A 1,153,433-nucleotide genomic window follows, 5' to 3' on the forward strand; every position below is an offset into this window, starting at 1 on the left:
GTTGAGAATTATTAAACTGCTGTTTTGGAGAAGATTTAGGAAAATGGGATCAAGACTTGGAATAAGACACCAAATATATTTCTTTAATTATTTTATTTAAATGAAAACATATCCATGTCAAATAACAGGATGAAAACATGCTATGACTTTTAGTAATCAATTTTGGTTAGCATTATCATTAATAAAATGATAATAGTAATATTTGAGAGGGCAAAAATCATAAACTAACCATTCTGTTTCCTGACTGGTGCCATTGAAACAACATATGATGTGTTCTTTCCTGGCTCTTGTTCACTTGAATGAGGATGGTTTTCTTTATTCCATACTGATTGATTAGTTATCAGGTGTGTTGGTCAAGTGCACAGTTGAAAAATTAAAGAGACTGGGAAAGTTTCCTAAATCTGCTTCATTATAATGTTGTAAGATTACCTGAGCTCCTACCAAAAATATGGATTGTGGTGTCATTCCAGCCCTACTGGATAAGAATTAGAGTGGGGGTGAGGGGTGGAGAACATTGCTGGGGATCCATATTTTTTACAAGTGTGGTAGGTGGTCCTTATAATCAGACAAGTCTCTGAACAACAGACGAAGCCAATCCTTCTAAGAAACGTTTTGGAGATGGACTTTGCTGTAGAAATTAATTCCCCTCATATTCCTACTTCTTCATCCTTCAGAACCGAAGAACAATCCATATATTCTCCATTTAAACACCACTGCTGACGTTTGGGCTATTTTCGCTCTTGTTCTCAAAATTCATCAAATTACAATCTGTGTAGGTTTCTGCTATTTTTTGTCATAGTAGGGCTCTGTGAGTACCTGTTTTACTCAAAACTCCTATAGTTTAGGATTCATGTTGCCGACAGCCTACAATTAGCTTTAAGGAAACAGGGAAGGCTAAAATGTGGTCAATTCTGGCTTAAAGCATTTAATACATTGAGATGTAGTGATTATTTCCCCCCTTTAAAAAGTGGACACAGAACATAAGATAATTGCCCAAACTGTCTTCTTTTTCTTATCTTTCTAAATACTCCCAGTGCCAAATAGTTACTTCTTGGCTTCTGGTTAATTTTGCACAGTTTAAGTTTTTTTTAAAGGTTTGATGATATTTAATTTGACCTTCACTATCAGACGTTTCATTTAGGCCAACTACCAGCCCAATATGAGGTTTCCATGGGGTCGATTAGAAAGCAATGTAGAAATGGTAGTCTCCTCACTCATATGCAAAACACAAACCGAAGTATTTTCTTTGTCAAAGTGATTTTTCTGTTAAAGATCTACCTTTAACTAATATTAAGTAATCTTTGGCCATGCAAAGAACAAGATTTAATTTTTACAAATTCTTACAAAATGCTTTGCAAAATAGCATCAAGAGAACAAGACCTATTTCATAGCTCTACCCTATACCATTCGTTAATGCAGGTGTGCTCGGTACTTACTTGTTCTTTTCCTGCTTATTCGTAAGGAGGATGAACTCACTCTTTTTTGGCTACTTTATTTAGTACTGAGTAAGAGGGAACATAACTAAATAATCATTTAGTCACTCAGTATCTTCTTACCTTGTGACACAAGTTTTTATTGATGAAAGATCATATTTTACATAATTTTCCAGATTATATTTACTGAATACATGAATTCTGAGTCACAGTGGCAGTTCTTGAAGACGTAGAAGTTGAGTCTTGTTTAGTAGCACATACGTACATTAGGCTCTTATAAAAGGTGATTCTAAGCCCGGCTCCCCAGATCCTTGAATGCTCAGTCAGAATCATTTTAGCAGCATGTTCCTGAAAGAGAAGGCAGGGATTTACAAAGGAAACTTTGCTATTTATTGTTTAACACCGACTGCCATGGTAAGGGCACTATTTTCGGGAGGCTGACTTGGTGTCAAATAACAGATCTTTCAATATGCTGTATTTGTGATTTTCAGGTCCACGGATTTCTGTGTGACTGCAGGGCAATACTATTTGGCTTTTGATACTTCTTTTCAAAAGATTGGAAGCCTTGATCAAGCGGATCCTTGAAACATGGCCAGCTGACAGTTGGAGGATAATTCTCCACCACATAGAGGTGAGACCTTTTCAGGTTACTTGATTTTCTTTGATGGAATGGGATGATCTTCTACTTTAGAGTTGATGTGGCCGTATTTCATAACGTAACTGGTGCAAAAGATAGCAAGACAGAAAAGGAGAAAGTCAAACCTTTGATTATAAACGTTTCTTGTGGCAGTGGCTCTGTGAATTTTAAAATTGAGTTTTAGAACCTTTTTTGTCATTCTTTATATTTTCATTCTTGATAAATAAGTCTCCATCTAAAATCCTGGTATTTTATTGTTTGACAAAGCATTTTAATTATATGTTTGTGAGCCCAAATATATCCTAAAACAGAATGGTGGGAGTGGTGGCATAAGTTACTATTGGCTGGAGGCATCCTCGTAAAACAAATGATTTTTCTTATGTGATCTTAGAATATACCAATTTCAGAATATATATTAAAGCTAACTAAATTATGAGTGTGCATAATGTTTGTTTATATTATGTTTATATTATATATTACTTGAGCTTTCCTTCACCAAAAGGAGCTGTGTTTTAAGTTTGAAAATATTAAATGTCCAAAGATACATTATTCAAAAAAACTAAAATTATACTTCTGTTTATTATTTGAAATTAGTTTATTATGAAGGAGTACTTATTTTTTAAAAAACTATGTATTTTTTTCCATTTTTTATTGAAATATAGTCAGTTTAACAACTTTGTATCAATTTCTGGTATACAGCATTTTGTTTCAGTCACACATGCACGTACATATATTTCTTTTCATATTCTTTTTCATTATAGGTTACTATAAAATATTGAATATAGTTCCCTGTTCTACACAGTAGAAACTTGTTTATCTATTTTATATATAGTATCTAGTATCTGCAAATCTTGGACTCCCAGTTTATCCCTTCCCACCCTCTTCCCCTTGGTAACCACAAGTTTGTTTCTATGTCTGTGAGTTTGTTTCTGTTCTGTTAGTTCATTTGTGTCTTTTTTTTAGAATCCACATGAGTGATACCGTGTAGTATTTTTCTTTCTGGCTTACTTCACTTAGAATGACAATCTCCAGGTCCATCCATGTTGCTGCAAATGACATTATTTTATTCTTTTTTATAGCTGAGTAGTATTCTATTGCATAAATATACTACAACTTTTTTCATGTGCCTATTGGCCATTTGTATGTCTTCATTGAAGAATTGCTTGTTCAGGTCTTCTTTCCATTTTTGGGTTGGGTTGTTTGTTTTGTTATTAAGTTGTATGAGCTGTTTATATATTCTGAAAATTAAGCCCTTGTCAGTCTTATGGTTTGCAAATATTTTCTCCCATTCTGTAGGTTGTCTTTTTGTTTTGCTTATGGTTTCCTTTACTGTGCAAAAACTTATACATTTAATTGGGTTTCATTTGTTTACTTTTGCTTTTATTTCTATTGTGTGGGTAGACTGCCCTAGGAGAACATTGCTAAAATTTATGTCTGAAAATGTTTTACCTTTGTTTTCTTTTAGGAAGGTGTACAATATAATGACTTGAAATTTGTGTATATTGCAAAATGATCACCACAATAAGCCTAGTTAACATCTGTTACTATACATAGTTACAGAATTTTTTTCTTGTGATGAGAACTTTTAAGATCTACTCTTGTGGCAACTTTCAAATATGCAATACAGTATTATTAACCTTAGTTGCCATGCTGTACGTAACATCCTCAAGACTCATTTATTTTACTGGAAGCTTGTACCTTTGGATCCCCTTCATCAATTTTGCCCACCTCCACTCCCCACCTCTGGCAACCACTAATCTTTTCTCTGTATTATGAGCTTGTTTTTTTGGAGTTTTTTGGCTTTCAGATTCCACATGTAGGTGATACAATTTGATATTTGTTTTTTTCTGTCTAACTTATTTCACTTAGCATAATACCCGCAATGTCTGTCCATGTTGTTACAAATGACAAGATTTCCTTCTTTTTTATGACTGAATAATATTCCATTGTGTATATATGTCATTGGAACTTCGATAGGGATTGCATTGAATCTGTAGATTGCTTTGAATTTAACAATATTAATTCTTCCAATCCATGAATATAGAATATCTTTCCATATATTTGTGCCTTCAGTTTCTTTCACCAATGTTTTACAGTTTCAGTGTATTTCAGTGAATAATAAAAATACTTTTCCCCTAGGTACTTTATTTTTTTGGATATAATTTTAAATGGAATTATTTTCTTAATTTTTCTGGTAATTTGTCATTAGTGTATAGAAATGCAACAGATTTCTGTATATTGATTTTGTATCCTGCAACTTTACTAAATGTATTTATTCTGACAGTTTTTTGGTGGAGTCTTTAGGGTTCTCCATATATAATATTATGTCATCTGCAAAGAGTAACAGTTTTAGTATTTTTTCTAATTTATATGCCTTTTATTTCTTTATTATGCCTAAATGCTGTGGCTAGGACTTTCAATACTATTTTGAATAAAAGTAGTGAAACTGGGCATTCTTGTCTTGTTTCTGATCTTTGAGGAAAAGCTTTTAGGTTTTCATTATTGAGTATGATGTTAGCCACGAGTTTATCATATATGGCTTTTATTATGTTGAAGTATGTTTCCTCTGTACCCACTTTGTTGAGAATTGTTATCATAAGTGGATGTTGAATTTTGTCAAATACTTTTTTTGTGTTGATTGAGTTGATCATATGATTTTTATCCTTCATTTTGTTAATGTAGTGTATCACATTGATTTGCAAATGTTGAACCATCCTTGCATCCCTGGGATAGATCTCACTTGTTTATGGTGTATGATCCTTTTAATGTGCTGTTGAATTTGGCTTGTTAATATTTTGTTGAGGATTTTTGAAACTATGTTCATCAGGAATACTGGCCTGTAATATTTCTTGTGGTGTCCTTGTCTGGTTTTGGTATCAGGATTATGCTGACTTTGTAAAATGAGTTTGGAAGTATTCCCTTCTCTTCTGTTTTTTGGAAGAGTTTGAGAAGGATTGGCATTAATTCTTCTTTGAATATTTGGTAGAATTCACCAGTGAAGCCATCTCATCCTGAACTTTTGTTTGTTGGGAGGTTTTTGATTACTGATTCAGTCTCCTTGCTAGTAGTGGGTCTTTTCAAATTTTCTGTTTTTCATGATTCAGCCGTAGAAGATTGTTTTTAGGAATTTATTTATTCTAGGTCCAATTTGTTAGCATATGGTTGTTGTAGTATCTATTTTTTGATATTTCTGTGGTATAAGTTGTAACATCTCTTCCATTTCTGATTTCATTTATTTGAGTCCTCTCTTTTTTTCTTGGTGAGTCTAACTAAAGGTATATCAACTTTGTCTATTTTATTTTTTGCAGTTCAGTAATCATTTACTGAGAATTCACTGAGAGCCAAATTATTCCTATTCCTCCTATCTCCTCTAATTCTTTTTCATTACAGAATTAAGGAAAACAGTTAGCCCCTTACAGAATCATAAACAAAGATAAGTTAGGAAGCAATGTGTTAAATTCTGTTTGGTACTTTCCCCCTAGTTCTATTAGAATCATCATTTGCCTTGTACCCTGACCCAGTGGTTGCTTATAGGGTACATTGCAGTGTTCACTCAAATGCTGATTTGTTGTCTTTCCACTTCCTGGAATAGTAGAGACAGTCCTTGTTTATGTCTAGAATGCATTCCTGGAAACTATACCATATAGGGATCTCTGATAACACAGGACACTTTCCCCCTTAAGGACTAGTGTAACTGAGGGTTATAGTCCTTTCACAGCTTCTAAAGACTGCCCACATTCATTGCCTTCCATTTTTGAAGTCAGCAATGGCTGCTCATGTCTTTCTTAAGATGATTTTATAGCCATTTTGGTAATTTATGTTTCTTACTCTATAATATGGTAGGAATTTCTTTTCACATAAAATTATAAAGATCTCTTACATGTTTTAATGAATATTTGATACTCATTTTATTGTTATATCTTACTTTGTTAACTAAGTCTCTCTTGCTGGACATTTCAGTGGTTTGAGAATATTTTTGCTGTGATTGTAATGTTACAATAAATATTGCCATCCCTAAATACTGAACTAATTTACACTACCACCAAAAATATATGAGAAAACTTATTTCCTTATACACTCCTCAAAACTTGGCATTGCCAGTGTTTTTATATCTTTGTTACTCTGATGGATAAAAGATGATATCACATCAATTGGTATTTTTGTTGGTCATCTTTTACATGATTATTAGTCATTAATTTTCTTTGGAATTGCCATTTCATGTCATGCAACCATTTATTCCTGTGGAGTTTTTTGTATGTTTGTGATATGTGCTATTTCTTTGTATATTATGACTATTATCTCTATATCTCTCACATAGGTTTTAAATATCTTTCTTCAGTGATTCATTTGTCTTTTGATTTTGTATATCCTTCCATACAAATACGTAGTCAACTCTCTATTTTTTATGCTTTATGATCTTTTGATGTCAAACCAGAAGCTTTCCACTTCGAGACTTAGATACTACTTGCTCTTAACAGTTTTCCTAATACTTCCACATTTTTTACTTTTAAATCTAATCCATCTGTTCCATCTGAACTACTATCGTGTTTATCCTTTCAGATAAACTGAACATTCTGGTCTTAAGTATTTTTAAGTTTATTTTGGCCCAGATGAATAGTATGTATGAATTAATTTGGAGAGAATGTTTTATCAATTTTGAGTCTTATCCATAACAGAAATATTGTGTGCTTTTCCCTATATTCAATTTTTCCTTTACATTGTTTCACAAAGCTTAAAGATTCTTTGTATAACCTGCATATTTCTAAAATCATATGATATCTTTGCTAAAATTCTGGGAAGACTTGGCCTTGGTCACATCTCTCCCTTTTGAACAAGTCATCATGGGTGAAGGTAGGCCCAAAGAGGAACTTCCAATGAGTCTAGGAACGGGGAGGGTACATAGGTTAGCAGTACACACAATTCAAATCACATGACTAAACAATACTGTGGATGGGGTTGGGGTAGAGTCCTAAAAGAAAGGATGCTAGGTAGACAGTGTCAAGTTTTTAAAGAATCAGAGAATAGCTACTGTATTTTTTAAGACAGTTTCATTCAGACATTGAGTCAATTAGTTGAACTATATGATATTGTAGATAGTCTCATTCATGGGCAGTAGATCTAGATAGGATATAAACATTTTATTCAGTATTTTCTACATATTTCAAACCATAATACAACACAAATGTGAATACTGTGGGACCAAAAAGAAAGAGAATAATTTTGTACCAAATTTTTCTTTATTTCTGTAAAACATGGTTAATCTAAAAATCCCAACTCATCCCTGTCTACGCACTTTAATGCCAGCCATACCCCCTCCTCTCTTGGTAATCATCACTTCTGCCTCCACTGTCTCATCTCATCAAAACTTAGCAAACTGGAAGAAAGACACATAGGATGCCACAGAAAATCAACATCTTTACAAGATTTTATTTTAAACTGAGATTATGTTAGATAATGTATCTGTATCCATTTAATCTCCATTTTATTTAATATTAATTTTTGCTTTTTTTTTTTTTTTTACTTGTGGAAATACTGGTAAAAGAAGATTTTTGAATTTCTTTTTTATCTTGTTCTCATATACAATCTCTCTCTCTTTGTGCATATATGTCATATTTGTTACATGATACTGTTCTGGAAATTTTCTTGAGGTCACATTTTAATGATAGAATTGAAATTCTGTATCATTTGGAGGTTGTAAGTATGTGTCCAGAGACTTAGAATAAGAGCTAAAAATTAGGTCAGCATTTTTATTTCCATCTTTAGTCAGTCATAGCAATGAAGAAAACAAATGATGGAATGACTAAGATTCAAACTTGGTTACTTTTAATGATTAATTGCTACTCCATGGAAATAAAAATGATGAATGTTAATCTATAAGTTGATTTCTACAGATCTGCAGTGATATATTGATACTTCTAATTTTTCTGCTTTCTTGTGCTTAACAATAAAGTAAGAACCTAAGGCAAGTAGGAGTTTACAGAAGAAAACTATTAACTAGCATAGGTTGATTTATAAAGCTCTTGTTTGTATACTTCAGGGATTAGGGACTGGTAAAAATTTAATCTCTAGTACATTTTATGAGATATAAAGGAATATACCACTCAGCTGTGTGTATTTGAAGGTGAACTATTTCAAAACACAAGAAGAAATACAGAGACACTTTACCCTAAAAGGAAAAGGGATGTAAAATATTTAAAACCAATGAAGATAGATACTCCTTAAGAAACCAACAATTATGGAATGTCAAATATTTGGAAGTAATTACCTTAATATTGTATAACAACAGATTGATTTTAACAAAGTTAAAATGGCAAATAATGTTGTAGGTGAATAACCAGGATTTTTTGTTTGTTTTATTTTTGAAGAAAATAACACAATTGCAAGTGCAGGCATTTCTATTTTAATTGAATACAGAAATAGTTTTTTTCCTTTTTTAATTAATAAAATTTATTATCTAGAGTAATTTTAGCTTCACAGCAAAATTGGGTAGAAAGTACCAAGTTCCCATGTAGTCCCTCTCTCTATACATGTACAGCCTCCTCCACTATCAACTTCCCTCACCAGAGTTGTACATTTGTTATAATTGGTGAATGTACATTAACACACATCATTATCACCAAAAGTCCAGAGTTTATATTAGGGTTTATTCTTGGTGTTGTACATTTTCTGGCTTTGACAAATGTTGTAATATCATGCAAAAATAGTTTCACTGCCCTAAAAATCCTCTGTGCTCTGCCTGCTCACCCCTTTCTCCCCACAAACCGTGGCAACTACTAATGTTTTACTGTCTCCATAGTTTTGCTTTTTCAAGATTGTCATGTAGTTGGAATCATGCAGTGTGAGTCTTTTAAGATTGAATTATTTCACTTAGTAATATACATTGGTTTCCTACCTGTCTTTTCATGGCTTGATTGCTTGTTTCTTTTCTTCCAGTAAATAATTTTTCATTTTCGGGTTGTACCACAATTTATTTATCCACTCACCTACTGAAAGACATCTTGATTCATTCCACATTTTGGCAATTATGAATAAAACTGCTTTAAGTATCTATATTTAGGCTTTTGTGGACATAATTTTTCAGTTCATTTGGGTTTATACCAACAAACAATGATTGCTGGATCATATGGTAATAGTATGTTCCATTTTGTACAAAACGGCCAAATGGTCTTCCAAAGTGACTGTATCATTTTGCATTCTCACCAGCAAAGAATGAGAGTTTGTATTGCTCCACATCCTTTAGTGTCAGTGTTTTGGATTTTGACATTTTACCTAGGTATATAGTAATGTCACTGTTGTTTTAATTTGAAATTCCCTAATAACATATGCTGTTGAACATTTCTTCAAATATTTATTTGTCAGCTTCTTTGGTGAGGTGTCTGTTCAGATTATACCCATTTTTTAAAACATTTTTTACTGAGTTATAGTCATTTTACAATGTTGTGTCAAATTCCAGTGTAGAGCACAATTTTCCAGTTATACATGAACATACATCATTGTCACATTGTTTTTTCACTGTGAGCTACCACAAGATCTTGTATATATTTCCCTGTGCTGTACAGTATAATCTTGTTTATCTTCTACATTTTGCAATCCCAGTCTGTCCCTTCCTACCCCCCGCCTCCTTGGCAACCACAAGTTTGTATTCTGACAATGAGTCTGTTTCTGTTTTGTATTTATGTTTTTTTTTTTTTTTTTTAAGATTCACATATGAGTGATCTCATATGGTATTTTTATTTCTCTTTCTGGCTTACTTCACATAGAACGACATTCTCCAGGAATATCCATGTTGATGCAAATGGCATTATGTTGTCGGTTTTTAAGGCAGAATAGTATTCCATCATATAAATATACCACCACTTCTTTATCCAGTCATCTGTTGTTGGGCATTTAGGCTGTCTCCATGTCTTGCCTATTGTAAATAGTGCTGCTATGAACATTGGGGTGCAGGTGTCTTTTTGAAGTAGGGTTCCTTCTGGATATATGCCCAAGAGTGGGATTCCTGGGTCATATGGTAAGTCTATTCCTAGTCTTTTGAGGAATCTCCATACTGTTTTCCACAGTGGCTGCACCAAACTACGTTCCCACCAGCAGTGAAGGAGGGTTCCCTTTTCTCCATAGCCTCTCCAGCATTTGTCATTTGTGGACTTTTGAATGATGGCCATTCTGACTGATGTGAGATGATACCTCATTGTAGTTTTGATTTGCATTTCTCTGATAATTAGTGATATTGAGCATTTTTTCATGTGCCTATTGATCATTTGTATGTCTTCCTTGGAGAATTGCTTGTTTATGTCTTTTGCCCATTTTTGGATTGGGTTGTTTGTTTTTTTTCTTATTAAGTCGTATGAGCTGCTTATATATTCTGGAGATCAAGCCTTTGTCGGTTTCATTTGCAAAAATTTTCTCCCATTCCATAGGTTGTCTTTTTGTTTTACTTATGGTTTCCTTTGCTGTGCAGAAACTTGTAAGTTTCATTAGGTCCCATTGTTTATTCTTGCTTTTATTTCTATTGCTTGGGTAGACTGCCCTAGGAGAACATTTTTGATATGTATGTGAGATAATGTTTTGCCTATATTTTCTTCTAGGAGGTTTATTGTATCTTGTCTTATGTTTAAGTCTTTGATCCATTTTGAGTTTATTTTTGTGTGTGGTGTAAGGGAGTGTTATAGCTTCATTGATTTACATGCTACTGTCCAGTTTTCCCAACACCATTTGCTGAAGAGACTGTCTTTATTCCATTGTATATTCTTGCCTCCTTTGTCGAAGATTAGTTGACCAAAAGTTTGTGGGTTCATTTCTGGGCTCTGTATTTTGTTCCATTGGCCCATATGTCTGTTTTTGTACCAATACCATGCTGATTTGATTACTGTAGCTCTATAGTATTGTCTGAAGTCTGGGAGAGTTACTCCTCTAGCCTTTCTTTTTCTTCAGTAATGTTTTGGCAATTCTGGGTCTTTTGTGGTTCCATATAAATTTTATTATGATTTGTTCTAGTTCTGTGAAATATGTCCTGGGTAATTGGATAGGGATTGCATTAAATCTGTAGATTGCCTTGGGCAGTATGACCATTTTAACAATATTGATTCTTCCAATCCACGAACATGGGATATCTTTCCATTTTTAAAATTTTCTTCTTTAATTTTCTTAATCAGTGTTTTATAGTTTTCCGTGTATAAGTCTTTCACCTCCTTGGTTAGATTTATTCCTAGGTATTTTATAACTTTGAGTTCTATTTTAAAGGGGATTGTTTCTTTACTTTTTTTTTTCTGTTGATTCATTTTAGTGTAAAGAAATGCAACTGATTTTTGAACATTAATCTTGTAACCTGCTACCTTGCTGAATTCTTCGATTATTTCTAGTAGTTTCTATGTGGACCTTTTAGGGTTTTCTATATATAGTATCATGTCATCTGCATATAGTGACACTTTCACCTCTTCTTTTCCAATTTAGATCCCTTTTATTTCTCTCTCTTGCCTGATTGCTGTGGCTAGGACTTTCAAGACTATGTTGAATAGGAGTGGTGAGAGTGGACAGCCTCGTCTTGTCCCAAATTTTAGTGGGAAGCTTTTGAGTTTTTCACCATTGGGTACTATGCTGGCTGTAGGTTTGTCATCTATAGCTTTTATTTTGTTGAGATATGTTCCCTCTATACCCACTTTGGTGAGAGTTTTTATCATAAATGGGTGTTTAATTTTATCAAATGCTTTTTCTGCATCTATTTTTGTCCCTTCTCTTGTTGATGTGATGTATTACATTGATTGATTTGCATATGTTGAACCATCCTGTGTCCCTGGGATGAACCCAACTTGGTCATGATGTATAATCTTTTTTATGTGCTGTTGGATTCTACTTGCTAATATTTTGGTAAGGATTTTTGAATCTATGTTCATCAGTGATACTGGTCTGTAATTATCTTTTTTGGTGGTGGTTTTGCCTGATTTTGGTATCAGGGTGATGGTGGCTTCATAGAATGAGTTTGGGAGTATTCCCTCTTTTTCAGTCTCCTGGAAGAGTTTGAGAAGGACTGGTGTGAGTTCTTTGTATGTTTGGTAGAATTCCCCGGTGAAGCTGTCTGGTCTTGGACTTTTATTTGTAGGGAGGGTTTTTTTTTTTTATTGCTATTTCGATTTCATTTCTAGTGATCGGTTTGTTCAAGTGGTCAGCTTCTTCTTGATTCAGTCTTGGTAGACTGTATATTTCCAGAAACTTGTCCATCTCCTCTAGGTTATCCATTTTGGTTCCATATAGTTTTTCGTAATATTCTCGTATGATATTCTGTATTTCTATGTTACTTGTTGTAAATTCTCCATTTTCCTTCCTTATTCTGCTTATTTGTGCTCTTTCTTTTTTCTTCATTGTGAGTTTGGCCAGAGGTTTGTCGATCTTATTTACTCTTTCAAAAAACCAGCTTTTGGTTTTATTGACTTTTTTCTGTTTTTTTTTTTTTAAATCTCTATTTTATTTATTTCCTCCCTGATCGTTATTTCCTTCCTTCTGCTGACTTTTGGGTGTTTTTGCTCTTATTTTTCTGATTCTCTTAGCTGGTGGGTTAGATTGTTTATTTGAGATTGTTCTTTTTTGAGGAAGGCCTATATCGCTATAAACTTCTCTCTTTTAGCACTGCGTTTGCTGCGTCCCATAAATTTTGTGTGGTTGTGTTTTCATTTTCATTTGTCTCAAGGTATTTTTTAATTTCAACTTTGATTTCCTCATCGACCCATTGGTTTTTTAATAGCATGTTGTTTAATCTCCTTGTTAGCCTTTTTTTCCCCCTCCGTTGTGTCTCTTGTTGATTTCTAGTTTCATGGCATTGTGGTCAGTAAAGATGCTTGAGATAATTTCTATCTTCTTAAAATTGTTGAGGCTTGTTTTATGCCCAAGTACATGGTCAGTCCTAGAAAATGTTCCATGTACACTTGAAAAGAATGTATATCCTATTTTTCTGGGGGTGTAATGCTCTGAAAATATCCATCAAATCTAATTTTTCTATTGTATCATTTAATTTGTCTCTTGCCTATTTATTTTCTGTCCAGAAGATCCGTCTAGTGATGTTAGTGTGGTGTTAAAATCTCCGACAATGGTTGTCTTTCCATCAATTTCCCCCTTTATCTCTGTTAGTAACTGTTTTATGTACTTAGGTGCTCCTATGTTGGGTGCATGTATATTAAGGAGTGTAATATCCTCGTCTTATATTACTCCCTTAAACATTATAAAATGTCCTCCTTTATCTTTCTTCATGGCCTTTGTTTTAAAGTCTATTTTGTCTGAAATAAGTACTGCTACACCTGCTTTTTTGGGTTTTCTGTTTGCATGGAATATCCTTTTCCATCCTTTCACTATCAATCTATATGTGTCCTTCTCCCTAAAGTGGGTCTCTTGTATGCAGCATATTGAAGGTTCTTGCTTTATTATCCAGTCTGCCACTCTATGTCTTTTAACTGGAGCACTTAGTCCATTAACATTCACAGTAATTAATGATAGGTGTGTGTTTATTGCCATTTTGAACTTATTTTTGCAGTTGATTTGATATTTCCTCTTTGTTCCTTTCTTCTTCCTTTTGTGGTTTGGTAATTTTCCTTTGTATTATCTTGGATTTTATTTAGTTTTTGTAACACACTTGTAAGTTTTTGGCTTGTGGTTACCCTTTTTTGTAAGTCTGTTAACCCATTACTATAACTCTTTGTATTAAACAGATAGTAATAAAAGCTCAAACCCATCCTACCGAGAACAAAAAAAATTAAAAAAGAAAAAAAATACTCTATATTTTCTTGCTTCCCTCTCCCACTCTTAATGATTTAGATGTCTTCTTTTACAATTTTGTGTTTAATCTATTTGTAATTCATGATAGTTATCACCTTTCCAGTTATGGGTTTCTCATTTTTGTTGCATCCTGCTTCTTTTCTATTTAGAGTAGACCTGTCAGTATTTCTTTTAGCATGGGTTTAATGTTGCTAAACTCTTTTAGTTTTTCCTTGTCTGTGAAATTCTTTATCTCTCCTTCTATTCTAAGGGATAGCCTTGCTGGATAAAGTATCCTAGGCTGCATCTTTTTTTCTTTCAGGACTTCGAATATATCTTGCTACTCCCTTCTGGCCTGTGGTGTTTGTACAGAGAAATAAGCTGAGAGCCTTTTGGGGGTTCCCTTGTAACTTACTCTTTGTTTTTCTCTTGCTGCCTTTAGGATCATTTCTTTATCCTTGACTCTGGCCGTCTTGATTATGATGTCTTGGTGTGGATCTGTTTGGGTTCTTCCTGTTTGGGACCCTCTGAACTTCCTCCACTTGGATATCTGATTCCTTCTTTAAGTTTGGGAAGTTTTCAGTCATGATTTCTTCCAGTACCTTTTCAATCCCCTTTGTTCTTTCGTCCCCTTCTGAAAACCCTATTATGCATAGATTGGCACGCTTTATATTATCCCATTGGTCCCTTATATTGTTTTCATAGTTTTTTAATTTGTTTTTCTCTCAGCTGCTCTGATTGGCTGCTTTCTGTAGTCCTGTCTTCTAGATCACTTATTCATTCCTCTGCATTATCTAGCCTGCTTTGTACAGCCTTTAGGTCAGCTCTCATTTCAGCCAATGAGTTTACTAATTCTATTTGGCTCTTCTCTATAGCTTCAGTTTCATTTTTGACATATTTTATATCTCTAAACACTATCTCTTTTATTTCCTTCAATACTTTGATCAGTCCTTGTTTGAAATCTTGATCTAGTAGGCCATCAATGTCTATTTCCTTGATGGTGCTTTCAGGGGATTTCTCTTGCTCTTTTAATTGGGAATAGTTCCTCTGTTTCTTCATACTGTTCATATCTTTCTGGCACTGTGGCTTAAGGAGTATCAGTTATCTATTGCGGTCCTTAAGGAGTTTATTTATCTAAAGCCTATGCAGGATTAAAACTTAAAAAAAAAAAAAGAGAATTTTGAAAGACTGGAGGAAAAAAAAGTTTTGAAAACACTGTGTAATCAATAATAGAAGAGAAAGTTGAAGCAGAATAGCAATTGAATTGAGATGTCTTTTAAAAACCTTAAAAAAAGGAGAAAAGATCAGAAAATAATATTTGAGACCTGTGTATAATCAGTAACTGGAGATCTTTAAAAAAGATGAAACAACGGAGAATTTTCAAAGAAGGGAGGAAAAAGGTTTGAAAACAGTGTATAATCAATAATAGAAGAGGAAGTTGAAGCAGGATAGCAATTTAGTTAAGACATCTTTTAAAAACCTTAAAAAAAGGAGAAAAAAAATCAAAAAACAGTATTTGAAACCTGTGTATAATGAATAACTGGAGATCAAAACCAAGAGAAATAAAAATGAAATGAGGTGGATTTTAAAAAATAGTAATAATAAAAAGATTTTAAAAGAAAAATTTTAAAGGGATTAAAACTGTAGACATATACAATTGTTTAAAAAGTAAAGATTAAAAAAGGTAATAGAAAATAGAACAGATAAAAGATTGAAAAAAAAAAAAAGATGTGTTCTCGCGGAGACTGTGCACTCTTAATTATTTTATCAAGGAGTCTTTCTGTCTTCCCCCTGTTTCATGAACTGAGCTTGCTGTTTCCAGAGGCCCTCTGTTGGTAACCTTGTCTGTGCTGCTCCCAGTGCTGGTTGGCAAGTAGATTGCACCCCCTCCCAACACTGGGTCAGGATCTGAGCTCTTACATGGTGGGCAGGCAGGTCACTCCCCCTCCCAGATGCCGCAGTCAGATGCTGCGCTGGTTGGGGGGGGTGTGTAGGTGGGTGGATCGCGCCCCCTCCCAGTAGCGCAGTCAGGTGCTGTGCTCCTGCCAGGAAGGTGGATGGCCATCCGCCCTCTCCCAGCGCCAGTTGCTCTGCTGCTCTTTGCAGCTGCCTGCTTCGCCTTGGGTCGGCGCTCCATAGGCGGGCTCGGGGAAGACCTCAGAACATCCTCGCCTATGCTCTGTGCCCAAACTCAGCTCCTTGTTTGTCTTGGCAGCACAAGTTCTCTGGGGTACCAGGGCAGAAAGATCCTATCCGCCTTGTGTTGTAAACAAATCTCAGTCTGCCTAGGAGGTTGCGGAGCCCTCCTAGGTGCTGATTCAGGTCTTGGCCCTGCCCCTACCCGAGCGCTGTGCACGAGAGGATATGGCGGCTGTGGCTGCGCCCTGCCTTTCTTTTCGTAGAAGTGCCAGTAATGGCGCTGCGGGTCTGAGGAGACAAAGGCTATGGTGCCCCTCCTCCCAAGGCACACCAGCAGTGTTGCTTTTTCTTTTATGTAGTTCATGGGGGACCCCGATTATTCTGCTCTGTATCCCCTCCCAGCCAGGGTGTGCAGCACCCTGCAGTCCCCCAGGGCTGCCTCAGTGCAGCTGTCCCAGTCCTCTACCCTGCTCAGGCAGCCTGTCCTGTCCCCTCGCTGCCGGCTTTCGTCTCAGGCTGGGTGTCACAGGGACCCTTTGTGCCTGTTTAACTTAGTTGTGTCAGTCAAGGGGTGCTCTGGGCAGATCCGAGCTTTGGAGGCTCCCCCTCCGTCCCACTGGCCTCTCTGTTGAAGAGGGGGAGTTTCAGCGAATGAGCACTATTCCTCCTTTGCCACTCCTTCACCGCAGGACTGGTCCCACACTGTTTTGCTTTTTCTTCTTTCTTTTTTCCTTTTCTCCTACCAGATTCATGGCGTCCTTGTCTTTTGAAGAGGGCGATGTTCTGTTGGAGTTCAGCAGGTGCTCTGGTTGGTTGGGTGGGTCCATGGATGTGAGTTCTGGTGTATTTGTGGGAGAGGGTGAGCTATGAGCGTCCTTCTACTCTGCCATCTTGGCCCCGAGTTGAGATTATACCAATTTTTCATCAGATTCTTCATTTTCTTCTTGTTGAATTTTAAGAGTTCTTTGTATATTTTGGATAACAGTTCTTTAAGAGATAAGATACTATGATTGGTGAGGTCCTGAAAACTCTTAAAGGTGTTGCCAAAACAAAAACCCAAATCAGTTACTACTTTTCTTGTTGGCCAATGTGGAAAAACTGGAGAGGAAGTTTAAAAATGGGCAACTGTGAAACAAGTATCACATTCATTTCCCCAGGTAATTTTATCTGTGAAAAATTAGAAGATGTTTGTAATTCCAGTTGAATCACTTGATTGTGCAGGTCTGTGTTTTCTAAAACACAAGAAATAACAAGATATGTGGTTAGGACTTAACCTCATGCCTCATGCTTGTTTGTGTGGCATAAAGTGAAACTGACTGGCCTCCACAGCCCAGGGAGCTATGTGTGTGGTAACTTGAGGAAACCACACTGTGAAACAAAAGGATGTTGAAAAGGTTAGAAAGCAAAATTAATTTACAGTCTTACCAACTTACCATTGTTAAACAACATCACTTAATGCTATCAAAGTGCATATTTTCAATATTTTGAAGTTTCAATAAGGGAACATCTCTTAGAGACCAGTTTAATGATACAGAGAACCATTTTCCTGTGCTTGCCCTTCTTCTTACTCTACATTATCTTCTGGAGTGATCTTAGACACACTCCTGGCTTCAGTGATTGCCTGTGTTCTATTATCTCCAGATTTGTTCTCCCAGTCTAGCTCCTTATTCTATTTATTGGATAGCCTCATTTGCATGCACACCTCCAACACATCCCAAACTACACTTATCTTCTCAGTCTTCTCCTTCCTTCCAAGCTGCGAATCTGCTTCTCTTTCTGTGCTCCTGATCTCAGTAAATGGTGCCACTGTCCACACATGCTGTCAAGTGTGAAACTGATTCCTTTCTTTTTCCTACATCCAGTGGACCACCAAGATCTGTCAGTTCTATGACCTGTGTCTCAAAATTGTCTACTTCTCTCCAATCTCAATACTGTTATAACAGTTCAGGCCCTCATCCAATGTCTGCTGGATTGCTGCGACAATTTTCTAATTATTGAAAATAACACTTATGTGCACTTGTTTTCAGGATGTCCTTGTAATGAAGCAGGCATTATTATACTATTTATTGTATTCAGGCAGACTGTATCCTATGCTGTGGCTATTAATAAGAGTTTGGCATTGGTCTTTAGTGTCAGTGACTAATGTAGGCATAAAAATCCCATCCCTGCATGTGGCTAAACCTGTATCTGTGTAATGTGTACACATTACCCATCTGAACTGTGAGGTCAGCTTATTGATGTTTCCCAAAATATGCCACTTGAGATCTTTGATTTTAACTCAAATTCTAATCCAGTATTAGACCGCTTTGATAGCTGGAGAAACATTTTCAGCTTATACAAGGAATGCCAGACCAAGAGGTAGGAACACACTGTGTATATGTGTGTTTTAAGGAATAATATGTCTACTCAAGTTGAGGGTCATAATAATTCTCAAGAAGTACATCTTACTGGAGGAGATAGAAAAATAACCATATAAATTTTTGAGTAGAATTTGTATCCCCACATCAGAAAATATTACTTTTCTAAATATGATTATTCCTTTCCAGTACTGAAAAAAAAAAAGGAGTTCAATACCATGCACCTGTATCTCAACGTGATCATAACCTAAACACATCTGTGTTGCTCAGTACTTTCTCTAGTGAGCTACATGTGTGGCCTCTCTGCTTGTCCCATTTGAGTTCACATACTTTACTTACACAGACTGTATGATAGACACTCTGGGGAGACAGAAAGATGAGTCAGACGTGGCTCTCACTAGGGAGGAAACAAACTAAAAATTGATTAAAAGTGAGAGTAAGTTAGCAGTATACTCCCTCTAATGCACAGGAATGATATCAGACCACTGGTTTGGTTGATTTCCTTCAATACCAACTTGAGAACATAGTTATTCAGTAAATCTGACCATAAATCATAGGAAAAGCTATTTCTTTTGAGGCATATAGCTTTATATACTGTAAAAATCAGATGTTGATTTGGTCTGTTCAATCAAATATTTAATAAATTCAGTGAGTAAAGCATGAATAATGATCTAAACTGGTTGTTTGGTATGGTTTTGAGTGAAATAATTATTGATTTTATATTGTTTTAGTTCGTTTGGCTTTTAGGTTATGACTATATATTTTTCTCTTTCTAGACATAGTCTAATTTCAAATATAATACTAAAAAACACAAATACTAAATACCCTAAGATGCTTTAAATATCCACCAGTATCTGTCCAGCAGCAGAAATGTGATGCTCATTCAAATAGCAAATCTGGAGCCAGTTGTTGGCTCTGCACTACTCCTAATTGCAAACGAGAGTGAAGAGTTTACATTTGCAAAACATACTGCAAGTTCTAATGTAGATTATGAAAGTTCCTGTGCCCTATGTTTTATTATAAGTCATCCTCTTACAATATTTTAATGAATTCAGGAACTACATCTTATCACAAAAACAAAACGTAAAGGAAAAAATATTTAAAGACCACAAAAGTGATTTCAAGTTAAGACATCTCCATTTTGTTTCTGTGTGTAAGAGGTTGTTTAGTCAATGATGCTACTTTGCACAACTAAGTTTCTAAAATCAAATCTTTTACTGTTTGAAGTTAATGCAGTATAGACGGCGTGTTGACAAGTCAGTCATAACCTTAACTAATTAATTGTAGGATTAAAAATGCTGTGAGCTATACAGAAGTATTCTATTTATGTTGTATACATACAGACACAGAGTAAACACTTCTTTAACCTGTTCTTGAAATTGGTCACATTTAATAAAACAGATCATAAAATAAATAAAACAGATAAGAAACAGTGTATAGTATATATGATTTATATAGTTACATATTTTATTTAAATGCGCACATTTAGGTGTTTAATTAATGCTTTTATTAAAATGAAAAATAATATTTCAGTTATTAAAAAACTTGGTTTTCTGACTCTGAGTAGTTGAACTTAAGATTTTGACAAAAAGCTAAGATTATTTTTCTGAATATCTTAGTGCTATCTCTGGGGGGGTGGAACTATTTTTATTTAAGAAACTCTATGATAAAGCCTCCTGTGAAGCAGCCGGTGTTCGAGGTGCTCTACAGATACTAACTCAGTTTACCATTTTGGCAACCCTGTACAGTAGGAGCTATAGCCTTGCCTGGTTTGCAGATGAGGAAGTTAAGTACCATATTCTAGGCCAGATAGCTGATTGGCAGAATCAAGATTTAAAATTTAACTATTATATATAAAATAGATAAACAGCAGTGATATTCAGTACCTTATAATAGCCTATAATGAAAAAGAAAATAAATATATATATATAACTGAATCACTATGCTATACATCAGAAGCTAACACAACATTGTAAACTGACTATACTTCAATTAAGAAAAAAATTATTCTATAGTTCACATACCAATTTGGAAGGGACTGGCAATCATACTGAGCATTATTTGCTCAAATATTAATTTGCTATCAGGGGCATAGAAAGTGTTACCCAAGCCTTGGTAGCTTGGTTGCAGGACATTCCAGGACCTGGAGTCTGTCACGCTGTGTGTTATCCAAGAGTTAGAGTCACGTCTTACCTGCCCTCCTCCTGGGGCCACGTCTGCAGAGCACCCAGGCAGCAAGCAGTAAAGGGAAGGTGGGCATCAAACAGAAGCCTTTCCCTCTAGGTGACACAGAAATGACCCCTTCGTTATCTGACCAACTCCACAGCCGCAGTAGTGTTGGGTTAGCCATGGTTACAAACTGGGTTTCGTGGTAAGTTTGACTTTTGTAATTCTTTGAAGTCAGCTAGGTCTAGAGATTTGAATCTCTGTATCAGTCCCCCGCCCTGTTAATGATAGAAATTTGTGAGTTTATCTAGCTATGGATCTTCACAAATTGTAGTTTAAGCTTTCTTCTCCAACAAGACACTGGGGTCTGCTCTTTATTACTACAGGATGTTTTTCACTGTCTCCTAGAATTTGAGTAAAAAAAATCTGGTTTCTGTGTGGGTAGTGATGACGAATTTTAAGTTCTTCACGACCTTGGGGAAAACATTAGATCTTTCTGACTTTAAGTGAAGGCTCATTATGCTATAACGGAAAACAGGCATTTAAAGGACAATAACTATATATCATCATATAATTTTTTTTTTCATTTTACCACTGAACCTTGAATAACAGAACTTAAGTAGTTGTTTGGGCTTAAATTATTCCTACATCTTGAATTGCTGCTGTCCAGATACCCTGAAATCTCTATATGTATTATTTCAGAAAATGAAAAGCCCTGAAAATTGCCTTGAAATTTTATTTCCTTATATTATAATTAAAATTGGTAATTACTCTCAAGTATAATAGAAAAGTTGTTCAAAGATAAATACAGCTGGTGAGTTTAGTATTTTTTTTCCCACATGATGGAAAAGAGCTAACATTTATTGTGGGTTCACAGTATGCCAGGCATTTGACCTCTCTTAAACCTCCCACACACTAAGTGTACGAGTTGCATATTTTTTTCCTCATATTTTATTGAAGAAATTGAATCTCAGTGATACTAGGTAAGTTGTCTAAGGCTGCACAGGTCCTCTGTGGAATACAAACCAGAGTTATCCTGACCTCAGAAATCGTGCTCTGTCCATTACAATACCAGACACTTTGGGAATTTAAAAAATATTAGTTATTTTCATCTTTAAATTAATCACTGATATCAACAATGCACATTAAAGAAGGAGTACGTTTCTAGAGGGAGAGAGAGGTGCCATCTACTCCTGTCTTTGGAGGTATGGAAATCATGCTGAATATTAAGTATAACTTACCTTAACAAGTGCCATGGTTTAAACTGACAAGTACTAGTGTACTTAGTTAAATAGCTCTTTTGAAACAATTAAAATGTAGATTCAAGTCTAGGGGTGAAACATGAGACCTTGTATCCTGATTGCTTGTGGACCGAGTGCACAAAGTACAGTTGCAGGTACCTCAGAGTCCTCTTCTGGATGATGGGAAGGGGTTACCCGGGAATCAGCAGGTGAGAGGCCTCAAAGGTGACAGCTCACAGTTTTCTTGACCTTCAGTCCAAGGCAGACACTTAGAGTAACTGTCAGCAGAAAAGCAACTATTGTACAAGAGAATTGCTTAAAATGCGTCAGTTGCTCTCCCCGTATAGTGGAAGTATTGTTTGCGGTTTGGAGAGCCTAGTGACAGTTTGAAGCTGTTGTACCCGTTGGGAGCATATATATCTCTGTAAGGCGGTGTGCTTTCTTATCTTCAAGAGCATATGTTTAAACAGTTGAGGTTGGTGGACAAAGTGGGGTCTGTAAAGAGAGAGCAAGTCTTGATATTTCCTGGCTTCCTACTTTGTGTTCAGTTGGCTATGTGAGTGTTAGCGTGGATAAAGGGCAACGTTGGAGCCTGTTTGTGATGTGAATCAATCAGTTAGGTGATTAGGTTTATTTATTTAATGGAAATACTGGGGATTGAACCCAGGAACTCGTGCGTGCTGAGCACTCACTCTATCCCTGAGCTATACGCTCCCCGCCTCTATCTCTTGACAGCTGTGAACAAGGCTTTTTCAAATTTCTGTTCTGTTATAGAAAGTTTATTACTTCTCTGGACAAATAAAGTACAAATATAATTTCACTCTGAAAAGAGATTATCAAACTAATGTTACAAAAGACTTATTAATCTTGTTATAGTTAACATTTCATAGTACTGAATAGGAGAACTCAAGAAAACTTGCTTTTAGATCCTAATAGTGTCTTGCAAGTCATATATTAAGTACCCAATAAATATTTGTGAAGTAAATATATGAATAGAGTTCTTTCTGAGAGTTCTCCCTACTCAGTTGTATTTCTGTTTTATGTGTGAAGTGGAAGTATTTATTTTTGATGGTCCTAGGCTTAATCTTTCAAAGACCCTTGAGGACTTTAGACAAAATAATCATACTGTTTGTTACACCAGACACACACACACACACACACACACACACACACACACACATGCACTGACCATGAACTTCTTGCATATTTGGGAAGGTGAGAATACTTGTTTGGCCTGTGGCTTAGTAATCAACATCTTTTGCCTTTGACCACAAAAGTAGAAAATACCTTATTTATTATTTACCGTAGATGTTTACTGTTGTCTTAGTTCTGGTGAGCAGACTTTTGGTCTACTTTCTGGATAGGACAAGTTTCCATAAGTGAGCAACATTTAGGAAAGGTTCTCCTCAATGCCCAGTTCATAGGATCCAAGAAGAAACTACCCTGACTTTTCTTTGCCAATATCAACTGTTTTCTGGGCAGAATTGATTAGACCCAGAAGACACACCTAGTTCCTTACGGACGATTCAGTCAAAATGTTCATGCCTATTTTGATGCATAGCTTGGTAGACATGTCTGAGAGTTTTCATATTACTTGTCTTCTTCCCTTTCACTGTTGATTTAATTCTCAATTCTGCCTAAATATTGGACTTAAAAACTCACTCCTTTTAACTGGTGCTTAAATATGGTGAGCAGCTTGATAATGAATTTATTAAGTAAATACTGGGTTTTGAACAATATTACCATCTCACTAAGGAAGACGTACCTAGTTCCTAACTCCTAAGTTAGGTGTTTCTAGTAAAGAGTTGTTTGTTTTTGTTGTTGTTGCAAGGAGATGCTTTGTGATTTCCCATACACGGAGAGTGAGATATGGAGATTTTACCAAGGAGCAAAGATGGACAAGAGAGAGTAGAGGGGCAGAATGGGATAGATAAAGAAGGCAGCTGAATGAGGAAAAGAACATTTATTATTTTGAAAAAATTCTGTAACGGCTTTACTTCAGAGACATGTTTAAGACAATTTTGTTCACAGCTGCAAAGGAGATTCAGAAATGTAACACAGAGGAAAGAAATAGAAAAGATAATGAATTATGGAAAAGAGGGGGAAATGAGGGGGAGAAAAGTGATATAGGGGAGGTGAAGAAAACTGTCTAGAAGAACAAGGTGTTTGTAAAATAGCTGTGACTCTTCTGCCCTTTCTTCAGTCTTGAGACTCTGGTTTCATATTCTCTGCTTCTTTAGACAGGATGTACATTTATAGATTGTTTACTTAGTAACTGAAACCTTTGCTTCTTTTCCTCTTCAAAAAAAATCATGAAATGTGAAGGTAGAGGGAGCAGTTTGTTTCCAGTCACTTAAAAATGCCAACCTCACTTGGGGGCAGTTGTAGAGATTCAAAATATTCTTTAATAATATAAGGCAACAAAACTTTACAACAATTAGGTTATTCCTATCGGCTACTGAAACTTCTTAGAACTTTTTTTCTGCAAAAGATTTTAGTGTTATCAATGACATTTGAATGAGAATCAATTTTAGTGTCAGTAATGACAGTCATTGCTTTATAATTATTTTAGAATTCTTCCAATAATTCAGCAAATACACATAACCCAGTAGATCTAAGGAAGTGGTGTCTATGTCCCCTGAATTGAAGAGACATCTTTCTCCTTGAAAACTGTCTCTTTGGAAAACTGTGTCTTTGCTGAGGGCACAGTGGTAGGCTCTGAGGCCAGGCTGTCAGGGCTAGAGTCCCAGCTCTGCCTCCTACTATCCAGGTGGCCATGGCCAAGTCGTTTCCCCTGTCAGAAGGTACTCCCTGTGAAGGTGTATCTCTTGAGGCTGGGCTATTGAATGATTAATAAGTGCAAGTAACTCAGAAGAATGCCTAACATATAAGAAGTATATAATAAATTTAAGATATTCGGGTTCATTGTCCAAAAGAGAAAATAGCAAAAATCACTTCAAAACATTAAAACAGAAAGCCACAAAAGAAGTAAATAAGTATGACTGTTAGTCAAGAATTCTTTAAAACTGACAAGTTTATCAGTGTCTTATACATAATTAGCAGTTTAATAAATACAGAAAATCTGGGTGGTTAATAAAATGTAAAATTAGATCTATTCATCAAAAGTACTTACTGAGATCTAGTATGAGCTTAACTGTATTAGGTCTGTTTTGGTTAGAGAACAGTATGCTATAACTTATGTCTTCAAGGTTGTTTCAATTAGTTGAAGAGAGAAGATCATATATATGAGAGACCTAAGATAAGGTTTTGCAAGTAATAGGCACTCAGCAAGCACTCAAGTACTGACTAAATGAAGGAATGGAAAAACCTGAAACATTATAAATGATAATAGAAATATAAGGAACCATAACATAGGCATTCAGGTGATCCTAAGAGCCTAATGGGTTGATATGGTTCAGAAAGTGGGACTCAGGCTGGTATTTAAAGACTGTGTAGCTTTAAGCTTGTCACTTTCAATCCTAATTTTACATTGAAACAGGGAACAACTGTATCTACCCCAAGAAAATCTTATTTGAGTGGTCTGAGGTGAAGCCCAGGCATTTATATGGTTTAAAAGTCACTGAGGTGATTCTCATAATTCAGTCAAGGTGGGAGCCTACGGTCAATGGTCAGAAAGATAAAAATATTTTAGGTAGGGCTGAGGGGAGGCGGGGAATTTGTGTGTAGGGCCATGAAAAAATGTGTAATGGCTCAGAAGGGAGCTACACTGAGGCTTGACTAGCTTCATTTTAAGATAATGACATTCTACACTGGGGCAGCCTGGATGGGGATGAAATGACAGATGAAATTTGGCTTCCTTGTATGCATGGGCTTTGACTTTAGACCCAGCTTAAATCCCCTGAGCAGGTTGCATAAACTCTATATGCCTTATATTTCTTGCCTATAAAATGCATGTTGCTTTCTCACAAGGGCCATGGAGACGGAAAGGACACAGTGAAGGGAAGAAGTGAATTAAGTTACTGGGGAAAGGGTAATGTCATGGCCGGGCAGGAAGATGGAAGGGCCTGAGAGGGAACAAAAACAAGTCATGTGCTTCTTGCTGTTAAGACTGAATTTCTAGAGAAAATAATCATTCAGACAAATCTCCAAATAAAATCTGTAGTGGATCAAAAAACCTCTATTTTATGGAACAAAGTAAAGCCCCTCCCCCAGCTACTCACTATAAATTCCCCCTCAAAACTCATCACACCCACTCAGAAATGAAACCAGAGCTGGATACGGCAGTTTGGGCAAAATAAGAAATGACCCTCTTGAAAGTTTACTTAGTGTTTCAGCTGTTCATATTAGAAGCAGAAGTATGTGGGTCCCGTGAGAAAAAGCTAAATGAAAATAGGAACTATTGAAAATGAAAGCCACATACATTTTGTAAGATTGTGACATTCTATGTTCTTTCAGTAGACTTCCTTCATAAAAATAATCAAAATTGTTAGACCTTTTGATGAATAGTATCTGTGTGGAAGCACATATTAGTATTACTATTCCCAAATGAAAGAAATGTGGTTGCTTAGAAACATATCAAGTGACCATCTAGGCACCCTTTTGTCTGGTATAAAAAGAGCAAAGTGTATTCAGTGAGGCAGAGTGGTCTAAAGGGAAGAGTTGACCTGTGATTCAGTTGTCTTTTTATCTGAAGCTATGTTATTAGTTTTCCACGTCAACTTTTAGAATGGCTTCTAGATATCATTGGCCTAAATGCTTCTATTATCTCCAAGCATTGTTATGCATGTTTGCTCATTTTATTGCCAGCAGAGGTCTGAGAGAGAGAGATGGTGTTCTTCTGTACCTTAGGAGAAAGCAGGCTACAAAGAGGTCCCCAGAAAATGTGCCTGGCTAAGCAGTAATAAGGACCAGGCTGGAACCCAACTTTCTTGAGTTTCCATATTATCTTATTTTAGACCATAATGTTCCTTCCAGTGGTTACTGACCTTTTAAGATAACATTCAGGAAAATCATCCCTGTGTCGCTAGTGAGCTTGATAGAACACTAGTGAAACCAGATGCATTCACTTTCTGGAGTTACATATGACTTGGACTCTGACAAATGTTAGGTTTGAAAGGAAGCAATACTTCATATTTTCAGTATGCACAGGCCTTGATTTTAGGTAGACCCAGCTTAAAATCCTGGAAAAGTTGTATAGCTCTGTATGCCTCAGGCTTCTCATCTCCAAACTAGGTAATAATTTGCACTTTATATGTATGAGAATCTTACTAAGAATGCATGTAATGTTCTTAACATACAGTAGGCTTAATACATACTATTTACATAATTTTGAAGTTAAAATAACTATTTCATAATGATGTGAGTAGTTTTAACGATTCGTATGTATTACAAAAATTTTACTTTTAAAGAAAACAGTTCAGGTTGTAACAGAAAATACTCTGAGAAAGAATTTAGTTTAAAATATGGAAAATATTTTTAAAATACATAAATGTGAAAGGTACAATAGAAGTGTCAACAAACATTTTTATAAAGCTAGGTAAGTTGATGTTGAGGTTCAGGCAGAAAAATAAGTGTCCAGGAATAGTGAAGAGGACACTAAAAAGAAAAGCTATATGGACAGTCACATGGAAAAGAATAAAACTGGACTACTATACACAAAAATCAACTCAAATTGGATTAAAAACTTGAGCATAAGACCTGAAGTCATGAAACTCCTAGAAGAAAACAGTTGGTAAGCTCCTTGACGTCAGTTTTGGCAGTGATTTTTGGATTTGACACCAAAAGGCAACAAAAGCAAAAATAAACAAGTGGGATTACATCAAACTAAAAAGCTCCTGCACACCAAAGGAAACCACCAACAAAATGGAAAGGCAACCTTCTGAATGGGAGAAAATATTTGAAAATCATGTGTCTGATAAGGGGTTAATATCCGAAATATATAAAGAACTCATATAACTCAATAGCAAAAATCAATCAGATTTTTAAAAAAATGGACATATCTGCATAGACATTTTCCCAAGGAAGACATACAGATGGCTAACAGGTACATAAAAAAGTGCTCAGCATCACTAGTCATTAGGTGAAATGCTAATCAAAACCGCAATGAGGTATCACCTCATGCTTGTTAAAATGGCTCTTATTGAAAAGAAGAGAAATAACAAGTTTTGGTGACAATATAGAAAGAAAAGAATCCTTGTGCACTCTTGGTGAGAATGCAAATTGGTGCAGCCACCATGGAGAACAGTATGGAGGTTCCGTAAAAAATTAAAAATAAAACTACCATATGATCCAGCAATTCCACTTCTGGGTATGTATCCCAAAGAAACATAATTACCATCTCAAAAAGATATCTACATCCTCATGTTCATTGCAGCATTATTTACAATAGCCAAGAAGACATGGAAATAACTCGTGTCACAAACAGATGAATGGATAAAGTGTGTGTGTGTGTTATATATATATATATATAGACCTATAGACCTTGAGGGCATTATACTAAGTGTAATATGTCAGACAGATAATGACAAATACTGTACGATCTTACTTATATGTGGAATCTGAAAAAACCAAACAAACCATGAAACTTATAGATACAGAGAACCATTTGGTGATTGCCTAAAGTGGATGAAATGGGTGGAGGAGATCAGAAGATACAGACTTCCAGTTATAGGGTAAATAAGTCCTGCCCGTGTAGTGTACAGCATAGTGACTATAGTTAACAGCACTGTACTGCGTATTTAAAAGTTGCTAAGAGAATAGATATTAAAAGTTCTTATCACAAGAAAACAAAATTATAACCGTGTCTGGTGATGGATGTTAATTAAACTTATTGTAGTGATAGTTTCACAATGTATACATATATCAAATCATTGTGTTGATTTAAGTATCATTAGTCTTAGGTTACCTAAAACTAATATAATGTTTTATATCAGTTGTATTTTGATAAAAGAAATAAGCACAAAAACAGACAGACAAAAAGACAAACTTAAATGCAGACTAGCTCTAACAGATGTTGAAGCCTACTATAAGTCACCTTTAATCTATAATTGGACAGGGTGGTACTGGCACATAATAGAGATGGACTAGATGGATATTGTAGAAATAGACCCAGGTACACATAGAACTTCAGTGTTTATGTGCATATCTATATAGTTACATCTATTTCCAAGTCTCCTGACCAACCTAAAAATTTGCCATTTCTCTGACTCCTCTGGCACTGCTTGGAATCGTTATCCTGGCAGCTGTACCTTGATTCCATTCCGTGCTTCTAGATGTCGATTTCACTCTACACCAGGACTGTTCAATGCATCTTTCCTTTTTGATAGTAATGGCTTAAATCTGGACTGTCCAGTAGGGTGGCTGTTGAGCGCTTGAAATATGGCTAGTGCAACTGAGGGACTTATTTTTAAAGTTCTATTTAATTTCAATTAATTTATATTTAAATGGTCACACGTCTACTGAAGGATCAAGCTTTATATTCTCAGCTCTTTGAGGACGGTTTCAATCTGTTTAGTTTGCACTGGTGTCTAACATGGTGCCCGAGGGCCAACTGGTTTTTATTTTACTAATCCATATTAATTCCATTACAAATGTTTGGCAGGAGGGCTGGCTGCACCCTGATGTTCAGCTCCACCACTGTGCACCCTCAGGGAGGAGAACCACCTGTAATAGGTGCTTACTTTTGCTAGACAGAAGCTAGTTTAGATCATACAGGCTTGCAGAAAGTCACTCTGATTTGCAGGATCCCTGGGGTATTGTTTTTGTGTATTGTGAATGAAAAAAACAAGAGCAAGTGTAAATATATTTATTGATCTGCTTTACAGAAACTATAGCTTTCTTAAAGTAATGTTTTCAGCTCTTTTCATAGAGAAATTTGTCCTCGAGGAAACATACGCACTTAATGGTTTACATAAACACCAGCCTCACAAGAGCAGAACATCAGATGGAGGGCTCAACAGCAACAGAGGGAGAACATTTTAATTTTGAAAAGGAGTTTCTGTTCATCTAAAGATGGTTCAAATCAGATCTGCACAGACAGTTTGGGGCAAGGTCACATAAAATGTTAAGCGGAGTGCTGGCGTGGAAAAAGCCAGGGCTTAGGGCCATAGGTCATTGAAGGGACTTTCAGCTTTCCTGTTCCTTTCAGCTGTGTGATGACAACTACTCAGCTTCTCAGCACCAAGTCTTCACCTGACAAAAAAGAGGAGGATTGTGTTGTGTAAGTGTGGTTTGGGGAATACAATGAGCTAAAATAAGAAAATAGTCAACTGAAGTGTATTAACTTCTACTCATTTCTCCTCCCACACTGATGCTGTCTCCAAAAGGTATTTGCATAGAGTTAAGAACATGAGAACTGGAGAAGATTCAAGAAACCAACCAAATACCCTCTTTATAAACGAGGAAATTGAGTATAGGCAAAGACAAACATAAGACCAGCAGCAGACTCTAAAAAAAGGAGATGGCAGATGTTAACAGCATCACTTCTGCTCATGCTCGGTGCCACTCCTTTGAAATCAGTACTCATGGCTGAAAATTCAGAGATGCCAACACCTGAATGCATGTTTTGAGTTCTTCTTTCCCATACTATGATTTTCAATATTTATTTTTTCTTTGCTTTATTAAATGTATTACCAGAGTGGTGAAGTTTCTACATTTGAGCCAATGATTACAGTCACTCTAAATAAAAAATAACTACCTCAACATTATTTTATTTAGTAGGAGGACAAATCCTTTGCTGTCGGTGTTCAGATTCTTCTACACTTTTCTGTCTCCATGTGCTTTGGCCTCTTCCGAATTTTAATGCACACAACTTTTATATATATATACATACACACATACATACATACATATGTGTGTTTATATATGTATGTGTGTGTATGTGTGTGTGTGTATAAATAAAACTCTCTTTGGGTAAACTCTGTGGCTTCGTTGTCTTTTTCTTTTGGTGATCATGAGATACAGCACAGAGATGCCTAATGGTGATAAAGGACCAGTGAAATTACACATTAGAGACAAAACACTTTGGTGATGTCCATTATGAGAATTGGTATTTGACAGCACAGTGTGGAAATGCAATATCAATGCATCAATCAGATATTTGCTTACAGGAAATTCCCTAAAGTAGCACAGTTTGGGGATTTGTTTTATTCAGAGTTGAGCATGCTTTTGATTTACAGCAGCTATAAAACACATCCCTGTTTCCTGATTTGGGTATTTAATTTCACATAGGTAAACACATTAAACATTTGTCTGTGTCAGGTTAATTTTATCATACAGAATTTTTATGGTTAGCTACAATTTTATCTAATGGGAAATCATTTTAGGTGTGGTATTTAGATATAATAGAATCCAAGAGAAAGACAAATTAAAGAATCATGATTTTTCTTTTGTTATAATAGACAATTTAACTTAAGTATTGTGTATATAATATGACAAAATAATATATAACTAATATTTTATCAAATTTTGGAACATAGTAAGAGTACGTTTTCTCATTCTTTACTTACAAAAATGAATACAGAATTAGAGAATATGGATACAATTAAGACTAAAATGTAAAATGTAAAAATACCTGGTCTAATATTTAATTCTTTTGAATGGAATACACTCTGTCATAAATATCCCTTGTACAATTTGTCTATTAAGATTTTCCCCATTTTACTTCAATTTAGTTATGAGGAAGAGAGTAAGGAAGAGTATATTGTTCAGTGGTGTCCCTCTGGAGAGGAACACACAGATTATCCTGGGGAGGCATATGGCACGCGTAGTTTTGTTGTTACCCATTATTAGAGACTGCAGACTTGCAGATATAACCACCAACAAGCTTCATTTGTCAGTGAGTTATCTGGTCTCCCCAGCCTTCCTTTTAGATGTTGTTTGCCCAACAATTTCTCTTTCTTTCTTTTGTTTTTTTGCACTCTACCTTGCTCATTTGTACATACCTGTTCCATATTTATATGTGTTTAAAAAAATCTGTCTACCTATTTATCTATTTATCTTATTCAGGAAGAACTCGTAAGATGATAAGGCTAATATTAATCAAAAATAAAGGAGGATTCCGGAAGAAGGCATTCAGTCAGTGCTGAATTTTTGCCTCTTTATTTTTTCCATTAAAGACAATATATGGAACACTTCCAAGATGAAATCTGAACAATTGGTTCCTAAGAGAAACCATTTTATAGTTGATTTTCTGCCCTTTCCCTTCCCAGTTGTACTGAGAAATAATTGATATACATCACTGTATAAGTAGAAGGCATACAGCATGATGGTTTGATTCATATACATTGTAAATATGATTACCACAATAGGTTCAGCTCACATTAGATACAATAAGAAGAAAAGAAAGGAAAAAAAGAAGAAAAAGTTTCCTTGTGATGAGAACTCTTAGGATTTATTCTTAACTTTCCTATATATCGTACAGCAGTGTTAACTACAGTTGTCATGTTGTACATTACATCCTTAGTATTTTTCTTTATCTTGCAACTGGGAGTTTGTATTTTTCGACCACCTTCCTCCAGTTGCCCCTTCCCCCACCCTCTGTCTCTGGTAACCATAAGTCTGATCTCTGTTTCTATCAGGTTGGGTTTTTTTTTCTTTTCTTTTTTGATTCCGCATATAAGTGAGATCACATTGTATTTGTCTTCATCTGGCTTACTCCGCTTAGCATAATGCCCTCAAAGTTCATCCAGTTGTTGCAGATGACTTTCTTCCTTTATAATACCATGCTTTGGTGCAGTATTTCTGGGTACTTAATCTCTCACTCTTCAACAGGAACCTCTTTCTTTGCTGAAGTAACAGGGGCAAGAGAGTAAGACAGCTTCAGTGACTGCAACTGGGGAAAATTAAAAAAAAAAATGTATCTCTAATCTACCTGGAACATAATCTTTTAAAAATTTTGCCTTCCTAGGTGTAACATTGATGGATTTATTTATTTTGCTTAACTGTGAGGGCATGCTATGGTCTTGCCTGAAAATTTCTGGGACATCCTATTTTTTCTTGGTCTTGCTAATGAGAGGGAAGCCCTGGACAGCACGCTCCTTTGGTGCAACTCCTGCCCTAACCCAGGGGTAACAGGCCTAATGAGAGAAGGACAAAGAGGCATCCTGGGAGCCTCATCATTAGTCCTTTATAACCATAGTCTCTAGGAATTTATGGATCAGTAATCAAAAAGCCCAATCTTGAGACAAGTTATTTTAATAATACGAGTTAGTTACAAAACCATAATGTTGTATAAATTAAATTATAGTACCACAGGTCCACTCCTGTTATTTCCTCTTTGAATGTAGAGTAATCCAAAATGATCTATAGAAATAATTAAACTTTTTAAAGTGATAAATTAGTGAAATTAACTTGTTAATTATTGTGAGACATTGAAATATTAGCACTCCATTCAGATAAAAAAAATATGGGAGAAATTAAGTGATGATATCTTTTCTTGTTTTTCTCCTTTATTTCTCTTGTTAATTCTTTAAGATCTAAGCTCTACATTTTAAAATATCTAAAACTATTTGATTTCATTTCATTCAAAGTCAGTTGAATATACTTTCTTCCATCAAGCACAGAAATATCTTGATATTTAATTTAATAACCTTAAATCAGGTTACATTTCAGATGTCATTTTAAAAAAATACCTTACATTCATAACATCCTGTGAAAGGAAAAATGGACCTTGTCATATACTGTTATTAAGTAGTAAACTGGTAGAGCCTTTGGGAGAAGCAATTTGGCAACATTAATATTGAAAAAGCATATAAAATTTGTTCTACAAATTTTGTTTTTAGATGGTCACCCTTTACACATACAGGTTCATGTGCACTATGCTGCAGGTACAATGATCTGCACTGGGGCATTTTTATAATACTGATGATTAGAAACAACTGCAAATGTCTTTAAGAAAACTTGTAAATAATTTTTGCTACATCCATAGTGCAGAACAACATTGAAGTATGAAAATAATACATAAAACAATAATAATAAAATGGTGAAGACATTAAAGTTGTAATAAGTGTCATTTATTGAACAGTTAACTTGTATGAATTCATTTAGCCTTTAAAATATCCCTATGATATATGTACTATTATTAATCTCCTAATACAGATTGAAAAAAAAAAAAACTGGGATATGGAAATGTTTCCTTTAGTGACCAAGATAGAATATACAGACTTTATACAAATCCAGCCAATCTTATACTGTTATACTGTGTAAACCATTATAAATCCATATAGGATGTGCACCCATTTGTAAGAGAATTATGTATTTAGAAAGAAAGGAAGGAGAGAAGGAAGGGGGGTAATCTACTCCTTAATTCTTTGAAACTATACCTTGACAAGTATTATTTTGTTTGTTAATGCACATATAATTTATCATATTTTAAAAAGTAAATATTTTTCAATAAAGGTAAGGATTTTATACATCATACATTGCAATATATTCATTGCAGTATTCAATATGGTAGCACCTAGGTGCAGGTGGTTCTTGAGCACTAATATATGGCTAATCCAAATTGAAATATTCTGTCGATAGCAAATACCAGGATTTTGAATGGTTAGTTCAAAAAAGAATGTAAAATATCTCATTAACACCTTTATTGAGTACATGTTGAAATAATATTTTGATTATACTGGATTCAATAAAGTATATTGCTAAAGTAATTTTACCTTTTTAAAAAATTTTTATAATGTCGCTATTAGAAAATTTTAAATCACTCAAATTATATCTCTGTTAGATACCGATGACCTAATACATTCAAGTTTACTGTTGTACTCTTTCCCCTCCAGCATTGTGTCTCTAGCATGGTTGTTAGGAACATTAGAATCACCTGAGAGACGTTTAAAATACACCTGGGCCCCACTGAGAGGTTTTGGATTACCAGCACTACTTTTTTTTTTTTTTTTTTTTTTATGTGTTTGCATTCTAACATGAAGCCAACATGGAGAACTACTGCTTTAACCCTCTGAGCCTAATAGGGTTGTACAAGGAACTAAATTTTTCAGAAAGCACTTTTTTTCCAATCTTTTCTAGGTAGGGGGTATTTATTTATTTATCTGTTTCGGACAATGTTGAATAAGAAGGCACAGGACATTTTCAACTAAAGAAATATTTAGAAATTTTGTTGAGTCTTGTTTAGTTAAATTTACTTAATCGTTGGTAGAATAAAGAAGCCTTATCCATATTACTGTTTGTCCTCCCAACTTGGCCAAGTAAAACATTTAAAGCACTTCAAATACAGCAAATCAAAGTTGCAGATCAGTTTGTATTATAACCATGAAAACTCAGTGTGGCCAACAGTACTGGCTCAAAGATTACATCTTTACAAATCACAAAATTGATTTTTCTGGCCCCAGATAATCCTAGTGTCATATAAATAGACTGTGGTAAACATACTACTAGAATTGTTTATACCCTTCTGGATAAGCCCTGGTTTTATAAAGTGCCACTAAAAATGATTCTTGTCATGCATCATTGTGTTCATGGAGCCAATAGTCAGCCTCTCAGTTTTTATGTCATTTTCAGAATTAATTGATTGCCTTTTCTGCTACAATGTTCTGCTGCATATTATGGCTCCCAGTAGTTCACTGGGTGGTAGTGGTAAAATACTGCTGATTGAGAAAAGAAACTGAAGGAAAATTAAACTGTGACTTGTAAAATTATCTACCTATTTTCAGGAAGAAAGAAATGACTCATAAAATCAATTTTTTTCTGATCTCTTTGGTATTAGCTACGTAATTGTTTTCTGTTTGTGAGAAACTAGAAACTGAACCATAGGATTCAACATTTTATTAGCATTTAAGCTCTTAGAAAGTTACCTTCTGTATGGTTTACTTCTTTCTGAGTTACTGAAATTCTCTTATTAGTTGTCTGTGTTGACAAACTAGAATATAAGTTTCTTGAGGCCAGTCACCTGTCTTATCTATCTGCCTTGCTCACTGCATTTCCCCAGTATCCAGTAAAAGAACTGATACATGCATTTTTAAATGAAAGAAAAAATAAAAAATTTATGATGGTATAGATCAAGGTACAGTATAGCCTTATTATGATAAAAATTTCTTAATGATGGAGTAAAGTGACTTAATCACTGAATTTTGCACTCTTAGTATTTCGGAAACCTTGTAATTGTTACAGAGAGAACTTCTAGCAGGAGTACAAACTGCTTAGCACAATGATCCTAATGATTGCTGATAATTACTCAAGCCTCTCTGTCATTAATGTATTTTATGTAAGCTTTTAAAAGTGACTGAAACTTCAAGCAAAGAAAAATTCATATGTTTGTTAACTTTAAAACAAATAATCTAAAGTTAAGCTCTATCAATTGTGGCATATGAAATTTTTCAGAAACCCTCAGTATCCTGGAAATATTATTCTTCTAGATAAACCCTAGGGAATATTGTTGTGCAACTGAATTCTGGGCTTTGTTTCTGTTAAATGGTAACAAATTGTAATAGTCACAAACTCATTTCCTGGGATTATAAATGAACTATGTTTAAATCATGGTTCTCCTGGTTCCTGGCTCTGTGATTATAGGCAAGTTATATCACTTCTCTGTACCTGATTCCTCATCATTAAAACAGGCAAAGTAATGATACTTAGTGTCTCAGGGATGTTGTAAGAATTCATTTAGGTAACAGCTATAAAGCAATTGCAACTTGTATAGCCAATATTCAGTTAAATATGAGCTGTCAATATTATTGGTTGCATGAATGTGAGAAATTATGTAACTATTATGCAAATTAGGACTGTGCAAAACCCTTGACAATACATAGAAAGTCCAGCTTTAGTCATTAACTTCTCTGGCTGAAAGTCGCTTTAGTATAGCCAGGCTGACTTGTTTTTTATTCTGTGAGGTGATTGCTGCTTCATGACCCAAGAGCTGGAGGACTTGGGCTGATGTACAATGACAAATCCTAATACTCTTAGTTAACAACAACAGCAAAAAGCCTAGAAGAATCTAGTGCTTGTATCATCGTAGTAGTCAAGATTCATTAAGAATTTATTATCTTCCAGACAGTACACATGGATAGTCGCATTTAATCTTCACAGTAACTCAATGAAAAAATATACTATCATTGTTCCTTTTATGAGTCAAAAAACTAAAAGGTATAGAAGTTATGTAGCTTGCTCCATATCCTGCAGTTAGTACCAGAGATGAAATTTAATCACAGAAAACCAGATTTTAGCATCTGTAGTTTCAAACATACAGTCTTTCCGAATGTATGATATGCATACCATGGGATTTAAGATAATTTATGTGGTAGATGAATGTTGTTTATTTAAAAATTTTAACTTTTAATCAAATCAGTGATTTCAAAATATTTTTACATGAGATGAGGCAAAAGCAGTTAGCACAGAGAGCAGCCTTCACAGGTCACATGAATGTCGTGGTGGTGTTCAGGCATGCCTAATAAGACCCTTAGTAGTTAAAGTGTTAGCATGTTAGTATGATACAGCTTATTTGGTCACTAAAATGGATTCTTAGATACTGAATTTGTGTAATTACAGTGTTCTTTCATTAGTGCACCTACATATCATTTTAAATTGCAAAGTATCAATTATAAACTGCACTTGGGACGGTACACTTTGTTTTCCTTCTTTCTTGAACCTGTCATGGATCAGCGCTTTATAAATAAGCCTTTTAAAGCATAATGCTGAAGGTGCGGATGGAAATATAGCTGCAGTGGTGATTGTGATGAAATCAGTCATATGCTTTCAGAATAGTGGGAAGATGAACTGCCTGAAACAACCTGTTACTGTTGTAAAAACACCAACAGTAAAGAAAATAAAAAATATCATGCAAATACAGTGAAATTTATTTGAAATTTGGATTTTAGTGGACTGAAAGTGAATGTAAATTCTTCCATTAAATATAGTTTGGGGACATGAAAAATTCTGGCCAGGAAGCATTCTGTCTCAAACATCAGTTTTGAAATGTACTAGGACTACTATGAGAAGTGTTGAATTTTTTTAGAGCAAAGCAGGAAGACATTCAGATAACAGAAACATCAGTACAGGGTGGTGGGAGATGAAAGTGCAGAAGTTACAGAAGTCTTGTTTATAGTGTTGGGTTCCATTGCCAAGGTTAGAGTTGCACTCAAGTTATTGGTGAGACACCCATTACTGTTTGGGTGCCAGACGGTACAAGTGATACTCTCTGGGACAAAGCAAGGAAAAAAATGAAATCTGTTGGAGCAGCTCCGTTAAATACAATAATTTATCAAACAGTGATAGATATGGTCCAAATATGGGGGAGCATTTATTGTCTTGAGTACAAAATGTCCATAATATTCCCTGGAGACTATAAGATGAATTCCCTGATATTAGCGGCTCAGCTGATCTTTTGGCATTTGTGAGATACAATCTGAATAAAGGAGCCCGAGAAGAAATGTTTGGGCAATCTTTATTAACTCTTGCAACTGGAGAAAAAAATTTTTTAAATTATTGGTAACTTCAAGGTAAACAGTAACATGCAAGTGATGTATTAGGTTATGCACAGGTGGTGGCTAAGGCACTGGTATCCAGTAAGAAGGACTTGTTCTATGTGTTCAGGCTGTTGTAGTGGAAACAAGATCTGCTCGCTATGTTGTGCATCTGAGAAGCCCTCCCCACCAGAGGTTTTTTTTTTTAAATTTAAAGGTAAGAACCTAATGAAGCTATAATGATTGTCAATCACATTATGGACAAGTAAATTGAATTCCCTGCTTTTTCTTAACTTTGAGAGACTATCGGCATTGATTGCAAATAGTTATTGTTTTCCAGGGTAAGGGTAACTTGAAGAAAAACTTCGTATCTTTCGTGATAAAAATCTACACAATGAATAAGAACATACACAGAATTTAGATTGGCGTTGCAAATCAGTATATTAATGATATATTTTCTCTACTTTGAATAAACTAAACTTATTATTTCAAGGTAAACACGCTTCCATTACTATTCCATATGAAATAAAAAATGAGTTTGACAGTTGCAGATCTGAAACTGTGGGACACATACCCTGACTGGAGTGAGCTTGATTATTATATTAGTGTGAATAACCTTTTAAGAAATTCATTGAAAGATGATACTGAAATAGTCTGAAAATTATGATTATTCACTTGATAAATATCTCCATAAATACTTGGCCAAGGAGAATGACTAATGTGTGGCCAAGCTCCACATTTTTCATTATCCTTGACATAGTCTGTTAAAATACGTTCTGCAAATGGCTCCTTCCAAAAGTTTGTTGAGCTGAAGTTACTTAGGGAATTTTTTTGCACTGTGATCTATGAAAATGGCTCATATTGTATCTATTTTAGGATATTTGTTTTAGTTGTTTTGGGGTTATTCCATATGGCCATTTTTGGGGTAAATTTCCCAAGAACACTTGAAAACTGGTGAATCCTTTATAGGGTTTAGAACTCATGATATAACTGTTGATTACCCTTTACTAGTGTCATTATTCATGTCCTCTGTATCCTTACTCACTTTTATCTGCTGCTGCTTTAAAGACTGAGAGCTGTAGTAAAATTTCCCTTTACTTTTTGTCTTCTTAAGTGTTACTTCACAAATACTTTGATCTAAAGTTATTTTGCATTTTAAGATGACAATAATTATACTTTCATCTTAGGCTGTAGCCATCGTTAAAACAAGTTAAACTGCTAAATAAATAAGTAAATGTTCCGTATTTTCCTTTCATGCATTATGATTTTCTTTTGTTTTATTGATATGTATCTTATAGATCTTTTGCATGTAGCATATAGATTTTCAGTTTTTTTGACCAAGTCTTTATTTCAGTAATGGATTTATCCTATCTATTTTTGTTGTCTTTTTTTAGATTGTCCCTCCTCCTGATTCCTTCTCTTTCTTTTACTTTCATCCTTTAATTTTATTTGCTTCTCAGTGTATTTTTTCATTTTATTTTCATTTAACTGTATTGTCTGAGATTCCTTCTATTTATTTTTTTCTCTTTAAGGTATAAGGTTTGTATTTAGACAGCCACCATTAAATAGTTTTTGAAAAACTCCTTGAATGTTTCTAAGTTATTGGCGTCACAAATTAATCAGCTGTGTTTATGATTCCATAGCACCCACCTTCTCAGACTCAGGATGCTATTCATTTCACTACCCACTTTAAAAAACGCACTCTGCTTTCAACTATATAACTCTTACCAACTTTTAAGTATGTTCACATCTCACCCATAAAAATAACCTTTTTTTCTGTGACCACACATCTCTCTCCTGCAACTGCGCCATCTCCTCCTTACTATCAAACTTCTTGAAAGAGAATTGTTGATATCAGCTGTCCCCATTTCTCACCTCCCTGGGTTTCTACCAAATCACACTCCCAAATTCCTCCTCCCTCTTGGGGGCTGCTTTCAGTCTCTTTTGCAAAGTCATATTCCTCTTCCAGGTCTTGAGATGCTGTGGTTCCTCAAAGCTTGGTTGTAGGTCCTCCTCTCTGGGACATCCATGCCAAGAGTTTCAAATGATGCTATATGCAGATGGCTTGCAAATACATATCTCAGATCCCCAGATCTCCCGCCTGGGACTCCAGATCCACATCGAAATTCCCTTCCTGATATCTCTAGGACACGTCAAAAATATGTTAAAATCAATGTGTCTACAACTGAATTCTTGATTGTGCTCCCTGAATTAACTTATTCTCTCATCCTCTCAACAAAGAGAGCCCTGAGAAAGTCAAAAGTCAGTGATGGGAAGAGTGGTAGAAAGCGAGACTAGAGAAGTAATCTGGGGCCTGACCATGACTAGGCTCGGAGGTCATGGCATTCATCTGAGTTTTGAATACGGAACTATTAAGATGTGCATTTTTAAGGATTCCTCTGTCAGTGGAGAGGGTAGGCAAGAGGAACAGGAAAACCAGGTAGAAGCCTATTACAGAGGTTTGGATGATAAACAGAAGCTTGCAAGAAGGCGGTGGCAGGGGAAGAGATTAGGTGTGGTCAGATTCTAATACTCTTTCAAGGTAAACAGTATTTGCTGATGGACTAGATTTAGAGTATACAATAAAGAGACGAGTACTGGACAAGTCCTGGGTTTTTCTTGTCATTTTCTGATGAGAGAAATGTAGGGAGAGCAGCAGATGTGAGGAGGAACTGAAATCAAGATTTGAGTTTAAATCCTGATGCTCTTAGATGCTCATTAGGCATCAGATGAAGGTGCTGAGTGAGCAGTGGGATTCACAAAGCAAGTTCAGAGCAGAGATCGGAACTGCAGATACGAACGTGGACGTCATCAACATAGAGATGAGCCTTACAGCCAACTGAGGGATCAGTGTAGATTAAAGATTAGAAGAGGTGCAAGTGCTGAGCAAAGAAAATTGATCAAAACAACAAAACAAAACAAAACATTGAGCTCCTTTTTGTATGTATGTGTGGCAGCCACCTCAGATTAGTACTGGTTTGTGACGAGAGCGTGTACTTTCTGGTAGGGTTGGCTCAGCCTTTCTTTCAGAGCCTATGTCACTCTTGAGTCCTGCTTCTTCTGGTTAGGGGCTTCCTCACAGTTCATAAAGAGCTGCCTAGTATCAACTGGACCCTTCACGGTACTGAGATTCCAAGTCAGGAAAAGTCATGACAACCTCGACTTTGAGTCTGGTGAGGTCTTGCACCTCTCTCCTCCCAGCTCCGATGGCGAGTCTAAGAATGTTGTTGATCCACATCGCAGAGAAAAGTCCCTCAAGGTTGCTGGTCCCCGTCTCTCCCGTGGCCTGGCTTCACCTCAGCTCTCACCCCTCTATCAACTGAAAAGATAGGCACAACCTAAAAGTTGAGAATTGCGCTTTGTTTGATGGGTAAAACTGAAGACTGAAGCCTGGAAGACAGCCTCTCAGATTGCTCAGAGAGACTGCTCTAAAGAGGTTAGGGAGGAGCCAGGATATACAGGTGTTTTTGCAAGGTAGTCAGAACATCAAAAGATTACTGTTAATTAAAGAAAACCAGACATCTCAAGTTAATGATTTCAGCGCTTTTCTATGTATGGGAAGTTGCACAAGTCTGGGTTCATTGAAGTCATTCCTTTGATATGCACCTTACCTGTCTAGGGCCAGTATCCTGCTCTTCTCCATCCTGAATCCCCTCAGTGTGCAAAGTTGGGGGCAGCTGCAGGGGCTGATGGCTTGATGGCTGCAACATCCTTTGTTTACTGATAGGGCAGGCAACATTTTTCATCTGTACCTCCAAATCTAGATATCCCAGTGAGTACCTAGTAGAGTTTGCTAAAAGTGTTTCTTTACTTTCACCCACAATCCATCATTCTCTTAAGAAGAATATTGATGTTTCATTCTATTTGGTTCTGTCTTTGCTGTATTTAACCATGCTTCCTAAAGGAAGGTTTGTGACATATTAATCTTGGAGAGACTTCATAGACAGATGAAGGTCTGTGGTTCATTAATCCTGTTCTCCAGTGTTAGGTACTAAGTTAAGCTCCTTAATAGATAAGTCCAGTTTGTGAGAAAACTGAGGCATATAGACGTTAACTTCCTTTAAGATCACATAGCTAGTAAGTGAGACCTTGTTAGACTTTGCATTCTACAAAACCAAAGAATGTGATTAATGTATAAAAGATATAATAGTCCTCATTCCTGCTTTTCTGAGATTTTTCTATTGATGTGAAAGAATTAGTTTTCCAGAATAAAGATACTAAAGAGAGAGTACCAGGGTATTATTGTCTTTATGAATCAATTTATGTTACTATTCTAGGAAATTTACAATCACATTTCAAGTCAAGATACTTAGGCTTTATAGAGACCTTTGTAAGATTAATGAATGGAATTTGTGAATTTTGAATTCTATGGAAATACAAAAATTTTATCTTAATAGATACCTGCCTGAGGAAACAAGGTTTTCACTTCATAAAGGTGAATTCATGAACATAGCATATAAGGCTTCCATGAACAAACCATCCAGCTTTCTAGCTTCTCTCTTTACAGGTCTCGTCCTGACACCCGCTGTACATAATCACCAGCCATTCTCCAGACATGCCAGGCTGTTTCCTACCTCTGTGCCTTGATTCAGATGTTCCCTACATCTTGTAATGCGCTTTGCTCTGTTGTTCCTTGCAAGCACAACACCTTCCAAGACTTAATTCAAGCATCATCTGCTTGTGAAGTCTTTGCAGTCACTATTGCTCCTGCTTACACCCTGTCAGGCTCCCTCTTGTACCATGTAAATGCCCCCAATATAGCAATCATCACATTTTATTCTTATTATTTCTTTACATGTCTTTCTCTGCCAGTAGATCTTGAGCTGGTGGAGGGTGAGGATACCAGGTCTAATCAATATCAATGTCCCTACACGGTTCAGGGTACATACAAGATGCTTAATAATATTTTATTATATTCTAGGATGATATTAAAAATCTTCAGCAGCCATACTGAACAAGAAATGACCAATCTGAACAGATATTTAACTGATCATAAGGAACACTGTACTTGTATATATCAGCTAAATACCAGCTCATCAAAACTTGCTTTATTTCCGTTTCATATCTTCTTTATTATTTTGATCTTTATGGATCTGGTAAAATAATATAGAACTAAATCATTTTATAGTTAAGTACACCATTTTTTTCCAGTCGCCATTTTCCTAAAACAGCTCTGATCTGCACTCCTACCATGTCAGGTTCCATGGCAAGATCTTACTGGGGCTTTGTATCAACACACCTGCCAAATTATTTAAAAGAGAATTGTGTTTTTGCCTTCTGAGCTGATGGTTTTGACACTCTCTGTGCAGTTCTACAGCATGTGAAGTGCTGACACACCAGCTGGATTGCTGAGAACAGTGAAATTATCAGCCTTTTACTGAGGGATTATTTATATGGCAGCCAGAACTATCTTAACCCTTGATAAGTGTTAAGTAAAAACGCACAATCAGTTTGTGTCCCACATGAAGCAAGGTGAGAAACCAACCTGCAAGACCAAAGTAACCATGGAAGCAGGTAGGAGAAGAGCCAAACTGCTTAAAGAAGGTGCTCATGTTTATTTAGTGACATACTTTTCTTCTGAAGATGCTTAACCAAACAAAGGTTAAGCTGAAACAAAAGTAAAGAAATGTATGTTGATAATTTTCTGTGATCTCCAAAGGAAAGTATAGAAATAGAGATTTTAGCTATCACACTCTGAGACATCGCCTTTGAGAATTTCAGCATGTAGAATCACAAATCATCTCCAATGCTACTTAATCTGTAGAAAGTATTTACAAGCCAATGCCCCCTAGAATAAAAGAGAGCATTTAATGTGGCAGACCATGATGGAGGGGAGGCAATAAAGAGAAAGCACAGCTTGGAGCGCAGTGTAACTGGGTGGCTTACACCTCCCTACTGAAGGCAACAGACTTGCAGTTACGGAACTGCTAATCTGTTCTACTGTTTTTTAATCAGATGTTGGCATTATCTGCCACTAATTGCTTTTTCATTTCCACTTGTAATTATTCCATTGCATGTTTGTAGTGAGAAGCTGAAAATGAGGCAGATCACTGAGAAAGAATTAATTGTTAATGAATAATCATCAGTAGGAAGCCAATTTCATTATCTTCAAAGAGGTAGCCAGAGATTAACCACTAGCTGTGGTTCTCCTACTTTCTGTGCATGACTGTAAAGTAATCACAAATAATCACGCCCTCCAACTTCATCAATTATTTTCTATTATGTGGATTGATACCCATTTTTGTCTTTGTTCTTTAATGATAATGGCAGTATTCATGCTGGGGAGTGCTAATTGGAAGGTGTTACATTCAGTGGGCTCGAGGCCTAATTATTAGAGCATCTTCTTCATTAGCACATGATCCTACAAGGGCTGCATGGTGGGAGTTACTAATTTTTCCAAGTTACAAGAATGTCACATGAGGAAAGTTTGCATGTCCTTATGCCGAGTAACACACAGAAAATCTTCTATCTGGTCTTTCTGTTTAAATAAAATAGGATGTTTTAACCTAATATGAGCCTTTGAACAGGAAGCCTGTTTCTGCTCGAGAAGCTTGGTCTGCCCAGGACTGTCGATGAGCTTTCTCTTCTGCTCTGTTTCTACCATTTCCCAGCACTTGTTCTTCGGAATGGCTCGCACAGCCCCTGGGATTATTACAGCTCTCAGTAGAGCTTTGCCGGCTATCAATGGAAACATTACAGATGAGTTTGAACGTCCGGGTGGGAAGCTCCCAACATTTGTTGCCTTGGTGGCCCAGTGATGTCACTCCCAGGCTTCGGGAGAAAGTAAATCCACAGCCCTATGGCATGTTTGCACAGAGCTGCGTAACTTCTCAAGTCCCCTTCATGTGTGTGGGCTCACAATGTCCTTAACAGAGCAGCAAGCACTGTTGCCGCTAGACCTGCTGCGGCCCTAGAACGGTGGCACCAAACCTCCTGCCCAGCAGAGCACGGGCACACCCACCTGCCTCTCTTCCTGGGTCCTCTGCATTCCCTCATGGGTGTGACTCACAGGCTGCCCCTCTAACCGGGGAGACCTTCTTCAGTGCTTGTCAGCCCCCCTAGGCAACCAAGGCTCTATTTCTAACTAGACCCACAGCTGAGGAAAGATAAGGCGTGGGGCCATCTCAGGTGTATTGGACTATAGGGCAAGTTTTTGAAACATCTCCAAGAGAGAAACTTGCAAAAGAGATAGAAGAGTTAGGTGTGGTTAAAGAGTGTGGGTTTTGCTGTTATTCCTACCCATTTTGTTAGCTGTGTGAGCTGGAATGAATTATTTAACTTCTTGGAACCTCAGTTTCCTTTATTAGATTGTTATAAAGGTGAATGAGATGTTGTATGTAAAGTACTAAACTCAGGGCCTTGGTTAGGTACCTAATCGGCACTTGCTTTGGTTAGAAGCAAATCAAGAACCTTAAACGTCAGAGTACCAGGTGGTTTTCTGGAAATAAAGTGAAAATTTCAGAGAATATTAGGTAAGTAACCCAAATTCTGTAACAGGACAATCCAGAAAAGTCAGTGACTGAGTACAAGAGCGTTTATTTCTTGCTCATGAAAAGTCTGCTGTGAGGTGGTCATGTCTTTCTTCTCTAATCATTTGGGTACCAGGCTCCCTCGACCTGACGACACAGCTTCCCAGATCAACAAGGACTGGAAAGAGAGAGATGACAGAGGCAGAGTGGCTCTCCTGTGCCATCACTGGATGTTATGCTTTGTGTCAGTCTGTGTTCCTGTGTGCCAGAGTACAGTCACGTGGTTCCAATCTAGTGGCTGCAAAATGCAGTCCTTCTGTGTAGCTGGCATGGTAAACAGCATCATGCGTTGTGTCTGGTACGGTGTGCAAAAAGTAAAATAACCAGGAGGGTAATTTTTAAAAGATTATACTGAGAGCACATAGAGAGGGTTGGGAGCAGGCAGAAGATTAGAATCCAGGATGCCCTTTAGAAAAGTATTATAATCACAGGAGGAAAGAGAGAACGGACGCTTGAGAATAGCTTAGAAACTGTGATTAGAAATGTCAGACGAGCCAAGGAATCAAAAAGATAAAATCCCAAGCTTATGTGGTTGTTCTATGGAAGCATTCATATTGGATGGGGAAACTAGATACAGAGAATGAGAATGGGGAAATCATGTCGGGTGGTATTGAGAATAGACTCAGTTATTCAGCTGGTAGCTGCTGTTATGATCAGGGGAGGAATAACCATGGAGAAGAGGAAAATACACCTACAAGTGACATAGGCATTCAGATGCATGGGAGAAAGGTTCAGATGTTTCCTAATTCTGATTTGTAGAGTCATTGATGAGAAGTACCAAGCCTCCAGACAGATGAAGAGGGTCTCTGAATTGTTGCTTGCTGAAAATCCTACTCAAAACTTCTCTGTTGAGTACAGTAATACTCTTACTCTTTTACACAGTGACCTTTACCCAAACACAAAATAACTTGACCTTCCAAGGACAATAACACGAGGTTCTTGGTTTATCTGTTGTTAAATGGGAGGTTGGGAAGGAGAGGGTAAGAAGCAGGGTAAAGAGGACAAGATTCACAGACATACCCACATTTTCACAGTGATTTTAATGTTAACGTGTGAGAAAAAAGATTACCGTGGGATTAGCCTAATAGGTTTGCCGACTTCATTTACAATAATAATGGTGACATTACTTTGTCATTTGGGCAATGGATTATTCCTAGATGCCGAGCTGTAAATGGATGCTATGACGTGAAATGCTTTGATTAAGTCATACTGACTAAAACCCGTTGTTCACATGTCTTATTTGACTCACCACTTATCTGGCGTGCCTTACTTACTGTATATGACATTCCACAGGGCATTGACCATGCACTTCAAGATACTGACCTTTTTTATAATGTAGACATTCAGGCTGGTTTACTGATAGGCTTAGCTGCTGTTTCCAAAAGTTTCTTTTTTAATTTTTTATTTTTATTGATGTATAGTCAGTTTACAATGTTGTGTTAATTTCTGTGATTCAGTTATACATACATACATTTTCCTTTTTGTATTCTTTCTTATTATAGGCTGTTACAAGGTGTTGAATATAGTTCCCTGTGCTATACAGTAGGGCCTTGCTGTTTATCTGTTTTATATGTAGTTGTTTGTATCTGCAAGTTTTGTTTTTATGTATAACTCTCTTCTTAATCATTTGAATAATGCCTTTGATGAGCAGTCTTCTACTCTGCCATCTCCACCCTTACTATTCCACTTCACCATGGCTACCACTGCACCATTGTTGCTAAGTTAGAAGCTGATGATTTTTTTTTTTAATTGAAGTATAGTCAGTTTACAATGCTGTGTCAGTTTCTGAGGTTCAGTATAATAGTTCAGTCATACATATACATGCATATATTTGTTTTTATATTCTTTTTCATTGTAGGTTAAAACAAGATATTGAATATAGGTCCTGTGCTATACAATATGAACTTGTTTATCTATTTTATATATAGTGGTTAGTATCTGCAAATCTTGAACTCCCAATTTATCCTTTCCCGCCTCCTTCCCCTCCGGTAAACATAAGTCTGTTTTCTGTGTCTGTGAGTCTGTGTCTATTTTGTAAATAAGTTCATTTGTCTTTTTTTTTTTTTAGATTCCATATATAAGTGATAAATGGTATTTTTCTTTTTCTTCCTGGATTTCTTTACTTAGAATGACAATATCTCCAGGTACACACATGTTGCTGCAAATGGCATTATTTTACTCTCTTTTATGGCTGAGTGGTATTCCATTGTATAAATATACCACAACTTCTTTATCCAGTCATCTGTTAATGGACAGTTAGGTTGTTTCCATGTCTTGGCTATTGTAAATTGTGCTTCTTTGAACATTAGAGTGCATGTATCTTTTTGAATTAAGGTTCCCTCTGGATGTATGCCCAGGAGTGGGACTGCTGGATCATATAAGTCTATTTTTAGTCTTTTGAGGAATCTCCATCCTGTTTTCCATAATGGATGCAACAAGCTACATTCCCACCAACAGTGAAGGAGGGTTCCCTTTTCTCCACACCCTCTCCAGCATTTGTTATTTGTGAACTTTTGGATGATGGCCATTCTGACTGGTGTGAGATGATACCTCATTGTAGTTTTGATTTGCATTTCTCCGATAATTAGCGATATTGAGCATCTTTTCATGTGCCTGTTGGCCATTTGTATGTCTTCATTGGACAATTGCTTGTTTAGGTCTTTTGCACATTTTTGGATTGGGTCATTTATTTTTTTTTTAAGTTGTATGAGCTGTTTATATAGTCTGGAAATTAAGCCCTTGTCAGTCTCATCTTTTGCAAATACTTTCTCTCATTCTGTAGGTTGTCTTTTTGTTTTGTTTATTTATTATTATTTTTTTTTTTTGCTGTACAAAAGCTTGTAAGTTTAATTAGGTCCCATTTGTTTATTTTTGCTTTTATTCTATTGTGCGGGTAGACTGCCCTAAGAGAACATTGCTAAGATTTATGTCAGAGAATGTGAGAATGATTGGTTATGTTTTCTTCTAAGTCTTATGTTTAAGTCTTTAAACTGTTTTGAGTTTATTTTTATGTCCAGTGTGAGGGAGTGTTCTAACTTTATTGATACATGCAGCTGTCCAGTTTTCGTAACACCACTTGCTGAAGAGACTGTCTTTATTTCATTGTATCTGTTTGCCTCCTTTGTCAAAGAGTAATTGACCAAAAGTCTGTGGGTTTATTTCTGGGCTCTCTATTCTGTTCCATGGATCCATATGTCTATTTTTGTAACAATACCATGCTGTTTTGATTACTGTAGCTCTGTAGTATTGGAAGAATTAAAATTGTTAAAATGGCCATACTACTCAAAGCGGTCTGCAGATTTAATGTGATCCCTGTCAAATTACGCAGGACATTTTTCACAGAACTAGAACAAATAACCCTAAAATTTATATGATGATTTTATTTTTTTATTATTTTTTAAAATTTCTTTTGCATGGAACAAATGCTTAAACTTCTTAAGCCATAGGTAGTACAACAGAGACAGTTACCATCCTTGGTAGTAACACCATTCTGTTTGAGACTAGACAAGAGAGTCATCAGTTCTTGAGAGTAAAGATGAGCACTCCAAGTAAATAGGCATCCTGGTAGTGTGTGGGGAAGGTCCAAGCCCTACAAGACATTTTCCTCAAGACCCAGAGATAGGAATCAAATCCAACAAGCTTCATGTATTGGTATTTAATATGTGTATATTAATACTAATAATGCTACCTTAAACTTTAACACTTACAGAACTTTATTCGTTAATTCAGGCATCTGACATTGTGCCAAGGTTATGAAAATGAAGAAGAAACAGTCCTTGTCCTCCAAAGTTTAAAGTCATATAATATTATCTCCTAATGGTGGCCCTATTTCAGAGTGCTTTATGGGCGAGCAAGAGATCCAAAATAGAGATTTCAGAGGCCGCTGAGTGTTTTCAGGTATAAAGATAGTTTAAAAATTAAATAATGTGGTCTCAAATTAAGAGTATTTCTGAGATCGTAGTTCTGGACTTTAAGGTAAAGTCACTAATTACATTGTTCTTTAAAATAGAGTAGTGATGAAAGTAAGTGGGGCTATCACATATGAAAATAAATCTTGATTCAATTAAGGAGATTCCTAAAATGTCTTTAGGACCTTTCATTCTGTCAATTAACTCAGCCATCATATATGCTTACAAATGAGATCTTTCTAGCACTTAATACATTTTCAGTACCTTATGCAAGAGATGAGAGCTAATTATGCAATGCCAGGCTCACATCCTTTACATTTCCATGGGAAGAGCTAGGTTCTGAGTCATATATAGAGATTTGTAGAGAGCCTCAGGACTGAAGCCATAACAAAGACCGTTCTCAGGTGAAGACTTACCCCTACATTGCTATTCTCCCATTTCGTCACTTCATATCAATTTTAATACCTTATGTCTCATCAGAGAACGGTTATACTCTGACATGTTCCCTCCTGGTGCAAGATGGCAGCTACTAAAATATAAATCACTGCAGAGAATGGCTGGATTTAGAGCCAATTCTTCTAATCGAAAACAACAGCAATGTTAATTTCAGCTTGAGAATAATGGGTTTTGTATGGTGATGTAATGGTACAGACTATAATGGTGTCAACTACCACAATAAAATATGCTTCAAATGGGCTACCTTTTTTACATTTAGACTAGGATGACTTCTGTCACATTTCTTTTTTGGCATGGTATCTGACAATCTATTAAATAAATACTAATCCCTAGCAGTCTTCAAAGCAGGCTCAACCATATCAGGATTTTAAATAACTTCATTAATTGCTTAACTACCTTTCCCCCGAATTCCTAAGGGACCCTTTGATGCTAGTCACTCTAATGAGTTACCAAGTGATTCATGACTTCAACCTGTTATCATGCAAAATACATTTCCAGCTGGAAGTCTTTACAGATGGTTTTGCCAGAAAGTAAGTAACTACTCTAGATTTTTAAAGAGGGCAAATTCCATTTATGAAGTGTGTGAAGGAAAATAATTTGGTTTTCTTTCTTTTCTTGTCCTTTTTTTTTTTTTTTTAACATTAATACTCCAGAATGGTGTAATGTGTCCAGAAATTCAATTTGGGCAATCAATACATAATCAAAGGAGGAATTATGTTTGAATGGTTAAAGATGATCTGGATTATCTGTGGGTAAATTATCCATTGCAATAGCAGTATATATTGCTAGTCCTAACTTTCCTTCTAATATTTCATATCACTTCTCTCTTCCCAAAGTAGTCATTGAAAACACAGAATTTTTTTTATTCATCTAGTCAAGGCACAGTTGAGAAGGTAACTATTTTTTCAAAGAACAAGGAGAAATGATGTTTAGAAATCTACTTTTCTCAAGCTGTGTTTCTGTTTCTGTCCACTTGAATGGTAATCAAAGCAATGTGTTTATTTTTAATACAGTTTGTTTTTTTTAATCATACTAACACATACACACAATTCTTTAAAGTACTGTAAAGCTAAGAAGGGGAAGAAGTGTCATTCCTGGAGAAGCCTTTCTGGTAGCCCTCTGGTCCCTGTGTGTTCCAGACTGGCTACTCCCTGGGAGCAAGACAGAGCCATTTTCATAGCGTTTTCTTTTGCATCTGACCTGTGTGGAGTCACTCATTTCCAGTGTTCTGAAAGCTAAATAGAGAAAGAGGGCTAAAAGAAAATTTCTTTTAACCTCCTTTTACAAGAAGGTATCTTTGAGTCTGAGGCCTCCCAAGAGATTACTAGAGATTAAACCTTCTATTTCTTGGAAAGCTAGTTGAGGGATAGTTGCTTAGCTCAAATAACCCTCTTGTTTGTAGCCCCCCTTTTATTCCCATCTTCAGTACTTGGTGCCTCCAGTCCCCTAGCCTTTCTGGGACTTTATGGCATGAACCACATCACTTTCCTGGGACCTACAGATTTCAACTTTGTATCTTCTTAACATCTGTTGGCATTAGCTGTACTTTGTGTTTTTTGTTTGTTTGTTTTGCTTTTTGTCTTTGTGGATGATGATGATGATTTACCATGACTTTAGGAGGGTGAAGGAAGAGAGTGGTCATGATAAGCAAATTTGTTGCATCTGCTATGTTGACTACATGTTGACATTTGTCAAATTTTGTCTTTTTGTCGTCTGGGAGTCAACAAACAGTAGGTCTAGTTTGAACAGAAAATATTTCCAATCTATGTAATGGAAGTACCTAACGTTCTTTTTAAATGTTTCAGTCATATGGCTCCTCAGAGCCATAGAGATTCCTCAGAACTTCCCTGGGGAGCTAGCACCTAAAGAAAGAAGGATTAAAAAGCTGTGAGGGGGTGGGATTTTGGTCGCCAGTCCTACCTCTCACCCCTAATCTAAGATGTTTCATTTTTACTTGTTTCAGATATTATGTTTTGCATATGATTTTAATTGAACAAAGAGTTTCAAATATATAAAATGACTGAACCCAGTTAAAGTGGAAAAACAATTAAACGTACTCTCCAAATCTCTTGGGAAAGAGTGGCTAAGTTTTATGAGATCTGGTGTTTTATCACCCTTTATGTGCTGAGATGTTTGTCTTAATCGTTTTTTCTTTGCTGTCACTTCTGTATAGGCTTCTATGTCAGCACTTAGCCACAGTCACAGGTAGAGGCTCTTTGTGCCGTAAAGAGCTGCTGAACTGGTGTTGACACAAAGTAACAGTGGAGTCCCTCAGATTACACAGCTGCTCTGACTTGTGGCTTTTATTTTATCCTTTAAAAAAAACTCTTTCTTGTTTTGTGTATTCTTACAACAACCTATCCAGAAATTCATTCTTTCTGCATTAGCTCTCCAACATATTTAGATATCACGACTAAATAATTATTTTATTCCACATGGTACATTGTTAAGCCAATATTCCCTAGACTCACCAGGTAAGAGTTTCTATTTTGTGCTCACTTAAATACCAAAGAGTTCATTTTCCTGGGCACAGAACCATTTTAAAACTTCATGTTTTCACAAACTTGAATTTTTTTTAATCAGAGGATAATTGATGATATGGGAAAATAATTGCTATAGGTTCCTTATTACATACAGACCCAAACCAGAGGTAGGTAAACACCCAGGTTATCTCACAAAGGAGCACATCTCCATGGCCCTTCTTACTCTTGATGGGAGTGTTGCCACTGAGGAGAAGATAGGCAGGCCCATTTCAGAGTCCACCTGCACCTGCTAAATCTGAAGGGCAAGGAATTTACTCCTGAGTCAATTGTTGGCCAGCTCTTCTAAATCATGTGTTTGAAACATATCATCTCTCAAATACAGAAAAATTATTAGTGGACAACACATCCCATTTTATAACAAAGTCCAATATACAGAATGTTTGGAGGCCACTTGATTTTTACAAAAGAAGATCTGTAGGCCTTGGAATATGACCAAATTTTGGATCATTTGAGATTCAAGGCATGAGTTAAGTTTGGCTAAGGGGTCTTTACGCGTGTACATTCTCTAGGGGAGAAGCACACATACCAGTTGACCATGTTCCTAGTTGCTATAATAAAGTCAAGTGATGCTTGATGTCTTCTCTATTCAGAGGCATATAAGTTATAAGAGAAAACTGATATAAGAGACGCTGAAAAGAGATGCTTCCAAACAAGCAGGTGTTCTTTGACATTTTATAACAAATTTTACACAGAGGTTTTTAAGTCTTAGACTACCTTACCCCTCTAAAACAAACACTGGTAAGTAGAAGTTCTAGAATGTATTTTGTTTTTTTTCCAGAACACTGTAATGAATTCCTCCATGAGTCGAGAACTCCGCCCTGCTGCCAGGTAAGACTTGCTCGGATGACACTGATGTTCTGGCTGCTACTGCAGTCCTTTCCTGGGCTGTGAGTTCACCTTGAGTCACTGCTGAATGTGACCCTTAGTTTCAGTGTCTTTCCTTTTGCTTTTCATATCTTTTTTTTAAGATAAAGGATACAGATTTTTTTCCAGATAGTGTGTATATTAATAGACTAAATTCTTTCCTAGAACCCAAATCACAAAGCACAGATAGCACAAATTAAAAAAAAAAGAAAAGGAAAAGAAAAAAAACAAGAATCTTTTAGGTACCAGCAAAGCACGCAGATGTAGTGAATCTAAAATTAATCCGTTGGAACTATCCTACAAGTCACATTTATAGCCAGTGCCAAAACGCAGCTCAGTTCTGATTACAACATTCTTGTGCAGTTCCAGTAACATCCTATTGTGGCTTCACCTGAGCATGTTAACTATTTATAACTGATATATGACGGTTGAGGAAAGTGGTGTATTTTGGTTTTTATGGTTTGTGTTTGGTGGTGCTTTTGCAACTGGGAAAATGTATTGTGGTCTCATCACTCAGAAAAGGCACCCCCTTATTTACACTGTGCACAGCTGTAGCTTGAGTGTTCTAACGTCTGGGTGACAAAGCATTTTGAAGGATAAATCATCTTTTCTCATAAAGTTTTAAAAGGGCCAAGGTTAAATAATTAGAAAGAAAATAAAGGGAACAGGGTCAGTCAGATTAAGTAAAGATTGATTTTTAGAATAAGACCTCATCATCTGTGCTAATAATATATGTTGGTCCTAGAGGATTTAGCAAAGTATAAAGAAAATGGAGTGACTTTTGAAGTTAAATTATTAGATGAGCAAGTTCCAATTCCTTAGTCATTTGGACTAAAGGGTTCAGACTCTTTGGTCATTTAGCAAATGTCAATTAAGTACTCAAATAGTTTATAAAATTTTTTAAGATGCTTGGGTACTTTGAAATAAGTAAGCACAATCTCTGTCCTCGAGATGGAAGGACAGGGTACTAGATAACAGAAAACAATTTGAATATAAACAGATAATTGCAAAGCTCCATAGAAAGGAAACAAAGTCATGGGTTCAGTTAGGTAAGGAGGACAGAGTGCAATTGACAAAAAGGTAAACTTAATTTCACCTAAAACTCAGATATGTGGCTGATTTTTTTCTTGAGCACAAAAAGGAAAAAGGAAAATGAGTCATTAACTATCGTTTTTGTGGTAAGCAGTTTTTACTCCCAATGTTCCTTTTTTTTCTTCCAGTTTTATTATGTAGAATTATTACAGTTTGACTGCACATACACGTTATATTGCATGTAAATACATATCAACAGTATACTGCACTTTTTTTTAGTTTTCATATATGTACTAATTATTGTTTCTAAGAACAGACTAGATCTTTAGCTTTTTAAATTTACATAGTTATCAAAGGAATAAAGCCAACTTGTTCTGTATATCCATTTCTGATAATAAAAATGTGCCAATAGACTTAGGAAGAAAATAATCCATAAAGTAAAAAGTTTAAAGGTTTTTAACTTTATAAGAATTACAGCTCAGGATATAAGAAATAATTATTTCTTTGAAAAAAAGCTGGATATATCATATGACTAGCACTTTTATATTGTGATCAAATATATGTACGTATATGTATATATTCATCACCTTCCCTTCCAACGTGCTCCCTCTCCAGTACTTCCTAGCTCTCATCATTGGCATCGTCCTCCTTTTAGTTGGCTAAGTCAGAAATATGGGCACCAGTCTTGATTATTGCCATTCTTTCAGCCTTGATGCCCACCCAACCAGTCCCCCGATTTCATACTTTTACAAGAGTTTGTTGAATCCTTCAGTCTTCTCCACTCCCGCTGTGCCACCTCTACAGGTCCTTCTGTTAATTTGGCCCCAGCTCTCTCCAGTCCTCCATTTTGAAGCTATCAATATAGTTTTCCTGAAGCACAAACCAGAATGAATCATCCCTTGTTTGGAGCCTACTTCAATGATTTCCCATAATCTTAAAGTTTAAAATCCTTAGGATGCTTTACCAGGCCCAGCCTCACACGGACCCTATTTGCCTCTCCAACCTCACCCCTTGCAATTCTCTGTGCTCCAGCCATCTTCAGTCCTGAACAGTGGTAACACTGGGAGTGCATTGTGGCACTGTTTGTGTCTGGGGTTTCTAGCAGACTCTGCTTTTTGCATTAAATGTTCTTCTCTTTCATCTTCCCTCAACCTGCTATTACCTGCCCTTTGCCCTGTATTCGTTATTTCCTACCAGGGCCTAATTGGACTTAAAGTTTTCATAATAAAATTTTTCTTGACTTGTATTCTTTAGTTTCTGGTCAGTTACTATAGTAGGTGCCCCTTCTTTTGTCATTACACATTTACTCATAAGTCTCACTTGCTGTGTTACAAGTTCATTATTGAGAGCAGACATGGCATCTTATTTGCCATTAGACTATACCCCAGCATGTAGCATGATGTCTCAAATTCCGTGAATTTCTCCTGAGGCATTAATTAATAATAGACATTCTATATGTTCTCCTACAAAGTTTTGTTAAAAAGAAAGCAAAAACTATGCTAATGCCAAGAGATAAAACTAAACTTTCCTAATACTTTGTGGATAGTTTTTTTGGTGTTATTTATACTCCACTTTGTTATACAAACTTTAACCTAATCAAGCTAAAAATGATGAGAGCCAAGATTTAAGTCCATATTATCTGTTGGGCACTGGGTTAAATTCTTTACAAATATTATCTTAGTTAATTTCACTTACTCCATCCAAAAACATACCAGTCATCCATGTTTTTTCCCCCAGTCTTATTGTGGTATAATTGACAAATAAAATTGTAAGCTATTTAAACTGTACATCATGATGATTTCACATTGTGAAAAAGTTCCTCTCATTTAGTTAATTAACACATCTATCACCTCACATACTTAACTTTTTTTCTTTCTGGTGAGAACGTTTAAGTTCTACACATTCCATCCTCAGACCTTATTCATCTTATAATTGAGTTTGTATCTTTTTACCAACTCTCCCTATTTCTCCATCCCCTGGGACCTGGCAACCACTTTTCTACTGTCTGTTTCAAAAGTTTAATTGTTTTGTTTTTGTTTTTTTGGATTCCACATAAAGTGATACCATGTAGTATTTATCTTTCTCTCTCTGACTTATTTCACAAAGTATAATGCCCTCTAGCTTCATCCATGTTGTCCAGATGGAAGGATTTCCTCCTTTTATAGGCTAATACTCCATTGTGTATGTATGTGTGTGTGTGTGTGTGTGTGTGTGTGTGTGTGTGTGTGTGTATATATATGCATGCCACTTTTTCTTTATCCACTTACCCATTGATGGATACTTAGGGTGTTTCCATACCTTGACTATTGTAAATAATTCTCTAATGAACATGGGAATAAAGATATCTCTTTGAAATAATGATTTTGTTCCTTTGGATATATACCCAGAAGTGGGATTGCTGGATCATGTAGTAAATCTATTTTTTAATTTCTTGAGGAACCTCCATACTGTTTCCCCCAGTGGCTGTACAAATTTGCATTTCCACCAACACTTTACAGTAATTCCCTTTTCTCTGCACCCTCCAGAACATTTGTTATCTCTTATTTTTTCTATAATAGCCATCCTAACAGGTGTGAGGTGATATCTCACTATGGTTTTGATTTGCATTTCCCTGATGATTTATGATGCTGGATACCTTTTCATGTACCTGTTGGTTATCTGTATGTCGTCTTTGGGAAAATGTCTGTTCAGGTCCTTTGCACATTTTAAATTGGGTCATTTATTTATTTATTTATTTGTTTTGTTATTGAGTTGTATAAGTTCCTTGTATATTCTAGATATTATCTCCTTATTGGATATGTGGTTTGCAAATATTTTCTCCCACTCCATGCATTGACTTTTCTTTTTGTTTGAGGTTTACTTTGATGATCAGAAGTTTCATTTTGGTATATTCCTACTTGTTTGTTTTTGCTTTTGCTTTTGTGTCATATCCCCCAAATCATTGCCAAGACCAGTGGTGAGGAGCTTACCCCATATGTGAGACTTATGTATGGAAACCTCATTGGCCATCCAAAGCAGGAAAACTGGGGATCTGTCTCTTGGGCAGCAGCCATAAGAGTTAGGACTCAGACATGTGTACAAGCTCCTTCCAGGGTGATGTGACTTGGAACAGGCTGCAAGTAGATGGCAAGGGAGGTGTCAGCCAAGGCTGGCTTCCCCAGGTTTCTGTGAGGATTGCAGCAAGTCCCTACAGCATGCTAAATTCGAAGCCTGACCCTCGGGTAGCAGCTTTCAGAGTAGGTAGATGAACTCCTTTTAGGGAAGTCCTGGAAGATGAGTGATTTTCCCCTGCTCCCTCTGTGCTGGGCTGGGGAAGAATAGTGAGGGCTTGCACAATTGTTAACAACTGCTCCTTTGTTTGCTATAGTTTTGTCGGTCACATGATGAAATCCTCACTGGGTTTCAGAACTAGGTGTCTGGGGAACCCACCAAGTGTGGGGTCTAAGCCCTTAGCTCCTCAGGGAGAAGCTGGCGGTTGGGAGTTTGCTCCGGATTGTACAGTACTGTGCTGTAGTTGGGGGCTCATGGTACGAGGGTGTCTTAATCTTTTCTTTCCTTTTCAGTATGGGTATTTTTCTCATTCGTAGGATGTGTAGGAGTTGCTCAGCTGGCTTCTGGATTTCTCTCAGAGGTAGTTGCTCTGTGTCTTGCTGTACATTGGGTATGTCCGTGGGTAGGACAGGAGTTGGGGAGCTTCATGCATCACCATTTTGGTCAGCCTTTCATCCATTCTTTCTCTCCTTTCCAGTTCCTCTCTTATGACCCTGGTTTAAGCTACCGTTGTTTGTTTGCTTCTTTTTTAAAGGTCAGTTTTATTGAGATATCATTTACATAGGGTAAAATTCTCCTGTTTAGTTCTATAGTCCAATAAATTTTGGCAAATGTAAATAGTCGTATAACCACTGCCACAACTGAGATACAGAACATTTCCATGATACCAGAAAGTTTTCTCATGGCCCTTTGTAGTCAAGTCCCCTCACCCCTCCCAACCAGTGGCAATATGTGATCTGTTCTCTTTAGTTTTGCCTTTTTAAGATTCTCATATAAATGAAATATTAAAGTATGTAGCCTTTTGTGTTGGTGCAGCTGGGGCTAGTTTTTGTAGGTGCTGAATAATATTATGTTTTACAGATATACCACAATTTGTTTATCTCTTTACCAATTAACAGATATCTGGATTCTTTCTAGTTTCCGGCTATTATTAAAAAAATATTCTATAAGCATTCTCAAACAGGTATTTGTATAGACTGATTTTTTTTTCTTTTGAGTAAACATCTAGAAGTGGAATTTCTTGATCACTTGTTAGGTGTATGTTGAGTTCTACCAGAAACTGATAAACTGTTTTCCAAAGTTGCTGTAATATTCTGCATTCCCACTAGCAATGTATGGGTGTTTTAGTTGCTCTGCCTCCTTGCCAAAACTTGGCACTTTCAGGTTTTCGTAAATATTAGCTAATATAGTGGATGTACAGTAGTGTATCATTGTGCTTTTAACTAGTAACTAATGATGTTGGAAAGTTATATGTGCTTATTTCACCATCTTTATTTCTTCTTTTGTAAAGTATCTGTTCAACTCTTGTTATTTAAAAAGTGTATTTCTCTTATTTTCTTTATATATGTGGAATCAATTCCTTTACAAGGTATGTGTTTTGCTGACAGACTTTGGCTTCTGTCTTTTGGAAGAAGTTTTTAATTTTGGTGAAGTCTGATTTATTATTTTCCTAAGAAATCTCTGATTAACCTGAGGTCACAAAGATTTTCTCCTGTGTTTTCACCTAGAAGTTTTATAATTTTAGGTGTTTTGCATATGGTATGAGGTAATGCTATAGATTAATATTTTTGCATAAGTGATTCATTTTTTGCAGGTCATGGCTTTTCCCACTATACCAGGATCTTCTCCGTTTTGTAGGCGCTGATAGGGTCTTAACACCTACACTTGCTTATATTATCTCAAGCCAACAGTTACTTGCTTCTATAGTAGGCGTAGGCCAGAACTGTCATGTTGACTCTCCCCTAGACGTTCTAAGTAACAAATTTTGAATGTCCCAGACTAGTTATCATTATCTAGATTCAATGTGACTGTGTATGTCATGGACATGCCAAATCCTTGTTAAATCACCAGTGGACACTGAAGCAAATGGTGCTAGTGGCATAGTAACAGATTAAATCCAGATGATGTGGCCTAGTCCCTTCTCTTGAATACTCATGGTGAGTGGTATTGGATATGCTTTTACCACCTTCCCTATGGAAGATGGTATCCATAGTCTTGTATTGTAATATTTTACGAAGTTATACTTTCTACTTTGTAGCATCCATCTTTATCAGAACTGTAAAATACTAAGTAGCAAAAAATGAACAGTGACTTTTTTTTTAATATATACTTGCTGTTTTACTTTTTAAGATGCCATTGTAGTTTTCATGATGGTATATATAGAATTTAGTTTGATTTTTAGAGTTTTCAGAAAACTGAAAATGGATTTCCCTTTTGGCTGGATGTCTATTTGGATTCCTGGTTCCTCCTCCCACAAACTTCCTCTCTACTTATTCTGCTTTACTCCACATAGATTCTATAGATTTGATTTAAATTGCACTGACTTGCATAGACATATCTGCCCTAGAGAAGGTTGACTCTTTTAACATTCTACTCACCACTAATGTTTCTTTTTCATTTGGGCTTTTAATTTGGATGAATTCCAAATTACTGTTTATTCTGATAGAAACTCTACTAATTACACAAAGCATCTTAATGAAGAATGGAAACATGATTCAGAGCATCTTCCGGGTGGTATCCTGATATCGAGAAGCTTTCAAATAGCATTAAGGCACTTTTACTCCATAGCTGTTATCCCATGCTATTAAAACTCTTGCTACTTGGTGTTTTTCTAATGTTGAGCAAACTTTAGATTCAAGTGTTTATGGTGAATCCTTGATCCTTCAGATAGGTCTTCAATTTGACCAGCTAGAAAAGTTTAAGCAAACCTATTGTCTTGCTGCTGAGGTTTTAAATAAGTAACTGGAGTCATACTAAAACCAGAGTGTGAAAATAAAGGAATAAACTTGATTTGCTTGATCCTGACACTCCTCAGAGTTTGTTACTGGATCCTGATCTTTTGTGTCCTTGCTTCTATTGCTACAGTAGATCGCATTAACGGCCCTGATTCTTCCTCCCCTCCTCGTGTCTCCACCCTATGCTATGTGGTTTTGAAGTTTGCCTATCGAGGGGTGAAGTGTTTTCTGTGTCTCTTGATTCTGAGTTCAGGCATCTGGCTGGCTTTGGCCAATGGGATATCAGTAAAGGTGATACAAGCAAAGACTTGAAGAAGCATTTCTGAGATTGGGTTTATTCTCTTGTGCTTCAGCTGTTGCCCTGAAATCTCAGGCCCAGACTAGATGTCTGGTCCCAGGATGAGGGCCAGAGACACATGAAGCAGAGTCGAGTTGACTCAGCTGAAACCAGCCTGGATCAGTTTACCCCCAGATTACATTCAGATGCATGAATGGACCCAGGGTAGGTATTTGCAGACAAATAACAGACATTTATGGTTGTATAATACCGAGGTTTGTCATTGTTTGTTACACAGGTGTTTTTAGGAAAAGAAAAAAAACAACTTGATACAAACACCAACCAATTTAAAAACTTTTTGAGTAAAGGGCCTTAATTTTATTCATTTTGCCTAGCACTCAGTAAGGGCTTACTTAATGTACGTTGGATAGCTTCATGAATAAAGATCAACTGAAAATAATTTTTCTCAATTTTGTTGTTATTCTGAGAGATCATACGAACAGCCACAATTGAATACCCCAAAATCTAATAGCAGAGGCCCATTCAGTTACTAATCTGTAATTAATGATCATATTTCCTCCCCCTCCACCCGGAGATCTTAAGGGATAATATCCATGAGCCTGTCCTAATCACCTGATATAGTTGGTATTTAATAACTCTTAACAATAGGAACTTGTGCTGATAAGGACAAGCAGCTGTCAATTAATGATCTGCAGACCATAAATGAGCAGTGCAACGTGGGCAGCAGTATTTTATCTTAAGCCCCAGAGCAACGTGGGCAGCAGCATTTTATCTCAAGACAGTTATAGAACAAATGGAAGAATGAGCTATTTTTAATCTCAAGTCCTCCTGTTTCTTTCCCAAAATAAATATCCTATCTTCTTCCCTATTAAACTCTATTCTTAAAAATGGATCTAAATGACAGCTAACTGAGGAATTGCACGTAGTATTGCCTCTCATGAGGAGATTTGCATATTAACATTCATTCACTTTTTTCACTCATTTAATCATGCTGAGCACCCCTCTGCTGAGCACCATGAGAGGTATTGGGGTGTTATGGTGACCAAGGCAAACATGGTTTCTTCCATGGAGCTCATGGTTTGGAGGAGAGGGTAAGTGGGAAGAGGCAGACACTGAACAGGAGTCGTACGTGTTTGAAAAGGAGAGCACAAGGGCACGCTGGAGTGCATGGCCAGAGCTGCTGACCTAGTCTGCAGAGGCAGGGAATTCCCCTTGGGAGGTGATGTTTACACTTGAAGAAGTTGGAGTTGGCCCAAGAACTATGGGAAAGTCATTCCTAGAAAGGGAACTGTTTGTATAAAAGTCCTGGGAAAGATAGATCAGAGTTTGTTCCAGGAGCCAAAGGGAGTCCAGGACGGCTGGAGTCAAAAGGAAGAGGAGATTGATCCTTGGTGATGATACTTTGAATAGTGTGCAAAGTTTTGTTAGAACAGTGTCTAAGAGTAGTGTTTGGATTATCTGGGATGCTTGCTGAAGAAGCAGATTCTGAAGATTCCCCTTGTCTTTTGCAGTTACAATCTCCAATCAGAGCCTTTGAACTGCATTTTAGTAGGTACATCCAGCAATTCTTATGCCCCCTAAATTTTGAGAATAAAGTCCTCAAGACAGAATATGTCCTGGTGTCCATAGTAGGTGAGGGATATTTTGGGGTTAAAATGCAGCTTATTCCTGGAACTCTTGAAAGTAATACCTCATAGTCCAGGATCTGCTGGAGAAGTTGCTGATTCTTTTTGATGAATAAGAGCTTTGGATTGTGCCAAGCAGGCCCAATAGTACTGAAATATTCTGTCTTAAAAACAGTGTGCTCATTGTGGAAATAACTTTTAAACAAATTTAGCTCTAATGCATAAACCACAATAACTCTTGAGAAGCACCTGGAATGTAACAGTGGCCATGGATGTTATCTTAATAGACTCCCTACTTGACCAACTTTCTAGATGTGCTGACTCCGCCAGGCCCTCTGCCCCGCAGTATCCAGACGCTCTTGGAAACTGGCTCTTCTTAAGGGTGTGCACACCCCTGTGCTGCCACTTAATGAGTTTTATTCTTAGCATGAGTCTAGTTAGGTTTATTCTCAAGCTTGCCTATGCCACTTATCTCTCATGTTATGATTATAAAATTTAGTTAAATATGAAATAAATGAAATAGAAGAAGAGTTTTTATTTCTGTGAACACTAAATTTAAGGCTTTGAAAGTTTTGAAAAAAATTTTTAACATTGCTTTCAAATTAAGTGCAGGAGAGAAAACAGAAAAATAATTGGGAAACATCAGAAAAAAACTGGATAAATTCCACTTTGAATGGCTTCATCTGTGTCTGTAAGTTCTTATTTCACATATACAAAATAAAACAGACAAAATAACTGGCCATGGATTTGTGCAAAAGATCGACTCAGATCTACAGCCAGTGGCCTCATACCAAAGAAGTGATCTTGGCCCGATGTTTGAAATTTGTCAAATGAATAGTTGTATTTTGTAAGTTACATTAATATGTCCAGATATATGTGTATCATTTTATGATTCTCAGATTTCATCTACTTTTTTGACTATACAAGTAAATGTGAGTTCCAGTCTTATCAGATAAGAAGCCTTTTATTCTGTGAAGAACCTAGAGATGAGTGCTCTAGCTGCTTGGAAGGCTGCTTACTGCCCAGGGCTGGGGTGGGTGCCTGCCCACCCCCCACCTCTCAGAATGGAACTGAGATAACATATAGTAGAGAAAGTCCTTTTAGTCTGAAAAGCACTGTACGTACATTATATAGTATTGTAATTTTGGGTGACAATAGAAGGAATGCTGTAAAACAGTATTTAAAAAAAATTTTTGTGGAAGTTGTATTTGTTTATTTATCCTACATTTGCAAAGCCAGAAACACATTTATATCTACCTGGAGAATCCCAGGATTACAGATGCTTTTGAGAAGGGTTTTTTTTGTTTGTTTTTTTGCTTAGGTTCTTACTCTCTAATCATAATAACACATATAGCAAGAGATGGAACTTCCCAAAACTTCTGCTGCCTCTACACTCACCATTCCTAAGACACTCTAATTCAGACAAGAAGCGTTTTCATTCTGACTAAACCAGGGCCTCTCTCCCAAGCTCACTGTAGCCTAAGAAAGAAATATCAGCTAGAGGTGCTAGAAATTCCAGGACACCAGCAAAATCAATCTACCTCTATTTAGCTGTTTAACAATTGCGACTGAAAAACCTCAATGAACATATTAAGAGCAAAAGTAGCCTCTCCTTCCACGGGGCGAGGGAGAGGGAAATCTGGATTTTGTCTTTTAGGATTAAGTTACCTCCGGTCATGTACACTTGCTCACTTCTTCTTTTCTCATTTATTTGAGAAGAATTTATACAATAAAAATTACCCAAAGAATCCTTAGAAATGGAGCATATGCACAAATAATCGAGAGTTGTTCCTGTTACACTTTTTGTGGCTGGTCTGGTAACCATCTCTGTGCAGCTCTGTGATTATCTGTATGACCTACTCCTAGGCGATCTCATTATCAGAGTCTCTATTCTTAACCACTGCTCTTTAAACAGTGTATTTACTGGCAATTCCAGATGACAGACGAACATGTGGTAGGATGACGTGTGTGCACACTTTTTTCTAAATATCCCTCAGTAAATGAATGATGCTTAGAGAATATCCGTGATGCGGTATTTAAGGTTCCTGTGCTCATTTTGTTTAGCATTACAAATCGACTGTCTAACAGAATTAGGTAGAGAAAATATGTATCAGATCCATGATGCTTTGTGAATAATTGACTAGCCACACAGGTGCATAAGATTTCAAATGGGATTTCCTTCTTTTTGTGGGGAATATGTATTATTTAAAGATGGTGGGGGGGAAATTCCAGGGATTCCTTGTCATCTTTACAGTAACAAAATTTTAGGCATATTTATCATCTAGGCAAAGTTTTCTAAATTCCTTGCCATTGTTGTGGTATCATCTATACCACTATTTCCCTGGGGAAATAGAATTTTATAATCTATTGTGATAGTAATTGTTAACAGTTCAAAGAAATTGACTCTATTTTCTTCTTTTCTGGGGACGGATGCTGCACAGCACAGTACTCTAGGCGTCCTCCCTTAAAGCACTCTGCACTTTCCCTTGTAGTATCTGTCACTGTCGTCATGATATAACTCACATGATTCTTTTCATGTCTGTCACCCCCACTAAATTATAAACTGTAAGCAGTCAAGGTTCGTGGCGGAAGTTTAAACTTATATGATGTCCCCAGCACAAGTAGGTGATTAATGCATACTTTTTGAGTTAAAGAGTGGATTCTGTGTTTCCTCCACTCATTCTTCTCTTGGCTTTTCTAGGCTGTTGTGCCTAGTGGGGGTCCTGTAGGGAGGCAGAAGGGACCCAGGTAATAAGCTCCTCTCCCCTCCCCCACACCTCTGCTCTGTCCATACTCAACCCTGCCCACTTGGCTGTGTGTGACAGCTGTCCTGCCACTGTGGACATATACAGATGGGGACATGATGTCTTCACTGAGACCAGTGAAGATTTTAGTGCATAGTCCCCAAATCACTGCCGTCACATGTGGCCAAGGTCACCCTCACACCATTAGCCATGTAGCACCTACTCAGACCCCTCCGTAGAGAAGATACACTGTGAAAAATGACACTATTTCAAGTACTTCCATAGCCTCCTAAAGTTGACCTCAGAAAAATCAGGCACTTAATATACTTTTCTTTAGTGCTGCTGTCAGAGACAGACATAGGATAGTTGAAGTACAGTTCTAGTAGAGTTTATGTTTCAGTGTTGTTCTGATTATATCAGCATAATAACTTGCTGCATACAGTACAGCTATAAAATAAATCATTTGAAATATACCTGTTATATACTAAGTCTGGGAGGGATGCAGAGTGGCCACTGATAAAGGGACTTCAGCAAACAAGGTGAAATAAATAAAAATGAGTGGTGACCACTCTTTGAGGAAATGTATGTTAAAATTATGTTGTGATAATAAGAATAATATTAACCATTAGTGAAACCAATAATCAAATCTAATGATTGAAGGTGGGCTCAAAACTATCTAAAAATGAAAACAAGAAAACTCCTAATAGGATGTAAATGATAAATGTTAAATAATAAAGAAAATTTCATGTTATATCATGATTTGGTGATTCACACATGATAACAAAATAATTTGTAAGAGATGGTAGAGGAACAAGAAAGTCGATGTGGCCGGTTATAATTTTAAAGTCGGTCAGTCAGTCGGTATCTGAATCCTCACCGAGACCACCCTGCTTCAGCTATTGCAGTAACCTTTGAAGGGACCCTCCCACTTTCTGATCTCTCCCACTTGTTCATTAGGCTTCTTTCCTGATTCTGGCTGATAAGTTACTTTTTAAATTTGTGTCTTCATATCTTGTAAGGTCCCAACTGTTCCACGAGGCTTCTCTGATAACCAGCTGTAAGTAAATGTCTCCTTCCTCTAGAACTTTACCAGCATCTCCCTTATTTATGACTAATGTGCAACTTTACAACTTTTCTTGCTAGTCCATAAACTTTCAAGAGTGAAATTTCTCTTTGACTATCCACTCACAGGGTGTATTAAAATACCCAGCACACAACAGGTGCTCAACTGATAAATGTAGTTGGTACATGATTTTCAAGAGAAGATTTTATACATCAGATTCCAGAGAGCATCCATCCTTTCCTTTCTTCCTCAAATCCCCTTTCCCGCTCTTCTGAGCTTGGCTCTGATGCCCAGGGAAGACTTAGGTCCTTATGAAGCTTTGCATGAACCCCAAGTACAAAGTGGTCTCTTCTCTGACACAAACCCGTGTATTCAGCATCTAAATTAATGTTTGAATCTCTGTGTCAGGCATTCTGTTACTTCTTGAGTTCTACCTCATAAAAGTAGGTCACCACTTTTATGTTTATCAACCCCCCTCATTCAAGAGGATAAACTCCTCCAGAATAGGGGGCAACATTTTACACACTGTGATACGTACTGTCATTTGGTATTTATTCTATATCTAGTAGTTAGGATCAGGCCCAGAACAGTGCTTCACATCTGTTGCTTCTGTTTTGTTCCTGAGGTGTCCTAAGTACCTGGTACACTCTTTGGTATATGGTAGGTACTCAATAAATATTTGTTGAAAGTTGATAATAAGTCTGAGCAAAAGGTTGAGTCTTTTGGCAGCAGCTTCTGCCACTTGATTTCTCGGCTGTGACAAGTGGAAAGCTGTGTGCCCTCCCGGCCCGTCTGTGCAGCAGCAGACGGGTCACTTGGACTGTTTCTGGAGTCGTGTTCTCTGTGATCCTCATTGCACTTTGTCTCAGCGTGCTTCCTTTGGGAGCCACGTGCCAGGTCGGAGTGGCCTTTGCTTGGAAATGCCGTCGTTAATGACGTGGATCGATTGTGCTCTTTCCCCCACAGCCTGGTGACTTTTCTTTTCCTGTTCTGATCAGGTATATACAACATGCCTCCTTATTCAGAGTTTTCCTTATTCATTTGATAATTTCCAACATACATTTTAGTCGCCTTGAATTATGATGGGTAATTTTATCTCCGTTCACTTATCATTAATAAGCATATGATAACTCACCAAAACATGACAGTATTGGATAAGCTAGAGGTGTGAGTACATGTAGCCAAATGCAGTGGTGTTTAGTCACATGAAGGCTTAGCTGAGAACATTGGTCTGTGTTTCTCTGTTTGCTGCTGGAGCCATTATCTTGCAAGGTTCTTCCTTCCTTCCTCCCCTAGCTAGCATCTATTGACAGCCCTTTCATTGCAAGGCACAGTACTACTTGCTGAAGATATGATGGGAAACAAGTCAGAACTGTACTTGTCCTAATGGGAATTATATTTTTAGGGGAAATTTAGACATTGAACTACTGATTTTTGCTATTTCAATTACAATTGTTCTAAATACAGGAGAGAAGTATGGAGAACTATGGGAGCTTTAAGGGATCTATCCTGGTTTGGTGGGATGGGGGCAGTGGGGTTTGGCACTTATCTGGCTTTAGGGTTATCTGGGAAAATGGTGTTAAGGTTGAGTTGAGAAGAACTGGCCTGGCAAAGGGGAGGAAAAGAGAGGGAGGGAAGTGGTCACCTCTCCCCTCCCTGCTGTTACTTATTCATCGGTTAATGAGAATGAAAATTTTTTAATCAAATGATTAGGTTAACTTAAAGAGACATTTGACTCATTAAATAAGAAACACCACAGCATGTCGATATAAAATTGTATCTATTTCTTTAAAAATCTGCATTTTCTTCTCTGGATTTAAAACAAAGTACAGCATGTTGAATCTTGGTCATATGACTAAATAGGAAGTCTCTCTTTCTTTTTATTAACTTTTTTTTTATTGAGTTATAGTCATTTTACAATGTGTCAATTTCAGTGTAGGGCACAATTTTTCAGTTATACATGAACATACATATTCATTGTTGCATTCTTTTTCGCTGTGAGCCACCACCGGATCTTGCATATATTTCTCTGTACTATACAGTATAATCTTGTTTATCTGTTCTACATAAAGTCTCTCTTTCTTTACTCACAAGAATTTGGGATTGGGATGGACACCAGATTAAGTCCTTTTTTAATCCTTAAGATTGTTCGAGGTCAAGTTATGTGCTTTATTAGTTTTTCAAATATTTATTAGCTTCTATCCTCAAGAAAATGTACATTATTAGTCATTTTTGTATTGGTGATTTTTAACCAACTTTTAAATGGATGTTTTTTAGAAAAAAATTGTAGTTTCTGGTTTGTAGGTTGATTGAGTTTCAGTAAATAAATCATAGTAATCTAAGTATAATCCTTGAAAGTCAGATTAAAGGGCATTAAATGTAAAAACTGGTTGAGGAAGAAGTCTTTACTACAAGTTAATGAAATGGATGTAATTTAGTTGGAAAGAAACAAAATGATTGCCAGTTGAAGATTACTATTCTATGGTAATCTTTTGGGTGGACATTAAATTTGACTTTCTAAAGGAAGGGTTATTGGATTTTTTTTACTCATATTATGATTTGGCCCCTTTCTAGAGGAGTGAAAATTTTATGTAACTTTAAACTATGAAATATATTTTGGAAAAAATATATATATAATTATTACTGAGGCTATTTCCCAGTGAAAATTTTTTTTTTTTTTTGGTCAAAGGGAATGAGAAACATCTGTAACTGTTACATGTGCACTCTTTTTGCTCATAAAACTAAACAATTCTAATAGATTAAAATGTATCCAAGTGACAACTGATTAGTGACATTTTTCTTGCAATAAGATCACAAAGAATATTTTTATCTTCCTCAATTCAGCAGTCAGATCAAGACTCCCTAATAACAGGTTCCATTAGTCTTGCCACTTTTAGTAGCATTTGTTTTTAATTTCATCCTCTGTAAGGGGGAGGAGGCATGTGACTGTGCAGATGCAGAGGGAAAAATGAGAACGCTTGAGTCTGCCTTCCCTCTGAAGAGAGAACTGTCAGACCTGACTCTGTGACTTCCCTTTTGTGAATAAGAATGGTCCACTCTCGCAGAATGTCATTTAAGTCTCTTCTCTGCTTAAAAATGTTCCAGGAGTTCTCATTGCCTATAACGGGTTATCAAACTTTACTGATCATTAGAATCTCCTGGAGAGCTTGTGGAAGCGTGGATTACTGGGCATGGCATAGAGTTTCTAATTCAGGAGGTCTGGGATGGGGAGCATACATTGAGAATCCTGGTCTATAAAATAAAGACTAAAATTCTTATGCCTTAAAGGTTCATTATAGTCCAAATGTGGCAGAGGTCACTGGCTAAGGGTGTGAGCTCTGGAATCACAATCCTGGGGTTCAGAGTTTGGCCACTTGCTCCCTTACCCACTGTGCGACCATGACCAAGTTATTTCATCTGTAAAATTGGGATAATAATATCTCCCTCTTAGGGTTTTTATGAAAATTATATGAGGTTGTACATTGTAATACGCCAAAAATAATGCATCCTATTATGGTAGGTGCCAGATGAGTATCAGCTATTATTATTGTTGTTGTTGTTGTTGTTGTTGTTATTATCTCTCCAGAATCTTTCTTAGTTCGATGTCATAGTTCCAACCAAATCAGACTTATTCTGGACCATAGTTACATCATCATTTTTCCCTCCTTGGAGTCTTCAAATGTCCAGTTTTCTCAACACAGTTCCTGCCCTTTTCCTGCATCATTCCCATCTTCCCACTCATTCTTGAAATCTCTGCTTTTATGTTACTTTCCCAGGGAAGCCCAGAGCAACCACAATTATATGTACTTTGCCATTGAAACACTGTTGTTTATATACTTATTATTCAGATCTGTCTTCTCTACTAGATTAGACTCTCATGAAGGCAGGGACCATCTGTTCATTGGCGCAATCCTATGCCAGTAGTTACTTAATAAGTATTTGCTGAATACATGAATGAATCTTGACTCATGCTGTTCTTTGGGGCCCTGGCCGGGGCTCACACACACGAAAACCATAAAAAGAGATCTTGCCCATTCACTGAGAAATGTGCCAATGCTGGAGATTTCAATTTTATTTTTTGTTGCTACTGGGGATAGAAGGGAGTCACAATTGATAGCTAGCACCTTTGTAGAAGTTCTGAATATGAGAGGCGTATGTCAGGTCATACTGTGTTGCTATAGGGATTTCAATTTCTTTTATATTTTGATATGTCATTCTATTATCATTTAAATCCTAAAAAATGGAAAGGTTAAGAATGACTCGAGGAAGGATACACCAATATAGTAGTTTTAGGAGTTTGGTATGGCTCTTTTGCATAACCAACATAGCACAGTGGTTACAAGCATAGATAAAGAACTCGAGCACTGTTGTATGTCTTATTGACGACTTCGGTCGAGATTTACCTTTCTGAGACCAGGTTCTCCCTCTCTAAAATGGGCACAATTTCCAAACAGAGTTACTTTGTAAACATTCAACACTAACTCTTAAGAACCAAAGGAGAAAGATTTTGGCTCTTTATTCCTTTATGACATGGCCATTATGTTTTCCTGCTCGTGGAGATTCAGTTGAAAGCTAACAGTATATAAAGAGGTCTACATTGACCTGATTTTGTGAAAGGAGAAAAAAATTTGGCATTTAATGAGGGCAGAAATGGAAATGATGACCAAATAGTAAAAAATAAGCCAGTCATGTAATCTGTAGGAAATCTCCATAAAACTGCCACTCAGAATGATTTGGGGATCTCTAAGTATAAAGCACATAGTCACCTAAGAGTTTGATTAGTGGAGAATTTTGGCTGAGTTTGTCTTTAATGAGCTAGTGTACCATTCTGTATTCCTGTTTCCATATTTCCCTATGATGCAGGGTGCTGGGCTATGGCACCAGGCAGTCACCAGTTATACATCAGCTTTCTGCTCTTATCCTTTCATACTGGATCAGATGGGTCAGATGACGTCTAAGGATTAAGTGGATAGATTCCAGCGATTCTGGAACACTTGGAAGCATTCTCTGACCACTTCTCTCCAAGCTGTGCTAACAGGCTATCCACTATAACACCATCACTGAACTTTCTGTATCAAATGATAATTTCCCCTTCCAGTTGTCTGTCTCCCTCCTAGACTGTCAGCAACTTGAGGACAACAATTGTGTGTTGTTCAGATGGATATCTTGGTGCTTAGCACGGTACCTGACTCAGAGTAGGGGCTCCACTGTTGAGCTGAACTGCAGTTGAACTGAATTGAATGCTCTAAGATTTATAAGGTATAAGCAACTAGAGAACTGTCTGACTTGTCTCTGAGATAGTCACAACTTGGCAATGAACCATAGTGAAATTGTGAGACCAGCAATCGAGTTTGCAAATGTTGACCACTATATATAAAAATAGATTAAAAAAACAAGTTTCTTCTGTATAGCACAGGGGACTATATTTAATATCTTATAATAACCTTTGATGAAAAAGAATATGAAAATGAACATATGTATGTATATGCATGACTGGGACATTGTACTGTACACCAGAAATTGACACATTGTAACTGACTGTTCAATTTAAAAAAAGGGAAGAAAGGTTCAAGTCCAAGTGTGTAGATTTGGGGGCAAGTTATCCATTTCTCTAGGGAGAAATAATTTGGCATCTGCTTCTCCCACTCTTGCTATTTTAGTTGAGAGAACCAAATTGAAGAAGCTAAAAACCTTCAGGACTCAGATTATATGGATCCGCTTTCACTGCCAGATTCACAAGTGCAGTCTACATAGTGTGTACAGAGTCAAATCTGTAGTTCTTGATGTTCCTTGGTGATTTAAGAAGGCAGCAGTACTGACTAAATAGAATTCTAAATAATCACATTTCTAAAACGCCATTTGGGTAGAAGGCACTCTTTTCTACTTAACATTAGTCACCTAATAATCTCAGAAGAGGAGCCTTGATAAATTCTTTAAACTCCAAGAATTAGACCTCTCTTCAGAAGGGAACCTGAAACTGAAAGACAGGGGCCAACTACCAATATAATTTCTTTAACTGCTTTACATTCTCTTCACCAAAACTCAGTACAGTCTGTTGGGTTAGTAAGAAGAATTGAAATCCCATGGATTTCAGTTTTCTCTGTCGGTTATAGTCACTGTGAATTCTCTCCTCTTGATCACAGAGAGGGTTATTAGAGACAGACCTTCTCTGCCCTTCAAGTTAAAGTGACTTTTCTTTAAAATAAATTAATTAAAATTCTGTCACTTCTTGCCACTCCAAGATGATGACCAAATAGTAAAAAATAAGCCAGTCATGTAATCTGTAGGAAATCTCCATAAAACTGCCACTCAGAATGATTTGGGGATCTCACCTCCTCCAAATACATTCTATACACAAACTCAAATGGATTAATATATTGTGTCTAATTAAAAATAACTGAAAAGGGTGTCATATCATGTCACAGTGGACATAGATCAACAATGTGTTTCAACTTGAACTCTAGGGAAGAAAGATCTCAAATTATATGCATGAATAAGCAATGAGTCTGTGAATCATTCAATCACAAGTTAAGGTTTAGAAAGTGAGATTGGTACTCATGCAAATAAGAAAATAAACAAAATGAAACTCTGTGTTACTGTCAGAGCCACAGAATGCCTATTCTTTCTGGCTGTTTATCTACATAAGCTAAACATCTGATTGAAAAACTAAAAATTAATTCAGTTATTTTACCCATATAATAATGAGCAATTTTTAGAAATTTTCCTCCATTAGAGAGACTGAAGTTCCTAGTTACAGGTGTACCTTGAAGATATTCTGGGTTCAGTTTGAGACCACCACAATGAAACAAATATGGCAGTAAAATGAGTCACGTGAATTTTTTGATTTCCTAGTGCATATAAAAGTTATGTTTACACTGTACTATTGTCTATTAAGTGTGCAACAGCATTATAGCCAAAACAACAATGTATGTACCTTAATTAAAAACTATTGCTGAAAAATGCTTACTGTCATCTGAGTCTTCAGCAAGCAGTAATCTTTTTGCTGTTGGAGGGTCTTGTCTTGATGTTGGTGGCTGACTGTCAGGGTGATGGTTGCTAAAGGTTGAGGTGGCTGTGGCCATTTCTCAAGATTAGACAATAATGAAGTTTGCTGCAGCGTTCAACTCTTTCTTTCACGTGAACACTTAGAGGCGGTTGTAGTTATTAATTGGCCTAATTTCATTATTGCTGTGTCTTAGGGAATGGGGAGGCCTGAGGAGAGGGAGAGGGATGGGGAAGGGTCGGTCAGTGGAGCAGTCAGAACAACACAACACTTACAGATTAAGCTGTCTTATTGTGTGGTTTATGGCACTCCCTCAAAATTACAGTAGTAACATGAAAGATGACAGCTCACAGATCACCATAGCAAATATAATAATAATGAAGACATTTGAAGTAGTGTGAGAATTACCAAAAATGTGACACAGAGACATGAAATGATCAGATGCTGCTGGAAAAGTGGCACCAGTAGATTTACTTAATGAAGGGTTGCCTCAAACCTTCAATTTGTGTAAAAAAAAGATAAACCACAGTATCTGTGAAGCACAATAAAGTGCAATAAAACAAGTTATGTCTGTACTTACATATCTGCAATGTTATATAAAAGTCCAAGATAAGAGAATTTTTTGTTATTAGGAATTAGATAATTTCTTTTCTGAAACTATTTCTGAAGAAAATGTTCTATTTATGCCCAGTGATAACACAAAAATAACTCATCATTTGTGTGGGAAAAAATGAAAGTTTTTCCAACTTGTAGCTTGAATGTATATTCAGCTTATAAATTTGGAACAGCATCTATTTAATGCCTAGAAATCTCAAATCTCATCAGAACAGGGATAAGATAGGAATAGATTTTTAGATAAGTGGAACGGAAATCACAGGAAACTAACCTAGACATTGTGGCCTTAGGAATAGTTTTCATATACAAAGTAGCGTTAAACCAGTTTCTCTTTGGTAAGCTCTTAGAAATAAAGGATTGGTAGATTTGTGTTTTATGGTTCTGATCTTGATCTGGACAGCAAAGCTCCTTGGCAAAGGCTCTCGAAAAAACAATAGGGTCCCTTTTCCAAGAACCTAAAGGGGCCTCCAAGAGAATTCAGAAGAAAAACCCCACTTTTCCTCTCTAAGTCCAATATATATGACTTTCTGTATAAATTGACATCAAAACTCAGTTAAAAAGCCAGAGTCTTAATAAAGTTTGGATGCTGATCTAATTCATAGGATAGCAATCCTACCCATGTTTTTGAAATTTGTGTAACGAAATGAATTCTGTCTAAAAAGAGAGCAGCCATGAAGATTAAGCCAGTAGACTAGTAATCCTTACAAAGCTTCACAAAAGGCTGACATTCAGTCAACAAAAATTGTGTCTTTGTTTACTCTTGTTCTTACCGAAATGAACATTTTCCCAAACACTGGAATGTCAGCCACTGCTTTGCAGATGACAGTTCATTAACAAATGTAAACTGTGGATCAGGTTCTTCACTTAGAACACGTCTGCTTTAATTCAGTGGGAGCGCTCTCAAAGTGAAAGGCGATTATAATGGAATGTTTTGCATGTGAACGAGTTAACCTGTGATTTCAGCATGTGGCTATTGGTCCACTATAAATTTTAGTCACAAGATAGTTTGTCTCCATTGAATGTTTTATTGTCTTGTACTTACGAGCATAGTGATATAGAATTTCAGAAAAAGATGTCAAGTTGAAGGATCCCAAGGTATTTAAACAAAGAAATATGTACAGGGTAGCATCATAACTTAGACAATAATAGTTACACTTGATTTGATTGTAAAAAATTTTTTAAGTGTTTGAGTTATATCTGTGCCAGAATTGAGGAGGAAATGGCAAGAAGACAGACTTATATGTCCGCAGGAGCCACTTGAGTTCTTAGTTGTGACCCTGGTATGACGTAGAAGGAATATGGCATCTTCAAAAAGGTCTGTTATGTTTTTCAGTTTGTAGAAAGGGCAGCATAGAGTAGGGGTTTATAAAGGCAGCTGTATACAGAATAAGAAGCAGAAGCAAAATGTTTTATCTTTTTACTAAAGAATTACTGTCTTGTTGACATCAGTTTGCACAGTTGGAGCCACGTCAAGCAGAGGCCTTCCCCTGATGGATTTATGTTCCATGGCCGAGAACAGACAAAATGGAATATAAACCACAGACAACTGGTTTGATTTGGAGGATAAGGAAAAGGAGAGTTGAGCAAAGAGGAGATACTGTTATTAAAACAAACAAGAAAACTTCTAAAGGGAGTGAGTGTTTCAGTTAGAGATGTTCTTACACCAATAGGCCAGGATTAGTATTGTTACATTTTAATGTTTTGAAAAGGTATTTGGTGGCAACCTTAACTCCTGAAAACTCTTTACCAAATCTGTTGTTTCAAAAGTCATTTTGGCCAAATCATTGTTTAGATGTACTGGTGTTTCCCATCTACTTTCCTGGTTGATGGGGGTTCCCTGTGGACTGGGGAGTCCAGGACTAGGGAGGAGCTATGGTTTTTGTACAAGAACAGAGAATGCCCACAAAGTAAAGAAAGTATTGTGGGAGGACAAAAGCCTTTACAGTACCAAAGAAAGAAATCACACTGCTCTATTTGTCAGAATAGGTGGAAACACATCCAGGCTATATGCTTTTAATCATCCTTACTGGCAGCAGTCAAAATTCCAATAAAATAAACCTTAAGACTACTGTTTATAAAACAGATTTAAGTGACCTTGAATGTTTTTTAAACTCTAGTTAATCATGAACAAACTCATACTGGGTTCATATGCGGTGCATTAATCATCAACTGTATGAAATCAGTTACCTAATAAAATTAAATTAAATCTCAATTTACCATAACGTTAACATGCTAACAATTACCAACTTTTTAAAGTCACACTGTAAATATGAAATGAAGAAAACACTAGAATCACTATACCAAACAATGTAATTGAAGTTAAAATGCTATTTTCAGTGGTTCTTTTTAGAGAAAATAACAAATTGTTTACTTTAATGTGGTGACATTTTATTTTGTGATTAATTTTAAAATAACATTGTAAAAACTACAAACTCATTTTAATTTGACAAGCATTTGGTAATTAATTTTCAAACAATGCTATGGGAACCCAGAAAGCACTCTTCCTTTGACATGTATTTTATAATTTATTTTAAAACAATGCTGCACAAATCTGCAAAGGCATAATTCATTTGGGAGTTCATTAATTATGCAAATGAGTTGCAATTAACAAATCTGTTCCAAGGATGGCATTTGCATAATAATGAACTTCATGTTTGTGACATTATTTAATAAGATACCTTTGTGCATTTTTAAACAAAACACTCCTGTGAATACTATATGATGAGATGGGGTTGAAAATGGACATCTAGTCAATGAGATTCAAAACTGTACCCAGGAAAATGTTAAAATAAACAATTATATATATAATTCAAGTAATAAATATGGATAGTCTCTTTAAAGCACAGGGGTTTTGATTAATCTCAGCTTCCCTAAATAGCATAAGACTTTAATTTACATTTATAAAGACCAGTATACAAATTAGGCTAAAGCAAGATGAAACAAGGAAAACCATAAATTTCATTTTAATATTTCAAGTGATGGTAGGTCATATGCTCACTGTACACCCAAATCTTAAAATGCACACTTTTCAATAGGAAGGAAAATGTTACATTGAGTCAAAACCCCACTCCTTTCTAAGGGATTATGGCAGGATGACCATGAAATTCGTTTGACATTCATTTATTCAATCAATAATCATTTATTGAGCATCTGGGACAAACTGTTACATTAGGATAAATCAAAAGAAGAATAAAATGTATGTCCACCTTCAAGTGGCATGAAGCCTGAGGGACATAGACATATAAACACTAAAACTCAATGAAAGTTATCTTTTAAGAGAGAGAAAAATGCAAAGTGTTACAGGAATACAGAGAGTAAGAATAACTCAGTTTGGTAGAATTCAGGAAGATGTCAAAGATAGAAAAGGGTTGAAATGATTTGCATTTGAAATGTTTGAAGGATGAGAAGTTTGTCAGTGGGTTAGAAGGTTAGGGTATTGGAGAAAAAGGAAACTTCATATATAAAGCCATGAAATAGTGAATGATGGAGATGTGTTTGAGAAAATGGTAGGAAGGTTATTGTGACTTGAAGTAGGGGGTTTGGGTTTGGGAATAAATGCTTTTGGAGCATGACTTTTTAGGAGTCTTAGAGATCCGGTGAAATTTTAGAAAGATAATGAGAGCAGTGTCATAGTAGGTGGGTTTGGAAGGGACAGAGCAACAGGTAGTTTTCTCTGCAACTATTCAGTAGCAGAGTATCTTGAGTAATGGGTGATACATATCTTGGGTATAGGGTGAGATCAGGTGGGCTTATCAGCAAAGTATTTGGCATTCCAAATCAATGTGATTCTGTGATGACCATAAGATTTTATGATTCTGTGATGTTTTTCCTGTTTGTTCTTTACTTGTGTTTTTAGCTTCTCTGGTCACATTTTAGTCTGACACTAAGAATGCCTTAGGAATTACTCCATGCCCCAACTGCACCAACTTTCTGCAGCTAAACAGATCTTCCAAACCCAGTCCTGTCTACCCTCCACTTAACTGACATCTGCCCTTCCAAACTATATCCTCATGGCTTAGAAATTGTAGTGAATAAGTAATAATGGATGAAACTACAAAAGACAGTAATCCAACCAGACAAGCAGACTGATAAGAACCCTTAGAACCATCTGGCATTGCCAAATTTTGTTCCAGAATCTCATGGTAAAAAGACGATGAAAAGAAACAAAGGGGAATGTTCATGATACTAAAATTTAACAGCCTTCCTCCAACTCAGAGGCAGGCGTTGTTTTTATTTTGTTTTGCTTTGCTTTAGTTTATTTTCAGCAGAAGGATGCCCACATCCTTCAGCTTCCATTTTTCTTTAATAAAGGTTTTTTCTTCAGTGGTGTACTCCTGCTGACAATCAGCAAGTCTTGTCATCACTCCCACAAAAGGGAAAATGGGGAGGTGACCGTTTATGATTTCTTGGCCATCCAGCGTCCATCCTCACTTTTTACCATTCTTTCCTTTGGAGAATTGTCTTTTCCTCGCTGTGTGCAGTTCTGGAGGGGTGGTAAAGCTAGGTCCTTTCTATTGTATTCTTTTCCTGTCATGAGATCCCATTAGGCCTTGACCTGAATGCAGTCACTAAAACTCTCTCTCCTGGGACCTTGAATATTGGTCAGAGTGTTAAAAACACTGGAGAAATAGTCAAGTTTCATTTCCTTTGTGGTGGCTAGACAAGTGCCCTGCTTATTCTAAACTTGGTTCACTAGTTGCCTTTGAAGTCTCATGAACTCCCGCATCCTTCCATAAAATTCCCGTTCCCTTTTGCTGTCATTGCTGAAGAACTCCAACAGAAGCACTGTGGAATCACAAAATGGTAATATTAGCCTCCCCCTCATAAGTTTTCTCTTAGGTCAGAAATAATCAGAGCTTCTAAAGTGATATAAGAAAACAGTCTAAGGAAAATGATACTTTGAACAAATGAAGTATAAACAAAGGTAAAGGCTGTATAATGTCTAATAATGGCATTGATCCCTAGTAACTGGAAGCAGAGATTGAAAACCTTTTAGAAGTTTACAGAGATTCAGATAATTTAACTGTCTGGTCCCTCCACCTTCACACCATCTCCCCAACCTATCTCTATCCCCATGCCTTAAAGAGAGATGGACAAGTGTGCCTGTATCGTGACATCTCGAAAGTAGGAATGAATGACTTGGCCAGAGAGTAATGACCCTAATGTTGAAAATAGATACGCTCACGTCAGCTCCAAGACCTTGAACATCAAGGCACGATATCTGTGCAGAAGAGCTAGCTAGCTAAAAATGACTTCCAGCTGTCTCTGAAATGCACCACATTTAAAAGTGTAGAAAACAAAAAAATTTTTTTAATTATAGCAGTGTAGTAGTTGCACTGGATATAGCCATTAAAGTAGCAATTATGTTTATATTTGATCCTGATAGGAATTATATGATGGTATACGCACTAGATTACAGAATGAAAATTTCCATCAAGCACATGGATAGTTTGAAATCTCTGGATACTAGGCATTACGATAAAATGCCATACAGAGAATTAGTGAGGGAGAAAAAAGTATTATCAGGGCAAATACTGTCCTCATTCAATTTGTATTATAGTACATGTGGGAGACGGAAGAAACACCTTACAACCCACGTACTTGTCTGATGATGCCATGCAAGCTTCAGTCAAGCTTTGAAGTTCTTCTTTCTCTGTTTATGTTCCTGAGATCCTCACCAAGCATTCCCCCATACTCAGGGTGTTGTGGATGCTGTTCTCGCCACATGCCCACAAACAATGAGGCAGTTACCTTCCTTTTCCCAGGCATGGGTTATCAGCCATAATCTATTCGGAAGGACTTCCTTCTCATGTCCTCCCTTTAGAAATCCAGTTGCCAGAAATGGTTAGTCTCTTGGAGTTAAACCAGGCTGCTGTCAGCAGGCATTTTTAAGTTGATATCTGAGTGCTTCATGGAACATAGCATTTTCTGTGGTTTAACTTCATCGGCATGTGAGGCCAAAGGAGGTTTAGACTTTTACTAGATGCAAGTTGATTAAAAAAAAAAAAAAGTTGACTAACATGCAGTGCCTGTTTACATCAGCAATTCTCATCACTAGGTGGGGCTTCTGAGATTTGCAGTTCTTTTTCTTTTTCTTCTTTATTTTCTGTGTCTGGCCTACAGTATTCTGACTGATAGAAAGGACTGACTCGATGTTCATGCTCTGTTATTCTGTGTGTATTTTGATGATGTTCCATGCCAAGCAGACAGCTGCAGCAATAACGAAAAGCAGAACTGCAGTGGAAAAGAAGCTGTTGTTTTCCGTGGCATTATTAACTCTTTTATTTTAAATAAAATGAAAAGAACGTGCCCTGTCATACTATACAGTTAGAAGGTGGAGTAACTCAGAAGGGATTTTGTGTTTCAGGGCTCTTCGTACAGCCTTCCCAGGTTGCCTCAACGTCTGCTGCGCTATTACTGCCTTACTCAGGCTGGCCCTGACTAGAGCTCTAGAGACAAATGCCTGGTTGTTGGTTGGTCTTCCATGGTAATAGGATACTTTATCTGTTACTAAGCGCTGCCTATGTGGTCTGTACTCCCTTCCCCCCAACTGAGGCTGGTGGTGTTGAGCGTGAGGAGCCATTCCGTGAAGCTGGTGGCCCCCTAGGGCTCTGTGAGGGGGTCTGTTAAGACAGGCTTAGGAAGCAGTTCACACACATTCTAGTGTATGGCGTTCTCACCTCATATCCAAGGGTTATCAATGGCGAAGGAATAAAAGAGGAAAATATACTATTCTCAGAAGAGAAAAGTCCTCAGGAGGTGGCAAGTTCCTTCACTGGGAGGCAGTATTAAGACCATAGACTTTGGTTCAGGATTCATTTCCTAGTTCTAACCTCCTCAGTTTCCTTATTCATGAGAAAGAGATAATAGCACCTACTCTTCAGGGTTGTTTTGAGATGTGTGTGTGTGTGTGTGTGTGTGTGTGTGTGTATCATACCAACACTATACATATAAATTTTTTTTAATTAAAAGCCTAAAGAAGTATGGATGTATGTATATGTATATATATAAAATGGCCTGTAAGAAGAACTTTGAACAGTGACTGGAATTAAGTTTTCATTAAAGAGCAGTATCATTATTATCCTTATGTCCTTCATTTGTAATCCTGTGTATAATGAGAAACTGAAGGTCATACAGCCCTTCCCAGTAAGAGCAGAACTGAAATAATACTTGTCCTCTTATTATCTTGGATTAGATCCCTGTAATAGAACCCATATGAATAATGGTTTGAAAAGATATGTTTGTTTCTCTGTCACAGAAAAGGCTGGAGTTAAGCAGCCCAGGCTGGTGTGACAGGAGCACAGTCAACAGGAATCCACAGCCCTTTCATTCTTTGACTCCCATTCTGTCCTCAAGTTTGCCTCATAATTCCAGATGGCAGCCAGAGCTCCTTTCATCACATCTGTGGTCCAAACATCAGGAATAAGGAACAAAAAGTTAAACCTCCCTGCCAAATAAGTTGGCTTTAAGCAACCCACCCAGAAGTCTGTTGCCTCTCATGGGCCAGAACTGGTAATTTGATGACCTCACTGCTGCAGAGGAGGAAGAGAATGTAGTCTTTAGATTGCTTGTATTTCTTCCCCAAGTGAAAATGTGTTCTTGGAAGGAGAGGATGGATATTGGTTGGCATCTCACAGTCTCTGGTCCCTCTTCATTCTCGGGGGGAAGGGAGAACCACTCAAGAGCTGATCCTAGGCCCAGATGTGGACCAAGGCTTGCTTTACATGCCAGTGCTTTTACTGACTTAATTGAGCCAGAGATGAAAGGGCTATAGAGGAACGACCATAACATAAAGCAGAGAACCAGAAGATTGTACACTGTCCAGATCAATGACCCCCTTGTACTCTTCAGCCATTTCTCGATGATTTTTTTCTCTATATTGCACAGAGCATTTGGCCTTGTTGACCCTTAGCAAGTTATAAATTAGCCCCTTCATCCTACAGAGAAAAAGTGCTATCCACTCAAATGTAGTACATTCTATATATTTTTTATTTGAAATGCAATAATTAAAAACATAATGTGTTCATTCACACAATTATGTCATCAGCTTATTGAAAGTACCCAGAGACTTAAAAATCTTTATTTAACTGATGTAGTGACAAAATAACATCCATAAAAATTCATAAGTACCGAAAATTTAGCTTAATTTTTCTTAGCTAAATTAACATAACCAAACGGTTGCTTCATTTAGATTCAAACATATAATCTGGAAACAGACTTCAATTCTAGCTTTTTCCTAAAGAATGTTTGGGACCAGGAAGAAGTGGTAAATTTTTAAATATAATTATCAGGAAGGACTTTTAACATTTTATTATTTTTTATTTGGCATATATATATATATCTACAAACTATCTTTTGAGAGTGATTTCATTTTATAAGTCCATTACTTCTGGTGGTCTCAAATTAACAATTATTCAAGAATTATGAATTAATAAATGAGATGTCTTGTGAAAGTGATTCATGAGATGAAAAACAATATGCATATTCTTGTCTAATTCTGGTTATAATAATGTTGGAAAACATTGCATTCGTTTCATAGCAGCACAATTGTAACTCAAACTGTGAATCTGAATGAAATGAAAAAAAATAAAATGCCCACTTCCACAAAGAACTTGGAGGAATTATTTAGACTATTTGTGTCTAAATATCCAAAAGATGGAGAAGGGGAAAAAAATCATCACCCTACAGTGGAAATCAGGTTAAAAGGCAAACATGAACAAAAGAGCAATTGACATGGAAGAAAAGCTCGTGAAGAATGAAGAGATCGTGAGTTCAGAAGTCAAAGGCCTTCACTGAAGACTGGGGCTCTTTGCTTCCCGCAGCTCCACCACCTTGCACTCCCTCAACAAAGGGCTGTTCTTTGCCTAGATCACCACTCTTACTTCTGTGACCCTACTTCCTTTCCCTGAAACTTAAACTGACCTCCCTTTCGAAAGAGAAAACACTTAGCTCCCCAGAATCTCTCTCAATCGAGGTCTATAGGTTAGAAATTCTCCAGGAAATTTCTTTTGACTTAGAGTTCACATATGCTGGACAATCCCACTATATGCTAAGAGAACCATTTAAAGTCTGAAAATTCGAAGAAGAGTGATATTGTCAGATACTTAGAGATGGATGGAGTATTTTCTGGGTCCTGGGACACCTAAATCCCTATGTTTTGTAAACTGTATGTAATCAGTACCAATCCAATGGAAACTGAAAAAGTAGAGCTTGATGTTTTGAATAATAGTAACTCAGGGCCTTTCTGATGTTGAGTGGGTCAAAATGAAACTTTTTCTAATGAGGAAAGCCATCTCCTTCATGTGATAAAGGCTATTTTCAAAAGTCAGAGGACCAGCACTGTTTAACAGATCATCTTGGACAGCTGTACAAGTTCAACAGTGAAATAATTAGATATTCCAGAGTGCTGTCATTTGATATGAGGTGCCAAGACAAGGGCTCTGAGGCTGTGAGGCAAGAGTTGGTAACACAATGAGGGGGAAAAAAAGCGTGAATGGAACGAGTAATGCGGAGTGGAATTAAGATTCTGCACTTGCTTCACCGAAGATTTATACTCCAGAAAATCCCAAACCTAAATAAAGTAGGGCCTGGAATGTTGGAAAGCTTTCAGAGATGGGAACATGTGTGAAGCTGCCAAATGGGTCATTGTTTCTAAAAATGATGTGTCCCACGATGACAGCAAACTTGTTCTTCAGGCAGCTGGCATTCATTTCTGTGAGTGCTCCAATACTTCTTTCTTGATTTGTCCAGAATATGTTCTGTTCTGACAAGGCTAGAGAGGAATCCACATGTGTTGCCAAATTGGAGACTTTGACTATTGGGGGGTTTTGCATTTTATGAATATCGTTTTCATTTGGTAAATGTTACTGTAATATCTAGGAAAAGGAGAAGGAATAGGTCAGGCTGAGCATTTCATTGTCGTCAGTTCAGAAACCTGAGAACTCAGAGGCTGAAAATAGCGTTCTGTTAATGAGCTCCTTTTCTTTAAGTTCAAAGGACTGATTTATTGTTTATTTTAGTTATTTTTCATCCTGATTATGCCTTAAGAGGAAGTCTTTCCAATTGTGTTTGCCTTTGATAAACATCTGTTAGATTTGGTTTTGTTCTTGTTTGGTTTGTTGACTTTATTGGTGATAGTTGGAAATGGTTTAGTGTTATTATTATTATTATTTTCCAAATACTTATTATTTTCCAAAGACTGGTCTCTGGAAAATTGACATGTGTCTTCCACTGTGTTCTTGCAGTCCCCTCACACTTACACCTACCCTAGTCAGCTGTTTTTCGGTGTCCTTGTCTTAACTGAAGGCTTTACCATTTACGCAAAGCTGGGAGTCATCCTCTGTTACATTTGTTTTACCCCACATGCAATCAATCACTCAGTCTTGACAGTTCTGCCTCAGAGATGTCTTCAAAATCTGTTGCTTCTCCTTTCTCGTTGTCTCTCTCTGAGGCTACTGAAGTGACTTCCGACCAGGATTCCACTCTCTCTCCTTCCCCTCCCACGCCCCTCCCTAACTACTACTGGTAATCATAGGCAATACCTACAGACTTGTTTCTCTGATTAAAGGCTTCCATTTGTCCCCAGTTGCCTGCAGGATGAACTCCACTGTCACGAGTAAGGCGCCTAGGCTACTTCTTATCCTAGCTCAGTTCATCTTCCCAGCCTCATCCCCTGCCATGTCCTCCCATGCCCTCTGCTTCTAGCCACCGGCCATCTCACTGTTCTCTAAGTCTATGCTTTTGCTCTTCTGTATCCCTACACATGCAGACCTTGAGCCTTGAAAGCCTTTCCTCATTCTCTTTGCCAGGCTGTTTGTTACCACAGCCCAGCCTAAGTGCCTCTTGACCACGACACCTTTCCCTGCAAGCCAGGAAGAGTGTGCTGCTCCTTGAAGCCTGCTGAAACCTGTGTTCTAGCATGTGCCATGTTTTGTTGGAATCCTTTTCTGCTTGGGTGCCTCTAAATATTCTGAGAGTTCAATGATGGCAAAAACTGTGCTTCATTCACCTTCTGATCCCCCTTCCCAAGCATAGGACCTGGACGAAGCAGGAAGCTTGGGAAGAGCTTGGTGACCAACTGATTCTGTAAGGCAGACATTTCAGATTGCTATACGCTGTAAGAACAAGTCATCTGTCAGCATTCTCAGAGAAAACCCTACACACGGGCAGGGATTTTTAGCAGCAAGGAAGTTCTGCATAAAATCCATAAATGGAGCTGCAATAGCAAGGTCTTAAATGGGAATATACCCTGCTGACAGTTGTCCATTCGTCCACCCACTAGTTCATTCAACAAATGTTTTCGAATATCCACTCAGTGCCAGGCACTTTGCTAGATTGCATCAGCTTTAACAGCTGTGGGGAAAGATTGGGTAGCCTTTACAGGCATACTGGGAGACTCAGCTAATTCTCCCAGCAATATTCCCTAGGAAAATGAACAACAGATTATGTATGAGTGTACACTATACATATACATATATACAAAGAAATATTAAAAATATTTTGACCACCAGCAGGGCACAGACACTAACCAATAAGGTTGATACGTTTACTTTCCCCTGAAGCCCTTATTCACAGAAAAAGTGTACTGACATGGTATGGAAAAGGGTAGGAGAAGGCACAAAAATGATCTCCCAGCAAGCCTAGGACCTAAGGTGCAGCTCTGAAGAGAGATTCTAAAGTTTCTCCATCTGTATTTCTTTTCTGTCTCACAGGCTGAAAAATCAGTAATGAATTGGAGATCGAAGCATCTTTGTATTTTTTGCATAGCCACAAACCATTGGTATCCATCTTCTAAATACAGTCAATCTCTGTGCTGAGAAACATGGCATTACTTTATTTTTTTTAAGGTAGCTTTTTGTAAATAACAGGGCAGTGGTCAACCAAGAGATGATAAACCCAATCCTTACTGCAACCCAATCCTTACGGGCAGAGCTGATAATGATCAGTCAGTTGCATGCTATTTCGCAGCTGATACCTCTTCCAACAAAAAAAAAAAAAAAAAAAAAAAGGAAAAAATGATATTAATTGCAAAAGTTTCACAGATGTCTGCAGCAGTTGACCAGAGCTCCTGGGTTATTGCTTGTCAGACTATTAATGGGTTTGGCTAACCATGACAGTCATTACTTTTCCCCCTCCTGTGAGCTACTTCCTGTGTAATTTATGCATAGGTTTTGCCAAGATTTGACAACTTTCAGGATATTAACATAAAATTAGACTGCAGAGCTGAACAATGGGTGGCTTTAAAATTAGCTGTGGTGAAAACCAATCAAACAGAATTGGCTTTTCCTTTGCCTTACTGCTACGTTTATTATTGATGTCTTTCTTTCTGCATGTAAGAGTTCACGTTGGCAATTCTGCAGATTAGAGGGAAAAGGAAGGGCTAAGAGGGGGTGTGATAGCCTGTGACTCTGGAGAAATGGTTCTTTGTAACCCAGGCAAGCTCCCCACATATCGAAAGCCTGATTATCGCTTAAAACGAACTTGTGCAGCACCCATTCCTGAATTCACCAAAACACACCCACATTTTGCAGCTCACGCGAGAGGAGAACTTCGCTGTTTCCATCTCTTGGTTCCACACAGCTTGCTCTGTGAATGCCATTACAGAATGCGATGTGCGTGTTAATAAGCCAGGACATCTGGTAACCAGCTTTTTTCTGATTCATTAACTGACTCTGCTTCTGTGGCCAGAGGGGACGAGAGGAGAAACTGGAAGGTTTTGCTTTTAGCAAATGGGCACTTGATGTATGCCTTGCTTTCTTGGTCTTGCCTCAACTTTCAAATTTTACCCTTAGGTTAGCATTTAAATGCAAGCAGCCTTTGGTAGGCAGGATCTTGTCCCATATAAAAAACAGGCAGTACTTAAATCAGCCTGTGCAGTCTGAGAATGCAGGAAAGAAGAAAGGAATCTTAGAAATCTGATCCCCTAAATCCTATTTTAAAGAGGAGGGGAGTGAAGAATTTACTTGAGATCACACAGGTATAGTTGTGGCATAGCAGACCAGACTCCAGGGCTCTTGACCCTCAGTCCAGCCTTTCTACCTCAACACATTGCTTTCACTAACTTTGGCTTTTTGTTTGCCTTACTGATATTTTTTTGGGTCACCAAGCATTGCTTGATTTTTCTTTTTCGCCCTTTCATGCATATGCCTTTAGAACATTTAAGGAGACTACAAGTGCTGAATCAGTCCTCCTGCCTCCTTTAATAAGTGATTAGGGACCCAGTCAAGCATTTATAAAAGGTACTTAGGGGTAGTTAATTTAAACTTTTGACGAATGGACAACTTCAATCCAGATTGTTAACCACCCTGGGGAATAGAATTAACTAACTGGAATACAGTGGACTCTAAAATGGAAAATAGAGCAAGATTATGAAGACCTCTCAATAATCAAGGTGTTTAAAAATTTAAAACATACTATCATCCTATCAGAAAGATTTTTTTTAACCTCCTTATTGAAGTAAATCAGGTCCAAATGCTCAAGAGAGTGATAGAGTAAAAGAAGTCTGCCTTGACAGTACATGTTGGGAGATGAAATGGACAATGAAGTTTCCATATGTTGTTTTTATGCAGTAATTAGAAACTGTCACACGCCGTTTCATTTTTTCATTTCCTTGGGCTTATTTGCATGCTGGAACTTCCTTTGGAGCAGAATGGAGAGCAGCATCAAGCTGGCACCCAGTTGAAATGAGGAGCAGCGGCTTGTGGGCGTCCTCCCCACCTCAGAGGCAGGAAGCAAGCCAGAGGCAGGTAGCGTCAAGGCGCGGAGGACGGCTGAGCTGTGATCGGTGCAGCTGCCCTGGATGCCTTTCACGTGGCACCTCGTCCTGCCTGGGTGGAAGTGCTGACCGAGCCCTCCAGTTGGTCATTATGGACCACTTTGGCTCCCCTAAACTGATCTCCCTTTTAAAGCACTTTCATTTCATCCCAATTATCTTCCATTCTCTATTTGCCTGAGCAGACTCGAAGGCAGGGTACCCAATTTTTCCTATTGCCAGTCACAATATGGTTCCTGTGGGTCCTTAGGAAATCTAAATAAATAACCTTTTCATGTCCAGATCCTTATATTTCCTGTCTTTTTAGAAGTCCTCAGCACTGTAAAAAAACAACCCCCAAAACAAACAAACAAACAAAAAACAAACCCAAAACCGGAATAGACTAAGCAGTATTTATTTTATGAAGACTGTGGCTAGGAGATGTGTACTCCAGAACTCTTTTGAATGTCGGTGGTGTTCTAAAAATCTACTGCTCTCTGCTACTAAGCTGTTACTAGTGAACCGGGAAATCCCAGGAAGCTGGTGGTAGAAACTTCATTTGTCTAAAATGGGTTATCTATCTGGGCAGCTATTCAACTGAATTCTTAAATGACCAGGAACCATAAGAAGAATTGAAATACATGGGCATGATTTGACTCATGACACAGTAAAAGAATTTCCATAAATCACATTATTGTCAGAAAGAAATTCCCTGAGAAGTTTAAAATGCCATCTTAATTAAATCCTTTAAATAAATCGTTTGTTTAAAAATAAAGATAACCATTGAGAAAAAAATGAAAAAGAAACTCTAATTGATCCTACCTGCAGAGGCAAGCATGATTACTATTTTGATATTTATCTTTGGCTGCTTTGAGTGTGAGCATGGATATATTTTATATAAATTTTTCACACTAAAAAAGATGATTAGTAATGAAGCTAGTGTTTTATAAAACTTTTCTGGCATAAAAGCCATCAAGAACATTTTTCCATGACAAATATTTCTACTACAACATCTTAATGACTGTGTAGTCTTCTACCGTATAGGCATTCTGTATTTTATTTAGGCAATCTCCTTTTTTTTAGACTTCTGGAATGTTGTAAATTTTTTTCCTGTTACAATCAATGTGATGATCATTGTTGAATATTCATCTTAGGTACATCTTTATTTCCTTGGGATATATTTTCAGAAGTAGAAGTGCTTAGCAAAATGCTATGCCCATTTTTAAGGCTTTTGGTACATACTGCTGTTAGCCTTCCAGAAAAGTTGTATTAATTGAGAATCCCACCGGCAGCGCATGAGGCATTTGTTTCCTTGCTCTCCTGCCAGCACTCGGCGTTATGGTTCCTTTTAATCTTTGCTAATCTGAGTGGTGAAAAATGATGTCTCTTTGTTGTTTTAATTAATTCATTCTTGAAACCAGCATTTCTGGAGATAGCGTGGCACCCACTTGCTCTTATACATGATTGACTATATCGGTAGTTATACTTAGAATTCATGATTACTTGTATTTTATAGTACTGTCATGGTTTTACAGCATGTAAAACTAATTTGTTTAGACCGCAAGGCTATTTGATCTCCTGGAAAATACAGATTTATGTAAATAAAATGCGAGGGCTATCTTCTTCCTTGTGTCTGGGAAGATACAAAAGACGATAAAATTTAAAAGCCGGACTTTGCTGGGTGCTGAGGGAGAAAGGAGGGAGATGGCTGCAAGATAACAATGTTATTGGTCAGCCCAGTGGATGGCATCCGTTGGCTACAGCTTGGCTGCTAGAGGTGACTGTGTTGGTATCTGTAACATGTTGATGTGTGAAGTGAAAAAATGAATCCCATTCCTCAGGAGAGTCCTGCATATGTCAAGTATATTGTCTCATTAAGCCAATCCATTTATCAACCCACTGAATGCCAATTAAATTGCACAGGATGGTGCAGGTATATGGTGGGCTGTTGGTGCCAAACTTTATTACAGCTGAGCTTTCCTGGCGCAGTATGTTCCACCCAGCAAAATGGCAGACACATCAAAGCCAAATTAAATGTTCTTGAAATAATGCCTTTAAAGAGGATGAAATGCCACAACCTGGCAGAAGAGAACGTGAAATGTAATGTCAGTTCTTAGTGTACTTTTAGTTCCAATGAAGATGTCAAGGCTCAGATCCAGCCAGTGCCAAATGTCTTCACAGCGTGCAAATTAGATCAGTGTAATTTCATCAGGAGAATGATCAGACTCTGCTGTAGTTATGGCTGAATTCACTGCTTCTGCCGAGGGCTGGGCTGAGGACCATGGGGCCCAGCTGAGCTCACGCTGCTGCCATCCTCAGAAAGAGAGAGAGCCTGATCTAATGCATTGTTCTCTTGATGGCATGTTGAAAGTCATTCCCACCTCTCAGACTCATCGCTAAATGAGCATCTAACATCGATTACATCTAACATAGAATGATTTTGTTTGGAATTTTTTAAAAAAAACCTGTTTAGTGAAAATTAAACCCCGAGTAAGTGAAATACTAAGCCAGATGCCAGGATGGTATTAGAAGAGCCTTATGTTTGTGATTAAACATGAAATTTGTATGAAAACGTATAGATATTGCTATTAAATACTTAAAATATTCAAATTCCAGGTATTTTGGAAATACATATATAAATAACCTAATACATTGATATAATGATAAGCATTCGTAAGAGACACTGGAAGTAGATAAAATGGTAATACAAAATAAGGACGACTGAAAATCTCTCACAGAAAAACAGAAGCCCGATAAGAATGCTGTGACTAATTTTCAATGTTAAGTATAGGAGAAATGAGCAGGGTATCTGTCTTGGGAAGGAAACTCTAAGTGGTTTAAAATTTGGAATAAATTGAAATAAACTGATTTTATCACAAGGTCACTTATCATTATGAAATTGTTTCCCATTTTAAAATCATTTCTTAATGCAGCACTGTTAACTATACTCCAAAGTGTTATTTTAGTTTAAAAGTCTATTTTTCTTTTCCTTTTCACACGTAGTTTTCCACCACAGCAGTAGTATTAAGATTCCTCCTTTAATTTGTTGTCATATCCTCAGGAAAGAAAACGAAATCCCAACCCTTGGGGGACATTCCCAAGAGCAGCTGGCGAATTTGCAGTTTGATGTTTAAAAAAGTTGTGGTTGATTTTCAGCCTTTTCAAGTCATATACATTCTGCTAATACAATAATAATACACGTTGTTTAATTCCTATTTGTGTGTTTTAAGATTTTGTTATATGATCTTTAAAATACAGATTAATGGTGCTAATTAATGAAGAAGAAAATTGAAAATACCCATAATTCACTATCCAGACATAACAATGCCAATGCTTTTATATTTTTTTTTCTAGTCTTGAGTCAGTATACACCTGATTTTTTTTTCAAATTGGGGCTCTGTTGTTTATATAGTTTTATCTTCTGTCTTTAATATATCATGAGCATTTTTCTATGCCGAATTGAAGTCTTAAAAGTGATTTTAATGCTACAGAATACCCTATTGTGTATAACATCCCCTGTTATTAGATATTTGTATCAGTATTTAGTTATTTACCTTCATGATGAACATCCTTATAAATAAACCTTTGTCCATATCTAATTAATTTCTTTGGACAGATTTCTAAGTACTGGAATTACTGAGTTGAAGTCATAAATTTTCAAAGTTCTTATTATTACTGTGCTATTTATACCTCCAAGAAAAACAATATCTTTGCAAAATCAGATCCATAAAACAATTCATCTGTATATCCTGACAGACATATTATGACTTCTACATTTCAAACCTTAAATTTTACAGAAATGGGATGAAGAATAGTTTAGAACACTCAAAAACTATGTGAAATCCGAGAGTAAGACTATGGCTGCCTTCCTTCTGTTGTTACTTACACTGAAAGATGTGTGTGCACTCTCAGGTTACTGGAAAAATGATTTAATTGATTGGTACAATTAACTTAGAACACGTTTAGAGTCAATGAAAAATTATTGTTCCAAGCCTTGAAACTATTTTGGCATTCTCCGAGTGTATTTAATTGGTATAGACAAACCAGTAATTTACAAAAAGCTACTGTTTCTCTGAATTACTTTTCATTCCTGTACATCCCTTCAGAATCATTTAGACTGTACTGTGGAACTTTCTCTCTTGTCCGATTTTAGCAATAGGCACAAGACCCAAGGCTATCTCTGGGGCTTGCCAAGACCCAGATGCCAGGCCTTGGAACATCCTAGTAGCAACATCTGGCCTTTTGGTGAGCTCCACAGGCCGTTGTGCCCTCGGCTTGGAACTGCCCCTGGGGATACTATATGGTCAGACAATCTACTGGTACTTGAGCTGGTGCTCTCTGAGGGAACATTTGCCTTTCTGCAAACTTTGAATATGTAGTAGATAATACTAGCACAACTAGTTATGCAGAAAAATGTTTTCTATGCAAAATAATTTTTTTAAAAGTCTTACATTTTTACTTTAATTGCTAGTGTTGCATTCCAGCCTAGTTTCCAGCTGTCTGAATTTTTTCAGGAGTCAAGAGAGAGACAGTGACTATTTCAGTTCTGGAAATATGTTGAACAACTGTACCAAATTCATGAAAAGTGGACAGATTTGCATTCAGGGGTGGCTTATATTATTTATGATAGTTGAAAAAATTATTAATACCTCTAAGACACTGCCTCAAAAATAACTTTCCTAGTTTATTGTGTTGAAGAATACTTTCTAAATGCATACAGTATTATGACCCACTATGATAATTGGCTTTCTGTCATTGGATGACTAAAGAACTGTTTTAATGTCTTTTCAATCAAGGGATTAAAATCTATGTTCAAATACCAATACCAATGATTTATTTAAAGTATTATCAATTTAGCATAAAGAGTGATCCCAACTGTTTCCCTTTTTGAGTATGCAAGATTAGTCAGAAACAAGAAAAAACACAATTAAATTAACAAAATGCCTCTAACAATTTTTTATTTTTCAAGTGAAAAGACAAAAATGCATTTATGAATATTTTGCCTTGTATGTGGTAAATAAGATCTAATACCACATCAAAACACAAGGGCTTCTTCAGATAAATCCTTATTCTATTATTTTTAGAAGTTGCTAGAATTTAGCTCCTTAATAAACAGTTTATCATGAGTTTATGAAAAATGTTATTTATTTTCATTGATATTGCAGTGTTCAAATTTTCACACTTCCTTGAAAGTATATTTTCCATAAAAGTTCAAAATCAGAAATTTGTTTCCATTCATTTTGAGTGTTTAATATTTTTAAAGCATTTTTAAAGAAAACATTATATAATCTTTGAGTTAAAGTACTAAATGAGTGATTAGCGTTTGCTACCATAAATGCAAGTTGTGTACATATAAATGTCTTTTTTCTGCAATGAAAGCAGAGGAACTTCCTATTAGATATCAAATGAATATTTACCTACCTTTCAAAAGAAGTAGGAAAAATCCTGCTACAAGGACCATTTAAATGTGGCTTCCCTAATATCTAAATTATTTTAAGGTTGAAGATCAGTTTGATAGGATGTGGAAAGACAGTTAAGCTCAGTGTGATGAGAACTGTTGATTGGGTAGCAAAATTGTAGCAGATGGTCAGTTGAAGACATTCAGGTTTTGATATCTCTGCTTTATTATAAAGGGGATAATTTCTTTTTTATCTAAGGACTCTGGAAGCAACCAAATTGGCCCAAATGACATGGATTAATATGACTTGTTTTGTAAAACCATCAGCTAGGACTATAACTAATTACTGCATGAGTCAGACAAGTAAGAGAGAGGTCACTTGGCATCAGGCTCAGATTCAGCAATGATGTAGAAACTACTGAACCACATTTAACTCTGTTCCTTTTTTCTTCAAACCTACCCTTTCTTTCAGTTCTTAAATATGTACTTTCTCATTGGCTTCTTGTCGCTATGTGCAGGATCTAAAATATTCCAGCCGAGGCAACTTCCCTTAGATAGAGGACCCAACACACAGTGAAATCACTGGTCACAACTTTCTCTTGTCACTGGCTGCAGTGAGCAGTGTGACATCAGGGCTAGATTAGCTTTGTTCTACTTGTTCTTTCTGAATTTGATTCTAATGGCCACACTCTTCTCTCTGTTGTCTGAACAAACTGGGAAAAACTTTTATTCTATCCCTATAGGATAAAAAAATCTTTGGGCTGGCAATCAACAGCCCAAATCTGGGCAGAACAGTAACCCATCGCTGCTTTGGCCCTGTCACAGATAATCTCTTCAGCTCATATTTTCTTCCTACTGGAGGGCAGTGATGGCATCAGCATAGCCATCTCCAGCCAGAGCCTGAGACTGAAGCAGTAAGCTACAGTATGGGTGTGGGTAGGAGGTGGGAGCAGGGACGTAGTGACATGGGCAGAGGCTCGCCTAACTGGAAGGGTGGCTACCCTTTGAGAAATGGGGAACTATAAAGTTGCAAGCTTCACATTGGGCAAGAATATTCTGCCAGTGAGGTTGGGATTAAGAAGCAATTATAATTTTTTTTTGTACAGAGAAGTAGGATTCATGCAAATACAGCTGCTTGGAAATTTCCAGTTTTGCCTTTCTTGTATTTTTCTCTTCTTATACCCTTCTTTATCCCTTGCCTCTTTTTGCTCTTCTCTTAAAAAGCTTTTGTCAGGTGATGTCAACAAAAGAGAGAGAGTAAGAAATTCTGAAAGTTCTCTCCCTCATAAAAGCAAGGAGAAAATTGGCAAAAGTGGTCAGAATCAATTTCTTCAAAAGTTTGGGAATTAACCAAAGGATTTCAAGAATTCAGGAAGCATTTATTCAAGAAAGCCGAATCATGGTAAGAACAGTGAGTTTTGGGTCATTTTAACTTGCCCTTTTCTCATCCACGCTCCCCAGCTCAGTGATGGCCTTGAAAACTAACAGCCTATAATCACAGTGAAAACCAGCAGTCTGGCAGCCATTACAAGCAGCAGAATATAGTTGGAGTGCCTTCAAAGTTCTGTTCCCAGAGAACTGGCATTATTTGACCTTACTTAGAGCTCTGATGTGAAAGGTCTTTTCTCTGGGGCTATTTAAAAAAATAATTACAGGAAATTATTAGCATTGTGGCTGCCTGAGTCATGGATAACAGTTGGAGCAAACAATAGGCTAATCAAAAAGCTTAAAAGGAAAAGTTGGGAAATGAGATGTCCACAGGGACTTTGGGAAGATCCAAGATATTCCTGGTAATCTAGAAAGCTGCCCAGGGCTGTGCGTATTCTCAGGAAGGACTCCAAAAGGCCTGAAGTTCTCACCCTTGGCTAACACTGAGGTTCTGCATAAGCTGGAAGTGAAGGCTAGGGCAGAGTTCTCAACTGCCTGGCTCAGTGATGAAGGTATATCCCAACATGCACACAGAGCTTTTTGTCAAAGTTTAGGAGACTCTGTGGTTCTAAGCATTGAGAGGAAATGTCTACCTAATTATCAGCTGACAACTAACCTAACTGAGCAGAGATTTCAGTGGCCAAAAAAGACAAAGAAAGCAGACTTTACAGAGTTAGGTCAGAAAAGTCACCAAATAACAACAAACAGCATTAGCAATGAACTTCGGGGAAGGGGAGATTCTGATTTCCATAGTTGCCACATTATATTATTTAATATGTCATTTTTTCAACAAAAATCTATGAAACATGCAAAGAAATAAGAAATGTGGCTTATAAGATGAAAAGAGCAATCAATAGAAAATTTTCCTTAGGAAGCTCAGATATTGGACTAAAATTAAACAAAGACTTCAAATCATCTATTTTAACTATGTTCCAAGAACAAAAAGAAACCATGTTTAAAGAACAAAAGTATGGGAATGATGTCTCATTCCGAAGGATAGTTTTACTGGATATAGGATTCTTAGCTGGCATTCTTTTTCTTTTTAGCATTTTGAATGTGTCATCCCTCAGCTTTCTGGCTTTCATGATTTCTGGTAGAAATCAGCTGTTAAGTATATCGAGGATTCCTTGTCTGAGATGAGTTGCATCTCCCTTGCTGTCTTAAAGAATCCCAATTTGCTTTTGCCTTTCAAAAAATGTGGTGGGTTGAGATGTTGTCCTTAATTTTATCCTACTTGGAGTTTGCTGAGCTCCTTAGATGTGTAGATTTATGTTTTTCATTAGATGTGTGTAGGTTTGAGTCTATTTTTAAGTATTTTTTCTGCCTCTTTCTCTCCTCTCCTGCTGTGATTTCCTTTAGGTTTATGTTAATATGCTTCATGACATTTTACAGAGCCTGGGATATTCTTCAGACTGGATAATCTCAATTGACCTGTCTTCAAGTTCACTCACTCTTCTGCCTGCTCAATTCTATTATTGAGCGCTTTTAGTGAGTTTTTCCTTTTTGTTATTGTTCTTTCTTATGCTGGAATATATATATTCTTTTTAAAAAAAATAATTTCTATCTCTATATTGGTATTCTCTACTTAGAGAAAACATGTAGAAAATGTGAATATATCTAAAACAAGTAAAGATCCTGAATTAGTCAAAAAAATCTCACAAAGTAAAGCCTAAGACCAGATTACTTCACTGATGAAAGCTACTAAACCATTAAAGAGAATTAATACCAACAAATTGCAAATTCTTCCAAAAAACAAAGAGGAAAGAATACATCAAAACTCATTGTATGAGGCCAATATTGCCATGATACCAAAGCTAAACAAAGATAACACAAAAAACTATAAATGAATACTCTTTATAAGTATAGATCCCCCAAATTATTAACAAAATAATATCAAACTGAATCAAGTAACATATAAAAAGTATGAAATGCCCTGTCAAAGGGGATTTAAGGTTAGTTTAACACATGAAATTCAGTTGGTGTAATATAATAAAAGGCAAAAACATATGACCATCTCAATAGACACAGAAAAAGCATTGACAAAATCCAATATCCTTTTTTGATAAAAATACTCAACAAACTAAACATAAAATTTCTTCAACCTGAAAAGCACATACTAGCAACCAGAGAATACATAGAATGTTTCTGCTTCACAGGACATCAAGAAATTGAAAAGACAATACAGACATTGGGTATGGCAGTTATTAATTAGAAACAACACAAAAGGTACAAAATATGAAAGAAATAATTGATAATATGAACTTCCTTAAAATTGAAAGTTTCTGTTCTGTGAAAGACAATGTTAGTAGAATAAAAAGGCAAACCACAGACTGGGAGAAAATATTTACAAAAGATAAAATATTTGATCAAGGACTATTATCCAAAATATAAAAGGAACTCTTAAGATTCCATAATAAGAAAACATGAAATCCAATTAGAAAATGAGCCAAAGACCTTAACAGATACCTCACCAAAGAAGATAAACCGATGGCAAATAAGCATATGCAAAGATGTTCCACATTATATGTTGTCAGGGAAATGCAAATTAAAACATCAATGAGATACCACTACTACACACCTATTAAAATGTCCAGAATCTGGAACACTGACAGCACCAAATGCCGGTGAGGATGTGGAGCAACAGGAACCCTTGTTCATTGCTACTAAAAATGCAAAATAATACATCCACTTTGGAAAACAGTTTGGTGATTTCTTATAAACCTAAATATACTCTTATATGATCAAGTAGTTGTGCTCATTTAGCCAAAGGAGTTGAAAAATTGTGTCCACACAAAAGCCTGAATACAGATGTTTATATCAGCTTTGTCCATGATTGTCATAACTTAGAAGCAACCGAGATGTCCTTTAGTAAGTGAATGAATAAATAGACTGTGGTACGTCAGACAATAGAATATTATTCAACACTAAAAAGAACTGTGCTGTGAAGCCATGAAAAGCCATGGGGAACCTTACATGCCTATTAGTAAGTGAAAGAAGTCAATCTGAAAAGAACTTAATCATGCAAATTATATGAAAAGGCAAAATTATGAGGACAGGAAAAACATTAGTAGTTGCCAGGTATTAGGGGAAGGGAGGAATGAGTGGGCAGAGCACAGACCATTCTTAGGGCAATGAAATGCTTCTGCTTGATATTACATGGTTGATACATGTCATTATGCATCTGTCCAAACCTACTGAATATACAACATCAAGAGTGAAACCTAAAGTGAACTGTAGACTTTGGCTGATTATGATGTATCAGTGTAGGTTCATCACTTGTAACAAATGTACCACTCTGTGGAGGATGTTGATAGTGGGGGGGAGTCTATGCATGTTTGGGGTCAAGGAGCATAAAAGAAAAATCTTTACCTTCTTCTCAATCTTGCTGTGAACCTAAAACTGCTCTTAAAAAGCAGTCATTCATATATATATATATGAAAATATTTGCAAAGCATCTATCTGATAAGAATCTAGTATTCCAAGTATGAAACTGTCACTACTCAAGTATTTTTTAAAAGCTACACAATGATAAAAGGGGAAAGGATTTTTATAGACATTTCTCCAAAGAAGATATACAAGAAGCATACGGAAATATGTCCAACATCAATAAGCATCAGGGAAATGCAAATCAAAACTAAAATAAGATGACACTTAACACCCACCAGCATGGCAGTAATCAAAAAGCTGGACAATAAAATGTGATGGCAAGGATATGGGGAAATTGGAACCCTCATGCATTGCTGGTGTGAATGTAAAATGATGCAGCCAGTTTGGAAAACAGTTTGGCAGTTATATTAAGTATAAAGTTATCATCTGATACAGCAATTCCATTCCTAGGGATATACCCAAGAGAATTGAGAATACGTATCTACAGAAAAACTTGTACACAAATGTTCGTAGCAACTTTATTTATAACAGCCAGAGAGTAGAAACAACCCAAATGATCATCACTGCTGATTTCATAAGCAAAATGTGATACATCTACACAGTGGAATATTCTTCAGCCATAAAAATGAATGAAGTACTGACTCGTGCTACAACAAGAATGAACCTTGAAAACATTGTGCCAAGAGAAAGAAACCAGACACAAAAGGCCACATGTTACATGAATTCATTTATATGAAATATTCAGAATAGGCAAATCTATAGAGGCAGAAAATCAATTAGTGGTTGCCAAGGGCTAGAGGGGGAAATGGAAGATGACTGCTGTTGGGTTTGAGGTTGCTCTGGGGCTGATGAAAATGTTTTAGGATTAGATAGTGATGATGGGTGTGCAATCTTGTAAATATATGAAAAATATAAGCTGAATGGTACACTTTAAAAATAGTATATTCTGTCATGTAAATTAGATCTTAACAAAACATATTCACTCATGACCTCCATCCACCTACCCCACCCTAATAATTATATATAGTCATAGTGGTGAAGGATGGTTCTATGTGGTCAGATTCATACTGACAAGGGAAGGAAATTTTTGACTTCCTCTTCGCCCATGTTAAGCTTTTAGTTAGCCCATGTGCAGTGATCCTATTCCATCCTCTCTGAGTCCTCCACACATCACCATTTTATACAGCAAAAACCATTATTAACACTGCAGGTAAGCTGGAGAGAAACTCAGTTTAAAAGGGCAATAAAATACGTTGTATGTGAAAAGAAGTGATCAGAATCTTCCCTAAAACTAGGCTGATAATATCACTCCTGCTTTGTGAAGCCCGCAGACTCCCTATTACCTTCAGGAAAGTGTCCGCATTCTTTATTATGACCTGCAAGGCTGCTAGAATGCTAACCCAACTTCCCAGAATCATGTATGCCCTCTCTAAACTGTAGTCACAGTGAATCATTCACTGTTTTCTTATAATAAGAGTTTTCATGAGTCACAAAGCTTAAGCATACTTTTACTTCAGACTGGGAAGTAGGATATCTTTGGTTGACTTGCCTTAGAATGATTTTATAGTTTTCTTAAAAAACACAAATTAATGGCTCAGTAGTTACTATCTATAACTCAATCAATGAATTATAGGTCTGTTTCCTTTGATAAATGTGATCTGTTACACATAAGATACTATCATCCTAAATATTAGCTGTGTTAAGAAAAATTACCTAAAATTTAGGAATAAGACAAAGTAGGACTGTATGTTCTTTCAGTGTTATACTGGAGCATTGTCTGTCTAGGGGAATGGAGCTTTGTTTATTTGACTCTTAATTACTGGTTAAGGCCCAGACTCTGTGTTGCATGTTAATTTATCGATTTTTATTTGGTAGAGATACAAATGAATTCTTCTTGATAAAAAAGTTAACCACAGATGTTACAGTTTAACTGACCACAGAATATTATGTTATTTTGTATCTAACACAGCAATCTTTAAAAAACTCTTTTTTATTGAAGTATAGTCAGTTTACAATGTTGTGTTAATTTCTGGTATATAGCGTAGTTGTTCATATATATATATTCCTTTTCATATTTTTCACTTTAAGCTATTACAGGGTATTGAATATAGCTCCCTGTGCTATACACTAGGACCTTGTTGTCTATTTTATATATAGTAGTTAGTATCTGCAAATCCCAAACTCCCAAGTTTTCCCTCTACCCCATCTTTCCCCGCTGGTGGCCGTAAACTTGTTCTCTATGTCTGAGTGTCTGTTTCTGTCTTGTAAATAAGTTCATTTGTCTCATTTTTTAGATTCCACATATAAGTGGTACCATGTGGTATTTTTATTTCTCTTCCTGGCTTACTTCACTTAGAATGACAGTCTCCAGGTCCATCCATGTTGCAGCAAATGGCACTATTTTATTCTTTTTTATGGCTGAGTAGTATTCCAGTGTGTGTGTGTGTGTGTGTGTGTGTGTGTGTGTACACCACATCTTTATCCAGTCATCTGTCAGTGAACATTTAGGTTGCTGCCATGACTTGGCTATCATAAATATTGCTGCTATATGAACATAGGGGTGCATGAATCTTTTCGAATTAGTTTCCTCCAGATATATGCCCAGAAGTGGGATTGCTGCATCATAATGTAAGTTTATTTTTAGTTTTTTAGGGAATCTCCATACTGTTTTCCATAACAGCTGCACCAACAGTGTAGGAAGGTTCCCTCTCCACACCCTCTCCAGCATTTATCATTTGTGGACTTTTGAATGACAGCCATTCTGACTGGTGTGAGTTGATACCTCATTATAGTTCTGGTTTTCATTTCCCTGATAATTAGTGATATTGAGCATTTTTTCATGTGTCTATTGGCCATTTGTATGTCTTCATTGGAGAATTGCTTGTTTAGGTCTTCTGCCCATTTTGGGGTTGAGTTGTTTGTTATTAGATTGTATGAGCTGTTTGTATATTCTGGAGATTAATCCCTTGTCAGTTGCATCAATTACAAGTACTTTCTCCCATTCTGTTGGCTGTCTTCTTGTTTTGTTTATAGTTCCTTTTACTGTGCAAAAGCTTATAAGTTTAATTAGTTACCATTTGTTTATTTTTGCTTTTATTTTTATTGCCTTGGTACCTACCAATCTTTATTCTGGCTTTCTTTCCTCATTTTCTGTAAATACTCAGGTCCTCAAATACTCTTTGAACTAATGTTATCATCCTGCTGGTTTTCTTATTAGTGATTTGAATTAATATTAGACATGCTCTTATTCTATATTTATGTACGAGGCATGTTATTTCATTTTACATTTCACAGTTTTACATTAAGTGTTAACCTGAGCCGCCCAGTTTTCAGAAATCTTCCCAAGACCTGTCTCATAATTTTTAACTCCAAAATATTTTTTATAAAAAAATCCATATTTAAATTAAAAATATGAGACTTTTACATTTCAAAACAACCTACTTTCTCATAGCCCAATGCATTAAGTATGGTTGATGAGCAGAGAACCTTGCAGGCATATGCCCCTTTCTGCATCTGTTTCTTCAGAGTAATGTAAATTCTATGTCCTATTTTCACTCACAGACAGGTCCTTGAAGGGAGATTATTTATGAAGTGGAGAAATAAAGCACTCTGGTTCAAATGATGTAATAGCAATCTGATTAATAGAATCCACGTGAAATTCTTGACATTCATTTGCTTTCATTGAATGCCTAATCATAACCCCCAGATGTTAAATGTTAGACTTTTTTAAAAAGTGTGGTCATGTAGTATGTGAACATTTGGTCTGTCTGCTTTTGCAGATTTAAGTTATCATCCATTTTGAGATCCCCTTAAATTGTTCTATATCCTCAAGCCACTTTTTACCCAACAAATGTTAACAAAAATGCTTTTGGATAAAATGCATTCACTAATACTGAAAAATGCTGATACTGATAGAATAGCAGCTTGAGTTTTTGGATATTCGTTTATAAGTATTACTCACAAAAAGTTTCAAAAAACAAGTCAATATGTAGCAAAAAAAGGGCAAACATGCTTCGAAAATTGTATATGCAAAATGAAAGATGACAGACATGATGTATGTGGATTGAAAAGAAAGGAAAGAGAGGCTGTCATCAGTTTTATTAAAGCCATGAGGCTTGCAGGTTAACTGAGAGCAAGGTAGACTTACATTCTGGATATTCAAGTCCTTGGCTTTTTTCCTTGGTTTATTACCTTGATGCAGTAACTGCAGACTTGTACCTTATACCAATTTATTTTTTAAATCCCTCTGTCTTATGAATTACCTGAATTTTCAACATTTTATTTTATATCTTACTTCTCTAAACACCAATAATACCATATTTTGTAAATTTTCCTGAGTTTTTTAATTTGCTTTTTTGTGTGTTGTATTTAAGCATAAAAATCTGAATTAAATATATACACTTCAAATGGAAATTTAAAATTCTTTGTGGAAAGTAATGGCTGTTTTTATGCCACAAGATAAATGAGTCAAAGAACAATTCTAAGTGGATTTGCATGGTTTCGATAACTTTTGGGGAATTGGATTATTGGTTTCTGCTTTAATTCAGACAAGAAACAAAGGATTTTGTGTATAAAAGATTTTTCAATATGCTTAATTGCTATGGTCGAAGTTTCTTTTATCTCCCTGATGAATTACTTCTGTATTATGAAGAAATGACTCTCTAAAGGACAGGCATTTATTACACCTGAGCCTTCCTGGTCCCACTTGTACCACATGCTGCTTAATAATTTGCAATGATTTAGGAAGATTGCCATAACCACTCAATTAAACAATCGCTTTGGATGCAACCTATAGCATGAGGCACATCCTTAGTACACATTTAGAACTGTCTTGTTAATTAGACAGAATCCGGCAACCACTGTGTTCTGAGTATCCCAGACAGCAGACAACCTACCCTGGAGGACTAAAGGTAGTCACTCACTCTCTGGTCCAACTAGGCAGATGCGAGGTTGCCATTGAGTAGAAACGGAGCCATGGAGAGAAAGAAGTAGGCTAAGATTTGGGAAACTGGATTTCTCTTGATTTAGTTGATCCTTAGGTAATGATACTCTGAGCATCAGTTTCCTCCTCAATATAGCATGAGAGCTATAGCTGATAATTTCATTGACATTTCCCTAATCAATGGCACACTTCTGTGTAAGTTATGTTAAAGGTAGGAATATCTTGCAAAATATGACCAAGGTATGTATGGAAAGTCTCAGTGGCTTATTTCTGTGCTGCATCCTGCAGCAACATGATGAAAAGTCAAACACTATAAGGCAGAATAACATAATTTCAAACTGTAGCTGTCAAAATTTTTAATTACTGCTGGGCCAATGATAGAGAATTGCCGGACAATGTACTTTTTATGGCAGAACTTTCCTGCGGGGAAAATACACATATGTCCATATGTCTAGGTAATGAAATCTGAAGGATAATGGAAATATGAATGAATTCTGAAGATAAATTTTACTGATTTCACAGTTATGCCTTGGACCAGTCTTATATTATTAAGGTTTGAAATAAGCCCCATCTTGTAAATATTTTAGACTATGGAAAGTAGGTGGAATGTATTTAATGAACAGTATAGATATAGTTCTCTAAGCAAGTAGATTCTCTTGGTGCATAATTAAAACAGGTTTAAAATGAACACTTTAACTTTTAGCTTCTTTTTTTTACTATATTATTTCAATAATAATCTTTTTGCGAAATTCAACGTGTCATATTATCATTTTTTTACCTCCATCGGTCTGTTTAAATAAGGTAAATGGGTGTTAATTTACATGGACTGTAATGTGTCGGGCAATATGACTGTGTAGTCCACTTTGCATAATACCTAGTTTAGTACAGTAGAAATCTGAAGCACTTTGAAGTGCTTCCTAGTACCGTGAAAAGGTCATAAATTTTGGGGTTGGCTTATCTAGTTTCTTTTCAGATAATTTCTGGCTGATAATGGACAAGCCAGTTAGAGTTTCTGAGACTTTTTCCCCATTTGTAAAAATAAGCATGATTTTCCAGGGTCTTTTCAATGTGTAATAAAATAATATTTATTTTCAGGGTACTATCTATGCACATTCATTGAAGTAAATTATTTTTCTCATCTCCCTCGACGTTAAGAGCAAGAAGGGCACTTGCCAGTTTGATCAGAAGTCAGAAGGGAGATGGAGGAGTGGAAGGACGAGGGCAGCGTTTTGCAGTTTTTCAAAATATGACATGTGGAGTTCATCTCTTTAAAAACAAAAGTGCTAACAATGCCTGTCTCTCAGCACCTGTGAGCATTATCAGAGATACTGTCACAAGTGCTTTGAGTTTTTTTCTTTATAATTTCTAAAATAGAAATAGCTTGTTTTTTGATTATAAAGGACGTCTGCCGTTATAATTTTGATGCATATTTTTCTAGACTTTTCTGTGCTGAAAGAAAGATTTCCCCAAAGAATGAGATTGTATATGGGAAATATTCTGAAATCTAATTTTTTACCTAATGTCAGTTGAACTCCTGTGTCAAATACCGATTTACTACATATTTTGAATGGTTGACTAGTATTCCATTATATGACTGTATTACAATTTATTTAAGCAATTCCAAATTTTTTGACATTATCTTGCTTATAACAGTGAAAAATTGGAAGCTGTAATCGACTTCCCTGTACTTAAATAGTCGTTCACTTGTCTGAGTGCTTCCTCAAGATAAATTAGTCAGCAGATATGCCCTGTATTCAACTTTTGACGTGTGGTGCCAAAAGCTAGAGTATTAGTTACCTGTTATTGCATCTTTAAAAAAATCACCCCAAAACTTACTGGCTTGAATAACAATGATCCTTTATTATCTCCTATGGTTTCCATTGGTGAGAAAACCTGTATGCTATGATATCTGGATGTCAGCTGGAAGACTGGAAGTCTAGGGGCTACAGTCACATAGAAGACTTGGTCATTCACTCACATTTCTAGTTGTCTGGTGGTTAATGCTAGGCACTGGCTGAGCACCTACTTTGTTCACATGTTGGTGGCTGGGTTTCAGGAGAAAGCATATAGAGAAAGAGGGAGAGAGAGCTAGGTAAAACCATAGTGCATTTTATGACCTAGTCTTGGAAACCACGCAGTGTCATATCACTTCTGCCACATTTCTCTTGGTTGAAGCAGTTACAAAGGTCACCAGGGTTATACATTGCTACTGCGCTCTTTGGAAAACACTATCTGCCCTCGATGGTATTAGGACTTCTGATGTATATATTTTGAGTGATATCTTTGCCTATCCAATGATATGAAAAATAGTATTTCACTGTCATTTTAGTATGTTTTTATGATTAAATATACCAAACATTATTATATCAGGTATTTATTATTTATATTTTTCTTAATTTTTGTGTCATTAACATAACCTTTCTGCTTCTATGGATGTATTCATTTGTTTAATAACAATTTATAAAACATCTTCATATACTATATTAAGAAAGTAACCCTTTGTCAGTTTTGTTGAACATATTTTTCCTAGTGTGTCATTTTTTTCTGCTTTATTGCATTATTCATTCTATATAAACTTTTAAATATGCTTTCTGTCTTACTTGCCATGCTTAGATATACCTTCCTTACCCTAGAATTACAAGAACATTTTATGTGTATGCTAATATTTGTTTATAAATTCCATCAAATTAAATTCCATGTAGATTAATGATAGGATCTATAACATTTTCCCCAGGTTTTTAGCTATTCATTTTTGTTTGTTGAAATAGTCAAAAAAGCAACATGTTTTTAAAAATAGTGATATCCAGAGAAAATGGAGATGAAATCCCACGCTGATTATGTTCTGTTGAATAACCTATGCCTGCTCTATAGATGGATGTTACATTCATCATGTACTATGTCCCACGTATCCTTGAGTCTCTGGGCTTTATGTCACTGATCTCTATTGTAATTCACTGTCATGTTGCTTTAATCATTACAGTTTAAAAGACACATTTTAATATCTGGAAATCTCTCTCTCTTTCACTGTAATCCATGGAGAGATGTTCAGTGCTCAGTCTCTCACTCTGCTTCCTCCCTGGTAATCTTATTCAGGCTCATGACTTGAAGCACTTTCCATAATGACAGCCCCCCTTTTCATATCTCCAGTCCAGACCTCTTCTGTGAACTCCAAATCCAGTAACTCCCTAGGAAACTGTACAGGCACTTTTGTTTCAACAGGTCAGAACCAAATCCTTGAATTTTTTTTTTTTTCTCCAGATCATCTCTTCCCCTAGTCTTCTCCATCCCTATCAATAGCATTCCACCAGCTACTCGGGTGATATATCATGAAAGGCAGATTTAATATTGTGGTAGCCAATCATCAGTCATTTTATCAGCATAGAAATGATTGAATTCTTCTAACATACCCATTAAAATAAGAAATGTGACGTTTGGGGGACAAGTTAAATCTACATTGAATCTAGAGTGTCAAAATTTGTACCTGACTTATCAGGGGAACATGGGGTACTAGAAAGGTGAATCAAGGACCCTTGGTCCTGCAGAGCATTTTAGGAGTTTATTTTTGTGCTTATAGAAGGGAAGATGGGGTCTTCAGCCTCTTTCTTAAGGCTATTGTGCTTTCTTGCTGTTTTCTGAGGGCTGAATAGTGTTGATGAGTTTGCTCACAAGCAAGGAGTAGTTTTACACTTTTACATTTCTAGAGCATTTTTAAATACTTGTCTTTTCGTGTATGTTTTAAATAATTAAATTTGTAATCTGAAAAAGTGAAGGATCAAAATAGTGCTGAAGAACATACCAAGTGGAGAAGAATTATAGACTTCAATAGGAAGTAAAAGTTAACATTAAAAATCATACATTAAAACAAGAGTAAGTTCCCTTTTCACTATTGTTAGATTAATAGTTTAAAATATAGCAACTCTAAGAATCATATAAAATCAGTAGAACAATATCAGATGATGTTGAGGAAAACAAAAAAAACACACATGAAACAAATGATATAATTGTATACATTATTGTTTGGTGATAGATAATAATTTTGCATCTGGTGACCACCCTTTCATTATTTGGTAAAAATAGAGAGTCACGTACAGCAACAAGTTTCACAAACAGTAATATTCAAAGAAAACAAGAAGCACTTTAGGATAATTCTTTTTCTTTTTATGGAAAAGCAGAATTCTCTGAAATGTAATTTTTCAGTGAGTCATATCATTACATGTTAGGCTTACATAAAAGGAATACAAATAATTGAGCTTTTATCAACCCTTTTAATCTTTTACATTTGTATCCTCTTGTATAATGGTCTCAAGGACTTTTTAATTAACAAATAAGCAGTGCAGTTTCAAAACACCAGTCAAATACACAGACATAATTTAATTACTGAAATTGAAGGGTTCATTCTTTCTTTTAAACCAAATTACAAAGTAGAACAAGTCCTTAAGTCATGAAATTTCATTTATATTCCTTCTCTTTCATTTAATATTTCTTCTTAGAGACAGCTCCTCCTCAGAAAACAAAGATTTAGATTCATAAGGCCTATATTTATAGAATTCAAATTAATGAGGAATTTCTATAACCTAAGATGGCACAGTCATTAAGAATAGCACTCCAAAGATTTTTACCTTGTGTCTGACCACAGAAAGAGACACTAAGCACAATTATAGCCAGGATTCTCCAACCCAAATGTGCTTGTTAAGTTTGTTTTCCCAGGCATACCACATGCCACACAGCTGCGAACTATTTAAAGAAGGTTTACTAGACACTCTTCTGTCTAGGAACTTTTTCTTTCTTTTCAATTTCTGCATCATATCACACTGGGGACTATTTAATGTGACGACATTGTTGTCTGAACCGCGCTGCTATTTCTAAATAGTTCTGATGTCTTTGGGGCATACTTCCCTCAAAAGCCAGATTTCCTTGAAAGAGATTCTGGTTCAACTCATTAATTTAGCATATATGTTGATACAGACAACCACAATTATTGTTTTGTCTGCCAGTGGCCTCAGTGCTGGGGCTGAAGCAGGGGATGTGGCACCCAGATGGAGAGTACATCCTGGTGGGGGAGACTTGAAATCAACAAACATCCACATAATTTTAAAAAAGAACATTCCGGAGAGAACTGGTATGCACATAAAGAATAACTGGGGGACAGCTTTCCTGAAAGGCCTTTTTCCAGTCTGTTTTCTAAGGAATTCAGAAGAGCATAATTCCTATCAAGAGGTAGCAAATCTCTCTCATGCTATCTTTCACTTGGTGAGGCTTTAAAGGGAGAAATAAAGGATGAGGAATCCAAAGCAAAATAGAACCAAAAAAAAAATAATAATAATAGTGGAGGACAGAGCAAAGAAAAGGAATAGGCATGACTGATGGCAGTCGTGGACCATCAGCGAGCAGGGACCTGGAGACAGTGGCTGGAAGAACATGTGCCCACAGCAAGTGTGGGCGTCTTGAGCTGCCATCACTGACACCGAGGCGCTAGACCTGTGGAGCTGGGAGTAATCTTTGGTCATTTGTTCAACCCTTCTGTCTTCCAGACGGAGTGAGGGACTGGCGCCTGAAGGGTGATGAGACTCGCCCATGTCACGGTTGGAAGTAGAGAACCAGAAATAGAAGCCTTCCTGGTAAATTTAGTTTTTACATCTCTAGCAATATTTGCTTTCGTCTGGGTTACTTGTGATGTGGGTACTTTTTAGTGATTCCTGAGCTAGAATCAAGAAGTGAGAGTGTGGGATTTAGGTATTCATAAAATTAGGTATTCAGTACATTTATTGTATGGTAAATCATGTGTCTGTGGGTCAGAATATCCTGCAAATTATTAGTGAGACTGGCTCATGTATATCATCTTCTGATGGGGTTATGGAGAAACACAAGCCCTGTTCCTTTTCCCCAAAACCATGAACTAAAAATGGCTTGAAAATTGTAAAGATAAAGGAACTTCTGTTTTGTTCAAGAGAGGTATTTGAAAAGGCCCAAACTAGAAACTGAAAAAAAAAAGAAAAGAAAAGAAAAGAAAAAAGAGCTAGGATGATTAGTTCTTCAGTTATTTGGAAGGAATTCTAGTGAAGATTAAAAAACACCATGGTCTGGTCTGTAGTTAAATCCCATGACATATAATTTTAGCAGTCATCTGGGAGACAGCCAATGGTGGGATATAATTATGGAAATGCTGACCTAGCAGAACACAGTAGAAATCAAATTAATTTTCAACATGCATACTCAGGACCTAATAAGAAACTTCCATTGATGATCAGAAAAAATTGAGAAATTTAAAAAAAAATAGGAAAAGACACTCATGAACTCATCTACAAAAGAGAAACAGACTCACAGACACAGTAAATAATATTATGGTTCCCGGGGGGAAAGGAGGTGGGAAGGGATAAATTTGGAAGTTTGAGATTTGCAAATATTAACTACTATATATAAAAATAGATTAAAAACAAATTTCTGTGTAGCACAGGGAACTATATTCAGTATCTTATAGTAACCTTTGATGAAAAAGAATATGAAAATTATATGTATATGTATGACTGGGATGTTGTGCTATACATCAGAGATTGTTACATTGTAACTGACTATGCTTCAATAAAAAAAGAGTATGTGAGGAAATACAGAAAATGAACTGAATTCTTCTTCCTGCCTCTTCTCTTTCCACTAGCTCTTTGCTCTCTAATCTGCGGGAATAACAACATCATGGGAATCTTCCCAGCAAGTCCTCTGAGTGAAGGTAAGAAACTGGATTAATGTGGTAAGGAACTTTTTTAAAGCAACCTGCTTCTGCTGACATGAGGAGAAAGTTAATTAATAAGAAAAAATGCCTACATTTTATTTTTGAATTTAGGAAAAAAGCAGTAAATAACAACTATAACAATAACTCTAAATTTACCATGGACCCAGTTAGGAACCCAGGAAAACTATAAAATCTCACGTGAAGGCAGAGCTTAGAGATGGCAGCTGCTTTGAGACCCCTTTAGAAACGGGGGGAAGAAGAGAAACAGCAGGTCATTTAACATGGAATTCAGAACTTCAGATCACATCTTCTCAAACCAGCCTGCTATTGGAAGGCACTAAATTCTTCTTGGATCCACTGTCTGCTTTTGTTAAAGGCCTGTAACCCTCTCATTGTCAGGAGTGAGTGGGATAGTAAGCACTTTGTGAGATAGGAGGTACCATGTGTGGGCTTAGCCAAAAGCATAAGGAAGACGTACACTTTTTGTTAGATCTTAGTTCAGCTCTGTGACACAGAAGTTTCAGACAAGAGGAGAGAAAGCAAAACAGTATCTGAGCAATGGTAAATGGGATTCCTTACCAAGGATACCTTGGTCATGGTATTCTTTATCCATTATTAGTTATCAATTGCTGTGTAACAAAGTGCCCCCGTATTTAGCATCTTGAAACAACAATAAGCGTATATTATCTCACATAGTTTCTGTGGTTCAGAATTTGCAAAGTGGCTTGGATGCAGTGGTTCTGGCTCTGAGGTGGTACCTTATGAGGTGACTGTCAAGATGTCAGTGCACTCACATGGCTGTAGACAAGAAGACTTATTTCCTTGCTGGCTGTTAGCAGGAGGCCTCAGTGGTTCAGCACAGGGGACTCTCCACAGGGCTGCTTTTCATAACATGGCAGTTGACTCCCCTCAGAATAAATAATCAAAGGTCAAAATGAAACCTTGTTGACTTTTGCCTTAGCCTTGGAAGTCACACTCCTTCATTTCCACAGTAGCCTATTGGTTACACATCAGCCCTATTCAGTGTGTGTGGGGGTGGATTATACAAGGGCCTGAATGCCAGGAGTTGAGGCCCATGGAGCCATCTTGGAAACTCCCTATCACAGTCATTTACACACCAAACCTGAAAAGTTTTTGCCTTTTCCACCACATACCACATATACTATTATCTATTTAACATTTTTATGTGAACTTTTTTTAACAAACCCATCATAAGCAACAGTAGCCATGAAATCATGGATTTCATGTGGTCTTTAGATTTATTTTAATGTACTAATCTCCAAATAAAAATACAACTATTAAAACAAAATCTAATTTTTCATGTGTATCCTGATAGCAACTCAGACATCACCAGTGTTATGTGTACCACCCTTTGGAAAACACCGCTAGCCACCAAATTGAGCTGGTCTTGCTTGAAGGAGATTCTTGTAAGCCTGGTGTTAAGTCAGGAGGCATTTGTTTCATGTGACATCTTCACTTACACTAAATTCCCTAGAAGCCTAAGATAATCGTGCTCAGGGGTGGACTACAACACGACAACATAGTCCATTTGCTCCAGTGGTTATAACTGTCACTTGGCAGCTATCTTTTGTAATTACTTAAAACAGAAACAGTTTAAAGAATTGAACCATAAGGGTAAAGCAGATTGTTCTCAGGACATAAAACTAAACTCACCTTATTATGTATTGTTACACTGCTGTCCACTCTCATTACCAGAGGCCATAAAGCAATTTTAACTGTTCCCTGGAATGTCACCAGCAATAAGCGTTTTTGCTTTACTGTCCTGTTGAGCTGAATGTAATAGTTACATTTTAGAACTCTTACAGCTGGGGAATCTAGCAGTGCCTTCTGGTCTTTGTGAAATCGTTAAAATATTTGGTTTGGGTAACCTTGGTATTACCTTAAGTATGGTTGGGGAAATCATGTCATAATCACTGCGTTTTATTAGCTACTAGCCCTTTCTCATCATAAAATGCAATGTTCTGAAACCTAGAGCCTGTTCTGTCCCATTCTGGTGACTTTATCTCTTTTCTTGACGGGATGTCCATGAACCTTGATTATGCTTTCCTGAGGGTGCTGAATTGGACGATTGCCAAAGGTGACGATACTGGCAATGTAACAGTGTGGCTGATAGAAAGAATCTCTAGGCTGAGTACACAGAGCATCTCCTGCAAAGCCTGTGACCATTTGCAGGGTCAGGATTCTGTGATTTTATCATATACTTGTCAGGTTTACATTTTCAGTTCATTTGAGAAGAAAATAATGCCTTTTACTTTAATTCTGTATTTTACTTTAATTCTTTAAACCATTACATTGTTAATTAGATTTTCTTCACCATTCTGTTTCATAAAATGGGGGAATTACACAAAGCTACGAGTGGTATGTACCTCCACCATGCTGATACCATTACTTATCGAGAGTAAAATAAAATATCAACAAAAGTTGGTATAAAAGACCAATAGAGTGAGTGATAGTGAGAAAAAAAAGCATCTGAAATGTGACAGCTCTGACTCATAGTATTCGTTTTGCTCAAAGTCTTTCTGAAATATTTTGTGCGTCCTTAACAATCTTCTATGCAATCTCCTCTCTCTAGTAAGTAAGCTTACATTCTGGAATTCTATAGAAAATAACATTCTCTCCTATTGTTAAATTAATTTGAGTGTTGTGTTTGTTGAAGAAAATATCTATGCACCCATTTAATTAACATTAACAGTAATTCTTCAGTCATCTGTAAGTCTTCTCTATGAAAATTCCTTCAGGAGGTCACTAAGTCAGTGTCTTTAAAGTACAGCTGAGCTTTGGTACTCCTTTGCTTTTTTTTTTTTTTTTTTGTGCCAGTTTGACACTGACTTTATGGAAAGTCTTCTTAACCTGGGTTAGGATGATATTTTGAGTAAACAGTATGTGGTTTTTATTGTCAGAGCATCTGGATTTTCTAGACTACCAAGATAATACATTTCATAGGGATTTGAAAAAAATGTTCTGCAGATTTCTGAGACTATAGAAGTAATACTTGCCAGTGTCTTAAAATTTAATTTGCATGAATCATGTTGCAGATTTTGATATGAGGAATCTGGGGTGCATTATTTAGATCACAAGATCAGAGGGTAGGGATTGGATTAGATGTCAGGTTTTGTGTTGTGCCTAATGGGGTAGGATTGCCCAGAAACAGTTCTCAGTGCTGAGGAGGCAGAGTTCTTGACATTGCATCAAGCCAAGCAAAACAGGAGGATTTTTGGACTCATTTATAATGTGATTTCAACTTTCTTATATTTCATTGCACTTTGCTTGCCTCTCCCTGGTAGGCAGATCTGGCCCCAAGGTGCTCAGGTCCTATGTGAACTGAAATTGGAAACATGGACAAGCCCTGGGTTACCGTCCTCTGGGATGCATGCTCCATGTCAATCTCTTTCCTCCTACTTTTCAAACTCAGATTATCTTGACTCATCTTGCAAAGTAGCCTGTATTTTCTCCAGGGCTTTTTTTTTTTTTTAAGAAATTAGAGCATTTTATAAAGCTGAAGATGCTCTGATAAAGAGAAAATCAGTTTCCTGCTAACCAAATTGCTTCTTGTAATACATTGATATCCAAATCTCTCCTAAATGTGTATTTAAAATTACACCTTATATAATTATTTGTGGGGAGGTAGAGAAAATTTAGATTATACCCACTAGAAGTTCTGAAGGCTTTGATAACTTTTAAAATTCTTTGTGCTTCTGTAAGTATGCATTTAAATCCAGGGATATAATTTTGAAAAGAATGAGATGGCTTCTTGATTTTTCGCCTTATCTTTGCCTCTTGATCTTGCTATCTTAGGAATCCTTGATGGCTTTTTCCTGAATGTCTTTCCAGCCTGACTTTGCTCAAGACACATTCCAAACCATGATAGACCCTTAGTAAACTTTCTCCAGCCGAGGGTTTAGCTATAGCTGTTCCAGAATGCTCTCTCCACCTACCCCGGCCCTGAAGACATTTCTAGTCTCCCTAATCCACCAGGCCACCCCTCGCCAGCCCTCCCAGTCTCCTGCCTCTGCTCTTCTCCCAGTGACAGATCCATCACTTCTGATCCTAGGCTTTTCCCTCCACCTGCTGCTTAGATATCATGCTTGGATCTTCCCTTATCTCTCTTCCTGTCCTCATTGAATGTTCAGCCTCCCTAAACACACAGTAGCTAGTTCCAGCTCCACTACCACCCAGTTCCCCCTCTTCTTTTAAGTTCATCTCCACTCCTAAACCCAGTTCTGGCTACAAGTTCCCAGGAAGGAAATCCACATATCTTGAAATGATCAGCCATTTTGATGGTAAAACCGAGAGCCTCACAGTGAATAATTTCAGCGGTGGCCAGCATTTCTCTGGCTCCTTCTGTCATTCTCTCTTGTCCTTGGTTAAGTTGCGAGTCTTTTTTTGCTAATGTAGTTGTATTAATGACGTGACTTTGCTTACATCTGACCACATGCTAGAACTTAAAGAATCCTGAAAACTCATGTCCCAAAGGAAGCAAGCAGAGAGTTAGGCAAGCCTGATGTGTCTTGTTACTTGTTGACAGAGCGCTTGACAGAATACTTCCATCATCTCTGCTTCTCTGCTCTTGACTTCTCTTTCCCCACTTTTTAGGAATCTGGAATTTTACTTTTATTTATTTATGTATTTAAAAAATTTTTTTTGATGTGTAGTTGATTTACAATGTTAGTTTCAGGTGTACAGAAAAGCGATTCAGTTATATATATTAGTCTTGACCGTTAAAAAGAGTACTCATTCCAACCTTGAAGGTATTATGCTAAGTGAAGTAAACCAGACAGAGAAAGATAAATACTATATGATCTCTCTTCTATATGGAACCTTAAAAAACAAGCTCTTATAGATAGAGAGAACAGATAGATGGTTGCCAGAGGTGGGGGTGGGGGGTAAAGGGTGGTCAAAGTGGGTGAAGGGAGTCAAAAGGCACAAATTTTCAGTTACAAAATAAGTCATGATGGTGTAATGTACAGTGTGGCAACTATAGTTAATAATACTGTATTGCATATTTGAAAGTTGCTGAAAGAGTAAATCTTAAAAAGTTCTCAGCACAAGAAGAAAAAATCCTGTACGTATATCTAGTGACAGTGTTAACTTGACTTCTTGCAATATATACAAATATTGAATCATGTTGCACACTGACACTGACGTATGTCAATTGTACCTTAATTTGAAAAATACATAATACAATTAAATTAAATTAGAAAGATACCAATTCAGAAACCTGACATACCATCTCCTGCTATGCATACCACTGCCTGCCCTCTGCATCTGAAGTCTGTACCCTGCCCTGAGTTACACCCCGCCTGTTGGCATCCTGTGTGAGTGTTTCACTTGGCACCAGCAGCAGCTGCTCCCCATGGCAAAGCCAGCAGCTGTGAAAGCTGAGCAGCCAGGATTTTTCACTTGACTCAGTTTAAACTGAGCACATAAAGATGCGGCAGACACAACTTAGCCATTTCTTTCAAATTTACCATCTTAGCCTTATGCTTGGAGCAGCATGTTTGGTCTGTGCCTTGGTTATTAGGAAGAATACCAGAGCCTCCTGTCACCGATAACACCCTTTTCTACATTAACCCTTCAAATCTCCATGAATTTTTTGAGAACAGATAGCACTTACTTCCCCAGGGTGTGGCTGCTCTCTCAGTGGGTGATACTATAACACATTTCATCTTTTTGAAACAATCAGTCTGTCAGTTTCAACACACCATTTCTTTTTTCCTCCCATATTTACATCTGTAATCAAAGCTGATTCATTTCACTTACCAGCAGCACTCAAAAGAATTAGATCTTTTCTGTCTACCCACCCACTTATCTATTTATTTATTTAATATAGTCACTGTCTTAGCATCTGCATCTTGAATAATTTCATACCCTTTGTCCTCTACTAACCCTGAACCTGTCCATTCGACTCTTCCTTTCAGCCTTGTGGCTCCTCTCCTGCTTGCTTTCATCCAAGACTTTTTTTTGCAGTCCCCTCTCTTCTGTTTGTCCCTGTTAACATAATCCTATTTGAGCCTTTCATTTTATCATCCACTACCACGTGTGAGCCTCGTTTCTGATTGAATTCCATCTCAGAAATGCTGGTTCTATACAGATCATCTAAACAGATCACCTGTATAGATCACCTATATAGATAACAACTGTCAAAGGACCCTGTCCACTAGTCTCACTTTTGCACGTGTACTTGGGGAAGCCACCTCAGTATGATCCCAAGGGCCCCTAATACCTAGGTTTAATCCTGCTTACGCAGTGCACACCCTGTTCTAGATGCTCCCTACATATGCACTCATTTTCCTGGCTTCCAACACTAGGAAATCTGCAGCATTATCATTCCCATTCACAGGATAAGAAATTGAGGCACAGAGGGATAAATGACTCGGTGGTTGCACAGCTTGTCAGAGAGAAACCAGGCTTAACCCAGGCAGTTTAGCTCCAGAGCCTGTGCCCTTAATCACTGTGCCCCAGTGCAGTGTTTCAACATCTAATATTTCTTTCCATCCTTTCTCCAGGTCCCATGAACTTCCTGGGTTCCTCATTTGGCCACATTCTGACAAACTAGGAGAAAATAAAGATGCTCTCTTGAACTCATGAAATCTTAGGACTTCCTCTTTACTCATCACACTTTGTGCACATTGAACTCAATTTCTTTATCTCTATGGCTTTCCTCCCTAGCCTTGCCTCTGACTCACCTGACTGAATACAGATAGACATGTGTATTCTTAGTGACGTTCCCTGCAGGAGGCGCAGCTTCAGAGAGAGCACAGGCTCCTCCGGGATTGCTCACAGCCCCATCTGAGCTCCCCACTCTTGAGAGTCTAAAATGAAATTCTTCACTTTCCTCTTTGAGTCATTTGTTGACCATTACACAATTTTAGGCCATTTTAAAGCACAGAGGACTCTGTGTAATCCCTTACCTTATCGATCAAGGCTGAAATTCAAGCACATAATAAAGTCAGACTCTTAACCAAAACAGCTGTTCCGGTGGCAAAGGAAGAAGCACAGGAAATGGCCTGAATTTAAACACTTTAAATGACTGAATAAAATGTTTAAGTTTCAAGAAGTGAGCATTTGAACCTGATAATCCAGTAGCCATATGTTGTGCCGAAATTTGCTGGAATGAGCTGAAAAGTCTTGGCCTGATGTCAAGCTACGGGACTCCTAGTAAAGAGACAGGACCCCACTTTTCTGCTTTTCCTTTGTCTTTATAATGACTAGCCTGGACTCAGTTGGTGATATTGAGGACTGAGCTTTGATTCCTCTTTTTATTTACTTCTGTTTCGTGACCACTCTTAAGTCATTTTTTCCTGCCTTAGGACTTCCTCACTTGTTCTTTTCTCTGTGTTCAAAATGTGACCTTTCCCCTGAGCCCACCACGGCCCATCCTTTCCTGTCAGTAGAAGCCTTCCTGAACCATCCACTCTGAAGGAGCTGGCCACTGATTCTGGTGCATTGCTTTATTTTAATTTTCTGCACTGCACTAATTATAGTTACAAGACCTTAAACGGGGACTCTTGACCTAAGTTTTAGCGGAGTTCAAAAATGAGAGGTGAAGAACCCCCCAATATTCTGAAGGGAGGCACTAGGCCACCTACACCAGACTTTCCAAGGAGGTGGACAACTTGCTTTTGCAACTCTTGGTTAACCACCAACCTACAGTCTATAAAATTGTTTGGAGGAGTCAAAAGAGATAGTGGAGATTAGAAATTATTTTTTCAGAGAGAATTGCTGGTGTGCTATGAGTTGCTCTCCCAAAATATATATAGTAAAGAGGGAAGGAGGGCGGCATATCCCCCTCTCTTTTGACTGCTGCAGAGACTTGGATAAAACTATGCAGGAATCCTGACCTTTGTCCCCTCAAATAGTAGGACACAGACTCATACCTAGAGATGTCTAAAGGCAAAAGACCAGCTGCTCTAACAGACAAGCAGGAAGAAGAGGCTGAGTCGAGAACAATCTGGACCCCCAGAATTTATTATGACAAAGAATACACAAGTGCTTCCTCTGGACCACGTGGATAATGGGCACAGGAGAAAGTTCTAGCCTAGAGCCCTTTTACATCCTACCAGAGAGGGCTGTGTATAAGGGAAAGCAATCCTAAGAGGAGTTGGACTTGCAGATTCTTAGTAACTGAGGCAGAACATTTAAGTGGCCACATGGAGGAATACCAATCACCTACATCATGAGTAAAGCAACAGAATTCATTCATTCAGTCAGTCAGTCTCGTGGTTCCATCACTATTGGATTTTCAGTTAGTCTGTTCATTTCCTAACTTCTCTACTGCCCGTCTCCTACGACTGAATATTAACTCAAGAGTAGGGACCTTTTCTGTCTTTTCATGCTTGGCTAGAACAGTACTTGCCATATAGCTGATGTATTTGTGAATGAATAATTAATAATGTGGATTGATTGGCTGAAATAGGTGAAGACTGGGAACATGTAACTTCCGGCCCCTTCCCCCAGTGATATGTAGTTTCTAGCACTGTGAATGTCCACCAAGCTAACACAGTTGCAAAGGCCCTGAGCACAGTATAAGGTTGCTGGCTTTCAGAAGCAGAGCAAGCCAGGAAAATCACAGCTTTACCAAGCAGGGAAAGCTTGGCCAAAAGAGGTTACAGAGGAGGGCAGGAGCTATGCCAAGGAGTATGGAAGGCTTTAAATTCAACAGGTGCCTGTTGGGTGGTTTTAAGTAGAAGAATGATGATCTGATAAACCTTTCAAAAGATCTGTTCAAAAAGACTATCCATCAAAATGAGACTTGAGAATGTACTTCAAAATCCCCTGGGGTGATTTCTTTAAAATGCAGTTTCCTCGTCCGTATGCTGTATCTTCTGAACTAAGGCCCAGACACCTGCACTTCTGACAAGCACCTGGGGCTCAGTAACAGCCTCAGACCAGAAGCCCCATGAGCCCCTGGAATCTCTTTTAATTTTCACTATCTACCCAGTGACTGGTATTGAAGTACTAGGGATGTTACTTAATTTCTGAGGACCCTTGTACAGTGTTTTAAATAAGTATGTAAATGAATAACCAAATCTTTAGTATTTAAAATCAATGCGATTAGCTTTTTAAAAAAAATCAGGTATTTAACTAATTAGCGTAATACATAACATTATTGGCAGTCCTTATATATTTCAAATATTCACTAAATAAACTAATTTAAGCTAGTGTTTTTTAAAAATAATTTTCATTAATATATGAATATCATATTCTGGCTCCTATAATGTACTTAGGACTGATCAGAAAAACCTGTCATTACATAAGCTTATTGTTGAGTAGATGATTGTTACAGGCTGTGAAAGGTAGCAATGCAATAGTCATGCTCAGATAGTTTTAGTTGGAGGCAACCCTCCGTGTTTGGTCACATCTACAGCATCTGTGACCTGTAATGTTTGAGAGGAAAAAATATATGAATCAAGGCAAAAACCTCATAGTTGGAATAACAGCATTTTTCTTCTAATTCTTCTAAAATTCAGCTCATATACATGGACATGGAGAGTTTTTACATTTATTTTTTAGTATTTGTTGGTGATTGCAAATATTCCTTTTTTCTTAGAATCAAAAGAGATGCTATAAAGTACAATAATCTATAAAACTTTGAAGCAAATACAAATAAATACATATTAGTATATACTCTGGGTCATATAAAGGACAACTAGGAAGATACACTTTTCAGAAGGTAAAAAAGAGTGGTGTATGATAATCATTACAGTTTATAACTAAAAACTAAAACTTTAAAAAATTCTCGGCATACATTGGTTTATAAAAAAAAGTATGAATATATATCATTTCCACAGGTAATATACAAAACATTAAATGTGACTAGATCAGTTACAAACCCAATCTATACTGGACAAATCCTATATCTTACTTTATCTTCAGGGATTAACACAGAGTGGACCTTCAATAAATGTTTCATGAGTGACTGAATGGTTGTCACAGTTGATTTATATCATTGAAGTTAATGAGACCAAGTTCATGTTCATTCAGTTGAACATATCTGTTTTCTTGACACCAAGATACACTGTATCTTTATTTCCAGCCAGAAACCCACTGTGTCCTTACTCCATCACCCAAGTTACTCATTGGTCACAGAAGAAACTGTGGGGGTCAGAGGATGCTTCCAGTTTAATATGATCCATCACAACTTTTTGACAAATGTAGTAGTGTCACCTTCTTATACCAAGATCAGGATAAGTATATATGGATAGATGGATAGATCTAGAGCTAAACTGAAAGAGAGACACACATATGTATATAGACATACATATATACAGTGCATATATATGAATATGTGTAGCTCTGTAAATTTAAAATATGTGATATAATGATAATATATATCATTATGATGTAATAACTTGTTATAATTTCAAAGGGAAAAAAGTGAAAGCCCATTATCATAGGCCTGATACGCATTATTGGATTTTGTGTGTGTGTTCCAAAGACATCCCACTGAGGAGCTCAATATATTTAAAGCTCATAAAAATAAGAGGTTTTTTGAAAAAAGTTATGTTGAAGCTCTTTATACAACCACTTTATTCCATTTTCTGTCAGAGCTTATGTGCTTCCAAGGGAGTACAGTAATTTGTGCATTTTCTATTTTTAAACCATTCATTGTTCTAGTTAAATATTATGAGTGTATGCCAATTCCTGAAAGAGTCGTGCAGAGATAGTAGGTGCAATTGTGTTGTACTCAAAATAATTTCATGGTTAAAGCAAATATTTAACAACTGTCAAATACTGGATTGCATGTAGAAAAACTAATCCTGTATGGCTCGGGTAAATTAAAACTTCAAACCAAACCTTCCTTCTGTGCTTTATAATTAGAAAACCAAATGAGGAACTTTTCTGGGCAGCCTGGTTTGAGAAACCCACCTGTTTTCTCTTCTTAAAAAGATATTTTTGAAGTTAATATATTTAAGTTAAGGATTTAAGTGACTCAAAACTGGAATTGAATTGTTGAATAAAGAATAACCCTCTCGGATTTAGATATTACCATGTGTATTTGTGATATACAGTGATTTGACAAATGGCATTTGATAAATGGTATATTATTTTTAATTGATTAAAAATAATATACACTGAAAAAGAATCAAGCTCAGGTTATTCAAAGAAGTCAGGAATGGCAGCTATCCATCCCATGAACACCCATCAAGACTCACGTCCAGAGTCCTTTGTTTTTTCTCCACGTCATCCTTCACCCAGGCTTCACCCAGGCCTTTGTCAGTATTCAAGAGAGCTCTACTGAAATATTCAGTTCAAGCCTTCAGCTCTCTGACCACTGATTCCATTCTGTTAGCCCCACCACGTCTGTCTTCAGTCTTTCAGGGGCATTTAGTCTCTTGACTCTTCCATTCTCTTTCACTCTCTTCCTGATCCAAATGAAATTCTATGCTCCATTATTTCAAATACTTGCTTCCTAATTCCTCAGCCCTCTTCTGTTTCCCTTCAGTCTGGGTATGCAGAAAAGCCCAGCCTTGGCCCAATCTAATTTTTCACCTTTTCTGAACAAGTACCCACACTGCTCAGAGTCTCAGGAGAAATTTCAAACAAACTTGCAGATTGGTACAGTCGAGATGCACGATTTTCAGACTCGACTAGGTTCTCAAAGAGTTCTGACGGTCCCATTTTTTCAAAATATTTAGAACTTCTCTTTTCAAACCTGCAGCCCCTCGTGCGCTCTCACTTTCATCAGGTGCCTTGCCTTTAGCTTCACAAGGGAAGGGGAAGCCATCAAAGCACCATAGCTTGTCTCCCATTCAGAGTACAGACTGCCCCGCATGCCAGCCGCGCGTTCCTCCTTCCCTGCTGCGACTGTGCAGCAGGGTGTCTTCTGTGTAAGACTCACTCTTCTGTCAGAGGGACCCTATTTCTTCCAACCTCCTTAGGGGACCATGCTCCCATTATTAGCTTGTTTTTTTCTTTTTTCACTATATCCTCAAAATCGCTTCCTATACTGACTTAATCTCACAGATAATGAAATGATCAAGTCACGTATTTTTTTCAATACATAAAACCTCTCTGGATGTTTCTCTGTGGCCCCAGCCCTTCTCTCTGCACCTCTTAATAACTAACCATTTTGAAAGAATACCTTCCTTGCCGTTTCCTTTTCCTCACCTCCCTTTTACTCTCTGACCCACCTGTAATCTGGTTTCTGCCCCCGCCACAGCACTGAAAGGACTCTCCCCAAAGTCTCAAATGGCCATCATGCTGATCAAGATTCCAGCAGACAAGAGGTGAGGCATTCGAGTTGGGATAATTTGAAGAGAATATAATAAAGAGCCAATTAAAGGCCATTGATGAAGTACAGGGAACCCTCAGGGAAGAGCATCTTACTCCAGAGCTAAGAAGTGTAGGGAGCTCTTTGCAATACTAGCCCAAGACAGGTGAGCAGAGACAACCGCACGACAGGAACTGTGACCTTAAGTCAAGGAAGCAAATCCACAAAGAAGCCGAGGGGAAAATATCCTCTCCTCCCTACTCCCTCCTTCTTATCTTCTGCCAGTGCTCACCATTGCTCTAACTCAAACAGGAGATGGAATGCAGTAGAGTTCATTGAGGCCATCCACCCTGGTCTTACCCCTGGGCATGGAGCAAGGTGAAGAGGGATGGGGACAAACAGTTACCTTCTGTTCACCCAACCTTAGTGCTAAATCTATTCGTGTCTTTGTCTTCCTTAGACTCTCAGTAGCACTTAACAGTGTTGGCTTCTTCTGGAAACTCTCCTTTTTGTGACCTTCCCATACCACTACAATCTGTTTGCCTTCTTCCTCACCTTCCTTTGCAATGTCTCTATCCTGTTTCTTCTTTTAAATGCTGGTGCTCTTCAGGGCAGTGGCTCTCAAACATAGCCTTTCCTCTCACTGACTCAGTAGCCTCTTCTGTTCCGGTTGCCTCTGTCACCGTCTTCCTGGTTCTCAGGGCTATATTTTGGGCACAAATCTTTCTCCTGAGCTTCCCGCCCCCTTCCTCGTCCATCTATAAAGTACTGCTTCACTTAGAAGTCTCGTAGACACCTCAAGATCAACATGTCAGAAATCAAACCAACATCTCTAACCTCAAACCCATTCCATTGATGTTTCCTATTTTAGTAATTGAGACCATCATTCTTGCAATTGCCCAAAAAAGAAACTTGGGATTCAATCTTGACTTACCACATTTACAACCAATTAGAATCCCTGTCATTTTTATCGCAAGCACTCCCCAGTTTCACTGATTTACATTCATCCTCACTGCCACCATAAACTCACATCTGGGTTCCAGAAGCAGCCTCTTTCCTGGCCCCCTGCATCTCTTCTTGGCTTATTCCACATCTTCAGCCAGAGTGTAATTTCTATGAGAAATCTGCTCGTATTTTCCTTCTTTAAGAACTTCCAATAGCTCCGTGTTTTTCTTAGAATAGAGACCAAATGTTTCATCTTGGCTTTCAGGATTTATCCTCGCCTTGCTCAGGCACTGTTATAGTTAATTCCAACAGAGCAGAATTTCTTTCAGTTACTGAAACAGACCATGCTCAATCTCACCTCTGGCCCTTCACACATCCCTTGCCTATTTCTTGGTGCACCACCTGCCCACTCTCTACCTGCATAATTCCTGCTCTGCCTTCAGGCCACGGTGTAAACGTCATTTCCTTTGAGAAGCGTTCTCTGATAATCCAAGCCTGGATATTATGCACTTCTCCTGTCCTATAGTATATTGTACTTCTCAACATGAAGCTTGTTTTACTTGTGTGCGTGTCCCTCTAGGTTCCCAGGGATGTGTGCTCAGGGACTAGGTCTTTTTTTTTTTTTTTCTTCCATGGTTGCATCCCCAGAACCTAGCAAAGTTGCAAGCATTTTTTAAATGACTGAATTAAATTGACTTTAAGGACCTGAAGACATTTTACAAGAGTAAAGTGTGTAATTGATAAGATGAAGAGAGGCTACCTCATAGATGGTGTTCTAGTTCTGCCCCAAATTTTATGTGTATTTTGAGGTCAGTTGTAAGTCACAGAATATTCTTAAACAACAAAGTGATGGGCAGAAGTTGTGTCTTGGAGTAATTTTCCTGCTGTGTGTGAAATAAACCAGAAGATGGGAGAACCTGGAAGGTGAAAAACAATTTGAAGACTGAACCAATTCAAGCAATAGGTGATGCTTTAAAAGACTGCAAAGAAAGATACAGCTGTGGGAGCTTTTTGGAAAATGTAAAGAGCAATGCTTGGACATTAAGGGCTAAGAAGAAGAAGAAGTAAAACATGACTTGATTTTGATCCTGGTAACTAAAGGAAATAGTGCTGACATTTACCAGAGTAGGGAAGTTGGAAAGGGGAATTTATTTGAGGGAGACATACAAAAAGAATTAGAGGCTGTAATGAGGTCATAACATCTAAGTAGAAATGTTCTAAGAAGTGGGTTTATAGGATGGGACTAAAATGGCTTTGTGGTTTCTCAAGGGGGAACACCCTTTTCTGACCCCAGAAAATGTCTGCTGGCACTAAGAGAAGCACTCTTACTCTAGGGGTGTCTGAGGTTTTTTGTTTGGTTGTTTTGGGGGGTTTTGTTGTTGTTTATTCGTGTGAGCTGTTGCCTAAATTCTGAGTCCTAGAAAAGACTATTAATAATGGTGGACAGGGGACAGAGGTATAAACTGCATTATGTGTGTGTGTCCCCTTTCTGATCAGAGGCATCGTTGAAGAGCAGTTGAGAAATTTCCAAATCCTTGCTGTTTTGGTTGTAAATCACCACCTGGCTGAAACACAGATTTCCAATTACTGCAGTAGTTTTCTGCACATTGCCTTTAACAGATGCTTAGGATTTAATAGAGAGGAGGCTTAAAATTCACAGAGACGTGTTATTGAGTGTTCACGTGTTGGGAGTCTGTGGATGGGGGTCTGACACACATGACACAGGGTTTTGCCTGTGACCTTCTTCCACAGGCTTTCTCCACATGAGAAGAATGCAGTAAGCACCTGATGGAGAAATGCCCCACCGCTTGTCAGGATATTTGAGTCGCTTTTGTAAACAAAGTAGAACTTATATTTACAAATCATAGAACAACTTTATTCTTTTCTCCCTCAGCCATTCAAAGCTGCTTTGTGGACCTCACTTTTTCCCTCCTCCTTGAAATGTCCATGACTTTCCAGTTCTCTGCATTTGGCAGGTGTCTAAGGTGACTCTTTTGTCTTACGGGTATCTTCTTGGGCTTTTCTGAGATCCCTCAGCAGCACTAGGGGTGCTTTGTTTACATGCCTCAGCTTCTCCAGCTGCTCCCCTGCCATTTCTCCTTCAGGTCCTGGCTAGGTACCAAGTCACTTCCAGACTCTATCTGATGAGGCCTCCTTGACCTCCCACAGCCTTGTTGGGAAGAACCTGAAAACACCTAGACAGCCCTTGTATGTAGCCCCCATCTTAGCTTCTGTCTGTGGGCCACGTGGTTACTTCCAAGGGCAGTGCTCTCCTCCATCACCATGGGTCACTTCAGGGGGACACCTGTTCTCATGAGGCTTTCAGACATGACCACAGTCCACCGTGCTCCCACAGTTCCAGGGGACATGTGTGAAAGTCTTTTTGTGGCCTCCATGAATCCCATGAAACTACAACCAGCAGGATGACAGACAGAGCTCAGGAGCATGGGACGTGTTCCCTCATCCAGCTGCTTAGAAGAGTGCATGTTTTCAAAGAAACCACTGTTCAGACCCATAGCGCACTTCAGAGGGGAAAATAAACTATTCTCCACGTCCATGGAGCATAATTACAAGAGAAAGAAACAAGTCATTTGATTTCATTTCCAAATATTTGCATACGTGTTTTGTAGGAAAAACTAGAGAACAGATGAGGGAGGATGTTTATTCCAATAAACATGAAATATGTTCCACAAAATTATTCAGGTATTGAAAGAATAGAGAAAGACTACAAATTTCTCTTTTAGTTTTTTTTTTTTTTTTAAGTTTTTGTATGGGCAGGAGGATCCACATGATCTGAGAAAAGACCTGACCTCTAAAAACCTCATTTCAACCTTGACCTATGACCTTAGAGGGATTCATGTGCCCTTCGGAAAGTTCTTAATCTTTATAACAGACATGTGCACGGAGGAGATTGGCCAGTGCAGGGGAAAGAAAATTTCTGTTTGCCAGATTCCTTCTTGGGCTGGTCATTGGAGTTTCTTGGGTCTTTGAATACTTGGGCATCAGTCCAGTGTCAGATTGTTAAAGACAGCATTTCCTGGAGGGTAAATTGACTTTATGTGGACCTATTTAGGAGGCCACCAAATATTTCCCACAAAGTTATTATGTACAGCTAAGCTTACAGCTCATGAATACAGCACTGCTGGTGTTCACGTCATACAAATAACAAGAAAACACTAATCCGAAAGTTATCTTTCAGAGTGCAAGAGCAGCTGAAGGGATTTTTTTCTTTTTTTAGAAACAGAAAAAAAAAAAAAAATCTACAGTTTTGGTCCCTCCATGTATCCGCCCATCTAACCCACACCTATTTGGGAATGTTTCACTGGGTTGGGAGGCCAACACACTGAACCTCCTTGGTGCATTGCAAAGGAGGCCCGAGACAAAGGGCCAAAACATCTGTGGTCCAAATTCACTAGGAAGAAAAGTGTCCCCTGAACAAGTGGAGGTACGTTAACTCCGTAAGCCAGCAGTGCTCAGGTGCTGCTGTGGAGAGACGCTGCTTCATTAGAAGAAGGGATGTGTAGTTTCCATATCAAAGGTCAGGCTGAGCTGAGCTGGTGGCCTTCGCTTGGCAGTTACAGTGTCTGCCTATTTCTCAAGTGCTTCAGACCAGCGCCAAGATAGCGTTCTGCATTTGCTTAACAAGCTGCTCTCTTTCCTCCCTCTCTGCCTCTCCTCAAAAGATGTTGCAGAAATAAACTGCACCTTCAACCAAAGCTGAATAATCACACATTTCATATTAGAGAAGCCTAAGAAATACTCTTCATTTTTTTGCCCTTTTTATTTATTGCCGATTTTCATATATTTCTCTGCTCACAGAAACTGCATGTCTGAGCCCCAGCTGATTTATTTTATGGTGACATTTTAGTGAAGACGTAAAGCCTATAGATTATTTGAATACCTTTTTTCAATAGTCTTATACAGGGAAAAGGGGGAGCAGTGGGTGTCATAAAGCTTTCAAATATACGACAGTGAGCTCTTGATTGAAGTATTAAGAGCATGATCTTAAAACTTATTATAACCTATTCTCCTTAAGACAAGAGTTTTGATATTTTATCTTTTTTTTTCATTTCTCAAGTTGGTACTTTTGAGCAGGTTAATGAGCTTCCAATTTATTCTCAGCAGACTGATTTCTGAAAAGCAGAATACTTTAGAGTTAAAAAGTTACACCATTTTTTTCGAAACAGTATAAACATTTTCATCTGCTCATTGTTCAGTCAAATTTGGGCTGAAATTTTCTTTTCTCTGAAGACTAGACAGTGGTGCAGGTTATTAGTTAAGCTACTGGATATGATCGTTCATAAGGTAAACTAGTGTGTCAGTATTTCTAACTAAGGCAATCAGTCAGGAATTTCTCCTTTCCCTTGATTTATGTTTTTGAGTGTGTTGGCAAATATTTTATACATTATAATATGTACAGTAAGGAAGCAAATGCATCTAACTACCAGTAATTTCATCTGGAATACAAACAGTTCTATAAAAATCAAAAATCTAAGTGTAGTCACAATTTGTACTAAGATACTTGGGTTCTACCAAGTTATACATATTTTTTTTTTGCAATTAGAATAAAAAATTTTCCCTAAAATTATTCCCTCAAAAAGATAATCTGTAGCAGAATCTATCAGAATTTGAGCATAAAGCTGACCAGATTCCTTTTATTGCAATAAATAATCCATTATCTACATTGTTCAGTTGTACATTGGTGCTTCTTGGTAAAGAACCACATGTTTCTTTGAGAACATGCAACATGAGATTGTCCATGATTAAGGAAATTGAAAATTAGAGGCCATATGTTTATTTCATGTTTTATTCAGTTAGTAACCATAGATGAATATATATTGTGGGATCTTTTTCTTTTCTGACATGATCTTAGTAAACTGGAACATTGTTGGGATCTGGAGATTGATTTTTACAGAATCAGAGAAAATTAAATAATTTTGCAAAAGGATAGCCATGGGGCTGTTCCATAAATATGTAGTTTATAATTACATGGCACTGAAGCACTTTCAAAATCATGTCAAGAGACTCCATTCACGATAAAGATGTGGTATATATACACAGTGGAATATTACTCAGCCATAAAAAAGAATGAAATAATTCCATTTGCTGTAACATGGGTGAACCTGGAGATTAGTATACTAAGTGAAGTCAGAGAAAGACAAATATCATATGATATCACTTAAATGTGGAATCTAAAAAAAGATACAAGTGAATTTATTTATAAAACAAATAGACTCAACAAACATAGAAAACAAACTTATAGTTACCAAAGAGGAAAGGGGGTGGGGGATAAATTAGGAGTTTGGGATTAGCAGATACAGACTACTATATATAAAACAGATAAACAACAAGGTCCTACTGTATAGCTCAGGGAACTACATTCAATATCTTGTAATAACCTATAATGGGAAGAATCTGAAAAAATATAAATGTGTGTGTGTGTAACTGAATCACTTTGTTGTACACCTGAAACTAACACAACATTGTAAGTCAACTATACTTCAATAACAAACAAATATATAAGTAAATAAAAAACAGAGACTCTATTCAATGACACTGAGGCAGTAGGCAGGCACCCATGAAGAGCAGACGTCCTGTCTCCAAAATGAGCTGATGCGCTGAACTAAGCCTTTCAAAACTTTGTTTATAGGAGTAAGAAATACAGTTTTGCATCGCAACACAGTACATACTAATACACACCTGCACACATTCCCTCACATTTATATACAGTTGAAACTAAATTTCACAAAACAATACTTACTGGAATTATAGCCAAAGCACTATTTCACTGTTCTATTCTATTCACCCTATTTGTTGGTATGTTGATCATGACCCAACAAGTTATATCATGTCCCACTGAAGAGTAGCACCCAGCCTTTGAAAAGCACTGTGAAGTGTGTTATAAAGAGTGACATGTGAGGTGAGCACATGTGATTGTCCCATTTCCAGGTAAAGGTGCCCAAGGGAACATGAATTTCCTTCGATCAGTGTTAACTACAAATTCTTTCACTTTCAGCCTCACAAAGACTGATTAAGTTGGAAAATCAAGGTGGTACTCAGAAACTTATAACGTCTAATTCACTGAGACACATAGATGGAAACCTAAGTTGAGTCACACAATCTCATCAGTTAAACCTGCTTCCAGATAGCAGGTGGTAATTGACGTTGCTGCAGTTCATGACCATTTGACATTATTAATCAAGCCTGTTTGTTTCTCAGATTAAAACCTGGGACCATCACTTAGTTCTAGTCACCTAGAGAAACAGTGGCAAAGGCTTGACATTAGGAGTCTAGCCTCCCATTTGGCTCTTCCCGTCTTGAGACGGAGGCTGAGCCCGGCTACAGCCTGAGAATGTGAGAGGCAAAGTTTCTTTCCTTTTCATACGTGAGACTAGCATTATAGGATTTAACTGGACAGACCCTGGAATGGTCTGTAGCTTCTGCTTGAACTTCTGCCAAGGAAGAATCCATTAATTTGGATCAAGTCACAACTCTCAGGAAAGATAAGTACCTCTGGGATAAGTAATGGCCTATAAGCTTCTAAATATTGACTGAATTTATTGGAGTTTTTTGAAAGTATCAGACGGATAAAAATAAATGCAACAAGACTCGGGTCTTAGACACCACACAAACCAGAGAGCATGAATGAAAGAGCCCAGAACAGAGCTACTTGTGTGCTCCTTGGTGGTCCTTGGTGAATGACAGGGCACCATGAAGACAGAGCAGAACGTGAGAGGGGAAAGGGCACCAAAGATGGTGTTAAGCCCTGTGCTATTTAGTGTAAATGGCTAAGCTGCTCTGATGCCATCCAGGTGAGTTAAGACAATAGAAACCTTTCAAAAATGACTTTTGTTCTTCCCTATGTATTCATCTTTGGCAAGCAAGCAGACTGCTGGGCTCTGCACAGTCAGGAACCCAGACTTCTTCCATCTTCTTTCTCTCTCATCCCATAAGGAATGCTTTGTAAGGAAGGTTCCTTTAAATAGAATTGGTTCCAGCTTTTTGAGGGAGAAAATGTCGGAAGGGTCACGTGCACCCTGTTTTGAGTCCCGGGACTGGAAGAGGCACGCAGCACTTCCATCACTTGCATCAACTTTCTGCTGTTGAGGATGAAGTCAGTGATCCACATTTAGCTGCAAGGATTGGGGAAGGAGTGGCACTGCCAGAAAATACAGTCTCTGGCCTGGTGGTCAGATCTCTAGCTGAACTGTATTACTTAAGGGGAGAATGAACTTGGATGAACAGCCAGCAGTCCTGGCTAGCTACCTCTTAGCCCCGACTTACCGTACGTTTCTGTGTCTACTGTCCTAAAGCAGACTGGTGTGCCCAGAATGCTATTACTACATATGAAGCATTCTTAATGGTACAAATTTTACTTGATGTTTATCATCAGATCATTGACATAACTACAAAGCCTTTTGAAAAATAATCTCATATTAATTTTAATCCAGTTTTTCTATTAGCTTGGAATGCTTTACATTGCTAATATAAAATTTCTGGGACTACGGCCATAAGTTAAAAGTGAATGTCTTTAATCAGATCCAGATTTCCAAGCTAACTTCTAATATAAATCTTGCTCCTTGAATTTAATGTATACTGTAAGAAGCAGGATATGATAGAATAGGCCATAAGCTTTAAAAATACTTAAACAGTATTGAACAGAAAGCAGACTAAATGTTCAGGTCTGACAGAATCATCTGTCCATACTCAAAATATTCTTGCATATAAGGAAAATTAATTTGTGTTCTTGGTATGTAAAACAATGCATAGTCCAGATAAAATTGTTAAATTTATGAATAATGCAGACCTGAATTTTAATGGCTTAGAAGATATTTTTTAAGGAAGGGTCTTTCAAATAGAATTTGAATGTAAGGGAAGGATTTGTTTTGGCAAGTGTAAAACTGGAATTCAAAACCCAGCATGTAGAAGACAACTTAGGCTTTGTCTAATTCAGAGGTGATCCTTTTGTCCATGTCAGTATGTGATATCCTCTAAGAATCAATGACCAATTCTAAATCCTTATAGGCAGCTCTCCCTTATACTGACAAGAAAAAAATCTCTGGTTCCAGCATCAACACGATTGTCTTGTAGGTGCAAGAGGGGTCAGCAGAAAGCTAGATGGGGTTCAAATGGAATCAAAAACAAAGAACTTCAAAATCCAGCTTTGCAAATGCAATTTTTTTTTAGCCTTGCTAACATTCAGTGAATTTAGCCTCATCCCTGGGTTTAAAGAGATCAAAATGGCAACAAGGACTTCGCTATTTATAGTTTTCATTTTAAAGTCCATTTCTATTACTCTGTAATGTTCTTTACAAACAACCCTTCATCTTCTCTTTTTTCTGGCCATGATGGTTTTCTCTTTTAATTTTATGGATTTTATTCATGTATTCCACAAGTATTTTCAAGCCACTCTTTGATGCACTCTTCTAAGTGCTGAGCATGCAGAGATAGACAGTATCAACTCATCCTCCTTGTGGAGGTAGCAGAAAATAGATAAATATAAAAGTAGATGACAAAAATATATATATCAGAGAAATAAAACAGGTGTCTTGGAGAGCCTGACCAAGGAGGTTCTCCCTGAGGAGGTGACACATGTGCAGGGAATAAGGGAGAATGCCATGTGAAAATCCAAAGAAACAAATTTATCGGAAGAAGATAGAAAGTACCAAGGGCACAAGTTTAAAAAAAAATAGTCTAGCATTTCAGAGGAACAGCAAAAAGGCCAGGACTAGAATGAGCTGAACAAAGTGTGAGGTTGCTGAAGTTCTCGAGGCCTATTAGCCGTGGCCACGGGGCTGCATTTCATTATGCTAAATGAAATGGAAACCCATTGGAAGGGCTCGAGCAGGGAAGTGACTTGATTTATGTTTTTAAATGATTACTCCGGCAACTGTGTGGAGAATTGATGGTAGGGGGACAAGAATGGAAGTAAAAAGGCTTTTATGGAAATGAGAAAAGATGGTGACTTGAACCAGGTTGAAAAGGGTGGAGGTGGTAAACACATTTCCCTGAAAATCTTCTCTGGGCCGTGTTTGTTGTCTTCCCAGAAGCTGTCCTCACTTTCATCCCTTGCTAACAGCACTCTGACATTAATCTGCTGTGCCAGACAGGTGATGAATCGTGACTGGTCCGTTCCATCCTCCCTCGTGAGACATTCCCTTGCCCAACAGAGCTCAGAATGTCCTGGATATCCAAAAAGACATCAGACTTTCTGTGAAGACTTTCTTTTTATTGATGAAGGAAGGAAAGGCATTCTGTCCAGCTCTCCCTCAAACCAAAAATTTAATCAATATGGAAAAAGATTGAAAATGGAAAAGGGAAACATTTCCCAAAGTGCCCTCTATGGGCAAATAAATTTGAGAATCACTGTGATAGATAACAATAGGTTTATTTTCAGACATTTTCAAATATGTATGTGCTTTGTGGGTGTCTAAGACAGAGCTGAAGAACCCAGATTTTGCCAAATTTATGGAACCACAGAATTCTCCTTTGGTTGACAGAATTCATCTTTTTCAGAACATCCTTATGGTAATATCGGACAAAGGAGTGAATTTTTAGAATCAAATCTTCAGAATCATGGAATGTTATTGATGTGCTCAGAGAACCAACAGCAGGCTGCAAACATGTAAAGATTTGAGTGTTCATGTCTTTTGAAACAAAAATAGATCAGCTACTTGGGGGAATCTACCAAAGTAGATGTTGGATATTAAGATTTGGATTCTCAGAAATCTGATTATTCATTCTCAAGAATTAGAAGACTCATTCAAATTACAGTTTCAGTAAATATATAGTTAGAAAATTGTTTCCTGGATTTTTCGCCTTTATTAAGTAGACTCATTATGAACTTAAGTTATTATGGAAGCTCCTTTTAGGGAGCCAGGGAGGGAGAAAGAAGAAGGAAGAAAGGAAGGAAAGAGCTAACATTCTTCTTTACAAATCATTCATTCTGTTAGTATGGAAGAAGCATTTAATTTAAATAAAGAATCTGACTACACTAGAAATTTTAGCATGACAATTTACAGACAGACATGGGATTTCTAACTATAATTCAATGAATTGGTTAGTAAAAGACAGCAGGCTTCAAAATTTTATCTCATCATAAAAAAGGATTAATATGGCTTATCACTAAATGTCAGAATAGATTTTCATTACATAGTCTAATTTAATTTTTCAGCCGCAAGATGTTGACAGGAAAGAGCGATTTACACTTAGCAGCTCATTCAGATTTTCTTTGCTGGCATTTCTGACAGTAAATTTTCTGCTTTACTGGTCTAACTGTGTAGTGAAACCCAACCAACAATCTACTCTTAAAACCCTACCACTTAACGTGTGATTCAGAGCCTAGCAGCTTTGGCATCACCGGGGAACCTGTTGGAAGCCTCACCCCAGACCTGCTAAATCAGAATTTGCATTATAACAAGACTTTCAGGTGATTCAGAGGCACGTTTAAGTTTGAGAAGCTCTGTCTGAGAAGACGTTCTCCAGGTGTTTTACTATCATTAAAGATTATTGGGCCGCCACCTGGGGTGATCAGCAGGTTTTCCTATGAACCTGGCACCGGGGTTACAGCTCAGCCCCTTCTCTATGCACCCACCTCAAATGTGTGAGTGACAGTAGACTGAGAATGTTTGGGGTGCAAGGTACATGCCACACTTTGTGCAGGTCTGACATGTTGTATAGACAATTCACATCGTATTCATCCTGTCTTACTTTATTAGGGCACACGTTTACTAAGCTTTGTGTGTCTGTGTGAGAGACAGAGAGACTGAAAGAGAGACAGACAGACAGACAGAAGTGGGGTGGGTGGGTGCCTGGGCCTCAAATTCACTGATTAGCAAAAATGCAAACAGCCAAGTCTTTAGCCCCTCAATTCACCAGAACAAAACCCCCACTTTATTGGAAGTAAATGGCCTTGTTGAAATCTTTCCACCCTAGATTCTGAACCAAATTTCTGAACCAGGTTTCTCTAAAATCCCCAAGTTTATTCAAAACTCAGCCCACTCTCGGACACATTACCAAACTACCTGGGTGGCTTCAGCTCACTTCAAATTTCAAGAACTTATGATTATTTTTTACTTTATTGAAGTATAGTCAGTTTACAGTATGTCAGTTTCTGGTGTACAGCGTACTGTTTCATACATATACATACATTCGTTTTCATATTGTTTTTCATTATAGGTTACTACGAGGTATTGAATATAGTTGCCTGTGTTGCATGGTTGAAACTTGTTGTTTATCTATTTCACATATAGTAGTTAGTATCTGCAGATCTCGAACTCCCGGTGTATCCCTTATGATCTTCTCAGAACCCTACCTGCTCTATGCAACAACACAGTTGCATGCTGCCTGCTCGGCCCGCACCATGCTGTAAAGGCAGTGCTGCCGGGAAGTTTTGGCATCTGTCAGCAGGGTCGGCGTGTCACCGTACACTGAAGTACAACCCTGTCCTTAGCCGCCTGCATTCTTCCCCTGCTGAGCCCAAGACTCGGCCTTCCCGTGTAGACCCTCTTGCTTCCCCTCCTGTTCCAGTACTCCTCATTCCACCTGTGCTCCCCACATGAGGTTTGCAAGCGCTGAGATTTATTATATACCTGTTATCCCCTTCAAAGAACCAACTCACCCTGAAGTTGAAGAGGCTGAGGTAGCTGGAGTTTGGGGCCGTGAAGTTGTTCGTAGGCAGTGGTCATCTTTGGCTGCCAGAACTGACCACTCCTTTCTTTGTTCCCGCATGGAATATTGCACCTTCAAAAGCATAGTACTTTATTTGTTTCATGTTAATTTCATGTGGATATACTGTAATTTCCTCGAGTGTGTGGGGTCCTGTCTTGTTTATGTGTGTGTTTGTAGCTCCAAGCACAGTGCCTGGAATAGGGTAGGTGTCAGTAAATACTCACTGAGAGAATGAGGCATGGAATGAGTTCAAGGAAAAACAGGGAGCTTCTCTGAAGTTGACTTGCTGATGCCTAAAGTATATCACGACCAAGCCAGGTTTACAGTGAGATGCCTCTGGTAGACTGGACAGCCCTCAGAACATGGACTAAAGGAATGATAGCAGAGTCATCGTTGTGGAAGGGAACCTGAGAGGAGGCAGATCTCCTAAGATACGGGCACTGACAAGTGGTCAGGGCGGTTTCCGAAAGAAGAGGGCAGATTTTATCTGTGAACAGACGTCTGAGTTACAAATACAGAGGGGCATAACAGAACAAGAGGGCTTACTCTCGCAAATGTTTCTCTCTTCACTTCAGTTCCCGTCCAGGAGACCTTTTGATGTTGTTTACAAGTCAAACTATCATCTTACTTCAAACAATATCCCCAGTCTGTGTGTATCTCCTGTCTCTCGTGAAAAACAAGAAATTCCCCTAAATTGGAGTGAAAAGACATTTGAAAAACCTATCTGTGAAAGATTATCTAATGAAGTTATGAAATCTGGAATTTTTAAAAAGATAGTTCTGGCTTAAAAAAAAATAGTCTGATGCTACTGACAGTGTGGTTTAGAATGAGAGTCTGTGATGAGAGCAGTGGAAAAGGTTTGCCCTGCCCCGCCCTCATTCTACTCTATGGTTTTTATTTTATAAACAGCTTAAGGGACTCAAAGTTGCTAAAATGTCCATTGGCGGTATCTGCTGTCAATATGGACATGGATCCCAAAACAAGGATTCATTTCAGTCAAGCCTCTAAAATTTCATTTGACTCAATGAAAATTTTTTCAGTGGAGCTCTGAAAGTGTTCTTGCCCATTCCCTAAACTGTTACTAGTTGGAAATGGAATTGGATTTCATAAAGATTTATGAACACTTCCAAAATCACTTAACAGCTGAAAGCCATAGAGTAACTTTTTCCATGTCTGAATAGAACGCGAGGCCTGTGAAAGTGGCAATTGTAAAAGAGCAGGGGGATGAGATTTGGATCTTTTCCACCCAGACCTTGCTCTGTCTGCTGCATGGCCCGGGGCTCTGCTGCTAGTCTGTGTCTGCTGACCTACAGGAATTATGGAAGCTTCAGTGTGCAGTCTTTGTGCTATTAACTTACAGGAGTTCAATTAGATGTTAGCATAACCCACCTCTAATTATTGGCAGTGATTATTGCAAGGGGTCATTATGTCTCAAGTGCCAGTAACCTGAAAATTATTCTGAATAAGAGTTGAAATAAATTTTATTTTTACATTTGTACCTGAATATAGGTAGGTCAGGTGCTCCAGGAATTATTTTTAATAAAGTCTCAATATTAAGATCTGACTTACATGGATCCAGAAAGTCATTCTGTTTAATTTCATTCCTTCAGCCTCATTTCCAATACCTGACTCTTATTACACATGAAAACCACCAGGCTAGGCAGAATGGCTTCTGGAAACTGCCTTGATTGAGTGGTACAGAGTCTGCTTTCCTAAGGCTTCCTTAATTTTCAAAGAACACAAGGGGAAAGTTGTGAATCTGAAATCAACTAAGCAAGGAATTAAACAAATAGGTGCTGCCAGCATTTCAAGGCAACATTTTTTGGCAGAATCAGGGATGCTTACTCAGAGTAGACTCATTTTCTGATGTCTTCAGATACTAAGCTTCTTTCCTGTAATTACAGATAGCATAGGCACTGGGGTGTGCTGGAGATAAATACTTTAAAAAAAAATAGTACATTTGAGTAGCAGCTCAGCCCTTGAACTCTGTCTCAGTCACTTAATACCGTAACATCCTCCCCAGGCAATCTCTGCATCTTTAAGACATTAAAGCCAGTCTAGACAAGCCCTAGATGCTGGCTCTGTTCATAGCAATTGCCCAGGACCATTTGGACCCACTCCTGTTTTGTCAGTTTCTGCCTGTTTCCTGAACCTTAGCTTTGCTTTCCTTTTCCCCCACTTCTGTTCTTTGGTTGAATGGATTAATTTTGATTTCTCGAACTCAAACTTTAAGAAGGTCTTTCTATTTTTGCTCAATTCTGTTCCCAGAGACCCAAGCCCTGACACCCATTCTGGTGGCTGTCTTTCTAGATAAGCCAGTCCAGTCTCCTTGTAAGGGAATGTGAAAGGGTCAGTAATGTAGTCGTTCACCTTGAGGAGGCAACTTAACACTTTGGAAGCCATTGCCTCATCTCTAAAGTCAAGTAAGTCACTCTACCTAACAGTATTTTTTCCTAAAGATCAATAAAGTTAGAGTATGTAAACCTGTAACATAAAGTGTACTTAAGTAGCTAAGAATAAGCCTTGGTAAGACAGCATTACCGCCTACCTAATCTGTAAGCATTCTAGGTAGCAGAGTATTGACTACAATTTTTAATTGAGATGCTTTAGAAATAATCTCAGACTATTGGAGATAAAATAAACTACAAGCATATAGCTTATACACAGGAAATATAGTCAGTATTTTATAATAATTATAAATGAAGTATAACCTTTAAAAATTGTGAATCACTATATTTATACAGCTATAACATATTGTACATCAACTATAATTCAATAAAAAAATACATTAAAAAAACTGGTATCTCAGTACTTTGCCCTAGTAATAAAACATCAACTAGGGTTGACTAAACTCACAGAGGAATGTGAGCTACATGTAGTTTACAATACTACTAACTTTAAAAAATCAGCTAGTTTAGACTTTGGATATTAATTCTCAATCTCCCCTCCCTCAAGTATCAGTAATAATCTTTACCTAGTTGTGGCCAAGAAAATTGTTGCTAGCATGGTCAATGCTGTTTCTTATCTATTCTCTTGACCTGGTTCCTGTACATCCTTTTCCTCCATGCCCTAGTTTGTACTTGTATCACATTAGTGGGACCTGGGGTGGCACTTCCTTTTATTAAGACAGTTAATCCTAAATGCAGAGGCTTGTTAGTTCTCACTCAAAGCTCAGTCTTTATTAATAGAGGGTCCTGTGTTCTCCAGTCACACTGCAGAATCATTTTAATCAGGTCTGTGCTGCTCCAGGAATGTTCTGTCTCTGCGCTTCTCCCTGGCCCTGAGATCTGTCTAGATGTCTTTTGACATTTTGTCTCTGAATTTTGCAGTCCTGATCTTGTTCATTTATGGATGAGAAGAATAAATTTCAGATTAAATCTCTGATGAAAAATCATGTCCCCATGGGGTTTGTTTTTTGGGTTTTTTTTTTTTTAATTAAAAAAATGTAGTCATGGCTACTATGTTGCATTTTGTATTATTTCCTTTTGCATCATACAGGGCACCCTGGGGTCTCAAGCTTTATTGGTAATTACTTCACATCTACTTTAGTGCATTTTGGAAAATGTACTTTTTAATTTATAAAGATCCATAGAAGTGTGATTTACTTTATGGTCATTTATCAGAAGGCCACATATAGAACAAAGGGAAATGAATCCTGAGGACTGCAGAACTGAAACAATAGTAGAGGAAAAACCTGTTTCTTTTCTCTATGATAATCTCTTCTGACACCAGATGTGTGGGTTTCTTACCAAGTAGTTCTCCTGTTCTCCGTAGACACCAGCTGGGTGTCCTGTGACTTAATTCAATTCTGACACTACCCAGAATAAACAGACCCCACAGGTTAAGGGCTCAGTCCCACAAAAAAAAGATGCTGGTCATAGCTGAGGCCCCCAGTACTTCTGAGCAACTAAAAAAATTGGGGGTTCCCATGACCCCTCCTCAGGTTCAGCAGTTTGTTCAAATGGCCACCATTACTTATGTTTACTGGTTTATTATAAAGGATACAGCTCAGGAGTAGCCAGATGGAAGAGATGCATAGGGCAAGGGATGGGGGCAGGGAGATTGCAGAGCTTCCACACCCTCTCTGGGCTCACCACCCTCCCAGCACCTTGAAGCTTCACCAAGCCAGAAGCTCTCCACTCCCATCATTTAGAATTTGGTGGAGGTTTCATTATTTAGGCATAGTTGATTAAATCACTGGCCATTGGTGTTTGAACTCAGTTTCTAGCTCCCCTCCTCTCTCCTTAGAGGTTGGGGGATGGGACTGAATGTTCCAACCCTCTAATCACATGGTTGGTTCCCTTGGCAACCAGTCCACCCATTCTCAGGGCCTTTCCAAAAGTCAGCTCTGTCCCTCCAGACCTATTTTAGAAACTGGGACAAAAGCCAAATATTATAACAAAAATGCTCTTTTCAACCTTTATCACTTAGGAGATTACAAGGGCTTAGGAGCTCTGGCTGGGAGTTGGAGATGAAGACCAAAAAATCTGTCTTATATCATAGTATCACAACTAGAAAAGAGTGTTATCCCACATCTCTGGAAAGAAAAGTTAAAAGTTTCTGTTCTGCATATACTTAACTAAGGCAGCATATGATACAATAAATGACAGATAGCCAATTATAGATACTGGCATATAAACAAGTGGATGTTGACATTTATTCAAGATTCCTGTTTTTCTCCTTGTATTTGCATCATCTCGCCTCCTTGAATAGAGTTATCAACTGAATTGAATGACCTTCACCTGCCTATCTGTCTATGTGTGGTTTTCTGATTCCTATTGCAGGCTCTGAAAGAACGAGATTCTCTGGTTGTGTATGGTAACTTAAAACAATAGCATTTGGGGAATGAAATAACTTCAGTGACAATCAAATCAAACGCTTCCATTACAAAAAAGCTGTAAAAAAAATACATATATATATAAGGGCAAGTGCATTATTACATTTCATGTCTCCTAAAACCCTGTATGGTTTCTAAAACTGGTTTTTAAAAAGCCTACTGATTTTTATGTGAAGCAATGAAAAGAGTAATAAGTGGCTCTATAATCCACCTAAAAAGGTGTATATAATTATTGTATTGAATTAGTATAACCATCCTTTTGGACAGTAATACAAAAGATGGGTCTGAGGTTGATTTTTTTTCACTTTTATCCACAATTCTAATGAGTTCCTTATGAACAGCATGTGGTTTTAAAACCAAAATAGTTTTTCAAGTTTCTGTAAACAGAGGAAATTTACTTTACTGGGTCAATATACTGTGCAACTGTTATAAACAAAGCTTTTCAGTGTGCACCGAAAATAGAATAGCCAAGCTGTCTGCTGGCCTTCCAATGCATAGATGTGAGACAGAGCTGAAATTATTTTTGTATTTGTAGTATTATTTATTATATTTTACTAATCTAAATTAGAATTATTTCCCTAAAGTTTCTTTGAGATGTTAAACAATTTAGGAAACTTTCATGCATTAAATTATTTCTCTTATTTCACACTACTGTCCTTGCAAGGTGGTGTAGCCTCTTTCCATTGTTTACATTCCTCCTGTTTACAGATGATATTTTGGTTTCTGAAGTTCTCATACCTCTTTTATCTAGTCTACAAAGCCTGATCTCTGTGTTCCCCAGTTTGCTCTGATTTAAAAAAAGAAAGAAAGAAAACAAAAGAAAATAAAGTTAGATAAATGTAAGATTAAATTGAGTTTATTTCCTTTAGTCTCCCAAACAGAACATTTTGCTACTCTGAAAGCATTGCTATTACATTATATAATTTGTGCTATGATCACAACATATTTTGTAAGTTGCTTTTAAATTGTTTTCTGGTTTGCAGTTTGTATGTTTTGTCTGTCTCATTGGATTGCCAGATATTCAAGAATCAGAGCACATCTTTCTTTTGTGTCTGCAAAGTGCTTGGGGACATGTGTACATAAATATTTGTTGTGTGATAAAACTTTACCCGTGATTAACCAGTTTTACACTGTTTATCTACCATGTCCCTTTCCAAAATGCCTAGGAACTTACCTTTTCAAGATGAGCTCATGCGTATGAGAGGCTTCAGATACGACACTGTTTTGTAGTACTTTTATGTGGACTCTAACCTCTGATAATACAAGAGAGTGATGCTGTAAACTATCTGTGTCTTGTGAACCTTTAAGATCTTGGATGGACCAGTTGTAAAATCATTCCAGTGCACAAATGCAATCTTCCAGATCAGATTACTTATGAGATAGAATGTTGTCACATAATAACTATGTGTTCTAAGGGGAGAATGGTTTTATGCCAGGTCCTTTTTACATTGTAACAAGAGAAGCAATTGTTTCTTCTTCTGAATTGAAGCATGAAATAGACTTAGTTTAAGAAGTTGTAAAGCATCAGTAGTTTCAGGAGTTGTAAAAAGACTGGTAAAAAGTGAAATTTCTAAAAATTGTACTTCTACTCCAGAAAAATTGTCTCAATCACCCCACCCAGAAGAAACTTATCTGTTGAATTTCTCATTAGGTCCCATTTTGTATGGTATTTGGTGAGTACTGGCTTAAGGACTTATTTCTTGATCTGTTAATTTCCCAAACTAAAGGGAACATTTCCAGAGGGAAGAAAAATAGGCTCTGTTTGGGATGGGCTAAAAGAAAGTTAGAGGCCAAGCATGGAGGGTATTAAGCCTCAGGCAAGAAATTATAATTTAGTTGGGTTGAGCTGAGGGAGGAGCTAGTAGGAGTCTTTGAGAGGGAAACGAAATATTCACAGCTATAGAAAAAAAAATCATCTGGTTGGGGGAGGATATAGCTCAGTGGTAAAGTGCATGCTTAGCATTCACAAGGTCCTGGGTTCAATCTCCAGTACCTTCTCTAAAAATAAATATATAAATAAATGCAATTACCACCCCCCCCAATCATCTGCTTATGTCAATTTACTGAAAAGTGACAGGGAATAAAAGTATCAAGAGGATAAGGATCCCAAATCTGTTTGCCATGTTATGCATAGCATCTCTCAATTACACATAATAGGTGTTCAATAAATATTTGTTGAATGACTGAAAAAATAAATAGAAGCAAATAGAGACAGAAAGTGCCTCTTATTAACTTAGACAACCTTCCACATGAGTCATTGGCACTGAGCTCAGATTTCTATCCATAGTTTATTTCTGTAGGTAGTTTATTCCTATACAAATTACATTGTTGATGATGATGATAATGATAGACAAAAAGGATGAAGGAGAAAGGGCTACTATTTATTTAGTATTATGTGCTAAATGCTGCATTAAAGTGCTTTATCTACATTCACTCCTTTTCCCCAGCCAACCAGAGGAAACTTAACTAAGAGATTAAAAACCAAATTTGAGTAACACTGACAAACTGTGTAAGGTTTTGATTAGCAGTTGTGGCCAACCCTGTTGATGCCTGGCCCCTTGGGCTAGCTGAGCTCTCAGCCTCTGTAGACGATTTCTGCAGGTTGGCAACATCCCTGCTCCAGTGCCAGTGTCCCTCATCTCCCCTTAAGGACTCCTCTGGCACCTGGGAACATGCTTGCCTGGAAACAGGTGCAATTTGTAAGCCTCTACTGGTAGAGGATGAGTCCTTGGATAAATGTCTCCCGATTTTCCGGGGGTGGGAATTCTGAGGCATGTTTCACACAGTTTCTCAACACTTTTCAGAACTCTTATAATGAGGACAAGCATTACTTCATGTGGTTTTTTTTTTTTTTAAGCAACCTAGTCATTGATATTTATATTCAAGCATCAGGAAATTTGACCTAATATTACATATCAGGACGAAAGAGGATTTTGTTCGTGTTGGGAACTTTTATTACTGTGAAAAAAAACAAGCTCCTGTTGTTTTAGTTTGGATCCCCCAAGAGCAGACCTCGAGACAAGCACTTGGGAACAGTCAGTTTATTGAGGGGAAGGGAGTGCCTCAGAAAGTTGGCTTAGAAGGAGGCAGGAAGAGATCACAGACATTTTCTTTATGCATCACTAATTGTTTTGCATGTTATATGCTTTACTTTAGTTATTTAAAAATATCTATTAAAGAAAAGGATTTAAAAAAAATTTTTTAACTACTTGTGAGACAATCTTATGAATGTTCCACCAACATCTCAGTCACCTCTAGAACCCAGCCAGCATTATCCAAACACATTCTCCTTTCCCTCCCTATTCCCCCTCTTTTTTCTGGTTGCTTTTGGTTCTCTTTTTTATGATACTACAGTTTTCCAGCCGAAAATGCCAGCTATATTTCACTTCTGATTACCTGTACCTGACAATTCATGTCAGTTTTTTCTCGGTGTGTCATATCAGTTCTTTCATTTTTCCTGCCCTATACTCTACCCAAACTTAGGTCCCAAACTGTCCTATCTGCCTCACCATATGTCAGCAACCACTGTCCCTCCTCTCCCCAAGGTATATGACATTCACATTTGACTATATTCCCTGTTTCTCTAAAGTATATCACATCTCTCCTTGTAAATTATAAACTGTTTGAGAGTAGGACTTACGTTTTATAGCACATCTTTGAATCTGCCAAAGGACCTAAACACATTGTTTTGAAGATAATAAAACATAAACTTATAAATATCCAGATTTCTCTCAGTTTATGACATTAATGATGTAAAAAGTCAAATTATGTGAGGGCCATTTAAAAAATATTTATTTGAAATGCTGGAGAGGGTGTGGAGAAAAGGGAATCCTCCTACACCGTTTGGTGGGAATGTAATTTGGTGCAGCCATTATGGAAAACAGTATGGAGATTCCTTAAAAAACTAAAAATAGACTTACCATATGATCCAGCCATCCACTCCTGGGGCATATATCTGGAGGAAACTCTAATTCAAAAAGATACATGCACCCAGTGTTGATAGAAGCACTATTTATAACAGTCAAGATATGGAAGCAACCTAAGTGTCTATCAACAGATGACTGGATAAAGAGATTGTAGTGTGTGTGTGTGTGTGTGTGTGTGTGTGTAAAATGGAATACTACACAGTCATAAAAAAGAATAAAATAATGCCATTTGTAGCAACATGTATGGACCTGGAGAATCTCATTCTAAGTGAAGTAAGCCAGAAAGAGAAAGAAAGAAAAATACCATGTGATACCATGTATATGTGGAACCAAAAAAAAAAAAAAAAAAAAAAAACCACAAATGAACTTATTTACAAAATAGAAACAGACTCACAGACATAGAAAACAAACTCATGGTTACCAGTGGGGGAAGAGAGGGACAAATTGGGAGTTGGGGATTTGCAGATACTAACCACTATATATAAAATAGATAAACAGAGTCCTACTGTATAGCACAGGAAACTATATTCTATAGCTTGTAATAGCCTATAATGAAAAAGAATATGAAAAGGAACATACATATATGTGTAACTGAATCACTGTGCTGTACGCTAGAAACTAACACAACGTTGTAAACTGACTACACTTCAATTAAAAAAAAACTTACTGTGCACCTGCTGTGCGTTACGCAGCATATCAGGTTCTGGATAGAGGGTGCTAAGCAACAGTAACAGCACAACATTTGTGTTCTCTTGTATCTCGAGAAGAAGACAAAATGAAGAGGTAAATATGTATGTGATTATAAATTAAAGAACTCTTAAGAGAATGAACAGGATGGTCTGCAATATGGTGACCTGTTTTAAGTGAACAGGCAGGAAAGTCATCTGTGAGGGGGAGTCCTTTCAGCTGAGACTGAAGAAAGAGAGGAATCGTGGGAAGTCAGAGGTTGTGTGTCCAGGCAGAGGGAACAAGATGGGCAAAGGCCCCGAAGGTGAAAAAACCTTGATGCACTTAAGGACATTAAGGACGGCCAATGTGGTAAAGCAAAGTGATCCTGGGGGAAGTGGCCAATGGTGAGCTGGCAAAATAGTCAGAGGCCAGATCACAGGGTCCTTGTTGGCCATGTTAAGTGTGGTTTGTACCAGAAGAGCATGGGGGACCATTTAAAGGGTTGCAGCAAGGGAGTCGCATGTACAGTTTGAGAATTTTTTAAATTCCCTTTAGCTTCTATGTAGAGAATTGATAGTGTGGGGCAGGGACAAATAGGGAGACCAGTTCTCAGATTACTGAACAGCCCAGGTGAGATTACCATGCTTGGAAGAAGTTAGTAGCAGGGTAGAGGAAGCTCATGAACAGATGAGTTTGATACATCCTGAAGATCAAATTAATAGAACTTAAAGGTGGATTAGATGTGGGGAATAGAATAATGGAAAAGAATCTGGAAAAAGATGTGTATATGTGCATGAGTATATATATATATATGTAAGTGTGCATGTTTGTGTATGTATATATATACACACACACATATATATATGAATTACTTTGCTGTACACCCGAAACTAACACAGCATTGTAAATTAACTATACTTCAATTAAAAAATAAATGCAAAAATAAACAAAATTTTAAATAGAGGGAAAAAGGATCTGGGGACTAGAGCGAGAGAGAGAGGACTCAAGAATTCTTTTCCAAATTTCTAGTCTGAACAGCTGGACAGAAGGAATGCTGTTTTGGGGAAAGAAAGAGACTGAATGTAGGAATAGTTTAGATATGGGCCTGGGAGCAAGAACTCAGTGTTATATGGGTTATGTACACGAGACCCAGGACACATCCAAGTAGAGAGAGAAGGTAGGCAGTAAAACATATGAACCAGGAGCTGAGAAGAGCAGTCCAGGCTGGAGACTCATAGTGGTATTTAGTGGTATTATTTAGCTGGTATTTAAAGATCCAGGAAATGGGTTAGAGCTCTTGAAGTAGCAGAAAGAAAAAAGAAGGAAAGAGGGCTCAGAATGGAGCCCCAGGGCTTTCCGACACTCTTAATGGAGGGAAAGAAGCCAGCAAAGGAAACTCAGAATGGCCAGATGGAGAGGAGGGAAGAGCTCAGACAAGTTAGTATCATGAGAAGAGAGGCTTTCAAGAAGGAGAAATGCTCACTCTTGATAACAGCTGAGAAATTGGGTGAGCCCACATTAGAATCCTCTCAACTGGGGAGGACTTTTTACAAACGAGAGAAATCACCTGTGTTTTGTCTTTTACTCATATTTGCAGGTCCTAGCATACAGTGGGCACTTGAAACAGATTAATCAAATGACATATTAACTGAATGATTGAATATTTCAGTTCAGTTGAGGGAGCGCAATAGGCACAAGTCATTTAAAACCATCCGTCTCTTCTCCCCACCCCCCACCTGATGCTCACACTTGCCTGCAAAAGCATTGATTAGAGAGAGAGCAGTATCTTCAGGCTCTCTCATAGCAAGTGAAACACCCTTTATTCCTCCTGACTTAGGGAAAGTGAACTGTTCTCTAAACCTGGGAGGAAGGAAACCCAGGGCTAACATAGCGCATGAGATCATAAAGGGTGGCTGTTGCTGAAAACGTAGTGAAATCATGACCATAACCATAACCACCATCAGAGAAGTTGGGTCCTGCCCCATCAAGCACTCTGCTGCTCGCTACTCATCTTAATTATGCTGTGAAAGAATTATGTTGAGTGGATTTCATTGTATAATGTTTTGTGAAAGCAGGGAAAGAAAGAGGTAGTTGTTCAGATCAGGGACCTTTAATATGCCTGCTTCCCAGGACTCCACTGGAAATTTTGTGGCTGCAAACTAGGGGGATTGCTTACATCAGAATGATGACAGTGTGAGCCAGTTGTAGGATGTAGACCTACCCAGGAAGAAATACGCCCTGAGTGGAAAACTAGAGCAGGACCATTCACCAGGGCTCTGACAGCTACTTTTCTGGAAGCCGTTTCATTCCATGTTTACAAGATTTATCACTCACCATTATTTGCCTTTTACTTTGTTGAAAATAGTAAGAGAGGATGACTATTCCTCTTGTTTTGTCTCTTGACCAAAGAGTAAAAATAATTTAATTGGGCTTGGCTATGGTATCCTAACATTCCACAAACACCTCAGACTCCAGCTGTCTAAATCTGAGTTCATCGGTGCCCTCCGTCTACACATATGTACACAGGCATAACCTCATTCCTCCTATGGGTTTCTCTGTGAATCTACAACGTATTCCCAGATCCCAGACTTGAAACTCGGACATCACCCTGACTCCTTCATCTCAGCTGCACATTTATATTTACCAGTACTCTCACCAAGGTCCGTTGGGTTCTGTCTCTCAGATAGCTCTTGAATCTGTTTTTCCCTCTATCCCTCCTGCTTCTTCCAGGTTCAGGCCACCATCATCTCACTACTGATTTCTGCAGGTTCCCTGCAAACTTAGGTCTTCTGTCTTCAGTTTTTTCTTAACACTTCTGAAGCCCACAGCTGACCATGACAAGCCTCCGATAGCCTCCTCTTAGCCCCAGCGTAGAGTTAAAAATTCCTAGCCTGGCTTAGGAGGTTCACACTGGGTCCCTGCTTCCCTAGTCAGCCTCAAATCCTACTCTCCTGTGTGTGGGCAGCTAACTGCTCCAGCCAAGGCCATCTCTTCCCCTTCCGGTTTCTGCCTCACCCTGCTGACCCTGGCCCGCATCCCTCCTCTCAAACTGCTTAGCCTAACTCCACCCTCCTTGTCAACTCTATAAGTGTCCCTAAAGCATTCAGAACATTCTCTAGTTTGTAAAAGTTTGTCTGTCTACCACTTAGCTGAAATTTTTCCTGAAGGCTTATCCTGCCTTACTCACCATGGCATCCCTAGCCAGGTGCCTGCTCAGTGAATATGCTGAAGAAATTAACATGTATTTTAATTATGTGTCCGCTTTTACAACTTTAGATGTATCCTTTGGTTATGGTTTTAATGCACACATGTACACACTATTTGATGAATACTTTTTCTTTCTTTTGTTTTTTCATATAGTAATAATTAATAGCTGGACCCGCACCTCCTGCAGATACCCGCCTAATCACCCATGGCTGTCTCTGGGTTGTTCTAGAAAGAAACCTGAGGCACACCTGGATTAATTAGGATGAGACTTCAACCCAGTTCAGGTGTGCTGGGCTGTGGGTTCCCGGAGCATTTTCAGAGGTTCATTATGGTGTCTGTCTCTTGACCTCAACTGGGTCTACAGCCATGATGGCAGGTGTATCCGGTAGCAACTGAGTGGATGCGTGGAGAGCGCGGGCGCCTCGAGACCCGGAAGGAGGAATCCGTTGAAGTGAGGCAAGTCACAGAGCTTCCTCAGCCCGGCTTCGCTCTGGGGGCTCAGCAGCCGCCTGAACCGCCCGCTCCTGCCTGCTGTTCAGACTGAGCCACTGCTCCTCAAGCAAGCAGCCCGGACTAGAGAGGAAGTGTGCGGAGGAAGGAAGTGGGCATAGAAGGGTACAGGGCTCTGAGTCTTAAAGTCAATGTCCTAATATCTTTGTCACCAAAACGTTTCTCAGGCGCCTTCAGGGAGTGCTTTCTGTTTCTGTAATTTGTGACTCCCTGGTTAACTTCTGTAGTGGTTGCTTATGCCCCCAGAATCAGATACAGCGCTTTTAATCAACGAAGGATCAGGACGGTTCCCCCCGAGGTCCCTCCCGGTGTCCGGGTTTGGCCAGCCTTTAGGTCATGCCGGGCAGGCCGGGAGCCTCTGCGCTCATAGTGGGGCGCGCGCGGATTGGGTTGAGGACACGCCGCCACGCTTCTAGGACCCAGGCACGGTTGAAAGGCGAAACCCGGACCCCTTCCTGCTCCACTCTTGTAAAGCCCCGGCAGCCCGGAGACGTCCCAAGCTCCTCCGGGGCTAGGAGACCCCAGCCCGGACGCGCGCCCTGCTCAGCCAAGGTCCCCTAGCGCCCCCTACAGCCACGTGCCCGGGGAGACGGAGCCGGGCCCTGCGCCTCCGCACCACGCCCGGAACCCCACCCAGCGGCCCTCAGCCCAGGACCGCAGGAGCACCGCACCTCGCGGCTGCAAACTGGGCGTGCGTCCGGCGGGCGCGCAGCATCCCCTACTACTTCTGATCGCTCCGCCCGCCGCGGCCCCACTTCCCCTCCCTTCCTCTGTTGCTCCCTCCCTCCTTCCCTCCCGCCTGCCCGCCAGCCGGCGCCGGACAAGCTAAGCCTCTTCTCTTGGGGCGCTCTTCCCTTTGACCGACCGTCGCATCCCGAGCAACTCTGGGACGGACGGTGGCCGTTTGGTCTTGAATGTTCCCCTCCGAGAGCGCATGGCTGAGCAGTCGAGGCGCGGGCCGGGTACCCGAGGAGCTGCCGTCCTGGAGGCGGTGATGCTACTGTTGTGCTTGGGAGTCCGGACTGGGCGCCCCTACAACGTGGACACAGAGAACGCGCTACTCTACAAGGGTCCCCCCAACACTCTATTTGGCTACTCGGTGGTGCTGCACAGCCACGGGGCAAACCGATGGTGAGTGGGGTCTGGCTCGGGCGCCCTCGGCATTTCAGACAGGCGAGCAAAAGGTGCCTCAGGGATTCCCTGCCGGGTTCAAACTTTCCTTCCTCTGGAGGAGGCAGGAGGGGAACGCTGCGACAGCCAGCTCGCTAAGGGTGTGCTCGGGAAACTTAACTTATCTTGAAGGTGGCAGCACTGGGGTGCGTTCTGGCACCGGGCCGTGGAGTTTGGGGTGGCGGGTTGGGTGCGCGGGGTGGTGGGCGGAGGAGGCGGGGTGGGGAGCAGCTGCGCTGGCAGCTGCACGTCTGCGGGGACCCGGAGTTCAGTGGGTAGCACAGCTCACGTCTGCGCGCACGTGCACATTTCTCGCTTCAGGCTTGTAGTCGGGGCGCCCACGGCCAACTGGCTCGCCAACGCTTCGGTGGTCAATCCTGGCGCGATTTACAGATGCAAGATCGGAGGGAATCCAGAGCAGACGTGCGAACAGCTCCAGCTGGGTGAGTTGGGTCTGGGACCAGGAGCTAGTGACTCCACACACGCTTGTGGATCCTACAGTAGCACACGTCCTGGAAAAATTCATGTTGCCTTTTACTTCTAGTTTAAAGCAAATGGTTTTCACTCGTAACTCCACATCATCGTCCCTTAACATAAAAGCGGTCTCCTTTCTGTCAGTATTTTTCTCCCTTTTGCTTACGGTCGACCATGATTGCAGTACTCTGTCAAAACTATATGGAGCAAAGTTTCTTAGAAAACCTTCTCTTCACCTCTCCTCCCACTCACCTCCCCTCCAAGTGTAAAACACATTTTAAAGTCTCTCAGCACATTCAGGACAGGATCCAGCTAAGGCAAGACTGGAGAATTTTATTTCCATCTTTGACCTATCAGCCTTGTTAAGGAACAGGCTAAGGGGCAGATCAGGAATAGCAATTGGAATTGATCCCATACCCTGTCATATAGCCTAAGGGCTTTCTAAGAAAGAAAAGGATATCGTTTTACTTAGAATATGAAATGTGAAAGAAGAGCACAAGGAAAAATTGGCATCTTCATTGTTAATATAATTAAAATGGGGCTTAATGTAGAGATATTAAATTTTCTCTCCAAAAACTCTGATGTTAAGTGGATACCTTTATTTGAAGTCATTTCTTAATGTCTCATCTTAATTTTGTGATACTTGAAAAAATGTGTTCTTGTGTGGGAGGGGAGAAAGTTCATGTTTCAAAGCCAAAAGCAAATTTGCTTTGCACAGACACATGGGGGAAGAAAGGGGAACTAATATTAATTCAGACCCTATCTTGTTCCAGACACTGTTAGGAACTGCTATATATGTTGTTTATTTCCCACAAAGCAGCACTGGGTCATGGTGGGCACTGTTCTGGCTTCATATGTGAGAACTCTGTGACTCAGAGAGTTGCAAGGACTTTTTCTGAAGTTACTCAGCTAGTGAGTGGAAGATGGGGGTCCAAAGTCCAAGCCCTTTCCTTCCATGTATGCATCTTCAAGGCAAATAAAATAGCCTCAATGAAGAGTCCAATATGTTGTCTGCTGAGCTGGTGAGTTATTTGTGAATTTTTCCCATTTATCTTTCCTATCAATAGACTTTTGGGATAAGCTAGTTACTGCATCTTTAACATCCTCTAATTTGTTTTTTGGGGGTTTTTTTTGTAGTAGTCTTTGCTTTTTCTCAAACTGGGAAGGTGCTTCCCTTCACTGAGAATGAATTCAAATTAGTATATACACATAACAGAATTTTATTTTTAACTCAGAGAGCCTCCATAAGAGCCTAGGAGTTGTCTGCAGTGTGTAGAATAAGCCCCAGCCTCTCATTAAACATCTTCCATCCAAAAAGACAGACTTGGAAAGCATAACACATTCACAGACCTATCCATTTGGAATAATTCTGCACAGCATATTTTTCATTGCATGAGAGAGATGTGGGATGAAGAATTAGGGAGTGGAACAGACAACCTTGATCTGCCAGAGGATCTTGACAAGGTCTCAGGAGGGAAATTTTTTATTTTTGTTGTCCTGTCATAGTTTCCTGATTTGTGACATAATAACTACTGGTATTTAGCACTTACTTCCTGTCTAGAAGGGCACTGAGTCTATTTCCAGATGTCTGTATTTAACTGGAAAGATCCTGTCATAATAGTATATAAAACTGAAGATAATAATGCCTGTCAAAATGGAAGGAAGACCTGAATTCTTTGGGCATGTGGAGCATAGGGATTGATTACAGAAATATCCTCAGAGAAATATCCATGTGGTAGATGGGCAGCAAACATGAATTAAATGAAATTATGTTGGATAGATAAATAAATTAATAGCAAAGTGAAAGTGTAATTGCCATCAACCATTGGTGGCTAAAAAAATTAATTAGAAATGACAAGCCAAAGAGCTGTTTTTAACTTTCAAATTCTTGATCAATAAAAAAAGACATTTACCAAGTGAGATGAAAGGCAAAAAGGAAGACAAGATTTCTAGTCAGTCAACTGATTGCAGCACTAATGGCTGTAGTAATGGCTTTGAGCTTTTGCAAAAGAGTTGACTGGAGTTACTTCTTATATAGCATTTTAAGCAGTATACCATCTCTTTCTCATGTAAAGAAATTGTATGTTTCTAGAACAAACTCAGCAGTAACTTGAAGCTTTAAAATAGGGGATTGAGGATAATGTCTAGAAAGGAAACACTGAAAGCAGTAAATCAGTAACTAAAGACAGTGAAGGATTCTCAGATTGGTGGACTATGTAATATTCTTCATGAAGAATTTTCAGGGAAAGATATATATATACACACACATAATCATCTATGTAACATAGCTTCAGTTGTCCTGTCTCAAATGTGGGTGACTATAATGTATGTAGCTCAGTACCTGGCATATAACTGACATTCAAAAATATTAGTTTACTTTTTAATATATATTTTCTACTTAAGTCTATGTCTGCATGTTATCTGTTATAGGCAGGTTGAAGTTATATATGTGGACAATTAATAGATGAAACAGAAAGTTAAAGGTACAAGTGAAAAGGTAACAGTGGAAACACAGTGAAAATGTTTTTTATTGGCCCAACCAAAAAGTCTTATAATAACTAAAGATTGATCTATGATTGCCATGTTTTCTTCCATTCAGGGCTTCACTTGCTAGCAAGGAGATGAAGTTGAAAGATCTTAAAACGGTGCCCATCTCCTACACAATTCAAAGTGCTCTCCACATGGGCTAGTCTTTAGGTCTCAGTTAGAATTTCAGATCAAAGTTTGATTCAGATAGACTCCTTCCCGCAAAAGAGGAGATGAATGCCCCTCCTCCCTCCCTCCAGCCCCTCTATTCCCCCTCCCCCACCATGGATAATGTTCCCCATACTGTGGAATATTCACTGTAGTGATAACTGAAAGTGAACAGCAAATGCCCATTTATCTAGAATGTTCAGCAGAGTATAAAGTGTTGAGAGTAAGGTACCCCTTTTAGTGAAGTGAATTGACTGTGGGAGAGGTGCTTTTCTTCCTGCATGCAAACAGGCTTCTTCCACTCCTCTGCCTGCCTAAGAAGTGTCCCTCCCCTCACTTCCCTGGTGCTTCCCTCTGAACCAAAGGAAGATGGTCCTCCCCGTGAGGAGGGTCTGAATCCAAACTTGTTCATGAAGGCTCCATGTCTGGGGAGGCCATAATGTTTAGTTGCTGTTCCACTCAGGCACTTTGCATCCTTGCTGAGGTTTTTTTTTTGTTTGTTTGTTTTGTTTTTTTTAAAGGAAACTTTGATCACAGATGGTTGCTAAATTAAGGCATCACAAATAATGACTTCATTAATACATTTAATCATGGTCCATCCATGGATTACCAATAGTCAAAGAATTAGAACATAATAAAATACATAATAAATGACTATGAACTTACACTAAAAATATTGTCTTTATTTGGTTATTCAAAAGACTTACCAAATCTTTCATTACTTTGGAGTTGCCACTAATAGCATTACACATGTGTACATGCACGTGCAGACATGCACACTTATACTTATTTGGGTAATAGAAGCTAAAGTTACTCAGTTACACAGCCCAGTATGGTAGCCAGCAGCCACATGTGGTCATTGAGCACTTGAAATGTGGCTAGTTTGTAGTGAGAGGTACTGTAATGCAAATTACATCCTGGATTTCAAAGACTTAGTACTAAAAAAAAATATATATATATATATATATATATAAATATATACAAAATCTCTTTGGAGATACTGATCACATGTTCAAATCAGTATTTTAAAATTAATATTGATTTCATATTGTAATGAGAATATTTTGGGTGTATTAGGTTAAAGAAAATATATTATTAATATATTATTAGATTAATTTTACTTATTTTTACTTTTTAATGTGACTACTATAAAATATTTCATACATAGCTTGTATTCTGTTTCTACTGGACATGACTGCTCTAGAGAAAGATAACTTCCCTGGGTAAAATAACTTCTGTAGCAGGGGCTTTCTTAGCGTCTATGCACGAAATGAATAGGATTTTCACTTTTCTTTCCTAGACCAGTGCTGTGGAGTTACTAGAACTTGAAGCTCCCTGCTTGTACCTCTTTTTCTTACTGGAAGGAATGATGGTTTATCACAAGTTAGTCATCATTATTCCCCTTCAGATTTCTTTCTGGAAATTATATTACCTCAGCCAGCCTCCTGGTTCATAGTACATAACCTATTTGGAAGAGGTTGAGTTAATTAGCATTGTATCATTAAACTATTGATTACCTCACTCTCACTTCTGCCTCGTTTGTAGGAATTATTAGCTTAACATTAAAAGGCAAACCTCTCATTGTTGAAACTCAGATATGTTCTTGATAATTTTCCTTTTCTTTTTCATTTGTGATACTTCAATTTTAGCTTATGAAGCTGATGTGGATACAGACTGGTCATTTTGAAAAATCATCTGTGAGCATAGGTTGTTATGCTAACTATGCACAAAATTAAGACAGATTAATACACTAACATATTAAAAGAATTGAGTCTCCTGATTTCTAGCAATTACCCAAACTCCATCTCTAAAAGAATAGTTTCCACCTAATTTGGGAAATGAGGTTTTCTAAAATGCATTTTCTTTTTTGCCTGAAGTGTACTTACCACTGAGTGATATTTCTAATGACTGTAAAAGATCTCCCTTTGGCAACAGTTCTTGGACCAGGTACGGTAATCCATGGTACATATGGGTCATTTATTCATTCAGTCATTTATCAAGGGATGTGAAAGTTCCAGAACCTGGATGTAGAAAAGAACCATGGCCCTTGCCCCTAGGGGTTTACAGTCTATAGGTCAGGTTATTATAGGAAACTGTGGTGAGAAGATCTAGTTAGACTAAGGTGATGTCTTGCTAAGGAATTGATGTTCTAGTGGAAACCTGAAAAAAATCAGGACTTAGAGAGGAGGTTATGGGAAAGAGGTGCCAGAGCGAGCAGTGTGCACGAAGACCCTGAGGTCTATGAAAGGGTGGCATCTTTGGATGGAAAGAAAAATGCATTCAGTTGAACTGTGGCGTGTCAATGGCTGGCAGGTTAGAGAGGTAGGTGGGGATTATCTTTGTTACATCTTTGTAGGCTCTCCAGCAGCTGCAGAAGCCCTAGCCATCAGCACGCTCTTGTGTGGTTGACCCTCTTCCTGGGGGTGTGCACAATGCTGGGGAGGCTGGTGGCAGATGTTGGGCTGGGGGGAGCAGAGGCACAGTTGGGAGCTGTGAGCTACAGGTGGGTGTGGTGGTGCTGAGCAGTGACAGCAGGCGGGGTCTGATCCAGGTGCATAAGAACCCGCAGGGCCCTGACTGTCTGTGTTCTCCCCCAGGGCTGCACACTGCCCCCTGGGTGTGTGCACTGCGGTGAAAACTGATGACAGCCATCAGGCCAGTGGCACATAGATGCACAGCTGGAGGGGCGAACCCTGAGCCTGGGCACAGTGGTGCTGTCAGCCACCAGGGTCTAGGCTGGTGTCTTGCCCTTGCATAGCCACAGAGGCCTGAGCACTGGGCTCTGGCGGGTACAGGGTGGGACTAAAGTGGCTGACTTCACACTAGGGAAGCCACAGAGACCTGGGATGGCTGCTGGTGTGGTTCCTGGGCTCCTGAGGGGCAGGGGGGAAAGGAGTCCCAGGCATCAATGAACACAAGTACCTATGGGGCGAAAGCTGGCAAAATCTGCACAGGGTCCACAGTGGCTGCACTGACCTTTGGCTTCATCAGTGGTGAAATCTGCTGTTTCTCTGCAGAGCAGGTCTCTGTGACCTGGACTTTGTAATTATTAAATGAGAAAGAGAGAAAAGATTAGAAGGTTTCAAAGATGTTACCCGAGGTTCTGACCTGGGCTCTTGGATGGATGCTGGTGCTATGTCCTGTGAGATATATAAGTAAATGTCTAGTGATCAGATGGGTGTACAGGTCTGGTGGGCACTTAAGAATTGAAGGTAATTGGTGTAGAGCTGGTAATCAAAGCCGTGGAGGTTAATGAGTTTAACCTGGGAACTCTCGAGGCTGAATAGGTCATAGGGCCCAGGAGAAATCCCACCGGACTCCTACAGTTTGAGAAGCAGCTAGAGCAGTTCTGCTTGACTCTGGCTGCAACCTAGATTCTCCTGCAGAGCTTTAAGAGTACCAGTGCTGGTGGCCTCCTCCCAAACTAAGAAAATCCCTGGAAGTGGGTCTATCTAATTGTGATACTGTGATTTATAATAAGAATGTGTATTTGGTCCTCATCCCCATTTCTGGCATAGAGCTCCTAAAACCCTTGGAGTTTTCTAAATTACTAGAGTGATAAATATGTCTTTTGTTATGTTAATGAGATGACTTTAGGACCTGAGGATGAGGCTGGTTTCCAGGTGGAGCCAACCTTATGATTAGAGGGTTGGAACTTTCATTCCCATCCCCCTGACCTCCAGGGAGAGAAGAGGGGCTGGAGGTTGAACCAATTACCAGTGGCCAGTGATTCAATCAGTCATGCCTGTGTGACGAGGCCTCTATAAAAACCCAAAAGGTTAGGGTTGGTGAACACCTGGAGGTTAGGACGAATGGTACTCTTAGAGAGGGCGTGGAAGCTCCCCGCACATTCCCCATGCCTCACACTGTGCGTCTCTTCCATCTGGCTGTTCCTGAGTTATACCCTTTTATAAAAAAAGTGATTTAGTAAGTAAACTTCTCTGAGTTCTGTGACCCACTCTAGCAAATTAATCAAACAAAGGGAGAAAATCGTTGGAAACTTCAATAGCCAGTGGTAATCTGGACTTGAGATTGGTATCTAAAGTGTGTGAGGGTGTGTGTGTTTGGGGCAGTGGAGGTTGTACTGGGAGGTGGGGAGCAGTCTTTTTTTTTTATTTTTCATCTATTACAATCAGCTGAACAGATACTCCCAGGGCATTTTTACCTTTCAGGTTTCTTCTGCAAGTTCTGTTACCCATTTAGGAAGTTTTGTGTTAATTTATTAAAGTTGCCTAAGTTTCCTAACACCATAGGAGATAGTCACACATTACTAGATAATAGTAAGCTGTTTTTTGGTGTAGTTCAGTAATGTACTGAATTTGTTTTTCTCTCTTTATCTTTGGACTCCCTTCACCCATTTCTCTCTCCCCACCCCCAACGTCTAGCGACCATAACCATACATCCTGTTCTCTGTATCTATAAGCTTGTTTTCTTCAATTCCACATATAAGAGACCATACAATATTTGTCTTTCCCTGTCTGACTTATTTCACTTAGCATAGTGTCATTGAGGTTCATTTATGTTGTTGCAAATGGCAAGATTATATTCTTTTTTATAGCTGAATAATATTCCGTTGCCTATGTATACCACAGTTTCTTCATCCACTCATCCATCAATGGACACTTAGGTTGTTTCCATGTGTTGGCTATTGTAAATAATGCTGCATTGAACGTGAGGGGTACATAATATTTTTTTGAGTTAGCATTTTCATTTTCTTCAGATAAATACCCAGAAGTGGGACTGCTGGATCACATGGTAGTTCTAGTTTCAATTTTTTGAGGAACCTCCATATTGTTTCCATAGTGATTGTACCAATCTACATTCCCACCAACAGTGCACATCCTTTTTCCCACATCCTTGCCAGCCTTTGTTATTTCTTTTCTTTTTGATAATAGCCATTCTAATAAATGTGAGGTGATAGCTCATTGTGTTTTTGATTTGCATTTTCCTGATGATTAATGATGTTGAGCATCTTTTTGTATACCTCTTGTCCATCTGTATGTCTTCTTTGGAAACATGTCTGTTCAGGTCTACTACTCAGATCGTTTACTTGTTTTGCTATTTATATCAGTTCTTTATATATTTTGGATATTAGCCCCTTATCAGATATAATTTGGAAATATTTTCTCCAATTCATAGGTTGCCTTTTTAATTTTGTTGATGGTTTCCTTTTCTGTGCAGAAGCTTTTTAGTTTGCTACAGTCTCACTTATTTATTTTTGCTTTTGTTGCTTTTGCTTTTGGTGTCAGATTTGAAAAATCATCACTAAGACCTATGTCAAGGAGCTTGTAGGACTGAACCCTTAACCCATGGGATCTGACAGTATCTCCAGGGAGATAGTGTTAACAATTGAGTTGAATTGTAGGACACCCACCTGGTATCAGAGAATTTCTTGCTGCTGATGTGGAAAAACTTCGCACACATATATACACATTGAAATTGGGTGCAGAACTCTCAGTAGGGCATCAGGGGTTTCCAAAGGCACCCAGGTGATTCCAGTATTCATCCATGGTTAAGAACTATTGGAGAAGACTTCTAAGAAGAGCCTGAAAAATAGATGGAGAAGGAAAAACCGAAGAGGTAGCTAGGAAATCAGGTAATCGGGCATTATGGAAGTGAAAGGATGAGAGATTTTGAGAAGTGAGTGGTTGGCAGTATCAAAATTTGCCAAGATGTCAAGCTAGGTGAGAACTTAGGAGGTTTCTTTGGATTTAGAGAGAATCGGTTCATTACTAACCTTGGTAAGACCAGTTTTAGTGGTGAAGCCACATTGCCAGGGGGTGAAAAGTGAGAATATATTGGTAGCGGATGGCAACTCTTTTAACTGGGTTCTTTATTTATTAAATAAATTTTATCAATTACTTATGCTAGTACTAAGCATAGAATGTTGACTGAGATGGCAAAAGCCCTCAAAGAACTCAGTGACAGGGGAGACAAGTAAACAGGTGATTACTTATGAGAAAAGTTTACTAAGTGTAACAATAGGGACATATACAGTGGGGAGAAGAAATTGTTTGGATGATGAGAGAACGTTTCCTGGAAAGAGTGGGCACTTGAGTAATGGAGCCAGTTCTGACCAGTTTTGATGAACATGTAGTGACCTCTCAATGCATGTGAAGTGGATGGATACATTTCTCAGATTTGGGTGGGCCCCTCTGGGATTTTCTGTATATTTCAGCCTCATTCCAAAGAGGTCTGTGCCAGCACTGGGTTCCAGGCTCTGCCTGGTCACACCAGGCAAGCTAAACAATACACACTCCTGAAATAGGGAGCTTAGAACTGGCCATCTTTAAAAACAAGGGCTTTCAATTTTAGGAATAGCTGGAAACACCAAGTTAGACTATGGAAGCAGACTTACAAGTGACAGGACTGAGCTCTGATGCTCTCAGTTTATCCTCAAGAATTTTTTTTTTTAAATGGCAGGAAAACTTTTTCATGTAATTTATATGAAATATTGTAATTCATAATGAATATGTTAAGAAATAGTAAGAGTATGGACTTAGTTGTGAAATCTCTTTTACAAGAGATATTTTGTGAAGTAGATTAGTTGTGTCCTTTTTCAGTTATCCCCAGTGTAGAAGACTTGTCAATATCTACCCTGAGCAAAATCTTTCTAGGTCTACCTCACCCCAATGCTATTCTGTTTTCTTATGACCATTTTCTAGTATTCATTAGAATATCATCATTTTGTCTGCAAATCATTGTCTCTGCAACATCCTATCTCACCCTTTCAACTTCGAACTGAGAGATGACCTCTGTTATCCGTGACCCCTCATCTCAGACTGATCCTGCATTGACTGGTACAGGACAATGCCTTGGACCCCCTGACAGATTTTTACTTCTCTTACATATTTTAAAAACTATCATCCTAATCTTCTCCTCCATCCTATCCTGTGATTTCCAAAACCAAGCTCAGGACTCCAGTTTTGACCACCGAGCATTAAGTGAGAGCAGGTTTCCCTGGAGTTTTTTTTTTCTGTTTACATTTTTATTGCTCGTTTCAGAGACAGTTCAAATGGTATCTATGTATTAGTGATCCTTTTTCAAGAGGCTCCTTAATTCAAAGTAATTAGTTGAAAACCATGAAAGTAGAGGATTTTCTTTCCTTATTTTCTAATGTTAGAAGTTAATGTTATAGTAAGTTGTTACGGAAATAGAATTAGTCTAGGATTATTAATAATGTTGATACTTGGATTCATTCCCTGATTAATAGGGAAAAGTACTAATAGCAAATCATTGTAACATAGTGTAGGTGGTGGATGACAGTATGGGTTTAAATTCTTCATTCCCCCACTTGTAAGGGAGTATGACTTACGGCAAGGTGCTTAACCTTTGTTTCAGCTTCTCCATCTGTAAAATTGGGATAATGATGATAGTAAGACCTACATCATAGGGATATAATGAAAATTAAATGAGTTAATATATATATATTTGTATGTATTAAGAGTGTGCTTGGTACACAGAAAGCATAAAACAAATATAATCATTTATTGTATAAATATATAAATTTTTGTGAGACAGCATTCTTTCCTTAAATTATGCTCAGCAGACATATCATTTGCTGTATATTTTTCTGCTGTATTTAGTAAAAAACAAAACAAAACTTATGTAGGTTTTCTGCAGGAATTTGAAGAACTTTGGGCCTAAGGTCTAAGGTCCCTGGAAAAAAAAACCCTAATCTTAGTTTCAAGCTGGCAAACAGGCTGGTTTTCTAGAGTTCTGAAGTCTAGTGATGACTCAAAATCAGCCCAGAGTTATAAAATTGCAACCCTCAAGCTTGGCTCTACTCCCTGAAGACGCTCACCTCTGTGTTGAACTCTCTTCCTAAATACAACAAAATAAAATAAATTATAAAATAAAAAATTAAAATAGAGGACTGAAATAGCTGGCTTTTTCAGGCCTGTGATTATAGGAGCTGTTTCTCACATAAATTGAGCATTATTATTTGCCATTATCAGATTTTGATTAGGAAGTCTGAGAACATGACATTTAAAAACATGTTTTTCAGGAAAAAACAAAAACAGAACTTTGAGAATGACTTCTAATTTTGATGTTGAGTGTGCTCTTTTGCCTCTTGTTTGCTGCTAGAGGAGCTGGAGGAAGTGGGCTTAGAAGTTTAGCGCTTTCATGTTCCATATCTCCTCTAAAACCTGGGTGTTTTCCTTTTCATTGCTCGGCGTTATTGTCATTACTGTTAAATTCATGAACACCACTGTTATCTTTTAGAAACATCACCATCACATTTTATTAGATGTATGGGAGAAGTACACAGTTTAATATAATAAACACAGTATAATGGATTTAATGGTAATTTGGGTTTGATAAGAAACGAAAACAAGGGGCTGTTGGCTTAAACAGCTGAATCCAACCTCACAGCACTGTGAGCTCCCTCTGCTGGTGAGATGCATCAGCGCAATGTGGGTACACTGGGGAGCAGACGCATTTACCATTTAATGAACACCTACTATGTGCCAGGCAGTCTTGTTTGCACAGGCATAAGTTTTCTGTAATCATGATACCCCTGCAGTAGCAGGTCTTATAATCTTGTCTTATTTGAGTTGGTTTGTTTGCTTTTAATCCCATATTTTTTTCTATATTCTGAATTTAGTTAAATGAAGGAATTGTATAATTGTTTTCATTCAGTAATTATTGCTTCTACAAATAAAGATATCTTGAATGAGTGACTATAGGACATAGACTAGAACAAGATTCATTTATTTTTCAGGATTATTTCAGAAAAATTTAGAGTGCAAGTGTTTGAAATATATGGGACTCATGTTTCAGTGGAATGGAACTGCACGTTTAAAAAAAAAATAATTGGTGGAAGTAAGGTCTTCTACTATTTTTCCGAATCTTGAAAATTATGTCACATGTTTTGAAAGATCAGATAAATGTGTGTGTGTGTGGGTGTGTGTGTGTGTGGGTGTGTGTGTGTGTGGTGTCGTAGTAGCCAGAATGCCAGACTGAGAGCCCCAGTCAAATATCTGAACCAACGGGGAAGCCACAGCACAGTGACACAGGCAGACAAGCCAAACTTGTCAATGCACCCAGAAGTCCCAGGTTCCCCTACCCACAAAGTGCTCTGCTCAAGCCTGTCAAAAAGTTACAGAAAGACCTTTCAGTTTGGTCTTTCCCCTTGGTCCTTCCTCAATGGAAATGCCAAAATATTGAGATTTAATTGAGTAAAAGGTCACGGGAAGATAGGGACTAAGGAAGTGACCTTTGTCTTGAACACTAGAAGGTTGACTGTGTTTTCTGTGGGCAGATTTGTGATACTTTACACATTTGCAGCTGAAAAAAAATTAGATAGTAAAATTGATTCAGTTATTTCGTACATCTGAAATATTTGTAGAGTAATGTTGTAGAGATTCCAGACTAGTAGGAAGTAACTACTTTTCGATCTTTGATTTCTAAGAGATTTTTATTTTTCATTCTAAGCTTTTCCATTTGCCAGTCCCATGGGTTTGGGCAAATTATTTTACTTCTTTAAGATTCTGTTTTCTCACCTGTAAAATGGAATTGATAACACAGTTCCCTGCTGCTCCTGTGAGAATTAAATGAGTCACTGTGTGGTAGGGCATTTTGTGGAGGAGGGTACATGCCATGACATGTGAGCAGCTTAATCATATCTTTAACTTAATCCCTAAGATAATAATGTTAACATCAACTAATGTTTGCCTGTTTCTCTGCCAGGCTCTGGCCCAAGCACTTCACACGTACCTCCTTTACGCCCCACAGTCCTTGCAGAGCCCCTCTGAGACAGGCACCTCCTGTAGGCCCAGCTAGTTCTCAGTGTTAAATCCTCCTCCTCACGTATCACACTTTGTAAAGATCTGAAACCTGCAAACACTGTCTTCCTCCAGACCATCTGTTACTATCTTAAAACGTAAGGAACTAATGTTCTGGAAGAGAAGTAGGGGAGAATGGTAGTGATGGAAGACTGACCTCCTCCAAGCTTAGATCTGAGAGTTTGGTGAAAATTTGGCCGTAGTACCTGCTAGGGAAGGGTTTTGTGGTGGTCTAGTGGGTTTCAGAATTCCCTCCTTCAGCAGAGATTTTGTTCCTGCTTGCTGCATTTAAGGCCCTGTCCTGTGCTGTGGGAATGCCACAGTCAACAGAATAGTCAGTCTGTCCTCATGGAGGTGACAGTTCAGAGTGAATATCTAGTCTTCCATAGTCTCTGGCAAAACAAAAAAATAGAGGTGGTAAAGAATGTACCTCATTGGCTTTGTACTAGCGTCCTTTGTATCCACTTATTAAAATGACTGCTTATTCACATTTACATACACACACACATGTGTATACTGACACAAAATCAGTAAGTAGAAATAAAAAACTGAATAGTAAGCATACAACTTTATATTTTCTTTCACAAATGAAAACCGAAAGAGAAAAAAAAAGGAAAGAGAAAGATGGGCTTAATTTTTAGAATAAGGGGTATGTTTTTATGTGGCTTTGTATTTTTAATGTCTACTAGGAAAGTGCATTCAACTGTGCTACAAACTAGTCATTCTAGTTGTATGAAACATGGAAAATTACCACAGTAATTTCCACTGACCTCTTCTATGTTAAACCATGTAAATACTTTTTTTCAACTGTGAAGTTGATTTGATTTACTAAGAGTTTAGGTTAGTAATGTATGAGCTGAATTGAAAACCAGATTACAGACCATTTCAGCATGACATTTGGATAAAATATAAAGATAATCTGAGTTTATTTATGATGTTCTTTCAGGGAAGTTCATGAGAATTAGCTTGCTCATGACAGTTGTAATAATCATCATTTTTGACCAAATTAGACATACTGTATTTCCACATGAGGAAAATCAGCTTGATATTTGATACCCTATTTCAATCTTTAGCTGAAACCAAGAAGGGCAAAAAAAGTATTACTATTATTTTCTAAACAGAGTAGTTTCTGTTCAAATATGGTATAACCTAGGAAATGCCATAACCATGGACGTTGTAGAGCAGCTGCTCACAAGCCCAGCTGCATGCTACCAATACCTGGGGAGCTTTTTAAAAAATTCTGATATGAGTCTCAACCCAGACACATCAAATCTGAGCCGCTGGGAATGGAGGTCAGGTGTCAGTATTTGCTCAAAACTCCCCCCAGGTGATCCTAATGTCCAGTCAAGGCTGAGAATCACGTGATAAGGGGTGGGCTCAAGAGCAAGGAAGTTAAGGGGTAGCTCTGGAGAGGCCCCGTGGGTGAGTGATGTGGAGGTCTGACCTTTCAGTCAAGGTTCAGTAAGCACTACAGAAGGAAGGGGGAAAGTTGCAAGCAATTAAGAAAAGACCCACATCAGTAGTGGGGATTTATAGTCTGTTCTGCGAACTGATGCTCTCCTGTAATCGGTGCTGGAAAGTACCTTTTTGGTGCTGTTGGGTACTGCTCGGTGGCAGAAGCAGAGTTAAGAGAAGTGGAAAGAAGAAACCTGTACAAGTGGGAGTCTGTGTGTCTGTTCACTTATTAGATTTATCGATGTGTGTGACCCTAAGTGTGAGACTGAGCAGTGATGGCATTAGGGTGTCACGTGGTGGAGCTAAAACTGAAACAAAGGATGCAATGGGGCATAATCTGTGGACCCAGAGACCAGTTTAATAACATAAGAGTTTCTCTAGTGTTCATTTTAAAATTTACAAATAAGAGAGCTCAGCTAAGAAACAGACAACAGTTCACTATTTTTTGTGTGTGCATAAGAACTTTTGGGCCATTTTCATCAGTTTACGTGGTATTTGGTGGTTCTGAACTATTGTATATTTTTAAACATCAAGGTGGCATCTCTAGAACAGTACATTTGTTTCTGAATATTGGCTGTAATCTTAATGAGTGTCCATTAACTATACCACATTTTAGCAGAGATAACGTGTAACTTGTGACCTCTGTTCTCTCCTGTCTTTAATTTTCTTCCTGCACAATTGCTTGAGGGTTGACTGTAATTTTAGAAAGTATTTCCAGAGAAGATTCTTTATTGAAGTGTCTTTTGGGATAAATAATAATAACTTCCAGTGCAGGTAGACAAATCCACTTATCATCTGTTTTTGACGTTAGTTTAAAAAAAAAAAGCAACTGGCAATTTTAGTAAAAACTCAAACTGAAATTTGCATCACAATGGAAATTTTAAATTTCTGTCTCATTCTTTCACCTTCTTTAAATTATGTTGGCATCATGTATCCGCAATAACAACTTTCTGTGTTAGATCTAAACCACTCCATCCTACAATACAAGTGTCTTTTTCTCTCTCCTTACCTCTCCCTTATTATCCCTTCCTTTTTTTTTTAAATTAACTTTAATACAGAGACCTTACACTTCCACCTGGACCATCTTTGATTAAAATTTGGGCTGCAGCAAGATTCCTTTCCCATTCCACGTAAGCATTGCTTTTCAACCCCAACATGCTTTTTCCAGACCCATCCTTAGTCATCTTCCTCTCAGTCTCAAGCCCTAAGCAGGCACTACCAATAGATGGGAGTTGACATTATTATTCTGCAAAAAAAGCTGGCCAAGAAAAGATTATCCACATGCCATGGTAACAGTGTTGCAGATTGTGAGAGTCACTTGGGGTAGTCAGGGCCTCACTTGGACCTGTTAAATCAACACGCAGAGAAGGGGTGAGGAAACTTTCTTCAGTTCTGCTGTGTTGAAGTGTTTGTCCTGAACAACATTTTAGAGAACAACTAAATGTATAAAATGTATACACAAACATCTTTCCACACTCCTTAAACAAAATCTCTCTTACCTGGGAGACTTACTGCAAATAATTCACTTTCATACTAACCTCATGGATGTAGGTATTCTGAGTTTGCCGAGGGAGCTTTGTGTAGGGGTCACAGTTATAGGAGGTGACCAAGCTCTTAATGATTTTGAGGGATAGTCCCTATAAATGTATGAAAACTTGGTACCAAAATTAAGTAAACATACCCAAGTTCTATGTTCTTATCCAATCAAATTGGTGCAAATATATTTACCTGCCTTTGGAATTATGCTCAGGTAGATTGGAACTGTCACAGGGCAATTGAAGAGGGTGGAAATAGATAGCAAAAGGAATAGTAATATACCGCATCTCATTCTCCCCCAAAATCACTTAATTGAAATCACGCTTAATATAGGATCCCAGCTGCAAAGCAAAGAAGTCACTTTAACACAATAAAAAAAAAAAGTCACTGGGAAGATCATGTTTTCTTGTACAGTTTAGAAGTACTGTATTGCCCGTGTGTAATAGTTTTGGCTTTCTGGCTATGCATGCCTTTGTCAAAGTGCCTATTGAGGTTTTTCGTTTACTGAAATAATCCAGTTTTTCAAGTCTTTTTTTTTTTTCTTTGTTGAAAACATCACAGTCCACTAAGTGGTTTACATTTACACAGGGCGGTTTGTTTTAAACGCTAAGCATTATTAGTATGTCAATTACACAGGCCACTTTCCACCTGCTTAGTCATCACCTTCCAGCTTCAATAAACTGTGACTTAAGTGCTGAGGACCATAGTCCTTTTATTCTTGAAGTCTCAATACAGGAAACATTTGTAAAAAACGTGCTCTGGTAAAGTTGCTTACATAAAGTTGCTAGATAAATGATCCAAACAGAGGTGCACATTGTTTGGCCAGCATTTCACAATGTGGTGGTACTCGCATGGCCGATGCTGGATTGAAGTGATCCTCCCCTCTCCTAGTTCTGTTGGCTAGCTACCTCCTGTATGGGGTCATCCCCTCCTGGTGTTACCAATCAGAGGGCATTTCCACAGACGAGAATCACCTGCGAGAGAACAAGTATCGCGTAATCGCAGGGCAGCTCACAGTTTCCCCCACTTATGCTGATTGGGAAGCAGGGAAAGAGGGCATTCCACAGATGGCTGAGGGAAGAAACGTTGGGGCTAAGCCCTCGTGTTTGTTTTTCTCTGCTCTTGTAGGATAACATTGTTTTCGAGATGACTGATGATCAAATGGTTTTCAAATGCTGTAGGTAGCCCTCTTGGAGACCCCTGTGGAAAGACTTGTTTGGAAGAAAGAGACAATCAGTGGTTGGGGGTCACGCTTTCCAGACAGCCGGGAGAGAATGGATCCATCGTGGTAGGTTGTTGGATTCAGTCCACTGATAACATCATGAAATCACATATTCTGGGGGTGACCTCCACATAATTTGGTCTCCTTTTATGTTTTATTCAGACTTGTGGGCATAGATGGAAAAATATATTTTACATGAAGAATGAAAATAAGCTCCCCACAGGTGTTTGCTATGGCATGCCCTCCAATTTACGGACAGAATTGAGTAGAAGAATAGCTCCGTGCTATCAAGGTAAGGCATACTGAGTGGATCAGGAGAAACAAGTGAATGGCTTTAAAAATGTTTTTTCAATTTTCAGTTTTGGATGGTCTGTCAGGGGTGGGGGATCTTTAAAATTTCTGTGTTCTTTTTAACTGCTTAAAGTATTATTTCCTTTCCTTTGTTAACCCAGTTGTAGTATTAATTTTCAAAAATGTCCTGTGGGTTTTTTGGACTAGGAATTCTACAGTTTTAATTTGAATAACTCTAGCATCTAGTTGATAATTTCCCACTTTAGCATTAAGTATATTTTTAATTCAGTATAAGTGAGCCTGATGCCCAGCAAATGTAGGACACTTAAAATCACAAAATTAGATTGAAAAATCTGATCAGAAGGAAGAAAGCTGTTTAAGTTTCTTCCTTTACCTTTAGTTTCCAACAATAGTCAGACTCAAAGTATAAATATAAGCATATCTTTCTCAGTCTTTTTTTTTTTTTCAAATTCACATGTTTTCCTTGAAACAGTAAGGGGTTGGTATCTTAAGTTTGAAAGGTCTTTCCATAAATATTTTAGATCATAGGTAGCGTTAGTGCATATAGAGCTAGGACATAAACTGAAATGAACAAAGTTAGAGGTGAATGTCAGCAGAGAAATAAAAAAAAATAACACCTGCAACAGAACTAAAATTCTAAGAATGTGCCTTTCGAAAGAATAAAATATATGTGAATGCCAATTTCTAGTTTTCCTAACCAAAATGATTACCCCAATGTCCAATGAAAATTTCTATTACTGGACAAAACTTGGACCAAGTATGCACATTGAGTTATTGATTCAATTAGTAATTAATTGGGGTCTTTCCTCCTTGGAATGTGATATAATAGAAAAGATTATGTCACCTATATTCCTAATTTGCCTTTGAATGCCAAGAAGTTAAAAGGTGAATTTTAACTTCTCGATTGTGGTTGAAACTTAGTCCAGCTACTCTTCTCTTTTTTGTAGTAGTTTATAGTTTACACTTTAAAATATTTCACAGTAGAGGGATCTCTCCCTGGCTGGTGGTAGATGCCCGCATGATCATTTGAGGTCTTGCAGTCTCTCCCTAATGCAGACCTGACCACCCTGAGTCATAATCTCTGGTCCAGATGAGGACTTTCCCCTCATGAACCTGGTTTCCTTTAAAATCAAGTGTGCAGTGATAGGAATTAGCTGTATAGGCTGGAGGGAAGCTGTCAAAGCACAATCTAGTAGAGATGCAAGTTAAAGATACCTCAACTGCATGCCCCTCCCCACCTAGCTGGCCCTGGCCAGGGGCTTTTAATTGACCCACCAGGCGACTTCTGAAGTTCTAATGGTGTGAGATGATGCGCTTGACCACTTAATGCTCAGCAGCTTTTGTCTTGCCACTGGCCAGTTCCTTCACTAAATACTGGTGCCTACCTGGATGTAGATTTCAGTCCTCTACATTTTCTCATGTGTTCTCTGGGTGACTCTATCCAAGGGCTGATAATGTCCATGGATAACAATGTGCACTCATCCTCGAACTCCAAAAATTTTATATATATATATATAAAATATATGTGTGTGTGTGTGTATGTATATAAACCTAACCACATTCTAGAAAAAAAAATCATGATGGCAGAAACCTAAGATACCTAAAATTATGGTAAATTTTTTTAAACAAAGTATGTATGTATGTGTGTGTGTGTGTGTATATATATATATCCAGAGAAGATATAAAAAGGAGTGAAAAATCATGACAGGGAGTGGTAATTATAAATGATGTAGCAATTTATTTAACTTTTCTGGTTACCAAAGCCAAAACAAAGATATGGTCCTGATTGTTCTTTTCTTAGAGGTTTACTTATGTCAGTTCCTCAGGAAAAGCAAGCTTTGTGCCCATAGTAAGTTTCACAGAGCATCTGTGCATGGGGACTTTGTGATAAGACACCCTCCATCTCCATGCCCATCTTGACTCAGTCTGTTCTTTTCAGCTGGGCAAAATCTAGGAAGCCTATTTTAAATGGAAACCTGGACCAGAAGCCACAAATCTTACCTCTGTCTTGATACTCACCTGACAGTTTTTTGAGTGTAAGCTGCTTCCTATGAAAAAGAGGCAGAGTAGATATTTTTATTGCTATTTCATAGACATGGTTTGAGGGTTAATATAGAAGAGATTTGTGATCTTAAATTTTATCAATTACTATTTTTTAAAATGTTACTCCAAAATGTAGACCTTTAAAGGTAAATTTATAAGGATTTATAAGAAACAAAATGATACAGATTTTGTCTTTATTTTTAAATAAAATCTTGAATTATTTTTTCTACTTTTTTTTAGATTATGTAAAAAAATTTGGAGAAAATTATGGATCATGTCAAGCTGGGATATCTAGTTTTTACACAGAGGTAATAGTCCAAAAAATAGCTGCTATGAATGTTTACAGATAGTTTTAATTCTGCTGAAAACTCAGAAGATTGATATTAAGCTTGAAGTAAAAATTATGTAATACCTGAATAATACATCTCTTAAATTTGACTGTATTACAACTTAATTTTCATCACTCAGTATTCCACACATATATTGGGGAAATATTAATATTTAGATGACTGTGACTCCCAGAACCAACTGTCTAAATGAAAGAATGTTCCTTTCATTAAGAATTTAGTAGAAATGAAAAGTAGCTGTAGGTTAATTTAGGCATTGAAAATATTATATTATTTTAAATGACTAGTTGAGGGGCAAAGAAAGCATGTGAGTCCACATTTTTCATTAGAAAGTATGACAATTGGGAGATTTAAGAACTTAATATTACCCTGTTAAATCAGATAATTCCCAAACTCTTATTCTCCAACACAACTGCATGTACAGTTGTCCTCAACTCCCACATCTCCCAGTTTCTTAGAAACCCATTATGAATGTATGAATGTTTTCTAAATCTATGTAGACAGTCTGTATCAAGCCTTGACTTAACAATTTCCATAAATAGTACCTACTGTGTTAAAAAAATAATAATAATGCCTCTTTCTTACTTTATATTTGAAAGGACCTTTTTTTTTTTTAAGTTTGGATTGTTTGGGAAATACAGAAATGTTGAATAGGTCTAATCGCTGAAAGGTTTCATATTTCACCAGAGAAGTAAGCGTTTGCTCATTCCAACTTTCCCTCTTTCTTTTTTCTAAATTCCTACATTTGTCATCAAATATGTCCCAATCCATTTGACTTAGTTTTTTCTAAGTTAACATTATTAAGGAAACTAGTCATTGCCTTTTTGCAAATTGAAGTAAATTAAGTCCATTTTTAACTCTCAGTCAACACATGATCATCTCTGGAATGAGCACTAATGAATTACTCAGATATGATTTACTTTAATGGAAACCACATTGCCTTTTTTTTTCCCAAAGCTTGCTCTAGTGTTCAGTGATTCTACCTTTGATTTTAAAGTCCACTGATAGTGTGAAGTGAGAGTTTCAGAGTTTCTCCTCTGAAATTCTACTTTTAGGTGAAAATCCATTAGCTGGCTTTTCTGGCCTTTTTTTTTTTTTTTTTTTTTTTTTTTTTTGACAGGTTTTTTAAACGCATAAAAGGCTCATATTTCAGAAATCTATAAAAATGTATTTTTGTCACTATTTACTTAAAGTGTATATTTGGAGGAAGTTTTGGGTAGTGAGATTCAACTTTGAAATGATGATTTTCTTTTTTTCTTACAGGATTTAATTGTAATGGGGGCCCCAGGGTCATCTTACTGGACTGGCTCTCTTTTTGTCTACAATATGACTACAAATAAGTACAAGGCTTTTTTAGACAGAGAAGACCAAGTAAAAATCGGAAGTTATTTAGGTACGATGAAAATTGACAAAGTTGAATTATCTTTGCCTGACATATACTAATAATTATAAATAAGGGAAATTGTACCTTCAAAAGAGCAAAATGGCCATTTCAGAAACTGCCTCTTTAAGGATCTAGTCTATGAAACTTTAGTTAACTCAATATTTAACATATGTAACTATTATCGACACATAATTCTTTGATTAGAACTCCTGGTTTAGTTTACTCTTTGTAGTAAGTCACATATAAGCTTGTATCTTTATGCAGTCAACGTATGATTATAAAGGTAGCATCTATTTGAGTGCCTGTCACCTCCTTGGAACTTTTGTAAGCAGTCTACAAGAATTAACTCATTTAATCATGAATGAGTGAGTAAGTAGAGTTTTTTCAAGGACTAACTAAGTCAGTGGGACTGCGGACAACATTCTAGACAATGGGTTACATTATGAAGCATATGGGTCTAAAAACAGCTCATTGACCTTTGCCTCATAAATTCTTAGAATATTTCCCAGAGCTTCACTATTTTTATCTTTCTCCTTCTTTAATAACTCAGCAGTAGGATACTTTATATTTGTTCAGAAACACAAGATATTTTTCTGGCATTAATGCCCTTGTAGTAAAAAGGAATGCTTTTCCTATAGTTTCTTAGAAAATACAGATTTGTTTAAATCATGTGTGCTTCAAATATAAACAGCCTGTACTTAGAAATAATTGTGAAAAAAGCAGTATTTTTCTCCCATTCAAACTGAAGGAATTCATTTGCAAACACAGGGACCTCATTAACAATTCAACATTTACTTATGTATGGTTGAAGGCTACCCTGAAGCATTGCAAGAAATGTAATTTAGTGTTATGCCTTTTATCACAGAATAAAATAAGATTATTTTACTTTTCGTGTCATCATACAGCTTTATCACAATAGGAAGATTTCAGGGCAAGAAAAGTTGAAGTTTAGGACTTTTTCTTTTAATTAAAGTTCAAAATGTTATGTTTTATATATGGTAAAATATTTCTGTTGTAATCCTAGAAGCTAGCATGTCCTGATACTGTAGAGACTAACAAATCAAATGTGAAGGTGCTATCTTTAATTTTTAAGGCTTAAAAATATAAGCCACATGACCAGTTTTATAACACACATATTAATAATTGCTTAAAGCGTGTAAGAAATGACCAATGTTGAGTATTGCTGCTAAAAATTCTTAAAACTGTTTAGCATAGTCATTTTAAATTCCTTCTCATTCAGTTCTGAGTGGATTGATGATGAATTCTGTGAATGGATTTAAGATCATCTGTTTTACCCATTGCAAATGACAATTCTCATACTTTTCTCCATTTTTTTTTTTTTTTTTTTGAAGGCTACTCAGTCACAGCCGGTCATTTTCGCAGTCTGCATACTACTGAAGTAGTTGGAGGAGCCCCTCAGCATGAACAGATTGGTAAAGTAAGAATGACATTGTTTTTACGTTTATTTCTTCCAAAAGGTTCAAGTAGATTGTATGGGACAATAAAATAGTAAAGGAAGAATGGCAAAAATTCTGAGCAGTGAGGCTAGAAATGGTGAGCAGTGTGCTGTGTTTAATGGTAAAATTGGTGAAAATGGTATGGCTTTTAGGTAAAATTGAGCAGAAGAGTTTTAAGGAAAATTATGTAAGTCAAGTGAGGCTCTTCTTTCTTGTGAGTAATTGTTTCTGAGATAGAATTATCTCAAGATGTCAGAGATTACAATCACTGGTAACAAGCTTGTGGCCGAAGGGACTGCTAGACAGCTCTGTTTGCGGTAAGACTAGAGAGAATAAAATGTTATTTCTCGCTCTAGTTTTTATTGCATTGTTGTGTAAACGTTACTAAATTTGTCTGAGCCTTTCTTTGAAAATTAAGGCAAACAAATATTTTCTGTGCTCTCTTTAAGGGACCAGAAAGATTGTTCATGAGAAGGTAGTTTTACAAAGAACATGTTAATGTGAACATGATTCCTTAAATCTTTTGTATCAGTCTGAAAGGGATTTTTAAAAAATATATATTTGAGCAATTACAAGTTATGAGAATTGATGTTTTGATCAAATGCAAAAACTTTACCATGATAGGAGTCCAAACGTTCCCTAATTTCTTCTCCTCATTGCAGGCGTATATATTCAGCATCGATGCAAAAGAGCTAAATATCTTACATGAAATGAAAGGTAAACAGGTAATATGTCTCTCCCTTTGGTATCACGGAGGGCTTTGGTGAGTAACTCTGCTTTTTCTCAATGACTGGATGTGGTTTGCCTTGGAGCAGCTTGGGTCTTATTTTGGAGCTTCTGTCTGTGCCGTGGACCTCAACGCAGATGGCTTCTCAGACCTCCTCGTGGGAGCGCCCATGCAGAGCACCATCCGGGAGGAAGGGAGAGTGTTCGTGTACATCAACTCCGGCTCAGTAAGTCCCCCTGTCTGCAGACTGGAAGCCACGTCTGGAATTGGGATGGAAAGTGATGCTCTTCTTATTCCAGAGTTCTGAGACTTACAGATTTTTAGGCTTATTTTACTGATGAAAGTAAAAATACTGGTGTTATACTGATGTTCTAAAAATGAAATGGAGCCTGATGATGAATGGGTCTCTGTCTCTTTGTGGTATCTCAGAAGTAGAAGGTCATTTGTGTGGAGTTTCTCTATTCATATTTTGTATATGTTCACGGCAGTAGTTGACATTTCTTCCACTTTTATTATGATCAAATCTAATTGGAAAGATTGATTTATATACAACCCTAAAAATGCGGATTTCCTTTGGTTCAGCAGTGACTGTCGTTATATAATTTGATAATTATGAAGCATTACTAGAAGTAGAAGCTAAAGTAAGAAATGTTGTTAATTGCTTGATTTGAAAACAATTGGAAACAAAGCTGTGTTTTAATAAAATGTTAATCTGTACAATTCATATAGATTATATTCTTGATAAGAATGTAAAACTGACATTTATGCCAAGTAGATATAGTAGTTGTTGAAATAGGTGTTTACTTGCTTCTGGTTAAGTTTTAAGTGATGGGGGATATTTTAGAGCGAAACTGACCACTTGACAATTCAATTTAAAGATCTCTGCTGGCCTGATCTTTTCAGTCTATCTTCTTGGCATCAAATCAAAAGAATTGATAGGGCCTCAATGAGGTGTTCTTGGCCTGTTTCTTTGATTTAAGAGCAAGAATAGATTTTTGAGAAAGTTGGTTCCTAAGTCACAGCATTTTCAATTAGGATTTAACAAAGTAAAACCTGTTTCAAGAAAGTATCTTATTTAATCAGTGGTTTCAGAGCATTTAATAGATTCTTATAATAAGCACCAGACTAAACTCTTTACAGTTTAAGAGAGAATACCCAGTTGTACAAAGCTGAGAGATTTTCAAAGTTTCAAATATAGAGCAGGAAAGTTATTTAGGCATTGGGATTTCCTAGACTGTTTAAACCTAAATTTAATACAAAAGGTGTATCACCTACAAAATGGTCATTGTATCTCATTAATAGTGAAATCAGGCATTGCTTTTTCTTATGTAGATTTCACATTTCCTTGTCCATCAGTGGTTGTCCTACATCCTTATTCTGCATAATTTTCTTTGTCTTTCAGATTCTTTTTTTTAAACTGAAGTATAGTCAGTTACAATGTGTCAATTTCTGATGTACAGCATAATGTCTCAGTCATGAATATATATACACATATATTTGTTTTCATACTCTTTTTCATTAAAGGTTATTACAGGATATTGAATATAGCTCCCTGTGCTATACAGAAGAAATTTGTTTTCTTTCTCTTTACAACTAAACTTTTTAAGGACAGTTTTAAAAGTAGCATATATACCTAAAATAAGGCAATATAGGACTGTTTATTCCCACTGAAATCTTAAGCAATCTCAATATGAAAAACAGATCAAGGTGGAGCTCCTTTGCTTTAAGAGCAAGGGAGGAGTTCTGCCCATTAGCCTACCTCCTTGTCCATCCTCACTTTGACTCTGAGATACCACTATTGAATACTGAGGTTAAATTTATCATTGATTTCAGCTTTTAAGACCTCTGGCATAAGTTATTCTTCCTTTGTTTCCTTTCAGCTTCCAGTTTCTTAACTCTAAAAAGACACTAACTGCTACCTAACGTTACAGTATATATTTATTGTTTTGGTTTAATGTTACATTATATATCATTTTGGTTTAATGTTACATTATATATTGGTTTGACTTGCTATTGTCTGTTCTCCTGTTGGAGTGCAGACACCATGTGGAGAAGAGTTGTCTGTCTCATTTACTGCTGTTACCCCAGGGCTTGAAAGAGCCCTGGACAAGGAGGGGCTCAATAATTGTGTTTGAATGAACTCAAGAAAGACTGATACTTGAGTGAATCTGGCTTCCACTCCTGCTACTAGAATAGCTCTCAGGGGTCCCCAGCAAACCCTCGGTTGCTGTTCTGTGACTAGAGAATACTTGAAGAGGAATGATCACTTCTTGACTCTCTCCCCCCGAACTTCAGTGCCATTGCATTGTTTTTGGTCTGCACCTTCTCATCCTTGTGGGGTCCCTTCTGTCTTCTGCTCTTTAAATTAGGCATTTCTCTAGGAGCAAAACAAGTAGAGGAATTTTTTGGTTGGAAAATAAAAGATGAAGGGTGCATCACGTCAGGAAGGGGAAGACCACGTGTGTACTATGGGAATGATGAACAGACTTGTTTGAGGAGAGGAAAGGATCTGTGATGAGTCGGGCATAGAATTGTATGGGATTTCTTTAATACAGGGGAGTGACATGATCAGAGTTGAGAAAGAGGTCTGGCTGCTGTTACTGCAACAGCTCCTATTGAAACATTATTGAATCAAATTGTAATAACTCATCTTCCAACTTCAGAGACAGCAGTTGACCAATCCATGCTCCATTGCTGCTGGAGAAAGATTCCAAAGGCCAGATTCAGTCTTGTGACTCTTCAACTCAGAAGAGGCTCTGTATTGGGTTTTTTTGTTTTGTTTTTTTAACTGAAGTATAGTTGATTTACAATGTCGTGTTGGTTTCTGGTGGACAGCATGGTGATTCAGTGGCACATATATGTACTCTGTTTCATTATAGCTTATTACAAGCTATTGAATGTAGTTCCCTGTGCTATACAGTAGGACCTTGTTGTTTATGTGTTTTATATATAGTAGTTTGTATCTGCTAATCTTGTTTTCTAAATTAAGAGTACATTTCTCCCAATATTTAGAGTCCTACACCATAAGACTCCAGTATGACTTTTTTGTTTCATTCATTATATAAACTGTTCATTATAGCCAGATACTTTGGGATTTGTGTTTTACTGATTATTTTCTCCATATATCAAAACTGTGCCCATCCTTCAATAGCCACCTTGATTACCACCTCCTTTATGAAATCCCTGCTGACTCTCACAGTTAGATACGCTCTCCTTGCTTCTTGATCCTGCACAGCAGTCTGCACCTTGAAGTCATTTACATACTTGTGCTAAGCCTTCCCTGTAACTGGGGGCTTCTTCAGGAAATGGGGTGTCTTACACACACTGCCATGGCCCCTTTCACCTGTTCACTCTGCACCGTGCATTGCCTTTTCTAGGAACTCATTAAGTATTTGCTAAATTGAATTATCAAAATAATTTATTGGATTTTTAAAGCTAGAGATCGTGAGTTTGACAATTTATGTCCTCTGAGCTCTAACTGTACTATTATATGTGTTGACATACTTGATAAATATTTATTGAATTGAACTGAGATGTGTGTACTAAAACTCTGTCTGTAGTTTGTCCAACTTATTTGAAGCATTAGAAAAAAAACCCATATCCAGTTACAACAGTAAATCATGTGTAAAGTTATCATGGAATGTTATAGTGACACCTTTCTCCCTCTTTCTTTCTAGGGAGCAGTAATGAATGAAATGGAAACAGAGCTCATTGGAAGTGACAAATATGCTGCAAGATTTGGGGAATCTATAGTCAGTCTTGGTGACATTGATAATGATGGCTTTGAAGGTAATTAAAAGTATCTAATTTGGTACTTGATTTCCACTTCTAAAATGGCACATGGAAGAGAATATAATTGGAGTTTTATGTTGTTTGCCTTTCTGTAGAAAATGGAGCTAGATGGGTATGGTAAGTGTTTTTTGCTTTGTTATTATATCTGATTTCTTCTCACTTGTCAGTGGTTGATTCTTACCACTGTTAATAAAGAATAATATTCAAAGTGCCTTATTTCATTGATTCTAAGGCACCATTTGATTATAAGTTGTATCATTGTTTTATGTGCCCCTAAAAAAAATGGTGCCTCTTAAACTGTGGCTTGCTATTTTTCTATTTTAAGAAGGACTTAAAGAATGTGGCAGTGTGGGTGGAAATGTGTATTCTAGACTCACTGGTTCGTAGTATTTAACTATCAGTGCATTAAAGACACTGCCCAAACCCAGCAGCGGCGGGGCAGAGCTGGAGCAGGGGTCTGAAAACCCCCTGCCATGCCCGGCTTTTCGTGCTCAGCTGCTGCATTGTCGGGGAACTTGGGGTTCTGAGCAGTGGTAAGGGGGCACCTGGCATATCTAGAGTCAGCGGTTATTTACCAACCCATATGGATGCATTTCAGTAATGGACTAGATGGGACCATCGTAACCATGACTGTTGCCCAGGTATCAGTCCTGCTGCGGAAGTACCTGTCTCTGTCAGCTTCCCTCTTAAAACTAGCTTTTTCCAATCTGATTCTGAGCAGTAACTAGCTCTATTAAAACTGTGCCTAAAATGATGAACGATATCAAAGGAGAGAGTATAATTCCTAGGGTTCAGCAAATGAATATTTGATATTTCCAGGGCTCAGAGTCATCTACTTGATGTGATCATTGGCAATTGATATATGGTAGAATTAGGTAAAAACTGACTTGGATGCTAGAAATAAGAGAGTCCTGTAACTTCGCACTTTCTTCATTTCCTCTTACGCCTCAATGCTTCATTCTACTATATATATGTCTCTGTATATATACATATATATCTCTTTATATAGCAATGCCTTTATTTTCTAGGATAGATTTTGTTGAGAAATTTGCTTATTTTTTTTTCACATGACTTTGATACATATTTTATTTTCCTTGGGTAAGCAAAGTTTATTCTAGGAGGAACAACTCATCGAGAGATAAAACCATTTTAAAATATACATATATGTACCGTTCATTGTTTCTAAGAACTGTTTAGAGCTTTAGCTTTTTAAACTTACATAGTTATGAAAGGAATCAAGCCAACCACAAAATAAAAATCAACAGAATGCAGTAATCCATTCATAAAAGACAGTCAAATGCTTCACTCTACTTTAAATCTATGAAATATGTTACTCTCCAAGGAGAAAGCTAGTTGGTTATAAATATATGCTTCCAGGGAGCCCTATTAAATGTAAGGTAATATAATTTCGTATACAAATAGTACCATTTCAGGGTTTGTTTTATCGTTTTTAAAACAAAAGGAGATTTAAAAAATAGATGTAGAAATTTTTATGGTTATGATTACACATAAAATTTTACGTTAAAATATATATAAAATGTTATGGTGGATGTTACATTTCACAAGTAATTGGCAATTCTGTGATCTTTACTGAGTTCTTATTTTTGTCAGTTGTAGCATGCCAGGTGTAGAGTATGTGCGTGAATGAATGTATATAAAGGAAATAGTGGCACTCTTTTTTTTAGAGTTTTACAAGTAAATGGACTATAGGATTAGAGCATGAAAAAAATAAACATTATTTAAGTGGAGAATATAAAGACCCTAATAAATATCTACCAAAAACCTCCTTGTTTTTTGCACCTTGATATTTCCTATATACAAAATAATGAAAATTTTTCTTTTAAAAACAAAGCCGTCTTTAGTAAAATACTCATTTTGTTTATTTACAATTCCTTCTATATCCTGTTTAAATTGACACATCCAAAGAAGAATATTTGGTGTTTTCAATGTACTAAAATATTTGAATGTACTAAAATACGTGCACACAAGAAATCATTTTTGTGGCATCTAAATGTCAGTGACACACCTGAGTTATTCTTATAATCAGATTGAGTTATGAAAATGTCATGGACAGAGGCAGGCTCCCTTAGAGTCACTCCAGTGCTTGGGAAGATCTGGGACAATTTTCCAGTGAAGTGAAGGACACACAGAAGGTGTTCTGTCCATGAGACTTAGAAAGGAGAAATTTAGAGAAACCTTCAGAGCACAATGGGGTATTTCAGAGTGTGTATGAGGACCTGGCTTTCATATAGCACTTTGTGTCTTGGCGTCCTCAGCACTCATCTCCTGAAGATACTGTCTTTATTTGAAGACTGTTATTCAAATGAATGTTTTCAATATTTCAGTGTACTTTTGTGCTATGCATAATTTCATTTATAATTCACAACATATTTATATCCAGTGGTTACATTAATTCTGATTCACTTCAATGAAACGTTTATCATACCATATGTCTTTTTCTAATTTGTTCCATTTTTCCTTTCAGTTTTATTGAGATATAATTGACGTGTAACATTGACTAAGTTGAAGGTATACAACATAATGATATGTATATATTGCAAAATGATTACCACAATAAGTTTAGTACCATCCATCACCTCACATAGTTGCAAATTTTTTTCTCTTGTGATGAGAGCTTTTAAGATCTACTCTTAGCAACTTGCAAATATGCAATATAGTGTTGTTAACTGTAGTCACCATGCTGTACATTGCATCCCCAGGACTTACTGATCGTGTAACTGGAAGTTTGTGGTTTTTGACCCCTTTCACACAGTTCCCCTACTCTCCACCCTGCCCCCACCACCATCTCTGACAACCAACAGTCTGATCTCTATTTTTATGAGTTAGGTTTTTTAATTCCATATATAAGTGAGATTACACAGTATTTGTCCTTGGCTTTCTGGCTTATCACTTAGCATAATACTCTCAAGGTCCATTCATGTTGTTGCAAGTGACAGGATTTCCTTCTTTGTTACGGCTCAGCAGCATTTCTGCTTTGCCCACAGGTGTGTGTTGTCTACATTTTAGATGTTAGCCAAGACTGTGCTGACTTGGGAGTAGGCTCAGTGTGTTCTAACTCTTCACTGAGGTCTTTAACCCATTGTACCATATCTGCCTGGATGAGACAGCAGGGCACCAGTGTTTTATTTTTCCTTATGTGAGTCCCTGTTCTTTTCCCCCATCTTTCCAATTTTCTGAGATGTGGATGAGGTTAGTTCATATTCATGGCAGAGTGTGTGGGGTTGTATAGAAAAGAGATGAAAACCCCACCTGTTCTTTGTCCCTCCATCTTTAATCTTAGATGCAAATCAGACTTAGTGTCCTATTACCATGCGCGGTTTTGTGGTGTTTTGCATAATAGACCTCAGTTATTTTGGCATTCGTGAATCAATTTTTCATTGTTCTTCAAAAGAAAAAAATTAGAATATATTTCCTATGTCCTAAAACAAGCCATTTGCTAAGATAACCAATTAATTTGGCAAAAGTCCAGCATAACAATTTCATCAAAAGTATGAGAAAGTTACACACTGGGTAATAGAGAGACCTGCTCAACCAGTGTGACCAGATAAACAGATGATAGCATTTCATATTTCATCCATAAAATAGATTTGGTTTGTTTAGGTTTTTTACATTAAGCCTTATCACCTGGCTTTTAGACTATGTGTTTGAATTCTTTTTTTGAGCAGAACCATAATAGAGTTCTATAGTTGTAATAAGCTATATGCTGTATTATTATTTTATGTGCTCTTGAAGTACTTATATATTATCAAATCATTTATTGAACACTTCTTTCACACAAAAGAGAAACAGGTACTCGGAGGGGAGAGCACTGTCCATTACTCTATTGATAATGATTTTATAGAGCGTGGTGATGGAGGGCACAGGCTTTGGAGCTGGACTGCAAGGTTTAAATCCCCACTGTTTATTTGTTTGATAGAGCTTTTGTAAGAGTTACTTGGGTTACCCGTGGGTTATGTAAGAATTACATGAATTACATATGCAAAGTACCTGCATGGTCAGCATGATAGAAGTGCTAGCTGATGTTAAGATTACTATCATTGTACTAATGATTATTGTTATGATTTATACCAGCAGAGTGAAACAAACATTCAAATGAAAAGTAAAAACAGTTGTCAAGTCTATTGGGGTTTATTCTCTGTGTTTTGTCCTAATTGAATTGCATAGGCACAGGAAAACATTTTATTATTAATAATGTGTATTCTCTTTATTTCTATAATGATAGCTAGGACTTTGGTACATTCTGTAATAGATCCACGGGTCATTCTAGGAAGGAAGAGTTTAGATCTATGTATGAAACAGTCAAAGCCTGAATACACTTAAATGTTTTCTGCTTGGAATTAAATTGATCTGAGCCTTCTTAATGTTTTAGCTGAAAAGGCTCATCTGTATTTTTTTAAGATATTTGCTTAATGTAGATCATGAGTGCTAGTAACTGATAAACAGGCATTCTTGCAGTATCAACAACTTCATAGCCTGACTTCTTAAAAAAAATTATTTTTTGTTCGTTTGTTTTGATGGAGGGGAGGTAAGTAGGTTTATTTATTCACTTTAATGGAGGTTCTGGGGAATGAACCCAGGACCTCATGCATGCTAGGCATGTGCTCTGCCGCTGAGTTGTACCCTCCCCATCATAACCCGACTTGTGATCTTTTCATATATTACCATCAAGAGTCAAGGCGCAGAATTCTAGTTACTCAAGAGCAGCCATGGTGGTTGAAGTATAAACCACCCCCTGAGTCATGAAGCTGCCGCTGGTCTTGTCTTCAGTGGCTACAGGACACCTCTTCCCTCACTCCTTCCCTTTCCCTCCCTGTGTCTCCCCTTCATGCTCTTCCTCCCCACTCCCCCCCCCATGTTGCTGGATGTATTCAATCTACACATAAACGGCTCCAGCTATTCCAAACTGTCAGTCTTCTCATGCGCCCTATTGCCTCCTGCTTCCCTGCTGTTGCACAGGCTGTGTCCTCTGTCTGAACTGCCTCTTTCCTTTTCTTCACCTGCCTCTGACCTATCAATACTTCCATCTCAGTTTGGGCATCACCTATGAGAAGCCTTCCAGATTTTCACCACCTTCTCCTCACATGCTGCATTGTTACTTTTCCTTGCTGTCTTCCCCACTAGACCATCAGTTTCTCTTTGTGGTACTGCCCTGTAGTGCTAGCTCCTGGAAAATGTCTGGTATGCAGTAAGTGCTCAGTAGTTTCCCACTGAATGAGTAAATGATTGGGTGTATTTGTTTATGAAAATTTAAAATAGTTTGCACAAGTCCAAAGAGGCTAACCTTGGTATGTCTAAGCAAAATAGGTATAAGATGGGTCTACGATTTAATTTTATATGAAAACAGAAAAGCTTTCCCATTTTTAAAATTGTACAGCATTTGGCATAGAGTTATGTATCAAAGATATTTTTATTCCCATTGAAATAGCAGTAAAAAATGACCACTGTAGTTGTTAAAAAGCTTTTAGATCTGATGATCAGTGATAAGTAATGAATATCATGAAAGCAAACTTTCTGTATTTTAGGTTTCTATTAAAGAAATAAGAAAACATTGCATATAAATAAACATAAGAATATACCCAAATAAACAGACATAATATTTGGTAAAAATAATGAAATGCTCTTGCAAATGTAGAACATTATTTTTCCCCCATGTGCCATGTATTTATAGCACTTAAGTGACCAAGTCATAGTTTCTATATTCTCTTGGTTTTCCTGTGTGAAAACATATCCTTAACGAATACCTTAATCACTTTCATTGGAACAGGGATTAATCTAGAAGTCATTTTGCAAATGAAGTAAAACCTAGAGCTCAAAATAAAGATTCTCATGGTTATAAGATTTATAGATGATAATAGCTTATGAATTGCTGCTCTAAGCCCTTTACATGAGTTATGTCCTTCTCTTACCATGAGGGTGAGCTCTCTTTGACCCTGGGCTGTAGGGGAGGGAACCGAGATGCTGAGAGGTTAGGAAGTGGGCCCAGTGCAGCTCAGCTTGCCACATGGGCAGCGCTGCAGTCAGGCCCTGGCACTCCGGCAGTGGAACCTGTGTCCTTAGCCATTCTCAGCTTGCCTCTCAGACCCTGGCACTCCAGGCTTCTTCCATACACAGACTTGTACAATTCTTGATGTGCATCCTGTTATGACAGTGACAGTATTTTATCATTTTTTCCTGTCCAGCCAGAAGTGTCTTTAGATAAGACGTTTTCTTCTTTTATTGTGGGAGTATTAACAATTTTTGTTGTTTTTTTATGTTTTAAACATTTTTTAATTGAAATAACAGTTGGTTTACGATGTTGTGTTAGTTTCTGGTATACAACATGGTGATTTAGATGCAGGCCACTACCAACCACTGAATGTAGTTCCCTGTGCTATACAGTAGTGCCTTGTTGTTTATCTATTCTGTATGTAGTGGTTTGTGTCAGCTAATCCCAAACTCCCAGTTTATCCCTCCCCACTGCTTTTCCTCCCTGGTAACCATAAGTTTGTTTTCTATGTCTGTGAGTTGATAAGGAGTTTTCTTATGTGATACAAATTAAGGAGCATGAATGTTAGTTTTGAGGGCTGCATTCTTTGTGTTAAGAATGTCTTTTCTGCCATTTACATTCTTGCGTAGATGTTGCTGTAGGAGCCCCCCAGGAAGACGACTTGCGAGGCGCTATTTATATTTACAATGGACGAGCAGAAGGGATCGCACCAGCTTTCTCACAGGTAGGGTCCTGTTCTAATTTCAAAAGAAGCATTGGTAATAAAATCTTTCTTAAAACTTCCAGGATTAATGTGGACTTATTTTTCTTAATTTTCTCTTTCAAATACTTAATACTGTTTCACCATTTCTTTATAATAACAATAGATGGTCTCATTTTTAAGGTCATTAATAACTCTTTGAAACCTTTTTTTTTTTCATAAATAAGAATTCTGGTTCACTTCCATTCGAGTTTGTCTTTAACCTATTGAGGATTTCTCTCTGCATTTCATCAGTTTTATGTTCTGAGGTTTTATGTATCCAGACTATCCCAAATAAGCCCGCTTGGATTTGATTAACTGTCTTGCCTATGGCTGAAGCCCCGTGGTTTACGGAGATTTCCCAGGGAGAGCTTGAGCTCCTGTGATTGCTCTGTGTTCCTTTCAGCACCAGACAGTAAGAGAGGAGCACTTTAATAAAGTTCCCCCATCTAACTCTGACTTGACTTTCATATTTTGAAAAAAATCAGGGCATTTCAGTGTGTAGGAAAAAACCCATATACACATGCAGAGAAGTTTTTCCAAAGATAGTCTTATGGAAACATTAGCTAATACTGTTATTTTTGATGAGGCAAAAATAGGCAAATGGTTCTCTGCATAACATGAAAGATACACACTTACCTAGTAAAGAATACTGATTCTCTTAGAGTGGGTAACACCCGAGACTTGTAAATCGGGATCTGGACATGAAGCTAGGCACGTGGAACAGGAAGCAAGTATCTGCCTTCAGTTGCCCTTGTCAGATGCCAGGAAGCAGCCTGGCTAAAAAAGGTGGTTTTCATCATAAACCTGAGCCATAGGCACTGCTGAGTGGTTGTTTGGTCATTCATGTTACTCAGGGAAGTAAACTCAGTGCCTGAAAAAAGACTGGGGAGAGAGTGTCAGGACTATTCTGGGAGATCTGTACTACGTCATTTTCCCTTTGCTTACAAAGTAAAGAAAGCACATTTTTTCTTGTCACAAAATAGATGTCAGCCTCCCACTTCAAGCTGGAAATGGCTCCTTCTCTTAGACATGTGGGTTTGACTTAACGACAGTGCAGTGGTTGGTCATGTGCCAGGGCTCATTATTTAACTGACTTACTGCTTCTCTGGGATATTAGCTGTTCAAACCCTGCTTCCCACTCAACTTGGCTATTTTTCAGAGAATTGAAGGACTTCAGATCAGCAAATCACTAAGTATGTTTGGACAGTCTATATCTGGACAAATTGATGCAGATAATAATGGATATGTTGGTGAGTATAAGATTTACTGTATTTTATAAATTGAAGTAAGCTCTACTGTGGATGCTGCTTTATTGTGAGGTACCTGAATCTGGTATAGAGAAGTTCCAATTTACTACTGAGCTTTTTTTTTCCCTTCACTCTTAAAGCTCTTTTGAATTCAAGGATGGATCAGTCATAATCAAGTAATTCCTGAGCTTTACACTTTTTGTTACTGAACATTTTATTCCTTGTTCTTGAAAAAAATTAAAAGCATTCATAAAAATAAATCAAACATACAGTGATGAAAAGAAAGATTTTTTTTTTTTTGTACTTTGAAAGGAGATTTCTGGGTGAATGTTTATAGTCCAAAAATTGAATTTTGTTTTAGTAAGGCTATCTTTATAAGTTTATATCATAATGTTTATGTTCTTATTATATTATAAAGGGGTGAATGTCATTGTAAATGAGCAGATTCAGACAAATGTGAAATGAATCTTAAGATGTAAACGTATCTTTTCTAATTAATTTTCTGTAAATAGTGTTTTGATATAGTCAAAAGGTGATACGTAGTTAAGTATTTATGGCTGAAAGTAATTCTCTTTGACTAATGATAATCATTAATCTGTGTTGTTTTTTTATCCTCCAGATATAGCAGTTGGTGCTTTTCGGTCAGATTCTGCTGTGTTGCTAAGGTAAAGTTGATACATTTCACTGCTTAATGACAATTGGGCCTAATTGTAAATGATGGGAGGCTGTTTTTAAAGTCAGCAGTGGTGGTGACCTCATAACACTCTTTTTGGTACTCTGAAATTTAATTATTGAACTTTAGGATACTTGCCTCACCTTACATAGATATATACTTAAATCATCAAAGTCAATATTTTCAGAAATTTAAGTGAAAATTTCTTTTGATTCATACTGGACATATAATTGAATATATATACACATACTGTTAATAAAGCAGTTTCATGAAATTACTTGCTCAGTGGAAACTGACAAAACAGATATAATTGTCTTAGGGAAAAATAATTCTGCTTTAATAGGGATAATTTTATTTCCTTTTTAGGACGAGACCTGTTGTGATTGTTGAAGCTTCTTTAAACCATCCTGAGTCAGTAAATAGAACAAATTTTGACTGTATTGAAAACGGAATGCCTTCTGTGTGCATGGATCTAACACTCTGTTTCTCATATAAGGGCAAAGAGCTTCCTGATTATATCGGTAAGGGTGCCCTTGGAGAATTAATGCCTGACAGAATGTGCATCTCACTCATAAATCTCATGGTCATGTTTCAAGCCCTCGCTCTATGTCACCATGGAGGTTTTTAAGTCAGGAGAGAGCAGCCACCTGAAAACCTTGCTTCTTCATCTTCTAGATTCCCGGCTTATTCTAACCAAGGAGGGGGTCACATCAGGGCTGTCATTTAGACGTTATGGCAAGAAGCAAAGCAAGAGTATCACTTGCTGTATTATTTATGGTGAAGTAACTGAACTTATTAATCTGTAAGATCTCTTTAGAAGAGAAAAAACATCACAGCTCCTCCTCTGTTCTGTTGGGCTCCGTTCAGCCTTGACCTGGCTTAAGTTGGAAGTCCTGAAAGGAGGAAAGTCCTTTTCTTCATGTTCCATGCTGTTTGAGTCACTAAAGAAGCTTATCTAGAGTCTAGACCCTGGCTGTAATTCCCATAAAGAACACACGTATCTTACGGATTTACTGTGACTCTCAGCTCCTAAGAGTCATGCCCATTTCCCTCTACATAAGCAGCTCGGTTATCTGCTCTGGAGAAGGTAGCATTGATACAGGTCTTCAACATTGCAGTTAATCTCCAGTCACATATATGTGACTTTAGAAGCATTAAATTTTTTTCTAGCAGGTTAATGTCCCCAATTATGTTATATTTAAGCTAATATTAGAATAACTGCTAATGAAACTAGCCCCTAGTAGGAGAGAAGCATACCTGAGTTTACCATTTGAACTTTAATAATTCATAAATTTTACAAGCCCCACAAGACCTATCAAGAGTGTTTGTACCCATGACCCTCCAGGCTGTCATCCAGTCATCATGAAGGGTACCAAATACTTACTGATCCAAACTGTGGATATGTGACAGAGGCCTCAGTCTGAATTAGCCTGTAATAAGTACAGAATAAGCCTGGTGTCTCTGCTTTAGATCAGACCCATTTTTAGTGGCGTTCTGCAAAAGTCCTGATGAAAGATGCAGCGATAGGACAGTGGGCAAAACCTGCATCCAGTTATCAATTGGAGAAGTGGCAGCTTGAGAGAGTGACCCTAGTAACACAGTAACACAGATGAATGAATGGATTAGCCTGAAAGATACACGTTAAAGAGATAGGACTATGTCCCTTTATGGAAAATCAGTGCTTGTACCACCAATTCCAGAGTGACCAAATATTTCTTTAAATGCTTGAAAACAAATATACGAGAATCAAGTAATCATAGAATTGTTACAGAAACATGCTTTATAGTTGTCATAAAAGGACTCCTTGGGAGAAATAACAATTCACATGGTAAGCATATTTAATAAAACCAGGGCATTTTACCTCTTACTGCAAGCAGATTTTTATTTACCCTTCTTTGGTTTATTCTTTGTCTGAACTAAGGGTGATGAATTTGTAGATGACTGTTTCCACCTCAACTCTGTCTCTGAGGCACTGAATCTCAGTTATTGTAATTTTGAAGCCAATTGATTTGGGGCTTTATTTTCTAAATAAAAGGAAAGTTGAAAGATTTATTTGCAGTTTGTAGGAGTGATGTAGGTTTTATTCTTATGTTTCCTTGAAATAAGTAGATAAAATCCTTCCAAGGAAGAATAAGTTACTCCTAAGATGTAAATGACAACTTGAGGAATTACATGAATTATTTTAAATATCACCTATGAATTACTGCTCCTATGTAATGAATGACACCTCAGCAGACTTTTAGATGTATCTTGTTTTGCAAAGAATCCTTTTATTTTTCAATTTTTTTGAGAGATGATTGACATACGGCATATTAGTTTCAGGTGTACAACATGATTTGATTATTTGTGTATATTGTGAAATAATCACCAAAGTAAATCTAGTTAACATCTGTCACCATGCATAGTTGTAAAAGGTTTTTCTTGTGGTAAGAACTTTTTCTCATGGTACAAGTTCTTCTGGTAGCTTGAAAATACTCAATACAGTATAATTAACTATAGACACCATGCTGTACATCCGATGACTTATTTATTTTATTACTGGCACTTTGTATGTTTTGGTCTCCTTCGCCCACTCCTACCTCTGGCTCTGACAGTCACCACTCTGATAATCAAAGAACCCTTTTGGATTCAAGAAGTAGCTCTTTCTTTCTTGGTAAGATCTGGCTTGGAATTTTTTGGTTGTTGTAAATTTTCCTTAATTTTTTGCTTATTGAAGATCTTCTTTAGCAGGTGATTATTTACTCTGTCAGATTTGAAGTAAGTTCTTGCCAAACTGCCAGAATATTTATTAAGGGAGTGTCTACCTATATTTGTTTGTTTTTGCCTAAAACAACATTGGAAGATCAAACCAGAAACCAATAAACACAAGAAGAAACCATTAGGGTCTAGGGCTGGAAAGGAGATGACTGTCAGTCAACTCTTTATATAGGTTTGCCTTTTAAGCCATGTGTTTGCTCTACATTAAAAAAAATCAAAAGAAAAATAGCATCCCCTCAAATTAGAAACAAATGGAAATAAATGAAACTAACAGTATATGAAATTAATTCTGTGACCATACAAGATAGAATTATTCAGGTGACATTTGAGTGCGTACTCTGCCTGTAATTCCTCAGTCAGATGTTCTAAGGACAAAAAGGCTCAAGGAAATCTGAAACTTGACTCAGGACTTTCATTAGTAGTAACAATTTTGTATTTTAATTTTGAAATAATTCTGTATAGGAGGATTACATAAATAATTAAGGCTGTTAATTTAAAAAATAGAAACCTAAAGAAAATTTATAATTTTTTTAATTTATAAAAATAATTTTTGAAATTTATGTTTATAACAGATTTAATATAAGTTGAGTGTATTTTATATAATTATAAATATATTTTAATATAATTACATATATAAAATTCAATTTATATTTATAAATTCAACTTAAAGTTTCCCTCTTTCATATTTCAGGTTAGTTTTTAGAGAGCTAATTCCTGAAGAGCATTTAATCTATTTCCAGCATTTTATATGACTTGGACTACTAGCACTGCAAAAATAATAAAATAAATGCCTTTAGATGATTATATTAATTGCAATTCTCTCTACATTTTTGCAGTTCTGTTTTATAACATGAGTCTGGATGTGAACCGAAAGGCAGAGACTCCATCAAGATTTTACTTTTCTTCCAATGGTACTTCTGATGTCATTACAAGCAGCATAAAAATAACAAGCAGAGTGGCAAACTGTAGAACACATCAAGCATTCATGCGGGTAATGTAAATTCATTTCTATTAACAAATATGTGAACTTTGATATTGTCAGTACACTTAAAAACATGTTACATTGATATCTTTCTATAAAACATAGTTAAAAGCAAGTGTTATCGTGTCCTGAACTAGCTGACCTATTCTGGAGACACAATGTGAGACAGTCCTGTGACCTGGATAATTCAAACTCTGCTTTTTGCTCCTTCTTTATTTCACATTTACCGCGTTTTACTGCACCCCTCTTTTTAGAGGTTTGCCTTTTCCTTTCCACAACTGCTATCCCATTCCTGTTTATACGCTGGCCTAGAAATGTACCTATCTAGTAGCTCTGCTGAGCCCCAGATCTGTTCCTGGTAGACTCTGGTGGAGGGCCGGGGGAGGCGAGGCAGGGAAGTTGCTTTGTTTTTCATGTGACTTTAAGAAGCAGAATCCAACATGACTGCTTTTGGATTGTGTCTTTGTCTCCGTGCCAGCATTGTCAGTGATGTCAGTGGGAACTTGCCCAGTTGTAACACAGGGGTTCATCTGTGGGCCAGGACGATGGCTCTCGTGATGGTTTGGGGTATATCCTGCCAAAGCGCAGTCAATTTCACGTTTCTTTTATTAAAACACTCACTCCCAAACTGATCATCACGTTCCTTGCATTGGTCACATTTTATCATCTGAAGCAGTGCCAGGTCTTTCTCATTAGGGAATGGTGTACTTCATCGGAAAATCTATTGTCACAGAAAAGCCAAACTCTTCCCGGGAGCCCTTTCTGGGATTTCAAATAGCAGCCTCAGCTTAGACCTTAATTTTCCCTTAGATACTTATTGCAAGCAAATGCAAACAAGCATCAGGGCTATTAAATGCTAAGAGCAATAATCCCTATGCTGTTTCCTCATTTCCCTTAGCAGTTTTTATTGTTGTGCTAGAGTAAAGCTATTAGATGGTTGAGAGCCAAAGTATAGAATGATATTAGTGTAACCATCTTTGATATGGCAGGGATTAAAGAGCTTTTTTTTTTAAGTCTACATACTTGATTTTACTTAGATTAATCAATTTTAGAGACTAACATTAAAGCCATTTTAAAGGCAATAAAAGGACCAATATTAGACATTCACAAAGAAACACGTTTTGTTGAATTTGTTTAAATGGCAGCAAATTGATCTGATTTATTTAGTCCTGTTTCTTGGCATTGTTCCTATGATTAAGGGTTCATCAAAATTGTACACTTGCATCAGAATGAATTTGTACTAGGAGTGACATTTTAGCAGAGGTTTCTGCATTAGTTGCATGTGTACGTGTTGCGTTACCATGGTAGCGACGACAGCAGGTTACAGCCATGACTTGGGGCCATATAGTCACTGTCGTACAAAAGCACTTAGCTCTGGGATTGGTACATAGTAGGGACTTTGGGAAAAAGTGATTGTTTCTTCCAATATATATTTTTTCCTTCCTAAATTACCTTGCTTTGGTTTGGAACATTTTTAAATCACAAATAGTAAGTCAAAAGGCAACATCTGCCCCTGCAGCAAACCCAAGGTGAGTGTAAGAACCGTGGAAGCAGCTACCCAGCCTTGAGTTCTGTCAGCGAACTCTGTTACTTAGGAGGATATGAAAATGTAATGAGTGCATTTTCCACCCCCACCAGCATGGTACCCGAGGCATTCAGAAACAAAATTGAGCTGGATTGTTCCTTTGTTTTGTAAAATGTGTCCAATGTCAGGAGTGTTAATATGCGTGTGTATTCTGTCTCAGCACCCCTTACACTGAAATAAGGTGACCCTTGTTAGTTAAGTGCTCAGGCCCACAGGCTCCACTTCTCCATCCACTCAAGTAGTGTCATAGATACTGAATATCTTCATTGTGTCAGGTTCCATTTAAGACATTAGTATAGATCAGCGACTGAGGCATAAAAAGATTACCAGCCTCCGAGAGCTTATAGTCTAGTGTGGTGAGAGTAAAAATAATGTAACAAAATGTACATTTTATGTTATCTTAGAAGAAGATATGGGTGATAGAAAAAGGAAAGGAAGGCTGAGTACAGGAAATTATGGAGCACTGGGGAAGGAATGAAGAGCACAATTTTAAGTAGGGTGGTCAGAGTAGGCCTCATTCAGAAGGTGACATCTGAGCAAAGTCTTGAAGGAAGTGAAGAAGTTAACTGTGTGGATATCGGGGGCAGCGGTTCTCAACTTCAGCAAGCAGCAGCATCACCTCTAGGGCGTGTTTAAAGCACAGATGGCTTGGCCCCGCCTGGAGTTCTTCATTCAGTAGGTCTCCAGTGTGGCTAGAGAATTTGCATTTTTGTAAAGTTCCCAGGTGATGCTGATGCCATGGGCTTGGGAGCTGTACTTTGAGAACCCCTGGTGCGGGAGAGGAACATAACAGAAAGAAGAGCTAGGTAAAGAAGCCTCGAGACAAGAATGTGCCTGGTTATTTTAGGGAACAGTGTGGGTGGAGGGCAAGGATGGCTGGAAAAGTGAGCAAGGGGGAATGTAGTAGCAAAAGAGTCAGATCACATAAGACCTGTGACTTTTTCTCCAAGTGAAATGAGGCTCTGCTGTAGACTTTTGAGCAAAGAATTGGCATGATGTGACTGAGTAATAAAAAGGAATACTCTGCCTACAACGTTGAGACTAGATGGTAGATGACCACATGTTGACACGGGGAGAAGATACTGCAGTGAGCCAGGTGAGAGATGATGGCTCCAATGAAGCTGGTGGCAGTGGATATGGTAAGAAATGGTTGAAGACAGATCCTGCACAATTTGCTGACAGATTGGATGTCTAGCATTGGAGAAAGCTTCCAAGATGACTCCAGGGTCGCTAGCCCAAGCAACTAGAAGAATATAGTTTCCATCAATAGTACAAGGGAAGCAACTTTTGGATGGAGAATGTTGGATGTCAGTTGTGCGCCTACTGAGCTGGAGACACCTGTTTTACTTTCAAGTGTAAATAGCAAGCAAGCATTTGTATACACCCATCTGGAGTCGGGGAGAGACATAGGACTGGAAATATAACTTGATGCCTCTTTGGCACATTGATGTTTCAAAAGCCTTATGAGATGGCTGAGCTCACCACAAGAGGAGAAAAGAGCCGAGGTCTGTGCTCTTGGCACCACACCATGAAGAGACTGGAGAGAAGAGAAGAGAAGGCTTACAGAGGAGGTGAGAAGGACTAATCAGCAAGGAAGAGGACTGAGAGCTTCTGGCATTCTGGAAGTGAAGTGAATAAAGCAGGGCAAGGACAAGGGCATGGCAGTGTTTCAGTGCTGCTGCTTGGTCAAACACAGTGAGGGCTGAGAACTGACCAGTGGGTTTAGCAATATGGAAGCTGCTGGTGATTGTGACAACAGCATTTTGGAGTAATAGCAGTGGGAAGAGGAATTGGAGACAGAGTGTAGGTCATTCTTCCACAAATTTTTACTCTGAAGAGGGCCAAAGAAAAGGGGTTGGCTGTCAGTAGTTGATAATAGAAGTGGAGTGATCATTTTTTTTAAGGTAGGAGGAATAGCATGTTTTTGTGCTGATGGCTGTGCTCCAATAGAGTGAAACATTTATGAAACAGATGAGAGGAAAGAATAGTTAGAACAGAGTTTTTGAGGAGGCAAGAGGGGTGGGGTTAATTAGACAAATGGAAGGGTTGATTCTAGATAGGCACATGGGTGGCTCATTTGTTTGTGTGTTTGCAAATACTGGGCAGACGTGGTCAGGAGGACTGGAAGTTCTCTTCGGATCACTTTAATATTCTCAGTGAAGTAAGACACAGCGTGGTTAGCTTCAGTGGGAGTGGGAGACGTGATGTTTGGAGTTTAGGAAGGAGATGTGAAATAGTCTTCTGGGAGAGCGGGAGAGTAAGGAAGTGCAGTCTGGCTGTGAGAAGCATTAGGCTCTAACTTGCTTTGTGAAGTGAGAGGAGTCCGAATGGTTGTGGTGTTTTCCGGTCACACTCAACCTTACAGGTGGGAGTGGTTGAAGTTACCGCCCACCAGGGCTGTGGTTTGCCAAGGGAATGAAGCAAAGGAGGAGCAAGAGAGCTGAGGAGTGTGCAAGGGAAAGGTTATATTGCTCGCCATTAAGACTGAGCGGGGTAAGGAGAGGAGAGAGGACATCAAGATGGAGGGTGAGGGACAGGTGACGGTTGAATTGGAGGTTCCAGAGGGATCAACAAATTGTTGGAATTGAGTATTAAAGAGAATGAGCCAGAAAGATCTCATCAATATTACATCAAGTAAAAGCCGTTGAGGACCCGAAGGTCAAGAAAAAACTGAATTTTGTTTTTATTTTCGCTCGTAATCCCTTAACGACCTCACATAAATGCAAGTCTTTCAACCTACTTATATTTTAAAAACCTATCACATTCTTTGATGGTAGAGAATTTGGCTATTGAAAAAAAAATCCAAGTCTTATCTTAGAAATGGAGCGTCTATTAAGTCTTTCTCTTTTAATCACACATTCTCTAGTTTCATGTATTGGATCTTCTTGGAATAGAGGAGACATTTTTAACAATCTAGTAAGTATCATGTCACTAGGATATACATTTGCTGGTATATTATTTTTTCTGAGACTATATGGTCATTTATCTGGTTGGTAAGCACATCAGTTTTTGCAAGTTTACTTAATTTACTCATGGTTAAAATAGGTCTCACACAAGATTGTTTTATGTGAATGGTCAAAATTTGTTCCTTAGAAAGTAGGAAGGGAGAAATTATTTTTTCCTTATAAAACTCCATTTTTCAGTTGTTTATAATTATGCCAAGCTTCAATTTTTGCTATTAGAGCCGTAAAATTATTAGATGTTACGAAAGAAGAATCTAGAATTTAGAGGTGGGAGTTCATAAAAGGTTTTGATGATATAAGGGAGAGGGTTAATTTTTTCGTGCTTTGTAGTGTTTTATCTGCTGAAATTCCGTTCTATTAGACATCACTTTTCCTTTTATGAAAATGTCTCCGCATCCATGTAAGCATATTAAAATAAATCTTTGTCTTTATTATCTTCAGGTGTATGGTTTGATTAGATCTTAGAGATTTCTTAGGACAAGATTTTAGGACAGGGGATAATATTGAGGCTCTTTTGATTTAGAGAAACCCAATCAATAATTGGCAGCAGTTTTTAGGACTGTTGGAGCAGCCACGGTAGTGAGACTTCCCTTAAGGATTTGAGAGAAGGTATTTCTTGATTGATCTGGATGGAGGCTCTGCATCAAAATACTCACTCATGTTTGAGAAGAGAACAGGGATGCTACATTGGGATAATAAATGAAGTAACAGGATTCCCTTCCTGTCCATAGCATTTCCAGTAAAAGCTAGACATACCTAGCTTAGTTATCAGGCCAGGAATGCCTGTCCCTGTTGGTATCTTGAGATCCAGTGAGTTCAGTGGCCTTAGCATGTTGTATAAAATCATGAAATCAGCCTGCCTGTATTTAGTAGATTGGTTTATTCTTTCTTTCCCTCGATTTCTCTGATTTATGGATTTTGGATTTCTGAAAAAAAGAAATTTTATTTTGTCACTTCTAAAACCCATCTTTTTAGTAATAACTGCAAAAATGATTGTGCATTTGATTAGTAAATACATCTATTTATATTCAGTTTGCTTATATTTTAAGCTGTTTAAGCATGTAGTTTAATGAAGTGCCATTTACTCCAAAGTAGTTATATTTCAACCACAGCACACTATGGGCTGATCCATGAACGCATACATTTCTGCTGAAAATCTAAGTACAAACAAACTGTATAACTGTACTGCTATTATGGTATCCTAGAAATAGATGGATTATTCCAACATATGTTAATTCTTTGTTGGAATGGCAAGGTCCTTGAAGACAGGAGGATATTATCTTTTCAATGTTTGTATTCTTCTTAGAGCTAACACAACTCATTATATAGGGCCCCCAGTCAATCAGTATTTAATAAATTTATAGATGATGTCATCTCAGTGCCACTTAAAGAATTCTGTGAGGGAAAATCAGAGAATATTCTATTGGCATAATGGTTAGGGCACCTGTTTTTGAGGTGTTGTCTTTTCTCAGAAGTTATAGTGCCAGATGTTGGACAGCTCACCTCTGAACCAAGCTTACTAGATAAAAGCGTTACAATTTCACGTGGCCTTGCTGGCTTGGATTCCAGTCTGTGCCTCAGTTTTTCCCTTCTCCCGCCCTAACCCATTCTCCACAGCGACACCAGAGGGGCATTTCCAAAACCCACATCTCATCATATTCCTTGCTTAAAATTCTTCTACGTAAGAACCTTCCCATCCCCTTTCAAGTGTAGATGAGGTGTCCCCCTCTTCTGTACTTGTATATGTGTGTATCAGAATCCTCACCCCCCAACCAGATGTGTGGATTTATGGGTTATAGACTCTGACGGAGGAACTGACTTTCAGCTTTGTATCCCCACATCCTGCCTTCTACAGAGAGACCCATGAATAGATATCTTCACATGTTTCTTTATACCTCAACATCATTTTTCACTCAGTAGTATATTATAAATATTTCTGGCTCCATCGTTGAAATAAATCCCTTCACTACATAGATACAGGAGGAGGGCTGGGCCTGCCGCTCAGTTCTCAAGCTGGCCACAATACAGATTTCTCTGAAAGTCAAACAAGAAGGCAGGCTTTGTTATTTCAGGCTTGTGCTAATTTGCATGCTTGTGGGTGCCCTGTTTCATGTAATCGTCCATTAAAATGTGGCATGGAATCTTCATTATTTTTCATATAGAGAGCCCATGCCCATCCAAATAAAAATCTTAAGCAAATCTACCTTTTCCCTCCTAAATATTAGTCACTTCGAGACAGTTTTGACATCATAGCTTTTGTCCTCAGGTGGAGCTGTTAAAGTTAAATAAGTGCAAATGTCTGTCAAATTCAGTTTTTGCAAGAGTGCACGTACATTTTATACATTGTGAGAAAAGCGTAATTAATAGCTAATTAGGATAATGAAAGTAATATACACCAGATGTAGAGAAGACCTTGTGGAAAATTAGTATGAATTAGATAACATGTGATTTGGTCAAAGCAAGCTTGTTGAGAAGAATTAAAAACAGTGGACATGTGGAGGGACAATCAGTAGCTGTCTAGCTCCTACACCTAGGGAATAATTTAATCAAATTTGCTATTGTAATACTCAGGGCTTCAAGCTGTTCCGTTTTCACAAGTTGATAACTTGGGATTTGGGTCCTGATTTGCAGCATTCCTATATGGTCAAGGTTTCGGGTTGAGATGATCACTTATCAAGTAATCTAATAAAAACATCTCCATGTGTGAGGATGGAAAAGCCACGAGAGATCTTGAATACTCTGACTCATACTCCCCATCTTCCAGGTACCACTTAATTAATACAAGTCTAACACTTGTATTAGTAGAAAATGGAGCTCACTTTCTGTTTAGTCTCCATTGGTTGGCAATAATCTAATTTTCCTTTTTTTTTTACTCCTTCCAGATAGTCACCAGAACTTACAAGAAACTGAAATTCTGTAATTCCTTGGTTGGCTTATATAGCTACATTTTGAAATACTATACACATAGCAATTATAATATTTAACATCTACAAAGACCGTAACACTTACCAGGCATTGTGCTAACCGTTTTACATACATTATGCCATTAATTCCTCATAATAATAAGATGTAGATGTCATCATCATCATCTTTACTATTATTACCATTTTCAGATGAGGTAATTGGTCCATAGACAGAGTAAGTAATTTCCCAAAGGTTACCCAGATAACAGGTGATGGACCTGACATTTGAACTCCAGTACTTTGCCTTCAGACCACTTGCTTTTAACCATTATACATGTACATTAATAATATTGTAAATGATGGGAAGAAAAAATTACATCCTTTTTTAAAATAATTACATAAAGACACAGAATAGGTGTAGTCTTTTATGTGGTATGTCATCTTTATTAACTTACTTTAATTTTTATCAAAAGTTACTATGGATGTAAGTAGCATAGCAGTAATCTGTGTGATCGGCATTTTTTTCTTCTATTCATTAGTGATTATTAATTTATGAGCTTGGGAAATCTGCTTTTAGGCAGAAATGTTTAGGCCATATTCCAATTCTGAAATGTCTAAGATAAATAGAAACCCAATGACAGACACTAAGAAGTCTGTCGATTACAATGTCATGGATCTACTCAGGAATTTGCCAAGCATAAATATAAACCTCATAAATATAAAACTCAATTATGGTTAAAATTAATATGTCTAGTCCCAATGAAAACCCTTGAGTTTCTTTCTTTAGTGGTCAAGAGGCACTTTGCTAAATCTGTTTTTTAAGACGAGAAGAACCGTAGATTGAAACGGGCATGTGAAGTCGAGTCAAACCAAGCTTTACATTTAAATTGTTAGTATGGAAGACAAAGTGCGTGACCGATTCTTCAGATATCTTCTCAGTATAGTAACAATTCTAATACCGAGAAAAAGAAAAACTGCATAGTTCCTGTGTAGGTGGACTGTATCTGCTGACTGAGAAATGCCCTCTCAAATCCTGAGATTATTTCTACTTTTAAGTGCTTTTGTGCTTAAGATACTTGTTTTATAGATTTGCCATCAACATGTCACGCAATTTAAATTGTCAACTGAATTCTGTTATAAATCCTCATGGATTACTTTATAGTAAAATCTTATTTGCCTGCCCTCTTAGATAAGGAGAAAAATGAGTCTGTTTTGTTCAGTATACTTTGAAAGTCTCCTTCCTGTCTAGTCAGGGTTACGAGAAGTGCTTTCTAAGAGATGCTATGTTTTTTATCTTACCTGACTTCCATACTTTTTTACAGAGACTTGGGATTCTGGAAACCTTTATTTAGTGTCATGCTTCTTCAACTGAATGGCAAACTCTCTCAAAGTTACTTTTTTGTCAGTTGTTTTACTGTTTGAACATATGTGTCTTAGAAAATAATTATAATAGGAATATAGTATATTCCCTTTTAATGAGACGCTGTTGAATAATCAAATGAAATGGTGAAATAAATTTTAAATTCATGGGAAAATGTTTTTAAAAGAGAAAAGTTATGCCTGCATGTAGAAATAAAGATGAAAATATATGAATTGACAATCAGTGTAATAAACTCAAAGATTGTTTCTTTTGGAGCAGAGGACAATAAATTTTAGAAATCTCATCACTCAAAGACTTTTTGATTACATATAAATAAGATTAAGATTGATAAATGCTGGGTAAAAATTAGTAAGATATTAAACTTAAAAGAATGTCACACAGAGCAGAATGGAATCCAGATAGGTTATAATTCTGTGTAATTGATAAATAAATCCAAGAACTCTTTGTTTGTAAAGTGTAAAAGCACAATAAACGTAGAAAAACTGTAAGAACAAATAAGAAATTTCAGTAAAAATTCAGTAGGACAAAAGATTAAGCATACAAAACAAATAATTTTCTTATATGCGATTCATAACCTGTTAGAAAATATAACTGTGAAAGGTCCATAATGAAAAGCAAAAAAAAAGATATGTTTCATAATAAACATGAAATGAATCAAATCAAATCAAATCGTTACTGAGAAATATAAAAAGAGAACTTGAATAAGTTGAGAGAGCTGTCGGATTTCTGCAAGTCTACTACAGGGAAATGTTAAATAGGATAAAATGATTAGCACTTTGAAATGACTTACAAAGAGTTATAACGGAAAACACTTATGTTAGAATGTCAAGTTATGAAGAGTATGCATAGAAAATAACAATAGAAAATATGCCCAAATGTAGACTTTTATAACTATTATTGGATGGTTATAGTTTTTCATTTTTAATACATTTTTTGTTTTTTTCTAATAAACATGAATACTTTTGTATTGTGCAAAAATATACAGTTCAATTTTTTAACAATTTGGATTAAAAGGTAAGGGTTTTCTTTGACTTCCATATGTTGTGTTTGGCCTTATGTAGGAAAGGAGTGGATTTATATATATGTATTTTATTTACATGCTTTTTTTTGTTATTAATTCATACGATTTTAAATTTCCTTAGAAAGACGTGCGGGACATCCTCACCCCAATTCAGATTGAAGCTGCTTACCACCTGGGGCATCATGTTCTCAGTAAACAAAGTACAGAGGAATTCCCACCACTTCAGCCAATTCTTCAGCAGAAGAAAGAAAAGGACATGATTGAAAAAACAGTAGGAATATTTTACTTTATTTGAAAAATTATGTGACATATAACTAAAGAATTTAAAAAAAAATATTGCATAGTTCTGGGGAAATGAACTCTCTCTCTGAATCCTTTTAAATTTTTTATGAATTTGTTTTAAAAGAAGATTTATATGTCTTGTTTTCCATTTTTCTTTGTTTTTTATATTCTCTGTGGGATATTGAGCTGAATACTTTTAAATATGCATTTAGTCATAGCAGTGTTTTCCCATATACATAAGATGTTTATTTTCTCTCCTCCATGCCTCGCCAGTGAAGAAAATACATTTCTAGAGAGCTCTCATAATGGAAGTGAGTTGCATTCATGAGTTAGTTATTCACTGTCACCATGTGTGTGCAGCTTATTTTTCTTTCTCATTTTGTCTCTTTCTCATTTTGTCTCCCTCTCACTCACCCTACCCACAGATACACTCATGTCCTGTTAGTCAGATTTTACTCATTTATAAACATGTGTATTTATGTTACACAACAATTTCTCTTTTTAAACTTAGCTGTATGCTATTCAGCCACATCCCAGGATCCAGTTGGATTTTGAGACAGATCCTGCATTCTAACCAGTGAACTGCTTTTTAAAATTTATCCCAAAATGTATCAGTTTCACTGATGGTGTTTTTATTCCTGGGAGTCCAGTTGTTCAGACTTTCACTGTCCAACAACACAAAGACAGCCAACAGGATGTTTGGGGGCATGGTAAAAGCATTCGTTAAACCATTCACTAATGGCACACAGACTGCAAAAGATGAAAGGGACATTTCAAGGTCTACTTCATATCCTGTCCAGACAAAATTGCCCGAGTCACTTTAAGATATTTGAGCTTACAATCACCACTGTCTGGTCTATGGTACTAGATCAAATGAAGATAATAACTTAAGATCAAATACCCTCTGTACCCTTGTATGAAAGTACTAATGGAAGTCGGGTTTTTTTACTCTTCTGTTGAACTTCAGTTTTCAGCGTCAACTACTTTTAAGTGTCTTTACTAATGAACGTCTCAGTATTTTAAGTACACAAGTCAAAACCTCAGCAATTTGAGTTATATGAGAATAATCTACATTTTGACTCATAGAACAACCTACTTTACAAATAAGAATAGTAGAAAAAATTGTGTCCTTAGTCAGCTAGAGAATGACTTGCACGTTCCCTGTGCTCCCCCCGGGTGTAGACAGTCTCTGGTCTGATGTGCCGTTTGACAGCACTCTCCTCACTCCCAGTTTTAGGAGCCTGGCTCCTTTTCTGACTTTCTAGGTTTCTTTTCCACATCTCTCCCTCTTTCACCTGTTCCTCTCAGCTTCCTCTCTTTGAATCTCTCCCCGTTTTTCTCTTTGTCCAGCTTATTACACCTCAGGGCTTCCTAGCTACCTTGTAGTATCTCTGGGTCCTATTAAAATGGTCAGAATTCAGTAAATTCTGGAACCTCTTGATAGACTGTCATGTAATTTTGTCCACCATCTCCTTAAAGTAAAATTTCTAGATTTTTATATTTTATTATTTTCAGCAAATATAAAATCACTGTTCTACCATCTGAAAATTCAGTGTCATGCTTACGCATATTAAGTGGGCTCAAACTGCAGCAAATTGAGAGGAACTCAATGAAGAAACTCTTAGCAGCACAGGGTTTAAACACTACATTGGTTACTACCATAGTTGGATTAAACTTTTGTTACACAACTATTATGAAAGAAAAAAATTTTTTTCACTTAACAAACTTAGGCTTTAAATATACTCATTGGGGAAACTTGGTTTTTTTTTAGCCCTGGAATTGTTTGTCATTTGAATCTACTGATGAATTCTCTTCAAAAGGGATAAAATAATTATCAATTTGACATATTAATTTTATTTTTTCTCATGTATTGTAGCTGTTTTATTCTTTAAAAAACATAGAAATACACCCACTGATTGAACTGAAATAAACAATACTGTCATATTTAATTTCCAGATAAACTTTGCAAGATTTTGTGCCCACGAAAATTGTTCTGCTGATTTACAGGTTTCTGCAAAAATTGGATTTTTGAAGTAAGTGTAGTTTATTCTCTGTTCTTAATCAAGATGGGTAACTGGTGTGTGCATGTGGGTTCTAAAGAGAAAGGGACTAATAACTAGTCCTTTGGGGTTAGCATTTACAGACCTGGCAAAGAACAGCATTCTGCTGACAGAGATTAAGTGATCTATACATCATTCACATAATTACACACCCAAAGACAATCATTTTTTGAAAGAATGAGAGTATGTGAGCACCATAGTTTTTTCAAGCATGTTTTGATCTTTTATTGATAACTCAGAAGATATTTCAGGATTTAACTATGCTTTGGGTTATTGTTATTGTAATTGTAGTTATAGTTTAGACATTTGTTAAGTGCCTGTTTAATAGAGTTTTGGTGGCAAAATGAGCTAACCTTTACCATATAATTCTTAGTATTTTATTGTCCAAAAACTGGTTACATAATTCAGACTGATGGACAAAACAAAGAAATCCCTAAATAAAAATATGACACATTTGAAAAGGAATAAACCATCTTGTTCTTATAAATCCATAGACAGGAAACAGGAAAAAGAAAATACATGTAATGTGCTTAGAACAGCTCACACAATGAAAACCAGATAAATGTTGATGGCTGTTGTTACTTTATGATGAGAAATAAACCATTGTAGTTTTGTATCATGTCTAGATCCCCTGTATAGAAATTGTTCGGCATGTCAGAGGGAAGATGTGCAAATGAGGACTGGAGAGAGAGAACCCACACTTCAGGCTAAGAGCTGGTTGTATGTGGAAGGTGAAGGTGGCAGAGGAGGAGGCACCAGTGGCAGGGCAGGAAAATGGGAGACTGTTCTGGGGAGGTCAGGATATAAAGGAGCAGGTTTGAATTGTAGTGTGTTGAATTTGGTGAGATTTCTGTATGTAGCTCTCCACTGGAAAATCTAGTTCAGGATTCTTTCTATTTGGGGGTCCTCTTGACATCAGTGACTTAGAAGAATGCCTGGGGGTGGAAATGTGAATTTGACAGAGAAAAGAACTAAGGATCAAATCTGGTAGGAAGGGGTTAAATTTTATTTAAAGAGCTTAAAAAGAGTAGGGTGTCACCCTTGGAGACTGAAAATGTATCTTCATAGAACTCAGAGGAGAACCAAGTCCACGGTGAAGTAGCCAATGGAGACTACAAAAAGCGGGACTTCGTATTGTAATTTTATAGAGATCAGACAGCATAGTGACTAAGGAAAGGTCATGGAAGTTGGCGTTTAAAATGTGACTGGTGGGGGGAAATAGAATGTCACTGGCAAATTTTAACAGAAATTTCAGTGCGGTCATAGCTAAATGACACAGTTCTTGATTACGGGAAGGGGGATATACCAGGAACAAGTAGGTTCAAGTGAATTTGTATGTATTTATCAAGTATTATTTATTTAATCGTGGGAAAATATAAACAAGTGTGAGGATCAAAGGCCTGGGAAAGAATAAATTGAAGAGAGAAATCTGCTTAAATGTAGAGGACACTCTTCAGACCTTACTCGGACTCTTGTCTTAAGCATTTGACGGCTGTTCACTTCCTTTTTTGAGCATCCTTTGCTTTAACTTCCATGGCGCCACCTACTCCCATTCTCCCTTTATTTCTGTGGTCCCTCCTTCGCAGTTGTGTTGGGAAGGTCACTGATTTGGGCTCAGAAGATATTACTGAAAATGCTTCTTTCCTGAAGAACGAAAGTACATCTTACTGAATTAAGATACAAAATCATTAGCTTAATTGACTTACTAGTTTTTCTTCATGACGTATTTCTCACAATAAGAAATTGTATGATCTACTTTGCATTTTTAATTTGAAGATAATGTTTCTGATAGTCTGAATCTCAAGTTCTTTATGATTTTAAGTGGCAGCCAGTGGAAGGGCAGGCAGTATTTGTCCAAATGTGGTCCTTGAGTCCCCTTCACAGGAATCACCTGGAATGCTTGATAGAAATGCAGGTTCCTAGGCCTCTGACCATCCAAATCAGAATCTATAAGGACCAGGCCCAAAACATGTGTTATTAATAGGGCTATAAGTGGCAGTTCTCAAACTAAAATCTGGCAACCAATGTTGTGATTTTGATTTGAAGTCAAACAAACTGGTTCAAGTTTATCTACCATTTACTACCTGAATGACCTTTTTAGAGAAGCCTTTCAACCTCTGTAAACTTCCTTCTTCATTGATAAGAAGGTAAAATAGTACCTCTTGTGTAAGTTTGTCTTAAAAATCAGGTGCAGTGGTGCAGGCCAGGTGCACGGCACCAAGTCGGGGATGCATGAAGATTCGATAACAGTTGTTCCCTTTGGTAACGTGGTTGGCGTATTTATAGGCCGTGATAAAAAATGTTTTATCTTGGTCATAAAATGAAATATTGCCAATGAGTTCTAAACATTTTCTGCACATGTCTTGGTTATTTATCCAGAGCTTACTGTTGTTTCCTTGTATCCCGAGACAGTTGGTAGTCTTCGGTTGTGTGAGGTCTGAAGCGGCCTGAATGCCAGGGTAAAGTGTAAGCCCCTCATCTTTTGCATCAGTTAGGAAAGCGACAGGCTGCTTCTGCTAGGTAAATAACTTACCTGAAGAATTTTCAAATGAAAACTCTTCTAATTAATTTTTAGGCTTGCGGTGAAGGATTCTGACAAACTACTTGCCCTTTTAATCAATTATACTCAATATCAGACAAAAATGCACCTTTCCCACCTAGGCGTCCTCTCCCCCTAATCAGTCAGGGTAGGCGCATTGTGACCGTGTGTCCCATGCCTTCTCCCAGCTTGAACTCCATTGGCACTAACAGTATTTCTGTGCCTCAGAGCTGCGGACCTGCTTTAGGGAAGTATATATACTCAGTACAGAATATGAGTTTCTGATGACGGCAAACAGGACTGCCGGCAGCAAGCTAAACCGTGCTGATGCGCTCGGCCTCGTGTCCTCACTAAGTCGAGGCTGCCTCCTGAATCTGTAAATCCTCAGGGCAGTAAACCACGTTCAGATGGGCTTACACTGCAAGACAAAGATTAACGAATAGGACTTTTATCAAAATCATAGAGTAGCAGGCATTAGCCATCACATGGGCACCTTAAAATCAACTCTCTCATACAGATGACCGATCTCAGTGACACTCCTCCCCTCCGTGCTTCCGTCGTGCTTCCAGGGTGTAAGTGATGGAGGCTTTTCCTGAACAAAAGTGCTCTCATATCAGCTAGGAATGCTTTTAACTGCAAGTATCAGAGTACCTGACTGATGGTAACTTAAAAAATAAAGGCATTTAGTTACTTTGCATAGTAAGCAGTCTGGAGGAGATAGTTGCAGGTTTACTGAGAAGCTACCAAAATCTGGACATTGATGGTTCATGGTTATCTTTCCCGTTCTCTTGGCTTTTCCCTCATGACCATCACATGGCTGTTGTGGCACCAAGGATCCCAATAAACAGAAAGGGGCAAGGGCAAAATTCCGTGTCCTCTTGAGGCTGTCTTTCCAGGAAAGGAAGTGCCTGAGCAGGCTTCTTATTCTGATTAACTAGACCGGTGTTGCGTGCTCCCCTCTGGAATCGATCCTGGCTGAAGGAGGGTGGAGTCATCCTGATTATAGCAGGTCAATCATAATTCATTCCCTAAAGCTGAACTAGGGGCTTTGCTTCAGCAGTATCAAGGGAGTACCACCTATATAGCCTGAACAGTGCAGGGTTCTGCGCGCAGCTAAGAAGGGAAATCATTGTTGAGTAGGCGGCGAGCAGTGTGTAACATCTACCAGTGTACTGTTACCCCCAAAAGAGTGAGTCTAAAAAAACTATTTTTAAAGTGCAAATAGTAAGAATATATGCCCCACTGATGTCAACAGACTTTTGGGAAGATGAATTAGATGCTTTATACACTAAACAGTCTAATGACTAGTTTAATCTTCTAATCCATGTTCTTTTGCTGTCCTCCTTGGGGTCTCAATGAGTTTGTCATTATTCAGTAAAATCTCCTTAAATGTCAGGTGGCTGATATATTCCTGTTGATGAGAATTTTCCAATATTTTTTTTCCTGAGGTCAGTAGTAAAGAAAAAGGACAGAATTTTGCTCGGGCCTGTAGGCCACCTGCTGCAGGCTAGCTTTTGGTCAGGTAAATGACTCGTGTATCTTGACATGGGTACGTATCAGTTTCTGTTATATTTTATTCTAGCATCTTGATTAAAAACATGTTCTGTATGAAGCAGTCATTCATCTTGTCGAGGCAAAGTGCATTCATTATCCTAAGGCTTGGGGAGCACTTCTCACGAAAACAAAACAATGTCATACAGTCAGGAAAAACATAGAGCCTGGTGCTGAAATGCATCAATTTTTCTATTTTTCCTCTTTCACTTATTAAGTTATGATTCTGTATGTACACAGTACCTTGATTTGTCTAAATTACGTGGATTCTAGGCTGCTTTGTAAATTTCAAGCCTGCATTATGCATGTTTTAATGAAGAATGAGCTGCGATTCCTGGGGAAAGCTCTGGTTCAGCCTTGTCGCACTTCCAGATGTGCACCTGGTCCTTTATTATGTCTCACATGCAAAGCTTGTGGGTATCTGTCTGATGGCACCTCATTAATGAATCCACATACAGTAAGGTGTGTGTGAGTGTGTGTGTGTGTCTATTCTTCTCTTTGAATATATATATATATATTCAAAGAGAAGAATAGAATTGTAATTATGGTAATATGGCAAAATAGCTTAAAAATGAAAAATAGACCAGGAGCCTCACTGCTGAAACGTGAACATTGTGCTTCTCTTTAATTTGCTGTTGTCTTGGAACCTAGCTGTTTATGCAGTGCTTTCACCTTCTGTTGCTTGTCTAAGTGCCAACTTCTTTCCCAAAGGTGTTCAGTGACTAATGCTTTGGTTACAAGCCAGAATATTTTATAAATGTCTATTTCTAGGCAGCTCTTCTACAAGTCTTAATTAAACTTTAATGTCAAACTGAAGTTTACTCTCGGAACCACTCTGGTTCCTTTAGTTGTAACGTGGTTATAGAAAAGTAGGGGGAGTGTAGGGCCGCTGTATTCCAGCGCGCTTCCCCTCTGCCGTTTAACACAGTGCCACCAAGCAGGTGCGCCCTTATGTAACACAAAGGTTTACAACGCAAGAATGAGTAAATCACAGCCATTCCCTGAAATGTTGGGAGAAATAGCACACCATCACTGAGTCAGTCTTCCACCCTGAAATGACAGCCATGGTTTAGAACAGTTACTGCCTTGTTAATGATCCTGCATCTTCCAGAAATATCCACCTTCTCAAACGCAGGGATCAGAAGCTAGAAATGCTACACAGGGATATGGTCTTCATTCCTTTCTCCTCGATGTCTTGAGTACTCCTCTCATCCTATGCCGTCTGAATAATGAAGCTTCTGTTACTGTCAGAATAATACAGATTTTACACACAGTAATATTATGTTGCGTGCTTATTTTGAAACTAATTAGATTCCTCAGTCAGATTGCTCAGAGGCAGAGCCAGCAAACTTTTTACATGAAGGGACAGATAGTAAATATTTTAGGCTTTCTGGGACAGAAATCTGTCTCAACTGCTCAACTCTGCTGTCACAGTGCAGAAGTGGCCACAGACGAATAAGCATGGCTGTGTTCCAATAAACCTTTATTTACAGGAGCAGGCAGTGGTCCAAATTTGGCCTTCAGGCAGAAGTTTTTGAACCCCTACTCTATGGTACGCTTACTTTTTAAATGACAATCCTGTAGGACTTTTTTTAGTTTTCATTATTTAAATAGAGTTCCTTACAGTACATTTTATTTTTTAAATATAATTTGTTAGTAAGATTTTTAGCTGGTTGCCAGATTTAGAGATTTTTCAGGAATTAATCCTGGGATAACAAATCATAAGTTCTGTTCATAGAAGGATAGACAGACTAACACAACAGAATTACATATATATATATATATATTTACTGAAATACTATAAAAGCTCCAACTGGAATTGCTAAAATTCCCAATGGTAGTTGAAAGGATAAGTAAAATGTGGTATATTGGCAAAACTGAATATATACACCAGTGAGAATGAATAATTTACAACTCCATGCAGCAATATAGATTAATCTTACAAAATTTTGAGTAAAGAATGTCAGATACTCAAAGACTGCATATTCAGTGATTCCATTTGTATGAAATATAAAACTGGGCAAAGCCAGTCTATACCAGTAAATGTAAGATATCAGGTGGGGGCAGTAACTGGAAGGGGGCACAGGGTATTTCTTTGGTGCTGGCAGTAGATTTTACATTTTTCTTGATCTCAGTGATGGTTTAATGCATGTATTCAGTTTATAAAAATTCACTGAGCACTTAGGACGTATGCACTTTTCTGTATGGACATTCTAGTTTGATAAGTAAGTTTCAAGTGGAAAAAAATTAGGATAAGAATGAAAGAACTTTTAGGCATTAAGTGAAATGTCCAGTTTCTTAGATCTATGTTATTAGAGGTATAAAAGTGGGGTGAAGTGTCCAAAATTATCATTTTGTGTGCTCATAGTAATTTTTATAATTATTTTAAATTATAATTTAAGTTATAATTAAAATTATAATTAATAACTTGAGGTTCATAATTGTTACTCTTTTCATTAACAATGTTGCTGTTAATTTATTGGTTAACTCAATAGTTGGATGGCCACCAAAACATCAGGTTGTGGGTGGAGTGCAGGTCACAGGACGGGTAGTAGTGGATGTTTAATTTATCTTAATGAAACATTTGGAACTGGTATACCATCACAGAACAGATAAGCATGGCTGTAATTTCATAGCATCATAATGAGTTCATAAACCTTTAAAAGTCACTTATCCAGTAATTTCCTCAGTTTTTCAGACTTTTTTTAGTGTCATCCAACCCTTTTCAATGTTTGATATACTCACATACCACACATATATTTTGAACACTAATTGTGTTGCTAGCTTCTGAGAAAACAATGATAATCGTGACCACCAGACATCTTCTCTCCAGAACTTATTCTAGTGGTGAAAAAAACCAGACAGTGTGAACATATTGCGTTGCAGGGGTGCCCAGCGTGCAGGGCAGTGGGAGAGAGAGAAGCCACTTTTGTTAGGGGTGCACAATGCTGGGTGAAGGGGGTTAGCAGTGAGAGTCAGCTGGGAGAACTTCTAAGAAGTCTTGACACTGGCACATAAGCTGGGTTAACCAGATGCATGAATAGGAAAGATGTGGAAGGCAGAGGGATAGCTTAAAGTAAGGCACAAAACACAGTGTTTGGACCCCTGGCTTTAGTTAAGCATGGCTAAGGCAAAGGAATGAGTTGGAATGAATGCAGTGGAAAGTGAGGCAGGAACTGTCTCTCGGGCTGCATCTGCCATGCTAATCAGAACTCTATCTTGAAGTTACTAGAGGACATTAAGCAGGCATATGACATTATCAAGTTTGCTTTTGGGAAAGTGACACCTCCCACCCTCTTCCCCCCATGGCTGGCAGCGTGAAAATTGGAGGAGGACTGAGAAATCAATTAAGAGTATAATCCAAGTTAACTCAGGTTCAATCATGAAATTTTCAGATCTTCTTCATTTAAAAAATTGTTGTAAATCTTCATTCATTTCAACCTAAATAACCGGAATAGTAGAAAAGCAAGAAAATGCCTTTGCTAACCCCGGGTGAAAGGAGTTCCCTGCCCTGGTCTCCCAGAGCCTTTCGTTCATAACTCTTTGCATGTATTTCTAATATTTGCAGTTGTTCATCAGTCTGTCCTTTATATGCTCAACAAAGATGGGAATTTTTTAAGCTATTTTTGTATCAGGGAGTAGTAGACATAATGATTTCTTACACAGAAGCTTTCAGTTAAAATCAGCCATTCTTCATCTTTAACCAGTAATGCTTAAAAGCATAAATTTTGAAACTTGTTCTTTAACTCTATCCTTGAACACTATCTTAAATCAATTCACAAATAACTATTAAACGCCTACTATGTGCTTTACATTTACACACACAGTTTCTTAAACACAGTTCTTTGATACAGATGTTGATTAGAATGATACAATATAAACATTGAAGAAACTTTCTAAACTCTAAATTGCCAGGTGAATGTTTACCTTTCTTATTACTATGATTATCCTCATCAGATATTTTGCTTCGGGTCACATTCTTCTCTGGTTGAACCAATTTTTCTAAATGTTACATTCTTTAACATCTAAGTCTGTCTTTGAGAACTCATAGAATCATAATATTCGGTAACTGAAGTTTTCTTTGAGCTCTCTTAACCCTCTAAGTGGCCAAGAGAATTGTTTGTGCAGGCGTTTGCCCTGAGACTCTAGAAATTGTACCTTGAATACATCCCTTAAATCCCAGGGTGCTCAGGATTTCATAGAATGTGCATGAGCCAAATATTCACTGAATAGTAGGTATTATTACAGATGGGTTGACTGTCTTTAAAATGCTAAACGACCTCTCATCCAGAAGAACTGGGGCCAGAGCTGGAACTTGAAGTCACTTACGTGTTTGCATCTGCAGCAGTTCTCTTCCCAGTTCACAGGATGGTGAAGCCTTTCTGCAGTTTGGTTTTTAAAGTGGTCTAGTTATCAGTAGAGGCGACCAACCTGCCTTAAGAAACTAATTCTAGTCCAACATATTTTAGCAGCACCCACTTGCTGGCCACAGCAGTCCTTTTCCATGCCGTGCTCACTTCCACCCCAGCATTCTGTTTTGGTGGAAATTGTCTCTCTATTCTCCTTTCCTCCCCGTTTCCCCCAGATCCCTCTTTGGCTTGGGCAGCAGCTAGTTCAATATCTATGCAAGGATAAAGAAAAAAAAGAGAAAAAGGCTTCTTTTAGAAAAATACTTTGATATAATCAGGCAAATATGTTAAAATGATAGAAGCAAGAAGTTAAACAGAAAAGTCAAACAGAAAGCAGACTAGTTTAATTGTAAGAGTTAGGCAGTTAGGTAAGTGGGGGCACCAGGCAGACAGGTGGAGGAGAGGGAGGATGGTCTGGAAGATGGTGTTATGCCCGCCTCCAGCATAAAGGAACTTTACTTCTTCTAAGTGAGTGCCAGGAAGAAATCAGTTAAAACTCAACAGCCATGACGGCACAGTAGTGGAAAGGACTTAACCAGACACGACCCAATGTTCATTGCGTTATAATTAGCATTGTGGTTTAGGCACACCCCCCCCAAGGGTTTTTTGGTGTACACTACGGGTCAGAACATGTGCAGAAGGGGCCAAACATACTAAGCATTCCAGGGGCAAGAGCCATCAACCAATCAAGAGACCACCTCTAAGCCAGAGTATAGGAGAAAGGGGAGACCGAAACCTCCGCCTTTCCTCCCTTGGGTCAGCCCGCCTACCGCTCTGGAGGGTGTACCTATCTTTTCCTAAATAAATCCTTTGAAATCTTTTGCTACAACAGTGCACTCCATCTCCCGTCTGTAATCTTGTCTTTCAGGTAAAACAAGGACTGGGGTCTTTTCTTTATCTTTAGGTAACATAACTAACTAAAAAAAAAAAAAACCCACAAACTTCTCTTGGCTAAGTGAATTTATCTGAAAAAATGGGAAATTGAGTTCTTTTTAACATGGATTTACATCTACTTTCATGGGGTCATCTCCCATGGTTGTGTTTCCAAATTAATTTTTTGTTTGGGATAAGTAAATGAAGAAATGGGATTTTTAGTTTCTAAACAAAAACTAAATAATATTACTTAATTTCTAGGCCGCATGAAAACAAAACTTATCTCGCTGTTGGAAGCATGAAGACGTTAATGCTGAACGTGTCCTTGTTTAATGCCGGAGATGACGCATATGAGACAACTCTGCATATCCGACTGCCCACCGGTCTCTACTTCATTAAGATTTTAGATCTGGTAAGCATAGAAAACTCTGCAATTTATTTATATGCCTATTTGTTTATCCCAGAAGTGAACACAAAAGAGTCTTCCAAGAAAATAAATTCTTTGGGGATGATTTTCTTTTCACAAACCATCCTTTAAACATGTGACCAGTTTCTTGTTCCTTCCAACTAAACCAGTTGTTCCATTTTTCCTTTAGGAAGAGAAACAAATAAACTGTGAAGTAACAGACAGCTCTGGCATAGTAAAACTTGACTGCAGGGTGGGTTATATATATGTAGATCATCTATCAAAGGTAAGCATTTCACATTTTTGTTACTAACATGAATATAAAATACTTCCTGTTTTTCCTCTGTGCTGCATACAAATAATTTGTTATTACATTATTATTGTTGTTGTTGTTGTTGTTATTATTATTATTATTTACTTAGGGTAAGTAGCTAAGTGATGAAATAAAACCAAAACTACCTGGGCTTGAGATCTTTGGGATTGTGTTTACATTCTTGGCAGTGTTCACTATTTAAAAAAAAAAAAAAAGGGCACATGTTTATGTCAAGCGGGCACATGAATGTGTCAGAATTCTGCTCCCCGGTGTCACCCTTCCCCCTCCCCCGGCCCCGAACCTCACCCCAGGTGGTCCTGTCTGCTGGGCATGTTACCTCTGCTGTACAAAAAGGTGTTTCTGGCAAGAGGCCTCACTCAAGTTGTTAAAGCATCTCCATTTTGTCAGTCCAGATTTGCCTGTCTTTACATTCAGAGGAGGCTTTGTCTCTGAATATCACTTGTGGAAATGCTGGTGCTTTAAAATTGCTACAAACCCACCAGCTTCCCCATAGCTAGCTACCTGAGTGAGGGGTAGCCTACTCGTTTAGAACATCATTTCAAATTTGCACTTCACAGAACATAAACAATAAGAAAAATTAAAATTATAAAAAAAATCTTGTACTTTATATATGTGTCTCTGCATGCTTTAGATTATTTTTAAAATGGGTGCTTCTGTCTGTGTTTTTCAGATAGATTTCAGCTTTCTCCTGGATGCCAGCTCACTCAGCAGAGCAGAAGAGGATCTCAACATCACAGTGCACGCCGCCTGGTATATTGCATTATGAAAAAATAACTGCCAAAGGAAATGAACCCCTGACTTTTTTGGTGGCCCGGGGGGGTGACCTTAGGGAAACCATGGAGCAGTGTTCCACTGTCTGCAGGAGAAAAATTCTCTTATGTGATCTGTTAAAACAAACCAAAACACCCTCTAACCAACATAGAAGCAATTATCTGTGTAAAATAATGAGAGTAAATTTCTGCCAACTCTGACATAAAAATTTCTTGCTATAGCTTCTACTTTTATCCCCGCTCCTTAAAAAGGGTTCTGTACACCAACCTCCAAGTATATAAGGTATATACATGGGGTGTAATTAGTTCTTTGAAGATGATTTTTTGCTGGCTGGATTCTAAGGCAGTGTTTCTTGTTTGCTTCTGTAGCGAAAATGAAGGGGAGGTAGGCAACCTGAGGCGTAACAAAGCGACTCTGACAATCCCTCTCAAGTATGAAGTCCTGCTGACTGTTCACGGGTAAGTAGATATGGAGGCCTCCTGTAAAACTGAGCTGATTCTAAATTCCGTCAATTCTTAAATTATTGGTCAAAACCATATTTAAATATTTTTAGGGAGACTTTATTTTCTGTCTCTTGATAATTACCCCAGTGTTGTAGTCCAGTGCTTAGCTGCTCATTATTTTAACCCACTCGTTAGTCATCACTGAGATCACCTCAAACGAATGCCCCGAAGGTGATTCCTTTCTGGAATAACCTCTAGCGGGTGACCCAGCCTGTCAGTGGTAGCTGTGTAGACCGGGGCCCCAGAGTGACGGGGAGCAGTTTGGTAGTCATGCTCAGTGGCCATGGCAAGCGTGAAGTTCAGAGAGGTGTCAGCTTGGCCAAATCACCATTCTCCAGAACCCGCGCCTACTTAGGCGACAAATGAATTGAGACACTAGAAAGCAGGCTACAAGGTGTCCTTTGTCCACTCTTTATACCCAGGAATTAGAGTTCCTTACCCTCGGCCCCAGAGCCAGCATTCACTGATTCCTGCCAATTTTAGCAACTGTTTGAGGGGACTCTCCTCTGATCCAGGAAGGAGATGTGACAGAAAAAAATTAAAGGAGTATTAAGAGCACCTTTTGTGATTCTACTGGAAATTATTGAGCCCATTCATCTTTGTTGAAAAGCACATTTTCAAAGCAACAGAAGGTAGGAGATGGAGAACCAGTAGACAGATGAGCTTTTCTTGTTGCTCTAAATATAAAGCATCCCCAATCATTTTTAACCACCCATAAAGATGGCATATAGTTATATAAAAATAAGTGTCTGAAACTAGTGGAACTGAGTCTCACAAGTTTGTGAGATAAAACAAGCAGGAGAAAAGGGAGCCATTCCAGAGAGAGTATTGGAGAGCAAAGAAAAGCCAGTTGGGGGGTTTTGTTCACCAGCTTGGCCCTTGCAGTAGAGCTTTCTCTGCTCCAAACTTGGGCGGGGGTGTGGAGCCAACTGCATGTTTCCCGGTTTGGAATACTTACCTCGTCTTGCCTCCTTGATTTGGTTGTGATGAGTGTGTCATCCTATTTTTCCATTGTCTACATCTTGTTATTGTGGGCAAGGAATGCTCTACTACTATTAAGCTGCCTAAACCTACAACATTTGAATATTTCTGATTTCTTTCCTGTAATACCTCATCAAATAAGACAGTTAAATTAAATCTGAATTTGTTTCTGTCAGGTTTGTAAACCCACCTTCGTTTGTGTATGGACCAAAGGAGGAAGACGAGCCTGAAATGTGTGTGGCAGAAAAGATGAACTTCACTTTCCACGTAAGAAAAGTTGATCGTGTTGACTTTTGTAACAAACTGAAAGAATGTTACTGATGCTTTGCTCCAGAGGACATCATGTAGGTGTGATGTCCCCTGGCTTCGCAGGACCACAGCTGGCCAATGGTAGGGAGGGAGCTGTGGCAGGGTACTCACACCCTTGCCTCTCGGGCCCCTGCTCCTCCTTTCCTATCTGTCTTGTCCCTGTAACTGCAGCCCGTTCTCCTTGTGCAGATGGGAGCGAGCAAGCGGGAGCAGCGGTAATGCCTGAAACAGGCACAATTAGGGGAGGAAGTGAATCCGCAAGAGATGCATACAGAAGTCAGGACAGGTGAAGCAAAGGCATCTTGGGGTGCAAACCGGCGAAATCTCTTCTGGGTTTGAGCTTTACACAAGCCCTAACCTCACCAAGTAATGGAAGCTTCCATCTGCCTTTCCAATTAAGGTCCGCTTACAGCCTTTCAGGCCACAGGTGTATGCCCTGTGACATGTGATGCATCATTTATTAAATAATCTGCTTAAAATGAGTGCTATCATCATCCAGAAGCATTCATATACTAATATAAAGCTTAAATATTATTAAATAATTTTTTTTACTTTCAAACTGAGATTTTGGGTGCATCGTGGATGCTGATGTTGAGTAAGTAACTGGAAATAATGTTCACAAAAATACCTTTTGAACCAAAAGCACTACTCACACCTTCTTAGAGCTACAGAACAGTCTATAGAATGTGAGTGAGTCTAGATTAGGTACATTATGATATTTTGTAAAGCAGTGCTTTCCCAAGTATATGTCAGAATCCCTTGAGATGTTTCATCCAAAGTGCAAATTCTTGGGTACTGCCCCAGATCTGGGGAATAAATGATCTTGAAATTCTATCGAGTGTATACTCAAGTGGTGGTTATCCTAGTATAAACTGGTGTTGGAAAAATGTAGCTGTCTGCTTTGAAGACCAAGAAATGCTCCTGTCTCAGTTCATGGGGGGTTTATGTTCTGTAAAACAGAGATTATGTTGGATGCTCAAAGGCCTATTTATTAATTTACAATTAATAGTTGACAAATATTTTCTGGTTAAATTACAATGGAATGACTGGGCCTGGAGATACTTTTCAGTCTGTAGGCTTGGTGAGTTGTCCGTGTATAAAGATGGAGGTTGAATGTTACCAGGCAAACGTGGAAGAAGAAAATTGTAGGTGAGATTGGTTATTTGCTGGCATCGGGAAGGCCTTGTCCAAAGGTCTGGGCAGTCCCCGGTGCTGACACTGCCTTTTGCAACTGCCCTGTGTTTCCAGGGTCTGGCAATTACCATGTGTCCCAAAGCCAGGGACACATTCTCCTCACCTACATCGTATGCATTTGAAAGATGCTTGTAATCTATCAGTCACACTATTTCAGTTAGATTATTTATAGCATATTTCTTCTCCAACTTACTGTATTGGTTCTATAGTTAAGCTCTCAGGAGGCAATTATTTTGGCCCAACTTCCTCTTTCAGGGTTCTGCAATCCCCTAGTTTATCACCAACAATGAAATGTCATCTTCTTATACATTATTATTAAAAACCTGTTTTATTTTTTCTAAAACCCAGTAATCTCCCCTCTTCTGATTTTCTGAGTGCATCAGCATTATAATTATCCTGAATTAAAAAATATTTTTATTCACTTACTGCTGCTGCTGATTCTCTCAGCACAGAGCAATTCTGTGAAACCAATATAGAATTTAGAATTAGAATACCCAGGTCTTGGTCCTATTTCTTATCACTTTTGAACTTTCAGTTTGGGTACCACATTAACACCTCTTAGCATTTTTCTTGAGCTGGCGAATAAATAAAGTCAGCCTACCTCATGGGATAGTTATGAAGACAATTAATCATGGTTTTTGAGATACATAATGTGCTGTAGCAATGGTCAAGTGGCCCTTGAACAACACAGGTTTGAACTGGGAGAGTCCACTTGTATGTGGATTATTTTAATAGTAAATACTACAGTGCTCCACAAATCATGGTTGGTTGAATCTGTAAATACAGAGCAATCGTGTATACAGAGGGCTGACTAAGTTATGCTCAGATTTTCAACTGTACAGAGGGTCAGTGACCCCTAACCCTTCTGTTGTTCAGGGGACCACTGTTTATGGTTGGTATCTTTTTCTTTGAACTATTTCTGCAATAAACCATCAGTGTAGACATTTTGATCTAATCCACCCCCAAAGGAGAGGGCTAGGAATAATGACTGAGTTATATTATTAACAAACTTGTTAAAGTTCTGACTGTAGATATTCTGTTCCCCTCTGCTGTGCAGCCACCAGCTGCAAACCTCCACCCCTATAAATGTTGCTCATTGGTATCTGTACTTTCATAAAAGTATTTTTAACGGTTTAATTTTTTTTTCTTATCAGGTCATCAACACTGGCCAAAGCATGGCTCCAAATGTCAGTGTGGAAATAATGATACCAAATTCTTTTATTCCCCGAACGGATAAGCTGTTCAACATTTTGGATGTCCAGGTAAAAACGTGTCCTTTCCTTTATTCTAAGTAATATTTCTAAAATGAAGATTTCTGTTATTTCAGTCAAGCTTACTCTAAGCTATGAATTCACCATGCATGTGTTATGTACACTTTGAATATTACATTAGAACGTCTGGTGTGACTTATACAAAACAGAACTATGCTGTACCATCTTCGGTATATTTTCTTTGTGAAATGGATCTGTGGAAGTAAGTTAATTGGTAGAATTCTCCATAAAGCTTGAGGTTACTGCTGAAAAATCAGTATTTCAAGCCTTTTATTAATAAAGAATATTGAAATCACTACTTAAGAATCAATATTCTTATGTTAATGATTCTATCAGAATTGTTTTTTTACCTTCCCAGTTTCAAGACAAGCAATCAACAAATAAACCTACTAAGTAGATTTGAGATGTAATCCTTAAAAATGTTGCTTGAATTCCAGATGTCATAACATGTTGTGTCTCTAAAGCCTAAGGAATGTTTAATTTCACACTCATGTTCAAATGTCTATTTGTCATAGGGTCCTAATTTCTGTAAGGTTAAGGCCATTTATTTGATCAATTTAGGACCAAATTTTGCTGGGTTTTTTGTTTGCGTTTTTGCTACGGAGACTTACTCTCTTCCAAATAAGTCTGTCAAAAAATATTTTCACAATTTTTGAAGTACTTGAGCTATGTTAGAAAAGGTAAGTTTTAAAGCCATGCAGCTTTTGTTGCTCTTTCCAATACTGAATAAGATTTTTCTTGCAGACCACTGCTGGAGAGTGCCATTTTAAGAATTATCAAAGAACCTGTGCATTAGAGCAGCGAAAAGGTACACTGGAGACCCTGAAAGACATACTCAGATTTTTGTCAAAGACTGATAAGAGGCTACTGGTAAGTTTCAGTTTTCAGGTTGTAGTTTTTGCTTTCCAACATACAGAACTAAAACACTTAAAACCAAGAACCAAGGGGTAAGAACTGTCAGTTGAGTGTAGGAGAGAAACAAGTTCAGGGTAATATTCTTGTAAGTGAGGAACAGGCATGATTGGAAAGTTGAGATAGACCCAGCATTAAATATCTACTATATAGTTTCACTATTTATCTAACTAATGCCCAATTCATGCCAACCAGACCTTTTATGAGGCCAAGATGTTGTCTAAGGCTGAGAAGCCTTTGTGGCATGAGATTTATTTTCACTCTTTTCATTTTAATGAGTTTATGGAAGAAAAGAAACTCAAGGAAGCAGTCTTACCCTTTAAATGATCCAAGTTTTACAAGAACACAGAACATGGAACCTAGCAAGACTCTGAATAGGTGTCTTTATTTTTTCTATCCCAGCAGATTATAAGAACACCTGATCCAGTTCAGACACTTTGCTTTTGTCATAATTTACTAAACAAGCATTTGTTTAAGGCACGATAATTTTTGCAAATGTCATTAAGGGGAGCACATCTTGAATTCCACGTAAAATGTTTGAGCCATCTTTTTAAAAAAATGTTGAAATTTTAATGTAGTTCTTTTGTATTCTTTTCAAGTACTGCATAAAAGCTGATCCACATTGTTTAAATTTCTCATGCAATTTTGGGAAAATGGAAAGTGGAAAAGAAGCCAGTGTCCACATTCAGTTGGAAGGCCGGCCATCCGTTTTAGAAATGGTAAGTCTAAGATACAGTGACAGCTTTGTGGATGAGATTTCACATAGAAATCTAGGAACTCAACCATCTTATACAGGTTAGTGGGTTTGTAAGAAGGTATTCAACAAATTAAGAAGTTATGAATGAGAGTAAAATCTGGAGCAAAACACTAAAACTGTTTCCATTGCTCACTTCAGAATACATGATCTAAATGACATGGCTTTAGTAATTAAACATAATTATAGTTTATTTTACAATCTTAAGTTTTTGAGAAAGTATGCCCAACTATTTATGAACCTTGATTAAATCAAAAATCCTTAAAATTTTTTCTGAATTACTTTATGCTTAAAAATCTATTTTAATAGATACTTAATAATACATTTTTACTAAAGGCTTTCATAAAATCAAACATCATCAACAATAAAACAAACATAGAATAACAAAAACACACTTTTAAGAACTTTGAAAGGTTGAATTTTAAAAGAATTAAATACACGTTGGACTTCTTCCTAGAAAGGAGTACACATATTTATGAGAAGTACTTTGAGGTAAAATTGGTTTTATCTGGAGTTCTGTTCAATTTCCTGATCTGATCAATATGGATAATCTCTCTTTTAACAGGGTTGTTGCAGATTAGATGATTTTTATAAAGCACTTAGTAATAGCGCATGGCACATACTAAGCCAAAGGCAATGACAGCTATTATGTTTTAAGAGGACTAGTTGAAATTACCACAAGGTGGTCAAGAGGAAGATGCATCAGACAGGGACATAAGAGACAGACGTTTTAGTTTCCAGTTATTTAAACTTAACGTGGTTTGTCTTCATACTCAAGGTCTAGGTTTCTTAACAGGGGGCGCTATTAACACTGTGGGCCAGACAGCTCTCTGTCGTCAGGGGCTGTCCTGTGCACCGTAGGGTACTTACCAGCATAGCTGGCCTCTACCCCGCAGGTGCTAGTAGCACCACCTCCCAAGTCTGGACAGCCAAAAATGTCCCCAGACATTGCTGACTGTCCTCTTGGGGACAGAATCATCCCTGTTGAAAAGCACTGCTCTAGATCAAGTACGTCATTTGTTTTCAGCCCTAAAGTTCTACATACTGTCTCCAATATGTTAAATAACCTTTTTATACAGTAGTTTTTATCTTTTGTGGGTCATAAACCTCTAAGAATTTGACTAAAGAATATATTCTCATCTAACCTCATGAATGCACATATGAAAAAAAAAAATCTCAATTTTGACTACAATTCAAACATCCTTTGAGTCTGTGCAGCCCATCCACAGATGCCCAAGCTCTGTGGATTCTGGGTTACAAGAACCCCTGTGTTAGACAGTGAAGTTCTGAGTTCTTCCTCTGATTTTGTACTTGCGTGCTATAAATGTTTGTACCAGATTTTTTCATTATGCTATTTGGAAAGCCCAAATAAAATAAATTTGAAGAAATGTGTATCAGGTGAAGAAAACCTTTGGGAATATTCCCAATCTGAGAGAAAAATGCATGGTAACTATCAAATATTTAAATGCTAAGTGTTATAAATATGTAAATCAAGTTCTCTGCAAAGTTTAACAAAAGGATTGCAACAATATGATTTCATATAAATGACTACCAAGGCCATGCCTTTGGAACTAAAGGAAGCATTTGCATTGCATCACAAATTATGAACTACAAATTGTGAAATAAATTGGAAAAGATAAATGATGAAAACCTTTAGATAATGTCTTCATGAACTAAAACTATGAATCAGGCTACAGTGACCTTTTTTTATTATTATTAAACAGGATGAGACCAGAGCACTGAAGTTTGAAATAAGAGCGACAGCTTTTTCAGAGCCAAATCCAAGAGTTATTAAACTAAACAAGGATGAGAATGTTGCACATGTAAGATTACCTTTTTAACTGAAACACTAAAATTGTGTGTGTGTGGGGGGGGGGGGAGTCAGGAAAATCATGGAGAGCCTGAAATACTTCCCTGGGAATTGGCATTTTCCACAAGTGGAAGGAGGGAGGGACACAGCTTTTTCAGGAGGTGAATTTGGTAGGACGGGTTGAGGAATAACCATGGGTACAGCCCATTACACTCCCTGTTTCTGCTAAACAATTACCAATGTTTCCTAGTGTTGTGTTAGACCAGCAAGAGAATGGGATGGGTTTTCTTCGTACTATCGGGGATCACGGAGGGGCCTCAACAGAAATAGGAGCAAAGTTTTTAAAGTGCTGGCCCTTTATGTATGTGTGTATGTAGGTTCTGCTGGAAGGACTGCATCATCAAAGACCCAAACGCCATTTCACTATAGCGATTATTGTAAGCAGCTTGATACTTGGACTTATTCTACTTTTATTGATTTCGTATGTTATGTGGAAGGTAAGCCTTTAATAATTACCACTGTTTAACCACTCAGAAGGCCATTCTTGATTTTCTCAGAGCCAATTTGTGACTCCTACATTATTAGACTTAAGCATTTCAGTATTATTAATGTTAATTTTTAAAATTCTTCTGTGGATATATAGTACTGATCTCTTATTTCTCCCAACTTCAGTACCAAAGTCTCTCTAGAAAAATATGCCTACTTAAATACTACTTATTTTCAACCAATGGTCAAACTATAACACTAGTTTTAAAAGATGTTCTGTCTTAAAAATTTGGAAAACAGCATTTTTGTTGAATGTCAGTTTTGAAGTATGTGTATATCACTGGGAAGTCCTGCAGTAACAAAAAAATGTTCTGTAACCCAGTATTTTCTATATTTTTGCTGACTACAATTTGATGTATAATATGTTCCTAAACTATACACTAGTGACTATGCAATGCTATTTTCAGGCTGGCTTCTTTAAAAGACAGTACAAATCCATCCTACAAGAAAACAGAAGAGACAGTTGGAGTTACATTAACAGTAAAAATGATAAAGATGACTGAAGACGTCTTTCAAACTGAGAGAATTAATAAGCCTCAGGTTAGAGTAAAGAAATTAGTAGACATTGTTTACAAGAAACCATGAATTTTGCTCAGACTTCTACATACATTTTTTACTCATGACCTTGTGACATATTATGTCTAAATGCAAATGGAAAACCAAGCAATTATTCTTGGAGAGAAAATAACTGCAAAGGTAAGATTTTAATACATCTAATCGTTCAGCTCTTAAATGGAAAGACACTAACACATACAGTTTATTAAAGATAAGTAATCCCTTGAAGAGATCCTGAAATGAAAGTGGACCTGCATTAAAATCATGTTGAGGAAGTAAACGACTCCACTGGAGAAATCTTGAAATAGGTGTCATTTACCATATATATATGCTTGTTGCTTTGCTAAAGTAAATTCCGCTGAATAGGTAATGCTTCATTTGTAATACATTTTTGAGACTTGTTGGATTAGGGTCTCTAGAAATATTTAGCAGAATTTTTCAAAGAACTGTTCCCAAAGTTTCTGATGAATAGAAGAGGACTGTTATCATTTTAAAGCAGAGTTTAATTTAGCCTTACAGACATTGATTTGTAATTTCCTGTGGGCTTTGCTCAACAACCATATTTATCCAGCTGTTTATGAACATTATGGGCAGTCTTCAGACTGAACTTATACACTGGTTTGAGCTTAATGGGGTGATGTCTGGATAATTATTGTTTATACAGCTATGGCTTTTTTTCTTTCTGTAAATATATACATAAATTTTTAAAAGAATATATGTTTATATAGGTATAAATCCACTAGTCCTTCTATATTATCAGGGGAAGGGTACCAAGGATTAAACTTTAAAAACCCATCTTTAGTCAAATTTATATTCTAAAACAGCTTAAATGTTGCACTTTAGTTGCTATCTGAAATATAAATACACTGATATATGTAAAATATGAAAACTGTACCTCACTAATGATGTTTAAAAATCAAAGCTCTGCAAAGATGATATTGAAGGGCCAATATGTCATACAAATTAGATCCTGTTTAAAATACTGTCAAATTAAGCAAATGTACAAATTCTTATCAGGGTGTAACCCTTTTCTTCTCAAATGTGTGATACATCTTTTTACTAGGTTTATAAGAGCATTCTCTTCTGTATGGCAATAGAAGCAAAATTCACAAATTTAAATTGGAAAATACAGATTTATCTGGTATCTGATAAATGTTTCACTTATCACTAAAACATGGAAATTCTGTCACATTTAAGTTTTTTGTTGATCTTAGATTTTTTTTTATGATGTAGCTGTTTCTTTCTGGATGTAAAATAATTTGTCTTTAAATGTCTTTTCATTTGCAAATAGTCATTTTTGTAATATTTATTCATACATATGAACTAAATGCTGATAACTGCAGGATATAATTTCATCTGATTTGTCCCTGTTTGTCTTTGGAAGATGGTTGTGGTCAAATTTTCAAAACCTGTTATAGGAAGTGATTAAATAGGTAACTTAGAGGGCAGTCTTTACTACTGTGGTCAAGGATTTTGTTAGACGAGTTCTCTGCCAACAGCTGTCTTCCCCAGACCACCTAATCCCGCTAAGTTGTCTAGTCACAAACTGGTGGCTAGAGAAATGCACAGAAACTTGTGAAGACGTTTGAGCAGCAAACCTCCTGAACTAGGTGTCTACCAAGAGAAATTAATTGCAATTTAAGGGATGCTTTTTTTTGTTATGAAAAACAAGTAGTTCTTTCAAGAAAATGTCGGGGATCATTGGTGGAAAATCAAATCGAAATTTAGAATTGCTTTCAAGATTAAATTTGCTTCTTTCCTATGAGAAATGACAGTATTTCAGGTGGTACTGAGTCCACTGAAAACAGTGTGCTATAATGGTCAGATGACATGACCTCCAGAAGCAAGAGGAACACAGCTCCCTATTGGGCCGGGTTCTAACCAGTCAGATGTTTTGCATAGTTTATGTGTATTATGAATTTCAAAACCCTGTTTTCAACATCCAGAGACTATTCACACAACTGGTACCAATAACTTAAAAATAATCTACCTTTTTTTGTTTTGTTTATGGCAAGTAGTCTAATTAATAGAGACATTTTGAAAAAATAGTACTCTCTATTTCTGGTTATGTCATTTCTTAGCTGTGTACTTGTGAAATTTAGTCTCACCTCATCAGGAAATCCAGGACATTCTCATGTGAACTCTGGGCTGTACAGCAGGCTACAGGAAATGTAACACAGAATTATTGGACTCAAATTCAGAAAAACAACCCAAATTATTTCACTTTGGAATTAATATACTTAAAATTTACTTTCCATTCCAGTAATACCTTCCAAAAACCAGAATAAAATTCTTTTTTGTATATTTCATGTCTTGTTTTCTTAAAAGCCATAGAAGCTAATTTTTAAGTAACATCAAAAATAGCAATTATTATCTTATTAAAATATGTTTAGTATGGAGATTCTTCAAAAGAGTAAAAATAGACTTACCGTATGATCCAGCAATCCCACTCCTGGGCATATATCCAGAGGAAACCTTAATTCAAAATGACACCTACACCCCAATGTTCATAGCAGCACTATTTACAATAGCCAAGACATGGAAACAACCTAAATGTCCATCAACAGATGACTGACTGGATAAAGAAGCTGTCTACCCAAGCAATAGAAATAAAAGCAAGAACAAACAAATGGGACCTAATGAAACTTACAAAGGCTTGATCTCCAGAATATATAAGCAGCTCATACGACTTAGGCACATGAAGAAATGCTCAATATCACTAATTATCAGAAAAATGCAAGTCAAAACTACGATGATGTATCACCTCACACCAGCCAGAATGGCCATCATTCAGAAGTCCACAAATGACAAATACTGGAGAAAAGGGAACCCTCTTACACTGCTACTGGGAATGCAGTTTGGTGCAGCCACTGTGGAAAACAGCATGGAGATTCCTCAAAAGACTAGGAATAGACTTACCATATGACCCAGGAATCCCACTCCTGGGCATATATCCAGAAGGAACCCTACTTCAGAAAGACACCTGCACCCCAATGTTCATAGCAGCACTATTTACAATAGCCAAGACATGGAAACAGCCTAAATGTCTATCAACAGGTGACTGGATAAAGAAGAACGGGTATATTTATACAATGGAATACTATTCAGCCATAAAAACTGACAACATAACGCCATTTGCAGCAACAAGGATTTTCCTGGATAATGTCATTCTAAGTGAAGTAAGCCAGAAATAGAAAAGAAAAATACCATATGAGATCGCTCATATGCAGAATCTTTAAAAAAAGACAAAACAAAACAGAAACAGACTCATAGACATAGAATACAAACTTGTGGTTGCCAAGGGGTTGGGGGTAGGAAGGGACAGACTGGGATTTCAAAATGTAGAATAGATAAACAAGATTATACTGCATAGCACAGGGAAATATATACAAGATCTTGTGGTAGCTCACAGTGAAAAAAAATGTGACAAGGAATATATGTATGTTCATGTATAACTGAAAAATTGTGCTCTACACTGGAATTTGACACAACATTGTAAACTTGACTATACTTCAATACAAATATATATACATAAATGTTTAAACATGACTATCCCTTCATATTAAAATTCTAGTTTGCACATTACCTTTATAAACAATTACATGTTACTTTGGAATCATTCATCTCTTCCATGCTTCCTCCATAAAGATTGATAAGTCTTGGGTGTACTCTATAAAGAATATAAATAATATGCATGATTATTTCATCAACCTATATTTTTTTTCACACATACACCTATCAAGCGTGGTGCACAATACCAAATGCAAATCTAATAATAGCCAACAAACATATTCATGGCAGGGCCGCCATCTAGAAAAGTGTGAGGTCTGCTAAATCAGCAGCAGTAATTACTGTAAAGTCCTGTCATTTGTGCCTGTAGAAAGCTCACATCTAGTGGGCTACCCAGAGAGCCCCGTACACTCTGCCTCTACCCACAGAGTCCTAATGCTTAACCAACAATGAGCTTGCTTGTTCCCAAGCCTGTTTATTACCAGTTGCTCTTGTTAATAAATATGTAAAATTATTCTTATGTGAAGTAAGTTGAATGCTTTGGAAAGTGTTGATAAAAGCAACCTGCTGAACACAAAGTGTTATAATATTTGCTAGGGTTAAAAGGAAAATTTAAAAGACAGGGGGATTAAATTGTAACCATCTGCTATGTAGACAGCTTCAGAGGGTTTAAGATTTTAATCCAGTTTTAAATTTCAAAATGGAAACTGTAGACATACATTATCTGCATCGTTTATGAAAAAGTAAGTCACAACGCCAATGCAGAGAGTCACATCCAAAGAAAATGCTTTGGTTCTGTGTAACAGTGGGTGAATAAATACAAAGTTATGTGCAAAGTTATACTTCACTAAAATTGTACATGTGTCTTTTTATGCTTCCCTGAATTACAAATTTTAAAAAATTAGCCAACTCCCTGCCTGATAAATTTACAAGGTGGCTTCCATTATATTCTTAGTTTTGTGTTTACTGATAGGCATATAAGGTGGTAAAATAATTAAGACTTACCTAACATGGACCTCTGATGCAACTTCCATTAAGTCACCATCTATATTCCAAGGAAAACTGTTTCCTAAGGCACGTCCACGTGGTCCGTCCTCTTCCTCTGGATTGTGCCGACTGCTATTACTCTTGGGGTAAACTTTTACTTCTTCAACAGTGTAAGTCTCAACAAATGGAAAATTGAACTAAAAAAATAAATGCAAATAATCCTGGTATTTGCTTTATCCCTAACTGCAGTGCAAACTAAGAAAGTTCACTGTGTTCTCTCTTGCAAGTAAATCTCAACATGCATGCTGACGTTTGTTAAGCTTTGGAACTCTAATTAGTTCCAGTTTCTTTGGAAGAAGGAGCCCATTTTCTGAAGCTTTTCCAGCTCATTTAGATCTAGCAGCTGGCAAACTTGTTTTATGGCAAATAGTGTATTTCTATGAGATTGCATACAATCATTTCCAATTAAAGACTAAAATCTTTAATACTGGTCTGTTGATATAGAACATTTATATAGTCCACTGACTTTATTACTGTCAACCAGTTAAGCTGATGTAAAGCAAACTCTGGAGTAAGTGTCATGTTTGGAATTTAATTAGAAAGAACTAAACTTATAAAGGTGAAAAGAGAAAGTCCATCCAATGTGGTTTTTACAGGTGCTTGGCCTGCCTCGTCCTCACTTGGAAGGTGAACAAGTTACAAGATAACTGGATTTGTTTACTGACCACTCTAAAATGGTGCCAAGTCCTCTTCAGTGTTTCTTATTTGCCTAAGGAGAAACTATAGTGAAAAAATACATGTTCCCTGAAATGATTAAGAAAAGGCAGTCAAATAACTTGTTAGTAGAAGTTCACAAACACTCATCTATTTCAGTTTTCAGATAAATGGCACGAGGTTTATTCCAAATGTGTTATCTACATGTTTTTCCCCTTCTTTCACATATAAACCTCAATGAAGTGCAGAATTTTACTTGACAGTTGACAGAAAACTAGTATTTCCCCCAATCCCCTTATTTTACATAGAAACCAAGGTCCAACAGATTTTACCATTTATAATGCACTGGGGCACATGGAGGATTATACTGAGTTACGCCATCGTATAAGCGGTTCTGAATGAAATACCGAGTTGCGAGGCTCCAAGCAACTCTCTGTGGAAGCAGCAAAGCTCTCTCTAAAGCTGCATAACAGTTGCTGCATTAGACGTCCCATCTCAGGTGTGAGGCTTTGGGGCCGCCCGTCACACTGTGCACTTATAAAAATTTTTACATCATCATTCATTGTAAAAATAATCTATTTTAAATGAATCAATGATCATTGGCTATTATGGGTTAAATTGTGACCCCCATAAAGATTTCTAGAAGTCCTTACTCTTAGTGCATGTGAATGTCACCTTATTTGGAAACAGGGCCTTTGCAGATATAATCAAGTGAAGATGAGATCATTAGGGTGGGCTATAATCCACCAGGACTGGTGTCCTTGGAAGGGAGAAGAATGCTACGGGAAGACAGACACTCGGGGAGAACGTCTTGTAATGGCAGCATCAGAGACTAGAGTGATGCACCTGAAGTCAAGGAATGTCAGGGAGTGATGGCCTTCCCCAGGAAATCTACTGTCTTACCTCACCAGTTTTCACGTGCACACTTCACAAAATGTAGCTCCATCCATCCATCTATGCAAATATATTCCTATGAAGCCACAGACATTGTGAGATGGGACTTCAGGGAAGCCAAGAGCTTGGTATCACATGTGAGGGTGTGTTTGAGGCACGAGGAAGAGCAGTAAACAGTTAAAACTGGGATAGAGGTAAGGACCATGGTGGTGTAAGTGCAGAGTTAAATGAGAGAAATGAGAAAAGGCCAACAGGCTCAGGATGCTGGGTGAACTGCCCCCTTGAGCTGAGTCTTAAAGGACACAGAAGAATTAGGAGGAGAAGGGAGGAAGCTCTGGAGAGAGGAAACCAAGAGTACAGAGACATGATCAACAAACTATAGAACATTCAACATAGGGTGGTATTGATGGCAGGACTGGTATTCTGGCATTTGCTTTGCAGAATATATAAATGCCTATACATGATTTTAAAAAACAGACAATATATGGTATTATGGGCTGAACTGTGTCCTCCCTCCCCAGTTTATATGTTGAAGTCCTAACCCCCGTACCTCAGAATGTAACTGTATTTGGAGATAAGGTCTTTAGAAGAATAAGTTAAATGAGGTTTTTAGCGTGGGCCCAATCCAGTATGACTGCTGTCCTCATAAGAGGAGACTGGGACACAGAGAGACCCCAGGGACGTTCATGGACAGAGAAAAGACCAAGTGAGGACATAGCCATAAGGCGGAGAGGCCTTAGGAGAAACCAAAACTACCGACACTGTCTCAGATTTCTGGCCGTCAGAACTGTGAGAAAATAAATTTCTGCTGCTTAAGCCATCCAGTCTGTGATATTTGTTATGGCAGATATGTGTTTCAGAAAAACCCCTCTAGAAGGAAATGTGGAAAACAAGATCAGAGAACAGCAGGACCAAAAGGAGGCTGTTGTAAGCAAGAAAGGATTAAGGTTGAATTAACTGCTGGACTGGTTGTGAAGAATGAGGGAGTGAGAGGGACCCTGAGTAACTCCAGGATGGGTGGAGAGCAGTGCCACTGCCCAGTGTGGAGAGATACGGAAGGAGCACCATCAGGGGGAAAGGCAGTCAGGGAAACAACGGACATGCTGGACTCAAGATGCCTGTGAGTTTAACCTTCTCAGCACACAGGAAGGCACAGCAGTCCCGCAGATCAGACGAGAATGCAGAACCCCTGGTAGTGTGCAAAGTTCAGATAGTACTTCAAGCAGTGGGAGGCAATGAAATCACCCACAAAAAGGTATCATGAGAAGACAAGAAGACTGCAAACAAATCTCTGGGAAGCAAGAACACTTCAGGGTTTTAAACTCCCTACCAAAAATGACGGTCGAAGTAAACGTAGAAATGTATAAACAGAAAACAAAAGCCTGCTGCAGGATGGAGTTGAAAGGACTTGAAGAATAATTTTAACCTTCTATCTGTTTTGCAGAGATGGGGAAGGCAAGATGAGTCACCTACAAATGATGGTTTTTAAGATGTTCTACGTTTGTTAACATACATGAACATTCAATTCAGTTCAGCCTGGTAAAGATGGTTCAGAGACCTAGGTTGTTGCTCTCCTTAGGTTGAAGTGTTGCATTTCCCTTCCTGGATACCAGAACTGCTACTAATAGACACTAGATTATATGATCTTACATTTATCCCGTCTTTATAGTATTGTATCATTTATATCAATTTACATTTTTGAAAAATGTCACCATGAAGGAGAGACTACATGTATATGTATATGTGTATGTCTATAATTTTTAAACAAATGTATCAAATTAACATTGCTTGAAAGCAGTCACCTTGAGAATCAATCCAATTATTCTTTTTTTTAATTTTTTTGTTTTGTTTTTATTTTATGTTTTTTAGGGGGGAGGTAATTAGCTTTGTTTATTTATTTTAATGGAGGTACTGGGGATTGACCCCAGGACCTCGTGCATGCTAAGTACATGCTCTACCACTAAGCTATACCCTCTCCCCAAAATCCAGTTATTATTAATATATACCATTATGGAAAACATTTTAGAATTTCTTTGCAAAAAAATTATAGAGCAATAGCATGGACTTTAATTTTTGGAAAGAGCTAAGTCAATCAGTTAAGTTTAACGACCTACACATACACACACATACACTCAAACACACAGAGGCAATAGTTTTTGTATCAAAAGGTATGACTGGTTGAGTAAATAATAATGTTATATCATGCGTAACATGGTCTCCTTTTGAAAAAAGTTATTTTCCTATAGATACAGAATTATGTGCACTACTATGTCTTTGTCTTTATTTTCATTGTAAGCATCTGTTACTTTTTAAATCAGAAGATAGCTACTTTCATATTGAAAAAAGAATGTCTACAAAAATTACCTAAGACGTTTGCCACTTAGGCAATTCCAAAAGAGTACTTCTGTAAGTAATCTGTGCAACTGGTTCCTCCCTAAAATAAATATACAGCTTCTCAGGGTAAGTTGCTTAAGGTTCTTACTCCCTTAAGTTCTCATATTTATTTAATTGAAAAAGATTGGGAAACATTTATACCAAGGTAATGACACTCATTATCTCTTGGAATATAGAATTTTGAGTGCTTTTTACATTATTTTGTTTCTATTTTCTGACTTAGAAATAAACAATAAACATGTATTGCTTTTGGATTAAGAAAAATAATAAAGTTGCAAACAAAATTATCAACATCTGAAAAAGCATATATTCTTTAAAAAAAATCAATAAATCACTAAAGAAATAGAGATATCCCATGCTCTTGGATGGAAGAATTAATATTGTTAAAATGGCCATACTACCCAAAGCAACCTACAGATTTAACACAATCCCTATCAAATTACCCAGAACATTTTTCACAGAATTAGAACAAGTAATCCTAAAATTTATATGGAATCACAAAAGAGCCAGAATTGCCAAAGCAATACTGAAGAAAAAGAACAAGCTAGAGGAATAACCCTCCCAGACTTCAGACAATACTACCAAGCTACAGTAATCAAAACCACATGGTATTGGCACAAAAACAGACATATGGATCCATGGAACAGAATCGAGAGCCCAGAAATAAACCTACACACTTACAGTAAATTAATCTTCAACAAAGGAGATAAGAATATACAATGGAGAAAAGACAGTCTCTTCAACAAGTGGTCTTGGGAAAGCTGGACAGCCATGTTTAAGTCAATGAAATTAGAACACTCCCTCATATCATAAAAAAATAAACTCAAAATGGCTTAAAGACAAGACACTACAAACCTCCTGGAAAAGAACACAGGCAAAATATTCTCTGACATAAATTGTATCAACATTCTCCTAGGGCAGTCTACTGAGGCAACAGAAATAAAAGCAAAAATAAATAAATGGGACCTAATTAAACTTATAAGCATTTGCACACCAAAGGAAACCATAAATAAATGGAAAGACAACCTACAGAATGAGAGAAAATATTTGCAAATGATGCGACTGACAAGGGTTTAATATTCAGAACATACAAACAGCTCATACAAGTCAATAACAAAAAAACAAACAACCCAATCCAAAAATGGGCAGAAGACCTAAACAAACACTTCTTCAGTGAAGACACATAAATGGCCAATAGGCACATGAAAAAATGCTCAATATTGCTAATTATCAGGGAAATGCAAAACAAAACTACAATGAAATATCACCTCACACCAGTCAGAATGGGCATCATTAAAACACCCACAAATGATAAATGCTGGAGAAGGTGTGGAGAAAAGGGAACCCTCCTACACTATTGGTGGGAATGTAGTTTGGTGCAGCCATTATGGAAAACAGTATGGAGATTCCTTTAAAAAACTGAAATAGATTTACCTTATGAGCCAGCAATCCCACTCCTGGGCATATATCCAGACCAAACTCTAATTGGAAAAGACACATGTACCCCAATGTTCATAGCAGCACTATTTACAATAGCCAAGACATGGAAACAACCTAAATGTCCATTGACAGATGACTGGATAAAGAAGTTGTTTTTTATACACACACTCTAGAATATTACTCAGCCATAAAAAAAAGAATGAAATAATGCCATTGCAGTAACATGGATGGACCTTGAGATCATCATCTGAAGTGAAGTGAGCCAGAAAGAGAAAGAAGAATGTCATATGGTATCATTTATATGTGGAATCTTAAAAAAAGGGAAACAAATGAACTTATTTACAAAACAGACAGACTCACAGACACAGAGTACAAACTTATGGTTACCAGGGAGAGAAGGGGGTGAGGAGGGATAAATTGGGAGTTCGAGATTTGCAGATACTAACTACTATATATAAAATAAACAACAAGGTCCTACTGTATAGCACAGGGAACTATAGTCAATACCTTGTAATGGCCTATAATGGAAAAGAATATGTGAAGAAATGTGTGTATGCATATATGAACACATATGCAAAACTGAATCACTATGCTGTACACCAGAAATTAACCTAACATTGTAACTCAACTCTATACTTCAGTTAAAAAAATCAATAAATCACTGTATTTCTCCAGATACACATACATTAAGTTACTACTTAGGCTCACAACCTACATTATATTTACTTTTCTCTTTGTCTCCTTAGAGATTTAAATTTCAGGAAAATAGGACTAGATCTCATTTTTATGATATAATTTCCTAAACATTTCATTCAGTTGGTTGCTCAGTAGACACTGATCAAATCCTGTTGTAGGCAGAAGAGAACTGGCACTGCAGGAGGACTGCCTTAGAAAGTATAAACTGATAAAAAAAAAAAAAAAAAAAAAAAAAAAAAAGCCAAAATGGAAGCCTTGCAATGGCTCCCTGTGTAAGCAAGACTCAGCTGCTGGTCACTGGCTGGATTTACACTCCTCCTCCCATCCCTTCTCTCCCAACTACATCCAGGCACAATTTTATATCTTTCAGAAGGTGTGAGATGATAAGGTTTTTCAAGCATACTACATACTTCAAGACTCATATAATTTCAGAAAGTCACATATTTCTGGATCAGTTTCCTAATAACTGGGTCAAAATATCTGCTGAAAGCACATGGCTTATAAAGGCTATAGCTTCTCTTTAAAACAAATCCCTTAAGTGGAAATACAATTTTCTCTATCTCCACAAACACCACAATTCTAGTTTAGAATAAAATAAATGATGTTTATACAAAAGTGGTATATTTTAAAATATATATCATCAGCAAAGCTGTTTCCATCAATGTAAGTAAACAGATCTCAAATGAAAGGGAAATCCAAAGGTCATAACTTTAGAGAATCTGTCGCCATAAAATCAAGGAGGCTAAAAATTTCAGATTTTATTCATCTTTTTTCTGAATAGAACCAAATACATAATTTTATCCTTAATTCCCTTCATATTTCAATATAACCCTACGTTTTCTATTTTCCCTTTGTGCAAACACATATACAAAATGTATGTTACCACCAACCCACAATTCAAAAAAGGCCAGTCTACATTAATACTTGTTTGTGGATATTGTTCAAAAGTTGAAGAAAACACAAATTGGAAAAAAAATTAAAAGATTCAGAAGAGAATAAAGCTTTCTTCTGAGGCAGGACTTGTGTCAACTCAGGGAGCATCTCTCTCCCCATGACTAATAGATTTGCACATAAGTAACACAAATGATTTACTCTACCTGATTTTTGACACTTGCATATCTTTTCAAGTGTTTTATAAATTCTGGTCGAGAAGTGTTCCGGGCAATTATAAGAGCCATACTTCCATTGTTTAATCTGAAAGTAAATATTTGCATTTGATATGAAGAAGTTTATTAAGAGATTGCATCAGAAATTACTCTTATTCTTTCTAACAAACAATGTTTACTAGAAGTTTTAGGCAAGTTAGATAAAATCATCACCACATTAAATTTACCTAAAATTCTTAAATCCTATCTTGCTGTGTTATTTCTTTTAAATGGCACAGCCTTTTGAATTCATTTTATTAAACAATTGACTTCCTTTTCAGCAAGCCCTGGCATCAAGGGCTTTTTAAAAAATGAATCATCAGGCATCCTATTCACATATCAAGACATAATTTGAAACCCACTGTATTTGCTTAGGGATTCTAAATGGGAAATCATGTATGTTTTTTAAGACATATTGTAAAATAGGTAATAAATACAAATGGCATAACAACTAGTTCAACAACACTTTTTAAAATCTAAAGCATGATTTACATATTTATTTATGGGCAGGGCTAAGTGACACAGGAAAACAGACAAATCAAAGTGGTCCTCGGATGGATGAACTGGAGGGAATGCTCCCACACATGTCCAGTTAAATGGCTGAACATTTTAATCTTGCCTGTTTGGTTCAATGTAAGAGACTGTAAATTTGGAGGTGTGATTTAGTGCCAAAAAGCCACTCACAGATGCATCGAGCTTTAGAAGGCAGTTTGCAGAAATATGTGCAAATGACTTCTAGGCTCAATTTCAGTGCAAAGGTAGTTATTCCAAGAATAACAACAATGACATACAAAAGAGCTCTTTAAATCTTAGGGAAGCTCAGGTTCGAGCTGTAAGGGACCTTGGAGACTATCCAGTCATTCACTCAATGTCTGTAGAAGGAAAGCAGCCCCCGAGTTGAAGTGATTTGTTCAGAGAAAAAAATGATCAGACCCTGATCCAGAGCTCTGAATCCCAGGTCCAGTGGTCCTTTTACCCATTATGCCACCTCTTCCTGACTGGAAATAAACAGTATCAAAACATTAGTGTGTTGTGTGTCCTTCATTTTTTAAAAAATTATTTAATTTTCACTTGTAATGAAAAGCATTTTCATATGTCCACTTTTCAATACTTTTTAGTAGTTGAAACACACCCTACGTACTGGCACTATTATAAATATTTTACACATATTAATGCATTTAATTTTAGAAAAATTAGAATATAAACATACTAGCTCCTATCAGCAACTTGCACTGAGGTATTCTGAAGTAAATTATACTTTATCATGAAAAAATAAATGAAGCAGAAAGTTGAAACTCCTGTGCACTTTTCCTGAATTGTTCAGATGATAAATCTCTGAGTATCTTTGGTCAGGGTTCGCTCAACAGAAAGGCCTTTGCAAAAATGGCATGTGTGATTACAGTCCACAGAAGAAATCTCTAACTAATCGTCCTTCTCTGAAAAATTCATCAAGGCTGATTGAACCTGGAGCTTCAGCAGGGGAATTCCAGGCCAGCTGAAAAATGTCTGGAGCAGCTTTGAAGGAGGCAAGAAGCAAGGGCTCCCAGAAGAGCGGGACTACCTCCCATGAAGGTCCTTGAGCCAGTGGGAGGGTCAGCGATGGGGGGGGGGCTAGAGCAGCAGTGTGCCCAGACTTGTGGACTACAGCTCTCAGTGGCTTCCCAGCTCTTCACTTTCCGTGGGGGAGACTACATGGGGGAGGCACACAGCAAGCTAGGATTTCTGAGGGTGTAGGGAGGAAGCAATCATGCTCAATTTCTAAATCACACAAGCTTCAAAATACTCCCTTCGAGCTTCAGCACTAGAGATAATTAACGAGGACCCTGACATCTGGATTTTTAATGTCAAAGTCTGTAGTTTCTCCTCTTGTCTAAACGTGGATATTTTCCTCTTTCTTACCTTCCTATCAATTGCCAGGGAGAATATTTTAAATCAATCCCTTTGCCAGCTGTTAATCCTTCAGGTTAAATGTTTTGCAGGGAAGTTGAAACTAATCATTAAAATGATGTTATAAATTGCCAAAGTATGTCCATAAGTCATTCTTTTATTCCACTTCTGGGGAAAATGTGACTGTATTACACAACATGCATGACCCTTTCTTCTGTGCTCCACAGGAAAGGGAGAAAGATTTTCAGACCAATAATGGACAATTGCTTGAAAAAAATGTGCAAAAGATGGAATATCTACCTCTTGTGGACAAAATGATGTAGAAAAAGCCTCATGAAAACGTGGGTAGTAGATTCATATGTATGACTATGCACAGCAAATATAACTAAAATATTTCTTTTGATTAAAGGTATCACATATACACACATACATGCCATTCATGCTAAGGTTGTTTATGTCTGTACTAAAATTGGAAGGCAGAGAAACTCATTTAAGATACTAGAATTAAAGATAATGGTCTCAATGACTGGTAAATAAACAAATAAATAAAGCAAGCAAAGAGGGAGAAAGTACCACAATTAAGTGATGTCAATAAAACCCAAGGCATATTATTTTAGCCTCAATGACATTAAAAAAAATCAACTGATCACTTTTCCAGCTTAACAGTTCTTCTCAGGCTACTCTGATGACAAATCCTTCAGAATGTCTAATATTATATAGTCAAAATTGATAATATTCTAACTAGCCAAGAGTTAGCCAGGGTATTCTGAAAGATAAACGTGATTCATAGCAAAGTATCAATGATTCAATAAAAACACTTACTAACCTGGTGTTAGGTGCCAAGCCCCTAGGTGCCACTGAACACAGGCATGGAATTGCCATGATGCTGACATTCAAGAACTGACCCTGGATCATTTGCCACTGAGCATCACAGCCTAAAGGCAACGGAAGTGGTCGTCACTCTCCGTCCCCAGAGCAAAGTGTCACAAGAGCCTGGCTCAGTTCTCAAGGAGGTCATTTCAAACTCACCCGATTTGGAAAATCCCTGTGCCCTCCTAAAAGTAAGAAAACAAAACAAAGACACAAAACACATCACACAAAAAACAGCATCCACTAAATATGAGAAAATTAGAGAACCCAACATTAGATTAAACAGTAAACTATGTGAACAATTCTGTTACTTTATCACGTATTGATTCATTGAAAGGTAGCATCATCAGTAACAATGATTTTCAATTTTGTTTATAAAGACTAGAGCACTTCCTTTGTGTGGCTTTAATATTTTTATTACACGCTAGAAATTCTCATGAGGGCAAAAATTATGAGTTTTGTTTATTTGTTTGCGTTTTGGCTCTTTGGATCCAAAAAGTACCTGGCATATAGCAGGCACTCAGTAAATAGACATTGGGTGGATGGATGGAGGGAGGGAGGAAGGGAGGGAGTGAATAGTTACTTCTGAAGACGGACACCAAACTACATGGACTAATAGAATCTGTAGGTCTTTGTGATTCTATATTCTTCACTAACATGACAGAATAACAACAAAAGATCACAAGTCTAATAAATTGTTTATATCAAACTTTTATGCTTTAAAAAAAAACGATATAGACACCTGTATTACTTTGAGCTTTTAACTTACCTTTCTTCTAAATCCTGAGAGCTGTTAAATGGTAAAAATGATATTTCACAGTCCTCCGGCCTAAAATGTAATGAAATTTGTTACTAGCAGTCATTGACTCTGGGATATGAAATTTTTCGTTGGAAAAAAGAAAAAGACTTACTTAAGTTTTGCCAGTGCCTTAATTATAGCAAAATCCTTCCGTTGGTTAGGGGGCATCCATCGATGTTTTTCTGCCAGAGCCAGAGCTCTTCCACCAAACCCAAACATGGCTGAGAACCCAAAGCGAAGAAACTTGCCAGTGGTGCTGAACGTGCAGACATCGACCTGTTGTATGTGCCCTTGAATAGTATATTGAATATGAGTCAGCCAGAAAACACAGTAGGCCAGTTGTCAAAATGGCAAACATAGAAAAGCATGTTTATTTCTTTACAGAAGAAAATGTCAAGCAACTTTATACTATAATAAGTAACCCGCTTTCTCTTCAACTCTCTTTACCGACAACTATTCCGTTTGCAATTTGGAACTTTTTCAGGTACTATGGGAAGAAACACAAAACAGTAAATTTTGCAGCTTCTTGCTATTTTATGCAAAACACAGTTAAAGAAGTGAAGTACATATGTAAAGTACACTTAGATTTAGCAGTAGTTTTTCATTGCATTTATTTGAATGTAAATTCTCTACATCAGCTGAGATAATAAAAGGTCTAGTGGAAGTACACTGCCTGAAAAATTTTTTCTTGTGCATTTTTTCTTTCTTTTAATAACTAGCCCTAGAGTTTTGGTACAAACAACAGTGTCTGATATATTTCAACAGTATAAATGGGTGTTCTTGATCTGGTTGTAAAATTGTGATCTTAATCATTATTTTTTTCTATCAAGATTACGGTAAAATTCCATTTACTACTCTTTATGGCACCTGTATTCTGAAAAGATTAGCAGTCCAGAGACGGAAGCTTTGTCTAATTGACTTTTGGTTTTTAGTCAAATATTCCTCTGCTTTGAGAGACAAAGAATCTGTCTTAGACAAGTTTGACAGAAATAAAAGAGCTGTCCTTATATAAACAGAAACTCCCTTATAAAACATGAACTCCTTTAGAAGAATTCTTACCCATTATAATGTGCAAAGTTGCAGTTACCACATGAGGGATTCCGTGAAGAGAATGTGCCAATACGTTCGTGGATCCTGTCAAATCAATTTTAAAACATGTATGATCAGTGTAACAAATGTTTTAAATTAACCATTTGCTCTTACTTTATAGCGATGTCACCATGTAATGTTCAGATGAAAAATTAAATGGAAGTTTATAAGTTTTTGTTCACATGATGGATGTTCATTGAGTGACCACTGAATTATTATTTAATCTTTAAATATGCTTAAAAATTGGGAAACAATTTATAGTATTTACTTGCTCACAGCTTCTTCCATCATGAATGTCTACTGTCTACCTGAAAAAGTGCTAGCTATATCAAAGTCTGCTCCATCCAACTTTGATGAATAGGCTTCTAACTTTTTTTACCAAATGAGCACCAGCAGCAGAAGGATGGCTCTGGAGAGCAGAAACAAATACATAAATATGAAGAAAAAAAAAAACCCAACCAACAACTAAGGAGAAAGTAAAAAAATCACTATATAGTTCAAAAGATATGCTTTAAATACATTTTAAAGCTCTCAACCAGACGGAGATCTCCTCTATTACCTGAAAAAGGATATCCTAGATGAAGAAAATATTTAATTCCATGGTATTTGCCACAGTATGAGAATCTGTATTGAGACATTATAGATTTCTGATTTCCATAGTCATTGGGAGAATCTAAGATCCACGTGGATCTTCCCCACCAGATTACACAGAGAAAGAGCTCTCTCAAGTCAGGCGCCTTTAACTTGTGTGTCTGAAATCCTGGGGTAAAGGCCTGCTTTCCAAGGGGAAAGTAGCAGTTAGCCCATGCCATTCCCGGGAGGTAAAAAGGATTTAAAATTAAGAAGCTACAATTCTTCTTGATGTAAGTCCAGGGACAGCCGAGGGCTGTGAAAGCAGGGACGTACTGTGCACTGTAGCTATCAAGGCAACGGCTAGTCCCCTGGATTTGCACATTAGGAACGTTCCTGTGTGGTCGTAAGTGATCCCCTTGATTTCTGTCACTTTGAACTGATGTGTGCTTGGGTTGCTCAGCTGGAGAAGCTGAGGCAACTCAGCCATTATCAAGCAAGACTGTCTGTCATTAAAACAATAATAATCATGAGGTACCTGTCTCAGCAGTAATGATTTCCAGACCTCTAATGTTATCGATGCAAAGAAATGTCCACCTTAATCAACTGGTAAACTGGTTTTAAGTGATTTATCAGAAGGTAGTTATGCTCTGACGCGTTACTCAGAGCATGTCGCCCAGTCTAGCAGCAATGACCACACATCGGTGTTTATCACATGGTTGATTCTCAGGCCCCACTCCAGACCTAACAAGTCACAGTGTGCATTTTATAAGATCCTCAGATTATGCATATGCACAGGAACTTGGAGAGCCCCTCCTCCAGAACATGTCGTTCAAGGATCAGCAGCGTCAACATTACCTGGGAATTTGTTAAAAAGGCAAATTTTGGGGTTCCATCTCCAACCTATAGAGAAGGAATGGCTGGGAGCAGGGCACAGGTGCCCACATCTCAGCAAGTTCTCCCAGTGATTCGTATGCACCCTAAAGTCTGAGAACAAGTGGTCCAGAAACCTGTTCCTCAGTGGGTCTTTACGAGGAGTCAATTACCTAGGCCTTTCCAATCATCCTTTGACCCTTTACAGCCTGCCCTCTGGCCATCTCACTGCTAATTAATCTGGAAAGGGTGGGGAAAACAAGAGAAAACAAATCAATCTGTTCTGCTTCCAAGTCAGATTTATGGTAGAGGTTCTGAAGGAGGCCACATAATTAGAGGGAGGTATTTCGGATTATCGATGGATTACAGCACTCCATGAAATACACTGCCTCCATTACTATGGGTAATTAGGAGAAGACCATAAAAGCAAACCTCAAGAAAGGTTATTAAAAAACATAATATCATGTTGTCATGTGCAATAGAGAATGACACATATCATGACTCAAGAAAATAAAGACTGTTTGTTCCCTGTGAGTTTGACGTATGCCAAGTATGCCCAAGCACAAATCCACTTAGAACGCTGGAGACTGCTTTTTGATTTTTATATCTTCTCAGGCTTTGCAACTTTTCTTTCATTCCATTGACCTGGGCAGTGATGACAGGCATGACCAGAAGTCAGAAAATCATTTGAGTTATCTTCTACCCTGCTTAACCTCTACCTTCATCTGAAGAACGTTTTTATACTCTGATTTAAAAAAGGAACGTTCACAAGGAAAGTAGATGCAAAATTATGAAACTAGAGATTGCTCCATATTTTCATTTGACTCATCTAAAAGAGTACAATTTCCTGCAAAAAAAAAAAAAAGATTCATCCAAAAAGATACTTACATGCCAAAAGAACGTGCTGCTCACATAAATAAAAACTGTAATTTTAGCATTCTCACCAAAGCTATAAATGTTCTACCTCGAGGTAAACATTTTAATTAGCCTGAAAAGTTATTTTTCTTAACAGTCCCAGAAACTCTGTTCACCGCCCCCTCCCCAAACCTGCTAAAATGTGCCACATCCAGTGAGTGAGGACAGAAGTAGCAGTTCATGTAAAGCATTACGGATGGAAGAACTGGACAGAAACTAGAGGCAAAAAAAAAAAAAGGAAAAAAATTGTCCTTGGAAGTGCAAGCACTTCTGCAAAACAATTAACTTAATTAACCAGACACCATGAATATTCATAAGGCTGTTAATGTCTTCCACATCCAAACAGATAAATGTGATGTAATGACTTCCTACTCAAGCATATCTAAAATGCTCATGAAAACTGCACCTACACTCTGGTTCTTTGCCTGGAATATCAGAGAAATTAACAGTCCCTTGGCAATATTTTATTCTCCTCAAACTGATTGGAAAGCATGAATTTATTTATGTGAATTCTATAGGAATATATGGTTCCCAGTCATCAGTATGTGGCTTGAGCCTTGTTTTACAACAGCTGGATTGTTTTTTTATTTTTATGTCCTCTCAGCTTTTTTTCTCTATCCTCCCCCCAACCCTCTAACTGGAATGTCTCTGTACAGTTCCTTAGCACCAGTTCCCATAGCAACAAACGCTATTGCTAATGGCCAGCAGTTCAAATACAGGCTTCCCCACATCTGATCCATTTGAGTCTGACCATAATTCAGCGGCTTAGTCTGTTGGCTCAGTGGAGTAATTTACTAAACACTCTCCCTTGGGTGTCTCTCTCCAGGAGGCAAATGGTTTTAAAGGCAGACTGTCATCTGTGCTCAGCTTAGAAACTTCCTGCCTAGCTCTTGTTCCCATTCTCCATCAAAGCCCTGACCAGGCACAGAGTCCTCACATGAAATACATCCTGCATGTGACTTCCTCCCTCTATGAGATGAAATCCATAAGCTGGAACTCCTGTACAACCACCAAAGTTTTGGCAACATGCTGTATCTTCTCAATGAAATGTATTCAAATGGCATTTCTACACAGCCTCTGCATAGAAAAAAGAGTTTCAAAATCAGATATACACTTAAAAAATACAATGATAATAAAACTCAGTGTTATTCCTTTATAAAATCTGAGCTACATATTAAAAAGTCAGCATAGCCAGCAATTATTATAGCTAACTATTCACGTTACATCAAATGCACACCTGTGAGGACACCTATCTTTCCACATCTGATGCACTGCAGTTGATGAGTGACCTCAGGGGTGTAAGTACTAAGGGAAACAAACAGTGACCCAAGCACATCCACTTTGCATGGAGGGAAATGTTGAGAAAGTTCCACCATTACAGACAGCGCTACTAAAATGACACTGAAAGGTCGAAGTGTGGCCCCAAATGCATCTTTTTGACTTGATGCATTTTGTTTTTCTAGCAGATTTTTCTCAGTAAGTTATACAATTATCAGGACATATCCGAATCTCCCTCTACTTTTAAGTTCTTGCTTTTGTGAAAGACTTTTTACTCTAAAAGGGCACTAATAGACCTTTTGTTCTTTGTCAATAGTACTAAACACACTGAAATCCACCCTAAATAGCTGTGGTTATCAAATGGATAGAATGTTGATTTCTTTTTAACCTTGCCCACCATTTTCTATTTTCACAGGAAAGAACACAGTTGACCCTGGAACCACACGGGTTCAAACTGAGTGGGTCCACTTATACATGGGTATTTTCCAGTTGTAAATACCACAGCACTTCATGGTCCCCAGTTGGTGGAATTCACGGATGCAGAGGAAAACGGAGGGCCAACTATAAATTGCAGGCGGATTTAACCCCCATGCTGTTAAAGGGTCAACTGTAATTGTTTCTGTTTTTCTTATAGGGATAATAATGTGTGATGTTTTAAAATGAAAAGAAATAATCACTTTCCTCCACTATTGTTTGTTTAAATAATAATTTGGGAGGAGTGACTTTGTAACATAAGAAACGTGCAAAAGATGCTGTCATCTTTCCTGGATCCCAGTGTTGCTCCAGCTCCTCTCCCTGGCTCCGACCTCCACTCTTACTTCCTTCCCCTAATCAGGAATCTTCCTTGCACAGACTCCCAGCAGGTGGCTCCCTTGCTTGAAACCGCCCGTTTCCCTTTACTATTTATCAAGTGCTATTCAGACCTCTTCCTGCGCCATCCAGGAGCCACCGCAGCTTGGGCCTATTTGACACCAATATCACCAAGCAGATGGCCTGTTTTCAATTCCTCAACATTCCTGCCTTTTGCCCTTATTATTTTTGCAGCCAAGAAAAGAACTCATTCTCATCTTTCAGGGGATCCTACCTATTTCTAAGTCTACTTCATGTGGTATTTACTCCATAATGTCTTCCTTGCATTTATTCATTCCGCTTTACTGGGTGTTCACTGTGACAGGTCCTGTTTTAGCTGCCGGGGAGACAGCAGTCAGAATGGAGCCTTGCTGCATTCTCCAAGTCATCCGTCTGTACTTCAATTAAGGGAGCTGACTTACCACACTCTACCTCATATGAAGTCATAAGCAGCTTGACTGGAGTGGCCCTGTTTGGAAATCTCCTATCTGGGACTGTGTGATCATTAGACCTTTATATAGGAAGGTAGAATAATAGTCTCATTTATTGTTTGCTCAACTATGTGTTAAACCCTGCACATATACTACCTAATTCAACACTATAATAACCTTGTAATGAAGTGAACATATGAAGTGAATGTAATGAAAAGCGAGTGTTATCTCGCTTTTACAGATTAGAAAAATAAGGCTCAAAGAAATTCAATAACTTGTCCAAAGACTCACATGTGCTTAGCAGAGATGCCAAGAATGGGTCTTCCTGACTCAAAGTCTGTGTTTAACTCTGCGTGACACTGTCTAGGGTTGAAAGAAAAACAGGGAAAGACTGGGGAGAGCGTCCATTTAGCAAATCCGTGGCCCCTTCCTTGCCTGCTGGTATCACACCCAGTGGAGGTCGAGCTGGGACAGGAGTCAGGATGCTGTCTGTCTCCACCCCAGCGTTCTTCTGGGCTCTAAGAAGCAAGGCATGGGCTACTTCACTGGCGAACCCATCTCCACCAACACAGACAACACTGGAAAAGAAGAAATTGAGCGAAACAATGCAAAACATTAGCAAAATTGGTAATAATTTGTGAAATTTAGACTTTAAAATATTAATCTTATATATTCTATGCGCGTCATTACACACACCTTCAAACATTTTAGTATGGATGAGAAGATACCAGCACTGCACTGATAAAGTTTACTTCACAAATATAATACCTACATGCTACCCCAGAGACACAGTATTTTTAAGTGGGTTAGGAGGCATTAAAACACTTGAGCACGTTAATTCACATCTGACCTGAATTTTGCTCTGTTAATATCCCAAAGCATATTATTCTCATTTTGTTTATGTTAATAATAGTCCTTGTAATTCATTTAACTAACACAAGCCAAAGTCATAAAATCCTGCTAATTTTCAATATAGCTCTGAAAGAACAGCAATAAAAATCATGTAAAATATGAAGCTTTAATTTAAGGAACTGCTAATTATCACGAGTATATGAATGGTCGTTGCACACCTGAACTGGTTTTCATCTCCTGAACGTTACTGCAATACGGCATTTTAAGAGCAGTGTTACTACCCTTTGACCCTCGTCAGTACTGCTAATATTTTCTTAAGACCTCATGATAAGTATACTATAGGAATGGTCGGAAGCCATGGAAGTAATACAAGATACCAGATGTTTTCTCATCATCATTCATATTTAAACGATGCAAAATAATCTTAAGTATCAAAATCTCATCAATTTACCAAAAGGAAGAGATTTTGTGGTATTGAGAGCAGGTGTCACAACCGAAGACCCCCAAGGCCCAGCAGGAAAGGAAGAATCTGCTCCATCTGAGGGAGGGGGCATCTCAGCCCCCACCCAAGCCCAGTGTCCAGGCGGCAGGCTTAGGGGACCACCGCTTCTGGTTTTTCTAGAGAAGCCACAGATCCTGGTTTGGGGATAAGTCTCCTAGTTTATAAATACTAGCAACTAGCATTCAATATATTTAAAAACTCTATGTGCCAAACAAAGCAGCCTATGGGCCAGAATCAGCAGGGGTTACTGGCTCCCTAAGTTTAGGAAGCTCCAGAAGTTGGTGAATCCAGAGGCTGAGAAGACTTTTCGCATCAGTTCCCTCTCCACCTTGCTCTCAGCCTTCCAGCCCCTGCCCCTCACTGGACTTCAGCCCAATGGCTGCACGTAGCCCGGGTGATCCAGACTCCTCCTCATTAGAAGAAACTCCAGGGTATGGGCTATGACCCAGGTCATTTTTGGCTAGGGGTATTATTTCATGTCCTAACTGATTCCAGGGGCCAACTACATGGCCACTGATGCAGAGCAAAGTGATTCTATCCACTGAGGACCAACTTCACGTCAGGTGATACATGGGCTCTTTTCCATTAAATCCCCAGAATTCTGTGAAGTAGGCCTTAGCCCCATCTTAAAAATGGAGAAGCCAAGGTTTGATTCGAACCCTATCTTTATGATTTCAAAGACCTCTATGAGCAGATCTCCAAACAGTCTATGAACTTATTTATAACTCCCAGACCCATGCCTTCTATCTGCTGAGGTGTGTGTGACCTAAAAGGAGCACATAAAGTCATCAAACATAGCATCTAACTTAGCACAAAGAACTTGCCTCTACCATACAGTATGGTGACATTTGACCCCTGGCATCCTGCACCCAGTTGTAGCACTGTGTACCTGGTAACTCATGCAAGAGTCAGGAGACATGGCCTTTTCATGAACATGTTCTGCTACAAAACCTTTGAAATTTTGTCATGACACATCCTATGTTAAATATTTTGAAACTATAAAAGATCATAACAGTAAAGTAACATGTAGAGAATGGTTCCCATGCACCAGACACTGTTCTCAGCACTCTCCAGGTATTAACATTTAATTTGAACAATAACTATGCAACACTTTTACTCCCAATTTACAGATTAGAAAACTAAGACATAAAAAGATTAAACAACTTTCCCAAGGTCATCCCATAGTAAGTTACAGAATGAGATTTCGAAACAAAAAATTTGGCCTTAGAAATTACACTACTATTTGATATATTATACTCCTTTCCTATATATAAACCTAATGAAAACAGACTTCTGAGAGTTTTCTTATTTAGGAAATCAGTTTACCAGAAGAATCACGGTGGAATTAAATGAGTTAGGAACATATTTATTTATGTTGACAACTACTATATCATTCAGATCATCTCCAGGTACAGTTACTCAACCTAGGGAATATACTTAATAAAACATATCATAAAAGCCTGGATATAACAAGGCAAAAAAAAAAACCAACTTTTTATAATGAGTCAATCTAATCACACTTAAGAGTTACCCTAAAACATAAAACTTTTGCATGTGATACACCCTGTGTTTTGAGAATAAGTAAACTCCTTGTAATGATGCCAAGTAGAACTTTTCTATCTAGAAAAGTACAACTGGGGGACAATTATCTTATTTCTCTTTATAAAAAGTGATAAAAAAACATTTTAAATGGGTGTTTGTGTAACTGCCTATCAACCAATATCATGACCGAAATGTTTAATGTATTACTGGATTTTTGACTTAAATTTTTTCTTTTCTGAAAAGAGATACTTTTTTTTTTTTAACTTTAGTAATACAGATATCACAGTGGTGATAAAACGTCAGTGTAAGCCAAATAATGTCTAGATTCTCATGGGTCTAGCTAACGATGAAATTAAAAGAAATAAACTGTAATTCAAACTAAAATAAAAAACACTGTGAAACAAAAGGGGAAAATATTAATAAATTTATAATTGCATTAGAGCTACAGATTAGCTTAATCATCTTCACACTTATAAATCCCACTGTTACTGCTTCACGTCTATGCACCCAATATTACTCTTTCTTTTGCCTTTACAAAACTTCTTCCTCAGGCCCAGTATAAAGAGGGGACAGTATGGAGATAGATGCTCCTTCAGGCTCCAGCAGCCCGTCTGAGAGTGTCTGCTAGAACACACTGGAGCTTCACACCAGCTGTCGTGAGTGCTGATGCACTGTTCCTGTTGGCGTTGGGAATATGTCCCAATGTGTCTTCACACAAACATATGCAACTCATTAAAAAGACTCCAAAATCTTAGCAAATAACACTTCTTAAACATTATTTATTAAATCATTTTGCATTACTGAATAATACCAATAGAATTTTTCTTGGATCTTAACCCCTCTTGTCTGTGTCTAGAAACCTTTAAGTGATGTTCTTACCACTCCCTATCAGCAGCTCCACTAGAGGCAGGCAGAGACGCTTCAGGCTCAAGCTCTTGAAAGAACATGAGCTCTTCCTTCATCAAAATACTACAGCGAGGAGGGTGTATAGCTTAGTGGAAGAGAACACGCTTAGCATGCACAAGGTCCTGGGTTCAATCCCCAGTACTATCATTAAAAAAAAATGCTGTAGCATCTTGGGGTTACCCTATCCCATCCGTAAGTCTTTTGTATCTATTTCTCAAAGAACGCTCCTATAGCCACTCTTTGAACAGGTTCAGAAATAGGGCAGTCGCGAATGTAGCACCTTCTATTTTCAAACAATTCTGCTTGTTAGAGAATTGCTCTTGGGAAGTGCCTACAGAAACGATATTTCCATTGTTCTACTCATACACCTCTCTATGTCATTCTAAGTAGAGTGACTTAAAATGACCATTTTATTAAGATAGTTATCCCAACCACCACTGGGCTCCTACTGGAAAGACCAGGCTCAAAACAGTAAATGCGCTATTTTAAGGATCTTAGATGACTTTCAATAGAAGTTTTAAATTATTATAAATCCTAAGTAAAACAGCATGCCATGGAGTTTAGAAACTGTTAAATCACAGGAACCCAATTCACATAAAGGTTAGGACAAACTCTTTGGTTAAAAAAAATGTCGGTGATAACTAAAGGATCTATATATCTTGTAGTGCCACAATGCAACATAACAATCCCTGCTGTGTGGCAGGAACAAGAACTGAGCATGTTCAGGTAAAGAGGAAAATATTACTCTACTGCACTTACACAATAGTCTTTCTTCATTCTGCAAAGTTCTTCTTGATCTTTGCATAGTATAATTACCAACAGAACTCACTTACAGATACCACCTTTATTGGAATACTTCATAATGCTCATGTGCAAGACCAGGTCTAACACCTATAATATCTGTTATTCTTTGTATAATTATGTTTTGAAGCAAGGACTTCTTGCAATGCCACGACTCTTGTATACTCATAAACTGTGTTTCAGGACCATGCAGCATATTAAGGTGAGTAGCTGGTAGGCATAATCCCCCCAATTACTTTTCTTAAACTGTATGCTTACAAGATAATCTCTTAAATGTAGCCTATTAATCAAACTGTCCAGCTCTAAGTATAAAACTCTAAAGTGATTTCCTGCCTCATGTTCTTCATGCTCGATATTTATATAACATTCCATCTAGATTTACTCCTCTCAATTACATTTCTTTTTCAAAAATTATGTTTTACTTACCAAACTTTATTCTTCGTCCAATAATTTTTTGTCACCCCCTCCCCCCAAAAATTAAGCATTTCTGAAAAACAACCCTGCTAATGCTCCATTTTGATCACATCACTTTCCTTGCTAAAACATTCTAATAGTTCTTTGGGAAGAGTAAAGCCTTTCACTTCAATTGAAAGACCCAGCTACCCTTCCTGATACTGAGAGTCTGTTGTCCCCCAACACCCCTGCCCATCCACATGGGACATAAACAATTCACATACCTGCCACCTTTTAAAATTCTGAAATATTCACCCTTGCAAAAAACCTTCCCTAAAAGAATATGCTTTTAGTCTTGCACATCAATCTGGCACTTTAGCAAATTGATTCACCTCATTTTTTAAAATGTCAATTAAGGTATATGTCACTTGCCTTGTTTCTAATGTTGCATACCAGTGAACAATTTCTACACACTCTAGCAATGTATTGCAAACAACAGTTTCTAAAGCCTACTGTGAATAAATACTTATTTGGTAGCCACTAAGTTATAGAAGATAAGTAAAATTAGCATCTTTCATTCATTCTGAATATATTTGTTTTTATAACGCATTTACCCTCAGTCAGTCATGTCCAAATTAACCAGTGGGTAGCTACTAACACTATCAATAAATTTGCAGAAGAGAATAATAGTATAGTTATGCCATATGACCAATATAATATCTTCCATCAATGCTTTTCTAGATACTCACATGGTTAAAGCCAAGAATTAAGGACTACAGATGCAAATATACGCACATTAGGTTATAATGTATAAGATAATACATTGTGATTTCCCAGTATTTATATTTAAATTCCTCCTTTTGCTCTCCTATGCCCAATCCTGAGAGGTAGGTAGACAACCATGATGTATTATCACTATCAATAATTGTTATTACACAGATATGAATGAAACAGAGCCTAATTACATACACCACAAATATTTTAAAAGTGGGGAGGGGCTCGCTCAAGTGGTTGAGCGCAAGCTCAGCATGCATGGGGTCCTGGGTTCAATCCCCAGTATCTCCTCTAAAAATAAATAAGCCTAATTACCTCTACCCCCAACCAAAATAAAATAAATAATACAAAAAGAGAAAGAAAGAAAAGAAAGAAAGAAAGAAAAGAAAAAAGAAAGAAAGGAAAGAAAAAGGAAAGAAAAGAAAGTAAAGAAAGGGAAGAAAGAAAGAAAATATTTAAAAATTATAGGTCCCAAATATGTGGCTAAAGACTAATGAAAACATTTAATAACATAAGCTATACGACAAATCTAGATTAATAACAGAACCTACCCATCAAATCCCTGTAGTTCACATTCTTTTAGCAGTGACAGAGCATGTCCTTCATATTCGGTTACTATTAAAAAAAAAAAAAAAAAAAAACAGAAAAGGGTGAAAGTTTTAAACAAATGATCTACACTTTTTAATTTAGTTTGGCTAAATAATATGATAAACATATGGTCAGGTCGTAAAACAACATTTATTCTTGAATATTTTTATTTTAATCATGGGAAAGAGGATTAAGTGTTACTTGCCTGATGTGTTTTACCGCTTTATGTAAAAGAGGGTCATATATTTGTTCCAACTACATAAGTCATTTGGGGATATCCCACATAGAGCAGTTAGAAAATTTATCTTGGTGCCTGTCTGTTTAGTGTCCCCGAAATAAGACACATTTCCTTTAAATCAGAAGCCGAGGAGCAGCAGTATTTTGAAAATAAGGCATATTAGCTGGCATCAAATAGTCAATGTTAAATCGCTTTGGCAACCTTACATGAATAAATTAGCTGAAAGGTTAGTGTAAGATTTACATACTAGAAGAATGTGTATCGGGAACTGCTAGACTAAAAAGAGGAGTTGGACACGAAAATGTGAAGCAAAGCCAACAACAATGATAACAGACCCAATGTCAAGGAGGAGGGTGGCACACTGGTCCACCAGAGCCCAGATTCTCCAAGGAAATGAATCTGTCACTCCCTATCGTCATCTCCCCAGTCATGATGCCCTACGCAGTCTTGCAAATGCCAGTGAAGACAGGATAAACTGGCACGCTGCAGATGGCACCAAGCTTCCCAACCACATTTAGCATTTTCTAGGGAAGCTCTGCCAGAAGAGACAGCCCAGCTGTATCCACCCATCAAAGATTTCTGCTGACTGACATGACACTGCAGATGGATTTTTTGTGTAAGAATGTGCATCATGATATGCAAGATTACATTAATCTTTCATGCCTGTCTGTCCTTGGTGCCAGCATGGTTCAGGCTTTTCCTACAATGTTTTTAGATATTGTTAAAAATTATTAGTCTTGGTGTCTAAAAGAATCATTCTGTATCCAGCAGTACTACATTGTAATTCTCGCACAGCTTATTCAAATATGGTTAGCGTTCACATGAATAAAATTCTCTATATTAAATTCTAATCAGAAGAAAGCTACAAGAAAAGGAAATATAAAAGATTAATATTAATAAACTTAGAAGGTTAAGTTATCATAAATGATTGTGTGTTGATCATTCATCTCTAACTTCAGCAAGTCGTTGCAACCTTAGAAAGCACAATAATAAAATGTCTGACAAACACACATTAAAAATAATTAAGGCTATTAGGGAGAAATATTTATGCTGAGAATCAGTTTATCAAGTCTTTCTTTTATACCAATGCTTACATTGGTAAAGCTTTTCAAATCTCAAACAAAATCAGCTTTAAAAGTATGTTGCAGCTGAATGCTATTTTTATTTAGGAAAAGTTTGAAATAATATTTTTCATTTCATCCTGCTGGTGGACTGTGACTATACGCTGATACAAATTATCTAAGAACAGTCTTTTTTTTTTTATGTGACATTGTAAAAGTTCAATAAAATGAGTGATGTAGAACAAGAGAAAAGATGAAAGAAACCTGACCACAATATATCAGGACAATGAATAGAAGTCCTTGGCTTGGCCTCAGGGAGGTTACACTTGGAAACAGAAAATATACACTAATTTTTAAAAAAATCAATGCTCGATATAAAGTAGTAATAAGTGATCGTAAAGAAAAATAACATAGGGGAAAAGGACAGAGAGTAATCTGAACTACTATTTAGAAGGAGTAGAAGGAATCAAAATATGTGTTTAGACAGGATGTTATTAGGAGAAGAAAGAGCCAGATTCTAGTCATCCCACTTCAAATAAACATCAAGACTGGGCTGCTAGGCAGATGCAGTTTCAGAAGAAAGTTACTAGCCTCTTCTTTCATCTACTTTCCTTTCCCACTTTCCCAATGAGATTGACATCCCATTCAAACAGGAAATTTGGAGTTTTCATTGTTTATAACTCTCGGAACACACATTTCTCACCGCTGGGATCCCCCACCCATCTCAACCTTTAGTTTAAATATTACTTCCTTAGAAAGACAATACTGGAGGAGGGTAATATCTTGAGATTGATACTGAATATTGATAAGGAAACAGGCTGGAGTAAAATCCGATGAATTTTGATTTCGACATAAGGAAACATTTCTTGGTCTCGTGATAAAATTCTGTAACAGGATAAGAGACTGAGATGTCATTTTCTTTCCTGTCCTTTGGGTACTTCAAACTTAGTAAGTTCAAAATAGAATCCATCATTTCCACCTTCCAATATATTGCTTCTCAGTTATATTGTTCTTTTTGTGTTGCATCATCCACTCCCCAGTACCCAAGGCAGGAAAATTTCTTCTTCCCAGAGTATCCCTTTCCTTTACTCTCCACAGCCATGCCATGCCCAAAGCCATTTGTTTTTGTCTTTTAATTATGCTGCAGCATCCCAACAGTCCTCAAGCCAATGCCCTAAATCTAGTCTCCACCATCCTTAATGTGAAGCTACACCAGTCTCTCCTCCAGTCTCCTTCCAAACCGTTATCCCACTCTAGACGGAATAACCTTCCTCAGGCATGTATTTAATTTTATCACCTCCCTACAGAAACACCACTGATAAACTACTCTTCATCCCCAGGATAAAGTTCCAACTCCCTGACTGACATCTTAGTACTAGAAATGGCATTAGTCATAAAAATCCATAGTTACTCAAGAGACAACACAAAAAACTTTTCACCCAGAATTCTCTCTTTCCAGCTGCATATGATTCATGAACATTTACTACCTAGATTTTTGTTAAAATGTAGATTACAATAACAATATAAAAAATAGGTAAAACTGAAAGGGAGTAATGCCTCTGCCAAATAGCATCTTTCTTAATATAGTTTTATCAAGTCACCTAGCTTTCTGCTGAGTGACATCAGAGCAACAAGAGGCATCTTCATGGAAGGGAAAGCTTCAAGCAGAGACATAAAGAGCCAAAGGCGAAGAACTGAAGGAGCAGATTTGGTAAAAGCATCAAAAGTTAAACACATGATCCTAGAAGAATGAAAAAAAAAAAAAAGTGGTAACAAATCCCACTTTGACAACTGCCCAGAGTCCGACAGGAGGTAAAATTATCTGGTGACCAGGCACTCTCATGGGCCTTGAGCTGGCAGAGACCAAGGCTACATTCAGAGAAGTGTCTTTGACTGTGACAATGAACATGATAACGTCTAGCAGCTTTGTTACTACAAAGACTGATGGAGGAGAATTACCTGTCTTGAACAAGAGAGATCAAGGACAGAAATGATGATCTATTTTCAAATACTTCAATGCTCTTATACACAAGATGGAATAGATTTATTTCATTTATTTTGTATCGCTATAAAAGATAACATTAATTCTGAAAATCATAAGGAGGCAAACATCAGCTTACAAGTTCTCTATGCAGTTTATGTCTTGCACAAAGGCATTTGGCCAAAGGGGCAGGTAGGTTTGCAATCCAGCCAATACTCCTATTCAACATGCTACGTGACCTTGAGCTGCAATAGCCCAGGAAAAAGGGCGCCTTTTTGTAAGTCAGCACAAGGAAGTGCCCTTTTTTAATACGGACAAGAGCCCTGTGACCCCCAACTGAAGTCAAGAATGTCTATCAGTATTGTCCAGAATCGACACTCACTGACTCAACCACAGGGTGCCCAAGCCGATGCTGGGTGTTCATCTGGGGGAGTGCCACACGCATGTTCTCCACCGCATGAGGGACACTGAACTAGATGGCCTGGCAAGTTCTTTCCAGTTTAATTTCTCTGCTGCCTTGACTTTTTCACTTTGTTTTATGAATTATTCTGGGGATCCATGGTGTTTCAAAATTCCTCTCACACCTTTGATGGTGTAATTCCTCAAGCCTGCTTTGCTCTGGGAGGAAGAGAAGCAAATGCTATCACAGGCCAGCATTGGCTTACCATTCATGCTCTTCCATTCACATACCAAGTTATTAGGAAAAAATAACTCTTCTTTCTAGGTTCTTCCAGAGTTTTTCTGATACCATTACTAGAAAAGAGATACTACATTGAGAGTAATGACCACTCACCAACATGAAAGAAGTATCTTTTTATTCATGTGCTGAGATTCTTTTTTTCAAACTAGAAGTTTGTATCTTTTGACATCCTTCAGTCATTTCACCGCCCCATCCCCCCACACATTTGGAAATCTGTTCTTTGTATCCACATGTTCTGTGGGGTTTTTTTTTGTTTTTGGCTTGTTTGGGGGGATTTTTAAAAATATTTCACATATAAGTGAGATTATATGGCATTTATCTTTCTCTGACTTATTTTACTTAGTCTAATGTCCTCAAGGTCCATTTATATTCTCCCAAATGGCAGGATTTCCTTCTTTTTATGGCTGAATAGTATTCTGTAGTGTATACATACTACATCTTCTTTATCCATTCATCCACTGATGGTCACTTAGGTTGATTCCATGTCTTGGCTATTGTAAATAATGCTGCAGTGAACATAGGGGTACTGTTATCTTTTTGAGTTAGTGTTTTTGTTTCCTTTGGATAAACACCCAGAAATGGAATTGCTAGATCAAATGGTAATTCTACTTTTAATTTGGAGGGGAAACTAATACTGTTTTCCACAGTGGCTGCACCAATTTACATTCTCATCAACAAGGCAGGAGGGCTCTCTCTTCTCAGTCTTAGCAACACTTGTTATTTCTTGCCTTTCTGAAAGTAGCCATTCCAACAGGTGTGAGGTAATAGCTCACTGTGATCTGATTTGCATTTCTCTGATGGTTAGTAATGTTGAGCACCTTTCCTGTAGCTATTGGCCATGTGCACGTCTAATCTGGGAAAATGTCTACTCAGATTCTCTGTCCATTTTTTAATCAGATTAGAGTTTAATTAATTAATTAATTAACTTGGGGGGAGGAGGTAACTAGATTTATTTAATTGTTTATTTTTAGAGGAGGTACTGGGGATTGAACCCAGGACCTTGTGCATGCTAAGCCTGTGCTCTACCACTGAGCTACACACTCACCTTGCTATAGTATTTTGATGAAAGAAGAGCTCATATTCCTTCAAGAGCTTGAGCCTGAAGCATCTCTGCCTGCCTCTAGTGGAGCTACTGACAGGGAGTAGGGACATCACATAAAGGTGTATGCTAAGCATGTGCTCTACCACCAGAGCCATAACCTTCCCCCAGATTAAGAGTTGCTATTCATTTTTAAAAGAAATGTATAGAAAAATTACTTTATAATGTATACATATAGCTATAATATTTCAAATCATGCCTCATTTATACAGCACTATCTCTTAAATAATTCATCAACATACAAAATTTATTATATAATTCATATTCCATGTGGGCTCAGCAATGCACACAAGGTTTGTTAAAACAATGGCCATATAGGACATGCAGAAAATATGTACTCTTTCTGCTTTACTCTTTCATAAGAGATACTTTTCTTTCAAAGTTTGAATTGAATCTTATTATTACATAATTTATGAAACTGAAATGCACAGCATTACAACCATCTTTCTGTAGCACTTTATAATATACACAGTAGTTTTAAATATATTATCTTATTCAAACTACAAAACTACACCGTGAGACAGGCAGAGATTCTAAAACTTTTCAGGTATCCACATGTTTATTCAGTCCTTCACATAAAATCAAATAAATATTTAGCCAATACACATACTAAAATGGTTTTAAAAGCAAAAGATGCAATTTTATAATTTTGCCTGTAGGAGGAGTGTTAGGCAGCTAATAATTAGCCATTCTGCACAAATATATAAATAAATTCTAAATTTGCTTTTATGTAATATTCTAATTTTACTTTATGTTAAACTAAATATAATATTTAACAACAACTAAAAATTTAGGGGGAGAAAAGCCCTAGAACAGAATATTTTTTCTCTCCAATACAATTGTTTTAAGGAAGAAAGCACATTCCTGTCGTTCCTCTACCTTAGTTCGGGCCTCACTAATGGGTTTCCTTTTCTCCCGTCTCTCCCTCTTCTTTTTTAATCTTTATTCTGATGACATAATCATCTTTGCTAATCTAGATTACAGCACCATGATAAAAAACATACAGCAACTCAGGATCAATGCGTGACGAGTAAACTCCTGAGTGAAGTATCAACATCCATCCTTAATCTGGACACTCAGACTTCCCCTTGTGCACGTTTTTGGGAGCCTTCTCAAATTCGGCTCAAGTATCCTCAGCCTTTGGGGGAAGGGGGTCTCACCCTCAGCCCACAGGAAGGATCTTGATGCTTAAGAGACTGAGTGCTCTAGGTGGGGCATACACGCTCTATTAGGACAGTCAAACTGAAAGGAAGAAATGTAAATGCTTGTTCAGGATCAAAACATGTTGAATCTCTCACATACACACACCTCTCCCTTTCCTACTAGATTTGAATAAAGAAAAATCAAATTCACTGGCAACCATTTTATGATGACAGGAAAGACCACTTTAAGATGAAGTCAACGTTCTGAAAGAACTACCAAAATACTGTGGACTCAGCGGACACAGACACACCCCACTTGTATGCATTGCTAGCTTGCCTCCTTGTCTCTTTTCTTTTCCTACTCATGCACAGGACACCACTATTTGCCCTCTCTGACTCTCCAAAACTGCCCAGTTCAAATCCTTTTCTTCAGTCTCCTGATCAAAATTAATATCATATTTTTATATATAATTCATTTATGTATATCCATAATTCTTTTATGTATACCCCAATTACATCTACTTTAAATATCTACCTTAATCCCCAATAAATTAAGGGTCACTCAAGAGTAGGTAGTAGAGCTCATCTGTCTAGCATCTTGCAGAGTGTTGAACACAAAGCATTTCAACAAGAGATTCTTGAATTGAATGATATACAGTAACTGTATGTGATATGTTATCCACATAACAGTGTTCTGGATATTAAATCAATGAAACAAAATAAGGAAGCATTATTGAGTTGGCCAGTAAGTTTTCTCAACTTTTAATTGTCTCACCCTAATATCAATTTCAAACTTTTCCTTCTACCAATCCTTGAAAATCTTCAGTGGAAAGGAATAATAGTTCTGAATTGTTTCTTTTTCTTATAAATCACCTCCAAGTAAGCCAAAAGCTACCAAGATGAAAGATTACCTCCTTCACCACATTTTTTTTTTTAAATTCAGAAACTCCTCATGAGTTTTTTGTGGTAGTTTCTTTAGAACCTCCATCGTGGTAGATGCCTTTTGGGGTGGGTGACTTTTCCACAAAGCTTTTTTTCTTTTTTTTTTTTTTTTTTTAAGTCTTCCTTCTATCCCATCCATTAAGGCTTGAGATGTAGGTTTACAAACCTTATTTACATTGTGAAACTCATCTCCCTTGGTTACAGCTGAGCAAAGCCAGGTCACTCTGAATCCCTTCCCCAGGAATTTGTAACTGGGACTAGGAGATTCCAAGTGCACGCTGGCATTGCATCCTGAGTACTTACTATGCAATGCATTGCAACTATGCAATGTTCTTCATCAATTAAAATTTACTACAAATTTTCATGGTTAGTGAAGCTACACAGAAACAAAACCAGAAAAACTGAGCGTTTGATTCACAAGAGAACCAACCCTCCTTCTCACCCTACCCCTCGTGGGGAAATTAAGTCTCAAGGAAACAAAAGAATTTGGTCACCAAATTTTAAAAGTTGAAAAGAATTTTACTAATCCTCTTTCTGTTAACTTTAGCATTAGCAAATTTCTATTTTCCTGGGCACAAACCTAAGGACCTTCCTTTATTTTAGACGAATAATTTAAGCTTCCGGCTTCTCAAAACTCATCTAAAATTAGCAGTTAAGTGCTTAGTTTTGACCGAACCAGCAGGGGTCAGAGTCAGAACAAAAACCACGTAATGAAGGAGTCCATGGAAAGACATCAAACATTCAAGTGAGCAAAAATCAATTGCTTGCTGAACTGCAGAGATAACATACAAATAGCAAACATCTCAATGATGGTATTAAAAAGTGTGCAGGCCCCTTAAAAATAGTTCCTAAAGATTTTTTAAGTCTGAGGGAAGGTCCAAAGAGAAAACACTGATATGCTGATAAAAACACAATTTAAATAAGAAAAAAATAGTTATAATCCTGCGGCTGGTTGCAGTGGGTTATAGAATCACATCAACAAGCGTTAGATATTACAAGTAGCTTCCTAAATTTGGCTTAAGAACAAATTCAAGGTTATTTTGCTTCCTTAAGTATGATTCTTTTTAATGACAAAATGATGTTCTGAAAATACTTACTTGTTACATCGGTCTTTATTCCTGAAATCTTTAACAGTGGTTCAACCTTCTCATAATAGACCTGGGTAGCTTCTTTTTTGTGGCTTTGGGGGTTAAGGAGTATTTTCAATGACTTTGGTCTGTTTGAAAAGCCTAAGAGGAAAATATAAAGACAAAATATATAAAGTCTCTGTCAGCCCTTTTTCTTTCCCTCTGAAACCAGACGCTAAGTCCCAGGAGAATGGTGTACACTTATTTAATTAGTATTTGCTATTTTTATTTGAAATTCTTGTAAGAGCTCTCATGAATATGGCATTATTTTAAAACATTTCACATTTCCTAGCAGTGAAATAGAAATATCCCTCTTAGAGTAAGTCACAAGTGAAAACAAAGCATTTAATTTATGAAGGAAGGTGTGACTGGAAGCAACTCGGAATATTAGGCAACGTTTATGTCTATTTACCAAACCACTGATAATATATCAAATATTCCTGTAGCATTTGTTTCTGGAGAAAAAGCAATGGACTGTAACAAACAGAAAAGTCCATTTCCTGTCCTTGGATAAATATGCTCATTATTGGAATGGGGCACTCTAGTGACCCCGGTGCTACCCAGGGCTGCCCTGCTGATGAGCCCAGGGCGGAGGAGAGTGTGCAGGGTGGGGTCAGGGCCAGCACCCAGAGTGATGCATGCCGGGAGCTAAAAAGAGGGTTCAGGTCGGAGTTCAAGCCTGAAAAGGGGCCAAGGGAGAAAGAACTCTTCCCTCGGGAATTGGGAAAGCGACGCCTCTCAGTGGGGATTCGGGGATAGTGCTGCCTCACAGTTGGGGCTGAGATTTGATACTACAATTTTCTGGGCTTGCAAGATGCTTATCACTTAGGGCTTAGCTGGAGCAGGTGCACAGCCAATTTTCCGTTGTTAGGAAGGGGCAGGAGGGACGGAGGAGCCAGAAGGAAGCTGACGACCATTTCTTTCATGGTAAGCTGCTCTCACAGGGCCACGCTTCAAGGTTAAAAAAGCAGTTACTGACATCCATTTTTAATGAAACCGTTACTAAAGCCAAAAGACAAATGTCCATTACACCCAAGTCAGTCTTTATGCCTCGAGACAATATTTGATTTCTTACTGCATTTGATATAATAAAAAATTTTTTTCAACAGCACAGATTGTTTTGAATTCAGGGAAAGGTTTTGCTGAAGAAGAGATGGGAGGACACTGAACTCCTCACCTCTTCTGTAACTGGCCCTGGGCTCCCATTTTGGTAAGAGGCCTCGGCCAGTCTCCCAGTCACCCCGTTTTGAAACCTCAAAGCCATGATCAACTCCTTCCTTTTTTCCAATCCTTACATTCAAATGAGTGCCCAGATTCAAGAGGTAGTAGCCACTGGCTTCCTGACTATTGCCCTCCGGCTTGGGGTTCTCCAGGGCCACCCACAAGCACCCTGCAGCCCTGCTTCGAACGCATCCTCAGACATCCCAGCTCCCATCAGCCCAGCACTGGTCCACAGCCCCGGGGCTCATCACTGCCCGCGGAGCAAACCCGAACCTCTGAAAATGACCTCCAGAGCCCCCCACTCCAACCAACTCCAACCTACCCTTTCTCCTTCCTCTCTCATTCATACTCAATAAATATTTATTGAGCATGTGTGCCAAGCACTGGGAAAAGGGAAAAAGTGATTAACATGTGGGTCAGGCTTTAAAGCAGGAAGGTGTTGCCACAAATAAAAACAGCACAAGACAAAGAACAGGTTTGTTAACACAGAGGCACAAAGTGCCACAGGAACGCACAAGAGGAGGGCGGTTAATTCTCATGAGGGATCCGGAAAGGGCTCATGGAGAAGGGAGTTTGTGAGTGCGGCTTTGGGCTCATGCTGTGTTCACTGCTTAGACTTCCCTCTTCCTCACACTTCATCCTCCCCTTAGCAAACCAGCAGAGCTAAGGCCAGGGAGGAAGTTCTAAGCAGTGAGAGCAGCCCAGCAAACGCTCGAAGCGAACTAAGTGCAGAGGGTCTTCTGCTCCATCTCACCCTCCCCGGCAGGTCCAGGTCAGCTGCATGACTGGCCAGACAGCAGGTCGGCCAGGCCTTCCTGTGGAAATCCCACCACTTCTTCAAAGCTCACTTCAAATGCTGCTCCCTCACTGAAGCCTTTCCTAATCACCAGCAAATTCCCCTCCCTGGCTTCCTGCTCCCATGTTCCTCTACGTATCTCTATTATCCATTTTTCATATCATTGACACAAAAAAAACTCTGATAAAAGACCCAGTGTCTCAGGACTTCCACAGGCCAAAGTGCGACAACACGGAATGGACGAGACAGTAATGCATCACGCATGCCACACTGACTTTTTAAAAAACCCAACTCTGTGAGCCACACTGACACAAAATACACATGTAAATAAAGGGGGAGAGGGAAAAACTGTTTTACAGTAGGATAGCAACTAATAAATTGGGGGAAAAGACAGTTAGAAAATCACTATTTTCAACCATCATCATATGATGGATTCAGGCAAGTGGCAGCCATGGATGCTAAAACCACCGGTGACAGTCAATTTGGGGAATAAAATTTTGACTTATTCTTAAACTCTGTCCCTCCCTATTACTCTATTTGCTGAAGGTAAAAAAAAACAGTATTTACAGTAGGGAAGTCTGGCAGACACCTCCACAGTGAAGCCATCAAGGTTAACACCAGCCTGGGGGATACAAATGGACATCTGTGTACACGATACACAGCCCTGAGGACACACATGACATCCTGTGCCCGGAGTGCATAGCATGGACCTAACGTGATGAAACGCTCAGACAAACCCAAGCGAGGGGCATTCTTAAAAGAACTGCCTTAAACTTTTCAAAAATGTCAAAGCTATGAAAGACAAAGAAAAGCTGAGGAACTGCTCTAGATTAGAGGCCACTAAAGAATGACAGCTAAATGCTGTCTGTGATTCTGGATCAGGTCAGAACAAAACTGCCATGAAGGACAGTATTATTGTCCTTTAACCAGGAAGGACGAAGCTGATAAATCTAGGGCTCACTTTTATTGAAACATGAGGAGGACAAGAAACTCATTCTAAACCCCAGAGTCCACGAGTCAGGCTAACTATCTGAATTAAGTTTACCTCATCTGGTAAATTTTGTGGGATATCCGCCTGCATTTCTCCAGCAGGGACAGACCCAGTAAGAAAGGTGTCCAGGCACCAAATGGCAGTCCCCAAAGGTTATTCAAAAAACCAACTTTTATTTCCCCCTCTTCCTATATGATGACTGTGGAGGAATAGGAGTTTATGGAAATGAGAAACAGTCATTTGGGGGTTGTGAGGATAATCACATTGTAATTGAAGGCTTGTAGATTTTACACGTATCTGCACGAAAGTGCAGCTACATGTGCCATCCAACTTTGTGACACAATTTGCTTAATAAGGCAGGAAAAGGGCTCAAATTATTTTTGAAGACTTTCTAAAATGATTTAAGCAAAATAATTTTATTTTTAAGCCTCAGTTAATAATAGCAGTGAAAGCTAAATGAACCAGAAATTCCTATTCCTTAGACATTCTGGTAAATCAAGGACTTTTTAAACATAAGTCAACAAAGCTAATTTTTCTTTTTTTACCAGAGCACATATTCATTTTCTCATTTCCCTTTTGCTTTTAAATACACTTAATATGATGATTATAAAGCTAGAGTCTAAGCAAATATACATTAGGTAGTAATTTGATACCAATTTAGAGATCAGAATGGGGATTTCTTTTGAATAAAGAAGGGTTTTTTTTTGATGTTCTTAATTAGGTGGAATGAAGAGATATAATTAAAAAGGCTCCAACCTCCTCTCCTTCCATGCTCCCTCCTCAGCCAGTTCCTATTCTATTCAGTCTCTTGAACTTCTATGTTCCTTCTACCACAGTGCCCTTGCACCTGCTCTCCTCTTTGTCTGCCACCTACACTTTCTGCCACTTTACCCAATTAACCTCTTCTCTTTGTTTTGATCTCACCTCAGTCGTCATTCTCTTGGGAAAGCCTACCATGGCCTCTTGGCTTTGTGACTTCAGCTAGGTCATTCCCCCCTTATCATTTGCTCTTACAAGCCCATACACTTGCCAATCTTGATTTGTACCCTGTTGTAATTTTATATCTATTTATAATTTGTTCTTCTGTATTAGACTGGAAACTCTCGGTTCTTCTTCTGTCCTTAGTGCAGGGCATGAAACAGATGATCAAACTTTTGATGAATGAGCACGAGGGCAGGGTTAGCTTTGGGCCATAGAGATAACAATGGCATCCACTCATTTATTCACAAGTAACTGCTGGCAGGTTCTAGAAGCTGAGGCTCTATCCACGAACAAGAACAGCTTCTGTCTTCATGAAGCCTCCATGCCCGTGGTAGGAGAAGAAACAGACAGGAGAATTCAGAGCATGTTAAGTGGTTAAAAAGTTCTAAAGCTAAAAATGAAGGTCAGCAGCGAGAGAGAAGGAAGGCAAAGATAGAAGGGACTTTCTGGCCAGAGAAGGTCAGATCACCGGGAGCCTAGCAAGCATCTACAAGGACTTTGGCTTTTGTTCTGAGCAAGATAAGCAAAATGGAGAATTTTCAGCAGTGAAGCAACATAACCTTAGGTGTTCAAAGGACCACTGCAGCTGCTGTATGGAAAGTAAAGGCAGGAGGGTAAGGGCCGGCAAAGCAAGAACGGCTACAATATTGTAGGTGGGAAATCACTGTGCTTAGACTGGCGGGTTGCAGTGGACGTTGTGAGAAAAGTCAGATTCTAGATCTCCTTATTGAAGTATACTTGACATACACCATTGTATCAGTTTCAGGTATACAATATAATGACTGACATTGGTATCCATTGTGAAATAATCACCCCAAAAAGTCTAGGTACCATCTTTCACCATAGGGTCATAATTTTTTCCTCTTGTGATGAGAACTTTTAAGATCTACTTTCTTAGCAACTTTAAAATGTATTTTGAATATATTTAGATATAGTTTAAAGGAAGCATGGACAGGATTTGTTTACTCTTTGGATATGGTATGTGAAAGAGAACAAAGAGGAGTCATACGTGTGGCTGAATAAGGGAAAGTGAGGACTCAGAGGTAAGGACTAGTGAAAAAGTGGCAAAACCAGTGAACTGTGGGCCTAGTGGGACGGAAGGATTTTAGGAGTTGGGAGAGTTGATCTGGTGATCTGGGAAGACAGAAAGCAGTAGCCACAAGGAGGATAGGATGCTTGAAACTGGAACAGAGAGTTATCATTAACGACATGACCAAGATCTGATGAACTTCCATACTTGTCAGAATCACAGGAAGGGCTTCTTAAAACACAGATTTCTGGGTCCCAGGCCCAGAGTTCTGGACTCAGTAGTGTGGGTGGGATCTCAGAATTCGTATTTATAACTAGTTCCCAGGTGATGCTGATAACGTTGGTCCAGGGACCACACTTTGAGAACCACTATGCTAAAATTATGATTATGGGGAAAGTGAAGTACAGGTCAAGATCTCTGAAGGAGGTAAAAAACAGAAATCTACAAAAAACACATAGAAGTATGACAGCAGTAGTGTTGGAGGGAGTGACAACGAGACAGGAGCTAAAGTCTTCAAGGACTGGGAGAAGGATGCAGCAAGTAGGGCTGGCTGCTGGTGTCTGGTGGATTGAGTTGAACAGTGCTGAGAATTTTTCAGAGAGTACACTGAGAAAATGGTCCCCAAATAGCAGTGAGATACAAGGAAGACATCAAGACTCTGACAACACCTCCAGGACCAGTTGCAGCAAATGCACAGCAGAATAAACGACTACCACTTAAGAGGACTGTGAGGGAAGCTAAAGCTCCTGAAGAGCTGTGTCTTCCTACCAGAGCAAAAGGTGAGAGGAACACTTGGAAAAGTGGTTGAAAATACAGATTTTTGCTAATGATGAATCATTCACTCTATAAGACCAAATAAAATGGTGTCTGGAGTTCAGGAGGAGGGGAGATGGTGTCAGGTACAGAAAGAGCGTTAGAGGGATGGGAATCCAGGTGATGAAGGACCTGAGGCAGTGACACGGTGTGCAAGAGACACGAACTGTGTGCAGAAGGAGGCGGGGTTTGAGGGTAGAGCGGCGGTGAGTGAAATCTATGGCGAGCACATGGAGCTCCATGGATTGTCTTCCCTCCAGCCAATGTCAAAATTAAGAAGCGAAGTTGCCCAGAGCTAGAGTTGCTATGAAGCCCCTTTCCCTCTGAGTCAACTAGCCAATGTTGGTGTCTGAAACTAGGTCTGCCTAAGGCACTAGGTCACACTCTGCACCAAGTGACCTCAGTGCAAGCGTTCTACATCTGAGAACCATATACAGAGTTGTATTCTGTACAGATTAAAATACACCATTGTGCAGAATTCAAAATCTCCTTATTCAGCTCATTCCCTGATATCCAGTTCCATTCCTGGGGGACAAACACTGGTATCACTTTGAGACTCTATTCTATGCATATATAAACATGTATGCATATGTTCTATGGATTTTCACACAGACAGCAGCAACCCTACTCACTATTCTGTACCTTGCTTTTCCTTTTGTAATGTTTTGGAGACGATTCCATATCCCTACATAGAGTACCATCTCAAGAACAGGCATCTTGATTTAAAGCTACCTAGTTTTCTTTGTATAGATGAAACTCAAATGTAATTAATTAGTTCCCTGGGGATGAGTATTTAGGTTGTTTTCAATCTTCTTTTACTACAAATAATGCTGCAATGAATGTCATTTTGCATCTATTTACATAAAACTGCAGTACAAACTTCTAGAAGCAGAATCACTGAATCAAAGGGTATGCACCTTGAGAGTGTATATGACCAAATTACTTGCCATATAAACAATTTAGAGTTGTGATAAAAAAAAAAAGGTAAATGCTACAGTAAAAGTAATTGGTCTTAAATCTTGGCTCCTCCATTTGCCAACTGCGTGACTTTGGGTTATTACTTAACTTCTCTGTTCCTCAATTTCCTCATCTGTGATATGGGGATAAGAGTCCTCACAAAGGTAATTGTGATGATTAAATAAGGAAACATACAGTGCTTGGAAAAGTGCATGGCACATAGTAAGCACTCAATTAGTTACCTATTATTATTGCTACCAATTTACACTCGACCAGGAACTTAGAATGTCTGTTTTCTTATACCCTTGTAAACCCAGGATATTTTCAAACTTTTTGATCTTTGACAATCTGAGGTGAAAATTGCACATTCTACTTTCAATTTACATTTCTCTTATTATGAAAGAGGCTGAGAAACTTTGCAAATGTTAAAAGAGCTACTTTTATTTTTCCAAGAACTGTCAGTTTATATCACTAGCCAATTCTTCCTTTATATTGCCTTTGTCACATTAATGGTACATTAATGGTAGCAGTGCTTCATACAGTAAGAAAACCAACATTTGTTTGAGTTACAAGTACTATGTTATGTGAGTTACAAGTACAGTGTGTCAATTAGTCTTTGATTTTATTTATGCTGTTTTCTCTATGCCAAAAGTTTTCACTTTTATGTACCTATAGTTGAATTTATCCATCATTTCTTTTACAGCTTCTGGGTTTTATGTCATATTTAAAGTTCCCTTTTGTGACTCAAAACCCTATATTTTTCTAATAATCTTATGGTCTCAAGTTCCTATTTTATTTAATCCTATCTGAAATTTATATGGATAGAAGGTATTGGGAGTTTACGTTTTTCCAGATGGCTATCTGTCCTAGCAGCATTCTCTGGATAATCCATCTTTCTCCCACAGGTTTCAAATGCCACCTTTTGATATACTAACTTTCTGGATGTGTTTGGATTTCTTCTCTCTGAGGTCTATTGATTTATTCACATCAGTACCATAGTGTTTTAAATATTACTTTTATTTTATGACTTAATAGCTGGTAGAGTTTGTCTTGCCTTCCTTATTACTTTTAAGAGTTTCCATGTCTATTTTTATACATAATCTTTAAAATCAGTTTGTCTAGTGTGAAAAAATTCTTCTGGTATTTTATTGGGATTACATTATATATAAATTATCTTAAGGGCAATAACACTTCTATGAGATTCAGTCTTTCTTTATAGAAATAGGGTATGCTTTTCCATAGTAAGTCTCCTGTGTCCCTCAGTACCATGTTAAATATTTTTAAGATAAATGCTGGGCAGTTCTAGGTTTTTCATCTTTTTTATCTGCTGTGTCAAAAGTTCCTGATTCTACCTTTTAATGAGCTATTGACTATATATATCAAAACTATTGATTTCTACACCTAGCATTTAATTCTCTTATTGTTCATCAGAGATTTTTCCTTTATCCTCTTGGATTTTCCAGGCTAATAATTATTTCATCTTCAAATAATGGTAATTTCACTTTCCCCTTTCCAACTGTCATACAAATTTTCTTCTCTAGTCTACTTGCACTGGTGGGTTCCACCAGAAGAATGTGACTGACAGTGCTAACAACTCTTGTCAGTTTCAGGAATTAATGGGACGCCCTCACATGTTTCTCCATGTAGGCTTTAAAATGACATATATAATAATCATGTTGATAACACAGCCATCTATTCTTATAATATTAAAGGTTTCTTGACATTCATAAGTAAAATCAATCTATACTTTTCCTTTTTTGGAATTCATAATCAGATGTTGGTATTAATTTCACGCCAACTCTATAAATAACATCTGGGAGTTTTCCTTCTTTTCCTAGGCTCCAGAATTGTTTAAATAGTATGGAAGTTTTCTGTTCCTTAAAGATACAGTATATATCCTTTGGAAAATGTCAGAGTTGGAGCTTATTTCAGAAATAAAAAAAATTTGTTTCTTTGGCGGTAATTAGTCTGCTTACATATTCTGTGTCTTCTGGAGTCAGTTTGGCCATTTTTATTTTCCTAGACAACATATTCCTCCATTTTATCCTGCTCCTAAGAGGCAGCCCAGGTTGCAGGCTGGATTCTGGACATTGTCCTGCTACTGAGTAGTAGCAATAGCACTATTTCCCCCTGATAATCAGAATTAATCACCTTTGCAAGCATAGCAATTTCATTATTATTATTTTTTCATTTGTTGGTTCCTAGTCACATGAACCAATAATGTGGCCGGGTAGCTGTCAACGTCCAATTCCACTGAACCATTGCCACATTCCCATATGAAAGTATTCTTCTCCTATACTAAATACAGCTCTAAATCAACAGAGTTCAAAGGTATAGAGGCCAGAAGCAAGAAATATTATGAATGGGTCACAAGAGATGAAGGTAAGAGATGACATTTCTATCTCCACTCATCGGTCTACAGATCCATGTATTCTGTTTATGAACTACAAACTACTTTAATATCACAAGACTCAGTCTCCCAGGTGGAATTCAATGAAATTCAATAGGAAACAAGGTAGACTAGCAAATCCCATACTTGTCAGCCAATTGTCTCACTTTTTTGTATGTAAATGAGTCCCTTGATCAAAAGCAGTATTGTATAGGACGTAAATTCATTGAACAAGGCATTTAGCAGGGCCACCAATGGTAGTGGTGGCAGAAACATGGCAGACAGGAAGTGCAAATCCGTATCAGAAGTAAGCGTTCATAGCGGCCACCCACCTTCCTGGCAGGAACGCAGCACCTGACCACGGTGCTGGGAGGGGGCACAATCCGCCCACCTGCCTCCCCAGAGCGCAGCACCTAACTGCAGCATTGGGAGGGGGAGTGACCCACCCACCCACCAGGTAAGAGCTCAGCTCCTGACCCAGTGTTAGGAGGGGGCACAATCTGCTAGCTGACAGCCACTGGGAGCAGCACAGACGAGGGCACCAACAGAGGGCCTCTGAAAACAGCAAGCTGAGTTCACGAAACAGGGCGAAGACACAAAGACCTCTCGATAAAATCATTAAGAGCACACCGTCTCCAGGAGAACTAGATAACTGATATTCCTTAAGCCACGGTGCCAGAAAGATATGAGCAATATGAAGAAGCAGAGGAACCACTCCCAATTAAAAGATCAAGAGAAATCCCCTGAAAGCACTATCATGGAAATAGACATTGATGGCCTACTACATCAAGATTTCAAAACAGGACTGATCAAAGTACTGAAGGAACTAAAAGAAATAGTGTTTAGAGATATAAAATATGTCAAAAATGAAACAGAAGCTATAAAGAAGAACCAAATAGAATTAGCAAACTCATTTGCTGAGATGAGAGCTAACCTAAAGGCTGTACAAAGCAGGCTAGATAATGCAGAGGAACGAATAAGTGACCTAAAAGACAGGACAACAGAAAGCACCCAATCAGAACAGCTGAGAGAAAAGCAAATAAAAAACAATGAAAACAATATAAGGGACCTATGGGATAATATAAAGCATGCCAATCTAAGCATAGTAGGGATTCCAGAAGGGGAAGAAAGAACAAAGGGGACTGAAAAGGTACTGGAAGAAATCATGACTGAAAAATTCCAAAACCTAAAGAAAGAATCAGATATCTAAGTACAGGAGGCTCAGAGGGTCCCAAACAGGAAGAACCTAAACAGACCCACACCAAGACATATTATAATCAAGATGGCCAGAGTCAAGGATAAAGAAATGATTCTAAAAGCTGCAAGAGAAAAACAAAGAGTGAGTTTCAAGGGAACCCTCATAAGGCTCTCAGCTGATGTCTCTACACAAACACCACAGGCCAGAAGGGAGTGGCAAGATATATTTAAAGTCCTGAATGAAAAAAAGATGCAGCCTAGGATACTCTATCCAGCAAGGCTATCCTTTAGAATAGAAGGAGAGATAAAGAACTTCACAGACAAGCAAAAACTAAGAGTTTAGCAACACCAAACCCATGCTAAAAGAAATATTGACAGGTCTACTCTAAATAGAAAAGAAGCAGGATGCTACAAAAATGAGAAACTCATAACTGGAAAGGAGATAACTTCCATGAATTACAAAAAGAATAAACACAAAATTGTAAAAGAAGACATCTAAATCATTAAGAGTAGGAGAGGGAAGCAAGGAAAGCCACTGTGGAAAACAGTGTGGAAATTCTTCAAAAGACTAGGAATAGACTTACCATGACCCAGGAATCCCACTCCTGGGCATATATCCAGAAGGAACCCTACTTCAAAATGACACCTGCACCCCAATGTTCATAGCAGCACTATTTACAATAGCCAAGACATGGAAGCAGCCTAGATGTCCACCCACAGATGACTGAATAAAGAAAATGTGGTATATTTACACAATGGAATACTATTCAGCCACAAAAACTGACAACATAATGCCATTTGCAGCAACATGGATGCTCCTGGAGAAAGTCACTCTAAGTGAAGTAAGCCAGAAAGAGAAAGAAAAATACCATACGAGATCGCTTATATGAGGAATCTAAAAAAACAGTGAACAAACAAAAAAAACAAATACAAAACAGAAACAGACTCATAGACATAGAATACAAACTTGTGGTTGCCAAGGGGGCGGGGAGTGGGAAGGGACACACTGGGATTTCAAAATGTAGAATAGATAAACAAGATTATACTTTATAGCACAGGTGAAAATATACAAGATCTTGTGGTAGCCTACAGGGAAAAAAAATGTGACAATGAATATATATATGTTCGTGTATGACTGAAAAATTGTGCTGTACACTAGAATTTGACACAACATTGTAAAATAACTATTATTCAATAGAAAAAGGTAAAAAAAAAAAAAAAAGTAAGCGCTCATAGCAATAAAGCCAAGCCACTGACCTATCACAAAGCAGCGGATCCAATGTAATCAGCCTACCACCAAGTGATTGACTAGTTGCTCTGGGATGTGGGGTTTATCCAGGGCTCAAGGCTGACCTGTTTGCATGTAGAGTACTTGACAATGGTGGTGGTCAAATCAGCCTAGGTAAACCCCTGTATTTTTCTCATTCCTGCCTTAAGGCCACTTTGTTTATATGTTCATTGTACAAGCCCTGGGGTTGCTCTGAAAAGTTGCTAACATCTACAGAATGGGACATCTTGCCTACCTGATTTCCTCTTGCAGAATAAATTCTTTTTGGTGAACATTTACATGAAACACAAATCTCATCTTCTCTTCTTATTCTGGGGAAGCCACCCATATACTTTTCCTTTATACATCCTTGTCACCAATTTTCATCTTTTTCCTCCAGCTATTTGGCCAAGCTCTTACTCACTGCCCATGCTTTGAGATACATCAATCCCTCCAGCTATCAATCCTTAACAACTAGTATCAGCTGTTTGTCCACCAGAAGGATCTCCCTTCCCTGCTGTTTTTTAGAAACACTCAAGTAGGGATGTGATGCTTCAGGAGCTTATTTCTACTGTATCATGCAGAGCTCTCTCTAAATAGGCCCCATTTATTTCCCTTAGTTTACTGGTCATAGAAAACGTCTCATGAGGCCATGTATGTTGGGTGAAGATAAAAAAAAAAAAGTAATGCAGCAACAGTGGTAGGACGTCAGCACATTCAATGTACTAGAACTTTCTCCCCTAGTCCTTTAATAGCATTATCTGTATAAAACAGCTTTCAATTTAAAATAGCTAATGTAATCTGATTTGTATCAACTGATCTCTGATCAATAAAGATGTTTAACAGACATCTCAAATATAAGTACTCAAAACTGAAATTCTGATTTTCCTCACCAAACCTGGTCTATCTACCCACCAACTTCCCCATCTTACTAAATGAAAACTTTATCCTTCCACTTGCTCCAGTCAGAAACTTCACTTTACTTTGAAAACTGGTCATTAAAAATAACTAATTAAGCATTTATCCTGCCTTCCTCATATGTACTATACTTCTGGGTAACCAAACAGTACTACTTGCAGAAGCAACATCATTTTTTTTTTTAAAGAGTATCACTTATTTAGGAAGAATGAGTGAATTGGAAAACCCTCATGATCTCCTTCTATTTAAATAATAAGTTCAGACAAGGATAATCAATGTGCATTAAAACCATTAGATGAAATATTTACCAAGGACTAGACATTCCCCTGGTCCCTTAGTACCACCCAACAAATGATCTACTAGTTTCACATAGAGACATTACAATGGAAGGATCAAGCTTTTACCTCCTTGACTCAGGGATTAATCTTAGCCTTGGAGAAGCCATCTAGGCCTCATTAATAGTGGCGGATCAGACATTATGTACCTCCTGAGATTATAAAAGTGCACAGTACCACTTATGAAGTATTCTTGCCCAGAACTTACAATATGAATTTAATTAAGCCTTTAGATTGAAAATCCAGTTTATGGGAAATACAGGGAATAGAAGAACAAGTTAAATGATACTCTCAAGAAGCAAACAGATAGGAGTATAGCAGTACTGCTCAAAGTGTGCGTCAGACAGCCCAGCATCGCCCAGCAGCTCATGAGAAAAGCCCACACCAGATCCACTGAATCAGAATATCTAAAGCAGAGGCCAATCAGAGCAGTGGCCAATAATCCATGTTTAAAGGGGCTTAGGGTTCCTCATGAATATTAAAATGTCTGAAGGACAAATAATCCAGTCTCTTCCATAATTCAATGTCAGGGAGAATAAAAACAGATGAAGAGAGGAATGTCATAGTGTTATAGTTTGAATTTGTATAATTCAGTGAGTGACCCTTGATTGGACACTGGTTGATACAAATCAGCTGTAAAAGACATTTTGGAAAATGGGGGAAATTTCAGGTATCAGATAATAATAAGCAACTATGGTTCATTCATTGGCAGAATAGTGATATTCAGTTATTTGTAAAATTTCTGTCTTTAGAGATGTATATTGAACTATTTCTGGAGAAAATATCATGTTTGTTTGTTATTTACTTTAAAATACACTGACAGAATAAAATGTTTGAAGCCACTCTGGAAAATGTTAAGAACTCTAGAATCTAGGTAACAGAAATAGAGAAAATATAAAAACATTACAATGGCCACCTATATGTTTGATTTTTTTCATCATAGAGTAAAAATATATCTTGGTGTCATCCTTGACTTTTTCTTTCAATATCCCCCATATCTACTAAGTCATAAATCCAGCCAGCTTTATCTTCAAAAACAAATCCAAAGTCCGACCACTTCATAGCACTCTGCTGCTCCTACCCCGACTGAAGCCACTGTCTCTTGCCTGGATTTGACAATTTCCACTTAATTGGTCTCCTGCGGCAATCCTCTCACCCACCCACATAACCTGCTCTCTACTTGGCAGCCACAGTAGCCATTCTGAAAGTAAGTCATATCATGTCACTCTTCTGCTTAAAACTCCCAAATGCTCACACCATTTTTCTCAGAATAAAAGTTAAAAATCATACAAAACTTGTACAACCCTTCATGCTCTACCTGCAGCCACCTCTGTGACCTCCTTTCCAATTACTTTGCTCCCTGCTGACTCTACTCTGCACATGACTTTCTTGCTCATCCTTTTGCACTTACTGTTTCCTCTGCTTAGAACACCTTACCCTTCCATATACACATGGATCCCCGTTACTTACAGCTCTCTTCTAAAACTTCACAGCCCATGAAGTCTTCCTTGACAACCTGTGTACAACAGCAAGTACTTTCATCCCATTTGACATCATAGAAATATATTTATTTGATTTTTTCAATTCCCTCTTCTTATGAATTAAATATCTGTGTCCCCTCCCAAATTTACATGTTGACATCCTAGTCCCCAATGTGAGGTATTAGGATGTGGGGCCTTTGGGAGGTAATTAGGTGATGGGGGTGGAGTCTTTATGAACTGGATTAGTACTTGTATAAAAGAGATCTCAGAGAGCTCTCTAGCTCTTTTTAATTTTTTTTTTTTTTTTTTTTTTTAGTGGAGGTACTAGGGCTTGAACCCAGAAACTCATGCATGCTAAGCATGTGCTCTACCACTGAGCTATAGCTCTACCCTTCTCTAGCTCTCTCTCTGCCTTGTGAAGACACAAGAGGGTCTGACCATGATGGCACCCTGAGCTCTGACTTCAAGCCTCCTAGTCTGTGGGAAAGAAATTTCTCTTGTTTATAAGCCACCCTATCTATGGTACTTTGTTATATCATCCCAAACAGACTAAGATACCCTATTACCACTAGAATAAGTTACTTGAGGTCAAAGACTCTGTGGTTTTGCTTTTGCTATATTACTAGTCCCTAGAATAGTATCTGGCACACAATTGTATGCATGTATATACATATATTCATTATATATATATATACACAATTAATATTTTTTAAAAATAAGCCAAAAATTAAAGAAAAAATATAAAACTATAATTTCAATTGCATTAAACAAAAGATCAACATTGCAAAAGAGCAAGCATTTAAGCAAAAACCTTTCCTTTTTAAGTTACTGTGATGTAAATTCATAAATGTAACTACTTATATTAATTCCTAAAATAAAACAAAAAGGTGAAGGCAAACACTTCTCAAAGAACCAAAGATTGATCAAAAGTAGGCTTTGCAACAGACATCTAAATCCTTTGAAAGAAACATTTAGCATGAAAAGGCTAACAACCTCTTACTGCTGCGAAGTTAAGCTTTTAAAAATCAAAAATAATTCAATCCCTAGCTCCTATTTACTTCCTATATATACAAATTTAAAACCAGTAAAAGAATTATATTTAAGAGCTGGTAAAATCTTTTCTAAATTAAATTTATAGCAACACTGAAAATAAATACCGACCCTTTTGCTCAGAATTAAAAATAAACCAGTTTGTCTTCTAGAAACAAATCATCAGTTATTGTACAGTCAGAAAGTAGGCCTTGGAAGAAACTGCCTTGAATCTGCATAGCACTAGCTGGTCTTGAAAAGCAAACCCAATTGTCTCATCCTACGCTGGACTCGGAGAGCTGTCCCTCAACCCCACCCATAAGGACATTCATGCTCCATCATCTCACAAGAGAAAGGATGATACAAGGAAGCAGGTAGCCAAGGGGATGGCACCAGTAAGCAAAGATGAAGCCAACACAAAATTCGCCAGGTGAGACTACAAAATGAGTCAGGAAACCTATCTTTCATGAAAACGACTATAACCATAAGAAAGGAATTTGAGGCTTTGAAAACTAGGTTGGGAAGGTAAGAAAGAGGAGGACATTCTCTGTAGTTTATGAAATTTAATTTATTTATTGACAAGTAGTTAAAGAAAAAGGAGACAGTGTAATTTTTGTGAGAAAATAGACATGCATCCTAGATCTCTTGTCCAAAAAATAAAATTTTCATGTAATATAGAAATATTGTTCATTGTAAAAATTTATTTAAATTACTGGCTACAAAGAACTCTGAAAAACATTTTTAGAATAAGATGATGCAAAGCAAAGGGCAGTCACGACCTTGCACTTCTCTCATCCAAACTGTTTAATATGACAGCTGGAAGCTGCATCAAGACACATAAAATCCCCTGAACTCCTTGGAAAAAATGAATCTGAAAGTGATCATTATCATTTATTCATAACTTTATGATAGTAAAAGCATCCCCCCAAAAGATAATCCAAGAATAAAATATAGATCTGATTCAACATTAATATGCAACTGACTTGGTTCTCAGTCCTTTGGTAACCTCCCCCTGCACGCTCTGGAGTATACTCTAGAGTATAGACCTTTTTAGCACGCCAGTTTGCAATGAACCAGCAATGGAAAACAGAATGGCCAACTGTTCTTCTGTTAGTAACAAATGTGCTAATATGTACTAGTTTAAACTTGATCTATCAGTGAGTCAATGAACCATGAAGGGTGGGGGTTAATCAGGGTGTTCTCCAAACAAAGGCTCATGAGAGCGGTGGGGACACCACACCCAGATTCACATCTGTGCTGTTTTGAGTGCAGCATGATGGAAATGGCACGGTGTTCATCAAAGTTAAGAGCCCAGAACCTTGTCATAGTCTTGTGTATACTCACAACCACTTTATACAGAAAAGCAACTAAACTGTTGTAAGTCAAAAACCCAAACATAGGAAATAAAGATCTCAGTTAGCCACAATTCTCAGGAGCTATTAATATTAAACTATGCCCAGTTAATGTGTAACAGTGATGGTAAAAACCTTCCACACATAAGATTTGACAGCTACCCAGCAGTGCTCAGAGTTGGAAATATTCTATATTAGGTGATTTATATTAAAATGCATAAATTTCACTTTATCAGGAAAAGCTTACTGATATGCATCTTTACACATATCAGTGAAAACAACCTCAACATTCCAGTCTACTCAAAGTAACAAACAAGCTCAGTAACTTCTAAAGGCACATGCCTCCCACCAAAGTGACATCCCTAACAGTTGAGATGGACTGAGCAGCAATTAGCAGAAAGAATCACCTGCTTCCAGAAATAATCACCTCAATATTTCAGTATTTAAATAATGAAGGAGTTAAGGCTATGTAGAGTCAGAGTGAGCCAACAGAAAGGAGAGCAAAAGAGAGAAAAAGAAAGAAAATTCAACAAAACATACCATTCATTTATTTTTACCAGTTTTTTTTATAATAATCCCAGTAAAATGAATTTTTATTTGTTTTGGTCACCCTATCACTTTCCCCGGTTAAAAACCCACACTGAAAAGAAATACATGTTACTGGCTCCAGGAAAAATTACTTTCCCTACTCTGCTTAGATGTTGACCACAGAGTTCGTTAAAATCATTAGCCTTTAAATATGACTAACTTTATGAAAATCCAATTTGATGAAATAATTGTACATTTAATCCTTTACAAACTATGACATTATGAAAATGTTAGAAAACACTTTTTATTTTTCCATTGAATTGTGCATACATATAATTTATACAAATTGCTATACAATTTTATATTAGTTTTATGCATACAAAGTGATTTGACATTTGTATGTATTGCAAAATGATCACTGCAGTGTCTACTTACCATACTCAGCATACAGAGTCAATACAATATTACCGAAAGTAGTCTCCATGCTGAACATTTTATCGCCATAACTTATTTATTTTATAATGGAAAGTTTGTACCTCTCAATCACCTATACCCATTTCACCTCACCTCCCATACCCTTCCTCTCTGGATTTTGGTTTGTTTTGTATGATTTTTTTAGATTCCACACATAAGTAAATCTGCAGTATTTCTTACGCCAACTAACTTAGCATAATGCCCTCAAGGTCCATCTATGTTGCTGCAAAGGGCTAGATTGCATTGTTTTTATGACTGAGTAATATTTGATTGTATACATAAGCCACATTTTTAGCCATTTATCCATCAATGGACACTTAGGTTGTTTCCAAGTCTTGGCTATGGTAAATAATGATGCAATGAACATATGGAGACATACATGTTTTCAAGTTACTATTTTTGTTTTCTTTGAATCAATGTAATAGTGGAATTGCTGGATCATATAATAGTTCTATTCTTAATTTTTTGAGGAATCTTCACACTGTTTTCCATAGTGGTTGCATCATTTACATTCCTATCAACAGTGCATGAGGGTTTCCTTTTTTCCACATACTTGCCAACACTTGTTATTTGTCTCTTTGATAATAGCCATTCCTACAGGTATGAGGTGGTATCTTGTTGACTTGATTTGCATTTCTCTGATTATTAATGATGTTGAGCATTTTTCTTTGCTTGTTGGCCATCTATATGTCTTCTTTTTAAAAAAAAAAAGTTTATTCAACCCATTTCTAAATCAGATTGTTTTTTGTTATTAAGTAGTGTGAGTTCCTTATATATTTTGGACATTAACCACTTATTGGATATATGATTTGCTCTTTCTGGGTGAGTTCCATTGCTTCGGCTTTCTGTCCTGTTCTTCTGCTTCACCCAGTCTGCTGTTGAACACCTCTAGTGTAGGTTTCAGTTCAGGTATGGTATTCTTTATCTCTGTCATTTCTGTTTGGTACTTTCTTATGTTTTCTACCTCTTTGTTAAAGTTCTCACTGTGTTTATCTATTCTTCTCCAGAGTTCGGTGAGTATCTTTATAGCCACGACCTTGAACTCTTTATCAGGTAGATTCCTGATATCTGTTTCTTTAAGATCTTTTTCTGAGGTCTTGTCCTGTCCTTTCTTTTGGAACATACTCCTCTGTCTCCTCATTCTGCCCGACTCTCTGTGTTTGTTTCTTTGCCTTAGGCAAAACAGCTACTTCTCCCAGTCTTGAAGGAGTGGCCTTGTGTAGGAGATAATCCACGGGGCCCAGAAGTTCAGTCTCCCATCCACGGGAGCCAGGTGCTCAAGAGGCATCCCCTGTGTGAGCTGTGTGCGCCCAACAGCTCTGGTGGGAAGAGTCCCAAGAGCCTTCCGCTCACCAGTAGATGCTTTAAGGTTGTTCTCCACATGTGGTTTAGGCAATTTTCAAACTGATGCTTTTGCATCAGTCTCTGAGTCTGCCTGCAAGCCCCCGAAGAGCAGGTTCTCCATTCTCTACTGTTCTATGATTCTCCTGGACATCTTCCCCATCGATTTCCAAGGCCAGATGTTTTGGTGGCTCATCTCTCCAGTGCTCTGCCTGATGTAGAGCACAAGCACTCAGTCCTCAGCGACAAGTTTCATAGTTGTGAGATCCCTGACAAATGTGGGTTGCTGCATCTGGGTTGGGGTTTTGGCAAGACTGTCTCTGCCTCTCCTGTTTCGATGCAGCCCTTTTACCCTTTTTTGTGAGGTGATATTAATCTAGTTTTCAGGTCTTTTCAGAGGAAATAATTCCAAATGGAGTTTTAGATTTTTTGTCTAGAGGAAGAGGTGAGTTTAAGATCTTCCTTGCTACCATCTTGAACTGCCTTGTTGTGAGTATTTTTTAATTCAGTGGATTTTATCAGTTAGAAAGCGTTTTAAAAGTATCATCTCTGGATCATATATAATATAGGCATGACTTTTAAGAGACTTTTTAGTTATCTGCAGGGCTTCAAAAAAGAAATCACCGTCTTTAGCACAGCCTGACTTACAATGGCTCAACTTACGATTTTTGTCTTTATGATGTTATGAAAGTGACACACATTCAGTTGAAGCTATTTTGAATTTTTATCTTTTCCCAGACTACAAATATGTGGTAAAACTCTCTCTTTCCCAGTCAGCTACATGATTATAAGGGTGAACAATGAGACTTACAGCCATTCTGTACCTGTACAACCATTCTGTTTTTTTACCTTCAATACAGTATTCAATGAATTACATGAGATAGTCAACACTTCATTTTAAAATAGGCCTTATGTTAGATAATTTTGCCCAACTCTAGGCTAATGTAAGTGTTCTGACCATGTTTAAGGAAGGCTAAGCTAAGCTATGATGTTCAGTAGGTTACAAGTATTAAATGCATTTTCGACCTAATGATATTTTCAACTTATAATGGATTTATCAGGACATAACCATAATCATAAACCCAGGAAGATCTACATTCCAATAACACATGTCCCACTGTAAAATGAAGATTCTTGAAAAATTTCATGTATTATTATATATGTTGTCAAAGAAAAACCTGACCTAAACTGTAGTGGAAGTGGTAAAACAGATTTTATTCAGAACTATTATAATAGTAGGAAAGAGACCTCAGCATTAAACCAGGCTTATTTTGGAACACAGCATGGGAAACTGGGAATTTATAGCCAAGGAGCAAGATAGTGGTCAGTGGGTGCAAAATTACTAAGAGGAAACATCAGAGGTAAAGAGTATTTTGGCCAAATCCACCTAAAAGAATTCTTTGTTGAAGGCTGGACAGGGTGATTAGATATAATCAGGAAGATGAGAAACCTGATCAGATATTGAGGGTGGGTGAATTCTAGATTAACTGATTTAGCAGAGTTCTTACTAAAAATGGATTTTATAAGAAAGTGCACATCTGGGCTTAGGAAAAGATTCAGGAACGTCATACTTATATAAAATTAGTCCTGCATTATAAATGATAATAACAACATGTTTTCAAAAGCTTAACAGTTCAGTCTAAGAAAACTGAGAAAGAATTCTGAGGGAAACTCTCCATCAAAATTGATTCGGCTTTGGGATTACCATTTTGGAACACCATGGCAGCTACCTGAAACTGAATTTTGCCATACAAGTTCTGATCCAAGATGTGCATTCTTTTTAAGTTTACTGATAAATGTAATGTGCTCTCAATAAAAATATCATTTTTTCTAGGTCTAAATAAGTTGATACTAAAGTATATATCTAAAATTAACCTGCAAAAAAGGGTATGAAAAATGAAAAAAAAAAAAGATCAAAAAGAGGAACTAATCCCACCAAATACTGAAACATACTATAAAGCCTCTTTAAATAAAACATTGGCATGTGAATAGATAGACCAATGGAACAGAAAGCCCAGAAATAGATCCAAGTAAATGGTGTTGGGACAACTGAAAAACTATTTGGAAAAAAAGGATAAGGTCCATTGTATACTACACACAAAATAAACCCCAAATGGATTAGAGGTCTAAAATTAAGCTATGCAAGTATTAGAAGAAAACATCGATGATTTCCTCTGTAACCTGTGTGTAAAGAAATACTTTCTACTATGATCCAAATACCAGATGCATAAAGAAAGAGTGGCAAATTTAAGTACATAAAAATTTTAAAATAAAGTGATTTTGTGATTCAAAGTTTTTAAGTCAAGAGAAAAACTGTGTATCAGGGGGAAAATATTTGCAATATATATCAAGAAAAGGGCTAATACCCCTAATATATAAAGAACTTTCAAAAATTGAGGGGAAAAAAAGACCAAAAGTATAGGAGAAAAATAGGCAAATGATATAAAGACAATTCACAAAATATAAAAAATGGCCCTTAGACATATGATAAGGTACTCAACTTTACTCATAATTTTAAAAATGCCAATTAAAACTATACTGACATAAAACAACTCACCTACCACACTGGAAAATTTCTAAAGTATGGAAGTACAGTTTGTTAGTGAAGTTGTGTGGAAACACACTTTCAAACATTGCTGGTAAACATGAAAAATGTACAAATCCTATGGAAGGGAACTTATCAATATCTAACAAATCTACACATGTACCTACCCACCAATCCAGAAGTCTTCTCAAGATGCTGCAATACATAATTTTGTACATAAAGTATTATTTGTGATTATAAATATTAGAAACAATCAAAATGCCTAAATATGCAAAGGTATTGAGTAAAATATAGTACACTCAACAAAATATTAGTAAACAGAATCCAAGAACACATTAAAAAAGATTATACACCATGATCAAGTTGGGTTCATCCCAGGGACACAAGGATGGTTCAACATACACAAATCAATCAATGTGATACACCACATCAACAAGAGAAAAGGACAAAAATCACATGATCATTTCAATAGATGCAGGAAAAGCATTTGATAAAATTCAACACACAATTATGATAAAAACTCTAACCAAAGTGGGTATAGAGGGAACATATCTCAACATAATAACAGCTATTTATGACAAAACTACAGCCAGCATAGTACTCAATGGTGAGAAGTTGAAAGCCTTCCTGCTAAAATATGAACAAGACAGGATGCCCACTCTCACCACTTCTATTCAATACAGTATTGGAAGTCCCACTCACAGCAATCAAGCAAGAGAAAGAAATAAAAGGGATCCAAACTGGAAGAGAAGAGGTAAAATTGTCATTATATGCAGATGACATGATACTATATATAGAAAACCCTAAAAGCTCCACACAAAAACTACTAGAGCTGATAAAAGAATTCAGCAAGGTAGAGGGATACAAGATTAACATACAGAAATCAGTGGCATTTCTTTACACTAACAACAAAATATCAGAAAAGGAAAGTAAATAAAGAATCCCTTTTAAAACTGCATCCAAAAAATTAAAATACTTAGGAATAAATCTGACCAAGGAAGTGAAAGACTTATATGTAGAGAACTACAAGACATTGACTAAGGAAATTAAAGATGACTTAAAGAAATGAAAAGATATCCCATGTTCTTGGATTGGAATAATTAATATTGTTAAAATGGCCATACTACCCAAAGCAATCTACAGATTTAATGCTATCCCTATCAAATTATCCAGGACATTTTTCACAGAACAAATAATCCTAAAATTTATATGGAATCACAAAAGACCCAGAATTGCCAAAGTGTTACTGAAGAAAAAGAATGAAGCTGGAGGAACAACACTCCCAGACTACAGACTATACTACAGAGCTACAGTAATTAAAATAGCATGGTAGTGCTTAAAAAAACAACAACAGACATATGGATCTATGGAATGGAATAGAGAGCCCAGATATGAACCCACAAACTTTTAGTCAACTAATCTTTGACAAAGGAGGCAAAAATATACAATGGAGTAAAGACAGTAAAGAGACTTCAGCAAATGGTGTTGGAAAAACTGGACAGCCACACGTAAATCAATGAAGTTAGAATACTCCTTTACACCATACATAAAAATAAACTCAAAATGGCTTGAAGACTTACACATAAGACACTATAAACCTCTTAGAAGAAAACATAGGCAAAACATTCTCTGACATAAATCTCAGCAATGTTCCTCTAGGGCAATCTACCCAGGCAACAGAAATAAAAGCAAAAATAAACAAATGGGACCTAATTAAACTTACAAGCTTTTGCACAGCAAAGGAAACCACAAGCAAAACAAAAAGACAACCTACAGAAGGGGAGAAAATATTTGCAAAAGATGAGACTGACAAGGGCTTAATTTCCAGAATATATAAACAGCTCATACAACTTAATAACAAAAAAAAAAAAAATCCGATCCAAAAATGGGCACAAGACCTAAACAAGCAATTCTCCAATGAAGACATACAAATGGCCAATAGGCACATGAAAAAATGCTCAACATCACTAATTATCAGAGAAATGTAAATCAAAACTACAATGAGGTATCACCTCACACCAGTCAGAATGGCTATCATTCAAAAGTCTACAAACAATAAACGCTGGAGAGGGTGTAGAGAAAAGGGAACCCTCCTATACTGTTGGTAGGAATGTAGTTTGGTGCAGTCATTATGGAAAATAGTATGGAGATTCCTCTAAAGACAAGAAATAGACTTATCATATGATCTAGCAATCCCACTCCTGGGCATATATCCAGAGGGAACATAATTCAAAAAGATACATGCACCCCAATGTTCATTGCAGCACTATTTACAATAGCCAAGACATGGGAACAACCTAAATGTTCATCAACAGATTGCTGGATAAAGAAGTTGTGGTATATTTATACAATGGAATACTACTCAGCCATAAAAAATAAAATAATGTCATTTGCAGCAACATGGACAGATCTGGAGAGTGTCATTCTAAGTGAAGTAAGCCATAAAAAGAAAGAAAAATACCATATGATATTACTTAGACGTGGAATCTAAAAAAAAAAAAAAAAAAAGACAAATGAACTTATTTGCAAAACAGAAACAGACTCACAGACATAGAAAACAAACTTGTCATTACCAGGGGTAGAGGGTGGGAAGGGATAAATTGGGAGTTCAAGATTTGCAAATACTAACTAATACATATATAATAGATAAACAAGTTCATACTGTATAGTACAGGGAACTATATTCAATATCCTGTAACTTATGGTGAAAAAGAATATGAAAATGAATATATGTATGCTCATATATGACTGAAACATTATGCTATACACCAGAAATTGACACACTGTAAACTTACTATACTTCAGTGAAAATATACATACAAAAAAATATAATACAGACCACACAATAGAGTTTCATACATGTTTAAAGAAAATAAAGATCTCTATGAAGTAATATGGAGTGATTTTCAGTATATGTAGTTAAAGTGAAAAAAGCAAAGTACAGAAAAGTTTATATTGTATATTACTTTTTGTGTAAAAAAGAAAATTTTAAAAGATATATACATCTGGTAATTTTGCAAAAAGAAATATAAGTAATATAAACCAGAAATCAATGGAATTGGTTACCCATAAGGTGAAGGAGGTCTGGGGGATGATCTAGCTCAGTGGTAGAGTGTGTGCCTGGCATGCACAAGGTCCTGGGTTCAGTCCCCAGTACCTCTGTTAAAAAAAAATAAACAAATAAATAAATAAATAAACCTAATTACCCCCCAAAAAAGATGAAGGAGGTGAAAAGGACCCTGAAGGAGCATTTTTTCCTTTTGGAAACATGTTTATATTCTACACATTTAAAATATAATCAATGAAGGTGCAGGGGAAAAAAAAAACCCAAACTGAATACAAACAGAAGCAAACAAAAGCCAACAGTATTTCCAATGAATAACATACCTATTATGAAGGGGGAAAAGCTAATCCATATTACTTTTGAACACAGTACTTGAAATATATATCTTCAATCTAGGGGCCAAAAAAGGAACTGCCAACAAATCTTGAACTCATTTTGGTAGGTTTACTTTTCATAGTGGTATAATTGCAGTTATTCTGAAACTATTTCGTGTATATTATACGACTGTGTAATGGGAAAATGTGCTGCTGTCATTGGGAGTCAGAATTCTTACTATGGAAGTGAGATACGGATATGGAAAGGAGAGAAATAAGGAATTCGCCAATGGGATTGGATTAGAATTAGAGTTATAAATATAAAGTCCTGATTTCTAATCAATATTTCGTACCTCTGTCTGCTCCAAGAGCCTAGCTGTTATGACATCCTAAAGAGCAATGTGCACACCTAGCACCCAGATTTTGGTTTCTCAGTACCATTCCCCACCAAAAGGAACCACAACTGCTCAGAGAAGTGGCTCATTCCAGGGCTGGGGTAAGGAGGGCACAGTAAAGCCTGGAATAGCCTGTTGTGCCAAAAAGTGAAGAAATACTCCAAAATTGATGGAAGCAGGTTGAAAGAAGATAGGAGCCAGCTTTAAGGGGCTCCTCAAAATGTCTTCACCGCTGTATCTCAAAGGAAACTCAATTTGCATAAAAGGAAACTGATTATCTTTCTTCCTAAACCTGCTCCTTTATTTCAGTTTCAGGCACTCACACCCACCAATGCAAGAAATCGGGGTCATATAGGGTCGTATTTTTCTCTCTCTCTCTCACATGCCCACAATTCAGCTGATACCATGACAAAAACTAAATTTTTTTTCTCATCTCCTGGGCCTGACAGATCTAAAATTGCCAGATCAATTTAAAGCATTACTTACAGATATACCAGTCAACAACAAAAATATGTTAACAGTTATATAACATTAACATAAACAGAGCTTACTGTTTTAACTAAAAGCCAAATATTGGATGATATTTTAGAACCAACCATCCCTTAACCATACAGAACACAGATACCATATGTATTAACCATAAATAAATATTTTTTTGGCATCCACCACCTTTTGAGTTTTTATATATTTGATGCTCAATTACATACACAGCCAGGAAAGGCGTTATAAGGATAGCAGATCTGACCAATATACCAAAATAGCAGCTAACAGATGTCACCAGGTTAAAATCAGATTCCCTTTGAAGCAACATTACAGACTTTGGAATATGCCTTCTAACTTTTAGAGTGCCAGGATAATATGGTGGGCTGAGAACATGGGCTGGCAAAACAGCCAAACTGCCCAAGTCTGAATCCCAGTTCCACAACGTTAGGTATGTGACCTTGTGCACATTTACTACCCCATCTCCTTTACCCCATTTGAAAAACGGTAATGGTAATACTACTGTCTAAGGTATGTTGTTAAAATTAACATAAGCTGGTATATGTGAAACACTTGGTACAATCCTCGGTGCACCAAGAAATCACGGTGATGATGGTGATAATGATGAACTCTATTAGTGTATTAGTATATATTCTATTAGGGAACTGACAGTTCCCCTCTCCCCTCTGCAAAGATGATGCTTAAACATGGTGCTGAAGGGTCTGGAACTGTGAATTCTAAACAAGAGCAACAATAACTTGGAGAGCTATGTGACAGTAAGAAGAGCTACCCTTTATTGAGTGCCCACTGTTTGACACACGTTACAGATTTAAGTATAACAATACTATAGCAAGACTGGCATCACTGATTTCATTTAACAGAAAGTCAAAAGCTGAGAAGACATGAAGATAAGGTATACATCTAAGTTAGCAGCAAAACTAGGAACCAAACCCAGATTATCCAAATAAAAATCCCACGGGTCATAACTCATTTATAAATTCAGCAGTGGTCGATTTTCCACTCATTTAAGTAAAAAGAGAATAAAGAGAGAACCAGCCATGCTATCCTAGGGTGACCACCCTTTCCACGCAACTTGTTGGTTGGGACTAGGTCACTTTATTTCTGACAGATTTACTAGTCTCTGTGGTGAGCAGTTTAGGAAGTCTCAAAACAATAATTTGTGGTGTTTGAACTTGAAAATCTTTTGACTATGTATTGCAAAATGGAAATTTTAAATTTTGATAGGGTATTCAGACAAATCAGAAGTTTCTAAAGAAAGACAACTTCCTTTCCTTCTAGAAAGAAAATCACTGATAAAAGTTGGGCATGTATCCTGTCAGACTATTTGAGCCTTCCAGACTTGCTGCTCCAAAGCTGGGAAACAGAAAAGCCCTGTCCCCTAAGATTTGAAAGGGATCCTCTCCTTTGCTAATACCAAGGTTTTGGCACAACCTGGCTTTCCTGGCTAACCGACTACATCAGCTTCTCATCTTCCAGAAGTTCTTCAAGCCATAAGACTCATTGATGTTATCCTTCCCAGGGCTGCCACAGACTTTAAAAAAAAAAAAAACATACACTCGACTATAACATATTTAGTCCAAATACATAACATAGTTACACGCTGCCTTTCAAGAAACTAATACTGTTCTTTAAAATATTTATTAAGTGTGTGTGTGTGTATATATATATATATATATATTTCAAATCTTTCTGTTGGGAGGCAGTGTGGCTTAGTTTAAAAAAACAGAAAAGCATGAGTGTGAACCTTATTCCACCACTGTCCATTAATTGCATGACCCAGGAGTCAATCCATCTCTCTGAGTTCTATTTCCTTAGCTATTTGTGGGAATTAAAAAAAAAATCTTGACCACTTCTAAAGTGTTGCGATAAAGATTCAATGAGCTGGTTTATGTTAAAAGCAGCTAGGACAATGCCTAACACATACTAAATAAGCAATATATTCAGTTCACTTCACCAACCTTGACTGAGCTAGTCACTGTTTAGAGATAAAAACAGCAACAAACATTAACAGAGTACTGACCACATGTAAAACCCTACTCTACATACTTTAAAAAATCTCTGTGCTCAAGAGCACTCACAGTCTAACAAGCTATCATCTATAAAAGCCAACAATCAGAATGGGAGTGACAGTGAGTTCTAACAGAGGTAGGAAAAGTGCTCAAAGAGGAAGTGCCTGATTTTGCTGGGTCATTCAGCTTTGCAGAGGATTTGGTGGTTACGTCAGGCTTTGAAATTGCAAAATGGACCTTACTGTGCAAACAAGGGATGAGGCGCACTCCAAACAGATGGAAGTTCCTAGCTGTGCCACTGACTTGGCACATGGGCAGGCACGGAGGGACCAGAGAACACGGCCCAGCATTAGATGCCGCAGAGCCCAGGAACCCGACTACACAAGCAGCTTCATCTGGGCCCACCTCCTCCCTTTGCATTAAAAAAACAACTACAATGTGTAACTAGTAGAATTGCACTTTTTCAAGATACATAATGTTCCACTTAAGGTTTTTTTACAATGAATAAAAATAAAAATAGATTTTTTTCCTCTCTAATGATGATAAGTAAAGAGAGAGAATGGTTGATTTCAAAAACATTATCTCAGTGCTTCAGCATGTAGTCACTGCAAATATCCACCTACCTGCCTCCAAAAGCAACAAATATATTCATGTAAGATTATAATAAAAGTCCTGGAGTTACATATAATATCTATATAAATACCACACAATTTCATTACCATTAATGGTAGTCTAATGAATACCAGGGGGCTTAATGATAATTTGTCACAATATTATGTCTTTCCTAGTTATGCATACTGTGAGAATGCTGCTTTATTACTTTTTACTTCATTTCTTCCCAGTGAAAAAGTTGTTAAATGACAATCCATTACACTCTCAGCTAATGATTGATGCAACTTTTAATCTCTCCTGTAGGCTTATAGTACTTGTGATTTATTTAGGACACTCTGGTAAACAAAGCCTGGAAATCAGTCACAAACCACTGTGTTTATATGTGTTTTAAAAAGTCCTTTAGGCTAATAAAAATAACTGTTTGCCATCTTTTTCATAGTGCATTCCCAAACCATTCCAAGACATTCAAGAAATCTCAATTAATAATGGTGAAGGTCATGAGGAGGAAATTTTCTAAGAACTGAGAAATGCATCGTAATATTGCCACTCCAGAGTTCTGAGTCATCATGCTTAGAAAAGTCTAGAAAGGGATAATCTTCAAACAAGACAAGGTAGCTCCTTCCTAACAAGAAAAGTGTTTGCAGTCCTTTTTTCAGGATAGAGTCTAAACTGTACGGTAAATACAACATACTTAAGAACTGCAGAGCATACATAACACTGACCTGATAGGCAATACCACATCAGTTAAGCCTTCACATTTCAGATTCAGGTAGATATGGATTTGTTCTCAACTCCTCCATCACATACTAGCTGTATAACCTCAACTAGCAAACTTTTAAACTATTTAAGCCTTTGTTTTCTCATGTATGAACTAAGATAAGTATAATAATAAAAATAATTTACTTAATTCTACTCCTCGCTAAGTCATGCATTATTTCAATTCCTCAAACCTCACAACAAGTCATAAAACAAGTAATATCATTCCCCTCTTTCACATGAGGATATATTTGTAGTTCTTGGTGCTATTATTATGAGGATTTAATGAGATAATTACTAAAATTGCTTACAAGAGTGGTATATAATAAATGCTTAATAAATGTCAGCTATTATCTTAAGATTTAAACTTTTAAAATAATAACCTCTATAAATCAGTAAAGGGAGAAATATTAACTAATTTATTTAACAGCACAAAAACTTAATTCCGCATTTTACTGACGATATTTAGGGAAGGCCTTATTTAGCTTTTCAGTATAATCAACATGATAAAACGTGACAAAGTACACCTAATTTTCTTTCTCCCAAGAAGAAATTTTGTTACACGAAAGACATAGTCAGAAGGACTTTTACATAGCAAAAGAATTAGAAATAGATAGGAAATAACTTGAGAATAAGTATACCAAGTATACCTCCTAATTTCTTTTCTCAGGGTAGTCTATAATGACTGATGCAGGAATATAATATTCTTCTATATCAATTACTTGTTTTTAAACATAATTATAATCAATTATATACAAAATATGTCCCTCCCTTAGGACAAAAATGCTACAGAGGACTGTGAGAAGCCCTTGGGAAGCTGGCCTTGTGTCAATCATCCCAAGTAAAATCAGCATATTTTCTTAACTAGCCTTGCCTTCAGCTGAAGGAGTCATGGCTCTGAGGTAGAGTTGATGCTAGTCCGAAAGAACCTTGAAGGAACAAGACAAACTCTTGGCATGCCTTGGTTAGTCTTCACCAGGCTCTTGTGAACCAGGCCCAAGGTAATGCTCTTGGAAAATAAGTGATAACCTTACACGACTCAGAAAGGGTATTAGCTAACTTTTAAGAATATTTAATGTAACAAGAATCTAGAATATAGCCAGAATTAATCATTGCAGAGATACTTCGGTAAGTGTGGAGTACAGAGTTTTACATGTGTTCCAAATTAAACCTATATTACTCAAATCTTCGACATTTGTGGTTTTTGGCCCTGGCAACACATTCGAATCACCGAAGAGACTTCTCAAGGAAGCTCATGCTCAGGTCCATCCAGACCCATTTAATCAAAACCTCTGAATTTTCACACTCAGGAATAGTAAGTTCTAAAGAGGGTTCCATTTTTTTTAATGAAATTCCCACATATAACAAAAATGCTATCTTTCTTTTTTTGTAGCACCCTATTCTTCTATGTTTTCAATTTCTCTTGTTTAATCATTTTGAATTTACACATTTCATATTCTCTGCTTGTTCTATTATGTGCAGTTCTCAGGGATCTACTCCTAGAGTTTGTCATGCCCACAGACTCTTACTCCTGGTTATTTTTCACACTGTTAATTGCTGGAATGCAAGTGGCTCAAAATGTCAAACTGGCACTCTCTGGGTTCAAGATAAATAGTGTTTTTTCCCTACTTTTTATTAATTTTGCATAGTAATGATGCTTCCATATATTTATATTTTCAGCTACAAATTTCATTAAACTGGAGGTTTGGCTTTAAAAAGTTTAATGTTAATATCCTTTGAAAAGCTAAGCAGCACTATTATAGCCATTAAGAATTTAATAAAAACTTGTTTAATTTCATGGTTTTCCTCTGACTACCCAGCTTAGAAAGCAAAAGAAAGTTCGAGGAAAGAAAACCAAATTTTTGAATTAAATTTATTTTTTGACTCAATTTCAATATGTGATTTGATAAAATATTTTTCTTATTTGCAAATTGACTTATAGTCAATATTTTATGAAGTTTTACAGAAGTAAAATACATTTAAATATTTAATAAATAACTTCTATGGAAAAGAATAAAATTATATGGACACTCAAAATTTTTGGTTGCCATACTGAGTGTATACTGGAAGCTTTCTTCAAACAAAGCTTTACTCAGTACTACTAAATATAAAATGTATGAATTAGGGGCTACACTCCCTCAAGAGTGAGTGACAGGTATGGAGTCCATCCAGTGAGTCAACTCCTGGGGATGGGGTGGTGACAACCGACAAGGCCAGTTTAAAACCACTATAGAAGGCACACATCACATAATCTTTGTTGGACAGAGTACTTCACATGGGATTGGACTTCGATACTTATATGTAAATGAGGTGACATTTAATCAGTTTCTACATTATTTCAATATATAGATAGTAAAAATATATTCAAATGTGACATGCATAATTTTTGTCCCGCTCAACTGCTCATAAAACAAAACCTTAAATCTTTTTTTTCTGTGATTCAAAAGAAAAACTACCCATACTTCAAACATAATGTCCTTGCAGAAAATAATTTGTCCCCAAGGAGACAAGTGTTGCCAATTGAAATAGTGCACAATGAAATGTCTGAAGCTATCATACTTTTGACATATAACAAATGCTCTTGCTAAGATAACCATGTTAATGTTGATTTCTAGTTTATTTTTCCTTATAAGTACATCATTTGGCAGCATATCCAAGCAAAATGTCACATCATTCTGTTCTCCAGCTAAGAAAAATTCTACCTGGTTCATGATAATATAATCGATGATATAGCTTGGATTTTTTTAAACCCCAAAATGTATTTCACCATGATTTTCTTATAAAAGACAACATAAATATTAAACATTGGGTTTATAAGCCCTAGTTTTTACTGTTAAGGAAAGGATCCTATGAAAACCAACATTATCATCACAGGAAAAACAGATATGACATCTTTGGGGAACTAAGAAAAAGTACCCTTCTTTGGAATAAAAGCCAAATATTTAAGTAAATTTTTTATTTATTTTTTTTATTTTTCAGCTGAAAACTGAGTAAGGCTGTTTCACTTCACTAAGCTAAGAACAGGCAACTTTATAAGGACAAAACATTAAATAACTGTGGTTCACTTGTATTTGCCTACTTCATAAAATTAGCATTTAGAAATGAAGTAGAAAAATACAATATCAGAAGTAACTCAACCCAATTGGTCTAAAAATGCCTTTGTCAACTGTCTCTGGGTTACTATTAAATATAACAAATAAATGAGCAAAATCTAAATATAACAACAAAATTCAATGGTCCTATGATAGAAAGGTTCTTTTTTTTTTTTTTTTTTAATCATTCCTTCTATTTTGTAGTTCTGGATTTTGTCTTCTCTGCCTATCTTAATCTATGAGTATTAAGATTTTGTATTTAGCCCTCTGCCTTTTTTTTTTTTTTAACTCTATACTACTTCCTTGTAATCGTTCGTCTTTCCCATCACATCAGCTCTTCTTCACCTCTTCACGTACGCCTCTTAAAATGCCAACCTCCTGAACATCTCCAACAGGATGTTGTAAGATATGCCAAATGTGTCTACAGCAGAACATCTTTCCTTCAAATCAACCAGTGCCCTGATTTCACTCTCTTTATGACATCATTCTCCAGGTTACGTGGGCATAAGGCTTCGGATTTTTTTTTTTAAATCTTCTTCACTTTCACACCCTTCTCCTAAGTCCTCCACTGAAGACCAACCATTTCAACTCACAAAAATCTTTCAGTTTCAAGTGGCCCTAAGTCACTTTAGGGTACTTTGTTTTGTTCTCCAAATGGCATACCTGTCAGAAAGCCTATGAATATGCTTTAAAGTGGAGATTGTAGCATCTAGATAAAAGGTTGGTTCAGGGTCCAGAGAAGCTTGCAATTGACCATTTCTAGGAAACTCAAATATGCAGAAACTAGATCATACTTTAATTGAATAAAAATTAATGTATCCAGCGTACACCCATGCTATATTTAAAGGTCATGCATGTTTATGTTTGTATCACAGGTATAAAAAAAAAAAGCAGGAAAGACTGTTAAATGACTGTCACCACAATGACTACCTATTAGGATTATCAGTGACTACATTTCAGCCTTAATCAATTACATTTTTAAAGATTTAAATCTCTGAATCATGATCAACGATTTTGATCCCTATTAATTTGTTCATTTCTTCATTGTGGCCCTGACCACACTTGTAATATAAGTTTTCTTGTCTGTCTCTCAGGGCAAGAGGGTTCTATACAGGATTACATCGCATTTGATTTTGTATTTCCAGCATTTAACACAGTGCCTGATCCAAAACATGTGTTACATGAATTAACTTATATTGCCCACTAGTCAATCAAGCTATGCTGACTTTACTATTACTAAGAATAAAAAAGATACTATGTTCAACTGTGTTATTAAAAATTGGAATGTAAAAGGACTTATTTTTAAATTAAAAAAAAAAAAACAGTTCTAGGACTCCTTTTTTACATTTATAAACCCTTTTAAATCTGGTCACTCTTTGCCAATGTCTTAAAACTAAGTTTTGAGAGTTGGCATCTTCTTCCTTCCAGTGCTGCCAAATTGTTCTTTTCTCAAAAATTCATCACATCTTACTCATTGCTCCAATTTAAAATGTAAGTGTGCACATTTGAAAATGATACTTAATATCCAAATATTCTAAAATTATAATTATTAGACTAATTTGACTAAAAGACCAACAAGTTGAGGCTTTTAATATCTTCTTCATGTTTGTCTTAATAGAAGAATAAAGGAGAAAAAAGGTGTAAGAGGCTGGCAGGAAAAAAATCCATTTGCTGATTAAAGACAACATTCAAATTTAATCAATGAAAAAAATTTTTTAAAAATCCACTGTTTTGCCACAGAACCAGTTAAAAGCAAGATCTTTGGACTTAAAATAGTGATGTCTAAAATTGAAATGTAAGTTATTTCTATTTTTGTGATATAAACTGCTATCTATCACTCCTGAAATTAATTAAATCAGATCTGTTTCAAACACAAATTCCTTGGTTAGGGACTTTTTAAAAAAACTTTGGAAACCAGCAATCACTATCTGCCAAACCTAATGCAGTACATATAGTACAGAATAGGCACAATGGATGTGAGGCAGAAGGATAATCCACAAATGCATCCAACTCTGTAGAAATCAGAACCAAAGAAGAAGAAGCACTCACCCTCACCCCAGAAAGACTGGGGAAGACACAGGCCGTCTCCACTTACAGAAAGAGCCTTAAGCCAATTATGTTTGACCCTCAGATGACAAGCACTTTAATGAACACCTAGATTACACGAATTTGAAAGTAGAAGAAATATCAAGAAGAATGTTCTAAGACTGCAACCTTAAAAAGGAAGTGTCAGCATAATATAGCATTTGGTAGAGAGCTTTGGTGTCTTACAAAGAGCACGCATTTGTGTCTGATGAAACTGACCCAGAACTGTCTCTGTGGGGCAGGAGGGGACAAGGAGTTGGCTCCTCCTATAGGACCTGTTGAGTCCAAGTCCACTTGGGGGCAGAAATGAAGCAGTCATTCATTCAGACCATCTTGTTTAGGTTCCTTCATTTTCATTAGATGATTTCCACCCTGTTTGTTTGCGCTGGTTGATTTCAAAAGCCAATCTATTTGCTTTTCATCAGCAAAATGGCTCTGTCCTCCAGGGCCATGCTGGAGAATATGACCTCACATATTTTACTACCTCTAACTGTTACCAAAAACAAAGATACAAAAAGTAACATTCCCAGGGGATGATAGCCTAAAAAATATGTAATTTATTCATCTCTGTAATTTGTCTAGATTTAATCTTGGATCAAACCAAACATCATTCATTAAACTAAAAAATATTTGGACAATATTTTTGTGGTATGTGTGTGTGCATGTCTGTGTGTGTTTGGATAAGTCCCTCTACTCCTATAAAATTGCTTTTACTAAATTAAGCTTTGTTGTGATGCCTCCTGCTGACTTGCTGTTGGTTTTATGGGTGAGATATAGTGCACAAGTTGTCCCTCACATCACCCAGCTAGCCCTTCATAAGCCCCGCGGGAGATTTCCTCAGACCTTCAGTGAAGAGCTTTGCCTCTCCTAATAAAATGACTCATTCTTATTTTATAGACCATGCAAGTCCCATGAACATCTGTCCACGTAAGGAAATTCAATTCAATTAGTTTTTCATTTTTTATTTTAACTTCTTTTATCTCTTCTCACATGAATTTAAAAAAATGAGAACACTGGAAAAAGACCCACTGTTAAAGTGGAATGCTTTTAGTTAAATATATATATTCTCTTATGCTTCCGGAAATATGAACCAAACTGTCTGCTATAGTTTCCTGCTTTCTTGAAAGAATAAAGTCTCCTTGAAGGTCCCCAAGGGGATAATGGGGAAGAATGGCACCATTTAGTAACAGGGTCTCCTAGTTTTAATAGGTCACTTAAGCTCATCTTCTGTGCATATAACCATATCAGCTGGCTGCCCTTGACCAACTTGGGTCCTCAATCTTCTTGGTCAATGATTCCTGGCCTGAAAATTTCTAACATCACCACATGCCTGCTCTTTGCCTGGCACCCATCTTTCCTGAGTCATCTTACTCCAAGCTGTGCATCAGCTACACCAGCTGTTTCTACCCTGATCAATATGGCAAACAGGAAGAAATGGCCAAAAAGAAAAAAAAAAAAAAAAAAAAGGCAAGATCTACAAATCTATGAGAAAAAAATTCTGAAAAAGACAACTTAAGTATTATTTTCAAAAAACTGTTATTTTCAAGCTGCCCAGTACATATATGCACTTGCCATCAATGTGAAGCTGGAAGAAAAATAAATTCTAAGATAAGCTAAAAAGAAACATTAACAGAAAAATAAATATGCCTCCAAAAACACTCTCAAGTGAACGAAATTATTTAAGAACTGTTTCATTCCAGATTATCAAAGATTCTTTATGGAAGTGGTCATTCAACAGTTACTTTCTAAGCCATTCTGAGGCCAGCATTATCTTGATAACCAAAGCCAGACAAAGACACTACGTGGAGAAAGAAAACTACATACAAATATCTCTTAATGAACATTGATGTTAAAATCCTCAACAAAACACTAGCAAACCAGATTTAATAAAATGTTAAAAGAACTATATACCATGACCAAGTGGGATTTATCCCTGGAATGGAAGAATAGTTCAACATGTGAAAATTAATCAATGTAATACACCACATTAAAAGAATGAAGAGGGGAGGAAATCATATGATTATTTCAATTGATGTAGGAGAAAAAACACATGACAAAATTCAACACCCTTTTATGATAAAAACAATCTACGAATGGAAGCAAATGATTTCAATATAATCAAGGGTTACCATATTGAAAAATACAATATCATATTCAAATTAATAACCTACATCAAGGAAACCAGACTCATTAAAAATTTCCATAAGGAGTACTTACCTGCCAAAATTTTCTTGAATTGTCTAAACCATACGTCACAGTGGTCTTCACTTAAATTAATGAGATCGAGCGTTGAATCCTTTAATTTATTTTGTTCCTTTTTCAAACATATGAAGAGTGTGATTCCTAATAAAGTGCCACTTCTCTGCTGTTGAACTGAATAACGCCGTTTCAGCTTGACAGAGAATATGTCCTTTAATTCAAGACATTCTTCTTTATGTAGAAAACCATCCTTGGAATCACCTGAAAAGTTAAAATTTCCAATAAAAAACCATTATGTCTATACCTTATATGAATGAATAATAAATAGTAAAAACTCAGAAAATATTTATCATTTGTATTTTTAACTGATTATGCTTTAGATCAAGCCCTGTATGAGATGGGAAAAAAGAAAAATTAGGTCTATTTTCCCAAAAATGAAAAAATAGAAAAATGGAAGAGTCCCTGACACACAAACCCTCAGACATTTAGAATCTGAGAATATTCAGTGTATGAAGAATTCCAAGAACATGAACAGAGCAATATTTCAGTAATAATAAATCAGTATCACGCAAGAGGCTCCCTGGTAATTATAGGGACAGAGTAAAGTGATAGAATAGAATTCACTAACAGAAGTGAGTTTATGGCAAGCTGTTGAAGGCAACAAGTAATGGAAAGAAAATGTATGTTCAAGGTAAAGTAACATGTGTGCAAAAAGGAAATAGAGTATGATTACTCTTAATAGAAAACAATTTGAATTCCTGCCAATCTAAAAAGAAAGATACACCTGAATCCTACCATAGTCAGACTTTTATTTTATAATGGCGTGATATTTTACTGGTTCTATCTAACCACAGGTCAGAAAATATTTGTTGTTATGATAAAGGACCATCTCAACTGACTCTCAAAGTAGAAGTGCTTTATACTTTTAAAAAAGTACTTTCAAAACTTCCACTCTGGCCATCATGGAATAACAAGGACTGGTTTTCACCTGAAACATCTAAATGGGCACATCAGAGAGATGAAACATCAGTCTTCAGACATGGGACATCAGATAGCACAGGACAGTGATCCCTGTCATAGAAGCCGTATGACTGACTACCAGCTGACTGCCTGGAGAGGGTCCCCAGGCCACAGAGCAGGTAGGGGAACCCCGGTGGAGCCTGGTTATCTCCCTGAGTTGAGGAGGATTGAGGGGTCCAGGAAAGCCAAGATAGCTATAGTTCACTGGGCAAATTCTATAGAAAAGGGAGCTGCACAGAGAGAGGACTCCATAGATTTGCCCCTGGATCTTCAGTTGAGTTTGTATCAGTGTATGCGTGAGGCCAGGGAAAGAACTACCCAAAGGGTTAGAGAAAACAATGCTCAGTGATCACACAGGTGTTTCTACCAGCCAAGGTGGAAAAATAATGAAATTCATGGGGCACTGGGGAGAGTACTTAGAACAGTATTGTCTCATTAGTGAGCAGACCAAAGGCTGCTCTGATTCCACCTAACAAAGCTTAAAAGCAAACCTCAAAAGAATTCAACTGTTTCCAAGGAGCTTAACAACATCCTAGAACAGACCTTAAGAATATTTACAAGAATACAGAAGTATTCAGCAACTCTACATGGTAAAATTCCGGGTCTCTCTCATTCAATCAAAAATCACTACACACGTTAAAAAGGCAGAAAAATATGACCCATGAGTGGAGAGAAAGAAATCAACAGAGGCAGAAATGATATGAGTGTTAAAACAGACCCGGAAAGCAGAGGCCCTCTCTCAGCTTCCTTAACTCTTTTTTTAAAATTTTATTTTGTACTGAAGTGTAGTTGATTTACAATGTTAGTTTCAGGTGTACAGCAAAGCAGTTCAGTTATACATGTACATACATATCTATATACATATATTTTCAGATTCTTTTCCATTATAGCTTATTACAGAAACTGAATATAGTTCCTGGTGCTTTACAGTTGGTCCTTGTTGTTTATCTGTTTTATATATAGTAGTGTCTATCTGTTAATCCCAAACTCCTAATTTATCCCTCAGCTTCCTTTACCCTTAAGCAGGTACAATGCTATTCTCAGATTGGTGCAAAAACTTTCAGGTGCTTTAAGAAGTTCCTTTTTAACATTCTCATGGAGGTTTTAGGCCTCTCCCAAACATTTTTCAAAGGACAGCCCCATAGCTCACAAAGCACATGCACCACTGAAGAAGAAAGAGTTTCTTCTCTTCAGTGTTTATAGTTTATAGTGGTGGGATAGGGATGAACCCAAAGGCAATTTGCCATGCCTGTCATTTACTCAGAAAGCTCAGGCTTCAGATCTGTGTAGTGTCTACTTCTGTTGTCACCCACTGACCTAGGAATCAATAACCCCAAAATATCAATTCAAAGGGAAACATCTACATGTTCTAGAAAACAAAACAATCATCACTGTTCCCACAATCATCACTTAAACTAATCAACAGAGTGAAAATACTGTATCATCATAAGCCAAAATGTCCCACATGCCTTCATGAACAGAATGCGTCAACCCACCTTGTCTCTGTAAGTACTAATGGATTAACCTGTGTTGGTAAGATGGACTTTTCTCCAGTCCAATGGCTCTCAAACTCTTTGGTCTCAGAACTCATGTACATTCTTAAAGCTTTAAAGCTTTTTAAAATAACTTTTGCTTATGTAGGTTATATCTATTGATATTTACTATATTAGACATTAAAACTGAGACTTTTTTAAACACTTTTTTAAAGCACACACTTCATCAGCCATCAAGGCTCAGCCTCCGGAAAGTTCCACTGGACCCCAGGGAGAGAATGAAAGTGAAAATAGCAAATAAGTTCTTAGTAATATTACAAAAACAGCTTGGACCTCACTAACTCCCTGAATGGGTCCTAGACCACACTTTGAAAATGCGGCTTAAGCATATTTTAGATTATTTGCTCCCTTTGACCAGAGAATGCAGTTATGATCTTTTATGACTCAACTTTTCAATTAACTAAAATTCTTGTTCCCATTTGAATACTCTAAATTGACAGAGAGACTGAATGGTGAGAGTTCCTTCAAATCTGCCTCCTTTGTTACAACCTGCAGATGTCTTTCCAAATAACCTTTCTTTCTAATCACAGCATAGTGTTTCGAGCTCATCTGGATTCCTCCAGGAGTGCCCTGGTTCATTTTAGGGAAGAGTGTATTAGAAACTAAAAGCTGGACAGTAGGTATTATATACAAGGGAAACCAAGCTCTTTCACAATAAGTCATTGGTAAGATACCTGTACCTGGTGAGCTTATTACACGTTATTTGCACCTTCTGAGTAAGCAGGCATATGGCCAGAGTCTCTAAACAATTGAGAGGGGCCAGGGAGATCTTACATCCTTCCTCCACCTTCAAGAATGAAATGAAACAGGCTCACCCCGTGGTAGGTAACGCCTGTATGGTAAATGGTGCCGCGTAAACTGTAAAGAAGGTGCAGTTCCTTATCGGGGTGCTGCTGGGTGTCTGCTTCATACGGCTGAATGTGTACAGTTAAGTCGTGTCACTTACCTGCCACAAAGGAATGTATATTCTTGATTATATCTGTGAGTACCTTCCCCCAAATCAATTAGTCCAGCAAAAGTTGAACATCTTTTATTTTTCATTGGTATTTCTTAAAAGTTTCCCCTACCCATGTGTTTCCCTATTTCTATTTGACTGCTTGTCTAGTTCTCACTAATTAGTAGGAGTCCTTCAAATATTCTTAAAAGTAGTTATTATATATGTAGGATATATGTCACAAATAACTTCTTCTAGGAAGTTATCTTATAATTTATAATATTCATTGTGACCTCATATCTCATATCATTTAATTATTTATGTAGCCAAACATACAACAAATAAGAGCTCCAAAGCAGGGAGGGGGGGATGACTGAGGGGGAAAAAATTGAAAGGGATGAAATATACTCTTTTCACTCAAAGTCTTGTATTATAGTGTGCATTCTTTACCTTGTGTGCTTTACTTTGGCAGTAAACAATTGAATGGTTATTCCTACTTAGAACCACTTGTAAATTGCAATTTTGAAGACACTAAACAAGTAGGAAAGATCCAACTTAGCGAAAATTGGAAGAATTTCTGAAAACAGGGCAAGAATACCTATTATCACTTTAACTATTCCCAATTATACTGGACATTCTGGCCACTGTTATCCATCATGAAAATGAAATTTAAAAACAGCTGGTGCTGGAAGGGGTAAGAAGGGGAGCTGACACTGTAACTGTCTATAGATAGCATCATAATGTATTTACAGAATCCAAAAGAATCAACTTAAAATCATCAGAACTAATAAGAATACCCAGTAATAAAGCTGGTTACAAATGTATCAATATCTAGGGAAAAGGCATAATGGGGACAAAGATCTCATGCAAATTATTATCGAGGAACAAATTCAGCAGAATGATGCTGGACTTGTTTGGGTGGAAAAGGCCATTCAAAATGAACTGAGAGACAAAGAAGTGAATACATGAAGGTGTATCAAGTTCCAAGATTACATATTTTTATGCCAGTATTCTCATTATTAATAACTACTTATAATGCAGTCCCAATCAAAATCTCAATGGTATTTTCTTTGATGTAAGGGGCAAGGAACCTAATTAAATAATTTGCAAATTTTCTGGGAGTAAAACTACTAATGAAGAAAATGTTTTAAATGTACAGTAATGAGTGGGAGTACATACCCAGTCAGATAAAATAATATTTTGTAAAACTATAATAATTAAAACATCTAGAGATAGCTAAATGAATGGTCCAGAGAAACACTTGTACATATTTTAAAAGTCACTTAAGTGATAATGGCGGTATCCAAGTTCAGTGGGAAATGTTCCGTAAAAGGTGATTTAGAACTGGTTCATCTTTTAGAAAGAAAAAACTAGATCTCTACTTCATAATATACATCAATATTCCTAGATTAGAAAAAACTTTATATAATCATAAATTAGTAAAGCCATAAGCATGGCAGTAAAGCAGACATATAGAGAATGAGATTCTTAACCTAAAAGTTATTTAATGCCTATAAAGTCCTAAAGACCCATAAATAGATGTCACTAGCAAAGGCCAACTGGGCAGAAATATCTGCAACATATGACAGTTAAATAATCAAGAAAAGAAACGCTTTAGTGGAAAAGTACATAAAAGACCCAAGGCAGGCATTTTACAAAAGAAGAAATGCAAATTGACCAATGAACATATGAGAAAGTTCAATCTAATTAGTAATCAAAGAAATGCAAATTAAAACAACAAGATACCATTTTTTGCCTTTTAGGTTGGCACAAGATCAAAAATAACGTTCAATGATGGTGCAGGAAAAGGAAACCATCCCAGCGCTGGCGGGAATGCAAAAATGGTAACTGCTGGCGAACAAGTTGGGAATATGTATCAAAAGATTTCAAAATGTTAATTGCAGCAGTATTTATAACAGCAAAAATATCTGAAGCAATATTCATGTTCTGCAGTAGGAGAATATTTTAATGATAATCTTTTGCAACTCATAAATGAGCAAGTTAGATCTCTGTGTTCTGATCTAGAAAGACATTCATGTTAAGAGGTATGAATAAGTTAAATAAAAACAAGCTAAAAAGTAATCTAAGGGATTTGATCTCACTTTCATCAAAAGGAGAAAAAACCTCAAGTGGAAAATGCACAACAAACTTGTGTTACCTATTAAAAAAGAGATACGAGGGAGAATAAAATTAATTGTTTCTTATAAACCTCCCTTCCTGTAATCAGCATTACATTTTATATTTTTTTAATGTAGAGAAGGGAAAATACTTTAAAATATGCATATTTTTGATCCAGCAATTTACTTCCAGGAATCTACCCTAAGGGAATAAATAATATGCACAATTTAGCTAGAAGAATGCTTACCCAAGCATTATTTGAGTGCAACTTGGAAACCTAAATGTGTAATAACAGAGTATTGGTTCTGGAAAATAAAGCACATTCATATACCAGAATGCCATTCAGCCATTAAAATGTAGAAATCTGACAAGAAAAGTGTCTAAAACAGTGCACCACATTTCCATTACTGTTTTGTACATATTTATTGAATACATAATGTATGTGGAGCATATTTCCACATGCACATATGTATGAAGATGCATATGAAAACTTGGAAGGAGAGACTGTGAGTTTGCGTATATGCATTTCTAATTTTACTATGATGGAAATATTTCTGTAATTAATTGAAAAAGATTGTTTCCTTTGCTCATCCTAAAATGGTTCCTGATCACATTATTCATTTAAACTTTAAAAATTCCACTTCCTAAAAAGTAAAGGTAGCTAATATTTAATGAGCACGTGCTATAAATGCCAGGCATTGCCCTAAGCACTTTATATTTATTATCTCATTTAATCCCCACACTGACCCTACATGGATGCTTCTTCCTAAAAGAGAAGGAATTCAGGCCAGAGAATTTCAGTGAGTTGTCCTTGGTCATACATCTGGTAGGGTCAGATTCAAGATTCAAATCCAAGCACTTTGGCTGGTTTTACTAACATTCACAGAAGTACCTTCTCCAAGTAAACACACTCTCATCTGAATTTCTGGACCTGTTTTTTATTCTAGTCAAACGTAAAGCAGTAGGCAAACCACTGTTGCGTCTCTAACTAGTCCCTAGGAAAACAGCAAAACAACCAATGTGCCGATTAACTGAGATCCTTAAACTCAGGGATTAGGGATGCATCCTCAGTGCTGTCAAAAAACCGCATATAATTTAAGTTGGCCCTCCATTTCTGCTGTTCCCTGTATTCATGGTTCCACATCCAAGGATGCAACCAACTACCCACTATTTAGTATTGAAAAAAATATGTGAACCCACACAGTTCAAATCTGTGTCGTTCACGGGTCAACTGTATTTCATCAGAAACTTCAAGGTGACCTTCAAGGAAATGGAAGGTTACACTGTAGCAACCCAGAGCTGACAGAAGTGAAAATTCTGAAAATTCCTGTAAATGAGTGCTGTTTCCTGCTTTCCCTGCCCAGGCCTCCAATCTCTTTTCCCACATGTGCCCACAGATGCAAATTTGGGGTTTTCCCATGAATGATCTCTTTGCCAGTGTGACAAGAGGAAACTAAGAGAAAGAACTACAGATTTAGAACATGTTTTTTATTGGAAATGAAAATAAAGATAACTGATCTGTGATAGTTTTGGTTTGTTTTACAAATTTCTAACACTATGCAAATGTTCTTGAGTTCTGTTTTCCTTAGCAGCTACATAAATCTCTCAGGTGCCAATTTCCTTTATAGAAATTCTGGTCTTTTATTCATTTCTGCAGTGGTGATCATTGACATTACATGAGTAAATCTGCCCAGTTCTCTCATCACAGGATTCACTTGTTTTCTAATGTATGTGAAGATGTCTCTATGATAGTTTTATAGACCACTGCTTTCTTATTCTGAATGTGGTCTTTAGGAATCAAACTTGTTAGAATTCTGTGAACTTGAATTTAACATGTTTTTATTTAATAGCTTGGAACTGTCTAAATATTGTTTAATACATCAACAGATTTGATGGTGCTTGTCTATGTCTTTGTTTTGTTTTTGAAGTTCTTAAGATACAAGCAGGGACCAGCTGGCTCTGCGGGGCAGCAAGACATTGGTTTCCAATACTCGAAAGAGGTTCCTCAGGTTTCTAGGTGGAAAGCCCTCATGCTAACTCCCAGTGAAGGCTGAAGCTTCTGGAGATCATCTGAGAGGATTATCTGAAAATCTAAGGAGATCGTTGTTTCTTCCTCAACTCCCACACCAAAAAAACACTCTTCAGGACACTCAGAACACAAATATTTAAGAGAAACATGATTAAAGAGGCAAAAAGAAAATAAATCACATTCAGAGAGCAGACTATTATTTGGGGGAGTCTATAAAAATTGACCATTTATCAACACCCCTTTATAAGTAGTACCTTAAGAATGATTCAGACTCTCTTTTCTGTGAATCAGAAGAATACTGCTTTTGCTTTATAAACTATTATAAATTTATAAATGCTAAAATACATTTAGGTTTTTCATCTGTGCTTAATTTTCATCTGCAAGAGAGCCACTTTGATCCCCAAGCTAGCCACCTCTGTTAGAGTTTAACTAGTTTCTGCCATGAATAAACCCATGTTTTCAAAATTATATGCAAAAGCCACATTTCCATGCACAACCTAACAAACAGTATGCAGAAGATGAGTTAAAAAATAAAACATACTTTGGGGGCATGTATTTTAAATATAACTTTCATTTTATTTAATGTTCAAACATACCTTTATTGGTGAAAAATGTGAAGTAAAACTTTATGCATAAATTAACATCTGATCATAGTAGATAAAAAGATGAAAATCATCTATAGATACTTTTTCTCAGGTTATAAGAATTAAAACCTTACAGACGATACATAATTTTTCTTTGTGGCATGTGGTCTATTATTTGGAATCTATTGGTTCATTAGTATCATATTGGTTATAGCTGGTTGTTTCAGAACATTAACTGTCCTCTCACATTACTTACAGAGATGCTGGGGACCATCTGTTCCAGCACGGGATTTAAGTATACATCTATTGGATATCATGCTATTTATTTAATTCAGCACCCACTTCCTATTGTTGTATTTTCTTGGGGGGAAAAGTCAATTTAATTACAGGGAATAAAGATAACCTCTCCTGGCAGGTTACCCCATCACCATGAGAGCAAAGCAGGACCTGCTTAAAGTAGGTTACAGCAGTTAACAAGGGGAGTAAAACCAACAACACTTAAGAATATTTAGCAAAGGTTTAACAAAAATAGAACAGTGAATGGCACTTTTAAAAATATTACTGTAAGCCCAGGGCTTGTCTAAATCAATCTTGGCACATCTGTCTGATGCAGACCGTAAACAGGATTAGAGCTGGATTTATCTGCTTGGCGCTAATTGTGCTCACAGTTCCTGCACATGTCCACCCTTTAAAATACTGTCTGAAAAACAAGCCTGCCTGATAGATGGCTCCTACAACATAGTGTAGACACACACTTACGGTATATTAGATGGTTAAGCAATGTGATGTCTAACAATTTTTTTTTTGGCTCTTCAGAATTACTTATCTAATCCCCTCATTAAAAATACAAAATTCTGTTTGAATACACCACATACTGAGATAAATCTGTGAAGCAAGGGACCAATAAATTTGAATACACTTTAATTGTAAGAAGAAAACACAATTTAATTGTTAATAATCAGGTTAAACCAGGGTTTAAACAAATAGGGCTGCTCTAGTAATTTACTGACAAACCATCCCAATGCATTACTATCCTTAAGAATTATGACCTAAAATTTGTTAGCAGAAAAGTTGAAGTTCCTAAATACATATGCACATCAAGAAGGACAAGAAAGAATTCTCATCTAGTAAAACAATTATAGAGGAAATTTTAAACTTATCATTTACAAAGAGATGTAGAGAGGCAGAGATAAATTGTCACTTCAATACCCAAAAGTCTTATTTTTATCACACCAAATAAAAAATTAATGTTCAATTTCTATCTGCAATTTTTCCCACTTGGTTATTTCTAGCACATGTAAACAGCTTAGATACTTTTCTTAAGAACTTAAGCAACTGAAGGTACTTTTGCATGAAGTCCAAAATGAACTAATCAGTCAAAAAAATTAAATATTACTCTTTGGCTTGATGACTTGAAATAGAGATAATAAATATGTAATCCTTTATTCAAAACAATATTTAAGACCTATGACACAAAGTGATATCAACAATTTTAAATTAATGTTTAATTAATCATAAACACTACATAAAATCAGTATTTTAAATAACAGTGCAATTGAAAATTTAGGCTGACTTCCGATCATAGACTATCTTCTGTTCTAAAGTTTTTTTCTTAATACAGAATTTATTCATGTTTCAAATATCTTAGCAAACTCTTAAGAAATCAGTTTTTTCCCTGAATTTCTACCATTAGTAAAAGTATCTCTCTACTTATTCTGTTGTTTTATCAAACAATGAGGAGAAATTGGCAAATTCACTCATTTAGATATTTAAGCCAAAACACCTTCTTTAGCAGTTCTCAATGTGTTGTCTCAGAAGGTATATAGGAAAAAATGATTTTTATAATAATGCTAAAGATGTTGTCTCTTTTCACCATGCTGACATTTGAACAAATGGAGCAAAGGCAATAGTGGTTAAAACCCCTGGTGTCGGCGTGAATCAAGGCAGTGACACCAAATTTCACTAATAATTGTTCCATTCTTCATCACCTCAAACTCACAGTTTAAAAAAATAGTTTCACTTAACTGTCCTTGACAAAGCAATAACACTTCAATTTTTTAGAAAATCTCTACCCTTTAGTGTATTTTTTTAATATTTTATGGGATGAAATAGGAATGTACACAATGCATTTCCACTACAAATCAAAGTGATGGTTCCCTCCAGGAAAAGCACTGACACCATTTGTGTTGTGACTGGCTGGTTTTTGTGGAAGACCATTTTTGCTTGAAAGATGGACTAACAGACTATGATATTCAGACATGAGCATTTAGCCAGTGTTCCCTGGAATTGAGCAAAGTGAGCCAGTCATTCAAGAAAAACAGCTGAGAATGTTATCAAGGATAAAATTCCAGCTTTCAAAGAAAAATTAGAATTTTGTAAAACTTGTATCTGCTACAGTGAGCTTGACAGCTTCTCAACACTTACAGAATTTTCTGATGAGATTTACAGTGATGTTAATTTGTGTATTTTTTAATATTATATAATAAAATGTATCAACATTTGGAAGTTCTATATAACTCAGGAGACCAAATTTTCCAAACAGTCAAAGCAGGATGTTATAAAATCATGCATAATGAAAGATTCATTCAAAATACAAGACAGACCAACAAATTTTCAATAAGTGGACTACAAAAAGTTAATCAATATGTTTTCATATCCTTCATTGTAACTAACAGTTAAGAAATTAGCACTTACCAAGTTTTACCACAGGATCAAAGAAGGATATCCCACAATTACCTGGAAACATTGTTAAAATGCTTTTCCTTTTCTAAATACACATCTGTGTGAAACTGGAGTTTCCTCATCACTTTAACCGAAATAAGATTCACAACAAACAATGCAAAAGCCATCTTGAGGTTTCAGCTGTCTCTTGTTAAGCCTTCTATTTAAGAAGGCCGTTTCCTTTAAAAAGAGACTTGCAAAACGTAAAATATTTAAGAAAGTGACATTTTTATCACTTTGGAAAATAGTTACTTTTAGTACAAATACTATTTATGTTAAAGTGCAATGGATTTATTACTGTTATTTTTAAAGGGTAAATATTTTAAATGTCCAATACAATAAATATGAATAAGTATAATTTACATAAACAAAAGCTCTTTCTGGTTTTCAATAACTGAAGACTATAAAGGGGTCCCCAAGACCAAAAAGCTCAGGAACCCCTGGTTTATCTGTAGTGTTGTGAAGACAGGCCTAACCTTAAGAAAATGCAGCCTGAAGATGGCATGATTCCTGGATTTTATCTTTCATGACTTGTATCAAATAACCAAGATTTTATCATGAAATTTCAGCCTGTCTATGCAACAAGTCCCTATTACATCTAAAACCTAGTGAAATAAACAGTTCAAAACTTCATATTCTGTATTTCATATTCTGTAGCATGATTTTATCATGCAATTGATCAGGTTTTGTCATTTTCACTTCAGCAAAAGCACTATATAGTCCTTGATTTTACCATCTATTTATATATTTGCCTCCATCTGTCATTTTATATGTCCATCTCTATCTCTATTCCTCAGGGAAAACATTTATAAATGGGGAGTCTCTGAGAATGGCACCAACAGAACATATACCTTTAATTGATTCATCTTAATCTTTCAATCTAGTCTTTTTTGGAATTATCAGTTCAGTTATGTGTATCAGTTCATATACGATCTACAGTTCATATATATCCTGCTAGCTGACCTTTGTGAAGATTCCCCATGAACCTCAGAAGTATGGTTACTGGTCTTCCTTCTTCTGGTTTCTCAGCAATTCACTGCAATAGTATCTTCGTCGTCCTCATCTGTAATCTCTGTATCCCAGCACCTAGCTCGATGCTTCAAACACAGGCGAGGCTTCCAATAAAAGTTTGTAATTGCCTGTATTTACCATCAACCAGATGATATCTAAATCAGTGTATGCATTTCAACCTCTGAACCTTTGTTCCTTCATTTCCCAGCAAATGGAAGGCCTTCTTGACTCTAGTCTTTTCAAACATTAACCATCTGTCAAAGTACATTTAGCCTCTCCAAGAAACATCCTTTATTTTCCAGTCCCTCTGAACTCCTACAGTCCAGTACTATTCAGTTGAAATTTAGTCACATGTCAGAAGTTCCTAACTTAACAGAGATGAAGGCCCAAAGGTCCTTAAAGCCTTTTAAGAACTTAAGTTACATATATATTTTTCTCCACACTAATTAAGTGGTGGATTAAAAAACAGTGATGGAGGAGACATTAGAGAAAGATAAGATAGTTTAGGGTAATAGTTTAGGGTAAATCCCAAAGTTTATTTTTTTAACACATTTGAACACCTAACATCACAGGCACTTCCCTGTGGACATTAAATTGCTAATATTAATGTAACAATATCCATGAACAACTGTTTCTATGAGAACAAGTTTAAGGGGCTCTTCATCTTTCATGGCCTGGAACTTGCTGGACTGGAAACAGGACTAGATGTAAGCCACGGTGCTGGCTTCTATTGCCAATGTCTCAGGCCCTGTATCTCACAGCCCAAGTTTACTCCATGCTGCTCTTTTCTTCTGCAGACCTCAAGGACAATCACAATGACTTTCCTTTCACCTCCGCCATTACTAGAAATCAATGCCCTACCTATGCAGGTCCCATCCCCCATCACCTCGCAGTTGTCTCAGTGAAGTTATCACACAGCCCTCCAGGTAATCTAAAGGGTTCTGCTACTGCAGACACTAAAAGGCTCAGTTTTTTACCACCTCCACTCAATTTTACCTTGAAGACTGTCATTATTTGCTCCTAAGAAGCCAAAAAAAAAAAAAAGTATTCAGAATAGCTACTCTAAGTCTAGGGTATCTGAACTTTGCACATGCAGATCTATATTGTTGGAAAGACGCAGAACTGTGACATGAAAGACTAAAGGAAGTACTAATTTTTACTTGAGGAAGACAGATCTTAGTACCAGAAAGGAAAAAGTTCATCTGAGGAGCTAAGACAGCTAGAACAGAATACCACAATCCTGACCATCCAGAAATAGACTAGAAGAAATTCACCTACTCAGCCTACAGGACACCTGAACATATCATATCATCAGTCCACCTTCCTGATGCCATAAATGGCACACCTGTAGTCAAGGAATCACTATGTTTGTGTGTGTGGAGGGAGCAGTGGGGGAGAGTAAAGAGGAACTGCCAGAAGCAACATATACTGAGCATGCAAAAGTAACCTTAAAACAAATACAAATATGTTCACAATGGCCAAAATATGAAAACAATCTAAGTGTCCAACGATGGATGAATGGATACAGAAAATGTCTCACTCACACACACACAGTGGAATATTATCCAGCCACACAAAAAAAGAATCTTGCAATTTGGGATAACATGGATGGAACCTTGAGGGCATTATGCTAAGTGAAATGTCAGACAAAGAAAAACAATTACCACATGATCGCACTTGTATGTAGAATCTTTAGAAAAAATAAAATAAAAGTTTATAGGCAGAGAATGGATTGGTGGTTGCCAGAGGCAAGGGATAGGGTAGGGAGGGCAAACTGGGTGAGGAAGGTCCAAAGGTAAGAACTTCGAGTTTTAAAATAAGTCCTGGGATATAATGTACAGAACAGGGACTATAGTTAATATCTTATCCCACATATTTGAAAGCTGCTAGGAGAATAGATCTTACAAGTTCTCATTGCAAAAATTAAGACTTTGTAACTTACAGTGATGGATATTAACTAGAGTCACTATGGTGATCGTTTTACAATATACACAAATATTGAATTATGCTGTACATGTAAAACTCATGTTACATGTCACTTACACTTCAATTAAAAATGCACATTTGAGATACTCTAAAAATACCTGTAAACCTCTATTTATTTATTTGATGAGGATTTGCAGGCCTGAACTTAATGGAGACAAAAGAAAAGTAATAATTTTAATATAGCTGACCATGGTTTTATTTAAAAAATCCAACTTAAAAACTTTCAAAGCAAAGTTTGTATTTATTTTTAATATGTTAGGCACGTGGGAGGTATGGACCTTTATTTCAATTCCACCATTAAAAGCATATACTTGACAAACCTATTTGGTTTCTGTTTTGTTTTTGGCATTAAATAACTCTAGCTAAGTAAATCTAGTGAGAATTGATTCACTAAGAAAGAAATATTAAATTGAAGTTACCAATAAAATGTAGTCAAATATCCTAACTTTAAAATTTATTTTCAGCTGGACTTGGGAAAAATGTAAAAAAAAAAAATTACATCTTAATAAACACACACATACAAAAACTACAAATTCTGCTAGTCAGTTGATATCATTTAGGCTCCTATTCCTACAAAATATGATCTTCTACCTACATATTTGGCAAATTTTAAAAGCCATTTTAGAGTAGAAATTGGAAGAAGTTAATTTTTTATTAAAAAGCCTTAAACTGATTTAAAGAGTCTGACATGAAAATAAGCTCCACATTTGTCCTTGATGTTCTACATATACGATACTTATTCAAGCATGTTCTCAATGAGAAGGAGTTTTAAAATAACAGTCTCTTCTCCATGCCTTTCATAATATAAGTTTTACCACATAATTAGTGCTATAAGAGGCCAAAATTAAAGGTAAAGGTAGGAAAGTATGACCTGATGATGTGAAAGGTTGAGAAAATTTAAACATTTTAGATCAAGTATATTGTATATTTAGTTACACCATACAACATGTAATCAAAGCAAAATAGCTTACAGGATTACAGCAAGCCATCTTCTCCCTGTGCTGTAAGACTACTGTCACTATTTTTTTAGAAAGATAAATTTGATATCAATACGATGTGACACAACTGCATCAAACCTTAATTTCACTCACAGTAAGAAGTCACAGGATTAAATAACACTGTGCAGTCTTTCAGAAAAGTTTATTGCTTCCAGATGGATTCAAGTTTCCTTTCAGCCCTGATTACATCTAATATGCACAGGGTGCCAACATTATAAAGGACAGAGTCAAAAATATCATTTATATAGATAGTGAAGGAACTTTGGCTTCTAAATGAGTTGTACTGATCAGGTCTTAACTATTTGAAAGAAATTATAAGAAACACTTAATGAAAACCAAATGCCACACTATGCAAATGTCTTGAATAATGTCTGTTCCACAGAAAAACACAAATCTACAGCGAAGTCTCCATAAGAGGACTCCTAGCTCAAGCTGCATGATCTCTGCCCCCATGTTGGGCTGTGCCATGTGTCACACCGCATGAGGCTTGCCACCAAGATGTCCACCTGTGCCTCTGCGGCACAAGAGGCATCCATGTTTATTTCATTTACTAGAACTGTTGAATATAAGCCACTGTGATCAGACAGAAAGACCTTCAAAAATACTGACTACTTAAAGGCATGTTTGCTAAGTTTAAGGGTGTAAGTCAGTAACCATTTCTATTTAAAAGAGCATCTTCTCATGCAACTGAAGTTATTACTACCATAATAAATAAAACCCTTTCCATAAAACTCCAGAGAACGCTCTCCCCATAATGTGAATTAAAAAGTAAAATCACATCTGCTCTATCTAGCCTATGAGAGAAAAGCAATAAAAATTCATGACTGAAGAAGGATTTCAGTCTGTAGATCAGAAGCCAATTTGTTAAAATACAGTAAAATTCTAGTAACACTTCCATTTTCTTAAATTTAATTTTTCAAATGTTCTGAAATTGTTCTACAAATTACAAATTTGAGTACAAATGTTAAGCAATTTATTATGTATCCTTCAAAACAGATTAGCAATTTAAATAAAATCATGGTCGCAAAGCTCGAAAGAAGAGAAAAATGATTCAGTTCTGAAAGGAGAAAATCTTTCTTGCTGGAGAACCACTGGGAAAAGTGGTACCACAATAATTCCTACTTATGCCCAACTCGACTGTGGATACTCGACCAAAACTTAAGACAAATATCATTACAGCACTTCATTACTCACATTTTCTTTAGAGAGAAATAAGTTCATTTATGTAAGGGATAAAAATGAGTGTCAAAATTTCAGGTGATTTTAATGGAAGTTTTGCACTTTTATTTTCCATTGTATACATGATACTTAAAATGGATATAAGTATTAAAATTTTAAATTTAACTTACATTTAAATAGTGGCAATATCCTTGATCAACTGTGTGCAAATACTCTAAGACACAGGATGATCAAAAAAGGACAAAATTATACTAAAGACTGAATTGAAGTTACAAGCCAAATCAATAACAGATCAATGAAACAGAGTCCAACTGATGAGGCTACCAGGCACTAAAGTAGGTAATGGGTTCTGTGTCAGCAGATGACTCATCCACTAAGTACTTCTGATATTCCAAATACTAATATGAGTTTGAGTCAATTATCACTTATCAAATAGTACTTTGTTTTTGATAATAGTTAACTATTCTTAAACTGGTCACACTGTCTTCTAAACAACACATAACTGAGTGAAAAATGATTTAAGCATCATTCCTTCTTTCAATAATTGTTAACTGGACACCTTCCACACACCAGACTTGCTCTACGAGAGAAAAGCCTTTTAGATAGAGCTCTTCCCTGACTCCCTAATGATCATTGAATGAAGACTGGGGCGGTGGGGGGAGGAATAAGGGAGCAAGCCACGTAGTTACAGATCCAGCATCCCTCATCGGCAATTTCAAAATCCCAAAACCCTGAAAATTGTACATTTTTTTCTCAAATCTTTTGGCAGCAAAACCTGTGCTGACCTCATTTTGCCCCCAAAACTGGACCTGAACTGACAATGAGATTTTAAGTCTTTATTTATGACACTTAGCATGGATATTCCTCATGTCTCATTCAGAAATATTAATGTTGGAACATGCGATGCTACCTGAGGCTAGTTGTGGGTGTTAACGTGCGCATGTAACACATGCCCCATACTGGCTTTCTAAAAGCAGTAAATAACTGAATTTTCATACAGCTGGTTCCAAACGTTTCTGAACAAAGGGAACAGTAAGAGTAAAGGCCCTGTGACAAGAGTATCGTTGGTGTATTCAAGAAACAGCAAGATGGGGTTGGAGTTAGAAAGGAGGAGGGTAAGACATGAGAACAGTAAGGCTGGAGGCAGGTAGACCATGAAGGGGTACATCAGCTACAGAAAGGACTTCAGATTTTAGCCTGAAATCACTGGAAGTTTCTGAGCATAAGAAAGATGTGATCTGACATATAAAGTAACATTCTATCTGATACATAGAGAACAGACTGACAGGGGACATGGTTAGAGACAGAGAGACTAGTAAGAAATTTATATAATACTCTAGGTGAGAAATGATAGTATCTGACAATTCAATGTAATTGAAAGTTTCTTTCAACTCTAAAATGATATAATAGTTGTTTAATAAATATTAGTAATAGACAAAAATTCCATTCTAGGCTAGTGCAAAGAGGTTGAGATTTATATCATCACTAAAACTTCATAGCACTATCAACTGGGTACAATTTCTATGTCCCATTTTACAGACGGGTAGTGGGGGCAAGGAGAGAGAAGCTGAGAGCTTAAATTGCTTGTCCCACAGTCACGTAGGAAGTGGCAAAGCCCAAATTCTAACAGATAGTATGACTCCAGAAACCCATCCTTCAATCACTCTCAGTAATAAGAAGTTACTATTATAATATCTCATTCTACTGGTGGTTAACTCTCCTCTCCTGTTATTTTATTTTTCTTGAAGGATCTCTGAATGTTCAAAATGGGGAAACAGTGAGGAGTAAGAAAAACAGTGAAAGAGAAACTGCAGAAGTAGAAGTGAATAGTGATATAAAGACAAAAATCAAGAAAACCAAAGCAGTGGAGTCACATGAACAGAAAAGAGGTTTGAGGAGGCACATGAGGGAGAGAACAACAGCCCTTGAGATCCAGGCTCAGGTCGGGAACCAGCCGGTGCCACGTGCCTGACTGTGCAGGACCATGGACACGCCTGGTCAGCCAGGTTTCTACAGGGCTGCTCTACAGAGGGGCCTCTCCCATCTCTCAAACATGCTGGCCATTTATCAAACTTACTGAGCATCGACACTCCTAATGAGCCTAACACAGTACACATGCCCCTCAGAAAGGAGCTCCAGCTACTGTCTCATACTTTCAGGTACAATCATGTTAGAAAAGAAAGCAGTCCTTGAGGGCTCAGAGGTGAACTCCTTCCAGGAAATCCGAGAAGGACAAAGGTGGCAGAGATGAGTCGCTCAGTCTCAGTACCACTAAGGTCACCCTCTGATGTTCAGCAAAGCTGGGATCTGGCTCCGCCCTTTGCATCAAGGATGTCCAGCCAGGATCGGGTGCATAAGGACCCTCAGAGCTGGGAGCCATTTTATCTTCCCTAGCTTTCAACATAAAATGGTGATACTAGAATAACTGGATTTTTCATTTCGAGGAACCATTCTTACAGCTGGCATTTCCCCCCGTGTATTCTGAAGATTGCTTGGAGAGCATACTGTTTTATAAATTGTGGAGACAAGAATTGTATCTTTCATTAATAGTCTATCTAGCTCCAAAATTTAAGTGCATACTATATGCTAGGTGTTTTCTGACCTAAATATTGCAGACTTAAGGATGATAAGATATGGTCCTTTCCCTGCAGCTCTCGGTATACGGGGGAATGGAAGCACACTGGGTAGCTCACCATCATGTGAACATCACTAGCTTCTTGTCTCCAAATTATTGCTTCACAGAAGGATACAGGGACCCATCGGAAATTTTAAGAAACAACCACCCAGTCTGTTTCATCATTCTAGTTTCCACCCAGAACACCTTCTCCAGAGATTCAGATTCATTCATGTGTTCCACAGCCCTCTTTTTAAAAATAGTCCTGCATTAAAAGGTGAAATTAGAACTGAATTTCCCTCTACGAAAAGGGCTTTTGTTTATGTTTTCTTTTACATACTTCTATTAGCTGAATTCCTACCATGAATATATTTCTTATGTATAATCAGAAAGAAACTCAACATTTTAAAGCTGTTGTCTTTACCCTGCCTGAAACTAGTTTTTTATTCCAACTGTTTCCTTCTTTCACTAACTTCTATTAAGCATCTAAGAATGATTGACTAGAGAGGAAATATTGGATTCAGAAACTCAGTTACTTTCCAAGTTCCCAGTAGGTATAAAGCTAATACTAAGTAATAAAACTTCTCTTAACATATTTGCCAAATTACCTTACTATGCATATATTCCTTTAACATGCCACCCACCACGCAGGGAAGCAGCCAGTTTTTACTGTAAATAGCATGGTATATACAAACACAGGGAGCAGAGATCAGGCTGAAGTGCCTGCCGAGCTGGGCACTAACTCTCATTTAACTATATATTATCTTCAGGTTATCTTCTCAACAGATATGAAAACTACGCCATAGCAACAGTTTACAGGTGAAGGAGTTGCGAAGAACTTGAGACAAAGTGATAGCATATCTGTAAGCTCATCAACAACACATGCTAATCACCCAAGATACACAAAATGAGACCCATGGTATAATCATTTCAGAATATTCTCAAACTAGAATGTCTTGTCCTGAAGGTTTCATTTGTGTTCAAAATCCTCTTGTGGGGGGGAAAAAGTAAACAACTCTCCATTTAGATGATCTTGGTGATAACTTGCTGCTTAGACCATGACTATTAACAGACTCATTTTAAAAACTTTTGACTGCAAAAACCAACACCATCACCTTCAGAAAGTTTTGAAAGGACCCACAACTTCATAGCTTCCTGTTTAAGAAATAGTTTATACAGTGGTTCTCAAAGGGACTTCCAGATAATTCTAGACCTTCTATGATACGAACCTAATTAACTGCTTTGTTTGATCTATTGCAGGAGGGAAGAGGGTGCTTTAAGATGCCCTTGGGATGAAGAGATCAAAATTACAGAAACCACTGCTTAGTGCGGCTGCTGGTTCAAGTTAAGTGTGGCTCTCTCTGAGATTAACTGGATGCTGTGAGTTACTAGGATGCTTGAAGATCAGGGACCAGTTCATTTGCTTAAAACGCTCTATTTTCAGTGGGTACTATATTAAAAAAAAAAAAAAAAGGTAGTAACCTATAGAGACAAGCTCAAAAGCCTTAGTATTTTCAGATTTGGAATCCTGGAAACATTTTCACAAAAGCTGTTGAAAGAACTTTCCTAAAAAACAAAATTGAGGAATTTCTCTGCTCTTTAAGGGGATAAGCTAAAATTGACACAAGTTCATTTTCCATTTAGTGCATTTTAGAATTACATTATTTTTCCAATACATGCATGCAGTTACTACCTATACAAGATTATTCTAGTCTATCGTGGGTAATTACTGCTGAGATCAGCAATTTAATGCCCTTTGTTTGCCAAAGTTTTGTTTTCCCAAGGACCAATCCTACTCTATAAAGATGTGTTTCCAGGATACATATAATTACACTGGGTATAACATCTGTTGCATTGCATGTTCAGAGGCTTACCAAAGCAAGGTAAGGACACGCTTCTATGTCTACTTTAGGAGACTTGTTGAAGTATTAAAAGCGTAAAGACTCAGTAAAAAAAAAATTTTTAAAGCAGTATTTATCAAAAGTAAAAGTTAATTCTAACTTAAACATTTCAAATAGAATTAACTCATTTTAGCCCTTATTTAGATAAATGTTAACATGGTTATTATGTCATTTTTCAGTATTACCCAATAATCCTGAGATTATGTTTACTATGATTTCATATAGGAATCTTAGCAAAGTTTCTACTTCACTTATTTTTCAGAAGCAGATCATGTAACAAAAAAAGAAAAAACCTATACTCCAGGACAACAGAGAAGATAATAATGGTGACCTCTTTTCTGTATTTCACCCTTTTACAGCACAGTGGATTTAGATAACAGATAGAAAAGCATTGCACTTTCAAATGTAGGTCAGTATTCTGATTGTACCACAAAAGTGATTTGTTCAGACTTAAATAAAGCAGAGCAATATCAACCCAAATCACTTCTCTGCAAGGCCTTTTAAGGTTGCCCAACAACTTGATAGTCCTAAAGAACTTCCAGATATGCGCGGTATTTATTGGTAATATTTTTCAGGAAGACACAAAGATACGTGAACACTGATGTCAGTATTGAAACCTGAAATAAGCCCTTAGTAAATGGGTGAAAAAAAAAAAATCAGACACGGTCATCTCTCATCAAACATTTGTAGTCAGAGACAAAAAAAAAAATGAAGTTATAAGTTTATCACATTTTCAGAAAACTTTAGGACAAGCAAACTCATGAGTATCGGTGTATTCAAATGTATTTCACCATCTTTGAGGTCTGTGCTTGCTGCTGTTATGCAACGAAGGTTGTTGTCTGGGCTGCGTTGAGACTGATTAGATATTCCAAGTTCACACAGATTTAGAGTTGAGAAAACCAACTTAAAACATTTTTTAAAAATCTTTCCAAATCATTTTAATGTTCTAGCTCACTTGACTCTCCTAACAATTCTTATTTCTTAGTGTTATATATATAACCAACCATATATTAACAACTATATTAAAAATCAAAAAGCAGCAAACAAAAATACCTCACCTCACTGTTAACAGCAGTTTGGATGGGGAGGAGGTAAAACCCACTTTCAGGATTGGAAAGGATGTAGCTAAAGGAGTACTATAGTAAATCCACCTGTTCTGGACTAAACTGTGTCTCCCCAACATGCATAGGCTGAAGCTCTAACTCCCTGAGTGTGACTATATTTGGATCTTTAAGGAGTAATTTTGAATTAGGTTATAAGGGTGGTGCCCTAGTCTGATAGGACTGGTGACCTTACAAAAAAAGGAGGAAACACCAGAGAGCTCTCTCTCTACACGTGCACAGAGGAAAGGCCTTGTGAGGGCACAGTGAAAAGGTGGCCCTCTGCAGGCTAAGGCAGAGAGACCTCACCAGGAATCAACTCTATATAAGGCAAATAACGAGGTCCTACTGTAAAGCACAGAACTATATTCAATATCTTGTAATAGCCCATAATGAAAAAGAACATGAAAAGGAATATATAACTGAATCACTATGCTGTATACCAGAAATTGACACAATATTGTAAACTGACTATATTTCAATTAAGAAAGAAAAGAAAACAAACTCTGACAGCACCTTAATCTTGGACTTCTAGCCTCCAGAACTGTGACTCCAGAAACAAATCAATTACTTTTGTCTAAGCTGCCCTGTCTGTGGTAGTTTGTTACGGGAGCCCTAGCGGACTAAGACACCACCCTCCTTTAACTTGTCTTACGGCTTCATTTCTCCTTTAGAATCTCTAAGTTTTCTACCCTAGGTGACCTGCTGTCTTATCACATCAAGCAAAATGTGGCAGAGAAATTAATCATTTTCCTTTTTGCCCTTTTGTTCCAGTATTTCCAAACGTGAACACTGAAAAATACTGAACGCCAAAGTGAGAAAAAAACTTTAAGAATTGCTTATCTTATTATCAACTAGAATACTCGAGTCATACTAGGAGCACACTGAACTATTAGGTGGGAATTCATCAGGATAGTAAGGGAGGCAATCCAGCCCTGAAATAACAACAGACGAAGGTAACTGAGGAACTTAAGATTTGAAAGTACCATTTACAGTATTTTTCATGTTGCCTTCCTGCAGGATCAAACAGAAAATCTCTTAAAAGTCCTTGATATTTTTGCTCCCACTGGTTCTTTAAAAGTCTGCATTGGAACTAGAAACACTGCCTCCTTGAGCTTCCAAATTCAGAAGGACCCAGCATGGCTGCACCTGAAAAGTTAAGGGTCAAGACTGACTCAGAATTAAGTGGAGAAACCGGTCAGTTTGAAAAGGTTCCCCAAAGCCCAGAAGTGACTAGAAAAAATGGCCTCTATACATCACTCCCCCATCACCCCGTCGCCTACTAACGCTGCTCCTAACACACCCTTTTGCCTAAGAGCTCAAGTTCTAATTTAAGGGGCTGAAGGGAGGGTTTTAAGAAGGTCCCATATGGAGGGAGATTTTGCCTCAAGCAAAACATTCCCTCTTCTTACCACTCATCCTAATGTTTGTTCTCTCCTGGACTCACACATGATTTAAGAGTCTCAGAAAAGGGCTCTGGAGTACGGAGACCAAAAAGAGAAGAGAGAGAAAGGAGAACAGAGCTTATTCTGGGAATTTTTCTCAAAGTCACAATAGTGCTAGATATTTACATTTTGCTTTTCTCCTCTATCATTTTAACCCTAACTCCTTTTAAGCTAAGCCATCTACAGGCATTAAAATGACATTTCAGGAAAGCATTTATCCTAAATTTAAAATACACAGCACTAAATATAGTATGTTGAAGAAAATTACGCAAAGAACGAGCTCATTTATGTTTTTGAATTATTGTGAAGCTCAATACATGATTTAAAAAGTAGGTGTCCATAGCTCCTGCTGTTCTTAACCAGTTTCTGTATCTTTGCCTTTCCCAAATCTAAAATAAGCTGCTGATATTACATCATTTTCTATATTATCATCCATAAACTTTGAGAGGCATGATTAAAATTCAGTGGTTAACAGAGCTATTTAATCTGGAAATATGTATTAGCCTAAGACACCATTAGGTTTATTCTCATATATAGGGATCAGGAAAACAAAGGAAAGAAATCCAATTATTTAAAACAGCAATCCCTTAACACTGGGATTTTGTTTTAATTATAAAGAGTGTGTCTTATTAAAAACAAACAAAGCCTTGTCCTTTAAGGGAGAAGTCCCATTTTCTCTAGTGAACATGCATGCAAGATTTCCTAAAGAATGCTTCAACAAATTAATTTTGCTTTTCTTCAATTTCCCATGATATAACTGACTTCTTAAAAAGAGCATCAAGTAAACAATTATGAGCCCACCTGTTCATGATATCATACCAGACACCAAAGTTGATGAAAATATATTTCATTTTATTCCCCCTTCCTCTCCAACATAATAGTACAGACAAAATTTCCTGTACTAAAAACCAACACCAACAAAGAGTATATGCAGTAGTGAGTATTAAAATAACTGCTAAATAGTCTTTATACTTTAAATGACTCCACATGTACCCAGGACCTGAAAACCCTTTTCATGAATGTCCTCTCCTGCCACTTCCGTACTCCAAAGCCTTGGATAGGGTAGGGGGTTCAGAGGGGTAGGAGGCCACAACTGAAAGTAAATGGCCTGCCCTACAAGAGGCAAGTAAATTCACTGGGGACTTCCCTTAGTTGGTCCTACTCCCATCACACACAGAGGAAAACTAAACCACAATTTGAGGAAATTACACACCCCTTTGGGTCCAGCCCCACTAGCCCACTTAAATGGTTCAGTGTTGAGCCCAGACGGTTGAGGGAACTCTCTCTTTCTCGAGGGACATGGAGGCTCCCTGATCTCCTATTTCAGGCCTAAGAGAAAGCTATTTACTCAACACAGCCTCACTTGGGTTTTACCACTAAAACTACAGCTTTCAGTAATCCTGTCACCCTCACAGAATTGAGTTTTGGCATGGAAGGCACACAGACATCATGGAGGCCCAAACTGAACCACAGCAGGTCCAGCACGTAAGGTACCTGCCAAAGGCCTCAGCTCAGTTTCGGCCAAGTGATGGCAAGCAGGGGACAGAAGGTTGTCCTAATGACATAAGTCCCCCAAGGGACAAAGAGAGGCTGAGAGCAGCAATGGGAACTGAGTAAGCATGGAGATATAAATGATGACACGCTTAGAGTCTGAAGGAGTCCAACAGCTAATGCACTGAGAGCAGATGAGTAGAAAAAACAAAAGTAAGCTGTTCTCGTTATTATCTTAACATAGGTATATACTGAGATTAAAGACTATGCCTCATGTATCTTTACTTTATTCGGTTTAGAGTTGATATCAAGTACATAGGTAATATGCAAAATTCTAGAGATAATGTCCTCTGATGTAATAAAAGGAGTTGGAAGATCTATTTATATATTTTCCTCTGGAAAACATGGACAAATATTGCTATTCAAGGAAATAAGTAGCTACCTCTTAAGAAAGAAATTAGAGGAAACAGAGAGGAAGACAGGAAAGAAAACGCCAGACAATGGAAATCTGTGACCATTGCTTCTTCCTCAAACTCATAACAAAGCAAGTAAAACAAGGGATCTCACCCATGATATAATCAATGGCTTATGTTTCCTACAAGTTTTTAACAACTTTTTGAAACTTCATTTCCTTTTCCTTTGTCTGTCCTTACACATCCATGGAAGATTAGCAATTGGCAAAAGATACAAACTGACCAATGATACACCACAACTGCTGCACAACTGCTAAAATTAAGAGTAATTTCAGAACCATTAGAAAGCAGTTTTGGACCTACAATTTTGGATCCCAAAGGATCCATTAAAAGGGCACTTTCCTATTTCAAAGTTATCAATGACACAATAATGAAGAGATTTTAAAAATGAAAAGAGATTTTAAAAATAATGTGCACAGTTCCCTTCTGAACTATGCCATAAAGCTGACTCAAAATGTTACTAATTAATATCAATAGCATAAAAACCAGAAAGTGCGACTTCTCTAGTGAAATATTGTAAATTCATATTAAAAAAGGACTGCCAGGTCAAATTCTAAAAAAAAAAAAAAGAAAAAGTAGATACCACCACAAAACTAGCAGATGTTTCTTGGGGTCATTTGTACAAAAACATAAGCATATGTTAAAGAAATCTGACACTATCATGGAATCAGTTGGCGTCTAAAATAATAGCAGCTCCTTATGGCAATATGGTAATATCCGTATCACATGCACAACACATTATGTTGCAACAGTATGTGCAGACAAAAGTGCATCAGTGGCAGCAGTAATGACCGGTGCTTTCATTAAGGTGAAAAAATAAAATTAGAAGGTTATATCCAGGGAATAATATTGTTTAACAGTAAATTGGACGTGATAGTATGTTGAATTTTCAGTTTGCATTTCACTGATTTTATTGAGACTTTTATAAAGGCAGAATATTAACCAAATAAGAACACTAAAATTTTTATACGGAACTCCAGCATGGGTTTTCTTCAATCTACCCAAGAATAATGAAGATAGCTGTTATTTTCAAAGCTGATGATAATATTTAGTTAGTTTAGGATTATGACCAAGAATTCTCCACTCCAAAATCAGTGGTTGCAACCTGGTGTTGTGTACTCAGTAAAGCAACAGATAACTGCTGAATCATTTGAATGTAAAGCAGCACATAATTTAGTAAGTGTATTATCAGCTTGAACCTCACAGGTCTAAGATCTTCTAGAATATTCCTTTGTTACTAGTCACATCACCCCAAAGTATACAAAGTACACAATGAATGCTAATTAAACTTTACTGAATGAACGTGTTTGAAAAGTCAAAGCAAAAAGGCATTTCATAGCTTTGCGCTGTTGGGACTCATACTGTGCTTGAGGAGTTAGATTTGAAAAAGCACTTAGAATTTCAGTGAACACATTTTCCCATGCAGATGAACTGGATGCAAGGTGAGTCTGGCATGTACCTAACAAAGAATTCAAGTACTGAGAAGATCTGAGTAAAATTAGGCTTCCTCATAAGATGTTTCCATGGCATGAAGCCCAATAACAGCAGGTTTTCTCCCAGTGTAAAAACATTCAAACAACCTGGAGAACGACAGATCTGTCTTTCATTCAGAAGCTAGAATATCAAGATATTTCTTCCCTGAAATATAAAATATTAAAAATGCTAATTAGAAGAAATGGAAATATTTTTAAAGAATTTATTCTACTTTTAAAATAAGAGCATATTATAAATCAAATCTCAAGACAAAAACGTATCCACATTAAAGTATTTATTATCTAAAACAAGTGGGCTATGAATGGGCCTTCAAAAATGCATTATATTCACCAAGATTTTAACTGTGATAAGTTTTCATCTGTATAATGAAAATCACAACATACATACAATCTTGCCTTTACACTTTCAATACAGGAAAACATGCCTAAAGCATAAGGAAACTAGTATACACTAACAGTTGCTCAATTTCATTGATCTTATCCTTCCTGCACAGATGAGCACTAGAAAGTACTTTGAATTATGTGTTCGTAACATTGATGAAGGTTAAAAGTTTAATTTGGAACATGTATTATTTGCATTAGACAAAAAACAGATTTTATAAATATATGAGTTTTTGGAGTTTAAAATGATATAGAAATCATTTTTCTACATATAAAAATTACCATTTAAAACTATTTTCACTGATTTTTTAAAATATTTCATTAATACCTAAACATTATGGTTGTACAAAGATTTTAACTTTACCAGTATTTAATGAACTATGTTTTCTGAAAATAGCTTTCAACTATTTTTTTCCCCAAAGTAGCCCCAACCTAATAAGAAACAGGGCACAGAAGGAGAGCCCGAGGCTCATGGAAAACATAGATCTTAAACTTGAGAGGGTTCAACTTACAATCCTTCAAAGCAATTTCTCCAGCTTATGCATTTTTCAAGCTTTCAATTTCCCTTCTGTTTGGATATTCTGCTAGTCACTGGCATATGTGATGCTTGGTAGAATACATTTCAAGTAAGATAACTCTTAGATCAGCAAAATAAGCAACTTTAGCTATGTCCACCATCCATCCCATTGTCCAAGCTAAAAATCTCAGCAGCAGCATTATTTCCTCCCTTTTCCCTCAAACCCCCATCCTCCAGATTCTAACTCTGACGATACTCCTCTGCACCCAGCCTCACCTCCTCACTCTGCCTGCCACATACACACTGCCCCCTGGATCTTCTGGTGCACCGGCCGCTGAAGGCTCCTCAATGTGGAGCCCATTTATAATCCAACCTGCCCCCGTGGCTGTCTTTCTAAAACCCAAACTCACTCACTTTAAAAAACAAAAACTTGATATCCTCTGACACTCAGCCTTTGCTACCCCTTACTCAACCCTCAGGTTAAGACGGTAATTTCCTGGCATGATATTCAAGGCCCTATGCAAATTACTGATGTATACAAAGCACTGTAATCTTTGTGTAAAGATTACAGTGTAAACATACACTCTCCCCACAGTCTATGATCTTAATGTCCACATAGCTCAAAGCATTCTTTCCTGAGGTTTTTTTCCAAAATACTATTTTCCTATAATGGTTTCTCTATTCCTTTGTACTGCCAACTCCTAATCATGCTTCAAGGCCCACATTCAAGTTTACCCTCACAATCCTCTGCAGCTTTCCCTGACCTCTCCTTTTACCGACTCCAACAAAATTATTTCCTCCTTTAGCTACATTTCCATGGTTCTTTATAGTGCCCTGTAATACCTCAACTGCACATAAAATAGATCACTTGGTTATTTTGCTAGTATGTCTCCCTGCAGATTGTGAATACTTTGAAACAGAAATTGTGTCAAACTGATTGTAAAATCCTTGGAACCTATCAGGTCCCCTAGCACATAACAGGTGCCCCCTAATGTTAGGAGAAATGAGCTAAAAATATGAATAATTTAATGAGAAAAACACATTAAAAGTATGCTGAGATACCATTTTTCATCTATCAGATTGGTTTAAAAAAAAAAGTCTGACAACATACTCTTTTGGAGAAATTGCACAGGAACAGGTGTTCTCATAAAGCGATGACAGAAAAACAAAATAGCACAACCCTTTTGAGGGAATTTGGAAATATTTAGCAGAATTATATGCAGGAAATAGATGGGAAATCTCTGTACCTTTCACTCAATTATGCTATCAATCTAAAACTGCACTAAAAGTCTATTTAAAAATTACATAGGTATTTATTCTTTGAGTCAACAATCCCAATTCTAGGAATCTATCCCAAAAACACACCAGGGAAAAAAAGACATGATAAGGTTTTTCATTATACCACTTTCTGCAATAGCAAAAATAACTAGAAACAATCCAAATCCTTCAACAGAGAGGTGGTTCAATAAACAATAGTACACAATGGATTATTGTGCAGATATAAATGGAAAAGAGGACTCTCGATACATACCTCTATTGAATGATATACTGGGTATACTGTTCATCAATGAAGTTCTCAAAGTGGAAAAAAGTATATGTGGTATATAGTACCATGCATTTAAAAAGGTGGCAGGGGTGGGGTAAGGAGAAGAATGTATGTATATGTTTGCTTATATAAGAATAAACCAAAAAAATTTAGAAGACTTACCTATGAAAGGAAGAAAAGAAAGGGGTAGAAGGGACACAAATAAAGGTTATGCTTCCCAGAATATAGCTCATTTAGTAGTTTTGATTTTGTAGCCATATATGGTTTGGACGATGATACTACACTACAGACAGACAGACTCCTGGAGGCATTGGGGGAATTCTTCCTCATTTGACAGAGGAAACAGCAGGACCTACTGGGTTCACTGTGGACTCTGAAGTCAGACCACTTGGCTTGTAATCCCAACAAGCCCATTACTAGCATGGCCTTGGGGAAGTTAACATCTCTGGATCCCAGGAAGAAAAATCTACCTGGACTACATAGTCTTGTTGGGAAGATTAAACAAAATAAGATACTTAGCACAGGACCCAGCAGCAGAGTAAGCATCAATAAACGTTCTCTATTTTCAAACACTGGACACTGATATGTAACAGCAGTGGTGGTTGTTGCTGATGAAAATCTTGGAATGTACGCAGCAGTTCCCTGATGCCTGCTAGTATGTTGTTTTAGACTTATCTGTAGACTTGTCAAAAGTCCAAAGCACTATGCCAACTGTTTCCTTACATATGCACAGCTGCCTGCCCTGGATCCAGTCTTCCATTACACTAAGGGTCCTCGACTTCTGGTTCACACGCCAAAAGTCAGCATAAAGTTTCATTTCCTTCCAACTCCATCTCCCTCCCTCCTTTCCCATTTACTTCATCACATACTGATTTTGGAAAACCAAGAACATATAAAGAGCCACGGCCACTAAGAGTTTCTTTCCTTTGCTCACCATTTGCACACACGACTAGAACTCACTCACTCAGCATACACTACCCCATTACTGGCACGGTACTCCTAAAACCTGGGCAGGGATACAGTCATATGGAAGAATTAGAGAGGCCTATGTTGAGGACTTTGATGTTTGTGGGTCTGTCAGTACTTGAAATGTAATCTAATAACCTAGTCAAGTAAGAGACTAGGCAGGATCAGTAATAAGGTTCAAAAGGAGTATTCTATCCAGTCATCTGTCAATGGACATTTAGGTTGTTTCCATGTCTTGGCTATTGTAAATAGTGCTGCTATGAACATTGGGGTGCATGTATCTTTTTGAATTAAGGTTCCCTCTGGATATATGCCCAGGAGAAGTATATTTATACAATGGAATACTACCCAGCCAAAAAAATAATAAAATAATGCCATTTACAGCCACATGGATAAATCTGGAGAATGTCATTCTAAGTGAAGTAAACCAGAAAGAGAAAGAAATATACCATATGATATCACTTATATGTGGAATCTAAAAAAAAAAAAGACAAATGAACTTATTTACAAAACAGAAACAGACTCACAGATATAGAAAACAAACTTACGGTTACCAGGCAGGGAAGAGGGTGAGAAGGGATAAACTGGGGACTTGAGATTTGCAGATACTGACTAATATACATATAAAACAGACAAACAAGTTTATATGGTATAGTACAGGAAACCATATTCAATATCTTGTAGTAACCTATGGTGAAGAAGAATATGAGAACATATGTATGTATGTTCCTATGTGACTGAAGCATTGTGCTGTACATGAGAAACTGACACATTGTAAACTGACTGTACTTCAATAAAAATATATTTCAAAAAAATAAACAAAATAAGTATTCTAGTACTGAGATCACAATGAATTATATCTACCATATCTCTGGCCCTTTAAACAAGGATGGTTCACTGTCCCAAATTACAGAGGGCACAAAAATGTCCAGTCTTAAAAAAAAAAAAAAAAAGCATGAACATATTTACAAAACAGAGACAGACTCACAGACATAGAAAACAAACTTTTGGTAACCAGCGGGGGAAGGGCATGGTGAGGGATAAATTGGGAGTTCGAGATTTGTAGATACTACTAAACATAGATAAACATCAAGGTCCTACTGTATAGCACAGGGAACTATATTTAATACCTTGTAATGACCTATAATGAAAAAGAATATGAAAAGGAATATATAAATGTGCGTGTGTATAAAAAAATCACTGTGCTGTACACCAGAAATTAACACAACGTTGTGAATCTACTAGACTTCAATTAAAAAAGAGAAATACAAAAATGCACAGTGTAGGCAATAGCATCCCGTGTACCCAACCTATCTGTTGACCCCCGTCATCTACTGCCGTAGCGCTTTGGTTCTTTTAGCTCCATAATGTTCAGACTTCCACAGTTCATTTCAGGTCCTCCTGCTTTGACCAGTTGCATCTGGACCAGCCTCTCTGGCTTACTGAACCTGACCTTACCAGCCCATCTGATTTTCAGTTTGCATGCCCGTTGGCTTCCATGCAAGTACTGTGCCCCACTTCTAGGAGGATCTTACTGTGCCATTTGCATCCCCAAATACTCACACCATGTAGAGGAGGAGCAAGAGGAAGGGGATACAAAAGTAGATTCGTTTCAAAAAGTACTTGATGGTGCCACATGGTCGTGGTGTTATTTAATAACAACACTAGTATACAGACTTTCATGAGGTCAGAATACACGGGCCAGGACAGTTATCATTTGGAATATACTATTTCTATAGTAAGAGATAGATTGTTTGCCAAATTGCAGTCTCAATAATAATAAATCATAATGATGAGGGACAAGAATGATTTCTACAGATGAGACGTCAATTTACTATCAGCCAATTCACAATAACAAAAGCATTTTTTCTACTCAGAAAACATGTTAAAGGGCTTTGCCCCTTTGGCATCTCTGGACTCAGTTGTTTTATCTTTAAATCAGCAGCTCAGATTATATGTTCTTATCAGTCCTATGTTTAGATTACTCCAAAACTGTACCTTCCCATAGAAATAAAGATGAAAATCAATGCCTGGGAATAAAGGGAATATATATTTTCAGCTCTTTCCATCCATGTTTTAGAGCTATGTTGTTCAATGTGACCACCCCTAGCCACATGTGGCTATCATATTAAATTAGTCACAATGAAATAAAATGAAAAATTCAGTTCCTTGGTCACACTAGCCGCATTTCAGGTGTTCAATAGCCACAAGCGGCTGGTGGCAACCATATTGGATACAGAGCATACAATTTGGATACAGAGCACTCCATCTTCACAGAAGGTTTAACCAGTCATGCTTAGAGATTCAATTATATATTTGTTTTTCTGTGTACCAATTCACTTTAATAAAAAGCTAATATTTATACAATATGAGCTTTGTGCAATATTTATACAATAGGGTAACAGACCTGTCAAAGCATTTACAAACTTCATAAATAGTACATGCAGTTAGTTGGTAAGCTTGATTTTTCACACCCATCTTTTAAAGATTCCTTCAAATGTGACAGCTTAGGAACATACTAATTTTTTTAAAGAAGTATTTTCTTCTTAATATGTAGATTGATGAATCAAAGCATAATGTTCTACTGAGTAATTAGTCCTTCAATAATTCACATGAGTAATAGGTCATTTTGGGGGTTAACCCCTGCTTCCATTATTTCTAACCATACGCTCCACCGACAGATGTCTCACTTTGGATGTACACAACAGAAGTGTGGGATCTGTTTCACGTACATCTGTTCCAAAACAGCTTAGGCAGATTAATACTTAGAATGTCCCCAGCTCTGCTAAGTCCCACGTAATCAACAACTCCTGTTTTAAAATTGATTGGTTTTTTTCTCATTTTCACATTTTTCCACATTACCTTTTTAAGTTTCCAGCAAATAAATGTTTATGTAAACTTAAAGCACAAGAAAACCATTCTCTTAAACATTTTCAAGAACTTATTTGGAAGTCCAGTTTTTTCCAGATTTTTTGGTTACTGCTCTAATTCAGCTGAGCTCAAAGTTGTGGTAAGAATAACCTTTTGGAAAAAACATACCATGAAATTGTGTAACTTCAGGTAGTAAGTCTATAAATAAAAGAACTGTAAACCATAATTAAGACTTGAAATCCTCACTTTATTTTTAATAATTAAAACAATATTCTAATGCTAATCAAACATAAAATCCTTGCCCTGAAATTCAGTTAGTGGGTAGAGGAAGCAGAATGAAAAAAAGGATAAGCTAGTCCTTTTGTCCATTATGAAAATTCTGCTTACAACTAGCCTTGACCAACAATTTTCTATCAGATAACAGTTTCTTCCTTTCCAAAGACAAGACTTATACAGAGGTGACTGCCACTTCTCATACTGTAGAAGCTGGGGAGGGGGAGCAAGGAACTCGGCCTGTATTTCCCACATGGTTCTAATTAGAACTAATTCACTAGGGCTGTGAAGCTTCTGCTGTAAAATACAATTCCTCCACGCACACTGTTAAGGTTGACCCCATTGATTATTCAAACCTTACTTATTAAGATGTCTTAACACCAGAAGCCTACAAAAATCAGTACTTTAAGATGCAACTTCAGAGTTAATGACTATTAGAGATCATATAATGTAAATGTCTCATTTTGCAGGAGAAAAAACTAACTCAGAGGGGTTAAGTCAGTTAGACTGCTATTAGTTGCAGAAACAAGACGTCAGGTCCCGTGCTCTCTACTCCCGAAAGCTTTTCTACACCAGATGGGAGATTACAGACAGCTGGAGTAAAAAGCTATAGAAGGTCCTGCAGTACTTTCCATACTTCAAAGGTGCTGTTCATTAGTCAATGATAAAGTGCCCAATGTGAGATAGCAAAGAGAGACTTGCAGGCATTTGGCATTCTTGTCAGAGATCCCTAAATTTATCGTTCTTAAATGTACTAAAATATGAGGTTAATATAGTCTAATCCTACCCATAAGCTTTTCCCTTATGGGAAAATATCATAACCCAGGCACACAGTACAGTGAGTAGATCCTGCTCTGGGGATGCACAAAAATGCTCATACCTTCTGCTCCTATCTAACATTTCCAAAAGAAGTTCTCTACTTGGTAAGCATACGTTCCTCGAAGTTTGTCCTTGGTTTAGATTTAGAACCATGCTAACAGGCCAGCAGTGATAATTTTGAAAATGTTGAACTCTGAAAATATATAATCCAGTAACAGGATAAGCTCAGGGCTCAATTACAAAGTATGCATATTGGTCTATGGCATCTGCCCATGTCCCCTTTCTGAGCTCTCTTCTCAATTTCTCATACTTTGCCCCTAGTCCTGCCACCATCCTGGGAGCTAACACCACCACCCTAGACCTGCTCTGCCTGGATAGGGTCCAATGACCCAGACTTGCCTGATCTTTCTCATTTGGCCTTAAAAAATTCACCTAACTTCTCTCCCATTTCTTCAGGATTTTGCTCCTTCCTAGGTCACTGACAGCTAACTTGATAATTAACATGAATAAACTTGTTTAATTCCACAAGGAAAATGACCGTAATCTGAGATTCCAATAGAAAGATCATGAGGCACCACTGCAGGCAATAATGAAGATATTTTCTGAACAGGTGATGCCATTTTGTGTATCAATTTACATTACAGAGGTACCATCCCGGTCAATCTATACCCTGGTCACAGATAGCTTTCTTTTTCTATCCTGCAGCTGAGCAAGATGGAACTTTCTGGCCATGATGCTCACAATGGAGAAGTGGGCCAACATTAACTTAAGAATTTTTTTTTTTTTAAAGAGTCCTAATGCTTTAACAGAAGGGGAGTGGTATACTCATACAGGTGATGAGAAGTCACTGTTAAGTAGCAGTGTAGTCATCAGGTTACAATGTAACAGGCAAAACTGTAAAGTTCATGAGACCAGTTAAATTCATTCCTGCAACAAATATTGTTTGTATATCAGGCACTCTTCAAGGTGCTGAGAGCAAAGAAAATGGATGTTCTGACCATCTTCCCTTTTCCCTACGTAGATCCCATCTCTGGGAGCTACACCATCGATTCCCATGGTGCTCAGGCCTCCAGATTTAGTCTGAATTATACCATCCACTTTCCTAGTTCTTCAGTTTGCAGATGGCATATCTCAGCCTCCATACTCCCATAATCTCCAATTCCCATAAGAAATCTCTTCACACACACGTGTGTGTATTGTACATTTTTTTCAAGGTTGTTTCCTCTATAAATTTGCCAAAACCCATAGAATGTAGAACACCAAGAGTGAACTCTAATGTAAATATGGACTCTGGGTCATAATAATTTGTCAACGTAAGGTTCATTAGTTTTAACAAAGGTACCACTTTGGTAGGAAATGTTGAGAATGGGGAAGGCTATGCCTATGTGGGGGCAGAAGGTATGAGGGCAATCTCTGTACCTTCTGCTTTATTTTGCTGTGAACCTAAAAGCACTCTAAAAATAAACATCTCATATGTTTGATCTAGTAATGCCCTGTGATCCAACCCCACCCATTCCTGGAACAGCCAGTCACTGGCCAACTCGCAACAGACACGGTCTCCCCCCACTACATCCTCACACACCATGTCCTCCCAGGTATGGTAACCTTAGTGTACCTTTTCCTCCATCTTCTGGGCCAATTTCATTTGTCTTTCACCACTCACATCTAAGCTAACTCCACATCAGAGAGTATTTCTCTCATTTAAACATATCATCTCTTAATACCTCCTTTTCTTTTCCCACTCTTTTTACTAAGTAAAACATCTCTTGGTTCCTTCTAAAAATAGAAGTGCTTACTGAGGTGCTAGGCTTCTGTACCTCCAATTTTCAGGGCCCAAAGTGGTTTGCATACCAGGTGTTTCTTACAAAGAAAAAGCAGTACACTTAGATGAAGGAGAAGAAAACCAAAGGGTTTCAGGGCAAAATTAAACAAAGATCAACACTTGCAACCTTTAGCATTATAAACTGTCAGAATGTCTTTTAAAATTCTACTGCCAGGAATGCTAATTAAGCCTACTTTTCCCCAGTCACCACTCAGTATACAAAACAGCATTTTCTGTTTTTTGTCAGCATTTGACTTTTTGTGTACCAGGACTGCAACACTGATCTAAACACCTCTCACTGCACGTCTCATTTTAATGCTATAATATTTCAGCTTCACTGTAGGTTAAATTGACCCTGTGGGCTAATTTAAACTCTAATCGTAAACTTCTGTGTCCCCCAAATTCAAATTGACTTAAAAATTACACAGAATTCTATGTTCACATCCCGAGCTTTTAACTCAATTTCTAGAAAATACTCCACCTTGGTTTTCATGAAAGGTAGCCTAAGTTGAGTGAGTGAGCTGGGAGCACACAGCAGAAGCCGAATTCCCACTTACCACCAGTGCTGGGCCCCTGACTCATCAGTTTTGTTAAGATTTTTGTATAAGAAACCTTAAAACAGTGACATTGTTCTATTCTTTAATAAAAATAGCACATTGCCTCTTGTTTTCCAACAGGGGAAGGCATTTTTGTTTAATTTCATAAGTTAGCATGTAGAAGGGACTGTGTACCACATCCCAAGGTTTTCCCGTAAAACATCTCTAGAGTAAGACTGGAAAGAGTTCTATGGTACAGAATTATAACACTTCCTAAATAAAATTTGAAGTCAAAAGACAAATGCACATCAACAGCATGATGATTCTAAAGTCAACATCACACACACATTCAAAGTTTCTAGCCTGAGCCTGAGTTAGACTTGATTTAGACAACGGCAAGGAATGTGAGGGAAGGAAAAGTTCGGAGATTCCAAAGCACTGGAGTTAAACTTTCAGAAGTCAGCAAAATGAGAGTTGGATTCAGAACCCACGTGTAGGTATTTTATGTAAAATGCTTACATTCAGCGTTACCATCAGATGCTTAGGGAGTAAAACTTCAACTTGGAGGGGAGGAGGAGGTAACTTTCCCGGGTTTGGAAAACACAGCCCCTTTGGGGCTCAGTTCTCCCTTCAGAGTCGCAGAGCAGAAGCTGACGTTGGGCCCGGGGTCACATCCCGGGCGGAAAGCGGCAGGTGGCGGGAGGCCCCGGGGGGTGGCTCGAGTTCTCCCCAGTTGGGAGCGAGCGGGCGGCGGCTTCCGGACGCCCTGGGGCAGAGGAGGAGCTCGCCGAGGGCGGAGGGAAGGCGCGGGGAAGAAAGGTATGCGGCCGGGAGAGGGAGGAGACGCCGCGGGAGGCGAAGGCGCAGGACCGGCTCACCGGGACCACTCACCTGTGGGGCTCTCGGGCTGGATGGGCCGCCACCTCAGGTCCCGCTCGCTCAGCACCACGTCGCAGCTGTCCCTCCCAATCTCGAAGATGCCCCGGAGCAGAATCTGGTCGGCCGCCGTCCCTGGTAGCCGCCGGGACGCCCACAGCACAGAGGGCACGGCGTCCGCCGCCGAAGGCGCCTCTTCCTCTGAGCCGCCCTCCAGGGCGCTCACTCGGCCGCCGCGCCTCCCCCGGGGCATGGCGGAGCCGCAGGCTGGGCCCCAGCCAGGGGTCTGGAGAGACCTTTGCAGGAGGAGCGAGAAGCTGCGGCAGCCAAGGCTCTAGCTGCGTCCCGCGCTGCCACAGCAACCGCGCACGGGACAGGGAACCAGGAGGGGGGCGGGGCGGGCGGGCGGGGTCGCCCTCTTCTAGCCCGGCACCCCGGCCCGCCCGCCTCCGGTCTCCGCCACTCACCGCAAAAACACCCGTGTTCAGAAAGAGGAATAGTCTCCCTCTGCCTTAGTCGCTACTGTTCCTTGAGATTCTGCGCGCTGCGTTACCGGCCAATGTTTACGCCAGCTTTTCTCAAACTTTGACTTCCACCCCCACCCCCGGGGCATCTTGTTAAAATGCAGATTCTAATTGGATAGGTCTGGATGAGGCTCCAATCCTATAGTTCTGGGGATCTCCCAGGTGATGCCAATGGTCCTTGGAACACACTTTGAGTTGCAAGGGTCTAAGCATGTTTTTCCACCTTTCCAGAGAGCTCTCCTGGGGAGCGGAGGTCGTGCTTAATAAACGTGTTTGCATGCCCTCAATAGTTGGTTGATCTTATGCAGCTGATAATGAAAAACTCAATTTCCAAAAGCCCTGAGAGGAAGCCAAAGGAAAGTCCCTAGTTTACACAGACAGACTTTCGTTTTAACAAATTTAATATTAAAGGAAGTTGTCTCCAGCTGTAAGTTTTGAGGGCCCCACTTTCCCCCAAGATATCTCCTCTGCAGTCTTGTCTCTGCCTGGATCTGGAACGAGATTACAAGCATCAGGGCTTGTTCTCCTGAAGGCTGCTGCTGTAGTGCAGCATTACGTGGAAACGGAGAGAGCCCTGGAGGAGGACTCATCCTTTGTTTTCTCCTGATAGCTGAGATTCATGAAATTAGCTGTTAATTTGGAACGCACAGAGTCTGGAGACCAGTGGTTCTCAATCATGATTGCCCATTAAAGTTACCTGGGGAGTTTTTAAAAATCCAGATGCCCAGGCTACACTCGAAGAGAATTAAATTGGAATCTCTGGGGATGATACCAGACTTCAGGCATTTTTAAAGCTCCCCTAGGTGATTGCAATGTTCAGCCAGAGCTGAGTATCACTGCTTTAAGCAGTGCATTAACAGGGAGCTGACCACTTGTGATGGTGAGAAAGGAAGAATGTGAGTTCTCGGGAAGAGGAGCAGAGTGGGAAGTAAATCAGCAGGCTTATTTTTTCTTACTTTATTTTTTTTAAAAATCTGCCCTCATTTTATATAAGGTCGGAATAATTGTATTGAGAAAAAGTTAGGAAGAGGAAATTCATTGAGTTGGAAATCTAGTTCCAGTGTGTTAATGGCTTCTGATAGGCGGCCGCCTCATGTGCTGTCCTCGCCCCTGGTCACGTGGCAAAGTCAGACAGAAGAGTTGATGGGAGCAAGAGTGTCTCGAGGTTCTCTGCTCAAACTTGGGTTTCAAACAACCTAGGATGGAGACCTTAGGTCCAGGCAAATCCCTTTCAGACATAAAGCTCCCGTGTGCCAGTTAAGTGAGGACTCTTACTGTTTAATGCTCTGAAAACAAATACCCAATTCCAGGCGAAGCGGGAAGAGCCTGGGTTTAATCTGACTGCAGTGGGCAGTTTCTTGAAGCAGAAGTGAAGCTGCGGCTAAACCCCATGCAGGTGGCTCAGTTCAGCAGTCATTAGTGGGGAAGGCTGGTGCCCTGGGTAGAAAGAGTGGTGGTTCTGAAGTCAGTATCTTGTATTCACAGCTGCCAGGCAATCAACACAATTAGAGCTCACTGGCATTTTAAAAGCTCACTGAGAGCCAGGGCAAATAGGCCAAGGCTGTGGCTACTTCTTAGGACCTTTGCAAGAGGCATGCTGCCATTTTTCAAGCTTCAGTCCATCCAGACAGCCAAAAACACTGGCCTTGCCTTCAAGGATGAAAGTAATGGCTGTGCTCCATTCTCTCCCTTTGACGAGCTGCTCTCTTCCAGTGCTCTAAAGGTTGCAGGCCCCAGAGCTCTAGCCACCGGATCCATCTACACAGGCATCAGTGCCATGGTTGACATACTATTCAGGGCTCGTCAAGTGATGTGTTCAGCCCCAACCACCCCCCTGAACTTCAGACACTGTGTTCAGCTGCCTCCCTGACATTGCTACTCAGCTGTCCAATAACCATCTGAAACATAACATCTAAAACTAAACTCATGATTTGCTATCAGAAATCTGTCCCTTCCAGAATGTTCTAAATCTCAGCAAATGGTATCATCAAAATCCTTGACATCATCCCTGTTTCCTCTCTTTGTCTCATACCTCACATCCAATCCATTAGCAAATCCTGTCAATTCCACCTGCAAAACAGACTCCTTTCAGCCTGTTCTCATGCTAGTCCGCACCTCTCACCTGGACAACTTCAAAAGCCTCCCACTGCATCTCTTTGCTTTCCCCTCCCCCTGTTCTGCTGCCTCCAGCCCAGAGTCTGTTTTCCACCCAGCAGTTACATTGCTCCTTGTAGAAGTAACTAGATCAAATCACTCCTCACTCATAACCTTCTTACAACTTCCCATCATTCTTGGAATAAACTCGAAATGCTTAGCAAGGCCATGAGGCCCTAGGCAACCTGGCCCCTGGCTACCTCTCCAACATCACCTACTAACACCTTTCCCCTTGCTCATTCACACAAGCTTTCTTATCAGTCCTCAAACACAGTGAGACTAGTCCCTTCTCAGAGCATTTGCCTTGTTTCCTCTGGTTGGGATGCTTTCCCAGCCAGGCAACCAGATGGCTCCCTCCTTCCCTTCATTCACTTTTCTGCTTGAAGAGCACCTCCTTTAAGAGGCCGTTTCTGAGCAGTCTTCATCACACACCATCCAGTCACCTTGTGCGTTCATTTCCTATTGCTATTGCTGCTGTAATAGATCACCACAAACAGTGCCTTAAAACAACACAAATATCTTACATTCATGGAGGTCAGACGTCCAAACTCAGTTCCTCTGGACTGAAATCAAGGTGTCCGCAGGCCTGCATCCCTCCTGGAGGGTCTAGGGGGGAAATCATGTCCTTGCCTTTCCTAGCTTCTGGATGTTGCTTATATTTCTTGGCTCGTGGTCCCTTCCTCCATCTTCAAAGCAGCACAGCATCTTCTCTCTGCTTCCATCCTCTCACCTTCTGTGACTTTATCCTTCTTTCTTCTCTCTTATACAGACCCTTGGGACTACGTTGGGCCTGCCTGGATAATCCTTAACTACACCCACAGTCCCCTTTGCTGTGTAAGGTCACATGGTCACAGGTTCTAGGGATTAGGACATAGACATCTTCAGGCCACCATTGATCTCTCTACCATAAGCTGAATTTTCTTCACATTCCTTATTATTACCTCTTATTCTATAGCTCCTTATTTGTTTGTTCTCTATGTTCCCCATGGAATGAGTTAATGCACTTAGTAACAGTGATGGAATAAAAGGAACTCTCAATGAGTGTTATCATTGTTGTTAGAATAAAAGTTCTGTGATGATAGAAAATTTATCTCATTTCCCATTGAATTCTCACTATGTAGCACAGTGCCTAGCACACAGAAAGTGCTCGAGAACTATCTGAAAGAATGAACTCCTGTAACATGATCTGTAACAATAATGCCAGTGCACTCCAATAGTATTTCCCCCTAGATCCTGAGGAACCATTATCCCATGATACATATAAATAATACACTAATACATGGAAATTGCTCTCTGGAAATGTTCAGGGAGCTTCCAGAACAATGCATTCCCTACTTTGGCTAAAGCTTGAGTATTTGTTTTCAGAGCACTGAACAGAAAGAATCCTAACAGGCACATAGTTGCTTTATGTTTGGAAGGCTTTTGTCTAGAAACACAGTCTCCACCTCTATTTTTTTTTTTTTAGAAATTTACGTCTGAGAAGAAGACCTTGAAAAACCATCTGCTGTTGTTAACAAAGTTTTCAGGAGGCCATTAAGTATCTGGGCAAATCCCAGAGATGCAGGCCTGATGGAACAGCGTCCTGAAATCGGGGATCCCTTCTCAGCTCCACACTGGAGGCAGGTGAAATTACAGTCACAGATATATTCAGATCTACTGCATCAAGGGCTGGGGACAAGGAAGTCTGATGCTTGAGCTTTGGCCAGTGGATAATCCTATGTACTCCCTTTGATTTCCTGAAGTCTCTGCTGGCTTCAAAGTTTGAAGTCTGTGTGACAAATGATTAAGTGCCCATGTTAGCAAATTACCGTTAACAGTTCTTTTTCAAACTCCAGTTTACAGAATATTTTTAGTAAAGACTGCTTAGTGCAAGTAGAATAAAATCCAAACACCTATCGTGACCTGTGAGACCCCATGTGATACAACTCTTGCCCATCTGCTCAAACCCTAGCTTCTATCATTTTTCTTCCATTCTTGCTATACTTATGTCTAACCAGACTGGCCTTCTTTCCATTTCTCAATGAAACCAAGTCCATTTCTCATTCAGGCCCTCTGCTGTTATTGTGTACTCTGCCTGGAACAATTTTCACCATGGCATAACTTTGCGTGGTGCCCAGATCAATTTCATGTTGATCTCAGAGGGTCCTACCTGGTCTGTCAATCAGAAGTTGACCCCTCCTCGGTGTTATTTTCTTCATTGCACTTCCTATGATCTAAAAGTACGTAACTGAAGAATTACACATGGAAAAGTACAAAACATTGACTGAGGAACTTAAAGATGACTTAAAGAAATGGAAAGATATCCCATGTTCTTGGATTAGAAGAGTTAATAGTATTAAAATGGCCATACTACTCAAAGCAATCTATAGATTTAATGCTATCCCTATCAAATTACCCAGGACATTTTTCACAGAACTAGAACAAATAATCTTAAAATTTATATGGAATCACATAAGACCCAGAGTTGCCAAAGCAATACTGAAGAAAAAGAATGAAGCTGGAGGAATAACCCTCCCAGACTTCAGACAATACTACAGAGCTATAATAATCAAAATAGCACAATATTAGTACAAAAACAGACATGTGGATCAATGGAACAGAATAGAGATCCCAGAAATATACCCACAAATTTTTGGACAATTAATCTTTGACACAGGAGACAAGAATATACAATGGACTAAAGACAGTCTCTTCAGCAAATGGTGTTAGGAAAACTGGACAGCTGCATGTAAATCAATGAAGTTAGAACACTCTCTCACACCATACACACAAAAACCCCTCAAAATGGCTTAAAGACTTAAACATAAGAAAAGATACTATAAACCTCTTAGAAGAAAACATAGGCAAAACATTATCTGACATAAATCTCAGCAATGTTCCTCTAGGGCAATCAACCCAGCAATAGAAATAAAAGCAAAAATAAACAAATGGGACCTAATTAAACTTAAAAGCTTTTGCACAGCAAAGGAAACCATAAACAAAACAAAAAGACAACCTACAGAATGGGAGAAAATATTTGCAGATGATGTGACTGACAAAGGCTTAATTTCCAGAATATATAAACAGCTCATACAACTTAATAAGAAAAAAATAACCCAATCCAAAAATGGGCAGAAGACCTAAATAAGCAGTTCTCCAATAAAGATATACAAATGGCCAATAGGCACACGAAAAAATGCTTAATATCACTAGTCATCAGAGAAATGCAAACCAAAACTACAATGACGTATCACTTCACACCAGTCAGAGTGGCCATCATTCAAAAGTCCATAAGCAATAAATGCTGGAGAGGATGTAGAGAAAAGGGAACCCTCCTACACTGTTGGTAGGAATGTAGTTTGGTGCAGCCATCATGCAAAACAGTATAGCGATTCCTCAAAAGACTAAAAATAGACTTACCATATGATTCAGCAATTACACTTCTGGGTATATATCCAGAGGGAACTCTAATTCAAAAAGAAACATGCATCCCAACATTCATAGCAGCACTATATACAATAGCCAAAATATGGAAGCAAACTAAATGTCCATCGACAGATGACTAGATAAAGAAGTTGTGGTATATATACAATGGAATACTACTCCACCATAAAAAAGAATAAAATAATGTCATTTGCAGCAACATGGATAGACCTGGAGATTGTCATTCTAAGTGAAGTAAGCCAGAAATAAAAAGAAAAATGCCATATGATATCACTTATATGTGGAATCCAAAAAAAAAAAAAAAAAAAAGACAAACGAACTTATTTACAAAACAGAAACAGACTCACAGACATAGAAAACAAACTTATCGTTACCGGGTGGGTAGGAGGTGGGAAGGGGTTGGGAGTTTGAGATTTGTAGATACTAATATATATAAAATAGATAAACAACAAGTTCATACTGCATAACAGAAGGAACTATATTCAATAACTTGTAGTAACTCACAGTGAAAAAGAATATGAAAACAAATATATGTTCATGTATGACTGAAGCATTATGCTGTACACCAGAAACTGACACAACATTGCAAACTGACTGTACTTCAGTAAATATATATATACAAAAAAAGAAACAATGGAAATAATTATAACCATCATAAAAATTTTTTAAATAAAATTATGTAATTGATTCATTTGCATACTTCTTGTCTGTCTGTCCTATCCCATCAGATGGGTACCTCATTGAAAGGTACCCATCAGATGGGATACTAAAGCCTTTAGGGTAATAGATGCTCAATAAATGTCTTTGTTGAGTGTATGAATGAATAAATTAAATTTTTTAATTGAGTTCCAGTATTAATTTCTGATACTATCGAACATATCATGTCTCATGGGTGAGAAAGAAAGAAAACTTCATGACTTACCAATTTCTTCACATCAACATATATTTTGGGTGAAGCGAGCTTTAGTTGTATCCATCTCTCAGTCATTTCTGATGCTAGATGGGCACATTGTCAATGTTTCAGGGCATCGCTTCTCTCTCATGCTAAATGGGGATTTTGTCAGAATGTTCCTGCTACCCAGGCTCTAAAAGGTAGAGGGCTCCATGTCCCTATAAGAATTGCAGAGAAAACAGAAAAAAATGTAGAATCCCAGCAAGTCAGAATATCACACTTTCTTCACATGCCAGTTTTTTGCACTCACTTTGAAACCTGTTTAAAATGAATCACTCAGCTGTGTTCTAGAGCAAAACTCACACGACTGTGGGATGACAGAGACCATGCGATCTCGATCTCCTCAAAAAACAATGACAAGAAGTAACACAGGAAAGAAGATTAGGCCCTTCTTCCCTTTCCCTCAAGTTTTTAAAGCCCCTTCACAGGTAGGTACTGATATTCACAAAACTTGGTGTAAACAATTTGAAATGTATTTCCACCAAGAAGAGAGCTTGAAACATTCTCACAGTATCTGTTAGCAATGTTGTAGTGCAGTCTCAAATTTAATATAACCAGATACACAAAACAGACTAAATCAGAAATCTGTCCTCATTCTCTAGAGCTCATACTATCAGAGCTGTGAAAATGGCATCATACAGAGGAGGCCATACTGGAAATAGCCCACGGCTGTCAGGCCTCTTGCCTGTGGCCATCAAACAGTTTGGGACTGGGTTCACTGCCTTTGACTTTTACATCACATTTTGTTACCATTTTGGGCACTTCAGTGTCCTATACAACACCCTAGTCCCAAATTTCCATGACAGACCCATCCCAACAACCTATGTTATCTTCTGTTGCAGGCCCCCATTCCTGTGGACCTTGGAGACTTCTTGAATGCTTAAACTCAGAAAGCATGCTTTCTGAACACAGCTTCCTGTTTTTTTCAAACTTGGTTGTGCTTAAGAAGCTTTAGTTTGTTTTAAAGAAAAATTCCTAGTCTGTTCCTACCACTCTGAGGGATGCTCTGAGATTTTGAATCTGTAACTAAACTATTCCTAGAAATGTGTTTTAAACAGGTACAGCAGGTGATTCTGTGTGTTTTAGACAAGATAGACAGCACTTTGGTGACAATCAGTGAGTAGATCTTTCCTCTCTGTCCTGCTCTTTACCCCTGCCCTTTTACCACAAGACTCTCATTTACAAGTTATAGAACAACCAGCTAGAAGTGTTTTCAAAATATGACTTTACTTCTCACATAAACAGAGGTTCAAATTCAGGCTGCTCTGGGTTACCCATTAAGAAAGCAGGGGCTTTTCAACTTTTTACTTCGTTATCTCCAGGTATCTACGAGGACCCCACTGGTGGCTCCCAGATGGCTTCAGGGTCCCTAAGCATCATATTATCTCCCCTAAATTTCCAAGAGCAAGAAGAGAAGTGGCAAGGGCAGTTTCTATTTGCATACTTCTATTTTTACCAAAGAAGAAAATGTTTTCCAACAGCCCACCCAACAGATTTCCTCTCAGGTCCCACTCACTAGAATTGGGCAGTGTGCCTGTGCTCTAGCTTCCAGGAGACTCTGGGGAGGTGTTTTCAGCATGGAGGAATTCACAGGTGACTATTGATCAGGCAACTAAGAGTATCCTGTCTTCTTTTCCTTCCAGGCTACATCATTTATGCATAGCAAACAGCCCCCCTGCTCCAAACTCACTGTCTTAAAGCAATGATTGTTTTTTCTTATGATTCTGTGAGTTGGCTGAACTCAGCTGGGTAGTTCTTCTGCTCCATGGAGTATCAACTGAATACTCCTACATTTAGCTGGGAGCTCAGCTGGGCTGAAACATCCAAGGTGGCTTCAGTTACCTGTCTGGCATCTCAGCTGGAATGGCTGGAATGGCTGGAGCCTAGCTGGGTCCATCTCTTTATATTTGTTTCCTCATCATTCAGTTGTGTCGCACAAGCTTTTTAAAATGAGGCTGAATCCCAAAAGAGCAAAAGAAGAAGTTCCAGGTCTTTTAAGGGCTAGACCTGGAACTGACATAGCATCACTTTTGCCACTTGCTGTCAGTCAAAGCCAGTCACAAAGGGAAAGGGAAGCAAGATACACCATTTGATGGGAGAAGCAGCAGCCACACTGAAAACGGGTATGTATATGGGAACAGAGTTCACCTTAGCAGACAGTCCAACCCAGTCCTCCCTCTTGCCACAATGGTAAACATCCCTCCTACGTGTAAAATACATTCACTCCCTTTCAAGACCTGCAAAATCTCATCTAATTATAAAATCAGATGCAAAGTCCAGGATCTCATGAGGTTCTTTGTTTGTGCTCCTCTTATTCTGGGAAACTATGAACTAAAAATACAAGTTATCTGCCTACATGCATCAACATACATTGATGAGGCAGGCAGAGGATAACCACAATAGATGCTCCCATTCAAAAAGGAGTTGGGGGGAGGTGGTCAGGGAGCAAAGTACATCGCAGTCCCTGGCCCAGAGCAATTCTGAAGTCCGAGCAGGTGTGTGTTACTGGTTCCCACACTCTGAGAATGTTCCTTATCTCACATCCAGTTCTGCTGTTCTCACATCTGAGAGCTGTTCTCGGCAGCTCTTAGCTCCAGCCTCTGGGCTTCTGGCTCTGCTCTCCACACCATTCTTCTTTTAAACAGGAAACAGCCCGTGATGGTAACTGAGTGGTTTTTCAGCCTTTTTTCTATCCATAAATAGTTGGGGGTCCAGAGTCTTCTTTTAATCTTTATCTGTTTCTCTCTTTTAGTCCAAATGTATGTAACTCCTTTGGTTATTTTGACACAAAGTATTTCTTTTACACAAAGAAAACGTTGTGAGCTTTCTTTATGTAGTTCATATATATACATATATTATATATAAATATAAAATATATACTACATACAATATGTGATTATTTGTGTGTGTGTGTGTGTATATATATATAAAATCATATTAGGTCATATTATACAAAAGCCATTCCTACAAATCTCTTTGAGATTGACCCCTCTCTACTTTGGACTCAAAGTCAGGGTATTAGTGTAAAATGCTCCTAATGCTCTTAGAAGTAGTTTTGTCTAGGTAAACTGTTTCTTCCAGCCACACTTTTGATTGGGGCTTGACCTGAGAGCACATTTAACTGGAAGCAGCCTACATTTCATCTTTGCTTTGAGGCTATTTTTTTCTTTTAGAATATATATATATATATATATATTTTTTTTAGCCAGAATATCTGTCCTGGGCCTCCTTTGTTTCCTCTAAATTATGTTTGCTTATTATTCTTTTGTAAAACCCTGAAAGAAGGCAATCAGCACTTGTAATATTCTGCCAAAAATCTCCTTTGCCAGATCCACAAATTTATCTGGTTCTCTTTCTATCTTCCAAGCCATAGCAGAGTTGTCAGGGCCATCTTTGCCCATCTACCAGCTGGATTCACTCTTTGTTCTTCAGAGCTCTATGGTACATCACTTCAGCTTCTCTCTAATTAGCACCTTCACCTCTTTTATCCATGCCATAAAAACCTCGATTATCTTCTGTTTCCACTCTGGCGTGTGGGCTGTTGAGAGATTTCCACTGAAGCATATGGGTTGAGGCTACTACAAACTACTACAGTATCGTGGTCTCCAAACTTGACTTGGCTCTAAGCCTTGCTCTGCTAGTATTGATTAGTCCTGATGGAGCCTATTCTTATTCCTGGAGAGGCTCTTCCAAATCTTCAGTTTTCTCCTTCAATTCCCTCTCACCTAGAGTGTCATCATGCCTCCATCTTTACATGAAAGAACCTGGTAAGAATAAACCCTCACTGCTCTCCAATTCTTACTCTTGAAATTTCCTTCCTCTACCCTGACTCTTGTCTCTGGAAAGAAGTCTCTCTCCTATCCAAAGGAACTGCCCACGTTCTAGACATTCTACCCTCCACTCTGCCCAACAAATTTCTCTATCAAACACACCCACGTCTTACATCTTATTCAATTTCATCTTCACTGTATCGACAGCTTTCTCCATCTTTATGTATAAAAAAAGACCAAGCAACAGCAAAAGCACAGTTCTTTTTGAATTAAGCAATTCTCCTATGGGACAGAAAACCCATCTCAAACTGGCATAAAAAAATTAAACCTAATTTGAGAGGTGGGGATAGCTTATGAAGAGAACTGATCCAGTGGCTCAAATGGTACAATGCAAGAATCAGGTCCTCTCCCTTCCTTCAACCTGCCTTCTGCAGTGTATCATTCTCTGCTCCACGCCTGTCCCTCTATTCCATTCTCTTTCTTCCAAGTAGCCAAATGGCTGCTACATTCCAGACCTCTAATCCACATACCACATTTGTTAGAAGAGGAGCGCATATTTCTGTTGATACTTCCCACATAAACCAAGGATGTTTCTCTTTTCCAAAAGTCACAGTAAACTCTTCTTGCATATCATTTTATCTTAATAAGTTGACACCTTTATCAGTCAGCAGAGGCAGAGTTGTGGTGTGGTTTTAAAAAACTTAGTGTTTTAAAACAATAAAGGTTTATTTCTTACTCATGTCTTCATGACTAAGGGTGAGCAGGAAATTAAAATGAGAGGAAGAGACACAAGTACCAACTGTTCAAAAACAAAAAGAAAAAGAAATAGATTAAAAAAACAAGATAGAGTCTCAGATCTACATAAACTAAAACTTCGGATTAGTTGAATACCTTCAGGAGAAATAATCACTAACTGGTTTTAAGCAATTGAAATAGTCAAATAATGAGATATATATATTGCCCCATATAACTAAGGATGGCGTCTTAACCTCTGGGTTTTAAGCTCAGAAAAAAGAATTAAAGGCTGTATATAACTTAGAAATAATGGAACTTAAATTCACTTGGACCACAGTAATTTTTTTAATTATGTAATTTTACACAATATAAAATGATATGTGAAGTGAGTTGTTTGTGTAACCTGGGAAAATGGTATATTTGTTTTTTCAGAGGTCTACTCATTGGTATACATCCTGCTCCACATATAGAATAAATAGAGCCTTTTTCACATGAAGAATTAGTAATACTTTATATTCTACGCTCTTTATAAATTCTACAATAAGGCTTTTAAACAAAATCACTCTTAGTTTATCGGGTGTGCCTATTCACACTTCGTTAAATCTAGATGTCAGTTTAAGTTAATTCACACGAATAAAGACCAGTAAAACTTTTACATAATTTAGATGCTTATTAAATAGCTATTATTTGTCAGTTTGTTTAAATATCAAACATGGTACCAACAAAGATATGCTGGTAGTTATATGTTATGTCACTAAAGCTTCATGGTAATATTTTTATAAGAATTTAAATGAACTCTTCTACATTTATGTATATTTAACATTTCAATTAATTGCATACTTTAGTCTATGTGTTAGTTTCCTAGGACCACCATAACAAATTATCACAAACTGGATGGCTGAAAACAACAGAAATGTATTGCTCACAGTTCTAGAGACCAGATGTCCAAAATCAGTGTGTCTGCAGAGTTGGTTCCTTCTTGGGGACTCAGAGGGAAAAATCTGTTCCATACCCCTTTCATAGATTCTGGTGGTTGCTGGCAATTCTTACAGTCCCATGGCATATAGACATGTCACTCTAACCTCTGCCTGTATCTTTAGGCTCCCTTTGTGTTGTCTGTGTGTCTGCATGTTCTGTCCTCTGCTTATTAGGACAACAGTCCCCTTTTTATAAGGACTATTCTAATCCAGTATGACCTCATATTAATTTACTTTTTACATCTTAACATGTATTATTTGGACACTATTCCAAGCAATCACATTCTGAGGTGCTGGCTGGACATAAATTTTGGGGAATTGGGGGAGGGTACTATTCAACCCAGTGATATATATATATATATATATATTCCTTGACAATATATTTTAAGTATGATAAATGCATTGTTAAACAAAAATGAAACCTTGAGAAGCAAAAATCTCTTAACATTGTTAATATGCTAGTCAGAGTCAAGGAAACAGAGTTGCTGTATCCAAAATGCTATGTTGGGATTTTAAAATATCTAAATAAGTAGCCTTGCCCCTGTTAACCAAGAAATTCTTTTAGTAAAGCAATATTTTAATAGCTATTCCTACTTAGAGTCTAATTATAATTTACAGCATTTTTACTACTGTTTTTTGTGTATTTAATCATTGGCTGGAATAAAGATTATTCAGTTAGATAGCAACAAGTGATAATATCCCAAGACTCATTTGTAGAACCCTACTATATTTTTCTCTTCATTCTTGGATATAAACATTTCCTGGCCTTATACTTGCAATGGACCACACATTAGAAGTTAATAACGCCCCGCTAGGAGCAGACATGCACTACAATTGTTAGTGATACTAGCAGCAAGGAATTAACTGTTCTCATAATCATGATTATACTCTTTCATTGATGTCATAACTGACATCCAGAGAGAACACTAAAGAAATCTTACTGATTTGCTACATTTATACAATGAACATTCCAAAGTAGAAATTATAGTTTAGGTAATTCAACAACATCTATCCCAACCAATAACACATACTGTGTAAAAATACGAGTATTTTAAAGGATATGAGTTATTATTCAGTTTTCAGTAATTTTATTCTAAATCAGTTTCCAAGAATACTAATCCTCCCAATGCTTCTGTTCCCTAAGCAGATCTCCTCTTAATTCACTTGTAGTGCTAAGGGGAATACCTGATGTCGCTGAAAATAATATCTCTACGTTCTTCTTTAATTGTGCTGTATTGACAAGGAAGATCATATTCCCCATAAACTTACAACATTTCTACTCTAGTTGGTACTTTGGAGGAAGATGCATTTAACAATTCTTGTGACTATAAAGTACTCTGTTTTACACTGTGAATTTCTATTTCTGTGCTATCATCTGTCTATATGTAGTCTATTTTTACTTTTTAATTTATCAAATGCTACTCAAATTCTCAAACTTATTGCTGTAGTACATAGTCATAATGAGTTCTGATCTGCTGTAATCTAAACTTCCCAATGATAATAGGGAAGTTTGGGACGATTTTATACAACACTAACAATGAAAAGAGAACAGTTGCTGAAAGAATGATGAGCAGAAAGGGAAAAAGTAGGATGCATTCAAGTTATCAATAAGTGTTAAAAAAAAAAAAAAGGCATGGTCTTGAAAGAGCCCATAATGTTTTAGTTCTTCTTTTTATTCTAATTCCTAATTATATCTAACCAACTGATATCAATAAAAAGAAAAGATGGCTGATAACTCATGATTACTGCTCCTCAAAAGGAGTGGGGGAGGGGAGTTTGGTGCCAGGGTGTCATAGGAAATTAATTTCAATTATTTTCTTTTTATACAGTTAATGCTTATAACTTTCACTGGGCTGAGGCTCATTTGTGGCCCTCTCCATTCTCAACTGACTTGATTTGTAGCATAGTGGTTAAGAAACAGACTTTGGCATCAGATGAGTGTGGCTTGATTCCTTTAGAATGTTACTATTTATTGAGGATCTAGGTCTTCTAAGTACTGGAGAAACAGCAACAAACAAAAAAGACAAGGTTCCTGTTCTTGTGAAACCCACATTCTACCGAGGGAGGTAGATAATTTAGAAAGGAAACTTAACAAATAATTAAGCAAGATAACATCAGATAGATAAATGCTCTGAAAAGGAGGATGAGGGATATAATAGTGATTTGGGTGGGGAGGAGGGTTGAAGGTGATTACTACTTTAGATGGGAATCAGGACAAGTTTCTTTGAGGAAAGTCACATTTGAATTAGAATCTAAATGAAGAAAAGAAATCAGAAATGAAGTACCCAGGTATCCCAGCTTTCTGCAGTTTCTCTATCTGTAAAATAAGGCACGGGGCTGCTTTGATGATGGCATGTAAGAATGAATGAAAAATACTTAGCACTGACCTAGTAAGTGTATGAAGCCCTCTTTCTGGCTGTCTGTCCTTAAGACATTAAAGCCTAAAGCAGGGTTAGCTTTTAATCTTGTTAACAGCAAAGTCAGTTACCAAGTTACCTCATGTATGTGAGATGAAACGTATTCTGTTATCTCCAGATGTCATTTCCCAAACAGATCCATCCTTCTGGATTTCTCCATACCTGGGGATTGGAAAAGATGGTTATTGTCACTATCAATCCACCTCTAAGTTAGCTGGGAAAATCACACAATAATGTTTAAATGGTCAAATCCACACTTAATGTATCTGAAGATTTCATCCAGGGTTAACATAGTACTCTGCATTTCAAGACATTTTAAAATTAGCAACTTAAACAGAAGTCCCCAGAGGCTGTGGCCTTGTCTTGTTGATGCCACTAGTTTGGTTACACAGCTAATTCCATCAGAGGCATTGAACCAAGTGTTAGTGTGTGTGAAGAGAGTCTATGAGTCAATTGCCAGCAAGGAATTCTTCCTGCCATAGGAAGGCAAATGATCTCAACTTCTTGAGTGCATACAGTGCAGATTTCTAGTTGAATAATTCCTGACAATAGTGTCCTCTGAAACATAATGCCTGGCCAGGAGCCAGTGATTATGCCACCATACAAATCACTGTGCCTCTGATGCCAGGACGCCTCTGTGCATGGTAACAACAAGAGTTCTCGGTCCTGGTGTTCCACAAGATGTTGTATTGGCTCTTTTATTCTTTATCAGGCCCTAGAATTAAAGATTTTATTTAGATGGCTTTCAGGAAATAAGTGGTGGTGGAGGAAGAGGAAAAGAGAAGAGAGGAGATTTTAGGGTAGTTTGAGAAATAGCTTCGCTGTTATGCGATTCCCATCAGGACAAAGTCAGCCTATGTTTTGAAACCTAGTTTCATTAATTGTTTAATAGATATTTTCACTTTAAATCTCTTGTTTAATTATAGAACTAAAACAGCTTGGTTCAAACTGTTAACTAATGATCCATGTATCATTTTAGTAATTGCTAGCTTCTTTCAGAAATGCATTAATTTTGTAAGAATTATAGACTTTAAAATGTGAAAGCATAGAGGTTTTTTAAGATTAATAAATTAGAACATTTATAATTTGTTTCAAATGTTATTTTACTGGAACATATTATAAGCCTAAAATTAGTAGAACATTCCTAAGGTATTATAATACTCTATTTTAATTTACACTTACTTGTCTTTTTTAAGGATTAAAAGTAGATAGATCATGCTGTAGTTGTCATTGATGATGTAAATGAAATTTAAGGTATGCAGTGTTCTCTTCAAAAGGAATTATGCACCACTTAAAATATTTAGCCAAATTTCACATCCAACTATGAGATTGTGTGCTGTTTTTAAATACCTGGAAATAACTTCTAGGTTCTAGAAATAACTCTTCAAGGCATTTTCACATGAAATAAGTAGATCTAAGCATCTTATTTGATAGGGATAGTAATTATTCAAGATGAAGAAACACACAGAACCCTAAATATTACTCATAAAAAGTAATATATAACAACACTAAAAGAAATGTGTTTCCCATTGAAACTATAGTTGCCAATGTTTTTTCTTTTTGGTTGGTTTTCACTGAGTAAAACATTTTATTTTCCTATTAGCTGGGTATAGGCATTCGCCAATTATGAAAACTCTGAGTCTCTTTTAAATATGGCTAGCAATTCAAAAAGAAAAGAAAAAGATAATTGAAAGATTTCTTGTGGTTTGAAAATGCCTTCCAAATATTCATTAAACATTTAAGTGAGTAAATTTGTAGAATATGTTTCTGACATTGGCACTGGTTCTGTGGTATTTCTCTGATCAGATGGAAGTGCTGTGTGTTATGCAGAGTGCATTCAGTTCATTCATGCATAAACAATATCATTTTCATAAATTAAAACCTCCCCTGCAGAAGGAACATCTGTGCCTGCCTTTGAATAAAAGATGGTGGCATGTGAGTTACTCCTTGACTGACTGAAAGAATCTTTATGTTCAGAATGAAGTTATACAGGCAGGATGGGGAACAAAAATCAAACCTTCATTCCTACCTTACAAAAAAAGTCCACAGTTAGACTTCTCTGCTCTCTGTTTTAAAGGCTGGAATTCTGCAACTGTCATCCTCTTATTATTTCTTCTGTTCGTTACAGCAAGTTTTTAGTTTGCATGAAGATGTCTAATTTTAATTATAGGTGAAATTGAGCTGCTGAATAGATCACATCAGATCTGGATGTTCATTTCATGGTCTCCTAGGCTGGAAGGATGGCAGTGTTCAGATATCATATCAGTATATGTCTCTTAAAGTAAGAACAGTGAAAGCAATCTTGAATATAGGAAGCAACAGCTTGATTCCAAAATAGCAACTCTGTTTCACTTGGAATGAGATTATTGCATTTTGGAGAAAGTTGGGACAAAGTTAAAATCATTTCTGTCATGTGATGAAGGCTGATGGAAAACATGCTAAAATGATATATTTTAAATTGCACTCAAACATTTCTTTAATGCTGAAATATTCCTTACTGCTACTGTCACAGCTTGACATAGCTTCATTGGCAATGTTATTAGTATGGCTAATTGTTCCCATCCATTAGATTACTCACATTTTTCTGGAGCAGCTTGCTAAATGAGGTCAGCTTTCTGGAACCCCTAAATCACCAACGAGAAGGAGATTAAAGGAACAAGCTTGAGAAGAGAGGTAGTCATCCAAAGTGGCATCCGAGTCAGAGGAAGAACAATGGAGTTACTAATGACAGTAATCAGAGCACCACGGTAAAGCCAGGACACAAGTGCCAAAATGTTATTCCCTAGGAGTTGTTCCTGTCAGTCAATACAACCAGACAGAGAGAAGTGCCAACTTTTTTAGTGGACTAAACAATGGACAGAATCGTCTAAGTTTTTCCAGTGAGTTCTGTTTATGAGACAACAGAATAGTGCTCCAAAAGGGTGAGGAAACAATTATACCTTCCTAAAACATATCACAGTAAGAATAGAATGCTCATGAGTACTAGTAGTTCGTTACTTTTTTTCCCAGAAAAATTATTGAAATCATCACAAGATGTTTATATAAAAATGATAAAATGTCACTTCTTGGATTCTTTAAATCATTTCTCCCTGGTATATTCTAAAGGTATACCTTGTTCTCTTTGGGATAGTACTAGTTTGCAATAGAGAATATTTTGGTTCAGGAAAATGTGCAGGTAACAAAGTATGAAGAAAATGGTAAAGTTTTAAAATATGTTTTAAAATATGTAAACAAACTAAGATAGGATACTTGTTTGTGTTTTGCTTGTTAATAATTAACTAAACCTCCCTTTAAATAATAGAAGAAAACACATACCATGATCATTTAAAGGAATGAAAACCAAAAAGCTAATAAGTGAAGACATTTAAAACAAACAAACAGACCCACAAACACAACTGTCTCTCCACAACCCCTCCCCCACCCCTGCGTCATATTCCCAGTAATGAAATAGCAGGTAGGTCCTTTCGTTATCTACAAAGAGCTGGGGACTTCTTATGCAAGATAAACAGGCTAGAAATTTTATGCTAAAGTCAAATTGTTTCTTTTATTTTATCCTACAAATACAATCCAGTACTTTTTTTTTTTTAACTCAGCAAATAAAGCAACTATTCTGGTTAGGAATTATTTATACTTAAAAAAATCACTTTAAGAAGAAATGCAACAATTGCTCAGATTTTCAATACTATTTTATTGCAACTGGATGAGTGTTTTCTAAATTGTGCATTACACCATATTATACAGAATTACAAACAAGATTACAGTACAGATCGATTCCAGTGGTACCAGTATCACATCTCAAACAGCACTTATTCTGGACCGCATTTTGCATGCAATAGCTATTGTTCTAATTATGAATTAAATGGCCTGAATTTATTTAAGCTACTGTACTAATTGACTACAATAGGTATAAGTCCCAACATTAACAACCTGATTAGATTTCGGCTGAGATTCATTACATGAATATATGACAAACCACCATTTGTGTGACTATGTATAAAATCATGCATTTATAGTTTCTGGAAACATCAATAGCTTCAGATTCTTTGTAAAATCATGGAATGCAAAGGAGTAAAAGACTAAAACGAAACAGTGCAAATTGTATGTGATAGTCAAGCAGCTTTTGATTTAAAGAAGGGTATGTTGGCATTTGTTTATAATATGTATATACAAGCTTGTGCAAGTAATGTATTGAATTGATATGTTTTGATAGGGAATACATCTCTTGTTTTTATTCATTCTCTTCAGAGTTATGGATCTGGTTATTATTTTAAGGAAGGAAAAGACTTTAAAGTGAAATGAATTGCTCAAATTGTGCAATTTTTTTTCAACAATTAGAGAGGAAAGAAGTGCTAAGGCAACACAATAACTTTCTAAGCACTTTTCTGCTGGTTTAAATTAGTTAAATTATTTTGTATAAATTAGATATAATTCTACTTTTCTGATATGTATAAAAATTGATGAAGCTGCATGGTTTTAAAATAGGAAATCCACATTATAAAAAGTCATTAAAAATTCTGTACAAAATCACAACAAAATAATTCAGCATGGGAAAGGTAACAAGTAGTAAAATGCTGGTTGAAAAATATATATTTATATATATTTTAATTGGCCCATTACTAGTTTAAAAATTGCATAGATCCTAATTATTGCTTGTGATTTTGTTATCCCGATCAGATAATTAACATGATCTGAATACAGCTACACCAAATTTGTGGTGTATTTTTTTAACTTTACTGTACTATTTTAAAATAGAAGAGCTATAGAAAATAATACATAAGGTGAACAGGAATTTCGATCCCCTGTTTCTTCCAAAGGCAGTAACGACAATAAATACATATATCACTTGAAGCTTGGAGTATTTGCACTTTGCAGCAGTAGTACCCAAAGGGCTGCCTTTTGTAAACACGACAGTCACTGTAAGCACAGTGGATTCGTTTCCCAGGAATGGTGAAACTGACGTGCCTCTAATCGTGAAAGATGGCATTGAGCTGGGCACTCATGACTCGCTCATGATGTGAATGGCTATCGAAGGACATAACATTGTCTATGGGGATCTCACAGCGAGGGGCGGCGGCGCCCGAGAAGATTGATCCGTGGCTTTGGGCCCCTGCCAGGGTCGCTGCAGGGTAGTGCATGGTAAAGGCATAATTTTTCTCAAACTCGGCGGACGGTTCGTGTTTGAAAGAGAAGTTGCCATTGATGCTGAGCGGCGGGCTGAGGGGTCCGTCAAAGGAAGGGCTGGTACAATCAGTCAGGGGACTCTCAAAGAAGGGCTCTAGCGCGGCGCTGTAGGCGTGCGGCGGCGGCTTGACGTGGAAGACGTGGGAGCTGTCCATGGTGCCGTAGGGAGGGCTGGGCAGCCCCGGGGACTGGTAGGAGTAGGGGTGAACAGGGAAAGAAGCGCTGGCCGTCGGCAGGTGCGGAGGCATGTCCTGGTTCTGCTCAGGCAGAAAAGTCCGAGGATTGAGCTGCAGGCAGCCGGCAACCAGGTTGGTGGTGGGCTGAGATAAGCCCTTGCAGAGCGTCTGTACGAAGGAGACCAGGTCAGGGCTTTTGCCGGAACGCAAGATCTCCGACAGAGCCCAGATGTAGTTCTTGGCCAAGCGCAGTGTCTCGATTTTGGATAGCTTCTGCGTCTTGGAGTAGCAGGGCACCACCTTGCGCAGGTTGTCCAGCGCAGCGTTCAGCCCGTGCATGCGGTTCCGCTCCCGGGCATTGGCCTTCATGCGTCTCAGCTTAAAACGCTCCAGGCGAGCCTTGGTCATCTTCTTCTTTTTGGGGCCGCGTCTCTTAGGCTTTTGATCATCGTCCTCCTCTTCCTCTTCTTCCTCCTCTTCCAGGTCCTCGTCTTCCTCCTCCTCCTCTCCCCCGTTCCTCAGTGAGTCCTCTTCTGCGTTCATGGCTTCGAGGTCGTCCTCCTTTTTGTCTGTCTCGTGCTCCTCGTCCTGAGAACTGAGACACTCGTCTGTCCAGCTTGGAGGACCCTGGGGCTGAGGCTCCCCCATCAGCCCACTCTCGCTGTACGATTTGGTCATGTTTCGGGTTCCTACTTTCAACAGGGGAGAGGGGGAAACAGAAAGAAAAGGAGAAAAACGCTATATTCAAAAACTACATATGCCTTCACTTCCCACTCACTAACCCTGTAGAAATGTATGTGAAGAGAATTACCAGCTCATTACGAAATGGATGCCCCTGAGGAAAAGTTAAGTGCAGTGTTTTATAATGGCTTGTGGGTGCCCCGCTGGTACGTAGGAGACAGGACAGGGCTGGGAGTGGGAGAGAGAGTGAATATGCGATTATGCCTATAAGGTACACTCCTGTGTGTATGTTTCCTTGTGATTAACTTAAGTGTGTTTATGGTGATTACCCGGCAGGATAATGAGTGTGAAAAAAAAGTGTACATTTCGGCGACTTCGTGTTTAACTGTATGAGTTCGAAGTCACAACTCCGCAGAAATGATGAGTTTGAAAACCCATTTCTGTTCCCATCTCTGTCCTGGCTTCTCGGTACTTTAGCGATTAAAGTTTAGGAGCCATTACGTAATTTACTAAGGCTAGCAGTGGTTTCTAAGAAGATTATACAAACTGGAGACTGAAAAGCAAATGCATGGCGGAGGGAAAGTAGTTTCCACCAAATTATTTCCACTATCAACGAAACATTTGGTAACAAAAGTGAGCAGGGGTCTTCCATCTCACCCTCGTCTTTCTTTTCTCGCCTCCCACCCTGCTGGCCCTCTGCTGAATTTCCACCTTGTATAAAAGCGCTAGCTACAGGGCCAGGGCTGGGGGCATGGCGCAGAGCGCTCTTCCACGCGCCGGGGATCAGGTGCGGAAGGCTCCTCTCTAATAAACAGTCCATTGAAAGGGCTGCCCGCTCTTTATTGTGGCTTTTCAAAGTTCGCCTCAAACCTCCTTTTAAAAGATTGAGTAATTATAATGGTCAGCGATTGGCAATGGCCAAGTTGCCGCTTCTAATAAGGAAAATAAAAAGCCTTTAGTGAGACAACTGAATTTCTGGCTCTTGCAATAGCTGTTGGGGACTTGGCCGACTCTGGAGCAGTAACAGGTAGCAGGAGTCGGTCCCTCTCCCTTTCTCCACATTTCCCTCCCTCTCAACTAAACTAACTCTCAACTCAATTTATTTTCCAAGGTGTTCAAAGTCTCGATGTCCTTTTCATTCACTGAAAAAATCACTTGGCACTCCCAATGTTTATAAAATACATGTACACAAAATAAATCTTGATAACACGGACTTTTTTCCCCCCTTACTGAAAGGAGTGGAAAAGTGAAGTAGTTATTTGCTTTAAGAACTTTGAAATCATCACTAGCAAATAATCACAGAATTACTGTGCACTATATTTTTAAAAATCCGAAGGGGCTCCTACAATCCCCCCCCCCCAAAAAGACAAAAAAAGCAAAACATTTTTTTTTTCAATTAGAAAATCTGCAGTGGGTATTTCCGTGATACAACTCAAATTATGTGCGTTATTTGCCTGCAGTTATGGAGGGGAATGCTTGTCTCAACACACACACACGCGCTCACAAACGCACACATACAGAATATGTAGATACATCTTCAATTGGTCCTTTTATTGCCAGTAAAAATGAAAGGATTTTAATTACCTGTAGTTGTTAGCAGGTCCTGAGCAGTGATGGTCTCATAACCCTGGGGCCTCTGGACGCTGTGCCTTCTGCGTGGGGCGAATTCCTCGTGTCCCGGCCGCGCGGGCGCTCAGGTTATATAGCCGAGTTGGTGATGCTGAGCGCGGGCGGGGCTGGGAGCGGAGCCGCGAGCAGGTTCATGCGCCCCGCGCCTGCGCACGCGTCCCGGTTTTGCGCTCCCTTCCGCCCTCCTCCTCGCCGCCCGCCGTCAGCCCTGATCCTCTCCCACCCTCCTCCGACTCCAGCTCCCCTCTCCCCCACCCCTACTCCCGCCCCATCTTCTTCCTCCCCGGCATGCGCCATATGGTCCTCCCAGTCCAGCCAAGAGCCAGGAACCACGTGACCTGCCCATTTGTATGCCGCGGAGCGCTCCATTCCGGCCCCTTTGTGGCCAGAAGAAAGTGGCCCATCTGTCGCCAGTTAGAGACTCCGCGGACCTGTTTTTACCCGCAGGAGAGATTAACCCTTTCAGGCGGCAGAAGGGAGAAGGGGCGCCGGGGGGAGGGGAGAAGAAGGAAGCGGTTTGAGAGAAGGGAGCGGGAAAGCTAACATTGGGGCTGTAAGTAGGGCGGAGGTGAAAGAGGCAGTAGCCGGGACTCAGGAGGGCAGTGAAGCGTCCTGACTCCTTTAGATTCCTCACCGAGGTACTAGCTTCCTGGACACTCCCTGCCTTCTTTGAGATTTCCATCTCTTGGTTTCTCCTCCTTGGTAGACGCTTTGCTCATTGCCGCCAAAGGGTGGCTTCTCCCAAGCTCCATCAGACCCTTAAGCAAACATATAAAAAATGGCTTCATATGTAAACGCAGCTGTGAGACTAGTCCTCAGACCTCCTTAACTGGATAGCCCACGTTCAGCCCCAACAGTATAGAAAAATTCATCCCTGTCACTATACTTCACCATACACGCAACTCGGTGCGTCCTAATCCTCAGCTACCCTTGTCCCTGGAGACCCTTCAGCATGTCTGTACCCCTCTCGCCAGTGGTCCTTGTCCTCAGAGCACGCTAGTCCAAGGCTTCATTGGCTTCCGGAGTTCTCTTGCATGAAAGCTGGAGGACTTCTCTGACGTTTGGATTCTGCCTTTTAACCAAGGCCACTGGGTTGATGTAAACGGTGCCCTCACCCAGACACCCTGGTTCCCTGCCACAGGCTGCCTTGCCCTCCTTAGTCCCCACTCTAGGGCCTGTAAATAGGAACCTGGTTGAGACAAGCCTTCTTAAAGGGAAGGTGAAAGGGGGCTGTGCTAAAGGGATCTTTTTCACTCCTCTTTCTAGAAAGGCCATTAGTACAACTCTGGGAAGGAACGATGGCCAGAACTCCAGACCTCAAAGATTCTGACTTGATGTGACCTCCACTTTGCAGGTCAAGGAAAAATCACAGAGCTTCTTAATTCTGAAGGACACATATTTGTGTTTAAATGGCGATTCTTTATTCACTCGTTTCCACCAAGGCATGTTCCAGAATGATACGTATTTTTAAAAGTTGACTCTGTTCCTTCCCTGTCCACTCTTTGTCCACCAGATTCGCCTCTAATCCTGTTAACCTCTCATCCCCTCCCAGACCCGTGTCCCATTACAATGAATGTGTTGCTTATATAAAGGCAATTGCTCCAAAAGCCCCTTGAGTTTGCAAACAGTGTCATGGTTGAGCGGCTGAAGCTGGTTGCATCTAGGAAGCAGAAAGTGGATGCGCTGGAGAGAAAGAGGGTCCTAACGCTATCGCTGGTGTCTAGAAGGCGGCAGGTGTGTGACTTGACCCGTTGCCAAAGGGTGGGGTGAATCGTGCTGAGTTTCCAGAGCAGAACTCTATGGAGTTTTGGGTTCTGAGTTCACTCGTTGGCATATAAAGATCACAGAGGAGGATCCAAAAATTCACCTAGGAACCTAGTCTCTGTATTTACCCCTGTACATTCTGTATCTTAAGTGATGGGTTAAAACTCGAGGGGCATCGGAGTAACAGCCTGCAGAGGCCTATCCCAGGACACGAGACAGGATTGGACCAAGTGCTGCCACTCTCCCGGGCAGCTGCTCCGACGGCCTAGCCCATCATGCCTACAGGGATATGGAATTTGTGCTCTGGCTCCCATTTCTCAGAGGAGATGTTGGGGGCGAGATGGAAGAAGGCTCCAGCTGCCTCGAAGGCCCACAGGGGACCTAGGGGATCCCCCCCCAACCCCGGGAAGTGGGAACTTCCCCAGTTTGCGATATCCTGTGGAATACATGAGCCAGATGTTCCTGGGCGGGGAAGGAAAGGAGATGTGGGTGTTTCGCCAGCAGAGACTCTAATCCGCAAATTGCGGGAATTATTAGACTCGTTCCTTCCCTTTCCTGATAAATTCATCCCTAACCCCACTGACCATCGTTGGTCCAGGCCTGAGGACTTGTACAAAGAAAAGGCCACTCCACGTTGTTCCAGAGACCTGGCGAGGTTCGGTCTCACCGTGGCTCTCAGTGAACCTCCCAGCCCTCAGCGCTCGGGTGCCGATCTTTCGGCCGAGATTGCCCGCAGGACGCCCGGGAGGCTGTAGCCCGGTTGCCGTTCCCGAAAGGGAGGAGTCCAGATTAGGCCTGGATTGAGGTGGTATTTTTGTTGTTGAGAGGGGAAGAGCACAAGAAATTGAGGACAGTGGTGGCCGCAACGCTGGGAGAGGAGGGACCGCCGGCGTGGCGGGGCTCAGTACCGAGGACGGTCGCCGCGGCCTCGCCCCGCTTCCTTATTTTTTTCTCCCTCTGTGAACTTTGTTTCGACGGTTGCACACTTCCCCCTCCCGATTCCCTAAATTCTCTCCGTCTCCCTCTGCCCCCGCTCGCAGCCCGTTAGCGGTACACCCTCTCCAGCTCCGGTCCCCTCTGGGCGCTGCAGGCTGCTGAGAGGCACGCGAACAGCACGCGCGGGCAACAAAAGCCGCTTTCATGACTCACTGCCCTCGAGCAATGCCCCAAATCTGTCGCCCCCCGGGTCCCCGCTCCGAGCGCGCCGCGCGGGCCGGGCGGTCCCGGCCGTTACAGCGGCTGCCAGAGCGCGGGCGGGAAGCGGGGCGGGAGGAGGCAAGTGGCCGGGGGTGGGGAGAGGGAAGTGTGGCCTGGGAGGGGAGAATTGGGGGCGGGGGGGGGGGCGAGGAGGCGTGTGGCACCGCGTGTGGGGGAAGGGAACAGGGGGATGGAGGCGTGTGGCCGGGACTTAGAGGGTGGGAAGCGTGTAGCTGGCGGGGGAGGCGGGTGGTGAGACGCATTCACTGGGCTAAGATAAAGAGCTGGGGCCGGGCCGGCGTCCCCGGCGGTGACCTGTTTCTCGGGGAAACAGATGCTCGCTCTTGCAAAGGGAGGTTTGTGTTCAATGAAAGAATTGAGTATGGCCAGGGCGGCCCCACCGACCGACCTCGAGTGGCGCCCGCATCCTCCCCGCCGCTCCCAGGAGAGGGGTGTCCCGGCCTGGGCACAATCGAGGGGCGGAGGTGGTTGAGAGTTTGGAAGGCGAGACCGAGACCGTCGGGCGTTCGCTCCGTATAAGGAGTGAGAGTTGTAGGTCTCTCACAGGCCCTGCAGCTCAGAAGCCCTTGGGGAGGTTGCGGGTTCTGCCCAGATCGCGGGCTCCGCGCGGGGTTTACGCCTTCGCCTCTAGGGAGGCCACTGGGCGCCAGGATCCTGGCCAGAGGCTGGAGCTGCCCGGGCTCGACAGGCAGGCGGCGAGGGAGAGCCAGGAGCAAGAGAGAAGCTATTAAAATGCTTCGCCGTCGCCCCGAGCGCAAAACCCGTCCTGCCCAAATCTCCTGGGCTTGCGGCATAATCTTAATTAAGATAATTGATTCATATTGCACCTGCGAGAACGAAAAAAAAATTGATTCCACCCCCCCACCCCACAAATCGCTTAGAGCTATTGGATGGAGCACTGACGCGCCTGTGATTTGGGGAGTGATTTAGTACCGGGCTTCCCCAACTCGGCCTGCCTGGGCTCTTTTATTTATTATTTACGCCCTCTTAGTCCCTGTGGAGCCTGGGTGGCTCCCCTCATGGCGCCTGCAGACCTCGAGGGACTTTATCTTTGATTTCTGCTCATAAGTGAAGGGCTTTCCTTAAACCATCCAGCCAGCACTCATATCAACACCGTAAAAAAATCAACGCAGCTCCGAGCATTGACACGAGCGGGTCACTGATGCGATTGCCCAAAGCCTCGTACGTCAGATGGGCTATGTGTGAAACTGTGTTAGTGTGCTTATGTGTGCAAATGTGTGTAAATCTGAGTGTGAGTGAACGAGAGAGATTTGTGAGAATGGGAGTGTGCATATTAATGTATGAGCGTCTGTGAGTGTTAGTGTGTATGTGAATGTGTCGTGCCCTGTGTCAGTGAGTATGGATGTGTGCGTAATTTATGTGAGTGTAAGTGTGTGGGGTGTGACTGCATTAGTGTGTGTTCGTGGGGACCCCTGTTATGAGGTGAGGAGAGTAAACAGAGGGCTCACACCTGTTTCACTCCAATTGAGAAACAGCATGCAGTCTAAAGAGGACCGCGCGCGTGGTCACTGACAAGCGCCTGGTGTTTGCCAACCTTTGCCTTAACAGAGAGTAACAAGCCACCAAAAATCCCGGGTAGCTAGTGCAGCTGCATGTGAGGAAAGCAGAGACACACCGACGGCGCCCGAGCTGCTCCTGAACAATGGCTGCTGCAGTGAGTTGGGGGAGGAGGTCGGGCAAGTTCCTAAAGGCTGGAGAAGCCTGCCAAGCCAGATTTCGAGCCCCAGGCAGCTTGTAAGAGAAATGGTTTCCTCAAGGTATCAGCACCGTGGACAATTCCCTTTTCATTGGCCCAGGAATTTGCAGTAGGAAGGTTCAGCAAAAAACGACTCCCTTTCCAGAGGCTTTCCCCTTTTCCTGTTCGCCTTCTTTCGCAAAACCTTTGACTACCAAATCCCGAACTTTTCATTAAAGAGCCCTGTTAATCTTCATTTAATTAGCCACCTTCTTTTCAGAATAAGTTTCCTGGAAAACTAGATATCCAGGTTTAGCCGTGGGGGAAAGCTTACACCGACTGTAGTTTGAGCTAGCAAGTCTGAAACAAAGAAATCATATATTGAATAACTTTCAGAAAGATAGTCATTGTTCTAATATTTACACTTATTTGCCACACAACATCAAAACCAAAATGAACTTAGTTGTTGTCCACAGAAATAATAAAATACCTAAAAATGATTTTGCTTTTGTTTTATGGAGCATACATTTTATTGGTAATATAAATCTTTTTCCATCACCATCACCCTATCAATTCTCCAGTTGTTTCATATTATAAACAATTTCTGTTAAATTAATGGGGAAATAAACCGACCGAAGTTAAATGACACTATTTGCTCAGATTTGGTGGGCCATGCAATTATCTAAATCATACCAGATTTAGAATATTGCATCCTAATACACATGACATCCAAAATATACTGAAAGAAGTCCTGTAGAGATATAACTCTGAAAAGAGCAAGTACCTTTGGTAATTTAATTATCTTAGAAATACATGCCATAGACCTCCCCCAGTTACTGATGTAATTTTCAAACATTATTATTAGCAATCAGAATCCTTATTAAACATTATTCAGACTTTAAAACGGAAAATATAATTATTTTTGATTCAAGAATCTATCCCTAGACGCTCACCTTTTCTAAATAAAATGTTTTCTTTCCTCTTTAACAAAAACATTTTCACATGAATTAAATATTGATAATCTGACCTTTTATGCCTTTAACTAATCAAAGGGGGAAAATTCCAAATGTAGATCTCAGAGTTTGGCCCTGGTGGGTCTTTCCGCTTGAGTAGGCACTGAGATTAAAGGAGTTGAACTTCCTCTTTCACTGCTCTCTCCTTGCACTAATTGCTTATGCAAAAAATGCAGATTTGTATTAATTAGTAACTCTACTGATTAGTTCTGTGGTATTTTCACATAATAAATCATGCTGCAGACATGAATTTTGGCACATCACCCAGTTGAGGCTCAGGCTGCAACACAGATTTCATATTAAAATAAAATCTCAAACTAAATCTACCTTTCAGATGCAGGTACTATGAGCAGCCACCTGCTGGGAGCACCTGCCATGCGAAGTTACTTTCACTCAGTGACAAGCCACTTTGGGGGCCTGAACAGGACAATCTGATTATGAGGTTAGGCTCTAATAATAAATAAACAAATAAATCGTTAAACACATACATATACACCTAAATGACACAAATGTGCTTAAGCTCTAGACATTTTGCAGACAATGATGTTAGAGGGGATCTACTTACAATGGGATTTGATTTTTATAAAAATACCTTCCCAGATTATGGATAAACACCTCAGTCTAATTTCCCCCTGTAAGGCCTTTGCTCCTATGTGAGATAGTCTGAGACTTTCATCTCTCATCCTCATTGACTTATCTTCTCCCTAGGCAAGCAAGTTAGTTCTGGAAGAAAAAGAGGGACCAGAAAAGCATCGGGGGAGGGGTATGAATGCCAAGAGCCATCTCGAAGGGACTTGGACACCCCTGCGATTCTAGCATATGGTAAGAAGCTGTGAGGTCAGGCACCCACAGTTGCCTGATGTGAGACAAATTCTCCACTCCCTGTTGGTAACTATATGAGCTTCTACACAACTTTTCTTTTCCTTGAAAACTGTTTAATTTGATGAAGCAGATTACAGTCAATATTGCCAATGTCATAAATTAGACCCAGGTGTCTTCTGTGCTCCCCACAAACCCTTCACATGCCCTTTTTTTCCTTGCCACTGGTGACACCTTTCCAAGTGCCCTTGGTGCTCTCACCACTTTTATGCTCTTTTCTGGTCCATGCCTACTGTTGAAAAATACCCATAAGTTCACGCTTCTTAAGAAGTTGAAAGAAAGAGAAAGATACTTAATCCGATGCTCCTACCTGGAGTGCTTGAAGGGTCACTGGACACAAAGAAAAAGGAATGAGTACTTAATGGTGACATTCAGAGATGAGTAAGGATAAGTGGGTTGTATTTTGGATGGAGGCTGGAGCACCGTGCTCTGCTGCAGCTGCGCTATGCCAGTTGCAGTTTCTCTGCCTACCTTCCGGACTGGTCCTGAGACAGTAGATATGTGGCTTGGGGTGAGGAGGGTGTAGCCTCTGGGGAGGCTCTCTCTCTAACCATCATTCGCTGAACCTTTAAGATGCTTTGTTGATGAGAGGAAAAGGTCTGTATTTTGTGGTCTTTTTATCTATCTATTGCATCTTAAATGTGAAGAACTTAAAGGAGCTAAAAAAAAAATCAGGAGAGCACATATAATTTAAAGCAACTTCTATCAAGTAAAATATGCTTTTTTCTCTCCTTTGAATTCACTCATGAGTCCCACTTCATATGACTTGACACGGACAAGACTGATCATCTCTGATGGGAAAAAAACCCTATATTTTTCATGTTGGTCCACAATACTGGGGTGTAGAGGCTATGCAGAGACCCAGGGCCCAGCATAAGGCTCTAAAGTTGTTTTAGTTTATTACTGGAGAGCCTGTCTCCTCATTCTCTTCCTTTCAGAAACTGCCTGCTTCACTGAATAATAAACATATCCATCAAATCTATATTGAGGGCCACTGGATGCCAGGCATTGTGCTGCTACGTACCAGATGTGCAGGGTTAAATAGAAACAGTCTCTGCTTTCTCAAAGCTTTTTATCTAGATTTTAATAAGATTCACTCACAAGTGAGTGTGCACCCATCTGATTTGATATTAGTGTAGGAAAGGAAAACAAAGTCCACCAGTCCATAATAGCTGAGGATAAAGGAACCTGGCAAAGACTGAAGTGGGAGGGCTCCCAAGGAAGTAGAGCCCTAAGGTGATGAGAAGGGTGTCACGCAGGGAAGGGGGCTGGCCTGGAGGAGAGTCCTCCTGGCAATGGGAAGAAAAGATGTAAAAGCCCTGAGGCAAAAGGAATGTGAGAAGTTTAAGAACCTGAAAAAGGTCCAGTGTGGCACTGAGAAGAGGGATGATGGGAAAAGATGAGGTAGCAAAAAGGAAGACAGGACTCAGAACCTACTTCCCACTGAAGACCTTTGAGCTGTTGTGAAAAAGACTTGAGTAAGACTTGTATTTTTAGAAGATTGTTTTAACCACAATATAGAAATCTGATCACAGGATGGGCAAGTTGGATAAAGGGGGGGCTGTTGCAGTTTTCCTAATAGGAGAAGATGGTACTTGGACTTAGCTAGTTGCAGAGGAGATGAACAAAGTTAGAGAACATATCTGAAGATATTTAGAAAGATTGAACCCCTAGGCTAGCTTCACACACATTATCCAATGGTTATCAAAAAGACATGATTCTTTACAACCTTGGATGAATGTTACTGGTTTTCTCAGAAGTAACATACTGAATTTAAATCAACAAGGACTTGTTAGCCCATAACAGAACTACAATCTAAAAGCATTGCTTACTTTGCAAAGCAGATGCTAGAACAACAACAGCACACATTCACTGGGCACTTAGGACGTTCCAGCTGCACTGTGATAATTCTCATTTGACCATTGTGGGGAGTTAGGCTTATGCAGGCGGTAATATGCCCAATGCCACCTGGCTACTTAGTGGCTGAACTGGGACTCCAACTCAGGTCTTCTGCCTTTTAGCTACTATGTTGTACCCCGCAAAGGACAGGACCAGAATTTATTTATAAATTATGTTTTGTAAAATCACACTTTAATTTTGTTTTAAAGAAATAGTTTTAAGCTCAGTGTTTAGTAGTTTGATTAATATAAAAATAACATTAATCAATACAGCTATAATATAATATAAATAAGAATAGGAGAATGGTAACCAATAAATTAGCCAGTTAAATCCATCCAAGTTTTGCAGTCAACTAATTTTATTGATGAGATGTGATCTGGTTGGAGGACAAGATAAGTTACTCTACATCATAGAAATACCCTTTCCCATAAAAAGTTTACTATTCAAGAAATGCACTAGAATGTGTTCTTTTTGAAGACTTCAAATTGTTTTGGCTCTGGACATATGTAGTTCAAAATAAGCAATCCTTATTTAGCATGACCCTACATTTAATAACTGAAGATTTTTGTTTTCATTTGGAAAAATTCTTATTTAATTATAACTCAGGTCTTATTCCTTGGCATATTCATTGCCTTATAAAGGAGGGTACTTTCATGTGAAGATGGGGAGAGGGCAAAGGGGAAGGCTGGCATCTCTTATTAATATAATTAAATCAATCCCGATCTTCTTAACTTCTAAACAGGGGAAGATTCCAATAGTCAACAATACACGCATTTCAATTTGGCTAATAAACAAGCAGATGCATCAAATGCATAATTTAAAAGCAGAAAAATAAAATTTACTTTTCCTTCTCTGAAGAAAGTCATTTTCAGCTATATGGAAATCATGTTGTAAAAGCTGTCTATTTCAGAAAGTGCACTGGATGTGGTCTTCAGGGATATATTGTACACTAAATTGCAGTATTTTTAAGCTCTACAAGCACATCTAGGCCCAATAACATCCTCCATGCACTAGCTTCTCCACATACATATGTGTATGTTTCATTTTGTAATATTTTTCCCATTTATCCCCTGATCTGGTGAGTAAAGCCTTGTCTTCCTTCAATTCATGCATAACTTTTCTAACTATTCTTAAGTATTTGAATAAAACGCTGATTTAGAAAAAGTTTTGCCTAATTATAGCACCTAGGCTGTGGGAAATTTTAATTTTTTTTACATTCATAATTTAACTGACAACTGATCTTATTTCTGTTTTCAATGTAATAAAAGTCTTTCATTGACAATAACCAGATATGCTACATGAATATTTTTCTGTTTGAAGATTATAAACCTATGTTTATAAGTATTTTTAAATGAGTTTTAACAATTGGATTTTGATAGTTGTGGCTGCTTTCTGGTTTTTTTTTTTTTTTTTTTAATATGAGTATCTACAAACCACTGTGTATAATCAACGATCAATACTGGTACACAAGAGAGTCCTAGAAACTATTAATTTTAAAGCAATGTGATCTGAGCTATACCAGAGATCATGAAAAAAGAGGATCCCAATAAATTCAGCCCAGATCAGCAGAAGCGTTCAGCTGACCCACAGATACATGAGAAATAGTATGTTTGTTGCTTTACTCCACTAAACTGGGTTGGTTTGCCCCCAACACAATTTATGAAAAAAAGAAAAGCAATTTTCTCCAGGTTGCTTAGGGGTCTGGATGTTGTGATTAATCAAAAAATATCTGTTCAAGTTAGATATCAATATCCTATACTTACAAATGTCTCAAGAATTTTAAAACTGTAACTATACCTCCTAGCAAACATCAAACCAGTATTTATGTGTGAGGGATTATGCTCAATAATATAGAAAAGTTAGAAAAGTTATGTCATTTAATCCTCAAAACAGCTCTGTGAATAGGTATTATTAGTTTCATTATTACTGACATTCTGTAGATGAGGAAACAGAAAGGGAAGTAACTTTTTCAAAGTTACACATCTAGAAAGGGGCAGAGTCTTTTAGTTTTATTCAGATTACTTGATTACCAATGTAATTAAGAACGAAGAATATTTTGGGAGACATGGCTCACCATGCTCTGGGTGCACTTTCCTTTCAGCTTTAGGATCCTGTAAACTCTATACTCCGGGCCAGCCCTGTACAATCATAAGGCATACGTGCTGCAATTCTACCTGTAGCGGATACTATGGATTGCTTTACCAGCACCCAACTCATTCCCTTCTTGCAAGCTTTTCTAGAGTGGAAAGTCTGGAAAGCTACCACAAAGGAATAAATTTAAAATGTTTGCTATACACCGTAGACATGGTACACAGTCTGTTAATCAGATGCATTGGGCTTTTATTTAGAATCAAGTTACATGGGAAGTCAGGAGACAGGAGATTTATTTGGCTGGCACAAATTCTGGTGCAAGATACTGAAGCCAGCAGGTGTCATGGTAGCTTTCTGATCTGTCAACTTCCTGCCTCTAGAAAGGCAGTTGTCTTTTTAATAGCCTACTTCTGTGATACAGTTTTGGATCTCATACCTGGTATCTCAGGCTAGAGTGTGTTTCTTCAGGTATTTCTGGGAATTGTCTACACCCATCATGAAATCCATTTTCATGAAATCCATTTTTACAGACTCCAGACAGAGTTGATCGTACTATCTGTAATTAAGAACCCTTTCCTGTTTGGTAATTGGTACCAGAAGTGTTTGTGGCAACAGAACATGAAGAAAATGGAAGTATGTGATCAGTTGATTTTTTAAAAATATGATTGGGTTAAAGCTATTAAAGGAGGAGATGACAATAATCCATGGCACCCAGAAACACATTAGTTGACTGTACCCTATCACCTGTGGTTACATAGAATGAAGTGCCACGCTAAGCGGCTGCTGTCAAGGACCATCATGGGAGCGCAAGACTGTAGGGATGCAGAGGTGAGCTGTCTGCCGTGAACTACACTGAGTGACTTCAAGAAAGGACATGGCTCACTCAAGACACAGTCAAGCAGCTCAGGAATTTCTGACTCCCCTAAAAGAGAAACTCCAGTCACTGGTAACTACAGGACTGATGCAGCCAGATATCAAACACAGGTTGCTGAGTTACAAGGCAGTGCCGTGGGGCTCAAAATGTGGTCCCTGGATCAGCTGCATCAGTAACGAGGAACTTGTTGGAAAAGGAACTTCTTGGGCCTCATTCTAGAACCATGAAAACAGGACATCCGGTGGTGGGGTCCAGAAATCTATGGCTTAAGAAGCCCTCCGTTCATTCTGATGTACGCTAACTTTGAGAACCACCAAAGGTTCCCACGCTTCCATCACAACCACCTGCAGATCTCCTTCATAAAGAAGCAAAAACAGAATTATAGGGGAAACATTTGGAAGAATTTAGATGGCTCCAAGCACTCTAAATACTCAAACTACACTGAGTTCCTACTTGTCTAACTTACATCCAGCTTATCCTCCCCCTGCCCTACCCAGTGAGGCTGGTCTGGGTTTGCATGAGGGTTTGCCTGAAGTACTCCACTGGCAACAAAACAGAAATTCTCCTTTTGCTTTACTCCTCTCACTTGTCACTGCCTTTGGCTGAGGCTGGTGTCAGACCCCAGGAGGGCTCAGGTGAGACAAGAGCAGTGCCACACTCAGGAGAAGCCTAGTAAATAATTGCAAGGCTTTGCTCATTATTTCCCTGAGTAAGAGGCAAATGCTTAGGAATAAATTCTGAACATACCAGTCCAGGGAGGATAAAATATTACTTTAGACTGGGCTGGATTTATGGATACTGTTGTAATTATTAGCAATCTTGAATTCAAATTGCTGCTGAAGCCCTTGGGGATAGTTCTCGTTTGCTCAGAGGTTAACTAAAATGTACATTTAAAGATGACCTAGATAGCATGAAGCTGAAGTACAAAAATTTCCTGATATGATATAGAAAAATTGATCTAATGTTTTACTCAGAAGAAGTTAGAGTGAATTCATTATGCACAACCTTCTCGGTCACCTCATGACCATGCCTAACTATGACTAACACGTGTGCATTGCTTTAGGACCAACAGCATCTTTTTAAAAAATCTCCTCTCCACACTGGGAAGGAAGGCAGAATGTTACTTTTGAACTGGGACCCCTGATAGTGTCTGTGATCATGGGTTTCTAGGGTGACAGGCCAGGGGACATCATATAAGAATCAGAGGCAAAGTGGTATTTTTATCATAATGTGCAGCAGAGCTAGAATGGCAATGGGGGATTTAAAAGAGAAACCTGTGGTGGTATCTTAACCTTTCATGGGATCCCAAGGAATGAATTAGGTCAAAATAATAATAATAACAACATATGAATGTAAAACCCAACAGAGGCCTACACAAGTCACAGTGATGTCATTATGGCCACTCGCCCAATTCCCAAACTTGAGTCTACCCTCAAACCCACAGTTCTTTGAATATAGAGGAAGCCAGCCAGCCTTGAAGAAAGGCCTTTTGATATCACAAGCACATCCCATAAATCTCTCTCTCAGCCTTCTTCAGAAGTATACTTGACAATTTACCAAGGTAACTGCATACTTGTAAAAGGAAAATATCTGGATCTTTTGGGGATTATTTGCCCCTGACTCTGAAGTAACACAGTCCAGGATGTCACTATTTTATATGTGGCAGAATGGGGATGTATGAAGGTGAGATGACAACTGGATTTGGGGGGCTAATTCTGCTACTGTGGTACCTCTGGGTCTGGGAACCTATACTGTAGCTGTTTCCACGTTTCCTGCATATAGAGATGACTGAATGTGTAGGTTGGCTCCCTAACTCCATTGCACAATAAAGGGCCCAGGAAAACACCTCGAGCTTCCTGTCCTGATCCAAAGTAACACTGCACACTGGGGGCATTGCAGAGACTGGCCCAGCACCACAGGTCTGAAACGTGTAAGGTGATATGGCAGTGGCTACTAGTTGTCCCCCAGTGGCTGTGCTCCCCTTTTTTCTCAAAGAAGTAATGTCTCCAAATTTTAACTAGGAAAAGAGCCACTTGGAAAAAAGTTTACATTTTCCTGCCATACATATTGTACCTACATATGGCAATCTGATTAAGTGTTCGCCAACGGGATGTGAGTGAGCAATTTCTGGATCTTGCCATTATAATGAAGTGGCATGTCCACCCCTTCTCTCTTTCCCTTTATGCCAGCTGGAATGCACACCAGGACACCATGTGAGTGACAGTGTCAGGACAAGACAGAAGGAGTTCGGTCAGTGATGGTGCCACCATGCCAGCTCTACTCTGCTTACATAGGGACTTCCATTTAGTGAGAAATTTTCATCTTGTTTATGCCTGTGTCATTCTGGATCTCCTTCCAGCAAATGAATCATATGCTAACAAATACAGGTAGTGATTCCTGTCATATCCCCATAAAAAAACAGCAGCAGCAGCAACAACAAAAGCTTTCTTTGGTTTGTGCAGATGGCAGCTGGGTCTTGGAGAATGTCAGTGGGTAACTGTGAATTTAAACAAGTAATGCTTTTAAGTGCAGGTGCTATTCCATACGAGCTCTTTACTTGAGTAAGTCAACATAACCCTAATACCTGGTATTCAGTTATTGTTCTGACAAGTGTTTTGATTTTTCTTTACTCCAATAAGCAGAGAGCACCAGAAGAAGCTTGCTTTGACATATTCTATTTCTGGTTTATGCAGTAATTTAGACTTCAAGGACTTTGATCATCTTGTCCTTCTGCAGAACATCATGCTGGTCCACTCCATCAATGGCATTATGTTGATAGAGGTTGAATGTAGGATGTGACAGACTCTAGATGCATTGAAGAGACTGATGCATGCCAGAGGCTGGGAAGTAAATTCAAGGAAAATTTAGGAGTCTGACACCTTAGTAAAGATTCTGGGGATCCAATGGAGTGGGGCACATGGAGATAATTCTTTCAAAGTAAAAGGTGATCTCCTTCACTTTGCACCACCTACTGCAAGACTATTATGCAGATTGTTCATCCCCAAATTATTGAATTGGATTAAATAAATTGAACTGAAGAGAAAGAGAAGGTAAATAAAGTCAGAATTCTTATCCATTTTTAATCAACATTGGTAATGTTTTGGGTGGTTATAAACAGCTTGGACAAATGATTTGAGATATGTGGGAGACAATGCTCTGCATAGTTTAATGAAACTGTATACAGTGTAGGCTAAGAAAGCCATCAGTGACTTGCAGTATGAAGAAAATGTACCATTTGCACAGTTAAAAGGTAACTTTAACAAATGTAGGATATGGAAGTCAAAGATGTAAAGAGGAAACCTGCTTGGTGAAATGAAATGAGAAACTAGACAAGCAGGATAAAATGAGAAGAAATATTCATACACAAGGTTTTTTTTAAAACAAGTGAAAGGACCCTCACACTTTGCCTGTGGGAAGATAAAATGGTATAGCCACTATAGAAATAGTCGGTATTTCTCAAAAGCTTAAGGTTACCATATGGCCCAGCAATTCTACTCCTAGGTATATCCTCAGCAAAACAGAAAACATATGTTCACACACAAACTTTTACACAAATGTTCATCACATTATTCATAATACCCCGAAGGCAGAAACAACTCCCATTTCCATCACCTGATGCATGGATAAATAAGTGTGGTGTGTTTACACAACAGAATATTACTCAGTCATAAAAAGTAATAAGGAGCGATTGATGCTACAACATGGAAAACCTTGAAGACACTGTGCTAAATGAAAGAAGTCAGATGCAAAAGGGTATATGCTCTGTAATTCCATTTATGTAAAATGTCCAGAAGAGGCAAATCCATATAGACAGAGAGTAGATTAGTAGTTTCCAGAGGTTGGAAAGAAGGGAGGATGAGAAGTGACTTCTAATGGGTACAGGGCTTCTTTTTGGGTGATGTGATTATTTAGCAATTAGATAGAGGTGATGGTTGCACAACCTGTGAATATACTAAAAACTACCTAATTGTATACTTCAAAATTGTGAATTTTATGGGATGAAAGTTTTGTCTCGATTTAAAGAAGTGGAAAATACAATTGCAGTATCTCATTTCCTGCCTCATGTGATAACACCTGCTTCTGGTTTTCCTACTATCTGTCACTTTGGCTGCTCTTTATAAGTTACTATGAAGGTTTCTCTTCCGCTGTTCCTTTAATCTTGGTTTTCCTCAGGGTTCTCTCCTAGGCTTTCTTCTGTTTTCTCCTTACATAATCTCTGTTGGGTAGTAAGGCAGTCATTGCTTTAAAGAGTTTTGATATGCACAAAATTCATTTACTGTAGTTTAGTTAAATAACCCAGTCCCCCAATAACATGTTTCAAATTTCAGTTACACAGTATGTTAACTGTGAGTAATTGCATAAAATATAAACTTCACGGCTAGCTCTACAGATCCCTACATAAATAACAGATGTGCATCATAATCAGTGACCAACCACGTCACTTCTTTCAAAGCCTGTTGGTGACTGGCCATTGCACATCAGTCACTCAGTTCATGCACAGACAGCAAAGCTGTAGCTGGGCTGCCTCCTTGTCTCTCAGTGATAAACCCGGGGGATGTTTTATAAAAATAAACAGTGGAAAAAATGAAAGCTCAGCAAAGAAATTAAAAATGATACTGCAGAAGTGAAATTGGATGTGATTAGGAGATCTGAAAATGGAGACAGCAGCATAAAGCTGGGATGAGACCAGGGCTGCATGAGGCCACTGAACGAAAGATACTGAAAAAGTCTGATAAATCAAAAACAAAGTAAAGGGTCTTCAATCCTGTTTGGTTTAAGTTGCCCTTGGAACAAGAAGCTGCTAAAGACAGAAACGGAGCATTTACTTCTACTTTGGATTGAAGACTACAATGGAAAAGAATCCAATCAGTTTAACTAGCATTCAGGTCAACATTAGAGCTAGGTGCCGCACCGAAAAAAACCATCATTACAAGAAGACTGAAGAAGAACCTTTTATCACCAGTAAAGGCTTGTTTCATTGTTTCATAAATTGGCATGGCTTTGCAGAATTCAAATCAAATGCAAAGGGAGTAACAAGAGAAACAGCTAGCTGTGGGAATGAGGGCATGGTCATTGTTCAAGAGGCTCTAGACATGCAGCCACAGCAACTTCAGAAAGGGAGCATATTCACATAAATGAGGAAAGTGGTTGTAACAGAAAGAATGATGTCCTAGGAGAAGTGACCCTGGGGAGGGGGGGAGGGGGGACCTTCAAATTAAAGGAAGTTTAATTGAAAGCGCAAAAGATAAAATGCTGATAGCTGATCCAAACTTAGTAAGAAGTACGACGATTTGCCAAGGCATAGAAAAAAGATGCCCACTCTGCGTCTTAAGTTATGTGACAAGAAGGCAAAGGCTATTCAGACTCCTCTTGATAAGTTTTGTACAAAGAAATAAAACACTTCATTTCTCAATGTTTCTAATGTTTTAAATTTCCATGAACTATATAAATATTACAAAACTATTTTTTTTTCATTTCCCCAAAATAAGAGAACTTTTAAATGTTTTGATAAAAACATTGTGAAGGTCACGGACCTATTGTAATTCCTCCCACTGATTATTAAGTTCCCTGCAGGGTTTCAGGTTGCAGGGTCATTTTTATGGTCCTGCACTACCATGCAAAGTGAGGACTACCTATGTTCATTATGACACAGATACAGAAAACTCAACTCAATCTGGCTTAAAGGAAAAAGGCATATTTTTAGTCTACATACTTGAAATGTCCAGGGCAGGTCTTACTTCAGCCATGTCTGGATTCAAGAAGGATAAAAAGACCTTAGCTGTTCTTCATCTCAAATCGATGTTGCTTTTCTTCTCGCCTCTATGTGATGGCCCCCAGTGACAGTCACTCTCATGGAAGGAAGCTCTAGTGTCATATTTTCCCAGATTCTAGTCCAATGGGATCCAGCAGAATAGGTCTTTTTTATCAGTAGCTCCTGTACAAGTCTTTAGGTCCCCGCTTATTTTACTTGCTTAGAGCTGCCACTCCTATACCCCAGTCACCATGGCCAGGCGTGTATGATCTTCTACTTGACTTAGACCTGGGTCTCGTATTCTATCCTTGGGGCCAGAGAGGGACCCCAACTCAAATCATACAGACTGCTGGTGAAGAAGTGCAAAATACTCAAAAGAAAACCAAGGGAAATGTGCTAGCAGACAAATCACAAATGCCCATGCACTACTCCTTGGATATTATCCATGACTATGGCTTTTATTATCCTCCATTTGAGAGTGGCTCTGAGATCTGTCTCCAGAAATTGTGACCTATATTCCCAACTCCGTGCTAGACAATTCCCCTTGGGTTCACTGCAAGCACCTGAAAGTCAATGTGTCTGAAGGTGAACCCATTTCTCCTCATCCCAGCCCCAGCCAAATCTATGTCTCCTCGTTTTTCCCTATCCCAACACATCATCACTGTCCACCCCAGTTTTTCATGCTAAAAATATGGGACATGGCTTGACTCCCATTTCCAACACCATTTCTCCTGTCAGATGCTCTTTCTTCTTTATCACCTAGCTAGCTCCCACTTTTCCTCAAGGTCACAGAATAGACAGCACTTTCTCCCGGAAAATTTCTTTGATAAACTCCCTTTGCCACTTGAGAGTATTCCTACTATGTGTTCCCAAAACACTCTATCCTCACCCTTCACCCCACTCTCTAATTGTCTGCTTACTCACTGTATTTTTCTCTAGTCCTGTGCTGTCCAATACATGGCTGTTAAACACTGAAACATAACTAGTGTGACTGAAGAAAGGAATTCCTAATTTTATTTAATTTTAATAAATTTAAATTTTTAATGAATCATTTATTTTAAAATTATTACATATATGTGGAACAACTTGGACTTGTGTCTACTTTTTCAATTGTAAGTTTATTAAATCTAAATACAGGTTTAGTAAGATAAAAATTAAGCATCTGAATTGATATGTGCTGTAAGTATAAAATAGTCCCTGTATTTCAAAGACTTATACAAAATTTAAAATGTAATATATCTCATTAATAAATTTAAAAATGGATTACATGTTAAAATGATAATATTTTTATAGACTGGTTTAAATAAATTCTTAAAATTACTTTCACTTGTAATCCAATCACTTTTAATGTGGCTACCAGAAAATTTTAAATTATATATGTGGCTCACCTTATACTTCTGTTGGACAGCACTGACCTCTACTGTAAGTTCTGTGGGAACAAGAATCATGACTGTCTTACGCACTTATTTAAAAAACTTGTAACATTTACCATGTGTCAGGTATTATTCTATGCATTACTTACAATTACAAGCATTAACGTTATAAATCCTTACTGCAACCTTTTCAGTATTATTAACATTTTACATATGAGGAAATTTGCACAGAGAGATTAAGATAACTAGCTGAAGATCACAAAGCTGACCTTGTGGAGTTAGTCTGAGCCAGAATCCACACTCAATAATTTTGTTCTGTTGTCTTTTATTCATTCTTTTACTATAGGCGTCTACAGAAATAATTACTACCCAAATTTTCTGATTAATAGCAGTATGCATGTATTCTTTGTTAATTAATCAATCTATTATTCAATAAGCATTCATTGAATCCTTATGTGCCAGGTATTGTGCTATGTGGTAGGGACCCAGATGTGAATGAAACAAAAGCTTTACTTTAAAGAAACTCTGTTTAGTGGTGATGACAATGGTATGAGACAATGATAATACAGAACTGTATTAAACAGGACAATTATACCCTACAAATATATTATCTGAGAACATGTAAAGGTGAGCCTCCCTCAGCCGAGAGATGAGTGATGCAACGGGAAGAGTGAGAGGGATCTTAAAGGATGAGTGGCAGTTAGCTAAACGTGGGGAGGTGGGAGTGCCTGGTGAAGCAAGTCCTAAGCAGGAGGGATCAGATGAGCGGAGGAAAGAAATAGTCTGGTGTTTGCCGCTGAAGTGGTTTAAGCTAAATGAATAAAAGTTTCAGATTTATTTCCATGAAAGATTACATTGGATAAAGTTGGAGAAGAGATTGGAAGGAAGTAACTATATTATAAAGCAGAGAAACAATGAAGAGTCTGTTGCTCTTGTCCTGAGTTTAGTTTATGCTAAAGTGAGGGCAGTTGTTAAGTAGACATATTTTAGAGCTATTTAAGGGACAGAGTAGACGCAGCTTGATGTTTGATTGGAAGGAGGATGGAGTTTGTTGCAGATGCTGTAAATTACTTAATCAATTTCTATTTTCATTTTCTTCTTGGTTTTTTTGAGGTGCTAACGTGCCCATTTTGGGTCAATGGATCTTGGTGGGGTAATCCAATCATAGTGATCCTGGTTCCCTGCTTTTTTCCTGGTTCCCTGCAGCTGGGGCAGTTCTGTGGCCTGTCTGACAAGCCATAAAGAGAAATCTTCTGGGAGGGTCTTCAGGGAAAGCTTTGTTTCCTTGTAGACTCATGGCCACTGCTGCCTTTTTCTGTTTTCTTTGAAAGAGAAAATGGTGCAGCTCTGTCTTGAACCCACTGGGGAATGCCAAGTGAATTGCAAAAATACTGCTAGGCATTTTAAAGTTATTGAAACAACACCACAGCCACCTACCTTGAACCTACTTGTTATGTGAGAAAAATAAAGCAATAGAATTTAAACTGCTGTTAATAAAGGATGTGTAAACTGAGTTGTCTACTACTTGTAGCTAAACACATGCCACTTTGATATTGGGTTAAATGAGAACTGTCAAGGCTTTTCACTGGTTTCCGACTTAAGCAATTGGGTAAATCATTCAGGAAAGCCTGAGGGTGGAGCAGGGTTAAAAGGAAATTTGTTGGATTAAAGGTTGTTTATGCCAAGTGTGATGAGTGTGGGTATATCCAAGTGACAAGTAGGCCATTCAATATACATGTTCAAAAATCAAGAGAGAGAGAGCTATGGACCAGAGAAACAGACTTATGAATCATTAGAATTATTAGTGTGACAGATAATTTCGTCTAGGGAGATAAAGGTCTAATAAAATAAAAATATATTGCTTCTGAAATCATACATTTCAAGTAGAAATAATCTAATTCTCAGCCTTGCCCCAAGATATGTAGGGACCCAGGGTGCTGAAGCTGGTGTTACCTGGATGCCTGGTTTGATCCTGGAGTATGACATCACTTAAATACTGGATGAAAACATGTAAGAAAAGAATACTGCCAGTTGCAGTATCTTGATTAAGGTTCCCCAAAAGTAGGTCCTGAGACAAAAACCAAGTAGTTATTTGGATGTTATCTCAGGAAATAGGTAAGGGAATAGTGAAGTGATACAAGAAAATGAAGGACGTGAATCAAGGATATGTTATTGGGGAGTTACTGCCGTAGGTAACTGGAGCTTAAAACTGCTGGAGAAATCACAAGCCATTGTAGAATGTACATCTCAGACTTATTCCACTTGAATGCAAAGGAGCTGGGGCATATACACACCAACTTCCTTTATTTCCCCACCCAACTTCATTGAGGTATAATTGACAAAATTATAAGATATTTAAAGTTGTGTCCACTGATTTCTCAGTCACTGGTGAGGACTGCTCCCACGCACATGGGCAGAGCATGCTCTGTTATGAGACGCAGAGATGCCGACCAGCATGCACCATAACGGCAAGGTCCTATGGGCTATGGGTAGGGTATCAACAGCATCTGAGATGAAGCATAATCAAAGCCATGGGATACAAATGGGGGCAGCTAGAAAGCAGTAAGAACTGAAAGAGGAGAGGAGACAGAACCTAAGGGAATTTTCTGAGCTAAACAAGGCGTCTGCCGTCACTCAAGAGCATTCCAGCAGTCTTGGGCATCAGCAAAAAGGGTTATAAAAGTGCTAAGCAGCCTTAAACATAAGTGCAATTTTAGTGGCATTTGAAGAGCAGCACCTGCTTTTACTACCAATTCTTAATTCTGAATAACCTAAAGATGTATTTTCCCCTCTAAAAAAAAAGAAGAAGAAAAAACCCTTTAGAGAAAAACGAAATAAAGCAACAACAACAACAAAATACCCTGCCCACTAAGATACTTTGCTCCATCTGTTTCAATGGAAGGGGAATTTTTAATAAAATTCTCTGGAGACTTTGAAAAGTGAAAAGAAAATATTCATATTTCGTGGTGATAATTTGTCAGTGGGTGGCATCTTAGGTTGAATGCCAATACATTGATAATCTTGACTGTAAATGACCTTCCTATGCTATGAAAATGCTATGAAATCCCTGGAAGGACTAGTACATTGTGATGTGGATTATAAGGAGCCAAGGGAGTGCCACATCTGTAATCAGAAATGAAAATATCAGAGGGAAGGAGGGTATAGCTCAGTGGCAGTGTGCATGCCTAGCAAGCATGAGGTCCTGGGTTCAATCCCCAGTACTTCCAATAAAAAAATAAATAAGAGAGTCTATATGCGGTCATATTTGCTTCTTACTGTGTTTGAACTTTCACCTTGTAGGAATCCAGAAGAGGACTGTGTAAAACGGCAGCTCATGTGCGCTGGTGAATTAGAATTCATCGGGCCCAAGTGACCCTGTTCTTTGTACAACGTGTCTATGGTCAGGGTCAAGCTTTCCTGATGACTTTTCAGAGGCTTTCCATGAATGAAAATGACCCCTGAATTTGACACAAGAACCAAGACTTGGTTAATCCAAGAATATTTTCTTCCAGAGAGACTATATTTGTTAGATCTGGTTATAAACCACAAAGAGATTTAACTGGCTGTTCTGGAACATTTTACATATTTCTTGTAATAGCCCATCTGTCATGGTGATGTTTGAAATGCCATTGTAGGATTACATGCTGCTGGCCCTTGCTCTGGCATAAAACCTGATGCATGTGGGACACAGTGTAAACACCGCAGTGAAAGACTTCTTTTTACGGAAAATCTCAGTTTCCTGTAGCACAATGCCCTGAGTGTCAAGGACACACAACCACTGTTTTTGTTGTTGTTGTTGTTGTTTTTAAGAAAGCAAATACAAAAACTCCTAGTTCATTCTCTCTGAATAACTTTTCCCAAATGGTGATGAGAACATAGCAAAATCATGCACAAGTTAAATAACTGTGATAAACAGCTTCTAGAAAGTTGTGACTCAAGTAAAAGCATTAGAATATGCATTGTTTCCAAGTAGAAACTGTCATAATTGAAAGAATTATTGAGCCAAACCTACTATAAACCTCCCAGTTTCCTGCTTAAAAAAATAAAAATAAAAAAACCAAAAAGCAAAAACACATAAAACAAACAAAACAACAAAACAAAAACACCAGAGCAGCAAGACTGGCATTCAGCAGAGTCGGGAGCATAAGACTAAAGCCTCGCCTCTGCTCCTCCCGTTTGGGCCCCTCCAAAAACATCCTCAAGGGGTGAAAAGTTTGTTCTGAAAATATTTGCCGGAGAGCCTATCAGTTCCTCCCCACCTCCCCCAAATGATGCTGACTCAAGCCTCCTTTGAAAAAATCTAACTTAAAAAGCCTTTGAAATCTAACCTTTGAAAACTCTAATATTCACATTTTTACCTATTCATTCGGTGAGACTGACAAATTTACAGTTCAAAAGGAAAAAGAAGGACCTTAAGAAAGGAGAGGAAAGATGCAAGATAGGCATTTCTATAATTCATTTAAAGCATAAATCCTGGCCCAAAGTACTGTATTTGTGGAGGAGATGGGAGGAAAGAAAAGGACTCAACACCGCAGTGCTTCTGTTTTGCCTCTTCTACCCAGATACAATTTTAATCCCAGGACCTTTCCTAATTTACAGCTCACCCTCCCCTCCATGTCCCATCAGAGCCCATTCTCTCTTCAAATCTCTTCTATATTAAGGTATTAATCTATGTTAAAGCATTTATAACCACACCTCCAAAGTAACATGTTTGCCTTTCAACAGGAGACTTCTGGAAAAAATGCATTTTACCCAAGGAATAATTCAAGTGGTGGAAATTGTGAGTGGCACAGCAGGGCATTGAAAGAGATGCTTCTGGGGAGGCAAGTCTTTTCTGCAGGCAAGGAATTCGCCTCCGAACTTGGGGAATCCACTTCTCTAGCCAAGTCTGTTCCTGTCCCAGAGGGAGATTTGAACTCATTCCTCGAGGCTGCCTGCTGCAAGTTATTATGAGAAATAGCCCACGAAAGGAATGATCAGGGTCTTACAATGTTGTCCTCACCAGCAAGAATACACAGGGAAGCCCAGGGACCACAGCCGATTGCATCTCCTATCAGTAATAAAACCTGCTTAATTTTGTTTAACCCCAAAATTCCCAACATGTTTGACCAGACTACCGCATTCAGTGGAACGTATTTTGAGGAAGTCGATTTCTATTTGTTCATGTTTTTGGACTCCACATGGGAGAAGTGGATCAGAGTGCTTCATGTTAGGTTCCTCTAAGGGTTAAAAATTTTTTTTTTCCTGATCAAGGTATAGGAGAATCACTTCTACCGGATGGAAATGGCTGTAGATTCTCCTATTATTAATTATAGTCTCAGTTTCATCATTTAGGTTTCTTTTGAGCAGAATCTCCTCTGGAATTTTAAGGAACACGTCTTTTCCAGAAGATCTATTCCATTAAGCTTGGTCTTCATCTTCCTGTTAATTTGAAGAATCTCTGAAAATAGATCCCCTTTAACAAATTTTAAAGATCAGTCCTTTGGAGAAGGACTTTTATAGCTTAGTTTACATAAATGTGTTCATTCCTTGGCCACTTTTTCTTATTCTTTCTTCTGAATACCTATGCACTTTCACCTTTATCTTTCCTAAGTATGGAAACTTCTTTTGGAAGTTGTCTTTTCTAGTTCCACATCTCTCTTTCCCCTCCATTTCTGCTGGTCTGGATACCTATTTTAATTAAATTATCATGTGAACTTTCATTTTCTTTTCTGTTGAACTTCACTCCTGGAGTATGCAATTGATAATTGCTGTTCTCTGGTTTCTTTTCTTGAACTTTATCTTGACCATTTACAGCCTAATTTTCATCCAAATCTTCACCATTGTTAGAACGCCTAATTAAACAGCAGCCTCTTCAGCCCCCTTTTCTCATTGTACCCATGTGATTTCCTTTCCGGTTTTTTTTTGTTTGTTTGTTTGTTTGTTTTTTTGGCAAGTCCCTTGCTATTTTGTAATGGAGAAAATAGGCTTTTTCATATTTTTGAGCTTATATTCTCAAATACAGCATTAGATTTTCTCCTTTTGTCTTTAATTAACTAGAATCTTTATTTTCCATCAAAAATTCAAATTTTGGTAAAAGCTATTTTCTTTCACTCTGATTTTGTGTTAAAAATGACCATTCTCAGTTTTCTCTGTAACAGTATTTCACATATTCTTACAGAAACTGTGCTTAACTGCAGTTGCATTAAGATATCCCCTTGAAATTAGAGGGTGGTGAGGATCTGTTTGCGCATCTCATAACTCTGAAAATGAAAGTTGAATCAAACATCCATGATAAATCATTAGCCATGAACCAGCCTTACATATCGTGAGAATGAATGTTGTTTTCCTGGAGTTGCTGGTCATTGCAAGGTGTTGAAATTTCACAAAATGACTCTCTACCCATATTACAGTCATTGAACCTGATTCTATTTGCCATCTTCTGCTCAGGAAATTGGGCTCCATCTAACTGCACAGCTGGTTTGGCTTTAGAAAACTCACTTTTCTACCCAAATGATCAGGCTGGCTGTACAGCCAGACAAATCCATGGGTTTCAATATACAAATCTTCAGCGAGTGCCCCAGTGATGTAAGGGAATCAAAGCTTTTCATTCAGTGTCTCACCAGTTAACAGAAAGATAAGGAACCATCATCCCAGAAGCTGCTCAGGAGGAGATGTTTTTAACAAGACTGGTGGCTCTGGCCTCACACTGATTGTTCTAGTTTTCAGGAAATGTATTATTAGGAAACAACTGAAACATAAAGGACCTCAGTAAATTTCTACTTTTATGTTTTCATGGGAAGATTTATTTTTAGTTCTGTCTTCTCTATCCCCCTGCAAAAAGACATACTAGTTCTGAAAATAGGAAGCTAAAGGAATTGGGAAGAGGGAAGATTTCCTAGAAGAAGATAAAATTCTCCCCACCTATAAACTAGAATGACTTAGTCCCCAAAAGGGTGAGAAGACTTAAGTTTATGAAATCACGAGAGTGGGTCTAGGATGGACAGTTGCACTGACTTTCTGTGAGGCGTAACTTCAGGTGCTGGAGACATAGTAAGGAACCAGAGAGACAAAGTCCCTGTCCTCCTGTAGCTCACGGTCTAGTGGAGGAGATGGAAAATAGGCCATGGAAGTATATGAGACAGGGATAAGAGCTGAGGAGAGCAATAGAGCAGGGAAGGGGATTGGAATGATAGGGGGATGTGTAATAGATCAAGCGGTCAAGGAGGACGCCACTGAGAATGTGGCATTTGAATAAAAATCTGAAGCAGGTGAAGAAGAGAGTCACATAGAAAAGTGGAGGAAGTGTATTCGAGGAAGAGGGAACAGCAAGTGTGAAAGCCTCGAGGCAGGATCTTGTCTGCAAAGTTAAAGGAACAACAAAAAGTCCAAGCTAGAGGAAGCAAGCAGAGGAACAAGCAAGGAGGTCAAAGCAAAGAAATGAGGGAGGACTGCAGGTAAGTGGAAGGTGAGCTGAAGGAGGTGGATGATGAAAGGCCTTATAGCCATTGTAAGAACGTTGCTTAATTTTATATATATACACATATATATATGTATGTATATATATTTATATATATATACAATTCTCTACATATATGACTGAACTTTATACACACACACACACACACACACACACAAACATATATAAAACTAAAATTTTTGGAACCTAAATAGTTTTATTTAGAAACAGATAGGTACCTGTTTGCATTATGGAATGTAAAACTGGGTTTACATTCTATAAAAAATAATCAGTATTCAAATTAAAGAGAGTTAGCATTCACAAGACACACAATGTGGGTGTGTAACTACTTTCCACCAGCCTCAGGCTTGATTTAAACCAGAAAAAAACCCACAAAACTCCAGGGGGCTCACCAGATATTAGAGCACAGTGCTTACTGATGAGCCGCCAGCACCCAGAAGTTGCCCTCTTAGGAGATGAAGGTTTGCTTTCTAAGTGCGTGACTTTATCATAAGGCCTGGGTTCTCTGTACCTAGTGAGCTGAGAGGCTCTCTTGCCACACGATTCATGATGTGCCCTCTCCAAGCCAGGGCTGGTGGCATTATTAATTATCTCTGGTCACTATGCTGTACATCAGAAACTCACACAACCTTGTAAATCAACTATACTTCAATTTAAAAAAGAGAATGTTGCTTAAAGACAGACGCTGTTCCTGCTTTCTTCAGTTTATAATCTAACAGGGAGAAAATACAGGGGTAATTATGATAAAATTAGATAACTATTAAAGGTAGGAATCTGTATGGGTCTCTTCCATGAGGAAAGGGTGTTTATGTGGAGACCTACATGATGAGGACAAGCTAGATGGATGGAGGTGGTGATGGCTCTGGGAGTGGTGAGATGTAATGGTTGCTGGGGGCACAAGCAGGAGCAGCAGGAATACAGAACATTCCAGGAAAACGATCTATTATGACTAAAGCAGAAGAATTTGTGGGACAGTATTGCAGGATGAAGCTGGGGGCAACTAGATTATAAAAAATGTAGGCTGTATAAGAGTTTAGATTTCACCTGCGAGCACTAGGGAGCTATGGAAGACTGTTAACAGGGAGATTGCATGATTGGGTCTGTCTTTTGGAAGATCACTCCAGATGAAGAGCCGAGAGCAGATTGAGAAGAGCAAGCTGGGGTAAAGGGGGAATGGACACCCATTCTTGCAGTGGCACAGGGAGGAGGTGATAGTGCTGGGAGACATCACTGGTAAAAGAAGAGAGAAACATGGACACCCTTGAAAGACATTTATGGACTTTCTAGAATAGGTAGGGCTGGGTGATTGACTGGATGCAGCGTGGCTAGCGGGGAAGTTTAAAGCAGAGAGAAAGAGCAAAGATGCCATTCAAGTTTCTGGCTCCAGCAACTTGATAGATGATGGTGCCAGTGACAGCAAATAGAAGACAAAAGAGAAGGAACAAGGTCAGAGATGGACTGTGGCTTTCATAGCACGCCACTGATCTAACCCAGATAGCATCTGCTGTATTTTCCGTGTAACTCCTTTTCCTAATTGAAAATTTAGAGATCATCTAATCAGATTATTCCTTGGGTGACTTAGATTAATCTTTATACTTCACTACAGGAATATCATTTCAAGGTAGCTTTTCCCACAGGTCTTTCTGTAAATCTGTGCAGCTATTAGCAACTTGGTTTAAGAAAGAATCGTGAAATCATACAGGTCGTAACATAGCTAAGCATGTGGCGCCATCTTCAGGACAGCTTGTTAAAAGGTTATAAACCAACCAGACTGAAAGGTGAGTTTCTGCCAACAGAACGATTTTTTATGGAGAGAGTAAGACTCCATCTTATTTGGTAATAAGAAACTGAAAAAAATGTTTCTACCAACTCCAACTGTGTGACCAAATTCTTGTCTTCTCGAGAATCATAGTTCATCCCAGGATCCAGGAAAGAAAGCAGCCGATATTCCTTTGGAATCATTCCAGTCTGAAAGTGTGTGTGAGCTGGACAATGAGCTTTGCTCTGGAAAAGCCCAGAAAAGGGAAGCAGCATCATTTGAAGTTTTCCACCTTGGTGCCCAGATTCTCTGGGGCTTTTCCAATTTCATGTCATATATGTATCTTTTTAACTGAAGTATAGTCAATTTACAATGTTGTGTTAATTTCTGGTTCATGTCTTATATTTAGGTTCTTTACTAGGTGTCTCATTAAACGTATAACCAAGTGGAATTTAATTCTTAACACATTTGTAGCAGTGACAGTTCGTGTGAATATAAAAATTAGAAAAAAACTGTCAGTCTTTGCACCTAACATTTTAGTTCAGGATATGTAGTATCATAGAATTATATAATCTCCACTTTAAAAATAAGAGGTTGTAAATAAGAATCCAATATTGTATCCATAGTTAAGCACAACAAGGAAGAATAATATAGTTCACAAGATGACTTTTATTTTTAAAATCCTCCCAGCCTTTAATTATTCTATTTGAAGAAACTCCACCGTTTCTTTTTGCAGGGTTTGGATATGAAAATGTGTATATGTGTTTATCAGAATGTATCTGCCACCTTCATGTACAGGATGTAATGATTAACCTACACTGAGCATTTAGCACAGTCTCGTGAATAACTGGGAGATAAATAGCTTGGCTTCTCTGTGGAGGCAAATGGTTTCTCCCATCTTGTGGTACCCTGCCCGCAAATGGGCTTTCTTCCTAGACTGCTCTCATTAAAGATGCATTTTAAGTCCCAGAGTTCCTGTTCATCTTAAAAAGAGACAACACATTGATCTGAATTCCATTTCTAAATCAATGGGGGCCAGTCTACCCCATCTATAACTGGTTTGGGTTTCTTGGGGTTCAAATTAGGCTTATGGGGGATGAGGAGAAGAGTGGGACGCACAGAACGTGTGGCCAATAATAGTATCGAATAGCATTTTGCGTTTACAATGTGCTGAGTGCTTTTACATGGATTATTTCATTTAATCCTCATTACCTGTGCATACTTTTTTTTTATGAGTGGGTACTTTCATTATCTATGTTCTACGAATCAGGATACTAAAGCTTAGAGAATTGAAAATCATTTGCCCAAGGCTCATGCTTACTTTTTAGTAAAGCTATAGAAATAAATTCTAATCTAGGCGTTCTTTCTTGAGAGCCAACTAGCTTGACCAAAACCCCATACTACTACCCCTTAAAGCGAAAACATTTCCCCAAAAGGAAAATAGCTCTAATCAAGAGCCAAGCTAATAGTCTGAGCAAAACACTCAGGGAGCAGAAGGGCGGGAATTGAGGGCAAGGGCAGAGCCTGGAGTGGTCCCCTGAGGTACAGAAGTTCCTCTTGCCTGAGAGGCCAGCAGGCTAGTCAATGGGACAACGCTGAACAGCGTGGCAGCACCAGCTACGAGGACAAGCATGGGGTGTGGAGTCTGAAGCCCTGGTTCCAGGCTGAACGCTGCCACTTACTGTGTGACTTGAGGCAATTCATTTAAATTATTAGATCTTGAATTTACTCAGCTGAAAAACAGCAGTAATGGCTAGCAAATAGGAATGCTGGGATGTGAAAGACACAGTATGTGTGAAACGTTGGATGCTATAATATGACTGAGCGCCTTGTATGTGCTAGACATTGGGAATAGAAAGTTAAAGAAAAACCCTTGCTCTCAAGGCGTTCACCATCTAATGCTATGTAAATATTGGCTATCTTTCATATTGTGAGCCTCCCCTTCTTTCTAACTACCTCTCCATTTTACCTCTCTGTTTGGATATTGTCTTGGTTTGTGTTTCCTCAGAAGCAGACCCTGAGACAATGAGTTAAGTGTAAATGGCTTATCTGGAGGTGCAAGGAAACACAGGAAAGGTGTGGAAAGTGATACAGGAGAGGGAAGAGCATCAAGATTGGGAGTCAGCTACCATCTGGAGTCATTCTGGAAAATGCTGCAAAACTCACAGCTCAGAGGTAATTTTACCCCAACTTTCAACAATTATTGGTTGAAGATTCTTTTTTAGCGGGTGTTAATTTTTTGGCACCTGCCAGGGGTATAGGCAGAGTGTCTCACAGAAGGTTCAAGAAAAGGTCTTGGACAAAGAAATGGAGATTCTGGCAGTTGGAAGATGGCAGAGGCACACTCAAGTCTTAGAGCCAAGGATGTGGGCAGGGCACTGACGGCATCTACAAAAGTTGGTCTGTTGTGTCTGAGGATGCCTGGGTGGGCTCATTCTCTTCCAGCACCCAAGGCAAAGCCAAGAGAGAGGATTCTTTCAACATTTACCTCTGTAGAGGAAGGGGAGGACATGGCTAAAGGTATGCTAACACTTTCTAAAGGCAGCATTGACCTTGAACTATTGTGCTTTTTCAGAAATTTGGCAGAACTGTGTAGGTCAATAGAACTATTGCTCCACTGTTGAACTTTCTGTGATGATGGAAATATTCTCTATCTACACTGTCCAGTCCAGTGGTCAACAGTCACATGTGGGCTATGGAGCACCTGAAATGCGGTGTGTGTGACTAAAGAACTACATTTTTACTTTTATTTAATTAATTTGAATCATCACAATGGGCTAGTGGCTACCATATTAGACAATGTAACTTTGGAGCAGTTCAATTATGTTTTATTATTCATAAGAAATTGTTCAGCAATCAGCCCAATAATTTTCTTCATTAAGGACAGAGATAAATCAAAGATGTTACATGGCTTAGTGCTAAAATCAATATTAAGTTGGACTTGAGGCACAACTGATTATCACCAACTTAACAGAAAATTCTGGGACATGGAAATAAATGTGAAATCTTATTATTTGTTACAAAAATGTATTATAAAAAGTTTAATGGTCAAATTTCTAAAATTTGACAGAACAGTACAGAAAAAATAGTATCTCAGCAGCTCTAGTGCATATGATGACTCTGGGTGCATGACGACTGAGAAGAAAGGTATTCGAGGGTACATGATTTTTCTTTATAATTTTTCTTCATATCTCACTAATTATATCTTATTTATAGTTCTACAAACATTTATGGACTCAAATTTAACACAGCATACTTTAAAAAATTAGCTAATACATCCTCTCTTATAAGTCAGATTAATTATGATCTATTTTCCCCTTTAACTATTTGAAAGTTTTTACTAATTGTTTTCATAAATATTAGTAGCTTCCAGAATCAACATTTTTATTGTTGGTGGCAGCTTTTCTCCTTTAATATGTGTTGCTGCCGTGTGTTCAGTCCATGTGGAACTGGGATCAAGGGTCGATGTTAGCCTGGAGGTCGCATTGGTTCACATGTGATTTTTCCCAGTGCGTTGGTGCTTTGGAGCATTGAGTCACAGCAGCTGAATGCAAAGTACGCTGAGACAGCTGAACACTGGGCTGGGCTGCACTCTGCCAGCTCATCTGCGGGCCTCCTCCTGGCACCATCTGGCCGCATGCTCTCCCGGAGGTGCCTGTGGTGTGGTTCTCCCTGACCTTTGTGCTCTTTTCTCCACTACTCAGCAGCCCCACCCCTTCTACAAGCTACCTTTATTATTATTATTATTATTATTATTATTATTATTATTATTATTATTATCATCATTATTATTTTAATTGAGTTATAGTCATTTTAGAATGTTGTGTCAAATTCCAGCGTAGAGCACAATTTTTCAGTCATACATGATACAAACTACCTTTAGTTGTGTGTGTGTATGTGTGTGCGCATGTGCATGTGTGTGCTTTTGTAATGCAAGGACCTACTTATATACCACTATTATTTATTAGCTATGTAATAGTTTTTTAAAAACTATGCTGTGTTTTTATTAGAAATACTATTCTTTTTGTGAGCTCACCATTCTAAAGTTTTGTGTTTTCAGTGGAGATTGCGTATGTTTTGAATGGCTTGACCCAGATACTAATTTGCCCATAAACTCTATTCTGTTTAGCGTGTGATTTTACAGATCTGAGTAGGCTTTTCTTTTTTCAGGACTACACATGTTGCATTAAGGCAAAGCCACCTGTACATTGATTTTTCAATTGACTGAGACAATAGCTACAACCACCACAAACCCATTAAGAGATCTGGACTCCAAATTGCTTCTAGAATGATTACCTATGTTTGAAAGTGAGTATTCACATATGAACAATAATCCAAACAATCTGCTTTGTTGCCTTGTTGATATTACTGATTTTGCTAAACCAACAATATATGATGGCAACTTTGTGACAATCACTGGTCACACACAAGTCCTGGATGGCCAGAAATGACAGTAAAGGTGGTTATTTGATCTTCCAAAGACAAAAGAAAGCACGGGTTTTGGCTGAAAAGCTAGACCAAAAATAAAGTTCCATGTCTATATTAGAAAGAAGAAATGTTGTCTCTTCGGCAAGTGGTGTTGGGAAAACTGGACAGCAGCATGTAAATCAATGAAGTTAGAACACTCCCTCACATCATACACAAAAATAAACTCAAAATGGTTTAAAGACTTAAATATAAGACAAGACAGGATAAATCTCCTAGAAGAAAACATAGGCAAAAATTCTCTGACATAAATCTTAGCCATATTCTCCTAGGGCAGTCTACCCAGGCAATAGAAATAAGAGCAAAAATTAACAAACAGGACCTAATTAAACTTACAAGCTTTTGCACAGCAAAGGAAACCACAAGCAAAACAAAAAGACAGCCTATGGAATGGGAGAAAATAATTGCAAATGATGTGACTGACAAAGGCTTAATTTCCAGAATATATAAACAGCTCATACAACTTAATAATAAAAAACAAACAACCCAATCCAAAAATGAGCAGAAGACCTAAACAAGCAATTCTCCAATAAAGACATACAAATGGCCAACAGGCACATGAAAAAATGCTCAATGTCCCTAGTTATCAGAGAAGAGCAAATCAAAACTACAATGAAGTATCACCTCATACCAGTCAGAATGGCCATCGTTCAAAAGTCCACAAACAACAAATGCTGGAAAGGCTGTAGAGAAAAGGGAACCCTCCTACACTGTTGGTGGGAATGTAGTTTGCTGCAGCCATTATGGAAAACAGTATGGCGATTCCTCAAAAGACTAAAAATAGACTTACCATATGATCCAGCAATCCCACTTCTGGGCATATATCCAGAGGGAACCTTAATTCAAAAAGATACATGCACCCCAATGTTCATAGTGGCACTATTTACAATAGCTAAGACATGGAAACAACCTAAATGTCCATCAACAGATGACTAGATATACATATACAATGGAATACTACTCAGCTGTAATAAATAGTAAAATAATGCCATTTGCAGCAAAATGGATGGAACTGGAGATTGTCATTCTAAGTGAAGTAAGCTATAAAGAGAAAGAAAAATACCATATAATATCACTTATATGTGGAATCTTAAAAAAAAAAAGACAAACGAACTTATTTGCAGAACAGAAACAGACTCAAAGACATAAAAACAAACACAGTTATCGGGGGGAAGGGGATGGGAAGAGATATATCTGGGCATTTGAGATTTGCAAATGTTAGCCACTATATACAAAAATAGACTTAAAAAAACCAAGTTTATTCTGTCTAGCACAGGGAACTATATTCAATATCTTGCAATAACCTTTAATGAAAAAGAATATGAAAATGAATATATGTATGTATATGTACGACTGGGACACTGTGCTGTGCACCAGAAATTGATACATTGTAACTGATTATACTTCAATAAAAAAGAAAGAAAAAATGTCCATTAACCTATATAAATCATACACATAATTTCTTTGAGATTCTAGTGTGTGTGTGCTCTTTAGGCCCTAAAAAAGTCTGAAGAACATGGCACATTTCTTTCTAGCCTCATCTCTTTTTTGACCCAATATACTGCCCCTTCTTAGCATGTGTGGAGGCAAAGAGTTCATGAATGTCATGTCTGTATTCTGGAGTTAGAGTGCTTCTCTCCCAAGTAAAGAAGTCAACTACCAAGGGATACTTATGGAGAAGTTGTTCCCTATGTGTGTGTTTGTAGAAAGAGAGTATAAAGATCAATTTACATATACCCACCCCAGTTTAGTGCCTTTAAAGGATTTGTTATTCAAAGAAAGCTATAATAAAGTACATCTCTTAAAATATATGTGCGTTAATTTGAGTTATACACTTTTACCTGCCTCCATCAAATCTGGAGCTTCTCACTGCCAGTATAACCCAAGAGTGTTGCCCAGTGACAAACAGAAGAGTCCAAGACATACTCAAAGCTTAATGCAAAATGTTTTCCAGGTTGGCATTCACTGCCCCAAGTGCCGCCTACAGATCAGGTGTTTAGGGCGTGTGCTCCGTGTTATTGGGTTGTTGGGAAGGCAGGTTCAGTGCTAGACTCTCTGGGCTCAAGGCTAGATTATATTACTTCCTTGCTGTGTGATCTTGGTAAATTACCTAGTATCTTTGCTTCAATTTTCTCACTTTTAAAAGCAGGGATAATATAATTCCAATATGGGGTTACTGGGAGGATTCAATGTAATATATGTAAAGTTATCAACATAATGCCTGGCACATAATAAGTGTTTGATGCATATTCGTCTTCATGATGTTGTTTTGAGTGGTTTTTGTTTCCAAATTATAAGTAAAATCATCACTGCAAAATAGTTAGCATTGCAAGGAGGCTTCCAGCTGAAAAAGCATCGAAGGCTTTTACCATTGGAGAAGTGAGGTTATCAGTCTCACTGAAAAGGGCTAACTGGTGACCAGAATGGGTTGCCTGCTTCTCCTCTGAAGCAGAGTGGGCTAACTGGTGACCAGAATGGGTTGCCTGCTTCTCCTCTGAAGCAGAGTGTCTGACCCTACAGACAAGAAGACGTGACATATTACTGAGCAAGAATTCTTGATCAACAGAACATGGGAAATAAGGCAACTAATGGCTGGAGACTAATGTCTAATATGAAATTGGATATTGCCAGGGACTTTAGGTCTATCTCATGACCAAGCACTTTCATGTTCTTTTTTCCATAACTGATCTTCTGTACATATACATTTAGTACACTGTAAAGAAATATGGTGCCTATGACCACATGTTGAGAAGCCGTGAAGGTTATAATCAAGAGTACAGGCTCTCGCTTCATATTTTCTGTCTCTTCCACAAGCCAGCTGTGTGACTTTGTCAGGTTGCCAAACACCATGGGTGTTAGTTTTCTTATCCGTATAATGGAGACAGTAATAATACTTACCAGATAGGTTTGTTATGAAGACTATACAATTTAATTAACATAAAATACTTATATAGGGTCTTTTTTTTTTTTTGGTGGGGTGGGGGGAAGCAATTAGGTTTATTTTTTTTTTTTTAACAGAGTTACTGGGGATTGAACCCAGGACCTTGTGCATGCTAAGCATGAGCTCTACCACTGAGCTATAAAACCCTCCCCGCCACATAGGTCTTGTGTATAAAATAAGTACTCAATAAATGACAGCTATTATTTATTTAAATTTGTTAACTATTTAAGGACAATCCACCATTTTACAGAAAAGTAAGCATCACCTATATCCAGAAATCCTGCTCTGAGTGAAAAAGAATGGAAATGGCAATAAGGATGGAGAGGAAAGGCAAGCTTCTGTTTCCATTTAGTTGGAGGAAGCTCACTGGGGAAGAATCTCTGTAGCTTTGAAAGAGAGAAGGTATATAACTTGGTGGCCTCGGCAGTGGCAAAGTAGAGAGAGAGAGAGAAGAATGCACAGTTGAGAAGGGAGATCATGAATGAAATAAAGGGTGATTAGGTTTACTTTTGTGGAAAAGAAGGCTGGATAGTGGGCAGAGAAAAATAATGAGCTGGATGTTGCTGGCCTATTACAAGAATACCATTAAGACCATTAATTACAATAATAATTGCTGCTATAATACAAAAACACTAAACTGCCAGTGACAACACAAAAGAAGTCTTTCTTGCTCATGTCACAGTCCAGCGAGGTAGTTCCTGGTTGGGCAGCTCTTCTCTAGTGCTGTTTGGGGTTTCAATCCCCTGTTGTCTGTGGATCCACTATCTTTAACATGTGGATCCCAAGGGTCACCCTTCAGGGATCTCAGTTCCAACCAACTGGAAAGGGAAATCATGTGGAATTGGAGGTAGGAGGTTTTTATGGGCCAGGCTTGGAAGTGGTGCTGATTTTGGCCAACATTGCACTAGCCAGAATTCAGTCTCAGGGCCAAACCTACATCTAACTGTGTGCTTAACAGGAAAGGACATGGGTTTTGAAACTCATCACAGACTCTGTCTCAGACACTCTCATGCAAAATGACCCATGTCACCCTTCTTAATACAAATCAATGCAAATTCATAACTTACCTGGGAACAAGAGAAAACTGAATTATACCTGGAGATTTAGGGACAAATGAAATGAATCTATCTCATGACTACAAAATAAAAATCTATAGTATAACTGAATCACTGTGCTGTACACCAGAAACTAACACAACACTGTAAATCAACTATACTTCATTATTTCAGGAAAACAAAAACAAAAAAACTATACTTCAATTAAAAAAAAGTATGGATTAATTTTTATGCAAATCAAAATCTCCTTCTCTAGAAATCCCTTCCGTGATTACTTTATAAGAACAATAGCCAGGCTGAGTTCTTAATCTGTGTGAGGCACTGTGCTAAGAGCTGCGTGTGCGTGTGTGTGTGTGTATTGATATAGATATGGATATGGATATAGATAGATAGACATAAAATCCAATTTATTTACCTTTACCATACTACTGGGTAGTAGGAACTATCATTTCTACATTATAGATTAAGAAACTGAATCCCAAAAATTGTCCTGATTTGCCCAAGATCACAAAGATAGAAAGTGTAGGACAAAGATTAAAACATAGGTTTTACTACTAAATCTGTCAAACTCTACTGCCTCCTGTGACTTCTGTTCACACCTTAATTCAGAATTCCTTGCAGGCACTCATTTTGTGCTCCTATATGGCTCTCTGTAAATTTTGTTGTATATGTTGACTTGTAAGTTGTATCAGTTAATTTTGCTGCATTACAAATAGTTCCCCAATGTAGGGGGATTACAACGAGAATAACTTGCTCTTTCACATGATTCTGTAGGTTGTAGATGGTTTTTTGGTTCCACTTGGTATTTGCTGGAGTCACTCAGGAAGCTGCACTCAACTGGTGGTTGGGGTGGCCAGAAGGTCTAAGAACGCTTTTCTCACATGCCTGGGTCCCTGTGCTGTCAGCTATAGTACGCCAATTCTCCTTCATATGGCCTCACTCTCAATGTTTTCTCTAGGACCAGGACCTGGTCTCTAGGACTAGGACCACTTCACATGGCCTCTTTCTAGAGGGATAGACTGTACTTTCTTACAGTATGGGGGCTGTCTTCCTAAAGGAAGAAAGCAGAGGCTCCCAGTCCTCTTAAGGATGCGCTTAGAACTGGCTTAGCATCACCTTGCCACACTCTGTTGGCAAAAGAAGCCATGAGACTTGTCCAGATTAAAGGAGTGAGGAAAGAGAGTTTACTCCTTGATGGGAAGAGCAACAGAGAATTTGTGGCCATCTGTAATCCACCACTCTGTATTCTTCATGTGGGTGTGTGGCACTGACATCCCAGTGAAACCCCTCAAGGCAAGACCTAGGTCTTCTTGACCTTGCAATTGCTTTTAGCATCTAGAACTATGCTCTGCATACGATGCGTTTCAAAAATGTCAATGTACTGACAGTAGAAAAATCATACCCTATAAAAATTTCAGTAGGAGAAAAAGCATCCCAGAACACTCGTAACAGAACACAAATCCTCAGGGCATCATAGGCTCTCCACCAGTGAAATTTGTTAAGTACCTATTTCCAACCATTTTCTTACCAGAGAAACTTTGGAAATGCACTGACATTTCTTTCCAAGTTTTCTGTTTCTGTGCTCACCTAATTTCAGATGCTCACCCACCTGTCTGAGCTGAAATACGGAGCCTTTCTGCTGATTCGTGTCTAAAAGCCGTGACAAACGGTACATTTGGAATTGAAGGCAAATGGTGATTTAACATTGTTCAACCAATTAACAATTGTATAAAACAATTCTGCTAAAATAAGATCTCTGTTCTTTTTTGGTGGGAGGGGACTGTCTTTTAGAAGAAAATGACATTGCCTCAGGCATTACATAAACAACAACTTGATTCTCTCACCACCTATTTTGAAGCATAGGTGCTATGGGACTCACCCTAGGCACACAGTGGGGCAACGCCACGTACTTGTTCACTACTTTATAAGGGGTTCTGCTAGGTAAGCTGTGTGCACGTGTGCTCACACACACATCTGCATAAGCCAATAAATAAGTTGAAAAATAAAAAGAAGATAAAATTGTACAAGCATAAAAGAATGAGACTGAATGGAAATCAGCTGTTAGGTGATCTTTTCAGTAAAACAGGGATGGCTCTAAGGAAGGTGAAATAGCTCAGATAAATTTACCCTACCTTTCTTCGTATTCAGTATCCTGAAGCAGACAATTGTGTGTTTGCTGTACTGAAAGTAACATCTTTTTCTTCCATTTAGGCCTCTTTCTCTGCCAAGATCCCTGTAAGTAGAAAATGACAAAAATTTATGAGGGTTACATCCAAAAGCAAAAGCCTGGGGCATATTGTTGGAAAGATAAAGACTGTTCATTTGGGAGTTCTCGGTTCCTTTATTACCTGAGAAAAGATGGAGTAGTAATTGACATGTGGTTCTTGACAGATGTTGACAAGGTAAAAACATGTAACTGAGCCCCTTGGAGTTTTTGCGAAGGGTGATTATGATGCTTGTCTCCATGTTCTGTAACCTCAAGAGTACAATCAAATTTCCCCCCTTACCCTAAGTGCCAAGCAGACATCCATGCAGATGTTATAGGGCTCTATCAGCATCTGGCCAAAGAACAGAATTCTCTTATCTCACATCAAAGGCATACACAACAGAGACCACTGAATGTGGAGTGAGTGCTTTGATATATTCTATTGTTAATCTCTCTTGAAATAGATTGATTGCTATGGAAAAAGAATTCACCAAAATTTTTTCCTTTTCAACTATCAGTTCTTGCATGCGGGCATGCACCGTAACATTAAACAATCTGTTGTTTTGCTCCAAAATTGTATCCATATTTTGTTTGATAAGATAATAGGATGATAGGAATACTAACAAATATGCTATTAGAATAGCCTTGCATAAGAATAAGAATTAGATTTAGATAGGAAATATTTTCTCCATATTTGCCAAACACCCAGATGAAAAGTTGAAAGACTGTCAATCGTGCAGATGTTCTACAGATCCAGATGTCATGTAGAGAGGATATCTGGCAACAAATAAAACTTTCCTTTTTCATCCTAGTTTCATTTTGTACAAAATTATAGGATAATGGAAATCACAAGCCTATTTAAGTTTTTAGAAATGAAAGTGGAACAAAATCTAAGAATACTGTTTTTATGTTTCTTTTAAGTATGTCTGCAGTCATAAACTGAGAATTCCTAGGGTCTTAATGAAAGAGAATGGTTCATGATAAGCAAAATATACTGACCTAATTTCAGAACACCCTGCATTCTTTTCTCACTTTATATTCCTCCACACTTTAAGAATCTGGCTAAATAATAATTTGAGATTTGTTTGTTTTCTGCTTATATTTTGCAGTTCCCCCTCTCCAATATTCACTCCAGCTGCAGGCTCTGTGGTTTGTTAGTAGAGAGGGGGTGCATATCAGAGGGAAAAGTAAAATAGCTCTAAAGCTTCTTAAATTTGGTTTCCAAAAGCTTAACCTTCAAAGGAGTCCAGTTAATACACAGAGATAAAGACATGTGCTCTTTTTCCCACACTCAAGTCTGTGGGATAACACACACACTGAAACTGAACAGCGCACTGAGACAATATGCTATCACAATTGGGTCAGTCAGCTTAGGTGGGCTTAGGTGGGCTTTCAAAATAATCATGGGCAAAATATCTTTGCAACACCAAAGGGTTATTTCTCTTTCACACTGTAAGTTTGCGCTGGGTCCTCTTTAGTCGATATCCAAGCCAAAGGAGAAGGCCCTACATGGAACACTGGCTTTCTTAAGGCAAAGTGGGGAAAGAGCAATGTTAAATCACACCATATTTCTTAAAGCCTCTGCTCATCAGTGTCTCATGTCACTTGTACAAACATACCATTGGACAAAGCGAGTCATCTGGCCAAGCCTGATAATCTTTGGGTAGGAAATGTAATCCTGTCACTGGGAGGGGATCCACTGGGAGGATCCAGCAGGGAAAGGCACTGAATATTTTTACCCCATTACAACTTACCACAATTTTTTTGAATTGAGTTATAGTCAGTTTACAATGTTGTGTCAATTTCCAGTGTAGAGCACAATTTTTCAATTATACATGAACATACATATATTCATTGTCGCATTCTTTTTCACTGTGAGCTACCACAAGATCTTGTATATATTTCCCTGTGCTATACGGTATAATCTTGTGTATCTATTCTACAGATGCCTGCCAGTATCTACAAATTTCAAACTCCCAGTCTGTCCCTTCCCACGCCCCTCCCTCCTGGCAACCACAAATTTGTATTCTATGTCTATGAGTCTGTTTCTGTTTTGTATTTATGTTCATTTGTCTTTTTCTTTCTGGAGAGGCTATGGAGAAAAAGGAACCCTCCTACACTGCTGGTGGGAATGCAGTTTGGTGCAGCCACTGTGGAAAACAGTATGGAGATTCCTCAAAAGACTAGGAATAGACTTACCATATGAGCCAGTAATCCCACTGCTGGGCATATATCCAGAAGGAACCCTACTTCAAAAAGACACCTGCACCTCAATGTTCATAGCAGCACTATTTACAATAGCCAAGACATGGAAACAGCCTAGATGTCCATCAACAGATGACTGGATAAAGAAGATGTGGTGTATTTATACAATGGAATACTATTCAGCCATAAAAATGACAACATAACACCATTTATAGCAACATGGATGTTACTGGAGAATGTCATTTTAAGTGAAGTAAGCCAGAAAAAGAAAGAAAAATACCATATGAGATTGCTCATATGTGAAAAGAAAAAAAGAAAGAAAAGAAAGAAAGAGAGGAAGGAAGGAAGGGAGGAAGGGAGAAAGAAAGGAAGAAAGGAAGGAAGGAAGGAAGGAAGGAAGGAAGGAAGGAAGGAAGGAAGGAAGGAAGGAAGAAAGAAAGAAAGAAAGAAAGAAAGAAAGAAAGAAAGAAAGAAAGAAAGAAAGAAAGAAAGAAAAGAAAGAAAGAAAGAAAGAAAGAAAGAAAGAAAGAAAGAAAGAAAGAAAGAAAGAAAGAAAGAAAGAAAGGAAGAAAATTACCATAACTATTTAAATGTGTATTAGATGCTTAGTTGTACAGATCACGGGGTTAGATGTGTGTCAAAATAATTATTCATTTGGGGTGCTTTTCCTCTGAGAGATTATAAAATATGAGAGAAAACACTAATGCAGACAGAAAACAGAAGAAGAGTGAAGCACTTTCGGATGTTTCTAGATAAGTGTGCCATACTGTGCTTTTAATCATATAGAGAATGAGAGTAAGTTCACGTTCAGAATGGAAAACAAAGAATTGAGGGAACTGATCTCCATCTAGTCAAATTGAGAAAAGTTTGTGGTTTAGGATCTGTTTGAATGGGGAGGAAGTAATAAATAATGACAACTAATGGTTATATGTTCTTTGACAATTTATAACTGCTCTTTTACGTAATACTTTCAACAATCACCTAAAGGAAGTATCAACACTTCCCTTTAGCAACAAGGACACTAGGGTCAGGGTAATTGATTGGCCTATGTTTTCAGAATAAGTTTTAGAACCAGGATTTAAGCAATCTGCTCTAATTCTATACATTGTGTACTTTACGTGCTGAAAGGGCAAGTGAAGAAATGCCCCGGGCACCTTGGGAGAAGCTCCAGAATGAGGGGACAGACTGGAAGCAAGCAGCCTGAGCACATGCAGGAGTCTGTTGTCTCCTTGTGGAAAAAAATGAAGGTCGTGAACTCGCCTGGGATATACCACCTCGAGTTCTTTGAAGCCTTCAACTGGTGATATGAGAAGTACAAGAAATAGTGATGACCTACAAGCTGGATGATAGAAGAGCAAGGACATTACTGACGCAGACTGTAGCTACAGAATTTACTTGAGCTTAAAAGTTAGATGTAAAACCATCTTAACTATTTAATCTAATATTCTATCTCCCATACCAAACTCCTTAAGCTAGGAGGATATTAAGTGGAAAATGGGTTCTTGATCCTCTTTGGAGAAAGATCTGTGGTTCCTATCATTGGTGGAAAGGGGCAGAGTACTAGCACTGGTGACAGACATTGGGATGCTGCCCACTTCTGGTCACAGATGACAGTGAGGGATGCTACAATGATTTTGGTTTCTATGCTGGTTTAGGTCTTCTGAGAAGCAGTCACCAAGGTGAGACTAGACATGCAAGAGATTTATTCCCTGAAAAACTATGAAGGTTAAAGAGGAGGGAGCAGGAGAGAGTGGGGAGAGCATCAGACTATGATGCAGGTCTTACAATTGTGAAGAATGGGAGGAAGGAAGGAGAATTGGGTAGAAAGAGTCTCAGACTGAAGTATAGTTCTAGGAAAGTTGTAGCCGTGCTCTAGGACTTGGGGAATTTTCAAACCCAAATAGCCAGTCATGGGAATTCTGTGTCTAGCAGGAATGGGTTGGGAATACTCCCCTCACTGAGCTCAGCCCAGCCATTGGCTGAGAGCACCCTGTGGGAGGTGTAGCCTCAGTGTGAACACTGAAATGGATCCAGAGGAGCAGGAACTGGGACCAGCAGTCAACTACGCTCCCCACAGCAGCAGACCTGAGACCATGCCTCCTACTGCACAGAACTAATTCTCCATTTCAGTTTGGGGAAAGCTCCTCATGGTTCCCATGGGCCTGTTTTCACGAGGAGAAACTTACAGGGAAGTGAGTTGGGTGAACGAGAGTTCCTATCACTGGTTGGCCTCAGGGCTGTTACTGGTACCCTCCATTATGCAGCCTGAATTCCCCTCATTCTCTGCTACCACCTTGGAATGTCTAAGTGCCTTACCTAGTGATGCTACTTGAATCTCTATTCCATAAATGTCTCAGCCTTTGGCAATCATGTTTTTCACATCAGGTTGCTGGACACGTCTGTTAACCATTAACGTGGGGCAAGGAGGTATCAGTTGGTGCCCAGATGGATCACCTGGGCTCCACACATATGCCTCTCAGACCCTATTCTGTAAAAGCAGCCCTACCTCCTCCTGTTGATCAAGGTAAATTCCCCTGCCACTGCCCTGCCATGATCATTCTTCTTCTGGCCTGCTGGTCCATGGTGCTCCAGTAGCAGCCAAAGCTAACAGATCAATGGGACCCTGTCTTTGTTCCCTGGAAAGAGTGTTGTCTCTCTGGGGAGTTCATCGTTGTGAGAAGCATAAAATCCCCCATATGTCACCGGGAGGGATGGAAAGCCAATCCTGCTTCCAATCCTTGGTTCCAAGATCCATGTATTCTTCCTACTGGGAACACAGAACCATGTGGAACTTCTTGATTTAAGGCAGAGGCTACCTCCTGGAGGATGGAACCCTAGCCTTGCAGAGGGCTGCCTCTGAGCTGAAGCTTCAGCTGTGCCTCAGGAAGGCTGGTCCAGCGCTCTCTGAGGCTGGCTGCTTCTGGATGGTGTGGTATAAGAACAGTGGATCCCACAGTTGTGTCCTGTAACTCCTTTGCTTTGAACTGGTTGGGTGCTGTGCTGTCTCAGATCCATGCCTGTGGATGTCCCCAAATAACAGTGTTGGTTGAGACTCTGCAGGCAAAAAACGCAAAGCTATACTTGGAAAAGGTATCCATCTCTGTGATGATGGACAACCAGCCTTTCTAGGATCAAAGGGGCCCAATGCAGCCAACCTGCTATGAAGTAACCAGTTGGCCGCATTGAGGAACAGTATCACTCTAGGGGCTTAGTGCTGAAACTCAGAGGCAGCAGTTGTCACCCTGGACTTTTATATGTGAGTCCATGCCAGTGGGCTCATATACTTCTGACATGATCTAAGAAAGCAGCGCAGCACAGTGAAAAGAACATAGGTTTAAACTGAAACCTAATAGCAATGTCAGCTTTGTCAAATTACACAATTTTCTCTTCTATAAATGGGAATGATAATACCATCTACCTTGCAGGGTCTTGTAAAGCTCTAATATAATAAAAATATATGTCTAATAGAATGTCTAGCACATAGCTGTGCTCAGTGAAATTTCTTAGTATGCTCTGATTCTATGTAGTTAAACCTTGCAAAGCTGCCATTTGATCTTTTCAATCTAGAAAAATGGTAATCACATGTGATTTAAATGGATATTATTAACAAAACTGGATATAATTAAATCCCAATTCCTAAAATGTCTAAGATTCTAAGATTCAGATTCAGGATCTGTTATTTACAAATTTTTTGATTTCTAAAGATTACTTATTGCTTAATCCTGCTCCCCCCCCCCCAAAAAAAAGGCATAGCATGATGGTTTAGAGGTGAAAAGTTTTCTTTTTGGTTCCATGCAGTTCCAAATGATTATTAGGTTGACCTCTGATCTACGGTTCAAACCTTGGGTGCAAAATTGCTAGATTAGATAGAATTCCAAAATCCATGTGGCCTGGAAGCCCACATCACAAACTTGGGGGTGGGGGACACATACAGATAGACAAGTCATTCTATACTCTGTACCCCAGTCATACGCTCTGACAATTAAAGCAGATGACGCAGGAGAAATTAGGCAGCCATGTTCACTGCTGCTGTTCTTGTCAACTTGCTCTCTTGAAACAGCTGAAGTAAGGAGGGGAATGAATTGATATTTCTGTAAATCAGAGAATCTCTATAAATGGCAGCATAGTTTAGCACATGTTAGAGCTTTAGTATTTGTACTTCACCATAGTTTAAAACTGCAATTTTCTATTATGAGTACTTTCTGCTGCTGAAGTCACATGGGTCCTCTTGAAACATATTCACAGGTGTATTTTAAGGAAATCTATTTTTTGCCATAAGTAAGTGTTCAGTACTTTAATTATAACTCATCAAAAAAGACCATCTATTTACCTGTCTGTTGATCAAAATCTCTAAATTACAGAGGGAAGAAAAATGTGAATGCCAGCTGTACTTAAAAGACATAACAATAATTTACTTATGCAAGAAAATTATGGAGTGCACATAATAAGTTATGAATAATGCTCTACTAAGCCAACTGGATGTATCAGTTATATGATTATTCTAGACTCTATATTTCTAACCACTCATATTAAAACAAACAAACCAAAAAAACCCCACTTCAATTCTTAAAAAAAAAAGTTATTAGTAAAAGAAAAAAAATCCCCTTGCCTGTAAAAGCGACTAACGGTAACTAACAGCTTATGACTTAAATGACAGTTTAAACTACATTCTATTGCTTTGGCAGCGATGTCACTGTTGCTTTAATGATTCCTTTACTTAGAATGAAAAAATGAAATGGCTTTGTTTTTACATGACAAATACTGAGGTACAGGTCTGGAAACTAGAGTTTTTGTCCCAGAAGAGCTGAGCAGATTAAGCCTGAAACAATTTTTTTTAATTACCCCATAAATCAAAGCAAAGATTAAGGCAAAGTTCTATGAATTAATATCCGAGTCATAGCCTAGGTCCAGGTGAGGGAAAAAAAAATCAGGAAACTAAAAACAGTGCAGCCAGTTGTCAGTCTAGGAACAAGGCAAATGGTTCAAGTCGGAAGTCACATAAGTAAGTAAAAGAGCCAAGGTCCAAACCACAAAGCAGAAGTTAAGAGAATAACACAGCTGGCTCCTATCCCCAGGCTGGGAATAGAAGCCAAGCAGAGGTGCCTAGTCACAGAATCCAGAGAGCAGTTGCTCAAACAACAGAGCTTTTTTTGTTTCCTGCCCTTTAAAAAAGGCAACAGAAGATAATTAGTGTTTGTGTCTCTCTGGCATGGTCAGATTAGAGGCAAGTATGGGCTGACTGAGAGGGTGCACCTGTCCGACAAGATCAGGAGACATTCTGATTCCCTGGAGGTCACTGTCATGGGACATGAGGCTGTAGACAAGTCAGATCTGACTGACTGAATGCTCTTGAACTAACTCACCTTGGCCAAGTGACTTTTTCCTGCATAATTTCCTTATTTCAGGATAAGAGAAAGAGAACCAGGAATCTGAATTGTTGTACATGGCAAGTATGACTTCTTTTAGACAATCTCTCTTATATTATGTCTAGTTAATGATATTAAGGGCTGGAATTGTATCCTCAGGGAAGGAGAGTACTGAGTCTGTGTATCTCCTAGAGTCAAACCAATGGGAGAGAAACAGCAGGTGAAGGGGAAAAAATGGTTTAATTGGGTAGTTTGAAATTTTGAAAAACTCCATAATCCATGTCCATGTTATACTAACAACACACTTGCTTTTCCTTGACCCCGTGTCATCATGATTTTCCAGTCCTCTCCTTACCAGTGGCAGAGTGTAAATGAGAAATGGAGAGGTACGGCCAGCCCACTGTCCTCCTGGGAGACTAGGAATATACACCTCAGAGCTCCAGTCAGTGGGCTCCCAACAGAGCAACAAGTGGAAAGTCTCCCCTAGTGAGGTTTTAAGCTAATGAGTTTCTCTGACAGGAAGCTTTTCTTCTGATACTGTCTAAATTTTCCTCTTCCTAACCCCTCTTACTGCTCACTCCCAGTGTTATCTCCTTGTGCCCTGGAAAACAATACCACCCCCTCATCAGTGTTCTATTTTCAGACCCCATTTAGTCAGTCTATATAGATGGTTTATATTTAGCTCCTCTTAAGTTTCTCCCATTAGTCATTCAAACGTCATTCCCTTAGTCATTTTTGTTTGGTGGGTTATTTTTCAGTTTATGATACGGGGCCTAACAATGAAAACAGCATTTCCAGGGACAGCTCATAAGGGTGGGGTCAGATACTTTAGTCTATAGACTGAAATGATGTTGCATATTTCTTGGAAACTAATCCAGTTTTTCACTATTTTTCAACCCATATCTCCTTGGCCTCACCCTGCTTTGAGTTTCTTCTATCAGTGATAGTTTTCCTTCTGGGAGAATAGTTTCTAGGATATGTCACTATCCCTAGAACTTAGCACCATGCCTGGCACTTTGCTGGAAATCAAGATATACCTGTGATATGAAGGAATAAATAAATGTTTAAAACGTTGCTGGTAAGAATTATTTCTATTTCTTTTTTCTGGATTTAGACGATTTTTCTGTTTCTCTATTTTTTTTCTGTAATACCTCTTAGTGCTTTACTTCAACTTAACGTATGTTATTAATTAGACTATTAGAGTACAATCTCATTCTGTACAAGAATTTATATGTATATTTTTGCATAAAATTTGCTGAGCCACATGCCTTGAAGCGATTCTTGCCATAGGATTTCTTGCCTGGTAGCTGACTTATAAATAATCTAGTCTGATTCCAACATTTTACAGATGTGAAAGCTGACATCTGGAGAGTATAACAGGCTTTTCGGATTATAGGAAATTCAATTAAAAAGTTTTGGACAATAATTTTCTCTTTTGTTCATACTTAATTCTTTGTGCTGGGAACTGACACTATGTTGTAAGTAATGGTCAACTCTTTCATATCACTCCAGTATACATTTTTTCCCCCTTACATTTGAAAATAGAGCTTCTGTTTAAAAGCCTAATCTCCATCTGTAATTCAAGTTCTGCAAATTGCAGGCTCTCTGGCAACCCACTGCTGATTTGTCGCCGTTTCCCAGTTAAACCTTCTAATTCTAGAAAGTTAGAAGTTGATTTCTTAGAGTTTTGAGCCTCATTATACAGGTCAATCACCAGCATCTATCCGGGGTTTTTACTGTGGTCTCTTTTTCACCCATACCTATTTTCCTTCGTGTATTAGCGCTTTCCCTTCTACATAGAATTTTGAGGTTGGGCACATGGTGGCGCTATAGTTAACAGCTTGATTTTCTTGTGTATTTTTCCATTGCCTACTTAGCTTTGTTTTTAAACTGCAGTTATGTGAAATATGTATCTTTTAAATTCTGCTGCAGGTGAAATGATTTAATGGCTCATGACTTCTAGATTAATTTTAAACATTAAAAACATTGTAAAAACAGACTCTTGCTAATAATGATCATTATCGTAATGGCTTGAGGCATAATCATTTACCAACATTAACCAAGTGATTAAAACACATCATGAGTTTAATTTGAAAAGATTTAAAGTTCCTTTGCAATAAATGGCTAATAATATTAGCTTCATCTTTGTGAGGCCAAAATTTATCATTGTATGACTCTCTACCTCAACTGCTAGACAGAAAGAAACCCACTCTTGTTAACACCGGCCACAGTATGTCTATTGTTTACCAAGCACGTCACACTCCCTATATTAGTACTGAATTGGGCCATATGGTGCACCACGTACAGGCAATCATCACTCTTATGGCCCTGCTATTTGATAACTTATTATTTCACAATGCAAGTGACCTTAACAGATGTTAAGATTAATTACTGTGGGTCAGTAAAACCTGTATGGAAGAAGAAACTAGTTTCACTAAAACTAGGTATGATATTTATAATGATTATATCTTTTTTTGATATAGTATTTTCATAACTTTGTTATATTGTCTTTAAAATTGTCTAATTTAAAATTTAGCAATAGTCATCCAGAAATATTGTCTCAACTAACAGGAAAAAAAAAAAAAGCTGCAGCACTAAATTTTTTTCCACAAAGAAGCTGCCTCTGGACTTTAAGTTTAGTCACCTCCTCATTATTTCTTTTGATGAATCATGAACAAAATCGTGACCTGCTACTCAACAGGATAGTGATCTAACTCCCAAAACTCCTTAAGAAAATTAGAAGTAGGTGGGGAGAAAACCCACAATAAACAACAATCCAATAAACCAAACAAACAAACTTTGGCAACTGTGGAAGGAAAAAACCCGTATCTCATAATGGGTACTGTTTTGTTTCCAGAAGTTTTCCTCAGAGGAAACAACCAAATAAGTATCTCTCACTGATTAATGTTAGAGATTAGCCTTCCACAAGCTCACTGATGAATTTTGATCTTTATGACTTGTTAGTTATTTCCTCCTCAAAACAGGTCAACATTGTTATTCCCAGTTTTCAAAGAACCAGAGACCCAAGACGGAGAATTAACATGCCCAAGATTGTTTAGTGAGTGGGTAGAAGGCACGTCAACCAGACAATAAAATGCTAATGTGAAAAGTAAACATCTACTCTCTAACCAGTTTCTTTCAACTGTTTCAAAACTGCATTTCTTTAGAATGCTAGTCTGTGGGTAGACCAGAAAGTCTGGATAAGTAAGGAGTTGAAAAACTTCCCAAAGACAATCAGATACTTCAAAACTCATACACCAAGGGATGGAGGGTATAGCTCATGCGGTAGAGCACATGCTTAGCATGCACAAGGTCCAGGGTTAATCCCCAGTACCTCTTCTAAAAAAGAAGTAATAATAAGCAAACCTAATTACCCCCTAAAAAAACATCATACATCGAATTTGCTACAGAATTTTAATGAAATAAGAATCAAAATTTTCAGTCAAAGCTTTGGTAGCTGTTGAAACTTTGGTAGCTTCTCTGAGCTTAAAGCATTCATTCACTCATTCACTCATGTATTTAAAATAGCTGTAGAACACTTACACTGTGTGATATGCTGAGCATTAGACATTCTAGAAAGTTAGTCTTGCCAGGGTGACCCCTCTAGTGATTCACAACACTGCAATTCCCACCCCTACCCCCAACTACTTGTGTTACATCCTTAAGTAACACGTCTTTTACTTTGAGTACAGACAAAATACAGAGTTTAACATAGAATATTAGAATGAAAGCAACCATAAGAGAGAACGTAGATGAGGACACTGAGTCCCCAAAAGTAAAGTTGTTTACTCAAGATCTCACAGTTAGACAGTGGCAAAGAGAAGTCGAATATAAATTTTTGGAGTTCATCCAATTATACCCAAAAGGTTTTGCTTCTCAAAAACCTGTTAAACATCTCCTTCATATTTCTAAAATAGGAATTTTAACTCCCTAAACCTAAATACAATTAAGTGTAAGCTGAGATAGAAGTGTTTTTTTTCAATCTGAGGGATAACACAGTAGAATATAATAGTGATTTGTGTTTGTATTTATGTCCATTTCAATACAAAATGTCCAGGGACATTTTATGTGACTTAAAGATGAAAATTGGGCTCGCTGGGTTTTATAGAACTTCAATGATGACTGTAATGCTTTCATGGGTTGAATTTTTTCCCTTTTCAAATACAGAAAAGGGAAACAATACATCCTTCTACAAGAATTAATGGCTGTAAATTCACAGATTTATTCCTAATAACACTTTTTTTAAAGTGCTTTATTTGTTGCTGCTATTGTTTGAAAATTCCTTTCTCTAATTTATTGAACACTGTTTCGCCAATAAAAGGTTACAAGTTCCACATCTGAGGTTTTGTAAAACCATTCTTTCCTTGCTTGTTAAGGTGTTTTTAACAGTTATTTTAATATTTCACAATAATTTAAATATTTTAAAGTAATTAAAATAATATGTGATGATGATTGAAAGGATATGAAGATAAAATGCAGAGTCTGTACAGCAAAGTGGAGGATGGTGACACACGGAGACAGGTATCCAGCTGCCGGGCCATTAAAGCTTGCGTGTAATGGTCTGACCACTTATCTGCTTAATTTCCTGCTGGCCAGACATGATCACATCAATTTCCTTTACAAGCAATGATTACATAATCACAACTTTGATGGGGAGCAAAGTCACTTTAGACTTTGAACACACCAGGACCGTAAGCTATTTGAGCCCCTCTGCGGGGAAGAAATAATAACGCCTACCGTGTTTAGGAAGTTTAATTGTGAAGTGTGGAGCATGCCATATGGTGGAAGACACTGCACAAAAACCTCAGAAATATCTGAAGTTAAATTGTGTTTTTTTGGTTTGGTTTTGTTTTGGTATTTCACTGAGAAAAATTTTGCCAAGGGAAGAGAATTTGAGAATTCTTTTTTAAAGCCCCCAAATTTATAATCAAGTCTATAATTTGGGTTTTTTTTTTTATGTTTAAGGAAATCAACTCTGCATACCAAATAAAAGCCTGATTTTTAAGATACTGAGTTCTTTCAAGGCCAAACAAATCTATGCAGGAGCAAAAGAAGATGGAAAAAGAAGACTTCATAAACTGGTCCCTGCCTACATCTGTGGTCTTATCTCACTTGCCACGGGTGCCCCCTACGCTCCTGCAAATTCTGAACTGCTTTCATTATCCCCAAAGTCACCTTGTCTCTTTCACTTTTTTGCCTTTGTACAGACTGATCTGCCTTGCTTGGAACGCCCTCCTGTCCTCTTCCGCCCTCACCTAACTCAAATTCACCTGCCAGCCCTACCTAGACCTTATCTCCTCTGGAAGTCACTCCTAACAAAGATGCCTGTTCTCTAAGATCTAATTTTAGTCATTGCTCCAGTCTGCACAGTAACTGCCTGTCTATTTGTACATTTCCCCAGCTATAAATTAGCAACTTCATGGCAAAGCTTGTGCATTCTTCATCATAGTACTGTGATCGTCCAATTAATATTCATTGGATAACTGAATTTTAACACCATATACAAAAATAAACTCAAAATGGATTAGAGACTTAAATGTAAGACCAGATACTGCGAAACTCCTAGAGGGAAGCATAGGCAGAACACTCTTAGACATAAATTACAGGAATATATTTTTTGAACCAGCTCCTGGAGTAATGGAAATAAAAGCAAAAATAAACACATGGAATCTAATTAAACTTAAAAGCTTTTGCACAGCTAAAGATATCAACACAACGAAAAGACAACCTACAGAATGGGAGAAAATATTTGCTAATGATGTGACCAACGAGGGGCTACTTTTCAAAATACACAAACAGCTCATATACCTTAATTAAAAAAAACCAAACAAACCCAAGCAATTCAATCAAAAAATGGACAGAATACCTAAACAGACATCTCTCCAAGGAAGATATCCAGATGGCCAACAAGCACATGAAAAGATGCTCAACATCACTAATTGTTAGAGAAATACAAATCAAAACTAACCATGAGATATTACCTCATACCAGTGAGAATGGCCATCATTAAAAAGTCTTCAAACGATAAATGCTGGAGAGGGTGTAGAGAAAAAGGAACCCTCCAACACTGTTGGTGGGAATGTAAATTGGTGCAGCCACTATGGAGGACAGTATGGAGGTTCCTTAATAAACTAAAAATAGACTTACCATATGATCTAGCAATTCCACTCCTGAGCATATATCCAGAGAAAAATATAATTCAGAAAGACACATGCACCCCAATGTTCATAGCAACACTATTTACAATACCCAAAACATGGAAATAATCTAAATGTCCATCGACAGATGACTGGAGAAAGAAGTGGTGGTATACACACACACACACACACACACACACACGCACACACGCACACACACACACAGGAATACTACTCAGCTGTAAAAAATAATAAAATAATGCCATTACATTTGTAGCAACACTGATGGACCTGGAGATCATCATTCTAAGTGAAGTAAGCCAGAAAGAGAAAGAAAAATGCCATATGATATCACTTATATGTGTAATCTGAAAAAAAAAAAGGACACAAACAAACTTATTTACAAAACAGAAACAGACTCACAGACATAAAGAACAAATTTATGGTTATCAGGAGTTAAAGGGGATGGGAAGGGATAAATTGGGAGTTTGAAAATTGCACCTTTTGGGGAGTGATGGAAATGTTGGCTATCTTGATTGTGGTAGTGGTTCCATTGGTGTATACATTGTTTTATTTAAAAAAAAAAAAAACCTAAAATGTATGGATAGATAGAAAGCCAAAAACCAAATATAGATATAAATGTGTGTGTATTAAAAAAAACAGGTTTATTGAGGCATAACTGATGAGGATTAAACCGTACATATTTAAAGTATACATTTTGATGAGTTTTGACATATGTATAAAGCCATGAAACCATTATTACAATCAAGATAATAAACAGATCCATTCCGCCCAAAAGTTTCCTCAACCACCGTTGGAATCCAACCTGCTCTTCTTCCCTCAAAATTTCCCTCCCCAGGCAACCACTAATCTTCTTTCTGTCAATGCAGATTAACTTACATTTTCCTAGAATTTTCTATAAATGAAATCATAGTGTATATACTGTTTTTGTCTGTCTTCCCTCAGTATAATTATTTTGAGTCATACATGTTGCTCTTTGCATCAACGGTTCATCATTTTTTATTGCTGAGTAATATTTCTTGGTGTGAATATACCCCAATATGTTTTTCCATTTACCTGTTGATGGGCATTTGTGTTATTTCCAGCTTTTGCCTATGACAAATAAAGCTGCTATAAAAAAAAAAAAAAAAGTCCTGAAGCCTGGAGCCCCAGTATTCCTGGGAGTTGCTCTCTTTCCAGACTGCACTCACTGGCATTTCTGAAGTTGACACTCCTTAAATCTTTTAGTCTTTTCTGCCAACTTCTGGTCAAATTACCATCAACTGCCCCACCCTGTGTTCAGAATCTAAGGGTTAAAAATAAGAAGAAATTCTTGTATTTAAAGATGTGAGCTTCTGGAAATCTCCCTACTTCTCTGAGACCCTGAAACCCATTCAGGCAGATAGGCAAGGTGGAAGGCCCATTAATTAATGAGGGAAACTTTCAGGGGTTATGTTTACTGTCTTATACCTTAGTACTGATGAAGATGAGAATGTCCTGAGTTTAAATTTTGTGTCTTGCAGAATGACTATGACATAATAGCTTTCTTTTTTTCTGCCAGGTCACATGGTAGACTTTGAAATATCACTCCCTAGCATTTCTGCCTTATATTTAAGCAACACTCCCTCCCCAAAAGATGCAGCCACATTTTTGCTTGTCTTTGCAGGGTGCTAGTGTAGTCTGAATAGTTTTCACTGTTTCTTCCTGATCAGAAGCTGCCATTTGAAGGACTTCTCTGGTCTCCTCAATCCTGCAATGCTTTCTTTCACCAGGCTGTTGCAACTTGGATCTTTCTTGCCTCCCTAGAGTGTATGATTTGGTGGAATCGTATCAGCAATGACATCACCACCCCATTTGCTTTGGTAGTTGACATCTTAGGTTATCAATGGAAGCATTGTGAAAAACCATACAGGGGCAAGACCCATTTAGTCCAGAGAGTTTGCATAGTATGTGGGTTGAGAATTCTCAAAGACCATGTTTCACTGGACATAAAGAGAACCCGAAATAGTATGTTCTTAAGTGCAGCACGGCCATTAAACATGCAACTTTATTTCTCCTTGGGGTTGAGGTTGAGAAGGAATTGATACAAAAACAAAGACAAATGATGGAACACATTCTCTTTAATGATGTGTTACATCAAGTATAATTATCTGAGAACTAATTATTCTCAATCTTGGCAGGCCACTGAGTTTCAAATACATCTACTGAAATGATAGGAATGAAACAACCCTGAAAGTACTGGTGCTGCTTCTGATGCAGTGGGATGTATTTGTTTCTGGCACAGCTCTGCAAGGGTAAGGTGGATATAAAACTTGCTGACAAGGCTATCTTCAGAAACTGATGAGGGATCACAATTCTATAAAACTTCAGAGGTATCTTTTAGTCTCAGCTTTAATAAATCAGTCACTTTGTATCATCACCAAATCTTTGTTCAGTGCTTTTCCCCATGGTGTTGTAAAATAAAAATTTTGGGTAGGTGAGGAACTACCTAAGTATTTACCTATGGAAGTGGACACAAGACCCACTTGCTCTGAAACACCTCCTTCCTCACATGCTGAAGAGAGCCTGGAATTCCCAACCTTTGAAATATTTCTTTGGGTTCAGACATAATCTCCCAAGGGTTCCCACAAGACATTCCCACTAATGCATGCTGGCAGAAAGATGACGTCAGGTCTAGTCCTCTCACATCAAACTTACCAATAATCAGAATATATCAATGTATTGGTTTTGGCTTAGTTTGGCTTGGTTGGTTTTAGTTTTGTGTGTAATGTATTGGATAACTAGCTGTCATCTCGGAAACCAGGGAAGAATACATGTAACAGAATAGGTAAGGATTAGTTCTTCCACTGCTTAGAAACTTGTTCTACTTCTCCTTAGGGTAGCGCTAACACCACAAACACAATTCTAAATCAGGGAGATTGTGGCATCCACAGGTTAGAACCCCAGGAAGCCCTTGCAGGAAGCACATGAGGGCACTGGTGCTAGAAAGGTCATCTAGACGCCAACTGAAATCAACACTACCATTATTTGGGGAGAAGAATCCAAAGAGAAATAGCACAATCCTTAAATTGGGTTGTGGGACCTCAGACAAGACACCGAATTCGGTTTCTTTGTATTGTTGTTGAAATGGCTTCCATGTCCCATCAACTTTCGGGTGAAACCTTACAAGCGCCTTAGTGTGCGGGATGTGAGGAACTGGTGGAATGATGAACCTCATCACTTTTCTAAGGAGGCCTTTTTTTTGGTCCAACTGCCCCAGACATTTGGAAAACAAACACTTTAATTCTGAATTTAGGCTCTGCTCAAACATCTACCAAAATTACAGCTATCTTTAAGGCAACGTCTTTCCCTAGATCTCTACTTTCACTTAAAAGTATTGATCAAATTTGCAAAGCCAGACATGGTGTGCTATACACACTTGATCCTAAATTCAAAGGCTGAGTTCAATGTCTAATCTATAAAATGGGTTGCTGGAACTCTCCAAAGCCTTAACATATCTCTGGGTTGGATTTATACTTTTATATAGGCTTTCAAGGCAGGAAAATGTGTGGAGGCAAAAATGAGGTGTTGCCATCAAGAGTCTGTTATCTTGCTTCACCTCCTTGCTAGATACAGTTCTAATCTGTTGACTATGGCATGGTTCATGTTTCATTTGAAGGAGTTGCTTTTTCCTGATTGGGAGGGACAATTACTTTTTTTTTCCTAGGCACAAGTTATAAATCTTGTTTTTTCTTGTTACATTTTACAATTTTATTGGAATCTTTATACAAGGGAATTTTACAGTAGTATCAATTAAATCCATAAGGAAAAAAGAGAAATCACAGCTAACGCTAGGACTCCTAAAAGATAAGAAGTATCTGTTAAACACAATTTTGCTTCTTTCAAATAAACATAGCTACAGCTGTATCCTAGCTCTTTGGAGAAAGCCACTGAATAAATCCAGTAAAGCTTGAAGTTCCTTACCATGTCCAATTTATCCATGGTTTGTAAAGCTTGAACATTTTCTGATGGTCTGTTTGTTCTATACTTAACTATAGTTAATTCATTCTGGGGGTGGAGGAGCCAGAAACCCAAAAAACACATTTGTGGTTAAAAAAAAAAAGTCATATTTGCTACTTTAAAAGGGCGAAATTCCGATTGATAAACAGGTATTTCTGAAGTCTGATAAACATATGTGTCCAATAAAAATAGCAACCAGTTTTACTAACCGGCTAAATTTCTAATTCTGCTTTTCTGTGTATCCTGGAATGTCACTGACTAGTGTAACTGAGTATGAGGAAGAAAACAGAAGCAAAAGATCAGGAACTCAACTAGTTTACCAAATCCTGACTCTAGTGTTTTCTTTAAGACTGTGCTGATTTAAAAAGTAATGATTGAAAAGTAAAAGGCACTGTGAGATCCTCCTCTGGCCTGAGGTGTTTGCATGCACTGGTGCATAAAAGAAAAATTTCACCACCGACAGCATGTGAAGACGTACCCACTGGTGGGTATGTCAACTATGAAAGTGCTGTCATCTATGACTGCTGGCAGCTCGGGGGTCACGCCTTCGACTTGCTACATTGGTGTACACTGCCAATTTGCTGCTATCCCTGCGTAACAGAATGAAGGTTTTTCTTGAGAGAATATGAACAAGCAACTCATCAGTCATGACTTTCAGAGGTAGAAAGTGAAGCATGCAGCATTCTGGCATGATGAGATGGGTCAGATGACTTCTACAGAGTAATGATGACAGTAACGTCAGCCTTTGTGCTCTATCCTTTCACTATTCTATCTGAAGTTACATTTTCACTCTATAACTTTTTACATTTTACATTGAAATGAAAAATCTAGGACTCCCTGTATTCCCAGAGCTGATAATTGGATTTTGAAAAAAAAAGTTAACTTATCATTTGACCCCAAGAACAGCACAAAGGTTAGTCAAAGAAGGTTATTTTGATATGATTTACCAGTCATAGCATATCCAATCCCTTCTTAAATGATCCTCATTTCCAGTCTGTAAAACCCTACAGGGGAATGTGTTGTAAAAGTTTACAATATTATGCCTCTTTTAGTTTCACTAAGACTATCCCCTTCTTGGGGGAAGGGTATAGCTCAGTGGTAGAGCACATGCTTAGCATGCACGAGGCCCTGGGTTCAATCCCCAGTACCTCCATCAAAAAAGAAAAAAAAAAAAAAAAAAAAAAGACTATCTCCTTCAGGCACCAAAGAAGACTCATTTATTTTCAAATTCCAGAACAACTCGATTTCAATCTGCTGTTATCCTTCATTATTTTGGCTCTTCATCAGCCCAGAGCACCACACCAGTGACAGTTCAATCAGCCCAAGCAGTTCAACATGTGCAAACATGAAACACATATAACTTAGCTTTCTCCAAAAATGTTATAGGTATTGCTTCTTAGAAGGGGGTGCTGGCAACGGAGTGGGAGGAAGATAGAAGGTAAAACATGAGATGGAGAGAGCAAACGGGGACTTGGAAAGCTTGTGGGAGTCTTAAGGGCTGTGAGCAAAATAAGAGAAAACACACAAACATTTTCCGTCATTCTTCTCTCAAGTGCTGAGTAAATTTCAGAGTATCGATTAGTGCCCTCAGATGAATGCAGACCTATTTGTCTCCAAATGTGTCATGCAAATTCCTGGATCAAGAGAACCACAGCCCCCATCATGACAGCTTCTTGCTCTGAGCTTCCATTGGAGTTTTAATAAGGACAGGGAATGGTGGCGAGGGTTTGTGTGGTAGCTGCATTTTTAACTACTTGAACGTCATAAAGTGGAATGGGAACCAGCAGAATCCCCCACCAAATATCCTCCGATGACAGATTTGATATGCTAAGTTTGGAAGAAAATAGCTAATGTTTACTCAGCCCGATGAGCCGGTACTATGATTCTCTCTTCACAGAGATGATCTCATCTAATCCTCAGACCTAAGTATGATGTACACTTTTCCAGACCTCTATTCTACAGATCAGGAAACCAAGGCTTAGAGAGGTTAAGTAACACCTCACAAATTTCTCTCTCTTAAGGTGCAGACTTGATAAAGACAGTAGTTGAATAAGTCCTAGCACTGTGTCAAGAATGAAGGCACCATCAACAAATGTTTGACAATCTTGGAACTAAATTGGCCATCTGTTCATTATTAGAAAGGAGTTTGGGTTCTTCTTAATTATGCAGTGACCATAACATCTCTTGACACATTAACATCTTAATGAAGCCAGTGGATTTCCCGACCCTTCTGAAGCAGTGTATGCACTATTTTTTAGAAGTCACCAGAGAATAAAAAAGCAGAGTGTTATCTCCAACAAGGGCCTCTGTATTGAAGGGCCAGCTGAGATCCATACTTAACAGGCCTAATTAGTTGAATCCCTCCTTTTTATAACATTCTTAATGTCATCATCTAAGGACAGTTGAAAACTCCATTCTTCATTGTAGGACTGTCCCCTTTCTCACTCTGCTTCATGAAGCCTGGCTGAACATAGTGCTCCCATTGAATTCAAGAGAGGCTTAATGCTTAGATTATTCTAAAGGCTGCTGAGTAAGATTAGGAGCCGACCACAATTCAATAAACAGGAAGAGTTAGAATATTAATTGGAAAAGTCTGCCACATTCTCTCACACGCTAACCGGTGCATAGCACTCATACACTGAAAAAAAATCCTGTGGGTGTTTTAAATCCATGACAGTAATTGTGTGTTCAGTCTTTGCAAATGAAAAAGGAGAAAAATTTTAAATGCCCAAATGTTTTGCTTTTAACAAACAACTTACATTAAAGTTCCACTATGAGGGCATTAGGCTAAGTCAAATACGCCAGACAAAGACAGTGCATGGTACCACTAATATGTGGAAATTTTTTTTTCAAATCTAACTCATAAGAAATAATGAGTAGAAAAGTGGTTGCCAGGGGAGCTGGGCGGGTGGTGGGGGAAATTACGAGTTTGGTAAGAGGATACAAACATTTAGCTATAAGACAAATGAAGTCTGAGGAGCTAATGTAAAACATGGTGACTACAGTTGATAACACTGGATTGTATAATTAAAATTTGCTAAAAGGGTACAAACTTAAATGTTCTCCAACCAAAAAAGATAAATATGTGATGGATGTGTCAATTAACCAGGTGTGGGAATCTTTTCACAACGTGTATGCCTATCAAATCACAATATGCACTTTAGAAATCTTACAATTCAGTATGTCAGTTGGACCTCTAATAAAGCTGAAAAAAATGAAGTACCACTATGTTAATGTTGAACTTTTTGGATATGAATTGTATCCTAGAATCTCTATTGCTAGATAAAAAAATTTCAAGATAACATGTAAGAAACAATGCCCTTTCTTTTAGTGAAATCTTAGCCTAAAGTAGATATTAACTTGCATTTCAACCTATTAAAGGAACTCAGCCTAGGCACAGGCAGGAGTGTTCAGGCAAAGCTTCCTGGAGGAGATGAGTGAGAACCCACATGAGTCCTGGAAGGATGAGAACAAGTTATCCAGATAAAGAGAGGTGGGAAATAGCAGGTGGGAAGACGAAGCAAGAGCATTTCAGGAGGAAGGAACAGTGGATAGAGATGAGCCCATACGTACTTGCAGAACTGAAAGGAGTTCAGGATGGCTGAACTTCTATGGGTGTGCGGGTTGTGGATGTGTGGACTTGTGTGTGCACATGGGCTGGCAGGTGGTGGATGGAGTGATCAGGGGAAGCGAGGACAGACAGCGCTGAAGAGCTCACGAGGGACTAGTAGGTGAAGAACTGAATACCATGAAGATCCTGATCCAACGGCAATGGGAAATTGGAAATTCCGAATTTTAAAGAAGGGGCTGGCATAATTAGATGAGTATTTTTAAAGGGCATTCTGGAGACAATGCGGAGAACAATTTGTGGGAAGCAAACCTGGAGGTAAGCAAGTTGGATAGGAGGCTGTGGTCCTGATCTAAGCCAGTGGTTCTCAAATTTGAGTGGTCAACAGAATCACTGGAAGGGCTTGTTAAAATACATTGCAGGGCTCCCGCCTCAGTGTTTCTGAATAGTATGTCCTGAGAATGTGCATTTCTAACAAGTTCCCAAGTGATGCTAGTGCTTCTTATCCAGGGACCACACTTTGAGAACCACTGTTTGAGGCAATGCTGATTGCTAGTTATAAAACTCTGGGATTCTTCCTTATTAAAAAGCAATTTTTCTTGCATGAATATATATTTTGTAAAACATACTCATTCTAACCAAAAGCATTTTTCATAGATGAAAATGGGCCTGATAAACTAAATTCATTATCATTGTCCTGGATTGTCTTCCTTGTCTCCATTTTGTTTCATGTATCTTCTCAAGCTGAATTTTATTTCATATACCAGAGAAAAACCTCATGGTACATCAAGTAATTTGCAATAGGATTTAAAAAGCTGAAATGCCACTGTAGTTGACTGAATCCTTTGTCTGCCTAAAATACAATAGGCCAATTGAAGGCTGTCATATTTGGGCTCAGATTTTAGAAATGAAACCTTGTAGGGGAAAAAAAAATCTTATCTGCTTTACATGGATTTAAAAACCCATTCCTCCTATTTTGAAGCTAGAAAAAAAGGAGGTTATAACTGCAAACTGCATATAAACCCATAATCACAAATCCCTTTTCTTATCAAGTATCTAGTAAAGAACATTATATCAAAGAGAAACAATGCCTCTTCAGAAAGGAGGAAAAAAAAAAAAAAAAAGGAACGCTGTTACTTTAGAACAAGGCCTGCATGTCCCCAAGTCTCAGTAAAATTGAAACAAAAAACGTTTTGTGTTAAATTTTTTCATCTAAATGACAGTGAATTTGAAAAACCATCAGGCAGCTCCAACTTAATGGTGGACTATTCATACTGCAGAATTATTTTAGCAACACACTGAGTCTGTTAGTGTTGAAACATACACTCATCTCATAGAAAGATGTGGGCAAAACAGTCCAATTTTGTCCACAGCTTTTATTTCAGTATGGGGTGTTTTCTTCAGAAAACCTCACCTCATCACCGTTATCCAGAGTATCCCAATTACAGTTTGTTAATGTCTAAGTTCCCTTGAAAATGTAAGGATGGCTCCATATTACTGAAAAAGTATTAATCACTTGAATCTTAATAGAAGGTTAAGTACAGCCAGAATAACCAATAAAAGGGACTAACGAAGCTGATCCTATCAGTTCAGGCATTCTGCCTTTGCTAAGTAACTCTGCTTGTGAACTCAGAATTGGTTTCACTAGAAAGGATTACAGCATCCCAAGCAGTGGGCCATAATTATAATTACAGGTGTGGTGCAGACTGCAGGAGCAGATGAGCTCATAAGAAACAAAGGTTTGCTCTGCTGGAGGATCTGCCTTCACTAGAGAACAAAGGGTAGCAGCATAAATGAGTTACCACGTAAACAAATGGAGCAATCACTAACAGACATCAGAGTGCATGTTCCGTAGCCAATATACACATCTCTCTGTTATGCTGAACCTCTCCACCACCTCCATCCTTTCCCTGGTGGAGGTGAGTTTGACTTCTCTCTCCTCTCCAGACCTCCTGTTGGTGGGCAAGAGCTGACTGAGGAAGCTTTTTTCCCCTTCACCACCTGCTCCCAACCTCAGGCTGTTTTGCAACCACTGCCACAGGACGACACAGCCAGGGACCCTGAATGAGAATATTAAGGCTCCATTTCTACTTCAGCTAGGAGGAGGATAGTAACACAAACTTTTCTTTAGGGAATCGGCACTACTTTTATTTGTCTTTAGAAAGTCTTCTTTAGGTCCACAGTGAATTAGGTTGGTTTTTAGGCTGATTAGAGCAACATGCTTTACTTCTTGACTTCCAGATTTATATGAAAGCAATTTACAGGGCTAGCAGCCAAGTCTCCACTAGTAAAGTGAATCAGAAGAGAACTGCAATTATGCAAATGATCAAGGAAAAGGGTGGGGGAAAAAAAGAAGAGCTACAAGATCTTGTTTGCCTCATTAAGCTGGGGGCAATTGTATCCCTTTTCCCTGCTTTCTGTTTGGTTGTGCTCTCAAAGACTGACCTATTCTGCGTGGGCAGGATGGTGGAGGTCAGTGTTGGAGCCCCACAGAGGTTAGGGTTTCAGTATGGCCTTTCAGAAGATCATGAAGTGGATTAAAAGCTTTTTCAGGCCAGCAAGGATTTTAACTTGGTATTTATAAGGCAACACAGGGCAAGGCTGGTGGGGGAGGGGAACTATTAAGGAAACAAAGACTGTTTTAAAGTAAGATTCTTTCCTTTCCTCAACTATTTTTATTATTGTATGTGAATCGAAGTTTTAAAACAACTTTCTCCCTATCAGACATTTGACTTTGAATACAGAACTTCTAACTTAGAGGGTGACAGTTGATAAAAGGGCATGGGGGAATGTCATTTGTTCAAATAATGAAAAGCTTAAAAATAAATGATGGGCAGCACTTTTTTAGGAATATGTAGGGCCTGGAAATATGCATAGAAATAGACCATCATAGGTCTAGACCTATGATGGTCTATTTCCAAGCCTTTAGTGGCTAAAATTGCATGCCCCCTACTACTTTGCAGACACTGGTTTGGCAGCTAGGGACTTAGAGGGCAGGGAAGAGTTCAGTGTGTACCAAGTGTGGCTGATCAAAAAGGGGATGGCAGCAAGCTCGGCCTTGACATTGTAAAGAAAACAATCGCAGCTTTATCCCCTCAAGCCTGGGAGACAAAGACGAATGAGAGAGCCAAACCCCTTGAAAGCCATTAAAGATTAGAGCCACTGACAGGCAAGCGCTTTTCAATGGTGACCTCGGTTGTTTCCCAGTACTAGCCGCTTCCTGGTCTCTGCGTGCTCAGAGCCTTGTAGAAAAGGCTCGGGGGGCTCGACCTGGAACCCCAGACAAAGCCAGGTCTGACGTGCGAGTCACGTGAGGCTGCGGCCCGGGGAACGCACGACACATGCGTCCCCTCTCCTGGGAATGTCAAGGCAGCGGGTTACGTTTCCCAGCCGCTGCGTGGGAGGACAGGACAGAGACAGGCCTCGGCACTTTGAAACCTTTATCTTCCCTAGTTATTTACTCGACTGCAAGCGACTGTAACAGTAGGCGCCCGGTGGATTTGCCTGCAGGGGCGCCACCCTGGGCGCAGAAAAAAGCCAGCGGTTGTGGAGGTTGGAGGGGCGGGCTGCTGTGCGGGGCTGAGAGGCGGGGCTTCTCCCACAGACACCCCCCCCACCCCCGCCCAAGCCTGGTCTGTGTGTCTCAAGCGAAAAGCCAACTGGGTTCCGTGGAGACGGTATTTTAATGCCGGGGAGGAAGTCAGAGAAGGCGTTCAGACAGGGCAGCAAATGGTTCATCAAAATATTCTCCAAGTCGATGCCTGGGTGGGATTTTTGCCTAGCCCACATTAATCACAGATGAATTAACAGTAATTAACAGGAAGTGTATCTGAAAGGGTTATAATAATACTGCCCTGTCACAAGTATAAAATAAAAGCAAAAAGCACAGGAAGTAAGGGCTGCCCTTAATTTAAACGCTGGCACTAAATAGCCATAGTGAAGGTGATTCCATATGCTGTTTATTTCAAGTGCTTTGTGGGCAGTGGGCAGTAAAAGACCTAGGTAGGTGAGAATCATGTTATTTTTCCAGATATATGCATGCTCACAAGTATGGATTTGGAAGAACAGCCATCTGAAGTTTTTCTTGATTTCTAGATAAGTGTAACCTACCCTTCAGCATCTGGGTTAAGGAGGGAGGCATTAATTTACATGGCCATTAGTGTCCTTCCCACTTCTGAGGTACCTTGAGGCCAGGGATGAATCTATACCTTTCATAAGGACTTATTTCTTGTCATTTTAAATATTTTTCCTTCTGCATCTTTGTACTCCTTTTTCATTGGCCTCAGTGCCCTGGGACTTCACATTCAAGGTTAGACTCAAGTGACTTTGCTGTGGATACTACAGAACACCATACTTCCCAGCAACAGATTCACCCTCTCTAATCTACAGTAACTAGCACTTACTGTGTGTTCATTAAACAGAGCACCGTAAACAGAAAACAAAATTGTATTTATTGCCTTTAGTTATTGCTCATGGTTAATGTGCCACGTATTTATTTCTTCCAGGTCTCACAACTCTGAGGTTCAGTGCTTTATCATTAATCTACTTTAAAGAGGAAATAGAGGAAAGAGGAATTAAAGCCATAGACTTAATGGGGGAGGGAGCGAAGAGTTAAGATTTGAATCTAGCCAGAACAATGTATTTGACAGTTATGACATAAGAAAATGCTTTCCCTTCCAAAGAGTTTCACTGGGTGACAACTGTTAGCTTCCTTCTCAAACTTTTCCTTTCTACCTTCTACCCTGTCCCCATTAAAAAAGCTTGGATTTACTAGGAAATGACATTTTAAACCAGAGTTAGTTTTACTTTCTAATTGTAGCAAACAAGGCCATTAGATCTTGAGTGAATAAGCTTTGCAGTGTCTTTTGGTGTGGCATAAAGAATGCTGTAATTTTACTATTTATACACTCATATTATCCAAGATACTGGATCTGCTACCTAAGGGAGCAATCTGCACGTGACATTAAACTTTCAGAGGCAGCAACTGTACCACACTTGGAGAATGAGTCACAACTTGATGGGAAGGGCAGGAATGAGGTGTTTTTATGTTGCCTTAGATTAGTTAACTAATTCCTCTCTTCTCATATTTTCAAGGAAGCCAGGCCCACCCAGGAGAAGGAGGAAGTAAAACCTTTTAGAAATGAGCCATAAGCTTTATGTCTCTAAAAGATGTATCATGACAACTTTTCAATGGGTTATCTAATTGATTTCTAAGTGTTTAGCAAAGGAAGAAGATATAAATAGCTCTATTTAAGGGATGAGATAATTAAGGATTAAGAGTTAAATAACTTGTCTTAAGGTTTGTGATGAGGAAAAAAACAATGTCATTATCTTTCTATCTCTAGTCTCTAGGCCACAACATAAAAATATCTTGCTATGTTTTTGAAACCACTAGGTTTTCTTACACCTCTAGAGACAGTGAAGTTTTGTACTCAGAATTAAAGTCTCTTAGTTTCAATGGACATTTCCAAGATTGTTGCAGGCATCCTTTTTCTTCAAGGCACCAACAGGCCTTCTTGTATTCAACTGCTCTATACAAATATTAAATAATTAAAGTGTTGAGGGAAGGTCTTGGTTTTTATTCTTGTAGCTCCTTCCATTTTTCAATGTGGAAGAATATAGTAGTATTTCTCAAATAATGAGTAAGTTTTTTAAAAAAACCTTCACTATTGTGAATGTCTGAATTGGTCTTTAATAATAGGCATAGGTGGTTGATGGTAGGAGGCCTTTAGGCATATACCTAACAAGGCCTTCAGGCTTTCACTGTTGCCTCATCTCATAGGATCTGCAAGGTTTATTGGCTTCTCATTGATTAGTCATTGTATGGTTTGGCACCATAGTGAAATTTCACATTTTTAGAAACAATAGTGTGAACAAAGACCAGATTTTTCTTCCTGTTACGTGTCATTTAATTTGCTCTGAGTGTTTAAAAAAAAAACCAAAACCCTACATACTCAATTATATATTCTCTCCTATATGACTTCAGTCTTTTGATCAAGGAAATTATAATCATGACTTAGACTTGAGGGCTCTGGGGTGGAAGGAGAGGTGTCACTATAGTCATGGGGGAATAAGGACAAGTTAGTAGCTTGGAGACGAGAAGGGACCAAAGTGTTCATTGGAGTGGGAGCAGATAACTGATTAGAATGATTTGGCAAGTCTATTACACACTGTAGCTGGGGGTGAGGGGGGTGCATGTGTGTGACATGGCCTATTAATTCTTTAGCATGTAAGCTGTAGGCACTGGTACATTGGTATAAATGCATTTAGCACAATATAGGCCCTTAATAAAAGTTAGGAATCTCTACTTAGATTTTTTTTTTTAATATGAAATTTTAAATCTCCCCAGGAGTCAGTTAAAGATTTAGTCTTTCCTCCACTTCAAAGAAAAGATCATCATAAAATATTCCACTCTTCCCAAAGAAAACCTTCAAAAATAAAGGTCCTTTGTTTTCTAGTTCTCTCTGACATTAGGCAAGAACATTTCTATTTCAATTTTGTAATTTAAAAATGTTTTAATTTAGCGTCTACTATGTACCAAACAATGGAACAGAGGGAAATGTCCCCTGATTTCCAAAACCTACCATCTGAGTACTGGAAACGATAGGTTTCTTTAAAGAAAATATTATAGATCATATTTAAAATTTAAGTATTATAAATTTTATACTTAATTCTTTTGTTATCTTGGACATAATTTATAGCTTTCTAGAAAAGGGGTAAATGAGGTCTGAGGAATCCAGTGTTATTTCTTATTGTGTGTCAATAAACAACTACAGTTCTCATATGTAATTATTTCTTCTTAGTCAAGTTACTATTTATTTATTAGTTTTTCCTGGGCTATAAACAAAGATGAATATGACATGTGAAACTCAGTGTTTTAAAGTTCCTATGGTTTTTAACAAAGGAGCTCCAGTACTAAACCTAAGAAGCTGCAGCATCCTCCCAAGCATTTGCAAACAGCAAACACTAAATTCCTAGGAGTGAGCCTGTGAAACCTTTCAAGTATTTCGCTGAGCTATTCAGGATCTCAGCTATCGCTGTCAGCCGTGAAGCTTGCAGCTCAGGACCCCAGGAGGGACAGAGCTTCCACCTCAACTTAGCGCCATCACCAGAGTCTAGGAAGCAACTCGAATGTTGCTCGGCATATTCATCAGGAGGTTTTTCATACTTGAATTGATAGTTTTGAGTAAAGAGAACTTGCTGACTTATACGTAAATCCTGCTTTCCTAGAAATCCTGGCTAATTTCAGGCTATATTAGGGTGCCTAAACAGTAGCTGAGCAGGCTTTTGCGGGGAAGCATTAGGAAGGAGACTGGCTCGCCTGGTGAAATCCCCCGATGTACCTCGACAGCAGTGTAGGTAGGTGAGGAAAGTGCAGAGAGGTGCATTGTGGATGCTCACGGGTATGCATTTAGCATGGGTCTTCCCTCAATTTCAATTCATCTTCATCACTCTTAATCTTTAGAACTATGTTTCAGAATCAAAGAAGAGATCCAAGTACTGCCACTTCCTTCTATAAACCACCAAGAAAACATTTCAACATAACAAGCCTTATGTTATGTATTCTCTTCAGTTTGCTAATTGTATTGTGATTTGTCAACTGACCAATTTCTGTGTCCACAACTGAACATTATTATTTTTTTTAATTTATGGATATCCTACCTGTCCCCCTAAAAGAATTTAAGGCAATTATAAAAATAAATCCAATAACATCTTTCTCCTTCAAGGCTGTATCCCAAATGCAAGACGTCCTTAGGGTTTATTTTTCAATTATTATACAAAACATGTGAAATAACATTTAAGCAGCAAGAATGAATTTTACTTTCTATGTTGCTGTTGCCCCAGGATCACCATGACAGTAATAACTAAAAGGAGTCTGCCACCTGAAACTGGGCAGAGCTCCTGGGATAGCCAAAGCCAGTACAACACACCCAGGAGTGTTCTCAGAACACCTTTGATTTCACCACCCCTGGGTGTTCACAGAGAAGGGATGACACTGAAAGGTATGCAGCCAGATGGTAATCGTTAGATGTCATCTCCTGCTGGGAAATAAGGTAATTAAGTAATTGCTCTCATGCCACCACTTACAGACACCATGGCCTCTCTCTGGAAAATAATAATCCTTTAGTAGACCAAGCCCATACTTTATAGCATATGACTTTTCAGGGTTCTGCAGTGTTTAGCATTTGAGATTGCAGTCTGGATGCATTTCAGAGGAGCACAGCCAACTTGGCATTACTCAGTGTCTGCCCAGCCAACCTGGACCCCTGCAGAAGGTGATTTTCTTGTCTGATTTTTTTCAGGCCCTTGTTTTCCCCCTCCTATTTCCTTCTTCATTACATGGCTTGCATTCAGGGCTTATTAGAGGTGCCAGCAGAAATGTTGGCTCAAAAATCAGGAAAAGCACAATCAGTCCAAATTGAAGGTTGCTTAGGCATATAGATGAAAGATTGAGTGGGGAAGAAATGAGGTTTTAAATGAATTTTTGGAATGTGTTCAGATTTTATTAATCCACACTATCGTTGATGTTAATTACCAAAGAAAATGGATCCTTACACATCCCTTTTGATCTATGAATGTGCTCAAGTGAAACCCATCTTTTTATAACCAGTAGGCAAATAACCCACTTTCCCCTCAGTTTTCCTACAGCACCATCAGGGAGTTACATTACACTTCTCTGAAGAAGTTTCCCTACTTGCTTTCTTCCCATTGACTGTTCAGCCCTCAGCCTCTGATATTCTCTTCCAGCACTCTGATGCCCCTGCTCTCCCCAGGGTCACCGATGTCTCACTGATGGCTAAACCTGATGGATGCTGTCGGTCCTTATCTCGCTGAGACTCAGCTGCATTTGGTGCTGTGGATCGTTCTTTACTCCTCAAAGCTCTCTTCTCCCCTAAGATCCACAAAACTACATCCTTCTAGATATTCTTGTATCACGCTGACCATCCTCTTTCCGGCAGCTCTTCCTCCACTCACACAATAAATGCTGACAAAGCCCTGGGTTAGGTCCTTTGTAAGCGGCTGTCTCATGCTATATACTTCACCTGAGTAAAATTTCCGCATTTTGATTGAACAAATACCTATGTACTAATGATTCGTATACATATATATTTCCAATCTCAACTCTCGTTGAAGTTATGAATTTCTACATCCAGTTTCCTGTTTGTCATTGTCTCCTACATAGTTCATTGGCCTCTGAAATGAAATTGACTGTGTTGAATTTTTGTCTTTCCTCTTTCATTGGCTCCATTTAGAGGATTCTCTTTCCCATAATGTCTTCACCAATTACTCAAATTAGAAGTCTGGAATTTCACTTTACATCCCTTGCCCTCTCAGGTGTCTGGCCTGGCTGGGTTTGCCTCCAAATACTTCTTGAATGAACTCCTTTTTTTCCATTCCTATCTTGATCTTAGTTCTAGTCTTGGCCATCTCTGGCTTGGGTTAATGCAACAGTTTTCTAATTGTTCTTTCTCCTGCTAATTGTTTCTCCCTCTCAAAACTACTCTCTGCAATACTATCTGAGGTACAGTAAATCTTACCTGAGGTAAAATGCAGATTTGACCCATGTAGCTCCCTTGCTTAAATCTTCTCAACTCTTCATCATGTATACTATCCTATAGGCCCTATAAGTTAACATAAAAGATTCTTAATATGAAAATAATATCCTCCACAAATTGCACCCACTTTTCTTTCTCACCACTCCCTGCCATACTCTAAGCTTCTGCATTGACTCTTTTTTGTTCCCTACACATGCTGTCTCTCACCTCTAAAGACTTTTCTCATATGGTCTCTCATTCTTGGAATGACCTTTCCTCCCTTCATTACCAGTGGCTAACTCCTTTAAGGCTCAGATCTGATGTTACATCTACCAAGAATCCTTCTCCAGTACCTCCCAAGCAAGATTATGCACTCTTCCTTAGGGATCCTATAACACTGTGTCCACAAACGTCACTGCGTTTTACTGCATTACCAGTCATTAATCTTTAATGTCTGTCTCCACCACTACAGACTCTAAGGACAGACTGTTTCATATTAGTGTACTCCATGTGACTTCTGTAGTACCCTGCACATAACAGCGACCTAGCAATTGTAGACTGCATGAAGGTCAATTGTTGATTGGATGTTGAAGTGTGCCTTACCTAAGACTCTTGGGTACCAGTATCTCTTTTTCTTTTTCTTTCTTTTTATTGGAGTATAGTCAGTTTATAATGTTGTGTCAATTTCTGGTGTACAGCATAATGCGTCAGTCATACACATACATACATATACTCCTTTTCATATTTTTTTCATTATAGGTTACTACAAGATATTGAATATAGTTCCCTGTGCTGTACAGCAAAAAAATTGTTGTTTATCTAGTTTATATATAGTAATTAGTACCTGCTCAAATCTCAAACTCTTAATTTATCCCTCTCCACCTTCTTTCCCCTCTAGTAACCATAAGTTTGTTTTCTATGTCTGTGAGTCTGTTTCTGTTTTGTGCCTAAGTTCATTTGTGTCATTTTTTTAGGTTCCACATATAAGTGATATGTGGTATTTTTCTTTCTCTTTCTGGCTTACTTCACTTAGTATGACGATCTCCAGGTCCATCCATGTAGCTGCAGGTGCCATTATTTTATTCTTTAATATGGCTGAGCAGTATTCCATTGTATAAGTACACCACAAATTCTTTATCCACTCATCTGTTGATGGACGCTTAGGTTGTTCTCATGTCTTGATTATTGTAAATAGTGCTGCTATGAACATTGGAGTGCATATATCTTTTTGAATGAGAGCTTCTTCCAGATATATGCCCAAGTGTGGGATTGCTAGATCATATGATTAGTCTATTTTTAGTTTTTTAAGGAATCTCTGTTCTGTTTTCCATAATGGCTGCACCAAACTACATTCCCACCAACAGTGTAGGAGGATTCCTTTTTCTCCACACCCTCTCCAGCATTTGTCATTTGTGGACATTTGAATGATGGCCATTCTGACTGGTGTGAGGTGATGCCTCATTGTAGTTTTGCTTTTCATTTCTCTTAAGTACCAGTATCTCTTGATTTATCATTGTTAGAGCTTACAGGTTTTTTTTATAATTTCTTCCCAAGTGCTATCCATTTAAATTACCTTAACAATGACAGCTCCTTTAATGAAACTTTATAATCACAGATTTGTGTTTTAACTCTCCCTTCTCACAAGGGCTTTAAGTTATACTTTTGTAGAAAGTTGTGTGTTCTTTGCTGGCACCCTGGAAACCCTTGGGGGAAAGGGAACATGAGGAAAGCAAGCTCAAAGCACATCTCTAGCTCACGGACATGCCAAGTTCCTTCTGGGATGATAAGTTGCCAAGCACCAAAGTCCTGTAACTCGTCATCCCCAGTGAATGAGAGGAAGAGGTGGTGTGGAAAGAACATCCTGTTTTGCAGAACCTTGGTGACTAAAATGTTGTCATCTCATGTTATTTTTTTTTTCTCATTAGTGCATCTGTTTAATCTTGTGCTGCCCCCAAAATTAACATGGTCGATTTAGGTCACTAAAGTCCAGTTTATGCAAAGAAGAGAGAGCATAAGAAAAGCAGGACACAGAATTCCTTGTTTCACAGCCTTAAGAGGTAATAGTAGCACACAAGACAGTCCTAGGTTTCACAGGCACCACCTTCTTGTTCCTGGAGGTCTCTGAACAATGTGATGCTAATCGGGAAGACTTTTCATTAGCCCTCCTATCTGAATCATTATATCACCAGAGGCAATTTATGTATATTTCATAAAGATGCTGAGTTTGAAAACATCTACCTGTATAATGAAGCAAGTTCTCATTGAGAACAATATTGTGGTTACACAAGAAGAGAGTTCTACCAGCAACTTGAATGCCTGCTATGTATCAAGAATGTAGTAAATGCTTCATATATGTTCTCTTAGTTAGCCTGCACGATAATGTTCTGAAATGAGATCCATTATCCCATTTTTAATATGTGGAAACCAAGCTCAGAGGGCATAAGTAACTGTCTTGAGGTTATACAATGGGTGAGTACCTGAACTTGGACGAAACATCAGTGTCTTTTTGTCTCAGTTTAAGTACTCTAAAACTCCTTGTTCTTTTTGCTAAAATATAGCCTATTTAATTTGACTCATAGCTGTTTTGGATGTTTTGAGCTCTAATAAGCTACGGATTGAAAGTGGTGGATGTGTCATTTCAAATTCTTGAGTGATGAGTACATTTATTACTATCAGAGTCTCAAATGCCAGAACCTGACAAATGCCAACAGTAATTAAGTGTTAACATTTGTTATTTAAGATATAAGTGACAGTAGTATTTTTACTCACAAGAAAGGATGAGAAGTAGCTCTTGCTTCTGTGGGTCACAGAACCTGTTTGGGTTAGTCAGTCTCTGTGTTGGTGCCGACAGCTTAACAAGTTGACAGTGCTTATCTTTACAGCTCTTCAGTTAAAACTGATTTTGATCTTTGAAATAAAGGATTGGAGGAGTACTAACTCCACATTGCTTGCTTACTCATGACACATGATTTTATCAAACATATGTGGAAAATTACTTAAAAATGACACTATTCTTTAAGACCATTTGAAAATTCTGTACAATTTTAAAGTCTGCAGATTCTCTACCTCTTCAGAAACTCACTCAGAGGAAGCAAGTCTTGAATTAGGTGGGAAATATTGCTAATTAGGAACTCCAACTGGAAGGTTCCAGACCCTTAAATCTTTCTAATAAAAGGAGACACACACTGTCAATATGAAATTCATTTTTTTTCTTTTCTAAAAAAGGCAGAGATGATTTTACCATGTTTGAGAAAATGTTTTGAACTTTAGTCATTTTATTTTAATTCAAACATCTGGCTAATTTTGCCATTTTCTCAAGTTCATCTTGGGTATATAAGATTGTCTTCTAAAATATTAGATTAAAATGTGATTAATTGCACTCTTCTACACATTATAATCTCTAAAAAAATTCAGTTAGAGAAGATGAGAAATGAGCTATGTCTTTTCCCTTTTAAAAATAAAACTGATGTCCTTTATTATGGGAACATACCATAGTGTCATGACTTTCCAGAATTGTGTCAAGATTATATTTCAGATTGATAGAATATTCTATCAGCTTAATACTTAGATCCAATCAAATAGATAAAAATTTTATGGGTTATAATAATGAGTTACATAGTTCAAAAACAACTTTTGAGTTCACTTAAACCTAGCTGTGCTATGTAAAAAGACAAAGGAGGCAGTGAGAACTTAGCTGGGTTTCAAACCCATAAAGCTGGCTCTCAACAGCATGAGTCACTCAGAGATAAAGGCATCCAGTGATTTACTTGAATTATTCACTGCCAGCCTGGAAAAGATTTGGGAAATTAGCCGTGTACTCACTTTTTTGATGGCATGGCAAAAGAAAGGCTAATTCATAAAAAGTAGAAACCTCTTTCATTTGCCATTGGATTTCCTCCTAGCTCAAACACAAATGGCCTTACTAATAACAAAGCAACGGCATGGGAGGCTAGATGGAGGTTGTATGCCTTAAAGAACAGGCTACCATCTTTTGAGTGTAGTAAGGGCAACCTGGGTAATTTAGAGTCTACAAATGGTCTCATTTGACAGATTTAGTTCTTCTTAAAAAAGAAAAAGAATTCATTAATTTCCCAAGCAGCTGTGCTTTGTAATTTTTTAATTCCATTTTTACCCTGTGAATGATTTCTTGGGACTGGTTAGAATGTATGGTTCAGGTATGTGTAGATTCTTTATGGAGCTTTAGGAAGATGAAGTGTACTTATCTGAAAAAGTACATGATCCACCACCTTTTCTCTTGCAAGATATTGACAATCTGGTTATATAATCTGTCATCAGTGAGAAACTGGGCCATGCTAAGTTAACCACAAACTCATCATCATAACACTAGATGGTATTTGAGTTTCCCCAGTACTGGCACTGCCTCTTCTGAATTCAGGTAAGGGGTCAGGGCTCATGAGAACAGCAATTCATGGCTCAGCCAGGCCCCTATAGGGTGTCCTTGCCAGTGGAGAAATGACATAGATTGCTTGCTGGGACCTCTTCAGAGATGGAGTAAAATAAACAGGAAATGGCTTCTTAATACCAAGAAATTGTTCATCCCAGGCTTTAGGAAAGTTCAGAAGGTGATCAGTTGTTTTCTCTAACTTGAATGCATGTATTTGTTGAGCTGCAGCCATGCCTTCTGGCTTCTTTATCTGATTTCTTATTCAGAAAGCACCAACTTTCTGAGAGCCACACTTGCCCATCATGGTGGCTTCATGGCTGAAATCGGAATGTGTTGCAACTGCGTCCTTAAAAGCAGCTCTCCCCTTCAGTCTTCTAGCTGCACACTTTCACAGCCTGGTCAGCAGTTGTTATTTCTCCTCCTCCATGCTCCTGCCCAAGGGACACTGATTTGCAAGGGGGAGGATTCCAGTTCTGGCCTTGGTTTCCTTCCCACATGAAGTGTCTCTCTCTTTAACTGGCAGAGTCTCCTGATACTTGGATTGGAGGAAGCTTATTTTACAACCTTGTTTCTGCTAGTGTGCTCATATCATTCCCAGTTTAATAATAAACCTTTTTTGTCGTTGTTGCTCTTAGCATAATTTGTAAATTACTTCCCAGAGCCGCCCTTACTAAATGTCTGTGACCTTATTGTCAAGAACAGCTTGACAAGCAGAAGCTGCTGCCTGGGGGCTGGAATGTCCCACTTCCTGTTCTTTCTCTCCAAGCTGAAGCCTTCTATCCAAACAAAAACTCAACTCAGTGCACATGTGACCCAGAGTTGGTTTGAAGTGAAACTCTCCAAAGATGAAAAACTTTACACATTAACTCCTGGTTTCACTCCATCTACTTACAGCGCCTAAGACCACAAAGAGGGCCTTTTAAAAAGAACCAAAATAAACAAAAAGATGGCTCAAACTGTGGACTAAGACAAACAAGCAACCAGCAGCCACAGATAGCATCAGATTAACTGCTGCTGAATCCTGACAAAATGTAAGAAACTAAGACAATGGCATTGTATTTAAGTCAATGACCCCACAGCCCTGCTAGGACACTACTCAGTCCTCCTAGTGTATTTCAGTGTAAAGGAAATGGGTACTTGGACTCCAACCCAGGGTGTCTGTGACCAGAAAGAGCAGAAGAATCCCATGTCTTCACTGCAAGAAAACCATGACAACAGTATGGTCCTTCTGTTATAAAAACCTGGGTCCTTCTGTTATAAAAACCTGGGATTCATTTTGATGTTTTCCTCATAGCCAAGCTTCTAATTTTTCTACCAATATTTTACTTAAGATATAATGTGAGCCCTACCTAAAGGGGCACATAGCCAGATATTACATGAAGGCTTTCTTTTCTTTTCTTTTCTTTTCTTTTCTTTTCTTTTCTTTTCTTTTCTTTAGGAGATGAATTAACAATAGGTCATAACATGAATGAAGACAGGAAATCAGCCAATCACTGAGGCACTTCCCTTAAAGTGGCAGATGGAAGGAAGAAGCCTCATTTTTTCAAAGAGAAGATGCCACCCAGCAGAGGGAAGATGCTGGGAAGAGGGTAGGGGTTGGAAAGATGGGTGATTCTGGGTCTTGGAGATGATAGTAAGTGCCTAGTAGATGGCTGTGGGGAGAACTGAGAAGGCTGAGCACCAGAGTTATAAATTTCTTGGCTTTGGATAGACAAGGCATGAAAACTTATGAATGAGTGTGATACCGGTGAGACGCTGCGTTTCTCCTAAGAAGCTCTGTGGCAGGCTTCTGCTCCAGCTCTTGTGGTGGCCGCTGGAACAGCGGACCTCACCTCTGCCCTGTTCTGGGCCAAACTTTAGGATGGTGATTTTGTGGCATGGGCAGCATGTCCCCTTTCTTCAGCCCACGTCTCCCCTGCTGAGAGCCCGAGCACCCTGCATTCATGAGGCATCTCACGGCCAGTGAGCAGTATAGCAGTGCCCAGAATGACAAGTACAACACAACCTTACTTTGCACAGCTTAGTATCTCTCGAGTGACTGAGACTTGAAAGAGCTGTAACTCACAGGCCTGGCCTGCTCAACTTCAGGAATCCACTGGGATGCCCCTACATATCCCCAGGGGTGGGAGGTAGCCATTTCTCACTGAAATATTTACGTCCACCGTGCAGAATGCCATCTTGGCCCTGTGGTTGCTCATAGATCATATCATTTACTCACGATGCTCCAAGGCCAGATTCTTAAGGAACTAGCATCACTCTCATTGTCAGGGCTTTGAGAGAGACCAAGGCAGGCAATATTCCCCTTTCCCTGACTCTACCATTTTCATAACACTAGGGAACACAATCAGGAAGGAATAGGAGCCTTGGATGAGGCATAGAAAGGACGTTTCTTGCAGGTGGAAGGCACGTCGAGGACATTAGTTGTACACTGGGGTGATTAACTAACTGAGGGGGCCTTCAGCATATGGGACTTTAGGTGCTAAGACCAGGAAAGTCTCAGGCCAACCAAGATAAATTGGTTACCCTACTGCATACAAAACTATATAGGGAATCACCACATGTTCCCTTATGTGCCATAAAACTTTAATTTGGATTCTGCTAATTTGGAAACTGTTCCCCCAAAACGGCTGAAAAATGCATGCTTGATAAATTATTATAATAGGCATATAAGTAGAACACAATCGATTTTAGAAAAATTTTTTTAAAAAGTCTTTTGCAAGCACTTTCATATTGATACAGATCTTTCAACTTAACATTGTTCTTAAGTTGTGCTTTAAAGTGAGATTCAAGGCCTTCAATTGGACAGTGCTATTAGAATAACAGTAATAATTATAACTAGGATTTACATAGTACTATGTAACTTGGGAAATTTTTAAAATCCATTTTCTTATTTGATCCCTACACCAATTTTGGGAATGTTACTTTTATTCACTTTTTTTTTTTTTTGATGCAGAAAGTGAGACTTAAAGAAGTTCAAAGACTGGCAAAAGGCCACACAGTTTATGAACAACAGAACAGGATCTCAAATGCAGTACAAAGCCTGTGCTTTTAAATTCTTAGGCAACATGCCAGGCAAAGAGAATAATATGTATAAAGGCCCTGAGGTAGGTTAGAGAGAGGCACCGTCAAGCAACACAGCTTTGTAGCAAGTATGTGGTAAGAGGAAAAACTAGAGTTTCGTAGGGTCCTGAAGGCAGTGTGCGATGAGGGTCTGGGGAAAGGATTTGGCCTCTAAAATAAGGGAATGGGATGATATTGAAACAGATGAGTGAAATGATCAAGCTTGCATTTTAAAAAGTTTCTTCTGTTGCTCTGAGAAAGACTGACCTGGGGAGGTCAGTCAGGAAGCTGATGAGGTTGTTAAGCAGGCAAAGATGGTGGCTTGGACTAGGACTGTGGCAGTGAAGGTGGACAGAAGTCGATGGATTAGAGAGGTCTGTAGAAGGTAAAATCAGTGGACTTGATGGGATGTAGGGGAGGAGGCGGAAAGTGATGTCAAGGACGACCTTGGACAGACGAGGTTCCTGGGAGGACTAGCAGGAGAGCTGTCAGAATGCTGATCTTTCAAAGGCATTGCAATTCTACTGGGTAACTTAGCAAAATATAAATACAGCCCACTGTATCCAGTGCTGAAGCATCCAGTGCCCATGAGTAGAAACTGAAGAACAAAAATGCCCTCTCCACTAGTGTAGGCCTCTCCCTAAACATGTTTTCTAAGCAGTCAGCTGAAAATTATCCCTTAGAACCAGTTAAAATCTTGACACCAACTAGGCCTAATGCTATTTACTGGGAATATGTTGTTTTTTGTTTGTTTAATTATCAGAATTTAAATATTTCATTGTCTACCAAAATAATAAATTATTAAGACTGGAGCAAAGGAAAATCAAACAAACAAAACAGCTCAGGAGAACTAAGCCTGAAGAAAAGTGAAAAGGGATTTGTCCTTATTTTTCCCCCAGAACAGGTTCCTGCTTTGGCCAGTGGAAGTGATTAATAAATGAATATGTTCCTATCTATATTTTTTAAGTTATAAAATTTGTTCCTCTCCACTCCCCCAGTAGTAAGTTTAATGGTGTCCCCAGAAATTCACTTCCACTCAGAACTTCAGAATGTGACCTTATTCGGAAACCAAGTTTTTGCAGGTGTAATGAGTTAAGGATCTGGCGATGCAATCACCCTGGATTTAGAGTGGGCCCTAACTCCAACGACTGGTGTGCTTATAAGAAGACTAAAGATGCATAGACAAAAGAGAAGAGCATGTGATGACAGAGGCAGGGTTAGTTACAGGGCCATGAGTCAAGGAACACCTGGGGCCACCAGAGGCAAAGAGGAGGCAATTCAACCCATAACAATTTGATGCTTTCAAAGGGAGCAGGGCCCTGCTGACACCTTGATTTCAGACATCTCACCTCCAGAACTATGAAGGAATAAATTTCTGTTGCTTTAAGCCACCAAGTTTGTAGTAATTTGTTATGGTGGTCCTAGGAGACTTCTACACCCACTAAATAAATGTTGAACAAATGGTTTGTGATTGTCTGTATTTGGGTCCAGCCTTGTTCCCTGGTTTCTGACAGGAGCAACAAGGAGCAGGTAATGCACTTTTCAAGAGGGAACACTGGCAGAAAGGAGTTTTGGGTGGGAAAATGAGTTCAGACTTAGACATGTTGGGTTTCAGTTGTCAGTGCCATGTCTAAGTGGAGATGCTGAATTGTCCATTGGATGTATGGTTCTGGATTTCAGAATGTTGGTCTGGGTGGAGTATATATGCTGAAAGTTGTCCGTGCACAAGTGGTTCATGACTCACAGGAGTGGTTGAGATTGCCTAGGATGGGAGTGTTGTGAAAGAGAAAAGAGGAACACTTTAAGCAGTTCCCTGAGGAGTTCCATCCTTTAAATATGGATAGAGGAGGAAGAGACATTAAAGGAGATGGGGGAGGAAATTGTGGAGAGGATGGAAAAAAACAAGAGAGGAGGATGGTATAGCTGCCAGGGGAGGAGACTACTTGCCTATGTTGAATGATGTGTTGCCAAATAAGATACAGATTGAACATGGCCGTTGGTATTAGCAACACGAGGTCATTGGTGGCCTCAGCAGGAGTAGCTTGGGCAGAGTAGAATTCAGATTGGAGAAGCCTGGAGAGCATCTGCATATTCAAAATATTTGAATATATTTTCTAAAAGGAAGAAAGTGGATAGGAAATGAGGAAGTCGTGATAGCAAGGTTCACAAAGCTTGGATGTGAAGATGAGTAGGACAAGAGAGTGTTCTCTGTGTGTGTGTTTTAAGGCATGTTTAAATGCTGTTGAAAGGGAACACGGAGGGGGAGAATTATTTGAAGGGGATGAGTTTGAGAATACAGAGTGGAGGGAGGAGATGATCAATAGTGCAAAGTTCCACAGGAGGTGAAAGGAGATGGGATTCATCGGGCACATGGAAGAAGATGGCTTTGGATAGGATGTGTGACCTTGCCTCCATGTGATGGCAGGGGAAGTGAAGGCAGGTGGGAGGAACTGTGGATGAGCAGGTATAGATTTTGTGGTGGGAAGCTCAGGTTGGGAGTTATCATCTAATATATGTCTTTCCCCAGAAAGTTAAAAGGTTCCTGACTTAATTTTTTGCTGATTCAGACTGCACTACTTTACACTGAGATCCGCTTCAATGCTTACAATAAAGCCAAGTAAGTAGTATTTTAGGATCATGATTTCTCTAAAACTTCAGACCAGATAACTCCATGTTTGGCTAAAGTGTCAGGACACTGTACTGTTCTTCTAAAGTCTTGCAATTATTTTTGGTTATTAACATCTCCAAAAAGTGGCACACATATCCATGGAAATAGAATGTTTCACTACTCTCCTGACAGAGACGAATTACAATAATTTCCAAAAGGAAAAAAACTATATGGCATATTTATGAAAAAAAAAATGCTTAGGAGATTTCCTAATTGATTCAACCAAACTTTTAAAAATGTAAGCAGTCATATAATAGCATCACTGTTGGCTTGTGATTATCCTCAAAGTAAATAGAGTAAATACTGGAATATCATACACTTGTCATACATGCAAATGCTCATACAATTTCACACCGTCTATAGCAGGTGGATAGATAGACATAGAGAAGTGATTCCATAGGTGGGTTGGAAGTGAAACCACTTAACAACTATTCTACTGCTCCTGTTACCAAGCACATGATAATCTGAATTTAGCAGCTGGCTCTTAACCTTTGAATTTTCTGGCTCTTGGCAAGTAAGAATTCTAATGTAATGCCTGAGCAACACTGAATAATGAACCAGACACTACTTTGAAAATGTGTGTGGTCCTTTGCATAGCCTTTTTTTTTCCCCAATGAGCTGTTTTTCTTCCAAACTTAATCCTCTTGTCCCTTATAAAATTCTTTATGGCATATTCATCCCTGGGAAAGGCACGAAGGACGGAGTATCCCCTCTTGTTTTCTCTGACATAGCAATTATTGCCTGATAATGACGTGGTAGAAACAGCAGCATGCGTGGAAATCAAGGCAGAACTACGAACGGGTGTTAATTCTGTATTTAATCCCGTACATTGTTTAGTTGCTGTGTGTGTTAGCGTTCTGATCTATGATTAATGAACCATACTAGTCCAGCTTCCTACTGCTGGAGGTGGGGAAACTGGCATTCCAGCAGTGAGGTTAAGTAAATTCTTCCACACTCCATGTGTTGCTTTATGGATCACAGCACGTACCATAATTCATTTCAACAATGTATTCATAGGGCAATTATATGACTATAAATATAATAGTAATAAAGGTTTTCTTTTAAAGCCCAACTACTGTTCATTTAAAGGTATTCTAGATTTCATCAGTCTTATGATAGCAAAGTGACTTTTCATTTACTTTTGAAAAGTGAGACTCTATTTGCATACAGCTATTTTTCAGTTTCTGAATTTTTAGTTGAGGACTTTCAATTGAGATTCTACATTGTTATTTAGAGAATATTGGGTTTCATCACTGAAATAAGGAGGTTAAAAATGGTGATACAAAGACCACTATACATGAAAATTTTCAGGATTGGCAAATTGGCTTCTCATAGACTCATAAAAATGTTTGTGAAAACAAACAAACACAAACCAGAGTAAGAATTTAGAAAACAAGCATTTAGGGTTTTATACAACTCACTGCGAGGCCTTTAGCAAATCATTTAATGCCTGTGAACTTCTCTGCTTCCTGACCATAAAATGAGAGTATTAGACTAGATGTTCCTTCTAAGGTTTTTTTAGCTCTGACATTCCCAAGGCAACCACATGTTATGGGTCAGAGTACAGTAACTACAAGTAATGATTTATTTCTTCTGGGGAAAAAAAATAGACACACTAAGTTACTGTATTACAATATACAGTCAGCATACAGGCATCATGAAATGGACATGGAGTGAATTAGACTGGGGTTTCAGATCGTAGCCTCACCATTACTGGCCTTAAACAGTTCATGTTCTCTGCAAGTTTCCTCGCTTCTAAAATGGGAGTGATTGCTTTTCCATGACGGGGCTATGATAATACATAAGCAAATAGATGTACAGAGCTTAGCATCGCGCTGGGCATAGTAAGTACTCAACAAAAGCTAGTCATTACTTTTGTTGTTTTTGTCACAGAGGATTGCTACAAGAAACAAGGCATCCAGTGCAATTAGGTGCTCAAGAGATAGTACCAAGTCTTGAGTCCTTTTTCAAAGTATCAGAATTTATGCAGTAGACATCTAGGGATATAAAACTAGTCATGCAGTATGAGAAAAGAAACATTAAAAATGGTCAGAAAAGTCCCCAAGTCATGAGAACAAGGCAAGGAGTCTCTCAGCTAAGGTTAATAATCACCCTACACTGGGGAAGTGGGCTAATAATGTTGACTCGAAGTAGAAATCCATGGTGGTTAGCATAAAAAAATACACCAGTTTAGAAAATTAGGTAAGAGGAATCAAAAGGAAATAAAACCACCTCCAACAACCAGGAAGCCAATTCACTCAATAGCAAAGTCAGTGTGGTGGGAAAACCTGCTGAGGAAAATCAGTGAAGTAAGGATTCTTCTGTGCATCCAGGTACCCGCAAGATTCTGGGCAGAGCTCTCATGAATACACCTGCCCTAAGCTCCCCTTACCTCCTCTGGCTGCTTCTCCTCTAGATATCTTCACAAAGAAGATACTGGACTTGTAAACCAGATGCTCATTCTGCTGTGCAGTAGAAATGTGACTGTGGAAGCCTCTTAGCTCCTGAAGTTTGTCTTCTCCTTTCTGGGGAATGCACTGTAATAGAGGAATTATGCAGTGTAACCTGTTTCTAAGCAATCTTTCTCAAAAAACAGACCCCTTTATTTCCAAATTATAATTTTACAGGTAAACCTCCCAATGGCTGATTTGCTGAAATGAGCCCCTCTCAGTGTCACCCCACCTATATCTGAGAGTTACTCAGGGGTCTCATGACCTCTGGCAGAATCCTTCTAGTTTTTTCTATTCTGATCTCTCTCTCTTTTTACATTCCACTGTTGATTTTGCTGCTTCTTATACTTACAATGTAGCCATGTGGGAAAATTGTCCTTTCCTGACATTCCTGCTCTTAGAACGGGGCAAGGGGTCCTGCTTTGACCTTCCTTCAGCCATGTCCCACCCTACAGGGTGGGGAATCCACTGGGCCTACCCACCTTCTTCTAGACCATGTTCTGGGTCCCTGTGGCTCCAGAATCTCTTACCCAGAGGGACTTTAGGCTCCAACCCTGGGCCCTTCATCCTGAAGCTTGAGCATTCAATGTACATACCATATAATCTCAAGGGATAGCTAAGGGTGGCCGTTTGCTGTGGGAGTGTGTATGGAGATTGGAAGTATGGCCTGGGATATCCATACATGGGTGAATAAGACCCCTCCTTATATGGGACAGAGCCAGTGTGGGAAGAAAAGGGGATGGACTGTGGGCAGCAGAAGAAGAGGAAGAGAATTCTACATTTGAACTAGTCTTCTAGGTCATTATGATAATGATAGACTTGGCAAAGTAGCAGGATGAGTCCTATTTTAGACAATTAGGTAGCTTGATTCATAGTGTTTAAATATTCAGGTGTAGGTGTACAAGTCTCCTTTGTACTTCTGCCCAGGCCCGAGGATGTTAAGGTAGGTCTATCTGAGTGAGGTGATCACCACTGATACCTCATTTTCAGATCTAAGATAATTCTCTTAGCACAAGTGACACCAGTCAGTTACTTTAATAAGATTTCACTGAAGACCTGGAAATAAAGTCTAATGCAGGTGAACCAACAGCTATATTCAGTGCTGGTTACTTTTAGGACCCACAAACCTAGCTGGACTTCAAGGTCCACCCCGCCCCCGCCAGCTCCCACAGCTTCTGGTATCCTGGAGACCAGCTCAGGCCCACAAGTGAAAATCTCTAAGTACCTCCAAACTCCAGTCTAAGACCAACTATTTGTTGTTTTTCTTGTTCTTGTTTTAAATGAAGTCAGATGTGCTTCACTGAAGCCAGAATGATAGGCAGTAACACTATCTGTTTCCTTAAGATAAGACCCCATCTACCATCCAGCCCCAACTTATGAGTAATTTGACCACAATGGTCTGGAAGAGATCATCACAATTGTTCCCTCTATTTCTCAAAATCCTGATTGCTCTGTCTTAGCTAGCATGTGTTTGGGTTACTAACAGATCAGTCCAGGCAGCAGAGCACAAGCCTCAGGTTAATTTCCCTTCACAGCTTAACCCGCACTAGGAGGAGGAAGGGGTGTGGGAAGTGTGAGACTTTTAAGTCCCTCTGTCATAGCTGTGCCTCAGCTCCCAGAACCCCATGAGTAACTATCTGGACAAAAAAGACACACACCTTCCAAGGAAAAGGTATTCTTGATTCTAAGGCAGTCTAAATCAAGACTGGGGGTGAAGTCCTGCTAATATTCCCAATTATAGAACTGGATTTAGAGAATTATAGAATTCTCAAGTATAGAATTAGAATTAAATAGAACTCAACATATCAGTTGGAAGTAGCAGTGTTTGGATTAAATTTTTATAATCCAGGGCTTTCTGAAAATATGGGTCTCCATCTAAATCTCCATCTCAGTCTAAGTCTGCAAGATGCAAAAGGCTCACCAAAGTCATTTCTCCTAGAACAAAGTAAAGTATAAACCACTTGCTGCTCCTCCTACTTGGCAGTTTTCAATTTTCAAAATTATTAGAATCAAATCTCAAACAAACATTATTAAATATGTTTACTACTAAACACATTAAAATGAGTAATAATACTTGTCCTACCTACATCATGGACAATTGTGAAGACTGGAAAAGAAAAAGAATAGTTTGCTAGGGTAACACAGTGGCACCTCTAAACACCAAGGAGTAGGAGCAGCTGGGTGGCATTACCATTACCTACTTCACAAGCGATGTATATGTGTGGGTTTCAAAAGCAGACTGCAAACCATAAATGATAATCCAAAGGTTAGGTAATTCTGTTACCTTCCCCTTGATACCGAGGCTAGCTGTTCTGGTGAACATATCTGGATTCAAGTCAATGTCTTATTGCGTATCTTCTAAGTATAAGCCAGTATGATAGACTTTGAAACTCAAACTACATTCCCTTGGCTCAAAGCAGTATTCTCAATTCAATTGCTCAGCTGTGTTTATATTCACCCTAGAAAACCTGTAAGACCTCCCCTGATGCTGAAGACCAAGGATTTCTTTTATTTTTCTCCATTTTCCTCCTTAATCATTTTACATGACCAGGGAGAAAGAATGTTAGGATCTGTCTTCATCTAAAAAATGAATCATTTTGTTTTCTTTTGTTAGCATGAACATGTGTAAGACATAACTATTGTGGTGAAGACCTGATTCCAGAATCAGCAGACCTGCTTTTAAACTTTTTAATGGTTGAGTTATTTAACATGATCAGATCAGACTTTGATCATATGTCAAACTGAATTAAAGACAGTACCCACCTCACAGGAGTGTTGGGAGGATTAAAGGCGATAATGAATAGAAAGCATTTAGCCTAGTAGAATCAAATGCTAATCATTTAAAAATAGTTTACACTATTTCTGAGTTAGGTGCTAAAGAGGATACATAGATTATAAATTGAGACCCCTAATGCCAAGTGCAGAATCCTTCCAAAGACAATAAATTACTACACAACAATAATGTGGCTTCCAGTGAGATATAGGGTGGAACTCTTTGTTATCCAGAATCCCATCTCTGCAGAAATAGATCTGAGAAATGGGAAGTAAGTGAAAAATGAACCAGTGCAGCTAAACTAGATATCACAAAGTATATAAATATCCTGTACAAATAATGGGCACAAACCAAATCATGAGCAATGGGCAATAGACTATTACTGTAACATACTACAGTGGTAATCATGATTTTTCTCATGAAGCTCTATTGTTCTAGTATTGATCTTTCAAGAGAGGGTTATATTTTCCATGTTCATGTGCAATGGGCAAAGCTATTCCAACTTGGTCCTATTCTAGAAGTTATATTCTAGAAGTTCACTCCTGAGGTCAGCATGCAGGACACACACAGAGACAGTCATAGATTTCAGGGCCACACAGGCAGGGCAGCCTTTCCCAGGCAATCACTAACTCCCCGCCAATCACTAACTCTCCGCCCACTTCAGTAGAGAACATTAAAGGAAAGCAAACTCCTTCCTGATAAGACAGCTTTTGAAATCTAACACTGAGCACTTGTAGCCTGGGAGAGAGAATGCCTTGGAAAATAGCAAGAGAGGCCCTTATAGAAGAAAGAAACGTGAGTTAATACACACAGGGAATTTAGAACAGTTTTGCTAATGTGGGAGGTCCTTTTTGAAAGATAGTTTCTATTATTTTTTCCCAGGAAAAGAACAACTTGGACATACAAAAGAGTACTGGTAGAACCTTCACAGTTTGAAAAATGTGTAGAACACCTTAGAAACTTAGACCCCCAAAGCATATAAGGATTTTTTGTTTATTTGTTTAAAAGAATCAATTCCTTAGCAGATATGGGAACTCATAATCCTATTGAAGACTTTTTGCAGCTGGTCTCATTAAGTTAACTATGTAGTACTCTATATACAGAGTTGTTCCTTAGTTTTAAATCTATCATCTTCATAAAGTTCCAATCTAAAACCCTTCCAAGTATGATGACATCTGATAGTATCTGGATCTACCACTGCTGTTCAAGTTCTAGGGCCCACCCAGAGTGGGCTGATGAGATAAGCATGCCATCTCACATAAAGCTGCCTTCAGACGTTTGTTGGGACATGCTTATGGTATCAGTCATACATTTCACTCAAAAATGAGACCTCTTAAGCCTTTATTCAAAGCCCATGCATGTTTCTTTTTTCTAATTCAATAATAAACATGTATTGAGCTTCAAATATCTACAAGGCCATAAATATATGTCTAGCCAGCCAGAGTAAGGTCAACTTCCTTCCCATAAATTAAATGGCAAACATGTTAGGGGGGAGCAATGAACATCTTTCAAGCCCCTGAATTGAGACCTGTGCTTTAAGATCTGTGTGAGAGTGAAAAAACACAGTAGTTTCCCATCAGAGAAAGTTTTACTCTTATGGTCTTAAATATATAATCCCTAGGTTCGTAAATTACTCCCTGTAAAGGAGGAAATGCTGCTTTCCTGTTATCAATCACTTGATTTACTTGAACTTTCAAAAGGGCTCACACACATTCTCTGCTACTAAACTGACTTTGAATGCACATTCTCTGCTAGTACTTTGATTTGCTGTCTCACAGGGCAATCTGTGTGACTTAAACACAATGGCAAGCCATGCAGGTGCTTGCTGTGTGTCACAAACTGTGCCTACTGTGTATATTTTTTCTAATCAGCCATGCATCCTGAAGCAGTTAAGGATGTCTGTGGGAAGAAATATGACTTATCCTAGTACTGCTCTTAGCCTGACCTATGGTGAACTTGAGTGAGTAAAATACTCCCTGGAGAAAAAACTGCTCACTGTATAAGGTAGGTGTATTCATTTCTTTCAAGGCAACAGGATACATTTAACAGCAAGGAAAAGAGAGTTTACTAAATATATCCTGAGTAAGACTCTTTGGTGGTTTGTTGTTTTTCAGGCTCAATTTCTTGGCTTCTAAAATCTGTCCCCTAGAAAGAGGGTAGTCCAAAAGCTGAAACTGATCAAGAACCCAAATTCTGTTCATGAAGTCTTCCCGGTGAAGGGAATGGAGAGAAATGTAATTCAGATTTTAGTAAGCAGTCTAGAATGATTTTTAGATAAACTATAAGGCTATCACTGACTTGCCCTTATAAAATTTAATTACTCTCAGACAAAGCAAGTTCTTCCTAATTAGATTTGCTATGAAAAAATAAAAACACAGTAAATTAACAAAGGAAAGTATTCTCCAGACAATAAAAGCCACTGAAATTAAATGTTGTACTTATGGAATGGTCTGGAACAGGTACTAACAACTAAACAAAGGAACTTCAGTGTGGTAATGGTAGGAGGAAGGTGGCCAAAGAGAAGAATACTGTGTTATCAAGCCTCTGGTCAGTGCCTGAGACTCTAGAGGAGAGTAAAGAATAAAACCAGAGTGTTAGAAGAAATCCTCGGTTATCTGCATTTACCCCATTATGCACAGATGAGGACGCTGAGGCCCCATGTAGTAAAGTCACTTGTCCAAGGACACAGAGCATGATAATGAGGACGCTGAGGCCCCATGTAGTAAAGTCACTTGTCCAAGGACACAGAGCATGATAATGTGATAACTGCGGCATACGCTGGTCCTCTCCTTCATTGTTAGGTAGTTTATGCTATTAGGCACTGTCTTCCTTTTTTTATGTGGAAGGAGGAAATTTCTAATCGTACAAATATTTAAGATTATTATGTAGACTGTCAATAAAATACCTTATCAAATATGCATCATAGCCATTTAAAATGGACTCCTTCTACAAATAATGTCAGAATTAGTAATGCATGGGGAATATTGTCTTAAGTAATCCAAAGCCAAAAATTTTAGGAAGTTTTCCTAGGAGAGAATATCTAAATTTAAATAGAAAGGTTATACAATATTGCCATCCAGCTTCAACCATCAAAGAGATATCTAAGTATTTAAGAATGTGTTGGGGAACCAAAGAAGATACACAGATGGCAGACAAGAAGAAGAAAAGGCACTCAACATCATTAATTATGAGGCAATTAAAAATCGAAGAATAATGAGATTCTACTACACACCTATTAGAATGGCTAAAATCCAAAAAACTAACAATACTTATTGCTGGTGAGGATGTAGAAAAAGGAGCTCCACTGATTGCTGGTAGGAATACAAAATGGTTCAGCCACTTTGGAAGGCAATTTCTTACGAAGTTAAACAGAGTTTTACCATATGATCCAGCAACTATGCTCCAAGGTATTTACCCAACTGATTTGATAATGTATGTCCATCCAAAAATGTACATGTGAATATTTGGAGCAGCTTTATTCATAATCACCAAAAACTGGAACCAACCAAGACATTCTTCAATAGGTGAACATATCAACAGTGTATTTCCAAAGAGTATATGATAGAAAGCGGAGGTGGTGGGGAGGAGGAGAGAAACTTCACAGTGGAAACACCTGACAAACACCACTTCAGCCAGGTGATCAAGGTCAACACCAAGAGTGATTTCAATGTACTGGTAGTGCTCTTGACATGATGTGATGAAAACGACACTTTATCTGGGTGGTCTTCTTGCCCAAAACATGTTAACTCCAGTCTCATCATGAGAAAAACACTAGTCAAGGACATTCTATAAAATATCTGACCAGTATTCCTCAAAACTGTCAAGGTCACCAAAACAAGGAAAGTCTGAGAAATTGTCACAGCCAAGAGGAGCCTAAGGAAATATGGCTAAATGAAATGTGGTATCACGTATGGAATCCTAAAACAGGAAAAGGCCATTAGAAAACTAAAGAAATCTGAATAAAGTATGGACTTTGTTAATTATAATGTGTCCATATTGGTTCATTAATAGTAACAAATGTACCATCCCTTATTATTACTAATGGGGGAACCTGGGTGTAGGGGTATATGGAAACTTTCTGTACTATCTTCACAACTTTTCTTTAAAACTGTCCTAAAAAAAAAGTATATTTTTTAAAAAAGTGTTAAGCCTAAGAATAGTAGTGAATTTCACATGATTTCAGGAGAAATAATGAGATAGGTGTTCCACAATTTTCAGAATCACAGGACTGACCATCGTCATCTTGCCAAAAGTTTTAAAGTAATGTTTTGGAGGTAGAGGGGTATGAATTGCTTTAATAGAAACACCCTTTTTTTAAAATATGGAATGAATTGGGAAACACTGTTTATTTTACTTTAATTTTAGAAGATATTTCTATCATAAAAAAGTAATGCATTTTTAACAGGGTTCCACTTCACACTGGTAACTAACCGGCAGCCAGGGAGCAAATTAAAGCAGCAGAATCTTGATGCTCTCTAAAATGCTAAATACTGACAATAGGATCTCTCTCTCTCTCAGATTTTTCCAACTAAAAATCTTTCTGAAATGCATGTATTTTAAATATATACAATTGTTTACATCATCCAGCTTGTAAATTCTTCATTTCTTTTGCTTCTTTCCCCCTCATTCCCTCTTGCCAATCTCTCATTAGATGGAAAAAATTATCTTTATAGGATAGAAAGAAAAAGATACAGAATATCAGAAGTATTGTCCAAGATGTGCCTTTTAGATTGTCTATAGATCTTATTTCTATATGATGTTTCATCTGCTACTCAATGCAGCATCACTCAGCCATATTCTATATTTCCAGATGTCCAGAATTGAGAAGAATAAAGATTGTTAGCAGAAAGCAGTCTTGGCAAGTAGATGGTGCATGGTCAGGAGTCTTCTGTCCCGTGTTTCATTCTGAGTGAGTCACAGGCTTGCTTGTGGCTTTAGGTTTGCAGGCCTCTCCAAAGATTAGTGTGAACTGTGTGCTCAGAACTGAGGCTGACTTCCAGGGTGAGCTGGTCATCAGGGTGCTGCATCCAATAAGGGACTTTATCACCTTAGAGGGGGATGAATCATCGGTACCATTTCCTCCCACACCTGGGTCCTGCTTAGAGGCCTTGGCCCCAAACACTCCTTTTATAAGTTCTTACAAGAGTGTGAGAATCAGCGGCAAAGCCTTGGGCCATTTGATGAATTTACAATGTGTTTGAGAGCAAGAAAAACAAAGAGGTTTTTACAAAAGCTGGGCCAATCTGTAACTGCAGTTCTGGTCAAATTCCAGCAAACCTAAACTAGATGGCACACATACTAATTATCCTATAGTTTCAATACTCTCAATCAACAAGGAACAGAGTGACTGCTGAGTGCACAAGAAAACAAAATTGTCTTTTATTTTCTATTCTTCTCTCTGTATTTCCTTGTGCGTATGCTGTATGTCAGTCTTTTAAGTATACTATTCTTCAAAAACTTGTGCTAGCCTATTTACATATCACTTTCTCAACATCTTCTAGACCACCAATCACACTCTAATGCCACAGGAAAGTTTGCTGTAGTGTTTGTGTGTGTGTGAAGAGGGAGCAGTTTATTTCATAAGTCAATATAAAGAAAAGGCTCTTATTTTTGTTGAGAGAATTTCAGCACTTTTGGTTAAAGGTGGGGGCAGTTGCCAGGGTAAGGGGCCCATTCCTGTCTAAAATGAGAAACTTAACTTCCCAACAAAGTCAGACAGGCAAAGTTATGATGAAGGGCTGGCTTACTAGGCAGAGAGCCCACGGGGCTCACCTGGAAGGCGGGCTGTGCTTTACCTCTGTAGAGAGCCTGAGCTGAGCAAGGCAGCAAGCAGTTTTCTTGTGGAAGAAGCCAGGTATGTGGGAGGGTCGGGGGTCAGGGCAGTGGAGTGAATGGTAAGTGTGCGTGGTCATTCCCCTGCTTCATGAGTCTTCACTTTTGTATTATTCGAAAAGGGCAGCAAAATTTAGAAGAGTAAAAATAAACTGACACCTATATTAGTTTGCTAAGGCTGCCGTAACAAAGCATCACAAATGAGGCGGCTTAGAACAAGAGCAGCTTATTGTCTCAAAGTTCTGGAGGCCGGAAGCCTGAAATCAAAGTGTCAACAGGGCCAGCTTCCCCCTGCGGGTGCTGGGGAAGGATCTGTTCCAGCCTTCTCTCCTACCTCTGGTAGTTCCTTAGTTTATGGTAGTATAAGTCCAGTCTTCACCTGGTATATTCCCTGTGCCAGCTTCTTTGTCCAACTTTCCTCTTTGTATAAAGGCACCAGTCATATTAGGGTCCCACCCTACTCCAGTACAACGTTGTCTTAACTAATTACACCTGCAACAACCGGTCACATTCTGAAATGCTAGTGATTAGGACTCCAACATATGAATTTGGAAAGGGAACACAATTCAACCCATAACATCATGAAACTATATACAGGGATTTGGCAATTGTTATGAAAAGAGCTATTCTTGATGAGTCTCTGTGCTGGGAGCCTTCTGTCTTTGACTTGTGAAATAATTAAACTGGTCTTCTGGCCTAGAACATGTTGAAATCATAACAATGGCATAGACTTGGACTGCATTCATTATAAATATTTTCAAAAGTAAATTGTCTCTTTAGAAATAACTCATTTGTTTATGAAAATACTCATCTTCTTACTTCAACATGCCTGCCATTTTTATTGTACTTCCAAAATGCTCTCTGTAGAATTCTCCATCCTGCTTTTCTCTCTGACCTAGTGAAATCCTTGAGGAATGGTCAATGGAAGAGACTAGGTATATGATAATTTTATAATAGTAAAGGTATTTAGAATTAAGTTATCTTACTATTTTTGATGCTTTTATCCTTGCTGAATCTCTGCATTTCTTAAAACTTCGATGAAAATAATAATTTTAGTTGTTTGATATGACAGAGAACATTTCAGAATTAATCCTGGATTGAATTAGAAGTTCAAGAGCTGCTATTATATGTAATAAACTCCAAATCTGATCCTATACAAGTTTCAACAGTACCAAGTTACTTTTATTCTGAAAAACGAAGCCATCAACGATTTCCCCTAGTGAACATTCTTATTGTTATTTAACAATAGAATGTAACACACAAAAAGGAAAAGTAAGGGCTGGGCAAAAGCGTTCAACTGTTACTTTTCAAAGAAAACAGGACCTGAGTAGGAAGTGAATAATGCTTTTCAGTTTTTAAACCTCACGGTAAACCCAGGATTCTATACTTTACCTCGCTGACAGAAGGAGTCTGAGAACTGTGATATTCTCCAGATCATGTAACAGATGCAGTGATAATTTGAAGCCTTAGACATTTGGCAAAGTTGAGGTTTTATGACAAGGTATTCTGGCAGAAGAGAGAAGACCCTAATTAGCAAGGTATCTTTGTTAACCTTTAATGTACTGTCCTTTTGGATCCCATGAGGTTATTTTAATAGCTACATCATTTGTTTAGATCATTTCAGGTCTACGACCTGATGTATTTCCAAAAGGACCTTCAAGGCTTTCCTTATTTACCTTCCAAATGAGCTGAGAAGAAACATAGATACATGATGGAAAGTCTTTTGTTGTTTGCAAACCTCCTGTGTGCCCCTTTCTATAAGAAACTAGAGTCGTCTCTTTGTATCCATGGCAGTTTGGTCCCAGGATCACCCACAGACATAAAAATCCACAGATTCTCAAGTCCCTGATATAAAAAGGCTTGGTGTTGTTGGCTGGCTGAATCTGCGGGTTCCACATCTGTGGATTCAACCAAGGGGCCGACTCTACTTAGTATCTGAGGTTATTCTTTCAATAATATATACTAAAGCACTGTCCACGGATGCCACACTTCCCTTTGGAGGTTCTGAATGTGGGGTGGCTGTGTGAAATAAGATGGTATCTGACCTTGTGTCCTGGACTTGCCCTTTCCTGGTTTTTGCACAATTGAGGGGCTGTGAGGTAAAGGGAGGGCCACAATGAAGTACATAAGGCCTGGGGAGGCTGGTTAGGTTGGGTCTGACCCTGGCTGCCCAAAGTTTGCAGGGCTGTCATGTGACCTACTACTCCATGTGAGGTCCCAGGGGAGCCCGGCATCTACCTGCCTCACATACAGATCTCAGGGTGGAGAGAGGAGGGTGTGAATTTGGCCAGGGCATTTGGTCAGGGTGTTCCTCTTCCACTCTGAGGTGAGATCAGTGAAGCTCCAAGTCATCTGTAATCACAGTGGGTGTCAGAGAGAAAGCAAGGATCTGGTAGCTCTTAGGAGTTTCAGTGTTATGAGGGAGCTGCCGAGCTCGGTGCCCTCCCACCTGGCTGTCAGTCTGAGCACTCTTTCTTCCTGTGGCCAGCTTCCCCATAGGCCTTGGCTGTGGGCCACTAAGGAACAGTTTGCCGAATATACTCATTTCCTTTCAGCTATTTGTTCTCTAGGAGCCCAGCATTTCTGAAGTCACTAAAACTTCACAATCTGGAAACTATCACACACTTTTATTTCTGCTTCTCTCTTCATTACAGGGGTAAGAAAGCACTAGACTTGGAGGGTTTTACCTCCTTGGCATTTGCTGCTTAGACCTCATTATGTAGTAAAAGCAAAGAGTACAGAGGAAGGATGTATCAAGAAAGAGAACAGGAACAGTATTATTAGGTATTAGCCACTACTGTGGGTTTCCTTTGTGCCAGACATTGAGTTAAGCTCTGTACAGGTATTACCTTAGTCAGCCTTTATAATAGCCGGAGGAGGCAGGTTTGAGAGGTTAGGTGTCTGCTGGGTCATACAGTTCTTTAGCAGTAGAATGGGATTCAGACCTAGGACTGTCTGGTTACAGAGTCAAGCTCATAAAAACTGTGCTCTGTTGGCTGCCATACTTTGTCTCCCCCGTTCGGTTTGGATGGAGACAGAATTATGGGAGGAAAATGAATGATTACAAATCATCGAGGTGAGTAACAAGTGGTTAGAATGTGTATACCTTCTACTTACTGGCTGTAAGTTGTTACTTGCTAGAGTCCTGGCTTGTGATTGCTCACTACCATGGTTCATGAGTGAGTAACTACTAACATGGATACATCTAGCCTGGAGAATGTAGCTTTTGGTGAATGAAAATATGTGAGAGAAAGACGTTAGGCTGGTTTCCTGGCTCAAGACTTCCTGAGGTAGTCAACCTTCAACACCTGGTCAGCTTCCCTACTGTGCACTTCTAGATCAAAGCCCACAGGGCTTCTATGCAGAATAGGCTGGTTCATTAGCATCTGCTCACTGGCTGTAGGTTTGGGTGCTTATACTGCCCTTCAGCATCCACAACTGATTTTTCTACCCTGAAGTCTGGAGTCCTAAAGACATGAGTTGGTACTGAACTCTGGCAATGAACTCTGACTCGATCTGGCTATAGGCGCAAAAGCAAATCTACAATTTGGGAACTGAATGCTGTGCAAAATAGGATTGACCGGCCACTATATTACAAGTGGGAATGAAACGTGGATGCCCTGAGATTATCTGGACCTCTGTCTTCCCTTAGAGAAAAGTGGTTTGTATATGTAAAGTACACTTTCATTAGACAGTGACATAAATATGCTTTGAAAATACAGAATGAAAAATACAAACCACAGTTCCCTTATCCAAAGACAAACACTGTAACAAGTCTATTAATATCTAGTCTTTTTTTCTAGTTTTATAAGAGAGGTGTGTGTTTGTGTGTCTTATGTAAAATATATTAATATTTGTGCTCCAAACTAGGCCCTTCATAAATATTTGTTGAGTAAATTTAAAAATAACATTTAATTAGACTCTAAGAGCTATTTTTCAGAGGATTTTTTCAGTGAACAATTACAGTGCTATATCCATAATAAGATATAAATTTCATAATAAAATTATTGACTTTGAATCCAAATGCCATCCTCACAGTAATATGGCACCAATAACTCCACATTATTGAAAGAATGTTAATATGATCAGGCCAAGGAAAGTGGAGGGTATAGCTCAGCGGTAGAGCATGTGCTTGGCGTGTGTAAGGTCCTGGGTTCAATCTCCAGTGCCTCCGTTAAGGGGTTAAAAAAGTACAGTCATTTCAATCAGGTGTTATTGTTCCTTATGACTTCTCTGATGTGGTGAATATTTGGCCTGTTGACAGTAAAAAATAGTAATTGCTCATATTCACTGAATGCTTAGCATATGTCAGGAAAAAGTTCTAATTGCTCTCCACTTATTATTTCATTTAACACTCAACACAGCAGTAGGATCACCTGCATGTTACAGAGGAAGACAGTAAAGTATCTTTCCCCTGGTTACACAGTGAATTAGTAATGGAACAGGGATATAAATCTAGGTCCAAACCTTTTGAGTTTTACTATTACACTCAACCAGAACAATCTTCCAGTCTTACTATACCACAATTTCCCTTTTTGAATTTTTCACTTTGATTCATCATAAGTCAACCTGAGCATACTTACAAGAGATCTTTTCAATAAGTATATAATTGACATATACATTTACCAAACTATGTGTTATATTTAATATATTTTGCCAACAATTATCAGAAAATATGACTCAAGCTGGCTTAAATCAGTGGTTCTCAAACTTTAGCCTGCTTCAGAATCACGCGGGGGGCTTCTTAAAGCACACATTGCTGAGCCCTACCCGACGCTTCCAGTTCCACAGGTCCAATGTAGGACTCGAGAATGTGCATTTCTTGTAAGTTCCCAGGTGAGGCTGATGCTCTTGGTCTTGCACCATACCTTGAGAAAATTCATTGACCTCAGAAGTCAAGATTCAGACCTTACATTGGCTTAATCCAATTTCTCCAGCTCTGCTTCTCTGTGTCTTTCTCAGCTGTTACCTCCTCTGTGTATCTGCCTACCCCTCAAACAGTACCAAGATGACTACAGCAGTTTTAAGCCTTGACTCTATGCACAAAAAATATCCAAGAAAAGAGAACCCAGCTCTTTGAGGGATTTGGAAATTTCTTTACCAAAGTCTTCAGGAAATTTCTTTGGGTCTTAACCTAAATTAGATCATTCTTGACCAAATTCTAATAGTTTGAAGATTGGCTTAGGTCTATGTTCCTGAACCAGTCACAGTCAAGAAGCATGGGATGGCATGCACCCAAGATTAATCAAGAACTACCCTGGAACTGCGGGAATTTTAGTCTTTAAATGAAGGAAGAGAACCTGGCTTTGGTGCCTGCATTCCCAGCAGGATGAAGAAAGGCTTAACTTAAAAAATTTATTTTCTCTCTACCCTCTTCTTTCTCTTTTCTAGTCTTTGCAAAGGAGAGTGTCAGACCTTTCTGAAATTGTTTCTATTTTAAATTGAATATCATTTTTTAACATTAACTTTGTATTGAGTCCTTTTTGAAAGACTAACATAATAAATGCAAGATTTTTTTTCTTTCTTTTTCCTTTTTTTTGGTTTCTTTCTTTCTTTCTTTCTTTCTTTCTTTCTTTCTTTTTTCACTTGTTAAATGCAGTCTCTGATTCAAAAAAAGAGGAAGAGAACTTTGCTATTTTATTTTCCTTTCCATTGTTTTGGTTCAAAGTATAAAAAAGATATTTAAAAAATCACCTTTCAGGAGAAATCTTCAGAATCTATCCTTGGAAAATTGTAGACCATAAAATTTTACTTTCCCAACCCAACCTTAAAGCTAATATTTTAAGTCTGCATATTAATAACAATTTAACAATATTTACAATGATAGAACGTTCACATATTTTTAAACAGTGGCCTTAACACATAATACTGAACAAGATTCTTCTCCTAAATAAAAGTTTCATTGTAGTTATAAAGAGGATGACATTAATTTATTGAGTGTCTGAGATATGCCAGAAGCTCTATTTCACATGCATTATCTAATTTTCTCCACTTGGCAATTCTAATAATTAGGTAATATTATTATCTATGCTTTTCAGATAGGAATTAAACAGTGTCTATATTATAATTGTATATAACAATATGTTGTCTAATCTAATTTAAATGAGTGTAATAATGTATTTTTATACTTTAACTATATAATACATACCCCTGTATAATACATACTACTAATTCGTTTGAGAAATTATCTCTATGAGGTGCATGTCAAAAGTAGTAACTAATTGTTAAGGGGACCGTGCTGATTTATGTAGTTATTTTGTATCTGATTTAATTAAATGTAAGGGTATATTTAATTGTTTATTATGTATAAGACATCATGCACAAAAAATACAGTGTATCTACATTTAGATAACTATATATATTATATATCTTTGTGTATCTATCTATATATCTAGAGAGAGAAGTAAAGATAATCTCCATAAACCTCTTAATATAATGCCTAGATCATAGTAAGTACCCTATAATTTTAGCTTTTATTGGTATTTTTATTTAACTTTAATATAACAGATATTTATTGAGGAGCTGTTAGCTGTGAAGCATTGTGCAAGGAAATGAGTACATATTCACATACAAAGACATTAAACACCAGCTCCTTTAACATGGGCTGCTCTTGATATACTCATTACAGAGGTAATTTCTCAAGCAAATTAGTCAAAGTAACTTGTTTCTTGATAACAGCACAGGGAATTAAGGCTGCCAAAAGCAACACTGTGTTTCAAAGGCTTCCAGGTTCTCTGTAACAAAGGCTGAGTGAGCCATGACTCATAATCGGGAAACTTCTATTTGAGGCCCTGATTATCTCTCTTCATCTCTGGGGTGTAGGGTGTGGGAAAGACTGGTAGCAGTGGGCAGCGGGCAGGGAGGAGTTCCGCTCGGTTTCCAGTGCTACAGAGTGAGTGAGAAGCACATAGTGAAAGTTTCCCTGGAGTAGTATTTTCTTATTCAATAGAGCCCCTGAGACGTGTATGCAGAGGTCTGAAAACATATTCAGGACAATGGAGCTGTGTTAGAATTTATGATCTATTCTGTGTCTGTGGTTGAGTCAGTCAAGCCTCATCACCTGGGGGCAAACTAGATTCTGTCTTGAGCTAGCCACTCTGGATTGCTGGCTGCTTCAGTCTGTGTGTTTTATTTATTTACTGTAGGTGGAGGGAGTAAGTTTTCAAGGTTCAATTCTGAAACTGCACATAATGTAATTGAAAGAGAAGGGTTTTCCAATTGCCTAGAAATGGTTTAAATTGTGGCTGTCATGTCCTGGTTGTGTGGCTTTAAGCAATGCCTTCATATTTCTATACCATGATGTCCTGTCTTTTAAAATAATGGTATTATTTATCTACCTAGTGGATTTGTTGTGAACAATAAATTAGATTGCAAATGAAAAAGAGTCATCACAACTGGCACACACCAGACTTTCAAAAATTTTAAAAAATGAAGCATTTTTAAAAAATCTAGCAAGTTGGTGTTATGCTAAATGCTCATTGTTTTTAGGAAAACCATATAACATAATTTATATTCCAGAGACATGTTTGAGAGTGAAAGGATCAGTAATAATTAGCCCACGACAACAGGCCAAACAAGGACTGTCCTGAGCAAATCTGAAGGTAAATTCATTCGAATTATAATCATGTTGCTTTGTTGATGGGGCTCAAGGGAGGAGTCAGAACTCTCAACATCAACTTCGCAATCATTGGAATTTTTTATTGTTTTTGGCCCAAGGTTCCTTTCAGACGCTTTATGATTATTTATCATGGGATCAAGCACATACAACATAATCCGTGGTCAGCAGTAAAGTAGAAAAATGAAAGTGTAGATCCCGGTTTCCTTCTTCCTCTAGTCTAACCACTTTCCCCCCAAAGCTGAAGAAAACCTAGGTCTACTTCTTACCTAGGCAACCACTCCAATGCTTAGAACCAATAATTGCACCCACCCTACACATCACAGAAATGTCCTTGGAGTTAGTGGGTTAAGAGTAGGGAGAAGACTTTTCATAAATTTTGTTTTGGAATCCTGTACCTTAAGCTTGTCATGACTTGGAAAGAATGTCCTCCTTTTTGCTGTTCTTAAAGCCAAAATATACTTTGATGATGTATTTGATGGCATCAAGAAACTAACTAAATTTGGAGGTAGTGAAATGTGGTCATACACCCTGCTTTAAATTCCTAGTAGATATGGAACAAATAATAGTTCTGCTATGCACCTGAGAAAAGGTTTTTTAAAAAACTGAAGAATAGTTGATTTACAATGCTATGTTAGTTTCTGGTGTACAGCAATAGTGATTCAGTCATACACATATGTATACATATGTATGCATATTCTTTTCATATTCTTTCTCATTATAGGTTATTAAAAGATATTGAATATAGCTCCCTGTGCTATACAGTAGGACCTTGTTGTTTATCTATTTTGTATATAGTAGTTTGTATCTGCTAATCTCAAATTCTCAATTTATCCCTACCCCTTCCCCTTTCCTCTTTGGTAACCATAAGTTTGTTTACTATGTCTGTGAGTCTGTTTCTGTTTTGCAAATAAGTTCATTTGTGTCTTTTTTTAGGTTCCATATGTAAGTGGTATCATGTGGTGTTTGTCTTCTCTGTCTGACTTACTTCACTTAGTATGAATAATCTCTAGGTCCATCCATGTTGCTGCAAATGGCATTATTTTATTCTTTTTGTGGCTGAGTAGTATTCCATTGTGTGTGTGTGTGTGTGTGTACCACAATTTCTTTATCAAATCATCTGTCAATGGATATTTAGGTTGTTTCCATGTCTTGGCTATTGTAAATAGTGCTGCTATAAACACTGGGGTGCATGTATCTTTTCAAAGAGTTTTCTCTGGATATATGCCCAGGAGTAGGATTGCTAGATCATAGAGTAAGTCTATTTTCAGTTTTTTAAGGAATCTCCATACTATTTTCCATAGTGGCTGCACCACGTTACATTCCTACCAACAGTGTAGGAGGATTCTCTTTTCTCCACACCCTCTCCAGTATGTACTGCTTGTGGACTTTTTAATGATGCCCACTCTGACCAATGTGAGGTGATAACCTCATTGTGGTTTTGATTTGTATTTCTCTGATAATTAGTGATATTGGGCAGGAAAGATAATTTTTTAAACCGAGGATAAAATGGAGAAATGTGCCAATTTTAAATGCCTTTACATTTTATAAACTTCCATTTTTAAACATGGAAGACGTGTAAATGTATAACACATATGTAAAAAGTTTTGACATTGCCTATTTTTTATTTTGAAGACTAATTCTGAACAGACTTAACTGTCTTAACCAACTGTCTTAGCTGTTAAATCTGGATTTTTCTAAGAAACCAAGGCAGGCACTTTGAATCCTGATCCAAGAAACTGTCTAGGCTCTACCATCTACATAAGGGGAAAGAGGTCTAGAAGGAGTTAACTCCAGATCTTCAATGACAAAAGGCTGAGTGCTGCTTTGCTGACAACTGGCAAGTTTCCTGTTTACAAAAGTGCATCTGGGCAGATTCTTTATTTGTTTATTCATTCATAAGAACTTACTATGTTCCTGCTAGTGCCATGTTCAAGGCCAGATGCTGGGGATTCAAGTAATGTCACTGCCATCCCAAGCTTAAAGTCCACTGAGGTAATAACATTGCTATGAGTAATTATTATAAACTGAAACAAGTATTAAGGCTAGTGGAAGCTCAAGGCACTATGGGAATCTATAGTAATCTAGGGTTCAAGGAAGGCTCTCTAGTATGTGGTTTGTTAAGCTGAGCAGGAATGGCCATTTTATGATGCAGGTGATGTCCAAGGTACAAGAGACAATCTGTGAGGGATGGGAAGAGAGCGCATGGTGTAAGGGTCTGAAAATAGACTCGTTTGGCTAAAATAAAGATACTTAGACAATATTATGGATGCTTTTGTAAGTCATATTTGGAGTTCAGACTTTATCCAGTAGATAGCTGGAAAGCTATTGAGAAGTTTTATGCAAAAGGTTAACATGATCTAATACGCATTTTATAGAGAGAATTCTGGCTATGAGAGACCAGTTAAAGACTGATACAGTGGTCAAGATCAAAATTAATAGCAATTTCTATAAAGATGTTGCCAGTGGATATTGGGAAATTTAGGAAGGAGTATTAACAGGATTTGGTGATTAGTTGAACATAGAGAGTGAAGTAAAAGGTGCCTAGGTTTTTGGCTTAGGAACCTGAGTGGATGATGATGCCCTTAAATGATATGGGAAATATTTAAGGAGAAAAAGTCAATTTGCAGGGTCATGATACTGAGTTCCACTTCAGGCAAGCTGAGTTTGAAATACCCTTGATACATTCAAGTGGAGATGTCAAACAGAAAGCAGTTCACAAAAATCAGGAGCTCAGGAAAGAGCACAGTGAACCATATTTAGAGATTTTGGGCTCATTAGTATATAAATGGTCTTTGAAGCCCTGGGATGAGACACCCTGAAGAAATATGCTAGAAGGACAAAAGAGAAGGGTCAAGGATAGGCTTTTATGGAACATCATCTTGTAAAAGAGAGGGAGGGCTGCTCTTGGATTCTCTGGCAAAAAATGAGCTTTCAACAGGCCTCAGGAAACAGGCAACATGTGACCACAATCTAACTTGTGATGTTAAGATAAAGTGTCTGATATTACATTCTGGGTTAGAGTGTCAGTTGCTATCTAAATATAGTTTTAAAGGCAGATTCCAACTCAAGTAAAACATCTCTTGAGCTTCTCTGGATGTGAAGAGAACTCACAGCCTGACTATCTCACTGATGTTATTACAGTTCCTTTGCTTTTCCTTCCCTTCTTTGGTAATGCACCATCCAGGACATGCTTCCCTGGTAACATGCCAGGCATGAGCAGCTAGAAGACAGCCCTCATTTTATTCTTAGATAATATTCTCATATTATAGAAAAAGGAAGTTTTACAATAAGGGTAGCTGGAAAATAAAGTATCTGCTTACCCCAGCCATAAGCTATAATTAGGAAGGCCAGAAATACCCTAAGTAGTAATTCAACACTCATTTTTATCAGGAATCTCATAAAACTTAATTAAGGAATGCAAGGATCCTGATAAAAATTTGTAAATGTACACTGACAATGAAATCAATGCTCTTGTTTTCTTCTTTGTGTTTCCAGTCGACATCACGTCTACTTATACATGGTGTTTCTTTATTTTAGGAGATAAATCTTCAAATCATGGCATATTAAATCTGAAAGGATTCAAGAGAGTCTCTAACTCAAGCCGTCTCTCCACTGGCCCCTTGTCAACTTTATAGACGAGGAAAATGAGATCCAGGGATGATGGTACTTAGAACTTACATTTGCATGTTGCTATATACTTAAATAACATTGTTTACATTCAAGAGAATATCATTTGATTACACTGGTTAAGATCCGAGGCCCTTGGAATTGACTGTCTGGGTTTCAATCCAGCTCCATACAAGCCTTGGGCAACTTACTTAACCTCTCACTTTCTTAGTTAACTATGGTATCTCCTCATGGGAGTTGATAAGTAATTTTCCATAGTTTTCTCCCGCTTCTGCCTGTCTTTCAAGCAGAGACTACCTTTGCTCTATTGAACTATCTTTTCAAATATGTTAATATAGACAACAGCCTTGAAAGACAGACATAGTGTCTACCACCAGAGCAAAGGACAGGTTTGCTCACTGTCCAGCAAAGTAATGTCATCGTCTACAGCCAGCATAGTACTCAATGGTGAAAAACTCAAAAGCTTCCCACTAAAATCTGGGACAAGACAAGGATGCCCACTATCACCACTCCTATTCAACATAGTCTTGGAAGTCCTAGCCACAGCAATCAGCCAAGAGAGAGAAATAAAAGGGATCCAAATTGGAAAAGAAGAGGTAAAAATGTCACTATATGCAGATGACATGTCACTATATATAGAAAACCCTAAAAGGTCCACACAAAAACTACTAGAACTGATCGAAGAATTCAGCAAGGTAGCAGGTTACAAGATTAACCTTCAAAAATCAGTTGTATTTCTTTACACTAACGATGAATCAACAGAAAAAGAAAGTAAAGAAAAATCCCCTTTAAAATAGCACCCAAAGTAATAAAATACCTAGGAATAAATCTAACCAAGGAGGTGAAAGAATTATGCACAGAAAACTATAAATCATTGATGAAGGAAATTAAAGAAGACTTTAAAAAATGGAAAGATATCCCATGCTCTTGGATTGGAAGAATCAATATTGTTAAAATGGTCACACTGCCCAAAGCAATCTACAGATTTAATGCAATCCCTGTCAAATTACCCAGGACATATTTCACAGAACTAGAACAAATCATAATAAAATTTATATGGAACCATGAAAGACCTAGAATTGCCAAAGCATTACTGAAGAGAAAGAAAGAGGCTGGAGGAATAACTCTCCCAGACTTCAGACAATACTACAGAGCTACAGTAATCAAGACAGCATGGTATTGGTACAAAAACAGACATATAGACCAATGGAACAGAATAGAGAGCCCAGAAGTGAACCCACAAACTTTTGGTCAACTAATCTTCGACAAAGGAGGCAAGAATATACAATGGAATAAAGACAGTCTCTTCAGCAAATGGTGTTGGGAAAACTGGACAGCCAAATGTAAATCAGTGAAGCTAGAACACTCCCTTACACCATACACAAAAATAAACTCAAAATGGATCAAAGACTTAAACATAAGACAAGATACAATAAACCTCCTTGAAGAAAATATAGCCAAAACATTATCTGACACATATCTCAAAAATGTTCTCCTAGAACAGTCTACTCAAGCAATAGAAATAAAAGCAAGAAAAAATAAATGGGACCTAATGAAACTTACAAGCTTCTACACAGCAAAGGAAACCATAAGTAAAACAAAAAGACAACCTACGGAATGGGAGAAAATTTTTGCAAATGAAACCGACAAAGGCTTGATCTCCAGAAAATATAAGCAGCTCATATGACTTAATAAGAAGCAACCAAACAACCCAATCCAAAAACGGGCAGAAGATCTAAACAAGCAATTCTCCAAGGAAGACATACAAATGATCAAGAGGCACATGAAAAAATGCTCAACAGCACTAATTATCAGAGAAATGCAAATCAAAACTACAATGAGGTATCACCTCACACCAGCCAGAAGGGCCATCATTCAAAAGTCCACAAATGACAAATGCTGGAGAGGCTGTGGAGAAAGGGGAATCCTCCTACACTGCTGGTGGGAATGCAGTTTGGTGCAGCCACTGTGGAAAACAGTATGGAGATTCCTCAAAAGACTAGGAATAGATTTACCATATGACCCAGGAATCCTGCTCCTGGGCATATATCCAGAAGGAACCCTACTTCAGGATGACACCTGCACCCCGATGTTCATAGCAGCACTATTTACAATAGCCAAGACATGCAAACAGCCTAAATGTCCATCAACGGATGACTGGATAAAGCAGATGTGGTATATTTACACAATGGAATACTACTCAGCCATAAAAACCGACGCCATTTGCAGCAACATGGATGCTCCTGGAGAATGTCATTCTAAGTGAAGTAAGCCAGAAAGAGAAAGAAAAATACCATATGAGACCGCTCATATGTGGACTCTGAAAACAAACAAACAAACAAAAACAAACGAAGCATAAATACAAAACAGAAACAGACTCATAGACATAGAATACAAACTTGTGGTTGCCAAGGGGGCAGAGGGTGGAAAGGGATAAACGGGATTTCAAAATTGTAGAACAGATAAACAAGATTATACTGTAGAGCACAGGGAAATATACACAAAATCTTATGGTTGCTCACGAGAAAAAAATGTGACAATGAATATATATATGTTCATGTATAACTGAAAAATTGTGCTCTACACTGGAATTTGACACAACATTGTAAAATGATTATAAATCAATAAAAAATGTTAAAAAAAAATAATGTCGTATTGAGCAATGGTGAGGTACTGTCCAGTTAGCACTGTCCAGTATAAAAGATTTGGGTTCCTTAACCTCTGGATTCCTCCTCTGTAACACAACCCACGACATGTGTAGGCATCACTTGGCTCTCAGAGAACTATGAATGCTGATACCCTGACTGTTAATATTGATGTGAGTAATACAGATCTTTGTTTCTGACTCAGGAGTCTCATATCTTCTGCAAACATCCACGCTATTGTGGCAGGCTAATATATTAGCCTCCAACAGGGTAAAATCTCAGACCCTTCATAGTTCTTAACAAGAGATTTCTGTAAGAAATGATTAGAGCAAGTAGACATAAAGAGCCTAAAAGAGTGTCTGGCATATAAAGACTAAAAACTGAGTAAATGTTGGTGGTTAATGTTATTATATAATATGTTATACTTGCCAAATGCATATGGTTTATTTGTGGCAAAACCAGCATTAGAATCCAGATCTGCAAAAACTCACAGTTTAATATTCTCTTCACCTCTCTCTTCTACCAACATTATATTTTCTGCATATTTAACTTACAAATAATGTTAGAAATAATGTAATTTAATAGGAATAATTAAGAATTTTATACCAACTTATTTGGTGAGCATGTTAAAATTATTATGAGAGAGGCAATAAATCTGGTGGTCCCAGACCCATATATAAAGCATTAAAGTATTATTTTAGAAGAGTGGCCAAAATCGTGGTAAGCTCTAATACATAGAAAAAAATAAATTTGTTCAGAAATACATTGTGAGCTAAACGTTACAAAGTTTGAAAATTCCCCAATGACAATAACATTTTAGTGTGTCTACTTTCATCCCTGAAAACCCACTACTGCTTTTTGTTAAAGGCTCAAAGTAACATTTCTAAAATGTATATATCCCAGGGAAAATTTCTGAAAACAATGGCTCCCTAGTACTAATTGTTGGATTTTGAAATATTTTCCTAAGACATTTTCTACAAGTCATGGTTTAAGGATTTGGTTCCTGTATTACGACAAAAATAAAAGCAACTAATATTAAATAAATATTTGCTTTGTAGCTGACCCATACTATTTTGTGTGTTTTCTTTCATTGAATCCTTACAACAATTCAATGTGGTAGAAATTATTTGTAACTTAGTTTACTGATGAGAAAATGATGCATAGAGAAGTTAAGTAGCTTCTTTAAGTTTACATAGCTAGTAAGATCTAACAGAACAAAATGAACTCAAGTATGATGACTAGTGACCGTGCTTCATTAAGTCTTAGTTATACTGCCATAAAACTTTGGTTGGATTTACTGAGCCTATGAATACTGTAAGATGAAACACTAAAATAAAGAAACTTGACTTTTCACTGAACAATAAAACAATTCAATAGTGTTCATTACAGACCAATAATAGCAAATCACGTATCAGTCCTACTCCTTTAATAAGCTGTTCATGGACAGCCTGGTTCTAATTGTATGCTCTTGGATGCAATGTGAAGTTTCTGATTCTAAATATAATTACCTAATTCAATATTAAAAGAAATACAGTTTTATAAATTATCCAGTCTTCTCCCAGAGATCCTTGATCCTTACTGTAAATACAAATATTACATGAGGATAATTAGCTTTTACAAATTTCTCTATTTCCCTCCAGCTCTTTCTGCTTCACTATTCATACACTTGAACATCGTTTTCAACGTGAGAAGGGTAACATCAGTGTGTAATGCAACTAACATTTGAATTACGATGTTTCCAAAAAGTTCAAAGTTTCCCCCAGCATTGTCAATTCATTTTCAGTTACTTCTCATTCTGATTCACTTAGTTCATCAGCTCTTTAAAAACACTAGGGTCTTTTTTTCCCTATGTGTCTTCTATGTTATTTTCGGAATTCTGTTTTCTATCCTTAAGTCTGTCAAAAACAGCAGCTCCATTTTTAAAAAGTAATATTTCACCTGTTCTTTATCTTTTGTACAGTGCACTTTATACATTTGAAAATCTGCGCAACCTTCTTCATTCTGATCAGCACTTGCTGTACCAGCTTCCTCTGAAGCAAAAGGAAGTAACTAGTATAGACAACATGATCTGGACTGGGGGACTAAATCTAGCCTGATGGCCAGCTGGAGTACTTGGCCACCTACTACATGTAATTTTAGCTAATTTTTATGTAATGTTAGGAATTTCAAAACCTCTACATGTCTCCCAATCTTCTGAACACTGACTTGCCATGAACTTTGTTCACTGTCAGTTTGGAGAGGCAGGGTCTTGTCTTTAGTTAGCCATTGGTGAAACCCCATAATCACGGATGACTGTTGCTGGAAGAACTATTTATCAACTTGGGCTCTGAGGACAGAGTATTCTACTATGTAGCATGGGAACAGAGTAAGGAAAGAGCATATTAGAGGTGAAATCTCTAACGTAGCCAAACACAGGAGAACATTATGCTCAAAAGGTCTAGAACTCTTCAGGGGATGGGAGCTTGAAAGGTGTATTTGTCTCCCTATGTGTTCATCATTGGGGCAAGCACTGCGGGGATGATAAAATAAGATGTAGACTCTGCCTTTAAAAAGCTTCCCATCTAAAGGGAGTATTAATTCCACAAAACCTAGGTAGCACACTGTGTATAATTATTATGTTGTATAGACAAGACTATAAAGAGTTCAAAGAAGGGATACATTAAACACTTCAGGATTACTAACAGCATTCTCTAGAGATGACACTGAAGAACTAAAGAGGAGAGGAAGCATGTAGAGTCAGAAGTGGTCAAGGAAGGAAATAGCAATGCATGGACAGCACACTCCACTGGCAGAGGGGTTGCATGGAAGCCATTCCTAAAAGATTGGGCAAAAATATTTTTCAGCACAATGTGGCTTTGAGCTGGGGACATCTTAGAAGGGAGACCTGGAGTCCATAGTGGCCAAGACTTATATGAACTCTGTAATTCAATGTCTATATTTGTAAAAACAAATTCAATGGAATTTGCTTGTTACCCTTCTAATTCATGGTGTGTTTGACTATACTTGATTATAGCAGGTATTAGGGGAATGAGTACAGCTCAGTGGTAGAGCATGTCCTTAGCATGCACGAGGTCCTAATGACCTCCCTCCCCCCAGAAATCCAGGACTATAGCAGGTATTCTCTAAAAGTATAATCTAGAAGTATATATTAAGTGCCAATTTAGCCTGGCATTAAAAGAAACTCATAAATGCTGTTCTTGCCCAGTAGACCATTACAATGTAATATTGTAACCTAAGGAAACAGTGATAATGTGAATGTCATTGGCACATTCTTTGTAAGATAACTAAAAGGAGTGGCTTGTACTGAAATACTTGTGTTTTCAGTGACTTTTTCTTTATTTTTCACCCTTCTCAAAGTTTTAATCTCTCCTCAAACTTCCTGAGTGGATCTTGGCAAAAAAATTAGCAAACTCTATCTAAGAGGTGGTAAAAAGAGCTGCATTTAGGGATGTGGGAAATCTTGAGTTTGGCTTCTTGGAATTCTGATGAGATACTGCTTTAAGGAGGAAAGGCCAACTCTATTCTTGGAAACATTTCACAGATAACTGCCAATGGCATTTATGTTACAACAGAACTAAATAACTCAATTGGTTAGAAGGAGTATTTCAAACAAATAAAAACTAAAGGATTCAGGGAATTTTGATCTTTTTCTCTCTCGGAGAAGTCACTGCCCACATTGTGATACAGAGGAATCTACTCTTAATCAAAAACAAAACAAAACAAAATTTTGCCTCATATCATGAACTGAAAAATTATAAGAACCAGAGCCAGCTCCTCTCACTTTTGACTTGTTAATGTAGAATTTTGGATAACCTCTGGATTCAGTGCAATGAAGAACCATCTGGTGTAGTGAAATCTACAGCAAGAACAGACTTGACTTGGAAATAACTTACAGAGAGTCATCTACAATTTTAACTTTGGAGGTAAATGAGGTATGATGTTATTGCTTGTTCTATTTGTTATCTGGGTTTTTTGTTAGAGAAAACTGATGGTGAATAAGAATGTCTTTATTATGAAAGCTTTGGTATTATTAATCTAACTGACTGGGTCTTGGAATTTTATGACAACAAATACACTTTCACCTGTTCTTGTTTTGAATATGTGTATTCATTTAATGTCTACTTGGGAATTTAGGACTATTGTTCTTTAGCGTACTTTGAAGAAAATATCATTGTATGAATCCATGAAAGGTATTAACATAGCTAATACCTTGGCTTCTTTATGAATACTTATTTTTTATGAATACTTACATTTTATGAATGTACAAGGCTGTCTGATTTATTTTTTCCATTTTATTTTGTGAAGTAGAGATTTCCGTATTGAAAAGTGTAAGACTACAAAGATTAGAGAAACATATCAAGGAAGAAGGATGTTCCAATGATTCAGTTTCTCTGGACATTAAAGAGGTGATGCGCCAGACAGTTCCTGGAACATGGCTACAGCTTTGATATATTGTTTTCAATTGATGACATGGTTGCCCAAAACAGTCAGAAGTGAACACTGGATGTGAAAAGTAAATAAAGTCTGAAAGAGCGGCTTGTGCTGTAGCATTTAACATTCTTTCTCTGTCGGCACTGATCCAGCTTGTTTTAAGGCCTACAGTATGATGAAGTGTCAGAAAGAGGGACTATGGAGCGTCCGAGGGTGGGAAAAGAGAAAAGAAAGATGAGGTCTGAAGTGGGAGTGAGGCTCAGAGTTGGAAGCTAAAGTGTACTTTGTCAGTTAACTACTTGGGAAAGTGGTATAATCTGTGGGACTAAACAAACAAACAAACAAAAATAAATAAAGTAGAACTGGAGTCTAGAGATGTGGATCCAAATTGTATATACCATTGACTTCTCCAATTTCAGCTCTGTGTTCCCAGCTCATGGCCAGGAAAGAGTCCTGAGGGTATCCGATCGTTACTTACTCACCTTGGAAGCTGGATCTCTGAGGATGTAAAGCAGCGACTGTCTCCTGATACTATATATCCCTAAACTGTTTGCTTCCTTTTTTTTTTGGTCTCTGGTAGGGTGAAGGGGCCATTTCTGTGGTAAGGTTAGCTGTTCTAGGATTTCTACAAATGGCTAATTATTGTTATCAACTATCATTAAAACCTAATAAAGAATTCCTTTGGGCAGAGCTCTTGGAAAACCAGATTCTAACATCAGCCTCATAATTAATGGGCTATGTGAAATGTTGTGTAACAGTCTATGTGAGTCTCAACTGCCTCTTTTAGTAAATAAATCCATCTCTATTGATATTCTGATGTTAACATTAAATGAGACCATATATATGCAACACTTTGAGAGGAATAAGGGATGCAATCTATTTCTGAACTGTACAATTTATTTTACGCTAAGCATGGAAAGAGCCTCAGCCAAGCACCTATGTGTAAACTCTAAAGCATATCTCATGAGAAAAGTAAATCTTAAGGCTTGGTGCCTCTGTTTATTAGTGGGCGGTGCAGGGGAGGGAGGAGGAATGCAGGAAATGGGATTGGGACTGACAGTGAAGAAGACCAAGGATTCTTCACATGCGAGTCTATTAAACATCACCTCGAATTGTACTTCTGATTTCTACGTTAAAATAAAGTGAATCTTTAAGGAGACCTTTCTTCCTTATGATAGATATTTCTGTCAGTGTTTTTTTCCTCCCTTATTTACTTACTAACTAGTTGAGGATAAAAGCAGTGTCTCATATCTTTTACGTGTATTAACACACAGCATAGAGCTTTGCACATACCCATCAAAAAACATCCAGTGAGTAGATATTATCTGTTGATTTTCCCGCTATTATATGGAGATGAAGCTCTGTTCACATGTCATTTTATTATCAGCTGTGGCAGCAGATAATAAAAGAGACTGCATAAGTGGTTCAGAGGGACATGGCTTCCATTTCCAAAGAAGTGCTTTGAAAGGCAAAAAAAAAAAAATTAATAACTGCCTAAAATTTCATCATTTATATCTGGTATCAACCAAGTTTCTGTGAATTAAAAAAAATAAATCATTCACAAAGTACATACTCTTCAACAATGGAGCCTAGGTTTCAGCCTCTGCAGGACACAGAACGCCAGGTTTTAAAAATGTTTTTGAAATACAGCCTGCGATGTAATTATAGATGTAAAATTATATCTCCTAGCTTAAAGAGAACTGTTGAAAGAAAAGCAGCTGCTTTGTTTGCCTAGAATGTCAGCATCATTATTTTTATGAGATGCTTCTGAGAAACACTAATTTGTGAAAGAAAAGCATCCCAGAAGGCAAATTTGACAGTTTAAGTTCTCGTGCCTAAAGTGTTCTGAGGATCATAGTTAATTGAAAGCAAATGGAAAGCTGAATACAGTTTTGTTTAACTTCCTCACAGAGCCAGTGGAGTGATTCTGAATTAAATTTTCAAAATCTGAAGGAAGAAAGTGTGCTATGCTTTAGACAGAAAAACACATGGTGATTGAGAGATTATGAAATGCTGATGGGCATCCTAACAGGACTCTGGTAGCTTCGACTGGTTCTAGACTGTCAGAATAAGCCAGATCCCTTCCCACACTGATAAATACATACTTGAACATGGCTTTCCATTTCTGAGGCAGACTTATATAGTATGCTAGTTTATTATTGTCTGGTAAGTGAAGCCAATGAAAAACTGCCCACTTGGCCCTTTTAAAGAAACAAAAACCTACTCTTGCCTCAAAGTCAATCAGTTCTGGTAGCTTTAAAAACTAAACCAATTTGTGGGCAAACCTTAAGAAATGGAATCTGTCACTGACACCATGGAGGAGTTTCAAGAACAAAAATGCATCTGCAATTAAAATCAAGGAAGAACCATGAACTTCAGAACCTAGCTTCCATAACATTAGCAGGATAATTTTTTGTGAGGGCTTTTTGCAGGGAGGGACTATTTGGGATGCCACTCTTCTCTTGCTATTATTGGCCCTTGCTTCTCACCCTGGTGATGCCAGTGAAAAAAGCTGTAGTACTTTCCTTGGAGAAGTTTAACTTGGGACAGAAGCTGAAGCTGAGTGATCTTATGTGGATCAAGATGGAGGTAGGGAGAAAGTTAGTAGTAGTAAAAACACTGTCAGTAGAAAACAACTCAGGAAACCAGCCTGAATCTGAGAAAGACCACTGAGTGGTCTAAAGCCATGGAACTATTTATTGCCAGCGTCAGGAGGTGACAGGTTAGGGGGTGGGCCCCGGGGCGGTGGGAGTGTCTTGGTCTCACTCTTAGAGCTTCCGTGTGAGAAGATGTCATAAATCTGAGTATATTTCCCTGAAGGGAATTATGACTGATATACACCTAGCACCTGGCAAAAAGAAAATGATCAAAGTTACAAGTTCAGTGAATGAGTAAATGAATGAATAGAGATATTTCCCTCCCACCGTGAGTGTTCTCTTTTATGAAGGCAACTCTATAAAGTCAATCCAGGTGTAGAATGTAATTTATACTTATTAACTTCCTACATGTTCTCTAATATGGCCTGGAAATTCATCCAGTATGGATAAATGCAAAAGGAAACCATTTTTGAGTTTTAAATAACTGGTTTAAAATGGGATTTTATAAATATTAGTAGTTATAATAACTCATTTGAAATCTAAGTCTCATACACTCTGCCAGGCCTGGGACATGTATCTTCTCTTTTGTGCTTACAAAGAACCAACAAGGTCAGTATTAGCATGCCCATTTTATATGGGAAACAGATGCTCAGGATATGCAATCACATGCTCAAAACTGCACAGCTAGTAAAAGGCAGAACTAGGAGTCACACTCAGGAGAATATGATTTTAAGGCACACCTTCTTAACCTCTAAATTGTCTTATGAGCACTTTATGCTTTTATGTCAATGAACATTTTATGCTTTTTCAAGATGCAAGCATCTCTCAGAATATAGATCCCCTCCTGAGACTAAAGATGCACAAGTACACTGACAAATAAATTTCCAAGCCATGGAGACATACATGCTGCCATCCCCATCCCTATTATGACTCTCGAGTTTACTCATATAAATATAGACTTAAGAAGCCAGAAAATTTACAAAATACTGTAGAGAATTAGGAAGAAATATGAAAATGGCAATAAAAGGACTTCCAAAGGGCTTACTACAGAAATAAAAATTAAGGGAAAAAAGGTGAGGCACTGGATTTTTGAAAGCAATCATATATTCTGCAACAAGAAGTACTGAGTTCACTAGAACAAAACTTCAAGTACAATATCTAGCATTAGACACCAGCAAAGTTATACTGCAAAAGATTTTGCCTCCCCTTGACTGTCTCCCCTTCCCACCTCACCCTATTGACCTCTTCCCTTATCTCCTTCTTTGTCTGAAATACTAATTTAGTGCATACTATATGCCAGGCACTGATTTTTGTGATATGCCAGGAAAAACAATAACAACAAAATCACCAGGACAAAACGAAAATCACTGTCCTCAAGGAGCCTACATTCTAGTGGGAGGACTTAGGTGATAAGTGATAAAATGCCATGAAAAAAAACCAGGGCAAGTTTGGGACTGTGGGAATAACAGAGGCATGCTGTCATTTTAAATGGAATGGTCAGGATAGGTCTCACTGAGGAAGGCATGTTTAAGCAGAGATTTAAAGGAAGTAAGAGAGTTAACCAAGTGGCTTTTAGGGGAAAGACTGTTCTAGACAAAGGGCCAGCCAGGGAATAGCCCAAGACAGGAGTGTGTCTGATGTGCTTGAAGCAAGCAAGCAAGGAGACATACAGGGTCAAGGTGGCCTCTTAAGGGGTCTGGTGTTTATACTAGAAAAATGGATAGCCAATGTAGGATTGAGAGCGACGTGATCTGATAGGATTGATTGATTGATTGATTGATTGATTGATTTTAAACATTCAATTTTTAATTTTTTTATCATTACTTTTGGGGAGTGTTTGTGTTTTTGTTTTTGTTTTTTTGGTGGTGAAAGAAAATTAGGTTTGTTTGTTTGTTTATTTAATAGAGGTACTGGGGATTGAACACAGGATCTTGTGCATGCTAAGCACGTACTCTTCCACTGAGCTATACCCTCCCCCCAACAGGATTTAAATGAATTACTCTGGCTGCTCTGTAGTGGACAAGGGTAGAAGCAAGGACAAAAGTTAGGAGGCTTTGCAATAATCCAGGTGAGAAAGAGTAATGGATCATAAGTAGAACTGAGAAAAAGTTAAATTCTGATAGTATTTTGTAATATAAGCATTTAATTCTATATATTTCCCTCTAAGCACTGGTTTAGCTATATCCCATAAATTGATGTGTTGTGTTTTATTTTCATTTAATTCAAAATATTTTCTAATTTCCCTTGTGATTTCCTCTTTTGACCCATGGACTATTTAGAAATAATTAGTTTTATTTTCTAATATTTGGGAACTCTCTAGATATCTTTCTGTTCATGATTTCTAATTTAATTCTGTTAAAGTCTGAAACATATTTTATATAATTTCAATCCATTTAAATGTATTAACATACTAAGATTGTATGACCCAGAAGATGGTCTATCTTAGTGAAGAATCCTTTTGAACTTGAAAATGATGTGTATCCTACTGTTGTTGCATGGAGTGTCCTACAATTATTAATTAGGTAAAGTTGTCAATGATGTCAGGTCTTTTATATCCTGAACATCCTTTCTATTTGTCCTATCAATTGCTGAGAGGAGTGTTGAAGTTTCCAACCATATTGTGAATTTGTCTTTTATTTTCTATCAATTTTTATTTTACATATTTTGGAGCTCTGTTGTTAAGATGCATACACAAGTTGGGTTGTTTTCTTAGAGAACTGACCCCTTTAGCATTATGTAATGCCTCTCTTTTTATCTCTAGTAATATTTATTATTATTATTATTCTAAAGTCTACTTTGTCATTTATAAATATACCAACTCAGCTTTCTTTTGATTAGTATTTTCATAGTGTATCTTTTTCCAACTCTTTACTTTTACCTTATCTATGTCCTATATTTAAAACGGGTTTCTTGGAGACAGCATATCTTGCTATCTTATCCAATCTGGTAATCGGTGTCTTTTAACTGGTGTTTATTCTACTTAAACTTAATGTAATTATTCTATGGTTAGATCAAACTCTATCAACTTGCTACCTGTTTTCTAGCATTCTATATGTTCTTTGTTTCTTCCCCACCCCTCTTTTTTTTTTTTTTTGCCTTCTTTTGAATTCACTAGTAATTTTTTATTCTAGTTTATTTCTACTATGGGCTTTTACCTTTCCATAAAATTTTTTGTGGTTGCCATTGGTTTTAAAGTATATATGTTTAATTAATCAAGATCTACTTTGAAACAATATTGTGTCACTTCAAATGTACCATAAGGACCTTACAATAATATATGCCCAGTTGCTCTCTCCCATCTGCTGTTGTTGTCATACATTGTATGTTCATTTTGTGACAAATATATAATACATTACTATTATTTTTGCTTTAGATGGTTATCTTTTAAATAAATTAAAGTAAGAAAAATTAATTTTATATTACCTTCCTTTATTCCATTTCCAGTATTCTTCATTTCTTGATATAGATCCATGTTTGTGGTTGGTCTCATATTCCTTTCTGCCTAAAAACTTCCTGAATTCTGAATATATTTTGAACGTAGACCCAATGAGGTTTCCAGATGTATTGGGTGTAGCCTTTGAGAGAAAGCAAAGATGACCTCAATGCTGATAACTCACAATAACAGCAGTAAGTAATTTTTTAAAAAATGGATTTAGGAAGAGACATTAATGTGAAAATAAATTCAACTAAAAGAATACAACTTGATACACCTAATGTATTTTGTAATCTGATATCTGCCATGGATTTTTCTGCCCCTCTAAGTTCCAGTTTCAAAGACCCTTGGAAGTCCCAAGAAGGGATCACAGACACTACGTATGTGACTTCTATATATGTATATGCCTACTTTCTTCTCTCGTCAACCTGAATGCAAAACTCAATCCCTTCACCAGTTTCAACAAGAAATCTATTCCTCCCACGTATACCAGGTTTCCTCATCTTTTTCCCTCTTTATAAAATTGACTCCTGTGAGTTTTGAATTCTTCTCCCTATTTTGTATAGAATATAAGGATCTCCTACACTCAGCATTATATATACAAAACCCCTTAAAGAGGTTTTCAGAGTAAAGGAGGCTTCAGGATCCACCTTTCTCAGAAATTTAAGTTTATAAATATACCCCATTGTTACAGGTAAAGTTCCCCCAGGATTTGCATGCAAGAGGTTTATCAGAAGTGCTGTTGAAAGCAGTATCTTTGAAGGAGCAAAGGAAGCAAGTTGAGCAGAGGTAGAATTTGAAATGAGATACGTTGAAACAGTAGCCTCAGCCAATGCCACAGAGATCCCTCAAGACTGGGGTGATCCTACTAAAGATAGCTCACATTAAGGAATGTACCCCACAACAATTAGTCATCGGATATGGCTGCCCCTCCCAGGAACTGGAGCAGAGACTTGAGCAAAGCAGTTTCCCTCAGCTGAGGGCAATTCCCAGAGTTGGATGTAACTGTAAGTCAACTGCAATCAGTACTCCCAATATCTAGGACCATAAAGCCTTGACCATGAAGGGGAATCTAGGACGTGTCCAAATGCATCAATTAAAATCCACCCCATGCCATGTAGTTCCACTAGCTTCATGCAGTATGTTCTCTTCACAAGGGAACAACTTTTTCAGGATTATAACTGGCTTCTGTTCCTGGGAAAGCTTTTAGACAAAGTTTAGTGGGAAAAGCTACAGTGTCAACCTCTTTCTCTGCCCGGCTCCTTCTACCCTCCCCCCTACAAATACTATCTAGTCCGCATCTGATATTTATAGTCTCCCTCAACGATTAACCCCATCTACTAGATTCCTCTCGCCTTTGACTACCACTGGGAAGTCAGCTGGTTTCCATCACTTATCTGGTGGGATGACTCAGACCCCTATCCTTGAAGAGGCCTGGGCACATAGTTGCTGTGCCCTTCTCGGGATGTGGTTTCTGTACATGTCCATTTGCCATTAATATTGGTTAGAGGAATACCAAGAGTCCCCTTCCCCAGCAGCTCACTTAGGTGCCAAATGTATTTTTCCTGATCCTATTACACAATATGTAATAGCAGCCCTACCTTCTGATGATCACAGTCAATTAACCCTGCAGGATTGTGGGTCCTTTTTTGACCTACTAGATCCCTGGCACACAGAACTGAAAGTAACCATGTGGCAGTCACGGCTAATGTTTAATGGGGCTCCTGTAGAGTCATCATCCTCCCTTTAGGAATTACACCCATTAAAAACCTACAGGACCTAGAATTGTGGGGATGGGAAGAACAAGTTTCTTAAGTGGGTCACTGGTAGTGATAATAAGCCTGGTCCCTTCTCTTTGCAACCCTTTGTTCCCAGATCCATGTATTTTTCCCTTGGGAAACACAGCATCATATGATTCATGGTTTAGGGTATGCTCTTCATTCTGGAGGATGAAGGTGTGTACCACATTCTTGCAGAGTGTAATTCTAACTTGCCACCTTAGACACATACCTTCAAAAAGTCATTCCATCATTCTATGAGGCTGGCAGAATTGGAGTGGTGAAATGTGACAAGACCAGTGAATCTCATGGTCAGGTGCCTACTGTCACACCTCATTTGCTACAAAGTGCACTGCTTGGTCCAATGCAATTTATGTAGAATCACATATTGGTAGATTAAACATTTTGTTTGCTCTTGGATGATGGTGCAGCCTATAAGCCTAACAGACAGGAAAGGCAATCACATAGAGAACACCACTCAAAATTTCTGGCTCCTGAGATTTCACAGACATAGTGTGATCAACTTTGTCTAGTTGGACCCCTCAAGGAACAGTGCCATATTAGAGGACAGCATTAGTCTTGCTGCTGGTAGGTTAGATGACTGGCGGCAGCTGTACTAGGTCTGCCTTGGTGAGTGGCAGTCCACGTTGCTCGGCTCAGGCACAGCCTCTGTCCCTGCCTCCATAGCTTCTCCCATATAAACCCTTTGTGCAGCATTGGGGTGACTTTCAACAAAGACTGGCTAAGTTATTCTATATGGTTATTTAGTGCCCTGTTGATGGATTCCAATGCTGGGCATTACAATGTGAATCAAAGATATTTCACATTTCATGCTCATGTTTATATGACAATTCACATGCCTCTTCTCCAGACCTCTTTCTCTCATTCTTCTATCTTTTCTCCTTCCAAGCCCCTGAACAGCTAGCTAAACTATCTGTCACTGCTAATGAGTTCATATATAATTTTATCTCAACCTACCTGTCGTTTGACACAAAATAGATGATCACGCACACTACCCAAACCTCTGCCAATTTGGGACTGCCCCTCTCGAGGTCACCCAAGTGAGGCTTTTGTGCGACAGAACAAATTATAAATCAGTTGTCTACTGTTGTGTAACAAACCACCACCCCAAAACCAAGTGATTAAAACCACAGTTTATTATTTCTCAAAGTGAGACGACCAATGTGGCCAAGGATGGAGACAAATGAAGCAGAACTAAAGTGAGAGTCATAAAAAGAGGCTGTCAAGAGCAGTGATTGTGATATCACCATCAACAAGCAAAGGCAGGGCGTGAGATAGACTGAGCTCGACCATAAAGTTTTAAATAAATATAGAGGATAAACTAGAAACAATCTTTATGCTTTCTGCTAAACACACCAGAATTCCTTATCTTTGTCTTCAAGACTCTTCCCACTGTAGACTCTGTTTTCCTGTTAAATATTCTCCTCTGGCGACAACCTCAGAAGACCTTATCAGGAACTGTCATGAGAAAATGGTCTTCCGCTCGCTGCATGTTAGTACTTCAACCTGGAGTTCCCCTCCCACCCCATCACACTCTAATCCTGTGTGAAATACTTAGTTACTTTTAATAATCCAACTCAAGTTCTTTTTCCCAAGTGAGGATGTCCATAAACAAACAAATTGAGCCTCTATGCAGAAACTCTTGTCAAGAAGAGATCTTCCCTCCTCTGAACCCAGTGAAATCCTTAAAAGCAAGGCCCAGGAGGCACTGATCTTTACAACGTGCTGCACGAAGCACGTACAGGTGTTTGAGGTCTGATAAATGAACGACTGAGCACCTTATACTTAGGCCTCAGGGCCTTGTATGCTATTTTGAAGTCATCTGTCATTTCTGTAAGTTAAAATTTCCTCAAAGTTGGAGATCAGATCAGGTCATAATTTTGATTTTTTCCTAGCATCTAGCAGTGTGTTGAAACCAAGTTAGCATTAAAATATTTAAGTTAATTTCTTAAGGAAATCACTGCTAATCAAGGACATGTGAGAAGGGGTGATGATTGGTGATATAATTACAAGAACAGCTGCAGTGAATTCCATGAGGCCCTTTGAAGGGGGAATGACCCTTTAGAGACATCTCAAATCAAGGCAAGGGGGACATATCTTTGCATCCTGCACCATCCAGGCACTGAATGTATGCCCCGTCCCAGGAAGAGGGCATAACTTTGGGTGGGGAGGATTCCTTGGGCCAAGGACAATTCTTGAAGGATGCAGCTGTGAACCATCAGCATCCAAAATTCAAGTCAACTAGGAGAGTGACGCCCTTAGTTCTGGAAGGGGATCTGGGTGGTGCACAACAGCATCAGGTACAGCCTCCTGAGAAGGAAAATGCAGTCTCCTGCTGACCTTCTGTACGAATCTTCTTCCCGAGGTATGAGTGAAAAGACAAGACTGAATTTACTTTTAGCACCCGAGTCTCAAGCAACAACTTTTTTCTCTTTGAGGATCTGAATTGGCACCCGAGCTATTTATTTCTAGGACTACCCTGTCACCTGAAACCTGGGAAGGGGTTTCACCTACACAGTACAAGTCACCCACGCCAATACCGCTGCGGCCCCAGCCTAATCAGGCAGGGTCTCCCTGCATAAGCAGACATCTCTGCGGCATGTGGTTTTCTGGACGCTATACAGCTGTCCCTAGCTTGAAGATTCCAGAATTAGAGGATACGGGTCTGAAAAACAAATTCTCACCAAACTCTTTCATCTTTCCCACTCTCAGAATCAAGGCTTACTCCTGGGTTAACGACTCCTGCATACAAGAAAGGAGCATCAATCTCCGCTCTTTTCAGCCCTTACTTGTAGAATCTCTGCCTTCTACCAGAAGAAGGAGCCAGCATATCTCTTAGGCAATTTTGCTTGCAGGGATTACGTCTCCTTGGTTCCTCTTTGTTTTGTGCTCCTAATTTCTGGATGGCTAATGGAAAGTCTCCCATAGCAAGTGTTGTTTGCTTGAAAATATCCATCTTCTCTATAACCAAAATTTTTAACAGTGGGGGAGGATGGATATACTTTTCTTGCTCACTTGACAACTCTATGCATCGAATATGCACCATATAAATGAATACCTCCTAGGTTAAAGGTGGTTTGTCCCTTCATGGCCCGGCTGTTCTAAGATTAGACTTCATAAGATAATGGACACAGTCTTTCACGAGATTTTCTGGATTTCAGATCAGAGCTGGAGGGTGGAGACCACTCCCCAGGACCTTACTTGCAGGGAAGCTGATTTTACTAAGGGTGTTAAACTAGCATTATCAACTGCAACTCCCCAAGTCCAGCTAAGGCCTCCAGTTCAACTCTGCCATTTCGTTGGGTTCCAGAAGGACATCTGTCACCTTTCTCTCTTCTCTGCTTGAATACAGCTTTGCTAACAAGGAGAATTTAGACCTCCCATTCTAAAACTTCTCCAATAATGCCTTACTGTATGTTGCTCTTGTAATAACATGCTTCGACTGAATCCGATTTTCCAAAGTGTTCAATAGCACCTTGTCATATGGCTCATTGCAAAATACTCTCCAGTACTAACACATTTCCAGAGAACTCTTCTCCTTCCTATTGGTGCATGGTAGGGGAATAGATGTACGAGTCTCAGCAACTTTCAACATTACCAAGTACAGTTTTAGAGGCTGTCAAGTCTTTCGTCACAGAGGTGAAGCTCTGGCAGAACTGAGATCATGTGTACCTCCTAATGCCAAGCCTGTAAATTTTCTTCTAATCTCCTTCACATCTCTGCCTCTGAAACTTGCCATTACTGCAACACAACACGCTCTCTTCAAACTCACAATCCCTCTGTCTGTTCCCGAAAGTTGGATTGCCTGAGAATGTAAGCTAGTGAACAGTTAAAGGTTAGCAGCCTCTGCAAGGGGTTTCAATGCTTGCCTGATAACTGATTCAACAGTAGATGTCCTGTGTCTGAGGGAATCTGTCGCAACAAATGGAGTCTGGTAGGGACCTCTGGTCAGGCAAAATCACAGTGGCCATGTACACACTTCCCCTTTCAAAGAGAACACTATATTTTAGAGTCTATTGAGTTAACTTCTAAAAAAAAAAAATCCTCATTTGAAACTTGAGTTGGTTTGACTTACATAATAAAAAGAAACCTTGCTTTTTGCTTAAAATATTCAATCTTGAACACTGTGTCCCTATAGAAAACCTGAAGCATTGATCTCAGAGTAGATCTCTAGCTTGGGTTCCCTATGAGGCTGCTATGGATCTATTCCTTTAAGATTCTTAGAAGGTTTACTGTTTAATTGAAAATAGAGGTTCTGTGAGACACATCCAAAAAAATCCATAGATGGCTTTTTGCAAGGGTCTCTGAGAAACTCCCTTAAATCTATCTCTGTCTTAAGGGCTTTACAGTTACACATTTTGCCATATTTACCCTAAGAGCATGTTTCCTGACAGCACCCTGGATTTGATCTTTGCCCTGAAGCTCTTTTTTCCTTTTAAGAGTCTTCTTCTGGGGGGATTAGAGATGATAATTTGTTTTATTTTTAAAACTAGCAAACCAAGAGCCATTTCTGTTTGTTTTACATTCTGCTTGAAAATGGAATAATATCTACTTTAACTCATATCTTTTTACCTTCATCTTATGATGTGCAGCTAGAAGACATCAGTTGTCATTTTCAGCACTTAGCCTAGAAATACGCTTACCCAGATCTATTAGTTCACTAGGTGCCTTTCCATTTTCTACAGTGACAGTTTGCATAAACGTCGCACCATTACATATCCAAGGTTTCTACCCCCTAATCACATTTCATTCATTCTCCTTCAAGCCTTCACTGACAGCCACTTTGATACTCACTGGTCCTGGTAATACTCTACTTCCTGGTAGCAAAATTTGCTACTTTTGTTACACAGCAAGTCCAATCAAAACTTACTTGTATAAAACAACATTCATTTTATTTTACTCATGATTTTGTCTGATGGGAATTTCGGGAAGAGTTCAGCTGGGCAGATCCTGCCTAGAGTCTCTCATGCAGTTGTTGTCAAATGTCAGCCAGGGCTACAGTCATCTGAAGGCTCGACTGGGCTGGATGTTCAAGGAGGCTCACTCCCATGGCTGACAGTGGACACTAGCTGTCAACTGGGAGCTCAGCTCAGCTCTCAGTGAAAGCACATACAGGTGGCCCCTACTTCTGGCTTAGCTTCCTCACATCTTGGCAGCTTTGGGTAGCTGAGATTCTAACATAGCAACTCAGGTCCTTACGTGTGCATGTTCACTGAGCTAGGATGAGTTTCAGTAAATGCACTTTCTGCCCATCATACAAAGTTATAAACAGGACAAAAGCCTTAAAAACCTTTGTTGTTGTCCCTTAACATCCCCACCTAACAAGTTGCCATGTTTATAAATGGAAATGTCTTCTGAGAAATGTCAGGCATCTTGTTTGAATCTTTTGAAACAAAACAATTTCTGTGATGCATGTATAGTTATGCCAGGAAGTCCATCTGCCAGCCAGAATTTCATCCTTTAAATACCTTGTTATGGCAGCACAAAAGAACACAATGAGCTTTGTTTAGAGTGTCAGTCTTCCATTTCTGGGCTAAAGGGATTAGGTCTAAATTGCACATCATTACATAAGGCCACATGAAAATATTTGCTTCTTTTGTCCTTAAAAGCACTTAATGATGCTTTATAAAAAGCCAAAAAAAAAAATGTTAATTGGACTAAAGAGATCTATTCAAAGGGTAATAAGCAGTAGATTTGCCTGGCATTCTAATTTATGTTATTTATTTAACACACAAAAGTCGGGGGAATTTTCAAGTATAATCATTTGTTGGCTATGGCAGGGGGCTGAGGAAAGACCATACAGTGTGGGTTATAAGCAGGCATTTTAGAGTCACTTAAGACTCTAAACTGATTTTAGCCTCTTGGTTAATAAATGTGACTAGGAAATTTACTTAACATCTCTTTGGCTCATCCTCCTCATTTGTAACATAGAGATAAAAGTTTTCACCTTCTAGGACTGTTTTGAGGGTGAAATGAAATAAATATATAATCTACTTACCAGCACTTGACACAGAGTAGATGTGTAGTTAACAAGTCAGATAAGGGCAAGCTTACACTTTTGATAGGTTGTGTGTGTGTGAAAGAGGGAGAAGGGGAGGGGAGACATGGAGAGAGACTGAGGGATAGAGGTAGAGGGGAAGGGAGAGAGAATATTTTGGGAAGGCCATATAGATAATATTGTTGGAAACACAATGTGAATGTGATGGTTATTTGTTGATGCTAATTTATTTGATGAATGGATTTTGAATTTTGAAGATGTTGGAATGTAAAAGGAATGGGATGTCGAGAAACATGTGTAGATTTATGTTACTTTGAGAGAGTCACTTGTCTCCTGTACATAGGACAAAGCAGAAAGTTGGAAACATTTCTCACCTCCTGCTCCCCCTTCTGTTTCCATTTCAATGATAATTTTGCACCACCCACTCCCCAGGGACTTCTATGCACCCAGTGTCAGAAGTTGTCCTGTGAACAATACTTAGCTGTCCACTAAGTCAAGTAATTGGAAAGCTACCAGGCCATTACAATGTCACTGAAAATAACTTAGAGGTATTTTCATATTATTAGGGGAGGAAGCCCAGTGTGATGTATAAATAAAAGTGGACTTTCCTAAGGAACAAGAGTTGGGGAAGGAGTGAAAGAAAGATTTTGAAGTGGGTAAGGCCTTTCCTTGCTTTTCAGATGAACTGGTGAGGTCATTTCTGTTTTTAATCTGTATAGTTAGGCCTTTTGGAAGAAATACATTCTGCAATTTAATGCAGTAATCTTGCCATTATTAATTAGAACAATAATTTCCATTGCTTAAGGCTCATTTCTATAATAGTTTTGCTAAAAAAATAATATTCAGGTTTAGTCAGGTAAGTAAAAAAAAATAGGGTATCAATGGCAAATTTCTAGGTTTTTTTCAATGCTTTTTCAGGAAAAAACCAGATTTTTATTTTACCTTATTACAGGTCTGTTCAAAAGTAATTCTGTTAACACCCTTCAAGTAACCTTTTAAAATATTACTTATGAATCTATGTACCTTGATAAAAAGTTTCCTGTTTTTCATTTCCCCAAGGCTAAAGTGACACAATTATTAGCTTTTGATAGGGTTAAACAATAACTATGCATGCTCACCTTTGTGAAAGAATGGAAAATAAATATACCTTGAAGCGTAGTAACAGTTGAAAAGATTCCCATAATTCAGTTTTCTTACTTTCTTTTTTTAGAAGAGCACAGAGAAATTAAAAATGAATCTTTAAAATATTTTTTTCTACGTCTCATGCTAAATAAAGTCCTGTCTCTAAGTGTTAACAATATGATACTTTTCCTGGAGACCCTCTTTAATCCTGTGTAGTAGTTAGAATCTGCCAGGTGACATTCTCGATGCTGGGGATATATCAGTAAACAGAACAGATAAAAATTCCTGCCTTCATAGAGTTTATGGCCTAGTGGGAAGAGACAGAAAATGAACACTCTAGGTGTAGAATGTGGTGATAAATGGTTATGGCAGGAAGGGAATAGGGAGTATCAGCAGGGTTGGGCAAGGGTTGTGGTTTCAAACAGGGTGGTGGGAGAAAGGTTCTTGGGAAGATGACATTTAAGGGACGATGTGAAGGAAGGAGAGGATTCTGTATTTTAAAGAATAGTTAGTAGATCAAGTAGAGTCAGTTAAGGGGAGAACAGTGAGAACTGAGAGGTAAGAGGCGCCCAGTCTGGTAGTCTATAGTAAGGATGTTTGGCTTTTATTACAGTAAATGTCATTACAAGTGTGATATGGGATCCCACTATAGGTGTGTCTACATTTTCTGTTTGCCTTTCAAGATTCATTTCCCACTTTCTCCATCCTGTTCTCTGGCGCAGGGAAGCTAACTTGTATTTCCTATTTTTCCTCATGAGCAAACACACTTCTCCCTTTTGGTAACCTGCTTCCTCTTTCAGTTATCCAAGCGTTCCCTCTGTCAGAGGAGCAGAGACTTAGCTGCCTGTATTTCTCTGGGTCAGTAATTCTCAACAGCAGCCCTAAGCCCACTCACGCCAGTACTAGGAACCTAACTACAATACAGATTCCTTGACCTCACTCAAGACATTCAATTCATATCTCCAAGACTGAGGCCCAAGAATCTGCATGTTTCACATGTCAGTTCTTTCTTACAGTGCAGCTTAAAAACTAGAATCCTAGATTATAGAAACCATATGTACCCTTCTGATGGGCATTCAGGCAGTTTCATAAACTCATTTTTTTTCTTAGCTCCAAAAATGAGAACTCAAAAATATTTGGTTTTACTGATGATAATCCACTAAACTCTTATTTCTATTTTTAGTTAATGCTTATAACATACTTCATTTTGTAAAATATTTTATCATTAAATACCATACACAAAAATTATTTTGCACGGTCTCCATCAACTTGTGTCATATGAGATGGTATCTTGTTTGCAAACATATAAGCTATGGAAGGATTATCTATGACTTCTACATGTTTTTGTATAACAGTATTCATTTTATTTTTATTTAAATTTTAATATTTCCCATAATGAATTGTTTTTCAACATTATATTGAATTAGAAATAAAGGTACCCCAAAGTTACTAATAAATACTGTATATCATGCTATATTTTATGCCCTTTGAATTGGTAGCACTGAACTTTGAAGACTTTCTCAGAGTTATGAAAGGGAAATGACTCTGTGACTTAGATTGTTACAGAATTTGTGATGAGGAATTCACATTTCCGAGTAGTTTATGTAGCACTGTTTTCACATTACATCCAATCTTCTGTGAAGAGAGAGACATTAGATTGATGTTCTCCAGAGTATTTCTGTTACAATCTCCAGAGTTCAGTACTTTTAAACAAATATTGTCCTTTCAGTTTTTTGCACATTTCATGGGTTAATTTCCCCTGTGCTAGAATTTGCTATTTCAAGATACTGAGGCAAGCAAGACTGGTAGAAATAAAGAACAAGGGAGGCACTGTCATGTAACAAGCAGATGATGGTAAATATCTACCCAGGTAGCTGAATCCATTCCCTCCCAAGAAGATTGGTTCATTTGGCCTGTAAGAATAATCTTGAACTTTTTCCTAGCAGAGAGATGGCGTGCTATTTGATTGAGGAAGCTGCACAATGGATTTGGCCAAGACCTAAGGTTAAACCTACCTTTTAAGCTGGAGAGGATCAGATGGAGTCTTTACGGCTCACTCTGGCTGGACTGTGTTTACAGCAAATGCTCAAAAGCATGCATTTCCTCTCAAATATTAGGATTTGCAGCTGTTGGTTAAAAATACATCTAAATGGATGCCAAAAGCTGAAGTAATGGTCCATACATTTTAAGAATATGAGATGAAAGGCTTGTGATTCTTGTAATAATTGCATTGCACATAATAAAATGCCTTATAAGAAAAGACTCTTGGAAAATTTCTGATTCTCTAAGACTTTGGTTAAATTAAGTCAGTCTGTTTAACACAAATGCATTTTTCAGAAAGATAAAGTTTTCACTTTTCAAAATAATTGCGCATTTTTCTTTGTTAGTGAGAGGGTATATAAAAGTTCTAAACATTAGCTGTATTAGATGATAAATGAGGATTTTCTATTAAAAAAAAGAGGAAGAAGAAGAATGTGCCTCTAGAGCCTTTGTTTATGTTACTTTAGATTTTTATGTAAGGATGACATAGGATTTTGGAAATCCTAAATCTGAAAAGGACCTTGAAAGTTATTTAGTTCAGAAGTGCTAACAATAGCAACAAGGGTGATGTTAATAACATAGCTAACCTTTGAGCACTTACCATCTGCTGGGCATTGTTTTAAGAAGTTTTACATATGTAATCTTAGTCTATCCTCAAAATAACTCTATGATGTAAATATTAACTTCATTTGACAGATAAGGCACCTGAGACACAAAAGGTTTAACAAATCTGCCTCAGGTCACAGAGCTAGCAAGTGGAAGAGTCCGCACAAAAGCTGAAGAAACACTTATAAAATTATCCCAGCCAGTTCTATCCATGGAAAGTGTACACAGCTGTCTGGAGTGTGATCTGAGGTGCCCGAAGATCTACCCAAATACAGCTTCAACAGTTTACAATACTGCCTCAAATTCCCACCAACAGAGAAAGCGCTTTGTGTAAAGATAATCCCAACAAAAGGTTATAGTTTAAAAAAATATTACCTAAGAAGAATTGCCCACTAATGATAGCAAGACAAAATTAACACATTTTAGCAAGATTTGGATGATAAAAGGAAAAAAAGAAAACAAAAGAGCTGTCGAAGGTAAACCTCATAACATACACTCTTGGTCAATCTTGGCAAAATGGAGGGGGAGATGAAGACAAAACTCATCCAATTTGGCTTTGTTGGATATGGAATTATCTTAAGCTGTCTTTTCATTTGGGAGATATAATCATACTAGATAGTCACAACTTCACCATTTGCAATGGTAAAGTTTGGTTAACAGCAAAAATCATCTATGTATAACATATTTTCCTCACTACTTGCCTTTTTGAACAGAGATTTTTAAATAAGGGCCTCACATATGGGCCCCTATGGATATATGAAATTTCAAATATGTATATGAGAATGCAAAGCACCCTAAGAAGATTGTCCAAAGAGTTCATCAAATTCTCGTAACTACACTTGGCCCTCCACATCTGTGGGTTCTGCACCCATAGATGCAACCAACCATGGATCTAAATATTTGAAAAAAAAAAATTCTAGAGAGTTTCAAAAAGCAAAACTTGAATTTGCTGCCTGCCTGGCAACATTTACATAGCATTTACATTGTATTTACAACTATTTCCATAGTATTTACATTGTAGTAGGTATTATAAGTAATCTAGAGAAGATTTAAAGTGTACTGGAAGATGTGCATAGGTTATATGCAAATACTATGCCATTTTATATAAGAGACTTGAGCATTCATGGAGTTTGTTATCCTCCGTGGGGTGAGGTGAGGGGGTCTAGAACCAAACCCCTCCATCCAGGATACCAAAGGACAACTGTATGTATGAATCCTCCAAAATAGTTAAATTAGCACAAAATCACCTAGCCCAGCTGCATTTCTTACATATCACCTAAAATTAGCACCTGCTGGAGGTAGTCTTTAATAGTTGAGAGAATATAACATACAACTGTTTTGAATTATGTATCCTAGTGAGCACCCAGGGCTACATTCAAGCTGATGTTTTAGATAGCAAAGTATGGTCAGCAAAATGACCGAGACCAGGACACCACTGGTTTGCTAGAATTACTTTTCACCTTTTCATTCTGTTTTTTCAACAACGAATGCAACTCTTCAGGACTGGGGTTTTAAGTAAATAATATGCAACAAGGAAGTGCAACAGGTATGTCAACAAAAGTTCTTAGGAAAGAGTTAGGTGAGTGGAATGGGCAGTCGATTAATTAAAAATGCTTTGCAAAATGAACAAACTGATCTGACTTTCCCGGTAAGCTATTACCAAGTTCTTTTGAGGTCTTAAAACATTTTCTTTACTCTGTGTTTAACAACAAATGTGGGCCAATTGCTGTGAGTTAATTGAAAAGGATTGTTTCCTAGTTGCCAAGAAACGGCGCTTTCTTACATTATGCAGGCCATTATGTGCACAGATCAAGCTTCCTGATTTTTCTTTCAGGGTTTAAGAATATAGGCTGCTGTGATTTACTGGTCCCTTGAGGAGAGGACTGCAAGTAAAGAAGGATTTCAGGGGTTTTGTTCAACTTCAATTTCCCAGGTAAGATTTGGATCTGAAAGCACTACCTTCTTCCTTTTGCTTAACTTTTTCCTAAATCACTTAAATGCTTTTATGAGTGAATATGAAATAATGATTTTATGTGGGATAGTGTCATGTAAAATCATGCTAAATTGATTTTCTTCCAGCTTAAGTTTCTGAGAGGAAATAAAAAGAGGTAATAATGTAAGTCTGTGAGACTGGTTGTAGAGTTTTTTCCTCTTGATTTCAAAGTAGTAGATACACGTAAACTAAGATGCTGTGAGTGCTTTTACAGTTGAAATACTAAAATCATTGTTGTGGAAGCTTATATCATTACTTCTATTTGGAGAAAATATTTCAAATCTTGTTTCTTAGGTTCTAAGAAATGGGCTTTATATTTGTTAACTTCAAAAGGAAGACTTGTTGGTCTTGTATATAACTTGGCTACTTGTCTCTCTTAAAAACAACAAAATCTCTACGAATTTTCATTCTCTCTTTCCTATTGGCTATTTTCTTCATAATTTTGTCTTAAAGATGAAGATAAACTGAGGGTCCTTGTATTTAGTGTAGCTTATTAATACATGTGACACAAACAAAAAATTTACACTTCTTCCTCAGAAAGGAAAATAGCATTTCTTGATTCAAAGTTAGTTGCTCCCAGACAATGCAGTGCTCACTGTGGGTAACAATGTGGGGCAAGTGCTTGACAAGGACTCCATGTATCAAGTTTGTTGGGTCAGATCACCCTCTCCTTCTTAAAGAGTTCATACTTTCATAGGCTCAGGCTGAACTCTGCAATCCTGTGAACTTACAACATCACACAGTGTACATAGGCTATATGTTGAGGACAAGCGTTGTCAAATTGGCAGAGGAACCGAGTTGAGTGCTGTTATTGATGCTTTCTTTCACGGTCATATTTTACCTCCTCTCTTCCATGGCTCTGGGTTTCCTAGGGATATATTTCCTTTACAAAGAAGATCATCAAAATGGATACAAGTCAAGTCAAATATTTGTTGTCTCATTAAGTATGTTTCCATTTGTTCAGTGTTTGAAGACACCTGAGTATAAAGATGACCAGTTGTAATATGAACCCTAGTTAACGCTGGAAAGAAATCCTTGCAGCACGCCCTTACCTGACAATATGATTTGGGTTTTCTACAAGTGAACCAATACCATAGTAAGGAAACTATTGTGTGGAATAATATCAATGAAGCGATAGCTGAATATGACATGCAATCTATCCATTTATTTTTAACTTGTCAAATAAGAATCTCCTTTCTTGAATTCCTATACATTTAAAAAAATTAACTAAAATTACAAGTCGTAGTCTCATCAGCTATCACAAACTCACTACACTCTTTTTTTATTTATGTAGTAGTAAAATTAAGCAGCTTATTTAAATAAATACATGGTTTGTAGTTATATATACTTGGTGTGACTTATTACCATTTTTGTTGGAACAGTGCATTTGTCTCTAGGCAAGATGTAATTCAGCAATTCCAATCTAGCTTACATTCCCTTTTCACCTTGTCATAAAGTTCTCTTTGCCCTGAAAATATAGTCTTTATATTGATACAATAGTGCTTAAAATATATATGCTGCTAACATTTTTGCTGGTCATTTTTGCATTTACTGGAGCAAGGCGACAGGTGAATAGGTGGAATGGGTGGAGAAGGGCAGAGGTCAGACTGATACAATATCTCACAGGCAGATTTCTTCCCATTTGGTACACCATTTCTTTTTTGTAAGTATAATGGAGTAATTGTGACATTAATAAACAGTTAAAAATGTTTAATAGGGTAACAAAAAATCTTATTTTTATTTTTCAGTGGTATTTTAAAGTAAACAAATATTAACTGATATTAATTTGCTTCTCTGTGGATTAAGAATTTTGCAAAAAGAATGATGTCCACCTAGGTTGAGATGGAAATCAGTCTATAAAATTTTTGCTGAACCTTAATTAAGAAGAGACTGAAATGCATTGATAGTTCGTAGATCAGTGATTGAAATACCATAAATATGATAGACTTTGAACGGCACTTATCGATTATTGAATGTAATGGCTTTGATACTTTGAGGAGTTCTAGAGATTCCAAAAAGCATTTATAACAAGGTGAGCCTATGAAGGTGGGGGGAATGGTTAGCTGGTAGTGTAGGGAAAATAAACTGTATTATCAATCAGCTCGTGCTTTTCGAGTTTGTATGCAAGAACACAGAGAGCCTAAGAGTATTTCACAAATCCTTTGTGGAAATCAAGATACGCTGCATTTGTAGCATTGCTTTGATCAACAATTCAAGAAACCTAGTCAAGTATGAGATTAATTTGACATATCTTATTTATAGTGTACTCAAGAAGGTTTTTGACAATCAATTCTTCTATTATAGGCACTCAGCAGATCTTTGATGGTTCTAGAATTATGTCAGGGATCCTTACTAAGTAGCATATCAATTTTTTACACTACCTATTTTAAAATTGTTTTGAAAATAGAATTATTTATTTTATGGTTCAACTCCTAAAATCATTTCAGTGATTTCTAAAAACATTATCGGGCCTTTGATAATTTTCCCATACTCCTTTGATATTAAATTTACCTAACTTTAGAAATTCAGAATAACATGTATAATAAAGTGCTTTCTTACTCTCTTTACTAAAATACGTCTGTTTGTAACAATAGAAGATTATTTATCTAAAGGGAGAAGATATCTGCAAGATATTTTAGTAATTTTTACTGTCCTGTTGTTTAACTATACACAATCAGTACCAAACTTTATCGTGCTCTGATAAGCCATGAGGGACATTCCTTTCTTTTGTCCTTAACATTTTTGTTAAACTGGGATTTTAAACTTCTCAACTGCAATGATATGATTTTTGAATCACTCTTCTAAGTTCCTTTTTCCATGTTTGCTTATAAGTATTTCTAAAACCTGTGAATGCTGTCTCTCTTCTCTTCCTTCCTTTGAACAGTTGTTCTCAATTTGGCAATGTCTGAAGGTATTTTTTTTTTGTTGCACATCAGACAGGTGAGGTACTCCCCCCATCTAGTGGGTAGAGGTCAGGGATGCTGCTAAAAATCTCACAATATTCAGGCCACTCCCTACAACAAAAATGTATCAGATCCCAAATGTCAATAATGCTGAGACTGAGAAATCCTGCTCTTCAGACCTCACATATCTTATCATGTTAGCCATGATATGCTAACATGCATGCTTGTGGGTAGAATTTTTGTTTTCTGGACATCCCGAAATCTCATGTGCCTCTACTCCTTTGATTTATAATATTGGTCTACTGGATCACACCTAATTTTTAGTTGAACTTTCTGGAATCTGCCTATGTAAAGGAATCATGATCTGACTGGATTGTCCAGTTTTCCCTTGATTATTTATTACCAGTACCAACATGACAACGGTCACTTTATCTTTAAGCTCATGTCATGTCCATATTACTAAATAGCGCTTTGTCTGCTTGACTTGTACAATATTTCCCTCATTGCTTCTACTTGTGAATAAAGAAGGACTTCTTAAGGCAAAACAATATCTGTTTAATTGTTGTGCTCCTGATTTCATGTCCAAAGTCACTCTTCAATAATCCATGCATTTATTCTAGAGATATTTATTGAGCACCTATCATGTTCCAAAACTGTTTTCAATTGGAAATTCCACAGTGAATAAGCAAAAATCCTATTTTTATTGTGATTACATTCTAGTGGAAATCAGAAAATGCAAAATCCCCATTTTTTCAACCATTTTTGATCCTAGTCTAGTATATATTCAAAATAAAATAACAACAGAAACTGATGCATTATAAATAGTGGTTGTAAAAGTTAGTTCATATTTTTTTTCCCATGTGAACCCTCTATTTCTTGGTGACTGCCAAGAATCTTTTCATTAATTTCTGAATTTCACTTTCTGGCAGATTTCACTTTCATGGCAACTTACATGGTGTGCATTCTAGAGAAGGCTGACTTTGAAGTAAATTTTGAATGAAAGGAAATAGAGTATTTGAAGAGTTGAAATAATGTTAGTAAGAAAAGTCAATCTGGCATGTAGGGGGAAAAAAGACATAAAAGTAAAGATGGAAACTTGTGAGTGGAAAGAGGCCAGTTGTGCCTGAGATTTATTTTACTTGCTATGCCAAGAATAAAGGGAAAAGGGAATAAAAGAGAAAATAAAAGAAAAAAAAAAAAAAGAAAAAGAGCAGTAATGTATCTTTCCAGTGTAACTGTAACTCAAAGTAATTCATTTCCTTGGGTGGATATCTCTATCTCTGATGAATTCTTTAGAATTTCTTACCTATGTCATAGTTTATTCCTCAATAGCCATTGATGAGGTTATTGGTTTCTTCTCTAGATAGGGAATGAGAAGCATAAATGAAGCAAGGTATTATAATTTTAATATCCTGATCTAGATATTTGTTTTGATCTTTCTTTGTAGTTTCTTTCCTTCCCAAATGCTTTTTTTTCTGAGTATATGTAGAATTGTTTTCTTAGTATATGCAGGAGTTAAAAGTTCTATCAATATGTCAAATTGTGAAAACAACAATTTGATGCTCTAAAATTCTTAGACTTTGTAAACTTACCAGTTTTAAGTAATCATTTAGCTTATGAAGAGTGCATTCACTAAAAACTATTGTTCTCACCTTCTTCTGTGCTTCTATTTAAAAATAAACTGAGATCATACCCAAGGGGAGGTTATTGGTATAAAAAAATTCCAAAGATACAATATAAATGTGGCTACAAAAAATGTTTAGAAATATGCCAGTAATATTTTCTGGAGTTTATTATAAACGAGAGAAATTCTAATACTATGGCTTACAACTGTTTTCTAGCAATGAATTTGAAAAAAAATTAATTTTTATCTTTAAAGTCTAAGTGCTACTGACAGATTACAGTAAGACTGTCCTCGTTGTGTGAGCAAAGCAAAGAGGAATCCTTTCATCTTTGTTCAAGTCCAGGCTTTGCTATCTAATGGTGTACTGAAAGCGGGTAAGTTACTTAGTCTCTAAGAACCCAGACTGTCTCAACCATAAACTTGGTAAAAACACTCATCTCATAGTGTCATTCTGGAAACAAAATGAGATAATTCAGTTTAGTACTTGTCACTGAGAAATTATGTAGTAATATGACATTCCCCTTTCTTTATAACTCCAAGACTATCCTAATTCATTTTATAGAAAAGATTCTGAAGGAACCTTAACAATCATCTAATGTGTCATACATCTGCGGCTTGAATGATTACATGTCTCTGTGGTTACTGGCCTGTACTTTATTGCTCTAATAAAATGTGTCACCTCCTAAGACAATAGACATTAATAAACATTATGTTAAACTATATGAAACTGTCACTTTTATTGGTCAAACAAATATTGGCAAATTTCATATGAGTCAACCTACTCATATAATATAAAAAGCAAATCTTATTTCCCAAAACATAATTTTATATGATCAAAGTCTGACATACCTTGATAATGCTAGAATGTCAATGTAGTTCTATTAGCTATTTTAAAACATACATTATAAAAAGGCACAACTAGAAAAATAATACAGTCTTTAAGAGCTTTGAGCAGGGATCAACAAACTAGTAAGTGGGCCACATTGAGACTGTCTTGTGTTTTTGTACAAACCATGGGGTAAGAATTATTTTTAAGTTTTTAAATAGTTGAAAAAAATCCAAAGAAATATAATACTTTGTGACACATGAAAATTAAATGAAATTCAAATTTCATTGTCCATAAATAAAGTTTTCTTGGAACAACCAATGCTCACTTATTTACATATTGTCTTAGGCTGCTTTTGTTCTGCAAAGACAGAGTGGAGTAGTTGTAACACAGCTGTTAGGACTTGAAAAGTCTACAGTTTTCATTATCTGGCCCTTTACAGAAAAGGTCTGACTACCCGTCCTAGAGTCACACTGCCTGTATTCGAATGCCAATGCCACCACTTCTTGGCTTTCTGATTTACTAAGTGACTTAACTTTGTGAGCCTTAGTTCCCACATTTTAAAATAGACATCCTAACAGTACTTACCTCATAGAATAATTCTGAGTGCCTGGTACATAAGCACTCTCTAAATGTTACTATAATTATTAACATTCTTCCAGGGTGCTACTGTAAATGATTGGGAAAAAAATCTACAGAAGTTTGATGGGTGACAATTATTGAATCACTATATCATGATATAATGACAATTGTCAGCATTCCATGAGACGTAATATTTACGTCTCACTTATAACACATGGACCATTTCAAGTTAGAAATATTTAAGTTTGTAAATTTGCAAATGCTAAGCTACAAAGTAGGGGCTGTTTTCTCCCTGGGACAATGAACATCTGCTGAAACACTTTGTCCAACAGAGCATTTGCCTCTGCTGGCCTTTTTTCTTTCTTTCTTTCTTTCTTTTTTTTTTTAAGAAATGGAAAAAGGATCATTGTTTAACTTCAACTCTTCTCATCTTCTAAACCAAGAAATAATTTCTCTCAGGACTAGAAGTTTCTAGGATTTGGAAAAGTAAAGGGGCCTCAGCTTTTTATTTATTTTTTCCTATATTCAAGTAAGGGTAAGTAGAATTTTACTTGGAGTGGCATATTCTTTTTTCCTTCTTATTTGAATATTGTTTGACTGAAAGACTCACAGGCTTTTCCAGATGACTTAAGATTTCTGTAGTGAATCAAGCTCCACAGTACTCTCTCAGTCTGAGACAGACGGGGAGGTGGGGTAGCAGTTTTCACACAGCAGAAAAAGGGTCAAGTTTTAAATTAGAAATGCTTTTAAGAAGTAGCTCAGATCTATTACTTTTTGTATGCAAAGGCAGAATGGTCTGAAGGGAAGATGATCCAAAATCTTGAAAATAAAATAAAATGCTCCTAAAGCTAAAATCCAATAGCATCCTAGAGATAAGGCACAGTTAAGTAGAACTGCTGATAAACTTCAAGTGGAAGACTTACCAGTCAGGCTACCTCTCCAGCTTTTCTGCACTGGTTTCCTCAGGGGGAGCTGGAGAGAGGACACTTCAAGCACTTAGCTTTAAAATGCACACTTAAGAAGTCAGTGAATAGTAACTATTAGAGTTCTCTGGGTAAACCAGCTTGAATTAAAGGTGCTTCTTCTGTTACTTACTTTCAAGTAGAGCTTCTGGTCCTTGGGGATTACACCAAGAGCAATGAGTCATATCTGCAATGAGGAAGGGAAAGTGTTGTCAAATTTCATGTTGATTCACAGTATTTCAGTGGGGGTAGGGAGACACAAGGGGAGACCAGAGAATCAAATACTTGAGCACTGAAGAGTTTCTAGTTGCTAGAAAAAACTAAAGAACCTTGCTGTTTTCAGATAGAGGAATCTATCACATATAAATTCTTCCTGATTTTTTATTGTTGTTTTCTAATGATGAATTTTGTTCATAAAATGGTCAAGTATGTAGATAAAAAGAAAATGTTTAGCTACCAAGTCAAAAATATTTTTGCCACCTGCTATGTATTTTGCCAACCAGTTAAAATCTTTAGCATTCTTTGGTATAAAGTCTTAAGATGATTGTGGGGTGGAGGGAAATTTTCCTCTGTTAGAATCTTTTGGATTCTAGTCAAACACTTCTGTAATTTCCTTCATCATTTTTAGCTCCTTTTGGCATCACTTATTTTCAAGTATGCCTCTGGAATGTCAAGAAGATGCCAGATATTATTTTGTGTGTTGTATTTTAATATGATATCAGGCCAAAGTTGTTCCTAGAGACTTCAGAAATAAAGGTAGAGTGCTTCTTTCTTATCTTTTAGCAAAATGGAAACCTTTAATTAAGACCCCATGAAGCTTCTGGTCAGTCTCCTACCTGTGCAAGTAGATTAGAAAGGAATTTTTATCCTCTGGCAGTAACAGATTTACTCTGGGGGCATGAGGGGGAGGAAAAATTGAGTAGAAGGAAAACCAGAAGCTACACTTGTCACTTGTTATCAAATGGTCCAAATATGTGGCCCAAAGCCAGTGACTTCACTGCAGTTGTTCTGTATTAAATATTGGTATTTGAATCCTCCTCAGTTAAACCTTTCAGAATAATGATTCTGGCAATACTTTGGAATAAACTTCCTATGGTTATTTCCCCAGTTGAGTAAGTCTACAGTTAGAAATTCTATCACTGCTGGCCAGTCTAACTCCCTGAAACAAGCATGTGAGGTTTGTTGTACTGGCACCAACAGGGAAAGGATGGAAGAGCCAGGAGAGACCTCTTGAGATCACTTCATCCATACTAACATCATTCAAAATGGACAGCTCTTTATCAAGGATTTCCAAGGTGTTCGTTACATCAGCAACTGCAGTACGACTAGCCCCATAACAGTAAGAGGTTTGCTTGCCTTTCTGATCAAGAATTGTTGCACTATCAAACAAAGGATGAATTATTTCCTAAGAAGCTTATGAGTAATTCAGGTCTCTACAAGCATTCCAGGAACAAGATTCTTTTTGGTTACCAAGATTATAAGTGTGATTTTGGCCCAAAGGCTTAAAACCAAAGCACATATGCTGTGTCTCACTCGTTCTGTGGGCCATTCCCCCTTTCATTCCTCTAGACTTTTTTTTTTTTTAATCCTTGTTATATTGAGAAACAACAAGTACAAGTATTTTCAGCTGGCTCACCAAAATGAGTCTCTTGTAGGGCTAACATACTTGAATCAACAAGCACAGAAAATAATTAACAGGGAAACTCATCCCTTCTCTATATTTTCTACTCCTTACCCCATTATTTTTAGCTTTGTGACCTTGGGCAAGTCATTTAAGTTCTCTGGGTCTCAGTTTTCTCTCCTGTATAAAATAAGAGCATGAGTCTACATGACTGAAACAATCTCTTTTAGCCCCGACAGTCTATAACCCAGTCTATCATAAAGCAAAACTGTGACCTTTATCATGAAGAAAGGACAGTGGGAGGGAAACGCGTTAAGAATTTTTTCTCATTCCTCCCACTCCCACAAATGCTGCAAACAGCTGAAGTTGGTGACTCAAAACTTTATTAAGTATGTTAATTGTTTGGATGAAGTTTCATACAAAGTTTTTGAAGCTGAAGGGGTGAGAGATTCTAAGCTACAATCTATTATTTTCCCCATTTTTGACTACTTTCAAGACTTGAAACCTGTTGTGTTGTAGAATACTGAGGAACATATCATGTGTTAGTTTCTCAGGAAACAACAGCTAACTGAAGTTAATAGTTAACATTAATAGTGACTTCCTTCTAATTAATAAAATATAACTTTTCATTCCCCACCCCATTTTTGTGATAAATTTGCAGACTTCTGCAAATGCCCAGTATTTCTTTCTAATGCTCCTTTGTTGAAATCCTCCAAAAAAGTTCAAAATATTTATACTCCAGGGAGAAAATACTGCTAAAAATCTACTTGTAATGATTCCATTTTGTACACACAGACTCTTTTCTCTTAGAGTCCAACTGTTTATCTCTGGCATTGAGAGTTGGAGAGGAGAATATGTTATTGATAAACTTCCTGTTGTTCTTCTTGATATGGAGGAGAGAACAAAAACTGTAAGAAAAGTATTGGAGAGGTCAGATAATAACAAAATATCCCATTTTGGTTAGATAGTGTAATTAACAGACTGGGAAAAGGAGCTAATATAAAAGGACTAGTTATGTTTCATTTCCTGAATTGTTACTTCCAAAAACAGACACATTTTGTCCACTTCCCATTTTGTGGAGCTATTGCAAAAATTTCCTGCCATCACAAATCTTAGAGATAGTGAGTCTTAAAAGTTATATGTGGAAAGCCTTCAAGATTTCTGCCCAAGTGCCAATGTAGATTTGGTTTCATGTAAAACATCGAGGAGCCTGTCCTTCCTATAAGTTGATTTTAGGACCCAGCCTCGAAGACAAGGTAAATCTTTCAAAGATAAAAAAATACTTCATCTTAACTGTCACCTGTATGTCAGGCTGATTAAGGTTAGGTTAGCTCAATGACACCAGTGAGCATTATTAACCATTGCAAATAATTGTGCATGGAGAGACAGCAGCTGCAAGAGACCCGGTGACCAATTACAAAGCTTATGTTTGTATTTTTCCATCACTGCTGAAAAAGTAAACAAGTTTAATTTAAAATTATTTTTATATCTATAAAATCTGACTTATTTAAAAATTTATCTATAGTATAGAACTAAAATAATGTAAATAGTTTTACACCTTTTATTGATAGAATATACAATTTCAGAAGACATCCGAAAGCAAGCATCTGAGACTTTCAACTTTAAAAAACTCTAATTTTCCAGTTTGTTTTCATGGTATATTTTATTAGGCCTTACTTGAAAATTAAAGAAGTGTACCATAGACTTCACTGATCTCAACAAGAGGAGAAAACAATCTATTTTTCATTAGAGTACCTGGTGGTAACCACAGAGAGACGCAGTAATTTGGGAAGCACAATAATGTCTCTGTGAAAATCATGCATGAAGGACCTAATTTTTAAAAGATTAACTCATAAGAGATGATTTCCAGGTACAGCATTTATTTTCTAAACTGCTCTGCTTCGAGGAGTCCTCTCTATAGAATAATTTAAACAATAAGAAAATAAACTTTAAAACATTATATAAGACATTCAATATATTTTTTCTTCAAAACATATTTCACTGATTGAGTAGAGACTCCAGGTAAGAAGGCACTAGCTTTATACTGAAATTCAGGCATTTTCATGAGTTCGGAGGTCTTCATTTAGAAAAACCTCTACCATGCTGAAGCACTAAGAGTCATAAGATTAAAAACTGTCCAATATTATTGTCTACTCCAGACAGTATTATCTTTTCCAACAGACAGATAACAGCTCTTTCATTACTCTGAACCATTACTTGTGTGTCCAAGATAACCTACATTCACAGATAGAGAAGTATTTTCACTTTTGCCTGGAAATGAAGAATGAGGAAATTCAGATGTGAGATTTCTAAAAAGCTAACTTAAAAGATTCTCATTTAGCTATTTACCCGTGTATCAGCACCCTGGTGGACCTAGTCACCCCCTTTGCTCAGAGTTACATACAAGACAGGGAATGGCCCCGTTTTTGGCCCCTGCCCTGGGTCTCATATGGCATGTGGAACAAAATTAATTTTCTTGTTTTCCTGCTGCCACCCCCACCCCACCTCCTACCCCACTTCCCGGTAGACGTGGTAAAGGTCAGGGGGTTCGTCCTGCCCGCTTTACTCTTTGCTTTCAGTTCCTACTACTGCTGAATTCTCTCTTTCACATCCTTCCTCTTGTAGCTGTCCTCTTCTGTGCATTCTTCAGAAACCCAAATGTAAAACACATGTGTGTTCATTTATTTCCCTGAAATATGTTACATCAGGCATTTGGGTTAAAGACTTGGGTGTATATCTTAGGGTATGAAGACAATGTATCCCAGCACAGCATGGCAAATAATGTGAAATTGAACATCAGACATCTGTTCATTGGCAGTATGCGCCACCCTCCAGCACGTTTGCTCAGGACCTAGCTCCTGATGTCTTGTAGGGCCACCTTCCCTGCTTTTTCTGTTCTGGGAATACTTGATTCACCCATCTCTGAAGCAAAACCTTCTTCTCCCACTCTATCATGCAGGCAATATTTTCTTTGTCCGATTTTTAGCTCATTTTAGACAAGCTTCAAATGCAGAACCAAAAATGGCTCACCAAGATGTTTACTCTAAACAAGACAGTTTTTTCCATGAAGAATTCTGTTACCTGCTTTTCAGTTGTCCCCCCACCCCTGCCCCACAGGTTTTGTAGTACACTCTGCATTCTGAAGGCCATCCAATTAGTATTCAGTTTTTGAAGGGCTCTGGCAAGAGACCTAGGATTCATTCCCCTGTTCTCCCTAGTCCCTCCTGACCATACAAATCCCAAGCCCTGTTGATTCTGCTCGAAACATCTCTTTTCCTTCTACTGCTACCCTAATCCAAACCAGCACTGTCTTTTTACCAGTATTAGTTTAACAACCTCCCAACCTATTGTTGGGAGGAACAACTATCCTCTACCAACTTATGTCCAAGTGCTTGGGGGCCTGCAAATTAATTGATAACAGGTTAACAAGAGAAAAGTTAATTTTCACATGCACTTGAGAGCAAGGTTTAAGAAGTGGCTCTCCAGACAGCTGGGAGTACTGGTTTATATACGAGCTTAATGAAGAAAATGGATGAGTTGAAGGGTTTAAAGGATGGACCGTTCTGATGAGGTTTGTTTACACAATTTTCTAGAATGTCTCAGCGCCCAAGTCCTGACTGGAGACTTCCCAGAGACTAAGGCTGTAGCAGCTGACTCTCATAAAGCCCTGCTTTGGTCAGATAAGGGAAGCTCTGATAAGGTTACAGTCCACAGGCGTTTTCCCTTGGAAGTAATCTGCATACTATTTTGGTGGGTTAATGGTCCCTCCACTATCTCCCAACAACCAGTCTTGTTTCCACATACCTGTTCACATTGCAGCCCAAGTTTTTCTAAAACACCTGATCATGACACTCCCTTTCTTAAAAACACTCCAGTGGCTTTTCACTGCCAAGGATTAGGATTTATAATCCTAGATTTACCATTTGCCTACTAAACCTTAAAGAACAGAAAAATAAAAGTGTGTAATCTAGCCTATGTGGTCAAAGTTGATGTACATGGCAGGAAAGGTCAGACAAGGTGGGTAGTTTATGATATTAAAAAAAAAATTAGTCTCCAGTGCCATCCCACATTTTGTATCTATGTTTCTCAGATTTTACTGCTGAAATCAGTACTTTGGGCAGTGTGCCAGGTACCAATCTCTTTCTCTTCCCTTCAGTTTTAATTAACATTTCACTCCTTTAAGGCCTTACCAAAACACTTGGCTAAGTAAGTTCATAAGCTTATTCTTATTAGTGTTGTAAGTTAATGTGCTCTGCATTTCCACATACAGTGTTTCTATTTTAGTAAGGTCCTTCCTGATTTATTCCACAGAATGACCTATAAAAGGCATTTAAGACACTGAAGCAACAAGCCGAGAAGAAAATTTGAGCAAATGGGTTTCAAACACCTCTTAAACCCCAGGTTCTTGCTCTGCCTAGGATTAGGCCCTCAAGGGAAGAATTCTATTGCCTTTGAGTCATCTGTTCCCCTCAGGGGAGGGCTTCATGCTACTCTGTATTTTTCTAATATGTGGCACCACTCCAGGGTACCACCAGTCGTATTCTGCTATTCAGCTGTGATTCCTACATACATGAATTGTCCGTGTGTGTTTTTTAAATAGCTTTATTTAGCCATGAAATTCACCCTTATTTCAAGTTAAGTAGTTTTTAGTAAAAACTCTCAAGAGTTGTGCAACCATCACCACTATCTAATTTTCACACATTCTCATCATTCCCAAAAGAAACCCTGTACACATCAGCAGTCATTCCCAAGTCCCACCTCACTACCCCAACCCCGCACTAGGTAACAAATAATCTACTTTCTGGCTGTATAGATTTCCCTATTCTGGACTTTTTGTACAAATGGAATCATATAATATGTGACTTTCTGTGACTGGCTTCCTTCACCTAGCATGTTTTTAAGATCTATGTTGTAGCACGTATCAGTACTTCATTCCTTTTTGTTGCCAAACAATATTCCATTATATGGGTGTGCCACCATTGTTTGTACAGTCATCAGTTGATGGACATTTGGGTTGTTTCCACTTTGGGTCTATTATGAATAATGCTGCTATGAACATTAACAAGTTTTTGTGTGGACATACGTTGTCAATTCTCTTGCTTGTATACCTCGTTGTGGAATTGTTGGTCATATGCTAATTCTACGCTTAACATTTTGAGAAACTGCCAAACTGTTTCCAAAGTGGCTACACTAGTTTATATTCCCATCAGCAATGTATCAGGGTTCCAATGTCTCCGTATCTTTGCCAACCCTTGTTATTGCCACCCTGGTGGGTGTGAAGAAGCTCATTATGATTTTGATTTGCCTTCCCCTAATGATATGACTCATGATGTTGATCATCTTTTCATGAGCTTACTGGCCATTTGTATATCACCTTTGGAGAAATGTCTATTCACATCCTTTGCCCTTTTTTAATTGTGTTATTTGTCTTTTTATTACTGAGTTGTAAGTTATTTATATACTCTAGATATGCAGAAAGCAGATATGCAGAAAGGGTTGCTTATTTATGGAAAGCGGTCAGTGGTCTCTTTAATTAAGGCAACATTTAGTCAGAAACTGGAAAGCTGCAGGGAACTATCTATGCAGACATACAAAGGAAGGGTTTTCTATGCAGTGGGAGCAGCAGGTACAGTGACCTGGGATAGAACATGCATGGCTCAGTTCAAATTCCCACCCCCCGCCTCTGTAATTCTCATGCAAATAGTATAATGTCTGTACACATTCCAATTTCACCACAGTTTATTTTCTAAAAACATTTTGTCATAATGGATTACATATTGTACCAAACCTAGAAAGATTCAGTTTGGATGTTCCAAAAATTAGATAAATTTAAAACTAAGACAAAACCAAACACAAACTAAAACCTTTGTTCTACATTACATTTTGCATCCCTGCTGAAGCACTGTTTCTGATGTTGCAACTTCAATCCAATTCAACAAACTTAACTGAATGCCTATGGTGATATTTCCCGAATTGTAATTTGTGGACCATATTTGGGGTTCAGAACTTTCACCAGGGATTTGACAATGGTTTGAGTAATTAAACACAGTTAGTCAGGCCTCAGTAATTTATAACTTCGCTTGTATGCTTGTATTCTGGCAATACAGAATGTGGTGAATGCCACTGGAGTGACTTAATTCCAAGGAGCTGTATGTTGGGGAATGTAGACAGCTTATGAACAACCTACCTTGAGTGCCATCAGCTAAGACACACAGGGTGTGTATCGTGGGGTCAGTTCATAACTCATGCCATATATGGCTGTGGTGATTTAATGACTCACTGGAATTAATGTTGAGAATCAGATGTTGTTACCTAGATGCTATGTTCCCATTGATTATCAATATCCAAAGAGAAAATATACTTGCTATGAACATGTCAATGCATTTTACAGCCATTTTCTTAAAAAGTCATCAATTTTGGCAGTAATACCCTGAAAACAAACGCCCGACTTTCTCTGTTCCTCCTTGCCCACACTTGTGATCTCTGTTTCAGATTACCTTAGGCAGTCAGCAAATCTTATTGCCTGGATATGTGAAAGCAAGGTGGTTTGATACTTTCAATATTTAAACTTGGAATATTCCAGAATACCCTAAACAAAACTGAAATGCAATTACGAAATGCCTTCTTGCCTTTTCACCAAACATATTCAATTCCTACCCACTGCCTAAGGTAAAATAATCCTTCCTGCCCTGGAACTCACATTAAAACTCTTTCCTGTTGCTTATCATTTCTTATGTTGTATTTTCCACACTGTATTATATATACATCCCTTGACTGCCAGCACCTAGGAGCATGTCCTAGGGCTGCAGAGGGTTCTCAGTAAATATTTACTAATGCATTATTATTTTGGCCTGGAAGTATTAGCGAGATAAATATCAGAATTGTCCCATGGGTTCAACTTTGTTTCTATTTTGGGTTTTTAGTTTTGTTTCTTTAATTTGTAAAGCTTTGATTTAAAAGAAAACAGGAGAGGATGAGTGGGAAGAAAAGTTTAAAGTGTGTTACTCCTTTAGGGATGTTTTTTCTTGGGTTTTACCTGCTCTGTGGTTAGAAACAGAATTCAACTTCAAAACAAAACCAGAAGATTCTGTGTTGAGTCCTAATGGCTATTTCCTTTGAATGTGGCTGGAATGATGGTCTTTAAAGGGTGTTACCAGATTAAATCCTTGCCAAGTAAGGAAGGTGGAGCCGTGTGGGAATGAGGCTTTGTTTAATCAGGCTGTATAATGTTTTGCTGAGACATGTTGGGAAAGGCAATCCAAAGTGATGTGGACTCACTGTGAAATCATAGTCTGAAGCACACCTTATAAAATTTAGAGATTTTTTCTTTTTTGCCACCCTCTTGGAAATTCATATTATCACAACTGTTAGAGAAAATTAACTACATATACATATACAGTCATTTCCCTAACATTTGTGGGACTTGAAAAAGAGTGCAATTAAAGGACCACATATAATATATCAAATTATAAATTATGGTAAATATCTCCAAATGAAGTATGTTCTCTCTTCTTACCCTAAAAAAATACAGCTTTAGGCAAAGTTAAAATCTAAAATTCTTGGAGGGGGGACAAACTGGGATTTCAAAATTTTTAGATACTGACAGGCATATGTAGAATAGATAAACAAGATTATACTGTATAGCACAGGGAAATATATACAAGATCTTGTGGTAGCTCACAGCAAAAAAAAAAATGTGACAATGAATATATGTATGTTCATGTATAACTGAAAAATTGTGCTCTACACTGGAATTTGACACAGCATTGTAAAATGACTATAACTCAATTAAAAAAAAATTATTATGCAAAAAAAGAAATCTAAAATTCTTTGATAACTTTGGAGCCTCATGTTCAGAGAATGGAGATCCTGGAAGGGCCTGCTCTAGAGCCCAGAGGCCCACCCCTCACCCCTCTCTTGCCATCCCCGCCCCATCCCACAAGGTGAGAGGTCTCAAGAGTATCCTTATCACAGCCTCTGTACACAGCTGCCTCTTGGACATCCCTCAGGTCTATGGGTGTTTGCTACATAGTTCATGCCTGGGGACAGACCTGGGGAAGAAGCAGAGGTGGCCGTTTGAGTGGGGAAGACTGGAATTCAAGGTCACCAGAGGAGGCCTGGAAGCCTGGCTCAGGCTCTGTGTGAGCACAGTCCTTCAGTTCCTGGATTCTTTGTCTTGTGCAAAGGGCTGTAGTCAGAGGAAGGACAGAGAGGTTTTCTGAAGCAGAAGGCTCAGAACAGAGGCCCCTCTTGCCTGGGTCAAAGAGCCATCCTCTGTGTGTATGTAAATGTGTGTGTGTGTGTGTGTGCGCGCGCGCAGGTGTGCCATGCTCTGATGCCTATGTGTCTTTTAAAAATATAGAAAATTTGACATATACTCATGGATCGATTAGTTTATCTAAGGGAGAGCTTTAACCTCATGGATGATCTAAAAGGATGAGCAATACAACACATTTGTCGCTGGGTGCACTAAACTTAGTTGACTGTGGTTATCTAAATGCTTCAAACAAATAAAGATATATATCAAAATAATGAGATTAATGCCTCTTTCAGAAAGGCCTGGAAAGCTATCAAATTTCCCTCATCTGTGTGTACTGAGGGATCAACTTCATTCATGCTGCTCTGCTCTGCCTTAGGGAAAAAGAGCACGATGATCTCCTGCTGAAAAGAGCCCAGCAGGGGGCTGATATGTGGTGCCTCCTTCAACTAAATTCCTTCCCGCCTCCACCCTGGCCCGTGTCTTCACAACCTCTTACCTCGCGTGCCCTTGCTCTTCTTGGATGCACTTTGGAAGGGATTTTCTTAAAACTTCACAACCCTTTAACCTCATGAGCTGCTGAATATCTTAAGCCACAGTGAAAGTTGAAGCTCAGTCTTTAGTCTTTTGAACAAAAAATACTCAAGGCCCAACTGTGCTTACTTTTGTGATATGGTGATATTGAAAGGAGACAATTAGTAAAATGAAGTGTGTGAATAAGAAAAAAATGACTTTTTATGTGTGAATGTGGCTTTTCTGAGAGGTAATGTTTTGGCCAGTATCTGTATTTCAGAAGTGGAAAGTCTAAGACCTGAGTCTAGGTAATAGGAAAAGCCATCAAAGTATGTAAGACGCAGTCAAGTAATTCTTAGTAAAATGAATCATATGTTTGAGCAAGTATTACAAATACACATAGGTGAACCACTCAGGTTTAATGCTGTATTTAATAGTCTTTGATAATTTGAAGTAGTGAATTTAATGTACTGTGATTTGATTTGTCAGAAATTGAAATGAGACAAGGTATTTTACTGATATTTTAAGTGATCTGCATCCTGGATCATGATCATTATGACTATTTGTAGGTTTTCTTACTACCTAACCATGTTCTCAAATATGTTATTACTCTGTGAAGAAGAAAGTGGGTAACTGTCCCACATAAAAAACACAGAGGGGGTGAACAAGAGTGCAGTTTGCCTGGGGACAAGGACATTTTGTTAGCTCGCCACCCTCTTTCCAGAATCTAGAATCCGGAATAGCCCATAGTCAGGTCCTTAGTAAGTATTTGTGGCTAACAAAAGAATAAGTGAATTAATGGAAGTCATTTATATCAAGTACTGACTATGGCCCAGAGACTAGTGTTCAGTTTAACTAGTGTGTTGTATGTTGTATGGCATTAAATCTTGTGTTATAGGTAAAGAAGATAAGAATCAAGAGGGTTATATAACCTGCCCAAGATAACACAACTTGTGAAGTAACATACTCACCTACCAACTATACTGTCATTTTATTACTTTTATTCCCTCATAGTATTTATATGTATCACAAATTTAAATCTTCCTAGCTATAGTTGGCATATCAAGAGTGTGATAGGTAATATATAGCCAGGAGCTTCCTTTCAAGGCTCCCAGTATAGTTTGAAAGAGGGAAACCAGTAATCTGTAATCTAAAGCAGCAAAATTCTATACACTTAGAAATCCTGGCTCCTCTGCCTCAGTGAAAGCAGAATTCCTGAGCAGACTTTTTTTGGGGGGAGGGGTAATTAGGTTTATTTATTTATTTTTAATGGAGGTACCGGGGACTTCATACATGCTAAGCATGTGCTCTACCACTGAGCTGTACCCTCCCCCTGAGCAGACTTCTGATCTCTTTCTGGTGGCAGTCAATACTCAGGGACCTGTGATGGCCACACATATCTGGAAGAACAAAGTGTCACTTGTTCTCCAGAACCTTTCTTTTCAACTAGCTCTGACTTCCTGGACTCAGGGCCTTGATTACCTAGAACCATGGTCCTTGCCAACTGCGCTTGGCCTCACCTGCCTTCTCTGGATTCCAGCCTAATGTATAACAACCTTGTGCCTCTCCCAGCCTTGTGTCCACCTCCCCTGGCCTTCCTAAGGCTCTGGAAGAATGGCATCTGCAAGAACCTACCTGGCTAGTCAGACTCCTCTGCATGTTCTCTTAGCCTGCATAATCTCATAACTACCTAAACAGTGACGTGCAGAAAACCTTAGGAGTCGTAAAAAATAACTGGAAAATAAAATAGCTCTTACTCTGTCTTCTCTGTTACTATGTTGTAATACTTATGTGGGTCTTCCCTCTGTTCAGATATGCCTGAAAGATGAATCTTCAAGGATATAATGAGTATTGGGTGACTATTTTCTTTTATCTGCAGGTAGTGACATTTGCAAAAGGACTGTCGTGTGTGTATGTGTGGTGTGGGTGTGTGTTGGATCAACTGTGGGTTGTTTTGCTAGGTATTGTTAAATGTTAGTTTGAACTGAACTGAAATGGTCTTGTGAAAAATAAAAATCTAAACTGCACATACTGATGAAAACCAAAGAAACCCACATCAGATACTGTTCCTGCTGTTGGCAACAAGCATCTTTGCATGGGATGACATAGTGACTGCTATGATTTAGAGACCAATTAAATTTTTTTCACACATTATTAGTGTCTTTAGTGTTTTACTTGTCAAGGACAAAGATGGAGAGGGAGAGAAAAAATGGCAACTGGCTTTCCCTAACAAGAATTTGAACTAATGTTATCTATATTGTCTTACTATAAAATGATGTGTATTAGAAAAATATTCATTCTTAAATGTGAATTGTATTAATCATTAAAGCTATTTCAAAGTCCCCATGGGAAAGGTAAAGTGTTTTCTAGTTTCTAACCTGTGAAACTGAACAACAGGCAGATAAAATCTGGGAAATGGTTCAACTGAACTCATTTGTTCTAAACACCTGATATTAAATATTTGATTAATTTTTTCCTTACCAAGACTTAGTCTGGAATAGTGAAAAATGTTAATTTCAGAATGTCTCAGACACAGGTACTTGCATGTTGTAAGGAGATTGGTTTATAGGGAAAACAGTTATTTTTAGACAATGTCAGAGCTAAAACTGTTAGGAACTGGGAGTTTTGTGAATTCATGTGAAGGCGGCATGGCTTATAAAAATAAGCAGGGCACTGGGAACGAGAATTACGCTTGACTTCTGGTTCTAGGTTTGCCAATAACTAGCATGGTGAGCTTGGGCAGATCACTGACCTCCTTTGGCCTTAAATTTTTCTCACTGTGAGGAGCTGGGCTCTGATTTTTAAGGTCAATCACAGCTATGAAATAATGTGATTTTTCCAAGTGTCTTTCAAAATACACATTGATTTTTTTATCTATGTTTGGGCCTATCCTAAAGGTATTACTGGACCTTATCCAATCATAGCTTTGGCAAACAATACGGCCACTGAAAAGCTACTTGCGTCACTTGATTTTATTTTTTCACACTCAAACAATACCTGGCAAATAAAGAAAGGTTCCTGAATTGTGACTGGCACAATGATACATGGTCAGCTGAGCTGAGAATTTAAGCAAACTATATATATTGTTAGGGTGCAGAATGAAGGTGAGGGCTGCTCTGTAATTACCTGCAGTTGTGAACCAAACCAATGTTGTCAATTGTGGGTGTGGGACACATGCCAAAAATCAAACTGTGTAACACAGTTTCTTTATGCATATATCCAGTGTTGTTATTTTAGCACAATTTCCATCCCCTCCTGCTTACTGGCTTTTCCATTGGAATGCACACACACTCAGCAACTTTCTTTAGCCATCTCCCTCCTAGGGCTTCTATCGCATTTACCACCACAATCTACGCTTTATTCTTTGCACCCTCTCACTTCTGTGACATTACCCAACCTTCTAATTTGGCTCTCACTCTTTTCTCCATACCTTAAGTTTAGCTGTAATACAAGATATACTCCTAGACTCTCTGTTCTTCCATATTGGATCTTACTCCCTTAGTTTTTTTTGACTAATTATAACCAAATAGATGTACAACTTCAAAACTGATATCTTTATTTTTTATCATTTTTATATAGTTTAGAACTAACTGTCCACCAGCTATACATTCTTATTCATTCATTCATGCATTCATTCGTTCACTAAACAGAGCACATACTACAAAAGGACTATTTTAAGGCCAATGGAGCATTTCAGGGATCATTTTTAAACTATGTCATTTCTAGGCAGAAGTGTTAAGTGATGTGTCTCAATACTTGTTGGATATTCTAAAAGCATTCTCAGCTTTTTTATAGGACTAAATCAGATGTCCTGTTTTTACAAAGTTGTTTTTCATTTTCTATGATTTAGAAATTACTTAGGAGAAACAGAATTTCAGAATAAGACTTTTGGGCTTTTAGAATATATTAATTTTCAACTCAAAGGATCTTGCTCTTGTATGTAACACAAAAGATGCATATGTACTGCCCTGACATGAGACATGTCTGTAATCGAATTACTCATCCTCTTCCTCTTCTCCTGTCTAGCACCCTAAGCCACTTCCCACACCTGCTGCCCAAATCAGCTCTCCCCATCTCTGTTTATATCATCCTTTCTTTGGTCGCTCAGTCTTACAACAGGGAAACCCCTGGCTTTTCCTGTTCCCCCCCAGACCCCTCTATCCTATGAGGTATCATTTGATTTTTGTGTCATATTATTTTTCAAAAGCAGCCCTCTGCACTCTCTCTGGCCCTCCAAGTGAGAACATTCTGCATCTGCAGTATTGCAACAGTCTACTATCTACTGACTTGAGAGTCTCAATTCCCTCACTCCCTGCTAAATCTCTCCTGAGACCTACTGGCTGGATCTTCGTAAAGCATTTTATACTATGCTTCTGTATCTTCAGTAGGTCTCCAATGACTATAGAGTGAAGGCCAAACCCTGCATATTCAAGACCCACCACGACTATCTGACCTCTTCAAGAAAAGTTAAATCGCTGTGCTTTGATATAGAGGAGGGATTATTTAGAACTGAGAATTTTAATGTAAGTGGAGTTTTGATTCTTAGCATGGTTTGTTTGCTTGTTTAATCTCTTATTTGCAGGTCTGTTGGGAGATAATCTTTCTCTGCAAACAGAAATAAGAACAAACAACTGTGGAAATATATTTTTAGAACAAACACATTGGCAAAAGGAATAAGGGCAGAAAGCAGAGGGATTTGGCTGCCTCTAGGAGTGAGTGTGGAACCTCCTAGGGTGCTTTGGAAGCCTGAGGAGGTAACACCTCACATGAGAGCATTCAGTGTCAGACTAAAAGTAAAGCAAGAATGTAATGTGTTTATGTACTAAGTCCTATGAGAAAGATATATGGTTTAGGGTGAGAAACTGTATTCTAAATACTTGAAATTGCTCCTTAAATTGGATTAAATAGCTTAAAAACACATTTTAAGAAGGTCCTGTCCTTATTACAATCCCTTTTGAATCTATACAATTTAGTTCAAATATACTCTAAATGTAGAGCAAAAGTACTGCCTGTGACACGTTCTGAAAGCTGCAAGTATGTGAAAATGAAGATCTTCAAATACCATATCCTTCTGTTATTAGTGGAACTTTTGAAAACTGAATCCAATTATTTGAACCACACTCAAGAAGTTATGAAAGAAAGTGAAAAGCAGTACAGAACTTCCAGGTGCTCTAGAGTCAGGCTGCCCAGGGTTAAATCCCGGCTATGCCCTGATTAGCTGGATATCTATGGGCAAGTTATTTAATCTTCCTATGTTTCAGTTTTCTTAACTATAGAATATGAATAATAATGCTACCTTCCTTGTAGGGCTGTGCTGAGGAATAAATGAGATGATGCATGTAAGGTGCTTAAAAGGCACCAAGTACTTATCTGAATACTTATTAACAATGCTGCAAAGTAGGCAGTATTGTATCTGTTCTACAGGTTATGAAACCAAGCCATAGAGAGTTTTTTTTTTTTTAAACTTGCCTAAAGTAACATTAATCCTAAGCAAGCTCTACAGTCTCAACAACTCCAAAATCTTAGCTATTTCCCCATGCTGCCTCCTTGCTTTGGTATTGCTGGAGACATGATAATGGATCAGACACTAGCCCTGTCATCAAAGAGAACACAAACAAGAGAGACAAACAAGAAGTGAAGGGACAATTCTGTATAGGTGCCCCAGGAGCACTGATAAAAGAACACTTAACTCAGCTTGGAGGGCTGGAGATGGTTTCCACAGAAGTTTATCTAACCCAGGTCCTGAAGCAGGGGCAAGAATTAGATCATGGGCTTAAATGGGGTGAGAGTGTTCTTAGCAGAAGAGACAGCAGACAAAGGAGTGGAGTGGATGCTCAGCTTGCAAAGGTGCAAGGCTGTGAGAGAGGACACAGAAAGTTCGGTATTTACAGTAGATCAGCTCAGCTGGAATGTGGAATCTGGGATAGGGCTGGGGGCTAGGACATAGGCTGGTTTTAAGGGGAAGAAGTTGAATCACTTCCTTTCTGCTGGCCACGAAAATACAAGTCAAGAAGAGGCAGCACAAATGCCTGTACACAAGGCACAGACCCCAGACAATCAGTGCCCTTAGGTGGACAGGCTAGAACTCACTCTGAGGCATGGGTCAAAATCCTTTTAAATATAACGAATGCCTCAGGCCGGGGAGGCCAGACATGCCTATAGGTAGTGTATATTTTATAGTGAAAATGATCTCATTAACAATGAGAGAAATCTCCATTTCCCTCTTCCGGGTATTCTTTCCTAAGGAAACTTGCCTACATTAGAATTATATGTTAAAATTCCTTTGTTCCTAAAAGAAAAACATCATCCTGACTTCTTATATGAAAAATAGTATTTTTGCTGTTTTAATCTAACCATTCTCATAGCAATAGGTCATCTATAGAACAGGTCACACTCAATGTCCCATAGATGGGTTACAGAGAAGTGCTGGTTTAAGGGGCCTCTCTAATCTTTACTCCTAAAAGTAGATTACCTCAAAATAATAGTGGGTTTTAATAGTGCAAGTTTTATTATTAAAAACATTTATTAAGACGTAAATAAAATCTAAGCTAGTTGGGCACCTTAGGAAATTTCAACATGGTACCTTTCTTACTCTGAAAGACAACTTTGTCCATCTAATGCCTCCCTGCAGAGTTTGTAGAAAAGTTATTCTCATGGTGCCGGCATATTGAGAAATCATCTTAACACTGTTAAAATCAGTGACAGTGGAACTCCTTGTGGTGTAGTCTTTTATTCAATTTAACCAATAAAGCATGACTAAGTGCCAGGTGCTGTGTCAAGCACTAGGGATTTTTATATGCGTAAAAATATAAAATATCCATGATGTAATTACTAATGTAGAAGTATGCATCAAATCCATGTCATACTGGAGAATCTAAAAAGAACATCCCCAAACCTCAAGAAAACAATAATAATTAAGCAATTTGGTAATTTTTTTCTCTAGTAACTGAATGTGGGAGGGTTGAATCACTTTATATAGGTCAGAAAAACATCTGATTAGCACCAACTTGTCTAGTTTTGATCCTAATGCAAATGAGTGAAGACGTTATTGGAATCGTTAATTCCCTTATCTTTTAAAGCACCCTGGTCTCCCTTATAAGTGTTCTAAAAATGCAAATTATGTAGTGTGCACCTGCTTAACTAGAAATGTTTCCTTAGATTATGTAATATATCATAAAATATTTTTAAAGTCAAGTCACTTCTAAGGTACGATAGTATTCCTAAGAACATTCAATTTGGAAATCATAATTTACATGAATTAAGACTCTTGAGACTCTGAAGGCTGAGAAACATATTTCTCTAGAACTCTGCAGCAATTTTTTGTTGCCTTCAAAACAAAAACATTTTAATCTAATAAAATTGTAATTTGAATTCTTTAACCTATTATAGATAATTTATTATGGATAAATCACAATTTTTAACCTGAACAGTCTTCTCATTAAAATAATTCAAAGGAATGTCATTGTCTAGCCCAGGTCAGAGCTTATACTGCCCACTGGACATGGAGAATTTCAGATTTTGTATTTCCTCTACTTTTCCATGTGAAGGTGACATCAGCTTCCATGGTCAACAGTGCTGTTACTGTCACTTATTTAGCTCATTACTTTTTTTCCTATTTCCCTCAATCTCTAATAATCATATGGCAGTGATATTGATTTTATATTAAATTAATGGGATTAGATACAGAATTTATATTTCACTTTAAAAATTAGTACCTTCCTACTTTTTAGGTATAGAAGAGAAATAGTGCTAGTTCCACTTGAAATACAATGTTCAAATAAGCCAAATTAGCTTCAAATAAAATTCCTATTTAGGACAGAATTAACTATAATAGAAGATCATAAATAATAGATATTTCCAAATCTCCCCAACTGTTAGAAACATGAAATAATTTTCACCTATTATAACATTAGGCAAGGCATCCTGATATGTCTGAAGGTAATGTCCACTTAATATATGAATATTTGAACATTTCATACTTATAATCATACAGCCTTTCACTTATAGCTGGAAATGCTTCTAGTTTTTTCTCCCACTGTATTGAGATATAGTTGACATGTAACATTGTATAAGTTTTAGGTGTACAACATGGTGATTTGGTACTTACAGTGTATTGCAAAATAACCACACCCACAGTGTTAGCTAACACTTCTATCACGTCACATGATCACCATTTTTCTGTGGTAAGTACATTTAAGAGCTACCTAACTAGAACATGCAAGTATATAATACAGCAGTATTAACTAAAATCACCATGCTGTACATCAGGTCCCCAGAACTTATTTATCTTTAATCCAACATTTGTACCTTTTGACCAATATTCCTAGTTTTTCATTTCACATGTGCTTGATCCTCACAAATCTCAATATATAATATATATAGTAATAATGTATAACATATATTAACTATAGAGAGTGGGAATTTAATCATCTTCGTTAAGCAGAGAAAATGAAAAGTGTTTATATGATCTATAACAGTGGTCAGCAAACCATGGCCTTGAGCCCAAATCTGACCCCCGACCTGCTTCTGAAAATAAAGTGATACTGAAGACAGCCCTGATCTTTCATTTACGTATTGCCTATGGCTGCTTTATGGTGGATTGGCAGAACTGAGTAGTGACAGAGCCCATAAGGCTCACAAAGCCTTAACACATTTACTATCCAGCCCCTTAACGAAAAAAAAAAAAAATTCTGATCCTGTTCTACAGCAGTTTTTCTTCAAGAATCATATTTAAATAACCAATTTAAAACTGTTTTTCTCACTTTATGGTGCCAAAATTAATAGTCCAATATATCATATGTACATTTTCTATGAGAAATCTGCACACTACAAGAGGTGAAATACAGAATTTCACAGCATTCAATGCTACCACTTTGTAATATAGGAAGCAGCATATCAAAGTATGCATGTTGACAATAAAATAATTAGGGGAATTTTGACTTATTGATAATGATGTGATTAGCCTGAAACTGAGAAGTTAAAAAAAAAGAGTCTCTTTTCCAAGTGAAGCTAATAGAGTTCTAATTTAGTATGATGCAAGTCCGTTTCTATCAGTATTTCAACTTAGCGTGCACGTAGACAGCTCTTAAGAGAAGTGACTATCAAATAATTCTTACAGCCTTAAAATACGCACTAAGGCTGACTTAACCTTACTTTTGGACATCATTTCCTATCAGGGAGTTTTACACTTGAGCGCAAATATTTGGCTCTTTTTTTAGAAACATCTTCTTCAGATAGGATGTGCTATAATTCTATGATATGTAATATAAAACTATACCAATGATAATAGATTCTCACCAGTTGAACAAATGAAGTAAGTACAGATTCTCTGGAAGACATACATACCTTTAAACTATTGCCTGCCTCCTACCTTTTTACTCTTAACATATTTAACTTTGGAGAAATGAGAAAAAACCAGACTCCCATTTATTATTGCTAGAAATTTGAGGGAAATTTAATTCAGAACGTAAAATAAGGAACTGATATAGATAAATGAAACACGAATATGTAGTAAAGCTAGAGATTGTTTTTAAAAATGAAACTTCAACATTTTAACTGTCAGGATGCTTTGTTTTAGTTTTTATTTTGAAGTATTCAGCTAATTAAAAAATAATGGGATCTTTCCCTTAAAGACCCAAAACTCAACATCTTTCTAAAAAGGAGTATGCAACCACCTTTCACGTGTCTTTTCATGGCTCTCTGATACTTCTTGCGGGCCTTATCAGTAGCAGTTACATTCAGGTGCTTATGGGTGGCATCTATTCCAAAAACTGACCCTATAATGTATCTCCTGAGTATTACCTTTATTTACCCCTTTTCAAGTGTTACTTATAGCTTAATTAAACCAAATAAAAACATTGATGATCTACTAAATTCAAGGCATGAATACAGTTTGAAAGAAAATCTTACTTAACATTCTCCATTAGTTAGGGGCAAGATACTCTTCCCTCAAGGACTGGGCAATTGGGACAAAGATGAATAGAGCCAAGATAAAAAAAAATTCTATTCTATTTGTTCATTTTCTACTCTTGTTTATATCTCAGTGGTTTCAGTAGCTTTCTGGCTGGTTCCTTTTAAGAAAACACATAATGTCAAATTGGACATAGAAGTTCAATGGCTAAGTACTTAGTAAATGTTAGTTCCCTTTCTTTCTTATCTTACTTCTTTACCCTTCCCTTCTGTCAGGTTTTCCCAAGTCATAATCACTCTCCTCACCCTTGGTAGATTTTTTTTTTTTTTAAATTACAGTGCTTTTAAAACTGGTTGACGTTAGTTCTGCAGGAAGAGGGAGAAAGTGTGACCAGGAATCTCTCACTGCTTCTTCAGGCCAAAAAGTTTCCCTTAAATTCATTTCAGACCTTACTCACTTTTCAGCATTTTTTAAAGTCATATTTTAAAGCACTTGCTTGTACCACTAAGATGATAATTACCTTATACTGGAGTTCCTTATTATGGTCCTCATTAGTTTGCAAGTTTTTTGGTATCAGAAACAAAATCTTAGTACTCAATTCTTATCTGGGTCAAATGAAGCTCCCTGTAGAAAAAGCACAACACAACTATTTATTGAATGAATAAAAGTACATGGAGTGAATGATTCTTAAATTTAAGTATATTTAAAATTTTATATAACCTGTCAGTAATAAGGGCACTATGGTTAAAAAAAATTACATTTCAGTAAGTTTTATAAATATATTTTATTTGCAGTTTAATTCACTAGAAATCACTTTAACAACAAATATTTCTAAAATTATGTAAGTCTATTCACATGTCTATGCACACATACATACACATAGGTGAACTCGGTTTTTCATTGAGATTTTCATGTTACAAATGTATTTTATAAAATGAGAAGTTTTGGTAAAAAGATTGGTAGTATCAAAAGTTGTTTTGATCAAGCCAAATTGACAGCTAAGGCACTTTCATGTTGATAGCTGAGTCAAGACTATCTGATGGGGAAACCAGGAATTCTAAAAAAAATTATAGACGTTGGCAGTCACATTTAAGTATTCTGCAGTTAAAAGCAGCAACAGTTTATTTAACAGGTTGCTCAGAATCAAGTGGAACTTACTGTTTTGGTATTTTGCCTGACTTTTTTTCCATTTACAAATGAATCAGTGCCCTGTAGAAGCAGTTTTTTAAAAAATATAGCCAAAATGAAATGTCCTAATTTCACCAATATATTTTATTAACTGGAATGTTAGTACTCTTTAATGCCATTTGCCTGACACTGGGTTTGTGTATTTCTTCACACATTCTGTTAAATGAACACCTGCCAAGGCAAATATCTGACTGATATTTATACCAGATTGTTTCTATGTAGGAACACTATGTTACACTGCTTGCTTCCTTGAAGGAATACAGAAGATTAGGAGTTGCGAATGTGAATACAAACTTTGGTTTCTTTTTTTGAACTGCTACCTCAAAGTAGAATTTTCTAAACTGAAATTTACTGATAATAAAAGATTCTCACAAACCAGAATCTAAATAAACAAACAAACCAAAAAAAAACCAAAACTGTTCAAATCTTGAATCAACCCTCGATACTAATTTTTAGTAAACATAAACCAATTTTTTTCATCAGAAAGTATCTAAAAATATTGACCTAATACAACAATAGGAACGCCAAAATAGTCTAGGCGTGAATCTTTTTTTCATTTGTTTTGAGTACTGCTTGCATTATGAGGCTTTGTACTTTATACAGATGGTCTCTGAAGATCAAGTTCATTGCTTTTAAGGTTGAGGAGACTTGCGCAAGTCTGAGCAGAATGAAGAGAGCAGAGCCAAGGCCAGGGTTTCTGCTGTTTCTACCAGTGCCTCCAGAATTCCTCCAACGAGCCACAGGAGCTCCTGGTGGGGCTGTGGAAGGGCCAGGCAGGCAGGGCTCCCGTGTCTTTCCCCTCAGGCACTGCACTCTCTTTAACAACTGCATCTCTCACAGATTTGAAATTCTGGGTAAGATGAGTTTGAAAACAACAACAACAAAACCCAAAACTCCGTTCCTAAAAAATAAATTTGAAAACCACTGTATTAGCTTGTGTACTCTACGGATGAAAGAGGGGAAACATCACAAAGACCCGAATCTGAAATGATGTCCCTGTTAGTAGCCAACATGGAAAACACCAAAAACTACATTCCAAAATAAGAGAAAAGGGGTCCTGAATGTAGTTTTTATACAAGTAAAATCCTGTTAGATTATTTTTTTCTTTTTCTTGTACTTTGGTTATTGACTTAAGTGTTTCTGGAAATTTGAATTGCACAGAAATGAACAATGAGTAAACAAAGCTTGGTAGAGAAACTTCCGATGTGTTTCAGAATTCAAGAACAGGTGGAGCATATAGAAAAGCATAAGAATAACTAGACATGAGAACAGTGGAAAGTTAAACGGACATACTGACAGTAAGAGCACCATATGGACTAAAAGAGGCAGAAGAGCTTTCTGGAAGAGGCACTCAAGAGTCAAAGGCAAAGGAAATGGTGTTCCTGGTGGAGAGAACAGCAGAGATGAAGGAGGGAAAAAGCAGGTTTATTGAAGAGGAAAAAGATCCAAAAGGAGAGGATTGTTTGTATCAGTGGGATATAAGCTTGAATTGGTAAAATGGGGTTATACTGAAGAAGTACGTTGAAGGCAACTGAGGACAATGCATTTGAAGTATGCATAAGGGCCTCTGGTACTCATCAAAAGAAGTGCTTTATGCTAGAAGGCTGGCAATGTGTTCTGAACATTCAAGGGATTTTCTTTTATTGTCTTAAATTACTGATGGTGGAAAAAAATGTAGGTGGTACTTCAAAAGATGCTAGATTGTTTTTACAGATTTAAAATCACATATGAAATAGTAAACACACATGGACATTCTATACTGTTCTCACAATTGTGTTATCCAAAAAAAACAAAAAAAACAAAAACAAACTTAGGAAGCATACACCATGACCTAATCCATTATTTTATGTCATATTTATGTAACATATATAATTTTTAAGTTTTATCACCCTTTTTGAAGAATTTGGAAAATACATGAAGAAATTTTACTTAATGATAAGCACTGTTTGAAAAATGATATTTATTTCAAATTAGTGTCTCTTAGGGTAGAAATATTATTTGGATACAGTAGAAAAATAATGTCTATTACTATATAATTAAAATTGAGGAAAAAAACTTTCCTTAGAAAGATTTGAATTAAATGACCCTAGAGAAGTGTTATTTTCAACTTATATCTTTTATTTATGTTTCTTCATTATGTGAGATGTGGAAACAAAATTTTCCTTATACTCAGGTTAATTCTTTAAAAAAGTGACTACTGTCAAAAGAAGTTATAATTATATAACAAAATGTAATTAATTTTAACACTGGATAATCTCTGTTGTATGGCCTTAATGTTAGGTGCTTTACCAAGTAAGAAAGTATCTGCCCATCTTTCTATCACATCTTCATTTGTCCTATAGTAACTAGTATATTCTGGACTAGAACTGACTTAGAGAACATCCAATCTAGCTAAACTGTGCAGAGGAAGACATTACATGTTATGCATTTCACACAAATTATTTTTATAAAGTATTACACAAAGATGTAAAACTATAAATTCAGAAAGCATAGCTGTATTTCATACTGAAGAACTTCCACAAAGAAGTCTTTTGAAAATACTAATTAGAATTTGTAAGTTGACACTTAGGGATGAACAATATGTGTTACTGACTTGTTCAGTGAGAGGGCTGATAAAACTGCATTAATGAGGATGTTTGTGGTTGTGAGTAACAGAAAATGCAGCAAGAACTGACTAACAGTAAGGAAGATTTGCCCAATATTAAAATGTTTCAAGTTAAGGTGGTCCCGGAGTTGGCTAATTCAGCTGCTCAATTACTTTGTTAATGACTTAGGACCTACCCAACTTTCCATTTTGTCATCCAGAGTATCTAGAGTTGTCAGGTTACATACAGGACATCCAGTTAAATTTGAATTTCAGTTAAACAGTGTATGTCCTATGCAATATTATTTGTTAGCTGAAATTTCAAATTTAACTAAGTCCCTGCATTCCTATTTCCTAAATCTGGGAAACGTATCAGCATCTTGGTCTTTCTCTGTAGGCTAACTCCACTCATGTCATAAGATGCCTTCCATATATCTCAGTATTATGTGCAGATACCAACATCCAGTGGCATAAAAAGGATTCTGTGCTAAGGAAGAAGGTGGAGGAGTGATGTTTGGTAGGTAACCAACAATATAGGTCACCAAGGCAAATCTGAGTTTTTGTTGACTAAAACTTAATTTCCTCTAGTATTAAGTAGTTCTTTACTAGCATGTAATTTAGCCTGCCTTCCTGTTCAGGAGTACCATTTTTTTTCTATTAAAATTTATTTTTTGTTTTTGAGGCTCTTAGTTTTGTTAAAACTGGGAAAGCCCTTATCACTGCATGTGAAATTATTAAAATAATTTTTATTGGGTATTTTGAACTAAGGGAAGAAAATGGCTCATTTGCACATCTCCCCCTTTCTACATTATTCCTAGGGCATATATTAGAGGTTCTCCATGTACATAGCTGCTGGTTCTTTCTTCCTCCTTTATATTAGTTCATATTTCTCAATGCCAAAACTTCAGCTTCCTGTGTTCCCTTCCTCCTTCCACTCTCCCACCTTTTAAAACGTATCCGTATCCTTAGAGCCTTATTTGTACTGCAGTGATAATGGTTTTATATGGGCTACATTAATTGTGCTAATATTTACTTTGCTAACGTGTTGGACCTCTGAGGTAATTTAAGGCTTTAATGATTTCAAAAGTTCAACCCCTTTAAGGACCTCTTCAGGAATGCTACCAGTTTACGCATCTTGGTAGAATGGCCCTTTTGGTTTCCCTATCACACTCACAGAGGCAGGTGGCTACGAGAAAGGCAGGTTGGCCTATATGACTCCACTGCCTGGAGTCTGTTCCTTATGTCAGCCTGGTCTCTCATCTTACACCATCTTTCATTCCCTCATCAAACTCACACTGCAATCCACTGGTTTCTGCAGCTGTTTTCTCCACCCCATTTCCTGTCTCATCTTGAGTGATTCATATGTGACTTCAGTATTTATAGAAATGCCCCACCCAACACCCTGGACTCCTCTGCTGCACAGGCCTTTAACTACTTACTTTGGACTTCAGTGAGCTACTACCGGTGTTACAGCCCGGTGCTACCTAGTCTGCCCAGAATCTCCTCACCTCTCTTAATTATGTTTCACAATCATACTGTCTTAATCTGAGTTTCTGCTCTTTTCAACTATCCCTCTTCCCTTCTTCTAGCAAGCTAACTCTTTGGCTTCACAAAGAATCTAAAACTTCAGGAAAATAGCAAAGATTCAAGTCTCTGAGCCCTTCTACAACTGTGCTTCCATCTCTCCTGCCCTACCTCTTCCATCCAACCTGTGTTCTCTGCTTTATCTCATCAACCAACCCCTTCACTTTCATCACACTCAAGCTCTGAGCTCCTCTCCTGGATGACTTTAAAATGTTATCTTTTGAAATTCCACACCTATGTACCTATGCCTGCTATATAAAGTTATACCACTGCCAGTAGCACTGCATAGCGGTGACGAGCATGGACTCTGGAGCCAGATCACCGAAGCTCGGTTTCTGGCTCCTCCACTAGCTGGGTGCCCTCTGCAAGACAGCCTGACCACTCTGCATCATTCTCTTCACCTGCAAAAAGGGAATAATAACCAAGCATGTCTCATAAAGACATTATAATGAATAAACGAGATAATATTTATAAGGTGCTTAGAGGTATATAGAATTATTAAATAAATAAGTGTTTTACTTCTCTTTTGTAGTTTTGATTCCATTTTTAATAACAGCGATTCCAAACCTTCACACTAATTCTCCAACTAGCTCATGCTCCATCACTTCAGCAGATGATCTGGCCTAGTTCTGAGTATACATAGGACACTAGGTGTGAATTCCTTTAAATTACCTTCCCCCTGAAAATTTAAACATACTGGTGCATTTATATCTCCTCCCAATCTAAAAAAGAGAAATCACTTTCTAAAATTAATATTCTGCCTCTTCTCAATATCTTATCCTTTCAAATACCTAATGTTTTCTGTGTACATTTAACCTTTCTCTGTCTACCAATTTCTGTCTTTACCCAATAATCATGTTTTACTCCCATGCATTCCCCTCAAAAAATAACCATAAATCAGCCCTATGTTTCTTTTTAGCTCTTTTCCTATCTCCAACCTTCTCTTCATCAGTTGTCTACATTTACTGTTTCTATCTTTACCTCTCTCATGACTGTGTTACTGAGAAATGACAATAATTGTAAGGTGGTCTAATATTAAAAATAGTGAGAATGAACTCAGAGGAATCAAAACTTCAGCGCTTGGCTTTTTCCCAGCCTTAGCCAGACATAGATATTCATGATTTTGAATGCCTGTATATTTATATAATGGCTTTCCTGCTCTTTTGTTCTGTCTTAGCCAATTAATTGTTACTGTTTGAATACCCCTGCTATTTCCTGTTTCCCGGTCCTAAAAGGAATTAGTCCTACAGACTACCACTACAATCGAGGCTTCCCTCTGCACCATTCCACCACAATTATTGTCAAGGTCAGCAATAACATCTCTACTGCCAAACCAAGAGGTCAATTCTGTCTTCATCTTAATCAGCTTCTCAGGAAGTTGGTGGAGTTAACCATTTCCTCTTCCTTAAAACCTTTCTTCAGTTGCCTTCTGGATACCACTTTCAGTTCTCCTCCTTCCTTGCTAGTTGATCTTTCTTAGCCTTCTTTGATGGATGCTTTTCATTTATTTGTCTCTATAAAGTGTGGGGTACCCAAGAAACTATCCTTAGACATCTTATCATTCTTCACCAATTCCCCCCTTGGTGGTCCCAACTGATTATTTAACTTAGATACCATCTGTATGCTGATGACTCCTAAACTTCTATTCTAGTTCAGATTTTCCCCTTGAAATATATACTCATATATACAAATGCCTACTCAACCTATCCACTTGGATGTCTAACAGGCTCTTCAGACTTAACACACTGAACAAATTTTGTTTCTCCCAGGACTCCTCCACCTTTAATCTTCTCCACCTCAGTCAGGGAGGGTGCGTGAACTTAATAGTTTATACTGGTTAAAGAATGAAAGCCAGTGAAAGAAACTGAGAAGTAATAAAATACAAAAATGTAAGAACAAGAAAGGAATGAGAGGAATAGTCAATCCTGTCAAAAGCTATAAAGATACCTATAAAATGAGAACTGAAAAGATCCATTAGATTTTGCGTTTTAAAAGCCACTGATGATGACTGCCTCAATAGGTTTGGAACAGGAAGAGAGATGAACAGGATCATACAGAAAAAAATGGCTGTCTGGTATTAATGATCACTCACACACACACACACACACACACACACACACAATTTAAGTCAAACTTTCATCTAGAGTGCGACCTCTCTACTGTATTTTCTGATTGCTTAGGCTACATTTCTTTTATGTCTTATAAGCACCTCATATCAATATGTCCAATAATGAATTAATTTCCCTTCTTCTCTTGTTCTCCTTACTCTCAAATGAATTAATGCCACATGCCTAATCCTTCTAAATCCTCTATCATCTTGAATGACACCAATACATATCCATGTACCTAAAGGAGAAAGCAAACCTTGGGGATCATTTTGTTTTCTCCTTCCCACCCACTTCTGATTTGTCAAATCTGATTGTAGTCCCTATCTCCAACTGTCTAACTTGAGTCTTTATAAACCTCTCTCTTCCTACCCCCTCAAACTAATAAGTCTCCTAACTGGTTCCCGTGCCTGAGGACTTCTCATGCCCTATTCTTTCAACTATATAGTTAGTTATAGTTATCTTTCAATAAAGCACTTTAGTTAAAAACTGAAAGCTGCTTCCAACTTCCCACTGGCAATAATGCACTCCCTTAAAAGAGCACATCAAGATCCTTACAATTTGGCTCTCATCTACCATTACAACCTGTTTGTGACAGTTCCCCACTTGCCTTACATAATCAGACTGAAGTACACTGCATGGGGTCAGACACACACTTCCCACACTTCTACCTCTAGAATACCTAAACTTTTCAAAGGTCAACTAAGTTTTTCTCCTTAAATTGTAAATACAATTTCAAAGGGTTTGGAAAATAAAAGAAAAAATTTAGCCGTAATATTGTCATTTAACACAACATCTTTGTTTATTTCCCTCCTAACAGTCCTCTATGAATGTACATATTTGTATAATAAACATATAATTTTGCATAATATCCTCACATATTTTAGCCACTCCTTGTCATGTTGCAGAATAAAAATATTAAAAATTATAAAATATTATTTTGAGAAAAAGGAAAAAAAATGAGAAAAAAAAAAAACCAAGGGTGGGGAGAGAATCGAGCTCTGAATAAGGTTTAAGTTGCATACCATGATGACCTACTCATCCACCACGGGTGAGCCACACATTTGGCTCTCAGTTTTCTAGTTGTCAATGTAAAAACAGAAACTTTGTCAGTTATCTAACTCCCAGTGCCCAAGAGATTAAAAAAAAAAAAAGTCCTGGTAATTGTAACTCTTCTTGGAACAAATATTGTAGAAAGATATTTCTCCTGAGGTCTTCCTAAAGAGAATACAGGGTGATATACTTAACAACTTCTGGGAAGACTCCTTATTAGAGACGGTACAGCTCACTTCACGTCATTGTTCATACTGAGAATTAATATAGGCAGATGCCATGGCACAAGTCACTGAACAATTTTGTAAAAACCATCTTTTTGGAAATCACTTGATACTATCAAGACACCCAGCTCTTTGCTGGTCTGCTTTAAGTCATGGGTAAATATAATGCATTAAAATGCTCACATATCATGTATGTTATACAGTCATAGTAGTGGCTGAATTGTTATCTTTTAGAAAAACTTTTTGAATATTGTTCCTCTTCAAGATAGAGTTTTAAATAGTTCTTAGGTCAAATCTTAAAATGTCAGATTCTATATTGCACAGCTGAAGCTTGCTTGGAAGAGCAGATTTTAGGCTGAGAAGCAAAAACTCCCTCTTTTTTATCATGAATGTTGTTTCCTTTGGGAAAGTCCTCTGAATATAAGAATGCGGCTGGGGTCAGAGATGTTATAGTATTGGGCTTCTGTATCTAATACAGAATGTTATCATAGAAGGACTCAAACAAAAGCTGAATAACATACTTGCTCACAGAGATTCTCACTGTCTCCAATCTTGAGTCCTCTCTAGAAATTGGGCTTGGTGGAGCTACAGATTTGGGGCCAGAAGGATCAACTTTTACTTCTCTGATTTACATGCTAGTAAGAAGCCTGGATACTAAAATCTTTTTTTTTTTTCTTAAACATTCTTTGAGTTTTTCAGAAGACTGATAAGATAAAGCAATTTTCTACCTTTGCCTTTATCAATATTTGTAGGACTGTTGAGATATGGATTCTTGTCCCTTATTAATTCTGTCACTAACTGACCTTTTGAGGGCTTCTTAAAGTTTCTGAGCTCAGTTTTCCTCCCTTGTAAAATGAGGGAGTTGTGGTAGGTAACTGCCTCCCTAGGATTCCTTCCACTTATGAGTCATACTGACCCTTGGCCCATCAGCTGTAAGTGGAGAATCCCCTCAATCTGATGAGAGTGATTGCTAATGTTTCTCTAATAATGGACCTAGCGTACTACAAGACAGTCACACATCTTGGGTAAGAGCAGGGGCTCTGAAGAGGAAAAGTCCTGGTTCCACTCTGTCCTTTACTAGTGTGTGGCCTGGAGCAAGTATTAACCTCTCTGAAGCTTCCCTATCTGTAAAGTGAGACTAATATAAGCCCTTACAGAGTTGTTGTATTAAGTGAGACGTTGTAAATCCAGGCCTAAATACAGTGTCTGGCACAAAGCAAGTGCTCAATCAAAAGTATCCGCTTTCAGTACTGTTATTTCCTTGGGTCCACTGAAACAATTTCTCTTCTAAATAGCATTTTTCCAAGTTGAATATCAGCACTAGTGTAATTACAGTCTTTAAAGGTTTTAAGGTGCCAACTTGGGCTGACTTGTTTTAAACAAATTGGAAAGACATAGGCTCAGGGGATTTTTAAAAAATTAAGCAAAACAACCTGTGTGCTGACCTTTACCCTGTGGTTCTTTTATTAATAACAGTCTATTAACAAACACAACTTTAAGCTTTGATTAGTACTAATGTAATCCAGGCCAAATATGCTACATAACAGCAGTAATAAATTTCTTGCCCCAGAGAAATTTTAATGGAGGTTTGTTTCACTTTTCTGTTTGTTTTGAAACAAGATTGTGGAGAAGTTCTTAGTTTGGGGTTCCCATCAATAGATACTAGGACTCTTTAATTTCTGATCACATGTAGATTGTATTTCAATACAACTAAATATGATAAAATCATTCTTTGATAAGAAGGATAAGCTTTGAAGGCTGTGTAAGTACTTATTTTATAGTTTTAAAACAATTGCTTAACAACAAAAGGAAAAAAATTCCCCCAAATGTGGGAAATCAGAGTTCTTTGCTGTGTGCTTAACTACAGCAGGAAATATGTGTTTGTTTATTATGACCCTTAATGCTTCCACAGCCAGATTAACTTTCAAGCACAGAGTTTTCATTCCACTTAACCAACAGTTGTCACCCTGACTGTGGAAACTGATAATCTGCAGGGAGTTCAAGGAGAATACTTGCATAATTACATTCTACTAGAGCCTGCCTTGTCCCCACAGTTTGGGGATAGACTCTTTGTGAACAGGGAACACTTCTAAGAGTAGGGCCCCCTACAGGGTGTATTAATTAGCTCACAGTAATGTGCTGGGTCAACCTTTGTCAAAGTTGACTTTCAGGGACTATCAAATTTGATAGAGAAGGAGTTCTGAATTACCATTATATGTTTAAGAATGTCTCCTTGTTGATTCTAGGTTTGTCCTCATTCATGAGATGTGAGGCTCTACTGATTTGTAACAAGTTGGGGGAAAACAATCACTTATATTTCTGCTGGAAAGCTCTCTGCAGGATAAAGGGTGAGTAATATGTTTTATAGATAGATAATTAAGAATCTACATGGATTCATAAGTCTTGAATATCTGCATGTTAAAAACCCCAAACTCATCAGGCCATTTGCTGTATAGACATATTCAATTTTTACAGTTCTTAGGAACTAGCTTATTATTTTCTGTCTCAATAGCTCTATTTTCTTTAATATTTTAGTGTTTGATTAATTCTCCTAGAACTACACTTATTTTAAAAGCAGTTTTAAAGGACTGCATTCTGAATTTATACACAACTTTCTAAGAATTGCCTATAATCATTATTTATTTGTCAAAATGATTTAATCAGAAGATTATTACGTGGGTACAATCTTATAGCTTCTGAATTAAGGGAGACCAGGGGAGGGGATTTAAAACTGTCACTAAGCTATAAGGGATCTACTGGCTTTGCTCACCATCACAGCTCTGGCTGAAGTAGAGTGGGCTTTGTTTTGATGTACTACCTGATCAAGCTTGAATTTTGGTTAGTGATGGTAAGGAAAGTTGGTAGAGTTTAATGTAAAGAATAGCCAGAAATGGTTTAGCAGAATCCCATCTGAGCCTGGCAGAAACCCTGCTCTCTCCCCATTTTGTCCACCGTCAAACTTGCCAAGCCTTGTTCACTTTGGCTTTATTTTAAAAATGCATTTCTGGTGAGTGAGGAAAGGTTTTGTACTGTGTTTTCAATGACTCACCCAAAATAACTCCATTCAACTTGTAAATGGTTCTGTTCTGAATGCAGATTGTGTTTGTTCTGAGATGGGCATGAAGGGGCTGCAGAGGGGAGATTAGAGAGGGGAAACAAGGTGGGAGAGGCCAGAGCAGTTTACATTTATTCAGATTCAGGAACACATCAGAATTATTTTTTAAAAAAAAGTTTTGTGTGTGGGGGGAGGCGGAGTGTGTGTGTGTTAAAGAACCATTTATGAGGTCGGTAACATCTAAAATTTTTAAAGATACATCAGTATTACACAGATACTTGGTTCTTCTAGTCACCAACCTCTTTTTCTCATCCTCATAAAATGTGGAAGGGGAGATTTACATGTAAATATATAATTTCAAATATATGCAGAGTGAAATCATTTTTTTAAAGTCCTAAATACCTTCAAATAGGAAGAATCATATACGTAACCTAAGAGCTAGAAATTAATCTTAAACTAGGAAGAAAATGTGTAACAATAAATTGATCATATACTAGAATAGTGTTAAAACTAGGAAATGTAAATTTAAAAAATGATATCCTCTTGTTATGTACTGCAGAAAAATGTTTACTATCAGATGGCATAGATTGAGCATTTGATATTGATAGGTACACCTTTTCTAAAGCTTTTATGATTCAAAATGTCAGAGATATTTAAAAGCAATTATTTTAGGGCAGGACTGAAAAGGAAAAGAAGTGCTCTGATTTAAACTAGAGCATTAAAGCTTCACAGATGAATGAAAAACATTTTGGCTTTCCCATGTGTTACTATGTCCAGTTACGAGGATTTCACAACCTTCTTTGAGTTGTTTCATGAATTCATGAAACAGACTAAATAAAGCTTATTCTGTTATATAATCCTGCTTCACTCTGTTGTTGATAAAGAATAGATGGGCCATTCTTACCTGTTGCTCAGAAACACCAGAGAATTGAGCTACTGGAAAGAAAATAAGCAGCCTACAAGGTTTTACCATGAAGAGGGTAAATTTAGCATTAAGTGGCAAACTGAAGAAATCGTGATCTGGGAATGGTGAAATGAGTGATAAACGACAAGTTTTTAACATGCACAAAATCACAAAGTGTATAAACTTATCCAGATTATGTAAATAACTTACAAGGCAAAGTTTCAGTGGTAGTAACACCTGCTTCTTCTGGTCTGTACTTGGGAAAACGAGGAAAATCAAAACATCAGATTGTTATGCTGCACTAATGCTTACTTATGAGGACAATGACCTAGCATAATAGGAGTTTTTGGTAACGTGGAAAAACCCAAAGAATAAGCAATAGGTTTAAATTATAGACCTTAAACATGCAATTTTATTACTTTAAAATATACACCATAACCAGAAATATTTTAATGGTTAATAATGACTTATAGGACTATATCATAAAACTAATCTAAGTCAGACTGACCACTTTTCTCATAGTTCAATTATATGATTTGTAAATAAACCTTTGAAAGTTTCTGAAGAATTCAGCTGTTCAGTAACATTTTCCTTTCATTCTTTTTTATCCTATTGCAAATCATTCTGCTAGGATCCCTGGAAATGTTAATAGTTATATTGAGGGGGCCCAAAAGATAACATGTTGAAATAAATTTTAGAAACGCTGGGCTAAACAAAGTTAAACAGTTTTATTTTTTAAAAAAATAACTCTTGAGAACCTCTCAAGTCTTTAACATTCACTGTGATTGAGCTGGGGCTCAGGGAGGCGAGAATATAATATGGAGAATTTCCCAAACAAATTTTATGTAGCATTATTTTCTCCAGGCAATTCTACTGTTAAGAGAAAAGGATCTGGGAAGCGTCAGGTAAGTAGAATTGCAGATAAATAAACAGAGTAGCATTTAATATTTCAATTTGGTAAACTTCAACACTACCCCACTCTCTGATCAGATTCTGAATCATTAAGATTTGATGTACAAAAAAAATTAATTCCATAAATACTGAACAATACCATAACTAGGAACAAAATGTCTTTGCTTACCCAGTAGTAAATCTTGTTCTGTAATTTTGAGGCATGTATTAAGGCCTAGAAAAGCCAAAAAAAAAAAAAAAATTAAACTGAGCATGTTTCACTTTTAATTTATACTTTTCCATTGAAAATTGCTTGAATTTATCCCATTTTAAAAATTCAGCTACATAAGCATGAAGACAGATGTCATTTACTAGCATAAGAATAATCCCCCATATGAAATTAATTGATTTTTGCCTTCTGCAATATAATTCCAATAGCTATATTAAGCGCCTACTTTATTTCATTTGATCATCACATCACCTTGGAAAGGGTAATTATCATGATTGCTACTTCACTTATGAGGAACGTGAAAACCAAAGATATTAGCTGCCTTACCCTAGGCTATACAACTAGAAAGAGACAATTTCAAACTTCAGTCTGACACCAAAGATCCTACTGTTTCCACTACATCTTGCCGGATCGGATTATCCACATCTAATATAAATTTCTTTCTTCCTCCATCTAGTAGGCATTAGTGACTCAGACATTATTCTTTACATAGAAGTTCTGCAGTGTGGGTTGGCAGTTGATCTACAACACAGTACTTGTTTGGAAAAAGAAATCTTTGAAGTAGCAAAAAAGCTAGACTGTCCTCACGTGTGATACGACATTCATGATTGAGTAAATGAAACACCTGGGCATTTTTTAAAAATCTCAAAGTTGAGAATACAATTAAAACCCCTTACTTTTCAAAATAATTTGCCGTTTCAAGGATTTTCTACTCTATGACCTCTTATCATCAACGTTTTGCATTAAAAATCATCACGTAGAAGAAAACATTCAATTGTGCTATTGGAGATTCAACAACTGCTGTACTCTATTCTAATGTTACCTGCTGGTATTTTTTTCTCCCTTTATTAGTTGACTTGGTGGTGTGGTTTTTAAATATAAAATATGGTTCATTAGTCTCAAAAATTATTTTTTGTCTAAGAATATTTAAACAACAAAACTAAACAAAACATAATAGGCCAAAGAGAAATGACATAAAGCAAGTATTTTATCCATGACTGTCCATTCCAAATAATGTAAAGCAAAGAAATTTTACCTCAGTTGAACTCCATGTTCTTTGTAGGATCAGCACTGGACCACTTATTAAAAGCGTAAGGGGTGCAAGAAGAATATAGAATAACGTTCTTTAATCTCTCCATTTACAGTCTGGCTAGGAAGTCAAACACACCCTCAGTAGCCAGTCGTATTATTTACTGCACAGTTCAGTCCCCAAATCAATGAAACAGACACTCAGTTGTATACCAGGGAATGGTTGGAAAGATGTGACCAGGAGTGGTGGAAAGATGGTAGTCCAGGGAAAGTTCTGGCTCAGCTGGACCTGAGGATGATGAAGGTATGGGACAGAAAGAACAGGAATGAACTGAAAGGCAAGGATAGAGAGTCAACAACAACTTGGTTGTGGTGGAAATGATGAAATTGGGTAGGGTGAGGTCCATGAGGGCTCTGAATGAAACTGTGAAGAGGGTATACTTTGTTTTCTGTGGCTTCTAACCAGCCCCTTTCACTGCCTTCTCTCCAGATACCTCCCTCACTCTCTCTCCTGCTTACCTTTCCTATGGGCAGCAAGACTCTGGCCCATTTTGAAGGGCCATTAACTGTTAGTTGCATTTTGCTACAGATCTCTTGAAGGCTGAAAAGTCTTTAAGATTCAAAGAAAAGATTAATAGTGAAACTTTAAGCCAGTGAGATACCAGTATCACTGTTCTAACACGCCCTTGTATTTCACAGGCCAGAATGATACTATAATGGTTCTGGAAAGTTAGTCTGGATTTTAGATATGGTCTTGTGGATACTGGTGAACCATTAGAAGTTTGTGTCTGATGTTGAATAGGATTTTATAGTATTTCTGTTAATAAGATTTACAAAATAACAAAAGGGGAATGGCTCAAACTAATTGTTAAAATAGTTCTGAACCTTGACATGATTTGCAGCTTGTACCACCAAAATCCTAGCAAAATACTTTTTTCTTACTCTATTTTCCCTCACCTCTCTCCGTCCAATTTCAATGTGTAATTTCCGTATTAAATATTCTTTCTCAGTTCATTTTCATACATAACACAACCACGATAAATAACTTTCTTAGGCATGAAAGTAGCACTCCACGAAGCTTAGTCTTTTCCATTTTTGACGTTCCGACAAGAAATACCAATTACTCTCCTCTTTCTCCCAACTTTCTCCACAATTGCCTGGAGACAATTCTGTGGACTTCTAGAAGAATAATTTTCAGCGAGTCCGAGCAGACACTTGTTTTGACGCGGTGAAGAAGGGCGCTTAGTGAAACTTGGCCCTTCCACATTTCTTCTGTTTGGGGGTGAGGAGAACTTCTGAGGAAGCAAAGCTTACCAACAAACAAGCAAACAAACGTCGCCCACCGCTCGGGCCGCGGCGGGGGGAGGGTCTCCCCGCCCCGAGCGCGCCCCGCCCCGCCCCGCCCCGCCCCGCGCGCCCCAGGCCGGAAGGGGGCGTGGGACGCCGCCGAGGGAGGGGCGCGCTGACGCGCGGCGGCCGGCCAGGGCCCTGGCGCGTCAGGCGGAGGTGGGAGGTGGGAGGCGGGAGGCGGGAGGCGGGAGGCGGGAGGCGGGGGCCGTGGGGCGGGGAGCGAGGAGAGGGGGCCGGCCGGCGCTCAGCTCCCAGCCGCGCTCTCTCCGGCCACTCGCGTTCCCGCGCCGCGCCCGGCCGGCTTCATGTGAAGCGCTGGCCCTCCGCCCCCTCCCTCCCCTTCCTTCCCTCCCTCCCTCCCGTCCCCTCCTCCTCCTCCTCCTCCTCCCGCGCCCGCTCCCGCTCCCCGGGGCCCCCAGCCCGGCCGGGCGCTGACAGCAGGGGCGGGGGTCCCCGTTGCCGCCGCCGTGTCTCTCGCAGGCTCCGGCTGGGGCTGCGGAGCCCCCGGTGCGGCCATGGACCAGCCCCTGGTGGCGTCGGCGGAGGCGGAGGAGGAACTGGAGTGGCAAGTGGCGAGTCGCAAGAGGAAGGCCTGGGCCAAGTGCCGCGGCTCCTGGCAGGCATCGGAGACGGAGGACCTGTCCACAGAAGCGACGACGCAGGACGAGGACGAGGACGACGAGGAGGACCTTCCCGGAGCGAAGCTGCGGGCGGCCGCGGGAAGAGGTCGGTACGCCCGCGGCGCAGCGGCGGGAGGGGAGCTGGGGGAAGTTCGGGCTGGCGGGCAGGGGAAAGTCTCGTGCGCCTTGGGCGCCTGCTGTGAGGTCTGGAAGATCCTCCGGGGCTCCATAGGCCGAGGGGAGAGGGGACACTTCCGAGCTTTAAAGGCGCGCGCTTGGCGAGGCGTCTCCAGCGTCGACACAGACACATCGGTGCCCTCTTTTCCCTTCAGATGGTCACTAGGACGTGTAGCTTAGGCTGCATTTTGCCCTGCGTGGAGTTTTCTACTTGGGAATGTCGAGGGTGACCCCTCCATCAGAGTCTCCCAGGGTTAGGTAATGAGCTGTCCCCTTCCTCTGTCCCGCAGGAAACGTACCTAACGAGAAGATCGCGATATGGCTCAAGGACTGCCGGTGAGTCCTCCCTTGCGCCGCTCGCGTCCGGAGGGAGAGCCACGCAGATGGGACCCCCGAGCGGAGTAGCTCGGGCCGCCGTCCCTATGGGTCCCATGGGCGTTTGTTAGCTATAAACCGGAAAGTGAGCCGGCAGATAGCTTCCTCCTTTAAGCGATTAGAAATGGAAGTGCTGTGGCCGCTGATTATTTGGCGACCGTGTAGACTTCACAGTTGTTAGGACTTCAGCTCTGGTACATGATGTTAACATCAGAGATCAGAAACCTAAAACAGATAATCAAACCATGTTACTATGCTTGCCCTGTTTTTATGCGAAAGTATTTTCTCTTTCAGAGTGTTCTTTTTTGCTTTTGTTTTGACGTCTGTACATCTGGCATCGAATCATTTCCCTTTCAAATGTATTTTGGATGAGTTTGATTTAACGACGCTTACTGGGCTTTATGTTCATGCCTTAATTCTGTTGGGAGAGCTATTGAAACCAGCTAACTTTGTTCTTCTAGTTTACTTCTTGGACATGCGTTTGTCAGATGGTACTGGAATTCACAGAAGGGAAATACAGCTTTGAAGACTTTCAGGTTGCATAAATCTGTTTAATTACACGCTTTGGCAACTGGTACAAAAATGATAAAGTACAGAGGAGATGAACCATGTTGCAAGTAAATCTTCCTACAGTAAAATGTGTTTGTTTCACATTTAAATTATCTTTTTCCAACTTAATTTGCTACTTGTAAAATCTCCTATGAAGAATGTTGGCTTTTTAACTTTTGTTAAGCTGTTTGCTTCTATACTTATTTTTGCCATCTCAGTTTGGGCTTTTTAAAATCCTTCGTTCTAGTACAATAGTTTGGGAAGTCTCTTTTGGGGGAGGGAGAAGTGATTCTCCTATATGCCACTTTGTTTTTCTTCCCTAAAGATATAAGATATTGGCCACTACTCTGTTCATATCCTATTTTGGTGAATTGCCTGGAGCCTTGATGAATGAACCCTTGATTACAGAACTCCTTAACCTTTATTGAGGGTGTCATAGATGCTTCTGAGATTTGATAAAATATATGGACCTTCTCTCTAATGATGCACAAAAAAATGTTTAAGAGCAAGAGAAGAATCACTTATGTTTATTTTATGATGTACAGGAATTAAGATTATATAAGAGATTATATCAAGTAGGCAGTTAAGTGCATCTTGTAAGATAAATGCAATAGGGAAATGTTAACACTCACCAGGACTCTCTGAAAATTCCAGAAGTTTTGTTGCTAATCTTGGTTTATGTAGCAGATTCTATAGTCTGTTGCCTCTTCCCTCATGGGTTTTCTTTATAAGTTTTTTTCTTGTTCCCTACTATTGCACCTATTCTATACAAAAGGGACATTCATTTGTGCTTGGGAAAGCTAGAACAGTCTTTTACTGTTGGCTTTATTATCACAGATTTGACTTCTATGATATATGCAACTGTATTTTTTTTCCTTAGAATCCTTCCAGAGTCAGGCATCTATTTTGTATATTATGTACAAACGATCTGAAGACAGCATTCTTCCCCCTGTTAAGTTCTCAAATATTCTTTGTTTCCTTATTGCTTTCCATATCCTGAATAAAGATGCCATATTGTCTTTCCTTAAAGGGAGTCTTTATTTTGATAATGATTTTTTGGCTAAGTGGAAACAAATTGCCTGAATAACTAGCATTTAAGAAGGGATAGAGTTTTTGATAAGATTTGTAAGACCAATTTTAAGAGTGAGAGACTTGATTCGAAGGGGAATGTCAGTTATATTCTGCTTATTGGCCATTTTCTGTTGGTGCTGAGACCAGTAGAGACATCTGCAGGAGTAATGCAGTGTTTTGTCCTGTGAAAGTAGCCATCAGGGAGAGGAATGACTTTTTTGAAGGCATGAAGTATATAGTTTTATTAAAATATTGCAAAACCTTAGCTCAGAGGTTTTATCTTTATAGTTGTTCCTTATGATTCTTTTACATTTCACAAACACTAATTTTAAAGAACTGACATTCCTTGTGTATTTGTTTGCAGAAACTTTTAACATTTAATTAGCATTTCAGTAATATTCTTTGGAACTGATATTTTTACGATTGATCCCATGTCTGACGTGAATTTATAACAGGTATAAATTGTTACTGATAAAAGGCTGATATCACAGAATGAAACTTTTATAATAAAATAGACTGTTTCTTCCTTTAACGTAGTTTTGAGAAAGAAATGAAAACCATTTTGCATTAAAAAGACTTCTGAGTTATCTGTGCTTAACCACGAGAATGTGAAGGAATTTTTAGTGATGGCTAGTTCTTAAGGTAGACTCTCAAGCCAGCTTTTTACTAATTTTTTTTTCAAAGTTAAATGAAAGAATATGTGTATTTTTTTTTTAGTTTAAAAAGCATAAAATGAATCCCAAACTTCTCCATTTGTATCAGAAAAGATAACAGTTGGGGTAAGGGAAGCACTAAGTAGTGCTCTAAAATGCTAAATGAGATTTAAGAAAACTTTTGAGTTTTATTTTTAACTAGACTCTGACTTCTTAATTTTATTGAGAGAAAGATTTATTTTCTTTTAATCCTGTTTCCTGTTTCTAGGGAAAGGGTTGAGGGGAGCAGACATTTTCTTAATGCCTGCTGTCATTCTCTTTTCTTTTTCTGTTTTTGTAAAGAAAATGCCAGTTCATGTTGTTTGTAATTGCCATCCTCACTCTTAATTGCTGGCAGATGAGACGTGTGATTAAATCATTCCCGATGAGCTGACTTGATGATAGGTGTTTGCTTAGTAGGATATTACTTATGTAATCCACTTGCATTCCATGTGTGTTTGGGAGGAGAGTTAAACTGTGATTAGAAGCTTGCTTAGCTATAACCCTTTAAAGTGTCAGGCTGTGCAGTGACAGCTCTCCAGACAGCTTTTCAAGACTAAGATTTATATGTTTATGTGGTTTCAGTACCCCTTTGGGAGCGTCACTGGATGAACAAAGCAGTGGTACACTCAAGGGTAAGAGAAAGTTGCCTTTCTAAATCTATTCTTTATGAGAGTCCTACTTTATTTGTCCTCTGAGTGAAAGTATGTGTATGTGTGTATGTATATGAATTATAAAAATGATGTTCACGTTTATAAAATATGCTGTTCAAAGATAGAAACCAAAAGGCAGAAACCTTGTCATAAACCATAAAACAGTGGTGAGTTTAAACAAATTACCAAACCTTTCCACAATGTGAAACTAATTTTTTATTGTCCAGTTAGATATTATAAAGACTAATTAAGTACAGAAATATGATATGTAAACATGAGGAAACTATATATTGAGTGAATTAGATCAGCTTTAGCGTAGCATTTCTTTGCTTACATTAACTGAAATTGCCACACCTGACATTTTACCACCTGTGCGAGGCAGAATTCTAAAGTTCAAAGTACAACAAGAATTTGCAGGTAGTGGCAAGGCATATAAGAAACATTTATTATATCAGGAAGTCAAACTTGAGCTCCTGACTGAATATAAGGGAGTAAAAGGAATGATTGCTCTGGGATCTGCTTTTCCATGAAACTCTTGGGTAAGATATGTTACCTAATTGAACATCCTCAAAGGCATAATAAGTATAAGAAATAGCGTATAGGTTGGGGCTTCTGAAAGCTTACCTGGCTGCAAATTGTGTTTTCCTTTATGATAAAGAAAAGGTTGTATTTTCTTCTTGAAATTGTATAATCAGAATAATTTATGAGTGCATTCAAGTCTGAAACACTTTACTGTATCTTATATTTTGCTTGGTCAATTTGTTTTAACTAAAACAATGACTTTATATGGGGGTCAGGAAGAACAGAATACTGGGATGAATCTTCCGATGTTTCTTTCAGGCGTTCTAGTGAGAAATGGAGGAAGTTTTGAGGATGATTTGTCACTGGGAGCTGAAGGTATGTTTGTTTGGAAGAATTGTATTTTCATATAGTTTTAAAATTAAAAAAGAAAAAATGAGTGCTGAAGGCTTATGACCCTCAGAGCTAAATTTAAAAGGGCTTGAAAGTGGCTCAGGCACATTTTACAGAACCTTTTTTATGTTAATAATCCAGCCAGAGCTCCTAGGATGCCTGTAGGAAGGGCTCTAGAAAACCATTGTGAAATGTCTGTATGCCTACCTTGGACTTAAATGCTTGAAGAAACTATCTGGGGGCAAACAATGGTGATAGAACCAAGGGAAGAATTGTCCCGCAAAAGGAAGGAAGCTTAAATATTTATACGTGAGAATACTAAACTGAAGCTTATTTTGGTGTGAGGTAGTCTTATGTCAGACATAACAGCTGCAGCTTGTCTTTCTCTTTGCGTTTAAGTGCCTCCTGTCTTTCCTGCTTCCTCTTTTTCCAGATTTTTAGAAGATTGAAGGATAAAGACAAAATAGTTACTAGAATTTACTTGGAAATCATTATGCTGATGTCTATTCCAGACTGTATTAGGATTTTAAAATGTATTGTGCTGTGTTTAAATTTGGTCACGGATTATATAACTTTCTCCTGTGGATTCATAATAATGCTTTCCACAATGTAAAATTAAGACTTTTTAAAATCATATCCCTGTCATTTTAAGATTATTGGTAGCTATATAGCTTGGTTATTAATATATGCTTTTCAATAAAAAAGAATTAAGGATTTTATTAAATCTTTTTGAATTGTAGGTTGGTGAACAGTGAATTTATCCATTGGAGTTAATATCCTTGATCTTTTGCTGTTTGAAATCAATCTGTATGATAGATTACTTACTTAAAACCTTCTAACAATGAAAACTCTAGAATAGGTGACTATATTAGTTCTTATATTTCTGTTAATATACTTTCAAGGAATAAACTCCATAGAGTTTAAACTTATTGCTTCTCAATCAGTGTAGTTGAACATGCTGTTAACCTCTTAATGTTAAATGTTAAATGCATTTCAATGTTACTGTAAATAGCACTTTTGATATCTGCCTTAGTTTCACAATATGAAATTTTTTTTAAAGACTTTATTTTAGAGCAGTTTTAGATTCACAGAAAAATTGAGGAGGATGTATAGAGATTTCTCATATATTCTCTGTCCCTTACATTCATAGCCTCCTCCATTATCAAAATCCCCCAACAGAGTAGTACATTTGTTACAACTGATGAACCTAGAGTGAGGCATCATAATTACCCAAAGTCTGTAGTTTACCCTAGGGTTCACTTTTGGTCTTGGACATTCTGTGGGTTTAGACATGTATAATGGCACATATCCATCATTACAATATCATACAGTATATTTTCACGGCCCTAAAAATTCTCTGTACTGTGCCTGTTCATCCATATTGGATGAGTTTATTGGAAACCAGACCCTAAAAGGGAGTCCCAGAGAAAAGTGGAGCTATTATATTGTTTTACTGAGAATTGTTTTAAGATTGTTCTCATTCATTCAGTAAATATTTATTGAGTGTGGTATGTTAAACACCTTTCTGGTAGATATACAAAGAAATGTAAGAAATTGCCATGACTCTGCAGATAAGAAATGAAAAAAGAAGAAAAGTCTGGTGTGCTGAAATAGATACGTTGTTAATTATTAATTTCATTCTTTATGTTGTCTATAAAATTTCAATGCAGTGAAGTTAAGTCACTCTAAACTTAACATTTATCTGTTTAGAACTTATAAGTCTTGGATAAACTTGAAAGGCAATTTTTAAAAGAAAACTTTTGTTGAAATGAGTAGAAATTTTCAAAGTATGTAAATGAAAAATTGTTTGTAACTGGAGTAAATTATCAGCCTTAAAAAACCACATAAGGAATAGATATATTCTATTGCCACACTTAATGTTAAATCATGCTTTTGCTTATCAGGTATTCTTTATCAGTAGCTTTTAAATTTAGTAATTAGAGCCACATATACTACATATCTTCTTACAGCTTACTCCAAACTGTTAAACATTTAATTGGTTGTTTAATGTCGTTTTATTTTAAACATTCAGTGGAAGTAAGTTTACATTGCTAACAAACAAAAACACCCTCTACAAGCTACTGATTCTGTTCTTATCTATCTGTATATTACCTTTAATGATGCAGATTTAATGAGCCAAGACGAGAGTTTGGCATGTTAGGCATTTAGCTATAATAATGTGGCTAACTTGCTTTCTTGATGATTGTATCATAGTAGTTACTGTCCTAACTAACAATTGTGCTTCACATTTATTCTTTTTACCTTTAGCCAACCACCTCCATGAAACTGATACTCAAATTGAAAACTGGTACGTAGATGTGTTTTTTTTCCTTTCTAAAAATGAAGAACAGATATGAAAATAAGGTTTTACATAATCTAATTTTGTTTATAGCAATAATATCTTGGCCAAAGAGAGAAGACTACAGTTTCATCAGAAGGGGAGAAGTATGAATTCGACTGGATCTGGGAAGAGTAGTGGGACAGTCTCGAGGTAACTTATTCTGAAGTTATGCTGCAATTACGTTGTGTTATAAATGACCTACTCTTACCCTTTTTCAGTCTTGGGTTCAACTTGGGTAGTATAAAGTCAGAAGGAATCTACAGTGTTTAATAGGTGAGCGTATCTGACAGAAGTTGTTTCTTTTTTAATTAAGATTAAATAAAATTTAACAGATACGTTAATAATGCCTGTGGTATCCATTAATGAGTATTTTGAGCCCTGTCAACAACTTGAAAGAGGAACTCCATAGTGAAGTAATTTCTCCTTCCAAAATTCTCCGTTCTAGGGTCTTGAGTTACTCTGACATAAAAGTCGGAATTAACCTTTCTAATTTAAAGCTTGATATTTAAGCATAGATTTATCATCATATAAAACCAAAGATCTTTGAAATATATTTTAAAATAAGCAAGTACCTGTGCCTGTGGAACCAGTTTAAACTGTTATCCAAATTATTGTTTTGGAATTTGAGGATTTTCTTTGAAACAAATTGAAATTTTCTTCTGCTCAAGTTCTGTGTCTAACATTCCTATTTTCTCCAGTGAGTCTCAGCTTGGATTATCACTGGTATGAGAGATCAGGGTTAATAAATGTTCACTTCCCAATAGAGTTACAGCAAGAAGTTACTAGGTTACCTTTGTGTAACCCATGCTCTCCTTACTTCACTCCTCCTACTTCCTGAGTGCAAGTGATTAGAGAAAAGTTGAAAGTAAGCTCCTCCCCTCACCTTTCTGAGATTAGTTTTACCTGTATTGCCTCTTCTAGGACAGCCAAAGAGAGCAGCAAAGCTCAGGTTCTGCAGAATGTTCCTTGGTACCAAAGTTGTACCAACGTCCTAGTGTGTTTTCCCTTCTCATTTTTTCTTTAATCTGTTTACTCCTTATTCTCCCTCATCTGTCCTCTAATTGTTTAACTGCTTTACTGGAAATCTCTTCAAATGACAAAAAAATTGAGGTGAGGAATCCCTTAGAGAGTCTCTTACTGACTATATTCTTAGGGTTAAGCTCTTTTTCCCAGTACTAACAGTTTCAGACAGTGGGCCCTTTTTAAGGGTTATTTATCATATTTTGTATACAAGGTAAAAGATGCTGAGATAAATAATAATTTAAAGAACCAAAGCTGTAGAAAAAGATTTTATCACAGGAAAGCAGGAATATGAATTCATTTATAATGTGATGTGGACTATAAACTTACTTTATATCTTGATGTTTCTTTTTTCTTTTTTTTTTTTTTTTTTAGTGTTTCAGAATTGTTGGAACTTTATGAGGAAGATCCTGAAGAAATTCTTTATAATCTTGGATTTGGACGAGATGAGCCAGATATTGCTTCTAAAATTCCTTCCAGATTTTTTAATTCATCATCATTTGCCAGAGGAATAGATATTAAAGTATTTTTGAGTGCTCAAATGCAACGGATGGAAGTAGAAAATCCAAATTATGCTTTAACAAGTAAGGTTTTTAAATGTTAGCATGTTATTTTTAAAATTATGGCACCCACAGCAAGATGGTCTTATTGTGAAAGTCTTGTTAACTTCTAGGAATAGCACTGGAAAATTAATTATTGAGGTTAACACAATAGCTGTTTTACGTTTTTCTAAAATTTTTATTATTCTATTTATAGAAGTTAATTTTACCTGTTCTTCCCCCCAACCTGCCCCACCCAATTCTTGACTTACTTAAGTGTTACTTTGTAGAATGTAACTTACTTAGAGATCCTTATACTTATCTCTAGATTGTTTTTGTTCCAGAAGGAAAGAAGTAGAGAAGCGGTCTTGTTACTATTAGTTGAAATCAATTTCAGCTGCTTTTCTGTAAATCTACAATGGCATGGCTAATTTGATGATTTTTCATATTGTGTCTTATTTTTCTTATTTTTCTCTGTTGACCAGAAATCCCCAAAATAAGACCCCTAAGTGATCCTTGGATTAGTTTTAAGAGTTCTATAAATCCAACCTCCCTCCCATTAGGTATAAAATACATACTTAATTAGGAGAACATTTGGAAGAGTTCAGGACGTAAAAACAGAATCAATCACAACTATAGATCAATAGCTAGTCTTTGCTATTTTATTCAATATTGTCATCTGTTTTGTGCTTCTTTCTAATTTTTTTAAATGTAAATTCTAGCACTTACAGTGAAAAATCTTTCTCCCTCTCCACAGTACATGTAGAAAAGTTTTAAGTGTTGGGTAAGGAAAAAATTTTGGTTTTATAATCTTTGTTATCTAAGTTGTTCATTATTGGAATTCTGAACAATAGTAATAGTTTAATTAATATATGTTTATGTGTGTGTATATATGTATGTAAACTTAAATATACAAATAATTAATGCTTTTTTCTTTTTATAGGCCGTTTTCGTCAAATTGAAGTGCTTACTACTGTGGCCAATGCATTTTCTTCTTTATATTCCCAAGTCTCTGGGACTCCCCTGCAGAGAATTGGAAGCATGTCCTCAGTGACCTCTAACAAGGAAACCGACTCGCCTCCACCTTTAACCCGAAGTAACACTGCAAATCGCTTAATGAAAACACTATCAAAACTAAATTTATGTATTGATAAAACAGAGAAAGGAGAAGGTAATACTCCTTCCCCAACAGTCGAAAAAGGAAAGATTCTGAATGTTTCAGTGACGGAAGAAAGTGGCAATAAAAATGATCAGAAGTCTCAAAAAATTATGAAGAAGAAAGATTCATCTTCTATGTTGGCTACAGTTAGAGAAGAAGTATCAGGTAGTTCAGTGATGGTGATGGAGAATGCTGGCATTAATAGACTTTCTGATGAAGCAAACAGTGATTTTAACCAAGAAACTGAAAGTGGACAAAGTAAAGAATCTCGAAGTCATAAGAATAAACTGGGTGAGGAATCTGGTGTCCTAGAAACCGATACAGGTAGCGATTTCAACATGTCCAGCCACAGTGAGCTGGAAGAGAGCAGGGAGCTAAAAAATGTCCACGTGTCCACACCTGAAAAAGAGCCCTGTGCACCGTTGACGATCCCTTCCATACGAAATATAATGGCACAGCAGAAGGATTCCTTTGAAATGGAAGAGGTAGGTAAAAAATTACTGAGTCCTCTTTCAGTGAGTTTTGAAAAAAGTGCCAGAAAATGTTTTTAAAATGAAAGGGGGCTAATACATTATACTAGGGGGAAAAATCATGCTAATTTTGACTTGCCAGGTTTTTTTGTTTGGTGTTTCACAATCCAAGAAATGGCCACAGGACTATGTGATGTCATGTTAATGGCTCCTCTCTATCTGTCATCCACTGCTGCTACTTGAACTTTAACCCCCTTTCTGTCTGAATTTAAGATTTTGATGCCCTGAGAAAGCCCTGAGAGTATGTATTTAAACTCAGATCGACATTGCATAATAGTTAAAAACACAGGCTCTGGAATCACCCAGGTTTGAGTTTTGTCCGGGTCACTGAATTGCTGTGTGCCTCTGGGCAAGCTTTTCTCAGTGTAGCTCAGTGTGAAGAAGGTTTGAGATGGGTCCGGGCATGGGAACACGAAGATACATACCTGAAGAGGGGAGGATAGCGAATCTCGAGGAAGGAGGTTTGAAAGGCCACTGAATAGGATTTCTGCAACCTGAGATTGATGTTTGGTATTTTTTTTTTTTAACCTAACGATATTCTTACTAGTTTATGTAAATTTCAAATTGGACAAGATAAAAAAAACTCATTTTGATGAGGTTCAGCTAAAACTGCTTCTGAATAGTCAGGTTAACTTCTGTGTCGGAGCTGTATACCTTGGGGCGGAAACTGAAGTTTTTCAAGCTCCCGCATGGCCTGTGGCCAACTCCGTACTGGCCCTCAGAGTGCCTTCCTCCGCAGTCTGAGGCAAGCAGTGCTGGTCTTACTTTATATGTGAGGAAACTGAGGTGTATATGTACTGCTGACGAGCTGTGGCTGTAAATGATATAATGTGCAATTTTTCTTATTAAAATTTATTACAGAATAGTTTTAGTAACAGCTCACAGCTTTTTTGGAATTGCATGCTAATATTTTAGGGAGTTAGGGAAATGGAATAATTGATTCTGCCCATAAAATGTCCTCTTAGGTGAGTGTGTTCTCACAGCAGTGAAGATTTTTCATCTACTGCAAAATTTTGATTGCTGGTATAGCTACTTACCTTTTTTTTTGTGGTCTCTGAGTGTGTCCTTTAATACTTTAATTTTAACTGAAAAGTGAAATAAAAAGGGGGCAGGAGCAAGCCTTTGAAATATTTTACATTTTTTTGTAAGCTGCTTTATTTGTCGTTATAATGAGCTGAGAAAGTGACAACTTTAATTAGAACCTCTTTTTGTTGCATTTCACTGTTCAGATCCTTTATTTTGTTTTGGTGTAAACTTGTCCTAGCATTCATAAAGTATAACTTCTTGCCTTCCTTTAGGGCCCTTATTCTATAACAATCGGATGTGACAGTCGTTTTTCTTGTTTTAATACAATCGCACAGTTTAGATACTTGCAAACCTGATATAGGTGACTCAGATGAGAATACACTCTTATATGTTGCTTTTTAATTTCTAGAATTCCTGAATTCTAAGCCATAGTTTTTTGTTTGTTTGTTTGTTTGTTTTGTCTTTATTGACAGCATACACAAAAGGCCTTTACAACATTTATAAAGTGTTGGATAGATATACTTTGGTGGCAAGTGGAGTTCAGTATAGACTGGGTTTTTTTTTTTTTTTTTTTTTTTTTTGCTCCCTCTGCTGGCAAAAGCAGTTAAGAAAGAAAGTAACTTGACATTGAAGTGAAAATTTTTTTCCAAGTACAAGATTTCAGGCATTGGTGGTTGAAGAATAATAGAAGATTTTTATTTTCAAAAACAGAATATAACTTGTAAATACAGGGAATTTTAAGAATATGTATTCTTCAGATATATTTCATATATGGATAAAAACCTCCTAGAATTGTGTTTTTATCCCTTTAGGAACTCTAAAGAAAGCTTGTAGAACAATGAATAAAGAAGGGAAATAATGTGTTTCTTTAATTTCCTCTTCTCCCAAGCATGTTGAATCATAAAGACAAAAGAACAATCTTAATAAAGTAAACTTTTAGATCCCATTCAAAGTTGGTTGTTACTATTTTTCTTTCAGATTCTTTTCCTTTGAGGTTTGATTCCTATTGGGGACTTTCTTCCTGTAAAAACAGTGAATAAATATAAGTTAAAACACACAGACTCTCAGTAAGCCAGTTTTCAAGCAGATTAGCTGAATGCCAGCTGCTTTGGGTAGCTAGGTAGGAGAAAATGTTGCAGACGTGGCTCTGTGCATGAAGCTACTTAGTCCCTCTGAGGCAGAAGGTAAGAGCTGACAGTCACCAGGAGCAGAGAGGGGAAGTATTTAAATGTGAAGAGAGTAAAATAGATGACAGGACTGACCGTGGCCTTTGAGAATGGAAGTGACTATCATCTCTTATGATAAGGAAAAAAAAGGCCAGAGACTGTTTTTAATTAAAAGTCAGTTTGCCTTAAAAAATATGTATGAATGATTCACAGTTAGACCAGTTGCTACTCAGTAAGCAATTGTTCATCTTTTAGGTGTAACGGAAAAATTTCTCATACTTAACTGTTAGAGGAAGGAGATCCCTGTAAATTGGTTGTCCTGTGTCTCTTTATAAATAAGTTTATATTTAAATATAGATACTGTTGGTAGTATGTACAGTTTTTAAGCTATCGAAGTTTTAGTAAGTGTTTCTAATCCTGTTTTCACACTGTTGATTAACTAATATACCCATTACTTTTTTTTAGCCATTATGTTTCAGGGTTCTTCTTGTACTTACTGGAGTTAAACAATCCCAAATCAGTCAGATACCTGACAGATAGTTGTTTCCATGGCCTTTCAAATTTGCCTGTGTGTATTTTGAAGGCAAGTATTGTGTCTGCAATAGAATAGGAACTCTGGCATGGCATGTGCACTGTTGTCTGTTACTTCAATGCCCAATTAGTCACTAAGTTTTGTTACTTGATATTTATCTGAAAGAATGTTAACCTTTTGTTTTAAAAAGTATTCACCTGACAGTAAAAGTAAACCATATGTGTGTGTGTATATAACTTGGAAATTTTTTAAGATAAAAATTTGCAACTAATTATATAATCATAAATTAGCATAGAAAGAGATTTTTGAATTCATTTTCCGGTTTTCTCCCTTTGCAGATGAGGAAGCATTCCCCACCTTCCCCAGTATTTGATACTGCTCGATAGCAGTGGTTCTCCATCATCTTTCTGAGAGATGTGATGTTCCCTTTGGTATCAGTGCCTCACTGCGGGGAGGGGCATGGGGCTATCAGTGTAGGGAGTTTCTGGAGGATGGATGGCAGAGGGAGATCCGTGGTAAATCTTCACCACTTTACTGTTTTAAAATACTTAGCTTACAATCGTGTTTGGTCATAGTAAGGAACTGTGAGGTAGGAGTTGCAAACTTCATTTTTCAGTTAAGAAAACTGAGATAGTTGTCACAGATAATTATATGAAGCCATTCAGCCAGTTAAGTGGCATGGATAAGACTTGAATTTGGGTCTTTGTACAAACCTACTCCTTTGGACTATGTCATACAACTTGGTGAAGGTCAGACTATTTTATAGGATCAGACACTGAATAAGAAAGAACTCAAGTCATCTGATGCACAGCCCCCTGCCACTTCTTTGGAAAAATAATGCTTTCCTTTGAATTTTTTGAAATCATTAAAAATTGGACAGAATTGTATTTTCTGTGGCTCCAGTTTTGGTTTTCTGCTATGTAGATCTCTTCAAACCTTAAAGGAAGGGTTGCTAGAGTGTGGACAGTCCACATATTGCTGTTCTGTAAACCACAGTACAGTACTGTTGAGCCTAGAGGATGTGATTTAGTCCAGATAAAGGTGGCATGTTAAAAAATCCAAACTATGTGTCTGCCTTGGTAGCAGGACATTGATTGAAAAAGATAATCTTTGTTTGATTAAAGCACTTTTAAAATGGAGTAGCTCAAATGTATGGGTTATTCTAAGGCTGTTTTCCTGCAACTTTAAATCCCAAAACACTGAGACTGAGTGATTTTATCATTTTGGTTTAGTGGGTTTTTTTTTTTTTATTTTTATTATGAAAAGTTTCAAACTTATCCAAAGATTAGAGAAGATAGTGTAATGAACACTCATTATCCATCACTCAATTTGAGTATCAGTATTTAGCTATAATTAATAAAAGACCAACCTGTAGTAAATGACCGGAATTCCACTGAGGATTTGAAACCACTGAATAGGGAAAATCCTGCCACATGAACTTGAATTCCGTTTTTGCATCATAGTTTTCTGTGGTGCATCCCATTTTGAATTTGACTGCTTTCCTTTGCACAAGTGTAATCACTAATAAAACATGGTAAGCTGTGAAATTCAGCCATTATCACTAGCAAGTCTGTTCTTGTCTCCAGCAAGTGACTGATGATTTTGCTGCCTAAGTTGGAAGAAGGATCCTAACTTTAGTGGTTTTATTAGTAAAATATGATCCTCTCAGCATTTTTTTAAGGGCCCTATTCTTTTCTTTCAGTTAAAATTATGGAGTTTGTAGTGAAGGGAGAAAGGGAGGTATTTTTATTTTTGGCCATAGCATAGCATCTTGGAGGATAATATACTGAGGATATGTATTCATTAAAGTCAGGTTGCTTTGTGATAATTCTACATTTAAAAATGAGAGATCTCAATGTTGTGCCTAAGCTGAGATTCTTAGAATATAATTAAAGAAATTTGGATTTCTGTTATACTTTTTTGGTCTGTTAGGTATTTACTTTACAGAAAACTCTTTGAAGTAGGCTAGGCCTGAATAGAGACTAATAATAGACCTTCTGTTGACTATAAAAAGAAAATGCATTTTGTTTCTTTCTGCTCAAAACAATGGTTTTCCTGTTGAACTTATGTCTGCTGCTTTGGAGAATACAATTTTTCAATAATAATGAATAGTAGAAACTGTTTTATGTTTGATTTATGGGAGATAATGACCAGTACGCTTTCAGTTTTCAAAAGATACATAAACTTGGATTCATGGAATCATGCAGAACAAAGATATCACAAATCAGAGCAGTTTTTAAATTGGGTAATAATATCTTCAACCTTTGAAACTATTTTTCATGTTGGTCATTTCAGTCTCATTCCTGTGGAATATTTCTTACTCTTGAATGGATCTAAAGCTCAAAACTACAAGAGTTTTATCTAAAACCTATTTGCTGTTTGCTCTTTGGTTTGTTCAAGGCTGAATGCTCATATGTTTGGCTAGTTTGCCTACTTTACTAGGATATTAATTATTATTTTAAGTATTAATCATTACGGGTAACGTGTGGGCATTAGTATTATACTCCCCCCACCCCGGCCAAATTTTTAAATCTTAATGTAGAGTTAGTTATGTTAAAATAGAGTATTCAGGGGGTGGATGTGGTGAATAAGGAATCTGAAAATTCCTGAATTACGTAGTTGTGCAGTTAGGGAAAAAAAAGAAAGACAGCATAAAATGACAACTTGTATGGGTTTGATACCTTCTTTGAACATAGTTTTCAGAGAGGATTTATAGTTTAGATCTTTCAGCATTTTAATTCTATAGTGAAACCTGCTTTTCCACTTATAATTCCCAAGTTATGTCAGGAAAAAGCAGTCTTACACTTGAATGGTTTTTCATACCTGAAAATTTGTGGACTTCTACCAGATTTTGCAGTGGGAGCATGATGTGCCATTTTTGAAGGTACAAGACTTGTAATTGCCTCAGGTGTGTGCCAGCGAGCTGCAGTGGGCGTACTGGCGCTTCCCCTGGGATTGACCTTACACTTTCAAGTTTAACATTCAGAGAACTTTTTCTTATGGGTCTGTTTTTCATTTAATAGCAACTTTTTTTTTAATGAAGTAGTTTATACATGGAGTTATTTTTCTTGCTAGGTATAAACTTGCAATCCTGTTGTTAACTGAAAAATAGGTCCTAAAATTGAGATGTGGGGCATTATAAACAATTTTGAGATAGGATGTCTTTCACTTTTAAAACATATAAAGCTTTGGGACCTTTTTAGTTAGGTTGGTTGTTTTAGTAAATGGTGATTAAGAGGTATTCTTTGCCATAGATCCTGTAAGTTTTAACTATGTAAAACTCTTCTTTAGGTTCAAAGTACAGAGGGAGAAGCTCCCCATATCCCGGCCACTTGCCAGCTCGGTCTGACCAAGTCAAAGAGAGGTGAGTAGACCAATAGCCTCCAGTTCCTGAGCACACTACCACTGTGTCTTCGGGTGATTGAAAAAAACTTTTTTTTTTTAAATCTGTCAGTGTTTACAGCATCTGTAAATGTAAAAAGAGGATTAAGAACCCAAGTGTGCATGCTTCATTATGGTTTGGTTATAGAATTTTGTTTTAATCTTCCTGGAGACTTCCGTGCTCATAAAGTAATTTTAGTTTGCTTATCTTGTAATGACCTCCTTACACAATTCTGTGTATTCCAAATATTTTTTTCAGTTCTGCGTAAGGGCTAGATGGGAAGTGGTAGAAAGAACAGCAAATTCAGGCATATTTATTACATGGTTGTGCTTGAAATATACATTTGTATTATCTACCTCTGGGTTCTCACTATTTAAATACTGCTCCTAGGTGTAATACATGAATATGCCTCTGGCAGAAATAAAGTCTTTCAGCAATAGTTAAAGCTAGTTAAATTCAAACTATGGATCAAAGGTGAGTGGCCGTAGGTATTGTCCTTCTCTTGAATTATTAATTATTGACCAAAGAGTCTTTGAATCCATTTCTTTCACTTTAACTTGCAACAAGAAAAACATGTCTGATCATCTTTAAAGTCACAAAGCTTTTGAGATTTAGAGAAAAGGAGAGAGGAAATTAAAATGACCACTGAAGGTAGGACTGTTTATTTTTAAAACTTTACACATGCTGAACCACCCTGTTTTGTTTTTTTAGCAAAGATTCATATGTATTTTCCTAGAATAGGAAATTACATGTTTATTCTCTTCTGATCTGTGAAATGACTTCATGAGAGACAATTTGCACGTAATTTTTCTTTTATCGCAACACGGTACTAAGCAACAAGAACACTCTCACTAGGTCAACACCGTTCTGGGTGACACAAAATGAACTTTCCTGTTTAATTTTCTTCCCCTTGTGAGTCCGTAAATACATGTATGTGTTTCTGAGCTGTAAGGCAGAGCTCACAGCCATCAAGGAATCTTCGCTGTAGATAGGCGGACAAGGGGTACATTGGAAGAAGCAGCCTGCCCTGTGTCACAGGGGGATGAAGGCAGTATAATTACTTTAAAATCTTTGAAGAGTAAGCTTCCTGTGGTGGCAAAGATGGAATGTGGTTAGTAGTCACATCTGGGTTTCTTCCTCTTACCGATGCAGGAACACTTATTTCTAGAGGCATAAGTAAAAATGATAACTTTTTTTGAATCACATCTTTATAAATTAATAGTACAATTGTTTTGTGTGTGCGTGAGTGAGGGAGAGGGAACAATGTAGTGTTCTAGTCATTTTTGAAGGGAGCCTATCAAATTTTGACAATGTGAAATGCAAATATCTTAGATTAATCATGGTGGCAGAATTAGAATCACTGGTAATGTAGTCATTTCACAAGGTTAGTAAAAATGCATATAGTGCGTGTATAAAAATACTTCACACTTTAGTAATAGGACTTTTGAAGTGATCTTAATCTCAATTCCAGCCCTGGGATTTGCAAACTAAAGTCTAGAGAGGTTTAGTGACTCAGTTCATGTCACAAGCTAACATTCAGTAGATATGTTTAGAGCAGTCCAACATTTTCCTTATTACAGAAGACATACAGTATTTTCTTTAGTCTAGCAGAGTGGATGGGTGTTCTGCTTTGTTTCTTTATGATACTGGGTAAAAAGAATTTCCACATTTTGTTTTGTTCTCACTTTAATGTTTGGCCTAACTTCCTAGTTTTTAATTAAAAATAATGTCTTATCTCTTCAGTTAGGACAGAGGTCTGTTTCCTTTTAGTTCTACTTTTTGTGTGTGTGTGAACTGTGTTTTTTGTGAAACTGAAACATCTGACTAAAGAAGCTAGATTATGACTCATAGTTTACAAAACAGTTTCACCTGCATTCGACTTAGTTTCTGAAGCAGCCACGTGAGGTGGAGAATTGTCCCATTCTCTGGAGGAGAAAAGTTACTGCTTATGATGATAAAGCCGGAACTTGTGCCCAGGTCTCCTTGTTCTTTCCACTGTCTGACACATGCTCTGAAGCCTCAGCAGGCAACGCTTGACCTGACGTGTGTGAACTCAGACAGGGCTAACTGCAGAGAGGCGCACGTGGCATGGACTGTACCCTGCTGCTGCAGGTAGAGCGGACTTTGGCGGAGAGAACCTGAGAGGAGCTGGTCAAGGCTTCCCAGTTTCTTTGGCAGGTGCCCTTTGCCCAGCAGATAGGGCAGTCTCACTTCTAAATTCTTTAACTGTTTAATTTTGTTGTCGCTTTAAGGAGATTGTAATCATTGATTCATTCAGCAAACATTTTTTATTGTTAGCTTGCTCTAGGGTACTTGGGATACAAAGAAGAATAAATAAGGTTCCTGTCCTCAGAACCCTGACAGTCTAGCTTTTTTTTTTTTTTTAAAGACAGGCAAGCATATAATTATGGTAATGACTGATATGTTAATCATTTTCTCAAATAATATGATGCACAGTCAGTACCTATGGTAACAGCTTATTCCAATTCAATTTCAACAGCTTATTTCAATTTACCTAGACTTACCAATTTCTTATATTTCATTATGTAGTTTTGTTAATTTTTAAACAGTGTTACAGAATTACTCTAAATTTTTAGTGGGAAAAAGTATTATTCTGTTTCGTGTTGCTCCAGGTTGAACCTAAGGCTACAGTATAATATTTTTCGAAGTCAGGCAAACTTTGATTGATTTTTGGATTTTATTCAAACATATTCTCAAGTACTTTCTATTACTCAAATCTCAAATGAATGTGGACTTGGTAAACACTTTATTTAGCCTGTTGCTTCTGACATCCTGCAGAACTTGACTGTCTCCTGAAGTGTCTCCTTCATTTGTAAAGCCTTCCCCCTGCTGTGGTACTTGCGGTGTGGGTGGGCGTGTGATCGTGCCACTGTGCTTAGTTGGTCTTTTTATTAACCTAAAACAGTTTTTAGGTTATACTAACCAGGAATTAGAGTTTTGTGGCCAAAAAGAAAGCAGAGTTATTATAAAATTTAACAATATTATGTACTAGTTGAACCTACATGACTGAGTTTTATGCAGTTGTTAAGAAATAATAGTCTCACAACTTACAAATGTTTGCATCATTTGAAACATCAGAGGCATTTAAGTACTCTTGCATACAAATTATTTAATTTGTTGGCCTTAATTGTGTTTTTATTATTAGGAAGGTAATAGAAGTTTTTACATACTACATTTAAACTTCTAATTTTACATACAAAATATCTTACATACTTACATAATGAAAATGTAAATGTGAAAACGTGTACTTTGGGATTTTTATCTTTATTAGAGCCATTTTTTTTTATTTCAGCCAGTTGTCCTCCAAGGATAAGACATTAATTGGATTTACCTAAGTACAGTGTAATTAGAGCTTAATTAGCAATCAAACACAGAGGATTTCTAGATCAGATTCATTTTTGTTTGAATTCAAGTTACCACCTGTGCTTTGAAGCCACAATTTTGCATAAGTGAGGCATGCTTTTCTAAGAAAAAAATCATTGTTATGTATCATAGATCTGTTGGGCATCATACAGCTGTAACAGTATTGTACTCATTGAAGTTCCATCTGGCGGTTTTGTATAACACATTTCCTTTGGTAGATCACCTGTTGCGTACTGCAAGTCAGCACTCTGATAGCAGCGGTTTTGCTGAAGATTCGACAGACTGCCTCTCCCTTAATCATCTTCAGGTAAAATTTCCTATTGTAGTAGGCACATGATTAACTTCTTTATATTTAGGTGGTTTTCCACTGGCTGTATATTTCAAGGCAATCTGTAATCTTTTTCAAATGACAATACGATGAAAATTCTGGGATGCAGATGTTATCTAAGCATTTGACTACAAATTTTAAGTTTCACTAATTCTTCATCTCTCTCTGCCTGAATGTTTAAAAACAACAAAAAACTTCTCCTTTATTTTTGGACCACCAGTAAACAGAAGTTTACTAGTTAACCTGATTTTTATTTTTTTAATTTTTTACTGTCAGTGTATTTCAGTATTTTACAATAACTGTTTATTTAATAGTGTGGACCCACAGCTTGCTGAATATTTTCTGACTTTCATGTATGTTAGACAACCCAGAAAACAGGCACATCTTTATCCACAAGGAGCTTAGTCTGTAGTACACAGCATGTACATCACAAGTATTTAAAACACTGGTAAGCAAATTTTAAGGAAAATTGGAATAAGAGAAAAGGAGAACCCCAAAAAGAACCTTGAGAAACAGCATTTAAGGAGTAGGCAGACAAGAGAAGTATCTAAGGAGGCTCAGAATAATCCAACAGGCATAAAAATTGGGAGATGGAGGAGAAACTTTTCAAAGGAAAGCTATGACCATTGGAGTGAAAAGATGAGAATTTGGTTTTTCAGAAAGTGAATAGTTGGGTGAATAGTTCTGATGGAGTAAATGAGGCAAAAATAGGATTGCAGAGTAAATCAGTGATAAGGGACAGAGGATCTGAATGCTAACTGTTTTTTCAACTAAAGATGATAGCCATAAGATAGGTCTTTTTGTCTTTTCCTTACGTGTAATGACTTAGGGAATTTGTTTGGCTGAGGGAAGGGGCTGTAAGAGAAAGAGTCTGATGCAGAGAAATCTGAGGTGAAATTGGAGGAATACACTAGTCCTGGAGAGGATGTGATCAGAAGTACAGGTTGGGAGGATTAGCTTTGAAAAAAGAGACAGTTTTCTTTCAGAATGGGGAGGAGGGAATGATGGGAAGAGACGTGGTGAAGTTTGTAGATGGTGGGGAAGAAGTTAAGAGATGTTTATCCATTTTCTCTGAGTCAGTGTCATGTGTTGGAAGAAAGGAAGATGAGTATTGAAAAGAGATTTAAGGAAAAAGTCTAGAATAATCTATATGAGAGAGTGGAGGGGTTGCTGATCAGAGCACTTAAAGCAATTTAGAATAGTACCGGGGCCAAAACGGAGGTGGGAGACCCTAAAAGTACAGAAGCATCGTATCAGTTTGGTATTTTGTTAATGCTGCTTCTTACAGGAATTCTCCGTCCTTCCACCCGTTTTCCTTTCACAGGTTCATGAATCCCTGCAAGCCATGGGGAGTAGTGCTGATAGTTGTGACAGTGAGACAACAGTCACATCATTTGGTGAAGAGCTCCTTACACCAACGGCACAAGACCAGCCTTATTTTAATGAATCAGAGGAGGAGTCTCTCACCTCTCTTCAGATGGGAAGAGAGAAGACCGCAACAATTGCTGACAAAAGACCAGACAGCCAGGGTTTCCCCCCGTGCGAGACTGTTGAGCATACAGGAAGTCCGCAGTCCACCTGTAGTGCAGGGGATCACGTTACTGAGGTCACTGAAACGAAAGAGGACTCATCTCCAGCACAGCCAGGGGAACTACTGAGAGCAGCAAGTGCTGAAAGTGACATGGATAAAAGTAGTGAATGTGAATTTCCCCAGTATACCACCCACCATATTCTTAAATCACTGGCTTCTATTGAAGCTAAATGCAGTGAGAAGGGCTCTGAAAATACAACTGGGCCTCCCTCTGTGGACAGAGTAAATACAGCTTTGCGAAGAGCCCAAATGAAGGTTTTCAGTCTGTCTAATCAAAGAGTGGGGCGTAGCTTGATAAAATCAAAAGATCTGTTAAAACAGAGGTACTTGTTTGCAAAAGCTGGCTATCCCCTGAGAAGGTCTCAGTCTTTACCGACCACCTTGTTGAGTCCAGTAAGGGTTGTGTCCTCTGTCAATGTTCGGCTGTCACCTGGAAAAGAGACCAGATGCAGTCCACCTTCCTTCACTTACAAGTACACACCGGAAGAGGAACAGAAATTAGAAAAAGAGGCGATTGAACGTGATGGTCAGTCTTTAGTTAAATCCACTATTTTCATCTCTCCGCCATCTGTGAAGAAAGAGGAAGCCACCCAGAGCGAGGTGAACCGCTTGGAGGACTGCCCTCTGCGGAGGACTCCCGCCTGTTCACTGTACGCTCCGGTCCCCATGTCTCAGTCCACCTGCTCCCTTCACTCCATCCACTCGGAGTGGCAGGAAAGACCCCTGTGTGAGCACATGAGAACTCTGAGCACTCACAGTGTCCCCAATATACCAGGCGCCACCTGCAGTGCCTTCACGTCCCCTTTTGGGTGTCCTTACTCACAGAGACATGCTGCCTACCCTTACCGAGCGTGCTCTGTGAACCCTCCTTCTGCCATCGAAATGCAGTTGCGAAGAGTATTGCATGATATTAGAAACTCACTGCAGAACCTTTCACAGGTATGAGAAAAAGTATGTCTTTCTGAACTTTTTTCTTTTATTGGTCTGAACACCTCTTAGTTCACTGAGAAGCTAGGACCCATCAGGTATGAACCACCTCAGCTTCGTTGTCCTACCTGCAGAAACTTATCTATACCTGCCCTCCTCTCAGCCTCTTCCCTCCCAGCTCGAGGGAGTAGCTGTAACTTAATTCTGAACAAGGCGCTCTCCCTCCCTCCTAGAGAAGGGACATCGCTCATTAGGTCTCCTCCCTCCTTTAGCCTGCCCTCCACTGTCTTCGTCTTAGTCAAGGTGTCTCTATTATTAAAACTCTCCCCTCTCAAGTACTGTGTCTCCTTTTCTCTGCCATCTGACAGTGTTCACCACCTCTTCTTTCTGAGTTTTCTTCCCCATGGCTTCTGTGTCGCCGTGTGTTCTCCTGGGGCCACTCGTAGCTCTCTGACTAAGCTTTCCCCTCCATCTACTGACTCCTGATGCTGGTCTCCTGGCACAGAATTAGTCTACTTCCACGGGGTGAAAAGACTGGAACCACCCCAGAAGAGAAAAAAAATCAGGTAAAGTGTGAACTTGAATAAAAATGGTCTTTGTGTCTTGTCACTTTTAAAGTCATTGCTCTCAGATTTGTTAGTGAGCAGGAAATATAATTTCCCAAAAAAAGCTATGAAAAGAAGTAAATTGTGTCTAGGTTTGCCTTTCATATTTCCTTCCTAAATCTCTTTCTAAACTGTTTATATTTAGATGATTGAGGAAATGAAAGAAAATGACAGTGTAACGTAATGATCAGGGTGTTCAGCTAGGAGTTAGGAGGCCTAGAGTGTATATTATAGATCTTTTATCATGATGACAAAGTAAACGAGAAGCCACTTGGACAGTAAAAGTGAAAGTTGGAACTTTTCAAGTTATGTAGTAAAATAACACCTTTTTTAAATATAGAGTTTATCCTCATGACAGCTGTCTTCTAATGATTTTCTGTCTGACCAGAAAGTGGGTGTTTCTCCTTCCTTCTTACAAAATATAGTTCTGTCTGGGAAGGAGACATTTAACCTTTCAGCTGTCATTTATGTAGCTGGGGATTCCCAGGTCCTATCCTCCTGCACCCTCATGGTGCACTTGTCTAAGCCAGCTTGTTCTGCTCTAGATGTGGTCTTCCCTCTGACGTCCCATCAGTAGCTCAGCTAATTCATTTCCCTGCCCTCGCCTCTCCCTGCCTCAGTAGACAGATGCTCTTCATGACCTGGCCTCTGCCTGTTTCCCCAGTCCCTTTCTCTCTGCGTGCTCCTGCCGTGGTGGGCTGCACGCAAGCTTCTGCATAGCTGTGCGATCCTAGGTATCTGTTTTCACCCATGCCACTTTTTTTTCCTACCCGGACTGCCCCATCATGGCTTTCTTTGCCTGACCAAGTCCTGTTTACTGTTAAGGCTCAGCTGAGGTGTCACCACTGTCGGGAAAAATTACTCATCTAATCAAAAATTTTATTTGTTTCCATCATAGCATTCCCCACACCGCTCCCAACCACTATAATAATTTTTTTTAACTTCTTTTCCCTTCTTTCTCTCACTGTGAGAACACTTGAAGGGAGGGAATGCCTTTTGTCCTTCATCTTTTTCACTGCCTAAAATCGTGAAATATAGTAGTCACTCAGATGTCTAAGAATGAGTGTGATGCTTGCTTTCTCCTCTCTCAGCCAAGTCAGTAGTTTCTGTAATCTCAGAATGACATTTGCTATCGCTTCTACATTTCTGAATTTTGCCTTTATTTTTCTGCTTCCTCAAGGCAAGTGGGAAATCCTGCAAGACATAGATTTGAACTATATGCGTTCCTTTGCCTCTTTCCCATTCCAAATACACTGACTTATACCTGAAACAGATAGGAATAATAGCTGGCACTGGGGACTGATTTGTTTGGTTCCTTACAACATGAAGTGGTTTTTTGTTTTTGTTTTTTGCCTCAGAGAAAAATATGTAGGCCTCAAATTCCGCCTTTTTAGCACCTTAGATAATTTGGGAGTAGTCTCTTTAACATTGATTTCTTACCATATTTTCACTCTTTTGAAGTACCCTATGACGAGAGGACCTGATCTTGCTGCTGCTCCATACAGTACTCAGAAATCATCTGTTCTACCTCTTTATGAAGTAAGTTCTCACTTAAAGCTTTATGCTACAAAAGAATTCGTGTGATTTAGACGTTGATGGTGTCATATTGTATTTTAGAATACTTTTCAGGAGCTCCAGGTAATGAGGCGGAGCCTGAATTTGTTTAGAACGCAAATGATGGATTTAGAATTGGCAATGCTGCGCCAGCAAACCATGGTTTATCATCATATGACTGAGGAGGAAAGGTAAAAGTTCGTTTGTCTTAATGTTCTTAAAATATTTTTCATTCTATAAAGCATTGTGAGCTTTTAATTTTTGAAGCTGGGTTTTTATTTCTACTGCTGTGCGCTCTTTATCTGCTTTGTGAACCAGTGCAAATAAAATTAGGCGCAGGGTTTTACTAAGTAAACTTCTCTCTCTTCGGTGTAGTGAGGAAGATAGATAGTGGTTGCAGGCTGTTTTTAATTGTTTGGGATATTTGTGATCGATGCTAGAGGAAGAAAAACCAATTCTCCCAGTGGTTACGCCTACTGCAGGTGCCGTTGCGCTGATACGGAACTTGGAGTTTCAGTACCTCCCGATAGCCCGTGAGAGAGTTGTGAACAGGAGTCCTCAAACTGCTTTTCTCAAACTTTGTGCCTCCCACTGTACTGACAGGTATGAAGTTGATCAGCTCCAGAGCTTGAGAAATTCAGTCCGAATGGAACTGCAGGACCTGGAGCTGCAGCTGGAGGAGCGCCTGCTGGGGCTGGAGGAGCAGCTCCGCGCCGTGCGCATGCCGTCGCCCTTCCGCTCCCCGGCGCTCCTGGTACGCGACCTCCGCTTGTCCTGGCCGCAGCTCTCACGCGGGACTTGTTTGTCGCGACCCCAGGCAGATGCCTTAATTTCAAAACTTATTTAAATGGCATTAGAGGCATGTAGAATGTTTAAGGAGCCTTTCCCACAAATCAGTTGAATGTGCAAGTTGTGATTATTTTCTTAAATGTTTAGTATATTTAGAAATACATTGAAAATCATAATTTTTAATAATAGAGAATAAGGAGCAATACAAAAGTTTAGGGCTTTAAAGGGACAGTGATAGTGGGTTAACATATGACTAATTTAGGCGCTAATCACTGCATGTAACTGTGAAGAACACAGATAAATATTTCACTTAGTCATTTTATTTTTCCCCTTTCCTGCTTTTGGGGGAAAAAAACAAACTGTTCCACTGAAACTTTTACTTTATTTTGGATTCTTTTTCATTCTTTATGTTTTTTAAGGAATCAAATGAAATCTTTGTAAAAGCAAAAAAGCATCTATACGACCGAGACTAGAAACAAACACTTTATTTTGTATCACTTTTCCTACTTCTAATGTCCCCTTTCTATGCAGTTTGAACTTCGAGTTGTATTCTTATTTTTGCCAAAATCTTTCAGTTGTAGAATATATTGTTTTGAAATGTTAAAATAGCAAACTTTCATCTGTTAATTGAACATATTTGATTTTCTTAAAAATAAATGGATGAACACACAAACATGCACACATATGAAGGAGAACCAGTAGAATAAGAACGCATGTGTTTGTGTATGTGCACACATATATGTATAGCATAGAATAAGAATATCCTGTATCATCAATGAATATATTTTTCCATAAAAGGTTTTGATCCATTATTCTGAGAAGTGTGTATTGGTGACAGCAGTCAGTCAACTTGAGTCACAATAATACACTTTATAGGAACCTGTGACAGTTGAGGGTAACCTTTGTGACATAAAGGACTGTCAGAGCAATAATGAGTTCATTTTATTATGAATCACTTGCAATTTGAAAAAACAGACACACACACACACACACACACATATATTGTTCTTGCTTTTCCAGGGAATGTGTGGCAGTAGGAGCGCTGATAACTTGTCATGCCCTTCTCCATTGAATGTAATGGAACCAGTAAGCCTCTTTCCTTTTAAATCACTGGGGAAGGGAATGATATAATATTTCATAAACAGAGTCTTCCTAATGTAGATGGAATTTTTTTAAAATTTGGAATTTGATGTTAGTTAAATTGATATTGGAAGTGAGTCTGGCACTTCTGAAAGTACACTGCCATCTTTGACCACTAGAAAGCCGATTAATTACAATAGTGATTTATCTTTATAGCCCAAAGGAAATAATGCATCATAAAAAGTAATTTATACTCCAGGAGAAATGTTCTTTCAGAGTCTGATTTCGGGTCCTTTAGGTAATTGGATCTAGAAGATAACTACTTTTTGAACAAAAGTCTGATTTTTATATTTTAAACAGATTGATTCATTTTGGGGGTGTTACAAGTAGCTGTTTTGTTTTTACTGGTTACTCTTCTTAATAAGTAATTTGGACACCTGTATGGGATCAAGTAAAATTTCATCCAACTGTAGTTTAGTTACACATTTTATGGCTTGATCTCACTATGAATTTAAATTTTTCTTGCTGTTTCTACAAGTGAAATTGAGTAGTAACTGAATACATTAGAATCATTTATTAGTTAAGTGATTTTTGGCAGTGATCACAGCTAGGATTTGAATCTTCTTTTAACTGCCAATCTTAATTTCAAGAGAGAAGAATTACAGTTTTTCTGATTTCCAGGTCACTGAACTGATGCGGGAACAGTCATATCTGAAGTCTGAATTGGGCCTTGGAGAAATGGGATTTGAAATTCCTCCTGGAGAAAGCTCAGAGTCTGTTTTCTCCCAAGCAACATCAGAATCATCTTCTGTATGTTCTGGTCCCTCTCATGCAAACAGAAGAACTGGAGTACCTTCTAGTGACTCAGTGGGCAAACCCAAGACCCATCTGGTACCAAGCAAGAAAGTATTCCGAGCATCAGTGGCCCTAACACCAACTGCTCCTTCTAGAACAGGCTCTGTGCAGACACCTCCAGATGTGGAAAGAGCCGAGGAAGGTGGAGCAGCTGAAGAAGCCTCAGAGGCTGTAGGACCTAAGTCTGAAGTGGAGGAAGAGCGTGGAAAAATTTCATTATTGCCAGCTGCTGAGGAAACGCATAAAAACGTGGAGCAAGATGAGTTGCAGCAAGTCATAAGGGAGGTGAGTAAAATCAATGCTTAATTGATTTATTTAGTGATACGTGTTGGAGAAGATTTTATTTGAACATTAATTATTTATAAGATACTCCTTTGATTCACTGTATTCAGTAATTTTGCCATTGATCCAACTCATATCTGTTAAGATGTGTTTGTAATGCCCCTTCTGCAGATTTCACTCCAGTGTGAAATAATTGCAATTCTCTATATCCACTGTGGTGAAGAAGGTATGTGTAGGGTTTGCAATATAGCTGACCATGTGACAAACTCTCGAGACCTTTGTGTCCATGTTTGTAAAATGAGGGGTTTCAATTTAGATCTCTTCCAGGATTAAAAGCTATCATTCTGTAATGTCAACTGATATGAAAAGAATGGTGTTGTGATATAAAGAATCTGATCTGTTTAGTTTAGTGGGTGTGGAAAAATGTGGAAATTGTTTAAGTTGTTGAAATATTTCACTCTGTATTTCTATACAGAGTGAAAAGAAGGTCTGTCCTATATAGCACTATGCAAACCTGAAGCATTTAACTGTAGTTCCAGGTTACCAAAAGGACTAAAAAAATTAGGAAGATTAGTAATCAAAGGTCAAAAGTTAATTGAAAAAATTAGTAAAATAGCTGTTTTTGGCACTAGGATCGGGTAATAAGGAATACTATATATATCATTTAAAAACGGAGACTACTGTAGATACATCTTTATGATGACTTTTTTTCCCTACAAAACTTATACATGTTGAATATATTTTTTTCCATTCTGTTCCCTTAAGAGTAACTCTTAAGGAATAAACATAATTATTCATAATTCTTTCTAACTGAGATACTTAAAATCCATGATGAAAAAGGATTTTCAATCTTTGCAATGGTTAAAAGGAGGAATATCCTACACATTAAAAAAAATCTCTTTACAAGTGTCTTAATGAGTATCTTCTCTGTAAAGGATAAAAGAAAAACAGGTGTAAGGCATGAAATCCTTAACTTTAAAGTCTAATTGAAAGGAAGTCTAGTAACTCAGGAAACAATTGAAAAATCAGAGAGAAAAGCATTTTAGTGTGATATATTTGAGAATTAAGAATTTAGAAATGGAAAAAGTCAAAATGAGCCAGAGAAATTAGGGTCAGTGGTCCATGCCCTCTTTTTAATCTATATATTTCCAATAAATTCAGTTATATGAACTAACATATGTTTAGAATTAGTCAGTAGCAGTAAAATAATTTTCTAGTGGTTATAGGCTAAGAATGGTAGCAACAGACAAAAATGTTCCTTCAAATGGGCCTTTGATCTTCTGCGTCCGAAGATTAGTTCATGTATATTAGGAGCCATCATTTATAGCTGTATGACAGTAGCTAGAGAAGTACATTAAAAATAAATACAGTCTGTTTTGCTGTAGTATGATATATGCATTTCTAAAAATCGTTGTTAGGCAGATTTGTGCAATAAAAACTGCAGAGTTTTATGGGGAAAATAGGATTAGAAGCATAACACTCAAACTTTGTCAGGGATATATTTAAAAATAGGTAGAAACCTATTAAAAACAGTAACACTATTATGTTAAATGGTTAAGAAATACATAAATACTGCCGTAATGTGACACTTTACCTTGAAAAAGATCTGAAATTTGCCTGTGGAATTGGACTTTGGCAGGGTTGCAGCTTGTGAGTTATTGTGAAGTAGTAGAGGAGGGTGACAGGAAATCCAGCAGAATGTCTTAATCCCAGATGTGGAGAGGTGTGGTTCGTAACACACGGGGAACTGAGACAGCTGGTAGGTGTGTAATGTTTGTACAGTTCGGGAGGTGTGTTGTTCGCTTTAGCTGACAGACAAATTCTCATTTACAGAACAAGCACTATAGCAGAAGAGGTTGCACGTATTTGTAATTTCTTTTCATGATGTGAATTACCAACTCTCAAGTTTAAAAGGTCTTAATTCTATACATTTATTTGTCCTACAAATGTAATTATTTTTTGTCGGTTGCTTTGGGCTGACTAATGTTTAGCAGGCTCTGTACAATCACCTTGCTTAGTTAGGTATGACTGATTGTAACCCATTCCTATTAATGTATTTCACATCAGACATTAATTTTTGAGTAAGTAATTTTTCTCTGTGATATATTTGTTAACTGAAAAAAATAAGTTAAAAAAATTTTCCCCTTAGAAATGTGATATTTTTGTTCCCTTTAGTTTACTTTAGTTTGAAAATTATCTTTGGAAACTTGACTTTATGTACTCATTTGGCACAAATACTCCCTTAATGTGCACTTGAGTCCTTATTTTTAAAGCTGTCAATGGATGGCCCTGATATGTGCCATAAATAATTTCCTGGGAGTAAAGCATCCCTAAACCAGAATGTTGTGGGGTTTTTTGTTTGTTTGTTTTTTGGCTGATAGAACATAGCATACATATAGAAAATATGGTTGTTCCCATTATACTGTGTTGGTGCTAGAGAATTACATAATCATTTGTAAGACCCTGCTATTAAATATGGAAGATTTTATAATTTGAAGGCATTTATAAACTGACATGCAAGTTGAATGTTTGAAGAATTTTTCAGAATTTGTTACTAAATGTAAATTTGAAACTCTCTAATTCAGAATTTGGCATAGTTTGAAGGAATTTTGGCTTAACATTGATCCTTGTAACTGTTTATAAAGAAGGACTTACCAAGTAAAATATATGGTAGATCAAAAAAGGTATAAAAGGAATATTGATGTTCTTAAGAAAACAAACTATTTTGAAGCGCTTTAAAAGCATATGTTGGGGGTTGAGCTTATAGCTCAGTGGTAGAGTGCATCCTTAACATACATAAGGTCCCGGGTCCAATGCCTAGTACCTCCACTAAAAAAATAAAATAAATTTTAAGAAAAGCATATTTTAATAGATAAATTAGTCTAATGCCATTTAGAATTTAAAAAAAAATTTGTATTAATATCATCTTAGCTCAGTTACAGTGGCATTCTGTTCAACTTTGCTTACAAAATATTTAAAATTCAGATTAGTCTTGATTCTATTCATTTAAAATTCTTAAATATACATGGTACTGAATTCCAATTTTTTTAAAGCTGATTGTATCAGCTACCAAGAAAATTAAATTAGATTCTGTCTTTCCAGTAAATTCTGGTCCCTAACCCCATTAACAAAGCCACTATTCAGGAAGGCAAGATTTAAGCTTGGGTTGAACAGTTTTGCAAGTGAGGATTAAACGTGTTTGGCAGACACTTTCAGGGAAATTTTCTTATTGCCCTCATGGGTGCATGAAAACATTGATGTCTATCAGGCCTTTGTTTCTATTATTTCACCATATGTGAAGTTTTTAAAAAGAATTCTTTCATTATTTATAATGTGTTAATGCTGTAGAATTCTTTTGAAGGAGAACACTGAAAGAAAGTTCTTTCAGACGAATATTTAATACACTCATTCAACAACTAAGCTTTAGTCAGATTAAAGATACCCCTTTCCTGTGCAGATTGTGTGCGTTGTAGTGGGGAAGTGTACGCTTTCTTGGAATTTGCCCAGGTGGTCTGTGATGTATGTAATCAGTGGCGTGAGACTGTTTATAGTTACTTTTTTAAAAAAGGTAAGTAAAAAGATTACTTAATAGAATGAGTGAGCATGTTTCCACAGAAGCAGACAGAACAGAATTAAATGTCAAAGCATAAATATAGATTGCTGTGTGTAGAGAGTTCTCTGTTTATTGAAGTTCCTGGGCTTGATTCATGCCTTTTAGTATCTTTATTATATTTCATCTGGCAAGCTTTAACCTGTGTTTTGGTAAATACACAGCTTGCCCTGTGTTCTTAGTACAGTTGTGTTTGTGATCACTTGATACAATGGCTGCCACAAAAGAGGCATTCAGCAGATGCATATTAAATGGATTTGTTGTCCCACACTTCAGACTTGCTCTCAGCCTGTTTACTTGTCAGTGGGCATTCTTTTCTTAATCTCCAGTAGTCTGTCTTCAGCCTGTACCACTTTTGGAAATGGTGCTTATAAAGGCAACTTCACCATCTGTCCCAGTAGTTTTCGCACTACTGATCCTTCCCACCTCTCTGTAGCATGGGAAACTGGAACTAATTTATTTGTCCATATATTTATTTCTTCAGTAATCTAAAGCATTTTGTCATCTTCAGTGCTAGTCTGTAGTCCTTTGTTTTCCTACTTTCTGTTCCTTTTTGCATCGATGCTCTCTCTCACCTTGTTTCTCTCTCTCATTGATACCTTCACTCAGATGTTCATTAAGCACTTACTGTATGCCAGGATACATTGATAAATGAGCCTCAGTCTGATACTATCCCTGAAGTAGCTCACAGTGAACACTTTCCACTGGACCTCACCCTTCCTATTTCCAGTTTCCTTCTACTTCCTACCTGGTAGGAACTATCCTGTCAGCCAGGCTTCTTTTTGCACCCTTCATCTGAGATGCTCTTGCTGCAGTTTTCATCCTCACTGTTGTCCGAAATTGTCCTTACTTTTTTTGTGGCCTACTTACTATGTTAAAGTTCGCTATTCCCTATGAATTATTTATTTATTTTTTTCCTCTTCTAGCCCATACTGGTCTCTTATTTTTTTTTAATTTATTCTGTTCTTATGTCATTAATGAATTAATAAATTTTTTCCTCTTAATACTTTATGAAACAATATTCATTTTGTACCCATCTAATTAATAACATTCTTGGTAGAGACTCTCATGCGTTCTCCAGTAAGGTCTATACCCCCCAAAAATGTTGGCAGACATTTTGGTTTGTAGAGAATACTTGATGGCTAGTTTTTGTTTTGTTTTGGTGGGGAGAGGCAGTTAGGTTTACTTATTTATTTATTTTTAGAGGAAGTATTGGGGATTGAACCCAGGGCCTCATGCATGCTAAGCATGCACTCTACTACTTGAGCTATGCTCTCCCCTGCTAGTTTGTTTTTTGAATGAAGAATGGTTTTTCTTTTTTTGAATGATGAAGATGAGATGTCCATTGGACAACAGAACTGAAAGACTCTACTGCTCATTGTCTTTGTAAATTTAGATTTACTGCGGTTCAGATTCAGTACACTGCATTTGTGCTTGTGGCAAAGAGATTCTGGTTGTCGTAATATTTGTATTTTGTATCTAGTACATAGTTGTTTAAAAAATGAATCTGAAGCACTATGAACTTCAAAAACTTCATGATGTTTAAAGTTTAAAAATATTGGTAGAAGGTAAAATGAGAAGCTTCTATTTATTTAAATATCTTTCAATACAGATGGTTGGTAGCTAAGAAGCATTTGCTTCTCTGCTTATGTATAAATATATATGCATTGTGTACCAATTTTGCGTGACAGATGAATACACAGCCATTTTTGGAAAGACTTCAATTGAGATGTGTTCAGGATGTACTTAGGAACATTTTAGGAAATAGATCAGGCTGACAGGAAACTGGAAATGTAAAATTTTAAAAGCTGGTTGAGAGTGTCTCAAGTGCTAATTTGGGAAGGCATTATCAGTTTATTTCAGGAAATACACATTTAAAGCTTTCACAAAGGGCTGTTTGGAGGTAATGCTGTATTATTAGTGAGGAAAAGGCATGGATAGGCTTGTGTACTGTTTGGTCATCTAGAGAAGAAAATCTTGATGGAATTGTCATTGCCTCTAGGTTTGTTTTCCAACAATAAAATGATGTGTAAATCCTAACCTGAAGCACAATTTTCAGTCAGGTAACAAATGTACCGTGCAGCTAAATAAAAATGTATTTCTTCAGAGTTTATTGTTGTTTAGAGAATGTTTTTCATGTTTTGAAGTACATTGTACTAAATGATCATTTCTTCTTTCTACTTAAATGTGCATGTTAGGTTAGAACAATACGTAATTTCTTCAGATACTTCAGTTTCAGTTATGGGTTTTCTTAACAATGGGAACACCTGAGTATCCTGTTGATTACCATACAAAGATAGACATTAATAAAGAAATATAAAATAGAACCTAACATTTAATGAGTTCTTTCAGGCTATTTTGTGTCATGAAGCAAATTAAGTTTTTTTAATCCAATGTTTTTTTTAATGTTCTCAACTTAAGAATTGTTATATTTTGTAATGAAGCTGAGTTATGCTAGACGAGACCACAGAGTCTGATCTGGGTTTGAGGATGAATGGACATGATTCCCTACTCCCTCCCTGTATTTCATGAAAGGTTACATGAAAGTTATGGTTTTTCTCTGTAGTTTAGCTGACTGCAGAAATTAAATGCTATTCATTTTTCTCTGAAAACAGAAAAAATAGATTACAGTCATATTGCTAAATTCTTATCTTCTTCTTTTTGCTATTCTAGATTAAAGAGTCTATTGTTGGGGAAATAAGACGGGAAATTGTAAGTGGACTTTTGGCAGCAGTATCTTCAAGTAAAGCATCTAATTCTAAGCAAGATATTCCTTAAGTGAAATTTATAGGTAAATTTTTCTGAATTTCTTTGTTTAGCTAAATTAAATTAGTACTTAGTTTTTTAATGCTTTTTTGTTTTAGCACACAAGTCTGTTTAGCTAAATTTTGATTTTTAGAATGTATATAATGTTACCCTGCGGTGTAAAAACCTCGTAAACCTCGTTTTGTAAGCAAATCAAATTTCATAATCTCAATCCTCCAAGGCATTATTGATGTTTTATCATTTTATTAAAATTTTATTATAGTAAATAAATTCTGGAATTAAGGATATCAAGACCTTCAGACCTGAGTGTTGTTTTGATAGCACTGGTTATAATGTTATTTCAGATGTACAATTTATAGATCCAGATTTCAATTAATCATAAAATTTTAGTATTTTTCTGTCTTTTAAAGAGACATAGCCTAAGTTCCATATCTAATCAAGTCATAATTTGTAAAGGAAGATCTTTTATATATGTAGAATATTCTCATCCTTCTTTTAAAGACCTTTTCATAATAATTGAAAAATGGTTAATGTTCACTTTTCTCTTTTAAGGTTGACCTGGGTCCTATTAGCTGTGTGATACTGGAGTTCTCAGATACACACTGGTGGAGGTGTCATTTGTGCTTCAGAGGATACTTACTGCTGAGCTGGGCTACTGTATACAGTGTACAATGTTTATTTCTTCTGTGCATATCTTTTTAAAAAACATAGAAACTTAGGCACTTTGCTGACTTTATTTCTTTTCTAAACTATCAAAACTATAGCCATTTGAAAAGCCTAATATTTATTTGTATGTCAATATTTTCTAGTTGATTCCCTATATAGAATTAATTTTAAAACTTGAAAACTTCCAAACTTAACCAACTTATAAATAACATATTTCTTCAGACTGGCTTCTTAAAACACTGACCTCTGTGAGGTATTTACTGTGCAATAACTGATTCATTTTTTGAGAGCTTGAAACAACCAATGATTTTCCCTCCACTGCTATTAATTAGTGTCACTTCCAAGAAAAAAATTTGTTCTGTTGTAAAAATTGCTCTTAATTCTTGAGGAGGTTACTAATAGCAGTAGGATAGAATTATGTTACCTACAACTACTTAATGTTCTTACACTGTAAGCATTGTTACTTTACCCAAGACAAATGTAATATTATAGCTTATGTAGTTTTGTGGTTTTTTGGAAACATGCCTTATGTTAAACACTATGTACTTTTTGCATTGTCCAGACTTCTTTATTATAAGGAGATGTTTCTTCTTTTTTTCAGACTAAATAGTAGAGTATTGCCAAAATAATGGGGCCTGTGACTTGAATGGATAGAAATGAATAAGCTGGCTTTGTTTTTTCCAAAATGGAAGTAATTTAGATTTTCTTTTCTCATAATAAACAGTTTTAATTCAGTTTTAACCAGTGAGAACTGTTTTATGGGGGGAAAAAAAGGGAGGTGGTTTCCTGTTTGGTTTTATATATGTTAAATAAATGTGTAAAGTAACAGCCAAATGTTATTGGAATTATTCCTTAGCATTTATAATTTTCAACTCCTAGTATATTTCTTTGTGTGAAATTTTAATCAAAAGTGGTTGAAATGTTAACAGTATACTTTGAAAGAATATCTAAAAGGTTTTTTAAATGTCTGAATTATCATACAAAGGCTGATTTCTAAAAAAAAAAAATTAATAAAGTATTTATTTTGCCTAACATGTTTTTAGTGGTTTCTTTTCTTGAACCATAACGTGAAGAATTTGGATTGGATTTCATGAGTAACAAATAAGGTCCAGAAGGGTTGGAGCATATAACCTAATGGACTGAAATTTTCTTTTCCTGAAGAGGCTTTACCATGCTTTCAAAAATGCAGTTAAGACTAGACCACCCTGGAGAAAGAGCTCATACTGATGCCTCTTGGTCACATCTAGTTCTGTGGTCCTAATGATTACCATATGAGGCTAAATAAGACATTTCTTTAAAATGTACTTTTAAACTACAAAGAACAGACATTAAAATATTATATTATTCTTTGGTCCAGATTAGTCAGCATTTTAACAACTTGATTCTAATTATAGTAAAATGATACATATAAGCCAAACACCCAATATTAGTAATACAGACATCAATGATTTTAACTAAACAGCTTTGTAGCCATTTATAGTTCATTTCTGACAATACAAGATACCCAGAGTTTGATCATCAAAATTTGAGGTAAAAAATTTCAATAGAGTAGAGTAGAAGGAGAGAGAATTTCACAGACAAGCAAAAACTAAAAGAATTCAGGAATACTAAACCTATCCTAAAAGGAATATTGAAAGTTCTACTCTAAATAGAAAAGAAGCAGGAAGCTATAGAAACAAGAAAACCATAATTGGAATTGTGATAACTACAATGAGTTCCAAGAGAATAAACATGAAGATTTAAAAAAAAAAAATCAAAATCATAAAAAGTGAGAAGGGAGCAAGAAAATACAGATTTCTCTCTTATTTTTTTCTTTTGAATTAGCTTGTTTTTGGGGGTTTTTTCTTTCTTTCTTTTTCTTTTTTTTTTTTTTTTGGTTTTTGTAACATCTATCAATAATTACTATAAACATCAGTGGACTAAATGCTCCAATCAAAAGACACAGAGTGTCAGATTGGATAATAAAACAAAAGCCTACAATATGCTGCCTACAAGAGACCCACTTTAGAGTGAAGGACACAGATAGATTGAAAGTGAGAGGATGAGAAAAGATATTTCATGCAAATGGAAGTGACAAGAAAGTGGGAGTAGCAATACTCACATCAGATAAAATAGATTTTAAAACAAAGGCCATAAAGAAGGACACTATATAAGATCAAAGGAGCAATACAAGATGAGTATATTACACTTGTTAACATATGCATCCAATAGAGGAGCACCTAAGTATATAAAACAAATACTAACAGACATAAAAGGAGAAACTAATGGGAATACAATAATAGTAGGAGACTTTTAACACCCCACAAATATCATTGGACAGGTCTTCCAGACAGAAAATAAGGCAACAGAGATACTAAATGACACAATATAACAGTTGGACTTGGTCGATATTTTTAGGACTTTACATCCCCCCAAAACAGAATATACATTCTTTTCAAGTGCTCACAGAACATTCTCTAGGATAGACCACATACTTGGGCACAAAAGAAGCGTCAATAAATTTAAGAAGATAGAAATTATTTCAAGCATCTTTGACCACCATGGCAACTGCAGAAAAACAAATGAGAAAAAAAACTACGGCATGGAGACTTAACAACATGCTACCAAAAAACCAATGGGTCTATGATGAAATCAAAGAATTTAAAAATACCTTCAGACAAACAACAATGAAAACACAATCACACAAAATCTATGGGATGCAGCAAAAGCAGTCCTAAGAGGGACGTTCATAGTGATACAGGCCTTCCTCAAAAAAACAAGAACAATCTGAAATAAACAACTTAACCTGCCAACTAAAAGAATTAGAAAAAGAACAAACAAAATCTAAAGTCAGTAAAAGGAAAGCAACAATAAAGATCAGGGAGGAAATAAATAACAGAGATTAGAAAACAATAGAAAAATCAATCAAAGCAAGAGCCATTGTTTTGAAAGAGTAAACATAATTGAGAAACCTCTAGCCAGGCTCACCAAGAAGAAAAGAGAAGACACAACTAAACAAAATAAGAAAATAAAATGGAGAAGTTACAACTGACACCACAGAAATACAAAAATATCATAAGAGAATACTATGAACAACTATATGTCAATAAATTGGACAACTTAGAAGAAATGGACAAATTTCTAGACACATACAGTCAACCAACTCTAAATCAAGAAGAAACAGATCATCTGAACAATCACTAGATATGAAATAGAATAAACAATGAAAAACCTTTCTGCAAACAAAAATGCAGGACCATATGGCTTCACTGGGGAATTCTATCAAACATACAAAGAAGAGCACATACCAATCCTTCTCAAACTCTTCCAAAAAATTGAAGAGGAGGGAATACTCCCAAACTCATTCTATGAAGCTACAATCACTCTGATACCAAAGCCAGAGAAAGATACTACCAAAAAAGAAAACTAAAGGCCAATATCATTGATGAACATAGATACAAAAATACTCAACAAAATATTAGCAAACAGAATCCAATAACACATAAAAAAGATTATATACCATGTTCAAGTTGGGTTCATCCTAGGGACACAAGAATGGCTCAACATGTGTAAATCAATCAACATGATCACCACATCAACAAGAGAAAGGGCAAAAATCATGATCATCTCAATAGATGCAGAAAAAGCATCTGATGAAATTCAACACCCATTTATGATAAAAACTAACCAAAATGAGTATAGAGGGAACATATCTCAACATAATAACAGCTATTTATGACAAACCTACAGTCAGCATAATACTCAACAGTGAAAAGTTGAAAGCCTTCCTGCTAAAATCTGAACAAGACAGGATGCCCACTCTCACCACTTCTATTCAATATAGTATTGGAAGTCCTACCCACCGCAATCAGGCAAGAAAAAGAAATCAAAGAGAAGAGGTAAAACTGTCACTATATGCAGATGACATGATACTATATGTAAAAAACCCTAAAGGCTCCACACAAAAACTACTAGAGCTGATAAAAGAATCCAGCAAGGTAGCAGGATACAACATTAACACAGAGAAATCAGTGGCATTTCTTTACACTAACAATGAAATATCAGAAAAAGAAAGTAAAGAAATAATCCCTTTTAAAATTGCATACAAAAAATAAAACACTTAGGAATATATCTGACCAAGGAAGTGAAAGACTTATACACAGAGAATTACAAAATACTAAGGAAATTAAAGATGACTTAAAGAAATGGAAAGATATCCCATGTTCTTAGATTGGAAGAATTAATGTTGTTAAAATGGTCATACTACCAAAGCAGTCTATAGATTTACTGCAATCTCTATCAAATTACCCAAGACATTTTTCATAGAGCTAGAACAAATAATCCTAAATTTTATATGGAATCACAAAAGACCTAAAATTGCCAAAGCAATACTGAAGAAAAAGAATGAAGCTGGAGGAATAACCCTCCCACACTTCAGACAACTCTATAGAGCTACAGTAATCAAGACAGCATGGTATTGGCATTAAAAACAGTCATATGGATCAATGGAACAGAATATAAAGCCCAGAAATAAACCCATGGACTTTTGGTCAATTAATCTTTGACAAAGGAGGCAAGAACATACAATGGAGTTAAAGACAGTCTCTTCAGCAAATGGTGGAAAAACTGGACAGCTGCATGTAAATCAATGAAGTTAGAATACTCCCTCACACCACAGACAAAAGTAAACTCAAAATGGCTTAACAACTTAAACATAAGACAAGACACTGTGAACCTCTTGGAAGAAAGCATAGGCAAAACATTATCTGACATAAATCTTAGCAATGTTCTACTAGGGCAGTCTACCCAAGCAATAGAAATAAAAGCGAAAATAAACAAATAGGACCTAATTACACTTACAAGCTTTTGCATAGCAAAGGAAACCATAAGCAAAACAAAAAGACAAGCTATGGAATGGGAGAAAGTATTTGCAAAAGATGAGTGAAAAGGGCTTAATTTCCAGAAAATATAAACAGCTCATAAAACTTAATAATAATAATAAACCTAATTCAAGAATGGGCAGAAGACCTAAACAAGCAATTCTCCAAGGAAGAAATACAAATGGTCACTAGGCACATGAAAAAATGCTCAGTATCACTAATTATCAGAGAAATGCAAATCAAAACTACAATGAGGTATCACCTCACACCAGCTAGAATGGCCATCATTCAAAAGTCCAAATGATAAATGCTGGAGAGAATGTGGAGAAAGGGAACCCGCCTACACTGTTGGCAGGAATGTACTTTGGTGTAGCCGTTATGGAAAACAATATGGAGATTCCTCAAAAGACTAAAAATAGACTTACTATATGACCCAGAAATTCCACTCCTGGGCATACATCCAGAGGGAACCCTAACTCAAAAAATATATGCACCCCAATGTTCATAGAAAAGAGCAGAAAGGAAATGCTGGGACTGAGGACTCACTATGAAAGAAATACATACTGTTCTACAAGTCCCCATGGTCAGGGTTTTTCAGTCATAGAAGCATTTCCTCACCAAACAATTTAAGTCAGGCTATTAATGATTTCCCCAACTGCCTCCTGTGTTCCTTTAATTCTTATTATTAATTGGAAAGTATCAAGTACTTTGAAGAACTCTGCTTTGCTGCCAACTTTGCTATAATCCATAAACCAAGACATATTGCAAATGAATGGTTATCAGTTTCACCAATGGTCCATGTTGAGTTCCAGGTCGGTTATTTTTAATGAAGTCAAGCATTCTGTCCCTTGGGTTTCTAAAAATAAAAACGACCATTTATCTTGAGATAGACACAATCCAAAATTTTTGAAATGTTAAGCTTGCTTTAGAAAACTGTCCCAAAAATCATGAGAGATAATGACAACTGTGTATGACAAACAATAAAACCCCCAAATTCTGTCAGGTATAATCCCAAAGCATTTTTTTAGAGTAGATATTAACTTCCTAGTAGTCTTTACTTGGTTCATTCTGCCTGTAATGCCCTTAATTAAAAAAGGAAATGAGCGAAATAGCTGATCTTTTGTGAAATGTTCTACTTCTTTAGACCCTGGATACACATTTGACAGAAATTATTTGTAGAAAAGCACAGTAGCAGTGAAGGAAACTTCATCCATTATCAAAAATTATGTGAGTTACAGAACACAGTTGCTCTTTTCTTCTCTTCTTACCTCTTTCCCTTTATGACCTAAAAATTCTTTCCATACTGAGGGATCTCTTGAACCCCACTTTTCTGCAAACAAAGAGAACATAGTTTTCTTCCTCAAGTCTGTGCATTATTGTATCTGATCCTGGATTAAAATATCATAACTGGATTAAAATATAACATTTTGTCAACAAATGCCCCTGTCAGTGTCATTCTAGTCCGAACACTGAGTCTGAGATTCAGATTATGTAAAACAAATTAGTTCTTCAGGTCATCTGAACTACAGGTTTGAATTTGTACTGAGTTTGCCAAACACTGAAGAGATCTATGTTTATTTCTTTTTACAATAAAATAGTGTGTGTGTGTATATGTATGTATGTGTGTATGTGTGTATATATCTATATATATATATATTTATATATATATAAACTGAAAGGAGTAGAGGGCTCCTTTCAGTAGGCTTTGAGACCCAATCTAGAGGCAGACAGACTGACCTCAATTCCAAGTTTACCTCTGCCACTTTCTTGTTTTAGCCTTGGTCTCCCGAAAATAAGAATAGCACCTTCCTCTGGTTTATTGGGGTAGGTTAATAAGGTGTAATAATATATGGATATTTAGGATACTGTCCAGCATATGGTAAGAGCTCAATAAATATTACCAAGTACCAAGAGGTAGTAATAATATTGGTAGAAGAGAGAGCAAAAATACACAGCACAGCACTGTATTAAAATATTAAGATGATATACTGTATTGATTATCTGAGTCAAATGTGAGTGAAAATACAGTTGACGTGATTCCAACTTTTTATCAAATAAACCACAATCAAAATTGTGTGATCTGTCCTGCTTAAGCTTTATTTCATTCAGGAAAAGCTCAACATTAGGGACATTTGTCTATCTTTTTATCTAAAAGACAGTTTATCTTTTCTCATATTTATAATACACTTAATTGGCACCACAATGTATGATTAATTAAGAAAATTGCCATGATGAGAGGCCTTACCCTGTATCATGTATTTTAAGGATTTGGGGTTTCAGAAAACTAGAATCCCTAGTTTTGGCTATTTGCAACATTTTATTGCTTTTTATGGGAAAGCCCTTGATAGCAACATTCTCTTCGCATAATCCTCCTGCTCCTCTTCTTTGTTTCCTTTTTTTTTTTTTTTAAGCAAATTAGTGAACCACTGAGTTGAACTCTTAAAAATCCTCTAAGTATAGAGATTCTCAGGTGGTTGAAAAGGCAATTATTAGAATGTGGGGTGTGTGTGTGTATATTTATACTCATATGCATGGGCATGTTGTTTTTATTCAGTTTTACGATTTTATATTTGGAGAAATATTTCTTTGAAATATAAGCTTAAAAAAAAAAGGTTTACTTATTTATTTATTTTGATGGAGGTACTGGGGGTTGAACCCAGGACGTCATGCATGCTAAGAACACATTCTATCACTGAGCTATACCCTCCCCCCTGAAATACAACCCTTTTAAAACACAGCCTTTCAAAATCTTCTAAACTTGTTGGGGTGTGGGTATTAAAAAGTTGAGGAAAAGTAACAAATTAAGCCAACTTATTGTCAACAGAGAAATATTGCAAATAAAATGTACTATATCCAGAGTGCATTCTACTTACCTGCTTTTGAGGGGCTCTCTTATTCAGAATACTAGCATTCTAATGGATATGTAACAGCCAAGTAAATTTCAAGCTGATAGAATTCTGAAAGACCTACAATCTAAAGTTGAGTAAGTATTCAACTGGTAGAAATTGCAAAGAATTTTGATAACAATTTTTAAAGTCACTACAATGGGACATTCAACATTTTTCTCTAAAGGGAAGAATTTACAACTCTGAGTCATAAGGACTGCTAAGGGAGTAACACTTACTTAACCATGACTTGCATATCTTAGAGTTTGAAAATCAGGAAGTGTGGACATCAGTATGTCATGACCTTGACATCTCATTACAGGCAAGAAAAAAGAAGAGACACTTTTGAGAAGCGATAGTCATTGCCAACTTCCTGATTTCTTTTTCAAACAAGGAACGTTTAGACCTCTGCAAAATATTCTGGCACAAAGCTAGAAAAACATCCCATATGCAGCAGGTGCTTCTGCCCAGTCAACCTCTTTTTGTTGTTGCTGGTACAAAACTTCAAACTTATTTCTCAAAAATTATGGTACTTCTTTTTTTTTAAACATTTTTAATTGAGTTATAGTCATTTTACAATGTTGTGTTAAATTCCAGTGTAGAGCACAATTTTTCAGTTATACATGAACATACATATATTCATTGTCACATTTTTTTTCGCTGTGAGCTAACACAAGATCTTGTATATATTTCCCTGTGCTATACCGTATAATCTTGTTTATCTATTCTACATATGCCTGTCAGTATCTACAAATTTTGAACTCCCAGTCTATCCCTTCTCACACCCCTACCTTGGCAACCACAAGTTTGTATTCTATGTCTATGAATCTGTTTCTGTTTTGTATTTATGTTCTTTTTTTTTAGATTCCACATATGAGTGATCTCATATGGTATTTTTCTTTCTCTTTCTGGCTTACTTTACTTAGAATGACATTCTCCAGGGGCATCCATGTTGCTGCAAATGGCGTTATGGTGTCTTTTTTATGGCTGAATAGTATTCCATACTATAAATATACCACATCTTCTTTATCCAGTCATCTGTCGATGGACATTTAGGCTGTCTCCATGTCTTGACTATTGTAAATAGTGCTGCTATGAACATTGAGGTGCAAGTGTCTTTTTGAAGTAGGGTTCCTTCTAGGTATATGCCCAGGAGTGGGATTACTGGGTCATATAGTAAGTCTATTCCTAGTCTTTTGAGGAATGTCCATATTGTTTTCCACAGTGGCTGTACCAAAGTGCATTCCCACCAGTAGTGTAGGAGGGTTCCCTTTTCTCCACAGCCTCTCCAGCATTTGTCATTTGTGGACTTTTGAATGATGGCCCTTCTGGCTGGTGTGGGGTGATACCTCATTGTAATTTTGATTTGCATTTCTCTGATAATTAGTGCTGTTGAGCATTTTTTCATGTGCCTAGTGATCATTTGTATTTCTTCCTTGGAGAATTGCTTGTTTAGGTCTTCAGCCCATTTTTGGATTGGGTTGTTTGTTTTTTTCTTATTAAGTCATATGGGCTGCTTATATATCCTGGAAATCAAGCCTTGTTGGTTTCATTTGCAAAAATTTTCTCCCATTCCGTAGGCTGTTGTTTTTTTTTACTTATGGTTTCCTTGGCTGTGCAGAAGCTTGTAAGTTTCATTAGGTCCCATTTGTTTATTCTTGCTTTTATTTCTATTGCTTGGGTAGACTGCCCTAGGAACATATTTTTGAGGTGTATGTCAGATAATGTTTTGCCTATATTTTCTTCTAGGAGGTTTTTGTATCTTATCTTATGTTTAAGTCTTTGATCCATTTTGTGTTTATTTTTGTGTATGGTGTAAGGGAGTGTTCTAGCTTCACTGATTTACATGCTGCTGTCCAGTTTTCCCAACACCATTTGCTGAAGAGACTGTCTTTATTCCATTGTATATTCTTGAAAAATTATGGTACTTCTAATTAATGATGATGCTAATTTGCAAAAAATAACTCTAAAAAGAACCTCACAGATAAACAAAGACCTACTGTACAGTACAGGGAACTATACTCAGTATCTTGTAATAACCTATAATGGAAAAAAATTTGAAAAAGAATATATATGTATAACTAAATCACTTTGCTGTATACCTGAAACTAACACAACATTGTTAATTAATTATACTTCAATTTTCAAAAAGAGGTAAAAGAGGCACCTAGCACAGTCCTTGGCATATAGATGTTCAATAAATACTTGTTAAGTGGAACTTAACTGGATGGTAAATATAGACCATATTTTCATTGTTACTAAAGAACAGTAAGTTATTTTGATCGAAATAGTCAGTATTGCTTGAATTTTAGGATAGTTATATTTTATGATATATCCATTTTAGATGGACATAAAAAGATTCCCAAATTGAATTAGGTCTATAATCCATCTAGACAGATTTTATTTTCAAAGGAACAAAACTATATTATAAAGTATTTAATTCTTCCCCATAGTTTTGGCGTAAATCATAAAAAAAACCAAAATATTAATTTCCTTATGCAATCTTTTTTTTTCACTTAATGTAGCAGATTATATTTTCTAAAGATGGGTCCAACAATATCTCCTGTCCCACATACTCTTCTAAAATCTTGTCACTTGCCCATCAAGGGAAGGGATATGCTCTTGATGACTGTGACTTTCAAAGTTAGAACATAAAAAATGTTATGCATGCCATTACAGGACGCTTGGTCTTGAAACCCAGTTAATATTCTGTAAGGAAGGCCAAAGCACCTTGGAAGAAGAGGTCCATGTGGAGAAAAACAGAAGCTTCTGGCCTCTGGCTTTGACTGAACATGCAGCCAATGAACACCACCAAATTGCCAACCATGTGAATGAGTTATTGTGAATGTGGATTCTCCAGCTGCCAGGCAAGCCACCCCAGAGTTGCCATGCAAAGTTGAGACAAGCTGTCCTTGCTAAGCCCTGCCCAAACTACAGATTTATGAACAAAATAAATTACTGTTGTTGCTTTAAGCCACTAAATTTGGGGGATAGTTTATATATCAATAGGTGACTACTACTAATTTTGGTACCTAAAAACAGAACGCTGCCATAACAAAACCTTCGACATGTGGCATTGGCTTTGGAACTGATCTGTGAGGAGAAGTTGGAATAGTGTCGAGGAGACTGTTAGTGAAACCAAAAGAGCCTTAAGTAGAGAGGTTGTGGAAGACCTAAAAGACCTGAGGAGGCTCTCAGCAAAGCCTTAACAAAGAGAGAGGAAAATATTACTGGAAGCTAAGGAAAAGGGATCATTTGCTAGGCGATGGCAGAGAGTTTGCCAATATAGCCATCTGTAATAATGTGGCAAAGAGGAAATGCACCTAATAAACTCAGTGATCTAGCTAAGGAGATTCCTAGGTAAAATATTCAAAATATCACTTGATTTTTTTTTCTCATCACCTATGATAAAATGTGAGGAGAGAGAAAAGAGCTAATTAATAAACTATCAAATATAAGAGTCAGAACTTGCTGGATTTGAAATAAAATTGTTTTTCATACCCAGATTCTCTAAAACAATCACTAAATTAAAAAAAAAATGGCTCTGGAAAAGATCAAATCCAAAATGAGTCTGTAAGATCTCTGTTAATACCTCAGAAGGACTTAAGACAGTTTTTCATAAAACATTTCAACAGAAGAAAGGTCCTTTAGGAATCTTTAATGCCTACCTGGCCACATGATTTCAGTTAAATAACAGGGTGTCTAAGACTCTTGAGGGTATTCTCCCATAGCAGTCTTAAAGGAAGCCTAACTATAGAAGGTTTATCTTGAAGAGCTTTGTGGATTTGGCTTTTGTCTAATGGAGCTGGTTATAAGTTGATATAAGTTGATAAGAAACCCACAAGGATTTTTAAATTATATTAGTTTAGAAAGCAAGAGACATAAAATGAAGAAGGCTTTGGATCCCCAGACTTTTAGAGGCAGGAGGCAGGCCTTTTTAATTCACATTACCTTTGTGCGGCATCAGATTATTTATTGCCTTGCTTGGGTGATGTATTTTCCTTTATGTGTCTTAAATTTTTATGTTTCTGTTTCCAAAGGGCATTTTCTTATCTCTAGTATTACTGGAATTTAAAAATGTTATTCCCTATACATTAACTTAGTAAGTTTTAGAGACTTCAAGTAAACTGTCACACTGACTTTTAGAATGAAAAACACTTGAGTTGTTTTTTTTTCCCTCATAATGTAGTTTCCTCTTACCCACCACCCACCATCTACATTCCTTCAATAGTTTATGATTTCCTTTTATCTGTTTTCTGGCTCTGCTCTTTTTCTTACAGTGTATTGGCCAGGACTACACTAAGGTTTCAGAGTAGGTGAATGCAGCTTTTGTGAAAAATCAGGACAAGGTTGTAGCTTCTGTTTACCACAATATTTTTGTTAATGATCATGGAGGTGATATTTGTCTTACTAGATTTGGTGTGATTGAAAAATTACTTAAATATTTTTAGCCATAAACCCCAGAGCAAGGAGGTTACATTGTTAACTGCCTGTATTAGGACCTGTTCACAGATTATGGAAAAAAGTAGGAAGCAAATATCATCAAATGTGGGCAGTAGAAACAGTAAATACTGGCAGAATCCTGTTTGAAAAGTGACAGAGGATTATTCCATATGTTTCCTTTTATTCAGTTCAATCATGTTAAGTTTAAGGAAGTCAAATAAGGTTTAAATATATGTGAAACACTTAGTTTTGCATTTGGCATTTGGGGCTTGGAGATCAGTGTTAGTAGGTACATATTTGGGATTGTCACAGTCCCTTTGTGAAGCATGTCTTTCCCTGAGCAGCATGCACTGGCAGTGTCAACAGTAACTAAGTAAGTACCAGTTGAGCTGCATTCCTTGTAAAACAAGCCAATTATGGTGAGCCCAAAGACCTTAGCCCTGGTGATAATTTCCAGAATGAAATGCTCACAGGATGAAATGGAAAAACATCAGCAGCTCATCCTTTTCTCTGTCATCCTTGTTTATGGAAAGCTAAAAATGTGAAGGAGCTTCCCTTGTTCGTGGCTCCCAAGCTTCAGAGAGACATGGATGGAATTCAGCCGAATGAGTGAGCATTTCTAGGCAAGCTTTACAAATGGCTTTCTACAGTTTGAACAACTAGTCACTTGTTCTGGATTCAAAGTCATTTACTTAGAAAGAAACAAACCCAACTGAATCAAGTGAGACCTAATGTTGAGTGATGGTAAAAAAAAAAATTCGCTTCTTAGTTGTTTATCATTTGATTAGCCCAGTTTTGTATAGTTTAACAGAGTCAGTTTTTCAGATCTGATTTGCGGGACAGGATTTTCCTTTTAATTAATTCATGCTTACTTCCTTCCTACTTCCTCACTCCAATTAGAAAACACTAGTCAAGATTTATAATCCCTTGCTTCAGGGTTGCGATGAGGGGGCTGGTTCTTCAACACTAGAAAAGAAGAAGCTGCTCCCCTGGACCCCACACTCAAGAGCGCTCCACTTTGGCTCTCACCTGCTGACTGTTTTGTGAGAAAATCCACCACCACCACCACCATCACCGCCACAAGACAGAAACTACAACCTTTCCATGGCAGGGTATTGGAGAAGTAGGAATGATGCTGGCTGAGTAGTCTCAGACAAGGCACCCACTGCTCGACTTTCATGACTTATATAGAACATGGGCTAAGAAGAAGGACTTCTGTAGAAAGGAGACCACATACCCTTTCTTTAGAATTATTTTCAGGAAGAAGGAGAGACAACCTTTTGAACTTCCAAGTTCATGTGAAAGTAAACAATCTAATGGAACTTCCTATCACCAGGTCAGAAAAAAAAAATTAGCAACTCTGTTCAAAGGATGATGGTTGAAAGCATTTGGAGGGTCTTAAATTTGCAGTTTTCCCCCAAATATTTTTGTTTTTCATGTCCATCTGATTTCTTAAAATGAACATTACTGACACACATAAAATATCTGTGTACTTATCTCAGGGGTCAGCTAGTGAGACTGTACCTAGTGTTAAGATATTCTTAGGAGATTAGCCCAAGGGATAGTGTAGAAAAAGGCTCTAATTTCTTGAAAACAGAAATTCCCATGCAAATTGACTAATCCTATGACACAACTGAGGTGAGTTTTTAATTCATTCATTGTGAATTGAATGTGCAGAAACATAGATTTTCACCTCTCTAAAACTGAGTTTGCTCACCATCTCCATTTGCATTTGATGCTCACCAGAACATAATTTTTAAAGAATTAAAAGCATGACTCCAACAAATATAAAATTAATAAGTGTCAAAGATTAATTTAGTTAATTACTGAGGGAGCCGGAGGGATAATAAAGCTAATTGGAAAATGTGCTGGACAGGCAGAAATATTATAATTTTAAAAATACCAGAATAAGATTGTTAAATTATAAAATCTTGTGTCTTAATCTTTTCTACTATACAGAAACCATTTAAATCTATAGGATAAAATTCATCTGCAATGCTATGACAAAAATAATTTGAATTGCTATCAGTTTTCTGTAATGTAACATTTCCTTTCTTACAGTTGTAAGGTACCCTAATTAGTGGGAATATTAAATCAAAACAAACTATATACCCTTAAAGAATCAATCTTTTGCGTGTTTTCACTTTGGGATTTTTCTTTTTACCACGCTGATATAATTAATTTTCTCTCAAAATGAGAAATACAGAGTGGTTCCTTCTGAGTTGTGATTCCAATAAAGTAGTAAAATTACAACACAAACACTTGGGTTATTTATTTTACGTAAATCTAAAAACCAGTATTATTTTTAAAAATTACTTTAAAAGTGTGTTCAGAAGTCAAAATAAAATGGTTAATAAAACTAAGTGGTTAATAAATTTAAATACACAATTTATGAAAACATAAATCATAAATTAATAATAAATTTATAAAAATGTGTATCATTTTGTCACTCTACTATAAATTAACATAAAAATGTAAGGATAAAAATGTTAAATCAAAGACTCATAAAATGCTGAAAGTCTAATTATTCACAAAATAATATTATTCAACTTTTAATTATAATTAAGAAAAATAAAGCCCTGTATACTGATATGGTTAAGTGGCAAGGTTGCTTTTGTGTATATTGTCACTGATACTGAAAAAGGTTTTTTGACTTTAAATTTGTCAGGGTAATGTGAAATGTTAACTCCAAACTGAGCATTGTGGACACATAAAAGGATGCTTTCTAAATGAGGCTGCCATTGCTTAATGCAAAATTCTAAAGAAATGTAATTACTCTCTGGGAATATATCAAGATATAAATGATACCAGTTTCATTCCCTACCCTTCAGCGCTGTCTGCTTTTAAGATTTTTCTCTTCAGCGTTGACTTTCAGCAATTTAATTATGATTTCCTTGGTGTGGTTTGAGTTTCTTGGATGAGATTCTTGGATCTGTGGATTTATACTTTCATCAGACTTGGAATTTTTTTAGTCATTTGTTTTTTTGGTCCTCCTACCCCTCCTTTCCTTCTGCAACTCCAATTGCATGTATGTTAAACTTTTGTTATTATTCCAGGTCACTGAGGTTCTGTTCTTCTCCCCTCCCTCCAACCCTTTCTCTATGCTTAATTTGGATATTTTTATGTCTTCAGGTATATGGATTTTTTTTCCTGTAGTATCTAATCTGCTAATAATATCATTCAATTAAATTTTTAATTTCAATTTTTTTTTACCTCTAAAAATTGTATTTGGTTCTTTTTACACCTTCCACTTCGCATCTCATTGTATTTGTTTTCCTTTGAATCTTTGAATCTTATAATAGCTGTTGTAAGGTCATTGTCTGCTAATTCTATCATGTCTTTCATTTGGGGGACTGTTTCTGTTAACTGATTTACCTCTTGGTTATGAGGCATATTTCCTTGTTTTGTCATATGACCAGTAATTTTTTTTTATTAGAAGCTGGACATTGTAATTTAATGCTATTGAGTGCTGGATTTTGTGGTATTCCTTTAAAAAGTGTTGGATATTGCTCTGGCAGGGTAATCTACTTACAGATCAACTTGATCCTTTTGTGGCTTGCCTTCTGGTTTTACATATGCGTCTACAATAGCCTTTAATGCCACTATTAACCCTGAACCCTCTAGTTTCTCAGATGAAATGTCAAGTGTATTAAACACTTCTCCACTCTGACTGATGCTAACTCAGATGATTCCCAGGTTCACAGGGGTTTTGGGGACAGTTCAGGTTATAGCTCCCTAGTGACTATCTTCTCCCAGTGGTTGTTGTTGTTGTGGTTTTCTTCTCCAGGCCATGTTGAATTTCACCAAGGACTGGTATTCCACCAAAGACCTCTACGCAAATTTCTAGAGCTCATTCCCGACACAGCTCCCTCTTCTCTGGTAATCTTCCTTGCTGCCTCCATCTCTGAGCCCTGTCTTCTCAACTCACGTAACTGCCAAGGTCTGTTTGGGTTTGCCCTTCCTGGGATGCAGTCCAGAAACTGCTGGGGCAATCACAGGATTCATCTTGTTTAGTTTCATTCTCTCAGAGAGCACAGTTATTCAATGTATAAACATAGTTGCTTCATTTATTTTGTCCGGTTTCCTGGTTGCTTACAGTAGAAAGGTAAGTTCCACAAGCAGTTGTTGTTTTCATAGAAGGATGCATCAATTTAAAAACTTTCCAGAACAAAAATACTATGCCAACAAAAATACTGTGTTTTCTTACCTAAATCTAGCATGGTATATTGGAAAAGGAGAATGCCAACAAATGGCATAGCAGCCACTACATCTGGAGGAAGTAAATCAACTTCCCAGAGTGACTGGAACCCATCTCAGTTCTTGCTAGTATTTCAGATTCAACAAGGTTTTCTGTGATTCCCATTCAATGGCTGATTTAGGGGACTCTTCATTACAGCCCTCTACTAAGGGATGCAGCAACTCCAAACTGACCATGTGTAAATTTCTGCAGTTGAAAATAAAGGGGCTGCACACAGGGTGATATCATCAGTCTTCTTGGCCTGAATATGCTCGGTTGCCTTCTGCTTTATGGTACCCATGCCAGTTTGGTGTAGAACACTCTTTGAGGCTGCCTCTATGTAGAATTCCAGGCCCCCAAAAAGTGAAAGTTCCTTTTGCCCATAGAACTCAGCTACTTGAGAGTTTTCTGCCCTCTAGTTTACTGTCTAACCCACCTTTCTCTCCACCTGGAGAGGAGGTAGGGCAGAGGCCTTTCTGGAAACTCATCTGTGACTCACTTTACTTGCTTTACTCACCATCAGGCTCCTTTCCACATGCTTTGGATTGAATTATGTCCCCCCAAATTCACATGTTGAAGCCCTATCCTACAGTGTGGTTTTATTTGGAATAAGAAAGTAACATAAGAGGGGCATTCTGATTTGATAAAATTAGCATATTTATAAGGAGACAGCCATATGCTTGTTCTCTCTCCCTGCCATGTGAGGACACAGAGAGGATGACCACTTGCAAGCCAGGAAGAAGGTCCTCACCAGGAACTCAATGAAAGGGACCTTGATTTTGGATTTCCCAGCTCAGAACCATCAGAAATAAATTTCTGTTGTTTAGCCACCCAGTCTGTGGTATTTTGTTACAGCAACCCAGACAGTGTAAGACACGGCACCTAAGGGAAGTTTTATTACTTTTTTGTTCGCTTTCTTTGGGCTTGAAAACTGCCCTTCTGTATCCTTCATATTTAAAGGTCTTTAATAAAAATGCTTTTCTCAGCCTTCTAGGCTTTGTTACTTGACATTTGAAGGAAATATTATGCAACTAAAAACAGAAACAAACAAAGAAACCCAAAACAAAACCACAAACCTTCTCTATCTCAATCTCTTGCTGGCTTTCAAAACTGAAAACTAAATTCAAAACTATCCTTACTGAAATTGATTTTAGGAACTTTCTTTTATTGAAATAGAGTCTATTTATAATGTGTTAAATTCTTATGTACAGCATAGTGATTCATATGTGTGTGTGTGTGTGTGTGTGTGTGTATATCTTCATATTCTTCTTCATTATAGGTCATTACAGGTATTAGATATAGTTCCCTGTGCTATACAGTGGAACCTTGTTGTTTATCTTTTTTATACATAGTATTTAGTATCTACAAATCCTGAACTCCCAGTTTATCCCTCCCCACTCCCTTTCCACTTCTCTTCCCTGTAACCATAAGTTTGTTTTCTATGTCTGTGAGTCTGTATGTTTTGTAAGTAAGTAAGTTCATTTGTGCATTTTTTTTTTGATTCCACATATAAGTGATATCATATGGTATTTTTCTTTCTTGTTCTGGCTTACTTCACTCAGAATGACTCCATCCATGTTGCTGCAAATGGCATTATTTTATCCTTTTTTATTGCTGAGTAGTATTCCATTGTGTGTATGTCTATGTATGTGTGTGTCTGTGTGTGTGTATATATATATATCACAATTTCTTTATCCAGCTATCTGTTGATGGACATTAAGGTTGCTTCCATGTCTTGGCTATTATAAACAGTGCTGCTGTGAACACTGGAGTGCATGTATCTTTTTTGAATTAGAGTTTAGAACACAATTTTGGAAGCCAAAGGCCAAACTCTGACTACTGACTCTTTCTTTTTTAATTATAACAATCTTAAACCTCCCAGAGGTAATGAAAGCTCTAGTTGAATAAGGGTAAGATTTTTTAAAAATACAAGGAAGTCCTGAAAAGTACAGTAATAATGTATTTCAAAAAATTATTTCATTATAAAAATATAACACAAGACTATACACCCGTTCATAGAAAAATAAGAGAGAAGAACTAGGTAATAATGAAGACTATTTTAAAAAAGTTAGTCTTCTAATGAGGTATCACCCCACACCAGCCAGAAGGGCCATCATTCAAAAGTCCACAAATGACAAATGCTGGAGAGGCTGTGGAGAAAAGGGAACCCTCCTACACTACTGGTGGGAATGCACTTTGGTACAGCCACTGTGGAAAACAATATGGGCATTCCTCAAAAGACTAGGAATAGACTTACCATATGACCCAGTAATCCCACTCCTGGGCATATACCTAGAAGGAACCCTACTTCAAAAAGACACTTGCACCTCAATGTTCATAGCAGCACTATTTACAATAGCCAAGACATGGGGACAGCCTAAATGTCCATTGACAGATGACTGGATAAAGAAGATGTGGTATATTTATAGTATGGAATACTATTCAGCCATAAAAAAGACACCATAACGCCATTTGCAGCAACATGGATGCCCCTGGAGAATGTCATTCTAAGTGAAGTAAGCCAGAAAGAGAAAGAAAAATGCCATTTGATATCACTTATATGTGGAATTAAAAAAATAATAAGACAAATGAACTTAAATATAAAACAGAAACAGACTTACAGACATAGAATAAAAACTTGTGGTTGCCAGGAGGTAGGGACAAACTGGGAGTTTGAGATTTATAGATACTGACAGGTATATATAGAATAGATAAACAAGTTTATACTATATAGCACAGGATAATATATTCAAGATCTTGTAGTAGCTCATAGAATAAAAGAATATGAAAATGAATATATGTATATTCATGTATGAATGAAAACCTGTGCTGTACACCAGAAATTGACACAACATTGTAAACTGACTATAACGCAATTTAAAAAAAAATAGCATAATAAAATAAAAGGTAGTATTCTGTTTTAAGCTGCTTTTCTTCTCTGTCTCTTTCCCATGGTACATCTAGGACTCAGATGACAAAGTCCTTCTCTTTCTTGACCAGGTCTCTGGTATGGAGGTCTCATGGGCAGTATGTGGTTGGTCCCTGTACTAGTCTGGGATTGCTGCCTGTCTGACATTTTCCATGTCTTACTTGGGAGCCTAACACTGGGGTTTGCTGAGATCTCCCCAACTCCTCTAGGTCCTGGGTCCTGGGTCCTGGTGTGCAGGGGCTCCTCCAGATGAGTCTATGAAAGCTGACAGAAAGTCTACTCCCTTCAACAGTATTTTATTTTATGTGGTTTCTATGTAGAGTAGCCTTTATTATTTTCTATTTGTAGCACCAGATGTTCTATACTTCTTGATATCCTCTTCAACTTCTTGAGAGGTTTAGAACAATATCCATCATGGGCAGAGTTGCAGGACAGTCCATATGACATCCCATTTGGGTTACCTGGAAATATCACCTTTTACTAGACGATCAGTCAGTTTCCTACAATTCAATTCCAGCATCTTCCTACTCCTTTCCTTGAGTTGTTAATGTATCTGCTATATTCCCTGAGAGATTCTAAGATTGCTTTTATCTTCTTCTTTGTGGAGAGATTTAATTCTTGATTCCTTTTTCTCTAGAGTCCATTTACAACATCCCCTCAGGGAACATCAGACTCTTTGGCAAATATATTTACTGACTGTCCTGACATGTTAGAATTTGGGGAAATATGTAAATTAGGTCTTTCTGAAATCTAATCCACGCTGGTTAAAATGACAGAGAGGATTTATTGGCTCATATAACTGGAAGTTGACACAGAAGTTGGCTTCAGGGTTGCTTTGAGTCAGCTGCTCAGTCCTGTCTTCAAGGATTCAGTTTCCTTTTATCTCCTGTCTGTCTTTCACAGGTTCAACTCTTTCTTGAGCCTAGTTCTACCTTGTGGTCACAGGACGGTTGTGTCTACTCCTATAGCCATGTGCTTCTCCTCACACAGCTATGGATGAAGCGGGGATCATTTCAAGAGTGTTCCCAGAAGAGGGAGGACACTTTTTCTCTAGAAACCACCAGAAAACTTCTCCTTTGATCTCCTCAGCCTGCCTGAGATCAGTCATCCTGGAACACATAACTGTGACTAAGGAGAGGGATTATGTTCATTAGTTGGGCCTCAGCCACCTGCCCCACTGCCGGTATGAGATGCCCAGGGGGAGCTGAGGACATCTGAATGAAAATGGGAGTGGTGACTAGAGAAAGGGAGAGTCATACTGGATAGCTAACCACAAAGTCCACTCTACCTAACTACTCAGAAGAGAATAAATGTCTTGGAAGAGCAAAAAAACATGATAAATATTTACCTATGCCAGGCTTTGTGGCAGGTAATACATTTATTTCTGACGCTGTTAGGGAGTGTCAGAAGGAGACTGTTACCTCCTTTCTTTGAGAATTTCCCTGCCCTCAGTGATGGGCTCTGATAGCCTGTTTATTGGACAGAGGTCACTGGTTCAGGGATAGACACCTGGTCTAGACCAGGCCAGTTACCTTTTTTCTTTAGGAATTCTGAAGTGGATCCAAACTAGTTAGTTTCTGTTGCCTGTGGGAACAAATATATAACACTAGAAGCTGTGGAGTAGCTGTTCTTTGTATGAGCACAGAGAAACAAAGAAAGAGTTTGGGCAGAGAAAGGAGTATGAAATAGATTATGAGCAGGGAGAAGCAGAGTTAAGGTAGTTGTTTGATTCTAGAGAAAAAGAAACGCTTCCTTGGTTTCTGATGACTTGATTCATGGCTCAGTTACTCCTTAAACCCATTATCTGTGTGACAGGTGATTAAAATGGAGCCCAAAGAAAAGAACATGATAGATTTCAAAGAACAATTTTTCCTCCCTCCACTCAGTGCTCCAGCTGCTAAAGTGAAGTGCTGTGCATGATATGCTCAGGGATAACAAGATGGTTCTGCCAGCTTGGTTAGGGGCCCCAGCTGGGATAGGAGGAAACATTTAGAGAGTAGAGAGATTTCTTTGTGTGAGCTCCATGGTATTCTCTTAAGTCTGAGAAGTCTAAAGTCAAAAGGTGTACAAAGAATCCATGGGGGTGGTATGCATTTTCACTCAAATTGTCTCATGGGACAAAATGAGACCCTTTCCAAAAGTGAGTTGACCTGGGTTATCTTAAAAAGGTCTCTCTTCCAAAAGAACAGCCTCAGTGGGTCACGGTACACAAAGAAATGCTGAGTTCCTAGATGCTCAAAACAGAGCTATCTAGAGGAGAGTACTGCCAGCCATGGTCCCTTTCCTCTGGTCCCTCGCTTCCCACACTGACCTGGGAGAGACCAGAACTGTGGCTCACACAGTGGGAGAGGAGGCAGAGGAGGAGCTGCTGCCAAAGCCAGCCAGGCACTCCTCCCCTCCTTGCCCCGGACCTCCATCCTGGGAATGAGGAAAGCTTGACACCAAATAACAGTTTAGATATTTTATTTCTTTCCTGAACTGGACTCCAGCTTTGCAATTATTAGACTAGACTGGAACTTTCAGTACCCAAACATTATCTAAGAAGTGAGTAGAAAAGCTATGGACTTACTAAAGTTTTATCTTCAACAGTGAGAAATCATACATTTATTTTCTTTTTCTATTTTATCACTGACAGAGGTGTCATATAATCATTTTAATGACTCTGCCAGGTAGATGTGCTTATCTCAGTGGGAAGTATTTTCTCCACTCTGTGATTGAGGAAACTAAGGCTCAGAGAGCCTCATGGAAGGGGAGTGACTGATGAAATGGACTTTATAGGATGCACAGGTTTTCAGTAAACAGAGTTGAGAGGAAGCATGTTGTAGAAGAGAAAAGAATGACGAAGCCGAGGCTGGATAGGATGTATTCCAGCACCTGCAGTGGTCTAATTTGGATACAATATAAGGTCAGGGCAGGGTTAGTGTAAGGTAAGCCTGGAAACATTATAGAGTAATTGAGTGGCAGTTCTTTAACGTCATTTCCCCCCTCATCCTGTCTCTACAATTGCCTCCTCCTCATTCCCTGAAGAAAAAGGAAGTTATTTCTTCTGTTGGATCTATGTGAGAATGTACAAATTGAAAAGTAAGGGTTAGGTGCTAGAATCCCAGAAGGTATAAGGGAAAATTGCCTTCTGAGGCAGGTAGACCTCGTTTCAAACCCATTAATACTGTAAAAACACACTATCTCTGAAACTCAATTTTCTTGTCTGTAGACCAGGGGAATTACCCTAGAGGACTACTACGAGGGATAAATAAAATGAGATGAAAATGAGACAGAGGTATACAATGACAGTGTGACCTTAAGTAACTCACAGTGGTCGTAGGTCTCAGTCCCACAGTTTCAATGGGAATCATAGTGTTGTCAATGTTTGAAGTACGTAACAGTCAAGATTTCTTTTTTAGGCAAAGCAAGGTATTAATTTCTTATAAATGCTCAGTAAATGTCAAACCTAACTTTTTATGTGTCCAAAATTAAGCCATTTGTTCCAGTTACATAAGAAAGGTCCTTTTGGGGATAGTAATAAGGACATTTAAAAGGAAAGTTATATACTTGGGGCCCGAAAAATTTTTTAATGGCCTTATTTAAAATGAATAGGAAGGTACTTAAGGAAGATAGCAGTTTTAGGCTTTCTTTTCTTAGATAATCAATACTCATAAAACACAAGGTTGGAATTGAGAATTAAAAACCACAGTGAGCTTATTTTAAAACATGTAGTCTGTCATCTTTATTTTCCCTTTGGATAACAGTGTTTATACCCTGAAATCTATTTATGTTGCTGCAACTCTTTGCCTGACTTTGAAGTGAACTTTGTTCAATGCTAGAATCAGAATGTTAGGTCTTAGGGATCATGTAGTCCAACCCCCTCATTTAAAAAGAGTAAACTGAGGTCAGAGACGAGAGTGAATTGCCCAGATACCTCCTCCATTTCCTCCTAGTTGTAAAATAGAAGCTCCCGTTGTTCTTAACCCTGAGAGGTCCAGCTCTGCAAGAGTATGAGTCCTCCTTACCCTGCTCATCCCCTACTTCAGGCCTGGACCTGCCAGAAGCCCAGACAGTGCCTGGAGCTTAGCAGGTACTCTGTCCACAGTTCTTGAAAAGAATGGGGCGGGGGCGGTGGATACAGCTCAGTAGTAGAGCCCGTGCTTAGCACACATGAAGTCCTGGGTTCAATCCCCAGTACCTCCATTAAAAAATAAATAAAAATAAATAAAATCTTTAATAAAAGAAGAATTATATTTAACTTTGAACAGAGTATTTCAATCTCAACAGAGCCTGATTAGAAACTCTGGCTTTCTTGGTGTTGCTTAGGAGAATCACTATCACTAGCTAAAAAGAAAAAAAAATATCCTGGCCGCTCTTCTCCTGAATACAGGCTTCATGGAGTTGCCTGTGTGAGAACCAGTTCCACAGCCAATCAATGCCTGCAATTGAAAGCACCCTACTCTTGGAACTTCTCGTCTGCACGTTCATTTAAAACCACCGTTTCCTCTGTCCAGGGCATCTTAAAGTATCCAGCACCTCTCATCTAACTGGCAAGCACACAGATTTGTTATCACAGCTCATTTTCAGGTCAGAGAACTGCCTAGTTCTTTGGGGTGTCCCTTCAGGGTCCCAGAAAACAAACTTCATTTATACTTATATTTTAAAATCTAGCTGACAAAGTTTCAGTACTAACAAGAAGTCTGTTTATTTCTGTTGGCGCAATTCAGATACAGAGACTGATTTTATTTATATAGTTATCTTTAAGGTTATGTGGATCGCAGAATGAGTCACAGACAACAAAAAGGTAAAATGAGCAGAACAAACCAACTTAGAGGGTTTGTAATTTTGTAGGTTTTGTCTAAGGAGGAGATAGCTACCCTTGCCCTAGCCGTCGGCTTCCCGAAAGCTCGGTGTAAGAGACCAGCCGTTCCCCTCTTCACTAGGGAGAGCAAAATAATAATTGGGCTTTAAGTGCAGCAGTAGGCACTTGGATCTGCAGTTCCTATAATGAGAGCAAGATACCTCCATGGAGTCCGTCTCACCTGCTTTCAAATTCCCCCAAGGCCAGTTCTGCAGCTCACTTCACCTCGTTCACGGAGGGTCTAGAGCGGTGGTGTCCCTCGTCCCCGTCTCCCACCCAGGAAATGTAAATTGTCAAGGAGAGCACAGCGCCATCTGTTGGACATCACACCAACTACCATTATTAAGTTATGCAGACCTAACTAAAAAAATGGGACTGTTAGGTATTTCTTTTGACGTAGGGGAATGCTGAAAAATTTACTGAGACCTCAGGGAATCACGAACCAAGGAACTTTGGGAACCTCTAAACAAGGGTTAAGAGACGTTGGGAAGATCACAACTAACAAAGGAGTTAGGAAAAAAATCCCATTCCACCTTTGTATTTATTGCTTACAAATTCCCCCATTTCATTCTCAGCTTTGCAAACAAAGGCAGATGTCCACCGTCATAAGCCAGGCTCCACGTTCAATGCCTGTTAACAATTTACTGCTACTTTACTGGTTATGAACCCTTTCTATGTGCATCTTAGTATCTATATGTATAAGCAGATGACATTTATATGAATGTGCGCATAAATAGTTTTGTTTTCCTAAAGATGTCTCCTTAAAAATTAAAGACATGGGTTTTGGGTTACAGAATGTGCTAAAGTTGAAGCTGTGGAGTTCTCAACTCCTAATTGGAAAAAAAAATTCCTAATTGAGGGCCTTTACGAGGAGAGGTACTGATTGGAATCAATCTCATTCTAGGTGACCTCTCAACTTTACAAGCCCTTTGATGACTTATTAGTCCATTTATAAAACAAAAAATAATACAGGTGTTACTGAGGTTTTGTGTTTACAAAATACTCTTAAGATGCTCAGATAAATGGAGTGACTCACAGGAAATGCCAAGTGTGAAATAAACGGTCCCACAGGTTCACAGCTGATCCCTTTCAATGTGATGGAAACTTGATAATTGAAAACTCCTTTGATAAGAATTCTGTTCTCATCAGCTGTACCTTTTCTCTAAAATTTGGTTTTTTTTTCTTTTCTTACCATAATTTGAAATTGGCTGACATTTATAACCTGCAAGGGAGTCATCGAGCAATTACTCAAGGGAGAGCTGCACAAATATAATTTTTTCTCCACCAGGTAAAGGTCATGTGTGTGTTTACACGTGTTTATCCCCTCCCTTTCAGTATTTGTCCATCAAGGAAATGGATGTTAGGGAAATAGCTGATTGTTTAATCTTACCACTACCGACGAAAACAGTTCTACTTTGGTCTGCAATGCTCCCTTATTTTGGAATGTTGTCCAGGCAGTATATGGTAATTCAAAGAGATCAAAGTAAATCTCTCTACCTAATTCACGTAAGCCTTTATAATAATGTCCTTTCATAACGTGCCCATGCTTAGGTGACATTCACGCACTAAGCCTTTATTTATGGAAACTTTGAATTTGAGAGAGGATCTTACACATTATGTTCTTGATAAACGAACTTTTCCTGATGAAGAAAATAAAATAAACCTCAATCCCAGCAAACAGAGATAACACTACTGAAATGTTGGCATGTGCACATTTTTGTTATGTACCTAGGACTCCACAACCAGCTGCCTTGTGACCAGACCCCACCAAACAGCAGCCAGCAGCATCCACACAAAGCAGGTCCTGGCAACCAACCAGACAAGGGCTAACCAAGCCTACCAGACGGTCCTCACAGTCAGCCTGCCACAGCAGAAGGACCCACACAGCCCTCTGAGGAGGAACTCCTGGAGCATATGGCTTGGGTGACAAGAGGGGAATACCCTGCTGGGATGCATAGCACACCTCCTACAGAGGGCCACTTCTCCAAGGTCGAGAAACATAACTAACTTGCCACATACATAAAAATACAAAGAGCAACTCAGACAAAAGTAGGCAGCAAAGAAATATGTTCCAGATGAAGAAACAAGATAAAACCCCAGAAGAACCAAGTGATAGGGAGATAGGCAATCTACCCAAGAAAGAGTTCAGAGTAATGATCGTACAGATGATCAAAGAAATTACAAGAAAAATGAAAGCTTCACGAATCATGCCTCTCAGATTATTTCTCCATTTAATTCATAGAAGACTGTCAGGACATTAATTCCTGAAACAGATCTTTGGGGTATAAACTCTAGGCAATAAGGAAAGTAGTGTTAAGTATTTTGAAGGATAGTAGGGGAAAGAAAGCTACATCGTGTGATACTGGATTTCCAGTATGGCCAATACGGCTCTTTTGAGTCCAATTCTCAGAGGATGACTTTGACACAAGAATCTGTGGGCAAGAGATTTGTTAAGGCAGCGCTCCCAGGAAAAGCCAGTAGAGGTAGAGGGGAAGCCAGACAGAGAGAGGGGAAAAAAAGCCAAGGAAGTGAGCAGTTTTATGTCAAGTCACAGCCCTAGCCTAATCCTACAGGTAGTTTGTACAGAGAGTTTGTCTGGTCTTGAGGGGAAGGAGCCAGGTTTTCACTCTTCCACACAAGTCAGTCGTTGGCCACAGGCTATCCTATGGGGGATATAAGCTCCCTGGCATTTCCAGTTCCATGCAGGTAAAGCCAAAGGGGCTCCAGTAACCCAAGGACAGTCCTCTGAAGATTGCAGCTGTGAGTTGGCAAAAGCACAACATACAGATGTCAAGGGACTGTAAGAAAATTCAAGGAGATGCAGGTGGTGCACCATCTGTATCCATGGTAATGACATAAATTTGAGAGGGAGTGTAGTGTGACTGTTGTCCGCGCAGCCAGGCATTGATAAGTGGGGCCTTCTTCCCAGGGGTAATCCCAACACCAGGCCATATGTATATGGAATAATACAAGCACACCAGAAGTATTCCTTGTACCTTTTCCCAGTCAGTATACACTTTAAAAAGATAACCTGTTCTCTGATTATGGTTTTGCTTGCTTTTTAGCTTTATATGAATGAATCCTACAGTATGTATTCTCCTGTGTCAGGCTTTTTTATTCAACTTACTGTGAGATTCATCCACTTCGTAGCATCTAATGGCAGTTCATTCTCTTTCATTTCTCTCGAGTATTCCATTATATGGCTATTTCACAATTTATTTTACTGTCAATAGGCAATTGGATTATTTCCTGGGGCTATCATAAGTAATGCTGTTATAAATGTCTTCTAAGTGTATTTTGAATCCTAAATGCTTGCATTTCTGGGAGGTATGTTGGACTTGAGAGTAGAGTTGATTGCATAGACAATGTATATATTAAGCTTTTGCAAATACTGCCATACAGTTTCCCAAAGTGATTGTGCCATTTTAACTCTCACTAGCAGTGTATGAGAATTTCAGTTGTTCTACATCCTGAAAAATACTTGGTAGTCTCAGTCTGGAACTTTTAGACATTCTGGGTGTCTTGGTTGTTTTGTAAACTGTCATTAAATTGAAAACTTACAATTACAGTTTTTACAGAAACTTTCCTTGAATCTTGCAACCCCATTTTGAGAAATGCTGATATTGGTGAATAATTACTCTTCCCACACATAAAGTAAATGCTAAATATTACTATTTATTTATTCAATTTATTTATTCAAATGTTTAACATTTTTAGGTCCTATGTGTGTGTCAATAAGATCTCTCTTATATGTTCATTCCTAGAAATCAAGAGATATGTCTGAATTATGCTATCAGCTACTGAACACATATCTTTTACAAAAAAATATTTTCTGTTGGCTAGTTTTCAGCCTAGAATTTTCTAACTCCAATTTAAGATAGAGGCATCCTGGTAGAAATATGTGGAGATATTTTGATATTTATGTGAATGTAAAGAATTAGGAATGAGTTATTTTAGTGTCAACTGGGGGAAAAAAGCACATTATCAGTGAAAAAGTATAAAACTATTCTATTTTTTTTTGTAGGCTGACACCTGATAGCTAGCAGGAGGGAGGTGGCTGTCTGACCCTGGACTCTAATTTGAGAAGGCTTTGAGCAGTGTGCCCTTCCTCAAATGTCAGTATCACTATATATCACTTTACTAGTATGACTTTATCTTTTTAAGTGTTTAGGGCTTCTGTAGTAGCCAATTAATTGTTTTTAACTTAGATAATCAATCTATAGAATCAGAGGCCATTGTAGGTGGCACCCCTAACCCCTACGTTGTTCAACCACATGATATGTATGTTAATTTTTCTCCTTACAACTGAAAAAAAGTCTTGAAAAAATAATGCTTCTTATTAAATGCTGCCTCAAAAAAATTGTATATAATTCTATAAATCATCTTACTTCAGTCCTTATCAGCCAACACTTTTTCCTTTTAAAAAATTTTTATTTTTTGATTTACAATGTTTCTGATGTATATCACAGTGATTCAGTTATGCATATAAATACACACATTATTTTTCATATTCTTTTTCACTATAGGCTACTACAAGCTATTGAATATAGTGCCCTGTGTTATACAGTGGGATCTTGTTTATTCTGTATACAGTAGGCTGTATCAGCCAGTCCCAAACTCCTAATTTATTCTTCCCTCCCCACTTCCCCCCAGTAACCGTAAGTGTTTTCTATGTCTATGAATTTCCTTCTATTCTGCAAATAAGATCCTTTGTAGCCAACACTTTTCTTATCAGTTAATGCCTTATCAGAGATTTGTAGACTCAGCCACAAAGTAAATCATTGGGAAATGGTTGTTGAAAGAAAGGAAACCAAGGATAATAGTAGAGAATTGTTTGAAAGAAAAGAGCGTTGTTCATAAATCACAAAAAGGAATAATAAAAAGAATAGTTTCCTTGCTGTTTTACCAAAGCCTTGTCCTACTCATTTTAGGATAAGTGCAAACTATATGGCTTCTGTCTGTAGGGTGCTGTGGGAAAATCAGTGGTCTGCTAGGGTCTACTGATTTCCGATATCTAATTCATAGAACCACATAGTGATTAAACAGGAAAAGAATCTTGGCCATATTGTAGCCAAGGTCTCTTTCCCAAATGGGAAAACTGGGGCTCAGAAAAGGGTCAAGAACAACCTCAATATCACACAGAAATTTTTCCATCTCTCTCTCTCTCTCTCTCCCCTCCTCACCAATTTCTATTGTTGTCTTCCATTAACAGAAAAGTTAGAATTCTCTCTTCCGTGATCTTTTGTGTTTTTCAATTTCTGTGCCCTTGTTCTTGCAGTCTGTCCACTTACAGACAACTAGGCCCTCAGTGGGGATGACCAAGACCTTGCTGCTGCATCCAGGAGTCACTTTCTAGAAGGGGAGATTTATGTAAAGAGAGAACAATTACTCTCGTGTACAATCCATACACTCGTGAAAAGTATGAACCAAAACCTGTTTCAGCTCCCCTTCCATGACTATTGGAATTGCAGGAATTCTATTGAAATACATAAAAATGATAGCAAATATCTAGACAGATAATAAATCCATGATATACCCTGCATAAAAAGATGAACTCATTAGACCGGAAATTTTGAGGGATTTTTTTGAAAGTAAGAGAAGGTGAAGAGGTAGGATGATTTGCTGGAGAAATCAGGGGAGAGAGGGCTGTTGCTGTAAGGGCTGTTGCTGGAGAAGGAAGACGCTGCATCATCTCCACATTTCCTAAAGAAGCCAGGAGAACCACTGTGCTTGGACTGAACAAATCAAAGAGAGGGAGAGGCCCCTGAGGGCAGTTAGGGCAATTAATTAAAGACTTCATTTGGACCATCTGGGCCAGCTGGCTTGCTCCTCACTCCATCCTCCACCCCTGTACAAAAGCAGTTGGCAGCAATAGTATTTGCCCCAGGATAAGATGCCTGGATGACTGTTTCCTATACAAAGTGAGGAACCTCCCTAAGAGAGTCCCTTGTATCAAGGATGGGGCTAGAGATGAAGGGAGCCAGAGCTGGAGCTAACTGGGAACTTCCAAGTCCACAGCAAAGAGAGAGAAGGAAGGAGAACCACTGGTCCCTTCTGTTCACAGAACAAATTTGGGGGTGGGGCACTCTGAAATGGGAGCTCCCTGCTACAATACTCCCAGAATGAGCAGTGGACCAGGTAACATATGAGAGCCAGCAAGGCGAGGGAGCCCTCAGACCCTAAGTCAAAGTTATTTGTATACCTTGCAAATTTCCCCAGCCTGGCCCTCCCCCTAAACATCTAAGGGATCTTTTATATTCAGAATTTAGTATAGAACAATAAAAGAGGTTTTAGTTTGAACTGATGAAGTACGTTCCAACAATCCTGTTTAAGATGCTCAACCATAGCAGGGCAGGTATAGCTCAGTGGTACAGCAAGTGCTTAGCAGGCACAAGTTCCTGAGTTCAATCCCCAGTGCCTCCATTTAAAAAAAAAAAAAAGTGAAAATTAAATTAAAAAACCCTAAAAATAAACTTATTTAAAAAAAAGATGCTCAGCCATAAATATAGATAGTAACCCCAAACTAAAAACTAATGGAGGAAATTTAACCATGAAAATGAGTCATTCTAAATACTGAAAGGATCCAAAAAGCTTCTGAGTAGCATGAATAGAAAAACACTACCCGCATTTAGACACACCCTAATGAAATTTCAGAATGCCAAACATAAACATAAAATCCTAAAAGTTTCTCAAGAGAGAAAAATCAGATTGCCTATGAGAGGGATCTCATGTAGAAATCTTATCAAAATTCTGAAAGAAAACAAAACAAAAAACCCCCCATTAACCTGGAGTTCCTTACCCAGACAAATTCACTTATGTGGGAGGGCAATATAAATATCTGATTTTTTAGATATGCAAAGACTTGGAAAGTTTACTACCTATGAATCATTTCTAAAAAAATCTACCAAAGAACACAGTTCAGCAGAACAGAATGAATCCAAGATGAAGAAGTGGGGTACAAGAACAGCGGTGGTCAAATAGAGCAGGAAAGTGAAATAACACGTCATAACATGCTGAAAAAGGTGAAAAAACCTAAAATTAAAATAAAAGATTGTTTCGCCATGTCAGGTGAATGAAGTCTGGGGGAAAGGTCATGGTAAATGTCTTGTTTACTTAGGGGCAGATATAGACAATGAATGTTATTATCTATTATATTAATTATTAGTACACTTAGTTTTTAACAGGGCAGAAAACAGTATCTGAACAAAGCCTCTGAAAGCCCAAAGGATTCTGAGAAGACATTTGAGAGGAGGGGGCATTTGAACTCGTCCTAAAGGAAGAGGTGTTGGTCAAGTAACAAAGGTGGGGTAGGAGGGTGTTGTGAGCAAGCGTCTCCATGTACAAAGGGTGCAGTGTTAGCAAAGGGCTTGGGTTATTCAAGAAAGAATAAAAAGTTCAGTGGTGGTGGAGGGTGCATGGCCTGAGATGAGCCTGGAAAATACGGATTTTAAGTTTGTTTTTTTCCTCTAACGGGCCAGTGATGATCTAAGTTGACTTCCTTATCAAACTTTCTTAACTACCTACTCCTATCATCCGTTTGCTCCATGACTCATCATTTGCACAGGAAAATAAGGCTCAGCACATGACAACCTGCTAGAAATGTCATGTCCTTTCTGAATTAAGAACGATCCCTTTGCTTCCAAAATCATTGAGCATATATTATACAAGCAGTATGATGAGTCATTTACTTTTAAAACTAGGTGGTGAGGGAGTCGTTAAAAAAAAAGGCTTATAATATTTCAAACTCTCAAGAAACTGAGACTATGGGATAGGACTGATGGACCCTATAAATGTTGTGAAATAAATGTGATCAATGGGCAACTCTGACTTAAAAACCAAGACCAGAGTCACTACAGACCGACATGACCGCGAAACCACAGCAAACGCGCTGAGACATTCAATACAGGTTTCATGTTCTTACGAAGAGTTTTGCTTTTACTGGAAGTGACTCATCTTAATCAGTAAATTATTCTAGTTTTTAATGTTCCATTACTTAAGGTTATTTGTGGCTATGAATAAGCCTATGTTGCGCCTGGAAACACAGGCGAACTTTCAAGAATGGATCGCATCTCTTTTTAGCATCTACTCAGAACAAGAAGATTGCTAAACTGCAACAAAATGAAGCTGAAGGTTATAATTATCTTATAAAGAACTTATTTTTACTTAAGTGCAAGTTAGAACAAAGAGAACATACATAAATTACTAGATGTGTAAAAACATTTTCATAGTAAGTATGGAGGTGAACAGAAAAAGTAATAGAAGAGAGCATTTATCAAGTTTTATAATGATGATATAAAAGGCAAAATTAGTGTTAAAAAATGCCAACTTAAACTAATCATTTCTTGAGGTATAAGTGAGAAGAAAAGGGATTTTTGGCAAGTAGATCTTTTTCTGATGCTGAAGTACAGAAAGCAATTGTCTTCCTTCTATAGAGATGTTGTACTCAAATATATTTCTTGAAAAAGTAAAAAACATATGCACTATGAATATAGTATTCATTCATATAATACCATATAGCCTCACTGACATCTGTAGTGTATGAAACTTACAAATCACATATATACTCTATTTAAAATTTTATCCTGTTTTCTTAAAAAAAGATTTTGGTAAACCTGTCAAGTCAATTACTATTAGTACCAGATTTCTGTCTACAGGGATTGATGAATCAAGTTGTGGCTTATGTAGACATTTGCCTATGGTCTTCCCTGTATCTTACCTTTTAAGCAATCTTCTAAATATTAGCATATTAGCAAAGGCAGGAAGATTTAAGGATAAGAAATGAAGCTTAAATCAGTCACTTATGCCATTTTGGAGTATTTCTAATACAAGGTTTACATATGCATGCATAGAGAGAGTTTTGGATAAAAAAAATTAACTAAAAAAAAGAAAATTGCAATCAATATTTAGAGTTAATTTATGTGATCACGTGTATGCTGTTTGTCACTATTTCCCACAGAAATCCAAGAGATGGTTGTCTAATATTAATTAAAAATAACATACAGAAGATTACAATCCGAGAATATTTCTTAGTTGATACATATCTCAGCAGTATACTGGTTTCAGTATACTGCCTGAAAGATAGCTTTTACGCCACTTTGTTTTTATGCAAGATCTACATTAGTACCTGTTTTCAATAACCAAAAGAAATCCAAAGAGGATTTTTCACTGTTTGGAAAGTAGGCAAAAAGTGAAAATAGAGTTTGGCATTTGTTTTGCAGCTAGTCATTTTAGAAGCAGAGTACGCCCTGAGCAGAGAGAGTGGCGCCACCAGGCTCCTTCCCTGGGACCTCAACTTGGCATCTCAGCATTGAGCCACAATAGCTTTGAATTGTGTCTGTGAGTACCTGTGATTTTTCTCGATTTATTTTCTGCATCCTTTAGCAAGATATGTCCTAAGGTAACAGAAAAGCCTAAGAGAACTTGTAAGAGTGTTACACTTAGTGTAAAACTGGACGTAATTGTTTCAATTTCAATTGTGGTAATGAAATAAAATTTTTATGTGTTGTTTGGTATGATTTGGTAGGTTATTTTTTGGGTCTGGGAACACTCAAAACTTTTCTCATATAAATTGATGGTAATTGCTTAGGAGGGCTTTCATAGGAACACTTGACTTACTATGAAATAACGTGGGGGAAACGAGTACATTTCAAATTAGATTCCATAAAGAATACTTACAGGTACAAATGAATTGAGCAGAAGATGCTATTAAAACATTTCCCAGAACAACCAAACATTAAATGAAAAAGTCTTATCTGCTTTTTTACATCATCGGAGAACTTAGGTTCTATTTTTGTCACAAACTGCCATTGGAAAAGATGGTGGTCACACCCCTTGCATAAAGATTTGTTCTCCATTCTGATACGTGGTTCTTCTAGAATTAAGATAAATCTGAAGTATCTCAGTCACAACCTTACACACAGGGTGGGCCCTTCCTGGATTCCTCTGGAGACTTCAAATTTTCTAGTTATACCCCATGATTGTAGAAACTATTTGAGACTGTACAAGCATGAAGGAGTGGGGGTGGGGAGATAGACCCAAGCACCTGCAGGAGGTCAGTTCTGGGTTGGAAGAAGCCCTAATCTGAGACCCAAGAATCAGAATCCTCCCTGGTCCCCAGAGGTCAGAATTAGGCTGGCGGCAGCAATTGGCTGAAATCTGATCTCCCACTAGCTATACTGCGTACCCTCTAAAAGATTACATGTGTTTTAAAGTCAAGTCCTTCACCATCTCAGGAGTGTAGACTTTTCCTGGCTTCTTCAATCACTTAAGATAGTCTCTCGATTAAAGTAGTGCACAAAATGCTTTTCCTGATATCTGTAAAATGAATGAAAGGGTTTACAATTCTACCAAAATTTTGATGACTATCAAGATTGCACCTGACGTCAGTCATATGAGGTTACAAGGCACAGACCTTAGGTGACTCACAAAACCCTGCTTTGAAAAATTATGAATTTGAAACCTTGTGGGTAATGGAGGTTGTCTGCTCTCTATCTGGGCATCTGATGATGGGTTTTAAAGAACTAAACTATTGACAGGCTATGAGCTGGAGAGTTCTGTGGTGCCTCTTTTGTTTTCTTCAGAATGTTTTATTATTCAAGTTTCCCTTTGAAAAACATCCAAAAAAGGAAGACTGGGAACAAGTTCTCTCCAAGTCCTCTCTGACCGACAAGTATTACCAGAACCTACTTCACACTTTGCCTGAATGCATTGTGTAGCACGAAATACTATTTCTATTTTGAAACTTTCTTCTGAGTAAAAGACTTGAATTCCCTTAAAGTTTAAGGAGCTTTATTTTCTGCCCTCTTAATTCTCTCTTTCTCTCACCTTATTTCTTTCATGCTGTTTTAATTATGTAATAGTAAAAGTAAGGATATTTTTATTTGTCATCCATAGCTCAATCAACAAGGCTACCAAGAAAATAACAGCGGTTTTTCAAGGAAATTCCAGGAAAGCAAAGCTCTTCCTGATATTTTCCAATTATCAGTGTAGTGCCTATGCATTACAGTGCATATATCAGCAAGTATATTCGAAGGCCCTCTGTGTACCCGCAGTCGTTCCTGCAATATTGCTGTTCTAGGTAAATATAAGAGTGTTACAAACAGTGATCTTTTGCATTTAATAGGTGAGGTAAATTCAATATTCGTATGAAAATAATGATCTCATCCAAAAAAGGTTGTCCTGAATTAAAAGACAAAGACAATAGTTTTCTGAAAAATTATTCTATTTCAATTTCTCTGATTTAAGGGAGAGTGTGGAAATAAACTTTTTAGGAATGAAAATTAAGACCTTCTAAAGAATGAATTTAAAAATTATCTTTGTTATTTTGAAGCTACTTTTTAATTATAAAATTAATAACAGCCCATTGTATAAAGTACAAAAATACAGAATGAAGATATAACATATAGTCCCACCTCCCAGAGATAAGCCCTAGTAACATCTCAGAAGAGGTTCGTCCAGACATTTTTCTCACATCACACACACAAATATAAATACCTGTATATGTTTGTGTCAGTATGTGTTCTATGCACGAACACACTGTGTGTATCCATGTAAATATGTATGAAATACTAGACATACTGTTAAATAACCTACCTTTTTTTCTTACTTAAATGTACTTAAAACACTGTGAAAAAAAATGTTTGAATTATTTAAAAATGGTATCAACAACCAGAGGTGAGCTTTTAGAAGTTACTCTAAATCCAAATCCAATAAAATACCATTTAGCATAATTTTATTCCACTGAATCATTGAAAATTGGTAAAATGTGAAAACTTTTATAAATGGATTATTTATCTATTCATTTGTTTATGTTGTTAAGAAAGGGAGGCAAACCCACAGCCTCCTAGTAAGCAAACTGGCCTACTATTCAGGAATCCTGAGAAAGTAGATAATAATCTGAAATAAGTTGCCTACATTTTATTTTCCTCAATTAAAAAATATATATATATGTTTATATTTTTCTTTTCTTTTTTTCTTTTTTTCCAAATTCTCCCTCCCTCTTCTCTGTGTCTTCTGAATTTTCAACCTCCATGCCCATTGGCTGCCTCATTGCAGCCCAGGACATCCTCAAGTCTTGCTCATCTATAAAACAGACCCAAAAATTTCCACTCTACTCTTGCTCTCGCTCTGTGCTGTAAGGTCCTATGTTTGAAGGAGACTTTTCTTCAATTGCCAAAGTTTTCTGGAAGAACTAGTCTGAATTTTTTTTTTTAACTCTCCCACTCTCTCCCTCATCCTATTTACTCAAATTAAACAGTTTTTGACAATCATAATTGCATTCTCTAGATTTTTTAAGTGCTGATTACAACGTTCCTAAAGAAACTCTCTTCAGCCTTGATTTCCATGTTACCATTCTTTCCTGATCTTCTTATCTCTTTGACTAATTTTGTTTGTTTCCATTCTGTCTTCTCTGTCTTCCCTTTGCCTTTGGGTTTCTCAAAATTCTATACTTCCTCTTTGATTCTACACAGTCTTGGAATAATTTATCTACTCCATGCCTTCAGTTGTTTATTTGAATGACTCATGTTTATATGGATATCTTAAGCCAGAATTCTCTTCTGAGTTATAAACCCATGTATAAAATGGCCAGCTATAAAAATATTAATAATGATTTTAAAAGTAGCCAACAATTGCCAAGTTTTGACTCCATATCCCTGTTCCAAACTTAGTGGCACAAATAGCAATCGGTTTTCATGCTGGCAGACTCTGGTGGTCAAGCATTCAGATAGGGTAGAGTGAGGATTGCTTGTCTCTGCTCCATGATGTTTGGGGCCTCAACTGGAACATGCAAACAGCCGGAAGTGACTCATGTGACAGGCGTTGGCGTCTTCTGGAGGCGTCTTCACTCACATGTCTCATGGGATGGCTATGGTGACTCAAAACTGATCTTCACAGGAGCTGCTGACTAGAATCAACATATAACCTCTCCACATAGTTTGGGCTTCTCACTGCGTACCACCTGGGTTCTGAAAGTATGTGTCCTAAGAGGGAGCATCTGGAGTGCAGACAAAGTTGAGCAGGAGTGCTTTTCTTTGCACTTTGGCATCATCAGCTCTGAAGACTCAAGCAGCTGGGATGACTTGAGTAGTTAGGGACTAGAATGCTCTGGGGGCTTCTGAACTCATATCTGGCACCTTGGCAAGAATGACTGGGAAGCCAGGATCAGTTGAGGCTGTTGACCAGTGTACTGACATAGATCCTCTCTGCAGCTTTGGCTTCTTTGCAGTGCGGTGGCTGGTGTCTAAGAGGAGGCATTCCCAGAAGGAGGCACAAGACAGTAAGTGTTACAAGAGAACTAAGAAGAATTAGCACAGCCTTTTAAGACCCAGACGCTGCAGTCATGTAGCATCACTTCCTCTGTATTCTACTGGTTACAGACAAGCCACTAAGGCCAGGCAGAATCAAGGGAGGAGAATTTGATCGCACTTCTTAGTGAGGGAGTAGTAAGGACACATGACAGAGGAGTACGTGGAATGGGAGATGTTACAACCATTTTTGCAAATACCATCTGTCACAATCAGGCAGTGTGGTGAGCACTTCTCATGACTCATGTCTCTGAATCCTCATATCAATCCTATGAAATGGTCAGAATTTTCATACCAATTAAAAAATTTAATACTCACTAATTTTAGCAATGAGAAAATGTAATGAGCATTTCCACCCGGATGACTCACTGGCAACCAAGCCACATCTAAATCAAATGTAACTGACTCTTGGCTCTACATCTCATCATCCTCACATTCTGTCTCTTAGTGAGTGACACCCCCATATGCTACCTATCATTAAATACCAGGAGAGGAAAAAAGAGAGTGATTCCTCCTGTCTGGAGAGTTGGAGGATGCCTTTCTAAGGAAGTGGAATTAGAGGATGGATCAATTTGGATAAAAGGAGGGAAGGCAGGAGAGCTTCCCAGGACTGTCAGTAGAGGAGGGCACAGACAGGCCGGCTGTGGGGGGAGAGGGAGCCTATGCGGGGGTCTTGCGGGGCTCTGGAAAACAGGGTCAGACAGATATTACACAGTAAAACTAGGAAGGCACAATGGTCTACTGTCCTGATGTTTTACCTTCTTTACTGATAGTACCACTTATCTCGAAGGGACTGTAGTTATTGCTTGCTCTAGAGGCTTTTTAAATCTTTAATGATAGAGCCCATTACCTCAAAAAAAAAAAAATAGAAAGAAAGAAAGGAAAAGCTGCCTCCTTCTTTCAAGTCAGCTTGTGACATAACATCCAACCCTGGATTCTCGAGTCTATGTTGATATTTATAATTTGAAATGTAAGATCGTGATTATTCGTATCCTGTAATCATGCTACTTTCCTTCTATTCATACGCCATGTCATCTTAGGATCTTTTACCATGGGACTCTTGTGGTTAGAACATCTAACCACGGTAGGCATTCTGGTGCCTTCCATGGATTTCTCTATGGGTCCTTCTATGACAGTAGTCAACGTGATTAAAGCACAGACTTGATGCAAAATTGCCTGCATCTGAATGAGGGCTCTGCCGCTTATTAGCTGGATGACCTTGGGCAAATTACCTAACCCTTCTGATTCTCCATTTCTTCATTTTAAATTAGGGATGGGGATGGCAATAGTACCTCCCTCTAAGGGGTGGTAGGAGTATTAAATAAATTAATGCAGATAAAGCACTTAAAAATGTGCCTGGCACATCATAAGTGTAGCTATTATTGTTATCTCTAACGGGGGAAAAATGGACACCTAATATTTAGTGTAACTATACTCTCCATATAGACACATTAAAATCCTTTGATTATTTCAAATTTAAGTTGCATTTTAAGTTGATTCCTGGAATAACAATTTAGCATAAAAGGACATCAAACGCCTTAACACAATCTCTCCTCTCATGCCATAGCAAAAGGCCTGGCATGGAGTAGGTTGTAGTATCTTCTCAACAAACACTTGCTGTGTGAATGAGGGGCATTGCAAAATGCTTGGCAGTTAAAAGACAGACCAGTAGTTATTATAGTAAGTAGAGGTATTCTGGGTGTTTTGGGAACACAGAAGAGGTGGCTCTAAACCCAATGTGGGTGGGAGGAAATCTATAAAAGCTACTCAGACCTATAATAGAAAGGAATATGGAAAAGAATATGTATATATGTAATTGGATCACTTTGCTGTACACCAGAAACTAACACAACATTGTAAATCAATTATACTTCAATTAAAAAAAAAAAGCTACCCAGAGGTAATAACATTCAGCTGAGGCCTGAAGTATGCACAGCAGCTGGCCTGGTGAAGGAGTTTAAAGGCTCTAGACAGCCCACACTATTTCTGGTCAAACTATTCAGAACAGGGCAATTAGTTGATGAGAATAATTTTATTGATATTTATACCATAATGCATACATGAAATGTTACTGTATCACTTATTGTTCTAACTGGTATCAAATTCTTCTGAATAGGTAGAGATCCCTAGTAATCCAGATTAAGAATATATATTTTCAGCCTTTAAAAAAATCTAGCTACCTTTTACTTAGTGGTTATGATGTGCTGGCCTTGTGATGAGCTCTCTGAAAGAATTAATTCATCTAAACCTCACAAGAAGAAAGTTCTTTTACTGCCCACCTTGATAAACTGAGGAACTAACAGAGCCAGGATTTGAACTCAAGGCTACCAAGTTCTTAATAACTACACTAAACGAAGTTTTAGATTAATTGCTCCCTAGAAATGGTCTTGTTTTCCTTATATATAATTCGAAGAGCTATTCAGAGAAATAACTGCTTGAATGATATCAGTTTGGATTTTCATGCTGAGAATTTTTGTAAACTGTTACACAAAACATAATTTATAAGTTTCCTTTCGACACGACAAAGATGAACCCACCACAAGATTTCTTGCTGGTCAGCACTGTTCTCCAACTGCAAGTGCTTTCACATCCACATTTTCATTTGCTTTTCCCCTAGAGGGTACGGAAAAGTATTTGAATAATGCATATGACTGTCTATAATCTTTCAACAGAACGTTGCATACTTAAATCGTCAAAATGGATACTGGGTGTGGACTTAAAATTCAAAAAAAGAGAAAGGAAAGAAAACTTTATTTGTAAATACCTGGAATATCTAAATGTATTATGTAAATCCAAAACATAAAAATCTTGTATCCATCAAATACTATATCTCAAATAAGGAAGTAGAGAACTTAAGTTCTGTCTCCTATTAAAGCGGCTTCATTTTCAGGCTTCCTCTACAAAAAGAGTTGAATGCATGAAGGCCATCTGGCTATGCTATTACCTCCCCTCAGATATTAACAGACGTGAAGAGTAGACCAGTGTCTCCCTCTGCCTTCACCACTAGCCAGTATGACCATCTTCCTCTATCATTCTGAAGATTCCCCCTTTTACACTCTTTTCCCAAGACCTTTTGTTTGCATGTACTCCTACTATTGACAACAAATCCAAGTGTTGGATACCATTAGGTTTCCACTAATGTTTTCTAGACACTTCTGTATTCTTCCAAATCAGAGGCAATAAATGGCTCTACTAGGAAATAAAATAGAGGTCATCGCGGCAGCAGTGACTTTCAAGCTGCTTGCTAAATTTAGCTTTCCAATACTTTCCACTCGAATGAAAACTGTGAACTATGATTACAGAATGTTGGAACAGAATAGGAACTTAAAGGTCATCAAGTCCGAACCCCTTGCTTTTCTAAGGAAGGTAGGGGTGCCTAGACATCGCCTCTGATTTACCTGAGGCCACAGAACTTGTTAATGGTAGAGATGGAATTTGAACTGAGATCGGCTCCGCCTCGGGGGCAATGTTGTCCTCACCACCCCACAGATGCTCTGCCTCTCGTGATCAGTTCTACCTAACCAGATCTCACAGAGTCAGTGTAGCTGATCTCACTGGTTGCGGCTTACCCTCCATGGCCATTCATCAATTCGGTGGCTGAATGTGAAGTAACAAAGGTGTCTGACTTATAAGGTGCTACAAGAGAAATGAAATGATTCCATACCCAAACCCTGCCCCCAACTCTTAAAAACTTCCTGCTTTCTGCTCATCAATAATGGATGGTCCATCCCTGCAATACTCAGAGGGAGCTTACACTGCACTTTTGAGCAGCCGGTTAGTAATGTACAGTGGATAGAGCCTTTCTTTCAAATCCCAGGGCAGCAGGTCCTTCAAGGCTAGCATTACATTTTCAATTAGCTGCTGAGTGAAAGCTTGGCATGTGTATATTAGTGAAGAGGCACACAATTAGCTTGTTGTTCCTTTCTGTCTTGTGCTGAAAGGATCCAAGGGATTGGTGGGGATCAGGCAAGCCAGGCATCACCGTGGATGTTGAAGAAGGGAGCTACTCAGACCCCGGCATCTTCCCTTGCTCGCTCTGGAATTACAGCTGTTTATTACAAAGCACTCTGTGTAGCTGGGTGGAGCACGCCTGAGGAAACACATCCGAGACACCACCTGGGGTTAGTCTTTCTGAGCCCTTCACATCTCTAATTCTCATCATTATCATGGAGCCCAACAGTCCCAAAAAGATACAATTTGCTGTGCCTTTATTCCAGAGTCAGATTGCACCCGAAGCGGCTGAGCAGGTAAGGGGAACTGGGTGGGGACCAGTGCCTGTATGTAAGTGGTATACATTGACATTCTTGTTATTAATTGAAAGCTTCCATACCTCTTGAATTTGCCTAACTTTGTGACTTTCCAGGAGATGTAAATGAGAAATAATTTCTTTTCCATCTGCATTTGTATTTGAGTTGCACTGGGAAACTATTGCCTAAAATGCAGCATCTCATGTGATACAAAGTAGCACCCACTGAGGAAAAATGGTTATATTAGAAATTTAGATTTGGATCCAAAATCTGTTTGCATTTGCATATTAAAATAACAAGTTCAACATTTAGAGAAACTTAAAAATTCTCAAAATTAGCAAGCTTTTATTTTATTCTTTATAAAATCAAAATTTAATGACGAAAGCATTACATTGTGGAATAATTTCAGATTACAGGCTTAATATTTTATTTTAATGTTTTTCATTGTGAATCCAAAGCAGTGATTATTTTCATTGTGAATCCAAAGCAGTATATGTAATATAATGATAGATAGGATAATTGGTATATGTATAATTTAAAGAACATTTTATTCAGATTTTAAAAATAGTATTGTAACATCTTCCCTAAAGTCTATTATATCTGTATATCTGTATTTCTCTCTCCTTCATGTGAGATTGGTTTACTGTATCACCTTTCATATTCAGATTTACTTAGACTCTTGATTCAGTGGAACCACTTAAAAGATCATTTGTGATAAAATTACAACCGTGGGGAGGCAAAAGCCAAGAAATTTATGGGGTCGTCAACCTAATTCATTAATTTCTTAAAACCTAAATTATCTCTGAATCCTTTTCCAAATATTATATACAAAGTCTTAAAAATAATGATTGAATCTGAGACTCATCACTTTCTAGGATGTTTTGATAATCTGAAGCAGATTTACCCAGACTCCAGTCAGATAAATATAACCTTGAACATATATCTATGTTGGGTGGAGCGTTCCTTCTATCCGGACAAGATGTCATTGGTAAAATTTATCCACTATCCTACTGATTTGGAAATTTACTTATATATTTAAGAAATCCAGGATACATTAGTAATTCTAATCATAATATGCTCCTGTAACTCTTAAAATAAAGGAACTCCCCCCAAACTTGTTAGTTTTAAATGAATTACATACTTTCATAAGATTCATATTCACTCTTTGTTAATTTGTTCTAAATATACTAGAAAATAAGACAAGCTTACAATGTTAATTGAAATTAAAAACTCATACTGTTAAATTTAATCTGCTAGGATTTGAGTTTTCTAAGCTTCTTTTACTCCATTTAGAAATAAGGGTAATGGATCTTGAAAGCATCAACAATTTATAAGGCTCTAAGGAGCCACTAAAATCAGCAAGTCATCCCTGTACCTTTGCTGCATATTAATATTCAATGGTGTCATTTGATTACATACAACTATTTCTTTTCTGTGGAAATATAGTAGGTAATATCTGATAGTTCTACTCTCTGGCTTTCTATTATTCAAAATAAAATTAATGAGTACCTACTCTGTGCTCTCCAGAAATTTACTTTTGTATGTTGGAAAAAGATGAGGATAGGACAGCTTTGCAAGCCGTTGAGAAACCTGGAGTCTGACTCTCGCTGACCTTAGCTGGGCCTTTGTTGTTTGCAGATCAGGAAAAGGAGACCTACACCAGCATCACTTGTGATTCTCAATGAACACAACCCCCCAGGTAAAGAAGCATGATGTCTTATGTGCTGATGGAACAGAACAGAATTGTCTGAAGAACACCAAAGAGCATGCCATTGCCAAAAGATTTCAATTAGCAACAATCTAACAAACTAGTCTGCAAAATGGATCGTAAGCAAAATCAGAAACAGATATTATGAAAACTGTCTCAGCCAACTGGCTGCTTTTCCTCTCGAATGACTCACTTGGTGATGACAGGCTATGAAAGGTTTTGTTAGCCTTCGCTGCCATGTGTTCAGGTGTTTGTATACAATCTGGTTTAGTGCTTGTTAGTGAGCCTGGTGGAAAATTGTTCACTTAGGTTTCATAGCTCAAATTACAGCTCTAGATATCTTTACAGAGTAGGCTTTTTATTTATCAAAGGTTGTCAAGGGGTGGGCAATGAACCAGCATTGGCTACAGCTTTGCTGCTGATATCATCTCTGAATAATGCAATTGACAAGTAACCAGATCAATTTTCAGCACTGCCCATTTGAAAGCCATTCTAAAGGGGTGTATCCATTTGTTGAGGTTTTATTCTCCACTTCCTGTAAAAAGTAAAGCTGCATTACTATGTCTGATAAAAGACTATGATCTGCAATTCATAGTCATTATTTACTTATTGAATAGGAGTGATTTTAATCTCACATTTAAGTGCTGTTTCTAGAAATACAAGTAAGACAGAAAAGGTCATGGCATTAATTTGCATCCAGGCAGGACTTGATGTTGAACTTTTTGCAGGTATAAATAACAAGGTGGACAAAAGGAGTTTGAATAGTAGAAACAGAGTGAGTCTAAGCACAGTTGTAGTGAATGATTTGTTTTAAGAACCCCAGGGCAAAACTGCCTTTGACTTTTTCAGATTACTTTCTAATTAGGGAAACACACATAAGATAAGAACGTAAAATTCCAGTAGAATTTTCATCATTGAGCCCAAATACAGGAAGGTGTTCAATTGATGGGAAACAAATAAGCAGATTTATCCCTGCTGAAAACAAAGAATTATAATTTGATTTTGTATCTTTAAAGTGCTATAGCATTTTAAAATCATTTTCAAATATGTTATCTCAATAAATATTAACTTACTTATATTTAGTTGAATAAGAGGTGCAAATGGTATGCACTTACAGTTTACAAATAAATACAAGTAGATAAACATAATAAGGAAATCTTCCCAGATTGGAGGCAATTTTATAGCAATTTTCCATCACTGCCTTTGCTTATAGTGGCCAACTTCTCCGCAATGTCCTAGAACTGATCTCTCTATGCTAACCTTGAAAAGTGTTGCCCAATTTGATTTCTAGGGTCCTGTCTACTAAAGAGCAGCTTTCAGGGTTCTGCAGGCATTGTTACTGTTTGAAGTGAAGCCATGTTAAGTGACCTGTGTGGCTCTCACTTGAGCCTCCAAAATAGTAACTACTATTGTTTCTTAAATGCCAAACATGTGCCATTTACAGATGGGAGAAGTGAATATCGGAGAAGTGAAGAGATTTTTGGAGAAATTATTCCACTCAAAGTGACAGATTACATATTCTAATTATAAAGCCCATGCATTTCTTAGGGCAGGATGCTGGCCTGCAAATTTCAGTTTGCATTACACAGTGAAGGCTCCATAAATGTGACCAGATATTCAGGCCCTATCAATAAGCTAAACTTTAATAAAGTTTCTGTCTAGACCATTTAGGTAAGTAGATTAGAAATTACATTTAAATTTCCCTGTGAACCAAATTTAGATTTTCTCTGGAAACCTTTTCTTACCAGACCTCCTAATCACTAGATGTCAGTGTCCTATTTCCCTTATCAACTCCATCCTCTGTTTAGAAGCATCACTGGAGAAAACTTAGATGCAAATAGCACTTCACAGAAAACTATGTCATTTTAGTAAAGCCATCTCCCTCCATCTTCATCCTCTTTTAGGAACTAGAATAGTTTACAAGGAACTGATCAGCCTTTGGCTGAGTACAGCAATGTGTATGGCCACCACCACACCAAACCAACCCTGAACTTCTGTCTTTATTAGCCATGGGGTCTTGTGTTAAAGACACATCTTCCAGCTTTATTCTCTTACCTATAAAACAGAGCTTATAAGGTCCATCCTTTCTACTTCACAGGATTGTTGTAATGACTGAAAGAGTTAATGTGAATATCCCTTAAAAATTGCAAAAGTGTGAGGAATATTAGGTGTCATTAGCTGATGTGTTCCGGAATACAACCTTTGCATATGATTATTTAAGATTTAAGAAAAAACAAGAAGAATAGAATCTTCATAATTTCATCTGTACTACATATTTCTCCCCTATCCAACAATTTTTTTCAAATGATAAATTTTGCAAATATTATCTGAACATTACCAGATGAAACAATACAAATAACAACAGCAGCAAAAACAACAACAAATCTAAGTGTTAAATGACCTTTTTAAGGCAATTGCTGCTTCTAGCCCTCAAAAGCAGTGTGTTCTTTGACAAATAAAAATTGGGTGCAGCTTTAAATCCTGGTAAATAAATAAACCTCCTTAATTTATTGAAATTGCCCAGGACACATATGAGTATTCTTGGAATCACCTGTCATTAATGCTGGTTTAAAATTGAAATCCCTGCAAATCTTTATTGTCAATTAATGGAGCAAAGAAAATTAAATTTTCCATTACAGAGACATAATTAACAAACCCTTCCAATTTATATTATGAGGTCAGTAGATTGTAATCACTGTTAAATGAATCAGACATGCTGACTTTAAAAAAAATCTTTTCAGGAGTTACAGAAATAGTTATAAAAGTATATTTGAAAGAGTGATTTCATTTAAGATTTAGAAATACGTAAGTATTCTGTTTATATCTGATAGAGCGGAAATAGAATAGAAAGATATTTTAGCATGTAAACCCAGATTGTTTGTTTGCCAGCTCATCTTAATGGTCAACACATAGATGAGGTGGGCACCTAACTGCTAGGGTTCCAAGGGCAACAAAGTGTCACATCAGTTCCTTTCTAACCAAAGGCCTAGAATTCTCAGCAGGAGAAGCATCATTGTTAAGGATATATCCTCTTCTGGAGGAGATTAATCAATCTAACTCAAAATAATGGGACACAGGACTAAAACTTTTGAATTGAAGGCGTCATTCCTGAAAAAATTTAATAGTAAAGGGTATGTCCTTATGGTGGAGGAGGCAGAGATTATGCGTTTTCTAGAAATGACTCTAAACAGCCAACGGCAGTAAAAAAAATACTAGAAGCTGGAGATGTGGGGGTAGAGGAGCATCAAAGACAAATTTCATCTTTTTTCAAATGTTTTCTAGGGCTACCAATGTGACTGACCTTACAGCAAACTGCTTATCTTTCTGTATGTTCAGTTCATCTTCTGATTAAGTGCCTGTTTGTGGTAAGCTCTCCTAGGTCACGCAGTAAGAGCCTCATTCTGTATTCTTGTACTGTTTGCTTTTCCTCTTGAATAATATGTAGTTAACTGGTTTGGTTCTTACATTTTTACTTCAAAGGATGACTACATATAAATATTTTCTATTTAGAAATAAATGGCAGTGCCACTCTTTCAATTTATTTAATCACACTTCTAGATTTACTTAAACATTACTTGACTTTAGGGAACTTACGAGAAGCCTGTACATTTAGCTATCAGAAACCTAGAACTGAAAAACAACTCCAGAAAATACCTAATCTAACCACACATCTTCATGAAAAATACATAAATCAACCCAAGTCCCTGAGACTTGTTTCATTTTATAAAGAAGAATCCATAGTTACACCTAGTTTTTAATTCTGGAGCCAGTAATTGTAGGTGTTACACAGTTTCTTATGCCAAACTTGAGTAATGTCCCACTTTATTCTAAAATCACTCTTCATTTCACTCTTGTCAATAAAAGTTTACTTACTCACATTTTTAAATACATAAAGCAACTCTTCATTATTTTCTTTTCTGGATTGAATATTTCCAATCCCCAGTAAGGCCTTAATGAACTCTATCCAAATTCTCCCTGTCTCTCGGCCTTTGGAGCCCAGAGCTGGACATAGTCTCCGGTGAAAGCCGGCCCAGATCAGGCCTTCTGAATATTAAAGTTTGTGGTGTCCATTCTTTCCCACTTACTGTTACGCAGAGACATTATGGTTATAATTAATTTTAATGGACCTGATGCCAACTAAACATGAGTGAACTGTGAGAGGCCAGGAGCTTAGTGAAGATTTGGTAAGTACCCAGGAGCTTTGGCATCATTTAAAAGCTCGCTGTACATCTAAAAAGTGGGACCAGAAACACAATGTAAAATGGGGGTATTTATTGAACTTTCTATCACAGCCAAATTTGGGGAGATTGACTTTCACTTTGACACGTTTAGCTCCAAATAGTCTTAGAAACGAGGAATAAAAACAAAAGCATTTTCTCACATGGGTAATGCTCCTAAAAATTAGTTAATATGAGACATACGAATTAAATTTTGCACTATCTCCTTTCAACCTTGAGAGTAAGACTAGTCAGCAAAGAGTACTGGGATTTCCAATTGATTGGGCTTTTTGGCTCCATACACTGAAAAAGAAGCCACAGTTCTTTCTGGAGGTACCATGTGACTTTCTAAATGAGGCTTGCATTTTAGGACTCTGACAGGAATAAGATTTTTAAGGCTCTGGATTTAAAAGTCCTGAGACAATGGATGACAGCTAGAGAATATTGCTGGACTCAGATTTCCGATGATGGGAGGTTTTGCAGTATCATCAAGTTAAAGTGGAGATTTATTTCTAATGTTAGGGCATTCGTATGCACACAATCTCTTTTCATGGAGAACCTCTATTTTACAAAATGAATGATGTGTGGTCAAAAAGCAATGAGTACCTTGAATGTAAGCTCCAGGAATCACACTGAGGATTTTACTGGAATTTTCAGCCTCAGACCTGGAGGACCTGTCACATCCAGGGACCTCCAATCAAATGTATTTAAGTAAAAATTGTTCTGGACCCATAGTCCATAGAGCTTTTTTCATTCTGCTTTTTCATGTTCTTTGGGAAGATGGTTGCAATTTATTCTGATCCACAACCACTGTTGATTGTTCAACATATTTCACCTTCTCAGTATTAATGATAGTATAAAACAAAGAAGGTCCAATGTTTGAAGACTATTCCAGGGTTAACTGGTGTTAATTTCTAAGAACTGTCAGAAAAGCCTATTTTTCTCTCTTCAGCATTTATTTCTATGAGTTATAGAATGCCAAGCCATGCTAAATGATTTAAAGACAAGGGACTCATGTGGCTTTCAGAGGTTCATGTACTGTACAATTGACTGACTTATTTTCCCATACTATTCAGTCTGTGCAGCCAAGTAGCCCAATCAATAGAAACAATTGTAAGACAAAGATGAGGTTCCAGTTTTCGGTCATGCCAAGGTTGGCTGTACTTTAAGTGTTCAAAGGACTACTGTAATCTTCAAGTTAAATGGAAGAAAAATGAAAGGGCAAATCATAAAACTATGAAATAGTGTTACTTTATTTCAGCAAGATTACTACTTTTGCTCATCTTGAATAACAGCATATACTGCTCACATTTTATGTTTATTTTAATTGGAAATAACTTAGTCAAATATGACAGAATGGTGGTAGGGTCAATTTACTTTATTTTTCTTGGTCTGTTTTCCTACTTGTGGGAAATATAGCAGGTGAAAATAACCCTAAGGTGCTTTGGCATGATGTAGAAAGGCAGAGTTTGTGGTAGATAAAGCTCTGGCTTTGGAGTAAGGCTTAAAAAAAGTTGTTTTTTTGTTTTTGTTTTTGTTTTTTTTTTTTTGCTTAGTAGAGGTACTGGGGATTGAACCCAGGACCTCGTGCATGCTAAGCACACACTTTACCACTGAGATATGCCCACCACCCTGCAGAAAGGCTCTGGTTTGAATTGCAGCTTTGCCAGTTTCTGGCGGTGAGACACTGGGTGTGTACTTGACTGTGGTCTCAGTTCCCTCCTTTCTGAAACAGGATTATCAAGGTGTAAGAAACTGCACAGCACAGTATCTGCAACCAAGTAGATACTGAAGACATGCAGTCCCCCTACATCATCATATCTGTGCTGACAAAGCTGAGTTTTCCTAAAACCTGCATTTCTTATCAGAAGATGGCCCAGTTCTTTTCCAATCCCGACTGCACTGGTCAGTGTCAAACAGTGTCCCCATGAGGCAGTAGTTCTTGATAAGAGAAAAGATGTACCATACCTCCTGATTCACCAGGGTAAGAATACATAATTACGGAACTGTTACGGATCTTATACTGTGGTATTTATTCAACTAACCATGTCTGGTTTACAAACATCATTTTCATGAAATATGACTCCTTTAGAATTTTAAAAAAGTAAGCATGCTCCTGATGTCTATAAAAGTATATATTAATATGTCTATTAATTATATATACTATTGCAAGCAAAAGATCTTTGTGGCAGATTTGTATTTTACCAAAAATGCACTTCATGTCCTAATAGTATGTGAAAAGAAAGAAGATTGAATATGGTGTATAAAAATTCTTTACCAACATCTATTAAACTCTCATTTGATTGTTCACATTTGATTCCATTCCATTTGCTCTCACTTCCTTCCATACGCCATTCCTGTGCTATATTCTGGTTAAGCTTTCTTTCTTTGGTTTCTTCTTTTGGTTCCTTTGCCAGCTCTTAAGACTTAGTTTAGACTGACTCATTTGTGTAAACCAGTCGCCATCGTTTCCAGTTTATCTTATTTAAATTGCAGCAAGAGACTCATTTAAATTTCAAAATTTCTCCTTGCTTGATCTGATTTATTGTCTGGTTTTGTTATTCCAATGCTCTTTTCCCACCTCCAACTCTTGAAGGTATTTATTGGTTTATAGATTCAATTCAATTCAATAAGTATTTATTGAGTCCTTTTTCTAAATCTTCAAGTAACATATGGTCTAGATAATAGAGAATAATACATCTGGATGAACCAGGATACAGCTCTAATAATGGAAATCCCAACTGCTCAGATCATGATACGATTAATTCTGGCCAAGACATAGAGACGTTTACTTATCAAGCCCACTATTCTATAAAACATTCATATGACTTGTTTCGATCCTTTGGCTTTCAGCATTTTAGCATTGTCATCAGAGCTAAAATTTTACTATTTATTCCAAGCTAGTAGAGTAGATATATCTACTCACACTAGTAGCGTGAATATCTAGTAGAGTAGATATTAGATGCCTATGGGCTATTAACTTTAAGTGGATAAAAAAATCACTTCTCAAATCCAATGGCAATCCATCAAACTTTCTGGGCACTTATTCTGGTTAAGGCACAGTGTTAACTGCTCTAGGGGATAAAATAAGTAAGTCATCATCCCTTACCTCATGGAGAAACCTAACTGAGGCATATTATTTGACATATGTATATTGGTTGTAAAATCAACAGCATGTGGCAAAATACAAAATATATTTCAATTCAGTACAGAAACATTGACCACAGGACATTTTGGGGGATTAGGTTAATGTTGTAAAGTATGGTACAAAGACCAGATTCTTGATAAATGGCAACTATTATGTTGGGGAGACAGGCATGTAGTACTCAGGAGTAGAGGTACTGGAATCACTCAGGCCTGGATCTGGTTCTCTGGTGGCTGCTTACTGCCTGTGTTATCCCCAAGAACAGGTGGTTTATCGTCCTAAAGTCCATTAAGTGAGGAAGTCAGGTTCCACTGGCTCTGAAGTGCTTGTTTTTCAACACTACCAAATTTTGCTAAATATAAAATACATTCATTAGAAAGAAGGCCATTATGCATCCATTGAATAGACAGATGTGCATTTTTCGTGTCTGTATAATAATGCACACAGACAACATCCTCATCAGTGGTCCTGGGGAGCGTATGGGCACATTCAGTTTCAAATTTAAGATTGAAAAAGTTACTAACAGCTCTTCCTTTTTGTTTCTAGTTCATAGTTATATTCAAAGAGAATAGTAAATTACCAAACCTCTAACAAAAAAATCTAGCCAAGCTATGTAATTAGCAGAGAAGGGTTATTAAGTTTAGAAATGCTCAGGAGCAAGCCTTCAAGCTTTAGGATTTTCTGCCCTTTCTCTCATCATTTTCTAGTCATGATTTTGACCAAGTAGTGATCTGATGTTGTTCCAGCAATTCCAGACACAATTTGGTGGCAGAATTTACCAAGGGCTTAAGCTGAAATGCCTGCATAGGGCCTAGAGAGGTACGTGGATGCGTGCCTGGGCTTGTGTAGGATGCTATGAAGGGTAGCGAGGTGTACTGAAACACCGGTACTCTGACCAGATGTAACTCATTGTCCAGACACTTCAGAAAAGCAGTCTACCTGGATCCTAGAAAGCCTGAGGAGGAGAGAGAGGAAGGTTCTAGAGCAAATGTCTCAGCTGCAATGATTGGGGACCTCAGAATTCACCTCCTCCCTCCCAGGCTGTGTGCTGTCATTGCCTTCTCCACACTTCGCATCTTCCTTAGCATTTCAGGGGCCCCTAGCACATGCTGGGAAATGTTAAACCTACGAGTCTTTTCTGTGCTGTGGGTAAAGGATTATCTTTGAATTTAACTCAATGACTTTGTGGCACTTAGAGTAATTTTATAGAGTGATAATTATAGTGCTTAACAAGGCTATTTGTGAAATAAGTTTCCAAAATCTGCATCATCTGGTTATATATTGACAGTCTGGTTAGAATACAATTACAGTTCGACCTTGGCAATAATGCTGAGGAAAAAGTACTGAGAGAGCTAAGAAAAGCAAGGAAATCTGCAATCTTTCTTTCTGGTTTTTGTTGTTGTTTCATTCTCTGGGAACAATTTTCCATCATTATGGGAAAGAATTTTCATAATCACACTCTTTACATATAAATACATATTGACCTGCTTGTAAAAATAGAACTGAAAGCACAAAATGGAAGAATGAGAACAACAGTTATTTTTGAATCCAATTTTTAGAATAATTTGTCTCAATGATATAACATTATTTTCTGCTTTTTTTCCCTGTCTGTTGAAGAACAGACTATTAGAAAACACATACACAGACATTTACATGCACAAACACATGCATATATAAGCCAAATACCCAACTATATGTAAAAACAGCTATTTATCCATATAATCAAATCTATCCACTAAGTGATGTGACTTTAAAAAGGCCAGGACCTATCAAAGTATCTAGAAAAGCTTTGTGAATTCAGGTTACAAATGGAATAAACCTAGTAATTATTGTTTAAATTTCTAACCCTTTGAATTTAAAAACCAGAAATCAAAAAATAATCACATTATTTGAAAACCCATGAGTAAAAAACATTGAAATTACTGGTATAGTTCAAATGGTGAGATTTATTAAGTTATTTTTTAATCAGAAGAATATTTTTAAAAATAAGTTACATTTATTGAGTTTTGTTACTTTAGGACTATCCTCTCATTTGGGTAGGTTTCCTGTGCCCATTTTCATGACTCATGAATACAGGGAGAAGGATTATAAATAGATCAGGAAAGTGAGCTCCTCCTGCTACCACCCGAAAGTTAATGTGTAGCTGACAGGTGTCAACCAACTTTAAAGCAACATTTAAACTCCTGACCTAAACATTTCTGTTGATGGTATCTCCATTCTTCTAATCACTGAGCCACACAGTCTTGGAATCGCCTCTGACTCCTCCCTCTCTCCCTTGCTCCTTAACTCTATCAGTGGCTCTTCTGCAGATGTTTTTGTACAGGCTGTATCTATCTCACTGTATTTTTATTGCCTCTGCTTAGTTTCAGACACTTCCTGTTTTAGTCCAAAATAATACAGTAACTTCTAAACTGGCTTTCCATAGCTTTACCACTGGGAGGTGGTTTTGTGTAGAACTAAGATCTCTAACCTCAGGATCAGTGAACATGGCATGATTTAGAATCAAATCATGGCATGACCATGACTTTCTGAGTCTTAGTTTCCAGTTGCATGAAGCACAGATTATGGTAACTCCAACACTGGTTTTGCTGCTGGAATCAAGCAAGATGAGGTATGCTAGCAACATGATGTACGGTAGATTTGTTCTTTCTCCACTCTGGTTGGTGTGAGGGGCTTTGGGCACACTTAATTATATAATGGCTGCTTGACTAGGGCAACTTCACTTTTCAGAATTGGCCTGTTTTGAGTTCTAATTTGCATCCTATAATTTACCTGTCCTAGTTTTTAATTAGCTATGATAAGGCATGTGAAGTTGTCTTGTGACAAGCTCACATTTCACCATAATCTGCATTATTCCCATTTCTTGCTTTAAATAAGTCAGTTATTTCCTCCATAGTCTATAGAATCTTTATTACACAAATTGTTGATAATTGTACTAAAGCTGAGATTTAATTAAAGGAGAGAAATGAACAGAAGAAGGGAAAACAACTGTGTTAGATCACAGTTAACATTACTGCTTTATCATTCCTATTTCCTTTATTTTTGGCAGAGGGCTTGAAGGCTGAACAGGAACTTTGCTTGTTTGCCATAGGTCCCCTCCTGTTGAAAATACCTTTTCCATCTGGGCAGAGATTTCAGATCGAGCAGGACAAACTCAAACTGGACTTGCTTTCCAAAACACTCTAAGGATAATCCACTCTCCCTTCAGGGACACTAAGTCCTGCCCACGTGCCCCAATGACTTAAAATGTTTTCAAGAAACCCACTCACCATCGCATGTCAGTGAAGTAAAATGTCAAGAAGACTGAGCTAAAATGGTTCACCTCAAACTAACCTGATTATCTCATAGGGCTTACCCCCATCCTTACACCTCACAAGGACCTACAGAGGATGACCCATTGGAGTGTCATGGGCTCTTACATTAAATATTTATGGGAGTAACTTAAAGTGGCCTTTGCAGCAAAATGCACAGGATGAACGTTATTTTTGGAACCATCTCAGCAAGAATAAGTTTTAGTAATAAAGGACTTGAGCTGGTTTTACTATATACATGCTTTGAATTAAGCACCACAGGCAACCAGTGACTGTGGACACGTTGACAATTTCATGTAGTGATTATTTGGGGGGACTTTTTACCTTTCACAGGACAATTTAAAGTCTGAGTATGTTTTGCCTAATAACTAACTTTATTCTTTGGCTGTCTTTAAATTATTTAAAGCTAATTTTAAAAAGTCAGTAAAATGGTGATGGCGGAAAGCTGACTATATAATCAGTTTGGCTGCTTTCTTACAACAACATAGGTGTTCAGGAGTTCAGTTCAATACCATCAAACAGCAGCAGTCTCTGCGATACTTTCCTTCTACACTAGCATAGGCGGCCAGATAAAGAAGGGCTAGGTGTTTTCATTTTCTTCCAATTGTAAAATAAACATTTTACCCAGTAATTTTTCTTAAACGATTTCCTTTTCTTTAGCAATAAACTGTTGGGAAACCTGTAGTCAATACAGAAAAGCAAACAGTTCATAACTTACCAAAAGCATTTGAAATTACACAACTTCACTGAAAAATCCATTTGATTGGTTTGTAAGATTTGTACATAAGTGAAACTTAATAACTGCAAGAAAAATAATTTTAGAGTGGACCTTGTACCTTATTCTTCCTTATTCTTTCTTTCCCTCACTTTTTATGCAAGGAAACCATAGAAACAACTTACTTTGGCCCCAGTGAATTATTTGCAAGCATATCTATATTTTGTTTCACATTGCAGCATTCCAGCTGCTTTATTATTTTCTGACTGAGTCAGATAAGACTGTATTTTCTGTATTCCTGTTATCTGGGTACTTATTAACATCTCTATCATTATGGGCTACTGCTGACATATTACATCAAAATGAGCTCATTACACACATCAATTCCATTTCCTCCTTTCTAACTTAGTTTGATATTCTTCTCGGCAGTTTTTCCAGACATACCATAATCCACTTTCTATTGAGATTTTTTTGCCCTTTTAATATTAAATTTTTCTGTGTAGCAGCTAGAATTTGGAATCCATCTCACTGTTTTTATAACTATAAGCCTACATCTCACTTTAGTGAAAAATCTGAAAGGCCTTAACATCAAACTTCTTATGAGAAAATAGCTTTCTTAGATATGAAATAAACATGAAACTTTGACACAAAATAAATTGAGAAGAAATAGAAGATGATTTCCTATTCCAGATCTTACACTCTAAGAAATATATGAAAACTGAGACAAAACAAGATAAAACAAACAAAAAAACAATTTAAAATATTTTTATGTAAGTCATCAGATTTGTATTTTTATTAATGCAATTATTATGTAATAATGAATAAGATTCCTTATTCTTAAAGTAAAGTACTTGAATTTTGCTTTTTATAAATAATTTTGGTTCAATGTTTTGATGCAGAAAAAAATTACAAGGACAAAAAAAGCACCAAAATGATATTTCAAAAAACTAAAAAATAAAATATTGGCTTTTAACCCTGTTTAGTAATATGCTTCATGATCTAGACTGATTTACATGCTTTAAACACGCCAAAGCCAAATTACAAATATAGAAATACTCATACCAATTGCCACCAAACATTAGGTAATTGGAAGCATAGATAAAAAAAAAAATCTGTTTATTAGATCACTCCAAATATCTGCACATTGTAATTTTCACCTTCTTTTACTGTAAGGTGTACCATGCAGATCCATGGTAAAAAAACAAACAAACAAAAAAACAAATCCCCCAAAATCTGCCATCAGTCATCTTATTGGGACAAGATTGATCTGTATTTTTTCCCTTAGCCAAGCAATTAGCAAGGAGCTTCCTTTGGCAAGGAGGGTGGTGGTTAATAACATTCTGACAACTGTCAACACATCAGAAATTTAAAGACATACAAACTGTCAATATTTTAGACTACTGTGATAAAGACCTCTGTAATTTGTGCTTATATTTGAGACCTATTGTACACATTCTTGTCTCATCTTTTCCAAATAGTACTCTTTTATTTCCCTGCATTTGCTCACTCTCTGCTCCCTAGGGAACAGGAATAACACTTAGTTTCCTCAGCCTGATACCCAAGATCCTTGACAATCTGAGTTGAGCCAAACTCTCCAACTCGACTTTGTTCCCAGGCCTGGCCTGAACCTGGGTCTCTGACCAGACTGGTTACTTGTCCTCTAATGATTTCCACCTTAAATCTTTGAGTAGAAAATGTTTCCTACTTAGAATGCCCTTACCACTACCCTATTTTACTAAATACTTGCATTTTTAAAAGATGCTCAGCTCTATTTAATTTCATTCATTTCTGGTCGTGGACATTTATCAGAAATTTAGCTCTTAGCAGCTCAGAGCTAAAAAAACTAGTACTGATTAGAGTGCAGCCAGGTGGTGACTTAAATTCATGTTTCCCACATTCACTACAGTTGGATATTAATTCAGTTTTGTGACATCTCTAACCTAACAAACTTAGCAGTCAACCTCTGTAATTTTTGTTGATTCGCCTTTTTTTTCTTTTCTGAAAGTGAAACTTACTGGACTTGATATGAGAGTAATCAATGGAAAATGGAATAATCATGGAAAAAAAGAATGCTCAGTAGCCACCTTACCTTCCACTAAAACCATCCTCTTTCATTAATTTTGTTTGAAAAGGATTATTTTTGTTAAGCAAAGGAAACAGGCAGTAAAATTGGTAAAAGCCATGGTACTGGTTCTATTTTGGCCTCAACCCTACGCAGGATTGCTTGCTCTGGGAATTCCAACTGATGATTGGTCAGATTCCACTCAACCACTTCCAGTGATGAGTTTACCTCTTTTTGAAGCATTGTGGTTATGATTGGTCAGCTCTGATTGTTAGAAAAGTTTTGCCTTCTATCTAGTTGAAATATCCTCCTCAGATTTTTCAACTATTGATCTTGGTACGTTCTTTTAAAGAATTTCAGAGAAGTGTAATACTTCTTCCAACGGAGAACCCTTCATATGTTTAGGGACAGACGTACCCTCCATTCTCTCTTAACTAAACTTTTCAGTTACATTTATCTTTTTTTTAATCAAAATAAAGTTGATTTACAATACTGTGTTTGTTTTAGGTGTACGGCAAACTGATTCAGATATATAAATATGTATATATATATTCAAATATACAAATATATATATATTCTTTTCCATATAGGCTATTACAAGATATCGAATATAGTTGCCTGTGCTACATAGTAAATCCTTGTTGCTTACCTATTTTATGTATAGTAATTTGTATCTGTTAATCCTATATGCTCACATTAATGATTATAATTATGATACAGTTTTCAGAAATCTCATCACTCTGCTCCCTCCTCATATTTTCAGCATAGTACCCAAATTTCACTCATTTAACAGTTAGTTATTAAACCCCTACTATAGGCCAGTGCCATATACATATATACATATGCCACAGTATGTAGTAAGGGTACGGATTCACAGTGAAAGGTGATAGGGTGTGTGTGGCAGAAATGTAGGATACTTAGAAATACACAGTCAGAGCACATAACTTGGTCAGCAATGGCTTAATGGAGAAGGGAAGTTTGTGCTGAAACCTGAAGGAAAAAGCAGGGGGACACTATTCAAGACAAAGGGGAAAACAAGAACAAAGTCTCAGAAATAAGGCAAGGCATTGCAGATTCGAGGAACTGAGAGGAGTCCAGTAAGATGCAGCATGGAGTGGCATTGGATAGGTATGGAGATTAGGCAGGTACCATGTTGGGGGACACTGCAAACGTTTTTAAAGGAGTTATGGTTAGGAATAGGAACCACTAAATGGTTTTAAGCTGGAGAGCACACATGCTCAAATGTTATTCTAAAAGGTCCCTGTGACTGTAGATAAGGAATGAATAGGAAGGAGAAGGTCTGAGAGCATGGAAAGTAAGTGGACTTGATTAATTGGATGGTAGAGGGGCAGATGGTGATACAAGGAAGTTGAAGTTAAGGCTATAGATGCTAGAGCCTTTCCTAAAAAGGAAGAGCACATTTGGAGAGGAGTGGGGCAAGGTGATGAGTTCCGAATGGAACACATTACTTTGGATACAGTGGATAAAATAGAGAGCTCTCCTTCAAATTCCATATGAAATATTCATAACGTTCCTGGAAGTAATGTCTCAATAATGGAGCCACTGGTATTAAAAACTAATTTTCTGGAGCCTTTTAAGAGTAAGCACGATGTGCTTAAAAAAGGAAATGTTTACCTAGTAATTATTACCTTAATAATGTTGGCAATAATATCTACTCTAGGCACAGTATAACTACCTGAAAAACAGTAATTGCTCTTAATCATTAAAGATCTCCAATTAAACACATACATCATTAGCCAAGCAATTACGATTAGCTACTCACATCTACTTATCTGCTGAGTCACTAACCTGCTGCAGACAATCTGGGGCATGGGTGTTACCCTAGCTCTGATGACTGTTTTGCATGTATGAGCTCCAAGGAATAGCTAACCCTCAGCTGTATGTTCAATACATCCATTTATGTTCAAAGTCCAACTGGAGCAAAATCTTAAATTCTTCTTTGATGACTTTTATATATTTCTCATTTTCAATATTTAGCAAAGAGAGCATGTGTGGCTGAACAAGTTATCTAAGTATGGATCTTGGAAGTTTTAAAGACTTGTAAATTTAGAAGCAGCAAACTGTTCCAGTCTGTAACTAAGTGTATTTGCTATACCTCATATAAGTCCACATATTTTCCATCATTTCTATTATTTATGCCATTATTTTCAAGACTCAAATAAATGCTTGACTACACTACCTACTTTGTCATTTTCTTATTCTCAGTCCTTTCTACCTCAATCTTAGAAAAATTGTATTTCTAGAAGTGTGGTATAATCAAAAGATGTAACCCTTGGAGCCAGAGAGACTTTGGCCTGAATCCCAACTCTGCCACCTATTAGTTCTGTGACTTTAAGCAAGTCACTCATCCTCTCTGAGTTTCAGTCTGCTCACATACAAAATGTAATTAACAGTATCTACCTCATTGAGTTGTTTTAAAGACGAAAATAATGAATGAAAATGTTTGGCATTTTAGCATGTCAGTATTAGAGCCAAAAGAGTATGTGCTCTTTCCCTTCTTCAATTGGAAATCTTGTCAATCTAATCATTGCACTTGTTGGTTACGTCTGATGGTGATTTTATTAACTGGGGAAGGAAATGTCCACAAAGACCACTGGTTGAAATTAAGGAAATGGCAATTTAAAAATCAATGAAAGGAAACTTGGTCTAATATCTGCTTTATTGCCTAGAATTTTACTAAACAAAATAAAAACCATGATATTTGGAAGTAAGGCTTTGGTGACGAAAGGTTAAAGACATTTACTTTGATCTTCACTGGACCATTCTGAAGACTCTTAAAAAACACTGTCTTTTAATTTCTTAGTCAGAAAGTAAGGATTAGATGAGAGAGACTAAAGGTGGATTTCAAGTTAATCAGATCTGTACAAATGGTTTAGAGCACTGGTACGATAAGAAGACTTAAAGTGGTCCTTTAGCCAGTTTGTCCACATCTGTTGGTGACACCTACTGGGTCTCAGGACTGAAGGATAAATGTTATTTTTGAGTGTGGTTACAATTTTGAACACAATTACAAATTGTCTTTAAAATTTCCTGGCATCTTTTCTGTCACATCTTTTCTTTTATTAACAGTGGCCTTGAGTTTTAAGCAGTTTCCTCTTGTAAGGTAGATGTGTTGAAGCATGTCCATGCAGCCATGTGCCATTGTGAGTGAAACACAAAGAAGTTAAAACCCAACCCTGCACTTGAGCCATTATTGAAATATTTGAGGTATTACAAAAAAGCAGTAAGCTTAAAGTGTTGAACAATGATCAAAGCAAAAACCACGGACTGAAGAAGCATTGCAGAATCAGGATGTGAACTGGTTAACCGGGCTTCTCACTGCTTGTCAACGCTTTTCAGAGAACTTACCATGTTGGTCTTCAAAATGAGGTTGCAGGGTAGGAATTTCCTTGTTTAAAAGAAATACTGGTTATGTTATTGCCAATACCACTATGTTCTATCTATAGAAATTGTTTGCTTTTCGTTACCTTATTTATGCAGCAGCAGCATGGGAAAAATTAAAAATAAATAAAAAAGCCCCATGATACCCTGTGTGCTAGGAGTCAGGAAATCTGGATTTTAATTTCCAGTCTGCCATGATCTAGCCATATGATCTAGCTTTTAATTCTTTCCCTGTATTGAAATTTAACAATTTTATAGTTACTGTTGGATTTACACACACACATACACATACACACACACACACACACACACACACAGTCTATCTACATAGATACTCTAACACACTGCGTAACTGACTACTCAAGATATTCCATTATCCTATGCATGTTATGGCTTATTTATTTTAGAAAAAAACCAAGACAATACTAATACTACTAATGCCTTAGCTACATTTCCTTTCAATTCTGAATGCCATTTAATATCCAATTAAAATGCCACTCAAAGCCTGAGTTTCATAGGAGAGAAATGAGGATCACTTGAACATAGACCCCCAAATCTGCCTTGTACATATGCTTTGTATAGAATTCTATGCTTTTGAGAATAACACCACACCGAAGCACAAGATGATGGTGAAATTTAAACAACAACAACAACAAAACCTAGACAGTAGGAGATCTTATCCTGACTTCCACTAACCAAGTAATCTTAGTAAGGCACTTTGTCTTTCTTTTTTCAGTAATATTTTTCCCCCATTAGTCAATAAACACATATTTCCTGGGAAGTATGAATTTTATCTGGATCTAGTGAAAAATGTAGGGCCTGAAAATGTTAAGTGGACTTAAGTGTATTTCAAAATATTTATCAATGCATTTGCATAAATGTCTATAACATATGTCAGCTAGTAATTTGCAACTCAAAGAATATAGTTATAAACAAACAATATTTAGTGTGAGCTATGATGCATTATAATAAGGTTGATACAATGTTGGATTGGCCCCTCCAAGTCGCTGCCTGCACTTTTGGAAAGGCACATCGTTAAAGAGGGACAGACTCTGTTTCAAAGGACACTCTCATCTCTCACATTTTACAATTAGGTAGGTGCACTGTTTCTAAAAAATGCTTTTATTATAATTCTTGATGGTTTTTAATCAAGGAAAACTTAGAAAAAAACCCTTTGTGATAAAGTCTACCTTTGAAGGTAGTAGGGCAAAGCATAAGGGCTTTAGAGTAAGATGTGGACTTGGATTTCAGTTTTACCACTTAGCAGTTAAGGGATCCTATAAACATGACAAAATTTTCTTGAAACCCAGTTTCTTTATCTGGAAAATAGTACAGGGACTGTTCATTTTATGTGCATATAAAATAAGGGTTAAATGAAATCACACAGTTATTGGCACATGGTAATTTATTAATGAAATGTTAGTGTCCTTTCCTTTTCTGTTTTGTCTATTTAAAAAAAAATTTTAGATTTCACATTTAAGATTTCACATTTCTATTTATCTCAAAACTTCTTTATCCATTTGTCCGTCCGTGGACACTTAGGTGGTTTCTATGTCTTGGCTACTGTAAATAATACTGCTATGAACATGGGGGTGCAGGTATCTTTTTGAGTTAGTGTTCTTATTACCTTTGGATATATTCCCAGAAATGGGTTTGCTGGATGATATGGTGGTTCCATTTTTAATTTTTTGAGGATTCTCCATGTTGTTTTCCATAGTGACTGCACCAATTTACAATCCCACCAGCAGTGTACAATGATTCTCTTCTCCACATCTACACCAGCATTTGTTACCACTTATCTTTTGATAATGGCCATTCTAATAGGTGTGAAGTGATATCTCATACGGGTTTTAATTTACATTTCCTTAATGACTAGTAATGTTGAACATTTTTTCATGTACCCGTTGGCCTTTGGTATCTTCTTTGGAGAAATGTCTATTCAGGTTTGCACATTTTTAAATTTGGGTTATCTTTTTGCTATTGAGTTGCATGAGTTCTTTATATGTTTTGGATATTAACTCCTCAGATATATGGTTTGCATTTTTCTTTTCATTTTAAACATAAAGTTTGATTGATTTAGTATTTTTAAAGAAATGCTTATATATACATATTTGAAGGAGAAACTGAAAATTATTCTTTATAGCTAAAACATGTTAACATTCTAGCATCTTAAAACCACAGGCATCATTTCATCAGATTAAGTATCTAATTTCTTCTTTGCTTCTGATAATTAACTGTAAGTATCTGGGTTTCTGATTATATGGTTAATTGCACTTATCTTTCTATTAACTACTTTAAAGTAGTTAGACATCTGTTTAACTTTTGTGTCGTTTTATAGGCTAGGCCCTAAATATTAAGTTTATATGATTCATAGCCAAATTTCCAATTATAAAACTAAAGTTTTAATCTCACTTTCATCCACGATCCAAAACAAATTTTTCCTTGTCATCACAAATACATGATAGTATATAGTTTACCCATATTTGAATGGGTTTAGCCATCTTTGAAGTCTTTGCCAAATACTTGGTAGGCCAACAGATTTTATAAATTTCCAATAAAGGTTAATGTTCTGAGTGGACCAACCACGTCTTTAGGTTATTTACTTATTCATTTAGTATGAATTTAGCTATAAAGTAATAAACTGATTAAGAAAGCTACATTTCTGGGAGCACATATATGTAAAATATATTTGCATATGTAGATATATATGTACAAATAATGTACATATACATACAAGTATGTACAAATATGTATGTATATGTACATATATAAATATATGTAATCAAGATATGTCAATACATTTTGGAGTTAATATTTTATATTTTGTAAACAAAACAGCTAATCAAGTTCTGGTCTAGGTCTGTTTCCAGTTTACTGTGGTGCTTACTTAGCAGGCTGACAAAGCTTTCTAGGCATTTGGTTTGCTCACCTATAAAAAAGGGGTGTCCTATCTATTCTCCTTGAACAGATGAGACCAGTGTGGGCTTTGGAATCAAGGCTAAGTACAAATCAGGGTCTAGCTAGGGTTTAGATGCTAGGTAAGTGTGAGGAAGTATTGGAAGTTTGTTATTTGAGGTATGACCAAAGTCAGACAGAAGAGAGAGCAAAACCTTTGAATATCTGGCATCAAGGATAAAAAGTTCGTGTGTGTGTGTGCGCGCGCACGCATGCATGTGCGTGCACATCATTGCTCATATTCCCGGGAAGGAAGGGTGGGAGTAAAGAAATGTTATTTGTCAATTGTACTTTAATAAAGCTGGAAAAAAAGAGAAAAAGGCAACTGAAAAAAAAGAAAAAGAAAACTAAGGGCCTGGGTGGAGGTTTCCAAGTGTCCAAGGTAGTTTCCTAAAGTGAAGATTGCTTGTTGCTTCATTGGAGCACTTCTTAGTGAATGTCCTTTTTAGACATAAGTGGAAAGAAAGAACTTTTGTACAAAAACGAAAGAAAGTTACATAATGCAGAGTAAATATGCCATTGTAGAAATTCTTTAAACATAATTGTACCAATGTATTTTTGAATCTCTGACAGAACTATATATTTTGACTCTATAACCATCATCGAGTTACCTTTTCATATTGCTGAAAGCAGTGCTATCAGAATATTTTCCTCATTGCACCCTAGTTTTTGTATTATAGATCATAAAATTATGTATGCTAATTTCTCCTTACTCACTGTTTTTGCTCATACGGCTTTAGATATTCATACAAATGAAAACTGAGTAATGTTAGAATGAGGATAAAGTTCTTTCCATCATTGAAATCTCATGACTAGACCAGACGTCAGTTAATTCAACTTGATTGTAAACTTCTGAAAAAGTTTTATGTTTTGTTCATCTTTGCATCTGTTCTTCACAAAGTCTAGCGCTGCACTTACACATGAGAATGTTAATGTTAAAATAACTGAAATAATTTTTCATTTGCTCATTGTTTTCAATAAATTCATAGGCTTTGAGCATCAGTTACATGTTCCTGAAGCAGTGAAGAAATCAAAGTCCCCATTCTTTCAGAACACACTTTCCCGTGGGAACTAGTGGGAGAAGGAGTCATTAATCACTAAGTTCTTGTCTCCAGTATGAAAGTTTCTGTGAACTTGTGTTCTGTCAAATAAGAGAAGAAAGTCAAAACGTATCATGTATGTTTTATTTGGCAGAATACACTCACTTACCTCCATGCATTTAACAGTAGTTTATTACAGAGCACATTGTTTTCACCAAAACTATCATAGTGCGATCCCTTTGTAGTTTCAAAATAGATGTGTGACACTAAAAGTCTAGATATCTGGGAAGTCAGAGGAAAAAAATCATGTTTTTTTTTTGTGTTGCATTGTAAAACAGTTTACTGTTTATATTGATAAATGGTCATTATTTTAGATTGTCAGTTAAAAGAACATGGTTATAGTTCAAGTTTTTTTGAGACTTCATGTCCATCAGACTAATCAATTGATTTCCCTCAAATTTTATCTTTGTGATCCTATTTTCTTAAATAGTTTAAAAAATGGCAACAATGTGAAAAAATGGCTTGTACTGTACAGCTCTTGGTTATAAGAATCTATCTAAATTAAGCCAAAATAAAAATATTGAGAATGTAATTACTGAGACCAGCTTTTATGTTATATATGCTAGATAAAATAGATCGCAAGAATCTGATTTGTGAGCTTACAGTATAGTTTTAGGAAACAAGACAAGGAAATTAGAACAGTTAGTAGAGAAACAACAGAAAGGAGTTACAGTAAGACAGAAGATAATTCATTATTGAATGAATGATGTCAACTGTAAATGCTCTAAGAGGTCAGAGGAGTGAGAACTCTCAGAAGACTGATGTTTGTAGAATTGACTTTATGGAGGAGTTGGAGTTTTATTTCAGGCATAGCTTGTGGAAAATCTTGGAGGTAGAATCATGGAGGCCAATCAGACTGAAGTAGATGGTTAATACAGGAGACCAATGAGAATTTAGGTCTGTGGGAGGCCGTATGTGGAGGAGCTAAGAGGAGTAATTCTGCATTTGTCTTGCCAAGTGGAAGTTATTGGCATTGCATGAGCTAGAGCATGATGTGATGAAATAAAACTCAGCCCTGAGTATGCAGTATGGAACGAGGGATGGCAGGAAGGTCAGTTGGGAGAGCAGTGGGATGGTCTAGGAATGAGTGATAAGGATCCAAACTAGAGGATGGCAGGGTAATGGATTATAAAAGAAAACTCTGTGAGGCATTGAGAAAAATGAATCAGTTGATTGGCTGAATCATTGATTGCCTGGATGGGTATGAGCTGAGAAAGCTAAGAGACTAAAGCAGGACTCCAGGTACGGGTGATCGAGGGAAAAACCCAACTTCAAAACCAAATGATAGACTCTATTGAAAAATGAGATTCTTTACTAGAGTTAAGGTTTATATCATCACAGATACAGCTTGAATTTTCCTAAGTCTTGCCAACCTATGGATATAGCTATGATCTTATTTGTAACAATTCTGAAATTCCCTTGTGTGGTAGCCATTACCTACTAATGGGCCCTCCAGCCCTGTGCAAATATTTTCCCTAATCAAATATTTTCTTGGATCCCTTGGGTGATGTATCACAAGTGCACCATTTCTCATTGTTTTTATTGCTCCATGGGCACAGCTGTTACTACTTTGACATGTTTCAACCATCAGGCACATCTTTTTTTCAGTTTGTGGCCAACTTCAGCCCTGAATTTGAGTAAGTCAATGGCATTATGCTTTGTTTAGTCAACAATGTGTCTCTCTTTCCTTGGTATTAACCTGTTAGTGGGGCTCCAAAATACTTGGTAGCAGGTTCATTACGGAGTATGGTAATGTGTCTCTTTCAGGTTTTACTTACAGCTCCTTTCCCCATTTCTGGATGAGGAAATGAGTTCAGAGAGATTAAGTAATGTGGCAGATACTATATGACAAATCAGTGGCAGAGCTGGGATTTGAACTCCGATCTGTCTGACTACAAACACTGTACTCTTAACCACAGAGTTTTTAATAATTGTGAATATCATGTAGTCTCATTAAACAGCATTGAAATAAGCTCTGGCGATCAGATAGAGGTTTATCAAATCAACAAGACAGAAACAGAAATCCCTGAACTGAAACCAAGCTTAATAACTAATTTGGTGAAGTTTACTTCAAAGTAGGCAGTGGTTTAACAGATACATCTCTGTAACATCAGCTTAACAATATAAGATATATTGAATAATTGAGATGCTTAAGAAATCAGTTTTCTGAAAATCTGAGCAAGTTGAAACTGGTATAAAAAGTTACATGTTTGTTTGACATTTAATACTGAAGATTTATGAGAAACACAATTAGATCTCAGATAAGAACATGAGATTATAGACAACCAAAGGAAAGATTAAAAGGACTACAATATCTTATATGCATTTAAACTAAAATAGCTTTATTTTTTATTTCATAAATTATTTTAATGTATTTATGAATATTCATACTGTGAATCTTGATAGGAAAAAATCGAGGTAAGTAGATTATATGTTTTAATTTTTGTTATCATGGCATAGAGTTAGAGGAAAGAAGAATAGTACATTAAGTAATGCAAAATTAATGGGTTTGGAGTTAAGAGCGAGAAAGACAATACATCCTGAACTCATCTATTTCTTTTTCTCATCCAAGAATGACAGGAGGGTTCTTCTTACCCGTAGGGGCTCTAAGGGTAAAGTAAAAGGTTTGAAGAGAGCTAAAGTGGAATGAGTAGTCCAGTGGGGTCCTTCCTGCCCTAAACACTATTTTGCATCTGTGTCCCTGACAGCCTCAGAAGAAATCACAACTCTTTTCACATGTAGCTCCTCCTTCTGTTCTTGCATTCTTTTTTTCTTTTTCCCTAATAATTTGTAGTCCCCATCCTCTCTGATATCTTTATCCTCTTTCTTGCTTCTGCCTTATAACATGGATAGGAGCCTACATCTTAAGGAGAAGAAAACTCTTGTCTTGATCTTCGCCACCCCTTTCTATTGGATACTTGAATTCTCTCGGACTATTTATAAGTCAACTTTTCAAGGGTTAATCTACCCTGGCTTTTAGAATCTCATGAGTCACACAACCCACTTTGCTTTGGCCTTCACTAAATCTCCTCTCTCAAAGGTCACTTTATCCAAACACACTTGTCTCTTTTCTGTGCTTACCTTTCTTGATTTCTCAGCTGCTTTTGAAATAGCTAACAATTCCCTTTTGGAAGTTCTTTCTACCTTTGGCGCTTGTAATTCCAAGTCCGCCTTTTCTCTCACAGCCAGGGTGACTTCTCTTTCCCAGTACTGTTGACTGGTGGCTCTCTGTCCTCACTACCCTCAATAAATGGTGATTTTCCCAGGGTTCAAATCGTTACTCTTTACTCTGCTTCAAAATTAGTGAGTGCCACCAGCTGTCTGCCTGTCAGCTCTTTCTTTGTAGTCTACCCCCGGTACTTTGCATCTCTTCAGCATTTACTAATTTAAATAACAGTTATCTTTCATATTGTAATACAAATAACTACGCATATGTGTTGTTACATTTATTAAATGTACAGCAATTCCCCAAGGTATTTTAATGACTGTTTTGCAGATTCATATACTGAAGTTCAGAGAGGACAGTCCAAGGTCTGTGAACTGAATTTAGGTTCATCTGACTCTACATCTTATACCAAGATGCTTTTCTTTCATTTGCATTTGCATGCAAAACACTTCTATACGCATTATCTCACTTGCTTCTTTTAACAGTCAGGTAGGTAAATCTTATGTTCTTATAATTTGTTTCAAAGATAAGGAAACCTGTTCTTAGAGACCTAAATATGACTTTCCTTATTAGTAGACACTAGAGTTTCTTCTCAAACTCGAGTGTTCTGGTTCCGAATCAACTTTTCTTTCTATTTACCATTCTGGGACATGGATATATTGCTTTATAATTTCCTAAAAGTTGTTTAATGAAGATGTGCTCTGTATACTCCTGTAAACAGATTTATAGTGCGAGATTGTACTACATATGGCAGAGAGCTAATCAATACTTATTGACTGTATTTCCACTTTAAAATAATTTTAGTTATTGTGAAAATTTGCATTTTCTAACCATATTATTAATTTAGAGCTTTTAAATGGAAGGTTATAATTCTCATTATTTTTATTTTAAATTTTTTTCTGGGATATTTCTGTCTGAGAGAGATGTCTGAACTTGAATGGTACCCTCAAACTCATATTAACAAAATATTTTTTAAATTAATTAAAAAATAAACAAACAAAACAGCCTCCTGAATACATTTACATCATAGACACAGTAGAGCTATATAATTACTTTGACAATTTTCCAACAGTGGCAGTAAAGATTTTCTTCTACTAAGAAGATCAGTACAATATCTTAATTTTCCAACTGGTGAAAGAAAAACTGTCTTAAGGAATGGGCACAGTAGAAACTAGCAATAGACCTGGAAAGAGAAAACAAAATTTTTTTAAAATGCTAAAGGGAAATCTTCTAGTAATCTAAACTATGTATAGTTTATAACAGAGTGAGCAAAGTACATAATTTTGATACAGACCCATATGGGTTGAGGTTATAGGGACACATATTTTAATATAATCTGAAGCATTATATTATGACAATCAAAGTCACCACCGTGGGAAAGGAGTTGAAACATAAAATAATGAATCTTCTGCGACTCAGGCAGAATCTCTGTGATCATCTCTCAGAGATGTGATAGAAGAGTCCTTCATTGTTTAAGGAGAAGGTGGGGAGTGGACTCTTGGAAAGGTTTCGTCTAACTGTAAGAATCAATTAATATGACCCAAGTCATCCAAACCTTATTTATTGAATGAATGCTTATTTTTCAAAAATTTTAGTATCTTTAGTATAGGAAAGCAGATGTTAGTCATTTCTCTTTGCTTGTTTTAAACTTCTGGGAAAAAGAACAATTAAACAAAGGGGAGCTAATGTGGTAAAAAGGAGGCAGATATAAGGCCAATTAGTAAACTCTGAAAAGTATCAACAAGGTGTTTATCCCTCCCCAAAATAACAGAGAGTGGTCACTGCAAACTTACTGACCAACACTTTAGACGCCAGAGCTACTCAATGTAAAAGATCTTTAGTTATCTCTAAGTGAGACAGTCAGAAACAGCCAGAAAAGGAGAGACCACAGTTGAAAAGACACAAATTAATGGGGGTTATAATCTGGGTTAGATGACAAGACAGGCTCTACAATGGATTGTCAATGAATAACTTAGATGTTTCTTTCAGTCTTGATCTAAACTGTATATTTTCTTAAGAAATGTGGCTAGTTGATTTATGCTCTTATTTAAATGAAACTTAATTTAATTAAAGAAATCCCACATTTTAGGAAATAAATTGATAAAATTTTTTAGTTAATGCAATCTTCACAGTTACATCAATTTATATTTTCAATTAAATTCAGAAGATATTTTGAACCCTGTACTAGTCTCAAGGGGAAAATCAGAGATAATGAAAGCATAACTCATAAATCTGGGTAAAGACAATTTAATGAAGCTGTATTACAGACTCTTCCTCCTTAGTTATTCATAGAATTTTTTTTAAAAAGTAAACTCAAAATTAACACAACATTGTAAACCGACTATACTTCAATTAAAAAAAAAAGTAAACTCAGTGAGAAAATAAGATTAAAAATTAGAACTCAAAAGGGTAAAATCATGCCGTGAACTTTAAAAAGTGGCACCTGAGGAAATAGACAATTCTGTTCTGACTCCTTACTTCCCCTCATGAGAAACTTCCTGTTCCCACCACAGAAGTTGGAGAAAAAGATCACTGCCCTGCCATAGACCGGGCTCAAAGGACATCTTGGAGGCAGAGGGATCAAGTAGCCAGAGCAGTGTCCAAGCCTTCCAGCAGGTGGCCCCACTGCCTCTTTGATGCTGGCAATATGGCTGCCCCTGGAGATGGCTTTGTCTCTGGTCATTTGTGTCTGCAGGCTTCCTAAAGCATCTATTTGGTTGTTCTTTTTGTTGTTGTTGTTGTTTTAATTTTGATTGTGAGAATAGCTTTTAATTTTAAAACAACTGAAGCAATAAATTATCCATCTGTCTTTTCATTACAGGCAAATACTCTCCTATCCTACCTCCAGCCTGAAGTGCATGCTAATAAAAGAGAAAAGATTACAACTCTCAAAAACAAAAATCTTCCAGGTTTCCATACTTAATGGGAAGAATAAGGGTATCCCTCTTATGAATAATATGCACTGCTAACTGGTGGCATGAACCCTAATGTCGGGAATTTAATAAGATGCTGAAAAAATAGCAGAGCCAAGGCTCAGTGGAGCTCTTCTTCCCCACTCCTCCCATATTAGGTCCTTAGTTATGCAAAAGTGGACACACAAGAAACCAGTCCTCAGTTGTAACTTGACAAGAAAGTAAGTAAGTCAAATATAAAGTGGGAATTGTATCAAGAAGAATTATTCATAGTTTATTATATAAAAATTGAATGGCAATTTTATAAATATAACAGACAAAAAATAAAAACTACAGTGCAGCTTGATTAATACAAATAGACAATATGGAAGATACTATGCAAGGAACAGAAGGAAATTGACTCATCAGTACTTAATAATACAAAAATACTTAGTAACAGCATGAACAGCATAGTGCCATAGCTAAAACTTCAGATAAAGAACAAAATAAAAGGGAGACTATAGACCAACATGACCTCACTATAAGATCAATGAATAAATTATAAACAGAAATGAAACATAATAGGCATGCTAAAAATAGAATTACTGATATAGAAGAAAAGCTTGAGATAATTAGGATTTATCCAAAGGGAAAAGACAGATTGAAACAATTAGAAAAAAGATAGAGATGGTAAAGACAATCCAATATAAGGACAATTGGTCTCAACCCCCACCCTCTGCCAAAGGAAAACAAAAAAGAAACCTCAAATTACAGTACTAAATTTTAAATTATAATAACGGAAGAAATGACTGATAATTGAAAGAGCATCTGATGATCCATTAAAACCTTGTGTAATGTGACCAAGAGAAAATAACATTAGTATTAAATTATTAAAATTTAATAATGAATGATTTTTCAGTGTGCAGGCATAAAAAGAAAATTGTTCCTTCTCACAATAACAGTAAGTTGTAGAAGATAAAAGAGGTGACATCTATGTAGTTCTAAAGGAAAGTGTAACCCAGTGTATTTACACAAGTCAAGCCATCTTTGTATACCCGAGTACAGATATTCTTAAATGTGCATGAATTCAGAAAAGAGTTTTTACAAGGATTTCTGAAAATAATTAATAGTGATATCCAGCTAATTCAAAGAGAAATTAAAACAAAAAGGATTTGGAATGAAGAAATTGTCATACATTTGTAAATATCTATATATTCTTACAATTAAGGTTAAATAACTATGTTTTAGAAGAAAATATAAATATTACAAATCCTAGAATCTAAGAATTAGAACCCCAAAATTCAGTACTTAGGGCAGAAGAAGTTTGAGGGGAAAAAAAGTATTAATTTCTTCATTTTCATTTTTCATAGGATAGTCATTTGATAATTATACTTGAAGTATTAGTTAAAAATAATATTCTCTAGTACCATTTTTTTCCCATCATGCTAAGAGTGATCTTTATAAAGCTGTTACCTCTTTGGTGAAGACAAATTTATTTGAACTTTACCACTGTCTAAAATTTTACCACAGTGTTTTTTTCTCCTATTACATTGAAGAAACATTATAGTTCTTTTCAAAACCAGACAACAGTCAATCATATACTGATGACTTCCAAATCAGTTATTTAAGCCAAAAATATTGCCTAATCTTTAAATGTCTATGTTTAAAAATTGTCTGGACATTGTATTTTGGGTGTCCCAGAGGCATGTCAAACTTCATATGTCAAAAAGTGAATTTATCATTTTCTTTCAACTTCCCCAAATCTTCTTCTTCTCATGTGTTCTTTAACATCCAACCAATCTCCAGTTACTGCCAATTTTATCTTCTAAATATTTCTCAGATGTAACCGACATATCCACTGCTACCACCACTTCTTAACTCAGGCTTTTATCACCCCAGTTCTTTTCCAATAACCTGTCTGATTCATTGCGCTAACTTCAATTTTATCCTTCTCTTTACCAAGAGAGAGAGATTCCTAAAATACACATATGACCAGATCCATGCCCTACTTAAACACTTTTAAACCCCCCAAGAAGTGCAGGGAAAGGTCCAAGTTCATTTGCATGACATTAAAGCCTCCCTGTGATTTATCTTGTTGTTCTCATCCCTGCTCTCAACCATTCTGCACTGCTTCTAGGACACAGCATACATTTTATAAATGTGTCCTTTTATCCATGTTGTTCTCTGTTCCTGCAAGATTTCTTCTCTTTGTCAAGATTCAGATTTGGAATTAGGATTTTTTTTTTAATTTCAGGCTAGAGTGTGTATATTTTTCAGGTTTCCTTTGACTTAGTATACACATCACAATATACTTTTAATCATCAATTTTTTTCATTCAGTGTAACATTTTGAGTACCTACTATGTCTAGGAAACTGTTCTACTTGGGATAGAGGTAAAGTCCCTTTTCTTAAACAGTGTGCAGTTTAGGAAGGGAAGACAAATACAGTCCACAAATGATTAATTTATGACGTGATAGATGCTATAAAGGAGGATTAGAAGGTGACATTAGAGTCTGTAACAAGACATAAATGTAGCCTAGTCTGGGGAGGCAAAGAGGCCTTTTTTTCATGGAATTAATATTTGAAATATAAAATAGGGGCGAGGTAGAGTGTAAAGTTTTTTAAGTAGAAGAAAGAGCATGTGTAAAAGCCCTGATTGGGAAAGAAAAAAGTGCTTTTGAGGAACTAAAAGGCCATTGAGGCTGGACAGCAGAAACTGTGCAGGAAAAGTGGCATATTATAGTGACATATTAGAGTGAAAACTTGCTCCATAGATAGACCATGAGCTTTTGAGGGCAACACTGTTCTGACTGGTCTTTCAGTCACTCTACCTATCAGAGTACTTTCATTGCAAGCAACAGAAACCAATTTGGGCCAATTTAGATTAAAAAATTGAAGTTGGAAGAATACAAGGAAATCATAGACATGGTGGGAATGCTAAGTGGGCAGGATTCACATAGATCCTGGGGTCTAGAGGCAGTTGCAATCTCTCTGCATCATCCAAAGAGGAAAAAGAGAATGTCTCAAAATTAATCAGGCTGCTGTTGTGAGAGAACATGAGATGCTAGGTCACTGGGCGCCACAAACACTTACCATGGTCCTTGGCAGATAATAGGAGCGTGATGAAAGCTTGCTGGGTTGAACTGCACTCTAATGGCCCCTCACACCCCTCTCATATACTCACTATTGCTCCACACTGTCAGTTTTGGGTCTGTGTCTTCTTGAGAGAAAGGACTGTATCTGATTTCACTTTGTATTCCCAGTACCTTGCTCTGGGCCTGGAACCTAGTAGTTGCACAATAAATACTTGGAGAGGAAATGAGAGTGACATGTGCCCATACATGCCTGCTAAATAGCTCAACAGTCTGAGCATCTGGGCTCTTCATGGGACACTTTGCTTCTGGAGCAGAGTACCTGACTCACAGAGAAAGCTTACTGCATGAATGAGTGAATGAATGAAGAAATGGTTGCTATGATACAAAGTTAGGTTTTAAAATCAAATGCCAAAGTGAGTATCTTCACAATATTTCATTAGCTTTTAATAAATGCTCAACTTGTTCTTTGAAGGGTAAGCGTCTAACTAGTCATGTAAGTGCCTTAGTTAGAAAAATAATTGCCATGAGGAATTATGCATAATTTTTTTCTACCTTGAGTTTGTTTCTCGACATTCTTGCTGCCAACTCTAAATATCCTAGGGGGAAAAAAGCAGCTTCATTTGTTTATGACTAATCCTACAACGGTGTTACTGTAGAGACCTACGCCATACTTACTCATTTCACTGTGCTTTTAAACATCTTTTTTTTTTTTTTTTTTTGCTTATTCATATACAAGGAGTGTGACAAGGTGGTCAAAGAGAAAACAGAGTCTCCAAAACAAGTCTTTTCAAGAAAAAGAGTCAGAAGGCTGGAACTACAGACTCAATGCGAACTGAGTTTACATTTCTTTGGTAGCAGCTGAGCCCCCTATCCTCCTTGCAGTCTCTATAATGATTTCTCCTCTTAAGGACTCAGTGGGTCTGTAGAGACCTGGTTTCAAATCCTGATTTCACCATTCACTATTTGATTTATCTCCTTTTACTGCCTATAAATGGAGGACAATGAAAACTACACAGTAGTGTTGTTGAAATAATTAAATAGAATAACATATGTTAAATGTTTCAGCACAGTCCTGAGACAAAGGAAGTGTTCCTTAAGTAGTAGTTACTGGATTATTATTATTATTATTTACTGCTCATTTCCATATGCATATTTAAAATTCACAAGCATTTTAAACATGAAATTGCTACCAGGCATTCTAATACCTAATTCTGCTTCTAAGTATAAATATAATTTTTAGTATTTGGACAATTATAAAAATCAGCTAGAACATACTCATCTAGAAGATGTTCTCTAAGATTTTTTTTAACATTTTTTATTGATTTATAATCATTTTACAATGTTGTGTCAAATTCCAGTGTAGAGCACAGATTTTCAGTTATACATATGTATTCATTGTCACATTTTTTTCTCTGTTAGCTACCATAACATCTTGTGTATATTTCCCTGTGCTCTACAGTATAATCTTGCTTATCCATTCTACAATTTTGAAATTCAGTCTATCCCTTCCCACCCTCTGCCCCCTTGGCAACCACAAGTTTGTATTCTATGTCTATGAGTCTGTTTCTGTTTTGTATTTATGCTTTGTTTGTTTGTTTGTTTTTAGATTCCACATATGAGCAATCTCATATGGTATTATTCTTTCTCTTTCTGGCTTACTTCACTCAGAATGACATCCACGTTGCTGCAAATGGCATTATGTTGTCGGTTTTTATGGCTGAGTAGTACTCTGTTGTATAAATATACCACCTCTTCTTTATCCAGTCATCTGTTGATGGACATTTAGGCTGTTTCCATGTCTTAGCTATTGTAAATAGTGCTGCTATGAACATTGAGGTGCAGGTGTCTTTTTGAAGTAGGGTTCCTTCTGGATATATGCCCAGCAGTGGGATTACTGGCTCATATGGTAAGTCTATTCCTAGTCTTTTGAGGAATCTCCATACTGTTTTCCACAGTGGCTGCACCAAACTGCATTCCCACCAGCAGTGTAGGAGGGTTCCCCTTTCTCCACAGCCTCTCCAGCATTTGTCATTTGTGGATTTTTGAATGATGGCCATTCTGACTGGTGTGAGGTGATACCTCATTGTAATTTTGATTTGCATTTCTCTGATAATTAATGATATTGAGCATTTTTTCATGTGCCTCTTGATCATTTGTATGTCTTCCTTGGAGAATTGCTTGTTTAGGTCTTTTGCCCATCTTTGGATTGGGTTGTTTGTTTTTTTCTTACTAAGTCGTATGAGCTGCTTATATATTCTGGAGATCAAGCCTTTGTCGGTTTCATTTGCAAAGATTTTCTCCCATTCTGTAGGTTGCCTTTTTGTTTTACTTATGGTTTCCTTGGCTGTGCAGAAGCTAGTAAGTTTCATTAGGTCCCATTTGTTTATTCTTGCTTTTATTTCTATTGCTTGAGTAGACTGTTCTAGGAGAACATTTTTGAGATGTATGTCAGATAATGTTTTGCCTATATTTTCTTCTAGGAGGTTTATTGTATCTCTCTAAGGTATTTCTATGCAGTTCACTGTCCACTAGCAACATTCCATAATTCTAAAACTTACTGAAAACAACACAATATAATAATTATAACTTGCACTGCCTGACAATGTTTTTGGCATAGAGTCATAATGTATATTATCAGAACATAGTTTTAAAAAGATTATTACAATGGAGGTGTGTATGTATTTGTGTGTGTATGTGTATATATATATTTATTTATTTACGAAATATTAAATGATCCATTTATAGTATTTACACTTAAAAGTTGCATTTTCAAGGTAAGCTCTCTAGAGGCCTGGATTTGTATCCTATACTTCTCTTACATTAACATGTTTAAATAAAATAAATTCTTAAACGTTCAGTTTTCAGAACACAAAGTTGAAAGATGAAGCAGATATATTTCAAAGAGTTTTTTGGATTTGTAAGAATTATATCTCAGAGCTCAATACCAGAACAAATTGAAGACTAACAATACAATGCCTGAAAATGTGCACATAAAATAGATTTTAGATCGTTTAGGAGCAAGAAGAAAAAGGGCATTTCCAATTGTTAAGATACTGTAATCTTAGCTTAAAAACAGGAGCAAATAAACAAAAAGGCAGAAGTCTTCAACTTTTATATTTCTTTCATGTTTTTCTACAAGAAGGATTCTCCAGGTGAGGATGTACTGTGAACATTGTTAAAAAAGACTTGAAGGTAACTTTAGCAGCAAAATAAGAGCAGTAACAAATTAAGAAAGATGCTTGTTACTTTACATTCAGGTTCCCAGGCTCAGAAAAAAAAGTTTATCAGAAGATAACAAAAGAAGCGCAATTATGATCAAAGATCTATCGATGTCAACATTTAAAGACACAAGTAAATAAGTGAGCTGCCAGAAGACTGCAGGGAGTCCTGATGTTTATGGTTAAGAAAACATTTGAGTTTAGAAATGATAAACTGTTAGTTTGACCTTAATTTGAAGGAAAATCTATCATAGACATCTAAGTAATTGAAAATGTTGATTCCTAGAAACATAAGTAGATTCATGAGAAACAAATCATGATCCTACAACTTTAGTTCTACTTTCTAATTAAATTACTACATTAATTGATCAAGGGAATGCTGAAGTCTCATGCGTATTGATAAGATATTTGGCAAAATCTCCTGATATTCATATACGTAGGATAAAAGTAATCTTGGATTAAAATGCATTGAGACAATTCATAATATTTTAACTAAACATATGCAGGCCTGGAATAAACTATATTAGTTATTTGCTTTTTCTTGAGCCATTTTATTTGTTTGTTGTTGTTGTTGATGTTGTTGTTGTTGTTGTTGTTAATGACTAATTCTTGCTAATGCCTCAAAGCTAGAAAAATACATGTAGGCATGTAGGCATTGTATGGCAGAATCAAAGTCAAAGACAATTTGACAAGGTATTTAGATGGGTTGAAAGCCTTTGAGATTACATGTATTAGGGAAGAATGTAAGACCGTGTATTTAACTATTTAAAATTGAATATGTGAAGAAGAAAGAAAAAGAGTTTCTTAAAACAAAACCCATGCATTTAAAGAGACAATAGGCTGTGTGAGCCTATTGTGTATGGCAGCTAATTCAGTCTTTTGAGAATAATGATGCACCTTCATTTAGAATGCAGTGCTCAGCTCTGAAAATCATCTATAACAAGGATCATCAGCTGATGAGAGCAATGAGGATGTGGGCTGAAGCTCCAGGAAGGTAGATTTTAGCTCAGAACAGAAAATGATTCTCTAACAGTTTGGTTTTACAACGGATTATATAAAAATTCCTTAATTCATTTCCTTTTACTGAAACTGTTTAAACTGATATTAAAGGACAGTCTGTTAGGACTTGCAGAAAGGATTCTTGCTTTGAGTAGAATTTTTTTTCCAGCTTTACTGGGATAGAATTGTTACATGACATTTTGTCAGTTTAATGTGTACAACTGTGATGATTCAATACATGTATGCATTGTTTTGAAACGATTACCACAAATCCATCAACACAGATAATTACTTTTGTATGTGTGTGTGGTGAGAGCATTTAACATCTCTCTCTTAGCAACTTTAAAGTATATAATATTATAGTATAAGCCCCGACAGTTAGGCATTTGCATCACAAAAAGAAAAGCCAACTCCAAAGAGAACCACTTCTTTCTCAACCTATCCAGAATACTAAGGTGCGCTGTACAAGTAAGGGGTAGGGAGCAGCTGGGAGACCAGCAGCCAGGGCTCCCAGTGGGCATTAAAGAGCCATGGATCCTACTACTCATGCTGCAGACTCCACCAGGAAGCCCACCCGCAAGCTACTGGGGGTGCCCTGCCTGTGGACCCTCCCAATTGGCCTCCAGCACTCCACCCATACACACCCCCACTCTGTGACTAGGTCCTGCACTTACCCTCAAGGGCAGCTGAGAGCAAGCTTTTGCAGTAGGCTAGTGAGCAAGCAGAAAAGCTGGCTCAGCTCTATGGGAGTGGAAGTGGAAGGAAGCACACAAACTTGAACATTCTGCATTGCCCTAGGGAAAGCAAATAGGAGCCTGTCAGCATTCAGCCTGGCTTTGCAGGATCTAAAGGAGGTATACAATCCTAAGAATCCCATCCCCCCAAGAAGGAACAAGAAGTGTTGGAGCAGGCATATCCATAGAAAAGGTTTGAGAAAGCCTCAGGATCCCTAACAGGGCTGACAGAAGGTATTTCTCTTCCCAAGCCAGTCAGAAGTCGGTAAGTGCTTCTTCAAATGTGAAGAGAGCAATGCAAGACATCAAAGACATGACACACCAAAGGTACACAATAGTTTTCTCATAACTGACCCTGCAGAAGGTCTGGAGATCTGCAGCTTGCCAATAAAGAATTCAAAATAGTTTAAGGAATCTCAGTGAGCTATAAGAATACAGAGAGAGACAATTCAACAAAATCAGGAATCACTGTACTGAACGTGAAAAACAGACTGGTTTTAAGTGGATTGGTTGTTTACCCCTCTGATCACGTGGCTCACTGGGGGCTGCACCCAGCATCACCAGAGAGTATGGTAACCAACGCCACTAGCCCAGGAAAATATCAAAATTCAAAGTATGGCTTCTACTGAATGAGTATTCCTATCGCACCATCATAAAGTCAAAAAATTGTAAGTTGAACCATCTTAAGTTGGGGACCATCTGATACAATGGCAGCATACCACACACCTGGGGAAGCTGGTTGCACACTCACAGGCTCCTCCTGTTCCCTGTGGGAGAAACTGTGGACAAACAGTCTCTCTTGGTACCAAGCTATGCTGCCTTGGGGGAGGAGTGATGTGAGTAAAGTGAAACTCTTCCTCTTATGCTGTTCAGTGTGTACATTCTCAGGTATTTCTTGCTCCAACAGTATGCCGGAACTTCTCCACCTGACTCCTGAACTTTCACAAAGGCATTCTCCTCTGTGAAACTGTCAAAATCAGTGTTCTTTGGGGGCAAGACTGTAGAAAACATCTGGTTCATCATTTTGATGATGTAACTCTCCTTCAGTAAAAATTTACAATAGATGTTAAGTTCTCCCACACAATTCTAAATTTCTATGTTTTTATTCATCCATAATATTGAAAAAATTACTTTTCTACTTACGTAAGTATTAATCTACTTTTCTGTTGTTCCTATTGAACAACATAAATATTATCACTAGGATTGGAAACATGAACTATTGACCAGCCTTCTTTGAAATCTATTCTTATGTTGATACCTTTAATTATTTCATAATTTTGGTTGAAAGTGTTTCAGAAGTGATCTTCAAACAGTCCTGCTTCAACTAGCCCTCTGTTAGAGATTTCTCTTTTTTTTTTTTTTTTTCCTGGAGTGGCTATTTCAATCTGTCAGCAAATTAGAAGTCTTTGTCATATTTTGAAAAATTTAAAGCACATGTGCAACATTTAAATAACAGTAGAATGACACACTAAAGATATAAAAAAAGCTACTTTTTATCTAAAGCTTTCCAAAAATTTAAAAAATAGAATGTTGATCATCAACATTAGAAAAGAACTTTATACAAAGCTCTTATCTTATTAAAAAGTTTTCCAAATGTAGCCATCTCTAGTGAATAAAGTGTATGAGCCAAGAAAATGTAATAAAAGATTTAAAAGAAAAAGAAAAACATTCTTATCAGTAGACCAAATTGGTCATGTAACATATGTTCATTCACGTGTTAATATAGTTACCCTTCACCCCACAAAATCTGTCTTGATATTTGCTTCCTCCCTTAGATTGATAACATCTGACTATGTTTATTCCTGTCTTTGGCAGCTCTATGGGGCTTATGATTTAATTTACAGTATATTTATCTACATTTCTTTTATGTGATGTATTGTTATTTCATATGCTTGTATACCATTTTTCCAGTTCTTTTGTGAACTTCTGGCAGTCATAGGCAGTGAGTACTTTTTTCTTTTCTATATATGTAACTTTCTCTTCCATTTACATGCCAGCATGTAGTTACTGTAGTTACCATGAAATATTACTCACAATCAATTGGACTATGTAGTTGTATTCACTGAAGAGGAACTGCTGAACCAGAATAAAAAGTTATAATGTTTTCTACAAATTTGGTGATATCCCAATAAAAAATTAGGAATGAATGCTTCTTGATCTTTGTTCAGTTAAGTCCAAGTATATACTATTCCATGTCACAGATAAAATGCTAAATATAAGCAACTTATATTTTAGTTTGGATTCTTTAAAATGCAGAGCCTGAGAAAAGGATTGGGATGGAAGTACTTTATCAGAAAATAAGAATGAGTGACACAAGGAAGAAGGAAAAAGGAAAAAAACTTACTACGAGGTCATTGCTGTGGAATGGAAGCTTGTGTTGGGATCTCCTGAGAAGCACACAGACAGCCTTTCTAGAGCTACCCACCTGAAGAATAAGCAACTAGAACTTTTATCCATTGTCTTCATTCCCCCACTGGTGGCAAACTGTCCCCTAGGAAGACTAATTCCACCTGCAGTTGGTTCTCCTAGAGCCAGAAAATGCCATAGGGTGAAGAGGAAAGATAATTGTGGAACTTCTTTTTGAGGTGGTGAAAAGGGTTCCTGGACCCCACTGCAATGTGGGTTCATGGAAGCTTCCCTGCACCAACAAACAAGTCTCAGGACACCAGCATGGCGTCTGAGAATTCAGTTCAGTTCTAACATTATCTACCTGGAGATACCATCAGATTTCACAGGTTAAGTGATCAGTCCTACAAGACCACCCTTCATTTCACATGCTAGTTGCTAGCTCATGTTGTTACCTGTGCTACTAACTGACTAACTACAAACTGGGGGGGGGGGGGACCTCCCTCCTCAGGTGTGATTAATTTGCTAGAACAGCTCACAGAACTCAGGAAAACCCATTTACCCACTAGATTACCAATTTATTACAAAAGGATATTAAAGGATGCAAATCAATAGCCAGATGGAGAGATATATAAGGCAAGGTCCTGAACTAAGGAGCTTCTGTCCTCATGGAGCTTAAAGCCCAGGGCAATGGCACATGGAAACATTCTGGTTTCCCAATATGGAAGAAAAAGAGGCCAAAAAGCTGGCCTTTGGGGTTTTTATGGAGGGCCATTATAGTCATGATCGACCAAATTATTGGCCAATTGTGTTGATTCAACCTCAGGCCCCTCTCCCCCTTTTCTTGAAATCAGGAGGTGAGACTGAATGTTCCAGCCCTCTAATCATATGGTTGGTTCTCTTGGCAACCAGCCCCCACCCTTGGGTGGGATCCAAAAGGCACCTTCCCTGAAGTGTTTTCAGGAACTAAGGGCAAGAGTCCAAGTATTATCCCATTGCTCTTATCTCAGGAAATTCCAAAGGTTTGGGGAGCTGTAATCCAGAAATTGTGGATGAAGGCCAAATTCAGATAACCAAATATATATATTTTTTCCTACAAATCACAATAATGCAGGTGGGATGCAGAGAACAAGAGCATTATAGTCCTTTGCTACAACAACACAATTATAATGTCTTGTGCCTTGATCTGTATTCTTGTGGTTAGTTTTGCACACCAGCTTTTAAGAGGGGGCATCACATGATGAGAACAAACAGGATAACATGGGTTATGGAAACCAAGTCACATGGAAAAGCACTGAAGAAGATGACAGACATTAGCTTTAGGAGGATATAGGAGAAAAATACAGGTTCAGTCAGCTAGAAGTGAATCTGAGTTTTCCGGGAACTGTTTACTGCAGCTATGAATGGGCTGATGGGATGAGACACCAGATATCTGAAGCATCTGCTTAAAAAATTTAACAAGAATATTTATTTTAAAACTTTCTTTTTAACCTTAAAATTGAGTATGAAACTCCAAACAGTGAGGCACCAGAGAAATCCCTTCACCCGCAAAAAAACTTGACTAGTAAAGGATGGTGGCCAAATATTAGAAGAACAAGAGAACACACAAATCAGCATTTTTTTTTCAATTCACTATTCATAGTTATATTTAGATGAGTGCAAAATGCATTTGGTCAACCACTTCATATTTAAATTCATGTATGTGGAAATAAATTTGATCCATCTGTTCCTGAATTATTTTTTTTAAACCACCAACATTTTATTTTACAAGAACTGATTTCCAAGGAGTCTTATGATATCCCCAAACTCCTGCCAAATCTGCTCAAAAAGTCTGAAATATGGATGTTGTTCTGAATCTCTTCAAAGATACTGGTTTTTAAATCAAAATAAGCAGTAAACAAGCAAAAGAATATCTGACTTATCTGATTTATCTGCTACAATGCCATTCATGTTGAAATCAAACATAAAACATTGGCAGTGGGGGAGGAGAAAGTTCTATACAATATCTCTTTTTACTACATATATGCCCAGCTGTGGTGTAATGCAAATAATCAACCTAGACAGCAAGCCATGTGTAAGCATTTTACACATGAGCCACTTGTTTAAGTGTGGAATGGATGACTCAGGACAAATTCATGCCCACTCTGAAGAATGACTTAAGTCACATAGGTAACCACTGAAGTTTCCCCATCTACCCCTTGGCTACACCCTTGTCTCCTTACAGGCTTCTCTGCCTCAGTCTATCCCGTAGCTGTCGCTATTAATCAGGGTTTTCACCTAAGCCCTCTACTTCTTTAGTTCATCATGTTCTTCCTGGGCATTTTAATACTGTCCCATGGCATCATTGACCACCTGGATGTTGATGACTTTCAAGACCCGTATCTTCAGCAATCCTTTCATTTCTGAGAATGACTGTTTCTGAAAACTTCCCACTTGGTCAGTATGTACTTCAAAATCAACAATGCCTTAAGTACTCAAGTTATGACACAGAAACTGAATGTAATCTTTGACTCCCATTTCCTTCTTCGTCATTCCCCTCCTACTTCCAGTCATCCTCCAAGGCCAGTCCATTCTTTCCTTTAACTGTCTTTCTAATCTGGTTCAAATCAGCATTTTCCATCACCAGAATTGGAGCATTCCCTCCCTAACCGAACTGACTCCACTTAGGATGGCTTCCCCTAACCCATTCTCCACAGACCTGTCAGAATGAGCTTTCTACAAGGGACAGCTGGTCATGTCTCTTTCTGCTTGAAACCCTTTAGTGGTTTCCCATCACTTTTAGAATAAAGTCAAAACTTCTCAGTGTAGTTACAAAGGCCTAAATTATCCAACTTCTTAAATCTTCAACCTCTTCTCTCTGGATTCACCCCTAGCATTCTACTGTCCAAATATTTGAGTTTTTTTTTTTTTAATTTCTAAAAAACAGTCATCTTCTCTCTCACCTCAGAGATATTTCCACAAGCTGTTTCTTCCGATTAAAATCTGTTCTCCTCCCCAGTCCTACCCCTTCCAGTTTCCTTGTCCCATCAACTTTCTTGTCCCACTTACCTTTACTAGACCATGTCAGCTTAAAGTCCTTTCTTCCAGGAAGCCTTTCTGGCTTAGCCAGGGCTAAGTTGTTGTTGTTGTTTATTTTTTTTCCCCTACCACACCTTTTGTTTTGTCTATTTCAGCCCTTACCTATCACACTTTACTGAAGTTGTTTCTTTACCTGTCAGTCTCTTTCAATAGATTTTAAACTCTCTAGGAGGGTTAAATCCCAGATCCTAGCAGGATTCCCAACACAGACTATAAATGCAACAAATCATTGTCAAAATATGGGACATATTTTAGATCCACGGGGACAGCCTTACATAGGAAACAGAGATAGGTGCTAACTTATAAACTGCATTTAAGTATGTGTTTCCATTTAACTTTCCTCTTGTATCATCATTCATAGGAAAAATGTTTTAATAAGTCTTACACAAATATAAAGCTATTTTCCCTGTTTATGTACACATGCACAATTTTTTTTTCTGTTTTCCTATCTGAACTCGGTGCTAAACACATTAAATCTAATTACAGTACTTTGTCCTTTAATAGTTCTTCTAAATCCCAACTATAAATAATAATGGCTTTTTAGAACACACTGTAAAACCCTCAAGTAAATTACGTTTGAGATAAGAAAATTGAGAAACTGCATCAAGGTTAAGATTTCTGGGACAGATAAAATGCTAAGAGTTGGAAAGAGTACTCAATTTCAGAGATATTTAATCTTTCACTCTTTAAAGCTGAATACATAAAGCATCATTGTTTTGAGAAATATTACTTAGGATGTCAGGTAAATGTTTATAGATGGTCTAAAAAAAGCTGACTTCTGTATTTTTTGAATCTACAAAAAGTTATGCAAAGTGGGGTAGGATTTTTAAAGATACAGTTCAACTGACCTTTCTTTCCATGACTAACAAAAACATATTTACCCTCGATGATGGGAGATACCGTCAGTTGATTAAGGCATGAAAATATTACCACATGTTTATAGGGACTTACATGTTTTCAATGTGTAGACAACTTGTGACCTTTAGGAATATACTTTTCATCTACAGCTAAGAAAAGGGAATATGGCCTCTAGTTACAAGAAATTCTGGTTAAAAGGAGACTGTCACTTTATGCCATTTTTTACAATAGCTTGGTCATAAGTGTTACTCAGATAAAATTAGTTTGAAATTCACAATGGTATGTCTACACAGTCAAAAATGCAAAAGGGTTTGAAAAAATTTTTTTCAATGAAGATCTCAAGTAACATGATTAAGAAATAGGAATCTGACCTACACAAGAAATTCTTTAGTTTAGCAGTTTGATCAATGTTCAGAAGCTCCCAAATAGTCAAATGTCTACTTATATTTGGCTTCATAAGAATACACTTAAACTAAGTTTTAAAGATAGCTTTGCTTCCTAGTTTTTATGTACGAACTGTAGCCCCCAAAATTGGTCTTCAAAAATTATGAACTGCCAATTCAAATTAGAAACACACTGATCATATTTTCAGGTTGAACAATCACATCAAGTAATTAAATTGGCAAGATATAAACATTTTAGAAGTTTTCCTTTACATTCCATTATCTTTTTTAGAAATGGAAACTATTCCATTTACTCTGACTGACTGATGCAAGTTGCAAATCAGACTTAACAAGTCCATGTCAATGTTAGAAGCCAGTGAAAAAAGAGAAAGCGTTCCAAGGAGTGGAAGGAGTACCAGTATCACAAATTTTGGTAAGCAGCTAACTCTGTCCTCACACCAGTGCCTCTCAGACCTATCTCTAAAGTAGGTTTTCTCAAAATTCCCTATCATCACCATTCCAATGATTAATCTCTGAATAATTTTCTCGTATTCACCTCAATCATTTCCCCTCCTCTGACCTATAAGGCACGCCGTTATGGGACTTAATCTGGGGACTCTGCTATGAATAAATTTGTGGTATCCTATGTGATAGAATGGTGAAATTTTAGTGTTTTAAATGGGTTAAAACTGAAATTATTTATACACTATCAAAGGAATTAGGTTTATTAGGTCAAAATGACATAGAGCACACTGTTGAGAAGATAATAAGTGGTTGTTAAATTACTTCATTTGTTGTCCTCATAACCTGAAACATACAATTATTTTAAAATAAACCTATAAAACTGATGTAAAAAGTATGATTTATAGTCAGTTCCCTAGGTAATTCTATGAAAAATAGATAGAGTTTAAAAAAATTAGAATTACTAGAATAAGTGTGGCTGTTTAAAGGGATGTCATCCCCATAGAAAACCCATGCATTCAGTGAATCAATTTATTTTCCTGGAGCAAATGTGGGAAATCCAAACTCCATACAGGAAGGCAAACTTTACCAAAGACTGAAAATTACAACTGATAAGATGATGCAACAGTTCTTTGGCACTCACATAAACCAGTTCTGTGGTAGGATAAAAGATGTTTTATAAGAGAAACCAAGTTTATAAAAATTGAGAATACTAATGAAAAGCAGACTTTTGAGGTTTTAAACGATCTGATTTTCTGTTCTTCTTTTACTGTGTTTGGAAGTGGCAGCAGAAATCATGAAATATAAGCATAAAGGTAGTTTGGAATATTTCTAACTTCTATCACAAGACAGTTACTGGTTGAGGGTTCCTTCTTAATAAACCAGTGAGATCCATCTTGTGTTTTCCTTGACATCTCCTTCACTGTTTGCATATAGAGTACTTTGTATCTGGTTCTTATTGGCTGCCCCTAAAATGAACCTTTTGTGGGGGTCTCTGAGAGACAAAAGTCTATCTGGTAATGAGGTTATGTCTCTACTTTCCTCAAGTAAGAGTAGAAAGCTATAAATAATATCAAAAGGAAAATACAGCTGTGTGAATCTGGGCACAGCAGAGTGAAACTGCTCCTACTGTTTGCTTCTTCCCACGTGTCATACATATTCCCTCTCCAGTGCATATAAGTTCATTGCTCTGGTGGTTTTAATTTGGGCCTCAGTTTTGACTAAATCGAACAACTCAAAGGAAAACACAGCTGAAACCACTGCCTGGTGGCTTAACTCAGCCTCAAATTGTAGGCCTCCAACAGAGCCCAGCAGGTTTTTGGCAAGAAGGCTTGTGAATAGAGCTCATTTTGGAAAGTGAAGAGTTTGATAATAAGTCAGAAAGAGAGGCTTTACCCCAGCAGTCTTAGACTTTGCATAGCCCTGCTAAAAAGAAACCATGAGTATTCTAGTCCCCTACTGGATGTAAGAAATACCTGAGAGATTTCTCTGGCACTTTAAACCAGCTAATTCTATGCTAGAATGCTAAAACCACAGGAAAATGACAAATTTACATGCAAAAGGAAGAACTGAGCTGTGCATAGAAATTTCTCTCATTTGTATTTGATTTACTCTTATTCAGTTCTGAAGGCTTGTAGGTCAGTGGTTGTTCTTGAACTAGTAAAATCTAAAGCCTCTATGGAATTTTTATCCTTGACTCTGCCCCTCCCTGTATTGTTCAACTATGGATGTTCTCGTCAATAGCTGTGATCCAAGGGTCTCTGAGAAAAAGATATTCTACCTCCAACTATGTTAGATACAAGCATAGAGAAGCAGCTGACATGTGATAATTCAGATTTCACTGCTGTTTTCAGAGATCTGATGGTAAATTCCTTCTGAGAATGTTAAATGTGGCACCACTGTCCTTGTGATGAAATCTCTAGAGCATCTCAGAAGAGGACTATAAATTGCTTTTATAGTCGCTTCTCCTCTGGGGAACAAAATTAACTTTTCCCCACAAAGTAGTGCCATAAAAAATTGAAAAGAAACCTGATATAAATATAAATATACTTAGGGTAGTATCTCAGTTTTCTGCCAAGGTAGATAAGCCCACTTATCAGACAGGAGTGGAGCATATAACTGAAAGATGTGCTGAGTGTTCTTAGCAGTGTTATGCAAATAAAGATACAACACTTACTTTTCAGAAATATTTCAGGAATCATATTGCCATAATTACATTCAAAGGGAAATTAGAAAAATTTTAGATTTTCAGTATTTTATAATTAGAGTTTAGACAAGGAGATTTACTACTTCAGTTTTGACCCAAAGAAAAGACATATATTTAAAAAACAAAAACCCTGTGTCTTAGAGCAGGGATGATTTGATATCTCATCTTCATTTTGGGAGGATAACTTCACTGCATATACAATTCTGGGTTGACAGTACTTTAAATGTTATCTTCTGTAGTCTACTGTTTTGTTGTTTTAGTTCATCTTATTATTGCTTTTTAAAGACTTTTTTCCCCATTAGCTGTTTTTAAGATTTTCTCTTTTGTCTTTGGCCTTCAGAAGTTTTGCTGTCATATGCTTACACATAATTTTTCTTTTTCTTTGCTATTTCTCCTTCCCTTCCTCCCACTCCATTTCTGTTGGGGTTTGTTAAGCTTCTTGAATCAGTGTCGTAGTTTTTTTGTTTTGTTTTATTTTTCATTTTTAAATTCTTGGCCATTATCTTTTCCATTCTCTCCCTCTTCTACTTTTGAGACTCCAATTACCCTTATTTTACACATTTTGACTCTGTCTCAAATGTCGGTTATTCTGTTGTTTTTTTCCATTCATTTAAAAATTTTTCTCTGTGTACTTCAGTTTGGATAATTCTACTGACCTGTCTCCTAGTTCATTAATTTATTTGCATCTTCTGCTAGATCTAAAACAATCCATTGGATTTTTAAATTGACATCTTGTCACAAACATCATATGATATCACTTTCATGTGAAATCTAAAAAAAAAAAATGACAAAGATGAACTTACTCATAAAACAGAAAGAGACTCACAGATATAGAAAACATACTTATGGTTACCAAAGGAGAAAGAGGGGGTGAGGGGTAAATTAGCAGTTTGGGATTTGCAGATACGAACTACTATATACAAAATAAATAAACAACAAAGTCCTACTGCATAGCACAGGGAACTATATTCAGTGTCTTGTAATAACCTATAATGAAAAAGAATATGAAAAGAAATATATATAAAACTGAATATATATATATATATATAAAACTTAATCACTATGCTGTACACCAGAAATTAACACAATGTTGTAAATCAACTATACTTCAATTTAAAAAAAAAGAAGCGAGTCTCTAGGTCCAGCCCACACTCAAGGGGAAAAGATTGTATAAGGACTCAAATAACAGAGAGTGGGGAAAAAAATTGAGAGCTTGTCTGTTGAAATTCATGAAGTTGTTTCTTTTCATGGATTCTATTTTTCTGTTAAAAGTATTTATCTTTAAATCTATTTTGCTTCCCTCTATTTTTAACTGAACATACGAATCAGTATTTGAATGCTAACTTTATCTGAATCACCTGTGAGTTGGCTTCTATTTTTCTTATTTTCTCTTGGTTAGTTGTCCTGTCTTCATGTATGTAGTAATTTTTATTGAATACTGGACGTTGGTGTTTAAGAAACTTTAGGGACTCCAAAATGTTTAAAAATATTTTTTAAAGTGTTCAAAGAGTTTAGCTTTCCCTCTGCTAGGCAGATAGACTAGAGGACTGATCACTCAATCTAATCCAATCATAAACCATGCTGGGGTGAGGCCAGATTTTAGTTTTGGTATGACTCAGTTTACCTGTATTTTGTGTTGTTTCTAGTCCTTTCAATAGAGAGTCTGCAAGTCTTTTTGGAATTTATGTTCTGCATTGAAGAGGTTTTTGAATGACTTATTTCATCTACGCTATATAGCTTCAAAATTTCTCTGTTTTAACGGGAGGACAAGTTGTGTGTTTGAAGCGCCTCAAATCTTCAGTTTTGTTACTCTGTTCCCACATAGTTGCCAAAATCTCCTCTGGATTTTCTGTCACTTTGCCATGGACCAAATATGACTTGTCAGCTTCTCACTCTGAAACATCTCTGATCTCTGCAGTTCTCTTTGCTTCTGCAAGGCTCGGTGCCTTCTGTAATTTATCTTGCTTTTCTAGTTCTGGTAAGTGATCTCATTGGCTTGCCCTGAATTGGTTCATACTACCCCAAGCAAAACCTCACATTTAATATTAAAGCAATTTTTCTTTTCCCCTGTTTTCTTTCCTAGATCTGTGACTATCCCATGTAATTTCTACCCAGTCAGTCTTTTGGTAACTGGTTTCTCACAGCCCAGGCTCTCTGTGGCTGTGTGCCTGGTCTTAATGCTTGGTTTCATGAAAGCTGATCTTCACCACCTACTCATATGACTCTGCCAGTCTGTACTGTACCTTGAAATCCTAACTCTGGTCTTTAGGATTGAATTGCCTCTCAGAATCCCATTCCATCTGCTGAACGTTGTTTCAGTTCGGTCTTTTGGATACAAAATTGCTGCCCTTACCACCCACTACTGACTCTGCAATCCTGTGCTCCTACTTGTGTTAACTCCTAACAGCATTGGGACTGCCTGCTCAGGTTCCATCCTTGCCCGGTTCTCTGTTCCTAGTGTCATACTCGGGCACACATTAATCCCATGGTCATCTTAAATTACTTTATTCTTTCCAGACCTTTGCCAAAATAAATACTAGTATGGCACTTAGTCATATCTGGCCATCTGTCATCCATAAACCAGTATATATATACATATGTTTTACAACAAAGCAGAGTGAAAAACAACTGCAAAGCTGAGAGAAGATTTAAAAGAAAAGAATTTGAATGTTGAAAATTTTTTTCTACTTCATTTATCAATTTGGCTTTACATTCCTTTCCTAGAATATGAGTCCCAGAACACATTTGACTGCAATTTAAACCAAATTGGACTACAGTAATCTTAACATTTTCTCTTGACTAACTTTCAAAAGAAGGAAATCAAAAACATTCTCTCTGAATGTTTCAGAGAAGCTTCCCACAGAGAAGGGAGTACGTTCTGCTTTTAAACAAAAACAAAACCATAGCTGAGCCTTTCATAAGCCAGCAAAACACACAGGTTAGTTGTGAAAAGAAAGCTACACTTGCCTGAGTACTGCACATTTTACTGAGGAAATTGACAGAAAGATGTAGCATTTGTTTCAAGTACTAGCTCAACAGGATAGAAAAAGAAATGGGAAAGGATATGCACATGACTGAGACTTACTCTGCAACATAATTAATGTTTTTTGTGCAAAATGTGTTAACAGTGTCTCCTGAAGGAAGAGTAATTTAAATGCTGCCTGGTGTGTAAAGGCTGTGATCTTGTAGTGCTTACTTTCTTGCTAGTAGATTAAGGGAGGTGAAGAGGTGAAGAATCAACCTCTAGTAATACTAACTGTGGCAACTGGAATTTTGTGGTTTGACAAGGGACTTTTTCAGTGCAGAGCTACATAAGGGAAAATGGAAATAGTCATAAGGGTTAGTCCTGGGTTTTCTTGATAACTAAGTATCACAACAACAGTTGCAATATTTCCATTGATGGGCATTAAAAAAGTCAGTCAATTAATTATTATTTTGTCACCATGCCTCATAAACTTACATGGCCTCTTTTCTCCAATTCAAATTTTGGTGTGAAAGTATGTGGAATTCTTACAGCTATATCAGATGAATCTCACTGCCTTAGGAAGCACTTAGAAAATATTTTTTTAATCAAAACTTTGTCTAGCATATAGGAGTGAATGTTGCTAGCTAAATAATGATCTCTTTATATTTATTCCCACTTGGAATATATTTAAACCATTTGATTTTTAATATAAGGGCATCTATGAGGTGTTTTAGGTTTAGTGGAGATAGATGGTTGATAGTTTATAAAACTACTTAAAAATGTGACAACACAATAATTCACACTGTATATTTTCTGATATTTTTAAAAGATTACAAAACATCAATTATAGATGGATGATTTTTAATGATAAATTTGATATAAAAGGTATCAAATGGAACTCCAACAAAAATTTTAGCAATATAAATTAAAATTTTAGCTTTATTTTTAATAGTCCAAGGTAATTCAGGAAATTAATCTGATCTATTTTTCCAGCATTTGTCTTGCAATCCATGCCTTGAGAAAAGGATCTCTCTGCAGAGGCACTGTCTTAGATTGCTTAATATTGGATGGACACAATACCTTTTTCAGTTATTAATAACATTAAAATTATAGAAGTCAGTGGATTAAATGCTTAATTACACACACAGTAAAAAACCTATTTGGCAGGAAATTAAGAAGCCTTGAGTCCGTTTTCATTCAGGTTTTTGTTAATTGTAGCATCAGGAGTCAATGTGCCATATAAAAATGAGCCAAGAGCTTAGTAGTAGCTTAGCATGTTGGTTAACTAGAATATAGGTGTTCCACACACAAAAATTTCCTAGAGTTTAAAATTTCTTTCACTTGGCTTTCTCACTATTTTCTTAAGTAGGCTTTAATATGTACTAGTTAGAGCTTGAAGGAAGTGGGGAACTGTCTCAAGTATTTCTATAGAGACAATCCAACAGAGACCTTAATATGGATGGCAAAGAGGCATTTAGAAGAGGCTATTCCAGTCTTCATTCCTAAACTTCCTATGGTGGTGATTAAATCACAGTTTTGATTTTTTTCTTTTTATGGCAATTGCTACAAGGAAGAAAAGTTATGTAAACTGTTTATCACACAGCATTTAAATGATAGAGTGGACAAGTTGATTCAAATGAGTGCCACTGACCACAAAAACAATTAAACATGATATTTATTATAGCATTTTGCATGTGTTTTAGGTGGCCAGAGTCTTGGATCCATGCCAAAGTGGTCAGATAAAACAAGTATCAATGAAAACAAACCTACAGTCTCTGTCACGGAAAGAAAAGAAAAAACTGGGAAATCTCAATTTCCTTCCTCTTGTTGGACCAGACATACTTGGCTCTAACCCTATCAGCTAATAGCAATGTTTGGATAATGTCAAAGGAATGCCTTGATACATGAAATAATCAAGCTGGTTTCTTATGTGTGATTTGCCATCACACACAATGATGGGAGTTTGGTGAAAGTCAATCCTACTGTAGTGAACTCTACCGAACTGGTTTATGATTGGCCACACTGCTTTGTCCTCTGACACTCCCCTCACATCAACAGACAAATGTGATATCATTGCAGCAACAAGCAAGGAGTCATTTTGCTGCTTCAACCTACCATTCTGCAAACTGAGAAAAGAAATTGATCACTGCATTTTGGGAATAGTATTTCTGTTTGGTCTTTTGGTGTGAAATTAACTAAAATCACAAAATACAAAGTTTTTTTAAAAAATGTGTTCTAGTATTTTCCATAACATGAAATGAGTACATGATAATGTAACAAACATATATGATTATAATTTGTTGACAGATGACTAAAATAGACAAAGTTTCTGTCAACTAATGAGAACAGCTCCCAAATGAGTGAAATGGAAAAAAAAAAAAAGTCGTATGTTTGAATCCTGAATAAAATGTAATGTTTCCCTTTTTTGATACTTTCCAAAAAATCAGAATAGGGAAGAATAGAAGTTATTTTGGAATCATGCAATACAGGTTTCCCTTTACTCAGTTTCCACCCATGGACATCTTATCTAACTATAGTACAATAATAAAATCACTAAATTGGTATTAGTACAGCCTATGTTTATAGTTCTACACCACTTTATCTTGCATGGATTCCCACCTCTGCAATCAAGAAACAGACTGATTCCATGACCATAAAGATCTTCTTCTTGCTACTGCCTTATGCTCACAGCTCTCTCTCCCATAATCCCCAGTCCCTGGCAACCACTAATCTGTTCTCCATCTCTATAATTTTGTCATTTAAGAGTATTATATAAACTGAATCATACAACATGTGACTTTTTGAGATTAATTTTTTTCACTCCACATATTGCTCTTGTGTATAATTAGGTCATTTTTAATTTTTTATCCACCATGCTGATCTCTGTCTTTTAATCAGCGGATACAGGTCACTTACATGTAATGTAATTATTCATAAGTTAGGGCTTGGTTTTTGTTTTCTGATCTCTCTTTTTTTGTTTCTGTTTTCTTGTTTCTATCATCCTGCAGTTCATGTGAACATTTTTTATAATTCTATTTTGATTTATCTATACTATTTTTGTGTATATCTGTACAAATTTCTTAGTGATTGCTCTACTACATATACATGATTTGATTTATCACAGTCTCCTAGTGCCAACATTTTATCAGTTTGAGTGAAGTATAGAAACCTTATTTCTCTTTAAGTCCCTACTTTCTCTCATTCACAATGTGATTTTCTTAAGTATTACTCTACATACACTGAGGACAATACCATGCAATGTTAAAATTTTTGTATCAACTGTCAGACAGAATGTAGAAAATTCAAGAGAAGAAGTAGTCTGTTATTTACCAATATTTTTTCTCTTTCCATCATTCTTCTGACCTGATGTTCCAAGATTCCTTTTTAAATCACTTCCCTTTTGATTAAAGAAATACCTTAAGCCTTCCTTTTAGGATAGGTTTACTGGTGACAAATTCTCATAGTTTCCCTTCATCTGAGGTTGTCTTTGTTTCACTTTGACTCTTAAAGCCTAGCTTCACTGATTATGGAATCAGAGTTGACAGTTCTGTTCACTACTTAAAAAAATGTGCCACTTTCTTCTGGATTTCATGGTTTCTGACTGAAAAGTACTGTTATCAAGTTGCTTTTCCCTATTGTAAGATGTTGTTTCTCTCAGGCTGCCTCAGTACAACTAGGTGGTTGTGAAAATGCCACCTTCTCTTTTGGTTTTCTCACATAGATGGGAAGAAGAGCAGTTAATGTCTAAAAGTTTTCAGTCTTTTAGAAAGTGGGTGTCCCTTTCCTGGTTCTTTGGTTAGAAAAAGTAGGCTTTTTGGGAGCTTCTTTTTTTTTTGTCTGTTACTGTTAGCTTTCTGGATTGCCAGCTTCTCCAGCCTCTAATGCAAGACATGAGTCAAATGGAAACCTAGGGAACTTGCTTTTGTGCTGTTCCTTAGGTCTGAAGTCCCTAGCTGGTCTGCTTTCTTCCCTCTGCATTTTAGAGTCTCCTTATTTTTATTTTATGTATAAAGCCCAAGGTTTTTAAGTTTTCTTGCTAGTCTAGAGAGTTTTACCTTTGCTGAGTTTTTTATTCTGTGACAAAATTTGTATTTCTAATTCTTTCTTTTATATCCATCTGTTCTTGTTTCAGTTTAGCTAATTTTTAATTTAAAAAATGAATATAATTTCTTCTTTCTCTCTTTGTGGGTATTAAATATATTTGTTTTAAAGACATTTTTAGATTGCTTTGAAGTTTTCATCTGAAGGGAATTCATCTTCCAATTGCTTTTCCAACAATCATTCTTTTTTTTTTTATATAGTGTTTATTTTATTTGAAGTACAGTTGATTTACAATGTTTCAGGTATACAGCAAAGTGATTCAAGTATATATGTGTGTAAATATACATTTTTTTCAGATTCTTTTCTATTATAGGTTATTGCAAGATATTAAACATAGTTCCCTGCGTTACACAGTAGGTCCTTGTTGTTTATCTATTTTATATATAGTAGTATGTACCTATTAATCTCAAATTCCTAATTTATCCCTCTCCATCTTCCCCTTTGGTAACCATAAGTTTGTTTTCTTTGTGAGTCTTTCTGTTTTGTAAATACATTCATTTGTATCATTGGCGGTCATTCTTAAATATTCTTTTCTTCCCTTGTTTTGAGATTTTAATTTTCAATTCATCATGAGTGAAAAGTTTCTCCACTCTGTGCTCACCTTTCCTTGTTAATGTTCTTGAGTCTTTCCCCATTCAACAGTACAAACTTTTAATCTGGACTCATTCTTAATTTGGACCTCAGGACTCCTGTTCCATGGTGAAATTAGAAATAGAGCAGATACAGTCACTGACTCCAAGGTGGCTTGTCTCAAGTTGTCTACTTTCTCCTGTCTCCCTGGATACACAGATTGGTGCCTTTTCTTAGCATAGGTGAGAGAGCCCTGCTTCTGGTTCCAGTCAGCAAGGCTAGCTTTTGTTCCTTAACTTCACATGAAGTCAATGTCTTCTCTCAGAGGTAAGAACTCTGAGCTGTCTATGCCTCCTTCTGGATCTAAAGTCTTTCAAGCCCATGGTTTCTTACCTGCTTATTGTATTTTTCTGTTCTTATATCTATGGTTCGTAGAGATGTTTGACTAATTTTGAACTGTGACTGCATCATTTTAGTCATCTCTTTTTAAATTTAATTTGTCATTGCTATTGCTTTTGAGCAGAGGAGTCTTCAAAGCATGAACTTACAACACTTTTTACTGGAAGGACTCCAGTTTCCTTTAAACTGATGTTTTCCCTCACATTTCCAAAATAAATGCCTAAAATAAAGACTCAAGTGACCCTGTTACCTAAATTCATAAAAAGGCTCTATCTTTTGGTTTTATTCTAAGAAATTATATCTCTCCTTACAAAGCATTTTAGATATGGGTCAGGCTCTTCAGCAGTCAATATCCTGAGTAAATCATGTATTTCCATGGTTTTAGTTATTGTCTGAGGCTGACATCTATAAAAGAATATGTGAAATTTGATGACCACAGGATAGGGTATATAATGATGGATACTATGATACAGGCATAGATAAAGTGCTGTGAGTTTTGGGTGGAGGAAGATGACTCTCAGTTGGGAATAGGGGAGGCATGAATTGGGAAAGATTTCCCAGAGGAGGAGCCATTTGAACAGAACTATGAGGGACTGTGGTATTTGGTTTAAGGAAAGGAACGTTATGGGTAGGAGGAACAAACACCCAAAAGCAGCAAGCTGGGAGTATAATTTAAAAGGTGCTGCCACTGTTTTTTGTTTTTTTTTTTTAATACTTTGTTTCTTCTCTAATCAATAAGTAAATCAAAGTAAAGAGCTCTCATTATCATTGGACTTGTTTGGAAATCGTTTCACTTCTCACTTTTTCCACTAACATATCTTGTATCAGCTTTTGACAATTTTAATTGAAGTTTAAAATCTTCTCTTCATATCCTTAATTCCTACCTTTTTGTCCCTCTTTAACTGGCCCCACGTGACATATTTTAAATTATATTTTTTTCCATGAACTTCTTTTCAGTTACACTATCTACTTTCTAATAATGACTCTCCAGTGTTCTTCATATCACATACAGAATCCTGCCAGGAATAACAAAAATATTTTCATGGTGTAATTTTTGTTCGTGGTTAGTACTTTTTTTCCTTTTGCTTAAGGTTTTATTGGTAGTTTTTTTTAGAAGAGTGTTAGATTTATGAAAAAATTGAAGAGTTTCCCCTATTATTAACATTTTACATTAGTCATTAAAGTATAACATTTTTACAATTAATTGATATGATATTGATTGCTATATTATTATTGATATATTATTGATACTGATATATTATTATTAACTGAAGTTCATCATTTATTTAGAGTTCCCTAGTTCTTACCCAATGCCCTTTTTTGGTTCTAGGGTCTCATCCAGGATACTTCATTACATTTAGTTATTATGTCTCCTTAGGCTCTTCCTGACTGTGACAGTTTCTCAGACTTTCCTTGTTTTTGATGCCCATATTACTCAGGGTTCTCCAGAGAAACAAAGCCAATAGAATATATAGGAAGAGACTTATTATGAGGGGTTGACTCATGTGAATACAGAAGCTGAGAAGTCCCATAATCTGTCATCTGCAAGCTAGAGGCCTGGCTTGGGGGCCTTCAGAATTGGACTGGAGCTAAACCATTGGCTTTCTGGGACTTGAGCTTGGATCTAAAGAGTCTCTGGTAGACAGCATAGTTGGATCCTGTATTCTTATCCATTTTGCTAATCTTAGCCTTTTGGAGATTTAAAATCTATTTACATTTAAAATAGTTATTAATAAGGAAAGACTTCCTCCTTCGTTTTGGTATTTGTTTTCTATTTGCCTCATAGCTTTTTTGTTTCTCATTTCCTGCATTCCTGTTTTCTATTGTGTTTCGTTGATTTTCTTGTAGTGAATTGTTTAAATTTCTTTCTCATTTCCCTATGTGTACATTCTACAGCTGTTTTCTTTGCAGTTACTATGGAGATTACATTCAAAACCCTAGAGTTATAACATTTTAATTTGAATTTATACTGGTTTAACTTCAATAACATACAAAGACTCTGCTTTTTACAGCTCTCTCCCCATCCCTTTTGGTTACAGATATCACAAAATTACATCCTTATACACTGTGTGCCCCAAAACATAAACTAATAATTCTTTAAATTCATTAGTCTCTTAAATTACATAGGGAACAAAATGTGGAGTTAAAAACCAAACCTGTAGTTACATTAGCTTTTAGATATTCTTTGACGAATGCCTCGTTCAGTTTTTAAACCTTGGCATCAGTCTCTCAGCTTTGGGACTAACCTAAGAGACAGGAAAGGGCAAAGGTCTAGGAGACAAGAGGCAAATACCATGCAAAGTAGGTGAGGAGGAAGGGAAGAGGCCCAGCCCACAGCGTACCTCCCCCATCTGTGGAAGGGGAGGACGTGAGCCCCTCTTCCTCCTCTATCCCCTGCCTCACAACTCTTTTCTGTACGGACTATGTGGAAGTTGCCCCAGAACTGTCATAGGACATATTTCTGACAAAGTAACTGATTCTTTCCAGGTGCATGTAGAGAGGGTGCTGCCTCTCTTAGAGTCAGTGATTGGGCTGAGTGGAAAAGCAGATTTGTTCTGCTTGGTGGCAAGCTTGAGGAAAACTGACAGAGGCTACAGCAAAATCCATGAGAGGAGGAGATTGTTTATGCCTTAGCACTGTGAGGTTGATGACGCTCGCCGTTGCTCTAAGAGTCCTTCCCCTGGCATCTTTCTAGACTGCTGGAAGGTGGGCCATTTGGGTTTCAGGAGGGATGCTTTCTTTACTGCCTCTTTTGACCTTTGGGAGAGAGTCATCTCAGAAAGAAACCACCGCTTTCTGCCTCTCGCTTGCATCTCAGTCTCTAGACTAAGCTATGTATATTGCATAAGCATAAGGCAATTATTGAATCACTTTGATCTGTGTTATTGAAAATGTTATTATGCATATTGTAGGGAAAAATATTGCCTTTCTAATAAATGATACCTACTTCTCTTGCAGAGATAGATGACAAGAAGGTGACCAACACACAAGCAGAAGTAAGTTTTCTTGTATTTTGTATAAATGTATCAAAATCTATTAAAAACACAACCAGTTTGATTTGCTGTCATATAAAATATGATTATTAACATAACTGCATTGTAAAAACTATTTAGTTGGCTTTTCCTGATGGAACAAACAGTAAAATGATGTCATTTAATCTCTGCCTCTATTATCCTTGATTCTCTACCTATGAAATACCAGTCCCTGAAGAAACTTCTGAAATAAACTCTTGATTCTAGAGGCAAGATATTATAGTGATCCTTTCAATTTAGTGACTAGTTGTTTATGACCAATAGGGACAGCCAGTGTTGGAATCATGGAACAAGAAGGTGGGGGACAGGCAGCTCTTAAGGGTCTTCTTGTGTGAAGCCTACCACATACCCCTGAGGCCAGAGTGTCCACATACACATACACATGTAGGTGTTCAGATTGAAAACAGGTGCCAGGGGAGGCCAGGGAGCTGATAATATAGGATACATAGACTACAAGATGATGAGCAAACTTGCATCCAGAAATGGAACAAATATTGAAGAGGACTCATGCAGACTTAATCGTCTGTTCCCGGCCACACGAGTAGGCATACAGCAGCACTCAGTGGATGATGGAGAAAGAACAAAATATCAGAAAGTATCTCTCAAGATTTTTCTAAAAATTTAGTGAGATTGTAAATGTGAAATGCTTTGAAAACTAAACTCTTACATAAATATAGTTTTTATTACTTAATAAGTTTTACCACTGTTACTAAACAAATTTTTCTATAGAATTAATTTTCTACTTGATCTTTGAATCTGTGTATGGAAATACAGAAGACATTCTGGAGGTGAATGATTCTCAAAATCAACCAGACATGACTGAATACAGGAGAAGTACAACAGCAGCATCAGCCAACCACACATTTGCATTAACTCGGAGTTGCCCTGACTGCACTTGTGCATAGTGGGCTGGTACCAGAACACTCTTCCGGAGAAATCTGCTTGTACCATTTCCTTTGGTTGATACAAACTTGGTAACTATTTGGCCGAGGTTTTTACTTTTTAATAGATTGTTTTTGCATCAGTTAAATATCATCTTGATGATACCTTTGAAGGCAATTAAACTTTAATATGTGTGAGTAAAGATGCCTCAAGGTCTATTTACAACTTGATGAAACAGTTTCTAGTTTTTTTCAGACTCTGCTTATTATGTTCTTTCTGATATGCATGGAAACCTATAACAGTCCTCAAAAAGTATCTTCTAACTATACTTGAACTTTTCAAATCAAAAATAATTGCTCCAAACACTAAAACCCCTGCCTTTGCCACAATGAAATGTAAATAGGCATACTATTAAAAAGGAGTCTTTGACATAATCTGATTGAGGTGTAAATCACACATATATAATTTATTATAATAAATAATGCTTTATGCATATATACATATCTATATGTCTATCTGCCTGCCTGTCTGTCTATCTATCCATCCATCCATCCTTGGGAGACAGAGATAAGAGAGAGGGAGATCATCTTATTATTTGTAGTTTTGACCCTGAAAAATGTTCCTGTGTTTCAATTTTTATCATTTTAATGCAAAACATTTCTTCCTCAATGTATTAATCCTGTTACAATGTGCTGTCACAGAAGAGTGTTAAATAACAGTTTTATTAGGAAAGATCTGTTGAACGTATAAAAGAATATTATCTCAACGTTGTAATTCCAAGTAAATGGAAATAGTAGATTGAACATCTTAATTCCATAGGGTTATAGACTGGTCTTACTTCCCAAGGACTCTCATTAGCCTTCCAGAACCATTAACAATCCTATGAACAGCTATAATTACACCATGGTCATAACTTTGGGAGTATATTTTGTTCTGGCATTTATGCTTTTCTCTAAAATGGAAAGGATTAGTCCTATCACTTTCTCTCTTTCTTTTTAAAGTAAACTGTTACTGGTGAGAAAGTAAAAAGAATAATTTCAAAACTGCAGTGGATGAAGTTTTATGATCAAATAGACCCTATAGCTTCATATATCAAATAAGACTGTGATATCAGTGAACATGTGTATGATTTCTCATTGATTAGAGTCTGTTTCATGACAGGGAGAAATCAGAAAGCACACGGCAGTGTTTCTTTCCCTCAAAGGGCTGATGACATTGTACTTCTTTTTTTCCCCAAATATAAGACTTTTACTTCTTTCTCTTTATTCAGTCACAGAATGCCTCCCCTAAGCAAAGGAAGCAGAGTGTGTACACACCACCCGCCATGAAAGGTACTGTCCAGGTACTGTTTTGGGATGTTGTGAGTGTTGAATTCGCGGGCAGCCCATTCGTTCTCCAGTGCCATGTACTTGCTTATAAGCTACATCTAGATTCAGCGCTACAACTTGGTAACGTGACTTTCTGTTAAGAGATGTTATTTGATGCCTCACCAAGAGTGAAATTGGTGGTTGAAGAAGGGACAGTTAGAGATATCTCAAAAATCTCAATCTGGAAATTCAGATTTTCCAAAATAATGACAAAAGTTTTCTTTTACCCTCTCTCTTATGTTTTCCTTGAAGAGATTTTTTTTTTCCAGAATCCCTGATTAATCTTGCCCATGTTGGCAGATGATTATCATTTTTTTCCCTTGGCTTAGGCAAAGTCTATCTTGAATTTCAGGCAGATATAATAGAAAGTGTTGCTTCACTGGCCTGTGTCAGGAGCATCTCTGTGAAACCCAATCAAACAGCTATTAGCTGTACATGTAACAGCTGTTGAAACAACAACTAAGAATGCTAGCTCAGAGTCCAGCATTTTCCCAGAATTCCCCTAACCCTCCCCCAAATTAGCACTGCTAAAAGAACATCCAAGTATATCAGAATTCTGACCAACACCACTTCTAGGGAAGGCTTCTTTTATTTCTCACACAACAGTGTTCCTGACACGGTGCAGAGTGTGTGCAATCCAGTATCTCATGTTCCAGTCTGGCATGTAGGCTGTTGGCCCAGTGGCTCGTTGTGCAGTCATCCAGCTCCGTTTCAACTACAGGAGAGGCCAGCTGAGCAGCTTCCTCTGGAGACTGGAGAGATGTCTAAATTGGGAGTGAAATTTTCCACTCTGTATTCTCTCTAGATCTGGGGCCTTTTCAGGGAGGTGGGATATAAATGGACACATTAATAGCTACTTTCTCTAAACTTCCTTCCTCTGCAGCGATAAAATACCAAGTTTGCTTGTTCATCAGACAGCAGTAAATAATGCAGTCATCAGCAGTGTAGTTCATTCCAGGGTAATTATGGAGACCATCAGGCCTCCCTCTCTCAAGATCATTGTAATGGTTTTGAAGATACTTTCCCTTTTGTAAGTCATCGTGTACTTTTAAGACACATCAATTTTGGCATGAATGGGCCCCAATGAAGGATGTATGTCCACTCATTTAATGATTTCCTCTGTTCTATTTTGGGTTAGCTTAACTAAATAAAGTAAGACTGTTCTCATGTCCTCAGAGAATAATAGTATTATTTTTAAAGGAAAATCTTAAAATCAAGGCCCCAAGGGTTCATGGTTTTTATTATATTTAGCTCTCAAATATCATTAGAATGTGGGATCCTAACATTTAGGGAAGTTAGTCAAATTGTACCATTTTTTACACATAACCTCACTACTGTTGAGCCCTTAAAGATGGTCATTCAATGATAATCATTTTTGGTCATGAGTTAAAGGCTTGAGAAAGCCAGTAATTCTTTCATGAGGCTATTCGGGTACAATTACAAACCACTTAGGTCCTCATTTATAACCAGTAAATACTGAGGAAAGTCTCCTGCTGCTGATAAAAGAGAGAGGGCCACTAAATCCACATGTTTTATTCAGTATACTTGTCCTTTAGAGCTAGAAATAAATATTTCAGGACAAAATTAAGCAGTGGTAACATACGGTATATTGTGAAGCTTCAATCATAAAAAAGATGAATTAGAAAGGAAAAGTTATTGAAATGCAAAATCAATAATACAATTGCTCTGGAACATGCAATTGCAGTGGAACATGCAATTATTGAGTGTAAAAAAGTTTGTTAAGAGAAGCAAAGCAGCACTGGATGTGATTAATAGTTCCAAAAGAAATCTCTTTGACCAAATGGCCAACTAGGGTTTCATGAATGAACCAATGAGTAACTGGTTAGTAAGCAAAACGAAACAAAATAAACAAAACAAAACAAAAAAACTAACCAGACTCCTTCCTGCTTCTCTCGTATAGGTTGTGAGGAGTTACTGGATACAGAGGCCAAAGTGGCAGGAGAGAGATGCTGCATCTCACCTGTGTCACCCCAATTAATGCCTAGACACACTGGTCTCCTATCTTCTCCAGTCACTAATTTTTCCCTCTTTCAGTTGCTATGGTATTTGTGGCTCCACCAGATTTCAGGAAACAGGGACATGTCCAGGTTACCTCTTGTGATGAAGGTTTAAATGAAGATGCAGGGGTGGGGAGGAGGGAAGAAATAGAGCAGAGGGAGCCATTTTACCAGGTACGCTGTTAGGACTGATGTGCTGATGACCTCCCAACTCATACCTGCAGCCCTCACACAGCTCTTGAACTTCAGCCCCTGTCTCTAACTAGCTACCGATTTTTTTCACTTGAATGAATGAATGACGTTTATTGAGGCTTCTCATATTTAATATATCCAAAACCAAACTCATTGGCTCTTTTTGGGGGCTTTCCCCATCTCAATAAATTATGTTCAGATGTTGAGAACAAAAATCTTTGCATAATCCTTGACTGCTCTCCTTGACCCCACTCGTCATCTACTCTTGTTAACTCTAACCTCAAGATGCACCCCTTCACCACTTTCCGTATTTTCCACTGCAGCTACCTTGTGTGAGCCACCATTCTTTCTTGCCTGAGCAGCTGAAATAGCTTCCTGAAATGGTCTCCTGCTTCTGCTCTTGACCCTCCACAGTCTAGTCTCCACACACAAACCAGAGTAATTCCTCTAACCTACAAACAGGATCATGCCATCCCCCTGATCAAAATCCTCACAAAGTTTCTGTTGCATTCAGGATAACATGAATAATCCAATTACAGCTCACAAGTCCCTGAATGAGCTGCGCTGGCCTCCCTCTCTGACCTCATCTCCTTTTGCTCCAGCCTTTGTTCATTGGGGTTCAACGTCATGGACCTTTTCACTGTTCACAAACATCTCCATCACACTTCCATATCAGAGCATTTGCACTTCCCATTTTCTCTGCTTGGAATGCTCTGTACCCAGTGGCCTCACCGTTGGCTCAGCTGATGTTCCCTCCTCAGAGAGGTCTTCCTTTCCTGATAATTGCTCTCCTACCATCCCTATCAATGTCCTTACAACACTGCCTTATTTTTTTCCATAGCATTCATCATTATGTACCTAGAGTGAGGTGTCCAAGACAACAGTTTTATTCATTTGGTATTCCTTCCACCTAAAAAAGATACACACAATAGGTGCTCAAGAAATACTTGTTGAATAAATGAACTGTAATGAACTGGGGAATCCAGCCACACTGTCATCTGCTTGGAAGAAGATGTTTCTTAAACCTTTTTCTACTAATTGTCATACTTGTGACTCTGCTTCTGTTTCTCTGTGCTTCTCCCTCTGCTCAATTGTCCCTTAATTCTTATGTTCCTACTTATCTATATGTTTTTCTAGTGTTACTTTTTCCACTCCCCTCCCCTCTAATTAAAGAGAAGATCTGATTTGGAAAATCAGTGACCATCCAGAATGATGCAATCAATTTGGCTGGATTCCTAAGAAAGGTCATCTCAGGGACCACTGGAACCAATAGATGATTGCCTCTGACTAGGTCTGGTTCCTCTGTCAATTAGTTCCTGGCCAAGGTGACAGCATGGTATGACATAAACTTGGCAATGTAAATAGAAGTCTGGAAATAGCTGTCTTTCTTTAGAGATGTTTCATGGCTTGTCCAGCACATTTACTCTTAGAAAGTAGTAACAGATTTAGTTCCTGGTCTCGTCATCTTTCTAGTCATAACATCATAGTCACTCAACGTTGTCAAGGAGCTTAAAGGTTAACTAGTGCAACTATCTACTGATGCATCAGACATCACTTCCCTTTTTTCTATTGCATTTAACCTCAGGGTATTAAATTGGCTATGTTTTCTTGAGGATTCTAATATTTTAAACCTGGGTTGTAGCCAGATAATTAAAAATTCCAGATGATTCTGCTGTAGCAAGTCTAAAGACTGACCAGACTCCAGATATCCAATCAGCTATTGAACATGTTTTTCTTATGTCATAGGTCACTATCTCACAGAGATCAAAGATCATGCGATTAAAATTAGCATGTTCAGGACTGGCCTTTTGATCTCCATACCAAAGTAATCTGTCCTGCACTGTTGTCTTTCTCAGCAAGTGAACCTTTCCTCTGCCTGGGAGCTTGTTCCTAAGTTCTGGGCATCTCCAGTGACCTTCTCCCTCTCCTTCACTCTCTGTTAGTAGAGCACCAGGTCTTGTGGATTGCACCCCACTACTATCCCTCCCATCTTCCCCTCTTCTATCTCCAATGCCACCTCCATAATTCAAGTCACAATCATCTCTGCCAGGATGTAATTGGTTACGCTCCATCCAGTCTCTCTCCTCCTCTCCTACTTCCATCTGTTTTTTATACTGTGGCCAAAGTGAACTTTTTAAAACCCAGAAGTGATCATGCCAATTCCTTGGTTAAAACTCTTCAAGAGCTCCTCATTGCCCTTAGATCAAATTCCTATTCCAGAGCAAAATTTAGAAAGTGTACTGCCCTATGGCTCCAATCCGCCTCTTGTCCCCTCACCCACGAGGTCCTGGACACACTGGAATTCTGCCAGCTTCTAAATGCACCAAGCTCCTTCCTGAAAGAGCTTGCATACCTTCTTCATCTAGGCTGTTCCCGCTTGCCTCCTTGTCCTCATTCTTCATTTGGCTACATCCTCCTTACTGTTCAAGCCCTGTTCTTAAAGGTCAGATCCTGAAAGGAGCTTTCTCTAACCCTCCATTCTAAATTACCTATAGCTATTAACTCTCTACTGATAGTTATACATTTTCTGTAGTTCTTTCATTGCGAGAAGTCACAATGTTCAATTATTTAGTGTCTGTCTCTCCAACTAGACCAGAAGTGATCAATACTGCAGGAGTGACAGTGTCTCTTTTGTTCACTACCTGATCTGCAGGGCTTAACATCATCCTTGAGACATAAGCAGTGGTTATACATAAACTTTTAAATAATTTTTAAAAATGGACCCAACAGCAGTGTTAGGGAATGAATAATTTCCTTAGGGTATTACCTTCTCTCTGCTCTGTTAGAAAGATCTTTTCTTTATTGAATTTTGTATCTCTGGATACTTGTTCTATACCTTGTTGCTATTTGTGATAAATTTTAAAATGACAATTATCTGAGCATCTCAAGACAGCTTCAGGTCCTTGCCTCACCCCTAATCTCACTCTTTCCAGGTTAAAACATTACAATGTCATTTATGGCCGTCCTTTCACATTCATTCTTGATCTCCTAATAGGCTTCATGTTGCCTCTATCATTTTAGAAGTGCATCACTCAAAATCAACTTATATTTAAGGTGTGGTCCAACCAGGACACAGTAGAAACTTCAGTTATGCCTGTTACTGTCTTCATCCCAGATAACTTAATTCTATTAAGGCAACCCCAAGTTTTATCAGCTTTTTCTGGCAGCTGTATACATTGGTGACAAATAGTGAGCTTACCATAAATTCAGAACTTTCAAGACTTCCATGTCTTGCTTTTAAGCCACATTATTTACAATGCATTCCTCATTTTAAAATTACATCTTTTTGTAACCAAAAAACAAGACAGTGCTGTCATCCCAATTGAGTTCTCTCTTGTAAGAGTCAGGCTGTCACATGGACATGGCATATTTCCTATCATGAGTCCATCATCTGTTCTATTCTCTATTATCTCAATTGTGTGTCACACACAGATTAGATAACCTTATCTCTGGTATTTTTATCCATATCTGTAATAAACATATCAAACAGAACAGGGCAGAGAGGAACCCTGCAGCACACATATCTCCCTCTAGTTGACACTGATCCCCCCGAAGACCACCATTCAACCAGTTATCAAATAGACTTTTTACGTCAGGATTCTATCCCTTAAAACCAGGGGATATTATGAACACTCTCATTAGATACACTGTTGTATTTCAGATATGGTGTGCTGACCACATGTTTTCATCTGTATAGATGAGTCATAAATTTATAAGGTATATTATGCATAAAAATGACAAGTTGAAGTTTGCACAGAAAACAGACTTACTTCTCCGCTACCCTGTGTGAGACAGTGCTCTGTAATTATGTAAGTAGAAAGTTCTGAAGATTATCAGAGAAATGATAGCTGACTACTGAATACTCATGTGACTTCTCTGGTGTTTCTATGATGGGCAGCCCTGTAATTTACAGAACAGCCAATTAAATTATTGTTGGATGGCTTGAATCATGTTTTCAGAAAAGCAATGTAGGTTTGAATCTTGGGGCAGGAAATGACTGACTCATTTCCACCCCCATTTTGTACGTGTATGTTTTACTGGAAGGCAAATGCCTTCAGCTGAAGACAGCAAAGCAAGGGCTATTGATTTAAAAGGAAATCTGAACCTGAAACAGAGCTGACTGAAAATCAGCTTTGCATAGCAGGCCTGTTAGTGTCACGTTGCCATTCTCAATGCACAGCAAGTCAGATCCTTCATGGACTTCTGAAAACCACCTTCTTCCTCTTACTCTTTACAATTTCTTTAAAAAAATTTAAGTGACTTCAGTGTCTACAGACTGTTCTTCCGATATGTCCAATAGGTTGTCTTTGAATGCTTACAGCATTCGAACTCCTACATTTTTTCTTCTCCAAGGATGGTTGTGACCTTGATACTTTTTCTCAATTTAGCTTCTTTTCATAATAAAGCAATACATCCAAATATGGAAATAACCCAGGAGGGAGTAAATCAAACTGGCCCCATAAAAAAGGCTAAAGCAGATTTTGGAGGAGGGTAGATGACAGTGGCCAAGATGCACCATGTAATGTTAACTGAAGGGTAATCTTCAAATCAGGCAAGCTTGATCATCATAATTTAATGGGACCCAACATGAAAGGACATGCACTTTGTGGGACAAGCAATCGGTGTTCAAACCTCAGTGACACCACTTACTAACTGTTCAGCATCAGCAAGTCAGTGATTTCTGATCCGGCTCTCTTCTGTCCCCAGTAAAATGGAGGTGATGCCCACTGCAGTTGGAGCATGCTTAGAAAAGGCACTCAATATGTCAGATCTATTTTGCATAATTATTTGAGCCCTGTAGTAAGAGCCGGGTACAAGCCTCCTGGTTTCCCCTGAGCCCTCAGAGTGAAGGCGTGAAGCCCCAGGGGAGAGGAGGAGGGATGGAAGGTCCTCCAGAGGAGAGGAATGAAGCACCTGCCAGAGCTCTGCACTCATCCCCCAGGAAGTGAAAAGCCAGGATGGAGGTGCCTGATCCCAATAGCATGTGGACAACCAAGCCTTGCCACATTCACTCCACTTTTATTTGCACTGGTCCAGGTAGATTGTGGCATTTATCTCCTTTCATTTCCTTCTTAACAAAATCCTGCTTTGCCTCATTTCTCCTGGCTCCTCCCCTCAGACCGTGTCCCTCACTTCACAGCTAATAGCCCCCTCAGCGGTATTGATATTTAACTTAATAAATCATGCATTTCAAGAAAGCTTAAGACCAAAGCGATGGTTAGTGGTGAATTTGAGGGTGCTAAAGAAGATTATACCATAAATATTTCTAGCCAGAGGGGGGAGCAGGAAATCACACCAGACAAATTCAGCCCATGGAGGCAGCGTAGGTAGACTAACAATGATTACATCGAACCATGATCAATTCACCCTTCCTAAATTTCAAAACTCTTCCAATTGTGACTACAAAAATACTCAAAAGGAATAGACCAGGCGTAATCTCCTGTCGGCATCACCCCCTGCACATTGGAGTCAGGGAGAGGAGGTAGCCACATTTTTCAGCTTCTCATCAGGAGGGCTGCACTGAATGGTTTTCCTTTTATTTTTTTAACTTTCTGTCCCTCTGTGGTTGTTCTCCAGGTAGTCATCACATCTGCCTTTCTAAATCTTGGCTTTTTTGTTTGTGCTGACTCGGGGTATTTACTGTGTAGGGTGGGGCTTATTTATGCAACCCAAGAAACATTTTAACAAGATTTCTAGATAACAAGGAACATTCTAAACATGTATGAGTCTTGCTTTTTTTTTGAACCAAGCATGCTTCTATTACCAGATCCACTTCCTTCACTTCTCTTCAATTTCTTTCACTAAGTTTTGTGTTCCTCTTTCCTTGTATCTCTGAATTCAGAAGGTGGGGTCAGATTGAATAAGTGATCTGAGAACATATCTTTTTTAAAAGTCCTTAAGATGTCTGTTTTTCTGAGATCAACATTGAGGGAGAGTGAAGCAAGAGGAAAATGCCAGCCAGTATAAGTAGACTTAATATTTTATAGAATTGTCACAAATTATTAGGTTGAAAGATTGAAAGGACCTTGAGATGAATTAAACTGCAAATTAGAAATTTGGGATAAGAAACTTTATCTCATGTGGTGCTACTTAAACTTTGAAAAGGAGACCACTCTTTGTCAATACTGACCCGTTTATGTGTCTGTACATATTTATTCATTTTAAAGTTAAGCCTTTTAATTTACACCCCTCTGTTTAAATAACACAACCATTAAAATCACTTCCTATCTTATTAGAAGGGAAAGAGATGAACTTTTGCATTTGGTTGGAACAGATAAATCAATCCCCAGTGCTTCTAGGTCTCTCCCAAGTCTACAAATGGTATAATTCAGTTGCATAAGCACTAATAATGTACTGCCACAAATCACATACGAGCCTCCACTGTGTATCAAGTACTGCCTTAAAGTGGTGTGGCTGCAGACATGAAAGGCAAAGTCCACACCCCCCGAGAGGCCAGGCTAGAGGAAGCGACACACAAGTAGGCAGGTGGTAGAGCACACCATGCTAAGTCCTTGAATAAGGATTTGAGCAGAGTCACCGGGGAATGTGAGGAGACCCACACTGGGCCTGGAGGACCAGAGGGTGAGGCCTTTCAGATCACCCGAGGAACAGTCATGTTCACACGTGTCTGCAGAGAAAACTGGACTGGGTCATGGAAAAGTGGAACACAGCCCACCATTTTCATTCTTCCTGCCCATACAAACTTGCAAAGCATTTAAGATGATATCATAATGCAGATAGTTAAATCCTGCAGGGTCATCACAAAGTGCTTGGCTGCCGTGCAAAGTCTGAGAAGGCCCCGTTCATGGACTGTAGAGACATCACTTTCCAACGCATTTGGAAATCCTTGTGCATTTGATTCCATTTTCAAAAGTCTGGTTCACATCTTTGTCTTTCCTCTTCATAACATTACTTTTAAAACAGGATAAGTTCCAATTCAAATTATACTTTTAAAAAATAAATTTTATATTTTAGAACAGTTTCAGATTATTGTGATGATAATATAGAGTTCCCATATATGCTACAACCAGTTTTTCCTGTGAAGTATGTCTATCTGATACTTACATAGTATGGTATGTTTGTTACAATTAACAAACCGATACTGATCCGTTATCATTAACTCAAATCTGTATCTCATTCATTCATATTTGTTTAATTTTCACCTAATGTCCTTTTGCTGATCTAGGAACCCATCCAGGACACCACATTACCTCTAGTTATCATGTCTCCTTAGGCGTCTCTTGGTTGTAACAGTTTCTCAGACTTCCCATTTTTTTCGATGACCTTGACAGTGTTGAGCAGTGCTGGTCAGGTATTTTCTAGAATACCCCTCTATTGGGATCTGTCTGATATTCTTCTCATGATTAGACTGGTGTTATGGGTTTTGGGGGGAAAAACTGCAGATATAAAGTGGCTTTTTCATCACATGATATCGAGGGTACATACTATCAACCTGCCTATCACTGTTGATGATGACCTTGATCACGTGGCTGAGGCAGTGTTTGTGGGGTCTCCCCCGCAGAGTTACTGGTTTTTTACCCCCTTTCCATATTTCGTTCTTCAGAAGAAGGTCACCACATGTAAATCACATTTAAGGAATGGGAGGTTATACTCCATCTCCTTGAAAAAAAATGTATCTACATAAATTATTTTGTAAATAAGTTATACAATTTTTGGAATATCCCAAATAAATTATTTAGAATTCTTCTGCACAGAACATATGTCTCTTCTCCTCCATTTATTTACTTATTCAATCATTTATTTTTATCAATAAGGACTTTTATCAGTATGGACTTTATTTAATACTTTGGGTTACAACTCAGTACTGCTTTATTTTGTTGCTTACACCATTATCGTGGGGTTTGTTTGTTTGAGCACGTTCCTTTCTGGCACTACCAGACACTCCCAGCTTATGTGTATATTTTTTACCCTAGTCTTAAAGACTCAGCCATTTCTCCAAGGAGCCCTCAAATTACAATTTTTATTTTTAAAGGAGTCCATATACTGTAATGTTTATGTCTGCATCAGTATATAGTTTCTAAAAGATAGAGAACTCTATCTCTTGTTCTGTTTAAATGTATGTGCATCATATCCATTAATGTTTAGAAGGGTTAATGCCACACTATCAGCATGCTAAGGTGTGCACACTCCACTCTTACTAACACTAATGGGAGTTCCTGGGAGAAAAAACAATGCCTGTTAGTGGAATAAGCAGATGTTGCCTGCACGGGCTTGCCTTCCTTCGCTGAATATCAGATACAGTGTCCCCTGATGTGTTCTGGGATGAGATTCGTATTGCCTCTTTATAGATGTGGAATCAGTAACCCATTTGCAGCCTTCTTGGAGACTGGCTATTTGCTTTACTTAAATCAAAGATTATTAAAAAGTAATGTTTAAACACCTTCTGTCTGTGTAGTGCTTCAACGTGTGCAATGTGTTTTTGTATAATTTATTTGTTTTGTTACTGGAAACCACGTAAGGTAAATAGGATATTTTATTTTAGAGAAAAGCGAGGCTCACAGAAAAACAGGGTTCCCTTGTTCAGTGTCACTCTCCTTTACAAGGCCAAATTGTGACATGAGCTTTTTCTGCTTTTGTGTTGGAATCATCTATAATTTTGTCCCATTCACCCACCTATCCTGTTTGCTGTAATTGAGATCTTCTAGATCTTCTAGATCCTCCTCCCCCATAACTCCCTCTCCCAACATTGAGGACACAAGTCTTACCCTGTGACATTTTGTTCACAAACCTTCAAATGTGCACCCATTTCTTTAGGACAAGGCCCTGGGAATAATGTACAGGTCTGTTCAGGTGTCGTTCCTCACCACTGTCTTGCCCCACCTCCTGCCACAGCCTCCTTTGATCTCAGGCTGCCACAATGCTGACCTGCATTTAATTCCTCAAGAACATGTGGTTTCTTGCCTTCACATTTGTTCTGTAGCCCCATTTGCATAGATATCCTTTCTCTGACATCCCCTTCTACCCCACCAAATCCTTTGAGCTGCTCTTCTTACAGACTGAGAATGCGTTACATCTACCTATTTGTTCATTGGTAATTCCCTCTCCATCTGTACTGCAGAAGGCTCTTAGGGCTGAACCAGTGAGTGAATCATGTTACTGATTTAAAAATGTGAGTTTCATGGCTTAATTTCAGCCATATTGAAAAAAGTGATAAATTTCTGGTGTGTATTTTAGCCATTTACCCACTCAATCCCCATTCATTCATTCTACAAACATTTACAAATGCTTACTATCTGCGAAGCAGGTCATGGGGTCTTCTAGTTGAGGATGAGCTAAACACAGTCCTTATCCACAGGAAAAAGGTCGTCAAATGGAAAAGGAAGTTGTGTAAAAAAATAAGTTCTGTAAGATCGATGTGGACAATGTTATTTGAAGAGAAAACTGCTAGCTCTCCCAGTCACAGATAGCTAAGACCTCACAAGATAAATGGACTGTTAATTTACAGATGAGTAAGATTTTCACTGAGAAGCCTGAGGGGTAGATTCCAGGCAAAGGGCTGAGCAGTTGCAGAAGCACAGAATGGGAAAGGGCAGGTGAACCAGAACACTGTGAGGCTGTGGGGACAGCCTGTGGACGAGGGGACACTGCAGATGCTGAGAACCGGGTCAGAGGTCCTGTGTGTCATGTGCTCAGGAGCTGGAATTTCATCCTGAAACAACAGAGCACTTTTGGACAGTTTTTAAGATTACTTGATATGTTACTTTGTTCTCTTGAATGTTTTGAAAATATGAGGGAAGGGGATTAAGAAGTTGATTCAGAGAGCTAAAGATTAGTTCACCCTAGACTTTATTTGCCTCAGTTCATCTGCCTGTTTCTGCTGCTCCTGTAAGAATAGCTAACTGCTAGTGCCAGCCTATTTTTCTTTTGCTTTGATGCATTTAGACTTTCTAAATAATATTTATGAGCTGTGAGACGTTGAAATACCATATTATCTTCCAAAATAAATTAATGGAAATCCAATTAGAAATGTGTTATTAAGTAAAAATGTCAAGATAAATTGAGGAACTTGGTTCTGAGTGGGGCAAATTTAAGGTAGGGTTACATTCCTCACAAACTTGTGCTGGGCTGTGAAACTTTTCTAAACATTCTCCCCTTTAAAACCTTATATTCTTGTGTAGCATCCAAAAAAACTTCTGATCACAAGATAATTTTAAGAACAGTTTCATGAATTCCTTTCTCAGTAGGTCCTCGTGACAAAATACCCCACGATTTAGTGGCCAGAACAGACTGCACTCTTTCTGTGGAGGGTGTATTATGGGACAGTAAAGGTATCAGTATTTCTGCCAATCGATGGACAATAGTTATTGAACTTGAACTCTGGACAGAGCTCTGAGCTATGTGTTAAACAAACGAACTACCGAGTTCCAAAACACTCTAGGTTAAATTTTGAGGAAGGTTTACAATTTTGGTTCTTTCAAAAGAGACAAAGACACCAAATAGAAGAGGATCCAAAGGTTAGTTTCAGGAAATTACTAGGCCCACAAGATAAAACTCACATGGTAAGCACTGCATTTCTGGTCTGTGTTCTGTATCCCTTCCTCTCTGGTACTAACTACCAGTGGGAGCCTCTCTGTGCTTTCCTTGTCCTTGATAGGTGTGCTGAAGCTGTCTTTTTTTTTTTTTTTAACAGAAATTTTATTCACTGCACTCTCGAGTAACTTTGTAAGATTTTATTCTCAAAACCAAACTTGATCTAATGAACTTATTGACTTCCAACAAGCTACGTTTGTGCAAGGTTCTCATACGTTTCCCTCAGTATAACAGCAAAAGCAATCTCAGCTTTAAATACAGCTGGACTGGAATGGATAAAGGCCTCTGAGAGTTTGAAACGCCATCATCTTAGGCCTTCTGAATCCGAGGCCATTGATCAGTCTATTATTAAATATTTAGTTCTTAAAAACAGTCTAGAGGCAAACAAAAAAAAGGAAGTGAGCAGTGCAAGTAACAGTTAGAATGACTGCAAGTGATGTGAGAGCTGGCTGTCAGAGGGGCGAGGAAGCAGAAACACAAGTCTGCACGATTACACCACTGCGTAGGACAAGATGACCACAACAATGACCTGGAAACACTCAGAAAGAAAGGTGGCACTATTTTTAACGTAATATGCATTTTCAAAGGCAGGAAAGTGAAAGCATACGATGAAAGATTTAAAAATCCCACTTTTTAAAGAGTTTCTATCTGGCGTGGTAGGTACTCTGTAGTGCATGAAAACACAAGTGTGGTGCCCTCTCGTTCTTTCTCTGGAGCCTTGATGCCCGCTCTTAACGATATTCCTCAGTGGGAGGGTGTGAACGGCAGGAAACAGGGAGACAGATGCCTCAAGCTCAGCGGCTCATAAACTGGTGTTCTAGTCACTCTAGAACATTAGAAGGGGTGTGAAGACAGACTTGGCCTATTTAGCAACTTTCCCTAGGTCGGTACCTTACCTCCTAACGTGCAGCGGAAGTGTCTTTAAAAATCTTTCTCAGAAATCTAAAAGGTAAAGGCTGGCTTCTAAGATTTCTTCCAGTCCCTACAAAGCCTTTCATCTTGTTTGGAAAGCTGAAAGGGTCATGCTGAAACAACAAAAAGTATTTTTATTTTCTCCTTTTAGAGCGGTGAACTCTCGAGCCAAATTACCAACGCTGTAGTGATTCATTGTCACAAGTAACCACACTGAAATGCTCTTTTTATGGACTATTTCAGAAAATAATTAGAGAAATAATAAATTACTTTTCTATACTATGATACTTGGAGAACAATTTTGCCTAACTTAAAATTTTTGACTCCTGACCCTACGTAAGACCCTATGTCCACTTCATGTGAAAATACGAAGTCTAGTCATCCTAGTTCAGATTTTGAAGAGACCTTCCATTTTGGGTTCATTTGATTTGGTGAATCCTCAGATTATCAGTTTCGCCTCTTAATCTACAGTAGTTCAGTGAAAAATATATTTCATGTATTGAAAATTACCTGTGGATGACTGTTACCGAGTAAGGGCTCGTGTACCCATGCAGCAAAAAGCCAAACTCTGACAGTGGGTGCTTGTGGCAGAGTACGGGTTTATTCTGCAGGGCGCCAAGCAAGGAGAACAGGCAACTCTTGCTCAAAACACCAAAACATCCTGATGAATTTTGGGCAAGGGTTTTTAAAGACTATGTGAGGGGGTAGGGTTGTAGGATATGTGATCAGCTTATGGACCTTCTTCTGATTGACTGGTGGTGAGGTAATAGGGTGATGTTTCGGGAATCTCAGCCTTTTGGTTCCAGCCAGTCTGAGGTCTGTGTCCCTGTGGTCAGCATGTAGTCACCATCCTCTGCCCGGGGGTGGGGGTATGGTGTGGGGTCTTAGTTTCTGTAGAACAACTTAAAGATACACATCAGATTGTTATCTATATCCCTCAGGAGAAACTAGAAGTCCTGTGACTCTGTTGTCCTAATCATCGAAACTACCAGCGCCTGCCCTTTGGCACTCCGGGAAGGCCTAGGAGACTGAAGCCTTTTTCCCTACCAACGAGAAGTGAGGGACATGGAAGGGCTTTTGTTCCTTGGAAGGCACCAAGGGATCCTGCTTGGTTTAAATCCCCTCTGTCCTTTGAAAGTCCTCAATCCTGAGGGAGCACAGGGACAGGACAAGAAAGAGAATAAAGTTTTAGATAGAGAGATTAATCAAAAACTCAGCAGGGGAAGTCAGTTTTAGGGAGACTGTCTCCTGATCATGCTAATCCTGTGTAGCAACAGATCTCAATATACATTTTTACATGGCTCCAAAAAAGTTTTAGAAAGTGATTAAAATATATATTTTAAGTGTGTATTTATAACAGGTATTATTTTATACCTAGTTTTTAAATTTAGTTTCACTACTTACTATTTTGATAAAAAAATTATTCTATTATTGTGGGAATTAGTCTGGATCTCTGGGTACAGTTCTTAGTATCTCCAAAGGATTCTGAAGTTCTAGAAAAATGGGTCAAGAATTTCTCTCGTTCCATCTGCTCATCTTTTTAAAAATCACAAGCAAAATGTAACTGCCCCTACCTTTGATGTTAGATGTTATGGAAGGAATAATGCATGTGAAATATCAGGTCCAGAGAATGGAGGAAAGAAGTATTGGATCTAAGATTTCCTCCACTGCTCCTCTTCCAAGCTTTAAGCCCAGATGTTTAATGAAGTCAGAGCTCTCCTAAATCTTCTAACCCAACTATAACTCCTTGACGCAATTCCCCTCTAAACAGTAAATTAATTAGCACTTGTGCAATAATTACCTCCAAAATATTGTTCTATTAATCTTTCCCAATTTTGTATGCAGGTGGTATCTTGTTTATGCTATTTTCTTTGACAGTGCAATTTTTCTACTGTTAAGTAATTCAATTGCATTTTAAATAACATACCTGTTAATCCTAGCATGAAAAAATACAGGTGAGAGATTCGTTTACCAGAGACTCTTAGGCTATTTGATAATGTTGATCTTTACATAATCCTTTGTACTAATGTTTTACTCATCCTAAGCACTGTGGAAAACAGTAATAGACATTATTTTCTTTGGGCTTTCTTAGACACTGGTCGGCAAAATGCCATTTTTATTTAATTAATCTTCTATAGTTACTTGGGCATCCAGATGCTTTTTAGACAAAATGAAAACAAAAAAAATCTAATCTATTTTCAAATTTTTTAAGAAGTATGACATGAATACACACTTGATAAATGAAAACTAAAACTCTCCTTACCTCAGATAGCCCCAAAGTGTGGCAAAATACATTTCAAGTTTCATATAACTTAAACATTGCTACAATAAGCTATTTGTTTAATAACTTGAAATGTCATAAACTTAAATGATTTTGGGGAGTTAAGATATATTTTCTAAGAACTGAACCAAGGTAAACTGGAGAAACACCTGCATAGCCTTAATTTTAATGCAAATTAATTTTAATTAACATATCAAGTTATTGAAATTAGCGATAAAAGATATTCCAAAAGTAAACATCACAGGGCCCTTTTGTCAATGCCAAAGCTTTCTTTCAGCTTATTAAGATTAATTGTTGAATCACCACAGGTCCCATGTTTTACTTGTAAGGCCAAATCAAAAAATTCTTTGCATTTATATCAGCATCCTTAGTTTTCCAGACAGGCATTTTAATCCCTTCTGATCTCTGAGATAAATATATTTTTTCATGTGATTGTATAATTACTCAATAGACCAGAACAGATCCCATGGAGCCACTCCAGTGTGTGCCGTGTCAATAATGTTCTGTTCTACCCCTGGTAATTGGCCAATAGATCCCCCTAGGAGTGTTTTGATCGCTTAAATAAACACTATGTGGGCAAAGGGGGTTGTATGTTCTTTAACGGCAATGAAACCAGAAAGAAGAGCTTCACATTCAGTGCTTATTACATCATTTAAAGAACTGGTTGTGACCCTATAGCTCCCTCTGCTGGTGCATGAGATTAAAAAAGGACAAGTGGAAAATAATGTTTGTGAACTAGAGCCTCTCAGGAGGAAGAAGTGTAATTTTAGGTATGCAAAGCGAAATTAAAGAAAGGAGCAACAAAAAGACACCTAGTTTTTATTTTTCTTAAGTTGTGAGCCACCCACTGTCTTTAATCATCTTACCATTAGGTACGCCTCTACTGTGTTACTTTTTGCAATAAAAAGCAGGCACTAGAACAATGGTAATTTTCTTGAACAACTGCAACCAAAGTAAACTTCCTGTGTCTATCAGCTGCACGTTAATAGTTCCATCCCCCCATCAGGCAGGGGATTGTTCATAGGGGCCTTAGGCTACCTTTACTCCAACTCCAGGGGTGGCAAATAAAAGAAGTAAAGAAATGAACATCTTTTTCAAACTGACCAGTTAAAATCCTGTGCATCTCACCTTTATGGCCTTGGTGACCATCTTCATTTGGTACAGGCAAGAAGTAGTTGAAACAGAAAGACGGGACTTGGAGACTGGCAACTAAAATCTGTGTGGTATTCTTCAAGTTACTTATCCTCTCTGCTCTCTCTTGTGCACATCAATAATTTGGAGATAAAATTCTCAGAGTCCTTGTGAGGGTTAAATAACGTATGTATGTACAGTGCCTGGCATGTAGCAGATGCATATTAATTATAGTTAACATATTCCTCAGAAATCTGGCTTCTGCCCATGAAACCTATGATCCGAGAGTGTAGAAGAGAAATAACTTCCCTTCCAACAATTCTGAAAATGTGGCCACAAAACGTGGGTTCAATCATATAAAACATAATTTTTATTGAAAGAAATCAACAGTTAAACAATCTACAAGTCATTTTTTGATATAGAGACAAGATAAGAAATATAGTTGACCCTACAGAATTGTAGGTCCTGAAACCCATTAAATCAGGCTATAAAAGAAGCAGGTAAACAGTATATCCTGATGAAGAGGATTTAGATAATGAGTTATAGATTTTGTCATAGATTACTACAAATAAATGCATGTCTTTGATAGCTCTTTTGCTACGGATATAGTAAATGTGTTTATTTTAGTATATTAGGTTTTGATAAGATAGTAAACAATGGTTTTATAATCAAATAGCTAGATAGGGGAAAGTGGTTTAAACCTAACATTTATATATTCTGAGTGACTGTCTGCCTCCAGGGGATACTGTGCTGTCTCTAGTTCTGTGTACACAGGCTAGGTCATGCTCTATTACCAGGTAATTAAAAAATAATGGGGGCAGTAAAGATGGTGGTTTAGTGCAAACGTCTGAAGCCAGGACATCTGGGTTTGAATTCTAGCTCCACGTAGCTGTCTGACCTTGACAGAGTGTGTGGGATGCCTCTTCTGTGCGTGTCCTCCATCACTTATAAAATGGTGGTGAAGTGCACACTTAGTAGCAGTTTTCTAGGGCTGCCTGAACAAATTACTGCACACTTGGTGGCTTAAAAGAGCAGACATTTACTTTCTCACAGTTTGAGAGGCTGGAAGTCTGAAATGAAATTATCAGCAAGGCCATGTTCCCACCAAGGCTCTAGGGAAGAGTCCTTTCTTGTCTTTTCTAGCTTCTGGTGGCCCCAGCTGTTCCTTGGCAGTGAAACTCCAGTCCCTGCCTCTGTCTTCACATGGCCTGCCCTCTGCGTCTCTGTGTGTGCTCTCTTCTTCTTAGGATACCAGTCACTGGATTGAGGATATTGGATAAGTAATCTTGATTACATCTACAAAGACCATGTTTCCCAGAGGACATGAGTTTTAGGGGGACACTATTCAATCCACTGCATACCTGATGGGGTAGTTTTGAGGATTAAACAAATTTCTGTAATTAAAGCACTAGAACAATGCCTCTCACAAATCTTTAAACCAAGGTGTCTTTTAAAATTCTGTCTATAGTTCAAGCCGTTTCACCCAAGTTACAGATGCCCAATTGTATCTGCTAGATAGCTTCCCTCAATGGCCCACTGTGCCTTCAGCTCAAGCCATCTAAACCTGCCTTCATTTCCCTCCCAGGTGAGACCCATGGGATTCCCCAGTTCTCATAAGTGGCATCCCCAGCCCCACTTGCCCATCCCTCATTTCCCAAGATTCAAAGCCTTAGCAACATTTGTAACTTCTCCTTCCTTGTTGTCCTATCTAATCAAGCACTCGGTCCTGTAGTGTCCACCTTGAGAACAGCCCACTTGTTACATTTTCCCTTCCCCCCTTTCCAGGGCTGGCCTTCTTCAACATTCACCCAGATGAGAAATAGCACAGCATGGTCACACGGCAAATGACAGTGAATACACACACATACACACACACACACATTGCAGAGAGCAGAAAAAATCTACATTTCCTTTAATTCAGGCATAGGTCCATTTAATGATATAGTGAAAAGTATGGAATATATTATAACATAAGATGACCTTATTTAGTAGCTCTGCATATAAACAGGCTCTATTATAGAAAAAAGAGAAGCTCTGAGGGGTCAAAAAGGAAATTTTTTTTTACTGTGCTTCTAATAAAAAAAAATGTAAACAAAGATATGAAGAATTAGCATGGATTCTGTCCAGCTCTGGCCTTCGTTACCTTATTAGTAAAACGTGACTTTAAGAAGTTACTTAAATTCTCGAATTCTACTGATGCTGCCTTACCATGTGTAAATTGAGGTTCACCTACCCATGAGGTTGTCATAAAAATTAAATAACAATATGGAAAATGCCTCAGTATGGTACTATGCTAATACATGATCAATAAATGCTAACTATTAGATACAATTTTAGGATCATATAGACATAAATTCTCTAGACTTTTGCACCTTTTTGTTTGCTGCTTCATTTGATGGCTCATTTTATTTTAAGTGTTTGCTCCACTCTGTTGCATTTTAGCAAGGCAGCGTGGTTTGGCTCCCTGTGTGCAATTGCTAGGAAGAGCGTGGCTTCTGAGTGCGGAGCTACTACTGGGCAAATCCTTAGGCAAGGAGTGTAGTCTTTCAGCCCCTAGTGCCTTGTGTCCTTACCTACAAAAAGCGGATAAAATACGTTGTGAGAAGTAAATAACACACAGTTGGCACTGAATAAATGGTGGCTATCAGTGTAAGTTCATTCTTTTTTTTTCAGGTTTCAGTTTCTAGGTGAGTATAAATGGATGCTCTTAACCTCTATTCCTTCTTTTTTCAAAAGGTGATGCGTTTCATTATAGTGCAGGGGTTAGGTGAGGTATCTGAACAGAAAGCATTAGAGCATCGTGACAGAAACTTCTGGAATTCTTATATTTCTAATGCTAGAATAATCAACATATATTCAGCAACTACTGAATGTTGAGGTTCTGAAGGGTGTTGGGTCAGATGGAACTGGTCACTGAGTAAAGCCTTAATTCTGAGTTACAACTAGCAGGGTTAATAAAGGTGAGCTCTCACCACTTCCAGATGGCTTCTTGTAAACATATTGTGCTGTCAATAAAAACTGCACTTAGCAGCCATTATATTAACTGAGTCTAATATATGTGGTTGAAAAGGCACTCAGACAACTCTTTACACACATCTCATATCCTGAATAAGGCCTGCCCGTTTCACTATGGCTACATATTTTATTCTGCAAATTACCAATATCCCACATACTAAGTTATACATGTCTAGGAGAAAAGCCTCACGTGCAGAACCTTCAGAGTTAATGAGAAAATAAATACCAGAAAGTTCCACCTACACACACATCCTTTTTAAAAAAAATGCCCCACCCTAGTAGCTATTATTTCAACAAAGTAGATCCCAACATACTGAGATTTGCTCAGGGTTATATATTGCCCTTTACCTACCACTCTTTCCTGTAAGGACACACAAAGACATGTTGCTCATAAGAAGCTTATGAGCTGGTTAGGAATCTTATGCAAAGGATAGAAACATGCTGCATCATACATAAAGCTACAGATAAATGCATACATTCAATATTGGAAGTAAGTCATCTGTCTTTAAAGTGAAAGAATTTAGAAAGGTGTTCAGAGGGGATACAGTTAGGAAAACATTTGATAGCAAAGATCTGACCTGGTTTTTAAGAAGGACTCAGATTATGTCTGACAAAATCATGAAGCATTGTCTATAAAGCATCTTTGTTTGTGTTTGGCAAAGAAATCACTGTTGGAAAGTTGCTCTGAAGGACTAAAGGGACCAGGCTCTCTGACCTCCAGCTTGACCTGGGAAGAGAACCTTAGAGAGTGAGGAGGCCAGATTCTGAGCACAGAGTTTGTTCTGTTACTCACACTTGTTTCCTGCTTTGTCTTTATTGGGCCATGTCTGAGTCCTAGAAAAACACAGGCTTAAAAAGTGCTACATATATGTTGACTATGCTAGCAATAGCAACACTAGAGAGACTGAGAGAAATATAAGAGAAATCAAGCAACTGAAAGAGTTGCTTCCCTAAAGGACTGTCAGACATTGAAGACGTAAGCAGCATTACCGGGGGACTCCTCTAGTCAACTGCTATGTAAAGGGGGAAAGCACATTCTTTCCTGCTTTGCCCCAGACCCTCCTCTGCCCTGGTGTCAGGAGGACCCTAGTTGACAACACTTTTATGGAGCAAAGACGTACCTGATGGGAAACTAAAGCACTGAGTGGAGTCTGGTGACACCCAGTGGGAGACTAGGGAACCTGGGGGACAGAAGCCAGACAGCCTGGCTGGAATACACTCCTTGTGAACACTGTGACACCTAGATAAGTCCTGAACACCTTGGGACAGTACCAGGGCAGAGTGGGTTTTTAAGAGGCCTTAAGCAAGGTCCAAGAGTCAAAAAAGAGATTTGTAGTTTTACTGATTTTATGACCCCATTACTTCCTCAGATTTCTAAAGTCTAGGAAGAAAATCAAATTATAAAAGCAAGATTAAATTTTCATATTTCCAGTTGTGTTTATGTTTTTGGTTTGAGCCTTATAATTGACAGAGATTAAATGTAAAAATTATTTTTTTCTTATCTATTTTTTTACAAGCTTTCTCTCATACATACTCACCTCCATTCACACAAGCACACACATCTCTTTCCAATAAAAGAAACCCATTCTGAATATTTATTCTTTAATTGTAGGAAATGGGTAGCTACTCAATTGCTTTCTATAATGTTCATCAGTATTTTATGTAGTTTTACCTTCCAGCCCCCTTTGGAATGTAAACATGAGTATGGGTGCCAAAGATGATACTTCTAAGAGATCATTAAATCCTGGTTTAATTCACTTTAGACAAAATGGGAAATGTCTTGTATTTTATTACCTTTAGCTTCTCACACTAAAAACAATCCCTAAAGAATGTGCTGCCTGAAATGTTTTTGCTGCCTAAGGCAACTGTCTGCTTTGACTGTATGACAGAATCGACCTCGGTGATATTTGCTGAAGTTCAAATATTTGGTATTTCTTCAATGAAACTACACTGCAATGTGCCTCAAGGGAAACTTGTAAGACAGAGAAGGGACAGATAAGAAAGCTGATCACCTAACACACATGTTTGGTCTACTTTGCCCTCCAGTCTATTTCTGTGTTTTGGTCAAATGAAAGTGTATTGATAAATACATTAAAAAAAAAAACTAGATGGATCATAGAGTAAAAAATTTTAAATGATAGAGCAAAATAACCTTGAAGACAATGTGGATACATAGAGTCAATGGCTACATATGAAATATTGAGTCTGGGAATATTTACACAATATGTCTAAGACATAAATGAAAAGTTAAAATAAGAATTTACAAAGGAAAAAGAAGTGAGAGAGAGGACTATAGAAATAAATAGAAAAAAATTCTAAGAGCCAAAACATTTTTGAAAGGTAAATCACAGACTGGAAATGGCAGACAAAATGTTATCATCATTATGTCTCTAAGTCAAGGAAAAAAACATGCTAAAACTTTATTTTCTTTTAAACTAAAGGTATGACTACTCTATAGAAAAATATTAGTGCCCCCAAACAAAGCTGCCTCCTTCATAATTGAAGAAATATAAAGTAAAACAACCTATACATTTAGAATTCTCTTTGAAAAGATAATATTCAAACTTTGTAAGAGTGTGGGAAAAGGGACATGTATACATTGTTACTGGAATAAAAATTAGTACTGTTACCAAAAGCAAGTTCATGTGCCTGAAGCACAGTGGGGCCAAACAAACTGAAACGTTGGCATCTGGAGCAACAAAAGGTTTACTGCAGGGCTGGGCAAGGAGAACAGGTGGCTTATGCTTCCAAGGCCCCAAAACTCCCTGAAGATGTCAACTGAGCATTTTTAAAGACAGGCTGAGGGAGGGGGCATCCCAGGGTGTGTGATCAGCTCGACCACAATTCTCTTGATTGGTTGATGGTAGTCAATCCTTAGGCACCAGAAGGTCTGGGGGATACGTGCTCGTGATCATTAAGTAGCTAATTTCTTCCATTGGGTGGTGTTTTTTAGCATCTGAAAATCCCAGGAAATATGCATGAGATACTATTATCTGGGTACTTCAGAGAGGAGCTACAGCAGAGGATATGGGGAGGGGTCCTTCTAGGTTACAGTTCCCCCCTTTTCTTTGATACTCCTCAATCTTGAGAACAGGTGTGGGACAAGAAGGGTAGTGATATTTTGGATAGAGAGGTTAATCATAAACTTGGAGGAGAAAATCAGTTTCAGTCTCTAATCCTGTTTCATCCTCACCCAGATCTTTCAGGGCAGGGGGTGACAACCACTCTGGCTACTTTCTGCTGAAACAGGGATTAGCCTTACCTCGATTTAGGGAATTGTACAGATTTTTCCATCTTTTTCCCTTTTGACTATAAATCTTTCAATAGAAAGCATAGATGATCAAATATCTGCCCCTCTCTGCTGGAGTGGTGGCTACTGCCCCAGGTTTAGATCACATCCCTCAGTGCTAGGCCTCCTTTATACTTGCCTTGTTTTCCATGTTGGGGGAAAACTCATCAGATACTATGAACAGGTTCAGAGGCATGTTAATAGGGAACACTTTACAGGCTATACATTTTATCATTTATACCCAATTGTTACACAAGCATCATACATGTGCTTTTAGCAACAGACTTAAAGAAAACATTGTTATACATCATGAGTAGTTACACTCTGTGACAACTCCATTAGAGAATTCTCCTTCTATTATAAACATTGGGAGCAATATTGATAGGGTGACAAACATTTGGTAAACAGTTCAATTAGAAAACATAGATTAAAAGCCAGTAATACTTTAGACAACCAAAAAATTATAACCATATTCATCAGTTCACTCAATCCTGTGCAATCAATCCCTTTTACTAACAGTTTTATGAAATCAGAGGTTTTTTTTGACTTCCAAAATATCCTACCCAGCTCAGCAGTACAAGCCAGAAGAAACCCGTACTTGTCAAAATGTCCTTTTTACAAATCCTCCTGAAGACGAAACAGTCCCACAAAGCAGCAACTTAACTACCCATGAATGAAAGAACCCAAAAGGCAAGATAGAAGGTTCAATTACAACGTTTGCGGCATAGAAGCTTAACCAAGTTGCTGTGACACACGACATTCCAAGATAACAACCAAAACCATGATTGATGGCACCATACCAGGACATATCCAAACCACAGAAGCCCCACATAATCTCTCGAATGTCCACAGCATTCACTTATACTGTCTCATCTGAGGATAATCACTCATTTGACAATTCAGCATACCAACCAATCCTAGTTAGTTTAACATGTTTCTCTGAGATGCCTCAGGAGCCCCCTGAAGCATCTCAAAGTCAGCTGAAGTCAAAAGAACTTAATTAGAATTTGATAGAAAGTTTGTCAAAAATATCAAAAAGTTTCACACAACCTGTTATCAGAAGCATTCTAAGTAACAGAGAAGAACCAAATTTAGTCCTGCACCAACCTAATTTTTTTAATAACAAAAGCCATTTACCAAATTAAGTTTAATCTAATCTCAGCCTGACCATGCACAGAACTTCCTTTTTAGGGCTCCCTTTCCACAAACTTTCCACAACTTTCTGTATCCATATTAGTTTGTCCCCCCTCTAGAAACTGGCTCTAGGACCAAATCACTTTCTTTCCCCTTAACAAAATGCAATTCCATTTCTTATACCCCTTTTTAAACAAAACATTTACACTACTTTTCTCCTATATACTGAAATGTTTCCCCCATTACTTTTAGTACCTTTAATTACATATTTAAATTAAAACCCCCAATTCTTAAAAATCTTAATTTCTAGTAAATGTTTCAGTATCTTATTTTATTTGGGAATGACCTAGTTATTCAGTTATTCGATAAACTTCCATCATTTCACTTAACTTAGCAAATGCTAATATTTCAAGTTACCAAATATCTGTAGAGATCATTTTAAAGTAGACACTTCTAAAACATAATTTATTTCTAAAGAGTTCACCCAAAGCTCTTACATTTGCATTTAATTCACTTATAAGAATTTTATCGTACCAAGTTATTTTTTTCTTTCTGTTGACAAACTCTGCAACAGAAACAACGTAAACTTATTGACCTTTAGTAAACCAAGGTACAGTAAAAGACAGGTCTGTATTGATTATACCAACAAGCTTATGCTAGCTTCAATAACAGGCATAAACTCAATGCTGAATATTTCCTAGTCACATGAACCTGAAATTTGTCCTATCTAGCTTCCTTTATACTTAGAAGTATTTAAGTTTTAAGCACTTACTTGTAAGTCAATTAAATGGAGTTCATTTATAAGTCAATTTTTTACATAAAGATAGACAGAACCAGAGATCTCACAGTTTTTCCATTTGCGTTTTTAAAAAAACCCTCTTTTCCCTCGAGAGCGCACATCATCTACATCTCAAAGGCACAGGAGGAGAAATGCAAACTCCTCCTCTAAGTGCTTTCACAAGACCGACCATCTTGGCTACTTTCAGGGTTTTTTTTTTTTTTTTTTTTTTTCAGTTTCCTAATATCCATTTCAGTTTATAAAGAAATAACAGTAATAGACAATAATGCATATATATCATTCACTCCCATTTACATGCATCACTTTCAGCAAAACCTGTAAGAGAGAATAGGATCTGGATTCAGGTACTGGCGCATCCGCGCACAAGAGCATGATAAAAGCTCAAGTAATTGCAAAAGGCCCGCTTTGATATAATAGAGCCATTAAAGGCCATTGTTCTCCAGATCTCAGGAGATTTGAGCTCTGATCCCACTGAGCCTACAGTGTTACAATAAAAATATATCATTTTCTTCCATTTATGGGAGCGTAGCTGAAGATCTCCCAGTTTTGCAAAATATACCCTAAGGGGACTATAAGATGGAGCAGAGCTCAGATCATTCATAATCATTTACAACCAATGTTATCAAATATCAAGCAAACAACAATTCAAAATGATCTCTCAGTGTCACAGTTCCGTAGTCCCCAAGAGGGAGGTTCCCAATCAATACCCCATCAGAGGTGAAGCTGAATGAATGACCAAGGTGAGAAAGGGAAAATTCCAACCAGTGCTCCACTGCCGCAGGTAAAGCCAGCACAATAGGGAAGGATACCCTGGTGTCACCGCATGTGAGCCCTGTTACTCAGCAAAGACGCCTCAGCCGGCCAATCCAAGCACTGATACACACACACAGAAATACAAACAGCAAACATGGTCCCACAAACGAAAGATCAAACCCAAAAAATTCCAGTTCCGTTCCTAGACGGAGGCCTCCAGTGGCCTGGCTGCTCAAAGAGAATGGACCCAGAGCGGCTCCCAATGAGCCCAGAACGCAGTGAGCCCAGGTGGAGCAGGCAGAATTTTCCCACCCTGCGTAAGCCCAGGTGGCTCATTCCAAAACCATACACACAAAAGTGTAAACAACAAATAAACTACGGTTGCACCAACAGTCAGAAGAGGTGTCGTCTGAAAATTCTACTTCCACTCCCAGATGGAGGCCTCCACACAGATAGGCCCACCTCTCAAAAGACCCAGAGTGGCGTTTCGAGCCCAGAGCGGCTCACTTCTCACAGGGAAGGAGCCCAGAGGGAGAGGAGAGAATTCCCAGCTGGCTCGAGCTGGAGTGACTCACCCCCAGGCGACACTGAATGTGGACCACAGCTCCAGAAGCTTCTCCGCTCCAAACCGCCTCGCACCAGAGCGGCCGGCGCCTGGCAGAGTTCCTTCCGGTTCCGGTTCCTGGAGTGAAGTGAGTTCGGGCAGCTGCTGGGGCCCCGGGAAGGGGCCGCTCCTCACAGGCACAAACTCCTAGGCCGGCTTCCCAGAATTGTTACCAAACACATTTGCCGCGGCCAAAGTCAAGAGTTTGGAGAAGAGAAAGGTTTATTGCCTGGTGGAGCAAGAACAGGTGGCACGTGCACAAAAAGCCCTCAAACTCCCCCAAGGGTTCAGCTGAGCATCTTTAAAGGCCAGCTGAGGGAGGGGCGGCCCAGGGCGTGTGATCAGCTGTGCACAGTTCTCTGGTTGATAATGACCAATCCTTAGGTGCCAGGAGGTCTGGGGGATACGTTCTCATGATCATCAAGTAGTTAATTTTGTCCACTGGTGGTGGTTTTCATGAATTACTATTTCATGGGAACTCAAGAGGGGAGATACAGCAGAGGATACGGGGGAAGGGCCTGTCCCGAGAAGGCCTCATTGGGTCCTGCTTGGTTACAGTACCACTTCTGCAAGAAACAGAAAAAAAATGCTTAAACCTCTTATTACAAAATTCTACATTTGTGAATCTCTTATAAACCCCAAATGGGGACAATAACCATCATGAAACATTAAGTAAAAAAAGCTGGATACACAACAATACCTGTCTTATCTGTTGTATGATTTCAATTTTGTAGTAAAAATGGAAAAAAATATAGCAATATTAACAATGGTTACCAGTATGAAAGTCTATTTTAAATCAAGATAGCAATGAAAGAATTAAAATTATAGGGTTCTATGTATGTACACTATACCAGTGAATACATGTGTATCTATATGTATCTCTACAATATCATACAAATTAATTCATTAATGAAAACAGTACTACCTACATAAGACCTCCTATGTGGCTGGTATCATTTTTGATGGGTGATATTTAGGGAATAAATTTTTATTCTAGTTTTCTTGTTGAGTAAAGAATGTAGCCTTCTCCAAGCAAATTGGAAGGTCCACATTGATATAAATACCATATAAAGAATCTCTTTCTCTATTGAGGTGAGTTTAGATAGCATTAATTTAGGATATTACTGTATTTACTGTACTATTTTCTGAATTAAGATTAGGCCCTTAAAGTTTATATATAAATCAGTGAGAGAAACAGTGAACACTCCGTAAGTTAGTATTTGTAGAATTAGAAGAAAATTGATTACTAGCAGCTGATCAGCTGCTGCAGATCACTGAGAAAGTCTATTAAAAATGGTCTTTTGTGACTTTAATCATAGCTTTAATGATTTTTTTTTTTTTTGCACTTTCTCTTACTGTGCTAAACCTTGTGATGGATTCTTAGCGCAAGAGTTACTTGGCAGCATCTGACAAGTCGGTCACTTTCTCCTCCATGACGTATTTTCTCTCCTTAGTTCCTACCCACCACTCCTACCAGGTTTACTACCTTCCTCACTGGGTGCTCCTTCTCTGTTCCTTTTGGTTTCTCATCCTCCTCGCTCAGACCTCTCAGCGGCAGTGTGACCTGGGGATTAGTCTGGGTCTTCATCTCTATCCATACTCACCCCCTTGGTAATCTCTTCTAGTCTGGTGGTTCCATGTACCTTTACATACAAATGATTCCCCAATTTATAGACTTTAAATCCACATTCACCTATCAAACAGTCTTGGAAATACAAAGGATATCCACTTGGATATGTAAGAGACGTCTTAGACTTAACACGTGCCTAACAAAAAACATGATCATCTGTTCCCTACTAACTCCCGCCCTAAGGGGGAAAAAATGCTTCTCCTGCAATCTTCTTCCTCCCAGTTAACGACACCTCCATTCTTCCAGTTGCTTAGACCAAAAATTTTAGTCTTCCTTGACTTCTTTTTTACTCTCACATTTTACATACAATTTATCAGGAAATAGGCTCTACTCTCAAAAGATATTTAACCACCCCTCACAGCCCGTATTGTTACCACTCCTGTTTGAGCTATCCATGCTCTTCACCGGGAGTACAGCACGCACCTCTTATGGGGTCTGTTTTTACTTTGTACATGACAGTCTGTTCTCACCACAGCAACACGAGTGATTCTTGACCGTCCTTATGAAGACTGCAAGGCTCAGGATCTGGATCTCTGTTACCTCTCTGACCGCTTTGTCTGCTACTCTCCCACTGGCTCGTGCTGCTTGAAGCACAGCGGCTTCTTTTCTTGTTCCTTGAAAATGCCAGCCACCCCTTTGCCTTGAGGGCTTTGCACTTTCTGAAAGTTCCCCCTGCCCAAATACTTTCTTCCTCAAGATGTCTGCATGGCCAACTCCCTTGTTCCTTCAAGGCTTTTTTCAAATGTGTCACTTCTTAGGTGAACCACTGTATTTAAATTACAACCACTCAAACTGAAGTCCTGCTCCCTCCCCCCACTCTATATTTTCATGTGATACCTTTATCTTCCTAGAATACTTTATCATTTACTTATTTATCATATTTGGTGCTTATTTGCTTATTATCTGGACTTTCCTGCTAAGCAGAAGCTCCACAAAGTCAGGATTTTTTTCTTTTTTGTTTACTTGCATATTCTAGCATAGAAGAGTGCCTGCCATGTAGCAGGTACCCAAGAAATATCTACAGAGTGAATTAAATGAACTCAAAAACTATAAGCTCCGTGAAGCAGTCATCACATCTATGTTGGGTCCTGAGAGCCGAGCTCACTGTTTAACACTTAGTGGACTACATGAATATTTGCTGGATGAATGGATGAGAATGAAAAGTAGATTTATCAACATGGCACATGTGGCCTTTGTTCATAAGCCCATAGTTTATGACAGCATATATTTTTCTTCGTTGTTCAAAATTAGGAACATTTATAACGCTTTATAAGCTACACAAAGGTAATTCTAGTATTCAGTGAACTCCCATAGGTCATAACCATAGATGAGGAGATGGTGTGGTGATAATCACCTGATGCTGCAAATGATACTGTTAAAATGACCTGATCCAAATGCCGCCACCATTCTCAGGAAGCAGAATGATCTCCTGTTGGCTATCTTTTAAGTAATCAAATTCTTTCTAGTAGATCTCAGTAGTTGTTCTTAACTTTTGTGCAGGTTTCTCCACTTTTATTTTGAAAATTTAATAACCAGCATGCATTCTCTAATTGTAAACTGACGTTGCTCAGAAGATTTAAAACTTTACAGACAGTCACTCAGGTAAGTACCCTGAACATTTTCTCCCTGTGGTTCATTGGGATAACGAGTAAAGTGGTGGTGACAGTGCCCCACTTTCTACTCAGGGACTTTACCAACAGTAGATTCTGACTCACCTGCTTTATTTAGATTATTAAAAACACATACTTTACACATGTTTTGGGGACTCTTATGTAGAAATTTTCTAGTTCACAATTAAGTTTCAAGAGACTTAGCCCTCACTGAACTGGAAAACAGTTTGATGCCGTTTGAAGGAGGGTTGCTGATTTCACCCACTGCAGCTCCATGGTGGTGTTCACCTGCCTGCTCGGTCATGAGAACTTACGAGTAGCAGTCAAGGTGATGGGGACACAGAGTGAGGCCATAACCAATGTGATTTCCCAGGACGAAGCAGAGACTGACAACCTGGCAAGGCTGACTCAGAGTTTGGCAATTTTCTTATCACTTGATTCCTCTTGCTCTGAAAAGTTTCATGGATATTTCAGCCCCATTGATTATTTCTTTGTCTCTGCTCCCCAGCCATGTGCTCCTTCCCTAGCTCTACATATTTGGTTTAATGTAGTCAAGATCAAGACAAACAATTTTGCTAATAGAGTTTCTAGTAGCAAGAATGCGATAAACATGCTTGAACTCAATGAGTCAGAATCATTCTTTGGTGCGCACAATATTTCTCATTTAAACTCATTTACACTGTCTTAACAAAATCCCAGCAAGAACTAGACCTCTAGGCCTTTTTAAGAGAGTGAGACAATCTCAAATGCTGGCAAAAGAGATGAATAAGCAGTTGGAATTTCTTTTATGTAGACAACCAGGTCAAAGCAGCCCTGTGCAGGAAAACGGTTTATGTCTTGGTTTTGTAAACTAAATTCTGTGATTACGGTGAAAATCCAGCTTTGAACAAGAGGGTTTTTTTTTTTTTTAAGGGCATGTCCAGCTGGAGCCAGACAAATCTGAAATAGATCCCAGCTGTTTAGATTATCTCAACCCAAGAACAACTAAATACTGCCGCAGAAAGGACTCTCAGTAGTAAATTCTGGTTTAAAGTTGTAGGGAGAAAGAAAGCCAAATCCTTCAAGACCTTGCCCACTCAACAGTAGCTTAGAAAGGGTAGTAAGAGGAAGAGATTAATTCTCACTTGTGGTTTTAACTGGCCCAACCATCATAAGTTTCTTGATGTCTCAAATTGTTCCAAGCACAGGCATGAGTATTTGCTACATGTGAGTATTTCCAAGCTGGAAAGGCTAGCCCTTTTTCAGGAGATTTAGAAATCTGCCGATTTTGTGATAACTGTTTCATGGATTCCTTGAATAATCATAATTGTTTGTGGATTGTGCATTTTTTCTTACATTTAGTTTTTATGCCTTCTTATCAATGCAACCAGGTATAGATATTTCTAAAGATAAAGACCCATTTCATTACACACTACCACAAAGCAAGTACTATTTCAAGTATAAAAAAGTACTTATCACAATAATCATCACTATATTGCTAATTAATTTGGTAGTATTCTAAGTTATATACTTTGTTACTAGTAAAACGAATGTACGTATCAATCTCTGAAAATTATATTGAATAATTTTATCCTCTAGGTAAATAAATCTCCTCAGTTTTACTCTGTGCCCTGCACTATCTTCCAACAGCACAAATATTTTAAAATTATATTTATATTCCATTTTATATGTATGGTGTAGTATATTCTCTCTTAATACTCACATATTTATAAATTATGCACTTGAATTTGACTCTCATTTCAACACCTGAAATATGTTGAAACACATTTCAAGTATAAATATTTAGTCTCTCAAGAAGAAATAGATTTATTTTCCTTTAGCGTACATGCATAGTATGTATGTTACGTTGGACATTCTTGTCTGTGGAGACTTAACAAGCCTATCCAATAATATTTTGTATAAAGATAAATGGTAATTCTGATTGGACAGCAGTTCAGAACCAGAGCCAAAATTCACTTCCCCCACTGAAGTTATGTCATATTACCGTTAAACAATTCTCTTGAACTATAAATGTGTGTATTTGTGTGTGTGTATGTGTGATGAAACTATGCAGTTGAATATACTTCCTTAAAATAAGGCCACAGGGAGTTAATTGGTGAAGGACGTATTTTCAACCTTAAACAAGTTGTAAGTTGGGTGACATCTACTATTTATAACAGATGAAAACCAGAAGAGAATTTTTTCTGTTCTAACCTCTGATGACTAGATAAGCTCAGTTTCTTTAAAAGCTGTGCTTAATATTTAAACTGAATCTTATTTAAAAAGATAGTCTAGGATGAAATGATAAAAAACACTCCAGATGCAATCTTCCAGATATGACAATATAAACTTAATTTCTTGAAGAATAAATTTAGGCAATATGCCAGATTTTGTAAGTCAAATGCTTTCAGATGATAACTAGTAAGTTTCTCATAACACATAATGTTCAGTTTGTAACACCCAAATTCTTTATTCACACATGCACAGTCTTCACAGTTACATGGGAATATAAACTATTATTTTTAGAAAATAAAAGCTTTAAAATTTGAAGATAAAAATAAGCCTTCTGTTTCCCAGGGCAGAGGAAATGATCCAAAAGTTTTACCTTCAGTTCTCAGAAACATACTGAAAGCAGTTAACCAAGACCAGTATTAAAAGAGAATAAATGAGTGTATAGTGTGGGGTATACTGAGTTTATGATGTCTGTATTGGTAAAGGAGTTTTTCCTAACCTTAAAGAACTAATAACTTACCTTGCAGGGTATAGTTCAGTGGTAGAATGGGTGCTTAGCATGCGTGAGGTCCTGGGTTCAATCCCAAGTACCTCCATAAATAAATAAATAAATAAACCTAATTACCTCTCCCCCTAAATTTTTTTTTAAATAAATAAAAATAAACTACCTTGAGGGAATACTAATATTTAAGAAGGTGGTAAATGCAGAAAAATAGAACACAAAGGATACTGAGAAGAAGGAATAACTAAATGCAGTAGGGAGATCACCAGTGGAATGATATCTCAGAAGCCAAGAGAAGTTGAATCCTTAAGAATGAGTGACTATTTAACAATGGCAAAGACTAAGGAATGGTGAAATAAGATTAAAGCTTAAACACCACTTGGATTAGCTCAACCAAAGGTCATCTATAAACAGTTTGGAAAAGAGACTGAAATGGAAGTCATATGAGAGTAGGTGGATGAGTGAACAGGATGTGAGAAAGTGGGACCAGCAGTGTCGACAGCTCCTTTCTTAAAGGATGAGATACAAGCAAGAGGAATATTAAGCAAGGTTAAAGGAGGTGTTTGCTAGTTTATTTTTAGTATAGAAGATACTTGAGTACATTTGAGTCCATTGATAAACTGAGGGGAAGAAGGCAGTAGAAAGAGGATAAATGAAGCTCTACATAGAAGGCAGAGGCAGATCCTAAGGAGGCCAGAGTTGGAGAGATGGTCCTAAGACCATCAGCACTCCCCAGCCCTTCCCACCCTGCTTCATTTCTCTTCTCTCTGTGGCATTGGTTACCTTCTATAATACTATATAATTGATGTATTTGTTATATTTATCATTTGTCTTTTCCACCTCTCCACCCTCAGTCTCCTATGTGACCTCTTCATTTCCTGTTATTCCTGCTTATCTGTTAAATATAAGTGTCCTCCCAAGGCTTTTTAAAGTTCACACAGGCAGAGATCTTTTTTGTTTATTCATTCCTTTCAAGCACCTAAAACATGGTGCACACAACAAATCTTATTGAATAAAAAGATGTTAGATTGTAGTATTTAAAAATTGTTAGGATTTGCTTGAAAGTTTTTATTCTTTTATCTGCATAGTAGGAATATTTAAGCTGCAGTTCATGAAGAAAGTAAGGTCAAGGGAGATTTCCTATATCCTGAAGGTTAGACATTCACTACATAGATCAGAGGTTATTTATGGAAGCCCATGAGCCCCACTGAAGTTCATGATTTGTCTATCCCACATAATAATTTATTTTTCTTTTTAATTCGCCAGCATCATTTAAACATTAGATTTAACGCAACAGTTCAGTCAAGTTCAGACATGTGTCTTGTCCTGGAAAGCAGGAGAATGTGACAATACTTGACTCACATCTCAGCATAACAACCACCACCTGCATCTGATTTGAGGTTGTCCCCTCACCACCACCACCACCACCACCACTACCACCCAGGACATAGGGTCACAAGATAAAGCATGTGATCTTCATTTGCCAAAGTCCTACTTGTTTATTGTGGTATCCTTAACCTTTAAGTCCACTGCCAATTGCCATTCATTATTGAACTTGAGTTATTGTTTTGTATAGTACAATCGCTTCATGTTGCCTGGCCTTTTTAGGCAAATATGTAGGCAATCCATGATATTGATAGTACTCAACTAACAAGTAATCTGTGTTCCAGTGGGGATTTCTTTTATCCTTAGAAATAAACTCCTCACCAGGGCTGCTTATGTCCTACGTGACCTGGCTGCGTCCGTCCTCTGACTCCCTTCACAACTCTCCACTTGGCTTCAATGTGCTCCAATTTTCTGTCCTCAGTGGCACTCCTCATGTTTCTTAAATATGTCAAGCTTCTTCCAGCCTCTATGTCTCTATATTTTCAGTTTCCTTTACTATGATTTCTTTTCTTCAGATAATCAGCATGGCTGGCTCCTAATTTTGCCACCCATGCAAATGTTAGTTAAGAAGCAGAAACTTCCCTCAAAACCATACAAGTTGTTCTGAAATGTGAATGCATCTCAGCCCTCTCTTAAGATGTCCAACAAGCAACTTGCATGAAAGGTTTACTCAAGGCAAAGGGGACAATTTTCTAGGGGCAGGATTAATTTAAACTTCTAGTCAGAATCAAGTGACAAAGACGGTATGGAGAATAGACTGGAATTCCAAAGCTAGATCCCACTTTGAAAAATGTGCACACTATTAGGTTTACTAGATTTTTAAACCCTATTAACGCAAATGCAAGGGTGCTCATTCAATGGATCTAGCCAGTAGACATATCTTGAATACCATTTATTTCCTTGAAGAAAAATTATTCCTTGCATATTATATGCTGATTAAAAACTTTCTGGTATTGATTGGGGTTACAATTGGTGCCCTTCTTATGTAGGTTTTCCATTAGGGTCCTTTAAATGCTAACTCACTCCCTGGAGTGTGAGTTCTGACAGATATACTTGAAATATTAATAAGCCATCCCTAAGGGGTAGATAAAATTAACACATCTTCATTCCTGTACATGTGCACTCATACATATCACATACTCCATTCTGATGCGTTTTAAGGTACATCACAGGAAACATAATAATTAGGAATCAATCATTCATACATAGAGTAAATAATGAGATTCCTCTCCTCCATTTCCCTCCCCACACCTTACCAATCCTGAGTGCACTGATGTAAAAATAAAAAGTTGGTTTACTATGGGACTATGAGTGACTAGTTTACTCCCTTATTCTTTCCATGGAACTCATAGGATTTGAAGAAGCTGTTTCTGGCATCTCCCATTTTAACCTGAAATGTATTTGGTCACAGAAACACAGCCAGTCTTGAGTTGGCTTAAAATGAAACTGTTGGGTCTGCATGTCTGGATCTTTATGGGTTAAATAGGCATCGCAGGCTTCCCCGAATAACTAACTATCATGAAACCCAAACCAAGTTCTTCCCAGTTTTCTCTTCCTGCTTCTTGGAATAGATTTACTGCACCCAGGTGTAAATAGCAATGTAGAATTTACTGACAATTTCAAGATAAACTGAGGAGATGGTTTAATAGCAAATATTCTGTTTGAGAGGTAAAGTCTCTTAAAATCCTCACAGGCCATCTCTCTCCTTTCCAGTCTCTTCCTCTCTCCCGTGGTCCAGCAGACGATCTCTCTTCCTTTTCCCTTCCCTCAGATGCTGCCCTGCTCCTGCTGATTCCTTCCCTTCTCTCCCCAAAGCACAAGTGTTTCTTCTCTTTCACGTGCATAATAACCCTACCATTTTTTCGGAATCCTCAATGCCAATTGACAGCACAGGCCCAGAAGCCCCAGCATCCACTATGAATGAGTTTATCAAAACAACAAATCTAGGTCTTTTCCTTTGGAGGATTTGTATGTCAGTCACCTTGAAAAATGAAACAAGATTTCCCATGTTTTACATCTGTCTTTATAAAAAAACAGATTGAGTTCTAAACACCTTACAAGTATATTTTTGGAAGACAATCTCTTCTTAATTTGGAGACTTCCTGAATACTAGAAATAGAAAAAAATGCTCATTAATTTTGGATTTTCTTCAAATATGATGGTTATGGCTTCTCACGATGATAGTTGGTATGTAACAAAAAGGTACAAGCTGTTCTGTCTCAACACACACTCATCTACATTTATTTGTATACAGGGTATTCACCTAAGAACAAATATCTAAAAATAATTGGATGATCATATTAAGTGCCCTAAAATAACTTTGTAAAAAAGAAAACATGAAAAATTCGATTCTGGTAATGGACTTGAACAGATGTAATCTGTCTTGCTACATTGTTTTGGCGATTACATTTTCTGGAAAAGAAAAAAACAGGACTGAGGTCATTTTCAGTTTTGCAATAATATCGGTGAAGGAAGTAGTTCAGGAGGTGTTGAAATTCCTAGGACATTTCCATAATTTATGGGAAAAGTACTTCAGAATATTTGAAATCAGTACAGCCATAGAAAAATATCTGCCTTATTCTTAAATAGCACCAGCCCTACGAATGGGCAGAAAACAAAGGAATCTAAATATCTAAATATTACAGTGTAAGGAGCAGTACAAAGTCCTAATTTCCTACATCATCTCTATCTATAATTGTCTTTCTTGACACCTGGATTACAATTGCCATTACTTAAAACTTTCTTTGGACTGTGAGAAAAAAAGCCATATTGTTAAAATGATATTTCAAGGGAATGAGGAAAATCTTCAATTAGGAATACATTGTGACTAGAAGAGTGAGATCTTGGCCCAACGGAATAAGAAATTGGATGTCACGGTGGGAAAGGAATCACAGTTGACCCTTGAGCAACATGGGTTTGAACTGTTCAGTTCCACTTACACGTGGATTTTTAGCAATAAATATGTACGACCGTTGTTGAAACCAAGTTTGTGTGCTCGATGCACAGTGAAGCAAAACAAAGCAAACCTTCAGCGTTTGGAACAAAGAAAGGATTACCTATTGCAGGTCCAAGCAAGGAGAACAGGGATGGTTCATGCTCAAAAGACCCAAACTCCCCAATGGGCTTCAGGGAAGAAGCTTTTATAGGCAAGACTTGGGAAGAGGTGTGCAGGGTGTGTGACTTTCCTCTGATTGGCTTGTGGTGAGGTAAAAAGGCGGTATTCCAGGAATCTCAATCGTCAGCCTTCTGGTTCCAGCCAGTCTGGGGTCCACCTGTCTGCTTAGCCTGAAGTTACCATCCTTCACCTGGGTGGGGGCCTTAGTTCCTGCAGAACTCAGAGACTTGGATCAAATTGTTATGCGCATCCCCTGAGAAGGAACCAGGCCCAGGCCCCATGGATGCACTATTGTTTCTTTCTGCATTCCCTCACTCTCCTAATTAGTAACTATTTGAATCTGCCCTAGACCAGGCAGGGTCTAGGAGGCTGAAAGCCTTTATCTACGAGCAAGAAACAGGGACAAGGAAAGGCTTTTACACTCGGTTTCACTACTGTACTACACCATCTGTGATTGGTTGAATCCACAGATGCAGAACTGCAAATATAGAGGGCAGCCTATAAAGTTATATGTCATTTTTGACTGTGTGTGTGTAGTGGGGGTGTTGGCGTCTCTAATGTCTGTGTTGTTCAAAGGTCAACTGTAGATTCAAATTCAGGAATTTTGGGTTCTGGTGCCAGTTCTGATATTGACTTGCCAAGGCATCTTGGACAACTCATTTAATTATTGGTAGACACAATTTCTCCAACTGTGAAATGGGAATGATAGCAGTAGCCCTTCCCACTTTAAAAGTGTTGTGTTAGTAATAGAATGATATTTTTGTTTTTTGCCTTGAAATTTTGAAAACTGCTATAATAATTCATTGTTACTACAAAGAGGATGATAGAATTATAATAAGGAAAATAATAGGGGCAGCAGAAGGGAGCCCCGCAGCAGGTTAGTCAGGGTTAATTATAAACACTGGTTATATAGAGTGAAGACATAAAGGAAGGAAAGAGGGTGAAACATCCAAAGTAATCCTCCAGTCCAAGGAGGGTTGGATGCCCCATGGGGAGTTCAGGGTCAACCATGCTTAACCTTCCCTTTTACCTTGAATTGGCTGTGATCATAATACAAGGATAAATTAGGTGAGTGGGAAAATACCGATGAACGACTACAACAAAATATACGGCATCAGGAACGATAGGTCCTGTCTACTTGTATTTTCAAAACCAAACTGAAATAATGATAAGGAGGAAGCTCAAGAACTAATTTATTGGGGGATTTTTAAAGTTTTTCTTTGCTATACTTTCCTAGAATCATCAGGAGATTGCTTTTAATGTGCTAGATAGCTTGTGTGTCAATATGTGGCATGTCTTCTCCACAATTTACTGAAGTAAATGTTTAATCTGCAAAACCTGACAAATTTTAAGTGTTATAAAACCTAAGTTGTGACAATTCTGGGGAAAACACTTCTTTTAGAATCACTCAAACTCTGTCATCTGGTTGTTTACAAAGCCATACAGTGAGAGCTGACCATAAATGCTCAGAGCTCGGTAGTAATAAAATTCAGGAACCAAAGCATGAAAACAGTTGTGATGATTCAGCCCCCTTGACCTGCAAGTCTGACATTCATCCTTCAAAAAGTGCCTTGCCCTTAGGGAGACAATTACTGCCTTTGTAAAAAACATTCTAAACTTTCTGTATTTCTTTAGTTCCAATCATTAGTCTCAGGTTTAGATTTAACTCGAAGGACATTCCTGAGACATAATGGAACATTTCCCATCTTTGGTTCTCAGCTCATCATAAGTTTCATTCAAAGACGGTGGCATGGCAAGGGGTGAGGAATACCCTAGTAGCCTTTTGTTTTCCCTTCCTGTCTTTCATCCCAAAATGTGATTCCTGGGAAGATAGGAAAAAAGCAGAATAGATATTCAGCACACTGAGTTTCATATGTCAAAACCCAAATCTAATTAGCTTAGGCAAAAGGGAAATATACTGAAAGAGTGCTTGGTTACTTCATATTATTAAGGGAAAACAAACTACTAGGAAAGGAAGGAAAGGAAGTGGCTGAGCCTCAGGGGAGAGACAGAATCAAAGGTCAGCATCACGTCCTTTATACTGCCTGTCAGCTTCATCCTCCCCACAGTTCCCTGCAGACCAGCTGTCTCCTTAAGTAGGAGACATAGCCATCAAGAACAAACAAGTGTAATATCTTACATCATCTAGAAATGAAAACCTCTCTTATAATGGCTTGGTTGCAGATAGCAAGGTCATGGGGAAAGGATTATGACTGGCCGACCACGGGTCAGGTACCTCTGGTCTTGATATAATGGTCAGAGGGCAGGGTAATATAAGAACTAGGCAGTGCAGATTGATGCCCTGTGTTTTGAGTGAGAAGAAGAGTGGATTCTGAAGGAAAGTGAGTGGGGAGAAGAATCATTCCTTATAAACAGAGGAGGGTAGAGAGTATTGCAGAAAAGAATAAATGATAGATAGCTCACTAAATAGAGAGCAAACCAGGAGTATCTGGGGGATTATGTTACTTGCTGTGAAATAAATCTTTCCTAGGAACTTAGAAAACTATACCTCTTATTTCTACCCACTTCTAATTATGTTCCAGTAGTACTGTTGAACTTCCAGAACATGCAAACTCCGATTGTAAAAAATGATTGTGTTCAGAAAAGTGACTTGTAAGTGATTTGGATCTGAGAATACATAGAATCAATGCTACTTGTGGTGTTTTTTTCCAAGTCAGTTTATAGGAACAGAATCCATGATATCGCCTTAATTATTATACTAACAGTCCATTTCAATCTCACCAAACATCCGTTAGAGCAGTTTTCTAAAGAGTCCAGTTTCCATATCCTGTGGAATATATTATACCTCTTAGTGGTTTTGCACGGACATCAGGCAACCAGGTTGTGGTTGGGTAAGAGATGGCAGGGAAGGGAACTCTGCTGGGACTCCCAGGCACTAGCAACATATTCATTCTCTGTGTTTGGTGTGACACAAGGCAGAGAATATGGAATAAAAGTCTAAAAACCTGTGTTCTGTGGTGAGTGACTGTTAATTGTTGTGGGACTTCAGAAAACCTTGGTTTTCACATCTTAATATGATGATGGTGATGGTGGAAATGGTGGTGGTATGTGTGTGCATGTACGTGTGTTGGAAGGCAATTGGATTCCTGTTTGAACTCAATATTTCCTTTTTAAGTTCTTTCAACCCTAAAAGTCATGCTTCTCTGATTGAGGAAAAGCACTTTCCCACAGCACTATAGCTTAAGGGAAAGCAGCTTTCTTGGCTAATTGTTTGTGAGGAGGACTAGAAGGGACCAGAGCAGGAACACAGGCTAGTCTCCTTCTGTGTCCATTGGTTTATACGGCTTCCTTACCAAAGGCTTCTGGAGGACAAGGTGGGGGGGTGGTGGCCATGCTCCTGTATTAACAGGTGCCCTGTATTAACAAATAAAGGAATACCCAAACAAGATTGCAAATATTATGGAATTGTCAAGATTTTCATTTGATACAACATTTATAATATGATATAATTGAACTATTCATAATTATAATATTTATAAAAAAGAATAATTCATGGTATGATCCAGGTAGGATGGTCCAGTAGTCAGATATATGTATGCAATTTTATGAGGTACTTCAAAAGAATATTGTCAATAAATATATCCATAAGTATGTCAATAAATATATCTATTATTTTGTATATGAACTCATTTGAAGAAAATATCAGAAGTCTAATTCATGGCCAGTTTTACTTAAAAGGCTCCAGCTAAATGACTTTTCTGGCACCTTCTGTAAGAGGCCCTGTTCCCTTCTATTAGCAAGTTGGAGACTGTTTCTAGTTAGTGCATCTGAAATAACAGTGCTGTTCATTCTCAATAATTTCATCTTATTCCCCAAAATATGATCATTACCCAATCTGTTATATATATATATATATATATATTTTTTTTTTTCCCCCTCAGAGTAGTTTCTATTATTAGCAGGAAAAATGAAAGGGTAAATATCTAAGAATAGCTAAGAAAATATCTAAGAAAAGGTAACTAGAGTAGGTGCACAGTAAGTTTTGGAAACAAATTGAAATGATTCCAGATCGTTTGGGATGTGCCAAGCCATTAACATACTTTAAGGAATTGTTCCTCTGAAGCTGTAGGTTTAAATGAAATTCAACACGGGTTTTTGAAAATCATTACATTAATTTTTATGAATAATTTTAGAAAATTTCTAATAGAAAGGTGATTATAAATGTCTTTAAATTGAATGCATAGTATGTATACTGGAAGTATGATTGTTTTTCCTTTCAAGAGAAGAATCTGGAAACTCCAAAAGCAATGATTTTAGAGCAATTAATTTATAATGTCTGAGGAGGTCAGGGTGTTCTAATATTGGTATTAAAAAAATATTCCAGGTAAGTGATACTCATGTATTGAGAAACTAAGTAAATTAGGTAAGTAAACACATATTTTCCTAGTTATTACATTTGAATATTATAGGGTAGAAATATCATAAAATTATTATTTTAAGCAAAGAAATTAAATTTTTTCTTTCTCATGTAAACAACATAAAATTACTACTCACTATAGAATTTGAGTATATAACTGCTCCTTTGCATCAAGTATTCTTAATAAAATCAAAATTTTAAAAGAAATAATGAGAAATAAAAGAAAGGAGTTTGTTAAAGAAGTAGATAAAGTAAAAAAATAAAAGAAGTAGAAAAAAGAGAGAGATTGTGATTTTACACATGGGAGACAAGTAAAACAGACCAACTGTAGGGCAGCAAATCGAAGAAGAAAGTAGGTCAGTGAGCCCCCGGGTAATGCGATGAATTGCTATTATTTAAAGGGATGGTCAGAGGGTAAACCTGCCTGTGAGCAAGAATACCTATGAAAACAATGGTAAATCTGAACAAAAAAGCAGGGTCAAAGCAGAACAGTTGCAAAGCTGAGTGTAAACTGCATGTCCTTGGGTCAGGCAGAGGATGGAACAGCCGAACAATCTCCTCATTCAGAAGCTTCTTGGAGGCCAGCAAGCTGTGCAATGAGAAGCAAACTGGGCTGAGGCCCTCCATGGAGGAAGGGGCAGGAAACAGCCTCAGGATATGGAGAGAGCTGAGCTGACTTTGAGACTGCATGTAACTATCAACTCATCAGGATTAGCACTTTCCAATAAAAAGAAAATTTTAAGTAACAGGAGAATCACTGAAGAGACCAAAATACTTAATCAAATCCATTTATACTACTTAGACCATGAAAGCCATGTACCCAATAGGATTAACTAACCGTGGTCATCAGAGCCACAATATATGCTGGGGAAAATACCATTTCGCCTTTCTGTCTTTAAGATTTACTGCACATTTTCTTGGACTAGGTGAAATTTCAGAATCATAATTGCTCACTGAGTCTAGATTGGTGATCTGTAATAGTATAGGAGACTGAGAAGAACAAGCTAACTCCAGGACAAAAACAATCTACGTTTGCTATTTATCATAGGAAATGTGGCTTAAATTAATTGGACAGAAGTTCATCTGAAAAAAAAAATTGGCTAGGTTGAAAATTCTTTATACTTTGAATAGGAAATGTTTTTAATGAAAGTGGCAGTCTCTTTTGTCCTCTCTTAATTTTCCTCTATGCTAAACAGTCCAGTTTCATATACAATTCTTCTGGAAAAAGATTTCATAAAACTGCTTTTATGAAGCATAAAACCCAATTACCTCCTTCAATGGAACTCTTGAAATGCAGAGCCCAGAATCCAGCAGCATAATCCAGAAAGGTCTGTCCAACAAATGACTAGAGAGAAGTTCCCTCTCTTAAACTGCTGACTCTGATGTTAGAGATGCCACCGACACTGCCAAGAGGTCTGTTCCTACAAACAGGCGACTCTACTGGGTCACGTTGAAATTGTGGTCACTTGAACTCCTGACTATAATCGATCTAGGGTGCCCTCATTCTCTATCTTTTAGAACCAAAATAATCTTTCTAAAACCAAAACTCCCTTTGACCTCTACCTTAATTGCTTAGTTCATCTTTCCACCTCTTTGGAATACTAGTTTTGTCAACTTTTCTTCCAAGTTTCACGTTATCTACAAATGTAGTAAATCTGCCGTTTTCCTCTCCGAATTAATTGATAAACATATTGACCGGAAGGTTGCCAAATATAAGCCTCCCTCCATGGATTCGTTATTCATAATTCTTCACTCAGTCACTTCACAACTTCATGCACCTCACATTTAACCTTCTGATCTACAGAGTGGAGAAGAGTATAAGTATTATGTTCTGTATTGGGGCAACATGTTTTTTTTTCTTTCACTCAGTCTATTTTCTTTTCCTCAAATTCTATTTTCTTCATTCCTTCATGTATCCATATTGCATATCCTAGTCTTATATATGGTTCCTTTTCCTGTGTGTTCATTTTGCTGCGGGGAAAAGAACCTTCGTTGCATTTTTTGGGGTCCCTCTGCCTCCTGCTCACATGCTGTGCTGGCTATGTCTTTCCTGCTCTAGGAGGCCCTTTGGGAATCAGCCCCCAGGCAGGTGAAGTGTTTTCCTATGTGCTCATTAGCACTCGGCAGAAGAGGAGGCTCAGAGAATTTTATCAACACTCCCAGACCAAGTTGCTTTCGTCCACCTCCAGAATTAATCAGATATGGAATGAGGGTCAAAGCAAATTTAAATACAAATCATATGTGTATTGGGGGATAGGAGGAGGCAGATGGGGGAAAGTTATTAGACAGTCATCACAGACTTCACCCTTCATTTTCAGCCATGATTGCATCTATAACCAAATGAACACTACTGATAGAAGAAAAAAAAATTCAAAACACAAATTAACCTACCATGCATTATCCAGTGGAAAGATGACATTGGTGTAAGCTGCTTTGGGAATCAAAGAATCTGTGGTTCTGCAGAGAGGATCTGCAGAATAGCTCTGTGACTATATGCCATCAACTCCTGCCTCATCAAAATCTTTCACCTGGAGGGAAGGTGTAGCTCAGTGGTAGAATGCGTGCCTAGTATGCACAACATCCTGGGTTCAATCCCCAGTACTTCCATCAAAATAAATAAATAAATAACCCAGTTACCTCCCCCACAAAAAGAAATTTAAAAAAAAAACTTTCACCTGGAAATAGTTAATGTCACACTCAAATAAGGCTGAGAAAGGCACATTCCAAGGTTTGCCCAAGTGAGTGATTTTAATTTAAAGAAGACTTTCTTGTGTATTTGTGCCCATTATTATTATAAAATAAATTAAATAAGTGGACCTATAATCAAGTATGGGAAATGGCTGATTAATGGTTTAGTAAGTTGGACATTTTGGTTACCATTTTCAAAAAAATGTTTGACCCCCTCATATAGACAAATCATTGTTGGCATTAAGTTAACCCTAATTTAAAGAAAATTGTTTGAACACAACTTCATAACTCTGTAGTTACCTTGAGGATAAAAGGGATGAGCCCTGGAGAGAGTAGAACCCTTGCAAACGCAGGGTGGTGCAGACAGTTTCAGCTCAGGAAGGAGCAGCAGGCGGCTGAATGATCACTGTGCTTTAATGTTTTAGAGGGAATGCCAAGATGGTTTGAACCAGGTTCATAAGTACTGTAAGCCTACGATGAATCATAGAGATTGATCTAGGTTAGCGTCCAAAAAACTAAAGGTAAAAATATGTTGGGGGTCTCCTGACAATGGAACTTTATGCTTCATTCACTCATTTAGTCAGTCTTGTCAGTCAGGTCAGTGTATATTGAGGGGCTATGATGTTTCAGAACTTCTCTTAGAATTTCACTATCCTTTTAACCTTGAACAAGTCAGTTATCTTCTTGGAGTCTAAATTTCACCATCCAGGTATTTATCTCATGGAGTTATTGTGAGGTTTAGTGACTCAGGTATGTAAGACTCTAGCAGAGTGACTGAATGATCATTGAACTCCCTTTCCTCCTCCTTAGCATTTAGACCTCTTTCCCCCCATATAATCTATAACAATGTGAAGTAAGTTCCATTTGTTAATAACAAAGGTCTCTCTGCGGACTTGGGTCAATAGGAATTGTGAGTGCTGTGTTTGCAGGTGAAATTAAAGTATTTAAATATTATTAAAACGGATCAAATATTTTTGCAAGATAATCCACCAAGCCCAGGGTTGTCATCTTTTGCCAAGTAGTACTCTGAGGCTTGTTGACTGCAGTACATGCAAATCTACTCTTTTTGTTTTATGGTGTTTTTTTTTTTTAAGTTTCTTTGTTTCACAGTAAACATGAGCAGTGACTTGCTTTCATTTATCAATTCCAACTGCAATGATTTTTGGTAATACTTAGAAAAACCTCTTAGCCAATTTTCTAAAGTGGCTTTTCCATGTTAAAAATTATTCTATGCACAGTGTCATCTGGTATGATGAATAGACCCAAGTGAAATGAAAGATAATTGTGTAGATTGAGTATGGTTGTAGTAGTTGCTTTCTGATTTACACTGCAAATTTGAGTTTATTTTGGAAAAAAACTGAATATACATTGTTGTGGAACTGCCAAAGACATATACCAGAGTGTCACCTCATTAATTCCATGAACCATTTATGCAGTCAATATAAGCACCTATTTCTTGTCACGCTCCGCTCTGTGCCTGGGACCCCAAAGTCAAACTACATAATCCTGACATCAGCAAGTTTGTCGTAGTGAGAAAGATATGTAAACAAATACAGTTCTATAAAGTAATTGTTACAGGAGAAAAGAATCCAAGAGCAGTGGAGAAATATGAGAAATACCTAGCTAAGTCTATTTGGGGGTGAGGGAAGCCTTCACAGAGGAGGCAAGCTGAGATCAGAAGGATGAGTGGGTGGTTATCAGGGCAGTGAGGAGGGAGAAGCTCTTTGGCTGGGAGAATAGACTGAGCAAAGCATGGAGTGAGGGAGCCTGGAGTGAGCTGTAATGTGGAGGAGTAGGCTAGTATTGTTAAAGCAGAAATTACTAGGAAAGGGGCAAGCAGGGAAAGCAGGGAAGGCTGGTGGTAATGAGGCCAGATAGGTAGGGAGAGGCCAGATCATATAGCAGGTAAAGATGTGCCAATTGCTTTTCTCTGTGTAGGTTGCAGGGGGGAGTTATTGAAGAATTTTTAATCCAGAAGTTTCATAATCATATTGGTATGTTTTTATTCCTACAGAAGACTAACAATATCCTGATTCTTTTGTTGTTTGCAAGTTACAGAAATGGCACACACCCATCTCTTTGTTCCTAAGGCTTTTTAATGGTTCTCGTCGTAATAGAGTTCAGGGATGCCAAAAGAAATATTTGAACTAAATGATATATCAGAATTACAATAAGAGCCTGTGAGCAGATTTTTAGTTAACAGGTTTTTAATAGGCTGTGATGTAATTCTTAATGGAGAAGATTTAATTACTATAAATGATAGGCTGTCTTTAATGGAAACTTGGCTGGGTGTGATTTTCTTCCTCAGTGAATTAAAAGGTCAATATAGGATTAGATTGTTGAGATTCTTGGAGAAAACACAAATATACTAACGAAAACTTTCCACTCATTTTCGTTCTCTTGCAGCAAAGCTGTAAACCTGCCAGAAGTAAATTGAGCATAATTTTTATAATTTCAGGGGTTAAGCATATGAAAGGCCAGAACGAATCAGCATTCCCTGAAGAAGAAGAAGGCGTAAACGAAAGAGAAGAGCAGGGGGACCATTAATTAATTATGGGCCTGCAGCAAGAAGGCTTCTTGGGAGTAACTGAACTGTTCACTTTTCTGAATCTCCCGTGGAACACCACTGCTTGACGCCCAGAAGCACTCTGCATCCCTGCTCTCCATCTCCACACTCATACCGTAGTAACACACCTCCTGAAGGAACTTTAGAACGGAATACAGATTGTTCCATATTACTTTCAGTTAAAGAATAAGTACTTATTTTACAGTGATTCTTCTTTTTAATGACATAGAAATCTGCAAACATGTGACTGTTGTAACTTGAACACTGCCCCGCTTAATCCCTGATGCCGTACTGATATGATTTGCCTTGTAAGGTCAAATGTAAATAGCATCACTTTAAAAGTAAAAAAATAAATACTAAATACATTTAGACATGAGTGTTTGTCTGAGTTTAACTTACAGAGGAATGTTTAATGGAACTTAGTTAAGACCTGCCCTTATCATATTTCTGAATACAGAATAGTACATGGTATTTATTTCAAAATGACAAAGAAATGCCAGATTTGTTGATTCAAAAGATCAAAATATTAAACATCTTTTTCCCTCCAACAACACATTAATGGTTAAAGGATCAGAGAATTCTCTTTATTTTCTAAGCTGTAGAGATATTTCCTATAATTTCCACTAATTATTAAGAAAGAAAAATGATAAGTCTAAAATAAAATATGTCAAATCTCTCCTGTCACTTTTTTGGGCTATTACTTGAAATATGAAGTGGTTCCTGTTGCATTTTAATGGATCATTAGCATTTTGTAAATCTCCTGTTTCCATAAAATAAGAAATTCCACTAATTCATGCATTCATTAATTCAACAACTATTTTTTTACGAGTTCATCTCTAGGAAGGCACTTTGCTGGGGGTTATGAAAATAAAGGAGGGCTAATTTCTCCCCTATAGAACTAGCAGAGAAGATAAGTATTAGTATAAAGCAGGATTTTAAAGACAATATGTATTTATTGAATACGGCTTTTGATAATTCAAAGTTCTGGCCTCCTGAACAATGTTATTTATTGCATTGCAATGTAAAGTACAGACACCACATAATTTAGTGGGGGTGGAGGAATGTCCAATTTAGTTCTCACATTGATGAAATTGGTGAAGTTCAAATGTTTCAGGGATAAAAAAAAATGAAAAGCTTTCTCAAAAGTTGGTGAAGAGGTAAATTAAGACAGGAAGAAAAAAATCAAATGTGATATCCACTGTGACGTATTAATATCAATATTCAAAGAAGTAACACTACTATTTTTAATTTTGAATGTGAGTCTTATAGAGGTTAAAAGAAATGAGTGAATCTATAAGCCAGTACAATAGAGGTAACAATCATTTTCCTTGGTATATTTCTATCCCCAAATAAATGCAAAAACTCCTTGATAAGCAGTATCACAGGTATGAATGAGTACTTGTTCCTAGTTTCTTTTTTCTTTCCTTTCTTCCTTCTTTGCTTCTTTCCTTCCTCCCTTCCTTCCTTTTCACTTCTCCCTCCCTCCCCTGGCTTCTTTTGTTTTGTCCTATTTTTGTTAAGCCAGTTTCCCCCAAAATTTCTGGGGTTTTTAGACCACCTATTGTGACTGATTTTCTAAGTTTCTCCCTACTTAAAATCTGATTAAGGCACAAATTTGTTTTAAGTGATTTTGAATTATTTGTGTGTATAAAACATGCCAATACCCCTTGAGATTATCTGAGATACCCTGGGGTGCTAAAAAATAAAATTACCCTTCCCTTCCTATAAAAAGACAATGTTTTTTCCGAAAGGATTCAGGCAAACAAAAGAAACCAAAGCTTTTGCTGATTTTGTAACATCATGGGGAAACAAATAGCGTGGCTTCTGGATTCGTCTGTTCTGCTGTCTATGCTTAAAAATGAAGAGATAAAAATTAAAAGCCTAAGTTTTCCTTAGGAAAAATGTTGGCTTTCTCAGAAATTTGAAGGAAACCAGCTGGGATAATGGCTCTTCAGTTTCCTTTTCACATAATTACAGTTTACAACAAATTTTTTTTTTTTTTCCATGAAGATAACTTGGCTTCAGTTTGGAGGAATGGGCAAAGAAAGTTTCTGGCCAAAACCAAACAAAGCGTAACAAAACAAAAACTTTATCTTTCCCAAACAGCATTCGTAATGTTACATAATGCTTAGTATATGGACTTTGGGTCACTCTGACTTGGGTTCAGATTCAACTTCTACTAAATTTTAGACTCTACTTCTCCATTTGTAAAATAGGTACAAATATACCTACCCCTGTTGGGTTACTGTGAAAATTAAATAAGACCTGTACAATGCTTAGCTCAGTTTAACAAGCACTTAATAATTGGTGCCTATTATTATTAGAGTGATAAAGGACCTGAGACTACCTATCCAAGCCTTATCTCGTACACGATCAAGCGTTGATCACTTCACTTATTCTTGAGTAACTGCAGCTGAACCCCAGGCCCAGCCAAGGAGCTCTATTTATTCTTTTGTGTGTTAAATGCTCCGATTCTCCTACACTTTACCTCCTTTCCTGGATCACAGCTGCTCTGATACTGAAGAACCCGCTGCGGTCATCTCCTAAGTGGTCTCATCTCTGTGATAAAACATCACCAGTTTCTCCCGATCTTTTCTCATCATCCTGGCCACTTGCTCTTGGATCCTCTTCGATTGTATACGCTGACTCAGAGAAATACGATGTCAGGTGGATAAGCTGAGGATTTTTTTTTATCCCCCTAAACATGAGAAACTGAAGCAGAGAGTGTAGAAGGGCAGAGCAGGAGTCTAGACCAGAGTTCTCCCTACTAGACAATAATTTTGTAACCCCTTTTTCTTCCCAGAGTTGACCAGGGTAAGAGCCTTTATAAAAAACAAAATTCTCAGAGTATTTTCTGTTCTTAAAAAGTTTTCACCATTCATTTTCAGTTTTAAGTCAATTATACCAATGTTTTCTACATTGTGGAAACATTTTAGGTTGGCTAGGGACAAATTATTTTTATCTTTATATTTTAAATACTATTATATATTAGAAAAAGTACATAAACAGCAACCTCAAAGCTGTGATTTTATAGCTATTGTTGTTTAGGATGAGACTAGCTTAAAGTGTGAGTACATTTTAAACCAATTTAAAGAAAAATGTTAAATAACCATAGTAGAAGTTGTACCTCAAAATCACAGAATCGAGTGAAGTTTTGGAAACACTGGTTTGGGGTATTGTCATAGCACATAACTTATAAGTATTGCAGAGTCTGTTTAATTGCAATATGGATTTATGAATTCATAAATAAACCACTTTCATTGCATTGATTTAAAAATTCTGTTCCTTTACCCGCATCTAAAAGCAAACAGTGTAAAGTGAAAACTGATAATGGAAAAAGCATGTCTAACTACATAAAAGTGCTTATGCTGACATGTAATTTTGAGTATTTGATTTCTCTGAAGGAAGATGAGGGAAGAAATGCCCTTAGTTTTCAGTCTTTGATTCCAAAAACCAGTCTTCAAAGCTCCAGAGGTATATTAATTATTAAAAATTTCTGTTACTGAAATGTGAAATCTGTTAAAAAATTAAATTATTAGATTGTATAACATGTTAACATTCTAAAAAACTAAATTTCAGAGGAAGAAGACCTTTCAGAAACTGGTGGAGGGCATCTTTGGTTTTGAATGACATTGTAAGTAATTAAGGTGATAAACTTTGCAAATATCCCATATAATTCAGGTATAAGTTTCTACTTTTCAATGTTGTGTGGATTAAATGAAATAACCTACATGAATGCATAGGTGCCTGATTGCATTTTGTAAACTGGCTACCATTCAACCAGAAAATTCCCCTTGACATTTATAGTGTAAGGCCCTTCATTCCGTGGACACAGAGCTGGTGCAGCTATTTCCCTCACTGCATTGCATACGCAGTTTATGCAGACAGTGGGGACTTGGTCTGTAGGCAGTAGATGAACATGAGAGTGGATTAGAGAGAGAAGTAGGTAAAGGAGGGAACTCAAAGAAGCCTGGAACTTGAAGTGAAAACGAGAAAGTAGATTAAAATGGTACTGGATCTATCTTCATTTTTCCCTCACTCTGCAAATATGATAGCATTTTTTCCCCTTTTCTCTGACTTTTTGTAACAATGAGGCTAATTTGAGGGAATGACCACGGTGAACTCCAGGAGTATATGACACCACCATGTTAGAATCCTAAAAATGATACTAGAGTATGTTCAGCAAATGATTCTTCATTATTATTTAGAACAAGCATTTGACAGCAAATAATACAAAATCCAGCAGACAATGGCACAGACGTTTGTTTAGATCATGCAGTAAAACGTCCAGGACTGGAACTGTGGCTCCAGATACCAAAGGGCATCCAGGTACTTCTTGTTTTCCTTAACATGCTCAGAGCTGTAACTTCATGGTCCCAGGAGAGATGCTGCTCAAAGCATCTGCTCTGTTCCAAGCAGGAAGAACAGTGGGAAGAGAAAGGGAAAAGCTCTAGGTACCTGGTCACTTTCCAACTAAACCTAGGTTCTCTTTGCAAGGTATGAAGTGAACATGGATATCAGCTGAGCAGCCAGCAGTGTCTTCTCCCCAGATGAACACAATTCAGGGACCTTCTTCCCTGGGGCATCTAAAGGAAGCACAAGCTACTTCTATGTGCCAAGGAGTTGAAAACATTAATGCTTACTGGATATTTTTGCTACTTAAAATGCATAAATTAGGTTAATGTTTATAATAGACCTGTAGCTAGATAGTACAAGTCAGATATCCTTAATTATTCTATGCTGTTTCTCATAGGATAATTTGGTGTAGTTTATGAAAGTATACACTGGAAACAAAAAACTAATATTCTAGTTTATTATTCAGTAAATATGTATGAATGCCTATGATATGCTAGACATTAAGTGCCAAAGACACAGGTGTGAACAAGATAGTTAAAGTCCTTAAATCCATGGATGCTAGTATTTGTAGGCTGCCAATATATATGTAAATTAATAAATGATTTAGATCATTTCAGATAGTGATAAATTCCTGGAAGGAAATAGAATGAGGTGATGGAGCAGAGGGTGGCTTTTCTTATTTATTGTAGCTCTGTGACACTGGGAAAGTTTTTTAATCATTCAGGGACCCAGTTTTCTAATCGGTAACATGTGGAGATGGATTGTTGGGGGTGGGGGCATGACCTGACGATTCTGTGAAGCTTCTTCCAACTCTAAGATCTTTGTTTCTCCCTCTGACTCTCTTTCAGGGACTGCAGGCGAGCAGCAAAGGAGAGAAGACAAGATGAGAATAGACAAAAAACAGCAGTATTAAGGGAAGGTGGAATCAGAGGAGAAAAAGGGTATCTTTGCATGTTTGACAACAGAACAAACTTGTTTGAGTTAGAAATACACATACATGCATATATAGTAAGTTTGCATGTTACAACATTAGATTTGTAACCAATTATACTTTCTTTTACAACTTCTTCTTAGAAAACGATTTAAAAAATAGTGATCAGAGTGTTTTTTTGTTTTTGCTTTTAACGATTTGAAAGTTCCTTCAGGAAAAATTTCCTCCTACAAATTACTAATTGGATAATTTACTCTAGCCAAGCACACAAGCTTTGTTGCTAGTAAGTGATGATTACCAGATTTTTTTCCCTTTACAGAGATTTACGTGACATGGTATTAAATTCTCTGGAATGTTTCCACTGTGTTCTGAAGTAGTTATGTTCTTTTTCTCCTCCAGGTGCAAAATGGGTTGATAACAAACAGAGGCTGACTTGTCAGTGCTGTGTTCCCACTTGAGCTTGGAAAAACACCAACACAAAACAAACACCACCACCACCATCACCTCCAACTCCATCATCATGTGTTATTTTCTTTCTCCAGGATTACTTTCTGAAGCACTTTAGTATTTTATACATAAATACTGATATGTTTTTCAGAAACTGTTCCTTCATTTATTTTTTTTCTCATCATTGATGCCACACTATTTGCCAAGTTCTTCCTTTTTGTTTTAATTTATTTCTCTCTATAACCAAAAGTGAGATCTTGAATTTGAGTACATTTTAAGTGATTCATTTTTACTTTTTCTAATTCTGGAATCCAAGCTTTCTCTTACAATAAGGAGGCTTTTAAACATATTTTCTTTCTTGCTTTTCAAATTCCATTGTATTTATTTATTCCTTTCTTTTAAAATTCCACTTGTCTTGACTCAATTTAGTTCCACAAATACATATATATTCTACTAATGCCAACTACTGATCTAAACATGAGTTATAAAAATGAAAAGGCTGCATTGTTGCCATCTTGCTAGTAAATATGTACTCAGTTTTCACAAGTAATAAAGTGGCCTCACCTGTGTTTCTCAGTTAACAATCACATTAACTATGTACGACAGGTAAGATTTGTTTTGTAGATCAGGAAACTAAGAGTCCAAAGAATGTAAGTAGCCCTAAATGAACCAATAATCCAACAAACCCTCTACAAGCTTATGATCAGATTGAGAAGTTCTAATAGTTTTTAGGGTAGAAAAGCCCATTCTCCTTAGGAACTATAGTGTTTTACATTTTAGTGCTTTATAGATTGACTTAGAATTAAGCTTTCCACATTTTATATGTAAAGCATACAGGGATAATTTTGCTAATGAGGCTGGGATGGAAAGAAGAATCTGAGTTTGACTTTAATTCTTTGGCATCGACTGTAAACTAAACTGACCTATGACCAATAAAAAAGCAAAGCTGAAACTTTTTGAAGAATTTGGCTCATTTAAAAATCTCTTCTATGTTTAAATCTGTACGTTAAAAATAACCTTTAATATTTACAAAAAAAGAAAAAGAATTGCAAAGTTTGTGATAATCTTAAGAACAATCTTTTCTTAAAGAACAAGAGACATCAGTCTTTTTAAGGTGTTTCTTTTTCTTGATTTCTAATAAGTTGTAAAACAGAAATAACTTCACAAATTGCTATTTTTAACTATTATCTTTGCCCTTCTCTGTGCCCCCATACCCCCAGATTTGAGGAATGATAATTTTCACTTACCATCTCCCAGATTTTGTATTGCCGAAAAAGTAAAAATAATGTAAACGAGCATAATTATCTCAGACCTAAATGCACAATTGTAGAATATACTATAGATATTATGGTATTAAAAAAACAACATACTGCTTAGGGAGGAACCAGAGAGAATGAATATTCTAACTGTGGCTCTCCTTAAGCTAACTGAGGAATTAGTTTTATTGGAATTAAAAAATCCATTTTCCCCTAAAGTAGTGACAGGATTCAGGACGCGCTACTCCAAAATAAGGCACCTTGACATACTGAATATTTTAAGCTGGAGGAGTCTGAGAAAACAGCAGTAGCGGGATGCTCACTCTGACAATCCCTCTCCCCTTCTCTCCTGAAACAGCTAAAAAACCCTCACGTGAAAGATGTCCTCCCTAAACCTGGAGGAACGGAGCATCCTTGTCTCTGAAGACAAAGAGACTCAAGAATCCAAACAAACAGGCCTTGCTAGGTTTCCCCCAGTTTACTGTACTTACCCCACACTCCTTGACCGGCATGCTCCTCCACCACTGCCGGGTCATCAGTCCTAGCACGAAAAACTCAGATCTGTTTCTTCAGATCTTCATTTCTTTATAAAGACTCCTATATCATGTAAAACTTAAAATAAAGTTCCTATTAATCTGTCTTTGTCAGTTGAATTTTTAGACCCAGCCAGGAGCCCTAAAAGGGGTGAGGTGAGGAAAACTTTTTCCTCCTCCACAGCAGCGAAGGTGTAACATGGCTTAATATGAATCAAAGCAATGGAACATTAAGAACTTTAAAAATATTACTCGCAGATAGTTGAACATCTCTTTAATTATTACAGGAGAATATCTTCTCTTTCTTCTCTATGTTTTAGAGACTAGCATTTGTCAAGACATTGCAGCTAAATGAGTGGGTTTCCCATTACATTTCCCCCGCAGCGTAAATTCTGGGTCTGTGATTCCCTAATCATACTAATTATATTACTAGATGTTGCTCTCATCTTTCTTTTTTTGCCCTAATGGGACATAGATTTCCTATGTAGAAATTGTCACTTATCTGTTATATTTGTCCAGGGTTTTAAACATTATATGGATCCTTTACTTGCTTTGGAAAACACACAGTAATCTAAAGATTAAAACTTGACATGAAGACCAGTGATGAGTAAGACAGGAATTACATTGCTGATTACACTATTACTTACTATACTCTACTAGTATAATTATCCTGGAGCTCTGTAAATGCTAAGCTTGAGCTATCCATTGTAAAAATGTCAGTAAAAATAAAGCTTTCATATGAAGTAGTTAATTGGAACTGGTTGATATCTAAATGAAATTTTTAAAAATCATAATTTTTATAACAAGAGCAGAAAAGTATCAAAAATTAGACATTGTCATCATAAACTACCAAAAGCTGTATTGGTATAAAATAATTTACTGCAATATTTGAGGAAAAATATAATTGCCAAAATCAATACATCTGTATTTAAATCATAAATAAATTTGTATGCTTTTTTCCTATTAATCTATTAATTCCCCAAAATCTTTTTTTATTACACAATGTAGAGTTGAATTTTTTTTTATTGAGGAATATGTGTGTGTGCAGAATCTACACGTGTGTTTTACACATTATAGATAAACATATGTATGGATATAAAATATCTGTGTGTATAAATGTGTATATTTGCACATATTTATAATGTAACCACACTGAAATAGAAAAGAAAGCTTTTTTTAGAGAAGCTTTTTTTTTAAAAACCCATTTACTATTAAATTAAGCACAGAAGCTTAAAACTTCATTAAATAAATACTTCCCTAAGTGATCATTTCCTTATTTTCTTCTATTAAGGAAAAGCTGGGGGAGGGGATAGAGGGAGACATCCAGAACAAACTAGACAAAAGGAGGAAAGCGAGGCTCTCCCAATAGAAAGGTGAAGGGCTGTGGCGCAGTGGGAAGTGGAAAGAGAAAGGCAGCCAAATGGAGCCAGCCCGAGGGAGAGGCAAAGCCAGCTTCTCTCTCCCTGCCCCTGGCCACACAACTTGCTCTCAGGAAGTTCCCGCCCAGGATGCCAAGTCATCTCCATCTGAATGTGTCTTTTGCACCGGGGCTACTTCTAGCAGCCCTTTTCTCTCTGGTGGGTTTGAAGATTATGGTTTCAGTGTTGACCCACTTGGCTTCCAGATTGCCTCTGACTCACCACATTTAGTGGATGCATCTGTTCTCACACAGACAAGTTCCACATTAGCAAAGTTCCTCTCCTTTTTCTGTTTCCTCCAAAGAAAGCCTTTTCTATTTTGCTAATGAAGACTCTGTGAAATCCGTGGAGTTTGCTGGGGCATGTGCCTGTAGTTTTTTTTTCTTTTGAAAAACTGCTGTTGTTGCTTCTAAGTGCACCTGGATGTCTAATAATATGTTTTATTTATGAAGCCACCCAAGGAGTCTAAAGGTTATTGTTATTTTATCTTTATGCTTATATATTTTTTAATATTTACATTAAAATATTTCCATAAAAATAGAATGTCACCATGATATATATCAACACATATATCAATCTAGCTGTCTCTCTCTATATATATACACAAATATATCTCAATCTGTATTTCAATATATCTATATGTAATTTTGCCTTTTAAAGCAAGGACATAAATACTGACATCTCTACTATAGTATGGCCAGCCTATTTTTCACGTGGAACAACCTCCCCATCATGTGGACTTTGAGGATATTGCTACTGAAGTCAAAATCATGCAATTACAAGCATGAATTAGTTTTTTTTAAAAAAGTGGAGCTCCTAGTAGATTCTTATTTTTATAGTTCATACTATTTCAGTTTTTTCTGTGTGTCAGTCAGTATTCTCAGCATCTTACATGGGCCATTTCATTTAATAATTCCAACAATCCTATAAAATAGGTAGTCTTACTATCTCCATTTCATAGATGAGAAAATTGAGGCTTGTCTAAGATCACAGAAACTGTACCTGACAAAGTCGGAAGTTGAACTAAGGGCCAAATTCAGTCCTTGGGTAAGATATTTCTTGCCTCAGGTCTTCTACATAGAATTCAACAAGAAATAATATATGGATAAAAATAAAATAATAATGTTAACTTATGCTAATTGAGAACCAACAATGTGTTAAGTACTATCTAAATCCTTCAAATATTCTTCGTTATTATTTTACTATTCTATCAAAGACTTTGTGGTGAGAAGATACAAAATGTTAACAGCTACCAACTACCAAAGACGTATCATTATGCATTGAGGTCACTGTTGCCAGCTTATACCATCCCCCGTATGAATCATCAAGGCCATGGAAAACCACCTAGGAAGTGTGAGCTTTTCTCCTTAGCCCCATTGGTAAGATTAGCTACTATTAATATATCTCTGCACCAGCAAACCCATCTCCCCAAGGGTAGACAAGAGACAGACGGGGAGACAATGTTTTTCTCGTATAATTCAGATTTGCTTTTAGTATGCTATTAAGAATTAATTAAGAATTAATGCACTCCCCATTTGTCTGCTTTGAGAAAAAACACAGATGGTTTTTTGGAGTCATGGAGATCTAAGGTGCCCAAAAAGTGAGTCTCATTTTGATTGAATTAGAGATGTTATCTGAAAGGATTAATTCAAACAAACAAGGACAAAGAACAAACTTTTCCTTCCTGCCTTCATTCATTTATTCATACCTGCAATGTTTAAGTCTCAGAGCTTCTCTACCTTAAAATCTGGCAGCAAATATATGATGTGGAGAGCCCCAAGTTTCCCTCAGAGAGGGATATGAGATGCGTTCATCCAGAAAAGGGGGTCTGAAAGTTCTGACCAGAGTAATGGGACGAGGCTTTCTGGGAGAGCTGGCACTCATGCAGAGCCTTGGAGGAAGGAGGGACAGTGACAGGTAAAGAGGGCAAATGAAGCAACAAAATCCACGCAGAGGAGGCATCATGTGCAGAGGGACAGCAGAAATCCAAGAATAGCAATGGCACAGTGAAGGCAATGGCTAGAAAGATAAACTACGGTTAGACTGTGAAGGGCTTTGAATATTAAGCTACCGGGTTTAAGCTTGAGTCGTAGGTCAACGGTTCTCAAAACGAGATCCCCAGTCCAATAGCATCAGCATCTCCTCAAACTCTACCCCAGACTTTTCCAATCAGAATCTCTGGGGTGTGGGGCTTAGCAATCTGCAGTTTAACAGACCCTCCGGGTGATGCTGATGCATGCAGGCTTCAGGCTGAGAACTGGCGCTGTAGCCAGCCCTGCTAAACCGCTACGTGTGCTGTGACCAGGTGACAGGTATACCATGTCCCCGGTCCTCAGAGTGGCTGGGCAGGCCCTGGGAAAGCTGGAGCTCCCAGGGACGACTGTCATTGGCACAAGCAGCCTCACTTTTTTATGCTATACAGAGTAGGTGTGGACCTGCAGGCCAAAGCTGCCCTGTGGCCTGTTTTGGTGTGCCGCTTCCATACCCCAAGCTCAGAATGGCTCTTACATTTTTAAAGGGTTGTAAAGAAAGAAAAGGAAGAGAAGAAAGAAGAAAACGAAGAGGAAGGAGGAGGAGAAGAGCGAGGAGGAGGGACAGTGTGATGGAACCGTGGCCTGCAAAGCCTAAAACAGCTGCTTCCTGATTCTCTACAGAGAAAGTTTACTGACCCCTGATATAGACAAGGAGAAACTGTCTTTGAGAAGAAGGGTGATAGGTCCAAAGAAAGAACGAAGGAGATTTAATCACAGTGTGCAAAAAAGAAAAAGTGAAAAGAGCTGGAGGCAGAGGCCAAATGTGGAACACACGTGAGATGGAAAAATCTAAAACATGCAATCAATACTCTTTGAATAGAAAGAAGAAATGTGACTTTAATACTTATAGGAACAATAAGACTTAACTTTCAATTGATCCAAGCACTATGTCACAGCGAAGTTCTCAACAACTGAAGAAATCATAGACTGTGTCCAGTTCAACAGCCTCTTGGGTTTAGTTTGGTTTAGTTTTGAGAGAGTAGAACAGTGTTGAGAGCATGAACTCCAGAGGCTCTTGTCTGGTGTGGGGAAAAACAGCCTCGTGTTTAAGTGCTTAGTGGTTGCACAGAATTATCTCCATAATATTTAATTATTGTCTAGACCAGTGATATGTATAGAAATCACCCAGTTATCTTCTTAAAATGCCACTTCTAGTTTAAAAGGTCTGGATGGGGCCCCAGAGCCTTCATTTCTAAGAAGTTCCCAAGTAGGGACCACACTTTCAGTAGCAAAGATCTGGACTGAACACCAGTAGTTATTTGAAAAGCAAAAATTTAAGGTCATACATTAAGCATGGGAAATAATTCCTCCATCCACGGAAATCAAAGGCACCTTTTCTGCTGTAATGTAATACATGATTTAATTGGTCACCAAAGCACACTTACCCCTGCTGCTGGTCACTGGAAATTCTGCCCTCTCAGAGTGGTGGTTTTTAGGGTCAAGTGCCTGGATGGGGAATAAAGAGTAGGATGGAATAAAGGATAGAAATGGAAGGTAATGGATATAGTGGGTGGAGACAACCTGATCAATCCTCCCACAGTGTCCGGAGACAGTCTGCCTAATGGTTTGGAGGGTCATACACAGACTTCGATTCCAGGGTCCTCAATAGCTGAGTGATCATACACAAATTCTTCACCCTCCTCTGCTATGGCTCCTCATCCAAAGATGGGGATAACAAATCCACAAAGAGAAGTTACAGGGAGTAAAAGAGAGACTGTCAGAAAATTATATAATGCGGTAAAGACTATAATAAGAACTAAATACTTGACTCTTTAATTATCAGAGATAAAAATGTATCAGCTTGAGATGCAAAGGAAGCTCCCCAACTGTCAACTGTTAAGGAAATAACCTAGAAACTTATTAGTGTTACTAAAGGACAAATAGCCCCCAAAAGAGCTTTAAATATACATGTTGGTTCATACATAGGATTTGTATCTTAAATATTTGGAATTCTCCCCAAAGAAATGACAGGTATGTAATGTGGGACATTATTAGGTGTTCACTTTTTGACTCCAAAATGTGTATTTTCATTACTGTTTAAGGCTTGTACTAAACGATGTATAAGTTTTGTGATATTTAAAAAAATCAATTAAACAGAGGATGCAAGGCTTAATGTAGCTTCCAAAGGTAATAAGAGTTTTATATCTAAATTATATTTCAAAATGAAAATATGGCCTTTGAAAGCTTTTTGATAGTAGGTGAACATTTGTCATGGAATCACATTCAATGTAAAAAATTCAGTGCAGTGTTGTGTATCTGATGACTAGATAAATGTTTACATTTTCATCAGGAATGCTTTACTATCATGGAGACACAGCCTGAGGGGTGGAACATATTGTGCCAATTACTCTTAATTCAGTTAATTAAAACTCTCTAGGTCTTCACTTTGACTTGACACCCTTTGCTTTATTATGCTCCAGTGTTACCTTATTCACGCTGTCCTTCACAGAGCTGTTCTTTCCACTGAGCTTCTGCACCATCCTCCACAGATGCAGTAGAAAGAAAAAAGATCTTCAGTGCCAGAGAGACCTAGAACCAATTCCAGTCTGGAGTATGCTGCTTGAGACTCACATGGTAGACAAGGCTCTTTCTCTGAGACTTGGTTTCCTTACTCATATCGATAGTCACTTTGCTGGATAATTGAGGATTAGAGATAATATTTGTTAAGTGTTTACATGGAGGCTGTACATAGAAAATGGGCAATGAATATGAACTTTTGCTTATTATTATTTGTTACTGAAATGTCAACTCCAATGCCATCCATTCTATGAAGTCTTCTTGGAAGCCCTGAATTTAGAGGCAGTTTTTACCTCCCTTAATAGCCAGAGATGCAGGTTATTTGCAGCTGGTTACTTTTACTCATGGCCTTTCAGTTACTCATGTGTATAGATTATCTCCTCTATAAAATAGGAAATTTTTAGAGGAAAGATTCAGGTTTCCAGAATCCTGTAGGCACCATGCATCTAGCCAGGAGCTTGCAAATAATGGGGCAGTAATAAATGTTCAATGAACAACAATTCTTTCATAGAGCAAAAATTACTTCCTTGTAGAACGCTTATCAATTTTTTAGATGGTGTACTTCTAATTTTTCCCTGATTTCACCAACCTTTCAATGCCCCACCAAGTTGAATTATATCAGGCACCAAATATTTCACAATATTTTCCCTCAAGTATAATTTATTTAACAATCATATATAATAGGAAGTACAGATAAATACAGCAGAATAAAAACACAAGAGTTGTAGCTTGTCATGTGACAAATTAAATAAAAGAGATACTGGTTAAATAAAAAGGCATATGAAATTATTCGATATATGTTTGGTAGCTGAGGATAAAAATGCAAAGCAGGACATTTAAGGTGCAGCAGCCTAACTCATCCATCCCTCCCTTCAGGATGGATTCAACATTGATGTTTGCAGAAGGGATGGGCACTGGTACCTCCACTCTGACCTCTCACTAAATGAACACAAGTAGTGGCTCTCTTAGAGAGAGAGAGAGGAATAAAGAAGATACAAAGGAGAGAAGGAGAGAAGGGAGGGAAAGGAGGGAACAAGGGAGCGAGGGAGGCAGACTGGGAAAAGAAAAAGTGCATCAACAGCGTGACAACTCTTCTGAGGAAATGGAGTGTGTTTTCTCCACTCCCCTGGAAGTTCAGCGCTCTATAAGTTACATAACCTGGAAAATTAGGTTAAAGCCCATATACAGAAAATAATGAATTCATTATATTCCTCTATTTTTAATAATAAAGTCTACATATCTTAAAGTATTAATAGGAACAAAGTGGACATGTTGCCTATGACAATTAAGAAGCAGTGTTTCGATTTATTTCTTTGTTGAGTGATTCTATAGCTTTATCGAAAGACAACTGGCTCAAATAGGAACAATAGTACTAGGACTTCCCAGATAGATTCTATTTTAAATGCAGAATATGTTCTAGCTTGTAAATAGCTACTTAAAAAAGACATTAAAAGCAGTAGTTGCAGTTTCTCCATAAATAGAAATAAGGAGTCCATTGTCAAAGGAGAAAAAGTCACCATGATGTACATATCTATACATTCTCCCCCAAGACATCATTATAGATCAATCTTTACTGCTTATGTTTAAAATATCAATTGCATTATAATGTCTATGATATAATTATTTAGCTGTGTCCTACATATAATTAAGGTGAAACAAAAGCTAAGGACCTTATTCGTAGAACATTTAGAAGCATCTTATACAGAGTCTATGCACAAAAATATCTTAAATTAGAATGATGCATACCTAATATGCATATAGAATATGGCTTACACATTAAAGGAGATCTAAGTTGTGAGTTATAAAATCCCACTACTTAGACTTAAAAGCTTCTGATTGCATCCATTTCCAATATATTGCTTAGCATTGTGGAACCCAGGGAAGAAGCAGGTGCAACAGAAAGGCATTGGGATGGACATATCCACCTTCACTTTATTCTTTAATCAATGACTACTCTCTGCTCTTGATTTTTGCCAACCAGATTTCTACCTTTCACAAAGACAAGTTCACTTAGTCTTACAATCACTGAAGTGTTTATACAGTAAGGTCACAACACCTAGTTGTGCTTGACCTTTCTTGTCAGCTAATAACATATAAAGGTAGTTCTTCAGTTTACAGCAAAGGAAAGACTCTGCACATGCTCAGGCAAAACATGACAAGGAAGCAGAGTCTCCATGGGTTGCAGTTTGTTTCTGTGTAGTAAAATTATAAGGTCACATCAAACAATGTTATCTGTACAGAAAAGTGTGGGCTTCCACTTTCATAGACATTTTTGAATATACACACCCATACACATACACACGTATGCACACACACTTCTTTTGTCACTTATTCCTTGGCTTGTAATACATTTTGTTACATCCTGATGGGATCAACGCCTCAGAAGGCAAATTCCGTTCTCAGTTCTAGTGTCTGTCTCCAATAATGGCTGAAAGATCTTGTTATCTTGGATCGCAGGTAATGTGTGACTTGTCTTGTGACCACGCCCATGTAGGTGATTCATTAGTGCTCCGAAACCATGAGGATGGATGCAGGCTGGTCCACTGCTTTCAGGGACAGGTTTCACGGCGGTTTCCCAGCTTAAGGGTTACAATGAAGAGTTGATCAGCTCACGGAGCCAGAGCTCTGATGCTCTGTGGTTGTCATAGGACTTCAATCACAGCTTCTGGGCATTCCCACCTCTCATTTTGTTCCCATGTATTTAATAACAAGGACAATTTAAATAGCCTCAGAGCCGCAAAAAATATTTTTCCATAATTTTGTTTTTGCTTTCTTTTTACTTAACATCTTGAGGAATTTGTAGTTACAGCACTCTGTATAAAATAGTGCAAGAAAGTGAAGTTTAAAAATGCCTCCTCTTCTGCACATGTATTACATAGCCACCTATGCTATAACTGGTTTCAAAGTGATGAAAATTTAAAACTGTCCAACTTTTGTCTTAAAAATGTATCTGGCTTGATTGAAAAAGGCCAAATTGTGGAGGAAGAACAATGGCAGAAGCACTGGCCAAAATCTCTGATAGCAACTTTGCGTGTGTCTATTTGGCTAGAATTACTAGCTCAGAATTTATGTTCTTCTTATTAATTCCTAAAATGAGCCCATAAAAATAGCCAGTTCCAAGTGTATGTTGAAAGAGAAGAATATAGATGTGTGGGAAATGGAGGATTTAAGATACTTTAGTGCTGTTCTCATTATCCTGAAATAAAATCCAGATGAAAATGAAGATCATGTTTTGGTCATATACAGGCATCAAAAACTGTGTGGCAATTTCATGCTGGACTTTATAGCCCTTGTCGAAAATAAGGGAGTTATCAGTAGATAACAGATGTTCATTTTAGATCATTTGGAATTCCTCTTCCTATTTCTTCTGTGTGTGTATGTGGCTTTATAGTTTGGATGGAGGGTATGGAGAGAAATTTCTGGTGCTAATAGGAGACAATATCTTTAAAATGCTTAATATAGAGCTGTATTTTAAAAATTTCTACCCACTTTGTGGCTTGATTTCTAGCCACAATTCATATGCAAAATAATCACAATCACTAACTCTGGAATTGTTGATAGGACTGAATGAAATAATAGATATAAGATGTTCATCACAGTGCCTGACACTGAGTTACTATTAATAAAACTATTGTTATCAACTAAAGAGTCTTACAACCAACTCAAGGAATATTGAGAAATGGATCATCTTAAAAGCTAATCATGTTTTAACTCAGTCATATCTAAAGTAACATTCGAGGAGCTACTGGTAACATCTCAAAGTCTCAGTATGGTACCCACAGCATTTTTTATTGCCTCTACCATCATGCCAACAACAAGACTCATTATAATACTTTTTAAAGGAGACACTAAGACATCTCCACTAGAAAAACACAGTCCTCCCTTCTAACTGCCTGCAACTTATCTGTTGGCCCAAGACAGTGGTTCTCAAATTTAGTGTACAGAAATAGAAAAACAATGAATTGCTAAAAATTCAAATTTCTAAGGCATCACTCCCAGAGTGAGTAATTTGGTAGATCACAGGTGAGCCCTAGACTTTTTAAAAAGGGAACCATAGATGCAAATGTCCAGGGATTTTAGCAAACATTGATGTTTGTTTCATAATATGTACTTGCTTTGTTATTATCACCTAGTGTAAATGTTCATAATTCCTACATGAAGTATAAAAAGAAATCAGTGTAAAACATTTGTATTTTTTTCAGGAAGTAGTAGAAGAAACCAGGATTAAACGTCCCCATAGAAGATTGCTTATTATTTTTAAAGGACTAAAAGGTCTCAGTAAATATAATTTTTATTGATGAATGAGTCAAGAACTCCTTAGAAAGGTAAATATTTAAAGTTTACCTGTTAAGGTTTTGTCTCAGAAAATAAGAGATTTTCAAGAAAAAATCCAGGAAGACATTTACATAAGATAACTTATTCTATAAACCACCCACTTCAGAAATAAGTTTCTCAACTGAAAAATAAAATTACCTCTCATGTTGAAAATGACAGAAGCCTGTAAGGTGTTTCAAACCTATGAATGTGTATCAGCATGTTTTTCTTCAGCATTTACTAGATCTTCTGAGTTTTTATGAAGATCAGGTTCACCTGAAAAACAAGCAAACAAATAAACAAAAACAAAATAGGCCTGAGAAAAATCCTAATAAGGTCAGGAAACTGAAGAAACTAGTAAAATGTTGAAGACTGGATTTTACAATGGATTTTGCGGCATGTTTCTCCAAAGATACCAAACATCTTCTTTCCAGCCTGTGGATTTATAGAGTTTAACAAGTCATCTCCTGGTGGTCATACAACTTTGTAAAGTTGCAATTTAATCTGGGAATACAGAAATGAAACAGATGAGACATGTTTAAACATCTATTAAATAAAACATAAAATTATGCATGTTTTTCCTGAGTACTTTTAATTGAAACAAATTCTTTTAAACAAACCCTCTAATGTTCAGTGTCTTTTACCACACATTGCTTAGTTGCTATGAATTTAAAACAGATGTGTATAAGAGAATGTAGTGTTTAAGATAAGACATCATCTGCCAAAACAAACTAATGGAATTTATAATCTTAGAATCACTCAGCTTCTACATAAACCTTAAAAAAAGTTAGTGTGGAAAATGTTCCAACATTTCTAGAGAGGGTGCAGAGAATCTATCAAAAATAGAAACATAAAGCAAATGTACAGATAAAAGTCTTATTATATAAGAACGAAAGTTTAAAAATTAGTAGAAATAATTTGAGTCAATTATTCAGAATATCTTGGTATTTCAGAAAATAGTCATATATGATAGAATGTCCTTTCTGTCCAAAATTTGATTGAAAATATACTTATAAACAATTAAACTTTGCACCAATTAACTTTGAGATAATTTCTTAACATATACTGTAAGACTGTATTGTCTCAGGCAACAGATTTTTACTGAGTTTATAAAATTAATGAACATATAGAACTTATGGGGTATTATCATAAAGTAAAAGTATTTTGTCCCTTACTTTCTCTTTAAAATATATTCAACAGGAGAAACTTCTCTTCTGTCCCAGGTTCAATCTTTCAGGTAGTATCAGTACTTTTCCAATAATTCTTAGATAATGAAAACATCATGTGATAACATTAAATTGCCAGTCTCATAGGTCTGGTTGCATAAAATACATGTCAATCTTAAAACAAAGATAAAACTTCTTCCCAAACTTGGGTTTATTGAAGAGCCCAAAAGTGGTTGGTGATGGGGGCATGACTGATGTTTCTTTCACTTCTTGCTTGTCTTCCAAGCAAGCTGGCTACCTTGAACTCCTGAACTGAGCAAGGGTGCGAAGAAGGCTAAGAGGAGCAGCAAAGTTCCTACTTGACTGGTACCACTGTAGGATGTCTTTGCACTCACTAGACCTGGCAGGTGTTTAGAGGTGACTCCTTCTCCTGTGACCACATTCATGGGACTGCTTGTCAAGGACCATGAGTGGAGACTCCTTACCACCTTGGTATGGACACTTGAAACTGTGGTTCCTTTACAATGTCCACAGCCCCTGGAAACTTGTTGGTATATCTCCAGCTTCTGTCTGCTGCTACAAATGTAGGTAGACCACATTTGGTTCTCACGAAACACTTGTTGGGCCTTTATTCCCAAAAGTTACTTGAGGAAAGACTGAAACCTACACAGCTTCCTTTCCTTTGGCTCATCTGTCACCATCTAACCCTTTAGATCTCCCCTATAAAAGCTAGATTCTAATCCCAATATCCCCTTAACTTCAAGCTCCAAGGGTGGAGCTCTCTTCTCTTGATTTGAGGTGAAAAGGGAGGCATTTCTACATCTTTCCCAATAGCAGAGAACTCATTAAAGAAATCCTCCTCACAAATCCTATTTTGATCATCAACAACCTGACCCTTTCAATTGTTTGAATTGGGTGAAGGTTATAAACATCCAATAACAGCTTTAGAATCATTGAAATTTCTGCTTCATGAGTCAATCTGTTTCTGACATTTATCATCTTAGAGTCTTAGCTTGAACTTCTGATCTGATATCCTGTTATTTGTGACTAGATTAGAACAGAACAAAACAGACCAGAATAGAACAGAACAGAGTGAAAAGAATAGACTGAATTAAAGGAAAGGAATATAAGTAATTAACTAATTCTCTGGTTCTCAAAAATTCTGAGAATCTTTACAATAGGCAAAAGACATTGAAGTTCACAAACACCAAAAACTCTTATTTCTAGCAGATGAAGAACTCACCAGTAACAAAAGCATGGAAGAGGAGCAAAATATCAAATAATTACATTGCAGCAATTACAAGAAAATCCCCAAATGATACACAGACTACATCCAAGAGTAATTCCATACATGCAATTAGAAAAGTAGCAAATTAAAACTACAACCAACTCAAAATGAAAAAAGCACTGAAAAAAAGTATGTTCCTTGAGACTGTAAAATTCCAGATGTTTTCAGAGGCACAGATACAACATTGCCAAGCAACTGCATGACAGCCAGATTGCCTAGGAATTAGAGTCCTCCCTAAATTCAAATCACATACTTTTAGTTAGTAAATCTTTAGTTGTAGAAGACTTTACAACTAACTGGGATAACAGTACTTGGAAGCAACCCTTAGGCTTTCATAAAATAGAAAATCGTATCATATTGGTATCATCTTGTCAGAAAACAAGAAATGATTTGGATTCTTCAACTCATTAAAGATCATCTTAGATCATCTTCATGGCTCAAGAGTGATCTGTGTAAAAGACCAACCATCCATATAGTCCAAGGTTCCGAACATTTTTGAATCATGGGTGAAAACTAAGACCTTTCTCAAAATAAAATTCATAAATAAATGAAATGAAACACATAGACTTACAAAGGATTTCACTTACATTAAAATATAATTATCAACATTTTTAAGTAATCCTAGTGATGTAATACAGTAATATATATACTTCCTTATTAATGCATTAAAATAACAAGGCCTAGCTGCAGGTCTATTATCTATGTAATTTTCAAATAATGATATCAATTGATACTTCAAGGTATCTCCATGAACCTAAATACATTATGAAAATATTTATGATTTCTACCGGTGACAAACACAAATACCACAAATGTTTACAAATGAAGGATATCCTAAATTTCAGTTGGAATTTCATTTTACTGAAGAGACTTGCAAGTTTACATGCATAGGAATCTATCTCTTAGGAATGAATGCAATGGGTCTTTTAAAGCAAGTGCACAGAAGCTTATTTGACAGCCAGGAAAAAAGGTAGTGAAAGTAAAGAAACTTAGATAATTCTGTTCATCTCAAAGACTTTGAAATGATCATTTAAACCAGTTTCAAACTTTAGAATTGAAAAAAAGTAACTTGCTGGAAACATAAGTTTTTCTTTATGAACGGAGTCTAAAATCAGCAAAGTGCAGGGAAGGGAGGGGATAGTGGTCATAGGAGAGATAGACCTACCAAAATAAAAAGAAATCCTCTAAATTTGGCTAATTTAAGATCTTAGCTTGCTATTAGAACTTATTATTATTAATTATTATTATTATTATATTAGAATCATAGTATGTTAGCTTCATAGATGATATAAATAATAGTTGCAGGGAATAAGGCACACTACCAAGTGGATATTAGAGACTCCAGTTGTCCAGTTATGTTCTTGTATTTAAAAAATAGTCTGTTAGCATAAATTGTTATATAATTGAAAACATAACAATAATAACACTTTGTGAACAACTGGTGGCTGGTGGGCACTATTTTAAGTGCTTCACTTGTCTTAATTCTCTGAATTCTCACAGCAAACCTATGAGGTGGAAATTAATGATTGTAGTAAGTGAGATGAGGGTTAAGTCATCTGCCCAAGATTTCAAGGCTGCCTAGTGGCTAAATCCCTCTAACAAAGTCCAACCACAATCTTGACCTTTAGTATCACCATTTTCCAAAGTACAATCATTCCAATACCATATCTATATGCTATTCTCTTAGTTACTAGTATTTTTCTTATACAGACTTTGAATGTACTCTCTTTTAAAAATTAGTTTTGTCTTATATAGTAAATTCCAAAGAAATAAGAGATTTGATATACCTGTTATGTTTTTTAACACACAGAATTCATAATTAACAAAAAGATCATTTCTTCTGTAGGTATAAAAACACAGTAATTGATTCAATTTAATGATTTATATTTGCATTCATATATTTCTCCTTTGTCTGACCCAACAATCCCTGCATGTGAGTAGGAAAACCATCACCATAATTTCCATTTTAGGAATGAGAAACACACGATCAGAAGGGATAACTGACTGCTCCAAGGCACCATAGCCTGGAAGAGTTTGGGAGACAAACCGCCATATTATACCTTAAAAAATACTCTAGTTAATTTTCCAGATTTAGTAGTAATAGCAAATAGTGTTTGAAAAATACTTAGTATAAAATTGGTTTCTGCAGTCTTTTTAATATTAGGTCTGAGTTATACTGCATTGTCATCTCTTCATAAGAAAAATACTCCCTTTGCTATGTCTAGCAGTATTTCTTCATGCAGGCAGATCTGTCTAGATTGGTTCAGCTTTACTTTCGATCCATTTATGTAGCTTATATTGCCAATAACTAGAAGGAACTGATGATCTAGGATTCAAGTTACAGTTATTGGAGAAATGTTTAGTGTAGGGTAAATCAGAGCTTCTGATTCTAATCAGTGTTTTCGCATTTGTATAATAGAATTTACCTTATAGTTTGGGAATAAGAAATCTTCAACACCAGGGGAAAATGCTCAATTTAAATGCATCTTGAGGGGAAAGAGTTGCATATTTTCTGGTTGAAGCTAAAATTTTTGGCACACATGAAGGCAACAATAAACAAAAGGAGGACTGAACACTAAAGAGAGATAGAAGAAAAAGAAGGTGAGGCTGCTGAAGAAAACTGCACCCCTTTCCAAACTTGTTAGTCCCAACCCTGTAAAGTTAGAAGTAACACCTTATTTCATAAAGTGTTATATAAGATACAAATCAAGAGAAGACTAAATTTTTTTTTGATCCACTAAAGCAATACAAAACACATAGATTTATTTACATTAGCAAACTCCAGAATGACTCCCAGTGCACACATAGTAGGCACCTAAAGACGTGAGAAGTTCTACAGGTGATCTCTGGAAAATGAAAGATCTGTATGTATATTCATTTGCCATTCAATGAAATTTCACTCAACTTGGGGAGGTAATCCCATATCAAAGCCAGAAATCTCAGTGTTGTTCCACTGAAACTAGAATTTAAGTAGGAGGTGGTAAGCTGGCTCCTTAAAAGAGTTCAGTCTAAAAATGGGTCTAGAGTCTACATATGTTTTGGTGGCGTGAGGATAGGAATGTTCTCCTAATGAGGAAAGTGGAGAGGTGAGGTGAAGAAGATAGGAATGAAAAAGATGTGCCGAGGAAGAAGTGAAGTCCAGTTGAGAAAACTTGACTCAGAGTCCCTTCACTGGCTGAAGCGATAATTTCTCCTTCAGTGTCATCCTTTTACCTGTTGAAATGCTCTTACTCACAGACAGATTTTCTCAATTGAATCACATTAAAAAAAGTTATCTTAGAAGGTAGGGAAGCTGGGAGGGTAGCAATGGAGAAAGAAGATCTAGGCTAGTGAAATGAAGATCATTCAAATCATACTTTGTATGCTGTAAATAGTGGTAGGAACCAGTTGTGCATTTTTAAGATTTGGCTCTTAGAACCAATTTAATGTGAGAGGCAATATGGGCCTTCACTAGTTTGTCAATCAGGGAAAAGATGGGATGAAAACTGAGTTTGAGAGGTGTGCCAAAAATTCACATTTTAAAAATATTTGATAAGAGTAAAAAATACATGAAGAATACCCATTTTAGGTATTTGTCTAAAATAGTTTCAAAAGTTAAAACTTGGGAAAAAAATTGTAAAATGGTAGAAACATTTTGGCTTTGCTTTTCGTATTCCAGTTAATTGGGTTTTCTATTTAAAACTAGATTAAGAAAAAAGAAAAAAGATTTTAACTGCTTTCTGTAAAAATGCTCAAGTATGTCAATATGTAAATTCACTTTTGTGCCTAAATGGGGAATACTGAACATAATTGAACATGTTTTAATGATAGATAATCCTGCAAAAAGTCCTGAGGGGCATTGTTCTAAAACAAGCCATTAATTCTCACTCTCCTATATGTGCAGAATAGAGTATCATTCATGTTTACTGGCTCTAGGGAATTATTAAAAGATCAGTTCTTGATTTTGCTGCCTTGTCACCACTTCTCAATTTGAAAGTTAAAAAAAATAGTTAAAGGTTCTACTTTTAAGGTGGGATTTTATAACATAATATTACTTACTATCTGACATTATTTCTCAAATTGCTCAACTTTAACAATGTCAGAAAGAAAAACCAATGATGCTTGCACATTATACAATTTCCTACTTACCTGCAATCTCTGGTCTACAATTTTCCATAAGGTTCTGAGTGCTTGTGTTTTAAAACAGACTCATATATGGCATGAAGAAGATGTGATCAGATTTAAAATTCTGGCCCCTTTTATATAAAATCTTTAGAAAGATACAAAACCTTTAAATTTTAAACTCATTAAAATCTGTCTACATGTATTTTAAAATGAATGTGCCATTTTATATTGATTTATTAAATCATAAGTGATCTGTGTAAAGAATATAGATTAATGAGTAATAATGAACAAGTTTATTATTATTATTAATAATATTAGCATCAACAGCAAAAAGGTAGCTAACATTCACAAGAGTACTTAGTATGTCCCAAACACATGCTAAGTGCTTCTTATATTTTATAATTTAATCCTCCCAACAATTTCTATTGCCAAAGGTCAGATAGTTTGGCCTTCAACCTCAGACTCTGTACTAAACTGGAAAATTTGGTCACACAGTGCTAACTCCCGGACCTAAAGGGGCCCATTTGAGTCTGAAAGAGTGAAAGCATTTTGTGTTGTCTGGAGAAATACAACTGCAAAGATTCAAGTTAAGCAGTGTGGGGTAAACATGACATTTTTCATCTTCTTGCTCTGACAAGTTATTAAAATTCAAAATTCAGTTCTTCAGAGAAGAATGAGAGTTTGATAGTAAGCACGTGAGCAGCACTTTCTACAAAATAAACTCTTTACTATTGCTCTCTGTAGTAAAACCTACAGCAGAAGACAGGCTAAGAAGGACTCAAATCCCAAGGCCCCCATGAGGTCTACACTAAGGGGGATTTCAAAGTGGTCTGTAAGAAGGACCCACGTGTTCTTTTGCTAATACCACAGAGGGGAAAGAACCGAGATTCACGATTCCAAGAGTAATAAGAAGTTATTCAATTTAAAATCCAGTATAAATATGTAACTGAAGTAGTAAGTATCTATGCTTAAAAAATCAAAAGGTGTAAATGTGAAAACCTTGCCATCATTTTTGTCTCAGTGATTTCTGACGCTCCATCCTGCAACACCAGAGCCAACCATCCACTGTAAACCTTAGGGATCGCGAAGTGCATACGCTGTTTTCCTTGCATATTCATACATAGAGCCATTAATTGCTTCTAACCTAGAGACAACAAACATCACACACTTCTTATTTTTTGGTGTTTATGGTCAAATTCTTCAGAGGACAGAGCACCTTTTTACATGAGTTTCCATCTGGGGAAGATGAGAGTCAGGAAAGTATGTCTCCTTTGATTTTGTTCATTTTTCCCTTTGAGGGAAAAACCACTTACACTCTTCATCAAGCTGAATACATAATGTTCAGCAAGTAGGTACTTACTACAGAAAAAGAGTCAGAAGATATCGGTGGCATGCATAATCCAAAATTCTAGGAGTCACTAGATGTCTCTGATGATTTCTACAAATATTGCTTGACAAATGTAGACTGAATTGACTTGGGAATACTTAATGTCCAAACAATTAACTGTTTTTTCTGTCTTATTCAGCTTTAGGTCACTAAATCCTGGAGAGCTTAGTTGGTTGCTACATTGATTAAGTTCTAAGAATCACCCATCAATCTCATATATCCAGCTAAAGTTTAATTTGGAAAGAGAAAGACTAGTGTTCATACAAAATGCCTTCCATGCTATTTTTTATCTTCTGTGTACATGTTCTTTTCGAACTTAGGCTGGCTAAAACAAGGGGCTATTTGAAGGAATGTGTGGAGAGAGACTTATCTACTTACAGTTGTTGAAAGCAGTAGAATAAATTACTTTTCTTGGTCATATATGCAATTTGCTCCTATTACAGTACATTTATAAATTGTAAACCCATGTTTTAAAATGAAAGCACTTTAAGCAATTAGTCACAAAGCACTGTATTGATCTACAACATGTAGCCAAGATTGTGGGAGTGGAGCAGTCTTTAACCTGTAACAGCTAATGTAACAGGATTACTCTCATGATGTAGGTGAACTTATTTAAAATCGTGAGAGCTCTGTGCCAAAACCATCAAAACTATTACCTTATTCTCATTAAGCTTCTTTTATTTGATGAGATTTCTACTTCTTACTGATGACTCTGGGTTTTCTCTAATCAGCAGACCTGCAGGTTTTATAGAAGCATAGCCCAAGATGAAAGGGTGATATGGGAACATAGGACCCTTCCAAATGAATCCCATGTCCAGAGAGATGAGATAATATTATTGACTGGGTCCTTCTGCTGAGTTTCTCTCTTTACTTTCACAGAAGTTTCTGGATACAAATCGAAATTAGTGCAAGCCTTCCAAGATTACTCACTACGAGTTGCCTTCTGAAACTGAGCCTCGATTGGGTTTTAAAGATGATTTGGAAACAAAGTCTGAGCATCAGATTCTTGAAGGTTTTCACCATTTTCCCTAGAAGGCTTATATACTAAACTTTACCTGAGGATATCTTTTGGATCACTTTTCCTTTCTCCTTCATTTTTCATAATTTCTTCAGAGAAATTACATATAACTAAGAAAAATAAGAGACTTCAGCTATAAATCTTTTTTGCATGATTTCTGGGAATTTCCTAGGTTCCTATAGTCAACAGGGAAAATTATATTAGCCAAAGTATGAACAACAGTCCTAGAAGAAGTAAATTCTGAACCAATGAGTTTGGGCTGTATATAAGGTCTCAGTCTAGGCATACTCTAAGGGATAATAACTATGATGGTAAAATATTCTTTTGGGAAAGAAGTGAATTGCCATAAAGCAAGTTTGCTGGATTAGTTAAAATCTTTTCTTTTTGAAAACACTTAGGTCTGCAGAATACTCTTTTTTAGAATTATTTTCTTTTCCTGAAGAAAAAGTAAATGCAAGTATCTTAAGTGGCAGAATCTTCAACAGAAAGTATTTAGATAAAAGTGGTTCATCTTCAGCTGTACAAATTGGGTAGCTGCCCCATCTATTCTGAATAAGCCAATTCCATTCCTCCATTTATTCATGCAGAAAACTGAGTGGATTGGAGAGATATTTGGGAGATATACTCTACAGGCTGTTTTGATGGATTAACTAAGACTGGAAGTTGATAGAAGAGTCAAGATCAATTCACCATTCACTCAGTTGATTGATGGAATTGATCCATTGCATGTTTTCTCATGAGTTAAGCATAAACTCACATCAAAATGTTTTTGCAGACAGTATTTTTCCATCATATACTTTTCAAAGGAGCCTTCTAAAAGACCACCATATAGTTTGGAGGCATATATGTGAGCTCAAGAAAATAATAAGAATTACTGTAGAAAACACTAAATTCTAAAGACTTTACATGTACTGACTTACTTAATTCTCATAACAGCTATTTTTATGATCCTCATTTTAGAAGTGAGCAAACTGAGACAGATTAAATAACTTGTTCGATTACATAGCAAGTAAGTGATGGGAACAGGATTGAATAAGATAGTCTAGTTCCAGGTTTCTGGATCCCAACTCTACTCTCCTGGGTATAATTTAATACCTGCTATGTTTTTTGTCTTTCCTCAGTATGAGTATATGACTTATCTTTGAAATTAAATCTGATGATTACATGATAGGTTTTTTTTTTTTTTCCCTGAAGGAAGAGCCAGAGAGTAAGAATAAATAAATTTCTCTGGGAAAATACATCCTTCAGTATTAGACACCAGCCAGTCCCAGCTAATTAATTATTGGGTTGTTCCTATTAGTATAATAACCATTAAGTCAACAGTTAGGGGATCACAGAAAAGAAGGTGGAGAAGAGTAACTCTTAAAAAAATAAATTTTTGAGGAGGGAAATAATATGGCTAACTGTAAACTGAATTATCTACTGGACAAGTCATTCTCAAATTACACACACACACACACACACAAATCCCAATATATCAAGCCATTTTATCTCTGCCATTTACATCTACTAAAATATAAACATTTTTCAAGGATATCTGTCCCTTAAAACCTTTATGATTCATTTTTTTAAATAGCAGAAATCTATTAAAGCATTTGTTCAGAAGGACAAATGGTAGAATTAAAATAAAAGATAAACTAAGTTTTCGAAAGTTAACTTACCTTTTTGATGTTTTGGGGGAAAAAACCCAAAGTAAAAATATATGGATAAATTTTATTGCAGAAATGACAAAATTAGTGAGTTAACTGCTCAAAGAAAGTTTGTTGGCACACACTGTATTATCTTAGTAAAGAGAAATGCCACAAAATGCCATTTAAACAGATATTTGAAGACATAAAGATACTGATTCAGCCATAACAGTTGAGCCAGATCAGCCAAGAGTTTGTAGCTGTGACTTATGTGGTTTGTGATGCCAATTAAACCCATGCAAACATGGGTTTCCTTTCTCTCACAGGGCCTGGTAGACTTCCAGCAAGTGGATTAAAATCTACAAGTCTTTTGCTCAAACTAGAGTTGCCATCATGCATGAGGTTTTACTTAAAGATGTTTACTGATCAGGGAAACTTAACACTTCTGTGAACTGGATTTTGCTTCTGGAACAAAAAGGTACTAATTTTATCAGTCTACCGAAAATGCTGTAAAGAAGTTGTGAAAAACTAAATTGTAATTAGCATTTATAATCAGCCATGTTTGTAGGAATTATTGTGGTAAAATTATCAAGATAAATATAATTGATATATTTTTCTTAATTTTCAATATTTTACTTTTTTCCATGAAATCTTTTGTGACTTTTTTCATTCATCAGTGGTGATCCTGAGATGATCCTTTTTTTTTTTTTTTTTTTCCTAATTCAACTCATTCTTTTCTGCATTTGAATTGTTGCCTAAAAAGCCTGGACTCCCAGGGTGCTCAATTCTAGTTGATTTCAACTACAGTAGACAGTCTCAGAATCTAATTAGAGGTCTTTTTTCTAAACTGATGTATAATTTACATATAACATTATTCTAGTTTCAGATGTGCAACATAATAATTCAATATTTGTATACACTTGAAAGTGATCACTAAAATAAGATAGGTAGAGACAATCTGTGGAATCTTTTGGAAGTAACTTATCCCCTACTTTCAACTATGCTTAATGTTTCAAAGTTGTCCCTAGATAAGTCAGCTTCAGAGACCAGCTCCAATTCCAAATTGTGTAAGGACCTCATCTCCTTTCCACTCATCTTCCTACCAGCCCAGACCTCTGCTTGTCCTAGCCCTACCACCCTTGGGGAAACCATTTCTTCATTAATCACTGAGCCAACCAATAATCAGTGGGGGAAGTAAACCCACCTCTTCTGCACTTCTTCCAAGTTTTATTGTCCATGCAAATAAAGGGGGGGGGGGAGTTATATACACTGGAGCAAATTATTTAAAATGTCCCTAAATTCTGCAGTTGTTATAATTCCTCCATCGACAGCTCGAACAAGCCTTCTGCTCGGGAAGAAAGTTTAGAAAATGTAGGAAAACCAACTTGTCACGCTTATCTTCTAGAAGATAATCTAGAAACTATCCAGGTTACTGGCTTCGAATTTAGACAAACTAGGCAGAAATCCCAGCTTTTTCAAAGACTACTTGTATGAATTTAGACAAATAACTTAGGTTCACTGAGCCTCAGTTTTATCAGACTACAAGTCTTCCCTTGTAGATCTACTGTAATAAGTGTTTGTATAAATTACCAATGGGCGAATCAATAAATGATGTTAAACTGCACTCCCAAATTCATAATTTTCAACATTTTTAAAACAAAAATGCCTGTAAGATATAGCCTGCATATCTGAAAGCTCATGGGGTCAGTTATGTTGGGATTAGACAAGTAGATTTGATGAGGAAATTATGCTAGTCTCAAGTAAGTTTTCATAAGAAATTTTTTCCTCTTTCTGCATTTACTCCTACCAATTTGCTATTTTTTGTGTATTATATGAAGCTGAAAAGAAATGAGAAGGATAGATTCATTTATAATACATGTGCAAACCTGTGACTTGGGTGGCTGACTTACCTCCCCTAGACCCTAGTTTTCTCAATGGTATGTGGTGATGCTACCTAAATCATAAAGTTCTCCTGCTGATTAAAAAGGATAATGACGGTGGCAGAACTCAATATACTGCCTGCCAAATAAATATGTACTTAGCAGAATGTGAATTTGCATTTTCTTTAGCATTAATACCAACATAATTACAAAAGCACTTACTGTATATAATATGCAATATTACATTTTGAGATATTTCAAATACAAATAACAATACATAAGATTTAATTAGTGAACTTACCATAATCTATTAAAATGTCACACCAATCATACTGTAAATATGATCTTTTAAAATTTTAATGCTTTTCCATCAATTTTAAACATTTCTTTCTGGTGGGAAAAACTTCTAGTTTTGTTTTTTACTTTTTAAGCAATGATACAGGATCTTTTGTTTCCTTTTGAGAAAAATCCATGAGATTTTCTAGCAATAAATGATTTAAAATAAACCTGCTTGACTACAGTATTATTATATATTCAATACATTTCAAATAAATTATGTTAAAAATAAGAAAACATCTAACTTATTAGTAACTCGTATGCTGATTTTCTGAGTACAAAGGTAGATCACGGATACAGTGATTAAGTTTTTGAAAATTGTCCTGATGGTAGTAGAAAATTAAACTTTTTACAGAGATTCTAATGAAGTTGAAAATAATAACCAAACCAAGATCACCCCAGACACTCCCAGGCATTCTTGAAGAACTATAGGTATTATTTTAGGTCAACTGTCAGGCTTTTGTTCTGTTGAATGACTTAAATTTGAGATCAGAACTAAGTTGTTTTGTGCAACTGATGGAATTTTAGAGGCAGAGAGGGGAAATAGAGGAGGAAAGATCTTAAGACAAGAGGAAAGTAAGATTAGAGGTTTTGGAGAAAGAATAGAGCTCAGCAGTGACAAATGAAGATATTTACATTTTTTTCTAAAGTGTAATATTAAGACAACAAAGCTTCCAATGTACTGGGAACTGGGTTAACTATTAAGGGGAAATGACAAAGTCTCGAACCTGGCCTAGTGTTAACAGTGTGAAGGACCCAGTCAAATTCTGCTTCCACTTGCTGGATGAGAGTAGCACCTGAAAGGGGAACTGTCTCAGACAGCTGTCCCTATCTCCTGCCCACATGTGTAATCTTCCCCCATCATCTTCACTCACAGTGCAACATCCTCCTACCACTCTCTTCCCTGTCACCACTTCTCCACTCCCCAACGGCCACTTTCACACTTCTTACCCTAGAGTTTTCAGAGGCTACAAAACTCCTGTGAGCCCTTGCAGTTATCACTCATATCTCAAAGTAGAATTTGAGCAAGGGACTAAGTTGTGGGTGTCTGAATATATAGTCAGTGCAGACAATGAACAAGAGAAGGAGATTTGGGGAAATGTCTCCTACATTTAGTTTTTCCTTTAGCCATTTATCTGTAGATTTATTTTAGCTCTTTTAGCTAACAAAGAAATTCTGGTACAACATAGTGGGTAATACCTTTTCATTTATATGGACTCACTGTTAAAGTCAGAATTTCCTAGAGTGGAGTCAACTCTCCTCTGCTCAACACTGACAAGCGCTCTTAACCGGTCCCAGAGCAAAAGCTATCAAAGATCTAAAGCTGAACATCCCATGAGCTCTGCTCTTGAAAAAAATCTACAGGCATTTGTGTTGCACATAGTAGACCCCTGTAAATGTTTTTGCAATGAAATTATTAATAGTTCTCTATTTTTTGTCAGGCTCCATAGTTTTAGCATGTGTAACACATTCCAATTGTAATATCTCATAATATATAGTGGTTCTCCTTGGGTGGAGGATGGTGCACATTTCCAAAGGGGAATGTAGAATCTCCCCATGGCATGTGTAAGTCGAAACATATTCTGGATCTGTGCCACTCCCATTCCTGTTCCAACTCTGACTCTGGCACACCCCTTCTGAATACATTTTTCTCTTCCCATTTTGGGACTTGCAAAGTAGAACCTAATAAGTACTCCAATTGCAGTACAGATAAGACAGCTCTACTAACGTAACTAAGTGATAGGCTTCTTGGAGAGGGCATTTTAATGGAGTTCTGGAAGACAGGTGGGATTTTAATAAGCAAAGTGGAGAAGGGGACCCAAGAAGTGAATTCCATGAGGAGGAAAGAACAAGGATGAAGATTGAGAGAAAGTCCACTGACTTTCCCGGGAGAAGACAAATGTTCCAGGGTAGAGTCATGTGACCCAAGCCCTAGATATTTAAAGGGATAGCATTACCAAGGTACATACTGCTTTTCCTGACTACAGCTTGCCAGGGTGAAGTTGGTGCAGATCCTCATCTATCATTGGCTTGTCTTGACCATAAGCTGATGAAGTTTCCTGCCGTCTCCTCCATGTCCTCTGCATTCATTTAAATGCACAGAAGTGTTCTGTTTTGATCTACCTCTATGAACTGGAGATAAGCCACGCTGAACTTTTAAAACATAAAATAGAGAGTCAGGGAGTGGGAGGCACAAACTACTGGGTATAAGATAGACTCAAGGATGTATTGTACAACACAGGGAGCATAGCCAATATTTTGTAACAACTGTAATGGAAAGTAACATTTAAAAATTATATAAAAAATAAAAATAAAAATTAAAATTAAAAAGTGCCCCAATGATGCTAATATGAAAACTATTGAGTTATGCCTTTGCAATAAACAAATGAGTGAATGAATGAATGACACACAAGCATACACTCACTGTGTGAACTGTTACTTAAGCTCTTCTACGGTTAAGTGACTTTGAGGAATACCACATCTTAGAACTTTATAATTCTGATCTTCCAAATGTTCCGTTCTATCAAGTGCACACTCTTGCTCTACTGTGCTGATATTATGTAGAATATTAGCTGAAGAAATTCAATTAGAAGTAAGAACAAGGAAATAAATATACCATTAAATTTACTAATAATTTTAAATATATGATTTAAAAATTACTAGCAAGATCTCATTTAAACTGTCAATTACATTTTTGAACCATAATTCTAGAGAAACTGAGAATGAGCTCTCATTTTTATCTCTGAAGGACTTTGCTTCCCTCTGTTTGACTTACTTATCCATCTTGATATCTAAGAAGTATGCATGTATTTTCTCAAAAAGATGCTTAGGATTCACAGTCCTGGGAGTTTGAAAGCTACAACATAAAATGCATTATGTTCTATAAAAAGATAATGGAAAAGGGTAACTGAAATATTTTATGAACAAATATTTATACATATAATCTTTTAAAGTAATTCAATACAAAGTAACATGGACATGTTCTTGGTCTTGCAAAAAGTCTGTTTTTATTCTTTAAGCAACAGATGTAGTAGGATCAGGTGTACTACTAGGGACTAATAGGGCTTACAGGCAAAGAAGGGGAAAAAAAATGTACCCCGAGCTCTAACAAAGATCTAGGAGATAAGAGTGCAGGTCTTTGAGAGTGAAAGTACTGCTGTGTAACCGGTTTGCGTGTGATGCTCACTTAGGCTAACAATCGTATTTATTCTTCTGAGTAGTTTATCATCTATCAGCCCGAAAGACAATTGGAAATACTCACTCAGGAAGCCTCTCTAAGTGCCCTAAACGTTTTGGGAACAGAGTCTCAAACCACTCAGCCTTGTTTCCTGATGATGCCCATGGACATGGATCCAGGTTTTCCCCAGGGAAGCAAAGGAGAAGGGTAGGTTCGGATGGGATTGCTCCCTTCAGTTCCCATGACAACTTTTTCACACCCTATGAAACCAAAGGGAGGAATCAGCCTGATTCAAACTGTGGAACTTTGAAAATGGAGAACAGAATCTGTGGGAGTCAGTGGGGGTGTGTGAGATGACCATTTCTTACATTTTGTCCCTACAGTTCCCTAAGTTAGAAACTGACTGGAAATGAGAGCTAATTGGCTATTTATATAATGTTACAGTGCTAGATTTTTTAAACTGACTTTTATGATCCTGTAACTATTTTCTAGGAAAAAAAAGTTTAACTGAATTTAAGTTCCTAACATGTTTTAAGATTGCCCTGGACCTTAGTACAAAACAGAGAAGGTTGCCTCATATTTTGCTTTATGTATTTAAACATACTTCTCTGTGACAAAAAATGTCAGTTTCCCTCTGAAACATTTTTTAAAACTATTAACCACACTGAAAAACCTCAAAGAACTTAAAATTACCTCAATTTGTGTCACATGATTCAGTTTTAAAGCATTCAAAGTAAAAGAAAAATGAAACTCTAATTTTTGTTTTTCTTGCAAAGTGGTAAAAAATACTTGATAAATGTTAATCAGGTAATATTGTTTTCAATAAAGTCAATTTAATGATTACACTTTATTTTTAAATTCTCTCTTGAAACAAGTACAAAAGCTGTTTTGCCCTGTTGATGAGCTGATATGGTGAACTATTAACAAACCTGGCTTTGTTCCTACTTACTGGTCACCATGGTCTATGCCCATTCAGACAAGTGGACAGAGGTTTGTTACTAAAGTACTCAGAAACAAAGCATACACTCTTAGAGTTCACATTCAAAAGCCACATCCATGAATTGGACAAATTTTCTTGGAAAATCCTTAGCTAAGCTCTGTATCTCCCTACCCACACCTCCAGAAGACAGCTAGGTTTCTCATTTCCTGGACATGGACTGAGGTTTTCTCTCTTTCTTTCTTTCTTTCTTTCTTTCTTTCTTTCTTTCTTTCTTTCTTTCTTTCTTTCTTTCTTTCTTTCAGTATAGTCAGTTTACAATGTTGTGTCAATTTCTGGTGTACATAATGTTTTAGTCATACATACACATACATATATTCCTTTTCATATTCTTTTTCATTATAGGTTAATACAAGATATGGTCTGAGGTTTTCATCAAGAGCAGCAAGCAGGATAAGGGTAGCCTTCAGACTGAAGGTGGGAAAGATCTGACTCATTGTTCCAGGGGCAGTTTTCTCCATTCCTCTGGAACCAAAGGAAGATGAGGGAGAGAAAAAGAGTTGGAAGAGATAAGAGAGCTAGAAATTTACAGCCTTTGAGACAGGATCCTGGGTTTTGCCAGACCTGTCACATGTGGGGTTATTTCTAAGTAGAAAAGTGTAAAAGATTTAGGGATAAATCCAGGGATCCAGGAGTAGAGGAGACATTATCTGGAATTCTGAGAGGTGGCAGCCAGGCAGGTATTCTCAGTGTGCAATGCATAGGGTAGAGGTGGCTGTAAGGAATATTAGGGTAAGAGGGAGTCTGGGAGCACCCTGAAGTTTTCAGGATATGTGAGGAAGAGCAGCCTGTTCTTTGGCCCTGTGAAGCATTAAGAGAAAGAGAATGAGAGAGAGTAAGCAGGCTGGAGAGAACAAAGGGTTGATGGCCTATAAATGATTGAAACAAGAGGTCCAGTGTCAGAAGCAGAGGGGAGGGTATACTGGGAAGAGGAGAGGAAGAGTCCAGAAGGCAAACAAGGACCTGGTACTTATCCCAAATCCTCAATACCTCATTAGTCCCTAGAGACTTCAAAACCATCTAAAGAAGGAAAAAAAGGAGGTAAAAAGAATCCTAATTTCCCCCCAATATTCTAAATTGGCCAGACTTACTCTGATTCCATTAAAACATCTAAACAATAGGCTTATGTTCTCTTCAAACATGAAACAAAGGGGACTTCAGCTAGAAACTATGTCTGGTCACAGAAAAACTGAAGCTACATTATTTGTGCACCTGATTTGTGGACTTAGAAATCTATATATGCTGTATACTACCAGAAAGATTTAAGATTTAAAAGAAATTCTGCACGGTATTTGGATACATTTTAAAAAAAAATCTGTCTCATTTTTTTCTGACGAGATCCAAAAAAAGTCTCTCCTGAAATACACAACAGCTATTTGGGTCATCATGGATAATTCTCAAAAAGCATGGCATTGAGTGGAAAGCTATTCATAAGTGAATATTTATGGCATGATTCTGTTTATACCAAGTTTTAAAATAAACAAAACTAAACTGTGTATTGTTTAAGGTTTCACAAAGAGGAGTAACAGCTGAAAAAAAAGAGAGAGAAAAGGTATAATTATCACAAAATCCAGGGTAACGACTAAATCATGAGAGTGAGAGAAGGAAAGAAATGATTAGAGAAGGACTGAAGAACCACTATAGCATGGCAGTATTCTATTTCTTGGCCTAGATGGTAGGTTTTCTCCCTCCCTCCTTCCTTTTCTCTTTTACTCTTTCCTTCCTTCTTTCCTTCCTTCCTTTCTTCCTCCCTCCATCCCTCCCTTCTCCTCTCTCTCCCCTTTTATTTTCAACACATAATTATTTGAGTTCTGCATTTGTGACAGCCACTGTGCTAGGAGCCTAGACAGAACGGTGATCAAAACAAACATCCTTGTTCGCATGAACCTTATTTTCAATGGGGAAGAGAGACAATAAAAATTGAGTGTAATAAATCAATTATTTATAGACTAGACAGTGATGTGTCATGGGAAAATAGTTGGTGGGGAGCAGTAGGAGGCAAGGGAGGAATGTGGGTAGAATTTGAAATATTTTTCCAGGGGAGGCCTCACTGGCACGGCAACAACTGAAGCTGGACTTGGAAGAAGAGGGGGAAGCAGTTGTGCTGTATTTGGGGGAGGGCGTTTCTAAGAAAGATGCTGGTACAAAGCTCTTACAGCAGGAAGGTATCTGACGTGTTGAAGGAAAGGAAGCAAAAGAACAGAGATTAGTGTGGCCAGAGTAAGGCAAGCAAGTGAGAAGAGAAATGGAAACTGAATCAGCAAGATAAAGGAGGTGAGGGTAGATGTGGCTCATATGAAGCTTTACAGGCAGCACTATGTTGAATCTGGCCTGTACAAGCTTCAGAGACCCAACTGCTACATTTTAGAAATTTTACAAGCTAGTTGTTACACCTAGTCATTCTTAAAAATAAAATTACATAAACTTACAATTAAATAAGTTGTATTAAAAACAAAGGTGATAAATACTTAAAACATTATTTCCTAATTATTTTGATACATGTAACTATTATCTATGTCTTGAGATTAATTATTTCTACCATATCTTCTATGATGCAAATATATAATGTTCACTTTCTCCCAACTCCATGTTCAGAGAAGTTATATGGATAGCTTGAAACTGACCAAGGTAGGAATGTTTACACCATGGATATCATCAAACTTTAGGAATTGGGACTCGATTTATTGTTTTACTGTTGTCTAAAGTGATGCAGAGAATGAAAAAATAGAGATTAAATTTAAGTGTGTCATGTCTATAGCTGCTACACTATAAATAGCACAAAAATTGGGGGAAATTTTTTTCCATATTCAAATACCATTATCCAATTAAATGACCAAGAAATCATTTGCATTTTTGACGAATAACTGAAGTTCGCATATGTCTTCCATATTTTCTAAGTTCTGACATATGCTTTTTATACTTTTGTTTCACTCCTTGACAAAAATGGAAATACCAGTCTGAATGACACTCATTTGTCAGTGGCAACCATAAGTTGACAATAGACACAAGAGTTCAGCAAAAATCAATGAAAGCATTCTGTGAGAATCAATTAGTTATATAGAATTGACAATAAGGACTATTGTATATTTTATTATTACTTATAAATTATGTGCTACACATTATATTAATTAAAAGTATAATAAATCTGTATATATAATATATACTTATGTATATATATGCTTTTTTAAAGCCAGTTGTTAAACTTTGCCGGCATATTATTGCATGTAAGCTATGACAATGATTGTCTAGTATAAGAATGTATACTGTATTTACATATAAGTAGTATATATATGTTTTTATATATTCTTTTGGGGTATGCTATATTTCATAACATTAAAAAAGACCCTAAAAACTAAATAACTTAAATAATCCTATATAAACATTAAGGAAACTGGATTAGCAGATAAATTATTCCACAAAGAAAATACTAGGCTTAAGGGTAATTCTACCAAATATTCAATGTCAATTTCAATCTCATATAAACTCAAGAATTTTAAAACTCCAACTCATTTTATGAGGCTAGTGGAACCTCAACACCAAAACCAGACAAGGCCAGTATGAGAAGGAAAAACAATGACTAATCTCACCTACACATATAGATTTTTTTAACACCAGTGAAAGTAATATGTGCTTTTTTACAAAGTTAATATGTAACGAGTAAGTTGGGTTTATCCAAGGAATACAAGATGCTTCAACATTAGAAAATCTATTAATATAGTTCACTATATGAACCAGTTCAAAAGGAAAATCATATGAATTATTTTAAAAAGCTACAGAAAAGACATTTGATACAACTAAATGCTTTATTTTAAATTTATTTTCTTAATAAATTACTTATTGATGGGAATATAATTAACCTCATAAAGAGCAGCTCAAAAAAACTGAGAAATACCACACTTAATGCTGAAACATTAAACACCTTCCCTTTAAATTCAAAGCCACGCTAAATGCCATCATCATTTCCATTTCAGATCATTCTGGATACACTTGCTAGTGCAGCTGACTTAAGGAAAACAATTATAAAAGGTATACATTTGGGAAAGAAAAGACTCATTATTTGCAGAAGATCAGTTTTCAAATTCAAATTGCATTTTTATATACTTGCAAGAAATACTCATTCACAAAAGCAACAAAAAATATAAAATACTGATGGAAACTCCAACAAAGTATATTCAAAAATTTAAAACATATTATTAAGTATAAATATTAACTGATTACATAATATATGCTTAGTATGCTGCCTAGCATCTAATATCACTAACGAGCATTTTCCATCACCATTACTGCTATTGTTATCAGAGAAAAATAAAATTTCTGAGAAACATGAAGGCATATGAATGATAAGAAATATATGAATAGGAGAACTCAATGTCATAAAGATGACAATTATCTGAAAATTGATATCAAAGTAATTATAATCAAAATTCTATTTTTTTCCTTCTTTTCAGTGAAATATATGTGCTACTAAGCCAAAAGCAGGCCTCAAAAAGTTCAAATACTGTACTGAACATATTTTATGACTCTAGAGAAATTGTGTAGGAAACAAGTCACAAAAAAAGAACTAGAAAACACTTGTATGCTTGAAAGTTTTAATACATATTCTATGACAAGCTTGCCTTAAGCTAGCTCTAGGTTTCCTTCTGGTTCTAAACAGCTGTGATTTGTGCTCAATGCAACTCCGGTAGCGTCTCAAGTTCCCACGTTGCCTCCTTTTCTCACGTCTTAATCGTCTCTGAGCCTAGTGTTTTGGGGTTTGAATCAGTATCAAATAAATCAGAAAATTACTCAGTACAGTAAGAAACATAGTGCATTCCATTCCAGACTGACCAGCCAGATTTTATTCTGGGACATAACTAGTTTTTCTCAAGTACACATTCCCTTTGAGAAGATGGGAAAGAAAGTAGATCTAGGGTTGATGTAGGTTGTTTGCTCCAATCTAGGTGGATTTGATGGACTTGGTTCAATTTGGAATTCTTATGTCTAAAGATAAACCAGATTCTCAGGTGACTTACAAAAGCAACTCTTTTGCCTTAAGGGAGAAGACGTATCTGCGCTTGCTATTCAGGGGCTACTCTAAACAAAACCTAAGCTACTCTTCCATCTCAGCCCCAGACCCCTGTGTGGCTCATGACATACGACGGCAGGCACTTCTAAAAATTTATACATAGCTTTCCTGTATAGGATTTCCTTGGTTATTAATTGGGGGCATCTATCACCCACTGGCCATCAGCATAGGCAAATGTGCTTTTTTTTTTTTCCTCAAAACTGCATCACTGACATTCAAAATTCTGGAGCATAAACGGGGATTGGTCTGGATTTATGGAAATGTCTGCTCCTTCATCAGAACAGATGTTATTTTCCCAATAATAACTTTGCTGAGCCTAAGAAAAGCTACATGATTGCCTGAGATTTCATAGGTAGAAAGAGAAGAGCAACTCTCCTATTTCCCTCCACCTGCCTCAGTAGAAGAATGGCTACACAGCCTCTTAAAGTCTCTTGTCTGCTCTTTAGTAGTCCAGAAAAAGGAGGAAACTGGGCAAAGACTTAAGACGCTGAGGAAAGCTGAATAGATAATGAAGGCATTTCCTCACTCTAAATGGATGTTTTAACAAAAAACAAAACAAAAAAACCCAAAAAAACAAAAACCAAAAAACAAACCCAAAAAAATTTGGGATGGAGGAAAGCATTTCTTACTTTTTGAAAAGACCCTATACCAAAAAGGAATGTGTTTACATACATTCTTAGACAAATGTTCTCAGAGCCTTAGTAGAAGGTTTACTGAATGAAGTTACTCTTCTAAAAAGTGTTTTATTTTATTGAGGCTATTAGGAGCTACATCTCTTGGAGCCTAAGTATCCATGTCTTCTACTGCTCTAGGATTAGTGGGATGTTTTTAAGATAACTATGAAATACAGTTTCAGAGTTAACACAATGATTACCAAACATCTAAGATTCTGTTCAGAGCCTTGTTGTTTAATTAATATCCCAAAGTTCTAAGCATCATATAACCTGGTTATTTTCAACTAAGCGTGTATGTTAGGTCTAACCATACTCACCAAAAGGACGTCTGTGTGTCTAAAACCCAAACAAAGAAATAAAATATTACTAACTCCTAAATAAATTCTCCATCCTTCCCTAGAACCTGAGTCTTTTCCCATATCATTCTTTAGTTTTATCATGAGTGTATTTTAAAATCTACTGTTTAATTTATAGTTTTTAAAAACTTTCTACAAATGGTATCTTGCCATATTATAGTATCTTGCATATTTTGCTCTGTATTATTTGTGTCCTTCATCACTGTTCATGCCCAGAGCAGGAGTTTATCTAACAGTTGTATGCTGTTTCATAATGTGAATACGTCACAGCTTATGAATCCATTTTACTGTTGTTTTCAGTGTTTTTTGCATTCATGAATAATGCTGCAATGAATGTTTTGTTCATGTCCTCTGATGCACATGAGCAAAAGTCTCCCTGGGGTAAAAATCGGAAGTGAGATTTTTGGGAAATACGGCGTTTTTATCCTCAACTTGGCTAGAGAATGCTAAAGTGTTCTGCAAAGTGATCATATAAATTTATACATACACAATTAACTGGCATAAGAAAACCAAAAACTGGCATCATTCTTGACTTTTCTCATACTGCACATCTAATCTTTTAACAAATGCTATCAGTACCAATTTCAAATATATCCAGAGTTCAATCTCTTTTTGCCACCCCTTTTCACTCATGCATACTGGTGTAAACCACCATCTTTATGTATCCAGAATTTAGAAACTTCTCCCTCCACCAGTACCACCTGTCTAAGCCCACATCATTGTTCTGGGTTATGAACAATACCCTCTTCCTGGCCTCTTTGTTTCCATTTTTCCCCCCAAACAAATACTTCTCATTCTGTAGTGAGAGTAATCCTTTAAAAATTTCAGGTCAGATCATTTTACTTTTCTTCTTCATAACCATACATTAGGTTTCCTACCTCTCTTGGGCCAAAACCAATGATGTGGCATCATGTTACGCATTTATCACATTGCCTACATTATTCCCACTTGTCCAGTTTCCCTGTTTCACTTGCTTCCTGTTATTTCTTGCACATCAGGCAAGCTCTACCTCCCAGGGCTGCGCTGGTCATTTCCTCTGTCTGAAAATTTCTCTCTCCAACTCTTTACCCCAGACATCCCCATAGCTCTTTCTAACTTCCTTCATGTATTTATTTACATGATCACTTTCTCAGTAAAGTCTTTTCAGAGCTCCCTATTTAAAATTACAATCCTGCTCCTAACTCCTATGCCCTCTTTCATAAAAGTGGGGATTATTGTCTCTTTGGTTTTTTTATACTGCAGCCCTAATTCCCAGAACACGTAACAGAAGCACAGTAAACAATAATTACAGTATCAACAGCCAACTCATGCAGTGCTAATAGTCTAGGTACTTCTAAACAGGTGACGTAAATTAACTCACTTAATTTTCCCAACAGCTAATGTGGAGAAAGAGGACTTCCCGTTAGAGTAATGAAAAGAGGCCAAATATTCCCTCTCCACAGAAAACAAGTATAAAGTTGGAAAACATTAACAAAAATGACTATTCCATCACACTGAAAACCAGTCAAGGCAACACAACAATTTGGGAACTGATTATTCTTGAAAAATTTCTTGAGATTCAGGTAAGAACAGAAGGAAGCTTTGATGACCTTGCCTGGAGCAATTCCTAACCCCCACTGCCAACTCCAGCTGAGAATGGCAGCAGAAACCAGCTTTGCTGCCAGAGGTAGTAGATTCAATTTGGGATGGGAGGAGAAGGCAACCCCCCCCTGGTTTCTCCAACATAAAGTGGTGGATTTAGTTTAGAACAAATGGGGAAAACCCACAGCTTTGCAAGTCTGAGACTGCAGTCTAAGTTTGGGGTAACTGGTAGACCAACAGGATTTAACAGAAAAACCCTAGGAATCAAAGAGATAGGTCTGAGGAACATCCCTGGCTGGCTGAGGCACTACGCATGCCTGGAAGAGACCTTGAGGGAGCCTTCCTGCACTAGCTTGATTTTTCAAAACAATGTTAGAAAGCAGTCATCGTCATATTCTTGAACTTCAAGGACATATTTTAAATTTTAATTATTAAATTTAAAGTCTGTATTTTTAGAACTTAAAAAAAATCAGTTACAAAATTTTCTAAGGTTTCTGTGTTTTTTGGTGGAAAGGTAAAGTTATTGATTAACTTCATTGTTATCGACTATTGATTATGCATTTAAATTTTTATAATTAATCATGAAAATAATAGGAATAAGGTACAAATGCTTCAAACCACAAAGGAAATAAATTGGAATGGAAAAAAAACCTCAAGCAGTAAAAATGAAGGCTAGAAAAGTTGGAAAACAGAAATAGTAGGTTAAGAATATTACTCTGAATTTTAAGAATTTTTGACATGAATGGATATTGAATTTTCTTGAATGGTCTTTCTGCATTTCTTGAGAGCTTACATTTCTTCCTTTTATCATTAATATGGTGAGTGGCATTAATAGAATTTTTAAATGTAAAACCAAATTTGAACATCTGGCATAAACCTGATATGGTAGTAAATTCAGTCTGTAAACCCATGAAATTCCAGTAAAGGAAGGCAGGTGCCCACAGGAGAGATTCTGGCTCCAAAGTTTCTGAATTTCTCTGAATTTCTGTTTTATCTTTATTTGGACAGGTTCTGAGGGCATCAATTTCTTTTCAGCAATATTTCACTCAGGATTTTTAGTTGTTTTTACCATGAGATAGTTCTTTAAGTTTATCTAGTTCACCATTGCATTGGAAATAGAAATCAAGTGTGCAATTTTGTAAGTAAAGAAAATTGGATATTATTTGCTTCACTCAAAATATGCATACTATACATAAGTATTCCTTGATGATTGTATTATCAAAATGCTCTATGATTTTAGTTTGCTTAAAGCCAGACTGCCTGTGTTCAACCTTGGCTCTACATTTTCTAACTGTAGGACTGAGTTATTATTACTCAATTCCAGAAAGTGTAAATTGAGAATTTTATGCAGGTCTAAAATTTACCTCTGTGTGTAACACAAGATTCAATAAAGCACAGTGCCAGAAAGTTTATTAGAAAGGGAGCAACTGCAATCAGCCCCTAATCCAATTCTGACAGAGTTTCCCTTTACAACAAATAGGTTCCAGGTGATGGGCTGATGTTTGGGGGACACTGTTGTTTACTTTAGTTGAAAATTTTCTTAGAAGAGAGTGTGTTTTGCTCAACTGGATTCTATGGATTCACTGAAGATAAATTATTTCAACTCAGTTTTTTCAAATTGTCTTGGAAGATATGGGGCAGTATACTAGGATGCAATGGGGAAAATCTTGCGTAAAGAATCAGAACAGTTCTGGCTCTGGTGCTTAGAAGCTGTGTGAGCCTCAATTTCTATACGTATAAATGAGGATAGTAATTTCTACTTCAGAAAGTTGGTGTAGGAGGAAATAGGATAATACATGTAAAATGTCTGGCACATAGGAGGGACCTCAGAAATCTTGTTTCCCTCCTCTCTTCCTTCCATTGACGAGAAATCTAATATATTTATTTGTTTTCCTTTCTGAATGAATATATTCAAAGTGAAGTTTAACTTTAATTCTTTCATTCAAAACCACATTCAGTAAATGATTTTAAACCACCTATAACATGTCAGGGACATGTTAACCTTGAGAAAATAATGACAATAAAATAGATATTGTTCCTGCTATTAAAGAGCTTATAGCCTATTGATTTGTATCTTCTAGTGTGTATCTGGTGTGTAATTTGTCCATACAGAGGGAAAACTCTAGTCACTTGCAGCCTCCAGTTAGATGGGTCTGACAATATTTTAGGACTGTTATTTGGGTCTTGTATTGTGTTAGGTGTTCTACTGAGTGACATGATGTAGTATTACAAAGACCCTGTGTGAGGGCCAGGATTGGCTACATAATCACAGGGCCCAGTGCAAAATAAAAATGAGGCCCCGACTCAAAACTATTAGGAATTTCAAGATGATGATACTAGAGTATCTAGTTAAGCACAAGCCTTTCTGAGTTTGGGGGACTGTGTGATTACACGGGTTATACCTCCAGGAAGTGGTCCTTGTAATGACTATATAGAGCCACAGAGGCTTGGGAAATTCCTTTAAGATCAGACTTACGTGGCTGGGAAAATGTGAGCTGCAGAATCAGATGAAGGCATTAGATCAGTATTTCTTTTATTTTTTAATAGCAGAGGTGGAGAAATACTGTGACACCATCCAGGATTAACTACTTAATTACACAAATATGTACTGAGTGCCTGGGACATGCCCAGCACTGTGCTAGGAGCGGAGGACACCCTGGGAAAAACAGGAGACAGCGACCTGACTTTTGAGGACGACAGGTTCCCATGGGGAAGACAGATAATAAATAAGGAAGCAAATACATGTCACTGATTGTGGACTAGTGACATCACTTTGAAGTAACTAAACTGAGTTCAAACAGGGAAAAATAGGACAGAGGACATAATTTTTAATGGTCAAGAAGGACCTCTTGGGGGGTGCTGTCTAGCATGGGGTTTTAAGGCACTGTGTTTGGAGAGAAAGAATGAATTCTGGCTCCTTCACTTGCTATTTGTGGGATTTGAGGCAACTCACATAACTGTCCTCTGCCTCAGTTTCCTTATCTGTAAAACAGGGATAATTATAGTATATACCTCCTAAGATCCACGTGAGAATTAAATGAGTTAAGTACTGTGTTTTTCAAATTAAAAATAAAACACAGGCTTGCCAGTCAAATAGGAATCAGCCTTTCAGAGAGCTCCAAGAGGAGACTTTCTGGCTGAAGAAACAACCATTGCAAAGGCCATGGGGTATCACAGAAGCCTGCCAGAAGGACACTGTGCAGGGACCACAGAGCAGGGGACAGACAGAGAGGAGACAGGGGCCAGATCTGGAATTTGAAAGCTAATTTCCTGTATGAAAGGTAATGACTGACACTAACTCACATACATTGGACACCAGAAAGAGTAATTAATCTGAAACAAAACCATATCAGAAATAACAAGAGCTAGCTTCCCATGTGTTTTCTTTGGTAACAGATTACAAACAATTTTTCCAACTCATGAGTGAAACTATCAGCCAAAGAAGTAATTTAGGAAAACTGAAAAAAAATAAAAAAACAAAAACACCCAAATCTCTGACAGTAAGTGTTACACTCCTAATACAACACAAAAGCTCCTTGGAAAGCCCACAGCACAGGATCAAAAGCATCTCTAGAAATGGACAAAAGGTGGTTGCGCCACGTACAGTTTTATTGTCCCATCCTTTACATCCACTTCACTGCCACCCACGTCAATACTTTTGCAGACCAGGTGGCACGAACAGAGCAGAATCTCTTTTTATCTAACAGAAAAACCAATTTTCTTATGAATCGACAAAACGTAGCCAAATTCTAAGTACCTCCAAAGGCTTGCATCTTTTATAAAAGAAGAAATCTAGAAGAGAAAAAAGCCAACATCTCAGAGGAGTTAAGACAGGGAGAGATGGCAGGAAGGCTTTATAAAAACTATACCTTGAGCAGCTAACTCTTTCCACCTCTCTTTGTTCTGCTGGATGATGTCGACCAGGTTGTTTTTGAAGCTCTTCAGGTCCACACTCGCAAGGGAGTAGTCTGGGGAGTAGGTTCCATCGTTCACGGTGCCTTTCATATTTGATCGTCTAGAGGAATTGGCAACATGTGATCCCGTAGAGGTGCTGGAGCCAATAGTAACCACCAAAGAAACCAGAAAATACCAAGGGCAGGATATAGGATGAGGGAGCAAAGCCTGAAATGCTTTACAAAAGCAGCCGGAGAAGCAGTATGTCAGGTGCTCAGGCCCCGTTTTAAGCACATATCAGTGCTGCTAACCTTCCTTCCTTCCTCCCTCACAGAGAGGGCTTAGGGGTCTGTCCTGGATTCCTGGGGCAGCAGGTCAGGGCCCACAGTGTTATGGGGGTGAGGCCTAATGAGAGCTGCATAACCTTGAGATGAGCATAACGTTGGTGGTAAGTCCACTGGTAAATTCACCAGCTGGAGCTCAAAGTAGGGTAATGGTATCTGCCCCTCCCTCCATTATGTAATCTCCAAGCTAACCTGGATCTTCCTCAGGGAGAACATTCCCTGCTTCCTCATTACAGCAACATTTAGGGAGCCTGTTGGTGTGCTATTAGGAAAAGTGTGTGTTCAGATGGGCAAGAATTTAGCATGATTTTTCTGCAACTGGCAGTTTTAAATAATATCCCTTAAATTTATCAGTGATAAAAATCTACCTTGAAATACTTTAAGTTGTGTATACAATGGACTTTGCTGTTACATGTTATACAGATCTTCTGTATTCATGTCATCTAAGTGGGTAACTTTGATGTAGGCATCTTCGTAGTCACATAAGTGTTATATGTTAGCAAACCAACACAATGCCCCTCTCCCAACTGCTCACCACTATTGGATATGTTACTGTATCCAGGACACAATCCATACATCTCAACAAAAATTCAAATAATTTTATTCTCCTGAGTAGTGAATATGATTCTTAGTACTTTGATATTTTTTGTAGTGAATGTCAAGTTCCCAATTTCAAAGGCAAATGCAATATAATACGTAGCCACTAGGTGGCAATACTACCTAATAATTCTAAGAATTTCCTGCCCAATGTAAGAAATAATCATAAGAAAAAGGGAAACAATTCAAAAAAGAAAATATCAAACCTGTTTGCTCCATAGGAAGGAGTTTTTGAAGCTTCCTCTATGAGAGGAATAATAATTTTCTCTGTTGAGTCTGTCAGAAGAGAAAATGTTGGCTCTACTATGAAATCAATGAAACCTACAAAAGCAAAAACATAAATAAATTCATGTTACAATTTCCTGAATTCTAAAAATAGTAATAATGAAGAGATTCTGATGCTCCTGATAGCAAGTTTCAACTATAATATTGGTTCAGCCTGCCCTTTGCAATTATTTTTAATCCAATAACACAATCTTTAGAGAGAGTTTAACTGTTCTTTATAAAAATAACCTCTCAAGCAGGGAAAGCAATAAAATTTAAGCTTGCTAACTCAAATATACTGAGCTGTGTACTTACTATTCAGCCTCATATTATTGCTAACAATAACTTCGGATCTAACCAGAGTGAATATATTTTCCTCTGTTGAACAGAAAGATCACTACCTTTTCTGAAAGTTTTGTTGAATTTTATTGACCAACAAGAAATAATATCTAAGCTCCCCAAAGAAACTAAATAATTGAAGTTTATTTCTCAGGCTGCAAGAAGGCAACCACTTTTTCTTCTCTTCCTATATCAGTCAGAGCTTTGTGCCAGTGTGTTAATATTTCAAATTGCTGTTTATTACTCTCTGGATGTAAAGCATTAGTTTGCAGTGTATTCTATCGAATCAGCCAGAGAACAGTAACATCTCTGGGAGACATTATTAATCCCACCACTTTGAGGTGTCCGGATTGAGTAAAGACTTTTACATTTAAAGTGCTCATCAAACTAGAAATGACACACACAGAGAATGGCACATGGCCCTTTAGGGAGCATTTACCACCTGTGTTTAGGTGGCGGCAGAGACAAGCTCTGTGTATGTTCAACACCCTGAGGTCCCAGGAGAGGTGCCGTGCTTGTTGCCGTAAACACAACTATGAGCAATAGGCCACCATCTGAACATAAGGGTCATACTGCAGGGAGGCTTTTTAAGTGACACTGTCCTGGGAAACAACCACCTTTGAAGAGTATCCCATTCATCAGAGACTCGGAAACAGTAATTCACATTTCAAGTAATTGGCTCTATCATAGCACACGTTAAGGTGCATTTTTAATTAAAAAAACTTCAGTAGTTGCCTTCAAGTTAAATAATGCTAACTGATCACCCAGGGTGTTATTTCAAGTTTTGTCGGTGGCTTTAGATGCCTGGGATCTAGAGATTGTCAAATGAGGGTCACTTCCCCTAACATGGCAGCAATTTACAATACAGCAACAAGCCTCCAAAACATCCATTCTTCTCAGCTTGTCCGGGGAGGGCCTTAGCCAGCCACATCTACACCTGCTAAAGGACGAGAGGCACCTGTGTTATGGTATCCAGGAAACGAGCTGTTGGAATGTGGGTGGGAAGGGAGGCAAGGCAGAGCAAGCAGCTTTCTAACAGCCACTTTGGAGGAGGTAGTCCTTGAGCAACTAGCCAGTTAAGGTGGTGAGCCTTATGTTTATTGATCATGTAGTTTAGTAATGAAGATACTGGCTCAGGGAATAACTATAACAGATATTTGAACCATGCAGCATAGCAATGTTTTAATCATGGGCTGGACTTAAAGTCCCCAACACAAATACAAATGAGAAGAATGAATATGGTTAGGAGCAATATCATTTTACAAATTTCCTATTATTGGCTTCTCTATTCATATCATAAGACTTTTTTCCCCAAAAGAATATGAGCTAGTATATTAAGCATATTATGCAAACTTAGTGATAGAACAGATACATTAATATTTTTCATTGGATTGGACTATACACAAAGGATTAAATTACAAAAAAGGTAATCAGCAACAAAACAACAAAAAATGCTGTCTCTTGTACCAGAAGAATGCCTTCTATTTTGTAAAAGGATTACAAACAAAATCACAATTATTTACTAATACTGCTTTGTTGAACTCCTTTGTGAGAATGTTTCAAAATTCTTATTATGCACCACCATACAGATCAGTCTAAAGATCAAATTCATCATGAATATGGAGTGACATTTTCATGGATGAACAACACAGTGTATCCATTTGCAGATGGACAGGCACACATCCACAATCCACGACCACCAATCTTCAGTATTACCTATTTGGGACTGGGCCACCATCGTTGACTTTCGATCACAGAGCGGGGAAAATGGAAGCCCTAATTCAGCTTCTTTATCTCCCTGTGGAAAGGAAAGCCTGTTATTACAGACTTGGTTTGGAAAAGCTCAGATAAGAGCAACTTAGATAGAAAGCCTAAAAAGGCTTTTATTTCTTATTTATTTATTTATTTATTTAAAACCAAAGCTGTTGTCCAAGTGTATATAACTTTGCTCAAATGGTCTCCTCATGGGGACATGTTGCATCAAGGCTCATACTGCAGAGGTTAAAAAAAACAGGAACATTTTCAGCACCTGGAGACTCTGCATTGGTATCCCAACCCCTTGATTGTAAGGAGATAAACCTTTGCTCCTTGGAATTTTCTTGTCACCATAAAATAGTCATCTCAGTATGTTAGTTGGCATTGAATTAACAATCCAGCGCATAGATTTTTCTGCTCTTTTTTCCTCCATGCCAAATACATCAGCAGATCTGTAGTATCAAGACTTCATGATTGGACTGCTTTTTTAATTAAAAGCATATGGGCACTTTGAAACATATTTCTACTTATTAACCGAGTTTCATTGAATCTCCTACATAAAGTAATGAGAAATATCTTCAAAATATTTAGTAAACCATGTTGTCAACAGATGTGCTAGCTATCATCTAGGCTTCATTGTTCCACTTATAGAGCACAGGGAGAGTAGACTTAGGATAATTCTTAAGGGTCCTAAAATTTTCAGAGCAGTAAATAAACACTGGTTTAAGTTAAAGTCACCAGCTGCATTAGCCCCTAACAAGTGGGTCAGTCTGTCCTTTGAAGCTTTGAAGCCAGGCATTGACTTCTCTCTAGTGATGAAAGTCCTCGATGGCATCTTCTTCTAATAAAAGGTGCTTTGTCTGTATTGGAAATCTGTTGTTTAGTGGAGCCACCTTCATTAATGATCTGAGCTAGATCTTCTGGAGAACCTGCTGCAGCTTCTACATCAGCCCTCCATATCAACAGTAAGACTATTTCGCATTCTTATCATTTGTGTGTTTACTGGAGTAGCACTTTTTATTTCCTTCAAGAACATTTCCTTTGCATTTACAACTTGGCTATTTGGCTAAAGAGTCCTAGCTTTCAGCCTATGTCAGCTTCATGTATCACAAAAGAATTAGCTGAAGGAGGAAAAAATTCACTTAGTTATCAAATTCACATAGCCTAAAATATAAACACATTTTAATGGAAGTGACAATTAAAAATGTTTTTAAATTGTATTGACTTCTTGTTACCTAACACGTTCGAGAAGAGAATGAGAAGCAAAAACCTGTCTCCTTTACCAGTGGTTATTTTCTTGGCTTGTGCCTCCACCTCTGATCTTTCAGTCCCATCAGTTACAGTTGACAAATGGAGCATGTTCCAAATGCACCCATTGGAGTCAAGGAGCAGGACACCTGCGTTGAGCTGTATGAACACTCAAAGTGAGGGTGTTAACTGTATTGCTGAATACCACACGAGTGCTGTGACACGTGCCTTGGAGATGGGGACCTGCTTTACCTCCTTTATCATCAGCAGATTACTCAAGAGTTGGAAATAAGAACTTCTCAAGACTGAAAATTTCAGATATAACTCTTATCTCTTCTGGTTACAACTTCCCATGGCTTTAGAAGGTGTACCTAAGTAATTACACCAAGGATTGGGATAACACTGATGAGATTTTTAGGGATGATACAATAGCTTTGTATCCAGAAATTGGCTTGTCCTCCAGAAATACAGTGTTTTTAAAAATCTTTTAATGTCTATTTAAGCCCATTTGTTAGGTAAAATGAACTTGGTAGAAAAATTAATAAGAAATTGATTTAGAAGTCAACACATCCCAAATTTCTTCTTATATTGGATATATGTGTATATATACACACATCTGTATAAAATCACATACACACATAAGCTTTATCATTGCTTTTTAAAGTTCTAAAATTAGCTCTTTCCTTTGAGTACTTTTTTGATTTTTTGAATTTATATCTAGTCTCTAATTTTTCTTAAAACCCATTGAATGAATTTCAAGTTTACTGCTATTTCTCCATAGCAAAAGGAAAAATGCTTCTCTTAATTGTCTGCTTTCTAAACTTTGGTTGTGTTGGGAATGTGTTTTAAAAATTGTGCTCAGATCCCTCAAAGGTTTTAAGTGACTATCAAGTGACAAAATATTTCATAATCAATGGCTCTCTTGATACTTTACCTTGGAAAAACATAAAGCTTAAAGTAGATCAGGAGGATAACAAATAATATAAATTCCTCACATTTGCATCATGTCTATAGTGTAAAAAGACCTCTCACATTCATTCTATCATTTTGCTCCTCACAGCCATCCTGGGAGGAGACAGAATGGGTATTAATCCCTTCTTATAGGTAAGAAGGTGAAGGTTCATATCTAGCACAGCTGGAAAGACAGAAAGCTAGGTCTTAAACTTGGGTTTTCTGAAGCCAAGTCCAATTACCTCTTACTTTGCATTATTAGGCTTCTTACGTTTGCCCAATATACATAAAATACTTTCTTTAGCAAGAATATAAATGTTTATATTTTTACTGCAGCTGAGGGAAGTGCTGAGTTCTGGGCAGACTTTGTCTTGCCTCAAATTTTTTAGCACAGCCAGTAGATCACATAACACATACAATTTAGATTCTTAGTGCATTCTGAAGGAATGAAGGAATATATTTTCAAATTGCTTTATAAACGTGTTATTTCTACTGAGATTTAAAAAAAAAACAACCTTTTATCTTGGCTAGATCCATAGCAAGAAGTCATTTATCAGCACTGTGGGTTCTACAAAGTGGTAGTTACAGATGGTTATGTCAGTTAAACAGCTCATGTCAAAACGTTCAGAGCAAAGCATACACCAGAGGGTTTCAGATTCATTGTTGCATCCACCTCCAAAAGGCTAAAATGTGTGGTGTGGCTAAGATAATTAAGGGTACTGACAGATTCATTTAGTTAGTGGAAAGCATGGAAAAATTGACTCCTCTTGGATTTAATATCCTATTTTAGTATGTCTTATAAAGATAAACTTGCTTTGTTTGTAAAATATATTTGTCAAAGTACACACTTGTTTTGACCTTTAATTCCACATTCTCCTGTTTTGCTAATTGTATTTCCGAAGGGGATTTCAAAATTAATTGGATGAATGTAATAAAAAGGTACAAACTTCTAGTTATAAGATAAATAAGAACTAGAAATAGAAAGTACATATTAACACTTCTGTTTGTTATATATGAAAGTTGTTAAGAGAGTAAATCCTAAGAGTTCTTACCACAAGGAATTTTATTTCCTTTTTTTTTTTTTTAACTTTGTGTCTATATGAGATGATGGATGTTTATTAAACTTATTTTGGTAATCATTTCATGATGTATGTAAGTCAAATCATTAGGCTCTACACCTTAAACTTATACAGTGCTGAAGGTCAATGATATCTCAATAAAACTGGAAAGAAGAAAGTTATTTACTTTTAAAAATCTAGAGACAAAAAAATAAGATTCCATTATTAAAACTCAGTCCTGATTTTAGCATGAAAATGTTCAATATTTCACCATGAAGTATTGCCAACTACAGAATCACCTTTTACTGGTTGAGAGAGATCTCACATTTCTAGTGGCTGAAAGATTTTTTTATAATTAATGTCTTTTGAATTTTGTCAGATGCTTTTTCTGCATCTATTGAGATGATGATAAGATTTCCCCCTCCCTTTTTTCTCTTAATACATAAATTACCTTAAATGATTTTTGAATACTAAGCAAATTCAGATCATTATATATACCCTTTTACTATATTTCTGGGCTAGATTTGCTAATATCTAAGGAACTTCACATCTAGGTTCATGACAGATATGGGTGTGTAATTTTTTTTACTTGTAAAGTCTTTGTCAGGTTTTGTTGGGTTATACTGACAATTTTTCCTCTTCCTTTATGTCATGAAAGAATTTGTGTAAGAATGGTTTTTTTTTTTCCTGAAAAGTTTGAGAGAATTCACCATCTCTTACTTAGGAATGGAAATGAGAACTAACAATTGAAGTCATCTAAGCCTGGAGTTTTCCTCATGGCAAGATTTTAAATTACAAATTTAATGTTAAAGATATATGGATTTTCAGATTACAATTTTTTTATTGTGTCTGTTTTGGTAATTTATATCTTAGAGAATTTGGTAATTATCAAATTTATATTGTGTATCATATTCCTTATCCTTTTTATATGTATAGGATCTATAATGATACCTCCTCTTTCATTTATAATTTGTGCTTTTTCCTCTTTTTGATCCTGCTACTAATTTTATTACTTTTTCAGAGAACCAACTGGTGTCTTTGTTCATTTTTGCTATTGTCTTTGTTCTATTTCATTGATTTCTGCTTTTACATTTATTACCTCATTCCATCAACTTATTTTAGTTTTATTTTCTTGAATTCTCTTAGCTTATTAAGGTAGAAACAGATAATTGATTTATACCTCTGTTCTTTTCTAATATAACCATTTAAAGCCATAAAATTTCCTCTAAGTATTGCTTTAGCTGCATCCCACAAATTTTCATATGTTGTGTTTTCATAATCACTCAATTTAAAACATTTTGAAATTTCTTCTTAATCAAGATAAGTCATTTTATCTCTTCATGTTTCTGTTTTTTCATCTCTAAGATGAGAATATTGTTATTAAAGATATTAAAGATATTGTTATTAGAGATATTCATCTCTAGGGTCTGTTTAGATTTACTATTTTCTGATGAGTGGTTGACTAAATGAAATAATAGTTTTTAATTATCCATAGCATGAAGTTTGCCTTTAGAATTGGACACATTTTGACATTTGGTCATTTTTATTTTAGCACAATATGTACTGAAATATTTTTCAAAGCTATTTTTATTATGAAAATATTTGAATTTAGAAGATGCTACCCAGTGACTTTCTCCAGGACTACACAATGCTATTTCGAAGTGAAACCATAGATCATATTCATTGACAATAGGAGACAGAAGTCAAAGTTATCCAAACATAGTAATATATTTGATCTCTATGTCTTCAGAATAAAATCAATGATGAAACATTAAAAATAAAGAGCAATGTTGAGAAATCAAATAATCCAAAAACACAAAATCTAAAAAAAAAAAAAAAAAAAAAAAAAAAGAACTTCTCTAAATAGAAATGTGGCATAATAAATAATAATATGATCTTTGCCCTTGGTTCCTGGCAGAGAGCTTCAAAAACCCATGGAAATTCCTGAGTCATAGGAGACTCTTTGTTATGCCAATTATGTGACTCATGGCGGATCCCCTAGGTAGCTTCAAGATCATCACCAGAAAGATCGGCCACATGATTAGTGGGTGGGAACTTTGGGCCAGCCTGATCTGGGAGGAAAGGAGGACTGGAGATTGAATTCAATCACATGGCCAATAATTCAGTCATGCCCAAGTAACAAAACCCCCATAAAAACCCTTGATACCAAGGCTCAGTGGCCCTTCCTGGTTGAACACACTGGTGTGCCAGGAAGGTGACAAGCCTTGACTCTGTGGGGGAGAGTGCATAGAAGCTCCACCCTTCCAGACCTTGCCCTATGCACTATATCGTTTGCCTGTCCCTGAGTTGTAGAGCTGTATTCTTTACAGTAAAACTGTAATTGTAAGTATAACACTTTCCTGAGTAATTTGACTCATTGTGTTGTAGTACCACAAATGGGAGTGGAAACAGAACAGAAACATGATAGGGGATAAAATGTATACTTATGGTAGAGAACATTGGTCATCCTCCATATTGATGAAGTATAAATTCACATTTTAAGAGAAGACAAGAAAAATTTAAACATAAATTTTCACTCTGCTAGTTTGGGCCTCCTCCCTCCCCTCTAGTGTGCATTGTGCGTCTGCATTGTGTTAACCAGACCTCCCCAATGGCAGAAATACCTGCTCAACCACAAAGATCAATTTTTCTCCTCTGGCACCAGCCATGTAACTCCTTAGAAGATAACATTTCTTTCTCAATCTTGTAAGGGGTCACAATGACCCATCACTCACCTTGTACATACAGACATCTTTAGTGAACTTTATGTACAATACCAATGTATCATTACCCTTAAAGACAGCGATTGTTGCAGAACAGACTGGTCAGACGACCTGGTGAGATGCTGGGCTGCACCTAATGGAAGTTCTTAGCTTAAATTTATATTTATGACCTTATTAGTTTTACCAGCTATATTACTTGAATTCTGCCTATTTTACAAGATTATTGTGTTTTGCATTACCAAATGTGTGACTAAGCCTCAGATAAAATTAATGATGATAAGGAGACTTGAAATGATTGATCAAATATACAGTTCTGTAAGATAAACAATTGTAATGGTGTAAATTTAGATATGGGATGAAGCAACAAGAAGGAAACATTTCCTGGACCATAACAGACTAGTATGATAGGCATTCCAGAGGTTTTTGGCCACTGATAACAAGGTTTAGTCCAATAACAGTACATTGAGTGGCCTATCAACAAAATCCTCACCTGACCTGGGGATGAGCATTCTTAGACCACTGGTGTTGAAATGTCTCCCAAATCTTGGTCAAAGTTAAGACTGAAAGAGAGGGATTGTAAAATAAAGAATGCTGCCCACCATCCAGCCCTACAAGAATCAAGTCACTAGCCACTATAGTTGCTGACCTACAGTCACCCTGAAAGGAACTCAGGGCGAAGACCAGGATGAGGCACTTTGTGCTGGGGGAAAACCGACAGAACTGGCCCTCAGTTATATATTTTCAGGAGGAATTTTTTATGCACTTGGCTTCTTGCATCTTCCCATACTTAGAAAAGCACTACAACCATTAACTAAGGTGTCTATTCCTCATGACGAGCAGTAACCTTTTACTGAGATGTGTGCTCATTGCACGTACCCCTTCACCAAAATCACTTATATACTAAGCTCCCCCTTTAGTTCTTAACTCTTCAGAACAATTCTCAGGGCTCTCTGAGGGACTGTCTCCCAGGTTATGATCCTCACTTTGGCTCAAATAAAATTTTCTATTTCTTTCTTAGGTCGACTATTGATTAATTTTTTAATTGACAATATCCAGGCTTGCTTTTTCACAGAACAATATTATTTTTTGTAGTTAGGCATGTGTTCACCCAGCTAAAAACTATTTTTCTCAGCCACCCTTGCAACTATGCATGTATAACTAAATTCTCAACAAGATGTATGCAGAAGTGTTATATATCCTCCTTTCCCCCTTTTGTGATGACAGCTATTTGCTATCTCTGCTCTAGCATTTTACCTTTTAACAGCAGATAACAACTCTAATTTGCTTAGTTCTTTCTCTCTTGAGAGTGGCATCTGAGATCCAAGACTTGACACTCTTTAAAACATGTATTACATTACCCAGGATTATTTAATACATTTATCTGAAAGATTAATAAATTCTGCCTAAAGTCCCAAGAATGTGTTGTTGAAAGCTAGTTGATAATAGTAAGTCACAGAAGTCCTGGATTCTGTACAGAAAAGATGTATGTCAATTTGTACAGCAGCCACTATTTCCAGAAACATCTGCACAGACACAGAGTGTGAAAGAGGCACCTGTAGGAAAAACTCCTCCATCAGAGCCATGGTCCATCGGTGGTGCAGCTGCCAGGATTTGGCTGGGTGACTGATGTCTGCTGCATGGAGAATCAGGGACATGGTTTTGGCTCTGTCAAGCCTGTCAAAATGAAGACATGCTCAAATTATCAGAATGAAGTAACCAATTACAGTCTTTTCTGAGTGTAAGCCCATAAAGCTTTAACATGAAAAATAAAATAACTTACCCTTCAGGTTGCTGCAAACTGTTTCTTATATTTTTAATTTGCTGGAAGTGACCCGACATGTCTGTAGATAAAACCATTTCAATCACTAGGTTCCGAAGATCCCTGTAGAGTCATCAAAAGGCAAAAGGTTTATTTGGTCCTTTATTGTTCTCAAGTGGAACATTTCCTTAGATATTACTAATTACATTTCATTATTTTCTAATGGACATGAGCACAAAAGGTGCGACATCTTAAATGTAAAAGAGCTAACGGAAGTTTGGCTTTAGGATGTTGCCAGGAGAGTGAGCTGTGAATGATGCCCTTTAACATTTCCTTTTAAAGAACTGGATATTCCTCCCCTACCTACCACCCTCCCCCACTCATAATTTCAAAATATTATTTTTTAAAATAGTATCAGAAAGGATCTTAACCAGTTTTAAAGAAAACCTATTCTGAAGACAGAATTTACTATTAATGATACCATCACCATTTATTTAGGATCTATTCAATACAGGCAGTGTTCTAGGTGCTTTAATAGGAGAGGGTACTATTGTTTTCCACCAGATGAGACTGAATTGTTTGCCCAGTCACACAGCTAGAACATAGCAGAGATAAGATTCAACCCCAAGGGTTCCCACTACCCAAAGCTGACACTTGGACCACTCCAATGTGCCAAGTTCCATCATAAGAACTCCAGAGAAACTGACTACAAGGTAAGTGAGGATTCCCTGTTTAAGCTCTGAGGACCCTGATCCTACATATCCTAGACAGAGTTACTGGTACTGTTGACATTTTGACCAAGATACTGCAAATACAGTGCCAATATCACAAAGTCTATGCATGAATAACTCATTCACACACTAAGCAGGAGATAAGGAATGACAGCAAGGGCTTGCATGTTCTACAATTTATTGCTTGCTCAGTACAGATAGATTAAAAAAAAGTCACTTATACTGGAAATCATATTTTATTTTCATTCTGTGGTGTGGCCAGTAAACCAAATTACAGGTATGTGGTAAACATGAATTATGATATTCTATCTAAAGATGGTATGATTGAATGATTTGTTTTGAAAAACAACCACATATTAGAGATTCTGGCTAAAAGTTATGGGTGTTCAATTCAGTTAGGTATTTAGATGGGAGCAAAGAGAAATCAAAACTCAGATTACTTCATGTTCATGATGTTGGATGGCCTGCTTAGAATAATACTTTTACCCAAATATTAAGGGAGTGGAAGCTATTACAGATGGTACAATTATTCTCAATTCCATTTTTCTTCTAAATTATGAGATACCCATGTTACAATAGCAAATATACCAAAATATTCATGTTAACTACAAAAAATGAGACAAAAGTTTCATGAAATGTAAAAAATGTGATTAATACATACTTTGCAGACAAGTGATGTTAAAAAAGAAACTAATCCAAAATGGAGTCACTTATGCTAAGCCCACATCACCAAACCAAGACTTGATATCTAACACAATTATAGTTTTGACCTCCCCCAGGAATGGAAACCTAAACTGGTCCATTCTGGAATTACCTAATCAGCACTAGTCAGGTAATCCATCTGATAGGTCCCTGTCAACCCCCAAATGAAGGTGACCATGCCTGAAAAAAATCAGCTCTTTGCTAGAGTAACTTCCTTGTCTTGCCTCTTTTTGCTTATGGAAGTCTGCCATTTTGTACAGCTATTCAGAGCTCCCTTCTATTTGCTAGATGAGATGCTGCCCAGTTCATGAATTGTTCGGTAGAGCCAAAAAGATTTTTAAATTTTACTCAGTTGAATTTTGTTTTTTTAACAGTAATCAATAAATGCTAGATATTATCCACGATTAACTAATAATAATATACCAATAAACTAGGCAAACTAGTGCACGAGGGAAATGTTACTTTATTTATGATTTTTTCTTGCCAAAGCTTTAAAATTATTGCACATATGGTTACTAAAGTTACTTTAAGACATAAATAGATATGAGTTATAGTCTCAATTAAAAAATGTTTTAAAAAAAGACATAAATAGATATGCAAACAGAAAACCTACAAGTCTAAAAAGTTATCTATATTTTAATTCCTGGTAAAATGTTATCAAGGTTGTATTAGCAAATAGATAAACCGTAGCTTTTTGAAAATAACATTGGATCTATTACATTCTTTGTCATATCACAAATCATATGATAAATTAAATCAAATCAAATCATAAACCTTGTGATATTATGGTATTTGTTAAAACAATTCTATTAACCCATTCAATTAGGATGTTTTTATAGTAACTTCTCAGTTACTGTACAAAAAATGTCATAAAATATAGGAGTAAATTATTAGGATAAATATTAAATATATTAAAGAACAAAATGTAATGGAAAAAATATCACATTGAAATAGCAACAGAATCAACTTTGAGAAGGAAAAAGGCTAATTCAAAGGAACAGGAATAAAAATTAAAAACAAATGTTATCTCTAAGAATGATAATCACTGATGAAATAATTTAATATTCTACATGTAAACAGTCAATCTCTCGGACTTTAGGAAACACCTCTGCACCTAAGTCCCTGCTTCCACCTCTGCCCTTCTATTTTCCACACACCCAGAAGTGGTGGCTTTTACAATTAGATCCTGACCTTGCTAGGCTGGACATCCATCAGGACTATTGTTTCCTACAGAATAACATGAGAGGCCTGAAGTGGGTTCCCAAAACAAAGTGCCTCCTTCCCCTACTTTAGAGTTTTATCTACAGTTACAAAAGTGAGCCCCTATTTTTCCTACAGTTGCAATAGTGGCCTTGAGAAACTAGGCAGTTTGAATATTTGGAAAAGTAACCATGGGAAATTAGGACTTGTTTTAAACCCTGAATTAACTTTTTAATTATTTATTTTAAGGCAGATCTTAATCCCAGGTTACTTCTTTTCTTTGGACATTTCTTTTAATCTTGATTTAAAGGGGGAAAAAAAAAACCCCAAACAACCCTTTGATATTTGCTTTTGAATGAGAACCTTTTCAGCCCATTAACTGACTTGTTTAACGAGATCTTTGTTAAAGTTAGAGGCTTTTTTATTTTTTATTTAGTTTAAGTAGGACCCATAGACTATTAGGGATATATTTACACTTAAAAAGTCTGTTTATCTGGAATTTATATTTAATGGGATGTCCTTTATTTTTGCTATAACTGGTAACCCTACAGTCAAACAAAGGGGATGATGATAACCAAGATCATCAAAGAGAAAGGAGGAAAGTTTATGATGCTGAGTAGTAGAGGTGCATCTTGTTATTTTTCCCTGCACTGCAACGAGCAACACTGTTTCACGCAATTTTTTTTTTTTTTTAAGGAGACACATGCCTTGGAGAAACACGTAAGATTTCCCTCTGCATCTAGGTCATTTTAGTATGTTATACTTGGAATGTTTTCCCCCAATAGTGAATTATTTGTTGTTGTTGTTGTTTTTTAAAGCTAAACTCCACATATAGAAAACTAATATATGAAGGTATCAGTATGACACTAAAATTTTGAATTCATTTAGGACCACATATTTGTACAATTGAGCAGAGCTTCATTCTAGAGAATATGTGATTATACATCTTAAGGTATTTGTTGTGTGTTACATGGTCTTATGAATTGCCTATGATGCATATAGACATTTAATTGGCCTTGAAATACCTCAGCTCCATCTAACAGAGCCTGGTTCCTAAACAGAGTCTTCTAGGTACCAATCTTCCTCAGTCATCCATCCAGTCAAGGGGAACTGAATTGTAGTGTGAGTAAAGGATTGACTTTCATCTGTTTTCTTCACTTTAAAACACATAATTTAACTTTTTTCCTGAAATTAAATTACATCTAGGTTTCCTCTGAAACTCACCTCCAGTCATCTTTGGATAAATTTATCAGGACATTCATTTCTTCTTCTTGCATAAGTCGATAAGCTGCACTCACATGGTGATTTTCAAGGACAGAGCGATCATTATACAAAATGGCAACATCTGACCTAAGAATTAAAAACAAAATGCTCTAGCAGAGGATTTCTTTAGACCTCACGAATGTCTAATAAAAATACTCAAGTCATAAGACATCTCATCAGTAAAAAAAAAGTCCTATATTTGAACACCTAAACTCATGGAGGTACTTAGTTTCCCTTCTTTTTTCCCCCTAACTATATGATAGTTAAAAAAAAAAAAAAAGATTAGTTTTTTTTAGAGCAGTTTTAGTTTACAGAAAAATTGAGCAGAAGGTACAAAGATCTGCCATATAACCCCTGGCCCTACACATGCATAACTTCCCCCATTACTAACGTCCTCTACCACAGTGGTACATTTGTTAGAATTGATGAACCTATTTGGACATCATTATCACTCAGAGTCTATAGTTTACAATTAGGGTTTACTCTTGGTGATGTACATTCTATGGGTTTGGACAAATGTCTAATGGCATGTATCTATCATTATTGTACCATACAGAGTATTTCCTCTGCTCTAGAATCCTCTGTGATCTGCGATTTATCCTTTACCTTCCATCCCTTCAACCCCTTGTAGCCACTGATCTTTTTATTGTCTTCAAAGTTTTGCCTTTTCCAGAATGTCATCTGGTTGGAATCATAGAGTATGTTGCCTTTTCAGACTGGCTTCTTGTACTTTTTAGTATGCATGTAAGCTTACTGCATGTCTTTTCATGGCTTGATAGCTCGAATCTTTTAAGTACCAAATAATATTTCATTGTCTGGATGTATCACAGTCTATCCATTCACCTACTGAAGGACATCTTGATTGCTTTCGCATTTTGACTATTATGAATGAGGCTGCTATAAACAATGGTGTGCAGGTTTTTGTGCAGACATAAGTTTTCAGCTCCTTTGGGTAAATACCAAGGAGAGTGATTGCTGGATCATATGGTAAGAACATGTTTAGATTTGTTAAGAAAGCCATATCTTCCAATATGGTTACATCTGCATTACTACCAGCAATGTGTGAATTCCTGTTGCTCTACATGCTCACTAGCATTTGGTGTTGTCAGTGTTCTGGATTTTGGCCTTTCTAATAGATATGTAGTGATATCTCATTGTTGCTTAATTTGCATTTCCCTGATGACATATAATATGGAGAATCTTTTCATATTCTAATTTGCTATCGATATATCTTCTTTGGTTTGGTATTTCTTAAGGACCATTTTTAAATCAGGTTGTTTTCTTATTGTTTAGTTTTAAGAGTTCTTTGTATATTTTGCACAATAGCCCTTTATCAGATGTATCTTTTGTAAGTATTTTCTCCCACTCCTTAGCTGGTCTTCTAATCCGCCTGATACTGCTTTTCATAAAGCATAAGTGTTTAATTTTAATAAAGTCTAGCTTACAAATTATTTCAGTCATGAATTGTGCTTTGGTGTTGTATCTAAAAAGTCATTGCCACACCCAAGGTAATCTAGGTTTTATCCTAATTTATCTTCTAGGGGTTTTAGAGTTTTGCATTTTGAGTTAATTTTTGTGACGAGTATTAGGTTTGTATCTAGATTCTTTTTTCTTTTTTTTTGCATGTGGATGTCGAGTTGTTCCCACATCATTTGTTGATGAGTCTACCTTTGCTCCATTTTATTGCATTTGCTCTTCTGTCAAAGATCAGTTGACTCTATTCATGGACATGTATTCCTGGGCTCTCTATACTGCTTCATTGACCTATTCATTTATTCTTTTGCCAGCACCATCCTGCCTTGAATACTATTGTGTTATAGTAAGTCTAGAAGTTGGATACTATCAATTCTCCAACTTTGTTCCTCTCCTTCAATATTGAGTTGGCTATTCTGGGTCTTTTGCCTCTCGATGTAAACACTAAATATGCTTGTTTATATCTACAAAATAACTTACTGGGATTTTTTTTGGAATTGCATTAAATCTATAGAACAAGTTGAGAAGAACTGTCATCTTGACAATATTTATTGAGTCTTTCTATCCATGAGCATGAAATATCCCTTCATTTATTCAATTCTTCTTTGAATTCTTTCATCAAAGGTTTGTAGTTTGCCTTATATATATCTTGTATATATTTTGTTATATTTATACCTAAATATTTTAATTTTTAGATATAATATAAATGGTATTTTACATTATCAAATTTTGATTTTAATTAAATTTTAATTTCAAACTCCACTTGTTGATTGCTGGTATATAGGAAAGAGATTCACTTTTGTATAATAACTTTGTATCATGCAAATTTGCTATTTGCTATAACTGATTATTAGCTCTAGAGATTTTTTGGTTGATTTTTTTAGATTTTCTACATGGATCATCCTGTCATCTTTGAACAAAGACTTGTCTTATGTTTTCCTTCTCAAGCTGTATACCTTTTGTGAGCTAGGACTTCCAATATGTTGAAAAAAAAGTGGAGAGAAGGGACATCCTAGCCTTACTCCTGATCTTAGTGGGAAAGCTTCACCATTCTCACTGTTAGGTATGATGTTAGCTGCAGGGTTTTTGGTAAATATTCTTTATCAGGTTAAGGAAGTTCTCCTCTATTCCTAATTTACTAAACAATTTTACCATGAATAGTTAGTGGATTTTGTCAAATGCTTTTTTCTGCATCTTAATATGATCATGTAATTTTTTTTTTAAGAGTGTTGATACGATGGATTACTTTGATTGACTTTAATGTCAAACCTAGGGATAAATCCCACTTGGTTATGGTGCCTAGTTTCCTTTTATTATCATAATTTAAATTATTTATGCCTTTTCCTTTCAATATGTATTCCAGATACATGTGAAATAATCTAGATATAACAAAGAGAGAGAAAAAAATTACCTAACATCCTCAGTTAATTTATGAATGAATCAACCCCTTTGTACCTATTCCAGATAGTTGATCACTACCTCTATTCCCTTGGACTAAAATTACTCCGGGTAGAGGTCAGAGGAGACAACGAAAATCATTTGGTCTACTTATGATTCTATTTTTTCTCCCTTATAATGCTGTAATTCAATTTGAGCATTATAGGCATTAAACTGAGAAAACCATTTTGTAAAACAAAACTTAAAATGTATGTTTCACTACCAATTTATAATGGATATTATATTTTAAAATTATGAATTCATCAACAGAAGGTTTTTATTTCTCATCTCTTGGTATTTTCCTATCATTTTATCATCAAATAAAGTACTTAAGTTGCATTGTTGAAATTGGTATTCTAGCATAATCTGTGAAATATTCCAGGTGTTCTCAGATCTGTATAATGGAACCCTTGCTTCTTTTTTCTCTGTCCTCTTAGGTTGCCAGATCATTTTGCGAGTGTGGAATGGAAGCAGAACTAGCATGTTGAATGGTAAACCCACCCATGTAAGTTGGCAACTTGGAGGTAGGCAACAAAAATAGCAAAAGGAAAGTCAAGGTGAAACCTGTAACAACTTTGCTACCACGTCCACCAACACCCAGTATTTTCTCCCACTTCTCCTTCCTCCTGATAGATACATTTTTATCAGCCCTAAAATTGCCTCGTTAAGACTTACTGTTTCAGGCTTTTCAGTGGGTAGAGACCTAGATATAACCTGGTACTGACATTACCAGTGAATGTTTACCAAAGAGTAGACAGAGACAAATAAAAGAAAGAACTAAGGAAACTTGACTTCAGTTGTAAGCAACCTATTCGAGATCTGTATTTAATACCCTGGCAGACAACCCAAGCTTGATTATTAATCCAACATAGGGGAAACGACCTATTAGGCAGTAGAATAATTACTTCCTTTTTTGTTTCTAGCACCATCATGAAAGTGGAATAACATATGTATTTGGCTAATAGCACATATCTCCAAAATAGTTTTCCTTTTAATAATCTCAGCCTTGGCTTAAAAATTTCTTAATCAATAATCATAGCTCAATACACAGAAAACTGAACTAGGAAAGCATACATGCAATCCTTGTTTAGGGGAAAGTTAAATAGATCTTGCCCAACTATCTCCAGGAATTCGCTGAGACCATGGAGACAACTGTTATCTGTGAATCACACATTTTATATCACACAGCCTCAAATCTAGCCATGTCAGGGTTTTTGCATGATATGACTCTAAGAATCACTATTTCTTTTCAGTAACAAGCAAAGATGTATTTTTGAACCAGATTTAAATGTAGCAAAGTATGCATAATTTCATCTCATAAATACAATAGGATTCTGAGAATATCGCATGGTCTTATTATCTGAGATAGTAGTCTTTGACTGCTATGGAAAGGACAAGACTCTAAGCAACACCCAGTGTCCATGGTAACATGCAGCTCGGCATTTTCTTTGCACAAAGAAGACATTATTTCCATTTATTTATACTTCCAAGGATTTCATGGATTATAATGTTGGTATTGAACTCAAATCTAGCCTTGCAGTATGTTTTAAATTATTTTTTAGTCATTTTGCATCATCCAGTAAATAGGTTTCCATATTAGAAAAGCAACTCTAAATCCAAGTAACAATGAGTAATCTAAAATAGAATCAAATTACTAATACCAATGATATAAGACCTTATTTCTCCTTGGACAAAATGTGGAGCTGATAGTGAGAGTTACAAAAAGCACATCATATTGTTGCATTTGTCGTCATTACAACTGTTTTGTTCATAGAAATTTCAAGTTCTTGTAGAATTAATTCATTAAATAATTGATTCTGGTAGACAATTTACAAGAAAAAAGTAAAATACTAGACTTTCCCCCTATTTTCTATACAGAATTTCTTAATATGAGATGGCAAAAAGTGTAATCTTCTTCATCCTCCTCCTCCGTCTCCTTCTCTGCCTCATCCTTTTCCTCCTCCTACGTCTCCTTTTCCTTCTCTGCAGTCTAAAGTGTAAGTAAATTAAGACTCTTCATCCAGTTGTAAACAAAAAATAGAAAGAGAAAGTTAGAAGTGATAATCTAATACTGCCGCTAGAGGCCAGTCCATTGCCTTCACTTTTCAAAGTAGAAAGGGCAAGAAGTATTCACTGGTAACAAATCACTTGCTCCCTTCTCCAGTTCCTAAAGCTATGATCTTACACAGGGCCCAACTCGGTCATGAGCTGTCTTTAATTAAAATCTCACTTATAATGAATATGGTGGCCATAGAAGAACTTTTGATAAGCAAAAATGACTTACATAGTCATACTTGTGTTAACACAAATAAAAACAAAACATAACCCTACAGTCTGCAAACGTGTAGGTTAGTAACATCTCTGCTGTTCAACCAGACTTTAAGGTCTTCACATTCTGTCCATCTGGGAGACTGTGGCTAGATAGAATGCTTTCCCCAGCATTTCACTGTTTGAATTTCAGCTCCTCTTCTGCCTGCATCAAGGCACCATAATGTCCAAGCCAATTCATTTCAGGCTATAAAATATTGTGACTATTACATATCTGTCTCTGGCCATGGGAGCAGAGTTGTGTAAGTTGACAGGATTGAGTGAGTATCCCACTTCTAAACTTCTCACCCTGCTACTGCCAACACCTGACTATGCGCACATAGGTCATTTCACCTCCTGAGATTTTTTTTTTCTCTTCTTAAACTGTGAGGCTTAGACTAGATGATTCATATGTAGATCTCAGTCACTTTAGGGTGCCTTGAAGCTCTAAAATGCCTAGTATTTTAATAAAATGTATCTATGCTCCCATGTCAAAATAATAATAATAATAATAATAATAATAATAATAATAAAATAATAATAATATTTCACCTTCCTATAGGTGGAAAATCAGTTCTTAGAAATAATGCTATTAAAAAACAAATGAATAGACCACACAGAAACCATCACATGAACATTGATAGCAGCTTCATTTATAAATGCCCAAATTTGGAGGAAACCAAGATATCCTTCAACAGGTGAATAAGTAAACTCTCTTATATTCACACTGTTCTATTACTCAGCAATAAAAAGAAATAAGCTATCAAGTCATAAAAAGACATATAGGAAACTTAAATGCATATTGCTAAGTGAAGAAGCCAGCTTGAAAAGGTTTCATATTGTATGATTTCAAATGCATGGCATTTTGGAAAAGGAAAAACTATAGAGACATTAACAAGACCAATGGTTGCCATGGGTAAAGGGGGAAAGAGGAGCGAGGAATGAAAAGATGAAACACAGCGGACTTTTAGGGCAGTGAAACTATTGTGTATGATATATAATGGTGGATATATGGCATTATACAGCTGTAAAACTCACACAATGTATGACACAAACAGTAAACCCAATGTTTAGGTAAATCCTAACCCTATAGATTTTAGTTAATAATAATGTATTAATACTGGTTCATCAGTTGTAACAAATATACCACACTGATGCAAGATACTGACAATACATGAAACTGTGGGGTTGGGGGAGGGACTATATATGGGAACTCTGCTTTCTGTTCAATTTTTCTGTAAACCTAAATCTACTCTAAGAAATAAAGTCTATTAATTAAAAAAAAAATAACTAGGTTTAGTTTTCCCTCAACAAGAATAGAGAGTTCTACAGCAGTTTTGGAGAAAATCAGTCTCTCAAATTGTATCTCCATATTAAGCATCTGACTAGTGAAAGACATAGAAATTTCAGGGTCCTCTGTATAGAAGTGAATTGGATCCTGATGGGTCCTAGCCCAGATTCTGCCTCCCTGGGCACTAAGATCTTTGTGCAACCTAAGAGCTTAGAGCCTCTTCCTATTATGAACTAAAGTGTGTTCCCCCCAAATTTATATGTTTATAGTCTTAACCCCAGGACCTTAGAATGTAGCTGTATTTAGAGATAAGGTCTTTAAGGAGATAATTAAGTAATATGCAGAAAAATAATTTCAAGTTTTAACTTGGAAAAGGTAATACTTTGTCTACCTTACCTTGTCTGAATATGAAAGTTGTTTGTAGTTCCTGTATGCTCATAATCATGAATGGCAGCGGCAAAGACCATTGCTAAAATTTCCAGTTCAGTGAGCCAGTGCTGTTAAATTAAAGGAACATTCCATCATATTAAAAAGCAGAGTCAATGGTGTCTTCCTATAAAAAAACTTTCTTTGTACTCAGTATAAATCATCATATAAAATTGTTTTTTATGAATTTAAAATAATTTTTCCCTATTTAATCTCCATTAATTGTGCATAATGGATGCTTCATGAAGTCAGTGATTGTTTCATAGCTTGTAAGATCAAAATTCAAACCTTATAATTTTCCTTGCTAATTGGGAAAGAAGTAATTTCCTATGATTTAGAAGGTGAACTCTAAATGGATTTTAAATTCACAGCCTTACCAATTTGGGGGGGGGTCTCATGAAATCATTTATAGTTAAGTGATTTTTAACATATAACTCATACAACAATACAAAGTCTTTTAGCTCAATTTTTATAGAAGGCCCTACTATGAGAAAATTTTCCATGTAAGAGTTAAAAATATTCTCTTTGGTCATTAGAGAAACTGAATTTAGTTTTTATATTTAGAGATTTAGAAAAGTTTCCAAGAATTTATCAAATTTGCTCTTCTTAATATATATATATACCATATGACTATACAATTCAATTTAATAACAATGAAAGAATAAATGCTTTCACATAAAATCCAGACCACCTTCTTCATATACACTGATATTTTTATCAACTGGATGGTTTAACAAAATTTCTCTACTATTATAAGTCCATTTAGGTAATCCTATAGTTTATTCATCATTCACATTTTGCATAACATTTTAACTGCACTGTTCAATATGATAACCATATGTGACTATATAAGTTAAAATAAATAAAATAAAATAAAATTTACTTTTCCAGTCACAGTAGCCACATCTCAACTGCTCAATAGTGGCAAATGGTTATCATATGGAACAGTGCAGATACAAAGCATTTCCATCATCATAGGAAGTTCTATTCGTGAGAACTGCAAGTAGGTGGTACTTGATGGTAGGAAAGTAGGATCCAAAATGATATGGAACTTGCTCTTAGCGGTCTTATTCTGTACACTTGAAAAAAGACTTTGCACAAAGCAACAGAAAAATATAACATACAGTACATGCATACTTGATAAAAGGTCACAGAATAAAAGTTCCAAAGAAGAGCAAATGAGATATCTATTTGGTGGCAGTGGGTCTTGGAAGAAGGATGGACAAAGATTGGTAGCTAAATGCAAGGTTGGGAACAGAGAGATTCTAAACAGAAAGAGCAAATGTGGAATGATACTATAGGGGCCTGCAGAGCAACTGAATTGCTAATAGAACAATTATGTTGAAGAGTCAAGTGAAGTGAGATAGAGACGAGAGTTCAGAGTATGGGAAAGAGCTGATGTCAGAGCAGATGAATTAAGACTTTGGATAAAAGGCAAGAGGAAAACATTGTAGGTCCATGAGTCAAAATACGGAGGTGACATTGCTGAGTCTCATAATTGCTAAAGGCGCAGTCTTATCCACCTTGGCTCCTCTCACATAATCCATATGGTATTTAACACATAGTAGGAACTTAATATTTGTCTGCTGAATTGAATTTCACTAGTTTCGCATTAGGAGGAGGTAATAAGGGATAGTGGAGGGAAACTGTGGAATCAGACAATCCTGTTTTGTTTTTTGTTTTCTTTAATGGCTCAAACACAAAAGTAGCTTATTCCTTATTCACAAAAAAAATCAAGGTTTTGGGCTTTTTAAAAATATATTCAACTTATTTATTTATTTATTTATTTTTAATTTTATTTTTTATTGAAGTATAGTTGATTTACAATATTGGTTATATTTAAGATTTACAGACTTACAGACTTATTTGTGATTTTTAAAAAGCAACAGTATATACTACTATGATAACATAGAATATGAAGTTGCAATTGTAAAAATTTAAATTAGGAAGTCAGAGATGGATTTTAATTATAGATTATCTCATAAGCATTTAAAATTATTATCTTTCTAGTTGTCAAAATTGATTATACATGTATTTCCTATTTTTAGTCTCATTAACCTGTGCCTCCCATAAATAGCACTTCCTTCATGAATTCATGGCATTTATTGCCACACTATATAGTTTTAACAATTAAGTTTACATTATAAACTAGCTTGGGAATAGCTTAATTGAAAAATACATCTATTTTATATTAGTGACAGTAGAATTGGGGGCTTATTTTTATGATCTTAATTGACAATTCATTTTACACTGGTGTCAAATGAGAATTCTAACTCAGAAAATGAATGCCTAAATTTATGGGTTTTGTAAATAACTCATGAGGACAAGCCAGAGAGAATAAGGAGGAATCATTTCACTCTTCCCGACTAGAACAGTGGTCAGTATATAACCTAAGTTCTTCTGATTCCTAATGGGTGGAAATAAAGGGTTAACATGAAGAGTCATGAGCAATGTACACATTGTGCTTCATCTACACTGCAGGTTGTGTTTTGCCTAGAGAATTGCTCGGGTAGATTTACTCTAAAATGAGCAGTCCTCAAATTATGTCAGAGAGAGGCAGTGACTGCCATTTATAGCACGAACAATGTCGATGGAAAGGAAGGTGGAGGAACTAATGTTAACTGGACTTTTAAGCTAAATGGTCTTATTTAATTTTTATAATCATCTTATTTAGCATTTATTAGGTAAATATTGTTTCCTATTTGGCAGATAACAAAGCTGAATCCTACAGAAGTAAATCAACCTGCTAAAGGTCACAGAGCTCTCAAGTGGCAGAGCAGAAACTCAACCCAAAATCTATCTGATTCCAAAGTTTCTGTTCTTTCCACAGATCACAATATTCCTTCCTTTTGTGGATAATAATAGTTTTCATTATTCAAGGGAGGAAATGTGCTGAATACAGTCTTCTAAGTTTTCAAAAACAGAATTTCTAGATAATTTAACTGGATATACTGATGAGTGAAAGCTAATAGAGCTTTGACTTAAGACTTATGATGTAAACGAAGATCAGTATAAAGGCAATGTCCTCAAGGAACTTCCATTCCAGTAGAGAAGTTGCAAGAACAAATTTTGTATTAAACATTTTAAAGCATTCACTAAAAAAAAAGACATGATGTAATTTTTATATCTGAATTATTTAGCGTGTGTGTGTGTGTGTGTGTGTGTGTGAAACAGAGAAAGTATATATACATGTGTATGTATAGGGCTGGGAAAATTTCAGATCTGAACACCACACTGACCTACAGTTTCTGGAGTGTCTAAAAGGGTATAATTAACAACTCTTTTAGCCTACGTTTTAAGTAAGGTTGGACCTTTTCTTCTCTAACTCTTTGAATAGGCTGAGGTAGTTTGCTATAACTTACCTGATATGGAAAGAGTAAATTATAATAATATTAACACATAACACACATAAGCTAATATATAATATAATACAATAATTAATAATAATTTTACTGATATTAGAGAATCAGTTAATCACTATTATGTTCCAGAAACTGCGTTAGGTGCTTTACATACATGATGTTACTCCTCACTGTCCTACTATAAGGTAGTCAGCATTATTAACCACAGTTTAGTGATTAGGGAACAGAGGTAGAGAGCATGTAAGCAAGGAAGTCAGGAAGGAGGTTTCAAATCTATGTCATTGCTTTGAAAGCCCACGCTCTTTCCACTCTTCTAAACAGTGTTGTATTTACAAGAACATTTACAAGAACAGAATTCCCAAGTAGTTTGTAGACTAGAGATAGAGTGGCAAATTTTCTGTAGATTGATTGGAGAAAAATTGAATCATTTCAGAGTGTGGGGGGCTATTTCTCGGTGTAGTTTTATTCCAAAAGAATAGTTTTCAAGTTATCTGTCTTTCTTCTATTCTTTGTACTATAGAGAACACAGTGCCGGGCGCCCTCAAACACAAGTGTTCCCTTGCCAAGGCCCTCAGATTATTTCACATTCAAGGAGACATTTGGAAGTGGCTTGGCAGCACTCAGTGAAGCATTTGCCCTTTATCAAATGGACTGAGCTACTGCACACCCCTGTCACTGTGGCACAGGGCTACAAGTTAATTAAGTGACACAAGGAGATAGAGGGAGACAGGGTGTCCTAGCATCAACTCTGCACTGCCTGAGAGTGTCCCATATGACATTAACAAACTGAAGGCCAATGGCTTCATCACAAAACCTTTCAAGCAATGATCCTTTGAACATGAGGCAGGTGACAAACTGCCCTAGTCACCTGACAAGCGTTAGGCTACAGCTGGAGTGCTCTATAAATGTCACACTGATAAGACCGTCCTGGAACAGCAGGGCATCTACTCAAACACTAAGTGAACGACCCAGTCTTCTCCATATCAAACCAAAGGACAATGAATATTTCTATAATTTTTTTTGTTTCAAAGAACCAGACATTTATATGCATGAAAATTAATACTCACCTAACACTACTTTTTTATCTAAAGAAAAGCTTACTAAATAAGTTATTAAAATAACTTACCAAAACTATCAAGCTGGCAGTGTAACCTAGTTTTGACAAATAGTCAATAAATTGAAAATTCATTCTGCCTTTCTTTTCACCATCCATCATAAAACTTCTCATTAGTTTAACTGTATTTTCCTGATTCTGGACAACACTGACAGTCTCCCATTCAACTATTTTTGTAATGGACAAACTAAGAGAGCCTACCAAAACTTTTTTGCTAACGGATGAATAAATTAATAAATAAGTTTCCAACCTAAACCTGCTAAAGTAGAGTGAAGTTATATTTATGATTGTTAAGTCATGAGCCTCTCAAAAAGTGACTATGTCATATTTACTAAAAACTTCAACTTTTAAGAGCCATGCCAGGCTGGGCCAGATTACCCCAGTCTTCCAGAGAAGTTGGAATGGCTTATTATATCCAGGAACAAGTCTTCCTTGCAAGTCTGAGGGTAGATTCACATTGTGGATTTGAATTTCTCTATTTACCGGTAATATAGCATCCTTCACCTGTGCCATGTCACCTCTAGAACAAAAGTTCTGAAGCTGAAATAGGAGACTTTTCTGTGGTCCCCTTTACACTTGTGGTACATAAACAGAAATGTATCTCAAAATGATGAAATTCTGGCTACCTACCAGAATGGCATGTATCTTCTTATTGTACTTCATAATTAAAGCAGATATCTTTTATACAGAAGTAGGCATTCCTTTTCCATTCCATTTTGTCATGAGGAAACTTAATTAGTTTAGTTTCCATTTCAAATTAACACTTAAAGATTTCATTCGCCAGTTAACTTTTTCAAAGCCACAGAATTCAGGAAAGAGGAAATGCCAAACACTTGAAATGAAAACCACCTCACCACCAGATTCAAGACCAAGGCCTTAGAAAAGAAAAGCAAGTAGATCTAACCAGGAAGATGTTAAAGCAACTTTTTCAAGTGTAACAGCATTTGCAACTGTCAGGAAGCAAGCAGTTTTTCACCGTAATTGCTGTGCATATAAAACCAAGTGAAAGCAAAGAGTTCAAGAAACAGCTGTGACAATGAAGCCTTATTAAAGCAACAGAGCTTTAGAAGAATGTGTGTGTGCACAAATGCTAGAAAGGGAAACAGATAAAAAGAAAGTTACATATACTACTTTAAAAATTTTTACAATATTTCAAAGCTATATCTTTGAATACTTGAGTTTCTACTTATTATTGCTAAACTCTACTTCCTCCCTTTAAACATCAAGTCATAATCCTGGAATGAATGGTGACTAAACTTCAACCGGGGACCAAGTCTAGCCATGACTGCATCTGATTGGCTCAATGGACACATTTATACCTTAACTGAGTGATACCCATACATACATACATCTTGAAAAGGGAAAACTCAGTGTATAAGGTTAATATAACACATAATTCAGCTTTTTAGAAAGTCACCAGAGGGTCATGCCACTGCATCAGTGAAGGTGTTCAAACACCATGGAAGAGTACTAGTTACATAAATCTGAATGCCAATGACTCGTACCAATGAAAAGGGTGTGGCTTCTGAAATCTAAACAGGTAGGCAATGTATACTACTGGGTTTGGTGGAACATTCTACTTACATGACTTTTATGGTACTGCTTCAGCCTAGGTTGACACAGGAGGAATCAAGAATGTACTCAGGTTTGGGGATCTCACAGGGCTCACACCCCTCTGAACCCGTGTCAGTTTGGAACCTTAGAAGGAAGGACTGCTCCTCCCTTTTCACCTCTTGGGAGTCATCCTACATTCTGAGACAGTGCAGAAATTCCAGGCAGCCTCAGAGTTCCCACCATTTACTCATTGTTGTCCCATGATTGGCACTGCTGAATCATTTATTCACTCAGCAACTGATTCATTCAGATGCAAAGAGGAGGAAGGAGAATTCAGAAAAATTCACATGAATAATTTTCAAAAATCCCTATCAGGATTTGATTATAATTAGCAATGCATATATGTTAAAGGAAAAAAGCTACTAACGTCAGCCTGGATGATGAAATTAGGGAAGAGCACTACAACTAACTTTTATTCCAAAGACTTTTCTCTAGGTCTAGGTTTTTTTGGGAGGATTGATTCCTATGGGAAAAGGAATTTACAAACAAAAAATGTTATATAATCCAAATTTTGAAAAATTTTTTCACTAATTTAAAATACTTTTTGAAAAATGTATATTATAAATAACTCATTAACCCTACAAAAATCCCCAAAGATTACTATTTATAATACTTTTATGGGTATTAGAGACAATTGGAACTTAAGGTAACAGAATATGATATTCCAAAATAAGAAACTTCAGTCACAAAGACTTTCTTACCATGATACCTGTATGAAGCATTATGTAATGCACAGTTTGAGTGACATCAGCTGCATGAATCAAATTGTGATATGGGTTTTTGTACTTGCTGTAACCAACTTCTAAAGCTTCTGCAAAGGCAATTAGGCAAGAAACAGGAATCTGTGGAAAGTAATAATTATGATTATATTTTGACCAAAAGAGTGGCACTAAATCAACATGAGCACAGAAATGTTTGGGATGGAACACAGCAGTGAGTCAGATGTGGGCAGTAGTTTCTTGAAGTTAAATGTGGATTGTTCTGAAAAAAACACTTCATTAACCTGTCAGCTTTCGATGCTGAGAAGGATTGTAACCCCCAAGTGTTTAATTAAGACAGATGAAATAATAGTTTTACCAACACAGAATCTTTAAATTTTTGTGTCTTCCAGAGTCAGGTAAGAAGGCTAGTTCTTAAAGGGGTAAGATTTTTCCATTTACAACTGGAGAAGTCTAGTTTCTCTATCAGTAATTCAAGGGGGCTAAAATAAATGACCTGCCAGTACTGTCTAACTCTAAAAATACCATGATTCCATAAGTACAGGCTGTAGGATGCTCAGAAATCTGAATCAAATCTGTTGCTGAGATGGCTGCAAATGAAGTTAATTGGAACCCCTTTCATTTAAGTTTAAGGAGAGTTGCCAATAATGGTTCATTTTGTATTTTAGGAAAATCATACTTCTTTAAGACATAGCTTCTAATCTTTGCACTAATGTTTCATGAGTAAGTCAGAGGGATGTTTGTATTTTGTTGGAATGAGGCTATGATGGCCTTATGATACCCAAGTGGATATACAGATATGCCAGTGGTTTGTTGAGAATAGCTATATGATGAGGTGAACGCATCCCCTTAGTTCTGTGACTTGCCAACCAGAAACATTTTAAAATGAATTAATGACTCAGTGTTCTGGATTTTCATTCTTATTCAGAAAACTAATTCTAGGGGGAGGGTATAGCTCAGTGGTGGAGTGAGTGCTTAGCATGCAAGAGATCCTGGGTTCAATCCCTAGTACCTTCATTAAAATAAAAAAATAAATAAATAAACCAAATTACCTCCCCAAACAAACAAACAAAATTTTTTAAAACTTAAAAAAAAAAGAATTCCAAGAGCATTTTACTTTTGTTCTATATTTCTGACCTTGAAACGGTTGATAAGATCATATCTGGTAAATAGCTCATAAATCATAAACTTCAGACTATGTTCTCCACTTGCTTCATTTAAGGCAAACACATCAAAAGACCATTTATCAACATCCTGTAGGAAAGAAAGGTAAATATTTTAGATGACAATATCATATGGTTCTGTTTCTTTCTTTGAAAAACTCTTAGAAAGATCAAGCATTGTACATCCAGTGGGTCACATTTCAATTCAGCACATCAAGCTCTATTTTTACCGATGTCTGATATGGCAGGGACACTTAATACCTATGGATCCACAAAAGTGAGGTCAGTAGTGCTTAAGATCTTCCCCTTAATCCCAAAGATATCCAATTTGATGTAATAAGCCTGATAACACTATAATGCTGCCCTAATCCTTAATCTCTCTCTAAATGCATGCCATAAATCATTTTCCCAGAGTGGGCCTCATTTTAAGATAGAATTGCAGGTTATGTGGGTGATGTCAGTTGGGGGATAGAGGGAAGATAGCTCCAAATTTATCTTTCCCACCCACCCACCTGCTACACTGCTTGAAATTCCACCATGTAAGAGTAATTTGGTTTAAAACTTTGATATTTTATATCTCATTAAAGCTCCAAATGCTCTAGAGAGAGAGAGTACTCTTTATAGGTAGAGTAAGACTATCTTATTACTCACCCTAACCTTGGCTGATTCATTTATACTTTCTGCCAGGGACAGAGGGTAAGATAAAAGAAGTGGCCTCTTGATTGAGGAGAAGGATAGTAATTTTGGCATTTCAGGGAGTCTCCTAGGGAAGTGGTCAGGCCTGTAGGAAAACAGATTCCCTGGGAAAGAACCCCTGACTATGGAAAAGAGGGCAGTGGGCTGGTGTATCAAACCACTCCAGCTACATCACATTTATGCTGAAGGTAATTTTAGGACACAAACTTGCAAAGGAGTGCATGAAATGGACTTACAGCAAGTGATATTAGTACATTAGGGAGGCATTAACGTAAAGCTTGCTTTATAACACTAAATAAATCACTGAAATAAAAAAAAAACTAAAGAAATATAGCAGTCAGTTCTAATGATTATCAGAAACTATTAGTAAAGAAGATCTAATGTTTGCATACACACAGCAGGTTTGGTATTGAGCAGTAAGTGAACAGCCTTAAAGCTCTATATTAATATTGAATTCAAGCAGGCCCTGTTTAGAACTTCATCCATTTAACATGCTTTTACAGAGGCTAACAGTATGTGCTATAACATGCTGAAACTAAACTGCAAATCTGATAACAAATATTCAAACCATCTGTTAAAAGTATTTCTTTTCACAAACAGTAATAACAATGGTATTTTTAATCACTTGGAAACACCAATAAAATGTTTTGTGGTTTGCTTATGTGCCTCAATTAGTTAAATTCCTTGCATTTGGTCCCAATTTGATTCCCAAACACTTGCTTATCTGTTTGTAAATTTAAAATCTCTCACAGTTCTGTTAGAAGGTATTTTACCATCAGTAAAGCTCAAAGGAGGTCAACAAATCTCATCAAATCACAAAGCTAATACAGGAGAATTTGTTCATACTGTTACAAGGCTGTTATTTGCAGTTCCTGCTAGGGGTTTCCCACTGTGCACAAGGTTAGCTCTCCATTTCTTGGAGATTTTTATCAACAATGACGATTTACACCTGTAAACTACTGCAGATGTTAGGCTTTTACGTTGTCACACTGAAAACAAACAAGACAAGGAGGTATTTCAGGAAGTCAGAATTAAAACATTCTTTACTTAGTGATAGTTCTCCTCAACCTGCTAGTTCATATGTTTTCTCTACACATTTTAGAAAAACGTTACATTCTCTCATATCAAAATACTCTGTGAGTTGGTTTCTAAGCAAAATGAATAAATAAAATTTAGTAATTCTCTTGCCCACAGTTGAGGAAATAATGAAATCAAAACATCTCAAGAACCAAGGAGTATTAACATCTGATAATGTGACATTTCAGTTATATATTTGCTTCTTTAATAGCTTTAGAACATAAAAATGAAAAAAGCTTCCAAGAAAAACAAACTACCTTTTTAAATGAAAAGATTAAAGCCTAATATGCTGCAGAGAAAAGACAAATGCAAAGAGGTACTTAAAAGGAAATTAAAGAACAAAAGAAAGCAATATAAATTTAAACTAGGAAAAGAGTTTAATAAATCAGAAATAAAGCAACCCAGTGTATTCTGTTGTCAGTAATCCTTACATTCTTGGTTAATACAGGAAAACCCCCATAAAACTGTGAGAGGAGACAAAGATGAATTTCCTACCCAAATTAAGTGACAGAAATAAGGAAAACACACACACACACAATGGGGACGAGTAAGTGAGTACAAAACTTTCACCACATTAAATGTAAAGTTTTGACTCTAGTTATTTCTAACACATATAATACTACAGTTGAGCCTCTAACTAGGTAGCCAAAGGAAAAGCCAGAGATAAGAGAGATGAATTTCTTTTTTTGTTTTTTCTTAATTTTATTGTACTTTTAATATCTTCTCAGACCTAAAATTCTAAACAATTTTCTTCCATATAAGTTTTATCCTTTATCCATATTTGACTAAACCATGTTTTCATAACACATTCAATTCTTTCATAATATATAGTAACAAAATACATGTATTTTGACAAATTCTGGTGCCATTTGAAAATTGAATTCAAGATCCACTTAAATAAAGCATGAAGAAAAAAATCACATGTGTGTGTATATAGATATAAATATAGATGTCTGTTAGTGTAAATCGATCCTCATTTAAGTTTACAGTGGGTCATGATTTGGAACACATGACATTTTGTAAATGGTTACAATACTTTTTACATTCTAAAATGTAAGCTGTAGCAAAGACCTATACTCATTTTCTCCTAGCCATTTTAAGGAGATTTTAAAAAATGACTATTTGAAAAACTAAGATAATTGAAATTTTTTCACCTTTAATGTTACTATGACAGCTTCTGGATATGCCAAGCCAACCATGTGATAGGACTTTCTGTACATTCTGAAAAAGAAAAATAAGCATACATACAAAAATCATTTACTCAAAGTTTTCAACTATTTCTTAAAAACAAGGAAAAAAATTACCTTTGACTTGTTCACCTTGTATCATTAGTTACAAGCTCCCTTTGTGGCAACGATGATAACTACTGTCCCTGTTTATTAAGCATCTACAATCTGACAAACGTAAATGGTATTTTGTTTACTCACAACCACCCTAAAAGTCAATGTGATTTTAGTTTCTAGTTAAGAGATCTTTCACTAAACTTCGTCTTATTAAAAAAAAGACTGTCCTTTGCATGTGCAACAACACTTTTTAGCACACCACCGTATCCATGACAAGTAGTCTTGTTTTGTGTCCATTTGTGTTCCAAAATTTTCAGTCTGGAAGCCCAAGGTCATTACAGTATTTCCTTCGTAGATTTCTTTTTTACAAAATGGAAATTATAGAAGGGAATATGTAGTGTCATCAGAATTCACACAGCTTTTTTCTTTTAGTTAAGAATATTGGGGGAGACCATATTGACAAAAATTGCTTAAGTTTGTTCAAATTATCATTTAATATTATTTAATAAAGATTACCCATTCAGAAAGAACAAAGGTATTTCCATTTTTATGATAACATCAATAACAAAAATATTTTTTATTAATCAGTAATTTGTTGAATGTTTCCATCTTCCAGTGGGCAACCAAGATGACATAAACAAAATATGAGAAACCCCTCCATTGGTTCATGCGAAAACAGATTCAATTTGATACCCTAATGTGTAGAAAAGCAATCAGCTTCTAATCAGGACTGAAAGATACATGATTCTGCCACAAAGTTCCGTGAAGAAAGAAGTTAACTGATTATCAGTCATGTCCCTAAACTTTATATGTCAGCCCACAAGCAAGCTGCATGCCTACACTATATTGCAGTAACTTCTCCTCTCAAGATGCCTGGACAAACCTTAATTTAATGATTATATCACCTGTTTATACTAGGGCTCAATATAAGAAATAGTCATTTAGAAAATATTCTGCATTGTTTATAAAACCACTATGGGGGATACTAACTTTTTTGATTCAGTGTACCTTATATTAAAAATTGTAAGACATATTACTCGGTTCTATATAAAAGCTATCATTTTTTTTAAGATAACAAAAGCCAAGTAATTCATCATGTTTTGCTTTTTCATTTTGACTTCTTTGAAGTTCAGAATTAATATATTATTTTTACTTACATCAAAACTAGGCTTTCTTCAGACAAAGTATCTACCTATTTAATTAGAGACCTTGTTACTTTATTTCATGTTCCCATATGTTTATTTTAAATGACCTTAAATAATTTTTAGATGTTGGCAGTTAGTTATAGTAAAAAAATTATCCTTATCCTCTATTTCAATTGGAAGATTTCAGAGCAGCCTGTTAGAAAAATACTTAATATATATTAATTACTACACCGAGATATTTATAATTGTTCTGCTCTTGCAGGGCAAGGAAACTATTTAATCACATTCCCTATAAAAGACCCAGAAAATAATTACTGTCAGTAATGTTATTTAGTTCTTTTTCTTTTTTGGGAAAACAAACAGTATTTTCTATTTTTGAATCATTAGTGAAAAATGGAGATACAGGAGAAATGGAAGGGTGATAGACAAGGAAAAAAGTCAGGAATAAGGAATTTTTAAAAATTAGGTAACTTTAAATCAATGTGTCTTCATGGCGCAGAAAGGCAGTATGATGTAGCAAAGAGCACGCTTTGAATCACAGGTTAGACACTCACTAGCTGTATGACCTCTGGAAAACTATTTAATGTCACTCATTTGTAAAATGAGGGTAATTATAAGGTTTTAGTGAAGACTAAATGATATAAATGCCTAGCATAGTATTATAAGTACTCAATATAAGAAAGCCATTATTACTAATGTTACTGTTCTCATTACTCTGCAGCCAATGCCATTGGCTTCAGTTCTTACATTGTTTAAGACTCTTTGGGCTCAGTGAGAACTCTGCTGTTTCTTAGACTTGGAGTAGGCTGAGAAATGAATATCACTGTATATTCTCATTATACGGAAGGTCAAGAAAGACAAGGAAGAGGATTACTCTTCTAAGGAGATAGGAGAGAAACTTCCTCATCATTCTATAACTCTGTAGGTGGGAACAGAATATTAGGATGAAAACTTAGAAATATAAAATTAGGATGACTTATTCTGGAATCAGAACGATGTGGGAGAAGCCTTAATACAGTTGCTCCACAGTTGAGTAAATAGTCAACATATTACAAGGGGATGAACAAGAAAAATGAATTTCCTGCACTCCAACATGTAGTAACAGTCCAGATGGAAATATGTCGGATTACTTTTGGAAGGTTTTTACTATAGTTACAAAAATTAATTCAAGGGCGATTTGTCATTACCTGGTATAGTGAACCCGAAAAAAATGCGCACAACAGAACAGTCTCACTAGGGCATGCATCTCAGAGAAACGTGTGCAAATGTGCCTTAGGTGATAGTATAAGATCACTCATTGCATAAACAACCTAAATCTTTATAGACTTTTAGGAAAATTGATCAATAAAAAATAAAGAGAATTGATAAATAAATTGAGGTATATTTATGTATTGCATTAGTCTAGAGCCTTAAAAATGAATGAATTAAATAGTTGCATCTAGCAACATGGATATTCTCAAAAACATAGTGTTGAGACAAAAAAAAAATTAAGCTCTGGAAGGTTTTGCAAACTATGATACCATTAATTAGTTATCTCTAACCAAGGGGACGGAGGTGGGGGAATAGGATTGAGGAGGTTTGGCCATACGCATTTACCATATTTGTAATGATATATTTCTAAAAAATTAATCCAAAGAAAATTTTTAAGAAATGGAAAAACAGTAACTTAAAAATTATCTTATGTTAGACACTGTGCTAGGCAAGAGGCTATTTAGTGGAGAACAAGGGAAATATAAGTGCTGCTTCCATGGGGCTTATTCAGGTGAAGACGGACAATAAATAGGAAATTACATATGATTACAAACAGCACTAAGTGTTACGTGGTAAACCACTGGTTGCGGTAGAGAAAGTGATGAAGGAATACAGAGTGATCAGGAAAGGCCTGTGGAAAGACAGAAAGGGCCGCCGGGGAAGGAAGGGAATAGCAGGATTGTTGGCCCCAGGGGAAGAGAGTTTAGGAATATTCAAGGAGTTGAAATCACACTAGTGTAGATATTCAGTTAAGGATAAGTAACATTAGATGAATCTGGAAGGTAAAGGGGGCCTAATCATGCAAAGCCATGATTCAGAAGTTGCCTTTAATGCCAGTTGAAGTGGTAAAAACTATCAGATGGTTTTAAGCTAAAGAATGACAGGAACTACTTTATTCTTTAAAAATCACTCTAGAGTGACTTGTTTACAGAAGGCAAGTGAGGAAGAGGGCAGCCCAGTTGAAAGCTGTAATCGTATTTCTGATGGCAGGTGACATGGCTTAGATTGGGGTTGTAGGAGTGAGGATGAGAAAGTGAGTAGGTTCAGGATACACTGGGGTAAGCAAATTCCCTGGATGTACTGAGGTAATGATTCTTGGGAGGAGATACTTGAGAGAAGACTCAAGAAGGCTTTCTGACTTTCAAGACTGAAGATGATTATTTTTGAAAGCTCAGGATAAACATATCCCACTCTGTTTATGCATTTACTAATGGGGATTCACAAGTAAAAAAAAAATTTCGTTTCAATATGTTTTTAGCTCATTGATTTTTTCAAGACTGTTTACTAATTTGGTTAACTTCTATAATATCTTGATATTTATACAGGCTATTAAATAAAATGTTTTATGTACATATGAAAAAATATCTTAACATGAAATATCTTGATATTTATATAGGCTATTAAATAAAATATTTTATGTACATATGAAAAAATGAAAGTTTAACATGTCAATATATTTCACAGAATTCTTCTTAATTTTTCTATTTAACAGGAATGGAAATTTAGTTGGTTTACTTCTATAATTTGCATTTCTTTTCAGTTTGCCAAGTTCTGCAACATTTTCTTCAAAAGAAAAGAAAATATACATTCCTTCAGTAAAGCAAACATACTCTCTTTTATTTCTGATTCTCTCACTGACTTTCTGAACTACTATTTAGATGTTTCCAAATTGATACTATGGAATATTGATAGCTGTCATAAATTTGCCTAAGTTGTTTTAAAAATAGGAATATGATTATTAAAGTTCTTTCTCTCCACCCCTATCTCTCTGTTTCAGATTTCTGGTCCCACCTGGCAGAGTTAGGAACAATTTACGCATTAGGGGTGGGAGGAGTGTCACCTCATCTAACTAATCATGCTTATTATGTTCATAATACTTATTATGAGGATACTTTCATCAAAACCTATTAGATATGGTTAAGAAATAGAAAAAAATAATTTGAATGATCACTGAGTACTTGTTATTTTGGGTAACATAGACATAAACCAAGATCCTAGAAACGTTACGTCTTATGGTTATAAGGCATCTTTAAATCACAATGAATACTTCTTACAATGCATTGTCATTTAAATTTTTAGAAACCCAAGAGTGCTTCTCGTTGTTCCTTTAGCAGAGGAAAGTTAAAGTTTATAAAGTTCATTAGCAGTAATAACTAGAGATGTCAGAAGATAAAAAAGATGTGGTCTCCTTTAAATTTAATTTTAAGTACACTGACAAAAGAGAATTTCTCTGTTCCTCAATTTTATTAGGTTTAAAAGTGTTACACTTTTCATAATAATATAATGTAATTGTTTTTTAATATAAGGGATTTCTAATAACTAGTTTTCAACTTTGTCAGATATAAGATGTTTATTTCAAGTCTTCTTGTAGTTTTAGTTCTAAAACATCTTGTTTCCAGACAGAAAAATAAACTGGTCTTAAGGGCTAAAGAATGTAAAATTGGGCTGGAGAGGATGTGGAGAAAAAGAAAGTCTCCTACACTGTTGGTAGGAATGTAATTTGGTGCAGCCATTAGGTAAAACAGTATGGAGATTCCTTAAAAAACTAAAAATAGAGTTACCACATGATCCAGCAATCCCACACCTGGGCGTATATCTGGAGGAAACTCTAATTTGAAAAGATAAATGTACCCCAATGTTCATAGCAGCACTATTTACAATAGCCAAGACATGGTAGCAACATAAATGTCCATCGACAGATAACTGGATAAAGAAGATGTGGTGCATATGTGTATGTATGTGTGTGTATATGTATGTATATATATATAAAATGAAATATTACTCAGCCATAAAAGAATGAAATAATGCCATTTTCAGCAACTGATGGACCTAGAGATTATCAAACTTTCTCAGTCAGAGAAAGACAAATATCATATGATATCACTTATATATGGAATCTTAAAAAAAAAAAGACAAACGAACTTATTTATAAAACAGAAACAGACTTAGACATAGGAAACAAAATTATGGTTAGCAAAGGGGAAAGGGGTGGAGGAGGCATAAATTAGGAATTTGGAATTAGCAGATACAAACCACTGTACATAAAATAGATAAACAACAAAGTCCTCCTGTATAGCATAGGGCACTATATTCAATAGCTTGTAATAACCTATAATGGAAAAGAATATGAAAAAGATATATATATATATATATAAAACGTATAACTAAATCACTATGCTGTGAAACAAACACAACATTGTAAATCAACTATACTTCAATTAAAAAAATAGAACATAAAATTGAGTCATATTAACATGTGTTTCACATTAGAAACTCTGGTGATTTGACTCAGTGCTTCTAGGCGCCGTCAAGAGACAGACATGTTAAAAAGCTCTTCAAGAAAATTAGACATGAGAGAGCTTTCCTCCACGATGGTAAGAGGATGGTCTTTTCTCTTTAGTGCAGAGAAGAGGCCCTTGATTTTGGTATATAGTATAGAACCTATTTTATCAGATGTTACATTTATTCAGGTAAAATTAGCTTTGTAGCATATGAATGTATCATAATCATTTTTAAACAGTTATTTACAAAGGTTCATATGAGGTGAATGGTCATTTGAAAGTCTTTAATCTTAGTTTTTACATCAATTTAAAATAAACAAAAATAATAAATCCAGGACAAGACATTTTTGCTGTAGGTAAATTCATCATAAAGTCCTAAATCTGTTCATTCTAGGTATACTTATAATTGCAGTTTTCCTCAATAAGGAAAATATGACTCTCATAACTTTGATATAGTAAGTATATTTGCTGCCTTTCAAATTTTGTCTTGAGATACCAACAGTTTACTTACCTTTCCACAAAAATTCCAGCTTGAACAGCATGCACAATGCTTCGAAATCTTGGTTTTTCCTCAGATTTCTTTTTCATCATCCCCATTTTCCGTGTAAAGGTAGAAGCCAACCAGTCCCGGACTTCCGATGGGACTGAATCTGACTGAATGTCACTGAGTTCATCATCAGTATCCAGCAATCTTCTACAAAAAATTGATAGTGGTTAAACTTTAGGAAAAGTGAAGAAAAACTAGTAACAACAAAACAAGCATTGCAATAGGATTTAAAGTACAGCATGTCACTCTCTGATCATATTTTAATAAGAACTATCTTGAAAAAATATTTGGGTTAACATTTGGAAAGCTCTGAATTTCTCAAACTGGTCATCTTCTGAAGGCACTGACTAGTGGACATTTGAAGCTTTCCAAACATTTAAGTACAATGATACTAGTCTGGAGATATGACTATTAATATCATTAATATATATTCCAATAATGAATACAACTAAGATAATACAGGGAAGAGAGTTCATAAACAGATGTCTATTAAAGGAAGCAAGTGCAGCAGAAAGAAAAAAGAGGGGGTTGAAGCTATAAAAGGTGTGTCTAACAAGCTTGTGTATACTGAGTACAGAAAGTACATGCTATGAGTAAGGGTTTGGAGTTTACAAAAGTCATTCACATGTGTTATTTTATTTGATGAGTACCTCTAAATTTTAGGAAAATAATAACTTACTCTAAAAGATATTCATTTTGATATCAGCATCACAGATTTTTTAAAAAGTGAAAAAAAAGAAAAATGAAAACAATGGATTATTTTGAAAGCTAGGTGATCCAGTTCATGTCAAGTGGAAAAGAAACACCTCTGGCTAAGAGCAAATGCTGTCCTGAGGTTGGGGGTCTACTGGGTTTAGAACTGCTAGGTGAAGAAATCAACTGTGTGAGGAGAAAATGAACAGGAACTGAAAGCTGTCACTGCCACTCCCGAGATGGATAACATTGAAGGGGCTGACAAGTAAAAATAGCTGCATTGAGGCCGGGCAGCTCCAGTGATCCAGGACTTCCCAAAGGCCTGAACTGGCAAGTGAGTGTGAGAGGTTCTCTACAAAATGCAAAAATGACTGTTTACAGAACAATCGAGCTTTGCCTCCAGCAAGAACACAGACCAGTTCTGCCTGTCACTTGACTAGGTTATTTCCTTGTCAGTGCAACAGTTTAATAACTCAGAGCTATTTTGGGCACACTTTAGCTTTGACCTTTGGGTTCCATTCACTTTGGTAAATTTCTTCACACACAGTGAGGCCTAAGGATTATGAGCCGATGGGAAGAAGGTAGCCAGAGACGGCAGCGTGTCCTAAAGGCACCAGAACAAGTCATACACCATCAGGGATGAAGGAAAGGGCAAAAACCAGGAAGCTCATCCAAACAACAAAAAACTACCGAAAAGAGACTCACAAGATAATATGATTTCCTCTATGTGCTACTGTTTTCTATGAACATTCAGAGGACAGTCATTTGCCAATATTTATTTTTCACAGTATCAAATAAGCATGAATGCATTTGTGAAAAACCTTATAAAATATATATATACAACTTAAGTGCTGGAGCTATGAAACTAAATGTATACGTATGAAGACAAAAAGACATAGCTGGAAGTTAACATTGATTAATACTTACCCTAAATCATATTTAATTGTTTTTCGGCTCTTACTTTTGGGTGATTTTGATCTACACTTAACAAATTGACATCGTAATTCACAGCAAAATATACTTTTTCTTTTTTTGCCCATTTAAAATTAGATTCCTTAGTCAACTGCAGCAAGACAGTACTCTACATGGTGGAAAATTTCAGGGCTTATGCCATTTCTATTACTGACTATGCCATTTCTATTATTCCTTATACAGTGATCAAATAAAACCACAGAGCAGGACAGGTGGAATGGGAATCATTGTGTTGTAATCTTGTGATGTCACTGTGCTCCAAGAATTCTACCGCTGCCTTGTTTTATTATCTGCTTTAAGTAGAGTGACAGACACATACTAACGGTTACTGATTTCTCCTTTGCAAATTTGATGTAGATGACCTTAAGCCTGTATGTCCTAAAATCGTAAGTTATCCAAGACAGATCATCAAACATGACAAAATTAGCATATGATAATGAAAGTTCATATAGGAGGTGGTACCCAGGAGTCTGGCAATCCTTAGTCATGATGCACAATATCATTTATTGAGAAGGAAAGAGCATATAATCTTAGGGGGAAAAAAGTGATGTAGGTTAATTAGTGGATACAGAAATAAAGGAAGAGAGTGTGTAAAGAGAAAAGCATGGAATATTCTATTGTATACCTAAAAAAGCAAATCTTTAGAAAGCAACAAATACCTCTGTGATGGTTAATTTTATATGTTAATATGGCTGGGTTATGATGCGCAGTTGTTAGGTCAAATACCAGTCTAGATGTTGCTGTGAAGGTATATTTTAGATGTGATTAACATTTAAATCAGTAGACTTGGAGTAAAGCAGACTACTCTCCATAGTGTGAGTGGGCCTGATCCAAACAATTGAAGGCCTTAAGCGAAGACAGAGGTCCCACACAAAAGGATTTCTGCCTCCAGACTACCTTCAGACTCAAGATTGCAACATTTACTCCTGCCAGAATTTCCAGCCAGTGTCAGCCTCTTTTAAAATATAGGTTGGGGGGGAGGGTATAGCTCAGTGGTAAAGTGCAGAGCTTAACATGCACGAGGTCCTGTGTTCAATCTCCAATACCTCCATTAAAGTTAAAATTTTTTTTAAAAATCCTGATTACCTCCTCCCTTCAACAAAAACAACAACAAAAAAGTATAAGTCAGACCATATCAATGCCTACTTCCTACAACCCTATGTAGCTCATCACAAGTTGTGTCTCCACCTTCATCTCTTAACAATTTCCATCTTACTCATTTTGCTCCAGCAACACTGGTCTGATTGCTATACTCAAATCTTCCAAGCTTGCTTCTGCTTCAGGACCTTTGCACTTGCTGTTCTCTCTGCTTAGAATCTCTTACTCAAGCTACTTGTTTGGATCATTTTCTCACTGTTTTCAGGCAGACAGGGCTTCCCTGACCCTTCTACTCAAATAGTGAACACCTTTATTCTATCTCTTTATCCTGCTTTATCCTGCATCTTGGCACTTACCACTACTTGATATGCTTATTGGATTGTTTATTCATTTTATGTTTTATCCACTAGACTATAAAGACCTATGAAGACTATAAAGAGACAAGAGAGTTGGTCTGTTCTTATGCACTGTTGTAGCACCAGCATCTATAATTGTACATGGCACAGACTGGAGGATCAACATCTAGAAAGACTTACACTAAACTATTACAAGTGATTATCTTTGAAGAGTGGAGTGAGGATGGAGATGGTAAAAGAAGTTTTAGTCTTTTAGAATCTCGTATTATTTAATTGATAAGAGCAGCAGCATCCTGGCAGTAATTCTCTATTGCCAATCATCTCTTCACTGCCTTTATGTTAATTTGCCCTTAAACAATCTATTGAAAATTTTTGAAGCAAATTATGGGGAAATGTATATTTGACATGGAAAAGATATTAAACATTTTAAATAGCATTTTGAATTAATTGCATAAGAAAGAAACATTTTTTAAAAAATTGTATGCATTGTTTACATGCCTTTAGCCAAGGACCTCAGTATTGCTATTAAGGACTCACTTTTTTATGCTCATATCATATATCAAATAGAGTATGGTAAGAAATTTCTAGTGAAGACATAAATAAATTATAGTGGACTCTTCAAGATAATTATTTCAGTTTGGGTAGAAGAAAGTTAAAAGACAAGTGGATAAAACATATTTAAACAAATTTTTAAAAATAAGCCAACACACTTAATGGCACATGTTTCTCCTCTTTTCTTCCTTTTTCATTTTCCCTTTCCCTGACACCTGCCCCATACTTCTGAGCACCACAAGGAGCTCTTTGGATTTCATTTGACCATGCTAGATAGGACAGGAATGAAAATGACAGTATAATACAAAATAGCAATCCTGGGCTTTTGTTAGAGAATTATCAGAAACAATTTTTCTACACATTTATCTAAGATGCAAAGATATCTAAATACTTAGATAAGATTGTCACATGTAAAACATATAGGACTACTGTCTGTCCTCATTTCATTTTTGACATAAATTTCTCAAATACTATAATGAATCTTGCTTCGAATAGATCAGTTGCTCTTCATCCTAGGCTTAGATGGTGGGGTGAGCATAATTGTTTGCTCCATGAGTGCTCTTAAAAAATGGACTTTGTGTTTCAGAAACTTACAACATGAAAAAACAAAACAAAAGAACTACTGGTGTGTTTCCCTTGGGAATTCTTAAAAGGTACTACACAAGAAAGAACGATTAGCAGTATATGTGTAAAATGTTATCACTGTTGACTTCTGAAACATGCTTCAACTGGTGTTTGATGCAACTTTCTCTTTTAGTCCCAATGGTGACAATAAAGCAGAAAGTGAGGGTTCCTCAAACATGAGCTGCATGCCAATGCGGGGCCAGCAAGCTGTGAAAACCGACCCTGCATCCAATCAGTGCTCTACTGATCCTCGGGAGCTATTTATACTCCAAATTTTCTCTTGAAATCAGATGACACAACTCCCAAAGGGCTTATATTTTGAACTAGAAAGTTTGTAGGAAAAGTGAATAAAGAAGGAGGTGGCCACGGAAGCAGAGGTCATGGGATTCTGACTCTTACAATTATATCAGTGAGAATATTTCTGTCCACAGTGGACTCTTGGAAAATGGTTGCACTCGTGTACCCATGTGGTTATTTCCAGCAATCAGTGCCCACGTTTACACCTGTTAAGTATTAACATTCAAGTGCTGGATGCAGTTAGGGGAAACTGGCTTCTCAAATTTGAAATTCTCTTTTCCTGCTTTACTATTCTTATAAAGGACATACTTCAGCAAGCAACTAACCCATTCAATTCTGCTCTAATATCTGCTGGGCCCAGGGTAGGAGCACATTTCTCCCAAATACCACATAATTAAATATTTAAAAGTTATATATCAGGTGAACGAACTTTTATATTTGTTCTCTCCTCCTACCTTTTAATAAGTTTCATAAAAGCCTCACAAGTTGGGTTGAAATTGAGAATTCTCATCTCCTTGTGTGATAAGGCTGGGCTGGTGGGCTGTGTCTGGTCCTCTGCCCCTGCCAACTTCCTGCTTAGGCTCTCACTGTCTGAGCAGGTAGACACTACTGCCTCCTAGTACAATCTCCATCAATCCATCCAGCTTTGAAAGCAGCTGCTTCTTGGCCACTCTTTGCATTTATGGAGAGGTACACAACCCAACAGTGTCTTGGGTTACCTTAGGAGGAAAGAGCTAAGGAGAGCACCATTAAGACTACAAAGATAGTCTAGGAGACTTTTGGGTAGAGAACTCTGAGGTCTCTGTGCTCAGAATATGGTAGAAGGGCACACTGGACAGGGCAGAGAATTTCAGGGTCCATGTACCCAGAAGGAGGAAAAAGGCAGGGGCTCCAAGTTCTCCCTGGGCTTGAAGACCTATCATCCCTAGGAAGGGGCACACCAAAAGAGGGCCATGGTTGAGCACCCTAAAGTGGAGAACTGTGCCAGGGAAGCAGTTCCACTGGCTCTGGGCTAAAGGTGGAAGACTCATACTTGGTAATCACCTTCCAAGTGAGCCCTTCTGGGATGACTGTGGAAATTAAGAGAGGGCAATCTTTCTTCAGGATGGATATTCTTTGGAAGTTAAGTGGCTACCTCATAGGTAAGTCCATTAGTATTATTTCTTTGATTAACACATACCTGTACTCTGAGCTGCCAGCACTCTCCCCCACCGAGAAAACCCCTAAGGGTAATACCAAAGCTTCACCTAGACTTCAGAACAGATGATAATGCCAGCTAACTTTATTGCTTACTTACTATGAACCAGGCAAGAAGGCAAACTTTACTTCATTTAATCCTCACAATACCACCAGGAGGAAGATACAAATTATTATCAGTACCCCTATTTTACTGATGAATAAATTGAGACACAGATGCCTTAAGTGATTTACTTAAATCATACAACCAGAAATGGCCATGTCATTTTTGAACTCAAATCTATCTGATTTTAGAGTCTGACTTTTAAACTGCTGAACTTATCCTTCACCTCAATGTATGTTTTTTCTTACTAAGTACCCAGGCTACCTTCACACTCAGACAATAAACATATCAGTAATCATTATTCCCGATTCCACCTCTATCCTGGAATTCAGGGTTAAAAACTGATCTCAAAGCAATTTTAAAGGAGTTTGGTCCACCAGATAATTTTTGGTTGGAAGCAGCTTTAATTTATTTTCCATGACTGGTATGTTGAATCATTTTTCTCAGAGAGAAATGTATCTGGATGGTAGAATTTCAGGGTACTTTGAAGTACAATATATTAAATGTCAGGATGGAAAGAGGTAATATATTTGAAATGTCTTTCCAACTTGTCAATAACCTGCTTCCTGAGTGCTAAATACATTTGGATTAATTTTTCCAGGCCACCACCCAAGCACATTTATTTATTTATTATTTATTCCTTGCTTTGTTTCAAAAGAGACCTAAAATGGCAGGCGCACAAATTAATGTCAACAGTCTTTTTTGTTTGTTTTTGTTTTGATTTGGTTTCAGTTTTGGCAGTTTTCTTTTTCTGTCTACTTGATAGGTTTTGTTCAATGTTTCCTTTGGCTTTGTTAATCTTTTTTTTTTTTTTCTTTTTAAACTATGAGATGATGACTATCATATCAGAGTAACTATGAAGACTGAACATTTGGGTGGATGTCAGTTATGCTGACCTTAGCTCTATTCCCAAGAGGCAAATTTGGCTAAAATGAGGTCCACAAAGAAGAGTGTTAAAGTTAGAGGTGGCTTTCCCCCAAGCTAAGGCCTATTGAGGGCTCAGCACCTCCTCTGTACTCACCTAAGTAAGCAAAGGTCCAGTCAGAGGAGGGCCGTCCCCCAGGACAGGCAGAAAGGGCCAGGAAATATTGGGGGAGGGTCTGAGAAGGAGTTAAGTTGCTCAGAGAATTAAGATCAAGATTATATTTTGGGAGTCATTTGGGAGATGGAAATGAGGGAACGGGTGAAGCAGAAAAATGCCACAGGCCTCTCTTGATGACTCCTGGCTTCCCACCAGGAAGTCCTTTTAGCTCAAAAATATCTTTGAAAACATTCCTTTAGGCTCAAAGCCTGACCTTCCACTAATTACCAATTTTTTTGATTAATAAGCAACCTCTGTGTTTAGAACTGCCCCAGGAGTTGGAATCCTGGCTTCATCACCTAATAGCTCTGTGGTCCTGGAAAAAATACTTCCTCTGTCTGAATCTCAAGTTTCTCTGTCAATAAAATAGAGAATAATAAATAACAAAACAATAATAATAAAGTAGAGATGATAATAGTATCCCTAGTGGTGGTTTTGGAGGATAAAATGGGTAAATACACAGAAAGTACTTAGTGTCTGACACCAAGAAAGCCTTCAGCACACTCCCAGCCACTTACACATCTAGTATTGATCTTCATCCTGTGCCACTTTTCCAGGGCAGGAAGTTCCTCTTTTAATCAGGAGAATGAGACATGGAGGAGGGCATTACAGGATCCATCTAAGTATCCTTCCAAGGATCACTGAGTGGTAGGTTAGAGAAAAAAGGGTGGGGCTGCAACCCAGAGATGAAGCCTAAAGGCTCTGTTTTCCCAGATCTGGGAGAGGTGACCACACCACAGACCAAAGGCCAGGCCTGCCTCTTCTGTGCCCAAGACTTGTTACTTGAGGCACTCTAATCTCCAATTCAGCACCCCTGGCTTATTGCTCCTATTACATGATGAAATATTCTGTGTGGGGGAGGCATTTCAGCAAGAGGTCATCTCATATGCAACTGGGGGCAATATTTGGACCATATTCTTTTGATAAGACCTTGAAATTCTAATCATTAAATTTCTAACACTTTTCTCCACATCTCTCTTTTTGTACTCTCATTTTGACATCCTCCAGTACAGTAGTTCTCAAAGTGTGGTCCCTGGACTAGCAGAATCAGCAGTACATGGGAACTAGTTAGAACTGGAACTTCAAGAGCTCTACTCAAGATCTGTTGAATTAACAAGGCTTTCAGGTGATGCTGATAAACATTCAAGCTGGAGAACAACTCTCATCCATTCATAGCTTGCCAATTAATGGAAAATCTCTTCCAGGAATGTAAGATTCAATCCTCTTTTATAATATGGATTTAGCAGTACTGCTGATATCCATATGCCCCTTATTTCACTGTCAGAGATGGAGAGTGTTGGTGAACAACACAGGAGGGACTGGCAGAAGAATCTCTGTAAAGGTATCTTAATTAATGAACCTTTTATATTGATTTTACAAGTAAGAATTATCTGTATGTTACTTAATTGAAAATAAAAGAGTCAGCTTCTCAACTTTGAAGATCTATCCTCTAAGCAACTCTCAAAAATGCAATGCAGTATTATTAACTATAGTCACTGTGCTATACAGAAGAGTCAAATTCTCAGGGGTGGAGAATGGATACTAAGAAGAGCTGGGGCATATTTGGAGGATAGGAATGTGAGGGAAGACAAGGAATATATCTCTTTCTAAACCTATGAAGCCAAAATAGTAGGGACAATGACAAGAGGAAGTTAGCAGTAGCCAAACAGAATAGCAAAATAATTATCAATGTATATAATGTCCTTCATAAATATTTGCTGAATAAAGGAATAACTGTATAAAAATATAGGCAGATAGTCTCTGGTCTCAGAGGTTATAAAATATTCAAATATTTACAATGGATAGGTGAGGAATAAAGTCATTTTTGGGTTTTTTTGATGTATATGTTATATATATTAGCATTTTTAGTCAGGTCCTGCTTCATGTGTACAAAGATGGTATCACAATTAAAAAAAAATTTCCTGTTACTTGGCCCTTTGTCCATGTAGTCAGCCATGATTTCACTCATTGAGTCAAGTCATGTATAGCACACAATAACTTGGGGAGGGGAAAACTACTGTTTCAAAATCTAAGTTCTAGTGAGGGAGGAAAGGCCCAAAGATAATGGAAAAATATCTGATGAATCAGAGCAGAGTTTCCATTCCTATTATTGTCCAAAGATGCTCTAGGTTTATCAAGAGGAGTCAGAAAGAAAGACAGAAGAGATCTTGAAGAGGAATACAGTCCAATCTGATATTCTCCAAACCGAGACAAACACTGAGGGGAGAAACAGCACCCCAATACATTTCTAGGATCCTGGAGCTGAAGAATGCTGGATGCCCCGCTCCACCCCCAGCCCCACTCCTGGGTGAAACCTGGAGGACAGCAAGATCCCAGGGCAGAATTGGTTGATGTATGTCGAGACATAGCCTCAAAGATAATGGTGACTCAGACTAGGCTAATGTAGGTGGTGATGAGGGAAAAGAGATGGAGAGTAGACTGAGCAAAATATACTTTGGAGGTAGGCTTGCTGATGGAATATAGTAAAGAGTAAGGAAATACCCTTTTATTTAATAAGAAAAAAACTTAAATCTCTAACATTCAGTACCTGATTCTTGCCCAAGAAAACTTATGCTGTTTAACTGTATCATGGAATCAATATGTTTTATGAGTTACCTTGGAAACTGAACCAGCCTCTTATCTTTTTATAGGAAAATAGACTGTAAATTCTAAGTAGCTATCTTAGGTAATAAGTATTTGTGTTAGGACTTATTATTAGAACAAGGTGACTACCTAGAAGGATTAGAGATTAAGAACATGGGCTTTGGAGCAAGGCAGACCGATGTGGCTGTAAGGATGTTCCCAATAGCAAGTGACATCAAACCTAACCCAAAGTAGTTTAAATAGCAGGGGAATTTATTATTTTTCTTAACAAGAAAGCTAAAGGTAGGTACACTCCAGTAGGGATTTTGTTTTTAAATCAGCAGGTCAGCAATATCATTAAGGACTCAGGTTTCCTCCATCTTTCTATGCTGCCAACTTTAGTGTTAGGTTTAGCTCTAACCTTGTAGCAAGATCGTTGTATCATTTTCAAGCATCATACCCAGATACAATGGCCAAATGCACAGAACTCCTTTTCTATGGAGAGGAAATCTTTTGCCAAACCCGCATTAGTCTCACTGGCTGGAATTATAACACATGTCCATGTCGAGATTCACTGGTTAGGGAATTTGGGACTAATTACTGGTTTGATACACTCATCCCGAGCCTGGGGCTAGGATTGGTCTCCCCTGAATCCCTTGACTTTGCAGAGGAGAGTGAATAGCTGAGGGGAAAAAAGGGTTCTATTGGCAAGGAAAAAGAGAATTGTCATTGGGTATACTCCATTTCAGTTTGAACTTGTCTCTGATACTCAATAATTATATGATTCTAAGCAAGTAAATTACTTTATGTCTCAATTTTTTTAACTTTATAGTGGAATAATATATTTATCTAATTCATAGAATTTTTGAGAATTATATATAATCATATACGCAAATTGCATAAACTATTACCTTGTATATAATTAACTGTCAAATAACCTTAATTGTTATTCATATCATCATTAGAAAGAAATAATATTAAAAATTATATCTTTTTCAAATCCAGGAAATATTCATTTATATTTTATTGACCCAAAATAGCACAATAGTGAGGTTTTGCATAATATGTGGCACTTTTTATGTCAGTCATTTCTCAAAAGATCTGGTCAGATTTCTTCTTTTCCCTTATCACTAGTAAGGCTGTATTTGAAAGTTTGCAGAAAGTAACACACCACAGATGGCAGAAAATATGAAAATCAACCAAAATATATTGCAATTTTTTCTAAGCCTGGTTTTCACACTCCATCTACAGGGTGAGAACAGCCTACAAACACAGCACTCCAAACAGCCACCCCTCCCTACAACTCACACCATAAAAATGGAATTCATAAAAATCATAATTTGCTTTTTAATGATTCACTGAGCTCCAGCAATGTCTTAGCACATACCCTTCAAACTGTTTTCCTCAGGGACACCTCCAAATGGAAACAACTCTAAAAAAATACAAGAGCCCATATTTATAAATGCTTCCCAACTAAGCATATAAGCAGCAGCCTTGGTCACCCTGCTAGGGGCCAGAGTAGTTTAGGCATACACAGATCTTTACGTGGGACTTTGGGGCCATGGATAAAACCATGGAATTCCAGAACAGGAAGGGACTAGTAACTTCATCTCCACGTAAGAAAACCAGTAACTAGAGTAAAAAAAATCTCTTGCCCACAGGATTATCATTAGTAGGGGCAAACCCAGGACAGGAGTCGCTCAACATCCCACACAGACCCTGATCCAGGTCCCCCTGCATGGGGTGCTAACATAAACATTTTAGTTTTCACTCTAGAAAGGACATAGTTGTTGTTCTTGCTGCTGCTGTTTTAGGAAATCACGCTTTTCCACTCTCACTTCTTAGGCATGTGATTTAAATAAAATTGACCTCCTACCTGCCTCATGAGATTCCTGACCACTGAACTTGTATACCTGGTTCCTCTGGACATGATTGCTTGGGGGATAAGTATATTCCCTAACTTGAGCCAATGAAATAGGAAAAGTGTGTTTGTTGGAGCCTTTGGGAAAGAAATGCTCTCTTATTCCTACTGGATTTGAATGTGTGAGGATGTAAAGCCTGGAAATAGGGCCACTGTCTTGCTACCACCCAAAGCTTCAGAAGGAGGTCATAACTGAGCAGTCAAAACAAAAAGATTGATCCCTTGATGTCATTTTTGTCCTGACTCACCTGTGCTTGTGTGCACTAGCCATAAATATTTCAGCAACGAGAGTTTCTTTAAGGTGGCTTGGTTGGGTTTCATGTCACTTACAATTGAAATATTAATGAAGCTCTTTTCTTTTACCCTTCTTCCCTCCTCTGGCTCTAAATGTCTAAGGAGTACACCCAAGTCAATGCCATCATGACGTGCAGATTGTAGTGATTAACCACAAAGGGTTTCTCTCCACATTGTAATGATCCCTCAGTTTTAGAGCCCACAGTCTATATTTTGATAAAAATTATTGTCACACTCTAACCCATGCTGAGCAACTGAGTTTAAAATCAATGCTAACTAATCTTTTTGATTTTACAGTGCTACTCAATGTTTTGCTTATTTTAAGACCCTTAGCTGTGCATTAGTTAGCTCCATCTTCATCTACATTTACATCTTCATCTACATTTTCCACCTGTGGTTGGCTATTTGTTTCTTTTCTAGATAACTTCTTAAGAATAACTTCTTGACCTAATCTTTCTATAGGTATTACTTCTCTTTAACCTGAATCTCTTTTAAAATTATTTCCAGGCTAATAGAAGCCTTCCTTTCTAAAAAAAAAAAAAAGTATTTTTTTATATATATATATATAAATGTCCCCATTAGCAGACTGTTCTATCTCTGCTTTTTCCTACTAGAAAATTTTTGAAAAAGTAGTCCACACTAATTTCTTCCAGAGCCATTCAACCTCAATTCCTCATGCTACCATAATCTAGCTGGTAGCTTTTTCTCTTTGTGAAACTCCACTCCAGAGGCATCAGGAATCTCCTAACTGCATCCAGTGGTTCTCCCAGTGGCATCTAATTAACACTTTTTACCAGCCCTGCTCTACGCTGACTTTTGCTGCTCCATATTCTTCAGATATGCCTCTTCCTTCTATATCAACACTTCCTGCGAGGATCCTCTTTAGTAGTTCCATGACTAACTTTAAATGCTGCGTTCAGCACATCTCTCCTTAGCTACCCTGTCACTCCACACCTCTACTTGGCACTTTCATCTCTCTTGACTTCTCTCCCTTGACTTTAGTTATTGGGATAACATGGTGACCCTACTGGAGATGGAACTCCAAGAGTTTTTGAAACCTTAACTGCAGGAAATGAGAAAAACTGACATTTGAAAAGTCAAACAATAATTTGTTTTATTCTGTAGAGGCTTTATTCTACATTTAGAGGCAGACTGCTCTTTTGTTTAATGAAAAATCTTTTGAGTAGGTCTTTAAGTTACACAAAAATAAAGTGAAGGCTCAACTCTGGCATATAGAAGATTGGAATAATGTGACTTCAAGAGGCTAAACAATCCTGAACAGTAAAGTACACGATTGTCTTCATTGTGAGCACAGCTACATCATTGCAGATTCTGTGTCCTTTAGAAAAATGTCATTTTCTAAATGAGGATTTAGACTGCATAGTTTTTGAGCATACGTGTTGATCCTGGAGATGACTGCACAACTTGACATTAATTTTGATAGCATGCTTCCTTCTTCTCTGCCTTGAAGCTTGAGATCCTGAACTTAGGAAAGGAAAACTTGTTTAAAGGCCCCTCCCCTGGGGATGGTAAGGTGGCTTTACATGATGGGCTTAGACCTTCAAGGATGCAGAGAGATGCCTGGTAGGGGATCTCTATGGAAGGAGCTGAGTTGTGTGTTCTGAGAGGTCTTACAGCAGTAATAGTGATTCTAGCTGATTCTAACTTCAGTTTGGGGAACTGGAGGAAGGGACTGAGCTCATGCTTGAGAGCAGTACCAGCCTGTGGATTGCTGGACTTGAGGGAAAAAAAGGTGACCTGCAGAGGAACAATTCAGCAGTCTGAAGAAAGCTGACTGCAGAGGAAAGTGACAGCCAGGAGAGATTGATTAAATAAGTAAACATTCATTGAGCATTCTCAAAATCTTTAGGATATGAAACATATTGGAATAGCAAAGGATCTCTGATTATTGAAATCAAAATCGAGCATCAAATAAAAAAAATCTGAGACCCCTGGATTATAATCCCCAAATTCACATCTCTAACTGGCACCATATTTCTGAGCTCTAATGCCCATATATCTAGTACGTTCCAGACATTTTTAATCTGAATTCCTTTTGTTAGAAGCCATGTCCTTGAGTATGGGCACGGGGAGCTTTGCCAGGCAACTAAACTCATTAACGCAAAGCAAGTCCAACCACATCTGGTTCAGAATTTTGACTCTACAATTGTTACCTCAAGCTACTCCTTCTGGTTATGATTTACTGCCATTACTTAGTGGGTCCTCTTGTAATCTGTCAGTGTGCTTGGGTTTCTCTCCCAAACTCTGACCCTCTCTGTTCTTATTTGCAGCATCAGCCCTTGTTCCTAGGTTTACCTTCCCAGCTCTTGACTCATTTCCAGCCACCATCTATCTGCACAGTTGTACTCCTGATTCTGATGATCAGGGTGTCTGGTACTCACTTCACATATTCAGTAAATATTTGTCTCATGAGTAAATATCCCTTAGTAAATTCCTATACTTGATGATTTTAAGGGCTTCCTTTTGAGATGCCCTGGATTTCACTCAATTTCTAGTAGACTAACTTTGTGACGTATTGATTGACATCCATGCATTCTTGCTCAAGATCATCTCTCAGAATTAAGGATCTTAGACTTACTAAGACATAGGAATCCACTGAAGATTTTTTTAAAATCAAGATCTGTATCCTATTAAGGTTTGTTTTCCATCAGTTTGCACTTTGCTTTCATTTCCTGGTAACTTGAGCCCACCTGTCTTCATTTCTTTAGGATCCAAAACTGCTCTCAAGAAACTATTTGATATTTTTCATAAATTATATATCCTAAGGTGTTATGTACCCAGAAATACCTGCATTTCATTAGTACAACAAAAAGTGGTGATTATTCAACTCTTGCTCTGTCAGATATTGTGCAACATTTAATCCTCAAATCAACCCTGTGAGGTCAGTATTGTCGTTATTGTTAATTTACAGATGATAAAGCTAGGAAACAGAGAAGTTAAGTCAGTTGCTTAAAGGAAGAGAGTATTGATCCAGGCTTTGAACAACCCACACTTTCTGAATCCAGAGTCTGTGCTCAAACGATGGTAATCATAAGACTTAGATTGGTTCACATTAAGAAAATGAAGTTATAAATTGTGTTGTAGGGTGGTGTTAGTAAGCATAATACCCATCATTGAAAGTATAGCTCCCAGTCAGCTGCCTGTCCTCGTAAATAGCAATACATGAGGCCAAGGATGCTACTTTTCCTGGCAGCGTCCAAATCCAAATAAGGACAAACAGATTTTTTTAAGCCACATGTTTTTGGATTATAACTGTGCAGTTTTGAAAAGCAATAGCCTCTAGGGACACATCTGAAAGCAGAATTCATAAGATACTGGCATTTGCATTTGAAAATGTCTTGTTAAGAAACCTACAAGAAATCATATTCATTAGGGAATTGTGCTTTAATCCCTCAAAGAAGTTTACAATACAAATTCTATCAGAAACTCTGTTTTTATTTTTCTTACTCAAATCATATTTCAAGAGAGATTTTGCGTTATGATTTGTTTTAACTGAAACCCTGCAGCCACTAAGTCTCAGTGGGAAAAGGTGTGTGTGTGTGTGTGTGTGTGTGAAAACAATTCAAAATTTCTGTTTTATCCTGCTTTATTATGCATAGACCTTTTTTGCAGTTCAGCCAAAAAATTTTTTTAAAATGCCTCTCTGGAATACTTACTGAAGAATTTTTTTCCAGAAAGAAAATTTTCCATTAAGAAAAATCTCAGAAGTCAGCATTTTTTAAATTTCAAGTTTGAAAGAAAAGAAATTCTTCATTCCATCTCCTTCTAAATCATCTCTGTTTTGCTAACATTCCTAAGGCAAGTGCAATTTTAATAATTATATATACATCTTAACAAAAACATCCTCAATTTACTTCTGTGTCTTACCAAGTCTATAGGAAATTGAACCAGATCAAGTATTTTTGCTCTAAAATTTCTTGAGTTGTTATTTAATCATAAAGTGACAGCCTTAGAAGATACATACAAAGTATTCTTAGGTCTGACCAGTGGAATGATAGTAAATGTTTAACCACTGGCTCTCCAGAAAAATCACTAATCATAATTTGCAGCATTTGGCAACTTCCATGGTATAAATACTTCCAGTTGCAAGATATCAATGTGACATCACTGAAGGCAGAGTTGGAAGAAGATGTACCTCAGTGCACATACCTCTGGGTCTGACAACCCTGACAGCATGTGAGCTTTCATCAAAACTTCCAATGAGTCTTTGAAATTGCCTTCTAGTCAGATGTGACTAAAGGGATGCAGATGAGAACTGTGCCTCACAGCCAGGGTCTAGAGTTGGGCTGCCAAGGCCCTAACTCCACTCTTTAAGGTACTCACTGGGTTAGTTAAGCTACGTAACTTTTCTGTGACTCTCTTTGCCCCTACGTAAAATGGTGATAATAAAGTTTCTATCTCATTAGGATGGTTATGATGATGAAAAACAATAGTGTCTTAAAATACTTAGAAGAGTTCTTGGCACATAGCAGACTACAATAATAAGTTATTAGTAATAAGTGGTAGGTATTGTTTTTGCAGAATTTACAATTTCAACTATCAGGATATTTTACACATTGTCATCTAAATCTTTCAGAGGGCATTAAAAATCATCCTGCTTGATAGCGATAGTCTGAGAGGAGCCAGTTATAGAAAGAAGAGCCCTAAGTAAGAAGTCATACCTTGGTTTCTAGTTCCAGCTTTGTTAAAGTCTAGGTTTGTGACCTTTGACTAACGAGGTTACTTCAAGAGCTGTAGTCCTCTCATTAGTAAAGTAAAGTATAGAAAGTAATGACACCCTGCCAACTGCACTGGATTGTGGTAAGACTAAAATGAGATAACAAAGCTAAGAGCTCTCAGAATGGTACAAATGTGGGGTATTGTTATTAATCCAATTTAAAAAACATGATGCCATGATAGCATTAAAAGAGTGAAAAGTTTGGTGTCATTTGAGTAAAATTGAGGAATGTGTTGTTAAGAGCTGGGATGTTTTGTTGTCAAGAGGAAAAAAAATTTGTACCATGAAGCAATAAAGCAGTTTTTTTTTTTTCCCACAAAAGAGCAAGTTTCAAATGAAAAGGAACTATACTTTGAAATGTAACAAAAGTTTAAATAAATTAGGGATCAAGGGGATCTATGTTAAAAAATATCCATGAAATCATAATTTTCTGGGAGAAGGAAATACAACAGAAAAATTAATAAAGAAAGCATATAATATTCTATCAAATGAAAGACAAAATACTTAGGCAAACCGAATAGTTTAGTATTATGTCTTTACAAGATGAATAGTGTAAATCTCCAAATAATTATTAAAGGTGAAAGTTCTTAATTTCTATATAAATATAAAAAATTAAGTGTCCAGGGCAGATTGAAGAAATCTAAGTATGTTAAGTTCAACAACTTGTGAACAATAAGGAACAAAAAATTGAAGGCAAAGAAATTATAGGAACAATATCTAATTTTTTTTTTATTTACACTTTGACTCTCTGTTCTCATAGAAGGATCATATATATTTATACACATTCAGTGAAAGTTAACCAAAAAGTCATTCTAAAAGTATACTTATTTTTGTCTTAGTTTATGACTCCACACCATGCTTTAGCAGAGGAGTTCTGTTCTGGGGACAAAGAAAATCACCTATGCATCATGGTCCTCATCACACCCTTTTCTGTCAGTTACTAGTGAAAATCCCCATCGTCTGAAATTTAAAAGTTTAGTACATGATATAGGAAGAACTCCAAGTTTCTTTGTTTAGGGGAAAACAAATCAAAATGAAAGATGTCTCTTAAGCTATAAAAAAGAATACAATAATGTCATTTGCAGCAACATGGATGGACCTAGAGATCATCATTCTAAGTGAGCTAAGCCAGAAAGAGAAAGAAAAATACCATATGATACCACTCATATGTGGAATCTGACCAAAAAAAAAAAAAAAAAGAGGACACTAATGAACTTATCTACAAAACAGAAACAGACTCGCAGACATAGTAAACAATCTTATGGTTACTGGGGGAAAGGGATGGGAAGGGATAAATTTGGGTGTTTGAGATATGCAAATGTTAGCCACTATATATGAAAATAGATTAAAAAAAATTTCTTCTGTATAGCACAGGGAACTACATTCAGTATCTTGTAGTACCCTTTAATGAAAAAGAATATAAAAATGAATATATGTATATGCATGACTGGGACATTGTGCTGTACATGAGAAATTGACACACTGTAACTGACTGTACTTCAATAAAAAAAAAGATCATGATCAAAAAACATAGTCCACACCAGAAACTGACACTGTAAGCTGACTATACTTCAATTAAAAAGAAGAAAAAAAAAAAAGAAAAGTGTTACCTTCCATGAAAGGCAGAGGGAAAAATATGAAATTAAAAATTTGTACTTAATTACTGAAAATATACATAAGAAATTTATGAGCTGGGGAATTTAAGTAGACTTGGGAACAGGTGGAGGCAAGACATTCATAAGGTACCTTTTTACATTTTTTTGATTTTTTGAATCATATTTTAATTTATTACCTATTACATAACATTACTGTGTGTAATTCCTCTACACATTAATATATAAAAACTTCAATCTCACACCAGACAACATTTCTCTCCTGCCCCACGCTCAGGCCTGCCCCAGGCAGGGAGCCTGTAGAAGAGAAGGGAACGATGGATGTCTTCATGTTCCACGTTCCGGCCCCGTCCCACTCTGTCCCACTCTGCTGCTTCTCGTTGTTCAGCACTGTGCATTGAAGGAGGCAGGAAATAACTGCCTGGGTTTGTTGTCACCTCTGTGACAAATGCCCAAATGCTAGTTGTTTATTTTTTCCCTCTTAGGGAGCTTTTATGCACCCTTCAGAGACAGCTCACTACACTAAGAGGGCATCTTGAACATTGTATGTTCGCTGATATTTGAGCTGAATTTTCATGACTTCTACCCTGGCTTCTATACCAATAATTACCCTCCGAAGCCTGTTTTTCACCCTCTGAAGTCAGTATTCTTTGGTCAATCCCTTTGAAAGACCTCTATTCCACCTGTCTCCTGACTTTGAAAAAACTCAGTACTTATCTGTGCTAAACTCCAGAAGTGCATGACTCTCTCTCCACAGGGTTCCTCTTACCTCTGAATCAGTCTGCCACCTTTATCTTTCATGAGATGAGAGTCAGGAACTAGTCTCAGCACTCTCTGGACTCCAACAGACCCTGGTCAGATTCCCCAAGAGCTGTCACATCATGCTGCCTTGAGTCTTCTATTAGCTCTAGGGTCCTCAGGACCCCTCCCATGACTTGAGGTCAGGGGTAAGAATTCCCTTAGAGAGGAAAGAGAAAATACACAGCTCTCCCTTTAGGCCAGGATTTCTTAAACTCCATACTATTGACATTTGGGGCTGGATAACTCTTTGTTGCGGGGCATTTTCCTGTGCATTGTAAGATGTTTCCCAGCATCCCTGGCTTCTACCCACTATATAACAGTAGCATGTCTCCATCAACCAAACCGAGAAAGTCTCCAGAAATTGCCCAGTGACCCATGGAGAGCAAATCATCTGGTTGAGAGCCACAGTACTGGGCTAACAACCCTCTTCAAAAAAATTCCCATTTTCTAATCTCCTTACAGCTCTGCTAGTTATGAGGCTGGTGATGAGGTTTAGGTGATAATCAAATACACATTTGGGACTGCCCCTTAGCAAGCTCTGCACAGAGGGTCTGACAGACACATCTCATGAGACTCTGTGGGTATGTGACACCCATATGCTCAGAAGGAACTCTGAAATCTTGAGGTAATAGGAAAATTCTTATATCAGTGAAAATATGTATAAGTCTACATTTATCTGTCTCTATTTAAAAATCTGAGCCTAAGGACAATGAGAGTAGGGGGAGAGGAGACTTCAATGTGTTTATTTTATGACTTTATGGATTGAGTATTTGTGATATTCAAGCATTTGGATTAAAATGTATATTTGTTAAAGAAAGGATCATAGTCCTTACATGGCTACACAAATAACATTTTAAGTTTTAATAAGATTTTGATTTTGATTTCATGACTAAGATATGAAAGGAGGGTCAAAAAAAAAAAAAAAGGGGAAAAAAATGGATAGAGCCAAAAAATTTAAAAGGGAGAGGAGGTTAAAACTTACCTTGTTTCATCGATATAAACTGCTTCCAACACAGATGCTGCATATTCAATATTCTTCTTTAAGTCTACAACATTAACATCACCTTTTTCCAGCTGCTTCACCAAGCATCTTAGTCTATTTCAAAAAGTGGCCGAAAAAGAGAGAAAAATAAAAAGATTTATTGTAACTATATGGAAATTAGCTTGCTATTAAATATACACATTGAGTTATATTTTCAATATATCTTTGCAGGTCATAGAAATATTTTCAGGTATTTTGGGTATAATCAAGATCAGTCTTTGTCTCTTAAACAACTAGCAGAAATTATATTCACCTCTCAATAATACTAGGTCTGTAGGTTGCCAGTTTAGATACCATATTTCAAGGACAATTTTTCTGAAAAGTCAAAACAATATAGATGTTTTCATAAAACTATTCCTAACACTAGAATGTATTGTATGGCTGCTTTGTTTCCTCAGAATTGGCACTAAGAGAATATTTAAAGGATACTCTTTTTCTTTAACATTTTTTATTGATTTATAATCATTTTACAATGTTGTGGTAAAGGATACTCTTTTGATTACTACTAAGGCAATTATTCACTGTGTATAGCAATAAAAACAAACATAAAAGGAAAAAATCTGAGAAAATATAATTAAGATGAGAAAAAATATATGTATGTATGCTTAGTGTTTTTACTGCAATGGTTTTTCATCTGAGGCAAACCTGTAAAATACTTTCTCTTGTTTTTGCCCATAGGATGATGTGTAACAACTGTTTGAGAAATTTTAAAGCATGTCTGGATTCCAAAATTCATACAGAATCAAGGATCTAGAACAGTCAAAACAAATTTAGCAAAAAGAACAAAGGGGATTTACACTACTTCAAGACTTATTTTAAAGCTACAGTAATCAGTACAGTTTATAAATGGCATAATATAGTATATTATTAGCACCAAAATAGTTCAATAGATCAATGGAACAGAATATAAAGTCTAAGAATGAGCTGTAATGGAAAAGAATCTGAATATATATATATATATTTTGAATATATATATATAAAAAACTGAATCGATATAAACTGAAACCAACATTGTAAATCGACCAAACTTCAATAAAAAATAAGAATTAAAAAAAATAAAAATAGACCCACAAATATATAAACAATTTATTTTGGAAAAAGTTGCAAAGATAATTTAAAGAAAAAAGGATAGATTTTACAACAAATAGTACTGTATCAACAGAAGTCTCTATGTGTAAAAGAAACTTTGATCCATACATGCATCACAGATCTAAATGTGTATCTTCAAACTATAAACTAGAAGAAAATATAGGAGAAAATCTGACAAAATATGTGCAAGCTCTATATACTGAAAACTACAGCTGAAGCAAAACAATAATAAGATATAATCAAACAGCTATTAGAATGACTAAAATTAAAATAACTGATCATACCAAATATTGGCAAAGATATAGAGCAATTTAAACTCTCATACACTGCTGCTGGGAATGTAAGTAGGCACAATCACTCTGGAAAACAGTTTCTTAAAAAGTTAAACATGTATCTACCATATGACTCAACCATTCTATTCTTTGGTGGAAAGAAAAAGAAATATATGTCCTTAAAAAGACTTCTACATCAATATTCATAGCAGCTTTATTTGTAATAGCTCCAAACTGGGAACAATCCAAATGTGTTTATCCACAAGTAAATGGAAAAACAAATGGGCATATCCACCCAAAGAAGTTCCACTCAGCAAAAAAAGGAACACATAATTGATACACACAATGACATGAGTGAATCTCAAATAATTATGCTGAATGAAGTAAGATGTGTGCATGCTGTATGATTCCATTTATATAAAATTTTAGAAAATGTAAGCTATTCTTGCAGTGGCAGGAAGCAGATCAGAGGTTGGGAATGAGGAGAGGAAGGAAATTACAAAGGAGCTCAAGGAAATTTTGAGGGTAATGAAAACGTTAATTTTCTTGATTGTACTAATGGCTTCATAGGTGTATACATATGTCCACATTTACCAAATTATAAATTACAAAATGAAATATGTAATCAATAATTTGAGATTAAAAAGGATATATGTTAAATAGATGCTTCTGTTACATATCTGTTTTTCATCAGTTTAATTAAAATATTTAAAAATTTAATATATACTATCAAAGACATTAAACAAAATCTAAAGCAGCATTAAACTGTTAATGATCTCTCTCCAAAGAGAATGAAGCTAATCTTTGATAATTCGTAAGACTTTAAAAATCAGCCTGAATATTATGTACTGAACAGTCTTTGATGTTCTTAGCTTTTTGGAGGGACTTCCTCAGCATCTAATGATCAGAACACTTGAAAGAAGACAGAAATGAAAATAGAAACACCATCTTTGAAAATAATTGATTGGCTCTGTGATTTAATCAAGCAGTTGTAGAAGAAAAACAATTTCTACCTTTGAACAAAGAGTACTGAGCTGTAGAAAATGATTATTTTTTTAATCCAAATATAGAACTGCCAGCTTCCAAATGAAAAAATACTCAATATAAAATGATGTAGTTTTCATAATCTTTACTTCATATACTCTAAGTTTACTTTCTAAGATACCACTGCATGATCCTATCTTGCAAGAGGACCACCTACATAACTAAGAATATTCTCATACTGAAAAATCCTGTGTGTCTATTCATGTCTTCATTAATTCCAAGCTAAAAATTCCCAGGATATCTCTAATGTTATAGAGCATGAATGGTATATACATTAATAATTTAAATTTAAAAGAAAATTGATAATCATGTTCCTATCAATGTCCCCATTTTTGACCTAACTGAAATACAAAAGTGAGAAGGATATGGTTTTAAGAATGCCATTTGACAAAGGAGGCAAGAATATACAATGGAATAAAGACAGTATCTTCAGTAAATGGTGTTGGGAAAACTGGACAGCAGCATGTAAAGCAATGAAGCTAGAGCACTCCCTTACACCATACACAAAAATAAACTCAAAATGGATCAAAGACTTAAACATAAGACAAGATACAATAAACCTCCTAGAAGAAAATATAGGCAAAACATTATCTGACATACATCTCAAAAATGTTCTCCTAGAACAGTCTACTCAAGCAATAGAAATAAAAGCAAGAATAAACAAATGGGACCTAATGAAACTTACAAGCTTCTGCACAGCAAAGGAAACCATAAGTAAAACAAAAAGACAACCTATGGAATGGGAGAAAATTTTTGCAAATGAAACCAACAAAGGCTTGATCTCCAGAATATATAAGCAGTTCATATGACTTAATAAGAAACAAACAAACAACCCAATCCAAAAATGGGCAAAAGACCTAAACAAGCAATTCTCCAAGGAAAACATACAAATGATTGATAGGCACATGAAAAAAATGCTCAATATCACTAATTATCAGAGAAATGCAAATCAAAACTACAATGAGGTATCACCTCACACCAGTCAGAATGGCCATCATTCAAAAATCCACAAATGACAAATGCTGGAGAGGCTGTGGAGAAAGGGGAATCCTCCTACACTGCTGGTGGGAATGCAGTTTGGGGCAGCCACTGTGGAAAACAGTATGGAGATTCCTCAAAAAACTAGGAATAGACTTACCATATGACCCAGGAATCCCACTCCTGGGCATATATCCAGAAGGAACCCTACTTCAGGATGACACCTGCACCCCAATGTTCACAGCAGCACTATTTACAATAGCCAAGACTTGGAGACAGCCTAAATGTCCATCAATGGATGACTGGATAAAGAAGAGGTGGTACATTTATACAATGGAATACTATTCAGCCATAAAAACCGACAACATAACGCCATTTGCAGCAACATGGATGCTCCTAGAGAATGTCATTCTAAGTGAAGTAATCCAGAAAGAGAAAGAAAAATACCATATGAGATCGCTCATATGTGGAATCTAAAAAAAAACAAAAACAAAAACAAACAAACAAAGCATAAATACAAAACAGAAACAGACTCATAGACATAGAACACAAACTTGTGGTTGCCAAGGGGGTGGAGGGTGGGAAGGGATAGATGGGATTTCAAAATTGTAGAATAGATAAACAAGATTATACTATATAGCACAGGGAAATACACACAAGATGTTATGGTAGCTAACAGAGAAAAAAATGTGACAATGAATATACATATCTTCATGTGTAACTGAAAAATTATGCTCTACACTGGAATTTGATACAATATTGTAAAATGATTATAAATCAATAAAAAATGTTTAAAAAAAAGCAGAAGAGGTAAATCTAAAGTAATATCTATAGCAGATGTTAAAACTGACATTAAAATATGGCCATACACAGGAGTGCACAAAAACACACAAATAGGGACTGTCAGAACAAGAAGCCACAACATCATTTTCAGTAAGTCCTGCTTGCCTATAATCTGAACATGATAAAAATGATAAGAAGCCATTAAATAATGAAATGGTCTTGTTTACTTTGCAGGTCAATGCTTAGGAAATTAAATCCTCATCTTAATCTAAGAAGAAAGGCTTAAAATCTCTTTAAGATACTTTTTTTTACATAGGCAAATATAATTGAAAGCTCCTTGATACCTTTATTTTATAGAATAAATAATTCCCATAACAAATGGTATCATTGAAACAATGGAAATAATTGTATGGCAAATATTATTGTCTTTTAAAATACATTTACATTCTATGTTTAAAGAAGCAAAACAATCCCACTGAAGTGGAGAATATATAATGGAAAAGTATGTTTTTAAGTACAAAGAAATATATAATTATTTTCTCTCTTCTCCTAAAATCACAATTTAGGTTAACTATCACTTTACTTCTAGAGTATACTTTTTATTACAGAAATGGGCATTGCATAATTCCCCCTTCCAAAAAACATTACATACTTAAATAAATATGTGGTTAAATATATATTTAAGTATATGAATACATAATACATTCAAATATATTTATAAAGTATATAAATATATTTATTCATAACATTGTTTCATAGAGGAAATATTTTTATATATTATATATATACATTTAAATATATGTGTTCTGATGAAGAAAAAGTAGTGACCTTCACCTACTAGTATTTATTTAAACCAGGGAAGAAAGGTTAGGAATAGGGTGTACACATAGCAGACCCACTGAAGAACAATTTTACATTTTATGTCATTCTCTTGGACCTTGGAAAACACACATTTAGCACTGAGCTCAAGTGGTCCCTCTGAGTTAAATATCTTTCATTTGTCCATCCAGAGCCACTCTCCTGGGCTCTCCTCTGCTCCTTACCCTGAGGGAGAGAATGCAGAGACTACATCAGGCTTCTGATTTCAAACTGGCATCAGCAGGAGATAGGAGAAAGGGAGCAGTGAAGGCAGTGTGTTATTCTTCTTCTCCCTGGAGTGTCACCTCCACAGGAAGTCATTTACCAGACAGCCCTCTCGACAGAGTTTTCTCTCAGCACCTCTCTTTCTCTCTTCCTTTCAAGGTACAACACATCCCGGGAGCCCCATGTTATTAGCCCAGAGGTGTTACATTATCCTGGTAGTTTCCTACACTCGTCTACCTACTATAAGTACTCTTTTTATTAACTGCTCCTTAAATTGCCCATTTCAGCTGTGCTATCTTTTTTGCCTAACTTGTACCTACAATGCCATTCCTCCATACCAGAGACTTTCAGCACAATCCTATGGGGGGTGTCGGAAAGACTGTAAGGATTTCGAGTCAGAAGAGCTCCTTGAATTCACATTTACCTTTTTTCTGATATTTGTGGAGAGGAGCAACACCCTGAATGAAGAGCTATTTGCAGTTTTCTGTAGTGGTCAGCATTAGAGTGAGCTCTGCGCATGAAAACTGCACAAAATGCTGAGGATCAGCTGCTTCATAGGAAACACGAGAGCCAGGAGACCTGAATTGTCAATTTCACATGAGAGGAGCCTGACTCTGGAAAGGAGTGTTTATGGAGGATGGCTAATGCTAGCTGGGTCACAGAATGTGTGGTATAATTTTTAAATTTAAAGAAAAGAAATAGACAAGAGGAGATTTGTGGTTTTCACTTAGGTCTGATGGGTTAAAAAAATGCGTTTATCACTGTTCACCCCTGAAATGTCATTAACATAACATAACCAGACTGAAAAGGTAAAATAACTACAAGGAGAAAGAACAAAACAGAAGATAATAAAGCAGAGAAAAGCTTACAACACATTTTTGGAAAAATTAAGCAGTGAGATATAGTAACTGAGTCAGCTGATACTAAGAAAGAGAAACAATCCAAAGAGCTTTCAAAGGGTGATTACTAAGAGATGGGAGGCAATCCCCACAGAACCACAGAGCAGCTCAGGAGGTAGGGACACCAAAGATCTTATAATTTAAGGATCTGTCTTTAGGCTCAAAACAAAAGAGTGAAAATTTTTAGAGTTTTCACATTCCTTTCTCTACCCCAGGTAGCTGGACACTATCCTTTGCTATAGCAGCCTGGAAAGGAGGCAGGATTGCCAGATTGAAAATAGGAGGATTAAATAAAAGTCAGCACGCTGAGTGATGATACCACAAGTTCCTTTCTCCCACCTATTTACAGAATAGAGATTGGGGGATTCAGTGAAGGCATGACTGAAAAGCCCCAGAGAAATAAAATTTTGGGCACAAACAGTTCATAATTCCTCACCCTTTGGTGAAGCCTAGCAGATGACAAACCCCACCTATGACAAAGAGATTCTGATCACTTTTCAAAGCCACGCTCTTTAATATTGATGGCCTGTGGCCAGTAAGTAAGCAAAAAGGAAAATCTCAAACATGAAAGACATAGACATATCTAAACAAAATAAAGAAACTTAGAGGAAACAGAAACAATACAGAGACCAAAGGAAAACATTAAAAAAAAAAAAAAAGCAAACCTGACCACAACAAGGTATCACCTCATACCTGTCAGAATGGCTATTATCAAAAAGACAACAAATAATAAATGTTGGTGAGGATGTGGAAAAAAGGGAACTCTAGTTCACTGTTGATGGGAATGTAAATTGGTTCAGCCATTATGGAAAACAATATAGAATTTCCTCAAAAAATTAAAAATAGGACTGCTGTATGATCCAGCAATTCCACTCCTGGGTATTTATTAGAAGAAAATGAAAACACTAATTCGAAAAGATATATGAACCTCTGTTCATAGCAGCATTGTTTACAATAGTCAATATATGGAAGTAACCTAAATGCCCAACAAAAGATGAATGGATAAAGAAGATACGATATACATATGCTGTGGAATATTACTCAGCCATAAAAAAGGAATGAAATTTTATCATCTGCAACAACAACATGGATGAACCTGAAGGGCATTATGTTCAGTGAAATAAACTGGACAGAGAAGGACACTGTGTTTTCATCTATATGTGGAATCTAAAAAATAAGACAATGAATGAATATAATAAAACAGAAACAGACTCATAGATACAGAGAACAAACTACTGGTTACTAGACAGAGGAAGGGGGATTAAGAGATACAAACCACTAGGTATAAAGTAAATAAGATACAAGAATATACTGTACATACAGTACAGAGAAAAAAATTATAATAACTTTAAATGGTGTATAATTATACAATATTGAATTACTATATAATAAACCTGAGATTAATACAACATTGCAAATCAACTATACTTAAATTAAAGAAAACTTAGAAAAGCAAGGGAAGAGATTCATCCATGAACCAAGAACATGATGCTACTTTTAAAAAATAGAATAAATGGAAAGAGCTCTTGGGAATTAACACTGATGATTTACATAAAAATGTCAACAAAAGGGGTAGAGGATAAAGTCTAATATCACATAAAGTGGACATAAAGACAGCAAAATGGATAACTGAATAATAATGATAAGAAAATTAGAGGGCCAGTCTAAGAGAGCTGATATCTAGTTAAATAAAATTCTAGACATTGGGAATGGAGAGAACTCTCAAAGAAAAAGCCAACTTTCTAGAATGAAAAATCTCCATTTTAAAAGGGCCCACCAGGGTCAATTTCATGGACATGCACCCTGTTACTCACATAGGACCTTCGAAGTTCTTAGAAGGAACCCCATCTTTGGTTTAGTGCTCTGCTGTCACCAGCCAAAAATTCTTAATAATTTTTGAACAAGAAACCCCACATTTTCATTTTGCACTGAGTCCTGTACATTATGTAGCTGGTCCTGGGGTCAACTACAATTCTGTACTCAACCAAAATCTCAATCAAGTTTGAAGAAAGAATAAAGCTATTTTAAGATATTCAATAAGCCTAAAAATTTGATTTTCCATGCCTTCTATTTCAGGAAGCCACTGGGAGATGTGTTTGATCAAACCGAAAACATAGCAGAAATTTTAATACAGATAAGCAAAGAAGGGAAGCCTCCAAAGAAGAGATGTGTGCCCATCCTAGGAATTAACTAGTCTAGATTGACTTGGGAGTACAGAGGAAATGAAGTTGGAGGGAAGTCTCTAGGGGAAAAAATGGAACGGATGAACAATGGAGCTGATAGGATATTTGGAACTTGGTTTTGACGGATCAGTTGAGCATAAAATTAAAAAATATACATGAAAAATACAATGATTATGAAATCCAGGAGAAAGAAAAAAACTATACAACATAGAATAGTCATTTGATTTATGCTATTTGATTGACGAGTGAATAGTATTTACAAACCACACTTCTATGAAACAGTAATGACAAAAACAAAATAAGGTACAACTATTTTGAGAAGATGAAGGTAGGAAAGTTGGTGAAATTAATATATGAGAGATATTCCCTCTATTATTACAGATGCCAATTGGCAAAGTCTGAAATTAATAAGTCAAAAAAGAGTAAAAAAGCATATTATTTGGAAGTATGCTAAAGAACAAAGGATTAAAATGAACTAAGTCATTGAGATTATTTACTTCTGGGAAACTGAAGTTTTTTGATAATAAAAAAAGAATTTTAATGGCATAACCCCCTATTAAAGTAGAATGTTCAATAAATTGCTCATAAGACAAGTGACATAGAAGTCAGGTCCTTTATTTGGTAGTTTTGGAATCATTGACCATGGCAAATTTAAATGACTTAAAAATAACAAGGTGTCAAAATGCATCTTGAATTGGAAGCAAAGAAAGACTAAAAGGGCACCAAATATTCCAACCATGAGTTGATGGTTATGTTGAATTCCAGTCGTTCTAGCCTCTTTTAGACACACAATGAAGCCAAAGGAAAAAAAATTACACATAATTAAATATGCACCTCTTCATTACATGTTCTAGGCTCATGGACTAAACTGAAAACAGGCACTTTGTTTCAGATTTGAGATAGACACAGAAGAGGAAATATATATGTGAAAAAGAGAAAAGGACACATGGAGAAATAGTATAAAATATGAGAGTAGAGTGAACTATGATGGCTGAATTTATTATTATTATTATTATTATTATTATTATTATTATTTTATTTTATTTTTTTGCAAAATCAGAGAACAGGGAAAGTATGTTGGGCAGTGCTACAAAAGTCAAATTAGAATGTGGTTTAGAAAGAATTAAAGTGAGTAGACAAGAGGTTGGGCGTGAGAGGAGCACTATGAGTCTGGGTGGCTCCTGAAGCAATAAGAGGCTGGAAAGTAGCAAAGTCTATTTCTGTATTGGTGGAGTAAAGCAACTTGAGCACCAGTTCCACCAAAAATAACAAAGGAATGTTTAAAAGTGGGCTTGGGACATTTACTCTTAATTAATGCAGTGCTTGTACCAACAGAATGTAGCAGAGAAGGAAAATCATACTAAAATAGATCTTGAAAGAAATATGCACACAAAAATATAAAACTATGGAAAGAAAAGTCAACATGGAATTTTTCCAATTACAATGAATCATAAACAAAAGAAAATCTAATAAGCAGAAATATTTCCATGGCAAGTACTATCAAAGTCCTGTCAGAGAGCAGGGAAGTAGAGAAGTCCTCCCGTTACTCTGGACACTGAGAGAAGAAAATTGGGATCAATTAAAGAAGAGTCGCTTGAAAGAGAAATCCTTCTGCTGGGATGTAATTGGTGACATAATAAGTGACCAAACTGACTTCAAGTGAATGGATTGAGAAGATGGCTTTTACTGCGAAGGTTGTTGTATTAGAAAAAAATTATTTTAGCCTAATTTGAATAATTCTCTCTCTCTCTCTCCCTCTCCCTCCTTCTGTCTCCCTTCCCCCCTTCCCTTCCCTAACACTCTTTTTGCCATTCTCCTTCTCTCCAAATCTCTCTCTCTCTCCATATGTATATGAATATTCTGGATTTCAAGACACCACTAAAATTGGAGAGCAAAAATTCGTATTTGATTTTGCAGAATTTTCCTTGCCTCCATGGAAATGTAACTTTTATATACATGGTCTCTCAAGATTGTTGGAAATAATTCTCACCTTATGAGATCTGAGGAATGTCATTTTGGCATTGACAGAAGCAGTTTTGAGAGTGCATCATCACTCATATATAAACCACTAAATCCCAAATTTAGTGTAGCTAAACAATAGGGATAAAAAATAGGTAAAACACTCCCTAACAAATTAGTCAAATTCAAACTAGGAAAACATAACAACTGTGAACATTTAAAATTGAGAATTTAATTCTTGAAATTGATTACTGGGATGATGGAAGATGGAAAGACAACCGGGAGAATAGTGTGGATCTCTCTAATAAGCAAACTGCAGGAATTTGGGAGGATCAAGGGAAAGAGGTGGGATCCCCAGGTCCTAGCAGGTTTGGGGGTTTCTTCAGAGGAAAGGAGCACCAGTGGGTTTGTCCAGGAGGGCATCTGGAACCACAGAAGACACACAGCTGATGCAATGAAGTTTTCCTAGGAGCAGAGAGTGAGGGAGAAACACCCTGGCTTTTCTCTTTCTCCTCACCTATCCTGCTATCTCCTGACAGTGTCTGCCTTTGGCCAAATCCAGACAGATGCCAGTTGATGTAGAAGGCTGCAAAATTCAGCTGTATTAATACAGAGCAGAGTAGGGATAGAGCAAGGAATAGATCCAAGGGAATAAAACCCTTGGATCAGGGTCATGAATCCTAATACACAGTAACCAGAAAGTGTCAAAAACTTTTATGTAAATTCACTATACTTCAATTTTAGAAAAAGTCATTTCTGAGGTTTGGAAATAGGCAGAAAGGTGGGTGGCATGTCTTTTCTGTCATATGGGGCAAATCTAATGAAGGGTTATCTAGAGGAATAGTATTTAGTTCAGTTTTATATTGATTAAAGGATCCAGATTTAGTGAAGCTATTTGTTCATTGTACTTGTAGATTTTTGTCCAGTAGAAATGAAAAAACTCCTTATTTGGTGGAATAGACAACCTAATGTTAGACATTATCCAGTTATGCATCTAACTCAGCAGTCTTATGAGAACATCACCTAGATACATCTAGCTTCTTAAATGCTTTTTCAATCAGTTGTAAATTCTTACTGATTCCTTCATTATTAATGACATAAGCAAAACCTTGGCACATGTTTAATTTTTATTTGCATGACTTATGATTTTACCTTTATGAAAAGTGTATTTTAACAAAAGTAATACAAAATTTTGTACAATTTACTCCAATACCCTCAACATGCATAACAATAAAAATGCAGCTAAATTCAGAGAGGAAAGATAAGTATAATAACCAGGAAATATTTCCTCTCTCTCTTCCCTTCCCTTTTCTCTGCTTCTTTTTTTTCTTTCAGAACTAATGAAGACCTGGCTATCATAAGTTCCTAGAATGTAGTTGAAAAATCAACAAAAATTGTCCATAGAAGAGATGCTCCAAATAGCAACTCTTGTGGGAAGCTGCACCTTCCTAGCAGATCCATTCAGTGGTGGTGCTACGCTCACCCATGTGCATTTTTGGTTATCGAAAATACAGACCAAGCACTGATCCAGTCCCAGAAGCCAATCATAGTCTCACTACACAGCCACAGACAGAATTCTCAACATATTTTTGCTTCTAAGTCCTTATCTGCTCCTAATTGAGCAAACAAGGCAAGACAGATTTCTGATTTTAAGTATGAAATGACATGCTAAACAATAAGAAAACTGCCCTAGGCCAGTTTTTCCCATAACTTATTTTCAGGGAATTCTCAGTGGTCTGTATTTTCTTATTAGAGAGTTGTTGGATGCTACGGTGACACCTCACTCATTAGGTGCTCTTCTGCAAATTCTTCCAACTTGACCAAGGTAAATGCAGCCCCATTTGTACTGAAAGGCACTGCTACAGAGTTTCAGTAGATGTTTCAGGTGAAATTAGATGGCCGTGTGAGATAATAAAGCCGTGTAAAACACTATCAGAAAGCTCTTCACTTGGAATAGGTCACAAAATCAGCAAAGGTCCTTATCCAACTCTTTTGAATCCCTGCTATGACGAGGTTACAGTGAAGGGCTGGCAAGTGCCACCCTTAATTACAGTGTATTTAATGTCAATCAATCCACTGCACTACAGATATACCAAATCCATGTCCCCTGTGACACATTTACCATATGTATCTGACCAAGAGAATGTGATGACTTCTGCATCTTGATCTTTCTGGAAGATCAAGATTTCTTCATAAAGTCTCTTTATTACAGTAATTAAACAAGTCAATTTCTGGGAGAATCTTGAATTCTTAGTGTTTTCTTTCACCCCTACAAAGATTCCAACTTGTATCAATGCAAGGGCTAGTCTGGAAATGGACATGGTTAAAAATGTGATTTAATATGCCTAAATAATTGTGTCAAACCTTCTAATTTCAAAGTTTCTAATGGTTATGGCATATTCAACAATTTGCTGGAGCAAATGACCTAAGGCATAAACTTTTGACATTGTTTTTTCCAAATCTTTAACCAAAAATGCTGAATCAGAGGCTTCAAGTCTATGTTTTGGTAGCCTCATAAAAAGGGAAGGCTTAGTATTAGAATGGGGTCCTCAAAGAAGCAGTAACCAGTAAAATTGACATCTCTATCGTATCAGAGGGATTTATGAATCATTTTGATTCCTTAGCAGTTATCCATAGTTTTGATCTAGGATATATGGTAAGTGGAGACATTGTTCATCCATTATGGACAATATTTCAAGATCATCCAGATACCTACCTGCCAATGCTCAAAATCAAAATGAAACAGTAATTCATGCAGATCCAAATGTAAGAGCAGGCTTAGAAGTCAATACCTGCTTAACTTTCTAGAAAGAGTCCTCACCCTGGTAAGCTCAATCCTGTTCTCTATAGTAGCTCAGCAATGGTTAATTTTGTGGGGAAGAAAAATCTGGTAGAATTGACCAACGCAAGAAGGCTTGAAGTTCTTTTATTTAATTTTTAACTTTTAAAGTAGGTCAGATACAGTTTAAACAGAGTTGTACAGAATGGTAAGAAGACAAGCATTAATATAAAAGCTTAAATTTGAAATTTCAAGATTCAGCTTCATTTCTTTTTTTTTTAGCTCAGATCCCTTATACTGGCAAATAACAGAGATTTTCACAGTTTTTTAGAGACACTCCATAAATTATCTTTTATGAAACAATAACTAGGGTATAATGAAAATAAGGTATCTAGGCAGGAAATTCTTAAAAGTAGATTTTCATTTTTAGCTTGGTTTTTATTACATAAATCATATTTAATATATATATTATTATAAGGCAGTGAATATTCACTGTAATTAGGCAGAGGATGCACAGATTTTCAACACTAGTCTGTAGTGGGAGAAAAAATACCATCCTGTAATTCTTGGCAAGCACAACCTAAACCATTATAATATACAGGAACTCACAAAGCATGTCACCACCATAGAACCAGAGGGCTCTCTAACATATACTGTAAGATGAAAGGTCATTCTCTCTTTGTTTCTTTATTTATTTAAGGTCTGTGCCCCTTTGGGTTTAACAGCTATGCATTTTTTCAACTTCCAGGTAATCTCACAGTATAGAAATTGCATCTGTCTTTTGTGTTCTCAGAGCTGGGGAGCAATAGCCAGACATCAAAGATCAAAGATCCATTTACTCTCATTCTTCTTCAGGGCTAATTCTCTGGGGAGCCAATGACCAACGAACACAGAGTAGTTTTGGCTGCTGGGAAAAGTACTCTTCCTTGTAGGCTGTACATTTATGGATCCAACTTTTGGAACTCCTACTTTCCTCTTTTTTCCATAGTAAATCAATCCTGGTTTCCTACCCTGTAGCCTTGGGGACTTCAAATTTATAGCATTTACCTATTTTAAGGGGAAAATTTTTGTAAGATCTAAAACATGAAGGTTTTTTTTTTCTTTCTTGTACTTTGGCCTTTACATTTAAAACATTTTTACCATAGTAAATCATGCACAAAATTAAAAACATATATTTAATTTATAAATATATAATTTAATATTATATATATTTGAAATCCTTTTCTAAAAATTAGTGCTTTCTTCATCCACCCAGTCCCACTTTATATTTCATTCACAGAAGACATCTGCTTTAAAATATTTTGGCTGTTTCTTGTGGGATTTTTCTCTCTATTTTTTAATGGTATACTTATTTTTCTATTTGTTAATTTATTAATATTGGATATTACCTATTAGCTTCCTGTTTAAGGCAGATGAAGATTTAGGTGTTTTACATGTCTGACTGATTATTTTACTTTACCCTAAATTCCCAATACTGTTCTACAAAACTCTTAATCAATAACCAGTGTTTACATTTTATCATTATGTTCTTAATGCTCATTACGTGGCCAAATAGTATATAAAGATTTCATTTCAATTCCTGGAGTTAAAAAAAACCTCCTGAATTTATTGAGCATTTCATTTTTTTACTATCATTGTTTCCTTTATGTCTATTCTAAATTATCACCCACCCCCCAAAATTTCTATTTACATCTGCCATATATCAATCAGCAATATCTCCTTTTAGACTGGAGATCTCTGTCTTGGAGCTCTTTATCTTCTGGTTCAAATCTGGATAAGTTGTTTTCCAGATCTGAAACACAGCTGTTGTCCTGAGACCTCCTTTGGCCACACTCCCTAGGGGTATAGATCCTCTGTTTCTGTATTCTGTGACTTTTCTTTTCTAAATTCTCTTGTTTTGCTGGAAAGAGCACATTCTTCAGTAGTTTCCAAGAAAGTGTGTATGTGACACAAATCTTTGAATCTCTGCTAAAAATCTTTGTTCTTTCTTCCCATTTGATTGACAGTTTGACAGAGTATTCTAGATTGAGAAGTATTTTCTCTCAAAATTTGAAAATTTTGCTTCATCTCTTCTGCTAAAGGGAGTTGTGTGCTTGGTCACTCTGTTCTGCTCTGACAGTCCTTCTGTTTTCATGTCTCAAAAATCTATCAAAATATTCTACTTTCTAATGTTTTCTCTTTTTTTCTCTTTGATTTTGTAGGTTTATAAAATTTTACTCTTCTACTATAATTTTAGGCAAAGTCTTAAGTGGAAAAGAAAATAGATACACGTGAGAACACACCATCTTTATTCAAAAGTAGGCATTTTCTTTCTTGCTACCTAACTAAATTAACAAAAGGAAGATAATAAGGTGTGGCTAAGATGAAAACTCATTTTTAATGAAGTACCCAAATAGTTGAACAAAAGATTAATAATGAAGCTGGAAATTTAGAGGGCTGGTGCAAATGGGCATAACTCATTTGGTACTGAAAAAAAATACAGTGTTTTTCACAAACAGAAGGTATTCTTTTTCTGGGGCAGAAAAAAAAAATGACTGGAGAAACAAGGAATTAAGAGTTATAGCTGAAAGTCCACTTAGTAGGGAGAATCGAGTTTGATCTAGAAACGAGAAACTCAGTCTGTTGATCTGCCTGCAATTCAATAGTTTTCCACTTCATTACTCCTATCCACCCCCATGACTCTACAACTATAAAAGCTCAAGGAGACATATTCTAAGGGGAGTGTGTGCGCTCTAAAGTGCATGAGTCATTTTCATTTGTTAATTTTAGCATTAATTTTCTGTCTTCACCCGTTACTTTAACACTTCCATTTGAAGGTGTGATACCCTCTCAAGTTCTGTAACACAGATGCTGATTTCCTACTGCAATTTGGTTTTAAAATGTCCCATGAAAAGATCATGTTGAAGAATGTTTTAATGAGTGTTTTGTCTTAGTGGTATTTAAAAGAACATTACTTTTGAAAGAAAATACTTAAAACAAGCCTGTGGAACAAATAGTCATGCAACTTTAAAATGGTACTGATAAAATAGCAAAGTAATGTCAAGAAACCTATCTGAATGCTAACCATATGGAGGAGAAGATTTGATCTGAACTCCAGTAAACAACTGCCCCATGAAGGAGCCAGATGTTGAGCAAATGCTGCTACTGCTACTGCTGCTAAGGGAAAATAGCTATGCACGCTCACCGTGTGCTTTAACAGCCAGACGAGAACTGAAGAAAGCAGTGGAGTGTGACAAATGTCAGCATATTCAAAGAAATGAGGTTGTCAACATGTTATTATTTTTTAAAACTACTTCTCTCAATGGCTGCTTAGACTGTTAGTCACTCAGTCTGATTCAGCAAGTGAGTATTGACCAAAAGATGAAAATATTTTTTAATGCAGTGAACAAGCAAATGGTTAATTGAGCTTCTAATACTACAGCCACATGTTTTAGAGTTTAGTATTAAATGCAGTTAGATACTTTAAAGAAACAAACCTGGAACTAAAATGTTGAAGATAAGAAACCAATACATTACCAATATAGATCTGTATGTTATCTTATTGACCATGTAGATTATTCCCCCAGTACTTCCTCCTGTGACTTTACATCATCTAAAACCAAGTCACATAGTGATCACATGTGATCACATCAACACAGTGATGCTGTTATTACGGACAGGATGTTAGTACTACCTGCTTTAATCTTTAAATGGGAATAGACCCATCCAGTTAACTCTAGTGATTCAATCCATTACCCCATAGAGAAGACTTTTAAGTATAATCTTAACCTCTCTACCACTCTTCACCCCACTTGTCCTTATTTTGTTTTTGCTCTTGAGCCTTCTCCTTTAATCATTCCCTGTTATGTATGTCTTCTTCCTCCATTATCCATGTTCACCTAGGTCTTGGCTCGTACTATGTTCAAAGAGGATATGGTCACTGTCAAGGAAAGTCATTGCATCCTTTTTTTAAAAAGACACCATTACTGAGATATATTTAACATATAAAAATTGTATATATGTAAAGTATGCAACTTGATGCTCTGATATCTGTATACATTGTGAAAAAAATCATAATTAAGTTAAATAACCTATCTAACACCTGAACGTAGTTACTGTGTGTGAGTGTGTATGTGTGTGTGTGGTGAGATTATTTTAAGATCTATCCTCTTAGCAAATTTTAAGTATATAATACAGGATTGTGTCAACTTGATATACATGTACTTTTCAAGTTGCTAACCTTTCCTCCAATCTCCAGCCTTGACTTTAATTATCAATCATTTTCCCTAAGAAAGACTTTCTGTGTGGATGAAATTCACCCTTTTGAACTAATTAGGTTCATAGGTGTCCTTGTTTCTGTTATATATAGCTTGCAGGAACCTTAACTCAAGCATATGAAAAACTTAGCACAAAGCACCACTTCTCACCAAATTTTAACCCTCAGTTCCATTGTGCACAACACACCCAAGGATCCAGTGCTGACATCCCTTTGTACTCATATCATATCTCATATCCTAATATAGAAGTTTTATGTCAGTTGTGTGTGTGTATTCGTAAACACACACAAGCCTCCAAATTGGCATTATTTCCCTACATATACCAAGAAATAATTGAATTTTTTGTAATTTATAGATGATTAATCCAATATATGAATATATAGTCTACATGCATATCTTGTGGCATAATAAATCTCTTAGTTCTAAATTACCGTTGGCCATCTTGTTCATTCAAAAAACTAATTAAACTCTGTATCATGAAGCTCACAAATTCTCACAAAAACCTTAATAAAATATTCTCAGTTTTAAAACAAGGACACCAACGCTCAGAGTTTTAACTAAACTGTCCACATCTTCACAGTTAAACAGCAGAAGAGGCAAATCTAAAACTAGTCTATATTTCTCAAAAATCCATGTGTTTTCCTTCTGTACCAAGCTGGACATAAGACTAATACCTTAAATATTGATCAATGTCAAAAAGCAATAAGGAAGAAATATTTTCTTCTCAAATTTTTACATTTTAAACTATGAACTTTGATGTAATCATTCCTGAGGATTAGTAAAAGTAATAGCAAAGTAAATAGTACTGGACATCTGTTGAGTGCCCACATACATACAGCCAGTAAGTCCTATAATTACAGTGATCATAATGGAATTTTTCAACCACTAAATCTTTCCAAGAATAACACGACATACTGCTTAAACTGTTTTCCTTTGACAAGTCTACTTTACCAATATGAGGACATGGTCTTAGTATGAAGCGTACCTGAGTTTCTCACACACACAAACACACACACACACACACACACACACACACTTTATAATTCAGCAGCCTTCATTAAATGCTGTAAAATACAAACCGTTGGATTTGAGCAAATGATAATATGGGGCTCTGTTTGGGCTTTTGATTTTATTTCTGAAACATTTTTTAAAAAATCTTTTCAACTATTAATTCTAAACAAATCACGAGTGATCATTAGTTTAACCAGGAAAGACACAAATCTGAAGTTTTTCTGGAAGGAAACAAAAAACTCTCATCCAGAGGAAAATAAATCATCCTTAGGAACTGCAGTCCTGACCCCAAAACAAAAGACACAAAAGGGCATCAATATAACTTGGTGCCTTCTGACACAAATTTAAAGATTACAAAGTAAAAGCCAGACAAGGGAGAATGCTTTTGATTAAATTAGTGGTTAGCTAGAGCTCCATGGCAACACACCCACGCTTGTGAAAAGCATCATGTCTCCTAAAAGATTGTACATAATCAAACCACATTTTAACATCTTGTTATAAGGACTGTGCAAAATGTCAATGACACCTGAGGTTTAATGATGCTTAGGATACCTGGGACATTAGAAGCGCAAGGAGGTGGCTCTGTAATAGTAAAAGTTACTATAATAAAGTAGATGCCCTCTTTTTCTCCCAGTACAACTGAATTAGGTCCCAGCATTCAAGCAGCTAGTGACCTGATAGCCTTAACCTGCCCTACTGCAGGAAAACATATATGAGTTTGGGAATTCAACAGGCAGTAAGGTATTGAGACAGCTTATATGGAAGAACACAGGCATGAACTTATTGGCAAGACAAGTTAAGGATTCACCAAAGCCCATTGTCTGCGATTCTAAATTCTAGTTTATGGAGTCTGGACTATATGCCACATGAGGGATTTAAGGAAATAGTCATGATAAAAGCAGTTTTTGATAGTTTATTTGGCTTAATTCTTAGCTAGAAATGTTCTTAAATCCAAAGTAATATTTATACTTATAAATAAATAGCTGCATTAGAGGGTTTTATCGACTGATGTATCACCAAGAGTTTAATCAGATGGCTGAGAATTACCATACAAAATTAGCACATAAAATCGAATTGAGCAAACTTATAAACTTTATGAATCATTAGCTAATTTATTATTTTCACTATCTTTGCTACAGCATACATAAAAATATATTTTGAAGGAAAATAAATATAAACAGATTTTCATTATAATGTTAATTATAAGATACGCAATAAATTGAAGTTGCTTTAAGGGGACATGTTATTTACAAATATTCAAAAGAAAAGCAAAAAATCAGATTTCTCTCATCTAAATTAACAGAAAATATAGATGAGTGGTGATTTTTTTTAAATAAAAACAATATAAAACCCTTTCTTTCCTAGATTTTTAATCATTCTTTTATACAAGTTTTTGTCATCAATATGTAAACATGTTGAATATTTTCCCATCCTGGAAATAAAATAATTGTTAACACTTATTAAGCATTTACACTGTGTTAGAAACTCTTTTAAGTGCTTTATACTTATTAACTCATTTGACCTTAAATCAATCCTGTTAGGTAATTTACATTTATCTTGATTTTATAATGCAGAATCTGAGATAGCAGAAGATTAAGTAGCTTGCCCAAAATCACACAACTAGTAAGTGTTTTCTTAGGCAGGCAGCCATGCAGTCTTCAATACTGTACTAATTGCTATGCTATGCTCACTCCTTTCTAGCTACCATTCTTCTACTCTTTTGCCTTCCTTTCATTACCAAACTTCCCCCCAAATAGTTACATTCTTACCTGACTCACTCCTGAGGGTCTCTTATCTAATTAATTCCACTTCTACCATCGTACTTCAACCACTCTTGCCAATACCATCTCATACCCTTATGATTTCTCTTTGGCTACATCTAAGGATACTTCTTGGTCCTTATGCATCTCAAACACCCTGCAGCAAGTTTCACTTCTGAACATTTTCTGGAAGGTTCTCCTTTCTTGTTTTCTCTGGCATCATCTTTGGTGCGCTAAAATTATTTTTTTTTCTCAATTTTTTCTCTTTCTCTCCAGATGTCCTTGCAGTACAATAGAGTGAATAGAGTATAACCCTCCCCTCCTAAACATTTACCACACTGATGTTGACCTTGATCATGCAAGTTGCCTTGACCAATGCAGTGTGTGCCTTGAAACAAGAGGCAGTCTTGAATATATCTGCACTGTCTGGCATGGTCTCTTGGGCTCCTGCCGTCCACCAGGAGAAGAACATACCTAAATAGTAGCTGACTGAGGACAATGAGGAATTATGTAGAGTAGACCTGAATCTAACCTACAGCCTGGAGACACACTGAGCCAATCCCAGATGAGCTGAGCAGAGAAACAGTAGACTTGCAGATCCATGAACAAGGAATCAAATGTTTGAGATCAAATGTTGTAAGCCACTGGGAAGTTACAGTTTCAGCTCTACTACTTATTGTGGGACTTTGACAAAGGGCAAATAAGTTACCATACATAAGTTTTAGACTTTTCATCTGTAAAGTTGGAAAAATAACCATGTCTACTTTGCTTGGGTTGTTGAGGAAATGAAGCACATGAAATAATGCATATGAAGTGCTTAGCATCATGACTGATGACTGATATATAATATGAGCCCAATTAATGCTTGCTATTATTATTATTCCACCAAAGAATGTTCTGCTTATCTCTAGACTCAAATATGCTACTGGAAAGCTGCTCTGGCAGGTCAATTAGAGATCTTAAAATCTATAGGTGCAATAATGATTTCATTACATTTCCTCTCCTATGGTACCTAACACTGAAAATGACAATCCATTTCATGCAGCTCACAAACAAGAAAACTAAGTGTCCTCTCTGACTTCTTCATTACCCCTTTTGTCCAACCTGCAATCAAGTTTTTTTCAGTTCTATCTCGTATATATGTCATCTCTTCATCAACTTCTCTCCTTACTGCTACCACCTTAATTCACTTATTTTACTGCATTAGTCCCTATTTTAGTTAAGATACTGCTAATCAGTATAAGAGATAAAACTCTATCTCAGCAGCTTAACACAATTAGTTTCTCACTCATAAAAATACCAAGTTGCAGTTTCTGGTTAGTAAATGATTTAGGAACTAAGTTCCTTCCTTCATATGGTGCCACTGTTTTTAATACATGGCTTCCATGATCACATGACTCACTTCCATCAAGCCAGTGGAGTGAAAAAGAGCATAAATTATTGCATGTAGAAGGCTTTACAGTTGAGCAATGGAAATAGTGCTCATAACTTCCACTCATCTTACACTGAGGACAAATCAGTCACATGGTCACACCTCACTTTAAGGGAGGCTGAGAAAGGCAATTCAACTGTGTGCCAAGGAAAGAGAGGTAATGGGTATGAGGAGCAGCTAGCCATACATTGACCCAGTTCCCTTACTGGCCTCTGTGCTTCTAGCACTGGTCCTCTTACCATCCAATTCCCGGCAGGAGGAGCCAGAGAGGTGTTTTGGTTAAACATATTGGATCATTTCACTCCTATGTTTCAATCTTCCAATGTCTTTCAGTAGGATATTGACAAGCCCAAACTTACCTTGACTTACAGAGTCCTTTGTAATCTTGCCCTCACTTTACCTTTCTGAACTTGTCTCATGCCTATCTCTTTGTCATGCACATGGTCTACTCACATTGATATTCTTTCAGTGCCTTGACGATCCAAATTAATTCTTTCCTAGAGTTTGTACTGGCCCTTCTCTCTTCCTAGAACACTGTTCTATAATCGTCACATGGCTGGTACCTTCCTCCCACTAAGACTTCAGTTTAAATGATACCTTTTCAGAGAAGCCCTCCCTGACAGCCCAATCTAACATAACCACCCAGTCACTTTTAGCACATCCATCTATTTTAACATTCTGCATGGAACTTATGAGAATCTAATATGTTGTTTTTCTATCAAGAATCTATTATTATGTCTGTCTGTCTGTCTGTCTGTCTGTCTGTCTGTCTATTCACCTGTTGATCTATTCTCCAGACAGTACAAAGTAGGCAGAGATCCTTGCATGATTTATCCACCACTGATCCCTTAGTATTCAGTAAATGTGACTCATTAACGAAGTGTGCTGAACTTTCTATGTGCTGAGCTAGGCACACCTTCATCCCCACAATAAACTCTACTGAGCTAAAAAAGACAAAAGTTTGTCTCTTAAATTAACATTACAAAAGATAGCTGTAACTGAAAGCTAGATTTACTAAGAAGCAAACTGGTCAAATTATACCTAAAGAATGGCTTAGCTGACCAACTTGTGTCCTCTTCTCTGTCCACTGAGCCTAAAAATCTGAGTGGAATGTCTGGGGGTAAAAAACAACATATTTTCCTCCACTTAGGATTTTTTCACCAAAAAAATTTATTTTTACATGCTTAGATATTACAAAAGTGAATAAATGAATCCTAATGCATATATTAACAGAGGCTAAAGCCTGAAATACTTCTTTCTCTTTCTTAGTAAAAATTTTGTTTATTTTAAAACATACCTTCTGGAGTCTCCAGTAACTGGGAGTTCAGGAAATTAAGCAGAACAAAAAGAACGATATTTTAGGTAGTTATTTTTCAGAGCCCCTCAAATCACGTGGGGCATAGTGCCAGCTTCATACAGAGGGATACAGAGTCAAAAGAGCAGTGATAACATAACAGCCAGAACAAACTAAGTAAACATGTGTATAAATATTTAAACTAGGGATAGACATCATTCCTGTGTTTTAATATTTTTATCTCTTCTCTAATCACAAACCATTCTTTGTTTAGTTTTTTCTCTTGGTTTTAAGAGAAAGCAGATTTCAAGAGGGGCTATTTTAACATTTAACAATAAGGACATTTTCTACAGTTACTTTTTCAAAGTAACAGTTTGTGTAGTTTCTTTTACTGGATTTCCAGACATGAAATTTATTATTGCCTTTTACCTACTAAAGGCAAATATACTTAATTCTAAAATTCTCCCCTTCTCCTTTGATTCTGTTATTAGTTTTAATCTACATTAATGACAAAACTCTAGGAAAAAAGTATGTAGAATACGTATGTATGTACTTGCATGTTCTGTGCACCTTGTAAGATTTTTTCCTAAGAATGAGTATCCAGCAGATTCAACCTTCAAAACAAAATAAAATACTTTAAAATCTCCAAATCCCTTGGTGGAAAGATTAGTTTAATTTGAAGTCACACAATTAAAAGTGTTCGACTGGATTTTCATTTATTTCCCCAAACCTTAAGACTGTTGTCTAGCAACACTAACTAGGGATAAAATGAGAGACGAGGGTAGAGTGAGTAGTAACTTTGATTTAATCCTAAAATATGAAAAAACTAATGGCCGATGAGTCTCTATATATAAAGAATAAAGAGTCCAGCCTCCTTGCCTACCTTGATGATTCTCATCGTGTTCTCCTCTTTGAAATTCTGTACTCCCGTCGCTTCTATGACACTCACTAACTTGTCATTTTGTTCCAGTCTGGTCCAACTGTATGGCCCCTTACTATTTCCTTTCTCATCCTTTTCTGCTGCTTAATGTTAGTGTGGCCCAGGGTTCTACATTTGCTTCTCTTCTCACTTTAGTCTACATGTCCCCAAATTCTACTGTCATCTATATGTTGATGGCATGAATCGACATTTCCTGCCCCTCAAGATTCCAGCCTATTAACAGCACTTCCTACTTGTGTTCCCTGTTTAGGTGTCTCCAGTGAGCTCAACCTCCATAACCCCAGATTGGAGCTCATTAACCCGGCAAACTGCTCTTTCCTCTCTCCACTGTGTTTTAGATGATGGCACCACCACTCACCCAATCCTGCAAGCTGGAAATGCAGTTATTAGCTTCATCTCAGACTTCACACTTAATGCTAACCCATGATATTCAGTTAGTCATTAAATGCTTGATTCTCCATCGTACTTCACATATTTAACCTCTCTTCTTTTCTACAACCATGACTTTAGTTCCAATCCTGATTACCTTTTGTTTGGAATGTCAATTCAGTCTACTAACTGTTCTGCCTGCTTCTAGATCCCCTCATCTGCTTACCCTAGACAATCCTTCATTTACTCTGCCATTTTCAAGCAAGTTAAAACTCTTCAGGATCCTTACTGCCTTCAGAAATTCTGAAAGGAAATTCCTCAGCATACCTATGCCTGGAAGATGACAGACTACGTATGAGTCAACCTTCAAGAATTAGATCAAATGTTTTCTCCTTTGTGAGACTCTTCTTGGCCAACTGAAGTAGAATTAAACATCTACTTCTGGTAATGTTATTGCATACACTACGTATCTCTGTTTTTGTAATTACCACACTATAGAAGTATTATGTGTTTACATGACTATACTGCCACTGGATTGTAAACTCTTTGAGGTCGTGCATTGTGGCTATGTATCTTTGTGGAGAATGAACATAAGTTTTCAACAGGAAAATAAAGCAATTCCCTCTGGGAACATTGGGGAATAACAGAATTTTTAAAATTTGGATTATAACCTAAGAACAATTTAGAGCATAAATTGAAATGGATAGAAAATGCTGACCAGGAAACAGGTAGGAAATTGGTTGCAAAAGGACAAGCACAGAAGAAATGACAAAGTCCTAAAAAAAGACAGTGCTGGGGGTACTGTTAATTTGGGAGAAAACTATTATTTGTTTGTTTATGAAATTTTAATTCTGACATTCAGAAGATTTTTCTTAAAATTTTTTAATCACATTTTTGTATGCAATTTGAAGGACAAATATATTTACTGCATTCTCCTTTCTGAAAATATTTTTTGAATTATTGCTGTATAAAACAAACTAACAGATCATTGTAAATTAACTATATTTCAATTAAAAAATGGTTAAAAAATGTGTTCAGGAAGCCCATGTTACTTACAGTTTGAAAAATGACATATTTCTTGATTTTTAAAATAAGACTAATTTTTAAAAACAAGACTGTATGATCTGTGAAAATGTATTGGTAATTTGGAAATGAGTATCTGTACAATAAAAGTGGGAGATATTCTATCTCTGTGTTTAATTCTCAAATTATCAGATATGCTTTGTGTGTGTAAGTGGCTTCACAAGTGCTATGACTATAAACTTCTGAATGACCAGAAGCTTTTTCTCTAATAATCCTATCATCAAATAATACTGCAGATACTTTGGAGAGCTTTTTTCTTGGTTACTTGTATTGGTCTGCATTTTATGCCTAACTTCTGAACATGAGACCCTAGCATCTACGGATCTGATAGTTTTTTTATGACATTTACAAAGAATTATTTTACTAGCTTTTTACTTTTTTCCCCTAAATTTTTAAATATTTATTAATTTTTAATTAAAATAAAATTTAGCATTTGTAGTCTTAATTTCTGTTTAGGTTATCTGTGCCATAATTTTATAAGGATTTCTTTTTAAAATACATAATCTACAATAGTAAAAATATTTAGTATTCATAGTATATTCTCATTAACAACTCTGCATCACTGAATAATAATGTGGTATTTTATTCTTGTTTATAATGCAGAAAACATACAAAAAGAAAGTAGAAACCATACATACTCTCACTATATATTTTGAACAACATAAAAAGGTAAAACTCTGTCCTTATAAATAAAAAGCCTGATGCTTCTCATTCCAAAATTTCCCCTATGGTTATAACAATATGCTTACCTACAAATATCCATATATTTAGCACAATTTTTTGTTATAAAAGTGAGATCGTACTCTACACACTATTCTGCAATATTTAAAAATAATATTTCGTGTTTCAGTGCAAGATTTTCAATTCAGTACATTGTACATACAGATGTAACTCCTTTAACATTTTTTAAAATTAGGTATAATTTGCTTACAGTGAAATGCATAAATCTTAAGTGTACATTTCAATGAATTTCAACAAATGTACACACTAGTATAAACAGATATCCCTCAAGATTTAGAACATCTCCATCACTCCAGAAAGATTTCTTGCCTCCCTTCCCATCAATCACTGTACCCATCTACCCCCACCTCAGGCAAACACTGCTCTGATTTCTTTCACCATAGATTAATTTTACCTTTTATAAAACATATACAACATATAGCATCATACCTCATTTCAAAAACACTTAACCTTTCTCATGTTAATAGGTTGGTAGACTTTCAAGTTTTTTGTTTAAATTTCCTCTCATAAGTGTGTGTATTTAAACTTTAGACCTTTAATGCCTCTGAAATTTATTTTAATATGCTATAAAATATGGCATAAATTAATTTTATTGCAAAATGATTACTAGTATTCCCATACCATTTATATAATAATCTATATTTACTCCACCAGTTTGAAAGCTCACATTTATCATGTAATAAATTCTCACATATACTATGTAGATACACTTTTAACCTCTTTTTTAAAACTATTTTTCTGTTCTTGTGATACACTGTTCTCTTTTCATTATATATAGTAGCATTATATTACATTTTATTTTCTGGCAGAGCAACTATCTCCTCATTTTACTTCTCAAAAAAAAAAAAAACCTTTTGGCTGTATTTCACTTATATATAAATGTACAGAATGGTGTCAGGTACATTAAACACCCAATGAATGTTGTCTATTATCATTTTATATAAGAAATCTTCAGCTTCTTTGTTAAAAAAGTAATATGTAAAAGAACATGGTTAAGAATATTTTTAGTAGAACTAAAAGGTAGAAATTTTTTTAAATTTTCAATCTTTTTACCTCAATTCATATTACTAGCTTTGCCCCCTTACTTTACTCTTGCATTATTTTCAGTTTTCGCTCGTAAAATGTTGAAGTAGTAAAATACACCTTCTTCCCCATAACACAAACATGAGTGGAACACAAACCTCAGGAACAGAATGAGGAAACTTAGGCATTCTTCAGAGTACAGGAAGGCACAAGAATGGGTGTGTGGCTATTTGTGTCCTGAGTTGTCTGTTTCCTATTCTTCATTTTTGAAGAATCCTTTAGAATATAAAGTAAATCTGTGCTCTCAGCAGAGTATCTACCCATTCTAGTATCTACCCATTTCACCATTTAACTTTCACTTAGAAAGTTATAGCTCTAAACTGGTCTTAGACACAATGAATAGTATGTATACACAAATTAAAATATATGTGCAGTATATTAGATATATATATGTATTTACATGAAATGTATATGTGCAGTCAAATTATAGCAATTCTACCTAATACAACTGAAAAATGAAAAAAAAAAAGCTAAAAAAAATGGATAGAAAGAAGGAGATCCCTGTACTCTACATCCTAACTCCAAAGAGCCTACTGAACAATGCACTACCAAAAGGAAATACACAGTGCCACAGGAACCACTGAGATCACAAATGTGCCTCTAATAAGCCTTAGTGAAAGAAATACAGAGCTTAGTGTGAAGGTATCTAGTGAAGAGGCAGATTGATATACCCTACTTGCTAGGAGACAGTTCTCTAGAGATCTGTCTTGTTTCTGCATGTTTTTACATGTCTATGTCTTACACGTAACTGACTTTACAAGGGTATTTGCTGGGTGAACAACTTTGGAAGGCAGAGATAGTTTCCCCCTCTGGAACAAAGGGCAGATAACTCTATTGCCCATGATAAATGATCTGGGTTCCCTAAATTCCACACTCTTCTCCTAAAGGGCAACTCACTGCTTAGGAAGGTGTCCCCTAACTCTCTTCACATCACCCTGTTGGAATTGGGGCTTAGGGAGATGGTACAGAAATGCTGACACTCTGGCTCTTGCTCTTGCTGTGTGAAATAATAATCAACTGTCCTTTGTCCATGACCTTAGAATCCTGTGTCTTCTACCAGCATCCACAGAACTGCGGTAGGTTAAGTTGTTAACTTACACCTATGGAAAATATCAGATCAGACCCATCATAATTCTTGACTCTGCTTTCTGTCAATTGAGTATCTGGCACACACTTCCATCCTTTATTACACGCTCTCTTGGAATGTTGTCTTTTCCTCCAGAGCAGTTATTTTTGTAATTGTACATTCTATAGATTCGCTAGTATAACTATTTGCTTTATATTTATCTCCTTCAGTAAACTTCATGAAAGAAACAAACAAAAAGTTACATGGGTTGCTACTGAGGTATTTCTGAGCCTATGGGCAGTTATCACACTATCCCTTTTGCTTCATCTACTCACTATGTTAATCATGTATTTCTTAAGAATCATCTTTGTAAATGTCACTGTGGTATATGTTCAAAGGATTATGAAGAAGTTTAAGAATTTCCCATGTACTTAAGAAATGTACTATTTATTTGGAAATATCACACATAATTTTTGAATAGGCAAAGAAAAATGATATTTATCTATGTATCATCTATCTATCATCACTCCATATAAAAAGACAACTAGTTAAAGAACAAATAAGTAATAACTCAAAAGAGTATGCACTTCTTCCAGTTATAAAATCTTAACATATGCTTATTTGATTCTAAATTCATCCCATGTGGCAGACTTTATCCTCAAACTGGCCATTTGCACAAGCTCATTCACCTCAGTGTCCATGCTGGGAAGACAGATGGGATGGTGAGTGGAAAGATGGAGAGGGTATTCTAGGCTGAGTTATAAGTTTATAAGTTTACTCAGTTTATAAGTTTTCTTAAAATGTCAGTCTTTATCCAATATACCATTTTCCCCTAAATGTTACATACTGCCTTAAAATATTAATTCTAAATAGGTAGTAATAAAGAAGTGGGATAAATATAAAAAGATAATCCTTAGAAGATGGATACATTGGGCAATCAAATTTGTGGATGTCAGCTATTAAGAACATCAAACCAGCTCCCCTTACTTGCTGAGCTTCCATGATCCTCAAGTTTCCTGATTACAATTCAGTTTCTCGAGAAGAGTGCCCTGATGAATAACACAAGGCTGCAGACCTCTTGATAATTATATTTCTTATTGGAGAGTCATAAACTAGGTACCTGTTATTTTAAAGTTATACCCTAGAATGACAGTCATTGGCTACTCTTTTTAAGAAATACTAATTAAAAAGTAAAGACTTTGGCTCCTCTGCAAAGGAAGTTACATCAAATCCTTCCTTAGAGATTCAGAGATTTGAGTGTAGGATAGAATTTGGAGACAACAAAAAAATGCTAGATCTTTTGTATCATTAACAAATACCTTCAAGAAAACTTTCAGAATTTATTTTGCCTAAAGAAGTATACAATAAATTAGAAGAAAAGAGCAGCATTTAGATTTTTTTAAAACATCATCAAAGGATAGTGGTTCAACAACATTATTACTTTGAACATTCTAGTTATTTAAGTAATAGCTTATTTTTCCTTCCTCTCACTTGCTATTGAAATTTTTCATCTGCTAACATTTTTAAAACAAAACAAAACAAACAAACAAACAAAGCTTTTTAATGAACTAATGATCACACATGACTTCCAAATAAATTGTGAGAGCATGAAAAATACAACATAAATAAACATGTGATAGATAAATATAAATTTGTCAGAGAGCAGTTCATCTGGGTTCATTAATGTGAAGTTTTAAAATAACTTCAACTAACATAAACTATTTTTTCACTTAATTTTGGTTTTCATATTAGAACACATGTGTCCATGCCAAAGTTATGTTTTTTATAATAATGGAATAACATATATGATTAGAATTTTATAATTCATAAGATCTGTCTGATCTCATTTAAGCTTGAAATCATCCTTGTCACATACATGTGATAGGTAGACATCGACAATGTTGTTCACACATTCTAAGGTAAGTCCTAAGTCTCTTCTATGGCATATCCTTTAGGCAGTCATATTTAATATTGCATCACCCTGTGTCTTTGCCAATAACTAGTTGGACAAAAGGTGGGCACTGGTCCAAGGGCAGGTAGTTTACAGAGTATCTTGGTGTAGCCTGGCAAGCAGTTAGTTGTAGGTAAAAATGAAAGGGTATTTAGAGAGAAGAGCCACGAGGGCAATTAAGGTCATAAGAAATCATGGCAAAGTTATGAAGGGGCCGAGGGAAAGAGAAATGCCATGAAGGAGAGAGCTTTCGCTCATGAGAAAGAGAGTATAGGTGGTCTCTAGAGCAGCCCCAGTTTTCTTCAGGTAACTTGGATAAGTCTCTGTTTATTGCAACCAAGAAAGACCAATCAAAATAACAGGTAACTTCATCCCCACTTTGAGTAGCAAAAGTTCAAGAGAACTGAAGTCACGTATCCACTATCACATGATCGTAAAGTGTTTTGGTTGTTAGTGGAACCCAAACCTTTTAAAGCCAAATAGAGTGTTTTCTTTACCATTGTTTTATTAAATCTGGAGAATCATCTGGAGAGTTTTTTCAAAATATAGATTTCCAGTCCTTGCCTGGAACCAACTGGGATCCCTGGAATCATATTCTCCAGGGATGTGGCTATGGCTTAGTTTCAGAATTCTCAGTAACTTCCCCAATATCATTGTGATGGACATTCAGATTGAGAAGCAAAATGCCTACTTTTAAGGGAACTTAAAACTTTTCAAATTTGTCTCCTGAAATTAGATAAAAACCCATTTCTGAATGACATGTAAGAAAAAAGAGTAGAAAAATGTATTTAACATTTATGAACACATACTATAAAAATGCAGAATCCTGGATGCTGCTAACTACTGATTTCCTATAAGGAAAATAAATTAGAATCTTCTGGTCACATTTATGCAATGTGCCATACATTATTAGCAAGAAATCCACCACAGTCTAGTCAAACAGACTCAACTTATTAGTTAGTTAAATTTGGGGAATCAGACAAGACATAAACTCTGAGTTCACACACAACTCATTGAATATTGATCTGTAAACTCACCAGTATTGAATATCAATACAGAAACTAAATATATATCCATGGTAAGCTGAAATAAATGTATATGTGATGCATTAGAATGCATGAAATGAAGCCAAAAATTACTAAGTAAAAGTAAATTCCCTTCCTGGAGTTTTGGGATTGCTTCAGAATGCATGTACTGGCCCTCTGGCTGTTGTGCCCCAGTCCTACCATGGAAATTTTCACTGCCTTTCTTTTAGTCTTGATACTTGCCCCAACTGTCACATATACAGGGAGACGGAGGTAAGATCAGGGCACATGTGCTTGCTTATCAACAAAGGTACACTAAAGAAAGAAAGCGTCTTTGGTTTTGCAAGCACGTGGATGTGTCAGTGTGTGCATGGCTGCTCCTAAAATCCTTTCTATATCACTCTGTTCTTTCTCTAAGGGTGGGACTGGGACTCTTTGCCCAAGAGAAATGAAGCCAAGTAAAGAAGAGGACACTCATCTTCAAATAAAGAACATCCGGCAAATTTGCCTTTATAGGCTCTAAAAATAACCTGCAAGCCAGAAAGTATGTTAAGATTTGTATTCTACCACTGCCTTGGTTAACTATAAATTAAGTTTTGGCTTTCCCTGGGTTACAAAAACTATTACCTATGGCGTCAAATTTCCACTGTCTTTTTTTGTTTGTTTTGATATTTTCCAATAGTGGGAAAAAGTCCTACTTGTCCTCTTTTCCTCTCTCCACCTCCCACTTGCATTAGTGCATTGCCCTTGCTTAGCAAACTCTGTTTCCTGAGCTCAGAGGAGAAAAGACAAGAGCTATTTTTCTTTTTATCCTTGGGCTGACAATGAAGAGAAGATTTGCTCATTAAATTTGATTGGGAGTCATTTTTATATATGCCACTCTCAAGCACAAACTAGACAACATTCTTGGAAGCTAAGTGTGAAAGAAACAGTTTAGTGTAAGTTCACCAGAACAGGAGTCTGAAAGCCCATGTTCTTGTTTCCATTCTACTGTGTACAGATGCTGAGATGTTAGGCCAGGCATTTACTGCCACACTGGTAACTTGCTTGGTAACACATTCTTCCATGTATCACTTCCCTGCTTCCTTACCAATGTTCTCAGAGATCAACTGGTTGGCTTTTGGGAGAGCATAAATGAAGGTAGTGTTTTTCTATATTAAAAAGCAGATACACAAGCTAGTGGAATTGGATAACTTGCCAGCCAGATGGCAAGAGGAACCCTACTGCTGGTTGTAATTGCAGTGGTGCTAATCCTTAGTGTACTCCAGCACCACAATTGCTAGCTCACTTGAGAAGAGTTGTGATAAAATACAGATGGAAGGAGGTACTTATACGTAGCTTTCAAGAGATGTGGGATCAATGATAATTAAAAGAACTACAGAACTTATTGTTAAATACCATTGCAGTGCTTAAGGAAAGAAAATGGCAGCGTCAGTTAAGCCCACTCTCAACTCAGGTGAGAGCAGGAGGGCTGAAAGTTTTCTCGGCAGCATTTAAATATATATTTATCTCCTATAACTAGAGGAATATGTTGTAAATCAGTCCCAAGATCTTACTGTGAGACAGACTGAGACACAGAGCTAGAAAGTCCCTTATACTACAGTGAGGCACTATTAAGAAAGCAATGTGACCATAGGATGTGGAGTGGGGAACATGTGGGTAGATGCACTTGGTAATACAATCCCCACATTTTCTTGAACCTTAACCATTGTGTCTCGTTCCTTTGCCCTTAGCAGTCTTTTCTTCCCTGGAGACTATGCGAAGGTCTCATCTGAAGCAGATGGCTCAGAAGCTGATTCTTCCCCACTTTACTTCACCACTTCCAAACCAATAACTGAGTTCAAGTCTTAGCTTGACCTGGCTTGAGAAGTACAGTCCTTTCTACAAGAGGAAAGAGATTATTCACAAAAAGAGCTATAGGAGCTTGATATTACATACCAGCAAAAATTGAGAGAACATGCCTGAGAATTGATCTTGAGGATACTGGAATATAAGGACTGAGATATAAGGGTTGCAATATAAGGCTGGATATATGCACACACATGTACACACACACACACACATGCGAGCGCAAAAAAAGATCAAGATCAGGTGAGCAGAAGGTTGATATTTGCTGCTATAATGGAAATTTAAAATCTCTCAGCAAGTTTCCTGTGCGGAACCAGTTCTAGACTCAACACCATCAATTAGGAAAGCAGGATCCCCTTGTGGAATTACCCTGCAATAGCACAGCAAATATATTGTGTAGCAATTCCCCAATATTTCCCCCCAAAATACCAGGGTTGTTGTATACTGGAAAAAAATAGTCACATTTTTTCAAGTGTGTTAGATAGCAGGGGACCTTAAATACCATCATGGACTAGATTTTTAGAGTATATAGATAAAAGCTGGCAAATGGAGTCCTGGCTCAGGTCTAGCTCATGGTGGACCCATTGTGACCATGGATCCATCCTATGATTACTTCCCCAGTCTCTGAATGCAGAATCTGGAGAGACAGTCTCATCAAATTGCAAAATCTTTGAATTGATTTCCAAATCTTTATAGTAAGAAACATTATAGCAGAAAAGACCAAGTCCAAGTCCTTAAAACTGCTTCTCCCTCTCTGGCCAGGAATGTAAGTCAAATTCAATATGGCCTGCTGGATGTAATGGCAGACATTAGCACCACTATGGAAAATTAAAGGTACAGAGATGGTCATTTCCATCATATCCCCTATTAATTTATCATTCTGGCCCTGCAAAAATAGGCTAAATCATGATAGATGACAGTCAGCTAGCCACAAACAGATTAAGTAATTGCTCTATTTGCAGCTGTGGTGCTAAATGTGTTATCTTGTCTAGAGCAGATTAACAAAGCTTCTGATACATGATATGCGGCTACTGATGTGGCAAGCGGTTTCTTTCCAACATCCATCAGAAAGGAGGATCAGAAGTAGTTTAGATGCATGTGGTTGGTTATCAGCACGTGTTCATGATCATGCTCCAGGACTATTAGTTCTCCTGCTCTCTGACACAATATAGTGTGAAGGGACTTGACCACCTGGACATTCTGCAGAGCATCACTAATCCACTATATTAATGACAACATTCTCCTCAAACTTGAGCAGCAGCAACTGATAGGGAAACCCACACTGTGACATATGTCTGACAGAGGGTGGGAGATAAATCCTATAATGATTCAAAGGTGAAGTTTTAGGAGTCTGGCTGCCTTAAACATGCCAGAATATATGCTACAAGGTAAAGAATAAGTTATTAACTTTGCACTTCCAGTAAGAAAGAAACATAGCATTTTGAAGGCATTTAATTCATAACACATTTGGAAATGTTATACTTGGGATGAAGCCTGATATACTGAGTTGACTAAGAAAGTGTGTTTCAGGAATAGGTAGGACTAGACTTCTGTGTTGCAGTGATACCTCTTTTCTCAGCTTCACTGGGGGTTCTGTTTGACCAGATAATGGAGCTGGAGAAAAATCTGGGCTTGATTCGTTGATAAGCCATTGCAATAAGTTGTTGGGAGCTGAAAATGACACGCTACATCCTCACTCAGTGACAATCCTCAAAGATAGTTCTATGGGGAAATCCTCCCAGCGGGCAGGACTTTGAGTAACATATCTGGTCATGAACTATGCTGAGGGAGAATTGGCCCAAGGTAAGGATATATATGGAATACTGAGCAGTGCTAAATGATGTGACTGTGTGGTTAAGTGCTTTGGAAAAACCAGTATTGGAAGACTAGAGATGAATGTCTAGAGAAGAAATAGTGGAAGGAACTACTGGAGTAGTCACAAGTGTATAGATCTTTGCTGCAGTACAGACACTGAACAAACCAAATGGATAGAGTTATGTGCCTAGTGGAACAAGTTTTTTCCCTACTTGGCTACTACACTTACTGTGTAATGGCCCATGGGAGGAATAGTTATTGTGGTGCAGATGTAGACTGTGCGTGGGCTCTCTCTTCCGAGGCTGATCTAGCTATTACCTCTGTTGAATGACTGACTGTAATCAAATCCAACAATGATTGCTTGGTATGACACAATGCCTTGAGGAAACCAAACAGCCATTTGGTTGGAGTAGGTAATATCCAACCATTTCACCCCTAGAAAGGGCAGTGATTTGTCATTGCTAGGACTGATAAATATTTTGGTATAGATTTGCCTTTTCTGCCATAGTGTCTCATTTAGCAACACTAGCCAAGGGCTCAGGGAATGGAAGATGTTTGGCATGGGATCCTGTATAACCTCTTGAATGAAAGGATAAAAGGGCTCATAGGAAAGGAAAGGTGACAAAGATATCAATCATTTTACTATATATGCATTATCCCAAATCTGCTGGCCTGATAAAATGTTGGATTAGTTTTTTAAGGGCACAAGTAAACCATCAGTTTATGGATGACACTGTTACTCTCTGGGAATATGGTACTATCCATTGAATGTCAGTGGCTATTGTGTGTTACTGTGTCTCTAATAGCTAGAATACATGGATCTGAGAACCAAGAGTCAAACTTGAAGCGGCCCCTTATACTATCACTCCTGGTGACCCACTTCGGTGATTTGTGCTTTCCACACTCAACTTTTAACTCTGCTATATAAGAGTTACTATTCCTCAGAATGTTGGGTAGGGGATACTTCTACAAGACAGTGTCTGTGTCTCAATAAAACTTTACTTACAAAAAAAGACTAGTGGCCAGATTTAGTATGGATTGTAGTTTGCTTCTCCTTGCTCTAAATTATTTATAGGTTTCTTTCATGGTCTAAAGTTCTGTATTGTATGCCTCTACATTCAAGAAACTCTTCGGGAAGTCCTCCAAGTCACAAAAGATTATCAGTATCTCTATGAAGAGATTATAAAGCTTATAAAAAGCATGCACAGTCTAAAATTACTGCTTATATTTTTTAATTTCAAAATTAATTCTCCTATAGTAAAAACAATGTATTTGTAATAGCCTATCTTGAAAAGCGAATATTGTTGAACATTTAGCATTAAGGCATTGACAGTCTTACTGAAAATATAAGTTGAAAAATAATATCCAATGGGGAAATTATTCTTGTCTTCAGATAATAAGACTTGCTGACAATATTATTCTGCACATGTTTAGTAATTATAGCCTAAATAAGAACAAAATCACTTCCAGTATAGAGTACTCAGGAAAAAAACACCATGTGTAACATATGTAATAAATTAGAAGCATGAAAAGGTTGTTGTTTAAAGCATAACACTGTAATTAAGTCAATTATGTAGTAATATAAGAGAAATTGCTTGACTCCAATAAGATGAATGTGGTTTATGTAAATCACTACTTTTAAATTGCTAAAAATAAAGATTTAAGTGCTAAATAAAATACATGGAAATAAAACATTTAACAAAGAACTTGAAATGTAAGTACAATTCACTGACAATTTTAAAAAGCAAATCTCTGCATAATAAACAAATGTAAATTAACTAAATCCCTTTGTATGTCATTTTTCCTCCTTTTTCATTCTTAAATAGGCAGAATACTTAAAAGGACGAGATAAAATAGAGCAATCTAGAAATTAAAAGAAATACCTATGGAACAAATGGATAATTACAATATAAAAAGTAAAATTTAGCCAAGCACAATTTTAAAAATTTTAAACAATACTGATAATGTAAATGTGATTAATTGGTGAAGGGGAAAATACTGTATTTGGAATTATTGCCTCCTTCTTCTTTACATCCATAAATAGTTCAAGAGAAAATTTTCATTTTCATTCAATTGTGCATTCAAGTATTTTTTTTCAGATACAGCATGAATTACATTAAAAAGAATTAAAAGTGTAAGAAACAACCCAACTAATTTCTTTTATTCAGCTGAAGGCAAAATGTATGTGGTTTTTCTCTATAGTTATAAAGCAGTGTGTATGCTATAAAACGCTATTAGAATTTATTAAGAACCTGCTCAGTGCTACCATTTATCCACAATCTGCTGTTTTTTTCCCTGTAAATTTAAATAGTACTTCCTTTGTCCTTACTTCTTTTTATACTATTTGTCACAAATGCCACATAAACATCTGTTAGTAAGTTTATAAGGTAGGCATTAATCTTGTTTTTTTAAAAGAAATAAATGACAAAAAGGTTTGCAAATTACTTTCTAAGAGATTTATGAAATCCAGGTTTTCCTTGCAGGTGAAAAGTTGCATATGTTTTTATGTTTATTTAAGAGACTCAATTAGCTATTCTGAAAAGGGACAATTTATGAACTATATCTTTATTGAATATAGATATGTTTTTACTTCAAATGTTATAAAATTAGATGTAGGAAAATCAGTATTTTATGTTTATATCGAGATTTTGTTATGTAGAGTACAGAGTAATACTGAACATAATACCATTATTATAATTCCATAATTATGGGTAATCACAATGAAAGAACACTTATTGCTCTTACAGCTAACCAAAACTTTAAACATTTCCATTTCTAGTAATGAAATGTGGGGTCTAGAAAGTAGAAAACCAAATGTGTACCTAAAGTGATAGGCAAAAGATAAAGGACCAGCTTCCCAGTGATGGAATCACAATTAACCTCTAAGATTATAAAGCATTTGCTGTATTCATATTTGGTAGACTCTGATGATCAGAAAATATCAAAGATGAGAATTGATGAATTTATTCACTTGAATATCAATTTTAGTCATTCCAGTTAAAAATCTCATTAGAAAATTGAGCCATTGTTTTGAAGTTGAAAAGAGTAAATTGATAAAGAAAAACTTATTTTGCAGATATATGCGGCTGGATAAAAATACGTATGAAAATACAGTTGAGAAAAGTATCAAAAGGACAATTTTAAGAGTGTTTTTCACACAAGGATATGGAGAGGTGAAATAACTATAAGTGATGGATGTGAATAGCTCAAGAATGGTGGGAAAATTGTCCTGTAACTCAATAAAATAGTTAAAATTGGATTCAAAGGCATTGAGAAGGTAATTTAAAAAGAAAGAAGGAGAGAATGCCAATGTAATGAAGAAAATTGGTTTTAGAAGTGATCAGCTGGTAGACAGCTCTAGGGAAAGAATCAGGGTTAACAGGGTAATTGAGGCAGGACACAATGAACATACTGATGATAAAAGAAAAATAAAAATAAGGCAAAATGAAATCTGCAGAGAGAAGAAACAAAAAAACTGACTTAATTTCATTTTTTTGAAATAATATTCCATCTTTCTACAATTCAACATTATTTGTGCACATTGTTATTTTTGTTAGCACAGATGGTAATACTATATCCTTAACCACAATACAGCAGGATTGCAAAGAAGAGAAGTATTCTAAGGAATACTGTGGTTTCCTTTCCTTTACTGTTAATAACTTATTAATATCTTTTCCTCAGAGAGGAACAAGACAGGCAAAAGAAATAACTATTCCTCTTGAGGGTATAATTGGCAAAGTTCAAAAGATCTTGAAAAACTTTTAACTTTCCAGGGACAGTCATTGAATGGGAAGAAACTGTTTTGCAATTTAGAAACTTAAAATTAACACAAAATATGTAATATGTTCATTTAGTGCTTTATAAACCTTGAAAGACAACTTCAGTATCTCATCTTGTTCCATCCTCCATATACATTTGAGTGATAGACAAGTATTATCCTATTTTACAAGGACATCTTTGGCCAGTTATTGCCCTAAAGACAATATAAACTTCTTAATCTTGACATTCTATGTACTTCTCTGATATCCCCCACAATCCCTTACAAATGTTACCAACTTCCCACAACTAAATGAACTCCTCAACACTGTGACTGCCCATCTCACTTTCACACATCCCTACATGTAGCAGAGACATGCTATGTACTCATCAAAGTTGTATCCTTTTCCTCCTAGGAATCTAGCTTAAACTACATTTCCCAACATTTTTGCAGATAAATGAGACCATGTAACTGTGTTCAGGCCAATGGAGTCCAGGAAGAAATGATATACACAACCTCCATACAAATGCTGTACTTCTTTATCTTCCTTCCCTGATACAGAGAATGTAATGGAGGATTCCAAGGACCTAGATCCTCTAGAACCTGGGTTCCTGTATCACCCCTTGGAAGACTGCCACTTGAATACTGAACTGCACTACAACGTGAACAGGAAACATACCATTACTATGTTAAGTAACTAAAATTGGGGTTACTGTTACAGCAGGAAGTCTACCCTAACTCATATTATAAGTTCACTCTTTTCTTCACCTATTCATATAGGAACTCTATTTTCCAACCAAGTTCAATTTAACCTACTCCAGGAAAACTTTACTGATCACTTTGGCACTTCCTGATTTTTTTTCTACAAATTCATCAATTCTGTTTACTGTTTAGTGTGTGTATAACTATTTTTTAAAAGTCAGGTTTATTGATATATAACTTATATAATTCAAAAAGTCATTCTCAGATGTACAGAACAATGAGTTTTAACACATGTATACAGTCATACAAAGATCACTACAATAAAGATCTAGAATAGCTTCATCACCCCTAAAAGTTGCATCATTACCCTTTTCCATCAACTCTTCTTACTACTAGTCCTTGGTAACCTCTGGTGTGTTTTTTGTCCTTATAGCTTTTGCCTTTCTAAAATATTATATAAATGGAAATATGAAGTCTGTAGCTTTGGTGGGGGGAGCTACTTTCACTAAGCACAATTCTTTCAAGACTCACTCATGTTGCATGTATCAGAATTTGTTTTTTAGATGAATAATAATTTCATTGAATGGATAAAACATGATTTCATTATCTGTTCCTTTTATGATAGACATTCACATACAAGTCTCTCTAAAAATTTATGGTTTCATTTCTCTTATATAAATGCCTAGGAATGGAAAGGTTGCATTATATATAGGTGTAAGTTTAAATTTTTAAGAAACTGCTAAACTCTTTTCCAAAGTGATTATACCATTTTGCATTCTCAAGAGCAGCATATGAGTTCCAGTACATTCACTTCACCAATACAACATAGTCATTAATCTTGATTTTACCCATTTTAGTAGTTGTATAGTTACATCTCATTGTGATTTTAATTTACATTTCACTAATGATGAATGTTTCTACTGCTATAAGTATCTTTTCATGTGCTTATTTGTCATTTGCATATCTTCTTTGGTGAAGTGTCTTCAATTTTTCCCTTTTTTAAACTAAGCTATTTTTCTTTTATTTTTTAAAAAATAGAGTTTGGAGAATTCCTTATATATTCTTGATATAAGTTCTTTTTCATGTTGATGATTAGAAGATATTTTCTCCCTGTCCACAGCATCTTTCCATTCTCTTAACAGTGTCTTTCAAAGAGCAGAAGTTTGTTTGTTTGCTTTAAGCTTTGGTGATGTTCAATTTATCACTTAAAAAATTTTCTGGATTATATACTTTGTGCCATATCTAAGACATATTTGCCTAATTCAAGATCATTAAGCTTTTCTGCTATGATTTCTTTGAGACATTTTATAGTTTTAGGTTTTACATTTAGGTCTGTGATCCATTTTGAGTTATTCTTTTACGCATGATGTGAGGTACTGATGAGAATTTATTTTATCTTTGTATATAGATATCCAATTTGGGGAGCAGCACTTGTTGAAAAGGCTATTATTTCTCCACTGAACTGCCTTTGTGCTTTTGTGTCAAAAGTCAATTTTACACATATGTGTGGGTCAATTAGAGTACTCTATTCAATTGCATTTTTCTATTTTTCTACCTAACACTAATATCATACTATCTCGATTATTATAGAGTTTTTAATAACTCCTGAATTCAGGTAGTATTAGTTATTCAAATTTATTCTTCTTTTGGACAGTTGTTTTGGCTAGTGTAGGTCCTCCGAATTTCCATATGAATTCTAGAATGAACTTTTATGTTCCAGGAAAAAAAAAAAAAAGCCTGCTGGTATTTATGTTCCAGATTGTATTAAATCTATAGAACAATTTTGGGTGAAGTGACATCTTAACTGTCTTCTGATTCATAAACATGGTATTCTTATAAACATGGTATACCTCTCCAATTATTTAGGACTCCTTTCATTTCTCTCTACTATTTTATAGTTTTTAATGTATAGACCCTGCACATTATCAGATTTATCCTAAGTATTTTACAGTTTTTTGTTGTTATTGTAAATATCATGTATCTGATTACATTACTAAATGTATTTATTAGTTCTAGGAGCCTTTAAAAATAAGCTCCATCAGAGTTTCTACAAAGAGGATTATCTGTACTGCAAGTAACAGATTTGGTTCTTTCTTTGCAATCTGGATATTTTTTCTTTCTTTTTCTTGTCTTGCTGCATTTACTAGAATTTCCAGTACCACATTAAATAGAAGCAGTGAGAGCAAACATCTTTATTTTTTCTAGTTGGCAGTTTATTTATTTTTCCATATTTGTCTTCTTTTTGAACATTTTTATATCCCACCTTGACCTTTTTTCATGGGCACACTTGAGAACTGGTAGAACGCATGTGGCGTCTACTGCTATGAATATCTAAGAGGGAACATTATTTTGTTTATTGGTTACTGATTATAGATACTTTTTAAAACACAGGATAAAAGATTAGTAGGTTGTGAAGAAGAGATATTATGAAGCGATCTCTTTAAGAAATAACTTCAATAACTGTGTAAATAATTATTTAAATATTAACGTTATAATGTAATCACATTATATTATTAAATATAATATTAATATCTAAAAAGACTGAGAATACCTAGTGCTGGCAATGAGGTGGAGCAACTTGAAACTCATACATTATAGGAACACAAAATGACGGACTTAGTATAGAAAACAGTTCAGCACTTTCTTACGAAGTGATGCTCTCCATGCCCAACTTCCATCAGAGAAGGAAGAATCAGAAGGACTTCCATCAGAAAGGAAGATTATTACACAGCCACAAAACCATTTTCATAAGGCGCTTTGTGAGATGGATTCTGGGGCACAAGAAGGATGCTATATGTGCCCAGGCAATTAAGTACAACACAGATTTTGGGGTGGGGTAGTATTCTTCCCACAGTTTCAAGGAGTATCATGTAGTTTCAGCACAGAGGGTTCTGGGAAATGCAGTGTTGGGAGAACCACGAGTGGTTACCTCCCAGCAAACACATCACCATTTCCCCTGGGGACACTAAGAGTCAACGATATTATACACATATTATTATGAAATAAAGATGCAATGTCAGATTATCCTAATTCATCCTCATGAACAACAGGGTAACAGATTACTTTCACATAAAAATGAGGTAATGTATATGGTCAAACTTTGAAAAAATGTATTATTTTTTAAAATTGTAATGTATTGCTTAAATTGATATATTAGTTTATACACATTTGAGGTATTACAAAGAGAGTTCATATATTTTTATCATTTGAGTAAATGAATATCAAGTAAACAATAAGGAATTATTATTTCTATTTTACAAAAGAATGAACTGAGATTCAAATGGTATGAGTAATTTGTCCAAGGCTACACATTTGCTAAGTGGTCCAGACAAGACTGGGCCTTCTGAAATCTAATCTAAAGATCTTTACATTCTATTAAGCTCATCATGTTAAGAATAAATTTGCAATGCCAATTTTATTAAAAGCTAACAGTATTTGTAAAAAGCTTGCTGGAGTCTTCTCTCTCTCTGAGCTGAGGATTGAAATGAGGATATTCAGGGAATCGGGAATGCAGTTTATTTTTAAATTTTTATTCTCTTTTTAAACTGTATTTCAATAGATTATTACATACGGAACTTTTACTTTTAAATATGTATTATATAGACCACACATTCTAAATACATTTCAAAGTTGTCTGAATTGGGTATTATAATTGTTTAAAATTAGAGGTAAAAACATGGATGTTTCTCTCATTTTGGATAAATGTTGGCTTAGTATTAAGTGAAGAAAATCTGCCAAATTCCTGTTGAATTGCAGCACTCATTTTAAAAAGTGAAAAATTACTTATATCCTTTTGCAAGACATTAAAAATGGACATGTTTTCATTGTTCTTCCTCTGGCCAGGCCGTGTTTAGGTTTAAAAGGCTTGTAGTTTGGTTTCATTTTGCTTCAAATAATAAATTCCTGGTTTGGAGTTTAGACTAGTTCAGTTATGCAATGCACCTTAATACCCACACTTAAACATATTTCCCGGCTAACCAGATGTTAATACTCTCTTGCATTTATGCCTTATGACACTTGTGGCTCCAGAGTTAAGTTTTAAATATTTATGCTTAATTTTTTAAGAAAGCAGATGATCTGTGAACATTTGTCACAAACTTTTTTTAAAATGTAAAATAAATAAGTCATGGGGATATAATGTACAGCACAGGGAATATAGTCAAGAGTATTATAATAACTGTATGCTGACAGTTGGCAACTAGACTCATTGTGGTGATCATTTCATAATGTATAAAAATATCAGATCACTATGACATGATGCCTGAAACTAATGTAGTGTTTGAAGTCAACTATACTTTAAGAATATTATTTGATAAAGCCATGGTTCATTGAGCTAAGACATCCTGAAATTCTGAATAGTATCTTTCTTTCTACTCACGATGCCATCACTATCCATCTGAAAGAATTAGTAGTTCACAAGCCAAAACATTAACAAATATGTATTGACTGAATATCTACTATGTGCCAGGTAAATGTTCATGGTGTGTCAGATTTTTTAATGAAAGGTGTTATTCTCATTCTCACAGACTAGAAGTGCATACAGACAGGTGTCCTCATAGTCACCATATAAGATGATTAATGTTGTGACAAAGGAAAGCATGGATTGTTACAAAACAAACCAACCAACCAAGTATGCATATCTTTCACACCAGATGAGGCAGAAAGTTTCCTGAGGGGATTTTTGGAGGTTATCCTTCAAATAAGTACAGAAGCTATAGTAGGAGTTAGGTGAAGGAGAAATCCCAGGTATAAAGAAGAAGGCTTGAAGGCAGGTAAGAGTAGGAAGCCTGCAGTAAACTATAGACACAAGGGATCTTAGGGCCCCTGTGAGGTGTGGCAGCTGATGAGCTTGGAAGGCAATCAGGGGCCATCTGTACCATTAAGAGGTTTGGGATCTATTCAGAGGCTTGTGGGGGAGCCAGTGATTGAATAAAGTAGAGGATACCACTCCTGACTTATTGTAGTATGATGGAGAATAAATCTAAGAGAGACAAGATTATATCAGGGAAACTGAGACAATTTTGTTACCCAATTATGAAACACAAGAAGGCAATGAGGGTTGAGACGAAGGGCTTGATGACTGTTGGGATGTAATGATGAAAAAGAGGGAGATGATGGGATTTAGGAAACTGGAGGACATGAGTGAGCATCACCACGACAGTGGCCATGGCAGTTTGGGCTGAGAGGAATAACCAGTTTGGTTCTGAGCACCCTAAACATGTGGCACTTATTGCACATTCAAGGCAAAAAAAAAAAAAAAATGCCCAGAAAGAGCAGGGCACTTGTTCTGGCACTCAGGAGGAAGATCTGAGGTGGTGACATGTACTTGAAATTCATCAGAATGTGAGCAGAGGAGGGTCTTACCCAGCCTCGGATTTGCACTTGTACTACGTGTTCATGAGTGATTCTAAAGCAGGTTGTTCAGATACTGCATGCATAGTAATGAAGAGTAGTCAAAAGCTACTGATGTGACTAAATATCTCCAGAGGACTTTAGGAACAGAAGGAAAGGGCTTTAAAGACGGAACCATGAAAATGACAATATTTAAAAGGATAGGTACGAGAAGATGAACATTGTGAAAAACTGGTGGTGAGGAAAGTGAGGGAGAAAACAACAAGGAAGTATGCATCAGAATAATTGTAACACTGTACTCCTGAAGATTAGATCCAGAGAGAAAATCCTGAAAACTACTGATTAAATTTGGCAACTGAGGGAACTGGGGACGTTAACCAGACAAGTTACAGTGGACTGATGGGAGATCAAAGCCAACTGCAAAGGGTGGAGGCTGACTGGACAATGGGAAGGTGGAGATGGAATGTGGACCAAGAAGTTGTATTGTGATGGGAAGAAGACAGCCAGAGTGGTAGCAAGGTAGGGATCTAAGAACAATAAAGGTGATACTCTTAAGTTTTTCATTAATTCTTGAGTATGCTTGTATGATTGATGGGGGGAAAACAGGGATGGGAAAGCCAGAAAGACAGAGCAAACGTTAGAAAAGGAAAACGGGCAGAGAACGGGAGCTTGAATTACCATTTGGTAATGTATAGCTATGATTGTCTAACTCTGTGTGTGGATATGACTATCTCCAATTTACAGAATGGTGAAATAAGACTCAGGGAGATTAAATCAGATGCTTCAGGCCACACAACAAGCCAGGCTGGGAACCAAATACAGGATCTTCTGGCTACAATATGCATTTTCTTTTAATTACACCAGTTTCTCCAACTTTTAAAGCCTCCCTCTGCCTTTCACAAACATGAAAATCTCACCCCACGTTTCCAGCTGATCTAATGTCTCCTCAGTATAAATCACTATAATCTGTATATGCTCACTAGCCAAGAATTTCAATCCCCCTAGTTTGTCATATAAAGTAATATTTTTTTTACTTCCAAATATAAACTTACAATGCCAACTGTGTTCTTTTCAACCTACACATACTTCTCTATCCCCGTCTTCCCCTACTGAAAATTACTAAACCACCCAAAGCTATCCCCTGGACTAACCTGTCCTAATGTTGTTTCCCAAGAAGAAATGATCCCTGCCATTTGCCATTTCTAGTATCCTCCATTTCAAAAGGTTAACAATATTATACATAAATCTATATAATCAAGAAACAAGTTTTCACAGAAAGCGCTGATAAGAGGTAGGAAGGCTCTTTCCCAGAAAATGAAGTGCTGAATTAATAGCGTGCTGGTGTCACAAACCCCTGGCGCTCCCGTCTCGATACCCATATGACAACCACATGGATGAAAAGAATTTCACCCACAGGACCCAGGCTACTGCCAAATGCTCACTTCAAGGTCATAGAGACTCCATGGGGAAAGTAGTATCTTTGTAACAACATGCTGATTCTGTGACTTTTGTAGAACACAGGTGGTCCTAATTTTCTCTGGAGCTAACATGATTCCTTTTTATATGATATGGGCTCTTTATTCTGTTCATTTTTATAACCTTTAAGACTCTGTTAAGCCCAAATTTATTTCAGTATGTCTTAGCATGCTCAACATGAATTACTCATTATCCTATTTTCTTAGTCACTCTTCCTATGTGCATATAAATGTGTTCAGAACTGCCTTTGAGAATAAATATTTCCTTTTCACTCCATCACCCCCCTCTTCATGCTTTTATGCCTAAAAGGGCAAGGCTATTTTTCATTATATATTGATTTTCCTGCTTTGGTAATTTTCGGTTTTGCAGAAAAAAAAATCATGCAATGTGCCTCTTATCCAAGGACAAATTGATTCTTTTTGGTTTTTATAAGGAGTTTGCTGGCTCAAATCTCAACAGGTTTATATGGAGTCACGAGAAAAACTGACACCACCTAATCTTTACATAACCTAAACATATTCTAAATCTAATTGATATTATTAAAACAAACACTATTATCTATGACACTGATGATAAAAATCTTAGTTATTAAAGGAAATTATTTTAAAAGATTCTGTAATAAAGTGACCCTAAATCCTAGTTTAACCTTTGTTTTCTGGGTTTAACTTAATCAACAAATATAAAAATGCTCACTATGGTTTTGCCCTTAATTTTACATTTAAAATCTATTCATATTTAGCAGTAATTGTATCTTTATTTACTCCTATACTTCTATATTAAAGCTCTTTTGTTTAAATAATTAGCATAAAATGCTTTAAAAAGGTGCTATCATTATATGGACTTCATTTACTCCCACAGCAACCAACCTAAGAGATAATTTTCCCCAGATAGATTTCCTGATGTCTCAAAGGGACAATATGAGAAGTGAGAAGTATACTTAACACTCTCCTCCTTTTTCTCTTAGCTGAGTCATCCATATCTGTACAGCTGTTCCTTAGAAGCTGCCAGAATGACTTCAGCCACTGCTGACAAGCACAGCAACCCACCAAGGAACACAAAAAGATGTAGTTTCTCTGGAAATTGGCATGACAAAGCGAATAATATGATACACACTGTTTAACCGTCATACAATGGGGTTATTTTCTTTAGTGTTAGACTCGAAGATTCTGAATGTTTATTCAGTCTCTACTAGATTCTGAGGCGTTGTCAAATCAGGAAGCAGCTTTCTACTTTTAAGTTTCTTCTACAGAAGAATGTATACTATGCCTGTGGTCCGTGTTCCCTCGGTGGACTGAACAACTGGTAGGCTTTGTATTGCCTATATTCAGTGCCTCATTCACCAAAATCTATAAAATAAGGGCCAGCTGGAAGGCACATAAGTTGTCTTGGCTCATAGAGAAGACTGGACAAATATAATGACAGTTTGATTAATAAATATTTGAAGTCACAAATGAGGCCTAGTATGACACTGAAATTAAAGACAAACAAGCTCAATATGGGAGTCTCCTGCCTACTTTCTTCATCATTATATCCCGAGAGCCAAGAACATGCTAGTTTGGTTTAGGAGGTCATTCAAGTGGATGCAGGTGTGCAGACCACCACACCTATGTATTCATGTAGCAGTCACCTAATGTAATATGCCAGATTCTCTGTGGGGTGCTGAGATGCAAGGTTTCTGTTTTCGTGTGGGCCATATTGACAGGAGGAAGTTGGCAGAAGGAAACTTCAGAGAAAAATACAGCTTTACAAAGGCTTAAGAAATATTTTAAATAATTGTTATGTTGTAAAGCTGTATTATAAATCCAAATAAGAATAAAAGAAAAATATTTTCTAAAACTAAAGAAATGTGTTTTTTTAAATTTATATTTATCTTCGTCACTTCAGTAAGTAGATATTATTGAACATATCAAAATTGTTTTGAATTCACTCTTTTGGGGACTCAATAAAACTAGCTTTTAAAAAAATTAGCTGTTATTTTTAGTTATCAAATCAACTTTCCTACGTTCTTCATTAACTTCAGTTGAACAATTTGCAAATGGGCTACTTATTACAAAAGACATCTCTTACATATATAGTTATGCATATTATTTGACAGAGTATCTTGAGGATTTATAACAGTAGATTCACTATTACTGATTTTGGGACTGCTTTGTCTCTATGGGATCTGATCTTCAAGTTATTACCCTAAACCAAAAATATCTTATATGTAAATTGTTACATATCTGCAAAATATTTTACCCTATATCACCAGCAGGTATACAATCAATTAAATATCAATTTATCTTAATAGTTACACATTCAATCTCTTTCAGTAGGCAGTAATAAAGTGCTTTAAGGAAAAGGAATCCGGTTTCAATGAGAAGCAAAAAATACTATTTAGGGCAAATGACTGCTAATAACTTCTCTGTGACTATTAACTTAAAGCAGATAGGTGTTTTACATGTTGAACAAGATATAAAAGCAAAATGGCCATTAAAAACAGCAGTAATGGTGTTTTCCACTAAGAACATTTACTGATGCCCTTTGACTGGATTCCAATTCATGAGATCACAGCCAGAATTTCTGAGCTCTCCTGGAGTTCCAACTGGCATATTGCTCCACTTCTTGCTTATTTCTCTGTGAGGGGACATGGTGTCCCATTTTTAATAGTTCACAAGCTCTCCCCAAGGCACTATGTTGGAGCAAGCCTGGAAATTTTAGTTACAGATCAACATGTGACTAGAAAAATTACTTTCCTTTCCCAAATCTTAGCACACACATACACTTACACACACATACACACACAGAGAGACACACACACACACACACAAATATTTTTAAGAAAGTTATCTTGTACATTTATTCTTTAATTTATTTACATAAAAAACCTTGAGTTCTTATTAGATGCCAGGTACTGTGTTAGTAAAGGGTTTTAGTGGTTAAAAGAAGAGGAAAAAAATGTGGTCAGTGTCCTGCCATATGGATCTGTGATGAGAAAGATAAGGCACAAAGAAGGGAGTTTTTATTACTTCGATAGTGTTTCTTTCATTTTAACTACATTACTGAAAATCTGTTTTTTCATTTACAGAATGAAGATTATTGAACTTTACGATGGTTTTTCAAATTACTCCTCTAGGACTTGATTCTGGTAAAAATCTTTGGGACCCCCTCAAAAGGCACCTCAAACTGAGATTGCACAAGGCTATCCCCTGCCCCTGCTCTTTTTGATAGAATTCTCAAAGTTTGTCTAGTTTACATAATTGAGGTGCCAGTTAATTTATTGTTGAAGGAAGAGTTTCAAGGCTATGAATCAATTTATAAGCTACTAGGCTAGATAATCTTTTAAGTTCTCTTATTCCTTTACCATTCAAGGGTTATAGGAAATGTTTTTCTCTGGCTTTATACTTTCAAAGTAATTGCTTTAGAATCAAAGTCTGCTGGTCGATCACTAATCACTGGAAATGAGAGCTCCCAAGTCACACTGTACTTTAAATCCTTCCCTGTCACTTACCAGCTATGTGATCCTGGGCAAGTTAGGTCTTTTTCCAAGACCTGTTTTATAAAAGGAGATAAGAGTAGATCCTACATCCCTGGGATTAAATTCAATATTTTATGGAAATTACTTACTATGGTGTTGGACAAATAATAAGCCACAGAATCAAACCCAGACTTCAGTTTCTTGGACATTAGAAGCTGAATTCATTTCTCATGAGGCAAAATCTCTGCCATACAGGTAAAAGGTTATGTGATTCACCAATATTTTCATTTTTATCTTGATGGAATTTTCATTTGATACACTCAGAATATTTTATAAAGTTTACTGAAAACATTTCTAGAACACTCTGCTGAAGTCAATAGGTGAAATTATATTTTTATTATTCTTTTTATTTTAGAAAACAAATAATAGAGGAATTAAATGGCTTCTCAGAAATTAATAGATAACTACGCTATAGATCCAGAAATCAAATCAGAGAGATGATATTCCATGAAAATAATACTATAACTACATGAGTTAGTAAAATTTTTTTTGATTTTTTGAGTAAAATTTTAAACACATTTAGTTTCTACAAAATGAATTCTAGTTGAATACCCAAGAGTACTCAATATTCTGAGTACTGAGTGTTTGGTATAATAAAGCCATTTTATAAAAAGTTGTGAGTCTTTTCTAATTTATTACAAAATAAAGCAAATATTATTTTACCCTGATGAGTTTTAAAAAAACAGATAGAAAATAAATGGCTTTGTAAAAGCCTTTAGATTTGTAAACAAGTTAAAGCTGTGGGGAAAAAAGGATATTGCAAGAAGATATATATAAGTAAAGGACAGGGGAAAATACCCAGTTTCCTCTTCTTTGTGACCAATTAAAAATATTCACTTATTGTCAAAGCTGGTTAACATATCTTCTGTTTTTATAAGGGAAAAAAAAACCCTCACACTTTTCTTCCTCAAATAAGAAATTAGGTCTTTCTCTCTTTGGCAGAGATTCAGTCACAAAAGTTATAAATAGAAGTTCTCTACTAGGGAAGTAATAACTAAAATGATAAGCATTTTTCTAAGAAGAAAGATAGGGACAATTAGGAAATTGAATAAAGGCTGGAACCAGACCAAAAAAAAAAAATTTTTTTTTAAACATTTCCAGCACTCTCCTATGTCTAGCAGTTGGAGCTAAAAATTTCTTTCAACTCTATGGAAAGAAGGGGGAATTCTTTGGAAGACTTAAGTGTCTGTCAGAGGAGAACTGGAAATCCACCTTCAGTATGAGCACTGCTTGTAGGGTCTTTGCTTGGGGAGGTAGGTCCAACTGTCATCAGTGAACAGGGCCTGAAAGTCCCCATGGACCACAAAGAGGATAGTAGCACAAAGTGCAGCAACTCAGGATCTCTGAAAGCATCCATCTGAGATACCGTACTTCTTTCAGTAGTGAGTGGCTGCACCAGCTTCCAGGGGCTTCTGCCCGGAGGCCCACATCCTGGCAGACTAGGCCAGTGTTGTAGCCCTGCCACTTTACGCATGGCTTTAGAGCCTGTCATGCAGTGATGCTCTGCAGATGTCTTGAGTAACAATTTTTTTCAGATACAGGATAGATTTTCTTAGTGGGCCAGGGATCAATCAGAGACTCACTACAGCCAGGAGAGAAGACATCCCCATTCAGAGATACTGAAGGAGAGTGGAATACAGAGTCATAAATATTAGTGGTGCTATTAATTTTTACTATACATTTTTAAAGCTAGTACTTGGAAAAAATACTCATTACAAGTTTATATGTTTCATCTCATTTAAACCTCATGATAGTACTGTGGAGGGAGACAGGGTAAGATACATTATTTCAGTTTTTTGGAGGAGGGAATAACACTAAAAGTTCTATTCCTCAGTGGTTAGGTAACAGGGAGAAGAATTTATTCAAATTTAATTCCTTTGCCAGATCTTGACACCCTCACATTAATCCCCTAAAACTCCATTTTGGGGATCATGTGTTTTGGGATCAATGCATAGAATTTTAGGCAAATTTTAAAATTATAATTATGCTAAATATAAAAATGGTATGCATAAAATATTTTAATGCCTAAATTTAGGGGATTTCAAAATATAACAACCTACTTTCCATAATTACCTGTATTTGAGAAAATTTAAAACAGATGGAAATCAGAGATCGCCTATGTAATCTTAAAAATTTAGACTTTTTAGCTAATTGCAAACATTTTAGACTTTCCACCTAATGCCAAGCATTTTCTATTTTAGAGGTCAAATTTGTTACTGCCACTACTTTTTGCTTGAAGTTTTATATCTTGCCCCCAATCTACAAGGAAACAAAACCACTGCCCTGTGGGTACCTACTGCAGCAAGCATGTGCACTCCACATCTATACTCCTCCATGATGTCTCTTGGCACCTGTCCTTTTTCATTCCAGCATGGATGGTTTGCCCTCTATCCCTCTACCCACTGCATGGTTGACTGCCTTCAACACAAGACCAAGTCAGCTGAGATTAGTCATTAGAAAAAATTAGTGGTTCAATGTTGAGCAATAGATTCAGCAAACATTAAAGTGTTCACTACATTCCAGATACTTTAACAGAGGTTATCACAACAAACTGAGGTAGGTACTATCATTCCAACAGCTCTGAAAGGTTTAATGACTTGCTTAGGGTCATGGAACTAGTTATTGCTAGTATTTAATCCAAGCTTTGGGGGTCTGAATTCATTGCTCTTTTCTACACCAAAAACACATCCTTGCTAAAATCTTAGGGTATGAATAAACATTTGTTACGTTAATAGGAGCAAAAGTATAACAAAGGAAGACCATGCTGAGAAATTAGAAATAAGAAATATTTCTCAAGTGTGATATTAATTGTACTTTTATCTTATACTATATACAAAAACTAACTGAATATGGATCACAGACCTAACATAAGAGCTTAAACTATAAAACTCTTAGAAGGAAATGGAAAAAGCTTGATGACATTGGATTAGGTGATGATTTCTTGGACATGACACCAAAAGCTCAGGCAACGAAAAAGAAAATAGAAAAATTTGATTTTCTCAAAATTAAAAACTTTGCTGCATCAAAGGACATTACAAAAAAGTAAAAAGGCAATACACAATGGGAGAAAATATTCACAAATCATGTATCTGATGAGGGACTAATACCCAGAATATATGAAGAACTTCTATAATTCAACAACAACAATAAAACCCCAAACAGTCCAATTTAAAAATGGGCAAAGGACTTGAATAGACATTTCTTCAAAGAAGATGTAAAAATGGAACAAGCACATGAAAACATACTCAACATCAGTAATAATCAGAAAAATGCAAATCAAAACCACGAGGTATCAATTCACACTCATTAGGATATCTAGCATAAAAGAAAAACAAAATCAAAAAAACCCAGAAAATATGTGTTGTCAAGGTTGTGAAAAAATTGAAACCCTTGTGCATTATTGGTAGGAATGCAAAATTTTGCAGCTACTATGGAAAATAGTATTGCAATTTCTCCAAAAAAATTAAACAGAGTTACCTCAAGATTCAGTAATTCCATTTCTAGGTATATACCCAAAATAATTGAAAGCAGAAACTCAAATAGATATTTGCATACCAAAGTTTGTAGAATCATTATTCACAATAGCCAAAAGCTAGAAACAATCCAAATGTGCATTGAAGAATGAATGGATAAACAAAATGTGGCATGTGCATACAATATAATATTATTTAGCCTTAAAAGGAAAAAAATTCTGGTACATGCTACAGCATGGATGAACTTTGAAAATATTGTGCTAAGTAATATAAACCAGATACAAAAACACAAATACTCTATGATTCCACCTACATTAAGTACATAGAATAGTCAAATTCATAAAAACAGAAAGTAGAATAGTAATTACCATGTAATGGGAAATTGTTTAATGGTTATAATGGGTTTAATGGGATAAAATATAAATCTTTATCACCCCATTTAGTTTCAGATAATGATGACCAAAAAATTCTGGAGGTGGATAGTAGTGATGATTGCACAGCAATGTGAATGTAATTAATTCCATGGAACTGTAGACTTAAAAGTGGTTAAGATAGTAAATTTTATGTTATGTGTATTTCAACACAGTTTTAAAAAATATGCTGCAGTTACTTCAGAAGGGCAAGTTCACAGCCCTTTAAAAAATGTATTATGTGTGGGTTGGGGTCAAAGATTGGAGAGAGGCACACATTACTTTTCTCCGAATATTGACAATAAAGTTTTTTTCAATTATTCAACATTTTACTGTGTATATTAATATTCTTATTCACTTATTTAAAACATAAGCAAGTCATGGCTCCTGTGCTCAAAAAGTTCACAGGCTATTTTGAGTAAACATTATGTCGCATACAAACCTGTGATGCTAAGTCAGTTTGTTATATCTCATTCATTTAACAAACAATTATTGAATATCTAGAACATGCCAGGAATTAGTCTAGGCTTTGGGGACACTATATAAAACAAAGTTCCTGTCCTAATACACCTGACAAATTTGAGAGGAGACAGACAATAAACAAATGATTAAATATGTAATGTTAGATGGTGATCACTGCTGGGAGAAAGTAAAAGTGTAAGGGGGAGAGGGAGGGACTACCTTGGTAAGAGTGGATGATGAATATTTTATAAAGTGGCCAGTGGCCTGTCTGAAAAATAAAAAATGATATTAGAGTAGAGAACTGAATGAAGGGAAAAGAAAGATATTTCTGCAGGAAGAGCATTCAGGCAGAGGAAAACTGAATTGCGAAGACCTGAGAGAAGGCCATGCTTGGGCATTCAAGAAAGAGTATAGAGGTCAGTATGAATGGAGGAGAGGTTTTGTTTTGTTTTGTTTTGTTTAGCTTTTTAATACTACAAATTTTAAAAGTAAGAAGATGAGAGAGAATCAACAAAGGACACTGAGATGAAGTGGCCAATAAGATGAGGGTGAACCAAGTGAGGAAATTATCTTAAGAGGAAGGGGGCGTTTAGTTATCACAAGTGCTGCTGATAGTTCCCCCGAGCAGACAGAGATACAACCATTGGGTTTAGCAACATGAGGTCACTGAAGACTGACAACAGTCGTTTCAGCGGAGATAGCAGGACAAAGCCTGATTCAAGTGGGTTTAAGAAATATGGAAGAAGAGGAAGTAGAGAAAGCCGTACAGATAACACATTAGAATTTTGCTCTCAATAATGAAGAATGAGGAGCAAGCTGGGGGAAAATGTGAGTTCAGGAAGGTTTTTTCTAAATGGAAAAAATAACAGCAAGCTTTTATGCTGAAAGCATGGATTTAACAGGACAAACTGATGTGGGGTAGAGAAGGGGTGGTGGATAGAGTCTTCGAGATGGTGATTAGGAATGTGATTTAATACATAAGTAGAAATGATGATTTTCATAAATGGGCTCATCTACACTTAGAGGAGTGAAGGCAGACTATGTAAACATGGACACAGCAAGTGGGTAGATGTGCTATCAGTGTTGCAGGTGCTCTTCTGATTTCCTTTATTTTCTCAGTGAAATAGGATGCAAAGTCACAAAGACTCCATCTGAGAGTGAGGGAGTAGGTGATATGGAAAGAGAGACGAAGAAAACAGAAAATATTTTCTAGGAACGTGTTTGAGCCTAAAGCAGTAGGGAAATGGTTTGATTGCCAGGCAGCCATTAAGGGATGATTTGAGGTTTGTGGTCATGAATTTAAACACAGAACATCACGTATGGCCCTGTTTTTACTGTCACATTGCCCAAGTGATGGTGAATAGTTTGAGAGTAGAATTTAATAGTGTTGGGGTTTTGACAGAAGAATAATACAGAAAGTAATGAAACAAGGACATTGAGAATGTAAGAAAGGTCATTAATGCAACTGTGAATAATTGAGTATGAACTGTGTATGGAGAGAAATAAGGACATAGTTCACGGATGGAGGAAAATAAAAAGGTGGTAGGACTGATTTGGAAAGTAGGTTCCATTTGAATCAAGAATTTTTGCAGTTGGGACACTAGAGGGAACTGGAACTGGGAAGACAGGAAGCAACAGTTAGAAACAGATGCTTGAAACTGAGATTGTGGAGGGGCTACAGTTATTAGGCCTTGAGTATGATCATGAGAGCAGGTGATTGAGAATGACTGGAATGAGATCGAGGAACTCAGATGCCAGGGGTCTATGTGGAAATACATTTGGAAATCCAGTGAACTGGATGATAAACTCTTCAAGGACAAGTGAGCAGGGCTCTCTGCATTATTTAGAATCAAAATAACATTTAAGAACAGTTTGGAAAGCATCTCATTTTCCACAGGAAGAATTTTTAACCTGGGGTCTATGAAAGGGATTGTAGAGAGTTTCCAGAATCCTCTGAAATAGTAAGCAACCTCTTTTCTTTGGCTAAAGATGTGTTTTTTCCCTAAGAGAATCCATGGCATTCATTAGGTTCTCAAAACGGTCTAATATCCCCAAATATAAAAATTACTACTAATACATAGGAAAATATACAAAATAAAAGTAAAATAATAATAATAAAATAATAATTCGAATGTAATCCATTCCTACAGCTGTCTTTATCTGTAGGCAGAGCAGACTCCTGTTCATGTGGTTGTACAATTTGTTGCCAAGCTCCCATATGCTATCTTTGTTCATTCTAATCCAACCATAGTGGCCTTGTGACTATTCCTTGAATCTGCCAAAATCTTTGCACTTATAGCCTGTCACACTCACTGTTTCATCTATCTGAAACATTTTCTCACCATACATTCATAAAATCCAGCCTCTCATTGCTTCAGATTTCTTGAATGTCTCCTTGTCAAACAAGGTTTCCTATTCCCCGTCTACAATAGCAGCACTGCCCCTCCAGGACCACCCCCAACCCCTTACCCTAATTGGTTTTCTTCAAACCACTTATCTCCACTGGACAGATTAATCTGCATGTTTCTTGATTATTTCAAACAGACTCTATAGTGAAAGTGTCATAAGAGCAAGAATTTTGCTCATTTTGTTTTTGCTATTGTTGTTGTATTCCCAGCACTTAAAATGGTGTCAGATACAGAGTGGCAATTTAATAAATATTAGTTGTTGAATGGATTTCAAATTCTTATCAGTTATTTCTTGGGCAATAGCATTGAAGAAATTGTTAAAAAGCAAATGTTCTCAGAAGGGCGATAGGCCTATGTCTTCCTCTTGAATCTTATTTTATTGCTCTTCCCCTTTTCCATCTCTCCCTCAGATCCTTAAAAGTCATGTAGAAACACACTTAGATGTTCCCTATCCACAAGCCCATCTCTCAGCACTGCTTGCTCTCTGGCTGCAGCCCTCTCTTCACACCAAACTGCCTGGACAGTCACTCTCCACCCTGCCTCCACCTTCTGCTCTCCCTCCTTGGAATCCACTGCAACCCCATTTCCACCCTGCAGCTCTAGGAAGGCGTCTCTCAAAAGGTCAGTGATGACCTCATCGCCAAACATAATGACATGGCTTTAAATATAAAAAGTTATGTTTGGCGTTGTTGGCCAGTTCCCCGGCTTCTCTAGCATCACTCAGTGCTGCTCTAGCCTCTAATCTCTCTCCCACACTCTCCTTTTCAACCTTCAGTACCCAGGACCGACCCCTTCAACCCCATAGGGTCCATCCTCAGTGATCTTCTCACTCAGCACCTTCTTCCTGAACATCTCATTTACTCTCAGGACTTCCCTGGGTGCTATATGTGGCTGGTCTCCAGACTTTGTACTCCACCTTGCCTCTTGAGTTCTAGAGTCACATTTTTACCTGCTCACTCAACATCTCTACCAAGAAGATTGTAAACTCTTTAAAGCCTGTCTATTTATTTTGTATTCCCACTGGCAGATGGGGACACAGAGAGGTTTAGTAACTTAGCTGAGATCACACAGTTATGGAGAAACTGGTCAGAAGCATCATAGTTCAGGATATGAATCTTGACACTGGGTAAATTACTTAACTTTTCTGTGCCTTAGTTCCCACATTTACAAAAGAGGATAAAAGATTAGTCCCTGTGCTACAAATAGGTTGTAAGAGTAAAATGTAAAAAAAAGTATGAAGTATTTAGAAGAGCGCCCAATACATAGTAATAGGCAGGTGTATGTTAGGTGTTATTTTCCTTACCTGGGGTTTAAATCTGTTCCCTTTGCTTTATACGTTACAGTGTAAAATGCAAGACCACAAATGCAGGGAAAGGATTTGAGTAGATAAAGAAAGATTGTGAACTTTTACAAGAAAGATATGCAAAAGGAAAAACAGTAGTGCACTAAATGGAAAGAAAGAAAATCTACATGTTAAGAGTTTCACAGTTAACTTCACTTTAACAGTATTTGGAATATATTTAGTTCATTACATCATAATACTGAGTTACATTGAGTCTAGTATCTAAATGGGAGAGTGTGTGTGGAATCTTTGAGAAAATAATGAACAATTCTGTCATTTTCAAAGTCATAAAATTATTAATTACTTGAAGCTTTTGATAAATAACTTGTCACTTTATCTCCTCAAATGTAAAAATTAGCCCATGTTGTCTGGAAATTAGCTTTCACCAGTGTTTCCACTGTTAAAAACAAAACAAGCTCAGAATGGAGTCACTTATACTAAGCCCCATACCACCAAACTGAGGCTTAATTACAGTGCTAACCTCTCTCAGGAATGGAATCTTACACCATCCAATCAGAAATCTTCTGGTCAGCACTGGTGAGGTAGTCTGAAAGACCCCTGCCATGCCCTAATGGAATGTGACCTTGCCACGCTTTTACTGGTATAACTTCCTTGTTTCTGCTCCCTTCTGCCTTAAAAGTCTTTCATTTTGTATACTCCTCAGAGCTCCTCTCTATCTGCTAGATTGAATGCTGCTTGATTCATGAACTATTGAATAAAGCCAATAAGGTCTTTAAAATTGACTCAGGTGAATTTTTTAAAAATTCCATGTATATTGAGGAATGGCCTTGTCTTGTACTTTCAGATGTCCAAGTACTTAGGAGGAAATGGAAGGTCATCAAAAAAGACCTCTTGGTTTCCCCATATGTGGTTAATAGGCTTCGTTTCTAGTCTGAAAAGCCACCCGTTGTAATAATTATCACAGGATAGAGTTTTGTCAAACTGAACTAAATGTATGCTCCTTCTTTTTGGGCAAAAAGCAGGATGATCTATCCTAAAGATAAATATAGAATATTCTCCCTCAAAGAAAAGGCTGATATCCCACTATCATTGGTAATGCCTATGGTAAAATATCAGACACTAACCAATACCTTCTTTGTCACAATTTTGGTCCTCCAAGAGCTCCCCGTCATTTGACATTTTAGAGCCTTTACATCTGTATCATATTTGACTTTTAGTTATACTCCTCCTACTGGATCCCCCATTTTGATATGTCCTTCAGCAGTACCTACCCACTGTCAACACAGTTCATACTGATCCATGTGTTCTAATACCACTATTCTACAAGTGATGCTACAGACATGAGACAGTTATTCAAAGGTGTATGACTTCTGGATCCACTGAGTTCATTCTCTTCCTGTCTCAAATGGGACAACACTAGAAGGGGGATTGCTGGAACCAGAAACAACTGCACTTGGACTCTGACTCTACCACCTAGTGTTTGATGTGGGGTTACTTGGGCCTCTCAGGGCCTCGGTTTCCTCATCTGTAAAATGGGGCTAATATCACTTACTTCACAAGAAATGAAGAAAACAAGCATGTAAAATGCTTTTAATCAATGTTAGTTCACTTACTTGAACTAGCACGGGAGTCTTTTTCTCAATCGTTGAGAACTTAGAATGTTAACTGACATAAGCACTTATGCAACCAAAACCAGTTTTACTCTTCACAATAGTCCCGGTCACCTCTACAAAGCACATGCTTTCATTTGTAACCAGGAGGCAAGAGTCTGACGTGATAGACAGGTAAGTCATCTGTTTTCTCTTGCATGACTGCACTAATGGCAGTAACCAGTATTTCAGTAGTAACTAGACTGCATTTAATGAGCTGTTTGAAACCTTTATTTAACCTTGTTTTCACTTGATGCTTATTAGCGCCTTACTGAAGAACATGAATTTTAATTAAAGTCGTCTTCATGTATTTGTGCTGAAGATATTATTTTTTTCTACATATCTATGAAAGGATAACCTTGCTCTACCTCAAAGGCATATTTCCTTTTCTTTGAATCACTGCACAAAAAGAAAAATTTATAGGGTGTATGAATGAGGCCTTCTTTGGTAGAACTGAAAGAGGCATGGAGAATGGCCTTTTCCAATTGCTTGATAGATTGTGAAATCTTTCAATGTAATTTGTACTTCTCCACGATGCATTTATCTTACCATGTTCTTTTCATGTTACCTTTTTATTTCTTAGTCACCTAAGGAAATATTTGGTATAAACTTGATACTTCTATCCATGAAATATCTATGAATTTCCATTTAAAATGAAAATATGGTAATAAAAATCTAGTCCTTGAAAAGTACTTTTGAGACCTATAAAATTCAAACAGAATCTAGATTCAATACAATTAAGTTTATTTAATTTGAGTAAGATTTTTTTCTAATACTATATGATCTTAAATAATCATCAGAAAGTAATTGCTCTGAAAAGTGATCCAATCCAATTCTCTGGGTAAAAACTGCTCAAGTAAAAGTGCCCCAAGTTTTAAGAGTTCTGTTCAATCTAGGGGAAATTTATGCATTTTAAAATCTTGAACAACTGGGAATTATAAGGCAAGGGTTGATCGCAGCTTCAGGGAAAAGTAAATATTCTATTTCTATCTATGATAAAAGTTCCCAAAAATATTGAATCATAAAGCACCTAAGGAACTTTAAAAAAATAATAACACTCCATGTGGTTTTGATTGAGCAGGTCTATGTGAATTTCATATTGCGAATCATAATGCAATTATGCTCATATTTTGTGAAAAAAGGAAAATAATTTTTATTTTCTAAAATCCTAAACCTAATTTGCTTGGGGTAGGTAGAGAGGGTGATAACCACATATTCATTATCTTATTACATTGTAAAGACATAAATTTACCTGCAAGTGATAAAGCAACCTTCTGTTTCATAGCTTGGGCATAGATCACTGAGATTGTACTATAAAATGCAACTTTTATTGAAGAACAATTTATGAGGATTGTTGAATTATAATAAAGCCAAAATAATCAGCAAAATGAAGTACATGCAGCCTGTAGGATTTATAGAATTGTCAAAAGGAGTTTCAAAATAAGCAAAGAGATACTTTAAAGGCCATTTGTAAAACATTCAACTTGTGTTTCCATTTGCTTTCAGGCAAATTACATAAAATTTAAATGTTATTCTCAGAAAGTTTGTCTAATAAAATGCACTATCATAACTTTTGCATGGCTAATGTCTGCTCTCATCATGGAAAATTACTTTGCTGTCAAACTTTCAGAGAGCCTCCAAGTGGAATTAAATTTCTGAAGCCTATTTTGCTATTCCACTGTCTCTTTCTCTTTTGGCCATTAATCTAAGCCCAAAGTACCCTGTCCCATAAAACTCACTTCATAAAATATCCCTTGTAAAATAGCAGAAAATGGAAACTTTGAAATTAGAAACAAAATACAAAAAAAAAAGCTACATCTTAACTAGATCTAGGATCTTCAAATTTTCAAGTAGGAAAAGAGGTTAAGGAAGACTTTACCCTAAAAATTGTATGGTTATGCAAAATAGCTAGAATGTCAGGGAAAATGGCTAGCTTTTCTATAGTCCTGATGTTAAAACAGGAGGAAATTAACTGAAATATGGGTATTGAAAATAACTTAATAATTTATTAGTGATGAATATTTTCACATGTCAAATGGGTTAACTGTAAGAATTTTTTTTTTACTTTTATTTAGAACTCTTTTGGAATAGCATAAATACTATATTTCCTTGAATCTGGAGTTAACACATGGCAGAAAGTATACTTCTCATTAAGAAAAAGAACATAAACATATTCATGTTCTCTAGGTTTCGTTTGGTAAGAAACACAAAGGGAAATGATAGTTAAAAATGAAATTTTAAAAAGATAAATGTTACCTCTATTGATGCCTTAAAATACCATTGTTAAATGGATGGAAGGTACCATAAAAGGTTAACAAGTCTCCAACATGTGGTCAGTAACTCCCTTTTCAACAAAGGCAGGCTCATAACATAGTACCTGGCACACAAATTATTATATTTTTGAAATATAAATACATATATTATCTAATGAATCCTTACCTAATTTTACACAATCCGATTCAAATTCCACACAAGCATGCCATTAAATACATACATATATTAGATTAACACATATATTCAATGTTAACATGAATATTTAGAAATATCTCACAAGGAATAAGATGTTATTGATGGCATACCTTCCCCTCCTTACTAACCAATGCAATGATGTGGGAGGGCCACCTTAGAATAATAAAGCCTGGTTATGCTGTGGAACCATGGACAAAAATCAATCTTTCTAAGTCTTAGAATTCTCATTTATAAAATGGAGAGTTTGGATATGTAATTTAATTTCTAAGGCTCCTTTGAGTTTTTAGGACCCTGACTTAAAGCACTATTTCCTCCTAGAATTTTCTAAAGTGTACATTTTTTTTTCAGATCAGTACTTGTATTTCTCTGGAATCCCCTGGCACTGCTTAATGTGATGTTGAGCATGTGGATACTTGGCTATTCATTAATAATAAAACCTAAGTTTTTAATAGTACTTTACAGAATAAAATCTCTTTTTCAAACACCATTGCTTTTGGTCCCCAGTTCTCACAACCTCTAGAGAGGAGGGGCAAAATTAATTCTCTTCATTTCATTAAGGAGAGAACCAAAATTCAAGAGGATTAGAATCCTGCCTAGATTGTAAATCAAAGGAGTATCTAATCTACCCCCAAACTCTAGTTTTCTGATCCCTCATCCAGTGCATTCTATTAATGAAGTTATTTTTGAGTCATGCTTATTGTAGAGATAGGTTATTTTTCTAAGTTTCTAATTATGAAAGATATAGAAATATTTATGGCTATAACTCTTGCATGTGTCTATATTTTAATGACATATTTGTAGATTCCCCATTTCTGTCATCAGTATATACCTACATGGTGGACTCTACAGTCTACATTCTAGTTACTCTCCCCGGAGATTCAGAATCCGCAGAAAATAGTCAGATATTTCAATACACAAGTATGAGATGCAGTTTTGTCTTAGCCGTTATCCAGATATAGCATAAGCCTTTATCTATAAAATTTTCTTTGTAATTTCACTGAATGAGCAACTAATAGGAAGCAAATTGTTTTTTATTCTAGTTTTTGTGTTCATATGGTGCACTTTGTTTGAAAAAACTTTAAATTTGGTGCATTGTTTTCTTTAGTTATCTGCTATATGTTACAGAATTTGCTTACATTTGCTGCTGGGAATCTGGATTATAAAGCAAATCTCTAAAACTTTCAAAGATTTGGAAACATAGAGTATGTCCACTGTACACAATGCAATTATGCAATGAACACGTAACTAGAAAATACCCCATATGCTTGGAAGTTAAGAAATAGTTTTATGAAAAAAAAGAAAATACATAAAAAAAACTATAAAAAAAAGAAATACTTTAATGACTAATCCATTATATGAGCTATTTTTGAACTGAATTATAAGAAAAAATACAACATATCAAAACATTAAATGCAGATAAACAAAATATATATAGCATTATGCTATAATATATTTAGCATTATGCTAAAAATACAAGCAAAATGCATATAGCATTAAATATAGATATTATGAATGAAGAAAGGCTAACAGTTAATGAGCAAAATATTCATTTCAAGAAATTAGAAAAAGAGCACCAAAGTAACTACTGCTTTTCTCATGTGGCCTATGGTTTGGAAGTGAAATTTTTAATACATCTATACAAAATAAACATCTTTATATGACGACAACATGAGAAACAAAATCAGAAAATATAGGCTGACTTATAAATTAAATTCAATAATCATATTTAATGCCTGCTGTGCAAGCATATGGTATTCATTTGGTGATTTTATTAGTGGGTGGATACACAACACTATGCCAATCAACCAGTTTATAGTATACATAACATTTTTTAAATTAAAAGAGGTTTGAAGATGTTCAGTATAATGTCACAGGCAGCAGACCAAACTAGGCGATCTTCTTTTGAATTTTATCTTTATAGAAACTGCAGTGTAATATGTTTCATCTAAGACGAAAAGCTATGAAGTCTGTCATTAAAATTGCCCCAATCTTTAAAAATTACTACTCTTAAAAATTTTTGCAATCTAATTGGTATCTTACACAGATCTACATCATCAGACTATTAAAGTGTTTTGTGATATACTTATCAAAATCATCATGTTAAATTGGGTATCAAAGTGGGAGAATTAGTATATAATCACTGTGATTTCTCATTTTTAGGAATTAAAATATCAAATGTCATCTTTGACAAGAATATCCAAAGACTGTATTTAATATTTTTCCTGAGTTATATAACATGAAAGACATAGTAGTCCCTTAATGTTTTTGATACCATCACTGAAATTCATTGAAAAATACTATTTATATCCTGGCTCATGCTACAAAACATATGAATATGAAGAAGGTCTTAAATATGCAACAAAATATTTACAAAGAAAAAAAGAACAAAGCTTAAAAATACCCCAGGATCGGCATACACAAGTGAATTGCACAGTTTCTTTTACTATTCTTAGCAATGTCTACAAATTAGCTTCGATCTTCTTAGCTATTATAACTTAATTATACATAATTTTTCTCCAGACTTTACCACTCTGAGTGTATGAATGAAATCGCATTCATATGTATGATAAGATTCTACTAGCTTTGGCCTCCACCTAAGGAGTCTCCTTTCGACATTTCCTCCATCCTTAAGTGTCTCTGGAAGCCCAAGCTGTAAAGATATTATCTTCCCAATTCTGATGAGCACTGTGTTATTACTTCCCTCAGGTCATCCACTGCACTTCACTTGTGGATATTTTGGGCCCTTGACACTTGCCTGGGGGCCTGCTACTCTCATACAGTGACCTCAATGGCCAAAGTGTGTCCCTTATACGTCCCACAACACAATTGAGTCCAGGCTTTAATATTAAATGAATCTCTGTTAAAGACCAAAAAAACAACTAAAACAAATTACTAATTACAACTAGCTCTTTTACAAAGGAAACACGGTCCACAGCAATATAAGCATCCTCAAATCCATGCCATTGTGTACACAGTCACTCAGAACATTCAGCTCATTGCAGCCTTGGCTTCTTAAACATCTCCACTTCCAGCCATGGCTCCTGCTTTACAATGATGTCATCTCTTTTGTGCTTTCCACTAGACAAGGAAACAATTTGCACCAAAGGTAACTTCACCTTTGCAAGACAGAGAACTTCTTGCATCTTTAAAGTAATAGTGTTTGTGTATGTTGGGTTTTCTTTGCTTGTTTTTCTCATTTCTTCTCTCTCATTTCCTCTCTCTCTCTCTGTCTGTCTCTCTCTCTCTTTCTCTCTCTCTCTCTCTCTCTCTCACACACACACACACACAAGATTTCAAAGATCTTAGGAGGATATTTTATCCAGAGGTCAGGTTCAAAGTGCCAGTTTTGTCTTCCCTGAAAGACGCCTCTGCAAAATAAAAAAGCTTGTAGCAAACAGAATACAGAAATGGGCACCTCATTCTGAAGTGACCACAGAGACAACTGCATGCCCTACATCCTAATTTAGTGATAACTGCCTTGTTCCTTGGCTTTTCACCAGGTCTGTACTCAGCTCTTAGGATCAACCAGGATAATCTTTACAAGTAGATAGATCCCTGGGCTTAACTTTTGGGCTGGGAGGAGGTGACTAGTTTCAGAGTCTTTATTTAGACTGATAACTACCACTTTTATAACTTCAGCCTGAACCTCTCTGCCTCATCGTCATCTTCACTTAGATGTTTAATAGACATCTTAAACTTAGTATGTTTAAAAATGAATGGCCAGTATCGCCCCCTCCATTTCTGACCCTCTCTCAGTTATCCCCATCTCAGTTAACAGAGAGGTCACTCTTCCAGGTACTCCACCTACATAACTCCTAAGTTATCTGGGGCTTTGTCTTTTACACACACCCCATATCAGATCCAACACCTCCACTCTGGACACAATTTCTTGCCTCCAGTACACTGATAAATACTTGCTTTCTCTCTTGCCTTCCTGTAGTCTATTCTGACCAGAGCAGCCAAAGTGATCCTTTTAAAATCTTTGTTCCAAACCTTCCAAGCTTCCCTATCTCACTCAGGGTAAAAGTTGACCTCTCTTTTATGTCTTACAAGACTCTACATGATCTTAACCTATTTACCCCCAAACCTCCTCTCCTATCACATCACACCTCCTTTTGCTCATACCTCCTGTACCCACTCACTTGCTATTCCTTGAACACTCAGGCATGCTTCTGTTTAGAGTATAAAATCATATTGTTCCCTCTGCTCTTCCCCCAGGTATCTGTGTGGTTTTACTCTCTCATCCTCTTCAAGTCTTGGCTCAGGTCTCTCAACAAGACCACCCTGACCACTGTAGTTAATGTCACTACACATCCTGGCACTCTAATTTCTCCTTATCTCAATACTCTTTGTCCTATTTCCATGGCAAATTCCATCTCCTAACATACTAAATAATTTGCTTATTCATCATATTTATTATTATGTGTTTCCTCTAATGTAAACTCTGCAAGAAAAAGGGTATTTATCTGTCTTGTTCAGGAGTCTAGAATAGTGTCTGACAGATTCACAACAAATGCTATAAATATTTCTTAGAGGAATAAATGTGCTATCATCAGGTTTTTAGATGTATATGTCTAACACGAAAGGATGACAAGGTAAGCCATCAAAATTTGAATTTTTTAAAAACATCAATATTTTAACATTTATCCATTTTAGTGTAAATAATTTAAAAGATTTACCTTTCTAAAATATTTTAGCCCTACTCACGAGAAATAAAAAACAAAAACAAAAACCTTGAACTTTTTCAAATTAATCTTGAATTTTAACTTACTCTATGGTCACAAACAATTGAAAAAGTAAAACCTAAAGTTTTCTCTAGTGAAACAGAGAGATGAATTAAGGTAAAATATAGTAGAACTAAAATTTCCATAAAAGAGTGGATGTATTTTCCAGGGATACCAGATCAGAGAGAGTAAGTTAGAGAATGAAATAGAAAATGTGGAAACAATAATATTTATTGAATACCATTCAGGAGCTGGGCTGAAATTTTTATTTTATATTTTATTATGTCTTTTTTTTTTAATCAAGCAATTTACTTTTGAAAGGGTAATATATGTAATGGTACAATATTCTAAAGGTGTCAAAGGGTATACCATAAAACGCACATCTCTTTTCTGTCCTTGGCACCTGGCAGGCACCTAGTTTCTCTCTTGGAAGGAAAGATCATGATGTTTCTTTTATAACCTTCTAGTAGTGACCTACACACATAGAATCGCGTGCAAGTATGCATAGTGACATTTTTACACAAGTGATAGTTAAGTCTTGTTTTAAAAATGAGGTAATCAACTCAGAGAGCTTTAACAGCAATCTCAAGATAATCCAGAGAATAAGGGGGTAGAGCTGGCATTTGAGCTCCTACCTGTTTGACTCTAAAGCCTACACCAAGAAAAATTTCAAGTATTTCACCCAAGACAGTTGAAAAAGAATTGACTTGTCTTCCACAGAAGCATTTTTCTTTCATTTCATGGCCAGTTAAGAAGTAAGTGATTTAAGATCCTTTGTTCTTTTCCAGGAAACTTCAATGAAACAAAATCTGAGATAAAGGTTTGTAAAGGCAGACCTCTCTGTTAATGGTTAAACCCTCATCATGTGAGGTTAAAATAGAAGATAGCTAGAAGCTGAGTTTTGCTTTCCCTCTGGCCTAAATGTAAAAGTCATTTGGTTGGAAAATGCTTGATTTAAATACTGGTAAGTAATTTTTAAATTGTTTAATTTTGTTTAAAGTGCCAGATATCCCTTTAATAAATAACTGGCCCTATCTCACATTAATAACCCAAGGGGAAGGGAGTGTACATAGACTCTGCTACAAAGAAAGCAATTTGCCTAACTTCAACTGTGAATCTAATTTAAAGTTGTAAACTCTGAAATTAATACTAAACCCTTTGGAGCCTGCAATCTAATAGCTAATTTGTGCTATGCTTCTGTTCAGTATCAATATTAATGCACTTGGATATCCATTTCATTTTGTTAAAATTATGTTTCCCTCATGATCTTAATAATTTACTACTTCCTTTGCCTCTGATACAATCAAGGGTTGAAAACTCTGTTAACTGTAGCATGAATTTGGCCCTTGTAAAATTGCTTTTTATCTTTAATGTAGTGAAACTTTCTCCAATATACATCAAGTGCCTAATTTAAGACAGGTGCCCTGCTAGATACTGGGCAATAAGAATGAATAGGGCAGGCTCTCCATTCTCAAAGAGATTTCCATCTGGTGGGAAATACAGGGATGCACATAAACAATTATAATGCAAAGCCATTTACAAAGAGATATAAACAAAGTTCAATGAGAGCACTGAGGAGAAACTATTGATTTTGATAGAGAGAATCAGAAATAGCTTCATGAAGAAGGGAGATTAACTTGGAAAATTTAAAGAGATTTATGCTAGATGATGGAAAAAAATCTAAGAAAAAGGCATAGAGTTATGGCAGTACATGGTCATCTTTAAAGGAAGGACCAAGTACTTTTATGGGAAAAAAGGAATGCCAGCCACAAATGAAATGATCGGTTTAAGTCAAATCACTGCTCTCAGAGATTTGAAATCTTACTGAACTCAAACTACCTCATGCTATGCTGATGTAAAGCCAGCCAGTATTTTTTGTTGTTGTTGTTTGGGATCTACTTCTTATCTGTAAACCCGAAGCTTTTAAGAAAAATAATGTACCTCTTAAATTATATACTGATTTTACATCAATAGCGCAAAGAAGCCAATATGGGCAAAGGAAAGTATACAGACAGGAAGAAATCATTTCTCCATTCAGTGTATGTTGATAGGAATCTCCAGGAATTCAGGGAGACTGTTAGACTCTTCTAGTAAGAAAGGGAAATGATCGGGCTTAAAAGGAAAAGAGTAGACAAAAATGGTGAATGAGGCCAAGGACACACATAAAACACTTCAGTATTCTGTGGTCTCTGGCATTTGTGGGTATGTATTTCCTGTATGAATCAGTTCAGACCACCTAGTGGTGAACCACAGATTGCCTAGAAAAGTTTCCTCCTGTGTTCTCACATGGCTCAGGCGACTTCCCCTCATGCTTCAGTAGCCCCTCATGCGACTTCCCGTGATATTTCCCTTCTTTGGTACATTTTACTGAGGTATATGAATCACATCTATCCAATTGACTCTGGACTCCACGTGATCTTGTCCATTCCATTTCTTCAATCCACAGAGCAGTCTTTAGTTCACCTTAACTTTCTGTCTAGCTATACTCTTAGTTCCAGCCCTGGATCTCAAAATCTTACCTTGTACCCAAGCTCTGGGCTGCTACATGCCTGGGACAGTAATTTTACCTTATTCCAAATTTGGGGTTCAAATTGTTCTATTCTTTTCTTTAGTAAAACAGATTGAAAATCAGTCTGTGAACAGAGGGAAGAATTCAAGACAGAAAGGCTGTGCAAAGAAGGAGGAATAGTTTGAATTCCTGTAAAAAGTGTTATTGTAACACCAAAATAAACTAATCTGTTCTGATAAATGGTATATTAATAGGCATCTCCTATAAGGAGGTAGGTAGAATAAAATGTCATTGCTATGGTGATTTTAGTCTCAGGAGAATTGAAAACAACCCAAGTGAGGGTACAGACCAGACCTTTAACTGCTAAGTTTATTTATTCAGAAAGCTCTTTGCTGTGGATGCCAGGAGCAGGATTTTGATATACTCAAGTCCATATTTCAAAATGGAACTTTCTGAGGAAAAGGGAAGCATCTGTGGGTGAACAATTTAATTTTTTTAAATATCATAAGTAAACAGGATAAACATAGAATCTGTCTGAAAAAGACATACTTTCCATTTCTCTTTGCCAAAATCACATACTGACCTCCAACAGAGCCAGTACAGGTCAGTAAAATAATATGGCCATTGGGTCCTTGGGACCCTAACTACAACAACAAATTGAATGGAAAAGCTTTTCAGTGACAGGCATTTATGTTTAGATTTCTGTCATGTTTTATGTTGTTCTTGGTCAGAGACCAGGTTGGTGGAATTTTTAGTAGTATTTCTGACATTGAAATGCACTTAAAATTTCTGTGAACCATCAATTTTCTGATTAGGAAGATTAAGATTTGTCAAACTGCCTTCCTTCCCAAAGCCGTAGGCTTCTAGATGTTGTACTCAGTCTGAAAATTGAAACACCAACACAAACACACACACAAACATATGTTCAAAAGGAAAGATATTTAAAGTCCCTGGAGGGCAGCAGTAGGGGAATATTTTGTCACACGGTAGTTATAGAGTACAAGCAGATTGGGATTTCAAACAGTTAACTGCCTCATCTCAGAGGAACAATCTGGGACCAGGTTAGGAGCAAACTCTGAAGAACATTGTTGTTTACAATGATTAAGTAAACTGGATCTTACTCAAGAGGTAAAAGGAAGTCAAATGAACTTGTAAGGACAAAATTCATATTATCACATTTGGTTTTAAGGAAACTAACTTGTGATAGAAAGGAACCTGAACTAGTCTAAAGAGACTACTGACAGAGAAACCATATAGGAATTTGTTAATATGGTAGAGACAGATAATAATAAATTACCTATTTATTCTATTATGAGATATTAATCAATATTGACAACTAACAAAAAAAGGGAAGAAAAAACATAATTAGACTAAATCAATAGGAATACATCCCTCTTAAACACACATCTGTAGTTTAATTGCAAACAGACATTGCTTTAACCTTAACGAGGATGGTTCTAACTCCTGAACTACACTCCACAGGACATCTCTTAAAATGTCACCTTTTCCAAGTCATTGCCAATTGCTGTATAGGGGTACTTTTATAATAGAAACATATTTTGTCTCTTCTTTTTCTTTCTACTTTTACAAACTTTTAATCAAAACAATGTTTTATTCTTTAGCTACATATCCCATAACTCTAGAATAAAAAAAGAAAATAAATTAATTTTGCTATATTATTTCTTCCATTGTACTTCCCATTAATAGAATCAAGTCCTACTCTGTAGCAGCAGTGAATAGAAGAATGGAAGGTATTTCATGCTAGTCTATTTTTTGAATTTTTTATTGAAGTATAACATACACAGAGAAAAGTGCACAAATGTTAAGTTACAACTTGATAAATTTTCACAAATGAACACATCATTGACATCAAGACCAAGAAATAAAATATTATCAGGACCTCAAAAGTTCTACTTATGCCTTCTTTCAGTAATTACCCAACCCTCCCAACAAGAGTAATTATTATCCTGACTTCTAAAACCATAGATTAGTTGTGCCTGTTTTTGAATGTATATAAATGGAATTATACCATATACACTCTTCTGTGTTTGGATTCTTTAATTCAGCATGATCTTTGTGAGATTCGTTAGTATATTGTTCCTTTTAGATATAATCTGTTTCCGCAATTTATTGGGCTTTTGGATAGCTTTCAGTTTAGGGCTATGAGAGGCAGTGTTTCTATGGACACTTGTGCTTGTCTTTAGACGAATATATGTATGCATTTCTGTTAGGTATTTCCCTAGGAACTGAATGGCTGGGTTGTAAAGGATGTTCTGTTCAGCATTAGTGTGCTGGCTGCTGTATCTTTATTTGAGGATAAGCAGAAGTGGTTTTTCACAAAGAATGTGTACATATAGAGCTGGCTACATAATCTGCAGGGCACAGTACAAAATAAAAATACAAGGCCCCTTTTTTTAAAAGCAAGAAAAAGTGCAGTTAGAAGTATACATGTTTTTCCTTTTTCTCATGATCTTTCTCTTCACTTGGTATACAGTTAGATTCCCAGTAAAGAAAAATCAAAAAGTTGAACTACTTAGCATGAATTTTACCATTTGTATCTATGTTGTAGAATATCAGTTTTAAATACAAATATAAGAACATTCATTTTGTATGTGGAATCAACCAAAGTTACCTAATTCTTATTTCAGAAGCTGCCTTGAGCTAGCCAGAACCAATGCAAGCCAGATTCAACCAGGTTGGAAGAAGGAAGAGAGGGCTCCCAGGCAAGAGCTGACCAAAGAAACTCGGTGCCTGGAACATGGGATTCTCATAGTTGCACGCAGACCCTCACAAACAACCAGGAGTCTCTACCATGGTTAGGTCAGTTCTGATGAATGCCAGGTTTCTCCTTTCACTAGTCACTGGAGTGACAATACGGGCCCCAGCTTGGAGTGGCCTCTGAGGAAACTGAGGCAGGCATCTCCCCTTTCCATGAACCCTCTGCCCCAACCTACAAAGAGGCCATCCCTAGGTACATACAAAAATGCCCATTCATCACAAGGGGACTCCTATGAAAAAAAATGCTTGTGGTAACTCTCTTACATCTTCCTATACCTTTCAGCAACATTTGTGATTATATTTGAAATACTAAAATCAGAAACAAAAGCTTCTTTGACATGAAAAAGGAGAAGATGTTATTAAAAGACAATATCCAATGAGAACTGAATGATAGGGAAAGGAAATAGAAAGGACTGTGGCTTGACCAAAAAGAGAACAGGAACCTCTCTGAAAAGGAGAGAGCTGAAAAGCAGAAAAAGCAAATAAGCCAGGAGTCAAGTTCAGGAGGTCAGCTAAGGTAAGAAAAAGGAGGAAATTTCCAGACCACTTGGAAGTCAAGCATGTCCGTAGAAAATACACAATACATGTTTGTGAATTAAAATTCTACAAGTCAGAGATTCAGCCAAGAAAAATAGCCAAAGTAAGACTGGTGAGCTCTCAACCAAGGCCACTTGCAATATAATTATTTAGAGTGTTTGATGACAGGAGGTAGGTGATATTAGACCTATAGATTTTGACTACAGCTACAGAATCTTAAACCATTTAGATGAAATCTGCCTCTACCTGAGGGGGAAGTTCTGGGATCACATGAGTATCAACTGAAGTAAAATGTATGTGAAAGAAAACATATCATAGCAGGGGAATATTATTACCAACAGGCCAGGCCACCCTCAGGAAGACAGACCTGGGGAAGAAGGAGGTGCAGGGCCTAGAAGCAGATTCTAATCCACTTGGGAATGGAATTCTGGCATTCCAAGTTTCTCAAATGTGGTCAAGAAGAGAGACTTGTACAGACTCTAAGAGGACACTTTCAGTTGTCTCTGTGGGCTCCTGAGACCGTGAGGTGGGTATGGCCAGAGGAGGACCAGCGCAGGAACCAGGGTACAGGCCCCCAGAACTCAGCTGTAAGGGCAGCCCTGATTCCCACCTTCGCTACCACCATCATCATCCTAACCAGCTAACTCACCGGTCCGTCTTTACTCCCTGCCCTGTAATATTCTGATCTCTGATTTTCCTTAACCCAGGGAATGGCTCTGGTTGTCACAACTCTCTAACTGTATGACTTCTTTTTATTTTTATGAGTTATGACAAATTCAAGGTTGGCTTGTAGTGAAGGATGGCCATTTTACTTTTCCTTGTTTCAGCAATGCTAACAAAAAGCACACTGAGCAACAGAGCATGTTCTTTTTGGGATAACTTGAAGAAAAAGAATGTGTTTGAAATAGGCAGCCCCTAACTTCTAGGGATTTTAGAAATAATTTCATTAAACTCTGACATCTTCCAGCACCACTTGAACACTATAGACAATTTTGCCCTCTTATTTCACTGCTTCTACAATTTATCCTGCTGTTTCAAAGTAGTCCTCAAAATTTCCATTTCTTTCAATGGCTGTAAATGCAGATAAGTGCTTAAAATTTCTAATACACTAACAATGGCCACAGTTAGGGGTAGTTTCTAGATGTTTGTTTTTCTCTAAATGTCTCAAACTGATGAAATCCAATTTCTTAGGGAATAACTTTGAAAGCTAGTCAGGTGATTGGCCATATTTGGAAGATACTTTTAGGACCTAGTTATCAATAGTAGTTTGAAGTATAAAAACTAAAGAAAATAGTGAGTATGAGATTAAAATATCCATCGTGACAGGGTCACATCAGAGAATAAGTCATTTTTCTTCATAATGCTTTGGAATGCTTTTCCATGCATGTCACAAACTAATCACTTCATTTGAAGTATTTCAAATGTCAGCGTTGGCCTCTTACACTGACATTTTATAATGTCACAGCAGCCTACTCTAGCTCCTCAATGTAAAATCACAGTATGACCCTGTCACCTCTGTTCTGTTGTGTGCATATAAACTTTCTTGAACTTTATAAGTTTATTTTTAAGGCAATGAATCTGAACCATAACTAGTTAATGTTGATCATTTACTTGATGCTAATGTTTTAGGACATAATCTGGATTAAGAAGGTGAACTGGTAAATATATCATTTGTCATATACACATTCAGTTAGTCATATGCCAAAAAATATGAGAAATATGTACATATACCTACCTAAAATAGGGGTATGTATATCAAGGCATTTACAGCATCCACACATAAGGGTGTTATGTGACAGAGTCCTCCATGGGTCCCTAGCACTCCTACCTGTCCTGCCAGGTGTGCTGGGACTGCAGGGCTATGACTGATTTTTACCCAGACCATTTCTCTGGTTGTGTTTGCAGCAAGCAACCTTGAGGGATGAGGTAATAATTCCCTTTGAGACAAAGAGGAGGCTTGCCTACTATTTGCTATGAAAAAGTGGGTTAACCAAGCTCAGTGTTCCTCAGCTGTGATGTAAAGTTACTTCACGGACAGTGTCTAAAAGAATCCATATTAAGTTGCCCCTGTGGGACTTGGGGGCAAGGGTAGCAGATACACATGCTGATACTCACGCTGCTTGCAGGGCCCTGAGTAGTAAAGCTCTTTGCTTCTGACCCCAGTAGCCTCATGTCTTCTGCCAGAATCTATGAAGTAGTGATAGGCTAATTTAATTGCCTGTAAGTAAGCTTAAATCTATTCCAAGACAAAGGGATGCAAATATAAAATACTGAAACAAAATTTAAATGGGATATCCAAATAGTTCAACTTTATATTTCATTTCCAAGGCAAATGGAAAGAAGGAAATAAACTAAGGAAGAAAGAAAAGAAACTATTTTACAGACATCAAGACAAGGTCATTTAACTCATTGTAAACCAATGCTCACCCCCTAAAAAGATGTTAATTTTCCTTTTAATTTGTGTGGGTGTTCTGCCCAATTTCCGGCTGGACTAAAAGAGTTGCCTACAAGAGTTGACTTGACACACTGCAGAAAGCATTTATTTTAGATAAGATTTTGAAAACAAAACACAGCTGCTGCTGAAATGTATTTAAGCAGTAAATACATTTCATCTTCAGTCAAGGAAACCATTAGCCAATCTGCTTCTAAAGTGAGAACTTTAACACCATAAAAAATAAAATCAGCAGTTTAACATAGTGTATCTCAAATATGTGAGGTACATAAGTCAAAATTCAATGCTTTGAACAACACATTTCATTTGAGCTGGGCCTTAGAGTTCCATTGAAATAACTATAAAGTAGTGGTAGTTAAATATGAACATCTGGATAGGCAAAAATGTGCCTTGACAACTAGTATCACAACTACATTTGGAAAAGTTATACTTATTTTACAGTTGAAAACTAACAAAACAAAGCAAAACAAAACAATAACAACAAAAAATGCTTACTAATGGCCATAGTAGACAGGCATATTGAGTTCAATCATGCTTGTATTTCACTTGTTTTCTAAAAAATTAATCAGTTAGTTAATTATTTAAATAGCATTTATCAAAGGTAGCAGACTAATTGTACTTGCTAAATCCAGAATTCTTTGGTGTGAAATACATATTATGAAAATCAATTATACTTATGGGATTTAGGCCTGCTTACTGATCACTCCACATCCGAATATGTATGTTCTAACCCTTGCCTTTCTGAGCTAAAGTATAAATAAAAAATACAGCTTACTAGCTTGTTAAGGCATTTGGTAAAGTAAATACACAAACCAAACTTGGAGAACAAGGAGGATAAGTAGAGGTCTTGCGTTTTAACTCACATGAATATTCCTATTAGCCAATCTTTCTCACACACACAAGAAACATAATTAAATGGAAATGTAATGTGTATATGTGAATACTCCATTGCCAGTTATGTCAATAGCTGAATCACACTAAAATAAATATGGATATTCCTATCTTTAAGACTTAGCAAATATCCCCATCAACTGTGAAAAAATTAACCAATTTCTGAATTTGTCTTGGTACTCATAGTACAGGGAAGATGGTAAGAGTAAGCATATAAGCATATCATAAAATTTTAGGCCAAAATGATTATTATAAAAAGTAAATTTTATTCCAGTTTTTCTTGTTCTTATAAAATAATCTAGCTTTGAAAATAAAATTGTAAAACTAAGAAACATTCAAAACAATACTTCAATCATTTCTGAATGACTAGATTTCATGTCTACATGGTTTATGTGGCTTTTATTATAAGCATATGTCATCCTCATCTAAGTTTTACATGTATTGGTTAATACTAAAATCATTGGTATCAAATTAAAACTGCCTAAGGCATTTATTTCTTAAAAATAATTTCATGGTACATTTTTAAATGGTTTTAATTAAGGTAGAGTTTTGGTAGTAATGCTGTTTCTATGACAATGCATGATTTCAGTGTAGTTTCTTCAATGTAATTAATATTCAAAGTGAACAATTCTAATTGAGAACACAATGAAATTTTAGGCTTTTCATTCCAAATGACTCTCTCCCTTAAAATGACTTATTTGCAGTATTTCCAAGTTGCATTGAGTTACAGGGATTTGAACAGAAACTAAGTTTACCAACAATTTTAGTAGTTGTTTATATTCCAAGATAGGCAAGTCTGAGTTAGATAACATCTAACATGTAAGAGCTGCACAATTTGAAAACAGCTAAAGGTCAGTTTAATTGTACAAGAGCTTTTAAACTACCCTGCTGAGTGTTGATACTACTAAACAATGGAACCATACAAACATGCAAAGATATTTTACAAAATTGCTGAAATTCCAGAGACAGAAGACTTTAACAGAAACTAAGGAATGCTTTGATAGCACAATAGACTACAGAAAAAAAAAAAGCCAGAGATTACATGGCCTTGGGGGAAATATCCTATGTTAAATACCTTTTCACATCCATTCAAAAATGAAAAATAATATCTTGAGAATTTTTATACTAATTAATAATTTATTAACCTTAAAATAGAACTTTCTCATTATCTTCTATGATTTAATCATCTTTATGCTAAATGGTTCTTATGAAAGAAAGAGAGCAAGAAAGAAATTTTTTTTAAGAGAGAAATGAGAAAAGGAAGAACAGAGAAGAGAGAGAAAACTAACATCTAAACATTGAGAAGACACCAATACTTTCAATCATACCTGAAATCAGTTCATTTTTTAAATTATCTTAATGTATATAAGGACAAATCTTAAAGAACAATATTATATTAATTATCACAAATTCACTGACCTTTCTTTAGAATAGGAAGTCAACCTACAATGTTAAACGACTAAGTTCTGCTGAATTATACTGCCAACAAGCTTTTGAGAGCTGCAGAAAGTTCACTCTTCTTTGGCTATTAGGATCATTATATTTAAATAAGAATATCACTACTTCATATGTATCAAATCTCAGCAGAGATAATTAACATGAATAATGCCCTGGAGGAAAGACTTATGAGAAATTTGAATGTTTATAAAAATACCTCTTAATGTTTTCTGAAATTGAAATAATTAAACTTAAAAAGACAAAAGTACAAAGTAATATTACTTTCAAATTCATATTGAACATCCAATAATCACTCAAGACACCTTCTCCAAAGAAAAGCTGTAAGAATCTTTAACATGCTTCTGCACTATCTGTGAGCTTTTCAAAAACACTTGGCATTTGAGGAAATGATAAATACTTAGACCACAAAGGTTACTTTTTTCCATAGAGCCTCATAGCAATTCTTTATCCAAAGCCTAAGCAATAATATATTACTTAAGAGTAAGAATACAATAGTACTGTGTCCATTTTTTAATTTTTGTTATTAAATTATCTTGGATGGAGTCTGGATAAAACTAGCTTTGTAACTGTTTTTTCTAAGTAATGTTAGGTTCCAGACTTAATTTTCATTTAAATTGTCTCATTATGCATTTCAAAGGCAGCTCCACTTACTTAAATACATGCCTCAAAGAAATAAATTGTCTTTTATCAGTAGATCATGAAATATACTAGATTTCTGAGCAGTTTGTCCCAAGGTAGCATTTGGCTCCACGGATGCCTGAGCTCTAGAATTCTAAATCAAGGAAGATGGAGGTGGGATAGGCAGTGGACACCACTTTGACTGTGATGAGCAGTGCTGCAGTTCTTACCTCTAGTGAATGGACATTTGTTGGTTGCCTTTCAATCATTTCTTAGCCACCTTCTTGTTTCCTCATAACTGCTTGGATTTCTCAACTCTGTGTTTTGGGTGTGCATGACTCTACTCTTCCACACTCAGAGTTATCTTTTCAAGGACATATCCACTGGAGTCACCTTTTCATATAAATTCCTAATGGCTTCCTAGTGCTTATATGTTCATCAGAAGCTGTGGACTGCCTGAGCCTAACTTTCCTTTCTAGACTCATGTCCCTCAAATCAGCCACTCCCACCCTCAGGGGACACCTAACCAATTGCCATTTCTTAAGTCTGCTTATATTTTCATACGCCCAGTCTTTTGCTCATGCTCTTTCACCTGCATGCCTTCTAAAATCTTAATACATTTCCAGGTAACCTCCTCTTTGAAGGTTGGTCTGACTCGCTAATCAGAATTAGTCTCTCCTTTGTATTATCCTGCAGTGATGTTTTTTAATCCCTCATCATCTCCATTACCTAATCATAATTTTTATTTTTCATCTGGTATCATCTCTGTGCCTTCAGATTTGTATCGTAGTATTTATTGCACTGTATTATATGGTATATCTGTTGTTTTCCTAAGACAGTAAGAGTTTCTCAGCAGCAGGGATAACTAACATTTATTGAGGGCTTACTCAATAGCACCAGGCATGATTCTGAGTATTTAAAATGCACAAACCCATTTGATCCTCATAATAATTTTAGGAGGTTAGACGATTATCATCCTGATGTAAAAGACGAGGAGACTAAGGCAGAAAGAAGTAATTTCCTCAAGGATTTTTTCTTGCCATTGGAAGCAACAGTATTCAAACCCAGGCCATTTGATTTTATAACCCTCATTCTTAACCAATTCTCTACATTGCTCGCTTGCTTGCTTGCTTGCTTGCTTGCTTTCCTTCTTTCTTTCTTTTCTTTCTCTTTCTTTCTTTTCTTTTCTTTTCTTTCTTTTCTTTTCTTTCTTTTCTTTTCTTTTCTTTCTTTTCTTTTCTTTTCTTTCTTTTTTCTTTTCCTTTTTCTTTCTTCTTTCTTTCTTTCTTTCTTTCTTTCTTTCTTTCTTTCTTTCTTTCTTTCTTTCTTTCTTCCTTTCTTCCTTTCTTCCTTTCTTCCTTTCTTCCTTTCTTCCTTTCTTCCTTTCTTTCTTTCTTTCTTTCTTTTTCAGTGCATATTATAGTTTCTAAAGTGTAGCTTTGCATGTTTCTTGAGCACATTAATTAACATTGTTTGAACAGGCATGACTGGGTCTTGGGGAAAGGTAGGCACAGTGTCTTCCCAAACAAACTCTTTAAAAAAGTGTAATAAATCTGAGTTATATACAAACAGTTCTGTTTCCTTAGCCTGAAACTGATGATTACCAGAATCCATTTGAAGCAAAATTTAATGACAGTCTTGCAGAGCACACCAACTTATTTGAGTTTTTTAAAGGGCAAAACAAAAATGAGCATGTTAAAATTTGTAGTAAATAATGGCAATAAACCCCTCCATCCTATACTTGAAAGTTTTTATTGAGTGACTTTATAACGTAAAACCTCTTTTAGAGATGACAAATTTACAACCCTTCAGCTGACACGTCAATGATTAATGTGAATGACTTTTTCAATTTGAAATCAGTTGCTGGGTCTAAGGATTCAGATGTCTAAGTTTATATCTGAACGAATAATATTTCCTCAGTTTAAAACATCACTCTTATGCATCAGGAAGATTACTGATGTCATTTTAATAAAGTATTTTTTGTTGTTGACGTCCATGTCAGCATAATAATTGAGTAGTTAAAATCTGTATGGAATTGTATGTCATAGACACATTTTATGCTGCTGAGGAAAGCTCCCAGCAGTGAAGAAAAGTAACAGGGAAAAGGTTACAGAAGGTATTTTCCCATGAGATTTTATTCCCTGCATTCATAAACCTTCCTGTCTGGGGAAACTTAGATGGTCACGCTGCACCAAAAAATACCCAGCAAAGAAGAGTAGGCTTATCCTGTGATTGCCAAGCAATGACTTGTTTATTTAGCTTTGCTTTTTAAAGATGGTCCAATGATTTTACACAGTTCAAGCCCTCAATTCCTAAATTCTATAGTCTTCAAAGTGGAACCCAAATACCATGTAGGGCACACTATAGAAGTTTCAATGCAGCATTCCTCTTCCTCACAGGAATTACCATAGGAAGTCTACAGGTTTAAAATGCATGACTCTGAGCTCCTTTTCCTTCATGGTTTTACTGACTCCAGACACTGACTCTGACACTATTTGGCAACACTCAACATACATACCACTTCTGGAGAACACACTAATTACTACACTTCCTAGCATGCATTTGTTTGCGACTAATCTTAGATTTCATTATCTGACATAGAAGAATTGTTGTGTTTTAAATCTTTTAAAATATTAACTTTTTTATCATGAACTTTTAAATTTGTATAATCCTATCCATCACTCATAGAGAGTGAGGGAATAGGATTTGGCCGATGTCCCAGTTTTATCTAACTTGATTTAGAAGCTAACTATAGCACACTTTTTGAGGCACTGTGGGGGCAGCTGAAAGATCTCACTAGAATACTCTCTGATTTGCCAGACCAAACATCAGGATAGAAGAATTTATTATTTTTACTGTTTGTCTCAGTAAGGAGCAGTTTTTTTCTAACCTAGTGTTGATTTAACCATTAGGCACAGTGAGCACAGTGTCTAGGGCCCATGATACATTTAGAGACCCATGAAAGTATTCTCATTTTAATTTCTTTTAAAATATGAAGAAAAAGTGAATATAATAGCAATGCCTATATCATATATCATTTATTTTAATTTTTTTTCTACAGTGAAAGGAACCCATGAAAGCAAAGTGCCCAAGGAAGTCATAGTGTAGCCCTGAATTTAGGTGATCTTTTGTTGAGTGGATTACCTGACAAACCTAAAATTACTACTGTGGTTTCCAGACAAAAAGCCCTAGACTAATAAACAAGTTCTGGTTCCACAAGCTGTTAAATTTTGTCAGTTCCTCTACCTTCAATTTCTTTATCTATAAACAGGAGTAATAACAATAATGGCTATGCATTTAATACTCTCCTAGGTGCAATACAAGTATTAATTCATTTAGCCCTACAACAACTTGGAAAAGAGTTAAGCGGAATGAGGCAGACATTGCAATCACCATTATACACCTGCCCATACAGAGGATCAGAGGACTGACCTGATTCCCCCAAGAACCCACAATTAGTGAGTGGTAGAGCTAAAATTCGAATCCAACCTCATTTGAACACCTGCTCTCTTTCCAGAGTCACTATGAGGATCTGCAGATGAAGGAAGTGATTTCTAAATACCTAAGCATCATTTTAATGTAAAGTATTTAATTGCAAATAATGACATTTGCATTTGTTAACATTTTTCCCCAAAGCATTTATGATCCAAACATGAGAGCTGTAAATAGATGAAACTACTTGTCTGTCACCTAGGTTTTAGTCAAACTCATAAAATTATAGTATAAATCTAAATATTTGGGACATAAAGAAAATATAGGAACTGTCATGTTTTCTTTAATCTATACACACACATACAAAGTTCGGTCTCATACATATAGGTATATGCATTATTTCAGTCATGCACATGTGTATATTATTAGGAAACAGCTGGTAAGTTATTAAACTCAACTTAAGCTTTAAATTGTTCAAAAGACAATTGGGTCTTTTAAAAAACAAATTAACTCAACAGAAAACAAAGCTGCTTTAGAAGCAAAATGTTTCAGAGCCATACACTTTTCATGTGGAAATCTTAGCTGGAGAGGGCAAATAAGACTCTAACATAGAGAAGATAAGGCAACTAAAGTTTTTCCAATATTTCGTGGTCCAAGAAGACACCTGCTTTTCCCCAACTGCCAAATTTTCCAGTTGAGGGGGTAGCAGCGGCTAAGTCATCTCCAGAGCAAAAGGAATAGTTTCAATTGCAGGTCAGAAGAAATACCACAAACTAGAACCCTTGACTGTTAGTGGTGGAAAGGTTGCGGTTTAACATCTGCTTTTTCTTTATGAAAGAAAAAAAACTGAGGCCAAAGTGGTGAGATAATTGGAGCAGATTAGTGGCAGAATCTGTTTACTGGTCTAGTACATCCTTCATAGCAACATGAGAAGTATTAGGGAGATGAATATGTATTCATCCTGCAAACCAAGCCAGAAGACCAAAGAAATGACAATTTAGAGATTTACCTGTTAAAGCAGGAAGTCCCCCAGGTTTTTTGTGGGGTAAACCCACAAAAGTTTATTAAGAATTATGAGAAACATAGTGGTCAAGAGTGGCATAGCCAACTCACATCAAGATAAGAATTGGTGACAAAACATTAAACAATGATAGGTAATCACAAGAATAAAAGAGACCAACTGTCCTGGTTTGCTAAGGATTGAGAGGGTTCCCAAGACACAGGATTTTTAGTGCCAAAACTGGGAACATTCCAAGCAAGGGAGAATAAGATGCCAAAGATGTTGTTCTTCTTTAAATTTTCAGTTTATATTTTTTAACCTTCCTTTTATTTTCAAATTTGTCTATAGAAAATGTAGTTGTTGATAGTTAATAACCATATAGATATATGAAAATACTTCCCTATACAGGACAAAAGGAAGAAAACAAGATAAAAATCCCTGCTTCAAAGACATTATGTTCTAATGGGGGAAGAGAGATAGGAAATAAACACAATAAATACATGAAGTATGTAATACAGTACAAAATTCAAAGTGTTATTGAAAAAAATAGAACGGAGGAGGAAGACTGATCCAGGGAAGCAACTTTAAGATGTTCAGGGAAGAACCTTACTAAGAAGATAACATTTGAGAATCGACTTGAGGGAGGTAAAAGAGTCAGCAATGTGGCATATTGGGAAGAATTGTGTTCCTGGCAGAAGAAACAACACATACAATGACCCTAAGCAGACAGCAAGCTTTATATGTTTGAGGAAAAGTCAAAGTTGGGTGTGGGACTGGGAACAGAGTATGAAGAGATGAAACCAGAAAGGAGATTCGGATTCTTCAAGACTGTTTAGCTGCAGCATGCAACACTGAGAACAGCAACATTAACCATGGAGTGGTTTTATCAGAAGGAATTAGAAACTAATGCCTCTAGAGACCAACAAGGCAATGCTCTCACTAAAAGATGTCTACCACAAACTCCAGACACAAGACTTGAGAGTGAGGGCTCCACCAAGCACCTGTAGTAATTATATGATACATGCAACCCATGAGTTTTATTGATTAAGGTGAGATAGAGGCAGCACCTATTGTGTTCAAAAATGAACATAAATAACTTTGGAAAATATTGTATATAACAACAAATAACATCATTTTATATTTGTAGTAATTTGCTTTGTATCTTAGTAAGCGGCAACAGTAATATTAACTACACTGGCACTAATCAAAAAAAACTAATTGTATTTCACAAATATGTGTGAACTTCGTCAGTTTTAAATTTCATAACAGGGAACTAAGCTTGGAGAAGACATTCCTGATGCAACGAGTGAAATGATTAAAAAGTCAAAACACATCTTATAAAACTGAAGTGCAAGCCAAAAGATAATTTACAGATGCGTATGGTATTAGCCACTACTTGGTCTGTGATGGTGGTGGTATGAAGAGCTAGAAATAGTACTGAGCTATTTAGGAGTCAGGAAATGTGATCTAATCCTCAATAGCTCTCTAAATAACTCGAGAATCTCCTTCACTCTTTACACTAGCTCTTTTTCTACTTGGACTGTTGTCATGGAATATTAATCAATCTAGTCTTGCTCCTCTCCATTCTTCTCTTCCAAGGTTATCTTTCCAGTTGCAAACACAATCTCATTATCATGCTATTCTCTTACTTAAAATTCTTCAGGCATTCTTTTTCAACTTCAGAATAAATTCTGATCTTTATTTCTCATAGCATAAAAGCTATTCATAACCAGATTTGTCTCAGTCTCATTTCCTGGTAATTCTTTATGTGGAATCTACATCTGTTTTCCCTTTCATGCCCTCAATAATGCTTTTTTTCCTATCCACAACTAGTGTGTTTCTCCAATCCTCATTCCAATTATTTCCTCACCTCCATTAATTCCTGTTCAGTCTTCAATTCCTCTAACAAGCTTTCTTTCTAGTGACTCCCCACTCCACTCCTCCCCTGTGTTGCCAAGGTAGACCCCTTTAAAAGTAATCCTCAAAATGGATTTTAACAGATTCTTTCCTTCTCTGTCTTCCTTACCAGAATAAATTATTTGAGCACGGGAGTTGAGACTTGTTCATCTTTGTAACACGACTTCTTAGGACAATCTCTGGCATCTAAGTAGTACTAGTCAGAAAGATGGGAAAATGGATAGTTTGATGACTGAATGAAATAATGACTATGATTTAGGGCAACTTTATTTAAACCACAGCTTTTCATCTATGGAGATATTTTTATTTTGCTGACCTTCACTTTAAACATGAAATCTGATTTTTAGCAAATTTCCACCAGTTGAATTTTCATCAGGGGTAAACACCTATGTTACAGGGTTTGAAATAATAGACCCATATACTACCTGTAATTCTTACAGGAATTTTCTTTTCAATCCCCAATAATGTTGCAATCATGAATTTTTAAGTTTCATTTATAATTACGGAATTACTAGTCAAACCTAAAAATTAAATAATAAATAACCTTATCAGCATTGGCTTTCAAATTCCTTTTTTAGCACCCCTAAGTCACACAATATCTCATACAGAATATACAAAATAGTAAAAGTAGAAATCATAGCTGTTCAGGGTGAAGCTAAAATGGAGATATCCAACCTTGCACCCTTATTTTCCTCTCCTACTTTCCTCCTGTGGGACTGAAATATGTATTTGCCATATTACTTAAGAATATTCAATTCTGCTTTGTAGGAAACAAAATGTGATGGATGAAACTCACAAGAAATATTAAGCAGAGATAGTGAGCAAGCAATTGGTTTCAGAAACATAGGTAAAAATTCATGTGTTATATATAGATAGAAACTAAACTAGTAACTTCTAAGATACGGATATCTATCTTAGAGATGGAGAATAAATAGAATGTATGATTTTAAATGAAAGGAATAAACCAGAGTATTACTTACGGATGGAAACGGAAAGACCAAGTCACACTATACAAATCATGCCACCTTCAGACTGAAAGGTACATCATCACTAAGTCAGCCACCCATTTTTGACAAACCTCATGGGTCCATTTTAGTCCCATGTATGTTCTGCCTGACATGTGCAGAGAAAAGGCACAGTTATTCAACAGGTCATGTGAAAGTGACAGCAATTGACCAGGTCCTGCTCCTAAACAGAAAAAGAATGTGTTGACTCCAGGTACCTACCTTCCCTGAGCCCTCATGTTCAAAATAACTTTTAATCACATCTTCAATAGGAAAGTGTGATGTAGCAGAGAGAGAGGCAGGATATATATTTTTTCTGCAATTTATATGTCAGGTCAAGTTATATGTCAGGATTCAGGTTGGGCAGTCCTTTCAGACCTCTTGTACTCTATCCCAAGTGTGTTAACCTATCCTCAACTCTTTCCCCTTGTTTCTTACTGTGTGTTTTCATTTGATTCAATAAACCATTTCATTCGAGCACCTTAGTTTGAGTCTGTGAGTCTTTCTGTCCTTTGACTCCTGGGAATGTGTGTTGCTTAATACGCTTAGAGGTAACCTTTGCCTCAATGCAATTTCCCACGTAACACGGGCCCCTGAGACTCTTCTCTGTTTGGAAAACATGATTAAAATGCAATCTTATAAATCAATAAATAGTAGTCTACTTTTTTAAGCCTTTCACTAATCTTAATTGTTATCAATCATGATTTAATTTAACATGGCTTTTATAGCATTCCTGGACTACATTAGAACACTTTGTTTTTTAAAAATGTACTCGGAATTCTTTTCTAGGAATCTTATCCCTTACAGGAAGTGGTAGTATAGAGCTCTGACATTTCATGACAGCTTGGCATTAAAACACATCCAGTTTTTCTCTCAGCTTTCAATGCTGTCTCTCTGAATTATAAACTTTAATATTCTATTAAGGGCATAGCAAACAAAGGGATAGTTTAACTTTTATCTTTCCTGATGAAGTTCTAAGATTTCAAAATAAAACAATGTTTAGGTTACTTTTCAAATAGACATAGACAATATGTCTGTATCTTTTCAAATAGACTATAAACATAAAATAGACTCATAAAATGTTGATGGACATTATACTAGGTTGAACCACATGAAATTAATATTTTTGCAAGTCTAAAAGAACCAAATATTGGCACTTTTATGTAATTCAAATTAATAGATCTGCTGCTGTAAACATTATCTGGTTTAGACTCCTTAATTAATAATTTTTCAGCATCTGACTGAGGATTTTAATGTTTCTATTGGCTTTTAAGGCAATTCGTTCCATTACTGAACAATTTTAACTTACGGAAAATTCTTTGTAATTTCAAGTAAAAATCTCTATCGCTACAACTTCAGTATATGAGTAGGGTGTTTTATTCTTTATCATGCAAACCAGAACAGTTCTGAAAATGAAATAGGACACTCTTAGTAAATATGCAGATGCAGCAGGTATAAACTGAGACAATGCCAGGCAAATAAGCAGATACAATCATCCTATGTATGGTCGCAATGAATTTATATAATTCTTCCTTTACAAGCTATCCTTCAAAATAAATAAAGATTTCCATTACTGCTGTTTTCTCCTGCCTTCATGAAATTAAACAGGACTCCTCTTTTTTAGATCTGCTAGCATGACTTTGAGCATTATACATTTAACCTAGCTTAGTATGAATATATTATATATGTATTACAAAGCAAAGAAAATCAAATTAAACTAAATCTTCTAAACTAAAGCTTCTCAATTACAAAATGGACAAATTATAAAACTACGGCAATGCATGCCCTAAATTAATTCTTGGTTGTAAATCACGGGCTCCTCATGTGCTCCATCTTCCTTTCTTCCTGTTTACACTATACTCTTCTCCTTATTCCCCTTTTGTCTCACCAGTATCTTGGGCCTACAGTGACAGAATTAATACTGTTTAGATTTGCATTTGTTTCTCAAAGTTAAAAATGTATTGACTTGTCCTAGAATCCTTTTGATTGAACATAACACAAATATCCACTTGCTAGAATCCTTGTGTAGAAATCTGTTCCTCATTTTGCATTGTCCTCTATAGAACTGAACTCAAGCTAGGAGATTAAAAGAGTGCATGGAATTTATTATAGGGCCTTGTACCCAGTAGACACTCAATAAATCAGTGATTCTCACCTTTGCTATTTATCATACTCTTCCTAGGTGTGTAGCTAAGTGTTGAAAGATGCTAAAGTGTCTGCAACGTGCAGGAATTTGACTCCTAAGTACTAAGACATGTTCATCTGGCAATAAACAGTTATATTCAGTGACACACTGTTGAAAGGTGATGACGTGAATTCTGTGCAGTTGTGATTACTTTTATAGAAATAAACATGGTGAGAAGTATCTCTACTAGAGTAGTTTTGAAATTTTAATTATTCCTTCTGTGTCTAGTGCTATTTTGACTTCTTAAAATCCCTTCAAGTGTGACTCCAAAACTTCCAGTGTTAAAGAGTTTGCTTCAAACATGAAAAGTGTGAAATCCACTGTAATAAATGTTTATTTGCAGAGTGATGATTGACCAATATAAGTAAAAAGATGAGAAAAAAAATAGATGCGAGGTGTGTTCCTATGAGATTTTATGGGTGAGGTGACATTTCTTTTAGTGCTAAATCTAAAATTATGTTAATCTATTGCCTATGATTTGCCTGGTGTTTTTCTTAAAATTTATCATATAACCTTAAAAACCCTAAACTAATTACCTATGTATAGAGTAGTCTTATCTCCTCTTCCCATTAACTTAATAATCTATCATTCTTAAATTTTAAAAATGAATTAAGTATTAACAGACTTTTAAAGGACTCTGGTAATAATGAAGGACATGGCTGCTATGAAATTGGAAGCTCATTTCACATTAAGAGACATTTCAAGTATGAGAAGCCAATCTGCTCATGTAAAGCTTTATTTTGGAATAGTATCTTTCCCTTTAATAGAGCATCATTTTCTTAGACTTTGTGGGTTACTAGGGTATCCTGCTTCTATTTGCTTCCTCAAATGTTCTTGAGTCCATTAATGTTCAATTGTAAAATTGTTTTGACTAGTAGGCTTGGCAGTTTTGGCTAATGTGGGATACAGAGAGCAGCTCCTTGAGCAATCACAGTGGTACAGAAATAAACAGAGTAAAGCATCACTGTCATAAGCCCATGTTAAGTCATCGTAGGCTTATTACTATGACAAGATAACCATAAACCTGACAAAACACCACAACAATGAAAAAAGGGTTTCAATCATCTTTCTTCAAATTATTGTTGGTCACTATGATAAAAAACAGACTGCTTCTTTTGGTCAAAAATCTTTTATAGTTTATCAAATTTGCAACTTAGAAAAAATAAACAAGACTTTTTTTATTGATTCCTTTAATTTGGAAATCACATGGAAAAGATGAAAAAATGCATATGCCAGCTGAGTGTGAATATTAAGGCTCTTTAAGATAAACGCCATCTCTTATTGATTTACTATTAATCCTTCTAACTACTTTGTCTCTTATGGCTACAATCAGAAGTAAAATAATTTACTCCTTTGTTCATAAGGGCATGATATATGTATTACATTATATAATCAGCAAATTTGCTCACTATGGTTTCTGTAATCTTTCTAACTCCCTATATTTCTATTTCAAATATGTGTTAAAATTTTAGAATCTGTATTAAACATTGGAAAGAACATGTTAATAAATTTAAAATTCTTATAATGAGAAATTGTTTTCCCATCAAAATCAGTGAAGCAGAACTAAAGAATGTTCCTGCATCTTAGGTACTTAATTTCTTGATAGAAGAGTCCTGACAAATTAATTTAGCAAAGCCATTTCAGGTGTGAAACTGCATATGGTGGAAAGAGTAGCATTTATGGGTTAGGGTGAGTTTTAAAAATCCAATTATTCTTTAATACCTTAAAAATAATTGAAAGAATAAAATTACTTGCCATGTACAAATGCCATAATACATAATGATAAAAAAGTTACACCTAATTTCTTCATGATTCAGTCTCACATTGGAAAGTAAACTTGGAAATATATCTCACCATTATTATTTCTTCTCTGTCTTTTTTTTTTTTACATTTTATTTTGTGAAATTTAAAACACATACAAATGCAGAGTAATTAGTATAATGAACTCCCATGCACACAGCACTCAGCTTTAACAATTATCAACAGTTTACTGATCTTTTCTCATCTATTTCCACTACACTTATATTTACAAGAGTACTTTAAAGCAGATCTCACACTTAGATCACTTCACCTGTTTACCTTTTTGTATGTATCATTAACAGGAAGCAGTTTTTCCAAATATTTCCTAATATCATTATTACATTTTACAATATCACTAATAATTCCTTAATGTCATCAAATACTTAGTTCATGTTCATGTTCAAAAAATATATATTTTTTCAGTTTGTTGTTTAAATCAGGAACCATCCTTTACCCTCAATATGTCTATTAAGACTCTTTTAATCTACAACAATTTTCCCTCCCTGCTCCTTTTAATTCATGTCATTTATTTGTTGAAAAAATTATATCATTTGTCCTATAAAATTCCCACACTTCATATTTGGCTAATTTTCTCCTCCTTTTACCTTTTTTTCTGTTACAGAAGACTGTGCTGGGGCTGAAAGAGATTAAATGACTCAACTGTTGTTGCACAATTAAATAATAGAACCATAGGTCTGGAACTCAGATTCTCTGCTGTTGAATCTAGAGCCTTATAGAGTATGGGGAAGGGGGAAAGCAAGAAAGTTGGAGACTGACAACTTGGGTGAGGTTCCTGGTTCTCCTTATCACAGTGACCTTATGCCTGTTACCTAAACTCTCTGAGTCTCATTTTCCACATCTGAAAAATGAGGATAATAAATCTCCTCTTAGCCTAGAAAATGCTCATTAAATGGTAGTTGCTTTTACATTATTATTTCAAGTTGTATCATTTGTATATTTGTAAAATGCCATGTTGGTTTTGATCTAAAATAGTAGCATATTTTGGTTTCTTTTTAGGCCTATTGGAAAAAGTCACTAAATTTTTGGAATGTCAAATGAAGCAGGGGCCATTGTTTACCAACTCTGGTTCTTGTCCCATCTCTCTATCCCAGATTTTATCCATCTTAGCAAGCTTGGTTTGGTAGGATGCTTAGTATTCCTTTCTAGCTCTGCATTCTAATGGTCTCCACCCTAATATACACCCCACAAAGCACCTAGCATGTGTGCCTAACCCAATAACTCCATTTTCTCCTTTCACAACCCAGAACAATGTACATTATTATGCTAATCTTCTTGATACACTAATACAGTATCTTCTTATCACACATGTGTAGTAATTGTTTAATTTTATTAAAATCTATTTAAATCTAGGGGACATAAAATTAAGGTCAGTCTATCTAAAATAGAATTGTTTAATTGCTTAAAATGTAGCTGCAGTAATAATATAAGTAAAGTGATCCCTTTCCAATTTAATAAAGGATTTATTGGAAAAAGGGAGGGATGCCTTGAGGTAGTTGCATCTTTGCCAAGATTAACTAACGTGGATGTCAGATCTCTGGAGTGTTATAAAAATGAAAGAAGCAGAACATTTGATGAAGAAGTGATCAGCAGTGATTAATCCTGCAGCATAGTCAAGGAAGATAAAAAGAAAAGGAGACTCAGAAACCAAACACTGGCCATCAGGTAATGTCTCAAGACTTTAGAGCAGTTTCATTGATATGGTAAGGACTAAAGCTAAATTGAAGAAGCATAAAGAATGAATTAGAAACAGTGAATTTAAATTAAGTTTGGTATCTAATGAAAGACTAGAGATGGATTGATAGCTTAAAGTGAAAGTAAGTATGAAGAAAGCCTTGGAAAGATGATTCAGATTATCCTTTCAGATAAGAGGAGGAAAAGTGGCTGATTAATTAGATAAACTTTGAGATGCAGATGAATGAAATTAATAGGAACCATACCTAATGGACTCCAGTTTCTTGAATATTTAATAACGGATAAGTTACTGAGTGCTGAATTGAGTTTTTGAAAAAAGTTGTAAAGATTCCTAGGAGTTGGTGAGCAAATGTGGATGAGACAGATTAGAAATCAAGAAGGGTGGACTGTGACTGGAAATTTTCTCTAAGGATAACTGGCAATGATGTCAGGCAATCTTCCCTGAGCACCACTAGGGCCAGGAGCAGGCAAAGAGGAAGCTGATGATTGAGCTGAGAGTAGATAAGGCAGGACCCAAACAATGTGACTACTGTTGCTGGTGAGACTGCTGTTAAGAGATTTAAAACAAGCTCCAATCAGAGTAGGAAGAGAAAGAAGACCAAGAGTGGGTGACAAACTGAGAGTAAGGATTACAATCAGCTGGGAGGCTTTATGGAAGGATAGGACTATGGGAGTGTGCCACTGAAACAGTGAAGAAGCCATTGGATTAGAGGAGATTAAGAGTTTGTTTAATGGACTATCATTGAGGATACCAATGTTGTGAGCTTTCACAAGACTTCAGGGACCTTCCAAAAAAGACCAAAAGAAGACAAAAGAGGAAAAAACCTGCAAAGAGAGGCTCTATAAAATTTACCATGAAATGGAGAAGAAGAAAGGGCAAATGAATTCAGAGGGATCAATTAACATGTCTGAGAAATACAAGAGAAAAAATCCTTCCCAGAGGTATAGGCTAGGCAGAAAGTCTTTGCCTATCTAAAGTAGCAGCTGTGTAGAATCACAACTTAATGTCACACAATTCTAAAATCACTGAAAAACATTAGAACAAGAGTCTCAAAAAAGATGATGAAAAAAAGTGGTAATAAAATATGCATTATAAACATTTCTTAAATATAGATTTCTTCCATATTAAATTGTTCTTTTAATACCTACAGGCATCAGTTTCTATTTAAGATCAAGATCCTGCCAATTTTTGTTTTATTAAGGGAAGAAAATCAGAAGAAACTTCTCCAAGAAACATTTTATTTGAAATGTTATTTTTAAATATGACCATCAGGTCTCCTGAGATGAAAACTTATTCTGATGAATGTTTACTATTAACAGGATTGAGGCAGATGAGTGAAGGGAGAGGACTGTACAGAGATAAAATGCCAATAGCTGCAAGTAAGAGTAGGAGCAAACTCCTCTGTCTCAGCAGGCACTGAAATGTTTGAAATAGTGATGATGTGAAAATAGGGATGACAAGGAATTCAACAAGTAACATTGTTATACACCAGTATCATAGCAATTGTGTAATTACGAAGGAAACACACCTTTTGAATTAGTGAGGAATCCACGGCCAGGAAGGATGGAGATGGTAAATACACTTTAATCCATGGTCTGGCTCTGCAGAGTGAGAATGTGCAATGTCTAAGATGGTGCAGTGCCATGACCTCTGCTCCAAATTCAGAAACTGTTCATACCTGATAACCAGTCTGAGAATGGAGAACATACTGGAGAACCAAACAGAGAAATTCAGGAACATGTTGAATGCACAAGAGTAAAGCAGATCAGTGGCTATCACCTGGGGAGCATTTCCATAAGAAGCAACTACTCAAACACCAACCTGAAGCATAAGACAAGACTATTTCCTGGAGGAGAGACTGGACATGGCAGCCCAGAAGCATGGATGTCATGAGGACAGAGATTGAGGGTGACAATAATGTACAGGCCAGGTATCTACTCACGACTTGTGAAAGGGGACTAAGACAAAAGCCCAAGTCTTGTGGACTAGAACACCACGTTCTAGACAAGGGAAAAATCATTAGGGGTTGGCTGTTTCAAGACCTCACAGAATGCCTGTTCTCACCTGTGGCTGTCAGTGAAGAAATTGAGAAGGAAAAAGGCATCAGAGGAACTTGGCTGATTTGCTTGGATCACGCACCTTCAGTATGAAAGTTTAGTACCAAATACTGAATCAATGCAGTAATGGAGGGGAGCAATTATTATCCAATCTGCCTCTTTTGAAATGGGCATAAGGGTGGCCAAGTTTGATGTGGGTACTGTCAAGAGATCAATTTCCAAATTTTAATAAAATGGTGGAATGCAAAGTCAAATTACAGGAGGTTGATAAAGGAAGGAGGGAAGAAGAGGGCAAAGAAATCAACAGTGCAAATTACTTCTTCTTCCACAGTCTACTAGTAAAGTCACACTCCTTATTTGAGAACTTGAACAAACTTATCATTAGGATTTGATTTGGTCATGGTGAAATTACAAATTCAAATTCCAAGGTCAGTTCTAAAACTCTGGTAAAACTTGATTTTAAGATGTTCACCCAGATGAACCAGAACAGGAAGGCCATTTCATAGATTTTCCTTAAAGTGAAGCCCAAATTTCTCATAGAAAGAATCACAGACTTGCAACATATGAGAGCATCCCACATGAGAAGCAAATAAGTAAAGGAATAACAAAAGATAAAGGTAGCACCTGGTAAGTAGCAAAATTGAAAACTGGGTAGTTTTATATATACTTGAGCTTGTTTAAAGTCAGTGAAGAAGGAATCAAGGGAGAGACAAATTTTAAAAACACATGTAAGAGGGAGTATTTGGAGGAGAAATATAATAAGAAAGCAAGGGGAAATATTAACAGCCTAGGAAAAGAAATTAGACTTTCACCTAATGACTGCATGGAGTTACTAAAATATGTGCAACTTCTAAAAGTTACCACATAGATATGTAGCAACTAGAAAAGGACAAAAACTAATAAAATTAATAAACTCTCCAGATTAATAATCCAACCATTCAATCAGTAAATATTCACTAAGCATTTGGGGAATGAGGGAGGAGAAATATTAGACAGAGTACAAATGTGTTCAAAAATTTAAAATTTAGTTAGGTAGATAGATCTGCATAAAAGATTAGTGAACAATTCATTGTAGCATATGAATATTATTATTTTCTATGAGATGTTTAAAAATTTGTCCATGCATGTATTCATGCATCAAATTGAAAGAGACAGCTCTCAAAGACTGATATGATAGGTTCTTAATGAATGTCATCAGGAACACCTACATATCCATATGGAAAAAAATAAACTTTATCCCCTAGCTCACATCATATACAAAAATTAACTTCAGGATGAATCAAGGACCTACACATGAATAATAAAATTATTACGTTCATAGAAGAAAACAGAAAAATATCTCTTTGACACTGGTGTAGGTAAAAATTTCTTGGGATATAAATAGCACTAACTGTAAGAAAAACTGATAAAGTTAACTTCATTAAAATTAAACTTTCATTCTTCAAAAGAGACCATTAAAAATACCATTGAGGAAACGAAAAGGCAAGTCACAAGGTAGGCTTTCAACATGCTTCACAAAAGCACGTGCAACAAGTTGAATTTTATTTTTGACAAAACTTTAAAAATAGTTTCTATGAATATTAAGCCATTAAAAATGAGAACAGAGAATAAATTGTTTTGTTTAAACCCATTTACAATGACTTTCAGAATTTAAAATAACAAACTCCATTCTTTTTTAATAGTGTAAAGAACACTTTTTGAAACCTACTTAATCTTTGAGGTAAATCTCACATGCTACACAAGTTTTTCTCAATTATCTTCCAGTTAGTGATCTAAGTTGATCATGGTGAATCTAAACCCGTTCTCAAAATAATCATCCTAGAACTACTTAAATTCATACTTGAAGCCAAATGACTTCACAAGATAGAGTAATGACATAATTACAATTTTCTGAAGTTGTTTAATAAAGCAGTCACAAATGGTCTAAAATGTTAAAAGCCAGATATTAGATGCAAGTCTTCACTCTCTCCCACAACCTGGCACAATTACAGATGTTAATCTTTTCCAAGTGAAATTCTGAATATAAAGCTACTGAGAGAGATCATGAGAGCTTATGCCATTGCTGAAATGAGCTCTACAGATCCTTTCCTTCAAACTCAGAAACTACACAATCCCAGCTGTTCTAATGTCTGACAGAAATAAGGGCTTGCAAGAATTCCATCTGGCTGAACAATAATGGCACAAACAGGAATAAAGCAGTGCTCATGAGCAAGGGTTTTGCAGCAGTAAATAATCCTGCAAATGGAGGAAATAAAAATGCATCATTCTGTAAAGGTTAAGTGGAAAGAAATGTACAGTAATATAACACAAAACAAAGGTTTAAGCATAAAGTGTTAACAGGGTTGTTTTTACTTCAAAATGAAGATAGCTATGCGTTATTTACATAATATCTTTTATCTCCCAAAATGGATATTTTTCAGGATCATCTTACTTGGCCTAAAGCAGTAGGTGTGGATTCTGTCAAGATGAATCATTTTCTATTCTATTCATCCATGATGCTCCAGGGAATGAGCACCTTACTTTGCAGCAACTCATATGCAAAACTAAAGATTCTAGACCACCATCACTATCATATACTTCTAAGCATTACAGACTAGATTCACCAAAACCTTACTCTCTTTTACTCTTTTCTTTTTTCTTTCTGCATCCTCTTTTTTAAGCTTTCCACTAATTAATCCCCTGCTCTGTCATGTCTCTCTGCATTTATTCATGCTCACGCTGATCTCCTCCCCAAAATCAATTCATCTTAGAAAACTCAGCTACTCTTTAAAATTTCCAGGTTTTCTTTATCTCCTGTCTTGGCAGAATAGACCATTCCCTCCACCCTTCATGTCAATGTGATACATCTCCTTGTTCATTTTGAGAACAATGGCATGTATGCTAGTTTTACATCAAATTTAAAAAGTTATTTAAAAGTTATCTCAAAACAAGTCTCAGTAAATTTAAGAAGTTTTAAAACATATCAAGCATCTTTTTCCACAACAATAGTATGAAACTGGAAAACAATCACAAAAAGAAAAGAGGAAAAAACACAAAAATATGGAAATTAAACAATAGGCTACTAAACAACCAATGGGTCATCTAAAAAAATCAAAGGAGAAATCAAAAACTACCTACAGACAAATTAAAACATTATACCAAAGTCTATGGGATGCAGCAAAAGCAGTTCTGGGAGGGAATTTTGTAGCAATACAGGTCTACACCCCAAGAAAATTTTTAAAATTCCAAACAAACAATCTAATGTTACACTTAAAGAAACTAGAAAAAAGAAGCCCAAAATTAGCAGAAGGAAGGAAATAACAAAGAACAGAAATAAATGAAATTGAGACTAAAAAAAAAAATAGAAAAGATCAGTAAAACTAAGAGCTGATTCTTTGAAAAGATAATCAAAATCAACAAGCCTTTAGCTAGACTAACCAAGAACAAAGAGAGGATTAAAATAAATAAATTTTTTAAATGTGCAAACTCTGTTTTTTCTTCTCAATTCTGCTGTAAACCTGAAACTTCTCTAAAAAATAGTCTATTAATTAAAAAAAAAAATGAAAGAGAAAGCATTAGAGCTGATGCCACAGAAATAGAAAAGACCATAAAAGACCACTATAAACAATTATACAACTACAAATTAGACAACCTAGAAGAAATGGATAAATTCCTAGAAGCATACAATCTTCCAAGAATGAATTGTAAAGACATAGAAAATCTGAATAGATTGATTACAAGTAGGGAGATTGAAACAGTAATTAAAAATCCCCCCCCCCAAAAAAAAAACAAAGGCCCAGGACCAGACAGCTTTACTGGCGAATTCTACCAAACATTCAAAGGAGATTTAGTATCCAACTTTCTTAAACTCTTCCAAAAAACTGAAGAAGAAGGAAGCCTTCTAAGCATGTTTTATGAAGCCAGCATTACCTGTTACCAAGACCAGACAAGGATACCACAAAAAAAGAAAACTACAAGTCAATATCGCTGATGAACATAGATGCAAAAATCATCAGCAGATCACATAACACAGCAAGTGGGATTTATTCCAGAAATGCAAGGATAGTTAAATATCCACAAAACAATTAACATGATTCATCACATAAACAAAATGACAGATAAAAATCATATAATCATCTCAATTGATGCAGAAAAAGCATTTGACAAAATTCAACACCCATTTACAATAAAAACTCTCAACAAATTGGGTATGGAGGTAAAGTACCTCACAATAATAAAGACCATATATGACAAATCCACAGCTATCATATATTTAAAGGTAAAAAGCTGAAAGCTGTTTACCACATTTATTCAGCACAATATTGGAAGTTCTAGCTTCAGCAATTAGGCAAGAAAAAGAAATAAAAGGTGTCCAAATTGGAAAGGAAGAAGTAAAACTGTCACTATTTGCAGATGATATAATACTACAGATAGAAAATCCTAAAGACTCAACAAAAAAACTGTTAGAACTAATAAATGAATTCAATAAAGTTACAGGATACAAAATAAATACACAGAAATCTGTCGCATTTCTATACACTAATAACAAACTATCAGAAAGACAAATTAAGTCCTGTTTACAATTGTATCAAAAAGAATAAAAAACCTAGCAATAAATCTAACCAGGAAGATAAAAGACTTATACTCAGAAAGGGTATATAAGACACTTAAGGAAGAAATTGAAGAATACACAAAAAATGGAAAGATATTCCATGTTCTTGGATTGGAAGGATCAATATTGTTAAAATGTCTGTACTAACCCAAAGCAATCTACAGATTTGATGTAATCAATATAAAAATTCCAATGGTATATTTCACTGAACTCAAAGAAATAATTCTAAAATTTGCATGGAGACACAAAATATCCTGAAGAGCCAAAACAATCTAGAGAAAGAACAAAGCTGGAGGTAAAATACTCCCTGATTTCAAACTACACTACAATGCTATAGTAATCAAAATAGTATAGTACTAGCACAAAATAGATGCATATCATATCAGTGGAACAGAACTGAGAGCCCAGAAATAAACCTACACATATATGGAAAATTAATCTACAACAAAGGAGCAAAGAACATAGAATGGAGAAAGGACCGTTTCTTCAGCAAATGGTGTTAGGAAAACTGCACAGTCACATACAAAAGAATGAACCTAGACCACTATCTTTCCCAGCACAAAAAAATATCACCTCAAAATAGATTAAAGATTTGAATGTAAACCTAACACCATAAAATTCCTAGAAGAAAATATAGGTGGTAACTTCATTAACATGGGCCTTAGCAATGTATTTGTGAATCTGACTCCAAAGGCAAAGGAAACAAAAGCAAAACTAAACAAAGGAGACCATATCAAACTAAAAAGCTTCTGCACAGCACAAGAACCATGATCAAAATGAAAAATAAACTGCTTAATGGAAGAAGATATTTATAAATCACATATCTGATAAGGGGTTAATATCCAAAATATAAGAACTCATACAATTCAACAACAATAAAACAAACAACCCAATTTAAAAAATGGGCAGAAGATTTAAGTAGACATTTTTCCAAAGAAGACATACAGATGGCCAGCAGGCAAAGATTCTCAACATCACTCATCATCAGAGAAATGCAAATCAAAATCACAATGAGATATCACTTCATATTTGTTAGAATGACTATTATTATCCAAGAGATAAGAAATAACAAATGTTAGAGAAAATGTGGAATTCCACACAATGGAATACTACTCAGCCATAAAAAGAATGAAATCCTGCCATTTGTGACAATATGGATGGTCCTTGAGGATATTATGCTAAGAGAAATAAGTCAGACTGAGAAACCAAATGCCAAGTGATTTCATTCATATGTGGAATGTAAAAACAGACAAACAAAACAAAACAAAAACAAATTCATTGATACACAGAACAGATTAGTGGTCACCAAAGGGGAAGGGAATAAGGGAGTAGGCAAAATCTATGAAAGGAGTCAAACTGTATGGTGATAGGTGGTAACTAGACTTGTGGTGGTGATCACTCCGTAGCATACACAGATGTTGAACCATAATGCTGTGTACCTGAAACTCATATAACAAAAATAAATAATTAATTTAAAAGTAAAAAATAAAAATTATCTTAAACAGGATCTTTTAAAAGAGTTATCTGGAAAAATTGAAATTTACATTTTGAGTAACTTTTTCTTCTTTATTGTCTATTTTTTATTATCATTTATAGATTTTTTTTAATTGGAAAAATTATTATTTCACCTTTGGGGTATATGTCATTGATGGGACCTTATAAAACCCAACTCACAGCATATCAGAATTACAGTTATTAAATAAATAATGATAACATCACTGAATAAGCCTCAGCACAGCCAGGACCAGTTACTTCAAGTGCACTGAAGAGCACTTGAGGATACACCAGTATCCTAGAAGTGAAAAGTCAGATACAGGGCATGCTGCCAGGAGACTGGAAGAGGACACCTATTGACTTTACAGTCAGGATTACTAGCCAGGGCAGAAGCCATTTCAGTCAAAACAGTAATTTCATGGAGAAATAAAAGAAGTCACCATTTAAGGATCTAGAGATGGTAGTGAAAGGAGTATAGTCATCAAATTATAAAATTACTTTGAAGATAGTGATAAATTCTTTCTTCATAAATCATGTACAGTTTTGTTGTGTTCTTTGGTTTATTTTTTGTTTTGTTTCACATTTCTCAAAAGAAATAGAACTACTGGACATCTGTCAGATTTTTGACATCAAGTTGAAAGGAGAGAGGACTTCATCACCTCCTACTCCACCATCATATCCTTCCTAGTCTAGACACAGAACTTCTGAATTTGTTACTAGGACATCTAATCAGGTCAAAATGTGATTCAGAATAATTGTCAGAGGTCTATGAAGAGTCCCTTTATATGGTTCATGGGGAAAATGCAAATTACCCTCTCAAAGAGGGCCTTCCTTGATTAAGTCGGTGTAAGGGCATGTGTTATACATAAAATAGGAGTTGCTTCTAAAACTTGAGTTAATTCATTTCAATTTGGCCACCAAAGAATAATCTTTTATATATTTTTAATCTCTAATTTTATCTTACTCTTTCTTAAAGATAAGCATTGTTTCTGGACCACATGTTTTCTTCACTAGTCCTTAGTCATTATTCATTTCTGTAATAATTGTTATTCACACTAATTTCACCATGTATAATATTAAATGTAAATCTTAACAAAAATCAAATACACATCTGTGATAGGCAGAGTTCTAAGAATAACCTGTAATGATTCTTAGCCTTTTGTAATCTCCTCTCCTTAGAGTATGAGTGGCACATGTGAATATGATGAAGTATCTCTGCTGTGATTATATTATATGGTAAATTTAACCTTAAAACAGGGACACTATTATTTTCATATCATTAAAAAGAAACAAATATTGTCATTTAAACTATAACAAATGCCTTCACAATATCCTGCATGACTCTTTGGCACACTTACCATCACTTTGCATTTATTGTATCAATCCTGATGATTCAGCAACTGCTATTACTTCCAGTTATACTGGCTGGGAAGCAAAAAGCAATGTTCATGCATATATCTAAAGAACAACATAGCACAGCTTTTTCTGTCTGGAAGTATCTCACTTTTGAGATGTCTTCAAGCATTTTGTTATTGTTTTGAAAGAAAATGGATAATTAAGGTCATTTATCCCATAATAAATATTTGCTCCAATGTCAAATGTAGGCCTCACTGCTGTTTCCATGCCTTTCTGCATGTACAATTACTTTTACTTTAATGCCATCTCTAGAATGTTTTGTTTAGGACATTTTGAAGGACAGTGAACTCAAAGTGTATAGTAACAATAATATATCTTACATCATCTAACCGAGGTGATGACGATATGATGAACAGAAATAATAAAATTTACAAATGGGCCAGCAATTATGTCATATAAAATTGCTGCTTTTGTAGATCAAAAGCTGTTGAATATTGACAATTTCATACCATTTAACCTAAAATGTCATAATTGTCATCTTCTGAAAAGGTATTGTAAGACATCATTTATTAAAAGACCCAACCTGATTTCAAGAACATTGCAACATAGGGGGAAAATATATTTATCAGAAAAAAAGGTATTTTTAAATAAATTATTTCCCAGAAAAAAAAGCTACGTATAATTTTTTAAATTATTAGTGTTAATGCTAAACGTAAGGGAAAGTTTCTGGGTTAAGAAACCAGATTAGGAGAGTAATTTCACTAAATTATTAAAAAATCAATCAGAAAAAAATTTCCTCCACCAACTATACCAATACTTCAGTGTCTTTTGTCTCATTTTCATCATCTTGTAGCATACAATATTTAGTATTGAAGTTACATGCACAACAAGTTTTATCTCTCCTATTGAATGATAAATTCTTTAAAATCAAGACAAGTTTTAGATCATCTTTGTATCCCCTTCTCCAGCTAACATGCTGCCTTAAGCAGGAAAGGTGATCAGTACCTACTTGATTGAGTGAATGAATACTAGGGAAATGTCAAAGGAGCATGATATAGTCTCTGCACTTAAGTTACAATCTGGAGAGATGAAATTGACTCACACTGAACAAAAAATATCATATTCTAAGTATAGGAAGATTTCAGAAAATAAAAAGCATCATTTCCAAAGAGGTTTACATGAAAATTGTCAACTGAGCTCAGAAATGATGGACATGGTTTAGACAGATGAGGGAAAAATGAAAGACAGCGTTTGACACTGAAGTTTTTTAAAAAAGGAAATTTAAAAAACAAAATTTTAAAAAGCTTGAGTTGGAGGAAGTCAGTGAGGAGATTCCTATTTTACTCTTGTAAAACAGTTTATATTTAAAATGTGTTATCTTGAATTAAGATCACTTAAAAGAAAGACAGATATTTAATATTCACTGTCATTACTGGAAATGGACATATTCAACAATTACAATAAAAAATGGTCAACACTAACTGTGCAACTCTGATCTCTTTTGTCCCTTAACTCCTATTGACAAGAAAACGCAGAGTTCAGCGTTGTCATAAGAGGCGAATACAGCACTACCAGATTTCAAATTATTATACTTTTTTTTTTACTACAATGAGCCCATGTTAAATCATTTCCTATTGACTCTATATCCCCTACTATTTAACTTTTTAATGAATTTTTGCAAGTGCGTAAGGTCAAGTTCTTTTGCAGAGTTGAATTAAGATTCTTTATAAAATATTATGTTACTTTATATTCAGTATCCTAGATTGAAGTATACACTTAGATGGTTCCAATAGTTTGTGATCACCATAGCCACAGAGGTTTCAGGAGTGCCTAGACAGATGTAGGCTATGAGTAACTACTTACAGTTAAGGTCTGTTTTATTACTCTTACTGTAAAGGAATATATTGCTATCTCAAATCTTGCTAATCTTTTCATTACTGACTTATTATAATTAATTCATACAAAATAGTTTGTATCCTACGTATTTTTTATTTTTAGAAATCTTGACTTCATTTTTTTTCCAAGTCTGTATTGCAACTTGAAGTCCTATTAACTATATAGTTTGGGGTAAATTGCTAAACTGTCCTAAGCTTTAGTTTAGCTATTTATAAAACCAGGTGAATAATATCTATTGACTTATTCTATTGACTTACTAAATTACTCTCCTTACCATCAATGACTAAGTGGGATCAACTTGGAAAATAACTCTAAAGTTTTTAACATAATGGTATAGTTTTCTTTTGGGAAAAAAAAATTGTCTTTTAGTCTAGTCTATAGTAGATTTTGGAGAACTATTTTTTATTACCCATTTTTCAATATTCTAAAAAATTTCATTATTTTTTCACTGATTTTTATAGTTTCTTAATATAATAAAATGTGTTTTCTTGATGTAAGATTCTATGAATTTTGGCACATGCACAGATTCATGTATCATCACTTACCATCACACTTATAATACAGAACAGCTCCATCAGCCAAAAACTTTCCCCCATGTTGCCCATTTGAGTCAAAACCTCCCTAAACTCTTAACCCTCAGAAACTACTGATTTACTCTCAATTTTATACATTTTTAATAATAAAATTAATACATGCTTATTCTAAAGAGCTTTAAAACATATACATTAGTATGTAAATTTAAAAGTCAGTGTGTTCCCATTCCTTTCACCAATCCCATCCCTCTAATCAACATTATATTATGGTATGTTTTCTTGCTACAACTTTCTCAATGCTCAATTTATAAATCATTTATACATATACTTAAACTTATAGAGTCTCATTCCTTTTATTTAGTGAAACCATTATAATGTAGAATTTATAAGGTTACTTTTTCAATATTAATATATTTTGGGAATATTTCCAGGTCAATATAGAAATATATTTCATTCTTTTTTAATAGCTGCTGAATAGTTTGATCATAAAATAATATGATTCACAATAACTAATAGTAATTTATTTTAATCTTTAATTCCTTGTCCGTATCATTGAATATGTTTCTATCAAGCTAGTTGTCTTTTTTGTATGACTAAATGAAGAGTAACAGTCCTTGACATACAGCAGATTCTGAGCAAACTAAAATTTTCCTTCTTCTTTTCTCAGGCTTTGTTTCAAGTTAGCAACCCCTCTGACATGGTGGCAATAGATTTTTACATTTTAGAATGTACTTTTATAAAGTGAGAAACACTTGTTCCATTCCATCTATATTATAATAATTTCTAGATAAACCTTTTAGAAGTGTCTTTTTTTATGGCAGCAGAAAGAGCTTTCAGCATATGTATATGATGACTCTCTCCCATCTCTTTACAGCTTGACTCACAGGAGTCCCTGAATGTGTCCTTAGATGCTGTGGTCCTAATTTGCCCTCCAGATGACTCTCCAGGATTTTTCAAATCAAGCCACAACAGAACTAAACATAACAATGTTTATATTCAAATGAATCATTTTCTTATGGTGAGAGGAGAAAGTGAAATTATATATTTTGAGATTAATACAATGAGAAGGACAGGTTGGGGCAAAGGTTATGAAATTGAGGCCAAAACAGTAGGCAGGAGAAGGACCACCTGCTGGGATGAACAATGGCTGGCACTATCTTGGTTGACCTGCTCTAAACCTGTCACAGAGATTTTTTTTCCCACAAAGCTTAGTAGAAAATGCCACCTCTCCCAAAATGTCAGAGCATTTGTGACCTTCAAGTCCAGTGCAAAAAAATTAATGACTCCTACTAAAGGGGAATTTTCACTATTCCACTGGTGTTCACTTTTTGCTATAAGTCCTTACTTATGAATCATAAATGTACATGAAAAAAACTGTATAACCTCCAAGATGTTTCTTCACAGAATAAGACAAATTAGTTTTAATTTGGGATATTATGTGTCAATAAGAATAATTTTTTTTAATTTATATTCTATAAGAAGAAAAGTATGCTTTGAAAATGGCTTCAGTAAATATAAAATAAGCCAATAAGTTACATGCTGCAGATAGACTGGAAGTTCATTCAGGCCCCACCTTTCTCTCTCTTAGATATTTTTTGACTAATGGCCCAGAAGAGCAGAAGGGAAATCACTATGAAAAATGTATGAAATTCTTTATATTTTATAGACCATGCGTCAAGAGAGACGCCTCAGTGTTTGGCACACAAAAGGTCATCCAAAGAAGACCTTTCTACAGCAGAAAGGAAAACAGAAACCCCAATTTTTCTCTCACCTGACAATTGCAATTCTTTCCCTAACAATTCACTTTTAGTCAATTTTTCAAGTCCCCCATATCCAGACAAAAGTTCAAAAATGGAATGGAACGCATCTACTTTTATTGCCATTGTTCAACTTTATTGGCTACAAACCATTAATCTTTTGAAAGAGTCTTAATTAAATTATGTTTTAATCAATTTATAATTAATTAAGTTCTATATTAGACAAAAAATAGTATCTTCACTCTTTTGACCTTTTATCTGACAGTTTCAGACCAGGAACATGGGCATGATGGATGGGGAGACCAGAGGTAGAGCACAAATGAGGAGATTGAAGATGAGATGCTAAACACAAGGTAAGAGTTAGGTCTCCTAGAAGATACCAGTAATACAGCACTAGAGGATTGAAAGGTGGGCAAATCCACAGGAGTCAAAGACTAGCCTAGCACCACTGATCCAAAAAAGTAATGAAGAAGAAATCAGGAATGAGATGATAAAAATCAAGCCTAACAGATATCAGAAACTACATGAAGAGGTAGGCTGACAGAAAGTAGGACCAGAATATCTCGAAACCATGGCAGCATCAAGTCTCATCTGTGTGTAAGTTCTATTAACTTTTCCAAACTAAAATCAAAGTGAAGAGAGAGATAAAATCTAGCACTCCACTGTGTAAGTATGGTCCAGGAGGAACAGCAGCAATAGCATCACTTAAGGGCTCCTTGGCAGTGCAGTATCTTGTATCCTACCCTGGACTTACTGATTCAGGATCTGCATTTTAATAGGATCTTCAGGTGAACTGCATGCACAAGACCATTTGAGAAATACTATGTACAATCCAATTAAACTAATCTTTAATCTCAGTCTGAACAGCAACCTCACCATGTCTGAAACATCAGACGTGCTCAGTCTATTCTCTAAGCACACTCCCGTGCTATTCTTCCCACTAAAAAGCCCAATCCCCTTTCTCTCTAACTATCTGGCTTCCATCCCCCTTCAGGTTAGAAACAATGTCCTACCTCTCTCACAAGGCCTTCCTTGACTTTTCTACTTAGTCACTGATCCTTCATCTCAGTAAATGCACTTAGTATCATTTTCTTCAGTAGTGTCACTTATTGGCATTCCTTCAGTATGTCACCAACTAATTTGTGATGCTTCCTGTCTTGATATCTTGTATTGTATTATTTGTAGATTTAGACATGTTTTATACTAACTTTAGGACACAGTACATTCATGCTACTTGAGAATGTTTTCTTCATAAAATATCTGGATATTGTGTAATTCATTCATTAGACTAACACAATGGAACCAAAAGCTTTCTGATGCCTGTAAATCTGCCTGCAACCACAATTAAAGTGTGCATTGCAAAATATGAAATTGTGCACAGTTTACAGCCAGACAGCTTAGCTAATATATGAAGACAGATCCAAAAAACCTGTCTCAATTTATAAAATCAAATGTTTTTTATGTTTTGTGTATAATTGATTTATAGTTAGAAACATGTGAAAACTGAAATACTTTGTGATCATCCATTCTGATCTTAAAACTCTTGTTTATCTTAATCTAGCGTCTACTGTATCTTTAGAAAAGTTAAAGATTCAGGTGTTTTATTCTTGGTATTATAAGAGCTGGCAACATAGTCCCCTGTTACAGTAAATCAACACTGCCTACATGATGGGTTAAAGCTGGCAAACAGTCACACATTAGAATACACTACAAAACAATGCTATGTACTATTTGCCTTTTCATTTCTTTTAGATTCTATTTGAATCCCCACCACCACAACTAAAAGTATTTAATCAAGAGTAATACAATTAAGGGATTGAATAATATTAAATATCTAGTGTATTTTCTAAATCTGAAAGATCATAAATCTGATTATATACCACAATTTCAAATACCATTGTTACTGAGCTTCTCATTCTTATTTTTAGACGTAAGATTATAATACCATTTGCACATTCTACTTCATGACTGTTTCTCCACAGGCAAAGAAACTGACATTAGATTGTATAATGCTAATCTAATTAATTTAGGGAATTTAAATTTAGGAGATAAAAATCATTGAGTGGTGGTGCTGAATTCAAATCCAGAAAATGCAATTACTATAATTAACATAGTATATAAATTACATGATTAAATTCAAAAACAAAGTAAGAAAATAAAGAGAAAAAGGATGTGACAAATAGATTATTCTTTACTGCCTAGTCCTGATAGACACACTCCCTCATACATTACATCTCCTTCTAGGAAGTAAATTTTCAAATCAGAAAGTTCCAGACCAGCACCAAAGTGAGCCACTAGGAAGTCACTCTGTGACTTTACCAAACAATGAAGTAGGAAAACACAAACTTGTAACATTATTTGAAGCTACAGATATCTCTTTAGTCCAATGCACAATTTTTAAATTGTAAATCTAATCTGTTTTGGTTACAGAACAATATCTGTAGGCAGGAATAGCATTTTCCTGTCATTGATCTGTTTTGGCTTCTGGTTATCAACACAAGTTAGCTTTATCCCATCTTCCATAGATATTTTATAGTAACTTTCTGCCCTCTGCTCACCACCACCACCTTTCTGCTCACCACTGCCTCCTCAGGTTGTAGTACATTACTAAATTAAGTACCCATAGTTGAAGAAAAAAAAAAAAAAAAAGGTGAGTATTCATTTTCGCTTTGGCTTCAGTTTCCTTCTCTGTGACTCAAGAGGTCTGTGTGGTGATCTCTGATCCCCTCCCCCATGCTGTGCTGGAGCCAGTCCCTGCCAGCTCCTGAGAATTCATTGTGCTGTGTCTTCTCAACTCCAAGTTCATGATGGAAATATTTACACCATGGACATCTGCTAATCCTACAAATCAGGGCTTTTTAATTTCTGTTTATAGAGGCAGTTTACCAGCATATTACTATTTCCAGCTCTACTGAAGAAAGTAAATGAAGTTGAATCAGTTGCAAGTAGTGGGGAAGTTTACAGTTTAGTCCACCACGTAATAAAGGGGCAGTATAAGAAGTGTAGGTTAGTGGGCAGGGGCAGGGACTGACAGGAGTCAAGAGAAAATGAATTGCTTAGTCTCACAATGTTTATATGTGAAAATAACAGAAGACTGGTTGTCAAGATCTGGAGTTGGGTGTAAGTCCCTATTGAGTGCTGATTTATTGGTGTCTCTTATCCCCAAAGTTACAGAAATACAACAGTGGTGAAAAATGTGTACCACAAAGTTATTCTTTCAGAGTTACTTACTAACCACTTGTGAAAGTACCATTGCAATAAAAACAAAACCACTCCCTTAACTTGATTATTTGTTCAGTAGAAATTTTGAAAAAGCAAATAGGGTAATACAGGGTTTGTTTCAAAGTAAAATTCAAATTCCTAGTTAGCTTTTATCAACTTCTCAATCCAATACTTTTTTTTTTAACCATTTTCACCACACACTTCTATTACAAAGCATAAAGTGCTCTTGATGGAAATTCACTACGTGTTCTCCATGTAATCTCTGACTAAGCACTTAGTCTCCAACTCCTAATCATCTCATCTGTAATACGTGTAGAAACAATAATAAATGCTGCCTCCTCCCCCAGGATTTGCATCTGTTTAAATTTAAAACAATAGAAGAGGACCATATATGAACTATAAAAATACCCTAGGTAGTTAGGTTTATTATTTCTGTAGCGGCCCAAAGGAAAAATGTGAGAGGGGACTATTGTTTTTACCAAAACAAGCAGGTAATAGAGAGAGTCTACTTTGGGTCAACATTATCCAAATGACAACAGAATGAATCACACAAAATTGGTGTACATTTAGTGGCAGTAAATGCACATCACAGCTCTGCTGGCTGATGGCATCAACATGACTGAGAACAGAGTTTTGAAAGTGTGTAAATATATAAAATTCAGTGGTTCAGCCCTAACCAGGGTAAAATGAGAAGTACTAAGGAAATTAAAGATATAAATGAATCATTACTTTTCTACTTTTCCAGTATCATTTATACAAGGAGAACAAGACACAGCTGATATTAAAAGGGAGTCTCTTGCTGCCTAACACTGCAGGATGCCTCCAGGGTCGGTGACACCTTGCATCTCATTACCCTCATTAAGTTCTAGACAGGATTTTGTTAAGTGGTTCTGACATGAACTTAGCTTCCAGGAAACCATAAATATATATCTCAGAGAAGATTTTATTCCTTTTTCTCATTTTATGTTTTTTATTCCTTTCCCATTCTCATCATTTTCTGGCTTTCACTTAATCCTTTCAAAAGCTACAGTCACCAAATACTAGTGTCCTAAGATTTGTTAAAGAAAACAAACAAAAAAAAACATTGATCTACAGACCTACAAATATTTTTTCCTCAAATGAAAAGATTTATGGCCCCATTTTAGGTCAGAGTAATTTTACCAAAAACATTTTAAGCTTCTATCATGTGATGATGATAGCTATCATTTATCAAATGCTTACACTATTTTGAGTACAGTTAAGTCCTCTATATTATCCCTTTTTACTCTCATTTTGACCCTACAAGGAACAGCTATTATTATCCTCACTTTATAGACGAAAAAAGCCAAAGGTCAAGCCAGGCCTGAAGTTTCAAAATCTTTTACAGAATATTTTTATGGAATCAGGCCTTAGAAATTCTGAAGTTTGCTGCATTTATTTAGTAATTTTCATCTTCAACCATAAACCTAAAGGAGTAGTTTTGATTAGCAGTCAAATTATTTTTAGGTTCTTAGACTCACAGTAAAAATGTAGATTTCCAGTAATGCTAGCAGACCAAACATGGCTTATTTTAAGCACTTGTTTATTATTCATTCATCATTTGTCTTTTCATTCAATAAATATGTACTATCAACTGCTATGCTCAGAGCTGTGGTGGAGACAAAGAAATAAAAAGCTGTTTCCCACAATCATTCAAGAAGTTTAAAAAAAATAACTCTTAGTTTTAGCCAGTGGCATACCTAGTATGTTGGACACCCAGAGTGGATCATTTTTTAATACTCCCTTTTATGTATGAAAAAGTTATTCTTTTATAAAGAAATAATCATGAAATGAGACAAATAATAATGGCTAGAAAAGAACTGTAGACAGTAAACATTTTGTCGAGTTGAGATTGTGCTGTTATGCCCATATACAGATATAACTAGTTTAAAAATTAGCGATATTATAGAAAAATGAAAAAGCAATGTATTGATTTTTTAATTATAAGAGGTAACTAAAGTATATCTACATTGTGCTCTGTTAAAGTAATCAATATTATATTTCTGTTTTGAGCCTTATATTTTTCAACAGTGTTGTCACAATTGATCTTTACATATTCATCTTCAGTAGATAGTATAGCCAGATTTGTCAGTCTATCTTTGCTCAGAGTAATTCAAAAGGCACTTTTTATTAATTTTACCTTCTAAATGAAGGTACAGATATAAAAATACATAGGAAGAGTATTAAGTTTGGCAGAGGTTTATGAAATCTCACTTCACAGTAAAATGTTCATATCTGCTTCTTTGGGATTGATCATAATAGGTTTCAAATGCCTCTGAGGTAAAAAAAAAAAAAAAATTGCCACTGAAATATCTTCACCAGAGCAGCCTGCATAAATCTCTGTTATACTTGGTAAACTTTTCCAAAGTTTATAATTGCTCAGAATTGTTTGTGTCTGATTTAAGTACAGTTTTTGCTCTCTTCACCGTATTTTAAACAGTATATTTGAAATAAATGATAGCCCAGGGATCAAAAAACAAAACTTGGCTGACTGCTTACTGTTGAAACAAATGTATGTAGCTGAGTCTGTATGTGCTGGGAGACCACTGAACAACTGGAATTTCTCCCAAAGTATCTCCCATGTAGAACACAATGTTTATTAAAGAATAAGTAACATATGTATGTATGTATATATAAATTATGTGTATATACACAGACACATATTATATATATATATATATATATATATAATAATGTATATTGATATGTAGAAAATTAAAACCCAACAAAATTAAAACTAAACAATACCACAGCAATTATTTAAGTGTTAGCTCAACATAGGACTGATATTGTTTAGAATTTCTGGTACACAGTTATAATAAAAAGCAGACTGACTTTTAGCAGGTATTAATTGCTTTTAAATTCTCTTTAGAAAATGTCAGCTTAGTGCCTGCACACAAAGACAACTGCTCTCCTGCCTGACACTTGGCATCACTACTCATTTGAGACAATGGGATTTAGCCAATTAATTTATAGAAAAATTATAATTTTAACTATTTGTCAATAAAAAAGGGGCTCCCGAAATCCTCCCCTCATATTTTATTTCCCCACACTATTACTCTCAGCTATTTGAGGCAACACAATGTGTTTAGACTTTTCATGGCTTGTGTAGTCTAGCAGATGTGAGTTTAAATTCTGACTCTGCTACTTCCTAGCTGTGTGATCTTAAGTAAGTTAGCTAACCTTTCTGAGCCTCACTTTTAATTTTTCAACTTTAAAAAATACTCACTAGCATGACATACCATACATAATTAACAGATGAAAAGTCACTTCACGCATTAGGTGTTCATTCAATATAACTATCACAATGACCCCTTAGCCTTGGCCTTGTGGCCGCCATCTGCTGCAGATTCCTAAATACTTCAGATTCCTTGGGCAGCAATTACTTGTGATAGAGGTGGACTAAATAGAGGGTTTATTTTTTTTTTCCAAAAATATATTTAAAATGAAGGTGCGATATCTTTCCTGCTACCAATCTAGTTTCTTATAAACTGTCTATATTATAACCTATACCCACTGCTCCTTCCTTAGGACTACAGAGTTTCCTGCTTTCTTCCAGTCTTCTAAAGATCTCACTTAAATGTTATTAACAAAGAGCAACTCTATGACCTTTGCTCATTCTCACTGAAAGTATTCTCAAAATTCAGGAGCTGCAAAATCCACCAGAGACCAATTCACTCACCTTGCAAAGAGAAAACTGGAGCTCAGAATGTGAAGCACTTGTCTCACTAGCTAGAGGCTGGTCAGAGACACAGGTCTGCTCCAGAGCAAGCCCTTGTGCTCAGCCTTCAGTACTGGACAGCTGCTTCTCTGCGGCTCTCTGGTGACTTCCTCCATTCCTCTCTAATCCTACCCTGTGTGGCTAACACTGGCCATTTCTCTTATCTCATTCTTTAGCCCTCTTCCCTTGTCTTTGTAACCTCCTTTTTTGAAATCTAATCTTTTCCCTCTTCTTCAACTAGCACCTTTCTTTGAGTCTTCTAAATCTGACTTCAGCTTCACTCCTAGATTGTGAGTAATCTGCTAGAAATTTCCACCTGAATGAAACAATGGCTTCAGTGATTAATCTCAAACATTGGCTTCAAATTTAGATACCCAGTCAGAAAAGCTCCCTGACTCCCTAAAAAAAATTCACCGACGTTATCCCTTCATTCAACAAATACTTATCTAGCACCTATTATGTAGGAGACACTGTTATGGCACTGGAGATACAATACATGCCAACTCAGTCTCAATTTTGTGGACATAGAATGTGGGTCTAAGGTGGAGTTAGGAGGCATAGGGCTCAGGCCCTGTGAAGACCCATCTACTCTCCAGGCTCATGGGGGTTACTGCCTGCCTGCCCAGCGCACAGGGTATGGAGAAGACTGCAACGATGACGTCCAGAGGTACCTGGAATAGCTGAAGTGCTTGGCTTTTTGCATCGAAGGTAGTGAGGTGATCACTGTGACCAGTATGAACTATGATCCCGCCATGTCTAAGGTAGCTAAGGTGCTGGCCTCCAGTTGTGCCATCCAGAACTGGGAGGCAGAGACTGGCAACATGTCCTGGTTCAAAGGGAAAGGGTCCTGAGCTCACATTCAGCAGATTTGAGCAGGAATACTGGCACACCTGGGGGCAGGTACCAACCTCCAATTTCCCAGGATACCCTGGGGCAGGAACTGAGCCCTCCAGAGAGAGGTCTCTGGAGTTTCTATCTGGGTCTCTGTCTCTTCCATTACAGTGGAAAAGACAGACGCTAAGCAAAATCATAAAAGGAAATGAATAACTAAAACCATGATAAATACTTCAGTGGAAGTTACAATGTGCTATGAAATAACCATGTTGTCATTTCCTGATAGATCTGTAGGTGCACCTTCAATTACTCTTCCATTCATGACAACAGAATTAATGGAAGTATCCCTGAGTATACCATAGTGTAAGGGAAGTCAAAATCTCTTTATATTGGTAAACCTCCAGTCTTCTTGATCTCATTTAACTGCAGTGGTCAGAATTATTACAGTTATATGTGCCATATGGTCTATCAATTAAAAAAAAGAAAAGAAAATTTTTTTCTTTCAGGATAGAAATTTTTAAATTAGATCATTAAATAGCCAAATAATAATCAATAGTAAGAATAATAATTCTCATGATAAAAAGTTCAAAATAACAAATGTGTCTTTCTATTTTCTTCCACCTTCAGAGTAGATATTCCATACGACATCTCCTAATGGATGGTTTCTAACTTTGTACTTTATAAGAATAAATTTGTGAAAAAATTCAAAGTTATGTAATAAACAATTCAACTAATTTACTATTTTAAAATGCACATATAGCTTGAAACTATGAACACTTATTAGAGTGTAATTTATCTTTAAAAAAGCCTATATCTTGCTGTGAATTACTCCCAAGTACAAAATAATGATTGGAAATCTAGATATGAATGTGGGAGTAACTTTCTAGTGAACATATAAAAATTTCAATACAATTAATACATGGCTATATATTAGAATAATATAGCTGGGATCACATGGTCTGTGTCATTATGTGTAAAGCATTTCCATTTCTCAAACTCTACTTCATGAAAATAGTATAATCACTTTCATTAATAATGTAGAATAATAAAACTTGCAAGCCATGGATAAATACAGAGGATTTAAAAATGAAATGTATGCTCAGCAACTTTTAATTGTCCTTTACATTTATTTATTATTTCTTTGATAGGTTTCCATTAACAAGGCACAGAAGAGAACTATTGTTTACTCCTTTCATGCCCACTCCCTCTATGCTAGAGTCATTCTCAAAGTGTATTCCCCTCAAAGCTGCTTTAGCACTGCCATCTCTTTTCTCTGAAGCTTTCAGTGAATATGGAATGTTTGAGTGTCTTGCCCCCAAAAGAAAATGCTCTGTTTTTTTCTAACTACTTCTAAATAATAATATTCATACTGAAAATTATACAAATCAAAAGTGTTAGCATGCATGATGAATTTCTGAAAATTAAATACACCCATGTAACCAGAAGCCACATCAAAAAAAAAAAAAAAAAAAAAAAAAAAGAAGAAGAAGAAGAAGAAGAAAAAGAAGAATGTTGCCAAGGCCCAGAATCTTCTCTGATATTCCCTTCAAGGAATTTCAAAGTAAACACTTTTTTGACTTTTAATACCTGTATTAGTTTTGCCGTTTCTAAAACTTTAATGGAATTATACAATATGTACACTTTTGTCTGGCTTCTTTTATTCAGTAGATCTTTTTGATTTTTGCCCATGTTATTTGTGTATTTTTGGTTCATTATATTTCATTGTGTTATAGTATACAATTTATTTATGCCTTCTACTGTGGATAAGCATTTGGTAATATTTTGTTTTAGTTTATTATAAATAGTGGTTTTAAGAACATGCTTGTATAGGTCTTTAATGAGTATATGATATGTATGTACTTGTCTTGGGTAAACACCTAGGAGTGAAATTTCTAGATATACATATGTGGAGCTTTAGTAAATACTGCAAACAGTTTTCCAAAATTGTACTTATTTTCAGTCCCACCAACCATGTATGAGAGTTTTGATTTCTCTAAATCAGTGGATTCTCAATTGGGCATGATTTTATATTACAAGGAATACTTGTTAATGCCTGGAAAGCTATTTCATCATCACAACTAGGGGGGATGTTACTGCCATCATGTGAGTAGAGGCCAGGGATGATGCTCAACATCCGACAATGCACAGTCCTTGCAACAAAGAATTATTTGGTCTTAAATGTCAATTATATCGGGGCTGAGAAACTCTGCTCTAAAGCTTCACTAGTCCTGAGTGAAATGTTTGGGTTTTTGCAGTCAGCCATTACAGAAGGAACATACATAATTGCATTTTACTGTGATTTAAATTTGCACTACTTGGTAACTGAGAGAGTATTTTAAAGCCTGACACTTGGTTCTTAGGTGGCAAGCCAATGCAGGTTCCCAAGATAACTACTCCAAACTCCCACCCTAAACTAGACAGCCCTTTTTATTTATTTAATCTTTGACCTGAGAGCATAGGCTTTGGAGCCAAGTGCACCCGGCTTTGATTCCAAACTCTTCTACCTAGGCAAATTATTTAACCTCACTGAACTTCAGTTTCTTTATCTATATTATGGGTACATTAATGCCCATGTTTTAGTATTATTCTTACAATTAGATACAATTGTAGGTAAAATCTCTGGTACATAGCAGCTGCTCAATAAATATTATTACCTTGGGCTAGAAATGTCAGAGATGCAAATAAATCAGACTAGAAAGAGGACTGGATTGAAAGTTAAGACTTGTTTTTTAGTCCTGACTTTGTAACTAACTAGCTTGGTCAAAGCATTTAATGTCTTCAAGTTTCTTATTTACTCATCTATGAAATAAGAGAGTTGCACTAAATATAAGGTTTTTTCAACCTCATCATTTAAAAATTCCATAAATATGATAAAGCCCCAGCCATCAAGAAGTTCATACTAAAGGAAGATAGGATATGCACTAAATAGCAAATAATTATACCAATTTCTGGTAAATATGCTCAGAAATACAGACCTATGAGAAAAAAAAAGTTACAACCACCAAAGCCCAAGAAAAGAGAAGCTATTTTTGCTTAAGAATCAGGAAACACTTCATAAAGACAGCAGCATTTGAATTAGGACTTGAAGCCTGGATAAGGACAGACAGTAAGTTCAGACAGGAGATAGAGGACAAGCCCTGCAGCAGAGGAAGCAGAGGGAGCATAGGCTCAGGAAGGAAAGTGTAAGACAGTCCTAGGGGACAATCTGTCGTCTGGAATCACTGTAGCATAGGATTTGTGAAAGGAGGAAGGAGATGAGGAGAGCAGGTATAAAGTGTTTGGAATGCCAGAAGAGTCACTATTTCACTTGGTTGGAAATGAAGAGTCAATGCAAATTAGGAAGAAGGTAGTGACATATCCATGACAAAGGTAAAGGCTAATTTGATAACTCTAGAAATAAGGAACTGTGGAAGGGAGGGATGGAAATTAGATCTATTTGGAAACTATTAACATTTTAGATGAGGGGGAAATTTTTTGAAGTAGAAAGTCACAAAGAAAAGAGAACAGAAATATGCAATTTTGTGAGGACACTGAAAGGACTTGATACTTGTTTTATTATGGGAGACAAGAAGTAGACAGGCATCAAAAATAAGGGAGATTTCAAGTCTAAATAAGAGGAGTGAAAGGACAGGGAAACATTGTATGCTTTCCTTAATAGCTATCAACAAAGCAGCTAGGCTTAGGCTGTTCATCTGAGCAATATTTCTCAAAAAAGTTTACTGGAGACTTTGATATCTTTATAGATATTTAACACAAAGAGGGTTCCACTGTTGATTTAGGAAACACTAAATATCACATCATCCTCTTACATATTTACATTTTACATAAACACAATAAAGTTCTGGGAAATAATGTAATAATATGTACATGTGTACATGTGTGTAAAACTATTAAATCTTATAGGACACTAGTGTTGCAAGAGACAAGGTTTAGAGAGATGTGCACACATATGTTCCTGAACTTACTCATCAAGTAAGTATGTGTTATAATAAATCTCTTTGGGATAGATTAGTATCAGGTATCAGGAGGTCTTTCAGGTGAACATATCTAAGAGATGTGGAGATACTGTCATTCAGGACAGAGCTGAGATCTAAAAATGTAAATTTAGGAATCACCTAAAAGGGAAGATAGCTGAGATTATGAAAGGAGATGGTTTTGCAAAAGACTGGAGAAATTAATGAGGGGACATGGAAGCAACACACAGTCTTCATTTTAAAGACTAATGAATGAAAGAAAGAGAGATTGAATTGTAACTTGATGAAGCAGAAAACATAAATTGAAATTTATTTGAAAATTAAATGAAATCATGGAAAGTATTTTTGAATGGGCATCTCCAAGTTACTCAGTAAGTTATGGAAATATCACCTAAGCATTCTAGTCTAAGACAAGTCTTAAACATGGAATTCTAGACCCTTCACCTGGCAAATCAATCTTTAAGGGAAAATCCAGAGCTGATACTCCATCTGGGAGTCTTGCGGCCATTGTCTCCTCAGATTTAAATCGTAGCTCTAAGGTGAACTTAAATGTTCTAATGCTTATACCTGGAGATAGAACTCCTCAGTATAACACAACAATTGGCATAACCATTAGCTTTCTGAGTATATTATAAATTGTTCTCCCATAGGAAATGCTAGGCATTCTGGTGTCTGGCAGGAAAGGAGGAAGAAAAAGAGGAGGAGTGGAAGGGAGCAACAATCATATTTTTATCTAGACATCTATAAGACATACAAATTAAAAAATCAGATGTAAGCTAGGGTCCTTCACCAGCACAGTATTGACATAGCCTCCAGTAAATTGGTAAGTGAGGCTAAATTCCCAAGCGGGCTAATAAGAGAGAAGAAACAATACGTTGGTAGGTAAGATGGAGGATTAAACAGAACAAATTATCCTGATTATACACACGGATCAGAATTATTCAACTTAACAACTCAACTTCCACATGAGTTTGTTTAAAAGCTGGCATATAGATTAATAAGAATTTTTATATAAAGTTTAGGTCAATTTTTATTTAGTAAGAACAGCTGTTTAGTTCCTCAGCATGTGGTCAGAAAGTGCTTCCCATTGTTTAAATAAGCAAATAACAAAAAATAATGGATCTACTCTAGAAATGGAATGTATTTTAAATAAATTGTGTCTTTACCACCCTGTACCACAAAAATAAATATCCTTCATAAAAACTGTATAAATATTTGATTCCTAAGATAGAGAAAATAGCCTTATAAGGGCATTGTATTGTTTGCCTAATGGAATGTGGGATTTATTTTCCCTCTAGAAAATAGATTCTTTGTATAATATTTTAGAAAAACAATCACAGTAAAGTAAAATATTTTAAAATAACAAAACATAGAAGTTTTATGGCACTTAAGATTGACCTTAAGTACATTAAAATAAAACACCATCAAAATAGTAAATTTCAATATTTTGAGTATTAGGATATTTATGGAAAGTAGAGTCTAAATAAAAATTAATAAGGTAGATACTGTTAAATTATATTTTAACATTTCTGTTAATGAAATTATAATGAAGCTGCAGTGAAATCTAGTTCTAGTCTTACACAATCTAGAAGTCACATCCTTCAGTAACTGCAAGGGTCTAGGAAAATGCAGTTTATATTATGGTAGAAACAAATCTCCTCTGTTTAGAAACACTTTCAAAGTAACTGCCTTAACTTTATCTTTCTATTCACTCCTCTTTCTTTACTTCTTCTAGAGACAGTATTTTATATCCTAAAATTCCTAGTAAGGACCTCCCATGTGACATGTCAAACCTATGTTTGTACAGCCATCCCAGTAAATCATAAGGCTCAGGGAACATATAATAATTTACTTTTGCTCAGTTTTTTTTTCTTTGCTCCATCTCCAGAAAAGAAAGTTTTCATGGATATCATGTGTATTAAATAAATTTGAGCAGTAGCTAAAATTTTTTTTAAATGATTCAAGTGACTTTGCTAGCAAGTAAGAATGGGTTTTAACTCAAGGAACGACTGTGTAGCTGACCTGACATATGCATTAAGGTCTCCTGACATTATTTGTTATGAAGATGCAGTCTGTAATGAAAGCCACACTTAACTGCTTGTTCTTAATGTCAGTACTCTTTAGTGTTTCTTCCTCTGACTTGCTGTGACCCCTTCAGCTTCAGTTTCTCTCTTCACCTATGAAATAGGGATCTATGTAGTTTTCCTTGCATTTCATAAGGATATTGTATGAACAAATAGTATAACAGATATAAAAACAAATTTTTAAACCCTTAGTATAGGATTCTACACAAGCATAAGCCATTATTATTCAAAATGGTGTTATTTATAAATTGGAACAGTCTACATTCCACTAAGTGTGAATTTAAGGACGATGCTTTTTCAAAAAGCACAAAAGCTGGGTAAAAATGCTGCCAAACTTGTGTGTACAGTGATACCTGGGTGTGATAATCCACACATAACTTCCATCTGTTATTTCTTAATTTGCCCTCAGCTGTTTCAATAATGTGACATTATTCGTCACTTCTCAATCTTTTCAAAATATTTCTTTTCCTTTTTTTAAACTCACACCATAACAGTTATGTAACAGAACATTAACTATTCTCTCAATTAGGCAAGTTTTTTTTGCCTAAGCTTCTCTAAAAGTAGATAAAAAAATGTTACCTATGGAGAAATTTCTTGGAGTCAGATTATATTCCAGATAACATAAATAAGAAAATAAATTATTAAAGGAAGAAAAAAAGACTGAAACAAAATGAATTTCAGCAAAATAAAGGAGCCATTTTGGGGGAAAATTTAGAGAAACAAAAAAATACCTTGAAACATTAATTTCTGGAGATATTAATAAGCATTATATAGAAATAGAATATATTATAGGAAATATTAGAGTAAACAAACTTGTTTTACTGCAAAAATTCTAATATATCCTTGTAAATCTCTAAGAGGAGAATGAGTACGACAGGCAGTATTCCCCAAACTTATCTGATGCTTTTGTTCAGAGTATCTCAGGGGAATAGTGGTCTATGGTGAAATAGCATTTTGGAAATACTGAGCTCAGGATTTTGGTTCATCAGGTTTGTCAATTTTAACAACAAACCAGATGGGTGACAACACATATTAAAAAAATAAATGCAGTCTGACCCTGGACTGACTAGCCCTAGCCCACCTCTCAGCCACACATGCATCTTTCCACATGCAGCTCAGATCTATGCTGCCCATTCAGGAATTCTCCCCTATCGGCAAAACTCTCCCAAACACTTCATGCACTTTTGCACTCCCATGCCTTTGCTTATGCTATGCCATCTTCTTGATGTCCTTTCTTTCTTCTTCCATTTGCCTATCAAAAGCCTACACAGCCTTCAATGCTCATTCTCAAATGTCCCTCCCTCTTCCTTCATTGCACTTGGTGTGTTTCTCTTTAAGGCATCAGTTCTCAAAATTGGCTATATGTTAGAAATAGGTAGGGAGTTAAAAAACAAAACAAAAAACACTTATTCCTGAGTCTCACCCAGCAATTCTGATATAATAGGTCTGAGATACAACCCAGGTATTGGGATTTTTAATTCCTCTGTGATTTTAAGATACAGCCAATGCTGAGGACCATTGCTCTGGAGACCATGGTAATTTGACTCTGTACTTTATAGACCTACATCCTCAAAAAAGGGTTTAAAATTCTTTCGAGGAGAAACTTAGTCCTCTTCGTATAGGTCCTCCGTACCCACAGACATTTTTGAATAAAAAAAAAGAAAATACCATATAATCTTTCCTATATGTAGAATCTATAACAAGACAAAACAAAAAATAAGCTCATAGATTCAGAGACTGGTGATTGGTGGTTGCCAGAGGCAGGGGGTAGGTAGAAGGAATATACTGCTTTAAATAAAATATATTATGTGTTTATTTAATTCATAAAATTCATTTCATCTGAAAAAAATATTTGGCTCATACTCCCAGTGTTGATACTAATCTTACTAAAAAGTTTTCCAAATTACTCTCCTCTTCCATTCCTATTGTATGTAAATTACGTCATTAAGGAAAGTGGCTCCCAAATCTAGCTGTGAATCAGCATGAACTGCAGAGCAGGCAGAAATGATCAAAGCTTTCAATTCCCAGATCTACTGAAGCAGAATCTCTGGGGTTAGGAATTCAGAAGCTTGTTCTTAGTTTTTAGTTTAATTTAGTTCAGTCTGGTTTTGTAAGCTGCAATTCTAGTGTCAACAACAAACAAACCATTCTGTGAATCACTGACTTAACAGAGAAATTTTATAATTTGTGACTTTTATGAAAACATTTACTCATTATAGTAGTATTTGGGAAGGTCCAGTAATAGAAAATAATATCACAAATCTATCCCATAAATAATAAATAATTTTTGAAAAATAATAATCATAAATCCTTAGAGAATACATCTTATGGATGAGACTCAAATGATTGAAATGCATAAGAAAGTATTATTTTATTTTACTGTTTACAAGTCCTTCTTTCTATGTCATAGTTTTAGTGAAAGTGAAATTGAATTGGCAAAATCATATAATTAATTACATTCAGCTTTTATTAAAATAACTTTTTTTCTCAAGTCTGTTAGCATGACACTTGGTAAAAATCAATTCTCCAAAAGAAATTAGGAAAGTACAGGCCATCATTATGGGTGTAATAGCTCACATTTTGGTCAGTTAGTTGAAACTTCTTAAACTTTTAACTTTTTTAAACCAGGAATCTCAGGCATGCTATAACCCTGAAGTCAGGTGAGGCACATTTGACCCTTCAGCCACATAAAGGTCAACTGGACTTCACTATTCCGTTAATGTACATTTTTTTTCCTATTCTCCCGGGTCATAACAGTATGAAAGAAAAATTCAAATTATGTGCTGTCTCTTCAATGGCTGAATGAACGATGGATGGACTAAAGGAAAGAAGAATCAGAAAGAGCATAAGAGCTTTTGGAGAGCATTAATTGTGTTAATTGACCCAAATGTACATGTTTCCCTTTACTAACGCCCTCCTCCACCAACTCTGGGCTTGATTATGTAATTTTTTTTAAAAGTAATTTTTCCAATCTGATAGTAGTAACTTGACTCAATGACAGATTTCCATTTGAGAAAGTAATTTCTAATAAGTCATAGTCGTTCAAGGGTAGGGCTATAGGCATTGAATTCTCTTTCTAGAATAATTCAAGTTGGGGCTAAAATGAATGCATTTTATTCATTCAACAATTATACATTTCTTCATCTATTCCTTAAATGCTGGAAAATTATATACAGATGGTCAGTACAAGTATGTTGCAGAGTATATTGATTTTCTCATTCTTTAATTAGTATTAGAAACAAGAACTAAATACCCCTTCCTCCAGTAATCATCTTGGATGTAGCTGCCAGAATTTTCAGCCAAGATTTACTGGCCATCATTCAGCCTGAATATGAAGAGTTAACCACTATGTGGAACTAATGAAACAAATTATTCATTCTATCATTCTTTCATTTCAAGGGAGTTCAGCTAAAAGTCTACAGTTTGATTATGTTTAGTCTATCAATGTTTTTAAAAATGTGAAAACACATGCTTTTTGTTTTCCATCTACCACAGTTCCCAACACTTTCTGTTTCAAACATTTACAACACTGATCTGGTCCCTTTAGGTATTTAAGTTTAAAGACTGGGTAAGTTCTCACTTATGACTCACATTCTACCAAAAATTATAGGAAATACAAAGATGAATTCAAAATGGATTCTGGCCTCAGGAATCTTACAGTTTTGTATGAGAGTTGATCCTCTTACTCAAGTAATTATAATAGACTGAAAAGAAACATACAGTAAAAGAGATGCAAATAAAATGATATGCGATCACAGAATTAGAAACAATTGGGTGCAGCTGAAATGAGCAAGAAATGTTTAATTTGTGGGCACAGAAATTACCAAAGGTCTCTCTTTTTTCTTTTATGTTATTTCTAAAAGACACCACTACTGGAATGGTTATAAGCATTTGGAATCTTCATTAGAGATGTCTAACAAACAGGTGGTCCCAGATAATCACACATCCCTACTTTCATCCAAATTTTAATTTAATGATACAATTTAAAAGTGATTTGACCTAATACAATTTTCTTTTCCTTTCTCAATTAGAACTCAAAAATTTGCCACATTTGTATGTAAAGATACAACCCTACTGTTTTTCATTATCACTGGTCTCCAGACAATTTGTTCTAAGCTCTTTGAGCTCTAAAAATGTTAAATTAAATATTAATATTTTTAAGCTGAAGTGATGATTTTCATAATAAAAGCTCATGACTTTCAATGCCTATAAACAATTGGTTAATAATACATAATTGATATTTAAATATCTGTTTTGATTTAATAAATAACACTTCTAAAAATAACATCCTAAGATCCTAAAAGCTAGAGTCACCAAAACACTAAGAATGGACACCAATTTGACTTAGAATTAATACTTTCTCCATAACAAAAACTATGACTTCAATGGAGCAGGCTTGGGATGTTACAAAGATAATTCTGGAAGCTTTATCATCTGTTCCTTCAAATGTACTGTGACTTGCTCCCTACAATTCCATTGGCTCCAGTTCAGGAAATGTTGGATTTTCCTCAGAGATCATGTCCAAGTGGCCTTAATCAAATAAATAAATAAACTGAAGCTTTCCCATGAAAACTATCAAACTCATGTCAGGTCCAGTCACAGAACTGAAGTGACTTAGGTTTATAAATACTGCAGACTTCTTTAATCTTATTCTCTATAAACCTACGTCATTTTTAACATTACTTTTTTTTACTGCTATTATTATTTTTTCCATTGCTTATTACCTAAATACTGTATGTGATAGGCTCATTATTCCAAATATAAAATTTTCCAGATGGTATAAAACCATAGAATTATTCCCAGTACATCATTTTGCCTGCATAATATTGATTTTCCTCATTCCAAACATTACATACTAATCTTTGAAAAGCCATTTATAAATCATATTAATGTCCAATATAAATGCAAACAGCACCAAGAGTATCTAGCTTAGAAAACAAGATTTGCATAACTCCTGAGTGACAGACATGTTCCCATATTTTAATCTACTCCTTGTTCCAGGATCCATATCCAAAATTATTCATTGTGAATTTAACACTTCCTCATGAAGTTGCCCTAAAGATTATATGCTTGTACTTTGTCTACAAGTATGCTAAGATTTTGATGAACGGTAGCTCTTAGGATTGTTAATACTGACTGCTGCTGCTGCCACTAGTGATGATAAGTTTATTGGAGATAATTTAATTTGTGTAAACTGTGGGTGAAATAATACCAGACAGAGTAAATTAGTTACTTCTAGACTTTAAAATCTATAACAAATTACAATTTATCTGTGATGACCACTTAAAAATTAGATCAACCCTTATCATAACTGGGAAAAAAGGCAATGTCTGACAATTTTTTTCTTAATAAACATTACCTGCCTTACATTCAGATGTACTTGTTTTACTTTCATCTTTGTAATTTATTTTAAAGATCAATCTGTGTCTATTCCATCCCTATAAGTCATACAATCACCTTTGACCAGCAGTGAAATCCTAACCTAGACAACGAAAAGATTAATTTGTAATAAATATGTCTGTTATAAAATGTATTTGTTTTTCTATTAATTAGCACTGTATTTGATAATGTCATAAACTTTAAATTCATATCACTGTGCCTATTTTTCAAAAGTATTTTTCACTTTCATAGCAAGGGGAGATAACTTAAATGTAATTATTTTGTTCTGTCAATTGTCATCTAAAAATTATCATTTATTAGAAAAAACCTGAAACTAAATTTCTAGTATATAATTATGTAACCACTGAAAGTCAATTCATATTCTTTTTTTCTCTCTTTTCTAATAAATGAATTCACAATCACTTGTCTTAGAAACAAAAACTGGAAAAATACTTCCATAAATATAGAATTATATTTTGGATATGATTTAGATAGAGCTTTTGCCTATGAGGAAATTCATTTCATAGAAAGAAAAGGCATTTAATGCATTATACTACTTCAGTTCATACTTTTATTTCTGTATAATTACTTTTCACTCTGATGACTTTGTACTAAATACATTTCTGTCTAAAGTACATATTTTTGATAAGAAGATGTTAAAAAGAGGCTTAAAACACAGAATATCATAAATACTTCAATATTTATAAGATAAAAATATCAGTGTCTAATAATGTACTGCAATTTAATTAAATTTTGAAGTGATTTTACATTTTACATTATTTGTTCAGGTTTTTTATTATTCCCAAAACACTCAAGGAAATGAATCTGAAACATTAAATAATGAATACTGTCCGGACACCTTGCCTAGAAAACTACTGTAAATCGGCAGTCGGGTGCTCCACCTTGTTACTGTCTGAACATCTGAAATCGTCTGTTGCCCTGCATATTAGCAACTTCTAGTTTAGCTTTGACACTGATGTCATACATGAGCTTAAATGTGGGACTAAATATAAATAAAAATGATTATACTCCAAAAGTTTATGGTTTTAAATATGTAATAGATATTTTACACTAATTTCTCTATAAAGCATAGATCACAATCTTGAAATTAGAATTCAGACACAGCAACAGGTTACTAGCCGTTCCTCTTAGGGGTCCACAGACCAAAAAAAAGTAGGACTGCCTTTCTTTCTCTAGGCTTTCCTATTTCATCTCACTGCAGTCTACATTTCCATGTGAAGAGAATGTGCCTGCCAAAAGCACACTCAGAATTCCACTGCTAACAGATACTTGCAAAAATAAAACTTTTGAAAAGGCATGAAGAGGAGAAACAGCATGTTCTAAATGCTATGAAGAACTCAACATGATTTTCATTGGTCTCGGACACTGGCAGTCATTTGACTTGCACTTTACTGTCTCAGATCCTGGATGCACAGACCAGTTCTCAGTTCTAGGGCCAATGAAGAACTATTTGCATGATTTCATTTGTGGCTTTGGAGTGCTACTTCTAATGAAAAGTCACCACAAAAATAACTTATCCACTTTTGACCCCTGAAAGAAGTTCAAAAGGTTGTTGGTTCCAAAGAACACAGAATAAGGTTAACATGTAAGAAAGGTTTCCATTTATTTTTTAAAATTCATTTTTTCCTACATACTTCCAGAAAGAATTTGAAGCAACAAACAGGAAAAAAAAGATGCACATATAATAGAATTTGATAAGATAAAATATCAAATCAAGTGGTAGGAGATAATTATAATGAAAACCCAGACTTAAATTCTTCATGGCAGTGAAATTCAGATAAGATTTATTTTCAATAATGCAATTTTATTAGGAAAAACAGATTTTTCTTGGTGTCAACATCTAAGATTGATTTATCTCACGGAAATATGGAAAGTTCTCTAAGCAATATGAGTATGCAATAGGATGGAAGTGTCTTCAGCAACTGTTTTACTGAAGTTATACAAAGGTACTTCATTTGAAATGTACTATCAATTGATGAATTTTTTATATAAAGAGATTAATTTTGATTACCAGAGATAAAACTCTATGGTAATACAGAAAAAGAAGTTTTTAAAAGTCTAAAGGACTGTATCAGAGGTCTTTAATTTCTAGTGTTGATTCAAATCTTGGATTTTAAGAATACATGCAATTTTATTTTCTAAGTGCTAAGGAACAAACTCAGTGTTGTTGATGGAAATAGTGTTCCCTTCCTAGATAATTATAAAGCCTAAAGTGTTTCTTTTGAGTAAAGGGAGAATCATCTCTTCTCTCTACAAGTCTAAGCTGCAAGAATGTCTGCAGGCAGAAACACAAGTGTGTTTGAGATGCACAATTTGTATCTTCTCAGAGCTGAATAGTCTTATTGATCCCAGAGCTACATATGATATGCATGGAAGAGATCACAGAAATTTCTGCCTTGGCCATAAAAGAAACTTTGCCATTGTTCCTTGCTTCACAGACCTGGAGTGAAAATACGTATCTAAAATTTCCATGAAAGACTTTTAGAACAGATTTGACAACCTAGCTGTGTGCAATGATTTGGGAATCAGCATTGTAGGAGACAGACATTCTCGGAGACAGAATCTAAATAATATGTAAGATTCTTCCCAGTTTTCCCAAAAGCGTACCAGCCATGGAATTTCAATACTCATCATCTCCTCTAAAAATCTCAACTTTTACACTTTGATGGATGACTTTTACTATCTGAAATTTAGGGAGATTATGCTGACAAAAATTTTATGTGTCCAAACCCTGGACACATCTAGTCAACCAGAGAATCCCAGGTGAATTGAATTAAAACTGTGGGGTCAATGAGAAAGTAACCTGTATATAGAAATTTGAATGGTGTCAATATGTCGGATGTTTCTTAAAAAAATCCCAGACTGATCTCACTTAAAGACTAAAGTTTTAAATGAATTACCTATAAACAGCAAATATATTTCACAAAATTTCTATTAAACTTGTAGCTAGCACATATGAAACATTCTAGAACAGATTTGCTTACCAAGTGGATTGAGAATCTGTGTGCAAAGCCCTCAGGAAGTGGGGTGCTTCTAAGTACATATTAAGAAGGGAAGGTCTGGTACATGGGTGTCTGACCAGAAAGGGCAGGCCTCAGTGTGAGAGGCTGGACAGCCCCGGGGGAGCCCAAGGGGACAGAGAGCTGGGAAAGGGGGCTGACAAAGAAATGAAATAAAGCATGGGATAAGGGCCACAGATGTCAAAGGCAAACTTAAACCTACTTCCCAACTTGCCCCAAAGCACAGCTGGCTATCAGAAAGCCCATGCTGTATTTAACTGAAGAGCATCCTAAAACTTTCTCTGAGGAATTATGTGTAGTCATTTGGATCTTTTAAGATACTGTCCACCTCATCAAAATCATATCCTGATAAAAGCAATGTGCCAGTTGACCAATCAATCCCACCCCAACATCTGGCCTTAACCTGTTTTCAGGCAGGGACCCATTTCGACACTTGCTTGAAATAATTGCCTGAGTGGAAGTATGTCCTCTTTGGTAGCTGTGTTTTCCCTGCTAGGTCACCAGGATCATGAAGCAATCATTTGATTTTACCAAATTTTATTCTAATTTTTTGGACAAAGAATCCCATCTTAACCAAAGGATCTGTTCTTTATATGAAAAAGAACAGAAGCACAGTTGAATTGCAATTCCCCTGCAAGTGGCACCTTAGCATATAATTGATCAGGAGGGGATAAGGATTTGAACCACCTGCCACAAATTGCAGCAGCACCACAGTGGAGTAGTATACTAAAGTTGATGGCTAAGTGGATCTGATTTTATCCACAGCCTTGCTTTCCTGGACTCCTGCAGGTGCCCTCTTCAAGTGATGCCTCAGTGGAGATGAGTTTGGAATTATCTGTGCAACTCTTCATGCCTGTTTGAAATCACACAGGCCCTTGAGAGAAAATAGAAGTGAATTATATAGGGACTAGAAGAACTTTTACAGTTCCTGCCATAGGAAATATGGCCAGTGAATATACATTTGGAGAGTAATTTTGGATTTTTGGTTATTTATTGCTATTGCCATGTAAAATTTATAAATGCGTATTTAAGTAGACATATTAAGTCTATAATACAGAGTTAAATAAATTTATCTTTTCAAAAGAGGGTTTTAAAACATATTTGAGCTGACATTTTGTTTTAAGCATTACAAAAGTATATTATTGCTACTAATAATATTATAGTAATGACAAATCAATATGTAAAAATAGAAACATTTTATATAATTATACTCCTTGAAGCCTACCCTACTCATTATTTAACAACCCCAGAATGTCAGGAACTTCATCCATAAACTTCAATTGCCGTGTAGTTACTTCTAGATCAACAAGTGGCTGCAATCTGACTTTAGTATTGTTAACACATAGTATCTTTGCTCTAGTTAGGATATTATTTTGGGGGAAGCACAAATTTGATAGATAATTAACTTCTTTTATTAATCATCTGTCTTAAGAGGCAGAAGTTGTTTGTGGTCATTTTCTGGCTACTTTAAAATTCTTAATTCCCTGTCTTAAATTCTAAAGCACATAATAGGTAACAAGTGAATCAAGAGTTAAAAGGTCAATGAAGAAACTGCTGCTCTCTTAAAGAAAGAGTGTTTCTCCCCTCAAAAATAAAATCTTAGCCCAATCCATAGCAGATCTACATTCTGGCTGGCCAAAGATTCCACCACAGTGTAGAATTTTTCCTACTGCTCTACTGTTTCCTTAACCACTATACGGATATTCCTGAACTAGCTGTAAAATGTACACCCTCTAGTATAATAACTATGAAGTTCAAACTTGTCTCCCCACACATTACTGTAAAAAAAAAAAATGTAGCATTCAAAGCACTGAAAAATTGAGGAAAATCAGCTAAAAGAACCAAGCATAACATTTCCCATTTAGAGGGCTATGCAACAGAAACAGCGAGGGATTGCATAATGTTTCAGAAGTTTTTCCAGTGCTATGTCATTCATGTACATGAAAAGCTAATATGTTTTTAAAATACATTTTGAAGAATTGATAAAAGCTTGTGTATAGGGTTTCAGAAAATAGAAAATAAAAGGACTCCTTCAGTATGCATGATGTTCAACTTTGGGCACACTTTTTATTGCTTTGCTGTTAAGGATGAAAAAGAGAAATTATTTTCCCTAATAGCCCTGGAGTCACCTAGGATGTAGCGTTACTTACCTAAAGATGGGTCTTTGGAGATGTTTCCTCCTGATTGTGACATGGTCATCCATTTAAAGGTGAAAGTTTAACTTGTTCCTAGAAATCACTCCAGAAATCCAGGGAGAGAATGTGGAAGCTTATCCCGATCTACTGTGCTACAAGGAGCCCAGAAGGAAAAAGTAGTTTCCTCTTTCTCTTTTTGGGTGCTGGGAGAAAACTTCCCTGCTCTCTGCCAGCTGAGCAGTGTGTCCATAGAGGCCACATAAGACAGGCACGTCGGGGCACTCCCCCACAGAGCAGGGTGTGCAAAAAACACCAAGAGTCACGTTGACATGGGCAAGAGAAGTGCCCGGGACCCTCGGAAACAGAATGAAACAAACAGAAAACTTCCTAGCCCAGTGGCATCCAGGTAGGAGCTCCCTAAGTTATTGCAGCCATGAGAGCACTCCTTCCACATGCTGGTCAAGCTCGGAAAAGCTAAGTCCCTCCCTGTCTTTAAAACAGCCTGTTCTGAGGCTCGACTTCTTTTCTTCAAAATAAAAGTTGTACAGCTGGTTCAGCAGTCCCATGTGAGTACCCTCTGAAAGTTTGTTCTGTTAAAATAAGAACTGTATACAAATTAATGAAGAAAGATGGGCTCAGGCTGCATGGCTGGCTTTGCTTCAAGAGATTATAATTATTTTACAATCTTGCTTTTATTCACTCTGGCTGAAGTGTGGAGACGACTCATCATTTTTGGCACTCATAACCTAATAACCTACACTTGGCTGAAGTCGAAGATGCCATTTCAACTGATAGAAGCCCCTGTGAAGCCGGCCAGAGCTACAAAAGTTACAAAAACAAAAATTGCTCAATTCCATCAGTGACGCTGTACCCAGATATCTGTACAAATGTGGTTTTCCAACTAAAAGGGGACATTTCAAAAAAAGATAATGTAAACACACACAAGCTTTTTTTTTAAGTACCCAAACTCCCCGGGAACCTAAAGTTTTTATTATAAAATCAAATTTTAACTAATGAAAATGAAAAGAAAGAAAAGTAGGTATAAGAGAGAAGTTGTGAACAGTTGAAAATAAATGACATTAAAGATTGTTTTACTTGGAAGACTTAGACTCAGACTGCAGGAACTCTTGTAAGTTACAGAGAAGGCAAATCTTCATATTTTAATATAAATTATTTTAGAGACACTTCTGTACCTGAATCACAAACAAAATTTCTACTCATTCAATAATGTTATGACATTCCCAGCCAGAGGTTTGTTATGTAGTAAACCATCTCAAAGTGTGATTAAAATGTTTTTAACATATACGTGTTATAAAAGGGGAAAAAACTGAGAAACACACATTCTTTAGGTGCGTGATCCATAAAAATAAGGACCAAATGTCACAGAGGGGGATAGAATCTATCTGGTTGTGATCTGTAGCTCTTAGCACCCTCCAAATATGTCCACAGGAGCAAGAACACCTTTTATTTTCCTCCCAGAGGAGAGACCAGTAAGGATAAGAGAATTAAAAAGAAATCATTGATTATATTGAGCAGTTCTAATCCACACTAGGATATGGAATCAGTCTGAGAAAGCATTGAACTAAAAATAAAATAAATGGGTTCTAGTCCTAGTTCTATTATGAATATGCTGGCCATTTGTGGGGAAATTTCTTGACTTATCTGAGCTCTAGTTTCTTTGTTTGTAAAATAAAGTAATATTAGTTGAACTCTGTGTTCCTTTCCAGCTTTAATGGTACCAACGTGCTATTTCTAAATACGATTAGTGTATTTCTTGCAAAGGAACTAGCATAGAAGTTGTGACTGATACCTAAAAAAATACATATTCCTTATGCAAAGTTATAAATAAGGAAGCTATAAAAAAAGGATAATTTTGTATTACATATATTTATGTAGACATTACATATTTATAATATGTATATAATATATATAAATAATGACATCTAAATCAATGTTCCTCTATCATCAATAAGCATTCAATCATAAGCTGACATGTGTGCAACAGTGCAGTTAAATCTGGAGACCATCTATATGCAAACTGATATGCAGATCTTTTTGGGTAGATGCTTTATTACAACCACATGCTTTGGCTCTCTTTGTATGTGTAATAGCACATTGCAGAGGTCTTCTGGAAGGATTTTTGCATTTATGAGTGGCATTCAATTTCGGTACTCATGGTTTATCTCTAATACTGTTAATTTAGCATAAATACCCCTGAGGAGCTACCCAAGAGAAAAATAAGTCCATGAACTTTAAAAAATTAACTTTCTTTTTGTCTACTTTTGATTTAGAAAAGTGAGATGATTTCTTCATTAATATGATGGAAGGAACTCAATGCAAATACTAATAAACATCTAGCCAAGGTACAGTTCAAATGACAAGCAAGTATACAATCTTACTTGAGGCTTTAAGGCTTGATTGTCAGCTGCAGAATCTAAAAGTTATTACACTAAATACAGGAAATTCATAACATCTTTGCTTGTGTTAGGTTCATATTCTTTTTGCTCTGAAATTAAGGTAGAAAGCTTAGATTCCCAATGACATCAAGCATTATATTTACTTTTAAATCCAATATTGGAACTTAAAGAGCCATAAGAAGATACTTGCAAGATAAATAGTCACTTAGCACAAAGAAAAATATGTGTTTTTTAATGTTTTAATTAACCTCTCAAATAGCAAGCATTTAAACTTAATATTAGGAAGAAAAGTTTGCTTTATTAACTTATTCAACTTTAATGCAGTATTCAGTAAGATGAAAGAACCTCACTATTGTTGCTTAAATTACAAAAATATAATTCTTAAATTAACACAGCTGTGCTGTACAAAATACTAAAATTTATCATATAAACAAACAGGCTAAGTCTCCTATAAAATAAACTTAATATAACTTATTTTGAATAGTTTTTTCTGAGGGTAGGGGTCAGAAATGATGTTTATATTTTTCCTATTACAGTAAACGCTTTTTCAGTATGACTTTGCCTAACACTCTCACCCCCTGCACACACACACACACATTCAGGGATACCCTCTCCAACTCAGCACTGTCAGAGACTGTCGTAATAGGTGGTCAATAAATATTCCTCAAAGTAATTTGTTAAAATCCTCAGTAAGACACACCAACGTATCCATTATAACCAACTCATTCTGTATAATGAAAATCATGGATCAACTGCATGATTTTTCCTGCCAAGTGGGTCCCCAGCATGTCGTAGTATTTTCTGTTAAGCCTCTTGGAAATGATGAGCTTTACTTTTTTTATTGTTATAGTCTATTTTCTGGCTCTATTTGTAATATATAAGTGCGAAAAAGTGTGCAATGGTAGAAAAATCATACGATATTATGCCAGCCCAAGAACTAGAAAATGAATGTATCTACCAGTTATCACTTTACCACATAAATCTAGTCAAATATCAGTCTGAGACAAAGTGTTTGTTCTTTTTTTACAACACAATTTAATTAAACCCAATATTACAAGTTATATATTTGAGTTTTAAATTAAGTGGAGAAGGGGGAATAAGATGCAAGAAAGAAAGGATTGGATGGCATTTTAGGTATTCTCATTTTATACATATACTTTTAAATATTTTTTAAAAACCTGCTTCTTTCACTCTTGCCTCCCCACCTTCCATCAAGGTTGGAGCTAGCCCTGTGTATGATTAGGGTGTCTCCTATACCTGAACCCCAGTTCAGGAGTTCTCAATCTTTTTTTTTGTGACAATTCACAGAAGATGAAATGTCCATGTGATAATCTTCCAGAAAAATACATAAATCATGATAAAACCAGTAAAATGCAGTCACTGCCATAATTTTCATTTGACATCGCTATAAATATTGCACCAGTAAACTGGAACACTGCTTGGTCAACTCTACCATGAAAAAAATGGCAAGGTGGGAACTATTCCTGATAGACTGCCGCTTTACCATTGGGAGAAAAAAAATACTGCATGTAAGTGGGTGAGAGCAGGATCATTTTAGAGATAACTTACATCTGACATATTCTTTCAAGGTAGGCACTCATAACCTGCATTTTATCAATTTCTTAAATAAAATAATTTCCTGCTCCAAGCTTTACAACTGATTATGAAGCTAGTTGATAGGTGGTAGAGCTGGGACTCGAACCCACATGTCTTATTCCTGAGCCCTACCTTTACCCCTACTGAGTAGGTTTCACCGTGGCAGGCACTCTGCCTCTGACGTTGCTTAGGCTTTTTCTGGGCTAACTTTCAATTCTAAGGAGAAACAGAAGAAACAACTAACCCTTCAAATGAGTATCTGTTCTTCTCCTAATTCTCTACTTAAATATCATTACATGGCCCATTATGTTCCCAATACTTATAAGGGCCAGCCCAAGAAAGGGCCTATTGATATCAAGGTGAAATAATCAATGAATATGTTCTACTAAGATCCAAATGGAAGCTCTTTTCCATTATAAAGAGCCCTGGACTAACGTCAAGGAACATATATTTAAATCCCCAACTCTAGCAGTGATTTTTCTCTTCAACTCCCTGCACATGTTTCTTTACCAGTCAAACCAAGATGTCAGGCTGGATGACTTCTAAGATCCTTTCCAGCTCGAAATTTTTATGGCTCTATGACTGACCCTACGATAAGATGTCAAGTTATTTAAACTTGGTGTCCAAGCAAGAATAAACTGTAATCATTTTTAGCTTCTCTTAACCAACACAAGGTCACGCACACCACTAGAATACTTTTCATCCCCACTGTTGTGGAATTAAAGACATTTAACACACTACTTTCAAATATGAAAACAAATTGTCAAATCTTTATTTTTCTAATTAGGCTGTTTCCTTTTTTTCTATAGCTTCAACTGGGAACTACTCTGACTAGAGTGTAAGCTCCAGCAGGACAAGGGTTAGTGTCTGTTGTATTCCATGTGCATGAAACAGGAGAGCCACTCAATGGTTATTTATTGAACGAATGAATACAAATAATGTGCTGATTAACACTATCTCATCATTGTCTTGCATATTCTTTTTAAAAAACTTAGTCATATCTAGTGGATGTTCAGTTTTTCATATATCCTCCAACTCTCTGTTTTTATTCAAGAAAGTATCTAGTAAGAGGTCAAACCATTCACATAAAACACCCTGGAGAGCTCTACTGCTGAAATCCATGGCTGGTCTGTTCAGTTGGCCAAGTTGGGAACTATGGTCATCTCCTTCTGATTGAGCCCAATCTCAGCCTTCCTGGTGCTGCAAGACTCTCTAAGTCTGAGTTACATCTGTACAGAAGCAAAATTTACCACCTGAAAATGTGTCTCTTTGGCATGAGGATCATTTTAGGCTCATTATTTTCAAGAAACAAAAGATTTAGGAAGTCTTTCTTTTTTACCTTCCTAACTGCCCAAAAGAATTTAGATAAAGGGCCTAGTCCAGGAAGAGCATGGTCACCATAGATACCTAGCAAATTTACAAAACACTTATGTTTCCATCTCCATGTGAATTGCCTTCCTCCCCTTTGAAGTCTTGAAACACTACCCATTCCTCCTTCTCTCAGGTGGCATATAAGCCTTCTTATATAATTGCCTAACTTTTCCTTGGGTTTCATTTTTCTTATGGGGCCCCCTACATATGTAATTAAATTTGATTTTTATCTGTTAATCCATCTGATGTTAATTTAATTAGGCTGGCCAGAAGAACCTAAAAAGGGTAGAAGGGAATTTTTTTCTTCCCTTACATATCCTTCATCCAGATCTCTACCAAGACTGTTAACCATTTGACTTCTGTGTTGGGTCCCCTAATCCCTTGCTGTGGGCATGGCAGGCTTGTGGCAGATACTGTGGCCCATCTCGGCTGACTTCTGAACTCCTCATTGGTCAAGAAGAACTTCTTAAACCCTCAATCCCACACAGGCACTGAGGAAGGATTAGGATTGACCACACCATACCACCATTTTTATTCTGTTATAGTCCACTCTCTAAGTCACTGGGAACTCCTGTGCTTTAAGCTTTCACTTTCAAGGAAACATGTTCCTCACCCTGGGATTTCTGGTGCATGAAGCAGATGGATGTCTCTGGCTAACTGGGAGAAGGTAAGATCATATTCATCAAAATGTAAGAGAGAAAAGCACATTGTTCCCATTATTTTATGATGCTTTCTTATTCATTCATTTCAGTGGGTGCATAGTGATGAACTGCAGCACAGTATTAACATTCTGCCCTATATGGCCCTCACCTACCTATACTTCCATCTCAAAACCCTGACCCTTTGGCTTATTCCTCATGGGCCACACTGGCATTTTGTTCCTTGGACACTCCAAACTCTTTCCTAACTTTTCTCCACACACTGTTCCCTCTGCCTAAAATGTTCTTCCCCCTGCTCATTGCTTATATGCAGCTGCAGTTTCTCCTCCTTAGAGAGGTGACTCCTCTGATAACCCCACTGGAATTCTATATACCTTCAGCACTCTGTTTTCCTCATAGCAAGTATCATAATTTGTGTAATTATTTGTTCACAAATCCATCTGTTCAGTGAATGAATATGTCCATTCTGCAGGATGCAATAAACTGAGGAAAAGATCAGAGCATCTAACTGTTCCTTACTACCTTAAAAATAAATCTAGTCAAATTATACCGAAAGTGTTTGCTCTCATATGTATGTCTGCAAGAACCTAAAAATAGACTCTCACTGATCCCATGCAATGCTTCCAAACATTTCCTAATAATTACATATGTGTTTCATCTTAAAATATTTGTCATTACACTTCTTCAACTCAGGAACTCTACATATCTGGGGATAAATACAATGGGAATATTAAAATTGACAAAGCAACTAAAAATCACTTTGAAAATGGTTCTCAATTTGACCAAAAATGTTTTCTGCCAAAGAGGCAAAAAGCACATTATACCTAATTAATAGATTCAAACTGGTTTTTTTTGTCTTCTGTGTCAGACTTAAAGCTTACTGGCCATTCAATTAAAAAACACATCAGAGTTATTTTCTAAAATTAACTAATAAGGAAGGCCAGGTTTGTAGCTTCAAGTGACAAGGAAAAACTATTCCCCCAAATTGGCTAACTCTTCAGTCAGGTATGAGAGCCAAGCCTTTCTACGTCACAAAGGAGAAATTCCTCTTTGTCACTGAAGTGTAGACACAGGTCAGTTAAAGTTTGATTAGCTCCACTTAGCACTCCCACAGGTTCTAACAGCCTTTAGTGCTGGCAGTCAAACAACTTCCTTTGCATAACTGTGACATTCTGTGAAAACATCATCAACAACAACAACAACAAAGAAAATCATCTAAAAAATATTCTCAATGCCAAAATCCCGCCCACTGCTCAATGTGTATCAAGTAACATTAAATCTACTATAAAAGGAAGTGGCTTTTGCACAGCGAATAGTTAAATAAGCATTACAAAAAGAGACCTCCTTAATATAAAATTCCCTTTGAGTCCCAGGACTAAGAAAGAGTTGGTTGGACAGGGTCTTGAAGATGAACAGATATTCTGCAAGCAGGCTAAGAGGAAGGGTAAGCAGAGTGTTTCATCAGCCCTAAGCACACCAGACAACAACCCATGATTTGGAGGGCACATTGTGACTGAAGCAGCATGGGGTGGCTCCTGTCATGTTAGCCTGCAGAATCACAGAGGCTCACACCATCCCATATGAAGGGGGGTTGCAATTAGAAAAATAATCAATATGATATAAGTTTAAAAGCATGTAATTCAAAGGTTTCCTTTACTCCCCAGACATGCCAAAACTGTTCTTATCCACAGTTCTTCAGACAGTGAAAATGGTCCAAAGGTATTTGCGTTGCTGAGACTCATTCAGTTTCTCAGCAGATCTAAAACTCATCACTAAATCATTACCTTAGCATCAGTACTGACTCATCATTACCAGTTTCCCTCCATATTTTAAGCTTGGTTTCAGCATGACGTCAAATCCAATTTGCAGTTTGAAAAAAAAAATCTGTTTTAAGCTTCCTGTAATGCCTATGAATAAGTGTGTGAAGTTATCACCAAGAAATGAATTGAATCAATGTCAGTAAATGGAAAATTCCTAAATGCTAACCTATTGACTCTCCAAGCTTTTAGAATTAGACAGCGATAGAGATCATTGTGACTCACACTGACTTTGAATGGAAGCAGCCACTCATTTTGCCAAGCTTTTAATAGTACATGTGGTAGGTTCTGAGGAAATAACTCAAATGTAAAGAAATAGTTCACTTGCCCCTGTTACCTTTTTAAAATAAAAATGAGTTATTAACAGAGAGAATAAATTTACATCCAGTCACTTCTCAAAAAACTCAGTCCAGCTTCAGGTTTTCTCTCTACTTCTGCTGACTTTCCCCTACTCCATATCCACTGAAATGATCTATCCTTGCCAATTTCATCTCTGGAATTACCATCTCATTTTTCATATTAATACATTATTCCTATCAATTGTTCCATGACATGTTATAGTTACCATAATTTATTTGTACATTCATTTAATTGAACTCCAAATTTAAATCCACTTATGATTTAAACTGGTCAGTTAACATTTTTTCCTAAGCCCAACACCAAACACATTTCTACTGCGTCATCTGACACAAGGTCCAATACCCAGAATATTGGAAATCAAGACTGACTTAGAAATTCTTCATCTTTTTAAAACATTATGAACTTTTATCCTGCTTTATGGTCCTAGAAAATGACTCTCCTCCCACATCTGTTCTTTTCTCCACCTGGCCCAATGGAAAGTTTGAGCACAAGGGGGTTGACATGTTTTATCAGTCACTTACTATGTGCTAGACAGAATACCTCATATGCACTATTTCAGTTAACTTTACATAACACACTTAGAAAGTAAATTTTCCTTCAAGGCACACTCAAGGAAACCAGAGTTGAAAAAAATTATGTAAGTTGCCAAAGGCTGTACATCTTGTATGTTACAGTAATAGGATTTAAATCCAATTCTATCTGATGTTGATATCTTTCTTCTTACTAACACTATCTCCCCATGATCACATTCTAGTTTCAATAAAAAAGCCTTGAAGAAAAAGGCAGCTTGGTTACTACCACATCTTGAAAAATAAAATACTCTGAGCATTTGAATTAGGTACAACCCTAGCAACAATTCAGGCTTGATTTCAGAGATATATTACTTTGGTTTAAGTCATTCTTACAATATAAGCTTCATACATGTCTGGACAAGTGAACCAAAAAAAAAGCAGAAGATTAAATATGGAGGTTTTAAATAAATAAATAAATGCACTTTAAATTTTAAGTTTTACTATTTGTTTGCTGTATAATCTTTTCGAACAGAAGTGGAAAAACAAAACTTTTGATCCAAATATTGCTGAGAAACTCTAGGAAAAAAATCAAGTCAGATGAAATATATAAATGAAGTAGTAATTCTATCCCCATTGTACAGAATGGCTCTGCAATGCTGAGGTATATCTGTAACGCAATCCTCTCTTTAAAAGCAGGAAATCCAAATTATTAAAAAAAAATTAATTCATTAATTAGAATTCCCTACCCTCTTTCGAAATCACATCATTAGATACTTAACCTCCACCAAAAAAGCTGGATGTATTCCACTCATAAACTTACAAAGTTTAGAGCTGCTGATTAGGCTACCTGCCCACTATTTCCACTACAAGAATAATATCGACAACCACTGCCGTTCGCTAAGCGCACACTACGAGCCAGGCACTTCTCAATACTCTACAAACGTATTACATTGAATCCTCCTGACAGCAACCTGGGATAGGAGTCAGTAACCCTATTTTAGAGATAGTTAATATCACACAACTGGGATTGGCCAAGCAAAGATTTGAGCCCCGGACTGCTTTCCTCCATAGTATGTGCATTTTAACTGCTAGTGCCTTCCATGTTTGGGGCCATCTAATATGATTCACTTTGAGTCCTGTTCTCTTTTCCTCTCGTCATTTTGTATTTCTTCTCTCTCTTCTTTTTTTCTTGTTTCATTAACAATTTTCTTTCCCAGTGGTGAGCTCCAAGTATCATTATTAATTGATTCCAAACTTCTTAAAATTTTGGAGATTGTGAACTCACTTTTCCCAGTTGTCTGGCAAATACAGAACATTGCTGATGTTTTGAATGTACACCTTGTTTCAGTATACAGCTCAAGGACTTCTTGACTTTGAAGTAATGAGTTATTTGTTATAAACAGAATCATAGACTCCTGGAATCTGAAGGGATCTTCAAGGTAAAGTTATTGACCCTTCCTGACCATTGTGGAATCCCTCTTGCTTTCCCACTCAGAGAGGCTTACTCCCAAGTGCCCCTGAGCTGGAGGAAGTTAATCTGCTGTTTCCTTGATCTCTATCCCCAAGAGTTTAATCTTGTTGAATGCTCCTTGTGTTTCAAGATAGAGATTCTTTTAATACTAACTTCTTCACGTGGTATACAATCAAAGAAACAACAATCTGTTCCAACAAAGAAGAGAAAACTGGCTCTGTTGGGTTTACAGAGAAGTAGTATTTAGCCTCCAATGCAGCTACTGATCATGCAAATTGAAAGGTAAATTTTGATTTTAGGTAATTTTTTGCCTTTTATACACTACCTTTAAAAATAGCATGACTTAATTTCACTGGCCAATGTGACAAAGGACGTACCAGGTGTTAGGAAAACAATGATTATTAAAACATAGGCTCTCTCCTCAGGAAGCCCAAGTTTAAAAGGAAAAAAATTATCCACTTTTCAAAGTAATTTCAATACAATTCAATATATGTATTCATGATAAAAATAAAAGGGACAAAAGAAACTCAGAAGGGAGAAAAATAAACACTAAAGGGGAATTTATTACATTTTAGCAAAGTTTAGACAGTGAGCAGATGTTCATCAGAGGACAATTTTTTATTGAAAATATGAAATGGAGAAAGCTCAGTCAAAGGAAAGTGGAAAACAGCACAGAACCATGAAATATCGTAGTTTTCAGGAACTGGCAGGTATCTTGCTATGACTGAAGGTAAAAGTATGAGGGAGAGTGAAACGAAATAGAGCTGGAAAATGAGACAGATGTCAAATCATATGTGCCATGTGGGGAGCCTAGACTATATCCAACAAGCAATGAGTAGTCACTGACGGGCTACAGTCAGGGAAAAGCCACCTTCAGGCTTATAGTTCTGGAAGATTTTGCTGATAAAAATGTGGAAAACATTTCTGAGAAAAACAAGTCTGGGTGTACGGGTATCAGTAAAAAGTCTTTTAGAGTAATCTTGGTAAGAGATGATGGTGACTTGAAGTAAGGCAAAGGCATTAATTAGAAAAGAAGGATGCTGTTGAAGATAAAACATAGGGCTTGGTGAATAATTCGGTACACTGAATGAGAAAGAAAAGGATTTTAAGACAATACTCTAATTTCTGGTTTATTATCTGGGTGGATGTTACCACCACCATCTGGGAAGAGCCAGATATTAAAAAGAATAATAATGAAATAAAAAGAAATAATTATGATTAAAAGTTCATTGGTGGGGTATAGCGAATTTGCTATACCAAAGGATGGCCCAAGTGGAGATGTTTTATGGGCAATTAGATATTTAAATTATGGGGAGAGAGGAAAGAAGTCAGTTATAGAGAGAAAACGTGTGTGTGAAAAGTGGAGGTATTGCTACATAAGTATAAAACTATGAATGTGGATGGTATTGCTCACAGAGAACGTGTAGGTTATTTAGAGAAGTAAAAGCCCAAGAACAAAATCCTGGCAACTGAAGGGACAGAGAGGGGAAAGTACCCAGTGAAGGTGTCAGAGAGACTGGAGAGTCAGGATGGAAAGTTTGTCCTACAACAAAAGTGGAGGGAATGCCAAGTAAGAGAAAGGTGTCACTGCTACCAAATGTGCAGAGTAATTTAAAAAGAGGACAAACTAAGAATTTTAAAAGAATACATTAAAAAAAAAAAAGGACAGATAAATACAGGACAGAAATAGACTTATAGACATAGAATACAGACTTGTGGTTGCCAGAGGGGCAGAGGGTGGGAAGGGATAGACTGGGATTTCAAAATTGTAGAATAGATAAACAAGATTATACTGTATAGCACAGGGAATCACAGAGGAAAAAATGTGATAATGAGTGTGTATATGTCCATGTATGACTGAAAAATTGTGCTGAACACTAGAATTTGACACAACATTGTAAAATGATTATAAATCAATAAAAAATGTTTTAAAAAAATAAAAAATAAACCAGAAAAAAAAGGACAGAAATATTTCTATAAAAGTTATCAATATGGAAGCCACTGGTGACCTTAATGAAAGCAGTTTCTGTGCTGGGACAATCACATGTTCAGTTAAGACTAAAGTTCTGAAACCAAGAAACCATGGAGGTTAGGGAAGTTTTGTCTTTAGGTATACCAGTCTCACTTCAATTATTGCTGCCTATGGAAATAAATATAAAAGAAAGATATGAGCTAACTGAACAGATATTTGGGGTCACAAAAAAGAAGAAATATGACCATCTATTTAGATGACAGCACTTCTAGGAAATGTTTCGGGCTTTTCTTCTTCCCTACTTTAATGCCTTGATTTAAAATTTCCAAGGAATGTTTTCTTTGGGGAAGACATGCATGGGAACCCAATAGCGATATGAATCCAAGAAAGGATCAGGACAAAGTTGCTCCAACAATGTCTTCTTCAGCTTGGCATTTACTTGAATAAACATTTTTGTGGTTATCATATACATATATATATATATATATATATGGATATTCTGCTGGCCCTTCCTAGGAATATTATTTAAGTAGCCAGAGTTTCTCTCTTATGTCTCCAAATTTCTTTCAGGGTTCACTTCCAGGATCCCAGGGCTCTCATTTTGATGTCTCAATGTTCAAGTCTTAAGCTACATCAATCATCTAGAGTCAATATTCTATGTATTTTCTTCTCATATTGATTTCTATAAAAACTTAACTATTTTCTGTTTCATTGTTTTAAAATGATACTGTGAGCCATATGACCCGACAAAGAGATAAAATCTGCTAATGTGTTAGCAGATGATAAATATCTGCTATTACATTCCAGGACATGATTGTCAAGAACTCTATAAAGTTAAGTAATTATGGGAGGTTGGTTAAATGCTACTTAGTTATAAGTGCCTTTTAAATCATATCACATAGTCAACTACCTATTCGTTTACTACATGCAGGCATTATATATTCCCATTCAATTCTAATAAACTCCTATTTGGCTCTTTGTGCATACTAAATTCTTGACATATTTTCTGCATCATTTAAAAATAATTCAAATAAAAATAGGGCTCTTTTGGGAAGTGAATTAATAGTATCTAAGATTTAAGGCATACTCTCAATATGATATAATTTGATTTTTTTCCAAATTACTTATTATCCCAATACTATTTCTTTAAAATATTATTTATTTTCTCCATTAGTTTAAAATGACACTTTTATGAGACATTCAATTTTCATGTTTATTTGGCCCAATCTCTCTTCTATCCTGTTGAGTTTTGTGCACCAATATCACACTGATTTAGTTAATGTAGTTTTTAGGATGCTTAAACATTGGGTAATACCAGTCTTCCTTCAGTTTTTTACCCTGCCCACAGAATTTTTTTCACTATGTATATTTGTTATTCTTTTACAAAAATTTATTCTTCTATATAATCATTTTATCAAAAATAAAAAAGTTCCTATTGACTTCAGCAAAGCACTATTAAGGAAAGCAGGAGCCAGGTTTCTCATAACTGGAGAAGGGAATTCTATATGGGACAAGGGAAGACTAGAATACATTCTGTGGTGTTGGATGGAAGTTGGAGGTACTGGCATGAAATATAGGTAATTAATATAATATATAGGATTCAATCTCCAGCACCTTGTTTAAAAATAAATAAATAAACAAACCTAATTACCTCCCCCTCAACAAAAAATTAAAAATAAACAAAAAATTTTTAAATATTAGAAATATATAAATATATATAATATGTATCATTTTAGCTATGTCCACTGAGAAGGCTGAGAAGTAATTAGCACACTTAGCACCCAAATTTTATGTTCTATATACCACTCACTACGAAAAGAAATCAGAGTTTCTTATAAAATAGGTGAAATACAGAGTTGGGAAGGGAAAGTATAAGATGAGCCTGTAAGAAAGCATTCAAAGAATGATGGGTACATATCTAACAAATACAGGAACCAGCTTTAAAAGCCTATAATGATCAAATATGGGACAATTTGAGCACCAAATTAAATAATGATTATAATCTATTGTTAACCATTGAATAAAATAAGAATCCCTGAATCATTACTTATATAAATAAATGACTAAATAAATAGGGAAGGAAACTCTTCCTTACAGTAAAATGCCAACTGACAAATATCAAAGGAATGATGGGGTTAGAAAAATCAATGAATAGTAAAACCAGTGGGTAAAAGTTTAATGAAGAAGAAACAGGATATTTCTAGGTAAGGATTGCATCAAATCTAGATGACTTTGTGTAGCCTGAATATTTTAACAATATAAATATTTCCAATATTTAAACATAAGATGCCTTTCCATTTATTTGCGTCTTATTTAATTTTTTTCATTGCTGTTTCATTTAAGAACCCCAATGGCATTTTTCACAGAAATAGTGAAAGAAAAAATCCTAAAATTCATGTTGAACCACACACACACACACACAAAAAAACTCGAATAGCCAAAGCAATCTTGAGGAAGAAGAACAGAGCTAGAGGTATCACACTTCCTGATTCCAAAATAACTTACAAATCTACAGTAATAAAAACAGTATGGGACTGGCATAAAGACCCACATATAAAACAACGGAACAACACAGAGTCCCAAAATAAAACCACAGATATATAGTCAACATATCTTTGACAAGGCTGTCAAGAATACACAGCAGGTAAAGAATAGCCTTTTCAACAAATGGTGTCAGAAAAACTGAACATCTACATGCAAAATAATAAACTCGGATCCTTATCTTACACCATATTAAAAAAAAGCAACTCAAAGTAAATTAAGACTTAAATGTAAGACCTGAAATTGTAAAATTTCTAGAAGAAAACATAGGAAAAAATCTCTTTGACATTCCTGTTGGCAATGATTTCTTGAATATGACACCAGAAGTGCAGGAAGCAAAAGAAAAAACACACAATTGGGACTACATCAAACTTAAATCCTTCTGCATTACAAAGGAAACAATTACCAAAATGAAAAGTCAGTCTAAGAAATGGGAGAAAATATTTGCAAACCAAATATCTGATAAGGGGTTAATCTTCACATATAAGGAACTCCTATAACTCAAAAGAAAAAAATAGCCAAATTAAAACATGAGCAAAAGAACTGAATAGAAATTTCTCCAAAGAAAACATACAAATAGTCACTAGGTATAAGAAAGCATGCTCACCAATCATCAGGGAAATGGAAATCAAAACCACAGTGAGATATCATCTTATACCATCATACCAGAGGACACTTCATTTGCTTAAAATCTTTCAATGGTTCCCAGATGCCCTTAAGATAGTTAAATTCTAAATGCCACATTATATTAAATGATATATAATATTTAAGTTTCATATACCACATATATTATACACACTAGTTATACCTCTCAAAATCTCCCCACCAATTACCCACTAGATAGACATACATCCCAAGCTTCGTGTATATCATTAATGCATTAACTGGATTACTTTCAGTTCACCTGAATCATTATTTCTGTCTCTAGGAATGTACAGTTTCTAAGTTCCTCTGCCTAAAATACACTTCTTTCAAATTCTTCCTCCAGCCACTTCCTGCTCATTGTGGGTATCTCTTGCTTCTAGAAGTCTTCCCTGAGAACCAACTTTGATACAGATGTCTCTTCTCTGGCTGTTGAGCAGCCTTACTTCCACTTCTAAGAAACCTACAGCATGAATGCAGTATTTCTTTTACTTCTTTTGGTCCACCATTGACTGCAACTTTCTCATCTTATTTGATGTTGAGGAAATAACATCTTTTTACTCCATACATCTCTTTAACATTGCCTTGTATGAAATAAGCTGGCAATGACTAAATACATGCCTATACCCTACGTTTGCAAATTGTCTACAAATTTTGAGTTTGGGGAGAAATCTATATCTCTATTTTCTTGCTCTTTCCACTGACAGGCTTGTAAGCAATGACAGTTCAGTAGAAATGGGAATACCTAGCACCAAGAGCTTAACTTCTAAATACCATCCTCAACAAAAGGAAATTTATCTATCGATCTACCTATCATCTATTCACATATACATGCTTGCCTATGCAATTACATAACTACTTTTTTTCTAGAGATTGTCTTTAGTATTTAATTTAGTACTCTTCTTCTCCTTTTTGAATAGAACAAGGCAAAAAGAGTGGAAAAGATAACTAACCCTTTGGGGTTTAGTATGCTAAAACAGTCCTGTGATACACAAGTTAAACTTGGCATACTTTGGATCTGGTCCAAAAAATTGTTTTTATTGGCTGTGGAAAATGGAATTTTAGACTATGTTCGGCCATACTATAATTGTGTCTGGAAATGCTTAATGTGATGTTTGAGCATTCAATGTGATTAAATGAGTTTATGTATGCTGAAAAGTGATTGATTGTATTTTTCTCAGCACTTAGGGCTAATGCAGACAAAAAGCAATAGAGTTTAACTTCTTAAAACCATTTACTGAAGATAGAGAACTATCAAAGGTTTTCAGAAGACAATGAGGAAATACAAAGGAACTTCCATCTAAATATTAAGATCTCAACAGGGTTGATAGAATGGCCTAAAGTCAGCTTTTTATTGGTTAAAAAAAAAACAGTAAAACAAATCACTCAGAGTAAATAGTTTATGCCTTGAGCTATCTCCTCAAAATAAACATTCCATTTCCCATCTGACATAGAATCAAATGACATTGTTTTGTTTCTAAACAAGATTATTTTTTCTAGGACCCATGAATGTTGGTGATTCCCTTCAGGAGAGTTGAAACCTATAAATATTGTTTTAGGAAGCTGATCCGGGAGTTTAAAGGAAAATGTCTTATGCCAATAAAAATCAAATTAGCTTCAACATGAAAGCTTTACAAAAGTGGAAAATCTATAGTGCAAGAATATATTTCGACCATTTAGGCAATATTTAGAGGCAAAATATTGTACAGCTTTTAATTCCATTACTTACATCAATTTCTGCTTAGGGCAATAACAATTTAAACATTTCCTGTTTCATTCCTGCCCAATATTGTTGTTTTTTCCATTATTGCAGTTCAAAAATACTTGGACTGTTTTAAAGATTAGTGTGCTGGCATAAAATCGCTCATGCCTCCTAAGAGTACTTTCTTTAACCCTCAATCATGACTTGGTATTTTAATTTTTTGATATGGTCAAGGGCCTTTACCACCAAAACAAAATTTCATTGAGCCTTATTAGGCAATTAGTTATGATAGAAATGATAGCATGCTGGGCCATGAATATTCAATATTTATCACTATTTAAAATGCTAATGTAAAAGATAAAAGTACAAGTGTGATCCTACTTAAAATGCTAATATACACGATAAAAGTACTAGTATGTTTTTCAGTTCATTTCAATTTAAATGGCAGTCATGGCATCATGTTTACATCATCTCAGCTTTTATTATTATATTAGTATTTTAAATTTAATAGTTAGCATAAATTAATTACAAAGTAAAATGGTTAGCAGTGGTTTCTCAGGAACATTTTATGGTATCTTAAAGTACTTCCTAGATGAAAAGCATGTACAGGTAGCAAACCTCCTGCCTGGAAGAGATCATGGAACATTCCACTCTGTCAGAACAGCATACTAGGGACGTGAAAACTCTCACAAGGTTCAGTTAACATAAGACAAAGATAAATTTATCTTAGCCACTGATCACATAAAGTCATGCTGTTTACCGTAAATAAAATCAGGCCAGAGGGTAGAAAGAAATATTACTGATATTAAACATTTGTTAAATTAAGTTCAGTCTCCTGTTTTGGTCAGGATTGGTTACTACAACACACCTCGTCTGAGACTAATAATTCTCTGTCTGAAATGTCAGATTTAAGAACTGACATCCAATGTCCATTTACCACGAAGCAGAGTAATTATTCAGACTGACAAATTGCTTTGTGTATAAATATGTACAAAATACATAATTTAAAAATTCACTAGTTTTGTTGTTTGGCTATTAACTGACCTACATCACACAAGTGAAATGTTAAGTTCAAATGATTAAATATTACTCTTTGTGCCTTTGAATGATAACTTCTTTGATATAAAGAGCATCAACTCTCTGAAATGACCTACTTTGGTTAGAATCCTGGTTCCTCCTCTAACAAGGTGTGTGATCTTTGGAGAATTATTCAAAATATTTAAGCTTCAAATTTCCTCATCTGTAAAGAAGAGATAATAGTTGTGACCACCTCATGGGATTTTTGTGTTTTTTTAATGAGATTTTATATATATATAGTAAATGCACAAAATGTTTTGTTTTTAATTTTATTCTGTACAAAACTCTAGAATTACAATTTGATTAGTTCAGAAGGACAACCATGGGAAAAAGCTTACTTTGAGAATTTTCTTTGTAAAGAAAACTGTGACATATCACAGTTCCTAGATGCTGAATGAACCATAATTTTATATATATGTTTGTGTATGTGTGTGGTCTCTCTTAAGGCGATACATAAACTCTCAACTCTGCTTTTTTTGAGTATTAGCTTTTTTTCCTGTGATGCCCTCCTGCAAGTAATATTAAAAATTAATAAATTATATACCTTTTCTCCTATTAATCTGCCTGTTTTCAGTTTATTTTATAGATCCAGCTATCAAAATGGAGGTAGAAGAAAAATCTTTCCATCGCTGTGATACATACACATGCATACTCTGTTCAGAATTTACATATCACTTTTTATTACAAGGTACTTCCCTCTCACAAATTTTAGTGTTTCTCAATTACCAAGTATTCCTAGACAATGTTGCACTTAGTTTTGATGTCTTAATATATCCTGTCATCTATGAGTAATAATTTCCAAGTTGGTGACAGAGAGATAGCCATCTAAGGAGACCACATCAGAATCAGCTGGAATCTTTTAAAGACTGTAGACTTACCTGACCCCCCTCCCTGTCTTTCTCCCATTCCAACCAAATTCTAACACTGCTCATCAACCCTTCCTATCGTTAGTCCAGTTCATAAAAATTCCTCTTCGCTGCTGGGAGTATATATCACAAGTAGAGAGGAAAAGAAGATACATGCTGGAGATCACCACCAAATAAGAGTCCTCATACTTCCATTTAGAATCATGATTAGTGCAGACTTGGAGACTAAAGGATCTGTTCTATGAGGCACCCAAGCCTACCCTGTAAGGTCCAGTGCAAAGGCCATTTGTTCAGTGATGTTTTCCCAGGTGCAGCTCTCCCAGAAAAACCACAAACCTGACTTAGTCTTTCTTAGGATATGACTCACCTTCTGTACTATAGTTCCTTGACATGACATCTTCCCTCCTAGGCTTTTGTGCCTTGTAGATAATAAGTAGATGAACGGATGAATGCAGGAATGAATGAATGAATGATCAATCATCATCCTTTGAATTTTGTCTAAACTGCTTAGACAACCTTGTGCTTTACAGCTCTGCCTATATCCCACTATAAGGATGTTTACTGATGAGCACTGCTACTGGACAACTTTTTGACACTATGGAGCTAGAACACAAGCTTCTCTTGGAGCCTGGCTTTATCTCCTTAACTATGAAGCTCTCGCTCCATCTCCCTGAATGCCACTGCAGTTTTCCCAATTCTCAGGCACTCCATATGACCTGGAGCTGCATTTTAGCATTTTAACACTACATTATGAACTCAGTGACTCTTCTCATCCTGCAAGTCTTTGGCTTTCCTAACATCTCAGGCTCACTGGGTATGCTCGGTAACTTTTGATTTTCTTCTTTTCTTATTTTAAACCTTTTAAATGATGTTGCAGCATATGTTTCAAATAAAAATTTAAAAACCATGTGATTTGCTTAATCTTATTATTTAAGTTGTTTTTATTTTTCATTTTAAAAGCAGGCTTTAAAGACAAGGAATTTAGAGTGGCCTTTGAATTACTCTTTTCAACTTAGGAGTTTTCCTTATTGAAGCCTGATTTACAAGTACCCTGAAACTCCATGACTGTAAAACATGTGTGACATTTTAAGACCCAGGAAAAATTATAGACCATTCCGCTGTGAAAATTGTAGAGAACCTCAGATATTTAGAACTGAAAGAAAAAACTTCAAAGGCATTCCAAAACAGCTCTCTGTTCTTTCCACGTTACATCCAAAAAAACTATCACCCACTGCTAATGACTGTGCATGCCAGCCAGTTTTCATCTACCAACAAATGTATTCACTCACAGTTTCTCTCAGCAGAATTTTAAGTTAGTTTAATTTAGTGTGGATTAATGGCTGAAGTTTAAAAGATTTTTTTAGTGTCAAGGTTGTGTGTACCACAGAGTTGTCATAATCTATTCTGATTCCACTCAACGGCAGGTACAAACAAGTATTATGGTTTCAGTGTGGAGATCATCTAGTTCAGACTCTGTATTTTCAAATATAATTTTAAATTTAAAATACTATTGGAGATTGATAGAATTGTACTATCTATAGGAAAACACACACACATAGGAATCCTTCAAGATCTTCTTAGGATACTAGTCTTGTCAGTTCTTATAATAAGCCTGTGAATGAAAGGTATCACAAAATGACAACAAACCCAAATGCAGAAGTATCCCTGAATATGTAGACTGAGCCAGGAAAAATATAGCAAAAAGAAAAAGAAAAAGAAAAAAATGAAATGAAATGAAGTGAAAAGATTATCAACTTAGCTTTACCAAAAAAAAAAAAAAAGTGAAACCTTAAGGAAAAAATCCATTCAATACCATTAATAGCAAAAAGAATAGGAAAAAAAAGAAAACCTCCTTTCCCTCATTATCTCTACCCTGCTCCTTCAGCACAGAAGGGGGGTCCTTGAGGTTTAAACATTGTCAACAGTCATTCAAGTTGAAAAGTGAAAGTGTATCTGTCTGATTTTTATTTCATTTAGGTTTGTTTTCCACATTCTCTGACAGGCACTCAACACTCACTTTTTGGTTTTTCATCTTTATTTCTATTACTGGGCAGAATCATAAAGTGTAAATTTTTTATAAAATCTGATGTGAAAAAGACCTGGGTTTGAACACTGGTTTTGTCACCTACTAGAAACTTGACCTTGGATAATTCCCTTATCTCTATGCCTCAGTTTCCACATTTGTGAAATAGATTTGAGAACAATAACTCCTTTATAGGATTGCTTTAATATTTAAAAGTAATCACAGTAGATTTTTACACCTCTATATTGTGTGTAGCATTTAAGTTTTAAAAAATGTTTAGACTCTAGTCATTATACCACACTAAATTAAACCAACTTAGATATCCCATGTAAAACCTTTAGAATACTGATTACCACATAAAACATGTTAGCTAAAATTATTATTACCTATAGAGTTGTTGTCAACATTAAATAAGACAATACAAATACACACATTTCTGAGCACAGTGCCTTGAAACAAAGTAAAAGCTCAATCAATATTGTCTTTTTCATTATCATCATTACTATCATTGGTATTATCTTTAATTATTCCTACCACCAACTGCTTTCTCTTTTCTTCCACATCAAAGGAAATAAAAGCATGCTCAAGCAAATATCATATCTTCAAAAGACCATGGCCCCCACAAAAATTTACTAACTAGAGATAATAATGGAATCAACAAAAGAAAAAAATAGAAAAATAGGGACATAAAGTGCCAAACTGAGCCAAGAAGTTTCTGGCTGGAGAAACAAACTATAAAATCTTCCCTAGTAGAATTCAGAACTGCCAATTTATGACTCCACCTCAGTTTATGTGCCTCTGTTAACATAGGGGCCAAATACCACGCATTTATCCACAAAATTGAAGTTATTAGTTCATGGAAGGAAACAATATACCAATGACATCAAGCTAGCTCTCAATAATTTTTTTTAAATAAAATAAACAACATTACTAAGGAAATGAAAATCCCCTGCAGTTTGATTAAATCACGAAGTGATTAAGATCAAGTCAGGCTCATTCTTTTTAATGCTATTGTTTTTTTCCCCAAATTTCCAAGGGGTCATGCTTTGGAAACTACAATTTATTCATCAGAGAGATGTTACATTAACATTACAGTGTGTGAACTGCTAGCTTTTCACTCTGTGTAAAAAAAAATGCAAAGCACAAAAAATAAGAATTGCTTTGTAAAGTTATGTATCTTGACTACAAGGGGAATATAACAGATAATCTATAGCTGACACCGTTTGGTGTACCAGTTTCTGAAAACAATAGAAAATGTCAAAAGTACATGAATCACCATATGCAAGTGCTTTTCCTCTGAAAAATTTAATTTACAAATAATATATGCCTGTATTCTGTAACTGCCATTGAACTTAATAGAGGTTAGTTTCCTATTTATATTCCAATGGCCAATGCTATAGAAATGGGTGCTTGAAAGACATTTTTCTCTTTATAAAAATATTTTAATATATACAATAATATATTAGCATATATATATAGAAACATGAAAAGGCATAAACACACACTCCCCCCAAATGTATTTCTGTTAGTAACTGGCACCATCAGAAAACACTCTACTTTACTTGTTTTTGTAACTGAGGATGTATTCTTTAAGCCTTTTTAAAATGTTTAACTATTTTTTATAAAAATTATTCTGCAAGGTATTAAACACTCATCACCTTATGTAAGGAATAATCAATCAGTGGGGATTCTGCTCCTCTTTCAAGCCATGATCAAGGACTTGAGGTCACGTGTCAATGTGAACTCGCACAGTGCACAACCTATCCTCTGGCTGCTTGAAGTCTTGATGGTACAAGGAACATGGAAACAGAACAAGAACAAAGTGAGGATGCTCAGAATTGTGCGATGCTGCTGTCTCCACTGCCAGCTCAGAGCTGCCCTTCTTTTTGACTCTATGAAGAATATGTACCCTCTCCTGTCCTCTTTAGTGCTGTCTTCCTTAGTACTCCTGTTCTGTACTGCTTTCCTTCAAATAGCTCTCCTTTCTTTCATTCAACATTCAGTGCCACCTGTGAGCTGGAATTTCTGCTGGGCACTAGTTACACAGCAGTAAACAAGACAGACACAGTCTGCCTTTACAAAGATTAAATTCCCACCTCTTTTGCATATGTCCTTGAAGCTTTTTTTTCCCCATGATTCTGCAGTTTAACTTAAGGTCCCTTTGTTTCTGAAATGTAATAACTTCTATGTAAGAATTTATTTATGATTTGTATTGGGCAAAGTAAAATTTAGGCTCTGTTACGTTCAAGTCTAAATTCCCATATATTTCTCTATTGGTACAGAAAACACTCATCTCAAAGGCACCAAATTCAAATGAACACAATACATGATATTGAGATATTTACTTAAAAGTAGAAAAACAGAAATAATTTGCATAAAAACCTCAGGAAGGTGCAGCCGATCTCATCTCACAATAACGTGGAAGAATAGCAGTACAATGGAAAACAAACGGACAAGATCATCAATCAAATATGAAAAACTTCCTCGAATTAAAGACATTGGGCCTAATCTTCAATCAGAGACAAGCTTCCCAAGAAAGGTTTTGACAGCTTAAAATAGCAATATTTTGATTCACTTGTTAATCAACCAATTTTTATCCAGAACCTATGCTGTGTCAGGCACCACTCTGCTTTTGGAATAAAGCAGTGAGCAAATCTTGTGAAGTCCCCACATTCATGGAGCTTCCATTCTAGCTCAGGAAGAGAAAAATCCAGTAAGCAAATGACAGGTATAAGAATTGTAAGGATAAACGAGCATTGTTTGGGGATAGAGAGTGATAGGGGCTGTATTTTAGATCTAGCATTAATTTAATCTTTACAATAACACTCTGAAGCAAATAGAGGGTTCAGCTGAGTCTCATATTAAGATGAGAAAAAATAAGGCCCGAAGAGAATAACAGGAAGTAGCAGACCCAGGACTAAGCCTTGGAATTTCCAACTCTGTCTTGCACTCATATTTTTAAACCATCCAAATCTGATCAGGAGAAATTAGGCCTGTTTGTAGAGTTTCTCTTAACACAACAAAATGCAAGGAAAGCCAGACCTTTAAAAGCAACCACCTTTTAAAAACACTTAAGAGCAAAAACAGTATTTTAAATTTGCACTAATTAAAATGATGCTAAGTGCACAGATAAATATGCCAGTCCACTCTCCTATTCTTTAGTGGTCCAACTTCTGAGCTGTCATATTCTGAAGACCACTCTTTAAGCTTCATATCATCCCTCTTTTTCCATTTTTATTTTTATGTGACATAATAAAATACATATAAACATATACATTTGCAATCTGTTCCATGAACTCTTTTATGTTTTTAACATATTGGGTTTGTCGCAATTTTCATTTATCCCTAAAATTAACACTACATGTACCTATTATTTGCTATTAAATTACTTTTCCAGCTTTACTGAGGTACAATTGACAAATAGAATTGCAAGACATTTAAAGTGTACAATGTGATGATTTGATATATGTATACATTGTAAAAGGATTCCTCCCATCAAATTAATTAACATTCAGTCACCTCACAAATTCATTTTTGAGAACATTTAAGGGTGCAAATATTTAAGTTCCTCACTTTTAGAAAATTTCAGTTATACTATATCCACTATAGTCACCATGTGATACATTAGATCCTCAGACTTTATTCAACATATAACTGAAAATTTGAATCGTTTTACCAATCTCTCCCTATTTTCCCTGCTTCCCAACCCCTGGCAACAATTTTTCTACCCTCTGTTTCTATGAGCTCATTTTTTTTTAAGATTCCACATATAGGTGATATGATGTGATGTTTGTCTTTTGCTGTCTGTCTTATTTCACTTATGTTTGCTATTTAACTAACCCCAACAAACACGTAGGGTTTCCCTATGTAAACTGTCAATATATAGTTAACAAAAGTTTGATAACATCAATGCCAAAGACAGAAGTACTTATCACAATTCTAAATCCTTAACATCTTAAGGAAAGAGTTCAGGCCACTCTGTAAGTTCATCTCTCAAAGGAAGGATTGTTATAATCATCCCCCCGTGAGAAGGCTCTCCCCAGTGCATATTAGAAGGAAAGTGGACCATGAGAGTTTCCTTCAGTGCTGACCACATGCTGTAAGGGTCTCTCCCATTCCTATTCTACCAAATCATGTTTTGGATTCATTCTGTCCCTTAATGCCTGTCTGTGTTTATACATGTCAGGTCAAACTTGGCCACAAAAGAAATTTACTGGAAGGATTCTAGGTGGCTGGACTCTCACCCTACAACTTATCTCTAGCTACCCAATGCCTTTGCATCAATAACTCCAAATTCTGAGCTTGATCAAGAATATCCCTTTGAAGAAAATGCCATATGAGATCGCTCATATGTGGAATCAAACAAAACAAAACAAAACAAAACAAAACAAAACAAAACATAAATACAAAATAGAAACAGACTTATAGACATAGAATACAAACTTGTGGTTGCCAAGGGGGCGGAGGGTGGGAAGGGACAGACTGGGATTTCAAAATGTAGAATAGATAAACAAGATTATACTGTATAGCACAGGGAAATATATACAAGATCTTATGGTAGCTCACAGAGGAAAAAAATGTGACAATGAATATACATATGTTCATGTATAAATGAAAAACTGTGCTCTATACTGGAATTTGACACAACATTGTAAAATGATTATAACTTAATAAAAAATGTTTAAAAACTAAAAAAAAAAAAAAAAAAAAAAAAAGAATATCCCTTTGGCTGATCTTGGGTTCCCTAAAGGAATGATAGCTTTCAGGGAGATGGCAGAGGAATCTGGCCACCTTTGGCTTCCATAATGGGACTACAACTCTTTTACCAACGTTCTATGGGGAATTCTACAAAAGGGGTTGAATGTGAGCAAACAAAAATAAAAATTTTTAAACCCTAGCAAATATCCACTGTAGCATTATATTTTTTTCTAAAAATTCTGAGCTTCCAGAGATAGTAATCTTCCTCATTGTGCCTAGCACCATATCTAGCACAGAAAGGACTCAATAAATATTTAGTTGGTCTCAGCACATTACTCAAATTTAAACTCTTTAAGGTCAAAGAGTATTTCTCAGTCACCTCATTCTCTATTCACTGACAACTACCAGCTCATCTTCTATTCCTGCTTCTTCCTCACCCTTGTTATTTAGTTGGTGACCCCATCCATTGATACTATCCTCCTTTAACACTTTTCCTGCTCATTCCAATCCATCTTCCATCTGACCACTAGTGATTTTTCTACAATATAAATCTCCCTAAAAAAAAAAAATCCATCAATAATTAGCTGCTGACTACTATATAAGGCACACCTATGCCAGAGACACAGGAGGATATTTCATATCTTGATGACTCAACTAACAGCTCTCTCTCCCCACAAGCCCACCAGCCTCTCCTGTGACAGGTGCACATTCATTTCCTGAGACAGTACAAGCCTCACTTCCTCAATGCCATTTTCCCATCTCCAGTTCTACCTTCCAATCAAGAACAGTAAAAGCACCTGATCTCATAGAATTTAGAAATCTGTAGTTGTCAGTTAGCCAAAAATATTGGTTAAAGTAGGAAAGCATTAAACTAAATAACTTTTTAACTTAACTTGAAATTTGTGAAAATACATTTATTTGCCAATCATTTGATGTAGGAACAAAGCATTTTCTTGCATGAGTCTGCTAATTGGAGCTTCAATTCAACTTCTAGTATAAACTACAACCAAAACATCTCTCTGTGATTTCCAGTTTGGGATGGGGGCGGGAGGTCAGTTTTTTAGATTTAGTTTTTTAGGTATCTGTAAAGCAAACTAAACTCAAAATCATATTAGTTTTATTTTTTTTTCTAAACTCTTGTTCTTGTATGGCTCATTTTAAATTAGATATCTTTTTAGTATGATTTAATTTTCATGAGTCTCTTCAAAATATTAAACTGTTTTTGTGTGTACAATGACTCTCTTTTCATACTCATATTTTATTAATTTAATGTTTAGTTAATTTCTATAATTACTATATAAAGCACAACTGGCTTAAACGAGTTTGGGAAGAAACATATTATTGGCAAGCACTTTATTCAACTGGAGGGAGTGAGGGCATTACATGTACTACAGATCAGCCTGTTACCTGTGAGGGCTCAGTAGGCCAAGGGCATCCTGTTCATGCCAAGTAACAAAAACTGAGCTCAGCTGATTTAAAGAAAAATAGGAAACATGCAGACCCATAAAATGAAGATTCAATGCTAGTGCTTCCTTCAGCTGTGATGTGATCCAGAGTCCAAAATAATGTCATCAAGATTTGGGTTCTTTGTGTGTCTCAGTTGTACTTCTTCTGTGAGTGAGCTTCTTCCTCGTGGTGGATCCCTTTTTGCTAGCAAAGTGGCTGCACAGCTCTTAACTCTCGTATATTTGCACTCTCACATTTAGTAGAAGGAAGACCCCAGCGAGTTTTTCTCAGAAGCTCCAAATATATTCTCCTGTATAGTTCTGATTGGGTTATACACTCATCTGTGAACCAGTTTCATGAGTGGGAAGGTAGACCATGCCTACAGGATTAAGCCAATAGGAGCTCCCCCTGCCCTCCTGTCCACCTTGTGTTGGGAATGAGGTCAACTCTATCAACCAATAATAATGGAGGAGGGCTGGCTTTCAGAAGAAATTTGGGTCTGTTATTAAGAGAGAGACTAGGTTCTGATCAACAACCTCAAATTCAAAATCTTGAGATTTAGCACTCCATTAGGCTTAGGCTTGATTGCAGAAAGTGACAGTTGTCAGGGACTGTGCTCAGTGGACTTAATCTACTCAATGTGTTCACGAGGAAGTAGAAGAGGGGTTCTGGGTGTGGTTCCTGCCTTTTAGTTTGCAGTACTTCTGCCCAGTTTTCCCAGACACTGATTAGTCCGATTACTAATATCTCCCTCTTTGAGGAGAGGAGGAGGGAAAAGAGAAAGGCAAGCAGCTCACAGAGGCAGTAGTGCAGTGGAGAGTGGGGCAAACACCCCAACACACCATCCCCAAAAAGAAATTCTTGGAATATTTTTCTCTGCTTTTTTAAATTAAAAATAAACATATCGATACTTTGAAATATTTTCCTTTATTTGTTGCAAGTTTAAAGTAAGAATAATAAGAGATTATGAGGTTTTTTTAAATTACGACTTTTGGGGGAGCAGTTTAAGGTTCACAGCAAAATTGAGATGGCACAAAGGGTTCCCATGTACTCCCTGCCCCGACACATGCACAGCGTCCCCCAGTCTCATCCTCCCCCACCATAGTGGGTCATTTGTTACAACTGATGAATCTACATTGATACATCATAATCACCTGAAGTCTATAGTTTACATTATGGCTCAGTCTTGGTGGTGTCCAATCCTGTGGGTTTGAGCAAATGTGTAACAACATATAGCCAACATTATGGTCTCATACAGAGTATTTTCAAGGCCCTAAAAATCCTCCTTGCTCTACCTACTCATCCTTCCCTCTCCACCTCAATCCCTGGTAGCCACTGATCTTACTGTCTCTATAGTTTTGCCTTTTCCAGAATGTCATTTAGTTGGAATCATACAGTATATAGCCTTTTCAGATGAGCTTCTTTCACTTAGTAATATGCATTTAAGGTTCCTCCATGTCTTTTCAGAGCTTGATGACTTATTTCCTTTTAGCATTGAATAATATTCTATTGTCTAGATATAGCACAGTTTATTTATCCATTCAGGGATTATGTTTTTCACAATATGTTTTATATGTATGAGCTTTAAATCAGTTATTAACTAATTTTTGGCATCTTAGTAATAAAATGACCCCAAATCTAAGAATCTTAACATATTCAAAATGTTAGTTCATTAAAAAGACAAATTATTACAAAACTAACCTATATCTTATCTCCATGAATCCTACAGAATTCACATCACAAAGAACATATTTGCACATTTTATCCTTTGGCCTTTAACCTTTAGATATAGGAAGCAAATTCACTTTGATTTAACTGCTTTATACAAAAGAAGAGAATATTTATGCTGCATGGTATTGAACTAGAAAAGAGGCCACCTGCTGGCATTTTGATAGCCTCAAATAACACTGTCTACCATAAGAAAATGGTTGTGGAAGACATACTTTTACTTTCTTCTGGCAAAGAGAAGCAGGAACAATTCAAAAATCTTCCCACTCACATACTGTTCTATATAAGGAAGAAAGTGCATTTCACAAGGCAAAAATTTTGTTTTTTAATATGAACAAATACATAAAAAATAATGTCCAAGTCCCAATAGCTCAGATAATATGCAAAATATGAATAATTTATTAAAAATTCATGGTTAATTTTTCAACATCACAGACAAGTACAAGATGAAAAAAAGCCTAAGCATGAAATCACACTCTAGATTCACCCAGCTGCCAAGGAACACTTCTGGAAGCCCTTGGTAACTGAGCTATCTCCTGGCAAGGAAACTCCTGGCAAGGAGACTAAGCTGGTAATAACGTGGAAAGAATTGCTTCTATGCCAGCCCAACCTCACACTTCATCTGTTTGATAAGTGAATAGGAGTTCAGAGCCACGCTGATGGGTATGCTGACTCTACTAAAGATCTCTTCTGCATCCTGATCTGGCCATTCATATCACACAACACCAGAGATCCAGAATTCCAAAAACTTCTTATGTTTTCTTTAGGCTACTGGTATCGTGGAGACTAGAAGAATCTCACACCTCTTAAAACTCAGAACCACCAATTTTATATTTGATTCCACAGAGAAAAGTTTTCATGCCAGAAATGGGCTGTCAAAAGAGAACTTAACATTTTCCATTTAAGAGATTTTTTTTTAAATAGAAGAGGATGAGCACCTATCTAGAACAATTTAAGATTTTACCTGAGATCAAAAATCGTATTTATTAGAAGACTTACAGGGGCTTCTTTGAACAGAGTAAATCTAATAAATTCTGTGGAGAAAGGAGAGAGAGAGAATGTTTGAATGTGTGTTGGGAGTGGGGATAAAGTTGTGACAAATCATTTAGGTATTGTGAAACCACTTTAGCTTTGTAAATCCATTAAATGCTTTAAGATGCTTTCGGAGTATGTGCAACTTCCCTTTTAATCAAATAAAATGCTCATAAGTATGCTTATAAAAGTGAGTACTCTTATTTTCCACTGATATAACTTCCTTCCAGTCATAGTTACAGAAAAAGCAAATTTCCACTCAGTCCAAAAGATGTACTATGGGCAGAACAACTAGGCAGAATATGAAGCAAAAGGAGCCAATTGTTTCTAAAGTCAAATATCAATAATGTTTAATGATACATAAACACCATTTTCAGAATCTTCTTCAAATCCAGAGAATAGCAAGTTTTTAGTTGTAAAAATAATACTTGAAAGGAAAATGATGCAAAAACCAAACTTCATTATTACCTCCAGAAATATCAAGCCTTTCTCCATTTTTCTAGTTTCTATTATCTTTTGGAAGTCTGTCATACCAGTAGGCATCCTGGATGTGGAGGAAATGCTACTTCCTTCCACACCCTAGACTTTTACAAAAGGTTCATTTATTTTGTGGAAGATACAGAGTTAAGTCCATTCTCCTGCATCCAATTTTGTGAATCAGTTAAATTCTAATTCTTCAAACAGGTCAGCTTAAGTAATATCTCTCAGTAGGGCTTTTTTTGGCCACCCTGTATAAAGCAGACCCACCAGCTTCTTATTTCCTATTCCATAGCTTGTTTATTTCCTTCAAGTCACTTATCATTTTCTGGGAAGATCCTGTTTACTTATTTGCAAGCTTTTTAATACCTGTCTTCACCACCCAGAAGGAAAAACACCATTATGCATGGACCCTTCTGCCTTCCTCACCTCTGTATTCCTCTTGCTAAGTGCAAAGACAGACACATGGTAAGCACTCAGTCAATATGTTGACTGAATGTTAAATGAAAGAATGAGACTTGAAGACTACTAAACACAAGTAGATAGATAACATGTTTACTTTTTTCTACTTTTCATTTTTGTTTCATTTTTCTAAGACAATCAGTTTGGGTTGGTTAATTTGGCATTACCTCAGTTTCTTTGTTTCTTTGGCTTCATTCTAAGACAACGATAAAGAATAAACAGTGATAGCTAGAGGAAGAGGTAATGCCTTTGGTTCATAAGGATTTTAATAAAAATAATTTAACAGAAATGTGGACACATCAAATATTTCAAATTTAACCTAAACTCTACTGGTCAAATCATAGTGGAGTGACCAGTTTTGCATTTAGCCAAAAATACTATAAATGCTTATATCTAAGAATTTTTACACCTTTCTTTCCAAATATACATTCAATAGAATTGAGTATTGAGAAGCTGAAGTATATTTTGATAAAAAAAATTAAAGTAGCATCTCAAAAAATTTTAATTGCTTATATCAACACATTGAGGAGCTGTGTAACTCCGAACAAACCACAGGGATTACAAGTATTTTTTTTTTTAAGTGGAAATAGATCCTCTTCAGTTTAGAAAGCATTTCCTTTATTCTATCCTTTGTCAAGTGGGATTTGGGGAAATAGCATCACCTAAATTACTCCATTAACATTAACCTTAAAGCCTGTCTAATGCAATTTAAAACAATAATTTTTGTCCTTATTAGACACAAATACATATATTCTGATTTGATGTCTAGTGAATGGGATTATCCACAGACAAACCTGGAATCTATTTATAAGTATTTCCAAAATCAGGATTATTATATATCATTTAAAAACAAATAACTAGAGAATCAAAAAATTTTTTCAACCTTAATAAAATTTTGGCATATGTGTTTTGATGGTGAGAACATGTTCATTCATTAAATAAATGATTCACTCTTGTGTCCCCAGTGTCTAGAACAATGCGTGGGAAGAGAAGATAGTTAAAATAATCTGCATAAATAAATAAATTATAAAAATATTTGTATATCAAATTTATACCAAATGTAATATGATAAAGTTTATGGCAATCTAGAGAAAGAATTTTAAGGTCGTGCCAGAAACTTATTTCTTTCGCATCCTGCCAGTACTTCCTTCCCAGGGTCTTGAAATGTGTTGTCACTGTTTTCTTCATAATATCTTTAAATCTGTACCTTTCTGTTTGCCCCACAATATCTAACCACAATATCTAACAGTTCTAACCACAATATCTAACAGTTCTACAACAATGAAGGCACAGAAGTGAAAATTTACTGGTTATTTTGGAAGAATAATAGTAAACTATCTTGACTGGAGTGAGAGGTAAGGATGAAAACATAACAAAATAGGAAGTTAGAAAGTTGGAAAAACCAGGGAGAAGGCTTAGAATACTAGACAGAGACTTATTTTCTTTATTTTATCAAACAATAGGAAGTCATTCAATATTTTTGAGGAAGAGATGTTATTCATATTCATCACTCAATTTTCAGGAAGGTATTCTTGAATAAAGTATCCAAAAAGTACATTCAATTGGATCATAGTTCAGGAAGTAAAACTTTTGGTTAGAGTTGTAAATCAGCTCAATTTATGAGTTTTAAATCAATTGACATTTTAAATGTAATTTTTATTTAAAACAATTTATGTACTATTATTAATATAAGATTTATTTTGAGTTGGATATCTAACTCTATTTTTTTTTTTTTTTTGGCATCCATGTGTTGAGTTTATTGTAGAGAAAGGTAAGAGAAAATAGGGATGGAGAAGAAAAGAAGAGAAGACACATCTTGATAAGGGTTTTCATATTGGGCCTCAGTAGCCCTGCCAGGGATCCACCAAATTATTTCAAATCACGAAGTTGACCTTGCCAGCCATTTCCACATTGTAGATCCTCTGGCAGGGTGCATAGCTTTCCCTATACTGTAAATCAAAACGTTTTATTCTTCCTCCTAACCAGTTCATTCTTTCTGCTCATGGGAACCCTTATTCTTGAAACTCCAACAGGGCATGGACAGTTTTGATGAACAGAATCCTAAGGAAGTAGTGACTGCTCTGGCCCTAAGGGAAAAAAGAAGAGGAGTTCTACAGGTTTGTCTTTTGTGCTACTAGTCTCACCACCCTAAAAGGGCAGCAAGAGATTAAACTGTGTGTGTACTTCATATCTTAGGAGGGACAGGGGAAGGAAAAGAAAGGGAGGAAGGAAAAAAAGAAGGAAGGAGGAAACTGAAACTATTAAACTATCTAAAAAACAGGAGAAGACTTTTCTGACATCAAGTGAGCCCCATAGCACAAACGGTAAAAGAAAATAATAGGTAAAATAGATTTCATCAAGATTTAAAATGTCTGCTCTTCAAAACTAATAATTAACAAAAAGTTAGCCACAGACTGGGAAAAATTTTGTTTTGCAGTCCATATATTCAACTAAGGCCTTGTATCTAGACTGTATATTCTTCAAACTCAGTAATTATAAGAACAGTCATCAAAAATTGGACAAGATATTTAAACAGACACTTCACAAAAGAAGACATATGAATGGCTAATAAGCACATGGAAAGATTCTTGCTGATCATTAGTCATTAGGGAAATACAAATCAAAATCACAATGTAATACCACTACACATTCATTAGTAGTGTTGAAATTAAAAAGATTGAAAATAACAAGTGTAACAAGGATATGGAACATGTAGAACTCTGTATTGCTGGTGTAAATGCAATATAATATGGTCACTGTGGAAAGCTATATGGCAGTATCTCATAAAGTTAAACAAATATTAACCATGTGGACCTAGCAACTTCACACTTAGGTATTTACAAAAGAAAAATGAAAACATGTGTCTACACAAAACCTACCTGTAAGTGTCATAGAAGCATTATTCATAACAGCTAAAAAAAATAGAAGCAATCCAAATGTCCATTAACTTATGAATGGATAAGAAAATTTTATAACATTATATCATAATATACTACAGACCAAAAAGAATCAACTGTGAATATACACAATAACATGGGTGAATCTCAAAAACATTATGCTAAGTGAAAGAAGTCAAAACAGGAGACTATCGACTACATAAATTCATTTATATAAAATGCAAAACTCTTAGGACAGAAAGCAGATCTAATTTTGCCTGTGGCCAGGGGTGGTGAGAGAACAGGTCTGTTGGTCCTTTTCAAGTTCAACAAGGCACAAGGAAATTATTTAAGGTGAGAGAACTATTGTACATCTTGATATCATGATGATTTCATGATTGAAGACAATTACCAAACTTCAACAAATTACACACTAAAATCGTTAAATTTTATTATAGGTAAATGTCTTATAAACAAAAAGAAGAGAAGAAAAAATCTGTACTAAGGCTAACATCACAATACTATGTCATAGGTCCTAATCATAGCCTCCCCTCTCCAGAAAGAAGTGCCATTTATACACATCAGGAATAAAAATGCAGTTACCCTCTCCATACAATTCAGATGCATCTTGCAAGACCCTTCCCTGACCCCACACACTCATGCCTCTTTTTTTCCCAAAGGTTCTAAATCTATAGTCAACATTATGATATTAGTGAGATTTAAATTCACAAATTCAGTGCTCCAAGGACAATCACCAGCCCTTACTCCCTAAACCCCCCTCCAAAATAATAATTTAGACAATTGCAAAAATAGTGAAAATTTTAGATTCTGCCTAAATTGTTAAAACATATCTTTCAGAGTCTGTGGATTTTAACTGATAGCAAATAATTCTCTTCAAGAATCTTTGTTAGTAAGTGGGAGAGTATAGCTCAAGTGGCAAAGCACATGCTTAGCATACACAAGGTCCTGGGTTCAATCCCCAGTACCTCCTCCAAAAATAAAGAAGTAAGCCTAATTAGTTAACCCTTAAAATAAATAAATAAAGTACAACATATTAAAAAAAAAAGAAGAATCTTGGTTAGTAAGACCAATGTCTCATTTACCTTCATACCTAACACAATGCTTAGCCCAGTTCCTTACAAGTAGTAGGTTTCTAGGAAATGTTTTGTTCAACTTTTCCTTAACATGATAGTTTTTAGAACTCAAGCTTCAATAGGAAAAGAAAGTATTGCATATTTATTATTTCTAAATCTCTGAAAAAGCATAAATACAAATTGCCTGTTTTCAAATGTTGGTGTGGATTTAGAAAGATGTCCAACAATTGCAGAGGTGCTGGTCTACATAGCCTAGGTGCAACAGGATGATGCTTAGAAAACTTTCAATGGCCTAGGGTAGACTTACTTATGTATAAATTGCAGATAGTAGCACTGTTGTTAATCTAGCGATGTATAGTTAGGCACTTTACGTAGTTTTAGGTTATTGCTTGTAATTCCCGTCATGAACTGTGTCAGGGTAATAAATTTCTCAGTATGAAATTTTAAATGTTCAGTTCAATTCAATTCTCTCTGCTCAATATTAATTGAGCACTTACTGTCTGTTGGCAATTATCATAGAAATAGTTATTTAACAATTAGTGAGAAAATAGTCCCTCTCACTAAAACTTGAGTTTAGTGAAAGAGAAAAAAAAGAAATTTCAAAAAAAGCATGACAAGCACGGTGATGTTGGTTAATGCAGGATGCTGTAAAGTCATGACGGAGGTGCCCTAACCCAGTCTTGCAATCCAGGAAGTCTTCAGAAAGTGGATATATGTCAAGTGAGAACCTGAGGATGAAGAACTGTACTGCTGAAGTGAGTGTAGCTGCACCAGAGAGTATGCACTGTTCATGGAACTCCAAGTAGAAAATATAAATGGATATATTCACAGAGCAATGACAGCCTCCATTGTGTTAAAGAACACTTAGAATAAAAGGTTTTGCACATGGCACATCAGGCTCAATCCAGTGGGAGATGACATTAGACTTTACATTTTTGCAGAGATACTATGACTATTTTGATAAAGTCATTTGTTTTTCATGAATTACCTTGTCTGTGTTCTAAGTGATTTTTGTACTTGAGTGCTGCATGTAGGTGGAATAACATTTCAAACAGTTAAAATTATATACACTTATCTAAAAAAAAGAAGGTAGGCAAATGACAATCTTCACAATTTAGTAAACTAAATTTTCTAAGTGGTTTCATGGAAATCAACTTGCTTTACAGACCAATACATTTAGGTTCACAGGAAAAATATTCTCTTAAACCACCAGCATTATCCATAGTCATGTGGCTTTAGAACACTTATAAAAATTATAATGTACGGATACATTTCAAGAATTATTCGTTGAATTAAAGGGGTAGCATATCACAAAGGTAATACTTGTCAGGTAGACAAAACAATATAAACAAGAAGCTTCCCTATGCCTACAGTAGAACTGACCTCATCTAGTCCCCCAACCACTAGAAGTCTCCAGATCTCTTCTGTAAACAGTACAATTATTGGTTGTTATCACAGGAAATCTAGTTGAAATAAAACAAAGAGCTCCCTTTAATCTGAATTTTGACTTGTGAAATCCAGGCTAATGTGAGACTAGCCTTGAGTGCAGGAAGGGAATTAAGGTCAAAGTCTCTTAAATGTTTCTTCTTCGAGATATGCCAATTCAATTCTTTATACATACATATTAAGCTGCTATGCACTTCTCACTAGATTATACTGAACTCTGAGAAGAGAATTTTTTAGGTTGGCATTTGCTTGTTTTTTAAGAACACTTTTTTTGCTGAAGTTTTTTCAACAGGAAAGAAATCATCACACCATTCAGAGTTCCAGCTCTTTGGTGAATATCAATAGTCAAGGCTCAGCAACGTGATAACAAAAAGAGTTTCATGAGACACTCTTCTCAAACTTTCTTATCTTAAAATCCACTTAAGACCTAAGAAGTACTTCTTTAATATGAAAAGCTACCTTTAGTATCTAGATTCATAAGCTTCCCTCAATATAAGCAATTGATTATTGCATATATATTGTGTATTTATTTTGTGTAAGGTGATAAATAAGCATACATATATATATGTATATATATATATATATATTTACTTGGATCTAGGTATTTTACTATCATGAAAATTTTTACTCTTTCACTTCAGTTAAGACAGGCTCTTTTCAGAGTGCAAACAATGTCTTCGTAAACATTTTTATCAAAGGAAAGGACTAATTGTTTTACATAATGTATGACAGCAAAGAAGGCAATTCGATTCTCTAAAGGACTGAGGAGTAAATTTGCTGAAAGAGGCCAAATGCTGCCCTAGACGTAGTCAGAGCATAGACTTCAAAGTCCAACAAAATGCGCTAGCATTGAATTTTGATTCCATTTATATTTAGCCCTCTGATCTTGAGGAAGCTACTTAATTCTGAATCTTTGTTCCTTTACCTGTAAAATGTACATTCCTATTTTCAAGGATCTTGTGAAAATTCAATGAGATTATTGTGAAGCACATACTAGTTGCTTAATTATGTTATTTTATTGGGTGATATAGAGAGGCCCTATAAAGCTGCTGCATTTCCTTAATATGATAGGGAAAGGAAACTATAGAATATGAAAACAATTATATATACATATACCCTGATGGGACTCCCTAGTTTGCTCTTTTAAGAAAAGTGGGATAAGAGGACCAGAAACTCTCAATTGCCTAAATTGATACTATGAAGTCCTACTTACATGAAGACAACATGAAGACAACAAGAAATCCCAAGAGAAAAATACAATGATGTGGACAACTGGATTCAGACATACAGAAATTAAGACTCCCTCACAAAGGTGAAGACAAATACCTTTGCAATTTCTCCCATGTCCAGGGGGAAATGGACAGTCTCTGAGAGAGGAGTAAGTGTGGCTGGACCCTGGGTATCATTCTGAGCATCTCTTGGATCAGCATTTTTAGATGTAGTTCTTTGTGGTTACCTCGGATGGCTTCTTTTCTAGCCTCAAGGACTTGACTATAGCCTCTTTTTTAAAAAATGAACCCTTAAACCCTTTGAGGAGCCAAATGAGAAGATAGAACCTTCTCTTATTTAAATATGTGTGACAACAATAGATTCCAGGAATGACTTGACTTCCACATCAACAATGTTGAGGTGAGGCCCCAGACAAAAGATCAAGGTCACTGCTGTTTGGGACAGCAGCAAAAGAAGCAGATGGAAGCCACTGGGTGACAGAAAGTTGATCAGCTGATTAGCATCACTGATGGAGGCAAGACAGGAAAAGAGAAGTGAACTAACACTAAGTGAGTCTCCCTGCTTCCTCTGGCCCTCCCCAAGCCCAAATAGGTCTGATGTTTTACAAAGGGTAGCTCACTGTGGAGAGTGAATGTGCTAGCTGATAAGGGATTTGTAATCCAAGCAACTCCAGAAGGCTGGAATTTGGGCTCAGACTATATTGTTTTAGCATTTCCATTATCATCTTGATTTTTTTTTTATTACTAATCCATTCTAGAAAAGCTAGAGTTGTATTTTTTGTGACTGAAATTATTTTATATCCTTTAGAAGAAAATACTGGCTAATCATTATTTCTTCCACTATTAAAAAAAAATACCACAAAATGCTTCTCAAACACACTGGGTCTTTTTTTCAACGCTCTTGCCTTTAATGAAGTTAAGAACAATTCTATTTTATTTCATTTATTAAAAGTGTTTTATTAGTTCCCTCAGGCCATTTACTTAGCAAAAAGTATTACAAATGGAAGTAGAACTTTTTTAATCCTTAAATGCTTACTTCCTAGAGTGTTATATAATAATATTTCTGTTAATTCAGTTTTCCCCTTAAAATAATATAGTAAAAGTAACGAGAAGGTAGGATGCTGATAAAGAACTTGATGCCTTTAAGGTACGGAAGAAAAAAATAAATTTTCTTATTTCGTCACCAAAAGAACAGTAAAAGTCAAATTTCATCCACGAGCTCAAAAAAATACTAATACTATAACCAATTTTCTTTTAAAGGAAATATTAGGACAATAAATATGTATTTTTCTATAGATATAGAAGACTGACTGTTAATTAGCACAAATTATATTTGTTATAATTAAAGTTACATATTTTAAGGCTAAATTCATAGTGTATACATTATTGTGAATAATATACACCACTTTGCTTTGCTGACTGGAGCATTTTATTCAATCAAGTCTCAAAATTCATCTGATTTAATAAAACTAATTCAAAATGTTTCAAGATAACAAAGGTAGAATCAAAGTTTATCAGAATTTAGTAGCTTTTATTTTTCTAATTTTCAATTATCCATCTATTTGAAAAGAGACTTAGGCTAGTTTACTAAAAAAACTGAAGTTATAGGACTGGAATATTTTAACATAAAAATGAAAAGGTCAATAATATAAGTGATCAGGGAGCAATAATTATATAAGGAAGTTTAAATTCTTAATATGACTAAAGCTTTTGTGAATAAAACAGCTCTAAGCTTCCTCACAGCCGAGGTAAAGAGAGAAATGCTATGCATTATATACAACCTATTTCACTTCATAAAAGGAGATAGTAACTCAGAAGAAACTTTTCTAATACTTAAACTCTGGTAGGAGTTTGTCACATGAATTATCGTATAAGGATACCAAAGAATAAAATGAACAGCGTAATAATTCATAACAATTCAAAGGCCTTCATGTGTTTCCATCACTTTAAAAGAACATCAATACAAAGCCAATTACAGAATGCTGTAGCGATAATTGTACTGCAAGATAATACAAAATAATTCATATATGTAGCTTTCTGACGATCTGACAAATGCTGAGAATTAAAAAATGTAGAGTGGGTAGCACTGCTCTGATTATAATTTTCATTACATCAACTAGTATTTATTATTGTAATAGCTATTGTTAATTGACTATCTACTGGGCACCAGTGACTGTGCCAGCTGTTTTAAACCATAACAATTTAATCCTCAAAAGTCCATTTTCCTCCAGACAGATGAAGAAAATGAGACTCAGCGGGGTCAAGAAATGCACCTTTAGTCACGGAATTAGTAAGTGGTGAAATTGAGATGTGAACCCCGATATGTTTGGTTTCAAAGACAATGCTTTCAACTCTCACATTATCCTGCCTCCCCATTTGTTAAGTGCAATGTTCTAGAAGACACAGTGTGCAGGGCTGAACATTAACTGACACTTGTTCAAAACTTCACAAGCATTTTCACCTATGTAATCTCATTTCACAAAACCACCCCTAGAAGTAGACAGCACTATTACAGTAATGTCTATTTTATACATAAGAAAATTGAAGCCACACAGAAAGCCCAAGATTGCACAGTTAGTGTAAACTGAGCAAATACTCAAGACTTGAACATCCAAAGCCCTTCCATGCTTTTGACAGAAGCTGTATGAATAGTTCAAAAATCCTGTCACAAAAAGATGTTTCAGGCAACATACGTCCTCTGTGGAGGACTGAAGGATTTCCATTCTCCAGATGCCAGGTGCATGGGAAGAAAAGGTGAGGTTTTGTTGCAGAAGCCACAGAGCCTGACTCATATTTTTACCATGATAAAGGACAGATTCCCTTCCACATGAAGGGGAGTGAAAAAGCCTCTGTAGGCAGGATTTAAGCTAATCTCAAAAAGAAGCTGCTGAAACCAATATAAATTGAAGCATAAATATGATCCCCTACTAAATTTTTTGTGTTTCTTTTGCCAAGTGTTTCTTTTGGCTAGAAGTTTAAAAATAAACAAATAACTCCAAAGAGAAATTTCTTTGTTAGTCTATATTTGCCACAAAATACCAAGGGAATTTTATAAATTTTGAATAATCTTGTTCAATTTATTTATGAAATAAATATACATTATGTACTACTATGATTAGTGAGTTGGTTACTCTTGTATACACACACACACACAAATAAGTTCTTTCTAATTCTGACAAATTGGCAGTGATTCCTGGAGCACTGTATTGAGGGTCATGTCCAGTCTCATTGGGAAAGGGTGCTTTGATAGATGAAAAATGTCTGAAATGGGCAGAGAAGGGGAAAGCATACATGCATGCCACATGTATACCACTCTCATGTCAGGAGCATTCCTGTGTGTCCCGATTTTCTCCACAATCATTTACCTCTGCAAATACCTTTTAGTCTGAACCAGGTTAGGACTGGAACAACCACATCACAGGTGCCAAATATTGTACCTGAACTCAGTATGTGTGGATATTATTGCCAGTGTGTGTGTATCCGACTGCCTGGAAAAGTTGGTATAATTCCTTGCCTGAGACAAACTCTTTTCTTAATTTGGAAAATTCTACCTTTTTCTATACAGTTTCTCATATCCCAGTTCCCATTTGGCACTAATACATGAACACCTCACATCTCTCATCACACAAGAGGAAAAGGGTCATGAATTTAACTTACCACTTTTAAAAGTTACTGACCCTTGGCCTTTCCCTTTATGATTTCACTACCAAAATTTCCCTTGTCTAAACTAAAACTGTAATGTCACAATGTCTGATAAGTGACTTCTTTCCTGTTACTTTATAACAGAAAATATTCACACCAAAACACATTGGATTTGATTGATGATGCTTCCTTTAGCTTAAGACTTCAAACTCAAAAAGATGACAGTGTTAATTCTAGCAAAGGATAATTCTTTCAAAATACATTTATAGGACAGTCTATATAGGAAGTGTTAGAATTTTCTTAGACAAACCTAAATCATGAAAAGCCAACTTCACTTCTATAAAAATCAGCAGTCGTAGGCAATCTTAAGTATGTAGGAAAGCAATATGCCTGCCTTTACATTTACTCCCACTTGAATGTTCATCCAAAAGATAGTTATGTTGACAGCTTACCATACTGGCACTCATAACAATTCTTAGATAAATTTGGGCTTTACAAGTTATAATGAAATGTGGAAGCTCTAATTCAACATCTAACTGACAAAATCATCAGTGTCAAGTTCGTAGATGTAATTTTACCCTATTCTTCATAAAAAAGAACAACAGGGAAAGAAAGAAGGAAGGAAGAAAAACAGGCAAGCTTAGGACATCTGACTGACTTAGATCTAGTCTCAAAAGATAAAAATACATCAATGTGCAGATTGGCACAACACTAAAGACTACAAAAAGACTTTTAAAAAAGATAAATATACATAGCATTTTAGTTTTTATTATACTCTAATAAATATTTACTGAACACATAATAAAGTATAAATCATGTGTGCTAGGAATATTATTGTAATATATACCACATGTTGCATCAAAATTTCTCATTTGTATTTACTGCATTATCAGAAGTCCTTATAAAAGGCTTTTATTGCAGATGTCATTTGATTCCTTTATGTACATAGGGAAGAAAGGCAGTGTAACCTTCTACAGGAAATTAACAGAGTTGACTAAATATGAATTCTGTCCTATTGTTATTGGTAACCTGGAGAAAATGATTTTACCACATCTGTTTCACATAGAGAACAGAACTTCTTAAAAATCATACTGTAAATTATTTCCCCTTTCAATTACAAGGAACTTTTGCAACTGAACATTCAGCACTATTATGCTGAAGAATAACTACAAAAAAAAGACCTTTACCAGTTAGATCATTGATAGTATTTATATGCATGACAGCTAAGGCAAAGAAATGTTTGTTTATAAAAATTAGTAATTTTCCACTAAAGAGAATCCAACATCATATTCTCTCCCAATGGCAAAAACCTACTACCAACATGTGTATGATCAAGTAACATTCATTTTATTTAACACCTAAGAACAGAGCGGTGCCAGGTGCTGGAAGCTGCACATGATGATTAAAGCCCACAGCTGAGACCAAAGTATCAAGGATATCAGAGAGCTTTACTTGTTAGAGATTACCATCTACCTGAAGGGCATTCTGAAAAAGGGCCAATTAGCAAAACCAGAAATACTGACATACACATACACACAAACACGCACACATATATACATGCCTCCTGATGTGAAACAACGGTTGATGGGAAGAGTGAGGTCATGTTTTAGGGAAAGTTGCGGCATTCCATGGAGAGGATACGCCCTCCCCTCCTCCTCTGCTAGAGCCATCCCCTGTACTTTGCAGTAACTTGGGGATACTCCTCCTATCCTGCCCTTTCCCCACGTTCAACAGCAGAGCATCTGGGGCTGGGAAGGAAGATGGAGCAAGCAGTCACCTGAATAGAGAAAGCCAATCCTCGTATTCTTACACTTAGGGTTGAGGGAGGGATGAGAAGAGTTTTAAACTGGATATGACTGCTCTAAAATAAACAGGACCAAGTTTCTTGGTCACTCAGCTCTACCAAGGGTGGAGCAGATTCTCGACAAGTCCACCTGATTCCAAAGTCAGTGCTCTTATCCACCAAACAGATACCTCCTATCAGTAGTACGAAACTAAACAGAAAATACATAGGGATATAGAGGACATGAACAGCACAATCAATCAATTAGACCTGACATTTAGAGAACACTCCACCCCAAAACAACAGAACATGAACTCTTTTCAAGTGTACAAGTAATATTCTCCAGAATTGACCATATGCTAGCCCATAAAATATATCTCAATAAATTTAAAGTGACTGAATCATTCAAGTATGGTCTCCCATCAACTACAATTAATTCAATTGGATATCAACAACAGAAAAAAATATGGGATATTCACAAATATATAAAAAATAACATACTCTAAGTAACTCATGGATAGGTAATTGCAATGGAAATAAGGACATACTTTGAACCTAACAAATGAAAGCACAACACATCAAAGTGTATGAGATTCACCTAAATCAGTGTTAAAAAGAAAATATTTATTTTTCAATGCTTATATTAGAAAAAATAAAGGTTTCAAAAAATAATCCATGCTTCCACTTTAACAGCCTAGAAAAGAAAAGCAAATTAAATCCTACGCAAGCAGAGGTGAAATATTAAAGATTCAGAAGTCAATAATATAGATAACATAAAGCAACAGAGAAAAATCAATGAAACCGTAAGTTGGCTCTTTGAAAAATCAACAAAATTGTTATACCTATAGCTAGATTAACCAGGAAGAAAGAAGACACAAATCGCTAAAATTAAGGATATAAGTATGAACATCATTATTGACTTTCAGAAATCAAAGAACAAAAGAGGAATAATTTGAACAACTCCATACTAAAAAAAAAAAAAATTAGATCACTTGGATGAAATGGACAAATTCACAGAAAAATATAAATCATCAGAACCAACTAATGAAGAAATAGAAATTCTGAATAAATCTATAACAAGTAAAGACAATGAATTAGTAATTAAAAATCTTTCCACAAAGGAAAAGTCAGGCTCAGAGGGCTTCCCTAGTAAATTCTAGAATTTTTTAAAAATAGAAATAATACTTTTTCATCTAATAGAGGTTGGAGGAACACTTTCCAACTTATTCTGTAAACTCAAACTCAGATAAAACATCACAAGAAAAGAAAATTACAAAACAATATCCCTCATGAACATGTACAAAAAAATTCTGAACAAAATAGTAACAAATCAAATCCAACAATATATAAAAGGATTATACTAATATCCAAGTGGGATTTATCCTAGGAATGCAAGATTGGTTTAAAATATGGAAGTTGATTAACATACTACAACATATTAATAGAATAAAAGACAAAAGCATTACATCATCCCAATAGATGCAGAAAAAAAATTCACAAAATCTAATACATATTCATGATAAAAAATATTCAACAAACAAAGCATAAAAATGAATTCCATCAACTTAAAGGGCATCTTTAATTGAAAAGAGAAACACTGAATGCGCTCCACCTAAGAAGAACTAGGCAAGGACATCTGTTCCCATCATTTCTCCTCATCAACATACTGGAGAACTTACCCAGTGCAATAAGGCAACAAAGAGCAACTGTAACATACAAATTAGAAAGGAAGAAGTAAAACTGCCTTTATCCACAGTCTACGTGACCTTGTATACAGAAAATTCTAAAGAATCTATAAAAGAAAAACCTACTAGAAGCCAATAAACAAGTTTAGCAAGTTTGGGGGATACATTATCTTGACCTTCATTATACCCCATTGTAATATATTAATTAACATGGTAAATAACATGCCCACAGGCACCATAACAGTCCCAAGGCTAGCCACAAAAGGTCAAAGAGTGGGAAATGGCCAACTTCCTGAAAATCCCAGCCCCTTCCCCAAGCTAGTGAGACTGGTCCTTCCACTTATTAGCATATGAAGCTACCAAGCCCATAAAAACTGGCAACAAGGCATTGGCATCTCAGCGCCTCATGGCCACCCTCTCTCTCTCTACCCTTTCAGAGACTGCCCACACTCTATGGAGTGCGTACCTACTTTTACTCTAATCTGAGCACCCAACTCCCACACCTTGTGGCCTTTCTCTTGCCTTTCAATGTATCTCTCTAAATAAATCTACCTTTACTCAAAAAAAAAAAAAGTAGATTGCATTTCTTCTTAAAAAATTTTATTTGTTAACTTTCCATTTTTTATTCTACCTTTTATATTATAATTTTTTCAGTTTTAGTGAGATATAATTGACATACAGCAGTGTATAAGATTAAGGTATACAGTATAAAGATTTGACTTACATATATTGTGAAATCATTACTACATTAAGTGTAGTTAACATTAAATTGTATTTCTTTATAATAGCAGCTATTTGAAAGAAAAATAAAATAAATCCTATTCAAAATATCAAAAGGAATAAAATACTAAGAAATAAACTTAATAAAAAGAGTATAAGATTTGTACACTGACAACTATAAAAATATTACTAAGACAAATTAAAGAAAATAAAAATTAATGAACTTTCTGTGTTTATGACTTGATACTGTTAACACGGCAGTTCCCTAAGACGTATTTAAAGATGCAATAATATCTCTATAAAAATCCCACCAGGCTTTTTTGTAGCAAAGCGAAAACTGATTCTAAAGTTGATACGGAATTACAAAGGATATAGAACAACCAAAATAACTTTTTAAAGAACAAAGCTGGAAGATTTACACTATGTGATTTCAAACTTACTATAAAGCTATAGTAATCAAGACAGTTGCTATTGGTGTAAACTGACATATAGGTAAAACAGAAGAGAATTGAAACCAGAAATAAATTCTTACATTTTTATCAATCGATTTTTAATAAAGTTACCAGTGGGAAGTAGATGGGCTTTTCAACAAATATTGCCAGGTCAATTGGCTATCCATATGCAAAAATATGAACTTAGATCCTTACTTCATCTCATACACAGAAATTAACTCAATAGGATAATAGACCTAAATGTAAGAACTAAAACTACAAAAACTTCTAATAGAAAACAGGAGAAAATCCTGTGACCTTGGATTAGGCAAAGATTTCTTAGATGTAATACTAAAAGCATGATCTGTAAGAGGAAAAATGATAAATTGGACTGTATTAAGAAACTTGCTCTTCAAAAGACACCATTAAGAAAATGAAAGACAAGAAACAGATGGAGAAAAATATTTGTAGGTCATATATCAGATATGATAAGGACTTGTAACCAAAGTATACAGAGAATTTTTTAAATTAAAAATAAGTTAAACTATTTTAAAAATGGACAAAAGATTTGAATAGACATTCTATCAAAGAAACAATACAAATGACTAATAAACACATGAAAAGATGTTCACAATCATTAGTCATTAGAGAAATGCAAATTAAAACCACAATGAGACACAATTACACTCCCACTGGAATGAATCTAATCAAAAAGACTGTCATACCAGGTGTTAGGGTGAAAATGTGGAGAAAATGTAACTCTGTACTGTTGGTGGGAATGTAAAATTGCACAGCCTTTCTGGACTTTTAGTTTATAAAGGGTTAAACATAAACTTACCATTGGATCCAACAATTCCAAAAATATTCCAACCATATGTTCACACAAAGTCTTGTATATGAATGTTCATAGCAGGATTAAATAACAATGTTTAATTATTATTTATAAATATGTTTGTTATAACCAAACCCGTCCATTAACTGGTAAGTGAATAAATAGAATGTGGCATATCCGTAAAATCAAATACTATTCAGCAGTAACTGGAAATGAACTTCTGATATTCACTACAGAAACATTAGACTACATTTTGCATATTCTATTTATACAACATTTCCAAAAAAGGATAAATCTATGGAGACAGAAAACAAATCAACATTTGCCAGAGCTAGGAGTAGGTGGGCCTGGGAGTTGGGAACAACTGCAAACTGAAAGAAGAAAACTTTTGAAGTGATAGAAATGTTTCAGAATTGGCTGCTTAGTCCTACAAATTTACTAAAAATATCACTGAATTATATACTTAAAATGGATGAATTTTATGATATGTAAATTATACCTTAATAAAGCTGTTTAAAACTGTCATTAGTAAACCAAAAACTTTTATTTGCAGCCAGCTTCCTAAGAAAGTTTATAATGAAAAATATCCTGTAGCAGAAAGGCTCATGAATCATATGTTCAAAGAGGTTCCCTTAAATTATAGTCAGAAAAAAAACAAATAAATTTTCAATTCATGTGTCAAGATCTGAATACACCACTATTTGTAATTTTCATCTATTACAAGTAAACCTTACCAAAGTGGTTTACAATGCTGAACAAAAAAAAGTGTAAGTTGAATACAACATACGTAATTTTGGCTTTACATAATGCATTTAGTTTCACAGTTATCATCAACATTTATATTTTGTTCTGCAGATTACTCAAAATCAGTTCTATCACATTTATATTTTAATAAATCAGAAAGTTATAACTAGAGTGTAATAAAATATGATCAACCATTTGGTTCAGTTGTGGTGACTATAGCATTGGAATACATTTCCATTTTCCCCTGTGTCAAAATTTAATTTACCAAAGACTACGGTGGATCCTTCACAACTGATCCTTTTGAATACATAGACTCAAGGGAAAATCAAATACCTAATCACAAATAAACCAGATAATGATATCTAAAAGGCAATATATTAAAAGAAAATAGTAAACTAAAATTACAAATAGCCATCTTATTTGGCAGAATAGATAGTCCAAAAAGTGTTTTGTTTCCATTAGATATGGTACTGTGCTAGCCTATCTAATTTATATATAACATTATACCATTAATAAAATAACAATAAATTCATGTCTATCTCCTATATACTTATGGAAAATCCACAGCTTTTGAAAATTATAAATACATGAGATATGAAAATAAGGAGTAGAATATATAAGTAATCAAAAACATGTGATTTTATTTTTCTCACTAAATTAGCAAGAATTAAAAATAATATCCAGTATCTGTAAGTGTGCAATGAAAACAGCCCTCACAGAAATTATGTAATACACAATTTGATTATATGATTCAACAATGTAAATGTAAAATTGCTACTGATTCATCCATTCAACAAAAAAAATGGTGGGTGTCAACTCGGTTACAGGCATGCTCTGGGCCCTGATGAGAAAGAATCATCAAAATAAGAACGAAAGTGCCTGCTTTCGTGAATGTTGCATTCTAATGGGAGATAAACAATTAAGCAAATAAATAATATGTCTGATGTTAAGCATTATAAGAAAACTAAAATAGCAGAAAGGGTGACAGAGTGATGTCAGGGGTACTGTTTTATAAAAGGCAGTTAAAGAAAAGCCTGTCTGAGAAGGTGACATTGTGTAGTGCCCCAAAGGAAGTGAGGGAGTGCACCATGTGTGCATCTGAGGCAAGAGTGTAGCAGTCAGCACAAACGGCAGATGCAAAAGACCTAAGGCCTGAGTATGCCTCAAGTTTAGGAGAAGCAAGGAAGCCAGTGTAGATGGAGCTGAATGAGGAAAGAGGAGACTGATAGGACATGAAGTTAAAGAGATGGAGAAGGAGGTACAAATGAGAAAGGATAAGGACTTCTTATTTTACTCTGAGATAAAGAGCCAATGAACATTCTTCAACAGAGAAGTGACATGACCTAGCTTCCTTTTTTAAAGGGTGACTTCAACACTGTGGCTGAGATGCAAGAGTGTCAGCAGGGAGACAGCAGGTGTGGCAGGTGGGAGTTCTCCTGGTGAGAGATGATAGTGACTTGGACCACGGAGGTTGCATTAGAAGTTTTAGATATATCTTGAGATGGATTCTACAGGATTTTCTCATGAATTAGATGTAGTTGTGAGCAAAAAGTCAAGAATGATTCTAGAGTTTTCAGCCTGAGAAAATGACAAAATGGAGTTACCAGTGACCTAGGTCAGAGAGTCCACAGGAAGAGAAAGTTTTATAGAGGGATAAAAGTGGGGAATCAAGTTTGGTTTTGGAAATATTAAATTTGAGCAACAGGAGATATTGGACAGAATATGGATTTGAAGTCTGGAGAGGCTGAGCCTGGAGATATAAATTTGGCACTAATTGGGTTGATAGGATATCAATGACACTGGATGTTATCAATGGGGCAGGAGCACAGATAGAGAAGACAGCTAATCTGAGAACTGAGTCCTGGGACACTACAGAATTCAAATGTTGGAAAATAAAGAGAAGCCAGCAAAGAAAACTGGGAAGGAATAGTCAGCAAAGCAAACAAAGAAGCAAGAGACTTCTGAGGACATTCTCTAACACCATATACCAAAATGAACTCAAAACGGATTAAAGACCTAAATGTAAGACCAGAGACCATAAGACTTCCAGAAGAAAGCATGAGTGGAACACTCTGACATAAATCATAGCAACATTTTTTAAATATTTCTGTCTCCTAAAGCAAAGGAAATAAAAGCAAAAATAAACAAATTGGATCTAATTAAACTTAAAAGCCTTTGCACAGCAAAGAAAACTATCAATAAAATGAAAAGACAACCTACTGAATGGGAGAAAATCTTTGCAAATGAATTGACAATAAGGGCTTAATATCCAAAATATATAAATAGCTCATACAACTCAACATCAAAAAAAACCAACCTGATTGAAAAATAGGCAGAAGACCCAAAACAGACATTTTTCAAAAGAAGACATACAGATGGTCAATAGGCATGTGAAAAGATGTTCAATATCACTAATCATCAGAGAAAGGCAAATTAAAACAACAATGGAATATAACTTCACACCTGTCAGAATAGCTTACTGTCAAAAAACCCACAAATAACAAATGTTGGCAAGGATGTGGAAAAAAGGGAACTCTTGTGCACTGTTGATGGGAATATAAATTGGTGCAGCCACTATGGAAAACAATACAGAGGTTCTTGAAAAACTAAAAATAGAACTACCATATGACCCAACAATTCTACTCCTGGGTATTTATCTGAAAAAAATCACTAGTTTGAAAAGATACATGCACCCCAATATCCATAGCAGCAATATTTATAAATGCTGAAATATAGAAGCAATCTAAGTGTCCATCAACAGATGACTGGATCAAGAAGACATGGTATATAAATATACATACAATGGAATATTACTCAGCCATAAAAAAGAACAAAGAGGGAGGGTATAGCTCAGTGGCAGAGTGAGTGCTTAGCATGCACAAGGTTCTGGGTTAAATCCCCAGTACCTTTGTTAAAAAAAATTAAATAAATAAATAAATAAATAGACCCAATTACCTCCCTCCCACCAAAAAAAAAGGAACAAAATTTTGCCATTTGCAACAACAGGGATTAACTTGGAAGCTATTATGCTAAGTGAAATAAGTCAAACAGAAAGACAAATACTGTATCATATTACTTACATATGGAATCTAAAAAATACAGCAAACTTGTGAATATAGCTAAAAAGAAACAGACTCACAGCTGTAGAGAACAAACTAGTGGTTACCAGTGAGGAGAGGGGAGGTGGGAGAGGTAAAATAGGAGTAGAGATCAGGAGGTACAAATTACAATATATAAAATTATTAAGCTACAAGGATACATATAATATAACACAGGGAATATAGCCAATATTTCAAAATAATAGAATAGAACCTTTAAAAATTGTGAATCACTGTATTGTACATCTGAAACTTACATAATATCATACATCAACTATACCTCAATTTTAAAAAATGCAATTAAAACAAACAATAAAATAAATTATTAGTTTTTAAGAAAAGAGACTGTTACTCTAGGAACAGTAAAGAAAGTGTTTTAAAAAGGAACATTAAACCAAATGATAATGTATGTTAATGGACCACGAGAATCAGAGACTGAGAAGTGAACAGTCGATTTGGCAATATGAAAGCCTTTGATGATTTTTAACAAAAGTAGTTGCTTTGAAAAAGGGAAATATACAAAATTATGACAGTGAATTCAAGAACAAATAGAAGGAGAACAAGTAGAAACAATATACGCAGATAACACTTTTGAAGAGTTTTACTGTAAAGGGAAAATTTGACTTGGATAGAAGGTAACATAGCTAAAAGGTTTTTTTAAATTTTTTAACTTGAAATTATTACAGTACACTTATATCCTGATATAATAACATAGTAGAAAGGGGGGAAGTGCAATCTAAAGCTAGTATAATTATAGGAATGTTGTCCTTGAGAGACAATTACACTTTAGTACACAAGGAGGGAGATGGCCATAGACAGGAGTAGAAACAGTTCACTCAGAGGAACAGAAACGAAAGCAGCATCTGGGTGGGGAGAGACATGTAGACATGTTTCTCTTTGTAGACATGGAGAGGAAGGGCTCTTCTTAGTAATACATTTTGCTCAGTGAAGTAGGAAGCAAGGAAAGAGGAAGCATTGAGGTTAGAGAAGACAGGAGAAGGCCCAGAACAGACACTCCTGGTTGTAGGGAACTCACTGTGTTTGTGGACAGTTAGGGTGCATTTGAGGTTCCTAGTCATGCATTTGAAGTAAGAGCAATTAGCATAGTGGTAATTTTTCTCCAGCCAGACTCCACTACATAAGTGCAGGCATGAATGATCAGAAAGTGTGATTTAACCAGAAGTAGGATTTTTCTGGAAGTGTATACACAAGAGGGACAAGGGAGTTAATGAGCACACAAACAAGGAATATGAGAATCTAAAGCATCTAAAGCTTGTTGAGGGAATATGAGCTTGTAAGGGAAGTGGAGGGGAGACAGTGTAAAGAGATAATGAACTGGAGGTCCCAGTAAGGTGAAAAAACTACTGAGTTTGAGGTGCTGGGAGGAATGGGTTTAAAAGTAAGAGATGGTGATTGGAAAGTTGGTCACTTGAAATTTAGATTTCACCCTGCGTACCCACTTCTGGAAATTTGTCCAGGAGAAACATACAAACTATGGGAAAGATGCTTCTTGGTGTTATCTATACGAAAGCCCTAAATTAGAAACAACACAACTGTCTAGCAACAGAGAAATAGTAAGGTAAATATCATGTTACCATTTAAAACATAATATATAAAGAAAATATAGCAGCAATAAATAAAATGTAACAAAAACAAATAAGTCAGACATCAAGTTGTATGCACAAACTATTATGTGTGTATATACATATACATAAATATTTATACACTTACATACATTAATATGCAACATATATTACAAATATATAAATATATCTACATCTAATTATTTATGTGATTATTTGCACCAATGACAAATTCTCTTACTAGCTTTTAAGTGTCCCACTTCCTAAGGTTTATAATTATTCTTCTTTATATTCATCTAAAAAGCAGGCTCTACACCTGGTAGAAGTTCCATACATTTTATTGAATGAGTAGATGACTGAGTTAGTGACTTAGTGAGTGAATGAATGGATGGATGATGAAAAGATAAATGAAGATCTGTGTACACTTACTGAATTTCAATTCTAAACCTCATATAAAGTTTATAATAGCAAGAATCTATCATCCTTCTTGGAATTCTGACCTAATGATGTTGTTTTAGGGTAATAAAATCATCACATAAATTAAAACCTTTGCCTATATGATCTTAAAATGGACCGTGGATCAAAAGAAAAACATTCATCTTGTGAATTAGTTTCACTAGGGGAGAAGCAATTTTCCTATCATGTGCTTTCGTGAACCACAAACTGTTGTTTATTGTCACACATCAAAACAATGGTAAATGAATTTTATTTTTGATCCAGTGAAACGTGGTTTTAAATAAAGTCTGATTCTCAAAGAGATTCTGTGACAAGAGATATCCACATGCCAAAAAGTCATTAGTGCTGCCTTTGTTACTCACATACTTAATTGTGTGGGGAAACACAATTTTCAGGCTCAGAATGAGTGTCAGTGCAATGCACATGCGTTCTGTTAGGATGACAGCAAATGGGCAAGGGACCAGCAGGCTTTTCAATCACACTTTCTTTATTGTGTAAAACATCTACTCTGTGCTAACCTCATCCTAATCATTGCAGAAGCTACACAGCCCAAAGCAACAAAATGCTAACAGGAACTCAAACAGAACAAAAACCTTAACAATTAATCAAAACATTCCTTGCCATATATAACAAAAATTCCCCCTTAACTTACACAAACTTGTAATCAGCAAGAGGCCTTTCCAGACTACCATTTGCTATGCATTTTATGCAAGTATTTGAACAAATTCCAGATGATGGCACTTCAGCAGTTACATAATCAGAGAATGATAATCCCCCTTTATTTGGTGATTTTGTTAAATCTTTGAGAAATACACATTTTTAAAAATCAATTGTGGGCAAAGGCAGCTCCATCCACAGCCTCTCACTTTTAGATGCTCTCTTGAGGTGATGGGGATATCAGCACACTGACAGCTCTCCCTCCAAATAAGTCCTAAAATCCTCTCTTTTAATATGCCATTCAAAATAAACTTGTAGAGGGTTGCCTCTAAGGCCAAAGATTCTATTTTTCACTCACTTAGTTTTTTTTGTATGGGTGGACCAGCATGTAGTATATAAATTTGGTTGGCACCTTTTGCATTGTCCTTGGCATTCAATGCCTCAGCCAAAGCTAATGGCTAAATTTTTTAAGCTAAATTTGCTAACATTTTAAAATAATAAGACTATACATAAAAAATATAGATTTTGACTTTTCTCTGAAAATCAGAACTGCCCACTATGTGGCGATACGACAAATAAAAAGAAGCTAAGAGGCTGCTGACCCAAAAAGCAGCAGGTATTCTCTGAGTTGTTACAGTCAACACCCAACACACCTTCCGTAATTATGATCTCTTATGGAAAGTGAGTTTGAAACACCTGAACTATCCCTCTCTCCATCCAAATCCAATTATTTCATCCAGGTTTATCTCAAATCTCCTCAAGAGGCAACCTGGTATAGAAGAAAGAGCCTAATAGTTAAATTCTACTCCATAGTCCAATGTCAGCATAATTTGGTGAAGTTCTCTTGCCTTCTTGAGTGTTTAATTTACTGCTCTCTAAAAGGGGGATGGCAATTTTAATTTACAAGGTTTTTATGAAGATTTAATGAGATTAAAAAATACAGAGTTCCTGACATACAACAGATATGAGTTTTTTTCACACCTATAAAGAAAATATATATCTTCCATATTTTAGCATGTACCACCAACTAATATAAGTTAGTCTTACCTACCAGGTTAGAGGAAAGACTATCTTTTATTTCTATGTTCCTCAAACGGCCTAGTATAATGTTAAGCATATAATACAAGTCCATGTGCTCTGTGCAATGAAAATCAAAATACTATCTTGCATTTTGATATTACCAAATACTGCTGGGCTCAAAAGCCTTAAAAGAAAAACATGCCACTTACAGTGTTATTATATTTTAGATATTAGTTTTATTTGTGCAACAAATTTAATGTGATTTTTATTCTTTTATAATTATTTATATATTATTATATTATTTACTATTATTTTTAAATGGAAGAAAGCAATAGAAAGGAAAATTCTGGAAGTCATAAAAACTGGGATCCAGTTGTAGCTCTGTCACAAACTAGCTGTATTTATATAGTAGATACTTTACACTGACTCATTTTATTTGGAGAGATTTGAAAGCTAATATCTACCATTCCCACGCCATTTTAGCTAAGGTTCTAGAAGTGAATTAAATAGTGCCAATTAAAAGTGGTCTCATCGCTTATACGTGGAATCTAAAAAAAGGACACAAATGAACCACTTATTTTTAACTTAGATGACTGATTTCTTGAATATGTGTAAGCATATTTGACTGTCCTTTATTATTGGATTACTGCATTCTTTTAATTCTTATTTTGTGGTTGGCTTTATTCCTTTGATAACTATGTAAGTTTAAAAAGCTAAAGCTCTAAACTCTTCTTAGAAACAATGAAGAGGACATATATGTAAATTAAAATAAACAAATAAATAAAAGTGCTCTCAAACCATTTGGAAGGCAAAGTTAGGAGGAGCTAACGTCCCACTACTGTGTCTAACAAACAAAGCCAGGAGACAGTTGTATTGGCTGGATTCCACCTTTGCATATCCAGCCACTGGCTCCACCGGTGTCCAGAGGCAGTGTGGTGGTAGCACTAGTTACGGCAGCCCAGCTGCTGTATCTTCCTGCCTCTGAATCATAGTTAAGGTAAGTTTTCAATATGCCATCCAATGGTGGCCCCTGACTTCCAGCTCCTACAAACATTCCTATGATTCCGTAAACATCTAATTCCTGTATTGGATATCCTTCTATTTCAAATGCCAGCATGGTTTCTGTTTTATGCACTGAACTCTGTGTAATACAATTACTACTTTAAGACTGCCTTTAAGATTTGTTTCCTAATATGATAAAAATAATATATGGTCTTACTTCACAGGTTTCCAAGAGAATTAAAGTGAAAAAGAAAATTTGAATTAATTTTAAAAGCAATGAAAAACTTCAGTGCATCTCTTTTCAATCATTGCTAATTGAATAAGCATTTATCATTGCTACCTCTTAAAGCTCAACTAATATGACAGTAAAGACATAAAAATGTTGTAAATCTTTTTTTTTGGAGTTACTTGTTTTCTATACTGGAAAATAATCTAATCACCAGTCTAGGATGTTAAAATCAAGTTCTCATTCTAGAACTTGTTCTCATTCTACAGTGAGGAAAAGAATTGGGGTCATACGATTCATTATGTCGTTTTTATTTATTTATGTATTTTTAAACGATATAGCTGCTCATCTCTCTCATCTCTGTGACTTAATTTCACCAGAAGATAAACATCTAATTTTCCATAGTGATGTGGGAGCAGTAGTTACCAGATACTGAGGAGGAAAATGGGGATCTATCTTCTCTGTGATAGGCTTTCATACAAAATCCTACTTTAAGGCCCACTCTAATTCTCTGGTTTCTGCAACACCTCGTGCCTCAAATTCCTGCATCTATTCATGGTTCTTGAGGGTGAAACATTTGCTTCTAGCTGATGTCCTTTGCTAAGATTTCCACCTCTCCATCTACTTTCCAAATTTCCAGAAAATGAGTTAATTCTCTTGTGCTTATTAACTTCTTTCCCATTTACTTTGTCCTTCTTCCCTCAAGGGAAGAAATGTTTCACCCTCAAGAACCATGAATAGATGCAGGAATTTGAGGCACGAGGTGTTGCAGAAACCAGAGAATTAGAGTGGGCCTTAAAGTAGGATTTTGTATGAAAGCCTATCACAGAGAAGATAGATCCCCATTTTCCTCCTCAGTATCTGGTAACTACTGCTCCCACATCACTATGGAAAATTAGATGTTTATCTTCTGGTGAAATTAAGTCACAGAGATGAGAGAGATGAGCAGCTATATCGTTTAAAAATACATAAATAAATAAAAACGACATAATGAATCGTATGACCCCAATTCTTTTCCTCACTGTAGAATGAGAACAAGTTCTAGAATGAGAACTTGATTTTAACATCTTAGACTGGTGATTAGATTATTTTCCAGTATAGAAAACAAGTAACTCCAAAGAAAAGTCCTGTGGACACTGGCATTTTGTGATCAGGTAATTAAGTAGATAGGTACTTTTCACCCTATTATGAAGCCCACAAATCAACAAACACTATCCATTCACACTAACTATCAATCAGCTTTTAAGTGTCTCTCTTTTAAAAGTGAGCAGACAATCAAGGATCACCGGACCTTTGAGGAAAGTCTTTAATGGGAATGACAAACTGAAACATACTCACAGAAAAACAGCAATTCAGTAGAGTATTCAAGTTGAAGAAGAAAAACGTTAATCAACAAAAATGAATTTCAGAGCCATTAAGTGTTACCATGCGTATAAAAAAGAATGGAATGCTACAAATAAAAAACTAAAATAAATAAAAATTAAAAGGCAAAAAAAACCTTAAAAGGACAGGAGGAGAGAAAATATAAAAGTTGAGGCTTAATCCAGAAGGAGAAACATATAAATTCCAGAAAAAATTAATAAAGAAAATAGAAAGAAGAAAATTATAAAATTAAAAAAAAAATTTCCCAAACTGAAGGGCGTGCATTTCCAGATTGAAAGGACCAACCAACTTCTCATTATAAAATTCTTACACCAATGTTATTATCATGAAATTTCTGAAGATAAAGGAATAAGGAGAAATTCCTGGCTCATGGGCTTGGAGAGAATATAAAATAAAAAGATCAAGGCTAAATGGCATCAAACTTCTTGGTAATAACACTAAAACTTAAAATACAACGAGGCAATTATTTCAGAATTCTGAGAAAAAATTATTTTAACTTATTATTTCAGAGCCAATCAAGCTGTATCAAAATAGAATAAATCTATTTTCATATATGAATGCACTTTAAAAGAGCGTGTTTCTCAAGTGCCCTATTGTGGGAAGCTATTAGAGAAGCTTCTCTAAATGAGAATAAATCAAAACGAATGGAACCCAGGAAACAACAGACCCAACTCATGAGGGTACTGAAGGGATTTCACAGAATGAAGGCAAAGAGCAGCCCCAGCGGGTAGGTGAGCCTCAGGCATGGAGAGCCCCAGAAGGAGCTGGGGGACAAAGGCTCGAAGAACAATGTCTCCAAGGAAAAGAGTGGGGCAGAAAAAGCACACGATGTGCTTGGAAATGTGGGCAATATATTGAAGAATGTTTTACACTTTTTTTATGAATTTGGAAAGAATTAGTTAGGCAGTAATCAAGGCCAACAAACTAACAAATAAAATGAGATATTTATTAATTCCAGGAAAAAACAAGCGATTGTAGTCTACAGGAAACATATTCATAATTCATTTCTTGGCTCAGAAGTGAAGACAATTTGGCCATAATACTATCAACACCAAATACTGATTCACTGGAATGGTAATACAACCACAATGGGAGAATGAGAGGAGAGTAAGTCAAGTGGGGAGTGGTTAGAGTTTGTCTAAGAACGCTGAATTTTCACCCACTGCTGTATGAAGTCAATAGATAAGGCTCTAAAAAGATAAACCAAGAAAGAACTACCTAAAACTATTATTTTAAAATATGGATTTTTAGGAAGAAAGAATTAAAAGATGAAAGTTGATGTCTCAGGAAGCAGACCTGCATAGTGTTAAGGAGTAGGGAAGAAGAGTTCTGTTTTCATAGTCTTATGGTACTACTTTTTACTTTGATAAAAATGAGAATTAATTTTTGAAAGTAAAAATGTTATACAATGTACAGGATTAGTACAAAGGAAGCCACACTTATATTTGTTTAAAGACCCAGTCGAAACATATGCCTGGATTTTTGGATATTTAAGTACAACTTTGAAGGCAGAATAAACAGGAGTCATGTAGTCTCAGATCATATTCAGGCCAGTCCTCAAAGGGATGAAATCAGGAGGGAAGATCTCTATGAGCTGAAAAGGATTTTTCAACTATAATTTTTCAATTTTTCAACTATAAAATGCACAGCATTACCTATGGGAACATCTCACCAAGGATCCAAGAACTGTAAGAATTATTTTGGAATAAGCAGCCTGTTACCAAACTTCAAATAAGATCAACCCTGAAATGCCAAATGGAAAATACAGAAAACATTTCAGAAGAATAATTTCAAATATTCATATTACTCACATATGATTATCCCTAAATTAGTTTATTTCACAAAAACAGAAGATTAAATTTCCTGGGAAAAGGAGATGTAAAATCTATTCACAAGTGACCTTTATTGAAGGTCTTATAACTCTGTCATATTATGACCCACCAAATTCTATATATAATGACACTGAAATAAAAATCAAAAGAAACAAGTTACTGAATGGAAGTTACATTTATACCAAAGTGCTTAACTAAATATCATTATTTTTTATGACTATGTGTGTGTGACTGTTTTATTATAAAATTTCAACCAAGTAAACTCACTCTTGGTAGTAAAATCATCGAAGAGAGAGACAAGTATTTGCTTGCTTAGCATGTACAACATGATTTGGCTCTAAAGAAGGAACTTAAAGTCTGAATTATTTAGGTCACCTAAGCTACTATTAATGTAAAGAGAGGAACAACAGCTCTTACGTAGTGAAACAATTTCAATTTCCTTGTGGTTAAAACCTTATTTCACAGCAGTCCGTCATTGCATGCTTGGCCTGTTGCTACTGATGCACACATTGAAATTTGCTAACCACCACCAAGAACACTACAAACAGTAACATTTCAGTCACTGAAGCAAGGTGAAGGGAAAGTCCTGTTACATGTTCTCATGACACTGTGAAAAGTTCAAGTATAAAAGGGAATTATATTTCTTTGACCAAACGCAGTCTCATTAATTTCTGGAGCCAATTTGTATTGTTGTATAAGCAATATTTGAAAGGCTGTTGTCAAGGGAAAGCATCCTAAAATTAGATCTGCCAGCTTTGTTTTCTTTGCAGGAATGGCCACACTCCTAACAGCCTCTTCTGTTTTGAAGAGAAAGCTTAGTAACAAAATGTAAAAGAGCTCACAGCAGGCTTCTGTAAAGAGGGGGAAAATAAAATTACCTACCATAGATTCATTTCACAAATTGTATTTCTTGTATAAGCTTGCCTACACAAAATATGTATCTACTATATCATTTTGTGTCTCTGAGAAAAGAAAAAGGTCACTAATCCTAGCATCCCATTCCAGAAACTCATTGTCCCTTTCCCTACCTCTAAACTTCTGACCTTTTCCACATTTTCACTGTCCATCATCCCCGCAACATTCTCATCTCTCCCCTTACCTTTCACCTTGAAGAGGCCCTCAACCCTAGTTTCCCTGTCTTCATCCATTGCACTTATATTTTCTGGCAAAATACGAACTCTGTAAACCTACTTCTGCATCTGCTCTGAGTCTGCATGGAAGCAGCTGAACTAAATGTAGCAGGAAAAAAGACACAGAGATGTAGATTGATCTCACTTTAAGTATATGATCAAAGTGGATGCTCAGCACTGCCTTCCAATTCCACCTTAGTCATGTTCCTTCTTTCTTAGATGGTTGTTTCACACTTCTTAAATCTCCACTCCCTCTCTCCCCTCCTGACTCTGCAAATAGCCTCTAATTTCATTTCACTGAGGAAATAAAAGTAACCAGAGGGGACCATCACCATGCTTACATCTGCCTACTTGGAAATGCTCCCAGTCTGCCTTCCCTCCTGTTGCCACAGATGAGCCACCCTTGCTCCTAGACCCAATCTCTGCATTTAACGCAGTCCTTACCTCTTACCTACTCAAGGGACTGGAGAGTGCGCTCTCTCCCCGCCCCCCTCAATATTGACTTCTTGCTCTCTACAGAATCACTTCTATCATCATTCCCAACAGAATTCTCTAATGTCTTCTACATTTAACAAACTCCTTTACCCTCAATCCCATCCTTCCCAGCTATCACCCCATCTCTATGATCTCCTTTATAGAGAATTCTTTGAGTTATCTGTTCACGCTGCCCCCACTTCTTCACCTCCAGTCTTCTACCCAGTCCTATGAGGATTTTGTCCCACCACTTCACTGAGAGTGTTTTTCCGAGATTGCCAAAGAACTTCATAATTCAAAAACCAATTATCAGGGCACAGTTCAAGTTACATGATCTCTCAGCAACATTTGACATTTGATACTGTCTTTCTTAAAAAAATAGTCTTCCCTTGGCTTTCAATATGCTATGGCACAATGACTACTCCTCAGTCTCCTTTCCTGACTTCTCTCCCAACCTTTAAATGTTGGAGTGCCTCTCTCTCCCTCTTCTCATTAATACCAATTTTAATTCCCCAGATGATCTCATTTAGTTTCATGACTTTATATATATGACTCCAAAATTTCTATCTTCAGCACTGACCTCTCATTTGTCCATCTGTCTATTTATTTGTAAGGCTACTTGACTGTCTAATAGGTATCTTAAAATTCATGGACCCAGAAGAGCTTTTTGTTTTCACCATGATCTTCCCTATTTCAGGAAACAGAATGGATTAATAATCCCTTATCCACAACTAAGAAAATCCTAAAGCTCTATAAACCAGACATTTTCATTTGGCAGAAAAATCTAATCTGACCTGAACTCATCTGAGAGCAAAACCTAAACTGAACTAATACAGGCCATTTAGTTTCATTAAGTGAATACTTACATGCTTTTTTGCAGAAATATTCATTGGGAGCTATGCAGACTCTGCTGGGAATATTTAGTAATTTCTGGAATAGGCACCTTATTTATTACCTCTTTAAAATCTGAAAAGTTATGAATTCAGGTCACATTTGGGCCCAAGAGTTTCACATAAGGGACCTTAGACCCAGTTGGTCAGGATCACAAACACGCAAAACAAGGCATTATACCTCATCCTTTTCAGTCTTTACACTCCCCTATTCAATTCATCAGTGAATCCTACCAGCTCTAATTTTAAATATGTCCTTAATCTGAATATTTCTTACCAATTCCAGTACCAGTGTAACCAAAGCTACCAATTCTTCACCTGGACAACTGCCATAACCTCTTAACACATCTTCCTGTCTCCAGACTTGTTCTTCCCTACCTCCCCGTCCTCACTGTTAGCTTCCACAAAATGACCAGAGAAGTCTTCTTAAAATCTAAGTCAGATCCTCCACTCTACTGCTTCAGTGCTCCAAAGGCTCTCTACCAGGCTCAGAATAAAATCTTAATTCTTATCGTGGCCTGTTGGGTCTTAGAGGATCTGACCTCTGCCTTTCTCTCCAAACACAACTCTTTCACTCTTACCCTCCCCTACTGTGAGCCAGTCCTCCTGGTTTCCTTATTTTACCTTAGACATGCCACATGCCCCCTGCCTCAGGGGTTTTGCCCTTGGTTCCTTCTGTCTGAGATGCATTACTCAGGTCTTGGCATAGCTCATTCCTCACTTCATTGAGGTCACTCTTCACAAGTCACTGTCATGGAAGCCCTTCCCTGACCACTCTTCTATAATAGCCACTTTTGAACTTGCCAGACACATCATCACCGTATTCTATTTGCTTTTATTAAAATTACATTGCATATTTATTTGTTTGCTTGTTCATCATCCATCCTCACCATCAAAATGTAATTCCATAAGGTAAGGATCATGGCTGTACTGTTTATCATGTATCCCAGGTGCCTAGAATAATGCTGGAGCTCTCCATGTGCTCAAAGATGAGCAGTCATTGAATGAACAAATAAATTACATTGTATTAATAAGACAACTAAATTGGGTTAATTAAATAATATTAGTCCTACTTGCCAAAGAACTTCAACATTATTACAAGCGTCAGTATAGTCCTGATACTTGTTCAATATAGACTATAGTCCTGATGAACTTAAGCTACAACTTTATTTCTTAATGACTCTCATTCTTAAGATAGTTCTAATCTGTAATTAAGATTACCATAGTATGACTCACACTGTGTAAATTAGTGTTTACTTTTACACCCATAAGACATACACTTAAAACAATCTGAGTTTATCAAGGAGAGTATTTTCTTAATTCCCTATTTCTGAATTTAAATATTTCCTCTTTCTAGGGAACTAAGACTATTTGGCAACATGTTTCTAATTTCAAAATACCCCAAAGTGATTCCATGTTATTTCTTGTTTTCCACATGCTATAGCTATCAGTCAGTGGATCAACCAACCTGTCTAATAACAGAAAGTGAGCATTATGCTAATTTAGTATAGAATTAGAAATCAAAGAAATATAAGAATAGAAAACAAAGTAACTTTTAGCACTGTATTTCTTCATATTTTACATAGAAAACTATAACAGATTGTGGTAATGAATCAAAAAATTTGTTACCTATGCCTTATGTAAAATAGAGGGAAGTGGGGAGGGTGTAGCTCAAGTGGTAGAGCACCTGCTTAGCATACACAAGGTCCTAGGTTCAATTCCCAGTACCCTCTCCAAAACCAAATATGCAAACTTAATTACCTACCCCCGCCAAGATAATAAATAAAACAATAGAGGGAAAGTATATAAGAGCTACAAATTATTAGGTATAAAGTAAGCTAAAAGAATATATTGTATATATAGTGTATAGTACATATAAAACATACTATATATGAAATAGATAAACAAGTTTCTACATATAGCATAGGGAACTATATTCAATATCTTGTAGTAATCTATAATGGAAAAGAATATTAAAAGGAATATATGGATGTATACATATGACTGAAACATTATGCTATACATCAGAAATTGGCACAACATTGTAAACTGATTATACTTAAATTTAAAAATGGAAGGAAAAAAAAGAACATATTGTACAACATGGGGAATATAGCAAATATCTTATAATAACTATAATGGAGTATAACCTTTAAAAGTTGTGAATCACTATATTGTACACGTGTAACATAATATGGTACAACTATACCTCAATAAAAATTTTTTAAAAAATTTTTAAATAACAAAATGAGAGGTCAATAAATTATATATAACTTAAATGAAGTCATGTGGGGATTAATGCCAGAAATAGTTTGATCCTTTAAACTGTACATTAATATTTTGGTTCTAAATTTCACTTTGGAACATTCTCAGTCATTACATATATGTGGTAACTCCTTAATTCATGGCTCTAATTATGGATAGGTGGGTTATCTCTTAGAGGCATCTTCTGATACACATTTTGCAAATATTTATTTCTGAATTGAAATATGACTCACATGACAGGATGAAGTCACAGCACACAAATATTAACTGATAGTTTGAAAATGATGACTTTAGTTCAAGCCTCATCACACACCTTGGACACGAATATCTGGTAAAAATAAACCTAAAGAACTGTTAAAATTGCTCAGTCACATTGTGACATTTCAAGACTACCTTGCTTTATAAGTTTCTTTTTGAGGAACTGTGCAAAGAAAGTTTTAGTTAGTCTTCAACAGAGTAGTGGACAAGTAAGTGTAGTCTGGAGGCTAACATAAAATATTTAGCCTGATCGCCTCCAAGTTTGGTCAGCTTATCTTCTTCTGTCTGACTTGCTGCCGCTTGGAAACTTCAGGAGGCAACTAATTCTCACAGGATACACAGCAGCAGCATCAAGAATTCACTCACCAAGGATTCCCTGGGCCACAAGGCCATGTAAGCCCAGAACATTCACTAATTACTGAAAGATATTCTCAATATAATCAAAACTGTTCAATTAACATAATGAAACAGAAAATTGAGCTTTCCTAGGATATGAGTGGTAAAGTGCACACAAACGAAATTAGAATCTTGGAGTAGGAAGTTCCTTCAATGTTTGAATCTCTTCTGCCTCTACCTATCATATAGTTATGTAGGGTCAATTTTTACCTCAAGTTCATATTTAGTAGAGGAATGGGCAAAAACAGACACACTCTCTTACACATAGTTGTGCCACAAAAAAGTAACTTACAATAACAGATGCTTATTTTGTGCCAGACACAGGGCCTGGGCATTCTGATTGCATAATTTCTATCCCTCACCACAATCCTCTGAGATTCTAAGTTCCATATAATGAGGCTTTTGTTTGTGATTTTGTTTTTGTCTGTCATATAGTCACATCCCCAAGAATCTCTACTAGTCCATAAAACCTTCTTGACCTTCCAACCTGAATTAATGTTGCTGCTGCACAACATAGCCTTACTAGCTACACAACTTAAATGTAAAGTTGTTGCATATTGTCTGATTACTGGTCTTTGCTGTAGTGAAACAGTTTCAAGTTCTTACTTTATGCAACATACTATTCTAGGCTGAAGGATACCATACTAAACAAATGGCAAGTGGATTCTACTTCTTCTTGTTACCTCGTAGGAGGAAAAAGGATTACCTACAAGGGAAAACAATTAAATGGACAATAACTGTAACACATGAAGTGCAGTTAGAATACCTAGAAGGGTCACCTTATCTTGTCTCAGATGGTTAGGAGTGTTTTTTCTCTGATTCTGACTAGGCTCCAATTCTCCTATCTGGTCTTCCAGAAATTAAGCTTTAAAATAGTTACAGTCTCCCAAAGATGCTTCCTCTTCACCAACCTATACCTCCTTTTTCACTCAGTTTAAATACAAAATATTTTCTCCACAAATCCCTTTTACTGTTTTCTGAGAGAAGATTTTGCCAGACATTTCTCTTCACCAAGAAGACTCTGATTTACAGAAGTTAAAGCTGTTACTCTACCTATAAAATCAGAGAAGTCAATTAAGATTTTATTTTAATTCACAGGAAAATTTGTGGTAGCAGAACTAATAGTATCTGTCAATTTTAAGTTGACAACTATTTTATATAAAATCATATATTATGAAGACAAAGCAATATATAGCTCCAAAAATAAATGTAAAGTGTATGTCTTTTACATAATCAAACCAATTGCTTAAGGAACAAAGAGAGAAGAAAAATAATTCGATCATATTGCTTTCTTATCAACTCTATATGGCAAGAAAAGATAAGTGATGAAAGAAAAAAGCTGAATAAAAAGGAAAATCTGTACAGAACTGAAAATTAACTGGACAAAAATAACATGTTTTATAGCATAACATTACTTTACGATATTTGGTTATGTACTATCTGTTCACAAAGTACAGGTAACCAAATAAGCAATCATTTCACAAATGTGACTTTCTCAAATGAACTCTCTAAAATTAGCTAAGCTTAGCCAATGTAGCTAAGTGATACAAACCCCAAATCATCTCTTGGTTGCTGCATTATTCACACACTACTTATCTGGTTTCCACAATTTATTCTCCCTACTACTTTCATTCCCTCCCTCTCCTTTTTTTCCTATCATTTACTCCTTTGACTCAATCAAAAATTAGCAAATGTTTCAGAGCTTATAAATGTAAAAACTGAAGTCACTATTTTCTTACCCTCTTACATCTGGAAAGATAATCTTATACTGGAGTGATTCAGATAATAGAAGAAATATGTAAGTGAGGAAGAACAAAATTCAAAATCACTTTCTCCTTTTTCTTTGTGGCTGCAAAGAAAAGGCCTAGTAGAGTGGGAATTGGGCCTTCCCATGCCCTGCCTGACCTGTTGTCAGGGCAACAGGATGTGTGGGGAGCCCTGTCCTTCCCAGTGCCTGTTGCCAGGGTAACAGGATATGAACCATCTTCTCTTATGAAGCATGTAGTTTCCCTGCCTTATTCTATGTTTCTCTTCTATTTTGTGGAAAATTATATTTATTCAAAGAGACCAAAGAGCAACACAACTTCAATACACAGGTCACTGAGGAATCATGTACTGGAAGAAATATGGTAAGTGTGTACATGCCATTGATATTGTTGCTGGTGGAAATAACTGGAGGAAAATTTTACTGGACTCATTTTCTGAAAATAGGAAACTTAATTTTTATTTTCATAATCGCTGAAATATTAACTAACTTTTTTGGTTGGGTAAAAGAAATAAACGATAGGAGATGATGGAAGAGAGAGAGGAGTGGTAGTAGGAAAAATCTGTGGGAGCCAGAGAAGAATTATATGAAAAATTCAGAGGCTAAAAGCTTGATTTGAGGTATATATCAGTTGATGTTTTTTGAGTGCAACAATCTATCTTGCAATTTAGTAGCTGAAAACAATAAACATTTACTATTTCTTCATGATTTTGAAAAAGTTGAATCGTCTAGGATGACCTCATTCACATGTCTGGTAGTTGATGGTCTGGTTGGTCTAGAGGGGCCTCAGCTGGAATGGTTAATATCTGCTCCACATGCTCATCCTCCAGTAGGCTTGACCAGGCTTCATCCCGTACTGGTATGAGAGTTCCAAACAGCAGCAGGAGAGAGTAAACCCCAAATGCATAAGCCCTTTCCAAGCCTTTGCTTGTGTCACATTTGCTAAGATCCCATTGGCCAAAGCAAGTTGTCCAACATTCTAGCCAAGCTCAGAGTCAGTATGGGAGGGAATATCCAAGAGTGGATGCAGGAAGTCATGAACAAATTGGGCCATACTGTAATAGCAAACAACAGCATAAAAGAATTTCTGGACAATAGAGGGCTCTTTGGAATACTTAGATATTAAAGCAGAGATTTTCTCAGGGATGAAATAGGAGAGGATTATACATATAAAGACACTTTTTCACATTGGAACCAATAGGAGGTAATAAAGATTTTGAGGGTTCTAAGGAAGAGCTCCTTAACCCATCTCTTAACTATCTCCAAATACAGTACAGGAAATAATGAGGAAAATACTGTGCAACTTTAAGTAGTTTATATTCTCTACGGGAAATAAAGCAGAATAAGGTGATTTTTCTTCATTTAGGTGATTTTTTTCTAAAATAAACAAAAGGAGAAACACTCATTTTACTTTAAAAAAGAACCTCATTGTATGCTTAAAATCCTTTATAACATGAAAAGAACAGAAAGCATAGTAAGAATAAAATACCTAGTTTTAATCATTAGAACTCCAGGATTTATTCTTATTGGTAAATAAAAACCTTCAAGGATAGACATCCAGACTTTTCTACTGTGCAGAATTATCTTTCTCTGTTTGGATACCAAAGGCCAAATAAATTAGAATAATTTTGTAAGAGTCCAAGCTCTAAAGAGGCAAGAGAGTTTAGGAAAAGTCAAATTCCCTTGCAAATACTAGCTAGAATCATTGTTTAAATTAATTAATTAAAGGGGTAATTGTAGTTCATGCCCTAGAAAAGGAGAGAAATAGAACTAGGGAGTTTCTGACATCTACAGCATATGTCAAGCGATAAGTCCCCTTAGTATTCAGCCTTGAGTATGCAGAATTAGGCAGACAGATGGCAGGATTGTGGAAAAATCAAAGTAAGAGAGCAGTTTTTAATCCTGAAATGTCAGGTTTTATGGTGAGTCTCCAGTGTTAAATGGAATTATCTAAGTCAGTGATAAATGGAATAGGTCCAGGCCTAGGAATCTGATTCTCCCCCCACTAATAGGGAAACATTAGTTAAGTTATTTAATGTCTTTGAGGCTCAGTTTTCTCATCAGAAAAACAGGATAATTATGCTGAACCATGCAGATCAAAAGAAAAATATTTTAGAAACTACAAAGCACAGAAGAATTATAAAGGGCAATCACTACCATGATTCAATTATGAGGTGATTTTAAATAGTTTAAGCTAATCAAAAACATCATTGATGCCAGCGTCATTCAGTTTTTTCTTATCTTGCTCCAAATGCAGTTTGTTTTGAGCCACATCTTGGAAAATCCAGTTTTAAGTGGACCAGAGTCATCATACTGTTGCTTTTCTAATAGCAGTCTATTGTGATTTTCTTCTAAGTTATCAAGGACATTATTCATGTACAAAATTCCAAGAATCCTTTACTCTCCATGCTTATGCAGAGTTTAATTAAAGTTGACCTCTGTTTTCCTGCCCAGTAGACATTGGTACTTAAAAGATTTTATTACTTTTTCATGACTCATTATAAATTTATTTGAATAGCTACAAGTATCAAAATTTTGCCTACCAGAAATTATTTGCATTGAGCATTTTCTGGGCCTAGTTAATAAAAATTTATGTTTTTAAATATTTTATAAGATATAAAATAACATATAATCTCTTTAAACAACTTCAAGAAAGTGTAGCTTAAAGAAGACAAAAGAGTCATAATGTTTCATTTATTTGCCTCTAATAACCTGTTATCATTTTTATGTCCTTTATTAACAATAAATAGTTATTCATGCTTAATACTTGCTCCAATCAGATATGTGGAATACCTGGATTCTCATAAGCCTTTAACACTACCATCTGTTTAATGATGCTAATAAACAGTACAGTTCCTTTCATATCCAAATGGCTTACAGTACAGTCCTTTAGGATGGAAATCAGACTTACACAAATATTTACATTTGATTAGCTGATTGAAATATGTTAGAATAAAGGGCAAAACCTAATAACATAATGGTAATTTGGCATTTCCTAAAATGAATTAGCAAAAGGAAGTCCATGGGAAACCACAATAACTACTTGGAAATCAACTACCTTATGAACCAGACCTCGGCTGGGATAAGAAAAGACCTAAAGAATGATTTTCAAGCCTGAGCAACTCAGGAAATCAGATTAGCCCTGGATCATACATAATTATAGGGACCTAAAGTCCATTCAAAGGCCATTACAAGATGGTGAACAAAAGATGCTGAATCCATCAAGGCAATTCCTGTGTTGGTGAAACTCTCAAGGCCCGCCCACTTCTCTTCCTCAGCTCTCTCTTCCTATATAACCCAAGTTCCTGTCCCAGAGAAATGTAAATCCTTGAGTATAACTCTTCTGTTAAAGAGAACCCTGGGTATCTTGGTGAAACCACTTTCACTAAGCTAAGAGAAAGACTTTTCTCATCTTGACAATCCTGTTCTGTCTATCGATTCTGTTAAGAAAATTACCTGAAAAAAAATAGAATTCTGCTTCTGCATATGTTATCAGTAATAATAATGACAACAGCTAGAATTTTTTTGAATTCTAGGCACTACTCTAAGCAGTTTATGACAATTAATTCATTTAATCTTCCCAATACCTATGAGATTGATAAGGGTATTATTTCTATTTTCAGGTAAGAAACCAAGGCATTGAAAAAATCAATCAACTTACCATATAGCTGTTACACAGTAGAGTTGGAATACACATAAGAATGGATAAGACTATGGAAATATTAATAATTACAATGTTTTAAGAGTTTACTGTATGCCAGGTACTGTGCTATATTTCTTATATACATTATTTTATTTAATTTTCACTATCTTGATTCAAACAACATCCAGATTCTCAGATCCTAATGCTTCCTTTTAAGTGGAAGGCCCTTCAACTGGAAAAGTCTCCTAGGCTTCTCCTTGCTGCTTTTCATATTCTTTCACAGAGAAGGCAGAAAAACATTTGGTTGGTGACTTCTGGAGAAGGAATTAGACCTGGGGGTGCAAGCTGTCCTTTTCAAGGGGTGGGGAAGGGATATTCTACTCATGCGAAGAATGTCTCATCTGTTAAAGGTCATGAAGTAAATTTAGGAGAGGAGATTTTTGTCCCCTTTTGGGGAAGTCTACAGTTTTGAAGAGAAAATTGAATTCAGAGGTGCTTTGGCTTATTTAGCTGCAAACCAAAATCTTATCCTCCATTACAAGTTTAGTCTTTCAATAAAGCTGACATTTTATCTCCATCTACTGGACCTCTGTATCTATCCCTCACTTAATTCTGAACTTGGACTGAGATTATATATATCATTCACTAGCCCCCTCTCAGCGCAAGATCTTATGAGGTAGGTATCAATTTTTGTCTGTCTCAGCTGAATAGTCACCTCCTGAGAGATGTCATCCCTGACTATCGTATCTTCTCCAAGTAACTCTTGGTTACATGATCTGATGCATTTTCTTCAGGTCACTTCTTACTCCATATCAACTTACTTTTTGTAGTTTACTTTTTTGTTGTTTGTTTTGTCATTTAGAATGTAAGCTTCTATGCTTAAAATAATACCTGACATGCCACATAATCAGTGGATATTTATTGAATGAGTGAATGAATAATGAACAAAATAATTGGATTTTATAAATAAGTGAAGTTAATAATTTTTCTAGTCACTCAGTTAAAGGATAGAAGGTGTTAGACAATACCTGACTGTTTCCAGAGTTCAATTTCTTAATCCCTAAGGTATTTCACTTCAACAATGTCCATTCTAGAAACCATAACATAATGCTATGCATGGACTGAAATTTATATGAAGATTGTATCTGTACGCCAATATAGGTTTCATGAGGTGGTTTTCTTCAAATTTGTTTTATGACTAAAGAACAGATTTTTTAAGCTTATTTGCCTGATTAATCCATCACATACACAATTCAGTCATATAGTCATCCATGTGAGAACAGAGACTGAGATTTATCAAACAATTTCCAAGAGAGATAGCATAAACATTCTTGTTATACAGTTGAAATGAATCCACTATATATTTTCACTACGTATTCTCTACATATCAGAGCTTGGTAAGAAAACTGGTGGTCTGGGCATGTAATCCAGGGTTAGATGGAAAACAGTGAGTTACTTAAAGGCTAAGATTAATGGGTATCTAACTTCAATGTGCCACCGAGTGTGACCTAGGCTGGGCCCCATCTCTAGGCATCATGTCTGTGTGAGTATGAGTGTATGTGTGTGTTGTGGGGGTGGAGGATAGGAGTGATTATGCTGATTAAGCACTCTGTTATTCTGTTACAGGAGGCATATATTAGTTACTTATTGCTGCTGCAACGAATGTACCACAAACTTAGCAGCTTGAAACAATACAAACATATTATCTATGGGCCCAAAATTTGACGTTAGTTTCACTGAGCTAAGATCAAGGTGTTGGCAGGGCTACATTCCTTTTGGAGGCTCCAGAGAGAGATTTTGTTTTCTTTCCTTTTCAAACTTCTAGAGGTTACCCACATTCCTTGGCGCATAGCCTGTTTCCTCCATCTTTAGTGTTGGGAAAGACAAGTTGAGTCCTTCTCACATCACAGCACTCTGACCTCTTCTTCTGTCTCCCTCTTCAACTTTTAAGAACACTTATGAATATATTGGGCCCACTTGGATAATCTAAACTAATCTCCATATTTGAAGGTCAGCTGATTAGCAGCCGCGGTAACTCTGTCTGCTACCTTAATTCCCCTCTGACATATAAGATTTGCAAAGGTTTTGGGGACTAGGACATAGACATGGGCAATTAGTCTGCCTACCACAAGACCCCTAGACTAAATTTTAAGAAGCACCACTCTAGATCCTTTTTCTGGTGACCTTTCTAGAGAACCATTCTGAGAACGTCCTCTTTTGTTTTTGTTTTGGAAACAACATGAATAAGAGTTTCAGAGCTAGGCTGTTCTACATTTAAATCCAAGTTCCACCAGACACCAGCTGTTTGACCAACTAGGGGCACTTACCTCTTGAAATCACTGGAAAGAGTAAATAAGAATACAAATATATTATATCCGGAAAGTTCTGACAACTAGTAAACAATAAGCAAACTACTTCCTTCCATCATCTTCATTCCTAATCCAGCTATGAATCTGTCTCGACTCCTCCACCCTAGCTTTGGATCCTATTTTGGTAGTCTGACTGATCCAATTTTGTAGTTGGCACCACTGTAAGATTCAGAATTTTATCCTTTCATTGAATGATTAAAAAATATTTATTGCATTGTCTTCTATATGCCACTTATTATGCTAGGGACTGGGGATCCACAACCAAACACAGTGAACATAGCCCTTGTCTGCAGTAGCTTATGAGGATAGTAGAGCGTATCATGAAAAGGGAAGTCCAGGTTACTTAATGAGCCAAATATAGGAAACTAACCTAGTATGGAGGGTCAGGAATGATTTCCTTTGCAAATGAAGTTTAAGAAGAGATCTTTCACCATTTCTTAACTGGGTCTCTATTAGAATTTTGAGTAGGGTAATTCTTCCTGATAATCAGAATGTCCCAGGCTCTAGAAGACAGTTATCATGCCTGAACCTTGTTGTTTACCAAATACAAAAACACCCTCAGGCACTGAAACAACCAGATACATCCCCACACATCTCTAAAAGACTCCTGGGAAGCAAGAGCAACTAGCTGAGAGAGGAGAAAGGAATGGTTCCCTCCAAAAAAGAGGACATAATGAGCAAAGGAGGATGGGAGGTAAGTAGCATTTCTTTGGGGGCACCTTGGGCTTGGTTGGGAGGGAAAAATTGAGGAGGTATCGGGAGACCTGTGAAGGATGCTGGACTTTGAAGGGAGGACACTAGAAGGCTTTAAAGAGTTCGAAGCAGGAGAGTAAAAGTATCAGATTTATTTGCGTCTGACCTATAATGCTCCATCCTAAAGTACGATTCTACTTTGGGAACATGGTGCTGATAACTCCTGTCATTTTATCTTTTTGCCAATTTTTATTCTAAATATGTATTTCTGCTACATTTTCTTGGTGATGAGGGTTTGGGCTACTTTATCTGAGAACTGTACAACACACTGCCCTCTACGATAACACCAAATTGAAATTAGTTATAGGGTTATTATACAGTTCCTCCTTTCTCCTTCACTTTCTGCTCCTCTACATTTCATCCTTCGACTACTGAAGATCATGTTTACCACCAATCAAAGAGGAAAAAATGAGAAAAGAAGCTTAAGTCTTTCAACTGTTACATTCACTATTTCAGATCTTAAAATCTATATATTCATCTGGATTAGGAGAGATTAAAGAGGTATGTGTCTATACATTTATAATCAATTATCATATATTCAGTTAGGCTTTAACTGTGAAATCCCCATAGTCTTACCCTTATAAAAACTGAAGATACTGGCAGTAAGTACTATGGTGGTGAGTCTCACATTTTTGTCAATCGTTTATAGTTTTGAGCAATTCAAACTTTCCTCTCTTCTGCTGAAAAACTGAGTAGGATAACACTGATTCAGTTTTTACTATAACACCAGGTGGTTTTCCCTGATATTTCTACTTGATTACAGTTTTCTGGAAATACTGTAGCCCCTTAGATCAAACTCTTAACAACAGTGGCACTGACTAGAAAGAGCAGCACCAATGTTTTAAAATATATTTGATTTCTTTTAATCCACAGAGGAAGAGCCCTTATTACATTTAAAGACCATAAAACAAAAAAAAATCATGACACAAAAAAAGGATTATTTTTTAAATGAAAAAAAAACTACTACACATAAATGAAAATAAATATAAGGTGTTCAAATCAACTTTCTTCATAGGAATCAGTAAACTTAACAATCTTTGCAAAGACCAGTGTTAGAAAAATGTTCTCAGTATGTAGGAAATATTATAAATCCCAGAGTCACAGGAAACTTCCAAATGAGAAATTTCACCAGGTATTGAGATGGCAGAAGAAATAAGAAGTGTTTTCCAAATCCTAAACAATTGATAACTTATGGACAAGTACATGATTCTTTCAAAATGTAGTTTATGAAGGACATGATGCCATAGTCATTTGCTAACACTTCTACCGTCATAGATGGTGAGTCATTGTGTAGAATATAAATTGTCACACTGAGTGACAAATTAGTGGTAGAAGATGGATTGAAGAAAGCTAAAGAAAAAAGCCGTAACTATAAAAAGAAAATTAATAGAACAAACCACACAAGTCTACATCAGAAATGGGAAGAGAAAAGTGTTTCACCTTTGTTCCCATAAAGGAATAACAGATTTCTTAGCATATCACTGCATATGGTGTCTCACTTAAATATTACATGAAGGAGATTTAAAAAGAGCTCAATGAAAGAAATCAACAAAATGGTAGAGAAGAATTTAGTTCAATTTAGTTTACCAATGTTTTTACATGTGCTACAAAATTTAAAAATTATTTCTGTAGACTGAGAAAAGTGTTCTAACGTATTACGTTGTAGGAAAATGCCTATAAAATATTTTCTGTAAATACCTACCTGGTGTGGTTCTTGTTTTCCATATTTAAGGTATACTAGAATAAACTTTATTTTACTCTAAACTTTGCCTCTATTTTTATTTAACCTCAAAAATGTGTACATTGTAAATCCACTTAAGAACAGATTATCCTGTTGAAATAAACCAATGCATTTGTAAAAGTCTGCAGTAAAAGATCAAAAAATCACTTTGCAAACAAATATCTAAAGGCCTTCATCAAGTCTTTTTTGTCAAACTAAGAAAATTGTTGCAAAATTATTTGATAGCTTTCATAAGTAACATGATTTTAATTGCCAATACTTAGAAGTGGAATTCTAGCACTAGACATTTTGAGAAGCTAAAATTCTGTTTGAGTCAATATTACATTTCAAATAGGCAAGACAATTTCAGCAATGGAATAAGGAGTCCCTCATATCACTGCTTTGAATGCAGACTACACAAAAGACCATAATTAAACAATTTGGTTGTCATTAGTCATGCAGATTTTAGATTTAGAGCTTCTTGTTTTGACAATTCTAAACCTAGAATACTGGAAATGTCTTAAGTCAAAGTACAAGTTAAAATAGTAGTACCAAAATAAAAATTTCTTCTTCCTTTGATGCAAAAGCATTCAGTCATTTCAATCAGTTCAGTAATAATTATTTCAAAAAAACCCTATTATAAGTAATTTGGTTATTTAATGTCTCTATGTGGACATACAGTGGCTCTATGTAGACACAATTCAAAATTTATATATGCATATACGTAATTATATTCTACATCCATGTTGAATATCAAGTCATGAAGCTCTACTGCCGAATGACACTATCACCCTCTCCTGAAATAAAATGACAGGTTGATCTTTGAGATCAGTTGATAAAGTGAAAGTTAGATACCTTTGCCCTAAAATGTTAGGTAAACACAAATTCTCCTTTCAAATTTTTTAAAGGTATATGTATAAACTCACTACTGTACATCTTCATACATTCAAGTAACTACAGAAAAATAAATCAAAGACAAACAAAACAAAACAAACAAACCAAAACCATCCTGTCCTGCTAAAGGGAAGGAAATCTAAAATAGGTTGTAATATGAGATATAATTTTTCCGGTACAGATGTTTATCCACTCATTAAGTTAGAACACATATCATCTGATGACTGCCAATGTTTAATTTTCATCTATGCTAATTAATTTTGTAAGCTGTTATTTGCTCTTACTGGATTATTTGTTTCCCTAGAGAACCACATCTACAAAACCTGCAATTTCTAAATCTTCAATGAATCTTGGAAATATATTTCTCTAATTCATTCAAATGATGTAAAGATGGCTTCCTTTTTAAAAGTTATTCTCTGTTAAATGTTGCTTGTATTATTATTGTGCTCTTACGCCAGTGCACAGGAATGCCAGGTCAAGTGTAAGAAAATATATAGAGAGCACTATTTAAATATATAAACATCATTAAATACATTCAAATGGAAGAAAGTAGAAGGAATTTTTACCTAACAAAGTTTGATGTAATTTTCCTTTAAAAAAAATCAAAACAGCAACATTAAATTTACTCAAAGTTTGCATTTTATACAATAATATGTAAACACAACATTAGAAATACAAATCCTAGAAAATTTTCATTTCTCATAGTATAGAATTCCTTCAGCTATTACCATAGGAAAGCAAATATATGTTCATTTGAAGTCTGCAAATATGCTAAGCAATTGCAATGGCCTGTAAATATTCATATTTCACATTTTTATCCAAATGTTAAATCTGATTTTAAAAGTATGACATAATTAAAGCATGTAAACATAGTATGCTGGAACACTAAACAAGAATTAGTAACATACACAGGAAAAAAACTTAACATGCTGTTTAAATAGCAAGGTAAACAGCATTGCAATTAAAGTTTGGCTCAGGTACTTACATTTCATGCTTGACATAAATACATCTCTTGACCCATCTTACTGAAGTCTATTTTATACTATGATACTCTGTACTCTCAGAAGTGAATTGGTTAATTTAAGCCAAAACTCTCAAGTAAGTTTGGTATGCTGCTATTACTTTTACCACATAAATATTTTTCTTAAATAAATATTATTAATTAAGACATAATGAATAAGAACAATGGAGTATAATTATTTATTATCATATTAATCTCATCCTTGTTTTTTTCAAAATCTAATCACAAAGAAATAAGTACCAGTAATAATCTCTCTTTTTACCTGAGAGAAATTTTATTTCTGCAAGTACCCTGGCAAGCAGCTTTCCTAGTTACTTTTCTGCATATCTAAACCACATACCTAAATAACATATGCAGAATGTTTAAAAGAAGCCATATAGTACAACAGTGAAGTGAATTCTCAAGGAGTTACCTTAGTTTACATAAAACATGCAAGTGCAAACTACTATACATCCTTCAAGCAAGTTGTTAACTGGGAGTGACCTCTTTTATTTTTTAAAAGAAATTTTTTCTAAAGGAAGCACTAGTCCACAAAATCAGAAAGTATCAACAATTCATCATGTTAATAGTCTAATTTGGGGAAGGGGGGAAATAAAAACACAGAACCAAGCAAAGAGCTTACTCACATTCCTTTCAGGCGTTGCCACATTTTCTCAGTCTGTTCTCCTATGAGATACTTAAAAGTGGTGTTTTCCAATTCTTCGATTTCGGTAGCAGTAGACCCCATGGTGATACTCCTAGGGCAGTACAGTCAGAGTCAGTTTCAGCGCTAGAACAAGCATTCCTCAGTCTACTACAAATCTTAAACAGTTGTACAGTAGCACATCTTATCTATCAAAACATTGCAGATTTACAAAGCTGAGGGCAGCCTCTGCCGAAATTGCTATTGACTTTGACAGGCATATCCAATGCTCATCACATTACCCCCCTCAAGCAGACAGCAGTATAAACAGATCCTCTGACCTCACAGGAACAATCCGCACATGTGAGCCTGCTACTGTACTACTGACCGACTGAGTGCTCCAGCTCTCCCCAAAAGCAGCTCATTTGTTACTGTTCCGTGCACTGAAGCACATCAGAATTCCTACAGTTTATGAGAGCTATTATGCACAAGAGAAACGTGAATGACTTTAGCACACCAGAAGAAGCTGAATTCCTCTCTACCAACGGAAGGAGGGCAGGATGTAATATGAAAACAGATGGCAGGAATCAGAATCAGCAGCACCACCCTGAGAAAAAAAGTGCCTGTTTTAAATGCCAACATTTCTATCTCTTAATTGATCTGGAATCAAGAATTAAAAATATACCATGCTTTAACAATAAATTCAACAAATATTAATGACAACAATGAGAAAATGACATATAGAGCCGTACAGAAACAGACCGCAGAGCTCCACAGGTTGTTATTGAAAGAATAAGTACACCGATGATGCTGTAATCACGCTTATTCACCTTCTCCTAGCAACTCCACACAGTAGGTAATTGCCAATTGAACCAGTGGAAAACACGGCAGCTGCACACTGACTGCTCCGTGAATCCTCTGGGGATTAAAAAAAAATAAATAAAATGAAACGAGTGTGTATGCTTGTGTGCGCGAGCTGAAGGAAAAGGAGTTGGGGTGGGGAGGGAAGAGACGGAGATGGGGGAGAAGAGAGAAATTGATGCTGTGCTGCTCGTGCATTTTAGAAGAAAAATGAGAGAAAGTGGACATAAAAGGAATCAGAACTGAGTCATCTGCCAAGCTCCCGACACATGGCGAGCTTTCTTTGAAACAAGCACAGACCTTGAGTGTGAGCTTCGTAACAGCTACTGCTATCTGCAAGCTGCTAAGAAAAATATACTTAAAAGCAGTATCTCTTCTTGTTTGTTTAGAGACACAAATGTAGTTTTATTTCTCCCTGCAAGAAATCTTGCCTGCTACCTTGAGGTTTAAGGTAGAGATATTCATAGATAGTAGATAGATAACAATATCTAATATTTATTGAATGCTTACTGTGTGTCATGGTTCCCAGTACCTAATAGTATTATTTTTTTTTAATTTTTACAGAAAGCTCGTGAAGTGAGTAATATTTCTGTTTGACAGTTGAGAAAACTGAGAAATAGAGACATTCCTTGGATTTAAAGTCAGTTCTTTAAAATAGACACTATGATTTACTGACAAAAAATCTTTCACAGTAAAGTTACTATGTCTACCTAAACAACACTGACTGCATCTAGTAGTCAAAGTTGTAATATCTACAGTCGACCCTTTAACAACTTAGGCGCTAGGGTCATCCACCCAGCCTGCAGTTTAAAATATGCATGTAAATTAGGGTCAGCCCTTCGCATATGCTGTTCCCCCAGTATCTGCTGTTCTTCCGTATATGCAGGTCCACATCCACGGCGGATTCAGCCAACCACAGATTGTGTAGTACTGCAGTATTTACTACTGAAAAAAAAATGCATAAGTGGATCCACGCAGGTTCAAACCTGTGTTGGTCAAGGGTCGACTGTAGGTAAAAAGTATCTTTGCGAAATTTTATAGAAAGTGCCTTCTGAGTTACAAATTAGCTTTTCCACACTACCCAGGGAGGGGTCCCTACACATTGTTCTAGATTCCTGTGGTAACTTAAATGGAAACTTTCACAATGTCCCGAGCTTTTGATGTCCTGCAAATTAAGGAGGATGTCCTCAAAGTTCTTGCACCAGGAACCCACTTAGGTGGCACCAACCTTGATTTCTAAATGGAATAATCATCTACCAAAGGAGAAATGATGGCATCTACCTTGTAAATCTGAAGACAACAGGGGAGAAGCTTCTTCCGGCAGCTCATGCCATTGAAAACCCAGCTGATGCCAGCGTCATATCCTCCAGGCCAACGAGCTGTGCTGGAGTTTGCTGCTGCCTCGGGGGCTACTGCTCTTGCTGGCCGCCTCACTCCTGGAACCTTCGCTAACAAGATCCGGGCCGTCTTCCCGGAGCCACAGCCTCCGGTGGCTACTGATTCCAGGCTGACCACCAGCCTCTCACAGAGGGATCTTATGTTAACCAGGCCACTGTTGCTCTGTGTGACACAGACTCTCCTTGCGCCCAGTATGGAAGCAGCCATCATCGCCTCACAATAACCCGGGCGCACACTCGGTGGGTCTGACGCTGGCCCGGGACGTTCTGCGCATGCGCGGCACCGTCTCCCGCGAACTCGCCTCCCCTCAGCGCTCAGCCCGACCTCTGTTTCCACAGAGATCCTGAAGAGACAGGAAGGAAGAGCAGGCTGCTACTGAGAGGGCTGAGACCGAGGGGGAATTTCAGGGTGAGTGGACGGTTCCGGCTCCCAGACTTGCTGCTACTCCCCCAGAGGTCACAGATGGGTCCACAGGCACAGGTGCCCTCTGTGCCTGCCCAGCGGTTCCCTGCTGAAGACGGAGCCTCAGCCCCCACTGAGGGCTGTTTGCAGCCCGGCCGCTCTGGCCCGTGAACCGGTAAGAACCACCACTGAGTGGTCTTAAGCTGTTCTCCCAGACTCTTACACACAAAATGGAAGGTTGACAGAAAATAAAGTTTCAATAAATATGTAAATAAATACGTACATACATAAATACATAGAGGTTAAATCAAGTGAAGCCTCAGTTTTTCTCTCTCCAACGAGCTACTTCCTGAACTCAATCTGAATTGAATGTCTCTAACTAGCAGGCAGTTTTATACAACCACAACCTCACTTTTATGAGTATTTACCAGAGTTGTCAGAAGTAAGTTAGTCTTTGCTCTGAAAGTACTGATTTTCTCTTCATTGTTAACCCTAGCTACATCTACTTAAACTCTTTATCTGGTTTTTCTATAATGAGATATCTGAATTCTGCTCTCAAAGATGAATCATAGTGAAAAATCTCCATAAAAACCAAGTACTCCACCACTATTTTGTGTGCCAAGATACCAAAGTCCTTGAAGCCACAAATGATTTTCTAACTATGCCATGAAGTTTCAAGCCCTTACATTGGCCAGTTTATCAATAATATTGCAATGTAAAGGATGAAGACTATTCTACTTAAGTATGTGGTAGTGAATCTAGTCTCGTCATTAACACTCATTTGCCCTTTGTTTCACTATCCCACTTCTGTCATATATTCATATTTAAGAACTCAGAGTATAGTAATTACACTGCTAATACACAAAATTCCTAAATATTGCATTAAATGTTTCATAAAATAAAATAAAAATTTGAACAACAAGCTACATAAAACAGCTTATTACTTAAATCATTGACCCAAAATAATCTTCAGTCTTAGGCAGTATCAAATGTTAATGTAGAGAATTCAAAGCACTTTTTTCTAATTTATAGCTAATGTCCACAAGATACATTAATAAAATAAAACTAAAATAAATCACCTTGAAGAGAACAGAATAGAACTTAGGGAATAGAATATAACTTTCTTTTCTAATTAATATGTTAAGGAAAATTTGAGATGTTGCATCCATAAAATTAACTAAATCAAAAAATTTTGATATGAGAAAGAGAAATAACAAGAAAGGGTTCTAAAAAATTAAAATATGCTTACCAAAACAAAATATTCAATGTTGGTTCTGGTGGGAATTGAGAAAATAGTCCTGAATATAGGGTAAAAATTTATCTCTTATCTCTAATATGTCTCTTATCTCTCAGATGTTCCCTCTCTTTTGCTTTAACTCTATATTCAGTTAACTTATCTATATTATAACAAGTAGTTTCTTCATTCTTATTACCTAATATTTTATTGGAATGTTGACAAAAACCACATAGATATACCTTTCTATACTCAATAATTTGGAGTGGAGGGGGAGTTAGGAATACCAGCTACTGGGAATGATGCAGAGCAATAGAAATGTTATTTTCTGTTGGTGTGAGTATTGGAAAAATCACTTTGGAAAGCAATTTGCCAATATCTAGAAAAGTTAAAAGTGCACACACTCTAAAATACTTTCCTACATGATAAAGGGGACGTCTCAGTCCTTTCACACTGCTATAACAAAATACCATAGACTTGTTGGCTCATAAACAACAGAAATTTATTTTTCACAATTCTGGAACCTGGGAAGTCCAAGATCAAGGAGTTGACAGAGTTGATGTCTGGTGAGAGCTTCCTAGTTTGTTGACAGTCATCTTCTTAGCTGTGTCCTCACATGGCAGAAGGGGCATGGCTGGTCTCTGAGGCCTCTTTTATAAGGGTATTAATCCCCTTTGTGAGGGTTCCACCCTCATGACCAATCACCCCCCAAAATTCTACTTTTTAATGGCATTACATTGGAAATTAGGTTTCAACATATGAATGGGGGGGTCATAAATAGCCAATCCATGTCAGATGACATACACAGAAAGTTTACAGTAGCAAAAAAATTTTCTTAACTTTCCACTAACTGGAAACTGGGTAAATGTTGGCATATTCACAAAATAGAACATAATATGGCAGTGCAAATGTATGACTTGTAGTAAAAAACAAAAACAAAAACATACACATGGATAAATCTCACAAAAATAAATGTTGAGAAGAGTCAAATCTAGTAAGAATTTAAACAGCATAAATATGTTTAGTTTTTTAAAAAATAATTGAGAAATACATATAGTTAGTAAAAGTTTTTTAAAATGCATAAGGATGATAAACTGGATAATGGTCATTTCTGGAAAGGAGAGAGGGGGATACTATTGAGATGAAATCCATAAAGTTCCTCAGCTGTTTTGGAAGTGTTCTGTTTCTTAAACAGTGTGTAAATAGGCAGATTTACAAGTAATATCATTATACCTTTTAGTATTTATGAAATATTAATTTAAAAATTGTTTTTAATCTGAACAAAAAAATCTGTGGTTAGATTGTAAAATATGGAATAATTTAAAGTAATTAATGATTTATAAAAAAAGTAAACTCCAGATGCCCTGGATAATTGAGACAATTTCCTTTGAGTAGACTAATTTAGAAAATACAGAATTAGATTTTCTAGGTAACAACCCAAGTGAAATAAAATACACAAATCCACACAAAGACCTGCACACAAGTGTTCATAGCAGAATTAGTCATAATATCCAAAAAGTGGAAACAATTCAAATGTCCATCAACTGATGAATGACTAACAAAATATGGTAGATCAAAACAATAGAATACTATCTAACAATAAAAGCACATGAAATACTGATATATGTTACAATGTATACAACTCTTAAAACCATTTTTCTAAGAGAAGAAAGCTAGAAAAGGAAAATCTATAATCAGAAAGTAGATTAGTGTTTACCTGAGGCTAGAGGTAGGAAAGAGGATTAACTATAAATGGATATGAGGGACCACCTTATTGGGGTAATGAAAGTGTTCTAAAGCTGGTTATGATGAACACTGCACCACTTGGTAAGTTTACTAAACATCTTGAAACTATACTCAAAAGGGATGAATATTACAGGGTGCAAATTATACCTCAACAAAGTTGTTTAAAAAGCAAAGGAAAAACAATTGTATTTCTTTCTCAGTAGGTCCTAAATATGCAGTATGTTCTACATCAATAATATTTACATAATTATAATATTATCAAATGCTATGTATCAGTTTTAGTTTTTAAAATTCAACCTCTAGGCAGAACATGAATTATATTATAGTTACAGAATAAAATATAAATGTGCTGAACCTTAAAAGTGATGGGATACCTGCCAAATATTGGGAGACAAACAAGGGAATGATAAATAGAGGGAAATTTATAATTATTTATATTCTCGGTTTATATTTTGGGGAATTCAACAATATTGTCTGAAGTTGATCAATTAAGATGCAGAAGTTTAAGTGTAAACTCCTTATAGAAGTATAATATGTTACAACTATTACCAGTAGGATACAAAAATATTTCAACTTAAAAAAAGTTAGGAAGAGAGGACATGTTCCTGGTCTTTCAGAGTATGAAGACATCGAGTAACATTTGATTGTTGATAGATCAAGGTATCCAGGTTTAAGCTGCCACAGATATGGAATTGATCACCAGAGGAAATAAAATGAAAACTGAAAGTGGTTACTGGTGAAGAGTAGGACTTACAGTAGTTAATTATATGAAATTCTGTGGGAGATTGATATTAATGTGTACCTTTCTCTCCTTTCTGTTTACTATATTCATAATTCCATAGTAAAAACCAAGGAAGATATTTGAATGTATTTTTGATATCTTATTGGCACAAATTCAACTCAAGTTTTAAAATTAACTTATCATCTCCTTCAAACTAGCTTTTCCTCCAAAATTCCATGTAAACTAGCACTTTATTTTTATTTTGCTTTTTTTGTATTTTTTTCTATTATGTCAAATTCTATACAGTAGTTTTGTGTATTTTTTACATTCAGGAAATCTTGAAGTTCTCAGCTCCTTCTTGTCCTTCATACCCCACTCCCAGTCTCCAAACACTTTTAGTCCTATCTCTGTTAATAACTCAATAACAACCCCTTCTTCCATTCTCTCTACTACAACGTGGTATGAATCACCTTTCCCCAACAGCTGTTAGAACCCTTCTAGACGATTCATCTTAACTGCAGCTCTGATCACATGGTGTCTTGCCCATGAACTTTCTCAGTTTGTCCACTGCTTACCAAATAGACTTAAAACACTATCTTTTCAGGTTCTTTTTAAATTTTCTTTAAAACGATTTAAAAATAAATATTTTTATTTATATAGTTAAGACCATCTGCATGTGCATTTCATAGTTTTACTTAATATGAAAAACAGCATTTTGTACATATTCTGAATATAAAAATACATATAATTATTATGGAGAATTTGAAACAATACTGAAAAATTCAAAGTAAAAAATCAGATTTATAAAATTGTATATTCCTTTATTCTTTTAAAATTTTACCATGAACATTTTCCCATTCCCTTATTATTTTTTCAGAATTGACTAAGTGCTGCATAGTATAGCATCATTTGGTTCTACCACAATTTAGAGCATCCCTATTTTTCCAATTTTCCTTTATTTTAATAATCCTCTAATGAATATTTTTGCATATCAGTGCTTGTCTGCATCTCTATTTCTTAAGACAAATTTGTATAGAAAAAATATTGGGTCAAGGGTTATAAATATAGTATAAGTTCCTTACCATTTACTCAAATTTATTCCCTCATCTGCAACATATGAATGCTCCAATTTCAGGGTACACTAATAATGGATATTAATTTTCTTTCAAATTATTTACCAATATGATAAGCAAAAATGTATCTTTAAGTTTACTATTAAGATTTCTTTTATTAATTTCCCTTTTTTGGTCTCTTTGTACCACTTTAATAAATTACTTGCTCCACTTTTTGTCCATTTTTCTCGTAAAAGGGTTCAGAATTATTATTATTACTGATTTGTAAGTGTTCTTTAGGTATTTACATTAACCTTTGGCCTACCATTAATGATGCAGATATTTTCCTTGTTTACCATTTGTAATTTACTTTCCATTACATTTTTTGGTGTCATTTAGACTTAATCTTTTATGTGGTCAAATCTATCTCTTCTCCGTGGTTCTGCTATTGCTCTTTTCCCCATGTCAATATCCAATATTTATTGACTTCAAAGATTTATTCTAGTTGATGGACAGTTCATTCTGTTTATTTAATGCTCTAATTTATATGTGTTTATATGAAAAGTACAATGTAGCTAATCTTCCCAAAGATATCACCCAAAGTTCAGAACCATTTCTTCACTCATTCATTTGCATTGTGGTCTTTTTATCAAACAGTATATTTTTATATATACTAGAGTTGGTTCCTGAAGCATCTGGGCTATTATATTGCTCCATCTGTCTGTCGTGTAAGTCCCACAGTTTTACTAATAAGGTTTTGATGCATGTTAAGTTATATTTAATATAAATTATTTTCAAGTGCTTTTTCCAGGCATATATTGTCTGTCAATCTCATACCAATATTTCAATTATTGTATCCATTTAATAGATAAGGAAAGTGAGCTAGGAGAGATTAAGCCCTACAGGTAGTACATGACAGAGTCAAGATTTAAACCTAGTGTGTAATTCCAAAGCCAGTACTCTAAAACTCTTTTTTTTTTTTTAACTAAAGGGAAACTTTCTTTAGTCTTCTTTTTAAAACAATCTAGTTTGAAACAAACTGAGGTTAAGAAAGAAGAAAGAATATGAACTCTTCTAACATAGAGTCAAACAGACATAAGGGAGAGATGGACATTGGTCAAAAACATCCATGTCAGATCTTTTCCATCTTGGAAGTGAGGTGATCTACAGATTCTGGTCAGTTCATAATTTTCCTTAGTCCTCTACTCAGTGTTCTTCTCCAGCAAATGGATGCTCCTTCCTCAGACTCACCAGGAAGGCTAAGGCCTCTGCTTGAGTCTTGCTCCAGACATGGACAATCACCTCATTTGTCAACTTGAGTTTCTCTTCTGCGTGGACCTTCAGCACTTGGTATCCCTCGCCTTCCTTTCCATTTTTTTTTTTTTTTTTCTGTGTAATCCTCAACACGCTTCTCCAGTTCTTCTTCATTTGTGAGGTAGCCTTCAATCACCTCCTGTTTCTCAAACCACTTGAAGGGCTCAGAAAGAGATTTTTCCATGTAGTTCAGTCTGCAGTAAGTCGGTCTTTTTCTTTCAGAACCTTCTGGATTTCAGCCTTTGGCAAGTGCCTTCTGTTTCTGAGCCTCCTCCATTGGCTGGTTCACAACCCCTTCAAACCCATCCATGATCTTCCCCATCGCCAGGTTCTTCACCGAGAGCTCCTCACACCTGCTCTTCAGCAACAGGTTCACCTTTTGTGTTGCTTCACCACGGCGTTCAGGTCCAGGCCGTGCTGCAGATCGTCCAGGTCGGCCCCACGGGCAGCACGGACCGCCCGCCGAGGACACGTGAGTGGACCCTGCACAGGAACAACCGGCGCTCGGAAGAAATCAAGTTCCATCAGCTTCACCTCAGGAGGACTTCCCGAGGAAAGGGCGTCGGCCTCGCGCTCACTGCCTGTCTCAAGGGATCAGTCTCCGAGGATTGTCTTTCAGGAGTGGGTCCAAATTGAGGCATGAGGCTATTTCCTCAAGGCGGACTCCTTAAAGGAGGAAGTCCCATAGTGGTCCAGACAATCCACCTCGGCCTGGTGGCACTGGGTCAGCGGACTTTTTGCCGGGACTGGCGGGAGTGGACGAAGCCGAGGAATTCGTGGCTCCTCCGCCCCTGCGGGCCGCGCGGCTACGCCACAGAGATGACGTCATCCGCCGCGTCGAGTCCTCCACAGCCGCTCGGCCGGCCACGGCCGTCTGGGGGCCGGGCCTTAACACGCGCTCGTAGCTGGTTAAAGTTTGGGTGTTCCAGCATATCCTGGTCCACGTAGTGAGCCCCCGCGGAGGGGGACGGGACCCTCAGGGGCATTTTTCGGCCTCAGCCTCCCGTCTCCTCAATGGAGGTTTGAGGCTGGTTCTCTTTCCCTGTTTCCTAGGTGAGGAAAGCCTCTTGCTGGTGGCGGTCAAAGAAGCCAGATTATAGCCTCGTGGGCCACTCCTGGAAGAGTCCGGCCACTTGGCCTCTGCCCTCTGAGGCCTCTCGGGGACCCAGACCGCGTTCTCACGAGTAGAAGCGGCGAGCGGGGAAGAGGCCACCTCCGGCAGGTCTGCCAGAGGCCCTTCTGCGGTGGCCTCTGAGGACCCTCCGTGCTGTCTTGGGACGCCATCCAGGAATGGTCTTCCCGGATTTCGGAAGTGGACGTCATGCTTATATCGAAGGAATGTCTGAGGAGTGAGAACCAGACGCGGCGCGCGGGTCCTGGAGGAGCCATTTGTTTTGAAGACTCCTGGCCTGGGAGCGCTGGAGGAGTCCAGGCCAAACACGGGAGCGAGCCCTCACGTACCCTGCAGGGGGGTCAGCACAACCGCTATTTGTTTCTGGAGAATTCCTTGGGTCTTTTCGGTGTCCACTTCCTTGGTTCTTTCTGGGTCCAGATTGAGGAGTTTTCTAACCCAGCGGTGTCGTCCAGAGCAAAGGAAGCCTCGAGTTCACTACTCATGCAAAGTTGAAATCCTGATCTATTGTATCCGATGGAAGTGACTGAAAAGTCACCCTCAGAACTTTGCCTGCATTCTTGGCTGCACGTTCTCTTTCTGCGACAGATGAAGAACAGATTATCTTACGGTAAGTTCTGGTGGTGAAAATGGGAGATGACAGTTTTCTGTACTTTTGTCACTAGTGACAGTTTAGTTGTTAAAGATCTGTGGACGCATTCAGCCCGCTGCCAAGGGGCTGAGTCGAGCAGGGTTTTTGTTTCTCTCTGCATATCTTGTTTCCAGTTCTAAGTGCTTTATATTTTGTTGCTGTTACCCTTTCTTGTTGTCCCCATTATGTCTTCTAATCACCGCTGTTTATCAGAAAACCATTGATATATTTATAACATATTCTATGCAAATAATGATGAATTTTATGTTAGTTCTGATTTTCTGTTAATTATCGTGGAGTTTTAGCTAAGTAATTCTATCAGCTATGAAATATCGTATGCCTTCTCTTTTGCAACATCTTTTTAAATATCTGTATATTAGCATGTGGTATATAATTGATTTCTGAACTGTTCTTGCTGAGCATTGAGGTTGTTTTCAACTGAAATGAAAAAAATCACCCATTTTTCCTTTTGCTATAGAGATTCCCATGTCTTTGAGGCTTATTATTAGAAAGGCAACCTTAAGGCACAGTCCTTTGTGTGTGTTACAAACCACTACACTGGCCCTTAAGGAGAATGAGTTTCAGTTACAGTCTTTCCAGTAAAGATCCAAGAAATACTTTTCTTCTGGATGTCGACAGTCTGCCTTTAAAAAAAGAAAGCATAAATTTAGGCCCATTGAAAATGGTGAAATGAACAGTCAGGGGAGAGTAAGGGTCCTACTTATCTTCATTGATATTAGTATGAGCTAAATGATGACATTTGTATGGCTGTGACTGAAAAATTAGTGTGCTATTTGCAGTGTTATAATCTGTACACATAAACAGATTACAACCTAAAATTACACTTCTCAAATTGCTGTGATTTGTATCAGCTGAGCACTTAGTAAGTGTGTCATTAAAAAGTCTAGTTTTTCTAAAATATTGTAAGACAAGCATTTATTTTTCTACTTAGGCACACATGAAAACCAACTCACTTTTAGGATAATTTTTAGTATAGTCTGTTCTCTTATTACATTCCTGGGACAGTTTGCAGAATATTATAAAAATTTTTTCCATCTCTATCTAAAGCACTAGTTTTCATAATGCTTCCATTGCTTCATAAATCATTGATTCAGGAAATATTTGTTTATTCAACAACAGAAGATGTTGAGGGCCTACCATATGCTAATCATTGATATGGGTAGTAAAGAAGATTGACCAGCAACAAAGAAGATAGTCAAGAGTCCTCTCTTTATAGGACTTATATCCTAGTGTGGGAAAACTGCTTTGCAGAAAGAATAAAGCAATGTGACAGATTTTATTTTCTAAACATTGGAGACTATATATATTTCATCCCACATGTTCTCCTTACAGTATTATATTGACACTTCTCCATCAAGAGGCAAGGCCTACATCTCCCTTTCTGCCTTGAAGCTGGGTAAACCTTTGTAACTGCCCCATCCAAAAGAATGCAGAAGTGACGTTTCCCTGACTTACCAAGCTAGGTCATAGGTGGTGATTGGCTTATGCCTTGCTCTCTCTTAGAACATTTGCCTTTGGAGCCTTGAACCCCCATATAAGAATTCTGACTACCCTGAAGCCACCATGCAGGAGAGCCCTTACAGAGAAAGAGAAAGGTGACTAAGGAACCCTAGCTGTTCCAATCCCCAGCCTTTTGAGTCTTCCCAGACCAGGTACCAGGCATATGACTGAAGGCTCAGAGGTGACCTCAGACACAGCTACTGTCTGACTTCAACTTCGTAAGAGACTCCAAGCCAGAACTGCCCAGCTAAACGACTCTCAAATTCCTGACCCACAGAAACTAGAGAGATAAGAAATGATTAGTGTTGTTTTAAACAGCTAAGTTTTGGTATAATTTCTTACGCAGCCATAGCAACTAGAAGAAGCAGGGTAAAGGAAAAAAGGGGGGTGAGAAGGGATTAGATTTTACAATGATATTCAGGAAAGTCTTCCTCAAGGATGTAACATTTGAACAGAGAATGAAAATGAAATGAATGAGAATGTAAAGAAGCCATGTACATATCCATAGAAAGAGAATTCCAAGCAGAGAGAATAGCAAATAAAAGCGTCCTGAGGCTGGGGATACTTGGCACACTGGACAACCAGCAGTGAGGTATGTTGCTGCTGGAAAGTAGACTAGAAGATGAGTACTTGGATGGATGGCATAGGAGTTATATCCATGTGCAACCCTGGAGGCCTTTGAAAATTGGGAGGATTTTGTTTTATGTGTAATGGGAAGCTTTTGAAGGATTTTCAACAAGAGAGTGATGGGCTCTGATTTATGTATTAAAAGCACCCTTCTGGATGAATTACCCTGATGTTTCTCTCACTGACTTTGCTCCAGCCACACTGGTCATTTTTCTATTGATAAAAAATACAAAACTCTTTCCTGACTTAAGGCTTTTTTGATTCCTCTTCCCTCCACCAGCACCTGACTCTTCATATCTTCTAATGTGTGTTGCTGCCAGGATCCTTGGTCTCTCCATTCAACCAAAAATACCAGTTCACTTCTGGTGGCACTTTCAGTCACATCATCTTATATTCACTTGTTTGTAATGTGTTAGTCTTTCTCAAATCTAAGCTCTATGAAAACAGGGGCCATGTTTCTCTTGCTTGCTGATACACCTACAGGACCTATAACAGTGCTTGGAATAAAATAAGTGCTCGACCAATATTTGTTAAATAAATACGGTGAACAACCATATCTTCCATAGATATTGTGAAGAGTGACATAATTTATGAAAAGATTTTGGCCCACAGTCAGTTCTTCATGAATTGTTAATTCTGAGAATTTCAGATTTTATTTTTTCTTCCTCTATTTTTTTCACTTTTTAAAAACTGAACTTCGTATCTCTTCTTATTTGCTTTGTGCAATGTAAGCAAAATAGCTTCAATTATTTGGCTCCTTCCAAGTGTTTGGCTTTTAATTCCAAAATTAATCTAATAGTTATCTTAAAATAAACTCTAGATAAGAGAAAAACTTCAGTAAATGTGAATAGAGGTTTTTAAATCTAAATATTCTTTAGAAGTAATTTAAGACTATTACTCCTCTACAGTGCTCTACAAAGCTTATTAAATCTGGATGAATCAATTACATATGGGGTTGAATTTTATAAAAATACATTTTAATTTTAAGTGGTTAAAAAGTAGTATTTCAGTAAAATCAAACATTAACATCGTATAAGCTAAGATTTGAGCCTCAAATATTAATGACATGTTATGGCTAGACCAAACATTCATGTCTTCAACCACCTCTACCCCAACTCCATACCTAGGATCATGTCAAAATCTATCTATAGTATTAGGAATAGCCAGAGTATCCACACCATCTTTAAAGGGTCTCATTAGCAAGATCACCAAATAGAGATCCCACAAAAGAGATCTGTTTTACTCACGGTGAATTTCCAAGTTACTTGCATCAAACTTAATTCTGTAAAATACATCCTACATCAGATTAGAAGCAGAAGGATTCCAGAGTCACCACAAATACTTGGAAACTTTCAGGATTTTCTCTCTCCTCCCCTGAACTGCTAGACCAAACAGTGGGCTTGCACTAGTTTGGAGTCTCCAGACCTAACAGTGAGTTTTCAGAGGCAGTCCAGGAGTTATATACCAAAGTTCTAAGAATTTCTACACCAAAAGGAACATTTTTGAACATAATTCTGCTACATTTCAAAGCAATAAAATAAAAACAATATGTCCATCTTAAAGCTATCTATGAAAATATCTGATTCATTAATTTTTATATACATCATGACTCATATTAACAGTCTTCATTTTGCAAGGAAAAATAAAATCATGGTACTCCACTATTGAACATACTATAGACCATGTAGTGCCAAATTCATCATATAGTTTAGAGTGAATAGCCTTACTGTATTTTCAGTACAATGGCCATTTAGTGACAATGAAATGCATTTTTCATAAACACATGTGAAAACACCTATCGAATGATTTGTTGGTTTCATGGTCAGTTTTATGCAGATGTAGAGTAGATCACTCCGCTATGTTCGAGAAGTCATTTTCCTCCCTCCAGATATGTCCTCACATATGATGCCTAAAATTATGTTGAAGATAAAGCTCTTTATTGTAGCATTACTTAAAAATACTAAAATGCAAATAATTCTAGGAGAAATAAGACATCGACCTAAAGTTCCACAAAAGCATGAATTACTAACATCAAATCATTTCTCGAAAGAGGCCAGAGAGTCAGAAGACACTACGAGGGCTTTGGTACATGAAGACGCAGACAAGAGATTCAAAAAAGGGAGGTTATTTTGCAAGGGACTAATCTCTCCCACTTCAGAACCTTGTCAAATTACTAAATTGGTCACACTGATGCATAACAAATAAATCTTAAAACAATGTCTGAAAAAAAAGTCTGAGCTAACCAAATTCTCTAAATTTTTAAAATAAAAAAGTATGTTTAAAGTAAGGCCATATTCTTCATATTCAAAAATAATGAAATATTATCTTGATTTGGACAGTTTTACATTTTTTTCAGTTATGTACCGATTTTGTTAAAATATAGTAGTCTTAATCCACTTACATAGTTTCAATAAATACAACTGTACCTAAATATTTATGTTATTCTTCCTTCACGTCAACAAAAAAAAACATGACTGCATATTTGCAGTACTATGTTAATATACATGCACAGGACCTCCTCCCTCCCATAAGCTCCACTGACTTTTCATTACTTAGTTGTATATTTGTGCTTATTCCATATGAGACAAACCAGCTGACGTCCCCATTACCATTACCTAAAGCCTCTGATATAATTGCAGCGATTATCTAATAGGGAGAAAAAGAAGGAAGAGAAGAAGGATGACTGATTGACAATAACAGAAATCACAGAAATACGTTTGTATCTAGAGGATAAATACACTTCAAAATGTGTATATATAACAACTCTAGTATAGACCTATAAGCCATTGCTAACCTCACATGATTTAAGTGGACAAATTTGATTTATAAAGAGTTTTATAGATTAGATTTATAGAGAGTTTTATGAGAATGGCCCAGCATGGTGGGAGAGTGGAATGAGAGCTGGATTTGTATTCACAGTAACTGGGTTCACCTTCTGACCCTGCCTCTTGTGAGTCATCCAAACGTGCTAGTCAACTTAAACTTTTTTATATTTTCATTTCTTCATCTATAAATACGAAGCCAAAAGAGGTAGAGATAACCCTGGATCAATTTCCAGCATCACCATTTACCAACTTAGTGATGTTTGGGAAACTACTTAATATTTCCAGTTTCCTCAGCTGTAGTGTATCACTAATCGTAGAACTTACTTCACTAGGTTGTCAGGAAGTCACAGAGAGATAATGCATGTAACTTAGTCACCATGGTCCTTTGTTGAGGGAAAGATTTGATAAATGGAGCTATCATTACAAAATAAAGGGATATAAGAAAAGCCACCCTGCCAACCTTAGACTGTTCTTCTGAGGCTGAACCTCCAATGTTTATGAAAAACTATTACACATCTAAATTACTTTTAAAACCATACCAGGCTGACCATTAGGTCTATATTTGTTCATATTTAATTAATGTAACTGAAAATGAAGTATCAATGCAATGAACATAGAAGAAAATTTGTAAGTATTTTGTTATTTATAGGCAAATCTGCTCTGACCTAATTACTTTCACATGTTAGAAAAAGAAATATTAACTAAGTTTTAAAATCCCAAATTAATTATTGTAGATGAAGCTTTATGTGACTAGAGCTGGAAACAACTGGCTTAAGGCTGCTGCACCTGGATATTAAAATTCCTTTTCCAACTAATAAACCTATCAATTCCAAATCCAAAGCATCAAAATTAAAATCAGTTTGAGAGTTTTATGTTGGGCATTTAGAAACATTTGCTGAACATATTTTAAAACCTAGTCAGTAATTTTATGTAATTATAAAATACATTGATAAGATTAGATCATTTTTAAATTTGTCATTGGCTTTTCAAATTAGTTTATCATTTTAAAATATCTAAACCTGTATAATTTAATGAAAATGTATAAAGTTAAAAACTATTTTTTCAGATTGTACGTATATGCATGACTGGGACATTGTGCTGTACACCAGAAATTGACACATTATAATTGTACTTCAATAAAAATTAATTAATAAATTAATTAATTAAAACATAAAAAAACCCCTCAACTTTAACTGTTTCAAACATATTCTGTAATTATTTTTTAAGTATGCTAAACTGAACAAAAAATAGATGCATTTTGATCCTTTATTTGATACATGTATCTATATTTGTACTTTAAGACCAAATTGCTTTTTAAACACTAGAGAAAATGCCAGATTTCTTGAACTGCTACAGAGTAGTTTTATAAAATAAATTTGGGCTAAAGAAAATCACTGGAAATACATGAAAACATCTGACATTCTGTATGAATTAAACTTGTTTATAAGATCAGTGTAAATGCTACATATACTGTGTAGTATGTTAGCCATTCATTCTCTCAACCAGAATCATATTAGCAACTATTTCCACATATTTATTCTTCAAAAAATATTTACTGAGTGCCATGCTAGTTGATTGCTGGATGAAACTAATTTATGGTCCAAGTAATAAGCCTGACATAACTTTGGAATCAGGAAAGAAAAACTAAATATTGTCTAAGTATATTTATTGTATGCCAGTTTTTTTCAAATTTTGTAACTTATTTGCTTATAATAACAACTTCATTAAAAGACTGCTAAAATAATGTTCACATTGCTACTATTTGTTAACTAGAATATTTGATTTGCCAGTCTCATTCTCTCATTTTGCTCAAACAGTATGAATTAAATTATATATAATACCTGGTATATTCTAAATGTAAGACTTGATTGAATTCTTTTATTTGTATTTTGTAGTATCTAAGATTCTTATTCATCTCATTTTTATCTTTATAGCATATTATCCTATTAGAAATAAAATAACAATGCCTATTTTGGGAAAGAAATCTCTTGATTCAATGGCATATCTTTAGAATTTCTACATCATGGATTTACATCAATGGATGATTAATCTTTGATTTTTGAAGATGTCCAACTAGTGCATAAAAGCCAATTGTCAAGATTTTAACTTGGATGTTTCTCAATTTTCACATTTGTTTTGATTTCTCTGCCAAAGCCATATATTTATCTTTTAGGGGGAAACCATGCTAATGAAAATAAGCATATGTCTCCAGATTCAGAAGCCAGAACTTCAAGGCAGTGATAAAGGAAATTAGAGGTGAGTACTTTTGTAAGAATTATCATTAATATGTATTGCTTCCATCTCTTTTTCCGTTTTGCTTTTGTATGAGTGTTTTTGTGAGTGTGCTCTGAGTGAGTCTATTCACAGCAGCTGCTTTGTCTCATTAAATTACAAATCCAGGAAGCAGTGGACAGTAGGAAGTCAGATGGCAGGGGGACCTTCTTACACAGACACAGTCAGTGTAAATATTGAAGGCTACCAAATCATGCTTTGTAACTGATTATATATGAAATGTTGATAGTGTGAATAGCACAGAATTTAAAATATCAATAAAATTATAGAAAATAAAGTCGTTACCTTTAATTATATTTATTTATGTTTTCCAAAAATGGTCTTTAAAATTAAATAGAACTTGCAGGTTGGTATGACTAATTCCAAGTAGGACACTACTAACTGTAAGATTAGTCCTTAATATGTCACTGGCTATTGTTGTGAGCCAGTACTACTTGCTCTTATAGCTATATCTCAACAGATACACCAAATTACAAGATTCTGAAAGTCAGAAACTGTGATTTCTTTTGGGTCGTTCACTCCCAGAGTTTAAAGTTAGGATATGCACCTTTATACAAGGACTTACACCTTTATACATCAAGCTACAAAAGAAAGAAGGCATACCTCCATTATGGACTATAAAATGTGGGGTATTGGACGGGTGGTTTATTTTGGTCGCAACATTAAATTTACACTTTATGCTTCTTTTAATCAGACATATAATATCTGATTTTTAAATAGTGGAAACATCTTTTAGAAATAAGCCTTTTTTTCATTAAAAAAGTGAATGTCTCAATTTATCTTTCAAAGTCAGTCTATATTAAACTTGAAACACTCCCCTTGAAAAATTCTTGTAAATTATATGAGATTTATAATTTATCTGAAATGTTCTTAATAGAGTTTATTTTTAATAGGATGTAGACTAAAATTATATTGGAATTGAGCAGAGCATTATGAGGCACCATATGGGCTTCTAAACTAAGAAGATGATACACACAGGTCCTGCCAACTACTCCTCTCTGTCTTTCCTTCCCCACCTGCCAGTCTCCCACCACATCCTGAATTCTGTCATGATATTGGGTGCCTTTGGTATAAATTACTTAACTGTAGTCTCTGTGATCCTCAGTAGGTATCTCTTAATCATGAAAGGCAGAAAATAAAAAGAACCTTAGTCTTATTAAAAATTGGTGATCTGTTTCAAGTTAAAAGACTATCACATTTAAACATTTCCAAATGGGGATAAGAGGTAACAAACAATTACCTGATCATAATTGGAGACCAGGACTAAGTGATGAATAGAAACTAACAAAATTAAAGCAGAACAAATTGCTCGAAGCAGCAGCTAGACTAACCCTGATAAGTATGAGTAAACAAAAAGAACTGAAGCACAATACAGTTGTCTGGTTTCTCTCCCCTGTTTATGGTCAACTCTTAATCATTTTCTCTTCTGTAAGAAATTAGATGCTTCCCTTTGTTGATTGTGTCTTTCTACTGCCCAAACTTAGACCCTTGAGTCTTGATGAGTTTAAGTCATAAGAAAAAAGTAGTGTGCAATATTCATTAAAACATGAGCTTGAGGACATACTACCAGCTCAGAAAATTAAGTATCTGTGGCACCTGCTCTGGTGGCAAGAAATCAAAGTCAGCCTAAGGGAAAATAATGCAATAGGGGGAAGATTTGTTTGATGTATTCTTTCTCATTCATCTTCCTAACCTCTTCTCCTTCCTCTCATTTAAATGGGGAAAATGTCCATTAAAATGCTGTATACTAGTATTGTTCCAACATTTAAATTTATAATTGCAGTTAGTAGCCTTGCTTTTCTGCCATATTGTCTGTGCCTTCTTGATTCTCTCCACATTTGTCTCTGATGGTTCCCACTCTTTCTTCTCTTTCTGGTTCTTCTTTCTCTTCATTTTTCTCCTTTTCTTTTAATGAGGAAAAACAGAGGTGTAATTACAGTAAAAGGTGTGATGTGGATCAAAAAGAATAAATAGTAAAACGACCATGTCTAATTTTATCATTTACTATTTGTGTAATGTTTATTTTTACCCAGAACTTATTTATCTTACAACTGGAAGTTTGTACCATTTGACCAGCATCTCCCCATTTCCCCATCTCTCAGCCCCTAGCAACTACTGCTCTACCTTCTGTTTCTATGAATCCAGAGATTATACATATAAGTGATATCATTTTGTATTTGCTTTTCTCTATCTGACTTATTTTACTTTGCATAATGCCCTCAAGGTCCATCTATGTTGTTGCAAATGGCAAGATTCCCTTCTTTTTATGGCTGAATAGTTTTCCATTGTATATATATATATGCCACATTTTCTTTATCCATTCATCCATCGATGGACATTTAGGTTGTTTGCATGTTTTGGCTATTGTGAATAATATGATATTTATTTATTATAATTTATTGTTTTTATAATAAGTAAGTACAAATTTGCTTCATTTTACCCTTTAAAATGCCCCTTTAGAGCTAAGTTATTAGACATCCCATGTTTTTTTGTAGTCCATAGCTATATATTTCCCTAAGTAATACTATCAGAATTATTACATTCCTATTTCCAAAAAAGCAAACATTGGGAAAGAGATGAGAAGCACAGGTAGAAGACTGAAGGACGGGATGAAGGAGGAGCCAGATATTTCTCCCTCTCTATCTCTGCTTGGTTAGCTTCTCTGATAATAGCTGCACCTTTTCTATGGTTCCAGCTCCCACCCTCTGTGGTCCCAGCTTCTGCTGAGCAACCCCTGCACTGGTCATAGCCCTGTCTGCATGGGCTCCAGTAACACATCAAACCTGAGAAGTGTTAACACCTACCAGTAACTGCTGTCCTCTCAGTTTTACTTGTCCCTGTTCACTGCCTTGTCTCTTTGATGGCTAATGTAAACAGGTTCCCTCTGATAAATCATTCTGTTTGAAATGTGTATAATAGTTTCTATTTTCCTGACTAAACCCTGATGGATACAAATATTGTAGTAGAAAGAGCCCTACAAATAAAGTCAGAAGATCTAATTTCATGTCCTGTAACTAATTAGCTGGAAGATTTGGATCAGGTCATTCAACCTCAGGTTCATAAAGTTGCTTTATGGTACAAATATCATAGTTTAAAGTGAAAGCTTCCTAACTCACCTTTGTTAACAGGCTTGTCATATTCATAAAAGCTCTGCATTCCTCCATACAACATACTAGCGGTCTTCTATAGCACAGTGAAAGCTCAGGGCTGGTAGTTCTCTTTCTAGGAGTCTGTACTCTAGTCTGTACTCCATTCCCATTTATGTTCTTACCAAGGGTTGGTTGTATTTACTCCAAGACCAGTTTATGTCAGTTGTTCGTGTAATTATATAATGTAGGTAGTGAGTGACAGAGGCCAAACTAGTTTGGTGACTTTTGCCATATACAGATATGAAAGAAGGAATGGAAGCAATTTGGGAGTGCTGTAGAATTGGTGGAGGACAAACATTCCTCCCCACATCTTTCCTGTGGCTGAGGAAAGTCGTTAAAACTGGTCCTCTGACTCCATCTTTCCAGTAAGAAAGGAATATTCAAACTACTAAAGTTGCTACTAAAGTAAGAACTGGTAGTGATCTCTTATCTGGCAGTGGCTCAGCTCCTGATAAGCAAAGCACCTGATGCAACTGGGGTATTGAGAAAAGTGATAAATCAGAGGCAAGAAGTGCCAGGGGGACAGCTTGCATTCCCATCAGATCTGTTGCAAGGATGCCCAAGGATACCTGCAATACAGCTAGACAAGGGAGGTGACACAGACAAAGCTATTTTGCTGATCCACCCTCCAACAGGAACACCTATCCAGGGAGTATGCCAGAAGCAAGGCATTATAGGTGGTCCATCTGCTGTGAGAAGTAAGAAGAGGTTGAGCCTAAGACAGATATTCCATATCAGGGGGATGTGAATCAGAAGGCCATTATCAGGCCTGTGAAGAATCAACAACTGGACATCCCTCAAGAACACGAGCACTTGAAAGCCCACCATACAGACGGAAGCCACAGCCAGCAATAGAAAAACATGTAATTGCACCACCACATGTAAATGGTGTTTTCATCAAGGAGCAAAAGTTACAATTGACCAAGGAACATATAGGCTACTTGCTGTGCGTTATTGCTTTAAGGATGAACTTTTTCCCTTTCCCTCCTCACCAAAACAATACCAGAGGAACAAGTGTGGTGAAGAAGAAAGATGTGTTAATAACCAAAATGTTATTAACTCTAAGTGGCATAATGTTATGTAATTTAGCTAAAATGTTGTTAAGGAAGCCCACTAACCAGGAGGAAAACGGATAAGTTGGAAGAACTGCTACTGAAAGAGTAGTAGAAGTTATTGAAAAATTTATCCATTTTGTGTTTTTACCCCTAAATTGAGATTTCACCAGTATGGTTACATGCAGATCACTTTATGATTCCATCTTTTAACAGATACTTTCAGCTAACTATAGGCAGGACTTCTTTGTAGGTGAACTTATATTGTAAAATTAAAAAGAACAGGCGAATTGAAAGTATATTATCAGAAATTATTAGAAGTAAATAGATGTGAAGATAGAATTTAACAAAAAGGCCTCATAAAAAGCCCTGGTCAGTAATTGCATTTGCAAAATATAAAGGCATTTGTATGTCAGGTGCTAGGTTTCCATCCCATTGTAGAATTCCTTTTCTAAATGTCTAGCCTACCCTTTCTAATCTAGCACCTTCTTGCTATCCATTTCTGCCTAGTAGAATTGTCATCTCCTAAAATGAATCTCTCCTCCAAAAGAGAAGAGAAAAGCAAAATCACAGGAAACCAACTGAGGTTGATATGATATAACTCTCCATCTTGTGCCTTCCTAACTCTTACAATGAGCATAGAATATCTGCTTAATGAAAGGACTCTAAGAAAGAACTAATTAATCAAGAACATCAGAATTTGTTTCATGTAAGTCATTTTTATCAATCAGGCCTACTTAACCAACAATACCCAGTAAGTGCTAACTAAAACACATAATCTGTACAGACACTTGTCAAACTCTTTAGATTGCATAGGATGTGTACATAGACCAACATCCTGAAAAAAAAAAAAAGGTCTACATTTCTATGTAAGCAGATTAAGGCTGTTTATGTAATGTGATTTGCAGCTACTGGAAGACCCACTCTGACCAAAAAAGACTCTCATAAATGACCTGTCACAGATCCAGAAATTTCTATGATTAGAATAAAGGGCATCCGTGTTGTTTATCTAAAATTAAAAGCTAATATATTTATCAGTTTCTCTTTAACACTTTTCCATGAATTAGCTGATCAACCTTTAAGTTCCAGTTCTCTGAGAGGTTAGTACATAGATCAAGTAAGTTTTGAAGAAGAGGGACCTTCAAGGAAGTTAAATGAACAATGCTTATTGCAGCAGTATCTGAAGATCAAGGAAGTAGGGACTGAGAGAGGATGTAGAAATGGGAATGGCTTGCCCTAAAACAAATATCACAGTTTCTCCTAGGATCAGGTTTCTGTGTCATTTAATACTTATCTCAGTTTTAAAATAAATAGATCTCCTTTCCTAACTTTGTGTTTTTCCCAAAGAAATTTTTTGAAATTTGGAAAGGAAAGTTGCTTTTATTCTCATCTTATGTCAATTGATAGAATATTTGTTTGCTCAGGCATCAAAGGAGAAATGGTGGACAGAAGATGAGACCAGAGCCTGACAAAACCTACGTTCCAGAGTCAACTCTTATTAACAGGAAACAGCTGGCTTTGCCTTCTTTCCCAAAACCTCCTGAATAGTTTGCTGCTTTTCAATTTTTGTTTTTAAAGTACCTGAGCCAAAACAACGGCAAGCTTGATTTTTAAAATAGGATCAGTGACAAATGCTGAAATGCCAAGTTGAAATGCACAGGATACGACCAAGCAAAATGCAAGAAAGAATTTGGAAGGCAGATTAGGGAAATGTGGGCTCAAATCTGTGCCTGCCAACTGCTCTTAATAAACTGTGCTGAGGTCAAAGATACACTCGAGAGTTTATTCAAAACACACACAGACCAAGGAGGCAGATGCTGCTTCTCTTTGTATTTTTAGGGATTTTTTTTTAAATAAGGGTGTTAGAGCATTTCCCCCAAATTAAGAATTTCACCTTTCTTTGTGGATGAAGTTCTTTTTCCCAGTGACTAAACTTCTATCTGGGGTAGCTTAGGACTCTTTGGTACTTTCCCAGTTCGTGCACACTATTATAAGATGTTTTTCCCACTTGGAACCAGATTCCACTTGTGGTTCTGGGTTCCCTCAGATAGGTCACACTAAGGTCAAACAGCAACTCCATAATGGAAAAACTGACCAGTACATGTTCTCTAAATGTTTGCAGACCACTCCTGCAATGGAGGAATGTTCCATGTGGATAACCAACTAAACATTTCTTAAAATCACAATTTACAAGACTAATAGAGATATGTTTAAGATTTTAAATCCAGTTTATACCACTTATAATATACAGTTAAGATAATTGTATGCTCATATACATTATAAAAGAAATTACTATTTATCAACTACTTTGAAGTTTTCAAATATAATACACGTCGGATTATACAAATTTTGAATCCTTAAATCATCAACGTTTTATAATAGCTTAAAAACTTATTCTTACAGGGAAAAAGTGTTCCAAAAAGTGTTAGAAATATATTTGAATAGCCTTTTTCAAGAAAAATCTTGAAAAATTATAACACCAAACACAATCAATTTCTACTGAAACTTTTCATAAGATAGTCTTACACTTTAATGTGCAAACCAGAGCTCTGTTTCTATTCAGATTTTGCTTCTTTAAAATTGCAAGTATTACTAATGATCTAAAAAGACACTAAACCAATAATTCTGAAGGAAGACAGACTATTTAAAAATCATGTGTTAAACATAAATCAGGGATTAATGGTAACATAATCAACAACAGAGTATTATATTATACATAGAATGTATAGCATGTGGCGGAAGAAACTAGTGAATTAAATCAAAATATGATTTGCAGATCTCTGGCAAATGTCTCTAAATATGATTAAATCGTGTACTTAAATAGAAAAACAAATGCCTTTTTCAGTCTAGATTATATTATTGCTACAAATCATTCACTATAGGTAAGGGCCAAACTGAGGAACTATTTAAATATGTCTATTTAAATAGACATAAAATACAGAAAAGAGAAGCAACAGTAGTGTTCCTAGCATATATTATTTTTCTTCCCCAAATTACTAGTGTTCTTTTAATGAGATGTTTCTTGACACATCTGTGTGTGTGTTTGTGTGTGTGTGTGTGTTCATGCTGCTTTTGGGGCAGAGTTATTAAATAGTTGTGCTATCTGTGTCACATAATTTCATTTGTGAAGATAGTAACATTCAGTAAAGGTAAGTTGATATACACATATAATCAGGCAGAAAGAAGCCGCCTTATTCTGAATTTAGGTATTATCTTTATATCTTAGCTTTTTCCTGGCAACTTTTTATTTATACATTCATAGTCATTCAGAGTCATCAGGTCTTTGATCCATTTATGAAAAAAAAGAGAAATATTTTTGGTAAATGTTTGGTAAATCTTGGAGATTCCTAGAAAAGAAAAAGTGTATTTCTGATCTCATATATGTAAGAGAATAAGATTGTTATTTTTAAAAAAAGGGCTTTAACTCTGTTCAGCCTACTAGAGAACTCACACTATAAATAAAGTAAATGTGAGAATGATAAGTAACCAGTTGAGCTGGTCATTTCCCAGTCCAGCAAATACGTCCTGAGCTCTATACAAAGGTTTTAAACACCAAGACATACATACATACATAACTTAGTCTGGAGTAGATTAATTCACAGAATATTTCACTAGCCTTTCTATTCTGTTGTTATAGCAAGAGTAAGACCTGGTTTTCCAGGGAAATAATGCCTGGGCATCTACTTTCTGGGCACAGATAATCAGAATTCAGGGCAATTGCAGCCAAACCACATTCTCTATTAGCCTTAGTATATGACTAGTTTTGAAATACTGGATAAGCAGGAACTAGTGATTTTGAGATCTGTAATTCCATTATACTGAATAATAAAGGAGAAATTAATCTGTTAATGGATACTTACCATACTCTAGTCACAATTCCAGGTGCCTGAATGTATCATTGTATGATTCAGAATAGCTAACTCTATTAAAAAACAACCCAATAATTTTTAAGGCTTAACACAATAGAACTCTACTTCTGTGTCAGGTAAAAATCAGTGAGTATGTTTAGTGAACTGCCATCAGGAGGTGATTCAGGAGCCCAGGTTGTTACTTTCTTGTAGCTCCCCTGCCCTAGAGAGCATCAGTCATTGGTTGGATTCTCTGTATCTACCCAACAGATGAGGAAAGAGAAAGAACAGGGAGGTCAGTCCTCAAAATGGTGTATATCACTTCGTTCACATTTCATTGGCCAGAAACAAATCACAAGGATACACCAAACAGCAAGGGTAGCTGGGAAGTACAATCTACCTGTGTGCCCAGGGAAGAAGAAAGAATTGAAAAATACCTACAAGCAGCTAAAAAAATCTCTGATCTTGAGGAATTTACATTCTATTTAGGGGAAAACAAACAATTAAAAGCAAGCATAATAAATTATAACTTGCATAGTCTCTCTTAAGATGTTAAATAACACAGCAGAAGAGGGGAGAAAACACAGACCATGGTTAAGAGGGAGAAGAGTCTCTTCACAGTGGCTGTAGGTGGCTGAAGTAGTGTAGAGGTTAGATCATTAAAGAAGATCAAAGAAATAGGAGACTATTTATTGGGGCCTTCATCTTTGTCAATGTCACAATGCTAGGGAAAGTGATGTTGAGCCAGAAACTGAAGTCATAGAGAATAGGGGATTGGGAATATCCTGTGAGTTAGTTGATAACAGAAATAAGGAGAAGCAGTGGGCAATTTGGCATGGAATTCACAGTTTTAGAGACAATGGAAAAAGAATGATCTGAGAGCAGCAATGAGAGACAAAGAAATGTCTGTCCCCTTCTTCAGGTTCACTTACGTAAGAATTGTAGAATAAAAAGCAGCCATCACCTGAGAAGGCTGCAGGGAAGGACTTGCCCTCCACTAGAGCAAGAAGGTAAAGGGATTGTTCAAGAGGTCAAGAGTATCACGATTTCAGAGAAAAAAATGTGACAATGAATATATATATATGTTCATGTATAACTGAAAAATTGTGCTGAACACTGGAATTTCATACAACATTGTAAAATGATTATAAATCAATTAAAAAAAAGAGTATCATGATTTTGCTTAAGATAGAGTGGCCAGTAAGTCTGGAGCTTTCTGTGGTGACTGACTTGAACAGGGACAAATGGCACACTGAGATTAGTCTCAGGCAGGGAGACCAGTGGAGAAGGATCTTCAATATTTAGATGAGATACAAGAACCTGAAGCAAGGCATCTCTCAAAGGCGTTGCACCATTTTTCTTTGACTAAATTTAACCCACAATTTGAAGAGAACATTTGTTTTGGAACCAAATTTTCTAAACTATTTCATATTCCTTTTTACTCTTTTAAATTAAAACTGATTTTAAATCCATCTTTGATGAAACTTTAGTCACGATTCTTCTTCTGAAGTTTAAAGGTACATAAAAATACATTTCTGACTGATATAAACATAGAATCACAGATTTAGGGTTTGAAAGTTTTAATTCGCTTGGTTCAACCATCCAGTTGATATTGGAAGCCTTTCTAGCATATCGTTGCCAAGCCGTCTTCTGGACTAGGCTTGAACATCTCCAGGCATGATGTATCTAGTGAGGTGGTTAAAAGCGTGGGCCCTGGAATTAAGCAGATCTAGGTTTAAATTCCCATTCCATCGCTTCTCAGTCCAGCAAAGTTGTGAACTTTGCTTTGGCAAGTTATTTAACTTTTTCCTCAGAGTTTCAGAATTTTAATCTATAAAATGAAGATAATACTACTACTTAATTCACAGTGTTATATTAATGAAATAAGGCATGTAAAGGGCTCGGCACAATGCCCAACATATAATAAATTCTCAATAAATGTTAATATTATCACTACTTTTATTCATGTCATCATTGTTCTTATTACCTTCCAAGGCATCATCTTTCAGTGTGGGATAGCTGCCTTAGAAATTTCTTCTTTCTGCCATCTCAGAAAAATCTGATTTCAAGATGTGATTTGACAAAATAAGTGTTCCATTAGCTATAACTCCTCATTAAAATTTGAAAGAAATTTCTTGCAAAGAATGTGCATAATTTCATAGCTGCCCTGTTAGAATTTCAAGATATCCTTTCAAAAGTATGAACAAAGAAACACTTGAAGTATTTTTTAATCTACAAAGTCTTGTCAGTGCTCTCTGTTTTGTAACACTCATGTAAAGTGAAGAAACATGAACAAATGTAATCTATTACCTGACATCACAACTGGGCCATGACTTGTATGGCAAATTTAATTTCAGTAGTGCTCACAGGAATTGTTTCCCTGACTTCAGAGCTTTTAGTTGACACAAGGCACTCTAGACAATAAACAGAACCTTAACCAAAAAAAAGGTTCCTGTGAAACTTCTTTCAAATTCATAGGGAATAAATTTCCATGCTACCTGAGTTCAGTACATCATTCAGGCACTGCTGGTGAATGTTTTTGTCAAGATGTGCAGTGCATTTGATAATAGAAGTAAAATAATAGAATCAAGATTCCAAAAACTACAATAAAATAAAGTATTTCTAATCCATATGGATGCCACTTATCATAAATAGTAAATTCTGATATATGTAAATTAACTTCTTTTTCATGCAAATTATCTAATTCTTTAAAATTCCTGTCTTATATATTATGATGCAGTAAAAAAAAAACTGATTATCTTAAAAATCTTACAACCTTTTCTTCATTTAAAAACATGCATGGATTTGGAATGAATATAGTTTGCACTGAGAAAACATTTGCCAAAGGATGTTCAAAATAAAAATGTTTGAAATGTCATTATCAGTTATCAGTAATTTGTTAAGGAGATATTCCTTGAGTATAGCATTGTTTTGACTTAAAAATAAGACAGTCTACTCTTAGCTAGATAACTAGAAGACAGAATTATTGGAAAGTTAAAGAGGAAAAAAAATTAAAAACTAAATTATTGGAAGGAAATCAACAAGTAAAATGAGGAGTCTGATATACATTAGCTCTAAAATCCTTTCCAACTATAAAATTGTTACTCCTTTAAATAAGTAAATCAGAACTGACTACATTGAAATTATTTGAGATAGCAGTAGAAACAAGAGAAACCTTGAGAAATAAATATCTATTTAAATCATCTTAAGGTTCCCACCAAAGACCATAATCAAAAAAAAATAGTAATGAGGTTGAAATCTAAAATATAATTTGGCTGTTAAGGTGGTGAGAGAGGAACAGAGTCTCAAGCCGCCAGGATATTTTAACTCTTCACAGTTTACTTGTAGATAGTTAAATTGATTTACAGATTATTCTCTGTAGTGTTAACTAAATTATCTTTAGAAAATGCACAAATGTTTAAAAATATTCCAGTAATTAAAGATTAAAGACAGTATAATAATAACACAAGCAGGAGCAAAAAGTAAGAAACAGAGGAAGTTGACACTTCTCCTATTAGGAAGTGCTCTACAGTAGACCACAGCAGGAATTGAAAGCAATGACAGTCTAAACAGCCCTTTGAAAATTTGAAATAATAAGACTATTTAAGGTGGATTTACGTTAACTTTCATTAATGATAATTAGCAAGCTGACATTTAAAAATATTGTTTATATCATCTTTAACTTAGCTTTTTTCAATTTCCATTTCTGTGTTCATTTTGTAATATACTTAATTTACTTGGCACTTAATATCATAGGCCTGGTAATTAAAATCTTCGGACTATTAGTACCTGCATATCGTTAATGAATATATAAATACTGGTGGTGCAGTAATTTTACATTTTCACTGAAAATTGAGTGTTACGATTAGTATTTCCTCAAAGCTAAATATCACCATCATGGGATAAGCATCAGTATGTAAGAATAAACAAAATTTTATCAAAAATTAAAATTATTACTTCAGATTGTTAAAAGTTCTAGTCATCACTTTTCTAAATTCTTATATTATTGTCTGAGAATAATAATTTCTCAGCACTGTCATCTCTAGTTTCTGCAGTCACTATAAGAAGATTCTTACTTCAACTAGTCCACTTAATAATATGTCTAAACTTTTGTATGCACTGAAGAATATAATTCAGGAAACGATTTTTTAGAAGTATATCTCCTAGAGAGAATTTTATACTAACATTTCATAGCTTAAGCAAATCTTAAAAAGTCTTCATTATCAACTACTGAAAATGGCTGGCCGTCTGTAGCAATCATTTCAACAAGATTTCTATTGAAATTCTTAACTGCCATAGCTGCAAAACTTTAAGAGCTTTTCTTTTTAAATTGTTGTTATAAAAATCTGTTGTTTTGAAGTTTCATTAATAAGTACAAAATGTGTTTTGGGCATCCCATTTTTTTTAACACTCTTCTTTTCTTCATATTTTTATGTTCTTTTTTATGTTTGAGTTGAAAATTGTTATTGATGTTTTATATAATTTTGTAGGGTTTTTCTTCCTTGTAAATTTTGAAGAGACAAGGTCAGCATCCTTCTGTTAATTCATTCTCACTAGATGTGCAGAGTTTTCAAAGAAAGATGAAAATAATTTGACAACTCTTTTTTATGAGCCAAGCACACCAAATGAGTCTACAAAGATTAGAATTATGATATAATCTAGCATCAATTATTGTTTTATAATTTATATTTTATTAATATTTGATTACTCAAAAAGAATATTGGCCTTTCCAAACTTATATACTTAATATGCTCATTTAACATCTATTTTAACTGCATCTCTAGTTCCCTATTCAACTCTTTACTAGTTCTTAATAATACAAATTAACACAAAAATTAAAGCTTTTACAATCATTAATTATTATACTTCTAGCATAATAAATAATGTTGTACCCATAATTACCTGAAATCCCTGTAAAACCAGGACTGATACAAGAAGTGAAAGATACAAGATCTTGCCAGTCTTTTCTTTTCAGCAAATATATATAATCAATTAAAATTTCATAACACTGGCAAAGAAGATACTAAAAGTGAAATGGCCAATGGTTTGTTCATAGTGCAGACAAGAGTGATTTGTAAGAGCCATGCTGAAGAGAAAGGATTTCCAAAAATGATAGATGGGTTTTCCATTTCTCAGTAAATCACAGTGTGCAGTATTGAAACTATCAGTGCTCATGCCATGTAGTCTTCCACAATAGAAAACACACTCTTTCTCCTGTCTCTGTTTGGAAAAGAAATTTTTGCAAATCAGAAAGTAGGCTTGAGTCAATCACTTTGACTCCACTGACTCCAAAAGGCTACTGAAGAGAGTTTTCTCTTCTTACTTTCACATTCTGTGAAACACATTCTAATTGATCCTCACTGACAGCAAAGCCTAAGCCTAAATCCAGAGGGAAAGCAAAATTGTGATTTTAAGTCTCACTGTTCCCAAACTTTGATACCAAACCCCAGTCAATGTGAGCTTTTCAAATCATGTTTGGTCTTCTTATTTCTGACTAAATGATCAGCTTAAAAAAAATTATAACAGAATTTAAATCTCTGTAAACTGGCTAAGTAAAATCTGGGTTAAAAACCTAGTGTAAAATTCTAAAGTGAGACAGAGTTTGTAATTTTCAAGAGTCTGTACGTCTAAAATCTTGGAATAAGGGAGACTGCGGTATAAAATGAAATCAAAGATGGGCTAGATCATTTAGAGGTCTGTAAGCCACAATAAGGTTGGATTTTATTCTAGGTGAACTTAGAACACATTACAGGATTGTTTAAGAAGGAAAGAGATATACTCTTATTTATGGTTTTAAAAAGATAATTCTGACTACAAAACATCTATTAACACAGCTAAAATTACAAATACTGACAAGAGTAAATGTTGGCAGAGATACAGAGCAATGAGAATTCTCAGACATTGCTGGTGGGAATGTAAGCTGATACAACCCCTTTGGGAAACTATCTTGCAGTGTCTGCTAAAATTAATAAACATGCATATACTCCACGGCCCAGCAAGCCCCTCCTAAGTATATTCTCAATAGAAATGCATGCATATGTTCAACAGCAGCAAAAACTTTAGTGGAATGATCATTAAAGCTTTATTCAAATAGCCACAAAGTGGAAACTACCCAAATTCTCATCAACAGTACGATGGATAAAGTGTAGACTATTCACACAATGAAATCCTACACAGGAATTAGAATGAATAATCTACAATACGGATGAATCTCACAAATATCACTGAGCAAAAGTCAAACACAAAAGAGTACATACTGAATGATTCCACTTAGATGTTTTAAAAACAGGAAAATCTAATCTATATTTTTAAAAGACAAAAATAGTGGTTACCCTTTGTGCAGGTAGGGGGTAGCCAGTGACAGGAAGAAAGAGGGGAAGAAGTAGTAAACACATTAGCATTGTGACCACAGCTTGGTGACAAAGAGGGTGAGAAATGATAGAAATTCTTGAATTGTGATATATACATAAAAAGCACAGCGTCAAAGACTCATACTCAGCAGCCATCTGTTACAATCTGCCTTCTATATGCCTGGTTTAACCACTCCTGGTGATAAGAAACTCACAATTTATAAAGGAGTCTGTTCTTTTTTTGAAGAAAAAAATCTAATGATTCAAATATTATTTATAATAGTCAAAATCTGATTTGTTGTTCTAGTTATTTTCTCTGAAACAACATGGAACAATCCATTTGAATTTTAGTAAAAGCGCTTCAAGGAGTTGAAGACAGCTGACATATTTTCCCTTAGTCTTCCTTTCTCTGGGTGAAACAACTCAGCAACTTGATCCACTCTGCAGAAAGTGGGTCTCAGGTACTACTTCACCTTAGTCACCACTCTCTGAGAAGTTCTTATTTGCAAATGTTACTAATAAAAGAAAGAGAGAGGGAGGAAGTTGGGTCAGCCCTGAAGATGTGGGATACACAAAATGTGAAATTGTGGGTTCAGAGTGTTTCAGAGCTAATGATTTGAGTGAGCTATAAGAGCATTATATGGATGGTTCAAGGTAGCTTTTAGATCCTATACTTGACATTCTTATTCTGATTTAAACTTAAAAGTTTAAAAATACTCACTTGTTTTTAGACTGACCATTAATTCTCTCCCATCTACAAACTTTCCTTTATATCTCACTTCTACATTCTCCCTTCATTGAATTAACAAATCTTGGTCAGAACCTTTTGTTAAATTTCTCCTGTTTTAAATCAATTCATTTCCTATAGCTATCTATCTGCCACAGTTTTTTCCCTATACCTTCTAATAATGTAATTTTTGAAGTTATATTTCATATAAATCTGGGAAACTTCCTAGTCATCAGTATTTCTAAACACAAAGATTAAAAAGAAAAGAAAGAAGCAAGATAAGAAATAATGAAGGGAAAGAGGACAAAGATTTAATTTATTTTACATTCCAAATATATATTATTTTGTATAATATTATATTCTGTGTATAAATGCTGTGATACAGGGAATAAGAGGTGAATTATGAACATTACATTTTAAATATTTCTTTACCAGTTACTCAAACTATGATTTCTAGCACAGGACTGGATAAAGCATCGAGTCTAGGTATTTATCTTGATAATGTCTTTCAAATTTTGATTTTGTATTTGAGCAAAAACTTCTATAAACATAAGCTGATATTATATATAAGCTGATCTTAGTGATTCATAGTGAATTTGCCAAGTCTTTCTTTTTTAACAGTCTAAAAACATCTACCAGTTACGAGTTTGCTTTTCATCTTTTCTAAATGGAAACACTGCTATGCAAATACTTTTTATAAACTTGACCTTTGCATAACAAGTTCAAGCAATCCAATTTTTAGTTTATTTTTGTGATTACCTAGATTTGGTTTAGCATTTATCCTTGCTTCACAACATAAAAATAATCCATAATAACCTTATGCATTTTTTTCTTATGTAATCATGATTCGGAGTGAGTAATTTGAATTGTTCAAAGCCCTCGAAGAGTCTAGCTTGGTAATTAATTAATTAAGTAATTAACAATTAGTTATAATACTCTTTTAAATGGAGAAACATTCTTTTCTGCTGTAACCAAATTTAGCTGCATGATATTCTGAATCACTCCCATTGATGCCATTTCATAACAATTTGCTGCAATATTACCATGAGAAGTCAAGAGTTAGGAAATTAGAAAGAAAATTACCTGATTACCACAAAAGGCTTGGTTCCAATTGGAATCATCCAATCAAACAACTAAGAAATTTTATTTTCTTGGCAGCTGATACATAATTGTGCTTGATATCTTTGCCAGCTGCTGATCTGATGCTGTATGGTAATTTTCTAGCAAGGGAAGGGGAGTTTTGTAGCAGGTGTGCTATTCATTTACTTTTGTGGTACCTCCCTAAGAAACCTGAAATGTGAAACCTTGTTCCCAAACTAAGGGTCAAACAGTTCTGAAAAATAAAATCTTTATTCATTTAGACATGAAATACCACCAAGTTGGGAGATTTCAAAGGCATATATCTCCTTATCTTCCTTGCATTTCTTTAATAGGGTTTCAAAACAAACACAGTGATTTCTTAATTTACACACTTTTGAAGATACAAAGACCAGGAAAAATGTTTTGAGGAACTAATTGTAAATCTCAGCTTGGAAAATTGGATAATGAAAAAATAATATTCATCTTGATATTGTTTATATCCATAGTTAAAAGAAAGTCTGACTTCTCTTACAATGAGTTTTCAACATCTTTTACTTAACAAATTATCTTTTTTTAACATTTTTTATTGATTTATAATCATTTTACAATGTTGTGTCAAATTCCAGTGTTCAGCACAATTTTTCAGTCATTCATGGACATATACACACTCATTGTCACATTTTTTTCTCAGTGAGTTATCATAACATTTTGTGTATATTTCCCTGTGCTATACAGTGTAATCTTGTTTATCTATTCTACAATTTTGAAATCCCAGTCTATCCCTTCCCACCCTCCAACCCCCTGGCAACCACAAGTCTGTATTCTCTGTCTATGAGTCTATTTCGGTCCTGTATTTACACTTTGTTTTTGTTTGTTTGTTTTTGTTTTTGTTTTTTAGATTCCACATATGAGCGATCTCATATGGTATTTTTCTTTCTCTTTCTGGCTTACTTCACTTAGAATGACATTCTCCAGGAGCATCCATGTTGCTGCAAATGGCATTCTGTTGTCAGTTTTTATGGCTGAGTAGTATTCCATTGTATAAATATACCACCTCTTCTTTATCCAGTCACCTGTTGATGGACATTTAGGCTGTTTCCATGTTTTGGCTATTGTAAATAGTGCTGCTATGAACATTGGGGTGCAAGTGTCATCCTGAAGTGGATTTCCTTCTGGATACAAGCCCAGGAGTGGGATTCCTGGGTCATATGGTAAGTCTATTCCTAGTCTTTTGAGGAATCTCCACACTGTTTTCCATAGTGGCTGCCCCAAACTGCATTCCCACCAGCAGTGTAGGAGGGTTCCCCCTTTCACCACAGCCTCTCCAGCATTTGACATTTGTGGATTTTTGAATGACGGCCATTCTGACTGGTGTGAGGTGATACCTCATTGTAGTTTTGATTTGCATTTCTCTGATAATTAGTGATATTGAGCATTTTTTCATGTGCCTATTGATCATTTGTATGTCTTCCTTGGAGAATTGCTTGTTTAGGTCTTCTGCCCATTTTTTGATTGGGTTGTTTATTTTTTTCTTATTGAGTCGTATGAGCTGCTTATATATTCTGGAGATCAAGCCTTTGTCAGTTTCATTTGCAAAAATTTTCTCCCATTCCATAGGTTGTCTTCTTGTTTTACTTCTGGTTTCATTTGCTGTGCAGAAGCTTGTAAGTTTCATTAGGTCCCATGTGTTTATTCTTGGTTTTATTTCTTCTAGGAGAAAATTTTTGAAATGTATGTCAGATAATGTTTTGCCTATGTTTTCCTCTAGGAGGTTTATTGTATCTTGTCTTATGTTTAAGTCTTTGATCCATTTTGAGTTGATTTTTGTATATGGTGTAAGGGAGTGTTCTAGCTTCATTGTTTTACATGCAGCTGTCCACTTTTCCCAACACCATTTGCTGAAGAGACTGTCTTTATTCCATTATATATTCTTGCCTCCTTACTTAAAAAATTATCTTAATGCTTAAGTTTTGAAAATAACTTTGTACAGCAGTTTTATGTATTTATCTCTAGTTAGATTTTTAATTTAAGACTGAATACTGTTATTCTATTTTTATTCTGTCATTAAAAAACAAATTATTAAACTGAAGTTAATACTTATAAACTTAAGAAAAAAGTATTTCTTGTCGAACTCCTATTTCTGATTTCCTTAGCTGCTATTAAGACTCTGAGCACATTTTAAAAGTACTCTAAATGTGTCTTTTGTCCTTTTATGAAGTATTTTTATAGTAATAGTAAACACAAAGTATATATTTCTGTTTCTCACTGGTATGAAACATGTCATTTCACTCAGAAGATTAGTTCATACAAGTTTAATTAAGTGACTAAAACAGCTTAGAAACTTTTGCTTGAGAGTTCACATATAATAAAATTTATTTTCTTCTGTAATAAAGCCCATATATGTTTGCTGGATATTAGCTCTGACCCATAACTTTTCACGATACTCTATATAAATACTCTAGCCAAGTGGTTTTATCATGGAGGAATTGTATTTAGCATGAGTCAGAGCAACTTGGAAAAGATCCCCTATAAACTCACCAGGCTTTAGTCTCTCGTATAAAAGAATCTGGATGTGGGCAGTCCAGTGCTGTCTGGCAGCTGCTGGAAGGCATCAGGGACCAGGCTGCTTTCAGCAATCTGTTTCTCCATGCCTGTATGTGGCCCTTACCCTCAGGGTCTAAGATGCCCACTTGAGCTCCACCTGTTCTTTTGTCTTCCACGCAGCAGGGTGGTAGAAGGAGAGAAGGAGGACACGCTCCTTCTCTTTAAGGAGCGTGCAGTGATACAACACTTGTGCTTACATTTCACTGCCAAAACTTAATACTTAGCTGAAGTTGGTTTCAAAGTGAAGATGGAAAAACAGTTTTTTATCTGGTGGCATGATTGCTCTGAAATAAAATTCAGGTTCCGCAATTGAGGGAAAGCAGGAGAATATATGTTAGAACAGGTAACTAACACTCTCAGCCATATGTATGTCTATTGTCATTTGAATAAAGCCACCTTTCCATTTCTATATCTCGGTTCAGGAAACTTTCCTAAAAAGTCTTCCTCCCTTCCCAGATCATTCTTATTGACATTCTAGTCATTCTTCAGTGGCCAACTTAGTTTCTATTTCTGTTTTGTCCAACTGTCCCAGACTTAACTCAAAATTCAGATAGTAAACACAAGGCACTATAAACCTCCTAGAAGAAAACATAGGCAAAACATTCTCTAACATAAATCTCAGCAATGTTCTCCTAGGGCAGTCTACCCAGACAATAGAAATAAAAGCAAAAATAAACAAATTGGACCTGATTAAACTTACAATTTTTTAAACTTACAAGCTTTTGTACAGCAAAGGAAACCATAAGCAAAACAAAATGACAACCTACAGAATGGGAGAAAGTATTTGCGAAAGATGAGACTGACAAGGGCTTAATTTCCAGAATATGTAAACAGCTTATACAACTTAATAACAAAAAAGCAAACAACCGTATCCAAAAATGGGCAGAAGACCTAAACAAGCAATTCTCCAATGAAGACGTACAAACGGCCAATAGGCACATGAAAAAATGTTCAGTATTCCTAATTATCAGAGAAATGCAAATCAAAACTACAATGAGGTATCACCTCACACCAGTCAGAATGGACATCATTAAAAAGTGCACACATGATAAATGCTGGAGAGGGCGTGGAGAAAAGGAAACCCTGCTACCCTGTTGGTGGGAATGTAGTTTGGTGCAGCCATTATGGAAAACAGTATAACAGAGATTCCTCAAAAAACTAAAAATAGACTTAACCGTATGATTCAGCAATCCCACTCCTGGGCATGTATCCAGAGGGAACTCTAACTTGAAAAGATACATGCACCCCAGTGTTCATAGCAGCACTATCTACAATAGTCAAGACATAGAAGCAACTTAAATGTCCATCGAGAGATGGCAATCACCATTCTACTTTCTGTCTCTCGGAATTTGACTACTATAGGTTCTCATGTAAGTGGAATCATTACAGCATTTCTCTTTTTGTGACCAGTTCATTTCACATAGGAAAATGTCCTCAAGATTTATCCATTTTGTGACACCTGCACCCCAATGTTCATAGCAGCACTATTTACAATAGCCAAGACATTAAAACAGCCTAAATATTCATCAACAGATGACTAGATAAAGAAGATATGGTATATTTATACTATGGAATACTATTCAGCCATAAAAACTGACAACATAATGCCATTTACAGCAACATGGATGCTCCTGGAGAATGTCGTTCTAAGTGAAGTCAGCCAGAAAGAGAAAGAAAAATACCATATGAGATAGCTCATATGCAGAATCTAAAAAAAAAAAAAAAAAAAACAGAAATACAAAACAGAAATAGACTCATAGACATAGAATACAAACTTGTAGTTGCCTGGGGGATAGGGGGTGGGAAGGGACAGACTGGGATTTCAAAATGTAGAATAGATAAACAAGATTGTACTGTGTAGCACAGGGAAATATATACAGGATGGCTCACAGCGAAAGAGAATGTGACAATGAATATATGTATGTTCATGTATAACTGAAAAATTGTGCTGTACACTGAAATTTGACACAACATTGTAAAATGACTATAACTCAATAAAAAAAGTTTAAAAAAATTTTTTTAAATTAAAAAAAGATTTATCCATGTTGTAGCAAGTGTCAAAATCCTCTTCCTTTTTAAAAGGCTGAATAATTTTCCATTGTATGTATATACCAAATTTGATTTATCCATTCATCCATTGATGGATGCACATGTTACTTCCACCTTTTGGCCATTGTGAATAATGCTTGTATGAACGTGGGTATACTAATTTCCCTTCAAGTTCCTGCTTTCAAATCTTTTGAGTGTATACTCAGAATTTTAATTGCTGAATCATATGGTATTACTAACTTAGTTTTTCTGAGGAACTACCATACTGTTTCCCATAGTGTGTGCACCATTTTACGTTCCCACCAACAGTGCATAGGGGTTCAGTTTCTCCATACTTTCTCAACACTTGCTATTTTCTGGGTTTTGTGATAGTAGCCATCCTAATGGGTATGAGTTTGTATCAGTGGTTTTGTGGTTTTGATTTGCATTTCTCTGATAATTAGTGGTATTCAGCATCTTTTCATGTGCTTATTGGCCATTGTGTACCTTTTTTGGAGAAATGTGTATTAAAGTCCTTTGCCCATTTTTTTGAACTGGGGTGTTTGTTTTATTATTTTGAGTTGTAGGAAGTTTTTTTTATTATAGATATTAATCTCTTATCAGATATATTATTTGTAAATATTTTTTCCTGTCCTATGAGTTGCTTTTTCACACTATTGATTATGCCAGTTGATGCACTGAAGTTTTAAATTTTGATGTTTTTAATTTATCCATTTGTTGTTGTTGCTAATCTGATTCATTTTTATATCACTCTGAGAGATTGGTATTATAACCCAGTTTTATACCTGAAGAAACTAAAGCTTAGAGAATATAATTAACTTGGCCAAGTTCACACAACTACTACAAGGTGAAACTGAGTTTCCAGTTCAGTTATATCTTTCTGCTAAACCATGCAGCAGTACTTATTTAAATATTTATATTGTTACAAAATTAAGAATTAATTAGAATAAACTTTCTGTTCCATCTTGAATGTACAGATTTGTCAGTTCTACAAACATAGATTCTGATTAAATTGATTAAGAGAAACTCTTCCCCAGATGGCAGAGCTTGGACAGCCAAATGTCTTGTATATTATCTGTCTTTGGTTGACATGGGAAGTGCTTAGAATTGGGGAAAGAGAAATAGTCACACACACCTTCTGACAGACTGTCACAGAGTAACTAAGACAAGAGTTGAAGGGTTCAAACATTATGATAGTCAGGGAATGTTTGAATGTGGCAACAGTTCCATTGTATGAGATGGTCTCTAAAATTTCAGTCAACGGTTTATAGAATTGCTAAAGACAGTTGGGTGTACAGCCTTCTCAGTAAATAAGAGTGAGGAAGAATTTAGTTAAAATTAAAAGTAACTTTGCACAGACACCATAAAGAATGCTTCCCCCCACCCCTTATTTTCTGAACCATGAATTTTAATGTAGAAGGAACCCAAGGTCATTAGCCAACCTAAAATGGAACCCTCATAACAAAGCATAACTTGAATCTATTTCTTGTAAACTCCTTTCTACTCTGGAAGGAAACTGGAAAAAATTAAAGGATCCTCCTTTAGATTTATATATCTTTTCAGCACATCATGAGTTTCTTATGAATTTTATTCTGGATATAAGAGAAGCAAAACATTGCAATAAAGACATAAAAGCTTCCAACATATATAAAAGGCAATATTATATAATTTCAGAAAGGAAAGTCTACATTATAAAGGGTAGTAAATTTGGGTCATGTAGTCTGGCAACATCTGTTTTTAAATCTGCATGTACTTTGATCAACAAACTCACTTTTCATAAGCTTATCATTTAACAACAAAGGGAGCAGGGGGCCTGCAAACTATTCTAATGCCCATCACTAATAGAATGATTGAATCAGTGCATTTATACAATGGAAAATTATAGTGTTATTTTAAAAATAAATCTTATATATATGAACTTGAGAAGATGATGCTTTTGCTCAATTAAAAATAATAAGTTGTAGAAATGTATATATATTTACCCTATCAGGAGCTCAGAATGGGGTGTGGAAGGGTGACAGTGGGATGTATACTAGTTACTTTAGGACTGGAGGAGAAGTTGAAGGAGATATGATCCATGTCTTTGAATTTCACAGCGATTTTTGTTGCAACAGCTAAGTACCACTTTGTAGTTTTTTAATCTAGTAAAGAAAAAAATGTGAAGTTCTGGTCAGACCTCAAAAAATATAATTTCTAAAATCAAATTCTAGGCAATTGAATACCCTTTCCTTTCCCAAAAGACACTTAGTCATCTAATCACACAAAAGGGAAAAATTTTTTTACTTTGAGTGAAATAGATAACTTGAAAACAGTTTTTAAAGGTCATGGACACTTAACTCTAACTTGAGTAAGAGAGGGAAAGAATAAGCCTAACGTATTCCAAAATAAACTTTCTACCATGAATTTAAGAAATGTGATTATTGGTTAGCCATCTCTGTAGGAAGGCAGAACTACTGAATGGAGCTGACCCGAAGCCCTGCAGTTGGACTGCTTGGATTCAAATCCTATCTGACACTCACTTGCTGTGGAGTATTGATTCATTACTTAACCTCTCTTGAGGCCTTCATCTGCTCACCTATAAAGTAACAAATAATTCCCTTAGAATAGTGCCAGGCCCATAATAAGTTCTCAATAAACGAGTTCGATGCTTTGCTATAGGATTCAATTTTTGCCTTCCAGTAGCCCATAGTGAAGCTGGGACACAAACTTCTAAAAATTAGCTAACGAAGATTTCTTCTGCAAAGGATCACAAATATTTTTTATTCTCCCCCAAGTGGTATGATCTGTAGCAGCTTGGAGATCAGCCAAGGGCTATGAATACATATAACCACTTTGACTGTCATCGTTGGCATTAGTCTGAAAAGAGAGCGAGTTTGAGAAGAGGAAGATGACTGTTTTCCTTCAAACCTGGAAGCAAGCACATGGTATGTTCAGAAAAGGAGAAATGAGTTTTTAAATCTAAATTACTTTCATATAAATTATAATAATAAATCAATATAAACTAGTATGATTTGAACAAAAGGATGATGACTGTGGGACTAGAATGAACATAGAGGGAACATGGAACATTAATTCCATGAGAAGACCAAGTAATGAAAAATTGTCTGGCAATCCAGATAAATACCCAAACTGTTTCCAGTCTATTTAGGCTAATGACATCTGCAGAACAAACTATATGTAACTACTCTTTTGATTATTAACAATAAATGATGGCATAAAAATAATTAATAAACTCTTTTTCCTATCACAAAGTCAAAGGAAGATTCATCATTCAGAAGCTACTGAATTCTAGTCTCAAGGATTAGACTAATTTCCTAGGGCTACCATGACAAAGTATCCCAGACTGGGTGGGTGGCTTAAACAATGGAATTTATTTTCTCACAGTTCTGGAGGCTAGAAATCCAAGATCAATGTGTTGATAGGATTGATTTTATTAGGCCTTCTCCTTGGCTTGTAGATAGCCATCCTCTCTCTGTGTCTTCATATGGTCTTCCCTCTATGCCTATCTGTGTCCAGATTTCCTCATTTTATAAGGATACCAATGATTTGGATTAGGGCCCACATCAGTGACTTCATTTTAACTTAATTACCTCTTCAAAGACCCTATCTTCAAATACAATCACATGCAGAGATACTGGGGTTTCGGACTTTAATATATGAACTTGGGGGGATACAATTTAGCCCATAGCAAGATCAAAGAAAAGATTTTACTCTAATCTTAATGATAGACTATGCTCTCAACCAACCCACTTTCAATGCATTTAGTGCCATTGTAACTATTAGGAATAATATATAGTAAGGTTTTTAATAAAGGGGCCTTACTAAAAGCCAAGAGATCTTAAAAAAAAGGGGGAAATTCTTTTTAACAGCCTTTATAAACATTCTTTGCCTAACACCTGCTTAACAAGAGCCTTAGTCTTGTTTCAGTGTTTTTCTTTTTTGCAGTAATTAAATATTCACTGAACTTATTCACAGAATATTTAAACTTGTCTTTTTTTTCCTCATTGTTCCATGTAAATTATATGCCTTGAAAAAATCATCCTCCAGTTGTAAAATTAAGTACATCTTTTCTGTATCTTGTCAATCTTATTTTCCCAGTATGTTATTCCAGTCCTACTGCTTTCAGTTTTTGGTTACAATATTAGACAGTGTCCAGTAAAATAACCACACAAGTAGTCATAATTTCCTTCACAAATTGAGTCTTACGACAATAAAAAAAAAAAATGACTAGAGAAAACTTAGTTGCTTAAAGCTGTACCCACTAGCTGGTTTTAATTATACCAAAGCAAATTTTAGTCCTTGAGAAAAATATTTGTTTTCATAGGTGTTACACAAATTCAGTGAGCAAAGACTATACTATCCTCCCTGAGAAATACCTGGTAAAGAAAAAATAAGGATTGTTAGAGTATTCTCATAGGTTTAATTCTTACAGAGTAGACTCAGAAAAGGACAGAATGGGATAAAATCCTCAAATGACCTCATGGAAACTCTCTTTTCCTAAGGACAGAGTCTACAGACTCAGTCGGCATTCAGGAGGGTTCTGTAGGTTCAGAAGGTGGGCAGTACTAGCTAAGCAAACATGTTCTGCAGTTGAAGAGACTTTGTACAATAATTCTGTTATGTGTGAACACCTTCAGCAATTTTTTTTCTTTTTACTGAAAGTAGTAATTGAATTATGCACCACAGTGAACAAAGAGTTTTGTTATGTGGTAGAATTTTAAGAGTAACCCTAGTCTACTATTAAAGTAAGAAAAATTACCTGACTGCCCCTTCCACTCTAACCTGCAACCCATACCCCAAGACATCACTTTATAGGCTTTCCTCATCTTAAATGCAAAGGTGGCAAGGGTCAAAATGTCCAGTTAGATGGACTTTTCCAGAGTTGGAAATATAAAGCAGGAAACTAGGCAGGAATCTTAAAAGTTGTGTCAGTTGGCATGAAAATGTGGCTGTTCTCTCTAAAGAGACATAAACACTAATCAGTGGAATTTAACAAAAAGCTATTGAGTATCTAATGACATGGTTGTGACTATGCTAGATGTAGTTGGTCATTAAGACACAGTTCCTGCCTCCAAGGAACTCAGACCTAACAAAGGGGATAGATACAGAACTAAATAACACAGTAAAGTGAAATGTTAAGATAACATTAAAAATAATACAGAAACAGGAAAGCAGTTAATTTTGCAGGAATCTGGAACACTAAGAAGTGATAAATGAGTGGGCTGTGAAGAATGAGTAAGACTATATGGACAAAAGAGATGTGAAAGTGCCATTCTTGGCCAGGGGAATAGCTGGCACAATGATGCAGAAGTATAAAAGCTCAGATGTGTATAGGGAAGAGAATGCCCTAGTGGAGCTAGGGTCTATATCACAGAATGCATGCAAGAGAGCTTGAGATGAGATTGGAGGGAGAGACCCAGTTGTGAGAGACTTATTACTAGGGTAACGGACTGAGCCTATGAGACTGGGGAAAAGAGCTAGTTACTATAGGATCAGAAACCTACACGCTGTAAGCCAAATTGTTTTTATGCTTCATACATCTTTCTGTGCTTGTGTCTTTATTGTTATGGTTTTGTGTTTGCTTAATATTTGGAAACTCCATGCTGTAGTAATTGTAATAAAGATAACTAAAAGATGAGTTTCCCTTTTGTGCTTGAATCAGACCTTTAAAGAAACAGCAGAGTAGCCCTGGAGAATGGCTTGATGGTAATGAAAGTGACTGGAATAAGAGAGCCCCAAGATAAAGATAAATTCAGGAGAACAAAGAAGCAGCTGCTTGTTCATCTGCCCTCCTCTTCCAAGATGATCTCCTTTCAGTAGCAAAATCCATGGAGGTTCTGGGTTTTGTTTTTAATTAGGGAAGCTGTTCCTTCAGCAGCTAATATTATATGATTCAGCTATCACACATTTAATAAGAATTGAAGTACAGAAAAATCTTTATACTCAAAGAAATTTAATAATTGAAGAAATCATCAGAATAATATATGCAAATTGGCCACTTAGATTGAGTTATTATAAAGATATCATGGAGATCTGGTTGACTGTTTATCCCAAGTATCTGGGGATTCTTTTAATCTGCAGACCTTAAAACAATATGATTATTCAGATCCCATAGATCTTTGGAAGATAAATAATGCCAGCTCCCAAATACTCATAGGAATAATGAAACAAGTGCAGTGCTAATTCTAGGCTTCAGTAAAGCCTTATTACTAATGACCAAGACAATATCAGTGTTCCCCTCAGCTTTAGATAGGTTCATTCCTAACTATAGTAACTTTTCTTAGATCATCTGCTTTACAAAACTTACAATCACAAATTCTTTCTCTGTTCTCTTTGAAATGTATACAAATCGCCTTAGTAGCCTCTTATTAATTTTGCAATCTAGGGAATGTCTTTCTCAAAGACCTGACAGTCAACATGTTGAAACATATTTACCAAGGAAGATAGTACCCCTATCTCCCAGAGTCTGTAGGAGGATTAGAGCCTACCCTCAGTGGGTATCTTTCTCCAAGAAATAAAACTTCCTTCTGTCATAAAGATGTGAGAAAGTTTACTTTTTCTTTGGGTTAGGCCAATTAGAAGATACAGGTGGTCCATGATTCCCCTCATGCCAGCTCTTAAAAATTCTATAGCCCTTTGTTCAGTGAAGTTGAGTTCAGTCTCTCTCCCCTGTTGCAGTATTCTTGAGGAAAAGCCTTCCTTACTTGTTTGGCTTTGTCCAGTGAGATTTTTTTTGAGATTAATGACATCAAAAGCTATTGAAATATTCCTGCTATGCTATGTTTCCAATCAGTGATGGCTTTTTGCCTTCATTATGTGATGTTTCATGGCAGAAATTTAAAAATCAACCATTAAGTTTTTCACAGAATTTCTGTCTGAGGTAGTAGATTGTGGTGATAAACTTTTTGCAGAGAAAAAGTCAAAATTGAGATTATTCAAAGTTGACAATAAAATTGGGTCAAGATTCCAATTAAGAGATTTTAGAATATTATTAAATTCTTTGACCTTTGATTACAAGACTAGAAAGCAAAGCTTGTAATTTCATTCTTTAACATGTATCTTCCAGTTTCCCTGGCACAACTTACTGAAGAAACTGCTTCTTTTCCATTGTATATTCTTACTCCCTTTGTTGCAGATTAATTGACCATAAGTACATGGGTTTATTTCTGGGCTTTCTGTCGTGTTCCATTGATCTATGTGTCTGTTTTTGTGCCAGTACCATACTGTTTTGATTAGTGTAGCTTTGTAGTATGGTCTGAAGTCAGGGAGCATGATTCCTCCAGCTCCATTCTTCTTTCTCAAGATTGTTTTAGCTATTTAGGGTCTTTTGTGTTTCCATACAAATTTTAAAATTTTGTGTTCTAAACATTCTGTGAAAAATGCCATTGATAATTTAGTAGGGATTACATTGAATCTGCAGATTGCCTTGGGTAGTATGGTCATTTAATAACACTGACTCTTCCAATCCAAGAACATGGTATATCTTTCCTGCTGTTTTTTTGCTGTATTCAACTTCTTTCATCAGTGTCTTATAGATTTGGGGGTACAGATCTTTTACTTCCTTAGGTGGGTTTATTCATAGGTATTTATTCTTTTTGATGCAATGGTAAATGGTTATTTCCTTGATTTCTTTCTGATATTTCATTGTTAGTGTATAGAAATGCAATAGATTTCTGTGTATTAATTTTTTATCCTGCAACTTTACCAAATTCACTGATAAGCTCTACTAGTTTTCTGGTGGCATCTTTAGAATTCTCTATGTATATTATCATGTCATCTGCAGACAGTGAGTTTTACTTCTTCTTTTCCAATTTGGATTCCTTTTATTTCTTTTTCTTCTTGGATTGCTGTGACTATGACCTCCAAAACTATGCTGAATAAAAGTGGTGAGAGTGGACACCCTTGTCTTGTTTCTAGTCTTAGAGGTAATGCTTTCAGCTTTTCACTGTTGAGTATGATGCTAGCTATGGATTTGTCATATATGGCCTCTATTATGTTGATGTATGTTTCCTCTATACCCGCTTTCTGGAGAGTTTTTATCATAAAGTGTTAAATTTTATTAAAAGCTTTTTCTTCATCTATTGAGATGATCACATGGTTTTATTATTTAATTTGTTACTATGGTGTGTCACATTGATTGATTTGTAGATATTAAAGAATGTTCTCTAATACTATATACAAAAATAAACTCAAAATGGATTAAAGACCTAAATGTTAAGACTGGATACTATAAAACTCTTAGAGGAAAACATAAGTAGAACACTCTTAGACATAAATTGCAGCAATACTTTTTGGATCCATCTCCTAGAGTAATAGAAACAAAACCAAAAATAAACAAATGGGACCTAATTAAACTTAAAACCCTTTGTACAGCAAAGGAAACCATAAACAAAACAAAAAGACAACCTACAGAATGGTAGAAAATATTTGCAAATGATGTAACTGATGAGGGATTAATTTCCAAAATATACCAACAGCTCCTACAGCTTAATATCAAAAAAACAAACAACCCAACCAAAAAATAGGCAGAAGACCTAAATAGACGTTTTTCCAAAGAAGACATACAGATAACCAACAGGCACATGAAAAGATGCTCAATATTAATATTATTTGAGAAATACAAGTCAAAACTACAATGAGGTATCACCTCACACCAGTCAGAATGGCCATCATCAAAAAATCTACAAATAATAAATGCTGGCAAGGGTATGAAGAAAACGGAGCTCTCCTACATCATTGGTGGTAATATAAATTGGTGTAGCCAGTATGGAAAACAACGGAGTTTCCTTAAAAAAAAAAAAATAGTGTTACTATATGATCCAGCAATTCCACTCCTGGGCATATATCCAGAAGAGACAAAAGCTCTATTCAAAAAGATACATGCACCCCAATGTTTATATCAGTACTATTTACAATAGCCAAGACATGGAAGCAACCCAAGTGTCAACAGATGAATGGATAAAAAAATGTGTGGTATATATACACAATTGAATATTACTCACCCATAAAAAAAAGAATGAAATACTATACTTTGCAGCAACATGGATGGACCTAGATAGTACCATATTCTGTGAAATAAGTCAGACAGAGAAAGATAAGAATCACATGATATTACTTATACATGGAATCTAAAAAAAAAAATACAAATTTATTTATGAAACAGAAAAAAAAACTCAGAAATAGAAAGCAAACTTATGGTTACCAAAAGGGGAAGCCAGGGAGGGATAAATTAGAAGTTTTGGATTAACAGATACACACTACTATATATAAAATGGATAAATAACAATGACCTACTTTATATCACAGGGAACTGTATTCAACATCTTGGGATTAACAGATACACACTACTATATATAAAATGGATGAACAACAAAGACCTACTTTATAGCACAGGGAACTGTATTCAACATCTTGGGATTAACAGATACACACTACTATATATAAAATGGGTGAACAACAAGGACCTACTCTATAGCACAGGGTACTGTATTCAACATCTTGTAATAACCTATAATGGGGGAAAGAATTTGAAAAAGTGTGTGTGTGTATATATATATATATATATATATGGAATATATACATATATATACACACACGTATATAACTGAATCACTTTGCTGTACACCAGAAACTAACACAACATTGTAAATCAATTATACTTTGATTAAAAGAAAAGAAAACAAAGATTCTGTGTGATCTGATTTGGAAAGATAACCAATGCTACTTCCTCTTTTAGTTAGAAAGGCAGCTCTGGAGAACTTGCAAGGAGTCACAAGGAATTGTAGAGAGAGAACAGCAGTGTTGGGTTTAGAGAGACTTCAGATTGAATTGTAGCTCCACCACTGATTTTATGTGTGACTTTGGGCAAATTTCTTCCTTTTCTTTAAAAAAGAAGATAATCATACTCCCTTGACCAGGGGGTTGTATGAGTTGTATTTGAAAAAATGTAAGTGAAGTCAATGGTGGCTTTATCACCTTCTTAGGCCACCTAGGGCCTTAGACAGCTGTGCAGTAATGCAGTGCTTACCATCTAAAAGGGCATTGGCAGGAGGTACCAGGGCAGAGACAAAGACTCTTCCAGTTGGAACTCTGCCCTCACCACCTCCCTGCCTTCCTAGAGTGATGGGAGTCTCTTTGCCAGCCTCCTGTCATCATTTGTAGTTGGAGCTCACCCCTTAGCAAGGAGCCTGACTGGAGCATCTGCCTGGCTGTACCAGGTAATTGGCTCTCTTCTCTCTTCACCCATGAGAACAAATGCTTCAAACTGTCTTGAGCACAGGAGGAAAACCAAGCCCAATCATTAACTACACATTAACATGTTTAATCCACTGTGAAAGGTTATAGAAAAGCTTTGTTTTTGAGCTGATTCTACAAGCGCACATACACACACACACACAAAACAAAATCAAACAAAAAGCCTGATATAAGCAAATAAGAGTGTTCTTCAACTTCTTAATTTTTTGAAAAACTGAAAAAAAACAGATTCTAAAACTTTTATATCTAAGTAGAGGAACATATCATTCTTCTAATATCAGTAGAAGGATAAGAGGTGGATGTGGGGTGGTACAAATTGCATTTCAACCCTAATTCTCATATAAATTCCATTTATTCTTTAATATCTGGTGAAAATCACCTGGAAAGTATTGGTATCTTCCCGGAATCTCATCAAGCTACAGATACTGATGAAAACCAGTTTCATGATATCAGCATGGCCCTTAGGACATCTCATTTAAAACTTAACGGAATACTATTTTTATTAAATGTATTTGGGGAATCTCTTCCCTGTTTAATTTTTATTCTTCCATGTTTTTAATCTTAGAGATTTTCTATTAAAATTTGCCTGTGAAACTGTACAGAAAGTGGTCATATGTATGAGTCAAGTCACAGATTTGACTTAGAAACCATCTAGGTTTGGACATTTTTTATTTCCTGATTCACGGAGCAATTCTGAACTCCCAGTTAACTGATAGTATACAACTTTCTTTAAGGCATCTTCAGTCCATTTTCTTGATCTTATATCTTTTGACCTCCACTCACATGACTTTGCTTTTCTTGTGGTAAAATAGATAATAACATGAAGTTAACAAGGAGGGCAATATCTGTGCTGATTATTCAGAGAAGCAAAATATTTTTCATCTTTGTACATTTGTTGGAAGCAGAAGTAATTTTCCCTTCATTTCCATAAATACAGTAAATCTGATTATTAATCAGAATGATAGACCATAAGTTACAAAGCAAACTAAATGTCATCTGCCCTTATGTAATACTCCAAACTTCTTGCGAACTTTTTGTTTACTAATTGATAAACTGAATTTAATTTTATACTGAATTTAATTTTAAAGCCCAGTTTGACTTAAATTTAGATACATCTCAGATGTATATGTAGAAAAATGGTTTTACCATGTTTAACTATAGACAAAATGCAATCAACGAAAGATGTAATATAGAATGTATAACAGAATGTATCCCTGTTTCTAAGAAGATGGGCCAGAAAGACAGTGTTTTCTCTATTCCTGTATGGGAAGCACTTCAGATTCTGTCTCCCTCAGCTTTTTCCTACAAATCATGGGGAATTCATTTTCAGTTATCCTGCCCAGTATACAATCTGAAATGCTCAAAGACAGTATTTTTTAACTTCAAAGTTGAGTGATAAATATTTAATGGGCAATAGGGGGAAATTAAGGCAACACAAAAGAACAGTAACTAGAAGGGATAAGAAAAGAGTAACAAACGTGTTAGCACATATAATCCTGAAGCTTTTGAACTTCTCTACTCGTGGCACCACTAACACATGAAGGTTGGTTCCTATTGCTCTCCATGACCTTGGTTCTAAGCAACTCTCCTTGTACCTCAGTTTGAATGGCTTCCAAACATGCCAGTTATTTACTTTTGCTACCCACTTTTCTTTTACTACTTACTTCTGAGGAAACTGTTGTGTTACCTGTAACAATAAATGTAGTGTTATTTACCTCAGAGTTCCTCAGTCCTGACACTATTGATATTTTGGACCAGATAACACTTTGTGTGCACTGTAAGATTTTTAGCAGCATATTTGGCCTCTACCTACACTAGGTGATATAGCACCACCTTTCCCAAATCTTAATTAAAATGTTTTCAGAAATTGCCAGATGTCCCCTGGTAAGCAAGATCAAGTGCCTCATTTGAAAACCACTGGTTTATACTAACATTTGTTTATTTATGCATCAATTCATTCAGTAAATGTCTATCAGATGCATGCTGTGTATCAAGCACTAGAGTAAAAAAGTAGGAAAGATACAGTGCTTGCCCTCTCCTGTCCTGAAGTCTAGTTATCAATGTGGACAGGAAAACTATCAATTACAATTTAGTATATAAAATATTACCATAGAGGTAAAAACAAAGTGCTACTAGAGCATAGTGAAAGACACCTAACCCAGTTTGGGGCATCAAGGCTTTCATAAAGGAAGGGGCACTTAAGCTGACAACAAAAAGGTGAGTGGAAATTGGCCCAGTGAAAAATTTAAAAGGGACAGAGTATTCCAGGCAAAGAGGACAATTAAGCAAAAGCCTGTAGGTGAGAAAGCAGGTCAGCATTACTGGGGCACTGAAAACTATAAGCAAGGATCATGTCACGTGAGGTCCTATGTTTCATATTAAAGAGTTTTGACTTTATTCTAAGGATAGTGGTGAGCTATGCTCTTGCTCTTCAAAATGATGACTCTGACACAGGAGCCATGACTTTTGTAACTTCAGATAACTGTTCTTCTGATGTCAGTCAGTCCTTGAATGCTATGCTAGCCCCAGACTTCTCCAGTTTCTCCACTCTTTCACCACGTAAAAGATAGAAACCATCAATCTTCCAGGTCTGTCTATGAAAGGATGAGAAATTATCTCTGTAATGAAAACTAAAACTAGCCTACATTTTCCCACTGTTACCTAAGTAACTCTAAACTCTAAAGATATTCTATGTGGTTATAATTAAATGGTACAATTGGCTAAGATGCTTCCTCCCCTGGATAAAGCTTGGCTGGACACAACCAGTTTTTGCTCCTTGAATTTTCATTTCTGATAATTTCATGAAGAACACTCCTATTTTTTCTAATCTTCCACCAATTTATGATGGACACATTTTTTTCCATAAGGATATTATTATATTCTCTCAGATTAAATTTTGTTTGTGTACACTAAATCAGTTAATACTCAAATAAGTTAAGAAAATAAAACAAGTATATAGTTAATTTGCCATTTATAAATGAAACTAAGAAAGAAGCAAATCAAAAGCAAGTTTGGAAAAAGTCTACTGACTTCCCCTCTCCAAGCGTTGATGTTGTATCTTGTTATATTTGTCTAGAATTCAGTTGGGAAGTTCTGAATCATAAGGACATATTTTTTAAATTAAGTATCTAATACATTCATTACATAGCACTGGATTTGGTTCTTTGTGTGAATTTAAAATATTAAATACACAAGTGATGTTTATTCAGTATACCACACAACTAAAGGAGACATTTAGCATGAGAGAGAAAACAACTTGATGTGAATTTGAGTAATATTGAGTCACTAACAAGAAAGTCAAATGAATGTTCAACATACTGGGAGAATTTTTTTTTTTTGTCAAGGAGTAATTACGTTTTAACAGAATGTGATTTTGATTGAGTCAGTTTGGAATTTGAAGGATGAAAAATTGGTAGTACTTCTTTGCTATTAACTATCCTTACTCAAAGCAAAGCTTTGTAGAATATGTCTATTTGCACATAAATAAGTTTGAATTCATATCCTCTTTATCATCTGTTCAACTACAGCATGAAACAGGGAGAAAGAGAGCTCTGGTCAAAATAAAGCAGAGATGAACTTTTCCATCCAGCTCTATAAAAAGTCATCTTTACATCTAGAGAAGTGGGTCTGGGACCTTTATCTTTGACCCTTAGCACACTTCAAAGCAATTCTTGTCAATTGATTTTTCTCTTATAGGTAAAAAATTTCCTGGAGTTTTAAATTCCTATAAATTCTTTGTCTTACATTTTGAATTCTGAATGTTTAGAAGGCCTTTCAAGTACTGGAAACCTAACCTTCCCCTGAAGCTCTTATTATTTCTGTCTAATTTTCTCTTCAGAAATAAATTTAAATATCACTGCAAGGTCCTTAAAAATGAACACCTATATGACACTTTTATCATATTATCTGTTGTCTAGGTTTTAGAAAGTATCTCATCCTCTCTAAGTGGTTATATTTGAATGTATAATTAAGATTATAAAACCTACTAGAGGAGGATTGGAATTTAATTCTTTGTTCCTAATATTTAAATTTTCAATGGTATTTAACAAAAGTTAAGTAATAATTTAAAATGATAAATTTTAATGATTTTTGTCATAATTGTATTATTATAATTTTAAAATTTAGCATGATTAGATCTGATTCTGAGAGAGAAAAAGAAGAAAGGATAAGAAATAAAGAAAAAGAAAGAAAAGATGAAGGAAGGAAGGAGGAAGGGAGAGAGAAGAATGGAGTAAAGAAGGGAATATGGATGGGAGGGAAGGAGGGAAGAAAGGAAAGAAATTACAGTTAATGTAATTTATAGAAGCTACAATGTGACAGTCTCCATTGAGATTTTTGGATCAGTGAATAATGCAAGAGTGAACAGATCCCAGGCCAAAAACAAAATATAATCTGAGAGAATATAATAATATCCTTATGGAAAAAAATGTGTCCATCATAAATTGGTGGAAGATTAGAAAAAATAGGAGTGTTCTTCATGAAATTATCAGAAATGAAAATTCAAGGAGCAAAAACTGGTTGTGCCCAGCCAAGCTTTATCCAGGGGAGGAAGCATCTTAGTCAATTGTACCTAGAGTTCTACAATCTCATGAGAAATTATCTTCCTTTCAGGGAGATGGATATATCAGACTAAAAATTTTGTATCTAAATCTCAGTGCTCTGATTCTGATTCCAAGTGGATGTGCCTAGAGGTTAAGAATACTTTGATGCCAACATTCATGACTATTAGTATATTAATATTTCTATTCTGTTCAATCTCACAAGTCTGAGTAATGGAAGTCCATCATATCACGGGTTAGCACATCCACTCTGAGTGACTACACAAGATTTAGGATTACATATTTAGCAAGATAATAAATACCACCTGTGAGTCCTCTTGGCTGATAATCAGCCAGCCTTTCTCAAGTGGATACCTTGACCGTGGTATTGGCTATTTGTTCTTTCCATTCAAAATTTCTACAACTAAAATTCACTCATTTCTTGTGAACATTAAACAATATGTGAAAATCATAAATACAAATAATATGTATATCCTTTCTGAATATAGTCATAAGCGATGATGTCAATTTACTCATTCATCTGTTTCATAGGCGCAACTCCCTCTTGTGCACCAGATTCTTTGGTAAATACTGGAAATGTGCCATTACCACCTTGAAACAGTTGACAAACTAGCAGAGGAGTCAGAAATGTGCATAAATGTGATATAGTGAAAAACTAAGGAGAGGGGGATCAAGATGGTGGAGTAAGAGGACATGGAGCTCACTTCCCCCCACAAACACATCAAAAATACAACCACATATGGAACAATTTTTACAGGAAACTAACCGCAAACTGAGCAAAGAACTCCTATACAACTAAGGCTACAAGGAAGATTCCCATGTATTTGGGAAAGATAGGAAGAAAAGCATTGGGTGAGGACCTGTGCCCCTGGGAGGGAACTAAGAGGAAAGGGAAGATCTCACAGGGGACATTTGCTCTGGAGAGTGAGTGGGGTGAAGCCACAGAGTAGGCATCTCAATCCTGGGTCCAGCAGGGAGGAGACAGGCCCCCTTGACTGCCTGGAGAACCACTGGGACAGACAGAAAGACTGGAGAGCCCTACACTCCACTCGTGAGGAGTGCGCAGATGCTGGCTTGCCACCAGACAGGGCAGAGAGAGGTCTGCCCTAGCAGCTGCTGCCTCACTAGGCTCCTCAGTCTGAGCTTGGGTGAACACCCAGGCCCCACTCACTCCACACCACAGCTGGGCACTGGATCTAGGGCAGCCCGCTCCTGGGAAAAGACTTGATTTAGGGACCCAGAGGTAACCCCAGGGGCCCAGGGTGTAGTCCAGGTGGGGCAGCAGTGGCCATTGTTGGTACTTACTCAAACAGCACCAAGAAGCAGCCCAGACTTCTGATGGTAGTGCAGCCACTTCAATTTCTGCATCCACAGTGCCACAATCCCCAGCAGCAGCTCAGTGAGTGCTCTGACCCCGTCCACTCTGTGCCAAAACCTTATACTAGATCTGGGATGAGCACAACGGGGAGAGACCACAACTTTGGGCTTCGTCGAAACACTAATTCAGAAAGATACATGCACCCCACTGTTCATAGTGGCACTATTTATAATTCCAATATACGGAAGCAACCTAAGTGCCTATCAACAGAAGATCAGCTTAAGAAGATGTAATGTATACATACAATGGAAAATTACTCAGTCATGAAAAGGAATGTAATACTGCCACTTTCAGCAGCATGGATTATTAACAAAGAGAATATTATGCTTAGTGAAATATGTCAGACTAAGAAAGATGAATACTATATGATATCACTCATATGTGGAATCTAAAAAATAATACAAATTAATGTATAATGCAAAACCAAGTTTACTATATCTGTGGTTACTGAAGAGAAGATAGAAGTGGGGAGGGACAAATTAGGGGTATGAGATTAACAAACTACTATCTATAAAATAGATAAGCAACAAGGATATACTGTATAGCACAGGGAGTTATAGTCATTATCTTGTAATAACCTATAATGTAATATAATCTGCAAAAATACTGAATCACCATGCTGTACACCTGAAACACACAATATTGTAAATCAGCTATACTTCAATAATTAATTATAAAAGAAAAATACTATAATGGTGATTTATAGAAGTGAAATTGAAGCAAATGGAGAGAAGACTTACTTCTGCATGTTAAGGAGAGAGGTTGGTCCTATAATTTAAAATAACCAAGAGATTTTACCAAATATTCTTTCTCATTTTGTACCTTTTTCGTTGTCTCTCATTGTCTCATATCATGTGGCAATGATATGTATAAACCATACTTACAGATTCTCTAATTTATGAGTGATTAGCCCAGATATTTTATATGCAAAGATTTTCATTTAGGAAAAACCTTTTTTTGAGGGTAAAATTTATCTGTTATGTAAAATTGGCAATAGCCTGTGAACCCCACTCTCACAGTTTTTTGCATCCACTAATTTGCATTGGAAATAATTTGCTACTGGCAAAAGAACTCAGCTGTGTTCACAATTGGAACTCGGATATATTTCTAATATAATCCACAGGAAAGCACGATGTCTGTTTTGTTCACCATTATCTCCATAGGAGCTATAATAGTGCCTTGTATGTATAAGGTGTTTGATATAACCTATAGAAGACATGCATAAATATTTAAGCATGTCCATACCTCCTTAAGATACTGAGTACTCAGTGTGATAGAAGGTTGAAGCTATACCTTGTCTTTTGGGAACTTATCTAGGCAAAATTATTTATACACAATAATTAGGTTATTTTGTCAAATATAAGTAGTCTCTAATAATGAGAGATAGATAAAAGCCATAGGTCTTTGCACTCAAAATCTCTCAATGTATCTCATTCCAATGAGAGTAAGCCTCATTGAATTCTGCAACACATGCAAACATACTAGCAAACAAGCACAGAAATAGTTGTCTCAGTTCTCTGACCTTTTATGAACTCCAACTAGCACCTTCCTTGAAAGGTTCACTTGAGAGAATTGTAGCAATATTTTTGCAGCAGGTGTCAGCTAAATATCTAGTCAAAAGTAGAAGATAAAATCCTCTCAGTTAATGGCTGCATGTGGAGACAAATAGGACCCTAGACCTAGGGCACAACCCTGAAGAGTCTGTGCTAGGGTTTCTCAACCTTGACACCACCAATATTTTGGGCTGGATAATTCTTTTGGGTGGCATGGGGGTAAGAAGGTTCTGTACATCATAGCATTTTAAGCAACATCCCTAACATCTACCTACTAGATGTCAGTAGCAGCATCTCCTCCCAATTGAGATAACCAAAAATGTTGCCATTGTCAACTTGCAAAATTGTCCTTTAGTTAAGAACCACTGGTCTAGGTTGCTTGGCTCACTGAACACCTAGTCTCTTTTTATGTATGTCAGAGATACCTATGCAGTATTTCTACAACCCCTATGTCTTGAACACTCTCATTTCACCAATGAAAAATCAGTTCAACATCCCGTATGCTATCATTAGGACACCTACTAGTACTGATCTAGATGCAGATAGTGGGAGAGCTAGTAGCAAGTGCCTCTGGAGAACACTCTCCTGATTAGATTATTTCAAATGCTGAATAGCTACTTGTTTAGAGTGTATGCCTGATTAGAGTATTTCAAATGCTAACTAACCTTTTATTCCCCGACTTCAAATAAGATTAACACTTGTCTAATTTAGACCGTAGGTTGGTGGTATCCACATCCACTTTACTGAGGCAGACACTGGGAAACTTAAAGGCTGAATTCTCAGGGGAAAATAATAAAGCTGATAGCGATAATGCAAACTTGTTGAACAATACAAGCACACATGCTGTGATTCTTTTGGGAGAATATCTGAGACGTAGCATGTTTTACATCTTCTCTCCCTGAGTCTTGCCCAATTAAAATGATTTTGCTGGTGCACAAGCGTATTCATTATAGCAGGTTTTCAGTTCAAGGAATGAATTATGGGTAAAAAAATTTTGCAAATATATAAAGTAAATATTTGGACAGTGAGATTTGAGTTGTGGAGGGTATCTTTATTTGGGATCCCTTTACCCTGAGGACTGATAAATATCTCCCTATCACCAGCTTAAATGGTAAAATTTAGAGGCAGTTGTAGATTATTTCAGTTTCAGTTTTAGTTATGTTTAGCCAGAGTGAAATGATGATTATGCTGACAAAAAACAGCTAGTCTCTATCCATGATTGGATATTCTGGGGACATTTTTATGTGTACAAAACACAGGCAAAAATAGGACAAACCAAATCAAGTGAAGCCAGTTAATTAACTATAGCCCCATGGAAATGTTTTACATAAATTATTCCCCTGGGCAGGGTGACAGAGGTTTTATGCTTGACACACTGAGAAAAAGAAAGAGGGAATTAAGAAATAAGACAAGAAGGGAAAAGAGGACAATTGACACATTTTTCAAGGCAGACACCCCTCCCACACACACTGTTCTCCATCTCTGGACAGTTTACTGAGACTTCCTAGTCCACCCATGAAGGAATTAGAAATGTGAAAGATCTAGGTGACCCAGAGGCCTTATCCTTGAGAATGTGCTAGTCTATGGACAACAGAGGCAGCTCCCACCTAGAAAAAAACCCAGTTGAAATCTCAGGGTAAACTGAAACAAATTCTACCCAATATATAGTTTACCCTCATATACCACCATTAAAGTATACTAACTTCTTAGGATGTAGGGAGAATTACATACCCCAGGTAAAAGACTACAACATTACTTCTTCCTAGGGAAAATTCTTTGGTGAGAATGGAAATCTGTGCAGAAACTGTAAAGAATCTGCTCAGAGGAGATGATAACAAGGGAGCTAGAGGTTTGTACTTATGGCATGTGGAATAGGGGACTCTCTCCCATGTACTCCCAATACTATTTTCATTGACTTACATGGGAGGAAGAACCTCTTATCCATGATTAGAAATCACACATAACTATAAATCGGTGATTGAGGGAGAGAAGAGAGAACATTATTCCCCCTTTTATGTTTTCCTGATGTCTCTCAATTCCCTCATAAGAAGGGGATGACTTAATTAATGCATCTGAGAAAAGAAATGAGTTTGCTTGACTTAGCATGTTTGGGGTTTCTCTTTCAGATCTTCCCTCCAATAGAGAGGAATGGAACACTCTAGGCTGTTCTTCACCCTTTAGGAAACCCATGTTGCTAAGTTGCCATTATCTAAATGTGCCACTTCCTGGATGGTTAAGTCAGGGATGTGTTAAGAAGCCTATTATGGCAGTATATCTACACTACAATCTCCAATCCAGTTTTCACCTATTATAAAGCTGATATATGATTTCTACTTGTTAACTCCCTTATCTATGTCTCAATTGGTTTCGGACTCAGGATAGGAGAAAAGTTAAATATTTGCCAAACTATTAATAAAATGAAACACAAGAAATCTTGAGACACAGGCACAAGGACTAATATATGAAGACCAAGACAAAATTTGGATATTGAAGTTTCTGGTGTGATCATAGCAGATGGCTTTAGAGTTTAATAGTTTAGAAAATGTTAAATGACATTCTAACATGTGAGGTCCCAGCAGCTTATTGTAGCTTTTCCACAGATGAAAAGCTAAACTCTTATGTTCATCAAGGTTGTCAATAGGTTAGAAGATACCATATATACATGTGCATGCGTACACTCCTCACATGCATGCAGGCTCACATGAACACATATGTGCACACACACAACATAATAGTTTCAAATTGGCTCTAATTAATTGTATAATCCATGACCATGGGACCTTATTATAATGTAAGAAATGTGCCATCTTCTTCAGTTGATACAGAGAAATAACTCAAGAAAATAATTGAAAATACAACAGCTAAGTAGGTAATCAAAAAGAACTGTGTCTGGACCATTCTGTCTATAGGAATCATATTTACTCAGAAAAACAAGAAAAAATTGAATTAGCTGTAAAAACAGGAGTGTGATAATGAAAAAAATGAAGAAAGGCAGGGGAAAAAAGCAAGATACTGACCTAGTAGGAAAAGGTGAGTTTTTGGAGATACATTGGATGTATATAAATGCAAAAAGGATGTGGACCCAGGTCTAGTTGCTCTTAAAGAGGGAATGTCAAAAGGGGAAGTTTTTTTTAAACTTTTTTTTTATTGAGTTATAGTCATTTTACAATGTTGTGTCAAATTCCAGTGTAGAGTACAATTTTTCAGTTATACATGAACATACATATATTCATTGTCACATTTTTTTTCACTGTGAGCTACCACAAGATCTTGTATATATTTCCCTGTGGTATACAGTATAATCTTGTTTATCTATTCTACACTTTGAAATCCCAGTCTGTGCCTTCCCACCCCCTACCCACTTGGCAACCACAAGTTTGTATTCTATGTCTATGAGTCTGTTTCTGTTTTGTATTTATTTTTTGTTTGGTTGTTTTTGTTTTTTTTCTTTTTAGATTCCACATATGAGCGATCTCATGGTATTTTTCTTTCTCTTTCTGGCTTATTTCACTTAGAATGACATTTTCCAGGAACATCCATGTTGCTGCAAATGGTGTTATGTTGTCGGTTTTTATGGCTGAATAGTATTCCATTGTATAAATATACCACCTCTTCTTTATCTAGTCATCTATGGATGGACATTTAGGCTGTTTCCATGTCGTGGCTATTGTAAATAGTGCTGCTATGAACATTGGGGTGCAGGTGTCATTTTGAAGTAGGCTTCCTTCTGGATCTATGCCCAGGAGCGGGATTCCTGGGTCATATGGTAAGTCTATTCCTAGTCTTTTGAGGAATCTCCACACTGTTTTCCACAGTAGATCCACCAGACTGCATTCCCACCAGCAGTGTAGGAGGGTTCCCCTTTCTCCACAGCCTCTCCAGCATTTGTCATTTGTGGATTTTTGAATGATGGCCATTCTGGCTGGTGTGAGGTGATACCTTATTGTAGTTTTGATTTGCATTTCTCTGATGATTAGTGATATTGAGCATTTTTTCATGTGCCTTTTGATCATTTGTATTTCTTCCTTGGAGAATTGCTTGTTTAGGTCTTTTGCCCATTTTTGGATTGGGTTGTTTGTTTTTTTCTTATTAAGTCATATGAGCTGCTTATATATTCTGGAGATCAAGCCTTTGTCAGTTTCATTTGCAAAAATCTTTTCCCATTCCGTAGGTTGTTGTTTTGTTTTACTTCTGATTTCCTTTGCTGTGCAGAAGCTTGTAAGTTTAATTAGGTTCCATTTGTTTATTCTTGCTTTTATTTCTATTGCTTGGGTAGACTGCCCTAGGAGAACATTTTTGAGATGTATGTGAGATAATGTTTTGCCTATATTTTCTTCTAGGAGGTTTATTGTATCTAGTCTTATGTTTAAGTCTTTGATCCATTTTGAGTTTATTTTTGTGTATGGTGTAAGGGAGTGTTCCAGCTTCATTGCTTTACATGCTGCTGTCCAGTTTTCCCAACACCATTTGTTGAGGAAGACGTTTAATTATTATCAGATGTTTAATTATTATCAGGTCAGATGTTTAATTATTATCAGATCAGAAGGAATGGCAAAGGAATATCAAGAATCTGACAAGAGAAGAGACCCAAGTCCTCAGAAAGCGGACTGTAATCATTTCCCCAGGCAAAATCAATATTCAAAAAAAAATAGAGTAATTTCCTGTTCAAGCTTCAGAGAAATAGAGTCTATAATAAAAATAATTACAAACTTATTTATGTGGTAGGCAGAATAATGTATCCCCCTCAAACATTTTCACACCTTACTCCCCAGAATCAATAAATATGTTATGTTACATGGCAAAGGGACTTGGCAGATAAGGTTTTGGACCTTAAAAGAGGAAGAGTATCCTGGATTATCTAGATGGGCCCAGTGTAATTGCTTGAGCTCTTAAAATTGGAAGAGAAAGGCAGAGGAGTCAGTCAGATGTGGCAGAAGAGGAAACAGAGAGACCTGACAGCCTGAGGTCTCAAGGCACCATCACTGGTTCTGAGATGCAGGCAGCTGGATGCAAGGACTAGAGGGAGGTCTCTAGAAGACAAGGCCACCCAACCCCCGCCAGCTAACAGCTAGCAAGTAGGGACCTCAGTTCTACAACTTCATGGAACTGAATTCTGCCAACAACACAAATAGCCTGGGAGCAGATTCTCCCCCAGAGCCTTCAGAAGGGAAAGCAGACCAATTGACATTTTGATTTCAGCCTTGTGAGACTTAAAACGAAGGAAACATCCAAGCCACTCTGTACTCAGACTTCAACCTACGGACTGTGAGATAATAAATTTGAATCATTTTAAGCTGCTAAATTTGTGGTAATGTATTACAGCCACAATAGAGATGTAATATTCCTCGAAGACTGGGACAGACATACAAAGTAAACAGAAAATTTAGTGATTTGACAAGAAATATCAGTGAAATACACTCAAAGCGTAAATGGTTTAATATCAAGGAAACATTTATTTTAGGTAGGAATATAAGTATTTTCTGTGCTTTGAGAAAACTCTCTAAAATTATGTGGATTTAAGGGTCTTGGGGAGGCACAGATAAAGTAAGACATAATTAAAAGACAGCCAAACAGGACTTCCATTTCTAGTCAAGAAGGAGTTACAGATATAAAACTTACCCTCCTGCCTCAAACATCCAGTAAATAGACAAAGTATCTGACACAATTATTTTAAAGACACTGAATATCAGGCAATGAAGGGTTATGTTAGGATTAAGGACAGAGATGCTGAGAGTCAGGAAACAAATGAGGCACACGCTTTTGTTGCTCCAGCTTACTACCTTGAAAGGGTTTGCAATCTACAGCACAAGAAGGAGATCCAGGAAGAGCCCAGTTGACTCCCCAAGTTGGAAAGACAGAGCTAAGAGTCCAGGGTGACCAAGTTAGCTGGAATTTTGAATGACAGAGCCCCAGAGGGGAGAGAACTGTATAGAGAACTCCAGGGAACAACAAAGGGTCCCTGTCAAGCATTCAGCTGAGTACTAATGAACACCAGGAGTGTCATGAGACTACCTGGGTCCAAGAAACGATCTACCAAGAGGATTAGTTGTGCCCATGCCCAGAATTCACACAGAAACAAGAGGAATGGCGCTGACTTCCACCAGCCAGAATGAAAGACATCATGATTCACAAGATACTGGGTAGAGTACGCAGAAAGATCTTCTCTCAGTAATGGAGAATGAAAAGCCCTAGGCTGAGCACTGCTAACATATCTTCCAAGTACAATTTGAAAAGTTCAAACTGTTGCCAAGTAACTTTATTCCATTCCAGAGCAAAGTTCAAAAATACTTATAGGAATACAAAAATATTCAGCAGCTTGCCAGTACCCCATCAAAAGATTGAGAATCGATTTCACCTCCCCGAACTTGGGTGAACGCCCTTTGTGAGTGCCTCTGTAAATAAAACCCAGTGGAAATGATGCTGCATGACATCCAAGATTAGGTTTTAATAGGCAGTGGGCTTCCACCTGGATCTCTCTCTTTTGGAATGCTGCCCTTGGAACCCAGCCACCATGTTGTAAGGAATTCCAGGCCATATGAAAAGATGATGTGTAATTTGGGCAAACAGCCAGCATCACTGCCAGACATGTGCCAGGACAAGTCTTCAATGATTCCATCTCCCTTGCCTTTGAGCTGTCCCAGCTGACACTAAGTTGAATAAATGACCCATGCCACTCAAGCCCTGTCAGAATTGCAAATCCACAAGCAAAATGAGTGTTAGTTAATGTTTTCAGCCACCAAGTTTTGGGGTGGTTTTGTTATATAGCAATAGTAAGTGGAACACTCTTTTTTTGGAGTCAGTTACAGAAACAAGTTTGTCACATTCACACTTTCACATACTTCTATTTAATCAAATACAAGTTTGATCATTCAAACATGAGTTATATAATTTTTCGCTTCCATCTAATGTTTAATTAGGAAATACAGTCGTTCTTTCAGTAACATTAGCGTGTATTGGTGGTGGTCATTTGGGTCACTCCTCAGGTTCATGATGTGCTCTTTCAAAATATAGTTTCAAATACATATACAATTTCAGGAGATTTTTTAAATTTAATGTTTTGGTATTTATTTACTTTCATTGCTTTGGTTTTTCTTCTTAAATGACTTCTATTATCTTTATATTTGACTTGCCTTGTCTCTTTTTAGTATCTGTCACTTTCTTTCAAATCTTTATTTTTTTCTTTTATATTTTTAAAATATTTATTTTCTGCTTTATATTTCTCTTAAAGCATTATTTGTTATATTTGTTCACTCTTGTAGTCCTTTTTAAAATTTCTAGTTCTTTCTCACATTGTCACTTACTTTCTTAGAGTTTCTAATTCTGATCTATATCATAATTTGTATCATTTTCTTAATGTCTGTTAACTCATTTTGAAGTAGTAGGTTTTTATGACTTTCACCTGTTTTAGGGACATGTCTTTCTGCAGGCTTGTGTTATCTATAAAAATGTTATTCTCATTTTTATTCTCTTTTATTCTTGAACAACTTTTTTTGAGATTTGACCTCAATAGTTTAATTGGTTTTCATGAGTTTTTAGGACATTAAATTCAACTATATTTTTAACTTCAAGGCTCTCTGTTCTGTTGTTTTTTATATAGTGTTAAATAATAAGGCATGTTGCTGAGATTTCCTGTCTCTTACCTCCTTCCCCAGTCTTACCTAAACATTGTGTTTTGGTCCTCTGGTTGTTCCTATGTTGGCCAATTTTTAATTCACTACAATTTCTCCTTGGAGTGGGATCCTGTCTTAAAAGGGAATCCTGGTCGGTTTTAAGAGTACACAGCCCCTAGATTTTTCTAGCCCTTTTAGGCCTTTCCGAAGGCCCCTAAACTCACCACTTTTACCATGGGAAGAACCCACTTCCAGTTTCAGCTCCTATTCTAAAATTTCCCCCACTATATTTTCCAGTGAATATTTGTTGGTTATTTTAAGACTCTCCTGTTCTTAGACCCTTCAGACTCTCCATTATTTTTCTCTGTTTTCTTCTGAACATATTCTGATACCTTGCAGGTCTTGTAGCTCTTGGTGGTTTGATCCTACTTCTACTTTTGAGATTCAAGAGAATAACATGTCACCTAATTTTATTATAAATATTGGCCATGAATATTTCTGGTTTTGCTATCTAGTTGCTGCGTTTATTTTTGTGGGAGTTTGGGAAGAGTCAAAGGCCACCTTCATCTTCCCACCAAATGAATTTTCAACAATGTAATTTATGATGACACATCAGAGTTCAAAAAGGAAATATTATCTCAGACTTTGACACCACATGCCTAATGCCAAATATCCTATGTATCAAATATATTGATTGCGGTGGGGAGGGTATATCTCAGTAGTAGAGTGCATGCCTACAATGCACAAGGTCCTGGGTTCAATTCTTAATACCTCTATTAAAGATAAATAAATAAAAACCTGATTACTTCCCCCCAAATAATAAAAAAATTGTTTTTAATATATTGATTGCAGTAGCTAAAAGCAAGCTAAGTTTTTTACTAACATTGAAATTTTAAATGTCAACATTTTATCAAAAGAAAAATGATTTCCAGTTTTGAGATATTAATTCCTATAAAGATTGCATAGATTATCAAAAAAGAATCATTACTTCACTGAAACAAAGTAGTCACTGAAATCAAGAAAATATTTGTTATACAAAAGAAAAAAATGAAAGTTAGGAATGAAACACTTTCATTGACTAAAAAAATAGACTTAAAGGAATGCATTATTTCAGAATGCTTTCTAAAAAACAACGAACTTGTGAAATAAACATGCCCCTTTAAAATAATTGCTTCTCAAAATAATTCATGGATATATTTGCACAAAGTATGTTTAAAATGCAATCTTCCAGGCCCTACATACTATGTAGAAAGTTTCCCAGTGAAGGGAAAATTAGCTTGATATTCTACTTCTGATTAGCCTTTGTTTTCTTTACTCTTAAGCTTGTACATGCAGGAACTTGTATAAAATTATTCAAAAAACAGGACAAAAAAAAGAAAGGCCATAGATGTTTGATGTTTGTTCACTTGTTTCCATGTCACAGAGGTTGCTAAAGGACCTCAGATGTCCTGAGGTAACAGTTTGTTCCAAGACCTAAGTATTGCAATGGTCAGTAAACCCCCGTCCTTTTTGGTTCATTTGAAGAATAAGAAATGAAATAAAGAAAATAAATACCTAGACTGTCATATTTTTTATTCTAGAAAGAAAACTTTCCTGGACATTAGTATTAACACATGAATTATCTTTCAGATTTTAAAATTGTATTCTTCTTGAATAAAAAGACTGTGTCTACTCTAGGCAAGCTTTAAGTAAGCCAAATCAATACTCACACATACACATTCACACAGTATTCTTTAACAATAATAATAATGCTCATGCTTGAAATTCTGAGACTAAAAATATGTTAAAAAATATACAAATTTTACAAGTCACATAAAGTAAATAAAAACAATATCAAGTTATTATAAACATAGAAGATGTTATTTACCTAGAAGAGTCAAAATCATTACTGTACTATGGTCTCAGCCCAAAACAATAATAAACAGGTTTACTCTGACTTTCCTACCACCTGCTGGTGGAATTTGGGATTAAACTGGGCAAGCATGCACTTAAATCCAATTATGGGTACGTTTCTTTCATCACTGAAAAATCAGAGAACAGATATTATTTGTCTCAGGAATGTGGACAGAAGAGCACTATAGCTGGATCAGAAAAATGGGAAAGATTGGCAGAGGTCAGATGGAATCCCCATTGCTCTACTCTTGTACCCATTAAGTTTTCAGGGACTGGACTCCAAGTTAGCATGATGTGGGTCCTTTTAACACAGGACAGAATAATCTCTCATGATGAGTCACACTCGTGGGAGAGAATCTGTGTTGGATTTGAAAACTCCTTTGGAGTTTCTGCCAAGCAGCATCTTATACTAAAAAAATACATAATTATATAGAGTGACTAATTCATTTCTACAAACCACTTACATGTGTATTGAATGGAACTATCTATTTACCTGTTTGTCTCCACCTAAAGGGGCTGCCCTTTAGGACAAAGACTGTGTTGTCTTAAGCTTTTCCTATCTGTAGTCTAATACAATGCGTCGAATGTATTAAGTACCCAGTGAAGGTTTTCCTTGAGTCCTGAATAAATAGACAGATTTTTACTCAGAAAAGCTAGTGGCATCTGCAAATTAGAGTATTTCCTTGGGTGGTTTCATGCCATTTGTGAAATTTCAAATAAAACTGCCTTGAAAATGTATGGAAGTCACTTTTTCTACTCAAAAGTAGCTTTCACCTGTCCCATTTGTTGCTTATTTTATCTGTTTATTAATAATTACATTACCAAAGTGTCTTTTAATCTATAAATACAGTGTAACCATAGACTCTTTTCACTTTACAAATAAAATATCCATGAAAATAAGATGACATCATTCTTTTCAAAGGTTATGCTATGATTTATGTTCTAAAGTGAGCTTATGTATTTTGAACAACTTAGTCTTAAATTAATTTTTCACTTACTTTCAACACTCAGGTGCATCAAATCTAATCCAAATGATTTATTCACTACTAGTTTGCCAAATTATGCAGAGAAATCCATGAGCTTATAACTCTCTAAACCTAAAATGTGAATCATCTCTAGATAGAGTTAAAGTACGGCACTTTCCCAAATGTATTTCTTGGTAAAGATTTAAGCAGTTGTTGAATATCTGTCCTCTCTCCTTTTCAGCACTTTTTGCAACTCCTACACAGTGACTATTGAGTAGTGTACTCCTTTGTGTTAGCAGCTGTCTTCCTTCTTTCAATATATTTTAAGAACCATCCTAGTTGCAAATTAAAGTTCTATTAAAGTATTCCTCAGATCCTTTTTGACTAAGTTAAGATCTGGTTTCTACATGACATGACTTTTCATAGTTGTATATAAACCAGATATTAAATGAACTCAAAACAGATTTCCAAAAATAATCTCTGAAAGATGGTTTTTTTTATAGTGTCACTTATTGTATAAAAATACTTTATTAAACATTTACTCTTCTTACCTATGATATATAACTACAGTATTTTAAGTTGTTTTTAAGGAAGAATGATGATCAACATAGTTAATCACTCATTTAGCCCAGGTATTGATCAATCAGAATGTATGTTTGTTGCCATAGCGTTGAATCAGGACTCTGGAGGGCTCCCTGATGTGCTGGATGTTACCTTGATTGAGTCATGGGAGGCACTGGTAAGCTTCAAGGGAAAAAACTGGATTAGATGGAATGGTAGTAGAAGGTACTTGTGGGCTTGAGGCAGTGGCTATTTTACCAACAAGTAGAGTGGTACCTCAGTAATTTAACAACTGTGTATTGTTAGTGGCACACATTGGTTTAAAATAAGCCCTTTTAAAGCCTTATTTGTTATTTTTTTCTAATAAAAAAGAAAATGGAAGATAAAGACATTGAAATAAGAACTGTTTCACTTTGTCACAATTCTCAAAGATTTCGTGTTATCAGGTTAAGCGAGGTTTGAAGCTTTTGCAGTTTGGGGAAGGAGAACCTTCTTAAGGAAAAAAAAAAGCCTTTTAATGCAAATTTTACAAAAATATGATTATAGGAACACATTTCTAGAGCCCCTTCTGGAGGCCCTAAAGCTTCAGCTTCGTTGTCATCACTAATTCCATCTTTGCAGATTATTCAGAGGAAATTGAATAATTGATTGACTCTTCAAATGATTCTCCTATGCTCAGTATAAATTGTAACCCTAGAAAACTGAGAAGTCTATCAAAATCCAGAATTAATATTATGTGTGACATTACTGTGTTTCCATATAGTGAACAGAAAAATCAAATAGGTCAAAGTGAAAACAAGGTGATACATGTGTATTTTTATATCCTAGTCAATCTTTTTAAAACTGGGCCAAAGATTTTTCTCATGGTTTAAAATAGGGAAACCTCCAACTCCAGTAAGGCTTTTTTATCCCCCGAAAGTCTGTGTTTGGAATTCTTTCCTTATAAAAACTTCTGTGGACTCTTTGAGCACCGAACTAAAATTCAGACTTCTCTCACAATCATGTAGGTACTTTGATAGGATTTTCTGGAAGGTAAGGGCTATTTGTTTCTATCTGAAGGAAGAGAACCACTGTTTTAAGGCACCCAGAATAAAGACTGAGAAGAGATAGACTGTGTCAGGCCTCCTGTCAACCTTCACAGCACAGTAGAATCACCTAATGTTGGGACCTGCCCCCAATGGATTAATCAGAATCTCTGGGGGTGGGACATCAGCATTTTTAAATGGGTGGTCTAAATGGGTGATTCTAAGGCACAGTCAAGGTTGAGAAGCAATGCTAAAAACCTATAGCACAAGCAAATGAAATCAAGAGCTGAAAAAATTGTTTCATGAGGAAATATCTGAAAGAGGACAAGCATAAGGGGGTGTTACTGAAGTCTCCAAGACAAAAATCTAACTGAGTATGGTGCATTCTTTCTCACCTTGGGATTTGGTAACTATGGAAATTCAAAAAGAATGAGCACATGGCACAAGCATGGGTGTTTTCACAGGAGGTAGAGCACTGACAAGCAGCCCCTCAGGCAAAGAAGATTGAGAAGCCCATGGAGTGACAGAGGAACACCAGAATAGACAGTATACAGTAACAGAGCCTGACACTTTTGAGACACATACAAGACACCACCACCACCACCACCACCCCCCCCACATTCAGGGAAATTGAAGTATTAACTGGGTGAAAATTTGCAGGGGCTTAAAGTTACCACATCCTTAGGGGAGAGCAAGGGCCAGTGAAATTAGAGCTATTAGTATCTGATGATTACTTCTGTTACCAAAGTCTGAGGATGCTTTTTAAAAACTGACATGTATTTTAAGTATTTTTATGTCTTTAACAGAATGTTCACTATGTGCCAGTAACTAAACTGAAAAAGAAATAAGGGTATCAAAATTGAGAACCACAAGTTCTGTGAAGCTGTGGTATGATATGAACAGTTCATATGAATAACAAACTGGATGGGTGGATGGGTGGATGAGAAAATGCCAGAACTTGGGCAAGAACAAAGAGTAAGGCAAATGCCAGTGTCTACAATGCAAGCTGTAGATAACCAGAAAACTGATTTTTTTTAAAACACAGAAGCAATAAGGGGTGGAGGATAAGAATTTTTCACATAAGGAATTGAAACACATGATCTAAGAGGATTTGGGGTCCTCTTAGATTTAAATGAGGTTCTGAGAGAAATAGTTTGAGTATCAAAATGTTGGAATTTCTGAAGAATTTCAATATTTGGAAACAATGGAATAGTTTGTATACTATGTGTCCTGGAAGACCCAGTCTATGTCTCACTAAGGGAAGGTACATTTGGGTGGGCGTATGTGAGGGAGCCATCGACAGCCTCAAAGCATAGCTTGGAGGAAACTCAGAGAAATGAGTGCTGGTAGACTGTAGCAGAGAAAGGGACGAGCTAATAGGCCCAGACACAGCATGAGAACTGAAGAGCTCAGGGAACGGCCAGAGAAGTGCCAGGAAAGGGGGTAAAGAGAGTAGAGAACACAGTAAGAAAAGGAAGAAAGCTGTGTCAGCAACACCTACCTCACCATTTTGCTCAAAGTTCACTCCTAAAACAAAAAGTATACTACTGAATTTGTAAATAGAAATTTCTAGGTTTTAGCTTTGAAGAATATACAAACATCCTTTACATTATAAACATTTCCTGACATTGTAAAGTTCTCAAGGAAAAGGACTCAGCCTTCAATATCTTTCCCCACAATGTCTGCATATGGTAGCTCTCAAAAAAAATCTTTGGTTGTTCAGCAGCCTGGAGACCTTTTTCAAAGGCATCAAAGCATAAAGAAAATTCTCTTTTTAACAAATTGCTTCATTCTCCCATGAAACTCTTCTATTCTTTAAAAAAAAAAGAAAAGAAAGAAAAGAAAAACTTATGAATGCCCCTGATTCAAAATTTTAAAGAAGTGTGAAATTTAAATGACTAAGTCAGCCTGATGGGTCACCAACCCAAAATTACTGCAGTCTGTTTCTCAGTTTATCAGTCTCCCTGAAGACTATTAAGTCCTATACACAGCGATAATAGCTTCATCTTTAAACACTCAGAAGCCCACAAATGATGGCAGTTTTAATTTATTCCTTCTCCACTCAACCCTTAATCTTTTTTCCAGTGCTGTGTTAAGATGATTTATTTTAAATTCCAATTATTCTAAGAAAAGAATTTTAAAGGAAAAAGAACAAGGATCTTTGCCATTGAATCTGCCTTCATACTTTCTCTTTCTCATTGTCCGTATCCTATACTTCCTATCAAGCTATGCCTTTCAGGTGTAGGGGTGGGACCAAGCAGGGGAGCTCCACCTCCACCCAAGCCTTGGGTGACTGCTACCTCCCCTAAACTGTTATATCACAGATTATGTTAACCGTTCACTTTGTGCTTAACATGTGTATTACAGTTCCTATTGCTGTATAATTACCCCCGAATTTAGTGGCTTAAACAACCACTTATGCTCTCAGATGATGTAGGTCAGGAATTCAGAAAGGACACAGCAGGAGTAGCTTCTCTCCATTCTACAATGTCTGGGCTTCAGCTGGGAGTTACTCAATGACTGGGACCTGGAAACATCTGGAGTTGACTTCACTCACATGCCTCGTGGTTGATGTTGGCTCTAAGCTGCTATGTTGGTGGGACTTAAGCTGGGGCTGTTGGCTAATGCAGCTGAGCCTCTCCACGTGGCCTGGGCTTCCTTACAGCATTATGGCCTCAGGGCAGTTAGTCTTCTTACCTTGTGACTCAGTGCTTCAGTAGTGAATGTCTACATACATTGCCCTTTTTAACCATTTTTTAAATTGAAGTATAGTTGATTTACAATGTATTAGTTTCTGGCGTACAGCAAAGTGATTCAGTCATGCATACATGTATATGCATATTCTTTTCCATTGAATGTTACTACAAACTATTGAATATAGTTCCCGTGCTATATAGTAGGACCTTGTTTATTCTGTACATAGTAGTTTGTATCTGCCAATCCCAAACTCCCACTTTATCCCTCCCTCCCCTCTTCCCCACTCCCTGTAACCATAAGTTTCTTTTTTACGTCTGTTGAGTCTCTCTCTGTTTTATAAATAAGTTCATTTATGTTAATTTTTTAGATTCCATATATAAGTGATATCATATATTTGTCTTTCTCTGACTGACTTACTTCACTTAGTATGATAATCTCTAGGTCCATCTATGTTGCTGCAAGTGACATTATTTCATTCCTTTTTTCTTTTTTTTTTTATTGAATTATAGTCAGTTACAATGTGTCAATTTCTGATATACAGCATAATGTTTCAGTTATACACATACATACGTATGTTTTCATTTTAATTATAGATTGTTATAAGATATTGAATATAGTTCCCTGTGCTATACAGAAGAAACTTGTTTTTTATCCATTTTACATATAGTAGTTAGTATTTGCACATCTTGAACTCCCGGTTTATCCCCTCCCACTCCCTTCCCCCCAGTTACCATAAGTTTGTTTACTATATCTGTGAGTCTATTTCTGTTTTGTAGCTAAGTTCATTAGTGTCTTCTTTTTTCTTTTCTTTTCTTTTTTTTTTTTTTTCAGATTCCACATATGAGTGATACCATGTGGCATTTTTCTTTTTCTTTCTGGCTTACTTCACTTAAAATGGTGATCTCCAACTCCATCTATGTTTTTACAAACAGTATGATTTTATTCCCTTTTATGGCTGAGTAGTATTCCATTGTGTGTGTGTGTATATATACGTGTGTATACATACATAAATATATACAAACACATATATATATCTTTTTTATCCTGTCATCTGTTGATAGACATTCAGGTTGCTTCCATGACTTGCCTGTTGTAAATAGTCCTGCTATGAACATTGGGGTGCATGTATCTTTTCAAATTAGAATTTTCTCTGGATATATGCCCAGGAATGGAATTGCTGAAACATATGGTAGCTCTATTTTTAGTTTTTTAAAAAACTTTTATACTGTTCTCCACAGTGGCTACACCACTTTACATTCCCACCAACAGTATAGGAGGGTTCCTTTTTCTCCAAACCCTTTCCAGCATTTATTATTTGTAGACTTTTGATGATGGCCATTATGACTGGTGTAAAGTGATACCTCTTTGTAGTTTTGATTTGCATTTCTCTGATAATTAGGGGTACTGAGCATTTCTTCATTTGTCTATTGGCCATTTGTATGTCTTCATTGAAGAAATGTCTATTCAGGTCTTGTGCCCATTTTTTTGACTTGGTTGTTTGTTTTTTTGATACTAAGTTGTAGGAGCTCTTTGTTTATTTTGGAAATTAATCCCTGTCATTCACATTGTTTGCAAATATTTTCTACCATTCCGTAGGTTGTCTTTTACTTTTGTTTATGGTTTCTTTTACTATGCAAAAGCTTTTAAGTTTAATTAGGTCCCATTTGTTTGTTCTTGCTTTTATTTCCATTACTCTAAGAGATGGATCCAAAAAAAGTATTGCTGCAATTTATATCAAAGAGTATTCTGCCTATGTTTTCCTCTAGGATTTTTATAGGATTTTACATTTAGGTCTTTAATCCATTTGGAGTTTATTTTTGAATATGGTGTTAGAGAATTTCTAATTTCATTCTTTTACATGTAGCTGTCCAGGTTTCCCAGCACCAATTATTGAAGACACTTTCTTCCAACATTTATTCTTGCCTCCTTTGTCATCGATTAATTGACCATAAGTGTGTAGGTTTGTTTCTGAACTTTCTATCCTGTTCCATTGATCTGTATGTCTGGTTTTGTACCAATACCATACTGTTTTGATTATTGTAGTTTTGTAATATAGTCTGAAGTCAGGGAGCATGATTCCTCTAGCTCTGTTCTTCTTTCTCAAGATTGTTTTGGCTACTTGGGGTCTTCTGTGTTTCTGTACAAATTTTAATATTTATTTTGTTTCAGTTATGTGGAAAATGCCATTGGTAATTTGATAGAGATTGTATTAAATCTGTAGATTGCCTTGAGTAATATGGCCTTTGTAACAAGTTGATTCTTCCAATCCAGAAACACTGTATATCTCTCCATTTATTTGTGTTGTCTTCAATTTCTTTCATCAACATCTTATAGTTTTCAGAGTACAAGTCTTTTGCTCCTTAGGTAGGTTTATTCCTAGGTATTTTATTCTTTTTGATGTGATGACAAATGGGATTGCTTCCTTGATTTCTTTTTCTGATATTTTGTTGTTAGTATATAGAAACACAATAAATTTCTGTGTATTAATTTTGCATCCTGCAACTTTACCACATTCATTGATAAGCTTTAGTATTTTTCTGGTAGCATCTTTAGAATTTTCTATGTATAGTATCATGTCATCTGCAAACAGTGTCAGTTTTACTACCTCTTTTCCAATTTGGACTTCTGTTTCTTTTTCCTCTTTGATTGCTTTGGCTAGGACTTCCAAAACTATGTTGAATAAAATTGGTGAGAGTGGGCATCCTTGTTTCGTTCCTGATTTTAGAGGAAACGTTTTCAGTTTTTCGCCGTTGAGTATGGTGTTAGCTGTGGGTTTGTAATATACGGTCTTTATTATATTGAGGTATGCTCCCTCTATTCACACTTTCTGAAGAGTGTTTATCATAAATGGGTGTTAAATTTTATTAAAACTTTTTCTTCATCTATTGAGATGAACATACGGTTTTTATTCTTCAGTTTGTTAATGTGGTATATCATACAGATACTGAAAAATCCTTGCATCCCTAAGATAAATCCCACTTGATCATGGTGTATGATCTTTTTAATGTATTGTAGGAGCTGATTTGCTAGTATTTTGTTGAGGACTTGCATCTGTGTTCATCAGTGATACTGGCCTGTAATTTTCTTTTTTTGTGATATCTTTGTCTGGTTTTGGTAAGGGGGTGATGGTGGCCTCATAGAATGAGTTTGGAAGGATTCCTTCCTCTGTAATTTTTTGGAAAACTTTCAGAAAGATGAGTGTTAACTCTTTTCTAAATGTTTGGTAGTAATTGCCTGTGAAGCCATCTAGTCCTGGACTTTTGTTTGTTGGGAGTTCTTTAATTATGGATTTGATTTCAGCACTGACAGTTGGTCTATTCATGTGTTCTATTTCTTCTTGGTCCAGACTTGGGAAATTTTACCTTTCTAAGAATTTGTCCATTTCTTCCAGGTTGTCCATTTTATTGGCTTATGGTTGCTCATGATAATCTCTTATGGTCTTTTTTTATTTCTGTGGTGTCAGTTGTAACTTCTTTTTTTTGTTTCTGATTCTATTGATTTGGACCATCTCCCTTATTTCCCTGATGAGTCTGGCTAAAGATTTATCAATTTTGTTTATCTTTTCAGAGAACCAGCTTTTAGTTTCATTGATCTTTTCCATTTTTTTAGTCTCTGTTTCATTTACTTCTGCTTTGATCTTTTCTTTCCTTCTATTAAGTTTGGGTTTTGTATGTTCTTCTTTCTCTGGTTGCTTCACATGTAAGGTTAGGTTGTTTATTGGAAATTTTTCTTGTTTCCTGAGGTAAGCTTGTATTGCTATAAATTCCCCTCTTAAAACTGCTTTTGCTACATCCCATAGGTTTTGGATTGTCATGTTTTTGTTTCCATTTGTATTTTTTTAATTCCTCTTTGATTTCTTCAGTGATTTATTGGTTTTTTAAGAACATACTATTTACCCTCAATGTGTTTGTGTTTTTTTGCAGTTTTTTCTTGTGCTTAATTTCTAATCCCATAGCATTGTGGTCAGAAAAGATGCTTGAAATGATTTCAGTTTTCTTAAGTTTACCAAGGCGTGCTTTGTGGCCCAGCATGTGATCCATCCTAGGGAAAGTCCCATGTGCACTTGAGAAGAATGTGTATTCTTCTGCTTTCAGATGGAATGCTCTGTAGATATCAATTAAGTCTGTCTGGTCTAATATGTCATTTAAGGCCTGTATTTCCTTATTAATTTTCTGTCTGAATGATCTGTCCATTGATGTAAGTGGGGTGTTAAGTTCCCCCAATATTATTGTGTTATTCTTGATTTCTCCTTTTATGCCTGTTAACAGTTGCCTTATATATTGGGGTACTTCTATGTTGGGGGTATATATATTTACAATTGTTATGTCTTCTTCTTAGAGGAAGACTTTTAAGAAGTCTTGAAGTTGGGTAGTGTCAGCCCCTAACCTTATTCTTCAGTATTTTTGTGGTTATTCTGGGCCTATTGCCTCTTTGTATAAAGTTTAGAATCAGCTTATCAATATCTACAAATTAACTTTCTGGGATTTTAATTTGAATTGTACTGAATCTATAGATTATGTTTAGAATAACTGATATTTTGACAATATTGAGTCTTTCTATGAATGAATATGGAATATTTCTTCATTTATTTAGTTCTTCTGTGACTTGTATTAGCAAGGATTTCCAGTAAAATGTTGAAAAAGAGTGGTAAAAGAGGACATCTTTGTTACCTGATCTTAGTTGAAGAGCTTTGAGTTATAATGTCTATTTTATATAATGACAAAAATATGTCATTATACTTTTTTCCAAACCTATAGAATGTACAACACCAAGAGTAAACCCTAATGTAAACTACAGACTTTGAGTGATTATGATGTGTCAGTGTATGTTTGTCCTTCGCAAAAAAAAATGTACCATTCTGGTGAGTGAGTGATATTGCTAATGAGAGGCTATGCATGTGTTGGGACAGGGGATATACAGGAAATCTGTGTACCTTCCCTTCAGCTGTGCTGTGAATCTAAAACTATTCTCAAAACCACTGTTTTAATTTTTTTAATATAAGGCAAAACCAACATCTCAAAATTTAACAATGTTAGATAAAATAGCTCAAAATTTAATAGTGTTGGATACATTATAAGAAAGTTATAAAACTCTTATTTTAAAAAAAGAGCAAGAAGATAAATTAAAAAGCAAAAGTAAAATAAAATATCTAAAAATAAGAAATAGAAGAAAAGGATACACTCTTAATTGAGAATATAAGCTATTATTGCTATAAACACTAAGAGAATAAAATATATAAAAGTTGTTACAGAGCATTTCATATGTAAGAGATAAAGAAAGCAAATACAAGTTTAGTGCAAAGGGTGTTGTGGTTTTCTTTTTTGACTACTTACCATCTAAAGATTCAAATTCCTTTGAAAAAGTCTTCAAGTAAAGTCTTTTCTTTTAATTGAAGTCCAGTTGTCCTACAGTATTCTGTTAGTTTCAAGTGTACAACATAGTAATTTTATAATTTTACAGATTATACTACATATAAAGTCATTATAAAATATTGCTATATTCTCTGTGCTGTACATTATATCCTTGTAATTTATCTATTTTATACCCAGTAGTTTATACCTCTTAATCCCCCTTACCCATTTTGCCCCTACCCCCGCCCCTTTCCCCCCTGGCAACCACCAGTCTGTTCTTGTATCTGTGGGTCTGTTTCCATTTTGTTTTGCTTGATCATTTGTTTATTTTTTAGATTCCACATATAAGTGAAAACATATACCCTCAAGGTCCACCCATGTTGTCGCAAACAGCAAAATTTCATTTTTTTTTTATCACTAATATTCCATTATATATACCACAATACCACATCTTCTTTATCCATTCATCTCTTGGTGGACACTTAGGTTGCTTCCATATCTTGGGTATTGTAAATAATGCTGCTGTGAACATTGAGGTAGATATATCTTTTCAAATTAGTGTTTTCATTTTATTCTGATAAATACCCAGGTGTGGAATTGCTGAATAACTCTACAACAAAGAAGGCAAAAATATACAATGGGGAAAAGACAGTCTCTTCAAAAGTGGTGTTGGAAAAACTGGAGAGCTTCATGTAAAAGAATGAAATTAGAACATTTTCTCACACCATAAACAAAAATAAACTCAAAATGGACTAAAGACCTAAATATAAGACTGAAAACTGTAAAACTAGAATAAAACATAAGCAGTGTTCTCTTTGACATCAGTCTTGGAAATATTTTTTTGGATCTATCTCCTCAGGCAATGGAAACAAAAGCAAAATAAATAAATGGGACCTAATTAAACTTAAAAGCTTTTGCATAGTGAAGGAAACTATCAATAAAACAAAAAGGCAACCTACTGAATGGAAGAAGATATTTGCAAATGATATATCTGATTAGAGGTTAATATCCAAAACATATAAAGGACCCATACATTTCAATAACAGAAAAGCAAACAATCCACTTAAAAAAATGGGCAGGGGAACTGAATAGGCATTTTTCCAAAGAAAACATACAGATAACCAATAAGCACATGGAAAGATGCTCAACATCCCTAATCACCAGGGAAATGCAAATCAAAACCACAATGAGATGTTACCTCACACCAGTCAGAATGGCCATCATCAAAAAGACAAGAAATAACAAGTATTAGCTAGGATGTGGAGAAAGAGAACCCTAGTTCACTGTTGGTGGGACTGTAAACTAGTACAGCCACTATGGAAAACAATATGAAGATTCCTCAAAAAAGTAAAAATAGAACTACCATATAACCCAAGTAAAGCCTTTAGGTGGAAAGCAGAATCTGAGATTATCAGAGCCTTTAAGGGCAACCTTTGTCACCTCTACCCCTCCTTCCCCTCACCCATTCCTGCTGGGCACACCCAGCATTCAAGCAGTGAAGGTGAACTCTACCCTTATAATACCTGGTTTCCTTTGGGTCTCTCTAGACCTCTAGTTCCCTGACCACCATACCTAAAGTGTGCAATTAAGTGATTCAGACCACTACTAATTCCGTGTACTGCCATTTTGAGGTGCTATATAATATAAAATTACTCAGCATTTAAGCCACACAGAATTCCAAACTATTCACCACCTATAGTGTGGGTGTCTGGGGAGATTAGAAATGGGGAAAAACAAGGGAAAATAAGCCTCAAAATACCACTAGATAAAAATAATTTCAAAGAAAAGAAACATCCCCCCCCCAAATAAATATATATGCCAAAAGATAGATTCAACATAAAGTAATCCCAAGGCACAGTATTCCCTTTTTGCTATACTTTTCACTGATCATGTAACCATTATCAACAGCCAGTAAATTTAAATCTCAATTTATCTTCTATTTTGCTTGAAATAGCATTAGATTCTAGAACCCTAAGGCTAGTTGACTCTGAAAATTATACAAATTTATCCTTCTGCCTTAACCTGTGCTCTAAAATAACCTATCCTACTTTTAAAGATTTCCAAAGATGATGATTTTATATGTTCCCTTGGTAATGTTTAAATTTAACAACTTATACTATCATGAAATATATATTGAGAAAGAATAAGGAAAAAAGAAAACAATCAGGTCTACTTGAAAGCAAAAGAATTGTAAAGAACAAAATTAAGAAAATATTAAGAATTGTAATATTTAAAACTGATGATTGACTTCAAATAACAAAGTTAAATATAAATGAATGATGATGTTTAGCCAAATCACGACTTTACTCAAAACAAGGATGACTAGACCTGCTGCCCACTTTCTGTGTCCTGCTGACAAACTTTCAACCTCAACACTGAACTGCATCAAACCAACAACTTCTAATGAGATGACATTGTCAACTCAATTATACTTTGCTTCACAAAGGACTTCATCCCAGTACTAATTTCACCCAACATAGATATGTACAGTATTTTAGTATGCAGAACAAGCTGTAAATTATTGTCAGTTTCATTTCTAGGAATTCTGTATTCTTAATGGACACAGCTAAAATTTAACAATTTAGTCCTTGTGTATTGTGTGTTACCAGGTTGCTTAGACAGAGACATCAATTTCAGTTATTCAAGATAAGAAAATATCAGAAAGAAGGATTTTTATGGATTGAAATAATTTTCTATAGACTGTTGTTCAGAAATAGATTGAGGTAAATTTTGGTGGTATGCAGAGGGAACTGATGTCACAAATCGCTTTTCCTATCCGCCCCACATTCCTTTCAATGATGTCATATCTTTGCAAAGCTAGATTTTCAGAAATTGGTTTAATAAAAAGCAAGGATCACTTGAAAATCAGTGTAGAGCAGGAAATATATAGGTGTGGCAGTATCCAATCTATGCTGTTTGCAAAGTTTTGCAGTGCCCAACAGGCACTCTCATCCTGTTAGTAATTGTGGATATTTAAGAATGAAATAAAAATACTAATTTTGGTTTTAATTTATGTATATTATATTTTTAGGTGGGTGCTAAGTTGTTAGGACCTAAGTACTGATTAAGTTGTTAGGACTAAGAACTTAAAGGGAACTTTTAGATATGTCTTTTGGCAGAGTGGTGCTATGGAAAATTATTGAGACACAAAGGACATCATGAACTGAAAAGTGTGGGACCCTCTGACTTAAATTCACTGAGATGCATTTTCTTTATCTGTAAAATGAATATAAAGCCTATTTCACAGGGCTATTGTGAAAGAGTACATAATGAATGTAAAAGTATCTAAAATAATGACAATAGAAACTATAAAATTTAATTATCTATCTTCCTGAATAATTAAAATTTTCATTTCTGCAGTATTATTATATGAAAACTTGTTCTTTGCTAGTTTTATAAAGTTACCATTTTATTACATCAGATTTAAAATAATTTAGTTTATTCAGTTTTACCTGAAGAGATGCTATTGATCCTAAACCATAGCAAGAAACTATTTTATGAGTTATCAGACACAAAGTAAAATATGTCCTGTATAGTTTTAATATAATGAGATTTTAAAAATAGATTATTACTGTATAGAAAGTCTTCATTAACCAGAATATTTGATTAACTAGACTACTCTGTTTTCCTAAAAATTCACTTGTAATTGAATTTAGAATTATGCCATTTTCAGTTTCCAAAACAATGTAGCTATGGCAGATGATTTGAGAATGTGTGAAATTGTTACATAAATTTCTTTGCTGTTTCCATGGGAGTAAGTTTCAGTGAAAGCCTCCTGAATAAAAGCCAGTAGATTGAGGTTCTACTCCCACTTCAATGAGTAACTTCAAATCATCTGACTTCCCTAGGTATCAATTTGGTTCCCTTTAACATGACAGGACTAGTTCTCCTCCTGCTTCAAGAGCACTAAGGGATGCAAACAAAATATAAGAGCTGGTTATTTATATATGATATTTTATTAGGAAGATATAATCTCATTACGAAGATAAAGCTACAACACTTGGAAAAATTCAAAAGCAATACAAAACCATGTATCATCAGATGCTAAATAAGCAGCTTCTTTATTAATAGCTTAAGTATATTTATCCCAATAAGTATTTTATTAATAGCATTATTAATGAAATAAGCCATGAACAATATTAAACAAATTATTTAGCTTAAATAAGTGCTAGTTTCTCAACTATCAAATGAAAATTATGGCACTTATTTCATAGAACTGTTACAAAAATTAAATGAGATATTAATTTGTGTATTAAGTTAAACAGTTGACACAGTGGTTAGAATAAGGTTTCAATCATTTAATCCTAGGACACCTTGTAGGGTATCTACTATCATCTCTATTTTACCAGTGAGATAGCTGGGGCTTAAAGGATTAACTAACCTGCCCCAGTAGGTAAGGGGCAGCAACTAGAGTATTAGATAAACTCACTCAAATTGTGCAGCACAAACACAAGTAACCTGTGATGGTAGATGACTCTAAGGATAAAGAAACATACAGAATACCAGCTTAGAAGTAGAGCAGGGCCTCATAAGAACTGGCATGTCTCTCTGGATATCTCAGCAACTCCAGGAGAAAACCATTCTCTTGACTCAGCATCTCTATTTATGCTTCTTCTCCTGAGACTGTATCTTTATCTACATTCACTGCGAGAGGCAATTTTTCCTTTTATTCTGATACCCCAACAGAGAGCATTATGCTCCTGGGAGTTTCTTTACCAGGCAGAGTTCTCCCAGCTATTTCATGGAGTGAGTGTTTTCCAATCTTGACCACAAATTGGAATCAGTCACTGGAGAACTTTTAAAAAACATACCAATACTGGACCTGCCATAGACAAATTAATTCATAATCTCTTGGATCAGGGCATGCAGACTTAAACATCAACAATGGTAAGTGCTCCTAAGTAACCCCAATGTGTAGGGAGTTGAGATCTACCAGATCTCAATAGATGTGACCCCTTGTCCAGTGAAAGATGCCTTATGTCAGACTTCCTCTGAAGGAAATATGGGTGGAATTTTAGAGTTTTCTGGTGTGCAGCAAGGGATTGATCCTCCCCAAAGAGAGGTTTGATCTTTGCCTGCAGATCCTGGGAGGTAACCCTATGCCCTTGAAATGTCATACCTGATAAGAGTGTTTTGTTTATTTGAAAACATTGGGCCTTGTCAGAAAGACTGTGCTAACAATGTAGTTTATAATTGAGGAGCTTTAGGACACATGGTGTCAAATTGATGTCTGGAGAGGCTGAAGACTAAGGTCAGCCATGTGGGTGGTCAGACATGTCTACATGACCAACCCCCAATAAAAACTTTGGACACCAAGGCTCAAGTAAGCTTCTCTGGTTGGCAGTACTCTGTGAGTATTGTCACACATTGTTGCTAGGAAAAGTTTAGTGCTGTCCTCAAGATTCTGCTGGGAAAAGATAACTGGGAACTTATGCCTAGAATCCTTGTGGACCCTGCCCTATGCACTTCTTCCCTTATATCATTTAAATCTATCCTTTGCCATAATAAACTGTAACTATGAGTATAATGGTTTTGTTGAGTTCTGTGAGTCCTTCTAGTGAGTTATTAAACCTGAAGGTGGTCTTGGGAACCCTCAAATTTGCAGTTGACATCAGAAATAAGGGTGATCTTGGGAATACTTTGCATATGGCCTTCTCAGTTCATCCAGGTTAGATTGTCTTCCCTGTGAAGAACCTGATGATCCCCAACCTGAGTAATTCTCCAGTTGGGTTGCAGCAGCATTCTTTCTCTCATCTCCCTGCCCTGCATCATCTTTTCCCTTTCTGGGAATGTCTTTACTCATATTTATCATGACTCAGTCCTTCTCATTTGTCATAAATTGTCTCAGAAACCTCCACACTCCATCTGTATTACACATTTGCCCTTCATTTTCTCATAGGACTTTGTAGCTACCATCTAATGTACATTTACCAGGTTATAACGCTGACACCTAAAGCTTGCTATCTTTGTTTTCTTTCAACCTCAAATATCTTTGATAGGACTTTGACTAATCTCCAATTTTAGCAGAAGAGGAATTTCAGTATTTCATACTCATCTTGCTTACTTTGCTTTCTAATTTCTGCTGGACTCCTTCTCTAAGGTCATGGATATTATATTATTGTGTTTGAGTTTCCTAATTTGTGAGAAATTATTGGAAAACCAAAAATAAGTGCAACCAAAAGAAGGAATTAGGATGGGGGGAAAGGAGGGAAAAGACTACAAAAAACTAATTGATTCCAACTGAAGGTTCAGACAGTTAAAGAGTGATGAGGAAAATAAGCAATACAATAATAGTCAAAGAGAAATGGAGTCAGTTTATAGTAGGAATTGTCATACAAATTATGATTTTGTTTGTGAAAACTGAGTAGATAAAAATGAGAATTTAGTGAAAATAGAATTGAAAGTTTTCTCTGCATGTTGGCAGTAGGTTTACTGCTTTAAAAGATGATATGCGTTAGTTATATTTCTCTTTCATGTGTTTTTGATATACATGGTTATTTCCAGAAACATGAGTCAGTAACAACAGGATTCAACTGAAAAATTATCTGTTTACAGATTGTGAGTTTCAGGAGGCAGGGACTTTTATCTCTATGTCCCTGGCACAAAGCACAGGCCTGTACTGTGTTTGTTAAATAAATGAATGCCCTACAAAGAGAAGATAAACCTTAGAAAAAGACAGTCCCTCTTCTGACACCGTGTTAGAATTATGGGCACCATTGAAATTGGCCAGAACAAGAAGGCATTATCTAGGGCAGTAACTCCCAGTTTCCAGGCTTTGGTCCAGTGCCACTCAGTAATTAAGTTGTCATTAATTTCTCTGCAATTAAAAAAAAAAAGATACTACAAGTATATCCTAAAGCTAAATAATTCCATATTCTTAATTTCTGCAATCATGTTTTCCCTATTTATCTTTTACAAAAATGTCAATTTATTCAATATGATAAGAATGGGTGATAATCAGTTTTTTATTAACAAATAGAAAATCACAATACTATGATAATTCCCCAAAACGTAGGGGAAATATTACTGAGGTGTGAAATTCAAAAGTCTGAGCATGTCCAGAAAGTGTTAAAGATGCCTTGGAAAATAAGAAAGAGCAAGTTATGAGAATACATTGTGTGACTCACACAAGCAGAGGACTGTGCAGCCACCCAACCCCCCAGTGACCAGAAGAGCAGAGTCATATAATCAAGCCACAATGGCAAAGGGAAATGCTGCAGACTGTCAAAGCTGCACACAGACTGGATACCTGCATGAAAAAAAAAAATGTTTTTCCAAAGAGGTTTTGACATTGGGATATACTCTTTGTGAAACATTAAGATTCTAAGATTTTGCATTTCTATAAATCACCTTTTATGAAAAATATTTTATTTATCAGAATTTCCTTCTGATACATTACAGTTATTGTACATGTAAGTTCAGGAGAATTTCACATCACTAAGCTTTCACAAAAAAAAAGGTTTGCTGGCATTCTTAATGGGAATTAAACCAAGTGTAGGATCCCATTAAATAAATAAAAGGTTGATACTTTTTTATGTATTTAATTATTCAATAAATATTAATTGAATGAGTCTATATCTCTAAGAAAATAATCATTAATGTATTTCTTTATTAATATTAATTTTAATTATTTGATTTTTAATGATTTCTCAGTAGTCATTCAACTTTATTTATTGCTTTAGACATATGAATTTGGAGGGATATAAACATTCAGTGCATAGCACTTAGTGACCCATGAATCATCTCCTCTGGGTGCTCTGGGCTCCTTCTACCCTAATTCATCAAGCAGTCACTCCCTCTCTGAAGCTTTGCCATATCCCAAAACTCTAACCCTGAAAATTGGATGCAATCCCTTCCTATTTGGGGTCCTGTAAACCTCTCTTCAGTATTCTATCTCAGATGCAGATCTACACTTTCCCCTTTCTGTGACCCAAAACTCACCAGCTCCTTAAGATCTGGGAGAATATTTGACTGTCTCCAGTTGAGCCCCACCCCCCAATCTTGCTTTAAGAGTAGAAGAATCACTTTCTCTATCAAATGTTTTTGCTTCAGAGAGCTCTTAATATAATCTCCTCAGTGGGACTGAGCTTTTTGGAAACAGAAAAGCCCAGAAACTAAAGTCTTTTATTGCTTTCCAATCTATCACACTCTCCTAAGGTGAAATATCAGGAGGAAACATCAATTTTTTAAAATTATATTCGGTCATTTTCTATGCCTATTAAGAATTTTTCAACCATTAAAAACAACTTTTCTTTCAATTCATTGTTTCTCCTTTTGAATGTGTTATGATACTATTTGATCTCTAACAGGAATTTTAAAAGCTAGATTTTTGTGTGAATACAGCAAGATGTTTGTTGTTTTTTTCAACATTTATAAGATTTCTAAGGATTTCAAAGTGTTTAATTTCTACCTAATTAAGTTCAAAATGGTAGACAAGAAGCATGCAGCAATGAATCCTGGAGAATAATGAGATTTCTGATTTAATCTGAAATTTACAAGATGTGAATTACAGTTCATGCATATTCTTTTGGTTTGCTAATTTATAATGCATTCACTTAATAATGGAAATAGCCTCAGGAGAGAATTTTCATGACTTTGGAGAATGATATTTGAAAATCTAATTATGGTTTTATTTATAAACTATTAAATATTAGAGACCGGTTAATACATTTCCAGATATGCAAATACCCTATCTCAGACAAGAGTTGAGGGGTAAGTATGTTTTAAATACTTTTATTTTAAAAGAGAATAGATTGAAAAAAGGAGGATATTTAGTATGAGATAGAACTGTTTAAAATTATAAAGCATGTGACTGTTTTGAAACCTTCTAATCCCAGTGGTTCTTGATCGTAGATGCATATTAGAAACACCTAGAGAGGTTTTTTTGGTCTTTTTGGTTTTTTAATGCCCACGTCTTGGATCCACCTGCAGGGATTCTGATTCAGTTGATCCAGAATAAGGCATTTTTTCAAAACCACTTGAGATGATTTAAAATGTGCAGCCAGCATTAAACATCACTCCTCCATCTTTTTTAGGCCAGATAGCAGCTAAACACAAGAAGGAAAACTATACAATGATAATTTTCCAAATGAAGATTAACTATCCTGAAGTAAGTTCTTACCAAGACAAGCAGTCTTACTCAATTTAAAATTGAACAAATGTTCTCCAGGGCCTACACAGAAATGATAGGAATAAATGTATATTATTTTTAGGAATCAGTTCATACCATCCTACATCCACGCCACCAATTTCCCCTCCCTGGTGATATTACCGAACTCAGGTTTGGCTGCTAGCCACTAAAAAGCCAATAAATTTGAGAGGTGAGTGTCAGTAGAAAGGAAAGATGCTTTAATCTGAAAAGCCAGCAGTCTGGGGAGATGATGGACCTTTGTCCATCCTCTGAAGATTCAGACCACCTCTGAAGATTGTGCTCAGCCATGACAGTTTTTAAAGGGAGAAATGGGGGGAAGAATCTCAGTGAATCATTGAAGCAAGAAGTTGGGTTCAGCATCATTCTCCATTTCATGCAGACTGGTTGACTCTCTCTTCAGAGGTTATCTTGCCCATGTGATCTGCCTGCAGGATTGCTTAGGGGGCTGTTGGTAGTAGAGAGCTATCCATTCTTTAACTACGTAATTCCTCATTCTTTTTACCTAGGAAAAGAATCAACAGTTTGGCAAGGCATGGTGTACATTCAGGAGAGCATAAGTCAGGAGATAGTTTCAATTGCTTTGTGATCTCATTCTTGTAGTTAGGTTCTTTTAAGGTTAGAGGGAGACAGAAATGAGCAAACAGGAAAGGGGGAAAAGAGCTGCTTTCAGTGAACTGAAAGCAAGGGCACTGACCTGGGCTTGGAGTCTTAGAAGGCTGAGCTAGATTTAATGGTAGCCAGGCTGGCCCAGAAACTAGGGACTCTTGAGAGTCTGGTGAGGCAAGATGTAAGGATAGGTCCAAAATGAGAAGAAAACTGGGACCAGAAACACAGGGTTAACAACAAGAAATAAACAAATTGAAGGACATATTCAAAGATGGAGTTTCATACAGCAGTACTCAGTGGAAGGAAGTGTTTTAGTAACAGCAGAGAGTCTGTGGGTGTGGAGCACAGCTAGAACAAAAACCAAAAAAGGATATGACTTAATTTACAGTAAGTGGTTCTCAACAAAATTATTATTAGTATAATGAGGTGTTATACTTAAATCCACACTGAATGCTGTTTGCAGAAATTGTTGAACTGCAACTCTGGTATTATCTAAGCACATGAATTGACTTGCATAAAAACTTAGGAGTCTGAGAAGAAGGAGAAAAAGAAGATATAAATATGTAGGCATGTGCATGCACTGAGCTGGGAAGCTAGTGAGAAGGGGAAATGAGGGTGAAGGTGACAGCCCAGTGACCATCCATCATGTGCAGGCCAGTAGATTGGTGTAGATACTGTATGGCAAAAGAAGTTTGGGAGCAAACAGACCTAGTATACTTCTCTAGGAAAACCTAAGTGGCATTTAAAGCACAAGAAGTCTCAAGGAGTCTTGCTTCAGTTAGAGGAAACAGAAAACAACCCCAAATTAAAGCAGGTAACATCCTACCTGGTCTTCCACAGACTAGGGTTAAACCCTTGGGCTCAAGGTTGTCACCAGCAACTTGACTTCTACTGCATAGAAGAGATGTAAGCAAGCGACCACAGAGGCCCCCTGAAGACCTGTGAGACATCTTCAGAAGATAGGTAGATATACATGGAGAGCCTTGAAGGTTAAGAGTGGGTTTTCCATGAGCAGGCTGCAGTTTAAAATACCCTTCTTTATTTGGATGTTAATACCAATGACTTTATTTAGATTGCAGCCTGGATTATTTGAATTATATTATTTAGAGAAACACTATTTTATATACTTTCTATAAAATCATCTTACTTGAACCTTCTACAAACCCTGTAGATGATTCCCATTTTATAGTGAAGTTCAAAATAGATTAAAAAACTGCTCAATATCACCCATCATAAAATTAACTTTATGTTTCCTGGTTTTAAAAAATAATAATAAGCCTGATACGTGCTTAAGGCACAGGTGGTGGCCTCTGCTCATGACTGGAGCTGTCTATTGAAAAGGTCTATACTAAAAAGAAAAAACAGAAGCCACAGCATTTGTTACTCAGTAATAAAATACTCACATACTAATGCATTGGAAACATTTGTCAATAACACTAAATGCTAAGAATTTTTGAGTCTTCATATTGGTGTCATGGATACCAATGAACACTATTTTCAATAGACCATTCTCTTACTGCCAGTCATAATACCAACTCCTAATGAAAACTTGAGAGAATAGAATGAAATTATGTTCCTAGAAACCATGTGTAATGTAATTTTTTATGTTGTCTTGACCCAGTTTTAGTGCCCTACCTAGAGGCAGGTCAGTTTTCTTTCTTCGGCAGCTGATTGAGTCCACACACCAGCCACTTTCCTTATCAGACTCTCTCAGACGCGGGGTCACTATGTACTTGACCTATTTGCCCCAGAGCCAGATCCCAAAACCTAAGGACAGCCTCTATGGCTCAGTGCCCACAAGATTGTTCAAATTAGCCAGTCCACAGGAAGCCCACAAAATTTAGCTGAACTCACCCGTTTTGCCAAGCATAAACTGCCCCCTACAGCTGCAGCTTGCTGTTACCCTGGGTGCAAACCCCTGCATGGCCCTGAGTGATAGCCTTCTCTCATTTGGAGCTGTAAGTAACAAAGAACTGTAACTTTTATCTGTCTCATTTATCCCAGTGTCATTGTGTTCTGTTCTTCCATACAAAAAAAAACCTTTAAATCTGTTATAGACTAAATTTTTGTGTCTCCCCACTGCCAAATTCATATGCTGAAGCACTAACCCTCAATAGGATGGTATCAGGAGAAGGAGTCTTTAGAAGTAATTAGTTTTATTTTTATTTTTTTTAACATTTTTTATTGAGTTATAGTCATTTTACAATGTTGTGTCCAATTCCAGCGTAGAGCACAATTTTTCAATTATACATGAACTTACATATGTTCATTGTCACATTTTTTTTCACTGTGAGCTACCACAAGATCTTATATATATTTCCCTGTGCTATACAATATAATCTTGTTTATCTATTCTGCATATGCCTATCAGTATCTACAAATTTTGAAATCCCAGTCTGTCCCTTCCCACCCCCTACCCCCTTGGCAACCACAAGTTTGTATTCTATATCTATGAGTCTGTTTCTGTTTTGTATTTATGTTCTTCTTCTTTTTTTTTTAAGATTCCACATATGAGCAATCTCTTATGGTATTTTTCTTTCCCTTTCTGGCTTACTTCACTTACAATAACATTTTCCAGGAACATCCATGTTGCTGCAAAGGGCGTTATGTTGTCGTTTTATGGCTGAATAGTATTCCATTATATAAATATACCACCTCTTTAACCAGTCATCTGTTGATGGACATTTAGGCTGTTTCCATGTTGTGGCTATTGTAAATAGTGCTGCTATGAACATTAGGGTGCAGGTGTCATTTTGAAGTAGGCTTCCTTCTGGATCTATTCCTGTGTCATATGGTAAGTCTATTCCTAGTCTTTTGAGGAATCTCCACACTGTTTTCCACAGTGGCCACAACAAACTGCATTCCCACCAGCAATGTAGGAGGGTTCCATTTCTTCACAGCCTCTCCAGCATTTGTCATTTGTGGACTTTTGAATGATGGCCATTCTGACTGGTATGAGGTGATACCTTATCGTAGTTTTGATTTGCATTTCTCTGATAATTAGCGATATTGAGCATTTTTTCATGTGCCTTTTGATCATTTGTATTTCTTCCTTGGAGAATTGCTTGTTTAGGTCTAGTGCCCATTTTTGGATTGGGTTGTTTGTTTTTTTCTTATTAAGTCATATGAGCTGCTTATATATTCTGGAGATCAAGCCTTTGTTGGTTTCATCATTTGCAAAAATTTTATCCCATTCTGTAGGTTGTCGTTTTGTTTTATTTATGGTTTCCTTTGCTGTGCAGAAGCTTGTAAGTTTAGTTAGGTCCCATTTGCTTATTCCTGCTTTTTTTTCTATTGCTTGGGTAGACTGCCCTAGGAGAACATTTTTGAGATGTATGTGAGATAATGTTTTGCCTATATTTTCTTCTAGGAGGTTTATTGTATCTTGTCTTACGTTTAAGTCTTTGATCCATTTTGAGTTTATTTTTGTGTATGGTGTAAGGGAGTGTTCCAGCTTCATTGCTTTACATGCTGCTGTCCAGTTTTCCCAATACCATTTGCTGAAGAGGTTGTCTTTAATCCATTGTATATTCTTGCCCCCTTTGTCTAAGATTAGTTGATCAAAAGTTTGTGGGTTCATTTCTGGGCCCTCTGTTCTGTTCCATTGGTCCATATGCCTGTTTTTGTACCAGTACCATGCTGTCTTGATTACTGTGGCTCTATATAGACCTTCAGGTTCTAGGTCTTCTGTGGTTCCATATAAATTTTATTATGATTTGTTCTAGTTCTGTGAAATATGTCCTGGGTAATTTGATAGGGATTGCATTTAATCTGTAGATTGCCTTGGGCAGTGTGACCATTTTAACAATATTGATTCTTCCAATCCAGGAGCATGGGATAGCTTTCCATTTTTTAAAGTCTTCTTTAATTTTCTTCATCAATGGTTTATAGTTTTCCGTGTAAGTCTTTCACCTCCTTGGTTAGATTTATTCCTAGGTATTTTATTACTTTGGGTGCTATTTTAAAGGGGATTATTTCTTTACTTTCTTTTTCTATTAATTCATCATAAGTGTAAAGAAATGCAACTGATTTTTGAACATTAATCTTGTAACCTGCTACCTTGCTGAATTCTTCAATCAGCTCTAGTAGCTTTTGTGTGGACCTTTTAGGGTTTTCTATATATAGTATCATGTCATCGGCATATAGTGACACTTTTACCTCTTCTTTTCCAATTTGGATCCCTTTTATTTCTCTCTCTTGCCTGATTGCTGTAGCTAGGACTTCCAAGACTATGTTGAATAGGAGTGGTGATAGTGGGCATCCTTCTCTTGTCCTAGATTTTAGTGGGAAACTTTTCAGTTTTTCACCGTTGAGTACTGTGCTGACTGTAGGTTTGTCATATATAGCTTTTATTATGTTGAGATATGTTCCCTCTATACCCACTTTGGTGAGAGTTTTTATCATAAATGGGTGTTGAATTTTATCAAATACTTTTTCTGCACCTATTGAGATAATCGTGGTTTTTGTCCTTTTTTTGTTGATGTGATGTATTACATTGATTGATTTGCATATGTTGAACCACCCTAGTGTCCTTGGGATGAACCCCACTTGATCATGATGTATAATCTTTTTTATGTGCTGTTGGATTCTATTTGCTAATATTTTGGTAAGGATTTTTGCATCTATGTTCATCAGTGATATTGGCCTATAATTCTCTTTTTTGGTAGTGTCTTTGCCTGGTTTTGGTATCAGAGTGATGGTGGCTTCATAGAATGAGTTTGGCAGTATTCCCTCCTTTTCAATCTTCTAGAATAGTTTGAGAAGGACTGTTATGAGTTCTTCTTTGTATATTTGGTAGAATTCCCCGGTGAAGCCATCTGATCCTGGACTTTTATTTGTAGGGAGGTTTTTTAATTGCTGATTCGATTTCATTTCTAGTGATCGGTTTGTTCAAGTGGTCAGTTTCTTCTTGATTCAGTCTTGGTGGACTGTATATTTCCAGAAATTTGTCCATCTCCTCTAGGTTATCCAGCTTGGTTCCATATAGTTTTTAATAGTATTCTTGTATGATATTCTGTATTTCTATGTTATTTGTTGTAATTTCTCCATTTTTGTTTCTTAGTTTGCTTTTTGTGCTCTCTGTTTTTTCTTTGTGAGTTTGGCCAGAGGTTTGTCGATTTTATTTACTTTTTCAAAAAATCAGCTTTTGGTTTGATTGATGTTTTTCTATTTTTTATAATCTCTATTTTATTTATTTCCTCCCTGATCTTTATTCTTTCCTTTTCTTCTGCTGACTTTTGCAGGTTTTTTGCTCTTCTTTTTCTAATTCTTTTAGCTGGTGAGTTAGATTGTTTATTTGAGATTGTTCTTCTTTTTTGAGGAAGGCCTGTATTGCTATAAACTTCCCTCTTAGCACTGCCTTTGCTGAGTTCCATAAATTTTGTGAGGTTGTGTTTTCATTTTCATTTGTCTCAAGTATTTTTTAATTTCAACTTTGATTTCATCATTGACCCATTGGTTTTTTAATAGCATGTTATTTAATCTCCATGCTTTCCTTTTTTTCTCCTTTGTTTCTCTGTAGTTGATTTCTAGTTTCATGGCATTGTGGTCCGTAAAGATGCTTAAGATAATTTCTGTGTTCTTAAAATTGTTGGGGCTTCTCTTGTGCCCAAGTACATGATCAATCCTAGAAAATGTTCCATGTGCAGTTTAAAAGAATGTATATCCTATTTGGGGGGGGGGGGTGTAATGCTCTGAAAATATTCACCAAGTCTAATTTTTCTATTGTATCATTTAATTTCTCTGTTGCCTTATTTATTTTCTGTCTGGAAGATCTGTCTAGTGATGTTAATGTGGTGTTAAAATCCCCAACAATGATTTTATTAGAAGTAATTAGTTTTAAATGAGGTCATGAGGGTGGATCCTCCATGGTGGGATTAGTGGCCTAATGAGATGAGGAATAGATAGCAGAGCATCCCCATCCTCTCTCCACCATGTGAGGATACAACAGGAAGGTGGCCATCTGCAAGTGAGGAAGAGAGTCACCAGAACCTGACCATACTGGCACCCTGATCTCAAATATCCAGCCTCCAGAACTGTGAGAAATGCATTTCTATAGTTTAAACCACTCAGTCTAAGGTATTTTATTAAAGCAACTGCATCTGACTAAAAATCTTATAAAACACCATAGAAAAAAGGCAAAGTGAGGTAGTTCTCCTAGAGTACAAGGTTTTCTGGTACTCTGACTTGAAACAGGTATAGAAATCAGAGAATTAGGTAGCTGGCTTGCCTCTCTTTGATTATTTCTTCAAAATATCTGATACCTTCTTTGGACTTTTGATGGGTGTGATTGAGTTTGGGGCACCTGCCTAAGTGCAAGAAAACTGCCATGAAAAGAGCTCTCTTTGTTTTAGGGAGGAGGATATAGGTGGTCCCAGTTTACATTAGGTTGAGGAAATAACTCTTGGCTGACTGGTGAGATACAGAGTCATCCTACCAGTGGTAGAAAAGTCTGTCTTTCAGCTTTCATGTGAGAGTGGACTTAGTAACAGAAAAAAACATGAAAATGTAAGATCAGATTACATTGCTTTCAACTTGTTAATATCAAACAATATCATAAAGCCAAGATGTATTTTTGAGGGGCCAGGGCTAAAAGGCCAAGGCATTGCGCACTTCTAACTCAGAAGAAAAGAAACGCAAACATTTATGTTTACTAAAAAAGACACCCTTCCCCAGGTACAGCAACGTGTGCCATAGCACTGGCATCTCTTATCGCCTGTGTGTGAGAGAAACTAAAGGGAAACAGGGAATTAGGAAGACTGACAATGGTAAAATTCAGGCAGTTCTTAAGATCAGAGACAAAGGCAGAAGAAAGAAAAGGTACTCTTACGTTATAGGTTATTACAAGATATTGAATATAGTTCCCTGTGCTATGCAGTAGGTCCTTGTTTTTTTATCTATTTAATGTATGGTAGTCTGTAAATGTTAATTCCAAATGCTTGATTTATCCCTCCCCCCTACCACTTTCCCCTTTGGTAACTATAAGTTTGTTTTCTGTCTGTGAGTCTATTTCTATAATGGAAAAGAATCTGAAAAAGAATATATATATGTATATATAACTGAATCACTTTGCTGTATATACCTGAAACTAACACAACACTGTAAATTAACTATACTTCAATTTTTTTTAATAGTTAAAAATAAAAATAAAAAGGTACACTTACAATGATAAATGTAACACTGACAAAGCATGAATGGGTAGCTCATCCTACTCACCCACTTCTCACCACTGCCCTTAAAATCTGTAGGGCATCTGCTTATGGGAGGTATGTAAGATGATTGAAAATTCGACTTCAGCATGAAGCTATGTCTGATATGCTGTAACTGATTTTTTTTTCAAGTTCTTTTCCATTTTTTTAATAGACTTTATTTTTTTAGAGCACTTTCAGGTTTACAGAATTGAGCAGAAAATATAGAGTTCCCACATAGCCCTCCCCCCCCACACACGTATATATTCCCCTACCCTCAACATACCTCATCAGTGTGGCATATTTGGTACAATCGACGCACCAACATGGGCACATTATTATCAACCAAAGTCCACAGTTTACATTAGGGTTCACTCTTGATATTGTGTATTCTATGAGTTTTGACAAATGCATAATGACATGTAGCCACCACTATAGTATCATACAGAATAATTTCATTGCCCTAAAAATTCCTTGTGTTTCATCTATTCATTCCTCCCTTCCTCCCTCTCCCCAAATCACTGGAAACCATGATCTTTTTATTGTTTCTGTAGCTGTGCCTTTTCCAGAATGTCATTTGGTTGGAATTGTACAGTTTGTAGCCTTTTCAGACTGGCTTCTTTCATTTAGTAATATGTCTTTTAAGTTTCTTCTATGTCTTTCATGGCTTTATAGATCATTTTTTTTTACTGCACATGTATTTTTAAATATACATATATGTACCTTTCATTGTTTCTAAGAACATTTAGAGCTTTAGCTTTTTAAACTTATATAGTTATCAAAGGAATAAAGCCAACCACAAAATAAGAATGAACTCAAAAAGATACACACACCCTGCTATTAACAGCAACATTATTTATAATTGCCAAGATATGGAAGCATCCTAAGTGCACATCAATAGTTGAATAGATAATGGAGATGAAGTGTGTATATATAAAATGGAATACAACTCACCCATAAAAAAGAAGGATATTTTGCCATTTGCGGCCCTTCGTTCATTTTTTTTTTCACTTCAAAAACCAGAATTTTATAACTGGTTTATAACATCAAAGACAACAAAACATCTAGAAATAATCTTAACCAAGGAGGTTACCTATACTCTGAAAACCGAAATGACACAAAGAAATGGAAAGATTTCTTGTGCTCTTGGATTGGAAGAATGAACACTATCAAAATGGCCACACTACACAAAGCAATCCACAGATCCAACACAACCCCCATCAAAATACTTGTGGCATTCCTCACAGAGCTAGAAAAAAGAATTCCAAAATTTATAAGGAACCACAAAAGACCTCGAGCAGCCAAAGCAATCTTTTGTAGGTCTCTTTTTTTTTCTTTTTCTCTTTCTTCTTTTTGTTCTCTTTTCTTATGGTTTGATGACTAGAAAAGTTCCTTTAACATTTGTTGTAAAGCTGGTTTGGTGGTGCTGAAATCTTTTAGCTTTCGTTTATCTGTGAAGCTTTTGATTTCTCCATCAAGTCTGAATGAGAGCCTTGATGGATAGAGTATTCTTGATTTTAAGTTTCCCCCTTGCATCACTTTAAATATATTGTGCCACTTCCTTCTGGGCTGTAGAGTTTCTGCTGAAAAATCAGCTGATAACCTTATGGGAGTTCCCTTGTATGTTATTTGTTGCTTTTCTCTTGCTAATTTTAATATTTTCTCCTTATCCTTAATTGTTGTCAATTTGATGACTATGTGCCTTGGTGTGTTCCTCTCTGGGTTGATTCTGTGTGGTACGCTCTGCACTTCAAGGACTTGGGTGACTGTTTCCTTTCCCAAGTTGAGGAAGTTTTTGGTTATTATCTCTCCCCAAATCTTCTCAGGTCCTTTCTCTCTCTCTTCTCTTTCTGGGACCCCTATAATGCAAATACTAGAGTGCTTCATGTCCCAGAGTTCTCTTAAACTATCCTCATTCCTTTTTATTCTTTTTTCTGTTCTGAATTAGTGATTTCTACTAATCTGTCTTTTAGCTTACTGATCCATTCCTCTGCCTCATTTAGGCTATTCTTGCTTCCTTCTAGAGTATTTCAGTGATTTTATTCTTCAACTCTGGGTATCTTTTTATTTTCCAACTCTGCTAAAAACTTCATTCTGTGCATCTATACTCCTCTTCAATTCTCTGAACATCTTAGCCATCATTACTTTAAGCTCTTTCTCAGATAAATTACTTATCTCCTCATCACTTATTTCTTCTGGGATTTTATCTTGTGCCTTGGCCTGGGAGATATTCATTTGCCGCGGCATATCTGTCTTTCTCTGTGAGCCTCACGGGACTGGGGGAAACGGAGACTCCATTTGCTTAAGAAGTGTACATGGAAGCTCACATGCGCCAGGTCCAAGGGCAGAGGCAGTGATTTCATAGGAACCTGGGCCAGACCTGCCTACTGGATTTGGAGTGTCTCCTGTGGACGTGGGGGATGGCTGTGGCTCACTCAGGGGACATAAAAGCTGTGGCGGACATTCCGGGAGTGTTAATCTACATACATGAGCTTTCCTGGAGGCTGACATCTTGATTGGATAATTAGCACCAAGACCTAGCCCCACCCAACAGCCTATAGGGAAGCCTCAGGCCAAACAACATACAGAGTGGGAACACAGCCCCACCCATCAACAGAATTCCTAAGCCACAAAGACCTCTAGACACAGCCCTAACCCACCAGAGGTCCAGGACCAAGCTTCACCCAGCAGTGGGCAGGCATTGGCTCCTCCTGCCAGGAAACCTGCGTAAGCCTCTAGTCCAGCCTCATCCACCAGGGGCAGGTAACAGAAATAAGAAAACAATAATCCCAAAGCCTGTGGAAGGAATCCACAAACACATAGAAAGATAGATATGCTGTCACTGATTTCTGAAGGAAAAAGCAAACTTCAACACCAGGTAGCTTCAGGTCACATTGAAATAGGAAATGTAAATAAATTTTTAGAGTTCTAGTTAAAGTTTTTTATTGTTGAAAACTAGCCCATGAAACTCAATTTCAGAGGAAACTTAGAGAAAAACCTTAAGATCTACAAAATAATAATGAAAGCAAAGGACACTTGAATTTTTTTTTTAGTATAAGGATATAAATATGTTAATTGTAATTTTTTAAGGGTAGCAGTTTAGGTACTTCCTTTTGAAAATTCTAATTATTTCAGATACCTATTGAATGTATTAAACTAATTTTAGAGCTTATAATATTAATCTTTTTACTGGTATAAAAAATGATAAATACTTTATTCTGGAGAATGCTATAGATATTATATAAAAATTTAGCAAAAACCTGTAGATTTTATAAGAAAAACATTTCCTAATATGCAGAAGACTTTGAGCAAATAAATAGCCAAAGAAAAGAGCAAATTACCTTCATTTTAAAAAAATAGTTCCTTTCAAGAAATTATTGAGTCACTTTCAGCACATTTGAAATTGCTTTAAGAGATAGTTCACTTAAATTGCTTTAAAAGTTTAATTAGCATTCATTTTATCTAAGGAAAAACATTATTCACACACAATATTATAGTTACATCTATTTGCTGTGCTTAACTAAAAAAATTTCCAGACGTTTGCAGCTAACAATTAAAAACCAATTCAAAAATTTTGTTATACCTTTTTCATCTTAACAATGCTTCTTTCTACCAAAAATAGTAAAATACACATTTAGAGAGTTTGCATTAACTGACCTGAAAATGGAATCCAAAGAACCACTGAATGACTTCAGAGGAATTTGATCTTAGAAAATATCCTACTTATCTTTGGTTGGCCTAAATCTGATTATTGTTATTCTGGATTTACATTTTATGGAAATAGAAGGATGTGAGGCAAGCAATGGCTCTCAGCAAGCAATGTCTTAAAAGAAGGAGGTAACCCACTGGACTCTAAGGCTTCCAACCGGAAGCTAAAGAGGGCTTTCCCATGGAGGAAATGCCCCAAACTGATTTTCATCAAAACTAGGATGAATACATTTTCACATTTTCAAGTCTTTGGAATTGGCCTATGTCTCATAATTGATGGTGCTAGAAAAGCCCAGTTTAACTAGCATTCTTTTTTCTTTCATTGTGATACATAAAATAATGGGCCTCTGACAATTGAGAGTGTGTTAGAATGGATAAAATATGAAGGAAAGCAATGGAACACATTCTTTATGAAGAAGCCAAAGAAGCATGTGGTATCTTGTTTCATATTAATGGTCTATGATATGAAGAACCCAAGAAAATGCATAATCCTACTGATCAAACACATGGCAATCATTTTCTTTTTTTAAAAAGTCTTTGCTTTGAAAAATTATTTCTTACATATATATAATTTTATATAGTTTGATCATATTAATAGTTTCTGGTTTTGATTAGTTTTTTTGGTCTTTTTGAAATTTTCTTTTCATTGTTTGCTTGACTCCCTATGGCAAGACACACTCTAGTCTTCACCTCCCCCTCCAATGATCCATGTTGTTTTAATAATTCCCTGCCCTTGGGTGTTAATGGGACCTCTGACTTTCTTCTAATCAGTAGAATATGACAAAAATGATGGGATAGGATGTCTCTCATGATTACATTCTATAATTTAGACATCTTAGCTGATTTAACAACAGGAGACTCTCCTGCTGCCATTGAAGAAGCAAACAGCCATGTTGTGAACTGCCTATGGAAAAGAACACAAGGTAAGGAATTGCACATTAGAGTAGTTTCCAGACAACAGCCAGGGAGAAGCCAAAGCCTTCGGTTAAGCAGTCACAAGGAAAGGAATTCCAACAATCACATGAGCTCCAGAAAGGAATTCAGTCTGCCAACACCTTGATTGCAGCTTTACGAGACACTGGGCAGAGGATTCTGCTTAGCAGATGTGACTCCTGACCCATAAAAACTGTGAGAAAATAAGTATTTTTTTTAAGCTTCTGAATTTGTGGTAATTTGTTATACAACAACAAAAAACTAATACATTACCTTTTCTTCTTTCTCTTCCTCTCTTCTGCCCACATCATCACCACCACCATCAGCAACTATATAACCCAGGGGAGAAAATGTCTTAGATTGTAAAATAATAAGTATTTACAAAATGCGCATATATCTGTAGTGGGGAAATCTTACATTTCAAAATTTGGGTATTATGCAGTATTATCAGCATCCTGCTTTTCTCACTCAACAATACCTCATGGAAATTCTTCCAAGTTTCCTAGTATGTTTCTAATGTAGTCTTTTTAGTGACAGAAAATAGCCCATGGGATAAATGTGCTATGATGAACATTCAGTTTGTTTCCAGTTCTTTGCCACTGTGAAAAATGTTACAACCAATATTCTGTATACAGTCTTCATGGTGTTATTATTCCTACTGGCTAGATTCCTAAGAGAGGGCCTGGTAGATCAAAGTCAACTATGCATTTATGTATTTAAATAGACATTACCACGTTACTTTTCAAAAAAAGATGCAATAATCTACATTTTTGTTAGTAATATCTGAAAATACTCTTACCGCTCCATTCCTGGGCAGAAAGTGGTGTTTTCCTTCTTTTTAATTTTGCCCTGTCTGAGAGGTACACAGATATCAGTTTAATTAACTTTTGCCTGCCTATAAAGAGGTTGAATGTTTTTGGATTCTCTTTAATTATTTGCCCAGTTATTATCCTTTGCCCATTTTTCTCTTGGATTATCTCCTTGTCAGTTTCTGAGAACTCTTTGTGATTATAGATATTTATCTTCTGTCTGTGTTCTACTTACAAGTATCTTTTCCAAATATATTGTTTTTAAAAAACACTTTTTAAAAAATAAAAGCTCTCCTTCTCCCCAGTTTATATCCATGATCTTCTAGATGTTCTTGTTGGTGTTTGTAATTGTGTTTTTGTTCAATTTAATTTTTAATCCATCCAAAATTTGTCTATATGGTGTGAGGTACTGGTACAATTTTATTTACTTCCTGATGGATAGCCAATTGGGCCAGCACCATATGTTGCAAAAACCATTTTCCCAGTGAGTTAAAATACCACCTTGGCCATATGTTAAATTCCCATCCTCACCAGGATCTATTTTCAGATTTTGGATTCTTTTCCATTGGTCTGTTCTGATGCCAATGCCATATTGATTCAAATACAGTAAATCACAGCATGTCCTCATCTAGTAAGGCAAGTTCTCCTTTTCTAGTCCTCTTTTCCAAAAATACCTTACCTTAGCTCAGGCATTTATAACTTCACACACAAAAAATCATAAGACACTTTATCAGACTAAAAAAAATAGCATGTAGGAGTTCTAATTAAAAATTAATTTTATTTCCGTGGTAACATTTAGAAGATTAACATTTTAATGTTACTAATCCTTTTCATCCAAAAATGTCTGCCAGCCATTTATTCATATCCGATGTTATGTTCTTCTATACAAATCAAAAGTTTTCTACATAGGAATGAGTCCAGCATCGGTTCTCTCCTTGGGACTCTCACAGGATTCAGGGATTCACTAGGATACAGACGTCACAAGCCCAGCAAATTTTCTCCTTTCTCCTTCTATTTTCTTCTTTCTTTTTAATGTTTATTCACTTAATGAGAATTTGTGTTCCTACAATTGCAAAGCACTTGAACATGTAAAGGTCCTATGTGTTTGGGGATTGCTTTGACAGATGTTATGTTAGTAAAAAATAATTTTATATAAAAGCAAATAAAAGGTTTGGTTCAATTCACTTTTCTTCCTCTGTGGTAAAGTTTTCACATGGAAACATTTCTCTATATTTCTATCAAGTACAATGTCAGGAAGTTGTTAAAATTAGTAATATTTACTATTCTCAAAAATGTAAGTTGAAGTCAGAGTCCAACAGAAATGGCAATAATTACCATTTGATTTTGTAATTCCCATAAATGAGAAGCATTATTAATCAATTTAGTGGAATCAGATTCACTGATACTAAATTTTAGTCATTGCTTTCTTTCTCCCTTTTCTATGCCAATTATGAACAACTTTCAGAGAGTTTACTCACGTGCAGACTGAGGTACACAGGATGTGAGAGAGGGTTGGTTTGAATTGTGAGGACATGGATGGAAAAGGAACAGACTTAGGATAATAACAACTGAACGAACGCATGCACACATACACAGACACACAGACACAAGTCAGGCATATTTTTCTTCCAGACAAATATTTCACCAGATTTAACATCCAACAAAACACAGTATGCTTTCTTTAACTGTACTATCATTGAAAATAAAAATTTTAATTACAAGTACATTTTAACCAGACCATTTTTATCTTAGAAGCCAAATATATAAAATCTGAGGCTTTTACTGTCAACTTTGCAAGATTTATCATTCACCTGAGTAAATGGAAGAATAAGTGCAAACTTAAAGCTTCTTTTTTTAATATTTGATGATAAATTCAAAGATAATTATGTTTCCCTTTTTACTTGCAGTTATGTCCCCTGCTGCTCTAGTTACATTTTTCTCCTTCTAGCAATAGGATAGCTCTGTCAGACACCACAAGGAGCAATATTCTTCTACCTTGAAAATTATGTCTTCTTTCCTTCACAGCTTCTTTGCCCACCTAGGTCCTAGACTTACTACAAGTAATTTCCTACTTTAACAAAGTTAAGAAATGATTTTTTCAACTATCTCTGTAACTAAAAGAAATGGAATACAGCAAAGAATTGTTTGTAACAATTCAATCTTTATTTTAAAAGATTATTACATTTATAAACACATAGTTTACATAGTCCCTCTCAGTTTTAAGTAAGGATCAAGTTTATCATATTATAGGATGATCTCAAATTATGACTACTATCAGGTGCCAGTGTTGCTTTGTCTGTCTCTAAATTTTTTGATTCATTAAATAAAAAGCATAATTTTCCCCAGAAACTAAGAAAAAGGAGAATGATTTCATGACTTCACAGTAAACACAAACTGCATAATTTGTAGTACTCAGGTTATGTTATATCCTAATCTTAAAGATTTACTTTCCAATCCTGCTAGATTACAAATATAGATGAATTTCTTTGGCTTCATTTCCTAAAACCAAAACAAAGTAAAATAAAATGGCAAGATGAATAGACTTACTCAAACATAATTAAGACATACTTTCAGGATGATAGCAGGTCAGCATGAAGTTGGTAGGTAGCACAACGTGAATTCTTAGAAATTACCCGGATTCTTTTCAGTTACCCGGATCAACAATATGATTGACTACATGGACAATTGGAAAACAGCAGCTTTACCCATGTAGTCAAAGAGATTTTCCTCATCTAATACTACATTAAAAAGGTACATTCTATCTTGCCCTTTTCCAGCCTGGTGTTTGTACATCTCTTCCTGTTTCTTATCCACATTGTTTTCCAGAACCCCCACCAGTCACAGTCATTAACACAAAGCCTAAAAAGTAATTCACACTAAAATAGTAATGGCTAGTGTTATGTGCACTTATTTTTACTTGGAATATCTTTACTATTAGCATGAAAGTCTTTGTCTCTTACTAAAAGAAGCCATGTGGAGGAAAGAGGAGAGGTGTTAGCTAGTAATTTAGGTCATGGATTTCTACCAGTAGGTCCTATGTATTTGGGGAAAAACGTGACTTCTGGTTCCTCAGTTTTCTCATTTTGCTCCCACTTCCATTTCTTCCTACCCTTATTTCAGATATTCTCATAAATCTTTCTAATCACTTTGCCCACATCCTAAGAGAATATTAGATTCTTCCAAAATCAAACTTCTACCTATCTCAAAAAACTTAAGTCCACATGGAACGATTAAAAGGACAGTCATTCAAGTTCAAATTTAGTACAAATCCTCTTATCTGACACATCAGCATTTGTAACTGGTCAATTAATCAAAACCAGTTAGTGTAAAGAGTTGAATCATTTAAAGGTATTAGATGTATAGTTTAAACATTTTACCTGGATTTAAAATATACAAATGCACATCCATTTTCCAGTTTATTTCATGTACAGCAAAACTTCTGTAAGAGTCCACCTCTTGGGAGTCTACTGACTGTAGTTTTGCATGATGTCTTGCATGAGCCAAACTCATAACGCAGTCTAGGATTTCCAATTTTTACTTTTTAATATGAGGAGGACTATTAGAGATGCAGTCTTTCAGAGCAATCTGAATAGAAAATTTCTTTATATTGTATGATTTTTCTAATGTTTTTACTGTTGTCTCACCAATACTCAATCTGGTAAGATTTTTAAGTCACCATTTTAATTAAGTCTTTCCAAGGCATTCAGTTTAGTTATCATGGCAACAACACTTTCTTTCCATTCTTGTCAGTTTATGGAATATTTAATTAAAATTATATTATTGTGATTACAATAAAACTGACATAAAAGAAAGTGTGAGGACAAGCTCCTTGATTTACAAGTAAGTACGCAAATGTCCAAGGAGGAGCAGAGCGCATGAGAGAGCAATCCTCAGCCATCTACATTCAGCTTGTTCTGGGCATGGCCATGTTTTGCAAAAGGAATGTAGAGCACCAGTTTAATGGGAAAGTAATATAAATCAAGGTATGCTGAGAGAGCCTCTACTCAGTACAATGTGACCTCATAGACCCACATAACTTGATAAAGCTTGAGACAGACAGAGGAAAATCCAGTTATCCCGGAGAGTTCTCCCAGGGCACTTTCTCTGCGGAGGAGATCAAAAAAGGGGACTGTACTATAACCATCCATCCTCAATATGTTTTTCATACTGAGATACCAAGTATTAAAGGAAATGAAAATAACTCCAGGAACTGGGTAGACAAAGAACACAAACAATGGAAACAAACTAAGCAGTAGCAAGAGAGGCCTGCTTTGCCAAAAGAGGTATTCAACTGTCATTTTTGTAGCATAGCCCTGATTCAATACCATTTTCTGTGATACTAAGAATTGCAGGTGTCACTATTATTCACTGAATAATATTACCCTTGCCTTGAAATGCAAAATCCTCATCTCATTGGTAGCATTTTCTGATACTCAAAGAGAAAAACAACTTTCTAACCTGAGGGCTGAAAGAAAATAAAAGTCTACAAGAATACTTGATGAAATGGGACTGAATTGTTTTAACAGCAGTGGCAGATATTAGAGTGATCAAAATTCACACAGCGTACATGGATGATGATTCATCTTTAGTAGACCTTTAATTACTACATTCATCCTAATGATTGGAACCTGTTCCAGAAAACAGGTGCAAAATAAAAAACAGTATAAAATATCACTACATGTGAAAATAAACTGCACTTGCAATTATTATAAGTAATATCATACAACTTACAGGATCTCAATAGCATAATCTGAATTTTAAAATTTAGAACAATAAATCAATTGGTTGTCTTTCATTATAGAAAACCTGTTCTCGTTCTGATTATGGAAAGGAGAAAATGGGATAGATAGCTACATTCTGAATGGGAAAAAAAAAGACAGATTTTTAAAATTTAATCAATAGTAAGTTTCTCTATTTTTTTCTTTAGAGTTTTTTCATTGATGTTGCTCTTAATTCAAATTTTAAATATGTAATAGATAATTCACATGGTCAAAAATTACAAAGTTCAAAAGGTATACAGTGAAGACTCCTTCTAAGGCTGTCTTCATCTGCCCAAGTTCCCAATTGTCTGCTTCCCAGTGACAACTGTTTTATGTGATGAATATATATTCTTTTTTCCCAATTTACACAAATAGTAACATACTGTACTTTCCTGGACCTTACTTTTTCATTTAACATCATATCTTAGAAATCTTTTTAAAATCAGTACATAAAGCACTTCTTTGTTCATTTTAACAAATGAAAATATTCCATTGTATTGATGTACCATAATTAATTTTATCAATATACCCTATGGACTTGTACATTCATCATTTCATACTTTATCTATGAGAAATAAAATTGTTGGTTCAAAAACAAATACATATTTGCTGTTTTGACAAATACCGTCAAATTCCCCTTCACATGCAGTTACTTTCATTTACTCTCCCATGAGAAGTGAATAGGAGTGCTTAATTCCTGTTACTGATAAGAGTATGTTATGAAACTCAAAACTTTGCCAACATGACAGGAGGAATGGCAACAGTCTAGTTTTAATATGCGTGCCTCTAATTTTCACTGAGGTTGACTACTTTTTTATATGTTTTTAAGTTATTTGTATTTTGTTATCAGTGAGCTAACTGTTCATATTTTTTGCCCTCTTATCTTTTGGGCTATTGGTGTTTGGTTGAGCTTTAGTTGCTTTCTGTAAAACAGTGAGATTAATTCTTTGCCTATAATACAGGTTGCAGAATTTTTTCAAGTTTGCAATTTGTCTTTTGACTTACCATGTGGAGTTTTTGTCATGAAGAATTTTTTCTTTCTATGTTTCCAAATTCACTGATCTTTTTATTACAGATTCTGGATTTTGATTTATAGTTAGAAAAGCCTTCCCACTGAAAAATAAAATTTCACCTAGTATTTTAATGGCTTCTTTTTTTATGTGTAAATTCTCGATTCCATTGAAATTTATCGTAGTATATAATGTACAATGTGGTTTCAATTGTATTTTTTCCAGAGAGCTACCTATCATTCCAGGACCATTTGTTAAATAATCCATTTTACCCTCCAGTTTGAGATGGTACTTTTGTAATATACTAGATTTCCATATCATTTATTTCTGGCTATTTGTTTATTTGTATGCTACTTCTCTGTTGAATTATTGAGATATAAATTGTTTTACTACCAGGAAATCCAGCCCCTACCACTATTGCTCCTTTTTTCAGGGTTTTTCTCAATATTCTTATTTGTATATTTTTTCTACATAATCTTTATAATCAGTTTTTCTAATTAAAAATACTTGGTACTTTTATTGGATCACTTTAAATTTATAAGTTATGAAGAATTAATGACTTTATGATTTTGAACTTCTTAGTCAAAACCCTGTGGTTTTTTAGTATACAATCATATTTATCTTCAAATAATGTTTGTTTCCTTGTAGTTACCTGAAGAATTCGTAGGAAAATATTCCCTGAAATCTTTCATGTTCAAAACAGTTAATTCTAGACTTTAATCTTAAAGAACAGTTTGGCAGGTTAGAAAATCACTGGGTCACAAATTTAAGGATCTTGTAAAATTTGTTCCATTATCATCTAAAGTTAAATTTACTTGAGAAATCTGAAATCAACCTGATTTCTCTCCCTTATATATAAGTTAATCATTTTGATTGGATGCCCAAAGAATCCATTCTTTATTCTTAAAGTCTCATACTTTACTGAGATGAAATCTTAGTGTTGACCATTCTGGGTTAGTTTTCCCTGGTACATTGTGTTTCATTCATTATGTAGATTCAAATCTTTCATTTTATGAAGATTTTCTTGAATTATGTTTCTATTCTTCGGGGAGTCTAATTATGCAACGTTATATACTTTTATTTGCCTGTCTTCTATATCTATCATCTTCTGTAGCCCTTTAGATCACTTTTGTTATTTCTATCTTTTGTGCCTAGAGAAACCATGGTTTCTCTGTCTATTCTGTCTTGTTCTTGTTCTTTTTAATTTCTGTGGTGATTTTGTTTTTTATTGCTACTTTTCCCTAAGTTCCTCCACCCACAAGTTCAAAATTTATTTTAGCTTGTCATCTTCTTTCTTAGATCTTTCATTCCTGCTTTTTTGGTTTTCCTTTAAGAAGTAATTGCCTTATTAAGCTTTTATTTCCAAATTTATTAGAAAAATTTTTACTCAGTGTTCATCTAATCTGCATTAATGTTTTTCACAATGTTTTATATGCCAGTAAGTTTTTATGATCTTTTCTTTCTTTAGTCATATAGTCTTAAATCGATATGGTGCCAGTTCATTTTTTCCCCAGCTTTATCAAGATTGATATATAATTGACATATAACATTGTGTAAATTTAAGGTGTACAGTGTGATGATTTGACACATATATGTATTGTGAAATGTTTACCACAATAAGGTTAGTCAACACATCCTTCAACTCACATAACTACCTTTTTGTTGTTGTTGTTATTGTTATGGTGAGACATTTAAAATCTACTCTCTTAGCAACTTTAAAGTATACAGTGCAGTATAATTAACTATAGTCATCATACTGTAGATCCCTGGAATTACTCATCTCGTAACTGGAAGTTTGTATCCTTTAACCAACATCTCCTTATTTTTTCCAACCCCCAGCCACTGGCAACCACTGATCTACTCTCTGTTTCTATGAGTTAGGCTTTTTTAGATCCCACATGTAAGTGCGATCATACTGTATATGTCTTTCTCTGTCTCACTTATTTCACTTAGCTTAATGCCCTCAGGATTCATGAGTGTTGTCACAAATGGCAATATTTCCTTCTTTCTTATGGCTCAACAATATTCTTTTGTGTATATATACATCACATTTTCTTCATCCATTCATCTGTTGGTGGATACCTAAATTGTTTCAATATCTTACTATTGTAAATGTTGAACATGGGGATGCAGATATACCTTAAAGACAGTGATTTTATTTCCTTCAGATATATATTCAGAAGTGGGATTAATGGATAATATAGTATCTCTATTTTTAATTTTTTGAGAAACCTTCATACTTAAGGTTTTACATGATGACTCTACCAATTTACATTTCCACCATCAGTGCACAAGTGTTCCCTTTCTTCCACATCCTTGCCAGCATTTGTTATCTCTTGTTTTTTTGAAAATAACCATTCTAGCAGGTGTGGGGTGATATCTCACTGTGATTTTGATTTGCATTTACCTGGTGGTTAGTGATGTTGACCACCTTTTCATGTATTTGTTGGCCATTTGTATCTCTTCCATAGAAAATGTTTATTCAGGTTCTTTGCTCATTTTGAATCAGAATAAAAAGCAAAGATAATAGACCACATGGTAAAAGTTTTCAAACATGTGTAAAAAATGGAGGAATATTAAGTTTCTATATTCATGTTTGCTTATATATGCATAAAAAACTCTGGAAGGATATACAAGAAACTAAGTAAGGTGGTTGCATATATGAGGAGGGGGAGAGAAGGAGAATAGAGTTGGTACTAGGCATATAGGGCAAAAGGATGGTATAGACTTTTTGCTGTGTTTTTAATTTTATTTTATTTTGGTATTACCTAGTCAAAAAATTAAGTAGAAAGTATAAAATATACTTAATCATTAAAAACTAGGCCCATTTTCTATCTGTTGTTATATCATATTCCCAATATTTAATAACTGATATAAAATTAAAGTGATCATTTATTAAATATTTTCCCAAAACCTTGGATATTTCAATATTCTTCCCATAAAAGCAGATATAAATTGATATATTTTAACCAAGAGCAAACCCCTAGTCAAAATGAATTAATTGTGCTTATTCTTTCCAGATTTAAAAAATTAATCATTATGATGAATAAGGAGAAGAAAATGAACTCATAATTAACAATTTATTATAGTTTATATTCTAAGAGTACCATTAGTCCACTTTTATATATTTATATAATGAGTTAATTTTACAACTCAAAATAATGACTAAAGAACTTTGCAAAGTTTTTCTAAGGTAAGAAAATAATTTTATTGTTTTAAAGTAACATTTTATTGTTATTTTTATTGTTACTCTTCTCAGATAGACATGATAATCACTTAAAAATTTTAGCACTTTAGTAAAGATCTGATTCAGGGTACATGAGATAATATATGTCCTCACAGTTGAAGTTTAAACAATCTTCAATTTTCAAAAGATGTATCCAAGAAAGAATATCTGCATGTTTTCCTAATTTACTCTGGCAAATCTCATAACATCATCTGAGATCTGTTGTTTGAAGTCACTGTAGAAACTATTTCTTTCCTAAACAATTTATTTAACCTAAATAAAAAGATAAAGACAAAATTTTCATGTTAATAAGCTTTATGAGGCTTAAACATAAGACAAGATACTATAAACCTCCTAGAAGAAAACATAGATGTAACATTCTCTGACATAAATCTTAGCAATGTTCTCCTAGGGCAGTCTACCCAGGCAATAGAAATAAAAGCAAAAATAAACTAATGGGACCTAGATAAACTTATAAGCTTTTGCACAGCTAAGGAAACTATAAACAAAAGTCAATGTGTAAAATGGGAGAAAATATTTGCAAATGATGCAATTGACTAGGGCTTAATTTCCAGAATGTACATACAGCTCATACAACTCAATAACAAAAAAACAAACAGCCCAATCAAAAAATGGGCAGAAGACCTAAACAAACATTTCTCCAAAGAAGACATACAAATGGCCAATATCTACATGAAAAAAATGCTCAATATGCTAATTATCAGAGAAATACAAATCAAAACTATGGTGAGGTATCACCTCACAATCTCTCTGAGACTCATTTTCATGTCTCTGAGTGGAAGGGATGCAACCTGCTTCAGAGGATCCTGGTGATGATTAACTGACAAAGAAGGTAGCCTCAGTCGCAGAGTGACAAGCGTCTGGTTTCCTCTTCTTTCTCAATCCTATTTAAGACATAAGCGAGACCAGTGAAACTCACCAAAATGTTTGAACATAAGTGGATTCGAAAATAAGAAAAATTATATGAACACAGATATTTGAAAGATAACTAGTAGTACTAAATTATTTCAATTTTCAAAAGCATAGTAATGTTAAGTAGCATAAATCATTTCCTACATCCTTAGGCACACCCACATCTTCCACATTTTTGCAACTGCTTTCTATTATGGATTGTTGTTTTAATGTAAATGTTCCTTTTTGCCTGATGAAATATTATTTCTTTGGGGTATTCTTTCCAATAGAATCGTCACTTATTACAAAATCATCACTGCCAATGTATTTCTTTTCACATTTTCCTCATCTATATAAAGCAACACAAGTATAATTTGCATTTCTTACTCAAAACACATCAATAATGTTGGAGGCCAGGCTACACTTATCTTTTTTTCTGTCAAAATGAAGTCAACTGCTGGAATATTTGAAATATTAATGGGAAAGCCTGTCAGATATTCAAATAATGGTAGACAATGTTTATCAAAATCATTCTAGTAAGGGAAAAAACTGGCAAAAACCCTGGATATCTAAAGTAAATAAAAGATGATTTTTTTTTTCAGGTTGCCTTGTTTAAGTCTTCAATTCCTAAAGAAAAAAAAATATACAGCCAGTACTAAACTAAATATGCTAAATCCAAGTACAACATAATCAGAATTGTTAATATGGCAGAGTAAAACAGTAAAAGTTATGCTAGCTTCTTATACCATAGTTAAAAGAAATCCATGTTTCAAATATTATCTCTCTCTTAATAAGGTAAATTATTATTCATCTTAATTTTATCCAGAAGTAAAGAACCTTTCTAAAATAAATTTTCTCTTTTTATAAATAGCAGAATTAGTGATTCACAGTTGTTCTATTTGGGGAACAAAATGTCAAGTTTCAGTTGAAAATAACTTTGATAGGCAACTTGAGGATATAAAAGAGATATAAATGAAAGAGTATAGTGTAAAAGAGAAAAAAGGCCTTCAGCCAGTCTTCTGTATAATTAGGTCAATAAAAATACAGATCAGATTGGTCATGGATAATTACAGTAACAATTAAGCAAAGTCATCCCAAAAAGTATAATTTCCAAGTCAATGAAAAATTAGTGTAACCCAATTAAAGACTGTAATATAGCTGAAGAAATTATGTATTAATCAAACAAAAAGATTGATCAGCTACAAAATCATAGAATAGTCTTTTACAAACACTGACAGTGCCTCCTCAAATTGGGTCAAAAAAAATTAGGGAATTTAGCCACATAAATAACCATTACATAATTTAGAGATCTTTATATATGTGCTTTGTTTTTATAATGTGCCAATAGCCTCCTTGAGATAGTCTGGCAGCTTCTGTGGGGAATGAAATGGACTCATTTAGGGACAGACATGTCATTTTCTTCTGAGAAGAGAAGGATTTAAGTCCAATACCATCTGGTTCCAAAACTCTTTCATTAATATGTGGCCTTTAGAGATACTATGGCATAAATCATCTTGGGTGGGTACAATTTCAGAATCATTTATTTCAATTCAATTCAGGATAAGGAGCAACTGTAGATCAGATGGCTTTCCAGACCCAACGTATACAGTGGACTGATAAGCTATCAAAATGAAATTCTGTCATTGACAGTAAAAACTAGGCAGGAGAAGAGGAAAAAGAAGAGAAATATGCTCAAATTCATCTACTGAGAAAAAAAGTCATGGAAAAGGAAATGAACAGATTAATTTCACTCCCCTTCTAAGAGAAGTTGATTTTCATATTTGCTCAAATGTAAAATCTGTCTACAACACTTGTTTAAAAATTCTCAGATCTCAGCCCAGACCTGCTGAACTACAGTGTGCCTGGGGGAAACCTGGTTGCCTAGCAGTCTGTGAATGTAACAAGGCCATGGTGAATCTTGAGTAAGCTTAGGATACTGTTTGAAAAGAGAATGTCGAGTTATTAGTCGAAAGTTGCCTGTGTGTGCTTATTGTGGTATTCTGAGCCTTGGGAATAATGAGCCTAATTCCTAGTAAGATCGTAATCCAGTTGTTGGAGTCAGAATAGGAGCTCTGATTCAGATGAGCAGAACAAAAATAAAGAGGTCTCACAATGTGGGGTGAGAGCTTAAGCAGACTCAATAACAACAAGAAGTTCAGGCAAATTAAAGCCTATTACCAGTTACAAATAACAACCAAAAAAGCAAGGCGGTATCTGCAATATAATGTCATGCCAGTCTTGACTTTTTCGACCATATTTTTATCATCTTTGCAAAAGAAGTGATATCCAATTTATAGATACTTATTATCAGAGTTGCTACAGTTAGTAATGTGTTTTGAAAGTACAACATATATGTAGGGGACTATGACTACTAGGTAAAGAGTATAAGGAAAAGTGTTGGGTCAGGGGAGTGCAACAAGGTGTGTCCTTATTGGTGAGTGGGGAAGCACCACAGGGGGCCTGTGTGTTGGAAGAACTGTATAAAGCAGTTAAACAGCAGCAGATTACATAACTCCCTCTAGTGGCTTGTAGTTCACCTGCAACTACCATCTCCAGGTACTGAATCAAAAGAGTAAAGTAAAATTCAAGTTACTTGGGGAGGATTTGGGTAGCTGGAAGTTTACCAGGATAAGATTCAGATTCGTACAGAGAAAAAATTCATTGCCCACTTCCTGGAAATGGAATGTGTGATAGAAGCTTTGTGCAACACAGGTTATCAGACCTGAAAGCAAAGTCAGAGTGGGAAAAGCAAAAGTGAGCTATTCCTAAAATTTCAATTCCCCTTTGTCAAGTCTAGCAAAGCTGAAGGAATGTGTGTGGTGTTAGAATTTAGAATGAAATGGCTTAAATGCAGTCAAATTCAGATTTTTTATAACCTACTGACAAAAATGGTCTCTGGTTGACAGATATGACCAAATCAAAATCAAAAACTTTTCTACAACAGACATCACAAACAAAGTTAAAAACTAACAAACACTCTGGGAGAAGATATATGCAACATATATAAAAGATAAAAAATGAATATCCATAATTTACAAATTAATAGTAAAAAACACAAGCAATAACAAAGTTGACAAAAGAATATGAAGACATAATTCATAAAAAGAGAAATGGCCAAGAAACATAAAAAGAAACTTAAATTTAATAACTAAGCTAATGCAACTTAAAACACAAATATTTTATTTTAGTGTATGTACTTATGTATTTGATTTTTGCTGAGGAATGGTTGTTGTATTACTCATGTAAAGAAAAGTTTTTAAATTAAAAATATTTGCTAACAAAACAAAAAAGAAAAAAATAGTCTCTGGGCTAAATTAAACCCCAAGTGACCAGGTTCCTACCAGCACCTAGCCCATGAATGGCCTAGGGAAGAAAGCACAGATACAGATAATACGATATCTTCATTAATACTAAAAGTTTTTTTCATCTTCAGATTCAGATTTAAGGAATGTTTAGTTAACACCTACTATAATCCAGGTGCCAGATGAGGCCCTCCCATATACATTTAATGTGCACATAATTGGGGAAGAATCAAAGTATATGATGATCCCACTCTCAGAAAACATCCCAAAACTCAGACTAAAGGGTTAATAATAGTAATTATAACAATACATTATTACTAGTAGAAACAGTCAAGTAAAGAAATTAAGTAAAACATAATTAAGCAATTTAGAGAAAACAATTAGACCTACATGTATTAGAACTTTTAACTTTTTAGATGTAAATATATTCTCCTGAGAACTTAATTATAATCAAAGCATTAAACGTAAACTATCCCAAGTGAAAACATATAACATAAAACACAAAAGTCCCACTAACACATCCTAATTTCAAAATCTTGCAAAAGAACTCTAATCATCTTGGAAGTATTCACAATGAATTTTAAATATTCATTGCTGCATTGAAAAAGAATTTCACCAGCTCTTGAAAAACAGCAGGAGTAGAGTGCCCTCTAGAGGCTTACATATATTTTTGATGCTAAATCAAGGGGAAATTTTTGTTTTGATCATTTCTGGCTATGCTCATTAAAATTTAGAAATGTGGCAGATTTGTCTATTGCTACCACGCAAATGTCTATATCTATAAAAATTTAGTATGATTATTCTCTCCCAGGGAAAATCTTTGAAAATTACTGTTCTACACAGAACAATAACAACAAGAACTAAAGATTTTTATTTAATATGTATTGCATTTTTATTTTAGCTTCTTTCTATGGCCTACACATACAAATATATTTGAAACTAATCTAATGCCAGTAGGCGATTTTCATCTTTTATGTATACATGTTGTTTATATTACACATTCATATTAGTCTGTAAGTTCCAAACATAGGGTTGCTAATGTAACATTTGAAGCTTCTACCTTAAACTGAGACCATGCAGGAGGATGACTAATAAATGTTTTTACAGATAAATGAATCAACCTACAATGATTAAAATAGAATCATAACTAGAAATGTTTTTTCCCTGTTTAAGACACATAGATCAGGATGAGGGTGTAATAATAGGCATAAAAGGAGCAAATTTATATACATGTGAAGACTGAAGCTGCAAAGTTTGAATCAGAAATTAAATCCAAAGTCTAAAAAATGAACAGTTACTTACTGCAGTTTAACATGAGATAGGCTTTGCTTTAACATCCAGCTATCCACTCTTTATCAATAAAGTCAGGGATCCAATTTCCTTATCTCTAAAATGGGGATAACTTTGACAATTGAACTTATTGCATGTATTTTTTATGGATCAAATGTGAAAATTTATAGAAGGGCTTTATAAATTACAAAGAACTCTGTGTGTGTGCACATGCATGTGAGTATGTGTACTATTTCTGTTCTCCATATAAAATTGAGATTAGAAAGTTTGGCTAAGTGAGGCCATCCTTAAATAAAAGCATTAAGTGTTGTCCTGATATTATTACTGGACAATGTTTAAGTTTTTTTGTCAGTGTTCCCTCTTTGCACATATATTAACTGTTCCTCAAATATAAATGTTTTACATATTCTTTGAGACATTTCCCCATGACATTTCTCTTTTCAGCTGAAATTCTTCCTAGGGAATCTCTTCCCTCCAATGTCTTCAAACACCTTCTACAATCTGGAAACACTTAAGTTTACCTCTACAAATCTACTTCCTAACATCTAGATCCATATTCCAGCTGCCTATTTACATTTCCTTCTTCCACAGCATCAGAGGAGCCCTGGGCCTGAAATCAAAGACAAACAATATATTTGAGGCAAAATGCTTTCAGTACAAAGTGAGTCAAAACATACCTGGAATTGTCCTCTCCAGCCACAACTGGACTAGAAATGACTAAAAGGGTGTGAGGGCACCAAAGGCACGTTGATACCAAAGGCACATTGATATATCCACCCTGGTACCACTCAGGTCAACTTTTGCCCTACATTAAATGGAGTCCATTACCAAATGTTCAAGGTGTTTGCTTCTTCAGAAAGCTTGATACAAAAGGGATAGAGACACCAGCTACAGCTGCTACAACTGATACCCTAATCATATTCGTCATCTAATTTCTCTGTCACCTTTTATGTATTTTTCTCTCCCTCCTGTCTGTCAGGTTGTTTAGTTCCTCCTTAGCTTATCTAAATTGCTTGCCTAGTGAAAAAATCCAGATCTTTAGCCTGAGAGTCTGAGCTTTTGGTTGCTTTATCATGCTATGGTCACTGCAATTGCTAGTTCATCATTATCACCAGACATGAAAACACCAGTGAATCTCCTCAATTGTTTAATAGCATTCCTTTTTCTTTCCAAAGGCCATTAGGATGGGCTCCAGGTGTCCTTGATAGTATGTTAAATCTTGAGTCGTGGGAACATAAACACAAGTCAATAAACTCTCCACTTTCCAGCCTTATATTTTGCACAAGCCCCAGACCAAGGCCCTCAAGATATACTCCCACACATGTTCCCCAGTTTCAGTCATATCCATATCCAGATCCTGAAATTTCTTTCTTTTTTTTTTAATTCAAGTGTTGTCAGTTACAATGTGTCAATTTCTGGTGTACAGCATAATGTTTCAGATATATATATACACCCATATATATTCCTTTTCATATTCTTTTTCATTACTGAATTTCTTTATAAAGTGAACTATTCCCCCAAGCTTTCTTCCTGAAGCTATGCTCATTATTTAACCCTTGTTTCTCATCTCTAGGCAATAGAGGAAGGAAGGAGTACATCTTAAGGAGGACAGGCATTACTTTGCAAGGCGTTTAGCCCTGCTGAGGTCTTTCATATAGGGTCTTTCATTCCCAGGCAAGGAGAGGATGCTCTTTTCTAGTACACGGATAGGGGTCACTTCTGCCAGCCCAAAAGAATTAAGAGTTTAAAAATCTCTGGCACACATCTGCCCAGTTTCCTTATCCTGTTTCTCATGTTTTCACTATCAGGGCCTGACTCTAACTTAAGACATCTGTCACGGCTATTCTTTCCATTTTCTTTGCATCTTGACTACCATCACAATTAAATTCTAGCCTCAGTCTGGTCTCTGGCTGCAAGAGATGAGAATCACTTTAAACCCAGCTGTGAAGGCTTTCTGGCTTTCACAGTGTCCTGAGTTGATAATTGGCTGATCTGAGCCTGTGGTTCTATTTCTTTAAGGCTTCCAAACCAGTTAATAAAGGCCGGAGAATTACATAGTCCTTATTACCTCACATCATTTAGTTACTAGAACTACCCAGTATTTTACCTTCTACCTGTAACATATCCAACCCACCAGAGGTGAGGTTCTTAGCCATCATGATACCACACCACCCCAGGAGTTATTCTCATTCCACTTACCACCAACACATCACTTTTCTTCTAAAAAAAAAAACCAAAAAACTCTAAGAAATATGAACTACAGAGCCAGAAATGATATTTATGTAGCAAAACAACACTTGTTACAATGAAAACCTCTTAAAATCTTAACGATTTGATTTTATCTTACTTTTGTCAGCCAGCCAGCTTGTGGTTTCTCTATAATGCACATTCTGTGAAAACTTTACTCTGAAACTATTTTAATGTGAACTGAGGAAAACACAAGGAAATTATCATTTGTCCATTCTGGGTGGAGCCTGTATCAGGGTTATAAACTGACAGCAAATGAAGTGACTCAGACTCTTCTCTGTGCCCTAGGATGAGATTTTAACTTCTGCACAAAATGGAAATAATCCTTTTAAATGTCCTTTTACTTAGTCTTCAATGCGTAATTTCACCTAAAACATAAAACATCTATTGTCAGAAATTTAAATAATCTTTTAGCTGTATTAGGCATGCCAAATACAGTTTTCTGCATCTATTCCTAAATTAAATATTTTCATTGTATTTAAAAACTTGCAAAAAAAGACAAACAGAAAAAAACAGAAAAAATAAAAAGAGAAAAAAGAAAAAATTTTAAAAACTTGCAAACAGTTTTAAAACATATGTTAGTTTCATCCATTTAACTTTTTAAAAGTATTTATATAGTAAGTCCTGGAAAGGTATACCAAAATATAGCATTGCTAGACTTAGGATGGTATGATTACAGCTAATTATCTTCCTTCCTCTTATATATGTCTTCTAAATTTTTTACAATGAAAATGTACTGTGTAGTAAAAAAAAAAAGTTATATTACATGAAAATTTTGCAACCAGACTTAGAATGTCAAATAGTTTCTTGAGACAAATAACATGTTAGATACATATTCTACTTCCCTTCATCTATCATATATTCCCACTTTGTCCTCATATTTCACTCTATTATAAATATAAATCTTCAGTGAAGACAGTGTCAGCTCTAACAACAAAACTGGTTAAGGACAAAAAACATGTAAGAAATATTTGTCAGAACTCAGCAAAATTTTGAAGTGAAAAGGATTTATACTATGCTGCTACCGTGTTTCCTCATTTTGTATTATTTTCACTATCCCGTTCTCAACTTTATCACTAGGTAAACAATGTTCTTGAACTGATAGATTTCCTATGACATCAGAAAGGAAAAAAAAAACCTCTCTGATAAATTTATATTTTCATAGGCATGATTTGTTAATCCTTCCACAATAATTACATTTTAGAAGAAATATTAATTATGAAAAATAGTGCAATTTCAGGCATCATTAGGAGATGTAATTTTTGCTTCTAATGCTCCTATAATTAGAACATGTGGGGCAGCCCTAGAAGATAAAATCATTTTTAAGTTTAGCTGTCCCTTTATAAATGGGTGAGCATCAATAATAGTGTGGTGTAATGGCTTCTTTATCAGACAGAGAACATTTACTGTGTGACCTTGGAAAAGTTAAAGACTTCTGAGCCTGAGTTTTTGCATCTGTAAAACAGAAACAGTATGCACCTTGCAAGGCTATTATGAGAAGAACAGTAATGAGACAATGCGTGTATTGCACAATGTCTAGCATATAAGTAGTTTCTCAGCAAAGAAAAAAAGATGTTTCTACCTTGCTTCCTGTGTTAGTTTCCTAGTGTTGCCAGAACAAAGTTCCAAAAACTGAGTGGCTTAAAACAGTGAAAATTTATTCTCTCACATTTCCAGGGCTAGAAGTCCAAAATCAACGTGGCAATAAGATTGATTACTTTTGGAGGTTCTGAAGGAGAATCTGTTCAATGTTTCTCTCCTAGATTCTGGTGATCACCGGCAGTCCTTGCCATTCCTTATTGCAGCTACATCACTCCATTTTTTGCCTTCATCATCACATGGCATTTTCCTTGTGTGTGTCTGGGTCTTCACATAGCTTTCTATTGAGAACACTAGTCATTGAGTTTAGAGCCTACCCTAGTCCAGTGTAACCTCATTTTAACTTGGTTTTATTTGCAAAGCCCTTATTTCCAAGACCACATTTGCAGGTATCAGAGGTTGGGGCCTTAACATATCTTTTTGAGGTATACAATCCAACATACAACACCTCCTGATTCCACACTGGCATAAGTTTCTTTCATACCATAACTAAGAGATTAGTCCAAGTGAAGATAACTGAAGGAATGATACCCTATTAGCAAGAACATTGTAGAAGCAGCTCAACAAGTGATAAATGTTTGTCATGTTGTGCTGAATCCAACAAGAATGCACAAATAGTGGTGTGTTCTCTCAGTCATTCAACTTTGTGTCAATTTAAGGGCAGTATTCTTTTGGAAATTGGATACCCAGGAATTTTCTCTCACATGCATACAGATTAGTCTTACTGCCATTTCCCACTCAATCTTAAGTTCTGCTATAGGACTAAACCTCTCCAAGTCATCACTGCAAGCCACCTGCCAAACTGCTGACAGGGACTGGAACACAGACCCAGGAGAAAAACTCACTTCTCACTGCCCATTCTTTCGAGTTATTTGAATGTATCATGTATCTATATTACTTATACGAAATAATTCAATTTAAAAAGTCACCTGAAATCTACCAGTTTATACCATCTCTGTCCATATTTGTAAGCTCCATCTACCTAACAGAAGCAATTTGCATAGTATAATATCCTCATAAATTTCCAAACCTCATAAATATTTCCATTCTGGATATTATTGTCGTTCTTTTGTTAGAAAATTGGTCACCAGACAATGAAATGTGGATGATAAGGATTAGTGCTCGTGTGAAGGGCTGTGAAATCCTTGAATAAATCTATTAACTGGCATGTTTTCCATTTGGTCCCTCTTCTAACTAAGAAGATATACAGCTTCATAAAACTACAAGGATAACATGAAGCAGACAGGAAATATATGCCAAATTATAAATGATAGCATATTATAATATAAAATAAAGCTAATTAAAGAATCAATTTAATTTGCACAGAAATTATAGAAAAAGGACAGATTCATTCTTTGAAACCACTTCAGAGTTGCACAAAATAAGACTACACAAAAAAGCACCACTTCAATTCTAGAAAGCTGTATCTCTATTATTTAATGCAAACGTAAGAGGTATATTTACAAACTCTTTCTACTCATGTGGTAGTAAAGCAGCTGTATAAAAAAGCTCTATACCTGAAGGCGAAAGTCCTAGGTTGAATTCCGAGGTCTGCTCAATTGTGTGTGTGTGTAATTTGGGAAAGCACAAATGTAGGCTTACTTTCCTTTTCTACAACAGTACGCATAATGCCGTAATGACATAAATATGTGGTGTGACACCTTGTAAACTGTAAAATACTAATAAAATGTAGGTACTACTAATAAAGTGCGCATCTCCCAAAGATAAAAAAATACCATGAAAATGCTTTTTTCTGTCATTTTAAGATTCACTAGTGCTCTCATAAATTTTTTAAACATTCTATGTATTCAAACTGGAAGAGAATAAAATTATATCAGGGCCTTTTACTAACACCAAGACAGTGTTAAAACTCTGGGATAGATCACCAGAAATATTGCAGATATGGCTGTGTATGTTGGAGGGGTGTACGTGTGTCCATGTGGCTTGGAATATAGTTGAAACAGCAGCTTAAATCCAGTGAAATCCAGAAGCTTTTGTATTAAAATCCATCAATTATTCAACTACTAAGGGGCACATTGAAAAGATGGCTCTAGGTTTACCTAAGAAATAAGGCTAAAACCAAACTATCAATTTAAGGCACATGGCAGTTTAAGGCAATTGCAAATATTTGGAAGAAGAAAAAGATTTGTTGACACTGTATAAAATGATGCTAGGAAACAAGAAAAAAAAATGTTTCTCTAAGAGAACGGAAGAAGGAAAGTGACACTCTATGTAGAGTATATAAGAGCTGTGATAGAATTCTAAAATGATCCCCATAAGCCCTCACTCTTGTTTAATCCTCTTTCTTGAGTATATGCAGAACCTATGAATATGATATCACTCTAGGGACTATATTACATTATATGGCAAAAAAGAGTTTTGCAGATATAATCAAGGTCCCGAATCAGTTGACTCTGAATAAATCAAAAGGAAGATTACCTTGGGTGGTTCTAACCTAACCAGATGATCCCTTAAAAGCAAGAATTTTCTCTGGTTGGCTTAGGAGAAAGAAAGCAGCCATGTTGTATACTGCCTACAGAAAGGGTTGGCTATTAATTGCTGAGAGTGATCCCCAGCTAGCAATATAAGGACCTCAGTCCTAAAGCTGCAAGGAACTGAATTTTGCCAATAACCTGAGTGAGCTTAGAAGAAAACCCCAAACCCTAGATTAGAACCGTAGCACAGTCTGGTATCTTGATTGCAGCCCTGTGAGGTCTGAGCAGAGAATCCAACTAGCCTGTGCTCAGACTCCTGTCCCACAGAAACTCTAAGGTAATAAATTAGTGTTGTTTTAAGCTACTAAATTTGTGAACATTTGTTGCAGAGCAATAGAAAACTAATACAATAACAGAACTGTAGGATTTATCTTCACTCTTCTAATGCTTAGTATTGGTTTATGAAGAAGGCAAGCACAAAAACAGCTTCTGAATGACATGTTTAACATCTGAATGTTTATGCCTAGTGGGGTGGTTTTAACAGATGTTTAAAAACAGCAATTTTGTCATAAATCAATTCTCCTTAGTCACAGAGTAATTCCTTCCTATTTATCACAGAGATTAGAGAGATTCTTAAGTATTCAAGTTGACACCTACTCTGGATAATTTAAGATGCTACCAGACTGCAAGCTGTAATCACTTTACACTTAAGCATGTAATTTTCTAAGATTTTTATGCCTGACAGAAATGCTCTTACTTAATACATGTCCATATACTGGAAAGAATAATGACAATTAAATCAATAATTATTTAATGAGTATTTACTGTATACCAGGTACAAAGTTAGGTCCTAGGATCAGACATTCCCCAGCATTGCTTACAAACATATGAATTCAGGAAATTCATGATTAATGGTGAGTTGTTAGACACACTGCCCTTAAAATCAGATACAAGGGGGAAAAAAATCGGATACAACAATACTGCCTATCACCACACCTTTTGAGATAGTGCTAGAGGTTGTGCTTACCCATGAAAAAAAAAGACAAAAAGAAGAAATAAAAAGATGGAGGTATTGGAAAGGAGAGGGAGAAAAAACTGGCATTATTATCAGACAATATTACTGTCTACATAAAAGTCCTGTAAGAAACTACTGAAAATTATTACAATTAATTGGATATAAGGTACCAAATGCATTCCTTTACATTAGCAGTAATTAGCTGAAACATAGAATTTTATGAGATAGTCTTTGTAATGTTGCAAAAAATAAATAAGGTACCTAGGAGTAAATTTAACAAAGGATATGTAAGACATTATAAAACTATGAAAAGCCATTAAAGGAGACTAAATAACACAAGGACAGAGGCTTTTCCCAAACTGACCAGTAAAACTGTTGCAATTCCAACCAAAAATTCAAAGAATGGTTTATGAGTTTGACGAACTGATTCTAAAAAGAATTTATGTGAAAAACCAAAAGGCCACAAATAGCCAAGACCATTTTGGAAAAAAAAAAAATTGAATATGGGGAGCACTTACCCTACCTGATACCAAGACTTATTATATAGCTTTAGATAGTGTGGTATAACCTCAGAAGTAGAAATAGAACAGAATAGAGAACCAAGGAAACAGGTATGTATCGGGAAACAATATTTCACAGTAAAGAAATGTTGAAATAGCAAAAAAAAAAGCTGAAATAGTAAAAATATAAATAACAAGATAATTAAAAGCCTACATATTAAAAGCAAACTTTAAACTTTTTAAGAAGAAAATATAGAAGAACTTAAGAAATTTTAAACTTTTTAAACAGGATCCCTCTAAAATAAGATAAACTATTTTTTAAAAAGTTCATTAAATTTTGAAACATTTGAGTATTAAAGGTCCCCATTTTTTTTTTAAGTGAGAAGATCACACACAGACTGAGAAAATTTAACTGCAACTCTTATAAGTAGGATTAGTATTAGTATAGGTTGGGATTGGTATCCCAATTACATGAAGAAAAATTGATGAGAAAGAGATAAACAGCCTAACAGAATAATGGGTAAAAATTTGAGTAAGCAATTCACAGAAGAAACACAATTTCTCTATAAATATAGTAGTTCTACTGCTAAAGAAATTTTTGCAGATATTCCCAAGTAGGCATACACAAGCCTTAATATAAGAGCAAAAAATTCTAATACAATATAAGTATCCATCATTGCTAAACTAGATACATAAACTGTAGCATGACTATACTTTGGGAAAACATGGCTATGAAATGAATGACAGAACTACCAGGATTAAAATGGAAAAATTTTTTCGAATTAGAGTTTCCTCCAGGTATATGCCCAGAGTGGGATTGCTGGATCATATGGTAAGTCTGTTTTTAGTTTTTTAAGGAATATCTATGCCAAGACATGGAAGCAACCTAAATGTCCATCAACAGATGATTGGATAAAGAAGTTGTGGTATGTACATACAATGGAATACTACTCAGCCATAAAAAACTAAAGTAATGCCATTTGCCGCAATGGATGGATCTGAAGATTGTCAAAATGAGTGAAATAAGCCATAAAGAGAAAGAAAAATACCATATGATATCACTTACATGTGGAATCTGAAAAAAAAAAGAGACAAATGAACTTATTTACAAAACAGAAACAGACTCATAGACATAGGGAACAAACTTATGGTTACTAGGGGAGAAAGGCGAGTGGGTAGAGGAATAAATTAGGAGTTTGGGATTTGCAGATACTAACTACTGTATAAAAATTAGATAAACATCAAGTTCCCACTGTATAGCACAGAAAACTGTATTTAATATCTTGTAATAGCCTATACTGAAAAAAATATGAAAAGGATTATATACATATATATGTATAACTGAGTCACTATGCTGTACACCAGAAATTAACATAGTATTGTAAACTGACTATACTTCAGTTAAAAAAAGAAGAAAAAGCTGAAAAAAAAAAAAGGAAAAATCTCGTAAGTTGTGGGTTCGTCACCAGTTGTGGGTTCTGGCCAGCAGAAGTCCCACCGAGACAGAATGAATTACTCAAGACTCTGTGGAAAAGTCAAGAGAGGGAGTGGGAGTCAGGAGCCAACTCCACGAGCCTCTCAGATCTCTCCTATTTATTGAGTGCAGTCAAAGGAGGAATCCAGGAATTTAGGGAAGGACAGGGTGGGATCACAATGAGTACAAAGGGTTTGTTCATTGTTGGTGTTTCGCTCAAGATCAGAAGACCCTTTTGGTGAATCATGTTCGTGTTGAGCCTTTCAGCTTATCAGAGTGGAACGTATGAGAATCAGCTGCTTAACAAGATGTTTCTTGGACTCAGGCGGCTGTGCCTGTCTTAGGTTGCCCCCCTCAGGGGATCTTATCCGTCACTGGCTAACCAGCCTTCTCACCTCTGAGTCTGCAGCTTTTTATCAGTTGTTTACCATTCCAGCCCAAGGCTGTTTTGGGGATAGAAGACTAACAGCAGGCACGCCCGGATTTTATAGCCGGGGGCCTGGGTCATTGCTAAAACCTCAAGGCAGTTACTAAGCACATCTTCAAGGAGATAAGTGTCTGGGATTGTTACAATTTGTTAACCCAATCATGGGCTCCCACAATAAGTGGCAGAGGATAGCTAAAGTCTACTAACATTTATACAGTTTGAAACACTGCTATATTGTTTAGAGATGAATACAAATGTAGTTAAAATATAAAGACATGCATTGAAATGATAAACACCAAACACAAAATAACAGATCTCTTTGTTTGAAGAGCAAGGAAGAAGGAATGTGATTGAGTTTAACATTTAAGAGAAGGACAGCATTGCCAATCCAAATACTCTAGTGTCTGACAGAAAGAAATAATTCTACCTTAAAATTTGTTCTAAGTAATTCATGTATTTGGATCAGTGGAACTTCTGAATCAATAATATCACATGCTTCATAATGTCAAGGAAGTGCTATGCAGAGTGAATTTACTACTTTTACATTATTCTAATGAGATACACGTCAATGGATTAAATTTCTTTGTCATTCTCAGGCTTAAAACAATGCATATTTCAGATCCACAAAGCCTTTGAATAATGGCTTATAGGACTATCGTTTTTCTCAAAAAAGGTAAACTCAAAACACACAGTAGTTATTGTCAAGGGTAGTTGTTTCTTAGAAGATCTTCTTTTGAAGTTGATAAACCTATTTTATTAACAAATTATAATTAAGTCAAACTTTGATTTGTTTTTCTTTTCCCAGTTTACTTATGAAAAATTTCAAACATCCAGAAAAATTGATAGACTATGACATTGAACTAGATTTTGCCATTTTCACTCAAACTTAATTTTTATTTCAAAATTATTAAATAGCTCAAATGAAAAAAAGTTCAGAGCTATAAATTATCTTGTCATAAAAAATGCACATGCTTAAATAAGTCAGCACCCATAAATATGGCTTAATGAAGTAAAGATCACTACATTAAAAAATTTTAACTAAGCCAGATGGCATAATAAAAGGTCCACTGCTTATATCCCTCCACAGCGACAATTTGGCAGCCATCATGGACAAAGCGCCTTTGTGAGAGCTTTGGGATTTAGGTAGGAAGTTACAAAACCCTGGTGAAACCCAAGACTAAGAAGAGTCATTTTGAGAAAGCAGGCCCACATCCATGGGGCAGTCCTCTGACTGCAGACCCAGAAACAGCCTATACCCCTGTGAACTCAGCTATAACCTTGTTTAGCCTTGGTCCTGCCACGAGCACCACCTGCCAGGGACCTGAGAGGAGTCACGCTCTCTCATGCCTTGGGTAACAGGTTGACCAACTTTGGTCTCAGCTGTGGAACCAGAAGTAGCCTGTGATCTGTCTCCAGCCCCTGATAGCCTTAGTTTGGGAGCAGTATTTCCTAGGCAAAACCCGGAGGGAGTTATATCCATCTATGCCCCTGGAGACAGACTCACCAACTTTGGTCTGACTGTGAATCCTAAAGCAGTCCTGTAACTTGGTTCCAGATCATCCAGACATAAAATTAATGAGGAAACAGTGTACTTTAAGAGCACTGCAGACCAAATGAACCAAACAGACACGTACAGAACGTTCCGTCTAACAGCAGCAGACTCCTCATCCTTCTCAAGCGTACACAGAACGTTGTCCAGATAGATGAATATCAGACAGAGATAAATAAAACGGAGAGCAGAGAAACAATAGAAAAGATCAGTGAAACTAAGAAGTGTTTTTTTGAAAAGATTAAATTGACAAACCCTTAGCTAGACTAAGAAAAAAAGAAAGACTCAAATAAAATTAAAAATGAACAAAAAGAAACATCACGACTGATGCCACATGCCACACAAATACTAAGAACATACAATGGGGAAAGAGTAGTCTCTTCAGTAAATGGTGTTTGGAAAACTGGATATCCACGTGCAAAAGTATGAAGTTGAACCCTTATCGTATACCACACAAAATTAACTTGAAATTAATCAAAGTCTTGAATGTAAGACCTGAAACCAAAAATCTCCTAGAATAAAACATAGGCGGTAATCTCCAAGAATGAAATACAGGAAAACCCTGAAACAATAAAACTCAGAATAAAACATAGGGGAAAATTTCTTTGACATTGATCTTGGCAGTGGTTTTTAAATATTACACCAAAAGCACAGGCAACAAAAGGAAAAATAAACTAATGGGAGTGTATCACACTATAAAGCTCCTGCATAGCAAAGGAAATTATTAGCAAAATACAAAGGCAACCTTTGGAATTGTTAGCAGATAGAGATTCCCAAATCAGAAAGCACACCAAAAGTGTGGGTCCTTGCCTGCCAGTTGAGAAGGAATTCTCAGCAGAGGCAGTGCAGAGAGACAAAGTGAAAGACTGATTTATTGCTCAAAAAGAAGAAAGAAAGAGAAAGGGAAAGTGCTCGAGTGGGGAGCCGCCAGCCAGGTAGCCTGTTGAGACAGCACCATCCTCCTCTGAGGCCGTGCAGTTATTATCTAAAGATTTTGCCTTCGTATCTTCATTCCAGTGGTGCTGAAGCCAGTCACCTTTCTCCTATTATGGGCTTTTTCCTTTTGTTGAGCTTAGCCCTAGAACAGAAACTTTGCTGGGAAAGAGAAAAGAAAGAAATGTTGGGCTATGTCATTGGAATCGAGGTGCCAGCTGTGGAGCATAAAGCATACTGTTTTTCAAGGCCTGGTGTTAAATCATCCTGTTTTTAATGATCAGCCAGGGTCAGCAAGCCAGTCTAATCACCTCTTTCAGAATGTGAGAAAATATTTCTAAACTGTATATCTGATAGGGGTTAACATTCAAAATAGATAAGCGCTCATACCACTCAATAGAAAAACAATAACAACAAAAACCTGATTTAAAAATAGGCAAAGAATTTGAATAGATATACAAATGGCCAACAGGTACACGAAAAGGTGCTCAATATCATTAATCATCAGAGAAATGCAAACAAGACTACAATGATATATCACCTCAAACCTGCTAGGAAGTCTGTTATCAAAAAGACAAGAGATAAGATGCGTTGGCAAGGGTATGGTGCAAAGGGATCCCTTGTGCACTTGATGGGAATATGAATTAGTACTGCTCTCATAGATAATAGTATGGAGGTTCCTCAAAAAAATTAAACTACTATATCATCCATTAAGTCCACTTCTGTATATCCAAAGGAAATCAAATCAGTATCTCAAAGAGATATCTGAACCCCCATGTTCGTTGAAGTTTTATCCACAATAGCCAAGATATGAAAACAGCCTAAGTATCATCGGTAGATGGGTGGATTTTTAAAATGTGCTTATATACAATGGAATATCATTAAGCCATTTTTTAAAAAAAGGAAATTACACCATTTACAACAACATAGATGAACCTGGAGGACATTATGCTAAGTGGAATAAGCCAGACACTGTAAAACAAATGCTGTACGTTCTCACTTACCTGTGGAATCTAAAAAAGTTGAACTCATAGAAACAGAGAGCATAACAGCAGTTTCCAGGGGGCATGGGGTGGGAAAATTCGGACATGTTGGTCAAAGGGTACAAACTTCAAGTTATAAGATGAATCATTTCTGGGGATCTAATGTACAGCCTGGTGATTATCATTATACTGTATTGAATACTTGAAATTTTCTAAGAGAATAGATTTTAAGTTTTTTTACCACAAAAAAATAAAATAATAACTATGTAAGGTAATGGATGTATTAACTTGATTGCAATAATCCTTTCACAATCTACATATATTAATTCATCACCTTGTAAGTCTTAAATATATACACTTTTATTTGTCAATTTTACCTCAGTAAAGCTGGAAAAAATAGATGACACACTCAGAAGAGTAAAGTTTGACAAGGCAGCAACAAGTTGAGATTTTGCCAGTTGCCAAGTATGTATATTCCAATTATGCATTTGGGACCCAGGGAAGAAAACACCAGCTCTGTTCTACTGTCCACTGTAACTCAGACATAAGCTAAGCCTCCATCTATCACCTGGCCACCATAAGCTCCCATTTGGATTTGTGGATCATGGTAGATTTGGGGTACCCAGGAATAATATCAGTTTGTAACCCACATTTAGTAATTTCTGTGAAGTCTGGGTATTCCCTTTTCCCCAATGTGCAATCACTCTAGTAGCAGCCCTTTGCAAAGGGCTTGGAGGAAGAGTCACAGTATATACCTGGTGGCTGTGTACAGCATCCTTCCTCATGAGGACCTGGCCTCCCCTTCAGTCAAGAAGTTCTAGGTCTGTAAACTGATTTGGGTCTAGAAACTAGGGAGAAATTTATCACTATACACAAGGTAACTAAAGTCAGGTTTTTAGCCATCAGACCTTGCAATTTTCCTGCTATATAAATTAAGCAACATTTTAGTAGGCTGCTTATCTCTTTCACTCCTAGAAACACTGTGTTCAATTAGTCAAGATAAGATGTATTAGCAGGCAGGTCATGCCTGGGGACAAATCAGAGAAACCACGGACTTAAGCAGAGGATGCTTATACATTAGTCAAAAATGAAGTCTTCCACAGGACAAGACCAGATCAATCAACTTCACTGCAGTGGAGACCAGAATGGGACAAAGAAGAGGCAAAACTCATGCTAATAGAGAGTCCACCGTGAGTAAACCCCACAATCACCACACACACACCTAGACACTCCCCTGAAGTGGAGGAAGGAGAAGAGAGACCTTTGAGAGAGGAGAGAAACAGCCTTTTAGTAAGTTTGAACTGTGAATTAATTGACGGTTTCCAAAAGAGGCTATTCTAGGCTACTAAAGTGATCTTTAATAGGCTAAATTAGGTGTACTTCTCCTCCTCCCACCCTCGCCCCAACATTCTTAGAGTTCCAAAGAAAGATCAGTTCTCAAAATGAAAGGATATTTCTTACCCTGGCCCTGTTGTGTTTTTAAGGTGTAACTTTTAATACAACGGCCCAATGGGCGCAGGTGCTGCTATGCCATATAAAGTATGAGAATTAATTGTTTTGACAAAATCTAAATTATTTTTTAAACCCATAGCACCTTTTCACAAATATTGCCACCAGTCAAGTAAGATGTGTTGCATTTTCCCACAGTTTTGATGTTCAGAAAAAGAAAACTGGAGGGTTATTTTGGTCTGTTTTCTATTTTCAATCTCTTCTCTAACTTCACTTTATGTGTAAATTTCACCCTTTAAAACAACAATCACCTTCACCAGACTGTTTTTCCTTGCTAGTAAGCATGTTATTTTTTTCTTGTCTTCTTGGTTAAGGATTTTAAATGAAGTCACCCCACAACCATATTTTCTTCAGCATTAATTCTCTCTACAGTCATTTACTTTAAATTCTGTTCCCACCCCTTCACTGAAATAATACTCTTAAAAGTTTCCATGACTTCCTAACCATCCAATCTAAGAGTAATTTCTTGACACTCAGTTTTCTTGACCTCTCTGGAGACTCTTATGTTGTTCAACTTACTTGTTACTAAAAGAGTTTGTCACAAAGTTGTGAAAATTCTTCATTTTAAATATTTCTTCTCTTGAAATCTTCCTTTCCATTTTTACTGTCAGTGCTTCAGTAGAATAGTTTTCTACTGAACTATTACAGGTGGTTTTCACATTCCTTATCTCTTTCTTTTTAACCTATTTTTTACACCACCATGAAAATAATCTTACCAAATAGTCCATCTCATATGTAATTCCTCTGTTTTGAAAAAAAAAAAAAAACAAGTTTCCTTTCATTTGTTCCCACCTACACTATTTGACTAAATTATAAGGAATAGTATTTCTCAATCCTGATTGCGCAATAAAGTCACTAAGGAAACATATGGATTCCTCAGTCCCGCAACAGCAATTGTCAAGCAGACTCTCAGAGTGGAGTTCAGTGATCAGTTATTTTTAAAGATTTCTCCAAGTGACTCTAACGTGCAGCCAAAGTACAGCATCATTGATCTGCAAATAGATCGAGTCAGAGTTGGAAGATACTGTCCTAGGCCTAGGGCAGTGGTGCATCACAGTTATGTGCAGGAGCTTGTTAACATTCCTGGACTTCAGGCCTAGTGGATCAGAATCTCTGGTGTAGGGTGCTGAGAACTTCTATTTTTAGCAAGCTTTCTTATTTAGCCAAAATGGTCCTGGTTTAGTGACAAGCACTGGAAAACAATCATCTAGCAATGTTTCTGAATCTTCAATGTTCTTATGAATTACCTGAAAAATCTTGTAAAACTGCAGGTTTAATTCATTAGACCTAGGGTGGAGCCTGAGATTCTATATTTCTGATAAGTTCTCACTTAATGGCTATGTTGCAGGTCTGTGGTTCACACTTTTGAGTAGTGTTGAAGAAAAAAAAATATTCAATGACATTTGTTAAAATTCAATAATGAAGATTTTATTCAAGGGAGGTAGGGGGTGACTATCGAGATGTGTACAGGGACCACTGAGATGGAATATTGCAGTGGGGGAGAGAGACTGGGCTCAACTCTGTATACAGCTTTGACAAGTGGAAATTTATAGCTAAAGAGTAGAGTGAAGAATCAGCAGATGGAAAATTACTAAAAAGAAACATCACACGTAATGGAGGATTCTGGCTAAACCAGGCTAATAGGCTTAACTTAAACCAGCTTGTTTAAGACAAGCTAGGGTGATCAGATACTACCTGAGGGATGGTAGAGGTTGAGAAACCCAGTCAGATATCCAGGGTGAGGGATACTGATTAAATTGACTTAGCAGGATACTTGCTAAAATTGGACAATGCAGGGAAGAACATCGAAGTCCAAACATCAGGCATTGTTGAAAGAGTTCAGGGGAGTCTGAGTAAAGCTTGGCCAATGAGAGAATCTTTGTCAATAAACAGCACTCAAACATACAAACCCCATTTTCCCTGTACATACATTTCCTCCATTTTCCTTACTAGCATCTTTTGCCTCTTTGCTCCGATTGTCGCAACTCTCTGAAAGGTTCTTTCCTTTCTCCATGACCACACACCCCACAATCCCTCCATTACTCCAGCCCCAACTTGATCTCTGCCTGCTAAACCTCTCCTCTAAACTACTGAAACATTTATTGCCTAACTAAGCATTTTCATGCTTAATAGAATAACAATTATTTGAACACTTTGTGTTTCTTGTATCCCTGACTAGCTGTCTTCAGAGACTATGCTAAGTAGATAATAGGTATTTTAAAAATACTGGCTAATTGAATAATATTTATTATAAGGGCCATTGTCTCCATTATTATCAGTTAATTGAGAAAATATACATTTAAAATTACTGTAAATTTATTCATGCTTTCATATAAATTTTTATTTAAAAATTTAGTTTAATAAAACAGCACTAGACACTTTAAAATAGTATTACACATAAGTGCAGGAGATACTATGAATTTGGACGTGAACAAATAACTCAGAAACATTTAGTTAATAGTCATACAAAAGAGTCAGTCATTAAACACTTTTCAACAATAGAGAAAACAGAACTTGGAAAACAAAGAGGAGACCAAGTAGGAAAAAAAAAAAACAAACAAAACACAGGTTGTCTGAGAGCAATGTATTTCTTTTATTTCTCTTTGGGTAACCTGATTGGCTGGAAGCCATAAAAAAGATCAGTCTGGGCAGTCTGCCCTGGAACAGGTTGACTAGTCATTAATAAAAGCTATAAAAGCTATTTTAGCTACTTCTGGATTCTCTGAGAAACCTCAAGAGTTTAGCTGAGCTCACGACAGGCTGCCTCCATGTAATGTCTGTGAGGGTCCTTCTGTTAACACGTCCACTTTAGTTAAACTAAACTTGCACCATTTGCCCCCTCATAATTTCTCAGTTCTAAAGGTAACTCCTGATCTTCATTCTAATTTGTAATAATGACTTTATGGCCCCCAGATTGGGAATCCCCATTCTAATCATTGTCCATTTCATCTTCTTACATGTATATCCAGAGGTTATGAATGGATCTAATGGAGTTGTTATTCTACTACTGACATAACTCTATGATTGGATTTTAGAAAACTTCAGGATAATTTCCCCAGAGTGAAAAGAATAACAATAAGACAGAAAAATATCCATAACACCTCCCATATTATCAGAATCCAGTTGCTACCAAATATTAGTGAAGATATGCTATTTTATAATTAGCCACATGCCAGACACATTATTGTCTAACTCAATATGGAAACTTCTATATTTCTGATTATTCCAGATTGATGACTTTGTAAATGTGATAGGCTGAATTTAAAATTTCAAGTTTTGACATGTCTTCATCTGATCATGTAAGAATTATTAAAAATCAATTGATATGTAAAAGTTATTATCAAGAGGTAAAGTATTGACAGACAATTCTCCATGAGTCATGTTTCTGCACATCCTATGAGCAGAGAGACTGCCTTTTGTTCTAGACTTTTCAAGTATATTTGTGTAGTGAATAGGTTTGGTAAATAGAGATAATGTCTCATTTGGAGCAAAGGAAAGGGTATCCTTATTGCCCATTATAAAAGATTCAGATTTCTATAAATTCAACATTTCTCTCCTATACCATAACTCACTATATATGCAAGAATTATCTAATCTTATTCACATCATACTGTAGGTATAGGAACTCAGGGAACCCATACAAAAATGCTGATATTCTGGTTACCATTGTTGTAATTAATAAATTGTCCTTTATCTATGATCTAGTAGTCTCATGTCTTCTGACAGCATCCGAGACTAACTTGTTAGCCTAAAAATTGGGCAACATTTCAGACCCTTAAAATTTCTTGAGAATAACAAATAAATCAGACTGCTGAAGTTGATATGTTGGTTCCTAACAGATTACAATGACTTATCTATATTTTTCTAGAAATGAGAGTTACACCAGTTGCTGTCAAATATGTCATTGTAATAAAAGCAAACTTTCCATAAAGCATTTTGATGGCAAAGTTTGTCAGAGCTAAGAGAAGACAGAAGACATATTGTTTCAATATAATATAAACTAAAATTTAGTACCTAATAAAAACATTTCCGTAGTTATGAGAATATTCAAGAGAACAATTTATATCTATCAAATGATTTACTCATGTAGCCCACTTTAAAAGGATCAATAAATTTTATTCTTCTGTATCCATTTACTTTAAAGATATATTGAGGTTTCCTATAGAGGAAATTAATGAAACTTTGAATTGGAAGGGTTATGGAAAGATATCTAATCTAAATTTCTAGTTTTATGAAAAGATAATGAAGCCCAAAGAGATAAGTAACATGACCCCACTTTTTAGCACAGTCTGCCATATAGAGGAGGGCAGGGACTATAGCGTGCAAAAAAAAGTCAAAGAGAAAAAAAAAAATCACCAGTTTTTTTGAAAATGTGTCATTTAAAATTTTTTCTTTAGGAATTAACTATTTTATCTTAATAAGCACAATGAACCAGCATTTCAATATAATATCATTGGGGTTTAATTAAATAATCTTTGAATATATTGAAATTTAATTCTATTTGAGATTTACTTTTTTATTTGTTTTATGTACTCTATTTTATATATGATAATCACAGACTTCTTTAAATACCATGTCTTTAAATATGTTGTTTATTCAACTCAAATTTCTAGGGTACATTCTCTAATATAATAAAACCAAAATTATTATAATAGGAAACCTTAGCGATAAGAAAAACATCCTAATTTCTCACTTAAAAAACCACCTGTATTTTCTAGACTTACCATCCTAAAAAATGGTCACAAATAGGAGCATAGCTATAAACTAGGCAGAACTTGCCATCCAATAAAAATACTAATGCTGATAAGACACTTACTATGTGCTAGGTAATATTTTAAGCTCTTTTATATATAAGCTGATTTAAACCTAACAATAATCTATAAAGTAAACATCATCATCCCTGTTTTTATGGATGGGAAAGCAAAGGCACAGAAAATGTACACAACTTGACCATAATCACAAAGTTAGTAAGTGATATAGCTAGGAATTAAATCCAAGAAGCCACCAAAAGCTATATACTAAAACATGATGCTACACTATGAACTAAACCACTGTGCAATATGACTACAGTTGTATTGTTTTCAGACTTGCCTCAAAATTCATCTCCTTCTTTACACAAATATTCAGCAAAGTGCCCACAATGCCTGTCACAAGCACTACAAACATAATGGAACAGGGTCCCAGCCTCCAGTAAACTTTCCCTTCATTGTCTCCTTTAAATTTTTATTTCTTTAATCTGTGCTCTTACCTTAAATTTGTAATAATTGGTAGTTGTATATATATAGAACTGAAAAATACAAAGCTGATGTCATCGCTATCAATATGAACTCTTAGGATGCAGAGCCTAGGGCAAAATAAAAAATGACAAACAATTCTCGATTTAAATTTGTTAATCACAAAGTTTCATTCATAAACACATACATACTCCACCCATCCCAACCCCAGACACAAACTTGTCCATAATCTATTCAGAATTGCCACTTATCATCATAATGAAACAGGATACAAATTCAGTGGTAGATTCAAAGGTATATACCCAAAGTAGTTTCATTTTCACAACTATTTATTTAAAATTCAAGAAGCCTGCTTTCTACTTAATGTATTTTCTTCTGTATATCCTTTACAGCTGTTTTTTTTTTGTGTGTGTGTATATTTTTTTTATTGAAGTATAGTCAGTTACGATGTATCAATTTTCATATATATATATATATATATATATTCATTTTCATGTTCTTTTTTATTAAAGGTTTTTACAAGATATTGAATATAGTTCTCTGTGCTATACAGAAGGAATTTGTTTATATATAGTAGTTAATATTTGCCAATCTCGAGCTCCCAAATTTATCCCTTCCCACCCCTTTCCCCTAGTAACCATAAGATTGTTTCCTATGTCTGCAAGCCTGTTACTGTTTTGTAGATGAGTTCACTAGTGTCTTCTTTTTTCTTTTTTTAGATTCCACATATAAGTGATACCATGTAGTATTTTTTCTCTTTCTGGCTTACTTCCCTTAGAATGACAATCTCCAGATCCATCCATGTTGCTGCAAATGGCATTGTTTTATTCTTTTTTATGGCTGAGTAGTATTCCATTGTATAAATATACCACAGCTTCTTTATCCAGTCATCTGTTGATGGACATTTAGGTTGCTTCTATGTCTGGCTATCGTAAATAGTGCTGCTATGAACATTAGGGTGCATGTGTTATTTCAAATTAGAGTTCCCTCTGGATATATGCCCAAGAGTGGGACTTCTGGATCATATGGTTAAGTCTATTATAAGTTTTTTGAGAAACTTGTTATATTGTTTTCCATAATGGCTGCACCAAACTACATTCCCACCAACAGTGTAGGAGGGTTCCCTTTTCTCCACACCCTCTCCAGCATTTATCACTAGTGGACTTTTGAATGATGGCCATTCTGACGGATGTGAGGTGATACCTCATTGTAGTTTTGATTTGCATTTCTCTGATAATTAGCAATATTGAACATTTTTTCATGTGCCTATTGGCCATTTGTATGTCTTCGTTGGAAAATTGCTTGTTTAGGTCTTCTGCAAATTTTTGGATTGGGTTATTTGTTTTTTCTTATTATGTTGTATGAGCTGTTTATATATTTTGGAAACTAAAAGTTTTTCAGTTACATCTACTAGTTATTAAAATAGTAGTAAGCCTCAAAAATTAAAATAACATGGCATTGGCATATAAGCAGTCTGACCATGAAAAAAAAACTGAGTGTCCAGAAATAGAAAAGGTACATACAGAAATTTAATAAAAGATAAAATTAGTATTTCAAATCATCAGAAAATATGTATAGTGAGTTCTGTTTTAACAGAAAATATATGTTCCT

The 1,153,433-nt window shown here is 36.6% G+C and overlaps 6 protein-coding genes, 2 long non-coding RNA genes and 1 pseudogene across 30 annotated transcripts; 3 read left to right on the forward strand and 6 right to left on the reverse strand.

Moving 5' to 3' along the window:
* Positions 1–312: 312 nt before the first annotated feature.
* On the forward strand, positions 313–222,421 carry ITGA4 (integrin subunit alpha 4). 5 transcript variants are annotated; one of them, XM_010991496.3, is made up of 32 exons: positions 1,578–2,064; positions 53,297–53,346; positions 108,204–108,290; positions 109,325–109,393; positions 147,039–148,526; positions 148,887–149,008; positions 165,694–165,800; positions 165,897–166,026; positions 168,330–168,397; positions 169,700–169,829; positions 171,173–171,258; positions 171,940–172,002; positions 172,093–172,230; positions 175,682–175,793; positions 182,433–182,527; positions 183,705–183,795; positions 184,412–184,457; positions 184,832–184,986; positions 188,059–188,213; positions 198,179–198,328; positions 200,296–200,372; positions 210,033–210,183; positions 210,368–210,463; positions 211,182–211,261; positions 211,651–211,740; positions 212,943–213,033; positions 215,424–215,531; positions 216,285–216,410; positions 217,052–217,171; positions 218,931–219,029; positions 219,394–219,513; positions 219,970–222,421. In XM_010991496.3, the coding sequence occupies exons 5-32, from the start codon at positions 148,330–148,332 to the stop codon at positions 220,063–220,065; spliced, it is 3,099 nt and encodes a 1,032-aa protein (XP_010989798.2). In that variant the 5' UTR covers positions 1,578–2,064; positions 53,297–53,346; positions 108,204–108,290; positions 109,325–109,393; positions 147,039–148,329; the 3' UTR covers positions 220,066–222,421. The 5 variants fall into 5 exon arrangements, 3 of the variants coding, with proteins under 3 accessions (XP_064341020.1, XP_010989798.2, XP_031307617.2); XM_031451757.2 differs by lacking the exons at positions 1,578–2,064; positions 53,297–53,346; positions 108,204–108,290; positions 109,325–109,393; positions 147,039–148,526 and having other exon boundaries at positions 165,641–165,800; XM_064484950.1 differs by lacking the exons at positions 184,832–184,986; positions 198,179–198,328; positions 200,296–200,372; ... (9 more) ...; positions 219,394–219,513; positions 219,970–222,421 and having other exon boundaries at positions 1,547–2,064; positions 188,059–188,207.
* Positions 222,422–223,286: 865 nt separating this feature from the next.
* CERKL (ceramide kinase like) lies at positions 223,287–330,288 on the reverse strand. Its single transcript, XM_031451758.2, has 13 exons — positions 330,051–330,288; positions 292,797–293,039; positions 256,077–256,208; positions 247,780–247,843; positions 241,894–242,036; positions 236,513–236,587; positions 235,566–235,743; positions 235,424–235,483; positions 234,814–234,839; positions 234,611–234,719; positions 231,850–231,946; positions 224,633–224,811; positions 223,287–223,787 (listed from the first exon to the last, which is right to left on the reverse strand). The coding sequence occupies exons 1-13, from the start codon at positions 330,286–330,288 to the stop codon at positions 223,706–223,708; spliced, it is 1,626 nt and encodes a 541-aa protein (XP_031307618.1). The 3' UTR covers positions 223,287–223,705.
* Positions 330,289–334,143: 3,855 nt separating this feature from the next.
* LOC135321217 (uncharacterized) lies at positions 334,144–345,207 on the reverse strand. The gene is made up of 3 exons (XR_010380782.1): positions 345,067–345,207; positions 337,059–337,246; positions 334,144–334,481 (listed from the first exon to the last, which is right to left on the reverse strand). It is a non-coding gene; the product is annotated as an uncharacterized LOC135321217 (long non-coding RNA).
* Positions 345,208–348,655: 3,448 nt separating this feature from the next.
* NEUROD1 (neuronal differentiation 1) lies at positions 348,656–524,466 on the reverse strand. Of its 9 annotated transcripts, none has more exons than XM_031451763.2 (12): positions 524,028–524,466; positions 523,078–523,359; positions 522,003–522,047; positions 521,132–521,177; positions 508,745–508,848; positions 488,057–488,110; positions 467,459–467,610; positions 434,455–434,599; positions 391,045–391,145; positions 353,289–353,412; positions 352,610–353,085; positions 348,656–351,033 (listed from the first exon to the last, which is right to left on the reverse strand). In XM_031451763.2, the coding sequence occupies exon 12, from the start codon at positions 351,020–351,022 to the stop codon at positions 349,952–349,954; it is 1,071 nt and encodes a 356-aa protein (XP_031307623.1). In that variant the 5' UTR covers positions 351,023–351,033; positions 352,610–353,085; positions 353,289–353,412; positions 391,045–391,145; positions 434,455–434,599; positions 467,459–467,610; positions 488,057–488,110; positions 508,745–508,848; positions 521,132–521,177; positions 522,003–522,047; positions 523,078–523,359; positions 524,028–524,466; the 3' UTR covers positions 348,656–349,951. The 9 variants fall into 9 exon arrangements, 8 of the variants coding, with proteins under 8 accessions (XP_031307623.1, XP_064341026.1, XP_064341028.1 ...); XM_064484956.1 differs by adding an exon at positions 487,885–487,933 and having other exon boundaries at positions 523,078–524,466; XM_064484958.1 differs by lacking the exon at positions 523,078–523,359.
* On the forward strand, positions 519,296–560,633 carry ITPRID2 (ITPR interacting domain containing 2). Of its 5 annotated transcripts, XM_064484952.1 has the most exons (20): positions 519,296–519,310; positions 524,901–525,146; positions 525,508–525,553; positions 526,054–526,128; positions 528,490–528,539; positions 529,398–529,454; positions 531,738–531,777; positions 531,862–531,960; positions 533,206–533,414; positions 534,313–535,013; positions 541,074–541,146; positions 544,767–544,855; positions 546,201–547,406; positions 549,461–549,538; positions 549,617–549,744; positions 550,157–550,307; positions 551,363–551,428; positions 552,104–552,562; positions 558,843–558,960; positions 559,488–560,633. In XM_064484952.1, the coding sequence occupies exons 2-19, from the start codon at positions 524,936–524,938 to the stop codon at positions 558,945–558,947; spliced, it is 3,843 nt and encodes a 1,280-aa protein (XP_064341022.1). In that variant the 5' UTR covers positions 519,296–519,310; positions 524,901–524,935; the 3' UTR covers positions 558,948–558,960; positions 559,488–560,633. The 5 variants fall into 5 exon arrangements, with proteins under 5 accessions (XP_064341022.1, XP_064341021.1, XP_064341023.1 ...); XM_064484951.1 differs by lacking the exon at positions 519,296–519,310 and having other exon boundaries at positions 551,363–551,416; XM_064484953.1 differs by lacking the exons at positions 519,296–519,310; positions 551,363–551,428.
* A 40,613-nt stretch (positions 560,634–601,246) lies between these two features.
* Positions 601,247–707,461, forward strand: PPP1R1C (protein phosphatase 1 regulatory inhibitor subunit 1C). Its single transcript, XM_064484959.1, has 5 exons — positions 601,247–601,348; positions 602,987–603,047; positions 658,393–658,430; positions 660,619–660,679; positions 707,373–707,461. The coding sequence occupies exons 1-5, from the start codon at positions 601,268–601,270 to the stop codon at positions 707,459–707,461; spliced, it is 330 nt and encodes a 109-aa protein (XP_064341029.1). The 5' UTR covers positions 601,247–601,267.
* LOC135321144 (uncharacterized) lies at positions 686,230–710,546 on the reverse strand. The gene is made up of 3 exons (XR_010380638.1): positions 709,969–710,546; positions 705,215–705,385; positions 686,230–687,960 (listed from the first exon to the last, which is right to left on the reverse strand). It is a non-coding gene; the product is annotated as an uncharacterized LOC135321144 (long non-coding RNA).
* Positions 710,547–721,603: 11,057 nt separating this feature from the next.
* PDE1A (phosphodiesterase 1A) lies at positions 721,604–1,019,407 on the reverse strand. 7 transcript variants are annotated; one of them, XM_064484963.1, is made up of 16 exons: positions 1,019,393–1,019,407; positions 1,018,567–1,018,677; positions 812,863–812,976; positions 792,922–793,104; positions 786,605–786,671; positions 783,652–783,768; positions 782,497–782,637; positions 775,676–775,776; positions 768,733–768,858; positions 764,897–764,998; positions 764,670–764,790; positions 757,098–757,179; positions 754,985–755,099; positions 753,813–753,994; positions 725,445–725,561; positions 721,604–723,784 (listed from the first exon to the last, which is right to left on the reverse strand). In XM_064484963.1, the coding sequence occupies exons 2-15, from the start codon at positions 1,018,665–1,018,667 to the stop codon at positions 725,488–725,490; spliced, it is 1,626 nt and encodes a 541-aa protein (XP_064341033.1). In that variant the 5' UTR covers positions 1,018,668–1,018,677; positions 1,019,393–1,019,407; the 3' UTR covers positions 721,604–723,784; positions 725,445–725,487. The 7 variants fall into 7 exon arrangements, with proteins under 7 accessions (XP_064341033.1, XP_064341032.1, XP_010989875.1 ...); XM_064484962.1 differs by lacking the exon at positions 1,019,393–1,019,407 and adding an exon at positions 1,018,951–1,019,043 and having other exon boundaries at positions 753,813–753,958; XM_010991573.3 differs by lacking the exon at positions 1,019,393–1,019,407 and adding an exon at positions 1,018,904–1,019,035 and having other exon boundaries at positions 721,604–723,550.
* Positions 1,019,408–1,027,108: 7,701 nt separating this feature from the next.
* LOC116152952 (transforming acidic coiled-coil-containing protein 3-like) lies at positions 1,027,109–1,028,119 on the reverse strand (annotated as a pseudogene).
* Between the last annotated feature and the right edge of the window lie 125,314 nt (positions 1,028,120–1,153,433).

This window comes from Camelus dromedarius, chromosome 4 (genome assembly GCF_036321535.1).
Source record: "Camelus dromedarius isolate mCamDro1 chromosome 4, mCamDro1.pat, whole genome shotgun sequence".
Classification (NCBI taxonomy): Eukaryota; Metazoa; Chordata; class Mammalia; order Artiodactyla; family Camelidae; genus Camelus; species Camelus dromedarius.

What these genes read in the sequence shown, in the direction of transcription:
- ITGA4 (XM_010991496.3), top strand. Translation starts at nt 148,330, where the DNA reads ATGGCTGAGCAGTCGAGGCGCGGGCCGGGTACCCGAGGAGCTGCCGTC. An exon ending in TGTACATCAACTCCGGCTCA is followed by an intron (nt 172,231 to 175,681) that starts GTAAGTCCCCCT and finishes CTTTCTTTCTAG; the next exon opens with GGAGCAGTAATGAATGAAAT. An exon ending in TTTCGTATGTTATGTGGAAG is followed by an intron (nt 219,514 to 219,969) that starts GTAAGCCTTTAA and finishes TGCTATTTTCAG; the next exon opens with GCTGGCTTCTTTAAAAGACA.
- CERKL (XM_031451758.2), bottom strand. Translation starts at nt 330,288, where the DNA reads ATGCCCCGGGGGAGGCGCGGCGGCCGAGTGAGCGCCCTGGAGGGCGGC. An exon ending in GAACTACAGGGATTTGATGG is followed by an intron (nt 242,037 to 247,779) that starts GTAGGTTCTGTT and finishes CTTCTTTTCCAG; the next exon opens with TGTTGTCTGTGTTGGTGGAG. An exon ending in GGCTTGGCACCTAACACCAG is followed by an intron (nt 231,947 to 234,610) that starts GTTAGTAAGTGT and finishes ATTTACTTTCAG; the next exon opens with ATTAAACAATGGAAGTATGG.
- NEUROD1 (XM_064484958.1), bottom strand. Translation starts at nt 351,022, where the DNA reads ATGACCAAATCGTACAGCGAGAGTGGGCTGATGGGGGAGCCTCAGCCC.
- ITPRID2 (XM_064484952.1), top strand. Translation starts at nt 524,936, where the DNA reads ATGGACCAGCCCCTGGTGGCGTCGGCGGAGGCGGAGGAGGAACTGGAG. An exon ending in ATATGGCTCAAGGACTGCCG is followed by an intron (nt 525,554 to 526,053) that starts GTGAGTCCTCCC and finishes TTGTTCTTCTAG; the next exon opens with TTTACTTCTTGGACATGCGT. An exon ending in TCTGACCAAGTCAAAGAGAG is followed by an intron (nt 541,147 to 544,766) that starts GTGAGTAGACCA and finishes TTCCTTTGGTAG; the next exon opens with ATCACCTGTTGCGTACTGCA.
- PPP1R1C (XM_064484959.1), top strand. Translation starts at nt 601,268, where the DNA reads ATGGAGCCCAACAGTCCCAAAAAGATACAATTTGCTGTGCCTTTATTC. An exon ending in TGACCAACACACAAGCAGAA is followed by an intron (nt 658,431 to 660,618) that starts GTAAGTTTTCTT and finishes CTCTTTATTCAG; the next exon opens with TCACAGAATGCCTCCCCTAA. An exon ending in CACACCACCCGCCATGAAAG is followed by an intron (nt 660,680 to 707,372) that starts GTACTGTCCAGG and finishes TTATAATTTCAG; the next exon opens with GGGTTAAGCATATGAAAGGC.
- PDE1A (XM_064484963.1), bottom strand. Translation starts at nt 1,018,667, where the DNA reads ATGGGGTCTACTGCTACCGAAATCGAAGAATTGGAAAACACCACTTTT. An exon ending in TGCTTCATACAGGTATCATG is followed by an intron (nt 775,777 to 782,496) that starts GTAAGAAAGTCT and finishes TTAATTTAACAG; the next exon opens with CACTGGCTCACTGAACTGGA. An exon ending in TTATCCAAAGATGACTGGAG is followed by an intron (nt 764,999 to 768,732) that starts GTGAGTTTCAGA and finishes ATGACTCTACAG; the next exon opens with GGATCTTCGGAACCTAGTGA.